General features: G+C 47.6%; 16 protein-coding genes and 1 non-coding gene across 22 annotated transcripts in view; 8 read left to right on the forward strand and 9 right to left on the reverse strand.

The window, feature by feature from the left end:
- The window catches only part of LOC125944607 (uncharacterized), a 44131-nt gene extending 34252 nt beyond the window's left edge, over nt 1-9879 (forward strand). The window contains exons 8-10 of the mRNA XM_049665121.1: nt 4716-4751; nt 7291-7456; nt 9760-9879. Of these exons, the coding sequence (XP_049521078.1) occupies nt 4716-4751; nt 7291-7456; nt 9760-9776 (219 nt within the window). The 3' untranslated portion in view covers nt 9777-9879. The remainder of the gene's footprint in view (nt 1-4715; nt 4752-7290; nt 7457-9759) is intronic.
- A 4844-nt stretch (nt 9880-14723) lies between these two features.
- On the reverse strand, nt 14724-16071 carry LOC125945071 (uncharacterized). The gene has a single exon (XM_049666639.1). The coding sequence runs from the start codon at nt 15618-15620 to the stop codon at nt 14724-14726; it is 897 nt and encodes a 298-aa protein (XP_049522596.1). The 5' UTR covers nt 15621-16071.
- Nucleotides 16072-56233: 40162 nt separating this feature from the next.
- Nucleotides 56234-118233, reverse strand: LOC119449087 (uncharacterized). The gene is made up of 9 exons (XM_037712277.2): nt 117554-118233; nt 101147-101542; nt 98949-99239; nt 92064-92456; nt 79782-80035; nt 68781-69115; nt 64411-64652; nt 57192-57386; nt 56234-56661 (listed from the first exon to the last, which is right to left on the reverse strand). The coding sequence occupies exons 1-9, from the start codon at nt 117764-117766 to the stop codon at nt 56392-56394; spliced, it is 2589 nt and encodes an 862-aa protein (XP_037568205.2). The 5' UTR covers nt 117767-118233; the 3' UTR covers nt 56234-56391.
- Nucleotides 118234-174671: 56438 nt separating this feature from the next.
- LOC119449089 (uncharacterized protein K02A2.6-like) lies at nt 174672-179073 on the reverse strand. The gene has a single exon (XM_049666254.1). The coding sequence runs from the start codon at nt 178843-178845 to the stop codon at nt 174886-174888; it is 3960 nt and encodes a 1319-aa protein (XP_049522211.1). The 5' UTR covers nt 178846-179073; the 3' UTR covers nt 174672-174885.
- Nucleotides 179074-202045: 22972 nt separating this feature from the next.
- Nucleotides 202046-204520, forward strand: LOC119449090 (uncharacterized). The gene is made up of 2 exons (XM_049666256.1): nt 202046-202456; nt 202586-204520. Exons 1-2 carry the CDS (start codon nt 202304-202306, stop codon nt 203717-203719), a joined length of 1287 nt encoding a protein of 428 aa, XP_049522213.1. The 5' UTR covers nt 202046-202303; the 3' UTR covers nt 203720-204520.
- Nucleotides 204521-258958: 54438 nt separating this feature from the next.
- On the forward strand, nt 258959-628828 carry LOC125945072 (uncharacterized). The gene is made up of 6 exons (XM_049666640.1): nt 258959-258967; nt 616832-616971; nt 618788-618864; nt 622928-623184; nt 624546-624913; nt 628365-628828. The coding sequence occupies exons 2-6, from the start codon at nt 616851-616853 to the stop codon at nt 628826-628828; spliced, it is 1287 nt and encodes a 428-aa protein (XP_049522597.1). The 5' UTR covers nt 258959-258967; nt 616832-616850.
- LOC119450816 (translocating chain-associated membrane protein 1) lies at nt 556412-601963 on the reverse strand. Of its 3 annotated transcripts, XR_007466560.1 has the most exons (12): nt 601759-601961; nt 601085-601139; nt 597748-597866; nt 582092-582208; nt 578227-578285; nt 576253-576337; nt 574967-575037; nt 574617-574727; nt 574026-574175; nt 571747-571919; nt 562555-562606; nt 556412-558467 (listed from the first exon to the last, which is right to left on the reverse strand). XR_007466560.1 is itself a non-coding variant. In XM_049666255.1 (11 exons), exons 1-11 carry the CDS (start codon nt 601882-601884, stop codon nt 558355-558357), a joined length of 1179 nt encoding a protein of 392 aa, XP_049522212.1. In that variant the 5' UTR covers nt 601885-601963; the 3' UTR covers nt 556412-558354. The 3 variants fall into 3 exon arrangements, 2 of the variants coding, with proteins under 2 accessions (XP_049522212.1, XP_037570239.1); XM_049666255.1 differs by lacking the exon at nt 562555-562606 and having other exon boundaries at nt 578227-578281; nt 582088-582208; nt 601759-601963; XM_037714311.2 differs by lacking the exon at nt 562555-562606 and having other exon boundaries at nt 601759-601962.
- A 7283-nt stretch (nt 628829-636111) lies between the features above and the next one.
- Nucleotides 636112-714703, forward strand: LOC119450815 (death-inducer obliterator 1). Of its 3 annotated transcripts, none has more exons than XM_037714309.2 (21): nt 636112-636584; nt 644174-644605; nt 646016-646142; nt 650568-650615; nt 655651-655775; nt 656540-656742; nt 658904-659032; nt 662566-662920; nt 666878-666965; nt 667571-667847; nt 670931-671053; nt 673765-673941; nt 680556-680608; nt 682664-682882; nt 689083-689221; nt 694151-694243; nt 695442-695637; nt 698584-698668; nt 699731-699956; nt 703959-704165; nt 710791-714703. In XM_037714309.2, exons 2-21 carry the CDS (start codon nt 644194-644196, stop codon nt 712114-712116), a joined length of 4608 nt encoding a protein of 1535 aa, XP_037570237.2. In that variant the 5' UTR covers nt 636112-636584; nt 644174-644193; the 3' UTR covers nt 712117-714703. The 3 variants fall into 3 exon arrangements, with proteins under 3 accessions (XP_037570237.2, XP_037570236.2, XP_049522214.1); XM_037714308.2 differs by having other exon boundaries at nt 694154-694243; XM_049666257.1 differs by lacking the exon at nt 650568-650615 and having other exon boundaries at nt 636113-636584.
- Nucleotides 714704-730230: 15527 nt separating this feature from the next.
- Nucleotides 730231-753921, reverse strand: LOC119450818 (transmembrane protein 18). The gene is made up of 4 exons (XM_037714312.2): nt 753711-753921; nt 746885-747002; nt 736510-736658; nt 730231-734336 (listed from the first exon to the last, which is right to left on the reverse strand). The coding sequence occupies exons 1-4, from the start codon at nt 753804-753806 to the stop codon at nt 734214-734216; spliced, it is 486 nt and encodes a 161-aa protein (XP_037570240.1). The 5' UTR covers nt 753807-753921; the 3' UTR covers nt 730231-734213.
- Nucleotides 753922-754112: 191 nt separating this feature from the next.
- Nucleotides 754113-783415, forward strand: LOC119450819 (serine/threonine-protein kinase RIO3-like). The gene is given in 10 exon segments (XM_049666262.1): nt 754113-754235; nt 754395-754709; nt 766093-766280; nt 767711-767951; nt 768457-768610; nt 769681-769814; nt 772490-772666; nt 775137-775467; nt 782423-782527; nt 783126-783415. Coding segments are annotated over 9 exon segments (1707 nt in total). The 5' UTR covers nt 754113-754235; nt 754395-754506; the 3' UTR covers nt 783300-783415.
- On the reverse strand, nt 757273-757926 carry LOC125944860 (uncharacterized). Its single transcript, XM_049666261.1, has one exon. It carries the CDS (start codon nt 757924-757926, stop codon nt 757273-757275), a length of 654 nt encoding a protein of 217 aa, XP_049522218.1.
- A 3366-nt stretch (nt 783416-786781) lies between the features above and the next one.
- Nucleotides 786782-829917, forward strand: LOC119450820 (succinate dehydrogenase [ubiquinone] flavoprotein subunit, mitochondrial-like). Its single transcript, XM_037714314.2, has 16 exons — nt 786782-786912; nt 787758-787826; nt 794556-794717; nt 795755-795810; nt 798409-798496; nt 798756-798920; nt 800928-801076; nt 801945-802102; nt 802891-803026; nt 807971-808166; nt 810544-810732; nt 814680-814772; nt 819779-819877; nt 824841-824984; nt 828394-828507; nt 829450-829917. The coding sequence occupies exons 1-16, from the start codon at nt 786802-786804 to the stop codon at nt 829534-829536; spliced, it is 2016 nt and encodes a 671-aa protein (XP_037570242.1). The 5' UTR covers nt 786782-786801; the 3' UTR covers nt 829537-829917.
- On the reverse strand, nt 829907-862577 carry LOC119450821 (DDB1- and CUL4-associated factor 13). Its single transcript, XM_037714315.2, has 11 exons — nt 862410-862577; nt 860908-861107; nt 857867-857974; nt 856898-856987; nt 855867-856022; nt 853419-853579; nt 847752-847819; nt 842109-842205; nt 840500-840635; nt 831107-831270; nt 829907-830021 (listed from the first exon to the last, which is right to left on the reverse strand). Exons 1-11 carry the CDS (start codon nt 862477-862479, stop codon nt 829934-829936), a joined length of 1338 nt encoding a protein of 445 aa, XP_037570243.1. The 5' UTR covers nt 862480-862577; the 3' UTR covers nt 829907-829933.
- A 10627-nt stretch (nt 862578-873204) lies between these two features.
- LOC119449093 (RNA-binding protein 25-like) lies at nt 873205-874451 on the reverse strand (the record flags this gene model as incomplete). The annotated part of the gene is made up of 4 exons (XM_037712283.1): nt 873205-873360; nt 873912-873931; nt 874152-874186; nt 874366-874451. Coding segments are annotated over 4 exons (297 nt in total), but the record flags the coding sequence as incomplete, so codon positions are not given.
- Nucleotides 874452-891178: 16727 nt separating this feature from the next.
- On the forward strand, nt 891179-968262 carry LOC119450822 (importin-7). Its single transcript, XM_037714316.2, has 20 exons — nt 891179-891366; nt 897098-897507; nt 898206-898452; nt 899513-899607; nt 908099-908272; nt 910692-910737; nt 914147-914246; nt 917479-917687; nt 925253-925493; nt 927906-928066; nt 933038-933356; nt 937596-937693; nt 941618-941710; nt 943477-943560; nt 945910-946046; nt 950771-950913; nt 953685-953747; nt 954923-955177; nt 961308-961424; nt 966867-968262. The coding sequence occupies exons 1-20, from the start codon at nt 891283-891285 to the stop codon at nt 966956-966958; spliced, it is 3168 nt and encodes a 1055-aa protein (XP_037570244.1). The 5' UTR covers nt 891179-891282; the 3' UTR covers nt 966959-968262.
- A 9762-nt stretch (nt 968263-978024) lies between these two features.
- LOC119450823 (uncharacterized) lies at nt 978025-993835 on the reverse strand. The gene is made up of 3 exons (XR_007466561.1): nt 986822-993835; nt 984202-984375; nt 978025-982452 (listed from the first exon to the last, which is right to left on the reverse strand). It is a non-coding gene; the product is annotated as an uncharacterized LOC119450823 (transcript).
- A 146-nt stretch (nt 993836-993981) lies between these two features.
- LOC119450825 (signal transducing adapter molecule 1) lies at nt 993982-1044950 on the forward strand. Of its 2 annotated transcripts, XM_037714319.2 has the most exons (14): nt 993982-994313; nt 1000850-1001010; nt 1001760-1001855; nt 1002656-1002738; nt 1008484-1008547; nt 1009686-1009715; nt 1010472-1010553; nt 1023419-1023671; nt 1025130-1025212; nt 1029996-1030072; nt 1035032-1035119; nt 1039835-1040007; nt 1041215-1041321; nt 1044692-1044950. In XM_037714319.2, exons 1-14 carry the CDS (start codon nt 994271-994273, stop codon nt 1044762-1044764), a joined length of 1413 nt encoding a protein of 470 aa, XP_037570247.1. In that variant the 5' UTR covers nt 993982-994270; the 3' UTR covers nt 1044765-1044950. The 2 variants fall into 2 exon arrangements, with proteins under 2 accessions (XP_037570247.1, XP_037570248.1); XM_037714320.2 differs by lacking the exon at nt 1009686-1009715.
- Nucleotides 1044951-1049585: the final 4635 nt, after the last annotated feature.

The raw sequence follows: 1049585 nt of genomic DNA on the forward strand, positions 1-1049585 counted from the left end.
TCTACATCAAAGTCTACTTTCTCAAGGCGTGTTCTTTATATATAACTTCTTGCACTATGTCCTGTCCATCTACGACTCCTTCTCTAGCACCTTGATGTCAGAAACCCCCTAGGGGATCATTCTGGAAGATTGTGCCACACAACAAAGCACGAAGACGAAAATACACGATAACCAAAAGCGCCTTTTGTCTCCTTTAACAGCGGAGCTGTTTATGCCGAGCGTAATCTGTCTGTCGCTTAACGCTTAAGCTTAACGCTTAAGCTTCGCCTTTAAGAGTGGAACAGGATAACGTTATCAGGTCCCGCTCGCATCGCATTTTTCTTTGAGTAGGCTTCACTGCAACACAGAACGTGGAAAAGCCAGCTTGCAAAGACCTATATCACACCGATCTCCTGAAAGACGGCTTCACTTTTAAAGAGAAATGCATTGCTGGGAACACGTTTTTCCAGTAGCAATATAAGTCGTCTTGTATTAAAATGTGAAGGCCCTAGGACCTTTTTTATTATTTTATTAATTGTTTGCTATTGCCCGGACGCGCGCGCGTGTCCGAAACGCATTAGGCAGGCCAAGTTCCAATTTGACCTGCCGAGGATGTGTCACATGTAAGAGGCCGCCGGTGGCGCGAAAAAGAAGAGGAGCACGCGATGCCCGGTGTTCCGAACGGCGCGAGCGCGCGAGGCGCACAAACCGAGGCGTAGTCGAGGGATGAACGGCGCTGTCCGTTGAGTTTCAACGTGGCACCGGGTCAGGAAGGTCGCATCGCCAGCTCCGCTCTGGCGACGGGAGACTTGGGGGTCTGGTTGAGTCCGCTGACGCTGGCCGTCCAAGGTGTGGCCGTCGACCTCGGCAAGTTCGGGCGAGGCTCCTGGACGGGCTGCAGCTTCTCACGGCAGGACCAGGCACCCCAGAGAGGATCCCCCTTCTACGGCAGACCGGCACGTTCGATTCTCCACGGGACGCCACGTCAGCACTCACGAAGAGGTAGCGACGCACCCAGACGCTAGGCCTATCCAGGGGGCCTAAGCAACGCCGACCGCCATCGCCGACGAGCTGACGAGCTCATCACCGACGAGCCGACGAGTTCACCGCCGATAAAGAGACAACGCGAGGCGCCGACACCTACGGCATCCGCAACGCTTCGGACGAGCCCGACACGGACGCGACGAGAACTTCAAGACGACGATCTGTAAGAGACGATCCCGTTTCCGATTTACGACGCAGTTAGGCCGGGGCCAAGGTGGCCAGACTTTGGCGAGAAAAGCTAAGACTGACCGAGAGACTTTAAGGTGGAGCTAGGCTCCGGAAATGAGATAGTTGTTTTCTAGTAGGGTTGTATTTAGTTAGAGATTTGGGTGTTCTTTTAAGTAAGCTTTTTAGCTGAGTTATGTCTAGTTTTGCGTGCCTTTAGTTGTTTAGTTGTGGTTTTAGTGTTGTGTGTCGCGTGTGTTCACCGTCCCTGTACATATTAAATCCTCGTTTGCTGTGCCGCCAGTCGTGTCTCTCCTCCATCGAGAGTAGCGCATGCTCGCAACTCTCCACACTCCCAAGTAAAGGTGACAAAATATTGGCGCTTCTGGATAAGATTTTCGCAAGTAGCCTACCCGAGCGCACCGCTGTTGGTGGGGTAGAAATGCTGGCAAAAGGGGTTTGTGTTTGAGTTTCCTCGTAACAGAATTATGTTTTCTCGTGCATTCAGATAACAGTCCGACGCCACCATGTCTGTAGCTTGTGGTTAAGTCGTACTTTAGCATTTTTGACGGATTTCACTGTGATGAATTCAATTATTGTTCACTAACACCTTGCACCACGCGGAGGGCCTGCGCGGTCGGGGGCGTTCGGGATGATTTTCTCCGCCACGGACGCCGACATCCACGTCGATGCCGGATTTTCTGCGACACGGGGCCCTTAACGCTATCGCGCTAATAAGCGGCCTTGCTCGCATTTTCTTTCCTTCCCGCTGCGTGTCCGGCATACTTCCAGGTCACGAACGGCATGTGCGCTATCAGCTTAGGGTCCCCCTCACCCACCTGTGCCCCGAAAAGCGCTGGCTGCAACGCGGGCCGATTATAGAAATTATAGCGTTCGAATAACTGAGCACTGTGCGTACATACACAAATACCTGAAGAGGTGCCACGTAGATGCCCTGTGGCGAGTCGATAGAGTGACTAGATTCCTCGCGAAGTTCCTCGGTTGAAATACACTTCAGTGTATTCCTTCCGAACCTTACTGACGGAGCTGTTATTTATGATTACTTTCAGCATGCGTAGTAATGTTGCGAAAAAGAAAACAAAGTACGACAAGCTTAGAAACATAGCACGGCAATTTCCTTTCAATTTTTTCTTTTTCTATCGTTTGCAACATATTACCAATCACGATAGGGATTAATGTAGGAAGGACATCTACATGAGCAATGCATGCGTACATACATGAACAATACATGAGAATTACATATACCATATGCCCATACATGAGCTATACACGCGCTAGTACGTAATCAACGAAGTAATATATTATTGATCTTATGTAGTATAGCTACAAACACAAAACTACATATACGACGAAAAAATTAGAAAAGACAAATAATGGTAGGCTACAAGAACTAAGACGTCAAAGTAATTTGCATTGTTATGAACAAAGCGAAACATAAAAGAAATTTTATTGCAATGCGCCCGATGCGCCTCGTAAAAGCGTAAGAATTAAGTTATCTAATGACTAAGTGCTAGTCAAGTATTCAGGCAACTTATTTCATTCTCTAATTGCTCAGAGAAAGAATGAGTACCTAAACCATCAATGTTAAAGTGATACGCGTTTAGTGTTTAAGGATGTTTATGCCCAATTTATTTCGCTCTTTATGTTTACTCCGCTTTCGGTTCGATCCAGCACCTTTCAATATGGCGCTTGTCTCTGTAGTAATCTGTTTTATTACACCCCTAAGGGTGTTGGAACGTTTAGTCTGTACCAATGCATAATGATTCGTGTTGTTTTAAAAAGCACACCCCATTGATGAACGCTCGTTTATCGTATCCGTCGTTATCACGGTTAGCAGACTAACCGCAGAAGGTCGAGGGGATGTAGTAGCCACTTTCAGTAATGTGTTCGAAGGTATGCGGGGAAAGGGTGTGGTATTTAAGAGCATTCCTTGCTGGGACGGCACAGATGCTTCCGACCTGGTCCGCAGCCGAACATGCAATATACGCTTTGAGTACTGAACTGAAATTATGGTTGACTGCAGCACGGCGTGATGATCCCACGCTCCCTCAATTTGACAACAGTGCCTTTGAAGACACAAGCGCTGTGCGGTCTATCTTGATGCTGTCAGTCTTTGCAATGCTACAAGATATACTCTTCTGTCCTGTTGTGAAGAGGGGCTCTGTCACTGGGCGGAATCATGCGCTCAGTGCCAGCGGGTCAAGGTCGTCAGACATGCACTAATTACTCATGCGTGCTCATTTGAACCTCCCGACGGCAGCTTCGCGCACATCAATCTCGACGTGGTCGGGCCCTACAACATTACCTTGTGGTGCATATTACCTGTTAATATACGCGGACCCATTCACAAACTGGGCGGAGACGTTTTCTGTTCGGGACGCGACGGCGGACACCATTGCCGCCCCTTTCATCAGTGGCTGAACTTCGCGTTTCGCCTGCCCGGCAGTTGTCACTACACGACGGACGACAGCTTGAGTTCACTATCATCGCTGCCTTCGAGATCACCACTGGCGTGAGACGAATTTACACAACTGCCTACAATCCCTTCGCCAACAGCATCGTCAACCGCTTGCACGAAAACCTCACAGCAGTTGTAGCCATATATGAGCGATGCTAACGCTAGGCTGGCTGCTTTCCACCTTGTTCCGCTTGACACCAGTTCAGCGCTCGAGGCAGGCAGCGGATGTTCTGCTGCCGACTTAATATATGGCGTCCCTCTTCACTCGCAGGGGAACTTTTAAGTGCGATGGTATTTCCTTGCGTACATTAAACCACTTTTGTAAATGTGGCTATATGTCTTTGAATGTGCACCAATGTAACTGGCGTAGTAGGACATCTATTAAAATAATTCGTCAACAGTTAGACAACACAATTGTACGAAGATGCATATTCAATGTAATATTAAATGCGAGACCCCAAACAAAACAAATCTATCTAGCTATCTCGCCCCGAAGCAGTATGAACGTGTAAGAATTAAAAAGAAAAGGGTACAAAGGAAACTGAAATGGACTTTTATTTGAGCCTTTTATATCACTTCTAGCGCGCGCGGACTGCCTAGGTAAGCCGAAATGCATCTGACGAGAGCCCTGTCCTACTTCTCACTGATGTTCTTTTTCTGTCGCATATTTTAGAGCGTATTCACTGAACGCCCATCGCTTCAGTTAGGCTTCGCGATGCAGGTGCTACATTTATTATTTCGTAAATCATGCACAGAAACAGGCTGATGCAGAACAGATGCGTTGTCCAGGTGCAGTGCAATACGGAAAATAGAAGTATTAAATGTGGGAAGCGTTCTTTATATACACTATTTGCAAGAACGACGACTGTTTGTTTGACGGTGTGTCCGCATCTTATTTGTAGGCACTAAGGTATACCCTCAAAAGCCTACATATGTGACTGATTTACCCTGTTTTCCAAATAAAAAGCACTGCATGCATAAGCCCTCTGAGTTCTGCAAAAACGAAAAATGGGTACTTATGCACTTGGTTATTCTGTTCCTCTTTCAGGTTGACGTAGGTCAATCTCTGTTCCAGGCTGTTATCGTAAGTACCGCGTTGTTGCTATTTACCTTTGCACAAGGTTAAGCTATGTTAAAGCCAATAATTCAAGCGCTCCTGCCGTTGCTGTTAGCAAACCATGTCATGCATTCAGCGTAGAACTAGATGTAAATGTTGAAATATGTACGTTTGCATGTATAACGCCACTACTAAAGTTCTCGATGTATTCGTCTCCTAACAGAAGAAAACACTTAACCGGCGATCATGAACATGCATTGCTTAGAAAGCACGAAGAAAATACTACGCATCGGCGCCCATTTACAAATAAGACACAACACTGTTGCTGCATACTTGGAAACCTGTGAAATGCGGCCGCATGTATGCATAGCGCACTTAGAAATGCGGTGCCTTAAAAATGCTTTAACGAAGCTGAATGATCCTGTAGGTGAAATCACATCAGTGTCAAATTTTATGTCTTTGTCATTTCTGTAAATCGGCTCCTTCAACATTAGAAATTTTCCGTAGCGACAGTGGAAGTCCGGCCACAACTGAAGACCTGTTTGCGCCACGCAGCTCAAGTTCCACGTAAGCTAGACGCTGTATGAAGAGATCCCACGTGAGAGATAAAGGACACCGAGCTGCATTGAAACTGTTGAAATGGACTCGGACGGCGCATACATATTTAGGTGACCGGAAATTGTCGATTAAAAAAAAGCATTGCAAAAAAGTGGCCACTAGGGCACGGGAGCCGAGTTATATGGCACGCAATGCACTGCACCTATCGATACTATACCACTAGCGGCCCCTATAGAGCCCCAGAATACGTGAATAGCGGTGAGGCGAAAGTTGGCGGCTTCTGTTTTCATCGGAAGAATGATCAGCATGTAATACATGTAATGGCATGTAAAGCCAAGAGCTTGGAGATAACATAGACAAAGAGACGGCGATGAATGCCACAGCGCTATGCCAGACGACAAGACTCTCGAAGATCGTCATATGGCAGAGTGTTGTGGTGTCTCTATGTGCAAGGTATTACAGCGTAAACTGTTATGGGCTCATTCCAATAGCCGTTTCGGTTCGCGATGACGCCGCCGTAACCGCTATCGCCGGAAACGCGAAAAAAGTACCCGTTTCCCGCCGGGATCGAGTCCGCGCCCGCTGCGTGGAAGCCAGATACTCAACCACTGAGCCACGCAAGTGCTTGCTATCGGCCAGCGGAAAATGCCCTATAAGGCAAGCGCGCAGGGGCAGACGACCCGAGCCTCCGCCAGTATGGTGGCGCCATCTAGGTAACGTGCCTGCAAACGCAGCCTGCCCGACCTGTAAGTTGCAGTTGTAAGGCTTCATCGGGCTCAGCAGACTGCTGTGCAGAGAGCATTACAAGCCGCAGCTCGCCGTCGACGCCGGACGGGCAGTTCAGATCGTTCTCGTCAAAACGAGGTGAACAGACTGCATCGAAGACCCTGTTGTGCGTGGTGCCCAAATTGGAGCTACTCTTGAGCCGCTCCACCAACTTACGCTGTGACTGTGCTGCGTGTGCCGCGCAGGCCTGTGACTTTTTCGAGCTCTAGGTACAAGCCATGCAATACCATCAAGCCCAAGCATCCACTCTCGGCATGTAATGGCTCACGACGGGGCGATGGAGGATAAGGAGCTCGTTCCGAGCGCCGGGGTCGGTGTGACGGGGGACCAACGGCTGTGGCAATGGCGGGCGATAAGTCCAATATGGGAGCATATGGAGCACATGGGCTGGTCATCAGGAGAGTGTCATTCGGCAGTATTTCTGGAGCCTGGCATGAAAGTCGAGTGTGGTGTAGTGTAGCAGCGATGGCTAAGTTGACCGGATGGGCAACAGTATCGCCGTTAGAGAAGGCGTGTAAAATGCTGACATTCGCGACTTCTTGGCAGACCATGGCTTGAATTAGTGTGATCGCAACGAGAGACAAGATAAGCATATTTAATGAGAGGAAAATAGAGGAAAGTGGAGAGGTTGGCTGGAGGAGCGTGTATCTGCCCTGCTACTCCACGTTGGAGCAAATTGTAAGAAGTGGTCACAAGCCACAACCAGCCGTGACAATAATCTTCATCTAGTTAACATTCGTAGTGGCAGCTGCGCATGATTGCTCCGTCGCTGCTTTGCTGAATCAAGCGGAGAACACAGTTTGCCACACGCCTTCCTGGTCTGCTATCTGTCCACTATATGTTTCGTCCAAGATAGCTAACGTTGAGTGACAAGAACAATAAGAAATGGTGAATACCTCTGTTTATCTATCCTGCACAGTTTATATGAATAAGTTGCATTGTAGGTTCCTTGTAACATTCCAAGTTTTTCTGTGATATTCTTACGCAGTGTCTTTGGATGCTTATGTATTTTAGAATCTACGTATTGCTTCACAGGGAAATAGGGGGGGGGGGGAGGGAGCTTTGTTCCTTATTATACATGAATTACATGTAGCTACAAGTTTGGAACTTCTATGTTCTAAAGTAGTACATTTTTTGTGAACTATTTGTTCCGAATAATTAAATAAATGTAAATGTGATTGTCACGTAGGGTTTGCATGCGACTTTCGCCTGTCCTTCGCAGTGTATCCTTTACGAGCTGCCGGGCAGCCCCGTCGCGGAGCTGCACAGAATTGCCGGCTGTGCGCTGGTCAACGCTTTGAAGGTCGCCGAGATGACCAACCCTGATCTCCGGATGGTGTACTTTGCATTTGAATCGGCCGTCAGAGCCACGCTTGACCTTCAACATTGTGAGTGTAACGCACGATTGTTTTGTTTACTTCGCTAACCAGTAATGGGCTTAGTTTAGGAATATTCTGGTAAGATAACGCTCGTAATGAAGTGACAAAATAAAAGCTCACGAGTTTACGCGAGTTCGATTTAACAGTCCCACAGATCTGAAGCGGGTACTATATTACTAATCTTTTACAGCATCGCTTTTCCTGTGAAATAAAAGAAAAAAAAGAATCATGAAATAACTACGCCCTCAAATGGTCTTAACGGTACACGTTACATGTGGGAAAAAACACAAAAAAAACCTTTTTTATTGCTGTTTTTTGCAACGGGCACTTCGCACGGGTCAAGATACCATAGAATACTAAAACAGCCACTGCTTGTTTGTGCATTTATTCTTCCTCCTCTTTCTCTCGTATATCGCGCTCTCTTCTTGCGAGACGTAACACCATCACCCGGGTTACCAGGACAGTCAGCTGGTGGATACTCAGGTGCATGTTCTGGCAATCATGGTGCAGTGCACTGCTAACATGCACTTGCAGTGAATTTACTCCTTGGAGTTACTGTCTTCACTCTTCACTGCTGACCAGACTTAAATGTGGAAAGCTCGGTGTAGACGACGTCATAAATGAACGGGTCATTTCTGTCACAGTCAACGGCAAAAGCAAGGTCGAGACGCAAATTCATCATCAACTGCTGGTACTAGGAGCAAACTGCGCTAGTGAATACGAGGGAAAAGAAAGGAGGCCGGGACAATTCACATGACCCACTGAAACTGAAAGTTTATTTATCAATCGCACACGATAAATGTCCATATTTGTGAAACAATGAACCGAAGATACAAATCTGCAAGAGTACAGAAAAAGCAAACCTACTTGTTTTCGTTGTACTTGTACTGATGGGTCCACGCGTACCGAAGAAGGATTAGCAGCCCCTAATATCTCGTAAATGTAAGCAACAAGATGTTAGCCGAGCCTCAGGTACGTGTCGCAAGTCCCGAAGATGGAGGAAGAGAAATGTGGTATTCTAACACTAAAATATGAAGAACAGCAGAAAATAACTCAGGACGAAAACACCTTCGAAGGGGTTTTCCGCAGAGAACGAAACAGATGTGCGCGAAAATGTTGCGCTATATCACTACTGCTAAAATACTTCTATGAAGGGTGTCTTACATACGTCCTACGAAAATGCACTGTATTCTCCTATTGTTCCTGAAGAAAATGGAAACCACTGTGCAATTAAAAAGACAAAATAGACACGACAGGTATTTCAAACACGTAAGACCGTGTGCTCACACATCACCCGGCAATGTGTTAGCGTATAAATATTCGTGTTCTTGCGCTGAAAAATAGCCCTAGCTTACATCAACTAGCCAAAACAGCATAGGAAATACACTTTTTGGGAAGTTCATGTCTCCTACAATAAACTGCTCTTGCTGCTATAATGCGTATTTTTTGCTGTCTTAAACTACATGAAGGTATAAAATTGTGCGTTTCCTTCGTTCTTCATATTTTCGCTAAACGCACTCTGCAAACTGTGGACTGTGTGGAGCGGGATTTAAAGTGAGCGAACCCAGATAGGTTTTTCTTTTCGCTGACCTATGTGAGACGACGGTATGCGTGACAAACAAATTGCATCTTTTATTATGCACTACCAATATAAGCATCCGTTGCTGCAGTTTGTTGTTGACTACGCGTCGTAGGTGACTATGTCACCTACGACAAAGAGGTGACATAGAATGGCGAGAGGAAGTAAAAGAAACTAGATACGCAAGCACTTGCGACGCCGACTAATAGAGGGTGGTGCGAAAGTAGTTCACCTCGTTTCGTTTCGTCGGGACCGCCACCGTGGGCGAGCGGAAGGAAAGGGAACTAGATACGCAAGAGTTTGGAACGCCGACAAAGAGAGGGTGGTGCGAACGTAGACATGGCTGACGCGGGTCGCACATCGGCAAATCTTTGAGAAACCTTTATTATCTATCTGAGGGTCTACTGATTTTAAATATGGTGCCTATTGATAACCAATGTACTCATAATACATATCCAAGTGATGAGACGTACACGCTTTCGCATAGAACCAGACGATTTCGCATAAAATTCGGGACCTAAGTTTTTGTTGACGCAGAAAAAAAATGCACGGAACCCAAGCCATAAACAACTTTGCTGTAAAACAAAGGCAGAGAGCAGCGGACTCGTCCTTCAGTACATGACTTAAACATGTAACAAATTAAACCATACGCCTTTACTGCAACAATTTCGGAGTAATTGCGTATTGCAGCAGCCAATAACGTCACTTTTTCTTTCTCTCGCCTCACTTTTAGGTCCCATGATTGGTTGAAGGACAAAATGATCCTTGAGCGGACCAGGAAGTATCCGACAAGCTCACGGCTGTGGCCACAACAATCGAACACACAAGAAGAAATAGTTTCGCCCAGTATTCAATAAAAAAATCATAACTCACCTTGACTCCGGCAAAATGCTTATGAAATGAGCTTGAGCACCGCGTGATGGACGGTATTGTTTGCGAAGTGGCCATAACATCGCAAGGTTCGAACTGCGCAAAACAGATGTTATAGGCGCTACACGCAATAACATAACTTGAATTAAACACTTATTCCGTCAAACCTATCAAGGACAATTAGGAAAGGGTTCTGTTCACCAATATATATGTTTGTGCCAATGTAAAGTAGGAACTGCGCAACGACATAAATAAGTTTGTTGTCGAATGTACTGAGAGCAAAAGTTGGCTCATCATTACGCTCGGTGAAGTGCCTCACGCAGTGTAGAGAGAGAGAGAGAGAGAGAGAGAGAGAGAGATAATTTATTTGAAAGAAGGCAGAGAGGTCGGCCTGAGCTAGCGCGCTCTAGCCTGCTGCTCTGCACAGGGGGAGAGGGACATAAAGGTGTGATCAGGGATGATGATTACAAAGAAAGAGGGATGCATAACCTGTGAAAGCAAGTTATGTTGATAAACATTCAGACATTTCATTCATGAAGCGACCACCGGGTTCCATACCTTGTCTGTGATCACTAGTGCAAAATAACCTTCAGATAAAGGCGCTGAGACAAAGCTGGTGTGTGGGCTTCTCCTACGTCAGAAGCACAAGTGTCAACCAAAAGCTTTACAAAATGTAAAACGGCTCCAGTACGGCGAGCACCCGCAGGGCACTTTTAGCGGCCGGATTCTCGACACCGCATAGAATCGCTCGCATTGACTCTACCAGGCACCCTTCTGAACGCTTTCCTTCTCATTATGCCCATCTACATGCTCGAAGAGGCGGGCCAATGATCTGCTCTCCATGGCGGATCTCAAGTCGGGCTCTGTATTTATCTCTATATAACTAAGCCTCTTGATTCTTCCACTTGAGCAGTCTGTGCTGCACGTGTTCCTGCCCTTATTTGTCACCACGGTTGTCGTTGTCTTGCTATGCTAGGAAAATATGACAAGCTGACTAATGAGTATAGGCCAGTAATCAGCTTGTAGTATACAAAGCAGACATTACAAACTACAGAGGAAATGAATGATAAGCCAAGAAAAATGAATATGGAAACAAATAGCCCGCCTTGCAAGAGCAGGGAAATATAAATAAAATTAAACTGGGCGCAAAGCGGCGAAATAAAAATTCTTGATGCAGGGAATATCCAATACAAACTATAGAAGTGTCGGTTGCTCTTCTTTCTTTCTGATGCTGGTATTAGGTACCAGCGCCGGCTGCTGATAATGCTTTATTGGCACCCCTTTGAAACAAGGCTGCAAATAGAACGAAATAGAAATAGAACGGTGCAAGTTGAAATCAGCTAGCGCAAGACAGGGGTAATTGGAGATCGCAGGGAGAGGCCTTCGTGCTGCAGTGGACATAATTATAGGCTGATAATAAAGAATGAACGAACCAATTTGTTCTTGTCTATGTGTCTACAGTTGGTTGTGTTAGTAAATGGACCAACCGAACTTGCAGATCACGTATACAAATCTAAAGGCAAATATTCAAGGTGAAGTGTAGCTAATATGGTCAAACACACAAATAATGTTTCAGCTAAGGTAAAGGAAGGTTAAATAAATGTTTTTCGCACATTAAAGAAAATTCCGGTGACATGCTACGTGATTTTGCATGCCATCGTTTGATGCGCGCCGTAGTCTCAAGGCTCGGTGCAGCGAGAAATTGTGCCTGAAGCCTGAAATCATAAATTATGCAAATATTTACTCGTTTGCGAGTACATTCTGTTCACCACGAAAGCAGCTATCATAACTATCAGTAGTAATGATTGAAATGTTAATTGCACCGAGCAAAACAGTACTAGTCGTTTTCCACGTGCCTGAAAACGGCACATTTATTTATTTTTAATATACACTGATTTATGGATACCTTACATGCATTCAGGAAGACAGGCATTGGCCAAGGAGGAAAATTCAGCTATATCAACGTAAGGCAAGCCTTATTTAAAAACATCAACGTAACAAATGCATTATTTGCACAACGCAATAGGACGCAACATAAACACAGTCAACACACGAACATCTGGCAGAACCCATCGCACGATGACCGTTTATAGTATTGCGTTTAACATTGGACCAATATTACGGCACCACGTATTGCCACCGTCGAAACTAGTTATGCATGAGGCGTGTACTGCAGCGGGACTTTCGCGCTTCCACACTAGGCGCAATCTAGCGCCGCAGCCGCGAAGCCTGGCTGTGGCCTCCGAAATACATTGTGCGCCGATGGGAGCGAACGCCGAGGAACGCGTTCGCTTTTCCGTTCTATTCCGTTCTCGCGCATCTGTCTGGACACACTGTGCCATCTGGTGACTCCGCCGAGAAGTCCGCGCATGGCGTCCGGGACGAGAAGCGTGAGGCGCCGGTCCCTGCGAACGCTGACAATTGTTCCCTCGCTCGCCGCACAATCAGTGGCGCGTACTCGGTGACACAAGTTGACGAGACGTTCTTTGAAGGCGGCGCGTACCTAGCGCCTTCATGGTGCAGCTCGCTAAAGCGTTGGCGTGAAAAACGTTAATTGAAAAGCGGCAAACAGCCAGAGCATTTGTGGCGCAGCCTGCTAACACGTCCGGTTGCTGTCCTTGAGGAACCCTAGTGACGTGTGCTCGATTCCGCTGAGTGTCGGAGAAATGTAAGGGATCTTTATCGTCAATGTAGGGCGGCATATTTCCCGTTGCACATACACAGTTACCCATGTTGGCGTCAAAGACGTTCGTTGAAGAGCGGCGCGCACCTACTGGCACGTATCCAGTGAGCAAACTTGTCATCAAAGAAGTTCATTGAAGACGAGCACGGACCGATTGTCACACACCCAGTGCTCCAATCGGTGTCAAAGGGTTTCTTCGTACGTGCCCAGTCTCTCACCAACAGTGACCCATGTCGGCGTGAAAGAGGTTCATTGAATGAAGAGCGACACCTATGTACACATTGGTCCAAGTTGGTTGGATGCCCGATGCGCCACCCATTCGACGGACGAACCCAGGTAGGCGAGAAAACGTTTAGATGGAGAAATACGTAGATACAAACATAAATACATAGATAAATAGTTGGCTCCGGGAGAGTGCGTCGAGTACCCTAATACTGATAACGCAATAAAATCATTTAAATTTCTCCGGTGCTGTGCTGAGTAGAGGCCTTGGAAGCACGAGGGACAGCCCGGCAATCTGGCGCTTCGTGGGGAGTGTAGTCCCTACACTTAAAAAAATGAGTGCGAAGAGGACAAGAACGAAAGCACGAGACCAACACTGTGTCTGTGTTTGCCTTGTTGCCTGGTTATTGCACTACATGCAAGACACGCGCATAAAAACACACATGAATGACTTAACAAGTGGGACACACAGAGGGCTTTTTCAAATTTGTATCCAAAAAAGGTGGCCGCCATCCCGCCCTGCGAACGAGATTGTCGAGCGAAGCTGTATCAAACACCTCACGTGGTCGAGCATTGTATTCACGCCGTTCTTCTGGTGTCTTTAATTTCCGTGGTCTACCCATGGCAGTCTTAGAATGAACTGAATGTGTTGCTAGACGGGTCTCCCTTATCTATACGAAAGCGTGGTGACGTCGCTATATATATATATATATATATATATATATTTCAAGAGAAAAGGCCGGTCCACCGACCGAAACTGTTGGGTAAATAAACCTAAGATGACCGCGAAGTTGTGCTTCTGATTTATATATATATATATATATATATATATATATATATATATATATATATATGTACATACAGCATACATATATGCTGTATGCCTGATTGCAACGAAAGATATGCTATTTGACTTCAATTGTTAACTTGGCGTTTTGTGTTTACGCCGCACAATTTTCCGATCAACGAGAGGTATACAGATTCGCTGTAAATGGTGAAAATTCACGTTTGTATCCCGAAAGCTTCTACAGTCCTCCTCATTGGCGACTTCAACGTGGACGTGTCGTGGCCAGATGGCAATTTGCTGCCCTCGTGTCTGCGCGAACGGTTCTTGGCTACAGTGCTACACCTATCCCAAGGTGCCAACGACCACGAGGCGCTCGTGTTTGGACTTGACCTTCGCCAAGAACCCGTCAATCGTCGTCAGCGAACCTTTGGTCGTCTACCATAGCGACCATAGCAATAGTAACTTGGGTGAAAAAATAAACTCCACCAAAAATTTACTTATCTATTTTTTTACATTTAGATATATCATGTATACAGCTTCGCTGGTCATCCACCTTCACAGAGTGGAACGGCTCATGACTACACGCGATATACATTGGGATTTTCGGCGGTTGTATTGCGGTGGGTTGATACACTGCTTCAATGCTAATCGCATTAACGTAGACATTCGTCGTGGGATGGGCTTTGCGGGATTCTTTATATTAACCCGCCGTGGTTACTCAGTGGTTATGGTGTTGGGTTGCTGAGCACGAGGTCGCGGGCTTGAATCCCGGCCGCGGAGGCCGCATTTCGATGGGGGACAAATGCAACCAGCACCCGTGTACTTAGATTTAGGTGCACGTAAAGCACCCCAGGTGGTCTAAATGAGTCCGCAACCCCCACTACGGCGTGCCTCATAATCAGATGGTGGTTTTGGCACGTAAAACCACATAATTTAATTTAATTTAATGTATATTAACATCTCAAGAAGGATTTTTCCAAGGGCTAGGACTTGGCGGGTGACCATGATCAAGCACCTCAACCATGAACGGACCGGCGAACCGGGACCTATGGTCTCCTTACCAGACGGATCATGTGAGCTAGAAACATTTATTATTTATTCACACAGAAGCAACTCTCTTCAAGCAAGTGATCACTTACGCACCAGCCCATATAAGGGCGTAATTGATGTGGCTGATATCGTCCAGCGCAGTCAAGTTGGCACCACTTAAGGATACTGTGCCCTCAAATGTGTTGTTGCCCGGCGACACCTGTACGGCGACCCAATAGTGACTGGAGTTATGTGCCCGCTCTGTCGGCGTTACCTGAAGCGCCGTCACGTCCACAACACGGACAAGTTTGTACTGAGCGCACTTACGCGTTTTCCTGGCTACCAATAAGTTGATCCGAGAAACAAGCTGGTCGGCCATTGACCTGACAAGCATATCGGTAACGGCGAATTCGCCGCGTACATTGCAGACGCACCAGTGGGGCCCGATGTGCACTTCAGCGCACGTCCTCGCCTCCGGTATTTTGTGCAGCAAGCTGCGGCCGTACTTAGTCTGCGGACGGTCGACGTTCGGGTAGTGCAGCAGCTCAACGAGCGTTGCGTGTAGGTCAAAGGGAGTCGTCAGGCGGAACTGGTTGACGCGAAGACTGCGTGACGCTTCTGGATTCTGCTCGAGGAACCACTGCGGGAACACCACGAAGGCGAACGGTTGGCGGTCCTCGAACTTTCCAATATACGAGGCACGCGAGTCACCAAACCGCATGCCGTGGTCGCTGTAGAAAAGGAGAAGCGTGTGGTTGAGCACACCGGAAGAACGCAGCGATTCGAGGTGCCGCCGGAAGAATTTGTCAGCGTACCCGGCGCTGTTCACGTCATTGTGCGTGACTTCGTTTATCCATGCGTAGGTGAAGAAAGGCCGCTCGCCCATCAAGGCTGCGAAGCGAGCCACGTAGTCCAACACTTCCTCGAACACCATCGTGGGTCCCAAACAGCGGGCCTTCGTCCGATCTTTCGTAATATACTTGGAAGATGCCTCCATGGTCATGATGACGTGTCGCAAATATTAATCGACCGGAGGGCGCCGGAATCCTTTCTCGAAACGATAGAAGATACCGTACCACGACCAGTCCTCGAGGAACATTGTTCGGTAACCACGTTCGCGATATTGTTGCCAGATTAAGCGCGAAGTAAGGTTGTCGTAGAATCCTTGTGCACGGTACTCCAACGCCTCGTCGAAATTGAGGCCCGTGAGGAAAGCATGTATGTTCGGGTAGGAGTTGTCATCAAGCTTGTTGTATCCGTGCAGTTCGAAAGCACGCAGCGTCTGACGGACAAACTGCACAGTATCGGGCAGATGCCTTTCCACATTAAGGTACGAGGCTGAGTCCAAGCCGAGTACCAGGACGCTCATTTTGTGGGGCGTCGTGCCATTCACTTTTCGGCAGCGCTTCTCGACGTCCTCCTTGACAACCGGGTTGAGCAGAAACTGTCGGTAAAAGGTCTGGTTTTTGGACTGTTTCGTGGCGCATTCTACCGAGACGAACTCCTCCTTGAGCGGCTTGTTGAACCGTAGCGGATTTAGGCGCCCGTACGTGATAACAGTTTCGGGGTTGGCTGCAGAATGAATTCGTCGGATCTCCTTATAAAAGCACAGGAGGTCCTCAGGATGCACGCCATGCTCTTCGAGCTTGTGTTTGAGTATGACTGCAAAACCATTCCTGCAGAAAGAGGAGGTCTGTTAGCGCCCCATACCACACTTTCAGTACTTGCGGAGCGCACGCACCGAGCGGCGTCAGGCACGCATCAATGTGATGCAGTTTGATCCACATAATCATCAAAATAATTCCGATGGTCTATTTTTAAATTCAACATGATGCTGGACATGTGTACGCTCGCATTCATTTCGAGCTCCTGTGAAACGAATTCTCACTGGCGGGCAGTAATCTCCACAACCTACATGGATGACTGGAGGTGGACGAAATACGCTGTTTATGACGCGGCTTACTTTAAAAGCTGTGCACCACGATCAGCACGTTAGCCTGAGCCACTCGGTGGAAGCTGCCTTCATAATTCTGAGAAGTGCTTTAGGTTGAATGACCAGGCACGGCGCGTGGCGGTGGCCACTGGAGTCCTGGACTATGGACCAAGCCTCCGGCCCCCTTAACTAATTTATTGAATTTTGCCTGAATAAAGTTATTTCTCTCTCTCTCTCTCTTAGGTTGAATAGCTTTTTTATAATTCCAATTCTCGTCATCTTATATGGTACCAAAAGGCAGGCGTCCAAAACACAAATGCAAGAAAGAGAAGCACTTCGTTCGTGTTGTTCTTCCTTGTATTGTCTTTCGTACACCTGCATTTCCGTAGAACGGATTTCTATATCAACTTGTTCACATTTCTATCGTTCCAAGTTTCTGCATGATCATACAAAGAAAAGTAAAATACTTCATCAAGCCCATCGTACATGTCAACGTCTTGCTGAAATGCACTTCTCAGCCAAGGTGGGAAAATGAAAGAAATTATGGGGTTTTGTTTCCTGAGACGATGGGCGCATCCCTTGCTCAGCTTTATCTCTTAAAAGAGTACTTAAACATGTTGTCGAAGTTATAGAAATGCTACTATGCGGTTGTAGTACGTGACCAAAGGAGAAATGTACCAGCCCTTCTACAGAATGACGTCATGACGCAACTATCAACTCGATACGAATACCGAAAGTGGTTTGAAGAAAGCGATGCTATAGTAGACTATCTTTGGTGCTTCGGGACATTCCAGTATTTTTTCTGGGCTTATAGGACTTGGACCTCCAAAAAAGCGCAAATGTCATGTACATAACCTTCAAATTGTGTGGCTAGGCTTGGATCACTGCTATTAAACGTCAAGATTCCACTCAGTACGAAAGTTTTGGGGTCCTTTGAAGTCTATTGCTAACCTCATGCAACATATTTATTCCGCAGAGCTTTCCGCTTCACATGCCCTCCTCCATTTTGCAAATTAATAAACAGTAAAGGTCAAACTACACCTACGCGTGCCGGCGCGCGAATAGGTCGTGAACACGCGCCTCACGCATGCGCAGATGGTGCAGGACGACATCGTACTCGCCGAATCGGGGCTCGAGCACAGATATCTGATGTTAACGCGTCACGCTTAGAAATAGCATTGTCCAAAATGGCGGCACCCATGGCTACCGCTTCAGCGTGAATTCTCGTGATGGCTATGTTCTCAATCACGTTGATCGCCAGTGACAATAGAAATGAGCCTTCACCTTCTCTAACCTTAGTTAGAGCGCATAGCTATTCCGGCGCCCGTAGTTAAGGCCTAACCAGACGCGTCCGCATAGCAACAACAGGATGGTTGCTAATGAATTGTCTTGGCTTGGGTATGTTTGGCACGAGGCACCAGACGAAACGATGTCTACCAAGACGAAAATATGAGCCCAGTGGACGCGCGCTGGCGCGTGTATTGTAGGTTCAAACCACCATTACTCGCGAGGCGCGGAAAACGCAAGGCGCATGGGCGCTAGCTTTAGCGCGCCGGCAAGCGTACGTGTAGTTTGGCCTTAACTGCAGTTCACTGCATACTGTGCTATCTCGATGCACAGAACGCTTCGCTGAAGCACATAAGTTTTACTGATATACGCAGCCGACTGGTCAAAATTATACCGAAGTAAGTGCACATTATCGAAGAATGTCCAAAAACCAATCTATTCCCACCCCCTGATCAGAATTGCGCAAGTCAAGGGCGCCATCCGGTGGCGGAGAACCACGCACCTGCGTTGCTACTAACAGCCGCCTATATTTCTTGCACACTCCACATTTTTTTCTACCCCGAATTTCAAGAATTAACTGTGCCGCGAGTGCCTGCGACACTTTTAAGTGTGGCGCTTCAGTCAACGTGGAGGGCGGTACATGAATTTACCTAAACTTTGGCTTCAAATGACTCCTTGAAATTTGACCATTAAAAAGAAATATTGAGGTAAAAATGTAGCAATTGGCAGTGATAATGCACAAGCACAAACACGTATTAGTTCGTTGTGTTTCGAAAAGTATGGTTACTTGGAAGTTCACAAAGTTAAAGCCGTAATAAATGACGTCACAAGAACGTGAAGCCACAAGCTCGAAAATTATATAATTTCATTTACTGTCCAGCATGCTCGTGGTAGCATAACGATGGCAGCGTTACAGTTATTATTATTATTATTATTATTATTATTATTATTATTATTATTATTATTATTATTATTATTATTGTTGTTGTTGTTGTTGTAGTTGGACGAAACATGGGAGAAATCGTTTCTCGACGGGTAGAACGACACAGCTGGGAACGCATTCTATGCATGCGAATAGAGTTACTATAAGGGGAAGATCTCTATAGACTTTGGAGATGTACGATTATTTAAGCCGAAAAATCCCATGGGGCAGACACTGATAGGGAGCAGAAAACTTTACAGAGGAATAAAAATGGGTTGTAGTGCTTACGGCAGAAATTACGAAATCATGATGGGTATAGCTTACCAATATCATTAAAAAGAAAAGTGTACGATCATTGCGTTCTACGCGCACTAACTTAAGGATAACAAACGTCGTTCCAGGCTTGAGAATATAGGCTTAGGATCGCGCAAAGTTCGTTGGAACGAAAAAATTAGGTGTAACATTAAGAGATAGGAAGACAGCGGTGTGGATCGATTACAGAAAAAAGACGGAGGTAGCTTACATTCTAGTTGACATTAAGGGAAAAAAATTAACGTAGCTTGCACTGGAGGCGCAATGCTAAAGAGACGGCGGAGCTGATGGGCGCCTAGCTAGTCCTGGCTATTGGGCTAGGCTAAGCACTACCAAGAGATCCCCAGCATTTTCCGGAATTTATCGCGAAGCGCGGCGTTGTGGTAGGAACTATCTTTGGGTGTCCAATGGCTTCTACTAGCTGTTGCCTCAAGGTCAGCGCATGCGCAGCTCCAATCGTTATCATGACGCATGCGCAGATCTCGGCGCGGCGGCGGGAACCAACGTTACTAGACTAGCTTCAGTTGGAAAACTCCGCGGCGTTGCGCGGAACCGCCACCCGGCTGCGCCATTATGGCGCTGCCGTCGCACCCAGCTTCACTTCCCCACTAGCCGGCTACGCGAACTGGCCGGACGAAATACGCGGTGCAGCGTTGGTTGTTGACGGCAGATTTCAGGAAGCATGCCATCCGCGAAACTGTAGCCTTCACCGCGTTTGTTAAGGATATTGGCAGACGATGCCAACGTCCTGCGTTCCTGACTGCAACAATAGGCTATCGAACGATGTCGGCAGTTCGGCGCGCCACTTCTTGTGTGCTCCCAGCAATGCGACACTTCGCTCGGCGTTCAACAGAGCGATTCCTCGTGCCGACCGGGAACTCTCTGCGAAATGCATGGTGTGTGATTTACACTTTCATGAGCAGGACATCTTAAAGTGTTTGTGCATATTATCAATGGACAGACGGTTGAGGTGCCACGATGCAAGTGGACACTTGCCGAGGGTGCGGTGGCGAAAGTGTTCCCGAACCTTCCCTCGTATCTGTCGAACCAACCGGGGAAAAAAAACGCAAACGAAGAGAGATGTTTGGTGACCTGTTCTGGGCCATCGTAGAAGAGCTGTCAGAGAATACGCCGAGTCGTGTTGGGTGCCCCTTGCGTATTCAGGAACTGAGTACACGCATCATTAAATTTTTAACAGCAGAGCTGTTAAGCTTTTTGCTTCCCCGCGTAGTGTTCGCAAAAACTCGCCTAGCGATGACGTCACTGCGCACAGCTGCGCCTGGCATCACCTTGCGATAGCCAAACAATAGCTAATCGATCAACAAATAATAAATTCATAAATTCCGGAAAATGCTGCGGATGACTTGGTAGTGCTTAGTCTAGCCCAAATACGTGGCCAATACCTTGCGATAACCAATCAATAGCCTATCGATAATCGATCAATAATCAATAAACTCCGGGAAATGCTGGGGATGACTTGGTAGTGCTTCGCCTAGCCCAAATACGTGGCCAATACCTTGCAATAGTCTATGAATAGCTAATTGATCAATAATCAATAAATTCCAGAAATGCATAACCCGTAAGGCCAGGACCAGCTAGGTGCCGATCAGCTCCGCTGTTTCTTTAGCCTTGCGCCACTTGTGCAAGCCACGCAAATATTTATTTAGTCACGCGCATGCATACACGCACACCTTGTGGGAACCTTGCATAAAAACGCATTCTTAGGCAAGGTTCCTGGAGCAGCGGCGGGGATCCAGTCTTGAGGTAAAGGCAGCGAGGAAACGTGCCAAGCTGCTGTAAGTGGAGTTGGTTTCCCCGTAGGCCCAAGTCATTTGCCTAGATTATGTCCCTTCTGACAGTTTAAGTCATAGCTATATATAAGGGCATACAGTTGTTTTTTTACTTCATTTTCTTTAATAAAGCATTCATTCGCTTACAAGAAAGTTGTGCTGTTATTTTTGTGGATAACAAATTTGGTCTCGTTAGCTGGCGTATAACTGCCCCAGACCAAAGTGTTAAGCAAGTAGAAGCACTGAGAAAACGTGTCACGCTGCTGTATGGGAAAAGTAAACTGCGTGAAAGGTTTAGGCGGGAAGAAGAAACCACAGATCTCCACTATTGGAGATCAGTGGAAGAAACACACGACACCTAAAAACGCAGCTTCTGCGCTTCGTCGTATGCGTTTCTTCCTATCGCGCAGTTTGCCCTTCTTTTAGTATGAACTAACTAGCCCGATATATCTTATTACTATAGGTGGATACCGCTTTCGCATGGTATCACTAATTTGGACTACAGGGAGAACGCCAGCGAGCGTGAAACACGCGCAAGCTGCTCGTTCGCACGAGCTCAAGGCCACCCTGAAGGCTGCGGCAAGGCGTCTGAAGCGGAGCGCGATTAGGGAGCCTACATGCAACGCCAGCGCTTGAATGTAGGTTCCCTAAGCGCGATTAAAACCCCTTGATAATTCTAAAGTACCGCCACTCTTTCTACTCTGCCGCCGGCGCGCGACCTCCTCGCCTGCTCCTCGCCCTCGCGAGTCCCCTCCGAGGCAGACGGTCTTGCGCCCGTTTTCCTGCACGATGATTGGTCTCCTTGCCGTTGCCCTTGGAAACGAGCGGAGCTTGCGTTTTGCTTGTATTTTGCTTTTTCGTTCGCGCCATTTTGCGCCTTAGCTCGGTTGGCTCGGCGTATAGAGAACGTCGCACGCTAACATTGCACGCTGTTTCGTGCACTGTCTGCTGGCGCTATGCCGTGCTGCTACGCATATAACGGCATCAAGAAGCGTGATGATGGTTATGCAGTTTTTACGATATCGCAAGGAAAGCGTGATGGCTTGCGCACGAAGCAGTGGCGGCATAACATTGACCGAAAGAGCTTTGTTCCGACAAGAAACAGTATTGTTTGCGAGGGAAGGCGCCTTTCTTATGACTCATGTCAAAGCATCCGATAATGCTGCATTTTTTCAATTCTTCCGGCCTGCTCATTAGCGTTTTTGTTGCGCCAATTTGTACATTGCCCAAAAATTGGGTTCTCGGAATGCTGAATATTCTGCTGGGACTCCATCACCTCGCACGTCGTCAACTGTTATTCAATCGGAAATGTAGCATTATAGATTCTGCTTTCAACTGAACAAATATACCCGAAGATACAACCTCTCGATCGCACTTTTCGTGATTGTTAGGATCCGTTGCCTGTTTTACTGAAAATCGGAATAGCAGCTCGTAGAGGAGCTATTTACAGCTTCGATGTGTGTGTCAGTCACTTAAATACAATGAATGCAGGGCCTGAAAAAATTAGTGGGAAGTATACCCGTGGTATTGCAGGTAATGAGTGCCAGCTAGTCCACATTTTCAGGCGAGAGCCTTAGTTGGATATGTTTCAAGGTGGGCGTTTGAGGTACAGAAAGTAACGTGACCTAATGAAGGCCAGAAGCGAGCCAAATCAAGTCCAGCCGTGTGTAATAGATTATTAATGATTAGCAAAGTAAATTCACGACTGATTAATGATTGGATTAAGGTGGTTTAAGGTTGATTAAGGTTAAATAAGGAGGGCTAGGGTCGATTAAAGAGGATTAGGGTAGTTTAGGGTGGATCAAGATGTAATAAGGAGAATAAGGGTGGATTGAGGTCGATTACCGTCCATGAAGAAGGATTAAGATGGATTAAGGTCGATTAAAGTGTATTAAAGGGGATTAGGGCGGATTAAGGTCGAATAAGGTGTATTAAGGAGGATTAAGGTCGATTAAGGTGTATTAAGGAGGATTATTGTGCGTTGTGGTGGACTAAGGTCTATTAATGTGTATTAAGGAGGATTAGAGTGGATTAAAGTCGAATAAAGTGCGTGAAGGTGGATTAGTGTGGATTAAGGTGAATTACAGTAGATTTTACAAGACTCGCATTCGCGTCTCTTAGGCGATAGCTAAGGACACCTGGTAATCTTTTTCAGTTCTTGAATTGGCTTTGAACTTGGCTGCCATGCACGCGTGAGTGGGTGACGATTATTATTGGGTTTTCTCAGGGATGCAGGCAATGTGCAGGAGGCGATCGGGAATTTTCGGTTTAATAGGGAATGCGTTACAATCACCTTTCTTCGGTTTTGTTCTGTTGGTAAACCTTTTCCATCCATGTAACAGGAGCCGATGTCAATGTATCAATGCGCTTTGATTACGAAGGTTGAGCAATAATTAATGATTATTGTTATGATGTAGCAATGCAGGGAATATTGTGTAGGCAATAATGTTTACCACTGCAGCGTATTAGCCCCTTGTACTTGTATAAAGAACGTTTTATTCATCCTGCCTGAGTGATTAACTCTTCGATAAATGTTCTAACTACATTTCACTGAAGACCAATTTGAGCCGCGCATATTACAAGAACTTGAAAAAAAAGCTTAAGCTCAACGCAGTTCCAACAATTTTCTCCCACCGACCCGTCGTGAAGCACAGGAAGCCACCTCGACAGCGGCATGAACCTCGAACTGACAGTAGTAAATGATTGCTGCTGCTTGCTCCTTGTCCCGCCTCTAATAATTTCAGCAATAATGATGTCGTTCGCTTAACGATGCAGCGAACGACACTATAATCCTTTATGCAGAGCCTGTCGCCACTGCTTGCTTTCCCGCAATCTGCAATGCGTCGGCAATAGGGCCCCTCGCTAATCAAAATCAAAATTTTAACTATCCTACTACATAATTTAACGGTATGTCGGTGTGAACTATCAAAATACCTGTACAGAGGCGTTTCGTTTGCCTAAAGATATAGAATGCCTTCTCCCATAGGTATACCGAGTATTTTTTCAGTTTCATTGACACCGACGCCTAAAGAATAATCTGCAAATACCTTTCCTCAGCTTCTGTTATTGTGGGCGATGAGTGGTTGCCGGCACCGCTTCATCGCACTGAAATTGCGCAACCGTCCTATTCAATGCAGAAACCACACCGCAAAAGCTACTTTGACATTAAGGCAAACACATGGACGGACGATGCACTCGCCAGTAATTCATTATAAGAAGGCACGCTCAATATAATACCTGCGGTGCACATGCGCGCACATGCAAGAAAAAACTGCCAAACACAGAGCGATTTGCCACAAGCCATACTTGATCAGATGCACAAAGTAAAGCAGCGTATCATGTGGCTGAAAAAATAACTGGAGTATAGAACTCGCCTCAAAGCAGTATTCATACTGCTTTAAGATGAAACCAACCTCATCATAAACGTTGCCTTCAGCATTCTCCATGCGGTTATCACCATCTTGAAAATTTTCTACGCCATTGGGGCGCGCAACTGGCCCAAGATCATGCGCCTCCATCGAATTCTGCGGCCCGTCCGCGGGAGCCCAGGCGCAATAGCGTGCCGTGCGCAGAGCGCGCAGACGGCGGGCGAGCATAATCGAGGAAGAAAGCGCGGCGGGGAGGAGAGTGTCGCTACTTTCAAATTATCAAGGGGCTTTAAGCGCGATGGAACGGCGCGGCCATCTGCCGGCTGCCCAAGGAGTGACGAAAGCGGCGGTAAGCGCACGGGCAGACATTTTTATAACTGAAGCTAGTTTAGTAACGTTGGCGGGAACCGGTTGCGCGCAGTGTCTCCGAGCTGCCGCCGAGCTGCTGCCGACGCCAGCCTTCTCTAAATTTTGTGATGCGTCCGTAGAAATAACGAAATGAGACGGAAATTGACTAAGATGGTCTTGAAGGAGACCTTCAAGTATGCGCGCAGGAAGAAGTTTCGCGTGTTTTGGAAAAAGATCATCAAAAGTCAGTTTTACTTTGAACGAATTAGAGAGAGAGATAATTTATTTGAAGGAAGGCAGAGAGGTCGGCCTGAGCTAGCATGCTCTAGCCTGCTACTCTGCACAGGGGGAGGGGGGAACGGGGACATAAAAGCTGGATGAGGGGTGATGATGACATAGAAGAAGGATGTACAACGGTAAAGGCAAGTTCAGCATCCTCATGGCTATCAACAAAGTCCAAAAAGGTCATTCAAACGTGTCATCTACCTTCCAGAGCATGGACGGAGTCACAAATACAATTGAAAGTTCACAAAAATCCGCCGCGAAGAAGCTTTTGTATGGGCTTCTCCTGCGTGGGCACCACAGGTGCCAAGCAAGGTAACGAATTAGAACGAATTAGATTTTGGAGAAATCATGCGCGGTAGACGAACTTGAAGTTTTGATAATAGCGATTGAACAAAAATAACTTGTGGCTGTCGGTAACGCCGCCATCCTGTTCTGAAAAATGATTCTGGCGAATTGATGAAAACGGGTTGCAAATTGGAAAGGGGTGTATCATAAAGCTTCAGGAAAGTCAGGACAGTAAGTTGCTTAAATCTGGAATCAAGCGGAATAATTCCAGACTCCAGATAAAGCACATTATTAGCCACAAAACTTGGTAGCCCGAGGCAGAGACGCAGCGCTTGCCTTTCCAGTAGAATTAAAGGTCTTAGCTTGTATGCTGCACATCCTGAAAAAAGAACACAACCAAATTATAGAATGGGCCGGACGTAAAGCTTATAAATCATCAGCAACGTAGTTCTACGCATCCCTGTGTTTTCATTGCTGAACCGGTGCAACAATGCCATTGCACGTTCTCCTTTATTAGCATTGGCTTCTATTTGCTGCTGCCAGTTTAGATTACCATCATAAGCTACCCCTAAGTACTTCAAAGTTGGAACTTGCGGGATCGGCTGATTACGATAATGAAGAGAAATAGACAGGCTTTGACAATGGAAACGCCAGTAGAACGCATTTCTTTACGTTAAGCGAAAAAGACAGGCCGTCCAGCCAGGACTCGAGTTCAGACAAATAAGATTGAAAAATTTGGTATAACGTATTAATATCCCTTCCTGATGAGAAAAATGCGATGTAATCAGCATAGAGGTAGAGTTGCACATCCTGAGGGACTGGCGCAGAAGATAAGAAAATATTAAACAAAAGGGGCGAAAGAACTGATCCCTGTGGTAGGCCTTTCGTCTGTTTATATGTATCCGATGTCACCCCATCCTTGAAACAAAAAAATTCTCTACCAGAAAGGAACTCTTGTATCCCTAAATAGTCTGGAACAGAACAGCTAGCTAAGCGAGAAATTAAAATTTCATGTTCGACACTGTCATATGCTTTTGCAATATCTAAAGTTACCAATGCTGATATATCTCCTGATTGTCCTGCGAGTCGAATGCGGCTTTCTAAATTAACGTGAGCTGACCAAATGGAACATTGCGGCCTAAATACTATTTGTCTCGAGCACCGAATACCACGAGAAGTAAATTCATTGAGCCAGACATGAATTACCTTTTCTACAATTTTGACTAGATTCGATGTAAGTGCAATTGGCCGAATGTTGTCCAAGATATATCCAAGGTTTTGTTTTGTAAGCAAAAGCACAACTTTTGCAATTTTCCAAGAGGTCGGAATCCATGTATATTGTAGTGAAGAGTTAACTATATTCAAGAGCTCATCTGGGAAAGAGTTAAACAATAATTTAATCATAGTAATTGTGATACGGTCTGGTCCAGGAGCCGATTGATGTGCAGTTAAGATGACATCGGATTCATGGTAAGTTCTACAAATTCAGATGTCGAAATTTCGAACCTCCTAGGCCTTGGACACCGCGAAGAAAAGCGTGCTTCAAGCCCTTTCGCGATATCATTTAGTGAATCCGCCGCTTCTTTGGGGGGGGGGGGGGGGGTAGAACAGCAGAAAATGACCATACGGACTGTTGAACATCTTTTCTGTTGCGTAAGAACCTAAAAAGTGCCGATCTTCTTTCTGGTTTTGACAAAGACGTATGTAGTGCCTTTTTTTTTGTTCATGTTTAGCTATCGCCACGGTTCGTTTAAATAGAGCTGCATAGAATTCATAGTCCATACAAATTTTCGGTGAATGATTGTGTTGGAGACTTCCACGCTGCTTTTCTTCGCCTATAATCCCGTGTGCAAGCATCGTTCCACCATGATGGCTTTGACAGCGAGCTGCCAGACATAACCGTAAACTCAGCAGGCTGAATAGAAGAGTTTAAAAGCGATACCACTGAGTAAGCCCTCCGTTGTGCATCATAAGTACTCAACGCTGATAAGCCTGCATTTATAGTTGATTTATAAGTTTTATAATTAATGAGTCGTCTTTGTCGTATAATAGGAGCCTGACGTGAAAGCATAATTTCAAAAGTGATGGGAAAGTGATCACTAGTTGTTCCATTGTCAAAGGTGTCCCAAGATGAAATAGACATGTTAGCAGAGGAGAAAGTCAGATCTAATGCAGAAGAGAATCGCCCACGTAGAAAAGTAATTTCTCCTGAATTGTGACTTTGAAAGTTGTTGTCATGCACCCAATTCCACAACCTCTTTCCACAACCATCCGTTTAATTCCCCAAGAAGTATGATGCGAATTAAAATCTCCTGCCAGGAGCGTTGCATTTGAACAGTTTCGGAACAGCGAGTCCAGGTGATCAGTGTTCTTGACTCCGTTCGGGAAGTACATATTAACCACTGCAAACACAGAGCAACCTGGCAGCAAAAAATCTAATCCTAAAATTTCGCAGTCTGAACACACATGTTCAATCGTTACGGTTACCTTATGATACATGTTTGATGAAACTAGTATTAGCAGACCACCGCCCCTACCTGGACGGTCTAAACGAAATGTTCGAAAATTATTAATAGTAAATTTTTTATGTGGGTTTGGTGGCTGCTTTGTGTCGTCACCTACTAACCCGCTACTTCTTGCTAGGCAGATGCTATCTGCCGTGCTCACTCATCTGCTCCTTGCTGCCGGTGTGACTGCTTCTGCTGACACATCGCTGGCCTGTGGATTGCTGTGCTATGACTTTGCTCCGCCCACTATCCAGCTGTCAACCGTCAACGTGTCAAGCTTCTACCCGCCGCTGTCTGCCTTCCTGTCGCCACTGCCGCTGAGCCTGGCCCTAGATGGTGGATGGACAGCGCCATCGTCACCAACATCGACTACGCTGCCAACTATAAATAAGCTGCAACTATCGGCCGCGCTTCGTGGGCTTGGTGGCTGCTTTGTGTCGTCACCTACTAACCCGCTACTTCTTGCTAGGCAGATGCTATCTGCCGTGCTCACTCATCTGCTCCTTGCTGCCGGTGTGACTGCTTCTGCTGACACATCGCTGGCCTGTGGATTGCTGTGCTATGACTTTGCTCCGCCCACTATCCAGCTGTCAACCGTCAACGTGTCAAGCTTCTACCCGCCGCTGTCTGCCTTCCTGTCGCCACTGCCGCTGAGCCTGGCCCTAGATGGTGGATGGACAGCGCCATCGTCACCAACATCGACTACGCTGCCAACTATAAATAAGCTGCAACTATCGGCCGCGCTTCGTGGGCTTGGTGGCTGCTTTGTGTCGTCACCTACTAACCCGCTACGTCTTGCTAGGCAGATGCTATCTGCCGTGCTCACTCATCTGCTCCTTGCTGCCGGTGTGACTGCTTCTGCTGGCACATCGCTGGCCTGTGGATTGCTGTGCTATGACTTTGCTCCGCCCACTATCCAGCTGTCAACCGTCAACGTGTCAAGCTTCTACCCGCCGCTGTCTGCCTTCCTGTCGCCACTGCCGCTGAGCCTGGCCCTAGATGGTGGATGGACAGCGCCATCGTCACCAACATCGACTACGCTGCCAACTATAAATAAGCTGCAACTATCGGCCGCGCTTCGTGGGTTTGGTGGCTGCTTCGTGTCGTCACCTACTAACCCGCTACTTCTTGCTAGGCAGATGCTATCTGCCTTGCTCACTCATCTGCTCCTTGCTGCCGGTGTGACTGCTTCTGCTGACACATCGCTGGCCTGTGGATTGCTGTGCTATGACTTTGCTCCGCCCACTATCCAGCTGTCAACCGTCAACGTGTCAAGCTTCTACCCGCCGCTGTCTGCCTTCCTGTCGCCACTGCCGCTGAGCCTGGCCCTAGATGGTGGATGGACAGCGCCATCGTCACCAACATCGACTACGCTGCCAACTATAAATAAGCTGCAACTATCGGCCGCGCTTCGTGGGCTTGGTGGCTGCTTTGTGTCGTCACCTACTAACCCGCTACTTCTTGCTAGGCAGATGCTATCTGCCGTGCTCACTCATCTGCTCCTTGCTGCCGGTGTGACTGCTTCTGCTGACACATCGCTGGCCTGTGGATTGCTGTGCTATGACTTTGCTCCGCCCACTATCCAGCTGTCAACCGTCAACGTGTCAAGCTTCTACCCGCCGCTGTCTGCCTTCCTGTCGCCACTGCCGCTGAGCCTGGCCCTAGATGGTGGATGGACAGCGCCATCGTCACCAACATCGACTACGCTGCCAACTATAAATAAGCTGCAACTATCGGCCGCGCTTCGTGGGTTTGGTGGCTGCTTCGTGTCGTCACCTACTAACCCGCTACTTCTTGCTAGGCAGATGCTATCTGCCTTGCTCACTCATCTGCTCCTTGCTGCCGGTGTGACTGCTTCTGCTGACACATCGCTGGCCTGTGGATTGCTGTGCTATGACTTTGCTCCGCCCACTATCCAGCTGTCAACCGTCAACGTGTCAAGCTTCTACCCGCCGCTGTCTGCCTTCCTGTCACCACTGCCGCTGAGCCTGGCCCTAGATGGTGGATGGACAGCGCCATCGTCACCAACATCGACTACGCTGCCAACTATAAATAAGCTGCAACTATCGGCCGCGCTTCGTGGGTTTGGTGGCTGCTTCGTGTCGTCACCTACTAACCCGCTACTTCTTGCTAGGCAGATGCTATCTGCCTTGCTCACTCATCTGCTCCTTGCTGCCGGTGTGACTGCTTCTGCTGACACATCGCTGGCCTGTGGATTGCTGTGCTATGACTTTGCTCCGCCCACTATCCAGCTGTCAACCGTCAACGTGTCAAGCTTCTACCCGCCGCTGTCTGCCTTCCTGTCGCCACTGCCGCTGAGCCTGGCCCTAGATGGTGGATGGACAGCGCCATCGTCACCAACATCGACTACGCTGCCAACTATAAATAAGCTGCAACTATCGGCCGCGCTTCGTGGGCTTGGTGGCTGCTTTGTGTCGTCACCTACTAACCCGCTACTTCTTGCTAGGCAGATGCTATCTGCCGTGCTCACTCATCTGCTCCTTGCTGCCGGTGTGACTGCTTCTGCTGACACATCGCTGGCCTGTGGATTGCTGTGCTATGACTTTGCTCCGCCCACTATCCAGCTGTCAACCGTCAACGTGTCAAGCTTCTACCCGCCGCTGTCTGCCTTCCTGTCGCCACTGCCGCTGAGCCTGGCCCTAGATGGTGGATGGACAGCGCCATCGTCACCAACATCGACTACGCTGCCAACTATAAATAAGCTGCAACTATCGGCCGCGCTTCGTGGGCTTGGTGGCTGCTTTGTGTCGTCACCTACTAACCCGCTACTTCTTGCAAGGCAGATGCTATCTGCCGTGCTCACTCATCTGCTCCTTGCTGCCGGTGTGACTGCTTCTGCTGACACATCGCTGGCCTGTGGATTGCTGTGCTATGACTTTGCTCCGCCCACTATCCAGCTGTCAACCGTCAACGTGTCAAGCTTCTACCCGCCGCTGTCTGCCTTCCTGTCGCCACTGCCGCTGAGCCTGGCCCTGGATGGTGGATGGACAGCGCCATCGTCACCAACATCGACTACGCTGCCAACTATAAATAAGCTGCAACTATCGGCCGCGCTTCGTGGGTTTGGTGGCTGCTTCGTGTCGTCACCTACTAACCCGCTACTTCTTGCTAGGCAGATGCTATCTGCCTTGCTCACTCATTTGCTCCTTGCTGCCGGTGTGACTGCTTCTGCTGACACATCGCTGGCCTGTGGATTGCTGTGCTATGACTTTGCTCCGCCCACTATCCAGCTGTCAACCGTCAACGTGTCAAGCTTCTACCCGCCGCTGTCTGCCTTCCTGTCACCACTGCCGCTGAGCCTGGCCCTAGATGGTGGATGGACAGCGCCATCGTCACCAACATCGACTACGCTGCCAACTATAAATAAGCTGCAACTATCGGCCGCGCTTCGTGGGCTTGGTGGCTGCTTTGTGTCGTCACCTACTAACCCGCTACTTCTTGCTAGGCAGATGCTATCTGCCGTGCTCACTCATCTGCTCCTTGCTGCCGGTGTGACTGCTTCTGCTGACACATCGCTGGCCTGTGGATTGCTGTGCTATGACTTTGCTCCGCCCACTATCCAGCTGTCAACCGTCAACGTGTCAAGCTTCTACCCGCCGCTGTCTGCCTTCCTGTCGCCACTGCCGCTGAGCCTGGCCCTGGATGGTGGATGGACAGCGCCATCGTCACCAACATCGACTACGCTGCCAACTATAAATAAGCTGCAACTATCGGCCGCGCTTCGTGGGCTTGGTGGCTGCTTCGGGTCGTCACCTACTAACCCGCTACTTCTTGCTATGCAGGTTGGTGTATCACAATCCCTCTTTACTAAGAAGACTAGTAATTACTTCTTGCTGCAGCTACCGAGCCCACGTTGCTGCTGTGTGGCCGTTGTTGAGTGTGCTCATGTTGTTCAGTTGTTGTTAGTTTTATTATAGGGTGACGTAGAGTCAAAACCCGGCCCTGATCCTATTCTCGTGGAACTACAAAAACTTTCCGCGGGCCAGTCAACGCTAATCAGCGAAGTGCAGGGACTAAAGAACCAACTGTTAACAACAGAACAGACCCTATCTGACCTAACTAAAAGAATGGCCGATATTGAAAAGCATTATCATTCTCTGCCATCCCTCCAAGCCGAACTAGAACTTATAAAAAATAACACCGTTCATACAGCACGCCTAACAGATGATATTGAGGCACGTTTGGATGACGCGGAAAACAGGTCGCGACGTAACAATCTAATTTTCTACGGCCTTCCAGACGCTAAGCCATCTGAATCGTATGCCGAATCTGAGCAAATAATCATTCGACATTGCCGTGACCACTTAGGTATACATATTGACCTAAAGAAATCGACCGTGCGCATCGCTTAGGCCGCCACACAGGCGGGAGATGTAGGCCGATAATAGCGAAATTCGCGTTCCACAAAACAAAAGACGGGATCCTGTCAAACGGACGTAAGTTGAAAGGAACGCCCTACAGCATAGGTGAGGATTTTTCACGCAGGGTTCAGAACGCCAGAAGTCACTCGGTCAAATTTGCAAGACAGAAATCTGTTCCATTTTCCCTACGCTATAAAACACTGCACATCGACTCAAAACGCTATCTATTCAATGAAACGTCAAAAACAGCGCAAGAAATCCAGTAGGAACCATATCGGCGTCAAGCAGTTATCACCAGTTTTCACCGTAGACCAAAAGCTAACCTTTCTTTCTCCGTAATCTTCACTAACATTCGAAGTTTCATACCCAAACGTGATCACCTGTCTCATCTTGTGAAGTCTTCAGATAGCAGCTTTCTTATACTAACCGAAACATGGCTATCAAGTGATGTTGCCGACGCAGAAGTACTCGCCGACTTACCGAATTTCAATGTTTATCGGAAAGACCGCAAAGGCACTCGCGGGGGCGGTGTTCTCATTGCAGCCAGCAAACAATTACCATGTTTTGTAATTAACTTTGACTCCGACTTAGAAATTTTATGGATATAATGTCAAGCTTTACCACAATCTGTATTATTGGGTGTTTGCTATAGACCCCCACATAACAATCCTAACTATTCTCGCGCACTTAATACTATTCTAAACCAGCTTACCTTGACATATCCTAAAGCCGATCTCGTTCTTTTTGGAGATTTCAATTTTCCTGGTATTAATTGGAACGAAGAAACTGCAACGGCTAACACAACTGAAGCTAGAGATTTTATCGATGTTTGCCTTAACTATAACCTAACGCAGTTAGTAACTCAACCAACACGTGTCACTTGCGATTCCTCGAACATTTTGGATTTAATACTGACAACCCATCCCGATAGCCTGTCATCGATTCACTATCTCCAAGAAATTAGTGACCATAAAGTAATTCATGTAGATTTCAGTTTTGTCCCTACTGCCAACCCCTCGCATACGAAAACAATAACCTTATACGATAAAGGTTATTATGACGCCATAAATAATGAACTTTGCACCTTTCTACCAACATATGAGGCCAATTTTCACCATCGTTCTGTTCAGGAAAACTGGCTTACTTTTAAGCAGAAACTAACCGAGCTAATACACATGTTCATCCTTAAAACTACTATCCGTGTAAACAGCCAAAAACAATGGTTTAACAAAATTTTGCACCGCCTAGATAACAAAAAAAAAAAACGTTTATTCCGGAATGCCAAATTAAAGGGGGCGCCCAAAACTGGGAAAAGTATTATGCAGCTGAAAAAGCTTATCTCACAGAAATCCGTAACGACAAATTCGCTTTCTTTAACACCGATTTGCCTAATATGTTAGCTAATAACCCCCGCAAGTTTTGGCAGATAATTAATCCCCAAGCAGTAGCTTCTACCACTCTTACTAACGACTCTGAAGAGGTTATTTCAGACGCTGAATGTCCCGATGCTTTTAACAAGGCCTTTTCATCTGTCTTCACTAAGGAAGTAGACATTTCCTTACCTACGTTTTCATGTCGTGTCACATCTTTCATGCCTGAAATCAGCTTTTCTGTTGGTGGTATCTCATACCTCATCGAAAATATCAAGTTGTCTTCGGCATCTGGACTAGACGAAATTAACGCGAAACTCCTGAAAAATATAGGGCACGTTGCTTCGGCTTATCTTGTTTTAATATTTTCGCAATCTCTATCTACAGGTATCATTCCAGATGACTGGAAAGTGGGAAAGGTCGTTCCCATCTTCAAATCCGGTAACAAAAACTCACCTCTGAACTACCGACCAATCTCCCTGACCAGCATACCCTGCAAACTCATGGAACACGTCATTTACTCTTACATCACGAATTTCCTCGACTCACAAAACTTCTTTCACCATTCTCAACATGGGTTTCGTAGGGGTCTCTCTTGCGAAACCCAGCTTGCCATCTATGTTCATGACCTTCATGCTAACCTTGATGTTAACGTGCAAACCGACTCCTTATTTCTTGACTTCGCGAAAGCCTTTGATAAAGTACCCCATAAACACCTAATTTTAAAATTATCCTTCTTAAACTTGCACCCAAATGTACTAAATTGGATAAAAGAATTTTTGACTAACCGTTCACAAGTAGTGTTTACTAATAACAAATTATCCAGCCCACTACCAGTGTCATCGGGGGTGCCCCAGGGCTCTGTCCTCGGTCCTCTTCTGTTCCTAATATACATTAACGACCTACCTTTGCATGTATCTTCTAATATCCGCATGTTCGCTGACGACTGCGTCATTTACCGAACCGTTACTAGCCCATCTGACCATACGATCCTACAACAAGATCTCGACCACATAGTAAAATGGTGTGATGACTGGCTAATGTCCCTAAACTCTACTAAATGCAAACTAATTTCCTTCACTCGTCGTCAATTTCTCTTTCACTTCACTTATAACATAGCTAACGTCCCCGTTGAATCAGTAACCACTTATAAATACCTTGGAGTCACCTTATCTAACAATATGTCCTGGAACACGCACGTTGCTAATGTCACGTCATCTGCTAACAGAACTTTGAGCTTCTTGAAACGTCATTTGCGTAACGCTCCGAGTCACGTTAAACTACTTAATTACAAATCATTAGTCAGGGCTAAATTAGAGTACGCATCTCCCATTTGGAACCCACCCGAAGTAGGCCTCACTAATTCCCTAGAATCCGTTCAAAACCGCGCGGCTAGATTCATTCATGCTTCGTATTCATATGAAATCAGTGCTTCTTTCCTCAAAGCCGAGTGTAACTTATCACCCTTGTCTTGTCGCCGACGCATTGCAACCCTCTCTCTATTTCACAAGTTCTTTCACTCACCACTCAATTGCCCTCCTTACATTATCCCTGCAGCTCGCATATCTCATCGCACTGGTCATGCACTACAAGTTTCTCGCCCACGTGCGCGTACTAAAACATTTTCTGCTTCATTTTTTCCCAGAGCAGCAAAAGAGTGGAACGGCCTTTCTCGCAACATCGTCACTATCACCTGCCCATCAAGCTTCATGCATAGCATAACAGATGTATCATCGCACTGATCGGTGTAAAAAAAAAAAAAAAAAAAAAAAAAAAAAAAAAAAAAAAAAAAAAAAAAAAAACCCACCCCTTATGTAATACCCCCTCGGGGGTCTTTAATAAAATAAAAATGAAATGAAATGATCTGACGAAAGCCATGATTCTTGAAGTAAAAGAACATCTGGTATTATTTTGTGTACTAAATCAAGAAGGTCAACGTAACCTGAGGATATAGAGCGGCAATTCCATTGGAGAACTTTAACTGATGCTATGGCGATCCTACAATGGATGATTCCACGGCAGAACGCAACGCATCCTGCTCGTGGTAATCACTGTTTTTTCCTTTTTTTAGGCTTAGATTTAGGAGTATCCGTGGGAGAAAGTGGGGAACCCTTGCGTCGATTGTTGATGGTCCCAAGCATCATGTGTCCAAATGAGTGGCTAGGTCTCGCAGTTGCTGAGACCGGAGAACACACTGAGGTATCGGACTCAACCTCTGCCTGATTATCAAAGTTCGATTCGTTTGAATGGCGCGCGGGCATACTACATGAAGTGGGGTCAGCAGCAGCAGAGTGCAATTGGAGGAGGCTATTGAATTTGGCAGTTAGCATCTCAGTTATACCTTCGGCAGGAGTGTTAAACGGTCGCTCCATAACTATTGGCATTGCCTTGTCAATGGCTGCGGCTACAGCGGCCGAAACTAGAGCACTGCACGGGCCGGATTTTTCGGCCCGAGACCAGCCCGGGCCCGCTTTACAAGGCCCGAGCCAAGCCCGGGCCCGTAATACAAAGCCAGAGCCCGGCTCGGGCCCAGGCGTACATGACCGAGACCAACCCGGGCCCGGCCCAGGCCCGTGGTTTTAAGCCCGGGCCCGACCCGGGTCCGTGCTACTGAGCCCGGGCCCGGTCTGGGCCCGGGCGTTCATTACTAAGCTTAGATAAGGCCTGCGTGTACATGACCAGGCCCGGCCCGTAAGAGAAAAAAAATCTTTTTTTTTACTTAGAGATTGTACCGCATCTGTCAGCCTCACATTCTCGAGGTTTAATCAGCTGCAGTATATATAAGCAATAAAAGGCCGAAATATTTGTTTCTCCCACAGGAACATCCGCAATCCGGCCCATTGCCTATGCTGCTATTTTTCCGCTGGTGCGCATGCACTTACCTCGATTTGTATGATATGGTTCTATGATGTTATTTAGTATGCAAATATACAGGGTGTTTCATTTTAGCTGAACCAATTTTTTTTAAATTGTCTGTTGCAGATAGCACAATTATATAATAATCCTTGATCTAAACTACTCGATGAGGCAGTCATTACTTCCACGAGAAAACAAAACGCCTAATTGAATAATTAACATAATTAGGCTAATTAAATTTTAAATAATTTTTTACGGCACATCTTTCAATCTACGAATTATAGCCGCTGAGTTCGCAAGGCGTATCCACTTGGAACGAATTCTCAGGACTGAACCAGTTTCCAGACAATAATTTTCAATGTGTCCGACGAAATCGATCAAATAAAATCAATTTATTCTCCAATTTACATGCTGGACGGTCATTTTGGACTAAAAGCTACATACGTAGCTTGACGTGACCCAAAACACCAGGAAAGGCCTGGTGTTTTGGGTCACGTCAGCAAACAGTGTGCACATGTTTGCTGACACGTACAATAATTCACATACATTTCCAGCTGTCGCTGGAATTCCTCACGGACGAATTAGCTATGAACGGAAAAACAGAGAATATTTCCGTCACGGCGACTTAGGAGAACTGGAAAAAGTTTGAACAGAATGAATTTTAAACAACACTACAATAGCAATCATCAACATCATCATCAGCCTATATACAATATGCAATATACAATAGCAATACTAACTATACAAAACAACGCAACACCAGCTATAAAACATAGCATGAGACTGAATTTTACAAGATTAATATTTGCTAAGAAAACTAAACAGGATTTACATTATACACTCCGAACCATACAGAAAGGCAGAATAATAATCACATCAGATACATTACAAGCGACCAAAGTATGAGCTGAGTTCTTTCTTACTGAAATTATCGACATTTTTGTATTTGTTCAAAGTCAATGGTAGCTAGGTTATGTATTAACGACTGATGCTTATAGAGTCTTCTGAAGTATGGAATTGACCATATCTCAGGATTTCTTGTGTTCGCATTAAGGCGACGACGCTCTAAGGAGGAGAATTGTTTTATGTAGTCCCAAGCTAATTCTGACATGGATGGCCTAATGGATGGTCAAAACGCTTAATCGAATGTTTAACATAATTACGCTAATTAACTTCTTAAATATTTTACGGCACATCTTTCCATCTACGAATTATAGCCGCTGAGTTCGCAAGGCGTATCCACTTGGAACGAATTCTCAGGACTGAACCAGTTTCGAGATATTAATTTTCAAAGTGTTCGACGAAATGCATGGGTATTCCAGTTAACATTTATTGCGATAGCAATTATATGGCCACTTCAACGGGATTTCTGCCGTCGCCGTCGCCGTCAGGTTCCGTATAGATTCCAAGGGCGATAAAATCGTCGCGGCGCGCTGTATGCGCGAGTAAAAGCGCGCGCGGGACGCGCGCTATCACGGAGAGCCAACGCACGGCGGAAAGCAAACGCGATTGTCGCCCAAAAGGCCGTGGGGGTGTGTGGGGGGGGGGGGGGGAGGCGGGGCGACGCTGTGCTACGGCACCAAATGCTTATCTTGCAACCCAGCGCAAGGAGAACTGGCAACGCAATCTCCCACGCGAAAGCAAAAAAAAAAAAAAAAAAAAAAAAAGCGGGGAGGCAGCGCGGGAGGGACAGGGGGAGCAGCTTTTACTCTGCCAACAAATACGCTTACACTGGCTGTGGTGGCCGTCGCCCGCACCGTCTCTTTATCTCCAACACGGCCGGGCTCGACTGGCGCGCGCACTCGCTTCTTAAGAAGGGAGCGAGCGCGCGCGCCAGTCAAGCCCGGCAGTGTCTCCACACGGCTCTGACCTTTATGCGCTGTCCATTCGCCGCTCAGTTTCCGTTGAAGCGATAGATCGCACGATTCTTCGCCCGCTGCAGCGGCCGCGCCAGCGTTTTGACAGTCGTTGTCTGCGGTCATTCAGTGTGATCTATTCATGTTTGCTTGTGCGCGATGACACCACGCTTGTCAATTCAGTTAGAAAGCGAATGTGTCCAAGTTTCTGCGGCCGATAAAACTACTCTACTATCCCCTACCCCGAATAGCTCTCTACCAATTTGCTATCGCAATTGATGCTTCCCCTTTCGGACGAAACTGCGACATTTTTTGAGGAAAACACTGTTTCATGCATTGAAGCACAAATGTAACTGGCCTTAGCGCTAAAATAATGCAATAGTATCGACACTGGTAATAGTGAAATCGCAAAAGCGGTAACATGGAAATGGTTTGAGGAGTGGTTCTTTGTATAATTTATTTTTCCTTACGCGGAAACAATGTTTGTTTTTGTGGAAAATAAATATAGCGTAGCTTGCACTGCCGGCGCTAATGCTAAAGAGACAGCGGAGCGGATGCACACCTAGCTAGTCCTGGCTTTTGGGCTAGGCTAAGCACTACCAAGTCATCCCCAGTATTTCCCGTAATTTATTTATAATTGATTGGTTATCGATTAGCTAGTGATTGGCTATCAATTGCCTATTGATGACTGACTGACTTTAAGTAGTCCCCATCATTCTTAGCTAGACTTATCTAGGCTCAGCTTCGCTAGTTCACAGGTGTATGTGCCATTGCGCTTGGACCCTTTCTACACTGCTACCAGGATCGGCCCACTTTTTTGGTTTCAGCAGACACATTACGCCCGGCTGAAACAGCTCCGCTGTTGAAATGCGAAGATTATCTGTTTTACTATTTTCTTCGATAAGATATACAGTCATCCAAGAAGATATACAGTCAGGAGAGCGGTGTGGATCAGAGAACGGGGATAACCGATATTCTAGTTCACATTAAGCGGAAAGAATCAAATCAAATCAAATCAGGTTTATTTTTCCATAAAGAAATGGAAGGATGCCTGAACAAAAAGTTAAAACTAGTTCACTTGACAAAGGCTCAGGCCCCCGTTTACATGGCAGACAGCAGTGATGACCAGGGGAAAAAAGAGAAAAAAATGCACATAGGAAAAAAAGCACATAGTTATACAATTTAGTTGCAATTATACAAGTGCGATAAGAATATAAGAATTTATATAAATAAATTCCGAAAAATGAAGCTGGGCAGGCCATGTAATGCGTAGGATGGATAACCGATGGATCATTAGGGTGACAGAATGGATACGAAGAGAAGGGAAGCGCAGTCGAGGACGGCAGAAAACTAGGTGGGGTGATGAAGTTAGGAAATTCGCAGGCGCAAATTGGAATCAACCATTGCAATACAGGGTTAATGGGAGATCGCAGGGAGAGGCCTTCGTCCTGCAGTGGACATAAATATAGGCTGATGATGATGATGACAGTCATTTTGCACGTGTCACTTCAGCTTGGCACAGAATGCATTGAACCATCCAATGCATAACGGTCGCGTGTACTTAGGCCCTTCAATGAGGGGGCCCGAGTCTGGCCCGGGCCCGTGGCTTCAAGCCCGAGTCCGGCCCGGGCCCGCGGCCTCAAGCCCGAGCCCGGCCCGGGCCCGGCCCGGGCCCGCGGCATTAAGCCCGGGCCCGGCCCGAGCCCGCCGAAAAACACTTCGGACGGCCCGGCCCGCTGGCCGGGCCGGGCCGGGCCGGGCCCGTGCAGAGCTCTAGCCGAAACTGTGGCTTCTAGAGATGTTGACTGACGGGAAGGAGCTGCTGCGTAACCAACAACGCGCTCCTTTATTGCTGAAATTGCTTCCGCACGGGAACAATGACGTTTCTCCGCGATCTCAAGCACAAGCAACACCTAGGCGCATCTTCGTCGCAGGCTGATGTAGAGTGAGAGCCGCCGCAATTACAGCATCTCACTGAAGATCTACATGCATTAGCACTGTACACAAATATGCAGTAGTTTCGGCACTGCAATGGCCTGGGTGACAATGTCTCCACGCGGAACAAATACGGCCATGCCTTGACTTCTGACGGGAGCGTTAAACCGGCGAACGAGACGATGACACTCTCAGTTGGGACTCGGTTATCACCCACCGACCTATTGCATCTATAAACGGAAACAACACCAGCCGCAGAGAGCATCTTCAAAAGGGCCTCAGGAGTAATACCGGTAGGAACCCCGCGAACAATGCCTTTCACGCATGCGAGATGAGGAGGGACGAAAGCACGAACCGCGATGCTAGCGAATCTCGTGCAGTTAAGCAAATAATTAAGGCACTGAACATTAGATGACTTACATAGAATGCCTGTCTTGCCAAAACGCGTCACCTCCGAGATGTCAAGGAAGTGCTCGGTAATACCGCGCAGCTCCTCCTGGAAACCTTCTGATTCGGTCAGCCGAATGGAACCACCATCTGTGGGAACGAGCACCACGGGCAAGGTACTGACTTCGTTCCGAAGAAAACACTCCAGGGGCACCGACTCAGTGGGACGGCTAGCCGACCAGGGCGCGCCCTGGCCGGGACCGGAGACCGGCATTCACGGTCCCTGAAAAAAAAAAAAACTATAGACGAAACAAAGCCCTACTAGCAGTTAAAATGTGGCCAATCCCCTCTCGGATACCAGAAAAGAGACAGAACGGAGGCCGTCCGATGCGAACGGTTGCCGAGCTCCGACCTTGCTTGCTACTCGAGCTTCTCTAGTGTTCAAATGAACAGCTCCTCAAGTCCTAGCACGTCCCGTACAGTCGAGGTGCGTTGTTCATTAATAAGGTTGTTGTCCTTCCTCTTCATCGGGAAACACAGATTAGGGAAGTCAGGAGATGATATGAGAGCGTATTTGTTGCTGTATTTGTTGCTATTGTTGTCAATGATGATCATCATCATAAAAAAGTCGCAGGCCTGCGCGGCACACGCAGCACAGTCACAGCGTAGGCTGATGGAGCGGCTCAAGAGTAGCTCCAATTTGGGCACCACGCACAACAGGGTCTTCGCGGCAGTCTGTTCGCCTCGTTGTGACGAGAACGATCTGAACTGTACGCCCGGCGTCGACGGCGAGCTGCGGCTTGAAATGGTCTCTGCACAGCAGTCTGTTGAGCCCGATCAAGCCTTACAACTGCAACTTACATGTCGGGCGCACTGCGTTTTCAGGCACCTTAACTAGATGGCGCCACCATACTAGTGGAGGCTCGGCAGCTCGGGATCGCGTTGATTGCGCGCCTCGTCTGAATCGCATATCGTCGTCTGCGCCTGCGCCTGCAAACTACTGCGTTTGCAGGCGTAAGTTGCCTGGAAATGCCTGCTGCGTTTGCAGGTACCTTACCTAGATGGCGCCACCACACTAGCGGAGGCTCGGGTCGTTTGCCCTGGGCGCTTGCCTTATAGGGCATATTCCGCCCCCCCCCCCCCCCCCCCCGATAGCAACCGCTTGCGTGGCTCAGTGGTAGAGTATCTGACTCCTACGCAGCGGCCGCGGTTCGATTCCAGCGGGAAACGCGTACTTTTTTCGCATTTCCGGCGATAGCGGTTACGGCCCAATGCCGGCGGCCGCCGCCGGCGGCATCATCGCGAACCGATACGGCCATTGGAATGAGCCCATAACAGATTACGCTGTAAAAAATGAAGATCCAACACACATCTGGAAATCTATGAGAAGCGAAACTTTCCTGTAACTTTTCACCAAGTGCTTTAAATTTGTCGATTTCATTCGGGCTTCTTTGGTGTAAAGCAAACTGGTGCATGCGCATGCGCTCTTGCGCACCCATGCTACGCAATGCGACACACACGGCGATTATCTCGAAGAGCGAGTACAACAAATTGTGGGGTTTTACGTGCCAAAACCACGATCTGATTATGAGGCACGGCGTAGTGAGGGACTCCGGAATAATTTGGGCTACCTGGGGTTCGTTACCGTGCACCTAAATCTAAGTAAACGGGTGTTTTCGCATTTCGTCCCAACAAAAGAGCGAGTTGGGGTTGGCACAATAACACATGTGTAGTGGGGATGAAGCAACGGACGCAGCAGTGGGACTCTGTCTTGGCTGGAGGTGCGAGCGTAGATCGCGAGCTGCTGGCGCCGGCTGAGACTGTCTTTGTGCTCGTCGTGCAATACTTCCGCCTGCCGTCCGGTGTTAATAAACCCCCTTCCAAAGTGGTGGACGTGCTGGGTCTGCAAACCTGGAACTCTGAAGTCGGACGCTACCACCTGCCCCGACAATGCCTGACGAAGTCACCCAACAAGCCACCGCCCAATCTCCGCAGGTCGTCGTAACCGGCGCACTGCGCCTGCGTCACCCTCCCTTCTTTAGTGGAACAGATGACCACGATGTGGAAGATTGGCTGGCCACATTCGAAAAGGTGAGCGGCAACAATAAGTGGGACGACCCGTCAAAACTGCAGAATGTGTCGTTCTATCGGTCGCAAGCCTGTGGTACCACAACCATGAGTCCGACATCGCTACATGGAGTGAGTTCAAGAAATGCTTCGCAGACGTATTCGACCGCCCCGCCGTGCGCAGTCTCCGCGCCTAAGAGCGCCTCCGCGGGCGTGCGCAGCAGCAAGGTGAAAATTTCACAAGTTACATAGAAGACGTCATCGACTTGTGCAAGCGCCTGAATCCGTCTATGCCCGAGCTGGAGAAGATAAAGCAAGTCTTGAAAGGCATTGACGACGACGCCTTTCAAATGCTGCTGGCAAAGTACCCACTCACGGTAGCTGAGCTTACGACCTTGTGCCAGAGCTTTGACGAGCTCCGTAGGCAACGCGTCTTAGTGCGGCGGCCGACAACACCAGACGATTCCCTCGCCGCATTAGCGATCACGAGACGCTAATGTCGCAAATCAAAGAGTATGTGCGTGAGGAAGTGGCACGACAGATCTCGTGTTTATCGTATCTGCCGACCCCAAAAGTGCCTACGCACAATCTCGCGCCGTCTCTCAGACAAGTAATTCAGGAGCAGGTCTCCGAGGTGCTGCAGTCCGCCTCTCAGCCGCCACCTGTTGCCGCACCACTCACTTATGCGGCTGGTGCTGCAATGCGTCCGTGTCGACCGCCAGCGTTGGCCCCTCAACCTCTTCGACAGCCACCTGCGCCATTCCCTGGTGCACAGCAGCACATCGTCAACCCGTGGCGCACTACCGACAATCGACCGACATGCTACGTTTGCGGAATTCCCGGTCACATCGCACGATTCTGTCGTAGGCGCTTCTCGGCTGCCTCGGGGGCACCAAGATACCGCGACTATTCATTCCACCCCCGGTACTACACTCCACAAGACGCGCCACCTGAGGTATACCCACGAGACCCCCAGACTGACTCCGACTTTCAACTCTTTGCGTCCCGTCGCTCACCCTCGCCACGCCGCCGTTCTTTGTCACCGATGCGTCGCCGACCGACCGCTGAGACGGAAAACTGACTCGCAGCTCCGGAGGCACGAGCAGCGTCGTCGTCGACCTGTGTAAGTCCTCGCTTGTCCCCAGCCAACGTTTCGAAGTTTTTGTTGAAGGTATACGAACTCTTGCGCTTGTCGATACCGGTGCCACTATATCTGTCATTTGTCATAAACTTTGCCGCTCACTTCGTAAAGTCACAACGCCACCTACAGCGTTTTCCCTCAGTACTGCAAGCGCACAGCGAATCCATCCGATTGCAGCTTGCACGGCTAAGGTCGTCATTGGCGACGTACTGTACAACATTGAGTTTATTGTGTTGACTTCGTGTTCTCATGATGTGATCATTGGGCAGTATTTCTTGTCGTGCCATCACGCCGTTATAGACTGCGCTCACGCTCAGGTTGAACTGTCTGTATTTGGCGATGTACCTTCTGTTCATATGCCCGTGTCTGGTGTTGACAAGCTTGTCGTGGCTGCTGACACTGACCTGCCCCCTCTCAGTGCCGCCATTGTTCCTATTTACTGTGCTGCCCTTACTGAAACTACAGTTCTGTTCCCGCCGTCTGACGTATATTCACTCGCCGCCACCGTGCGTCGTTGCCATTTGCCGTCCTAGCACTTCACCAGGATGCCTCCGGAATACATATTTCCAATGCTACCTCATGCCCTGTCACGTTGCGCCGTAATGAGACGCTTGGCCACGTTCAGTCAGTCGACGATGATGTTATCGTGCCTATCGATTGCTACGAGCCCAATCCGAACACTGAGCTTAACGCGCTGACACCTCCCCTTGCATCCGATGACGTGTCCTCGGACGTATTTTCCCCTGCCATCGACAGTAACCTCGCTCCGGATCAACTTGCACAGCTTATTTCCCTTCTCAAGGAGTTTAGAAGCTCTTTTGACTTCCCTCAAGCATCATTAGGTCGAACGAACACCGTTGTTCACAGAATTGACACCGGAACCAACACCCCCTTTGCACCAGCGCCCTTACCGCGTATCACCAGCGGAGCGTCGTATAATTACAGAACAAGTTAACGACATGCTTCAGCGTGGAGTCATCAAGCCTTCCTGTAGTCCCTGGTCATCCCCCGTTGTGCTGGTCAAGAAGAAAGACGGTTCCATTAGGTTTTGTGTGGACTACTGGCGCCTCAACAAAATTACTAGAAAAGATGTTTACCCTCTTCCTCGCATAGACGACGCCCTCGATTGTCTACAAGGCGCCGAATTCTTCTCATCGCTCGACTTGCGTTCGGGTTATTGGCAAGTCCCGGTGGCGGAGTGTGACCGTCCAAAGATCGCGTTCGTCACACCAGACGGCCTGTACGAATTCACAGTCATGCCATTTGAACTTTGCAATGCACCTGCAACATTCGAGCGAATGATGGACAGGATTTTACGCGGTCTAAAATGGTAGATCTGTCTCTGCTATCTAGATAACGTCGTCGTGTTCGCCCCCGATTTCGCTGCACATCTCGCCCGTCTGCGCACGATTCTCCAATGCCTTACCAACGCAAGCCTTCAAGTTAACCTGAAGAAGTGTCACTTCGAGGCTCGCCAGCTCACCATACTGGATCATGTAGTGTCAAAACACGGTATTCTTCCTGATCCTGACAAACTTCGCGCCGTCGCGGAGTTTCTTAAGCCGACTACACTAAAAGAACTGCGTAGCTTTGTGGGCTTATGCTCGTATTTTCGTCGCTTTGTCCGGAACTTTGCCTCCATCATGGCACCGCTTACGAAGCTACTTGCACGCCCTGGTGACCTATCAAATTGGACTCAAGCCTTCGACGACGCCTTCACTCATTACGGCATCTGCTTACCTCACCACCCATTCTACGCCACTACGACCCGACTGCGCCAACCGAAGCACACACGGACACCAGCGGTGTCGGTCTTGGTGCAGTACTCGCGCAACGCAAACCAGGATTTTCCGAATATGTTGTAGCTTATGCTAGCCGTGCCCTCACCAAGACAGAATCCAACTGCTCAGTAACCGAAAAAGAGTGTCTGGCGATTGTGTGGGCAATAAGGAAGTTTCGTCCATACTTATACGGCCACACTTTCGGCGTGGTGACTGACCATCACGCTCTGTGTTGGTTGGCTTCCCTGAAGGATCCTTCTGGTTGCCTTGGACGTTGGGCTCTTCGCCTGCAAGAATTTGACATTCGCGTGGTGCACCGATCGGGGCGAAAGCACTCTGACGCTGATGCTCTCTCCAGATCTCCCGTGAAATCGGCTGAAGAGCCGCATTCAACTGGTGTCTTTCCCTTGGCTGCTCTGACCGCCACAGACATGCCATCTGAACAGCGCAAAGACCCCTGGATCACCTCTCTCCTGAATGTTCCTTCCGCACCACCAACTTCTGCACACCCTCGTGCACTTCGCCGCCAAGCCACGCATTTCGCGATACGGGACGAACTTTTATATCGTCGCAACTATCAACCGGATGGCCCTAAATGGCTGCTTGTCATCCCTAGCCACATGCGGTCGGATGTTTGCGCATGCTTTCATGCGGACCCCCAAGCAGCTCACGCTGGTGCGCTGAAAACGTATGAGCGGCTCCGCCAACGTTATTACTGGCGTGGACTATATACCTATGTCCGAAAATACATTCGGTCTTGTCACTTCTGTCAACAACGGAAACCATTTCCCCATTCGCCCGGACTCCTGCAGCCTTTACCGTGTCCTGCACGACCCTTCGACCTTGTCGGAATCGATCTTTATGGCCCACTTCCGTGCTCTGCCGCTGGTAACAGATGGGTCATCGTCGCAGTGGACCACCTAACGAGGTATGCGGAAACAGCCGCGCTTCCTTCGGCTGGTGCTCGTGATGTTGCGAACTTCGTCTTACGTCATTTCGTCCTCCGCCATGGCGCACCACGCGAGCTACTGAGCGATAGAGGGCGTGTGTTTTTATCCGATGTCCTTCAGGAGCTCCTTCGTTAATGCCGTACAGTTCACCGCACGTGTACAGCCTACCACTCACAGACCAACAGACTCACAGAGCGCTTCAACTGAAAGATGGGAGACATGCTGTCCATGTACATTACTTCTGACCACTCTAACTGGGATGTCGTTCTTCCGTTTGTCACTTACGCCTATAATACCGCGACACAGTCGACCACCAGCTTTTCCCCATTCTTTCTTTTATATGGCCGCGAACCATGCACCCCTCTCGACACCATTTTGCCTTATCGTCGGGACGTCTCCGAATTCAGCCCAGTTTCTGAAATGGCTCAATATGCTGAAGATTGTCGTCAGCTGGCCCGTTCATTTACTTCGGACAACCAAGCTCTCCAGAAAGATCGCCATGACCGCAATCTAACTGAACAAGCTTTCGCCGTCGGCTCCCTCGTATGGCTCCGCATACCGTTTCATTCCCCTGGCCTGACGCCTAAGTTTTCCCCGAAGTACCAAGGCCCTTATCGCGTCATCGAGTGCCTATCTTCCGTCACCTATGTCATTGAGCCGCTCAACCCAACCTCCGACAAGCGTCGTCTTGGCCGCCATGTGGTCCACGTGAGCCGCCTAAAGCCATATCATGACCCCTTGTTCTCACGTCGCCTTGAGTCAGCCAGGATGGCTTCCCTTCGCCGTCGCGGTACTGTAGTGGGGATGAAGCAACGGACGCAGCAGTGGGACTCTGTCTTGGCTGGAGGCGCGAGCGTAGATCGCGAACTGCTGACGCCGGCTGAGACTGTCTTTGTGCCCGTCGTGCAATACTTCCGCCTGCCGTCCGGTGTTAAGAAACCCCCTTCTACATTTAATATTAACACAAATAGGCGAGATTGTGGTTCAATGAAATGTGACGCTGAAGATGCAATTCGTCCTGCATTCCGATCTAACATGCGAGTTTTTCATAAACTGTACAGCCGTATAAGCAACAGCATGTCAAAAGAGACATCTTCACTTCTAGCTGGCATAAAATATCGCTTGGTATGAGGATTCACATCGATTATTTTTAACGTCTTTTGGATAACGTCCTAAATTATGACGATGTCATTGAGGGTAATAAAGCGCTGTTGTATGGTTTGCGGTTTATCACAGAGACGACAGTTAATCGAAGATACATGAATGCCTTTCCTACTTAAGCGGCTTGATCCGGTAGATGATTTCACAGCTGAAATACTTTTATGATCATAGAGATTTCCAACCATACTGTGGTGTACTCATTGTTGATGAAGTATATCCTTGTGCCTCCCCTTTAGAGAACTGTTTACAGTAATCATTGTATTGTGAAGTGTTTGTTTTGTGCTTGTAGACGCGACTATATCTGTTTTGGGCACTATATATACAACTTTTGCACGCATGTTTTATATGTCTAATAAATACCACGACCGAAAAAGGACTGTGCCAACCAAGTGCCGACGTTAAAGAAGATAAGGTCAATGTGCATGGTTGCCCACATGATTCGATGAATAGTTATATTGATTGTATATCTGTATTATCTCTCTTTATCATGTTCATTGTTCACTTAATTTGCACCTTAATCGTATCGTTTTTCACGTGCAAATACGATGAAGCCGATCGGGTGTCCTTAACAAGCCTGCAACTTCGGAGTAACGCGGAAGGCGATCGTTGTATTCTTCGCAAGTCCGGGCAGCCCCGCATCTTTGCCGTAGTTAGAGGGGACCATTATACGAACAAGCAACAAAGCAAGCAAGATGGCGGTCTCTACTATGACAGACATGACAGATTGCTGCTCTGACAGCAAGATGAGTTCAGAGCCGTATGAATCCCTGAAGTCTGCTGTTTACTTCTTTTTCATTTTAAGTGCTATTAGAATGTGCCATAACACCTTCAGTTCTCCCAATACTTGTGGTGTTGCTGCCTTTGGAGCTGCTCGTTTTTTATCAGGGTGCTTCGCAAACTAAGCGTCATTCTCCATCTGCGATAACTTCCGTCAGACATGAAATATCTGAAATACAGAATATCTACTGATTTAGTAACAGCCAACATTCATATGGAACTAACCAAACAACCAAGCTTTCTATGCAGGCGCTGCAAAAGAAAGTGTTTCTAACCTGTAGGCAGCACACCCGCACTTACACGTATTCAACACAGCGTGAAAGGACGAGCTTCTTTGAACACGAAGAGAAAATTGCGCACTTTAAGGTTTATTTTCTTCCCAGGCAATAATCGTAAGCTACATATAGGGTGTTTCTGTGAATACAGCCAAAAATTTCCAAAAATAGAACACTCAAGAATTGTTTTATAAACTGGATTGTCGAGAGCGGTGATTCAGAATCGGGCTCAGTGTTCTAATCTCCTGAATAATTATTTGGATACACTAAATAACCTAATTAGTTCATGGTAATCTAATCTGATATGCAATTTAAAATCATGCATGCCCCATAACAAAGGTTCTCACTTTTTCGCTGGGAAGCAAGTAAATTGAGGGCTTGAGGAGCGCAGGAAACCCCGTGTACAGTACAACAAACGTCAGCTGCTGACGTCCTCTGACGTCTTCCGGTCTGCGCCACGTGAGACGAACCATTTTTTCTTATTTTGATGTCCAGATTACGGCTTGTCGCGTGCCCTCGGCTTTCGTCAGTAGTGCAGAATATTGGCCATCGCATATCATTCACAAGCTAGATTATCACATAGGGCGCGATTACTACTTTATCAAAAGCGGCAGGCACGGACGATAAGAGAGAGAGATAAAAGTATGAAACAAAGGAGACGGCGGCCGACGCGTACCTTACCTACCAGAAAAATAAATCAAAAGTTCGGCAGCATGTTACACTCGTGTAACACGCGAAGGCGAAAGCTTGCTGCACACTCGGTATGCGCTGATATAATCTCGACCGGGTGAGGTGGGTCCTCACCGCAGGAATCAGGAGACGACGATGAAGGCGGGCATCGTGATGATGAAAAATAGAAAGGATTCTATTCACTTCATTGGTACATGGTTTTGACTCTATCCGAGTCTCGAGCGGTTCTGTCTAACACGGGGGCCAGGACGGCCTTAAATCCCCTCGTGGTGGCCGATGTTTCCTTCGGGGAAGTCGTCTCTCCGGTGGTCAAGTTGACGACCTCCTCTCCCTCGGGTCCTCCTTCTTGGTAACTCGCCGTTTTCGTCTGCTCCGGTCGTAGAGGTAAGACGCTTTCTCGGGGATGAAGGGGATTATCTCGTCACGGGAAAAGCGCTCGGGCTTGCTTCCCACATTTGAGAGATACAGATTCCAGGAAGATCATAACCTGCCGGTGTCTCCTTCGGGGAACTTGTGGAAGTGTCAGTCCTCAGTCGGGCGGTCAAGTTGACGATCTCCTCCCCCTCGGGTCCTCTTCTTTGGTAGATCGCCCTTTGCGTCTACTCAGGTCGTAGAGGTGTGACGCTTTCTCAGGGATGAAAGAGGATTATCTCGTCACGGAAACGTGCGCGGGTTTGGTTTCCCACAACTGAGATGCGGAGTTCCAAGGCGATCATAACAGCGCCGTCTCGAGTCGTCGCGTTTCTGCTTTCGCAGTTCGGCTTCTTCGGCTCGCTTTCGACGCTTAGCTGCGGCTTCGGGCGCCCGTGTCAGAGTCCTGCCAACGTCTCCAGTTTCTCTTCGACTTCACGTTGCATCCCTCAGCACCAGTCGCGGTCGAACGCCTCGCCGCTTCGCACGTCGCACCTCGTTTGTCGCTTGGCAAGCATCCTCGGCCGTAGCGTACTTCCGAGGCCTACCAAGCAACCCGCTAGGCCCCGGGCGAGTGTCCTCCATCGCCGTCTCTCTCGCTTCGCAGTTGACTGTCGCCACAACCGTCGCGTGACGTCAGCAACGCAACACCTGTTTTTCTGCGTGCGCGCGCGGCTCGTTCCCTTCTCCATCCGCCGCTCTCTCGGGGAAGGTCACGTGTTTTTTGTGTACCACTCGACTAGACGTCGCGTTTTTTTTCAAGGCCATCACGCATTTGAGCCACTTAACACCTTAATAAACAAAACGCCCCAATGCTATGCGCGCCGCCAAGTAACGGCATAGGCAAGCGTGGTCTAGCCGCCAGTGTAGAGATGGGCAAAACGGCTCACTGCAGTGAGCGGCTCGGAGCGGCTCAGCTCACTGAAATGAACCGGTTCATTTGAACTGCTCACCGGTTCACTTAAACGTGTAACCTGTGTTATGCATATTCTATAGTTATCTGGCTTTGAAAAAACGATATATGCATAATTTAATAACCGTGTTATTGGTATTTCCGCTGTGTTAGAGAATATTTTTACATATATTAAAAGCGTGAATTTTACTTGTAATGAAAGTTTGTTTTCTGATATTGGGGATAAAATGCTTATGATACTGTAACAGGCAGAATGCGACGTACTTTTTTCAGAAAAAATATGTAACTTCATCGTCATTACAGAAGCTTGTCTGTTTTTGTGGTACTTTAAAATCAACTTTTGTCAAAATAAGAACACAAAATGATTGTACATTATGTTTCTACTTTATTCATTTATTCACATACGTACGTTCACTATAATATCAGTAAGCTGTAACGCCATGCAACATGAATGTAGAAATCATTTCTTGAAGTACAATACAAAAATCACACGAAAGATCCACAAAAATGCCGCACGTACCTTTCGTTTTTTTTTCTCTTGAGTGCACGCCCGATACTGGCAATCCTGCCATCATGCGCCAGGACAAAAAAAAGGAAAAAGAAAGAAATGAAGTTCTATTACAGCACTACAGATCAGTGGACTCGCTTTAATGACGTGCTAATGATACACGCTCATAAAATGCACTGAAGTGGATGTCACGGGCGACATTTTCATGACTACACTAATTAGCACAAATGAAGACCAAGACGTAAACTGTACGTTCACCTGTTGTCTTTAAAGTCACGGAAGACCATCTTCGAAGTGTTATTGGACCAGCGCACGATGTGCGATCGATGAGAGTCGTGAGACATCGTTCGAACAGCAGCAGGCAACGAACGGTACCATCTTTTGCCAATTAAGGCTTCTTTACTTCTCCCCTCGGTGGCATCGGGTGCCACACCATAGGACGCACAAAAGCCAATGGGACTGCTGCGCACACCACACTGCGAGCGAGTGCCAGTAGCGCGAGTCTGCCCACACTGGCCACTATTCGTCGGTCAGAAATCGAAACCTCGAAACCCAGCAGAAGACTCAGCTCTAACGTAACGGTTCGGCACGGCTCATTCAAGGAGAGAGAACCGGCTTCCTCATTCCGAAAGAACCGCCGCTCACTTACTGAACCACGGCTCCCTCGCTCTTCGAAAGAGCGGCTCAAAAGATCCGGCTCGCTCCTGAGCGCCACGGCTACCTCGCTCTTCAAAAGAGCGGCTCGAAAGATGCGCTCAGGAGCGAGCCGGATCTTTTGAGCCGCTCTTTTGAAGAGCGAGGGAGCCGTGGTTCAGTAAGTGAGCCGCTGTTCTTTCGTTCTTCAGCCGAAGGCGAGGGGTGAAGGCGACTCTTGCGAGGAAGGGCGGGAGGGTAGTTGCTTTCTCGTACCGCTAATAGATGGCGCGGAAGTCGCACCCAGCTGAAGACCCGGCTCTGACGGAACGCATCGGCACGTCTCTCTGAACGCGTGAGAACCGGCTCCCTTTCTCCAAAAGTACCGCCGCTCATTTTTACTGAACCACGGCTCACTCGCTCTTTAAAAAGAGCCGCTCACAAGATCCGGCTCGCTCCTAAGCGACCCATCTCTACGCCAGTGTGTTAAGGTTCGTTTTGGCGCATCGATGACTTGGCGAGGACAGCACCTGCCTCGAGCCATAACCACCACGTCGAATTAAGAAAGATCATTAGTCTCGTGTGGTGCAGGTGGGAGGAAGACAGCGGACGCGTCTTGTACATGTGGTTTCCTTCGTTTCCCAAGTGCTATGATTACCAATCCCACGGCGCCGACTCGCACGGGCACCTCAACGGCACGGGACACGACGCCGGACCTGACGGCGGTCAGAAACATGCCTCAAGCAACGTGGCGCAATACCTTTCAAGATCTCGGTAGTGACCACATGGTCATAGAAACACGGATTCCTCAGGCGGGTACACCCCTTCCCCCTAAGCTATTCAAATGGACGGACTGGGACAAGTTCCGAAAGCAGCGAGTCGAACAGAGAGGCGAGGAGACCATCGATGAAATCGAGGCATGGATGGAGACACTAAATGGCGACATGAACAGGGCGACACAGACGGTCGTACCCGAAGTCCAGGTTGATAAGATCGACAGTTGACTAGCCCACCTCTTGGAAGCCAAGACATCACTATACGGAAGATGGAAGAAGCAGCGGCACAACCGAAAGCTTCGTAATAAGATCGCACAGATCAATCGCCAGCTAGAACAACATTGCTGGACCTTAAGCCGCCAGCAGTGGTACGACATCTGCAACGCAGTCGACGGGCAGCTGCACAATGGCAGCACGTGGCGTCTCCTCCGTCACCTGTTGGGGGAAACGCAGGGCAAGTCTGCTCAACGTGCCAACCTGCAGCGCCTTTTGCACAAGGATCGGGCTACCAAGACTAATACACAGATCGTGACACGCCTGCTAGACAAGTACTTCCCGCAACGACCCGATGTCCAACACGGAGATTACACCGGCGAGCCAAACGTGACGCTCGATGAAGAATTTCACGAGTCAGAGATCCGCCCAGCTCTCCACGACCTTAATGGCAAATCAGCACCTGGTCCCGACAAGGTTACGAACAAGACTCTACGAAACCTCGATGATGTCTCAATCACCGCTCTTACCACATACGTCAACAAATGCTGGCGAGCGGGTCGCATCCCAGAGGCTTGGAAACGCTCTAAGGCAGTCCTGATACCGAAGCCAGGGAAGCCGTCCAGCCTGGATCACTTGCGGCCCATTTCCCTCACATCCTGCGTTGGTAAGGTTATGGAGCATGCGTTCCTTACTCGTATCAACCGCCACCTCGAGGACACTGGAGCCTACCCATCCACTATGGTGCGCTTCCGGTCACACCTCTCCACTCAAGACGTTATGCTCCAGCTCTACCACCAGATAATCAACGACCCAACTAGTGGCACACGGGCCATACTTGGCCTGGATCTGGAAAAGGCATTCGACAAAGTAGCACATGCAGCAATCCTGAACCGAATTAACAAGCTCAACATGGGCGAGCGAAGCTACAACTACATCAGAGACTTCCTGTCGCGCCGAACAGTCACCCTCGCAGTCGACAGCATGACATCCGACGAACATGCACTAGGAAGCGCCGGCACTCCTCAAGGGTCGGTCATATCCCCGCTCCTTTTTAACCTCGTGATGCTAGGGTCTCCCGGCCTACCTTGACGAGACTGCACGGCCTCCATCACTCCTTGTATGCAGACATCACCCTGTGGGTCGACAAGGGCAGTCACGGTCAGATAGAAGGCACCTTACAAGCAGCGGTCTCTGCAGTAGAAACCTACCTCCAAGACACGGGTCTCCGACTGTCTCCACTCAAATCGAAGCTGCTCCTCTACCGCCTACGCCGCCGGCCCAAGCCTACCGGCGAATCACGCCAATGTGAGGAAATACTCCTCTATACGCCAGACGGCTCCTGTATTTTCCGAGTCCCGAAGATACGCATCCTCGGCATGCATATAGCAGCCAATGGGTCGAACGCAGAAGCTATCCGCAAGATTGCAGGCAAGGTTACAGTGGCGACCCGCCTGATCAAACACAAACAAACACACGGGCGTGAAGGAGGACAGCGTCATGCGCCTCATACACTGCTTAGCAATAAGTCACATTACTTATGTGGCTGCCTTCCACAACCGGAATGTCACCGAAAGGAGAGAAACTCAACACCCTTATACGCAAGCCTTACAAGGTCGCCCTTGGTCTACCGGAGTCCACGAGCACTTCCCGTCTGCTACAGCTGGGGGTATACAACACGCTTGAGAAAATTGTGGATGCGCAAAGAGCCTCGCAACTCGAACGCATGTCCCTGAAAGCCACGGGTCGGTACATCCTGCAGAAACTCGGCTTCAATTACCATGTCCAACACGGTCAGAAACAGGCCATTCCACCCGACATCAGCGACACGCTGATCGTCGCCCCTATCCCTCGAAACATGCACCCCGAACATAACGGGGGCCCACGCCAGGCCCGTGCCAAGTCGACCGGTAAGTCGTTCTGCGACCCCCTCAGCGACTCACAATCCGCAGTTCGTAACTATGCGCGGGGGCGCATTTACTCCGAAGCTCTTCAAATCCTAAGGAAAGCTGGTCGACAGCACTTCGATAGCACCACGATCATGTGGTTCCCAGCGCACGTCGCCACCCCCACCGACGAGGGCCCCCCTAACTTAAATGCCCCCCCCCCCCCCTAACTCAAATGAGGTGGCACACCGCTCTGCGCGAGAACTGACCCGCCACGCAGAGTCTGAGACACCCTCTTCGAGTTCGGACCTCCTGGTGTGAAGCACGCGAGAACGCTTAGTCAGATGTAATGATATCACCAAGCACTACCAGTTAGGCAGGAGGATATTGCCTCCACCCCACCCCAAACTGAAACGTCGCCAGGCAGTCGTCTGGCGACAACTGCACACACACACCTTCCCCAGTCCGGTGCGATTGCGGCACATTTTCCCCATGCAATACCCGAGTGCTCTTTGCAAGTTATGTCAGTCAACTAGAGCGACACTCTCACACATGTTGTGGCAGTGTCCTGTTATAGCAGCGAAAATGGCAGTAGCTCCGGAGGCTTTTGCGTCGAAGTGGGCCGCCGCTCTGCGCAGCTCCCACCTCAAGACACAAGAGTGGGCAGTCCAGCGGGCCCGGAGAGGCGGCGAGGAGGCAAGGCCTCGAATTCCTCTCATGGGAGACCTGAGCCCGGGTCGTTAAACTTCACGGGATTTTAATAAAGTTGTTTCCATCCATCCAAGTGCTCAGTTTCCCAGCGAAAAAGCGCGAAACTTTCTCGTGGTGCAGTATCTAGGGGAAGGAATTTTCCAGCGATTTGAAAACTGTTCTGAGAGCACCTCCTCAGCTGCTACAAATTTTACATTGTCACCGTGTAATTGTCTCATTGAGTCATATTGTCACATTGTCTCATTGTAACTGTGTAATTAGGCAAATAAATAATTTTGGCTAGTTTAACAAATTAGGGAGAAAATGAGAACACTTTGATGTCCGCTGTTGCAGGAGATTCCGTTTGTAAAGAATGGCATTTTTATCTGGGATGTTCTGTTTTTAGGAATTTTCGGCAGTCTTCGTAGAGACATTCGGTACATTGCATGCATTGCCTGCATGCGCGTCCGCTACTTTTAGGCCTCGAACGGCAGGCGGGTGTCAGCGTAACACAGCATCCTTAACAAGAAAGTAGCGAGTGCAGAGCGCTGAAGTAAATGCATACCACATAAGGGGATAACGATTATTATTCGAGAACAATAAGTTCCCACAGGGTGCAAATTTTTTTAAAGCGCAGAGTCCGCCCTGATGGTTGCCACATGGCCCCCGTCACGCGTTAAAGGTATTCCATACCGCTATTACTGCTTTAGAAATATCCGGAGCTACTGATAAATTATACGCATTTTAAAACCCTTAATACCGTTTTACAAGTGGCCATCTTGTATATGACCCAAAGTAATGACGATTTTCGTTTTCAGGTCAACCGCAGCACACCTGTTGTTGCTGTTTGCTGCAAATAAATTCAAGTTCAAATTATTTAGAGCGTAAATTACGACACGCACCATCATAACATTTCTTTCTTTATTTTCTGTCAAGTAAAACTGTCGGCGACAAAGAAGCTCAACAAGTAAGAGCTTCCCCCTTTCCGGCAATACGAGACACTTGTTTTCCCCTAGTACGCTGTTCCGCGTGTAACCCACGTTGGATTGGAGACGCAAGCTGAGCAATGGATTGTGGGACTATTTCTGGCTCCTCGTAGAAAGAAATGACGCAGCTGCTTTGACGACGCCCGCCGTTATTTCTTCAGGGGTCAACGTTTCGGCCGGGCCCTCCGTTCTTGTATCCACCACGTCGCCGATCCTGAGGAAAGAGCGTATGCGCCGAAGCACATCGTCGCCGAGTTGACCAAGCTGAAGCTGCTCGGCGTTCAGGTCCTGGGCGCTGCTTATTGTCTCTGATTTGTTGCCGACCACCTTCTCCTGCCTTACGATGCCGACAAGACGCCAGAACTGCGTCGACACGTAAAGAACATGGTTATAAAGCGCATTCCTAGTCGCGTTGTGGGCTCGCTTGAGTGCTTCACGGTTCTTTCAACTCTATTCGATAAAAACGTTCTACACAAGCGCTCTGCCCCAGATTTCATCTCGCAGTCGGGACTTCATGCTTTTTTTGTAAGTATTCTAGCTGTGGCATGGTAAGCTGACGCAATTAAAGAACCGACGCCAGTAACACGAATTATAGGATGCACTAACATTGATTGAAGTTTGGTAAGCTATGTGTTATTTTGCTCGATATAACACAAAATTATGTTTATCAAGAGCAATACAATCACAAACTCATGGCTGCAAAGGTGGTCAGCAATAAGGACCACTAAGTAGGCACTAACATCTACAGCCTTGTCAGAAGTCGATGCCTTCGTCGGTCGCCTGACCAGCGCTATTGGGTGGGGTAGGCTACAAAGCATTCGCTGATATTACAAACAAACTCTACCAAGCAGTGCCCACTGCCGAGTGGATTTATCAGTTTACACGGCACGTACTTCGTGGCAAATTCGTTGAACACTTTCCCTGATTCTCTTCTTGGCCTCATCTTGACTCAGGGAACCAGTGCGCTGCACAATGTCCGCTAGAAGTGGGTGCCAGTGGACGAGCTCAAAGGCAATGGCTGCACGTCTCAGCTCGCTTCCAAGGACAAACGCAGCGGCGTTGTGCAGCAGGCCAGAGTTCCTCCGGATCTGCGATTAACAACGGAATTTTAGTGAACTGAGTAGTGAACATAATAGTGCGGCATAGCAGATTAACAACACAATTATCGCGTACAACTTAAGAAATCTGAAACCTAGTTATAGTTTAATCGTGCGGCCTATCCATTTTCTTTGCATCGCCAAACGAGGGAGGACATACGAACACAGCTATGACGTGTGTTGCCGGAAAGGCATCAGTGCTAGTGCTAGTTTTCTTTTTTTTTTCGAAAAGGGGGGAGGGCAGTGAAAGGAGCTTAACAGAATTATAGCCTTAGCTCATTCCTGCTTTCAGGACACATATAGCTTCTTGAGGAAACTTGGAAATTGTTCGAGCACAAGCACAGCACATAAATACTCGTACAAGACGGTAACGAACTCTGAGAACCAGAATGAAGATGACTGTAATAATTTCTGGTAACTCTTGATCAACTACGGATGATGCAGGTGAATACCTACGGCATAAATATTCGCTATAGTGTGCAATATAGACGTGTATTTTTTTTACAATTGGCTGATTTGTTGCTAAATAAATTCACATTAAAGAAAACAATATCACTCAAGGAAAAGGCATTGCCGAGCTGGCTAACCAAAGCCTCAGTGATAGCAGCTGCTGCTACAGCTCGCTCGCTGCGGCGGCAAACAAGTGATTCGCTATTAGCAGCATTAATGCTGAGTGATGCAATTGCATGTGGCCACAATTTGCCATCCGACGAATTGCAAATACAGAAGGTGCAGGCTGTTGTACATTCTGAGAGACAAAACGAACTAACCCCAGATTACAACAAGCCCATGCCAGCGCTGGTCGCTTCACCAAAATGAAAACGGGGACAGCGGTTCAGTTTTTCCGTGAAGCTCCAATTTCCATCATATTTTTAAAAAGGGAGCAAGTTTTGCAGTAAGATGCTGAAACCACACCATTATTTCTAGAGGTCCTACGGAGGTGGGGTACACTGATGTCATCGAGACACCCGTTCGTCATATAGAGCCTCAGAGAAGTCTAAAAAAAAGAATGATTAATCTGTTTGTGTATACATTCCGCTTGGCCCTGAAACAACCCGAGGGATGAGCATGGGGAGCACGTCACAGTGGAAACCATGTCAGAAAGGCCTCCTGATACCGTCATCTTTCGTCTGCAGGAAATTTTGTATACACTGCACCTTTTCTTTCTTATACAAGCAGAATTCTTCAAGACTGCTTTAAAAAACCCTTCTGCGTGGTTCACTTGGGGAGCCAGTGCCAGATGCAGTAGACGTAAAAAATTTACTGTAGCTTGTATGTGTGACTCAACATACCTAGACCGTCTAGCTATGAAGTGGACTATTCGCAATAATTGGTGGGTCTGCTGTCCCACAGCATGTGTTATTTGGCAGAAAGTTAGCCAGCAAAAATTGAAAACACTGAACTATTAGGAGCGAAGCTCCTTATAGCGGCACCCGTTCCGTCCCCGTCGTCGTAGTAGTAGTGTGTAACCAGTAGTGTGTAACCAGTCTGAGAAAAATGAGAAAAAAAATTCCGAAGTTATGTCCGTAGCGCGGAATCGAACCAGGGACCCCTCGCTTCCGAGCGCGCGGCGTTAGCCGACTACGCCACGAAGCGGACATGGACGCACGCACCACGATGGCAATAAATACCCAACATTAACGAAAGGCCGCGTTTCTAGCGCGTTTCTAACGCGCTTGTGCTAGCGCGTTACGGCCCCTGTAAGAAGCTGGTGTAAGACGCTGTGGCCTCTCCGCCTTACCTTCAACGCGTTTCGAACGCGCTGCCCAAAGCGGTGGCAAGTCAAGTTCAAGTCGAGGAGCGTTTATGAATGCGGGGGGTATACTCTCTCAGCAGTCATGTGATGGCGTCGGATAACGGGGTGCACGTTCCGGCATGTGTAAATGGCTGCGTAAGACGCTGTGGCCGCTCCCCCTTACTAGAGAGTACTGCACGTTTCTAACGTGTTTGTGCTAGCGTCCCCTTAAGCGGGAGATCCGATGATTCCCTCCGGAGCTTCGCCCACTCATCATCATTCACCCCGTGGATATGCCGTGATTTCTTTCTTATTTAGCAGCTTACTTTTGAAGAATGCAGCACTGTATTTTATATGGGTAAATTCCATCTGTGGAGATAGAGGACCAACGAAGCAGTACTATGGTGGGAATTATGTATTTGCAATTATGACTATTAAGATGTGATGGTGTAATTGGTTATTTGAAATAATAAAGAATGAGAAATATATATTGTTACGCCGTGGTCACTGCCAGTGAAAACTGAGGGAAGCGAGGGAAGGAGAAAGAAAAAGACGACGTTGCTCCTACGATTGACTCCGGCCAGCATAGCCCAAGGAGCTACATCTTTGTGTCTCAATCAGTAAACACTCCCTTAACCCTCTCCCGAGGCCGTAACAGATTGGTGGAGGTGCTGGGTAATACGAACCCAACGACGGAAGCTCTACTCCCTGGTCTTCGCCGCAGCCGCCGCCTTGCCGGACTTCCGCCTTCGCCGATCGAGATGATGTCCCAACTCCCGACCTCTGATGCATCGGGGGCAACTCCTACGGCTCCTACGGGTCCCTGGCCGTACTACCGAGTGCCGCCAAACTTTGGCGGGACCTCAGGGGAGGACGTTGACGAGTGGCTCAAGAACTATAAGCGGGTGAGCAGAAGCAATGGCTGGGACTCGGCAGCGCAGCTTAGCCATGTTGTATTTGCACTGACAAACACTGCTCTCATGTGGTATGAAAACCACGAGGACATGTTCACCACTTGGGATCGTTTTGTTGAAGAAGTACAGAAGTGCTTCGGCAATTCTAATGCGAAGAAGAAGCGAGCGGAGCAGACATTGGCTCAGAGGGCGCAGCTCCCAGGGGAGACATGTACCACATATATCGAAGAAATTTTGAAGCTGTGCAAGATAGTGGATCCTAGGATGACTGAAGAGGACAAGGTTGGACACGTTCTGAAGGGGATAGCCGAAGACGTATATAATTTCTTGATTGGCAAGGATAACCTGAACTCCGTGTCTGATGTGATGCAGCACTGTCGCACATTTGAAACGCTGAAGATGCGACGGATAGCTCCGAAATTTGGCCGTCTGTCAAACGTGCCAACAGTGGCTAGTGTCGACAGTATGTCGCCTAATGACCTCTCGTCGACAATACGCCAGATTGTACGGGAAGAATTGCTTCGATGTCAGCAAGTCTCTCATTGCCCCAGCGGCTTTCAGGACGGCTATGCAAGAGAGACCGCACACGCGCGAACGCCAGCCGCTCCGGCCCGATGGCAGCCATCAGTTAATGTAGCAGACGTCGATGAATGCCAAGGTACACTGTGGTCACTTGAGTGCTCCGATCGAACACCCTCCAATTACGAACGGCGTTTTCGCTCACCTCGTTTCACTCAACGAACGTCGGCTGATTACCGTCCCCATGAAGAGCGATACTGCTACCCAATGCCTTCTGACAGGACTGGTCACTCCGAGCTGCCACGGGTGTCTCGACCTCCACCAATCTGTTACGCGTAACAGATTGGTGGAGGTAAGGGCTGCGGTTTCACAATACCGCCACTGCTGCGCAGGTTTCTGATTTTATGCTTCATGCAATCATACTCCGACACGGGCCACCTCGCGTGATAATAAGTGACCGTGGTCGCCAATTTATTGCCGATGTTGTGGAGGAATTGCTGCGTTCGTGTGCCTCCAAGTTCCGACACTCAACAGCTTATCATCCACAAACTAATGGCCTCACCGAGCGCACAAACCGAACGTTGATCAACATGTTATCAATGTACGTTGCTTCGGACCACAAGAATTGGGATGAAGTACTACCGTTCGTGACGTACGCTTTCAACTCTGCGAAACACGAAACGACCGGTTTCAGCCCTTTCTTCCTTCTTTACGCGCGCCAACCTCGTCATACGCTGGACACTATCTTTCCTTTTGTGGTCCATGACGATTTGTCTATCGCAGAGACATTGTGTCGTGCAGAAGAGGCTCGTCGACTTGCGCGCTTACGTACATTGGCCGCGCAAGACCACTCTAAAATACGCTACGACAGTCAACACCAGCATGTTACCTACGTTCCCGGTGACCTCGTGTGGCTGTGGACTCCAATACGCCGACGTGGCTTGAGCCAAAAGCTACTTGCAGACTATGCCGGGCCGTACGTTATCCTCGATCGTCTAAGCGAAGTGAACTACACAATTGCACGTCTCACTTCAAATGGCCGTCGTTCATGCAAGACTGAGGTGACGCATGTCGCCCGCTTGAAGCCGTTCACACGAAGGAAGCATGAGTGACTCGCCCGGGGGGCTTCGTCTGGGAGCGGAGGAATGTTACGCCGTGGTCACTGCCAGTGAAAAGTGAGGGAAGCGAGGGAAGGAGAAAGAAGAAGACGACGTTGCTCCTACGATTGACTCCGGCCAGCATAGCCCAAGGAGCTACATCTTTGTGTCTCAATCAGTAAACACTCCCTTAACCCTCTCCCGAGGCCGTAACAATATAATCCGGTGGTTTTCATTTATCACATCAACCATGGCCTTATGGTCGTTAGGTACACCGCCATAGGGTGTACGGCAAAGGTTGGCACGTTCTTCATAAACACGTCACCAACGCCGCGCGCGTTCGGTGCGAACGCGGGCAAAACGGCGCCGCCGTCGACAAAAGTTCTGCGCGTTTCTGGTGCTGCTACATGTCCAAGTTTATACAGCTCCACAGAATTTTTGAGAATGACAGCCTATAAACGAATGTCATGAAACAAAACAGCGGCAGCGCATGCCTTTTATGTTAAATCTTCTCAGACTGATTGAGTCGCCAGTTCCCCTTGCGCCCGGTCGCAAGATACGCATTTGGTGCCGAAGCTAAACGTCGCCTCCCCTCCCTCCCTCCCGTCCCCCCACGGCCTTTCGCGCGACGGAAGAAGTCGCGTTTGCTCGCCACCATGCGTTCGCTTCCCGTGAAAGCGCGCGTCCCTCGCGCGCTTTCAGTCGCACATACAACATACGGCCAATGAGAGTTTTTTTGTACACGCGGACACGACCATTGGAGACTGCGCCCTTAACACATTCGCTGTAAAAGATGTTGAAAACGACTGGTAACTGATTAATGTAGAGCTGTACCGTTTGGTCCTAATAATAGCGAAATGGGAAATGGTCGCCATGGGAGCGGCCCAAACCTCCTTTTCCCTTCTGCTCACGATGGTAGCGATGGTAATTTAGGGCACTGGCTCCTTTCCCAAGCGTATCACCCTCAAGAAAGCCAAACGCCAGGCCGGGGTACACTTGTGCCCATTTGAACCAGTGGGTGCCCGGCCGCGGTGGGAATTGAACCCACAACCTCCCACAGCCGAGGGGGGCGCTCTACAACTAAGCCACAGCTGTAGCGCCTTAGGGCTAAGTGGGGTAATAATTGAATAATGAAATATATAAAGAAATAAAGAACATGCCTACTCGACAGCACTCAAGGAGCACGTCCCAGAGGGTGGAAACGACTGTTATCCCTGTGGGGAAGTAATGGAGGTTCTGAGGTCGTGCGAGGAGCACTTCAAAGAAACTACGACTTGAACAGAGAAGCTGTTCCATTCAGTCTCCCGTCAATGCTGTTAGTAAATATTTGAGCATGACATTATGGTGAGACATCAGAGCATGGGACGAGCACGGAGAAACTGTTCGCAGGCTTCTCATTACTAGCTATGCCAGACAGAGACGAAGTGTGCACCCGCGTCAACTTGAAGGCAAATGTATCAGCAGCTACGGGAGTAAGACTTGCGACGGGGTGAACATGGAATGAACAGAGTGCTTTGCATTTCATTGCGTGTACATTTACTTCAAGTTTTGTTTTGATGTAGTTTCACTTTCCATAAAGGAATTGTGCGGATCGCTTTGAAAGCACTGCAGCCAATTTGAGCTTTAATACACACGTAAAGCAGCATGTTGAAAGCGGGCATCCGTGCATGACAAGTTAACTTTCTGCTTTGATTAAAACAACATTAAATCTGTTGTTACTTTATTATGGCTCGCAAATTTTGTTTTACAAATCCTCCAGACACATTTGGCAGTGATACAAAATTTGCGCATAAATTGGTTGATTCCGCTTTCAGAGGAAGTAGTAATCACATGAAATTGAAACGTGTATTTTAGAGAAGCAGTGGCAGCTTTGTGGCAGATTCATAAATATAAGTCCATAATTGTACGGTCTTTTTTATGAATTACTGTTTCGCTCGAAGGGCGAAGCAATGGCAGCTACATAGCAAACACGCTAGGCCTGTGGCGCTGCTCAGCGTAAACACCGCGTGCTACCAGGCGTCATGGGTATATTCAATGTGACAGTGAGCACGTATGTAGCGAAACTGCGTCGTTAGAACTCCGGCGGCATCGCGCGCGCACATGCTCAAAGGTGAGCAGACGCGCGAATGAGCAACCGCGGCGCCACCGAGCGGTGACGATTGTCGGCGATCACATTCAAAAAAGTGCCAGGAACGCACTACCATCTATATAACCCTTCCGCGTCCATGCTGCTGGACATTTTTTAAGCGAAGCTTTCTATGTCTCACTGATTCGTCCGTGAGCGCCGAAATCGCGCTGCAGGATACACTGCAGGAAAGCCAACTTAAACAATGGCAGTATCTGCGCATCTTCGCACACAATAGAACAATGGCTGCTCATATGTAAAATAATTAACTTTATCGCAAACTAAGCGTCCATTTAGTAGTTTTGAGCGTTAATTAAAGGGAAGGCACTGTTTTCGCGTGGTTTTCTTTAGGTCAGGTCTGCTAATTTTATGTGTTGACCACTTCGCGGCAATTTTAATACTGTCTCCCGCAGTCAGCAGTAAGCCCATGCTTCCGGTACAGAAAAAGAAAGACCGGCTTTCACTTTCTTTCTTTTGTAATACCTTGCTATTGTTTGTTGCCTCCAGGCACGCGCATTGCTCAAATAAACGTTATTGCAAATTACAGAAATGCTATGTTTACAGAAAGCGCTAAGCGTGGTTGATGGAAAGCTGACGTCGCTAACTTGTCTTGTCAAGTGCTCACCGTGCGGGCAATGAAGTACCATGCTGGCATGTGCGCCCAATAGCTATCCACATGGATGCACGTGAGCGCGTAGTTCTCATCCAGCGATGCAGCCAGCGTCAAAAGCAGCGTTGTGGTTCCCGGAGGGTCCATCCTTGTGCCGTACCTGCTGGCCTCCAAGCGAATAGACAGGGTGTGCAGTCGTCGGTTGCCACTCAACCAGCGGCCCAACGCGGCCGTGTCTCTGTCGTCCAAGGCGAAGTCTGCGCAGAAGCATTGTCACTGGAGCACTTGCGCATCCCCTAACTTGCGTGCAAGGAATTTACGAGAAAGGGCTGCGTTGACTTTTAAGCAAGCTCGAGCTCACCAGTTTTGTACTTCGAGCCTCCTGAGAGATATTCAATACTTAAAAAAACAAAAATCTGACGGTTGAGCGCGTCGGTAGGGGTTCAATTTAGAGAAGGTGCTTCGGAAAAAAGGAAAAAAAGAAAGACAGAATTTTGTCTTGTTTTTTTTTTCTGGTGCCTATTCCGAAATGTTTCAGTACTTGAAATCTTGTGAATCTTTTTAAATTTCAGGTGACAATCCTGCACTGCGACGCTGACACTGAGAAATTCGGGAAAATTTCTGGGGAGAATGACTATTCTGTGCAAATGCTAAATTGTACTACGAAGGCTAACACCTTTAATTGTACTGAAGCTACCAGTGCCGATTTTCTGATGTATACACACTATCGAGCTCCTATTATCTCTCTAGCTGTTGCTGAACGACCTCACGCTAGTATCCTACGCGTACTATATATATATATATATAAACCAAGGCGCGCAAGACTTGTCTGTCATCCGATGTTTTGTGGTATTCCCGCAAGAGCAGTTATTTGTTGCCTCCGTAATGCTCTGAATCTATCGGGTGTTCTCTTTGCATACGGTGGGACGTACCAGAAGACATATTTGTGTTATTTCTCCCGCTGAGAAAAATTACGCGTCTCACTTAAAGCGAACATATTGTTACAAATGCACAGTACTGATCCTTCGTTCTTTTATTTCGATAGGAATTATATGGAAACTCCAGGCGCATTTCTGCCATCGGCGTCACCGTCGCCATGAGGTTCCGTATAAAGTCCAAGGGCGATAAAATCGTCACCGCGCGCAGTATGCTGTATGTACGACTGAAAGCGTGCGAGGGTGAACCGGCGATCATGGCTCAATCTCGCGCACGCAAAGGAGGGAAGCGGGAAGAAAGCGCGCCGTCTTCCGGCTCCGGGAAGAGGGTAGGGAGGGGGAAGGGTGTTCCACTCCAGCCGGCCCTGGAGTCACTCTATCTTGAAAGCCATCCGCGACGGGGACACAGTCCGCCGTGCGCTTTGTTTTCGCGGCCAAGTTTGCGTTGATGCCAGACGCAGCACGAAGGATAATTCGCTCGCAGCTGCCACGCTTCCTTACTCCAGCGTTTTGACAGCGAGTTTCCGCGGTCATAGAGTGAGATGAGTTCATGTTTGCTTGTGCGCGCATGAAACCATGCTTGTTCATTTAGTTAGTATTCCTTTGTTTACAAGTTTATACGGTCGATAAAACTACTATCCTTACTTCGTACAGCTTACTTCATCCACTAATTTTCTACCGCAATCGATGCCTCGCCTTTCGGCCGAAACTGCGACTTTTTTATGGGTTTGATTTGTTTTACTATAGCTATTAAGATTGTTGGATACTATGACAAATACGCGTATATTAAAAGTTTTAGCTAATATAAAGTTACCGCTGAAAAGCCGTATCTACTGTTTAGTTGCCAATCTTGTTTTAACGTAGAAATTTGTTATAGTCGAGAGTTCGAGAAAAACCTGAATGCCGGTGGACAATAATATTTTGAATGTAGAACTAACGCGCGCCAAAGTAAAGCAATAATAAAATAAACTGACCTCTTAGGTTCCCTATAGGTCTCCGCTTATTAACGAATCCTCGTAATGGTGGAAGGTTCGTGCTTTTCAGAAATGTTCGCCTACAATCAAACGGAAACTCCGCTGGTGAGGGAGATTTTAAAATAAACGGGCACTAGCGCATGCTGTGTCCTGGGAGTTACATAATGTCTAAAAATCTGAAAATGCTAAATTGATAACTAAATACTATGTGTCTCACAAAACAAAGTAAACGTTTAAAAAATACGCGTTAGTACAACATAGACGAATGCGACAATTGCACATTCGTTGGAGTCGTTTGAAATTATGCAGAGACTTTCAGTTCAGCACAAACTAATTATGTAATTTTAACAGCGAGGCTGTTTGAGCCAGCCGTAATTTGTGGCGCGTGCCAAGGAAACTGCAGCGCCGTAGCCATGACAACCCAGAGGAGAAAGAGGAGACCGCGTGCATGCGCACGTGGTCTCCTCCTCGCCAGCTCTCTCCCGCTCTCCCGTTTCGCGGTAGCGGCCCGAGTGCTCATCGCGGCGCTGCACAGGAGAGAGAATGAGGCGCGCGCGCTCCGCCATTTTCATACCGCGGAACTACCGTGGCGCCCCCAGCGGAGTATGCAGCTGTAGCACCACCTGTCGTGCGCGCCGCTCCGGATTCCTAGAGGACAGAAAGGGTGGGGAGCGTAGGAGAGGAGAGAGAGGGGGAGGGGACGCGCATGCGCTGTGGGACGCCGCGGGAGGGAGGGACAAAGCCCCCGCCATAAGCTGCTTCGCATCTAAAAAAAAACAAGGCGAAAAGTGGCACTAGGCTACGCAAAGCTCAAGAGACAGCGAAGCTGGCTAATTGATGTCGAGCGGCTAGCCTCCAACGCGTTCGTTGGCGAGCAGCAGCGTTCTTGGCACTGTGGCAACCTTGGTTAGCCTGCCTGCGTTTGTGGAATGCCAGGAGTGTTGTCGCTCGTAGGCGCCGATGCGTCCAGCGCTAGTCATGCGAAATGTTGCGAAAGGGAAGGTTACTCCGAAAATGATCGCCCGAGAATACCTTCCTATGTGCGTAGTTAAGTTAAACCAAGTGAAGACCTAGCAGCAACCAAGTTAATACCTAGCAGTAGCAGCCAGTAAGTTTCGTTGTGCCTAAGCTTTGCGTGACCGAGTGCATACTTGCCCGTTTCCGTTTCCTTTTTATAATATTCCTTTCAGCACATAAATCCAGTTCATAAATCCTAAATGAAGTCACGACGTGCTTGCGCACACATGTTGCAAGGGTCACATTGTATTTCTGAAGAAGCGCAAATGCTCTTTTTAAAAATCAGTGACAGGCAGGCACGCTAGCGAGCTCTTTGTGTAAATAGATATCCGCCGCGGTCCCAAGTGATAAGCAATACATGGGCCATCAAAATCTGTCGGAACACGCTTATCGGCTTTTATGACGGTTATGCGGTCTTGGTTCATTGAAAACACACTTGACAGTGCTCTAATCCAGGCGTACAAAAGTGTCGTGAAGCTTTTGCGTATTTCAACGTTCCGTATGTCATTCCAAGAATTCCGTATGATTTCCGCGTAATTCAGAATTTATGTGGATTTCATACAAATTCCGCGAAATTTTCATAATTGCATGGATAACACACAATATTACAGGAATGCGTATGAAACGTTTCAATAGGATTTCTTAATTCCTGGAAGGGGCCGTGGCTCTCTACATTCATACAAGTAATCTCTTTAAACTAAAACAGCAACTCAAAACGTGCCGCAAGAAAGAAGGAACGCCTAAATGATCCCAGGTACCAAGAGTGTATCGCAAATTACACGCTTTTATACGCCAAAAAAAAATACCAGTGTGGAGCGTTTAGTTTGTCAAAAAAGATTGTCGAAAAGATCGAAATGAAGTTAGTGCGTGCGCGGCTGTGTGTGTGTGTTTGTTGAAGTAGGGCAGCAGATACGCAGGGAAGTTCTAACCTAGAAGCCTTTCCCTAATTCCAGTTCCGGTATGCGCATTCATGTGCCTACAATGCACAAAATTGGCACGCGTATGTCATTATATGAGACAGACTATATAAACCCTGCAGGCAATGGAGCCAAGGAAAGTATAGAGGAAATAAGCTGTGGTTGAAAATTAATGAAGGGTAAATGAAAGTGGACGAACGATAGCTTGTCGCCCCTGGAGACCGAACCCACAACCTTCGCATTACGCGTGCGATCACCTACCAATTGTGCTACGGCGATGGTCATCATCAATCTGTCCATTAACCTGGGTATTTACGTGTACTACTATGTGTTAGCCGGCGACACACAAAGCCACGACCGGCGGATGTGGAACACCGTTTTTTTTTTTGCCCGCAGGCACCGCGCAACACGTGAACTTAGGAAAGCAGCAACGTGGCTAATAAACCCTCATATTCTATCCAATGGCGTCAAGGCTTCTAAATTCGAGACCGTCGCTAAACCTACCGTCGAGCTGGTTCTCAAGAATGTGTAGCGAAACCTACTGTCGAGATGGAGTTCCTCGATGCTGCTGTTCTGGACGAGGCCCTCGACAATGGCATGTTCAAGGCGGTCCCAGCAGGGCATGGTGACGCTGAGCATTCGCAGGCTTCGTGTCGAGGCCAGGTAGGCAGCCAGGAGTCGCGCGAGCTCAGGCGTCACGCCTCCCTGGAGATCCAGCGAGAGCGCCACCGCGCGGTCTGCGCAGTTCTCAGTCAGCGCCAAGCACAAGTCGACGCTGCTGCTGTGCAAGAAGCCGAGCGGACGCAGCGCTCTTTCGGCCACCAGCTCCTTCCACGTGTCCACGAGGGGCTGCATGTGCTCTACGCGAGGCTCGCACCTGCGTCCATGTTCATCAGCGCCAAATTGTAACGATGGCGGACTCTCAGAAAGCTACAGCTGCACTTTTATTCAAGAAGTTTTTATTCGTTACTATAGGTCGGAAAAATATGAGTCGGTTCATTCGGATCGACACTAACCCGTCTCGGTCCGAATGAGCCCGGCGGAGTAAAATTTTGATGAACCTGACTCTGAATCTATCTGGCTGAGCAGAATCATGCTGTCGGGGCCTGAGCGAGCCCTAAGCAGAAAATATAACCAGCGAGTGAATCTGAGTGAGTTCCATTTATTTTGTCGACATATTAATGCTACATGCAAGACCGAGGACAATGCACACTGCGCTGTTTTCTGGACTTGCACGAAAACGAAACCAAGTTGGAGCACGTTGAAACAGAACCTAGCGTACTTATTTCAGTTCGGCACCCTTTAATTGAAACAAGTCTGCGGGAAAGCAAGAAGCTAACGTTTCCAGTGACAAACAACAATACCATGGTGAGTCGCATTTGGTGATGTGTTGGTAGGGTCGTGCGCGCGTGCGTGTGTTTACGGGGACGGTTGGCATTCGTGTCGGCAGTATGGGCGTTCATTCGTATTTTTACTTGCCTTTCTTTACTCGCTTTTCCAAGAAGAATGCATCGCCGCAAAGGATACGCAAGTGAAACTGCGTGAGTTCTGCTAGCACCAGTGTGAAGATGAATAGGTTGTAGTTCACCTAAACTTTCAAATGGTGTAGGCGGTGGAGAGATCAACGTGCATTGTTTTGCTCAAGCAAATGCGTCCTTGTAGCGCACAGCATGTCTAACTTGTTATATATGACTTGGAACTGTTCTTGTTGGAAAGAATTTATGTAGACCCTCATTGGTACTCCGGCTGGATTGTATCTCAGCCTCCGCCATCGCCAGAGCAGGTAAACTCAGTTGGTCCACGGACAGTGGGAATAAATCGGAGGTGGGAGAATTTGATTTTTACGGTTCATCCATCTCCCTAATTTCCTCATCATTTCTTAAGTATCACTTAGAAGAGCGTTACACGACGGCGACGATGTCACGTCGACCAAATGGGAGGCTGCCCTAAGCAGCCCCGATCTTGAAGCACAGTTATGGGCTGTCCATCGGGCCCGCGACGCAGCAGAGAGGCTCGGCCTTTCTGCGCCGACGTGGGAGCGGCCCGCTACGTGCTGACGCGCGTTCCGAGGGACAATAATAAAGTTTTACCATACCATACCATACCATACTTAGAAGAGCAGGGACGTTATCGCGTTTTCAAAATACACAACATATTTTCCCGACGTGTAGTTCGGTTCCTCGTCTTGTTTCAAAGCAGATAAACATGTCTATCATAAGCAAATGTTATATATAAAAGCTGCAATGAGGCATTGTTTAGACCATTTTTCCATTTTATATGTTTTCGTTATATATTATTTTTTCCATGATTTTCTATTCCTTTAAAAGCTTTTCGAACACCTCGTTTCTTACAGGAAGACTGGATTGAATGACCTGCAGGTGATTTTTTGGTGTTCATGAATGTCCTTCATACCGGCTGCTCATTAATTCATCATACCGGCTGCTCATTAATTAAATTATGGGGTTTTACGTGCCAAAACCAGTTCTGATTATGAGGCACGCCGTAGTGGGGGACTCCGGAAATTTGGACTACCTGGGGTTCTTTAACGTGCACCTAAATCTAAGTTCACGGGTGTTTTCGCATTTCGCCCCCATCGAAATGCGGCCGCCGTGGCCGGGATTCGATCCCGCGGCCTCGTGCTCCGCAGCCCAACACCATAGCCACTGAGCAACCGCGGCGGGTACCGGCTGCTCATATGGGGGCACTTCCGGCGTACTGCAATTTCTAGGTTGTTGGCTGGTGATGGGGCTGGCGACAGAGCGGTTTGTTCATCTTCGGACTGTTCAACAATGCCGCTGCGCAAACGGGTGACGAAAAAAAACAACAACAACGAAGAAGCCACCGGGAAAAGCGCTGACTCGCAACTAAGTCTTATTCACAGAAAACAATGTAATGTACGATATACTATACGTAAAATCAAATCGAATCTCTGTCAGAAACCTTTCCTCTAGCGAGTTGTCTAGGTATACCAATTCTTTCTGTGATAGTGTAATCGAAGGCTAACTAATGGAGTAAGTCAGCACCATTGTGTTCGATGTGAACGGCTTGAACAACTAATTCCGCGTGCAGGTACTTAAGTTTAAACACAATATGAGTCTCGGCAAACAAAAGCGAGCACTTGCAAAAATGGCAATGCAAGGACACATGCAGGAGATGATTTTTGTTATGTCACGAAGCATGCTCCCTTACTAAGTCTTGCTTGCTGAGCGACGTTTTACAGTACGTGTCGGTTTGGCGATGCGTATAGTCTGCTTCATATTTTTCCGTCGGCACGCCTCCAGTTTCATTGGTTTATCTAGATTCACTCTGGGCACCTATCATCCGTTAGGCGTTGCCATATCAGCGGTCGACAAACTGGGGCTCACGTGATCATACGGTCGGTGCATGGTCGTGCCTTCTTTCATTCGTTTGTAGTTCCACCGAGTGCATTACAGGCACAAGCAAGTTATAAAATAAAGGCATTTAGTACTATTAGGCATATTAACGCGGGCTATAAGCATTTTAAAGCTTAGAATATGTACACTGAATGTGTACTAGACTAATTTGTAGTTTAATACGTTTCGTTTTATACCGCGAGAGGACGCTCGCCCTCCTCTTTTTTCCTCTGGATTGGATTGGCGCGGCTCGCTATGTCCTTGCGCTCCTATTTCCGAGAACAGATTGGTGTGCGCTTGGTTTTCACACTGGGCTTTCAACAGATCTCTCGTTGCTTGCGCTAAAGTAAGAGTGCGACACGAAGTCAGTGTTGGCTAGTGCAGAAGTGGTTTGCCATGCGCTTACCGTGTAAGCACTCAGGAATGCCGAAAAACAGTCATACAAGTAAAGGGCCAGAAAACTACGCTTTATTTTGTTTACCTTGTGATGCACCTTGATACTGGCCAGCACCGAGCGATGGCTTCTAACAACCGCAGGAAAGAGTCTTCATACTGCGTAGCCCTGCGCGTTCCATGGCTTCTAAAAAACGCAAGAAAGGGTCTTTGGAGCGCACGTGGCTGTTTAAAGACTGCCACCACATTCATGTCAGGTTGGACTCCAGCAGCGGTGCAGTTATCCTGTACCCACCGCTGACGAGGTGGCGCTTAACTTTTTGACGATAAGTTTTTTTTCTTTTTTGCGTGTGAACGCCTGTGATGGGGTCCACAAAGTTCAGGCTGTGGTAGACTGTCTCGCAATGCAGATTGAGGCATAACCCTGTTAGCATCCACTAAATTTGACATACAGTTGTATGCGGCTAATTCTTCACTATAAATAATGGTCCCCGGTTGAACATTGGTTGCAATAATGGCGCCTTTCTTCTGTCGACCTTGAAACGTTGCAGCACCCCTGTGGTCATGCATATCATACCGAATACCCATGGGCGACCATCATTAACACCACCGTAATTTTGGCGGCTCGGCGGAACGCTGTCGCCCGTCATTAGGCGGCCTCGATTGTACTTTTGCTCACCGCGAAGAAGGCACTCGTTAATTTGCGCTATCAACCTGGGGCCACCGAGTGGAGGTCGCGCCAGCATCCATGGTCCCTCGCGACCTTACGGAGGTATTTCCTCCACTCGGCGATGGCATGCTCCGATAGAGGAAACCAGTCGCCGCTCCTCTCCTACAACAGCCATATGTGTACGCTTTTTCGTGAGCCAAATCATTTGCCGCCTGGAGAGGTGGTCGTTCGGACGGCCGAGGCGGTCAGTGTTGGCGAAGTAACTTCCTTCGCCTCTCTGCCCGTGCAGTGCAGCGGTACCGTGTAACTGCGAAAACTGCTTTCGGCACCTGTTGCACCGGAAAGCAGCCCAGCGTCCATTCTGAGTATTCCTATATAATGCGACCACTTCGCCTTCTCAGGTTGGTTGGTCCAGGTGGAACACCAGGTGCTCGCAGGTGCCCAGTACTCCGGTGACGACGCCGGACCTGGCCTCGGGCGCAGTGGACGAACAGCGCGTAAAGCTGGAGAGAGCCGAAGCGATCAAACGAACATTTCCTCCGCAGCCTAGTCACTCCAGTCTGTGCTCGGAAAGCATAATTTGCCCACCACGCTGCCTCCGCAGACGAGGGCCTTCGCCTAACTCGTCACACAGCCAGCGCACTGACGTTTTGGAAAGGCAAAAAAAAAAAAATGACGCTGAAACTCTAGGTCAGTCATGTAGGTGAACGGGTCCAGACGGCAATATTGAAGCTTGCTGGCGCTGGATGTGATGACACGGGCTGCTGCTGCCGCCACCATGTTCGCGAGTTCAACTCGAGGGGGTTTCGAGTTGGGCACGATTTCGCATATAAATCAAAACCATAGGTCACACCCCGCGCGAGGCATGTAACTCTTCTGCACGATCCACCACGGTTGGGCCACGTCCAACTTATTTTAGATGCGAAGCAGCTTATGGCGGGGGCTTTGTCCGTCCCTCCTGCGTCCCGCGGCGTCCCACACGTCCACAGCGCATGCGCGTCCCCTCCCCCTCTCTCTCCTCTCCTACGCTCCCCCCTTTCTCTCCTCTAGGAATCCGGAGCTGCGCGCACGACAGGTGGTGCGAGAGCTGCATACTCCGCTGGGGGCGCCAAAGTAGTTCCGCGGTATGAAAATGACGGAGCGCGCGCACCTCATTCTCTCTCCTCTGCAGCGCCGCGATGAGCGCTCGGGTCGCTGCCGCGAAACCATCTCCCGCTCAAGCTAACCATCTCCCCGCTGCTTCGCATCCTCACATGGTTCCCTTTAGCGGGAGATGGAATAATTTTTCTTTCGACAACAGCGACGCGGTGCTGAGTTGAGAGGTAACAACAATCCTGGCCGTCGAGATAAAACACGCACAGCGCACTGTCATTGTGATGGACGGAGCACCACTATCAAAAACAAAGCGTCGATTTTTGCTGGCTTAAGCATGCATCTTCTTGGGCTGTGATGGCCTCACAACACGGCTCATTGTCTGCCATCGAGCGAAGTCCGGTAAAACTCATTCGAACGAGAAACTCGGCGCATCCTGCATAGCACCCCAGGGCCCGAATTCACAAAAACTTCTTACGCTAGGATATTTCGTAAGAAAGAATTTTAGCCAATCCGGATGCCCAACATATCATTATTGAAGGCGGCAAGCCAATGGCAAAGCGAACTCACGAAAGAGAAGCTGTGTGAATCTGGTTCCTGCTTGTTAAAAAGTCAAAACACGCAAAATGTCTCGAGCGGCCAGTCGCGCGGCAATTCTGCTTTTATTCGCGGGCCTCTTTCACGCTCGGACTAACGCTTTTATGTAACCCGTATTGAGCAAAAGATAGCTGTATCGCGTGTTTCTCATGCTGCTCTACAACTTTCTCACTGATATTTTTCATCTAATTTAATATTTGAGAAATTTATTAATTAATGCTAATTATGTAATTAGGCGGTATGCAAAAAACAATTTCAGTATCTCCAAGCGATGGCAAATAACATTACCTTGGTTTTGTCCTGCAACGCGAATTTGCATATTTTTATATCTTGGTGCATGGTACAGTTGGGACACACTGTATAACGCTTGCTACGAGTTCATTAGAAATGTCTATGTCAAAAAACAGTACGAAGGCATGCGCTCGATGGGAACTAGGCGCTGAGAATTCGTTGCCTTCCCGGCATGTTGAGGTGGAAGACCACCTTCCATCGCTTAGGACGCTAGTTCGTGCCAGGGTTTGTGCCTCTCCAATTCCTAACGCAATATTATTAGTTTAGGTAACAAAAATGCTAACTCGCAAATCCTCAGCCCTTCCCGGTTACCGCAACCTCCTTGGAATCAACGCAATTCCACGTGGCAACCTGAGCCTCGACGTTGACGCTTCGGCAAAGTGGGACAGATTGAGTTAGCGTCGCTCGGAAAACGAGCACCATGTCCTTGTAAGATGTTCTTTGAAGCGTTCGCAGCAAACTTCGTTTTGTTTTCGTTCGCATCTATCGAGTTACCATAGTTCATACCTGGGCTACTGGATGAATTTCGCAGACACACTTTTGTCAGGTGACTCTCGCCAGCCCTACGTAGATTTTGTTTCGAAGCCTGCGCACTTTTCTTCTCCGCGGCTCTGACGTCACCTCACTTTTACCGGCGGTGTAGTTTGCTCGGTCAGTGCCTCATTCGCCACGCCGAGCCGCGTTCCGGCAAGCCTCGCGCACGTGGCTTCAAGGTTCGGACGTGTCTGCGCGTAGCGTCCCGCGATATTGCGTCTTGTTTTTCATTTGGTATAAGTAACGTGACTCTGTTGTAAACGTAACAAAACACCGTCGTAATTTGAGAACCTACGTGTTCTCGATTGCTCAGATACTCACAGTAGGATAAACTGCAAACGCGCTATTCGTCATGATGACGTGGACAAAGAAACTTTGCTAGATTCGAAGGAAAGATTTCTTATGTAACTATTCAACAATCATCTGCGTATGGTGCTCCCATCTGATGCTCAGGCGATGCATAAATAAACGTTGTTTCAGTGCATTTGAATGGTCAGCAATAATAATAAGATAGAAAATACGATAGGGCAGGGAAATGTAGCGAAGGTATCGCTAACATACAATAAAGCTGATTTTCTGTGTTCCATATATCGCAGGTGCAGCTCCCGAACAGCAAGATTTCTAAATATTTGGCTAAATGGTTGCGGATAAAGCTCAGAACTTATCAAATCTCTAGTATAAACCGTCAAGCTAGCGCTAAGAGTGTTGGGCGCATTCGTAGCAGAAGCCTTGAGAACATATTCTACAAATTGGAGATCACAGGGAGAGGCCTTGGTCCTGCAGTGGACATAAATATAGACTTATGATGATGATGTAGCGGATTTGATTGAAATAATACATGAATGCCATGTTAAAGAAACTCCATCATAAGGACATCGCCTTGAAGGCAATATTCAAGAGCCTCCAAGAAGTATGGATTACATGCAATTGCAGTTTGTTAGAACAGTTTGTGGACTGGTTCGACAAGAGGGAAACTTGAAGCTGGGCGCTGGCCGTGTCCATTTATTAACAAAGTAGGTAGACGCGGCACTTTGATAACAACGTACTTCATGGTTTAAGTCAACAGGTTAATGTAGTCAGGAGCTAGGTTTTATCTTACCCAGAAAGGTTCAGGGATACGATCGAGAGGGGAGGCTTGGACGTCGTCCATGGCTGTATGAATAGGACGTGATTATTTTAGTACGGGTGATATTTGAATAAAGAACAAACTCCCCCTTCATAGCTCACTAAAATGTCCAGTTATGAAAGGGTGCTGACAAAGTGGCGTTATGTCTGATGCGCAGGGGCGGCGCCGGGATTTTTTTATTGGGGGGAGGGGGGGCACCCACGACAAGTGAGTTCCTGCGGGGGGGAGGGGGGGACAGGCAGCCGGGGAACTTATGCGTTGTGTTTTGACTATGTCTAACTCCCTTCCACATTCCTTTTATTTTATAAATGTTCAAATCGATCAATCGGAAGTCCGAGATAGATCTTGTTACATGGTACCTACGCTTCCTTCAATCGCTCAAGGCTCCAATAAACATACGCGGTGTTCTGCTTAGAGAAGTGCAACGTAGTAGATATGCAGGCTGCCCATGTTCAAAAGATATCAATCATTGCTCAGCACAACGCTTCTGTGCATTACAATTTGTCCCACTATTTCTGAACGTGTTTCTTATTTTCTTATATTTTTTTTAATTGAACTATTAGAACCTTGTAGGTATTCGGCGTGTTTTCTTTGCGTCATTTAAGAATGAAAGCACGTGAAAGAAAAGCGAACATTTATTTATGTATGTTCAACACAGTCGTCCGAGAGCACAACAGGGTTGCGATGCGGATACAAATTGCCCGATGTCAACAGCTTGAATGGGCTGAATGCGTTCTAAATACATCAGTCTGAATAAGCTATTCCAGCAACGCAGTACGATATAAATAAAAATTTTCACATTTACACAGCAGTGCTCTTGCTAAGAAAATGAAAATTTGTTTAGTACATCGTACAGCACATGAAAAACAGGATTAAGTAATGAAAAAAAAAGAGATACCCAGCAGCAACAAAATAACGTCAGTTAACTAGATCACAATATAGCTTCAAAAGAGTAATTTCACACCAGGAGAGAGAGCACCACTAAGCAATATGCATATCAATTCCAACTTTGGTAAAGACGCGCTAGATTACAAAAAAAAAGAAAAAAATTAGACACCCTTGTGGCGCCAGCTGGCGATTCTAAACACTGGAAATATGAAAATAGTAACAAGGAGATATACGGGAAATAACAAAACCAAATATAAGCGAGGAGAGAACTGCAAAAATAGAGGACGCAGTAGGCATGTCAGTCAGTGTCAATTTTGGCCTTACACTACAGCAGGTTTCACAAACGCAAACATTAGCACGGTTCAATACACTAGCTAGGGCACAGACGCCGCCTCGGACAGCATCCTATATGGAGTGTCTTTGAAAGCGATGATGGGACAAATGAAGTGCCCGAAGGTTTCGGCACAACCACATATGTTAGTGCCTCTGCTGTGGCAGTAAGACAAAAGATAGCCGGGATTTATTCGATGGTGAAGCGGGTGTTCTGACAACGGTATAGGTTTGGGTTCTACGCCCGTGCTTGCACAGATTTCCCGCGAAAGCGCCGCAGAGATACGATAGGGTATCATTATACCGGCATACTATAGTGCTGACGTATACGTCGATTACTGTGCGCAGCATCAAACATGTCGAGAACACGCTGAATATATATCTTATTGGCAAGAAATCGTTCCACCGCAGAACGTGCGCTTGCAAGATGATGACAATTCCGGTATGGTCACGGCGAAAACACCTAGCTTGTGCAGTTCGTGGAACGATAGTTGATGCACTTCAGCGATGTGACTGGGATCTGCCTGCAGTAGGCGAACGGAGTTCACATAAAAAGGTATTGAAACCATCTCCATATCTGAGCAGCATCCATATGATTTCGAACCGACGCTGTTGGCTGTGCTTGTGTTCTGCCGCTTATGCGCCGCATAAAGATGACACGTGTATCCCGCGTGGTATATATGCGCTGCCTTCGGTTACACAGCCCCCGCGGTTGTGCGACCTCAGCAGAGCGAAACTTGTTCTCTGCCGAAGAGGCCTCTGAGCGGAAGGCGCCTGAAAAAGAGCGTATTACATCCGAGGCACTAACTTGCCGGTTCATGCAAGCAGACCGAACAACGAAGACGAGTGGCCTATGTTTAAATTTATTTAAAACCGTTGGAACTATTTTTATCCTTTTGCGGCAGTTCGCGCTGCATTTCAAGAGCCTATTCTATCACAAGCTAGAGGGTAATTGCTTGTGATCAGCAATTTTCTATAATAAATTGTTATGCTTAAACAAAGCCGTACTTTGTAAGAAGCGCTGCTCTCATGCATCTGCCTCCAAGTTGTAAGACATCACAAGCGACAATTTGTCTCATACCGCCTACCTTGGGTCAGCTTTTCGGCGCTCTTGGGGGGGGGGGGGCAGACGAGAATTCTAGGTTGGGGGGGGGGGGCTGTTGCCCCTGCTGATGCGGCAAAGTCGATAGCGGACTACGCCATCGATGTGACAGAGGATGGTACTGCAGCGGCAAATTTCCCATCTCTGATGTACATTGCAACATCCCGCCCAGAAGCAAAGTTTAACGTTTTCATGCAGCACGTTATCAAGGCCAGCTCCTTCTCAGCCTGTCAAATTTAAGGACTTTCTGCGTCGTAACGAGCGCTGTATCCTCTCCCTATTTCTCTCGTACTGTGTTGCGCCGTTCAAAAAATGTGTTGTGTGACAAGATGTACCAACCCGCCCAAATGAACACTCGTGCTAAGATTTGGATGTTTACCCTAAAGGACACCAGTGTTTACAACATGGTAGGGGCAACTACGAACACCTTGCTGAAAGACCACGTCCAAATGCTGACGAACCAGCTAACGGCTAACGAGGGAGCAGCTGAGAAGAGAAAACTTAACATTTCAAGCTAAACCAAATGAGTTGGTTGCAACAACGGCTTTAAAATAAAAACAACTTTGTTAAAACTTTTGTTTTGCACACATTTTAGATTCCTTAAAAAACAATAACAGCGGCATATTAGCCATATAGTGGCCGAAACTCCAATAAGCACTTTTTGTACTACTACCTCTCGAGAACTCTCATTGCGATTTGTTTAGGAGGGAATAGTTAATGCCAACAAAATCTAGTCCTCGTGCGCAAATATAAACTGTCGAGTTGAAATTAGGCAAACGTGAATAATATCGCGGTTCAATGCGGAAAATCGTGCATGCAGTGCCTGATAGCAAGTGGAGGCTAGCAGATGTTTTTCCATGTGGCTCGGGCAACCTGACTGACGACACGGCTGCCATGTTGTGCGCATGCCTTAGGCCATTCTATAGGTGCCACGTCCCTGGCACTTGCGCGGTTCTTAGGCTTTGCGGGAAGTGAAGAGTGAGTTCGTCCCGGACCAGGACAAATGTTTCTTCAAAAGCGAGGCTTTTCTTTCGAGGAACCCGTATGGGTTTCTTTTGTAGAAACTTCTACGATTGGGTGGATGTCTCATTTTCCATTTAATGAACAGTGATATTGCGCGATCAGTGAAGACCCATGGTCACTTACCTTCTGACTGTCACGACGTGGGCAGCCCGCGGCAACAACACCTTCCCGCGGTTGAAATGCGTTCTGCCGAACGTGAATGACTCGCAGGTTAGCTCTTCGAGCGAGGCGCAGTCGTGGGCTGCTTGCAGGAGCCGCCGCGTATCTCTGGCCGAGAAGCCACCCATCACTGCCAGCCGTCGCAAGGACGTTGTCCTGCTTAGGGCCACCACCAAAGCTTCCACTACCCAGGTGCCGGCCGATTCCTCGTACTGCAACTAAACGATAATATCCTCAGTGCTCCCAGTCCGTATGGCAAGACATTGCGACATTTCTTTCGAACACTCGGAGCGCCTCAGTCAAGACAAGGCCTACGACATCTCGCACAAGGCAACAATGGACTCCGCAATAACATTGACATGCCCTAAGAATAAAAATTACGGTTGGGCAATGTGTTCGTCGTGTCTGCTTTTCATTTCATATAAGTCCGCTTCATCCCCCTGCAGTTTATTATTCGTTTAATGTTTTGCACGATGGGACGCTTAAAATGTCCCCAATTCATGGTTGCCATTTCAAAGCCCCTAAATAAGCGCTGACCTCCTGATATTCCAGTTTTGTTAGTCGTGCCATGCTAGCAAGCAGGACTGGCAAGCTGCTCCGATAGTTTAGAGCGACACTGTTAAGGAAGAGTTGCACAACTCTTTTCGTGCGGCGGTTCCATGGTCGGTAATCAGTGACAAAGAACAGCTAGCAACTCAGCCTGCTTTCCGTGCCCGAATTAGTTTTGAAACGTAATAATGACCAGCTATAATACAAAAGTTACCTTGCACTCACCGTGGTGGAGATGGAGTCGCATTGCTAAGCACGAGGTTGCGGGATAATATCCCCGGCCACGGTGATGGGGAAAATATGCAAAAACGCCTTTGTATTGTGCATTGGGTGCATGATAAAGAACACTAAATGGTGAAAATTATTTCCTGAGTCCCCCACTACAATGTGGGTATAATGAAATCGTGGTTTCGGCACGCAAAGCTCAATATATTTTCAAGTTGCTGTGCGTATGCTTTACTCGAATAAACAACTTCTTTGCGTGGTTAATGGCACTGTTTTTTGAGCGGCAGGTGGATTAACATAGCACGATAACCGTTGCAAAGTACGGAGAAGTCTAAGTCCTGTTTTTCTAGCTTGTAGCCAGGCACCGCGTATGATGGTCGGAAATACTTGTTCAATGACCCCGTTTTCAGTCATAACGCGATAGCGTTAAGGGCCCCGTGTCGCAGAAAATACGGTGTCGGCGTCCGTGGCGGAAAAAATCATCCCCAACCACTCCGACCGCGGAGGCCCCCCCGTGTGAAGCTAGGTGTTAGCAAAGGAGAAATTATCCCGAACCACGCCGACCGCGCAGGCCCTCCACGTGGTGCAGGGTTTTGGTGAATAAAAATTGAATTTCTCACAGTGAAATCCGTCAAAAAAATGGTAAACTACGACTTAACCACAACCTACAGACATGGTGGCGTCGGACTGTTATTTGAATGTACGAGAAAACATAATTCTGTTACGAGAAAACTCAAACACAAACCTCTTTTGCAGCATTTCTACCATGCCAACCCGGTGCGATCAGGTAATTTACTTGCGAAAGTGCTATCCCGATGGCGCTCGCATCCTCAGCAGGTCAAGTTGGGACTTCGCCTGTCTAATGCGTTTTGGACACGCGCGCGCGTCGGGCAATAGCAAAAATTAATAAAATAATAAAAAAGTGCTCGGGCCTTCACATTTTAATATAAGAGGACTTACATTGCCACTGGAGAAAGGTCTTCCCAGCAATAAATTTCTGTTAAGGAGTGAAGCCGACTTTAAGGGGATTGGTGTAAGCTTGGTCTTTGTAAGCTGGCTTTACCACGTTCTATGTTGTGGTGAAGCGCACTGAAACAAAATTGCGATGCGAACGGGGCCCGATAACGCTATCACGTTCCACCCTGAAAGGCGAAGCGTCCTTAAGCGTCCTCCAATTCTTTAGATGCGAAGCATCTTATGCTCGGGGCTATGTCACTCCCTCCCTCCCTCCATCCATCCAACCGCCATGTGTCCACACTAAAGCCCCTATATAAAAAAGTAGCGTCACGCTTTGAAGAATGCCGCCGCCTCCTCGCACACCCTGTCCGAGGCCGACGCCGCGTTGGTATTGGCCTAATGGCATCACGTGGACCGCCGAGCCGCCGGACGCTGGCTGCGTTTGTTTACGATCACGCTCCGTCGCCATTTTCGCTTGATAAGCGTCTACCGACTGGCGAGGAGCGCACGTTGGTACCGTTGCTCTTCCTTGTTGTTTAAGTTTGAGAATGCGTTAAACTAAGTTTTGTGGCAAGTGCGACGTCGCTTCAAGGCATTTTCCATAACCATGGCTTGCTGCGCCTTTGGATGCCAAAATACTTCTAGCAAAGGCAAGCGACTCTTCTCGATACCGCCCGGTAAGCGCGACGGGTTAAGAAGAAAGACGTGGATTCATCGAATTGGCAGGAAGAACTTCAGACAAACACCCTCCACACGACTATGCGAGGTAAGTTGCGAGTACGTGTACTTTGGTGTATTTGGACGTGTATTCGGCGCGCTTAATCGTTTTGTACGCCTACAGGCTTGCATTCGCGGGCACGCGAGCCTGCGTGCGAGAACGTCATTCCGAAACTTGATTCCGGAACTTTTTTTTTAAAGATTCTGCGCAGTCCTTTTGATAAAATTAAAGGGTCGAGTGTAAAAAGTCATCTTAGGAAAGCAACTCTTTATCGTTTGTGGTTACTTAATAGCCCTCTTTACAGCGAACATCTTTGTTTGCCTCTTTCGTTCGTGTTTGTCGTTGGCGGTAGCGCGGTTGATAAGCGATACAAAGGCACCGATGAAAAACGTGCGTACTCTACCAAAATCGAGTTACAGGGTGCGTTCGTCGCCAAATGACAGCATCAAAGGTCTTTGAGACGTACATACATGCTAATTCGCGTGAGCTTTAAAGTGTGTGAATTTTAAGAAGCGGCGGTGGAGCACTCGCAAAGAAAACGTGCGGTCACCCGCTCGCAACCGTTCCCAAAGCATGCACCTTAATGCAACTCTGTTCGCGACAAGTACGTCACTTCGTGAAAGGACGAGCTAACGTGACAAGTCACAAACCTGAAAAAATAATTTACTGAACGTAAGCTCACTATGCTCTAGTTTGAAACTGAGTGAAGCGCTGTTACCGCCTTCCCGCTTCGCGAGCGAATGCTAAAAAAGTGATTTCATTTTCTATGTACGCAGAGTCCCGACTGGATGACCGGCCGCGCAAAATTCTGTCGAGTATGAGGCACTAGAAACAGTAATAGGACCAGCGCCCACCCCGAGCCTTGGCGCGTGCTTATAAGATTGGCAAGCACGCATGTAGGCAGCTTTGTAGCTTGTAATGCCCCATCGAACCTTCAGAGCAGCGATTGTTTGTGTCCTCTATCAGCCTTTTTACGTCATCTGATACGCGTCGCGAATTCACATGGTATGGACGGTGCGGATTATTTAGATTACCGAGGGCTTGCTGGAGGCCAAGATGTTGACATTCGATCACAAACTTATTATTTACACCAATTCGCAACAAGATCTTGCGACACGCGCTTGACAAATGTTACGTACCTAATTGTAGCGCACGCGATACATTCGGAGTCGTCATGGTACGGCGTTGGCGCTCGTTTAGGTACTTAAAAGAAGTTTTCAAAACAGGAATAAACGAAAACCTGCCGTCACTGAATTTATATAACCCTCCTTACAGAAATTCTATGCTGTACACGAAGTTACTCGAAGCTAGAAAGCAAACGCAAACGCTCAAACGCACCGCCTTGCTAAGCGCGCATTCACTCTGCGAAAGGTCGTCTGCTACGCTCGAGCGGTGTAGGCGGCGCCACGGTCGAGGAGCGAGCGCGAAAGAGAGGAGAATCGAGGAGGAGGGAAGGTGGAGGAGGAGAGTGTCGCTACTTTTTTATATAGGGGCTTTAGTCCACACCCCTACTGCGCATTCGCATCCTCCTGACCCTCCTCTCCTTGTCTCCTCTCTCCTCTCGGCATTCCTCCTCTCCTCTCCGACGCTCCTCACATCTCCGGATTACGCAACGAATGGTAACAGCTGCGGCTGCGCGCGCGATGATGCGAAGCAGCTAAAGCCCCAACCAGACGTACGTGTTGGAACGCGTCCGCAGGCGCCGTGCGCCTGAGAGAGATTGTGGTTGTGAAGAGGAAGAGGCAGAAAATAGCGCCACTTCCTCCTCACAACCACAATCTCTCTCAGGCGCACGGCGCCTGCGGACGCGTTCCAACGCGTACGTCTGGTTGGGGCTTTAGGTTAGAGACGCAACGGTAGGCGCCCCAGAGGCACCGGCAACAGTCACCAACGCCGCGCGCGTTCGGTGCGAACGCGGGCAAAACGCCGACGGCGTCGACAACAGTTCTGCGCGTTGCTGGTGCTGCTGCATGTCCAAGTTTATACAGCTGATAAAACTAGCTTGAGTCGACCCCATGGCTGCTTCGCATACTACTCAGGGTTTCCCTACGGGAAGATGGTGTAATTTTTTCAAAAGAACTTCCCTGGATCATGTAGTGCAGAGACACCGTGACCTCGAATAGCACGCCAGATTAGGCGGTATGCCGATATCCCTGCTCTTACGCGGTGCACGATGTTATTGGGGCGGTGCGTTCCCGACACAACAGGCCGAATCCTTACACTGTCCCTCCCTCTGCACAGCTCGTGGCACTGGCCTACCATGAACTGCACCGATGGTACGGTGTACGGCCGTATAGCACCTTGCTTGCTTGTGCACCAGCGTTGACGTCAGGCTCCGTCCAATTTAGCCACGACCTTCTAGGTGCACCGGGGCCCCAAACCTGACTGGCTTCTCTGGTGTAACACCTTTATTTATAATCTGCAGTGGTACCTTTGAAATTTGCATTGCTTCAGTTTGGTTACCAATCGTCACATTCGGACGTCATATCAAACAAAGCTTCCCTAAACGAACCCTCCAAACCGCAGCTGCAGTGTTGTCCCCCTGGCACTGTAGAAGTGGGATTCACCATATCTGACTTGGAATGAACTACGGAGCGATAGCATAGGCTGCTTTATCAAGTGTAAAACTTATATTATCAGTCTTACTTTTATCAGTAAATCGTTGCCGCGCCACGGGTGTTACGTGCCAAACGCCTCAAAGCGCTGGCAGGCACAAATGAATACGGTAAGGGTGTTTGTGGGATTTCCGCTGTGCCAACCATCGGACATGTGGTTTCCTTTTTTTTTCGGCTTTGCGAGTGGAAGCGATGTTTCAAGCGCCGAATAGCGGTCAGCGGCAGTTCGCCAAAGCGGGGAAAGTAGGCTAAGCATGCTAATTGCATTGAAATTTGCTACAGTAAATCAAGCGCGAAAATGTGCTACAACAAGGGAAGCATCTTCGGCGATCAAATAACCTCGTGACGTCCTAGAAATGACAAAACAGCAAAAATGTGCACGGAGTTTAAAACCTGCATGACCTTGAGGAAACCACGGAACTTTCAAGAACACTTGCAAATGGATCCACGATATACGTAAGCTGATATAAAGCTACAAGGAAACAAAACTAATGAATGGGAGAAGTTGACAGGCTTAAGCAGCGGCACACGATCTACTCAGGTGACCAATTTTCAAGAGGGAATGACTTCGGCTGTCTACATTATGTTGCACGCTTGGTAGGTCAATGCATTTTCAAGTCTTCATAATGCAACCAGATTCTAATGGCTTCAGTTGGCACTGTGCCAGCCGCACATCAGGGGAGCACCTTGATGAAACGAAAAGGTGGTGGAATATTTCGAAGCAACCTACGACGAACAGCCAGCAGCAAAAAAAAAAAAAAATAGTGGGCGTTCCAGATGAAGTCAGTTTCCTGGTACCGAATTGTATCCTCGATGAGGCTCATTGAAGGAATATGAAGGTAGCACTCCACTGGGAGAAATTTGCAGCCATGGTGAGCACGTGTGGGAGAAATATCTAGTTACGCTTTGTGTCAGATGCTTTCCGGAGTTTCTCAGAGAATAGTAACGATTATACACCAATAAGCCGTCAAGCGTTGAAAAGAAATCTGTAAGTTGCTCGAACATATAATTTTCAAACATCTTGTTAACTTACTTGAATCAAATGCATTTTTCACACCAGCTCAGCATGGATTTAGAAAAACATTTTCATGTGAAACTCAGCTTGCAATCTTTCCGCATAAGTTACATCGTATTCTCGATCGTTCCTCATTGGCAGATTGCATTTTTTAGACTTCGCTAAAGCATTTGATAAGGTCTGTCATAAACTTTTACTTTATAAACTAAGTCAGCTGAACCTTGATACTAACATCCTGAAGTGGATGTAATCGCACTGAATTTGTAACTGCAAACGGCCATAACTCACCACTTCGAAGCGTAACTTCCGGTGTACCGCAAGGTTCAGTGCTCGGGCCTCTTTTGTTTCTCATTTATATTAACGACCTCCCTTCCTCTCTATCATCTAACATTCACTTATTTGCTGATGATTCTGTTATCTTTCGTCGAATAACTAATGCAGAAGATCCTAACCAGCTGCAGTCTGATCTAACTACTATAGCTAATTGGTGCAAAAATTGGTTAATGGAACTAAACGTTCGCAAATGTAAAGTGATGCGTGTATCCCGATTAACTAACCGCATGCATGCATATTATGTAAATAATGTTCCCTTGGAAATGATTAACTCTTACAAATACCTAGGTGTGCATATCTCTGCTATCTTATCTTGGAGTGTTCATACCGACTACGTAATTAGCAATGCTAACCGCATGCTGGGCTACCTGCGCCGTAACTTTTCAACTGCGCTTTCATCCCTAAAAATGCTTCTTTATACTACCCTTATACGTCCGATTGAGAATATGCATGTGCTGTTTGGGATCCTGCCACTGATAAACTAATTAATTCATTGCAACTCGTTGAAAATAATTCAGTTCGTTTCATCTTACGTAATTACAATAGAACTGCAAGTGTGTCTCCCATGAAAACTAACCTTTCGCTTAGTCTACTTTCTTCTCGTCGCAAAATCGCACGCCTATAGTTCTTTTTCACAAGCTATACCATCATTCAACACTCCGCAATGATTTCATTTTTCAGCCACAATACGTATCGCCTTGAATCGACCATCGTTATAAGGTTGGTCTCGAATCATGTCACACTAAAACTTTTTTGCAATCATTTTTCCTTCGGTCATCCACTGAATGGAACCACCTTCCTGCTAAAATCGCATCCATTCATGATAACCAAAGGTTCCGAGCGGCTTTAGCTAACATTGTATAATCGAAGCATTTTTCCTACTGTGTGTTTGTAACCTAAGTGCATTTTGCATTTACCATTTTACTATCGTACTTTGCTACCAATTTCTTAGGACGATTTAACCCTAGCTAAAACTGTATAATCAGAAGCCTTTGTACTTGAACGTTCTAACTGCTTTTATATTATTGTTTTTATGTTCATTTGCTGTAACCCTCTCTCCTCTTTAATGCCTTTGGCCCTGAGGGTAATAAATAAATAAATAAATAAATAAATAAATAAATAAATAAATAAATAAATAAATAAATAAATAAATAAATAAATAAATAAATAAATAAAGTGTGGTTTGTCTAATGAAATAGTTTTCACGTTCCTTTGCGAAAGATACTGCTCCGTGTTCATGCCACTTCTTAAAAAATTAAAATTAAATTATGGGGTTTTACGTGGCAAAACCAGTTCTGATTATGAGGCACGCCGTAGTGGGGGACTCCGGAAATTTTGACCACCTGGGGTTCTTTAACGTGCACCTAAATCTAAGTACACGGGTGCTTTCGCATTTCGCCCCCATCGAAATGCGGCCACCGTGGCCGGGATTCGATCCCGCGACCTCATGCTCAGCAGCCCAACACCATAGCCACTGAGCAACCACGGCGGGTCATGCCACTTTTTGAAACCGACTATCATGTCAATGTAACACGTTTGACCCAGATTTTCTTCTTGGCCCTGACGTCAATATAAAATCAACATTTGGATAATCATCTAATATAGGGTGAGCAGATTGCATGCTTCGTGTATAAATACTTCACAGCGGAATATATATTGTTTTTTTCCAACGAAGTGCATGACGAATGAAATACGTTTCTGAATTCAGTCACCTTTCAGCGCCGAATAGCTCGAACACGGAGTTATATAAAACTAGTGAAAGCGAATCACTGATCCTTGAAATGGAATATCAGATTATGGGACTTGACGTGCGAAAGTCGCACCCACACTATGAGAGACGCCGTAGCTGTGTCTCCGAATTAAATTGATACCAGGTTCGGCTCCTTAATTAAGAGGAAGCTTTAGCTCGGGCCCAACTCCAAATCGCCAATTCAAATACATGTAAACGCTTTACTGAGATAATGACTGGGCAGATTTTAATGACATTTGCTGGATTTGAGGGTGAAAGTTAAACTCTGGTGACTGTTAAAAGCGGAACTTTGATTTACGGCCCGAATTCTTTAAGTGGAATATTAAAAAATTGGTACATTTTAAACAAATAGAAGCGCAAACTTTACACATTTGTAGCTCTGCACTAAGAATAGATATCGCAGTTCTGTCAACTGCATCCATTAGAGCATCGAATGCGGACAGATTTGATTTGCCAATTTATATCTTACGTGAACTTGTTATATTGTTTAGAAGGCTTTTGCAAAAGGTCTACTGACAAATTAGTAGTCTATTTGAGAGCCATGTATAATATATCAATGTTGTCCGCTTCAGATGTACTATTGCGAATAATTTATAGAATCGTGATACGATTTTTCGTTGCTCAGTTACAGAGGTGGAAACTTAGTAGTTTCGTTTTCTGAAAATTTGGGATTTGCGTAAGCTAAATTATAGTCACTGCTTGTAGCAAAATGGTTATATATGTTGTCAATTTTTATTTAAAAAATGACAAATAAATAACCATTTTGCTTCAAACAGCCACTATAGATTTTAACCTTTTCTTTTAAACGCAACATAACTCATCAAATTTGGTGCAGTGGTTGCCGAGAAAACCGATTTCTCCTTTTCCATGTATTTAGATACGAGGCCCCGAGCTAAAGGTGCCCCTTAACGTGCCCCTGATTCACGCTAAGTACGGGCCCCTGAAGTACATGAACGTTTTTGCATTTCCTCATTCTGAATGCGGACTCCACGGCCGCGAATCCAACCAGCAACCTCGCGTTCAAGCACAACGTCGCAGCTACAAAGCTAGCGTGGCGGCTACGCCTGTGTGGTAAACTTGGATAATTTCTTTGCGGGGCGTTAATGTAGATTGTATACGAAGACTCTCATCGTTCACATGCTAAGTGATTTAATGGCGAGTCAAGAAAGAGCATGGATCATCCCTGTGAAGCCAATGAAGAGCGCAATACGACGGGAAAAAATAATATTTAGACGCAGTTTATACATTTCTTGGCTACTTTCTCATGGTTACAGGCCGAGGTTCGTGGGTACCTTTCAACAACGTCTGCTTGGAGCTCGAACCAGGTTGATCATCGGAGAGGGTCCGGCAGGGGAGACGAGGCGACGTAAAAACAAGTAACGGAAGTTTAATGCATGGTTGCGAGTGAGCGGTGTGCTCCAAAGAACAACGTACAACGAAAGTTCAGCGTGCGTGCCTGCACGCTATAGGGCAAATCAAAAAGTGTTCTTCACGTGGCTGCTGGCTGGCCTTCTTATACCTTCCATCATCCGGGCACTTTCTTCCTTCTTCTCCCCTACTGCAGGCTAGGGCAATCCACAGGTTAGCATTAATGGTACGAGACCGGAGCCGGGTGAACGTCCTTGCTGGGGGAGCAAGGTTTGCTTAAATGGTAGGAGACCGGGGCTGGATGAACGACCTCTACGGGGGAACTAAGGTTGAGGGCTGGACGACAGGTTTTGTCTCTGACCCTCGCGATTGGCACGTCTATTCATGTTGACGAGCGAGATCGTAAGGCACGCCGATCACCATGCGCCTGCACGCGGTCCAAGCAGGGTCGCTCAACGTGAATCGGAATTCACTATAGACGTGTTCCGGGCATCGCCGCTCCAAGGGAATCGTAACATCACAAAAGGACAATGTAGATAAACGAATCTTTCGTGTTGTGACGGCCGTTTTAACGCATTCATACTTACTGCGAAGCATTATTTATTCTCTATTTGAGTTGACCATGTGGCCTATCTGACCTCGTCGGGAGCCTCTTGTGAAAATAAACGTGCTTTGCAGTGTGGTTTGAAACAAGGTGTCCCAGCGCCACATCTGGAAGAGCTGTCCATTACTGAGTAGAGCGTCCGAATGACAACGATGCTATTACATGTAGTAAACAACTTATACATACAATGTCAGATATTCCGCAAAAGCTGGCAAACACGCTCCATTGTGGCAACTAACAAATGACTCGTGCCGGCTTCCAACCTGAAACGTATTGCCACGCATCCCATAGCTATTAGGGTGATGGTATTGACAAACTGGTCACACGCTAAGGCTTAAAAAGTTGTTAATTTCGGTTCAGTTAAATGTTAGCTACAGAAATACTAGATAGTTCTAGGTCCCTGCTCACCATAAAGTTCCGTAACCTTAACTGGCTTGATATATCCGGGGCATGCTGCATATGCATGTGCACGTTGTAATGATAGGCATGACCACATGTTGTGCTTGGAAGTGATCAGTCCCCTATATATTATTTTAAAGGTATCTTGGCGTAGCTTTTCATTCACCTTCGCTAATGCCTGATCATAACAACGTGTGCACCTCGTTAGCGTCGCATTGCAGAGTGTTGTTACAGCCGTGTGATTTTTAATTCGTTGGCCCGGAACATAACCAAGTTTGAACCTGATTCCGTCGTTGCAAGAACAAGCCCTGGGAGGGACTATTCTCCGCTTTCAGGCTCAAAAGTTCAGAAAAAGCACGTGGAATACCTGCATGAAATTCCATAACCCCGAATGAAAATCCGGTAGAGTCCCAGGAGGGTGCGGAAACCGGCGTTTAACATTCTTATGGAAAGTAAAACCCTTTCTTGGACGAGTTTACTTATTTCTAAGAGTGAAACACTAGGAACAACCACAAAAATTAGCGACGAGAGAAGCGCCAGCTCTGTGTGCTCGTTTTAACGCGGCTGTTTTTTCCTTTTTACTCATGAAAACCCATCGTAATGTATACGGCCATCGCCTCGGCGCAACGCGCCCTGACAGAGCTGTTCCGCTGGTGCCGATAGCGTTGAATGCGCGAGCACTTACAATTAACTCTTATGAAACTAGAAATAAGGGCTGTGCAGTTAAATACAAAGGCAGAGGGTCTGTGGTACACGTGTCCGAAGTTTCAACAAGCAGCCATGTTGAGTGGTTTGTTTGGCGCCAAATTCCAAACAATAATTTACTGCTCGAAGAAGAGTTCCAAGGGCTCAGACGGCAACAGCGAACTTTCTGACAGCGTCTCCAAAAGTTCGATCTTTCCCCCGCCATTTGTCCCCTAAGATCTTTTTCATACTTGAACGGACCTTCATCGCGATACATCGCCTACGATGAAATGTTTAAATATTTCGTCCAAGTGCAAAAATTTTGACGAACCGCACATTGCTTAAATTTCATAATTTCCTTTGTTGTGGCTATGCACCCCAAAATTTAGAATTCTCCAGCAAACTATCTCGAATAGTCTGCAGTTTTACATACATTTGATTTTGATCGTGCTCGTAAATACTCCATAAATAGATGTCCAAAAAGCAGTGTTGATAAACTTGAGCACTGATTAACCACTAATTAGATTTTGAGTTGCTCTAACATTAATGGTGGTTCACCTTCAATCGGCAAAGCTTGAGCGACAGCATAGCTTTCAAGGCGGAAAGGCGGGCCAGGGGATTGGTACATCCGGTATTCATATTGGCAGCGCAGAATTGGAGAAAAACACGTACACAACACAAGGAAATATAAAGATGGGACGAATTGATGTACAGCACTAGTCAAACTTTAGCAGTTGCTGTCTTTGTGTGCATGTTTTCGTCAGTTCTGCGCTACCAATATGAATACAAGGTTTTGCGGCAAAGGCCTGATATCCGTGGGCGACTGCCTCCAAATATATGCTCCAAAGAGTCTAATAGCGTAAGCCACCGTCGTTGTGAAAGCGTCTCGCTTCCACTTCACCTAATGCCGCCACAGTCATGACTCATTAGCATGGAGATGATCAGCGCTGCATAACGCGAGGCGTATTTCACCTTGTAAGCCTCGCAAAGGCCAGGAATGCTATAACATGTATCGGATATAGCACTGACCATCCTCTCGTTGTACTTGTCGCTCTGTCGGTGAGCTCGTTTGCCGAAGGTGAAGCTCACGTCGTCCAGGCGGTCGCTGCCGGCGAGCAGTTCGGTGAGCGACGCCGCATCAGTGGCACGCAGAGCAAAACCCTGGAAGTCCAAGCGGGCGATTCCAGTGGTCGCCGGCAGTGACTCGAATACGAGGCTCGCCTCGTGTCTATGCCTGCACTGGCTGCAGCATAGGCTCAGCTCCTTCAGCGCCGAAGCCTGAGCCAGCCATTCCTTGAAACGAGGGCCATGTCCGAGTGAGACAAAACTACAGTCTACGCTGAGACAGGCGATGGCCGCGTTGACTTTCAGGGCTCCTAGCAGTGCTCTCCCGGTGTCCAGCCTCGACTTCCCGTAGTCCATCTACAAAAAAATTTATAAATAAAACTCCAACATTAGGCGTTTAAACACGCGCATAGTTTACGCCTTGCACACAACCGGCAAATTATGCACTGCGAGGGTAGTTAACTTTTTTTAATTAGTTTTCCTAGATTAATTACTAGCCGGAACTTTCACGCTATTGTCACGTGTATACGTGTCACTATAGTGTGTGCGGGAAGAGCAAGCATGGCGGTTCAGACAAGGTGGGAACGATCGATAGCACACAGATTTGCCTAAATTTGGTTCATCTCTTGAAACGCCATTTGCATATGTATTATTTTCAACAAAAATACACTGTTGCAACAATTAGCAAGAAGCACCCATAATCGCAGCACTAAATTGCTTTCGTGCGTTTAGAAAAATATATCTACTTGGAAATGAAGTAAGATCTACCGTAACAACGCCCAAGTAACGTCTATAGCCACAGGCGTGAAGATTGAGCGAATCCGCATACGTTCCCACGGTAGGTGAGCAACCACAACGCCGTCTTGCAATTTTTGTAGGAAACTGCACAGGTTTCGAAGCGAATATATGCACGCATTTAATTCAGCAGAGCAAACACTGACAAGTTCGCTACGCACCATTCACGACTGCGAGAAGAAGCTCGCAGCCATGGTTAATGTTCTACCCCGGTGAGCTTTCGGAAACACTAAAGGAAATTTAGACACGTGAAAAATTTGTTGATTGACTTGTCATGCCAAAAAAAAGGAATATGGTATTTCCGATATTTCATTAACGAGTTCTTACAGCTTCATACGAAATTGGACAAGATATCCCAACTTCATAGAGTGTGGTTAGCGAAAGTGCGACATACTTTCTGAGGTGTATATTCTACACGAATACAAGTCGCAAACTAATTATGATCTCAGAAAAAATTGGAAACGTCGTCATGCAGGCGTATGCGGAGTAATCTGTGTCCTCATATAAAGATCAACCTCATTCCACATTCATACCGTTGAGGCTCTGATGACCTCACGTGATGTGTTCTTGTGATATTTCGGTGGAGCGCATACACTCCAATTAACCTCTATGCTTACATTTGAAAGTACTTATTACCGGTTGTGGTTGTCTATAGCTTTCAATTCATGTGCCAGAAAAGATACACAGAATAAGCTCACGCGCGTCTCTATTCTCCCACTGTATGAACGAGTTGCGGAAAAAAGGGACGTTTATAAGCCTTGTTGATTTTTCCATGGCACACTTCATACGCTTTCAGAAAACGCCCTTCATTCAATCTCACTTGTGGCCGACATAATCTTCTGACCATGGTCAGGAGACATGCTTCCTTTGCCAGGAGACTTGCCTCCTTTTGTCACATCTCGCGGACATGTTTTAAACACGTCTGATAAATTGAAATGAAACAAGAAGTTGCTCAAGTGCGTTAAACTTGGCCGGTTGTGCTGTCGCCATGTCTGCATAGACTCTACTCAAGTGGGACAATGATCGGATGTCTCGTGTTTCACGACTCGGCGCGCAAAAGCATGTTTCCGGCTGAGTCGGCAATCTTTCTCCTCGTCCGTTGCGATGTCCGCACTCTTCTGTTAGCCCTCGCGATTCGTAGCCAAACGCACCGCCCGTTGCCTTGGAGTCTCAGCCGCCCTAAGAGCCTGCGCCACGTCGGTCAAACGGCGGCATCGTTCGACATACATAGAAGAACTCAACACGGTGTCTTATACTTAGCAGGCAACAGTGACCAACTTGGAGCAGTGAGCACTGGATGTGGGCCAATTGGTCTGTGCTGGTCTTCAATGAACCTCTTTGATGCCAATTAGACTCACTGGGTACGTGCCAGTAGGCCGTGTGCCGCTCTACAATGACAGGAAAAATCCTTTACATTTCTCACAGGCTGGTCGCAACCAAAGCCATGTCACATGGTTTCCTCAATGACCGCAACCCGACGCTTGAACAAGCTGCGCCACAAATGCACAGGGTATACGCCGCTTTTCAATGAACGTCTTTTACGCCAACGCTTCAGCGAGCTGCGCCATTAATGCACTGGACATTTGCCACACTATGCTGGGTAGCATACCTCGTATGCTGTGCAGCATACGAGGGTTTATTAGCCACGTGCCTGCTCTCCCAAGTCCACGTGTTATGTGATGCCGCTGGGCAAAAAACGGGGATGCACATCCGCCCGCCATGGATTTGAGTGTCGCCGGCTAACACTTAGTAGCACACACAAATACCCAAATTAGCGGACGGATTGATGGCCGTCGCTGTAGCACACATGGCAGTGCATCGCACGCGTAATGCGCAGCTTGTGGGTTCAGTCCCCGCCGGGCACAAGCTATGTTTTACAGCGTAAGCTGTTATGGGCTCATTCCAATAGCCGTTTCTGGTCGCGATGATGCCGCCGCCGCCCCGTAATCGCTATCGCTATCGCCGGAAATGCGAAAGAAAGTACCCGCTCTCCGCCGGGATCGAGCCCAGACCCGCTGCGTGCGAGTCGGATAGTTTACCACTGATCCACGCAAGCGCTTTCTATCAGGAAGAAGAAAAATTCCTTTTATACGTGCCCTATGGGCCGGCGAGCAGGTGCAGACGACCGGAGCCTCCGCCAGTATGGTAGCGCCATCTAGTTAACGTGCCTGCAGCCACCGCGTGCGACGAGATGCGATTCAGACGCGATGCGATTCAGACGAGGCGCGCAATCAACGCTATCCCGATGTTAGATGTGCGCCACGCATTCTGGGTACCTCTTCGGTACACGTTATGGCGTCTCCTCGCAAGGTACGAACCGCTGGTGAAGAAGCGAATCGTAGAGCTACGTGCGCGGCTACAACCAGGCATCATCGGGCTCAGCAGACTGCTGTGCAGACGTTTATGCATTACAAGCCACAGCTCGCCATCGACGCTGACGCCGGGCGGACAGTTCAGATCGTTCTCGTCAAAATCGAGACGAAGGCACTTTGCCGCGAAGACACTTTGCCGCGAAGACCTTGTTGTGCATGGTGCCGAAATTGGAGCTACTCTTATGCCGCTCAACCAGCTTACGCTGTGACTGCGCTGCATGTGCCGCGCAGGCCTGTGCCTTTTCTTAAAGCGAAGTTTCTATGTCTCACTGATTCGTCCATGTGCGCCGAAAACGCACTGCAGGAAAGCCAGCTTACACAATGGAACTGAATCTGCGCATCTGCGCACACAATAGAAAAACAACACACGACACACGTGACGTAGAATACTACAGTTTACATTCGCAGTTGTACCGATAAAAACAATAGGAACTGCAACGCCACGCTACCCAGACGAACTGTTTGTATCTGCATTGCATTACGCGCGTCACGCAATGAATTTCCGGCCGTCACCATGGCTAGGCCGCGGGTGCAGCGCACGGCAGAAGAGGCTGACGTACGCGAACGTAAGCGCGAGAGCGATCGTGCTCTAAGGCCGATCCCTTGTATCGGCAACAGCAGAGCCTCTGACTGTCTACCACAGCGATCACAAGGCAATACTGTGGAAGTGTTGAGTCGTCCGGGAAAGTGTGAGTGTGTGCGTGTAATCAACGGCTATATGATCCAATATAAAGGCTATATCCAATATAAAGGCTTAACGAAATGTTTCTTCATTAAACTTCAACGTTCAAAAAATACAATTCTAAACAAGCGATTTAGTCACATATGCATCCCATCGGGTCGCTCAACATTTCTTGGTTTCGTTGCGTGGTCGTTGGCTTTTGACTTTGCCTTTGATTCCGTTTGCATGAGAGAAAGCTTCGCATTCAACCATCTTTCTTTAGGAAAGGGGCTTCAATATTTAACCACGTTCATTTCCACATTTACTCATTATTTGCTACATTTCAGGTTCTATCACAGATATTTACACCTATGCTTTATTTAGCTTCATGGCCCGCTGATGTGATAAGACCGTGATTAAATAAATAGATGTATATATATACAAAGCGTAACAGCGAACCTCAGCGTAACAGTGTTCCCTCGAGTACAGTATTATCCCGAGTACGATCCGGGATAATAGGCGTCTGGTCAGCGAGTGCGGTCTCGCTCATGCTCAGCATAGCCTCGTCTTTCATCCTGCTGGCGACGGCGGCAGAAGGGAGATTTATGGCCCCGTACACCACAATAAAAACAAGCCGGACGAGGTGGACGCCACTGAGGGTAGGATGGCGCAGCAAGTGCTCTGGTTCCCATAGAAGCCAAATGGTCATAGGTAACGTCAATAGGCACGGAGGTCACGGTAGGGGTAGGTAGCGAAGCTACATCCGCGAAGCTAGGTGTGGGGCACACTACCGGAGCAAGATGCGTCGTCGGTGTAGTCATCGCTGTCAACTCCTGCTTTACGACCTCGCGCAAGTCGAAGGTGGGGGTTGGGACACAGGCAGCAGGTGAACGCCTCAGGTCTTGTAATTGAAGCTCTTCGCGGATGGTGGTGTGGATGAGAGCACGTAGATCTGAAGAATGGGGAACCTGAGGATCGCTGCTGTCCATGCGCTTTTTATTCCAAAAAGGAAACGCCCTAGCTCATGCGCGAAGAAGAAGAGACTGCATCTCGTCTAGGCGCTGACACGTGGCAGTGATGTCTTGGACATAAGCCGGCATTTGCACGATTAAGGCGTTGAACGCGACAGACCCAATGCCTTTTAATATGTGTCGAACGCGTTCGGCTTCCGTCATGCTAGAGTTCGCACGGCGGCACAGAGCCAAGGCATCCTCTATGTATGATGTGTAAGACTCTTGTGGAAGTTGGAGGCGCGTGCCCAGCTTCTGCTTGGCGACTTCTGCACGGCCAGACGAGGAAGCGATGATTTGCCGCAGCTTGATGGTAAACATGGACCAATGCGCGATGTCGGATTCGTGATTGAGATAGCACGTCTTTGCAACACCGGTCAAGTAGAATGCGACATGCCTCAATCTCTGGTTGTTGTTCCACTTATTGCAAGAAATCGCGCGGTCGTAGTTGTCGATCCAATCGTCGATGTCATCACCGCGGAGTCCCGGAAAGACAGGGGGATCGCGTTCAGGGCACGTCACAGTCCAAGAGGGCACCGCAGGCGGAGTCGTTTGTGTGGTGGGGTTAGAGGCGCCGGAAGAGCCGGGGTTGGAAGTATCCATCGTTGTAGGAGTAATGGGGCGCAGGCGGCGACCGGAACGTAGCTCCAAGGAGGACGGGAACGCGAGAGGACGTCGGGGTCTTGACGTGCCTCCACCACTTTATAAGACAGACCGACCAACCTGTCCAAGCGCTTTTTATTCCAAAAAGGAAACGCCCTAGCTCATGCGCGAAGAAGAAGAACAGGGAAGGTGATGATGGCTATGTACGAATGCAAACAACGAAGTACGTTAATAGTGGTTACAATATATATATGCTTTGAGGTAAGCCTGCACGACAACATGCACTGCGCGGAGGAACGGTTAGCGTAAGACCCTTGCATGCATCCGCGTGCTAGGCGGTTGCACATTTATGGGTCAAACACAAGGACGAACACGTATATATATATATATATACGTGTTCGTAATAGTACTTCGCTTACTTGAAGCACAAAAGGGCTAGAATAACACGAGATTTGATATATGTCAAAACTAGTGTTATTTTAGTCAAAACTTGTGTTATTTTAGCCATTTTGTGCTTCAAGTAAGCGAAGTACTATTACGAAACTTGTGATAATGCGTCCACATTGTGCGCCGTTTTAGCGTGGTGGCAGTGGTCGCGTTTGCTAGACTCGTATTAGGCAGCGCTGTTGCAAACTTCTATGCTAGTGCTGCTGGCATCGAAGCTCGCACTCTCACAATCACGTGTGCAGGATGCTCGTGCAGGTACATTTTACGGTGACTGAACGCGCAGTATTTGACTATGCAATAAGTTTAATATGTCCTTCTATACAATAGTCCACCAGAGTCCATTACAAGAAGCAGGAGATCTAACATTCTTAGCGCGAAGACGACTCAGACAAGGCAAGACAAGGTACTCTGTCATTCGGTTGTGCCGTATTTGCGATAAAAAATAACACTGTGTCACATCTAATGCCACTGTTACAGCATATTCTTCCAAACAGGGTTTGAGTAATGGCTTTTCGCGAGCGGTACCTGGAAACCCACTGGGGCGATATTTCGAAAAAAAAAAGAACTAAACTGCATGCCGCAAGTGAGCTCATATAAAAAAGAAAAAAAAATGGACAGAAAAGGGTGGACCACATGCGCTATAGGTACTAAACATGCCCTTTGTGTCCCTATTTTTTCGCGCTTCACTGGCAGTGTCTCGTGGCAACAAGGAGAAATTTCTACCTTTCTCTAAAACGAAACAACGCATGAAACTGATTTTTTCCTGCGATTTTACAAGCAATGCAGTCTTAATCTACGGTATTTGTTCGCTGCTGTCTGGCGGCAGCAGGCGAAGGACCTAGCCTGCATAAGGCCTGCGTGGAGAATTATTAATTTCTGACTGCCGTCCTTCCTCGCACTAACAGCGCACTGGGCCACAGTCTACTTTATGCGCGTAATGTCCCGTTTAAACACTACTCACGTTTATATACAGATCGGTGATCCTGAGCATGGCAAGATTCTGCGCTGTGGCCACGCCTTCTGCAAGCGGATCCATCCACACGTCCTTCTCACCAGAGAGCGCCAGCAAGTCCAGCGAGAGCTCCCGAAGGTTGGCCGACAGCAAATGACCGAGAGCTTTCCCGAGCATGTGTGAAGCAGATTCGCTAAGCTCGCATCGGCTCATGCGAAAGCAGGTTAGCGAATCGCTCGCTCCGATGTTCGCGCAAAGCATCCGGTCAAACCCAGTCTCGGCAGCGAACATGTCGACGACCTGGAATAGCGTAACGATGTTTATTAGACTTTAGTTGTTCAACAGCTGGTGATATCTATAAATGCGTACTTGTACGCGCATATGAAAGTGATACGGCACTTGCCATTTACAAGAACGTTATATGAAAATTTTTTTTTCAAGATATGGTCTTGTATACAGTCCTTGTAAAGTTCAATGTTCGAGTCCATTATACCAAGAAAGTTTAGTGAAAGTGAGAAAACACATACAATCGCTAGAAACGAAACTTAATTTCTGGAATGCCTTTTTAAATTGGTACAAAATTCCCTAGATTTAATTGCGCATTATATTTATGGGTTAAATTGTTTTTGTACTTAAGAGTTCTGACGTGTTCGCATGAGAAATGTTTCTTGCCTTTTATATCACTATAGGACCCGCTAACCGTTTCTAAAAAAATTGAACACCTTTTGAATAAGCTCGCATATCCTGTACATAAATCAATGACGAGTCCTACGGTGCTTCTTCGTATTTCGTGCGCTTTCTTTCGGGCTTGGAAAAAACTTGTATATAGCACGTATTGAGCAGCAGAAACATTTATCGAGAATTTTTGAGGATGGCCTACAATCTTCTCACTGACACTTTTGCTCTGAATATACTATTTAATCAAGTTGATTAATTGGGAATAACTAATTGTGTAATTAGGTAAAATATAAAAAATATACTGGCTTGCTTCAACCGACGGGAAATATCATCTTGATTCTGTCGAGCTACTTGACTCATATATTTTAAAGTTTTAAAACAAGTTACGTGTAACACATTGAATTTTGCGAAACAGCGTACCCGCCATTGTGCGCCGGTGGCGGCAACGCTACGTACTTATGTGTTTGTCACAAGAGCGCTGCTTAAATCTCAGGGAAGATCACCTCATTAGCCTCTGCGAGAGGTGCAAGTATTCTTTTTTTTTTTGTGGTCAGCAGCATGGAATTACACACAGCAAATGTTGTTGTGAAAATGTAAATTCATTCACTGCTTCAGCAGCCTTGTTACAAATAGTAAACCCTTGCTCACTGAGCAGGTATGTTCAGCACCACTACAGTATTTTACATCTTCGAAGGATCGTTCGCCCCGCACTTTAAAACGAGCCTTGACTGAAGGCCCTTCCTCCACTCAAAGTTGAGCAAGCGCGTCCTTCGGCTAAGAAGGCGCCACGCTTCTCAAGAATTGCCATGTGGTGTTAATTGAGCGGAATGACTATTCCTGGCTAGGAGCGGCGCTATCATGAACTTCCTCGAGTCTAAGTGCAATGTTGAGTGGAGCCACGTTCTGTAATACGGGGGTTATGGTTTGTCGCTGTATGCCTTCAGTCATGTTTTCTATGGCACTCAACAGGGTGACGCAATCGCATACGTAAGCCTTGTTATTTTGCGCCCTCTATTCTTTCCAGTAAACAAAGATCACCGATTTCTGCTGGAGTCAATTGAAGAGCGAAATGTATTTTAGCCCAACCTGTGAACCAGTTCAGCTGTGAACAAGTATGATATCTATAAAAATTTTTATTATAACACATGCGCTTATGCCCCTCTACGTTTTGTTTGCGCCATGACTAGCGTAAGATGCCTTTTGCTTGTTTAGAATTTCACATAGAGCGACGGCTATACTTCGTTGATGACTTCGTATGTAATGGATCAATGATAGGTTAATGGTTTGAGTTATTTATTAAAGCAAGCCTATTCCCAAGGTTAATGCAAATTAGGCATTCTACTTGTTTTCTGAACCCAGATTCTATCATTTCTACGACAGAGAGGGCAGGCTAACTGGTTTGTCCATTTCTGACTATTGACATGGACTCAGGGCACAATAGTACATTAGCGATACATTCTAAAAGAGAAGACGTGAAATGAAATATTCATGTGTTCTATTGGGGTGTATGAAAAACGAGCAAGCCATACCTCAAAACGCTCGATGCAGCTGTGTGTGTGCAGGAGAAGCAGCAAGGTCAGGGCCGCGTATGCGAACACCACATCGTCCTCGTAGATCTTCAGAAACTCGGACTCTCCGACTCTGCGTATGGCATGCTTGCCTGGCATGACTTCGGTCATTTCGAAGTCCAGCAACCAGATGACGTCGTTGATTTGCTCCAAGTGCCCTTCTAGGTGGCACACTGTGGACTGCGTCCCGGTGCACCGTAGAAGTATTGCCAGCCCAGCTCCGCCGATGGCAGAGTGCAGTGGCTGCAGTCCACTTGGCACTACCGGAAGTTTTGCCTGGAACTGCCGCTGGACGTGGTTCAAGAGGCTCTCGAGTTTGGAAGTCGCTTTTTTTTCCTGTGAAGGAGCTTTGCTGCACTGCACGAAAGCAAGCGCATGGAAATGGACGGCGATCAGGCATTACCCACTAAAGTGAACGGCTATAGGCTCAAATAGCATCAGCCAAAAAGCTCCAGACAACGTTCGTCGAGACTCTATGCATCACAGCCGTCTTTACAGATACGTGCCACACGTTCACTCATCGACGCTAACTTCATGACGCATGCTTTGTGTGGCAACATTGTTTTCTGCAAATATGTATATTATGCAGCAAAAGTATTCAAGCTAACGACTCTCAATTGCAACAGCAGTTCGCTCTCGAAAGCTAACTTCCGGAAATTCTTTTTCTTAGAGGATAAGGCGTTGCACATGGCAGTGCGGAATTTCCAAGCTGTTTCAGTACTATGACATCACACCTGGTTTACAGTCCCTTTAAGTACAAGTCGCAAATCTGTTGTCGTTTCTGCAATATTGTGTTATACAGACACATGTCAAAAGCATAAGCAAGCGGCAAATATGGTAGCGGTATCCCTGGCGTCGCCAGCCAAAAGATTGTTAAGTGATCGTTAACTGGCTGAATAAGTAAAGTGGTAAGTTCGGAAACAAGCCAACACTCCTGTTTCGAGCAATGCCATTAAACTGTCACTGAAAAAAAGTACGGCGACCCCGTCGGCACCAGCACGTCGAGCGAGAGCAGGGCCCTTCGAGCCACGAAGGTGGCGGATCATATTACAAAGACGCTAAGGTCTGTCAAGCGATCTTAACAGTGGCTGGGAGTTTCCCTTGCTCTGGCCGAAACGCGTCGTCACGCGCATTCTTGAACATTTTGTTGCCTGGTGATCATTTTCAAGCATCACCGTTTAATAAAAAGTTAGTTTTCGTTGGCGACAGTTTTGCTGCTGTCTGGTTCTTCATAATTACTACAACATGGCAATATATACCCTCATATATCCAGTTAGAAAATATGAGTTCCGAAAAAGCAAACCGCTCGGTCTCCCCGACGTCGCTAAATTGTCAGTGCAAAGAAGGACGACCCCACAGGCGTCAGCGCGTCGAGAGGGAGAGGCACTCTTCGGACCGCACACGAGGCGGATCATATTACACTGAGCATGTCGTCGTGCCCATTATTGCACATTCTGCCATAGGTGACAGGTGCGCATCGGCAACCACTACGTTTTAATGAGAGCAGCATTCCGGGAAATATGGTAATCCATTACTCAAGTATTATTGCGCGACAAAAGGCACGGATGTGAGAGAAGAGGAACAGACACCTAGCGCACACTTTTGCGCTTGGTGTGTGTTCTTCTCTTAAGTCGGCGTCTTTTGTTGCGCAATAATAATACTTGAGTAACGTTTTAATACTTTAACATCACGCACTTTCCGGGGCTATGTATGTTGTATGTATGTATGTATGTATGTATGGTATGTATGTATGTATGTATGTATGTATGTATGTATGTATGTATGTATGTATGTATGTATGTATGTATGTATGTATGTATGTATGTATGTATGTATGTATGTATGTATGTATGTATGTATGTATGTATGTATGTATGTATGTATGTATGTATGTATGTATGTATGTATGTATGTATGTATGTATGTATGTATGTATGTATGTATGTACGTAACCGCTTTACCGGCTACCTGGGCCACTGCGTAGTCCGTGGTGGAACGGGTAACGCATCGCGCTGCTGTGCTGAGGTAAGAGAGTTCCAAACTACTGACCATCAGACCAACTTGGCTCACTGAATATGTGGCAATGTGTGCACACGTGCCTGTCTTCAATGAGCCTTTCTCACGCCGACTTGGGTCACTGTAGATGCGGGGCTGACTAGGTACTGTTGTTCGCCGAAACGTTTTGACGCCGCTTTGCAGCACTGGGTATGTGCCACTCTGTACGTGCTGGTCTTCAATGAACATTTTTGATGTCAACTTGGGTCCCTGGATACGTGCGAGTAACTGTGTGCCGCTCTTCAATAAACTTCTTTGACGCCAACTTGAGCAAATATATACGTACGTGCCACTGGCAATGTGTTGCTCTACGATTATGAAAAAGATCCCTTAAATTTCTCTGATGCTGAGCGGAATCGAGCCCACGTCACTAGGGTTACTCAAGGACAGCAACTGGACGCACTAGCAGGCTGCGCCACAAATGCGCCGGATATGTGCCGCTTTCAATGAACGCCTTTCACGCCGACGCTTTAGCGAGCTGCGTCATAAATGCACCGGCTGTGTGGCACTCTTCAATGAACCTCTCGCCAACTTCGGTACTGAACGGAGTATGTGCCACACAGAGTGTGCGGCAATCGAGGAAACAATTGTCAGCCTTCGCACGCACTGGTGCGCCACGCTTCCCGCCTCGGAGGCCCATGGGCGGACTTCTCGGCAGTGGCACTTGGTGGCGTAGCGTACCCAGGCAGAACAGCGCTCGCTATGCATTTCGGATGCAATCCGCACGCTTAGCGCTGGCGGCACTAGATGGCGCCGAGTGTTCTCAGGGAAAGAGGAATCCCGCTGCAGCACACGCCTCATACAAACTCGTTCGTATACGATGACAATACCTTGTATCGCTATATGGATTCAATGCTAAAGGCATTACCATCGACCGCCATCGTGAGATAGACTATGCCAAATTCTTTCAGCACGGAATGAAACGGACAATTGGTGTCTTTGCAAGACATGTTAGTAGGAGGTTACTTATATTGGATGCGGCCGTGGAATAAGTTCTTCGGTGAAGAACGTCGGGCCTTCCAACCTGCGCTGCGGCTGTTAGCTCTACCAGGCTACCTAGTCTACCATGGGATACAATAAAAGGAACCTTCCCCGATGTATTCAAATTCAAGCAGTTCATACAATAAATACGGCAAATGCGTAAAAGCGCGTTCCCACACCCTTCGAGTGCATTGGGGGCCTGGTTTACTATACTGCCACAAATCTGCTCGTGACTTTGCAAATGCTTTATTATTAGGAATCCCGCTGCAGCACACGCCTCACTACGAACTCGCTCGTATACGATGGCAATACCTTGTCAGTATTAATAAATGAATGAATGAATGAATGAATGTGAGGTGCGAGTCTATTCAAACGGTGTTGCTCTGTGCCGCACCGGCTTTAGAGACGAAGCCGTCCGACTGCGCGTTGTCACCGACGCCCGCGTGGTTGCTGCGTGCCAGCTCTTTGACATTCGATAACGACCACGCCGCCGCGGTCACGCAAGAACTGTCGTGAAACTCGCGGAAATAGCCTCGCCGCAAAATGACGTCTGCAGCGCCATTTGCTATAGCGTGCATTTAGCACGCCCGATGAATTGACGAGTGCGACGAGTTTTCTACTGCATTGTGCGCTCGCGTTTAGAAGACCCGCCATCATACAGTGGGTCGGTATCCCGGTATAGTTCTGCCGAGATCTACCACTAACTAATCTGCACCATGGGACGCAACGTTATTAGAAGAAAACTCACAGCTCGGTCACCAACTGCAACACCAACAGCGCGGTCGCTTGAACTAGCAAGCGTTATTGTCCCGTCTTGGGTTCGGTTGTTCAGTTCCGCTCCTTACGGTGCGGTGAAGCGCGGGCAGTTAAAACGAACGCGCACTGCGCGCGCCAGCGCCTGCCAGCAATTTGGCTCTCTGCGGCAGCGCTGTGTAGGGCAATGCCTCCTAAAAAACAATGCCTAGACGTCGCTTGCTTTGTAAGTATATTCTAGGCACTATACACTGGAGGTACGCTGCCGGGCGTTGCGAGCGAGAGCCGCGTGTTGGCGCTAGCGACTGTACTGCCGGAGTGACGCTGTCGGCAACGCTGTGTCGGCGCAGCTGACTACGGTACAGAAAGTACGCTACAGTGGCCAGAATCACTGTAACTACGCGTTGTGCAGGCGGTTGCTTGCGCGCTCGTGGCGTGCATTTGAGGTGCGGCGTAGAGTGCGAGCCTGCTGCGTGACAAAATTTTTCTTTGAAGGAAGACCAGCTCTGGGCCGTCCGGCAGAAGATGCCGGCCGAGTCCAAGTCCTAGCTTTTTTATAAGCTTTTTTCGGCCGTCTTTCGACATTGCGGTGTAGCGAGTTTTGAAGTTTCGAGCATTACAGTCACTTGGCGGATTTTCGAAGAAGAGTTAAAATTTTGTCAGGATTGGTAAAATCGTGGTAAAAAAATGCGTGGCGAAATCGTGGTAAAAAAAATGCGTGGCGAAGAAAGCTACGCTAAAAATTTAACTCGTCTTTAACTCGTGTACAGCGTCGCGTCGCTAGCGCGTTGGAGATGCGTTTGAAGAACGCTGGCATTCTTTCTGCCGACGGTCAACCGTGCATGCTGTGTTCGCCGCTGCCGAATAGTTTCGCCAGAAGCTCGCTTATGGGCACAAGTTCGTCCAAATAAAGGCTACTGTTATCCCAAGTCACCTCCTCTCTTTGCCAACTGACAAAGACCGTCACTTCAACGCGACAATATGTAGCATGAATGTCGTCTGGTGAAGCAAAGGTCACTGCAGGCAAGGGCGGGCGTGCGTCGTCTGCTCGAGTTACCATGGCACGGCGACGCGCCGCCACCGCCGCCGCCGCAGGTGTGTTGCAAGCGTTCGCCGCGAGAGGCTCTAGGGGTTGTACCAAGTGGAGAGCAGGAAAACGGAAAGGGTAGGGCGCCGCTTCTCCGGCTCACGTCGTCGAGCCAGGCATAGTTTTTATTGCGATAGCAATTATATGGACACTTCAACCGGATTTCTGCCGTCGGCGTCGCCGTTGCCGTCACCGTCGCCGTCGCCGTGAGGTTCCGTATAGATTCCAAGGGCGATAAAATCGTCGCCGCGCGCCGTATGCGCGAGCGAAAGTGCGCATACGTCCCGCGAAAGGCCGTTGGGGTATGGGAGGGAGGGAGGCGAGGCGGCGCTGTGCTCCGGCGCCAAAGGCGTATCTTGCCACTCAATCTCCTTTGGACGCTGAGCCGTGCTCCCTCAAGGGCTGCAGAAGATAGCGCCAACCTTTCCCTTTCCCTCAAGAACCACTTATCATCATCACTCAATCTCCCACGCGAAAGCAAGAAACGGGAAGAGCTCCGGGGGGGGGGGGGGGGGGGGCAGCTTTTCCTCTGCCAACAACTTCTCTGCCCGGCGGTCGCCCGCACCGTCTCTTATCTCCACACAGCTCTGACCTTCGTATGGGCTGTGTATTTGCCGCTTAGTTTCCGTTGAAGCGACAGACCGCACGAACTTGCGCTTGCTGCCACGTTTTGATAGTCGTTGGCTGCGGTCATTCAGTGTGATCTATTCATGTTTGCTTGTTCGCGCTGACACCACGATTGTTAATTCAGTTAGTAAGGCAATGTGTCCAAGTTTATGCAGCCGATAAAACTACTATCCCTACTCCGAATAGCGCTCTACTAATTTGCTATCGCAATCGATGCTTCGCCTTTCAGGCGAAACTGCGACATTTTTTTTAGGAGGCATTGTGTAGGAAGAGAGCGTACGAGACACCAAGGAAAGCTTGCTCGCGTTTCAGGTAGCAAGAAGGGTTCAAATGAACGCTCCCTCACGCCTTTCTTGTCTTTTACGCCCAAGCGTAGATCTGTCCAATGGGTCGTAAGGGAAGCGAGTGTCGATGGAGGAAGGCAGGTGGACAACAGAATCGCCGCGTTCACGCCCTTTCCGTTTGCGCTACGACGCCACGGTGCTCGCTGTTCATGTTCGCGGCGTCCACACGCTTGCGTGTAACCCGCGTTCGTCAAGTGAAACATCATTAACATTTCGGTTGTTTAGTTCAGTGAGTGCGGCACTTCTTCGCTTTCCCCCTCTTTTATGCTTATGACTAGCCATTTCAATCAGTTCTTACGTTTTGTGCTGAAGGCACCTCATGCCGTTTTTTCTTGTACAGATTTATACGAGAACGGTGACCAACAAATTGCCGTTAAAGCAAATGTTGCCATTGTAGAGTTGAAGCTGGCGAGCGTCCAAGGTATGTCACTTCCAAAGGCGCAACCACATGCATGCGCTTTTCCAGTGACGGCAACATGCGACAATATTCCATAGGCACAATATGTAAAGAAAGAAAGCTAAAGTGTGCAAGATATTCTTAAGCTCCGAATAAATAGATGGGAATTAAGAAAGATTTCCTCCGCAATGCCTGCATTTTGATTGCGTTTGGCGCATTTAGAGAAGTTGAAGAATACACTGAAAAATATTGTGAAAGAACAAATAAATGCAAAATTTCAATTTCTACTTCAGGAAATTTCTTTCAATCGAACTAAGATCACTTTATTAAAAATGCCATTTTTTGTTGACAGCGGAAGAAAGATATTGTCTTGAATTGGAACAGAACTACGACCTACACGGCGAAGTGAAAAATGTGTTATCAAAACTATGTTCGAAATGAGATTTGTTCATCTCTTTACTATCCACAATTACCATTCCTTTGAAGATTCACCAGCCACACAAGTAATAAGATCCATCTTGCATGCACGAGTTAACTTGTCTTAGTTTTTAAATCAGATACAGCTGCAATCAGAGCGAGTCATGCAGTTCACGAGTATCGGTATGGAAACTCGTAGAGTTGGTCGCATAGTGCCGATTGTCTTTCCACCTGCTGTCTTGTCAGTGGCCACACATATGTTCTACGTGGCATGCTTATACATGCACCTATGATCTGTTCCAACCCAGGATTTAACTCCGTAGATTACATAATGATGATGATGACGATAAAAGCTTTATTGTAATTTAGTAATGAATGCGATAGCAACATTTTAGAATATTACACAAATTGTAAGACTCGTAGCTGTAGTGGCAGTATGAATTGAAGTAAACGTACGGTGACCAAGTAAAAACGAGCTGTTGTGCTAAGGGTCCTCTGTTTGAATCCTGCAATCGGACAACTTCATATAGGCTTATTAATTAAAGCCAACGTCTTTCCTAGCCACTTTACCGCTCTTTTCCGAACCTCTTTCCTGGGCAGATCCCGGATGTGGTTCACAGCAGCGCCAATAAAATTACATCATTTTCATGTTTGAGCTCTGTTATTGTTTCGCACTTTTAACATATAAGTCTGAGAAGATTATAAATAAAAGGCGTGTGCTGTTGATCTTTCGTTTCATTACATTTTATTGCGATAGAAATTATATGGACACTCCGAAGCGGATTTATGCTGTCGGCGTCGCCGTCGCCGTGAGGTCCCGCATGACGTCAACGGCGATGAAATCGTCGCCGCGCTCCGGACGCTGTATGTGCGAGTGAAAGGGCGCTCCGGACACGCGCTTTCACAGGGAGGAGAGGCCGCTAGGGGGCTAGAGTGTGCGGAAGCGGTTCGTATCGGCTCCGCCAATTTCTAGTTCCTGTGCCCAGCTAAGTCCTTCTTAGGACCCACCAAGGCGCTCAACGGATCCAGGAAGGTACACGGACCCTAACCGCTACCATCTTTTGGATGTGCCCTGTGATCTCCGAGAACCATCCGGTGAAGACGTCTCTGGCAGCCACGCCGCTGCGCTAAGCCTCGCCTCGTCGAGGCGAGCCTCGCCGGCGCGCCGCGTTCCTCACTCCCCAACAACCATGGAGGACCTAGTGGAAGGAGAGACCATTTCCCCGCAGGACTATCATTCTGGTGAGTGGCAAACTGTGCTACGCGCTTATCGAAATCGGGCCCCGGCTTCGAATTCGTCCACCAAACCCAACTCAACGGTCGTCCACCAAACCCAACTCAACGGCCTCGGTTCAAGCTAAGCCAAACGCCAGCAACGCCGGTGCGCCGACCGACGCTGCGTCTGTTGCCATTCCAGCCGCGTTCAAGGAGACGCCAAACGCCAGCAACGCCAGCAACGCCGGTGCGCCGACCGACGCTGCGTCTGTTACCATTCCAGCCGCGTTCAAGGAGACGCCACAGCTGCTACGCACGACGCGTGTGGTCGTACAAAAAAGTAAACAACTCGCGGCGTTGCCGGTGGGAACGATCCGAGTTGTTTTTCGCCCGCGAGGTGGGCTCTCCCTGGACAAGCTTCCAGCTCCAAGTCTCCTGCAGGCATTGCGTACCTCACCCAGCTGCTCAATGATGGGTGAACTGTACATCAGAGTCCATCCCACAAACAATACGTTCACGGTGGCGACGGTAGCGGAGGCAACAGCTGTCGCTTTAGTGAAAATACAGGAAATCACTATAGATGGGAAGAAATACCCGGTAGCCGCGTACATCGCGCCCCCTCCAGCGGCAGTAAAAGGCGTGATTTCCCGAGCATACTGGAATGAAACACCAGAACAAATCCTAAATGACTTGCGGCATCGCAAACCGGAGGCCGACATCATAGCGGCCCGTCGCATGGGGAAAACTGCATCCATTCTAATAACCTTTGCATCTGGTCCCGTACCCCACACCATTAAATATATGTGTGTGGTACACCGCTGCACTAAGTACAAGGGCAGCCCTGATGCCTGTACGAACTGCCGGAAACCTGGCCACAGGTACGATGTATGCCCTCTTCCAAAAACTGGGCTCTGCCCGCGGTGTGGCGAGAAGCACGAAACGCAAGAGGACCCTTGCAAGCCAAAATGCATTCTTTGTGGTGGGGACCACCTCACCGGTACAGGCTCATGCAAGGCTAGGACCCCCCAGCCTCGAAGACAGACAGTGAGGAAACCCAAGACAGCAGTGCCCACGGCGAAGGACTTTCCACCCCTAGCGCCTCATCAAGATCGTCAGCGAGCCTGGACTAAACCCACCAGTACACCCCCAACTTCACTGCGGGAGGAAGAAATAGCACACCTGCGGGAAGAGGTAAGGCACCTCAGGGCAGCCGTTAACTCTATCCCTTCCACCCTCCCATCCCCTCCGTTACCAACACCCCAACTCTCCACACCCCCTCCCCAAAAGAAACGCCGGCAAGACGACACTCCAGACATAGATTCCAAATTAAAAGACTTTGCCCAACAGTTAGAAGCCAATATTCTGGCTAAAACTCAAAATTACATTGAAGCCACCATCACTAAGCTTACAGAAACGATTATTAGTCAGGTAACCACCGCCATTCTTCAACAAATTCCACAAATAATTGCTGGAATGTCTTCACATACGCCAGCCGGTAACCCCATAGCATCTCCCATCCTTCGCCCGCCCACCCTCCAGCATGGCCTCGCTGACGGGAAATAATCTCCCATTACGCATTCTACAATGGAACTACAGGGGGTTTCGCCGCAAAAGAGACCCCCTGCAGCAGCTGCTCTCTGCTTCCTCCACACCCCCTGATATAGTAGCACTCCAGGATGCTGGCACAAACGTATCGCTGCCAGGATATGCTCTGGTACCCTCTGACATCACTCCAAACCCCAGGGTTACCACTTATGTCCAAAATCTTGTACCATACACTTGTCATGTACTGAATTCTACGGTGGCTCACACATTTCTAGAATTAATCCCGTCCACTCACAAATCCCATCCCCTCTTCATCCTTAACTGTTACCTCCTTCCGAGGCAACCGGCCTCGGAATGTATCACTCTCATTAAAGCCGCCTCCATCATTGCAAAGAAGGACCCTCTCATTATCTTAGGGGACTTTAACTGCGCGCATGTAGACTGGGGGTACATGCGTACCAACAAGAGAGGAGCGGATTTATACAACACCCTTCAGATGCAGGGCCTTTCTGTATATAATGATTTCAGCACACCAACGAGAATCGGTAACAGTGTCACCACCGACACTTGCCCAGATCTCACCTTTGGCCGCAATATTCCCACGCCAGTATGGCGGAACTCCAATGAGGCCCTGGGCAGTGATCATTATATCCTAACTATAGAGTTTGACTTTGCCAAAAAAGCTAAAAATTACCGTGTCCGAATGACTAGCTGGGATAATCTTCGTAAGCACAGAGAGGCCAAAATATTAGAGTCCCCCTTTAACCTTCACACATGGATGACAGAACTCAAGCAGGACGTGCAAGCTTTTACGCAAACGTTCGACGCCGCCCCTGAAACTCCCATTGCAGATAGTAGGTTAGCGCACCTACTCCAAGCACAAAACAGTATTCTCACGCGCTGGAAAACCCAGAAACAGAATCGAAAACTTAAGCTCAAACTGGCACAGCTTCAAAAACAAATAGAAGAGCACAGCGCCGCCCTTAGTAAATCCAATTGGCACCAAATATGTGACGGACTACGAAGTAATCTTTCCAACTCCAGGGCCTGGAATCTTCTTCGACATATGATAGACCCCACTCAAACTAAAAAGCAAACCCGACTTACACTCAAAAGGCTTACCCATCAAAATCGTTGTAATCAGCAAGCACTCTTAAGCGAACTTCAATCAACTTATACCACTGTGGGCAAAGCTGTATCATATCCCGACTACATAGGCCCCGATCAACCCTCCCTCGACGCCCCTATTATGGAGGTTGAAGTCAGAACAGCCCTTATTAAGCTCCGAAACTCAACTCCTGGAGATGACCAAATCACCAATGTCATGCTCAGAAACCTAGATGACCGTTCTGTTTGCCTTCTCACCGAGTACTTCAATGAATGCTGGGAAAAGGGGGAGCTACCTGCTGAATGGAAGCATGGAAAAATAATTTTCATCCCCAAACCCAATAAGCCCATTAATGCCCAAAATCTCCGTCCTATCTCTCTGACTTCGTGCCTGGGCAAACTCTTTGAGCATGTCATCCTCACCCGTCTCACGCAACACATGGAATCCAATGGACTATATCACCATAGCATGCTAGGATTTCGACCTCATCTCTCGGCACAGGACGCCCTGCTACAGATTTCACATGCCATCCTCAATGATATGTTACACCACACCAGAGCAATCCTGGCAGTAGATCTCACTAAAGCATTTGACAAGGTTAAGCACAGTGCCATCCTGCAGAACATCCAAGAGCTGCAGTTAGGACCTAAGACCTATAACTATATTCGGGCCTTCCTAAACGGGCGCACCGCCTCCCTGCATATAGATAATATACAGACGCCCTCATTCACCCTTGGAAACATTGGCACCCCGCAAGGAGCGGTGTTATCCCCATTCCTGTTCAATATTACCCTCATTCCCCTGGCAAAGGCTCTCAGCCGCATCCCACACTTGGGACACACACTTTATGCGGATGATATCACGGTTTGGACCACATACGGCTCGGATGGCGACATAGAATCAACACTTCAAGAAGCAGCCACAGCTATAGCTACCCACGCGGCCAACATTGGCCTTGAATGCTCACCCACAAAGTCAGCACTCTTCATACTCCGGCCGCGCCGTGTCCCCATCGCCCCCATTGTGATTTATCTGCATGACACTCCCATACCACAAACACCCACACTCCGCCTTCTTGGCCTGTACTTACAGGACACGGGAAGAAACAATCTTGCCCTGAAATCACTAAAACAGTCCACTTACTCCGTCATCCATCTTCTTATAAGGATTTCAAACTCGCGAGCCGGTTTAGACGAAGCAGACAATCTCAAGGTGCTGCATGCCTTTGTGCTTAGTCGCATTCTTTACGCATCTCCTTACCTGAACCTCTCCACTGCGGACAAAGATAAAATCAACGCTTTAATCCGCATGGCTACCAAAGCAGCGCTCAACCTACCAAAGAACACTAGCACGGACAGGCTCTTAAAATTAGGAATGCACAACACTATACAAGAACTTATTGAGGCACATCGACAAGCACAATACTTTCGCCTGGCTGGCACAGAAACAGGACGGCATATACTGGACTCTCTCGAAATTCGCATACCCGCACATGTTGTAGATTTAGTATCTCTCCCTCGCGCCATGCGCGCCGCGCTTATCATCAAACCCCTCCCTAAGAACGTCCACCCAGAGCACCATCAATCCCGCCGCGTCGCGCGAGCCAAAGCTCTCCGTAACGCATATGGCACTTTAGAGGATGTGCGATGGGTGGATGCCGCGTGTGGTCCACACCGTTCTGTAGCTGTGGCTTATCATCCAGCAGCCCCCCCACTCACCCACTTCATAGATTCCCACTGTACCCCGGAAGAAGCAGAGGAAGCTGCTATTGCCTTAGCAATCGCTCAAACCAATGTGGCTTACATAGTTAGCGACTCTAAAACAGCCATTCTTAACTTTGCCCGCAGACGCGTCCATGCCCCAGCGTGGCAAATATTGAGAATGTGGGTCCAAAATTCTGATAGACGTATTGAGCTCGTGTGGGTGCCGGCTCACTCTGGCAATCCCGGAAATGAGGCCGCCGATAACATAGCCCGAGGACTTGTAAGCCGGGCAAATGGCGACCCCAGCCGGGATTTCTCGAGGGAGCGGGCGCACACGTTCTCCGAAATTACCCAACAAGCACGCCTTGCCCGTCGACTCTACCCTCCTCCCCACCCCCGACTATCCCACTCCCAACAAATCCTCTGGAGGCGACTCCAGACCCGAACTGTTCCCACCCCTCAGCTCCTATCCCACTTTCGCCCCGTTTCGCCAGAGTGCACTCTCTGTGGAGAGTCGCACGCCACCTTAAACCACATCCTCTTTGGCTGCCCTGCCGATCCTCCCCCGCAGGGACAGCCCGCCATCGGAACATGGGAGGAATGGGAGGCCCTCCTTGCGTCGCAGGACCTGGACATCCAACTTCGCTGCGTGAACCGGGGTGCCAGTGCTATGGCCCTACGTGGCCTGGACACATGCGCGTAAAGTGAGGGCTGTGCGGTGGCCCTGGGCCCTTGAAGGGTCCAAACTCGCTCGCTTAATAAAGTTTTTTCCATCCATCCATTCACAGGGAGCGAACGCACGTCGGAGAGCAAGCGCGCGTTCTTCTCCGTGCTCCCTGAAGGGCTGCAGAATTAAGCGTACGTCTCTTTCCTCATTTACAAGCACCATATATAGAGAGCAAACGCGACTTTTTCCGTCGCGCGAAAGGCCGTGGGAGGACGGGAGGGAGGGAGGGGAGGCGACGTTTAGCTGCTGCACCAAATGCGTATTTATATAAAAACATTGCGAGGCGAGAAGGTGGGTAAGATTTCCGACGCAGCTCGACGAGTGTCCCATTCTAATCTCGTCAAAACCTCCGAGCCGCCCCCAGAGGCACCGGTTAAGCTTTTTTTTTTTTTTAAAGCACTAACGCCACGCGCGTTTGATGCGAACGCGGGCAAAACGCCGACGGTATCGACAACAGTTCTGCGTGTTGCTGCTGATAGTTTATGCTGGCGAGTTTATGCAGCTGATAAAACTACTATCCTTACTCCTTATAGCGCATATGATGCTCCGCCTTTCGGGTGAAACTGCAACATTTTTTTTTTGAGGGCTGCCTTTCTCCGTGCGCTCTTTGTGGGCTGCGAACGTAAAGTGACGGGTGTTATAAATACGGGGGGTGCTATAAATACGGGATTTTCGATTATATGTTATGCAGAAAAACAATATGCTCGCGCTTGCGTCTGCTAGCTTGTGGCGGCAGTGGCAGTTCGGCTGCCTGAGAGGAAGGCGAGAAAAAGCGGTCGAAGCGGCAAAAATTTATCGAACAGCTTTCAAATGAAAGCATCATCTCTTCATTTTACATGTATTGGAACAAGAAAATTGGAGCCTGCCCCTAGCTAAAGCCGCATAGCTGCGATCTCGGACTGGCAAGGCGACGTGCGTTGCCGCAGCCGCGGCAGATGCCGCGCTAGACAGAAACAAAGACAAGAACGTAGCGGTGCTTGTTTGTCGTCGACGGCGGCCGGGGCGGCGGTGGCGGCGCCGCAGTAGGAGAGGGGGGATCGCGCCGCAGGACGGCAGCCAACTACAGAAAATAAGGAAAAGTGAACAGTCGAAGAACCCCTCGTACAATCCCTGTTGAATCATGGTCACACCTGTATAAATAGCATAGCACCAGGTGACGGCAACAGCGCTTGGTCACTGCCGCTTTGGGGCGTCCCAGTCGGCGGATGCATCGAGGATATGGCTGCGTCGTACAAGACTGCATGGCGTCTGTAGAAGTCCGGCACAGTAGAAGGCCACAGGAGTACGATCTGGCTCGGTCGTATCTGGCGCCCGATAAGTCCGGCAGCGAAGTGCACTTACGTCACCTCTTCTCCCTCCCCTTGAGCGAACATGGTTGGGGAATGTGCCTTAAAAGAAGTAATGGAGGTGTATGCGTTGAAGTATTCTTCGGAGAAGTAGGCACTGAAGCAGTATTCTTCACGGGCGTAGGCATCGGAGGCGTAGGCCTAGGATTATGAGGCATTGGAGTAGGCCTTGTAGTAAGACTGAAGATACGGCGTCGGAATAGGCGGTGTCGTAAGAATAATCGTAGTCGAATGGGCGCCCGTATGCGTCTCCTCGGGACGCTCGGCACTCGTAAGGGGGACCGTGTACAGGAGACGCTGCAGGTGTCTCGCGAGTGCCGGTTTCTTGCGTTCCGACTATGCCCTTTCTTGATGCCCGTCTACTGGAACGGCACACAGATTCTATGTGCCCCCATTTTCCACAGCTGAAACAGACTGCATCTAGAGCTGGGCAGGCCGGTGAATTTGCGAGTTGATACCTGGACCCACAGCGGTGGCAGGTGGTGGGTGGTCGGGCCGGGCGGGCGCCTTGTTGGACCCTAACGGGTTCCAGCCGGGGAGACCGCACGTTCCGTCGACCACCATCACGTTCTGCTTGGCAGCGGTATCCGATTGAATTCGCCTGCGTAGCTGCAAATCGCTCCACGTTCTGACCACTGTGCTCCTCCTTCCTCGCTGATGATTCATTGAATGTCGTTACGAATTGTCGCTCCAGCATCTTTAACGCCTCATGGTGCACGTCCGTGGACTTCCCGATCGATAAATGCTTGGTCTTGCCTGCCTGCGTCTGAGCCTCTTGGAACTCGAAATATTTATACAGGCCCTCAACATCCAGGGCGGTCAGAAGAATCCTTTTTTTTTTTGAAATCAGATTGGTGTCACCGGCCAGTTCAACGTCGACTTCGAAAACACGGCACCTTTTCGCCCACGGTATGGGGGCGGACCCGGCGTCTGCGAGAAAGGCGGCGGCGGAATTCCACAAAGCATCGTCGGCGTCTGAGTAGGAGTACACCGGAACGCAGGTAAGACTGCAATGTCCTAGGCCTCAGTAGTCCGGGCGGTCGGTGTCTTAGCAGTGTCTAAGTTCACGTCAGCATCAGTGAAATGAGCTGTAGCATTCAGCATCCATGGTACGAAGCAATAGTAGGAAGGACACAACCGGGTATCAGCAGTAGCGTCGCAGCAGACGAGGCATACCTAGGGTCCGTGGATGTAGTGGAAGTGTCGCAGCAGCAGCGTTTGAAGTAGTGTAAGCGCCAGGCTAGCGTCTGAGCCGTTCTGACACCGCGCAGGAAGTAGGGGCGCGTTTGCGTAGGAGCGTCTGAAGTCTGTAATGTAGATGGTCGCAATAGTGGATCGCAGGGGTTCTTCAACAGCATGGGCAACAACTTGGACGCGTCGCAGCAGCAGAAGTAGAACAGGGATGCGTCTCAGTAGCAGCAACGTCTCTGGCGTCCATTGCAAACTAATAACCCGAAGCAGCAGTATTGTAGTTTCGGAAGTAGTGGCCCGCAGCAGTAGCAATCCTTTTCACCTCGTCGCCAATTGTTATGTCGTCGACGGCGGCAGGGGCGGTGGCGGAGGCGCCACCGTAAAACAAACGGGATCGTGCCGCAGGCCAGCGGCTGACTACATATCACAGTGCTACTTTCAACAACTAACGCCCGCGTCTTCAGGCTGTCTTAGGCGGCATATGGAGCTGGGAAGCTAATGCGACGCGTTTCGTCCGCATTAAGCTTTCTTTAATGAGAGTACCTATAGGCATTATACTTTTACCATGCACGTGAAAATGGACGGACTGACGGTGGACAACACGCTCTGACGGTGTCATGACTATGGATAGGTGTGTCCGGTACTTGACGCCGTTTTCAGCACATGCGGTCACCGCGTTATGTTCCACATATCCGACGCCCGTGCATACATTGCGCATTACAAACATGTAACTACGAGAACTGAGTTTATTTAAGAAGCTTATACGGTAAGGAGGTTGCTTTCACCACGCTAAATATACCCCAAGTCGCCCGCAAAGCAGAATTCCGCGCTCATACAACACCGTTGATGACGTAAAGAGTAATTGGACTCACCACGGCACTCATGAGCTGCTCATTGAAGTCTCGCGGGTCGAAAAAGTGCGAGCACCACTTTTCACAGCACTCCAACGACGACAGCCGGCGCTTGGCGAAGTAAGCCATTCTGGCCAAATCCCTCGCCGCGTCAAGCTCATTAGCCCGTTGATATTCTTGGAAATTGGAGGGCGCAAAGTCGTTGGACGGAAGGCAAAACAAGGGACGAGCCATGTAGTTGTCCTAGTGACTTCTTCCTCACCGTAGGCAGAGACGCCGTCCAGCCAAAAAAACCGATGCGAGGCTCGAGATTCGGAAGAAGCTTCCTGCGTCCTGTGCGAAAAGAACCGGTGGCATGCGCGTGATCGACGTCGTCGTCGTCTTCGTCGCGAACTTGCACTTCGGTGACTCCACCGCCGAAAACGCGCTCGCGCAGTCTCGTGCTTTTTTTTTTTTTTTTTTCGCGCGGCGAGGCCAGTGGCCGGCGTGTCCAAACGTCTCCAAAGTCGAAGGTGCAGTCCCGCCGTGAGCCGCGGCACCATAGATAGGGGCGATAGAACTCCTTAATCCACTGAGCGACAATAAAGCTTACCCTCTCTCTATCGCGCCGTTCTGCCGCGTGCTGCCACGGCATGTGACAATGCGACAGGCACGATGTCGCGATGGTAAAGCATCGCCTGCTGCTGCACTCTGCCGTGGCCTATAAAGAAAGGCGGCCGGTACACTGTCATTTGGTGTTACGATGGAAGATATGCGGATGCCGGCGCCATCGTACTGTCAGGCTTTTGCCAGTGCATGCTACGAAGTGAGCTACGAAGCGAAGTGGACGCATCGTCAACGCTCCGCTCCCAATGGGCTCGGTGGTGGAGCCAGGACAACGCCGTCTGACTTCCGCTGCTCGCGTTGTGCACACGCACCCGATAAAGCACACTAGCGTTCCCGCCGAGCTGCCTTGTGCATGCACGGGTGTGAGCTGAACGGACAGCAAACACGCCAAGCTAACGCTATCTAATATTTCGCTGGGCGCTGACTGGCATCGACGGCTTCCGGTCAATCTCATCTCTCCCACTATCGAGTGTCGGCGCCTGCCACCGTCCTCATTGCGCCAGCGTGTTTAAGACGCCTGGTTGTTGTTCCCTTTGTCCAGCAGTTGCCTGGTGTGCGGCGCGCGTCCATATGGTTAGTTTTAACACCGTCCGAAGAGTGCGAGCATTACGCCAAACCTTGTTATCGCTGTCAATGCTACGCCCTTCGGGCGGAACTGCGAAATGTTATTTCGCAGGAAATGTTATTATTTACATTTACTTTATACGGCCGTCGCAGTGGCGCATTGGCTTGGCGTTCTGCTGCTGAACACAAAGTAGCGGATTCGAATGCCGGCCGCGGTTTTGTCGGCGTCGAAACGGGAAACACCCGAGTACTTCTACGTGAACGCTGAAGAACCCGTCGAGCATAGAAAGTTGTCCAGCACCTTTTATGACAGAAAGGCTGTGCGGCCGTAAAAATAAAAGGTCTCACCTGCTACTCTGCATTGGGGAAGGGAAATGAGATTAAAAGGAAAACAAGAAAAGTGTCGATGATAGGGACGCAAATGCTGGCGAATGTGTAACGTCCAGGCCACTCTCTTGCTAGAAATTGATCAGAGACATTAGAGTGCTACGCTTACTACAAGGCACTGGCCAAGGTCACACTTGAACCTTTTAAGAGAGAGGTTGTTTGATGCACTTGGATGGATGGACAACCTTGGACGAATTTCCTGCCGATTTTGTCATTGCGCGGAGCATATCCTGCGGAGATGCACGAGATATGCTCGGTATACTCGGGCATATTGCACTCCACGAAGTGCGGTATACAAGAGAAATTACAGCAAGCGATATTTGATAAGATTACATTTCAAGGATTCAGGTAGCATGAAACCAGTAAGGAGGAAACATCGCATTGAAAAGAATCAGATGTACGCAGTGATAGATAGGTACAATAATGTGATCAGTAATTGAAACGGTACAACAATTATAAAGTTCCAACACAAGGTAAAATCCTTCAACACTTTAATTATAGTAGTCAGCTGCTGCTGCTGCTGATAATGATGATGCCTCATTTAATGGCACAAATCCACTGTGGGGGATAGGCCACGAACCGGGTGGTATTATAATCAAAACTTAAAATTAATTTGTTTAGAAATAAATAAGTAATAAGAATAACAGAAAATAAATGAATAACCGAAAATGAGAAATGAACCGATAATAAAAGAAATAAAGTAATCTATACTAAGCTAGTCAGCCTTGCCTAGATAGGAATATTAATATGACCTTAATAATAAATTAAATACAGTAAAGAATAGACTGCATTTTGAATAATAATAATAATGACATTATAATTTTTGAATGTCTAAACTTATGATTTATTGAAAGATGAATAAATAAATGATGGAAAAATGGCAAAATATTAATAAGGCAATCGTTTTGTGTCACAGAGAAAATAAAAAATTGCTCGGCAAACGTTCCCGCGGCTATATCCTAACACCGCAGCTCCAAGTGCCAGTATAACTGAACTGCTTAACAGCAGTCCTAGATTGCGAAGTGGAATTTCCAAACATCGTTTGCGATTGTTCGAAAACCGTCCACACGATAATAAAAAGCGATCGATGGATTCTGATTCATTACAGAGGTAGCATAATGGGGATGCCGCCAGACCACATCTGTGCAAGTGAAAATTAAGTTGTGGAATACGGCAATGCAGCCTTCTAAATGTTACTTCGAATTGCCGGTTAGGACACTACTGTCGGTTCCAAGAATAATTTAGATGTATAAAGTCTGTAGATTTTGCTAATGCGAGGCTTTTCTTGTCTTCGGTGAAAGAAAACTGCCCATATCTGGTTGCAGTGATATGCAAAGAAGCTCGTGCTAAAGAATCGGCTATTTCATTAAGATGTATGTCTCGGTGGCCTGGTACCCATACTAAATGAACTAACCTTAAATAGAGTGGACCTAATGTATAAAACGTGTTCAAAGGTGTCTAATTTGTAGACGCGTCAAGCGGCTGCATACAGAAAGGTAATTTGTGACGATAACAACTTTGTAACATGTGGCGGTAACTTTCGCAACGCAAGAACTAATGCCAGAAGTTCGGTCCTCCATGTGATCGTTATCTTCTTTTTCTTCATGTTTGTCCTCTTCGCTGTCTGTTCGTCTAGGATCATTACATAAATGTAGCAGAGGAATTCCTTTGGGAATTGTGCGCAGTACCAAGAGCAGCCACGTAACCTTGATTTGAAGTAGCGACAGTACACGATTAAGAAAGTCCATGTGTAACTAGCGATGAAGCTGGGCGGCCTTTGCAAGATTTGTTGACAGAAAAGGCAGCAGCAAAACATGGAGTAACTGTCAATTTGATAAAAGGTGGACGGATAATAAATCTAGAACATTCCGGTCCTTCGCAGGCATCCTCAGGAGCAGAGTTGATGCTGGAGAAATGCCAAGACCATATTAGGACCAATCCAAGAAAAGGGATATGTTAAGGAATTGTACTATAGGCCCATAAGCCTGCTTCCGGTATCGTTAAAAAATTTTGCCGCGGTACTTCACACAACGGGTATTCAAGATGCATAGTGATCTGGCAAAACTGGCCACGTCTGCATTCTTGGTTAGGCCGGCTGTGTCTGTGAGGCTCGGTGATCATCGCCGAGCGGCTATTGACGACTCTAAAATGTAAGAATCGCCTTCATCGCCCAACGGTTATCGAGCAGCAAACGTCACTGCTTCCACTAACCAACAAAGCTGATTCAGTGAGTTTTTGTAGACTTGGATATCTGTGAGGATGGCATTCTCATGAAGCACCACAGACCACAGAACATGGGGGTCGGAGCCTCCCACGCTTAGCCGTGCGTGGCCCACGCCAAGCGACTAGGCAAAAAATAAACTATTAGATAGCGGCAGCACCAAGAAACTTTGATGAATTAGAAACATGACAAGCCACTGCTTCAAAGTGTTTGCCCAAACGATTTGCTCAAAGTGTAGTGCTCGAAACCACAAGACAGACAACTGTAATGACATGCTGCATTGCATAAACTATGGTGCACACGCCGCATACTCGCGCTCGTGTCTAGTCTAGAAAAAAACATTAGAGGCAGTTTCATATTATGTGGTGCGAAGACTGGGCAAACAGCGAAGATGGTGGCCGCCCTTCCCTAGCTTTCACTTTGCTTTCCTTTGCATTACTTGGTTTGGCTTGGCTGGTTCTTAGCTTTAACTTTGCTTAACTTAGTTTGGCTTGGCTGGTTCATAACTTTATCTTTGCTTTCTTTCGCTTAACATGGTTTGGCATGGCTGGTTCTTAGCCAAACTTAGCCGACCCCGAGTATCCGGACGATACTCTGGTTCTAAAGGCCATTTTTTAGTCCGGCGTAGCGTTGACGCGCGGGCGTGCTCGGCACGGGGACGGCCCCCCAGAGAAAGCGCAGCACTGTATAGTCCGGCGCGTGGCGTGGCCGACGTATCCGGCGTTCGTCGGCGTGCCCCGGCTGCAGCCGACGTCGAGATGCCACATGCTGCATTTCGCGCCGGCCTCGTCACCTAGAAAGGATTGCATCTGCGTCTCGTCGAGCAACATGGGCTGATGGATACTTATGGTACGTGCAGCGAGTTCGGAGTTTCGTATCACCTTGAAAATCATAGTTTCGTATAAAACGCGCATGCGTCTAGGCGGTGCCGGGCGGCTCACACGTTGGGCTATAGAATGGTCGGTTTTCGAGCCTTCCGTAATCACGGCTATCCACCAGCCCATCTTGCTCGACGAGACGCGGATGCGGTCCATTCTGGGTGACGAGGCTGGCGCGAAATGCAGCTTTTCGCATTTCGACGCTGGCTGCAGCCGGGGCACGCCGAGGAACGTTCGGTTTCTTTTACAGCGAAGCTGTTAAGGGCTCAATCTTCGATGGTCGCGTCCGGCAATAGAAAAAAAACTCTCATTGGCCGTATGCTGTATGTGTGAGTGAAAGCGTGCGAGGGCGAGGGATGCGCACTTTCACGGGGAGCGAACGCACGGCGGAGAGCAAACGCGACTTATGTGCGAGTCAACGCGCGCGAGGTCGAGGGACGCGCGTTTTCACGGGGAGCGAATGCACGGCGGAGAGCAAACGCGACTTCCCAGTGGAAGGGGAGCGGTGGGCGAGGAGGGCATCGAGGCACCCTAGACTGTGCTTGTGCGTGCCCGCTCTCCCACTGCGGCGCATGCGCGTGCCTCCTGTGCCGCAGACCCTCTCTGGACTCTCGCCCGCCTCTCCCCTAACAGTGTCCACAACGGCGTTTAGCCGTTCCGTCACGTAACCAGCGTTTTGACAGCGGTTGTGCGCGGTCACACAAACAACACGCACAACTGTTGTCGACGGCGGCGGCGTTTTCCCCACGTTCGCACCGAACGCGCGCGGCGTTGGTAACGTGTTTATGAAGATTGTGCCAACCTTTGCCGTACACCCTATGGCAATGTGCCGTAGTGACCATAAGGCCATGGTCCCTGTGGTCACTAAATAGATAAAAAGCACCAGATCGTATATATTTCTCATTCTTTAATAGTTCACATAACGAATTACACCATCACATCTTAATAGTCATAATCGGAAATACATAATTCCCACCATAGTACAGCTTCGCTGGTCTTCCATCTCCACCCCAGAGGAAGGGCTGACAGTTTTTTTGAACACACCTCGTATATTTCAACGCAGCACATTAGCTTTTGTCATTTCACCAGGACTCAAGTTATGCCGATGTGGTGCGTCAGGGGGCAGCGCCACAACGGCCTCCGGCCTCCTCCTTGCCCACACCCAGTGAGTCCGAAGGTTGCACCTTCTGTCCTCATGGTGGAAGCTGCCAGTGCTGCTCCGCCAATCCCAAAAGACGGGCAGCTGACGTGTTCGTCAGCAGCCTCCAATGACACGCACGCGTGTTGGACCAAGACGATACCAGGCCTGCGACGTCCAGGCTTGAGACAATAAATAAGAGGCGATGGACGCCACACCAGACACTTCGGCATCAATGCGCGAAGCTGAACGCTTCAGAATGGTCCGCAGAGTAAGCGAGTGACTAGCCAGCGCCTCTATTTTTTCAATGCCTGTGCAATCGCTCGCTCCGTAATGGGGGCTAGCTGTTGGTGCGCCTTAGTTCAGTGAGTTGCCGAGATATGACGCTACCCAGAGGGTACGACTAAAGTCCCTCAATAAATTCCAAAGTATCGAAAGGCTTTCATGAAGCCAACGGCGCCGGCGATAGGCTGATCTGTGAGAAGTGACCTTGCCCCGCCCCTTTCCGCCATGCAAGTCGCCGCGCCCCGGGAGAAGATCGCTGTGCACATTGCTGCGGTGATTTCGTTCCGGAAGGTCCGATACGCCTTGTTGCTGTGCGGTTGGGTGCTGAAACAGGACGGCGAGAAGTTATTTTGCATCCCGCGGGACAAACATAACCTAACCAGAAGAAAAGTGTGGTTGCACAGAATTGGACGGAAAGACTTTGAACCGTCGGCAACTGCACGACTATGCGAGGTAAGTAACGCGACACAAAGGCGCAAGAAAAAGCATCTGCCGAGCTGCGATAGTATTTCATTCGTGCGCGCTGATTTTGATGGCCCACATTTGTAGAGATTATTCATTTCAGTGCATTATGAACCCGCTGACGTAGGTCATGCAGTACGAGCCTAGCATGCAAGTTAAATAGAGCGACGGAAATGCATTAACTCGCTGACAAATATCCACATTGTGTTGCATGCGATAAAAATTTCTCCGCCACCGTGGTGAAGTAGTTACTCTGATTACGGTGCTCGGCTGCTGATCGGAAAGACGCGGTTCGATCCCGGCGGCGGCGGTCGCATTTTCGATGGAGGCGAAAATGCTAGAGGCCCGTGTACTGCGCGTACATTTAGTGCACGTAATAGAACCCCCGGCTGTCGAAATTACCGGAGCCCTCCACTACGGCGTGCCTCTTAATCATATATGGTATTTTGTGAAATCAAAGCGAATCAACACACTGCACAATAGCTGCATATAATTTATTATTTATATGCAGCTAATTTAGGGTACGAAATGCAATGTAGTATGAGCGCGAACTACCGAGATGTAAACATGCCGAATCGAGGCGATCAAACATTCTTTCCGCTCTCTTGTGTTCTTTCAGTGTTCATTTGAAATTGAAGGTACAGTATTAGTATTTTGGGCCCTTCTTTCGGTCTTCATTACAGTCAGGCATCAGTAGCTTTTATTTCCTAGGATGTGCAGACCTTTTTTTTTTTTTTTCCTAGCATGAGCAGACACGTGCGATTTAACCTGGGCGTCGTCTGTTACAAGAACTTTCTAGGTGGCGCGCGTGACATATGTCGCTACCGTAAAAATTATGGAGGGACCTTAGGCACGACTGCTTGCGTCACGCGTGTCTGAGCCACTGAGCGCGCGCCGCTGCCGTTCGCGATGAGATGCGGTAGACGCTTCAAGCGCCTGTCAGGATTACTTTCTCAGACTTCCGTCGTGAGGCGCCACCCAGAGGGTACTCTCCCTAACGACTGTAAAGCAGGCGCGAACGCTAGCCGACGGGGGAGTGCAGGAAAGAGCAATTGGAGAGGGTGGTGAACCGTTGGATCGGCCGCATCTGGCTGGCATTGAAAAAATAGAGGAGGCGCTAGACTAGCGATAATACGTCTTGGCTACCAGCTATTACAAAGTACAGAGCATCTTTGTTCCGAGCCTTGTGCACTGCAAGAAGAAATCTATCGCCACTGAGCACACGCCGAGCGATTAGGCAGAAAATAAACAGTTAAATAGCGACAGCACCAAGGAACTTTGCTGAGTTAGAAACATGACAAGCCGCTGCTTCAAATTGTTTGCCCAAATAAAGAACGAAGAACAAAACACACTGATCCTCATTTAATTTATATGCGGAAGGGTTGGACAACTTAGAATACATTTCGAGCACGACTTTTAGTACAAGCACAGTCAACGCCGTTCGCGCCTATAGACAAGGCGTAATGAGCTCCGAAAGGGCTTACACGTTCTCTGAAACCATGGCAAAAGCTTCGTGTCGTCCACCCAGTCACCGTCTAAACAATATCCTCCGGAACAGAGGTTTGCTGAGCCGCACCGGGGCGTCATGCACATACATTGTAAACACGAAGGCAGCTGAGGCAAGCCATGGACGTCTCACAATGTAATCGAACAAGGCGGCGCTCACGGGATCGCCGTGAAAAGGGCGTGAAATGCAGCATTAAATACGACTCCGCAACTACAAATACTCGTGCAACGCAGAACCATGGTGTAACCAGGAATGCCTGCGGGAGAAGAAAACAAAAGAAGGCATTGAATGAACTTTCTCGTTATCCGATATATGAGAACCTTATAGAGTTCAAACGTAGCAAAACGAATGGCAGATCAATTCGCCGAGAGGAGAAAAGAGCAAGCTGGACATCCTGCCATTCATAAATAGCGGCAACGATAGCAATAAAGGTAGCGGCGAGGTCTACTGGAGGTTTCGGAAGTTAAGGGGCCCTTGCCCTGTCAAATTCTACTAGTGAACACGCTTGGTGATGCTCTGGAAGAACAGACAAACTGTCTAGGAGAACACTTTGAAATAGTATCCAGCTGTAACATTTATTCAGGGAAATTGCAATTACACAAACAGCTAATAATGAAATCAATGAAATTGCGACCTCAAACATAAAAGAATGAAAGGTACGACATCAGTTTCACAATGCATGAATCTAACGTGGTACTTAGGAGCTGCCGTAATTAGGCGCCAGTGGCATACTGAATGAGTTACTAAATGACCAGGCAACTACCTCAAGACACATTGGAATGCTTGCTTGGTCTTTATATAAAAAAAATCAGCACTGGCCGCCTGTCAGCAACCTGTAAAGGGGCTCTTGTAATACCAATTCTTGAGCAAAAGAAGGATTTATGTCTTGGAACAAGCTATCTACCAATACCATTTACTGGCTGCTTTATCGAAGTGTTCGAAAAATTTATTACTGGCGGCTTATTTATTACTTAAAATATACCTCGCAGGGGGCGTTCGCGTGAGCAGGCATTTGGTGTATGGCGACAATATGAACCCGAGCACATGGGGGTCGGACCCTCCTGCGTGTAGCTGGTCGCGGCTTCGCCGTTTCCGGGGAATTCAGCAGATGCGGAGTGTTTGGACATCTAGGGACCATCGGCGGAGGCATCACAGCCCTTTGGCTTCGGCTTCACGTAGACGGCACCCTCGGGTTCACCAACTCGGGAGAAATCGGTGGTAGAATTTTCCTCTCTCTCCCAAGCCTTCGTATTTTCCTGTCACTTTCAATCTTTCCTGCCTCCTTTTGACTTTCTTTCACTTCCGATTTTCCAGGCAGCAAGGCACCTGGTGTAGTCTATCCAAACTCTGGTATATTATATCAGGTTGGAGCTCGTGCTTGCGATTACTTCCGGTCCCCTTCGTAGCGCCCCGTTCTTGGGCTCGGTGGTGGGCGACTGGCATAGCTGTTGAAATTACATAAGTACTCATGAATTATGTGTAGTTCCCCCGAAAACCTGACCGCCCTCGGTCAGAAAGAGGGCACCCGCATGAATCCAGCAACTACCCACAGTGAAAATACCGAAAAGACTGTCAGAACAACCTCACCAATCATGGTTGCAAAATGTCGTATACATTTGGCCCCGGTTACAATGTAACAAAGACGGTGAGCATCTACCTGATCCTTGAGGTACGCGACAAACACATAAACGAAAGATTACCGCAATTTATTGCGCTTGCTGACATTCCGATCTCCGTGGAAACATGGTTAGCAGAATTGAAAGCTACCTCTCGCACCGTACTTTCCGCGTTAGAAACAGTAATGCTTTAGGTACGTCATATACACAGGAAACTGTGGTAGTGCAGGGAGGCGTGCTTAGCTGCAACCTTTGTATTGTTAAAATGAGCTCTCTACGGTCATATATTCCACAAAGTATGTTTTATTCTGCATAAAACATACTTTATATACCTGCCGTGGTTGCTCAGTGGCTATGGTGTTGGGCTGCTAAGCACGAGGTCGCGGGAACGAATCCCGGCCATGGCGGCCGTATTTCGATGGGGGCGAAATGCGAAAGCACCCGTCTACTTAGATTTAGGTGCACGTTAAAGAACCCCAGGTGGTCCAAATTTCCGGAGTCCCCCACTACGACGTGCCTTATAATCAGGTCGTGGTTTTGGCACGTAAAAACTCAAAATTTAATTTTTTTAATTCTGCACATGTCGATGACGTGTATATTGAATTATAATTATGCAGCATGGCAATGTCTTAACATGGGCTCATGGAACAGTGATGATGTTGATGATGATTAATTGGCATCCCCTTTGAAACCGCAGGGGGGGGGGGTGCGAAGTAGTAACCTAGCCTGCTTAATCACCTTCCACCTACCTCTCCCTGTATCTCCCACTTCCCCTTGCCCCAGTGAGGAGTAGCAGGCTAGAGACACACTCTCAAGGCCGACCTCTCCTCCCTTCTCTTCATTAAGATCTACGCCTCCTCCTCCTGCTTGATTTATTCAGGTACACTATACATGTTTTTATCTAGCATTTTTGCATACCTCTGATTAATATTTTTATTTTTTTAAAATCTACCTTGTACCGCTACCTATGATTTTAAGAGATCAGGTCGTATCAATCTCTTTCCTGCTTTCTTTCCACCAATACTCAAACCGTCTCTTGCTTATCTCTACGGCTGATCGGCTGATGTTTCCTTCCACTTTCAACCCAAGCGCTCCTGGAAGTTGTACGTTACCTACGGTTCTCGCTGGGTGAATCCATTCGCATTCCATTAGGATGTACTGAGTGGTCTCCGGTTCTTTACTGCAGCATACACATGCCTAGAAAGATACCTATCAAGAAAGGGGTCAGGCAAGGAGACACAATCTCTCCAATGCTATTCACTGCAGTATTCAAGCTCTTAGACGGGGAAGGCTTCGGAGTGAGGATCAACGGCGAATATCTCGGCAACCTTCGGTTTGCAGATAACATTGTCCTATTCAGCAACAATGGGGACGAATTACATCAAATTAATGAGGATCTCAACCGAGAAAGTGTAAAAGTGGGGTTGAGGATTAATATGTAGAAGACAGAGATAATAAGGACCGCACAAAGAGAAATGAAACGAAAAATGTTAGGCCTAACTTTAAGAGACAGGAAGAGAGCGGTCTGGATCAGAGAACAAACGGGGATAGCTGATATTCTAAGTGACATTAAGTGAAAAAAAACGGAGCTGGGCAGGCGATGTAATGCGTAGGATGGACAACCGGTGGACCATTAGAGTTGCAGAATGGATACCAAGAGAAGAGAAGCGCAGTCGAGGACGGCAGGAAACTAGGTGGGGTGATGAAGTTAGGAAATTTGCAGGCGCAAGTTGGAATCAGCGAGCGCAAGACAGGGGTCATTGGAAATCACAGGGAGAGGCCTTCGTCCTGCAGTGGACATAAATATAGGCTGTTGCTGCTGCTGCTGATGATGATAACACATGTCTCATCTAGTTCCTAATATTTGCTCCGGTATGGGTTGGTCCTTAGGGAACCGGTTCGAGCCTCGCATACCAAGGCACTGTCCGTTGTGTTATCGTACAGATTTTCCCTTCTAATTTCATTCTTCTCATTCGTGTAAATATCCATGGGACTTCTTGTTTCCATTCTCTGCATCTAATTCACTGTCTCTGCTTCTTTCTTTCTGATGACTCCTGGTTGTCTATTTACAGTTTCGACTATCCTGTACTTGGTTGCCACCTTCCTTGACCTCTTCCTCCATTCTGTGTCCACGCTTTTTAGGTCCAGCTTTTCAGGTTCAGGTTTTTTCATCCATGCCTCCGTGGATGCTCGCACCATCTGGTGGTGGGGCAACGAATTCAGACGCTCACGCGGCGCGCGTGCTCCGCTGTGACTGGTTGTCTTATCTGGCAAGAGAACAGTCTGGCCGCAACCACGGTCACAGAACGCGGCGAGGTTCGATAAACAACAACAAACAAAAAAGCTTCGCTTTTATAGCTCCCCATATGGCTCTTTGGGGCCTTGTTGGGTCGGGTAAGCGCGAGAAAGCAACTTCTTGGGTGCGCGCCAGAAGGTGCTTCCATTATTAGAAGCGCATGCGACGCAGCATGCACTTCCACAAAAGAGAGAAGGCAGTTTGCTGACGGTTCCCCACAATATCACCAGACAGACAGACAGACAAAGAACTTTTATTCAGGTCCTAGATGGCATCGCCCTGACCGCATTACTAAGGCTCCTATATTTTTCAATAAATAGATAGAAATAGAAAGATAGAGGGGCTTTAGTCCAAAGAAGCAATGGTTATGATATAGATTAAGCGGGCCGTGGCGGCAACTGATGCACGTGAGCGTGGGCATTACTGCCAACACCTGTCAACACTGCCAACACCTGCCAACACCGTCGCTTTCATTCCGTCGTCATCATTGCGTAACCTTCCAACCACAGTGATAATTCCTCCGCTGCAATGTCATTGTCATCGTTCCACCGTTTGCACTCTTCTGTACTGTCACTGCGTCGTCACGTCTTCGTGATTACGCAGCTATTTTCTGGCCCTCGTCGTCGTTCTGTCGTCATCTTACCTTGTCATCGTGGCACTGCGGTCCTCGCCTTGTCATCGCACGGTTGCTGTCATGCAATCGTGGTCGTTTCATCGTTGCCCTCTGTCGTACTGATTCTGCTGTCCACGTTCCACTGTCATCACGCTTTTTGTCACCACGCCTTCGCCATTTGAGCTCAGTCATACTCTTCGTCAAACCATCGGCATCATTTCGGTATCACCCTCACTTATTGTCACATCGTCGTCACACAAAATTTGTAATACCAGGGGTCGTCAGTCCAGCGTCCTGACCTCATGGCCGGTGCAGGGTTGTCGTCCCACCACCATCTTGATACTATTGTCGCCACTCCAGTGCCAACATCCCATGGTTGTTACACCATACATCGTCGCCATACGTCATTGTCAATCCAGCGTTCTCATCGTATTGTCACATGACTAGGGAAACAAGCAACCTTTAGTTGAAGTGTTGCAAATGCCACACCTTGCAACAGGTTCCGCAATATGGTGAGTCGCCGCCACACCATCGCCATCTTACCACCAACTCACCGCCATCATGCCAATGTGGTCGATCCATCGTGGTCATTTTATCCCAGTAATTTTAGTGTGACTATGCAGCTTCTTGAAAAGTAAAGTGTACAATCGTTGTACGATTTTACACTGGTGCCCGTGCTAAAAGATGGGACATAAACTTGGAGGCTAACAAAAAAGCTCGAGAACAAGGACCGCGCAAAGAGCGATGGAACGAGAAATGTTAGGCGTAATGTTAAGAGACAGGAAGAGAGCGGTGTGGATCCGAGAGCATATGGGGTCAGCTGAGATTTTAGTTAACAAGAAGAGGGAAAAATGGAGCTACGCAGGCCGTGTAATGCGTAGCATAACTAATCGACGCACCTATATAATTACAGAATAGGCGCCAAGGTAAGGGAGCCACAGTGAACAACGGCAGAACCTTAGGTGCGGTGATGAAAGTATGGAATTTGCAGGCGCGAACAGGAATCATCTAGCACAAGACAATTGGAGATCGCGGCGAGAGGCCTTCGTGGACATAAAAATAGGGTGTTGATGATGCCGTCATCATTTCATCGAGATCGCTGCTGATCATCAAGAAAGGGAGAAAAACATAGACAGCGAATTCGGTACAAAGAATGGAAATGAAACAAGACTATGGAGATTTACAAGAATGTAAAGAAAGAAATTAGGAGGCAAAATCTGTACGATAACACAAAGAGCAGTGCCTTGCTATTTGAGGCTTGAGCTGATGGCAAACCGTCAAAAACATGCCGTAGCAAATATTCGCTACAAGATGAGACATGTGTATGCTGCAGCAAAAGTCCGGAGTCCACTCAGCACATCCTAATGGTGTGCGAAGGGATTCACCCAGTGAAACCCGGAGGTAACGTATACCTTGCAGAAGCGCATGGCATCAACCGGTCAGCATCAACCGGTCAGCAGTCGAGACAAGTAAGAGACGTTTAGAGTATTGTTGAAAAAAAGGCTGGGAATAAATTGATACGACCGGACCGTTACAGGCATAGGTAGCGATACAAGGTAGATAGAGAAGTTACGTGGGAAAGAAGATAATGGAGATGTATACAAAATTGCTTGAATGAAAAACATGTACAGTACACTTGATTAAATCAATCAGGCTAGGTGACTATTTTTCATCGCCCCGTTTCACAGGGGATGCCAATAAATCATCATCACCGTTGTCATCATCTTTACCACCTATTTACTGGTCATTATCAGATTTTGGACGATCGCCGACTGTGCTCGCCTCTGGTTGTATCTTATCTCATATGTGGCTTCTACCCACAATAAGGGATTGGCCAAGAAATGCATGAAATACAGCCACGTTCCATCTACGTGCCACAATGCATAGGTCCATCTCATTGACAAATCACTGAAAACACATCCCATCATACACGGCGCTCTTTGGCCATATCTAGCCCTTGCGCCATTAAACAACACACGTCACCTTGTCTCTGTTGCACCTTTTTTCGCAAACTTTTTTTCCGTTCTATTGTTTAGAGCAGTACAGTTCAGTCTCAGACACGTACAGGTCGATTACCCATTGCGCTTAATAAGTTTATTTAGGCAACCAGTAGAGGGTTGGTTGGTCAGGGTGCCACCTCTGCTTCAATTTGTTGTCGTCACATTTTTTAAATTATGACTTGTTTTATAATTCGGTACGATTTTCCATCGTAGTTCTTTCATTTGTTGCGTGTTTTCTACCCAATTATATTTGCTGCTGCTTCACTTCTGAATGCTGTGACCAATCTCTTTTCAAGGTACGTGTCATGTTTGAAGAACCAAGAACAACAATCTGCGAGCGTTCGAGACGAAGAAGAAGAAGAAGAAGCTAGAAGAGCGGCAATGGTAATCTCTTCGAGGAAGGAAGCTATGTACTGGATCGGCTTGCACATGGTAAGCGCTGTTCCTTTCGCCATTGTGCAGTAGTTTCGGCGACATTATGTTGTGCACGTGGCCGTTGTGTACGCAGCCGCTGATCGATAATGTAACCGCGCAGGTGCCCAACATCGTCGGCGTCGCCCGCTTCACATACGGCTTTCACCGGACAGCGGCGGGTGAGTGAGTACTATACAGGGTGTCCCAACTGTCATGCACCAATATTTAAAAATATGCAAATGGCACGTAGCTGGACAGAACCGAGGTAACGTTGCTTTCCGTTGCTTGGAGAAACTCTGGTTCTTTTTTGCATGCCGCCTAATTACATGATTAGTCTTAATTATTCAACTTCTCAAATAATATAGTTAGATTACAAGAGTCAAATGAGAAAATTGTAGAGCAACATGAAAAACTCCGGATACAGCTTTCTGTTGCTCAATACGGGCTACATAAAAGTGTTTATCCGAGCATGGAAGAAGCCCGCGAATACAGGCGCAGTGCCTCGAACTGCCATTAACGCGGCAATGTTGCGTGTATTCGCCGGCTTCTTTCACGCTCGGAAACACACTTCCATGTAGCACATATTGAGCAAACGAAAGTCGTATCGTGAATTTTTCATGTTGCTCCACAATTTTCTCAGTAATGTGGAAAGTTGGGCTAGTTGGTGATTAATCATCATACCGTATTAGTGTAGCAGCGCACTGACAAAGACAAAGTGGAGAGACACAAGAATACACAGTGTCGTGTATTCTTGTGTCTCTCCGCTTTGTCTTTGTCAGTGCGCTGATACACCAATACGGTATGATGAAATTTTCTCATTGGCACTTTTAATCTAATTGTAATATTTGAGAAGTTGAAGAATCATTTAAGATTAAATTAAATATTTTGGATTAATTATTAAGGCTTCAAAGATTGAACAGGGTACCTATCTCCACAAACTCGTGTTTTCAACGAGCGGCCTTGGGCTAAGAGTCTGCACTTAATCAAATAAAGGGGGAAAATAAGTATTTATCTCTCTCTCTCCGCTACGTCTACATGTACATAGGCCTGGAACCCGTGATAGGGAAGGAATGTGACGTATTTTTATTATTAATATTATTATTACTATTATTATTATTACTATTATTATTATTATCAGCAATCCCATAGAATGCATTTCGCTTTGGCAGCCGGTGGGGCTTGGGTGAGTTGTAATTATACCGGCCCCACATTCACGTGCTGAAATTAACATTTTATCTCGAAACAGTCCGGAATCTATACTTCGGCTGTGTGCGCAGCGTGGTGACGGATTCCAGCACCACTAATCAGTGCTAGGTTTTGCGAAGCTTCTTGTGTTACTTTCACGGCGGAACTCTAAGGGAGATTTGGCAACTGCCAAACTACGTTTTTTTTTTCTTTTTTTTAGCGAGAAAAGTCTTGAAAATTACTTGCTGAAACCGCATGTAACGAAAATAGGTTATAGCATTATCGCTTATATCTTCGCAACCATACTACCCACGTGCTCTACTTTGGTATCATTGTGTAGAGGACGGGAGCGAATATTCGATCATGCATATGTCAAGTGCACTCGCGCCATGTATGACGAAATCGAAACTAAATTTAGCCTCACTCGGCCGTTCAGAGAGTCATAGCTCGACAGTACTTTTACACATCCGAGCAGGAGTGGTCGCGTTTCAGAGAGCTCATTGAGGTATAGGGGGTATATTCGTCAAACTCGAACCAGTGTTCATCAGGAGTGGCTGCAAGTATGCAATGTTTGCGTGAATTTCACGCTTGCTCGGCAATGGCGCCCCAGCGTTTAACTCATAGGGTCCAGAAATGGCATGATCGCACTCAGGCAGCAAGACGGAGGGACACCAATTCGCTCCCATCACCTTTGATCACGGCAGGCACAAATACACAGTTAGCAAGACTCGAAGAGTTAATTGAGCGTACCCCTAGCTGAATCATGTTTTCCGCCATGGCTCTCCGCACGCAACGGCTCGACTGAACCAACCGCTTCAAAAGTCGCGCCGTACAAGTTGAGCAGGTAAGCTTTCTAACGCGTGAATGAATGTAACGCCCCTTGATTTGGTATCGTTGTGCAGAAGGAACAAGCCGTGACTTGATCATGCACGTACCATGCGCACAGATGACACCATTGTGGTACCAGGCATGACGTGATCGGAGCTAAATTTCAGACAGGCGTAGCTCGGCACTACACATGTTCATCCCAGCTGGAGTGGTCGCGTTTGAAAGAGCTCATTCCGCCATAGTATAGGTACAATTCACGGAATTCGAAAGGCTGTTTCTGAGTAGTTATAAGGCCTGGAAGTCCGCAACTTCTTGTAGAAATGTCACGCTTTCTCGGCCATGGCGCCCCTGCGTTCGGCACGTAAGGTCCAGAACCGGCATAAAGATATTCTGGCAGCACGAAAAATGAGTACCCAGCCCCGTTGAGTCAAACGTGTAAGGTTTTAGTGCGTGAATTAATGTAAGTTGTCTATAGTGCTCATGCACCCCCTGCAACACGCACAAGACGTGTCAAAAACCCCAGTGCTGCTGCGTCTCTGATACAGCCTACCCAATTTTCTTCAAGCTGACGAATTCAAGTAGGGTTACAACTTACAACTCGGAGGGTCCTGACTAAAATGTTCTAAAGCCATTTTCAGTTAACTACTTTGCGTACAGTTGACGCTTGCAAAAAGACCTCGTTCATGATAACGAGACTATACGCTGTACGTGTGCACGTAATTTCATGTGTGTTTCATGACGCCTTTCAACGCAACTGCCATTACATTCCGCTAGCAGCCAGCACTTCAATCAAATCTTCGTTTGAACGTCTAGAAAGGTTATTTATGAAGTATCGTAGTTACCGGAACTATTACAAATATTTGCAGCAAAAGCATGGTTGGTTCATTTAAATGCAACAACGACTACTCGTATAAGGGCTACGAAAACTCTCGTGAGAAGGACTTAGAGCACTGTCATCGATGTACCGAGGACTTCGGCCCAGTGACTGGCGTGAGCAGTGTACCAGAATTACTTTTTGTCGAGTATTCTTCTTATTTTCTTCTTTGTATTATTATGATCGATCGACAATATGGATGGCAATGAAAGTTACTGAAAGAGATAGACACCGCGGGAGCATTGCAAAGCTCTTTATGACGCCGCCTTCTAAGCGTTTGCGCAAACAGAATAGAAAAGCCGTTTTAACTCTAGCAATGCAAAGGAACATGTTATGACAGGGCAGCTGATTCGGTCACGAAGCGTCCTTCTTCTACGTAGATGTGGGACGCGTCCTCGATATCTGCCTGGGCGCCGAGTCCTTTGCCAACATCTGCAGCGACATCGCGGTCATCAGGCTTCTGCGGAAAGCGGTAAGTCCAAGATTACTTTTCACTCAACCACGGCAGTCTGCTCTGAAACCACGATACCCGCTATGACGGGGGCTCCTGTTAAAAGCAGTCTTGTATATAAAGCCTTTAAGCAATACAAATCGTGCTGCATGCTTGGCATGCATTGAACCAATTTTGATGACGTTTGCTGCACTGGAATTAAAACGTTGCACACTGCAAACAAATAAAAGGTTTTTCTTTTATACAAATAATTTTTACAGCAACTGCTGAACGTAATCAATTTAATTCAGCAATTAAATACAATTCCAATATGTATTTTTAAAGTGACACTACTGGGACATCTAAAGTTGATGAATTTCATATAGTGCGCACATCACTCGCATTTGTGCCACTTTTGCTTGTCGCTGTTGTAAGTTGTAAGCGTAAGAACTCTACTAATTCACCCGACTCGCAACCCTAGTGAGTTTGGTATCACGTATTTCAATAGAAAAGTCGGAGCTCGCCCGAACTACGGCTTCCTCTTTCGGTCAAGCGTGTAACTAGATCTTAACAATGAATTTAATTTGATCGGGTGCTGTGCAATGCTAGCCGGAGCCTGCTTTACTACTATCGTAGTACTGCGACGGTACACTTCCCTGCCACAATGCTATGGGCTGCCTCGAGAGTTCAGCTGCAGAAAAGTGTCGAAAAAAGTCGCAATTTCGCCCGAAAGGCGAAACATCGATTTCGATAGCAAATTAGTGGACAGCTTTACGAAGTAAAGATAGCAGTTTTATCAGCCGTATAAACATGAAAACATAGGCATACTAACTAAATGAACAAGCATGGTGCCACGCGCGCACAAGCAAACATGAACGCATCTCACTCGATGACCGCGGAAACTCGCCGGCAAAACGCTGGAGTGAGTAAGCACCGCGGCTGCAACGAGAGAATTGACCTTCGTGCTGCCGCTCGCATAAACGCGAACAAAGGCGCGAAAACGCAGCGCAGGGCGGATTCTGTCCCCACCGAAGCTGGCTTTCAAGATACAGCGGCCTGGGGTCGCGCGCGGCGTAGAACACCGCCCCCCCTCTCCCTTTCCCCACCCTAACCCCGGAGCACTGCGGCCACGGAAGGCGCGAACGGCCGCTCGGGCCGACCAGGCTATAACGTCCCCCACCCCCCTCCTTGCTACCCTCACTTCGGTGTGTTGCGCGCTTCCTTCTAGCTTCCCTCCTTGCGTGCGCGCGAATGAGCCGCGATCGCCGGCCCACCCTCACACGCTTTCACTCGCACATACAGCATGCGGCACGCGGCGACGATCTTGTCGCCCTTGAACTTTTATGAAACCTCACGGCGACGGGGACGGCAGAAATGCGCCTGGGGGGCCCATATAATTGCTATCGCAACAAAATAGTATCATTATAATACCAATACCAGCAAACTTCTACCGCATGCGCGATGTATTTCATGACATATTAGCCACTTCGAGAATAGCCGCTACATTTCAGTCATTAATCAAAATATTCAGTAACATTTAGATTGCTTCCATGACCGCTGTTTTCCAAAGCTGTTGAATAAAACTTTCTTCGGCTTCAATTACTGACTGAACCTTACATTAGAGCACTGCACGGGCCGATTTTTTCAGCCCGAGCCCGGCCCGGGCCTGTGTTTACGTTGGGCGGCCCGCCCGAGCCCGATCAAAACTTTTATGGCGAGACCCGGGCCCTAATCTACGTTACCCGCCCTGCCCGGCCCACCACCCCTTTACCTTAGGCCTGAGCCCGGCTCGAAACTGGCCCGAACCCGGCCCGAGACCGAAAAATACATGTTTTCTGAGTTGAGACGCCTGAGAATAACTCGCTGCACGTTACATGCACACCACCAGAAAGCCCGAGCCCGGCCCGGGCCCGGGTCAAAAAGCACACGCCGTGCCCGAGCCCGGCCCGAGCCCGTGAAAAAACTGCTGTACCCGGCCCGGCTCAGCCCGCGGGCCGGGCCGGGCCCGGTCTTTCGGGTAAGCCCGAGCCCGTGCAGTGCTCTACCTTACATCGATAACGGCTGCATTCTCGGATCACGTAGTGCGTTTAATGTGGGGCGATGCTGATGAGCTTTCACAACAGCAGCTTTCAGCGAGTTTTCAACATTGCACGGCTGCCTTGTTAGTCACGATCTCAGTAAGGTTTTCTCACTACGCTGCCATACGTAGCAGCGTAGCAAGTCTTTGGCAGGAATAGACGCGCCAGATTGACGGTAAAGCAGCCACCGATGTTCAGAGCTAGACACGTTTGTGTCGCGCAGGCCCTATGGGGCAGAAATGACATTATTCGCACAAAGCTGGGCGTTGACAATTGCCCATAATTGGCCTTTCAGTGTTGTCACTCATCATGGCCTCCAATTGAGTTTTGGGGTTTTACGTGCCAAAACCACGATTCTATTATGAGGCACGCCGTAGTGGGCGACTACAGATCAATTTTGACCACCAGGGGATTTTGAACGCGCCCCCTATCACGGAACACAAGTGTTTTTGCATTTCGCCCCCATTGAAATGCGGCCATTTGATCCCATGACCTCGTGCTTAGCAGCGCAACAGCATAGCAGCCATGCCATAGCGGCGGGTACTCATAATGGCCTCCACCTGAGGGAGACGCTCAGGCGCCTCAATGGCGCACTTATTAAGAAGCGCTTATTGAGGAGAAAGCCTTATATGTCTCATCGTTTAATTAACCTTCAAAGTACTTAAGCGAAAACGCGTCGACGACACGAAAGAAACAGAAACTATCATCATCAACGGCTCATACTACCGTTAGCAAGCAAGATGGATGATAAAACGAATTAAGTCGATGGCAAAGCGAATTAACAGCAAATTAAGTAAATTAAGAGCAAACTAAGCAAATTAAGTGGATTACTCAGGCGAGCTAAAGGCACTAAAATTAAGATTGACGACTAAGCGATTTAAGAGGATGACTAACCGAATTAAGAGGATGGCTACGCGAATTAAGAGGATTATAGGTGAATTAAACTAATCACTTAGGAGGATGATAAGCGGATTAGGCGAATTAAGGGGACGAGTAAGCGAATTAAGAGGATGAGTAAGCTAATAAGAGGGTGACTAAGCGAAGTAGACTAAGCGAATTAAGGGGGATTTGTAACACCGTAGAGACTTGGGCTAGTCGGTGCATACTTGACACGGGTACAGCGCAAAACACACGACAGATAAGAAGGGAGACATACGCCAGCGCTGTACATCAGATTTGTATATCACGTGTTCGTCTTTAATGCATCGGCACTCACCACCTTGAACTTTCACCTTCAAGTCAACTTAGGGATAGCATAAGAGACCCTGTGAATTTTTCTCTTTGTCTCGGCCGATTTTTGGCTATAAAATTTCTCGTCCCAGAGATAAAGAATTGGGCTGTTCAAGTAGGTTGGGATGTGCAAGTCACTGTGTCTGCGTATAAGTCGCCGAGGAAAGTGTGCTGCTTCATTTCCTGTGTCAGACTATAACCCGATAGCCTGTAACAAGTGTGCCATATGGGTGACAGAGGGTTGCTGAAGGCAAATTTAGGCACCTACACAGATGTATTAAAGGGACACTAAAGAGAAAGCAGAAGTTCAGCTTTAATGGTAGATTATCCTATCAAGATCACAGAGATACCATTCTTACTGCGAACAGAGGTTTAATAAGCGAGAAAATAGCGAGAAACTGAAGGATAGGTGCTCACGCATTTTTGAATTTCCCGCACTACACGTTCGTGACGTCGGAGATCACAAATGCAGCCCGGCCGCGATTGGTCGAGAGCGATTTATCGCTGCTAATAAAACGCAAACTGAAATACAGCGTAAACGTACATAAACAGCATTTGCCAACTTTTTAAGCCGTTTCAAGCGAGGACGTACAAGTTTAGCGCAAAATTAAAGTAAGTAATAAGAAAAAATGGCATGGCGCTACATGCGGTCGTGATAGTTCGTAGTTTAGTTTTTTCTGCATGCATCATCGCATGCGCCTGTTTCGCTTTACAGTGTTGCAGTGTTTGGTTGCGTGTTGCATGGCTCGAAAAACGTTGACTTCGCGGGGAAACAGCCAGAAAATGCCTCGTGTGTGTAGTGTTGAGGGCTGTATAAACGCTCAGGGGCAACGGCAGTGTTGACCCGACTGTGTCCTTTCATGTGGTGCCGCGCGATGAGCCCTGGAGTTCGCAATGGCTCAGCGCTCGGCCGATGATAAAACGGCAAAAGAGCCAGAGAAACCGATGGTGTGCTCTCTGCATTCCTCGCCCTTGGACTAGGCATATAATCCTGCCCTCGGAAAGTATCTTGGCGTGCCCCAGAGGCCAGTCCTTTCTCGCGCAGCTGTCCCATCAATGTCGCCTTCATCAAATCCCCTACTAATGCCCTTACAGCAGCAGACTGGCTGCTCAGTGAGTGCTGAATGTCATTAAAAAAAGAGACGAAAAAACCATACCGAGTACGCGCGCAACTTTCTACGCTTGTTCTGTCGGGAACATCTTCGACTGGCGGACCGGCCGCCTCGCCTTCCGTCGACGAAAACGAGGCTTTGCTTTCCGTCGGCGTGGCCGGCTGCTCACCGCCATCGTACGTGGAAACACCTACCGCGCAGCACGGAGGATCATTTCGTGCTCCGTTTCACTAAAGTCGCTCAAATGCTGTCCTGCTTCCCTGGCGAGCTCTTCGTTGCAAGGTTCAGCGTCAGCAACGGTATCCATCGCGGCCACAGAACACCTTAGCAAAAGTCGCAGCGAACGCAAACGCAGCGGCCATGCAGCCTATGATGGAGCGAGCGCCTCGGCCGTTTACGCAAGCGGTGACGTATCATGGCGCCGTCTGATTCGCTGAGAGCAATGAATTCCGTGACGACACTGCTTCATAGCCGAATCTGGGGTGAGAGAAATTGAGGAAGAGAGATTTGGTCTTTGCTTATGAATTTCACCGCTAATAACTCATATTTTTTGCACTCAACAATAACTGCATGCATTCCTGAAGGTCCCTCTTTTATTCCAGCTGAACTTCCTGTTTCTCTTTAGTGTCCCTTAAGAATGTTCATGTCCATAGAATTTGGAATCCGTGTGCTAAAATAACTCGCGCACACATTGTATTCCGTTTGTGGCTTTGGTCATAACTTGCACTTTCGCCAATAAAATCACTTAAACATCATCCGCTTAATACTGTGATTTGCTTATTTCCGGGCTTGGTCGAATTGTAGACTATCTACGTTGCCGTTTAAGGAAAACTAGCCACAAGGTAAATCAACTTGCATCGTAAGATCCTGTCATTTACTGTTGAAGGTTGGGCTAGTTTGTTAGTAGTATTATGAAACGTGGTTACAGCGTTAGGCAAGACGTGCCCTGTTCCGCTCGTGTTTATGTATTCGTATTCAATAATGCTGTGCGGTCGTCTATGGATTGTATTGTAACATTTTTCTTTGCTAGTCCCCCTTGTAAACTTGCAGATGCAATAAACTACTGCTAGCACTTTTTTCATTTAATAATGCAATGGTAAGGTGATTGATATCAATGGTAGCTGTGAAACATGTTAATACCTGTGACGGCTTGAATCTGGAAGAATGTAAAGGATGCTTCTTTTACCAACTGGCGTCCACCTTAACAAGCATGAGGTAATGCAAAGCTTTTTTGGTGCGAAGTACGACGCTAAAGGGACAGTTCATTCAACAAGAAGTGACCACCTAGAGTCAGGGATAATCTCTGTCTTTACCTCAGTGGCGCAATGACGGGGGGGGGGGGGGGGGTCTGGGGGTTGTAACCCCCCCTCCCCCCTTGCCGCCGACCTTACCCCCCCCCCCTTTTTGTCTAACCCCTTTTCTTTCCTTGCGCATTTGAGTACTGCAACTAAGATGTAAGACGCGCAATCGTCGGCACACTCGCAAAAAGCGCATTTTTTGACAATTTCCCGTGAAGAAATTGAAATTGGTGCTGTTTAGATGGTACTGGCAAACTGTCATCCCCCCCTGGCAGAGATCGTGGGTGCGCTACTGCTTTACGTTACACCTCTACTGATATTTTGAATTTTTTACCATTTAGCTAGAGGAAAGCAACGTTTCAATGTGATTAGAATCGTTGGGATGCAATGCTTCAAGGTTTCTGTTATGCTTTCTACTATGCTATGGCTCTAACCATCTTCCCATCAACTGGGGTCACTGCTTAGTTTCATGGTCTAATGGTCGCTGTACTGAGGAAACCTGATTAAAAACCAACCAGTGAACCAACTTAGGCCAATCGATATGTCACATTGCTTCTCTTCAATGGACCCCTTTCACGCCAACTTGAGTAGCTTTTTAAGTGCCACTGGATATGTGCTGGTCTTCAGTGAACCTCCTCAACGCCAGCATGGGTCACTAGGTATTTACCACTGGTGTGTCACAGGCGGCGCCACAGGCGTGCCACAAGGTTCCAAATTAAGCCTTTTTTTTCTTATTTATAAAACGCGATCTTCCTTCGGCAATATCCTCAAATATTCACATATTTTGCTTGATTTGCGTGATATTTCGTGAAATAACTACCGCGATGACATAATCACGCTGCATGCCCGTCTCGACATTATTTATAGCTGGTGTAACAAATGTTTAATGCAACTTAACACTAACAAACGCAAATTAATGAGAATTTCCGGAGTGACTCCTCCCTTACCTAGATATTGCCTGAATAACAATGCCCTTGAATCCCTTGACAATTGCAAGTACATTGGAGTTTATATTAAGACTATCCAGTCTTGGACCGTTCATGCTGATTACATAATTAGCAATGCTAACCAAACGCTAAGTTACTTGCGCCGAAGTATTATTTCCGCTCCGTCCACTCTAGAACTACTGCTTTATACGACACTAATACGCCCAAAAGTAGAATATACGTTGGCATTTGAGGATTAATTACAAGTTAAGCTAATTACTTCTCTTCAACTTATTAAGAATACTTCTGTTCTTATCATTATTTCTAACTAAATAGAACCGCAAGCATAAACATTATGAAAACTAACTTCCACTTACCGCTATTAGCATCTCGCCGCAAAATATTTCGTTTACCTTTGTTTCATAAGTTCTACCATCATCCTGTACTACGAAATGATCTAATTTCTCAACCACTGTACGTTTCTCGTTGCCTTGCTCATTATCACAAGGCAGAGATTATGCTTTGTCACACCAAAAGTCTTTTCCAGTCATTTCTTCCGCGCCCATCTCGAGAATGTAACCACCTTCCTGCGGACATTGTTACTATTATAGATTTGTTGACATTCTATAAATAGCTGCTATTTTGTACTGACCACACCTTGTTTTATTTGTAGTTATTGCCTTACCCCACTTTACGTTCACTGTATATCTGGTGCCCTAGCTAACTTTGTATAAATAGCAGCAATTATTGTTCTTTTCCCTATTTCAACCCTCTGCATTCTTGTTACCGTTTTGTATATGCTCATAATAACTCCCTACTGCAATGACTCTAGACTTGAGCTTATTATAAATTTAAAAAAAATTGTAGGCCCTTCCACTCCGTGAAGATGGCTAACCAGCGAAGCTGAAACGTGCGGCCCCGGTGTTTATCACTGGGTTAATCTCTAGAGTTCATTAAAGCAATTGTCAATTATGAGCTTTCGCACACGTTCAGCTGCGACGGAGAGAACGACATCACTGACGGTATGGCCGCAATCCGCGGTTCTCGCTTCCGTTCGATGTCTCTATATTGCTCGGCGGCGTCGTTAGCGGCATTCGCCCGCCCATCGCCGCTTGCAATTCTTCGAAATTAAATTGCTTAAAAATTAAATCTGTCTATTACGTAAGACAATGAATAGCTCATACCCCCTTAAGCAATGGCTCATACCCCCGTAAACGCGGCCTCCCCATTACGACGACAGAAGAGAAATGAAATTCTACGCTGGATCGAGTAGCGGCAATGCAGCCAGCTGTGGAAGCAGACGACGACGACGAACGCTGGAGCAGTGGCACGAGCGTGTGCCGAGCACTATAGCACAAGCCAATGAGCCAGCTGCGGAAGAAGACGACGCTCGAGATAAAGTGCCGATGATGATAGTTTTCTGTGGACAGGCGATTTCGCCTAGCCATACAAAGCTTCGCTTTAATAAACATGTGGGCTACTCCTCACCATTAACAAAATCTTTTAAAAATTATCTGGTGCTGGGCGGGATCGAACCCGCGTCATATATCTTCAGACATGAGTCACGCACGGATTCCGCGGCGGTGGCGCTAGATGACGCAGTGTGTCCAGCAGAGTGCGCGAGAGGCGAGCACGGCGGCATACATTACGCGTTGTACATGACGCGTTTTGGCGATGGCCAGACGCTGAGTTAGTGCATTGCATAAAGGCTAATCGCATTAACGTTGACATTCATTGTGAGATTGGTTCCGCCGGAATATTTTAACTGGTACAGAACGACTCACATTATCGTTCTGGCATGTATGCCAGAACGATAACGTGAAAAGCTGATGCAGACAAGACACCTCAAGTGGTGGACCGGCATCGGCCAGGGCTATGGGAACTCTTTGCGTTCAGTGAACGCGTAAGCATAGGCGCGGAAATATTTGGCTAATACTTGTGTTTTACCGCAGAAATAAAACTGGTTCATATTGAAACGAATAACTTGCGAATTATGCGTCTTAGTAGCAGAAACATCTCTAAATTATTTCGCCACTGTTGATCGCTTCGTTGAGTAAGACGCATTGCCCCGAAGTAGCAAAATTTTCTCGACCGCTGTCATCGCATAATTGTTTTCCTAGAAATCGCGATTGGAACTGGTTATCACAATCTGACGGCTGCGTAATGTTCCGCTTGTCTTGATATCGTGGCTGACACTTCAGGTGAACAATCTACCGAGCATTCGCAGATAATCAAGTCGGTACTTGTGGAGCTTAAGGATGGGGAGATAACTTATTTACCTGCGTGTTATCATTGCAAAGAGAACAAGTCGTCAATACATAAACACAATATGCCGATATGCGGCGATGTGATACTTTAAGGGTCAATGCTAAAACTGCAAGAAAAAAATGCGTGTCCAGAAAATAATGTTCCTATAAATGGGGAATAATGGCACAAACTAAAGGAGCAGCGCACAGCGGCACCGACGAAGACGAACGCTCTTCTTAATATAGTAAGCACGTAGCAGATAGTCCAATCCACTGCTCTACTAAGCATTTAGGAAGTTTCAAAGTTAACCACAGCTATACGCTTTCAAACTGTAGCGAAAGGCACCTTGTGACTGCGAGCGCCTGTTTTCTCAACATACTAGCGTCTTAGCCGGAACGCTGTGGCACTATGTGCATGCGCGATAACATATAATCTGTTGATTAGAGTTGTGAGCATGAGCTGAATAGACTAGGCACTTTAGCGTCACCACAGAAAGGTTCCCGAAATTGTGAGATATTCTGTGGTACAAGCAAAGCTCAAGTATATACATACATCATCTATTGATACGCATCGACAGCAGCAGCAGCAGCAGCAGCAGCAGCAGCAGCAGCAGCAGTAGTAGTAGTAGTATAGTAGTAGTAGTAGTAGTAGTAGAGGTTGTGGAAAAGGGAAAAGATGCATGTTTTTGCAGCCCTTATAGGGAGCACGGCTCAGCATCCGAGGGGCGGGGAAAGGGGGATAGAATGTAGGAAAAGTGGAAGAAGGGGAGGGAGAGGATAGTCGTAATCGTCTCGGGCAGGGTGCCCTTACAGTCGGTCAGCCAGCATCGAATCGGCAAGGTAGCAGAGTACGACCTTGAACACCCTGCTGGAACTGCGGGCTGCGAAGAGACAATGCATAACCGATATCGTGAGTTCGATCCCTTTCCCTTACTTCTGGCTAAATTTTTTCGTGCGCAGGAAGCATCGCAGGGAGCCGACGTAGACGCAGTGAGTAATGTTTATTTTTCTCGTAGTGAAAAGGATAAAATTATCCTTCATTTCTTACTGAAACAGCGCTTACGAGAAGTTTTCTGTAGAGTGATGTTGGTATTACGCGGGAAACGAACCAGGCAAAATGAGACGGCATGGTCTCCAACAGCTTGGAGCAGCAAAGCGCCTGCCCTTTTCAGGGACTCGACCTTACCAATCGGCATACAGCCTCGGCTGCAATCGTCTCCCATTTGGTGCGTGATAACTCACAGCTTTTGCAATGATTTTTACAGCGAAGTTGTTAAGGGCTAGGTTCCAGGAGATCGCGTCCGTAGACCGACCGGCGTGTACAAAAATTTTGGCACCGTGTGCGTGGTGGTTTGGCTCCATGTGCGTAACAGTTTCCGCCAGCTGTGTTTTAGCACATGTGTCAAAACGGATGATGGATGGCCCATTGTTATACCCCTCGCCACCGCCGATGCCTCTTTAACAAGTGTCACGATACTCGGCGGCAGCATGTCCCACCAATCGCTGTGCCCCTTTGTCTCGTGACGTAGAGATGGGGCTGTTATCAGCAGTTGCCCTTTGTACTCGCTACGGAACGGACGCTCGTTTAACCACATCTTCCAGGATCCTGACGAAGCCGTGCAATGTGCCGCGGCTATGAATGCTGTGGCTGATACGCTAGTCTATGACGATGGGGTGGACTTGGCGCAGCAAACACATTAATTTGCCATCACGCCCGGTGAAAACAAGACGATGGTGTCCTTGCTCTTTGAAGAACATGCTGAAGAAGCTCAATATACTAAATAATGATAATATACAAATTCACTATAGCAATATTCACTATAGCAGACGCACCATAGTTTATCTATTTCAATACTCTCAATGTCACGTGGGGCCTTACAGAGAGGAATGGGTCTCAATACAATAATTGGAAATCGCGGTTTTGAAAGATGATGGAACGGGGATGCCGACAATGGAGGCAAGGAGGCGGTTCCACCTGGTCGATGTCCTTGGAATGAAGGAATAAGCGTGTAGGTTTGTACGTGAACTTGAGACGTGGACCTTGAAATTGTGATCTGTGCGTGCTGAAATATACTGAGGAGCAGCGAGTAGTGCATTCTTGAGGTGATGATTGGTATAGTATATTTTGTGGAATAGCCCAAGCCGCGCCATTTTTCTTCGTGTCCTAAGGTCAGGGAGGTCCAGGAAAATTTTCGTTGCAGTAACACTTGCGGTGCGAGAGTAATTAGAAAGGATGAAACGGGCGGCTCGGTTTTGAATAGCTTCGAGAGAGGAGGTAAGCGAGGCAGAGTGAAGATCCCAGATACAGGCGGCATATTCGAGTTTCGACCTTACAAGTGTTTTGTACAATAACTGTTTTAAAGAGATAGGAGCCAATGAGGAGTTTCGGCGAAGGAAACCTAACATGCGATTAGTATTGTTAGCCACGAAATCTATGTGAGTTTTCCATGTCAAGGTATTAGATATATGAACGCCAAGGCATTTATATGAGCTAACAGCTTCTAAGATAGCATTATTGAGAAAGTAAGGATAGGGGGTAGGAGCGTTACTGTTACGACATACTCTCATTATTTTGCATTTATTTACGTTCAGTTTCATTAGCCATTGAGTACACCATGCTTGAACTTCGTTCAAGCATGGTGCAGCTTCGTACAGCTTCGCTGGCTTCCATCGTTACAGTAGTGGAAGGGCTCTGAATTTTACAGCGTAAGCTGTTATGGGCTCATTCCAATAGCCATTTCTGGTGGCGATGATACCGCCGCCGCCCCGTAACCGCTATCGCCGGAAATGCGAAACAAAGTTTCCGTTGTCCGCCGGGATCGAACCCAGGCCTGCTGCGTGGGAGTCGGATACTTTACCACTGAGCCACACAAGCGCTTGCTATAAGCGTCAGAAAAAGGCCCTATAACGCGCCCTAGGCAGGCGCGCAGGCGCAGACGACCCGAGCCTTCGCCAGTATGGTGGCGCCATCTAGTTAACGTGCCTGCAACCGCCGCGTGCGATGAGATGCGATTCAGACGAGATGCGATTCAGACGAGGCACGCAATCAACGCTATCCCGATGTTAGATGTGCGCCACGTATTCTGGATACCTCTTCGGTACACGTTATGCGGTCTCCTCGCAAGGTACGAATCACTGCTGAAGAAGCTAATCGTAGATCTACGTGCGCGGCTACAACCAGTCGGCTACAACCGGGCTAAGCAGACTGCTGCGCAGAGAGCATTACAAGCCGCAGGTCGCCGTCGACGCCTGTCGCACAGTTGAAATCGTTGACAAAATCGAGGCGAAGACACTTTGCCACGAAGACCTTGTTGTGCGTAGTGCCGAAATTGGAGCTACTCTTGCGCCGCTGAACCAACTTACGCTGTGACTGTGCTGCGTGTGCCGCGCAGGCCTGGGACTTTTTTGTAAGTTTTGACGCGGGCTATCTTCGTTGCTTCCCGCCTCTTTCCTGTGCATGTTTTCTTGCCTTCGGATAAAGCACCAGTTGAAAGTCAATGTCCTCGTTATCTTCGATAGGTCATATTGGCTTTCCTGTATCTACCAAACGTGAATGCTCAGAACAGGACTTTCAGTCAATAAAAAATTCGAAAATGAAAAACAACTTAAGCTGGTCCTATATGGTGTGCCATGGCAATGACAGTAACACAATATGGCGAGATTGTTGAAATAGTAAGTAGCATTGAAAACTAATTCGTACGCTGCCAAAAGGCGAGACATCCTCCTTGAATTACTAGAACTTATTCAGCAGATGTTAGCTGAACCGTGCATTCACTTCAGAATCGCTGCCTCTGCGCAAGAGCCGCGACTTCCCTGCAGCAGCAACATTCGGAACATTCCTCATTTGCATATGGCGTCGTCCTTGTAAACTTCAATAAGTGGCGTTATTCGTTACAGTCGAACAGGAACAAATATCCAAAAACATCGAAATGGTTTAGGCTAAGAACGAAGGTTATTCGATTCGTACTTCAAAACTTTCGAACACTCGCACACAACTAAACGTTTGCCTTCATTGCTGCCGCATTCTGGACAAGAAAACGTTGTGTTCCTGGCTTTGTTGTCTTCGGCGGCTGATTTTATTGTCCTAGCAGCGTTTCCAAACATGTCTGCAAGCGAAATATACATGACAGTTAGCGCAGAAGCCGATTTCTTGCCACCTGTGCGTACTCCACTTGAAAGCCACATGGTCGTTGTTGCACTATAGGCAACTCCTCTCCCTGCATTTGCGATTTGCAAACAAACTAAAGAGGCAGAGACACAGCCTGGCTGTAGCCGCAGGTGCTATGTGGTCGGTCAGATAGTACAGTAACGCACTGCACTCCACGAGGCAGTTTTTGTTGCAACGGGATGTGCAATTTTAGGGTGTGCGAATAGACCGAATCGAATACGTCTAGACGAAAATCGAGCCGAATAGAATATTGAAAAGCTTTCTAATAATGAATAGCTATTCTTGCCATTAAAATAAAGCGATCTTCACATTCTAGTATATTCTCAATGTTAGTTAAGTTACTGTAAATATGCTTCACAAAGTGAATCATTGTTTATTAAAGCACAAATTAAGCAGTTTATTCGCATACTCAGGATTTTTCGGACAGTGGGAATGATCGTGCCTTAGCCGGTAAAGTCTGGCTTCTTTAGCAAGGTTGCCCGATCCTCTCCTCAATACGTAACTTCTCATGCTTCATGCCTATACTGTGCCCGTGGTGATGAAGTGTATAGTACTCGTGCTTCAATTTTATGATTTACCGCGCTCATTTAGCAATTTGAAATATTCAAAAACCGCTTGAGAAATATGGATATATACGACTCTGCAATATTCTATTCGCTATTCTGAAGTCTCAAATATTCGCATATTACTAGTGTAGTGAACGCCATCCGGGCGCCGCCATTAATGTCCCGCGTTTAAATGGCTAGTTCATAGCGCCACTCTTGAACACCACGTCAAGCACCTGAAACACACGTCTGTTGGCGCACGCGCCTCTCCGTGTCTCGTGAGGGAAAAGAAAACGTTCAGACTTTGTTTGGAACTCATCGCTCACGGTCTCATTGCTCTTCGCCCGCGCTAGCAACCAACACTAGTTTTCGCTTACTACTAGTTAGGAAGGGAAGTGCAGTCGAGGATGGCGGGAAAATAGGTGGTGATGAAAGCAGGAAATTTACAGGTGAAACTTTGATATCTCCAGCTTGCGTAAGACAAAGGTAAATTAAGATCGTACGCAGAGGCCTTCGTCCATAAGAGGACGTAAAAATAGGCTGGTGATGATGATTTATTTTATTCGTCAATGCAGGCACGCATGACACGTGTCCTCGGTGCGTTCGTGACGTGGAACACCGTGGCGTTATTGCTCTGCTGTGGCGGCAACCTGGCTGGTCTACGCTTCCCGCCTAAGTGGGTGAGTGCCGCATTCCAGACGACGGAAGTCAATGTCACGTTAGAAAGATTTTAACTGAGCTGTAAACAGTGACAAAGGAGGACGAAAAAGACAACACGTGCGCAGACAACACGTGCTTTTTCGTCCTCCTTTGTCCCTGTTTATAGCGCAGTTAAAATCTTTCTAATATGAACATCAACCAACTAGTCCAACTTGGTGCACTACCTCAATGTCACGTACCCGAATTGAGTGTCAAGGACGCACTAAAGGTTAGCTCACTGGTTTGATTCCTGACTACGGCTCCCACTACTGCGTTCCTGTGTTGATCATGTGTTGTTTCGGCACGTAGTAGCCCATTAATCAAATTGACACACCACGCGCTACAATGGCTACTTTTACATTAACCTGACACGAGCAGGTCGAGTCGGAAATCGAGCTGACAGAGCTGAGACGATGAATCAATCGGAAGCCCAAACGAGGGCTTCCGGTGCCCGCAGCCGTCTGCAACAGCGCTATTTCATGGCAAATGTCGTGACATTCGATGATGCTGCATCGCACTGTCCTTGCCTTATCCCTATAGCATCCTTGCTGACGGCGCATGCGTCTTGCTGGTCTCATGAAGGTATCGACACTGGCTGATCCGACCCGTCCGCGTTTACCCTCGTGATGCAAATGGCTCAGGTTGAGTTACCCTACCCCGTGAGGTCGGGCTGGCTCAGGGCGTCTCGACGCTCGTTCAACCCGACTCGATGGTGTTATATGAACTCGACAGGCCTATTAGAGCCCGACAAATCGACTCGATCCCTTTTTGTCGGATTCGTGGAAAGACAAGTGAACGACTGAAACTTGTGTCAGGTTGCATTGGTTGGTTAAGTACTGCAATAGTCACAGCCTAAAAGATAGGATGTAGCGAAAGATGACAAAAATGGCGTTGACGTGCGATCACTTAGGTTTTATTCGAGGGAGCAGTACGAAATTGGCGAAAGGCAAACAAACAAGCAAAAATGCGTACAAGATCTGCGAATCCTTTTAGGTAACGCGTATTCATTAATGATCCAGTATGGTTATGCTCCCCTCTGGAACACTTACTGCTAATTACATTCTCTGATCGCCGTGTGTCCGGCAGGCGTCGAGTTCTCCATTTAGCGCCGCGGCCAATCCGAGCACCTTCCGCACGTAGTTGGGTATGATCACTACATTTTTGCCACTTATATAGCAGACTTAAACATTGTTAACATTCTTGTCGGACCTTTGTATTTATATTATCAATCACTGAATGTATCCATAGCTCTTTGGCCAAAGATACTCTTGCGCCATTAAAACCCATCAATCGTCGTCATCCTCCATAACCCGCACCCGAACACGGTGGTATTCAAGCATCAGTATGCGAAGCTCCAAAGCGAGACTTTGATTTCTCGGTCAGCAGCCATCACTTGCACATTGCACACTTGTATGCTATACGAGATCGCTGGTTGAAAATTTGGTAGATGCGCTTTTTCCTCCTAACTTAGCACTCACGTGCAATACCTCTGCGCAAATTTGTGGACCAGGTTCTATCTTACAAGCGTTTTCTCGCCTGACGCTTTCACAGTTAACTCCCGAGTACCTACCCTTCGTGGCTGGGATTTGGCGGTAGAAAGGCGAGTGGTAAACACTACAACAAATGAACTCTTCCCAGAGCAAAGTCTATTGCACGTCAGATCTATTGACAAAGGAGAAGTGTGATGGCGTTTACGAGAGGGGTTCCCTTCGTCGTGGCAAGCAGTCCTTTCCGGCACTCACCGATTTCGTCCCAGTTGCCTTCGTCTTTCGCTCGGGCCAATCAACGCGTGACTCTGCAATTGCGTGACGGTCTAAGCTGGTCACTAGTTCGCAAAGGAGGTCGTGTCGCAATTTATAAGAAAAGCCAATCAGTTGCCTGGCTAACATGGCTTCCAATAGAGATAAAGGTATACTGTTGTAGGATTACGAAGTGACGGATCCCATCACAGGTTGCCAACATATACTGATTCATTCATTCAGTATAGTCCCGTTCTCAGTAATAATACTTTGCGACACTCGAATGTATACTCGATTTATATATTCATGTCTGAGTGTGAATAAACTCAAACTTCAAGCTCAAAAAATAGGAACACGCACTCTAATAACATGAAAAAAATTACGACAGTAAAACGTATTACAATAGTCTTGAAGAAGCAGCAGTTGCCGCTACGGTCCGGTAATCCGTAAAGCGCGCAGCATGTATAGTCATGACCTAGTCTTGGTATATCGCAAGGACACGCTTAGATCCGTCTTGCTGGCAGCAAAGGCGCCCCAAGCCAACATCAGAGCGCTCTTACCAGCTGCTGAAGAATGCGCGGCGCGTAACTGTGGAAGCAGCACCTTGCTGACCACGTTGTGCATTGCTAGGGCCTACAACAGAACCAAAATTGCGACAAAAACGAAACCGACTTTGTGTTTACGATAGCGTAACAGAAGACAAATGAATGTGCAAGCAAGCTGCAAGGTATTATAAAAAAGAAACCTGGCTTACTGATTGTTATTCAGGAATAACAAAGTTTAAAGTTGGGACATTTGGGCTTCATGACCGGGTGAAATCGGAAGCTTTACTCAAACATCAGGACTGTCCCGCTAAACTCGGCACGGTTGTCAATTCTAGACTCTTCTATTTGGCAGTTGCTGCATGCGCGGGAGCGCGAGGGAATACCAGATCCTGCAATCCCCGCCTGTTTTCAAACTGATGTTTCGTTTATTTTTGCTGGAAACGGGACTAGTTCATTAATAGCATTACGAAACAAAGTTAAAGCGCTAAGAAAGGTCAAGGCATCAGCCACACGAGATAAACTATACAGAAAATGCAGAGGACAGGGACAACGCCTGCACGTCGCGTATGTCTTTAACGCTGCAGCCATCACTGCTACAAAATAAATCTATTCCAATTGTTTCTATTTTGTGTCCGCCATTAGCGCTCCGTGATTGGTCACAAATGTTTAGGGCCACACCCACTTCGCTTGTCTTCCCGCGAAGTAACGAAAGCCACGATACCGCTCATCTCAACATGAGATGTACGCACTGTTTATGCACGAGTATTCCACTCAAATAAAAATACCCAATTTTACTTTTATTGCAATAGCAATTATATGGACACTTCAACCGGATTTCTGCCGTCAGCGTCGCCGTCGCCGTCGCCGTGAGGTTCCGTATAGATTCGAATGGCGATAAAATCGTCGCCGCGCGCGTATGCGCGAGCGAAAGCGCGCGGGGGACGCGCGCTATCACGGAGGGCGAACTTCCCCGCGCGCTATCACGGAGAGCGAACGCACGGCGGAAAGTAAACGCGACCGTCGCGCGAAAGGTCGTGGGCGTATGGGAGGGAGGGAGGCGGCGCGGCGCTGTGCTCCGGCGCCAAAGGCGTATCTTGCCACTGAATCTCCCACGCGAAAGCAAGAAAGCGGGAAGGCAGCGCGGGAAGGAGGGGGAGGGGGGCAGCTTCTCCTTTGCCAACAACTTCTCCTCTGCACAACTCCTCTGCACTTTGCCCTGCGTTGGCGGTCGCCCGCACCATCTCTTATCTCCACACGGCTCTGACCTTTGTATGCGCTGTGGATTCGCCGCTCAGTTTCCGTTGAAGCATTCGCCAGCTGCGGCGTTTTGACAGTCGTCTGCGGTCATTCAGTGGGATCTATTTATGTTTGCTTGTGCGCGCTGACACCACGATTGTTCATTCAGTTAGTACGCGAATGTGTCCAAGTTTATGCAGCCGATAAAGCCACTATCCCTACTCCGAATAGCTCTCTACTAATTTGCTATCGCAATCGATGCTTCGCCTTTCGGGCGAAACTGCGATTTGACTTTTTGTCGCTATTATTCCTCTGCTATTGGTCAACATTTCTCGGGCCGCGCCCACATTGCCAGTCTGTCACAAAAGCCAGAAAACTCAGCACGTCAAAGTGTTTGTACATATTAAGATGCATTATTATACCGGACATAAGTGAATATTCTTGGAATAGTTTCGAAAGGAATACAAGATGACTGTCCGCTGATCGCTCTGGTGCTGGCTGCTCGGCTCGAGCGGCCAGATTTCTTTGTTTATGATGAAAATGAAGTTCGAAACGGAGGGTAATGAGACTATTATGTTTTCTGTGAAGCACCACGCACTGATTAACCATATGCCCGCGAGCATTGAAGTAACGCAAAACGGTGTATGCTTACTTATTTCGGCGCTTATGTTGTCGCGCTTCCTTGCTCCAAATACAATTCTCCTCGATCGAAAGTACACCTCGGAAGCCATTTCAAGCATGGCAACGCGTCTCCTAGAGCCGATCAGTTCTTTCCACAGTGGCCGCCATCTTGCGAGAGCTGAACGACATGGATAAGATGCGAAATCTGCGCGTATATCGTCACGGCGTTAAAAATTGAAGTACTTGTGTTTATTTGGAAATCTATTCAAACCGATTTTGCGTTGCAGAGATATCAAATGTAACTTGCTATAGCACGAAATTGTTCATTTATTAAGCCCCTTTGTCGAAAATGAAGTTGCTATAAGGCCTTTCTAAGGAAAGAAAAGTTGTACAGAGCCATCAAAGATTATCATCTAACTGAGCGAATAGTTGTCATTCCATTGAATCTCAAATTAAATCAAATGAAACGTGCGTAATAAAAAAGCCCGAAAATATCTCGCTTCGAAGCATAGTGATGAAATAACCAAAAACATGCGTGCTTCCAATGGGTGCGCCTTGGTGTAAACGGCCTCCATACCAAAACTTGGGGCACGATTTTACTTGCTGAGGTTCATTGCACACCCAATAACGTGAGAAAGAATTGTGCCAAGTTTCACAAAAAAATCTTTATTAGGGAAAAAGTTATGAATGTTTGCATTTGAAGAAATCGTAAAAAGATGAGTTCTGAGAAAATCAACAAAAAGATTTCAAAGCATAGCGCTTACATAAGCTGATCAGGAGAGTTAAAATCCCCTATATTTGTAGCCAGTTTTGTCTTGGGTCTTGCCCTTGTCTGATTTTGCTCGTGTTGCACCTCGGCTTCCTTTTTTTTCTAGCCTGCTTTTCAGTATTACAGGTATTTGCTGTACGTCTCCAGGTCCGTCGCCTTGTACTGATTGCCAACAAACTTTAATTTTGTGCGTCTTTGCGCTCTAACCTTCCCCATTCTGTGGCTGCCAGTAAGAAAAAGTCTCGCTTAAGTTGTAAAGAACCTTTTATGATGAATGCATCAATTTGTTTTCGACAAGTAAAAAAAATGTGGGCAGCTTGCACTAGTGGTGCAAGGCTGGAGTAAACAGCGAAGCTGGTGATCGACCTAACTATTTTCCATTATTTACTAGGCTTGGCTAAGTTTTGCTGAAAAATGCTAAGTGCTGCTAGGAATGGTATTCTGAAGCGGCTCGCCGCCGATGCGCAGATTCTCGCTTAGCCGCGCGACGCGCTTTAAGATCAGTGGCTTCTTCGGGTGTCCGGATCTTCTTAGGTAGTTCCATGTCGAGGCTACATGTACTCGCCACAGAGTCGAGAGTTCTGCCGCCGTCGCAGCAGCTCCCAGCTTTATCACCCCGGTGACGTCACGGCCAAGCTCCGCCTCCACCCTTGCTGGGGCGCGTATTTTCCTTTCCGCGGATGATTGCACATGCGAGAGAAAAAAAAGGAGGGCTAGCAGGATGGCACCAGCGGAACGCCTCCGTTGCAACGCCTGCGGCGTTACAACGGAGAATACGCTGGGCTGCTGGTGACTAGGCACAGCTGTGGCTGCTGTGCCTAGTCACCACCAGCCCAGTAGTATATCGATAGTATTCCTGAATAAACGCATCACTGCTTTGATCTCACTATCAAATATAATCTCACTATCAGGGAGGGTTAATTGTCGGAGTCATGAGGGAGGTAATGGCCGAATACTGCACCAGGGAGGCCAATTCCTGTTCTGGTGAGGGAGTGACTTTGATGAAGCTTAGTTGGCCTTCCTAGTTTGGTTGTACCTGAACTAGTATAGCCCCATTAGCTGTCGGCAATAACTTTTTTCTTGCCGGTGTCAGGCACCACTCCATGCCTGCAAATGTAGTGGACTGGAGTAGGATTCGAGCTCACGACCGTCAGATTTGAAGCGGGGTATTCTACCTCTGCAAAGATCAGGCAAGGTGACACAAGCTCTCCAATGCTATTCACTGCATGCCTAGAAGAAGTATTCAAGCTTATGGGGAAGCTTAGGAGTGAGGATCAACGGTGAATATCTCAGCAACCTCCGATTTGCTGATGACATTGTCCTATTCAGCAACAATGGAGACGAATTACAGCAAATGATTGAGGACCTTAACCGAGAAAGTGTAAGAGTGGGATTGAAGATTAATATGCAGAAGACAAAGATAATGTTCAATAGCCTGGCAAGAGAACAAGAATTCAGGATCGCCAGGCAGCCTCTAGAGTCTGTAAAGGGGTACGTTTATCTAGGTCAATTACTCACAGGGGACCCTGATCACGAGAAGGAAATTTACAGACGAATAAAATTGTGTTGGAGTGCATACGGCAGGTATTGCCAAATCCTAACTGGGAGCTTACCACTGTCGTTGAAAAGAAAAGGGTACAATCATTGCATTCTACCGGTGCTAACATATGCGGCAGAAACTTGGAGGTTAACAAAGAAGCTCGAGAACAAGTTAAGGACCGCACAAAGAGCGTTTGAACGAAAAATCTTAGGACTAACGTTAAGAGACAGGAAGAGAGCGGTGTGGATCAGAGAACAAACGGGGATAGCCGATATTCTAGTTGACATTAAGCGGAAGAAATGGAGCTGGGCAGGCCATGTAATGCGTAGGATGGATAACCGGTGGACCATTAGGGTTACACAATGGATACCAAGAGAAGGGAAGCGCAGTCGAGGTCGGCAGAAAACCAGATGGGATGAAGTTAGGAAATTTGCAGGCGCAAGTTGGAATACGCTAGCGCAAGACAGGGGTAATTGGAGATCGCAGGGAGAGGCCTTCGTCCTGCGGTGGACATAAAATAGGCTGATGATGATGATGATGATGATGATCAGGGAGGGAGCAGTCTACCTGACTGGAGCAGTATTTTTTTATTTGGGGTGTTGCTACGCTTCGCTCTACAACACTCCAACGACCACCGCTTCGCGTCGGCGCCCGGCACCACGGCTTCCGCCGCGGCACCGGGGCACAACTGACGGCGCCGCCAAACAGAGAGGAAAAAAAGAAAATGGTGATGCGAAGAAAAAAAAGCCCAGGCGGAATTCAAACCCGCGTACCCCCGAGCTCAAAGCGAGCGTCGTAACCAACAGGCCATACAGCCACGCTTCCAGAACGTGCATTCATACAAATCATGATTGCGTTCGAGCGTCATCATCGTCGTCGAAAAAAAGGTCGCCCCATCCTCCTCGCCCACCTTTTTTTCTCTCTCGCATGTGCAATCATCCGTGGAAAGCTATATACGCTGCCGGGGTGTGCTGGTCGAAACCTGCCGAGCCGCCGCCAGAGGCGCCGGCTGCAGTCAAGGACACCGCGCGCGTTCTTCACGAACGTGGCGAAACGTGGACGGCGTCGCCAGCATTGCTGCGTTGGTGCAGCTACAATTTCTTTCTATCTCTTTCTCTCGGAGAGCAACATGGCCGCCGGGCTGTGCGGTCGCACGTCACCTCGGCTCCACAACATTTGCCCGTTCTGACCGGTCCACCTCGCTATCGCCCCAGGCACTGTGCCGGAGATTCGAGCACTCATCGGCGGGACCCTGAGGACCCCACTCTCAACCGGTAGGACCATCCCACCTCCTCCTATCGGCTCGAGATGAACGAAGTGGGCGCCAACCCGCTACGCCTCGCAAGTAGGCCTAGCTCGCACTCGGCGAGCGATGACCTGCTAGGCCTCGTTACGTGGCCTCCTTAACCCCATGGATATACCACCAACGATATCGGGTCTGCAAGCCGGACAATCTCCGGCTCCTCCCAGCCCCCCCTCCCCCCCCCCCCCCGATGCCCCAGCTCGCGGACCTACAGGGGCTGGAGGAACATACCTCGGCCAGTGACGACGACCGAGCCTCCTCCCCGCTGCTCCCGCAGGCTGCCCAACAACAAAGGACAGACTCCAACAGAAACTGGGAACTGGCGCTCTCCCGGCGCCAGAAGCAAAAACAAAAGCGCCAGGACCGAGCACGAGAACTGGAAGGCCAGGCTACCGGGCCGGCCGAAATTCAGTCACCGCAGGAATCCGCCAGCAACGCGCAGGTAAGCAACTCGCCTCCTACCACGCAAACGGCATCGACGCGCGACGCGTCCGCAGCGGACGCCAAGAGCTCGCCCGGAGAGACGTGCCGGCCGCGTCGCCGGCTACCGCCGCTACCTCGGAACGACTGTAACATCATTCTGCGCCCCAAAAATGGCCTAACTATCAAGATCATAAGAAGCCAACAAACAATGACACCAAGGACAACATAGGGGAAACTACTTGTACTTTAGGAATTGAATTAAAGAAATGATAAATTAATGGAAATGAAAATAGATGAAAAAAAAGAACTGTCCGCAGGTGGGGAACGAACCCACGTCTTCACATTACGCGTGCGATGCTCTCACCATTGAGCTACCTAGGAGCCGTTTTCCCATCCACTTTCTGAGGTATTTATGTTGTATTTTTTTTGGGCAACTAGAACTCACCCTGGGAGTGTTATCTCCCAGGGTGAGTTCTCCAGATGAACAGAAAGCTAACCTGCGAATGCGGACGCGGGGCGTTACTATCCATAGCGCCCGCATGCTTGGGACATCGAAGACTGCCGTTATAACTTCGAACGACCCTTGTTCCCCGCTACGTTCTCTGCTACGGGGAGGGGGGGGGGTGGCGTGCCACCCGTACCGTTTAACCGGACAGGTGTGCCACCAGCCTGGTCATCGCTCGCACGTTTGCCCCACCCGGGGCGTTGCCGTGTGCCGCCAGTATGGCGTTTTGAACCCCGCTGAGAACCACCTCTGCACTCCTCAGTGCAAGCTGTGTGAGAAGGGCACCTCTCAGGGGCCAAGGAGTGCCCTCAACGTCTCAAAACTCTTCTCCACAGCAGAAACCCTCAACGCCAGCCGCCAAGCGCGCGCCGCCGGTGGTTCAGCAACGATGACGACCCCTCAAAAACCCATTCCCGGTCCCGCTTCCGATCACAGTCATTCCCGCCGCTCCCACCAGCCAGTCTGGACCAGCTTCAACCCTCCCAGCCAGAGCAACGCAGCTCCCTCCCGCGCCCAGCCGGAACGCAACGCCATCCAGGACCGACGCACCGGCCTGCAACAGAAGGGCTCCGCTGGACCCTCCGGCCGGCCAGCCGCCCCGCCGCCCGACAGGGCCGCCAAAGTAAGCTGGCCAACTGTGGCAGAGACCACTCCACCCCGCGCTCAAATCCCCCACCAACACCTCAATATGAAGCACTGGCCCACGAGAACCAGCAGCTTAAGGAACTCGCACAACTTAAAGCCGAACACGCCCATGAAATGGCTAAGCTACGCGCCCTTATCACCCAAGCCACCACGCCCCCACCCCCCACTCCACCCCACACACGAGGCCCCTCCCTGCGCGGATCGTCCTGCATTTCCCCAGGAACGCCCCCATCACATATTCCGTACTACAGGAAATGTTGCGAGAACTCACGAAACAACTCACGCAACATCGGAACCAACACCACCAACTTACGCAGAGCTTCTCTGCCAAGCTCTCCCAACTGGGCACACGTCTCGCGGATGTCGAAACGCACCTTGAGGCCCGCTTTGCGGAAGTAGGCGGCTCCCACCGCAAGAAACGAACGCCCACCCCTACCTCCAATCCCCCGATTCAGCTCACGCCGGTCACCCCCGCGCGGACAGCCACTGGCCCCGGAGTTAGCCTCAAGGCCCCCCAACTCACACTACCCCCACCTCTCGGAACTAACATGAGCAGTACCACCGCATCTCAGCAAAAATGCTTATAAATCTTCCAATGGAACTGCCGAGGCTGCCGTCGTAAGTGGAGCCTCCTTCAACAATACACCCAACTGTATCCGCCAGACGTCATCGCCCTACAGGAGCCAGGTGTCTCGCCGACCCTGTCAGGTTACGAGGCCTATGACAGTCCGACCGAGGGCAAAGCGGCCATTCTCGTCAATAAGGCGCTCACGGTCATTGCCCATGACGTCTCCGGCGCCGAAAAAAATCAGCAAGCACAGCATCTTCATTCTCAATGCCAACACCCCCCCCCCCCCGGCAACGCCACAAAGACTTTCATGCCCTTATCCGAGGTGACTGTACCCTCGCCAAGGATAATCATCTGATCCTACTCGGGGTCTTCAGTGCCCAAGACACAAGCTGGGGCTACAGGAATTCCGACCACACGGGCAAGCAAATTGCCGCTGCCGTCGACTTTACCGGCTCGAGCTCCTCACTGTACCTACCACGCCCACCCGTATCGGTAACAGTGTTTGCCGTGATACCTGCCCTGACCTTACCTTCACCCAAGGCAGCTCCGCGTACACTTCGGAGAATCTTATGGAAACCCTGGGTAGTGACCATTATATCCTTCGCACACAACTCACTGAGGATGCCCTGCGGCGTCCCATCGCGAAAGCAAAAATCACCGATTGGGATGCATTCCGATGCGATAGCGAGCAAACCCCCGACGCTAACGCCAGCCTTACGGACTGGTGCGAACAGCTTCGCCGCACCCAAGATCGCCATACAAAACAGATCACCCGCACCGCCCAGACCCCCGAGGTAGACGGCCACCTGCGCCACCAGTGGGAAGCACGTCGCAGTCTACTTCTCCGCTGGAAGACTCAAATACATAATCGAAAACGTAAGGTAGAAAGTGCCCACGTCACCACCAAGCGGAGGAATACACCGCCAGCCTAGCAGAACTCAACTTGGCGCAATTCACGGACACCCTTAAGGGCTCTTTGGGGACGGCGCGCACATGGCGCTTTTGCGGGCTCTCATCGACCACATGGTCCAGAACTTAAACGAACAAGGCCGTCCATCGCCTCATTCACGTATTTGACGGCACTGACGACGACCTTCTCGACCAGTTCCGCCGCAGACGTTTTGGCGATCACAATTAACCCACCCCCTGCCAACACTGTCTATCAAGGCTCCCCAAACGCCCTCCTGGACCGCCCCATAACGATCGAGGAAGTGTCAGCACACTCAACACTGCTGCCGGGGCTCACCGCATTACAAATTCGCTGATCTGCAATCTCAATGACACCGCCCTGCAAGACCTCACGGCGTTCTTGAACACCCATTGGCAGAACGGCACCATCCCCCCGGTGCCGAGGTGATCCTTATCCCGAAACCAGGCAAGAAGTTGCAAATCGAGAATCTGCGTCCGACCTCCCTTACTTGATGTCTGGGCAAGCGTTTCGAACGCGTGATCACCTTCCGCCTTCAGACCTACCTTGAAGATGGCAACCTGATCCCACACACGATGTTCGGGTTCCGTGAGCATCTGTCCACTCAAGACGTCCTACTCCAACAAAAAGAGTAAGTCATTGAACCCGTACCTCGCTATGGTGAAAACGTTATCATGGCGCTTGATATCAAGGGAGCATTTGACAACGTTAGCGACCCACCCATCATCGAAGGCCTTGCAGCCCTGAACTGCGGCCACCGTGTCTTCGACTACGTCAAAGCATTCCTCACCGATCGCACTACCATTGTCGGTATGTGGACGATCCGACCAGACACCCTCGTAGCCCCTAATAAGGGTAGGCCGCAGGGTTCGGTCATCTCCCCCCTCCTTTTCAACGTGGCCATGGTGGGCCTGGCACATCAACTCCAACAAACCGAGGGCATTCGCCATACAATGTATGCGGACGATATCACGGTCTGAGCTATCCAGGGCTCCCTCGGGGAAAAAGAATACAACCTCCAGCAAGCCGCCACTTGTGTCGAGCTCCATGCCCGCGGGCTGGCCTGCTCCACCGAAAAGTCCGAGCTGCTCCGAGTCCACAACCCAGCCGCGCCAGACTGCCCAGCAAAAACCCCATGCGGATTCTCTTCGCTGGCAAACTCGTCCCCGAACGCTCCATCATCAAAGTGCTAGGTGTGTGGCTGCAATCCAGCCGTCGCGCCGCACATACCCTCACACTCTTGCGCAACACAACGCCCACATGATTGCCCGCATCACCACCCGCCGCCATGGCATGCTGGAAGAAGACACTCTCAAGCTCGTTCGAAGTCTGATAGTGAGTCAAATCATCTACGGCCTCCCCTACCATCACCTAAATCAGCAAGAACGCGACCAAATTGACGCCATGATGCATCGGGCCTGTCGGGTGGCCTTAAAGCTTCACCCTAGCGCCCCAACGAGCAAACTCCTTGCTATAGTGGTACATAACATCTTCACGGAGCTATGCGAAGCACAAGTGGCCACTCTGCTCCAGCGTTCAACGCACACACCCACAGGCCGCGCCCTTCTGCAGCTCTTCGGACACACTGGTACCCTCCGGGAGGCAGCCCGACTCTACCCAGTCCCAGATCATGTCTGCTCAACACTCACCGTTGCGCCTATCCCACGCAACATTGGCCCCCTACTGTAACTGGGCCGACGGGAAGCACGAGTTTAGGCCTTAGCCCTCACGTACGGTGAGAAAAACACCACTTGCTACACCGACGCAGCACTGTATGATACCACCCGCACCCGAGCAGTGGCGGTCGTCCTCGACCACCACCACAGGAACTAGCCAGTGCTTCCCTCCACTGCCAGAACATCATGGAGGCTGAAAAAGTTGCCATCGCAATTGCCATCGCTCACGGCAACAAGCTAGGACGGTCGTTTCACGTTGTCACGGACTGCCAGGCCGCCTACCGCAACTAGCTGAAAGTCCGCGTCTGTCGACCTCTGGCGAACAGCTGCACATTCGAACACCTCCGATCAGCCATAAGATCATGTGGACACCTGGCCACGTGGGGCTGGAGGCAAACCGACCAGACAGGGTCCCTCGAGGATATACAAGCCGTGCACCCGATCACTCTGCCCCTGAGGCACCCGTTACAGTACCGTGTGACTATTCGTCCATTCTAAATTATTATCAGGGTACCTGAAGAAAATAGTCTCCCCCCATCGCTCACTCACCAAAGAGGAGGCTACCAGCTGGAGAATTATCCAGGCAGGTACCTACCCCAACCTCCACCTCCTCAGCAAATTCCACACCACGGCATACCCTTCACGCTGCCCGTGGTGTTCCGAGAAAGCCACTCTATTCCACATGACATGGGCGTACTCGTCCAATCACTACTTTACCGCTCATCCAACACCCCAGAGTGGAGCGGTGGGAGTCGCTGCTGGCCAGCGAGGCCTTGGACGATCAGCTTAGCCTGATTGACAGGCCACGCAGGGCGGCGACGGCGAGCGGAGCTCTGGACTGCAAATATCGTTTCAAGCGAAGGAACGAGGCTAACAGAAGGCGCGCATTTGAAGCAACTAACAGCTGTCCCCCAACAAATGCCTCCAGTCTGGGTTCGCCCCAGTTTCTCACGTCGAGGACTTATCCTTATTATTGCGATATCAATTATATGGACACCCCAGGCGAATGCCCTCCGCCACCATCGGCGTCGGAGTCGCCGTGAGGTGCCGTATAAATTACAAGTGCGACAAGATGACGGCCTAGGTGCGCGGTGTTGTGTTCGACGGTGAGCCGAGAAAGATAGTGACTTGAAGCGCGGCGTCTTCTCGCGCGCGCAAGGGAGCAAGGCGGGGAGGTGAACATACTCTAGAAGCGGGGGAGGGGAAGGTTAGCGTGCGAAGGGTGCCGCCGGGGCCGTGATTGAAAAAAAAAAGTTGAAAGAGAGAGAGGCTCTGAAGGAAGGTACGAAACTATTTTATTCAGGACAAACGCTCAGATCACAAAAGCGGCGTCAAAACAAAACCAGGCCCCTAGGTCGTCCTGCTCAGCTTAAGGTGCTTAGCTCTCTGAGGCTTTGCGCTTCTCGAGCTGTTAATACCTTTGACTAAGAAGTGGAGTCGCGTGAGGACATAGAAAGAATACTCATGCTTACTTCTTCCTTGTGAGCGTCGTATCAAACACCATTGGAGCAGAGGAAATTATTCTTTACAAGAGCCACAACATCGCAGATGCTGTTCGTGTGCAGCTCTAAAATGTTGAAGCATTCTGTGAATATGTTCTCAAGAGTGTCAATAAATGAGTACAAATCTTGCGACGGATACAAAAGTCCACCCCAGTCACACTGCTCAGTGTACTCTAAGGTTAACAGATGTGGCTTCTGTTCGCCTGACGAGGAGGATGTGCTCACATAGACACCAGTTAACTTTTAGGACGCACTTTCTTGCTACGTAGCTTGCTACGTAATTATATGAGCCGCGAGTCACTCCTCTCCATTACTAATGATGAGTGGCTAGCACGGGGAGCTTCTACTATGGCTAGAGACTCTTCAGCTTCTTCTAACCTCCCTTGGGCGAGCAGCTCATCAACACTGTTTGGAGAAATGTTGGGAGTTTTGTCGTCCACGCTGAGAAGTGCATTTATGATATCAGGGGTGCCATTTGCACCGTCCACACTCCTTGCCATGTTGTAAAATGACAAACAGTTTACTGTGATAAGAAACTGATCTGGCGAGGGGTGGGCATTACAGCCGCTGGACTGGCGGATAATGCCAAACATGTGCTCAACGGAGTCGGTGCTGAGACGAGCAGTCAACAAGTACTTGAACCCTACATTTTCTGCCAAGTACTTCAGGAGAGACAATGTACTGGCAATAGTAACTCTCAGCCCTGTCGCCGTGGAGTTCCAACCTGCCTGCTCCCTTGCAAACTTGCAATGAATGTGCTACCTCCAGCACCTGCTTTGCCTCGTCCATCGTCCGTGACACACTCTCACATACGAGCATCTTTCGTATGTACGTGCGGCAAATTACTCTGCGCATTCTTCTCAGCGCCGACAGTCATTTCTCACTGTCCAACGAAGCAAAAATATACCCAACACCATCATAGTTCGGAAACGTGAGCAGTGCCCAATGCTCAGTGGGTTTGGGAATTTCTCTCAGCACAAAGGCGCGATTTTCAGCGCCGTCACCTATGTCCACAGTTTCACTGGTCTGCAGGTCGCCCTCTCGCAGGCGCCGCATTTTCGTCTGGTCACCATGGAGATGTAAGGCAGTCCTTTTCCTCGTGGGCAGTTCGCGCCATGGATTTTTTGAAAGGTACATGGGGAGCTTAGGCAGAATCATGGGCACGGCGTCTCTCGAGAAAGAGGGCTTTCCGCGTGGTGTACGTACCTCTTTGCCTTCGATCACGTGCACGTAATCGCTAAGTATATACTTTCCTTGAAAATGAAGCAAGCACACGGCGTTAGTGGCATCCAGCGGCTTGTCCTTGCGGTGTAGATTCCACTCCCATGTCAGGCGCATTTCTTCATCCTCGGGGACACTGAACAGAGACAACTTCGGGGCCTCTTTCACGCTGCTGTACCCAGTCTTGCAACCAGGCGCAAAGCAATAGTTCTTTCGCCGAGGTCTCCCTATCTCATAATTCAGTAAATCAGCCAACTCAACGCGCACACGCCACCAACAAGACCACACACATGCAACTACAATCGGTAAACACGTCGGGGCCTGTCCGAACGCGTGCGGCGGGGATGCGGCTTCAGGTGAAGAGCGCAGTGGCGCCACCACACGGCGCGCGAATATTTCCGTGTTTTTCGCCTCGCCGGTGCTGCCCCTATCCACTCTCCCTCGAACTAGGGTTGCCAGATGGCCCCAACAAAAAATAGCCAAATGATCCCAAAATGTAGCCCAAAGATAGCCAGACCCTAATTTTTTGTGACCCAAAAGTAGCCCAAAACATAGCCAAACGTTTGATGTTCTGCTGGTGTCTTATAGATGGTGCAGATGGTTCACTGCGTATTTCCGGCTCCAAAATTACTTCCGCCGCATGCAACCAGCACACCAGTGGCCTCAAGATCTGCGTAAAGAATTCTAGTGAGAGCTGCCACTCGTACGTGGATTTGGACACCGCTTATTGTTACGAGCCGAAGGATTTCGTTTCCGATTGATTCATGACGCGATCAGCATTTACTGAGCCATGTTGTGAGCTAACTTTAGTTCACGCCTCGCTTTACTCGAGGGATTTTTCTACAAGTGTCGGGCAAAATACTGCCAGCTCCAGCCTCTAGGATCACCGTCGGCTGGTCACGATCGAGTGCCCAAGAGGCGGCCCGAGCTCAATGCATTTTAGAATAGTGATGCCTTTCCTAAGCATGATTCATAAAATAAACATGTTATTTCTATCCCGCTCTCTTCTCTTTCTCAATTTTGTATTTTTTACTCGAAAGCAGCTTGACGCTGAGTTAGCAAATGCTGCCGCTTAGAGGCACACTGGACTCTGGAGAAAACTTGAAACCTCGCATTTTCCTCGTGCAAAGAAGGGAAAGTTGTGACTGCAATTCGCCTTTGAGTGCAAAAATGGAACGACCTGCTGGCCCGTAGCAGTAGAGGTGAAATAAAGTTTAGAGTTTCAATTGCAACCTGGATTACGGCGCTGGCAATTTAACCCAGGTGGTATTAGTATCGAAGCATTGAACTGTGCAATTTTTAAACAGGGATTACCTGGCAAGATTCGTGAAATCTGAAAACGTGTGCGAAAGTTTCTGTGAATGCAGGCGCGAATGCGTGTGTTGCCAAATTTCCGAGGGGGGCTGTGTATACCTTACCTTCTCTTGAAAAAAAAATGAAGAAATGTAATTCCACTGGGAAACATACGTGCGCGGCGACGATGTTACCGTGTTTTAACTTTAGACGCAACCTCACAGCGACGACCACGACCACGCTAGATATGCGCTTGGAGTCCCCATATAGTTGCTATCGCAATAAAAGGAAATACCTCTTGCTCAGTTACCTGTTATTTTATCATAGACAACCACTTTTGTTAAACCTTGTGAAAGCATTATCACGTTCCAAAAATACTCATTTTACGGGTGGTCAGCCTGCCGGTGCAGACAACAGTAAAGGAAACGAGCCCGCGCACTCTGATAACCCGTTCTTCGCGAACACAATCGGCTCGACCTGGCTGGCGCACCCTCCGTTAACGTCACTACGTCACACTAACTGAAAATGGCGCACGTGCGTTCTTACTTCTGCGAAAAGGAAACGCAATAAATATCCTATAGCGCATTCGATTATCCTTTCTGTAATAAAGCCGGCAATACCTGTGTGTTTCCAAAGACTAGAAGGGCAAGAGGGGACGGAACGGCAGCGGTCCTCCACGCGCACAGTGCCGTGGGTACAAATCTTGAGATAACGGCAGACGACGAGCGAGTACAAAGTGCGTCCACCGCAAGTACGAAGTGCGACAGCGCGCTCGTGCCTGTGCCGAAGTTCGGGATCATGTGGGAGCCTCACGCAAGACCTTCACGCTACCTTAAAACATCCCCATTCTCAACGGCAATATTTTAAATTCTGAATGGCTTTATGCTTTGCAGATGCAATAGTTGCCTTGGAATGCGGAATGAATTTCGGACATTTTGTAATAGAGTAAGAAATTTGCCGAACTTCTTACTTCATTCCGAAACAACGCACCACCAGACGCTCTTAAAACCAAATATGCGCATAAAGTACAATTCACCTTTGAAACAGGGGTCCTTCTCCAATTCCTTCTTATATGCACGGCTGTATTTCGCCCACTTGCCCATGCTTAGTTTTCAGAACGGTTTTCTTACTGAACCACGTGTGAAGGGGCAGCAGATGGCGCCGAAACCAAAACAAAAAGAGAGCTTAGCCTGGAAAGGCGTGTAAACACGGCAGCGATGAATTAACGCCATGCACTCAGCGCTGACATTGCCTAAAAACACGGCCTTCGAGATTGATTACATAACTTTTTCGCAGCAATGAGCTTTGGGTTTTCATAAACCGGCGTTCCCAAATTTTGTCAGTGCTGACGTCCTTAATACAGAAATAGCCCACGTATAGCCATGTAGCCAACTCGGAATTTTCGACGCCAAGCCGCGTAAAAAGTAGCCCAATTTGGCTATTAATAGCCTAATCTGGCAACCCTACCTCGAACCATTACCCGTATCTAGTTCACTACTATAACACGTCACTGGGCCAGCTATCCGATTGGCTGCCCAAGGCGCGTCATCGACAATTTTGTAGCTTTAGCTACACTGGCCTAGCCAAGCCCGTTTCGCGCGGCACATCAAGAGCCGTGCTGCGCATGCGCAAGGATCAGTGATGTCACACGGCTTGCGCACCGGAGCCACCGGAGCCGGCACCTCTCGCGCACTCCGCCGCCGCCGCGCGCGACTCACCGCCGCCGGTCTGCGCATTCCAGAGGAGTGACGTCGTAGCCGTGGTAGACGCACTGGCGCCGGCGCGAGCTCGCTGTGCAGTCGCCGTCTGACACTGCGCTGGAGCCGCTGCGCTTCTGACTGGCGTTTGCCAGTGTGGTATAGCCATGGAGAAGGAGAGCGCAAATGCTGCTGAACAGCGCAGAAGAACGGAGAAGCTTGACTCATCGGATCCCGAAGTAGTTGCCTGGCAAGTTCGTGCCAACGACAGAACCCACCACAGCTTCGCTGGATTCCATCTGCACGGTAGTGTAATAGGGATCTGATTTTTTTTTTTTTACTTGTTACATCTAAGTTTCACTAGGCTGATTTGATCAAACATGCATGGTTTAGTAGTGGAGGCGTTAGAGGCGGGCAGGCGGTTCCAATCAATAGTTTTTTTCTTGGCACGAATGTCTTGGAACAACATTTAAGCGAATAACTTGCATAGTATAGCGACCTTAATTTAGTGCTAGATGCAAGATGAGCAAGGTGTAGTGGAAGGATTTAAAAAGCGTAGACCGTAATTTTTCTCGTATGTTTTGTGAAAGGTGCACAAGACGAGAAACATTAGCCTAACGATCACAAAGCTGCAATATTACTTATAAAGAGACGTCGAAAGCATATTAAGACAGACTCAAGCGTGCGCGGAAGTCAACTGCAGTCGACAAACGTTTCTAGCATACCTTGCGTTCCATATCTTACACAACTATCACAAAGTGTCCCAAACACAAGGGGTATACTGCAGCTTGGATCGCGTTAAAATGTGTTATACATTTCTGTACACTTTTATAACGAATGTTTTGGTGAAGTTGCAGAAAGAGATACTACGTTAAAATATCGTTAAACCATGCCGATCGCGTCGTTAACGTTTGGTTATTAAACATGTTCCATGAAATATTATCAGTAACGTGGACAGCAAGTTATTGTAGAAAACAACACATGCATGATAAACGTCGCAAAACCTATAAAGGTTCGCTGTAAAATGATATAAAATTCCTTGTACGTCATACCAACTGGTCCAAGCATCTACGTTATCAGTGGCATAAAAGTTCGAAAAGCTACACGTGTGTGGGTATCTTTTTTTTTTTTAAGGAAAGCCAAGTTTCTTAGCTGTGCGCGCTTGCTCAACGCGATTTATCAAGGACTACGATCAAAGACAAACACGTTAGTGTATACGACGGGCTCTAGCCCAAATCTGATATTCACCATTGAAATGTTACATTAGCGGTTGAGCGTAGGAGGAATGAACAGAAGAAGGCTAAACGTGCTGCGGAGACACTGGAGCAAAGGGACGAACGTCTAGCAAAGCGGCGTCGCCAGGAGGCTTAGCGACGTGCCCGACCGCCCCTGCAGCAACAACAAAACGCCGTCGATGACGTCAAGGCTCGCCGATCGACTGAATATACTGTGAAACTCAGCGAAAGCGCCAGTGCGACTCGGACCTTCCAGACGGACTTCGTAAACAATCCGTTTGGATATGTGTGCGACGTGTGCGAAAGACTATGGCACATGAAAGACTTGACGCCGCTGAGTAGTGCCATGCGTGAAACGTTAAGTTTAGCGGCGGCGCCTCAGTGGGCTGAAACCGTGGCGCGGGTTTGTACAACGTGCAAGAACTTTCTCGTTAAGCAGAAGATTCCACTCTTGGCGTTACCAATCCTTGACAATCTAGACAACCAGGAAAGCTAGGAATAATCAGCTGAACCTTTGCTAACGCTACGTATATCCTGGCATAGCCGAGCTAAGCCACTGCAACTTTTTTCCAACGTTATGGCGAACAAATGTCGTTCGTAATAGTATAGATGTTAGTTAATTTCTTTCTATAAAAAGAAACAAAGAGAATGCACAAGGACATGTATCACAACACTAAAAGCACTTCCGGCCCACAGCAAGTGTCGTCTGCTTGTGTTAAAACGTGCTCCGTGTTGACGAGAGCTGCGCGTTCAGTGTTGGTCTTGTTCTTTCTTTTCGCGAGCACCATGGTTCGCCCTGGCTGCGTTGTGGGCTGCAAACGTAGCGATCGGCGACATGTCAAGCTGCGACATCGTGCCCCGCTGCAAGGCAGCAGACGAGCGGAGTGGCTGCAGCGCATCGGACTTTCGGTATCCAAACCAATCCAAACGGCACCAGCATCTACGCGTTTGCGGCCGTCGCTTCACGTCGAAAGTTTGCCACAATAGAGTTTAGCGTGTCCGATATTCAGGTAAACGCAAGCGCAAGTGTACTGGCCGTTTTACTACGTTTTACGTGATGAACGGAGGCGTAAACGTGAACTGCTTTGACGGTGCATCCACCTGCCGGCACAAAGCTCAACCAAACACACAGCTAATATAGCAGTAACGATGTTTTTCCAACTTTGCTGCTGGGTCAAATTTTTGGCAGGGGCGTAATCTTGAACACGTTGTCATGTTTAAAATGTTTTGTACTTGGTTACAGGAATATTAGCTCTGTATTTGGCTGGTTAAGCTCTGCGCCACCAGATGGCTGGACCGTGCATGCCGATCAGGCCGCTCACGTACGTCTACGAAACTATGGGTGTTCTGTGAACGAAACTCCTTCATCACAGTGGTATGGAGGGGCTTTAGTATACGCCTCAGGCTATCCGTCAAAACACCCAGCTCGCCTGTGGTTACCGGAATACCGGACACGCTCGGCGCTGCGACAGAACGCTCGCAACGCACGCTGCTTTATCGCTCTCGCTGGGGATCGACGGCCGGCTGGTTAGCGGAGAGGTTGGAGAGCCTTCGCGCGCTGGGTCCCAGGCAGCCGGAAATAGGCGACAACACGTCCCAACATGACGTAGAGCCAGCGAAGGCGGAGCGTCGCCGCCATCATTCGGCGACCGAGTTGAGGAGGAAATCCATGGCTAGGGAGGACGGTAACTTGTAATCGTCCGTAGCTCTCTTAATATGAGACGCTTCACTTAAATTGTGACGCGAATGTTTTAGTGTAGCTGTGCCCTACGCGTCTACAAAATTTGTCCGAACCATTTCAGGGACCCTTTAAGCAACTTCTTCATGTGCAACACATGCATGCTACATCTACAATACTGGTGGCCACGGACTTTGGAAACTTTGCGACTGTGTGCTTAGTACGGTGAGAATGGAATCCACCGGCGCCTCCGACCCCGCAGCGTCCCAGGCAGCCTCGGCTTTCTCATTCCGCCTTCCGAATTTCTGACCAACTGATCCTTCCCTCTGGCTATTCCTCCCTCTGGCTCCCTCTGGATCCCTCCCTCTGGCTAATAACGTTACTTCGGATAGTCTTTTCATCATTCACTTTCGCAGGGCGGAAGTGCACTTTTTCTTGCGGTTGGAAGAAAATATGTGGAAGAAGATTCCATAAGGGCGTCGCCTCGTTCTGGTCGTTCATACATCCTCGAAACCTCACATTAGAGGGGTCGACATGTTCAAGCACACGTGCATTTCTTCTCAGAAAAATAGAAGACTGGAACAAGCTTGCCACAGTGGCATTAAAGTACGAATTCTCTGACAATGTTTTCAAAAGAAATTGGCGTTGCTGCTTGCTTAATTTAGGGTTCTATTGTTCGGCTTGGATGTTCTCTGTAAGATGTTTAAGACTATTTTTATGTTGTAATTGCATTGTTTACTTGCTTATCGTTTGCTGTCGGTTTTGTGTGCCGCGTGTTTGAATATGCAGTATATATCACATACCATGCGCAGTTTTTCCGCTACCTGATTTTGTTCTAAATAATCTTTCGGACGCTGTTATTCTGTGCGGTTGCTTAGCTTTTTTCTTTTAATAAAGGAAATAACCACCCTGTAAAAACCCGAAAGAGCTCACAGTATTGGAAATAAATTACTGTAAATGGCGTTAACTTTATGAGATGAACGACTAACCGCGCGGTCCCAGAGCCTATTTGAAAACGCTGGATCGTTCCATCGTCGCGCAGCAATAATTTCCTAGCGTATATCGCGATTTTACAGCACAGTGAGAACACTTTCAGAGGTCTTATCTATGGCCATGGCACGTCATTGAAAAAGCGGTCTACGTAGGGGCTCTAAATTGTGCTGGTTATTAAGCAGTTCACTGCGCCTCGTTATTTGCGGCAATAACACGAGCTACACTTAATCGAAAAGAAAATAATTACGGCAAATGATCTCCGCAGGAAACCGCAGTGTGGAGGAGGTTACGTGAAAGGAAAAAAAAATGGCATTTACTCGAGAATAGCCATGACGCTCCAAAGAAAACAAACACCCATACGAGTTTCTCATTTTTCTTTTAAAAGAATGCTTCGTAGTTGAAGAAATGATTACCCTGGTGCGGAGTTTACCCAAGAGCCGTATTCCGCAAAGCTTCGGTTTTCGAAGAATTCGCTTTGCGAGTGGCGATTGGTTGCCGCGTGGGCGACACCATCGCCTCGGGGTGCGCACGCATATTATGATGACGTCGCGCACATGTCAATCATGCGCAAACCGAATCCGCCGTCGGCTACGAGGCGAAGTGGGGCGAAGTGCTTCGGTGTGGTTCGAAGGCACCGTGTGCAGAACCTATGCGTGCCGTGTGCGCGGGCGAGATTGGCGTTCAGAGCAAAAAGGTTTCCTAATTTGCTATATTTTCCCTTGGGTTGTGACGTTCACATCCAGAAAAAAAAAAAAAAACCTGAGTGCCGATTGGCCTCTGTTCTTCCTCTCGATCTCACTACGTCAGCGTATCGCCCAAATGTGACGCCACCGCCAAACTGAATTTCGCGGAAACCGAATCGTTACAGAATACGGCTCCAGGACAAATTCTTTTTTTTTTTACGATTGAAGCTTTTTTTTTTAACCCGTACGGGTTTTTTTAGTGGCGAAATGCCACTCTCCGCTAAATGGCCTTTTTTATTTCATGACAAAATGTTTTACGATGATATTCTTTCCTTTTTCTCTTTCTTCTTCGTCGAGAAAGAGAGTGAGAAGGAATTTATGGTCAAAGGTCGCATCTGGCGGAATGTTTTGTATGTTGTTTTCTTTCAGTATACAAACTTGGACGCCGACGAGCTTTCCTTCGAAGAGCGGGTACGTACTGGTGGCAAAGCCGCTTAGCGTTACAGTGTTTTTAACGCGCGGGAGTTATTTAAGTAAGCAAACTGCTCCCGAAATTTCGCATAGACGAGTGACGAACGCCTACAAAGACGCGCTCGATTATTCTTAACATTTCAGACGAAGATTGCAGCGATTGGGGCGCCTATCATCATACTCGCAGCACTTGGCAAGGTGAGCCTTTCTTCGTAAGAAAATTGTTCTTGAAGTGGCATTACATGGTTGCGTTCACGACCAAATGTGGTGCGCAATACAAACAAAGTTCAATAGCACCGCGATGACATTGAAAAAAAAAATTGCCGCGTATCTGCGTGCTTCGCTGCAAATGTCGTCGAAAGACGATAGTCTTCTGCCGGCCGTACTACATGAGTGCTGGTCTGATCCGCGGCCACCCGTGATGCTGTTCTCGTACCATTTCCGTCCTGGCATGATAAATGCAATGGAGGTTTGTTTGAACAGATTTCATTTTACCGCATTATTATTGCGATAGCAATTATATGGACACTCAAAAGCAGATTTCTGCCGTCGGCGTCGCCGTCGCCGTGAGGTTCCGTATGACGTCAATGGAGATGAAATCGTCGCCGCGCGCCGCCGAACGCTGTATGTGCGAGTGAAAGGGCGCGAGGGGCGCGCGCTTTCACGGGGAGTGAACGCACGGCGGAGAACAAACGCGCGTTCTGCGCCGTGCTCCCTTAAGGGCTGCAGATGTAGGCGTCTCTTTCCTCCTTTACAATCTCCATATATGTAGAGCAAACGCACCTTCTTCCGGCGCGGGGGGGGGGAAGGGGGGAGGGAAGGGAGGCGACGTTTAGCCATAAAGAAAGAAAAAAAAGTTAAAGAGTGGACACTCCCATAGACCCCGGCGGCCCAATCGACTCTAGCGCACCTGGTGGTTGGTGAGAGCAACTGGCCTGCGCTTCCCGTTTCGGTTTCACTGGCGCGAATTTTGGATTACTGTGCGCAACCGACGTTTGGCTATGGCGAAAGTTAATGATTTCAGACCACTTTTCTCCGCCCAAATAGCAATGCTATTGTTTGTCGTTTTGATTTAGCGATTCCCTATTTGTTTTAGCTCAAAACTGTGCGCGCGAATTGAGGTCATGACGTAATCTTTATTTCGACTAAGTTATAATAGAAATATATGCAGGTAATCATAATTCACTACGGCTTTATTCATCGCGCTTTTCTTTTGGAACAAGCGGTCAATCTATATATCAATTAAAGAGACAGAGTGTTACAATGAAGACGCCGATATGCGAAAGCCGTTTATTGCAGCTCATGGCAGAAACACATATGACACGACACAGCTTGGTCGCCGCGCTTTTAACACGATAACAGCGCCAACAAAGGATGCGCGCGCAGGCTCTGCGCACTGAACAGCGAGGGCAGATAATCGTCACCAGCCACGTTTGACGCGATTACAACACTCCCCCACAAACAAAATCACATTCAATGGTACATCAGTCGATCTGGTGGGCGTGTCACCCGTGTGCTACGTCTAAGTATAGGAGGGGTGTGCGGCGGTTGTGGTGACGACACTGGCGGTTGTGCTGAGCAATTTCCCTTTTCCAAAATATCACTGGCATGCGGCAAAGACATTTCATCACCACAGTCTTCCACATATTCTTCATGTTTCAAAGAAGTGCAACGTAGGTGATCGGCATGCACAAAGCGCGTTTGTTTATCAACATTCACCAGGTACGTTACCGGAGATTTCACGCTCACAATGTTTCCAGGTCGCCACTTTACAAGTTCACCACGAACAGTACGCACGAGCACGCGATCGCCCACAGAAAATGCTCTAGGCTTTCCCCTACGTTTATTTGCACTGCGCACTTCTCTCTCAGACTTCGAATTGATCGTACCTTCCATGTCTGGTTTGAGCAGAGAAAGTCTTGTCCGCAGCTTTCTCTTTAAAAACAACTCTGCTGGTGTTTTACCAGTGAATGTGTGCGGCGTAGTTCTGTACGCGAAAAGGAAGTTGTCAACTCTGTGTTGCAAGGATCTGGAACTGTGGCTCCGTTCATCCTCTAGCAGTTGCTTTAGCAATGACTGCTTAACAGTCTGCACTGCTCGTTCTGCTGCGCCGTTAGATTGAGGATGATAAGGCGGAGTCAAAGTATGCTTGACCCCGTTTGCCTGCAAGAAATCATCAAACTCTTTCGCTCGAAACTGTGGCCCATTGTCCGTAACTATCTCCTGAGGCAACCCATAGCTTGCAAACAATGACCTTACTGTCTCAATGGTCTTTTGCGCCGTAGTTGAATTCATTATTTTGACATCTACCCACTTGGAGTGTGAATCGACTGCGACCAGAAACATCTTGTTTTCTTTTTCTGCAAAGTCGAGGTGCACTCGCTCCCAACTGTTAGTGCACCACCTCCATGGGGTCAGTGGCGCTGGTTGGCCCACTGGCCTTACACTCTGGCAGATGTGACATTGTTTTACAGTTTGTTCAAGGCTGCTGTCGATTCCGGGCCACCATACCATTGATCTCGCCAGGGCCTTCATTTTACTGATACCCATGTGTTGTTCATGTAACAGCAACAGTACTTCCTGTTGAAGAGCGCGGGGTATAACCACTCGGTTCTCCCAAATTAAGCAGGCATCATCTACCGAAAGTTCAAACCGTCTTACAAAGAACGGTTGATACTGCGCCTCTACCGACCGCGGCCAGCCATGCCATGTCATTTCACGCACAGCACTCAAGACAGAGTCCTTAGATGTTTCATGTGCGATGTCCTTTGCAGTTAAGGGCAATTCTCTGGCAGGAGAAAAGTAAAAAATCTTATCTACATCATCAGTGTTTTCAGACAATGGTAGACGCGACAAGCCGTCAGCATTGCTAATCTTTGCCCCTGGTTTGTGCACAATGCGGAAACGGTAGTTCGACAGAAAAATGGCCCAGCGGTGGACTCGCGCCGCTGCCACAGCACTACTGTGATGTCTAGCTTCAAAAATTATCGTGAGTGGTTGATGGTCAGTGATAATAACGAAGCTGCGGCCATAAAGATACTTATGAAATTTCTTTACGCCGAAAATGATGGCGAGTGCCTCTTTCTCAATGTGGGCATAGTTTCTTTCCGCCTGTGACATTGATCTGGAAGCGAATGCGACCGGACGCTCAACGCCATTCACTACGTGCGATAACACCGCGCCCAGCCCGTAAGCAGATGCATCACATGTCAGCTGGATTTCCTTTTTTACGTCATACAGCTCCAAGACTGTTTCTTTAGTTAGCAACTGCTTACATCGCCTGAAACACTCATCGCACTGACGCGACCACTGCCATATGCTTCCCTTGCGTAGAAGCTGGTGAAGCGGTTCTAGTTGTCCGGCCAAATTGGGCAAAAATTTTGCATAGAAGTTCACTAGGCCTAAAAATGCCCTCAACTGGGTCACATTGCTCGGTTTCGGTGCTTCAAGGATTGCTTTTACTTTATTCGCCGTGGGATGCAGACCGTGTTGGTCTATTTCGTGCCCTAGGTATTGTACCCTTTCTTGAAAGAAAACGCATTTCGCCACATTTACTCGGATCCCGTGCTTACTCAGAGCATTTAGCACTTCCTTCGTTCGTTTGTAGCACTCTGGTAGGTCTTTCCCAGCTATCAGCACGTCGTCTAAGTAACAGGCTGTGCCAGGTATGCCATGCAAAACCTGATCCATGACTGCTTGAAACATAGCAGGCGCACTCGCAACGCCGAACGGCAACCGCCGGTATCTAAAGAGACCCATGTGCGTGTTAACCGTTAGAAGTTCTTCGGCATGCTCGTCCAACTCCAGCTGTAAATAAGCTTTTGCCAAGTCTAACACAGTGAACACGGTTCCTCCCACCAGGGATGCAAAGATATCCTCAGGAAGTGGCAAGGGATAGTGATCTACCTCGATGCACTTGTTCACACTGACTCTATAGTCACCACATATCCTTATTTCTGGTCCATTTTTCTTGGGCACAATTACTAGTGGCGTTGCCCAGGTGCTGTGCCGCACCCGGTAAATTACTTCAGCCTTCTCTAGTTCCGCCAGTTCTTTTTCCACTTGTTCTCGCAAGGCATACGGTACAGGCCTCGCCTTACAGAAAACTGGAACTGCATTCTCTTTCGTGCGAATGCTACCCTTGTATCCTTTTATAGCACCATAGCCTGCTTGAAAAACATCAGCGTGCTGTTGTTTTAATGCTTCTACAGCTCCTTGAGTTTTTAGAGGCGCGACTGCTTGTACTTTAAGCGCAACCTCATGCAGTTTCTGCAAGGCATCAGGCAAGTTCACTTTTATCTTTGCGAGCCAGTCACGACCGAGGAGCACAGGCATGCGCACCCCTTCTTCATACTTGGCAATGACAAGTGGTAGGCGGTGGCTTTGCTTCCCGCACTTCACATCGACTTGGGCAACGCCCCTTACATTGATTGCGGTGCCGTTGTACACTCCGAGTTTTACGTCCTCACAGTTGTACGATAGGTCAGGGAAGTTCTCTGCAAAGTCTTTTTCAGACATGATTGTAACGGCAGCCCCCGTGTCCAATTCCATCGGTACTTCGTGACCGTTTATGATTACTTTTACTACTATGGGAGGCGGACTGCCTGCTCTGTTTGTTTGACATATAGTCAGCAAATCCTGCAAATCCTGCTCTGTTGCCGGTACTTCTACAGCCTGAACAACTCGCGTTTTGCACATTTTTGCGACATGACCACGTTTAGAACACTTAAAACAAGCACTTTTTACAAATGGACACCTTGTAGGAGCGTGCTGACCACCGCACCTATGACACTCTACTGCAGTTTTTTGCGTATAGTTTTTTTTTAGTACCTGGCTGGTTGCGTTAGGCTTCCCTTGGCTTCCTTGCCAGTGCAGTTGAGCGTTGCTGGCCCCGGCGCTGTCGCACAGCATGTCCTGGGTGTCCTTCTGTGCAGCCTCCATGGCGGTGGCTACCTTGCACACCCGTTCCCAGGTGACCTCGTCGTCGGGCAAGGCAAGAAGACGGCATCGGATGGTGTCGCTCCGTAGTCCGGCAATTAGGCGGTCCCGTAGCGCTTCTTGGAGGAAATTTCCGAAAGAACATGTCGCGGCGAGCCTCTTCAATTCCACAAGAAACTGTGCGATGGTTTCATTTGACTCCTGGTTCCGCCTGTAGAAGTGGTATCGCTCAGTGACCACAGACCGCTTCAGGGCGTAGTGCTGTTGCAGCACCTTCTTGGCGTCTTCGTACTTTACTTCGGTGGGCGTTTTCGGCAGCAGTAAGCTACGCAGTGTCACGTAGGCCTTCTCTCCTATTATGGTCAGGAAGACTTCAAGCTTCTTTCCGTCGTCTATTCCATTTGCTTTCGCAAATAGTTCGAACCTTTCTAGGTAGACGTCGATGTTTCCCGAGTCCGGGCAGAACTCCGGCAGCTTGCCGTAAGTGGTGGCCATAGCTTCAGTGCTGCTTCATCCCATCCTCGTCGCCAATGTTACAATGAAGACGCCGATATGCGAAAGCCGTTTATTGCAGCTCATGGCAGAAACACATATGACACGACACAGCTTGGTCGCCGCGCTTTTAACACGATAACAGCGCCAACAAAGGATGCGCGCGCAGGCTCTGCGCACTGAACAGCGAGGGCAGATAATCGTCACCAGCCACGTTTGACGCGATTACAACACAGAGTACCCGCAATGTTTTTATTCCAAGGCAAGGTAGAGGCTGAGCATATAAAAAGCACAAAATGAGAAGAACATCGCACAGAAATGCAAAGTAGACAACAAATGCATCTAGACTTACAAATAAATTCTAACAAATAGAGTGAGAACACAGACAACGCACACATCGCTAGAGTTGGCAGTAGCCGACAAGCTGGTGAAGAATGACGCACTAGGCAAGTGGGTAAGGATCTATATGGATCTATGGCAAAAACTCAGCGCACAAAGTTGATAAAGAAGGAAGAAGTGACGTATACACAGCAATAAAGTCCCGAGTCACGAATCGGGTTAACAGAAGTAATGCACAGAAAAGAAAAAGCGTACAGAAACCACACGACACAATATATCAGAAAAGCAAAAATACAGTGTGTTGGCTGTTCTTAAGAGCAACTTGCCCAAAATGAGAAAAAAAAAAGCAAACTTGATGCTTCAACGTTGCCTGTTCGTCCTCGGAAAGGTAGGGCAGCTTGCCCACAATGTGAAAGACAGACTTTATGCTACAACACTTGCAGACCTGTTGCCTCTTCTTATGTGTCGCTCTCATCAAAAACTTAGAGCCCAAGTTCCTTGCGTCTGGGCGTTGCTGTGACGCTTCCAAGTTGAAATAGATGGTAGTCATCACTTATCCAAAATTGTGGACCTTAATTGGTGCTACAAAGCGGTATCAGAGGGCTAACAGCCGAAGAAAACCACTCTCGCTCATTATTTTTCAAAAAGGCTGCACACAGCGCATTATCACTGTCATTGTTTTTCACAAAGGCTGTACACAGTGCGTTATCACTGTCATCATTTTTTACAAAGGCTGTACATATTGCGTTATCACTCTCATTGTTTTTCACAAAGGCTGTACATAGTGCTTTATCACTGTCATTGTTTTTCACAAAGGCTGTACACAGTGCGTTATCACTCATTTTTTACAAAGGCTGTACATAGTGCCTTATCACTGTCATTGTTTTTTACAAAGGCTGTACATAGTGCATTATCACGGTCATTGTTTTTCACAAAGGCTGTACAGTGCATTGTCACTGTCATCGTTTTTTTACAAAGGCTGTACATAGTGCCTTATCACTGTCATTATTTTTCACAAAGGCTGTACACAGTGCGTTAACACTGTCATTATTTTTCACAAAGGCTGTACACAGTGCGCTATGACTCACAAGCTATGATAATAAAGGGGCAGCGTCCGCAACCCCATCAACAGCTGCAGTTTTGGACAATCTTATGAAAAGTTTTGATGGACGTGGTGAGGAGGTTGACGAGAAGCTAATATACGAAAGGCATGAAAATGTGAACCATGCCCACTTCATACTGTGTTCCTTACCCGCTTGAATATATTTCAACACGCGCTTTTGCTATCGTTATATTACTTGAGCTGGAGAGATAAAGTGCACATAGTGACCGACGACCCACACTAACGTGCAGAGTTCGCCCGCATATGCTACAAAAATACAGAGAGGCTACCAAGCATAATTTCTTTTTAAGGTCATACTCTTCATAGTGGGTAAACAAAAGAATGGACACAACGAAGGAGTGGTTAGTCCCGTTGAACTTGATAGAGGGCCATAATGAGGTCTGATGTAACGAAGTAATGACTATAACAAAGCTATTGCAGGATTCGGTTCAACTTGAATGCTTTTGTGTAAAGCAGCCGCTAATTGCTAAGCTTTGAACTTGTCAAGCTGTATACCTGAAATTGAAGACTGGAACCTAACCCTATCTAAGTTTCGGTTCACAAAACGCACATGCCAACATAAACGAACCCGGCAAAACATTTTCAGAAACTTCTCGCGACACCCAGCAGAGCAGAAATGAAAATCGCCAACACTTGAGAGATGGTGATACAAAACATCAGACACTTTCAGGTGATGTGCAGTGGCCTCAATAATGGCAAGAAAGTGACATTCAAGTTGTTGTACGTATTCAAAAGCTGCTTCCGATGGCACAGTTAGATTTCCGAAAAGTTTGCTGGGGACGTGGTATGCTTTGAGCATTGTGAAATACTGATGGGTCCCCTTTAGTGTCTCGCTGTCGTCTATCAATATCTGTGGGCAACTGCAAGTATCACGTGCATTCCGAAGAAAGTATTTGATGAGAAAACCAGCTACATAATATGTAGCGGAGTCATCAATAATATGGGAGTGAACGTTGGTCGCAAGTTCAGAGAGATCGTCTAGAGCGGGAAAGTCGTCAGGCTGTGGCTGTGCACACTCCTCATTATCCACAAGAGACGCACTAGCGAGGGAGAATGGCGAGAGCTCCTGAAGGAGGTCACATTCATCATCCTCGACATTTCCGTATTCTGACAGTTTGAAGAGTTTTCTTATGCAGATGTGCTTCAGGCCACAAATAAATTGTGCTACATTGGGGTTGGTGTTGCAACCTTGCTTTTGCCTTATGTGGTCAAATATTTTCTCCAGAGGATCCTGTTGAAGTCTGCGTGTTAGCAGGTATTCAAAATTGTAATTTTTGGAGAGGTCGTCCCACAGTTGACAAATAGCCTGAATTGTGATTTGCCAACCAACGACGGTTTGTGGTTGACGTCTGCCATCAAACGTCCATGATGCAATCCAGGGAGGCTGGCCTCGAAGGAAGTCAATCAGCTCTGAATCCTCTTTCACGATTGCATGCCGGAGCTTTTGCGAAGTTTTCTTTTTACTCGAGCTGTTCAAGGCATCGAAAATCCTGTCCATACGATCACAAAATTGTGCTGTAGTGATGGCCGAGGCAGGCAGCACTTTCGCATACACCAATGCCGTGATAGCAATCGAAACTGATGCACTGAGGACCTGCGTTGCTCTGCTGACCTTCATATTAGAAAAAGGTTTGTGATGAATGTGCCTTTCAGTCAACTTTGGAGCCAATCGCAACCGCAAATCATGTGAGGATTGGTAAAGGCTTACAATGTGGGACCAGTCAACGATGTCATCCCCAATATATAACTTGTGTGCTTGCACATTATTGCGCGTTGTTTTAATTAAATGTGGAACATCAAAGATGAAATATACCCGCTCACCATTAACTTCAAAAAAAGGCTTTGATACAGTCACTCTTAGTTGGTTAGCGAGACTTACATTTGAACTGCCCTGGTCACAAATGACTGCTTTCACTGCAATGTTAATGCTCCTAAGCTCCACAATGAGTGACACCAGCAGGTTATGCATAACAGATGATGGTGGTGATGTGTGCCCTATAGTAAAAGCAACCGGTTGAACCCACTTTTTCGAAACACCAACAAGAAGAACTACCATTGCTCGATCAGCAATGGTTGAAGTGCGATCAGTGCCATCATCTGTAAAACCCTGGACAATGTCCCGTGCAGCATCATAACACAAATTCTTTTTGAGTGCTATTTCATCGAAAACTAAAGCACACACTCGGTCCCGTTCATTCCAAGCTTGAGTATTTGTTGCAATGGAAGAAATGATTCCTCGAATTGTGCCTGGAGTCATCTTTACATTGGCTAGCCACCTCCTTAATGAACGCCGGGAGGGCAAAGAAAAATATGGAGCCAGAAATCGGTATGCTCGCGGACCACGGAAGTTTAAGTGAAGAGCAAATTTCTTGAACCACACGGGAAACCGCTTGCCCTTGCCTTTGGGCCTCAAGCGAACATGTGCAGAAAGAAGTTTAAAAACCTCCTCGGTGACGTGCGGTCGGATAATGCCAAGGGCCTTTGAAGTCGATGACGGTGCTCGGTGAGGCTGCCTCAGCAGTCTTTTGATAGTTTTCCGCTGTGCTGCTACTTTGGCTTGCAGACGTCGAATGGTTTGCTTGTATTTCTTTGATGGAGACCTTGCAGCTGGCACACAGGAAAGCACTGCAATAAACAAAAATTGATTTAAAAGCGAACAGCAACTAATCCCGTACGAGCGCTTTCTTCGCTTCTTTTTTACCCAAGGTGCCCAACTTTCTGTGGTGCAAAGTTTTCGATTCCACAAATTGAAAAAAAACATTAACAATGGCACCCTAATAATGAAAATCACTGAGAGCCCACCATGACATTTTATTGGTGCTAGTTTGCTCAGAATGTCCTAAACATAAAATTGCACATTGAAAACAGCTGCAATAACAGCATAATCACCATTTGCTGTAGGGCACTCAGGCGTGGAGCTGTTGGAGGACACATCTTCTGGAGAGTCTTGTGAAGCTTGTTCAGTACCTCGGACACTGCTGTCGGAACAATCTTGCGAGCAGCCTGCGGAAGTCTCTATATCAATAGTCTGTTGAAGTGAACATAAGTGTTGAAGCAAACAGTAAACTCACCAGTCACACATGTTCCCTTTGTGACAACTGAGCGACTGCCCAAGGTTTCCTCCAGCAAGACGCAGTCAGCAGGAACTCCTTCACCAGCTACATGGGAGCTGCCACCTGTAGAGGTTTGGTCAACAGTCAACTCAGTTCGAAAAAAAAAGACAAGTCGACACTGTACACACCCTGCTCCTCGGGGCACTTCAATGTGTGGGAGCCGCTTTTCGAAGCCTCTGCCGCAGACCCTAAAGAAATGAAACAACAACAATTTGTCAGTAAGAGGCTTAAAATAACAAAAACTGAAGCACATCTACACCTTGCAGTGCGGCTTCTGCAGTCATATCCCAGTCACTACTTGAAGCGATGCTCAGAGAACCTGCATATATGTGTAGTTGGTACAAGTTACAAAGCTTGTAGCACAGGGAAATTTAAACCGCCCTTTCAAACGCATGAATTGGTAGGTGGAAGAAAAGAGAATGCACCAACAGAGAAACAAGCAATTTGTGGTTTGTGGAATTATCGACAGTGCCAGCTTTCTTTGATACGAGGTATATGTGTACATGTGCATGAAGGCTTCAAGTTAACGTTAAATAGCCCTTCAATGTATTTCAAAACAAGTTGCACAGGTCAATAGCATAAAAGAATGACAGGAATGTAGAGCTGTTAGGAAGATAATAGCCCACAATTCACAAAATTTAAGACTTTCGAAGTGTTACTTCTACAGCGAGGTTTCTCCATCGGCTACAAATATCTTCCAGGTTAACTGTCACCACTGATTCAAAAGAAGTGGCTGCTATCGCAGATAATTGAGTTTCTGTCAATCACTTACATGGTGCAATTGGTTGCACACTGGGAACAGCCATTCTTGTAAGCCTTGTGTGCCCAGGGTCCATGAAACTTTCAGCAGTAAAATGGTCGCTGCAAACCCTGTACGTTGCGTACAATAGGCTGGCCGGCTTACTCAGGAGATCATCTCGTCCGGCATACTGCATCCATGCTGTCATCCTGCATCGGCAATGAACTATCAGCTGAAGGCGAAGTGCTCGAACAGTGATTTTGTTATTGTTAGCCTCACTGAGCAAGCACGAAAAGTAAGCTTGAAGACATGCAAACCATACAAAAGCTTTAGCGCACCTGCCGTCCCGTGGTATGCGGAAGAAACTCGTCCCTGGCTTCTTGTGGGTTCTGCCATTGTTCAAGCACCACGAAACACAGCAGTAGCTGCCGTAGCTTGGACCGCCGGAGGGCATGGCATCAGCGCGGTCTGAAAATGTCAGTAAATGCACACCAGGATTTATTCGTGGTCCGAGGCTTCGGGAAACGCGTCGTGAAGCATGCGAGGCCCAGCGACCGCTCCTCAACAGGGAGTTTTCGAGTTTTCGAATAGCGAAAGCAAAGCTTGCGGGCGTAGCGTTGCGGGCTTCACTTAAGGGGAGCCCGCGAGCGTACGACGCGTTCGCCGCTACGCCGCAAGCTTTTCGTACGCTATTCGAAAACTCCCTAATGTTTCGCACCGAGCTCAGCGCACAGCACGCGTCGCCTCGGCTTGACGACGTGCCCCAGTTTGCTATACTAGGGCGAAATCTTGTACGCGTTCTTGTACGCGTTCCACGATGGGACGGAGGCGTTCCGTTCCATCGAGCCGAACGCGATTCTGCATACGTTGCACAATGTTCACGTCTTGCCGCCGCATACAGCCGCAAACTGTTTTTTTAGCAAACCTCGCCGTCCTCACAAGCTCCAGAAAAAGATTACAACTGCGCGAATAAGACACCACGTAAGAAACACAGAAACGCCCACCCACACGAAGCGCAACGCGTGTGGGCGTGTTTATGTTTCTTACATGGCGTCTTATTCGCGCAGTTGTAACCTTTTTCTGATTCAATGACCCAGCTAGCCCAACAACATGTAATTCAACAAGCTTCGCTTGAAAACGTACCTCACCTGCTGTCTCACACACGAAAACACCGAAGCAGCCGACGTTCACGAAACCTTCCCGCTGTCATGCCTATGGTCATGCCTGGGCTTGTCGCATGCTGGTATGGCGAGTACTCTCGGCGCGAAATCGTAGATGCTGCTTATGGCAGTGCGGCTGAACAAAAATAACCACGTAAGGTGCGTTGAATAAATTGTTTTTATGTATAAATAACATGTCAAATATAGGCGCATAATTATTATTTTGTAAAAGACATTCTCTTTAATTGATAACTTTTTGTTTTTCGCACTTGCGTCCTCTGGCGTTTGGTGAGAGCACTAGTTTGTTACGTGGTCGTGACGTACTTCCTGGGGCCAGATTTCGCGGAGTGTCCTCTCTCTTAACTTTTTTTTTCTTTCTCTATGGTTTAGCTGCGGCACCAAGTGCCTATTTATATCAGAGGCTCCGGCAACAGTCACCAACGCCGCACGCATTTTGAGCGAACGCGGGCAAAACGCCGACGGCGTCGACAACAGTTCTGCGTGTTGCCGGTGCTGCTGCATGTCCAAGTTTATACAGCTGATAAAGCTAATATTATTACTCCGTATAGCTCTCTACAAATTTGCTATCGGAATTGATGCTTCGCCTTTCAGGTGAAACTGCGACAACTTTTTTCATCAAGCGGCCATTTATGTTTTGCCCTGCCTCAGACAGCGCTTCCTTTATGTTGAATCGGCCGCATCTGGCTGGCATGGATAAAATTGAGGAGGCGCTGCGTGAGACATGGCCGCCATCTGGCAATACATCGGGAAACATGAGCTTGTGCAGAGGGTTTCCTTCCTCCATGGCAGAGGGCGCTCTTCGGCGTGCAGTCGGGGAATGTCGTTCGTAGGCGCGCATAGCATGGCATTTTCAGCGCAGCTTAAGAAACTAGGGTCTTTAGAGTTACGTATCTATGTATTCTCTATTAAAGGAACACACCTCCTAATACTTGCCTAGTGATGTTGCGCCTCAGATATGCGTAATATTTACTTTGTGATCGATAACGTTCACAAGTATGAACAGCCGTACCAGTTTAAGTAGTGTGGGCGGTAAGCAAGTGGTCCAACTTTGGCCGGGTGGCTGAATCGGGTGACAGACAGACAAACAGACAGACAGACAGACAGACCAAATTTTCAGCGTTTAAGTTCCCCAAGAAAGACTATCGTCTTTAAAAGATCACCGCATATCCACGACGTGAATGATGATGAGTGGGCGAAGCACCGGGGGATCATTTGGGTAAACCAGATCTACGCACGAGAGAGAAAGAGAGCGCGCGTCGGGAACGAATGCTCTTGTGCACCGCAGCGCCCCTAGCGACGGACGAGAGAAGGAGAGCGTCGTGAACGATAGAGAAAGAGAGCGCGCGTCGGGAATGAACACCCTTGTAGGGTGCCTCGATGCCAGCGCCGCCGTTCAGGGTGGTGCCATCCATTGACCGCCCCCGCGCAGCCGCTTTCTCGCTGCGAGGCCATCTTGAATCACAGCGAGCGGTTGCGATTGCTTGGTGCCGGTGCTAAGTTCGAGACACAATGCGAGCGGATGCTTCGCTGACGCTTCTACTTGCTGGACAGTGTTCAGCCGCATGAATGACAAGCTTGTCAAGTGCATCGAGTCGATATGGCGGGCTGTTGTGTTCCTAAGTGCACCGGATCGACGCGTAAAGGGCTTCGTTGTTTACGCTTCCCCCGGGACCCAGAGCGAAGGAAGAGATGGGAAGCCCAAGTAAAGCGGTATCACTGGAAGGCAACGGATAGCTCCTACATTTGCGAGGTAAGTGTCAAGAAAGTTTAGACTATCGCATCGTGTTTTTCATAAATAAGAAAGTATTCTCTCATCCTCGCTCACGTACCTACGTTCGCTCACGAACTAAGCACTGCACCGATGCTGAGTAGCCTATGGTTCGCGACCGCGCGTCGCATAGGCTTTTGCCGTTTTGATCAGCGCAGTCTATGCGAGTTTTATTTATTAGAGTAGAGTAGCCTTATTTTAAGAACTGACGAAAATGCTTCGCCGCGAAATAGCCTTAAATTAGCTACAAATCGTCATGTAAACCACCTATTTTACTTTTTCACGGGAAGCACACATCATGTGTCTCTTGTTTCTTTTTTTTCCCTCCATTTCTTTTTTCGCTACTGGTTATTTGGAACTAAAGAACGCAGTGCTTCTTCTGGGGAGAGTGGCTGTTGTGTACGTGGCAAGCGAAGCATTGCGATTTTCTCTATTCTCAGCAGATATCTTGCGGATCTCAGGTTGCTACGCTATATAGCTGATTTTTTAGACGAATATATTTGTAGCGTGGTGCTCGTAAGCCGATGGTCATTCGTGCTCATACCCGATCGTAGTGGGTACTGTGACGGTGTTCAAATGCCTGTGCACGGTATGCCCAGGTGTAGTAGTGTTAAGGGGCATCATGGGACCAAAATGTTTCGGCGCTTTCTGGCATGGTGTCTGTTGTAGCCAGTGCATTTCTTCGAAACGTGCGAAGCGAGGTAATACAGCATTACTTCTGCGTTAATTTATTTTTAAACACTGCAATTGGTTCTTTTTATTTACAAGGCAACTTTTCCTATCAGTTTAAAGGTCAATAATTACTTTTGTTGTTTTATTTGTACTTAGAAACTCTTTGAAGAGAACCAGTACGAGGGAAATCAATAATCACTTTTGTTGTTTTATTTGTACTTAGAAACACTTTGAAGAGGACCAGTACGAGGAAAATCGACAGCATGGGCGCCGTCTGTTAAAGTCAACAGCCCTGCCCACGCTGTTTCAATTTCGACGTGAGTAATAATTGTACTGTGTTATATCCGCAATCTTTAGTGGACGCAATACAACAAATGTTTTTTTTTTTCATGTCAGCTCGGCCTAAGCGAAGAAGGCCTCCTGCGAGGCGGCCTGCCGCATGTGTACTTGCTGGTACGGAAAACAGCCCTTCCTCAAGTATTGCTCAAGAAGTTGACCTTGACGACACCGCAGAAGTCAGTCGAGATAGTTGCGAATTTTTTCTTTATCTCGTCTTTCAACATAACCTTTAGGCGCCACACAGTACATATATTTTTTCACTGTTTCATGATTGACTGTACTAGACATTACTAAGTAAATGTATTTTGTGCATCGTTTGGTTTCTTATGTGTACTACGCAAGATTGACGCAGACAAGTTACGTTACATTTTTCTCTACAGCACTAACTAAACCTTATTTTCACATCGCAGTTATTTTTACACCAGCTTAGTCCTGTCAGCACACAGTTTTGTGGGCAAAAAAGCAAAAATTGCGCGTAGATTTCGTCAAATAATTGCAACGAACGCGAAGAGCACGCGCAACGCAAGGGAAACTAACCGCCGGGCGCGAGTGGCTGGCTACAGTAAAGGAGGCGTGACGTATAAAACAAAATACAACAGCGAAAAAGAAAAAACTTCCACACACAGGGGGTCGCAAACCTTATATACCAAGCATCGAAGCGCAAAAAATAGTGCGTATTTTAAACATACACACGGCATATTAAATGTGATTGAATTAGGCAACTTGGGGCATGTTCCCGGCGCCATACATTTACGTCTTCGACCTTCGACGAGTTAACGGCTATTGGTTATAAAGATATGCAGATGGGACACCGATAAAAAAATCCTCATCAAGGCAAATCACTTGGAAGCGCGCCGCGAGTAACACTTTATGAACGCAAGCGTAGCTGATTCTCAGCTCGTGTGACACAATATGGCGGCGCCAGCGGTGTTGTCTCCACCCTGGACGGCGGCGCTGGGCATCGAGGCACCCTATAGCGTGGCTACAACGGCGCGACGGGGGACAAGGCTCGACCCTAAGGAGCTTGGCCCCTAAAAAAATCCAAATGCACCCACTTCGACGGACTTCGCCAGTTTCCGCACACGCAACTTTGCAGTAACACTGAGCGTAACACAAATATTGGTGCACAGCCTCGGAAGATCTTAAATGATGTTAAATGGTACTTAACATCATTTATCATTACTTGCATTACACTTCAATAACGTAAGCAGCGGTTTTTGCTTTAGAGCATTTTATTGTTTTACTTTCGTTCAATGCGCACCTCCTCTGATATCTCTCTTCGCTGACGCTCGTGGAATATTGGTTACGTTATGTCCTAAAGGGCCCCTAAACCACCCAGAGGTCGAAATTTAGTTGTGGTGTTGGAGTTGGGCACGAGTCTACCACGAACACGTAGCCGCGAGACTTTCTCGAAATAGTGCCGTAATAGCGGAGTTACACGCGTTTTAGGATCGAAAAACGGCCCTCGCTCGTTTCGCTCTTTCCTTCGCTACTCGTCGGCTGGTCTCCCCTCCTCGCCGAGTGCTGCTCGAAATGTCACGTGACATACGTCATCGCCAAGACGCTTCTCAAAACACTGCCTACTTCCGGTTACGGCACGTCCACGCTAGCCATGCTAGCGGCACATATACGGACGACGAACCGGCCTCCAGTCTGCCGCGCGAGAGGTGTCCAAAGTAGACGGCAGTTCGGCCGGCGTCCCGCCCGCTGCACTATCAACGGGCCAATCGACGACCGCGAAGCTGCGCGCCTCCGCCACCGGCAACGAAAACATCGGCTGCAGCTGAGCTGCAGTGCACGGCTACCGACGGAAGACGACCGGCTCGGCTGTGCTCGCATCGCAGCAGACGGCGCCGCTAATATCAGCGTATTTTTCTTCTTTGTGTACAATTATTGCGAAGAGCGATAACAACGATAAAAAAATATTGCGGCTTGGGAGCGTCGGTAATTCATTTCGAAGCGCCGTCCGCTTTAGCTTTCAAGGGAACCGGGAAAGGCCTAGCGACGATATCGGCGCCGTTCCAGCGATCAGCGGCGATGAGGCTGCCGCACAAATGAGTCCCGGTCTCATCCTCTCTACGTACGGCACGGAAATCTCGCCGCTCGCGAGCAAAACCGCTGTCGAACGGCGGCCCGCGAATGGCAAACGGCGTGCGGCGAGGCACGCCGGTAACGTGGACTCAGGCGCTTCTCGGCTACCCGATCTTGCTGCGGTGCCGGCGCGTGTTATGCGAAGCGTGCCGCTACAGACGGTTTCATCCAGCGCCACCGCGCTCTGGCAACGCTGTACGCAGGCATCCGGCGCCCCCAGGAAACTTCCGGTAGCCGTTCCTTTTGCTCGTTTTGGTCTTTATTCTATGGTTTTTGCTGGTGTTTGTTCGCTCGCGCGCTCGTCCTGCGCATATTCTGTGTTATTTTTCGGGTATATCGATATAAGTGCGACTTGTGGCATTCAGTGTGTTGCGTGACGGCGAGTAGCTCTTGGAGCATCGACTGTTTTCATTACGTTTACTCGTCAACGGTGTTTTTAAAATCTGGGAGCCTACCAAGAGCTCCCAGATTTGCTCTGCTCACTTCATCCAAGGTACGTTACTACGTAGAGTAGCCGGAATGCTATAATGCTGAATAACAAAAATGCCACTGCACGATTGTTCTGGCCGTATGTCGTGTAACTCAGGCGAGAGCAGCTCGACTCTCGCCCCGAGTTTGCCCGCTCGTCAAGTTTCTTGCCTCGGCGTGGATCGCCATGCTACGAACATGAGTTAAAATTATTTTTTAGTGGGTGCCATGCTGCCGCCGTTTTATTTTAATGTTTTTCGCATCTGGGGCACAAGTGCACTTCTGCAGCTTTACTACCTAGGTACATGTGCGCATTGGTTTATCATGTTTAACGTCCCAAAGCGACTCGGGCTATGACGGACGCCGCAATGGAGGGCTCCGGATAATTTCGTCCACCTGTGGTTCTTTAACGTGCACTGACATCGCACAGTACGTGGACCTCTAGCATTTCGCCTCGATCGAAATGCGACGGCCGGGGCCCAAACGGCGTCTTTCGGGTCAGCAACGGGCACCGTAACCGCTGAGCCACCGCGACTGCATGTGAGCATTCGTATCGGTATCGCTGAGCAGAATCGCAGAAAAGTTAGTGATTTGCGTGCATGCATGTAAGAAGTTTCGGCCACACTCTAAAAGCATTTACGAATTAACGGAGGTCAATTATGGATTGCAATCTCGTGCCCAACCCTACAGCTTTCATTTTGTTAGAAGTGTGGTAAATTCGTGAGCATTTAAGTTAGTCCCATTTCAGTCGACCTAGGCTTCTTGCACTAAATGACTTTTGAGAATGTACAGTTATTTGTGAATGCATATTGAAAAGCAGAAACAAGGCATATGAGGCAGAAAACATGTGCATGTACACATGCACAGCTTACCACTTCATCCTCCATCTTGCAGCAATAAAAGTGTCATTCCGAAATGCAAAAACGCCCGTGTGCTTGTGTTGTAGGGCACGTTAAAGAACGCCAGGTGGTCAAAATTAATCCGGAACCCTCCACTACTGCGATCCTCATAATTAGGACTGGTTTTGGCACGTAAAACCCCAGAAAGACGAAAAAAGTGCCATTAAAGTTTTTCTAGTTTTCGGCAGTCCCATCACCTGCCAAAGACAACAGTCTGCGTTCATTGCATGTCCTCACTAAGATGCTCCGCTTGTTGCTCCGGGGTTGTAACTGAGGGAAGGTGTTTGGAGCCCGGCGAAAACGAAAATCGCATGACATCATCGTCCAGTGGATCAGGCAGCTCTCTGCCTCTAAACATAAGCTTTTGGCGATACCGATCTTTTGCTTCGGTGCTAAGCGCCTTAAAGTAGTCGCTCGTCATCTCGACAATATTCACGATGTAGAATCAGCTCATCACAGATTCCACCAAGCAGTGCAAACATCGGCACGCCGGCCTCATGTCGCGCATGCCTTCAAACAACATAGCCGGAAGTGCTTCTAGCTCTCCTGCCGGAAGTTCCGATGGGGCAACCAATCAGCGGCAAGCGAGGTTTGTTTGTAAACACTGAAACCGTCTATTGACCCTTTTCCCGGCGCTCCCGTGGGCGCTGCCATGTTTGATCACGTGGTGACGCGTCCATTGCTTGCCTCAGCTGCCGCCGTTGCCTCCGCGTTTACAATGCAAGCGCGCGATGCCGGTGCAGCGCAGCAAACCTCTGTTTCGACGCATATCTTAGACGGTGGCTTTGCGCACGACATGAAGCTTTGACCACAGCTTTAGTGGACATGTAAGTGCTTTCAAAGCTCATTACGACTTGTCCAAACGGCGCGAGCAGCATATACAGTGCTTGTATTAAAAGCGGGGCCAGAAATGTATTCCAAGCTGCCCAAACTTTCCGCTTATGAATTGAATCGGGATCTGTGTGCTCTTCGTTCTTTATTTGGCAAATATTTTGAAGCAGTGGCTTGTCATGTTTCTGACTCAGTAAAGTTCCTCGGTGCGGCCATCTGATTGTTTATTTTCAGCCCAATCGCTCGCGGGTGTGCTCTGCTGCGATAGATTTGTTCTTGCTGCGCACAAATCTTGGAATGTAAATATTCTGTACTTTGTGGTAGCTTGTAGCAAAGACGTATTATCGCTAGTCCATCGCTTACTCTGTGGACCGTCACGAAACGTTCAGCTTCCAACATTCATGTCTTGGTGTAGTCGCCGTCACTCACGCTTCAGCACATTGATTCAAGTGTGCGCACATTCACTTATTATTGATACGTTGGCGATAGGGTGCGTGTAAGTTTGCGTGCGAGTAGGGGTAGATGTGTGTAAATAACGTGCGAGAAACTTACTATGCCAGTAAGTGGCGTTACTTCCTTTTGTAACGAGCGGTACTAACTCTTAAGTGCTGACGTTGCGGAGTTGAAGTCCTTTCTTTGGAGGTTAGCTATACAGCGCTGGCGGATGAACTATCCTTTTTTTATCCCCGTACATCGCGAAGGGCCGACAACACAGGCAGTCCTTATGTAGCAGCGGCGACACAGGTTGATTCCATTCATTATTATGCGAATCACTATTTTTGCAGCTAACTACCGCACACGTCTTCCCTTTATCGTTGCACATTTTGCAGCATGAATTGGGCACAGTGCATGAGCGAACACCCACTTGCATTTCCGACAGCTGATCGCATAGTAGCAGGGCAGAAGCAGTAGTGGTTTGGTATTCGGGTGCATTCGCTGAGGCAACGTATGGCGCGCCGCCGATAGCGCCATCTCGTTCCTCTAGAGCAAACTGCTCCGCGAAAAGGGTCAATAGACGAGGCAACCTAAAGTTTGCCCGCGCGGCACCGGCGCCAATAGTCCCCTGGCGGAAGGATGGAAGTGTCGAAGGTCGCCGCTGGGCCAGCGCGCGCCCGTGTTCTCTACGGCGCGAGCGATCGCGTGGGTTGTCTTTGCGACGGCGAGCGCAACCTCACCAACCAGGAAAGGTGGGCGCAATACTGCTGTGTTGTTGATTGCCACAAGAGCCTCGAAAGCTCGAAAGCCACTCGTGAAGTCCTACAGAATTCCGGGGAGGTGGTACGAGGACAGACGACAAGCGTGGATAACTGCGGTGCGCCGAGGCAAGTAAGTCACGTACTTTCGCATTCGCGTGCTATATCACGGCCGCTCGATAAAAACGCAATAGTAATGTTCCTGTATTTAGCGCACGGCCGTTTGTTTAGACGTGTCGCGTAGTTGAATCGTACAGTGACATCCGCCGTGTTAGCTTAGCGGTAAATGCACACGTGTAGCGCCGCTAAGCTCGACGACGCGAACTCGATTCCCGGCCACGGCGGCCGCATTTCGATGGGGGCGAAATGCAAGAATACAGTTCTTGCCATGTACTTTGATTTTTGTGCACGTTAAGGAACCCCCGGTGGTCAAATTTATTCCTGGGACCCTCCATTACAGTGTGCCTCCATTATAATGATTCGTGCTTTTGGCACGTAAAGCCCGTGAATTTAATTGATTGTACGGTTCGTTCACTCGCGATCGGCAAAGAGGAGCTAGCCTTTTTCCAAACGCTGCAACTTAAATTCCTAGTTGTGCAGGCAAGAAAAGGAACCGCACATTACTTGTCTTTTGTGTGGTGGCAATCCGTATTTAATGCAAGCTGCGGTCATCGCATGCGTCGGTAAGCGGCAGATCGCAAAGCAGCTGCCCAAGACGCGCGTGTGATGTTTGTTGCTTGGCCATGCTTTCTAGGTTCACAATATCCAAGCATATTTTAAAGTAATTGCCACCTTGCACATTCTTCCTGCTTCAGCCTTCCTGCCAAAAATCTTCGTTTCGTGTAGTAGCCGGCCATCGGTGTGAGCTTACTTTAGCTGCAGCGGGGCATTCGCCCGACGAGAAACTAGATTTGCTTTGATGAGGCATGTATCGCTAATTCTTGCGCTCGTGCTGCTGGTCCCAAGGTAATCGTTGGTTAGCGTGACCAGGGTTCATTTCGCGGAGCAGTTTGTACGAGTGATTTCTCGTGACCAGTGAAAAGATACCTTGCTCAACAATGCAATGAGTTGCCATGACTCTAACATCTGCATTAAATAAGGCATGATATACATTAAATATTTATACAGCATGGTTTAAGGGATTATGCGCATATGTAGTACTTACATTGTTAATTAATTTTATTGGCTTATTCTTGCCTCATGCATGTGTCTTTCTGTACAGACAGTGCTGATGCCACTCCCTGGGAGCCAAATTGAGAGCAGCCGTGTGTGCGCGCCCAGCGACCAACGAAACCAACCGCAATCATCACCGTCTCTGCATATCTCTGCAAGCATGCATGGCCGCTTTGTGACTGCATCATAGAGAAATAAAAGTGACTAAATTACTGACCTCGGTGTGGACCTCTAACTCGATGTCGTATACAATCTTGTTGGAAACCTCCGACACACGCTTCGCTTTCACTGTCACATCCCCGCTCACAATTTGTTCAACAACACACCACAAGGCGCGCAGCCAGGGGGGGGGGGGGGGGGGGGCTGATGGGGCTTCAGCCCCCCCCCCCCCCCGAAATTTTTTCGTGCTGGTATGCACCGCCGACCAAAACTACCACCGACGCCGGGAATAATAATAATAATAATAATAATAATAATAATAATAATAATAATAATAATAATAATAATAATAATATTAATTTTTATTGCACAGAGGAATACAGAGTACAAGAAACGGGCCTGTCAAAGCCACCAGTGGCTTGAGGGACTTGGCCCGGCAACATCAGCAGATGAGCGTGCAATATTCACTTTAACATCGACATATAACAAGGTAATGCAGGAGGACTAATATAAGAAGCTTAACATGAACAAGGAGCAAATCAACAATCAGCAATCGACACCAAGAGGACAAAAAGTACATGTTTTTGAAGTGATGAACAGTATAAATTACAAATGCTACAGCGACCGTGTTACAGTGAACAAATCATGTTTTTCAATGCCTTTTTTGATGTTATGGAGAAAGCCTCATTCGGCAGATCGTTCAGAATTTTCGGCACGTAAACACAACGCCTAGCTTCACCATATCTCGTTGAGGAACGAGGAACTACGAAGCGAACACTATTACGAAGGCTTCGGGAGGCTGTGTAACATACTTTAAAATCACTAAACCAAAAATGCCGTAGCACCACAGTTTGCACAAACAGAGTCCAGAAGCATGGTAGGCCAAGCGCTGAGAAGGTGTTAGGATTTGCGATTGATGGAGTGTTGTAGGCTATGTTTTTTTGTATATTTTTTAACAAAGAATCAACACGATTTTGCCATCGGGTGGGGCAAAACGCAAAAACGGTAATCCCATATCGAAGAGTGCTGTAGACCAAGGCATGCGCAATAGTTTTTTTTTACTTGAAACGGGACGATAGATTTAATGTGAAAAAATAACCACGCAGCGCTTCTAAGCTTATCGCAAATATGTGATAGTTGACTATGCCACGCCATATCACTGTCGAAGAATACTCCGAGGTATTTTACAGAGTTCACGTAGTTGACTGGGACGCATCGACAGGGTTGACAGTTGTGACTATGCAGGAAAATTGGTGCGTCTATTACAGTTAGTTTTAAAGGGGACCTGAAGCAAACGAGTTGGGTTTTTGAGGCGTTAACCTTTAAACAGTTATCAGCGAACCAAGTCATTGTCTTGACCACATTGTTCTGAAGATTCGAGATAGCCATGTCCTATGAAAAATGTTTTGAGAGCAACGTAGTGTCGTCAGCGTATTGAAACACCAAACATTTTGAAACAACCTGAGATAAAGCATTGATGAATATATTGAAAAGTAAAGGTGATAGGATAGAACCTTGAGGAACTCCGGCCTTAAGTGGAAGCTTACCACTTGCATTTATCATTTCGTCTACGACTACAACTTGCGACCGTTCTGCAAGATAGTTTTTGAGGACATCGTAAAATGGACCCCTAAAACCGCTGGAATATAGCTTTTGTAATATAATCCCGTGATGAACTGTATCGAAAGCTTTAGATATGTCCAGAAATAAAGCAACGCTAAACAAATTTTGATCGAAAGCCGAATACAGTTCATCAGAAAATTCCTCTAAGAGGGCTACCGTACCACGACCGGTAACAAAACCAAACTGTCGAGTCGACAAAATGGAAATTTTTTCAAGAAAAGATGACATGGATTTCAAGAGAAATTTTGGTATGGGTAGTATAGAAATAGGTCGAAGTAGTATAGAAATAGGTCGAAATAGGTCGATAGAAAGTATGGGTAGTATAGAAATAGGTCGATAGTTTTTCATGTCATCCCTTTGCCCTCCTTTAAAAAGCGGTTTGACAATTGCGGTCTTAAGCTCTTGCGGGATAAGCGCGGTGTCAAGAAAATTGTTTAACATGAAGAGCAGAATGTTGGATAAGGCTGTAAAGTTCCTTTGTAGCAGATTCGCTGATAAACCGTCGATACCAGGAGGCTTATTGCGCTTAAAGCTGAAAATTATTTCATGGAGTTCACTTTCTGAAATTCTAGGTAGAAATGCGGAAGCTGAAAGAGATTCCTTAAGCGTGTATTGGATGGCCTGACCTGAAGATGCGTTAATAATAGTAATAATAATAATAATAATAATAATAATAATAATAATAATAATAATAATAATAATAATAATAATAATGCGAATAATAGATGCGAATAATAATAATAATAATAATAATAATATAATAAATAATAATAATAATAATAATAATAATAATAATATTTATTTCCCCTGAAAAGAATTGCATGGTGGGGTTCTGGATAAAAAGTTGCACGCAGGCAACTTGACCAGCCCGAAAACCCACCAAAGGCAACAGAGGGCGTCGGGCGCTCACGTGTGAGTAAACAGATGGGAAGGTGTCAATTTACAAAAAAAAAAAAAAATGTGTGTACGAGACAGGTAGTAATACACTTTAACAATTAGAAAAACAAGTAGTCTGCATTAACAAGGAAATATTGAATTTATACATTATCAATATAGATTACATATAGAAAGTCTCATTTACGAAAACAGGAAGAAAAATAGGAAAAAGAAAACATCACATAGCATTATATTCAGTGCAGCATAAACTAAAGCAAATGAAGGGGGGGGGAAGGCATACAGTATTGCATATGAACAAACTCATTAAACAACAAGGATTAGTTTGACTGAAAGTAGTTGTGCAGGCTGCATAAGGACAGCTAGAAGGTCTATTTCTCGTAAGGCGAGGTTATTGAGTAAAGTCGGAAGTGCATGTCGAAGCATTTGTTGACCATAATTCGTTCTTGAATGCGGAATTCTCCATTGTTCAGGTGTCCTAGTGTCATAGGCTGCGACATGTACGTGTAGGCGAGCTATGTTCAATCATTCTGCATTCTGTCTACAATGTCTTCTTCACGCTCGAAAGACATTTCGGCACGAACATTGCGAACTCGGGCTGGATTTCGTGACACCTGGGGTGGATTTCGTGGCACCTGGGGTCACGTAACGCAAGGAGCCCCATTCGAGCACAAACTTTCAAGGGCTTTCCGATAGCGAGCGGGCGCGTTGCGGCATCTCGCAGCGGCCGCGGAATCTACGGAGCGCATGGATTTCAATTCCGAAACTGTATGGGTGTAACGTTCTCATAAACTTTTGACGCGAAAGGTGCACTGACATTTCCAAAGGCGTGCTTTAAAATATTTTCGATTCTGGAACTTTATGGGGTTAATGCTGTTATAAACTTGGACCAACATGCGTGCACTGGAGCCCTCGTGTCCAAGCCGTTCCAGAAATTAAGGCACGCGCTCGCAATCTTCCACACACACGAAAATACTAAATATTACCGTGACTCTGAGCTAGCAGCTGATAATTTTCTCCAAACATTTTCAGGACGCGTGCCCAATGTAATCGATCAGCTGGACCAGGGCAGGCAAAGTAAAATTTGAGAAAACAGGAGAAAGGAAATGGCCTATTATTGAGGAAATTGTTTTTGCGGGCTACAAGGTCTGGCTCTCGTTGGCCACAGGGACAGTGGCCCTATGGATTTCAGCATAGGCCCCGCTGAAAATACAGGTATTTTCAGAGCGCTTCTTCGCATGCGAGCTGATTGTGGAGATACATATCTGAAGAACCATTTGGAAAGTTGCCCCAGTAGTGCCTCGTATTTAAGCCCAGATGCAAAAAAAACCAAATCATAGAAATTTGTGGCTAAATTATCAAAGAAAGCCTAGTTGCAAAAGCAGGCTGCTTCTCCATACTTCCTGACTAAACGACGGACATCGCTGGAATCAAACAGCCTACTGTTTGTGCAAGGTACCTAAACAAGGATGCCAACGACATCGAGGGAGTGTTTTAGGTTTTAGCACCGGAATAGATGCTCTCCCTCAGTGCGACTGCAGGTTCTATGTAAATGTGTACAAGCTGTTCCAGATTCTAGTCACCCTTCCAGTGACCACTGCCAGCGCAGAGAGAATATTTTTTAACAAGAGTTTACTAAAAAAACTACTTGCGCTCTACGATGTCTGTGGAACGCATGGTTAGACTGGTGCTTCTATACACCCACAGAGACGTCGGCATCAACGTGTCCGAAGTCATTGACCGCTTCGCTCAACTTCCCCGCCGAGAGAAGTTTGTCCTTTAGATAGCGAAGCAGCAAAAATCAATGCAAGTAAAAAGCTCTGTTCCTTCACGTCCATAAGCTAGTAATTATGAAAACGTATGACTGTTCGTTAGCTTTTAAAACCGCAGAAATTTTAGCCGTTTATTCTAGCAGTTAGCATCATGATCAAAATTATCATGCGAATACGGAAATTACGAGGACATCAGTAACCAATTTTGACCGACCTTGCTCATTGAAAGCCCGGCCCAGGCAGCGTTTGCCAAAAACGCACTCGGATATTGGGTAGTAACTTGACGCATCATCTGTGGCTTTCGTTTGTCCTTTTCTTTCCTTTTTAGCTACCTGCTTTTATTTCTTTTTTGAAACGAAGCAAAACCGTCCTTTAATTTTGGGTGCAGAATAATTGTTGCCGCTGTGCAGGCAGGTAAATTAGACATTTTCGTACTGATTTCTGCATTATTCCTCTATTATTCTACCTGTATGGTGCTGTCGCGACCGCTGCATGGCCCGAGTACATATCACGATTTCTGCGATCATAGTTCTGTTCTTGCCGAGATATCTGTCTGTGCGCAAAGTTTACTATCTCTGACTCCGCAACGTGTTTATTTGTCTTGTTTGACGCATAATATACAGTGACGTTTGCTTAATTACGTAGATTTATTGGAGACTTAGACGTATATTTAAATATTTTGTTGCGAGGTGTTGTGTATACAAGCAGTGAACTTTGTTTCCAGCGACTCTTTTTTGCCCTTTAGCGAGTTGTATCTTCGCATTTGTATATTCAATTCTATCTTCGCATTTCTAATGTATATTTTACACAACTCCTACTTTTATGTGACTTCCACAGATACGAAGATGAGAGGATTGCCCTTCGGACGGCTTTGGGGCACTTAGACGACAGGCTTTTACGGAGGAAAAGATCTTGGGCGCGTGGCCTCGTGCGTCTACTATGTGCAGGGCTACAAAGGCGCTGCTGTGCTTTTTGAAGTGCGCAAGCCTGTATGACCGCCTGTGACGAAACACAGCGATGAACGCTTAACTGTAAATGTGCAACGTGTGAACTGTGAACTTCTCTCTTCCTCCTCTTTCAATCCCTTCTCCCCCTTCCCTCGTGCAGGGTAGCCTACCGGGCTCAGCATGGTTAACCTCCCTGCCTTTCCCTTATGACTTCTCTCTCTCTCTTCTACTTTTTATTTGTACTCACTGTTGCGAGTATAATCTCGGTGTAATTACAATACACGACCGGTAACAGCTGCTCCTGCGCAATCTATTGCAACGAGGGACAGCGTCATCGAGGTTTTTTCCTGGCCGTTGCATATGTGCAAAAATGTAAACAAGGTTCTTGAATGACGAAGATTCATCAAAATATTTGCCCTCAACTTATTCATTTCATGGCCTTTACGTTCTTCATATCAGCTGTATACACTGCTTTGCTGGTTTTTAATTGATATAGTTCTAATGTCCGTGTGATATTTTCATTCCTTATTAAATAGACAAGAAAACGCGGCCGCATTGATATCAGTTATTTCTGCCAGAATTTTTAGGACATACGAATATATTCTTTTATGAAAAAATACTTATTTTACTTGACAGTGCGTAGCGTTCAATAATTCGTTTGCAGCATCTAATATACAATGGCATTGGCAATGCAGTTATTATTCATGTATTTGATCCCTCGACAACTTCTATAAGGAGGAGGCCGCGCTGCAACTTGAGCCCCCCCCCCCCCCCCCCCCGAACAAAATTTCTGGCTACGCCACTGCCACACACGTGTGGAAGCAGACGCTCCCCTTTCTTGAGGTTGCCGCCACGAAAAAAGCTGTTGGCGTCGGCAACCGTCTTGAAATCGCACTGCAGTCTTTGCATCGCTGTTCAGCAAGCAGGCGATCTGCCGCCGTCGAAAACGGAGCTCCGTGAGCACGAGCAGCGAAGGAAAGCGCAGGCAAAACAATGTAAACAAAGCGGAGACTGCACCTAGAGCACTGCACGGGCTCGGGCTTACCCGAAAGCCCAGGCCCGGCCCGGCCCACGGGCCGGGCCGGGCCGGGTAGAGCATTTTTTTTTCACGAGCTCGGGCCGGGCTCGGGCACGGCGTGTGCTTTTTTGCCCGGGCCCGGGCCGGTCTCGGGCTTTCTGGTGGTGTGCCTGTAACGTGCAGCGAGTTATTCTCGGGCGTCTCAACTCTGAAAAACGTGTATTTTTCGGTCTCGGGCCGGGTTCGGGCCGGTTTCGAGCCGGGCTCGGGCCGGGCTCGGGCCTAAGGTAAAGGGGTGGCGGGCCGGGCGGGTAACGTAGATGATTTCCGGGCCCGGGCCGGGCCCGGGTCTCGCCATAAAAGTTTTGATCGGGCTCGGGTGGGCAGCCCAACGTAAAAACGGGCCCGGGCCGGGCCCGGACTGAAAAAATCGGCCCGTGCAGTGCTCTAACTGCACCACGGAGCGACCGCGCTGCTTGAAATTTCCACATTGGGGACTTTGGGGAAATTTCCACACTGTCAGGAGGCGCAGCAGCGTCTTCAGGCGATCGTTTTCTCGTCTATAGACCCTGTGTTGCGCGCACGTCTGGAAAGGCCAACACTGTCGCACACTGCTCGCGCAGCTAATCAGACCGCTAAGCACGACTGTGCTGGAACGCCAGCGATTTGGCACTTGCGTTGCGGGCTGTAATTACCGATTTGCAAGGGCGCACAAGCGAGCAACACGGCGAGGACGAGTAGGGAGCGCGCGTACCTGCTAGCAGACTAACCGGAAGTCGTAGGTTCTTGTTCGACCAATGGACATCGTTTCCGCCGTTGACATCACCAGATTCCCCCTGCTGACGTCGTGCAACACCCTCTAGAAAAATATGAAGGCCTTAGTTCTTTTCCCTTTCCACTCGCGCTACGTCAGCAGATGGGGCGGACGCATGAGGCGGCGAGCGCGTTTTGCGGTTTTGCCCGTCGCCGCGACACGACGCATCCGCGCGTCCGGATCGCGCTGGTGCGCGTTGATCGCGCGTCTCCAGAAACTCATTCCCCGGCGCGTATGTACAGTCGTACATCTCTTCGCTGTTCAGTCGGACGTGTTTTCCTCGCTGTGAAAAGAATCCCGCCGCGATGCCGTGCAAATGCTGTGTACCTCGATGCCGCGGAAACTACACGGGGGACACGAAGGTGCACGTCTTCAAGTTCCCGAGAGATCAAGCTCTAAGGGACGCTTGGATTCGCGCTGTGCCACGGGAAAACCTCACGGTCACCGAACATTCCAGGGTAAGTTTTTTTATTTAGGTGTTAGTTAATTGAAAGAATATAAACGTACATGTGTAAGTGGCTCATGAGCCGCATGTTTGTGTGACCTGTAGCCGTCGGTTTGCTGATTGGATCGTATTTTTTTTCTAGGTATGTGAACTTCATTTCATGGACGAGGACATTATTCGAGACACGACGCATACAGATCAAGCAACTGGCCGCGTAATGACAGTGCCGCTATCTCATGTGCGCCTTCGCCCAGACGCTGTACCGTCGAAGTTCCCGAATCATTCGAGCTACTTGTCCAGAAAGACCGCGAGGAGGGAAGATCCTGACTCCAAGCGCGCGCGAATAGAGAATGCAGCCCTTCAGAAAGCCATCGCTGAATCCAACGAGGCATTTATCAGAGCACGCGAGGAGGATAAAGTCAACAGTGTGAGCGAACTTGCCAACCACTTAAGGAGCCAAGGGATGAAGTTCTGGGATGTTATCGAAAGAAATGAAAGGCTTCTTCTCATTCACATTGTCGACGATGAAGCACCGTGGTTGAAATACTCTGTTTGCGTGAAAGGAGATTTGAACGTGACACTACACGTTATGAAAACGGCCGTAAAAAAGCTCGGTGCAAATCTCTGCGTTCCCGAAATCGCTAACAGTAAAAGGGGTGTGGTGGAACTCCTGGAAGGCATCGAGAAGTGGGACTGTGACCTGATGTCCAACTCAGTCACCGAAATTTGCGAGGCTGTTTGTTTACTGCTTGATCAGCTTTGCACGTCCCAAGCAGAAGATGACGCCAACTGTATTCAATTTCTGAAAGAGCAAGTCACCTTGCACCTATCGAAAAAACAGCGCAGGCGCTACTCTGTTGATTTCATGATGTTTTGCTGTATTGTTTTCACTATATCGCCCCATGCATACGCGTTCATACGTAGCCATGGAAGCATCACCTTGCCGCATCCTATGACGATAAGATCAGTGTGCTCGTCTTATGGTATGAGTTCTCAACAAGAGCATCAGAGTGAAACATTCCTCAGCTACATGACAACAAGAATTTCTGACCTGAAAGATGACCAGCGCTTTGTCACAGTTATGGTTGATGAAATACATATAAAACCTTACTTTGACTACAAAGGAGGCAATATTACCGGCGCTGCAATTAATAGAAATGAAGCTGCTAACTGTGCGCTCGTTTTCATGGTGCGCAGCGTGACGTGTAAATTCAAAGAAGTTGCGCACATCGTGCCGGTGCACCGAGTAGAGGCGGAGTTCCTGCAAAAGACGTGATTTGTGGGCTGGAAAAGATTGGGTACCGGGTTATGTGCGTCGTCAGCGACAACAACTCTGTGAACAGAAAAGCGATGTCACTTTTCGAATCACCTCCGTGTAACAGAATTGTGTACCAACATCCATCAGGCCCTTCAAGGCCGCTGTTCTTCGTTATAGACCCAGTGCACATTCTAAAATGCATACGAAATAACTGGATCAATCAGAAGAATGACCAAATTTGTTTCTACTTCCCGGAGATCCAAGGAGACACACCAGAATCAGAGCGAATGCAAACAGCGTCATTTGCAACAATCAGGGACCTTCACAGCAAAGAGTGTGACCAGCTGTTGAAATATGGCTATGGGCTGTCAAGAAAAGCCCTCTACCCTTTGAGTCTTGAAAGGCAGGATGTAAAGCTTGCTTTACAAATCTTCAATGACTATTTACCAGAGGCGTTACGTGCTCTTGGAGCAAAGCACAACCTATTCTCTTTCGAGGCCACGGCTACATTCGTCGAGATCATACTCAAGTGGTGGAAAATTGTAAACGTCAAAACTCCATGGAAGGGAGAAAGGCTTAGAGATCACTTCCAACAACCGGTGCTTTCCATTGATAACGATCCAAAAATTGACTTCTTGCACATGTTTCTGAAGTGGCTGGATGAGTAGAAGAACAAAGGTTTTGACAACGGTACTCTGACAAAGGAGACTCACGCTGCTCTCGAACACACCACCTATGCGCTTGTTGAGCTCGCTAGGTACAGCTTCGAAGAGCTTGGAATGTCATATGTCCTTTTTGGGAAGATTCAGGCAGACTGCCTTGAAGATCGGTTTGGAAAGTATAGGCAGCTGGCAGGTGCGCAATATCACATCTCCATCAGACAGATATATGAAGTCGAAAACAAGCTGCGCCTGCAGAGCACCTTGCCTACAGTTTCCCCTGACCAGCACTGGGAATGTGTCCGAAAGCAAGTCGAGGCATTGCTTCCCAGCAGCAACGTTGTTGTTACCAGCCAGGCTCTTACGAAGATGCAGGACGTCGTCCCAGTCCTCGTCTACGTTGCAGGTTATGCAGTATACGGGACCCTTAAAAAGTTGAAGTGCGAGCAATGCAGGGACTCGTTGACCGTGGACAAGAAGATCACAGTCTCTGCCACAAACGAACATTATGGTCTTGTGAAGCAGCTGGACCGAGGAGGTTTAGTTTATCCATCAATGTTTGCACTTAACGCAGTTGCTCATAGCTACGTTGTAGTAGAGCAGCTCGCTACAGAGCCAGCACTGCTTATGATGCCTGAACAACGCCAGGTGGTAACGAAAATGACGCTACAATTGCTGGCTAGTGAAGAGCAGTCCGACTTCGATACGTGTGAGAATGGCCACACAGTTGAATTAGTGCTTAAACACATCCTGCGGTGCAGCACCAACATTCTGCTAAAGAACTTTTGTAGGAAGCTGAACGACAAACTTCTCGGCGCTGCCGATAAATAAAAAAAAAAAGGAAAGCCACAACTCTCGAGGCCAAATAACTGCATGCATTGCTTCTAATATAAAGCCAGCACAAAACGAAACTGGGCTTCGTAAATAAATGTTTTGCTGCTACAGTTTTCTGGCGTTTTATTCTTTTTTTAAATACATGCATGCTTGTTCTTGCAGAAAAAAAAATGTTTCCGCGCAATGCACCTGCGAGACAACCTCTCTTGAACAGCGTTCCATATCTTTTTTTTTTTCAATCCGCCCCATCGTGTCACGTCACGCGAAGAAAGCTAAGGCCTTCATATTTTTCTAGAGGGTGTTGCGTCGTGACGACCGCTGGGGTACCGGAAAAGCGAGGGGAGGAGGACGGCATTTTTTTTTTTTTTTTGGTTTTGTGGCGCGCCCGCGGCGCGTAGCGCTGCAGCGTTTGGCATCGTTCATCGTGACGGCATTCTGAACTCGATGCGCGTGTTTACTTGAAATGTCCAAAAATTCTCTGAGGTGGTTTAGGGGCCCTTTAACGCGAGTAACACAGACACGTACACCCGCGATCAAATGGTTGCGGATCAGGAGTTCTACAAAATTAATTTTGTGAAAGTCATTACACATATCCTTAAACTGAAGACGGTAGTTGAAACTGGTCATTTCAAAATATGCTCATGACAATAACTTCTACCAGCATCGCTTAGTCTTTCCTTCACTTAGTACCCCGATAAAGTATGTCCGATACCATTTCAGTGGTTTTTGAGTGGTAATCTTTTTCGCTGCATCATTGTCATGACCTACATGACACGGATGTCATGACATTTATGTTATGACCCATCACTTATGTTCGTCATATACTCTTGTCATAGTATGCCAATTTTGGTACATACCAAGTTAACGAAACGACCATGCGAGCACAGTCGTAGGCGGTTAGATAGCTACTGTCAAAGTAGCAAATGTCCGCCAAGAAATGCTTCGCATTTAAAAATATGTTGAAAATGTTACTGGTACATTGGTAGAACCCTATGTTTTTAGCACGGTCTTTATTGTACTTGTACTCAAACCTACTGAGGTAGATTTAAATATAAGTGAATGATTGTCTTGCAGTATACAAATTCGCCACCACTAAATAGTGCCATTCTTTCTTGCCTAGTTTCAGGTCACAAATTTTATTTATTTTTATTTATTTATTTATTTATTCAATACTGCAAACCTTGTACAGGTCCAAGCAGGGTGAGTAAAAAGGTAAACAAGGCAAATAAAACAGAGTTAATAACGTTTCAAAAACATCAAATTGAGGCGAAAGGCAATAAAGAATCATTCCAATCAGTTACAGTGCGAGGAAAAAATGAAAACTTGAATAAATCTGTTCGTGCAAAATAGGGTGTCAGCGAAGTAGGATGATGGTGGCGAGTATGCCTTGATGTAGAAGATGATAGATAGGGTGATGGATTGATTGCTAGGTGCCGATTCCACAGCAAGAAAATAAATTGTAAACGTAACGCTTTCCTTCTTTGTTCGAGACATTGAATTCCATTAGCCTGCATTATTTCAGAGGGTGAGTCATACGGGGAAAATTTCGAGTAAATAAACCGTACAGCCTTCCTCTGTACTTTTTCGAGGCGGGAAATATTGTGTTTAGTAAACGGGTCCCAAACAACGCATGCATATTCAAGTTTAGGTCTAATTATTGAATTGTACGCAAGTAATTTTACACTCGGGGGTGAGTTTTTAAGCTTATGTCTTAAAAAATATAATTTACGGAACGCAGAAGAGCAAATGTTATCTATATGTAAATTCCAAGATAAAGTATTAGTAAGTGTAACGCCTAAGTACTTATATTTAGTCTCTTCCCGCAACGGTGCCGTGCCTAGCGTGTACGCAAAAGAGAGCGGAGCTTTTTGCTATGAGAAGCGAAGAAAGACGGTTTTATCAGTATTAAGTTTCATATCCCATGTTTCACACCATTCAAAAATGATAGCAAGAGCGGTATTAAGATGGTTCTGATCGGTAGATGAGGTTATTTCTTGAAAAAGCACACAATCATCCGCAAACAATTTGATTTGCACGTTAGGATCAATTACAGTGGTTATATCATTTATATCCAGTAAAAACAGTAATGGTCCCAGCACACTCCCTTGGGGGACCCCGGAGCCAACCGGAAGATAGCCTGATTGCCGCTCATTAATGGCTACAAATTGATAGCGATTGGTTAAATAGTGCGTTATCCATATAACTAAAATTTCCGGTAGTTTAATGCGTCTGAGCTTTACTATTAGTTTGTCATGTGGAACTCTATCGAAAGCTTTGCTGAAATCTAGAAATATTGCATCGATCTGACCGTTCTTATCCAGGCACGAAGCAAGTGAATGTATTACTGTAACTAATTGTGTAGTTGTTGAGTAGCCTTTTCTAAACCCATGTTGGTAATTAGAGAGGACTGAGTGTTCGGCTAAAAATTCATTTATCTGATTGGCAATAATGTGTTCAATTAGCTTACAGCATGATGATGTAAGCGATATTGGACGGTAATTTTGCAATAAAGCCCGATCACCTTTCTTGTGTATGGGCACAACTGTGGCTATCTTCCAGTCATCCGGTAACCTTCCATGAAGTAATGAAGTACGATAGATAATAACAAGAAACCTTGCAATGAACTCGGCATATCGTTTCAGAAACACGTTAGGAAGGTTGTCAGGACCACCTGATGATTTTGTTTTTAGATTTAGTAACATGGAAACTACGCCAGGGTATGAAATAAAATGCACATCAGCGGGATGAAGTACCGTATCACTAGATGGACAACTACCTGAGTTAGCAAACACGCTGTGAAAGTAGTCATTGAAATGGCATGCAATATCACCATGATCGGTAACTACAGAACCATTAACAGTAATTTGTGACACTGTTTTCTTTTTTTCGCTTACATAATTCCAAAATTTCTTGGGGTCCTCTACAATGAATTTCGGCAACACTGTATTAAAGTAATGTTCCTTGGAAGAGTGTACCGCACGTGCAAGGTTTTCTTTTAGTTCCTTCAGATAACCGATGTGCATGTGCCGTTTCTTTAACCTTTTTATCCTTCGCTTCAAGTGGATTATTTCACGTGTCATCCACGGAGTCTGCTTACGAACTAGTTTACGTTTGCTCGGCACAAACTTATCTATACAGTAAAGACACATATCTTTGAAACGACGCCAAAGTGTGTTCACATCATTGTCAGTAAAATCTGTAAGGCATATGTTTCTAAATGTTCTATAATGGATGCATCGTCTGCACGTGAGTAGTCTTTGAAAGAACGCTTCACAGGGTTATTTGAATTGATAAAAGGGGCAACGGATAAGCAAACACTGACAAGCAGGTGATCATAAATCCCTTCCACAACTTGAATAGTATATCTAGGTAACAATCTAGGTAAAAATACCAAATCTAGTATAGATCTGGAAGTCCCTTGCACACGTGTTGGCGCCTGAACTATTTGGATTAGGTCATGAGTCAACATTATGTTAAGTATACTGTTTAAATGATTGCTGTTGTGGTGAAGTGATTCAAAGCGCTCCCAATTAACGCCTGGTAAGTTAAGGTCCCCTATAAGTAGCAGTTTGTTTTTATGGAATTGAGAAATGTGCTTTACCAGCTTAACCAGATACTCAAGATCGGCATCTGGAGGTCTGTAAATGGCACACAGTAAAAATTTATGGCCCCAGCACGAGATTTTTATGCATAAACATTCGAGGCCGGGAATCTATTCCAATAGCACAGCATCTATGTGGTCCTTAATAAGGACTGCCACGCCACCTCCCCTGGAAGGCCGATCCTTACGAAAAACTTGATAACAGTGTGTAATTCTTCTTGATAACAGAAGTAATTCTTTTCGAAAACGTTAAATGGCAGATCTTAAGCATTGACGCCATTGTTTTTTGGCTAACACTGTATGAATGATCGCAGCCTAGCACAACTAAAACACCGCGCGGTTAGTGTGGTGTCCACAGTGTTCCACTAGTGAGAATACTGTAGGCATTTTGGACAAAGTGTCATATTATTATTCATCAGTTATTCCAAGCCAATGATTATGTTATTTCGACTTGTACTCCCTTATTTCACCTCATGTACAAATTACAGAATAGACATACTTTATTGTTGGTATCACCTTGTGCGTATTCAACACGCAACTTAGCGCTCTAAGTATTTCCATAAATTGGTTTCGTGTCTACCCCTCGGTTTGAATTTCGTGCGCTAATAATACAGACGGCTTGTCACGAGCAAATAAAACTACATCAATGTGATGCGATCTCTTTCCAGCTGTACTACACAAGTATGCTGTACGATTTCTACAGTTCCTACAAAACGACGACGATCACGATGCACGAGGAGGCACTGGTGGAGTCTGGTCCCGGCGCAAAAGTAGAAGTGCGTCGAGCGTCCAAAAACCGACCTATCAATGACGTCAGTTCCCCACTTCCCGAAACAGCGGTGGACACGAAAGTTATGAAAACCTCTAAAAAATCGCAGGCGCGCGGAGGTAGATTGCTCCCACAATCCGCGGACGCTGAAGACCGTTTGACCACTATAATTCCCCAGGGAAAGCCCCGAAGGCTCTCCGACCGTTCTCGCAGGCAGTCAACCGCCACCGATTTTCATACGGGCGCGAGCTCTGCCGCGAAGTCCAAGCCGCCGTCAGGAAAGACAAGGAGGCAGTCCACTGCTTCAGAATTTGCACGGACCATCGACGACGCTGCCGCGACGATCGGCCGGCCAGTACACGGAAGGGGGCGACGGCAGTCCTACGCCCCCCGCGGTGCCGTGACATCTGCTCATCCGGCTAAGGACAGGCGACAATCCGCCGCCAGTTCTGACATGAGCACCATTCCGGACGTTGCCATGTCCCAAAAGCCACCCAAACGCCCTCAGACAGCAGCTTCAGGCACCGCCATGCGGCCGTGCCTTGCAGGAGTCAGCAAATCTGGGCAGCAGTCCACCGGTTCGGCCTTCTCCGATGCGAAGCTATTCGCAAAAATCCTGTCTCGTCGGCAGACTACCAGCGGCGCAGGCTCGAGTGGATTCGGCGGAACTTCCGTTCCCCGCCGGTCCAGTAGCCCGTCGTCGAGCGCAACCGTGGGTTCCGGTCACCCCGCTTCGGACGTCCCGCAGTCTAGAGTGCGCACGCCTCGCCAGTCTGTGGGCGGCGCGAACGCGTGCGGCATCTCCGCAACTTCACCTGTCCGCAAGTCGTCCGGTCAATTGCCCCAGGAGCCACTCCCAACTGACGAAGCAGGGGTCACGGCCAAGGGTTCCGATGCCTGCTCGGCCGATCGGGCCCCTGACAGCGCAGGCTAGAGCCCCTGCCCCACACGGAATTCATCCGGCCAACCACGCCAGCAATCGGTTGCACCCCTGGGTGCTGAAACGACTTCCAGTAGGATGCACGGATCACCAAGAATGTCCTCGCACCCAGGAACTAGTGGGAGCCACAAGATGGCTGGGGGTCGCGTTATCATTAGGCGCTTCAGTATACGAATACTTCCTTAGAATAGTTTAAGCAAGCATACGAGTGCAGGATGATTATTATGATTACTATTAAAGTACGACTAACCCAAATATGGCGATGCGGAAAAAATCAGATGCGGAAGAAATTTTCGACCGTGCATATAAAGGGTGGATCGCTAAGCGCTGGGTGAACGCTAGTCAGCCTTTGCAGCAGCAGTGTCGCGGCGCTGGTCTGAAAAAAGTGGCATTCAGCGCTTTGAAAGACAACATGAACCCGAAATCACGCACGGCTATAGCCATTGACATGTAATATGAGGCCGAGCGGTTGTTTAAAGGAAGCTTTAGCCTTCAGCTATACTGCCTTTAATATAGAACGTTTGTGGTGGCACCAAGCACCCTTGCAGGCCTAAATATATTTTACACGCTGCGGTAAGAAATTATTTGAAACATCATTTTTCTTGAACAGGCGTACAAATATATCAGTTCATCTCCCTTGTAATGGTTTAGATAACGTCACTTTATAATACAAATAAATACACAGTAGTCAGCGAAGGCACCAGCTGGAGTGGTGAATCTGAATATTTGCACAGAACAAGAACATTACTTTAATTTTATAAACACAATTAAACGGTTTCATCTTCACTGGAAAAATACCTTTTTCTATTGCGAAATCACTTATATGGACACTCCACGCGAATTTTCGTCGTCGTCGTCGCCGTGGGGTTCCGTATAGATTTGGGTATGTGTATGCTATATGCTATGCCATGCTATATGACATGCGGTAAATACGGGTTATATTGCCACACCATTATATCACTAAAGTTGTCATACCAGGCCTCACATTCTTGACAAAATATTCCTCAAGATTTTGAGAATGGCAACCTACAAAAAATCTCATAAAACGAAACACCAACAGCGCATGCCTGTTTATTTTAAACCTTCTTTGGCTTAAACGTTAAATGTGCCGAAGCAATAACAGAGCTCAAACTTGAAAGTGCTGTAATTTTATTGGCACTGCTGTGCACTACATCCGATATCGGACCAGGAAAGAGGTTCTAAATATATCCGATACGAAAACGTGGTGGCAAAGTGACTAAGAGAGACGTTGGCGTTAATTATTAAGCATAAATGAAGTTGTACGATGGCAGGATTCAAACAGAGTGCCCCCAGCATAAGAACACGTTTTTACTAAGGTTACGTTTACTTCAATTCATACTGCCTCTACAGCTATGAGTATTACACTATGAGTGTAATATTTTATCATGTTGCAATCGCATTCATTACTTCGCCCTTATGGCGAAACTGATATTTTTATTTGTAGGTGAAAGATAGCGCTGTTACACCTTTTCAGGTGGATTTCTGGAAGAGAGGCAAATTACCTGCATGACATATTTATGCCAATGTCACTAACCAAAGACTTTATTCATTTACATTAATATATAATCAAGTGGTGATATCGAACCACAGGATTGTAGAGTCAGGTCTGCATCGCAGAAATACACTATGAAAACGATTTACAGTCATTTGGGCGCATCTTCTATCGCACAATAAATAATCCGTCTTACGTTTCATTCATTGAAAACTCTGCGTTCGCGACTTTCCTGTCAAAAATGCTATGTCACGCTGGTAATCCGTGTGTCGCTCGTCACCTGAAAGTGCCAACGCGTGGTGTTAAAAAAAAGGCACCCAAGAGAGATGACTAATATTGTTTGGAGACAAGATAAGCATCAAAGGGTGCAAACTTTTCTTAAAAGAGTTGTCGGGATCGCCAACATCACGCCAGCTGATAACCGACGCTCTAATATTACAACTGCCTCTGGTTGGCGGTGCTGTGCCTACGATCATGCGTTATGCAGATGCTGCAGGGTTGGCAAAGGACCCCTCACGTGATAGTCGAACGTGCTGCAGAATGGCGTGGTGTGAAGGCTTCATAAGTACGCAGTAAACATATATTAGCATAAGTGGATATTTTTTGGTGCATTTTCTGCCTTTAACAGCGTACTCGTATGTTTGCGTTGCTGTTGGTCTGGCTGCGACGCGGCGAGTTCCTAAATGGTTTAACGCGACAGCGTTAAGGGCCCCGTGTCGCAGAAAATCCGGCGTCGGTGTCGGAGCCGGCGCGTGGATGCCGGCGTCCGTGGCGGCGAAAATCATCCCCAACCACCCCGGCCGCGCAGGTCCTCCACGTGGTGCATGGTTTTGGTGAACAAAAATTTAATTTCTGCCAGTGAAATCCGTCAGAAAAACGATAAAGTGCGACTTAACCACAACCTGCAGACATGGTGGCGTCGGATTGTAATTTGAATGTACGAGAAAACATGGGCCGTATTCTGAAACGTTCGCCTAGGCGAAATTTCTTTTTTCGCTTTCAGGCGTGCGCCGATTGGCTGTTTTAGCAAAATTGGATGAGCTGATTGGGTGGTTGAGCCCGACGTCATTCAATTTTGCTCAACCAGCCAATTAGCGCGCACGCTGATTTCGCCTAGGCGAAATTTCGCCTAGGCGAACGTTTCAGAATACGGCCCCATAATTCTGTTACGAGGAAGCTCAAACACAAACCCCTTTTGCCAGCATTTCTACCATGCGAACACCGGCGCGCTCGGCTATGCTACTTGTGAAAATCTTATCCAGATGGCGCTCGCATCCTCGGCAGGTCAAATTGGGACTTGGCCAGCCTAATGCGTTTTGGACACGTGCGCGCGTCGGGGCAGTAGCAAGCAATTAATGAAATAATATAAAGAAGGTGCTAGGGCGTTCACATTTTAGTATAAAACGACTTATATTGCCCCTGGAATGCATTTCTGTTTAAAAGTGAAGTCGACTTTAAGGGGATCGGTGTAAGCTTGGTCTTTGTAAGCCGGCTTTCCCACGTTCTATGTTGCAGTGAAGCCCACTGAAAGAAAAATGCGACGCGAACGGGGACCCGATAACGCTATCGCGTTCCACTTTTAAAGGCGAAGCTTAAGCGTCCTCCAATTTTTTTCTTCCTTCTTCTTTGTCAACGATCTGTTTGGGGAACGCTTTGGAATTGCGGGAAGCGGGAACGTATTATGCCGTGGCGTGGTAGCGCAGTGAGTGTAGTGTCTATTCGCTGTAAGCGATTCGCTTACTCTGGCAATTATTTTCTATGATTTCTGCAACTAACTTTTCCGATAAGGCAGTAAGTGATGAAAGCAATAGAGTCTCAACACCGAAAATAAATGTATTCCGAACACTACATGCTCATACGTAAATGGATTGATGAAGGGGTCTGCATAAGAATACAAGGTTAAGGGAGCGAGGTAGGTAACCGAAAGCATATACAATTCTGAAAATTTATTTGGAGTATTTTTGTTTTAAGTTGAGAGAAGAGAGTCATATGGGAGTGTTCCTCGCGTTCTCGGGCGCTGCACCTTAAGCAAACTTAACTATTTCGTACGCTTCTCCGGAGCAAACGAGAAATGCGACGCGGCCGCATGACGTATTGAAAAATGCTTCGTTTGGTCCTGTATATGTTTGCAGTCTTAAAGCTATGTGTTGGACCGGTGTTATAGTCCGGAAGGGCATATTCGCCTGTTGACCGTCACCCATATTGGCGAAATCAGTGCCGCGGATGCAAATGTGACGGACACCTTCGGAACGGCCTCGCACTTTCGTAGATCACCACATATTTAGTAATTGTACGGACGCCTCGGTACCTGATGCATAGAGCACTCTGAACTTCTTTCCGCCGACGCTATAAAACTGAAGAGGCATTCGTCGATTATCTCTCGTCCAACCGACGCAAATAACGTGGAAATTTTTGCGTTGTGGAGGATATGTTACCCCTTCACACTTAGTCGAAATGGTAGATTCTCTTTAAAATTCGGACCACTAGGGCTGCAAGAAATGACGACTTAAAAAAAAAGCGCGTTTCAGCGACTTATGCCTTTTCACGAATAGCGCTATATGATACTCCCTGCTTATTCTTGCTACATGCATGTCGTCGATTTAGCATGCTCTATGAAGTGTTACTTGGCGTCACATCTCTCTTGTGGCATCGGGACTCCATCGTTTATCCTCAATGAATTCACTTTCTGTGTTAAATAGTAACTTATGTAACCACCATCGTTGGTAGAACGGAGCTCTGCCTGCTAGTTTAACTATTTTTTTCCTTTTCAATTCTTTGTACTTCAAACTGTCTTGCAGCTGATGCTTCTCATCAGTTAAGAGTATTTAATCGATTGGCGATGCTTAAAAGTTTGTGCATCTGGCTTCTTAATTAGGCAAAGGAAAGAAGTGCAGGATGAAAATTGTATCCCATTTTTGTTGGCTAATGTCGCTGTCGACTCCGTAATTACAGTACAAATCTTCAGTTGTACATAATCGCCACAAAACAGAAGTATTTACAGCACCTTTACAACCCGTTAAAGACGTGCGTCAAACGCAGGGGTGCCTCGGTCGTAAAAAGGAGGTGCCACGAAGGAAGGCCGAGTTTTGAAATGTTCGCGATCTCCGCGGGTTCAGGCGACGCCCTCAGATGAATCAGCTAATGGCACCAAGACACGAAAGCGAACCCTCGGCACGCCTCCAGTTCCATTTGCGTTTCTAGAATCCCTCTCGGGTTATCATCGCTTCGGCCTTACCTCATGGGCGGCCGAAGAAGGAGTCACGCGGTCGAACGATCGATGCCTATTTTTACTTGTTTATCTTTCCACCCAGTGCGTAACCTGTGCAAGTAAGTTACAGAAAAAAAACTTGGCCCGAATTCACAAAAACTTCTTGCGCTAGAATTTTTGTAAGAAAGAATTTTAGCCAATACTGGATGCCAGACATTTCATTAGCAAAGGCGGCCAGACAATGGCAAAGCGAACTTAGGAAAGAGAAGCTTTCTCAATCTGGAGCCGAATTCTCAAAGGTTTTTCTTCGTAAGAACTTTTTCTGACTGGTCGGCAGCTTTCGCTAATGATATGTTTGCTGTTTAATGATATTGGAGGTGTTCTTGTTTTTACGAACTTTACTAGCATAAGAACCTTTTGTGAATACGGACCCTGGGATGCTGTAACTTTTCTGTAACTTACTTGCAGGATGCGCCGAGTTTCTCGTTCGCACGAGTTTTGCGCGAGTTTGGTCGATGGCAGTCGCTGAACGCAGATAGCAAAGAACGCGCAAAAACAGCGGGCAAAAAGAAATGTCGAGATAATATCCGCGTATGACAATATGAGCGCACCCTGCGCGGCACAGTGCATCCGCGTTTCAAGCACACAAGACTGCGCAACTGAAACGCGCCAGCGCCGCGTACTGTTATGAACGTATTATCGCAATTTAGCAATACCGTCACTGTCCCGCTGTCTATCTGCACACTTGCAGTGAGTAAAGTCCCTATTTACCCTTTTCGCGGCGATCCCGTGGGCGGTGCCATGTTTTATCACGTGGTGACGCGTCCATTGCTTGCCTCAACTGCCTCCGTTGCCTCTTTGTTTACAACGGAAGTGTATGACGCCGGCGGGGCTACGTGGACGGTGACTACGTGGACGACACGAAGCTTTGATCACAGCTTCAGAGAACATGCAAAAGCGCCTTCGGAGCTGATTAAGCTATGTCCAAACGGCGCAAGCACCGTATATGGTGCTTGTTATAAAAGCGGGGCTAAATATGTATTCCAAGCTATCCAAACATTCCGCTCATGAATTCAGTCAGGATTAGTGTGTTTTCCTCTTTATTCTTTATTCGGCAAATATTTTGAAGCAGTGGCTTGTCAGTTTCTGGACTCAGTGAAGTTCCTCGGTGCGGCACTATCTGATTATTTTCTGCCTAATCGCTCGCGGGTGTGTTCAGTTCCGATAGATTTGTTCTTGCTGCGCACAAGGCTTGAAACGTAGCTGCTTTGTACATTGTAATACCTAGTAGCAAATATATATTACAGGTAGTAACTCGCTTACTCTTGTGGACCGTCACGAAACATTCAGCTTCGACCATTCGTGCGCCATCGGTGTAGTCCGTCATTTATTGTGCGTATACAGTGAGCATATATTCAAGTGTGCGCCCATTCACTTATTCTTGATACGTCGGCGATAGAGTGGGCGTAAGTTTTCCTGCCATTTAGGACATGTGTATAGATAACGTGCGCGAAACTTACTAATACAGGAAGCGGCGATACTCCCTTTGTCATTGTTTAACGAGTGGTACTCACTCTTGCCGACGTTCTGGAGATGAAGCCCTTGCTTTGAAGGTTAGCGATACAAGGCTGGCGGATGAGCAAATTTCGGTATCCTCGAGGAAAGCCGTACATCACGACGTGCCGGTAACACGTTCGGACAGTTGCAGCAGCGGTCCGCGAACTTGGCCACACCGATTCATTATATTCCTTAACATGCCAGTGACTATTTTTGCAGCCAACTATACTGCACACGTCTTCAATGCACATGATTCAATCCAGCATGATTGGAGCACAGTGTGTTAGCGAAAACTCAGTTGCATTTCCGACAGCTGATCGCACAGAAGCAAGGTAGAAGGGGTAATGGTTTCGTATTCGTGCGCGGTCGCGGAGTAGACGTATGGCGCGTAAAGTCCCTTGATGTAGGAAAGTACCGCCACTCTTTGTACTTTGCTGCAGGCGCGCGACCTCCAAGCCTCCTCCTCACCCCTCGCGAGTCCCCTCCGCGACAGACGGCCTTGGGCGCGTTTTCCTGCACGATGATTGGTCTCCCTGCCGTTGCGCTTGAAAACGAGCGAAGCTTGCGTTTTGCTTGTGTTTTGCTTCTTCGTTCGCGCCATTTTGCGCCTAAGCTCAGCTGGCTCGTCGTATAGAGAACGTCGCGCGCTAACATTGCACGCTGTTTCGAGCACTGTCTGCTGGCGCTATGCCGTGCTGCTGCGCATATAACTGCAGCAAGAAGCGTGATGATGGCTATGCAGTTTTTACGATACCGCAAGGAAAGCGTGATGGCTTGCGCAAGAAGCAGTGGCTGCACAACATTGGCCGGAAGAACTTTGTCCCGACAAGGAACAGTGCTGTTTGCGAGGTAAGGCGCCTTTCTTATTGCTCGTATCAAAGCATCCCCTAATGCTGCATTTTTTCAATTCTTCCGGCCTGCTCATTCGCGTTTTTGCTGCGGCAATTTGTACGTTGCATAAAAATGGGGTTCTCCTCAGAATGCTGAATATTCTGCTGGGACTCCATCACCTTGCACGTCGTCAACTCTTATTCAATCGGAAATGCAGCACTATAGATTCTGCTTTCCACTGAACAGATATACCCGAAGATACAGCCTCTCGATCGCACTTTTCGTGATTGTTAGGATGCGTTGCCTGTTTTACTGAAAATCGAAATAGCAGCTTGTAGAGGAGCTATTTACAGCTTACTTTGATGTGTGTGTCAGTCACAAATACAATGAATGCAGGGCCCCCAAAAATAGTGGCAAGTATACCGGTGGTATTGCAGGTGATGAGCGCCAGCTAGTCCACATTTTAAGGCGAGACCCTTAGTTGGATATGTTTCAAGGTGAGTGCTTGAGGTACAGAAAGCAACGTGACCTAATGAAGGCCAGAAGCGAGTCAAATCATGTCCAGCCGTGTATATTAAATTATTAATGATTAGCAAAGTATACTAGCAACGGTATGTTGGTATGAACTATCAAAATACCTTTTCCAGAGGCGGATCTTTTGCCTAAACATATAGAATGCCTTCTCCCTTAGGTATACCGAGTATTCTTTAAGCTTCATTGACACCGACGCCTAAAGAATAATCTGTAAATACCTTTCCTCAGCTTCTGTTATTGTGGGTGATGAGTGGCTGCCGGCACCGCTTCATCGCAATGAAATTGTGCAACCGTCCTATTCAATGCAGAAACCACAGCGCAAAAGCTACTTTGACATTGAGACAAACACATGCACGAACGATGCTCTCGCCAGTAATTCATTATAAGAAGGCACACTGAATATAATACCTGCGGTGCACATGCGTGCACATACAATAAAAAACTGCCAAACATAGAGCGATCTGCCACAAGCAATACTAGATCAGATGCAAAAAGTAAAGCAGCGTATCATGTGGCAGAAAAAATAACTGGAGTATAGAACTCGCCTCAAAGCTCCTTTTACATCAGTGTGTGTCATTCATACGGCTTTAAGATGAAACCATCCTCATCATAAACGTTGCCTTCAGCATTCTCCATGCTGTTATCACCATTTTTCAAAATATTCTACGCCACTGGGGCGCGCAACTGGCCCAAAATAATGTGCCTCCATCGAATTCTGCGGCCCGTTCGCGGGAGTCCAGGCGCAATAGCGTGCCGTGCGCAGCGCGCGCAGCCGGCGGGCGAGGAGAATTGAGGAAGAAAGCGCGCGCGCGGAGGAGAGTGTCGCTACTTTCAAGATCAAGGGGCTTTAATGGCGCGCCGCCTTGAGCGCCATCTAGTTTCTCTAAAACAAACTTCTCCGCGAAAAAGGTCAATATAAGAAAAGTACCGCCATCTACTCTTTCCTCCGCCGTCTCCTCTCCTAAAGCGCTTGTTTTTTCTTTACTTTTTGCGTGCGAAAGCAAGCCGACGTTGGCGCACCTAGAAAGTCCACGTTGAAGCTTTCAGGCCGGGCGCGCGCCGCCGCCGCAGCCGGTGACTGCGGCTGCGCAGAGGACTTTCAACATGGCTCTGAGGCGGAAAAAAAATTTAAAGAAGAGAAAGCGCGCGCTATCATCGTCCAATCGGAGATACAGGAGAGAGAGAAGCGGCGTTTATCAAAGGATGGCGGTACTTTTCTTATATAGAGACTTTAGCCGTGAGCCTCTTGCCACGCCATTCTCGGGCGCGTCAAGGGCGTGCCTCCTCTTTCGGGCATTATCTTTCTATCCTCTGTCGAATGCGAACAGGGCACATGCGTTGCATTCTTGCACCTACACTTTCCCTAGGTTCCGTATAGTTATTTACTGACGCAGCACACTGAAAATGTATTAGTTTATCTGCGTGAGTGAATACTCCGCTGTGCATTGCGAAGAAGAGAGTGCTGCCCAGCGACAGAATTCATCGCTTGTCCTCGCTTGCTCAGTGAAGGTGCCTCCGTGCACATGTACGCAGTATTTGAGTATGTTGTGCACTCCAAGTAGCTTGCCGATTGCCTCTGCTGCTGAGCTAACAGCGATCACAGGTGGATATCGTAACGACACCGCAGAAATCGCATTTTTAGTGGGTGAGGGCTCTTGTGTGCTGTTATGAAATTAGACTCCGAACGGAGGAAGGTGTTGCAAATGTTTAGTGCGCAGTGCTTGTGATGAAGAAATGCCATCGCATTGGGTCCAGGAAAGCAAGCGATTCTCGACGCTGACCATGTTTGCGACACTGTGGCTGTGATACATCACCGATGACAGAGCAGTCATCTCAACCGACAGCTGCGATACGTTGTCGTTGGAAAACACCACGCACTCCTCAGCACCGTCGTCCACCGAGCCACCACCACCATCTTGCAAGTAGCTACAGTCCAAGAAGATAAATGCATAAGCGAGCGAAAGTTGACGCTTTGTTTTTGATAGTGGTTGCCAGTACATCACCGATGACAGTGCGTTGTGCGTGTTTGATTTCGACGGTCAAGGTGGTTGATGCCTCTCAACTCATCACCGCGTCGCTGTTGCGGAAAAATAACTTGGGCGTAGCCCAACCGTGGTAGGTGCGCGCACAAGAGTTACATGCCTCGCGCGGTGCGTGACCTATGGGTTTGATTGACAGGCGAACTCGTGCCAAACTCGTACATCGCGAAACCCTCTTCTAGTTGAACTCGGGAACATGCCGGCGGCAGCAGCAGGCTGTGTCATCGCATCCAGCGCCAGCAAGCGTGAATATGACCATCTGGACCCGTTCACCTCCATGACCGACGTAGAGTTTCAGCGTCATTTTCGCCTTTCCAAAACGTCAGTGCGCTGGCTGTGTGACGAGTTAGGCGAAGGCCCTCGTCTGCGGAGACAGCGCGGCGGGTAAATTATGCTTTTAGAGCACAGATTGGTGTGGCTAGGCTGTGCAGGAAGAGTTCGTGCAATTGCTTTGGCTCTCTCCGGCTTTAAGCGCTGTGCGTCCATCATGCCCCAGCGCAAGGCCAGGTCCAGGGGCGTCATCGGAGTACTGGGGCACTGGGGCACTGGGTGTTCAAACGGGACCCAGCAACCAGTGACGGCGAAGTGGTTACAATATACAAGAAGACTCAGAATGGACGCCGGGCTGCCATCTGGTGCAACAGGTGCCAAAAGCAGTTTTCGCACTTACACGGTACTGCTGCACTGCACAGCACAGAGGCGAAAAAAGTTACTTCGCCAATATGGGCCGCCTCGGCCGTCGGAACGTCCACCTCTCCTGGCGGCAAGTTATTTGGCTCACGTACTGCGTGAGCGAAAGCGTAGACGTGTGGCTATTGAAGGAGATGACTGGCGACTTGTTTCCTCTATCGGAGCACGCCATCGCCGACTGAAGGAACTACGCCCGTGAGTTCGTGCGGGGCGGGCTGCTGGCGCGACTTTTACTCGGTAGCCCCGGGAAAATAGTCCAAATTGACGAGTGCCTTCTTATCGGCACGCGAAAGTGCAATCGAGGCCGCCTGATGACGGGCGACACCGTTCCGCCAAGCAGCCATGATTACGGCGGTGTTAAAGATCGTGGACCATGGGTCTTCAGCGTGGTCTGTGGGACCACAGGGGTGCTGCGTCTTTTCAAGGTCGACCGCCGAGACGCGGTGACGCTAGTCCCCATTATTGCAACCAGTGTTCAACCGGGGACCATTATTCAGTGACGAATGGGCCGTGTGTCCCAAGTTTAGTGGATGCGTGACTGTGTCCCAAGTTTAGTGGATGCTAACGGGGCGAGCCTCAATCTGCATTGACAAACAGTCAACCGCAGCGTGAACTTTGTGGACCCCATCACGCGCGTTCACACGCAAAAAATTGAAAATTGTCAGAAAGTCAAGCGCGACCTCGCCAGCGGTGGGTACAGGGTAACTGCACCGCTGCTGGAGTCCAACCTGACATGAACGTGGTGGCAGTCTTTAAACGGCCACGTGCGCTCCAAAGACCCTTTCTTGCGTTTGTTAGAAGCCACGGATCACGCAGGGCTACCTAGTATGAAGACTCTTTCCTGCGTTTGTTAGAAGCCATCGCTCGGTGCTGGCCAGTATGAAGGTGCATCACAACCTAAACAAAATAAAGCGTAGTTTTCTGGCCCCTTACTTGTATGAGTAATTTTCGGCATTCCTGAGTGCTTACACGGTAAGCGCGCGGCAAACCACGTCTGCACTAGCCGACACTCACTTCGTCTCGCACACTTACTTTAGCGCAAGCAACGACCGATCTGTTGAAAGCCCAGTGTGAAAACCCAAGCGCACACCAATCTGTGCTCGGAAATGCGAGTGCAAGCCCATAGCTAGCAGCGCCAAACCAATCCAGAGGATAAAGGAGGAGGGTGAGCGTCCCCTCGTGGTATAAGGCTAAACGTATTAAACGACAAATTAGTCTAATACACATTCAGTGTACATCTCGTGAACGTTAAAATGCTTATAAACCACCTTAAAGTTACTAATAATATTGTACTAAATGAATTTATTTTATAACCTGCTTGTGCCTGTAATGAACTCGGCGAAACGACAAACAAGTGAAAGAAGGCACGACCATGCGCCGACCGTATGAACGCGTGAGCCCCAGTTTGTCGACCGCCCATATGGCAACGCCCAAGGGATGATAGCCACCCAGAGTGAATCTAGATAAACCAATGAAACTGGAGGCGTGCCGACAGACAAACTTTGGCTTGGTACCATTAGTTCTTTCATCTTGGGGCGTGGCCAGAACTCGTGTAGAACGCAAGTTTCGCCAAACTCGGTGCATCCTGCATAGCACCCCTGGTCCCTTGTTTTTTAAGTATTTGAAAGAAATTGAGGCCGTCGCAATGCACCACGTCTGCACTGCTCTCATTCGACGATGGATAGACAGATAATGCACGAAAAGGGATACAGGCCCGTGACGCGCCCCAGAAAGGCGTGGCAAGGGGCTGGTGCCATCTGTAGATAGGTTTAGGGACAGTCACGGTATTGCAACATTGAGTTTATAAGAATAAGCGTCGCTGTCGCTTGGTATTGCCCAATCTTCTGTGTTTGAAGCGAGAAAGCGGCGTGCGCAGGGTGCGCTCGTGTTGACATACGAGGCTTTATCTCGACATTTTATTGCCAGTGCTTTCGCGCATTCTGCGCTGTCTTTGTTTACTCACTGCAGTCAAGCAAACTAAGGCAGGTGGGACATCCTGCACAGCACCCCTGATCCACTTTCCCCTGCTGTTCTATCGAGTGCCGAATGTATATTTCGCAGTACGGACGTAGCGTGTGTGCAGGTATGTGTGTATCACCGTACCCCTGGGCTACGCAACGGGTCGCTTCACATCCCTTGTTGGCAGGAGCCCCCCGGGTCAGGTGTATTGTTGAATCATAGGACAAAAGAGCAAGTACGACAGAAGCAAAACGAGAAAAAAATTCTATTGGCGCTTACTTATCCCTACGTGGATGAGTGCGAAAGCATTGCGACCTCCGCGCGATGCCTATGCTCTTTCATCCCAGCTCATCCAGACGCCATGCTCTTCCAGATGCCTATGATCGTCATTGTGGAGCGACACATTCCTAGTGGCACATACCTAGTTACCCAAGTTGGCATCAAAAATGTTCATTGAAGACCATCACGTATCCAGTGCTCAAAGTCGGCGTCAAAGTGTTTCTTCGAACAGCAGTGTCAACCCAGTACCGCATCTACAGTGACCAATCTCGGCGTGAGAGAGTTGTGGGTTAGAGTGCCCTAATTAAGTCTGCCTTAATTAACTGCGCCATGATTAACTTCGCCTTAATTAACACCAAAGGTCGGGGGCTCGACTCCCACTAATGGTCGTGGCTTCGACTCCCACCAAAGATTGAGGATTCGTACCCTTTTAACAGCAAAGCTGTTTAAGCCAGTCGTAAAACGTGCGCGTTTCAAGAAAAGCCAGCCGCGCCGTAGCCATGGCAGCCAGTTACGCCGCAGCTGCCTGCCACTGCGTTGCCTAGCAAGCACCTCGCGGAACGTAGCGCGCTATGCTCTGGAGAGAGAAAGAGAAAATAAGAGCGAGAGATAGTGCACGCGTCGCGCGCTACGCTCGGAAGAGAAAGAGAAAATGAGAGAGAGAGAAACAAATTGTGGCAGCACCATCGAGGCAACACGCAGAAGTGCCTAAGAAAGGAGACCTGTCTCATTTTTATTGATCTCTTGGATAATCGTCGAGCGAGCAATCACACAAAGAAATGTCACTTAGTGCGGCGTTTCTTAGTTTAGGAATGAAGCACTTGCAGAAAAAGTCTAGTAGACTGGTTGCAAGTGCTTCATTCCTGCTTCACTGAAACTACGTTTTCTGTTTAGCGCTACAACAGCCCTTTTTATGTTGTTGTTCCTTTTGTAGTGGGGAATAGAGTCCGCAGCCATTCAGAGAGGATGACGAAGCCCAGCCGCCCGGAGAGCGCGAGACAGTGACCGACGCTCTTGGACCAAGGCTGCTGTTGCTTGTAAATAAACCCCCTTACAGTTTGGTGGAGGTGCTGGGTATCTCCTAGTCTCCCAACCTGGAACTACGTAGCCGTACCCTGCCTCCAGCGCCAGCGATGGCTGAAGAAACCACCACCCAAGGTCCTTCTCAGACTCAACCCACCGTCTGTCCCGGCGTGCTGCCTCAGCGTCACCCGCCGATATTCAGCGGGACTGACGACCAAGACGTCGAGGACTGGTTGACAACTTACCAAAGGGTGAGCGCACTCAACAAATGTGACGATGCGACTAGGCTGACCAATGTCATATTTTACTTGACTGGCGTCGCCAGTCTCTGGTTCCGCAATCACGAAGCGGAGATTCATAACTGGGCCTCGTTCAAGACCACTTTTTCGGAAATCTTCGGCCGCCCCGCAGTACGCAAGCTCCGCGCAGAACAGCGACTTCTTGAACGCGCTCAACAACCCGGTGAGAACTTCACCAGTTATATTGAAGGCGTCGTCGACTTGTGTAAGCGTATCAACCCGTCGATGCACGAGTCAGATAAGATCAAGCAAATCCTGAAAGGAATAGCCGATGACGCGTTTCAAATGTTATTGGCCAAAGACCCCCAAACCGTCGCAGATGTTGTCAGCTTGTGCCATAGTTTCGACGAATTGCGCAAGCAACGCGCCCAAACTCGACGCCCTCTGGTACAGAACGACTCGATCGTGGCCTTGACTCTGGGTGAACAGAATGCACAGTTGATTCAGATAAAGCAGTTCGTGCGTGAGGAGGTCGCCAGACAACTCTCTATTTTATCGAGCACGCCCGAGCCAGCACAGGCACAACATCTGGCTCCAGTCATACGCCAAGCTATCCAGGAAGAGGTCACCTGACGCTTTGCCTTTCGCTCGTCCGCTACCTCCGGAGCCTGCGCCCTTGTCGTATGCGCAAGTCGTCGCTGCCGGGCCGCCTCGTCAACCGACCTATTCTTCCGCGTCGGCACCCGTTCGGCCCCCACCAGTTCCGTTCAGCCGACCAGTCCCCACAAATTCATGGCGCACTGCGGACAATCGCCCCATCTGTTATTCTTGCGGCTATGCAGGACATGTGGCGCGCTTCTGTCGCCGTCGACCTCCTGTTCCAATAGATGTCATGCGACCGTCTGCTTACGATCCTGGGCGCTTTGACGGCAGAGCGCGGCTACAACAATCCTCTTCGCCCGAGCGCATGCCCTCAGCTACCCGCCGATCTCCATCCCCCCGACGTCGCTCTCTGTCACCTATGCGCCGTCGACCCTGCCCTTCTGACGCGGAAAACTAAACGTCGCAGTTCCCGAGGCACGAACTGCGTCGTCGTCGAAAAATTCAAGTCCTCGAATTTCTCCAGCGAACCTCATTGACGTTATTGTGGATGGTTGTCGTACCCTTGCGCTTGTAGACACTGGTGCTGCCGTTTCAGTGATTGATGTAAAATTTTGCCACTTGCTTCGGAAGGTTACGACGACGTCAACGGGATTATCCCTCCGTACCGCGTCCGCACACCATATTCAGCCGTTAGCCGCCTGCACAGCCCGCGTCATAATTCAAGCTGTTGTTTATCCCATTGAGTTTCTTGTGCTACCAGCCTGTTCGCATGATGTCATCCTTGGTTGGGATTTTCTTTCTCGCCATCATGCTGTTATTGACTGTGCTCGTGCCGAGGTGGCGTTCTCTGCGTTGTGTTCCGCGTCGTCTGCACCTACAATGGAAAAGTTGTTTGTCGCTGAGGATACTGAACATACCACCCAGTAGTACAGTCCTTGTCCCCGTGTCCTGTGCCGCTGTTCGTGAGTCTGCAGTTCTCTTTTCACCCTCCGAGACCGTTCAACACCGCAGGAATCTCACGTTGCCTTTTGCCGTTCTCGACATGACCAACGGTGCCGCATCCTTATTTGTTACGAATTCGTTGCCGGTTCCCTCAACCTTACTCCATGGAGAGTGTATCGGCACAATTCATGCGTTCGACGTATCCTATATCTTCTGCCTTGACGACGTGGACAACTTCCACCTTAGTGCCTTGACGCCTTCTGCTAGTACGCCTGATCGACCGCCTTTAAGTGTGTTCGGCTCCGCCATCGACGACGAACTTGCAGAGGTGCACCGCGAGAAACTTCTTGCACTCCTCAACCAGTTTCGAGGCTCGTTTGATTGCCAGAACGATTAGGCCATTAGGCCGCACGCATACTGTTCTCCATCCGATTGACACCGGCTCACAAGCGCCTCTGCGCCAGCGCCCTTAACGCGTATCCCCTGCTGAGCGTCATGTGATCGCCGAACAAGTCGACGACATGCTTCAGCGCGGCGTCATTCAGCCGTCCTGCAGCCCCTGGTCGTCGCCTGTTGTTCTTGTGAAGAAAAAAGATGGCTCAATCCGCTTCTGCGTCGACTACCGCCGATTGAACAAAGTTACGCGAGAAGATGTGTATCCCCTGCCACGCATCGATGGTGCCCTCGACTGCTTGCAAGGAGTCGAATTCTTTTCATCACTAGACTTATGGTCCGGTTATTGGCAGGTCCCTATGGCACCATCCGATCGCCCGAAAACTGCCTTCGTAACTCCCGATGGGCTGTACGAATTCAATGTTATGCCCTTCGGCCTATATAATGCCTCAGCTACATTCGAAAGGATGATGGACAGTGTCTTGCGTGGGTTGAAATGGAAGACGTGCCTGTGCCACCTGGACGACGTCGTCGTTTTCTCCCCTGATTTCGACAGTCACCTCCGTCGACTTCACGAGGTACTGAGCTGTTTGACGCGCGCAGGCCTTCAGCTTAACATCAAGAAGTGCTGATTCGGAGCTCGCAAACTCACCATCCTGGACCACGTAGTCTCTAAGGACGGCGTCCTTCCCGATCCGCAGAAACTTCGTGCTGTTGCTGAATTCCCGAAGCCTACCATAGTGAAAGCGCTTCGCAGCTTCCTTGGTCTCTACTCATACTTTCGCCGCTTTGTGCAGAACTTCGCTTCTATAATAGCACCACTGACGAAGCTGCTCACCGGCGATAGCTATCTGTCTGGTTGGTCGCCGGCGTGTGATGAGGCTTTCGCAACATTACGCCGTCTCTTGACTTCACCGCCCATCCTACGTCACTTCGACCCTGCCGCTCCGACCGAGGTACACACGGATGCTAGTGGGATCGGCCTTGGCGCTGTCCTTGCCCAACGTAAGCCGGGCTTCTCTGAGTACGTCGTTGCCTATGCGAGTCGTGCCCTTACCCAGGCAGAGCGCAAGTACTCGGTTACAGAGAAGGAATGTTTGGGAATTGTTTGGGCGTTGCAGAAATTTCGCCCTTACTTGTATGGCAATTCGTTTGATGTCGTCACTGATCATCATTCGCTCTGTTGGCTGGCTTCACTGAAGGATCCGTCGGGTCGACTTGGACGCTGGGCGCTTCGTTTGCAAGAATTCGATATTCGCGTTCTTTACCGCTCCGGACGCAAGCATGCCGACGCCGACGCACTTTCCCGCTCGCCGGTGTCTTCTGACGTTGCGCCTGTTTCCCTTTCCGCAACTTCCTTAGCCAGCATCAATATCAATGACATGATTCCGAACAGCGCAAGGATCCCTGGATCGCCTCGCTGATCGACGTTCTCTCTATGCCTTCGACGACACCAGCCCCACAGCTCTCTCGTGCCCTTCGTCGCCAAGTACCTCATTATGCGCTCCGGGACGACATGTTGTACCGCCGCAACTACAAGCCCGATGGTCAGAAGTGGCTTCTTGTTATACCTCGCCATTTGCGCTCCGATCTGTGCACGGACTTTCACGCAGACCCACAAAACGCGCATGCTGGCGTTTTGAAAACGTATGATAGACTTCGCCAGCGATTCTACTGGCGTGGAATGTACACATACGTCCGCAAGTACATTCGTTCCTGCATTGAGTGTCAACGCCGGAAAACAACTTGTCACACACCTGACCCATTACAACCTTTGTCGTGTCCCGCTCGCCCGTTTGATAGAATCGGCATAGACCTGTACGGACCCCTTCCTTCCACCCCTGCTGCGCAATCGGTGGATTATTGTGGCCGTCGACCATCTTACTCGATATGCCGAAACCGCCGCTCTTGCAACAGCTTCAGCTCGCGATGTTGCCTTGTTCGTCTTGCGCCGCTTCGTTCTTCGCCATGGTGCGCCACGCGAGCTGCTTAGTGACCGAGGGCGTGTGTTTCTTTCTCAAGTCATCCAAGAGCTTCTCAGTGAGTGTAATATCATTCATCGCACCACTACAAGTTATCATCCGCAAACTAATGGCTTGACGGAGCGCTTTAACCGAACACTCGGTGATATGCTATCCATGTACAGTCGGGCGCGATATGAAGGTGATCGCGCGAGCGTCGACCGGCCAAGCGTACCAGGGCCCTAGCGGCACGTTTAGGAAATATAAAAATCAAGATTTCACGCTCTTCTCTCCTTCGTTAGCTGTTCCATGCTGCGACAATCACTCCCATGGCGAACTCACCGCTCTTTCTCTCTATTTTTACCTTCCCAGTTGTTGCGATCAATCATAACTTGGTGGGCTCTTATCTTTCAGGATGATAACAACGTTGGTGGGAAAGTTTTACTAAAGGCGATCCTTGGCTTTGCTTCATTTATTTGATGTGCGATGTTTTACAAAAATAGGCATTGCGTCATTTCACTGATTTATACAACCAATGAAATTTCGTAAAGGGTTTACGCTGAAGAGTATAACTGCTGCGATGCTGATGCGACCCCGAATCTCATTTCGCAAGAAAATGGTCCCCGCCTCCATCCCCGCCTTTGCTTGAAGCCAGTAAAGAAAAAAAAATCACTGAAAAAGCACTTTCCTCGGGCGGGAGTGACCGCTGCTTAAGGAACAGCAAAAAGAGTGAGGGAGACATGCCTAGTACTTCCCTCTCCTCAAAACTGAATTCTGGGCCTTGGCGCTGTTCTCACTCTTGGTCGACGCTCGCGCGATCACCTTCCTATCGCACCCGACTGTACATAGCCTCCGACCATTCTAATTGGGACTTGGTGCTTCCTTTTGTGATATATGCATACAACACTGCCACGCAAGCCACCACTGGATTTTCGCCTTTCTTTTTACTATACGGACGTAAGCCATCTTCCACACTGGACACTATACTTCCGTACCGCCCGGATGCATCCGAATACCGCCCAGTCTCAGAACTTGCTCAATGTGCCGAAGAGTGCCGCCAACTCGCACGCTCATTTACATCCGTGACCCAAGGTCTTCAAAAAGAGCGCCTTGACCCGACTGAACCTACCCCTACACTCCCTGTTGGCTCGTTCGTGTGGCTTTCAATTCCGTGCCCCACCCCTGGTATCTCCCGCAAGTTTGCAGCGAAGTATCACGGTCCCTACCGGATCGTTGAATGCACATCGCCGGTGAACTACGTCGTCGAGCCTGTGACACCTCCCACCGACAGACGCTGCCGTGGTCGTGAAACAGTCCACGTGGGCCGCTTAAAGCCCTACTACGACCCTCTGGTGCTTGCCTCACCTTGAGTCGCCAGGATGGCTCCTCTTCGTCACCGGGGCCAAAGTAGTGGGGAATAGAGTCCGCAGCCATTCAGAGAGGATGACGAAGCCCAGCCGCCCGGAGAGCGCGAGACAGTGACCGACGATCTTGGACCAAGGCTGTTGTTGCTTGTAAATAAACCCCCTTACACTTTTAACTTTTGATTATTGGCTGATCCCTTCCAGAGGGTGGATGCCACAGACGAAGGTCGTTGTTATTATCAAAAACGCCCGTGTCCCGTGCATTGGGGCCATATTAAAGATCGCCTGCTGTTCAAAAAAATGTCACAGTTTCGCCCTAAGGGCGAAGCAATGAATGCGATAGCAACACAGCAATGTCATACGAAGTAAGGTGAGCGGCTTTGGTAGCAATATGAATTGTAGTAAACATGAGCTGATTAAGTAAGCAGGTGTGCTGCGGCGTAAGTAGACCGACATGAAGAGAGACTCTATGACCACGAGAAGGCGCGTGTGAAACGGTGGTGTTGATGAGAAGCGCTTCCCGTGGGCAGCGCGTGCGAAGGGACACACCTGTAGCGCTGCACTGCCGATCCGGGCAGCATTGCATGTGTAGCGTGCGTTGGAAAATGTGGCCCGACTATTACTAACTGAATGAACAAGCGTGGTGTGAGCGCGCACAAACAGACATGAATAGATCACACTGAATGACTAACGACTGTCAAAACGCTGGCAGCAAGCGCATACGCCGCAGCGGGTGAAGGTACGTGCGGTCTATCGCTTCAACGGAAACTGAGCGGCGAATGCACAGCGCATAAAGGTCAGAGCCGTGTGGAGATAAGAGACGGTGCGGGCGAGCGACGAGCGCGTTTGTTGGCAGAGTAGAAGTGCGCCCCCCCCCCCCGCTCCCTCCGGCGCTGGCTTCCCGCTTCCTTGCTTGCGCGTGGGAGATTGAGTGCGTTCGCTCTCCGTGATAGCGCGCGTCCCCGCACGCTTCCGCTCGGGCATACGGCGCGCGGCGAAGATTGTATCTATACGGAACCTCACGGCGACGGCGACGGCAGAAATCCGGTTGAAGTGTCCGTATAATTGCTATCGCAATAAAATAATCCGGTGTCCCCCACTACGGTGTGCATCGTAATTAAATCATGGTTTTGGCACCTAACACCCCAGAATCCAATTAGATTCAATAGTTATTACCAGAAGGAGAAGCACGAAGTAGACAAAGGAAGTACATACTGTATTTTTCCCATGTTGTGCTATAGGCTGCAGCTGTAAGGAACTTTTGCCCCGCCGTCTATGGTTTCCTCTGCGAAATAAGAATATAGCTTTTTTAAGGTTTCCCCCATTTAAAGTTTTCTACCATATTTCCACGCCACATTTCGTCGTTTAATATTAAAATTGAAATACCAAAATGCAAATTCCAAAAAATCGATTTCAAAAACTCTCAGAGGTCTGTATAGCGCAGGTATTCACTTTCCTTCCAGTATTTTTATACTTAATTTTATGTATCCGACTTTCTGCATAATATTTAAAGCACATTATTCTTAGCGAACCCTCCAGGGTTTTCATGACCGTGGCTGCACCTACTGCTTTCTTGCGCAATAGTGAAGTAACACGTCTGTGTGAGACTCAGTTCGAGCTAGAGCATGTGCGCAAGCACCAGCTTCAATTAGGCCCCGGATACAGAAATTAAACGGAAAGCAAATGTTGGTCAACCATACCCCCGTCTGTCTCGCATCGTACTTTTTTCAGCACCCATCTGTCCGCACCATCCTTCTCTCGACAAGCATGACTTCGGTCCTGTTGACGTCACTGCGTCAATGTCTCACAGTGCGCATTCGCAAAAACTTCTTTTACCCTATCAGTTGAGATTGTGAACAGTGAAGCGCATAAAGATAAACATTGCAACACAAGTTTTTTTCATGAAGTTAGGCGTGGTATAGATGACAATAAACACAATTGTACGAGTGGCATTTAGTTTTATAGAACTAAAGTAAACGCTTCACGAAAGCTTTACTTGACATTGATTTTAAAAAATGCGTTTGATCTGCATAATTTTTTTTAATTTACGACTGATGCCTTTCGTATTCCAACTGGGAAGCTGTTTAAGCCAGCCGTAATTTGTGGTGCGTAGCAAGAAACTATCAAGAAGCAATAAACTTTCTTGCCGAGGTGGATTCGAGCCCGCGTACGTACCCCCGGTTCCAAAGCGCGCGTCGTAACCACTAGCCTATACAGCCACGCCCAACGTTACTAGACTAGCTTCAGTTGTAAAACTCGGCGGCGTTGCGCGGAACCGCCACCCACCCGCGCCTTCATGGCGCTGCCGTCGCACCCAGCCTCACTTCCCCACTAGTCGGCTACGCGAACTGGCCGGACGAAACACGCGGTGCAGCGTTGGTGTATTCTGTGGTTGGTTGTTGACGGCGGATTTCAGGTAGCATGTCATTCGCGAAACTGTAGCCTTCGACGCGTTTGTTAAGGATATTAGCAGACGATGCCGACGTGCTGCGTTCCTGGCTTCAACGAGCGGCTATCGAACGATGTCAACAGTTCGGCGCGCCACTTGTGTGCTCCCAGCAACGCAACACTTCGCTCGGCGTTGAACAGAGCGACTCCTCGTGCCGACAGGGAACTCTCTGCGAAATCCATGGTGTGTGATTTATACTTTCACGAGCAGGACATCTTAAAGTGGTTGAGTTGCTACGAGACAAGAGGACACTTGCCGAGGGGGTGGCGATGAAAGTGTTCCCGAACCTTCCCTTGTATCTGTCGAACCAACCAGGTAAAAAAAAAAGTTGTCGCAGTTTCACCTGAAAGGCGAAGCATCAATTGCGATCGCAAATTTGTTGAGAGCTATACGGAGTAATGATAGTAGCTTTATCAGCTGTATAAACTTGGACATGCAGCAGCACCGGCAACACGCAGGACTGTTGTCGACGCCGTCGGCGTTTTGCCCGCGTTCGCTCAAAATGCGTGCGGCGTTGGTGAGTGTTGCCGGATGGTGGTAAGTGGTTCTTGAGGGAAAGGGAAAGGTTGGCGCTATCTTCTGCAGCCCTTGAGGGAGCACGGCTCAGCGCCAAATTGCCGGAGCCTCTGATATAAATAGGCACTTGGTGCCGCAGCTAAACGGCGCCTCCCTTCCCTCCCCCTCCCCCCCACGGCCTTTCGTGCGTCAGAAGAAGGCGCGTTTGCTCTACATATATGGTGATTGTAAAGGAGGAAAGAGACGCCTACTTCTGCAGCCCTTAAGGGAGCACGGCACAGAACGCGCGTTTGTTCTCCGCCGTGCGTTCACTCCCCGTGAAAGCGCGCGTCCCTCGCGCCCTTTCACTCGCACATACAGCGTTCGGCGGCGCGCGGCGACGATTTCATCTCCATTGACGTCATACGGAACCTCACGGCGACGGCGACGGCAACGACGACGCCGACGGCATAAATCTGCTTTGGAGTGTCCATATAATTGCTATCGCAATAAAACGCAGCTTCTGCGCTTCGTCGTATACATTTCTTCCGATCGTGAAGTTTACCCTTCTTTCAGTATGAACCAACTAGCCCGATATATCTTATTGCTGTAGGTGGATACTGCTTTCGCCTGGTATCACTAATTCGGAATATAGGGAGAATGCCAGCGAGCGTGAAACACGCGCATATTGCCCGTCCGCACGAGCTCAAGGCTGCGGCAGGGCGTCTGCAGTGGAGTGCGTTTAAGGAGCCTACATGCAAGCGCTGTTTTAGGGCACTTGCCGCCGCCAGCTAAATTGGCGGGTTAAATCTGGGGCACAAAATGACGAAAGACCAGCCGACAGACCACATTTCCCGCAACCCTTGGTGACCTGAAATTAATTACCTTCTTTAATATACTTTAGCCTCAGCAACCAGAGACAAATGGCGCGTCTGAGCGCCGTACACGGCACGTCTACGTTTTAGTTAAACAGATTAATAAGGACAGTATTTATTATTGCACACTTTGAAAAACACCCTTTATATATTATGTACAACTGGAAGGCAACGACAATGCTTAATGCAGTTCACATTCTTGGCGCGAAATAATACTACCACGAGCACGCCATCGTGCCTTATAACTTGTTGTTTTATATGTGTCGCACGACATGCAATAGAAAAGTAAGTTTGATGTGTTCAAATAAAAGGAAAAGGCAACTAGCATATTAAAGACGTATGCAGGTTTCTTGTGCGCACTGGCGGAAAACTAAATTAAAGAAATTTAATGGATCGCGTGCCAACCTGAAATACTGATGTGTTCAAATAAAAGGAAAAGGCAACTAGCATATTAAAGACGTATGCAGGTTTCTTGTGCGCACTGGCGGAAAACTAAATTAAAGAAATTTAATGGATCGCGTGCCAACCTGAATACATCAGAGCGTGATAAAAAAAAGGCCGAAAGACTGGGGACCAAAATGGTTACCCACCAAATTTGGTGGTAAATAGCGGTCAAAATTTTGGTGGTGTCACCACCCTATAACAGCGCTTGCATGTAGGCTCCCTAAGCGCGATGGAACTGCGCCGCCATCTCGCGGCTGCCCACGGAGTGGCGACAGCGGCGGTAAGCGCACGGACGGGGAGTTTTACAACTGAAGCTAGTCTAGTAACGTTGGCCACGCCTTGCTTGCTTGCTTGCTTGCTTGCTTGCTTGATCCTCATCAGTTGCGCTTAACCCCTACGGGGGATTGGCCAAGAAGCCGGCGGTTAAAGGTTAAACGGAAAGGGGAGATGGAGAAAAAAAAACTAGACGGAAAACTAAATCAGGGTGAAGTATAGTGTTTATGATAATTTGGAAAGAGATTTACAGGGCAGAGACAGAATTAAAATCATTGTAATTGTATAAAAACAGCACAAAAATTTTGGTGGTATTAGAATAATTTGGAAACACCAATTAGCGATTTAATGAGTTATCCAATTATTTATTTCGAGAATTAACTGGGTAGTCTTTTTGTGTCACAGATATAGTCACAGAGGGCCACGCAGATGTTCCTGTGGCTAAAGCCCATTGAAGAAGCCCCGAAGGAGAGGATATTTTCAGTAGTTAGTGAAATACCCAATTTACGGAATGCAAATTCAAATTTCTTCCTCTCATTCCTAAAGCGATGACACAATAATAGAAAGTGGTCAATGTTTTCGGGTTCCTGGCAGGTAGGACACAGAGGGGACGGTGCCAGACCGGACCTGTGTAGGTAAAAATTTAATGGTGGGATTCGGCAGCGTAATTTTGTTATGGAGATCTCTAATTTACGTGTGGGGCACCATTTATTGTCCCACGAAAAGGACAAATGATTAAATTCCGACATTTGGATTTTCAGTTTTGTAGAATCTTGTAATAGGGAAAATTTTCTAAACCTAGCCGCAGTGACATAAGCCGAACTAGGCATGACAGACATAACTGGTCCATCAAGAGATATCCGCGCAAGTGTGTCAGCCATTTCATTTAAGAATATACCACGATGGCATGGAACCCATACCAATCGTACCAGACTTAAGTTAGGAGGGATTAACAATTTAAATGTATTGGTTACAGTAGTGTCTGCAGATGAAGTGAGCGATGTACATACTGACAGTGAATCAGTCACTATAACCACTGTTGAGTAATTTGAAGGAAGTTTCCGCAGAGCTAAGATAATCGCTGCTAGTTCAGCCAAAAATATGGGTGTGAAATCCGGAAGGCGTACTGCATAAGACCCGGATAGTGATTCGGATAAAATACCCACACCCGCTTTCTCTTCATTCATTGACGCGTCAGTCGCGATCACGTGATCTATTCCTAGTTGCGTTAAATGATCTTGTAACATGCCGTTTAAGTATGTAGTGGGCAGGAGTTTGGCATTCGATGGAAATATATCATCAAATTCAATCATTATATTAGGTAAGGGTTTGTCTGAGCAAGCGATCTCACGTATATTAACATTTAATGGATCGAGCTCAGCTTGTACAAACAAAACTTGAGGTCGAAGTAGGCGGGACCAATGCTCATCGAAAAATGCCCTCATTTCCCTAATAAATACAAATTGTGATCTTCTCAAAGAAGATGCATAAATGTTTAAATGTGTTTTTACCGTTAGAATGCGGAATCTGCAGGGAAGTGTAGGCAGTCGTGCTTCTTGATATAAAACATTGTTGGCTACAAATTTTGGCAAACCGAGACAATTCCGAATTGCCTCCCGCTCTAGAAGAACCAGGGGGTTAATTTTGTACGCTGGCCCACCAGAGAATAGCACGCATCCAAATTCCAATATCGGACGAACATACATACGATAAATCATCATTAAAGTGTCTCTGCGTAGCCCAGAGCGATGTCGGCCAAGTTTGCTTATCATGCCAACCGCGCGTGTCGCCCTAGATTTAACATGATCGATGTGATTTCGCCAGCTCAGGTTTGTGTCGTATATTACACCGAGATATTTGATAAAGTCAACGTGCGGAATAATTTCCTGATGATATTGGAGAGAGATATTAATTGGTACATTCAATGGAAACACAATCAAAGCGCTTTTGTTAACATTGAGCGACATTCGAATATTCGCAAACCAGGCTTCAAGTGTTTCCAAGTACGACTGTAGTGTACTCTGTAATGAGTGAATATCACTCGCAGACGCAAAGAATGCTATGTCATCTGCATAGACATATACTTGTACACTACCGCACAATGGGATTGAACTTAGTAAAATGTTAAACAAAATAGGAGAAAGGACAGATCCCTGGGGGACTCCTCTTGTTTGACTATATTTTTGTGTCACCAAGCCACGCTGAGAACAATAAAATTTTCTATCCTTTAAAAATTCATGTATCCAATTGATAATATATCGAGGGAAATCCATGCTATTTAAAACGTTTAGGAGTATGACATGTTCTACACTATCGTAGGCTTTAGCTAAATCAAGGGTCACTAAAGCTGCATACTGCCGCCTGTGCCGTGCAAGCTTAATGCGTTCCTCTAAATCGACATGGGCGCACCATATCGAACATCCGGATCTAAATCCAATCTTGCATGGGCTCAATAATGTATTATCTGTTAAAAATTTCAAAATACGAATGTGTAATACCCTTTCTATTAATTTCACAACATTTGAGGTTAATGCGATTGGTCTGATATTATCTGGGTCCAATCCTGCTCCTTGGTTTTTGAGCAGGGGGATTATTTTTTGCGAGTTTCCAGTCAGGAGGAATCCATGCGTTCATGAGGGAGTAGTTAACGATATTGGAGAGGTCTCGTGGGGAGAGGTCAAACAATATTTTTAACATGCCTGATGTAATGCGATCTGGACCTGGAGCTGTGCCAGGGAGCAGCCGAATAACGTGCTGAAGTTCTTCCATTGATACCTCTATAAAGTCATCCCCTGATAGAACCCCTACGAAGTTTACTTGCAGCTGAGTTGTAAAACGCTCTTCTAAGGCTTTTGCGATCTTATTTAATGATTCTAATAATTCTTCTGGTGGCAAAACCACTGAATCAATATTTATGGGCACTGGAAAGGCCTTACGAGAGCGAAGAAACCTAACTAATGCTTTTTTATTATCACTTTTCGATAAAAAGTTGTACCGTTTTTCATCATAATTACCTTTCGCTAAGGAAACTGTTCTTTTAAACGTAGCAGCAGCATATTTATAATTACTCCAATTAGTAGGGCACTGATTGGAAATAAGTTTCTTCCATGCAGCTTTTCTGCGTCGATAATCTCGTGCGCAATCACTATTCCACCATAGACAATCAATGCGCTCTTTTGTTGATGATACTACAAATTCTGATTTTTTAATAGTACCCTTCAAAATTGCACTAAGACTCATCACTTTAATATCTGTTTCCATATCTGTTCTAGAAGACAAGGTTGAGTGTAAATTGTTTTTAAATTTTGAATAGTCCACGAAAGTATGCGTATGTGTATTTAAAGAAATGAGGGGGTTGTTAATTTCAATGACAATCGGGCGGTGGTCACTACTAGTGGCGGCATCCACCACAGTCCAAGAAGAAATGGAAATTCCTGAGCTAGAAAATGTCAAATCTAGGACAGATCGCGACTGCGAACGCACGAAAGTGGCAACTTTAGTATTAAACATGTGAAATTTTTAACATTAGCCCAATCCCATAAACGTTTTCCAGATGAGTCTGTGCGGAAGCCCCATGACACATGATGTGAGTTGAAGTCACCCGCAAGCAATATGTTCTTTTTGCAGTATGTTACTGCGACATCAAGTGGGCGTACGTTTTGCACTCCAGCGGGAAAGTAGGAGTTAATTATAGAGAGCGGGGCGCAACCCGGAATAGTTATTTCTAATATTAAGATTTCACATTCGGATGATAGGGTATGATGCGAAATTTTTGCTTTATGACAGAATTTAGACGAAATGAAAAAAAGCTAATCCGCCACCTCGTGAAGGCCTATCCAATCGAAAACACTTGTAATTGTTTAAATGAAAATCTTGGTCAGCGGACAAACAAGTTTCTTGTAATAGTATAACGTCTGGTGATTGTTGGGAGATTAAATATAATAAATCTGTAGTTGCAGAAAGTATAGATCGGCAGTTCCACTGCAGTATCCTTAGGCACCCTATGTTGACGGTATACAAGCAGCCGCAACTGCTTGGTCCAGGATACTGTCATTTAGAAGGTCAGTCCTCGTAAGTGATTCTTTCACACACTTTTTTGTTTTGGAGTTAGGAGAACGAGGCATTTTGTTGTTAGGCGATCTTGTGCGTTTAAGAACTCGAGTGTCCATATCTACATCTCGATTGCCTAGAGAGTCTGAATCGGAATGGCATTCATGATCAACCTGAGCGGAAGTCGAAGGACGTACTGAATCGTGACTCTTAGAAGGAAGAGGTGTCTGATATTTAGGTGATGTTGCAAGTTGGGCGGCTGTATTTTGTGCACTGTTTGTTAGTGTCTGAGATATACCAGCCAATTGCGTTGATATTACTGAAGCCAAAGGTTCAGAGAGATTTAGTAGAATCTTTTCTAATGCCTTTTCCATCGCTTTTTCTATTGCTGCTGTAATTGCCTGGGGCAGTGACTGATCCATGCCGAATGACTGACGGGCTGTTACACCGGCATAACCCTGGGTCCTGCTCTGAATTTCTTCAAGAGCTTCTCGACGAGAGCACCGTCTCCTCTCAATTATTTCAATCACCTGGATTTCTTTGGATCTGGCAGGGCAGTTGGAGTAGTCTGCAGCATGATTCGCATTGCATAAACAGCATGACTGCTCCTGAGACGTGCAATCGTTGGCATCATGTTCTTCTCCGCATAATCGGCATCGAGTAATTGAACGACAGCTATTAGCGCTGTGTCCGTACCGCCAGCACTTGAGACATTGTAGTGGTCGTGGAGCTAAGGGTTCAACCCTGTAGATTAACGGCCATGCGTTTATCTCTGATGGGCGAGCCGTCCCTGCAAATGTCGCTATGATTGTTTCTGTAGGGACCCTCTTATTATCTACAAGTCTGGTACAGCGGTACACGGAAACTACACCTGCTGCTAGAAAATATCTCTAGGATTTCTTGTGGAGTTAAGCTTATGTCCACACCGCGGACTAGGCCTTTGCAGCAAGCTAGATGAGGAGGGATGAAAGATCTCACCGGCTGCGTGGCAAAGTTAGTGCACTTGAGTAGATCCTGTACACAGGTCTGGTCTGGTGAACAGCAAAGGATTCCCCCACGTCCAAACAGTCTGACCTCGGTGATCTGCTGAAAGTGGGATGAGATAGCTCGAAGTTCTGATTGAATAACCTTGGGGTTCTTCATACGGATAATTCCTCCATTGTTAGGTACCAAAGCCACAGGAACGCTACTGGCTCCACTACGTAGAAACCATTCCACCGGTAGATCCTGAGGGGAATAGAAGCAGACCAGAGGGTAGCCCTCTGGCCTGGAGATGAGACAGACATCACCTTATCAATAACCACCACTGTCTCTCAAGGGGATTAGAACAAAACAAAAAAGGTAAGAAAAGTAACCGCCGGCTACTTGTCAGCAAACCCGGATGAGGACCGGATCAGGGCACACCAAGGCAGCGTCCTTCGAACTGGAACGATCACCGAGCGGCCACACGGCAGTCGCTACTACACGCGGGCTCCGCGTCCGCCTTGACTGCTTTCCACGGATCCAAGCCACACCTGAAGAGCATGTATTTATGCGAAGTAGATGTAGATGTAGATAGAGCCTTGGTGCTAGTGGCACATACCCACTCTGGGGGATTGGCCAAGAACCGAGTAGTTCGATATAACAATGAAACATAAATTTGGCAATGTGTACGCATATGAGAATGAATAAGTAGAATATAGCACTCAAGGAGGTTTAAATTTTTTTAAACCTCCTTGATAGCACTATATGACTGCATTCGAGCGTCGTCGTCTTCGTCCACAGCTGGCGCGTTCGTACGTCCGTGCTCTGCGAGGTGAAGAGGTTTTGCGCGCTGTGAGGGCGACAGAACTTAATTGATGGTCCTGGGGAACCGCGTCAGGGTACCTCCCTTTTCAGGGAGTGAGAGACGCATTCACGGAGCAGGTCTCCTGGAACGCGGTGTCGGCATTGGAACGCGGTGTCTGTGTTGCAAGCTGCGCTATGCAACGCGCAGTGGCAGCAGTAAGTCGGAGACGCGCGAAAAGAAATTATCATCATCATGAGTTATAAGATGAAAAATTCGCGCGCACTTCCGGAAAATGCTGGGCTACGATCACCCAGCTTCGCTGTTTCAAGCGTTTCGCGGCCGAGTACGGTATGATAAACTTTATTCAGGTCCTGAAGATCAACCCTTAGCATGACGCAAGCGGCTCCCACGGCGGGACAGTAAGGTTTAACCTTACTGCCCTGTCGTGGGCCTTCTGCACGAGTGCAAGGTTTTTTATTTATATTTCAGTAATCATAATACACCTCAATTCATGGCCTATCCGCGTAGTGGGTTGTGCCAATTCAAGTGGGAACAACCAACCTGCCGGCCATTATGAGCGCCTTCATTGGTAAAGTATCAGCTTCTTATTTTCTATTTCTTACGAGATCTATAGGCACGAGATCTTTAGGCATGGATGATTGTGATATCACTGAGGAGATCAAATATATCATTCAGTGCGTATGCTCTGATGGCAGCTATGTCGACCATCGGCGTATGCGATATGTTACGGTAAAATCTCGAAGGAATAGACAAAACTGCGCTTCGTTATGCGTAATAAGTTGCCGATGCGAGCTGTGCATGTATGATTATCTTACTATTCATCCACGATGCCTAAAATGCTGCGTGTTTTACCACGAACCGGCCACTCTTATCATAGGGATATCAGCTTTAGATCGCACTCGGGTAATACTTCAGTCCCATCGAGGATTGCTTTGATTGCAGCCCTGATAAGAGCTTGTGTTATCCACGTTTTTACGTTTGTCAAGATTTAAGGCGGTGGTCCCACTCCGGCGGCACGATATGTGCTCGGCACAAGGTATGTGCTCGTTGTCATGACGCCATAGCAGTCGTCACGTCCTCGTTCCAGTTTTGTCACACGACTCTTGTAATGCCTTCGTCGTCATACAGGCGTTATAAATTCGTTGTCCATACTATCATCGTCATCTCGTTGTGGTCATTCTATCATTGTCACTCCAGCTTCGTCGCCGACTGTCGTCATGTCAGTGTCGTCACGCTAATGCTGTCACTGCGTCGTCGACATGCATTTGTTGTCACACCGTCACCCCGACGTCGTCGTGATAGTTCCATAGTCGTCTTTATAACTGCGTCATCCCACTCTCGTCACGTCATCGTCGTCACAAAATCGCCGTCATATCATCGTCATGCTCATGGTTAGGATGTCGTCGTGGTGATTCCCCGTCATCGTCATTCCAGATTTGATACTTTCTCCAGTCATGCCGTCGTTGTCACACCTCCTACGCCGACACATTGGCCTAAGTTGTCTAATAGCTCGGGACACCATGTATGCATTTGCGCTCATCACGCCGTCGTAATCGTGGCATGGTCATCATTCCCGCTTACTCATCCAGCTCTTGACGCGCTGTCTTCGCCACACCGTCACTGTCACGCGGCCGTCACGCAGTCGTTGTAATAACGTCAGTTGATGTGTCTGTGGCCGTACCATCGTCTTCAGTGCAGGTTCGTCGTGCGAGTCCCGTCATGTCGTCGTAGTGATTCCAGGTTCGTCAACGAGCTATTGTCACGCATTTGTTGTCATACCGTCGTCGATCGTGATGCCGTCGTGGTCGTTCTATTGTCATTTTGCCTTCGTTATAGGACTCTTGTGTATGTCACCTCATCATACCATGTCGTTTCGCCGTCGTCGTAACTATGTAGTTTGAACGCCCTCGTCAATTCGGAAACGTCAGCCCACTGTCGTGATGCCATCGTCATTATACTGCCTATGTTGTACTATTGACGTCATTCAGTCTTCTTCATTCTATCGTAAGCATGCCGTCGTCATTTATTGGAGATTATGCCACTGTTGTCATGCCATCTTCGTATACAATGATTACACAGTAGGTTATGATGTCATTAAAGCACTACGAAATTCTTAGTACTGAGCATACCTGGCCGCACCTTTCAGCAGATTTTTTCTCTTTGTCTATGGAATTTGGCATCTTCTTAAAGCATCGCATAGCGAAGCACACCTTTTTAATGAGCGAAGGCAATCATGCATCTCCTATATAGGCACCCTGCGGTAAAGCTTTGCAGAGTAGACAATCATCGCCAGAACACACAGCCTAACGAGTGGTGGAAGCAAAATTGGAGGGACGCTGCACACATTCGCGGTGACACTTTCAGCCGCTTATAACAGGGCAAGAGTGTCCTAGTTGTGAAAACGTCGAAAGCGCGCATGCGCAGGGCATAACACTCAGACGAGCGACGAAATGACCGCTATCGTTTGGAATGGTGTATCATTTTCATCGCGTCTCTAGCGGCCGGTGACGGCGACGCTGGGGTGAAAATGAAAATGTCGTGGTGCCCTCTGAACAGTGTAGGGTGCCCATAGAGCTGACAAAAGGTACACCGAAAAACGGGCAGGCGTTTCGGCGCCCACTGTTATTGTGCTGGGGCTATATACCTGCTGCGGGCAGAGTAAAATTTATTTCATTGACTGAAAATAATTATGCTCCTAAATAAAATGTCCTGTGTGCTCACCGTTTCTAAATGATACTTCATAAAGCGAAATATGATAGTAGGTTACAAGAAGCTTGTCTTTTTCTGAGGTCACCGCGCAGTTAGGTACACGGCGTTCGTACGGGCAAATGTAGTGATACTTTGAACGGGTACACGCCGTCGCTGCCAGTGTCACTGTCAGTGCGCTGTTAGACGAAGAAAGAAAACTATCATTTGGGATTGATGGTACTGTTGAGTAAATGAACGGGCACACAATATTTCTTTGATGCAGTGTTCGTAATCTAACACAGCTTTATAATTACAAACCAATTATAGCGTAAATGAACTAAATTCATTGCCACCGCATTAACATGATCAAGCGTCACAAGCTAAAAGGAGACGGCATCACATCTTAAGCAAGCCTAGGCAAAACGTTCACCGCTAAAGTGCACCGCATGGAGACGCTTATAACATTTGAAATCACAATAAGGTGTCAGTGACCAATGGGCGCGGGCCTGCAGTGAGTGCAGTTTTCTTTATATCGAAGCACAGTTATGAACGCTACACATTTCCAAGCAACAACTTTATTTCGTCGAACTCCCGAGCTGGCATGTGCATTCCACATGGAACATCACTAAGTATTATTGGTATGATAGCCTGCGAATGACAATAACGACTTTCAGCGAGTTTACTTCGTCGCTGGCAGTGTCATTGTGAACACGCTGTTACACGAAAAAGGAAGCTGTCGTGTGGTATTGATGGTACTGTTGATGAGTAAATGAATGGGCACACTATTATTGCGATAACAATTATAAGGACACTCCAGGCGCATTTATGCCATCGCCGTCATCGTCGCCGTGAGGTACCGTATAAAGTCCACGGGCGATAAATTCGTAGTCACGCGCGGTATGGTGTATGCGCGAGTGAAAGCTTGCGACGGTGAGCCGACAATCGCAGCTCGCGCAGGCAAGGGCGGGAAGCGGGAGGGGCGTTCTGCTTCTTCACCACCCGCCCGCGCGGCTGTATCTTGAAATCCATCTGCGGCGGGGGAAGAGTCCGCTCGCCCCGTGTTTTCTCGGCTAAGAATCACGTTGATGCGAGCGCCGGCATGAAGCACAATTCACTCGCTGCTGCTGACGCGCTCACTCCAGTGTTTTTACAGCGACTTTCCGCGGTCACCGAGTGAGATGCGTTCATGTTTGCTTGTGCGTGCGTGTGTGACACCATGCTTGTTAATTTAGTTAGTATGCTTATGTTTACAAGTTTGTATGACCGATAAAACTACTATTCTTACTTTGTATAGATGTCCACTAATTTGCTATCGCAAGCACTGCTTGACCTTTCGGGCAACACTGCGACTTTATATTTTTATTGATGCGGTGTTCGCAATATAAGACTGCTTTATACGAAGTGATAGTTTCGAAGTTTTTCTAAATATTGTTAGGGAAGGGTAAGAGGAGAGAAAGGAAGAAGATCGAGAGACGTTGGCTGCTGCGTGTTGTTGCTGGTCAGCTATCTTGACCACATTAACTCTGCTTGTATATATATTGTAAATACATTGTGTCTATACTGCCAACATCCCCGTAACATATTGGTGAGAGGTGCTGGGTACCACGGCTGGAAACGGAGCTCCAAAGTAGACGTCGCATCACCGTCCCCACCATGATTGACGGTGAGCACGGGGGATCAACGTCATTGCCGCCACCAACGTCACTATCGCCAGCTACGTCACCGTACCCATCAGTTGTGGCTGTGCAATTTAATTAAGGATCCCGGAACTTTCTGTCGGTCCGATGGCACCGACGTTGAAGAGAGGCTGGCAATGTACGAACGCGTGAGTGGATTCAACAGATGGGACCCTACGCTTATGCTAGCTAACGTGTTGTACCTAAGAGGGACGGCAAAGGTGTGCTACGAAAACCACGAAGAGGAGCTAACCAGCTGGCACCAATGCAAAGAGAAGTTAAAAGACTTGTTTGGCCAACAGGCCGGCCGTAAAATTGCTGTAAAGCAGGAACTGGCCTCCCGTGCCCGATCCCCCACAGAGTCCAATGTCTCGTATATCCAGGACGTGCTGTCGCTTGTCGTAAAGCTGATCACGACATTACTGCATCTGAGAATGTCGGGCTCGTGTTGAAGGGAATTACTGACGACGCCTTTAATCTGCTCATGTGCAAAAGCTATTTTACAGTTGATGCTATCATCAAAGAGTGCCGACAATTCCAGCAGGCCAAAAGTCGACGCGTCCTGCAACCATTCGCCAGACTTCCCAATTCTGTCGCAACGTCGACGTGTGAAGATCAGCCCACACAGCAGCATGCGTCGCCATCAGAGGACGTGGTGCGAATCGTTCGACGTGAACTGGAAGCGATGGCGCCCACAACTTTCTGTTCGCGCCGCCCTGACGCTACCCCTCTTTCAGTTCCCCTTGTACGAGCCATCGTTCGCCAGGAACTTGAAAACATCGGTTTACATTCTGTCTCTGCTGTCGCCAACCCCAGAACCAACGAACGCCCTTCTACTATGTTTGCTCCACCGCGATGCTTCTCTCCGCGTTATCGCAACCCGATTGAGTGGAGAACTACGGACGACCAGCCGATATGTTTCATTCACCTGTCACCGCATTGGTCATGTCGCCCGATACTGTCGCAACTCGTGGCCCTCAACACCTCGCACGTCGACCAACCTGAACCGTTTTGATGGAAATGCCCGCCGTGTTTCGCCCTCTGCCGAGTCCAACAGCGCCGACAACTTTGCCAGGAATACGTGGTACAGTCGCTCACCATCGCCGCGCGGACGCCAGTCTCGTTCACTGCAAACACGTCGCCCATCTTCCAGTTTGCCGTAGCGACGTCGCCTTTCGTCCCCTGTGGCTTTCGACCACGTCCTTTCGGAAAACTAAGAACGAAGCCCTCGGAGGTATTGCTGCATTGACTACTTTTGCTGTTAATCCTCTGTCTGTGCCCACACAGAGATGTATAATTGCCGTTAAAGTAGACGGCGTACCTGTCCAAGCACTCGTCGACACTGGAGCCCACATATCTGTGATGAGTGCGAGCCTACGTAGACGTTTAAAGAAGGTCCTCACCCTAGCAGCTGCACAAGTGCTTCGTGTGGCCGACGGTGGCGTGCTGGTTGGTTGCTCTTGGGATGTGCACTGCACGTTTAAGTATAGCCGGCCACCCGACTTCTGTTCTGTTTGCTGTGATCGACAACTGCCCTCACGACGTTATCCTTGGGTTGGACTTTTTATCCAATCATTCTGCTCTCATCGACTGCGCAACCGGCGTCCTTCAGTTGGAACTGCCTCAACTAGCCGATGCTCCAAGCACCGCTCCACCGCGCCTGTGCTCGTTTCAAGATGTGCGTCTGTCACCTGAGGCAGTCACTTACGTCGCTTTCACCGTACATCCACAGGTTCCTGACGGTACGTGCTTCGCCCCATCGTCGACGTGCTTTTGAACAGAAACGTTCCTGTTCTGCATACGCTGAACACGGTTACCAATAACGACGTCGTTCTTCCGCTTCTGAATTTCTGCCTGTGCCCTCAAGTGCTTCCGGCCGGCATGTTCTTGGCCAGCGTTTCTAGTACGTCCGAATTTGACATTGAGACTCTGCATGCCGAGAGTGGATTTTTAGCGCCAATTACAGCTCACAGATCTGGTTACTTCACGGATGACTTCGCCAAAATGATTGCACCTGACCTCGCCTCTGCTCAGGCCAAGGACCTACGTCTCCTGCTCGAATCGTACAGTGATTTCGGCGACCGCCCTTTCGGCCAAACATCTGTTGTTGAGCAGCGTATAAACACTGGAAACATGAATCCTATTCGTCGGCGTCCCTATCGTGTATCGCATGCTGAACGTAGAGTCGTCCAATCATAAGTGGACAAAATGCTCCGCAAAGGGGTCATCGAACCATCAGCCAGTCCTTGTGCTTCGCCAGTTGTCCTTGTGAAGAAAAAGGATGGTACCTGGCGTTTTTGCGCCGACTATCGTCATTTCAACAAGATCACGCGAAAGACGTCTACCTATTACGACGCATCGATGACGCCTTGGTCTGCTTGCACGGAGCTACATACTTCTCGTCCATTGATCTTCGATCCAGCTACTGGCCGACATCTGTTGATGAAATGGACCGCGAGAAGACTGCCTTCATAACACCTGATGATTTATATCAGTTCAAAGTAATGCCCTTTGGCATTTGCAATGCTCCTGCGACATTTGAACGAATAATGGACTCTTTTCTGCGAGGCGACAAATGGACGACCTGTCTTTGTTATCTTGACGACGTTATTGTTTTTTTCTCCCACGTTCAGCAGCCACCTTACGTGACTCGCTGCAATTCTCACGGTCATCCGAAAAGCCGGCCTTCAGCTGAACTCCACGAAATGTCAATTCTGGCGCCGTCAGATAACCGTGTTGGGACATCTCGTTAACGCAACCGGTGATCAACCAGTTTCCCTGTGTCTCGTTCTGCTTCTGACGTGCGCTGCTTCGACGGCCTGTGTTCTTACTTTCGGCGTTTCGTCAAAAACTTCGCCGACGTTGCTCGCCCTTTGACAGATCTAAAGAAGAACACGCCTTTCTCATGGGGACCGGAGCAGGCTCACACGTTCGCCGCTCCCATCGGCTTTCTGACCACACTTCCCATACTTGCCCACTTTGATCCATCTGCGCCGACCGAATTCCACACTGACGCTAGCGGCCACGGCATTGGTGCTGTCCTCGCCCGGCAGCAGAATGGTACCGAGTGCGTGATAGCTTATGCCAGCCGTCTGCCGTCACTTTCTGAGAGAAATTACTCCATCACCGAACGTGAGTGCTTGGCTTTAGTGCGGGCTGTCGCCAAGTTCCGGCCATATTTGTACGGCCGCCCGTTTTTGGTCATTACAGACCCCCATGCCCTCTGCTGGCTGTCTTCCCTCCGGCACCCGACAGGACGGCTTGGTCGCTGGGCTTTGCGGCTCCAGGAATTTTTTTATTGTCATCTACAAGTCTTGACGTCGGCACAAGGACGCTGATTGCCTCTCTGGTAATGCCGTGGATCCTCCTGATCCTGTTGCGCATGATCCGGAGACCAGCGTGTGGCTTTCACTGACATGAGCGGCATGCGCGCTGAACAACATCGCGACGAGTCCTTGCCGGCCATCATCGCCGGAGTGCAATCTGCCTACACCGAAGGCCAGTGCCGCATGTTCGTGCTGCACAACGGCATCCTCTACCGCCGCAATATCAATCCTGAGGGCCCCGAGTTTCTCCTTGGCCTTCCTCGTCATCTGCGATCCGTCGGTTTTGAACAACTTCACGATGCACCGACGGCGGGACACCTCGGAGTTTTGCGCAATATACGAACGCGTACGACGCCGGTTCTTCTGGCCGGGACTCGAGATCTACCGCTCTGTGCGTCGTTATGTCGCAACTTGCGAATTGTGTCAGCGCCGGAAAAACCTCCCTTGCCACCTGTCGGACGACTCCACCCAATTAAAGTTTCCTCTGAACCTTTCTATCGCGTAGGCGTTGACCTGCTTGGCCCTTTTCCGACGACGACTAGAGAGAATAAGAGGATCGCCGTCGCTACCGATTACGCGACACGCTACGCGATAACCAAGGCGTTGTCGACTAGTTGCACAACTGACGTCGCAGATTTCCTCCATGACGTCATCATCCACAACGGTGCACCTCGACAGTTACTTACCGACCGCGGCCGCTCGTTCTTGTCTCCAGTTGTTGACGAGATCCTCCGCTCTTGTGCCACAGAGCATAGCAGTCCACCACCTACCACCCACAAACGAATGGTCTTACGGAACGTCTCAACCGAACACTCACAGAGATGATGCCGACGTACGTCTCCAATGATCACCGCGACTGGGACACCACGCTGGCCTGCGTGACATTCTCGTATAACTCGTCCAGACATGACACCGCAGGATATCCAACCTTTTATCTTTTGTATGGTCGCGGCCCCACATTGCCATTTGACACCATCCTACCTTCTGCGCCATGTGTTACAACTGAGTACGCTCGTGAAGTCATCGATCGCGCTCTCATGGCGCGTCAAGTCGCCCGATTTCGTCTATTGGCATCGCAGGATACACAAAAAGAGCGGTACGATCGGCGCCATCGCGATGTTAAGTTTGCCCCAGGTGCTTGGGTGCTCCTATGGCCAGCATGTCATCGTGTCGGTCTCTCCCATAGGCTTCTCTCTCGCTACACAGGGCCTTATGAAGTCCTACGTCAGGTTAACGACGTCAATTACGAGATCTCGCCGTTACAGTTTGATCCGTCCTCAAGTCCGACGCCTGTTGACATCGTGCACGTGTCGCAGTTGAAGCCATACTTCTCTAGCAGTTCTTCGCCTGACATGCGCCGAAATGGCGCTTCAGAACCCGGGGGTCCTGTTACGGAAGGATAGGAGGAAAGAAAAGAAGATCGAGAGACAGTGGCTGCTGCGTGTTGTTGCTGGTCAGCTATTTTGACCACATTAACTCTGCTTGCATATATATTGTAAATACATCCTGTCTATACTCCCAGCATCCCCGTAACAATATAAAACGAATCCCGTCTTGCAGATAACGCAATTCTAGTTCTTGAGCCAGATTATTCAGAGAGACGGCCATTACTTGCACGAGAAATCGAAAAACATATGCAAATAATTCACAAGAATTCAATAATTTACTTCTTGAATATTTACTTTTTGGCACTTATGGTAATTGACGGATTAAAAGTGATGAGTTTTCAAGGCACATCCGCTTGGAATTAATTTTCAGAATAGCACCAGTTTGGAGATACGTGCCGTCAAACTCAGCGTAAAAATGCACTGTTGTTCCACTTACATGTAGGAAAACTATTTTGTGCCTTGACGCACAAAAGTAACTGGAACGTTCATGCATTTTGTCCCCCCAATTTGGGAAAGAATATACAGAAAGTCGTGTCATCCTTGAAATTCATTTCAAGCGGATAAGTCATGACAAACTTACCGTCTAGATTTAGTAAATTGCAATATGGGCCATAATTAAATAATCGGGAGGGTGAGTAGCGACTTTTTGTTAATTACTTGAATATAGCTTTCTATTGTGGTATATTAATGACTTGAATATAACTTTATATTGTGGTATAAGAATAGTGGTATCTGCCACAGCCGATGTTTTAAAATTCCGTAAACCTTAAAAATCATCACGCCGTATGTAAGAAGAGTATTGCGCATGAATTACGGTGTAGATTAACTAATTTCACTGCCACCGCATAAACATGACCAATCAACACAAGCTAAAAGAAGACGAAACCATATCGTAGGCAAGCCTAGCAAAAACGGCCATCGCTAAACCGCACCGCACGGGTGCGCTTAGAACATTTGAAGTCACAATGAGTTGTCAATGACTAACGCCGGCCTTGCAGTGAGTACTGTTTTCTGTATTTTTAAGCACAGTTGTAAAGATGTGATTTATCCGTCTGACGCGAGTTAGAGTTGGTTTTCTATTATTTACATCGAGCAATATCTCCCTAGTACTAGGAGAAGTATAGCACAGCGGCATTGGCGGGAGAAGCTGCGGCCCCGCCTCTCACGCTTAGTCCGGCTTATAGTAACGCTTAGGACTCAGCAGAGACGCACAACTGTTAGACACCAACAAGAAGAAGGATAGGTGCCGCTAGAACGGAAAGAAAAGAGAGCGGTTAAGTTATTTTGACGTACACAAGAAATTCTATGACGTTTTCCCGGAATTTAGAGCGACGCCCAACGCGTGTTTAAACAGGACCTTTGGAGAAATAGGGCTCGTGTGGGACAGTGTCTCGGGTTGTATTGGACTATAGCGTTCGAATACTTGACTTGAAGTGTCGCAGATGTGTCCTGCGCACAGTAAACCTGTTTTCTTAATCGCTTATTGGAGATGTACCAGAGAATTTACGTAAGCTCGATTCCTAAATGAGAAGTGCTATCGTAGATGCTCAAATTATAATGCTAAGGTTTCACGTATACCGCACTGGAACTATCTTTAGTCATTTATGTTGTCGTAAAAATATATGGTACTTCATTATTTCGTATCGGAAGTTCACAGTATATTATCCGTACTCAGGCTTCCACTTTGGGTCCTTTATTACCTTCTCTTTACCTAAATGATATTCACCACGCACTGAACTCTTCCGAAATTCTAATTTATGCATAATACTTACATTAACGGTAATTTATTCATAACACTGCTTAACAGAATAATGACGGAGCACTCAGCTGTGTCTCCCTTGTTTTGAGGTAATCGATTGACATTGAACGCAACAAAAACAAAATGTCATTTTTCATTCTAGACAAGAGGCACTGAACTACAGTTCATTTTTCTCTCTCGGTAGGCGCCAATTCAATTCTTCTTGACAGTCGTTTACATCGGTAGGACCACGTGAACAATGTGCGTAAGAAATGGGCGTTTAGGAGCTACACTCTGAAATGAGCCAAACAGTAATTTCCCTCTTCTGTGCTTATAGTATATAGATCTTCGTACGTTTCGTCCTGTCACTACCACGTTAGATATTGCATTGAATCTTGGGGACGTATTTATTTAACATACTTATCGCCTTTACTGTATCTCCGCAAACGGGTAAAACGGGTATTACGCATTTTTAGCTCCTACGAATTGGGGCTCTCAAGTACAAACATTCTTGAAGAGCTTGGTATTTTACCTTCACATCCCTTCGAAATCATATCTACATCAGGATAAACAACATTATCCAAACTCTATAGTACGGTGAATGGTTGATACAGTTTCCCGGCGCAAATGTTTCTAATCAACTACATGTACCAATACAAATTAAAGTAGCACGAGATCTTAAACTGAGTTGTACATTGTATTACTTATGTAACCAATAAGAATGCTGTAATTTCTTGTTACTGCTGGATTTCTGCTTTTTCTTCTCTTTCGTGTTTTATTTTATTTCCTATTGTAAAATGCTTCTTTCCTGAGTATTGTACGTTCCAACACAAGAAGTATGAACTCGTGGCAGTTAGAAGAAGTTCTAGGGTGTTTTTAAGTGGTACATCATGGATAGATGTGAAAACATGTTCCATCCAAGCGTTGCTTGTGTTTTCTCTAGTACGCATAACCTGTTTGCATAGTCGATATTGAACCAGCTACTAGAAGCTAAACATTTCGACAGAATTACCTGTCTGGTTGGGAAAATTGATTAAGACTTAGAGATTGACTCCAACCAAATAAGGAAATTTACTAGCCCGACTTTTCGGAACCAATTCGGCTCCTTCTTCAGGAGGTATTCTTCGGAGGTGGCGGTGTGCCGCTTTTAAAAGGTCCGCCGTAACAAAGGGGAGGAAGGGAGAGAGAGCGTAAGGTGCGGAGACACTTGGCAGGGCACCTGCTCTAGACAGACAAAATAGGTGGTGGGGGTGGGGTGGGGGGGGGGGGGGGGGCTTCGGCGTTGCTGGTCGGCTGGGTTGACCGATGCTGGGCGCCATTTAGTCGCGGGAATGCGTTGACGAGAGACAGGGGGGGGGGGGACGAGTTGTTTTGGTGTTGCTGACCTAGAGCGGGGGGGGGGGGGGGTCCTTTCTTCCGCGTGAAGGGCATTCTTCCTTCTTGGTATGTTCATGGCCTTGCAGACGCGACGAAGGGAAGAAAGGACCCCCCGCTCTAGGTCAGCAACACCAAAACAACTCGTCCCCCCCACCCTGTCTCTCGTCAACGCATTCCCGCGACTAAAGGGCGCCCAGCATCGGTCAACCCAGCCGACCAGCAACGCCGAAGCCCCCCAGCCCACCCCCACCACCTATTTTGTCTGTCTAGAGCAGGTGCCCTGCCAAGTGTCTCCGCACCTTACGCTCTCTCCCCCTTCCTCCCCTTTGTTACGACGGACCTTTTAAAAGCGGCACACCGCAACCTCCGAAGAATACCCCCTGAAGTAGGAGCTGAATTGATTCCGAAAAGTCGGGCTAGTAAATTTCCTTATTTGGTTGGAGTCAATCTCTAAGCCTTAACCAGCTACTAGCTTTTAAGCTTTCAGTCCAAACAGTGCATCGTATATTTGTTTTGTATTCCTAAACAAAGCATGTTACTCCCAAGAAAAAGACGTTGCCGTCGTAACAATGCTACAGTGCAGGATGTACTTCAGGTAATACTACTTCTTCACCATTCCTTCAGCAAACATGACCTGAAAATATTCGCACACATAATATCTGATAAGCGGATGCTGCTACCTTCCACATGTGAAGCTTTATATGTATGTACCATGTTATACTCACCACTTTTTTCTAATGCAGCTGCACAGGAAGACCGGTCACTGTACTCCACAAGTAAGGCAACTTGTTTGTTCATTTATTCCTATATTATTACATATAACAGGGGAGTAGCCGGGGGGGGGGGGGGCTGATGGGGCGCCAGTGCCCCCCCCCCCAAAAAAAATTGTTTGTGCTGTCATGCACAGCCTACCGAAACAACCACCGGCGCCGGGAATCATTCTGGATTTTGTTACAATGCCTGCTTGGGCCCCCATTTGGGCCTGCAGTATTGAGTAAATAACAAAAATTTCACGCTCGAATAGACACTTCGGTACGAACATTGCGAACTCGCGCTGCATTTCGTGGCAACGCCCATGCACTTGGAGCCACATAAGTCAAGGAGCCCTGTCCTAACACAAAGTTTCAAGGGCTTTTTGATAGCGAATGGGCGCGTCACGGCATCTCGCAGCGGCCGCGGAAACTACAGAGCGCATGGATCTCAATTCCGAAACTTTATGGGTATAAAGTTCTCTTAAACTCTTAACGCGAAAAGTGCACTGACATTTCCAAAGGCGTGCTTTAGTTTTTCAATTCCAGAACTTTATGGTTTTAATGTTCTTATAAGCTTGGGCCAACATGCGTGCACTAGGAGCCCTCGTGTCCAAGTCGTTCCAGAAATGGAAGCACGCGATCGAAATCTTCCACACATACGAAAATAATAAATACCACAGTGAATGTAAGCTGGCAACAGAAAACTTTCTCCAAGCACTTTTTAGGAAGCGAGCCCAATGTGATCGATCAGCTGGACGAGGGCAGGCAAAGTAAAATAATAGAAAACAGAAGAAAGTTACCGGCCTATTATTGAGACAGTTCTTTTTTGCAGTTCTGTCCAGACAGAAGTTATGTCCAGACAATTCTGTCCGTGGCCATAGGCGCAGTGGTCCTATGGATTTAAGCAAAGCTCCCGCTGAAAATACTGCTATTTTCAGAGCGCTGTTTCGCATGCGAGCTGATTGTGGAGATACATATCTTAAGAACCATTTGGAAAGATGCCCCAGTGATGCCTCGTATTTAAGCCCAGATGTACAAAACCAAATTATAGAAATTTGTGGTGAAATTATAAATAAAGACTACAAGCAAAAATAAACGCTGCAGGCTGCCTCTCTGTACTTGCTGACGAAATGACGGATATTGCTGGAATCGAACAGCTTACTGTTTGTGCAAGGTACCTAAACAAAGATGCCAACGACACCTATGAAGTGTTTTTAGGTTTTAGAACCAGAATAGATGCCCTCTCTCATTGCGACTTCAGGTTCTATGTAAATGTGTAGAAACTGCTGCAGATTCTAGTTTCCCATCCATTGACACTGCCAGCGCAGAGAGAACATTTTCAAACATGAGATTACTAAAAAACTACTTGCTCTCTACAATGTCTGAGGAACGCATGGTTAGGCTGGCGCTTCTATACGCCCACAGTGACGTCGACATTAACGTGTCCGAAGTCATTGACCGCTTCACTAAACTTCCCCGCCGAGTGAAGTTTGTCCTTTACATAGCGAAGCAGCAAAATATATGCAAGGAAAAAGCTCTGTTCCTTCAAGTCCATATACTAGTAATTATGAAAACGTATGACTGTTCACTAGCTTTTAAAACCGCATACATTTTTGCTTCTTATTATAACAGTTAGCACCATGATCAAAATTATCATGCGAATACGAAAACTACGAGGACATCAATAACCAATTTTGATCGACCTTGCTCATTGAAAACCTGGCCCACGCGGTGTTTCCCAACAAACACACTCGGATATTGGGTAGTTCCACTTGCCGCATCATCTCTGGCTTTCGTTTGGCCTTTTTTTCCTTTATAGCCACCTGCTTTTGCTTCATTTTGAAACGAAGCAATACCCTTCTTTAATTTTTTTAGTGCACAAAAATTGTTGCCGCTGTGCAGGCAGGTAAAATGTGCATTTTCTTACTGATTTCTGCATCTTCCTCCATTATTCTACCCATATGGTGCTGTCGCGACCGCCGCATGGACCAAATACATATCACGATTTCTGCGATCATAGTTTTGTTCTTGCCTGGATCGTCTGTCTTTCTATGCGTAAAGTTTACTATCTGTAACTGCGCAACATGTTTATTTGTCTTGTTTGACGCGTTATATACAGTGACGTTTGTTTAGATACGTAGATTTATTGGAGACTTATACATACATTTAAATATCTTGTTGCGAAGTTTTGTGTATAAAGGCAGTGAACTTTGTATCCAGTGACACTTTTTTGCCCTTTATCAAGTTGTATCTTCGCATTTGTATATTCCATTCTATCTTGGCAGTTCTAATGTATGTTTTGTATAAATCCTGCTTTTTACATGTACTCGCTGTTGCGACTATAATTTCGGTGCAATTACTCACAATAGACGACCGGTAACCGGTAACCTGCGCAATCCATTGCCACGAAGGACAGCGTCATTGAGGTTTTTCCTCGGCCATTGCATATGTACAAAAATATCAACAAGGTTCTTGAATGACAAAGATTCATCAAAACATTTGTCCTTAACTTGTTCATTTCACGGCCTTTACGTTTTTCACATCAGCTGCATGCACTGGTTTGCTGGTTTCGAACTGATATAGTTCTACAGTTTATGTGATATTTTCTTAGTTATTAAATACACAAAAAAGACGCGGAAGCATTTATATAACTTATTTCTGCCACAATTTTTGGGACATACGAATAGATTTTTAGAAAAAATACATACTTTATTTCCCTTGACACTGCGTAGTGTTCAATAATTCGTGTGCAGCATTTAATATACAATGGCATTGGCAATGGCAATGCAGTTGTTATTCATGTATTTGACCCCTCGACAAATTCTATAAGGAGCAGGCCGCGTGAGCCCCCCCCCCCTCCCCCGAATAAAATTTCTGGCTGCGCCACTGATATATATATATATATATATATATATATATATATATATTGTCTTGACCATTGTTCGGCATAGCCTATGTTGCTTAATGTTGGTCGCAGAAGCTACCATGTTTTTCGGGCATTATTGCCGGTTTATACAGAAAGGATGGTACGAAGTATTCTTGATTTTTCACAAAAGTCAGCAAGAACATCACAGAAGTTCTGTTTTTTTTTAAATTTCACGCACTTTAGAGATTAGGACTAATGATGCTGATGTCCATTATGAAAGGTACATACCTTGCAACGCAGTGGCGTCCTGGTGGAAGACCTTTAGTTTATTCGATATCATGGATAAGCTTATCTGACTAAGCAAAATGAAGCCTCTCGTAGTTTCTAAGCGAAAGCGGACGGTGTATTCTTTGCATGGCATGTCACAGAAGGTTTAAATTTTGTACAATATTTAAAGCGCTCGAAAAACACTTGCTAATTCGCCTTCATCCGTGCAAAAGCAATCTGCTGCAATAGTTCTGCATATTTAGAAAAATTATACTTTTTGCTATTGTGATTTTCGTGGTACGGCACAAAATGTAAACAGAGGGAACCAGTTATTCTAGTTCTGTATTGCAATAAGGAACACCATCACCAAGTGTAACTAGAGTATGCAAAGAAGGCTAACCACAAATTCATATAAGCCGCTCCGTGACACGCACGAATGTTGTATCGCGGTCTCTTCCCTCGTGATGCGATGATGCGACAGTGCGCATGCGCAACAAATTGCCCTGATATCGGTGGGTGACATGCGAATAAACAATTGCTCGTAGTGTCCGTTCTTAACCACTTAGTTCTTTTGTGTCCGTGTAATAACTTGCGCTGAACCACCATAATTATATAGTGCAAAGCCAACTACGCCAGCAGTCAGTCGTCCTGAAGCAACCTTTTTTGGTTCGGAGCCGTTTTTCGAAACCAAAGCTGTTCTAAATTTCATATATAAAGGTTTGACGAAGATGGGTCTTCCTATCGAAACGTTGGCCAGCCTTTCTGAGGCACCTTATCCTTGTTTATTATCCTTATTCCTCGTGTGCTACTCCATTAGTCAGCCACCTTTTTTTATATATAAAGGTGTGTTAGGTGTAATTACCGAGATGATTCGTAGCATTTTCACACCAAAGGCTGCCGCTGCAATAGTAACGATTTGGAGAGCACGTGTCTCCAGGCCCTGAGTTCAGGGGCCTTGACGAGGCAGTAGTGGTACCGCCGTTATCCTTTCTAGTATATTATCCATTCAAAGCATATATTTTATGTCGGTAGCACACTTCACCAGTTGTTGTCATCATTTTAACATGCATATATTTTAGGCACATTAAATAGGCAGTTTTTAGGCCTTATACAGTCACGCTGCATCTATATACATCTACCCATTGTCATTGGCCGCATCATCGACTATATTTTACCATCGGTTGGCGCTCATTGGCTATCACTGGCCCTCGCACCCTTACACCCTATATATCATCATCATCATCATCATCAGCATCAGCAGCAGCATCAACACGATGGAAGAATGCAAGAACGCTCCCTTTAACATGGTGAGACACCGAAAACTGTGGTTAGTTCCCAGAAAAATGCTAAACGCATAAAAAGCTGCATGATAGTGTTCCTCAAAAAATCTGAAACAAATGGTAACTTAATAATTGCAGCGCACAACAACGGGCCATGTGAGACACAGAGGCGGGTACAATTTACAATTTACAATCACACGTGTAGAAGGCGGGTACCTGTGAACACGTGTGAAACTACGTTCTTGCGCAATCTCACAAAGAATGCGCCTGATACACGACAGTGACTACAACAACCTGTCCTGCAGTAATAATGACGACTTGAGCTGTGACCTGGACGATGTATTTTTTTTTATTATGTAAGCGCGAATGATAGTGATGAGGTATGTGGGGGGCGCCTGACCGATCAAGACGCGTATAGTTATTGTAATATTGAATTCAAGTAGTATTTAAAATTGAAAGGGTACTCAACGCAATAAAAAAGATATAAAGCGAATCGATTGCCCGCCGATTGTTAGTTTCGGATACCTCTACAATAACTAGCGGTGCTCCGCAAGTGTGAAATTAGCGGGAGTTGACTGTATCGCGGGTTGGAAGGCACACAAGAACGAAAGAAGGCCTATTCTTGATGTCTTGCTTCAAAACCAAGCTGTCACTGAGCCAGAGGGCGCTAGAACTTATTTTGACCCCCGCTCGCAGGTTCTGCATTGTTTTGTCGCCGCGTGTATCTATGTATCAAACTTTGTCCGGTCGTCGTGCGCCGCAATTTATTCACGAACTGGTTGATTGATTATATTATCGTGGAATTTAGTACACCCGTGATCAGAAGTATGAAGACGAGGGGCTCTGCTGAAAACCGCATGTCTTGGCAATTCAGACAGGCCACCTGCAACTCACCAATTCAGAGCAGTGTTTAAAATACGAAACTCAAGTGTTCACTTTCAGACTTTCAGGCCAAGGGATCAAAGAAAATAGTTTTTTTCTCAAAACACCTGGTTAACATGCACTTGGTCACGGGTGTGCGTGCATATGCAGCTCACATTGTCCCGTTGTCATGCGATATATCGTATTGGTGATGAGCCAACAATGCGGATAGTCTCTTCTTGTAATGGTAACTTGGCTCTAAAAAGGTCCCCCTGACATTTTGCAAAAATCTGCTACACTATTCGTTCGCGTTCCAATTAAGGCCGTCCCAAACTGCTATAAGGATTTGTCTGAGAAATTGTTAACTAGAACGCCAATGCATTTCGTCGAACACTCTAGGAACAAAAATATCGGAAGTTGTGCCAGGCAGGATTTCTGGTAAATACAGATGACTTCACTGCTTTCTCACTTGAATTTCATAATGCCAACATTGAAATAAATTCTGGGGTTCTACGTGCCAAAACTACGATATTATTCTTATGAGCTACGCCGTTTTGGAGTGCTGCGGAATAATTTTCATCACCTGGGGTTCTTTACCAGTGCACCCGATGTGTGGTGCACGGACGTTTCTTTGGATTTAGCTCCCGTCGAAATGCGGCCGCCGTGGCCTGGATTCGATCCCGCGCCCTCGAGCTTAGCGTCGCAGCGCCAAAGTCACTACGCCACCAAGGCGGGTTAATTACAGCATGTGCTCTAAACTTAATAAACAAAACATGCTCGGTGAGTGTTTTAATGGCTACCTCTACATTGCGGTTTGTCGCCGCGCGAGGATGTCCACCTCTTCAGGTAACCTTCCTAATCAGGCTAGCAAAAGCTATATCCTACGTGCGATCTCTTCACATATATATATATATATATATAGAGAGAGAGAGAGAGAGAGAGAGAGAACGGCACAGCATTATACAACGAGAACTATTAATACAGAATATGGGGCACTCAAAGTATTTCGTGTTTTTTATTTTTATTTATTTTTTTGCAGATGAGCTGCCTATCGCACAAAATGCCGTCAACGGTAAGTTGCCTCTAAGTTAGAATACTTTTGTAAAGAGCTACATTCCAGTGCTACAAAGCTCTCTGAGGTACACAATAGTTCCCGCGCGGCGGGTGTCCCATATTTGGCTCCATTTTCCAGAGGTCTCATTATCACTGAAGGAGCCCGTGTTCTCTTTTGCTGCATAATGAGATTATGGTTGCTCTATTACGTGGTGCGACAACTCTCAAAAATATACTACACGACACGACAAGCGCAGGCACCAGCATACAATACTTGTCAGTATAGTACTTTCTTGTAGCAATACAGGGTGCAGAACGTCACGTATGGCACATTTTCAAGCGAAGCTTGTAGGGTGGTAGTGGTGGTGGTCGTGTCACGCTAAAACCTTGTCGAAAACCTGTCGAAAACTCACGTCTCGTTCACATGGTATATACTATAATTGACATGGAAGGGTACGAATGTATGAGTAACATGACTGGTAGGTCATGATGTCAATAATACCACATGCTTGTCAGTTACCTCACGATTAACGATAGTAAAATTACGTGTGGGGCATACCCGCATATCCAATGCGGGTATTAGCCAGCGACAAGAAGGAAAGAAAGAAGGAAGGAAAGAAAGGAATCCGACCAATCAGAGTCGTTTGGTGTGTCGCGGAGAGGGAAATTGAAGGAACGGGAGTTGGTGCGCACTCTGCCGGGCTTCCCTCGGCTCCGATCAGTTTTGGCGACCGGATGCGACGGCCGCGCGTGAGCCGTTCCGCAGAGTAGCAGGCTGCGTTTGAGCAATGGCGTCGCGAACTCGCTCGGGAAAGGGCTCGTCGTCGACATGCCGATTCTAGCTTGAGAGCTTCCGAATCCCAGCCGAAACGTCGGCGAAGATCCGCGGACCCCGAGTTGCGGGAGCGCGATGTTGAGGCCAAACGTCAGCGAAGAGCCGCCGACCCTGAGTTTAGAGCAAACGACGCGGAACGCCTGCGACGGCGTCGTCTTGCCACAAGCTTTGCTTACCCACATTTACTCGACAGGGGAAGGGCTGTGATTTTTTCGAATACAGCGGACGTTATAGGATCTAAACCGACGCACTTATGACGCGTGGCCGCTATGTTGCTCAAGCCAAAATATTCGTATTGTAGATTTGAAGAGCAGTGAAGTCCTAAATTATTACGTATGATCTCATGTTCGGTAGGCCATTCCAGATATCGCCATAAAAATGCAGAAGTTCACTTACATGGTGCTGTCATGGTCCTTGCATGTAGTCATCTCCGTGCAATTAATTTTTAAAAATTCAACGTAATAGATCGACTGCAAAAAGCCTTGCTAATGCTCGAGGTAAGCCAATTAAAGGTGCTTTTCTGGATGTCCCACGATTGCCTAAAAAAAAGGAGTGAGTCGTGAGTCCCAACGCGCTTGTGTTTCACCTTGACACATAATAACAAACTTGTCACAAGTGAACAGTGCTCCCATTTTAACGATTTTGTCGCTAGGCTTAGTGACTTTCAGTCTCTTTACCGGCGTGACAGAAGAAATAGCGAAAATTTTGCAAGTTGGAATTTAAGAAAGTTGCTTTCTAGAACGTCCTTTATTATTTAAACGTGACAAGTGAGCGGCCAAAATTTAATGTATGACGCGTCAGGCATGTAAACATGATGATTCAGTTGTCGACTTCACAGGATTCACAGCGTGCATATAAAATTACCGTCTTTCTAGCGCAGCTCTTAAAGGGATACGGACACGAAATCTGAAAATTTTACGAAAATGCTGAAAATGAATCCTCAGTGTGTGATTACACCGAAAAGAAGTAGCCACTTAGCTCATTTTTGAGCCGATGGCTTTATTCTTGGCGTTTTTGTGAGCGCGCGCCTCGCCGTCCGACCAGCCGGAGTTGGAAGGCGTGACGTCGCAACACCCACGTCGGATAGCCAGCCGGCCGGCCGCGGTCATTTGAAGCGCGCTGACGCCGCCATCGCGAGCATGGATTCGAGTTCTGGTGCCTCTACCAGCGATGAGTACACGTCTGAAGACGAGGACCATTCCAACTTGGCAAGAAGTATTACCGCTTACGGTTACGAACCTTCCGCGTCAAGCGACGAAGAAGAGCAGGCGGCCGTGGAAGTGGCGGTCAGGTTTCCGCGAACCGTAGCACGAAGATTTCGCTCTGCACCAGACAGTTGTGCAAGAATTATTTGTCATTTCCTCTGTAAACTTGCTTTTTCAAGAGTGCACGAAGGCGATCGAGGCAACTGCGGGGTACTTCAGCACTGCGTGGATGACTGAATAGTCGTTTATGCCGTGGGCGTGAGCAACTGCTGTTAGGTATCAGTACCTCCTAGACTCTCACGTCCACTTCGCCAGCCGCCCGACAGATGACAGCACCTGTCTGGCGTTCTCCCCAGTTTTTACCGATTTTAGCCTGTGGAGAAGCAGAGCTGTGTGTGTGTCTGCCCCACTGCCATGTAGGACTGATCTCGTGAGTCACGCTCGCGCGCGCTAGCCTTGTATTGTTTTACTATGCTTTTCCAACATTTTTAAAGGCATTACTGCCTTCGTGCCCAGCCTCAGGCATCTCGCCCCAGCCTCGCCCTCACAATTAGTTGTTGCTACTCTCACTTTTGTTACTGTCTGGTTCTTTACCACCACAACAACGGGACAATGTGTTAAGCTCTGCCTAATTTAGGGTTGGTTAGAATGTCAGCTTCTGATAAACAGGCCTCCAATGATAACGAGTACTGGGTGCAAACTTTCTTTGGGAGGATTTTTCAGTAATCAATTGAGGTATTTTATTAGAAATTAATACTTGAAGTTCTAATATATCTGCCATCTTAATATCATACACAAGGCGTTTCTAATATATGCGACACGTATAATGACATATCCACATAATCATCATTCAAGCGACACTCAATAGAAACACCCTTGAAAAAAAATCGCTTCAGAGACCTGCTCTTTCCCAATCATAAAAGACAAGTTTCGACGTTTCAATTATTGTACCAGTACCGTCGTCATCCCGTCACCCCAAGAAATTTGGGATTGGTAACAAGAACTGCAAGACCTTAGAAATTTGTTTGCAGAAATACGTCTCACTGAAACCCGAACTGCCTTTTACGTGGGAGAACTTGGGAGAACTGATTTTTTATTGCGATAGCAATTATATGGACACTCAAAAGCAGATTTCTGCCGTCGGCGTCGCCGTCGCCGTGAGGTTCCGTATGACGTCAATGGGGATGAAATCGTCGCCGCGCGCCGAACGCTGTATGTGCGAGTGAAAGGGCGCGAGGGACGCGCGCTTTCACGGGGAGTGAACGCACGGCGGAGAACAAACGCGCGTTCTGCGCTGTGCTCCCTTAAGGGCTGCAGAAGTAGGCGTCTCTTTCCTCCTCTACAATCACCATATGTGTAGAGCAAACGTGCCTTCTTCCGACGCGCGACAGGCCGTGGGCGAGGGGGGGGAGGGAAGGGAGGCGACGTTTAGCTGCGGCACCAAGTGCTTATTTATATCAGAGGCTCCGGCAACAGTCACCAACGCCGCACGCATTTTGAGCGAACGCGGGCACAACGCCGACGGCGTCGACAACAGTTCTGCGTGTTGCCGGTGCTGCTGCATGTCCAAGTTTATACAGCTGATAAAGCTGCTATCATTACTCCGTATAGCTATCTTCAAATTTGCTATCGCAATTGATGCTTCGCCTTTCAGGTGAAACTGCGACAACTTTTTTTCTGCTCGTCAGATACGCAGCCTTAATTTGCCAGTTGTCTTGAAACTCGCTGGTAATGACTACCTCATTGCGAGTGTGTCCGAATAGTACGAATTGAGCTGCAATAAAAAAATGTCGCAGTTTCGCCCGAAAGGCGAAGCATCAATTGCGATAGCAAATTGGTAGAGAGCTATTCGGAGTAGGGATAGTAGAGTAGTTTTATCGGCCGCATATACTTGGACACATTCGCTTTCTAAATGAATTGACAAGCGTGGTGTCATCCCGCACAAGCAAACATGAATAGATCACACTGAATGACCTCAGACAACATCTGTCAAAACGCTGTCGCGGCCGCTGCAGCGGGCGAAGAATCGTGCGGTCTATCGCTTCAACGGAAACTGAGCGGCGAATGGACAGCGGATAAAGGTCAGAGCCGTGTGGAGACACGGCCGGGCTCGACTGGCTCGCGCGCTCGCTCGCTTCTTAAGAAGCGAGTGCGTGCGCCAGTCGAGCCCGGCCGTGGTGGAGATAGAGAGACGGTGCGGGCGACGGCACCACAGCCAGTGCAAGCGTATTTGTTGGCAAAGTAGAAGCTATTAGATATTGCATTGAATCTTGGGGACGTATTTATTTAACATACTTATCGCCTTTACTGTATCTCCGCAAACGGGTAAAACGGGTATTACGCATTTTTAGCTCCTACGAATTGGGGCTCTCAAGTACAAACATTCTTGAAGAGCTTGGTATTTTACCTTCACATCCCTTCGAAATCATATCTACATCAGGATAAACAACATTATCCAAACTCTATAGTACGGTGAATGGTTGATACAGTTTCCCGGCGCAAATGTTTCTAATCAACTACATGTACCAATACAAATTAAAGTAGCACGAGATCTTAAACTGAGTTGTACATTGTATTACTTATGTAACCAATAAGAATGCTGTAATTTCTTGTTACTGCTGGATTTCTGCTTTTTCTTCTCTTTCGTGTTTTATTTTATTTCCTATTCGGAGTAGGGATAGTAGAGTAGTTTTATCGGCCGCATATACTTGGACACATTCGCTTTCTAAATGAATTGACAAGCGTGGTGTCATCCCGCACAAGCAAACATGAATAGATCACACTGAATGACCTCAGACAACATCTGTCAAAACGCTGTCGCGGCCGCTGCAGCGGGCGAAGAATCGTGCGGTCTATCGCTTCAACGGAAACTGAGCGGCGAATGGACAGCGGATAAAGGTCAGAGCCGTGTGGAGACACGGCCGGGCTCGACTGGCGCGCGCGCTCGCTCGCTTCTTAAGAAGCGAGTGATGCACCGTCTCTCTATCTCCACCGGCCGTGGTGGAGATAGAGAGACGGTGCGGGCGACGGCACCACAGCCAGTGCAAGCGTATTTGTTGGCAAAGTAGAAGCTGCACCCCCCGTCCCTCCCGCGCTGCCTCCCCGCTTTTTTTTATGCTTTCGTGTGGGAGATTGCGTTGCCAGTTCTCCTTGCGCTGGGTTGCAAGATAAGCATTTGGTGCCGTAGCACAGCGTCGCCCCGCCTCCCTCCGCCCCATACCCCCACGGCCTTTTGGGCGACAATCGCGTTTGCTTTCCGCCGTGCGTTGGCTCTCCGTGATAGCGCGCGTCCCCCGCGCGCTTTTACTCGTACGGCGCGCGGCGACGATTTTATCGCCCTTGGAATCTATACGGAACCTGACGGCGACGACGACGCCGACGGCAAAAGTCCCGTTGAAGTGTCCATATAATTGCTATCGCAATAATAATTTTGCAGTCGGAGACAGCTAGTATTTTAAGCATTATCCACAAATGTTTATGCGTGCTATGGCATCTTTTGACAAATTGCGCATTGTCATGAAATTTAATTGCGGTGTTATATACGAGATACGCATTATCGGCAGCAGTAATTTCAACAACGAATGCATTTTGGATGTATAATTTTTGGCATCACATTTAAACCTCAAGCACAGGATTTTCACCGTCTATGCAAGGTGCCTCTAGACGTGCTACTAAAACGAAATGTGCTGAATAAAATAAAGCATAGGCCACTATGAATGCTCCTCGAATTTTCATGTGGCCAACCTAATACAAGTAGAAATAAAACAACGTCAAATTCGAGGATTTCTTACTTACGGAATTGATATCATTGTGGCCTCCACTTCAATTATAGGCATGCCACATTTGCCCCAAAGTGAATGATTAAGGAGTTAATCTATGCGACTTGGTAATTATTAATCAACATTGCAACCTTTCATGCTGATAATGATCGCGTCTTAGATGGAATTGTGCAGCGTGCGACAGTTGATCGAAGAAATCATGTTTGTAATAAGAAAAAAAAAACAGATGGCATATCGCTAATTCAGAAGACGAGTTTGCACTATGTGTACAACATTCAGTTAAGTCTAGACTTGCTTTCTAAAATTTCGCAGTGTCTTTTCAATTCCAGTGTTCTATTTTGCTCAGAACAATAAATATTTTTTAAATGTCTGCAATGACTTCGTCTACAAACAGGCCAGTCGTTCTACTCTGAATCAAGTAAGTACTTGACCGATAGTCATGCATCATTTTGTAATTTATTTATAATTTATTTGAACACATTCATTGCTTGTAGTTACAGAAGGGAGTGGGAGCATTCAATACAAAAAAGAAACACACGCTATCTGATAAAACATGCTACCTCATACGTATTTCAGGTAACAAGTTCCTCAAGGGAATTTTTAAAATCGCTGGGATCCGTAATAAATACAGTAGAGGTGGCCAGAAGGTTCGAATCATTACAAGTTTGAGGAATGAAATAATGAAAGTGGGGATTAATATGGCAACGAGGAACAAACACTTTATGGCGATGGCCGGTAGGAGATGATATGAATGAATGATGGGACAGTAACTCTTGCTTAAGACGAGGGTTATGGTAATAAATCAGCACCGTTAATACAGCCGCCAGCATGGCAGCGTTTAGGTGCATTTACTCTTGTAAACACGAGTTCTCGTACCATAAACTTTATTAACTAATTAGCAATCGCACACAATATTTTACTGTTCCTTTCGTTATTAAGTCAGTGGAAAGATATGCTGTTTGAAGGTCATCTAATTTTGTAAAAAAAAGGTACCTTTTTATATTACTATTCCTGACGTTTTTATTTTGTCACCTCAGCAGTAGTTACGCTTAGCTTCTGCATAAGCCTCTCGCCTTGGTGTTCGCTGTGGTCCCGACGCTCATCTGGAAGCCCTAATAATCCACTGAACGCCAAAGCCGTTTACCCTTGCCAGATGCGCTTATTGATGTTATTATAAATTGCACTGCAATAGCTGTCGTTCGCTAGTAGTGACCTAATCGTCAGCAGTTGAATACAAATTGAAGCTGTGAAAACTGAAAACATTAAAGCAGGATTGCACTTCATGCATATTTATTTGGCCACGTATAAGGAAACATCGTTACTGTCGGGCGCCGTCAAACCAGTCGGTCTTTTTTACAGCGAAGGCTCTTTTTAGCCGAAGGCTCTCCTAGCAGAGAACTGATGCATTACATTCGCACTAAAATAAAAGCAGATAGTAGACGGAGACCGTTAGAAGCTACACCAGTACGTGTGTTTGACAAGGGCGGGCTTACTCGCACGGAAGAGTTTTTTTTTTTTTTAACAAGGTTATGGCCAACGCTGCATACGCACCACACATACTTGAGAAATGGCACCAAGCCAGACAAGCTACGATTGCGAACACTTATACCCGATGCACACATTGTCAGGAGTCATGCAGAGCAGACTTGCAACACCTCATTTGGAGCTGTGCAGCTTTTTCACAAGGAAGATTCAACATTTACTGCATGGAGACATTAGAACACTAGGAATTGGAATACAAGCTAACCCTGAAACACAGAAAGCCATTGCGACATATATCAGACAAAGTGGCTTGTTTCGAGTAGTGTAGAAGGGGTCTACCAGCCCGTGCGAGAGCGGCGGAACTGAACATGCACCTGAGTCTGCATAAAGCAGGAGATCAAAGACTGAGATGAAGATGTGCCTCAGCCAACAATCCGGGAACCAACATTCATTTCTCACGTAATCCCCAACAGCGGCCTAGAGACGTCCCCTTCCTTACAATAAAGGCTTTATTCATTCATTCATTCATTTGTCGAAGTATAAGGACACATCGTTACTATCGGGCGCCGTCAAACCAGTCGCTCTTTTTACAACGAAGCTCTCTATGGCTAGGATTCTATGCAGATGGCTAGGGTCCATCAATAGATCTGCGTGCGCAAAAACTCAACTCTCGAATTAGATGCAGAATCGCTTTATTCTATGGAAAAGCTTATACGCCTCACCACTTGGATATGCATTTTCAGTAGATTAGTTATCAATAGGCAACATTTTCAAAATCAGTAGACTCTCACGTAGGTAATGAGGTTTTCTCAAAGATTTGCCGCTGTGCGACACGCGTCGGCCATGTGTCGCCCATGTGGCGTCCGCGTCGGCCAAGAATAGAACGGTGTGTGTACAACGGCAACACGTCACAACTGTTCATTGAATTCCGCGCGACTCATGGTCAGCGCCAACACTGTCCACACCGCGAATGTATTCGACGTGAAAGACATATCCCATAAGGAGTAAACTCCAACGTAGCACCCTGTTATTAAGGTGTTGCGCTGATTGAATCAATGTCCGTGATTGATGATCGCACTACAATGTGAACGGTCGGCCATACAAAAAAACATATTTCTGAATTGCCCAAACTACGGCAAGGCCTTCTCGTTCGATTCGTCCTGCGGTGAACCAATGTAACGTGTGGTACATCGCCGATAGAATCCCGGTTTATCGCAATATCAGTCGGCTGAGCGGTGATAGCGCCTGCAATTTTAGTGGGTTGCGCGATTCATATTTCTTTAACATATTTATATGTAAGAGCGTGACCTTATTGGCAAGGTTGCAAGGTAGTCGAATTCGCTACGTTTTTCGATAACATTAAACGGACCCTTCCATGAGAGCACCAGTTTGTTTTTATCTGCTGGTAATAATACTAGCACCCGGTCACCTGGAAAGAGTTCTCGCTTCCTCGCCTCCTTGTCGTAATAGCCTTTCTGCAGCTTTCCCGCCTTCTCTAATTATTCGTGTGCAAGTGCACATGTGCCTTCCAGACGTCGCCGAAGCTCTATCATATAGACCTATGTCGTCTTTGTCTCTTCGTCCCGGCGAGCGTTTGTCCACTGTTCCCTGAGAACGGCCATGGGCCCTCGAACATGTCCTCGTTATAGTAATTCAAACGGGGAGAACCCAGTGTTACTTTGCGGAAGCTCTCCATAAGCGAACAGTAATGGTCCAAGGTAGCGGTCCCAGATTTTTGGACGCTCTTGACGCATGCGCCCTATCATGCGTTTTAATGTGCCATTAAAGCGCTCGAGCAGACCATTAGCCATCGGTTGGTAGGTCGTAGTAGGCAGTTGTTTCAGCGACAGCAGTACACTGAACTCCTTCATGACTGTCGACATGAAAGAAGAGCCGCGATCACTGATGATCTCCTTTGGTATGACAACGCGGGTGAATATTTCTAGGAAGCCCTCTGCAACCTGCCTCAATTCAATTGAGGTTCGTGCAACTGCATCGGGATATCGCGTTGCAAAATCTACCATAGTCAGTATATAACGATTCCCTTTGTCAGAGGTTGGAGATAATGGACCGATGATATCGATACCTACTCTCGTTCACGGTATGTGAATGATAGGTATGGTGCCCAAGGGAGCGCGTCCCACCAGGTGACGAGGAACCGTCTGTTGACATACATCACAAGACTTCACAAACCACTTTGTGTCGGACTGGACACCGGGCCATTAGGAGGCTTTAGTTACCCTGCTTACTGTTTTTGTGATGCCCTGGTGACCGGCTAAGATGCCTTCATGTGCTAATTTCAGCACTATTTCTCGCAATTGTGGCATCACAAGTTGCTCCAGTTCCTTCTGACAAGGTAATTGTGCTTTCGGAATAGTGTCCCGTCACGAAGGAAGAACACCGTTTCCCGATGGTTCGACAGGATTCACTTACCAACAGCCTCGAAACAGTTTCGCAGCCTTTCGTCGTCCACCTTATATTTTTAAGCATCTCACTTCCTACACGGAAAGCAGGCAGTGACATCACAGGTAAGGTTGTACATTCCACGACCTTTGTTCCAGCTGCTCCTCCGTATGTTATCTCTGGTTAGGAAATCGTTTTTAACGTGTCAACTTGTAGCAACTCCTTGGGTTTTGCTTGGGTCGCCGTACGATCACCTTATACTCTCTGCGCACCGTTATCACGATCTTCTTTGCTGCAGTTCATTCTCTGTCTTTGCTCGGTCTTCATGCGAGCATTGAAGTGAACTTGTGACTCATTGAGATGTAACACATCCGTTGATGCCGCGCCTTTGTTTCCCGAAATCACGTCATACAGTGAGTATGCCATGCATTTCACAAGTACGTCACCTACAAAAAACGGTCTCCGCAAAGAGACTTTGGCTTCTGGGAGGTACCGCACACTACGATCCAGTAAATACACTGTGCTTGTTGTTCCAGTAAATTTCTTTTTACGAATTGAGGCTTGTCGCACAACTGTGTTGCAGCCGGTGTCCCGCAGCACTCTAACTGGGCTATTTTCCAGGAAACCTTTGGCAACGGGCAAGTTTCCGTTTCCACCAGCTGTAACACCTCGGCCCACCACAGTGTTCACGACGGGAATCTTCTCTCCATCTTGTAAAACAGCATAACCCTAGTTCTCTGGGGAGCTTGCATCTGTTTTGTCTACAGAGACCTTCTTGTCTACCCTTCCGGCGGAAAACTTATCACTGCTGTGAGGCAACGTGTCATTTCGGTCATGCACTGGAAAACATCTCCTGGTCCGCGACCAGAAGTCAGCTGCTCTATTACCTTTCTTGTCACGCAGGAAACCGCGGCTAGTGGTCTTCTCTGTTTTCCTCACCGATTCCGACTTCAACGCTGACGGCCCTGCTTCCTTGGGAATACGTTGTTTACTCGGGTTCGAGAGCGCCTGCGCTTCCATAAAGCTGTCAGCGGTCTCACACAGCTAACTCAGCGTCTTGAAATTTCTGTCCTTGAGAAAGATTGTGAGTGCTTTCATAAACGGCCGGCTTATGATTATTTCTCTCAAGCTAGAATAGCTTCTCTTCGTCGTGCCCATTTCTAGCCAACGGTCAAAGTAGCCGGAAAGTCTAGCAGCATACTGCAGGCCGGACGTGTTGTCTTCTGGCTTGGCTTGTCGAAAATTCTCCCAGTAACCTTCTGCGGTATACCGGAACCATTGCAGTAACGCCGCTCTTAGCTGATCATAAGTCAGCGCAGCTGTCAGATCTAACCGGCCTATCACGGTTAGCGCCATCCGGTCATGCTGGTTAGTGAAAGAGCCCACTCCTCACGCGGTTACCCTTGACACGTCGCGACCCGTTCGAACCGCAGGTACGCGTTGAGGTCGTCGCGTGCTTCATTGGTGCGTGGCGTCGCCTAGCAACGCGCTGTGACGTCATCGCCAGGCGCAGTTTTCCGCTAACGCTCCACCGCCTATCCAAAAGCTTAATCAGCGCCGCTGTTAATAGGCTGTTTCAGAAATACTTTCTGAAACAGTCTCAGAAGCGGAGTTATTGTTAATCAAACACGACCCCCTCCTGTGCTCCCGCTCCTTCTTCAAGGCCTTTTACTGCAATGCCATGGCGGGGTGGGGCAGGGCCACAACGCTCCACCTTCGAACTGTCACCGTGGCGTGCAGTTTAAATTTCATGTTGGTTGTTAGCGTAGACTCTACGACTTCCAGTTTTGATGCCTATGACGCGCTAAACGTACGCCAAACGCGGTTGTCCACAGCGCGCCGCAGTAAGCTTAGCCAGTGTGTAGCCAGTGTAAGCCAGTGGACCCGTGGCGGCACCCCGCGGCGACCGCGGAGTATAGCTGACCGCAGCGACCAATAGCAGCCGCGTATGGGAATGTGCTTTGTTACGAAATAAAGCACACAGAGAAGCCTGAGGCTCCTGGTTTCTTTTGTCAAAAGAGCGTTTGCAAGAAATGTGACTTCGCGCTCCACTTGCGAGCTCCACGCACCGCGTACGACAGCAAAACTTGGCTGAGATATTCACCGCAGCGTATATGCTACCCGCGGACTATGTTATTTCACCAAGCCCGAGGAGTGGTTCAGGGCCCATTTACGGCTCTCATTGTTTGATGGTGTTGACGCATACGCCTGTATTATGGGATAATATGAGAAAAGTGGACCTATTAGATGACGTAAACACAAGAAAAACTCCTTGTTAACATCCCTAACCCTTTGTTTCTCACGTACATTGCACATAGTGCAGGTAACCAAAAATTGATATTGTTTGGTTATTTTTGATCAAAGTATCAACCAGAAAATAACGCCAAAGAATACATATACATTTTATAGAAGTTTTGTTACTGCCACCTATGTGGCACTCATGAATGAGAAGGTGTAAATAGGAAAACAGGTCTTGATTTCTGGCGGCTGTTAAGACGTCGGGAAAACTTCAAAGCAGTTGATCTTTTCAGTATCTACGCACAAATATACCGAACATTTCTTGCAAAAGAATCGGGTGCGCCTTTTGCATCAGCTCATCTTGCACATAGGGGCGTTTTTTTTAGCCACTTTCACCGGCCAGTGACCAACATTGTCATTCCTCACAGACGTGGTGAGCTCTTTTTGCTACTACGGCGTTACATGAGAATGACCCCTCTGGTGAAGATGCCGCTGAAGGAACCATGACGGGTGAAAGATCAGTACACTAATTGTTCGATTCAGGCATGCTTTCTACCGAGTATTGACAATGGAAGGAAGCGACTGCAATTTTCTTTTAACATAAATCTGACTCAAAAGTGAGGAACTCAATCATGTCATGGTCAACAAGCTTCAGAAACATATTCAAAGGGCAACTCACTTTCTCCAAGCCATCTGCTGGCCTCAGTATGATCTGTTCTTCACCACAGTTGATGTCGATGTCCTTTTTTACCCAGTGCCTTATTTATTTTTCTGTTTGTTCGTTTGAGTCGATGTTACCTCATTTCTTGGTCACTGTCTGTAAAGCTTTCGTTGTCACGGCGCGACAGTCTGTGACAGAGTGCACTTTTCGTCGCAATCTATTCCCTCCATGTTTTAGTCGTCGCTTCCACTTGGATATGCAGACTCAAAGAGAATTGCTTGGATTTTCTCCTCTGCATAGTCTGCATAGTCCACAACATTTTTTGTAGACGTCAACGTAAACTGAACTGGCAGCGAACAACAAGCGTGAAAGTTATTTGACGGCGAACGAACGAAAAAGACATAACTGCCGAGCCCTATAGACACAGCGTTACACTTATCGTCGTTTATCCGCAGAACAGGACCTCATGGTCCCGAGTGCCACAAACGTGTATGCAAGCCAAAACTATACAAAAAGTAAGCAACAACCAGTGATACCTTAATAAAACTACCTAGGCGCATTCCGCAGACTTCGTAGAAGTAGATGCCGGTGTTTTCAACTTTATATTCCAAGAAATAAACATAGAGAAGCAAGAAAAACCAGCACACTCGCCGTCCTTGCCGGCCGCACGTGGAAGCCATGTTTGCAAAACAAGAAACCTCCTTCTGTGGTACCCGTAGCGACGTCTACGGGGGAGGGGTCACTTAAAACGCGAATTTCATTGACGTATTTATTTCTGTCTTCAGGGTACCTTAAGGGGGAGGGGGGTTATACACGAAAGGAATTGTTCTCACATAAAACAAAAGTAACAAGTAATAACAGGATGATAACAGGGCTGAAGTGCTACAGCACAGCAAAAAGGCACGGGTCATTAAACAAGATATAATTATGCAATAGATAAAATAAGTGAGAGTAATATAATGACATTATAAATACGCGCACAAGTACCACCACAATAAATATGCATAAACCTGAGCGAAACTTGTGTACTACATGGCATGACTATTCAACAGTTCCTGGTGTTTAGTACAGTCACGTTCAGTTGCAATGTGCGATGGTACATTATTGCAGTCAATTGTGGTCCGCCGTATGAATAAACAGGCAACAAATGATGTGCGACAAGTGATTCGTTTGATTTTATATGAATGATCGCGGCTAGGAAAGATAGTTGGCGATGGTTTAAAGAGCCATCGCGCAGAGATGTACGATTTTATTATTTATGGAAGAGCGAAAGGCGGGGGGAGTCAGCGATTTCTCTGCGGTTTGATAAAAGTTCCAACTCGGCACATGGTTTTAGTGTGTTTGACCGGGGTAGCGCGAATATGAAACAAAATATGAAACGAAATATGAAACGGACAGCACGATCTTGAAGTGATTCGATGTGATTAATTAGGTATGCTTGGTCAAGTTCGCAAAGAGCGGTAGGTTATTCAGCTTCGGGCGAATAAGTGTAATGTAACGGAGTTTGCGTAAGAGCATATGTACCCGTATTGGGTAACGCTTGAGTATATTGAATGAGCGGTTAGCCCAAGCCAAAATTTGGTTAATGTGATGGTTCCATGGTAAGTCGTGTTCGAAATGAAGTCTGAGAAATTTGCAAGTGTTGGTATGTTCAATGGGGTCATCCTCGAAATAAAATGACGCAGGAATGAAGAGTGACCCATTAGAAAATTATAATACTTTCTGGCTTTAGAAACGTATTAATCATGAAGAGCACAATAATTAGATGGCGTGCAAGCCAGTTTGCAGAGCGTTGCAGTCAGCGTCAGTGTAGATAGTGGGATAAACTACGTAGCGTCAGCGAAAAGCTTAATTAGCGTAGGAGCATAGGACGACAAATCATTATTAAAGATTTTTTTAAAGTAAAGGCCCGAGCACACTGCCCTGAGAAACACGAGATGACATATCAGCACGCGGTCAGCTGCAATTAATTAGAGACATGTGTTTTTCTTTCTCTGGTGACCGTTTTTCACCGGCTGGCAAATGCTAAACGTTAACGCTCGGCGCAGGACACGCCTGCATGTATCGGAAGTATCTCGAATATTATCGATAGTTCTATCCGTTGTCTGTTGCCGTACTCACTGTTCGGATTTGGTACATGCCAGAATCGTTGGGTACTGTTGATTAGCATAGAGGGAAGATCAGACTTGTAAAAATGGTGAGGCGATGACATGATTATTGACAGATATTATTTGCCGCGTGTTTTATATCAGCGTCAGTAACCCGGCAAATTAGTTTTGGGGGCCTGCCTGTGAATTCTTTTCTTCTGATTATTCAGATGTCGAAGTCCTTGCGTGAACCAAGGTGCTGAGTCAATGAATCAATGGCTTTAAGAGGAATGTATTTGCAGACAAGTTCTAGGATCGTGATTTTCAGTACATAGTTTTCGCAATTTTGTAGTGTTCAGATATAAGAATTTTCCCTAAGTGCCAAGGATATAGAGTCTCTGTTAAAGCTCGTGTGCGTGTTACGAAACAATGTGCAGAAAACATCGATGTCGCAAGGAAAAACAATTCACCAATGCGGACGGTTATGTGTACTGCACTTAAGGCAACTGTTACCACGTCTTTTTCATTTGCAGAATAAAAATACCTCAGCAATACCTTCACATATTATATCATAACAGTACTGAAAACTAAAAACCAGTCAAAAGACGAAGTACAGAGAACAGACGTGGCACACACAACGACTGGGCTAACAACTGTGCTTTATTGAAAAACCCCGTCTCCCAGGAAAAACCAGGCGAACATGCGCAGCTCAAAAGCATTTTGACTGGTTTGTACTCTTCAGTATGTACCAACTGACCCAGGTAGCTATTCTACACCAAGAATCAAAACAGTGCTCTGTTTTTTCACAACTTCGCTTTCTCTAGCTCTACTGCAATCTGAGTAAGTATTAATTGCGACGCATTCTTTGCTTCATACGAGGAACTTTGCGGTAGGTGATATGTAGCTGTCTCACAGAGTTCAGGGCGCCCTTAAAAATTGAAGTGTCCGATGGCGGAATTGAACCGCCGTCTCCTCAGCGCAACAGCCCAAACCCTAAACAATCGCACGCTTACGGCTGTCATGGATACGCCAACTTGCTCTTTGAGATGATTGGCAAGAGCACGAGAGCAGTTATGTACAAACACTCTGGAGTCTTAAGTGCCAAAACCCCGATCTGATTATGAGGCATGCCGTAGTATTGGGGACTGCGAATTGATTTGGACCACCTGGGTTTTTTTAAAGGGGATCCTGAACCACATTTTACTGAAGTCATTAAATGCGTCTTACGTTAAAAGAGACCGTTGCAAAAATACTATGCACCAAAAATACAAGTACAAGCGGAGTTATTGGCAATCAAGAATCGCCTGTGGTCCACTTTGCGGTGCTCGCGCTACGGCGGAGCGGGATGGGACCCACGACACTCCGCTTACTGAACGTCGCCGTGGCGTGCAGTTCGAATTTGACTTTGTATGTTCACATAGACGCCAATGGTTCCGCTTTTGGCGCCTTAAAGATCCCCTGGTGGGAAAAATTAATCCAGAGTCACCCACTATTACGTGTCTCACAATTAAATCGTGTTTTTGGGACGTGAAAGCCTGGAATTTAATTAAATTCAACGTTTGTCTAAGTTCTGGCGGCGTTGTGCTTGCAAGATTTGTTTCATCGTGGGTTCTGTCAGAAGTAGTGCGCTACTGTCGCAATGTACTTTTGCACTTAAGTGTCTTAGTGTGGCTGCGCTGGCCGACGGGTTTGGCGTCCGACGGTGCGACGAGCACGCAGTACCGAAAGCCCTTTATTGGGCCCACAGTGAAACTATGCTGCTTACAGGTACGTTCGCACCAGCGACAAAAACGCTCGCGACAAGCCGAGCGTGGCGAGCGACTGCGCACGGGCAAGTTCACATGCGCGTTTCCCGGGACGCGGCAGCGACGCTTGGCGTTCCGAGTTGTATCGTTTCATTCTATACTTCTCGTGAAAACGCGCGTTCCGTTTAGCCGATATTGTTTTGAATCAGAGATGTCTGTGTATTTTTTTTTTGCGCCACTGCCGGTCACACTCAGGCATGTCGGGTGCGGACAAGGAGCTCCAAGTGACTGTGCACATCATAATACCAATTTTCTTATTACTTGTGCAACTTCGACGTGTCAGAAACCGGACGAGAATGTTTTGTGTGCGCCCGATCTGGCGGTACAGGGACACTGATGGCCAGGCACACACTCTGCTTCCCCGCCTGCGCGCAGAATTCCTTGTCCTTTAAATCGACGTTGGATTTGTCATTCAAACAGGCATACGCGTGGACTGTCTCCAAAAAGGCTTCCATTGGGAAGCCACTTCTTTCTCGGCGTCTGGACAGCGATATGGGAAGGCTTAACGAAAACGGCTTCATTAGCTTAACGTGGCCTGTGAGATTTTACGGCGTGCGTGTCACTGTTCGATCTCAGAGGCCATACATCATGATTCCTTGCCTGTGAGACAAGTGGTGCCACAACTGCACTGCTCGCTTCTGATTGGTGCTTGTATTGCGGCTGCCGTGAAAGATGGTGGTCTCGCACCCATTCGATCAGTTGCCGCGCCCTGCTACCGCTTTTTGTGAATTTTTGTGTTCGCGACCGTGTCGCGAGCATTTTACAGTGTCAGATGTTATGGGCTCATTCCAATAGGCGTTTCGGTTCACGATAGTGCCCGCCGCCGCCGCCACCGGTGTCTGGTGCCCGTAACCGCTATCGCCGGAAATGCGAAAAACAGTACCCGGTTCCTGCCGTGATCGAACCCCGGTCCGCTGTGCGGGAGTCAGATACTCTACCACTGAGCCACTGAAGTGCTTGCTATGGGGCAGCGGGAAGATGCCCTATAAATGCGCCCTACCACGCAATCAATGCGATCCCGAGCCTCTGCCGGTATGGTAGCGCCATTTAGTTAAGGTGCCTGCAAACGCAACGTGCCCGACAGGTAAGTTTCATATGGCAGTTGCATGCTGCATGTAATTGGACCTGGTTAACTCAATAAGGCTAGGTGACTATTTGTCACCAGCCCGCTTTGAAGATTCCAATGAAGAATCATCATAATCATCAACAACAACGTACCGTGCCACGGGTCAAAAGATTCGAGATCTGCGCCATGCATTCGGATCCCTCTTCGGTACACGTTATGGCGTCTCCTCGGAAGGTACGAACCGCTGCTGAAGAATCGAATTGTAGAGATACGTGCGCGGCTACAACCAGGCATCATCGGGCTCAGCAGACTTTAAAAGAATTAAATTATGGGGTTCTACGTGCCAAAACCACGATCTTATTAGCAGGCTGCCGTAGTGGGGGACATGGGAATAACTTGGACCACCTGGACTTCTTTAGCGTGCACCTAAATCTAAGTATCTAAGGTGTATTCGCATTTCGCCCCCATCGAAATGCGGCCGCCATGGCCGGGATTCGATCCCACGACCTCGTGCTTAGCAGCCTAACACCATAGCCACTAAGCAACCACGGCGGGTGCTCAGCAGACTGCTGTGCAGAGCAGCGTTGGTGCAGTGAGCATTACAAGCCGCAGCTCACTGTCGACGCCGGGCGGACAGTTCAGATCATTCTCGTCAAAACGAGGCAAAGAGACTTTGCCGCGAAGACCCTGTTGTGCGCGGTGCCGAAACTGGATCTACTCTTGAGCCGCTCCACCAGCTTCCGCTGTAACTGTACTGCGTGTGCCGCGCAGGCCTGTGACTTTATTAGAGTGTTTTAGCTGAGCGCTTGGTGTCCGCTCCGCTCAGACCGGCATATGCTAGCAAAATGCCATACAATCGCTTAGCGGGAACGCTATTGCGCTTGCGCACAACGCTCATACCGGCAGCGGAACGAAGACCACATCCCTCGCTCCGCTACAAAGCCTACTGAGCGGCGCGTGATAGCGTGTCTACTTAGCCTCTTCCTCGTTTTGCAGCCGAGTTGATAGCGCGTCGCTCGCGTCTCGGCAAGACACGCTTATCAAATGCGAAATCTGTGCAGTTCCCTGCAGTATCTCAGAGCGTGACATCTGAGCGGAGCGGAGCGTAAGCGGCGCTCTGCTAAAGCTGCCTATTGTCGCTAGTGCGGACGCACCTTACATGGATGCGATTGCGACACCAGTTCGGCTGGCGTTTTGCTGCATTGCTTTCCGCGCTGAAAGCTCGAAACGGTCATCGTGTCGTATCGCGAGACATTTGAAAATGCTGCCCCAATGGCAGGTCACGAAAATAAGGTTCCCGCCTGTGAAAATTTAATTACGTGACATCTTTTTTGTCGGATAGGGGATCACCTTATTTTTTTCTTCCGACGGAGGTGTCCCATCGTCACATAGATAGGGCGGAGCCCATTAGCTGCGGTATTTTAACGCGATAATGTTAAGGGCCCCGTTTTGCAGAAAATTCGGCGTTGGTGTGGATGTCGTCGTCCGTGGCGAAAAAAATCGCCCCCAACCACCCCGACCGCGCATGCCCTCCGCGTGGCGCAAGATGCTAGCGAAGGAGAAAATCATCCTGACCCCACCGCGCAGGCCCTCCATGTGGTGCAGGGTTTAGGTGAAAAAAAAATTGAATTTCTCACAGGGAAATCCATCAGGAAAAGGGTAAAGTACGACTTAACCACATCCTACAGACATGGTGGCATCGGGTTGTAATTTTAATGTTCGAGAAAGCGTAATTCTGTTACGAGGAAACTCAAACACAAACCCCTTTTCCAGCATTTCTACCATGCCAACATCGGCGCGCTCACGTATGGCACTTGCGAAAATCATATCCAGATGGCGCTCGCATCCTCGGCGGGTCAAATTGGGACTTCACCTGCCTAATGCGTTTTGGGAACGCGCGCGCGTCGGGGTAATAGCAAACAATTCATAAAATAATAACGAAATGTGCTAGGGCCTTCATTTTAATATAAGACGACTTATATTGCCCAGCAATGCATTTCTGTTTAACAGTGAAGCCGACTTTAAGACGATCGGTGTCAGCTTGGTCTTTGTAAGCTGGCTTTCCCACGTTCTGTGTTGCGGTAAAGCCCACTTAAAAGAAAAATGCGATGCGAACGGGGCCCAGTAACGCTATCGCGTTCCACTCTTAAAGGCGAAGCTTAAGCGTCCTCCAATTTTTTGTATCTTTGTGTTCGCGTAAGCATCGCTCGCCGCGAACTTAAGTGGCGATGATGATGCTTCCCTACCAAGAATAATTTCATTGATATCAACTATTGGCCAAAAGCAGCCGCGTGTGGAAATCTGCTATATGCCGAAATATGGCAGCCCGAAAAGATTGAGGAGAAGGCTTCTGTTGAACAGAGAGCTTTAATAAAACGTGACTTGGTGCTCCGGTAGCGAGCTTTACGCGTCGCACAGGACTGCAAAATTTGGCTGAGATGGGCACAGCAGCGTATGCTATCCGCAGGCTGTTTTTTTTTTTTTGACCAATCACGAGGGGTTGTCCAAGACCCCTTTGCCAGGCACCCAAATCTAAGCACATATGAATTTTTTTTCATTTCTACCACCGCAATCTGGGTTTGAACCCGTGACCTCTAGCTCAGCAGCCCAACACCATAGGTACTGGACAACCGCGGCAGTCATGTCGCATAGCAATGGAGCTGTTGTGTACTCAACCTAACAAGGTTTATTACGAGTTGATAATTACATCGTGAAGGCGAGTGGCCTCACACACGCACACTTGTCTGCGAGTCCCAACCATCTGCGAGGGTGCCTCCATCTGCCGGAACGCGTACCACATGTGGCTTTGAGTGGTGGTACCATCTACAGAAGCGCGCCACATACGCATACGCAGCACTCCTCCCTCCTTAAAGTTATTGGTAACGTAGTGGCTTGCGAATAGTTCGAGCGGAATGTCTCGCAGTAGGCATTGTTGAAGCCTCCAAAGTGCCTGGGGTGCTGGCTACGCGATTTTCCTCGGTGTTTGCCAGTGTACCCACAGCCCTTAATGACCTCTGCCATCGCCTTGGATATTTAAGAGCACCGTGACGACGCTTTCGCCGCCGGGGGGTAGTATTACGATACCATCTAGAGATGCTCAAGAGACGAGTCGCCGCGAGAAAGACGATGAAGTGTGTCTGGGCTTTTGGCTCGAGCAAGGTGTCGGCCTGGCGGTTTTGGTTCCAGTGTAAATGTATTGTAAATAGCTTCTTTCGTGTGTGTCTTTCCACACATAACATTCATATATATGTAGAACAAGAATACATAATGGCGCCCTTTGGCCATAACTGGCCCTTGTGCCATAAAACACCACACATCATCAACAAGAATACATATTCTTACGCGAGCGAAGGATTATGCACTGGAGACTATTTCCAATGTAAATACCGTAACCATCAAAACTCTACCAAAGAACATGTATCCATCCTACCAGGAATGTAGGAGAATAGCTAGAGCCAAGGCGCTAGCGAACAAATCGGAGGGACGGCAGAATGTGGCGTATGCTGATGCGGCGGCATACCCGGCAATATTGTTACGCGAACGAAGGATTAAGCACTGGTGACTATTACAAAGTATATTTACCAAAGACAACAAGCAGCGCTGGGCAGTTCAGCTGACAGATTGAGAGCAAGGAGCAGTTCTTCTTCTTCGTCGGGGGGCCTGATCGTCCACAGGAAACACGCAATATTCATGTATCATTATCCCCGGCGCCAGAAACACCGTCCCGGTGCGTCTAAGTATCGGTGGTAACAGGAGGGTTGTGCGGTTTTAGGCGTGCGACATGCACAACGTCTAGTGGAATTCGGGGCAGATGAGGCACTGGTACTGACTGGGGCATTTCATAAGTGACTGGAGTTACGGCAACCCGCACTCGGTATGGAGCTGTGTACCGAGACAAGTTTTTCTGACAGGCCAACGTGACGAGTCGGGGACCACATGAGTACCAGAGATCCAGGCGAAAAGTGGATGTCTCTGTGTTGGCCATCGTACAAACGCCGTTGGTTCACTTGGGAGGTCAGGAGGCGAGGCAAATTCGCGTGCTTGGGCTGCCCTGGTGATTGCGTCAAGTGCATATTTGGTGGTCTCTGCTGCGGCGGCTGGAAGGGATGTGTCCAGTGGCAATGTGGGTTCTCGGCCGAACAACAGAAAGAACGGGGAATAACCAGCAGTGTCGTGACGCTAAGAATTCTAAGCAAATGCGACATATTGTAGGGCAAGGTCCCAGTCATTATGGTTGGACGAGACATACTTTGCAAGCATGTCTATCAGGGTTCGATTCAGACGCTCCGTGAGACAATTCGTCTGTGGATGGTAAGACGTAGTCAGCTTGTGCATGGTTGAGCAGGACTGCAGGATGTCGGCGATGACTTTAGAAAGGAATGTCCGACCACGGTCAGGGAGCTGTTGGTGTGGAGCTCTATGCTGCAGAATCACGCCGGGTAAAAGAAAATTGGTGACATCTGTGGCGCAGCTTGTTGGAAGCGCTCTGGTGATGGCATAGCGCGTGGCGTAATGTGTCGCCACAGCTACCCACTTGTTGCCAGACATTGATAGAAGGAAAGGGCCAAGAAAGTCCAAGCCAACGTGAAAGAACGGCTCCGAAGGAATGTCGAGTGGCTGAAGGCACCCGGCAGGGAGCGTCGATGGTGTTTTGCGGCGCTGGCATTTATCACACGCCGCAACGTATTTCCGGACGCAGCGGGCTAGGCCTGGCCAAAAGAAGCGTTGGCGAATCCAGTCATAGGTGCGGGAGACGCCGAGGTGACCTGCCGTTGGTAAGTCATGAAGTTCTTGGAGAACAACTGACCGGAGGTGCTTAGGAATGACGAGGAGTAGGGCAGAACCGCCGAGGCGTACGTTGTGGTGGTATAACACACTGTCCCGGAGAACAAACAAGTGAAGGGACGAAACAGAAGGCGAAGATTCCAAGCGATCAATGCTGGCGCGCAAGGTGACATCACGGCGTTGCTCGTCGGCGACGTGTAACAGCGGAGAAACGGAGAAAATGCAAGCGTTGGCATCAGTGTCAGGGTCGGCCGCTGGTTCGTCCACTTGACAGCGTCATAAACAGTCTGCGTCCTGATGTAGGTGGCCCGAATTGTATACTACTGCATGGGAATATTCTTGTAGCCGCAGAGCCCAGCGACCAAGCCCGCCGGTAGGATCCTTGAGTCAGGAAAGCCAGCAGAGCGCCCAGTGGTCCGTGATTACAGAGAAGTGCATGCCATACAAGTACGGGCGGAATTTGGAAACCGCCTAGACGAGAGCCAGGCATTCACGATCTGTAATCGAATAGTTGCGTTCCGCTGCCGTGAGCAGGCGGCTAGCGTAGGCGATAACACGATCAAGTCCCTGTTGGCGTCGGGCTAAGACGGCTCCGATACCGTGACCAGTGGAATCGGTATGGACCTGTGTAGGAGAGGACGGGTCAAAGTGGGCCTGTATAGCTGCCGTGGTGAAATGTTGGTCAGGTGGGCAAACGGGACCCCACATAAACAGCACGTTCTTCTTCAGAAGATCAGTAAGTGGTCGGGCAATCGCTGCGAAGTCTTTAACGAACCGTTGGATATAGGAGTAGAGTCGTACAAAACTTCGGATGTCTTTGACAGACTGAGGTACAGGAAAAGACGTGACAGCCCGAATTTTCTCAGGATCTGGTTAAATACCGGAAGCGTCGACGAGGTGGCCCAGCACTGTAACCTGCCGACGATCGAAGTGACACTTCGAGGAAGACTTGAAGAACAGCTGATAAACGCTCATGGTGTCTCAAAAGTAGGCGAAAATACGAGAACGTCGTCTAGGTGGCAGAGGCATGTTGATCATTTGAACCCTTGAAGCAAAGTGTCCATCATACGTTCGAGCGTGGCTGGGGCATTGCACAGACCGAATGAGATAACTTTGAATTGATATAGACCATCAGGGATGACGAACGCTGTCTTCTCTTGGACCTTTTCATCCACAGTAATTTGCCAATAACCACACCAAAGGTCTATTGATTAAATGTAGTTGGCACCGTGGAGACAATCGAGGGCGTCGTCAATGCGAGGCAAGGGATACAAGTCTTTTTTGGTATTCGGTTGATATGACAATAATCTACGCAGAAGCGCCACGTGGCATCTTTCTTTTTAATAAGCACAGCCGGCGACTCCCAAGGGCTCGACGAGGGTTCAACAATGCCTTTGGCAAACATCTTATTCACTTTATCTTGAATAACCTTACGCTCTGAAGCAGAAACTCGATATGGCCGGCGATGAATAGGACTTGCATCACCAGTATTGATGTGGTACTTAACAGTTGAAGTCTGGCCCAATTGTGGATTATTGAGGTCGAATATGTCGTGGCAAGAAACCAAAAGGCGACACAGAGCTGCTGCGTGTTCAGGCAATAGGTCCGCAGCATTCATGGGACTAAATGTTGTGTCAAGGCAAATAGCATCCTGTGGGCATGGTGAAGAATCAGAGCAGACGTCTACTGAAAACGTCGTGACCTGGTCATCTCCTATAGCCAGCAGCGCTGCAATCGATATACCTTGGGGTATAACTTGTTTTGTCAGGCCAAAATGAACTGCGGGGAGGCATGTCCGGTTATCGCCGACGGTTACGACGGAATGGGGCACAGTGATATTGCGCATCAAAAGGACATCAAGAACAGGTGTGGCGACGTAATCACCATAGGGCACAGGGAAAGATGATAGCAAATCGTCGAAAGTCAAGGCTTTAGGCGGCAGGTGGGCGAAGGTGGTCGTACGAAAGTTGTTCGGCAGTTCGGCACGAATATGCGCGAGTAGGGGAAGTTCGAGGCAGAAAGTAGCGGCAGAACAGTCGATCAAAGCTGAATGCGCCGTAAGAAAGTCTAGTCCGAGGATTAGGTCATGGGGACAATTTGTCAGCACTGCAAAATGAACTGGAATGTGGCGGTCGGCGATACTTATACGGGAAGTACACATGCCAGTGACGACAACAGTGCTGCCATCGGCGACGCGCACGGCTCGCGTAGTAGCTGGCGTGAGCACCTTCTTCAGTCGATGACGAAGGTTATACCTGATTATGGATACCAGGGCTCCAGTATCTATTAACGCCGTTAAAGGGACGCCGTCGACGTGAACATCAAGCAAATTTTGGTTAGTTGGGAGCGTCAATGGAAGATAATGCAGCACTACCCCCAGGAGCTGCATAGTCTAGTTTTCCGTCTGGGAGGTGCCATAATTGGTCGGCGACGAATAGCGGCGTGGCTGGGGCGATGGGGGCAAACGACGGCGAGCGAGCGGGACGACTGTGATCGACGGATACATCTAAGGTAGCAGGTATACGGCAAGGCGAGTAGCGGCGAGGGCTGGCATATGGGCGAGGACACAGGGAAAAGTAGCTCGAATACGGAGACGTCCAGGTAATGCGGCAGTTGCGAGCGACGTGGCCAATTCGGAGGCAACGGAAGTAGATTGCCTTGTCGTCCAGAGTTCTCCACTCTGTCTATAGGGTTGTGTTAACTGGGAGGAGAATACAGATCGCTGCGAGGCGCAGCTGTAAGCACTGGTCTGGCATCAAGTCGGGAGATAGAGCAGGCAGCAGCAAAACCGAGGCTTGCAAATTCTTGCCGCACAACTGCCTGAATGAGGGAGATCACTGGGGCTGGTTAGTCAATGGTGGGGTCAAGTGGGCGTGGATGGAACGGGGCAGGACTTGCAGCCTCGCACTCGCGGCGAACAATACATGTGACTTTCTCATTGAAGGGGAGGGGGTGAAGCTGTAAGGTCGACGCAGGACGACGTCGCAGCCGTGTTAGGGAGACGGGAGAACTGTGGAATGACGCAGCGGCTTTTGGCAAGCTCAAAGCGGCGACATTCCTTGACAATGACGTCGGTTGTGGACACATTGTTGAAGATCAACAAGTTGGAGCGTCAACCTTTGAGAACGTGGGCTACTTTGCAATCCTCCACCATGTTCTCATCGACTTTCCAGCAAAGAGCAAGCACGTCTTCTATGTGCGAGACATATATACGCTTCAGTGGAAGACTTTACTCGGGTAGCAAGCTCTTTTCTTGCAGCCAGCTGCCAACCGGTCGAATTTCCAAAGAGGTCGCAGAGCTTCTCTTTGAACGCATCCCAGCTAGAGATGTCATCCTCGTGTGTCCGAAACCAGACATGAGGTGTTCCGCCCAAGTAGAAGAGGACATTCGCTAGCGTTATGGTAAGGTCCCAGCGGTTGTTTTGGCTAACACGCTCATACATGCCGAGCCAGCTTTAACGTCGGCGTTATCTTGGCCGGAGAATATGCCAGGATCGCGGGGAGTGGCAACCATGATGTACGTTGTTGGAGTCGCAGGAGTAGAAGCAGACGAGGTGTCGTCACCGGGAGCCGTGGTGGAAATTGGGACGGTGCGGCCGCTGCGGAGCTCCGTGGCGAGGACGGGGAACGGCACGCTCCACCAAAATGTTACGCGAACGAAGGATTAAGTACTGGAGACTATTTACAAGTATGTTTGCAAAAGGTAGCTGCAGCGCTGGCCAGTTCAGCCTGTAGTGTACGCCAGTACTACTAGATGGCAGCACTGCATCCTCGGCTATATAAGCGTTCAATAAACGCGGTCGGGCACTTGCCCGCCCGGAGAGTTACCTGCTGTGTCACTCGCCCGCTCGACACAGCCGACAGCTCGAGAGCAAGGAGCAGTTCGTCTTCTTCGTCGGGGCGCCCACGCGACTCGTCCACAGGAAGCACGCAATATGCATGTCGCAATATTAAATAAACATAAATAAAATAGTCCGACCGCTGGATTCGACCAGAGGACCCCCTAGGACAGCAGCCAAATGATGTAACCATTAGGCCATGGGTGCATGCCCTAACACGTGGAATAGAACATTCTTAAGCATTTCTCGCGTGCAAGCCAGCGCCTTGAGGAACTTGGCGCGTTTTATTGCAGTATCAATATATACACCATGCTTGTTAATTTAGTTGGTGTGCCTATGCTTACAACTTTATACGACCGATAAAGCTACTATCCTTACTTTGTATAGCTGTCTAATAATTTGTCATCGCATTCGATGTTTCGCGTTTACGCGTAACTGCGAGTGTTTTCTTTTTGCTTGGACTTCCTGGAGAAAAGAAAAGCAATTCCTGTTTCTACATTGAAGCCTCCTCACTAACACTTGTAGATTTATTTTGTTTGAGCGCACTCTTACGAGAGCAAAGGTTGCCAGTCCCAACACATCACTCTGGTTCCTGCTTCATGTGCAGTCGTTCAAACAGCGTACTCTACAACGCTTGCGGTGGGCTCAAACACAAGAGCAACTTTCACGCTGCTACATTATTTTTAGATATATTACTTGTAAATCGAGGCATAAAAGTGTCTCGGTAGTAAGATGATATTTCAATTTCGTACCTTGACCATATTGGCCACGTTAATACACCTACCTAAATGCGCATGCCTAAAAGAACTCGAACGATCGCAGGTGTTTACGCTCGTATGGGTTAAGAGCTTACCCACAGTTTCCCTTTTCAGGTAATATTTATAAATCTATTTTTTCACAGATGTTCACCAACGTGCTGAAAAGGTCGCTACAACCCAAGAGCTTATAATTTCCAGTCTTTCCGTGTGTTTCTTTTTTCTTCAAGGGAGAAGAGAGACAACTACTTGGTTTTCTGCCTCGTGGCACTGGTCGTGCTTTTAATAGTCATCATGACCGTGCTGGTGTTGGTGCTCATGAATTCCGGTGAGTGGACAGCGATCCTTCTTCGATCGTGCCTAGTGTATCACAATTTCTCCTCGCAAAGAGTTTCGCATAATGCCAACTTTCTACCGAAAAAGGTAATACACGACACGACCCCATGAATTTGAGTTCAGCGTAAAATTGTCGAACTTAGCACTTCTTTAACAAACAAGATACAGAGGTCGTTTCACCATATACTAAAGTATTTTACATTTGTGCAGTATTTGGTGCAAAATTTGTGAATAATGTTGATGTCACATATAAGTCAGTTGGGTTCGGTGTTATTCAGTTTTTACTTTTGCAACATTTAGCGTGTTTTTTTTCGCACTGTATTTCTACCCTGAATTTCAATTTTTGGGGTGATGATATTTTACCAGATGAACTGTTACAAGCTCTACTGGGTTGATAAGGCATTTCGTCGAGCTTTCCCTCTCTTTTCTCGGTGAATATCGGGGGGACTTGATTCCTTTTTGACGCTGAAAAGTGCTTTGTCACTGCACATTCTGCTGTTCGATAATATCGTTACACGCAGCAACAATACAATACCCCTAACGTTTCAACAACGCAATACACTTAACAAAGTTTTTGAGAAACAGCTTCTACAGCAAGGATTCAATGCCACACAGCGGTGTGACTATGCAGGAGTTAAGGTACTTAATTCGATAACCGCATCCAAATATAATGAAACTTTTTTACGCAATGCGGCACACAGCTCCAACTAATAATAAAAGCGACAAAATGACAAGGTAGACACGAGCCCGCATGACGACAACTGAGCTTCCCTAGTTGAGAACTTGCCTAGTTGTGACCGCAGCGCTAAGACGGCCAGGAAATGGGAACTCTATACTCCTACTGCCACACTGAGACCTCACACGTTTTGACTCGCCCTGTATACGTAAGGGTTCAGCATCCGTTGATTCCCATCCTTTATGCACGCTCCACGGTCAGCTGACCCCCGTGATACTTGTGCGGAGCGCCGCTTGGATAACGGAAGAAGTGAAAGAAGGAATAGCATTGGAATATAGAATCGGTATATTGCATACGAATTAGTTCCTATGATACCCGCATACATTCTGGTTTCCCAACGTCGCCATTTGTTTTCATCAAGGACGTGCGAGACGCAGTATACTTTCACCAAATTTGGGTGAATAGTATTGTTTGGTGAGAACCTGAGCACCAAAGGGTGTGCATATTTTTTAGTGTATGCTCTTCCTTTATCCCCTGTTTTATAAACTTGTGTTGCAGATGTTGGTGAAGAACAGAACACAGACAGCAACTACAAAATTGGAGGTGGTGGTGGTGATGGACCCAATGATCAGGAGAATGTGATTCCCACTACGACACCGCGGCATCCCACCGGCACGCATGGTAAGCCTTCCTAATATCACAGCTGGGAGTTTTTATTGCGATAGCAATTATATGGACACTTCACCCGGATTTCTGCCGTCGGCGTCGCCGTCGCCGTCGCCGTGAGGTTCCGTATAGATCAAATCTTCGCCGCGCGCCGTATGCCCGAGCGGAAGCGTGCGGGGACGCGCGCTATCACTGAGAGCGAACGCACTCAATCTCCCACGCGCAAGCAAGGAAGCGGGAAGCCAGCGCCGGAGGGAGCAAGGGGGGGGGGGGGGGGGACGCACTCTCTCTGCCAACAACCGCGCTCGTCGCTCCGCCCGCACCGTCTCTTATCTCCCCACGGCTCTGACCTTTATGCGCCGTGCATTCGCCGCTCAATTTCCGTGGAAGCGATAGACCGCACGTACCTTCGCCGCTGCGGCGTATGCGCTTGCTGACAGCGTTTTCACCGTCGTTGTCTGCAGTCATTCAGTGTGACCTATTCATGTTTGTTTGTGCGCGCTCACACCACGCTTGTTCATTCAGTTAGCAATAGTCGGGCCACATTTTCCAACGCACGCTACACATGCAATGCTGCCCGGATCGGCAGTGCAGCGCTACAGGTGTGTCCCTTCGCACGCGCTGCCCACGATAAGCGCTTCTCGTCAACACCACCGTTTCACACGCGCCTTCTCGTGGTCATCGGGTCTCTCTTCATGTCGGTCTACTTACGCCGCAGCACACCTGCTTACTTAATCAGCTCATGTTTACTACAATTCATATTGCTACCAAAGCCGCTCACCTTACTTCGTATGACATTGCTGTGTTGCTATCGCATTCATTGCTTCGCCCTTAGGGCGAAACTGTGACATTTTTTCTTTGTAGAAATGAGTCAAATTCATTGAAACAAAATTTGAGAAAAAGGGAAAAGCTTGTTATCAGACCGTAATGCAAGTTTATCCAAGCAATTTTAGTTTATTTATTTATTTATTTATTTTTACATACTACAGCCCTGTTAGGGCTATGGCAGGAGTGGGGAATTATACAGTTGTAGAGCGTGCACGAAGTGCAAATATAAGCAGCACGAGAGCAAAAAAAAAAACGTAAACAACACAAAAGATAGATCAATAACATTCATGTTTAAGCGAGAAATCGTCCAACGGAAGGGAACGAATGGCACCAGGCAGAGTGTTCCAGTATCCAATGGTTAAACGAGGAAAACTATATTTAAACGCATCAGTTGTGACCGATATGGTACAATATTAAGATGATCATACCTCCTAGATGGGGAAGGTTCCGCAAATTTTATGTATGTGCTAAGGCAGGAAGTGTTCGAGGAGTTAATTAGTGAATACACTAGCTTTAGGGATTCTATCTAGCGACGGACTGCTGAAAGTTGTTAGATTTACCTCTGAAAGTTTAGAAGACGGAGAAAAGTTGCTGTCATATCGACGGTAGATAAACCGGATAGCTTCTTACAACGCAAGCTGTTATGGGTGCATTCCAATTGCCGTTTCGGTTCGCGATGGTATCCGCCGCCGCCGCGGACGTGGCGGCGGTGCTGGTGACCATAACTGCTTTCGCCGGAAATGCGAAAAAAAGTAGCCGGTCCCCGCCGGGATTGAACCTAGGCCCGCTGCGCGGGAGTCGGATACTTTATCACTGAGCCACGCAAGCGCTGACTATCATGCAGCGGAAAAATGCCCTATAAACGCACCCTAGGCAGGCGCGCAGGCGCAGACGACCCGAGCCTCCACCAGTACGGTGGCGCCATCTAGGTAAGGCGCCTGCAAACGCAGCGTGCGCAGGCGCAGACGACGAGATGCGATTCAGGACGAGGCGTGCAATCAACGCGATCCCGAGCTGCCCGAGCCTCCGCCAGTAAGGTGGCGCCATCTTGTCAAGGTGCCTGCAGACGCAGCGTGCCCCACATGTAAGTTGCATAGAGCAATCAAATGCTGCATGCAACTGCACCTGGTTCACTTAATGAGGCTAGGTATCTATTTGTCACCAGCCCGTTTTGAAGATTCCAATCATGATCATCATCATCAACAACAACAATCGTACCGTGCCACAGTGTCATATGTAAGAGGCCGCCTGCGGCGCACAAAAGAAGAAGAGCACGTGAAGCACGGTGTTCGGAACGGCACGAGCTCTCGAGGCGCGTGAGCCGAGCCGTAATCGAGGGATGAACGGCGCTGTCTGAGGATTATCGACGTGGCTCCGGGCCAGGAAGGTCGCATCGCCAGCTCCGCACTGGCGACGGGAGACTTGGGGGTCTGGTTGAGTCCGTGACGTTGGCCGTCCAAGGTGTGGCCGTCGACCTCGGCAAGTTCGAGCGAGGCTCCTGGACTGGCTGCAGCCTCTCACGACAGGACCGGGCACCCCAGAAAGGATCCCCCTTCTGCGGCAGACCGGCACGTTCGATTCTCCGCGGGACGCCACGTCGGCACTCATGAAGTTGCAACGCATCCCGACGCTAGGCCTACCCAGGTGGGCCTAAGCAACGCCGAGCGCCATCGCCGACGAGCCGACGAGCTGACGAGCTCATCACCGACGAGCCGACGAGCTCCCTACCGATAAAGAGACGACGCGCCGACGGCAAGGCAAAGGCGACTATAGCATCAACGAGAACACCTACTCTGGAGAAAAAGGGCCGACGAGCTTCGGACTCGGACAAACGTGCAACGATGAACGCAGCAAGGTGACTCTTATTCGTAGCGTCTCGGCGATAAGACAGGGTTGCCTTACTTTGAACGATTAGACACTGCATACATGCGTAGGTGCGGATTAGAACTTGTCTCTATTGTATTGAGCTTTAAGTTGTTCCTGTATTTGTTCGATATGCTTTACTATGCTTGATTTTTAGTTTGAGGTATTTTGGTTGTGAGTGTGCGTGTTATTAAAAAATCTGTTTGCTGTGTCGCCATCCGTCTTCCTTCTCCATCTCTTCTAACACCCGCACGCCCCCGAGATCGGTGACAAAACACATCACAATTGGCGAGCTTCCCAGGATCCGTCCCGGATTCTGTCTTAGCCCAGTCACCGATAGTCGGGAGTAGCAAAGATGGAGTGGGAACGTTTGGCGGCGGTAGCAAAGGATTTAAACCTCTCAAAGGACGAGACAATGACATTTTTCGAGTACACTAGTCAAGAGAAAGAGAAGGAGCACGAACGGGCACGCGAGCAGCAGAAAAGCGAAAAGGAAATTTTGGAACTCAAGATAAGACTAGCGGAGATGGGCGCGGGTTCTCGCGAAGGCACAAGTTCACCCGAATCGGCGTCATCCGACTCAGCTGCTTCTAGACCAAAGCGAATTTGCCCTAGAAAATTAATGGCTCCTTTTGACGAGAGAAGAGACGACTTGGATGCATATTTGCATCGGTTCGAGAGAATAGCGGTCGGGCAAGGCTGGGAGAAGAGCGAGTGGGCTAACGCCTTAAGCCTATGTTTAGTGGGTGAAGCTTTGAGTGTATATGGGCACATGCCAGCTGAAGAATCACTAGACTACGACAAGGTGAAAAATACTTTATTACAGAGATTCAGGTTGACGGCAGAAGGGTTTCGAGAGAAGTTTCAGTCATGCAAGCCAGAAGACTCGGAGACAGGCAAACAGTTCGCGTGCCGACTAACTACTTTGAAAGGTGGATAGAGCTTTCAGAGACTGACAAAACATATGAAGCAGTTCGTGACAAAGTCGTAGGTGAACAATTTCTGTCCAGGTGCAGTAACAGTTTGGCAATATTCCTCAAACAAAGAAAGTTACAAACAGTAAAGCAGATGGCCGAACAAGCAGAACAGTTCGTAGAGGCACAAGGGTTGAAGAATTTGGGGAAGAGTGATAAAGATACGCACGCAGCAGCGGTAGAAGAGGTGAGGAATCAAGGACAAATGAACAGACCAAGGGGACCGCAGAGGTGTTTCCTATGTAATCGGCTGGGTCATGTAGCGATGAACTGTCGAGTGAGAGATAATCGTCACGAAGCACCGGTAGTTTGTCAGTTGTGCCAAAAGAAAGGTCACAGAGCAGATGAATGCAGGACTAGTTACATGGATCAGACTGCATGCATTATGAGCGCAAGAGAGGATGGACAGAGAGGACAGAACATGCCTGTAGTGGAAGGCGAGGTAGAAGGGCACAAGGTTACAGTGCTGAGAGACACAGGAGCACATACAATTTTAGTGAGGAAAAGTTTAGTGCCGCATGAAAGCATGACCGGATACGTTAAACCAGTGATCTTGGTAGACAAGTCAGTCAAGTATCTGCCAGAGGCACAGATCCAAATATCGACACCCTTTTATACAGGACTAGTCACAGCTAGATGTGTGGACGATCCCCTCTGTGATTTGATTGTGGGAAATGTACCGGGAGTGAGGAAGGCAGATGACCCCTACCTAAGTTGGAAGAGGACCGAGAAGGACGTGGAAGAGAAGGAACGCTCAGAAGCGCACAAGGAGGAAATGCAAGACACAGACGTAGCAGCTGCAGTACAAACACGAGCAAGTAGCAAGGGCATCAAACCTTTGCCAGCATTGCAGGTTACGGCCTTGAAGGGGTTAAATATAACTGTAGAAGAATTTAGAGAATTGCAGAACAAGGATGAGTCGATAAGAAAATGTGAACAGGAGATAGGGGAACGGGTACAAAGGAAAAAGAGTCGGACAGTAGCAGAGTTTATAAAGAAAAATAATTTATTGTACCGGAAATGTATATTTAGTTCAGGTAGGGAAGTATTACAGTTGATGGTCCCGAAGGAACTTAGGAATAAAGTACTGAAGTTAGGGCATGATAGTGTAACGGCAGGTCACCAGGGAATCAAAGACACGTTACAAAAAATAACAGAAGAGTTCTTTTGGCTGGGAGTGCAGAGTGACGTGAAACAATATGTAAAATCATGTGACGTATGCCAAAAGACGATGGCTAAGGGGGAAAAACGAGAAGACTGGTGTTTGTTTGGCGATTGCCGATGACAAGGACATAGGGTTGACGATAGAGCCAACCAAGTGTGAGATAGGCTACAAGACTAGGGAATTTGTGGGGCACAAATTGGGAACGGGACGAGTCGAGCACAAGGATACACGAGATAAGATGCAAACAGTGGGCAGGCCCCAGGCAGAGAAACAAGGTCGAGGAAGGATTTTCAGACCTACCCGAGCAAATAGAAGTTGGGCGGAGCGAGATGCAATGTTTAACAGAGGGGCCCGTGCATATAAAGCTAAGCCGACGTATAACAGATATAATGAAAGGGAGCCTTACTTTCCACATAGAGTACATTAAGGGACGACAGAACGTGGGGGCAGATTACATGAGTAGGGCGATGGATTGACTAAACAGTGAGAACATAACGCGGACAAAACAAATGTACATATTTGAAGTGGTGCGAACAATGAACTCATGAGTGTTGTGAACAGTGCAAACAGTGAAATGTGCGCGACAGTGCAGCGAAGTGTGCTGATAATCGGTAAGCACCGACGAAGCACAGAGAGGCACCCAAGTCACAAGAGTCAAGTTCGCCACCAAGAAAGAAGACGGACAGAAGGCAGTTTTTTGAGAAAAAACTCTTAAAAGGGGACCCATGTCATATGTAAGAGGCCGCCTGCGGCGCGAAAAAGAAGAAGAGCACGTGAAGCACGGTGTTCGGAACGGCACGAGCTCTCGAGGCGCGTGATCCGAGCCGTAATCGAGGGATGAACGGCGCTGTCTGAGGATTATCGACGTGGCTCCGGGCCAGGAAGGTCGCATCGCCAGCTCCGCACTGGCGACGGGAGACTTGGGAGTCTGGTTGAGTCCGTGACGTTGGCCGTCCAAGGTGTGGCCGTCGACCTCGGCAAGTTCGAGCGAGGCTCCTGGACTGGCTGCTGCCTCTCACGGCAGGACCGGGCACCCCAGAGAGGATCCCCCTTCTGCAGCAGAGCGGCACGTTCGATTCTCCGCGGCACGCCACGTCGGCACTCATGAAGTTGCAACGCATCCCGACGCTAGGCCTACCCAGGTGGGCCTAAGCAACGCCGAGCGCCATCGCCGACGAGCCGACGAGCTGACGAGCTCATCACCGACGAGCCGACGAGCTCCCTACCGATAAAGAGACGACGCGCCGACGGCAAGGCAAAGGCGACTATAGCATCAACGAGAACACCTACTCTGGAGAAAAAGGGCCGACGAGCTTCGGACTCGGACAAACGTGCCACGATGAACGCAGCAAGGTGACTCTTATTCGTACGTCTCGGCGATAAGACAGGGTTGCCTTACTTTGAACGATTAGACGCTGCATACATTAGTAGGTGCGGATTAGAACTTGTCTATTGTATTGAGCTTTAAGTTGTTCCTGTATTTGCTTTACTATGCTTGATTTTTAGTTTGAGGTTTTTTGGTTGTGAGTGTGCGTGTTATTAAAAAATCTGTTTGCTGTGTCGCCATCCGTCTTCCTTCTCCATCTCTTCTAACATCCGCACGCCCCCGAGATCGGTGACAAAACACATCACACACGGGTCAAGGGATGTGAGATGTGCGCCACGTATTCTGGATACCTCTTCGGTACACGTTATGGCGTCTCCTCGCAAGGTGCGAATCGCTGCTGAAGAAGCGAATCGTAGAGCTACGTGCGCGGCTTCAACCAGGCTTGATCGGGCTCAGCAGACTGTTGTGCAGAGAGCATTACAAGCCGCAGCTCGCCGTCGACGCCGGGCTCACAGTTCATATCGTTCTCGTCAAAACGAGGCGAAGAGACTGCCGCGAAGACCCTGTTGTGCGTGGTGCCGAAATTGGAGCTACTCTTGAGCCGCCCCACCAGCTTACACTGTGACTGTGCTGTGTGTGTCGCGCAGGCCTGTGACTTTTTATGGACCATTTCCAACTTCATGATACGACGCTACGATGCGTTCTACATATAAGCTTAAGCCACTTTAGAGCAACAATTAATGATACATTATGCAGCATTTGGACCAATATTACGATGTAAAGCTAGGATTTCACTCCCTTCGATTTGAAACATTGATTGGATGCGGTTTCGCCCGAAAACTTTGTTGAAGACAGCTTTGAATAAAGGTCGGATGGTGATTTCATTAGGAAAGCAATTAGAGCATTGGCAATTAGGGGCACTGATACGCTTCATGAACATTTACAATAACATTTCTAGAAATTACATTTTTCTGCTTGAGAGCACAGGGAGTCTCCTTGGTAATTTCTCACGGGATTTGTTTCTTGAACAGCACTGATGGCTGTAACAAATAAGGAACACAATTTGTAATGAGATTGCCATATTGCTTCGATCACTGATAAGGGAAGCGCTCTCCCATTGGGCGAGTAACAATGGCTCATTTTCACCCGAACACCAGCACGATTTGAACCATTCTTGATGCAAAATATGATCTTCGCACATAGTTCGCATGCCTTAATAGACCCATTTTGCTGTGACACATTTTCTAGACGAAAGTTGCTTAGTTTTTCTTGCCATTACAGGTCCACCTCACCTTGTTTCTGTTTCTGGATTTGGCTCATTGCAAAAACACGACCCCTCACATTCATTTGCTCTGAATGGCTAAAATTTATTTTTCTTAAAAATACCATCCTTTCCCTCACTCGCCAGCTTTATGTAACGCCAATGGCGGCACGCCGAACACGGCGTCGTCACGCTGACTATTTAACTCCCTATTATGCCAGAACTAACGTCTTTAACTATTCTTTTTCCCACACACTATTACGGATTGCACCAATTTACCTCAGTCGCTACTAATCAGTATAAACTCCATTGACCTCTGAATTATTGACACCATTGCAGTCTTGAAAATTGATTACCCAAGTTGATTTTTGCCTTATTGTTCTTTTACTGCGCTTAAACTGTATTGATGATTCATTTCTACCTATATTCCTCACTTTATTTGTCTTGGGAATTCCTTCATTACATGACTGCGTTATTATTTTCCGTGCTGTGTTCTCGCAGCTGATGGATTGGGTTGCTATTCTGTGCACTGTTAATTTACTTCCTGTAATTTTAATATCCTTTATTATTATTATTATTATTTGTATGACCGTCCTACTTGGTCCACATCTAGGCCTGCAGTATTGTATGCATAAAATAAAATAAATAAGTATTTACACATACAGGAGTGCCATAGCTGTCACTACGGCAGGAACCTTTGTCCTCCCCTCTGATATGATGACCTTCTGAGTAGTGGTTTGTGAACCTTTTGATATCACTGCGTCCGAGCATATACAGATAGGCTATGAACGCCTAAACATCAGTTGACTTGTTGTGCATATTGGGATGGGAACAGTACTAAAGTGAAGGCGGCACATAAAGACAGGCTGCGCTTTTCAGTTACGGTATGCAGTTTTATTGAGATAGCAATCGTATGAACACTCCAAGCGCATTTATATCGTCGTCGCCGTGATGTTCCGCACAAAGTCCAAACACGATAACATCGTCGCCGCGCACCGCACTCTGTATGTGCCAGTGAAAGCTTGCAAGGGTCTACTGACGATCGCGGCTCAATCTCTCGCGCGCGAGGGAGGAAGGCTGGGGGTAACAGTTCCGTCTTCTGTCGCGCGCGAGGCACGTGGGAGGGAGGAGAGGGAGAGGGGGTAGTGGCGTTCAAGTCCGGCGGCTGCTGCTTACCGCGCGGCCGACGTATGTTGAAAGCGATCTGCGATGTGGACAAAGTGCGCGCCCGCACGGCCCTGATCTTCCAAGCGATCTGCTATGTGGAAGAAGTATGCGAAGGGCCGGTAGCTTCGTATGCACTGTGCTTTCGACGTTTAGTTCAGCGTTGAAGCGAGAGACAACAGAAAGGTCAATTCGCTCGCTGCTCCGGCAGCGCTTCCTCACTCTAGCGTTTTGACAGCGAGGTTCCGCGGTAATAGAGCGAGATTTGTTCATGTTCATGACATCATGCTTGTTAAGTTAATTAGTAAGCGAGTGTTTACAAGTGTGTAGGGCTGATAAAGCTACTATCTTTACTTGGTATTGTTACATATAGGACACCGATTGGTGGCGCCCCCTATAGCGCGAATCTTGTGCACACAATATAGAGATGTAGGGATGAGGCGGGCCCTCAGAGCTTCACCGCCGCGCCAGCAGTATGGTCGTGCGTCTCATTTCTTCATGCTGAGATTGTAACAGATTTGGCGACGTAACAGATTTGGCGACGAGGGTAAAACTCTATAATTACAATATGCCAAAGTACGGTTCCCTTGACCCCTTCGATCCAGACAGTGGTCCCTGGCAAGAGTGCCTGGAACGCATGCAGCAATTCTTCGCGGCGAACGAGGTTCCGGACGCCAATAAACGCGCGGTGTTCCTCAGCTGCTGCGGGTCACGCACCTACTAGATTCTGCGAAGCCTTCTTGCACCGAATAATCCGACTGAGACTACGCTTGAAAACTGCCTGAAGACGCTGAGCGACAATTTCTCGCCAAAGCCGTCGATAGTGGTGAGTACGATTCAAGTTCAATAGTCGCGTTCGGGAAGAGGGTGAATCAGTGAGCGAGTTCGTCGCGGCCCTCAAGAAGCTCTCAGAACAGTGCGAGTTCAGCACATTTCTGAAAGACCTGCTTGGTGACCGTATCGTATGCGGCATAAGGGATACGCAGATGCAGACGCGCCTGCTAGAAGAGCCGAATCTCACACTCGAAACCGCGGTGTCGACTGCTCTCGCCATGGAGTCTGCCGCCAAGCGCGACGCGTCGGAGCTCTGCGTAACGGAAGGGGCTGTTTCTGCGAATTTAAATGTGCTTATGACGTCGGATAAAAAACATGTGAACTGCTATCGGTGCGCCAACACCCACTACTGCCACGGAATGTCCGCACATTCGCAAAATTTGCAGTTACTGCAGAAAGGTCGGTTAGCTAGGAAAAGTGTGTCAGATGAGAGACGCTGGCAGCAACCACCGAGCGTCCACTCAACAGTTCAAGAAAAATAAGGCTAACAAGCAGGTTCGTGTGCATGCAGTTGACGACTCGCACGACAGCACACCCAAGTTAGTACAGCGCAGCGCCGTTTCTTCATCTGACGAAGAAACTGTCTACAACATGTGGAACTTGGTCCCAAGGCCCAGTGTTCCTGCACCTAAGCCTTTCACGGTGCAGCTGGAAGTACAGGGGCGTCCATTCAGAATGGAACTCGACACTGGGGCGAGTGTGTCCATCATTGGAGAATCAACTTTGCCCCGTCAATTTACGTCGCTACCTCGTCAACCATCCGAAGTTCAGCTGAGAAGCTACTGTGGTGACCTCAAGCCTGTGGCTGGTAAGGTGACTGCGTCAGCGAAGTATAACAATCACGTTCGAGTGCTTCCACTGCTTATTGCTGAAGGTGATGCCCCATCACTTCTAGGAAGAAATTGGATTGAGGCATTGAACATACCCGTGTTCACTGTCGCTGATGTCTGTGCTTTGAGTGATGTCCAGCAACTAATTGACCAACACTCCATATTGTTTTCCGATGGTCCAGGGACATTTCAGGGCGTGTCAGTTAAGCTGTCAGTACAAGAGGGAGCAAAGCCACGCTTCTTCAAGGCTCGTACAGTTCCGTTTGCACTAGTGGACAAGGTGTCTGAAGAGCTGTTGAGACTCCAGCGAGAAGACATCCTGGAGGCAGTCGCTTCATCTGAATGGGCAGCACCAATTGTGCCAGTGTTAAAGAAGGATGGCAGCCTTCGCATTTGTGGGGATTACAAGGTGACGGTTAATCCGGTTGCTGTTGTTGATAAGTACACAATCCCTAAAGCAGAACTGTGGGCCAGGCTCTCGGGTGGAGTCAAGTTCACCAAACTTGATCTCAAGGATGCTTACCAGCAATTAATTTTGGAGCCCACTTCAAGGAAGCTCACTACCATCAACACACCAAAGGGGCTATTGCAATACAAGAGGCTACCTTTCTGAGTCTCAGCAGCGCCATCCATTTTTCAGCCAGCGATGGAGACTCTCCTTCAGGGTCTCCATCACGTCGTGGTTTACTTTGATGATATCCTGGTGACTGGCACGGATGACAAAGATCACCTCAACAACCTTGGGAAGGTTTTCCAAAGAATGGAAGAAAGAGGACTCAAGCTGAGATACACCAAGTGTAAGTTTATTATGTGTGTGGAGTAGAGCACTGCACGGGCTCGGGCTTACCCGAAAGCCCGAGCCCGTCCCGGCCCGTGGGCCGGGCCGGGCCGGGTAGCACAGTTTTTTCACGGGCTTGGGCCGGGGTCAGGCACGGCGTGTGCTTTTTGACTCGGGCCCGGGCCGGGCTCGGGTTTTTTGACGCGGGCCCGGGCCGGGCTCGGGCTTTCTGGTGGTGTGCATGTAACGTGCAGTGAGTTATTCTCGGGTGTCTCAACTCTGAAAAACATTATTTTTCGGTCTCGGGCCGGGTTCGGGCCGGTTTCGTGTCGGGCTCGGGCCGGGCTCGGGCCTAAGGTAAAGGGGTGGCGGGCCGGGCCGGGCGGGTAACGTAGATTATTTCCGGTCCCGGGCCGGGCCCGGGTCTCGCCATAACAGTTTTGATCGGGCTCGGGCGGGCCGCCCAACGTAAAAACGGCCCCGGGCCGGGCCCGGGCTGAAAAAATCGGCCCGTGCGATGCTCTAGTGTGGAGTACCTCGGTCACATCATTGATGCTGATGACTACACATGGCACCACACAAGGTTGAAGCAGTCATAAAGGCTCCTGTGCCAAGCAATGTAAAGGAGTTACAGAGTTTCCTAGCGCTGGTAAACTATTACAGGAGGTTTATGCCCAACCTTTCTGCTGTACTTCATCCATTGCATCAACTGCTATTACAGGAGGTTTATGCCCAACCTTTCGGCTGTACTTCATCCATTGCATCAACTGCTGTCAGCTGGAACCTCATGGTGCTGGAAGAAAGAACAAGAGGAGTAGTAGCTGAAGCCAAACGGCTTCTCATTTAAGCCCCAGTCCTAGCGCATTATGATCCCAAGCAAGAAAGAACTTGTACTTGCTTGCGATGCTTCTCCTTTTGGGCTCGGAGCTGTGCTGTCCCAGCGTGATGCTCATGGTATGGAGCGTCCCATTGCGTTTGGATCCAGCAGCCTACAGCCAGCCGAAAAAAAACTATTGTCAACTGGACAGAGAAGCACTGGCCCTCATTTTTTGGGTCACAAGGTTCCTGCAGTACCTTTGGGAAGACATTTTGAAGCTGTCACTGACCACAAGCCGTTACTCGGACTGTTCGGCCATGACGAGGCCATTCCAGATCGCAGCTCTCCAAGAATTATACGGTGGGCCCTCATGTTGTCTGCCTATGACTACACCCTGGTTATTCACCCAGGAGAGCCCATATGCCATGCGGACTGACTGAGCCGGTTGCCCTTGGAAACAAAGAATTTTCCGGTGGAAGCTCCTGCGGATGTATTTATGTTGGAAGGCAAGTATCCACGCGTTTTGTCTTCCACAGCCATTGCCCACGCATCAAGCAAAGATCCCGTTTTGTCAAGGATCCGTGACATTTTGCTGTATGGTGGCCAGCTGCCGCATGAGCCGGAATGGAGACATTGCAAGAGTCGTGAAAATGAGCTCAGCCTGCAGGACGGTTCGATTCTTTGGGGAATGAGGGTGGTCGTTCCCCCGTCACTTAGACGAGAAGTACTTGAACTCCTTCATGAGAGTCACCCTGGCATCGAAAAAATTAAAGCTCTTGCCCGAAGCCATGTGTGGTGGCCTGGCGTCGATGATGACATCACAAAGTGAAATCCTGTGTGGTGTACCAGGAATATCAGCATGTGCGCCGACCAGTGCAGTCTACACCCTGGCCGTTTCCTAAAGGACCATGGTCACGTCTTCATGTCGATTTCGGAGGCCCATTCAAGGGACTGTTACTTCTTAGTCATTGTAGACGCCTACTCAAAATGAGTTGAGGTAATTCGATTGACATAACCATCTTCTGATGCCACAATCAGCTGTCTAGGAACAGTTTTTGCCACTCATGGCATCCCTGACATTATTGTGTCAGGACAATGGCACAGCGTTCACTAGTGCCACATTCCAGCAATTTTTGCAGAGAAGCCAAATCAGAGGAATTAGAGTGCCACCCTATCATCCTGCATCGAACGGTGCTGCCGAGCGCGTTGTTCAAGTGGTCAAGAACAAGCTGAAAAAGTCGGCATCTGGCGACTTCCAGACGCAGATTCACCGAATGCTATTTCACTACAGGACAACACCTCACAGCCTCACTGGCAGAACCCAAGCAGAACTACTTATGGCCAGGACACTACTAACACCACTTAAAGCCTTGTGCCCAGATCATCGAGGTGATGTCGTGTTGAAGCAGCTAAAGCAGAAATTACACCAGAACAAATGAGCACGTCACGCTCAGTTGCCACAGCCTTGTTCGCACGTCCTCGTCAAGAATTTCAGACCAGGCCCTTCATGGTTGCCAGCCACTGTTATTAGGCCAACAAGTTCAGTCTTCGGTTCAGGTGGAACTCGCAAATGGGTCAAGCAGCGATCGGCATGGTGACCACCTCCGACCGGATGACCGTTCTCATCCTCCTTACTCTAGCTCACCAAGCAGTATACTACCAACGCAGCCATCGCCTGATACACAGACTGAACAAGTGAGCAGTGAAGGATCACCGAACGAATTTTGAAGCGGCGCTGGAACCCAATGCAGAAACTTCACCTGACACTCCTCAAGCCACTACTACTTCGCCGTTGCTACGCAGATCCGAACGTGCGAGGAAGGCCGTGTCGCGTTACTCGCCCTAGAGACTGTCTGGGGTGGGGAAGTATTACATATAGGACGCCGATTGGTGGCGCCCCCCTATAGCGCGAGCCTTGTGCAAACAATAAAGAGATGTACGGCCGAGGTGGGCCCTCAGTTTCACCGCCACGCCAGCAGTATGGTCGTGCGTCTCATTTCTTCATGCTGAGATTGTTTACAAGTGTGTATGGCTGATAAAGCTACTATGTTTACTTGGTATAGCTGTCTACTAATTTGTAATCGCAATCCATGCTTCGCCTATCGGGCAGGGCGACGCTGCGAATTTTGCTACGGCAGATGCCCCCGTCTGTCCAATGTAGATTCGTTTGCAGGTGAGGGGTATCTTTTAAACAGCAGAAACAGATGCATGACGCCTACCTGTGCGTGTGGTTGGCAGAGCATTCTTGTCTGGCGCTCCCAGCTTGCATGTGTTTTGCGATAGCGGTGCAAATTCGGTTAAGCTTCATCTGCTCCGAAAATACCAAGTGGGTATGGAACCATGGTACAACCTCTTAGCGAGGGATGTAATATTTGGCGGTGGTGATGATGATGAAGTGGTGTCTTTTTTTTTAAATTGGTGGCCATTACAATGACGGCTGGGCAAAAAAAATAAAGAGAAGCAGAAAAATTTAAGACCCTTCTCCTACCAGGAAAAGAGGGGGGGGGGAGCACGCGAAGCTTGTCGTAATCTCAAACTTGGCTGTCGCGTTCCCTGGCTTCGGGGTTTGCTGCCCTTCGTTGACGCTGGGCTTCGGTAAGATCGGCTTTTTACATGGGATCCGATGCCTGCTGCTCCAACCGAGTCTGGGCTTTAGATACCTTGAACGCAGGGCCCGCACGGCGAGCGCCAGCCTACTCCCGGCGATGTTGATAGGTATTTCCCGTCGAAAGCGGCCTGTTCCGCCGCCTACTAAAAACCGAACAACGAAAACCGAACAACGAAAAACCTTCCCATCCGTTGGCGGAGCGTGCACTGAAAAGGAGACCGACACAACGCGCGCGAGCCCCTTTCCTTTGTCCTTCCCCCAGCAAGTGCCCGCTGCTGATTGGGTGCTCCCGTCACGTGTTACGGCCCGCGCCTCACGTGTTCCACCAGCGCGATACGGATTTTTTGCGATCAACATACAGCGCCACCGACACTTGTGAGGGAATACAAGCTTTGCTTGAAAAAAAAAAGCACTACGAAAGTGTGTTCTAGGAAGAGTGACCGACTTCATGCCCTCAACGCACACCCTCATTGCCACTGGCACTTCTCCCCCGCTCTTCCGCAGACGCAGTTGGCCACCGCCTGATTTGCAGTGTTGCCGCCATCCGCTGTTCAAAGCCTCGCCTAATTCTGGACTCTGCCGCAGCCCGCACATCACCCTCAGCGTCATCGAAGGCTAGTGCTACGGCTAGCGCTGTCTCAGACACAGACTCGCCAAGCTCGTCACAAGAGCCGCGTTTACATGAATGCGACAACTGGCGCATCGCATCGCATCACATCAGCTTGCTAGCGCATCGCATCCATGTAAACGGGGCTAATGCGCTAGGAAAGCGCGTCACATTGATGCGCCAGGCAGGGGTGAATTGAGACGCGTAAGTCGACTTTCGCAGTGCATGTAAACGCGATCGCATGGCATTAGGAATTGTAGGAAACGCAATTTTCTGTGGATCTGCTGGGCGCTCTCCGAGCTGCATGGTGGCGTGACGCTGGAAGCATCTGCAGGGGCTGCTTTGCGTTCGATGTGCGTGTGCCGCCACGAGCGCACCAGGGGTGATGCGCTACATGTAATGCTGGCGCATCGCATTACTCGTGATGCGCTAGGAAATGTGATGCGATACTGTCGCATTCTGTCGCATTCATGTAAACGCGGCTATTGAAGCACCAGATGCTCAATTGTTTCATCCAAGTTCCCCCAGGAATGGCACAACACGCGCATCACTGTTTTACCGAACCCACACTGCCATGTCATAGTGCGCAGCACCCCGGCTCTAGCCTAGAAAAGCAGGGCGTTGCGAACGCTATTGTCGCGTAGGCGGACGGCTTTGATGGAGCTCTTGTGTTGGCAGTATATAAAAAGACAGTCTCTTTTTGTGCCAATGCCAGTTGCCACGCCGCCTCCTCCAAGTCCTGGACACGTTGCTGCACTGCCTTGGCGTTGGTTCCGACCGATTGCGCCAGTATGGGCGGAATCGGTCGTATGAGGCCGTATTTTTGATCAAAGTGGTGTGCCCTCCGAGTCCACTGCGTACGATGACAGGTTACCGACAAGTAGTCGAAGACTCTCCTCGCCCACCTTTTACGATGCATATGCAAAGCAGCTGTAAAAGCCCAGCTTGCTTGAGTCCTCCCATGCAGCAAAACTAGACCAACCTATATCACCTTGGACGGCTGCCTTAGCCACAGTTCCATGGCATCCGACCGCTATTCGGCCGACTTACTCGCTGTCGCCTCTCAAGCACATCACGGCCTTTCGCCAAGAGGCACACCACGGCGTTTGCAAATGCCATATCAGGAACGTGAACCAGTTTCCGCAAATCTCTGATCATTACGAAGCGGTTACATCCCCACAGGCATCTGCGTCGCAATATGCACTGGGTTGTAAAAGCAGTTTATTCCAATTTCTCTTCGTGGAGCCTGTACAAGTCTTTGCCACCGCACAAATTAACTCCAAGGTACTTGAATGATGAGGCAATTTGTAGGACCTCTTTTTGTAGGACCTCAGAGAAGTAGACACACGCGAGGTGGATGCATATTGCCTAGTTAGGCACAGCGTAAGCCCTACAGGGCGTAAATATTTGCTGGTGCATGCCTTTCGTCTAGTCCCTCGGTTGCACAATTGGTGCTACAGTTGCTGGTATAAAACTGAACACAATTAGAAACAGCCAAATATGAGGTTGTGTCGATATACCCGAGAAGAGAAGAGCGTGAGTCGCACTTCACGACCGCAGCTTCCCACTGCAGGCGCCTTAACCAGCATGCATGATACGTCTACCTACTGCCACACTTACGTGCTTGTGCTAAAGGTGCTGCCAGGAACTCCTACAGGGCTGCCGCAGCTCTCGTTCTGACAGGAGCACCTGTACTCGGTTCCCATAGGATGACCTTGTGCTTAGTGGTGTGCGAAGCCTGGGCACCACTGCGCCCAAGCACATGCATAAAACCCATTAGCTGGAAAGCATCAGCTAGCTTTTAATTAGCTTTAGCGCGGGAACAGCGTTTGAAAAGGTAGGCGGCTCTGGTTAAGACAGGCATCTCCCAGTCTGCCTATGCATAGGTGCGTCATCAGGTGAGGGATATTTGATGCGCAACAAAAGCATGCATGTGACACGAGCCTCTGCTTTTGATTGGCTGAGCATTCTCTTGGGGTGGTCCTTGGTAGCATGCATTTTGGAAAGCCGAGTCCATTTCCCTTACGCTTTGTCCACGGCGAAAATATCAAGTGCTATTGGTCTGTCGGTCTGTCCCTGTATCGTCGTTTTCGCGCGTTCACCCGAAGATACCAAGTCCATTCGTCATTCGCCACCTTAACACAACCTGGTTCAATCAATCTAATAACCCGTTAGTCAAACCCACGCCCTCTTTTGGGTGTAGTATCGTCGCTAGTAAAAGGTTTCTCTGCGCGATCCGTTTTATATTTTTCAAGAGCTTCTCACAGCTGGCGCAAAATGGTGACTCCAAATTCTAGGCCGTTGCAATATTTACACTTTATCTCTCACACATGCTTGCAATTTCATACGCACTGCTTTGACAGTGCAGCTCGCCTGCGTGATCTGAGAATGACATTTTTGTAGCTCTGCATCTAAGCGACCTTATGATGTAACAGTGCGTTCCGCATTCCAAGATGGAAATTGCAGCTAATCTTCAACTGTCCTGAAAAAGTATTTTTAAAACGGGGAGTAAAAGTGGACCTTTTGCGAATGATGATATTGGAGGCAGTAAGGTGGCGGTGGTTACATATACGCATGGATTACCGAACCACTTTAATCAGATTATCCAATAACACGCGCTTCCCTCTGTGCGTGCGTGTGTCTGTCTATGCGTATGTATGTGCGTAGGCGTTTTAAATCAATGCCTTTAGCACTTCACATGACAACCGGAACACGCATAGCGGGATAAGGGCTCCCTAAAGTCTACAAATATCAACTGTGTTACGAGACTATAACTTGCTGCCGGCGGGAGCCGAACCTACAACCGCTGCATTACGTGTACGTTGCACTACCAATTAATGCATGGCGACGGCTATGAAATTGTCCACTAACTTGGGTATTTATGCTTACTAAATCTAGCCGAGGCAGCGTTATCAAGCGCTAGTCAGAGCCATGGTTGGCGGATGTGGCAGTCTCTTTTTTTTTTTTGCCCACAGGCTCCCACCGGTAGCAATTCACCTTTTCGTTCACTATCATTTCCCTCTTCTTCATTATTTTCAACTGTTCAATTTTAACCACAGCTAATATCCCCGATGGTTTCCTTGGCTTGATTAATCAAGTCTGTGGGCTTTCTATGGTCATGATTAATAAAAATTCATCCCCTCGCTTTCCTTTCTTCTCATGTTGATTCATAGCGATGGTCTCGAATCTGGCAGCCTTGGTGTGATTAGGCAGCATACGAGGGTTTCTCAGCCACGTGCCTCCTCTCCTGAACTCGCGTGTTAAGTGACGCCATCGGGAAAAAAAGGATCTTCCACATCCGCCCACCATAGCTCTGAGCGGTTGGATGTGGTGCTATATATAACGTAAAATTGTGGTTGCGAACACTGCAGGTGGCCCAGCAGGAAGACTCAGCTCCGTGGCAACACCTTCAGCTGTCCCCAGACCTCGTGAGTTTTCTTTGGCCAATTTGTCCAATAGACCGATTTCAACACATTCAGAGTACATGCGTAGCATCCCTGTCGGCGCCATGATGACGGTATTCCTCGCCGCTTTCCTGCTCTGCCTGGCTTCAAAGCAACATTGATGGAATGCCATGTACAACATCACTTCGGCTCTTTTCAGTGAATAGAAATAGGGTTGAGGAAGCACGCTTCCTCAACCCTATTTCTATTGCCTAATCCATTTAGGGGCTGGGGCCTGACCATCTTTCCGAACGCCACCTATGTATGCATATATATAAATGTAAATATATTATAAAGGAGGTTTATTGGACGAAAGGCCGATGACAGGTCGAGCGTTCCACCGAGCACAATCTCTAAGCTCGATCTTCTGCGGCACGCGATGCTGTTGGCAATCCTGCTGCCTAAGTCCAGGTGTTCTTCTTCATTACAATTGCCCCATCGGAAAAAGGAGCCATCCTGGCGACTTAGTCTGAAGATGAGGCCACAGAATCATGATACGGCTTGAGCCGCTGGACGTGGACGACTTCACGGTTGCGACGACGCATGTCAGATGGCGGTGTCAGTGGCTCGATCAGGTAATTGACGGGATAAGTTTGCTGCAAAATGCGGTGTGGTCCATCGTATTTAGGAAGAAGTTTTGAAGAAAGTCCTGGTGTGCGGTTCGGTGTGGACAGCCAAACGAGGTCTCCCGGTTGAAAAGTTGGGGTCGAGTTGCGGGCATCGTGTTTTGACTTTTGGCGACTCTGATCGTCCGAAGTGAAGCGGCGGGCCAACTGACGACATTCTTCAGCTTGTCTTGCGGCATCCAAGATAGGCCGGTATTCTGATGCGTCTGGGTGGTAGGGCAGAATTGTATCAATTGTATGGGAAGGATGACGGCCATAAAGAAGATAGAAGGGTGAGAAACCGGTAGTGGCTTGCGTAGCAGTATTGTAGGCGTAGGTGACGAATGGAAGAACTAGGTCCCAATTGGAGTGGTCGGATGCGATGTACATAGCGAGCATGTCACCAAGGGTGCGATTAAAGCGTTCCGTGGTACCATTGGTTTTTGGATGATAGGCGGTGCATGTGCGATGAACAATAGCGCATTCAGCAAGCAATTTCTCGACAACTTCAGACAGGAAGGCGCGGCCTCGATCGCTTAGGAGTTCGCGAGGGCCTCCATGACGAAGTACAAGACGTCGCAGTATAAAAGTGGCGATTTCCTACGCAGTAGCAGCTGGGAGGGCAGCAGTTTCTGCATAGCAGTGGCGCACTGACGGCGGGGGGTTTAGGGGGTTGTAACCCCCCCCCCCTGAGGCTGACCTAACCCCCCCCCCCCCTTTTGTTTAACCCCTTTTCTTTTCTTGCGCATTTGAGTACTGCAACTAAGATGTAAGACGCGCAATCGTCTGCACACTCGCAAAAAGCGCATTTTTTGAGAATTTCCCGTGAAGAAATTGAAATTAGTGATGTTTAGATGGTATTGGTAAACTGTCAACCCCCCCTGGCAGAGATCCTGGGTGCGCTACTGCTGCATAGCGTGTCAAGTGGTCAACGGCAACTGTAATCCACCGGTTGCCGGACGTAGTCAAGGGTAGAGGCCCATATAGATCGACAACAACGCGATCAAAAGGTTGAGAAGGACATGGCAGGGGTTGGAGTTCACCGGCTGAGACGTGCGGCGGAGATTTGCGTTGCTGACATTCACGGCAAGAATGGACGAAGTTTGGAACGAAGGTGGGCATACCCCGATAGTAGTAGCGGTGCCGAAGTAGTTCGTACGTCTTGGAAACGCCGGCGTGGCCACACTGGGGGTCCGAGTGGAAAGAGGAACAGATCTCTGATCTCAAGGCTCTCGGGATGACTAGCAGCCACGTACGTCCCTCAGGGGCATAGTTGCGCCGGTACAGGAGCTGATCACGGATCGCAAAATGCGGAACCTGGCGCCGAAGTGCTCTAGAAGCTGGAGCTGTTGACGTATCCGAAAGAAGGTCTAAAAGTGATGCAGTGCAGGGGTCATTGTGTTGTTCGGCAGCAATAGTGTCGAAGTGAAGAGATGACAACGTACGCTCACAGGGGGACTCACGAGTGACCTCTGGCGAAACCGGTGAGCGGGAAAGAGCGTAAGCGTCGGAATGGTTCCGCCCGGAACGATACACTACGCGTATGTCATACTCCTGGATTCGCAGAGCACAGCGAGTGAGGCGGCCAGATGGGTCTTTTAAATTCGAAAGCCAACACAGCGCATGGTGGTCGGTCACTACGTCAAAAGAGCGGCCATATAAATAAGGGCGAAACTTGCCAAGTGACCAGACGATGGCCAAGCACTCCTTTTCCGTGACGCTGTAATTGCCCTCCGGCTTGGTGAGCGTGCGGCTCGCATAAGCCACGACGTATTCTGTGTGGCCAGGATGACGCTGTGCAAGTACAGCACCAAGGCCTACACCACTTGCGTCGGCATGAACTTCAGTACGGGCTTGAGGGTCAAAATGGCGAAGAATAGGTGGCGTCGTGAGAAGACGGCACAAGGTGGAGAACGCATGGTCGCAGGCAGGGGACCACGATAACAGGTTATTGGCACCACGAAGCAGTTGCGTGAGGGGTGATAGGATAGATGCGAAGTTTTGAACGAAGCGCCGGAAATAAGAGCACAAGCCGATGAAACTGCAAAGTTCTTTCACTGTAGTGGGCTTAGGAAACGCAGAGACGGCCCGTAATTTCTCGGGATCTGGAAGAATGCCATCCTTAGACACAACGTGGCTGAGGATCGTCAACTTGCTTGCGGCAAAGCGACGTTTCTTCATATTGTCACGAGCGGCGATCCTGTGGTCGGTGCTTGGACGATGACGACGACGACGGGTGGTTTTTCTGGTGTGCACGCGCTCCCCTGAACGATTGCTGCAGCGTTGTGCGCCTTACCCTGTAAATATATCCATTCTATATATATTCTCCCCGTAACATCTTTGGTGGACGTGCGGGGTACGCTCGCTACAACACCGGGAACTGGATCTTCGTAGCGGACGGCGCGTTGCTGCCACCACAATGACCGACCAAGCGACCCAGTGTGAGCAAGACCCGTCACCGGTCATTCTCTTGCACCCTCGTGATCCCGGGACATTCAACGGCACCAGCGGCGTGGACGTCGATGCATGGCTGGCAATGTATGAGCGCGTCAGCCGCACTAACAAGTGGGACCCGACCATAATGCTGGCGAATCTCATCTTCTATTTGCGGGGCACTGCGCTACTCTGGTTCGAGACGCATGAGGCAGATCTGACGAGTTGGGATGTCTGTAAGCAGAAATTACGTGATCTATTTGGGAGACCTATCGCACGACAACTAGCGGCCAAGCAGGAGCTCGCAATTCGTGCTCAGACGTCCACGGAGCCGTACATCTCGTATATTCAGGACGTGTTGTCTCTGTGCAACAAGGTCGACAAGGACATGCCTGAAGTGGACAAAGTGGGCCACGTACTGAAAGGCATAGCCGATGACGCATTCAATCTGCTACTGTGTAAGAACTGCTCAACGGTGGAGTCGGTCATCGCTGAATGTCGTCGTTTTGAGCTGGCCAAAAGTCAACGTATCACTCACCGCTTCGACCGACTTCCTAATACGGCTGCCACGTCCTCCTGCGAAGGTTTAGCCACGCTTCGGCAAGCGCAAGCTCCAGAAAACGTCACCAGGATCGTCCGTCGAGAACTCGAGGCCATGGCACCCGTTACACCTCATGACGGTATGCAAAGCAACAACCTGGCTCCGATTTCGCTAATTCAGGCCGTGGTTCGCCAAGAGGTCGCGAATATGGGCATTTTACCCACCTTTGATAACGGTCATACTGCTACCAACCCGGTCGCCCCTGTCGTCGCTGCTGCAAGACCGAACACGACCTTCAGGCCACGTTATCGAAATCCAGCCGATTGGCGCACACCTGATGACCGGCCCATCTGCTTCACGTGCTCTCGGATTGGCCACATCGCCCGCCATTGCCGCAGCCGCTGGCCCACGTCCTATCGCCCAAACACTTACAATCGCCCGGACCACGCACCACATGCCCCGTCGTTCCGTCCTGAGGCCTCAAGTGCTGAACGTCCTCCTAGGGAAAACCGGATCAGCCGCTCACCATCGCCCCAGCGCCGTCAGTCCCGCTCGCCCCAACCTCGCCGCTCTCGGTCTCCCTTTGGCCGCCTCTCGGAAAACTAGCCAGTGCAGCCCCCGGAGGTGACGCTGCATTTACGACCCGGCCTGAAAATCCTCTGATTGTCCCTTCTACCCGATGCAACCTTCTTGAAGTTCTGGTTGATGGTGTGGCAGTTACCGCTCTTGTTGATACCGGCGCACAAATTTCTGTAATGAGCTTGAGCCTCCGGCGCCGCCTCCAGAAAGTCCTGACGCCCGCGACATCACCTACCGTCCGAGTAGCCGACGGGAGTACACCTGCCGTACTTGGCATGTGCACTGCACGCATCTCTATTTCTGGTCGCCATGACACGCAACGTCGCGCTACCCTATACGGTGGTGACAGTTAGAAACAACGGCACCGCCTTTCCCATCCTCAATTTTGGCTACTCGACGCAAGTTCTTCCTCGTGGCATATCACTCGCTCATCTGACCCCATTGGCCGGCCACACGGTTTCTGCCTTGACCACAGAACCTCCACCGGATTTTTCACCGCCGTCATCGCAGTCAGGTTCGTCCTGCGACCACTTCGCCCGCATGATATCAGGAGACCTCGCTCCGGCACAGTCCGCTGCCCTTCGCCGCGTGCTGGTTTCCTACCAGGATATCTTTGACTTTGGCGACCGTCCTTTGGGCCAGACTTCCGTCGTCACCCATCGCATTCATACCGGCGATGCGAGTCCTATTCACCGACGGCCTTACCGTGTGTCAGCTCCGGAGCGTGCTGTCATTCACAGACAGCACGGACACACCACAGACAAACGGCCTTACTGAACGCCTCAACCGTACTCTCACAGATATGCTTGCTATGTACGTGTCTGAGGAACACCGAGACTGGGACATTAACTTGCCTTTTGTGACCTTCGCCTACAACTCTTCTCGTCACGACACAGCTGGCTATTCACCTTTTTATCTACTGTTTGGCTACGACCCACCATTACCTATGGACACCATACTTCATGCTCACGCAGACACATCCTCTGCCTATGCTCGTGATGCTCTTGCCCGTGCTGACATCGCCCGTCAGGTTGCCCGCGATCGCTTGTCGGCTTCACAGGTCAAACAAAAATGTCTCTATGACCGCCGACACCGGGAGGTGAACTTCCCTCCAGGATCGCTCGTCTTGCTGTGGTTCCCGTCACGTCGCGTTGGCCTATGCGAAAAACTTCTCTCCCGTTATGCTGGCCCTTACCGCGTCGTACGCAAAGTCACTAATGTGACCTATGAAATCGCTCCGCTAAATCCTACGTCGGCCTCTGCAAGAATCGCGAGTGACATAGTCCATGTCTCGCGTCTTAAACCGTACCACTCTCGGCCCGGGCCCTAATTGCACCGGGACGGTGCTTCTGCCGCCGGCGGGTAATGTCACGAGCGGCGATCCTGTGGTCGGTGCTTGGACGATGACGACGACGACGGGTGGTTTTTCTGGTGTGCACGCGCTCCCCTGAACGATTGCTGCAGCGTTGTGCGCCTTACCCTGTAAATATATCCATTCTATATATATTATCCCCGTAACAATATTAAGCTGCAGACCGGCGTTGGTCAAGGAACTGAGTACGTGCTGAAGGCGGCGCAGGTGTGTTGCGAAATCGGGCGAACACTACGATGTCGTCAAGGTAACATAGGCAGATCTTCCATTTAAGGCCGCGCAAAACATTATCCATCATCCTTTCGAATGTAGCAGGAGCGTTGCAAAGTTCGAAAGGCATGACGGTGAACTCATATAGGTCATCTGGCGTAACGAAGGCAGTTTTTGGGCGATCGGCCTCCGCCATCGGGACCTGCCAGTAGCCTGACCGCAAATCCGAGGAGGAGAAGAACTCGGCGCCTTGTAAGCAGTCCAGAGCATCATCAATGCGTGGCAGTGGGTAAACATCTTTCAGCGTGATCTTGTTTAAGCGGCGAAAATCTACACAGAAGCGTATGGAACCGTCTTTCTTTGTGACAAGCAGCACGGGAGAAGCCCACGGGCTCTGTGAAGGCTGAATCACGCATCGACGGAGCATGTCGTCGACCTGGTCTGCAATGACGCGGCGTTCCGTAGCGGATACACGATACTAGAGCACTGCACGGACTCGGGCTTACCCGAAAGCCTCTCACCGCTGCGCCAACGATACGGACGTTGGCGCAGCGGTGAGTGGGAGCCGGTGTCGATGTGGTGCTCGACTGTTGATGTGCGGCCTAATAATTCTTGGGCGAAGTCGAAAGAACGTCGGAAATGCTGCAGAAGGGCAAGAAGCTGGGATCGCTGCGAAGGTGTGAGAGCCTCGTCGATGAATGGGGTGAAGACATCCGTAGATGTTGTGTCATTAGCATAAAGGGCGCTCAGGTCAAGGACAGTCGTAGAGGATGCCTCGTCGGGAACGGAGACAATCTGCATAGAATCGACGGTCTCGACGTGGCCAGGCATTCATGACGAAGCAATGTGAGCGGGGATGAAAGTGGGTTATAAACGGGCATGGTGCTGAAATCGGCGGCGAGGTCAAGAGTAGCAAAAGGCAAAGGAAGGGCTTTTCTGGCAACGAAGAGATCGGACGGCGTGAAGAAGACCATTCCGGAGCAGATAGCACCACATGAGAGCAGTACGAGTGCTGATGAGCCTGGCGGTATACTGGTGTCTTTCTTGACTACAAGTTTAGCGGGAGAATGCGGATCTATGAAGGCGAGGTCACTGAGTTGGAAGAATTCAACCTCAGCGCGAGTGCAATCGATGACAGCGTTGTGGCGCGACAGAAAATCCCATCCTAGAATTATTGCGTTGGAGCACGATGATAATACTACAAACTCTACAGTGTACATAACGTCTTGAATCTTCACGCGAGCCGTACACGCTGCGGTTGGTTCGATGGGTTGAGCACTTGCAGTCCGAAGTGACAATCCAGAAAGAGGCGTCGTCACTTTACGAAGTGATCGGCAAAATTTAGCATCCATAACAGAGACAGCTGCGCCGGTATCGAGTAGACCGACTGTAGCGACACCTTCGACAAACACGTCAATAACATTGGCAGGCAAGGAATGAGGACTTGGGCATTTCGATGCTGGCGCAGTTCTTTCCTCGGGCACTGCGTCGTCTAGTTTCCCTCGTGGCTAGATACGGGCCGCCGACGCATCGGTGAAAACGACCGGCGACGGGGGGATGGCGAGCGGCGATGGTCGAAACGAGGACGATCAATCGGAGTACGAGTTGGCGGTGGGTCGGATGGAGTGTAGTCAGCATTGGACTCGACCGGGTAACGAGGCGCCTGCAGATCATTGCCGATCGTTTACACGCTGCGGCAGAACCTTGCGATGTGTCCGGGATATCTACATGCGAAGCATATTGGCCGACTGTCGTGCGTGTGCCACGGGTTGGCAACAGGAGCGCCGACCCAAGAGACGGGAGGAGGAGGACGGCGCATGGGCTGCTGAAAAGGTGGTACCGGCTCGTGGCCTGGCCTGGCAGCTACCGCAGCATAAGTGAGTGGAGCGGCCACAAGCGGGTGCTGAGGCGCAACCGGCAGTGCTTCAGCGACTTCCCCTTGAATAACGTTGCGCAGAGTGGAAGGTAATGAACTGGCAGGCACCTGGGTGAAGGGTACCAGGGACAACTGTCGTGCGACTTCTTCGCGGACAAAGGCTTTGATCTGCGTGAGCAGCGACGCCTGGTCGGAACCAATGGCCAGACTGGAGATAGACGCATCGGTTGCAGGAGAAGGCCTCGTCAAAGCTCGCTGCTTGCGTAGCTCGTCGTAGCTCTGACAGAGGGTAATTACCTCAGCAACACTGTTCGGGCTCTTGGCCAGGATCATTTGGAAAGCATCATCATCAATGCCTTTCATGATGTGCTTAATTCGGTCCGCTTCCGACATGGTGGCATTGACGCGTTTGCACAAATCGACAACGTCTTCGATGTAACTGGTGAATGTTTCGCCAGTTACCTGCGCGCGTGTACGCAAGCGCTGCTCAGCTCGAAGTTTGCGGACGGCGGGACGGTCAAATACTTCCGTAAAGGCTGTTTTGAACGCAGACCACGTTCGGAAATCCGCCTCATGGTTCCTGAACCAGAGATGGGCCACGCCCGCGAGATAGAAAGCGACGCTGGTTAGCTTGCTCGAGTCGTCCCATTTGTTATGAGCGCTTACCCGCTCGCAGGACGCAAGCCAATCTTCAACGTCGTTGTCGTCGGTCTCGCTGAAGATGGTAGTATCCCGCTGGCGGACATCCCCAGCGCAGAGAACGGGCGATGACGGGAGCGTCTGTGGTTCGGCGTCTGGCATGGTAGAAGTTAGCGTCCGAGTGCCGAGTTCCATGATGGTAGAGTTGAGGGGTACCCAGCACTTCCCCCAATTATAAAGGATGTTTATTGGACGAAAGGCCGATGACGGGTCGAGCGTTCCACCGAGCACAATCTCCAAGCTCGAGCTTCTGCGGCACGTGATGCTGTTGGCAATCCTGCAGCCTAAGTCCAGGCGTTCTTCTTCATTACAATATATATATATATATATATATATATATATATATATATATATATATTGTAAGGAAGATGACGAACGTCTGCGCAGAGTCGGCAGCATCGGCAGCATCAAGCGCACAGCAGAAGCTCGAGCGAGAGGACTGTGCTCGGTGCATCCTACCACCGGCTGTCGCTAGGAACCTCAATAAATCTCCTTTATAAGTGGTAGAGGTGCTGGGTAACGTTCCACTTTACCATCCTGGAACTCCGTTCGCGGACGCTACCCTCTGCCATGCTGGACGCCGACCAGCAGACTCTTCCATCGCCACCCGTCCCTTGCGCTGGCACCGTTCGCCAGCGGGAGCCTCCCATCTTCAGCGGAACCGACGACAACGACGTTGAAGAGTGGCTGTCATCTTATGAACGGGTGAGCATTCACAACAAATGGAATGACTTGGACAAGCTAGCTTACGTATCCTTCTGTCTTGCGGGCGTCGCCAGTCTCTGGTTCAGGAATCATGAGAGGGATATCCGAATGTGGTCGGCGTTCAAGACGTCGATTACCGAAGTATTTGACCGACCCGCCGTCAGGATACTCCGAGCCGAGCAGCGTTTGCGTACACGCGCACATGACACGGGTGAGACGTTCACCAGCTATATAGAAGACGTCCTCGATTTGTGCAGGCGCCTGAATGCTGCCATGACGGAAGCGGAAAAGATTAGGCACGTCATGAAGGGAATCGATGATAACGCGTTCCAATTGCTTCTGGCCAAGGACCCGCGCACTGTTGGCGACGTTATCAGCTTGTGCCAGAGCTATGATGAATTGCGTAAGCAGCGAGGTCTGACAAGGCGACATCCCACACTTAATGTGGCGTCAATCTGCAGCCTGACCACCGACCCCGAACAAGCCTCCCTGATAACCCAAATCAAGAATTTCGTCCGCGAAGAAGTCGCACGACAGCTGTCTCTGGTGTCCATCACTCCGGAGTCTGCCAGCACTTTGCCGTCTCCTCTCCGTAATGTGATCCATGAAGAGGTCACGAAAGCGCTGCCAGCTGTTCACCAGCAGGATGCCATGGCTACACCGTTAACTTATGCTGCGGTTGCTGCAATGGCCCCTCGCAGTGCGCCCGTACCACGTTTCCAGCATCCTGTGCACCGCCCTCCTCCTCCCGTTCCCTGGGCCAGCACTGCCGTCGCTAACACGTGGCGTACGCCGGACAATCGCCCTATATGCTTTGCATGTAGGTATCCCGGTCACGTTGCAAGGTTCTGCCGCCGCCGATCGCAGGCGTTCGATGACGATCGACGAGCTTCCTATGTGCCGCCCTATCCAAATGCGCCTTACGGACCTTTCGATCCATCACCAGCTCGCTCCCAGACTGATCGCCGTCCTCGCTTCGAATGCTTCCGGTCACCCTCCCCACGTCGCCGATCGCTTTCCCCTATGCGTCAGCGACCCGTCTCTAACGAAGAGGGTAACTAGACGACGCAGTTCCTGAGGCAAGAACTGCGCAACTGTCGACATGCCGAAGTCCTCCTCCTTTATCTGCCAATGTCATTGATGTGTTTGTCGAAGATGTGGCTACAGTCGCTCTCGTCGATACCGGTGCCACTATTTCAGTTATGGATGCCAGGTTTTGCCGCTTGCTTGGAAAAGTGACGACGTCTCTGTCTGGATTGTCGCTTCGAACGGCAAGTGCTCAGCCCATTCGCCCTACCGCTGCTTGTACAGCCCGTGTAACCATACAGGACATTTTATACACGATTGAGTTCATAGTTCTTTCATCATGCGCCCACGCCGTTATTCTAGGATGGGATTTTCTCTTACGCCACAATACCATCATCAATTGCGCTCGAGCTGAGATTGAACTTTCCCACCTTGGTGACCTGGCCTCAGTCGATGCTCATCCTGCCGCTAAACTTCTCGTGAAAGAAGACACCTGTATTCCCCGTGCTCTTCAGCATTCGTACCAGTCTAGTGTAGTGCTATATCCGACGGGACGGTCTTATTCATGCCCTCTCATCACTTTGTTACCCGAAAAGCGCTTCCTTTGCCCTTTGCAGCTCTTGACATCGCCGCCGGTGTCAGCACGATACCCATTTACAATCATCTTTCGTCGCCGCTATCACTGCTCCGCCGCGAATGCCTTGGTTACGTCGAGTCGGTTGATTCAACCCGAATTGTCTCCGTCCTCGACGAAATGCCTTCTACTGCCGTTCATGCACTGAGTGCCCTCTCCGTAGCCGACTCAGCATGGACAGATGTGTTCAGCCCATTCATCGCCGACGATCTGACACATTCGCAGCGATCTCAACTTCTCGCACTCCTTCAGCACTTCCACCGTTCTTTCGACGTTGCGCAAACATCTCTTGGCCGTGCATCGACAGTCGAGCATCACATCGACACTGGCTCTCACTCACCGCTGCGACAAAGACCATATCGCGTGTCTGCTACGGAACGTCGCGTCATTGCAGAACGGGTCGATGACATGCTTCGTCGGGGCGTCATTCAACCTTCACAGAGCCCATGGGCCTCTCCCGTGGTACTCGTCACGAAGAAAGACGGTTCCATCCGCTTCTGTGTTGATTTTCGACGGTTGAACAAGATCACACTGAAGGACGTCTACCCATTACCACGCATCGATGATGCTATGGACTGTTTGCAGGGAGCCGAGTTCTTCGCTGGATTTGCGGTCAGGCTACTGGCAGGTTCCGATGGCAGAGGCCGATCGCCCGAAAACTGCCTTTGTTACACCAGACGGCTTGTATGAATTCACCGTCATGCCTTTCGGACTTTGCAACGCACCTGCTACGTTCGAAAGAATTATGGATAATGTTCTGCGTGGCCTCAAATGGAAAATCTGTCTTTGCTATCTTGACGACATTGTGGTGTTCGCCCTTGATTTCGCAACGCACCTGCTCCGCCTCCAGCACGTACTCACTTGTTTGACCAACGCCGGGTTGCAACTTAACATGAAGAAATGTCGATTTGCTGTTCGTCAGCTCACAATATTAGGCCATGTATTGTCAAAGGAGGGCGTTCGCCCGGATCCCGAGAAGCTACGTGCTGTTACTGCGTTCCCAAAACCTACCACTATCAAAGAGCTACGCAGTTTCATCGGCCTCTGCTCTTACTTTCGGCGATTCGTTCGCAACTTTGCGTCAATTATATCACCTCTCATGCAGCTCCTTGGTGGCTCTAGAGATCTCTCATCATGGTCTCCAGAGTGTGACGACGCCTTCACAACCTTGCGCCGTCTTCTCACGACGCCACCCATTCTTCGCCATTTTGACCCTCAAGCGCCAACCGAACTTCATACTGACGCAAGTGGTGTAGGCCTTGGTGCTGTGTTGGCACAACGTCAACCTGGCCACACAGAATACGTCGTCGCATACGCGAGTCGCACGTTAACCAAGGCGGAGGCCAATTACAGCGTAACAGAAAAGGAGTGTTTGGCCATTGTGTGGGCACTTGGCAAGTTTCGCCCATATTTATACGGCCGATCTTTTGACGTAGTAACCGATCACCACGCCCTATGTTGGCTGTCGACGCTAAAAGACCCATCGGGCCGCCTTGCCCACTGGGCATTGCGAATTCAAGAATATGACATCCGCGTGGTTTTCCGTTCCGGGCGAAAGCACTCCGACGCTGACGCGCTATCCCGATCACCGCTTCCCCCGAAGGCCAGTCACGACTCCTCCTGCCAGTGCACATTGTCATCTCTGGACTTTGACACTATCGCCTCTGCACAGCGTGATGATCCCTGGACTGCATCTCTGTTCGACCTTCTCTCGGATACGTCGAAAGTTCCAGCGTCACGAACGCTTCGGCGCCAAGTTCCTCATTTTGCGATTCGAGACCAGCTACTGTATCGCCGCAACTATGCCCCAGAGGGTCGCACATGGTTATTCGTCATTCCGCGAACCTTGCGATCCGAGATTTGCTCCTCGTTCCACGTCGACCCTCAGTGTGGCCACGCGGGAGTCTTCAAGACCTACGAAAGACTTCGACACCGCTATTACTGGCGGGGAATGTACAATTTCGTTCGCAACTTCGTCCGCTCTTGTCATGAGTGCCAACGTCGCAAAGCGCCACCGCACAACTCCGCCGGTGAACTGCAGCCTTTACAATGCCCATCCCGACCCTTTGATCGCGTGGGCATAGATCTCTACGGGCCACTTCCATTGACTCCTACCGGCAACAGGTGGATCATCGTTGCGGTAGACCACTTAACACGTTATGCGGAGACTGCTGCTCTACCAAATGCTACAGCGCAGGAGGTCGCCAATTTCATACTGCGCCGTTTTCTCCTTCGTCATGGAGGTCCACGTGAACTTTTGAGCGACAGAGGCCGCACCTTCTTATCTGAAGTCGTCGAACAACTGCTTGCTGCATGCGCTATTGTTCATCGTAAATGCACTGCCTATCACCCACAGACTAACGGTACCACGGAACGCTTCAACCGAACTCTTGGTGACATGCTCGCCATGTACGTCTCACCTGATCACTCTAATTGGGACCTAGTTCTTCCGTTTGTCACCTACGCCTACAACACCGCGACTCAGGCCACTACCGGATTCTCACCCTTTTACCTTCTTTACGGCCGTCATCCTTCGCACACAATCGACACCATTCTGCCCTACCGGCCGGACCCATCCGAATGCCTGCCGATCTCGGAAGCAGCCAGACACGCCGAAGAATGTCGCCAGCTGGCCCGCCAATTCACCTCAGACGACCAGAACCGTCAAAAAGCCGTTCACGACGCCCAGAACTCGACTCCCAATTTTCTCCCGGGCGCCCTCGTCTGGTTGTTAGTGCCACACCACACGCCTGGGCTCGCTTCAAAACTCCTTCCGAAGTACGACGGGCCATACCGCGTTCTCGAGAGAACATCACCCGTTAATTACCTGGTTGAGCCGCTCACGCCGCCGTCCGACATGCGACGTCGGAATCGGGAAGTCGTTCACGTTCAGCGCCTCAAGCCGTATCACCTTTCTATCGTCCTTCCGGACAACTAAGTCGCCAGGATGGCTCCTTTATTTCCGCGGGGCCCTTGTAAGGAAGATGACGAACGTCGACGCAGAGTCAGCAGCATCGGCAACATCAAGCGCGCAGCAGAAGCTCGAGCGAGAGGACTGGGCTCGGTACATCCTGGGACCCGCTGTCGCTACGAACTCCAATAAACCCCCTTTATAATATATATATATATATATATATATATATATATATATATATATATTTACGCCAACAAAAGGCATTTATTATTAAGATAAGCAGAGTGAGTCGCGACGGCCTTGATCAGCTGAGTGCCGATCGAGATTCAGCCGCACGTCGTCTTCTTCCTCCGCCCCTCTTGGATGCCCCAAATCCTTTTGAGGAGTAAGCCCAGAACGCACGTAAGAGTGTCACAATATATATGTAACAGAGTGGCGGAGTGTGCTGGATACGACACTACATACCACGGAGCCGCAACATCTAGAACTTCGCCGGAGCCGCCGTCTTGCCGGTCTCTCGCCAACGACGTTCATCCTGTCTCAGGACGGAAGAGGACAAACGCCAGCGCCAGGTGTACCAGCTCAATGGTCAACGCCAGTTCGACCTTTGCATGACTACATGGAACTACGCTCGTTCGCGGGAAAAGCGGGTGAAGATGTCGACGAGTGGCTGAAACACTACGCACGGGTGAGCCGCTACAACCGTCGGGACTCTGTCACCCAGCTTGAGTATGTCGTACTATTTCTGAGTGAAACAGCGCTGATGTGGTTTGAAAATCACGAAGACTCCCTGACGAAGGGGGAGCGCTTCGTTGAAGAAATTAAGAAGTGTTTTGGAGATTCCTACGCCAAACAGAAACGCGCGGATCGAACCCTAGATCAAAGAGCTCAGACTCCTGGGGAAACGTGCACTACGTACATCGAAGAGATACTCAAGCTGTGCAAAATAGTGAATTCACAGATGTCGGAGGAAGACCGAGTCGGACATCTCCTTAAAGGAACTGCTGAAGATGTCTACAATTTCCTTATAGGCAGGGAACACGTTGATTCCGTCTCAGATGTCGTATGTCACTCCCGTACGTTTGAGACGTTGAAGACTCGTCGCATTGCGCCAAAATTTGGACGACTGGCGAATGTGACAACCGTTGCCAGCATCGATGAGAGCCCGCCCGCCGATCTTTCGTCCACTATACGGCAGATCGTGCGTGATGAACTGCGGCGACACGAGGTACTTGCGTGCAGCGTCATGCAACAACCTGCTGCCTATTCCCCGCCACACACGGCGCATGCAGCATCGTGCGCTCCGTGGCAACCGTCGGTATGTGTCACGGACATCACCCACAGAGAAGCTCAATGGCCTCGTGAAGGCACATTTACGCCCGAACAATGACGCGAACACCCTCGCCCGACAGGTTTCCACGCAGAGTGACTGTTTCCTCCTGTTCAGCAGGTTCACTCGGCCACACGACCCCCCACAGCTGAAAGCTTCGAGAAGCCGTTCATCGATCGTCTTTACCTGTGTGCTACAGCTGCGGCGACTTGGGCCACATTGCCAGGTACTGCAATCGCCGCCAACCACCGAGGTTCGACCGATCTACGATGTCAAGGCGGTACCGCGATCCACTTGATGAAACGTACTCGCCCTCGTACACATATCCAGCAAGCATCCCTCACCAGCGCCCGGAGGTGCTGCGCAACCATTCTCCAGCATCCGACCGCAGCTTGACACCACCACCCAATCCTCGCGTAAGCCGGTTCGCCGTCTCCGCGGCGTCGCTACCCGTCGCCACCTCCGGAAAACTAGTCAGCGCGGCCATTGGAGGTGAGGTCGCTGGACAATCTTCGATGTCGACAGAGATACCTCCACCCATTTGTATGCTTAAGAATAAGGTTTCTGTACTGATTGACGGAGTTTCAACAATGGCCTTAGTGGACACGGGAGAAACCATTTCAGTGATGAGTCTTGCATTTAAAAGCCTCCTAGGACGAAAAGTGATGTTTCGCTGGGACCGGGCTGATACGTTTCGTGGAGTGAGTGGGGAGTTGTTACGTCCTGTCGGGGTTTGCAATGTGGACGTTAGCTTGGGCGGTCAAATATTTAACGCGCAGTTTCGCAGTTCTGTCTCATTCTACGCATGGCATAATCCTGGGCCTTGATTTTTTGAAACTGTGGTGCCACTGTCGACTGCAGAACGGGAGAAACTAGTGTAGATACGAGCTTTTAGGTTGCGTTTACGGAAGGCCCACCAAATCACGAAAGTGTGCTTTGTGTATCCAGTGATACAGTAGTGCCTCCATTGTGTGCAGCGTGTGTTTCAGTCACCTGTTTCCCTACCACCGACGTAACGTTTGACGCTACCGTGGAGCCCATTCAGCTGAGCTGCATCAAGAGGAATGTGCTGATACCGTATTGCACGCTGTCAGTTGTTCACGGACGCACAGCCTTATGGACCGTAAACTGTTCAAGTGAACCTGCAATACTACCACAGGGTCTGAAACTTGCCGCCTACCATTAGGATCAAGTGCTGTCACTCGCCATTCTTACAGAAGCCCCTGATTCTTCGGAATGAACGCCGTTTCGTTAATGCATGCCCTCCAGCTGATTCCTCCATTCTAACTATGGTGAACAAGTCACTCAGCACTAACCAGCGTCAGGAAGTGGCGAATATTCTCGTTAAACACGCCGGACTGTTTCACTTTTCACAGCAACAGGGGCCACCATCGTTTCTCCCTTCTCGAATACACCATCGCATAGATACGGGATCTGCCCAACCAATGCGACAGAAGCTGTACAGAGTCTCACCATCGGAACGCAAGGTGATCAACGATCAAGTCCGTGAAATGCTAAATAAGAATGTTATCCAAGAATCCTGTAGTCCGTGGGCAGCAGCCAGTGATCCTGGTTAAAAAGAAAGATGGTACATCGCGATTTTGTGTTGACTACCGTCGCCTAAGCACCATCACCAAAAAGGACGTGTATCCACTTCCACGTATTGATCATGCCATCGACTGCCTTTCATCAGCATCTTACTTTTCGTCTGTTGACTTGAGGTCGGGGTACTGGCAGATTCCTATGCAGAAGGCAGACAAGGAGAAAACGGCATTTGTAACATCAGACGGACTTTTTGAATTTAATGTGATGCCGTTAGGGCTGTTTAATGCACCTGCAACTTTCGAGCGCTTCATGACAACATCCTGCGTGGTTTGAAGTGGGAATTGTGCATGTGCTATCTAGACGATGTAGTGATTTTCTGGCGCACGTTCAGTAAGCACAACGCACGTCTCGATCTTGTGCTAGACTGCTTGGGAAAAGCAGGTTTGGCGCTCAACTCGAAGAAATGCCATTTTGGAGAGTGCCCAACGCTGGGTTTGGGCCATCTAATGGGACAAGGACGGCATACGACCCGATCCAGCGAAGACTGCTGCTGTCGAAGCCTTCAAACAACCTCGCTCAGTAAAGAGCTACGCAGTTTCCTGGGCCTTTGCTAATACTTCCGCCGGTTTATTCGTGGGTTTGCCAACATCGCGTATCCACTGACATGCCTCCTCCAGAAGGGCGTTCCCTTCGAATGGAGCCCTGAATGTGAAGCCAGTTGTCGTGAGGTGAAGTTTCCTCTGACGTCCCATTCCATTCTTCGACACTTCGACCATGCGGCTCCCACAGAAGTTCATACGGACGCTAGCGGTTTTGGCATCGGCGCAGTCCTTGTTCAACGCGTCGACACCTAAGAACACGTCGTCGCCTATGCGAGTCGCTCCTTAAGCAAGTCTAAGCCAACTACACAGTCACAGAGCAAGAATGTCTCGCAGTGATTTTCGCAGTACAACGATTCCGGTCTTACCTGTACGGGCGCCCCTTCACTGTGGTGACAGACCATCATTCTCTATGCTGGCTAGTTAACATCCGTAATCCATCAGGCCAGCTTGCGCGTTGGACACTTCGTTTACAGGAGTATGATTTTACTGTTTCTTATAAAAGCGGCCGACGGCACACCGACGCTGACTGCCTCTCGCGCATGCCGCTTCCAACGAGACGGCCTGCGACGCAGACAACTTCGATCGCTATATCGCATCACTGGAACCAGGATTTCCTGATATTTATACCTTCAAGATCGAGCAACAAAACGACAGAACTTTAGAGCCACTGTTCATTACCGCAAGGAAATCAGCACCATCCTCTCGTTTCTGTGTTCGTGATGAGATTCTGTACAAAAAGAACTATTCTACTGCAGGCCCACGATATCTCCTGGTGGTCTCGGAAAGCCTACGTGTATCCATCTTGCGCGCTAAGCATGACGACCCTACGTCTGGTCATTAGGGATCTGCGCGAACGCTCTACCGCGTCCAAGAAAGGTTCTACTGGCCTAGAATGCGTCAGACGACCGACCAGTACGTGTCAAGCTGCAACGAGTGTCAATGTCACAAGCGTCCTACGAGCGCTCCTCCGGGCCGACTACATCCAGTGCCACCCCCAAGCACTCCGTTCGAGCAAGTCGGCATCGACCTTCTGGGTCCTTTCCCGCGGTCATCTAATGGGAATCGCTGGATTGTCGTGTGTGCCGATCACTTGACGCGCTACTGTGATACAGCTACTATACCATCGGCTACTGCAACCGAAGTTCGTATTTTTCTGCTGCGTTTCGTCATTCTCCGACACGGACCTCCCAGAGTCATCATCAGCGATCGAGAGATGCTTCGTCTATGTGCTTCAGATTATCTGTCGACGTTCACCGGCCGGAGCTTGGCTGAGGTATTTGGGACACCGGACAGGCTCGGGCTGGACCAGCGCCTCCTCGATAGCACATGGCCTGTGCACTTCCATCCATGACGTCATGCTACCTTGTCTGACTACCATAGAACCCAAAGGAGACGCTCCCGAATAAGCCATGGTGATTTTGACGTCACTGCTTTCGTCACGCTGGCCTTGACAGTGGAAATTTCATTGCAAGTAGCATGACGGGCGGTATTCTGTAAAGGTGCACCTAGTGGACTGTCCATTTGGCCGCGGCTGATTAGCTGGAGCTGCGCGAGTGAGAAGGAGGCAGGTGTCCCCAGCCAGTCTCCTTCTCGCTCGTGCAGCTGTAGCCAATCAGCGACAGCCAAAATGGACCGTCGACTATGTGGACTCTTACATATTAGCCCCCCTAGGAGGCGTTGGCTGGACGCCCTTACGGCGTTCGCCAGCCGCAGGCTACGGGAGGAAATAGATGAGGAGCGTGCGTCCAGGTGGGTTGCGATCGAGTGATCGCTTCCCTCGCGCCCCGTACGCAATCTTCCATCTCCCCCCACATTTTCCACGATCTCCGGTTTCTCCGTCAACTGCTCATTTCTTCTTTTAATTCGAAATCCTTATATTCCCCATGAAGCGAAAAATCCGGCGTCCGGCGTTAGCATTGGATGGCAAGAAAACTCACGTGACCAAGTGATAACTGTCACGTTCCCGGTGCTGGATGTACACTCTGCGAAATCCCAGGGTGAACAGCCATGGCGTCGGGCACACGCCATGACCCACACGCGAAAAACAGATCTGGGCCACTCCTCAAATTGGATTAAGGTGGATTAAGCTTGGTGCAAATTAGAGCAAGATGAATTAAGGTGGAGGTTTCAATCAAGGTGATAACTTAGACAAGTCATCATGCTTTCGCATTCAAATCACGTAAGTATACTTAAGTGTTTCAGTTTTTTCTTCAACTCCACGTGGAGGCTGCTGATTGGTTCCGATTCTCATGTAGCGTCGTTCTGCGCCTTCGCGCCAACTTCTTCCTCAACACATTCTTGTTGGTGCTCACGCGCCACGATTCTGCATGGTCTTTGTAGTGTCGACACGCACTGTGCCCGCGCGCACATCATGCCAACAGTACAACCAGCGCTACAGTTCAAATGAGATGGGAACTTTGACTGGTTATTGGTCGAGATAAGCAAGAGACGTTTGCGCTATTGGTGAGAAACACAAAACGGGGATGAGATTGGTGGATAAGATGAAGTTACAAGTATAGGTAACTGTGCAACATAGAGATTGAGGTTTTAATGAATACTGAGAAGATCAAGTAGAGGTACACAGAGTTATAGACGGCAATAGATGCATATAAGATGTGATTATCTAAATCAGGCTGGTTAACGACTTATCGCTGCCCTGTATTGAACATAGGCGCAATTATAGGGTGTAAGAAGCGCACTTGCCCTCCTGCCACGTCGAAAAGTGAGTGAGGAGGGGGGGGGTGCAATATGCCATTTGACCACCCGTCTCCCGCGGTCACTGTCGGGTGTACACTGGCAAGTGCAACAAAACCATAGCTGGGCCAAGCTTTCTTTCAGGACAGCGGCCACGTAAGTCGTCCCCTACTTTGGCAGCGCGGATCGTCTGTTACGGCGATGCGCTGTGATAGACGATGCGCGGCGGGACGGTCCACTGCGGTTCGAGCCGGCCGCGGGCGGCAGCATGCAAGCCTGCCTCTAGGCAGTTCCGCCCCAAAACGAGCTTCAGTTTTTCAGGCATTTTTCTGCCTCTGTCAATGTAATTCAAAGCCGCAATTTTGTATCTTACTATCACACAAATATGCACGCACAGATCCACACACAAATATGTGTGTGTGTGTGGGGGGGGGGGGGGGGGTGGAGACATTTACGTCCTATCGTTGCGGTAGGGGCACGACCTTCATCAGAGTATGAACATACAAGTAAAGGCCACCGTTAAGCGCCCTCACATTGGCTCTGTCAAATCGAAGGTGGCGTTTATTAAAAGCAAAATTGTGCCTCAATAATCACGTGCGGCACATGTCATCCGCACCGTAATGCTTGCATGCAAGTCAACTATAGTATAAACAACACGAAAAGAACACAGCAGATAACAATAAATGGAGTATCAAAGCAAACAGTGTGGGTGTATGTTGCGCACGTAGCATGATTCGTAAACACACTTGGAATACAAGTCACCCAGTCACAAAGGTTGCTAAGCAGAAAGAGAAACAGAAGAATAATTACAATCCTTGAAAGAACTGCGCAAATGTAAACGTACGTTGAAACGAAAGTAGAGCAGGTTGTCCCCGGTCATGAAGCCTGCGCGACGTGTTAACATTTTTCAAAACATCAAAGCCTTCTATATACTCCGGCTATCGCCCTTCCAATAAACGCCTTTGAAAGGTTTTCGCACATATGACCGAAAATCGTGTTTCCATGCACGGCATTGTCATTGTCGGGCGCTCCTCAGATATATAAATATATGTAACGTAAAATGTGTTTGTGAACATTGCAGGTGTCCCAGCAGAAAGACCAAGCTCCATGGCAACACCTTCTGCGGCCCGCATCCCTCGTGAGCTTTGTTTGGTCACCTGATCCAATAGACTGATTTCACCAAATTCAGAGCGCATGCGTAGTAGCCCTGTTCGTGCCATGACAGTATTACTCGATGCTTTCCCGCTGTACCTGGCTTCAACACAACACTGATGGTATGCCGAGGACAACTTAACTGACGACTTTTTCAGTGAATTTTTGGGGATAGTTGAAGAGCACACTTGCTCAAGCCTATTCCTGCTGCGTAATCCTTTTATTACCTAATCCATGTCTATCAATCTCAAAGGACAAGCGTGCTTTTCAGTGTACAATTAGCACACGTTTCTCACCATTGTTTTCCTGCAGACCATTAAAGACTACTACTAACGGCCTACTTTGCGGCAGCGGGGGCTTAGTGAAAGTTGTCGTGAAGTTGACTCGTTCCTTTGCAGCGTTCCAAACTTCCGTGTTGCCCACGAGTAATGTCACCAAAACAGGAAGTAAAATGCAGCACGAGCCCATGGAAGACTACTGCGGCCCCCATCCGAGTGTCAGTGGAAGCCCTTTGAAAAGCAGCCCAAAAATATTATTTTTCTTCGAGAGCTTAGCGGCCACATTATGATGAGGGCGTAAGGAGAAAACGGCCATGTATCACGCCTAAGGTTCACCTCGATGATCTCGACGTGGCCCACACCAATTCGAGCACCTCAGCTGTGATTGCCATTGCAGATTCAGTACGTTGCTATTCGTCAATGTAACCTTTTACAGAGTAAAGTTGGTCTTTAGACTAATCACACTGAAATAATTTTTGTACTTTGTGTGAATGGAAAAAATAATTACAGGTAACCGATTGTCGCGGACTTTATTTTAGCCTGAATGCCTATAAATCAAAATAATATCGCGGATCTCTCAACACTACATTGCAGTAAATGAACGTTCACTTGCCTGAGCACAGCCATATGAGGTTTCAAATATCTACGTTCACACACAGCCACCAAAATTTGAAGCCAACTATGGTGTCTCAGAAGGACTAACTGTGGGGCTAGTTCATCTGATATGTTTACTGGAAAGCTAATCGCAAATAAATTGCACGGTGACACATTGAACAGACGAGGGCATGCGCTGCTACCAATTGTTTATTCATCTCCACACACTACCGATCTGCCTAAGTGAGGCGTCTATTGTTTTGCGCAAGGCCGAGTTTGATTTTATGAGTGATTGCTTCTGACACGCGCGATTCTTTAGCTGATACGACTACGGACTTTCGCTTGAACAAGTGGCGTCATGTTTCCTCACGAAAGAATATGTATATCGGTGGTGCGTTGACAAGACTAAACAGCTGGTACAAGCGCTTGTCCTCATCTGTTCCATGCCTCTTAGTAACTTATTGACACTTCGCATCACAGTCAATTGGTGTCCGAATGTAGTGCTTTCTCAGTGATTTATCTGTTGCGTTTTAGTAGAATCTACTTGGTGTTCTTTAAATAAAATTGGCGGAGCGTCCATCATTGGAGATGATTTTCGACATTTATGCGACTATCACTTATTATCCTTAGGTGTCTGTAATTAGCGCTAACATGTTTTATAAGGTACGAACACTACTGTCATGCCTACGAACGTGTGAACTTTAAAATTCATAAAGCATCGGAGGGGGGACGATAGTTGCGCAAACCTTTTTTTTTTTTTTATTGGAGGGATACATGCACACTTCATTAGCGAGCATTTCTACGTTTACACGCAGCACAAAAGCAGGAGCAAGCTTGGAAAACCAAGAGTGACCAGCAAAACATTGCTTTTAGATTACAATGACTTTTCCGTTACTTTACTGCAGCCGCTTTCGCCTGCTTCGGAACTTGTTTGTTTAAACTTTCACAAACGAAGTACCCCTGGTGCGCTTTCGCGATCAGTAGACTTCAACAGAAAGTTTGGAGACCGATATGTCAACTTCTCGCGACGAGAATTATTTTCCCCAAAACTTCACGCAACATTCATAAAATCATAAAACGGGCCGAAATTAGTATATCTTACGAAAATTTTGGGAGTGTTGCCAGCTACGCTACTACGATTTGCCGTGTGGTGCTGGTGGCTGGCTAGCTATTGAAACTTCCTTACAATGGCTATTTATTATTTAGCAGTGCTCGACGTGGATGGCACGCCATCCCTTTTGTATATTTAAGGCTACATACCTTTTGTTACTAGAAGTATTCAAGCTATTAGACTGGTAAGGCTTAGGAGTGATGATCAACGATTAATGCCTCAACAACCTTCGGTTTGCAGATGACATTGATCCTCTTCAGTAACATTGGGGATGAATTGCAGATTGAGTACCTTAACCGAGGAAGTGTAACAGTGAGGTTGAAGATTATCATGCACAACACAAATATAATGTTGAATAGCCTAGCAAGGGAACAAGAATTCATGATCACAAGCCAGCCTCTAGATTTTGCGCAAGAGTACGCTTATCTAGCTCAATTACACACAGGGGACACTGATCACGAGAAGAAACTTTACAGAAAAGTAAAAATGGGTTGTAGTTCTTACGGCAAACATTCACAAATCCTGACTGGAAGCTTACCACGGTCGTAGACAAGAACAGTGTACAATCATTGCATTCCACCGATGCTAATTTAGCAGCAGAAAATTGGAGGTTAACAAGGAAACTCGAGAACAAATTAAGAACCGCGCATTGCGCAATGGAACAGGAAAGCTTAGGCGTAACGTTAAGATACAGGAGGAGATCAGTATGAATCAGAGAGCAAACGGGGATAGCGGATATTCTAGTTGACATTAAGCAAAACATGCAGCTGTGCATGCCATATATTGCGTAGAGCAGATGACCGGTGGACTTTAAAAGAGTTACAGAATGGGTGCCAAGGGAAGGGAAGTGCAGTCGTGGACGGCAGAAAATTGGGTCGAGCGATGTAATTAGTAAATTTGCAAGCGCAGGTTGGAATCAGCTAGCGCAAGAAAGAGGTTAGTCGAGATCGCTGGGAGAAGCCTTCATCCTGCAGTGGACATAACAAATAGGCCTATGATGATGGCAATGAGGATCATGATGATCAACCTTGTATTACCTTCGCTCATCGATCCTGGGGGATTGGCCAAGAAATGGCACATATGAATATAGTGTACTCTGAGCTGAAGTTATACCAAGTGGCACATACGAAGTAACCTAAGTTGTCTGCTGGGCCAGACAGCAGCGACCAGCAAGTTGTCTATGCCGGCACATGCTCAGTAGCACAGATTGTCTGCTTGGTAAGACAGTAGCCAGCGCATACCTGGCGGTTCAAGCAAGTAGACAATTATGGTCACTGGCTATGTGAAACACGTTAGACATGAACAAACATACCGCAACCTAGGTGACAGTACCCAAGAATGCTAATCACTTTTAAAAAATCGGTTTGGTATCAGTTACTGTAGAAGATAGCCTAGCATTTTTTTTTTCAAGACTGACCGGACTGTCCCCACGGTTTTTGCAAAAGTTGTGGTCCACACCCGTTTCGGTCAGCGAAATGTCCCAGCCTTCGTTCAAAATACGCTTTCTGAGCATTGTGCCCTGTTCATATAATTTTCAGTAACCGTCTTCATAACAGTGGTGATTGCATCAATTCTTGCGTAGCACCTGCGCAATTAGGCGACCAAGTTTTATAGTTCCAAAATGACATTTTGTATATCTGACACGTGCCACAAAAATGGACGTGGGAATTCACAGAACTTCTATTATTTTGGGTCAGAGTGGACGTAGGCTGAATTTTTTTTGTACTGTACTTTACACCAAGGAAAACGCGGGACCTGCACCAGTATTTTAATTGGCTTCAGTATGGCTTGTCCTTGTATCAGTTCGAGCTGGTTGCTCTTGGTAAAGATGCCAGAAGACAAGACGACAAATAAGAGCAGATGACACCACGGGTGCCACTAGTGCTGCTAGACCGAGGCTGTTTTCCCTAAGCGATATGCCTGCGTGCTCAAGTGTCGCTTGAGATGCCGTAGAAAAGACGAGATTTGCCAGCTGACCTAAAAAACAAGGAAGTAAGGAAGACAGGCACACACGTCACAGTGACATCCTTATGATTATTCCTTAGTCCGTAGTTTTTCAATTAAGTTGTTCGAACTCGTCTTTGCTATGAACCATCTCTCTCAGTACAATACTGTTCTTATACCGCAGCAAGACAGGTGTTTATCACTGACTTTGCGAGCATTGCAGCATCATGGAGTGGCTCACCGCAGAGACATCGGGACAGCTGTAGAAGTAATGATATTGATTTTTGATGGCAACTTTTCCTGCATTCAGAAGGAGTTGAAAACTGCCTGCATTGCTTTAGATTTCTCAAGACCGTCAAGTGCTGCGTTCGTTTCATGTCACTCAACTGTACATACTCATCGCCATGCTGTGCTGTCGTGTCGACTCCGAATGCCCCAGGTTTTTCCACTATTTGCACATTATCTTCCACACATATTTGCAATTCCTACACGCACTGCTTTGACAGTGCAGCTCGCATCTGACATTGATATTTTTGTAGATCTTCCTCTAAGGTAACCTATAATTTAACAATGCGTTCTCCATCCGAGGAAGAAAATGACAGCTAATCTTCAACTGTCGTGAAAAATATTTGAAAAAGCGGGGGAGTGCAAGTGGACCTTTTGTCATTGATGATATTGAAATCAATAAGGTGGAGCTGGTTATGCGTGCTCATGGATAACCCAACCACTTTTATCAGGTTATCCCATAAAACGCGCTTTCCTATGTGCGTGCGTGCGTGCGTGCGTGTGTGTATGTTCGCTAAATGAATGGCGGTGTTTAGCACTTCACAGAAGTACCGAAACACAAAGAGGATGATAAAGCAACGCTATTGCCGCGTTTTATCAATTTAATTATGAATATTGCGATCTTTTCTCATGATTGTTGCAGGGCACTGGAATGTTTGTTACATACATCAAACAGGCACAAAATAAATAAAAGGCACGTCATAGTCACATCACAATACGAGACCATTAAGACAAAAAAGAAAAAGTAAAGCAACACCAGAAAATCTAATTCAAGTTAGGTTTTTCCAAATGATGAGAGTGAGTCATGCGAACCCGCAGCGGCAGCTCAGTCAGCTAAGGCGTTGCGCTGCGGAGCACGAGATCGCGGGATCGAATCCCGGCCGCGGCGGCCGCATTTAGGTGGAGGCGAAATGCGGCCACTCCCCAAATTGGATTAAGGTGGATTAAGCTTGGTAAAAATTAGAGCAAGGTGAATTAAAGTGGAGTTTTCAATTGAGGTGATAACTTAGACACGACATCATGCTTCCGCATTAAAATTATGTCAGGATACTTTATAGTGACTAGTTTTTTTTTTTCTTCAACTCCACGTGGAGGCTGCTGATTAGTTCCGATTCTCATGTAGCGTCGTGCTGCACCTTCGCGCCAAATTCTTCCTCAACACATTCTTGTCGGTGGGCACGCGCCAGCATTCTGCATCGTCTTCGTAGTGTCGACGCGCACTGGGACCGCTCGCACATCACGCCAACAGTACAACCAGCGCTGCGATTCAAATCAGATGGGAACATTAACCGGTTATTGGTCGAGATAAGCAAGAGATGTTTACGCTATTGGCGAGAAACACAAAACAGGGATGAGATCGGTGGAGCAGATAAAGTTACAAGTATATGTAACTGTGCAACATAGCGATATAGGTTTTAATGAAGACTGGGAAGATCAAGTAGAGGTACATAGAATTATAGACAACAATATATGTATATAAGATGTGATTATCTCAGTCAGGCTTGCTGGCTACTTCTTGCCGCCCTGTATTGAACATAGGCGCAATTATAGGGTGTAAGAAAGGGCACCTGCCCTCCTCCCACGTTGAAAAGTGTGTGGGGGGCAAATATGCCATTTGACCCCCGCTCCCCTGCGGGCACTGTCGGTTGCACACTGGCCAATGCAACAAAACCACAGCTGGGCCAAGCTTTCTTTCAGGACAGCGGCCACGTAATTGTTTTTATTAGGCGTCCCCTGCTTTGGCGGCGAGGATCGTCTGTTACAGCGACGCGCTGTGATAGACGATGCGCGGCCGGATAGTCCACTGCGGTTCGAGCCGGCCCCGAGAGGCTCCATGCACACCTGTCGCTAGGCAGTTCCGCCAGAACGAGCTTCAGTTTTTGGGGCCAAGCACCTTAGGGCCGATCCTTGTCCCTTGTCGTCGTCCGTCGTCTGTAGCTCTGGTTTGCATGGAGACCGCTAGGGGCGCTGCGGTGCACAAGGGCGTTCATTCCCAACGCGCGCTCTTTCTCTCTCGTTCCCGACGCGTGCTCTCTTACTCTCTCGTCCATAGCTCTGGTTTGCATAGAATCCGCTAGGGGTTCTGCGGTGTACAAGGGCGTTCGTTCCCGACGCGCGCTCTCTTTCTCCCTTCAGCCATGGATGATTACGGTCGCTTCTGATAACGGCGCGCCCACTATGGATGAACAGGAGAGAGTGGTGGCTCAACTGCAAGCGGAGTCGAGGGCTCGCAAAGCTGCTCCAGCACGGCGACGCAGACAACAAGCGGACCCGGAGTCTAGGGCGCGGGAAGCTGCAGCAAAACGGCAACGCCAGCAAGTGGACCCGTACCTGAGGGCTCGCAAAGCTGCAGCAGTACGGCAACGCCGGCAAGCGGACCCGGAGCTGAGGGCTCGCGAAGCTCGCGCTTGAACTGAGCATCGGCGCCACCAACCTCAGGTAGAGAACACTTCCGGCGTTTTCCCACCGATTCCCGCGCTCTCGCCGCCTCTGGGTCCGCTTGCCGGCGTCGGGGGATTCACGGTTAACCGAATGATCACCCGGTGCTTCGCCCACTCATCATCATTCACTTCGTGGATATGCGGTGATTTCTTTCACGCATTTTTCTGCCTCTGTCAATGCAATTGAAAGCCGCCAACTTTGTATCTTTCTCTCACACAAATATACACACGCACAGATTCACGCACAAAATAGTGTGTGTAGGAGGGGGGAGATGTGGTCACACGTACGCAAAAGCAACATTTACTTCCTAACGTTTCGGTCGCGGTACGGTCTTCATCAGAGTCATGACATACAAGTAAATGCCGCCGTCAAGCACCGTCAAATTGGCTCTATAAAATCGAAGGTGGCGTTTACAAAAAGCCAAATTTGGTCTCATGAATCACGTGCGAACACTTGTCATACGCACCGTAATGCTTGCATGCAAGTCAACTATGATTAAACAAAACGAAAAGAACACAGCAGATAACGATAAATGGAGTATCAAAGCAAACAGTGTCGGCGTATGTTGCGCACGCAGCATGATTTGTAAAGACACTCGGAATACAAGTCAACCAGTCACAAACGTTGCTAAGCAGAAAGAGGAACAGAAGAATAATTACATTCCTTGATAGAACCGCGCAAATGTAAACGTAAGTTGAAACGAAAGTAGATCAGGTTGTCTCCGGGCATGAAACCTGCGCGATGCGTTAACATTTTACAAAACATCTAAGCCTTCCATATACTCCGGTTGTCGCCCTTCCAATAAACCCTTGTCAAAGCTTTGCGCACATACGACTCAAAATCGTGTTTCCACGCACGGCATTGCCATTTTCTGACGCTCATCGTATATATATATATATATATATATATATATATATATATATATATATATATGTGTGTGTGTGTGTGTGTGTGTGTGTGTGTGTGTGTGTGTGTGTGTGTGTGTGTGTGTGTGTGTGTGTGTGTTTGTGTTTGTAACGTAAAAATGTGTTTGCGAACATTGCAGGTGTCTCAGCAGGAAGACCAAGCACCATGGCACCACCTTCTGCGGCCCCCATCCCTCGTGAGTTTTGCTTGTTCAACTATAGTCCAATGGACCGATTTCGCCACATTCAGAGCGGATGCGTAGCAGCCCTGTCGGCGCCATGACAGTATGCCTCGCTGCTTTTCCACTGTACCTGGCTTCAAGACAACATTCAACGATCAGGCGAGGGGGGTTGAAATAACTCTGGAAATTCTTGTAGGATGGTGGACCAAGGTGTCGATACCTGGGTGTGTGCTTGTAGGAGACGCAAGGGCGGTGCAGTTGTGGTGAGGCCTTGTACCGACAGGTTTGTCGTGGAGTCCAGCAGGCGGCATAGGCGTAGATCGACAAGCAAGTTGAACTTCCACAAAAAATCGGCACCGATGATGGGGCCGCGGACGTCGGCGACGGTGAATTACCATCGAAAGGGACGCTGCAGTCCGAGATGAAGAGTCACTGATTTCTGGCCATGCGTTCTAATATTCGAACCGTTGACCGCAGTGAGAAAGGACGTGTCGTGGCGATGTCGTCTTCGGTCGTCAAAGGTAGGCGGAAGCACACTAATTTTGTGCGCCAGTGTCTACAAGGTAGCGAACTTTCGTTACACGGTCGGTGACATAGAAAAGACGGCTTGACGTAGGGCCGGTAGCACTTGCCGTCATCAGTGACTGGCCCGACCGTTTCCCGAAAAGTTACACGGTGGACGGCACTGACGTGCACGTGTGCCGTATCGGGCATGGTACCACCAAATAGCGACAGTGGAATAGCGGGAGTTGCTTTGGTTGGGCGTGCGATGACGTGACCGGTCTCTACCCGCAGAGAAACGCAAAGTAGCTAGCTCAGTAGTTAGTTGATGCACTTGCGAGGCAAGCTATGCGTTTGAGGATCTGAGTTCGTCAAAGCGCTGCTCTAACTGTAACGGACTCGAGACGGGCGCCTGACAACGGTCGATGGCAGATACGAAAGCATGGGAAGTATCCATGATCCGGTCTGCCGTTGTTGCTAAGTCTTCAGTGGAGGTTGCCGCAGGGGAGGCACATAAAATCATCCGTACTTGATTCGGTAGACGCTGAAGGAAGAGCTCGTGGACGATTTTTGAGTCCGTTGAAGATGAATTGCCTCCGAGTAGCAGGGTCATGTGACGAAGCAGTTCGGTCGGCTTTCGGTCGCCAAGTTCCTCTGATGATAGAAGCTGTTGAATTCGTCGTGACTCGGAGTCGGTCGTGCGTCAAAGTAACTCCCGTTTGAGGATGTCGTAGGGGTTGTCGGGTGGGAGAGTGAGCAAAACGTCGCGGATCAAAGCTGTGGTGGTCGGGCTGTGCTCACTCACGACATAGTCGTACTTGGCCGTCTGCGATGCGATGCGGTGACGGCGGAACTGCGCTTCGATATGGAGAAACCAGAGCTCACTATCTGCGGGCCAGAACTCGGGAAGCTTGATTGTAGCGATGGAAGGTGTGGCATTAGTCTTGGGAGTTCGATTCCATGGCGTCGAAGAGACGAATAGTTGCGATGCGGGATCACGTCCGAGGTCACCAACTTGTGGGAACAGAAGACTCGGAACAAGTAACCATTGATTCGTCGGGGCAACTAAGCTGATGTTGCGACCATGATGTCGAGCTTCTTCTTCTTGTTGTTGTTCTGCGGACGCCAAGCGCACTGTCCACTACAATGGTATGCCGAGGACAATAGAACTGAGGACTTTTTGAGTGAATTTTAGGGGATAAATGAAGACCACACTTGCTCAAGCCAATTCATATCGCCTAATCCTTTTATTACTAAATCCCTGTCTATCAATCTCAAAGGATAAGCGGGCTTTTCACTGTACACTTATCACACGTTTCTCGCCGTTGTCCTGCTGACCACAAGCGGCACGTTTTGCGGCAGTGGGGGCGTAGCGAAAGTCGTCGTGAAGCTGACGCGTTCTATTGCCACGTTCCAAACTTCCGCGATGCCCACGACTAATGTCACCAAAAGAGGCAGTGACATGCAGCGCGAGTCCATGGAAAACTACTACGGACCCTGTCCCAGTCTCGGTGGAAACCCTTTCAGAAGCAGCCCAAAAATATGACTTTTCATCCAAGGCTTAGCGGCCACATTCTGATGAGGGCGTAAGGAGAAAACGGTCTTGTATAATGTCCAAGGTTCACCTTAGGGATCTCGAGATGGCCCACATGAATTCGAGCACCTCAGCTATGATAGCCACTGCAGATTCGACACGTTGCTCCTCGTAAATGTAGCATCTTCACGAGTAAAGTTAATCTACAGAAATTTCATTGAAATAATTTCAATCCCTCCTTTGTATGAAAGAAGAAATTGATTTCTAGCAAGCGAATGCCGTGAACTTTATTTTTATCCTCAAGTCTCTAAAACAATTTGCTAAAATTGTCACATTGAAAACTTGGAACACGAAGTTTGCATGCGCGTTTGACCGTAAATAAAAAAAAGCCGGCAGATCCCACGCCCTGTGGGAATCGATGTTAGGTGAAGCAGTGTGCGGGGAGCCTACCAAGTTAGCGAAATGACCATGGGAGCACCGAGGCGTAGGCGGCTGTTTCATGACCTACATGACACTCATGTCATGACATGACACGAAAATCATAAGTCATGACATTCATATCATGGCCTATCATTTATGTACAAACCCATTCAAGTGGTTTTTGAGTGTTAATCATTTTCGCTGAGTAATGGTCATTTTTGCTGAGTCATGCCTGACTATGACTATGACTTCTACCATCATCCTTTAATGTTTCCTTCACTTAGTACCCACGTCCGAACCCATTTCAGTGGTTTCTGAGTGTAATTTTTTTATTAATCACCATGAAATGCTTCGCATTGAAAAACTAGCACGGCAACCTCCACAATGCTAGCCCCAGCCGGAACAACCTCCTGTGGCCCGGTGTCATCCACGCAGTTTCCGCAGTCGTGTCAATATGATCATCATCATCATCATTGTTGCCTCTCTACAGCCGTGGTTTGCAGCCGACAATTTATTAAACTCAAGGAACCAGAAACAGAATAGCAGACAGTAGTCCAGGCGTCGGAACAAGCACTGGCGAGGTTTTTGTTCCGTGAGGCGGGCTCAGGCCAAAGCGCCAGTGCCTTCGCTCGCGCACCTGATCGTTGTCGTATTCTGGCGAGATATCATTAACATAAAAATAACATGGTGACCACCTACAGGTGCTCGATTTTCTGTTCTATGCAGCGATCATTCACAATGTCTGAAGAGTCTTGTGCAAGAAAGAAACCGCTTATCTGTTCCTAATGCTCAATTCGTACTTTTATTGAACAGCATATCATAACAGGCTTTCTAACGACAGGAACTAGGTAGCATCTGAATACTAGAATGCGAAAACTGTTTTATATTAATTACAGAAACGGCTTCTCATTATTCAAAAGCTATTCGAAACTATTTTCATTATTAAGAAAATATTTGTTTCGATACGATTTTGTTCTGGCCCTATTCGATTGGATGTGCGAACTTACAGTTCGCACATCCTCATAACTTGCACAAAGAACGATTTTCCTTAACAGCATAGCAACATATTGAATGAGCCATTGCAATTGTTCCTGAAACTCACACGCGATTATCCATTAACTCACGGACAGACTGATTGACAGAAAGCGTTTGACGTCCGAAAGATCTGCAAAAGCGGGAAGAGAGGCTTCGGCGCATTTCCGTCGGTTTTTCACAAGCCGGGGCCCTCAAGCGTGCGTCCCGAGCTCGCCACATCGGTGTATCTGAGTTCGGCACATCGGTGTATCCATAGGAACGTGACCATCGCGTCCCGGAATTGAATCTGTCATCGCGTTTACGCCAATATAATGTCTTAGCCAGTGAGTCACTGTGGCAGATCAGAAACTTCACGATAGGTGGCGTTCAAATTCACGCCTTAGCGACGGTTGCCTCTGAGGGACAGAAAGGGCCCTCAAAGGTTCTAGTTTTGCGAGCTGCATGCGCTGGCATTAACTGCGGAGCCGAAAGTACATCATGGTTCCCATGTTTGGGACGTACCTATTGAACGTGGAAGACGACCTGATGCAATGCTCACAACTTACGGCTGATTGCATTCCGTATATGCAGGGAGCCAGTCACTGCTCTACTCTCTGTTGTGCACCGTGCGCAAGGGTTTCGGCAGACAGGCGCTCGTCTATCCCCCTGACGGACTCTGCGACATCATCACCTTTGATTCGCTATTCACGTTAAGGGGCAGTACGCTCAGCCCGCCGTACAGGGATGACTTCGCGCATTTCATGAGGATGGCGGGGCAGCATCGGAAGACCGAGTATGGCATCGGCATCCACAACAAGTGAGCTTACCAATCGTAGTACTAGAGGCGGGAATGGTGCACGAGATGTTATCGAATGTCGGAACACTTTGCAACAACAAATAGCAATGTATACTGTCTAGCACGAGTGTCACACGGTGCATTTACGATCGCGATCGAGCTCAATCAGGATCAGGTTTGTCGATCGCGCTTTGGCTTCCTTGCGCAACGTGCGGAAGGTAGCCATTCGCTGTCTAGAAATTAGTTAACGATCGGGCTCGATCAGTATCGAAAATGCACCATTTATTAGGAGACTGGTGCTCATATCTTCCTCCGTGGCAAGCATATTTCCATGTAATGTATTGAACCCCTCTATTTCTGCGCCCAGCGATAATAAGAAGGGGTACTCGACGAGTGACATTTACGAATCGAGCTCTATTGTTGCAAAATCGCCTTCCAATATTTTGTAGATTACCGAAAACTCAAGACTAGGAAACATGGAGATGACTTGCGGAACCAAAAGTAAAATTTATTTCGTGGAGCAGGCACCTTAAAGATGACGCGCCTGCAGATGAGTGAGAGGTAACGTCCATCACAGTTCGTGGCGGCATCAAGAGGACACGATAGGGCCTAGTGGGCTGTATACACCGGGCTATTTTCGTCGCATCAAGGCTACATTATTCATTCGAACTTGGATATTCGGATATAATGAAATATTTGAAAAAATAAGCAAAAAGAAAACGATATTCTCTGTGGAATACACTGAAACACGAGAATGTTAAACTTGGATTTGAAGTTTCTGATATGTACAACCTCCCGCATTTTTAGCTATATCGCGCGAGTCGTACGTCGTCCTGAAGAGAACATCGCATTAAAACACACTTGCACAGGAGAGTACTTCGTGCACTTGAGAGTAATTTCTCCAGTCTCGCTCGTTATCGCCGCTTAAAGACGCTAAAATGACGCGTGATGGCCGCTCGCACGATATAGCTAAAATGCGGGACGCTGAACACCCCATTGCCATGAGCAGTGAGCAATGTCTATCAGGCTCTTGAAACATGTGGTCTTCTTTGACATCAAGCTACACGGAATGTCCGAGTGGCGGTCCATATAGACGAATTGTTTACGTCAAATTAGACGCACTGTAACAGCTGTAGTCCACCAAGTTTCATTCGCTTTGTTTAGCTCTTGCGTAACTTGGTCTTACGATCTCTATTGTCTATGTAAAATTTAAAATTTCAGCTTTAATAATTGCTTACAGCGTTCGTTTACGTTCGGCATCACTAATGATGTGTTCTAGTATGATTAACTTGATAGCAGAGCCAGTAATCCAATCTACGCGGTACCAGAGACACGCACACATATGACATGCGCACCTATGAAAAATACACATGGAATTATTTGGTGCAATGTTATGGAGGCAGGATCGCAACAAACAAAGACTTTACGTGGGCAACAGTGGTCTAACAAAGATAGTCGCTTGAGCCAGGGATTTAATTCAGGGTCCTCCCTTCGTCGAGCCTTGCAAAGGCTTGTCCCGTTGTCAAAACGTTGGCTCAAGTGGCATTCCTTGTTATTCGACCATTGTTGCTCACGTGGCGTAGTCAAGCGCCACGCATCAGCCCACCGAAACTAAATGCTTTCGTGCTGGTGTTTATCACGTAGACGTATCAATTTACGTGCATGGATATCATATGTGTATTTCCCGTGCCGATGCGGGTGACGTACAACTGCGCTAGTTATGATTTCTTGCTTGTCCCCTAGTCCCTTGTAATCTTCTCGCCCCACGTTTACACAATACACATCCGCTACGACTAATGTTTGTTACCGTCTATCATTCCGTGATAAGTTCACGCGTTACTATCCATGCCCTCATCATACTGAACCTAGCTCAACAGGCCCGAAATAGGAAAGATGATGTGCCATTGAGGTGCTCAGTCTTAGTAGATGTAACTGATTCTCCGTCAAAATATCCGCGCTAAGAACAGGAAGGATGGCAAAAAAGTATCGCGTACTTTATTTCACATAGGAGCTCATAGTGTCCGAATTATAGCGAACCCCATCCTCGGTAGGACTATTATAGCCTAAAGTGCAGCATTGTCGCGTAAGAGCTTTTCAGTACAGCGCAGAGATGCGAGGCACTCTTTTCGGTGATTGAACTCGCGTACTCTTGCTTGCGTCACCAGGTTGTGCAGCAACGGAACGGAGATGGACAAACTGGTCGCGAACCCCACCACCAAGGCGAACTTGGACGCCATGTGGGACCAGAGGATCTATCATTACGCTCAAGTCGACACGCCCGTGACAGGCTCGACCCGAAGTATCGTTTCCCTCGGGAGGAATTCAGCAAGAGGCCTGCAGGTTGTAGTCGCGCGACTAGGAGCTACTGCTCCAGCGCAAGCGCCCTCGGCTTCATTGCTAATTTTCTTTAAATTCGCAATACTAGGTTATATTGCAGGGAGTGTCAGCAAGCCAAGGTAGCGAGCGCCGCCTGCTAACATTTTAACACGAAAGTGTTTTATGCCGGGGTCCACCAAGACTTCACTGACGTATTTCCGTCACGGAAATACGTCATAGAACATAATACAAAGAAAGAAACCAGAAGAAAAAGTTCCACAAACATGCAAAATTTGGAAATCGAACCCACGACCTCTCGGTCCGCGACGATAGATCGCCGAGCGTTTAACCCATTGCGCCACAAACGCATTTGCAGAGAGCTACACAGACGCGCCTTATATATATAACACTCCTCCGTGTACCCGCGCTCTTTCTCGGGGCGGTGCCGCCGCCTACGAGCAGAAAAGAGAAGTACTGCATTATGACACTAACGCGCACCGATAGTGAACGCTTCGGTGGTCTCAGCACTACGACGCCTCGATGCCAGCATTCGAAGGGACGCTGGCATCAAGAAGCACTACCAACGCCACCTAGGTGGCGTTCACCGTACTCAGCACAGCGGAGCGTGGCCTCCGCAATTAGCTCTGAAAATGTTTCTGAAGTTGATCGCGGAGGCTGCAATTACGACGCGCTGTACGCGCTGATTTGACTCGGTGACGATTCAGTTACGTGCTTTGTCTTGCGCGTTGTATTAGTGTGTCAGTTACGTGCTTCGTCTTTCGCGTTGTGCTAGCGTGTGCAGCGTAGTGCAGCTTCCATATGCACGACGGTTGCTCATGGTCATCGACGTTGGTAGTCGTGATGGAGGAGACGTGCCACCAGGCGTCAGCGTGGGTGCATCAACGCCTAAGGGCGCTTTAGCCACAAAACACCAATAGACATTATATATCAATGTGCAATAAACATTACACTACTTCTGTGAAGACACGTTTCACTTTCGTGTTCTATACCGATTCCTATATAAGAGGGATCAACCACATTTTTTTAGGGTAGGTTGCGCATGTATGCACAGTTCCAGAGAGCTGGGCATTGTTGAAAATAGATCATGAAGACTGCCGAATCCCGCGCATAGGTCGTACTTGCGGAGACATGGTCTTTGAACAAAGGAGGAAGATTCGGGCAGCCATGCAATCGGGCTGTGAGTGTACCTGAAGATCATCCAGCCTACAACAATAACTGTCTCGGTTCATTGCGTTTAGGGCCATGAAACCCGGCGATACGACGGCGGCGGAGACTGTGACCGAGACTAAATAAATTAAATTCTGGGTTTGTACGTGCCAAAACAAGGATATGAGTACGAGGCACGCCGTAGCGGGGGGGGGGGGGGGGGGGGAGTCAGCATTAATTTTGACCACCTGGGCTCTGTTAACGTGCACCTAATGCACGGGCTTTCTTGAATTTCGCTCACATCCAAATGCGGCCGCCGCGGCCGGGATATGCTTACGCGACCTTGCACTTTGCAGCGCAATGCCAAAGCCGTCACGCCACCACGGCGGGTTACCACTACTACTGGCTCATGTATTGACGCGGCTGCAGCGCTCGTCTTAAGCCTCGCGAGGTGGGAGCACCTTTCGTTTGTTTGTTCGTGCTCCGTACTGACCTTGCCTTTAAGCATGGTGGCGCGAGGTTCGCAAGGCTCGGATGTCCATGGACATACGCAAAACACACCTTGTCGACCAAGCCCTCGGAGCAGCTAGCGATACGTCTGCCCATCCACCAGACTTTAATTTTGGAGACAACTTCCATGCTGGCACGATGAATTTCTGCGGCGACACTCGTCCTGTAGGTCCTCGATGTTCCCAGAACATTGAATGCGGACGTACGTCGTCGCCGCAACGACGACGGTTTCGAAAGTCACTGCATTCTTAGAAGTATTGAAGCTAATAGACTGGGAAGGATTAATAGAGAGGGTCCGTGGAGAACAACTCAGCCACCTGCGGTTTGCTGATGACATTGGCGCATTCTAAAATGATGCAGATCAATTGAAACAAAAGGATCGAGGATCTTAGCCGCCAATGTGTGAGAGTACGTGTGAAGACTTATGTGCTGATTACTCAGGTTATGTTCGATAGCTTGGCAAGAGAGACAAAATTCATGACAGGTAGTCAGCCTTTAGAATCTGTGCAGAGCATTTAGTAAGAACTCCACGTTCTCCAAATTCATCCGGGGTCCCCCACTATGGTGTGCCTCATAATCAAATGGTGGTTTTGGCACGTAAAACACCATAATTTAATTTTTTTATGTGGGCCAATTTGTCACAGGGCACAATAATCATGAGAAAGAAAATTACAGAAGAATGACAATTGTTTGGAGCGAATATAGCAGGTTCCAAGTCATGACCAGCAGCTTAGCGCTATTGTTGAAAAAAAATTATACATTCATTGCATTCTACCGGTACTAGCTTTTCGAGCGAGAACTTTGAGGTTAACGAAGAAGTTTGACAAGAAGTTAAGAACTGCGCAATGAGCGATGCAACGAAAAGTGTTAGGCGTAATCTTAAGAAATGAGAAGACTTGGTGTAGGTTACAGAACAAACGAGGGTAGCCGTTACTTTATTCGAGATTAAGAAGAAATGGAGTTAAGCGGGCTATATGTAACGTGTAGGGCAGATAATCGGTGGTCTATTAGCTAGAGAATGGGCGCCAAGAGAAAAGAATTGGTGGTATAGAACTAGGTGACGTGATGAAATTAGAAAGCTGGCTTGCCTAAGATGGGGTCAGCTGGCGCAAGATATCGTTAAGTGAAGTTCGGCGGAAAGGCTTTGTCCTACTTGATGTCCTGCAGAGGACACGAGTGAGCTGAAGATTATAATAAATGTGTTGATAAATTAACGAATTATTTATAGTCATGAGGCGGAGTGTTGCAATCACTGCGTGTCGGCAATATGGTAATTCACGGATTACCTGGCCGCAGAAAACAACTCCTCTGAAATTCAACGCTTTCTCAGATCTGGCGGTCTATAAACTTTTGACGCTGCTCTGCACAAGCTAACAGGAGAATGCACGAATGGCATATTCATCGCATTGCGCTCCAGCATATAGCTCTCTGTGAATGTTTCTGTTCGGCCCGCCGCGGTGCCTTAGCGGCTATGGTGTTGCGATGCTAAGCAAGAGGTCGCGGGATCAAATCCCGGCCGCGGCGGCCGCATTTCGCTGGGGGGCGAAATGCACAAACACCCGTGTCCCGTGCACTGGGGGCACGTTGTTGTGAAGTCCGAGGGTTCGAGCGGCCATGAAGCGTCCATGGATGGTGCCGTGCCAGGTACCGGGAGAAGGAGAGGCCCAGGGCCACGTCGAAGAGATGGTATACAAATTTACATGATCTGGTTTTCATGTCCGACACCTCACAACGCTCAAGCTCTCCTTTTTTGTCCCTTCCGTCTCCCTGTTTCACTCGACGCATTTTATTTCTTCTTAGCCAATGACCACCTCCGACCAGTTCGCCATATCCCGCCCATGATGTCTCCCCGTCCCACCTGGCTCCGCCTCCAATCTTCCCTGGTCGCCCCCGCACACAGGCAACGATTGACACCTTGGGAACCAAACGTTGATGTGGTTCCCACGGAAATGCTAGACGCTGGCCCTTTGCAAGAGTCGCCTCTCCGTAGCGATCAGTTCGCGGAAGCCACCTGTTGTATAGGAAAGAAGATGAAGATGGTAGCGGGGGGGGGGGGGGGGGGACGACGACATGAAATAAAGAAGATGATGTTCAGGCATCGGATGCATCGTTCCTCTGTGTTCAAAAATACAACATATTGGCGACGAGATTTCAACCCATGCAAGAGCAAGAGTCCTGGTGATTTCTGCTGCATCACCACAATGAGCATTCCGGGATTGCAACCGCCACCGCCTTTCCTGCCTTCGCCTGGTCATCCGGCTGTCCCATGGTACCAGTGGAAGCAGGCCTTTCAGGCGTACATGGTGGCTTCTGGAGCTTCAGAGCTTCCAGCCGAACGCCGAAAAGCTATCCTGCTCACATGTCTTGGTATGGAGGGGCAGCGGATCTTCTCTACCCTGAAGCCAGCGGACTTGCAGTCTGGCTCTGCTCTCGCTACCAGTCCTTCGAACACAGGTGACACCGGGTCGACGAATGACGCGTATGACTCTGCAATCGCCCTGCTTTCGGATCATTTCAAGCCTTCAGTTAACGTCATCGCGGCTCGACAACGGTGCAGTCGCCGTGCTCAGCATGCAGGTGAGACAGCGGAAGAATACGTCTCTGCTTTACAAGTCCTCATTGCAGACTGTAATTTTGGAAGCCTTGCTGATGAGATGCTACGTGATCAGTTTGTCTCGAAAACGACGAATCATCATTTACGTGAGCGGTTACATTTTGGGGGCTCATCACTGACGCTCTCACGAGCTATAACAATTGCTAATCAATACGAAGAAGCCGTGAGTCATGCTAAGGAATTTTGCGACGGTGCTTCAGTTCGTCACGTTTAAATAGCGCAAAGCTCTTCTCGGTCTTCTGAACAACAAAATGAACGCACAACTTGTAATAAGTGCAAAGCCAAAGCATCTGAGCATCCCGTACAAGGTACCACGAGCCTTCGAGCTTGCTATCGTTGTGGAGCAACTGATCATCTTGCAAACAGTCCTGCATGTAAGGCCCGCAAGCGCAGATGTCCTCGCTGCGAGAGGATTGGCCACTTGGTTTTTATGTGTAGGTCGTCTGGATATTCAGCTAAAGTTCGACAAGTTGATGACGACGACGACGCTAGCTCCCAGAGTAGCGGAAAAACAGTTTGTGTTGTCAATGAAAACAAGCATGGCATTTACGCATCCGTCGCTGTGGAAGGTCGCCCTATCTCGTTTCAAGTTGGTACGGGATCTTCTGTCACAATTCTGGCTGAAGAGCTCTATCATCAGTTTTTGCAAGCACTTACCCTTTGAAACCAACCTCAGTGCAGCTTTTCGACTACTCCAAGTCAAAGATAAGAGTTCGAGGATGTTTTGTCGCTTCAGCTGCGTTCCAAGACAGAAATGCTTGTATTCTTCTCTATGTTGTATCTGAAGGCACCACTATACTGGGCTTAGACGCCATTGTGGCACTACAGATGAATATTGAAGGTAAATTGCTTCAGTGTCTTGCATTGGCCTCCAGCACTCCTACATTGCCAGCTGAGCTACGTTCAGAGTATGAACACCTCTTTGACAAACAGCTCGGACTTGCCAAAGGATTCGAACACAAAGTTAAGGTTCGTGATTCCGTTTCACCCGTTGCCAGCAAGCTACGACGGCTGCCGTTTACCCTTCGTGAACAAGTGTCGGCTGAACTTGAAAGTAAACTTGAAGCCCAAGACGTAATCGAGCGCGTTGACGCCTCTCAGTGGGTTCCTCCTGTAGTGGTTGTTCGCAAGAAGGATGGTTCAATACGAATGTGTGTTGATCTGCGAGAGCCCAATAAAGCTATAATTGTTGACAGCTTTCCACTACCACAGACAGACGAGCTGCTGCACAGCTTAGCTGGCGCCAAGCGATTCTCGTAGCTGGATTTGGCGTCTGCCTACCATCAACTAGAACTCGATCCTGAGAGTCGTGATCTGACTGCCTTCATCACGGACGACGGGCTTTTTCGTTTTAAGAGTATGTTTCGGCTTGGCTTCAGCCCCGTCAGCATTTCAAAACGTGATGCATCTCATACTGAAAGGGTGCAAAGGTGTACTTTTCTACATCGACGACATTATCGTATATGGTCGTTCTCGAGAAGACCATCTTTCAAATCTTCGCATCGTTTTGCAACGACTTTCTAAAGCGGGCCTCAAGCTCAACCAGAAGTGCGTTTTCGACGTCACGGAACTAACGTTTGTGGGACATGTTGTGAACAGCAAAGGACTCTTTCCACTAGCGTCATCTATCCAAGCGATGAAAGAAGCTCCGGCGCCTTCAAACACCAATGAACTTCGTTCCCTGCTTGGTCTGGCGGGATTTTATTCCAAGTTCGTTCCCCATTTTTCGGATGTTGTGGAACCTTTACGGGCATTGCTTCGAGGCAACGAACCATTTGCTTGGACGCCAGCTGCTGAAGAGAGTTTCGTCCGTTTGAAATCACTGCTGACAACTTGCAAGGTTCTACATTTCTTCGACACGAACCTACCCGCCATCATCGTCACGCCTGATGCCTCCAGGTATGGACTGGGTACTGTGCTGCAACAAGAGAACAAGGGAATTCTACAGACGGTTGCCTTTGCCTCCCGTACCTTGAGCCCATAAGAGAGGAAGTACTCTGCAGGCGAACGTGAAGCCTTAGCATGTGTTTGGGCCTGTAAACATTGGCACGCGTACCTTTGGGGTCGCCCCTTTGTCTTGCGAACCAACCACAGTGCTCTTGTCACCTTGCTGTCAACCAAAGGTGTTGGACATCGGCCATTGCGAATTTCACGTTGGTCAGCACGACTTCTTTGTTACAACTACACCGTAGAGTACCGTAAGGGAAGCGATAATGTGGTGGCTGATGCGCTCTCTCGACTGCCTTTGTAAGGAGAAACCAATGAGGCTGCCGAAGATGAGTTTGTTTGCCTTCTTTCTCCGATGTTAACCATTGCAGAATTACAAGCGGAGAGTGCATCTGACAGTGCAATCGCAAAAGTCATGGACTTTGTTTTGTCCTCTTGGCCTGATACAAAATCTCTGGAAGCGAAGCTAATGCCATATTTTCATGTACGTGCAGAACTATCCATTGTACACGACTTGCTTTACCGTGGTGACAGGATCGTAATTCCAACTATCCTTACTCGTCGTTTGATGGAAGTCGCACACGAATCACATTCGGGGATCAGTCGTACGAAAAGCCGTTTGCGAGAGTTGTACTGGTGGCCTCGAATGGATAACCACGTAGAACAACTCGTTAAAACATGTGTTGTTTGCCAGTCCTGTGACAAATCAGTACGGCCAACCGTCGCACCTATGCAGCCAGTAGCTTTCCCTGACAACCCTTGGGAGAAGATTGCCATTGATATTATTGGCCCATTTGAGCAAGCTCCCATCAAATGCCGTTATGCAGTGACGCTTATTGATTATCACAGCAAATGGCCAGAAGTTTTTTTTAAGACAAGTTTCTACGGCGACGGTCAAGAACTTTCTGCTACAAGTGTTTTCTCGTGAAGGCCATCCGAGTGAAATAGTTTCCGACCACGGACCGCTGTTCAGCTCGACTGAATTTGAAAAATTCCTTCAGGAACGTGGCATACGCCATTGCTTTTCTTCCGTTTACCACCCGCAAGCAAACGGGCTTGTAGAAAGGTTCAACAGAGTCTTCAAATCTGTTGTCCAGATGGCAGTATACGAGCGGCGTGATATCCGTGTCGCCGTGACAGACTATTTGGGGGTCTACCGGTGCACACCTCATGCCTCAACGGGAGTTGCACCCGCCGTTTTGCTGCACAGACGACTGCCACGAACACGCTTAAGTATTGTTGGATTACCGGATTCTTCATTTCACGAAAATCCAGCACAGGCGATGAAATGGCTGCGCCAGCGTATCAGACAAAACCAAGCTTCTTCCAAACTTTACACAGACTGCCGTCGCGGAGCCCGGACAAGACACTTTGCCGTCGGCGACTACATCCGCGTGAGAAAGTCGTCAGTTCACGGGAAAATATTTTTGCGCTTTTCGAAACCGAAGCAGACTATTAAGCAACGAGGGCCAGCTTCATTTATTTTTGATGACGGTCGAGTGTGGAACGCCTCCAAATTTCAAGCGGCACACCCAGAAGCTGCGGAGAAGTTCACAGGCAATCGACCTGGTATTCTAGAATGAACTCTACCACTACCTGACGAGTCTCTTCAAGGTAGTGCATTTCCTGCGAGTGAACAACATACTGATTGTCCATCTACGTCACGGAAGAAATAGCAGCACAAGCCAGCCGTGAATCAAGTACTCAGCCGTTTTTACTGCAGGACAAAATGACCGGCCAACACCCACGGAAGAGCGCACGAGTTAGCTCCGTTGAATCTCAGGGACTATGCGTTACGCAAGCGATAGTTTTTTTTTTTTTATCAACCGGGGAAAAGATGATATTCAGGCATCGGATGCGTCGTTCCTCTGTGTTCTAAATACAACACTACCATTTCCAGGGAGGGCGGTGGCTGTTGTCTCGGAAGGGGGCTCCAGGTTGGCGCGTCACAGTCGGCGCCAGGCCTCGTCATAGTTCGGGCGGGGCTGGTAATTCACGGAAACGCACCAAGGGCGGCGTGGCCGCTTTAGCGACGCACGAGGCCGATGACTCATTGCAGCCTGGGGACTAATTGCTCATCCATCAGTCCCAGGTGGCACTCCCCGGCCGCGAGAACCGACAAGTGTGAATAGCACTTGATATATTCCCGTCTGTCGATGAGGCCTCCTTTGTCTCGAAGGACCGCCAGACGCAACAAAGTTAACGATCCCCTGGTGGTCAAAATTAATCCGGAGTTCCCCACTACGGCGTGCCTCATAATCAGATCGTGGTTTTGGCACGTAAAACCCCATAATTCAATTGAATCCAATGTTCCTGTTCGTGAAGGGACTTTTGCTTGAACATTCTTTAGCAGACAACGCTTTTTTAGGCCATATGGGTACCGGTGATATCAGGCGGGTATCTCGCAGGCACAGGTGCTATCCAATGCTCCGCCGCCCCTATCAAGTTGTCGCTGTGGAAACCCAAGGAAGCAGCTCTCCGTGATTAGCAGCGACGCTCAATAGTTATTTGGCTGCAATGCACAGCACAGTCTCGCGGTTTGTATCACAGTCTCAGGGGTCGCATTCTGAGGTCAGCGGAAGCAAATCCCTGGCATATAAGGTTTACTACGTTTCAAATAATTCTAGAAATACGGTAACTATTTAAATTGCCTCTCTGAAAACAGCACGTCCATTAGCTGGCCTAGCCCGGCACCTCGAGCAGGCGCCACCGCTAATGTATTTTGCGTCCCGCATGACGTGTGCAGGAGTGTTTGTGCAAACTTGAGGTCAAAAATGGACGTGCAGTGAAAGCCATTGCAGAGAGTAGGGTAGAAGTCGACCACCATCTGTTGTCTAACTAAAAATTTCATGCGGTGGGAAGGAGTTCTGACAGTACACGCTTTGTGCATTGCATTGTTGCAATGAATGTGGCACGGACTCTAGCACTTATTTATTCGGCCTGCTAGATGCCATCTTGCTCATTGCATCACTTCGTGCTCCTCTCTCAATTTCGGAACGCTTTTTTTCCGGGTCAGCAAATAGTGGCATTTACATTTCTATGTCACTGCGCCTTTACATGGTTGAACGAGACGCCGTTGTAAAACACTAAAGGCAGCGGTCCGCCTTTAGCTGGTGGAAAGGCTTGTTTGCAAACAGTCGTCGCGTGATTCACACGCCGAATGCCTGCCACGGTGCGGTCTCATTTCCTCGGCGTTTCCCTTAAGCTCGCGCTTAACGGGGTCTATCTTTACACGCTTCCACAAAGAATGGTGCAGCTCTTCGTGAAGATCTTCTGAAAGAGCAGGTTACCAAAATGGTTCACCTGGCGCAAAATTTTCCTGGATGCTTAAATCAAGTGGAACTTGCGCACATCGCTGTATTTCCTTGAGTGCTGACATGCCTCGCCATCGTCTGCGGGTGGGTTTTTCCTCCACGGTCTTGTACACGTCCGTTGACGTCGACTAACTGGGATCGTCGAGTTAAGGTTTCGTCAGCTTGCCCGACACTTCTTACCGCCGGCAGCCCCAGCACGGCCTTGCAATTTGTGAGAATATGATGCGGTCGAAGCTATCCACGCAAATCTGGCGTACCTTCGGCCCATCCAAGTCAGGGTTCCCCACTATTTCGGACACATACGGGGTCTTCTTGATGTTAGGTGATGGTCACAGTGTCCTCCGTTACTTAGGCATTCATGTTATTTTTCGAAAACGTGTTACGCCGTCATCTGATGGCCGGGACCACCTTTGTATGGCGCCAGTGCCGAAAGTGATTCATTTAAACTAAGGCATTGGTGTTTGACTGCAGTGCATCGAGCTGCGACGAGAAGGCACCGTGTCCCACAAGCCATATCGAGGATTCCACTACCCGTCCTTTTTAACTTTTCTTCTTGCATTTTACTTGTTTTCTGCTTCTTTTAAAGTGTTTCTTGCGAGCACATGTAGAAGTTGCCTAACTCACAGCTCTCGGCTACCGTATTTATCTATTCCCAACATTGTTTCAGGCACAATTCCTTCTCTTATGACACGGCTAAAGGCAGATAATCACTGCGTGACTCTTCAATTTGTTCGCATCTAGGCCAGTTTCTATTCTATACGGGCCACCAAAATTCGGAAAGTCAGAAAAAAATCGTCCAATGTAAGTGAAAATTACAAAAAAACATTCAATTGCCAAAAGAATGTACGATACGTTGCCATGTTGTACATTCAGAATGTGGCACATGACCAGATCTGCTGCAATTACGTATGCTGCAACCCATATTCACTCCCCGACTAAGCGGATAACACATTTCGGAGTCATTTCGACGCAGACAGGCATTTGAATTTCTTTCGAACGACGCCTGAAACATTTGCGAACTCCTTAATCTTTTCCTCAATGATCTTCGCCGTAACGGAAGTTCCTGCTTTTCGGTGTGTGCTGATTAAATAACCCATACTTTTTTTCTGTGTCGTGGCATCAAACTTTACTGCGGTTTGCAGTGTCTCGCAATTTCTACCAAGTTGCATCCTGGAATCTAAAACGACCTTTGACTTTCGTACATGATTGTTTAAAGAAAAGTATATATCTTGATTGTACTCCGCAGATTTCTCAATTAGCTCATTGATGACATGGGTGCAACCCATTCTGGAATATCCCTTCCTGGAGCCAGCGTGGTCGCTTGGTTTATTGAAGTCGTGTTGGCCTGATTTTATTGAAAATTATATTAGTTGATATTTTATGCAATATTGAAAGCAGACTAATGGGACCATAATTCGTCAGTCCTTTAACGTCTCGCTTCTTATAGACTACTCTAATGTTGGCATTCTTCCAACTCTGTTGTACACTTGAAGTCGTGAGTCATTGCATATAAAGGGCCGCAAGCTTTTCACGCATGATATCACCTCTCTAAATGACTTTCATAGAATATAAAAAATACATTTGATTCAGTAGAGATACCAGCAGTCATAGAGGAATTACATTCAAGGAGTACAGGAGGCATACGTGAATATCTTGAGAAATATATACGAAAAGTCCACAGCTAACTTGCTTCTCCACAAGAAAATCAGGAAATTACCTATCAAAAGAGGGGTCAGTCAAGGATACACAATCTCTCCAATGCTATTCACTGCATGATTAGAAGTATTCTAGCTATTAGACTGGTAAGGCTTAGAAGTGAGGATCAACCGCGAATACCTCAGCAACCGGTTTGCAGATGACATGTTCGGCAACACTGGGAACGAATTTCAACAAATCATTAAAAAAAAGTTGCAGTGGCTTAGCTCGGCTATGCCAGGATATACGTAGCGTTAGCAAAGGTTCAGCTGATTATTCTTAGCTTTCCTGGTTGTCTCCTACGCTCAACCGCTAATTGCCAGGCAACTACTTCGGGATCCGATGAGTCAAGCTTCTCCGTTCTTCTGCGCTGTTGAGCAGCATTTGCGCTTTCCTTCTCCATGGCTATACCACACTGGCAAACGCCAGTCAGAAGCGCAGCGGCTCCAACGCAGTGTCAGACGGCGACTGCACAGCGAGCGCGCGCCGGCGCCACTGCGTCTACCACGGCTACGACGTCATTCCTCTGGAATGCGCAGACCGGCGGCGGTGAGTCGCGCGCGGCGGCGGCGGAGTGCGCGAGAGGTGCCGGCTCCGGTGCGCAAGCCGTGTGACATCACTGATCCTTGCGCATGCGCAGCACGGCTCTTGATGTGCCGCGCGAAACGGGCTTGGCTAGGCCAGTGTAGCTAACGCTACAAAACTTGACCCGAGAAAGCATAAGAATGGGGTTGAAGATTAATATGTAGAATACAAAGATAATGTTCAATTGCCTGGCAAGGGAACAAGAATACAGGATCACCAGTCAGCTTCCAGAGTCTCTAAAGGAGTACGGTTATCTAGGTCAATTACTCACTGGAGACCCTGATCATGAGAAGTAAATTTACAGAAGAATAAAATTTCGTTGGAGTGTATACGGCAGACATTACCAAATCCTGACTGGGAGCTTACCACTGTCGTTGAAAAAGTGTACGATCATTGCATTCTTCCGGTGCTAACATATGGGGCGGAAACTTGGATGTTAACAAAGAAACTCGAGAACAAGTTAAGAACTGTGCAGAAAGCGATCGAACGAAAAATGTTAGACGTAAGGTTTAGAGACAGGAAGAGAGTGCTGTGGATCAGAGAGGAAACAGGGATAGGCGATATTCTTGTTCACATTAAGCGAACAAATTCAGAGCCCTTCCACTACTGTGAAGATGGAAGCCAGCGAAGCTGTGAATATGGTGGATCTGCTGTATAGTGCTGGTATAGTGAATTTATATATAATCATTATTGACTATATTGAGCGTCTTCGGCATGTTCGTCAAAGAGCAAGGACAACGGCGTCTTGTTGTTTTCGCCGGAGCAATGGCCAAGCAGTGCGTTTGCTACGCCAAGGCCGCCCCATCGTCATAGACTAGTGTATGAGCCACAGCGACCATAGCCACGGCACACTGTACGGCGGCGTCAGGATCCTGTGAGATCTGTCCCGTTCCTGCTCTCGGCGGCTCGTACCCCCGTTGGATATGTGGACGCCGCGAGCATCCGGAGGAAACTAGACACGCGTGTCGTTTCGACGGCACCGCCACCACGAAGAGTGGAAGGAAAGGAAACTAGGCACGCAAGCTCTTGGAACGCCAACAAAGAGCGGGTGGTGCGAACGTAGACATTGCCGACGCGAGTCGCACAGCAGCAAATCTACCTGGGAGCCTACTGATCTTGAAAATGGTACATATTGATAACTAATCTACTCAAAATACATATCCAAGGGACACCGACGAGTTAGCTGTGAAAGAACACGACGACAAACGCGCGAGCAGTGGCACGAGAGCGTTCGCGCGGGACCTGAGGATTTGTTGACGCAGAAGAAAAATGCACGGAACACTAGCCATAAACAGCTTCGCTGTAAAATGAAGCTGAGCAGGCCATGTTATGCGTAGGGTAGATAACTGTTGTACCATTAGAGTTACAGAATGGGTGCCAAGGGAAGGTAAGTACAGTCGATGAGGGAAGAAAATTTGGTGGGGTGATGAAAGTAGGAAATCTTCTGGCACAAGTTGCAATCAGCTAGCGCAAGACAGGGATAGTTGGAGATCGCAGGGAGAGGCATTCGTCCTGCGGTGGACATAAATATAGTATGCTGCTGTTGCTGATGATGAGCTATATCTTCGTATACTTTCGGTAATTGCGAATATACGTCCTTACGCATCTCTTGCTTTTCTGCGCACTCAAATCTCTGCCCATGGCATTCCTCTGTGATCAGTTTACAGCACACTTGGCACCGCGGACGCGTTAACACGTAGCGACATCGAAGGCAAGGCCCAAGTCTGTTCGCCATTTTAAGGGTCGCCTGCCCCACATTCGCCTCCCACTTGCGATCACATGTCTACAACGCATCCTTTAGCGCGCCTACTGACTCGGCTGACAACGTATATTCAGGTATCAAGACCCCAGTGAAAGACCCCGCTGGGTTAGTCATCAGCCGCTACCGATATTTTGGTCGATTACCATACTACGTGGAAGCATCTGCCCAGAAACGGTCTACGTGCCACCAGCCATCGAGTTTCATATGCCAACAGCACATTGAGCTTTTCAGTCGTCATACTGGCGCTGGGTGTGATTCAGGAAGCGCGCATCCTACTGCGCACCAGAGCGGAAGTAAAACGTTTGCAAGGCAAGCCCGACATCTCTTGCGATGATTATGCGCCTCCAGGTGATGCACGAGAGAGATCAGTTTCAGCGATGCTTTTCGCAATGGAACTCTCAAGACGCTGGTTTAGGAGGAAAGTTTAGCTCGGGGCAACGAGCAACGGGCAAACTGCAACGCCACCTATTCGAATACATGTAAGACGCAGAAATGCTTTTCTGTGATACCCGCCGTGATCGAAACCCGGCCACGGCGGCCGCATTTCGATGAGGGCGAAATGCGAAAACACCTGTGTACTTAGATTTAGGTGCACGTTAACGAACCCCAGGTGGTCCAAATTTCCGGAGTCCCCCACTACGACGTGCCTCATAATCAGATCGTGGTTTTGGCACGTAAAAACCCATAATGAAATTTCTTTCTGAGATAATTCTTTCACGGGTTTTAATGAAATTTGTTACACTTGAGACACGAGGTTAAGCTCTAGTTACTGTCTTGAGTTAGGTTACTAATTTTTTTGCAAAAATTGTCGAAAATTGGTCAGCTTGAAAAAGTTAGAAGCACGCAATTTACACACCCGTAGCATTGCACCAAAAATGATATCGTGGTTCTATAAACTTCATTCGTTAAAGCGAACAAATTTTATAAAATTATGATTCTATAATAATCTAAAGGTGATAATTTTCAGCGTACGTAGATTTCTTACAATACTTACAAGAGTATTGTAGAGGTCGAATGCACAAATCAATAATATATTTCACAGGTGTTTATATCACGTACATTTTGTCTGCTTTAGATCTATTATTAAATGCCGTTTTCAGAACTGTGGTATTTTTTTGTTTCTCAGCTAGTTTTTAACTTGATTGTCCTGTTTTTCTCGATTTTACGATTTTCAGCAATATTAATAACCCATTGATGGTCTAAATAAAGCTTTGCTTGCAACAGTCATTACATTTTAACTGTTTCCTTTAAACATAAAACCGCATCAAACTCGGTGCAGTTGTTGCCGAGAAAACGTTTTCTCTTTTCCCGTGTATTTAGATAGGAGGCCCGCAACTAAACCGACAATGGAAGCGATGGAGGCTTGTTCATCGTGTGGTGATTCATCGGGTGCCTTGTGCCTTACTGTCCCCTGTTACGTTTCGCGCTGCACCAGAAGTGTTCCCGAATTAAAGCTTGATCTTATTAAAGTACGCTGTCCTCATTAGCGTATATTTCTCTATGCATCCTGAAGTGTGTTTTTTTTTCTCGCTCTCTCTGTCTCTCTTTTATTTCCTTTTTATTAGGTTACATGTTTATTTCCGTTCTGTGCTGATCCGGCCGCCTTGTGCTTGTAACAATAAAAGAGGAAGTTGCCTTCCTTGTTTGTCTCTGTATTTCACAGCACAAAAAAAAATACTCAGATCGCCATAAGTTTAGGGTATACGTTTCTATCGCTGCTGGTGTATCCAAAACATAACTGACAGTTCTAAGTAGCATTTCTTTCTTTCTTTGCTATACAGATGATTTCGACACTCATGAGTGACAAGAAGGACCCCGTACACCGGCCTAGTTACACCATACTTCACTTCCCGTTGATATTTCCCAGCATGCACCCCGGCATCACAACGGCACTAAGGTGAGAAAAGATTGCTTTACGTAAATACCGGTAAGCAGCAACTTTATGAGAGACAGCTATACACAGTGTCGAGCGATTCGTTAGTTCGCCACAGTGTGGTCTCAGCAGCTTTGACAGACACACTGTACCCATACTTCCCGTGAAAAGGCAATGCTACGGCTGTGGCCATATTGCGGTGCGTCGACAGCCTGAAAACAGTCGCGGGTCAGTCTGCAGAGTTTCCTGCAAAAAACTGTCACAGTTTCGCCCTAAGGGCGAAGCAATGAATGCGATAGCAACACAGCAATGTCCTACGAAGTAAGGTGAGCGGCTTTGGTAGCAATATGAATTGTAGTAAACATGAGCTGATTAAGTAAGCAGGTGTGCTGCGGCGTAAGTAGACCGACATGAAGAGAGACTCGATGACCACGAGAAGGCGCGTGGGAAACGGTGGTGTTGATGAGAAGCGCTTACCGTGGGCAGCGCGTGCGAAGGGACACACCTATAGCGCTGCACTGCCGATCCGGGCAGCATTGCATGTGTAGCGTGCGTTGGAAAATGTGGCCCGACTATTACTAACTGATTGAACAAGCGTGGTGTGAGCGCGCACAAACAAACATGAATAGATCACACAGAATGACTGCAGCCAACGACTGTGAAAACGCTGGCAGCAGACGAAGGTACAGTCAACCACAAAAGTTTGCGGACCACGCGAGCGCGTGCCAGACTGCCTATCCGCGCCACCTAGCGGTACGCCACCTAGCGGCGACAGGGGCGCTCTCCCGGATATGAGCCCTCTTGGTACTCGCCTGCCTGTTAATTTTTTATTCCCGTGGATGACATTGTTAGTTCGTTGTGTTGACGCAGAGCGCTGTCTGCGATAAGACCGCCACATATCTGGCTTGATAGCAGTATCGGAGCAATCACTGCAACCTTTGTCGACTGGTGTGCCAGTGGGTAGATAAGTTTCACGAAGCGCTGCGACGATTTTTTTACGCGACGTTTACTGGAGCACTTTGGTTGGCAGCATCTTGGTCCAATGAGTGGTGCTGCTTCTGCGTCTTGAGAGAAAGGGTAGGGAGGTGTTTCACTGTCATCAAAAATAAAGAAAAAGCGGATGCATAGAAAATTTTCTTTCACACATAGGCGCATCTTCGCATCAGTCGCTGAAAACGTAGTAGACTTGCTTCAGGCCACGTGGTGATTGCCTATTTGGAAAGATGCCGCTGCGTGTTCCACTTGACGAAAGAAGGCACATTGTGCGTTTATTTATAGAGGGAATACCTCAGCGCGAAATCTGCCGCCGAACCAACAGGAGCCGGACTGCCGTGAATAGGATTATTCAAGCTTTCCGCGACGATGACAGATTCACAGATATGGAGCGCAGTGGGCGTCCAAGGGCCACGACTGAGGAAGAGGACCGCCTGATTACGGCCACCATCGTGGCTGATCCTTTTCAAAGTGCAGAGGATATCCGAGAAGCGCTCTCGCTCACGGTATCGTCTGAGACTGTAAGAAGAAGGCTGAGTGAGCTTGGCCTGCAGTCTTTCGTAGCAGCACAGAAGCCCTGCCTCTCAGACAGCCAGCTACAAGAACGACTCATGTTCGCTACAGCAATGAAAGATTGGACAACAGAGAAATGGGGCGATGTCATCTTTAGCGACGAGTCAACTTTTTCCACGCGCTGGGACCAACGGAAGCGGGTTTGGCGTCCACTAAACTGCAGGTGTGTTTACAGTGTATTGGCAGTTAATTCACGAAGCTAATTCTGCATCACAACATGTTTCACGTAAAATGAGCTTTTGGACATTACGAGATTTTTCTGTAGTGGTATTATGTTGAAAACATTAGCGATTGTTTCATAGTACTACTTACTCTGAAGCTAATTAAAAGCTGCCAGTGGGTCTTTCAGTACTATCTAATGATGTTTGCACGTTTTCTATTGCAACTCTATAACAGCATTATAAAGTTCATACGCAAGAGGAATCACAACATTTTTAGACGCGCCGCTGGAACCCAATTGTTGTATCGTGCAGGATACTGGAAGGAGACATTACAGACATTACTCAGTCCCTGACTGTTTATTCTATCTTCTTCTTTCTCTTCAGGCCGGCTCCAAGCACGCGCCATCTAATGGCGCTGCAGTCGGCAGCGATGCCTTATACAACATATCCCCTCTTGAAAAAAAAATACAAAACACGAAGAAGAAAAAAAAAAGAAAACGGTTGTTTGTCCATTATTGCCTAATGTAGTCCTGCAGCTTCTTCGGCGTCTTCTTGTTACGGGCGCTTCTTCTCACGCGGGCTTCGCATCCCGGCAGATTAAATGAAGCTTGTTGCGTGCGCTCTGCAGCAGGTGGTTCACGGTTAACGCGTGCATTCTCATAGTTATCCGCGCTTGACGTGCCAGGTTGTGAAGGGTGATTTACAGCTGCAGTAGCGGAATTATCGGATGCCGGTGACCAGTTCATGACAGCAGAGGTACCGAACTTCATTTTGCTGATAGCTTCGCGGTGAACGGCCGCTAACTTGGAAGCATTCCAGACACGGCCATCTTCTAACAGGTAAGAGGCGGGTCCACGCTTCTCAATAATTTTCTTGGGCGCAGAAAACTGTGGAGATAGCTTCCCATGAACTGCAGGTAATTTAACCCGGACGTAGTCACCAACGACGAAGTTGGGTTCCTTGGCACCGCGCTTTTCATCGGTGTAACGCTTCGACTTGATTTGCTTGTTCTTGATGCGCTCTCGCAACTCCTGCAGTGCCTTTGAAGGGTCCGTGCTGAAACATTTGTCAGGCAATCCCACAATGTCGAGTCTGGTTCGAGGTTGTCGTCCATGAAGAAGAACAGCGGGTGCAACACCAGTAGTCGCATGAGGCGTACAGCGATATGTTTGCAGGTAATCAAGCATTGCTGTTCTCATATCACGGCGTTCTAACAGGGCCAATTGAATGTATGACTTTAATACCCTGTTAAGTCTTTCAACCAAACCATTAGCTTGCGGGTAATACACAGAAGAGTTATAATGCGTGATTCCGCGCTCTGTGAGAAATTCTTCAAAATTCGCCGAAGAAAATTGTGGTCCATGATCGGATACGATACCGCGTGGATATCCTTCTCTTGCGAAAAGTTCAAGTAGAAATTTCTTCACTGTATATGTTGTCGCATCTCGTACGAAAGCCACCTCTGGCCACTTGCTGTAATAGTCAATAACTGTGATGGCAAAACGGCAGTCGGCTGAAGCTTGCGTGAAAGGTCCCACAATGTCGATAGCGACTTTTTCCCAAGCTTTCTCGGGAAGAGTGACGGGCTGCATTGGAGCTGCAGATGTACGCGCGGATTTGTCGCATGACTGGCAAGTTACACATGTGCGCACAAGTTCTTCAATGTGATTATCCATGCATGGCCACCAATATGACTCTCTAAGACGAGCTTTGGTGCGACTAATTCCTGGGTGTGACTCATGTGCCAGATCCATAACACGGCGTGTCAAAGTTGTAGGCACGACAATCCTGTCACCCCGGCACAGAACGTCGCTAACAACAGAGAGTTCAGATCGCACGTGAAAGTACGGTAGCAGATCTTTTGACAAGGATTTCTTGTCAGGCCAAGAAGTAGTGATAAACTGCTTCACTTGAGAGATAACCTGATCGGCGGCACATGCTTCTTGAAGCTCTTGCATGGTAACTACTGGGGACAGAAGACATATAAATTCTTCTTCGGGTGCATCGCGGATGAAATTCTCTAGGGGCAGCCGGGAGAGTGCGTCAGCCACGACGTTTTCGCTACCCTTCCTGTACTCCATGGTGTAGTTGTAGCACAGCAACCGTGATGACCAGCGCGCAATCCTTAACGGACGGTGACCTGTGCCTTTCGTTGAAAGGAGCGTAACCAAAGCAGCGTGGTCTGTCCGCAAAATGAAAGGTCGGCCCCACAGGTAAACGTGCCAGTGCTCGCAGGCCCAGACGCAGGCAAGGGCCTCGCGTTCACCGACCGAGTACTTCCGTTCATGTGGTTGCAGAGTACGAGAGGCGAACGCGACAGTTTGCAGTGATGTTCCGTTAGCCTGCTGCAGTACAGCACCTAATCCATATCCTGAGGCATCAGTTGTAACGTACACAGGTAACTGAGGATCAAAAAGGTGAAGAACTTCGCAAGACGTTATCAGAGTTTTCAGCTGCTCCAAGCCGCTTTGTGCTGCTGCAGTCCAAGCGAAAGGCGCATTTCCTGGAAGCAAAGCACGCATTGGCTCCACAACATCAGAAAAATGCGGGATGAACTTGGAGTAGAAGCCTGCAAGTCCCAGCAGCGAACGAAGTTCATTGATATTTGTAGGTGATGGTGCCTTGGTTATCGCCTCGATAGATGACGTCAGTGGGAATAACCCTTTGGCGCTGACAACATGGCCAAGGAAAGTCAACTCTGCGACGTCAAAAACGCATTTATGATTGAGCCTGAGACCAGCATCAGAGAGCCGTTTCAAAACCGCGCGCAAATTGACCAAGTGATCCTCTCGGGAGCGTCCGTACACGATTATGTCGTCAATGTAAAATAACACGCATTTGCATCCTTTGAGGATCATATGCATCATCTTCTGAAACGCTGACGGTGCCGATGCCAGTCCGAAGCAAACCCTCTTGAAGCGGAATAGGCCGTCGTGTGTTATAAACGTCGTAAGATCACGACTTTCTGGACTTAGTGGCAATTGGTGATATGCCGAAGCTAAATCTAGCTTGGAGAATCGCTGTGCTCCAGCCAAGCTGTTTAAAAGTTCCTCAGTTTGTGGCAGGGGAAAACTGTCCACCACTATAGCTTTGTTTGGCTCTCGTAGATCTACGCACATGCGAATCGAGCCATCCTTTTTTCTGGCTACAACAATTGGTGAGACCCACTCTGAAGAGTCGACGCGCTCAATGATGTCCTGAGCTTCTAATTTTTGTACTTCTGCCGAGACTTGCTCACGAATGACGAGTGGTAGTCGTCTCAGCTTGCTGGCCACTGGTTGAACAGACGCTCGAACTCTGACCTTGTGAGTGAAACCCTTGACAGTTCCTAGCTGTTTTTCAAACAAGTGCTCGAACTCGGAACGTAATTCAGGAGGTAGCACAGGAGTTTCTTGTGTCATTAGCAGACACCTGAGCGGCGATCCTTGAATCTTCATATCCAGAGTTGCGATACCATCTAAACCAAGTATGGTTGTTCCTCCAGGCACAACGTACAGAAGAACAGAAGTGCATCGGCCGTGAAATGTGGCTGGAGCAATGAAACATCCTTTGATTGGAATTGCTGACTTAGAATAATCGAGGAGCTGGACGGATGTTGATGTCAGAGGAAATGCAGTAGCAAAATGACGTTGGTAAAGTTCTTCGGCTAGGATTGAAACCGATGATCCGGTGTCAATCAGGAACGATACGGAAACTCCTTCAATTTCCAACACGGCATAAATTCCCTTCTTACGGCTCCAGATGTGACAAACACTTAAGTGATCGTCTGGGTCAGCTGTATCTTTGTCGTCTTCCGCGACATGCTGAACTTTTTTCGCAGACTTTCGGAGAGACTTGCAGACCTTTTCCAGATGGCCAATCTTTCCACATTTACGACACTTATGTGTCCTAGCTTTGCAGAGAGGGCTATTCGCAAGATGATCTAAAGAACCACAACGATAACACTCTTGCTCTTGCAAGGCTCGATGACTTTCAGTTTGCTTCTTATAGCATGTGCACGTGCCACAGTGCTTCTCTTTGATCTCTGAAGTGTTTTCGTCATTAACGTGATGCACTTGTGCTTCGTGTCGTGCAAGTTCTTTTGCTTCTCTTGTCGCTTGATCATGCTGTCTCGCAATGGTAAGAGCCCGAGAAAGCGTAAGAGACTCTTCCAGAAGAAGACGTTCGCGCAAATATTCACTGGTAGTTTTTTCTATGAGCTGGTCGCGTATCATATCGTCCGCCAAGTCACCGAAATTGCATGCTCCAACGAGACCTCGTAGCACGGTGACGTAATCGACGGCCGTCTCACCTGGGGCTTGTGCACGTCGACGGAAACGGTGACGCGCTGCAGTGACGTTGACAGAGCTCTTGTAGTGGTCTGCAAGGATCACAATGGCGCGGTCGAACTCATCAGGGCCAGGAGCCGTCAACGTCTCTCCAGTGGCGCTCGAAGCCAAAAGGCGCGGGTCGTCCTCCGACGTCAGAGTCTGGAAGATACGTTGACCTTCCAAGCCCAAGCAGTTGAGCAGAATCGCCTTCCGACGCATGGCAGGTAGGTCGGAGGCGCCCGACGCCACCATGTAGTTCTTGAACGCTTGAATCCATTGCTCCCATGGAATGACCGGGTGTCCAGGTGAGGATAGGAAAGGGGGTGGCGGTTGTAGTCCCGAAATACTCATCGTATAGGATGATAGGCAGCAATCGAAGGCACAGATGAGGGGCAAGCCGGTAGCACATGGGCTGTTAAATCCTCGTCGCCAAATATGTTGTATCGTGCAGGATACTGGAAGGAGACATTACAGACATTACTCAGTCCCTGACTGTTTATTCTATCTTCTTCTTTCTCTTCAGGCCGGCTCCAAGCACGCGCCATCTAATGGCGCTGCAGTCGGCAGCGATGCCTTATACAACACCAATTGTATGCTATTTCTTGGAGATATCTGCCTAATTACACACAGAGTGTTCTATCCAGTGGACGGTGTTCCGTGAGCGTGTGGGGAGCAATCAGCAAAGATGGCCTTGGTCCCCTTGTGCGTCTGGAAGGGCCCTTCACTGCGTCACGGTACTGCGACGTCATCACTAGACACCTCGTTCCGTATGCGCTGGACGGTCCCTTCAGCGACGGCTGCTATTTTTTTCAACACGACCGCAGCCCGATCCATAAAGCACGCATCGTCCAGTCATTGCTAGAAGAACATGCTGTTTGCCAGCTTGAGTGGCCTCCATGTGGCGCCGACTTGAATCCCACAGAAAATGTCTGGGGCATGTTGAAGAAACGGCTGTCCACACGAGCCAACCGCGGCCACACGGCCGATACGCTGTGGCAAGCGATCGCACAAGAATGGGAAAGCCTGCGCGGTCGACCGGAGATTACTGAATCTTTGTACGAGTCGATGCCCACACGCATCAATAAGGTGCTAGAAAACGGCGGACATTTCACTTCCTACTAGATCATTGAGAGACCTATGTTTCATGACACTTCTGTAAATGTCTTGGGAATAAATTCATCCCCTTCAGACACGAATTATGATGCACTGTCTGCAAATGCGTCAAATGCGCATGGCATCATTTCAAGACGCTCACTATTACATTCCAAGAAAGAAGACGAAGCAATGTGCTGTTTTGTGCGAGTTTCAGTAAAAAAAATTAATTAGCGTATAACTCATTATCTAATTATTCTGAAATCCGTCAGCTTCAATGCTTGCATAAAAAGAATCAACTATTAGGCCCGAAACGCATGCACACTTGCTTTTTCGGTTGTATTCGTGTCGACCGGAGAAAAAACTCTTGACGTTGGTCTTGGAACGCGGCACGTCGAACGATTGTCTAACATGGTAGTGTCTCCAGCAAAGTGATCATCTGCAGCAATACGCAGGACAATGAAGTTAACTGACCGCTAGTTGTCCCATCAGGAAGCGGACACGAATGTGCACACTGAGTTTTAGGTCATTTGAAGAAACACGTGGCGTGGGACGCGCCTCCGAAGTTCGAGTCCCCAAACGAGGACGCCGTGTCGCAAAGGGTTATAAAAAGAGTCATCGCACCCGATTATTTCTTATTTTTCTAAATGTAACCACTATAGCAGCGCGGTGGTTCGGGCTTTGCGCAGCAAAACCTGGGCGCAGGCGATCAAATCCCGGCCGCTACTGTCACTTAGCGATGGGGGAGGAACGGAAAAATTCTGCCTACTGACTAAGCATCTGTGTCCCATGGCTGCCTCACCGCTCACTCACGCACTCACGAAAAAAAAAAAAACAGCGTGGCTACGCGAAAATAGAACTGATAACAGCCGAAGAATACGCTGTCTGATTACTTGTACTGATATTCTGCTCTCAAAATATAAGCAAGTAGCCCTGGCTAACAAAGAGCGCGTCACGTTGAAAGAGATAGGTAGAAAATATTTGCGCACAGTGCGAAAATAGACAGGCCATAGATTTAAGGAGGGATGCGTCTTCAACGTAGCGCTGCTGTCGATCGCTGGTGACGTAGCGGAAGTGTCGCGAAGAGGCTCTTGGCCACGCGCTCGCGTGGTCCGCAAACTTTTGTGGTTGACTGTACGTGCGGTCTATCGCTTCAACGGAAACTGAGCGGCGCATGCACGGCGCGTAAAGGTCAGAGCCGTGTGTAGATAAAAGACGGTGCGGTCGAACGAACGCCGAGCGCGGTTGTTGGCAGCGTAGAAGTGCCTTCCCCCCCCCGCTCCCTCCGGCGCTGGCTTTCCGCTTCCTTGCTTGCGCGTGGGAGATTGAGTGCGTTCGCTCTCCGTGATAGCGCGCGTCCCCGCACGCTTCCGCTGGGGCATACGGCGCTAGCATTACTGCATCCGGTCGTCAACTAGCCGGTCTACATATCCATCTAGCCACTGTGACTGGCGCTGCGGTGAGCCATACACTACCATAGACCGGCTCATTGGCGACAGGAAGCAGTACTCGTGCTCCAAAAACGCTCTCACCCTCGTGCTGTACCACAATGCAACACCTTGCTTCCACGGGCACCCACGGGTCTCACTGCATGTACTGGCGGCTACGCGCTCCCATAGGCGAGTTTCAGTCCTTGAGAGCCGTAGATAAGTAACTTTCGCACCCTTAAGGACGCGGCAAAAATTCAGAAACCTCTGGCACGAGTGTGCCACGGGTTATCTCAGTCGCTCTGAACTCTAAAAAAAAATTCCCCTACGTGTCGCAGAGACAAATAACCGCTCGACAGTCGATCAACAGTAAATTAAAAACAGTTAGGCCATGCACGACGAACGACCTGTGGCATACTCCATGATGGAAAAAGGCGCGCAAGAGGCAAAAGGAAATTCATCACCTAAAGAGAAGCACACAAGCGGAGGACTGCATGAGCCTGAGAGAGAGCGCGAAGGGAAGTGTAAAGTAAAGCTCGAAGGTAAACCAGACGTAAGGCCAGTGTCCTACCCTACGCAGGGTAAAGGGGATGAAAAGAAAGAATCGAGAGAACAGGGTGTCGCCTTGGCTGAAGGTGTGCGTTGAATCTACAGTCGCTCACTGAACCTGAATTTGAGCGGCCTAAAGCAGGTGCGCACGATAGCAAGCGTCAACAAAGAAGAGGGGGGGGGGGGGGGGGGGTATATTCTCACGTGGCTTAAAAAGAAAAAAGTTGTCGCAGTTTCACCTGAAAGGCGAAGCATCAATTGCGATAGCAAATTTGTAGAGAGCTATACGGAGTAATGATAGTAGCTTTATCAGCTGTATAAACTTGGACATGCAGCAGCACCGGCAACACGCAGAACTGTTGTCGACGCCGTAGGCGTTTTGGCCGCGTTCGCACAAAATGCGTGCGGCGTTGGTGACTATTGCCGGAGCCTCTGATATAAATAGGCACTTGGTGCCGCAGCTGAACGTCGCCTCCCTTCCCTCGTCCTCCCCCCTCGGCCTTTCGCGCGTCGGAAGAAGGCGCGTTTGCTCTACATATATGGTGATTGTAAAGGAGGAAAGAGACGCCTACTTCTGCAGCCCTTAAGGGAGCACGGCGCAGAACGCGCGTTTGTTCTCCGCCGTGCGTTCACTCCCCGTGAAAGCGCGCGTCCCTCGCGCCCTTTCACTCGCACACACAGCGTTCGGCGGCGCGCGGCGACGATTTCATCTCCATTGACGTCATACGGAACCTCACGGCGACGGCGACGGCGACGGCGATGCCGACGGCAGAAATCTGCTTTGGAGTGTCCATATAATTGCTATCGCAATAAAATGAGACATCCACCCAATCGTAGCAATTGCTACAAAGGAAACCCATACGGGTTCCTTTGTAGTGCTTGCAAAGGTACCCATACGGGTGCCTTTGTAAACACCTGCCTTTGCTTCGAGTTGTTGATAAAGTCGACTTCGCCCTGCCATCTGCTAGCCGCCTAGTTTGCTCAGATGGTACAGCGGCTGCCCCGGAAGCGTATATTGCTTTCCGCGGATGATTGCACACGCGAGAGAGAAAAAAAGGTGGGCGAGGAGGATGGCGCAATTTTTTTTTTCGATGACGACGACGACGCTCGAACGCAATCATTTGGTTTGTGTGAATGCACGATTTGGAAGCGTGGCTGTATGGCCTAAAGTCCCTATATAAGAAAAGTACCGCCATCCTTTGATAAACGCCGCGTCTCTCTCTCCTGTATCTCCGATTGGACGATGATAGCGCGCGCTTTTCACTTCTTTATATTTTCTTTTTTCTGCCTCAGAGCCATGTTGAAAGTCCTCTGCGCAGCCGCAGTCGCCGCCGGCGGCGGCGGCTGCGGCTGCGCAGAGGACAACGGAGGCGCAACGCCGGCGTTGCAACGCCGCCGGCGTTGCAACGGAGGCGTTCCTCCTCGCCTTCCTCCTCGCCCTCTTTTTTTTTCTCTCTCGCGTGGTAATCATTCGCGGAAAGCAAAATACGCGCCCCGGAACGGCGGTGGTCCCGGGTTCGAGTCCAGCACCAGGACGAATTTTTCGTCCACTGTGAGGTTTTTCTTTCTAGGAACCCGTATGGGTTTCCTTAGTAGCAATTGCTACGATTGGGGGGATGTCTCATTTTCTATTTAATTACTTCTCTTCACCTAGCGGGCTTCCACTGAACTATTATGTTTCGCGTGGCTTGAAAGAGCAGCTGGCTCCGGAAACGTTTGTTGGACCTACGTCTCGAGTGAAGGCGCCTCTTTCTTTGCACGAACATGGCGTCTGCTCCGTGCAGGTGAAGCATCGCGCTTGGACGTGCACATGCCTTTACAGGTTTGTGACGCACTGCAGTGAGCCCCCTGTTCCGCAAGCAGCTCGACTGCCAAACCTGTAGGTGCGCTGTAAAAACACGGACATGTGAAGATCTGAACACAAAAGACCAGTCCGGGCAAGCTTGAAGAGGACACGAGAACGTAACCAGCTAGCATCTACGTGCAGAGGTCAACACACTTGTTTAGAACACACTCCTGAGGGTCAAAGCAGCTACCAAAGCTTAAGCCTACCACCACGTCAAGAGAAATCAATGAAAACTGTAAATGTAGTCACACAACCTCACATCCAGACGATTTTGTGCCACATGTTATCTTCAGATATCGCCAGTGCAGTCCTGAGAACGTCGTTCGCGCGTTTTAGAGAAGTGTGTTGACCTCTGTACATACGTCCTTTCATGTGTGTCTCAGGATGTATCCTTCCTTGGGTTGTACTTATTATAAAGCACAGCACGCGCTGCTTCGTCGGGCTGCGAAGAGCGTCAACTTTTGGACAATCTGCTCTAAAAGCTGGTAGCTGCAGAAAATGTGACCTTTTCAACGTCTATATGAGCTGTTGTGCCTTCGTGTCTGTCTTTTATCTTGCAGCACGTATCAAATAGACGTGTTTGTCGCCATCGGATACGTTACGCAGAGCGACTATAAGTCCCTACAGTGTCGCATCGTGCCACCAGTCTTGTATTCGACAGACTTACTGGAGCCTGCTTTCCTGAACACTACCTACCGCATACGTTTGGTAAGTCACTTCTCCAGCTCCATTCCATACTTGCGCATGACACCCACGTTACAAAGCAGAAAAAAATGCGCCCTGACGAGTCTACCATCCTCCGGCCAATTGCAAAGGCGTTTGATGTGTGCCTTCATTGTTTTACTGGCATTTATTGTTCAATACTTTAAATTTGTTCACCTGCCTGCCTGCCAACTTGAGTGTGACGCAGTGACTGGCGCTTCTGTTCCTTTAACCACGCGAGCTACGAGTAAAATTGGCCGATCTCGCCCTTTCCCAGCGCGCACGCTTTCTTCTCCTGGAAGACACGACTGCTCTCATCTTCTGAAATGTTATCATGTTGGACGAAAATAACACCTCCCGTTCGTGATATTCCCTGCCATAGAGCTGGCCACACGCTGCGCCTATCTTTACTCTTATCCTTGTAGTGTTCTTTCCCAAATCCCTTCATCCATCACAGCAGTTGAGGTGTTGAAGAGTGTGTTAAACAGGCAAAGCTGTTTTCCTCTTGTTTACACTTCCCCTTCCTACTCCTGGCGGCACGTGCCTCATCTTATTATTCCCAACCGCACAATTCTCCTCCAAACAGGCGCGCGTTCCTGCTTCCTTCGCACTCTTCCGGGTATGGGAAGGGGTTTTAGAGTACAGATCTTGCTGAGATCCGGCTGCCTTCCTGAATAATGCTTTCGCTTTAAGATGAAGTTGCAGCTGTTTAGTCAGGCTTTGTTTGGCATCTCTGTAGTCCGTGAAGTTAGGCATCCCGCCAGCCAACCTGCGAATGTGCTTTCCTCCGCAGAAGGAAGTTTTACCAGTTCACGGACTTATCAACTGTAATATTTCAGCTAATTAGCTTAGCTCGCGACTGGCAGCAGGTTTCGCGATGGCTGATCATAAGTTCAAAGTACCGCTATGATCTCTTATTGTGCTGTTAGATTAATATGTATGAACCTCGCGGCATTACAGGTCAGGGTGATAGCGAGCCTGCAGGCCGCAAAGAACGACTGGCCAGCCACAACTGCCTTAGCGGTGTCCGTTGGAATGGGTGGCCGACACTACTTCCCGCTGTACCCAGACAGCCTGGACGGGACGCCTGGCAACTTTTCTCTCGGACACCGCTGCACGGCCACCAACCTACCCGCGAGCAAGCAGATAGGAAGCATTGTGGAAGTAGGTAGCTTGTACTTCTACATCTTCGGGCAAAAAAGTCGAAGTTTTGCCCTAAAGGCGAAGCATCAATTGCGATAGCAAATTAAGTAAGGATAGTAGTTCTATCGGCCGTAAAAACTTGTAAACATATGCATGTTGACTAAATTAACAAGCATGGTGTCACGCGCGCGCCAGCAAACATGAACACATCTCACTCGATGACTGCGGAAACTCGCTGTCAACACGCTGGAGTGAGCAAGCGGGGTGTCAGCAGCGTGCTAATTGACCTTCGGGCTGTCTCTCGCTTCAACACGAACGAAACGTCGAAAGCTCAGCGCATACGATGCTACCGGCACTCGGCGAACTCAACACCGCAGATCACTTTGAAGATGAGGCCCGTGCGGGCCTGCGTTGTGCACATTGCAGATTGCCTTCCAGATACGGCGCCCGCGCGTCCGGCCGTAAGAAGCAGCCGCCAGAGTAGAACGATCCCCCTCTCCTTCAACCTTTCTAACATATTACTTTAGCGCACATAATGCAAGACACAAATTGGAGCGAGTGATTTCACATAGTACATCCACTTGTAACGAATTTTTAAACTATCTCCAGTTTTGAGATAAGCGTTGTCAAACTAGCGGTAAAGTGCATTTTTTGCCACTTAATTTTTTAACAAAACATTGTTTCATGCTGTAAAGCTGGAATGTTACTGGAACACTAATGCATGTAATCGCAAAATTGGGAGCTGATATCTTGAAACTGGCATCATTCTCAGAATTTTTTCTGAGTGGATATGATTTTCTAAGTCAATGAGCACAATTCGTAATGTTCATTTTGTGCTCTAAAGTAGTTTTTGAATTTAATTATCGGAAATTTATTATTTTGTAAATTAGTGAGTGATTTCTCGTGTAAATAACGTCCGCCTCCGAGAATAACCTAGCTGCGGAAAGAGAATTGTACTGCATGACACAAAGGATATCTTCAAAAAATCGGCTAACGATAAAACAGCAAGAGAGGCATTTACGGTTTATGCGCTTGCGGCAATTTGGAACACTGTAGGCGATGTAATCGTCAGCAAAATGAATCGGGAACCTCCAATTTTCTTTTATCGCACTTCTTTCACTACTTCCCGTCATTTCAACACACCAACTAGCCCGGCAAAGCATCTTGCTCAATATTGAGCCTTACGAAGTCAACTGTTGACTTCTGAGCCTCGTCAAGGTATAGCCCACGACACAGGACCATGTAGTAACAACTGCACTTAGCGATAGTTAAGTTTCTTCTCCTCCTCCAGGTCTTCTAGGCAGACGATTCTTCAAAGAGTCCTCGTAGCCGTCCGGTGACACATTGCACTCAGGGAGGCCAACTTAGGAATACATCAGTTTATTGTAGAACAAAGTGGCATACACCGACTAGCGGCGGCCGATTCTCGGCTCGCTCGCTCCTTCTTTTCAGCTCTACACACTCTTTTAAATCCCTTGCGAATTGGGGCGGGACCCTTGTTTTAGGTCGCCTCTCTCACATTCTCCCAATCAGTTCTTTTCCAAGTAGGCGCAATCATCAACAATACACACTGTACCCGCCCCCAATTTCCAGTCCGGTTTTTGGAACACACAGACCATATCACTTATACGAACGCCACATGGCCCTCTTGCTCGAGGTTCACACGCCTCGGTGCAGTTGGCCCGGTGCAATGGCATGCCCCGCCAACACACAAATCGCCCCGCGAGCCACTAACCCTGGACGTGCCGCAGAATCGTACTCGAGCGCGGCGTTGCCGCCAGGTCTCCCGTTACATACGTATGCTCGGCGGCGTAAACTGTGTGTCTCCCACACCGCAACGGGAATGCCGCCACCCCCGACAGTGCCCGTGTTTGTGTTAGCCCCCGAGAACGCGCCTATATGCCGCCGAGTGACATGCGCGCGGTGAGGCGGCTGCTTGGCCTCTCGTTACGTACGCTTCTCCGTTAAATGACCGTATATCTTAGGCACCGCAGTGGAAGTGCTCTATCCCCAGCGGTCCCTGTCTCGAAAAGCAGCGCTGTTCTAAGAAGCCAAACGACGTCGGCTGTGAAAGAATAAACAACCGCGCGAGTGTCGTGCTTGTGGCGCCCGGGTGGCGTTCAATGCATGCGAGGTTGATTGTATCAGCCAACTTAACTGCGATGTTCGCTGCAATGCCACCCATTTCGAAATACTGCAGTGTTCTTTTAATGCGTAAGCATTCTTAGGCGAATCACCCAGGAAATCAGTCCGTCTGTCTGTCTGTCCGTCCGTTATACGTAACGCGATGCGCTCCATAAGGAAATCACAGAATAAATCCAAAAGGAAGAACGTTGGTGGCGGTCAGTTTCGAACTTACGACTCCACGCGCAGAAGCCGAGTGTTTTAACCATCGGGCTAAACACCACGCTTGCAGAAGAGGAATATATTTGAACCTTCTGAATGTATTGTACCAGCGGTGCAAAACTGTGCAAGCAGAACAGTTTCTACAGAGGCATTGTTCAAAGATTTGGTGGTGGTGGAATAGAAGTCATCTCAAGGACCACATGTAGAGCCGACTTGAGCCTTGTAGACACCAGGAAAATTATGGTTTTGCTGAAACCTAATGCCAAACACGCCACATCCCCGCTGCGTTGCGGTGGTCGCGGGATGCTCATTCCGTTGGGACATTCCTTCGTCGGCGTAAAGGCCACTGATCGCTGAGCGCTCACGCGCTTCGCATCGTGGAACACAGACAGATAAGCGGTCAATGAGTTAATAAGGATAAGGAGTGATGAGGGGTTATAACGTTCTCATGACAGTTGATAATTGTTCGGCGCCAATGGATAAGGTGCTAAAGAGCGATAAGGGCTTAGAATGGTCGGGGCAATTCTGATAAGGTTGACAAGGACAGATAAGGGTTGATAGGAGACCGATCAAGTCCGATAAGGTTCATAAGGACCGATAAGGGTCAAATCATGTCCGATAAGGTTGATGAGGTCAGATAAAGATTGATAAGGATGAAATCAATTACGATAAGGTTGGTAACGGCTGATAGGAGCTGATAAAGGTGTGATCGAGTCCGATAAGGTTTATAATCACCGGTAAGGGATGAAAAGGGACGAATAGAATACGATAAGGTTGAAAATTACCAACAAGGGTTAATAACCATTTATAGTGGCCGGATAAAGTTTGATAAGGTTTATATAGAGGGCCCAGTTCCGTCCATTGAACAGAACTGGGCCCTCTTTAAAGCCAACCTCAGTTCTCTCACTGACACGTTCATTCCTATGTTAGCCATTTCCTGCAAAAATAGCTCTCCTTGGTTTACCAACAAGGTTCGGCGGCTTAATAACAAAAAGAAGAGACTGTACAGGCAGGCAAAACTGACTGGTCTCGCGAGTGCCCATGACAAACACAAAGCGTGCGAAAAGGCTTATAAGGGATTGCTAAAATCTACTCGCCATAACTTTTTTTCTCATTATTTACCATCCTTTACCATCCATGCTACAAAATAATACTCGTCGCTTTTGGCGTGTTGTAAATCATGTAACTCGCACTGACATCAGTCTTACTGATTCTCATTGAGTTCCTATCCCCGATTCAGACTGTGCTCAACTTCTTAATGATACATTTGTAACAATTTTCACTCATAAAAACGTTAACTTATTGCCAACTTTAAAGGCGTTAGTAGGAATCACAATGCACGAGATAGTCATCAGTGAGTCTGGTGTTTTAGCTCTACTAAGCAATCTTAAAACGTCATCTAGCGCCGACCATCTAGGCTTCAATAATAAATGTTTAAAGAGTACATCGCATAGTATTTGTCCTACGTTAACCGCTCTACTTTCCCAGTCACTATCAACAGGCTGTATTCCTAATGACTGGCGCATAGCTAAAATAATGCCCATTTTCAAATCAGGTGATCATGCTTGTCCGCTCAATTATCGTCCCATCTCCTTAACCAGCACTATTTGTAAATTACTCGAGCATATAATACACACTCAAGTCATCAACTTCCTTGAAGACCATAACATTATTTTCAAGTATCAGCACGGTTTTCGCAAGGGCTACTCATGCGAAACCCAACTAGCCGGATTTATTAACGACATACATGCACTGATAGACGCTGGGTTTCAAGTTGACGCAATATTTTTAGATTTTTCCAAGGCATTTGATCGTGTTCCACACCATAGGTTGTTACTTAAACTTTCACAGCTTAACATTCACCCTACTATAATTGCATGGATCACCGATTTTCTCTCATCTAGAACTCAGTTTACATCAGTTAACAATTCTAACTCATATCATGCTGATGTTACGTCTGGAGTTCCACAAGGCAGCGTACTTGGACCTTTACTCTTTCGAATCTATATTAATGATTTACCCAGTTGCGTGTTATCCAAAATCAGACTATTTGCAGATGATTCTGTACTTTATCGATGTGTAACAAGTAGCACTGATGATCACTTACTACAAACTGACCTGGAGGCAATAAGTGCATGGTGTTCTAATTGGTTAATACCATTAAATGTTTCCAAAACTAAACTCTTGTCTTTCACCAATAGGCCACGAATTCCAACCACCTACTCTCTTGATAACAACGCTGTGGAACTCGCCACAACATACAAGTATCTTGGCATCAATCTTCAGTCAAACTTATCATGGAATAATCATATTAATCTTACCCTTGCCTCTTCTAACCGTACTCTCGGACTTATTAAGCTTAACTCAAAAGAAGCCCCAATGCATGTTAAGAAACTAGCGTACACAACATTAATCCGTCCTAAACTAGAATACGCGTCTGCCATTTGGGATCCCGAACAAACCTATATCAACAGTAACATCGAAGCCTTGCAAAACTGTGTTGCGCGATTCATCTTTTCAGATTATTCACGTTACACCAGTGTCACCTCGTTAAAGAATAAAGCTGAGTTGGACACCTTAGCACTTCGCCGTAAAATTTCTCGCCTATCACTTTTCCATAAGCTTTATCCCCATCCATCACTTCATGATGATTTCTTTCAGTCACCAGCAGTTATTTTTCCACGTCGTGACCATCCATACAAAGTCAAACGCATTAACTGCCAGTCATCCCATTATGCATATTCATTCTTACCGCGCACAATAACTGAGTGGAACGCCTTACCATCAGACATTGCCACGGAACCTGACTTGACTAAGTTTCAACATTTAATTCGCTCACGACTTGTCAACTAATCTTATTATTATTATCTTGGGACTTTTACGGTGTTTTCGATGTTTGTTGCTGTTTTGCTTTTCATTGCAGTTGCCTTATGTTCGCCGAATATGTACTAATGTTTTCTCTGAAATAATTGTGACTCATTTTGTATATTACCTTTGTATCACTCTATTATTATTTTTGTTATATTGTCTTGTTCTTTATATGATGTATAATCTATGACCAGTGCCTGTGACCCCCCCCCCCTCATGTAATACCCTCATAATGAGGGCCTTTGGGGGTATTTTTAATAAATAAATTTGACACCGGGCTTTGTGGGGATGAGCAAGTGGCACAATTCTTTCGCAGACTTAGACAACTCCAGTGGACTTTCTGCAAGCGAGTACCCGGTGAAGCAAGTCCTAAGGCCATAAAGTAATATAGCTGCTGTTAACTTTTTCAAGCGAAGCTTGTAATTGCCTCACTCGTGTCGGCGTTAGTGTACGAAAAAACCCAAGCCGCGCGAAAATAAAAATGGCTCGTCGGCCTACAGAATCTAACCACCGACCTCCGGGTTGCGAGACCACGTTAACCAATTCAGCCACTGTCGGTTCATCATACGTGCCATTTAAAGCGGGGTTTTATAAGCATGAAGAATAGACGCGTCGCCCGCAGCATTCGCGCGCCATCACGCCATACCCTGAGCCAATCACAGGCGTCCCCTTCCTCCGGAGGATAGAACGGGTGTGATCGCGTGCTCGCTCGCCTCGCGCCCGCCGTTTCCCGCCAGACGGCGCCAGTTCATCCCCCGCATTCAGATGGGGAGGCCACGCTATGTTCGTTCTGCCGAAGAGCAGGCTGCGTTGAAGCAACGGCAGTTGCAGCGGGCCCGTGAACATCTCAAACTGTCAAAAAACTAACCAACCCCTCCCCTAGGGTTGGACAAGCTTCGCGTGCACCCCTGTTCCCGGTAGGGGAGGGGTTTTACTTTTTTCTAGAATCTTCATCGCAAGGGAGCGCAAGAGAGACATACAAAGCACCATCTACAAATCCGGTCACAAGTTCTCGAGTGCCGTTTGTAAAATGTTTTGCAAGCGAAGCTTGTTATCACTCACAGATTTACTTGGCGTCTATGTACGCACAAAATTATCATCAGCAGCATTGGCTCGAGCGTCGTCGTCTTCTTCCACAGTTGGCTCGTTTGCGCCCATCGGTTTGCGCTCGTGCTCGGCACATGCTCGTGCCACTGTTCCCTCGTTCGTCGTCGGTGTCTGCTTCCACGGCTGGCTGCGTTGCCGCTAATCATTCCAGCTTAGAATTGCACTTCTCTTCTGTCCTCGTAAAAGGGAGGCCACGTTTACGGTGGCGAGACATTGCTTAAGGGGGTATGAGTCATTCATTGTGTTACGTAACGGCGAGATTTAATTTTGAAGCAATTTTATGCAAATACATCCAGAATGAACGCGTTCGGGAACATGCCGATTCGACATGCCGATTCTAGCGTGAGGGCTTCCGATGCCCAGGCGAAACGTTAGCGAAGAGCGGTGGACGCCGGGTTCAGGGAGCGCGATGTTGAGGCCAAACGTCAGCGTCGTCTAGCCCTCCAGGAATCCGACAACGGTGGTGCACGCCTCGGAAGCGCTAGCGCCAACTGCCCCGGTGCTACAGCCTGGTTTCACCGTGATTTTCTCGACCGAAACTTCGGAGTCAGCTGCAGTGCGTGTGAACGGTTGTGGTTCAAATACAACGTGGCACTCGTCAGTGCAAGTCGTTCTGAGGAACGCCGAAGAAACACACGACCAAGCTTCGCTTACCCCCATTTCCTCTACAGAGGAGGGGCTACTGATTTTTCTTTCTTCCTTCCCTCCTTTCTTTCTTTGCTTTCTTTCTTTTCCAAAGTCGCGCCACTTCTATGCAGTATTTACGTCTGACACTCGCCTCGCCTTAGCTTGCGAGGCGACAAATTAATTTCGTCAAGTATACCGTTCATTACCCCAGGAAACATGCAGGGTATGTCCGAAAAGTAATGTAAATGAGTTGATTAAAACAATTTATTGGCCAGATCGATACAACTCATTAAAAGGTTTCAAAGTAGGCTCCTCTTACGTCGATACATCGCTTCCAGCGAGATTTCCAGTGATCGAAGGCGTCACGATAGGCCTTCTCCGAAATGTCCTTTAGAGCCTTGGTGCACGACTCTTTGACTTTGACAACTGTCCCGAAATGATGCACTTTCATGGGCCTTATCAAGCACAGAAACAAAAAAAAAGCTGGCAAGCTCGCACTCGGTCGGGCAACGCTTCGGCACAGCGAAAGTGTATGACATTGCTGTGTTGCTATCGCATTCATTGCTTCGCGCTTAGGGCAAAACTGTGACATTTCTTTCCGTCTCCCGAGCATTGCGCGCGCTGCGCGCATGCTCTCCTTCGCTCTACTTAACGTCCTATATCAAGGCATAATGTGCGTGGCACGGAGAGGAGGCAAGCTGGTTGCTAGGTAACGCAGTGAAGTCATAGCTCGGCGAGGTTTTGCGACAGCAGGCGCCACTTTTTACGGTTAGTTAGAACAGCTTCGCTGTTAAAGGTATGAAAGAGCCACGTCAGGACTGTTCGGCGGCTGCGGAACCATTGGCAACTTTGAATGAGCCAGGAAGCAGGTCACGAGAAAGGCGTGTGAAGTTTCTAATCGAACCCGATGTCAGTCCGGGCGCGATGAACCATTCGTTTGAGTCTCTTGCGCACTTCCAGGTAGAATTTGGCGTTTACGGTTGTACCATGTGCTACAAACTCATGGTGGACGAGCCCCCTATGTAAAAGATGGCAATAAGCTGGGTGTTCACCATTGACTTGCTCATTCTGGCCTTCTTGGTGCTAGGGGACGCCAGGCTGTATCAATGGGCACATTGCCTTTTTGTTTCACGGTCCTATTAAAACACCCAATACTCGTCACCTGTGATGACATTGTCTAAAAATTGAGGGTCACTATCACGCAAGTCTCAAAGTTCCTGGCACGTTTCAACTCGGCGCGTGTTTTAGTCGTCCGTCACCACTTTGGACACAATCTTCGTGCACACTTTTCGCATCTGCAAATTATTCGTCAGAATCTCATGAAAGGTACTTTCTGGATTGTTTACTGCCTGCCCCACTATACGCACATTAAAACAACGGTCTGAGTTCAAAATATTTCTCATAAACGTCACATTTTCGTCGGTGATGGTCGTTGATGGCCATCCAGTGCGGGCTTCATCGCTTACCTCTTCACGACCTACTAAAAAGGACTTGTGCCACCGGTAGACTTGCCGTTACGACATAGAATTATCACGAAATGCCGTCTTTATCATAGAAAAATGTTCCACTGCGCACTTGCCGAGCTTCACATAAAACTTGATGACAATCCTTTGTTCCAACGAGCGCTGCATTACGGCTTGCACAGGAAATGAAAACGAGTTGCACGGAAAAGCCCGTCCCTACGCTCCAGATTGTCGCAGACGATTGAGAGACAGCGCGTGCGTGAGCTAACTTCCCCTTCCACCAATCCCAACCAGTCCTAGCTGCGACGTATAGTCACTTCGCAATATAATCATTGACATTATTTTTTGGACAAGCGCTGTACGCGTACCAACGCGTTCACCACGCAGGACTGGAATTTTAGAACTTGCAGAACATCGTATCGAACAGCGAAACTTTCAGAAACCCGTTTCCTCAGAGCACAGCTGGTTCATTGCTGAAGTTGATGGCACTCTTGCGTGTGTTCTAGCTCTACGTTTTAAGTGTGCCTTTGCTCCTACCTTCGTCTTTGTACCGTTCACGTATCTATTAGTGTACCTCCAATTTATGACTGATATATGAGGAGGCCTGTATCACGTGAACGCCAAAACGTGGTCAAAAGTCCCTTTTGTTTTAACAGGTCTGCAAAAACCCTATATACAACAGTACATTCTACCTGGACACTACCTTTCAAGCTCTCGTCGCATATGACAAGGCGAAAGCACGACTCTTCACCTATGACAGCGCCTCAAATCTTCGGTATAAGGTGAGGGTGCCGACTGTCGACGGTGATATGGCTTTGCACGGCCGCTTGGCTACTACAGCCACTAACCTTTATACATTTTAAATGCGCGTGTTCAGATGGAGGAGTAGTGGTACACACATGTGCACATGTCTTTTTCTATGTGTGTCTGCATGTGTGTATGTACCTAACATAGTCAGACTGCTCATACCGCTCTCCACATTTCTATAAATGAAAAAATCGTCCCTATGTGTCCTCCTCGCTAGAGCTATTTCTGCAGAATGTGTGTTTTGCCTCCAAGAACAAATTTTATTGCAAATTTGCTTTTTTTTAATAATCGATTCAATTCCTTGCTCACTCGTTTCGCTATAAGAGCAATGTCTATAATTGCTCACCTATGCCACTAATAATTGCTCACCAATGTCAATAATTACTCACCTGTGCACATACGTAACTACTGTCATGAACCTAATGGAGTAAGCACAGGAAAAGGACATCTGCGAGAGATCACTCATTGCCCTGAGACTCGCGCGAATTTAACCTTTCGTAAACGCTTCAACTGTCTGTTGGGATTACGACATCGGGTTCGCTCTTTCCCTCGACACTCATATTTTTTCTGTGGTGTCCTTTCTCATGGCGTCCTAGACGAAACTTATCTTTCTTTTATTATATAGTATGTCTCATTTTAGCTACACCAAATTTTTAAAAATTGCCTGTGGCAGATAGTACAATTATAATCCTTGATCTAAACTACTCGATGATGCAACCACAATGCAACTATCACTTCCAGCCATCACTTCCACGAGAAATCAAAGTGCCTAATTGAATAATTACCTTTATAATTAATTATTTTACGGCGGATCTTTTATTCTACGAATTATATAGCCGCTGAGTTCGCAAGGCACTTGGAACGAATTCTCAGGACTGAACCAATCTCGAGATATTAATTTTCAGTGTCCGACGGAAATGCATGGACGTTCCAGTTAGCTTTGGGCTTCAACGCATAAAACAGCGTTTTCCCCAAGAATGTAACCGAAAATTGTGTTTTAGTGCTCGTGACATCCACTGCGATTGAATACTTACTTCACAGGTGTGCCTGTAGCACAGTAAAACCATGCATAGTAGACAACCATAAACAGGAGCGCAGACGTGTTTATCTTGAAATAACGCCAGATTAGGAATGCTCGCTATTTTTTAGACACAACTTAATCTGTCGTCTTGTCGAGGCCATAAATGACTTACAGTTACTTCATTGGAACTGCCATTGGAGAAAATTACTTTTAGAAGCGCTCAAAAGCTTAAGGCAAGTGCTACACGCATGTTTCCTGAGGCGAACCGAATGTGGCTTCGATTTTAAATTTGAATAGCATTGGGAGCATGTTGCGGGAAAGGTGTGCTAAGTTTATAAAGTTATTTGCGCTCATTATAGTCTTTCTAGAATAACTAAAACGTGCAATCAATGTAACATGCAGCATTGCTAGAAATTTGACGATGATTGTGCAAAGTTGCACGCGCCTGCTGTGTTTTTCTTTCTCCGCAGTTGTGTGAGACGAAGAGGACCGCGGCGACTCTCACTTACACCATCGTTGCCGAGGATATTCAGTTCGAGGATGCCACCAACGAGTGCGGATACGGACCTTTCAGCCGTCTGCGGACGCTCAAGGCCCTGGCGCGCTTCTTTTATTACAACTACAGCCACTCGGACCATCGTGACGTGTGCATCTCGGCCACGTAGCACGACTGGTCACCTATAAACCCTTGATTTGCTGTAGTCCTACTTACGTCACTTCTCTTGGTTCAGTTTTAAGTAATAAAACAATTCGATCGATTAAGCTGTTTAGGCAAATCAGTTTGCAGAAGTAATACTAAAGTGTACCATCAGCTATTGCAGCGAGCCTTGCATCAGTGTCAGTTGAAGGTAGCTGGAGGACAGCAACGCAGCAGTGGCAACAAAGTAACAATTACGAAAACTCATCACTTCTTATCTTTTTTTCTCGACGTTCATATTTAGAATAATTTAACACGTTACGGTTCGTTAAGGCTGTAGCGTTCCACGAATTTGGTTCTGTTGCGATGTAGGTTGTTTTTGCACCATAAAACCTTACATAACTAATTATGATGTAGACATTTTATTTTTCATTGGCGCTCTAAAGTTGCTACTTGCACGGCGGCTGGATAAAAAAAAAGGTGCGGCCTGCCACGCAATTTATGCCGACGACATTACAATCTGGTCTCCGGGGGGATCTCTGGCCGAACTAGAGCAATCCTTACAGGGGGCCATAGAGGTGACGGAGGAGTTCCTCACAGACACAGGACTAAAGCTCTCGCCCAGCAAATCCGAACTATTACTCTACAGGCAGGCTAGGCAAGGCGTTAGGAACCTTGAGCCTCTGGAAACACTGCCAGTCAAAATTACGACTAGAGAAGGACACCCCATTTCGAGGGTGAACTCCATCAAAATTTTAGGACTTTTAATAAACGCCAAAGGATGTAATGCAGAAGCTCTAAAGAAGCTCGGCGCACAGGCGCACAATATACTCAGGCTACTTGCCAGAGTTACAAGTAGAAAGGGGGGACTCAAGGAGGACAGCCTACTCAGAGTCTTTCAGGCCTTCTTTATCAGTCACGTTAACTACATGGCGCCTTTCCTCAATTGGAGTAAAGCCGAAAAGAGGAAGCTCGACACGCTCATTAGGTCCGGTATCAAAAGACTACTCGGCATCCCACAATGTGCTAGCACGGAGAAACTATTGGAGCTTGGCGTTCACAATACTATCGACGAATTAATCGAGGCACATCGAACTGCACAGATCACCAGGCTTTCGTTAACTAAGCCGGGTAACAAAATCCTAAACGAAGCAGGCATATCATCCATACAACCGCCGCTCGACAGATACCCCCTGTCCAAAGAAGCCAAGGAAGCTATAACGGTCGATCCCGTACCGAGAAACATTCATCCGATATATAACGAGGGCCGAAGAATCGCACGAGCTAAAGCCATCCTTCAAAGAGTTAATCCGTACGGGGCAGATGCACTCTTCGTTGACGCGGCCAAATACGGCAGCGAAAATAAGTTTGCAATCTCGGTCGTAGACGCGCGCGGAACGCTGATTAGCGCTGCATCCGTTTGCACTAAGCACGCAAACGAGGCGGAGGAAACCGCGATAGCCTTGGCGCTTAACGCTGCCAAAGGCCCAACAACTGTTTTCTCCGACTCACGCACTGCCGTCAGGGCCTTCTCGTCAGCCCTAGTGTCTAAGCACACGGCTAGCCTAGTCAACAAATCTCTTGAAAACACTGCGGATAACGAGACAGGAGGTCACCACATCGTCTGGTTCCCGGCCCACGTTAAAGGCGTAGTTAATCAAGCGGGATGCAACCCCAACGAGCAGGCCCACTGCCTAGCGCGTGAATTCACGAACCGCGCCCGGGCTAGCGGTCCAGCTCTCTCACAGGATTGCTCCCCTAAAGACCCTCTTATCACCTTTAACGAGATCACATCCCACTACAGACTGAGCAGAAGGAAATTCCCTCCCCCTCACCCAAAATTAAACAGGGCTCAGTGTGTCACGTTCAGGCTCTTACAGACGAGATCGTACCTCACCCCCAGAGCGCTCAATCGGATAGATTCTAACTTCCCGCAATCGTGTTCCAAATGTGGGCACGACTTCTGCTCTTTCGATCATATGCTCTGGCTGTGCCCGTCCAACGCGGGCTCTGATCTTCACGACAAGTCCAAGTGGGACGCCCTACTGCAAAGCGCGGACTTTACGCATCAACGACAGGCCGTCCAGAGGGCCCGCGACGTCGCCGAGAGTCACCAGCTCCCGGTTCCGTCATGGGCGGAGCCACCAACTTGATTGGGGTGCCTTCGGCTCCCCCAATCTTTTTCCTCAGGACCTTTTAATAAAGTTCTTGTCAACTGTCAACTGCCGCGTGCATCGAAAACGGTGTGATCCACCGCGGCGCCACACGCCGGGGGCTGTTGTCTGGCATCGGCATAGCAAATGCGTCAGGAACGCGCTTGGAACGCCGTCGCGCGTGCAAGCTGACGCGTTCCAACACCGTCAGCTAGCGCTGTTCGGCCCAGCCAAGCGGCCGACAACGCAACTACGGCCGTCACGTTCGCTCCCATAGCAGTGCGCCCGACGCGGCAGGCCGCACCTTTTTTTTTTTTTTTTTTTTTTTTTAGGGGCGTCGGTTTTTAGGGGACGTCGGTTGCTTGCAGCGCTTTTTCAAGCGCTGTCTGGTAACCCTGTGGCGTTGTTTACAGTTCTGAAATGGCGTCGTTCGACCCTGCCGGATTGCTCGTTGCTTTGAGCGACAGCGACAGTTCGCACAGTTCCTCTTCAGAAAGCAGCAGCAGCAGCGATCAGGATGAGTCGTACGCACTGTACGAAATTTTATTTAATGAAATGTTTGCAGAGCCTCCGCACAAACGCCCCAAAATCGTCGGCTACGTCGAAGAAGACGCGAAGTGCAGTTGCCGCTGTGCCTAGAACCCCCAACGTGGTCTAATGCGAGATTGGCAACATGGGTAACCGGATGCGTGCGACAACTTCCGCTGCAATCCCTGCCGGAGCGTGTTTATTTTTCACTGGTCGATCGGGATCGGGTCGCTCCGCGGCGGATTTTCTTGCTCCGTCGTGGATTCGGCACACCGCTCCAGATCCGCCAGTGGAATTCACTATAACTGAATCAACAAGAATGGTATCAGCGCGCACAAGCAAGCATGAATACGCATTAAGCATAAGCATGACGACACTCGATGACCGCAGGCAACCACTGTCAAAACACTGGCATGAACAAGCACGGCAGCAAAAGCGAGCGAAGGTTCGTGCGATCTATCGCTTCAACGGAAACTTAGTGGTGAAAGCACATCGCACACAAAGGTAATAGCCGTGTGGAGATCGCTTTAAAGATACGGTGCGCGCGACAGCCCGCAGCCGCGCAAAGTACAAGTACGTAATTGCTGACAGAGTATAAACCGCACCTCCTCCCTCCAGCGCTGCCTTCCCGCTTTCCTCATTTCGCGTGGGAGATTGAGTAACCAGATCCCTTTGCCCTCCCATCCCCCCACGACCTCTCGCGCGACGGAAGACGTCGCTTTTGCTCTCCGCCATGCGTTCGCTGGCGAAAGTGAAAGCACGCGTCCCTAGCGCACTTTCACTCGCACATACAGCATACGGCGCAGGGCGACGACATTATCGCCCTTGCACTTTATACGGAACCTCAGGGACATGGCGACGGCAGAGATCCGCTTGGAGTGTCCATATAATTCTTATCGCAATAAATTAACAAATTTGTAGCTTCGTCTTCACTCGTTATTGACACGCCGTTGTGAAGCTTTCGTAATCATGCAAGAGATCTTCAGTCTGCGGTCACTATCATGCAGCTGCGGTCATTTGTAGTCTTCATTCTGCCATCAAATATTAGTCGTAACCTATGAATCGGTCTTCGCCACTCAGTCGCTCTAAATCCATTGTCTATTCAATGCATCGCCATCATTTAATCTAAAGTGGTCGTATTTCCCTTGTAATCCTTCAGTCGTCCGAATGCGGTCAATATTATGCAGCCGTGTTCCCTCCACGCTCTTGATGCTGTGCTTGTCAGCTCTATCGCGCCTCCATAGCAATCAATTCGACGACAGTACGACCCTCCTATCGCACTGATTCCAATGCCCACTAGACATAGGCAAGATATAACGAAGTAACCCACAGATATATCAGTCGGCAGCATACTCCATCATTGTTGTGGGTGTGGACGGTAATGGGGGGTTTCGGTCGTTTTTCATAAAAGGTTCTTTGCTTTGATATAGACAATCGTGCCCGTACGCTCCAACCTATTCCACCACGCTACTTTTCGTGAATGATTGCGCTGAACTTGTAATCGTTATCATTCTAATAGCACCCACCTATTGCCACATAAGAATGGTATCGTCGAATGCCTTTCCCACATTTCCCCATGCTAGGTATCGCAGAGTATGCTATTGATCGCATTATTGTGCCTTGCTTCCCACTTCTCCCAACAGCTCTTCGCAAATCATATAAGGCAGCTGAAACCCTACGCACCCACCCTTCGGGGTAGCGCAGTGGCTTGGGGGTTGCGCGACTGTACATATTGACCTCCACTGCAGGGCTGTACATATTGTATATATAGTGTTGATCCGTTGGTATAGTGTATGTAGCGCTTGTTTGTATTGATATAGTGTGTTGTTATTGTGTGTTGTTCAGTTTGTGTTTGAGGGAAGAGGTTGGGTCGGGCTTTTTTTTTTATTTGGAGCTCTTTTGACTTTCCCAATGCAGCTGCCAAAGCTTGCTCTACTGCTCTACTTGGACTACTGTGTAAGTGCCAGTAGTTACGTGCTCGAACAGTGAGAACCTGAGTCGCTCGAGATTTAGATTTGGGCACTTGCAGTCCAACAAAGAACTTTGCCCACTAATCATGTACAGTTGTTCGTGTGCCACTGGGTATTTGTGTCAGAATACACAACATAGGCATTTGGTTATGTGCAATTGGGAAAATGCTACATGATATGTGCCCCAGTAGACAACTTGGTCCACTCCACGTGATAACTCGGCCTGTCAACGCAATTAACCAACGCCACAAACATGGCATGAACCATTAGCAATGCAATAAAATTTCACAACAGAACAAGGATCAAGTGAAGAAATAGTCAGCTGCAGCATGGTCACTTGACATAACGAGCATTACTAATGAAGCGTATCGCGTTCTTGGTTGTCTACGTCGTAACCCTTATACAGCACCTCCTTCCGTCCGACTTCTCGCCTATCAGACATTGATCAGACCGAAACTTGAATACGCCTGCGCCAGTAGAGACTCTCAACAAAGTAACCTTGTCCAACTTTAGCATACGCTAAAGAGAATGAAGCAAAAATCCTGCGCACTCACGAGACGTTCACTAAATTACTTGACATTCTCACTCGAATGCGTTGATCCTTCTTATTAGTTGTTTTCTCCCACCAAAGGTCATGGGATCGAGTTCTTTAATCAACTCTACCTTAATGTACCTCCGTTAAATACCTTGCCGTAATTAACACCAAAGTTCGTGGGTTCAAGTGCCCCAATTAACTTACAATATTTACCAGTGCCAAATAACTCCGCCTTCATTAACACCAAAGGTCGTGGACTCGACTCCCAACAAAGTAACAAAGTTCATGGGTTCGAGTGCCTGAATTACCCTATCCTCATTATTTCTGCGTTATATAACATCACCCTAATTAACAGCAAAAGTCGTACGTAAAACTCCAAACAAATGTCGACGGTTCTACTTCCACCAAAGGTCGTAGGTTCGAGTGCCTGAATTAGCTCTATCCTAATTATATCTGCGTTAATTATAATCACCCTAATTAATAGCAAAGGTCGTGGGTTCCACTCTCAACAAAGGTCGACGGTTCTACTCCAACCAAAGGTCGTTGGTTTGCGTGTCTCAAATAACTCTACACTAAATAACTCGGCCTCCTCATTACTACGATAGAGAGAAGTTAAATTCTACGCTGGAATGATAAGCGGCAACGGAGCCAGCTGTGGAAGCAGACGACGATGACGACGAACATGGGAGCAGTGGCACGAGCCTCACTCTCTCCCAGCTCCGCGATTCTGCGCACGACAACGAGACCAACCTAGCGAGCCTTTAACAGCTCCGTTGTAAAAACTTCAGCCAACGATGAAAGAAGCGCGCGTATACACGTGAAATTGCCGCACGACTGGCAGGTCGAGGCTGTTTGCTTGCATTCGCAGGCTTCTTTCACACTCGGAAAAACACTTTTATGTAGCACGTATTGAGCAACAGAAAGCTGTATGGGGAGTTTTTCATGTAGCGCTACAATTTTCTCATTCACATTTTCCATCTAATTATAATATTTGAGAAGCTGATTAAATTTTTTGGAATAATTATCTAATTAGGTGGAATGCAAAAAAAGTCACAGGCCTGAGCGGCACACGCAGCACAGTCACAGCGTAAGCTGGTGTAGCGGCTCAAGAGTAGCTCCAATTTGGGCACCACGCACAACATGGTCTTCGCGGCAGTCTGTTCGCCTCGTTTTGATAAGAACGATCTGAACTGTCTGCCCGGCATTGACGGCAGGCTGCGGCTTGTAATGCTCTCTGCACAGCAGTCTGCTGAGCCCGATCAAGCCTTACAACTGCAACTTAGATGTCAGGCGCGCCGCCTTTGCAGGCACTTTAACTAGATGGCGCCACCATACTGCCGGAGGCTCGGAAGCTCGGGAGAGCCTTGATTGCGCGCCTCGTCTGATTCGCATATCGTCGTCTGCGCCTGCGGACGCTGTGTTTGCAGGCATCTTACCTAGGTGGCGCCACCATACTTGCGGAGGCTTGAGTCGTCTCCCCCTGCGTGCTTGGCTTATATATGGGGATTTTCCGCGGCTCGATAGCAAGCGCTTGCGTGGCTCAGTGGTAGAGTAACCACAGAACACCCATACAAACTTAGAGAAGGGAAACTGTACCTTCCACAGTGCAACGGAAATAAGCGTAACGGTGGCGTTGTGAACTAAAGTATACGACCGAGAGATGGCGCTAGCAAAATCAAAACTAATATCATCATCATTACGTAGTGAGCAATATGGCCGCTACGGTAGCGGTTCTTGGGGCTCGTCGCGCTGCTCGCTCGCTGGTTTTTGGGCATTTCGTTACCGCTTTCGGGGCGGTATTCGTGTGGACTGTACTCTAACATGACTACAGATATATTTATTATGTCGCTAGGTGACCGAGAGGCCTCAACTGGCAATAAAACACTTCACCTAAGTAAGCTTACATGTGTATTGTCAATGGTGAATGAAGCAGTACATGCTCACAATTGCGTACAGGTCAGGTGGGTTTAATGTTGTCTGTCACTGAGTTTACAACATACAGAAACACAGATTACCATCTATTTAATGTAAACCAAAGCTTAAATCGAGCGAAGTTTTCTCATTGTGTTCGGCGTGCCGCTAAAGCAGGGAGAACGAAGCTTCAGACAGCGATAGTTATGCCTCGTACTTGTATTGCGTGCAGTGCTGCTTGATGTTTGATATTCTCTGCGTTCGACGATTTCAGCTAGATTAAAGAAAGGAACATAAAAAATTGCTCGGCAAAAATGTACTGTCCGCAAGATAAGCTCGAGCTGCAATGTCCCATTGCTCTCATGACACATTGGCGAGAGGCACGAAGTGTACACAATATGCTAAATTTTACGTCACATATTATCTGCTCTTGATATTTCTGCTGGGCGTTTAGTGTAAAAAAAAGGCTTTGAAACAAGTGGAGTACTCGTAGGGAAACCAAAGAACGTTATGGAGACAACAGTGCTTACAAGGAATTCTGCAAATATTGCATGAATAAACAAGGACATTAAATAAACATATAAGTGAGCCCAATTAATGATCACAGATCCTTGGAAAATGCAATTCACGGTTTCATGTTAAAAAAGAATCTCGGTATATGTATTCACACAAGTCGAAGAGGTTGCAAGGAGATAAACACTTGAGTTCAGTAACAGGGGTGACCAAGGGAAGCCTCAGCTTGGAGCCAACGTTTCACCAAGCAAACATATTTGTGAGGGCCGAGACGAAGACAAGTTCCCATACTGAGGTTTCCGTTGCTCGTCCACTGTTGATTCGCTGAATGTTAAGCCAAACTTATTCTGCGAGTACATTTCAAAATCTTTTTGGGAGCACACTGGGCTCTGGTTTGTCATCTGCTGTTTGAAGAGAAAGAAAAATAGTTTTTAGTGATTTCTCCAGTTTGTTAAGTGTGAAATAGGCTGGCCGATTGTGTGAGCTTGCCTTTCTAGCTATCTCTTATGGTGCAGGGCTAGCCTAATTATTGATTTCATGCAAACTGTACATGAGCCTCTTGTAGTAAACAAATGTGAAATAATGCGCGTATCCAGATCTAATTCTAATCCTACCACTTGCCATGTTAACAATGTTCCCTGAGATTTTATCATGTCATATAAATATCGGTGTACACATACAGATAACGTAAATTCGATCATTGATATAGAGTACGTCATTAGCAATGCTAATCGCATGCTCGGGTACTTACGGCGCAACTTTTCCAAAGCACCGTCTACTTTAGAACTACAGCTTTACAAGACTAATTCGCTCGAAACTTGAATATGCGTCGGCAGCACAGGATTCCAATCGCGTTAATCTTATAACTTCACTTGAACTAGTACAAAATAACCCTACTTATCTCATTCTTTCTAGCCCTACTTGTCTGATTCTTTCTAATTATAACCGTACCGCGAGTATAACGTGAATGTAAATTAACCTAGCACATACTCCACTAGCTAATAGCCGCAAAGTCGCCCGTCTTTTAGGGGCGAAGCTCCTTATAGCGGCACCCGTTCGTCCCCGTCGTCGTAGTAGTAGTGTGTAACCAGTCTGAGAAAAATGAGAAAGAAAATTCCGAAGTTGTGTCTGTAGCGCAGAATCGAACCAGGGACCCCTCGCTTCCGAGCGCGCGGCGTTAGCCCACTACGCCACGAAGCGGACATGGACACACGCACCACGATGGCAATAAATACCCAACATTAACGAAAGGCCGCGTTTCTAGCGCGTTTCTAACGTGTTTGTGCTAGCGCGTTACGGCCCGTGTAAGAAGCTGGTGTAAGACGCTATGGCCTCTCCGCCTTACCTTCAACGCGTTTCGAACGCGCTGCCCAAAGCGGTGGCAAGTCAAGTTCAAGTCGATGAGCGTTTATGAATACGGGTGGTATACTCTCTCAGCAGTCATGTGATGGCGTCGGCAAACGCGGTGCACGTTCCGGCATGTGTAAATGGCTGCGTAAGACGCTGTGGCCGCTCCCCCTTACTAGAGAGTACTGCACGTTTCTAACGCGTTTGTGCTAGCGTCCCCTTAAGCGAGAGATCCGATGATTCCCTCCGGAGCTTCGCCCACTCATCATCATTCACCCCGTGGATATGCTGTGATTTTTTGCTTCGTGAGGCTTATAACCGTGAAAAGACAAGGACGAAGGAAAAGGTGACACACACAGGCGCTAACTTGCAACAATATTTATTTCCAGCAAAGGACCCACACATATATACAACTTTTTCGCATACATCATCATACATGCGCCGCTTACAAACATACCTTACACACCATTACGCAGGTAAGCTAACTCTCTTACGCAGGCAAGCTAAGAGTTAGCTTGTATACCTGTGTTACAGACGTACAACGTCTGTAACTTTTCATTCGTCTGGAACTGTTCCCATTTTCAATGATAGTGCGAACAGACGACGGTGGAGAAGGCGACTCATGGAGCGTGCACATTCTTTCAAAACGCGGTTCGGTATCATGCCTGGGCCGTTTGCTTTGCTAGGCTTTATGGCACTCAGGAGGACGAAGATTCCTTCTTCAGAGAGCGAAGTTGCGTGCATCGGTTGCATTCCTTGATTAACATCTGGCAAAGCAGTACTATCTCCGGGCGAGTCTGCCCGAAACACTGATTTGAAGTAATTATTTAGAACGACAGCTTTGTGTTCATTATCCGCAATAGTTCCGTCCACCGTGAGATGTGGTATACCTATATCTTGTTTACGATTACCCTTAATAAATTTCCAAATTTATTTTCTGTTACTTTTTGTGGACGATTAAAAAAGTTTAATCATAAAAAGTTTTTTTTTCTGGCTTGACAAATTTTGCTCTTGAAAGAACACTGAAGTCCGCACATTTTATCTAGGATGGCAACTGATGTGATCTTACGAAGGCGAACGAATAAGCGGTGTGTTTTATTAATAATGGTTGGAATTTCACGCGTCATCTATTTCTTATCCCTTCGTCTCTAAGAGCTGAGCATTTTAGATGGAACGTGTTGCTCACTCAAAGTTAGGGCTTTAGATCTCAGGAGCAATCATGCATCGTTGACGTCATGACGACTGCATTTTGCGTCAAACGTGGAGTAAAAAAGGTCTAGCTCGTACAAGATTGCGTTTTAATTGTCTTGATTGTAGAAGTATAATTTTCTTTGCGACTGCTTACATTTATGCCGATACGGATACTTGAAAGAAGATATAACTATTTTGTGGTCGCTTGTGAGAGGCACACATGTAGTATCCTTTATAATAGTGGATTCATTGGTGAATAGAAGGTCCAGAGCGCTGGATGAGCCTGACCACACCCGTGTCGGCTATAACACGCTGAGATAAGTTTAAGCCGTTAACAAAGCTTCTCAGTTCGTCGTGCAATGATGAGTGCGTGAAAAGTGTGGGTTGTTCTCGATTCCACAGTACGTCCGGAACATTAAAGCCACCTCCAAGCAGCATAATATTGTTACGCGCTGTGCCGAGCATGAAACAATGCGCCAGAAAGACAGTGAAGACGACGATAGTAGTATCGCTCGTGTTGTTCTGTCATCTTGCCTGCAGCCGGCTCTCTCTGTATATATCTTGTAAATACAATTTTCCTATCCCTTTTTGCTACTCACATTCCCGTGGTATTTTGGTGGGAGGTGCGGGGTACCCACACGGTACAACGCAGCTCCGTAGCGGCCGACGCTTGGCTTTATCCATGATGGCGGAAGAGGTGTCCGCGCCCAACGGGGCTGCTGCAACAACGGTCGTTCTGGCTCAGCTAAAAGACACAGGCACATTCTGCGGCGCTGACAACGTCGACATCGAGGACTGGTTACCCCTGTACGAGCGTGCAAGTAAGAATAATCACTGGGATGATACGATCATGTTGGCAAATATATTATTTTACCTCAAAGGAACCGCAAAGGTGTGGTTTGAGATTAATGAAAACGAAATTGGGAGCTGGGTTGCATGCAAGGAAAAGATTCGTTCCCTGTTCAGAAAGTCTGCTGATAGAAAGGCAGCAGCAAAGAAGGAGCTGGCATCTCGTGCGCAAACAGCGGCAGAGTCATACCTGACTTATATACAGGACGTGCTTGCCCTTTGCCGCAAAGCCGACGACCGCATGACGGTGTCTGAGAAAGTAGGCCACGTGTGAAAGGCCATAGCAAATGATGCCTTCAACCTGCTAATCTGCAAATACTGCAACACCATCGATGCCATCATCCAAGAGTGCAAGCGCTTTGAGGCCGCCAAAAGTCGAGGCATTGCCCAAAATTTCGCTCGACTTCCGAACACGGCAGCAACGTGGTCCTGCGAAGGCGTACCTGAGCCGTCGGCGCCACTCACCATGGAACACATGAAGAAGATCATCCGACGTGAACTTGACACTGTGTCTTCTGCTTCTACGTGCGGCCGTACCTGTATAGCTCCCAGATGGTGCCACTAGTCCAAGCTATCGTTCATCGGGAGCTGTCCAATGCTGACCTGGACTCTGTGTGCGCCGCAGCTCCTTCCCAGCCGAGCGACCGCCGTCCCTCACTTTCGCACGCCCAAGGTCAAAGGACGCCATTCCGTACTCGCAACCAAGCCGAGTGGAGGACTGCTGATGACCGTGCCATTTGCTTTAACTGACGTCGTATTGGACACGTGGCCCGCCATTGTAACAGCCGGTGGTATTGGTATCAGGCTCCTTTATGGAAACAACCGTCGCCCCATCATGGATTATGGCCGATATCAGCTCTACCACGAGCATCCCCAAACCACCGCTGACGACGCTCCCTCTATGCCGTATCGTCGTTCGCCAACCCCACGTGGTCACCAGTCCCGTTCGCCGTTGTCGCGTCGCCAATCATCTCGCTCGCCCCAATTCGGCCGCCCTACGTCACCGATTGAACGTCTCCCGCGGGAAAACTAGACAATGCAGCTCCCACAGGTGATGCAGCATCGACGACCCACCTGCCAAATCCTCTGACCACACTGCAGACCAGACGGAGCCTGATAGACGTTAAACTGGATGACGCACATGTTGTCACTCTAGTAGGTACTTGGGCTCAGATATCAGTGATGAATTCGGAGCTTCGTCGCCGCCTTAAGAAGGTTCTAACACCACCCACAGTACCGCTCATTCGTGTCGCCGATGGCGGAACGCTTCCCGTGTTACGGATGTGCTCCGCGCGAATAAGTGTTGCTGAGTGATCCACAAGCGTACTACTTGCCGTGCTCGAGAAATGCTCCCATGACCTCATCCTCGGTATGGATTTTCTGTCTGCCCATTCTGCCCTTATTAACTGTGGAACCGGCTTGCTTCAGCTAGACCTACCATGCTACCATGACGCTCCTACTACACGCCAACCGCGCTTGTGCTCAGTGAATTACGTTCGTCTACCTCCTCAAGCCGTTATGTATGTGAACTTGCGGTCTTGTTCTCCCATTCCCGATGGCGATTACATCTTGACCCCGATCGTTGACTTCTTATTCGCCAAAAGCGTCGCTCTTCCTCACACCCTTATTAGAGTTGCGGATAATGGCACGTCTCTACCCATATTGAACTTTAGCTGGTGCGCGCAACTCACCCCAGGCGGCATGACTCTAGCCCACATTTCTTCTATCGATGAGTGTGCCGTTTCTACATTCCTCACCGACGCTTCTTTGCCCTCTGCCCCTTCCTCTTCCTTGCACAATATCGTCGACGGTGGTATTGACAAGATGATAGCGTCTGAGCTCCTTCCTGGACAGACAGCCGATATGCGGCGTATATTGAAGTCCTACCGCGACATCTTTGACTTCAATGACCGTCCTTTGGGACAGACATCTGTGGTCACTCATAATATCAATATTGGGGACGCCAGCCCAACCAGACGACGTCCTAATCGCGTGTCCCATGCCGAGTGAGAAGTGATACAGTGCGAAGTCGACAAGATGCTCACCAAGGACGTCATGGAACCTTCATGCAATCCATGGGCATCACCGGTCGTCCTAGTCAAGAACATGGCAGCTGGCGCTTCTGCGTCAACTACCGCCACTTAAACAAGGTAACGCGTAAAGACGTCTGCCTTTTGCCGCAGATCAATGACACTCTCGACTGTCCAAACGGCTCTTCCTACATCTATCGGCCTGAGGTCAGACTACTGGCAGATCTCCGTCAATGATCACGACCGTGAAAAGACCGTATTTGTTATGCCCGATGGACTTTACCAGTTTAAGGTAATGCCCCTTGGACTGTGTAATGCCCCAGCCACATTTGAAAGAATGATGGACTCCCTCCTCCGTGGATACAAATGGTCAACTTGCCTCTGTTACCTTGACGATGTCATCATGTTCTCACCGACGTTTGACACTCACCTTAGCCGCTTGTCGGCAGTTCTTGAAGTTTTCAGGCGAGCAGGCCTTCAGCTCGACTCTGCCAAATGCCGTTTTTGCCGCCGCGAAATCACTGTGCTTGGCCACCTTGTGAGTGCTGAAGGCGTGCAACCTGACCCATAAAAAATTAGTTCTGTCAAAGACTTTCTTATTCCACGTTCCACTAAAGACGTAGGAGCTTTGTCGGCTTGTGCTCCTATTTTCGTCGTTTTGTCAAGAACTTCGCCGACGTTGCCCGTCCACTCACGCAACTCTTGAAGAAGGAAACGTCATGTTCTTGGGGTCCTGAACAGGCCTCTGCGTTTCACACGCTCACGACGTTACTAACGTCACCACCCATCTTGGCCCATTTTGACCCGTCAGCCCTCGCTGAACTTCGCGCCGATGCCAGTGGACATGACATCGGCGCTGTTCTCGCCCAGCAGCAACAAGGACACGACCGCGTCATCGTCTATGCCAGTCGGCTTCTTTGTTCTTCAGAGTGCAAATTTTCTATCACTGAGCGCAAGTGCCTCGCACTAGTTTGGGCTGTCGGAAAGTTTCGACCATACTTGCTTGGCCGCGCCTTTTCGGTCATCACAAACCACCATGCGCATTGCTAGTTGTCTTCCCTCAAAGATCCGACTGGACGACTTGGTCGCTGGGCGCTGAAACTGCAAGAATACAACTTTGACGTCACTTACAAGTCTGGCAGACTGCACGAGGATGCGGACTTCCTATCCGGTGATCCAGTGGACCCTCCCGACTTGTCAGCGCACGATTCGGAGGCCTGTGTCTTCGCGATGTCCGAGTTATCCGACATACGCGGTGAACAGTTTAGCGATGCCAATTTGCGGTCAATTATCCACCGTATACGCTCTCATCACTGTGCCCCGTCCCTACAATTATTCGTGCTTCATGACGGCATCTTATACAGAGGCAACATCAGCTCCGATGGCCCAGAGCTCCTACTGGTTGTTCCCGAAACACTCCGTTCCACTGTCCTCGAACAGCTTCATGACGCCCTAACCGCTGGACATATCGGAGCAACTCGCACGTACGATCGCGTTCGGCGTCGGTACTTCTGGCCAGGCCTCCACCGCTCTGTGCGCTGATACGTTGCTGCTTGTGAGTGCTGCCAGCGCCACAAGCATCTATCCTTGTCGCCAGCCGGTCCTCTTCAGCCCATCGACATTACCGGTGTCCCGTTCTACCTCATCGGCCTTGATCTCATCGGGCCATTCCCAACATCTCTGATTGGGAACAAGTGAATTACCATAGCTACGGACTACGCGACACGATACGTTATCACGCGGGCACTACCGACAAGCTGTGCCACTGACGTTGCGGAATTTCTGCTTTACGACGTTATTCTTCACCACGGCGCTCCTCGACAGCTGCTGACCGACCGTGGTCGCTCCTTTCTGACCAAAGTCCTCGACTACATTCTTCGTTCGTGTTCCATCCGTCACAAGCTAGCCACTGCCCTACCATCCGCAAACCAATGAGCTTACCGAGCGCCTCAACCGCACGCTGACCACAATGCTCTCCATGTACGTTTCCTCAGATCACCGTGATTGGGACAGCACCTTGCCTTATGTGACATTTGCCAACAACTATTCACGCCTTGACACCGCTGGCTTTTCCCCCTTTTATCTCTTGTTTGGCCGCCATCCCACATTGCCCTTCGAGACTCTTTTACCATACACCCACCGTGGTTGCTCAGTGGCTATGGTGTTGGGCTACTGAGTACAAGGTCGCGGGATCGAATCCCGGCCACAGCGGCCGCATTTCCGGAGTCTCCCACTACGGCGTGCCTCATAATCAGATCGTGGTTTTGGCACGTTAAACCCCATAATTTTTTTACCATCACCTGTGCACCCTGTTACCGATTACGCCCGCGATGCAGCTTCTCGGGCTGCAACGGCTCGCCAGATTGCAAATGATCGTCTGTATGCCTCCCAGCTGTCCCAGAAGGCCCGCTACGATAGCCATTACAGAGTCGTTAATTACTCACCGGGCTCTTTGGTCCTCCTCTGGACGCATTGCCGCCACGTTGGCTTGTCGTCAAAGCTTCTTTCCTGATACTCCGGGCCTTATAAGGTCCTACGCCAGATCACTGACGTCACGTACGAGATCACTCCATTGGAACGTCGATCATCTGACGCGTCCGCCACTGATATCGTGCACGTCTCCCGCCTTAAGCCTTATGTTGCCGGGCACGATCCTACTGCTCCTTAAGTGCCGAGACGGCGCTCTCGACGGCGGGGGTTCTATGTTACACGCTATGCCGAGCATGGAAGAATGCGCCAGAAAGAAGGTGAAGACGGCGATCTGATGGCGAATTCCATTGGGAGAACAGGAGCAGAGCGCCGCGCAGTGCGGAGTCGGGCGACAGCGCAGTGAGAGCAAGCACACTCGACCCGCCACTAGAATACGGCGAACATTCGGAGAGTAGGTGGGAGGGGGACGTGTGAGGAGAAATGTACCATGTGACTAAAGCAATCGACGTCCCACCATTCTCTGCAGGAGAGCGGCAAAACACGCGTGATCGTCTTGTAATCTGTCGGGCGTAACCATTTCACTGTTTGCGGCCACGTACTACATACTTTTGTGCAGCGCCGACGCATCCCACAAAGTGTCCGCCTGCGAAGATCATCTGAAACTGCAACTTGAATCTGAAGTTGAGCTCCAGCAGCTTTCGCTGCTGTCACCGTCGAGCGTCTCAAGCACTTCAACAAGGCGACGACGCTTTGCTGCCGCTGTCCCCCGCGCATCCAACGAGAAGCAAGGCGGACTAGAAATGCCAGGATCTGTCGCTAAATCGCTGCGAAGCTCGCTCGTATCACCGACGTCAAAAACAGCGGTACCAAAACACCAACTACGCTTGGCTGCCGCCATTACCGCCGCGCGCGCCGGCTGAAGCAAAATAAAAAGAAATTAGGAGGATATGACGGTTTAAGTCACGTGACTTCCTCCGTACTCCGCTTTTCAAGCGAGAGCAGTCCGGACTGCTCCCGGCTGCTCTCGGCGCAGCGAAACTGCTCTTGTTCTACCACTGGATGACGGCTCTCCCACTCCTGTTCGACCACTGAAACACGCCGCTTCTGGAACGAGCACTTTCAGCGTGCTTTTGAGTGCTCCTGTTCTCCCAATGGAATTCGCCATGAGTAGCGCTCGTGTTGTTGTTCTCCCATCTTGCCTGCAGCCGTCTCTCTCTGTTTATGTCGTGTAAATATAATTTTCCTTTCCCTTTTTGCTACTCTCAGCCCCGTGGCAATATCATTCTGTGCTGTCATAATTAAGTTCTTCATACAACTTTACTATGGGCTCAGCGTTCATACCGGGTGGTCTGTAAAATGACCGTACTGTATAAGCGCCCTTCCAGTTGACAGCGAAATCTTGCACAGTGCGAGTTCACATGTTCCGCATGAATTGTAGATTGGCCAGCCTGGTAAGTCATTTTCAACGAGCACGAAAATACCCCCACCATGCTTGTTTCTGTCAGTTCGGTGCACAGTGTATCCCAAAAGAAAGACGTGGGCATCTAGCGCAGTATCATCGAGCCAAGACTCGGTACCAATGATGATGTTAGGGCACAGAGGAAGATTATTTAGGAGTAGAAACTCCCGTCAGCGCGGGCGTGCGCGTACGACCAGATAACGTCACACTAGTACAGTGTACTAGAAGGGGTACACTGTAACACTAGTATGCGCCGACGGGGGCGCATGCAGTGGCGGCGCCTTGCGGCGCGTCATGCAAGCAGCGGCGGAAAAAAAAATAAGCAGAAGCACGGTCGGATGCTCGGGCGCGTTCTCTTCGGCGGCGCCGTGTCTCCAGCTCTAAGCAGACGCCAAGCAGACGGCACAGGCGCTCGGCGTTCGCTTCAGCGTGCACGCCGTAACGTTGTTTTTGCGGGCCTTAAAGTGAAGCAGCAACTGTTTTGTCGGTGTCTGTTCGAGGGCCGTAATACTAACAGCGCGGATACGTGCAGTGTACCCTTGTTCGGGATTTTCTAGCCTTAGTTAGGACACAGGTGGGACGCGTGAGTGCCCTCAGTAGAACTTGTGAGGCGCTACAGTGCGTAGAACATATTCTAGGCACTGTAGACGTAAGTGGCCGAACTGGAGACACTCGCACGGCTGAACGGGAGCAACACACGTGACCGGTTGTCTTGGCAACCAAGACAGCGATAATTTGTTTCTCGGCCGCCAGGCGCCGCCAGCATGATAGTGGCTCCGCGGGCTTGTGACATTTTCTGGTCGCCGCAACTGGCGGAGTTTCCACTCCTAAAGGTTTCTTGCTCCGTGTGTTAGGGTGATACATTATTGTAACAAAAGTGAAATAATCAACTTTATTTTACAGCGAAAGCTGTATATGGCTAGGCGAAACGAAAAACCGTTCGTCCTATGTTTCGCTAAACGTCTCCATTGGCTGCGCCGTCAGGTACGTCGTTCTCTACGTCGCACCCAAGCGCGCGCGCCATTGGCAGCGCCGTTAGTGAAGTCGTTAGCGAACGCGTTCCCGCCATTGCCACGTTGACGCTGCTCTGCCCGCAACGCCGCCTCCTCGGCTCGCCGTTGTCGCGTGCGTTTGATATCTCGAGTTAGCTCGGCGTCGTGGTTAGCAGCATCCGCCCACCATTGGCGCTTGCGTTCCACTAGAAACACAAACATGTAACCAATAATTGAGAAACGCTTCAATACAGCGTCGGGATTCCCCTACTGCTGAACACCGGGGCCGCACGTTTCAGCTTCGCTGGTTAACCATCTGTACGGAGTGCTTGGGCGGTGTTTTATTGCGATAGAAATTATATGGAAACTCCAAGCGCATTTTTGCCGTCGCCGTCGTAGTGATGTCCCGTATGAAGTCCAACGGCGATAAAATCGGCGCCGCGCGACGTGCGTTGTGTGTGCGAGTGAAAGCGTGCGAAGGTGAGCCGGGCCACCGCAGCTTAATCTCGCGTACACGAGAGAGGAAGGCGGTCGGAAGCACACGTTCTTCGTTCACGCGCGAGGAACGGGGAGGAGGCGACGGAGACGGAAGGGGGGGGGGGGGGGGTGCGTTCTGCTTACGCGGCTGTTGCTCACGGAGCTATCTATAAAGCGATCTGCGATGCGGCCGAAGTGTGCGCCCGCGGGTGCCTCATCGTGAAAGCGATCTGCACATGGGTCAAAGTGCATTTCCTCAGTGTCGGTAGCTACGTATGCGCTGTGCTTTCAACGTTTAGTTTGCGTTGAGGCGAGAGCCAGCGCGAAGGTCAATTTGCTCACTGCCGCTTGCGCCCTTCATCACTCCAGCGTTTTGACGAGTTCCCGCGGTCATCGAGCGAGATGTGTTCATGTTTACCTGTGAGCGCGTGACACCGTGCTTGTTTATTTAGTTAGTAAGCGAACATTTAGAACTTTATACGGCCGATAAAACTAGTACCCCTATTTCGTATAGCTGTCTACTAATTTGCTATCGCAATCGATGGTTCGCCTTTCGGGCAACACAGCGACTTTTTTTTTTTTGACACTGTGGCAATTTATCACCATCACTGTTAGGTCAGCATCAGTATTGAAACGTCCCACGCTGCGTTCACGTTTTATGTTGCGACCATTTAGTCACGCTAATATTGCGCATTTTCGCCTCAGCCTGGTCCCACATTTCGTGTTCAGCGTCAGCAATGACACACATGACAATATTACAGCGTCTACTGCGGTTTTCTACATCATCACAACGTGTATTCAGGTTTAACAGCTCGATTGTCATGGACTTAATGCGAGACTGAACAAGCTGCACGTCCGGTTTAACGGCCTTTAGCGGCAACAACTCCTCCTCTAGTCTTCTTTCTGGGGTTTTACGTGCCAAAACCAGTTCTGATTATGAGGCACGCCGTAGTGGAGGGCTCCGGATTGATTTTGACTTCTGGGGTTCTTTAACGTGCACTACAACGCAAGCACACGGGCGTTTTTGCATTTCGCCTCCATCGAAATGCGGCCGCCGCGGCCGGGATTCGATCCCGCGGTGGCTCAGTCAGTTAAGGCGTTGCTCAGCAGCGCAACGCCTTAACTGACTGAGCCACCGCGGCGGGTAACTCCTCTTCTATTGCACATTGTTTAGTGGGCATAGTATCTAGTTTCTGCTCAAGTTCGGCCTGCTTGCCGTGCATAGCGGCGACCTCGGTTAGCAACTGCTGCTGTTTTATCTCAAGGAAAGAAATAACATCGACATCTTGTCGTGTTCCGGGGCTTCCATGAACGAAGAGGCAGACTGTACTTGAACATGCTTTATTGCATGGTGGCAACTTAAAAGTGGCAGAATTACAGCCAAGGAATACAAGGACAAAATGCACACCCAGCCTTGAAGCCAGCGATTATATACACATAGTGGGCGAGGGTGATTTGATCGCGATATGGGCCGCGTGACAGCAAGGAAACGCTATCACGCTATGACGCAAGTACACGTGTACAGATATGCGACACATCTTTCATAAGTTTTTAAATCTGCTCATCTGTCAGGGATCCATGGTTTAGCTCTACGTCACTTGATAAAAGCAGGAGTAAACGCGCAGCAGAACGTTCGGCACAAATCCAAGCAAATCGAACAGTTTCAAAGCAGCAATAAATTAGGATCAAGGGGTCATGCATCGTCACTGGCACACCTCCTTGCCACTGCGCACGTTATCTGCGCACACTTCCAGCGTCTATAAAAGACTGTTGACCAATAAACGTTGTTCACTGCTGTACACTCGTGTCTGGACGCTTCAGCGGCGACGAGGGTCATCGCTCTGCGACCATGGGTACGCACAGGGGACCACCAGCTTTTGATGAGGAGGCGAACAACTGGGACGCTTACAAGCTGCGTTTGGAAGCATACTTCGAGGTTCACGACGTCACGGACGGGAAGAAGCGCAGGGCGATTTTTATCACAGCTTTGAGCACAAGGAGAGTGGATCTATTGGCTGCGCGCTGCGCGCCGGCGGAGATACAGGACTTGAAATACGACGACGCCGTGAAATTCCTCCGTGAGTGATTTGCTCCGACATGTAACGAAATCGCAGAATCGTCCAAGTTCTTTACAAGGAATCAGCCTGCAGGAGACTATGCAAACGAATCCATAGTGGAGATACGAAAGATTGCAAGCAGGTGTAATTTCGGTGACGCCCTCGACAGCATGCTAAGGGACCGCATTGACTATGGGCAACGCGACGCGAATGTGCGTCGGAAACTGTTGGCGAAAACGGAACTCACGCTGAGGAAGGCGGAAGAGGCAGCGCGCGCTGCAGAGATGACGGCTGCAAGCGTAGACGAGATGGCGAGTGCCCAAGATACAGGCAACCTGCACGCTATGCTTATGATGAAGAGCAAATGCCAGCCAAGCAGATTTCCGTCACTGCGAGAGACTGCCAACAGGCAAGAGAGGCGGCAGGAAGGGCGTTCACATGCTGCGGCACAAGTGGACATACAACGGGAAAATGCAAGTTCCGTCATGCTAAATGTTTCAATTGTAAGAGTCAAAAGCACCTAGCTCGGGTGTGCCAGCAGCGCCAGTATCAGCAGCAAAGAGTAGCCCACTGTGAAGGACAATGGTCGGACAATGACGATTATGAACAATTCCTGCTCAACTTGCAAGCGGCGTCCGTGAACATGGTTCAACCACTTTTTATTGCGATAGCAATTATATGGACACTTCAACCGGATTTCTGCCATCGGCGTCGCCGTCGCCGTCGCCGTGAGGTTCCCTATAGATAAAATCTTCGCCGCGCGCCGTATGCCCGAGCGGAAGCGTGCGGGGACGCGCGCTAACGCGGAGAGCGAACGCGCTCAATCTCCCACGCGCAAGCAAGGAAGCGGGAAACCAGCGCCGGAGGGAGCGGGGGGGGGGGGGGGCGCACTTCTACTCTGCCAACAACCGCGCTCGTCGCTAGCTCGCACCGTCGCTTATCTCCACACGGCTCTGACCTTTATGCGCCGTGCATTCGCCGCTCAGTTTCCGTTGAAGCGATAGACCCCACGCACCTTCACCCGCTGCTGCGGCGTACGCGCTTGCTGCCGGCGTTTTGACAGTCGATGTCTGCAGTCTGTGATCTATTCATGTTTGTTTGTGCGCGCTCACACCACGCTTGTTCAATCAGTAATAGTCGGGCCACATTTTCCAACGCACGCTACGCATGCAATGCTGCCCGGATCGGCAGTGCAGCGCTACAGGTGTGTCCCTTCGCACGCTCTGCCCACTGGAAGCGCTTCTCATCAACACCACCGTTTCACACGCGCCTTCTCGTGGTCATCGAGTCTCTCTTCATGTCGGTCTACTTACGCCGCAGCACGCCTGCTTACTTAATCAGCTCATGTTTACTACAATTCATATTGCTACCAAAGCCGCTCACCTTACTTCGTATGACATTGCTGTGTTGCAATCGCATTCATTGCTTCGCCCTTAGGGCGAAACTGTGACATTTTTTGCACCATGGAATGGAATGGCGTGGCTCTCCGAATGCAAGCAGACACAGGTTCTCCCGTAACTATCATCACATAGCCCACCTATACCAAGTACCATCACCTCTGTCCTCTGCTCCAGAACACTACCTTGCAACTGACCTGTTTCCTCGGACGACTTCCCGTGAAGGGTCAACTGAATGTCTGAGTAACATACGGCGGGACCACTCTGGAAGCTACCTTGATAGTACTGGGATGTTCTGGGCCTGGTTTGTGCGGACGGGATGTCATCAAGGCCTTCGAACACCACGGAGAGCAGGTGCTCGCCGTCGGAATCAAGGCCGCCCCCGGTAAGCCGTCCTCTTCTAAGGACGTGTTACTAGTGCGGCAATTATTAAGGCGAATTTCAAGATTGATTCTCTGAGGAGCTAGGTGTAATTAAAGGGCCGCCCGTTGAGTTGCGCTTGCGCGAAGGTGCCGTACCTCGTTTTCTTAAGGCGCGTTCCGTGCCTTATGCAATGAGAGCAGCAGTTAGCCGAGAAATAGAACGTCTCGTTGAGACTGGAATTTTGACACCAGTTGCTTGCTCTGACTGGGCAACGCCCCTTGTGCCGGTAGTAAAAAAAAATGGGTCAATACGACTTTGCGGTGACTTTAAGGTCACAGCCAACGCTGCGTGCCACACGGAAAAATACCCGCTGCCCAAAATCCAAGACATCTTCACTAACTTAAGCGGAGGTGTTCAACACACTCGATCTAAAGGACGGTTACAGTCAGCTGCCGCTAGATGATGAAACAAGGAGGTTTCTAGTGGTTAACACGCAAAAAGGGCTATTCTGCTTCAAGCGGCTCCCTTTCGGTGTGGCGTCCGCACCAGCCATTTTCCAGAGACGCATGGAAGCCATTCAAGGAATACCAGGCGTTCAAGTTTACTTAGACGACGTTGTAGTGGCGGAGAAACAAGATAACTGCGATAAGTTGCGCGAAGTTTTCCAGAGGAATTGTGGCTACGGCGTGAAGCTTCATCCAAGCAAATGCGAAATATGAGAGAAAGAAGTCGAGTTTCTTGGGCACCGTATATGCGCAGACGGACTTTTGCCTAAGCGCAGAACATTGAAGCCGTATTGGAATGCCAAGGCCGACGTGTGTGTGTCTGAGCTCCGGTCGTTCACCGGCTTTGTCACCTACTACAATGCATTCCTTGGCAACTTGGCAACGGTGCCTGCACCGCTCCATGAATTCTTAAAGAAAAACGCTCGTTGGCAGTGGGGAGCAAAGCAGGAAGCCTCGTTCGAAGCAACGAAACACAAATCGTCACTGGCACACCTCCTTGCCACTGCGCACGTTCTCTGCGCACACTTCCAGCACCTATTAAAAGCATCTTTACCAATAAACGTTGTTCACTGTTGTACGCTCGTGTCTGCACGCTTCAAGGGGGATGGTGCCGATAGCCAACAGCGTCTCTTCGCATTAGGAACGGTATCGTATGACACACCAAGCTGAAGAAGAACGAAGCGCATGCTGCTCGCGTCGGCACCGAGTCCCCTGTGCCGTAATTCTGTATTTCGGAGCCTCAACTTTCGTGACCAGAAACTTAAATGTTTGCTTGGTAGTGCGAACTTATCCGTGTTAATCTTTCTTTTTCCTCAGTTTTACGTTTTCCCGCACATTTCATTTTTTTTCGTGATGGCAAGTTTCGTATTATTAATCCCCCTTTCATTGTCCCTTTCTCTTCACCACCCGATTCATAGCCAATCTCCCACTGTGTACATGAGCCACCGAAAAAAACAGCAACATTGTTGATCTTCAAAAAAAACTATTCGATGCCCACCAGTCGAGGCACCCAGCCAGGAAAGGAAAATCAGCCGGACAAGGGTCATCACAATAAGATCGTCCCCAGCTGATGGGTTACTGACGCTGTCAGCCATTCCTGTCCTTTTTCAGCCTCCTCACGAGACAACTATCTTATTTCGTTCTTTTTTCGATGTCTGTATAGAGAATGAATGAAGGAATACGCCAATCAAAGTTGAAGATCATCATCATCTTTATCATAGCAACGACACCCATTCCTCCAGCTGTTCTCACCATTGGCAATTCTTAGCTAGTAATCAGCCAGAGGGACGCTTTTCTTGTAATGTGCAATTTTATTAGCGGCACGAAACAATTATCTTAAATATTCTCAAAATTATTTACCGATCGAGTGTTTCATGTAATTGTTTATTTTAAAATATTTGTCTGAGACTTCATTATACCTTTCTTCTCAATTATTTTTTTTCTGTCACCCGCGCTTTAACATGGCAAGCTTTTATTTTGTCTACAATCTTATTCAGAACAGTTGAAACATTGCCTGCTCCATCGCCAACCCTCCGTAGTGGGTATGAGCCATTTTTTCGCAAACACTAAGTGAGTATAAGCAGCTGCCTTCGAAATCATTCTGGTCGTTATCGTCATTATCGGCTCTGTTTAGGCAGGCACCTGAACGCTGTCGGCCGCGGTCACAGAATCGGTTCGCCACCAAAGGCTCGTATCGGAACCACAACCATGGAAGAGAGCCAGATGAGCCAGATGAGCACGGGGGACGAGAGCCAGCTGGGATCTACAACAAGAACACCCGCTAATGAGTACGACGAGCGCCGGCAAACCATCATAATTGTCATATGCTGCCTCCTCTTCATGCTCTTTCTACTAGTGCTTCTGATGCTTTTCGGCCTCTTCGAGAGTGCCAGTGATGTCAGTGAAACGGCCGGCACAAAGGAGATCAAGTATGCGTCCTTCGGTGGCGGTGTGGATACTACAAGGAGCACGACATCGTCGTCGTCGGACTTCGCGGGGCCATCGTCACATACAAGTCACTTGTGGACTGAGTCACCGACGCTGAGGGGCACGCCGTCATCCCCAAACGTGACGACCATCCTCAACACTACGACACCCTCTTCAGAGACCCCTACAAGTTCCACACTTTCCACGACAATCGCCTTGAGCACGCCAACGACAACCACAACGAGAGAGGACCGCTACTTCTACACCCAAAACTACGGTCTAGAAATATGGACCTATCTGCACAAGTACCTGTGTCCCTTCTGGGCGGACAAGCAGGGCTTTCGCAGCCACCGTCGCACGTACGGAATCGCCTTCTTCCCGTACATGTTCTGCCACTACGCCATGTACTGCTGCTACTCTCTCGACGATAGCATGCAGCTGCAGCCAGAGCTACCGGACGTCGACCTTCCGCCGAGGGACGCCGTGCGCCGCATGGCCAACTTCAAAACGGAAAACCCCTTCCTGGAGGTGTGGCTCGTGGTTAGGGGCCCGGACTCGGTGTTTCTCAAGCTGCTGGCCAACGCTAACAACGAGAAGACGAGGTTCCAAAACAACGCGCTCGCCTGGATGAAAGCCAACAACTACGACGCCATCCGCATGTGGTGGAACAACGCCCCGGACTCGCTCAACCGCAGTCTGGCGGAGCTCTACAATGAGACCAATGATGTATTCATGCAGCACAGTAACCGCACGTTCGGTTTTCTCTTCCCATACGGTCACTACGTGCGTGCAGCGTACAACACCAGCAAGCTAGCGCATAGACGCGCTTACCACACCATCGTGATGTACCAAGAGTACCCACGCAACATCACCAACCGCAAGGCGACCACCTACACGATTCGCGAACTGAAAGTCTACTCTAAAAAACTCAACCAAACAGACCGTCCCGCCTTCTGTCACTTGTATCCATTTGTGGCACTGACGTACAAAATCGACCCGGCTAAGTGCCTGAATGGCAGCAGCAGCAAGCCGTACAACATCCAGCCGCTGGGTTACGGGCCTCCGGGACCGATAACAAAGATAGCGGGCATCCTGTCGCTTCCAGAAGTATGCGACATCCTGGATTCGTCGTGGAACCAGACCTCAATTCAAGCCGACAGCCCAAATTTTCGCCCAAATTACCAATTTGCCTGCAAAGGCGAGGATGCCATCGCTTACACTAATCAACAGGACGTGTACTATAATTTGCAGGCACTTGACCAAGAGTTCGAAGAAGAGGTGTTCGGTGTGATGAACCCCGAGTACGATGACTTCCCGAATGTTTGTCCGCCTCCACTTGGAACTGATGAAGGCTTTCCCATGGTGCAGGCGGCATTTCAAATAATGTACCACTGATGTATTAAAACGTTAAGGCAGTCTCGCCCTTAGAGATGACTAAAAGGCTTGTATACAGCGCGGTGACGTTGTCTTCACCGACTGAGTTATATAGATTCTTTCTTATATCTTGCTGACGCAGTACCGTTATTTGTCACATGTGTAATCTAATTTCGTATTTTCACTTGTCATTAACAAATGTTCCGTTCTCATCTGAATTATTTTCGTGGTTTTTACTTTTTGTGCCGCACGTTCACGGAGGCGCTTACAATTTCTTTTCTTTTTCTCTTTTCAGTTTTCTTTTTTTACGACTACAACGCAACGCGCGTTACGTGAGTGGGAATGCAAGGTTTGCGTACGCATAAAATGCGCATGTAGTCACTGAGTGATGGGCGTGGCTGTTTAGTTGAAATTATAATACCACAAGCTGCCGAAGTCACGTTCCACGTGCACTACGGTTTGTTTCTGACGACGGCGCTACAAACGAGTTTCTAGGCATCAAATCTGAGAGATGGGCGAGTTGTTGTAGTGCCATCTTTACAAAACACTAGCGCGAAAAAGACGCAGACGTGTAAGGAAACGACAAACGCGGACGTGCGCTGCGCTGCGACAAACACGGAAATGCTTCCGACGACGTATTTTGAGCACGAAGATGATGATGATGAGTTTATTGTCTTGCATTTATTTTGAAAATGACACGCGCTGAAATCAAGTAAAAACAAGTCATCCTGCTCCCTTCATTTCGTGAAACCGAACGCCGTACTAAGGTATTGATGCGCCAGTTTTTAAAGATTTCACTGCGACTGGCAATCTAACATGAGGGAGCACCAGTGCCACTTCGGACCTGAGAACAGTTTACGCACACTGCACTTCACTACTGGGAGGTGGCAGTGCTGACTCCATCGAAGGCCGTTCTCTAGTGATTCGAGCAAACGTGGAGAAGGAAAAGATGTCGCAGTTTCTTCCGAACGGCGAAGCATCAATTGCGATAGCAAATTAGTAGAGAGCTATATGGAGTAAGGATAGTAGTTTTATCGGCTGGATAAACTTGCACACATTCACTTACTAACTGAATTAACAAGCCTGGTGTCACCGCGCACAAGCAAACATGAGTAGATCACACTCGATGACCGCAGACAACCACTGTCAAAACGCTGGCAGCAAGCGCAGCCGCCGCAGCGAGCGCCGGTTCGTGCGGTCTATCGCTTCAACGGAAACTCAGTGGTGAAAGCACATCGCACACAAAGGTCAGAGCCGTGTGGCGATCGCTTTCAAGATACGGTGCCCGTGACAGCCTGTGGGCTGTCGGCGCAAAGTACAAGTACGCAGTTGTTGGCAGAGTAGAAGCGGCCACCCGCCTCCTCCCTTCCGCGCTGCCTTGCCCGCTTTCCTCCTTTCGCGTGGGAGATTGAGTCGCCAGTTCCCCTTGCGCCCGTTTGCACGATACGGATTTGGTGCCGCAGCACAGCGTCGCCCCCCCCCTCCCTCCCTTCCATACCCCCACGGCCTTTTGCGCGACGGAAGAAGTCACGTTTGCTCTCCGCCGTGCATCCACTCTGCGCGAAAGCGCGCGTCCCCCGCCCGCTTTCACTCGCACATAGGGCGCGCGGCGACGATTTTATCGCCCTTGGACTGTATACGGAACCTCACAGCGGCGACGACGACGGCAGAAATCCGCTTGAAGTGTCCATATAATTGCTATCGCAATAATAAAGAGCTCAATTTTTGCTCGATTTTTGACGCAGTCTTGAAACAAGCGATCCCCACGCTCTGCCAGTGTGTTCTGCCGTATCTGACGTAAAACAGTTCTCAGTGAAATGAAGCGTTGGCACTTCTCATGTGTGTAATACTAATCGCGAGACCACTTTTTGATGGTAATCGTGACATCAAGGACAAAGGTGGCGTTTCTGAACAGTCTCGATAGTCTGGTGCGACAGTTACATTGTAAAACGAAGTAAACGTAAATAAATTTTTTGCGTAGAATGTCCTTTAATTACACTTTATACAAAAAGCGCGAGATTTATTTACACTTTGTGCAAACGATCAACGAAGCGTGGTAAATATTACTAAAATTGCTCTGCAAGGTAACGAAACAAAAATTATTTAACATAATTACAAGAACAACGAATTTGGTGTACTTGACAGGCGACATTACGACTTCCACAGTACGAAGTCTAGCGAGGGGGGTCTCAGATCCCTTGTTAATACTGGTGGGGGTGTCTGAGACCCCCTTGATTTTAAGCACTGGGAAGTGGGTCGTCCGCGGCGCCAAAGAAAGCAGGCGAAGGGACCATCGCCAGCATAGAATTAGTATACTGACTTTAGAGAAAAGGCTTGGCAAAAAAAGTGCAACTGCAAAGGAGCCGCAATGTTGCTACCTCTCATTTTTGTAAATCTAAAAATATTCAAAAACTTTATGATGTAAAAACAAGCATTTACACGTGGCTGTGTAAACATTTACAACATTTACAAGCAACCAGCATTTACACGTAGGCTTTAGACGGCAGGCGGACGAAGGCGGTAGTGCTAAAGTTGTTCGGCAGTTCGGCACGAATATGCGCGAGTAGAGGAAGTTAGAGGCAGAGAGTAGCGGCAGAACAGTCTATCAAAGCTGAATGCGCCGTAAATAGGTCGAGTCCGAGTGTTAGGTCACGGGGACAATTGGTCAGCACTGTAAAAAGAACTGGAAAGTGGCGGTTGGCGATACTTATCCGGGAAGTACACATTCCAGTGACGGCAACAGTGCTGCCATCGGCGACGCGTACGGATCGTGTAGTAGCAGGCGTGAGAACCTTCTTCAGTCGATGACGGAAGTTATACCTCATTATGGGCACCTGGGCTCCAGTATCTATTAACGCCGTCAAAGGGGCACCGTCGACGTGAACATCAAGTAAGTTCTGGTTCGCTGGGAGCATCAATGGAGGATTTCGACACGACGAAGATAACGCAGCACAACCGCCAGGGTAGTGTACTCCTATCAATTTTCCTCTGCAGTAGTGTACAAGTCGGGCCGCCTGCATCAAGACGCAGACTGTTTATCACGCTATCCAGTGGGCGAACCACCCGCCGACCCTGAGACCGATGCCGACGCTAGCGTTTTTTTCGTTTCTCAGCTGCTACACGTTGCCGACGAGCAATGCCGTGATGCCACCATGCGCGCCATCATTGATCGCTTGGAATCTTCGCCTTCTCATTCGTCCCTTCACTTGTTTGTTCGCCGGGAAGGTGTATTATACCGCCACAACGTGCGCCCCGATGGTCCTGCCCTACTCCTCGTCATTCCTAAGCACCTCCGGTCAGCTGTTCTCCAAGAACTTCACGACTTACCAACGGCAGGTCACCTCGGCGTCTCCCGCACCTACGACCGGATTCGCCGACGCTTCTTCTGGCCAAGCCTTGCCCACTCCGTCCAGAAATACGTTACGGCATGTGACAAATGCCAACGCCGAAAAACACCATTGACTCTCCCTGCCGGGTGCCTTCAACCGCTCGACATTCCTTCGGAGCCGTTCTTTCGCGCTGGCTTGGACTTACTTGGCCTCTTCCCTCTATCAACATCTGGCAACAAGTGGATCGCTGTGGTGACAGATTACACCACGCGCTACGCCATTATCCAAGCGCTTGCAAGAAGCTGTGCCACAGATGTCGCCGATTTTCTTTTACGCGACGTGATTCTGCAGCATGGAGCTCCCCACTAACTGCTCACTGACCGTGGTCTGACGTTCCTTTCTAAAGTTATCGCCTACATCCTGCAGTCCTGCTCAACCAGGCAGTAGCTGACTACGTCTTACCATCCACAGACTAATGGTCGCGCCGACTAATGGACACAGACTTGGTGCAGCTACCTGGCCCACGGTGTTGCTTTGCTGTCGCTGTTGAAATGGTTGATTTAATCCGCTGTCTGTTGCTACTGACTGGTGACGTGGAATCTAACCCTGGTCCGGATCTCAATGCCGTACTGGCTGAATTGCGGAAAATAACTACCGGACAGTCGGAGCTAATTTCAGAGGTTAGAGACCTGAAAAACAAGTTACAAACTACAGAACAAACATTAACAGCCGTAAGCCAACGCCTTACCGACTTAGAAAACCATTACCAAAGCCTCCTATCAATTAAAACAGACATTGATAGCCTGCGGGCAGACACTGCGCAAACAGCTGGTTTGGTTTGCAACCTTGAAGCCCGCCTGGATGATGCCGAAAATCACTCGCGCAGGAACAACCTCATATTTTACGGCATCCCTGAATCCAACACAAAAGAAACTTTCACCCAATCTGAACAACTAATCATTGACCTCTGTCGCAACCACTTAAATACCAACATAGATCCTAAAGATATTGATCATGCACACCGTCTCGGTAAATTCAGCCAAAACCGATGCCGGCCAATCATAGTTAAATTCGCTTTTCATAAAACTAAATGCTCAGTTCTTTCCTGTGGTCGTAAATTCAAGGGAACCGGCTACAGCGTGGGCGAAGATTTTTCCAGTGCCGTCCGCATTGCGCGGAAACACCTCCTTGCATTTGCCAAGTCCAAATCGGTTCCATTTTCCCTTCGTTTCAAAACGCTTTTCATCGGATCGCAGCGTTATACATTTGACGCATCATCTCAAGCGGTAAAAGAATCCACCACCTAGCAATCATCTCGAAAACCGAAAACACCCTTTCGTACGAATGCCACCCCTTCAAAAGAACTTTCGTTTTCCATCATTTTTACAAACATACGCAGCTTCCTGCCAAAACGAGAAATCATATCTAATCTTGTTTCGTCATCCACAAGTAATCTTTTGGTATTAACAGAGACTTGGCTTACTAATGACGTAAGCGACGCGGAAGTTTTGGATGACTTGGCAAACTTCAATCTTTATCGGAATGACCGCAAAGGCTCCCGAGGGGGAGGCGTTCTCATTGCTGCAAGTCAGCAGCTGACATGCTCCGTTATTAATATCGTGTCTGACCTAGAAATGGTACGGTTATTATGTCGCGCACCGCCAAAAACAGTCATACTGGGTGTATGCTATAGACCACCCCTAAACAACCCAAACTTCCCACAGAAACTTAATAATATACTAAGCCAGCTTGTTCAGGCGCAACCTAATGCTAACGTTCTGCTTTTCGGTGATTTTAACTATCCAAGCATTGACTGGCATAACCAAGTTTCCATAGTAAGTAACTCCGAAGCAACAAATTTTATTGACGTTTGCCTTAATTTTAACCTCACGCAATTAGTATCAGAACCAACACGCATCACGCAGGAATCGGCAAACATCTTGGATATAATACTCACAAACAGTCCCGAAAGCCTCTTATCAATTACTTACCTCAGAGAAATTAGTGATTATAAAGTCATCCAAGCCTCATTTAGCTTCGCAACAGTTCTGCGCCAGACTTCTAAAAAGACTAGCCACCTCTACGACAAAGCCAACTATCAAGCTATAAATGACGAGTTAATTGAGTTCCTTCCTCTTTTTGAAGCTAACTTTGAGAACCGAAGCGTTAATGACAATTGGATACTCTACAAAACTAAAATGGACGAGCTTGTAAATAAATATATTCCTAAAATTACTTTCCACGCCAACTCTCAAAAGCCATGGTTTACAAGATCACTGAAAAGGTTAGAAAATAAAAAGAAGCGGCTTTATCGTGCCGCGAAACTGAAAGGCAATGCGCATGCGTGGGAAAAATACTACGCAGCTGAGAATACTTACTTGGAAGGAATTCGCTGCGCCAAATATTCATTCTTTCACGTTGACCTGCCTAAACTATTAAAAAATAATCCTAGAAAGTTTTGGGAAGTAATTAACCCTCACAGTACCCTCACTATAAGTCTCACAAACGAATTCAATGAGGTTTTGTCTGATGAAGAATGTGCTGATGTATTTAATTGTACCTTTTCATCTGTTTACACCGTAGAAAGTGATGCACCATGTTCTTTTTTATTCCCCGCCATTGAACCGCAAATGCCACCTATTGTATTCTCTGTCTACGGCGTAGCATCTCAGATTGAAACTATTAAACTCTCCTCATCATCTGGTATAGATTATATTACCTCAAAATTCCTAAAAAACACTGAATGTATTTCTGCTGCCTATCTATGTTTAATATGCTCACAGTCTCTTGCAACTGCCAGCCTACCTGAGGACTGGAAAGTGGGAAAGGTTCTTCCAATCTACAAAGCAGGTAACAAAAACTCGCCATTGAACTACCGACCCATTTCCCTAACCAGCGTTCCCTGCAGGGTTATGGAACACGTCATTTACTCTCATATCATGAATTATCTAGACTCGATCCAGTTCTTTAACTCTTCACAGCATGGTTTCCGCAAAGGTCTGTCATGCGAAACTCAACTGGCCACCTTCCTTCACGATTTACACGCTAACCTCGATCGCAACGTACAGACAGACGCTATCTTCTTAGATTTTGCAAAGGCATTCGACAAAATAGCACACAAAAGACTAATATTAAAACTTAGCCACTTAAACATAGCTCCCAATATTCTTGAATGGATTAAGGCATTCCCGGCTAACCGCTCTCAAACCGTTCTTATTAGTAACAAAACCTCTGATTTCCTCCCAGTAACCTCAGGTGTACCACAAGGATCTGTCCTTTGGTCCCTTTCGTTCTTGATTTACATTACCGATTTGCCTTCAAACGTATCAACTAACATCCGTATGTTTGCTGACGATTGCGTCATTTATCACACTATCAATAACGCCCTCGACCAACAAGCTTTACAGACTGATCTTAACCACGTCTTAAACTGGTGCAGCCAATGGCTAATGATGCTTAATCCTAATAAATTCAAATCTGTAACCTTCTCACGCCGTTCCAACCCCCTTTATTTTCCGTACACAATTTCTGGTGTTCGTGTAGAAGCCGTTAACTCATAAATACTTGGGTGTAACTTTATGCAGCGATCTGTCCTGGTGTACTCATATTACTAACATCATATCATCTGCCAATAAAACACTTGGATTCTTAAAGCGCAACCTCTGAGATGCCCCCATACATGTAAAACTTTAGCTTATAAAACGCTCGTCAGGCCTAAGCTCGAGTACGCATCCGCCATTTGGAGCCCACACCAGTCTTGCCTCGCCACTGCTCTAGAAGCAGTTCAAAACTGCGCTGCTAGATTCATCCATTCCGCTTATCAATACCACGTTAGTGTACCATCTTTAAAAGCAGAATCCGGTTGATCAAATCCCTATCTTCGCCGTTGCATTGCCACGCTGTCTTTGTTCCACAAATTCTTTTACAGTTCTCTCGGCCATCCACCTTGCATCGCACCCCCTGCCCGCATATCCCTTCGCGTCGGCCACGAACTTCAACTGGCGCGCCCACGTGCCCGCACCGTTGCATTTTCATCTTCATTTTTTTCCGCGCGCAGCATCAGAATGGAATGGCCTTTCCCACCAAATTGCAGCAATCACTTGTCCGTCAACTTTCTTGAATGATGTAACCGATTTTATTTGTAAGTGACGTCATATAGCTATATTGTAAGCCCACCCCTTATGTAATACCTCCTAGAGGGGTCTTTGAGCAAATAAAGTGAAGTGAAGAGCCTCTGAATCGAACCCTGACCGACATGCTTGCAAAGCATGTCTCGTCCGACCGTACTGACTGGGACCTTGCCCTACCCTATGTCACATTTGCATACAATTCTTCGCGTCACGACACTGCCGGTTATTCCCCGTTCTTTCTGTTTTTCAGCCGAGAACCAACATTGCCACTGGACACATCCCTTCCATCCGCCGCAGCAGAGACCAGCGAATATGCACTTGACGCCATCACCAGGGCAGCCCAAGCCCGCGAAATTGCCCGCGCTCGCCTCCTGACCTCCCAAGAGAGCCAAAGGCGTTTGTGCGATCGTCAACACAGAGACGTCCACTTTTTGCCTGGATCTCTGGTACTCTGTGGTCCCCGACTCGTCACGTTGGCCTGTCAGGAAATCTCCTGTCTCGGTACGCAGGTCCATACTGAGTGCTGCTTGAGGGGACTCCAGTTACTTATGAAATCGCCCCAATCAGTACCAGTGCCTCATCTGCCCCGATTTTCACTGACGTTGTACATGTCGCAAGCCTGAAACCGTATTATTCTCCTGTTACCACTGATATTTACGCGCACCTAAACGTACCTTGTGCCGCCGGGGATAATGATACATGCATATGCGTGTTTCTTGTGGACGATGCGCGCGGGCGCCCCGACGAAGAAGACGAACTGCTTCTTGCTCTCGAGCTGTCAGCTGAACTGACCAGCGCTGCCTGTTGTCTTTGTAAATATATTTTGTACTAGTCACCAGTGCTTAATCCTTCGTTTACGTAACAATATTGCCGTGCTATGCCGCCGTATCAGCATACGCCACATTCTACCTTCTGAAGCATAACTGCGAGTCGGCCTAGTTGGAACAGATTCATTTTCTTAAGTTTCTGTGCGCAAACAAACAGGGACGAAGAAAAGGAGACACAAGGACGAGCGCTTTCTAACAACTGATGTTTATTATTGAAGAACCACCGGCTTAAATACCCACAGATCTGCGCGATCCTGTCAATAGAACATGTCAAGAGCGCATAAAATAACGCTTGTCATAAAATGCCGCTACGCGGTCAGCATAAAAAAAAAGCAGCAGTGTTCATAAAAACAAGCACAAAAGGCAAAAACGCGTTAAAGATATGATGACAGCAGCGAATTCTCTTTATCTAACAATGAAACAGAAGGATGACTGATGCATTTTTCTTTTAGTTTATCAATCCAGTGAGCTTCCACAATTTCTCTCGCGGTTTGATTTCTATGCCTAAACAAAATGGCGGTGCTTTCAAGACAAGGTGAGCACGCATGTTCTTCACAATGCATCGCCAAATGCGTACTAGGGCGACCTTTGAGACTAGACAAGTGTTCCCTTAGTCTCGTGTTAACGCATCTCGAAGTCTTCCCTACGTACACATGACCACACGTCAAAGGAATCTGATAAACAACGTTCATCGCGCAATCGACAAATTGGTTCTTACGTGGATGTTTTATACTACATCCTTTCTTAGCATCATCCTTACTTTCAAACTTACTTTTGACCTTAGAACACACGCTACCTATTTTGTTTTTTGCTGAAAACACCACTTTTACTTCGTAACTCCCAGCCACCTTCTTAAGTCTGTGTGAAAGGCCATGAACATACGGAATCACTGACACCTTAGAAGCTAAATCTTTCTGTCTTTGATTACTTGTGCATGATTCTTTATCCTGTTTTAGTTGTTTCATTAATCTAGAGCATGACGCCAGCATCACAACGAGTGGGTACCCAGCATTTCTCAACCGATTGATTTGTTCAAGAAATGCAATGTTTACAGTGTGATAACATGATTTCAACAACGCTGATCTCAAACATGAAATGACTATACCATTCTTCACAAGCCTGGAATGGTTAGAGGCATAGTTCATTAGCGGTTTTCCATCTCGGGGCGAGAATGACCAACACACATGTTTCGGTAGAAATTCTAACTTGACATCTAGAAACTGTAGCTTATTATCTACTGGTACTTCAGAAGTGAATGTCAAGCCCTTGCCCAGAGAATTAAAGGATTTTACTACCCTATTTCTGAAAACATCTTTGTCTACATGACAGCCCAAGATCAAGTAGTCATCTACATATCTGTATACCTTATATACTACACCTTCTAAATCTTTTGCCAGCTCTCTGTCTATGCTTCCCAGAAAAATGCTACTAAGGATGGGAGCTACCTTTGACCCGATGCACACGCCCCCTGCCTGTATATACGTTTCATCACAGAATCCTACATGTGTATTAGCTAAATAAAAATGCAGAAGTTCAAGAAAGGACTCAACAGTCATCCCGCACGTGTTGCGAAATGACACCTCGTCATTCTCATTTGTTATGCAATCATTAACACTGCGCATTAAGGGCCCATGCGGCAAGGAATAATAGAGGTCTTGAACATCTATGCTGAATCCCCAGCTGCAACTTGTACTATCTGATGCCAAAAATTTCACAAGGCCTTCAGAGTTTTTTAATAAGTACGGATCCTGTACTTCTAAGGAATTCAACATTTTCTGCAAGAATCCTGCGACCAGAACCTGCCAACACCCTCGCTCGGACACAATTGGCCTAAACGGAATTCCTTGCTTGTGTGTTTTTGCAGTAAAAAATATATCCAATATCATTCCTTTTGAGTTCTTTACATGTGACGCGAGCTTTTCTTGGTTACATTTCTTCAAAAGCTCCACCGCCTTCTTTTTTACATTTTCTACATTCACATCACTTTTTCTAAAGCACTTGTTCACCGCTAGGAAAGCTTTTTCTAAATAACAATCATTTGGTACAACAACCAGAAAGCCTTCCTTGTCAGCTTGAACCACACGCAGATTATTCTCAACCAAATACTTAGCAGTCCTATCAATATTAGGTCTGGATTTATCGCTTACCGAAGCCTTGGCCACCACATCCACACATTCCACCACACATCGTTCTTTTTCCTTCTCTGGTACACTCCTGGCAATGTCCCTTGTAAGTGATAATCTGTCGACGATGCCGATCCTTGGCTCCACGCAGAACTTTGGCCCCAGCTTGAGTACTTCTTGATGCCGTTCTTCCACCGTTGCGCCCCCTAGTACTAGAAGGCGTCCCTCTGGCAAATCTCGTTTCTTCTTTTTCGGCAATGTCCGACGCACATCGTTCCACATGGCTTCAGTTAGAATATTTGCCTGTCTGCACCAGTCACGAAAAGCCTTCACATTGAACAGACCACCGGAAGGAGACGAACAGGCCACCTTTAGACATTGGCCTGTTGTCTCCTTCCTTTTGGCCTGTTCGTCTCCTTCCGGTGGTCTGTTCAATGTGAAGGCTTTTCGTGACTGGTGCAGACAGGCAAATATTCTAACTGAAGCCATGTGGAACGATGTGCGTCGGACATTGCCGAAAAAGAAGAAACGAGATTTGCCAGAGGGACGCCTTCTAGTACTAGGGGGCGCAACGGTGGAAGAACGGCATCAAGAAGTACTCAAGCTGGGGCCAAAGTTCTGCGTGGAGCCAAGGATCGGCATCGTCGACAGATTATCACTTACAAGGGACATTGCCAGGAGTGTACCAGAGAAGGAAAAAGAACGATGTGTGGTGGAATGTGTGGATGTGGTGGCCAAGGCTTCGGTAAGCGATAGATCCAGACCTAATATTGATAGGACTGCTAAGTATTTGGTTGAGAATAATCTGCGTGTGGTTCAAGCTGACAAGGAAGGCTTTCTGGTTGTTGTACCAAATGATTGTTATTTAGAAAAAGCTTTCCTAGCGGTGAACAAGTGCTTTAGAAAAAGTGATGTGAATGTAGAAAATGTAAAAAAGAAGGCGGTGGAGCTTTTGAAGAAATGTAACCAAGAAAAGCTCGCGTCACATGTAAAGAACTCAAAAGGAATGATATTGGATATATTTTTTACTGCAAAAACACACAAGCAAGGAATTCCGTTTAGGCCAATTGTGTCCGAGCGAGGGTGTTGGCAGGTTCTGGTCGCAGGATTCTTGCAGAAAATGTTGAATTCCTTAGAAGTACAGGATCCGTACTTATTAAAAAACTCTGAAGGCCTTGTGAAATTTTTGGCATCAGATAGTACAAGTTGCAGCTGGGGATTCAGCATAGATGTTCAAGACCTCTATTATTCCTTGCCGCATGGGCCCTTAATGCGCAGTGTTAATGATTGCATAACAAATGAGAATGACGAGGTGTCATTTCGCAACACGTGCGGGATGACTGTTGAGTCCTTTCTTGAACTTCTGCATTTTTATTTAGCTAATACACATGTAGGATTCTGTGATGAAACGTATATACAGGCAGGGGGCGTGTGCATCGGGTCAAAGGTAGCTCCCATCCTTAGTAGCATTTTTCTGGGAAGCATAGACAGAGAGCTGGCAAAAGATTTAGAAGGTGTAGTATATAAGGTATACAGATATGTAGATGACTACTTGATCTTGGGCTGTCATGTAGACAAAGATGTTTTCAGAAATAGGGTAGTAAAATCCTTTAATTCTCTGGGCAAGGGCTTGACATTCACTTCTGAAGTACCAGTAGTTAATAAGCTACAGTTTCTAGATGTCAAGTTAGAATTTCTACCGGAACATGTGTGTTGGTCATTCTCGCCCCGAGATGGAAAACCGCTAATGAACTATGCCTCTAACCATTCCAGGCTTGTGAAGAATGGTATAGTCATTTCATGTTTGAGATCAGCGTTGTTGAAATCATGTTATCACACTGTAAACATTGCATTTCTTGAACAAATCAATCGGTTGAGAAATGCTGGGTACCCACTCGTTGTGATGCTGGCGTCATGCTCTAGATTAATGAAACAACTAAAACAGGATAAAGAATCATGCACAAGTAATCAAAGACAGAAAGATTTAGCTTCTAAGGTGTCAGTGATTCCGTATGTTCATGGCCTTTCACACAGACTTAAGAAGGTGGCTGGGAGTTACGAAGTAAAAGTGGTGTTTTCAGCAAAAAACAAAATAGGTAGCGTGTGTTCTAAGGTCAAAAGTAAGTTTGAAAGTAAGGATGATGCTAAGAAAGGATGTAGTATAAAACATCCACGTAAGAACCAATTTGTCGATTGCGCGATGAACGTTGTTTATCAGATTCCTTTGACGTGTGGTCATGTGTACGTAGGGCAGACTTCGAGATGCGTTAACACGAGACTAAGGGAACACTTGTCTAGTCTCAAAGGTCGCCCTAGTACGCATTTGGCGATGCATTGTGAAGAACATGCGTGCTCACCTTGTCTTGAAAGCACCGCCATTTTGTTTAGGCATAGAAATCAAACCGCGAGAGAAATTGTGGAAGCTCACTGGATTGATAAACTAAAAGAAAAATGCATCAGTCATCCTTCTGTTTCATTGTTAGATAAGGAGAATTCGCTGCTGTCATCATATCTTTAACGCGTTTTTGCCTTTTGTGCTTGTTTTTATGAACACTGCTGCTTTTTTTATGCTGACCGCGTAGCGGCATTTTATGACAAGCGTTATTTTATGCGCTCTTGACATGTTCTATTGACAGGATCGCGCAGATCTGTGGGTATTTAAGCCGGTGGTTCTTCAATAATAAACATCAGTTGTTAGAAAGCGCTCGTCCTTGTGTCTCCTTTTCTTCGTCCCTGTTTGTTTGCGCACAGAAACTTAAGAAAATGAATTCTACCTTCCCTCTTATTTCTTCGTTAGCGCCTTGGCTCTAGCTATTCTCCTACATTCCTGGTAGGAAGGATACATGTTCTTTGGTAGATGGTTGATGGTTACGCTGTTTCCTATCTTTGAGGGGAGTTTTTGTACGTTCTCCACCATGGGTTCAGCGTTTTTGCCTATAACCTTTAGTATTTCTCTGCCGGTAGTCGTTCGCTTGACGACCTCGTCCAAGGTGTTGTGTGTTCCTATCTGTAATAATTTCTCGGTGGGCGTGTTGATTGTGAGCCCGATGGCTGCTTTATAAGCTTGCCTAATTAGTCAGTCAATCGCTTGCGTTTTCCTCTGCATTAATTCGAGGCATAGGAGTGCATGTGTATTTCTACTGATTGCAAAGGCTTGGACTAGTTTGCACATGTCCTCCTTTACCCCTGTTTTCTTGTTGGCTATTCTCCTGATGATCCTGATAGTTTGTGTCGTGGCGTGTCCTAATTTTTCTATGGTGATGTGATTACTACGGTTTTGTTGCGCATACAGGCCCGGGATTTGTAGAGCGCTTACTCTTCTGACCAGTTCTCCTTGTAGCAGGATTTTGGAAAAGTGCCAAAACTTCAATGATGTGGCCACTAGGAAAAAGTCATACCCACTATTGTAAAGTTCTACCTGCTCCTCTGTTTTCGTTTTTGAGCGAAGTCTTTGAACCAAGAAATCAGCTCCAAAAGAGCGCAGCTTCGGCAACTAAATATGAGCGGGTGCAACTAATAGCAATTGTGCGAGAAAGTTAACTTCATTAATGTACTTTAAATGTCTTGTAAAACCCTCCGTCCCTACCAGTCTCCGTTCACCCTTGCCTATGTTCTAAGCCTACATAATTCTACAACGTTACTGTAGCTCTGAGAGTTCTACAACAGCGTTGATAAATTTGAAAGCCAAAATCAAGGACGTCTGTTTACTTGTGCAAGCCGAATCCAAATTCGGCGGCTCCTGACAAGTCGAGTGTCAATTTCGCTTAGTTTTTTTGCAGCGAAGTTGCCTATGGTTCTTCGTGGCGTAACGTCGACCGAAAACTATCATCATCAATGGCCGATACCCGCAAATGCAATGGCTCATACGCCCGTAAGGCACAGGCTACAAGCACTCAGCGCGTGCATTCTTCGGAATCACGCATACAGCTTACAGAGCAGTATACGTTTCAATAAAGAACAAGCTCAAAACAAGCATACGAACCACATAATTGACGATAAGGCGCTCCTGGGCCTACATGCAATGCGAAGCACGTAGCACTCCCCGCATACGCTATGGGCGGCAGCATGCTGTCAAAATTACCATTACTCCCATTCCTACCATCACTTTAAAATAGCACTACTACCATTACTCTAAAGCCATAAAGCATTGCATATCCCCCTCAGCAGTTGTAGCGGTGGTTTATTTATTTATTTATATTTATATTTATATACAATACCTACAGCGCCCTCTAGGGCATTATTGTAGGGGGGAACATCAGAAATAAATCACAAGACATATACTATAAGTTAGGCAAATGATGCAGCATATAAATCATCTAAATACCTATGCACTATTTCAATAAAAAGCAAAAACAAAAACTAATATACAGTAAATATTACTATACAGTACTAATATTCAGTAAAAAGCAAGAACAAAACTAATATACAAAGATGAACAAGCATGTCACGCACAGACAAAAGAAGAACATCTAAATATAGCGATCTCGGCTAACATCGTTGGGAATAATCAACAAAAGGGATAAAACATGCAAGAACAAGCAATATTGCACTCATATTAACACGTGGTTCTGTAAAGCCGTTAGAAAGTATGTGGGAGGGGCAGTAGCAGTTTGCGCAGGTAGACCGTTCCAGTCGTGCACGGTTCGTGGAAAAAAGCTGTATTTGAATGCGTTTATTCGGCAACTGTATTCGCGTGCCTTTAGTGGGTGGTCAGTGCGGGCGGAAATGTAGCTGGGCTCCTTTATGTATTTCTCTTTTTGGATGCCAGTGTTATTGTTTAGAACATTATAAAAGAAAGAGAGTCTGAGGTATTTTCGCCGGTTTTCAAGTAACGGCCATCCCAACTTGTCGCGCAAACCAGAAGACCTCTTTTGAAAATTATAGTCGCCAGATACGAATCTGGCAGCCCGTTTTTGGACGCGCTCAAGTTCTTCAACGTTGAGCTTTGTATGCGGGTCCCAGGCGGCGCAAGCGTACTCGAGTATAGGACGAACACTTGAAATATATAAAGTTTCCTTTAGCTTAACGGGAGCATCCTTAAAGTTACGTCGGAGGAAGTTTAATGTGCGGCTGGCTTTCGCTGCGATATAGTTGACATGTGTATTCCAAGATAAATCAGTGGAAAAAATGACTCCTAAGTACTTATAAGTTTAGACAGCAGATATTTCTGTGCTACCAAGGAAGTAGTCTGCTTGAAGGAATTGTTTCTTTTTCGTAAACCGGACCAGATTACATTTCGAGAGATTCAGCGCCATATTCCATTTTTGGCACCAAGAGTACACGGAGTTGAGGTCATGCTGTAGTGTAACTGCATCTGCTTCAGAGGATATGGTGCGGTAGACACAGCAGTCGTCAGCGTAAAGTCGAACGGTACTTGAAATGTAGTCACTAAGATCGTTTATAAATATCAAAAGAAGAAGAGGGCCTAGAACCGACCCTTGCGGAACACCAGAGGTCACACCCACACTTACTGAACTAATACCGTCACAAACTACGCACTGTTTTCTTTCCATGAGGTACGCTTCAATCCAGGTTAGGAGTGTAGTAGGAATATTCAAAAGTGAAAGCTTCTGCAGTAATAGGTCGTGAGCAACTAAATCGAAGGCTTTCCGAAAATCTAGAAAAATACAATCAACCTGACCGGCAGAGTTTAAGGAAGCGGAAATATCATGGGTAAATTCTACAAGCTGTGTTTCACATGAGAAACCTGACCTAAATCCATGTTGTGTTGGACAGAAAAAATTATTGTTTTGTAGATGGCTGATTAACTGAGTATAAATGGCATGTTCTAGTATTTTGCACGACACGCTCGTCAAAGATATAGGCCTATAGTTGCATGTTTTACTTCTATCACCACTCTTATGTATGGGAACAACATTGGCACTTTTCCAGTCATGAGGAAGTTCACCACTCTCTAAAGATTTTTGAAACAACACAACTAGATACGGGGCAACAGAAGCAGCACAATTTTTCAGAATGTAATTTGAGATGTTGTCGGGCCCCGGAGCAGATGTAAGTTTAACTTTCTGTAATAACAGCATAATTCCCCGTTGAGAAATTTCTATATCATCCATTCTTGTCAGGTTGCTTGAAGTTTGGAAGGGAGCGTGTCTTGTTTTTTGACTGGAAAACACCGATTGGAAATAGAGATTGAAACAGTTCGCTTTTCCGCTTGGATCCTTGCCATAATCAACTCCATCTAGTATCTCAGGTAAAGTGACATCGGTGTTTTTGTTGCTTTTAACATATTTCCAGACTTCCTTCGGGTTTGTCTTTAATCTCTGCCCTAGTGTGCTTAAGTATGCCATTTTTGCTTTCCGTATTTCCTTGGATAGGTTTTTGGTTTGTTTTTTCATCTCCGAGTACAGATTTAGTGCCGGCGAATCACAGTATCTACGAAAGAGGCTTTTCCGTCGGTTGACCATCACTCGGAGCTGCCTATTCATCCAACGCTTATCATCACGACGCTTAGCTGAAATGAAGCGGGACGGGATGAACGTGTGTGTCAGAGATAAGATTTTAGTTTTAAACAAGTTCCAGAAGGAATCAACATTCATAGACGGTCCGTGTGAAAGAAACTCGGGAAAAAACGCATCAAGTTCCGATGATAACGACGCATAATCCCCTTTTTCGTAAAGATAGACTTTGCGGGGTTGCGTGTGCTGCCGCTTCATAACTTTATACGATAATTGTGCTAGAACCACATCATGGTCGCTTATGCCTGGCAGTGTTATTACAGAGGACACTAAGTTGGGGTCATTGCAAAAAAATAAGTCTAGCACATTAGCGCTGGTAGCGCCCAATCTCGTAGGTGTTTCAACAAACTGGAATAATGAATGCGCATTGATCATTTCACGGAACGCAGTATACAGAAGGGATGAATTGCAAATTACTGGTTGGTAAGACGACCATTCCACGCTAGGCATATTAAAGTCTCCGGCAAGGATAATGTATGTTGCGTGTAAAGTTAATAATGCGTTGCTAAGTTGAAAAAATGATACTGGACTGGTGGAACCGGGAGGCCTATAAAAAGAACCAACTGCCAATGAAGTACCATCGCCCAGCAGTACCCTGCACCAGACTGCTTCACAGGAATCACCGTCTATGTTAACCGAAACGCTTTTCAAACTGCTATGAACAAGGATGAATACACCACCACCACGCGCATTGCGATCCTTCCGGTATGTGGTATAGGATGAAGGAAATATTTCACTATCGGTCATGTTGCTGTCCAGCCATGACTCTGTTCCAATTACCACATGTGCATTTGTCATTTCTAAGAGGGAGAGGAACTGATCAGTTTTGTTTTTTAAACTGCGACAATTAATGACAATGCAAACAAGGCCACTTTTAGTAACAGTTCGTGGGTTAGCTGAAGGGCATGGTGATGGCTATTCGTCTACACATGTTATACAGCCTGATTCAGTGTTGTACATGAAAGTTTTTTTATCCAGGTGTAGTTTATTAAAGCGCAGTTTCGGTTTTCCTCCGCGCTCTTTAGCAAACTGTATGAGCCTTTTTCTTTGTTCCCGAACATTGGGCGAATAGTCCTCGCTAATTGCCCAGTCTGTATCCTTTAGTTTTGCGGCATTTGAAAGGATTCGGTTCTTATCCTTAAAAGACAAGAATTTCACAATCAGGGGCCTCTTCTTGTCGGGCGCATATCGGCCTAGTCTATGCGCTCTTTCAATGGTCGCAGCGTCAACAGATATACTTAACTTCTCAGAACAAAAAGAGATAATGTTTCTCTCAGACTGTTCCCATGATTCGTTTACATTGTCAAGGATGCCGTAGAAAATTAGGTTGTTTCTACGTGACTGGTTCTCCAAGTCATCGTGTGATGACTGTAGTGACGTGCACGCGGCAGCAAGTTTTTCGGTAGTTTTCGATAATCGTTCTACCTCATGCGTTAGTGGGAGGACCAATGACACATTATCTTCAACGAGCTTGACTTTGTCGGTAAGTTTTGTTAGCTTATCTTCGAGCGCCTTTTGTTCAAGCCGAATGGAACGAAGTTCTTCCAGTATCACGGACTGCTGCTGCTGTATCGTTGGTATTTTCATAATAGTATCGAACATCTGCTTTTCCTGTTCAGGGGACAAAGGCCCCGGGTTTAGTTCTACGTCTCCCGCAAGCAAAAGCAATCTCAGAAAAAAAAATTGTATCCTGAACAGATCGTGGTCACATCGTATAGCAGGCGTAAAAACATGCACACGGCCAAGTTGGGATCCGGCGCCGACTTCCTAAACGGTTTACCATTGACAGAAAGGTAAGAGTAACAAACCTCAAGAAAAACATGATGTAAGCGTCTAGCTGCCATGTCGGCGCCAGATCCCGGAGTGGGTGGGTACAACAGCTGCTTATGAAGGTCACGCATGTGTAGAGGGTCCCAGGGTTGCCAGTCGATGAAGCGTTCGAGCGCCGGTAGCGCTGTCAAGTCCAGCGGAGAAGCGTCGCTTGAAAAAGCCAGGCCAGCAGGGCAGACTTGCTCGGTAGACGCGACACCATTTAGCGCCAGGAACGTTGACATCGCGGCAGCATCGAGAACTGCCATCATTTGCAGCACCTGAAGAAAAACATGATGTAAGCGTCTAGCTGCCATGTCGGCGCCAGATCCCGAGCTTCGCCGGACATCCACTTTCGTAGGGCCAGGGTGCAATTTTTTTAACAAGCCAGATGGGGACCGTCTAAAAGACGAGAGAAGCAGTAAGGAGGTTGTGGAAGCAAACGACCAAGTTTGGGAGAGCTAGGTATCGCAACGCGTCCTCTGATCTGCTTGGACCGTGTTTTCTTGCTCTAATTCTTGCTCACGTCATCTTTCTTTCAACATGTGTATTTTGAGCGCTGTGCGTGAATTTATATGTGCTAATTTTTACAACGTGACCATATCTGTGTTTTCTTCTTTTCATTCTGCTACTGCAGATGTACCGTGACTGAAACATTGCCCCAACTTTCACGTACACGTGTACAAACTCTTGTTTCTGCTGCTTATTCTTACATTTTTCAACTGTCGAGGCACTGATACTCATATTTACATAGTAAATAGAAATGTTTCATATAAACACTTTAGAATCCCTGTTTCCGCTTGTGTAAGTTTTGTATCTCGCACCGCGTGCGAGACGCCAGCTCCACGTTATGTAAAACCGCGCCACACGATTTACTTACGAAGCACCAGGCGTCGTGGGATAAACTCGGAGGAGGGCATCCGCGTCTCCCAGCCAAACGTTTATGCGCAAGTGATGCGCAAGGCGTGCCGATGCGCAGGTTTCCGACGACGTATTCTGAGCACTATGATGATGATGTATTGGCGTCTCCTTAGAAACGGGGCCTGCTTCAGCTAATCAGGCATGCTATACATTCTTATAAGCCTAGCATTCTGCCTACATCGCCTCAACCTCTTCTCTCTTCCATATAGGGTCCCCATTGAAAATTTTAGTTATGCACTGTAAGTTCTGAAGCGCCGCGTAGGGATCGTTCAACCGAAATGATTTTTCAGATCTGTGTAGTTTTATCGGAGGAGATAGAAGAAATTTACATTTCTCCGTCAACGCCACAGTGCCCCGCGGGAGCGTGGTGCACTGTGGAGGGAAAAAAAATGTGGTTGATCCCTCTTATATAGGAATCGGTATAGAACACGAAAGTGAAACGTGTCTTCACAGAAGTAGTGTAATGTTTATTGCACATTGATATATAATGTCTATTGGTGTTTTGTGGCTAAAGCGCCCTTAGGCGTTGATGCACCCACGCTGACGCCTGGTGGCACGTCTCCTCCATCACGACTACCAACGTCGATGACCATGAGCAACCGTCGTGCATATGGAAGCTGCCCTACGCTGCACACGCTAGCACAACGCGAAAGACAAAGCACGTAACTGACACACTAATACAACGCGCAAGACAAAGCACGTAACTGAATCGTCACCGAGTCAAATCAGCGCGTACAGCGCGTCGTAATTGCAGCCTCCGCGATCAACTTCAGAAACATTTTCAGAGCTAATTGCGGAGGCCACGCTCCGCTGTGCTGGTGGCGTTCACCGTACTCAGCACCTAGGTGCTTCTTGATGCCAGCGTCCCTTCGAATGCTGGCATCGAGGCGTCGTAGTGCTGAGACCACCGAAGCGTTCACTGTCGGTGCGCGTTAGTGTCATAATGCAGTACTTCTCTTTTCTGCTCGTAGGCGGCGGCACCGCCCCGAGCAAGAGCGCGGGTACACGGAGGAGTGTTAGATATATAAGGCGCGTCTGTGTCTGCAGACGCGCCTTATATGTAAATGCGTCTGCAAATGCGTTTGTGGCGCAATGGGTTAAACGCTCGGCGATCTATCGTCGCGGACCGAGAGGTCGTGGGTTCGATTTCCAAATTTTGCATGTTTGTGGAACTTTTTCTTCTGGTTTCTTTCTTTGTATTATGTTCTATGACGTGTTTCCGTGACGGAAATACGTCAGTGAAGTCTTGGTGGACCCCGGCATAAAACACTTTCGTGTTAAAAGTGTACACATCGACCGAGCAGGCTCGCCGCCTGTTTGCCGCGTTGTCGCCGTGGGAGTACGAGAACACGGTTCATAACTGACATGGAGCAGCGCAAGACGACAGGGACCGAGAAGATGCATACACGGCGTTTGGATGACGAATCCAAACCAGCTAGCCCGGCAATGTGCCCTAGCAAAAGAGAGCAAGGCGCCGCTGCGTTATTGACGCTCCTAGCGACGCGTGTACACAAGCATCTAGATCTGTGTCTCTTTGCAAGAAATGCGAAAGAAGTAACGCAGTCTAGGCGGTCATCACCGAGCTGCTGCAGCCCTTTGGCAGAACGCTAAGTATATATACACCGCTTTAACCATATATCGCCTCTATCGTTTCAAACTTTGTTTAGAGTGCCGCGTTCTCACGGCGCATAAACAAAGAGGCCGTGGCTTCCCCCCCCCCCAAAAAAAAAAAAATAAGCAGGTGTTCTTTATTTCTTCCACATGGTCTGACACGAGAAGCGCATGTATATGGTGTGGAGTTTTAGAACCGTCCAGCAGGTTGTTCGCCGGTTGGTTGCGCGCCGGTTTGGCGCAATAGCGTTTTCATTTTCTAGCCCATTGGTCACAAATGAAGTAGGTTGCTTCTTCGTGGTTAAAATATTTTTCAAAGTGATTCTAATCAGCTGCTCTAAATAAAAGATTACTAGGCCCTTTGCGTTTTTGGACAGGTGCTTACGCAGCATAATTCAGAAAATCAACCATTCACCGCAAGTAGGCAATCAATAACCTTTGTTAGAGCACTTCCGCAACTTTTACATTTTACATTTTACTTCCGCAAAAAATTTACAATTTCACTTCCGGACGTGACACTAAAGCATTTATGAAATATTGCGCTTTACATTACCACACAATGAACAGAGAGCGAAAGGAATTGTTTTTATTAAGCTTTAACGAACAATTTTTATTAAAAACATTGTTGCTATTGTTATATCGGGTGGCGTAGTCTGTTGCTACAGCAATCCACTTATTTCCCGAAACAATATGCCTCCGCTGCAGCCTTCGCCATCCCACATATGATAATTACTTGACTGTTTAAACTAGACCATAAGTCAACATCAACTGCCGCAGAACTTCCTGCCATCCGGGAGGCACTTCAATTTCTCCCCGAGGAGAGTACTAGCGCATGGATGATATTCGGCTATTCTAAGCCAGCTCTTCAAACTATTGACTACGTCCTCAGACAGGGCCCGTAGTATACATTAGCTCTAAAAATCAGAGAGGACCTCGAGCAGGGAAACAGATAAGGCCACAATATCACCTTTGAGTGGATACCTGCATCCTGTGGCGTGATCGGGAATGGAGAGGCAGACGCTGAAGCGAAAACTGCTTCAAATAATACTTCTGAAGTATGCACTGCGTTCTCACGAGCAGACAAAAAATAAGGGGCAGCTTCACACTAAGTGGTGCGAAGACTCGGCGAACAGCGAAGCTGGTGGCCCTTCCCTATTTTGCTTGCCTTTGCTTAACTTGGTTTGGCTTGGCTGGTTCTTATCTTTAACTTTGCTTAACTTGGTTTGGCTTGGCTGGTTCTTAGCTTTGTCCTAGCTTTCCTTTGCTTAACTTGGTTTGACATGGCTGGTTCTTAGCCAAACTTAGCCGACTCCGAGTATCGTCCCGATACTCGGAGTCGGCGCGCAGTCTCCTAAAGACCACTTTGTAGTCCGACGTAGCGTTGACGCCCGAGCGCGCTCGGCACGGGGACGCCACGCCAGCGAAAGCGCAGCACTCTATAGTCCGGCGCGAGGCGTGGCCAACGTATCCGGCGTTCGTCGGCGTGCCCCGGCTGCAGCCTGCGTCGAGATGCGACATGCTGCATTTCGCGCAGGCCTCGACACCCAGAATGGGGGCGACGCGCCAAGCGTCAGAAGCGATCGGACGCGTGGCACCTCGGCTCCGTCATTCTTCGACAGGAACCACCGGACCAATTCGTCGAATCCCGCCAATTTCGCATCCATCGGACGCAGAAAGTTGGTCGGCACACAGGGACACCCCTTCATCCAAGTATGCCTATTTTTCGCAAATTTCGAGCCGACCTTCATTCACGCTCGGCCGCGCTGCCGCCTAGCCTAACGGCTGCGGCGGTTCCCGGCGGCGAGGAAGACGCTCTCCGCGCCAACATGGGGAACTCCCTGCCTAAACGCACCCGCACCCCGACGCCAATGCCTGGTCGACGGTTCCTCAAGCCGGTTAACCTAAATCGGCACCATCGGACAAGCTCCGGAACGAAAATCTCCGTCTTGTTGAGAGCCGCTCTCAGCGCCGGAATGCCAAGATGGCAGCAGGCGCCACGTCGACATCCGGCAAGTCGACCCCACCTCAGCGCGGTCCTGTCTCGCGCGAGGCCAAGGACCACCAACCCAAGTCATCATGGAAGCCCAAACCTCTCCCCAAGTTCCACCCCGACGATTTCGTCGTGATCACCAAGCCCCGAACCGCTGTGGCCACCGGGACTGTCTTCCAATATGTTGAGCTGGGCTTAACCTTGCGTGCCTATCTCGGCGCGAAAATGGCGGCCGAACTCAGTTTCGTCTTTTTCCCGCGAGCAAAATCTACTCATTGCGAGCACCAAGAACGCCTTTGGAACCTCCAATAAGGCTCGCCTGACTTTTTCCGGAAAAGTGAAGCCACGGACGGTGACCTACAATTCAGAAGTTACCCAAGTGAAGTCCTACCTGCGCACTATCCCAGCCTGCGGTGTGTGAAGCACCGTGGGCCACAGGGCAGACTGTGTGGACTATAGTACAGGCTCCTTTCGTGGAGGGGGTGCGGGCCCCTTATGAATGCAAGCCGAAATTTGCTTTTTGTGGTGGCGGCCATGACACAAACTCCACAGACTGTACCGCCAAGTACCGCCTCGACACCAAGATGGCCGCCCAAAAAGGCGGGAAACCTCGCGAGAAGGGGAAGAAGGCACGTCAGCAGGATTACGCCTCCGGCGTCGACTCATCTCCCCGCGGTGACGTCACCAAATCCAAGAAGCAAGCGCCCCTAAGCGGGCATGACTGCAAATTCGACCAAGCGCCACCCCAACCCCCACACGGCGGATCGGGGAAGCAAGCCCACTACCAACTTAGGCAAGGCGAGACCGGTGCCTGGGCAACTGCCCAGGCACCGGTCCCACAAAAATGGGAAACAGGTGAGCAGCTCGGGTAGGGTTACCTCCTCCTTCCACCTCCCATCTCCGTGCCCTCGTTCGGCAGCCGACGCCCGCTTCACAACCTTATAGTATCTCTCCGGATCGAAAACGAGATGCTACTTGCCTAAATGGAAGCTTTCAAAGCTCAAACCGCTGTTCCCCCCCCAATCTCCCCCCACCCCCCAGCAAAAGCCATGGAGAGCGACGCGGCGGCGCCGGTGACCTCGGACTCCTCCGTGGCCAATGTTGAGGCCCGCCTTCACGCCAAATTCGAGACCCTTATCGGGACGGCAATGGAACGCATCATTGCGGAGGTCATGGAGGTCCTTCCTACCATGATCACCCAACATGTCACGAATCTCCCCCGCACGACTCTCCGGGCCGGCCTTCTTGAAGACGTATCCGGCCATCCCTCCAAATTATCGCGTCGAGTAATTGACCTCGAAGATGATGAGGGCAGCTGCCCCCTGCCAGGAGCTGAATTTCAGCCCCTGGTTGCTGGCTCCGGAGCACCTACCTTCCCTCCTCTAACCCCTAAATGGGAACATGGCGGGAAAACTTTGGTGTAGGCGTTCCCGATTATCTAAATTGGCCTCCTTCGTCAATGTAACTCAATGGAACTGCCGAGGACTGCGGTCTCGTACTAAGCGGGCGGACCTTCGACTTTTCCTCTCAACTTTCGAGCATATGCCCACCGTGGAGGCCCTTCAGGAGCCAGGAAGGGGCGCCACCCAACAAACTATACGATGTTTCAGCAGGACTTGTTTATGCATTCATAAATGTTACACTGCAAATCTGATCGACTTAGACCTCCTACTTGACTTTTCCGATGTAATGGTGAATCTCCTTCTCCGCAAACAGGACCCACCATTGCACATTATAAATGTCTACTCCACACCCAAATTGCGGAATGTATCGTTCTCGAACCTTTTTAGCCGTGTGCTAAGTGTTGCAGGTGGGGGACGCCCTCTTGATTGTGGGCGATTTCAATGGCCCCACTCGTGTCTGCGGGTACCGCCATGAAGAGAAACGGAGACGCAAGTTGGCGGAACTTGCGTCAACGTTGGGCCCCACTCTTCACACAGACCCTGTCCACCCAACCCGTAGAGGCAATTCGGTGACTCGGGGTACGTGTCCGGATTTGACCTTTACCCGCAAAATTCTGTATGCAGACTGGGTCAACACCGAGGAAACCCTCGGTAGTGGCCACTACATCCTAAACACTACAATTGGGACCAGACCATTAGCAAAACCCACAACACAGGCCCGACTCCAACACTGGCCCACATTTAGGCAAAATTACAACACAGCAACAACCGTACACGCGCAAGGCTACCAGTCATGGTCCCAAGAATTGGTTTCTAGCCTTCGCTCCATGAAAACCAGCAATTATCTTTCCGATGCGGTATCGGACGTGGATAATCACCTCCTCCCCCTCTGGGGAGCTGCGCAGTGCCTTGTCCGCCGGTGGCGCCGCCAAAAGCATAACCGCAAACTTAAGGCTGCCGAGCTCACCCAGCAGGCGGCCGAGTATGCGGCCCAGCTCGCAGACGCCAACTGGGTGGATCGTTGCAACACGGCGGCATGGCAGATGTCCAGCAGTAACACCCGGCGGCTCTTCTGCGCCCTCAACGACCAAACGCGGACACGCAACGGAACTCAGAAACATCTACAACGTGCCGTACACAGCTTTCACGGCCACACAACTCAGCTAGAGCGCAAGTTGTGGGACCAATACATGCGCAATACCCAGAACCCCCGCGGACCGGCGTACTCGTATGCCGGATCGGAGTACGTTGAGCTGGATTAGCCGTTCCTGCTACACGATCTGCGGGCGGCCCTGGCGAAAATGAAAGGTGGTACAGCTCCGGGTCGGAACAAAATTACAGTCAAATTACTAGCTAACTTACCCGACCCAGCCTACCAGTCCTTACTTAATTACATCGATTCAATCTGCCCTATAGCGAAGATGAAGCGTTATTTGTGGACGCCGCGGAATATTCAAGTTACCAAGCCTTTACAGCAGTAGCAAATAATACAACGCAAGAAAGCGTATGCAAGTACTCAATCGAAACCAGTGTCGCTCAGGTTGCGGAGGAGGTTGCCATCGCTTTGGCTATCGCTTCTCCCAAAAATAGATACATTAATAGCGGCTCTCAATCGGCTATACGAAATTATGCCACAGGACGGATATCAGTTGAAGCTGCAAGAATTATAAACAGTAAAACCAAACTCATATCGTCTGAGGAATGTTACAAGAAAATCATCTGGTTCTCCAGCCCATACCGAGTGCGAATCCACCAAACTTTCACGAGCCTGCCCATCGTGTTGCGCGAGGACTCATTAACCATGCCCGAGTAGGGGGGGGGGCTCTGACCGAGGAGAAGATGGAACGGAATCATAGGGATAAACCTTTCTTATTCAGTGATATTACCCAATTCTATAGAAAGTCAAGGTGTATGTATCCACCTCATAGCCCATAACTCGACAGTCTCAGGCGCTTGACTGGAGGCGCCTTCAAACCAGAACTTACACGAACCCGGTACATCCTTACTGCATGTTTCCGAACTTATACCCTGAGACCAAATGTAAACTATGTGATGATAGAGAAGCCGCCCTAGAGCATATACTCTGGGATTGCGAAATAGTTCAGAGGAGAATTGCAGTATCTCCGGATAAGCTAAGGGCGCGGTAGAGACGCCCTTGCACCTGGAGTCACGTAACGCAAGGAGCCCCATCCGAGCACAATCTTTCAAGGGCTTTTCGATAGCGAGCGGGCGCGTTGCGGCATCTCGCAGCGGCCGCGGAATCTACGGAGCGCGTGGATTTCAATTCCGAAACTTTAGGGTATAAAGTTCTCGTAAACTTTTGACGCGAAGGATGCACTGACATCTCCAAAGGCGTGCTTTAGGTTTTCAATTCTGGAACTTATAGGTTTAATGTTCTTATAAACTTGGGCCAACATGCGCGCACTGGAGCCCTCGTGTCCAAGCCGCTCCAGAAAAGGAAGCACGTGCTCGCAATCTTCCACACACACGAAAATACTAAATATCAGCTGCCCGTTAACGGTCATGGTGATAATTTTCTCCAAACGTTTTCAGGAAGCGCACCCAATGTGATCGATCAGCTGGACCAGGGCAGGCAAAGTAAAATAAGAGAAAACAGAAGAAAGTTAACGGCCTATTATTGAGGCAGTTCTTTTTTGCGGGCGACAAGGTCTGGCTCTCCGTGGCCATAGGGACAGTAGTCCTATGGATTTAAGCAAAGCCCCCGCTCAAAATACTGGTATTTTAAGAGCGCTTCTTCACATGCGAGCTGATTGTGGGGATACATATCTAAAGAACCATTTGGAAAGTTGCGCCAGCAATGCCTCGTATTTAATCCCATATGTACAAAACCAAATTATAGAAGTTTGTGGGGAAATTATCAAAGAAAGCCTAGATGCAAAAGTAAAGACTGCAGGCTGCTTCTCCATACTGGCTGACGGAAATGACGGGTATTACTGGAATCGAACAGCTTAGGCCTCATTCACACAGCCGTCAAACGCTCCGTCACGTCACCGTCACGGCATCAGTTTTCGTCAGGGGAGAGAGTTTCCGAGTCGTTTTCCCCTCAAAAACGGCTCGCCGGCGACGCAGAGCGGTGCTCTACGTTTCCGTCGCCAGCACGGTGACGGAAACCCTCTTTGAAACCCTCTCCCCTGACGAAAACGGAAGCCGTGACGGTGACGTGACGGAGCGTTTGACGGCTGTGTGAATGAGGCCTTACTGTTTGTGCAAAGTAGCTAAACAAGGATGCCAACGACATCGAAGGAGCGTTTTTAGGTTTTTTCACCGGAATAGATGCCCTCTCTCATTGCAATTGCAGGTTCGATGTAAATGTGTACAAACTGCTGCAGATTCTAGTCACCCTTCCAGTGACCACTGCCAGCGCAGAGAGAATATTTTTAACATGAAATTACTAAAAAACTACTTGCACTCTACAATGTCTGAGGAACGCATGGTTAGGCTGGCGCTTCTATACGCCCACAGAGACGTCAGCATCAACGTGTGCGAAGTCATTGACCGCTTCGCTCAACTTCCCCGCCGAGAGAAGTTTGTCCTTTAGATAGCGAAGCAGCAAAAATCAATGCAAGTAAAAGGCGCTGTTCTTTCAGGTCCGTAAACTCGTAATTATGAAAACGTATTCCTGTTCATTAGCTTTTAAAACCCCAGAAATTTTCGCCGTTTATTCTAACAGTTAGCATCATGATCAAAATTATCATGTGAATATGAAAATTACGAGGACATCCGTAACCAAGTTTGACCGACCTTGCTCATTGAAAGTCCGGCCCACGCGGCGTTTCCCAACAAACACACTCGGATATTGGGTAGTTCAACTTGCCGTATCATCTGTGTCTTTCGTTTGGCCCTTTCTTGCTATTTTAGCTATCTGCTTTTACTTCTTTTTTGAACCGAAGCAATAACCTTATTTAATTTTGGGTGCAGAATATTTGTTGCCGCTCTGCTGGCAGTTAAATTACACATTTCCGTACTGATTGCTGCATTATTCCTCTATTATTCCACCCATATGGTGCTGTCGCCACCACCGCATGGTCCAAGGACATATCACGATTTCTGCAATAATAGTTTTCTTCTTGCCATGATCGTCTGTCTTTTTATGCGTAACAGTGACTGCGCAACATGTTTATTTGTCTTGCTTGACGCATTATGTACAGTGACGTTTGTTTAAATACGTAGATTTATTGGAGACTTATACGTATATTTAAATATCTTGTCGCGAGGTTTTGTGTATAGAAGCAGTGAACTTTCTTTCCAGCGACACTTTTTGGCCTTTATAAGTTGTACCTTTGCATTTGTATATTCCATTCTATCTTCGCATTTCTTGTGTATATTTTGCAGAACTCCGGTTTTTATATGTACTCACTGTAGCGACTGTAATCTCGGTGTAATTGAAACACACGACCGGTAACAACTGCTCTTGCGCAATATATTGCAACGAAGGACAGCGTCATTGAGGTTTTTCTCTGGCCGTTGCTTATGTACAAAAATGTAAACAAGGTTCTCAAATGACAAAGATTCATCAAAATATTTGTCCTCAACTTGTTCTTTTTAAGGCCTTTACCTTTTTCATATCAGCTGCATGCACTGCTTTGCTGGTTTCGAATTGATATAGTTCTAAAGTTCATGTGATATTGCCTTTACATATTAAATAGACAAAAAACGCGGAAGCATTGATATCAGTTATTTCTGCCACAATTTTTGGGAATTACGAATATATGCTTTTATGAAAAAATACATATTTTACTTGACAGTGCATAGCGTTCAATAATTCGTTTGCAGCATCTAATATACAATGGCATTGACAATGGCAATGCAGTTATTATTCATGTATTTGAACCGTCGACAAATTCTATGAGGAAGAGACCGTGCTGTAACGTCAACCGGCCGCCTAGCAGCAGCGCATTACGCTGCACCATGGAGGAACCATTTACTCCATCCATGCGCTGCGCTCACGACCGGTCGTGGCTGCGCTTCAGCTATAGTGTACTAGAATACGGTTGAGTGGGACGAGCGGCTGGGGCGGCGCATGCTTTGCAGTGAGGCGCCCGACGTGGACAAATACTGTGGCGGCGCTGCGATAGAAGTGGATTGGGCCGCATCAAGGCCGCGCCGTTGGAAACTGCTGGCTATACTGCTCGGCGGGGTCATTCGTACTACTTCGCGCGCTGGTATTTGCGTTCAGACCGGTCTCAAATGGTGTTCATAATTCCATATGATATGTATTTATGCCTTAATAGTAAATTCCTTTCATTATCTTTATTTTATTTTTTTAATGCCGCTCGGTGATCTTTTTCGGTCTCGGGCCGGGTTGGGGCCGGTTGCGAGCCGAGCTCGGGCCGGGCTCGGCGCGGGCTCGGACCTAAAGTAAAGGGGTGGCGGGCCGGGTCGGGCAGGTAACGTAGATTATTTCCGCGCCCGGGCCGGGCCCGTGTTTCACCATAAAACTTTTGGTCGGGCTCGGGCGGGCAGCCCAACGTAAAACGGGCCCGGGCCGGGCCCGGGCTGAAGAAATCGGTCCTTGCAGTGCTCTAGCGTGCAGTGCCTGGACGAACCCCGAACTTGAAGTAATGCAATGGAAATTGCGATGAGCTTTTCGTTTACTTTTCAAGCCATTCCCGCAAATGGTGGGCAACGAATGACTTGCATCATACCAGACCCTAGGTGCGTGATTCTCATGTTGCGCCACTGACACGTTTCTGAGTATAGGAGTATAGGAGCTGAGTATAGCGCATGCACAGCGCAGTGCATAGCGAATAAATTTGTCGCCATGTGATGGCACCTTTAGACCAGTGGCATGCTTTGGTTTTAAAAAATCAGTCAAGGAAGTATCCTTACGTGATTCGAATGCGAAATCATTACAATTTCTCTAATTGTTTACTTCAATGATAGGTGACAACTCTACCTTAATCCACCTTGCTCTAATTTGTACCAATCTTAATCCACCTTAATCCACGCTGATGAGCTAGAAACGAAAACCCTTCCATATCTGCAGTAGAGCCCGACGGCTCGGATACACGCCTATTAAGAATGAACGAAAATGCATGGGGGCTGGGCAACCCAGCCCGTTTGTTGAGAAAGTGTCTGCAATGAACCCGTAAGTTCAGTAAAATGCCCATCTGACAAAGAACAAAAGGACACGTTAGGGCTCGGCACCTCAGCGGTACAATGGATTGGTGCGTGGACAGATGATACCAGCTCTGTAAAACGCTCGCCAGACGAAGCTGCTAGCAAAACGTTTTGACTGAGCACATCAGCCAGAACCTAAAATCGTACCTGCTTCTCTTGCTTGTGGGGTCATACAACGGCTCTACTGAAATGTAGATTCGCTCTAACTTAGTAATTGCTTAGTTAAGCAATCAAAATAAGAACTAAATCGCAGGGCAGAATTCACTGAAGGAGCATGCGCATCAGCATGCTGACGGTTATGGAAAAATCTAGCACTAATGGGCTTAACATATGCGGAAATGCATGGTTCGCCTGGGTTTTCTGTTGAACCTGACGTCGTGAGACTCGCCACTGGTCGACACTGGCTGTCGGTAGACAGTACTTGCTCTTCCACAGTGCACTGTCGAAGCCCGCTGCACTGTATAAGTCCGCTGGAGTCGTCGATCACGTCCATGTCGCACCACATATGCCGATACCAAGCTGCTGAATGGAATCAAGTTCCACAACTGAAGATCCACGTTCGGTGATGAATAAAATCCAAGGAGCAGTTGTATCCCCGTACTTTGCGTTTGCTGCGAAAAATCCCTACTGCCAGGCGAAATTTTCATTCACCCGACTGCAGCACGAACCTACGAAGGAAACCCACTATATTTCGCAGAAATAAAGCTTCTCATATGGAGAAAAAATGGCTGCGGCTTATCTCAGCTAACCCTGGAAATGCAAAGCGAAAGCTTGGTTTAGCCTGGTTGAGTCTTGGTTTCACTTAGTTAACCTTTAATTTAGCTTTACTTATTATACTGAGGTATACATTCATCGTTAAGCCGGGTAACGATGAGCTTGGCATTCTGGACCCTCTCCGGTGAAGAAGCTCGCCGGGCGTTATCCGCGGGGTGGTCAGACGCCGATTGCCGACGACGGCTCAAAGCCTCTCGCTCCCGCGCAACGCTCAGAGAAGACGGCCCTGCCTCGCTCTCATCCATGGCCAAGCTCGCGCTAACGGCGTCTCACCGCTAACGCCGAGACGCCGGCGTCTCGTAGACGGGCTGGCGGGCCATTTCTTTGGTGGACGGCGCCCCCTTTGCGGCAGTGGTGGCGTGTGCCGGAGTGGGGCTTTTGTTGCGATTATCCTCGGCCCTCAGCAGTCGTAGAGCCACGGCGGCTGGGTCCCTGTCCCAAGGGTCGCCGTACTACTGATTGCCTGCGTCGCCGCCGCATGCCTCTGCTTCAGCTGCCGCTGCGGATGCAGCTTCATCTGCTGTCTTGGAGGCCTTGCAGCCGGGTACGCTATGGAAAGCGGAGGACGCCGACGTGGAGATGTTCGAGCCGGAGGCCTGTGACTGATGCGGTTGCGGCTGAGGGATCGACTCGCTGCCGCTGTTGCTGAACCGTTGGTCTTCTGCCGCGAGCTTCGACGACGACGAGCCGCAGCTGATGCTCGGGGATGTAGGGGTCGCTCAGGAATGAGGAAGTGGGCCGAAAGCAGCTATCAGAGATGCACTCCATTCAAGCCAGGACCCCTGCTTGATGCCTTAGTACTTGTCCCAAGCCTTGGTGGCACCGCAAAGTAGGTTTGCCGCAACCAACCATCTTTTTTGGTCTGGCCAAGCATGACGGTCACACATGGCATTGATAGCGCGAACCCAAAGGATGACGTCATCTTGAAAGCCGCGAACCGGTGGTATTTGTACGAAAGCCGGCTGCAGGAAGTCGCAGCGTATCATCTCCGCCAGGCTACCTGTCCAGCTGCCCGAGGAACCAGGGCCGGTGTCCATGGAAAGAGCGATTGTTGTGGTAGTTGCGGCAGCCGGTTCTACCACCAGGGAAGCATCAACGGCATACCTTGGTGGCTGAGGAGTCGAAGTAGTTCTCATGATGATATTCTCGCCAAGGGAAGCGTGGACGGCGTTCCCTAGCCGCAGGAGGCAACCACGACGGCGAGGATCCATGTCCAAGGCAGCGTGAACGGGATGCCTCGGGGGCTCGTAGATGCAGGTAGTCCCAGGTGCGGCATCCATGACAAGGGAAGCGTTGACGGCGTTCCCTCGCCAGAAGGACCCTGGACGGCGAGATGCCGGAGGTCGCAAGGCCTCCGCAGCACGGTGCTGAAGGCTGGGGCGCCTTAAGACTAGGCTTTCGTCGACTACGCCATTGTAAAGGAACAGAGACACAGAGACAGCACCCGTTCCTGGGCCGGCTGTTCTATACGTATGTATGTATGTATGTATGTATGTATGTATGTATGTATGTATGTATGTATGTATGTATGTATGTATGTATGCATGCATGTATGTATGCATGCATGCATGTATGTATGTATGTATGTATGTATGCTTTGCTTTGCTTTGCTTCGGGTGATTGAAGGAAAACAATTATCGGAGTCTAATAAAGACCACTTTTCAAAAATTCTGAAGGACTAAAGGAATTTATTCATATAAAATTTAAGAATTTAGCAAGGAAATCGTCCTGATTCAATTATATACCCCACAACAGCTGCACCAACATCCCTATGACAATGCCCGAGAGAAGAGGCACCAAAAGATAGAATATTGGGTATCGTAATATTCAGTCCAGCACTGTGAAATTTTTCTTCTAAAGCGTGTTTTCTTAACGATGAAAAACGGCGGCATGACAGGAAGAAGTGTTCTATTGTTTTGTCTTCACCACAGTATGAGCACATGGAGGAGGGCGCCAGACCAGATCGATGCATATAAAAGTTTAATGTAGGAATGCGACATCTGAATTTGCTAACGAGGACTTCAAGTTTTCTATTATGGCAGAATTTTCTGTTCCCAGGAAATAGGAGGTGTCGATAATCAGTTAGATTTATTAATGGCAGGTTCCAGGAGTCTTGCATGACTGCCCGTCTCCTGAACCTAGCCGCGGTTATGTAAGCTGATGCAGGAATAATCGGAAGGATTGGACCACTAAGGGCAGCTCTCGCTAAGCTGTCAGCTAATTCACTGATAATTAATCCTTTGTGACCAGGCACCCACACCAATTTAATAAGTGTTAACTTAGAAGGTATAAGAGATTGAAATGTACGTGAAACTTGTGAGCCCCTATTTGCACTGAGAGCTGAACATAATGACAAAGAATCCGTTACTATTACAAATTCCGAGATTGATGAGTGCACTTTTCGTATAGCCAATGTAACCGCCAGAAACTCCGCTAGAAATACTGGTATGTAGTCTAGAAGTCTTAAGGAGAACGACCAGTCAAAAGCGGAAGAGAAAATTCCAATTCCCGATTTTTCTTCTGATTGCGAGGCATCTGTCGCTATGACGGCTTTTATTTTTACCTAGAATAAGTGACTTTCTAATAGTTCATTTAATATATTGTAAGAAAGGAGTTTTGTGTTGTGTGGATAGATATCGTCGAAAATAATTTGGAGATTCTCTCTCTCACTGCAAATCGGAGGGATCTCACATAATCGTACATCTAAGGGACCAATAAGTGCCTCCACGAAAACGACCTGAGGAGTGTGGAACCGGGGCCAGGAAGTTTGAAAAAATATTGCAAGCTGGGAAATAAAAATGATTTCTAATTTTATAGGGCATTCATAAATATTTAGGAAGGTTTGGTCCGTTAATAATCGAAATCTGGACAAAAGAGAAGGTAAATGTGTTTCTAGATATAATACATTATTGGCAACGAACTTTGGCAATCCAAGGCACAGGAGTAAAGCTGCCCGTTCCAGAAGAACTAGGGGATGTAATTTGTATGCCGGCGCACCTTAATATAGAACACATCTGAATCCCAAAATTGACCGTATGTACATTTCATAAATCATCACAAGAGACTCTCTCCGCATTCCTGATCGACTGTTGCAAAGCCTTCTTAGCATTCCAGTCGCTCACACCCCTTTTTTACTTATGTGTTCAATGTGCTTGCGCCAATTTATCCGGTCATCACATATTATGCACAGGTATTTTACCGAGCCCACCTGAGGTATTTTCTGCAGGCGGTAGGCTAGGTTTATATGTATTGAATCCATTAAAGCTAAAAACTATTATTGAGCATTTTCCGACGTTTAGGGAGAGGCGAACATTCAGTAACCCGTTTTCTATGGCGCACAGGTATGTTTGCAATAGATTATATAAAGAGTGGATGTCAATGTCAGATGCAAAAAAAACGCAATGTCATCTGCGTAGACATATGTGTATATGTCATTATGACAAGGTATAGAGCTTAATAATATATTCAATAATAAAGGGGACGTGACAGCTCCTTGTGGAACTCCACGAGATTGTCGATGTCTATGTGAGGAACATTCTTTCAAAGAACAATAAAATTCTCGGTCAGTCAGAAACTCGCTAAACCATTTTGTTATGTATTTTGGGAAATCAAGATTAACTAATCGATTCAATAAAACTTCGTGTTCTACACTATCGTAAGATTTTGATATATCTAAAGTTACTAGAGCTGCAATTTATCTCTGGCGACGTGCTAGTTTTATACGGCTTTCCAGGTCCACATGAGCTTTCCAAATGGGACAGCCAGTTCTAAAGCCAATTTGGAAAGGGTGAGCGCGTCTTTGTCCTCTACTAATTTTATAAGACGAAAATTTAGAATTCTTTCTATTAATTTCACTAAATAGGAAGTTAGAGCAATTGGTCGAATATTATCAAGCGTGTATCCGTCACCATTATTTTTAAGAATCGGAATAATTTTAGAGAGTTTCTAACTGGAACTCATCCACGAAAATTTAATAGAATAATTTACTACGTCTAAAGGATCATCTGGGGACTCCTTGAATAAAATTTTTATCATTTTTGAGGTTAGTTCGGCAACACCTGGGGCGGCATGCGGCATACTTTCCACTGCTGTAGCAAGTTTAACATAGTGATCTCCGTAATATCATCGGACCGCATGCGTAACTTGGAACACGGCGATAACAAGGCCGTGAACCGGATTTCTAAACCCTTTGCAATTTCTTCTAACATCTGCGTCATTTCTTCACCAGTGAACACCATCGAATCATTGTTACTCGGACGCGAAAGAATCTTTCTGCCATGAAGAAAAGTGAAAAGCGCTCGCTTGTTTTTAGATTTTGATAGATATTCGAAATGTTTGCAATCATAGTCGTGTTTTGCTTTAGAAACTGCATGTTTAAATATGGTTCTGTAGAATTTATAATCACTCCAATTTTTTGGACACTGGTTGTACAGCAACGTTTTCCAGGCTGCTTTCCTTCTTTTATAATCGCATGAACAGTCATGCCACCAAGGGTTGTAATAGTAACCACTATTAGATCGAATTCGGAATTCCGACTGCTTGCTAGATTTTTCGAGGGCTGAACAAATAATCTTCGTCTTTTCTTCATTGGACGCCTCAGAAAGTGACGAAATCACAGATCGCAAGGACTGCTTAAAGGTACTGTAGTTTACGAACGTTCGAGCTTGTTCATCCAGTGTTGTAATGGACAGGACTATTTCAAACAGCGGACGGTGATCACTATTAGAGGCGTAATCAACAGTCGACCACGAAGACACAGAGAGACTACGGCTAGAGAATGTCAGATCAATTGCAGACTGATTTTGGCCACGCACAAATGTAGTTGTCCCAGAATTTACACAAGAAATAAATTCTGCCTCCTCCTCACCTTATAGTAGGCGACTTCAATGCTCACCACTCGGCATGGGGCTATCAGTCTTGTGACAAGAAAGGGACCAGCCTATGGACAACCTCTCTAGAGCTTGGCTTAACTCTCCTCACAGACCCAGAACGCCCAGTTTCAGTAGACCTGCCGCTTCTAAAGCCGAATTGCGTATCTGTTAGAACATTAAATTTATTGAAAAACTGCGTTATTCGAGCAAAGGTAATTTTTTCTAGGCGTTTAGAAAAAACAGGAAGTACAGAAATAGGTCTGTAATTATTTACTATATTGCGATCTCCTTCTTTAAATATGACTCTAGCTCTTTTCATAGCTTCTGGAAAAACTCCAGATTCAATAATTAAGTTAAAGATATATGCAAGAACTTCTGTGATTAAGTGTAAAACATGCTTTAATGGAAGGATCTGCAAATTATCGGCATCGAGTGATTTAGTATTATTTAAGCACATAAAAGTGTGATGCACTTCAGTTTTATCAGTTGCGTCAAGAAAGATGCTCTGCTTCACATTACCGCATCCGGTAACTGTACCTACATGGTCATTACATGCAGAAACTGCATTTATAAAGTGGTTGGTCATGTGATTTGCGAGTTATGTGCCGGTTAATTTGCGACCATCAAGTGTTAAGGATTCAGGTAGGGCGTTTTTATTTTCGCGGCCGAGTATATTATTGATGAGTTTCCATGTAGCGTTAGGTCGCTGTCGACTAGTATTTTGGAAAAGACGACGATAATAGGCTTCCTTGGCACGTCTAAGTTCAGCATTTATTCGATTTCGAAGCTTCTTAAATTCTTTCAACACTTCTATACAGCGCGTGCGCAAGAATGAATGATAGCAGATATTTTTACTTTTTATCATTTTCAGATGCTCGCGAGTGACCCAAGGTTTTGTGGCCTTTCTTGCTGGTGTAAACGTTTTGAAAGGAAAATGCTTTGCGTAAATGCACATCAAAAGCTTCATGAAGTCATCGTAAGCGTCATTTACTGTTTTCTTTTCGTTTACAGATGACCAGCTTTGATTCATTATATCAGTTTTGAATAATTCAATACTCTGAGGGGTAATTTGTTGAATAATGAGTAGCTCCTGTCATGAATTTCTATGCAGTGGTTCGTTATAATAATTTAGAAAGACAGGGCAGTGGTCACTAATACCAGATATGACAGTACCTGCGCTGTAGATTACGGTGTCAAGATTCGTCACAATGAGATCAAGTGCCGATGCAGTTGAGCATGTAATACGAGTTGGCGTAGTAATGAAGTTGGTAAAGCCAGTGGAATGTAACAGGGTGTTTAGACCACGGGTGGCACTGCTTTCTTCCATCATGTTAATATTGAAATCTCCTGCAGAAACCAGGTGTAAGTTGTTATTGCATACAAATTCCAAAAAAGTTTCATAGAACAGCAAAAAACTGTCAATACTTCCATTTGGTGGTCGATAAAGTACAGAAATCAGCTCAAGCTTACATCGAATCGTTAGTATTTCATAGTCATCAGTTACTACAGTAAATTGAGGGACAACATGGCAATTCTTTTTCATCGTAACAAGCAGTGCCACACCCCCGCCTCGTTTGTTTGGCCGATTAAGCGAGAATGCATTGTAACCGTCCAAACTGAAGGCCTGATCATCATTTCTGCCCCAAGTTTCAGTCAGCATTATAGCGCTAAACGTTAATTGGAATTGGTCAATAAGAAATGCGACATCGTCTTTCTTGTGGTCCAATGATCTTGTATTAATGTGTAGCACTGAGTCACTTGTTGGGTGACGTGAGCTGACGCATTGGGGAAAGGCAAGCTCCAGATAATCCATATGAGAAATAAAAGTAAGACGACTAGAAATACAAGCAAACGCGGTAGTCTTTCTCAACTTACGCAAGCAAAGAACCTTACAAAAATCTTATCGATGTCGCGCACACTTGGTATGTGCACAACAGGTGTTGCGTCGGACTGTCTAGCAACCATTAAAAGACCACACTGATTTCCACTTCATTTCATATTTCTTTTTCACCGCAAGTGCTAGCAACCTTTTTAGCATCGGGCAAAGATGCTCATTGACGTACACTGGCGGTGAAACAGGTGTACAACTACTTATGCCCAAGTCCGCATTAGTAAGGCGCGCCTTCTTGGCTTTCTTTAGTACATTATCGCGCTTTACGCGAGACTTGAACTGAACAACAATGTGGCTTTTATTCTCCGTTCTACTTGGCACGCGGTGACATGCTTCCATGTCTTCTCTGGCAATTGGCTCACCGATGGCTCTACCAAGTTTGCACAGCAGGTCATTGACAGATTCATTTTCATTCTTGATGACACCTTGTATCTCCAAATTGGCATTCTTAGAATATTGCTCACAGCTAGTTACCCTATGCTCTAGATCATTCAAAGAGCTTTTCAGGGTCGCGTTTTCTAGGTGCAGAGCAGCATTTTCAGTTTCCAGTTGAGTGTTTTTTGCGAGAGTTTCGCCCAGCTTTTTCTTCAACTCCTCTATTGTGTCATGAGCATAGTCAATGCTTTTCGTCATGCTCCTTTGCTCGGTTTTCAATTCTCGAATTTCATTCCTGAAATCTCTTTCCACAGACTCGCGGAACATTTTAATTTCCTGCTGCATTTCCTCCCTCAGCCTCTGGCATTCAATCCTTACTTCCTCTTTCATTTTTGCCATAACAAATCAGTTACTTTGTAACCGAGGAATGGAAATGAGAGACAGATGCAGCAAAACACAGAGGTACAATTGACAACTTGGCAGTAGCGAGGGAACACTTGACACCAGAATTTGCAAGAAATGCAATGCGCCTATTTACTGACCTGTACAGAAGCAGATAGCTTAGTACGACCTTCACAGTTCCGTCGCTACTGCCAAGTGAAGCAGCCGTTGACGGAAATGCTCCTCTTGTAGACTGCAGCTCGTGACGTGGTAGGACGCAGCAGTAGCACGCAGGCGCACGACAGCACGCAGGCGCAGCTTGGTCCACGCCAACCTTGCGTCCGAGCTTGGGTATCACCGGTGAAAAACGTAACCTGTACAGAAGCAGATAGCTTAGTACGACCTTCACAGTTCAGTTGCTACTGCCAAGTAGCGACGGAACATTGTTGCCAAGTAGCGACTACTGCCAAGTAGCGACGGAAATACACGCAAACATTGAGCCGAGAACACTGGCACCGGCTCAATGTTCAATTAGCTAACAAGAACTCTTTGTTTCTACTCAGACGTCTAATAGAGCCTGAACAAACTAAATAAATCACAAGTAAGAACATGCAGAAACTCATTCATTCCTATCCTGGGGAGGAGAATGACCTAATACAGGAACTGCAAAGCAAATACTTCAACACCAACAAGGACATACCCACTCCAGCTAAGTATGAAGGAGAAAGCAATCCAGCTTTAGATAGGCCGGGATACAGACGCAGCAGAAGTTAGAGCCGCCCTCAGCCAGATTAAAACCACTGTCGCTGCCGGGGTAGACAGCATAACAAAATGCTCCGAAATTTAGATGATCGCTCGATCAGCGAAATCACTAAACTCTTTAACACCCAGTGTACCAAAGGAAAAGTTCCACCTAGCTGGAAACATGCCATGGTCATCTTCATACCGAAACCGGGCAAGAGGTTAGAACTGCGAAACCTTAGACTAATTTCTCTCACCTCCTGCTTAGGCAAGGTCATGGAGCATGTAACATTAAACGGGATAAACCATTACATTGAGACAGAACACCTACTACCTGACACGCTAATCAGTTTCAGAGCGTGTCTATCAACACAAGACATTATGCTTCAACTTCTACAAGACATTCTTGATCCACGCCCAATAAGAGCCACTCGTACCATACTGGGCCTGGACGTCTGTAAAGCATTTGACAGTGTAGCACATCAGGCCATCTTAAATGGCCTATCCCAGTTGAATGTAGGCGAAAGAACTGTCGCGTACATTTCCGATTTTCTCAAAGAAAGAACGGCAACCATCCAACTGAGTGAAGTGCGTGGTCAAAAGCATACTCTAGGGACAAGAGGCACCCCGCAAGGTGCCGCCTCTCACCCCTACTCTTCAATATCACCGTGATGAACCTACCACAACAACGAAACAGGATACCACACATCAAATATGCCATATACGCGGACGATGTTACCATCTGGACAAACAGCGGCTCGGATGGTGCGATAAATGACGCGTTACAGGAGGCAGCAAATGTTGTGCAAGAGTATGGAATACACAACGTGCTAACATGCTCCCCCACGAAATCCGAACTCCTAATCATTAGAAATAAAGCCAAAAAGACGCCAGACACTGACACCCAACAACAAGCGCCGATCAAAATTGTCTTAGAAAGCGGCCCGGTCCCTCCGGTTCTTACCATTAGAGTGCTGGGCATGCTCATTCAACACAACACGCAGAATACCGCGGCTCTCACAAAACTACAGAACAACGCCAAACAAATTTGTGGACTGCTCTAGCGAGTGGCCAACAGACGCAGAGGAATGAAGGAGATAGACTTCTGTAGGTTGATTCAGGCATTCCTATAATCAGCCACATAGTCTAGTCCTTCCCCTATTATCATCTCAGGAAATCAGACAAAGATAAAATAGAAGTTATAATTCGACAAGCGTACAAATAGGCACTAGGTTTGCCTGTTTATACAAGCATCGAGAAGCTCCTCCAACTTGGAATACACAACACCGTAGAGGAGCTGATCGAAGCACACAAAACAGCACAAATAACACGACTATCAGACACGGTGACGGAGCTACACATCCTGAGTAGACTGAACATTAAACCCATATACACCACGGGAGGCAGAGCACCACTATCTCCCGCAATCAGACATTACCTAATAATCAAGCCAATACCCAAAAACACCCTGGCGGGCAGGCACAGCGCAGGAGAAAAGCCAGGGCAGAAAAACTACGCGAAAAGCACGAGCAAGACCAAACCGCGGTCTTTGTCGATGCCGCCAACCAGGGACACAAAACATTTACCCTGAGTGCCGTGGATGGAAAATCTAGAATAGTAAATGTGGCCTCAACTAGAGCCGCATCAATCAAAGAGGCCGAAGAAGTGGCCATAGCGCTGGCCATCATGAACCCAACTACCCATACTGTCCTTAGCGACTCTAAGAGCGCTATTCTCAGCTTTATGAGGGGCAGTGTGGGACTAAATACAGCCAAGATCTTGAGAAAATTCAATCAGGAAGACAGAACAAAAATCAATCTTGTCTGGGTCCCCGCTCACTCGGGAAATCCCGGCAACGAGGAAGCGCATAAAGTGGTCCGAGGGTTAACAAACCGAGTCGCGCTCTCCTTGGAACCAGACCCCCCGATTGGAGAGGTAGTGACTTCCTACAACGAACTTACCAACCTATATAAAGAGAACAGGAAAATATACCCAATACCACACAGCAGCATTACGAGAGCGCAGGCCACTATCCTCCGCCGAATTCAAACTAACAGCCTTATCACTCCTCATCGCTTAGCGATCTTCACAGATGGGGAGGTTGACCCAATATGCAAAAACTGCGACCTAAATGCCATAGCAAACCAAAGACACATCCTCTGGTAATGCGAGGGACTTCCCCCACCCAGAGAGCTTCTGCCAGCTCCCTCTGAAACGACATGTCCCCAGAAGAAAAGCTACAAAAAGTATTCATTGCCTGGGCGGAACATATCGCCGCAGATAAGCGGCCATCTACAACGCCATGAAATTTCTCTTAAAAAGTTGTTTCCTCCTGCCTGGTCCTCGTTTTCTCCTCGTTCGCCCCTTAGCACCCGGTGTGCGAGCGCCCGAGCCCAAGTGCATCTCTTCATCTTTACAATACAAACGCTGACGGCTTTCTTTCGGTCTCATCTCGTACACTAGGGTGTCTCGACAGTACAGCTTCTTGCCGTTTAGGGTGGTGATGCATTCGCCGCTGTGGCACACTCGCCATATGTCCGAGCCGTTGCAGCAAATTGGAAGCGGCTTGAATTGCCTCTACTTGACCCCTGAAAGAGTGCCATGCTAGCTGAAAAGCTGGACGCAGTTCAACTGCTTTTAATGCGACAGCGTTCAGGGCCCGTGTCGCGGAAAATCTGGTGTTGGCGTCCCGTGAGCGAAAATTGTCGTATGATCTTCTACACGGCACTAAATTTCTTCTATCACTAAAGTCACTAATGTGCTGAAACAAAATACCGACAGCGCATACCTTTTATGTTAAGTCTACTCACACTGAAATATTTTAAGTGCGGAACAATAACAGAAAACTATAAATGATTTATTTTTTTGGCGTGGCTGTGCACTACCTCCGGGATCGGCCCATGCAAGAGGCCGCATTTCTACCAGAAAGCTCGCCTTCGTGCATAGCATTCGCCGCCATCGTTTCCCGGTAAACACTGTGGTTACATATGCTGCAGTTGCCGGGAACCGTGAAAAGCAGTCAAGGATCTTTGAATGCTATTGCGTTCCACTCTTAAAGGCGAAGCTTAACCGTCCTCCAAATTTGCTCTGTGAATGTAAATTATAGAGCAACTGAAAAATGAAAGCTCGTCGTTCCGGGATGAAATATAGCCTCGGGTAGATTAGGTATCCTGAATTATTTGCCAAGATGTTCAGTTTCATTCTAAAACCAGTGACACTAAGAGGCCAACATGTCGCTCCAGCGTGTTCCTTAAGCACCGTCTGAGCATTTTCAGCGCAAGGCTAAACTGTGCTGTCGCTTTTAAGGCTCTGCTCTTCGGGGGAAACTGGCGAATTTTCTTGCGATAGCAGTTATAAGCACTCATTAATCTACTTTTATCTTCCTGAAGACAATCCAACCACATCTAGGCCAATCCCCCGTCGTGGGCGATGTTTGCCACGGACACCGGTGGCGGCGGCGCACATCGCCAACCGAAACAGCTGTCGGAATGAGCCCATAACAGCTTACGCTGTAAAACTCGTCCTGGTCCGGCATTCGACCAGCGCCTTGCCGGAGCGGTCGCTCTACCATTTGAGCTAACCAGGAGGCTAGCAGATCGCAAAGCGAGGGCGAATTAATCGACAACTTGAAGCACTGGAATACAGAATATGGCTAATGAGTTCTGTGGAAGGCTACAAAATGGAGGAAAGATCGTAAAAGTGAAAAATTTTCATCAACCCGACCGCAGCACGAAGCTACGGTCGGGCGCGAAGAGACGACCAGACACAGGAATGAGCCGAGGCAAAAGGACGCTTTCATTAGGCAGACCGTCAGTTTTCTTACCCTACCCTCTACCACGGCCCCTGGATAAAAAAAAGGTGCGGCCCGTTGCGTGGCGCCGAAACGGCGTCTCGGGCCTAGTTCTCCTCGCGCCCGCTCTGGCGCCACTGCTCGGGTACAGCCGCTCACGGAGAAGCATTCCAACAGCCGCGTTTGTACGCGCGACAGTGACTCTAATCAGGCCGTAAATAACGCGTTTTATAGTTGCACCTTAGAGGTTGAATATTGAAGTCGTTATTAAAAGTGCCGATTATACCACATATGTGAAAAGTCTGCCCTAGGAGTGCCAATCTTTTGTAGAGTGAGCCTCAATGCTCTCCATAAAGGCTGCCCGCTCGACTCACCTGAAAAGCAAAGAAGTGCTCTATTACAAATAATCTGGAGTGGATTTACGTGTTTCTTCAAGACGACTTCAAGACGATGGATAGCGTTTATTTATAAGATGATGAATGCGAAGATATCGCTCAGCGAGAACAGTCCACGGTGCCGCACCCGATCCAGCCCAGCTTCGTTCTTTTCTACAACCGAGCTCCCCTCGCACTTTTCAATATTCTCTCTGAGCTGGCAGTGGCACGGCCGCTAGGTAGGTAGGTAGGCAGTAAAATTTATTCAGGTCCGGAAGAATCTTCACCCCGTTTTTATAGGGGCAAGATTGTGGGCCGCTCCCGCGTTGGGACGGGAAGGCCAAGGCTCACCGCCGCATCGTGGGCCTTCTGGACAGCCCAGAGTTGATCAATCCACTCGTGTCTCTGTTTACATAAAAAGGTGCGGCCTGGCGAGCGCGTCTCGGCTGAGTTGACAGTTGCGGCTGCTGTTTTTCCTGGGCTCGAAAAAAAAGGTTTCCTGGGCTGCGCGTTCTTTTAAATGCGAATGCATTTCTTAGTCGGGGCATGTCAGGCGTCTGTCGGTGTCCGCGCGCCGGCAGGTGTTATCTCTCCGCAATCAATCCCTCTCCCATAGCAACAGCTGCGGGTGCGCGCGCTTATCCTCGCCCCTAGCAACCGGAGCAAATGGTGCGGTCGGAGTAGCGGAGAGTGAGTGGAGAGGAGGAGCGCGCTCTGGCGTGTGAGGGCGCTCGCATGCGGGAACTCGGAGGAGCTCCCGCATGTGTGGAGAGAGTGTAGGAGAGGGTAGGTGTAGTGCTTCGCCGCTCCTTCTCTCGCCGTTCACTCTCCTCCCTGCGCCCCACTCTCCCGTTCGCTCGCTCGCACGTATATATAAATGGAGTGAAGCGCGCGCCTCACTCTCGACCGTTCGCTGGCTGGGCACCTTTCAAGGCGATGGCAGAAGTCGGTGAAGGCGAATGTCTGACGGCAACGGTACCCCTAGCAAGAAGTGTAATACAATCAAACCCGAGCATTACACCTCTCGCTGGAGGTGACGTCACTGCAGTAGCTTCAACGTCATCATCAACCGGAGGAGAAGAAGCGGAAGACAAGGCTGCGAAGAGCGCGTGATGCCGAACGCAAGCGAGCGAAGCGAGCTGCCGATACCGAACTCCGTGCTCGGGAAGCCGCTGCGAAACGCCAACGCCGAGCCGAAGATCCGGAAATGTGTGCTCGATACGCCGCTGTGAGACGTCAACGGCGAGCCGAAAACGCTGAAGTTCGTGTTCGAGACGCGGCGGAGAAACGTCAACGGCGAATGCTTTGCTCGAATACTACTTTGCTCGAAGCGGCAAGGACGGCGAATACTGCGGCGTTAATCTCGTTGCTAACGTGTATGGCAACCTCATATCGCATGCCGTTGCCACCTCGCCCGTTCGAGACATGTCTCCGGACAAAGACTTCTACACCCTTGCCTACACCGGAGACGGAGTCTTTGTGGTGACCGTGTACCTCGCGCCCAACCTCGCTCGTGACGCCGTTGCCGCGCAACTGGACGCGGCTATGGAAAGTGTGTGTGTGCGCTCCAAAGTATCTGACCCCGTCGTCTTGGTTGGTGACTTTAACGTGGACGTGAGAAAGAAGAGCGTCGAGTGGTTGGTGGAGTACATGCGGACAAAGTACTCTATGCAGTGTGCCTCCGCCGAGTCCGACAAGTGTCCGACTACCATTCACGGAAGTTGCATTGATCTCGTCTTTACCAGAAACTGTGACGTGCGCATGCTTCTCAAAGACCCTTTGACTGTACACTTTAGCGACCACAAGGCTGTGATTATGGCCGTCAGGTACAATGACAACACAAACAGGTGCTGATGAATGTGTAAATAAATGGTTACGGTACAAATCCTCGTCTCGTCATTAATTTACGCCATTAAAATTACTACGCCGTGCAAGAAATGCATTCGCATTTCCTCACGATTCCCTTCGGGGAGGTGGGGGCAATTTTTTATTGCGATAGAAATTATATGGACCCTCCAAAGCGGATTTCTGCCGTTGGCGTCGCCGTCGTCGTCGCCGTCGTCGTCAGGTTCCATATGACGTCAACGGCGATGAAATCGTCGCCGCGTTCCGGACGCTGTATGTGCGAGTGAAAGGGCGCGAGGGACGCGCGCTTTCACGGTGAGGGAACGCACGTCGGAGTGCAAACGCGCCTTCTGCGCCGTGCTCCCTGAATGGCTGCAGAATTAAGCGTCTCTTTCCTCCTTTACAATCACCTTATATAGAGAGCAGACTCGACTTATTCCGTCGCGCGAAAGGCCGTGGGGGGACGGGAGGGAGAGAGGGGAGGCGACGTTTAGCTGCGGCACCAAATGCGTATTTATATAAAAACGTTGCGAGGCCAGAAGGTGGCTAAGATTTCCGACGCTGCTGAACGAGTGTCCCATTCTGATCTCGTCGAAAACCTCCGAGCCGCCCGGGGAACGCTGCCGGCGCTCGGAGCCAACGGACGCATCCGCATCGAGCTCCGTGATTTTCCTACTTTCTCGCCGTAAATGTTCTTCTAGGTAAATGCTTTTTGCACGAGTGGGTGCGCGAAGTGTTTCCGAACCCGTGGATATCAATTTCACGTGCTTTCTAACGGCCATTCTCAAGTGAGAGTTTCTTTTTCCCTCGATCACATTTTCTCGCCCGACGGTTGGGCCTAGCGCAGTTGCGCGCCTAGGCTCAGCGCGGCCGTGCGTTCTCTCGCGGCCGCCCGCCTTTTCTACCGCACCCGGCCGCCCACCGACGTGAAGTGCGTAGTAGAAGGAAACACGATCTCGACCGACGAATGGGAGGACGACTCTTGGCAGCCGCCGCCCGGTTTTCGTGCCCAGGCGAAGCGAAGGCTCGAGCTTCGCCAAGCCACGCCGGACCCGAAGGACGCCGAGCGAACGCGGCCACCTCGCAACGATCCGAAGCCACGACCGCCGCCCCACCGACGACGCGGCCCCTTACCCAGGATGCCGGCCGACGCCATCCACATCGTGGGACGGCCCAAAGCCCCAATCGACCTCACGAAGCTGCCGCCCTGGCAACTATACGAAGCCCTACTCAAGACAGCGTCGCTACCGGACCAGCCGCCGGCGTCCCGCGACCAAGTAAGGGTCCACCCTACCAACAATACATTCACTCTAAGCGTGCAAGACTCATCTCGAGCAAAGACGTACCTCCAAATTACGTCCCTAAAATTCGGGGACCAGGCCATTGAAATTCACATTTACGCCCCGCCGCCAGACGATGCGTTTCGTAGGATCATGTTCCACGCATTTGACAATTTTTCCGATGAAGAAATCCTGCAAGACCTACAGGAGAGCAACCCGAATATGCCCGTGGTGGGCGGCCGCCGTATGAGACGAACCAGTCACATACTCGCCACGATGCTCGGGGATCATCTACCCCGATGGATATTTTACCACGGCGTGCACATACGCATCTACCCTTTCTATCGGAAGCTGGAAGCCTGCTTCAATTGTCGCTAGGTGGGCCACCGAACCGACGTGTGCCCTCATCCCAGCCGCAACCGCTGTTCCCGTTGTGGCGAAGACTACCCGCCGGCCCCGCAAGACGCCCAGCCGACATGCCAGGCCCGCTGCATTGTTTGCAACGGCGGACACACCACAAACAGTTCGAACTGTAAATATCGCTTCGTGAAGAAGCCAACGCCATCCGGCCCAAACTCGAAACGGTCTAAATCGCCTCGACGACCGTCGATCCTACGAACCGGCCGCTCGACGTCCAGCGATCAGTCTTTCCCGCCTCCCGGCCAACCGCCGTAGCAAGAACGGGCCAGTCGCTCGAGATCCCGCACCGGCAACAGATCTCCGTCCCGCTCGAGGTCCCGCTCGAGGACCCCGTCAACCAGCCGCTGCTTCTTGGCCTCGTCCTCCCGGGGCGCTTCGACGTCGGTCGACTGTTCCGTGGATTTGACCAAGGGCTCGTCGCAGTCGTCGTCCGGCCCCACGAAGGTTGCCTGGGTCCAAGGACCCCCGTCCTCGCTGAAGTCGTCGTCACAGGATCCGTCGCAAGACACACAGGTGAGGGAGCTGGTCAGAGAGAATACCTCTCTTAAGGCCCGATTGTCCTCGCAGTAGTCCCAAATCTCAACACTCCTATCCCAAATAGAAAACCTCACTCAGCACATACAGTCGCTCGACTCCAAATTGAATAGGGCCCTCACCCAACCGCCCGTAACAACCGCCGTCCCACAGCAGCAGCAGCCGCAAGCCGCCGCTGCGGGAAAGCGTAAAGCCACCACTTCAACTGAGTCGCTTCAAATAGACGCATCCCTTACAGGGGCAGTCACGAAAGCAGTAGCTGAGGCATTTCAAGCCATCGACGCAAAGCTCGAAGCCCGCTTTAACGCCTTGGATGTGAAATTCGAGACCCGTCTCAATACCATGCAACAAGCCATAGATGCCCGCTTCGCAAATCTAGAGCAGGCAATCGGCAACACGCACGCTTCGTACAACACTCTGAAGCAATACACAGAAAATGCGCTCGCTAGCGTTCATAAGCATCTTGGACGCCACCACTCCTCATCGCGCAGTCGCCCCTCCACGCCGCAAGGGGCCACTCCCATGAATTAATCATGGCTCGTACCAATCTGATCGTATGACAGTGGAACTGCAGGGGGTACCGCAAAAAACGGAGCCATCTGCAGCAACTCGTAAAGGAATTACAAAACGATCCGCAGGCAAACACTGAATCAATTCCGGACGTCATCGCGTTGCAAGAAACGTCCGCCCCAGCCACCCTTCCTAGCTACGCGGCCTACCAGCAGCTCGACCCGCACGGCTCCCCTTGCATTTCCACGCTTATACACAACAACCTCACGGCCACACAGCACGATATAGAGTACACAGACATCCCGCACACACTCGTCGAAATCCTACCACGAAAACGCATGGACCGGTCGCTATTCGTTCTGAACGTTTATTGTTCCCCGCGAGCAGCCGTAGAAAATTTCTGTCATCTTTTTCGCAAAACACTAGCACTCGCCGGTGACGCGCAACTGCTCGTGCTCGGCGATTTCAACGCACGCCACAATGACTGGGGCTACATGCACACAAACCCGCGAGGCAAAAAGCTATGGTCCCTCGTGCAGGATCTGCGCCTTACATTGCTAAACGACCCGCAACAGCCACCCACCCGAATAGGCAACAGCGTATGCCACGACACCTCGCCAGACCTCACGTTTTGCAAGAACGTGAAGCGAGCGTCCTGGGAGAACACGGGCCTACTTGCGGGCAGCGATCACTACATCCTTGCGACCACAGTGCAGACATTCGTCTGCAAGAAGCCCAAGCCCACGGCACGCATCACGGAATGGCCCAAGTTCCGCAAGCTGCGCGAAGAGCAAGCCCCAGACGCCATTACCGACCTCCGCGACTGGATCTCTTCTTTGCACGAGCACGTGAACATCACGAAGTGCGAGACAGAAGCGACCGCCACCGATTCGCCTACGACTGACTCTCGTCTTCTGCACATGTGGGATGCGCATGCGAGCCTCCTCTGCAGGTGGCGACGGCAACGACACAACAGGAAGCTGCGCCGCCGCATCGAGGCGCTCGCACGCGATATCGAAAGCCACAGTCACGCCCTCGCGCGACAACAGTGGGGCCAGTTGTGCGACGGCCTGAACGGTCAGATGAGCAGCAAGAAAACATGGCATCTTCTGCGTCAATTGCTCGATCTTGGCACTTCAAAGTCGTCAGCCCAGAAACAGCTGCAACAGCTCCTGCACAACTACCCGGGAACGGACGCCGACTTACTCGACGAGCTAGCCGACCGCTACGTGGGCCTTGCCCCACCGAATACACCGCCACCACCGTTGCTCCCTTACAATGGCGATCCAAACCCCAAGCTTGACGCCGATTTTACGAAGGCCGAAATGTATGCGGCTTTTCTCAAACTTCGCACGACCTCGGCGCCCGGTCCCGACGGCGTTACAATCAAAGTACTTAGAAACCTCGACAACAAATCGGTTGTCGCACTCACGCAGTATGCAAACGAGTGCTGGCATTCGGGCAAACTACCTCAAGAATGGAAACACGCGAAACTCGTGTTCATCCCGAAACCGGGCAAAAAGATGGATATCGCCAACTTACGTCCCATCTCGCTCACCTCGTGCCTCGGCAAATTGATCGAACACGTAGTCCTCGCCAGACTGCAAACTTACGCGGAAGAGAACGACCTGTTTCCACCGACGATGCTGGGGTTCCGTGCCCATCTTTCCACGCAAGACGCAATCATTCAAATACATCACGACCTACTTCGGACACCGCCTCACGCGGGAACCCGCGCCCTGCTCGGCATCGACCTCCACAAGGCCTTCGACACGGTGCAACACGCGGCTATTGCCTCGAACCTTGCCGCCATACATCCGGGCGAGCGCACGTACAATTACGTATGTGACTTCCTTTCAAACCGAACGGTAGAGCTCTCACTGGCCGGCGGCCTCACGTCCGCACGAATGAACCTCGGGGACAGAGGCACCCCTCAAGGGGCAGTCCTCTCCCCATTTCTTTTCAATCTGGTCATGAGTACACTTCCTGCCTCACTCGACGAGATTCCTGGCTTACGCCACAACATCTATGCCGACGATGTTACACTGTGGACGGCCACGGGCTCGGACGGCCAGATTGAAGAGACCCTTCAACGTGCCGCCGACGCCGTCGTTCACCACGCAACGCAGGCAGGCCTCAAATGTTCGGAGAGCAAATCTGAACTCTTGCTGCTTAGACCTCCCGACCGCCGCAAGATCAAACACCCCCCTTTACCGACCATCCAAGTCTGCGTAAATGGCACGGGCTTACCGCAAGTGAACCACATGCGAATCCTCGGTCTTCACGTCCAAACAGGCCAATACAACACCACCACGCTCGACCGGCTGACAGTTGCGGTCACACAGACGGCCCGTCTCATCGCACGCGTGTCTGCCCGCCGGCAAGGCATGCGCGAAAAGGAACTTCTCCAACTCATTCACGCCTTCGTGATATCGCGCATCACCTACGCCCTACCGTACCTCCGCCTTTTGCGCACCGAAAAGGACAGAGTCGAACGACTCATTCGCAAGGTCTACAAGCTAGCTCTAGGCCTTGCCCCCACCACCTCCACGACACATCTCCTGAGCCTCGGTCTTCACAACACCCTCGACGAATTGATTGAGGCACATCGCACAGCCCAATTACGTCTTCGCGGAAGCAAGACCGGCCGGTGGATCCTCGATCGCATCGGCCTCACTGCATCGCCCTCGGGCCAAGACCCGATCTGCCTACCTTCTCCGATACGACAACGCTTTGTAGTAAAACCACTACCGAAAAACATGCTGGCCGGTCACCACGACGGGCGTCGACAGGCGAGGGCGCAGGCCCTGCACGAGACCTACGCCTCAAGCACAGAGGCAGCATACGTAGATGCGGCCCGTTACCCTTCGCAGTCGAAAGCTTACGCTCTCAGCGTTATGGCTATCCGCACTCCCTAGGACACGACCACTGCCTTACGCATCGCAGGCTCCGTCTATACCCCGCCGAAGCCGAAGAAGCGGCTATCGCGCTTGCGGCATCTGCCGGTTACACCACAATACTTAGCGACTGGAAAACCGCCATATTTCACTTTCCTCGCGGCACCCTACTCCTTCTTCAACCCCTCGCTCGTCAGTCTGACGATGAGGACCCCCCACCCATCTCGCTAGTTTGGGTCCCTGCACGCGCGGGCAACCCGGGAAACGAGGCCGTCAACCGAGCGGCGGGCAGTGCCACGGATCCCGAGGAGGGCCCCGGCGAGCCTCTCACCTTGTATCACGAAATCGCGCAACACTACCGCCTCGCTCGCCAAACAAAACCGCCACCGCACCCCAAACTCACGAAACCCCAGCAAATCGTTTGGCGCCGCCTTCAGACCCATTCGTTCCCTTGCCCGCAAATATACAGTCACATATACCCCGACATCTTTAGCCCACACTGTTCGCAGTGCGGCACGACCGCCACCCTTGCCCACATACTCTGGGACTGCAGCGAGGACCCACCCCCGCCTGATCTCCTGACCACTCTCTCGCCCGAAGCGTGGGATAAAGTGCTCCGGAACTATAGCATCGACGTGCAACTCCGGGCCATTCAACGAGCCGAGGAGGTGGCGGCAGGCACCGCCTGACCACAAACCCTCAGTGAATTTTTTTTTCACTTAAATAAAGTTGTTTCTATCTCTCTCCGAGCCGCCCCCAGAGACACCGGCAATAGTCACCAACGCCGCGCGCGTTCGGTGCGAACGCGGGCAAAACGCCGACGGCGTCGACAACATTTCTGCGCGTTTCTGGTGCTGCTGCATGTCCAAGTTTATACAGCTGATAAAACTACTATCCTTACTCCATATAGCTCTCTACTAATTTGCTATCGCAACTGATGCTTTGCCTTTCGGGTGAAACTGCGACAACCTTTTCGCATGTACGGCGGATAACTGGGAAACACAGTCGGGACCACAGTCGGAAGCAGGAGCCTAGCCTTCGTGTTCTTTTTATAGTCATTCTCAGTAAAATGCATTGAACATACCAGCGACCTGTCGCTTGGCTCCCACTTGGTTGCCTTCCCTGACGGCCCTTGTCGAGAAATATTCTTCAGCCACGCTTCCCGACGCTGTAGATCGCGGGGGAATTCGTGGTACTTCACAGTAGCGTCTCTTCACGCGTTCGAGTTGCACAGCGGCGCACAACAGCTTCGCGGCATCACACCGCTAGAAAAAAACCGTTTCCTACACACGCACACACCAAAGAACCGTACTCAAACATGAAGCAAGCTGCTCACACACACGATCACACAAAAAAGCACACGAGAATGCGCACGAAAAAGCACACCACCACGAATAAATCCCGAGGCAACTGCATTGTAGCACAAACCGGCGTCTGCCTTGCGTACCGTAGCAGTGGCGTCCTCACCAAAAAAGTTGCAGTGGCTTAGCTAGGCTATGCCAGGATATACGTAGCGTTAGCAAAGGTTCAGCTGATTATTTTTAGCTTTCCTGGTTGTCTCCTACGCTCAACCGCTAATTGCCAGGCAACTACTTCGGGATCTGATGAGTCAAGCGTCTCCGTTCTTCTGCGCTGTTGAGCCGCATTTGCGCTTTCCTTCTCCGTGGCTATACCACACTGGCAAACGCCAGTCAGAAGCGCAGCGGCTCCAGCGCAGTGTCAGACGGCGACTCCACAGCGAGCGAGCGCCGGCGCCAGTGCGTCTACCACGGCTACGACGTCACTCCTCTGGAATGCGCAGACCGGCGGCGGTGAGTCGCGCGCGGCGGCGGCGGAGTGCGCGAGAGGTGCCGGCTCCGGTGGCTCCGATGCGCAAGCCGTGTGACATCACTGATACTTGCGCATGCGCAGCACGGCTCTTGGTGTGCCGCGCGAAACGGGCTTGGCTAGGCCAGTGTAGCTAACGCTACAAAAAATTGCCCCCACCTCCCCGAAGGGAATCGTGAGGAAATGCGAATGCATTTCTTGCGCCGAGTACACGGCGTAGTAATTTTCACGGCGTAAATTAATGACGAGACGACTATTTGTACCGTAACCATTTATTTACACATTCATCAGCACCTTTTTGTGTTGTCATTGTACCTGACGGCCATAATCACAGCCTTGTGGTCGCTAAAGTGTACAGTCAAAGGGTCTTTGAGAAGCATGCGCACGTCACAGTTTCGGGTAAAGGCGAGATCAATGCAACTTCCGTGAATGGTAGTCGGACACTTGTCGGACTCGGCGGAGGCACACTGCATAGAGTACTTTGTCCGCATGTACTCCACCAACCACTCGCCGCTCTTCTTTCTCACGTTAAAGTCACCAACCAAGACAACGGGGTCAGATACTTTGGAGCGCACACACACACTTTCCATAGCCGCGCCCTCACACGCCAGAGCGCGCTCCTCCTCTCCACTCACTCTCCGCTACTCCGCCCGCACCACGTGCTCCGGTTTCTAGGGGCGAGGATAAGCGCGCGCGCCCGCAGCTGTTGCTATGGGAGAGGGAGTGAGAGTGGAGAGATAACACCTGCCGGCGCGCGGACACCGACAGACGCCTGACATGCCCCGACTAAGAAATGCATTCGCATTTAAAACAGCAGCCGCAACTGTCAACTTAGCCGAGACCCGCTCGCCCAATAACGGCGACACGACGCAGTAGGCCGCACTTTTTTTTATCCTGCGGCCGTGCCTCTACGTCCCCATATCTTTACAGACTCTAGGTCTGCAGCCCGAGCGTTCGCCTCCGGCTCAATCTCAAAGTAGGCGGCGGCAATCCTCGGCACCGAGGGGGCTGCTGGTTTTCATATCATCAAATGGTTCCCGGACCATATGGGAATCAATGTGCACTCTGAGGTTGTTAACGCCAATGAATTAGTCCATGACTGCGCGCGAGCGAGGTATAACACACCGCGGTGGTTCCGGTAGACTCACGGACAGCGACTTAGGACTGTACAGAGATTCGCTCCTCACCTTCCATGAAATCTTGGCACATTATCAATTTGCTCGGCGGGCCTTTCCGCTACCACATCCTAAACTCACTAGACCACAATCGTCGGCCTTTCGCATGCTCCAAACGGGGTCGTTCCCCTCCAGGGGCCGATTCAGTCACTTCGCGCCTAATGTAGAACCCCACTGCCCAAACTGCGGGGAGGCGTACTGCTCTTTATCTCATATGCTCTGGCAATGCCCTGCGTTACGCAGCTCATCGCTTACCACTCTAACGGACTGGGAGGCAGCCCTTAAGAGCGGCGACCTCTCAAAGCAACTACGGGCTGTCCAGAGGGCCAGCGACAGGGCGGAGGACCACGATCTTCCGACCCCGACGTGGGTGCGGCCCGTGACGGCTACGGGGACTCTCTGAAAAGGGAGGTACCTAAAGCGGTTCCTCAGGACCATCAATAAAGTTCTTTGTCTGTCTGTCTGACCCTCTCACTTGGTGCATGGTACAGAAACGCCCTCTAGAAGTTTCAAGTGCTTGCTTCTAAACATGAACTGAAAGTGACACCCACTATAGAACATTATTGTTAGCATGTACTATTCAATTGAAATGCAGATTGAAAGCTTTTTTTTCTCTGTTTCTTTCCACCTGCTTTTCTTTGCATTTTTTTGTTTCTTCTTCTGACTTCTTATTCTCGTCCTGTACTTCGTAGTGGGTTGCACCTTCTCGATGTGCACCAACCAACCTACCAGACCCCAACTGATCAGGTGAGCTAACGATTATCGCACTTCGCGCAGCAAAGTTTCTGTTTTGTGGAGGCTTCATACCTGTAGCAATTTTCATCAGGAAGACAGAAGCCATGGAGATGAGCGACATGAGCGAGATGACGCAAAGCGATACTAGCTCGGAGGAGGGCGCCCGCGCCAGCCACGGTGACACCCGACGGCGAAATGCCATCGTGGCACTCTGCTTCCTGTTTCTAGCGCTGTTTGTCTTGCTGCTGCTGTTAATCAACAATGCCATCAGCAGCGGCTACAGGGAAACAAACGACCCTGTTACGACCGAACACATATACTATGTAAAGGCTCGTTACCACAGGTCGCCGGCTACAACTCCGCCTTTCACAACGGTGAGTGACGTTAGCACCCCAAGCAACAAGACCGATTCTCACGCCACGACGACGCCCGGAAGGAGGAGACGCGTGAGTACGACACACTCAACGACAGAAGACAGCTGGCACTACAGCCAAGACTACAAGCTACCAATCTGGACATATCTGCACAAGTATTTGTGTCCCTTCTGGGCGGACAAGCAGGGCTTTCGCAGCCACCGTCGCACGTACGGCATCGCCTTCTTCCCGTACATGTTCTGCCACTACGCCATGTACTGCTGTTACTCTCTCGACGACAACATGGAGCTGCAGCCAGAGCTACCAGACGTAGACCTTCCGCCGAGGGACGCCGTGCGCCGCATGGCCAGCTTCAAAACGGAAAACCCCTTCCTGGAGGTGTGGCTCGTGGTTCGGGGTCCGGACTCGGCATTTCTCAAGCTTCTTGCCAACGCTAACAATGAGAAGACCAGGTTCCAAAACAACGCGCTCGCCTGGATGAAAGCCAACAACTACGACGCCATCCGCATGTGGTGGAACAACGCGCCCGACTCGCTTAATCGCAGTATGGCGGATCTCTACAACGACACCAATGATGTATTCATGCAGCACAATAACCGCACGTTCGGCTTTGTCTTCCCATACGGTCACTACTTGCATGCAGCGTACAACACCAGCAAGCTTGCGCACAGGCGCGCTTACCACACCATCGTGTTGTACCAAGAGTATCCACGCAACCTCACCAACCGCAAGGCGACCACCTACACGATTCGCGAACTGAAAGTCTACTCGCAAAAGCTGAACCAAACAGACCGTCCCGCCTTCTGTCACTTGTATCCATTTGTGGCACTCACATACAAGATCGACCCGGCTAAGTGCGATAACGACAGCAGCAGCAAGCCGTACAACATCCAGCCGCTGGGTTACGGGCCTCCAGGACCACTGTCAAAGAAGGCGGGCATCCTGTCGCTGCCGGAAGTGTGCGACATCCTGGACTCGTCGTGGAAGCAGACCTCCGTTATCGCCGACCACGGTAATGTTCTTCCAGATTACCACTTTGCCTGCAAAGGGGAGGACGCCATCGCTTACACTAACGGCGAAGACGCGTATAACAACGTAATGGCCCTCGACTCAGACTACGAGGAAGAGGTGTTCGGCGTGATGAACCCGGAGTACGATGACTTCCCCGGTGTGTGTCCACCCCCCATCGGGTCTAATGAAAACTATCCTATTATGCGAGGTGTGTTCCACATAATGTATCATTAAGGAAGAAAAAATTCACCTACGATTACGATACTCTCTAATCCGAAGTTTCAGCGCAGCTGCATACGCGTTTTCATTTCGCGATATTTTGGCTGGCGCGGACAATCTGTTCGTGCGGCATGTTGCAAATCGAGCGAAGTGGGGCGCGACTGCCTGGGCTACTCGGGAGATCGCGAGAGGCAGCGCGTGGGTGACGCGTGGGCGAAATCACAGCAGCCACCGAAGACAGACCTCCGCTTAGCAGCACTTTGTTTCCATATATGGTATCGGTGGCGTCATCGGTGAACAGATGACGCACGCTACTCTAGCGCCATTTAGTAGCCATCGTTGCCACAGAGCTCGTCTTAAAAAATTATATTATGGGGTTTTACGTGCCAAAACCACGATCTGATTATGAGGTACGCCGTAGTGGGGAACTCCGGAAATTTGGACCACCTGGGGTTCTTTAACGTGACCTAAATCTAAGTACACGGGTGTTTTCGCATTTCGCCCCCATCGAAATGCGGCCGCCGTGGCCGGGAGGGAGCCCGTCTTGCCTGGCACTACACTTCTCACGCTTTCGCCATACCCGCCTCCTCCACTTTACTCCTCCTGCTCTCTTTGCTATCGGAGTCTCTCATCTCCCGCGGCGCTCCGCGTTTGCTCTTTCATCCTTCGCTGGGCCTTTTCGCTCGGTTACGAGGGACACCGATAACGTGCACGGCGACGCTCGTCGCAGGAACGGGCGCCTAAGAGCTGCGCTCTAAAAATCAGGCAGATCACATCCTTTGGGGAGTTGATCGCCGTTAATACGATTAGGATTCAAGCTGTGGTGCACATGTAATTTGGTGCAGGGAGATTCATTATTGAGAGAATGGGCAAAATGCTTTAATCTTATGCATTAAGAAACTCGCGCATATTGCAAAAAAATGTCGCAGTTTCGCCCCAAAGGCGAAGCATCAATTGCGAGAGCAAATTAGTAAAGAGTTTATAAGGGAGTAGTGATAGTAGTTTTATCGGCTGCATAAATTTGTCACATTCGCTTACTAACTGAATTAACAAGCCTGGTGTCAGCGCGTACAAGCAAACATGAATAGACTCGATGAACGCAGACAACCACTGTCAAAACGGGGGCGTGGAGAAGCGAGGCCGCCGCAGCGAGCGAAAGTTCGTGCGGTCTATCGCTTCAAAGGAAACAGCGGCGTACGCACAGCGCATACAAAGGTCAGAGCCGTGTGGAGATCGCTTTCAAGATACGGTTCACGCGACAACACTGACGGCCGGCAGCCACAGGCGCAAAAGTACGAGAATGCATTTGTTGGCAGAGTAGAAGCCGCCCCCCCCCCCTCTCTCCCCGCCGCGCATGCCTCCCCGCTTTGCTCCTTTCGCGTGGGAGATTGCGTCGTCAGTTGCCCTTGCGCCCGGTTGTAAGATGCGCATTTGGTTCCGCAGAACAGCGTCGCCCCCCCCCCTCCCTCCCTCTCGTACCCCCACGGCCTTTCGCCGGACGGAAGTCACGTTTTCTCTCCGCTGTGCGTTCGCTCTCCGTGAAGGCGCGCGTCCCCCGCGCGCTCTCACTCGCACCTATAGGGCGCACGGCGGCGATTTTATCGCCCTCGGACTTTATACGGAACCTCACGGCGACGGTGACGCTGACGGCAGAAATTCGCTTGGAGTGTCCATATAATTGCTCTCGCAATAAAAACACCGCCCAAGCACTCCGTACAGATGGTTAACCAGCGAAGCTGAAACGTGCGGCCCCGTTGTTTAGCAGTAGGCTAATCAGGACGCTGTATTGAAGCGTTTCTCAATTATTGGTTGCATGTTCTTATTTCTAGTGGAACGCAAGCGTCAATGGCAGGCGGATGCTGCTAAGCACGACGCCGAGCTAACTCGAGATAACGGAACGCATGCGACAACGGCGAGCCGAGAAGCCGGCGTTGAGGGCAGAGCAGGTACGACGCAGAGAACTACGTCACTAACGGCACTGCCAATGGCGCGCACGCTTGGGTGCGACGTAGAGAACGACGTATCTGACGGCGCAGCCAATGGAGACGCTTAGAGAAACATGGGACGAACGGTTTTTCGTTTCGCCTAGCCCCATATACAGCTTTCGCTGTAAAATGGGGGCAGCTTAACACTAGTGGTGCGAAGTCCGAGCTAACAGTGAAGCTGGCGGCCTTTCCCTAGCTTTAACTTGGCTTTTCGTTAGCTTTAACTTGGTTCTTTCTTCGCTTTAACTTTCCGTTTCATTAGCTTTAATTTGGTTCTCTCTCGAGCATCGTCGTCTTCCGCAGCCGGCACGTTGGCGTAACCACGGCGCAACCGCGCGAACGCGCTCGTGGCGTTGCTCCCGCGTTCGTCGTCGTCGTCGTCTTCTACATTCGCTCCGTTGCCGCTCATCCTTCTAGCGTAGAATTTCACCTTAGTGGGACGCGTTGAGCTGCTGCCAACGCCGACCGCGTTTCCCCGCGTTCGCGCCGAACGTGCCCGCCGTCCGTCACTGTAGCCGATTCCTCTGGCGGCGGCTCGGCAGGCAAAGTGTGTCTCCGCGCCTCGGCGACGCGGAGCAATAGTCTGGGGTGACGTCATTGCCTAGCTTCGCCCCCGCTACAGTGAACTAGAAGTATTGGGTAGTGGAAAGAGCGGAGGGCTGGGCGCACAGGCAGCGTGAAGCCAAGAGCGAAGACTCCCGCTAGGGGCGCTGGTGTGCTCTTCCCGAGGAGACCGTGCCGGTTGGAGCCCGCGTTGCCCGCGTAGCTGCAACCGCTTTACCGCGTCGTTCTTGGTCTTACGAGCCAGCGTGCTTTTCATGTTTTTGCAAGTGAAGCTACTGAAAGTGCCGTGCGTGACCGTTTCTCTGTTCGATGCTGCCCCGTTGTCGCTTTTTGGATAACGCAAGAGAAGAAGAAAAACCCGCATTTCCCCGTAGGGGAGTATGAGGAAGTGCGAAGCACGGGGTGATGCTATGAGGGGGCGCGCGCGACTAAACTGCAGAGCCGAGCGAAGGAGACGGCAGCGAGAGAGCACGACTGACGCGCCGGCGCCACACACACAACACGTGACGGCGGAGCGAAACTCGCCAGGCGGTTGGAGAGGGGGTGAGCGGTGGGGAGAGTACGCACACGAGGGGCTGTTACCGGGCGAGGAGGGAGCTGTCAGCGCGAGGGGAGAGGCGGCGGCCGAGGGTGAGTGCAAACCTAACGGGGGGGGGGGGGGGGGAGAGGCACACCAGCTGCATGGCGCCGTGACGTCACGGCGCGGAGGCGCCAGCTGCACAACGCGCCGTGACGTCACGGCGCGGAGAGCGGTACGGAGCCGGCGCGGGGCGCGCGCAGCCACGGAGCGGAGGGCGGAGCGCGCGCAGTCACGTGGGGCGTGACGTCGCTGCGCCGTTGCTACAGACGCTCCTCTCCGCTCCTCGCGCCGTTGCTAGGGGAGAGGAGGAGGAGCGCGGATGCCGGCGGAGTTTTCGGGGTCGCTTAAGACTGGCGCTGAGCCGTGCTCCCTCAAGGGCTGCAGAAGATAGCGCCAACCTTTCCCTTTCCCTCACGAACCACTTATCATCATCATCATCATCATCGCTTAAGAAGTGCATTCGCACTTTAAAAAAGTGATACGCATTGCTATGCGGCCGGATGCAAGAGCGGGTATCCTGGGGCCGTATTCTGTAACGCTTCGGTTTTCGAAGGCTTCGGTTTGGCGGTGGCGTCACATTGGGGCGGTCCGTTGACGTACTGAAAACGTGTGGAAGGACAGACGCCAATCGGCGCGCAGGTTTTTTTGTGGGAGTGAACGTCACAAACCGAGGGAAAATATAGCAAATTACGTACGCTTCGTGGTAAATAAAAAATGTTTTGTTGATGGTATTGATGAGGTTTACATTTTTCATTATGAAACGTGTGTGAGTTGTACTGGCGGCGAGCGACTTGGCAAATTTTGTTTACTTCGGTTGACCCATTTCTGCCGCTAGGTGGGACGTCGTACGCTAACTTGGCGTTCAGCTGCTCCCAGAAGTTTCGAGCCATCGGAGAAGCCAACGCAGAGCTTTGTGCCCCCGTTTCTTTGTTTGCTGCGTGCTACCTCGAAACGAACGGCGTGTTTGTCATTCTACGTACTGTTGACGGAGTGAGGCTTTTTCTTCCGCCGTTCGTGTGGCCTTTGATGCGGGTTCAATTAAGCGCGATGTCCTCGCACAAAGGCAGCCGCCTCGGACCACGAGTGTCTCCTCGCCAGCGGGAGATATTGGTGGAGTTCATGGAACGCCACCCCTACCTCGTCAGATCGTCGTGTGCTCCGAGCCCGGAGCTCATCGCGGCGCGCAAGGATGATATGTGGAAAGACGTCGTCTCACTCCTGAACAATGAAGGCCCTGCAGTGAAAACGATGAACCGGTGGCGCGCCTTCTGGAACAAGGAGACGCACGATGCCGCTGTTCACGCCGCAGAGCACAGGTGAGGTCGGGTAAAGTGGTCAGCAGTGAATGCGCTAACGACTTTTCTTGCAGGGGCACTGAGGGTGGCAAGTTGCCTGGACTGCGCGGGCGTATCCTTTCACTGGTAGGGGTAGCCAGTGCAATTGGAGTATGCCCCAATTTTTTTGAAGACGCCGAAGAGGTAGGTAATGTGTTGCATTTGTTTCGGACCTTTTACCGAGTAAATTCCGTACAGTTCGCGAGATGCCGCATACCGGAGGCGTTGTAATCACTTAATTCAGGGGTGCAATGCACGTTTTCGCCATCAAGCAGTGTGTTCATTAGTTATGATTTTTAAAGATTTTGATATTGTTGTATAAGCGAGAACGCGCTTTCACTATTGTAGCAATGACATTGAACGCGCTTTCCCTAGGCGACATCAGACAGCTCATGAAAACAGTGAGAAGTTATAATTATCGGTGCGGCGAACAGCTGTGTACCAGGCAGCCAAAGGAGCTTTAGTAAAGCCAACATTTTCAGCCATATGAAATGCGTTTTAATGCTTTTTTCCACCAATGAGAAGTAAACAATGCTATCTGCACAGGTCAGCGAAGAGCCAAGAGCTGCCGAGAGCCGGCCCAGCGGTAGTGTGTCCGTTGGTGAACAACCGGGTACGAGTGGGATTCAAGGTAAAATAATTTGTTAAGAGAATTTAATATAATTAACTAGCGTGACAATGGTTGTACAAGTTTGTACTTGATGCTGAGCGCTAATTTTGATGTCCTTATGTCGCAATGTCTTTTGGTTCTTCCTAGCACGCCTGCAGCAGCAGCCCGTGAAGCGACCCGCGCCTTCGGCAGGCGAAGATGGCAGTAGTAGGAAACGTGAGTGAAACCTCTATGTGTGCATAATTTATGGCACACTTAATTGGTGCGTGCAGCCTGCATTACAATAACATCACAATTTAAAAGTCACCATGCTGATGACACTTGTGTACAATATGTGCAGCTCAGTACTGATGAGACAGGAATGCCAATGTTGCCAATTTATACCACAGGAAATTGTATTTGTGATTAGTAGAAATAGTAGAAATTTACTGAAATAATTTTAAAATTATGCGTTTAACCATGCCACCCGAGATGTGCTCCGTCCCATGCGGCAGGCAGCGATAGCAGCAGGATTCGAAAGTGAAGGGGTGGGGAGGCGCAGTATGGAAGTGCAGTGTGAGGGTTTCATACACCGTCTTCGTTCTTTTATTTTCGCACAGCTTGGAACATGTCGGATTCTGTCTTAGTTATGGGGCTCCTTTAATGCTTTGTTTAAACATGTACAGTCTGTTTCACACTAAGGGGAAAACTCGGAGCGCCTTGCAAGGTGCTCCGAGTTTTCCTTTACGTGTGAAAGAGACTATGTTCCTTCTTATTTGGACATTGAATGCACATTCCTTCTTAAGAGGTGCTGACACTGCTAGCAGGATTTCTTTAAAATGAGGATGGGCCTCATGGAAAGTAGATACAAGAGCGAAAAAGTAAATGGTTTTGGCTACGCGACACCATTTTTTACTGTACAGTTTGATGACGTCACCGCAAACATTTTTTACAGGCCCACGGCAGGGTGTCCCAAGCAGAAGCAGGTCCCCCAGAATGGATGAGGTGGTGGCAGATCTATCTGCGAGTTACGGTCATTCAGTTGACCTGTATGACCAGAACCTAACTGTAAGAACAATTTCTGATATGTGTTGCCACACTGATCACCTTATGTAGAGAAATAAAAGTGCGAACATTCTTTGCATTTGAACTGCTGATACACATTCCAAAATGCACAGCATTGTGTTATTGCAGTGATTGCTCCACTTAACAGTGGTGTCGAAATTCAGTAACACCTTTGGCAACAATGTAACAATAATGCTTTATTCATTTCATATAACTTTCATATAACGGTTCCACTGTGGATATGACTTTAATGCTCACAGCTACACTGAAAAAAAAACCTTATTTTACCTTTTTATTGCAGAGAGGGCGACTAGGTTGTGTAGCAATGATCACGCGCGAATGTATGCACTGGACCATTGCACTGCAGCCTTGTATATTACATCCAGGGGAAACAAATTATGCACGTAGACCCGTTAGCATCAGTATACATACCACACGGTCGATGAAAGCAACTACAATTTCTCCCTAATTAACCTGCATAACCTAACAAGGAGGAAATGGGCTGTGTCGCGGAATCCCTGGTCTGTACACTTTTGCTCGTGGGTGTACGTCGTGGGAAACCTTGATCTTCGAGCATTGAAAGTAAATGTAATGGCCCTGTTCAAAACAAAAATTGCATTGCGCAAATGTGTGTCCACATTACATGAACGCTTAAACGTTGGGGCAAGCCTTAGTCTAACTACGCATATCTTTGAGCACTTTTTTGTTAAGCTTTGCATGGTATTGCTATTGTGTAGCTGCACATGGGTGCATGTGATGTGTACTTTAGTGAAGAAAACGTTAAATTTATTCGTGAGGCTTTGTTTCACAAATATTGTAACTCTTTGCACCTTTTACACTAAAGGTTCTGCAGGACCTCGCGACTGGTGTCCGGGCGCTCACCGATGCTATAGCTCAGCAGGCTGCTGACATCGCTCAGGTGGGAGACACCTTGCTCCGCCAAACTCTGGCCCAGGAACGCCTGGCTACTGCTGCAGAGCGACAAGTGCAGCAGAATGACATGATGCTGCAGGAACTCCGCACCTTGACTAGGATGGCCCCAGCATTGTTAGTACTGTTGCATCAGTCGCTTGGAAATGCGGTCAGCAGTCAGAGAAATGCGCCATAAATATGTAAAGCCAAATGGCTTTCTTCGCTTGTACCATTGTCTTTGTACCATTGGCATGTAGTGTGCCAAGCAGTTTTTTGTTCCTAAAGGAAACTTCTTTTCATCTAGTCTTGACAGTGTGTGCAAGCGAAGCTGCATTGTTTTGTTGGCCGAGAACATGTGCCGCACACAGTAATGGGGTCACAAAGGTTTAAACTCGCAATGACGACGTGTAGGGCTTACTGCTGCTGCGGTATCCTACCTCATGTTTTACATCTGACTGTGATAAGACTTCAGTATCTATTGCTGCAGTATCCCACTGCATGCTTCATACTCAACTGTGATGCGACGTGGACATGTATTGATGCGGTATCCTACCTCATGTTTTACATCTGACTGTGATGAGACTTCAGTATCTATTGCTACAGTATCCCACTGCAGGCGTAATGCTCAACTGTGAAACGACTTCAATATCTCTTGCCGAGGTATCCTACGACATGATGCATACTCGACTGCGATGTGGATTTATAGCTTTACCAACGCTTAATACTAGGGTGGTTCATGTGGGAGTATAATGTATTCAGTCCATGGCCTGTGCTGTGGTTGCAACAGAGCAAATTTATTTGTAATACATCAGTCTTATGCCATTATATGTACAATAAAGAAGCAATAAAGTTTACAGAACAACATTCCATGCTCTTCAATATATTTTCACAATGCTCAATCTCTTTCAGTGTACTTCAGACACATCGAAAGTACAGCAGCGGCCACCACTTACGGTAGCACGGTGGTCAGTGACCACATAACCCAACAAGCCAGTTGGGGACAGTTATGCAAATGAGTTAGGTTCGCAATTCACTGGGAGCACTTGTTGCATATTGCGAGTGGGCAGAGCCTGCCAAACGGGAACCAGTTATTAAAGCGAGGGTTCCTTCAACTTTCCTGCCAGTGCTGCTGGCTGTGTTGCCTTGATTCTGTGGGTAGTAGTGCATGGACCATTCTTAGTTGGTGGAGCGATTTGTCTGGTTAATTCCGATTACGAGACTCTTGCTGCCTATTAAATAGGTGTGGGGTTACCGGCACCTTGCAACCTTCTTAGACAAGCCGCCCCAATCTGCATGAAACAGTACTAATAGGTATGTGATGCCCTTAGATGTCCGGGGACACATACGCGTCTTCATCCAACTGAAAAGATGGGGTAACCCGTGGAACTTCTTTCGTGATTGGCAAACGGTCTTCCAATTATTGATCCCCTTGAACGAGGTATTCCCTGTAAGCGAGTCATAAGCTCGCGTTGATTACGTTCCTGCCCTTCGTAGACACCGCACGTCACTACTGCCAACTGAATGATTTAGTCAGGTCTTCGGAGCGATGTCTGTTGTCAAGATGAGCAAACACTTCATTTGACTTGGAATAGACTGGAAAACTTTATTTAGGTCCTGCAGGACGCGCTTAGGTCATTTCTGCATTGTCTTGTCGTGACGGTCTCTCGTAGTGATTCCACTGTCGTCATGCCCACGACTTTGAGAAAGTCAGCTATGCACAAACATTCACTGAGTCATCTTGCTACCACTGCCACGTTTGCATCGTCAATGAATCACCGTCGTGCCTTCTCCGCGGTACTGTTGATTTCGTCGTAGTGATTTTACTGTTTGTCACGCCTTCGTCTTTATTCAATCATCGTCACGCAGTCACCTTCATGCCATAAGGGTTGTTCCGTCGTTGTAACACATGGCATGTGCTCGATCGAGTGCGTCAAGTTTATGTTGAGCGAGGCAGTTCCAAGGAAAAATGTCTCCAACTGTGCCATGTAACCTCTATTTGCAAAATGTTGCCTGCATGGATAGTGTTCTTCGCTAACATCAATGCAAGCGGCACCATCTACAAGAGCTAAAGAGATTGTCGAAGCACTTTGAATTTCGCAGACTTTCCATTATTCTCCAGTGGCACATGTTGTGAATGAATGTTTGCCAAAAGGCTAACACAAAGCCTAGAAAACTCGGGGGAATATTATTGCTAATTGGCACACACCCCGTTGGAGACGTGAACAATATGTGCATTCATGTTTGCCGCCGCCTCATTTGCCGGCGCATCCGTCTTCGCACGCTCTGCAAATATGCAATGTGAAGATTGCGAGGCAACCTGAACATGTTAATTATTGCAGAGTGAGCCTGCTTGGCGCTCTCGAACAAAGCGCGTGGAGGCGGCACCACTTGTGCCAAGGGCAGCGATGGGGCCTGTGGTGGCTGCACTTGTCTTGTTGCTGCATCACTCGTACAGCTTGTGTCGTCATCTTCAGGATCATCTGGCAGCGGATCCCCTGCCTGGAGACAGAGGTTGTGAAGCGCAGCACACGCCGCCACAATGGTGGCTGCTTTGCGGGGTGAGTAGTGCAGCGTACGGTACCTCTGCAGGCACCTAAAACGGCTTTTTAGGATGCCTATGCATCTTTCAGCCGCATTCCTGACGACGGCGTGTGCTTCATTGTAGCGCCCCTCTGCTGTCAGCCGTGTCGGGTGTCCGGGCACAGGAGTGAGAAGCCAGGGCTCCAGAGGGTACCCCGAATCTCCTGCATTTACAAAAAATGTTTTGAGATGTCAATGATTTGAGATGTCAATGTTTTGAGATGTCAATGTTTTGAGACGGTCTCTTCAGCGTTCACCTTCTGTTGCCCATTGCTTAAGGATGATAACACATATAAACAGAGTGCTTTATCGAACGCTGCTTGCACGGATATGTGCATTTCAAAGTAAATGCCGAAATACACTAGTGATCAGATATGCTAGCCTGTGTGGAATTCCTACGCATTCATAAAGATACGCTAAAGCATGAATCCATCATTTTCACATTAACGTGCACAAGCCGCATCACATGCCACTTCACTATGTAGTTACTGATACCACACAGGCTACACACTGCTACCACGGAAGCTACACAGCTACTCGTCAGGAATTGACGTCCGTACACGACCATAAACGCATTATTTAGATAGCATTGACCGTAATATCAGCAACATTTGAACCGCAAACAAGTTCGGGTATGCTACATTTCTAGCTGTGCGACAGGGGGTTATTTTCCCCGCGCCTTTTTCAAGCCTAAGAAACATCGTTCGTCTCGCACCATCCATGGGGACTCGACACCACGCAACTAATTTCACGTCACAGGTGCTCTTTGTATACTTTAAATGGGCCCGCTAACGATTCAGACCAAGGACTGTGTTTGAAATTGTTTACTTACCACCATGCAATTCAAAGCGTAAAATCCCTTGCGGCTCCAGTACGCCTCGGTTTCCGCGGGGCTCATTTTTCGCGGCCGGACGATGGCAATTAGTGTTCCGTCACACAGCCGACGACCCCAGGGAGCTTGCCACGTTCAAGGAAGCGTTGCTTGACCGCCACCTTTTCTGTGTCCGTCGGAAACTTCACCCATCCCTTTGCTTTGCCGACCGTTGCAATGGCTTCAGCAACGGAAAAAATTGTGCGGCTAACTGAGGGCTGGGACAGGGCGACAGTTTCCTCGTTGGCCACGGATTGCTGGAAACTTCCAGTCGCAAAAAAACGCAACGCACAGAGCACTTTTGTCACAGTGTCAATGCCACTAGCGCGTTGCAGCCCCAACACACACTCAAGTTCCTCGCACAGGCGGAGCACTGTCTCTTTCGAGAGTCGGAATTGTCGCCTGAATTCCTCGTCCGTCATCTCAAAGGCCTCTTGTTGGTGTCGACGTCGTCGCTGTCTCTCACACAGGCTCGCTAAAAGCGCGAGAACAGGCGCCACACACACCGGACACGCTGCCATTTTGCTCTGAGTGCCGCGATCTCGCCCGTGCACACGGCACGCACAGGCTCTGCACACGGCACAGCGCGCTTCGGATCAGACCGAAGCAGCGCGCGCGGCTTCGCTTCGTAGCAGACGACACATTCAGTTTCCGCGTGATTGACATGTGCGTGACGTCATCAAAAAATGCGTTCACGCCCTGAGGCGATGGCGTCACCCAGGCGGCGACCAATCGCTGCACGCAAACCGAAGCCTTCGAAAACCGAAGCGTTACAGAATACGGCCCCTGGTTTTTGAGAAGTACATGGGCGCAGGTTGTCTTTTTTTGGAGTGCCTAAAGACAATGACCGGCGCAAACAACGGGAGAGGAATCTTCACTGCAAAGATAAGCCACTATCCGAGACTTTAACTGTGTGGAAGAGGCACTTTGAAGCGCATTTTATTTTACGCCACTATGTTCACTTCATCGATGGTGAATAAGTAAGGATTCCTCGAGGTAAACCGGCGCTGTCCGACGCTGCGGTGCCCACGCTCCTGCCCGATTTGCCATCCTACCTCTCAAAGGAAATGCGTCAGAGAAGACCAGAGAGAGAACGCGTTGCAGTGTGCCCAGCTGCACGCACGAAGAAGGTGCGTTTGTCTCGTCGCGACATTCATGATTCATCATCCCAAGATGATGGTGCGGATGGCAACGACAGCCTGGATGTGACAGCGCCCCAGCATAATCTTCAAACGATCGTAAACAGTGTGGATATTAGAAAATAAATTCTTGGTGCATTTTTGTTGCAGGACGATCCGAGACATCATTGAAATAATGACATCCAGATTTCCAAGCCAAGCTCTGCGGCCGGAATCTGCTTCTGTGGAAAAGCTTCTTTCGTTTTTGACATGCCTGACCAAATCGGAGCTGCACGCTCGTGGTCGAGGTCGCTTCCTGTCCGCATCTACTGCTGTTGGCCTGAGAGTCGCAGTTGCAAGAGTTTTGTCATTGCTGACCTGCATGGCAAATAATGTTCTTAATGAACTCAAAGCTGAGTCGGGACCCAGTTGAAAATCTCTTCGGTATAGCACGGCAGTGAAACCGGTTGCAATACCCATCCAGTACATAGTTTCTCATTACTGCGGCTTGCCTAAGTATTTGGGGGCTCGCCAGATCTGTTGCTAATGGGAATGCTGAGCCTGGTGTTCCTACAGCCCTCCTTGAGATGGAATGCCCAAAGCCTGGCAAAACTGACATAATTCAAAGCCTTCTTGATGATGATGACATTCCCACCGCAGGTATCAAAAGCAGGGCCCTGTACCAGACCATGTCTCATGTGTTCAAGCAAAAAGTGACGACCAGATCATTTTTCATAATTGTGGTTATGTTGCCAGAAAGTTTTTATTGAAATTGGAGTGCGATGAATGCCCCAAATTGCTTCACCCAAAGAAGGAGCATGTTGATAGTCTTGCTGCAGCTCAGTACACCAAGCTGTACACCAGTACACCAGGAGACAATGGTGGCCTACTGTATCAACCGGATGGCTTTTCAGGTTTATTCGAAGATCAGAAAACCTTTTCACAGGCACATTCAGTACACAGCAGCTGCATCATGAGAGTGTTAAGGATGTTATTAATCTTGGTAAGAGAAACTGACAAGACCGGAGGTGCGCCAGCCATGCAGAATCTTTGACGGTGAAGGTTGTAGCTTCTTATGTTACCACACACGGCTGCACTTTTTTGTGACGTCCTTAAACCGTTCCAAAGAGTCGGGTGACCTCAAGATACCTGATGTTGAGCCGCTGTACATAAGTATGTGAAATGGTACTGTGTACTCTCTACCGTCTAACTCATCTGTTACAGAATGTTTTTTTGAAAATTCCCCCCCCCCCCCTACCTACTTATACAGTGACTGAAATCAACTGTCTGCAGGAGGCTCACGCTTTGGAAATGCACATGTTCATCGCTTCCTGAAATGGTAATTATAGAAAAATGCAGCATTATGCATGCATTCAGTACAAATTTTAAGCTAAACATTTCGACAGAATTACCTGTCTGGTTGGGAAAATTGATTGGGACATGATTAGGACAGTGACTCCAACCAAGTGAGGGTATTTATCAGCCCGACGTAATATAAACCGCGTGAAGGGCGGTTTATATTACGCTTATATCCTACCCTCTGTGTATGTCCATGGCATTGGAGACATGGCGAAAAGAAGAAAATACCCCCCGCTCTAGGTCACCAACACCAAAACATCTCGCCCCCCCCCCCCCCCCCCCCGTCCTTTCAACGGCTTTCCCGCGGGTAAAGCGTCCCCCAGCATCGGTCATCCCAGTCGACCAGCAACGCCGCAGCCTCCCCACCCTTTCGCCATTTCCGTATGTCAATAAATACATGTGCCCTGTCAAGTGTCTCCCCCCCCCCCTTCCTTACTCTCCCCTTCTTTACGATGAACCTTTGAAAAGCGGCACACCACCACCTCCGAGGAATACCCCCTGAAGAAGGAGCCGAATTGGCTCCGAAACGTCGGGTTAATACATACCCTGACTTGGTGGTAGTCACTGTCTAAGTCCTATTCAATACAAATGTATTTTCTATGTTTCGAACGGGACTTGTGAGTGGTGCAACTGGGTAAAAAAAAAGTGAAAGTGCCATGCTAAAAGTGCACTCTGCCGCTGCAGCGCGAAGTCGTGCATCGCGATAACATACATTGTAGGTACGTATACTGTGCCCTGCCATTCCAGGGTACAGATCTTAGGGTTGTTTACATAAAATCATATTGAAATATTTGGCATGAGGAAAAATTAACACAGCGCTGTGAAAGTCTGTGCCGCCGCACTCGCCTGCTGCGTTCTGCCGCAGACTCCCTCAGCCGGTGCTCGGGAAGTGAGCGCGCGCGCCGTCTGGTGAGCTTCTACATAATATGGCTCGCGTCGAGGCCGCCGCTTCTTCCACTACCCAATATTTTCTAGTGCACTGTAGCCCCCGCGCTGCGGTGAGGAGAAGCTAGGCAGAGCTACGGCGGTGGAGCGAGCGTCGCTTCTGCGGAGGTACAGTGCCTATTGACCCTTTTCGCGGCGATCCCGTGGGCGCTGCCATGTTTGATCACGTGGTGACGCGTCCATTGCTTGCCTCAACTGCCTCTGTTGCCTCCTCGTTTACAATGGAAGTGTATGACGCCGGCGCGGCTTAGAAAACCTCTATTTTCGGAGATATCGTAGACTGTGACTAGGTGGACGACACGAAGCTTTGATCACAGCTTCAGAGAACATGCAAAAGCGCTTTCGGAGCTGATTAAGCTATGTCCAAACGGCGCAAGCAGCGTATATGGTGATTGTTCTAAAAGCGGGGCTAAATATGTATTCCAAGCTATCCAAGCTTTCCGATTATGAATTCAGTCAGGATTAGTGTGTTTTGTTCTTTGTTCTTTATTCGGCAAATATTTTGAAGCAGTGGCTAGTCAGTTTCTGACTCCGTGAAGTTCCTCGGTGCGGCCACTATCTGATTATTTTCTGTCTAATCGCTCGCGGGTGTGCTCAGTTCCGATATATTTGTTCTTTCTGCTCACAAGACTTGAAACATAGCTGTTTTGTACATTGTAATACCTTGTAGCAAATATATATTACAGCTAGTAACTCGATTACTCTTGTGGACCGTCACGAAACATTCAGCTTCGACCATTCGTGCTCCATAGGTGTAGTCCGTCATTTATTGTGCGTACACAGTGCGCATATATTAAAGTGTGCGCCCATTCACTTATTCTTGATACGTCGGCGATAGAGTGGGCGTAAGTTTTCCTGCCTTTGGCACAGATATGTATAGATAACGTGCGCGAAACTTACTATGACACTCCCTTTGTGATTGTTTAACGAGTGGTACTCACTCTTGCCGAAGTTCTGGGGATGAAGCCCTTTCTTTGAAGGTTAGCGATACAAGGCTGGCGGATGAGCAAATTTCTGTATCCTCGAGGAAAGCCGTACATCACGAAGTTCCGGTAACACGTTTGGACAGTTGCAGCAGCGGTTGGCGAACTTGGCCACACAGATTCATTCTATTCCTTAACATGCTAGTCACTATTTTTGCAGCCAAAGTCTTCAATCAATCTCGCATGATTGGAGCACAGTGTGTTAGCGAAAACTCAGTTGCATTTCCGACAGCTGATCAAGGTTGAAGCGGTAATGGTTTCGTATTCGTGCGCGGTCGCTGAGGAGAGGTATGGCGCGCCGCAGTGAGCGCCATCTCGTTTCTCTAAAGCAAACTACTCCGCGAAAAGGGTCAATAGCGGAGGTTAGGCAAGGCGTCGCGGCGGAAACGACGGCCGCCGGCGGTCGCGCGTGATGGCGCCGTGTATTCTTAGGGAAGCGCGATAGAGGAATTCCGCTGCTATACACGCCTCATAACTCGTTTAGATGGTGAAAACACCTTGTGTCGTTATATTAATTCAATGCTAAACATATTACCGTGGACAGACATCCCGCAATGGGTTCATTTATCCTCCAAGAATGAATGAAGACCGAACAGCATTGTGCAACCACAAATTACCGAAGCCACGCACGCTGGCATTTGCACCCTCGGATATTCATTCGGACCGGCATTCTCAAGAGGCGTGCAGCTTTGAAACCGAAACTTTCACCGTGCCTCTTTTCGCGGTGGCGTGCGCCTCTAATCTGAGCTGAGTACCCTAAACAGGTGCTTATACGTTCCCTAATTTGTGATTGAAACTTCTAAAACAACCTTGCAGAGCACTGGAACGCCCCAGATTTGTTGCGTCGGCGTGCAAATGCACCTCGTATGAAACATCAAAGTACCAGCTAGCACCTGCTCACCGTGAAGTGTCCAGCAGCAGCGGGAGCAGCGGGGGCGGTGGTAGCAGCGGCGGTAGTAGTAGTAGAAGTAGTAGTAGTAGTAGTAGTAGTAGTAGTAGTAGTAGTAGTAGTAGTAGTAGTAGTAGTAGTAGTAGTAGTAGTAGTAGTAGTAATTGCTCCATTATTTAGAGAAAAAATGAGCAAGTTTGCACTCGGTCGCGCAAAGCTTAGGCACAGCGAAGCTTACTGGCTGCTACTGCTAGGTATTAACTTGGTTGCTGCTAGATCTTGATTTAACATAACTACGCATGTAGGAAGGTGTTCTCGAGTGATAATTTTCGGAGGTACCTTCCCTTTCGTGCCATTCCACGTGACTAGCGCTGGACGCTTGGGCGCCTACGAGCGACAACGCTCCTGACATGCCACTAACGCAGGCAGGCTAACCTACAGTGCCATGAGCGCTCTCGCTTGTCGACGCCGAACGCGTTGGCGACATTTCGCCAGACTTGCGCTGGGCGCGTCGGCGCCTACGAGTGACTGCGTTCCTGGCATTCCACGGCAACATCCAGGGAACTCGTCTGCATCGAGGCCAGTGTATCTACTTCACATCTCCGCCACATCGCGACTTGTCTAGCCCGTGTCAGCGCATCGATACGCTTATCAAGTTGGATACAACGCTGGAGGCTGCAGACAACGCCACCGGATGGAACCGTGACGTCATCCCAGGACTATAAAAGCACTGAACTGACAGAGGAAAAGTATCATTCGACAGCAGTCCAGGCAGCTGCAGTATAAGACGGCATTTAACCGCAAACCTTATTGCACGCAGGTATGTGCTGAGGAATTTTGAAGCGCTCTATTAGCGCGTACTGAGGCTCTTGGACTGTTCTCTGTGTGAAACTTGTCAAAATGAGCACTGTGAAAGAGCTGGCTAAGGCAATGAGAATTGACTGCACAAATTCCGAAGAATCACAAAGATTTAAAACGTGATCTCATCAAAGGGATTGAGAACGAAATGGAATCAATCAAATCGACAATTAACTTCATTAAACAGAATTTCAAAGAACTTAAATTGGAAGTCGCTGCAATCAAGTTGGACAACATTGAAATAAGAAAAGAGAACATTCTTCTTTTTGGGTTTTTACGTGCCAAAAGCAGTTCTGATTATCAGGCACGCCGTAGTGGAGGGCTCCGGATGACCACCTGGGGTTCTTTAACGTGCACTACAACGCAAGCACACGGACGTTTTTTGCATTTGGCCTTCATCGAAATGCGGCCGCCGCGGCCGGGATTCGTTCATGCGATCTCGCGCTCAGCAGCGCAACGCCTTAGCTGACTGGGCCACAGCGGCGGTAAAGACAAGAGAACAGCAGCCGCCTGTCAAAAGAACTGAAGGATTTTAAATAATAATTGACTGCCCTTCCACAATACAGTCGTATTTGTAGCCTGGAAATCGAGGGTATTCCAATTAAGGCTGGAGAGAACCTCGGTACCACAATGCAAACCATATCAAACTGCTTGAACGTAAAAATTAAAGACTCTCACATTGATGTGATAGACCGCGTTCCCACAAAAAATAATACAACTGCACCAAACATCATTGTCAGGCTTGCTTCTCAAATATTAGGGACAAAATTCTGGAAAATGCAAAAAAAAACAAAGAATTAACACGAGTCACATGGGTTTTGATTGTGAAGTCAGCCCTATCTTCATAAATGAACATTTGTGCCAAGTAAATAAAGTTTTGGGGGGGCTTGCACTGAAAGCAAAACGAGAAAGACTGGAAATTCGCATGGGTGTCGGATGGAAAAATTCTAATGAAGAAATCCGAAAACTCACGTGTGACCATATTACACGTACCGAAGATTTTGCTCAGATTGTATAGCAGTTGGAATTGGCACCCCTGGCAACAACGTTGCTTTGTTTAATGGCTTATGACGGTGATAAAGTTGAAGATTTACATCGTAACCAAGATCATTTTTCACTTTCGCACTGTAACTTACGCTGCATTGGAAAAAATTTAGAAGGCCTATTAGCATACTTATCGCAGCATACATTTACTTATGATATTATAGCCATAACAGAAACATGGCTAAAATCTGCTGAGACAGTCCAGCTACCGGGATATGTTACAGTGTCGCAACCAAGATTGGGGACAACCCGAGGTGGAGGAGTGGTACTATTTATTAAAATGGCATTAAGTATGTTACGCTACCACAGAGCTCAATTTGTCAATCGCATACTGAAAGTATATTTGTTCAGTTGAAATACGGTGCCACAGTAGGAGTCGTGTACCGGCCACCTTCATCAAACATGAACGATTTTATTCATCATCATCATCAGCCTATATTTATGTCCATTGCAGGACGAAGGCCTCTCCCTGCGATCTCCAATTACCCCTGTCTTCCGATAGGTGATTCCAACATGCACCTCCGAATTTCCTAACTTCATCACTCCACCTGGTTTTCTGCCATCCTCGACTGCACTTCCCTTCTCTTGATATCCATTCTGCAACTCTAATGGTCCACCAGTTATCCATCCTGCGCATTACATGGCCTGCCCAGCTCCACTTTTTCCGCTTAATGTCAACTAGAATATCGGCTATCCCCGTTTGTTCTCTGATCCACACCGCTCTTTTCCTGTCTCTTAACGTTAGGCCTAACATTTTTCATTCCATCGCTCTTTGTGAAGTCCTCAGCTTGTTCTCAAGCTCCTTTGTCAACCTCCAAGCTTCTGCCCTATATGTTAGCACCGGTAGAATGCAATGATTGTACACTTTTCTTTTCAACGACAGTGGTAATCTCCCAGTCAGGATTTGGTAATGCCTGCCGTATGCACTCCAGCCCAATTTTATTCTTCTATAAATTTCTTTCTCATGATCAGAGTCCCCTGTGAGTAATTGACCTAGATAAACGTACTCCTTTGCAGACTCTAGAGGCTGACTGCTGATCCTGAATTCTTGTTCCCTTTCCAGGCTATTGAACATTATCTTTGTCTTCTGGATATTATTCTTCAACCCCACTCTTATATTTTCTCGGTTAAGGACCTCAATCATTTGCTGTAATTTGTCCCCATTGTTGCTGAGCAGGGCAATGTCATCTGCAAACCGAAGGTTCCTGAGATATTCGCCTTTGACTCTCACTCCTAAGCCTCCTCAGTCTAAGAGCTTGAATACTTCTTGTAAGCATGCAGTGAATAGCATTGGAGAGATTGTGTCTCCTTTCCTGACCCCTTTCTTGATAGGTAACTTTCTACTTTTCTTGTGGAGAACCAAGGTTGCTGTGCAATCCTTGTAGATATTTGCCAATATATTCACGTATGCATCCTGTACTCCTTGGTTACGTAATGCCTCGATGACTGCTTGTATCTCTACTGAATCAAATGCTTTTTTTTCATAATCTATGAAAGCCATATAAAGAGGTTGATTATACTCCGCAGATTTCTCTATTACCTGATTGATGACATCGATCTGATCCATCATAGAATATCCCTTCCTGAAGCCAGCATGTTCTCCTGGTTGGGTGAAGTGAAGTGTTGCCCTGATTCTATTTGAAATTAATTTGGTGAATATTTTGTACAATACCGAGAGCAAGCTACTGGGTCTATAATTCTTCAATTATTTAACGTCTCCCTTCTTATGGATGAATATAATGTTGGCGTTCTTCCAGCTTTCTGGTACACTTGAAGTCATGAGGCGTTGCGTATAAAGGGCGGCAAGCTTTTCAATTATGATATCTCCTCCATCTTTGATTAAATCGACTGGTATTCCTTTTTTTCAACGGCTTTTCCCCTCGTCATGTCTTTCAAGGCCCTTCTAACTTCATCGCTAGTTATAGAAGGAGCCTCTGTATCCTGTTCATCACTACTTCGATTGAAAGTAGCCTGGCTGCTCTGGGGACTGTACAGGTCACTACAGAATTATGCCGCTGCTTTTACTATGTCATCGAAATTGCTGATGATATTACCCAGCTTATATTTCAGTGCATACATCTTGCCTTGTCCTATGCCAAGCTTTCTTCTTACTGATTTAATGCTGCGTCTATATTTTACGGCTTCCTCAATCTTTCGCACGTTATAATTTCGAATATCCCTTACTTTCTTCTTGTCGATCAGTTTTGACAGTTCAGCGAATTCTATCTGATCTCTTGAGTTGGAGATTTTCATGTTTTGTCGTTTCTTTATTGGGTCCTTTGTTTCTTGGGAGAGCTTGCCTACTGGTTGCCTTGGTGCCTTACCTCCCACTTCAATTGCTGCTTCTGTGATCAACCTAGTTACGGTTTCATTCATTACCTCTATGTTGTCGTTATCTTCCTTTTCTAAAGCTGCATATTTGTTTGCGAGCACCAGCCTGAATTGGTCTGCTTTTACCCTTACTGCCTGTAGGTTGGCCTGTTCCTCTTGACTAATTTCATTCTTTCTCTCTTCAAATTGAGAGAAATCCTAGACCTCACTAACCTATGGTCACTGCACTTTACCTTACCTAACCTTTCTACATCCTGCACTATGCTTGGATCGGCAGTGAGTATGAAATCTATGGAAGGGTCTCCAGCTAGAAACACTAATGGAACAGAGTCACCTCACACTGATCACAGACCCGAACACTCCGACGAGGGAAGGGAACAGCGTAACACGCGACACCACTCCCGACTTCACCTTCATCACACAAACCACGCGAGCCGAATGGCTCAACACACTCGAAAACTTAGGCAGCGATCACTACATACTGAACATAACGCTACAAACCGGACGCCTACGCAGGCAGATCGCCACAGCCAAAATCACTGACTGGCGAAAAATTAGGGAAGCCCAAGAACAGGACACAGACACAATCACGAACCCGGAAGACTGGTGCGACAACCTCCGTCGACAGAAACAACACCATACAAAGGAAATTGCCAGAACGGAAGAGACCCCAGAAGTGGATCCCCACCTACTACACCTGTGGGACGCCAAACGAGGTCTCACCCGCCGTTGGAAAAGACAGAAGTACAACAGGAAACTGAAGACACGCATAGCACAAATAACAGCGGAAGCAGAAGAATATGCCATGCAACTCGCCTCGGCGAACTGGTATCGATTCTGCGACTCCTTCGGTGGCACCCTGGGTACCGCCAAAACGTGGCACATACTCAAAGCCATCCTGGACCCCACCAAAACCAAAGGAGAGGGGCACAAGGCCCTGGAGCGGCTACTACACACCTACCCAGCCAGCCAACAAGACCTCATCGACGCCATCAAGAACAAGTGCTATGGAGATCCAGCTCCCACGCAACCATGTACAACACCATACATGGGACAACCCAACCCACTTTTGGACGAACCCATCACAGAAAACGAGGTGAGAGCGGCCATCGCAGCCACCACCCGTAACACAGCGGCGGGCACGGACCGTATCACGAACGCCATGATCAGAAACCTTAGCGACAAGGCCATCTCCGCGCTCACGGCCTTTCTCAACCAACACTGGGAACAAGGTACGGTGCCGGCGATGTGGAAACATGCACGCATAATCATGATCCCCAAACCGGGGAAAAAATTGGCAATTGAAAATCTGAGACCAATCTCGCTCACATCCTGCCTCGGCAAGGTGTACGAGAAAATCATACACAAGAGACTACAGGGACACTTAGAAGACAACAAGCACCTGCCAGACACCATGTTTGGTTTCCGCGCAGGCTTGTCCACACAAGACGTTTTACTGCAAATCAAGGAAGAAGTCCTCAGCAACGTTCCCCGCAGCGGCGAACATGCACTCCTAGCAATCGACATCAAAGGAGCTTTCGACAACGTCAGCCACCAAGGAATCCTAGAAGGGCTCGCCAACACCAACTGCGGTGAGCGAACGTACAAGTACGTTCAGAGCTTCCTAAGCCACCGCACGGCAGAGCTGAAGATTGGGGAGATCCAGACTGCAGTATACCACCCTCCCAACAAGGGCACACCACAAGGAGCAGTCATCTCACCCACGCTCTTCAATGTCGCCATGATCGGCCTCGCAAGAAAACTGCAGGACGTAGAAGGCCTCCGCCACGCCTTCTACGCAGACGACATAACACTCTGGACCACAACAGGGTCCCTTATTGAAAAAGAAGAACGGCTGCAAACTGCAGCTGACCTCATCCAAGAATACGTCAGCCAACGGGGACTACAATGCTCGCCCGAGAAATCTGAACTCATACGAGTCTGGCGAGGCCGGGGTAACCACACTGTCCCCACAGACCAAACACGAAAAATCGAGGTACACCTCAACGGGAGCCTCATACCAGAAACGTCATTGCTCAGGGTGCTGGGCATGTGGCTGCAGTCTAACCAGCGTGCTACACACACCCTTACGCTCCTCAAAACCAGTGTCAAGGCGATATCACGCATGATATCCCGTGTAACATCGAAGAATAGAGGCATGAAGGAAGGGGACACACTCCGACTGGTCAAAAGCCTGGCGGTGAGCAGAATCGCATACAGCCTGCCCTACTACCATCTCACACAATCCGAGACGAAACAGGCCGACACGCTCTTGAGGATGGCTTTCAAGACCGCTCTCCGCCTGCCGATGAGTACATCGACTGAGAAATTATTGGCGCTGGGGTTACACAACACCCTCAGCGAACTCACAGAAGCCCTTCACGTCTCACAACAACAGAGACTTGCGCGGACTCACACGGGCCGGCAGGTCCTACAAACTTTGGGCTTCAAAGCCACAACAACACGAACCCAAGAAACCTGCACGATACCTCGTCACGTCCAGGACAGGTATCACATTGCCCCAATACCACGCAACATGGACCCTAACCTACACTGCGGAAGGAGGAAAGCAAGGGCCCAATACATAGAGAAAACATTCAGGTTCGATACCACGGCCCGTTTTACGGACGCCGCTATGTACGGAACGAAGAAAAAGGGCGCAGTGGCAGTGGTATGCGACCGCCGAGGCCACGTCACCTCCAGTGCATCGACCCGCCCCTGCACGATCACGGAAGCGGAAGAACTGGCCATCGCGTTAGCCATCCGCGAAGGTCAACACGCAAGAAAACCACTGACGATCCTCACGGACTCCCAGCAGGCCTGCCGCAACTTCCTACAGGGAAGAATCGCAAGACCTGCGGCACAAGTCCTAGCCCAAATACCCAAGGAGGACACTGACGACAACACCATCATAACCATCATTTGGATACCGGGTCACGCTGCCATCACGGGTAACCTGTATGCCGACAGAGCAGCTCGAGAATTTGCATATAACCGAGCACTCATCACGCCGACTGCAGATGACCCTGACCCAGTTGACCCCGAGTATTCAGCAATCCTGAACTACCACAGAGGGAGTCGCTTGCGATATCCCCCACCCCATCGAATACTAAAGACGGAGGATGCCGCTGCCTGGCGTAGGCTCCAGACAGGCACTTACACGAACCTACACATATTACATCGCCTGCACCCCACAGCCTACAGGGACGAATGCCCGTGGTGTGGGGCCACACCAACCCTATACCACATTACGTGGGAGTGCACGCTACACAACATAGAACACCATGACACGAACACCACGAGGGAGCAATGGGAGGCACTGCTGTCCAGCTCGGCCCTCGACGACCAGCTCAAGCTGATCCAGAGAGCAGAGAAGATGGCAAGAGCCAGCGGAGCCCTGGACTAGGGGCCCCGACCATTAGCGATGCCCCATTGGGGCAAGAAAAACTGTCTTTGAATTAAAGTTCGAGCGAGCAGCCATCGTGGCCGTCACGGGACCGGTACTCTGACCCCGGTCTTTGAATTAAAGTTTATCTATCTATCTATGAAATCTATTTCATTCCACGTTTTTACATTTGGGCTTTTCCAGGTCCACTTCCTGTTGCTGCGCTTCCTGAAGAATATTTTCATTATTCGGAGCCTATTCCTTCCCGCGAATTCTACCAACATCTCTCCTCTAGAGTTCCTGGAATCGATGCCGTAATTGCTTGCTCGTCAGCCTGCTTTTTCCACACTTTTTCATTGAAGTCGCCCATGACTACAATATACTGAGTTTGTACATTTCTCATTTCTAATTCAACATCTTGATAAAACTGTTCTATTTCTTCATCATCGTGACTGGAGGTGGGAGCGTAGGCTTGTACAACCTTCATTCTACCCGCCGTGGTTGCTCAGTGGCTATGGTGTTGGGCTGCTGAGCACGAGGTCGTGGGATCGAATCCCGGCCACGGCGGCCGCACTTCGATGGGGGCGAAATGCGAAAACACTCGTGTACTTAGATTTAGGTGCACGTTAAAGAGCCCCAGGTGGTCCAAATTTCCGGAGTCCCCCACTACGGCGTTTCTCATAATCAGAACTGGTTTTGGCACGTAAAACCCCACAATTTAATTTTTTTAACCTTCATTCTATACCTCCTATTCAGCTTTATTACAACGACTGCTACCCTCCCATTAATGCTGTAGAATTCATCATTGCTGCCCGCTATGTCCTTATGGACTAGAAATCCTACTCCGAATTCTCTCCTATCTGGAAGACCTCTGTGGCAGAAGACGTGGCCGTTAGTCAGGACTGTATAAGCCTCACCAGTTCTTCTAACCTCACTAAGGCCAATAATATACCAGGCTATACCAGATAATTCTTCAAATAGCCCTGCTAAACTAGTCTCACTCGATAGGGTGCGCGTGTTCAACGTTGCCAGGTTCAGTGTCCATTGGCGGCCTGTCCGGGCCCAGAGAATCTTAGCACCCTCTGCCGCGTAGCAGGTCTAACCACCGCCTTGGTCAGGTGCTCCGCAGCCGCTGGGGACTGAGGGCCATGGGTAAATTGTTTGAGCCATGAGGGAGGTAGCGGCCCAATACTGCACCAGGGAGGCCAATTCCTGTTCTGGTGAGGGAGTGACTTTGTTGAAGCTTAGTGGTGTGGTGTGTGAAGTGCGTGACACGGTGCGGTGGTTGGAAACAAACAAGTAACAGAGGACGTTCTAGCTACATCTGTTTTGTATTATGAGCTCCTGAGTGTTTATTTTATGAGTTTTTTTTCGTTTCTAGTTTTATTAAAAGTTTGTGTGTGTTTTCTCCAACAAACGGCTTTGTCCTCAATTGGGTTCTCGGAGGCTCCGCCTAAGAGAACCGTCTGAAAGATTAAAATAAAAGAACCTGTCATCACAAATTGACGTCCGCAGCGACAGGACGAAGCCGTTCGTTTGGATTTTCTTTTTTCACTCTAACAGCTTAAAATCATGGCTAGCACGCGAGAGCTGTTAGCTTTAGCTGAACGCATGGAGCTGGAAGGACAGGAGTTGAAGGCGTGGTTCGACGAGCGGCAGGCGCGAGCTCGAGAAGAACGGGCTGCGGAGCGAGAAGCGTAAAGAGATCAGCTTGAGCGCGAGGCACGTATGTTCCAGTTGAGTCTCAAGGTCGCGGAGGCGGAAAGGGCACGCTTACTGAGAGAGATTCGCGAGCGGGAGTCGTATACAAGCTCTATTGAGCAAGCGTTTGACGCGGGCTCCCGACTCAACGGTTCGAAATCTTTGTCTAGTGATTTCCCTAACACCATCACGGGTATTTGTTAGAAATATGCACACACCCAGAGGGCAGCAGAGAAATAGGCAGGAAACGGACCAGCGTAGGTCCCGACATGAACCTCAAGGAGGCTGAGGAATAGCTCAGGGAGCAGGCAGCAGGCAGCTTCTAATGAAATCGACGCACGCATGTGCATGTGTGCTAGTAAAAGCACCTTGGATAAAGAGGCACAAATGCCTTCAGAAAGCCCGATGGACTGGGCAGCGGTGCGCATTGGCAGTGACCTCGAAGAGGACACCACCAGCAAGGAGGTACGCATGCGAACCGGTGCACAAAAAAGCACATCAAATAAAGAGGCACAGAGACCTCTCAAAAGCCCGACGGTCTGATCAGAGATTCGCGCAGCCAATGACCTCGAGAAGTGCGAGGCGAGCGATGAAATGCTCCCCCACCCTTCCGGTGTACCACTTGCGGTGGTGATAAGTGGCCTCAATAGGTTCGAGGACCACTCGAATAGCTCACCTCAAGTGAGGATAAGTTCGCCTGCCTGCATCCTCGAAGGACACATAGGTCAATGTAAAATGTACATGAGTACAGAGGTTTTCAGCAGCGGTACTAGTACAGAAGTATTCAGTAGAAATAGAACGAATCCAAAGAATCGAACAAATGAATTGGGAGAAAATCCGCATGGCAGTGCAGCGCATACTAATAACGTGCTCATGGGCAGGATTGCATGCCTGGAGGGACGTTCCACAAATCATAGTTTATTTATTCCGGAGGGCGCGCTAAGGAAGCTTATCTAGGAGAGTGTAACGACGATGCATTGACTGCGGGTTCATCAGTGACGAAAGGGCGGATCGGTGTCGGCTGAAGCAGAAAGCATTTCAGCAGGGATGCTGACTGAATGCTTGTACGACCAGTCGAAGCGACACGTCAGCATGGCTGAAGTGGTCTTGATGTGTCTCAGTGCACGTACGCAGCACACATTTAGTTTCATGCCAGGCACTCCCATTTTGTGACTTTCGAACCAGTGAAGCCGCTCAGTCAGGTAAATCAGCGTCTCACAGGGACGCACTTCACAAGACGCAACAGGGTGGCTCCATGGAGGTCGTCTCAAAAGCAGAAGAGACGCCCTGTCTGTCTCATCTGGGCTGCAATAACCTGAAAAGCTGATGAACAGCCGGTTGCCATCCCGAGAGCATTGACCCTGGAATGAATATAACTTTTTTAGTGTATTGCTCTTTTGTTTAAGCCTGGGTGTTATTGGAACTCATGAGTGTGGGGCCTTGCATGCTCAGTGAACTTTGCCTGCAACTGGCAGCGCAATATCGTAGCCCGCACCTGTCCTATACCTAGGATAGTTGACCGCGACTTTCACCTAGAAGAAATAACTCCTAACGAACTTATATCAACGATAAACAAAATGCCACTAAATAAAACCCACTAGGGTATTAAAAGACAATATTGACATTCTCTGCAGTCCCATATGACATGTATTCAATCTAGCGTTTGCTTCTAGCTCATATTCAGATATATTAAAAAGAGTCAAAGTCGTTCCCGTATACAAGTCCGGAGATTCAAACCAACCAGAGAATTATAGGCCAAATTTCAGTTCTGAGTGTGATAAACACAGTTTTTTAAAAACTAATTTCCAACCGATTGAAGAGATTTCTAAACGAAAACAATTTAATTTGTCCGCAGCAGCATGGCTTTGTTCCCTACAGATCGACATCAACTGCAGTCTTGACACTTAGGCAATTAATAAATTCTGCACTTCATCAAAGTAAACTAATTATAGGAACATTTTTCGATATAAAAAAGGCATTTGATACGGTTTCCCACTCTATACTATTGCAAAAACTACGAAGTTATGGAGTTACATATAACTCCCTCGAATTTTTTTCTAGCTATTTAAACATAATCTCACTAAGGAGCAAAGGGCTTACATTACAGTCTCCTTTTCCCCGCAACGTGCACCCGCAGCACAATGCGGGGAGATGGAGGGCCAGGGGCCCTGCTCAAAGACGTTCGTGCAAACCCACATTCTGCATGCTTCGTAGACGCGGCACAGTACGGCCGATCGGCAAACTTCTCGGCCGTCACGGTTGATCATACAGGTTCTGTTATCCACTCTGCTTCTATCAGGAACGCCACTCCCGCTAAGGCTGAGCAGGTAGCTATCGCCCTCGCTCTTCTTGATGATTCTAAGCAACAGATCTACACAGACTCACGAGCGGCGGTCAGGGCCTTTGCGTCCGGATCGATATCAGCTGAAGCAACTCGCATTTTAGGTCATAGGGATATTTCTCCTCATAGAATCATCTGGTTTCCGGCTCACCTTGGATCACATCTGGCCTCCATGGCCAACTTGAACGAGATCGCCCACGCCCGAGCGCGCGAACTGACTTACCGCGTTGGGCAACCTGGGGGACCTTCAGACTCCAATCAAGCAGTCTTTAGGGACGTTCTCCTCACTTTTAATGAAATCATCAAGCATTATCAGTTGGGCAGGAGGGTCTTCCCCCTTCCTCACGCGAAGCTCTCTAGAGCACAGGCATCTACCCTCCGCATGCTTCATACCAGGTCATATCCTAGTCTTTATACCCACAGCCAGTTCATCGAAGCCCTTGATCCAGCATGCCCGGATTGTGGCGCCGCTTGTACGTTAGACCACATGCTCTGGCAGTGCCCCTCATTACAGGGTCCTCAACGCACAACCGAAGAGGAATGGAGCTCCATGCTCAGGAGCTCAGAACTTCCACATCAACTCAGGGCCGTCCAGAGGGCCCGCGACGCGGCGGTGAGGCTCGGCCTACCCGTCCCGACGTGGGAGCGGCCCGCTGCTCTACCGCCTTGAGCGGTAGCGCTCCTCAGGACCTAAATAAAGTTCTCTGTCTGTCTGTCTGTCTGTCTGTCTGTCTGTCTGTCTGTCTGTCTGTCTGTCTGTCTGTCTGTCTGTCTGTCTGTCTGTCTGTCTGTCTGTCTGTCTGTCTGTCTGTCTGTCTGTCTGTCTGTCCGTCCGTCCGTCCGTCCGTCCGTCCGTCCGTCCGTCCGTCCGTCCGTCCGTCCGTCCGTCCGTCCGTCGGGAGGGAGCGGGGGGGGCGCACTTCTACTCTGCCAACAACCGTGCTCGTCGCTCGCTCGCACCGTCGCTTATCTCCACACGGCTCTGACCTTTATGCGCCGTACATTCGCCGCTCAGTTTCCGTTGAAGCGATAGACCGCACGTACCTTCGCCGCTGCGGCGTATATATGCGCTTGCTGCCAGCGTTTTGACAGTCGTTGTCTGCAGTCATTCAGTGTGATCTATTCACGTTTGTTTGTGCGCGCTCACACCACGCTTGTTCATTCCGTTAGTAATAGTCGGGCCACATTTTCCAACGCACGCTACACATGCAATGCTGCCCGGATCGGCAGTGCAGAGCTACAGGTGTGTCCCTTATCGCACGCGCTGCCCACGGGAAGCGCTTCTCATCAACACCACCGTTTCACACGCGCCTTCTCGTGGTCATCGAGTCTCTCTTCATGTCGGTCTACTGACGCCGCAGCACATCTGCTTACTTAATCAGCTCATGTTTACTACGATTCATATTGCTACCAAAGCCGCTCACCTTACTTCGTATGACATTGCTGTGTTGCTGTCGCATTCATTGCTTCGCCCTTAGGGCGAAACTGTGACATTTTTATTGCCCTCCATTCCATATACTGAGTCTAATTTCCTGCCTGCATTTATGGGATAAGCTCTTCGAAGGTGTTATGGTTACCTGCCTTCTCTAGCATCTCCATAGTTGTGTTTGTCAGCACCCCCATTGCAATTTTTGTGGCTTTGCTAATGAGGGTGTCAAGCTTTAGGTGCTGTGCCTTTATGATATTAATGTATGGTGCGTGATAGCGGAGGCGAGACATGAACCACAGCATGTCTGTCTCATGAAGCCCTCGATGGTGACTGTAAATGCGCCGGATCATGTTCAAGACCTGCTCAATCTGCTTTAGCAAGGGCTGCACAGTCACCGCACCCCCTTCACCTCGCTGCGTGTGCAGGCCTAGCAGTGTTTGTACGTCTTTGTGGAATGTGTTGTGTTTTGCTGTATAGGGTGATGGGTGGGAGTCTCGAGTGTGTGGTGTGCACAAGAAGCAGCTCTGACTTCTCCAGGAAGCACTCCAAGCAAATGCTCGCAGCTACCACTTGAACTGCACCGAGTGCATTTTGCAAGGGGCACAGGCGTATCTACCGGGAAGGGGGGGAGGCAGGAGGCACTTTCGTCCCCCCACTGTCAAAAGTGTGTGTGTGTGGGGGGGGGGGGGGGGCAAAGTATGCCATTTGCCCCACCACTTTTGAAAGCGGGCACTTTCGGCTGCACACTGGAAAGTCCAACAAAACTACAACTCCAGCTGAATTTTCTTTCTTAATAGACTGGCCGCGTAAGTAATGCTTTTTTTTTACGATATACGTATCCTCTGCTTGGGCAGCGAGGATTGTCTTTTGTGCCTCCTCGTGACGCGCTATAGCGGGCGACGCGCCGGATTCGCCATCCACGCTCGCATTGCGAAGAAGGCCTGGCGCTGGACAGTTGCCACCCTAACAAATTTCCGCTTGCGCTACTTGCACCATGCCCAGTTTTTCTGGGACCGCCTAACCGTATTTGAAAGCGCAATCAGCTTGCTTTATTTAACCTGCTGGCGAGGGGATGGAAAAATCCGGATCAAGTATTATAGTCAGCCGTGCCCAACGATTGGTGTGCCTTTTACGGCATGAAATTGTTGTATTATCCAATGCTGTAACTGTTGAATCTCCGTCGAGAGATTATACATAGCGTCTACATAGCGTTGCAGTCTCAGTGTCTTATCACTATCAAAAATCGAATCAAACCACTTACAGGTCCAACTGTCGAATTTTATTGTGTAATCACGACTTATCGTAGATATTTTCGTGAAAAGGACTTTGATCAAACGTGCGGAGCCGTTTCAATACCAACAGAACACTGAAATGAATCTTTTCTAAAGGCATGTGTCACTTATGATTTCTCGATTTCCATTTCAGGCCGTTTCTAAATAAGAGCTACATTATTGCTCGTTTCCCGGCAGGAGCAATAACAGCAGACATTTCATATTTTGAACAAATGAAGGCCACTTTTTGGTGACGTGTACCGAAAATCGGAACTTTGTAGGTTGCTTATGTGCTCAAAAAACACCGACACCGCGTTCCAGGAGACCCGGTCTGTGAATGCGTCTCTATCTCGCTCTCATAGCGCGCGAAACCACCTCGCAGAGCACTAGCGTACGAACGCGCCAGCTGTGGAGTGAGTGAGTGAAAAACATTTATTGTCGCTATATACAAAGAGAGAGTTTGGGACGAGCCAGAAGGGTCTGCCCCGTACAAAATCTAGGAGGGGTTCCTATTCCGGGACCCCAGGGCTCTTGCGGCAGCCCGGGCTTAGTCCACCAGGGCACGTTGATCCCGTATGGTCGAGCAGCCGAGCAGGGCAGCCTGCCAGCTGTGGACGAAGACGACGACGTTGTAACGCAATCATATCGTTCGCATAAATGCATGCTCTGCAGGCGTGGCTGTATAGCCTTGTGGTTACGACGCTCTTTTTGGGACACGGGGGTACGCGGGCTCGAATCTCGCCTGGGCAAGAAAGTTTAGTTTCTTTCTTGGCAGTTTCTTGCTACGCACCACAAATTACGGCTGGCTTAAACAGCTTCGCTGTTAAAAGTGTCAACCTGCTCGACCGAGAAGCACCCTGAGCAGGGCCCCTTCTGTCGGGCCCCTGCTCAGGGCCGGTATTTTGTAGCGATGCCTTTCCGGTAATAACGCCTTTCCGCGCTTATCGCTCTTTGTCAGTGGTCAGAGCGACGGTCCGCTCGCGTTATGAACGGGATCAGCCGGCCGTGAGTGGTGGATGATAAGACTAGTATCGAATAAGTCATAAGGCATCGCTACACAATCGCGGCCCTGGTCAATTCTCTCAGAAGGCTCCCGCAATTATCACATTAGCACCAAATAGAGAAGAGAGAAGACTATTTCCAATGCTCAGCCCACATCTCACCAGACTAGAGGGCAGACTCATTCGCCAAGCACAAACACCCTACATACGCCAACTAGACAACACCTTATATGGGGATAAGTAAAAGAGCTTCCGTAACCGTGCGGGGTATGTGGTGGTCACCCAAACACTCTTATACATACTATGGCACTGCAGGCCTCAATTCCCAACACTTCTCAATGGCTCCACCCTCACCGTATACCGTATACAGCCAGTCGAGTGGCCGACTGCAGCCACCACACAAGATGACCTGCAGCGGGCTCCTGGACTGAGGGGTCCAGTTCATCGCATATTTTTTAACATCGAAGCTGTTAAAGCCAGCCGTAATTTGTGGTGCGTGCAAAGAAACTGCCGTGCCGTAGCCATGGCAACCCGGAAGAGGAGGAGAATACCGCGTGCGCATGCACGTGGTCTCCTACTCGCCAGCTCGCTGTCTTACCGACTCCCGCCTCTCTTCCCTCCGCGGCGCGCTGAGCCAGGAGAAAAAAAAAGACGAAAGCTTGCACTAGGCCGCGCAAAGCTCAAGACACAGCGAAGCTGGCCGATTAATATCGAGCGGCTAGCCTCCAACGCCTTCGGCGTCGGCAAGCAGCAGCGTTCTTGGCACTATGCCAACCTTAGTTAGCCTGCCTGCGTTTTTTTTTAAGTGCAAGTGCTTTATTTTTCTTCACATGAACGTGATTACACAGATATCTGGACCGATAGCCAGGGAAGGCTAGTTTCCGGTTCAGTGTCAAAATAAAACAGACAGGTCAGGTGCAGAATTTAACAGCAGAATTCCGGAAAATGTCTTGATTTATAACAGACAAGAAACATTAAGAAATATTCCTAATGAATTGATGCAAGTAACTTAGCGATTCTGGTTGTCAAGAAAAAAATGTCACAGTTTCGCCCTAAGGGCGAAGCAATGAATGCGATAGCAACACAGCAATGTCATACGAAGTAAGGTGAGCGGTTTTGGTAGCAATATGAATTGTAGTAAACATGAGCTGATTAAGTAAGCAGGTGTGCTGCGGCGTAAGTAGACCGACATGAAGAGAGACTCGATGACCACGAGAAGGCGCGTGTGAAACGGTGGTGTTGATGAGAAGCGCTTCCCGTGGGCAGCGCATGCGAAGGGACACACCTGTAGCGCTGCACTGCCGACCCGGGCAGCACTGCATGTGTAGCGTGCGTCGGAAAATGTGGCCCGACTATTACTAACTGATTGAACAAGCGTGGTGTGAGCGCGCACAAACAAACATGAATAGATCACACTGAATGACTGCAGACAACGACTGTCAAAACGCTGGCAGCAAGCGCATACACCGCAGCAGCGGGCGAAGGTACGTGCGGTCTATCGCTTCAACGGAAACTGAGCGGCGAACGCACGGCGCATAAAGGTCAGAGCCGTGTGGAGATAAGCGACGGTGCGAGCGAGCGACGAGCGCGGTTGTTGGCAGAGTAGAAGTGCGCCCCCCCCCCTCCCGCTCCCTCCGGCGCTACCTTCCCGCTTCCTTGCTTGCGCGTGGGAGATTGAGTGCGTTCGCTCTCCGTGATAGCGCGCGTCCCCGCACGCTTCCGCTCGGGCATACGGCGCGCGGCGAAGATTTTATCTATAGGGAACCTCACGGCGACGGCGACGACGACGGCAGAAATCCGGTTGAAGTGTCCATATAATTGCTATCGCAATAAAACAGTTACTGAATACTCGCTTTCTCCCAATTTTTATGCGTTATACACTGCATTTAATTGTTTCCCCCGGTATCCTCTGTAAACTATGCGTGGCACGGTGGTTATATTTATTTGAAGTACGAAGCAATGTTCTGAGTGACGAGCATTATATGTTTATTCTGTGCAGCTTCATTACAGCCTTTTTAGAAAGTTGCTGATTGAATTGTTCCAGCTAGGGTGTCATACTGCCGCTAGTCGAAATGTTTCCCACATCCCTGAAACAACTGCATGAGATACGGACTTGAAATTCCATTAAAATACGGAGAATTTTAAGCGCAATGCATAGCGAAACATTCATTTGTCTTCTTCAATGCAAGTGTTGCAGATAATTACTAAACCCTTGTTTTCCCCGTTTGTTCCAGTGCATCATACGAGATGCGTAGTTAAACAAGGCATCTTGTTTATATCTGGGGAAAATTAGGGGCAGGGTATGGGCAATATGTAGGCAATGTTCCAAATGAGTGGGTTAAATTCGCCTTTTCCGGTAGAATAAACGGTTGCGCTGTCATAGTGAACATGGGGGGAACAATACGCCAAGTTTACTTGCGATGGTAAATGCGTGTTGATCAAATACAGCTTTAAAAAAACTGTAAGCAAGTATTCGAAAGTATCACGCTGCTGTTATTAGCTAGGTTTTCCGATGTCCCAAGAGAACTCTGCGTTTTAAATATTTTAGATTTTGACGGAATAGGTAGCACTTTAATTACAATGTGATGCGAAGTTTTAACGTTTCTGGCTGATTTAGAAGCGTTACTAATACTTTTTGGGGCCACTTTTTTTCGTTTTTTTTTTATTTTAACTTTTTCATGCGTGGTATATTGGGTTCGGATGTTGTCCTCACTGAACCAAAGAAAGCAGCTTCTTTATGATTTGTGACTTTGAGGAACAGGTAAAGTTTGATGTGTTGGTAAAGTTCAAAATAGATGGGTAATTGGGACTTTCGCAATAAATTACGTATGCAAGCACTATGCATGCGTTATGAGTCTCGCTAACGAGCGGGCCAGAGTTGAGCCCACTGCCCTGACAGAACTATAAACGCCACCAAGACAAAATTTAGCAAAAATTGGTGGTACACTATGAAAACTCTGTGCGAAGTTAAATGAGGTGGTATCAAACATAGGGTGAAAAAAATCTTATTGAAGTGTTAAAGCGTGTGATATGGTCACTGTCAGCTATGCTTGCCTGTGTCCCAGCTGTTGGCTATAACAGGTTTATATTTCGTGGAAAGGGGAGGGGTGGGTCATGGTAAGTACATCGTGCGACAAAATCTTTACGTTCCTGGTCTATTTGTAAGCGTTGCAAATAAATACTGAGCCGTCGTTTCCCCCCCCCCCCCGCCCCTATTTTTCATGCGTCATAGGGCGTTCCTAGTTGGTTTCAGCGATGTCATCGGTGAGCTAAACAAGACACAATGTTTATATTTGGCGAAAATAAAGGGCGCGGTATGGGCATTATGTTCAACTTCAAAGACACCGGAATAATTATGACATATGCAGTAAATTACACAAGCAAGCGATCCGGAGCTTTGCGACTGTGTTTTAGGAACAAAGCAGAATTTCTCCCGCTGCCCTGGGAGAACTGTGAAATCAACCGATATCAAATTTTGCGAAATTTGATATCAATATTTCGTTTTCAAATGGAACAGTCATATACGGGTAATTTTTAAACTGTGCGATATAATTACAAGAAACTGAAACCTTTATTAAAACTGTTCGAAAGGAACAGCTTCGCTGGAAATTTGGTTGTAATTCTCCAATGTCGCACACATCTGCTGAGTTTCTTTTTTCTTGGGAATATTGCAAGTTAATCATGATGATTATACTTCGTTGTGTAAAATCTCGAAAATAATATTACCTTAACTAGCGATACATCTGTACTGTATATAGACTTAAACACCAAGTACAATTTATTGTTTCATTGGCAAAACTCTGTAACAAATGCGCATTTTGCATGTGAGCTGCACTGCTGCTACAGGGTGGGATCAGCGACTTTTGGCAACTTTTGTCCAGGCCTTTTGTCCCTGCGTCATATTAGATGTCATAGTGTAAAGAAATAAAGGACTGGACTGGACTGGACAAATTTTATTTGGGTCCTGCAGGACGCGCTTAGGGCGTAGTGGGCGTCTCCCACGTAGGGACCGACAGGGAATACCTGGCGGCCGCTTCGTGGGCCTGCTGGACGGCCCATTGCTGATCGGCGAGAAGCGAGCTTCTGAGGGACTTCTCCCACTTGTCCGAGGTAGAGTCGGGATGAGCGTTTCGACACTCCCAGATCATGTGTGTGAGTGTCGCCGTGTATCCGCACGAGGGGCACATGTCGCTGGGGTACGCGTCAGGATAGAGAACGTGGAGTTTGGCGGGGTTTGGGTACGTGTCTGTTTGTAATAAGCGTAGGGTTAGCGCTTGCGGTCTGTTAAGTTTGGGGTGTGGGGGCGGAAAGATGCGGCGTCCAAGGTAGAAGTGTTTGGTGATTTCATTATACGTAATGGGTGCATCCCGGTTGGTCTCTATCTCGGCGAGGTGAGGTTGCCCTGGGACGGCGCGGTCAGTAAGCGCACGCGCTGCGTCGTGGGCAATCTCGTTGAGGTTTGGCGGGGCACCCGGCACCCCTCCGAGATGGGCGGGGAACCAGATGACGGTGTGGTGCTTCAGGGTACTCTGATCCGCGCTGCGGAGGATGCGTAACGCTTGGTCCGAGACGACACCGCGTTCGAAGGCTTTGATGGCCGGTCTGGAGTCGCTGTAGATGACATTGCGTTTGCTGTCGAGCATAGCTAGGGCTATGGCTACTTGCTCTCGAATGAGGAAGGACCATTCAAAAGATTATTCGGGCCCCCATCGTTCACCATGTGTAATTGATAAATAGGTCTATGTCTGGTGAATAGACAAATAACTGACAGACACAATTCCAGTCTTTCTAACTAATATATAATAATAATCTTTATTTCTCTCTTTCCACAGAATACAGAATGAGAGCGGACGTAAGGGTAAAAGCCGCATGCAGCGGCTTGATTGTACTACTAATTCGATATATATATATATATATATATATATATATATATATATATATATATAAAGAGATAGAGCGCGCTAGCGAGAGATTGTCGGATCGTTCGCGGTTTGCCCTCCCCCCCCCCCCTCTCGAGAAACAGTTGGTACGCCACTGGCAAGGTGTCCTGTATTTGCACCAGAGAGCCTTTGTTGTTCATATGGTTATGTTGTAAGCATAGTGTGTGATATATGGGTAGTATAGCTCTGTGTATGCGACACATTGCCATGTTTAACAGTGTTGGGCAGAGCACTGCTCCTTGCAGGATGCCCCTTTGCGAATGTGGGTAGGGGTTCAATGTCATATTGCCAGTCTTGAGGGTGTACGTATGATGTCTCAAGTAGTACCGCACGTAGTTATACATCTTGGCACCACAATTGGTGGAAGTTAGATCCACAAGCATAGCGTTGTGGGCCACGTTGTTGAAGGCTTTATTCAAATCGATGACTAAGATTGCTTTAAGTTGAGAGTTGCTGGGACATTTGGTGACATCTTCATGTATCTGGAGGAGCGCGTCTTGCGTAGACAGCTGGTTTCTGTATCTTAGCAAACTGTGCGGCAGGTATTGCACACATTCTAGATGTGGTATTAATCTGTTGAAAAATTATGGGCTCCATCACTTTGCCTGCAATGGACGTCAGCGAGATGGGGCGGAGGTGGCCAATGTCTGTTGATTTACTCGCTTTAGGATGAAGGTAGCCATGGCTTGCTTCCACTTTCTCGGCAGGAAACCCATGTTCAACACTTTGTTAAGTTGACTAAAGACGAACTCCAAGACATCTTCCGATAGGATGTGGAGCTGTGCCTCAGTCAGTTCATCTAGCCTGGGTGCTTTGTTCAATGGCATTTCCGCAACTTCGAGTTTCAGCTCGGCCACGTCGTTGTCTCTCATGAGGAGATCCACCCTTGGTAGTCCGTGTACTTGAGACTGTCCGGAGAAACCATGTAGGTCTCTCGGAGAATCTTGAAAATGTCCTCACTGACCCTTTTACACTGATCGATCGCTTCCTGAATGCGTTGTGATGTAACAGTTTTGGTTGTGTGATACCGGTCCCCTCCTGTAGAGAGCTGTGCTCCCCGACCGCCAACCTCTCGTGCCTCACCTTGTCCCATTCCACGACCCGCTGCTTTCTAACCCTCTTGGCAAACAAGATCGTGTCGACTGTGATGCACAAGAGAGTATGTTCGCTCGTGAGCGTGTCATTCGTATTGTACCATGAAGCTGACAATGGCCCTTTGCTTAGGGTGAGGTCAGTTGTGGTACCCCTCTCAACCGAGTTGCTGTGTTTGGTTGGTGAACTGGGGTTGTTTAGTACATATGGTGAATTTTGCGTCTTTCATGTGTTCTAGGAGGCGGTTTCCCCACGGTGTGTTCTTTGTGTACCCCTAAGTGGTATGTGTGGTGTGGAAGTGTCCCCCTACTAAGTGCCAAAAGTACCTACATGGGTGCACTTTAATGCCTCCCTTATATATATAGCTGTTAGTGATGTAAATTTTGGGAGCATTTTTCTTATTTTTGGTGTTCGCGGCAAAAGTCTGATGGTTGTGGACTGACAACCGATGCGTGATCTCTGCTGCGATCTCTTTGCGGATAAGCGTGGCATGTGTGTTCGTGTGCTGGTATGTTGCGTACCAGATAGCTTGGAGTTGTGCACAGGTTCTTGCTGAAGTATAACGTGTGACACGTTATTTTGCATAGCAATGTACTCTGTGAGGAGACCGCTTTTATTCGTGAACCTCCGGCAGTTCCACTGTCATATATGTAAGTGTTTTGCCATATTGTCAGCAGCCATTTTACTAGTGTGTCATTGTGCCGGTGTGTTGGTTGAGGGAAGGGGGTTACAACCCTTTGTTCTACGGTGGCAATGCACTAACAGGTTGTGCACAGCTTCAGTGATCGGGGCAACAATGGCTTGCAGTTGGGCCTGCATTTGGGGCATGATCGCTTCCATCACCTGGCAGATCAGCGTGAGGAGTTGAGCTTCAAAGCACGATTTTACAATTGCTTCAATTTCTGCTTGCCTTTTAATTTCGCATGTCCATTTCTGATCTGCTTTGAGCTCTTCGCAAATGTTTTGCATTGATTCCGCAAACGAGGTGGTGTGCTCATCATATGGAGCATCCCACTTGAGCTTTTGCAGAAGGGTCTGCGTCGATACCGATGGCGTGTGGTCGGGAGAGGACGCATCAATTTCTGTTTGCTCTGTGTCATTTGTCGGAGGGGTGTCGTGCGTGTGTGGACCATGTCCTCTTCTGTCGGTGTTTAGTGCGGTTGATTTTGACAAGCTTAAGAAATCCCATGCGTGGATTTCATTAATGTGGCCCTTAAAGTTTTAGCTATCTGAAGTGTTTCTTTCACGTGCATTGGAAAGGGTGGAGGGTTGGGAAGGAGTGCAGAGTGGCTGACTGACCTTCTGTTGATTCCCTTTAGATTGCGAGCGTGATCTGCGGTTTGCTGACGTGCTGTATTTTCATTCGAGGCCCCCATTCGGGACTTGCTTCAGCTCTTGCTTCTGCTCTGGCTGGTGGAAGGGGTTTCGATGGTGACCTTCTTGGGTTTATCCTGGGCAGCGCTCCGCTCCTGCTCCTCCCCGAGCTGCAGTTTCTTCAGGTGCACGGCCTGCCACACTGCCTTGTCCGCGGTGCGACGAACTTTGCAATCCGGGTCGTCAGCTGGGTGGTCCCTATTGCAATTAGGACAGCATGACATGCACTCACGCTCTTGCGCCAGATGGGTGATCTGTGCGCAGTTTCTGCAACGGGGCCTGTTGGAATCTGGGCAGACATCGGCGTGATGACTTGTGCCGAAGTATGTAGTGCAGAACTGCACGCGAGGGTGGTGCGGGTAGCAGCTGTGTATTCCACCGCCAATGATGATCCTTAGAAGGTGAGGATTCCGATTGCTGTTCGGCCCATTAGGCGGGCACTGATGATCTTTAACTTGGGCACCTCGAGCTTTCGCATGAGTTCTGTCGTGATACCAGGTTCTATGTTATGAACAACCCCTCGACATCCGTTGTGCGCCGAGGCTTTATAAATTTGGACGGTACTGTGGTTGTCGTTAAGGTGAATACTTCCTCTGGGCGGCCGGGCTAAATTTTTTGGGATACATCTATTGTTATGGCAGGTTAGGAATGCCAGGTTCTTCAGGTTCTCAATCTATCCGGGAAGTGCCTTTGCTTCAGTAATGGTGAGTCGGGCCACATAACTTAGCGCTCAGTGAAGTGTGTGCAGGGCGATATTGGATAGAATCAGGCCTGTAGAGCAGCAGAGGATCGTTTGTACTGCTTGAGGCAGACTCACAGGCTTTCGAGGCACCCAGGAGGTCCATCCATCAATGTAAGTTTGGTATCGGGGTGCCATCTGAGTGGTGACAAAAGTGTCCATCCGCCGTGCTCGAACTACACCCTGCGCTAGCGCAAGCCCTGGTTGAGCTTTTTATTGTCGGTTCTTCAAGCTGTTGTGCCGACCCAGTGATCACTGTCAACCCCAAACACTGCACAGGTAGTCAATGCACGCACCTGCACAATTGAAGATGACTGGTTGGGGTGGTGGAAATCTGTACGTTTCACAGTGATGAGTCGCGGCGGTTCAGAGGTGCCGCGAGTTGCTCTTAAAAGTTGAACCGCGGTGGCTGGCCTTCCAAGTGCGCAGCGATTTGGGAGAGTTGGGCAGAGGGTGATGGGTGCACTTCACTGTGTCAATTCGATATGTGCTTCGGAGCATGCCGACGGCTCATCTGTTCACTTCGGGTGGCTGTGGTGTTCTCCCTTAACGTCAAGAATTATGATGGCATCTGCCATCAGCATTCATTTTTTTATCGGTGAGGATTGACTGCATTGTAATAAAAAAGCGCCCAAGAATGAACTTAGCAAGTTTTAAAAGTATTTGCCTGAGCCACAAAGGCTCAAATACGACAAGGTACGTTTCAGTCCGTGATGTACCGGCGGTGAGGCTCAGGCGCGAAATTCAAAAATTTGAACTCTAAGCGTATTTTCTCTTGTGAAAATATAGAAGCTTTTGACAGACTACTTTCATCAGTATAAACTGACCATGACTGTGATTCTATGGCTAACCCACTGGCATTGTACCCCCAATCAGCTTGCTGTGACCAGGCGATGGATATCAGCTCCTACCAGAAGCTGCACAAATGGAAATTGACAGTGTGTATTTAGATCACAACTACAGCACCAGATTCCACAGCAGCGACTCCAGCAGGTCGATTTCTTTTCCACCAGAGGAAGCGAGCGCTGAAGCCAAAGATTATGCTACAAATAGTGAAGAGCCTCACTCCACTTCATCATTTGAGAGACTGCATTATGCCCCTATGGAGAGTGCCGAGGACCCTGCTCCACGAGCATGCTCTTCACCAACCGATATAGCTACCATTCCTGGCAGGTCCATTGGTATCACAATTTGCATTATCGTTGCTGTCGTTTAAAACAGGATTGCGACTTCGTTCACGCACGCTATTGCTACTGCGATCATACATATAGCACGTGTCATTGACGAACAGTTTATCATATCGAAGGTGGGAAGGAGGCGACTCAGGTAATGCTTTAGCGAAATTAATCAAACATTTGCGAGCCTGACGAGTAGCAAACGAGAAATCTTCGGTTACAGATATATTACACGACCTGAGTTTCGAGCGCTGAAAGAGGATGATCTGTCGAGATTAAAGTTGTAAAGCCTGACAATGAGCGATCTGCACTTATTTTCCTGGTAGGGCCCACCTAAGCGGCGTGCTCGTTCAGTTGCGTCTGAGGTTAAATTGCTATCAATGTGTTGTGTTAGAAGGCCGATAATCTTTTCTTCACTTTTGCTCCATGATTCATTATTATCAGTTACACCAAAGAAAACAAGGTTGTTGCGGCGAGACCTGTCCTCAAGCTCATTTAGGCGAAAGTTGATGTCGTTATTCTGTCGCGTTATATCGCAAATAGATTTCTGCGCGACATGAACAGCATTTTCAATACGGTCAATGGTACCAGTTCTGGCCTCAACTTTTAGCAATCTTTCACCCATCAAGGCAGACTTATCTTCTAGCGATTTCTGTGCCTCCTTGACTTTGTTTACGGCGGTCAAGAGATCCGCCTGTCCCTGAGTTAAGGCTGTTTCACATGGTGCGATTTGGCACTGCGATTATCGCAGCTGCGATTTTCGCAGATGCGAAATTCGCAACGGCCATTTCACATGGTGCGATGTCAACAATGCGATTATGCGACGCCCAGGGTTGCTTGCTGCCAGATTTTGTCGCACACGCCGCATAAATTCGTTTAATGTAATGGAAAAAACGTGCGCGTTATAATATAATTGACCTCTCTTTATTAGGATCAAATAATACGTGCGTTTTGTAATTTCAAAACGCTTCAAAGTTTTGTTTGTTTTGGAGTGCGCAACAGCGGTTTGTGAAGTTCAATACGAGGTGAAATGGCGGACGTAAACAGCTGTTCGCAGGTCGTCGTTCAGCGTTGTGTGCTGTCTCGTGTGTGTTTTATGCCTGTGTCGTTCTACCTGCGGTTAAACAAATTACAAGAGGACCTATCAACAAGCCCCTATAGCTGTTGTCATCGCATATGCAGTATTCGGGATTCGGCGGAGTCGTCATGTCAACGCAGAGACCCTCGCGCTACCCGTGATTAACGTCAGCTTCTGAAAAACGGATGTGTGTGTGTATTGCTCGTGATTGCGCATTAGTGGTTCCTGCTCCTAGCAATATTCTTGCACAAAACTTAGCAGCAAGCACCAACCCAAAAGCTCACGTCTGCCCCTGAACAAAGCCGCAAATGATCTGTGTGTAATTACTGAACGTGCAATGGAGTTTGTGTTGTGAACGTTTATCTTAGTGCCAGCCTGGCTCGTCCGTCTCGGCGCCTGTACTGTAATTATTCATACAAGTGCTCTCTGAATATTTAGAAAGGAGTAAAAGCCGACACCACATTTTTTTTAGGAGCTGCAGTCACTTGTGTACGTAGAATCGTATCATGCTGGCAGACATGGGCGTCGTCTATTTTCTCGTCCTGTTTCTTGCGCTGTTAGTGTGCTGTGAATCTGTATCAAGAAGCTTAAGTTAATATGCTGCAGTACGTAGCGCAGCCGCGTAGCCACACGGCTAACATTAAAATACCTTGTTAGGAGTACGTTTGTTTGTTTAATAACAAAATCGAACGCTAAAATTTTGTATTCATGGTGGCAAGTGTAAGGTAAGAAGCTATCGAAACTATCCGCTAATGGCATGCGTGTGCTTCTAGCTGCTTCAGCACGTTATCCCTGATAACACCTGATATCCCTGATAATAATAACCCTGATATCCCTGAATACCCCTGATAACCAAAAACATATGCAACTGGAGCAGGTGCTATGATTCCTTTCCTGGAAATGAAAGCCAGCATCCCAGTCTGTTAAGCTAGTCATGTTCTTAACCTATATTAGACCAATGTTAGAGCATGCTAACTGGAGCCATTTCAAACTGGGTTATTTGACCAAAATAAGAAAGTGCAAGGAAAGTGTCAAGGTACAGTCTAATCTGGTATTCCCGAACCTATTGTATTAGCAAAACTTTATGCCTCCCTGAAGTGCCTGCATTAACCCAATGCTGAAAACAGGGGAAGCTGATTCCCTTTCCTACTATTGCAAAGCTGCTAGTATCTCAATAACAGACCACTTATGTTCTGAGAGAAAGTGAGGGGCACTGACAATATCTCTAATCTTTTGTATGAGCCTTCACCTTGAACGAAAATGGAATAAAAATATTTACCTTTGCAAGCCTCAGAATCCAAACATTCTCAAAATTTTGAGGAGCCACATTAAATTTGTGAGATACAGACAATAAAAAGTGTGCCTAAGTACAAGTGCACACTGAACACACTTGAGTGGTTGAGTGGCCAGCTGCGAATGCAAAAGCGTCCATAGCTACTACCTCGAGGTAACTGCTAGGTTGCACGTGTGTTTCTCCTATAGCCCATGTACCTGGCAAGGGGAATGGTTATACGTAGTCCTGTGCTTTTTTTTTTCAATAGGTGGTGGCTAGCTGATTTCATCTGTTTATGTATTTATCGTTTGTGTGCATCTTATGTGCATGTGTTTGTGTCATGTTCTGATTGTTATACGTGCAGTGATGCAAGAATCTTTTTTTTAATATATTGCACTACAGTCATTTATTAAACTTTGTGTTGAAATGTACAAAATGTGGCCACCCAGTAATGGTTAGGACAGACAGCAGGATTGGCAAAAAATATGATGCAGATCCAATGCACTTGCTTGAATCGACATGAGGCGAAGCTTTCACGCAACGGTCAGTTGAACTCTAGAAAACTAACTGCAGTGTTTACAGTTGTCCTTATTTCACCCGATGCAACACGTACTCATAGACAATGTTTGCTTATTCACCGCACAGGTCACATAATGTAATGTATACATAGCACGGTGAACTCACTCAAACGTCGGCTCACTAAGACTTCGAACTAACCGTGAGTCTGAGTTCGTTTCAGCCCGACTGCGTCGAATTTTGGTGAATACGAGTAAGAGCAAGCTCAGTTGAGTAAACTTTCAGTGAATATTGTCATGTGGTAGTCGGGGAAAGCTGATCCAAGTATAATTTTAGTGAATATGAGTCAAAGCAAGCTCGGCAAGTAGATTTTTGGTGAATATGACTCAGTGCAAGCTCACCTGAGTAGAATTTTGATGAATATAAGTCGGAGCAAGCTTGGCTAAGTAGATATTTGGTGAATATGACTCGGTGCAAGCTTGCCTGAGTAGAATCTTTGTGAATATTAGTCGGATCAAGCTCGGCCAAGTACAATTTTGGTGAATATGAGTCGGCGCAAGCTCGGATAAGTAGAATTTTGGTGAATATGACTGAGCAAGCTCGATTGAGTAATGATGGGATATGGTTATACGAGTTTATGCAGTAATACATGTAAGTGCAGACTCATTAGCAACATTGCCTCCATCTTGATGGGCTATACCTACGCCTCACTTTATGAGCTGTGGACATGCAAGACCCACCCACACTTGAAAAGATACTATCATTCATACGAAGGAATGCAACCGGCTGACTTCACTGCACAATTTTGATCTGCTTTTGTTTAATGAGTTATCTACTGCTTATAAAAACAAGGTGTTCGCCTGCTTTTCGCATTATTGCATGTGTTTTACAGGAAGTAGAGACAGAGAAGCAAGAAAAGGCAAGGATGTTTATGGCTAAGTAGTTTCTTAGAGTACTGCGATATGTTACAACCAGCATAAACAAAAGTAATTCGATGCATTGAAGTAAGCGAAATGTGCAATTACCTTTTAATGTGAGGGTTAATACAGATGCAGTAAGGATACAAAGTCTGCAACACACTGAATGTTTATTGGTTTTTTTATTCAGGAGAAAAATAATGCATCAGAAAAATTAGAAAAAGACTGTTTAAATATTGCTTCGAAAATAAATTGGCAATACTGCTTATTCCCAGTCAAAGCGTGAAATATGCTATTGTAGAACATTCATTACGATATCCAGTTTGCACGTTCGCTTTGCGTCTCGCAGCGGAAGTAACAGAACCTTGAAATGAAATAATTCATTGGGGAAAATGCGCATGAAAGCCCTAACCAACCAACTGCAACTAAATGGTCGCGCGTATAGCGTGACCAAGCATTTGGTCACGCTATACGCGCGACCACAGCATTTGTCCGTAGTTGCATATTCTTTAAATTGTTCCGTCCGTAAAAGCATACGGCGATAAAACTGTGGCGTTTTCGTATATCGCGAGTTGTCTCCAGAACCTGAAAATTGGGACGACATCCGAAGGCCATGCCTTCCCGTGAGGGACACCTCGTAGTATTTACCAACTCGCAGCGCGTGTGAATAACGGAAAATCACGCAAAAGTACGTACTATCAGCACCCGAAGCTAACCTAAAAAACAGCGTCGCCAGATTAGCAACGTAGCGTGTCAACAAACTCGTAGAAATCACAGAACCGAATCTGACCTACGAGTTTTTATCTGCACTATTCGCGTGTCGGTGCTGATGTTACGTACCGATTGCGTAATCCAAGGCTCCACTCAATTAGTTGCACTGTTCGAGGCTCGTTGATCCAATATTTATTGACAAAAAAGTATCTATAAACGTTGCGTTGAGCGACCGCCGCCATTTTCCAAAACAGACCGCGAAATACCTCTCGGCGCAATTTCGACGGAAAAATCGCAGCGATTGCTGCGACGTTGCGACGCTGCGACCAACCGGTTGGTCGCAGCCGAAAATCGCAGAAACGGCCCTGCGACTGTGATTTTCGTCGCATGCGACGGAAATCGCACTTCCGGTGCGATAATCGCAGTGCAAAATCGCACCATGTGAAACGGCCTTTAGACTGCTCGTCTGGCGTTTCAAGTCTTTTAAAAGCTCTAAGATTTCTTTTTGTGAGTTTTCGTCCGGGTCAGGATTGGTTTCAATGTCACCACAGCAAATCAGTTGGCATATTACGAAAAAGCATTCATCACTCAAATCACACAACACTTGGGGGCACGGGAGTAGCAGAAGACATCGATTGCTAGAACGTTTAGCATAAAGGGAAGTGGCATTACAGACCTGTATGAAGTGGAAGGAACGAATGTCAGCCATGTTGGCTGTAGTGCCGCTCCTGTGCCCACTGAAGCCGTACTGTAGTGCGGAGCCTTTTATAAGTTCGGTTCGAACTGCTGTTCTTGTCGATGGGGCTATCCCAGTTTGCCAGAGGAAAGTGCTTCCAGTGGCATCGGTGATCAGCATCAGATAGCCATTTCGTTAAAAAAACGAGGTTGTTGTAGACATATCTGGCCTAAACAAAGGCTTGTTAAAGATTTTCAAGTTTTTTACATAAGAAAACCGCAGCGGTAGCCAAGCGGTCGGGCATCCGCCTCGTATACGGGAGGTACCTAGTTCAAATTCCGGTGCCACCGGGAACCCACCGGTTTTTTTCTAATGGGTAGAGATGCTCCCTGGCCTGGTGCTCGGCTCGTGTGGGGATTCATATCTCGAAAGAGGGTCCAATAGAGATTTCAGGAGTTGTCTGTGAACGCCTCTTGTCCAACCACAGAGGGCCTTGTTGAAGAGCATCCGCCGCGGCTGTGGGAGATAAGTGCTGCCGCCGGGTACCTGCCGTTAAAATACGTACAAGCGCGCTCCCGGCCTGGCGCTCGGCCATTATGGGACCTCAGCGCTTGGAGAGGGGTGTTTGCTCTCAACCCGAAGGCGTCCCCACCTCAATAGGTTCTTGGGGTGCCACATGGGAAATGGCCACCATGGGAACGGCCCAAACATCACTTTTTCATGCAGTAAGGGGTTAAAAGTAAATAGCAAGCAAGTGATTTTCAGTTCAACCCTGGGCTAGGAGGTAACGGTTCACGCCGGCTTGAACTGTTTGCATAACTTGTGAATAATTACAGGTGATCGACATAAATTTGTTGCACAAAAAAATTGATGGGGGCTCCTGCGCTGCACAAAGACAAAATAAAAAATAAACAATACGTGTGTTCTTTTGCATGTAGCAAGAAGTAAAGTAAGGGCATTTTGGACGCACATCTCGGAAGAAATACGCCATTTCTATCGTACCTACAAACCATCGTAATCAAATGCGACAGCTTATTAAGTACAAGCACTTCCTCACTTCTACAGCTCAGTAGCTTCACTGAGCGTGTATGCTCATCCTATTTGCGTATCGCGCAGAAATGCTATGGTTGCTGTCAGGTTACTTCGTAAACGCATATTCTCGAAATACATTTAAGGCCGTTTCACATGGCGCGATTGGGGCGAAAAAAATCGTTCTGTCGCGCACGTCGCAGAGCGATTTTCGCTGACAGCTTTCACATGCGTCTTTGACCGGGCGATTTCCGTCGCAGCGACGCCCAAGGTTGTTCCCTGCTCACAAAGTATCTATGCCTGCATCGTTAAATAAAAACGACATGGAAACTGGTCAAATATTACAATTTCATATTATTTTGTTTTTGAAAATAGAATAGTACACAATTTGTCAGCCTTTAAACGCGTTGAGACTGCGATTGCTTAGTCCGCAGTTGCGGCTAGTGAAAATGCTGCACAAACCGCATAAGCGTGCTGCGTGGTGGGGTGGTTTTGTTTTGCACACTCTAGTTGTGTTGTTGCGGTATGATGGAAGCCACAACTCTTCTCCTGCAGGAGTATTTGCCTCTCCAAAAGAAGCTACTATTAAGTGCGCAAGTGCCTGACACATTTTGTAGCAATGAAGACGTTGACGACGGCGACGATCGTGAGGGTACGTGCCGTATGTTGAAGGCGGCGTCAGCTCCCGACCTGGATAGCATGCAGCTTCTCCTTTTAAATGAATTGTGCGAGCTGGAGAAAAAAATTGATGAAGCTCCTGAGCCACAGGCGCTGGTGGGTACGCTCTGTTAAAACATCATTGAAACTGGTGCGAGACATTGCTCCGCTGAGCTTCCAACACGCGGTAAAACAGGAGAGTGCCTATTTCGACTGCGCTTGCTGTTACGTCACGTTGCTCCGCCCACATCGCGCCGATCGCTGCGACTCGGCGACGGAAATTCCAACATGTTGGAATCCCGTCGCGGAGAGCCTGCGATGTCGCGGCGGTCGCTGAGCGACGGAATTCGCTGTGTCGCTGTGTGAAAATAGCGCCATGTGAAACGGCCTTTATACGCGAAATTCGCCGTGGTAGATTCACAATATTCCTTCACAGCGTGCAAATTTCCCGCGAGACAAGCGATGCTTCGGCACCAAAGTCAACCAGGAATATCTGATACCTCGTCGTTAATTTTAAACGTTTTTACTCAGCACTTTACGATTAAGGGGTTTTCATATGCCCCCATCACGGCAGAGAAAACACGTTTTATGATCGCAGAGCACGGCAGCGCAACAAACACGGCAGGCGCGACTTCATCGCGGCTGTGTTTCAAGTTGTGCCGGTTCTGCAGCCAGCGTAGCTAAGGGGCGAATGGGCCTAGAGGCGTTTCCGGCGTGGTACCTAAGCAAAGACGATTCTTAATGAGCAGAAGTGCCCAGATCCGAGGCGCCGCCGTGGTTCACGTTCTCACTACTACTACTACTACTACTACTACTGCTACTGCTGCTGCTACTACTACTACTACTACTACTACTACTACTACTACTACTGCTACTACTACTACTACTACTGCTACTGCTCTACTACTACTGCTACTGCTCTACTACTACTACTACTACTACTACTACTGCTGCTGCTGCTGCTGCTGCTGCTGCTACTGCTACTGCTACTACTACTACTACTACTACTACTACTACTACTACTACTACTACTACTACTACTACTACTAGGGGCGGATCCAGGTTTTTTCTGAAGGGGGTCAGCTTCTGTCAATGATGATGATGATAGTAGCCTTTCTCATTTACCGAAATGCACCGTTTCTGCTCACGATAAACCCGCGTTTTATACGGCTAGAGCAACACCTGTAGCCCGCCGTGGTGGCTCAGTCAGCTCAGGTGTTGCGCTGCTGAGCACGAGATCGCGGGATCGAATCCCGGCCGCGGCGGCGGCATTTCGATGGAGGCGAAATGCAAAAACGCCCGTGTGCTTGCGTTGTAGTGCACGTTAAAGAACCCCAGGTGGTGAAAGTTAATCAGAAGTCTTCCACTACGGCGTGCCTCATAATCAGAACTGGTTTTTGCATGTAAAACCCCAGAAAGAGGAAGAAGCCCTCTAAGCCAGGTATCGGTTTCTCCGAGCTTATAGGAAAAGGACGTTACCCAATACAGCCATGTGCTTGGCGGCTGTGCCTGATAATACTAGGTTGTTCAAACAATGGTTTTCTTTATGGTTTTCTTAAAATTAGGCACTGGGAGGCACGCGAATACCACCTGTGCAAATAAGTTATGTGGCCAGGGGGGCACAAAGTGAGATGATAATTATCGCTGTGAGCAGCCCAATTATCTAAAATTGAACAATTATTTTTGGTTGACTGCAGTAAATGGGTCTGTTTGTATTGAAAACTTAGAGACAGTTGAGTTTCTACACAGTATCAGTCGGAAGAATTATTCTAGCGTGTCCGTGCTCCGAGATATCAGACTCGAAATTTCTATTGTCGTACTGCGAAGAGTTATGGAATCGACGCGGGAGTGGTTTATGCTTTGCGTTGCTGTGGACGGGAGGCATTTTGAACGTTTTTAGGGCATTGACATCCTGATGGGTGAAGTGTTGTCATGAGATTCATGCATGACATCAAACTTAAAACGGCAGTATATATGAAATATTCGTTAGCATAGCTAAAAAGGTTTCTGTTGTTGATGGTGTAGTTGTTGCTTTTGATTTCAATAAAACTTACAATACTTGGAAATCAGCAGTCACTTTATTTGCGTAGCCCAGGAAATGACCATGCCCGGTCGTCTAGTCACCATTACGCACGCGCATTGCCCTCCGGCTTCTCCGCTCGCGTCATTATCTCGGCATGGCAGCTGCCGCCAGCTTTACAGGCTGCGCGGTCGCGTGTTACGACAGCGGTTACGGGTTCTTCGATTTCTTTTATTTCTCCAGCCGTCAGGGGAAGGGGGACAGTTATTATCTTTGCCAATGCCTCCGCCGCGTTGTCAGACTAAACGCCGCACCCAACAGCCGCGTCACATCATGGAGGAGCTTTGCGCCAATCCTCACTCTCTTGCATGTGTAATCACGCGAACGACAATTAAAATTTGAAGTTGGATATCTTGGAGAATAGACATGCTAGAAGAATTCTATCAAGTGAAACTGTGTAGAAACACGGCTGCCTCTAACTTTTCAATACAAACATACACACTTACTGCAGTCGATAAATAGTTAATTATTCCATTTTAGGTAATATTCGGCTGCTGAAAGCAGTTATTATTATCTCACTTTGTGTCCCCCTGGCCACATAACTTATTTGCCCAGGTGGTCTTTACGTGCCTCCTAGTGCCTAATTTTAAGAGCACCATAAAGCTTAATTTTGAACACCCGGTATATCTAGCCTGTATTGTTTCTTAAAATAAAATTTGGGATGATCTGTCGCAGGTTTGTTATAAATACGTAAGCTCGGGTCCATCTTTGGAGTTCTGTTGGGACATCTTGATTTCCTTAAGAAGATTCTATGTGTTCGGCTGAGACACCTTCGTTTGCTTTGGAGGGGGGGGGGGGGGGGGGGGTCAGGACATCCGGACATCCCCCCTGGATCCGCGCCTGACTACTACCGCCGCTGCTACCACCGCCCCGCCCCCGCTGCTGCCCGCTGCTGCTGGGCACTTCACGGTGAGCTGGTGCTAGCTGGTACTTTGATGTTTCATACGAGGTGCATTTGCACGCCGACGCAACAAATCTGGGGCGTTCCAGTGCTCTGAAAGGTTGTTTTAGAAGTTTCAATCACAAATTCGGGAACATATAAGCACCTGTTTAGGGTACTCAGCTCAGATTAGAGGCGCACGCCACCGCGAAAAGAGGCACGGTGAAAGTTTCGGTTTCAAAGCTGCACGCCTCTTGAGAATGCCGGTCCGAATGAATATCCGAGGGTGCAAATGCCAGCGTGCGTGGCTTCGGTAATTTGTGGTTGCAAAATGCTGTTCGGTCTTCATTCATTCTTGGAGGATAAATGAACCCATTGCGGGATGTCTGTCCACGGTAATATGTTTAGCATTGAATTAATATAACGACACAAGGTGTTTTCACCATCTAAACGAGTTATGAGGCGTGTATAGCAGTGGAATTCCTCTATCGCGCTTCCCTAAGAACACACGGCGCCATCACGCGCGACCGCCGGCGGCGGCGGCGGAAGCACCTTTGTTTAGTCTATACATATGCCTAAAGCAACCTCGCTTTTCTAAAGAAATTACTAGTTGCAAATTGATGAGCAAGAGTTGTCGCATATGATATACACCACGCAGTTACGGGTATATTTTTTGATCATACAAAAATACATTTGATTCATGGCAAATAAGCAACAGCGCACTTAAAGCGAAGCTGAAGGAACATGTGGACACAACACAAGTGCTGAGTTTCAACTGAACTAGTTATACACTTAAACTGCACATATTGCGCCTGCAAGGCAGTGAACAATTCGTGACAAGCATTCGTGGTTACATCAGGTGATACTAAAAAATAATAAATTAACGACAATCTAAAGCAGTGCGCTGCTCGGCTATCAACGATCGGTGTACTGGTGCTGCACAATCTGGCTAACACAATCAGCTAGTCAGCCTTCGGCAGCCCTCCAAGAATAACAAGTTTTCTATTTAGACCACGTTAATCATTAATAGCTCAGCAGCACGCTCGGTAGAAAATTGCAGAAAAATTAAAAGAAAACAAATGAATCATTGAAATGACTTGATACATTGCTTTAAGCGATTCAGTGCATTTCTCACAGCTCCAGTCAGTATGCAAGTTTCACTCAAATTTTAAGTCATCCTTGAGTGACTGATTCATTTCAACAATGATGACAAAGTTGCAGCCAGTCAGAAGAGCAAGGGCAGCAAAATCGTGGAAACAGTGAACACGACTCCATTAGAATCGTGTTCTAGTCCTACGTCGAGGAAAAGATAGCGAGGGGGGGGGGGGGGGGGGGTTATATGCAAGCTTGCTCAGAATTTCACTATGTGCACTAAACACTCTTAAAAATGTTTGCCTTAATTGGGGCTTATCTTGTCCCACAACCATCATCGCAGCACGTAGCGCCCACTTAATGCGTTAAAACGGTAACCCATTAATCGCGAGCATGATGTTGCGGTATGCGAAATGGTCTGAGCTAGAGGTTTTACACATTCACAAGGTGCTCTCCGGCTGAGAATCACAAGCGACGCTTTGGCCAACGTTGATAGATTACGGTGGCTTTGGCAACATTGTCGACCAGGAATGCTGACAACACACCGCGTCGTTAATTTGAAACGTTTTACTCACCACTTTGCGATTAACGGGTTTTCATATGCCCCCATCGCGACATATAAAGCACGTTCTACGACCGCAGAGCACGGCAGCGCAACAAATGCAGCAGGCGCGACTTTATGGCGGCTGTTTTTCCAGTTGTGCAGCCAGCGTAGCTAGGGGCGAATGGACTTAGGGCCGTTTCCGGTGTGGTACCTAGGCAAAGACGATTCTTAGGGAGCAAAAGTGCCCAGATCCGAGGTGCCACCGTGTTTCAAGTTCTCCCGAGCGGCGGCGCCACAGTCGAGGTCCCAGCTGCCCTGGAAAATGAATACGCTGCCGGAGCGCGTATTTCCATTTGCTAGTAGGTACAGCGTTTGACCGCTGGCGCCACGCTGCGCCGCTCGCGCGTACCATGTTTCGAGCCGCCGCCGTTGGAACGGAGGAGGCGTTGACGGGAAAACGCTGGGCTGGTGGTGACTTAGCCTGCTGTTGGGATCGGTGGTATTATAAACGCATCACTGTTTTGATGATCCAAATAGAATCTCACTATCAGGGAGGGAGCAGTCTACCTGACTGGAGCAGTATTTTTTATTTGGGGTGTTGCTACGCTGCGCTCCGCAACACCCCAACGACCGCCGCTTCGCGTCGGCGCCCGGCACCACGGCTGCCGCCGTGGCGCCGGGGTTCAAGCGACCGCGCTGGCAAACAGTGAGAGAAAAAAAAGGGAAAAGCGCGATATTAAAAAAATTGTAGCCAGAGCGGGCTTCGAACCCGCGTACGCAAGATCCCGAAGCGAGCGCCGTAACCACTCCGCCATACAGCCAATTTTTTTTTCTTTATTACATGGGAGCAGACTCTTCAGCAACACAAGAAACAAGGCGCTACAGGTACATATTCAAAAGTCAGGCAAGCATGTGCACGCGTCCAATAAAGGCATCCAGTCCGGCGCTGTTTCTTGAGCAGCGTACACACTACGGACGTAGGCAGCAGATTCCCGAAAAAACGACCGAGTGCTTCGCGGTGGTTCAGCGTGCCTGTCACACATTCTACTGCGCCAAAGACTATGTAGACCAAGTACTATGAACATGTCATATGGTGGGTCACAGGAATCTTTAAAAGGTAAGAAACGAATTGTGTATGGTGTGATGTCTAAATCTTTTTTAAGTGTTCTTTGGAGAATGTCCCAGAAGAACACGGCATCCCTACAATCGACAAAACAGTGATCAATCGTTTCAGCATGTGGACACAAACGGCAGTTTGTAGACAACGGCACGAAACAGCCCCTTTTTTCTAACCACGTTTTGACAGGAAGGGTTGCCGAATGTAAGTTAAAGAAAAAAGTTTTGATCCCTGGAGGAATGATCATTTGACGGACACGCTTGAGTACATCTAAGTAGCAACATTCCAAATAAGGCGCACGATAATGGGGAACAGGAAACAATGTTTCTATCAGTGCAGCAGAAATTTCTTTACGGGATGCAGTGAAAATATAATCCAAGCTAAAGCGAGCTTTAAGAAAGTGAAAGCCTTCAACAACCTCTTTCAAGAAGCCCCAAGGAGCAGGTGGTGCATCATTGACCGATGACGACACAACTATTTCTGGAAGGTAATTCATTAATCGAAGTTGTAACATCTCTCTTAGAAAAGGACTGTTTACATCACGTAAGAAGAATAACCGGAAGACAAGTTGCCTAACAAAAAGGTGAACTAGGCCAAGACCACCACTCTCAAGAGGAAGAAAAAGGTTATCACGCCGCATGGCCTCAACACGTGAGCTCCATACATAGGTAGCAAACACACGATGGAAAGCTTGCAACCTAAGTCGCGAGCAGTGTAATACCTGCAGGACATACATAAGTCGAGCTGCTAGAAACAGATTGCAAGCTTCAGCTCGGCTAAATATGGACAACTGCCGCCCCTGCCAGTTGTTAACCTTACGTTGTACTTCTGCAACTTCCGCTGACCAGTGAGGATTACTATTGCGATATTGAGAGAGGGGTACACCTAAGTACCTAAAGTCTTGCCTCCACTGAATACCTGCGAAGCGAGTTGGCATTGTACACCATTGACCGAACCAAAATCCGGAACTCTTCTCAAAGTTCACAGTTGCTCCAGAAGCTGAGCAAAACTGCTGCGTTATGGCAAGGGCAGTCTCCACACTTTTCTTGTCAGCACAGAAGAAGGCTATGTCATCTGCATAGGCAAGTACCCGGATCTCATTGGATAACAATCTGAACCCATGAAAGGTAGGATCCTTCAAAATTCGTACACAAAGCGGTTCCAAGTACAAAGCGAATAACAGAGGTGACAAGGGACAACCTTGTCTTACTGATGCCCTGAGGTGGATAGATTCAGATAGACAACCATTAACTATTAGCCTTGTTGTGCCATTAGCATAACACATGGAGATGCCTTTAAAAAGAAGAGATCCAATGTTTATGTGCTCTAAAACACTAAACAAGAAGCAGTGATTAACTTTATCAAATGCTTTTGCCAAATCAACCTGAACTATTGCAACCTGACCCGCACTTTCTGTCACACACTCTAGCACAGACCGTGCAACGTGGATATTTGTCTGAATTGATCTTTCTCTAATGCCACATGTTTGATGGTCTCCCACCAATGATCGAATTACTTCTTGAAGACGACTAGCTAATATCTTAGCAAATATTTTGTAATCCACGTTGCAAAGTGATATGGGGCGATACCTCTCAACTTTCTGCAATTTTGTTACATCACTGCTTTTTGGAATAAGTACTGTGTGCCCTTGATAGAGCGTGGCAGGTAGGTACCCAATCCTGTAAGCTTCTTCATACAGTTTAAGCAGAAAGGGAGCCAATATAGTGCAGAAACATTGATAAAATTCCGCACTCAAGCCATCAGGCCCAGGAGTTTTGCCTTTAGTTAGCGAAGCAATGGTTGCTTCCACTTCCTTGATATTTATGTCTCTATCAACGTCATCGCATTCGTCTTGACTGAGCTGTGGCAGCAACGAAATAAAGTTTTCCGTTACAGCTTCACTCTTAATTGCTTTATGAGACTGAAAGATATTCTCGTAATGATCCGTGAACGCTTTCATTATTGTATCCTGGTCATTAACAATCGCTCCGGTATACTCTATCTCGAGAACTTGCTTCGACAGAGCATGCTGACGCTCATCACCAAGCGAACGACTACAAGGCTGTTGCTCCAAATACCGACGAGTACGCGCTCGAACTAGTGCACCTCTGTATCTCTCAGTGTCCATTGTCTGCATTTGTGCCTTAACGTTGTAAATGTCCTCAATGTACTTGCCAGGATGCAGGCATTCAAGTTCGTGTAGCGTATCTAGCAACTTGCACAACTCTTTATATTTTCCTTTTTTCTCAAAAGACAATATGGAAGCTTCTTCAATGGCTATCATTTTAACTTCTTGCTTGAATATCTACCATTGCGCAAAGACAGATAAAGAATTACGACTTGAAACGTCAATAAGAATTTCCAGGACGCGCTTGAGAAAAGGCTTATGTAAGAGTAACTGATTGTTAATTTTCCATAAATCCCAGTTCATTCGCGAACTTTGACACTGCCGGTTGCCAAAACAAACCGACACCAAACAATGATCACTGAAGAACACAGGGTGCACACTGTAGCCGTATAGTCAAGGGAGGATAGGTAAAGATACATAAATCCGATCAAGCCTTGCATGAGATGTACCTTGAAAATGTGTGTAGCGAAAAGGGACCTTTTCATGATCCCCTACATCAACAAGCTGGTAGTCACATGTCATGGCATTCAAAACGTCAGCGCTGGTATCATGGCGTTGCCTTGTAGACGACCGATCCTGACCACTATACACACAATTAAAGTCACCTAAGACAACTAATACACGGTCATTGCGTAAGTGCTGGGTCAATGAGAGAAAGTAGTCCTCCCGGTCGCGTGCCTTACGTGGCGCATACACGCAAAGAAACCTCCAAACATGACTATCCATATTGACATCACACCATACAAGGCGCCCTTCCCTATCAGTGCACAGTCCCAACACGTTGCATTGCCGCGTTTTTCTCACAAATATCATACATCCTCCAGAGACACCAATCGCGTGGCTGACACATACTTCATACTCCGAAAGAAATGGAGCTACAGCAGCCGCTGTGTCGTCATCGGATTCAATTTTTGTTTCCTGAATTGCAATAACATCTAACGCTCGGCTACGCAACAAGTGTAATAACTGACCCTGCCGTCGCTTACTACGTAAGCCACGGACATTCAGTGTTCCAAACGTTAAGGGAAGGGCGCCCGCCATGATTCCACAACTGAGGCGCAGCGCCTACACGTAGCGCTGCTACCTTTGTTCTGCCTGTCCCATCCCTCTGAGGTGTCGCAGCTGCAGCAACTTCTTGAACTGCAGCGGCATCTGCACTCACAGGGACTCCATGAAGGGGTTTCTTCGCCTTAGCCGCGGCGACCTTTGGCTCTTTCCCAGAGCACTCCAAATCATCTGCCGGCGCTGGACGCTTCTTTGATGTCTCAGTCATTTCAGTATCCTCGGCAGGATGAAGCTGGTCCCGAAAAGGTGGTGATTCGGCCCACGTTGCACAAGGGTCCTTTTCACGGTTAGTCACTGTTTGTTCTTCAGTAACCTTCGCTGTAGCTGTGTCCGCAGCTGTCGATATTTGCACTTCTTCAGCCCGGTGGTCTTCAGCAGGCGCTTCGCCAGAGGCATCTACGACCTCACTTACATCCATGAGGTGGTTAACGATGGTGTCATCGTCCACCGGTTTACTGCCACGAAGCTTGTCAGCATACGTGCCAACGCATGCCTCTGCGTTATGACCATAACGGTGGCATTTCGCGCAGCGTGGTGTTTTGCACTGTCTTCTTATGTGCCCGACTCTGTTGCATCGAAGGCACAAGGGAGGTCGTCCGGGAATCAAAAGTAAGCATTGATGTCCGAAGATCGTCAGAAGATGAGGGAGGGAACTGGTAGAGAGGCCTTCTTTGAGCGTGAATTCTACATCACGATTCGTCATCTGCCAACTCTCCATGCCTTCGCAACGCCACATTTCTCTGGTTATGGATTGCACCATGCCATATGGTTCCAACGCTTCAACGATACGCTTCTGTTCTAGGTGAGGAGGAAGCCACAGAAGCTTCATTTTGATGTTCCGGCTTTCTGGGTCGATGACAAGGCACTTGAGCCCTTTGACTAGTAGCTCACCTTTATCGACGAGCTTCTGCTTGGAAAGGCTGTTGGCACAGGTGACGAGCCACAGATGGCTCATCTGATACTGGCCTGCTCCGAGAATGTCCTTGGTATCGAGCACCCAGAGCAGGGCATCACGAAAATCCGGGGCGCGGTACGGCCGACCAGCGAGGTCCGCGTGTAGGAACACTGAGTTGAGAACGGTGTTTCCCGATGGCAAACGAGGAAGAACGATCTTGTAATTACCGGTAACGGTAGACGGTGCAAGAGATCCTCGGCCTAGGGCCGATGCGCTGTTACCAGCAGAGCACATTTTGAACACGGCCGTTCGAAGCGTCTTCTTCTCTCCGCATTGTGCATTGTGCATGATCAAAGCATACATCCGCCATACAGCCAAGCTTCCAAGGGTTGCATTCGTGCAAACCATATCATTGCGTTCGAGCGCCTTCGGTGAACGGAACCACCTAGAAACGCGGTACGTGCGAGCGGCGCAGCGTGGCGCCAGCGGTCAAACGCTGTATCTACTAGCAAATGGAGTGTTGCTGCCGGGGCGTGGCTGGTCAAAACCTGCCGAGCCGCCGCCAGAGGCGCCTGCTGCAGCTTTGGGCACCGCGCGGCGCGTTCGGCGCTAATGAGAGGAAATCGGGAAGCGCGGATGCCGTCGGCAGTGTCGGCAGTAGCTCTGAGCGCTGCCTCGTTGGTTCTGCTGCAATTTGTTTCCCTCTCGCTCGCTCGCTCTCTTTTGTAGCGTTAGCTACACTGGCCTAGCCAAGCCCGTCTCGCGTGGCACACCAAGAGCCGTGCTGCGCATGCGCAATGATCAGTGATGTCACACGGCTTGCGCATCGGAGCCACCGGAGCCGGCACCTCTCGCGCACTCCGCCGCCGCCGGTCTGCGCATTCCAGAGGAGTGACGTCGTAGCCGTGGTAGACGCACTGGCGCCGGCGCGCGCTCGCTGTGCAGTCGCAGTCTGACACTGCGCTGGAGCCGCTGCGCTTCTGACTGGCGTTTAGAAGGAGAGCGCAAATGCTGCTCAACAGCGCAGAAGAACGGAGAAGCTTGACTCATCGGATCCCGAAGTAGTTGCCTGGCAATTAGCGGTTGAGCGTAGGAGACAACCAGGAAAGCTAAGAATAATCAGCTGAACCTTTGCTAACGCTACGTATATCCTGGCATAGCCGAGCTAAGCCACTGCAATTTTTTCTGTTTCTCTCTCCCGAGCATAGCGCGCGACGCGCGCATGCTCTCCTTCCCTCTCCTTAACGTCAAATGTCAAGGCAACATGTGCACGGCACGAAGAGGAGACGAAGCACACGCCGCTCCTCGAGGTGGCTGCTAGGCAACGCAGTGACGTGATAGCTCGTCGAAGTTTTGCGGCAGGCGGCACAAACTACGGCCGGCTTAAACAGCTCCGCTGTTGATAGAGTGGCGCCGCCGGTGGCGGGCTGGTTATTCGCCGGTCCAACACCACAGCTCCACGAGTGTCTATTGCCGCTCATGGAGGCATAAAAAATTTACTACCGTCTGTTTCTAACATAAATTCGTAACGAATTGTATAAATTTATGTTGAAAGTACGCCTGTTATGCAAAGCATGGCGTGGTCGGGAAATGCGATGCGAGAGCATTTCGCCTCGCCGAAGGGCAGCTCACGCCGACCGTCTCAGCCAGACGGTTCGCACGGGTTGCACGTTTGTTCTTCGCACCCTCGGTATTGAGAAAACAAAGTGCATTTCTTGGACCAAAACACAATTGCGCACACGTTAATCGCGTTGGGAAAAGCAAGCGCTCTACCGAAGAGCTATGGCGAAATTGCGGCAGCCAGAGTAGGCCTGTTTCGATCGACGACTGTCATCAGAGTGATACGCCATTGAACGGCGCGCTGTTGTGAGTTGCTTGTCGCTCGCGAGGTGACGTGCTTTTATTGGCAATGTTCTTATAAAACAAAGGAGCGTCGTTCAAGGACGTTTGTTTTTACAGCGAAGCTGTCTATGGCTGTGTTCTGGCGGATCGAGTGCGCGGACAAAACGACGCGTATAGAACAACTATTTTTGGCGGCGGATATATATCGGTTTATGTATAAAGTGCCTTAGCACAGGTGTCAAAACGGATGTTCGTTTAAAGAATATTAGGTAATGTTAAAGTGATTCACAACAATATCGTCAAAAATGGGATTGCCCAAAAGTGCGTGCGTCGACAAAATTGCATCCACAGTAGCGTGCTGCAAACCGGCGGTGCTCCGTGGCTCCGGAGTGGATGGAGGAATAATAAAACGTCATTGTGTACCCACCAATGTCTGTGCCGCGTTTTCTTGTGACGTCGACATCGCTCTAGCGACGTCATCAGGAGTTGTACTTTGATCTTGCTATGGCCAGGACGCGCGTAGACCGTATACTGAAGAAGAAGAACGTATATGGAAAGAGCGCCTGCTTGAATGGGCGCGAAGGTGACGGGAAGCGGCTATAGCCGAACGCGTGTCGTCCGAAGGATCCGTAACGTCGGAGAGCCGCTCTATGAGCGAAGAAGAACAACAGCGTTCCCGTGAGGATCACCTTCGCGAACAGAAGTGGGAGTAGGCGCGATATCATCGGCAACCAATTGCAGTACATCACAGTCACAACAAAGCAATGGTTACCATAATGACAAAGTAGAGAGAAAATAAAAGACGATATCAACAACCAAGTTACGTCTATGTGTCTTTATTCAATCAATATAGCAATTAACCATATATAAATATAGTTATCAACAAGTACAGCTCCGCTGGTCTTCCATCTTGGCATAGTGGAAGGGCTCTGAATTTTTCTTTTACTTCCTGATGATGAAGATGACCATGATTCTGTCACCGTCCACATTCTATAACACGCTTGGCCCTAACAGTCTAATTATGTAGCTGCGAGCCCTCAACGTCACCGGTTTTCCAGCCCACGAGATGATGGTGTCCGGCCAGTTGCGACCGCCGCGGTGGCGCGCTCGTTTCTCATTGGTGGTGAAGTCAAGTAGCGTGCATTTTCCTGAAGCGCTTGGACGGAAGTATCAACGGGTCAGCAGTCGAGATAAGCAAGAGACGTTTATAGTATCGGCAGAAAAAAGGCCGGGAATAAGTTGATACGACCGGATCCGTTACAAGCAAAGGTAACGATACAAGGCAGATAGAGAAATTTTTAGGAAATAAAAATGTTATGGAGACGCATACAGAAACGCTAGCATGAAAAACATGTACAGTATATACCTCATTAAATCAAGCAGACTAGTTGAATATTTTTCACCGCGCCATTTCAAAGGGGAAGCCAATAAATCATCATCGTCATCATCATAATCGTTATGAAAACTGAAGAAGAATAAGAGGCTGAGAACGCATGGTGCGAGCGCTTGTGCAAACGCCATCTTCCAAAACACGCTCCGTTCACTCACAAACAGCATCCGTTCACTACCATTGAAAGAATTCTTGGAAGCCTGTTCATGTTCATGAATGTTCTTATGCTTGTTCATCCCACTCCTGCAATAGCCTCATTGAGGCTGCAGTATATATGTATAAATAAATAAAAGATAAAATAAAAAACTTCCAGTGTGCATACTTGAAGGCCTCCTTCAAGATCATCTTAGTCAATTTCCGTCTCGCTTGGTTATTTCTGGGGACGCAACACAAAAAGTTTAGAGACGACCGGAGTTGGCATTTTTTCAAATCAGCTTAACAGGTCTTTTGCTCTCCGTCTCGTTGATTACACCCCAATATTTTTTGCGGAAATTCTGGCAGTGGTTCTGGCCTTGGCGTTAACGGATACCCGGAGGCCATACATATACAGTGATTCTCGTAGTGCAGTCAGAGCCTTTCAGAAAGGTGTAATCTCGCAGCAAGCCTTACATATCATACAAAAGAGCAAAATCCACTTCCATTCAATCTGCTGGTTCCCTGCACACCTGGGAAACATAGAGAAGGCTCCCCTGAATCTCAACGCCCATAAGAGCGCGCGAGAACTAACCCTCCGCAGCGCCACCCTCACGGGTCCGGACCATTTCCAAGAGAACAGGGACGCCCCACTGACATATAACGAGATCACTAAACACTTCTACCTCAGCCGAAGGGAATTTGCTACACCACATCCCACACTCAAGAGACCACAAGCACTCACTTTGAGACTACTTCAAACCAATACATACCCCACACCCAAACGCCTACACTACTACATGGCGGAACGATTCCCCTGTACACAGTGCGCGAACTGTAATGAAACACTTGACCTCAAACATATGCTCTGGCCATGCGACCGAACTACCAATGCCGATTACAGTCAGGACCTGGCCAGGTTCGAGGCTGCCATTCGCAGTCCGGATCTGGTTGAACAAATTTGGGCAGTCCAGCAAGCCCACGACGTGGCCTCTTGAGTACTAACTCTGTTTTTCGTTTTTTTTTTCTTTTTGTCATTAAAAACGCAAAATAACGTTCAGCATCACTGACCTCCCCCGTGATCTGTGGCCTGGATTAAAAATTTTTACCTTATGTTCACGTGCTCGGCGGGACGGATTCATTGGTTCGTAGACTTAAGCTGGTTGCTTATTTCGTGCTAAAAACCAGCTTATTGGGCTTCGATATCTCGCATTAAATCTTGGCGTGAAGTGTTTGCGAGGACGTCTCGGATGAGGACGACCTGCTGCGCAGTTACGCAGCAAGTATGCGTAAGCATATTTGTTGCGTCAAGACTGAAAAGAGCGTCAGTCGTCATTCCACCAGGACGGATATTGCCCGACTCATCCAGGTACCTCAAGAAAGACTTTCTAGAAATTATTCGTGTTCAGATGCACCTGCAACATCTGAACAAGCACGTACGACGCTGGCCAAAAGAGTTCCTTCAGTTTGCCCTTAACCCCTATTTCAGTAGCCCAAAAACGTACACCGTACCTGGCAAGCTTAGCCTTCCAACGGTAAAAGCGTTAAGAGCCTGGTGATTGGAAATATCACTCAAACCTGGATTGATGCCATAGATCGTGTATTTCTTAAAATAAGAAACAAAAAATGGGAGGTGATGGGCAAGGCATGTGTCATCAGCTTCGTTGAAATTTCTCTAAAACGAAACCTGCAGTATCACTCTAAGCATGATGTTGTTGGTTATGTTGACAGCGGCACTTAAAGATCTGGTCGTGTAGCAAACGCAGTACTCGTGTTTCTGATGTGGGATATAGCGAAACGGCGGCTGCAGCCTGTAGCTTTCATGGCAGGTGACGGCACAATTCTTTCTGGACCCATTTTGCGTTTACTAAGTTAGGAAATTTGCAGGCGCAAGTTGGAATCAGCTAGCGCAATTGGAGATAGAGAGAGAGAAATCACTTTATTCTGCGATTTAAAAAATGCATCGACGCCCTCAGTCCAGGGCGTCGCTTACGCCGTAGCGTGCTTCAGCGCTAGGCCGATTAAGTCCGCAAGGAATCGTTGGTCGTGAAGGGTGGTTGCAGCGGTCAGCCAGTCGGAGGAACGGGTAGGTGGGAGGGATGAAGGTTTGGGTAAGGGAGGGGGGGTAGTTTTGGATGGCGGCGGCGGCGGCGGCGGCGGCTGCTTCTGCTGCTGCTGCTGCCGCCGCCGCCGCCGCCGCCGCCGCTTCCGCCGCCGCCGCTTCCGCCGCCGCCGCTTCCGCCGCGCCGCTTCCGCCGCTGCCGCTGCCGCCGCCGCCGCCGCCGACGACGACGACGACGACGGAGAAAGGAATTAGTAAGTAAGCTCAAGGACTGTGGAAGGCATTTATCTGCCATCAGGCTAGCAACGATCTGCACTTGGGACAGCACTCGGAATAACCCCACAAAATTCTTTTCAATGCGAAAGCATTATATGCCCGATGAAGCGGGAAATCCGGCGTCCGGCGTTAACATCCGATGGTACAAAACCCACGTTACCAAGTGATGACGTCACGTTCCCGGTGTTGGACCTGATCCGGCTCGCACTGCGAAATACCACAGTGTACAGCCACGGCATTGAACGGACGTCGTGGCCCACACCCAAAAAATTGACTTTGCCCAATTCAAAAATTGAGCTGACCAACGTTTAAAACCAACCTGGCCCACTCCCAAAATTGACTTGGCCAACCCCCAGAATTTGGGTGGCCCACCCTTAAAATTGACTTTGCCCAATTGTAAAATTGAGTTGACCCACGTTCAAAACCGACCTGGCATGTAGCACCCACCGACGCCGCAACGCGGGGACGCTAAGGTAGGCGCGCTCGGCCGGCGCCTTCTAGAGTTACTGTATTGACCCTTTTCGCGGCGATCCCGTGGGCGCTGCCATGTGTGATCACCTGGTGACGCGTCCATTGCTTGCCTCAGCTGCCTCCGTGTTTACAATGGATGTGTATGACGCCCGGCGGCGACTTTACAATTGCTAGTAGGTACAGCTAGCGGGGGCGTGGCACTGCGGGTCACGTGACTTCCGCTTAACACGTGTTGCCATGGCAATCGTGGAGCTCCTAGGTGTCTAGGGACATTAACGCTTAGGGACTTTTGAGGCACTGGTCTGCGCGGCCGCGCGTCGGCTGCAAGTTACTGAGCGTTGCTCTCTTATCTCTAGGACCGGGCGCAGCTAAAGGCGCAGCGACCTTGCCGAGCGCGTAGGAGCTGCGTGCGTAGGAGCTGCGCACGTAGGAGCTGCGCACGAGATCAGAAGCCTTTGGTCAAAGGCTTTCATCACACTTCACCGAGATCAAAAGCCGAGATCAAAGGCTTTCGATCTCGGTGAACTGTGGTGATGTAAACAAGTGGATACTGATCGCTTTTGTGCCGCGGTACCGGGCGCCGACGCGAAGCGGCGGTCGTTGGGGTGTTGCGGAGCGCAGCGTAGCAACACCCCAACGGAGCAGGCACGAGGACAAGCAGCACGAGGACAAGCGGGTGTGAGAGAGAAACGATGGTATTCCTAAATAAACGCATCACTGTTTTGATGATCCAAATATAATCTCACTATCAGGGAGGGAGCAGTCTACCTGACGGAGCAGTTTTTTGTTTATTTGGGGTGTTGCGGAGCGCAGCGTAGCAGCAAGCCCAACACCCCAACAAGCCCAATCTTACACCCTTCTCTATCTTTGCAATTTGACCGGCTTCACACACCTCAGACCGGCTTCACATACTTCAGACGCACATACTTTTTTTCTACTCTGGCACTCCTAATGCTGATGCATTATTATTCGACGCGTTATATCGGTAGATGAGATTTTGACGACCGACATTGTTCTTGCCGCTATCGTTGTACTCCGAGTGTCACTTGTTTTTCTGTTCCCCGATACGCGCAATAAAGCATTAAGTTCGTGACACACGGTTTTGCTGCTGTCTGGCTCTTCACCGACACTACAACGTGACAATATCTTTTGGCATTCTTTTTAAGGTGAACCTTAGTTGTAGGAACGGCTAACGATGCTATTATTAATAATTTGTCGCGCTTGACTATTCGTAGTCCCATTCCCTGATTAGTGAGCACACAGCAATTCATGAAAAGAGAAGTGATCACGAGAAAAAAAATATGTTTATGTCGGTGCTCTGCTAAAGCGGTGGAGAACGGTAAAAAAGGGTAAATAAAAGAACGATGCAGTGTCAAAGGTGTTACAATTCTGTCCCGAAAAAGAGTCAACGGTAAAAACGCTAAAGTGTTCCTGGAGACCGTCATCAGTGGACCATTATCTGGAATGCATCTTTCACAATAGGATAACCGCCGGGAACACCTATTGGTGGTGGACACACACCCGGGAAGTCATCGTACTCGGGGTTCATCACGCCGAACACCTCTTCTTCAAACTCTTCGTCAAGTGCCTGCACATTATAGTACACGTCATCTTGAATGGTGTAAGCGATGGCGTCCTCCCCTTTGCAAGCGAATTGGTAATTTGGATGAAAATTTGCCTGGTCGGCCTCAATGGAGGACCGGTTCCACGACGAGTCCAAGATGTCGCACACCTCCGGCAGTGACAGGATGCCCGCAATCTTCGTTATCGGTCCCGGAGGCCCGTACCCCAGTGGCTGGATGTTGTACGGCTTGCTGCGGTTGCCACCCTCGCATTTAGCCGGGTCGATCTTGTACGTGAGTGCCACAAATGGAAATAAGTGGCAGAAGGCGGGGCGGTCAGTTTGGTTGAGTTTTCGTGAGTAGACTTTCAATTCACGAATCGTGAAGGTGGTCGCCTTGCGGTTGGTGAGGTTGCGTGGGTACTCTTGGTAGAACACGATGGTGTGGTAAACGCGTCTGTGCGCAAGCTTGCTGGTGTTGTACGCTGCATGCACGTAGTGACCATATGGAAAGACGAAGCCAAACGTGCGGTTATTGTGCTGCATGAAAGCGTCATTGGTCTCATTGTAGAGCTCCGCCATACTGCGGTTGAGCGAGTCGGGCGCGTTGTTCCACCACATGCGGATGGCATCGTAGTCGTTGGCTTTCATCCAGGCGATAGCATTGTGTTGGAACGTGGCCTTCTCGTTGTTGGCGTTGGTGAGCAGCTTAAGAAACACCGAGTCCGGGCCCCTAACCACGAGCCACACCTCCAGGTAGGGGTTTTCCGTTTTGAAGTTGGCCATGCGGCGCACGGCGTCCCTCGGCGGAAGGTCGACGTCCGGTAGCTCTGGCTGCAGCTCCATGTTGTCGTCGAGAGAGTAACAGCAGTACATCGCGTAGTGGCAGAACATGTACGGGAAGAAGGCGATTCCGTACGTGCGACGGTGGCTGCGAAAGCCCTGCTTGTCCGCCCAGAAGGGACACAGGTACTTGTGCAGAGATGTCCAGATTGGTAACGTGTAGTCCTGGCTGTAGTGCCAACTGTCCTCTGTCGTTGTGGTTGTGCTTGGCGTTGACTTGGTCGTTGACAAAGTAGCAGTGGTTTGCGGAGTGGTCGTAGTTCTTGGCGTGCTCTCGCTCGCCGCCGTCGTAGCACTCGGTGTCGCCGGCGGCGACGATTTTCCGCCGCTGCTGTAGACTGCAGGGTCGGTCTTGCCCGCGTCCTCACTGTCTTCGGAAGCACCGCTGAAGATTCCGCTGAAGAACAGCAGCAGCAGGATAAGTAGAATCAGTAGGACGCAGCAGATTACCACCATGAGTGTACGACGTCTGTCATCATCACCCTCGCTGGTGCCTGGGCTGACCTCGGCCAAGGAGCTCATCTCACTCACCTGGCTAGCCTCCATAGCTGCAGTGTTCCTGACACGAGTTAAATGGCCTCGAGAAGTGGCTGCCCGAAGCGCAGCAAGGAGAAGCTGACCTGATCGACCGGAGCAGATTGGGTGGTTCTACCGAAAGAGCACAATCCACTACGGGGGCTATGCATATATAGTCGGCCGCTAGAAAGGACAAGAACGTTTCATTTTTAAATAAGGATGACAATACCTTATACAAATATGAAATAGAAAAAAATTCTTTCTACCGTCTGGAATGTATACCAGACGTTAGAAGCGCCTTCTGCTAGACATAGTACAGCAACGAAAAAAAAAAGTTGTGTTTAGTGCCTGTCGGGAAATGTGTTGAATTACCTTTTCTGAGATCATCCTATTATTGACAACTTTTTGCATGCATAACTAAGATGGCGCTGGCACGAGTGCTCGCCGGCTTGCTCAGTTGCAATAGATTTGTTCTTACTGCACACAAGGCTTGGAACGTAGCTGTTCTGTACTTTTTAATAGCATGTAGCAAACATGTAGTATCTCTAGTAACTCGCTTACTCCTGCATGTTGACCGTCACGAACCATTCACCTTCCCCATTGGTGTGCTGTTGGTGTAGTTGGGCACACATGCTTTGGCGCACTGATTCAAGTGTGCGCCCATTCACATATTCTTAATACGTTGGCGATAGTGTGTGCGTAAGCTTGCGAGCGAGTTGGGGTCGATGTGTGTAGATAACGAGCGCGAAACTTGCTATGCCAGGAAGCGGTGCTACTGCCTTTGTCATTGTTTAACGAGCGGTACTCTCTTGTCGGCGCCCCAGGGTTGAAGTCTTTTCTTTGGAGGTTAGCGATACAACGCTGCCGGATAAGTGATTTTTTTTATACTTGATGAAAGTCGTATTGGGAAGGGCCGGCAACAGTGGATGTCCGTATATAGCAACGGTCCGTGAACTTGGTCACACATATTCATTCTGTCGTGTTGTCGAGGGGTTGGAGTAAGACCGAGAGACGTCAGGTTTTACGAGAACGAACGAATGATACGTTTATTGTTACGCCATGTTTGTCTTTCTCTCTCCACGAGCCGACTGTAGCCGTCCCAACCTTCCTAGCGGTGGGGGTCCCAACAGGCATTTTGGCGCCCTCTCTGGAAAGCGTCAAGAGTTCTCATGACACGACACCTTCCCCTTTTGAAAAGACAAGCCCACAGCTTGCTCATAGGTTCAGGCGGGGCGGTGGTCTAATGTCTCGGCCACTGCGGGTGGTGTGGTTGGCTTCTTCTGACCAGCCCGTTCCTGCTTGGTTCGGTGGTGCAACTTCTGGCACCTCTTGCAGATGTGCTTTTGTGCGACGGACGCTTCCTTTAGCCGTTTGCACAACATAAGATCTCGGTGCATTTGAATCTCCAACGATGGTTCCTTGCTGTTGGCTCCCATGTCTGATCTGAACAACTGTAGCTGGCTGTAGCGGTGGCGGCCTGTCTCTTGTTTTACGCCTCCTGTTGTAGTGTTAGGCTTCTCGCTCACGAATGACCGCATTGTTTTGCCGGAACTGATGCTGGTATCCCCACTTGGGCTCAAGTGTTCCAGGCAGAGTAAGGACGTTTGTTTTGAGCTTGCGGCCCATGAGAAGCTCAGCTGGCGAGTAACCCTCGGGACCAGGTGTAGCTCTGTGGGCAAGAAGGCCTTCCGCAACGTTCGTGGATTTGCGGATGATGTTCTTGTCAGTCTGGACAGCTCTCTCAGCTTCGCCATTGCTTTGCGCGTAATGTGGGCTGGAGGTCACATGTCTTACACCCCAACTGCTCATAAATTGCAGGAACTCGAGTGAGCTGTACTGCGGGCCATTGTCGGACCTCAAAAGGTCCGGAATGCCATAGCGAGCGAACAAATTACTAAGGAACTGCACAACATGTTTGGTTTGTGTTCCACAAAGCTCTTCCAATTAAAAAAACATTGAGTAGTAGTCAACAGCTACTATGTAGTTCCTACCTTCGTGGTGGAACAAGTCTGTGCCGACCACTTGCCACGGGCGTTCTGGGAGCGGTGTCTGAAGCAACTGTTCATTTGCCACAGGATGGTGCTTGTGCAGGTTGGGCATCTGCTCACCGTACGTTTCAACGTCCTGGCTGATTGCTGGCCACCACGAAGACTCCCGTGCTCTTGCTCGGCATCTCACAACGCCTTGGCGTCCTGTGTGTAGTCGCTGCAGAACTTCTTTACGTAATGAAGGGGGAAATACTATCCTTGTGCCCCGAAGTAGGAGTCCCTGTACGACAGACAGTTCATCGGCCACACTTGCATACTTGCGCGCCTCAGGTGCGAGCATTCCTGTTTTTGGCCATTTGGTAGTGCAGTAGTGCATGATCAGTGATGTCCTTGCATCTTTTTGCAGCTCGACCTTGGTCCTGTTCAGCATCTCAGTTGATGCTGGCAGCTGCTCAATGGTCGGAATTTCATACTCTTCTATGACGGATGTAAGGTGTTTGCCGGAGCACTGCAGCGGTTTACGCGACAAGACATCAGCTGTGTGCATGTCCTTTCCTGGTATGTGTGAAATCGTGAAGTCATACTCAAGCACACGCATGCGAAAGCGCTGCAGTCGAGCTGCAGTCGAGATGTCATTTCGTCAATGCGTTTTGTTGAGAACAAAGGCACCAAGGGTTTGTGATAAGTCTCTATGCTGAACTGCAGACCGAGCACATACATCCTGAAACGTTCACATGCCCATGTGATAGCAAGTGCCTCCTTCTCCACCTGAGCATACTTTTGCTCTGTTGGTGTGATTGCCCTGGAAGCGTATGCCACTGGCTGCCGCTTGCCGTCGTCATTTGTTTGGAGCAGAACAGCCTCCAAGCCATAGGAGCAGGCATCAGCTGATATCGTCAGAGGCCGTTGTGGATCGTAGTAGCACAACACTGGTGTTGTCGTCGGGTCATTCTTGACCCGGTCGAAGGCTTCTTGTTGAGTCTGGTGCCAAACCCAAACTGCTTTATCCAGCAGCAGCTCTCGCAATGGTTTTGTATTCTCGGCCAGTGCCAGGAGAAATTTTGCCAGCTGGTTGACCATGCCCAGGAACGACCTGAGCTCGGTGGTGTTCTCTGGCGGTGGCATCTTTCTGATGGCTTCAGTTTTCTCCTGGTCAGCAGCGATACCCGCTTCATTCAAGATGTGCCCAATAAACGACTCTTCTTTTGCTGAATTCACACTTGCGTGCATTTAGAGTCATTCCTGCGTCCTTGAGCCTCTGAAGCACTGCTGTGAGGTTTGCGTTGTGCTCCGCCTGGTTCTTCCCAAAAACGACGACGTCGTCCTGGTGGCATGCTACTCCAGGGAGTCCCTCAAGAATGCGAAGCATTTCTCGCTGAAAGAATTCTGGCGCTGTCGCAATGCCAAAAGGTAATCGCGGGAACTGAAGTCTCCCAAACGGCGTGATAAATGTGGTCAAGTCCTGGGACTCAGGTGCGAGGGGCGTCTGCCAGTAGCCAGAATTTGCATCGAGCTTGCCGAAAACTTTTGCATTGGCCAGCTTCGCCAAGTTTTCTTCAACTGTAGGCATGATGACCCTTTCCCGGATCAGCTGGCGGTTCAATTCAGTGTAGTCAATGCAGATTCTGATCTCTCCATTCTGTTTCAATGCAACCATAGGTGCACACCAGGGTGTCACATGGTAAACCTGCTGGATCACTCCAAGATCCTTCATTCGCTTTAGTTCTTGTTCGACTTTAAGCTGAAGTGGAACAGCCACTCGTCGAGGCGTTGTCACTGCATAAGGCGTAGCATTCGCTTTGAGTGTCACCTTGTAGACAGTATTAGACAGTTTTCATTTTACCAAGTCCTGTGAAGAGTTGGCAGATCTCTGATCTTGCCTCGGGGGACACCATGTTTCTTGCTTCGGTTTGTTTGTTGGCCTCAACTGCCTCTAGGTGTGACAGTATGTCGAGAACACGTATCGATGGTCGACCCAATAGAGCTGTTTGCAAAAGCGTGACTCACATACATATGTGAGTCACGCTCTTCATTTTGGAGTTTATCTGCGCTGAGTTCAAGCTTGGGCCATCCGAGATGGCTGATCCCTTCGCGTGCGCTGCCTCCCCGCGCGTCTAGTGTTATGTTTCCGCTGGTGCTTATAAGGTGGAAAATAAGCTTCCTTTTCAGCGTCAGACGGGTTCTGGCGAAGTACCGATAAGCGAGGTGCCCACTATTGGTTTTGTCGTTGATGCTCATGCTGTGTTTGTAGCCGGTGCACATTGCAGCGTCCGCTGCCGTGGTAGAAGCTAGCTCGACGCTCGACGCCTGTTTTCTATTTCTCCTTTTATTCCAACAGCAATTGTATCGACACCCAAGGCACATTTTCGCTGTCGTCGTCGCCGTGATATTCCGTATAAAGTCCAAAAGTCATATGAGTGAGCGACCCATACACTACGCTTGCGAGAAAAAGCCCGTAACACTGAGCCGTAATACTTGATAGACATTATCTTCCCACGCGCTCAATATTCGGGTTAGCTAGAGGTCACGTGATCAAATGCGCGCATGGGGAGGAGGGCACGCGTCTTATCATCTAGCCCTGTCGCAGCTGCGAATGACTGTGTGCGGTTGACGCTTCCGCGGCCCGCGTGCCGTATCCAATTGTTGGTAATCATTGGGGGGGGGGGGGGTGGAATGGTAAAGGGCGAGCAGTAATGGCTGCTAACTTCATGCGCGCTGTCTTCCTTCTTAGGCTGTTTTTCCGCGCCCCAAGTGTTGCAGATCGCATAGCCTAAGAGACAGGGGTAATTGGAGATCGCTGACAGAAGCCGTCCTGTAGTGGACATAAAAATATGAAGATGATGATGATGAATCAAATTTTCTGAGTCGCTGTGAATCGCATGGCTGTACGAACCGTTCGCCCCCGCTGCCGGCGTTCATCATGACGCCAGCGTTGTGATAGCGACTGCTCGTGGTCATCCAGCGGGGTATTTACAGGTTTACATGGTCAGTGCATTGCACGACGTTTCTTATTTTAATTAGTGAGTCAATGTTACTATAATTCATATAGGTGATATAACCAACGTTCAGACTCGTGTGAGGGCCGCACTTTTTGCCACAATTTAGACGAGCCTCGCAACGGACTGGGCCATTTTATCTAATTTTTCCAACTACGAGTATGAAATCCGCCGTAAACCTCCGCGATCGCCTCCTCTCGCCATCTATAGTCGTGTACAACTTTAGAAGGCCGCGGCATTTGACCCTCAAAGGCAGATGCACACGAGCATCCGCCAATGGGCGTGCACTCTAGACTGACGTCATGAGCCGGACGGCTGGTGACCCCGCCGACGGAGGACTTGGCAGCCCGCGCTTCGAGCTGGGCCGAGTCGCGGTGGAAATCGGCTGCTGCGCTTCAGTGATCAGGGCGGGGCGCCTCTCCTGTCTTCTTAAGTTATAACCGACTTTTTTTTATAGTTGCGACGCGCGAAAGTACGCTGCGCGGGAAAATTCACAGTGGAGCGCGATCGGAATCGCGCTGAACGCGATTGCTTCTCGGTTGGAGTTTCAAAAAAATATTTGCTTTCAAGTTGGGGGTGCGGCTTTATACGCGGATTCATACGTGAAGAATCTTTTTCGTGTAATTGTCTTATGCTTCGCTATCATTAATACTGCTTCGCCTCTCCGGCAAAACTGCAGCCTCTTTCTTTTTTTTCTGAGTCCTAGTAGAAGCTCTGCTGCGCATGACTGCTATTGATTCTGATTTCGAATGAATCCGGCTTGGCCTCACTGCGGTTACTAAGTTAATTATATATACTTATGGCCTCTGCATGCACATTGCGATGTTTCCATCCCCAATAAATGTTGTAAATTATTATGTTTTTTTTTCATGAGTCGCTAGCATTACCTAGTGGAAAGAGAAGCAATGCTGAGACACATATCATTCACGTGTATTTCACACATCGTTGATAAAAGACTCTGCCGAAGGGGTCATTGAAGTCTGCAAGTCTTTTTCAGGGTCAAAAAAAGTGTGCAAAGCAATTTGTAGCGAGTTGAACATACAGCAACATACTGATTCTCTAGACATAGGCTATAGAAATAATTGTTAGTTGCCTACCTCTTTCTCTTTCAAAATATCATAAATTTTGTCCTGTGTACACATTGAAATATAATGTGTTTGTGCATGGTGTTCACACTGGGAATTAAAATAACATGTTGAAGTGAAAAAATACGAATGAGGGAGCCACCGCTGGTGCTTCTAATGCGCTTGTTTTCCTATTGCCAGGATTTTCAGAAATAAAGCGAAATTATGAAAAACCGTGCACGTCCACGTCAACAATTATGCAGTTAGCTTTTAGCCAAAAAAAAAAACATTTTAAGGGAAATGTAGAGGCAACTCAAAAGAAACCATCAACGGTTTGGGTAACAGGACTCTGGTACGGACATTTTAGGAGCGGGGGTGGAGGGGGGGGGGGGGGGACTTCGGCATCACCGGGGAGGGGCAGAGCCCCCCCAGGAAAACTCCGGAGGGGGCTCGAGCCCCGGAGACCCCTGTAGTCGGCGCCTATGACAGTGCGTAAGCGAAAACCCAGTTGCATTTCCGACAGTTGATGGCACAGAAACAGGGCAGAAGCGGTGATGATTTTGTATTCGTGCGCTTTCGCTGAGGCAATGTATGGCACGCCGCCGAAAGCGCGATCTCGTTTCTCGAGAACAAACTGCTATGCGAAAAGGGTCAATATGCCGCCCTTAAGGCACCGGGCGGCCGTCGTAAGGCAGGTGCGACTGTTTTCCCAACAAATCCGTGCAGAGGCGGGGCCTCACCTCGATAACATATCACCATCTTTTTTTTTTCTTCCTCTCTGTTTGGCGGCGTTGGAACGAACGCGCAGTTGCTACAACCTGTTGCTAGAACCCACCAACACCAGTACCTAAAAAAAGTAATGTGCTCTTGTAAGAGATTTGTTTGCAAACCATCTAACTGCTAATGACCTACTGCAAGTCGTGTGTGGATTAAACCATTTGCCAGTTTAATTTCACTCTACAGTAGCTTAAATTTTCATATCATATCTGCAACTTTAATTCTGAACGTCATCGTACAGCATAAGATTTTGAGAGAAAGTATTGCTTAAATTTATAAAGTAAATGTGACCGAGGTAAAACAACGGCAATATTTTGCTATTTGAAATACCGAATCGCACATCTTTATAGTAAATCAAGTGTGGCTACTCACTTTTTTCTTCACTGTTGGATTACAGAGCAAACTTCTGTGGGCAGCCAGTGGTATCGAAGAGGGAAGGGACCTGGATTCCTGTGGTTACTGCAGCTACGTCTTATTTTATGTGGTCACCTTTTCTATTGTATTTAAAAATGTTGTAATATCATTCTGCATGTCCTTTAATTTATTAGTCAATAGAGCCGCTTTCTCGCAATGTCAGGTTGTAATTTTTTCTGCATGTTGTTATGCACATTTGCTTTGTATGTGTATTGCACATTTGATATATGTTAAAAAGTTTTATGCAAGTTATTATAAATAATATAATGTAATGCTTCAATTTAATTTTCAGTTATATATAGTAACATGTGTACTATGAAGCTAGCATACGGATGCATGGTATGCTGAAGAAGTGGCCATTAATTTTTCTTACCACGTCACTGTAGGATGACAATCCATCAATGCTGCTTTAAAGACAGCTATAAAATCCTGCATATTATTTCTGAAGCCATTATACGTTATGACTTCGGAAACAACATGCAGGGTTTTATAGCTTAATTAAGAATTTTGTTAGACGTCCCTAGAATTTTGTTATAATTTATAACATAATTCTGGGAACGTCTAATAAAATTCTTAACTTGTTCTTGTCAATATGTTTTATAAAAGCCTGCATAATGTTTCCGAAGCCATTATTACAGAATTCTGGGAACGTCTAATACAATTCTTGAAGTTGTTCTTGTCGAGATGTTTATTAGCTAACTTTTAGCGTAACGTTAGCAGGGTTTACTGAAGTACCTGTAGACGTCCACAGCTAGAAAATGTATTGACCAGGACAGCTATTAGACTTTTGAATTATCCGTTCAAGATATATTTTAGACATCAAATAGCTGCTTGTGTGTTTCGTGGGTAGTGTCGCTCGTTTGGCGATATAGAACTATGCTGCTTGCTCTTCCAGTGGCCCACCATTCCCGCATTGTTGGCGATCACGAACGCGATCAAGAAAACTTGCGTAGCCGACATAATTTGTTTGGCATGTTTATTGTTATTCAATTCCTGGTTAGCGCGATAGCGCCTTTCAAAAATATTCCCGCCTCGAATCTTGATCCCCATTGTTCTCGCGGAAAATCGCGCGCTTGCTTTTACGTGTTACTGCCCTTGCTTGTAACGTGTTACGTTTCAACTCGCATTGTACTGGTTGCATGTGACCCACCTGTTTTATTCTTTTAATTTGCGTTTACTGACGGTCATGTAACTGTGTGCTGCGCTTTTGGTCGAGCTACGTCACCCACGCTTCGAATCTATTGATTGCTGGTTGGCACTTCTAAAATATTGCGATCTTTGTGGGTGCCTGCTCATGGATGCGGACTCGGGAACACGCCGCCTTGCGCATAATTTTCTTTCGCACTATCCATTTGGCCTAGAAATTGTAGATGGCTTACGTTAATTCACATCAGCGTTCGTACCGCAACTCATGAATCTGAATATGCTAAATCTCGCGGGCTGAAAACGAAACACGTAATTCAAATTAATAAAAATCTGGGTCGTTACGTGCCAGAAGCGCGATTTGATTATGAGGTAGGCCTTAGCAGGGGACTTCGGATGAATGTTGACCACCTGTGGCTCTCTAACGTGCACCCAATGCACAGCACGCGGGCATTTTTTGCATTTCGTCCCCATTCTAATGCGGCCGCCGCAGATGGGATTTGCGCACCTACAGAACGCGCCATATTTTGTGTCGTTGTTGATTTCTCTGGTTAATGAAATATCACCAGACCATCTACGCGTTTCCACGCTGTTGTGTCCTTCTTTCGGGGTTTTACGTGCCAAAACCAGTTCTGATTATGAAGCATGCCGTAGTGGAGGACTTTGGATAAATTTTGACCACCTGGGCCGGTATTTTGTAGCGATGCCTTATGACTTATTCTATACTGGTCTTATCATCCACCACTCACTGCCGGCCGGCTGATCCCGTTGTTAACGCGAGCGGACCGTCGCTCTGACCACTGACCAAGCACGATAAGCGCGAAAAAGCATTAGCACCGGAAAGGCATCGCTACAAAATACCGGCCCTGGGGTTCTTTAACGTGCACTGCAGCGCAAGCACACGGGCGTTTTTGCATTTCGCCTCCATCAAAATGCGGCCGCCGCGGCCGGGATTCGATCCCGCGATCTCGTGCTCAGCAGCGCAACGCCTTAGCTGACTGAGCCACCGCGGCGGGTCACGCTGTTGTGAACTGCTGCTTTGTTCCTTGTTTACCCATTATTTTATCAGCGCTTTATGGGATTGCTGGTGAAATGTTACTCTTATGTAGCGATTTCCTCCAACGCACTTCTCTGGAAGCGAAGGGAAATTGAAGTTTAGGGTTGTTACGAACGTTTAGCACAGCGCTATATGTCGCTTTATACCGTTGCCGCGACGGTCTCAGGCACAAGTCTGGTTGGCGCATGCTCGCTAAGCTGCGCCAGTTGTACGCGTCGCGTGGTGTAATGCACGCAAACGAACAGGTAGCTGGCGGATACGGTAGCGGCAATAGTATAGCGGCATATGGTAAATGCTTCATTTAATGTTCCAGTGGGAACCTGTGAGGTACCTGGATAATTCAATAAATTGAGGTATGTGTACCTACTCCCACGTAGCGTCAAGCGTTGAGAAAAATCAGAGACTTGCAGCGTTCCATCAGCAAGCTGAAGCACTGGTAAACACAACAATGCATGAGAGAGTGGTTTCCTGTGATCCACATAAAGGTAGGCCTTTGTTATCGCAAGACTAATTATTTGCAACGCTGAAAAGATCATTTCTTATTCCTCTTGTGCCATAGACATGCGGAAGTATAGTTTACAAGTCAGGCCGCGTTACTGTTCCAGAGCGGATTATGTGTGGCCATATACGTGGTGTCTTTTTTAGCTGCACCAATTTTTTTTTCCAATTGCCTGTGCCAGATAGCACAATTATAAACCTTGATCAAAATTACTCGATAAGGCAGCCATTACCTTACGAGAAACCAATATGCTTTTTAACTAATTTACTTAATTGCGCTAATAAACACTTTAACTACTTTGCAGCACATATTTTAATCTACGAATTGTAGCTAGTGGGTATGCAATGCATATGGACTTAGACCGAGATTTGAGGACTACGTTAGTTTCTATATAATAATTTTGAATGTGTCCACCGAAATGAATTGGCGTTTCAGTTAGTGTGTGCTTCAATGTATGAAACAGCGTTTCTTTTTTAAAGTTGAGTTAAAAAACAGTGCATTTTTACTCCAAGTTTGATACCGCATATATCTAAACCGTTGCCCTCCTCAGAATTCGTTCCAAGTCGATTTTCCTTGCATAATCACTAGCTACAATTCGTAGATAAAAATAGGAGCAGTAAAGTAATTAATAAAAAGTTAATTAGTGTAACTATGTCAACTGTTCAAGTAAAGGCTTCCATTTTTCGTAGAATAGGCCACCTCATCGAGTAATTTAGAACAATTTGGATAGCACTTGGGCAAGCGCAATGGCCCAGTCATATCACATGCTTCAAACCATTACGTTATTGAGCTGCTTTCTGTGTCACATGTATGTATATATAGCGAGAGAAACATTCTTTAATGAGATGCTGGAGATGTTAGCCTGACTATTCGCCTGGCATGCTATTCCAGGTGCTTAATAACGTAATGGTTTGAAGTAGTGATATGACTTGCCCATGGCGCTTGTCGTGTAATTGACATTTTAATTAAGTATGCTGTTACCGGTAAGCTGAACGAACCGCTAACTAGGTTGAGCTTACCACTGAGGCGAGGATGACCGGAGAAGGTGAATAAGTCATTGCGGCCTCAGTAATGACAGAACAAGATCTTGGCCTTCAGAATAACACACAGATGTAATGTCCCATCGTTTGCACATCTAAATAAATAAATTCTAAGTGTGTCCTGTATGCTCGGCATATGTATTTTTGCGTCCTCATTAACTGCTAGTTTGGACCGATTTTTTTATGCTGCTGCACTTGGCTCTTGACAAATCTATCTGTCGTAATTTAAACCCCAAGTGTGAATAAGTAGAATTTTGAATAGTAAAAACCAGTGAAAAGACGAAGGACAGAGAAGAGACGTAGCACACACGACGACACCCTAGTCGTCGTATGTGCCACGCCTCTTCTCTGTCCTTCGTCTTTTGACTGGTTTTACTATTCAGTATGTACCAACTGACCCAGACAGCTACTCTACTGCAAAGTAGAATTTTGCCGTCTTCAGTTTTTTTTTTTTTTTTTACTCACATTGACTTGCATACTTTGAAACAGCTAGGATAATAAATTCAAATTCAATGCTGCATCTGGCTTATGCTTTCTCTTGGTTCTGGAGTTCATGTTACAAGAAGGGAAAAAGAAAGGACGCCGATGACGTACGGATGCCTTGTTCACAACACGAACTGCTCGAAACGACGGCATTCTGCGTATGTAGGCGGGAGATTGCCATTGTTGCCATACAGTGTTTTTTTTTTTTTTTTTTTTTTTGTAGTCTGCTTATAGCAAGGGATTTGAGCTACTGCTTTCAAATCCAGTTTCCGTGGCAATAATAGAAGCCTTGTCTCGTCAGTGGCATATTCAGGTTGCCACGTGCTCCGCAAGTGCATTGAAAACAACATTGTTTCTTCATGTTTTGTTGACATTGTTTCAACATGACATGTTTCTTCATGACATTGTTTCTAATGCATCTCTTTGACATAGATTTCTTGCTTCAAGCGCTTTGAGAATGACTGTTTTCACTCATCTAAAGCTAGTTGCGATTTGCGCAGGCTGTTCTGTAAACAATGCTTGGAACATACTTTCTCCATCTTCACATCTGCCTGTTCATGCTGCAACTAGTGGGCCGAAACGTGGGGCATTGACTTCATAGGGTTTCAGAACAATTGCGATGGCCTTGCTCACTCGAGGGACATAGGCGAGGGTCGTGGCTCGAGGGCGCGTGGCCGGCAATGTGGCAGGCCTAAATGATATTTCATGGAACGAATGAAAATTTCCGGTTATGCTCACTCGGACGTAATCTGTGCAAGTCATTGTCAGAAATTTGGTCTTCAGGATTAAAGCAAAAATTTTACAGCCATCCCTGCAAATTTGCTCTAATCAGGACGCTGAGGGCAGAGGCGTATCGGGGCGAGGGGGGGGGGGGGGGGGCTGAACCGGCTTCCGCCCCCCTCCAAATTGTTTTCTTTTTTTACGGCCGGCCTCCTGCCCTCTTTTGTGCCTGGCACGTCGCCTATTAACAAAGGCGCGTATCCTTCGAACGTGTGGCTATTATGGACATTCGCGTTTCAACGCTTCTCCGACGCCTGGGAACTTAAAAGAACGAAGCACCGCAGTCAGGACGATCGCGGTGCTTTAGCTCCCCCACCCCCGAAAAAAATATCCGGGCTACGCGCCTGGCTCAAATTACGTCGCGAACATTCTGAGTGCGCTTACCTCGGAAGTTTTTCATTCGTTGCGTAGAACATCGTTCAAGTTGACCAGTGACCTCGCTTGGCCGCGCGTCCTTGAGTCGACGCTGCCATTCAACATGTCCCCAAAAGGAGGCCTTGTCACGTGTTCTGAAAACCTATGACGCGCGGCGCATATATGTTCCTGCCTGCACGTTGCATTATGAACTGGTACATGTGAAGGACACGGTCTAGAATTGTTTTTCGGCGCTAACTGCTACTACGTTTAAATCAACAAAAGATGCAATTTCGAAAAAGGGCTTGCAGCATGTGTATGATTTGAAAACGAAAAATGTCGCTTGCGACGTAGTTGCGGAGGACGTGGCAGCCTCCAGCCATGGCACTGGCCTTCTTGGAGAAGGCTGTCGTTATTGCCAAAAATCCATAAATACTGTAAAATAATATTTAGGGCTTAATTAGGTAAATACGAGCGACTAGAAAAGGCCATGCCTTAGTTGACGAGTAGATGTTTAAAGCATTTAAAAACGTTTTTAAGACATCCTCAAAACGTCCACCAGAACGGTTTGTAGCCTTTTTCAAAACGTTCCCAAGATGTCTTGCAAGACGTCCTCTAGCCGCCTTTGAGACGTCTACAAGACGTCTTGTAGAACGTCTGGTAATCCCAAATTTGGTGGTGCATTAGACGGTCTTAGAGACGGCTACAAGACGTTTAAGACGTCCGACAAAATCTTGGTAAGATGTCTTGAAATACTTAATATTCTGCCAAAACGTCTTCAGGACGTCTTGTAAACGTCTAAAATGGTTTTCAAGACGTCTTGCTTATCTTGTCAAGACGTCTTGAAGACGGCTTCTATACCAATGTGTGTTCAGTGGGAACAGCCCAGCGTGTTCTCCGTTGCCGCCGCCAAACAGAGAGGAATCCAGCCCAGCAATTGGTGACTAGGCACAACTGTGGCTGCTGTCAAGGGCTCGATGCTATTCCTAAATAAACGCATCACTGTTTTGGTGATTCAAATATAATCTCACTATCAGGGAGGGAGCAGTCTACCTGACTGGAGCAGTATTTTTTTTATTTGGGGTGTTGCTACGCTGCGCTCCGCAACACCCCAACGACCGCTGCTTCGCGTCGGCGCCCGGCACCGGGGCACAACCGACCGCGCCGCCAAACAGAGGGTGGAAAGAAGAAAATGGTGATACCAAAAAAGAAGAGAAAATTAACTTGTTGCCGAGGCGGGATTCGAACCCGCGTACCCCCAGTCTCAAAGAGAGCATCGTGCCCACTAGACCATATAACCACTTTTTTTTACGCTTCCGAAGTATGCATTCGTGCGAACCACATGATTGCGTTCCAGCGTCGTCGTCTTCGTCGAAAAAAGAAAACGTCATCGAGGCGATGCCCCGCCCCTGCACGGATTTGTTGTGAAAACAGTCGCACCCGCTGCCTGCGAACGCTCAGAATCCGCTTTTTTTTTACGGCGCCTCTAGCGGATTGGTCGCCCGCGCGGCCCAACCTCGGAGGCAAGTCCCCTGCAAAAAATATTGACAGTCACCTTAGCATACGCCGAAGAGGGTGAAGGCGAATGCCTGCGCGCTCGAGATATTCATTAAATTGCTTGTCGTTCTCGTTCTCCCCCCCCCCCGAATGCGTTACTTCCTTTCTTCCACCAAAGGTCGTGGGTTCGAGTGCCGTAATTGACGCTACCTTATTAACTGTGCCTTAATTATGCCCTAATTAACACCAAAGGTCATGGGTTCAACTACCGCTATAAGTCGAGGGTGCGACTACCACCAAACGTCGTGGATTCGAGTGTCATAATTCACTGCAAATTAACAGTGTCTTAATTCGCCGCAACACTAAAGTTCGTTGGTTCGACTCCCACCTAAGATCTTGGGCTCGAGTGCCGGAAATAACCCTATCTTTACCTTTCCTTTTTTTTTTACATGATGAGCGGCATCGGAGTCAGCTGTGGAAGACAACACAACAAGAGCACGGCTCCGCGCGAGGCGAGCTCACATGACTATCTGTACCGCACGCTGTGTTTTCAAGGCCACTGTCTGATGAGGCATTTAAGGCTTTCGCCTTAAAATAAAAAAATGTCGCAGTTTCGCCCGAAAGGCAAAGCATCGATTGCGATAGCAAATTAGTAGAGAGCTATTCGGAGTAGGGATAGTAGTTTTATGGGGTGCATAAACTTGGACACATTGGCTTACTAACTGAAATAACAATCGCGGTGTCAGCGCGCACAAGCAAACATGAATAGATCACACTGAATGACCGCAGACAACGACTGTCAAAACGCTGGCAGCAAGCGCAGCCAGCCGCTGCAGCGGGCGAAGAATCGTGCGGTCTATCGCTTCAACGGAAATTGAGCGGCGAATGCACACCGCATAGAAAGTTCAGAGCCGTGTGGAGTTAAGAGACAGTGCGGGCGACCGGCACCGCCAGGCAAAGGGCAGAGAAGTTCTTGGCAGAGGAGAAGCTGCGCCCCCCCCCCTCCCCCCCTCTTCCCGTTTCTTGCTTACGCGTGGGAGATTGAGTGGCAAGATACGCCTTTGGTGCCGGAGCACAGCGCTGCCCCGCCTCCCTCCCTGCCATAGCCCCTCGGCTTTTCGCGCGACGATCGCGTTTGCTTTCCACCGTGCGTTCGCTCTCCGTGATAGCGTGCGTCCTCCGCGCGCTTTCGCTCGCGCCGCGGCGACGATTTTATCGCCCTTGGAATCTATACGGAACCTCACGGCGACGGCGACGACGACGGCAGAAATCCGGTTGAAGTGTCCATATAATTGCTATCGCAATAAAAAGAAAGTGCAAACACGTGTGCCGTGTACCGCGTTGCAGCTCCACCGGTAGCTATACGTTGGTGCGGTGCCAAGAATGTACGTAGCCCACGGGTGCAACTCCACATTTAAAGCGGAAAACGGCTAGGGCTTCATTCGCACTGCACTGTGAACGCTGCCTTCATTTCTACTGTTCTAGCTCCTTTGCGACATCAAATCATTCATGTTCCTTTCGTGGCCCTCTGCCTCTGCGGTCCTTCACAGCAGACTTATGCGCACAACTCGCATCCAGTAGCGCGTCCAGTGGTCCCCTAACTTGAACCGCCACTCACATTAGGAGGGGAAGCAATGTAGTGGCTACTGCTAGGCGGTGGCTCAAGATGAAGAGAAATTGCAGTGGTCCAGAATGCGCGCACAAGCGACACAGCAAACATTCAATAAAAATCATTCAACACCAATTCTCGGTTCTGGTATCTATCTCGCCCCGTCGAAGCTACACGCCTGACCTGGCCCCGTCCCTCCATAGCCAGCATCAGGGACAAGCATATCTGATTATTTAGAGTGGCATCACAGGACGACCGAGTAACACCGCAAGGAGACACAAGAAAAATGAACACTCTGCTTGCCTTTGCTAAAGAGGCAGGCATCCTTCCCTTTATCTGATCCCCTTCTCTTCGTTCTATAGGCCACAAGCCATCACTTCAAATAAAGGCGTCAACAACCTAAGGCAAAGCATGGCGTGCACCTTGTTTCACCTTTATACTGGTGGGCAGTGTCACAGTTCCATCTCCCTAAATTTTAAATCTTGTTTGGCATCGCCATAAGTGACACGTACTTCTGATTAATTGTATGTTAAACAGGCAAGGAATGTACACAAATGCAGTATTCAAATGAACCTACTGCGAAATGCCACCTCTCCCCAAAAGTGTGCACAAACGAGCCAGCAGTTTAGCCAGAACATACATCTGGCACTCCTACCTTTGCTATTAGAGAAAAGTTACCCACATCTTTGTGCATTTCGTTCTAGTATGAAAATTATAAAAAAGTGTGAAATTTAGCTTATTGGTACCTATTTATAGCAAAAAAAAAAAACAGCGCGAAAATAATGGAACTCTCCCATCTAGCCTTCCTTTTACCATTATTCTCGCACTGTGTTTTGCCATACGTATACCATTTAAATATAGTCTAAGGACACAGTGCACAGAAATGCTCAGGGTAAGAATCATTCTTTTTAACAGTTTTTCATTATGAATGGAATTTTTACAAGACAGTAACACTGTATGATGAGGATGTACACGTTGCACATGTTGTGAAAAACAACCCAATTGAGCAATCCTTACTAGAAACCAGTGATGGCGCAATAATCATAAACAAACAAAAAGGAGACCTAAATGTGATGAAAACCACTGTGCTTTCAGTGAAGGAACAGATTGCAAATTGAGATTCCCTCATTATGAAATTATCATGGTTTAGCAAAGTACTCGCCATCACGACCATACTCAATGCCATGGTTAGATGCGTTGCCACATCCAATATTAGCATTATCACTACCTGGGGGCTTCCCGCCATATAATGTAGAGGTAGGTCCTTGAGGATCATCAGCAAGAAAAGCTCGCGCTCTCATTCATTTGACACTTCTGATATAAAGATGCTAGCACTTCCTCGGCGCTATCTTCTGTTGGGATGCTGCCATCTGACAGCATCAAATCGTTCATATGGTGCTGCACACACTGAATACTCCTTGGTAAGCACCCTACTTCACTCTTTTAAAACCTCGAATAAGCTGGACTTCATGCCACGAGCTTAATCGATAGGAACATGCAGCGGCTCATCATTTTAGCTCAGCCCTTGTAAACCGCTGTTGAGCAGGAACATTTAGGTTGCTCTCATTTCATTTTTTAGCAAAACACTGCTTATACTCGCAGACAACTTTCTGTGGCAATGAGCTACAAAGGCAATTTGCGGCTTTTCCCTACTGCTTCCCTTCTGCGTCTGGGCAACAGTGAAACCGCCACCCAGTGTCTGTTTTGAGAAACTAAGAGCGCTGCCAGACTACTTGGCACGGTAACACATGCACAGAAGCTCCACCCCCATTGCTTTTCCCTTCACTGCCACAGAAAGTTGTGCATAGTGTGTATAGTAACCCCTTTCTGATGCAATGCATAAGAACGTGTGCAGCATGTTAAACAAATGCACTCATTCCTCTATGCCATAATGGGGTACTCATACGATTCCGTGGTTGCACTGTGTTTTCAATTATTACCAAGCTCAGCCCACACTTGCAAACTACATCACAAACAGCACTGTACATGGCAGCAATTTCACAGAGCAAAATAATAGCTTGTGGCACATCAAGTAGCCCACACTACTCCCACTGTCCACACAAGAGGCAACCATTCAGTTTTGAGACATACCAATAAGTTGCACATTTCTCCTCAAATGTACATTCATTATTATGTGTAATCATCTACCTCACCTGTTGCCGTCATTTTCCCTTCATTCCTACTGGGAGGCAACTGGTGCTCGGAAAACTTGTGTTCACGAACATCTGAATGAACCCGATTATCAGCGACGACACTGCGGTCACTGTTGCTGTACCCTGTGAAAGCAACCTGGTTCTGCGTCTCTTCTTTGACAATTGCATTTGTGTAGCCGCTGTTCCCTTCAAAACTATCTTGAATGACTACCTCTTCAGTGACAGCATTAATGTTTGGAGCATCCTCCGAGCAAACCAACCTTCATTGCCTGTTTAATAAATTAGGACTGCGTAGCCGATGGTCCACACAAAACCATCTCAACAGGTTACCTCTTTGCCAGACGGGTTAGTATCCCATGCAGTGGCACACCGAGGGGGGGGGGGGGGGGATTCGGGGGTTGTAACCCCCCCAAGGCCGAGTTAACCCATTCTTTTGATAACCCCATTTCTATCCTTGCACCTTTGAGTACTGCAACTAAGATGTAAGAGGCGTAATCGTTTGCGAGTACCCAAAAGCGCATTTTTTGACAATTTCTCGTGAAGAAATTGAAATTAGTACTGTTTAGATGGTATTGGCAAATTGTCAACCCACCCCCCCCCCTCCTGGCAGAGATCCTGGGTGCACTACTGATCCCATGCATCCTCTAAGGAACCAACCTGGTTGACTGTCACTGCTTTGATAATTGTGTCTGCATAATCAGTGTTCTCTACAAAACCATCTTGGCTCGTTACTTCTTCACTAAAAGCATTAATGTCTGGAGCGTCCATTGAGAAATCAACTTGGTTGCCTGTCTCTTCTTTGATGATTATGTTTGCATAGCTAGAGTTCCCTGCAAAATCATTTTGGCTGGTTACCTCTTTACTAAAAGCATTGATGTCCATTACATCCTTTGAGAAACCAACCTGGCTACGCGCCTTTTCAAGAACAATGACATTTCTGGCATCCCCCCAACATTCAGCCTCACCTTGTGTCTCTTCTTTGACAATAATGCTACTAAAGCCAGTGCTCACTACAAAATCAACCAGATGACGTGTCTCCTCTGTGACAATATTATCAGCCCTTCCAAAGTCTTCTGCAAAGTCAACTTCATTATCACCCTCTTCTTTGACACTGATGTTTGCAGAAATTCTATTCTCTGCACAGCAATTACGTGTCTCATGCGTGACAGTGTTCTTGGCATCACTGAAGTATTCTGTGAAATTAACATGATCATTTCTTTCTTTTTTGAAAATGCTGTTCACATCATTGGTGTTGCTTGCAAAATCAGCCTCAGCCTCTTCTTTGATCAAGATGTTACAGCAGTTGGTGCTTTTCACAGCATCAACCAGATTGCGTGTATCTTCCTCAAGGATGTTCTTAGCACTTCTGGTACTTGCTGCAGAAACAACCTTACCATCTGTATTTTCTGCAAAAACACTGCTGTTCCGAACCATTGATGGCACTGGCTTACGGCACAAAGCTTCCAACCTCACTCGTTTGGCTCCGTTATTGTTGCAAGGCAAGACATTGCGAGACAGCCGTTTCTTTTCTGCACAGCAATTACGTGCCTCTTGCGTGACAATCTTGTTGACACCACTGACATTTTCTGCAAGATTCTGAGGAGGAGGAGGGAAAATGCAGGGCACTGCATCTGGAAGCAATGCAGGTTTCTTTAGATGACCTAAAAGCGCTTCACCTCCTAGCTCGCCAAAGAACTTATTACGTATCATCATGTGGCTTGCAAAATGCTTTTCGCACACGTAATCTTTAGATGTCAGCGGTCGCAGAGGTCCAGGAATTGCCTCAGCCCACTCTTGAAAGCGCTGCGGATCTCTCGGCACGCTGAAGATGGTGACTTTTTCTTTGCAATACCTGTAGTTGTAGCTACTATTGCAGTTCGGGACGAAACACACGCGCATCTTGAGAAGCACAAGTGAAGAGCAACACTTGAATCAAAGTCTTGTTACAGGCGAGGTTTTGGGTTGCGAGAATTTAGTACAACGGCACGCTGCGGTCACCTGAAAGCCATCGCGGACATAGCAACACTTCCTTTCTCACAGCATCACAGAGCATCAACAAAGGCCAGGTGCTGCACCAAAATTTGCACTCTTTGTATACATACACTTCACCGAGATCCGCCATGATGGCAGCAAAAATCATGATACATTGGGTTTTGCACAGAATTCACTTATGTCGGAAGTCCTTGCGGGTGGCGCTTCTGAGGCTCGCCGATGCGGCACGGTTTCAGTATAATCGTGCACACAAATGCATGCATCACGAATTTGTAGCCGGTGAATACGTTCGCTGGAAATGGAACAAATCTTCAACTGTCGCTGTTGGGTCTGATACGATACCCGAAGCAAATATGCACGGCCGGCGTCGCATCCTGCAGCACAGTTATCGCTCGCTTTCGTGAGATCAAAAATGCGTCAAAATCTTGCTTGCTGGCTGCAACTTGGGCTCCTGAAAAACCCGCTGACGCAACGTAACGTAGCTCGTCGATCGCGCGCGAGTGTAGCGTACGTCAGTAGTTTCATAGTCCCTTACTATGGTAGTTTCTTTCACACGCAAGCACAAAACCGCCCGTCACTTTCTTCCCGTGCTTTCACCTGTTGCGTTCACAGTTTTGACCACGCTGGTTACGCACGATGTAAAGGCCCGGGCGTAGCCATGTCGTGCCGCTTGACAGTGCTCAGCGACACTCGGAGTAGCCGACTCAAAAAGACTCCAACGCCAACTCGGAAGAGACCGGATGGCGGCCGGGTTTGCCAGCGCTCCTTGCGTCTACTGGTGGGTGCTGTGGGGCCAAAAACGTTATTTGCAAAATGGTAACGTTAGCTCGGTAACTGCGCAGTCCCAACCTACACAGCAAAGAGCGGGACGCGCTGTTTCGAACTTCCCTATCCTCATCGACAGCATAATTTTTGCGCGGGCTTTATGATTGTGCGATGATTGTGCTTTGCAGCTGGCTGCAGCGTTCCCTGGCAGTGCATGGCGTAGCCAGAATTTTTTTTTTTTTTTTTTTTTTTTTTTCGGTCGGGGGCTGGGGGCACGCACTTGGGCGGGACAGGGAGGGTGAGGGGGAAGGGTGCTGCACAGGCTGCATACTAACAAACACCCAAATTTTGAAGAGAGGCCCATCCCCCGTCCCCAACTCCATTAGCTACGTCACTGTTTTCGGCTGTCTTATGCGAGGCCATAACCTATCTAGATGTCATAACTGTCATGCATGAACTTGTATCATTTGTTGATTATGGTAATGCAAGCAACCACACAGCTCATTTTGTTCTGACTTTATTTCCACGGTGCTCATCACCTATATTACATAGGTGATGAGTGTGAAGCAAAGTGCGCACTAAGTAGGATCACTACAATGTGAAAGGCTGAAATACAATCGTGGACATAAACAAATAATAAAGTAACCACATACCGCATTTATATATAGGTTTATTAAGGTATAGACTGCAATGTCTTCAAAGTCCCCTATAATATACTAAAAAATATAATATGGTATATTATTTTTTTTATATATAACATGCTCAACACCGAGCAATCCAGTCAGTTCTATTTATGAAACTTAATTGGAAGCTCACTGGCAATATTACTTTCCAAATATAGCAGAAAGGTCAGCTACTGCAGTCAAGTTTACATTGCCCATGTGTGGTGATACATATGTTTAAAATGCAGCAGATGAATGTATTCAACCGACATTTCTGTTACACCTGAGGAGTGCGTGGGACCCCGTGCAGACCTGCTCGGATCCAAATGGCCAGTGACAATGGGCCCAAAGCACAGCATGCAGAGGCCACAGGAGCACTGGACTGAGGGCCCCTCTCCACATAGTCCTAATACATCTGCTTATCCTCCAATTTAATCAAAGTTATACTTCCTCCCCCTTCTCTTTTGCAAGTCAAATTCACAAACTACTCACAAGTCCTTTCCTGCTGTCTGTAATGAGAAAGGGAAATGGATAGGCATCTTCCACTTTTCAGACACTTAGTGGTAGCCCTGACCGTTTATTCTGTTAGTGCTCATGTCAAGTTGGTAAGTTACATATCGGTAAGACATGATTTTGTACATTTATACTAGTCATATGAAGAGCAAAATTTCTGAATTGAGTACGATTATTTTGGAAAAATGATCTTTCAGTATTAAAATTATCTGAAAATTAGTCAAGAAGAAACCGGCCTACCTAGACACAGTAAGGACAAAAGCAGATGAATTCAGGCTAGTGATCGCAAACAAGTATGCAGCTTTAGAACAGGATCGAAGATCAAGATAACACAGAAGTAATGAATGAAACTGTAACTAGGTCGACTTCAGAAGCAGCAATTCAAGTGGCAAGTAAGGCACCAAGGCAACCAGCAGGTAAGCTCTCCCAAGTAACAAATGGCCTAATGAGGAAACGACAAAGCATCAGATAGAATTTGCTGAACTGTCAAAACTGATCAACATGAAGAAAGTAAGAGATATTCGAAATTATAACTTGGGAAAGATTGAGGAAGCCATAAAAATATGGCCTCAGCATGAAATCAGTGAGAAGGAAACTTGGCATAGGACAAGGCAACGTGCATGCTGTGAAAGATGAGCAGGGTAATGTCATCAGCAATTTCGATGATATAGTAAAAGCATCAGAAGAATTCTATACTGACCTGTACAGTACCCAGAGCAGCCACGCTACCTTAGTTCGAAATTGTGATGGACAGAGGCTCCTGATATAACTAGCGATGAAGTTAGAATGGCCTTGCAACATTACACTAATCCATAAGAAGGGAGACGTTAAAGAATTGAAGAATTACAGGCCTATTAGCTTGCTTTCAGTTTTGTATAAAATATTCACCAAGAGAATCAGGACAACACTAAACTTCAATCAATCAAGAGAACAGGTTGGCTTCAGGAAGGGATATATTGTTCTACAACGGATCACATCCATGTCATCAATCAGGTAATTGAGAAATCTGCGGAGTACAATCAACCTCTCTATATGGCTTTCATAGATTATGAAAAGGCATTCAGTTCAGTAGAGATACCAGCAGTCATGGAGGCATTGCGTAATCAAGGAGTACAGGACGCATACGTGGATATATTGGAAAAAGTGGAAAAAGAAAAGGTAAATCATGATTATTGCTATATTCCTTGCGGTGTCATAGAACTTCAATGCATTGCCCTCCTCGCACAAAATGACTCGACTCTCATTTTGTGCCTGTATATATTATAGTTGTTGTTTTCTTAATTCTGGGTGGTTTCGCATCACATCTTGCATGGCCATCAGCTTCATCGGTATGTGCCATGGGTACCAGGCACAATGACAACAGCAAATTCTGGTCACACATATCCCCACTTGAAGTCAACTAGCATGTTAGTATATATGTCATTGCAAGGCTTCAAAATTTTAGCAAGACTATTTTAAAGACGATAGCCCTCAAGTGGGTCGTTGCACTATGGCCTTGAAAAAATGTGCCGTCTAGTCACGTGGTACCAAAAATCACGTGAAAGGCAGAGTGAAAATAGAACCATTACATTTCATAAAATGAGTTGTCATCGGGAAGATGTCGCAATGCTTTTGCATTCATCCACCCAAGTGCCCTTGACTTTTTAATATATTACGACACATTTTCCATGCGCAGTGTCGCTACCAAGGCCTTATGATTGGTTTGCCTTTTCAACTGGTTGCCATGATCAGACCTTCCTGTAAATTTTCACGGTTAATTTTAGCTTGTATTCCGTGCTCTTGTGCCACCAGTTTGAAAATTCACCCTTACCAGTTTCAAATGCTGATAAGTTGGCTTTCTTGCTTTAAACCCAAAGGTCATAGCAGGGCTGGCCGAAAAACTATAGAGCATGCAAACTGATGCATTCTTAAATTTATCTTTTTTTTTATCTTCTCTTGTTTTCTTAACTTTTGTGCCCTTACCCCATCCCCCTGTTCAGGGTAGCAAAACAGGCACTTAATCTGGTTAACCGCTCTACCTTTCACCTCTTGCTTTCTCTCTCTCTGGATAGATAATCATTATCTAACATTGTAAAAAAATATTTTCACTGACATACACAACTTTTCTGCGGTATGTCCCTGTGTTGTCTGGTCTCGATATAGCTGTTTCTGTAATTACATTCTCAAACATTCAGACCCGACATCAAGAAGAAGAAAACAACCCATGAAGTTGCCATAAAAGATTTCCTTCCTGGCACTTTCCTCGAAATTCCAATAATTATCCATAGCCGGCTTTCTCTCTGATTTGCAAATTCTGTGGTCCAACCTAACTTGATGTTTAACAATCTTTCATTCTGCATTCTCCAGATCGCTTCCAGCACACTTGCACTACTTCAATGCTGAGAAAAGTTTCAGTGCCATCTGACTCAACTTTGGTTAAGAATACCAAAGTTGAATACCGGCAAACTTAAAATTTGTTAGTAAACAGTTGGCATAAAAAATTATATGTGGAATCTGAAAAAACCTGAAAAGTATTTATGAGTCCTGGTATTTCGACGTCTAGGCCATACAAGTAGTATATACAAAAAATTCAGATCCCTTCCCCTGTCGAGGAAATGGAGGCAAGTGAAGCTTGTAGGAAGACGACGCTGCCGCAGGCGTTACGCTTCATTTGCCCTAAACTCGAGGTCGGCGGCCTCGTCGCTGACCTTTGACCTTAACATCGCGCTCCCGCAACTCGGGGTCCGCGGCTCTTCGCTGACGTTTCGCCTGGGCTTCGGAAGCCCTCACGCTAGAATCGGCACGCCGACGGCGAGCCCTTTCCCGAGCGAGTTCGCGGCGCCGTTGCTCAAACGCAGCCTGCTCATCGGCAGAACGCACCACGTGCGGTCTTCCCATTCGGGAACCTATAGACGGATCTGCGGTGAGGGAAGCCCGTCGGAACGCGCGCCAACCCCCTTCCCTTTCCCTCCCCGCGACACACCAAACGACCCTAATAGGTCGCGCGCGTCACGTGATCCGACGCAGCTTTCCCCGTACCTGCTTTCTTTTTTTCCTTCTTTATTTCTTGTCCCTGGCTCAAACCAGCACATCCCCGGCTCATACCCGCAAATCCAATGCAGGTATGCGCCACACGTGACTTTTTGCGTGACTACGCCGCCACCGAAATCTGTAACGCAATATAAGCTTCGCTTGAAAAAACACAGCACTGCACAGTTTTACTGGTTATAGTACCTAACTGCTCGGAAATGAAAATGTTTTCTCAGATCTAACAATATGTCAACTTGTGACGCCGACTACACTACTCCCACAATACAAAAGTGCAAGGCAGTTATCTACCTGCACTCGGTTTCTCACCATCTCAAGAAGGCTGGTGGTAGGTATGATGTGATCATCAAATACACCACTATAAAAAAAAAGTCGCAGTTTCGCCCGGAAGGCGAAGCATCGATTGCGACAGCAAACTCGTGTACAGCTACACAAAGTAAGGATAGTAGTTTTATCGGCCGTATAAACTTGTAAACATAGGCACACTAAGTGAACAAACATGACGTGTCACGCATGCACAAGCAAAGGTGCACACATCTCACTCGATGACCGCGGAAACTGGCTGTCAAAACGCTGGAGGGCGTCAGCAGCAGCGAGCGAATTGCGCTTCCTGCCGGCGCTCGCATCAACGCGATCTTAGCCACGAAAACACAGGGAGGGCGGGCTGTGCCCCCGCGGCACAGAACGCCCCCCCCCCCCCCCCCCCCACACACACACACAGGCTTCCCGCCCAGCGGGAGCGCGCGGCCCCTCCACCTCCCACCCTCTCTCTGGAGCGTTGTGCGCCACTGGAAGGCTGCGCGCTTCCTTCCCTCCCCTTGCATGCGCGAGCCGCGACTGCAGACTCACGGTCGCATGTTTTCGCTCGCACATACAGCATACGGCGCGCGACGATTCTATTGCCCGTTGACTTTATACAGAACCTCACGGCGACGGCAGAAATGCGCCTCGAGTGTCCATATAATTGCTATTGCAATAAAACAATTTCAGCCACACTCGTGCGGCCATTCAGGGAAAAGCTAAGGGGTCCTGTTTAGTGGTGTGCAAATATTCTAAACTTTCGAATAACATATCCAATAGTGTCCTATTAAATTCGCTCAAGTCGAATGGTTACTATCCGTAAATGTTAGTATTTTTATAATACTTTTTCAATATTTCAAAACGTCAATTGCACCTAAACATGAAATTGGAGCAAAAGTATGGTAAACTTTCCCGCCAGTGGGCATAGTAAGGACATAAAACAGGAGAACTTTCATAGTGGAGCAGACTATGTCACTTAAGTAGCCATACTTTACAGGCTGTACAGTCATCATTTGCACTCTCTGAAGAGCCCTGTGCATGCGAAGAAACTTGTTTGCTCCTAATGCTCCATTTGTGTGTTTAATAAACAATGCTTTACAAAGTATTATGCAATGGCAGAAACTTGCCAACTTTAAGATAACTGGGATGTGAACATTGTTTTATATTAATGGCAATAATGGGTGTTCACGAAAAGTATTCAATATTTGATTTGATTCGCTTCTGTCCAACATTCAATTTGGTCTCAAAAACCACTATTCACACACCCATAGCTTAACACTCATTTAGTAGTAAGAGTATAATTGTGCAAGTATGTGGTAGAACCTTGCACCTTATTACTGCCATGTTCGATGGAGAGTGAAAAGCTTACATTTTTTGCTGGGTTTTCAAACCGCCATCAATGCTTCAGCAGTACCTGTGACCACCAAAGACTTAAGGAAAATTATCTTTATGCATAGCTCTCACGATTCACTCGGTAGCATGTGAGCAGAAGGCAAGACCACAACAGAGCCAGAAACACTTGTGGAAAAAAAAAAGGCATTTTATTACAAAGCAAAGATTGTTTTGTAACTCTCACTCAGTGGAGCATGTGGGTGGTGTGTATGCTTCGAGCAGACAGGACTACAAGGTGAACGGGCGGCACAGCACACTCCACGTTACATACTTAGCAGGCAATGCTGCTGAAGCTACGCATGCAGTGCATGTCAATGAAATCTCGCACTACGCAATTTTGCAGTGCAGTTGTCATTGGTCTGCAGACCCTTCCCATAGAATAATTACTTTGTATATATTAGAACTAGAATTTGTCGACACGAGGTTACGTCGAATCACGTATTATTTGTGCATTTTCGTGCTTCCAGTGTGCGACATACTATGTATTGGCTGCTACTGTCATCAGTGCGCTGTGGTCGCTGGTCGACGAAACGTGTCACTCCACTCGGCCAGTGGCAAAGAGGTGCACATTTATGAAAGACTTCCACGTAATAAGGCCTATTTGTCGACACAAAAGTTGGTCTTGATACGACATTGAATGACACGCCTACATATTTGATGCACTAGTTTTAGGTCATGCATATGACCTAAAAATCCCTCTAGCATTCATAACATTGCCTGCTACGTATGAAATGGAGTATAGTAGATCACCAGGCTTTACAAGAGGAGTCGAAAATGAAGTGGGGAAAGAAGGAGAGAAAGAATAGTCAATAGAAAGACAGAAAAGGAAGGAAACGACACAGTGGTGGTGGTAAGAACATATTTTGCATAAAAATGAGTGAACTAAGGGCTCCTGTCACTGCAGCACATGGTCCTCTCAAAATGGAAAAGCAGAAAGGAAGGAACGGTAAAAAAAAAGGAGAAAATATAAACAGAAGAACTGAACAGACAGAAGTAGGCGAGAGCAGTCCCTCCGATTAGCGGATACCATAGAACCTTCCTTGTTCAAGCACAGTTCAAGGGTGACCACTGCATGTGAGCAGAAAGGCACGTCTGCTGGAAGTGTGTTAGAGTGAATGAGGACCTGCGTGTCCTCTTCCTCGAGTCATTCACCAGGGAGGCACAGTGCAGAAAGAACAAACAAACAGGCTCATAGCCAGTACTGAGCACAGCAAACAACAAAATGGCACAGCAGAAGGCAACATGTGAAAGCACCGTAAGAGCCTTAAGCATGTGCTTCCTTGCTGTCACTTTTTGAGCCTCTTCCAGTTCAGTTGTTCAAGAGCCTAGTTAAAGACAACAATGGTAGAAATACGAGATACTTTGGTGCAACCATTTTCCTTCGTCTGCCTTTGTTCACCTTGCGATGGTTGTTTGCCACTAGGATGTTTCGTGCTAAGCTGCAAGTAGTGCAATGTCTTGCTTGTATGCAGTATCTTTTTGTTAAATTTTGTAAAGACACTGCAATACAAAGTGGTCGAAGGCAATAGCCCTTGTTCAAGATACTCCCTCACTATGTTCCTCACAAATCAAAATAAAAAAGCAACACTGGGAACAGTTATTTTAGGGAGAGAGAAATAACTACTAGTCCAGCTCCTGCCAGCATTGTCTGGCCCTTTTAAATTGAGAGTATAGCTTTGCTGCAGTTTAAGAGGCATGCGCACAGTTTCGACCCAAGGGTTACAATGCGGACGCTACAAGCTGGAAAGCCTGAGCACTTTCTAGCTACAACTTGTGTTTCACAATCACACACTGGTACAGTTCACTGGGAATTTCCCGCACTGGGGCAGAACACGTGTTCTTTGCTTTTGAATTGGATCAAACACACATACAGCATGTCTTCATGATGCCTTGGAAGTGCTGAACAGCCGAAAGAGACCGCTATTGCAGCCAGTTCTAAAGGTCCAATCGAAGAGACCACCGATGTGAAAAGGCAGGATAAAAAGAAAGAACAAAAGATAAAAGAGCTTGAGAGTAGTGGACAGAGAAGAAGAAGAAAAAAAAAGAAAACATTGCATAAGGGGGCAGAGATTAGCTCCTCTTGGCCTTAGGACTGGCGAGGTGGCGAGAACGGAGCTCCTTCTTAGCGTTCTGGTCCACCTCGGGAAGCTCGTTAACATCCTCGTCTGCTGCTCGCTTGGTGGCTGCAAAACAATGCAAGCACAAATGAGACTGGCATAAAAAGACTTACGCCAAATTACTGCTCTTTTTCCCTCAGCTATGAGTCATACGCAGCATCGCAATGTGTCTGATTTGTGTAATATATACTCAGTGAAGAAAACTAGCATACTAGTCCGACGATATGCCGAGCTGCCATGCAAGTACAGGAAGGCTTGTTACATGCATGTCAGACAGGCAAATTAAGCGTCACTTTGAGCGAATCCACTTCCCGTTAGTGCCCCTTGCAGGCTGTCACATACAAAGGTTTAATGACACTCACTGTAGAATGCTATTGTTGGCATGAGCATTAGTTTAAATCACTTCACTGCATTGAAGTGTGTGTAGCCTCGATAGCAGTGCTTCAAAAATAATAATATTCAATGCTATGTCGGTGCTAATTTTGAACCCCCACCCCGATTTCAAATATTATAAATGTCTCTGCGTCACATGCAATGAACACAACACTGTCGACACTTGACCACTTTCAGCACTTTACTTCCAAATGCACAGTACTATGCTGTAGTATACAACATGCAGGCTCATTTACCCGACACTGCCACTAATTCTAAATTACACTTCCCTTTCCCATGCAGCAACACACTGCCAGATTGACACACAGCAGTAAAGTGCCCTCACTCAAAAGTCACTAAATGTGCCCCTCTGACTGGGGTGTTAGGCAGCTGGAGACACTTTGTGGCATTGACAGTCACGCCATGAGCAAAAGTCAGCTCCCAAACACGTACACACACCAACGGCCACCTTTTCTGGGTGCAAGGTGCTTCTCCACACACCTTTCTAGATGAGCTGTGTAAAGTGAAATCTTCTATATTGCAAATATGCTTGCAGTATGCAAAGTGTTCTAAGCTAATGCTGAGGATCAGCTCAGTGACTTTCTTTCTTGGAATCTTCCTCGTGCTCTTGGACCTCGTCATTTACTTCGTGTCATTGGCCGCCTCAACTCGTACAGTCCAGTCATCCTAGCCAGCAACATAACTTCCTTATTCTTCAAGCGTACAGTGTGTGCACCATCCACAGCATGAAAATGTCACGACGGCCTTCACTATCCTGGGCTTCCACGCATCCAACACACTAGAGCATTGCACACTAGTGGTCTGTTGAGTGCTATGCGCAAGTTGAGAATAATACTGGCCTTTCATACTACACCAGAACCTGAAGAATTTGTTCAAACAGGGCTGAGTCTGAATTAAACAAACACCGTTGGAAGCAAAACCACAATGCATTCCATGAATTCGCGCACGGCAACTGCGTTGAATTCACTCGGATGCATTGCCTCAAAGAAGTCACCACAGAAAATCGTAAGTATGTAGTGATGCTCTTTGGCACGCAGGTTTTTCACATTGCACGCAGTCAATAGATTGGGCTGATCCAGTTTAACAGCATCTGTCATGTGCAGTAAACACTATCACACTGGACATAGTCAGCACTGGCAATGTTCACTAGCATTCACCTTCTGGGACGCCAAATGGCACTTGTCTATAGCAGCATGAGCGCTGGAACACTCCATGCCAGATGAACCAGCAGCTATACCATTTAAATGCCCCTTCCCTCCTAAAATTGTTGTGTTCAAGCAATAATTTTTTTAATTTCAAGGACTTTCAAGCACTTTAAGTTGTTACCTACCAGTACATTTACATACCTGTACATACTGTACAGGCACTTATGCCAGAACATACGTTTCCCTATTAAGATGTGAACTACCTGTCCTATAAAGGTGATGATGAAAAAGGTTTCAAACCATTCAACGTTGAAAGCCGGCAAGAATGCTCATTAAGACACTGAGCCACTCCTCCAAAGTTAACAGGCTTATTGACAGACAGGTATACAGTAGAACCCCGCTGTTACGTTCCCGGGTGCTGCGTTTTCCCGGCTGTTACGTCGTTTTCGGCCGGTCCCGGCACAGCTCCCATAGAACCCAATGCATTGGTAACCCCGCTGTTACGTCGCAACTGTGGGACCGTTCCCACATCATACGTTGCGAAGTGCCACCCCGCGCCGGCCCGAGTGGCCATTTTGACTTTTCATGTCGCTTGGCTTGGTTGCTTGACGATGGCATTGGCCGCCCAAAGTGCTGGGTGCGACATTTATTACGTAGTTTCGGTTTCCGCCAGCAAAAGTATGGCCTTTGATATCCGCTTTTGCTATCTAAAGATGATTTCTATGACGCGTTGCGGCCCTAAAATTGGTTTTGGCTCATAGATGTTCCGTATAAAGTCCAAGGGCGATAACGCCGTCGCCGCGCGCCGTATACTTTCTCTCGCGTGCGAGACGCAGTTGTCGGCTCCCCTCGCAGGCTTTCACTCGCACATACAGCATACGTCGCCGCGCGCCGTATGCTGAATGAGCGAGTGAAAGCGTGTGAGGGGAGCCGACGACCGCGTCTCGCGCGCGAAAGAAAAGCAGGGAGGAAGCGCGCCTCCTTCCGTTGCGCTCGAGGCACCAGCGAGAGAGCGAGCGAGGGGGGGGGGGGGGGGAGGATAGCGGGCAGCGTTGTGCTCTGGCATTCTACTGCGCGGCGGCGCGCGCTCCCGCGGGCCGTATCTTGAAAGCGATCTGCTAGGGGGCAGATTCTACGCAGTGTAGGTGCGTCGGCGGCTCGTGGCTTTGTGCGTGCTGCGTGTTCTCGGCGCTCAGTTTGGGTTGAAGCGATAGACAACAGCACGAAGGTCACTTCGCTCGCTTCTGCAGCGGCGCTTAAGTGCGCGTGTCCGCGCTCATCGAGTGTGATGTGTTCATGTTTGCCTGTGGGCGCTGACACTATGTTTGTTAATAACCGAATGTTTACAAGTTTATACAGACGATAAAACTACTATTCTTACTTTGTATAGCTCATCGCAATCAATACTTCGGCTGTCGGGCGAAACTACTTTTTGTCGCACGTAAGAATTAAAATATTATTGTGTGCAGTTCAACACTGCTCCCATTTCTCACTTTTTCCTGTTTCCTGGCTCTTGCGTTTCCCGGCTCTTACGTTTTTTTTTTACGGTCCCGTGAAAAACGTAACAGCGGGGTTCTACTGTATTAACATTCCAAAGCAAGACAGGGGCTGTAAGTTCCAGATTAAATTTGACCACCTATGGTTCATTGATGCCCACTAAAATCTTGGTCAACGACTGCACACTTCTGAGCACAATGAACACAAAGGAAAAAAAAGACAGGGCAAGCAGGCCTGCTGCACAAAGACCGTGCAGCAATGATTATGCCACAACAAAGAAGGTGGCCCAGGGGCTTCAGAGGTTGGAGGACACAGTACCGATATCGTTCTTCTTCTTTCTGGGGTTTTACATGCCGAAACCAATTCTGATTATGAGGCATGCCGTAGTGGAGATATCGTCTGCCAAAAGATACTAGCGTGTCAGCTTTGAACTGGCGAATAAATAGTATTCTACGACGTTCATTTGACTTCTTTTCCTTCTTTGACTTCTTGCATAGGCTGCCAATATTTGTATGACACTGAACACAAGCCACATTGCATCGAAAGTGTGGTGTGAAATTCACTAAATCTCAACGATCTTATATGAGAACCATTAAAAAAGAAAGGGGGGGGGGGGCATCACATTTCCACAGCCTTCTCGCCTCCATTCATGTCTGGGTTGATGAGGTTTTGTTGAGTAGTCAGTTACTCAACGTTGTAATGAGCCACAGAAACTAGAAGCAGAACACTGTAACAATCATGTAAAACTAATTGAACTTCTGGCTTTTTTTTTTTTTGCATGTAGCTAGGTGCTGAAGAGCACAAAGCGTAGTATTCGTGCGAGGCCTGAATATAAAGCGGCTAGCGGAAAAGCTAATAAGTTTAATAATGACGCAAGTCATCCCACGACCAGATGCATTCACCCACAGTAACCAGAGCCACATGCATCGAAGCCTACAGTACAAGTGCCCCCAGTCGGCCGCCACCACAAGCCTGCCCCGTGAAACGCCACCCGGTCAGAGTTAGTATAGTAACAGAGCAGACGACGAATTAGAGTTCACTACAAAGAAAAGTGCCATACACGTGAGACGAGATGAGACCAGAGTTTTGCTGTGCAGACCAAAAACCATATAGCTTACCTCCGTAACATCAACTGCGTTTCGAGAATTCTAGACAATTTGGACAATTGTTCTGCAACGAAACCAAAGAAAGATAATGCAATTGACATGTAGCAGTAACAGCTAATTTTGTCCAACCCTGCTTTGTAAATTGAGCAGCAGCATTAGACATACTGACGGTTGCAGTAAAGGAAAACCTACTTATTGCACTGCCTAATCAGATGATTCATTTGAGCCGGGAATGTGTCAATGATTATTATGGGCTCTATGTGTATACTCATGCAAACTATACATTTCTAAAAGAAAGATGAAATAAAGAAATGAGAATGCGCATTGTTCCTTTTCTCGCACGATGACTGTGGCAAGTGAATGTGCAAAAGCAAAAGTTAATGCAACTGTATGTGCATATGCAAACACCATTAAAATGTGACCTAGCTAAGCAAAGAAGAACCAGAAAGCATGCATGCATTCATACACTAACAGAAAACTCGCCATTGCCTTACAGCGTAACTTCCATGTGCCTCAGCCATTCATGATCTTTCTACATGCCTTGTCTTGATTCATGCGGCTTATCACTACCACCATCATTACTTCAGCGAAAGCAAGTTGCAACCAACAAGCCCAGCCTCAGCAGCAGTGAGTACTGCTTATCATTCCATGCTTGCATAAAGAAAGGACGGCTTCAGCCACTGGTACAGTAAAATCTTGTTCATTCGACGATCGTTAATTCTGACAAATTGGACTCGGCACTGTAGTCCTGGTAAAAATATGCATTATTTAACAGAATCAAACTAGTTAATTCTGACATATTTGGCCGCACACTAAACAATTTGAGTGACCCTCTTAAGCGCCAAGCACATAGTGTTGCAGAGAAGCAAAGTGAGCATTAGTGTCCAAACGAATTGAAGCTACATTAGCATAATCATCAGTGAGAATCGTCTGGCAATGGCAGGAACATTTCTCGCCCTTTACATTGGTCCCCATCCCATCACGTGGGGCTTTCCAAAAAGCTGCTGTCTTGATGCACAGGCTACGATAAGTTATTGACGTCACATAAGAAATCGAACCAAAGTCCCGCTACGTCTTTTGACCTGTTGTCCCATGACATCCACGTTTCGCGGCTCAAGGTTTACTACCCTTCCTATGCTGCAGCTCCTTGGATGCGCCAAGAGTGTCACGCGCTACGTGACACTCGAAGAAGAAGAGATCGGCCACTGGATGAAGATGACAACATGCCTTGTGTTTACACAGACCGGCTTCCATCTTGGCCAGTGTTTGTGACACTCGTAAATATACTGTGTAAGTAGTTTCTGCTTAGTGCATTTCGAACTGCAGGGTCACCATCCCTGATCACATCGATGGCAACCATGGATTCATCTGCAGTGGTTACAGCGAGAAGCTTTTTTTTTTTTTAATTCACTGCAAGGCAAGTGCTTCAAACCCTCTAGATACAGTGGAATCTCGGTGATACGATCACGGCTAATACGAATTTCCAGATTATACGAATTTTTCTGTGGTCCCAGCCAAGCCCCATTACTTTGCAACGTGCTAGAGTCCGGCTGTTACGAATCGATTTTCTACCCGTGTCGGTTGATACGAATAAACGCCGCCCCACCGACGGCCGGGAAGAGAACAGCGCGCAGTCACGCCCTTTCTCCCTTTCTCTCTTGGTGCGGAGGCGCGGACGCGGCGCCGGACAGCGCGGAGGCCGCGACCGACAAATTGACGCGAAGAATTTGAAGTGGTGGCGCTTTTCTTGCTTTCGTGCTTTTCCTCCTTTTCGGCGACTGCCCATCGGACGGAGTGGCTGCTGTGCTTCGGGCTGCGTTCTTTGTGTTTGCGCCATTTTGCCTAGTCGCAGCGAGCTATGTCTACCGAGATACTATCTCGGCTGATTCGCGCGGCCATACGCCGAGGCTCGGGAGCCTCCGTTGGCGCGTCTACTGTCGACTGCGTTATCGGTGCCGATGGCACAGGGCGATTGTCGGTTTCGCCGCCGGAGTCACACGGTGCAAGATAGCGCGGCACGTAATCCACGGTGCGAGGTAGCGCAGCACGTTCAGTCGGGTGCTCCTCCGCTTCTCCCGCTAATCGCCGTATTTTTCTTGCCATAGGAGGCTTGCGCTTCCGTATTCCGAAGGCGTGCTTAGTCTGAAATGTTTTCTCCAACAAGCGACGATCCATCACTAACCTGGGAGCTCTCAGTAATCCAAATCGTGCGTGTCAAGTGAAGACGCCGGCGTGGTTTACGAAGCCGACAACTGCGGTTGCCATCTTGCCCCTGCCACAGGAGCAACCAATAGAGAGACGCCTTTCAGCACGGCAGCCAATCGGAGGCCGCTTTCATTGGAGGGTCCGTGTGACTACCTATCGCATACCCGCGCTTCTTTTGAGTTTGCGCGTTTGTTACAAGATGGCGACGACGGACGAATTGAGAAGTGGAACGGCGAAACTTTGAGCTTTCGAAGGATACCAAGATGGCGGCGCTCGGTGGCGGGAAATACGAGATATGTCTCCGTGAATTGCGGCGATTTTGTGCGATTTAAAGCTGTTTTCTCGCCCTGCGCACTGACGAATAAATCTTTTTCGGCCACTTTTAGCGCGTTTTCAGCCAAACCATTTTGATACAGCGTAGATTAGGCGTTGCAGATACCGAAACGCGTGGTTTTCAAAAATAAATGTTTCTCGCGATTTTCGCGATCTGATGCTCTCATCCCCCCGTAATTTAGCTAGTTTTAATTGTGTTTCTATGATACGAATTTCGGCTAATACGAATATTTTTCGTGACCCCGTGAGATTCGTATCATCGAGATTCCACTGTATACCACTATAAACGATCTGTTCTCAAGCAGGTCACTGGAAAAAAATATTCGGAATGTACAAGCTGAAAAGTCCAGCTACTCGGATGAAGACTGCTATCACGCTGCTACCAGCTGCGAAGGAAAATCCAAGGCCCTCGCCACTGTGAGTGCTTATCAGTCCCTAGATAACAAGAATTGCACCTTCTGCATCGACATTGTGCAAAATAGAAATGAAGGTCACAGATTTCTTTAGTAAATAAAAGCATGGTGATTTGCGTATTGTTTGCTTGACATATTCGATAAATTACAGCTTTGTTAAATCGGACATTTTTTCCAGTTTAACTGTATTTGCAAGCAGCAGATGGCGATGCCACAAAGATGCAACGGTGCTGCTATCAGTTCAAGAACAGACAAGAAAGGCATGGCTAACTGAGTCTAAAGCATAAACTTTATTCAAAATGCTCGTACTAGGCCTTAAATTTTCAAGTCGACCGACAAATATTATATTTTACCATAATTCGTTATCATTCCATAAAATGAATTTCATTTATAGCTTTTTGACACACTGCCAAACATCATAGAATTCTTCTACAAGTAACACCCTGCACTGTAGGAATTGAACACTGCTTTTTTACTCTGGGTAAGAGTTGTCAATCTTTGGCACATTATGGCCTTTCTAAAAATATGAAACTTTGATGGGAGCTATAGTTGAAATTGGCTGTCCTCCTGTGCCTTTTGAATTTCCCCAAATTGAAGTACACTTTGGCTGGCTCGTCTGCCCAAAGATTTAATGCAGTGAAGGCTCAGAAAATTCTGCTAAACTGCATGGTTTTCTGCTCCAACAGCTATGCTGCTTTAACAATGCCTTCAACTTAGGCACATGCCCGGTAAGTAGTGTATGGCTCTGATTCTTATGTCCCAGTAATATCTCTACCTGTCAAGTTTCAGACATTTTCAATCGATAAACAGTTAAAGTGGGAGGTTATAATAATAGAAGCAAGCAAAAGAAAAATTTTGAGGACGCTTAAGCTTCGCCTTCAAGAGTGGAACGTGATAGCATTCAAAGATCCTTGACTGTTTCTCAAACTTACTGGCAACTGCAACTTATGTAACCGTAATGTTTACCGGGAAACGCTGGTGGTGAACACTATGTACGAAGGCACGCTTTCTGGTAGAAACGTGGCCTCTTTCGTGGGCCGGCCTTCTTTTATTGTTTGCACCTTCAATATTTCAGCCTGAGAAGATTTAGCATAAAAGGCATGCGCTGTCGGTGTTTTGTTTCATGATAATTGTTTGTGGGCTGTCACTCTCAAAATTCCGAGGAATAACTTTGTAAAGAATGCAAGACAAAGTGTGAGCAACTTTAGTGGAAAAATATATTTGGAGGGCCTGCGTGGTTGGGGATGACTTTCTCGGCCGCGGGCGCCAATGCTGACGCCGGATTTTCTGCAACACGGGGCCCTAAACGCTATCGCGTTAAAATTAAAAAAGCAACAAGCAATGACATTCGTCAAATGAACAATTTGATTATTTTTAGCAGTTATTTTATAAAATTTTAAAATTATTTTTAGTGATAACTCTTTAATGAGTGCATACGGCTATTCCGTGCCGAAAGCATCAGCTGTGGACTCTCCAATTTACATTTTCAAATTGTGTAATGTAATGTAACCAGGGAAGTGCATTCCTAAAATATTTTTGTAAAAAAATAAACAAATGATTAAATAAAAATTTGAAAAATGCCTGAGCATCATTTTAATTTTACAACAAAATTGAAGCGAAATGTCGTACTCAGCCAAAAAAAGAACCAACGATCGAAAGGATATGCGCACGACACATCGACGTGTGCTATCTTCACATAAAAGGCAAGACATATTGTAAAAAAAAAAAAAAAAAAACGCTTAATCTTGAATGTTCTAACATTCCTGAAGCATCAGCTGGTGCTACGTCATGGAACACCTCCCTCGGTGGTTGCAGATGCTGCTTCACATCGAAAAACTTTGCATGCACTATGGTCTCTTTCGATATCAAGCACACAACCATACATAGGCGAACTGCTCACAGAGCAATGGGCTGGTCGAACAAGTCAACTGTACGCTCATGGATACTGTGGCATCATACGCCAGCTCGTCACACACTGACTGGAACTGCTTCGTAGCCGATGCCGTTTTCACTATAAACTGCCCAACAAGAGCCCACATGGACGACACCTTTCTCACTCTTCTACGGGGGCACACCACTTTAATCTTTTCACTCTCTTCTCGGGATGTCAGAGGATTGTGCCATAGACACCCCAGAGACGATTGTACTGCACACTCAAAACCCACCAACGCCTTATAAGTGTCCATGCCCGGAACCAGGCATAACAAGGTAGTGACGATACAGCAAGACATTTCAACAAACCCAAAGACTTCGTACTTGGTCTGCAAACCGTTCGCTCCACCAGGCTGGCTACAAAGCTATTCCCTCAATTTTGTGGATCTGACCGGGTTGTGTGGTGCCTAGGCCTGGTCACATACTGCCTATAAAGTCTGCAAGAACCTAGCAAGACGAAAAATTGCCAAATCTTTCCGGAACACGTCTCTTACCTCCAGCACCACGTTTTTTGCACTGGACTTTTACAACGACATGGTCAGACCAAGGCAGACGTGTTGTTAGGCTTCTGGGATCGAATGAGCCACCTTGACACTCGTGTGGGAAAACCTCACTACAGTGGAATCCCGTGATACGATTCTGCACAATACTTTTTTCGCGATAATAAGTTTTTTCTTATATACCATTTCTTTTTCTTATATACGATTATGTACGGATAATACGTTCTATTTTCCGGTTCCTGTGAGGATCGTATCAACGAGATTCCACTGTACTCGTGCAATCTTGCTGCACTACCATTCACACCATTTCCAGTCATTGCCACCTTCTTGCCCCGAGTGGAAACAATGGAAAGTGAATACCAGGGCAACACTGGTAACGAAAAGAAGAAGAGCATGAAGGGAATCGCTGCTGTCTTTGCGTGGGATGATGCAGCCTGGTGAAGATTAAACGCTCAGCTGCTTGCTCACAGCTTCCTTATTTCTCGATCATGGCAGCACATCGCTAGGTGCCAGTCTGCATATTCTTGCACCTTCTTGTCAGAGACACTCGTTGACACAAAGCTCAGTCTGCCCTACTCAAACATGGCCACATACATATCCCCTTCAGCCACCGCGTACAATTATGTATGCGACTTGCTTTTGTCCTTTCTGGTGTGGAGACAAGGGAAGACACTAAACGACAGGTAAATCGAAACCCCTGTATGGCTCCATTTCACTTCAGCATGCAGACTAATGCAGCACAGAACCACTTGCTTGAAAAAATACAACATGACGCACTCCGCAGTACACTGAGACTCAATTATACCTCGTAATTCTCACTACACACCATGTGCAAATCACCACCTTAACACCTTGACTTTCTCTCCATGGAGACCATATTGCCTTGGCATAAAATTAACCTGGACACATTTATCAACAGCACTGGTCAATTAGTTTTTGTTTTTGCTCTGAGTAACTCTCCACAATTTCTTCTACTCGGCAACTACATTACAACCACTAGATTGACATTCACTAAACCCTGTCATGAGTTGAATATATCTCCTTTTCATCAATGCAACGAGGCGTCTAAATGTGCTATTTTTTGTCTGCACTGCAAAGCACTGGAATACTTTACATGGTCATATATCTGATCTTTATCACCTGCTGAATTCCTTCTATCGCATGTACTCGCTTAAGGAGCACACTCACATGATAATTGCATCCCCAACTTTGCCTTTAAAAATGCGGATTTCTGATTTCCCCCACATAATAATCACAATCCCAACTTTGCTCCTGCGCAATCCCACAACTGAACAGCCATGCTGTAGCTTTTCAGAGAGACTAGAATGATTTACTTTCGCACAAGTGTTTAGACCAAGCAAACAATCTCAACACCCGTCACTGTGTTGGAAATACTTAACAATGCCACGTGAGAAACGCAGAGATCACGTAAATGCATTTCTACAGCTAACTTATGTAGGCTGCACAACCACCCTAGCGGTAAAGCTGCCATGACGACAAACCGGCAGGAGCGGTGGGTTTGATGATGGAGAAGCTGACAGCAAGCATGCGGTAAGAACAGGCTGTGTGTTATCACGGTCGCTCAGGGCCTGACGGAAAGAGTGACTGCAGTAACACACAGCCTGTTCTTACCACACGTGATTGCCACCAGTGCCGGCACAATAGCAAATCCCAGGCTCAAGGGAGCAAAAAACACGCAACTGGTCTCTGCAGCAGCAACTTTACTCTGACGTCATAGTAGAGAGCGTGCGTGCATAATTAATGGCTGCGCACACAGGAGAGTCCAAGTGAACGAGGGGCAGCCGGCACTTGGTCAGCAATAGCGGCCATAGTCTGGTGTAGTGTTGAATTCGCGTGTCTGTCGCTCGCTTTTCTGCCTGTCTTTGGTTTGTGTGCGATGAGCCCTAAGTCGAGTTATACGCCTGCTGCGGGACAGAGAGTTTATCTGCTCGCAAAACGGAAACGGTGATCAGACATTGATAAACTTTGACATGCCAATGAGCAGGATGGTCAAGGAAAGAGACGCATGCAGTGTGCTTGTCAAAACAACAGGGCTGAAAAGCAGTGCTTCAACCTGATGCATGTGATCACAGCAGACGGCTGGTAGGACGAGCTGTTGTGGAACGTACCACAATGTGGATGAAGCGGTCAGCGGAGAGAAGCATTGGAGTGCAATAAAAATGCTGTTTCGGTTTGAAAATAGTATATGTGCATTTCTACTGCAAAGGTAAGGTATCTAATGCATTTTTCAAATCATTACCGCCTTTAAAACTTGTTGCTGTTTTGAAAAACAGTTCCCATAAAATTTACCCCGCATCTAAACGCACACCCAGCCCTTGTTCAGTGTTTTTAGGAAATAAAAGGTGCGTTCATTACACAATTATGTACAGTATACAGTGTAGACCGCTTATAACATAAGTCGCCGGAGTTGCGAATATCCGCACTATAAGCGGTACCACACAAAGCAACAATTTTCAAGGCCTGCACATAGTATGCAAAACATATGCACCGAGCCGCCACGCAGTATGCAACAGTCGAGAAATGCGGCTAGAACATTTGCATTAAATTTACAGTCGAATCTCGTTAATTCGAACCAAATCACGCAGCGGCGCCTCCGACCGGCATTGCTCCGGCACCGCCATAGAGTAAAAGCTTAGGAGAGACCCCTCAATGTTGCACGCGAAGGAAACAACAACAACAAAAAAAATACGCGGCGGAAATTTCACCCTCTCTCAAATGGTAAGTTTGCGGTTTCTGCGTTGCGCCGGAACATGTGTGTACGTGCCAACGTCTCAGCCATGCTACCGTAGCCACGCGTAGAAAATGGCAGTGAACCCTTCTTTCTCCTTTATGCTTCCTCTATTTTCTAGTCATGTGTTGACCTTGCACGCTGCGGCTACGGCACAGAGGGAAGCAGCGGCGATGTCCCAGGCTGGCCAACTGCCCACGCCCGCTTCCCGATAACGGAACAAAACGAAACTTCGGGGAGCTGGCGCCAGGCCGGCTGGATCGGCGGCGGGCACGCATGGTGACGGTCGAAAGTGAAGGAGCTACGAGGGAGGGCGAGGGGAGCCACCGAAGTGGCGGAGTTCCCTGCCGCCCTCCTCCCTCACATTCCACGGTCTCCACGTGCATCCTTCGCCGTGCTGTGCCGGCGCCGCCTGCTCCCTGAAGTTTCGTGGCCCTTAATCGTTCGCTATGCGCACCGTGATATTTCACGACTCTCACTCAAGATTCTGGTTTCAGCCTCACTGGCTGTTGGTTCGCACCACGTGCCCTTCTCCTCCACTTCGTCTCTCTTTCTTCCTCGAGCACTCGTTGGGGCACCCGTTTGAGGGGAGCATTCGCCGTCTCCGCTGACTTCCGTACTCCCAGGCAGCCGCACTGTAACCGGTATTTCGCTTCCCGCAACTGCACTATAAGCGATATGTGTATACATGGAATGCTATGGGAAAATTAACGAGGGTCTGAAAAGACCGCACTGTATCCAGTCCTGCACTATAAGCGGTTACATTATAAGTGGTCTATACTGTATACTGTTAACCACTGATTTTGCATTGTACCTTGTTTCCACCTTCGCAATCTTTGTATCCTGCACGCCCCACGACAGCTATCTTTCGGGCTGCAGTATGTTGAAACAAATAAATATACCCACTTTGCCATAATTTATCACTGATGGGGATACACGTAAGCACGTTTTGCATTAAAATCAGTTTGAAGTCTAGCACTCGTGATTGTTTATCTCCTGTGTCAAGTCTGTGCCACTCGCAACCATGAGACAAAGACGACGACGACGTCAGCAATGAAGGCAGGGGGCTCACATTCATCTTTCTTGGCAGCCTTGCGGTCCTTGCGGCCGACGGCCTTCTTCTTGGCGGCTGGGCCCGAGCTCTGCTGGGCCTCGGCCCGTTCCCTCCGCAGTTGCAGGTGGAAGTTGACAAAGTTCCACATCATCCACGCCTGAAGAAGGCACACCGCCACGGTGCAGTTCACCCTGAAACAGTGCGTACGAGAGGGACATTCAGGTTTCCGTGCTTCGTAAGCACATTACATTGATGGGAGCACAGACTCCAACTTAAACACCCAATTTACATAGGACAGACACTCTCTGCCTCTACCAGTAAGAAGTGTTAAACGAAATTGTACTGCGAAAAAATTAATCGAAATATCTTGTGCCTCTGTTTATTTTTCTTCCCTGGTTTATTTAGCTGTCTTGTAGTGCTCACTTCACCTTTTCAACCTGATTGCACTGCTGTGCCAACTATTTATGCTCCATGCCAGGAATATGCATGCATCGTTATTACAGTAAAATCCCAATAACCCAAAACCTATTAATCCGCATTGACTTTTAGTTCAAACTGCTCTGTTGGTCCAGGCAGAGTACCATACATTTTAAAAGAGAAGAACTCTCTTGAATTGGCATTCCAAAAACGGTGTAACGATTATCTCGAAACATTTCGAGCTCCTAAGGACTGCTTTTCGGACAAACTAAAGCCAAAGACGAAGGTTCGATGTGTCATTAGCTACCGTAATGCCATGTTCCGTAAAAATGAGGAGAAAAGACGCGCAGGGATCCGAGACGGAACAGGAGCAAGCCGAGCGCCCTCCTTTCTCATCCGGCTTAAAAAGGAAAGAGCCCCCTAGCGTGCGCTTGATCATGTTGCCGTGCACTCACCTACGTCCCGGCCCCTCCTATGACACGGTCGATCACACCGTTACCAACTAGGCACGCGGAAAGACAGCATATCAAGCCACCTTTTCGGCTGACCGCCTTTTCGGCTGACCCCAACACCTACAGCAAACGCCGTGCAAGGCGCTATCTTATTGCACTTAGACTTTATGCGGAACCTAGGCTTTTTATGGCACATGTCGTCGCACACTAATGAAGGGACGATAAGACTTTTTCAATGTGGGCCCAGTGATGGCTTTGGTTTCGTGTGCTGTACCGCAAAAATGATCAGCCATTATATTTAAAGGGGCTCTGCTTCGTTCAAAATCCATTCTATGCGAATAAATTTCCAGTCTGTCTTGGGAGTTAGAATCGATGAGATTCTACAGTGTCAGTCTGTTTTCCTCCATCTCTTCTGTTCATTGATTTACAAGCTCTCCTGCTGGCAGGTGCAGTTTGTTATTTTACAACATTTTATTATTACCATATTTATTCAATTATAAGACAGTCCCGATTATAAGGCAAGGGCACAGTATGGGGACTTGAGAAAAAGAACATACCATATAGTACCGGTAAACTGCGTAGTGTTTCACTGCGCTTCATTCGATCTGTCCAACACGCTGTTGAGTTTCTTTTTGTGTTTCAAACTTGCCTATTCATGTGACATACATACCACTAGTTTTTTACTTGGACATTTTTTTGCTGTTGTTGTTCATTTTGTTCTGCTTGTTCTTACTGGCTTTGATGTTAACCCAATTTGTTCTTACTTTGTATCGCCCCCCCCTTACACAATGCCTCTGCGAGGCCTGTAAGGTACTGGTAAATAAATAAATAAATAAATAAATAAATAAATAAATAGACTCGTGCAAGGGCCGCACTTTATTTTTCACAATTTTGACAAGGTGCAGCCCTTACATGCAACCGGGCCCTCTGGTCTATTTTTCTGCCTACGAGGTCTGAAAACTTGCAAGCTTTCCGACGGAAGGCCTTCAATGTGTTTGTTGCGGTGGGCTTCTCTTTCTGCTTCAACCACCAACGTAAAAACTTGTAGATGCAGACGGCTCGCTTGCTGTGCTCCTTGGCATATGCGACAACCTTAAGCTTAAATACAGCGTCGTATGCCATCAAATGATTACGCTCTATTGCAGACTCCTGGAAAGCGAGCGTTTTTTGTAACATGTGGCTGGCTAGTGCGTATCACCTGCTAATGCCTTTGATCACACTTTTATGGTTGCCTGACTCAACAAGTGCGGTTTCACATTGTCCTCACACTTGCATGCAAAAAAAAGCAAGAGTCTTGATTAGATCCGCTGAAGGTCAGCACAGCTAAGGAGTTAATGCACTGACGCCGCGAACACACCATGGGGAGAGTCAAGTTGGAACACCCGAGGCAGTGGTTCATCGCAAGAGAGGAGGGGACATTGCTATCACCTGATGAGCTTGGTGTTGAAGTTGCCTGTAACCAGGCCAATGGGCAGGGCCGCATTCTCTTGCTGGGCCAGGCCATACCAGAAAGTGAGCACGGACAGCGTGATGGACGCCAGCCGCACCAGCACGAACAGCACATTCCACACCGCATACCTGTAACGACACACATGGGCGCATGCGCGATTGAGGAAAGCAGCAACCCAATGCAATAGGAACTCAAAGTGTGGCACACAACCGTTTGTAAAAGCATGCTGCCTGAATCGGAATGTGACCACCGTGGTTGGGCATCGAACCCACAACCTTATGTTTGGGCATGTAGCACACTCGCGCTTCATTGACTATATACAAGCCTTAACCGAGCGACTTTTTCTCCGACTTTCATTAGTTCGAATTTTCGTAGCATCCCCGTGGAATTCAAATTAACGAGCTTTTACTGTATATGCAGATTTTGGTCCCCAGAAGTTTGTATCTAATACAGAGACCCCACACCCCGGCACCTAGTGCGGAAGCCCTCATAGACCCCAGTGCAACTGCTGTATGTGAAACTCCATCGATTGTCATTACTTTTCAAGACGTCTATGACCAAGCACTCACCCATAGTCAGCAGCCTTAGTGCGCTCGGCAAAGAGCAGCAGCCGGGAGGCATGGAACACCGTCTCCACCAGGTAGTGCATCACCGAAAGGCACAGCGCTATCCTCGAGAAGCTGCATTGGGGAAGAATGCACCATCAACAACTGGACAAGCGCACAGAGCAGATCACAAGACAATTTTGGCTCATACACTGTGTCCATCAGATCAAGAGAATTAGATTCACGAGTACTATACTCCATAGTGAAACGTTTGTATAGTATAACACTTGTTTTGGCGGTTACGCTCTGAACTCCCATTGAGGGCAGCGTTCTTGCTTAGTCAAAACAGAGGAAGCAGCAGCACTTAAACTCACTTGAGAACGTAGGAAACGAGGAAGAAGATGAGAGGAAGCGTTGCTGTGGTGATGCGTGCAGACATCTCGTCCTGTGTACATAGAAAGAAAGGTGACACGAGTGAGGAAACCCTTTGCTTCTTTTTTTGCAACAGTAAAATGTGCAAATAGGCGTAAGACAAAAGTAACAGTGCAACAACAACATGTGTCAGTGCTATTGGGGCATTCATCTTTTTAAGTTTTGCTAAACATCTACATTCAGTGATCCAGAAGTTGTTGCAGGGCAGTCTGCTTTGGCCTAACGAATACAACGTGGCATGCTCAGACAGGGACACCAGAATGAAGGTCACACGACACAAAATAGTGTGTGTCATGTGCACTCCTTGTTAATGTCGTCACACGCTAACGTTCATTCATTTTTATTTCGGCATTCTGGCACATGTGTAGCACAAAATTCGACGGTCACAGACTACGAGCCACAAAACGCTTGATGGGGTCTGTACCCGATACTTGCACTTTAACAGAGCCGAAACAAGATGTTCGTATGTGACAAACATACAATAATGCAACTATACATGTAAAATACCATACCACACCTGCTAACCTGTGAACTTCAAAATTCGTAAAATCCCGTAGATGGAAAGGTGGGAGAGGGAGATAGCACACATTTTTCTTTAAAGCTTGCCCTGAGTGCACGTCTTTTCAGAGATACATACGCACTTTGAGTAACGAGGAGTTAAATTTAGACGCAGCACACAGAGCAGCAGTAAACTTGGAACTGCGATTAAGTGACAAGCAACAAACTGCTTCTAGATAGCAGTGAGTTTTCCAGCTACTAAGCTGTTGCCAATTTCATCTGCTTCAGGAACTTTTTTTGTATAAATTTGCTCAAAGTAAGTGTCCCTCTTACATTCTTTCTCCATCAAAAGACTTGCAAGATGGAGGGTATGCAGAGACTGACATGCAATACATTTTCCCAAGCAGAACAGTACTTTTTGTAAAATAGGCCCACATTTGTAAACTTTACAAAAAATTCAGAGGAGTTGGCAGATATTCAATACTAATAGTCTATAAACTGATGTACTAAAAAGAAATACCACATAACCATAATGTCCCATTGTAAGTTAAACCGACAAAATTAAGACACGTCTCTGAAGATCACCACCTGCTGACTCCCAAAACTTATGCACTCTGCAGAACTTTTTCTATCGAACTTTTTCTAGCAGCCACAGCAGAGCGCATTGGAGGTAGCCTTTTCTATCAATGCTCAGGTGTCAAGAGTCTACCACACAGCCATCAGTGCTCACCTTCTTGGTCTTCTGGAAGTACAGCTCAGGGTAGCAGTGCAGCCAATAAGCCAGCTGGATGATGAAGTAGAACTTGAACATGAACCTGCACACAGAGGAACAAGCAAGATCAACGCTCCGGGTCGAGATCCTGCTGAACACAGGTATGTGAGCACATTTCTATGGTCTTGCAACAGAGGGTACAGAACTGAAGCTCTCGTGTGAGGCCTCTGCTGGTTGTGGTCAGAAATACAGTGGAATCTCGATGATACGATCACGGCTAATACGAATTTCCGGATGATACGAATTTTTCTGTGGTCCCGGCCGAGTCCCATTACTTCGCAACATGCTCGAGAACGGGTGTTACGAATCGATTTTCGACCCACGTCGGTTGATACGAATAAACGGCGCGCCACCGACGGCCGCGAAATAGAACAGTGCGCAGTCATGTGCTTTCCCCCTTTCTCTTTTGGTGCGGAAGCGCGGACGCTGAGCCGTGCTCCCTCAAGGGCTGCAGAAGATAGTGCCAACCTTTCCCTTTCCATACGAACCACTTACTACGTCGGACAGCGCGGAGGCCGCGACTGGGTGCGAAGAGTTTGAAGCGGTGGCGCTTTTGTTGCTTTTGTGATTTTCCTCCTTTCCCGCGTGTCATCGGGCGGAGTGGCTGCTGTGCTTCGGGCCGCGTTTTTTGTGTTTGCGCCATTTTGCCCAGTCGCAGCGAGCAATGTCTACCGAGATACGATCTCGGCTGATTCGCGCGGCCGTACGCCATGGCGCGGGAGCTTCCGTTGGCGCGTCTTCCGTCGACCGCGTTATCGGTGGCACGCACAGGGCGATTGTCGGTTTCGCTGCTGGAATCGCAAGTGCAAGATAGCGCGACACGTAATCCACGGTGCAAGGTGTGCAAGGTAGCGCGGCACGTTCAGTCGGGTGCTCCCCCGCTTCTCCCGCTAATCACCGTGTTTTTCGTGCCGTGGGAGGCTTGCGCTTCCGTATTCCGAAGGCGTGCTTCGTCCAAAATTTCTTCTACAACGAGCGACGATCCATCATTAACCTGTGAGCTCTCAGTAATCCGAATTCTGCGTGGCAAGTGAAGACGCTGGCGTGGTTTACGAAGCAGACAACTGCGGTTGCCATCTTGCAACCTGCCACAGCAGCAACCAATGGAAAGACGCCTTTCAGCACGGCAGCCAATCGGAGGCTCGCTTTCATCGGAGGGCCCGTGTGTACCCAATGCCTCCTAAAAAAAAAGGAGGCATTGGTGTACCTATCGCAGACCCGCTTCTTTTGTGTTTGTGCGTTTGTGACAAGATGGCGACGACGGACGAATTGAGAAGCGGAACTGCTAAACTTTGAGCTTTCGAACGATACCGAGATGACGGTGCTCGTGGCGGGAAATACGAGATATGTGTCCGTGAACTGCAGTGTTCTTGCGTGATGTAAAGCTGTTTTCTCGCCCTGCGCACTGATGAATTAATCTTTTTCGGCCTTTTTTAGTGTTTTCAGCGAAACCAATTTGATATAGCGTAGATTAGGCGTTGAAGATACCGAAACACGTGGTTTTCAAACAGATTTTTCTCACGATTTTCGTGATCTGATCCCCGCGTCCCCCCTTAATTTAGGTAGTTTTAATTGTGTTTCGATGATACGAATTTCGGCTAATACGAATATTTTTCGTGACCCCGTGAGATTCGTATCATCGAGATTCCACTGTAATACTGCTGCTGCCTTTAATGCAACAAACAGAGCTGTATTTTATTGTTTATGTTTGCACGTGCTAAGCTGCATGATGCATTCAAGACTGGAGCCGTATTCTCGACTGATCACTTAACATTTGATTGACAAAGTGACTCACACGCCACTTCACTGGAGTGAATGGGCATTCTGCCCTCCGAGTAGTTAGACCTTTGAAAATGATCAAGCCAGAGATGCTAATTGGCACAGCTATTACCAAGCTTGACTGCCCAGGAGTGTATGAGTGCGAACACTTACGACATCTCGTTGTGGGGGTAGCCCTCCCATAGCTTGTTGATGCTGGGCAGGTACCCTTCCTGCAAGAGGAAATGCAACGGTTGTTGCCACAATTACAAGAGATGTAAAAAATAAATGGCAGCATCTCAAGTAATTTGGTGACTCAGTAAAGCACAACGCCCGACCACGCTTAGCTCTAACTGTAGGACAGGGATGCCCGGCTCCTCCCTATCTGTCATAGAGTTTTGTTAATGTGTACGGAAGCCTAGCAAAACATTTGAACTGAACCTTCATGCAAAACGTCAAGCTCGGCAAGTTGGTAGGTTCACATCTGCAAAATCAAACAGCACGAAACAGATGACGAACAAAGAATCGGAGAATGCAGTGGCCACGCTGTTTGATTTCATACAGGAGCACAATGAAATTTTAAGTATTCCTTTGCATGTAACATGTTAAAATTTACAACGTGTTACAATCGTAAATTTTGTGGTTAAGACCCAGATTTTTGCTCTAACAGATATGCTGATACCTACAGCAGTGTTACATACAGAAGCAGGCCTCTGGTCAATCACTGTACAGGAATTTAACTTGTATGTTGCTAAAAATAGCAAATAAAAAATGTTAAGGAAGGATGCTACGTATTTACAGCATGACGATAAGCCAATGACAGTAGGAGAGATATGGTAACAGTGCTAAAAAAAGATGTTTTATCTTCCATTTACTTTTAAGCAGTGGTATGATGGCATCTTTTTATTTTTTTATTTATCCTTATTTATTCTTTTACTTTTTTTCCATGGCATCCATATTATTTTTAATGAATAAATGCAGAAGAACATGTTTTCATGCCTTACTACACCTAACATACTGAAAACTGAGCCAAATGCACAAGATGCCTCTCTCATTCGATAGTAAAGCAGTGCGTTGTGCCCAACTGGCATACCAGGCTTGCGTACGCTACATTTAACTTATTCTTAAGCTTTGTGTAACATACAATATTGCCACGTGCATAACAGTTGGCCGTTTCGTGTTTTTTGCCGCTTCTATAGAAGCCGAGGACGACCAAGTGAACTGGGCGTCGACGATGACAAAGATGCGCTCTCAGTATCTCCTTTAGATAAAAATTAAAAGTTCTTGCCATATATAGTAATGCGACTACATTCTTCCAGTGTTCCCACTGTATTCCGATGGGCTACTTGCTTCATTCCAAATCATCATACGGATACCAGCACTTCACTCGCACAAACTGAGGGAAAGAGTAGGTTCGGTGACAGAGGGAAGAGAGAGAGAGAGAAATTCAAGTCATCTCTACTAACATGCAGTATAGACTACTTATAACATAACCGCTTATAGTGCAGGACCGGATATAGTACGGTCTTTTCAGACTCCCGTTAATTTTCCCATAGCACTCCATGTATACGCATACCGCTTACAGTGCAGCCGCGTGAGACGAAATACCGGTTATAATGCGGCTTCCGCGGGAAAATTTTGCCGACAAGGGCGGCAGCGGGCACGCTTCTCAACAAGGTGCGTGCTACCGGCCGGCGTATGCATTATTCAATGGAATCAAACTCTCGTTAATTCGGACTTATTTGGCCGCACATCGGTTAATTCGGACCACTTTCGGAGCTCGGTAAGCGAGGAGCGCCGTAAATGTGCGACGCAAAAGAGCAATAACGGTGCTAGCGTCCAACCGAAACGAAGCGGCGGAGTCCGCATCGCCACAGCCATCAGTTGAAATCGTACGTGAATGACAGCAACGCCGGAACGCTTCGAGCCTATTTGTGTTAGGAAGCCTATACATGCATGCGCTTGCACGTAGACTCTTTAATTTGTTTCTTTAAAGCCTGAATTCTTGCGTTTACCGCCGCACATAACACCGCTACAGTGGCTGTAACACCGCGTTGGCCGCGGGCTTTCGTAACTGTGTAGTCGTAATCAACGATCGCGTCGATAGCGGCCGCGGTTTCCTCCGCAGCGGTTGCGGCTAACAGTAGTTTCGTTTTTACTCGGTACGCATGTCGGCAAAGTAAAGGAGGCATTGGCCTAAAAACCTGCATAGTAGCCATCAATGATCGCATACATAGCGACCGCGGTTTCGACGGCAGTTGTTGCAGCGAATGGTAGTTACTTCGTCCAGGCTTGGTGCGTGCGTCGGGCGCGTGCTTTCAGCACCGCAAAGTCGCCGTTCATAATCACGTCGATAGCGGTCACGGTTTTTTCCACAGCAGTTGCGGCGTTTCGTTTTGACTCGGTGCAAAGCTGCCGAACTTGAAGAGCACTGGCTACATCGCAATTATGTTTTCGCCAGCTCACTGGCGAAAACGTAATTGCGATGTGCGCGCGATAGTACAAAGCGCATCTACATGCTTGGCCTACATGTTTTGCACACGTACAGGGCTTGAAAATCGTTGTTTTGGTTATAGTGCGGTAGCGCTTATAGTGCAGATATTCGAGACTCCGGCGACTTACGTTATAAGCGGTCTACATGGAACCTCGTTCATGCCTTTTAGAAAAGAACGCGATAAATGACGTACTAACCGGGAAAACGTAATCTGAAGTAACTAAAACATTTGGCAGACTCAATTGTAGTAATGCGAAGCGTTGCGCAAATCATTGCAGCTCATTCACAATGAGGCACAAGGTGCCAATATGCATCGAACTGGTGGGGCTTCGGGCCAAGATGCGTTTTGTTGTTTTCCTATTGCGTAGCGTTCTAAGATGACAACGGTAAACCGAAACGAAATCGAGCTGGCGGGCAACACCAGATGCCACCAGAGCGAAACGTGACACTCACATCGCACTGCCTGCAACAGAGAGCGGCAGCGCATTTAGATTATCGCCTAGTAATAGCATGCAGTACGCTTGCAACGCACTACGCCCCACGCACCGTGAAATAGATAGGTGAAGATGATGATCGCAATAGGGTTGGAAGTGATAGCTGTGAATGTGGGGTGCAACGACCTGGGAGAAGATTTGTTGGTACCGGAATTAAGGACTGAGTATGCGTCAGCGTTGTTACGCGAGACGAGCGGGCGAGTGTTGCGGTGAAGCTTTGTGGCGGGCAGCTATTGTTCTTGATCGTGCGCACCTCGCACATTTTCTTGTTCACATGGAATCTAGCAGCCGGAATACATATCATATGATTGCAATTTTTTGATGTACTGAACATTGGTGGCGATAGATTGAGTTTTGCGGAAACATAGGAACCGGTAAAAATGAGCATAACTATATTGGGTCATTTCTTTGTGTTCTCAATCGTGAACGTTGGCACCGTTGGCAAACAACTTCACAGCTATTATCATTATGCTCTCATAAATTTCTATAATTTAGATATTATTTTTTTATTCTAATAATTTAATCGAGCAGTACCATAATTTAATGCTGTTTTAGGAAGGAAAAAATGTTACTTGCACACTATTCACAGTGCGTAATTTCTATGGTGTTGTGTACCTTGTTCCGACGCTGTTGCACTATTTCGCAAACGCACACTTCCACAAAATACTTTCAATTCCTATAGCGGTAGCATTTGCACATAAACTGTTCCAGTCGACGTACCTTGGATGTGCTCTATTTGACCTGCGTGCTGTTGTACCTGTGCTCTGGACTTAGTGGCAAACTGAGAGTATGAAATTGGGCTACAGTGAATAGCGTGAACACAACTGCACACAACACAATAGTGTGCACACAGTTGCACAAGATAGATAGTCCCCAGTGCATGTTCTCCGTTTTTCTTTTGTTGCCCTGTTTTTCCGCGTTGTTCCCCATGGTACTAAGAGAGCCTGAACCGATGTTACTACAATTTTTAGTCCTAGCTACTCCTATTCGTTGGGAAGGAACAAAAACCAAGGACTCTTTCACAGAAGAGGGGAGAGTGGGTGAGACGTGCCTTGCGGATGATCTCGGCACCCCAGAGGAAAGAGGCAAGGCAGAAGATGAGCAGCTGACCCGACTCGTTGAACTTGCTATGCTTCATCTTGGACAGGTGCATCTTGCGGTTTAGTTTCTGCACACAATGGAAGGAAGGAAAGCGAACATTACAATGTTTGCTTGCACAAAAAGAAGGCAAATGCATGTGTGCAAAATAGTTTATGCGCCGTATCTATAAACAAAAAAATATTTCACCGTGCTTTTGACAGTAACAATAAACATACAGTGCATGCCTAGACATTTGCAATTGACCTCCATATCCCCAAACTTGCTAGTGGCTTGTTTAAAACATGTCTCACAGTGAACTGGCCGTTCCCTACGGTGTGTTTACATCCTAACCCTCTTCCCAGCCAAACCTCTCAACAGTTTCTTTGGCTTTCAGTTCATATGTCTATACAATGTAGGAAAAAATTAAGGCAGGATGTTGAATGAAACAAGTGCAGTACACTGTGGGGTTCGGGCGCTCGCGGTGTTTGTGCGACGCCGTTTCATTGCGTTGCGTTACCGGGGGCTCCATGTCCCTCGCCTCTCTGCCTGGACGGAGTGGTATCGGGTCATAAAACACTGTCACTCGGCTGTCATCCCGCCCACGGAAAGGTCAACGGGCTTGCCCATTGGCCGACTTTTTGGCGGGATTCGGGCCCTGCTTGCGTGCGCTCCGGGTACGCGGGCGCAAGACTGGGCCCGGGGAGAGACCTCATCCAGGCGTCGGAAGGTGCGTACGTGTTTCTCTCTGCCGGCGGCGGCCCCCTTTGTCCGCCGCCGGCCGATGGTTACTTCGGCTCGTCGGGGTCCCGGCCTCGGCGGGCGCTGGCACTCTTCCGTCGTCTCGATGTCCTGAGGCAGCGCCTTGCGATCGGGCCCCCGTCTGTTCTTCTGTTTCTTTCTGTTTCCATTTTCTTTGCTGTGGGGTGCGCGATGGCAGGCGCTGGCAGAAGGATAGGCGGCCTCCCTCTCTGCTGGGTTCTTTGTTCTTTGTTTTCTCCGTCGCGGTGCGCAGTTAGCAGCCACCGACGACCATTTGGCTATGTTTTGTGTTGCGATTAGACTTAGATTCGGATGTGTTGTTTAAACTTATGTTGTATTGAACCCCAGCTTAATAAATGTTGTGTGTTCCTTCTCGAGAGCTTCGCCTAGGGTCTCCCTTGCTGCGCGCGCTGGCTTGCCTTCCCCTAGCTGCATGGGACCGGCGGGCGCGAGCGCGCGCAGCGGTGCGTCGGCACACGGAGTGGGCGCGGACGCGGCGCCCTACATGTACGCATCGCGGCTCGGAGTGCTCGAACCCGCGGTGGTCGTCCGGCGCGCGCGATATCGGGGCGTGCGCGCCGTGAGCGTAGCGTAGCGGTGAGACCACAAAATGGCGCCCAACGTGGGGCCAGGGGCCCAATAAGCTCCTGGCCGACCAAGATCCGAGCCTCTGCGTTGGTGCAGTAGGGTTGCCGCGAAGTCTCTGCGTTAACCTAGCTGTGTCTCTTCCCGTGTGCCGAATTCTACTTTCCTCTCACTCTTTCTGTCATGCCTGGTCTCAGTGAAAGTAGCGTGGTAAGCGTATTGGACTCCCGCTTCAAAGTTCTGTGCTGCGAAGCGCGGACGAGGGAAGGCGTCGTTCAAGCGGCCGCCGAGATGCTGCAGTCGTCCTCGGTTGCGGAGATCATGCGACAGCCGGAGGTCTCGCCGATCGGTACCGGGAGGGCTGACCTTTCCGTTCTCCCATGCGTTCAACGATTCGGTGAGTCGGACGGATTTTCCTTGAATCTCTGGCATCGTTACCATTCTGGTGGCTGCTAATTGTGCAGAATTCTCGGAAACAGTGCCTCTATAGGGCCGGCTTATTCGTCAAATAGGCGCATTTTGCCATTGTTGGCGCGGCTCAGTGGTCTGCCCGGCAGTTTTCACTTGATGCACGCCTTTCCTCGTTAAAATTCAAGCCGTAATAGCTGACGCACTATTTTATGCCCCGTTCCGCCAAAAGTCTTTTTTAGATAGACTGGCTGGTGGTGATGCCCTCTGCACCACCAGTTGAGGGGCAGAGCAACTGCCGAGCGGAGACAAAGGCCAGAAAACAAGGCCGCTCCGCGAAGAAGCAAGCGCCCCGGACATCCCCCGTCGCGCGCGCAGAAGGGGACGCTCCCCCGCAACCCCGCGGCGATGACGAGGAGGACAGCCCGGGTGGAGAGCCAGCCGGGGGAACGAAACCAGCCACCCCCACTGGGGTGTTAGAATCATCCTTTTCTTTTTTTTTAACGGCCCGAAGAGCACCGAAGGGACCGCAGAGTGAACTGTTTGTAAATAATTGTACATAGTTATACGACGGCCTCAGGGAGGCGAAGCGCCGGAACGTGGCTGGTATTGCACGGGCGCGGGCGCCGTAACGTTGCTGGTGTTGCAACGAGCGCGTGGGGCCGGAAACAGCGTGTGTCGCTGTTGCCCCGGGAGGGTTTGCTCTGCGGGATCACAGCGAGCTCGGCCAAAATCGCATACCACCCTCTAAACCCTGCAACGTGCGAGTTGCGTTGAGGGTGGTAACCCCCGGCGTCGGAGAATCGCGATTGCGCCCCACTCCGACAAGTATCGGCCAGTCATCAGAGTGCCAAGATTTTCTTTAAAATCGATTTGCTCTGTGACTTGGCCTGGCGTGGACCAACCTTTCGTCTATCGCCAAACCTTTCCGCGTCTGTTCATTTACGTGGACATCACGTCGTGCAAATTCACTTTGCTTGGTGTCGCGGATATGTCAGTGTGCGTCCGTGGAAGGAATTTCCGCTAGTGCCGAAGTCCTATGTCACCGCGCTAGTGAAGGCCACGTTTACTGCGTCCAGCTGAAATCAGACGGAGATGCCATCTGTACTGAGATGAGGCTTGCCTATGTGAAGTCATTGCTTTGGATTAGCCAACCATTTCTCTTCAAAGGGCTCTCAGCGGTCCAATTCGCGGAGATCAGGCAGGCTGCTCTCCCTCCTTCTCTGTCCCTGTTTGGCCTTGTTCTTTGTTTCTTCATACGGCTACTTGTTTCTTTTTGTGTTTTCCCTAGCCCTCTTGTTCTTGCTTTGGTGTACGTGTTTCCTTGGGTAGGTCTTGTCTTGCTTTTATGTTGTTCATTTATTTGTGTATATGTGTTCTTGCGCTCCAAGAGTGTATCGCATGCGTTTCCGCTGCCGCGTTGCGCCAACGAGTGATGTCGACGTGTATGGAGGCATGGCGACGGCAAGGCTGCGGATGGGGCCACGCGGTCACGACGCTTGGCGCGGATCGTGGCCCACCATGAAGCTGACACCGCCAGAAGCACCAGCACTGGAGGCCGCTGCCGGACGCTGCTGAAGTGGCGTTAGGTGACACGCGTGGCATGTATAGGCCTGGTGTTTGGACTCCTGAGGGATTTTTGTTGTGGACTCTGTCTTAGTAGACGTTAATTTGTTTTGTTTGATGGTGTGGGCCGATGTTTTTTTATTATTATTATTATTTTCGCTTGTTTACGTGCGAATGTCAACGTGTCATGCATGGTGTTTGTCGTTATATGGGTAGTTAATTTTTTTTGTGTCGGTGGAAGCTTTTATTGCACATGTTCGCATTAAAGCATGAGTTCGGGTGTTTTTTTTTTTTTGTGTGTGTACCTGTTCAATTTATCTTAATAGCTTGATTTTTATTTGTTATTGTTATTATCTTTTTTTTAGGCTGGCGATTTTGGCTTCTAGATGCTAAGTGGTAGCTCCTGTGTCGCGTAGTAGTGACTGTTTGTTGTTGCATTTTGATTTGGCTGGCTCCGGAGCCTCCAGCCTTGCATTGGTAGGGGACATTTAAGGGGGGAGGGATGTGGGGTTCGGGCGCTCGCGGTGTTTGTGCGACGCCGTTTCATTGCGTTGCGTTACCGGGGGCTCCATGTCCCTCGCCTCTCTGCCTGGACGGAGTGGTATCGGGTCATAAAACACTGTCACTCGGCTGTCATCCCGCCCACGGAAAGGTCAACGGGCTTGCCCATTGGCCGACTTTTTGGCGGGATTCGGGCCCTGCTTGCGTGCGCTCCGGGTACGCGGGCGCAAGACTGGGCCCGGGGAGAGACCTCATCCAGGCGTCGGAAGGTGCGTACGTGTTTCTCTCTGCCGGCGGCGGCCCCCTTTGTCCGCCGCCGGCCGATGGTTACTTCGGCTCGTCGGGGTCCCGGCCTCGGCGGGCGCGGGCACTCTTCCGTCGTCTCGATGTCCTGAGGCAGCGCCTTGCGATCGGGCCCCCGTCTGTTCTTCTGTTTCTTTCTGTTTCCATTTTCTTTGCTGTGGGGTGCGCGATGGCAGGCGCTGGCAGAAGGATAGGCGGCCTCCCTCTCTGCTGGGTTCTTTGTTCTTTGTTTTCTCCGTCGCGGTGCGCAGTTAGCGGCCACCGACGACCATTTGGCTATGTTTTGTGTTGCGATTAGACTTAGATTCGGATGTGTTGTTTAAACTTATGTTGTATTGAACCCCAGCTTAATAAATGTTGTGTGTTCCTTCTCGAGAGCTTCGCCTAGGGTCTCCCTTGCTGCGCGCGCTGGCTTGCCTTCCCCTAGCTGCATGGGACCGGCGGGCGCGAGCGCGCGCAGCGGTGCGTCGGCACACGGAGTGGGCGCGGACGCGGCGCCCTACATGTACGCATCGCGGCTCGGAGTGCTCGAACCCGCGGTGGTCGTCCGGCGCGCGCGATATCGGGGCGTGCGCGCCGTGAGCGTAGCGTAGCGGTGAGACCACAAAATAGTGCGGCGGGCGATGGCGCGGTGCCGTCTGGCGCGGCGACGGCGTTGACAGACGACGAGCTGGTCCAGCTGTGCCGGCAGAGGATGCGGGAGGAACCCGGCTTCGCAGCGCTCGTCCTTCAGAGGGCTGCAGAGGATGACGACGCAGCCCTCGGGGAGCAACGGATTATTCCGCAGGCTGAAGCAAAATCGGACGTGGTAGCCGCCGGCCAGGTGCCCGCGGTTGTCGTGGGCTGACAGCTCGGGACTGAGCGGGAAGGCTCCGGGACTGTTTGTCATTCTTTTATTTTCTAGGTGGAATTTTCTTTTGTTCTTTGTGGTTTTGTCTGTGTGCGTCTGTGTTCGTGTAGCAGACATTCCTTTTATTGTCGCGGTCTTTTGGGAGACAGTTTTTTGTATCCTTTGTGAGTTATTTGGTTGTACGCGATTTTTCCTATCTTATTTTTTCTATAGGTGTTAGTATATGCTATCAGTGTATCTGCCAGGTCTGTAGTGTTTTTATTCCTTTGACTTGTGTGTTTAAGGGCTGGAACGGAGGCTGAAGGTTAGCCGCCCTTGCAATGTCTCATGCTTGCTAATACGGGGGACCTTTCCTTAGTATTACATGCCACCGGCTTACTTCTCAGCCGGTAGGGACGTTTAAGGGGAGAGGGATGTGGGGATGTCGGAGATCCTGCGGTCAGCAGGGCGCCGTCGTTGCGGTGCCTCCGGCTCCGGGCTCATTCGCTAGTGCGAGGAGACCCCTCCGAATACATGTCCCTCGACCCCGCGCTGTTTTCCCGGGCGCCGCGGCCGTGTCCTGGGGCGTCGTGCTACGCGGCCCTCCGATTGGGTCGTGGGGGCGTGACGTAGGGAAGGAGCCCTAACTGGCAGCGTTGTCGCGGCGCGCGGGAGGGGAGCAACGGGAAGGACAAGCGCCGGTCACGAGAGGCAAGCGGCAAGGTACGTGAGCGACCATCTATTTGTGTCCCCAACGCCACGGCCTTGGGACATTCACGTGCTTTGCCCGCTTGCGTGAGTGTGGCTTGCTGAGCGGCCCTGTGTTCCGCCCTTGCGGTAGTCGCAGGCGCTCGGTGCGTCACATTCTGCGTGTCCGAACCGTCGCTGACCAGAGTCGGTGGCGGAAAAGCGCTAGGCAGTGTCTTGCGAACGTATCTCGGCACGCATGTGCGAACCATTGTTCGACGCGGCGCGGAACCTGCCTTCCCCCGCCATCGGGGACCGCGGGTGCTGAGTGTGCTCCGTGCTTTAGAGTGCAATTTCGTATTTACTGGTGAAGTGTTTTAAGCAATAAATGCGTTAATTGTCCTGGAAGTCTCGCATTCCTGGGAGGGGGCTTGATACGTACGGCAAGAGCCGGCCAGGCCTCTAGGCTCGGTGCTCGAACCTGCGGTGGGTCTATCGCCGCACGCCGTCGCGCCTCGTCGTGAAGCCCGCTTTTGGGGCAATTTACCGACGCTGCGCGAAGAGACGTAGAGCGAGCCCACAATTTGGCGCCCAACGTGGGGCAGTAACTGCCTTTGCATTGCTGCTGTGCGTATCGAGCCGAGGACCCGTGTGATCGGCTTGCCGTGCCATGTTTTCTAGCTTCAAGGAGTCGTCATTATTGACGACTCTCGCGAATGTGGCTCTGTTCGATTACTCAGCCGGTGCTGGTGTCGAGCGAGGCACAGCTCCACTCCCAGAGCACGAAGCACGGAGCACAGACTTAGTTGGCGCAGACCTCCTAGATACGCGCAATATGTCCACGCCGCTCCACGACGGGTGTGGATCACTCAATGCAGCGGTAAGCAACGATGAGCTTACCGCCATGGAAGAGGGAAGACTGCCGCGAACCCCACCTTTATTAAGGAGCTACGCGGCTGTGGCTTCCACCGCCGACGGCGAGCGCGGAGGGAGTATAGACTTGCCGCCTGCCGTGAGTGCCGGTGTGCGAGGTAGTGAGGTAGCCTCGGGTCGCGTCCAGTTGAACGCAGTACCGCTGGCCGAACTGAGGGAAGGGCTGCGGGTGCCCCAACACGCTCAAAGCGCACCGGCAGGCGCTCCTAATGGGCCAGGAACCCCAGATGCGGGGGCGCTGCTTAGCGAAGCCACGCGTTTAATTCAGTCGCTTTCTAGTGCCCTCCAGACTTCCTTAGAGGCACCAAGGCACTTGCGGCCGGTGGTCAAGCTGGCAGTGCCCACGTATCGTGGCTACGCGGATGCGGTGAGCGTCACCGACTTCCTCGATGATTTGGCGCACTATCAGGCCGCTATAGGGCTGGATGACCGCGAAATGCTCGCTCGTGTTGTGCCCGTTGCCCTTACGGAGCGAGCAGCGCAGTGGTACCGCCTTTCCGGCAACCGTGCAGCGACGCTCGACGATTTCAAGGTTGCTCTCCGCCAGGAATTCTTACCCGTTGACTACCATCGTAGGATGCGGCGCGAGCTCGAGTTGCGGACACAGGCCCCAGACGAATCTCTTCTTGAGTATGTGCGAGCGATGGAGGAGCTGTTTCGGATGGCGGAGCCGACAGCCTCTAACGACGACAGAGTTGAGAGGGTCATAAGGCAGGCTCACCCGACTTTTGCGGCCTACCTGCGCGGCAGTCGGTTCCGTGATCTCGAGGACATGGCCGCCGAGGCCAAGCGCATACAGGGTGACATGCTGGCTATGCGTGCCTACCGCCCTCCACCGCCCGCGAGCGAAGCACTGGAGCCGCGCTGTGCGTGGGCGGGAGCTTTCTTTCATTCGCGCCAACGGCCACCACCCGCGCAATCCACGTTCGCGGTAGATGTCGAAAATCGGCAAGGTTGGGGGATCAGCGAACGTGCCTTGGATCCTCACGCTTACGCGCGGCACGCGGCCAGTGCGGTGCACAGGCCCAACCCGGCCCCCGAAATACGCACAACATTGCGGAGCAGTGCGCGCCAAGTCGAGGACGCGGTTCCTGAGCGCCCTGAGGGCAGCGCAGCGGCAGGAGGAGGGCGACCCGAACAAAGCGCTTTCAACCGCAGGAACGCACGCGGCGGAGTCCGGTGTTTCGAGTGCAGTGAGCTGGGCCACATTGCTCGTTACTGCCCCAGACGTCCCCTCCGGCAGGGAAACGGGGATGGGGGTCGGGCGTGAAGACACGTTCGACCGAAGTGATTGTCGCCCCCTCCGTGTGTCGTGCGGGCTTACCCGCGGATGCATTCGCGCCGTTCATCACTGTCACTATTGCCGGTCGTGAATTTGCCGCGCTTCTCGACACAGGGGCCAGTGCCTCTTTGTTTGGCGACGACGTTTTGACCCTCTTGCAGCAGCGCTTTGTTCGCTTGAGAGAATGTCGAGCAACATTTAACCTAGCCAGCGGCTCCGTCCCTGCGGGCGGGGCAGCAAGGCTGGCTGTTCGTTGGGATGGGCGAACGGGGCGCTTTCGCTTCATTCATTTGCCCGGTTTGAGCGTTCCCGTAATTCTGGGCCGCGACTTTCTTCGTAGGACCCATATCGTGGTGGACATAGCGAATGGAGGCTACAGGGTGGGACCGTTTTCCCCTCTGAGGCCTTTCGCTGACCCTCCGGATCCTGCTTGTGTTTGTGCGGAACGGGTGCCTTGCCTGCACGATGCGCTAGAAAAAGGGGCTCAGCCCTCTCTGGCGCAGACTGTTGTGTGTACTGCCGCTCAAGTAGGCGTGTCTGCGCACGGTATCGAGTTCCACCCTTTAATCGCCTGTGCGGTAGGGTTGGACCTCAGACAGAAATCACACATGTCTGAAGTGCTGTTCAGCTATGACGAGCTGTTCACGGAGGACCCAGGTTGCACGGACCTTGTGCGCCATAAGATCGAGACTGGAGATGCGCGTCCTTTGAAGTGCAACCCCAGGCCGGTTAGCCTGTCCAAGAGAAAGGCTATAGATGGTGTGCTTAACGAGATGCTAGCGACCGGTGTCGTGAAGCGTTCCGATAGCCCCTGGGCATCTCCTGTCGTCCTGGTTCCGAAAAAAGACGGTAGTTTCCGCCTTTGCGTTGATTACCGTCGGCTGAACGCACTTACCCGTAAAGATGCCTACCCGCTGCCAACCATCGAGTCAATTGTGGGCAGCCTAGGTTCAGCGAAGTATTTCACGACTCTGGACGCCGCAAAAGGCTATTTACAAGTAGAGATGGAACCCGAGGACCAGGCAAAGACCGCGTTTACATGCCATCGTGGGCTTTTCCAATTTGAGCGGATGCCCTTTGGTCTGTGTAATGCCCCAGCTACCTTTCAGAGGCTAATGGATCGGGTTCTGGGCGATGCCAAATGGTCCCATGCCATGTGCTACCTCGACGACATCGTGATCTACTCACAAACGTTTCAGGAGCACATTCGTCACGTTGGGGACATACTTGGGAGACTCAGGGCTGCGGGCATAACGCTAAATCCGGCTAAGGCACAAGTGGCGCAGACTCGAGTGCAGTTGCTTGGGTTCACCCTGGGGGGAGGCTCCATTGAGCCGAATTCCGAGAAGCTCCAGGCTCTCCTGGATTTTCCCGTTCCCCAAGACGTACGCGGCCTCCGCCGATTTCTGGGAATGGCCAATTTCTATCGGTCATTTATTCCATCCTGTGCGAGACTCCAAGCACCGCTAACAAAGTTGTTGGGGAAGTCGGTTGAGTGGTCTTGGGAACCAGAGCAAGAGCAGGCGTTCCGTGGCTTGTCCCGAGCCATTGCAGAGACAGCGCGTCTCAGATTGCCTGACCTGACCGGGGAATTCGTCGTCCAGACTGACGCGAGTGACTTGGGATTGGGGGCTGTCCTTCTTCAGCAGTTCGATGGTGTTCTGCACCCTCTGGCCTTTGCCAGCCGGGCGCTGCTCCCTGCAGAGAAAAACTACTCTGTGACGGAAAAGGAATGCTTAGCGATTGTGTTTGCTCTGAGGAAGTTCGACGTCTATTTAGACGGCACGAAATTCGTCGTGCAGACGGATCACAACGCGCTCAGCTGGCTCATGAGGCTTCGCGAACCTGCGGGTCGGCTGGCGCGCTGGGCACTTCTCATACAGCACTACGACTTTTCGGTGCAGTACCGAAAGGGGAGCACGAACGTTGTCGCAGACGCGCTTTCGCGTGCGCCGCTTCCCCACCCGGCTAGTGCCGGAGGCGAGCGGCGAGAGACGGAAGCCGCCGACGCTCCTGGTGGGGCGGCCGAAGAAGAAAGGGAGGCCGTTTTCGGGCCCCTCTTTACACAGGAGACTGCAGTGAAAGAGGGTTTCGACGTTGTGCAGCCAGGCGGTAACGAGTGTTCCCCCTCAGTGGGGGCAATAGTGGTAAACGCGTCAAAGGGGAACGTTGTGGATGGATTGCCTGGCGCTAGTGCTGATTTAGCCATCCCCACCTGTGCCTTTAATGAACAGGTCGTCACCTCGCATGTTGTCCGCGCGCGTGTGCAGAAGGGCTTAGCCGGCGAAGGGCAGCCGCGCACAGCGATACCGGAGAACGAATCCTTTGCAGTATCTCCCAATGACAGTACTGAAACCGGCTCTCCCTCTGGAGGAACCGCGATTATATTCAGCCGAGAAGAGCTTGTACGGGCCCAGCAGGAGGATTCATTTTGCCGAGAAATTACTGGTAGAGTAGAAGAAACGGAGCGCCGTAACGTTGCTGGTGTTGCAACGAGCGCAGAAGGGCCCGAGCCAGATTGTATTGCTGGTAGTCCCGAAGATTCCTACCTGCTGGACCACGATGGGCTCGTGCTGAGATACATCGCTACCGAGGATGAATCTGTTGATCCGTTTAAGGTGGTGATACCGAAAAATCTGAGACGCGCACTTTTGCGTTACGCTCACGATGAACCGCTGGCTGGACACCTGTGTGGCTCAAAGGTCTTTAAAAGACTCAGCCGCACTGTCACCTGGCCCGGTATGAAACGGGACGTTTTCCGTTATTGCCGGACTTGCCACGTCTGTCAGACGGTGAAATCTCGCGGTGGCCGTCCGCCGGGTCTGATGAAGCCAATTGACAGTCAGAGACCTTGGCAGTTTGCTGCCTGCGACTTAATGGGACCTTTTCCAAAGAGTAAGCAAGGCTTTCAGCACCTTTTGGTAGTGGTCGATCACTTTACAAAGTGGGTGGAACTTTTTCCGCTCCGCAAGGTGACGGCCCGGGCAGTGTTGGATAAACTGATGGAAGTTTTCACGCGCTTTGGATTTCCAGAGCGTTTGATTACCGACAATGCGTCTTACTTCACTTCCCGGGTGTTTCGCGAGACGTGCACATCCCTTCAGATCGAGCATCGCCTCACGTCGCCCTACCACCCCCAGTCCAACCTCACGGAACGTTTTAATCGCACTGTGAAGTCAATGCTCACGGCCTTTGCCAAGAGCCAGAGGGATTGGGCAGACCACCTGAACGAACTCGCGTTCGCCATTCGGACGGCAGAAAATCGTTCCACAGGTTTCTCCCCCGCTTTTCTCACTTATGGCCGTGAACTGGCGAATCCGCTAACCATTGTTACGCAGCGCCAAGCAGGGGTTGAGAATGCGCCAGGGGACCTTTCCTCGTACGCAGCGCAGCTTCGCGCCCGGCTTGCCCGCGCTTTCTCTAGAGCGAAGGACAGCTTGGGAGCCGCTCGAGCCCAGCAGAAGGCTCAGTATGACAAAAGCCACCGTGACGTCTGCTTTCAGGATGGTGACTTAGTGCTCAAACGCAACCACGCACTTAGTGACGCCAGCAAAGGGTTTTCCGCAGCGTTGGCTCCTAAATGGCTGGGGCCTTACCGAGTGGAGAAACGACTCTCCCCGCTGGTGTATCAGCTGACCGATCCTCAGACGGGGAGAGCCAGAGGCCGCGTTCACATTGCCGACTTGAAAGCCTACCATTGCAGGCCAGACGAGCCGGTACCGGAGCCCAGCGATCTCGAGTCCGGGAAACAGAGCACGCCCGGTGTTTCCGACCGCTTTCGGCCGCCTCATCGGTACCCCCTCAGGCGACGACCACCATTGTGAAGTCGCCCTCGCATTTCCAGACCTTTCTGGTAAAAGAAATGCTTTATTCCTGCTTTTTGCCTTTGCGAGCGAGTGCCTTTTTCTTTCGGGAATTCCCGCGTAGAGGCCAGCGCGCCACGGTTCCAGCCCGCCCTGTATAGTCGCCAAGAGACGCATGTGCTTTCCTTTTGCCTTTTGTTCAGTGCCTGTATTTTGTTTTCTTGTTTGTATAATGGGTTTAGTCTCCCTCGTGGACATAGTGTTGTTTTCAATGTGCCCCCGCTGCTTACTCCACATCGTCATTGTGCGTAGCTGTAGAGGGACGCTTGGGGCGCTCATTCTTTTGCCGCCTCTTCTTTGAGACTCGCCGCGTAAATGTGGGGAAAGCGTGGGCGTGCGACCTCGGGAGCGTCACACGAGGGGGAGGCCTCAGACATTGGTTTCCCGGCTGCGGGATCCGTTGCAAGCCCGAAGCGAATGTGCCGCGGGTGCAGTGTGTGTGCGCGTGCAAAAGGGGAGGAACACCGAGCCCAACTAGCCTTGCGACCCTCCATCCTCAGCCTCCCACCCCTTCTCGGCCCTTCTCGAAAACGATTCCGGTCACAGTCTTTACAGCTCTTGCTAGCGCTGTTGCTTCCGGTCTCTCGGAAGCGTCTTCTCGCCGCCGTTCCCACACGCGACAGTTGCCTTCGTCGGTACGTTGAGTCACCGCCCACTTGCACTCAACATGGCCAAGCCGTCTACTCCTGTCGTTCGTCCGAGCCACCGCCGCAACCGACGTCGACGTTGGGGTGCAGGGCCAGGCGCTCTAGCTGCAAGGATACTCCGTGCTCCGACGACTACCCCGCCTGCCACACCTACGGAGACCAGTAAACAAGCACGGAGTGTGGCCACCTGGACGTGTCAGGAAGGTGTATCGGCACCCCTATGGTATGTGTCGGTGAAGGCGTGGTCCACACAGCGCAGAGTGGAGAGGAGCCGGCAGCCCGTGCCCTATCCCTTTAAAGGGCACACGCTCACCCTAACGGACGCGGCGTCGGGCGGCGCCCACCTGCCCCTCCCCGCCGATGCTGCTACCTGCGGGAAGTGCGGGACTCTAGTCATTCACCAGAGCCACTACACCGGCAGGATGCACCCGGTGGAGAGGAGGAAGAGTGCGGCGGGCGATGGCGCGGTGCCGTCTGGCGCGGCGACGGCGTTGACAGACGACGAGCTGGTCCAGCTGTGCCGGCAGAGGATGCGGGAGGAACCCGGCTTCGCAGCGCTCGTCCTTCAGAGGGCTGCAGAGGATGACGACGCAGCCCTCGGGGAGCAACGGATTATTCCGCAGGCTGAAGCAAAATCGGACGTGGTAGCCGCCGGCCAGGTGCCCGCGGTTGTCGTGGGCTGACAGCTCGGGACTGAGCGGGAAGGCTCCGGGACTGTTTGTCATTCTTTTATTTTCTAGGTGGAATTTTCTTTTGTTCTTTGTGGTTTTGTCTGTGTGCGTCTGTGTTCGTGTAGCAGACATTCCTTTTATTGTCGCGGTCTTTTGGGAGACAGTTTTTTGTATCCTTTGTGAGTTATTTGGTTGTACGCGATTTTTCCTATCTTATTTTTTCTATAGGTGTTAGTATATGCTATCAGTGTATCTGCCAGGTCTGTAGTGTTTTTATTCCTTTGACTTGTGTGTTTAAGGGCTGGAACGGAGGCTGAAGGTTAGCCGCCCTTGCAATGTCTCATGCTTGCTAATACGGGGGACCTTTCCTTAGTATTACATGCCACCGGCTTACTTCTCAGCCGGTAGGGACGTTTAAGGGGAGAGGGATGTGGGGATGTCGGAGATCCTGCGGTCAGCAGGGCGCCGTCGTTGCGGTGCCTCCGGCTCCGGGCTCATTCGCTAGTGCGAGGAGACCCCTCCGAATACATGTCCCTCGACCCCGCGCTGTTTTCCCGGGCGCCGCGGCCGTGTCCTGGGGCGTCGTGCTACGCGGCCCTCCGATTGGGTCGTGGGGGCGTGACGTAGGGAAGGAGCCCTAACTGGCAGCGTTGTCGCGGCGCGCGGGAGGGGAGCAACGGGAAGGACAAGCGCCGGTCACGAGAGGCAAGCGGCAAGGTACGTGAGCGACCATCTATTTGTGTCCCCAACGCCACGGCCTTGGGACATTCACGTGCTTTGCCCGCTTGCGTGAGTGTGGCTTGCTGAGCGGCCCTGTGTTCCGCCCTTGCGGTAGTCGCAGGCGCTCGGTGCGTCACATTCTGCGTGTCCGAACCGTCGCTGACCAGAGTCGGTGGCGGAAAAGCGCTAGGCAGTGTCTTGCGAACGTATCTCGGCACGCATGTGCGAACCATTGTTCGACGCGGCGCGGAACCTGCCTTCCCCCGCCATCGGGGACCGCGGGTGCTGAGTGTGCTCCGTGCTTTAGAGTGCAATTTCGTATTTACTGGTGAAGTGTTTTAAGCAATAAATGCGTTAATTGTCCTGGAAGTCTCGCATTCCTGGGAGGGGGCTTGATACGTACGGCAAGAGCCGGCCAGGCCTCTAGGCTCGGTGCTCGAACCTGCGGTGGGTCTATCGCCGCACGCCGTCGCGCCTCGTCGTGAAGCCCGCTTTTGGGGCAATTTACCGACGCTGCGCGAAGAGACGTAGAGCGAGCCCACAACACATATACAGGGAAGACCCCCCAACAATGCCCTAAATGTCGGGCTAGTTAACACTGTTTTGGGGTAAACAGCTGAGCTCCTCGCATTTCTTTTTGTACACAGATGAAGAAGGGATTCTTGTTGGACTAGCTGGTTTTGGACGCACGAAGATTAGGCAGCCATGCCACCAACAACGTACTCGTGAATAGTGACATACTGAAAGACTATCGTATAAATGTCGAAAATAAGCCATACAGGGCTTAAATTTAAAACAACTAAATGCAATGTAATGGAAAGCATAGGGGAGAAGTAAACTGTTCTTTTTAATTTACATTTAGGAAAAACAGAAAAAAAAGGAAGGGGGTGGGGGGGGCAGAAAGCTTGCTGCAGGTGGGAGCCCCCCAAACCCACATCTCTTCAAGATTTCAATTTAAAAAAAAAAAAAAACAGCTAACTTACCCTATGCCTTCCCTGACTTCAAGTGACAGTAACTAACAAAACATTCTGCCCCTTGGCTCCCATTAGTGCTCTTGTCAAATCCAATTTGAAGCCAAGCTGAGGATTTGTTGTCGAAGCTAACACTCATGTAAAGTGGTGTGAGTGATGATGATGCATGCACAACCATCAAATACGAAAAACATAAATGCAGTGAAAGATATGAGAATAAAGGGGAGATGAAATGCTTACGGTGTGCTTCTTGATGTACTGGTGGAAATAAACATGACATGCTCAGTTACAAGGCATCGACAGGAGGACACAAAACAGAGTACAATCCACACCAGCCTGACACATGTGACACTCGGTGCTTGCAAGGTTTGAGTGCGATATTCGAGTGCGACTTTGTGCTCACGAGGGTTGTGAAGGAAATTTAGGGCACAGCGTCTTTTCCCAAGCGTATAAACCCTGAAGGAAGCTGAACGTGAGGCTGTGGTACACTTGTGCCCATTTGAACCAACGGAACCCACTGGTTCAAATGGGCACAAGTGTACCTCGGCCTGGCGTTCGGCCTCCTTCAGGGCCGCTTGGGAAAGAAGCCTGCACCCTAAATTCCCTTCAGAACCCTCGTGAGCACAAAAAAAAATGAGGTTGGGGCTCATTTTTATTCAACACTTAGTGGCGCATTTTATGTTTTATTTTAATACAATCACTGCAGTAAGTAAAATCTTAATTTTCTCTGTCCCACAGATTAAACAAATGCATGATGAGACAGTGTGGGACTATTTTAACGAGCACTGTCCGCAAACATAGCGTGCAGATGCGTCAAGCAACAGTTTCTGTAATCAGCACCGAAACCAGAACACAGGCCGCTAGCCTTCTCGAAGCAGCGTGCATGCAAGAACAGAACTCACGTCGAGCAGGTACTCCTGGATGATGGCATGCATGACGATGGCAATGAGGAAGTAGAAGAAGGTCAGGCAGATATCCTTGGCACCATACGTGTAGTTCACTATCCCTTGTGTTTCCATGCCTGGGCAATAAAACACGCACATGACAACCTTATGCAACCGTGTGTCTATTACACCTTTTGCATTGTAACACATTTGGGCCTTCAAGGTATTGATCTCAATAAACAAAAAGCATCAAGTGATCCTTGAATATACAGGTTTTGTACGATTTTGGCCCCTTCTTGTAAACATTACAAATCATTCAGGGGAGTTCGCAGGTATGATGTTCTAGACTCAACATAGCTTGTGGCACAATGTAGCCCCAGTTACTTTTGCACCAGCAAACCTGGCATCTTGTCTTCCCCTTTTATCTCTAAATGTTCTAATGTGTCTAAGACAATATGTCAACTTTGCTCACTTCTATTCTTCTTAACAGCAATCCGCTCTTGATTTTGCGAACTTGCAACAATTCCACATTTTTGCCTCACTATTCCTGTCCTCATTATATGGTGACTGAATCTCTCTATTTTAATGTCAATAAAAAAAAAAGATGAACAATGCATTGCCCACTTCTTCAGCAGGTTGAGTGGAAGAATGGGTTTTATGGCCCAAAAAGACATAGGTGACATTTGCACACTGACACATGCTATTGACCCTTTTCGCGGCCATCCTATGCGTGCTGCCATGTTTGATCACATGATTACGCGCCCATTGCTTGCCTCAGCTGCCTCCATGTTTACAGTTGAGGTACATGACGCCCAGTGCTGCTCAGTAAAACCTTGGGAGATATCATAGACACTGACTGCGTAGTCGACACAAAGCTTTGGCCACAGCTTCAGAGGACATGTAAAAGCACTTTCAAGGCTCATTAAGCTTTGTCCAAATGGCGCGATCAGTGTATATGGTGCTTGTTCTAAAAATGTATTCCATGCTATCCAAGCTTTCCGCATAGGGAATTTAATCAGGATCAGTGTGTTTTGCTCTTCATTATTTATTTGGCAAATACTTAGAAACGGCGGCTTGTCACGTTTGACTCCGTCGGTGTGGTCACTATCTCATTATTTCCTGCCTAATCACTCACGGTTGTGCTGAGTTGCAATATATTTGTTGCTTCACACTAGGCTTAGAACGTAGCTGTTCTGTCCTTTGTAATAGCTTAGTAACTAAGCAAGGATGTATTATCACTAATAACTCGCTTACTCCTGTGAACCGTCACGAAACATTCAGCTTCGACCATTCGTGTGCTGTTGGTGTAGTCGCTATCACCCATGCTTTGGTGCGCGCCCAATAACGTATTCCTAATACGCTCGCGATAAAGTGTGCATAAGTTTGTGTGTGAATCTTACTATGCAAGGAAGCAGCGCTACTCCCTCTGTCATTGTCTAACGAGCGGTACTCACTCTTGTCAATGTTCCGGGGTTGAAGTCTTTTGTTTTTTTTTTGAGGTTAGCGATACGGCACTGGCGCGAATGAGTGAATTGTTTTAATGAACGACATGGCACTTTCTGCGCCATTTCGTTTCTCGAGAACAATATGCACTGCGAAAAGGGTGAATAGTAGAGAGCGCCTGATTCACTTTGCCTCCTTAGGGCTCTTCATTCAAAGCTTGGTACACAGAGTTTAATATTTGTATGCTTGCTATCTTCCATCTTAGACATTAAGGCTGCAACAACACACGAGGTTTTGACGGGGAATATGTGTGTAGCATGCCATGGAGGTGGCAATTAATATGGCAGAACAGCAGCACCACCACACCAGTGCACGAGGCCTACACGTGGTGCTCTCCAAACTGAAGTACTGGAGATGCTACGCAAGTACTGCGAACACAGAAGTTTCACTCGGTGCGTTTTGCAGTGCAGTTGTATTTCATCTGCAATGCTGTCTATCTGGAATAACTACCCATATATATTACAATTACAACTTGTGGATACAAGATATTATTCGTGCACTTATGGGCTTCCGGTAGGCGATGTACTATGTCATGGCCCAAACCACAAGTGGTGTGCTGTGCCCATGGGTCGCAGAAACGTGTTACTCTGATTGTTCGGTGGTCGATAGGTTCAGATCCGTGATGCTGTCTCCGTAATAATTTTACAACATAAAAGTATGAGACTTGAAAAGTAATTGAATTGCATGGCAGATACCATTTTCTATCACATGAGTCACACCATTTCTTGGTTGCCAATACCAGCAGTGAGAAGTCTCTCTAACCTTTGCAGCATTGCCTGCGATGTGTTAAACGAGCTACTACAGAAGGAAAAAAGCCTTTCAAACACTATGGAATGAAGACTAGCCCAGTTACACATGCTGCTACGTTATTAAAGCCACTAAAATTGCCTCCAACAGTCATGGATTATAAAACAGAAAGAGATGCAACAAAATTATCCCTGTTTAAATCAAATATAAGCTAAGCAAAAGCACTGGTTGTAAAAGAAAAATTACTATACAGTCATCACATTAGGAAGTTGACAGCACGGCGCAAGTAATCGTCAGTGCAAGCTCATTCTGGTTACGATGTTAATATTCAGATATGTTGTTGGTATGTGTCCAACACTACATGTCACGCACTTTTGCTTCAGCGCAAACACCTGTGAAGCCAGTGGACTTTGTGCAGCCCTGCTTTTAGCCTGACATAAGCTTTGTAGTTGCATACATGAAGTACTCTGCTAATCAGACAGGTGTAGTGCAATGGCAAATAAATGCAGGCTGCCCCATATTTTGAAGTACTCAAACATTGTGTTACCGTTGGCATGACAATGCCCCCCCCCCCCCCCCCTGTTCGAGGGTTACAAAGTAGATAGGAAGCGCTAAAGCTCCCCCGTCATCATACTACACAATTCCCCAAGGTTTCTTAAAAAGCAAGTACGGCCCTCAACACCGAATACCGAAAACCGCAATACTTCGAGAGCGGCATCCCAGCAAACAGACTTATCTTGCATGTTGGATATGGTGCAGATAATTGACGCGAAGATAGACTCGTCTCCTTATGTTGAGGAGGCAAGAAAAAAAAAAAAAAAAAGATTTTGAGTGAACGTAATCGTGTACTACGGAGATGCAGACTGCGGTGTCCCCGGCTTGATTCCTCTCGATAACAAGTCGATGAGAGAGAGCTGCAGTGCGATCGGTGAGGAAGGGAGAGGGTAACGCAAGTTAACAAAACATACACGTGTTCAGCGCTGTCCAGCACCGATCGAATCCCGTCTGGCGAAGTGAAGTCACCGAAAACAACGCCGATGTAAATAGAAACACGTATACGCGCGTTTCACGCATCGTGAGCGGGATGAAAGGATGCACTACTCACCGTCGGTGGTGTTGTGATGCACGGCGATGAAAACCGAAGCATATGGTGCGGTGACCTGCACGGAGGGGGGGCGAAGACAGGTGGCAAATTAAACTCCGTCAGATGAGGGCAATGCAGTTGGCGCATCGACCGAAAGAAACGCATCGCCGAGGCGATTACGAGATCTACAGAACGCCATGCGAGCGACGGGCTCTTCGGATGCAAAGGAACGAGTGTAAGCAAAGCTCAAACCGGACCGCTGCGCGCACGGCCAGTGAAATGAGGCCATGTAACTATTTGTGCCTCGGCACCGCAAAGGAAAGCAAAAGTTTACGGAACTACGTGGCTCGAAAGCCGCACCGAAAGTGAATTCGGAGGCACGGAACACGGCCAAGTTAGCCGCACATCGCGATGGGAAACCCTTCAAACATGATGCTCGCTCAGAGCTCGACTGATGTTGCTATAAACTACGATGTACCGGGGCGGAGTTAAGTTAAAGTGCAGCCGATCTCAAATTTACGCTGTTCAAATGCTTGATAAAATGTTCCGCATGAGAAATTGTACTCTAAGCGAGAACAGTGGAATGACGGCAAAGAAAAGGAGACCGTATTTGATCCGAGAAGAGCCGGCCGCTCAGAGGTGGTGGCGGCGGCTGCAACGAAACACGGGCTCGACAAAACGCCTGGGCTACTCACTTGGAACAGGAGTCCCATGACAAAAAGCATGGCCACGCAAGACACAATGTCGGCATGATTTTGTATGACGAATTCGTGGCTGAAAATCGGAGGGTTCTTGGAGCCTGTTCGACGTTTGAGCGCCATCACTACGGTCCCCTGGCCGACGTCGCCGAGACGAGATGCTGAAAGGAAACCGTAAACAGCAACCGGCCGAAAGCACTGCCAACCGGAAGCCACGTGGAAGGGGACCGCAGTTACCGCAGTAAAGTCGAGAGTGCAGGACCGCAGTAAATAATGATCGCAGAAACGATTTTCAAACATTTGTTTGTACTAAGATAAGTGGGACATATTTTTTTTAATATGCGCTCGATAGCTAAATTAGTTCTTTTATTTTTCGTTTGATTACTCTATGGGCAGGCCAGCGTTATTGTGGTTCGTGGCCACGCCGTTGTCGATAAATGGAGCTGGTGTGCGTGATGCATTCGAAGCCTTTTCGCAAGCGCGCGAGGCGACGAGATTGAGACCCCACGTTCGAACCCAGGAGTCCCTCGAAAGGACTGGGCCCCCAATAAAGAGAAAATTTGAGATCACGGTGTGCGAGCAGAAAAGTGCGGAGACAGACACAAACAGCGCCCTCACGGGTTTGGCGCAACAAGAGCCTGTGCGCTCGTAACTGGAAACAAGCCCCCTCTTGCATGGCTGGAGTTTTTCACGGCAAAGAACATGGGCGTCGCGCCCGAACGACGGAGGCACGCCAACGGGAGGAACCGTAGGATGTGAACGACGAGACGCCACCAAGGTGAGTGCCTTTGTTGCTCTCTGCGCCTTTTCGCGGATCCACTTTGTGCGTGTTTTCTCTGGTGCTGCCGATTCGATGTCCTGTGTTTACAAACGTGCTTGATTAGGCCTAGTGGCTCCTTCGGCGCCCGCGGTTTACACCTCCGCCGGAGGCGCACGGTTCCGATGCGCGCATTGGGCGCACTCGATCTGGCCTGTCTGGCCGCTGCCCCCCCGTGCCCGGTCAACAGTTGTCCTTCGTCGTGGGCCTCGGCAGCGGGTAGACGTGCTCGTTTCTTGCCTTTGGAGCGCGACCGATGCGCTCACCGCCGCGATCTCGCGGCTCTGATGCGGCCAGCGATGGTGGTGCGTTGGTGGCCGCCGATTGCAAAGCAACATCTTATCTCGAGCGAGATTTTTTCGCCTCGCGTGAGTGATCGATTTCGTCGGATCGTTGGGAGCATCCCTGTTTGCCGCACACCGCGCATCGCTCTGCACGCGCCAGTATTGCCGCCTTCCATCATTAGCCACCGGTTATCCCTCTTCGGTTTCTCTTTTGCCGACAACCCCTTTGCACGCTTTTGATCCGCTTAGTTTTGACCTTGAGAACGTCGCAGACGCGCGATCGACGATGTTTCTCTGCTGTCGAGCGACTTCTCGAGTTTTCGACTTCTCGACGCCCATCGGGAGGTGCGGTTGCCGCGCGCGGTCTGCTGTGTTGTTCGATAACTTAAGCAAAACTAAAAAAAAAAAAAAAAATTATGCCGCCGATCCTTAAGTAGCTTTTGTACATCGCGTTGTAAATAAATAGATGCCCCGGTATCTGCCGATCTTATGACGGGTTCACGTTGGATAACAGTTCCTAAAACTTTAGTAAGAACTGCCCACGTTCAATGAAGCGCGCGTGAAGTGCTCCTCAGCCCCTCCGGAAGCCTGAGTTGCGCTGCTAAAATTTTGCGGCTAAGGTTCCGTTGATTATCCGGTGTTGTCGATAACTGTGAAATGTGTTCTCGGTCATCCTCAAGGTCCATCGTGACGACTTGTTCTGTGGAATGAATGAGACCCTCTGCACGTGGTCCGAATTCTCCGTGTTATAGTTTGCATCTAGACAGCCGTACTGTCGAATAAAAGGCGCGAAAGGATGTGCGCGTTTATGTACCCAGTCATTGTAATGCAGTGATCACATTGCATTGCTGTTTTTGCCGTGGTATTTGCCTGCGACTGTTGAACAGGATGCCTCTGAAGTACCTTCATCACGACTACAGGTGATGATTGTTCCTGGCAGCAAGGCAAACAAGGACGAAGGCAGGAACGGACGTTTGTTATTAGATGTGCCAAATGATGCACAAGCCTGTAAAATGGCAAATAAAAAGACCAAGCATAGACATGCATATTGTCAGTCACTTCACACACAAGCTGTTCACTAAAAACAGATATTCTTCTGGTAGACCTATGTGTCTCTGGCTCAATACAATGAATTACCAACTAGATCTACCAGCCAGCTTGCTTAGTTTTCAGATAGTTCTAAGAATGATGCAAGTGAACATTAGGCAGTAATAAGGGAACATAGCAAGCATTCATATTTCTTTCTCCTCTGGTTGTGATGATTTGTGACAATTTGCTCGTTGTCGTTAATCCCTATGCTTGAATAGATCGCTCAGTTGAAAAACCTTGGGTGCACTGCCACACAAAAATAACATTCTTTCGAGGCATCTATATATTTAGAATGGAATAATATCGGTGTCACACATACACTTCTGATATCAGGGACGATCCGGATTGAATGCTTCTACACTGTCATTTGTGATGGTTATCTTGTGGGATCCAGACAATCGCAATCCGTGAATCACAATCGGGCTTGATCGCGATCGCAGGCTGATGTCTGCACCTTCTAGCGCAGTATTCAGAAAACACTTAAAACAAAAAGTGAAGGCAGCTCAATAAAAAATGTACAAGAATCTTTTTATCAGCAATAGTAACCTGGTGAAATTGAAATATTGTCAAAATTTAACCACATTTTGCTAATCTGAATTTGTAACCAAGGTTTTATGCAGTACTGAGTTGCTGACGATCAGCAGACAATAACAACTCAATGCGGATCAGCGACCATTGTTGATCGCAATCAAGAAATCCGACCCCAATCGCGATCAGAAGGGTACATGTGACACCGGTATAAGTTTCTTTGCAAAAGTTGTACGACAGCTTGCTTCAAGAGCACCTAAAACAACAGTTAGGTGCTCATGCATCCTATATGTGTTGACACGCTGTGTGTACCCTCTGAAATAGATGTTTGGTCATCCACCTGACTGCACTAGAATGCTCTGGAGAGACCCATTTGACACAGCTATCCGCATTTACGAATTCATTGTAAAATGCCACATTTGTAGCGCTTGCTTTCTATTGTCGTAAAGACACTGATAATCTTAATATATTTTTTTTTTGTATTTGTGTGCAGTTTATGGCAAATCTGATTTCAGTATAATGCAAATATTGTCAGCAACCAATTTCTCAGCCTGTCTTTTCAGGTCTACCAGATTATTCATTCACTATTCTGAGCACTACCATCCACCCCATAGAAACAGCAACTGAAGTGTTGGCCATTGTTCCATAAATATTTCAAAAATAAGCAATAAACGTTTCAGTTTGCCTGTTGCACGGGTCATTCTTGCTGCGACTTATATATAAGAGCAGATTGACTGTTCGTATCATTCCTACAGAGCATTTAGTAATAAACAGTTATGGTCACGAGTAATAAAACAATCTTTATTTTGCAAGTTTTGAGGTTGGTAGGTCTGCATTAGGTGTTTGTGCAAGTCAAACTTCACAGTTGCAGATAAATTTCTCCTGATCTGGTTGAAACAGGTACAGCTGGCCAAATCTTTAGCTGACTCGCACGAGCACCGACTTGCTGTGCGCCGGCACCTTACAATAGGAACAACTGTACGAGCTTTGTGAGCATGAGTTAACCTTGACCGTTTCGCAAGTTCGTTCAATCGTAACGCACTGTAGAGCAGGAAAAAAACAGCATTTACTTGAGCTAGCTAAAGATTTGGCCAGCTGTACCAGCGCTTTTCCAGGTTGGTTGCTTTACCTTCTGAGCTAGCCAGGAAAAGCATTGTAACTGCCAACCATTCCTTGGCGCCACCCCTGGCATGTGAGCAGCTCAAGGCTGAGTTAATCGAGACAACTAGAGCAACAGGAAGCTTGAACAAATGTATGTGTTCATATATTTTCTCCCAGTAACCTCAGGTGTACCAGAAGGATCTGTCCTTGGGCCCCTTTCGTTCTTGATTTACATTACCGATTTGCCTTCAAACGTATCAACTAACATCCGTATGTTTGCTGACGATTGCGTCATTTATCACACTATCAATAACGCCCTCGACCAACAAGCTTTACAGACTGATCTTAACCACGTCTTAAACTGGTGCAGCCAATGGCTAATGATGCTTAATCCTAATAAATTCAAATCTGTAACCTTCTCACGCCGTTCCAACCCCCTTTATTTTCCGTACACAATTTCTGGTGTTCGTGTAGAAGCCGTTAACTCATAAATACTTGGGTGTAACTTTATGCAGCGATCTGTCCTGGTGTACTCATATTACTAACATCATATCATCTGCCAATAAAACACTTGGATTCTTAAAGCGCAACCTCTGAGATGCCCCCATACATGTAAAACTTTAGCTTATAAAACGCTCGTCAGGCCTAAGCTCGAGTACGCATCCGCCATTTGGAGCCCACACCAGTCTTGCCTCGCCACTGCTCTAGAAGCAGTTCAAAACTGCGCTGCTAGATTCATCCATTCCGCTTATCAATACCACGTTAGTGTACCATCTTTAAAAGCAGAATCCGGTTGATCAAATCCCTATCTTCGCCGTTGCATTGCCACGCTGTCTTTGTTCCACAAATTCTTTTACAGTTCTCTCGGCCATCCACCTTGCATCGCACCCCCTGCCCGCATATCCCTTCGCGTCGGCCACGAACTTCAACTGGCGCGCCCACGTGCCCGCACCGTTGCATTTTCATCTTCATTTTTTTCCGCGCGCAGCATCAGAATGGAATGGCCTTTCCCACCAAATTGCAGCAATCACTTGTCCGTCAACTTTCTTGAATGATGTAACCGATTTTATTTGTAAGTGACGTCATATAGCTATATTGTAAGCCCACCCCTTATGTAATACCTCCTAGAGGGGTCTTTGAGCAAATAAAGTGATGTGATGTGTTCGAACAAGCTCTGCTAAAAAATCCAGAAGCCTGCCACCAGTTCAGTGCCGTAGCCCAGTGCCTATGGCTTTGCGCTGCCCGAGTTCGAGGTTGGAAGTCGCATCGCGGCCATGGCGGCCGCATTTCGATGAGGACAGAATGCAAAAACGCTTGTTTACAGTGCATAATCATAATCGGATTGTAATTTTGGCCTGCAGTACCCCAGAATTGATTTTTTTTTATTCGGAAGGTAGGCAAAGGTTTCTGTAAGGAAGAAGTGTCACCCACCTTGCTATTTTGAAAGTTCCTACTGAGCTTATTTGAATAATATGAATGTTTACGCGTCGACAGTGGGACGTGTGCAGGCCTCAGATGTGCATAGCAAACACACTGCAGGTGTACTTTTAGACATGATGTGGGAACAGGCCCACATGTTTTGCACTAGGCACTTGCAGTTCCGCACTCTCACTTGGTCACATGTACTCAAGCAGGCATACGCATGGTGAGAGTGTTACCTACTCCTAAACCATAAGTTGTTCCATATCTTTCATCTGGAGGCGGGTAAATACTAACCGTTTCAAATATTGAATAGTCAAACAGAGATGCATACGTTTAAAACTTATGCTTAAGTGTAATTAAGTAGCATGCTTGTAACTGACTAGTGAAAAGAAGACAGCTCAGCGGCGGAGGCAATTGGGATCACTTTTACACATGAAATTACTCGTTGCCATTAAAAAAACTGCACAAATAGCCTCTCAACATCTTCAGAGCCAGATCACAAGTAAGCCTTCCAAGGATATATAGCTGTTGAATAAATGGTTGTCGCTAAATAAATGGTTACCAAAAAAAATTCCAATGGATTTGTACACTATTATCACATGTCTAAAGGCTCGTTGTAAGGAAAATGTCGCCAGTTGACCACTGGTTATAGCGTAAAAGATGACAATACTACATGATAATACTGCCGAATACACTAAATGACAGACCAGACGCATAGATCACAGGTTCCCATGTACACAGGCTCCCGCCACGAAACCGAAGAAAATAAAGTAAACTTAATTACCCATTTTGTCATTCAACTGCTTTGAAACCTTTTGTCATTTTTTCACTTCTGATAATTTCTAATAATTTGTTTTGCTGACAGAGAGTAGTAATCAGACTTAAACATTGTTGTTGCAAAATAACCGGTTAGTTTCCAAATTCGAAAGTAGCAAATAGTTTATTTTCCAATGTGAATAGTTACTACATAATATTCTATTTGTATTCGAAACTTCAGATATTCATCCACTGCTACTTTTATTCACTCCCCTGCCATCACTTCATTTGTCTGTCGTCTCTTGAGTTGGGGTCACCATTTACTGCTACAAGATGAAAACATGCTTGACAGCACATTTCTTCTTGCCTTCGTCGACTTCTCTCTCATCAGGCCTTGCACTTCGCAGCAGACAGCTGTGCCGTTACTGGCACTCTCAGCATACCTGCCAACTTCTAAGATTTTAGAGTTATATGCCCAATTTCTAGAAGTTGCTTACAATTGTACCTATGCCAATAACGTTACTTTTTTTTTTTTTTCAATATAGGGCAAAACTGATCTCAAAAAAATGCAAAAACAGTTGTTGACTGATATTTGAGAGCCTGCGCCCATATTCACAAAAGTTTCTTAAACTAGAATTGTCCATGGAACGTCTCCTTTTATTGTTTATTGGTCAGTAAACGACAAGGTGAAAACATAAATATTGCAGCACAAATATAGGCTGCCGCTCCCGTTTTCCCTGATGAAATTGAATAAAGACACATGATACACATTGATATGTGGCTGGAATAAAGGTTTTCTCAAGTGATGTGAAATCCCGGTTCCCGAGCAGGTTCGAGCAGAAAAAAGCATCTGTACCGATTTGCAAAAAGCAGTGCTTCGGTTTCGGAGTAGGATGCTAATAAGGATGCAAACGCCTACATAGCAGCTAAAAAACTTGCCAAAAATGCATTTCAACAGCGCATGTTACTCGCAATGCTTATAAATGATTAAAAAAAGCTGGTGGCTAACTGGTGTGACATATGGTTAATGCAACTTAATCAATCTAAGTGCAAAGTTATGCCTGTAACTCGGAGCGAACTTCCTCCTCTAACCTATTGCCCAAATGATACTAAGTTGTAACCCCTCTGAGATACTTAGGCGTTCATATAACCTCAACACTTTCCTCGTCTTTACACATTAGTAACACAATCAACAATACTAACCGCATGCTAGGCTATGTTCGCTGAAACTTCTGGCCTGCTCCTTCATCATTAAAGCTAATTTTATGCAAGATAATAATTAGGAGTACAATGGAATACACTTCATCCATCTGGGATCTGCGTTCTAAAACCCCGATTCAATCGCTTGAACGAGCTCAAAATGATGCCGCACATTTTATTTTTAGCATTTATAGTCTTACAGTAAGCATAACCTCTACGAAAAATTTCTTGCAACTTTCGTCTTGCTCTGTTTTGCAAATTGTACTTCCAGAATTCCTGCCTGCGCAATAACCTAATTTCATCCCCAATATACGATTCATCTTGCATCGATCATCACCATAAGGTTACAATTTTGCAATGCCGTACTTAGAGCCTGTCATGAGTCTTTAGTTTCCTGGACTTTTCAAGAATGAAACCGCCTTCCCGGTGCGGCTATTGCGATCGGAGACAACACAAGATTTCGTATGGCCATAGCAAACGTCATCGCTCCAAGCTTCACTTAAGCTATTCCCTTAAAAAATCGCCAGATTACGGTGAAAGTGGACGATCATGTCACACTACTGCAGTTCACCCCATGTGCTGTATCCCAGGGAGCAATTCTCTTCCCTGCGTTAGTTATTGTAGCCATAAAGAACTTGCTTTGCCAAAAACCATCATGACAATGATTTTTATATGCAATGACAAAAAAAGATGACTCGCTGCACATGTGCTGATTTAGGATGACAGTGGCTCTACAAGGATATAAATGTAAAATAGTAACATATATATAAAGCCACACTGTAAATGTGATTACACTGCTTCCTTACCAGTTAGGATAATACTGGAGACTAGGATGATTGATGATATGGGTAAGGAGCTTCTTCAAAGTATTTTAAAACGGTTTCAGTAAGAAACATTGCTTCCTCTAATAAAAATGGAGCAGGGTGAGAAGGTATGGGTATGTAAAATTGCGTTTTAATATCGACCTTAATCATTATCTCTTTCTGCATTATTTAATTGTTTCTGTGTACGTTTTTTACCCACTCCCCTCTGTAATACCTTTGAGCTTGATGGTACAATAAAATAAAAATACAAAGAATGTCTGGAAATAGATCTATACTTTTGGACATGACTAATTCACCAGTACTCAGAGTTCAACTGTAAATACTTCTGCTTACTTAAGCCAGTGTTTCTCAAACTTTCCTAGCATGTGACTCCTTTTATTAGTTCAAAGATGCCATGACCCTCCATGGCTATAAGCCTTCTGAAAAAAAAAAATTTCAGTGACCCAGATACATTTACATATTAATTTATTAAAAGACATTAGCCGCAGCAGAGTTATCAAAAATGCTTGTTAATGTTTTTTTTTTTTTTACCAAGGATTGATTTAATAATTTCTTAACAATGTAATTTAGCCCTTGAAGCTCATACTTAAAAAACCATAGCATTTCTTTGACTACCTCACAGGCAAAATTTCATCTCGTACCGATAAATGAAGCAGTGCAAAGAGGCAAGTGGATAGATTAAAGCTTGACAAGGGTTGGTTAGAGGCATTTACGTCATTGGGGATACATACGAGTTCAAGGTCCTTCCTTTTGGGTTATGCTCAGCATGAGCCACTTTTCAAAGAATGATGAACACAGTTCCCTCTGGGCTGAAATGGCAATCGTGTCTCGTTTACGTAGATGACGTGGTAGTCTTTTCGGACACGTTTGAACAGCACGCCCAGCGTCTGCAGACAGTTCTTCAGGCAATTCGAACAGCTGGACTTTGAGAAATGTCATTTTGGGCACGAAGAACGGAAGTTTCTTGGTCACGTTGTGAGCCATGCCGGCATCTGCCCAGACAATAAGAAAACGAGTGCCGTTGCCACATTTCCCGTGCCAAGAAATAAGCGCGATGTACACCGATTTCCGGGGCTCTGTATGTACTACCGACGCTTTGCCAAAAAATTTTCTGAGATCGCCGAACCCCTCAACCAACTTGCGAAAGAAGGCGTCCCGTTTGTTTCAGTCACGCCTTCGATACCCTCCGAAACCTTCTCCGGTTCCCACCTGTACTCGGTCACATTGACGAGAACGCTGTGTCAGCAGTCATGGGGTCACAGACCCTCCATGATCCCCCTCCAAAAGAAAGCTCATGATCCTCGAGTTGAGCAATACTGGCATAAGCAATTGTACAAGATATTTACTACTGTAATTTCAAATAGAATCAAGGCAATCTCGACGTCAATCAAGCAAGAAAACAGGCTGGCTTTAAAAAGGGATATTTGGCAATGGATCACATTCGTGTCATAAATCAGGTAATTGAGAGGTCTGTGGAGCATAGCTACTCTATATGGCTTTCTTAGATTACACAAAGGTGTTTCATTCAGTAGAGATACCAGCAGTCTTGGAAGCATTGGGTAGTCAAGCACAAAGTAGAGAAAGCACACGGGAATATTTTGGTAATTGTCTACAAATATTCCACAGCTATTTTAATTTTGTACAAGAAAAATAGATACTGATTAAGAAGGGAATCAAGCAAGGACGGCACAGTCTCTTCAGTGCTATTCACTGCATGCTTAGAAGAAGCATTCAAGCTTTTTGACTGGGAAGGATTAGGTGTGAGGATATACAGTGAACACCTGAACAACCTGCGGTTTGAAGAGGATATTGTCCTGTTAAGCAACACCGGTAGATGACTTGCAACAAATGATAGAAGGCTAAAATGTTACCGTTAGGGAACAAGGATTTGTAACTAGCACTCGGCCACTAAAACCTGTGCAACAGTGTATTTATGTGGGCCAGTTAGTCGCAGGGGACCGAGATCACGAGAAGGGAATTTCCTGAAGAATAAAAATGGGTTGGAGTGCAGATCACAAGCAATTGCGCATTGATTGGCTGCCTATTGTTTGTCACTGACAAGAGCAGTTCACAAATCATTGCATTCTGCTGGCACTTAACCTATGTTTGCAATAATTGGAAGAGGAACAAAAAATGGTAAGGCCAGCTTTAAGAAAGCAAGACCGTTTGTAGAGCACACGGGGGTATCCAATATTTTAGAAGTTGAGATCAAGAGTAAGAAATTGAATTTGACAAGTTGCATAATGCATTAGCATAGAGCAGTTAACCGGTGCACATGATTTATTGCAGTACCCTTCAAATGTGGGCTCACTTGTCATGCAAGGCCATGCCGCAGGCTCTTAGCAACTAGTCCGTGTGTAAGCATTTATCATAAAAAATGTGAGATAGCCTCCTACATATGCCAAAAACAGACTTCGATAATTTGCATAGTTTCAACCTTTGAAATGTAAGCGTATACCTATAGCAACCACATTTTTACTTGATGTAACTTAGAATGCCCGTTTTTATGTATTTCAAATTGAGCACACATCACAAATACATTTGTACAAGCGCAACTAAGATGATAAGCATAATATTGAATACGTGGTGAAGTATGCTTTGTGTCATGCATACCATCATTAATCAGTGTTCATTGTAATTTTGGTCATACGTTGTCAAGTAAGCGCACTAAATTAGCTGTTTATTTCGTAGGCTTGAAAAAATCCAGTGGTGCTGATTAAACAGACATTTTTTTTAAATTGTGTTTCGCTGCAAAAAGAATTTCTAATGACAAAGCAGTGTAGGCCGTATATTATCAGGCAACTTTGTGGTGACTACATCAGCAAACAAAAGCACTAAACAAACTGAGCAGTGTACAAGCAATAGGAATTTTTAAGCAGAGTTATGCAAACTATTATGTGCCTTTTCTGTGCAAAGCAATATTAAAGAAACAATTTTATTAAAAACACGCACCACATTTGTTATGGAGAAAGTTGGGCGAAGGCAACCTGCAGAATAATGTCCACAAAATCGCATCGAAGAATTAGCACAGTTTCAAATTTTGCACTCGGGATTCATCACTAGAGGCTGGATTGTTAGACAATAAAAGGTGTGTTCTTGCCACCAAAAAGTAGGCGGGCAAGACAGCGTTTTAGATGTCCAACTTCGTAAATATTGGCACCATAAATTTTATTGAAATTGCAAATAATTTCGAACGAAGACCTGGGCGACCGATATCTACAACATGACAAGGGAAAATTTGGTGATTTGTGATGATTCAAAGGTGCCAACCCATTGATTGTGGCCGTTGTCTCAATACTGCCGGAATAGAGACGACCAGTTGGCTTAATTCAACTAGCGCACTGCTCCATTCATGTTCAGTGGCCACTGTCTCTTGCTCAAGACATCACATTAGTGAAACAGCAATGAAAAAGAATGCTTGAAAACTTTGGAATACTGTTTGAAAGAAGCTCTAGTTTATGTCTACCTAATGCAAATAAATTACACAACAAGAGCAGACACAAACAATAAGTGCAAGAGAGACGAAGGTTTATTAAAAATGAACATGTTTTCACACAAACACTGTAAGGTACAACTGTGACAATTTTCTCACCCACAAAAATTATATGATCCTGATTGCATAGGCAAGACATTCCAACACTGCCAAATAGACTTTCACACATTTGAAGAGCGTTCTTCAAAAGGTTTTTTTCAGCCGAGGATATTTTTGATGAAAAAGCGTGTTTTGGGGCCCATTGGGCTTGTGCTATTTTAAAGCTCAAAGAAATGCAGCGGCTCAGTGGGTCGTCAACACTGAGGTGATTCTAACAGATGCATGTCGGATGTTCAATCGCTGCGTTGAATGTATTTGAGTATGCTTCTATAATTATAGAAACAAGCATGCAACTGCACATATATTTGAGAAGAAGGTTTCGCTTGGAGCCTATTCAAATGCATGTAAAAACGCAGAAATGCTTTTATTGACAAGCCGTGTTGTTTCGTTTGAGAGTGAAAGTGAAATTTTAGTGACTAGGAAACAGAATTTTTTATTTAGGGCCTGGAATTCTTTTGGCAGAATTTACCAAAGTTCAGTTTTCAAAAATACAAGCACAAACTTGACAAATCCGTAACTGTGCGACGAAAACAGATATTGCAGTTCTGTAAGCCGCATGTGCTAGAGAAGGTAAAGTTTGATATATTAATTCGCAGCCTACATGAATTAATTACAATGTTTACAAGGGTATTGCTAAATTCCCACTTTCATAATAGTCATATTTTTCAGAGTGGTGTATAATACATCAATTTTGTCCACTTTAGATGTATTATTAGTTGCAGTTTAGAGAATTGTGATATCATTTTTTATTGCTGAGTTAGAGTTGTAAACTTGATAGTTTTAAATTCTGCAATTTTCAACAGTTTTACGACAACACAATCAACCAACCGTGCGGTGCAGATCTCGTATTTGGTCTTGGCCGTGAACGTAGCGAAAGTGATCGGGGAAAAATTAACAAGCAAAATAAAAAAATCTGTCTCCTTCAGTCACTCGATTTTAACATTTTCTTTTAAATGCAACCTTCCTCATCAGATTCTCTGCAGTGGTTGCCGAGATAAACGATTTCTCTGTTCTCGCGTATTTAGATAACAGCCTCCGAACTTCCTCTTAACGGCATTGCCTGCAAATCTTTACAATAACGAGCTTTTGGATGGGCCTTTCCTGAGCAGAGCTGTCTGCAATTACGGGCTGCTTCTCCCACGCATTGACGCCCTTGCCTTCCATCTCGTCTACCCTACTGCACGCAAAGCCGGGCTGATGCAGAGTGATGCCTACATTGTTTTCTAAATTGCTGTGCCGTTAACGGCATGGCCTCAAAGATCGGCCAATAGCAGTGCCAGTCGGCAGCCATAACGCTATCGCAGTGGTACCATCACCCATGACTAGGTGTCATCCATGAAAATTGTGTGTTTGGTTCCCCTGGGAGGATTACTTGCTTGTAATGTATAAACAAACATAGCCGTCTATAACGATGTGGAAATTTCTAGAAATTGAAGAAAAAGCACATTCTTGTCGAGAAAATTTCTAGGCTTCCTGCAGTGCACTTCTGCTCAGGGTTCGTACACCTCCTTGAAATGCTTGCAAACTCTTGAATTTAGAAGAAGAGGTTCAAGGGTTCTAAACTTCTTGAAAACTGGGGTTGGGAGGACTTTTGAACGTTCCAAGTAGCAAATCCACATAGAAGCTATGCCGTGGACATGGTCTATCGGGAAACAATTCTGTATATTTTCTCTTGAGGGTGTCGCTAAACGGTTGCAATGTGGTGTGCCCACAGCCACCAATGACAGGCTGGCTTAAATCACTGTTGCCATGAGGGAGCTGGACAAAGCCAGATCGAGCGACCGAGCCAGGCCACCATTTTGTTGTTTTTCCAGTTGGTTCACATCGCAGCCATCATGGCTCCATTATGAAGCTGTAGGCTCTAGAAATGCCAGGCAGAGAAAGACAAACAGTCTTCCCGGCAATGTTGCAGCCACCACATGCCATCTAAAATTTTCGAAAAGTGGTCCGAATTCTATTTTATTATAGCCACCTGCTTTTGTATATGTACTATCAACCAAAAAAGTTTACGGACCAAGGAATCTGACAAGAAGCTGAGTATCTCCACAGCCTGGTATTCCCATTTTCAGCCTCTACTGGCAAACAACATTGTCATGTACGGTTTTACTGGCTACTCTTAAAGGCTGCTCAGATACTTAATGTTTTCTGAGATCCCGTGGGCCGTAAACTTTTTTGGTCGATAGTACATGCTAACTGTATGTTATGCCCCGAACGGTAATAAAGTGAAGTAATATCTCAGCCATTTGGCTTTAACACAACAGAAAGGCAACTGACATCATTCCAATGGTAAAGTCAACTTGGAAAAGTGACCTGAAAAGCTTAAAGCGTATATCCAACTCGGCAACTTCATAGCTGCAGCTAAGAAGAAAATTATTTTGCTATTTTTTAATGTATGCATACATATAAGGTTTGTTTCTCCCATCTTGAATTTTGATCTTTGGCATCCTTGAAGTCCTGGAATTGTCCTTGAACTTGTAGTGAAATGTTCTGTACGAACCCTGTCCGCTCAACTGGGATGTTCACAACGACGTTGTCTAGCAACTAAGCAGGTTTATTTGGTAGTTCAATAAGTGTTGCAGGGTTTCTGTAGAATGGCTTGGGAGGCTCTTGGTGCTCATATAGTGATGCCCCTGTTTTTTTTTTTTTTTAATACATTTGAACCTTAAAATAATGAACAGGAATGTAACGAAGTAAATGCAAAATTTGGTTGGCCATGCTTTATTTTAGTAAGTATTGTATTGCTATAATGAAATCTAAAATGCAAGATCCTCGACAATATCGGTTACAGCAAAGCAAATAGTATTTCTATGACAGGTCAAAATGCATATTCTGGTAGCAAAAATAACAAATACTCAGCAAGAGTAGAATGACTAGCAAGAGCAACCTGATATAGTGAATTCTGGGCGCACATATAAGTTGTGACCAACGGCATGGCTTGGCTGGCCCACAGCCGGCAAGTGAACATGCTTGTCCCGCATACTTGCATGTTAATGGTGCAAAATGTGTTTGTAATTTAGCATTGTTCATGCGCACTGTATTGACATGGCAAGACATCGACAGGTTATCAAATTCAACAGGAATCGTCGCCTCCCAAAAAGCAGCACACTTTTCTTTTTTCCCCAGGTAGACCTAAATGTTAGTACACTTGGATATCATGAGTGTGCTTTGGTGTCCGATGACATTAGGTGGGGAGTTTTGGGCATCGGTCAACAAGGCTTTCTTGTGTGGTACGCAGTGTGGAAGCCACTGTGGCAAGTGTTGCAGCTTAGTGTCAGCCAAGGGATATTTTATGCTTGATCATTTTGCCGCACTCCTGTGCTCTGCTTGGTTCTCGATTGATCCGCAGCTTTCTTCTTGCGCGTGTGACTGCTTGCAAGCCATTGACAGTAGTGTTACAGATCTGGGCTGGCGAAGGATTCCTTGTGAAGTGTCAACAGTGTGTTAATCTCGCAGGCAGGCCCGGCGGCAGCGGCAGCATGTCCTCTCAGGAGCAGCCGCTGCTCAAGCTGGACTCTGTGCTGTCGGCCGAGCAGATGCGCGCCCTCCTACAGGAGGCCACCGCACCGCAACATGACAAGCTCGACTTTGACGTGCTCGGTACGATGCCTCTTTGCCCTAAGGTTGCCAACTGTCCTAAATTTAGCGGGACTGTCCTGACTTGACCCAGTCTGGATGGCCTAAATGTCCCGACTTTTCTTCTTTTCTACTATCAACTACCCAGATTTTCTTCTTATATTTACATGCCTTACAGCTCTGTTGCTCATTCTTTGCTTTTTGTCTTGTGTTGCATTGTGAGCAACATAAAGTGGTGTCATTTTTGTTGTGATTCTATTTCTGTTGTAGGCCCTAACAGTTCACGGTAACTCTAATTTTACTGATAGCTGTGTTAGCGAGACGACTACTGCACTTGATGCAAATCGCAACATAGTCGCACATCCTGGTTTAACCTGCTCGAGAGTTGGCAACCCTACTTTGCCCCCTTCTTTCTTAAGTTCATTATATGCTGCACGTTACTTTATGGACACTCAGTTATATGGTACAACCCTTTTGTGTGTTGTGGTATCCTAGCACCAGAAAGAAGACTAATGAATCCCTAGTCATTCGTCTGCTTTCCATCGTTAGATGATTCATGTTTCTCAGTTATGCCCTGTTTATTCACTGGAATAATGTTACACCTCATATTGCCTCTGAAATTGGTCTGACATCGTTATATAATTTGCTGATCTCCAATAAGTATGCTATTGTATGTGGCTGTAATTTTACGCAATAAAATGTGTGAGCTTTGGTTCATAAGGTGTTGTAGTCTGTGGTTTTTGCCTTTGTACATACAAGGGTTGTTCAGTAAAGACTGAGGCTGTGACACCTTTACTTCTCAAAATTATTCATCGGCACTTTTGTCCCTTTCTGTATGAACCCCAGTAAGTTAAATGCATGCATCTCGCCATTTCTACCACACTTAGATAATGTGAGTCAAGCCAGCTTTTGACACCTACTTCAATATCGCCTCCAATGCTTTAGTTGTATATAGTGTTCTATGTCAAAGAAATGGCCCTTTTTTACCGTGAGGTAGAAGTCCAAGAGTGCCTCATCTGGGCTGTAAAATGGGTAAGTGGATTGTAGCGATGCTTTGAGGAACGGTAAAGAAGTGACGTTGCTTTGACGTGGAACATGACAAGGAGCCAAATGCAGAAATGCATTGGAGACAATTTTTAAGCAGGTGCCAAAGATGGCTTGACTCACGTTATCTAACCATGGTAGAAATGGTGAGAAGCGTGGATTTCACTTACTGGGGATCATACAGAAAGGTATAAAAGTGCCGGTGAATAATTTTCAGAAGATTTCACAGCCTCAGTCTCAAGTCTTTATTGAACAACCCTCGCATATACTTTAGTATTCGCTGTTGCATTGAAGTTGAACTTCATTAGTGTGGATTGATTGTGTGTTGTTTGTGTCCATTTTGTACTGAGCATTTCTTTATATTACAAGTTCTAGTCGGTAACCGACTTTGCATGGCCTTACTAAATAATACTGTGGCAGCCAACTGCTAGCTCTCTCTCTCTCTCTCTCTACTGTGATCACCACAGCTAAGACCTGCAGTGATTTTTGGCAGCCACGAGAGGGCGAATGTTCCTCTCGCCACTTTCCCATGTAAATGATGCAGGGACATCTCATTGATGTCATTGATAACGGCACATGCAGTAACAGAAAAGATAATTTGCAAGCACATTTGGTTATCGGTGGCACCTTGCCTGTTTTCTTGTCACTCACCCATTTTCGTGGTCCGAGTACCATCATCGGTGGCAAGCCATGTTTCTTTCCCCACCAGTGCGGCCCCACCTTTACACTGTCTGTCTTGACGGTGTCAACAGCCTGTGCTTGCTCTGTGATGCTTTAACCATTATTGATGGTGCAGGAAATGTTGGCGGGCCAGAAGACGGAAGCCACTCTCTGGCGGCCATGGAGGACAGCTTCCATGACCTGGAGAACTTGGTGAGCCCAGGCGCAAATTGTTATTATTAGAATAGCATCGGTCTGGGTTTTCCAGTACAGTAAAAACCTTGTTAATTCAAACTTCACAGGACCAAAAAAAATGGCTTAATTAACCAAATGTCGAATTATTGAGGGTATCAAGGATACAATAAACACTTTCTTACGTCAGCTGCTTTTATTTACTGAATGAATGAGCAAATCTTGTTTCTGTTCTGCACAAAAGCAGTGCGGAAGCTGCAATTCTCGTCATCTCGTGACTGATTGGCTCTCGCAGCGACAAAGGCCTCGCGACTTCCTTTGCAGCGCGGCCGGGGCGCGCACCTTCACCTGAGACACATTTTTCACTCCCAGACGCACATCTAGAATATTTTTTCACCAGGGAGCAGATCACCAACAGATCATCTGTGCATCGCAGTATAGCCTGTTGTCTTTATCCTCGACAGCTTTGCATCGAGTCAAAGCGAAGGAACTGCTTGCTGCAATTGCTGCTGACGAAACCACGGTCGCTATCAACGCAATCATGGATGGCGACTATGCATTTATGAAGGAAGGTGCAAGCTATATATACGCATGTTAGCGAAACTCCTATAGAAGCCCATACGTCCTGCAATGGCGACTTGTGGAGGCACGGCAGCGCCATCTACGTATTGCGGGGCCAGCTTCTTGGTGGAAAAAAAAATCGGCATTGGAGGCTTGTTAAGCCAAGTCATCTACTGGGCCAACTCATGTCGCATCACATACACAATACACAGAGCACACAACAGTACGAATGAAACGTAAGTGAGACTATTTGCTACATCGCCTCACAATTCACCACAATTACATGTACTGGCCCATCTGTAGCTACAGCCTTAATTCTATAACAGCAGGCATTACACTGGTGATCTTTAAAAGCTTTTCTTAAATTCAGAGCCATGGATTCACCCAGATTTTGAACTAAGTACCACATGCATTTGTCCTTACTACCAGCACATATCTGTTATTTGGGTGTCAAGACTACAAGTCAACACTACATTGAAACCATTTTCAAAAACCACACCTTCAGCTTCACTAACACAGCATGCATGCCACCTGTAGATTTTCTCTGGTGCTGAAGACATAGCTAAACCATATTATTTAATGAAAAGGCCGGTAAAAAATTGTGCACCATTCCACTCTGTGAAGGTGGATGACCAGCGAAGCTGTTTGGCACACGATGGAGAGCACACGCCTTGCATCGTCTTCTATGGCAAGCCGCTTGCAGCTGGCCTCCCAGGAAAGATCTTCATGGGTGTTTGCTGCCCGCCTTCGCCGATTGCATTCTCTTGTATGTTCTCGCCACCGCTATTCGTTGGGGCGCTGCTCCTCGGTAGTGCGCACTCTACGCGGCCTCCCCATTACGACGAGAGAAGTGAAATTCAAAATGGAGAATGGCAGCTTGTTTTCCTTCCTCCGTGCCGACAACGCACGACGGTGCCACCACCCCGGGAGAGCGGAAGGAAACTAGGCATGCACTAGCTTGGAACGACGAAAAGAGAAGGCAGTGTGAACTTGGACATCGCCGACACGGGCCGCACAGCCGTAAATCTTTGAGAAACGCTTATTGTCTACCAGAGAGTCTACTCATCTTTAAAATGGTGCCTATTGATAACTAATTTATTCAAAATACATATCCAAGTGATGAGACGTATAAGGTTTTGCTTGGAATGAAGCGATTTTGCTTCAAGTTCGGGAGCCGAGCTTTTGCACATGCAGATCTGTTTGACGAACACGAAAAATGCATAGAACCATAGCCATAGACCGCTTCACTGTAAAATAATGTTACTAATCAAATTGTATAGTCAATACTATATGAATTGCCATTACTTTTTATGGCTACGCATAAGAGTTTTCACTACATTAATCTCGGCATATCTCAGCACCGCATCACCACGAGCAAACTTCAGAAAGCCTAAACAGTTTCATGCTGGATGTAAGCAAACAGCCTGTGACTTCACATTTTAACGTGACGGCGTTAAGGGTCCCGTGCCGCATGAAATCCGGCGCCGGTGTGGGTGCGGGCTCGCCAGCATCATTGGCAGAAATAATCATCCCTAACCACCCCGACCGCGCAGGCCCTTCGCGTGGCGCAAGACGTTAGTGAACAAAACTGAATTTCTCTAAGTAAAATCCGTCAGAAAAATCGTAAAGTATGACTTAACCACAACCTACAGACGTGATAGCGTCCCATTGTAATTTGAATACAGTCGAATCCTCCTACAACAAAATTTCCGCCACAATGAAGACTTTACGATTCCCCGTCAGCTGCCCATAGAAAGTAATAAAAAAAAAGTCTCTCCATAATGAAGACATTTTATTCGGTATTTCCGCTTCAACTAACTTTTCGAGAACGAAACTGGGACTGAATTGAAGTTGGAACTGCCCAGTAGTCAAATTAGAAGGCCCTTCCAAAGCTGTGATGATCGTATGCCCACTTGAACGAGGTTTTCGTGAACGAAATTAAGTTCAAAGTACTGATTTAAGCCACTGCAATTCATAGCCATGCGTGGTCATGACACGCCTGTGCGAGACCGCATGGGATCACCACAATCGCTGCCGTTTTCTATGGTGTGTGTGTCCGGTCGAAATGGCTACGCTGATGAAGAAGCATAAATTTCTCTCTCTCTCGAGAAGGCACATATGATCGCCGAGGCAGAAAGCAGAAGGAAAAAATTTGCAGTTTCGCCCGAAAGGCGAAGCATCGATTGCGATAGCAGATTAGTAGACAGCTATACGAACTAAGGATCGTAGTTTCATCGGCCTTATAAACTTGTAAACATTCGTTTACAAACTAAATTACCAAGCACGGTGTCACAGGTAAACATGAAAACATCTCACTCGATGACCGCGGAAACTCCTTGTCAACACGCTGGAATGACAAGGCGCGGCAATCGCAGCGAGCGAATTGACCTCCATGCCGTCTCTCGCTTCCACGCGAACTAAACGTCAAAACCACAGCGCACACGACTCTACCGGCACTAGTTGCACTTTGCCCACATCGCAGATCGCTTTGAAGATGAGGCCCGCCCGGGCGCGCACGTTGTGCAAGGCGCAGGTTGCTTTCAAGATACGGCGGCCGCGCTGCAGCCGCTGTTGTCAACATGCCAACGTCTCGTCATCTGGAGAAAATGAGAATCCACTAGACACACCGACTCCGGCGACTGCTTTGAAAGTAATGGATCCTTTTGACCTCGTCTTACAAGTTATCAGAGCCCACGACAATGACGTTGCGATCACTCTTTTAACAGTCTGTGAGACTCGCGTAACAGCTTTGCTTGCCGTGAAGCGTAAGAAATCCGGGCTGACCGACTTCTGGAAATAAAACTTACGGTAAGCGCAAGCTTGCCAAGTTTGCCGACTTTATCATAAATATGCAATGAAATTGTGATGATTCAAACCGCTTCGTTGCGACAGTGTGCGCGAAATGCATTCTCTCGTGAAGTTGACACTTTATTGACCGTCTTCGGTACGTCTCAACCTTTGCCCCCACACCATTGCAAAGATTTCCCGGACGATGGTTTCGTCTTCGTTCGCGGCTTTGCCGTTTGGACGTACGTATATAGCACATACTAATTTCACGTCAACGAAGTTCCTCCGCAATGAAATTTTTCGCACGTCCCGTGAATTTCGTTGTAGCGGGACTCGACTGTATACGAGAAAACATACATCTCTTACCCCGAAACAGAAACTTTTCCAGCATTTCTACAATTCATACAGCGCCACGCAGAGGCGAAGTTGGACAAAAAAGGTACAGCTCCCGGGAAGCCTGCGGGAAGGGAAGCCTGCCAACGCATCTCTGGATGCTATCGCGTTCCACTCTTAAAGGTGAAGCATAAGCATCCTCCAAATTTTTCCTATTCTAATGACATTGTCTGTACTTTTTCGAATGTTTCCATTGGGGACGTAATGGATGTGTAATTTTTATCAACTGGTGTTGTGCCCCGCAAGATGTAGTTGCACTTCAATCGCACGGCCTCTGGTGCTATCTGCTTGGTCATGCCTTGTACTTGGTCAAGCCTTGAAGTTGCCCTTGTTGACAACGCAGGTGCTGGACCAGGGTTCGGCATCGGGGGCCCTCTTTGCGGAGACGTCCGAGGCGGATGTGGAGGCACTGCTCAAGGCGACCCTGGGTGCCGAGGACCTGCTCAACCCCATCGACCTGGTTTTCCTTGACCACTGCTACTGTACGCCCCTCGTGGGACAGTTGGTCTCCGAGCCTGCAGTCACTGTCACACACAGTCAGGAAGGCCCCGTGGCTGTGCAGCCCATTCTGAAGCAGGAAACCAGCCATGAACACAGCTCGTGAGTGTCTCCGCTTGGGGGTCCTAATCAAAAATGCAGTGCGGTGGTCTGATAGTGAACACGCACTTACCAACGCGTCGTCCCAGTGCGGCTGACGCTATCATGAAAAGCACCGACCAGCAGGGAGCAAATGCTTCGTCTGCCTCTCGATTCAACAGATCTTCGAAACCCGAGATTACACAGCCTGTAGTACTAAACGCGGTGGGAAGATAGCTTACATGATACCACACCGCCTCGGCACAGCCACTCTTTGCACACGCGGCAGATTACCTCTAAAGCAGGGTGCATGGCTCCGTATGCACTTACCCGCGCCAGAAAACGAGACACACACCAACTTAACCCCCACGACAGTATCAGCTGCATAGGCAGAGTGGGCACCGAAGTGTGGCTGGCTTCACTTAATTCATACCGCCAATGTGAAGATATTGTCGATGTTGCATGAAACCGTATCATTCGTCGCCGACTCCCAAATTCAACAACTTGAATTGTTTTCTCCTTTAAATTTGCTTTTTTCGATTGCCCAATAATTCGAAAAATTTTGCGCCGCCTTCCTGTGTATAAAAATTCGATCGGCTACTGTAGTTATTTGCATAAAAGGTCAAATTTCAATACAACTACATTTTGATATAACGAAACAAATTGAAGATTTTACCAACTTCGTTATACATCGAGGTTTAACTGTAAATTCCCAGAACAAATTATGGGACTGCACAAATTCTATGAGTTAACTGAATTTTAAAATAAACCAAGGTAGAATTACTGAGCTTTTACTGTACTATTGTATCTCTCACAGCCCAGCTATTTCTTTGTGGAATTATACCCAAATGAGTCAGTCAACTAGTCTGCAGTACTGTCACATTCTCGTGACTGTCAAGAACACAGTCGCAAAACTGTGAATGCCGAAACTAACTTTCATTGGACGAACTTGTGCTCACAAAAATAGGCTACGCTCGAAGCACAACGATAGTGCTGAACACAGTCTGCGATTGTCCAAAATTCGATCAGCGTTGAAGTGTATCGGCTTTTATGCATCGCTCATCGAAGGTTCTAGTGTAATTGCTGTTGCCCGTGTGGTTTCCAGAAACTACTGCACATTCATGCCACACATGCAATCTGATAATACAAGGTTTGGTGAGGACATAACACAACAGATAGAATGAACAATAACATTTGTGTAAGTTCCAAATCATGCAGGTACTACTTCAGTTGAGCGATAATGTTTAACATTTGTTAGCTAGCAAACAGTGGTCACCAGAGAAAGATAAACAAGCACACGTGTCAATACTATCTAAGCAGTCAGACTACATCCACTGCTTTGACTGCCAAAATGTTGATGACATTTCGTGATGTCGCATTTGCAGGCCACACGATGAGGCTGATTGCGATGACGCTGGTGGGGTGTCTCCGGGCTCGCCCCAGCTGCCACTTCGGCGGTCGCAGCGCCAGATCGAGCGCATCGACCGCGAGCGCCTGGAGCGCATCAAGGCCGAGAACGCCGAGCAGAAGCGCCGCGAGCAGGAGGAGATGGCGGGCCGGCACACTCCAGTGCTGGGGGCGGAGTCTCCGCAGGCCCCGCCCCCAGTGCCCACTGCCTTCAGCTCACCGCTCCTCTCGCCAACGTCAGCAGGGGCAACACCACCTCCACCACAAGTAGCATCTCCTCTTCAGCCTCAGCCACAACAGCAGCAGCACCATCAACCACAACATCAACCACAACATCAACCGCCTGGTGAGTACGTCACCATCAGCAGCAGCAGACGATAGATTAACAATGTGGCACCTTGTAATTTGAAACAGTGCCATGTACATTCATGGCCACAGTCATGCACGAATCACACATTCCTCTTTTGCGCTCAAACCGCTGAGGTAGCCGAGTAGCAGCTGTGGCGTTCCACTGTTGAGGCCTGCACTGTACCGCGGCTGGGACTGAACCTGCACCTCGAGGTGCAGGTTCAGTCCGAGCCGCAGTACAGTGCAGGCCACTTATAACGATATCAAGAAGAACGAGAGAGAGAGAAAACATTTATGTGGACCATCGAGGTCGTTGAACTTGAGGACGAGTGGGTGGTGTCCTCATTCCAGGACTCCACTGGCCATGGCTGCTCGACGTACTTGCTGGACGAGAGCTTCTTGTCCCGCCAGGGTATCGCCGGTCAGCTGTACCTCTCACCGCTCAAATGACGTGCTAGGCATCTTTAAAGGCCCAACCGCATGCACGCGATTTTCGAGCGACAAGCGACGGCGACGAGCGACAGGTTTTGCCGTCGCGGAGGGCTATCCGTCGCTGTCGCTGGTCGTGTCGCCGGTTTCTGGCCAGCCAGAAAATATCGCTTGTCGCCCGGAAGTCAGCGCGACGACATCCGCTGGGGACAGCGATTGCACAACAACATGGCAGCAATCAGTCTGCCCGCTTCGATCTGAATTCGCTCTTGCAACTTGCTCTCTGCTGTGACAGCGAAAAATAAATAGTACAATCAGTCATCGCTTCACCTCATCGCTAGCTGAAGACTAAGTATCGGCGCTCTCTTGTCGTTATTATTGAGATCGGTTGTTTTGTTTTGACGCTGTTAGGCCTGAGACGCCACCGAGAGCCGAGAAAGTGTTTTAAGTTTTACTCAACAGATGGCGCCACGGCACCTTACGCTGGCGGCATGGGACGGAGTTCCACTGGGGATGCATGGGACAGATTTTCTCTGGGGATGGTAGCATATTTTAGCTAGGTCTAGATAAAACATTGACCTTTTGATAAAATTGAGATTTCTTTACGCGCGCACGATAACATTTATTCGCACAACAATGTAAATCCGTCGCTACTCTTTTTCGCGATGTCGCGTTCATGTGGTTGCTCCACTCTGCGACACGACAGCGCGACAGGGTGTGCCTGTCGCGTCGCTTGAATATTGCGTGCATGCGGTGCATGCGGAATATCGCGTGCATGCGGGAATATCGCGTGCATGCGGTGCACATCCCCACGAGATGTGAAAGAGTGTAGGGCGTGTTGCCGCACCAGGGGCAGATGCCGCGATATATTTGTGGGTATATTTTGCTGTATTTGTGTAGGTTTGGAAATGTGTTTGTTTGGATAAGACTGAAGCACTGAAGAGGCAGTAGCTCTCAAGAAGAACGAAAAATCCGATCGTTATAGCAGATCAACGCTATCTGGACTGCCGAAAAAACAAAACTTGCGCAATATACCTTTGTAGTCCCGAAACCAAATTTACCACTTGCTATAAAGATTCGACGTTGTAGAAAGTAGGCTGTGAAAAATAAAATGTTTATTTATACCTCTAAATAGCGTTTCAATCGTTGGGCATGCTGAAATACAGTCGAATCTCGTTAATTTGAACACGCTTAATTCGAACTTCCGGTTTATTCGAACTGACGCTGTGGTCCCGTCAAAGTTATGTGTATTCCAATGGGCAAAAACGCCCGGTAATTCAAACATGAAGACATTTGCGGCGGTTAATTCAAACATACCGCACACCGACAATGCTCTCAGCAGTGTGCCAAATCACGCGTTGGTGCCTCCGACCGGCATTTCTCCGACACTGCCATAGAGCAAAAGCTTAGGAGAGACCCCTCAATGCCACACGCGAATAAATAAAGCAAAAAAAGAACTTAAAAAAATGGGCGGAAATTGCACCCTCTCTGAAATGGCAAGGTCGCCGTTTCTGCGTTGCGCCGGTACACGCGTGTACGTGCTGACGTCTCAGCCACGCAGAGAAAATGGCAGTGAACCCTTCTCCTTTATGCTTCCTCTATTTTCTAGCCGTGTTGACCTTGCACGCTGCGGCTGCGGCGCAGAGGGAAGCAGCGGCGGTGTTTCAGTCCGGCCAACGAAACTGCTCACGCCGGGAAACGCTCGCTTCCCGATAACGGCAGAAAACGAAACTTCAGAGAGCGGGCTAAGCTAGCGCCGGGTTGGCTGGAGCGGCGGTGGGTGCACACAGTGACAGTCGTGAGGGAGCTACAAGGGCGTTGAGAGGGAAGGTGAGGGGAGCTGAGTTGCCGAGGCCGAATCCGCTTCCCTGCCGCCCTCCTCCCTCACCTTCGACAGTCTCCGCATGCGCCCGTTGCCGTGCCGGCACCACCCGCTCCCTTAAGTTTAGTTTTCTGCCGTTATCGGGAAGTAAGCGTTGGCCGGCATTGGCAGTTTCGTGGCCCTCCCTCGCTATGCGCTTGCGCGTAGCGAGGGAGGGCCACGATCGTCCAAGTCCAAATATCGTCTAAAATACTGGATTCACCAGAAAATAAGCGGCTTTCTTCCACAAGTGGCCAAAGAAAGGTGTGCCGTATTCTGTGATCGTCATTGTCTAGGGTACGTTCAATTTTGCTCGACTAGCGCAAAATGCATCGGCGTCTACAAACGATGGCATGCTTGGCACGGTGCCAAGCAAGCCATCTTATCACACTGTGGAAGTGCTGCTACCCCTTCGACATGTCCAGGGATAGCCACGCAAAATATTGCAAAAGTGAACAAACCGACTTGACAAAAAATATGGCTCTGGTTCGCCAACGCCCTGCTACGCGTACATGCACTTGCCTTTGGCCTAGACAGTCTGTGGCCACTATTTTTTAGCAATGCTTTTTAAAGGGCCCCTCACCAGGCCACATAGCAAATTAATTAGAAGAAAGAAATACTGTACTTGAAATGGCGCGAACCCTTGATTTCAGCAAGCTAGCGTCACCACCAACATACTCTCTTCACTTGCCCCCATCTAGCCTCCGCAAGCAAAATTCCTCCCCTGCGTTTTCCCATACTGGAGCTGGAGGATTGCATGACAAATACGTCACAGGCCCCACCTTCTTTCTCTTTTTTTTCTCTCTCTCCCTCGCGTTATTTCTGTGTGGTGCACTTCCGGTGCGTCTCATTTCACGCAGCGGACAATTTTCTGTGCTGTGCACCTGATTAGTGCCACAGTCACGAGCACTGAGGCAGGCATGAGAGGATGAAAAAGCATGATTGCAGAGCTGAAACACGGTAGAAAATAATCGTTTCGTTCTCCGTAAAATAATTTAACATAGCTTATATGTGTTGTGTAAAATTACACCAACAAATTAGCATATTTACTCATATAAGGCCTGTCCTTGCATAAGACCAGCACCTCATTTTTGAGGGCAGAAATATGGAAATTTATAGTATTCTCTGTGAACGTGCATCTCTATTTTCCAATTTCCAGGACCTCCGCCGACGTTGCCCACAACTCCCAAGGAGAAAGCATCCCCCGTAGCAACAACCGTGCAGCCGCACTCGGCAAAGAAAGGCAAGATTCGCAACAGCGAATCCACCTCTTCAACAGAGGATCTTCCAGAATATGGTACCCCGCCCTGTGCCAGCCCGACCCGGGCGCGCAAGAAGCGGCCCCGTGAGGATACTGAGCATGCTGATGTGGCCAAGCCAAAGAAGGGCTCTGCACCCCGCAAAAGTGGGACGGACGGTGGGGCGGGGTCGAAGGGTCGCCGGGACGGTCCCGCCCTCAAGAAAGGGCAGCCTCGAATGGAGGAGGGTTTGACCCCAACCAAGGAAGAGCAACACCAACCAGCCAGGCGGAAGAGCGACGATGGAGAGACCAAGAAGCGAAAGCATTCCGCCAGAGGTGAGCCCATTTTTCACTGCATGCAGAGGAGTTTCAGGGCCACCTGAAATTCTTTCTGCATCAAACCTGTATATATTGAACTCGCAAAAAACAAAGGCAACATGTGGGTAATAATGCGAGTGAGCCTGTGCATCATCAAATCAAGTGCCATTCCTTGACACTTTTATTTTTATTTTTGTTTTGTCAATAAAAATGGCAACGGCCACGCAAGCGCACTGTGGTAGTTGCTTATACAGTTTAAGGGCGCTACCAGGGGCGGATCCAGGTTTTGTCTGAGGTGGGGGGGGGGGGGGTCAGCTTCTGTCACTGATGATGATGATAGCCACCTTTCTTATTTACCGAAATCCACCGTTTCAGCTCACGATAAACCCGCATTTTATTCAGCTAGTGCAACACCTGTAGCGAAGCCAGGTATCAGTTTCTCCGAACTTATAGGAAAAGGTAGTTGCCCAACACAGGGATGTGCTTGGCGGCTGTGCCTGATAATACAGGTTGTTCAAAACTAAGCTTTATGGTTTTCTTAAAATTAGGCACTGGGAGGAACGCGAAGACCACCTGTGCAAATAAGTTATGTGGCCAGAGGGCACAAAGTGAGATGATAATTATCGCTGTGAGCAGCCCAATGAACTAAAATTGAGTAATTAACTTTTTGTCGATTGCAGTAATTGGGTATGTTTCTATTGAAAACTTGGAGGCAGTCGTGTTTCTACACTGTATCAGTTGGAAGAATTATTCTAGCGTGTCCGACTGCTCAATATCCGACTGCAAATTTTAATGTCGTTCGTATGATTACGCATGCAAGAGAGTGAGAATCGGTGCAAAGCTCCTTCCTGATGTGACGCGGCTGTTGCGTGCGGCGTTTAATCTGACAACGGGACGGAGGCATTGGCAAAGATAATAACTGTCCCCCTTCCCCTCTCGGCTGACGAAATAAAAAATTGAAGAACCCGGAACCGCTGTCATAACACGCGACCGCGCAGCCTGTAACGATGGCGGCAGCTGCCATGCCAAGATAATGGCGCGAGCGGAGAAGCCGGAGGGCAGTGCACGTGCATAATGGTGACTAGACGAGCTGGCATGGTCCTTGCCTGGGCTACGTAAATAAAGTGACTGCTGATTTCCAAGTATTGTAAGCTTTATTGAAATCAAGAGCAAGGACTGCACCATGAACAGCAGAAAACAGTTTCAGCTATGCTAAGAAATATTTCATACTGCCGCTTTAAGTTTGGTGTGGTCACGCACAAATCTCATGAAAACACTTCACCAATCAAGATGTCAATTCCCTAAAAATGTTCAAAATGCCTCTCTTCCACACCAACGCAAAGCATAAACCGCTCTCGCGTCGACTCGATAACTCTGCGCAGTACTTCTGAATGGATGCTCGCACAGGCAGATATTATCCTGTGCTTCATATCATTGACATCACTGGGCTCTGTTGCATAAACTCGATCTTTAACGTAGCCCCAAAGAAAACAGCACATCACCTCACCCTACGGGCAACCATGGTGGGATGCGAAAGCATCGCGGGGGGTGCGCATCGAGTTTCCGTTTCGTTTCACTTGGCAACACAACCCAATGAAAGTTAGAGTGAGAGAATGTATTGAGAAGACAGGAGACGTTTGTACGGGGATGTTGAATCTTTATCTAGAGATCGTACGTGATTCCTAGCGTCTGTGCACGCGGTATCTTGAAGACGATGGCTTTGTGGTCGGTGAAGTGTAGCGTCAATGGGTCTTGCTGCATAGGCTGCAAATTTGCGAAGACGAGGTCTATGCACGTTCCCCTGATGCTGGTGGGTTGCTTGTGATCTCGGGAAATGCATCGCAAAGAGTATATAAGTCCATGTGCTGCACCAGCCAATCGGTTGTCAGTATGTCTACGTTGAAGTCCCCTGCGAGTATGAAGGGCGCGCGTCTGTAGGTCTTTGTGTACTCTACCATGCTCCTTGCAAGGTAAAGTTCGACGCATGTGTTCGCATTCTTCCTCGTCTGCTGCCAACTCTGCATTTCCCCGCGTCATAGTCATGGCTGCGTCGTCGTACACGACCGTATGGCTCATTGCGCTGAGTGCTATCCCGATTTGAACTGGGTCTTTGAGGTCAGTGATTTCGGGGATGGCTTCGATATCGTCATCGTCGTAGCACTTGACCTCATCCCCGTCGAACTGCGAGAGATGGGTCCAGTCGATCTGGATGTTAAGGTGCCGGTAGAGAGGACTTTGGTCTAAGTGTCGCAGTGCGATGATCCGTTCTTCGACCGGGTTCAGTGCGGGGAGGTGCTCGGGTTTTGGAGGGTGTCGGTAGCCATTGTTCACGCTCATCACCGGAACCTTTCCCGGCGTTAGAGCCTCCTTGCATGTGGAGCACACCGCGAACTGCAGGAAGTCACCGGTGTTGTTGCTGAACTGGCGTCGAAGCAAGCCGACGGCCGCGTTACGCTGACGTTCGTTCTGGACGCTCCTGACCTTGCTCAGGTTGTTGTCGAACCAAAGCCGGTCGCACATGTTGCAGCTGTGCCCGAAGCTCCGATCGAGGAAGTCGCCCTTGAACCATGCGTCAGCACCGTCGAAGCCCGGGCGTTGTAATGGCCTCGAACCCGTTGCTGCTCTGGCCGCAGACTTGCGTTGCCTCGTTGCTTTGGGATTGGGAGCTGCTGCTCGACGCTGCCGTTGCGCTTCGACTTTCCGAGCCCGGAGTTCGGGGTCAGCTTGATAACGCTGACGTTCCACTTCGGCTTGCCGAGCCCGTGTTGCTTCCGTAGAAGTTTCCTGCCGACGTTGACGTTTACGTTTGTCTTCCCGAGCCTTCCTCTGCTCCGCGGCGGTGGCGCTGCCGCTGCAACTAGCGCCGACGTTGACGTTGTTCATGGCGTTTCGCACATCGTTGCACAGAGAGAGAATGACGGAAGCACAGCGAACGCGCGCTTTATACTGCGCCGTGACACTTGCGCCGTCTACCAGCGTACCCTTAGAGAGAGGGGGAGAGAGTTATATGCAATGATTGGCTGCGCCGCACCTGTGAGAGGGGAGGAGGAGAGCGCACACCTGCGTAGGAGAGGAGAATGAGGGAGAGTTGTGCATGCGCAGTATGGGTGCGGACGCCGCAGAACGGACACTGCCCCGAGCATAAGATGCTCTCGCATCGAAAAGTCAAGCGGAGAAAGGTCGAAGGATCTCGGCGGTCAAAACATCGCTCCTGCACGCCCGATCCACTGTCGTTGAAAACGTGTGTCCAACCAGTTCTTTGCCGTGGTGAAGAAATGTTGTGGTGCTCCGTCTTACTGGAACCACACTTGGCGCATTTCATTCAGGAAAAGATTGGAGACAAAGTCGTCGCCGACAACACCTAATATTTCTTCCGTGCGCATCTTTCCGTTCAAGTTGTCCTCAAAAAAGTAAGGTCCAATGATCCGGTCTCCGAGTATGCCACACCACACATTCACGCTCCAGCGCACTTGATGCTTGTGCTGCCGCAGCCAGTGTGGATTTTCTTGTGACCAATAATGCATGTTGCTTAATAATGCACGCTGGTGGCTGCTTAGGATATAAGGGGTGGCTGGCGGTGTCAGAACGGTAGTGGTAGAAGTGGAGGGTGGGTCGGTCCTGAGACATGCTAACGGACAGTGGGCGCAAGCGGCGGGCCTGAACGAAGCTCCAGGGGTTAGACTGAGAGGGCAAAGGACTCAGGATCGAAGAGTCACCTCCACAACGTATGACGCCTCTGTTCGCACGATGTTTATTCGGCCCGAGTGCTTGGCATCGAACCAGCTAAGGCACACATCTGATGATGATGATCACACAGAACTGAAGATGAGGATCGACCAACCTAACATGGTGATAATATACAAATGAAGAAGACGTGCGTAATAAACGCCCACAATATTCACAGTGACATAGCGGCAAAACCGAGCTTCATCTGTCCAAATTATTCTGTGTAAGCTAGAAGTCATTTTCTTCGTCAATATTGATCAGGCCTCAATTGAAATCCGCCTTTCAAAGTCAGCCTCACTTAGGTCCTGGTGAAAGTAAACATGATAGGGATGAAACTTGTGCTTTCTTAGCACATTTGCGATTGTTCCAATGCTGCGACCGCACTGATCAGCAATCTGTGGGATGCTGAGTCCTGGCATCCACGCTATGCACGCGACAACATCGATTTCAGAGTCTTCGTCGACGATTGTCTCCCTAGTGCTGTTTCGGACGATGGACTGACCCTGTTGTGCGAAAGCACCGAAACATGTTTATGAAGGTAGGCCTAGTTGGAAGGGGACGGTGTGGGTGGTGAGCCGCGTACAGCCTCATTGAAAATGAAGCATTGCCATTCATCCCAGCCATTGCAAGTACCACGTCTATTTTTTTCTTCGGTAGAATACCTCGTCCTGCCAGAAGCAGCCATATTAGCACGAAGGGACTCCACGTGGATATTCTTGGTTATCCTTCCGTACAGAGGCGCCGCTAATCCAGAAGCACTCTAGTATATGACAGTGAAGCTAACGCGTTCACAAGATGATGTCCCAGTGTGATCTCAAGTAATACAAAAATCTGCCGAAAAATTATCTCCTGTTGTCGTGTTTAACAGGATTGTGCGTATTGCGTACGGCACACCGTGCTGTCATATCTTGATTTTGCCAGCCTAGAGGGGAAGGGGAACAGTTATCATCTTTGCCTATGCCTCCGCCCTGTTGTCAGACTAAATGACGCACAGCTACAGCCGCATCACATCATGGAGGAGCTTTGCGCCGATCCTCACCTTCTTGCATGCGTAATCATGCGAACGACAATTAAAATTTGGAGTCTGATATGTCGTAGCACAGACATGCATACTAGAAGAATTCTTACAAGTGAAACTGTCTAGAAACACGACTGCCTCTAACTTTTGAATACAAACATACACACTTACTGCAGTCAATAAAAGTTAATTATTCAATTGTAGTTGCTGAGAGCCATAATTGCTGAGTGCCATAATTATCCTCTCACTTCCCCCTGGCCACATAGCTTATTTGCACAGGTGGTCTTCACGTGTCTCCCAGTGCCTAATTTTAGGAAAACCACAAAGGTTAATTTTGAACACCCTGTATATCTAAGCCTGTATTGTTTCTTATAATAAAATTTGAGATGATCTGTTGCAGATTCATTATAGGTGCGTAAGCATGGGTGCGTCTGGAATTCTGTTGGGACAACTTGATTTCCTTAAGAAGATTGATAGTGTTCGGCTGAGACACCTTCCTTTGCTTTGGAGGGCTAACTCCCCTATTCTCAAACAGCCCTCGATTCGAAGCTCTTCCTCCACTCCACCTTGTTGAGCTCAGCGCCGCCTCTCGACTGAGAAAGACGCGACAATTCTCAAGAATTCCCCTGAATGATCATGAAGCTCAGTGACCACTTCTGTGGAGGGATGGCGGTGCTATATACACTCTTGAGCCGAGGTGTCGTGTTGACTAGAGGAGTGCTCTTGAATACAGGCGTAATGCTTCTGCTCCAATGCGGCAACCACTATGCTGGTTGTTTACAGTATGCGAATCACCGCGTAATAAGACTCACGACGCCACCTACAAGAAGAACGATGTGGTATAGTAGTCGAGAGCACGAGCCAGCGTCTTCGTGTTTTGTTTCCTACGCGATGCCATCTTTTTACACAAAGCGCTCATCTGCTCCCGTTTCTCCAACCACGCAACGCCATCCTAGGTCCACGCATTGGCCGCTGACGTCAAGCTCCCCCACTGCGCAGCCGCGGTTTGAGGCTTCGCTCCGCTCCGCCAGAACGCCCACTCAGACAAATGGATCCGGCGGGTTCGAGCCTCCTATGCTTAATGTACAACAATAAAACTGCGAAGCTATAATGAAAAACTTGTAGCGTACGAACGGTACTGTGCTCGTACTGGATATCGTCAACGTGTAACTGTGATCACAATGAGTGTTAAAGTTAAGAAAGTTGCCTACGCGTAGTTCTTAGTTTAGCTGTTAGTTGTTATTGTTTATATATGAACATTTCAGCGAGAGTTCTGTTTCATGAAACAGGCTAGTCGCAGTAGTCGCGGAACCGATCACAGCCAATCAGGCAACCGACGACACCCCGAGGGGGAACCAAGTTAATCAGACACGAAGGCGCTCGCGCGGCCATCGGCGTGCTTAACAAAAGGCACGTACCCTCGTTCACTTGACGCCGCCGACCAGACGAGTAAGGCATGGCCGGCACCAGGATGTCCAAGGTGTTCATGAGAAAAAATAACTACGGCAACTTCCCGACACCACACCCCTACAGAAAACTTGTGATCGAGCTAGCTTTACTTCTACATGGCTGATACCACGGGTACTCGCGAAAAAATACTTTGGAGGAATTCCGGTGGCCATATTTTTTTACGACAGGGCCATCACCCTGTCGCCGAGGGGCGATGCAGAAATCTGACGAGGGGGGGGGTCAGGACATCCGGACATCCCTCCTGGATCCGCGCCTGGGCGAAACCAATGCATTTGACCAGTTATTAGATATTGGTTAGCATTACATGTGTAGATGACATGCAGACTGTTTCAGAAATCTTCGTTAATGTGGTATTGCTGTCAAAAAAAAGGTTCGTTTTCACGAGACATGGAATGTATTGGCTCCTATGGGCGTTCACCGGGGATTCGAAAATATTTTGTTGCCTCTGGATTTTGTAATCACTGGTTTTGACTATTATATTGTTTGCCCCTTTGACTTCTGCAGTAGCTGTTTGTTAGCCTATGCTTCACCACCAGACCTGACATAAAGGGTTCCTGCCAAGGAGAGTGAAGCACGGGAAGGGGGGCTTACTTAAATGCCACTTGAGCGGCCGTAGACCAATGAATTATGACACGTTGCTGTGAATTTGTTGTATTGTATGCTTCACCATTACGGATTCCGTGTCTGCCGCTGTAATCCCGTTTGGGCGGTAGTTAAGCGCCGGTTCTCGCCTAGTGTGCATTGCCATTGGCTAGGGAGAAATTGAGCAAAGCGCATCCTGTAGGGTACTTAGGTGCAGTCCCAAGATTTCTCTCTCGCAACTCACACATGCACTTAAGCATCAGCCAAAGGCGGCGCAGCTCTCCATGTCTGTGTCTCTGACAAAACAAAAATATGCGGGACGACTGTGTCATTTCCATGCTATTCATTCTCTCACTGAATGAGTAAATTCCTTTTGCCCTCACTGAGCTGTTTCGACTCTCATCGAGATGCCGTTCACAGTATTTAGCTCCTGGTGCAAGACTTCACTGCAAGCACAGCGTGTGTTGTCGTAGTGAAATGGACATTGCCAGTACAGTGTGAAAAGGCTGCAGTTCTGGTCACAGTTGGTTGGCCAACACTGCAGATGCAGTATTAAATTGTGCTCCCCCATCTTCCCCTGCAGCCAGTGTCACCATTTGGCAAGGTGGTCAAGGTGGTGCGGACTGCGCCCGAGCCCAAAAAGAGGCCCCGACGCGAAAGCTTCACCGACGAGCCCGCGCTCTTCAGCCAGCCAGACGTATTGCATAAGGAGCACGAGCCGCTAGCCGCACCTGTACCTGCGCCATCCGCTGCCGCGCCTGTGACAACGGCCGGACCCACGCCAGCCGTAGCAGCGACTCCAACAACACCCAAGCCTGCCTTCCCCAGCGACGAGTCGGTGTACGACTCGGTGGAGGCACACGTGGCACGCCTCGCTGGCGGGCTGGAGCACAGTCTCGTGCCGACCACCGCGCCGATACCTGTTGCAGCTGTGCCGGTCGCTCCGGTGGTGAATGCACCCGCAGCGCAACCTGCTGGGGCAATCGCGTCTCAGCAGCACAAGCCAACGACTGCTGCCAGGCATGGTGAGAACTGCAGCCTTTCTCTTCTCGGCTGTCCCCTCATTTGTGAGAAGAAAGTGGGAACTGTTGAGGGGGACAGACATACACTGTTCGAAACAGTCCAGTGTTTTCTGGCTAAGCTGTCTTTAACGGTGTCTTTAATGTACAGTAAAGCCTCGATAATTCCAACTCCAGTAATTAGAAATTTCGGTTAATTTGAAGAAATTGAGCAGTCCCGTCATTTTCAATGCAAATTCTACCGGATAATTTTAATGGCCCACGCAGCTCTATTCGGATAATTCGTAGTTTCCGGCTGGCGGCAACGTGCGGCTGTTAGGTTAGGGCGCTCCGTACAGTCGCCAACCAATTTTTCGAGCTCGCAGGGACTGAAAAATAGTCCGAAAAACTCGTTCGAGCGAAAAAAAAATTAGGCCCCTTAGTGCGGCTTAAAGGAGTACTGACACAAAAATTTTCTGTCTTGTTTTTTCTGCTGTAATAAGTAGCTAATGATCCAGTAATCACAGCACAAAACCTCGTTTGCTTCCGAGCATGACAGGTAATTATTTGGAGTCTTCTTTGCAGCGACCAGTCCAAGTTTCGGTTTCAGAGAGCAACGAGAAGGGAGAAGAGGGATTGTAAACAGAGTAAGCACATGATCGCACAAAACTGTGACGTGTTAAGCCAGTGCGCTCGCAGGCGAGCGAGCTTCGTGTTGCTAGTTCGTCTGCTACGCCTGCACGAGCTTTGCGATGTCGTCACCCTGTCGTCGCCGTCCTCGTTTTCGTCATCCAGCGGTGACTATTTCCTCCAGACGGGAGTCACCACCGTATTAGACGTGGCCAACCACTTTTGATTCGATGCACCACAGGCAAGCTGGCGATCGCTGGGAAACGGTATAGGCCTAGCTCGGCTGGCCGTCTCATCCGGGGCCGACGGCCCTTGCGATTCATCTGCAGCTCGTAATAAACTGCCTATATTCGTCAACACAATCAACGTCTGCGCATTTATGACGCTCATAACTGACAGTACAATTAGTTTTGCCGACGGCGTTGGTAGCGATGAGAAAACACGTTAGCAAGGCGAGCCGCTTCGTAGAGACGATTGCTGCGGCGGCTGCGCTGACCGCTTGCGAGCCAAAATCATGCCAACGATTAACCATATTGCACAATGTTTCACAACATGCACACTTTTGAGGTCACTTTACTCTAAGAGTTATCTCGTGTCAGAAACAATTAAGCCGATTTATGTGCCGCCATCAGCGGCGAACGAGGCCAGCGTCTCAACCAGGGAGAAAAAGAAAGAAAAAAAAGCGCCGGGACGATTGAGCGGGGAGAATCTTACTTGCTGGCCCCGCCCTGACGGCAGCGCAAACTCGTGACATAGCTTTTTCTCGGTTATTTACAATCCTTCCTTGATGTCAATGTCGCGAGGAACTGTGCATTGCGGGTGGCTGCGCGCACATACTTTTAAAATTGATTTTAAATATGTTCTAAGCTATATTTGCTGCTGATATTTTGTAGACGATGTGTGTATATCCACTTAAATCGATCTCGCGTGTTATCTCGACTTCAAATGTTTGTGTCAGTACTCCTTTAAAAAATCTCTACTAATTCCCTGCCTCATACTACGCTTGGAGGGGATCAGACTTAGCTGTCTTTAACGGTCTCTTTAATGTAGTAGGTCTTTCTCAGCAAAGCTTCCCATAACTGTTATCTGGTATTATTCAGCCTTGTCTCTCTCGTTATCGCTAGAAATGTGCTCATTTTCGGTGCTTTTATGTTTTAACGCTTTATTTCAAGACATAGTAGTCGCAATGTATACTGCAGTACATAAATTTATAGCTTGATCACTGGCGTTCTGAATGGATGTGATGGATTGGATTGATCACTGGTGTTCTGAATTGCTCAGATTTTGAGAATTCTTATGGGAAACTTCAATGAAGCACCTCAAGGAACACGGATGAAAGTAAGAATTTGCTATTTTTACTGTAAGTACTGAGAGTAAAAAAAAAAAAGTATCTCGAATGTACACAAAATATTTACCTCGTTCCTAGTTGCCAACTTTTGTAAGTCGACTAGGCAAAAAAAAAAAATTATGACTATTTGTTGGAATCAATACCAGCCATAGTGATACCCATGCTATGCCGGAAAGCAGTAGCTTCACAAATGTAAAAATGAGTTAAGTTCCTATTGTACAAAAAACATTTGTTTTTACTAATTGCACCAGGCACTTGCTTTGTTTCTTACTGCATTTTTAGGGTCGCAAAGCAACGGTTGTCGGGTCAGGGAGCATGCAGAAGCCTCACCATACTTGGTTGTTGCGTTTGATCAGATATCCTGTGCAAGCAAGGTGGTGTAGTGTGCGTTCAACTGGCATTGGAACCTCCACATGCTTTGTTCAGTTCCTGTACAGTGCTGTACAGTAATGTGGCGTGTTGCACAATGTTGTACTGTAATGAATGAGGGCGTTTGCACAGGCGGTGTGGAAAATGCAAGAGATTCGACATCTAGTGAAGTTTCGTTCGAAGGCTGTTCTGAAATCGACTGACGTGCCTTTGTGGGAGTGAGAACTCCACACGACGAGAAGTATTGGTCGTAATAACTTGTACGTATGCTGTCGAAGCGCCTATGGATAAAAGCAACCCGCTGTGGGGAAAAAAAAGTTGCACTTGGTATTAGTTGAACTCGATTATTGAAATAACATGCGCTCATGAGCATCTACCGTTCTTTGAGATATCGTTTAAACAGCCTATACGTCTGATTGGATAATTCACAACCCGAGAGAAGCTTATGTGTCTTCACTGCTGCTGTGATATTAAAATTATGTTGCCGAGCCGACCAAAGCACAAATTTGGGGGGGGGGGGGGGGGGGGGTTAGTAAGCGGTAGGAGCACTGGAGACTGGTTTCAATGACACCTCAAGTAGGAGTTTATTTTTTCCAGACTCTCCAACCTTCAAAAAATTGCGAATGCTGATAAATACCATATAGACTCGTGTAAGGACCGCACCCCCACTTGGCAACCCAAAATTTGGAAAACTTTTTCCAACGAACAGGCAGTCATGTTCGGTGCCCCGATACCACGCATGCGCGTTGGCAAATTTTCATGCACTACGTACTTCCGCGTGCTGTTACTTGGTAAGGTGGTGACAGCCGGGTGTGCACAAGTCACAAGTCACTCGCTTGTTGCATGTGCTAAACTGATGGCTATCTGGTGTCAAACCTCACAAAGGGTGACCGCTTGTTACTCGATCGTTTATCGCTCACCGCAGCGCGATTACCCCGTTCCCAGGCAGGCGCGTGTCTACACAAACGATGCTGCCGTTTTTGCGTTTCCTTTTTTTTTTTTTTTTTTTTGAGACCACAAAAGCTCTATCGCACCTTGTTGGCGATAAGACGAAGGCATCTTAATTGTTTCAGTTTCCGGACGTGCACACAACCGTTTTTCAGTGCGCTTATCTTATTCATGAATAAACATTGTGTATTTTACAACACAAACAATTTTTTCGTCACATTATGGTCACCTTAAAAAAATTACGACCAATTTTTTTTTAATCTTTCTTTTTCGAAGAATTTAAATCAGCTATAAAAAAGAAATCAACCCTTAAAGGGTTAAAGTTCAGTCGTTGTTTCAGACAGTGCAGTGATGTTGCTAGTAGGAAAATTACAACAGTTAGCTAGTAGGAAAATTTACAACAGAAATGTTTAACAGCATGTAGAAAAGCTGTCAAGTTGATCGATTTCTATAGGCACACTAATGAAAGAATTAAAGGGTCCATGAAACACTTTCTTAACTAATCTTAGAATGGCCTCACTATTATAGGATGTCGTCTCATATATCTCATGCCGCAAAAGTTCTTTTGAATACTTCAACAATAAGTGGAGTTATTGCATCGATACCCGGCTTCCTCTCTCTTTTAGTCTCTGCTAGCGCGCTGGAAGCTACGTACACAGTGGAGAAGCCAAGAGGGCAAAGCTACGCACAAACGTTTAATGTCGCGGCAGCGAAAGGCTCGTTGTGGGCAACTTGTGGCACCCGATTGCAACCGCGACAGACTATGCTACGCAGCGCACTGCTAATATCTCGGAGGCCATGCACACCAGACGCAGCTACCAAATTTGTACGATTCTAATGTGCCCCTGAATTTAACGCCCGCTGAATTTTCGCTGGATTAATGTCGGAAAATACCTGAAGTAAGATGGATGCACCTGAATGTAACATGCAACCGATTTATAAGAAAGATATTGCATGGTCTCCACGTTCACTATCAGAAATGCAGAATTTGCCTTCGCAGAAAAGAAACCTTTTTAAACCTTTTTAATTTTTTAATGAGATTTCATAATCAAAACGTCGTGTTGTTGTCGCCATTTGCACTTCATTGGCCACAGATAACAAGCACACAAGGCAGTATTCTCGAGCGATCACGTTTTAAAGATACTGTTATCACTTTCGTGACGTTGTATGTGACTCTGCACGGGACTTGTTGAAGTATGCAGCCAAGAGCGCTCCTGGCACTCTGCGCAGGTCGCAAGTAGGGTGCCCCGATGTCCTCCTCATGGCGGGCGAGGAAGACATTAAGGCGCTCTAATGGCACGTACACACTACAGTATAGACCACTTATAACGTAACCGCTTATAGTGCAGAACCGGATATTAATACGGTCTTTTCAGACTCCCGTTAATTTTCCCATAGCCCTCTATGTATACGCGTATCGGTTACAGTGCGGCTGCCTGGAAGTTCGGCAGTCAACCTAGACGGCAAATGCTCCCCTCAAGCCACAAATACCGTATTTACTCAAATCTAACACGTACTTTTTTTCCAGAATAACAGGTGCAAAAATTGCATGCACGTTAGAATCGAGTACGGCCCTAAATCTGCGTTGCCATATAGCCGTCGGCATTTCGAAATGGCTACCTCGCACGTACATCGAGCCTAGCTACCGTAGCTTCCTCCATGTGCTGCAGTACACGTGCTTAGGCAATAGTCTACCGTCTGTCTTCATGTTCTCTGCATCTGCTCTATCAGCATGAAGTACCGAGTTCATCATGATGCCGCATTTAAAAGGAAAGTCATCATGTGTGCAGAGACGGACGTAAATCGGGTCGCATAACAGGTGTTCGGAGAATCCGAAACTTGCGTTTGGGACTGCCACAAACAGAAGGAGAGGATTTTTGCCAGCAATGAATGCGGAACGGTTTTAGTGGACCGAAGCAAGACGTAATCTGCAACGATCCACTTCGGCGATACGATCGCCTTGGCGCTTTCTGAAAGCAATCTGCGACGGGGAAAGTTCGTCGCGCACCGTGTTTTTGCCACTTATAGGTCACGTTGAACAGAAAGGCATGATAGCACGAAGGTCAATTCGCTCGCTGCGCTTCATCACTCGAGCGTTTTCACAGTTCGTTTCCGCGGTCAACGAGCGAGATGTGTTCATGTTTGCCCGTGCGCGCGTGACACCGTGCTTGGTAATTTATTTAGTAAGCGAATACGGAACCTAGAGCACGGTGACAGCGACGCGAGAAATACGCCTGGAGTGTCCATTATCGCAATAAAATAGTTGTTTTGGTTATAGTTTAGTATTTGCGACTCCGGCGACTTACGTTATAAGCAGTCTATACTGTAGTTGAAAAACGCAGCTGCGGCGGGGTGGCCACACCAACTCGCGGCGAGCCACTGCGGCAGTCGCGTGGCAGCACGAAAATCTCGCCTCCTCTCTTTTACTCTGCGTGTAGGTGCAAGACATCATGTGCTTTTTCCTTCATCTGCTTACAGATCGGCGCTGTGTTTACTTCCTTCGTTCTTAACACGAGTCATGTCGACCTCATTGGCACTGATCATTATCATGATGGCATGCTCTCTTCTTTGCGGCGTCGCCCCGTCAAAAGACAAGGAAAATGAGGTTGCCTCCGCATCCTTGTATTCAGGGTCCGTCTTGTCGTACAGATTATGATAATGGTGCACTGTCTCCAAGAACCTTTCCATCGAGACGTCTCGGTTTAGACTCATCATTGTTAAAAACAGTTGCAAACCATAACAATCAAAACAAGTGCGAGCGACAGCTGGCGCGAGCAGACAGGTGGTCCGGCTGAGACAAGATCCGAGTACGAAGCGTGCAGTCGGGCAGGTCCAACACCAGCTTCTTGTGCACGCTTCACCAAAGGGGTCGCTCTCATTGGTCTCCGCTGTTCGCAGCTCGCTTGCCGCCACAGAAAGCTGCGAAAAATTGGTCCAGGACCAATCCCTCTTGCAGCAAGAAAATGCTTCCGAGTGGTTGGTTGCACGGCCCGCTGCACACGTTTCTCCACTAGTGTGTATGCGCCTTAATAGCGAGCTTGGCACACCGCCAGATGGTGGCCGTATATATATATATATATATATATATATATATATCGGCCGTACTTGCGCCGAGTCGCGCAATATGTCACGAAAGTGGCAGCATTTCCAAAAGTTGTCATAGTCGAGCACAAAATTATGCCACGGCAACTTTCAGTAAACGTGCTTTGCTGCCGTCTCATGATAGCGATGACGCTGCGTCTGACGGCTCTGACGGTAGGCTGTTGCCAACACCGTGAACGGGGTTTGGTTTCATATCCGATTGTACCGCGCAGGCAATTTTTGGACCCATTTTATTTTTTCAGAAAGAAGGTGCGCGTTAGATTTGTGTAAATACAATAGGGCTCATCACGGCACTTCGTGGCAGCCGCGGTAGACTACATTATGTAGCACACCACTGCTCTCTCGGAGGCCACGCTCGGAAGATGCAGCTATGTGCAACTGTCGTGTGTAGGCCAACAATGCAATGATGAAATGATTTTTCGGTCTTTTTGAGATCGCAGACACTACAATTCATGTTAAATGTTTTCTTTTGTTGAACATGCTGAGCCTGCTCTACGGGGCATCAGGGTGCTTGAGTTACAATGAAGTGGCCTGTACAGTAAAGTCCTATCAATTTCATTATAAAGGCGTTGGACTGTGTGTATATTGGACACTAAGTCGGCTCATTTAAGTGAAGATGCCTTTAAATATTGATTGTGCAGAAGCACTTGCATTCACTTCAGCTGTCGCGACCATGCTTATCATAGTTGCTGCCGTCGAGTATTTGGTGACCCGAAAATTACTCTGCTGACTCTCCTGCAGAAGGAATTTTCGCAGCCCTGAAGAGTTTTCATGAAGCAGTGGCACCATCACTTCTCCATTCATGTTCTTTTGTTCTACACTTTCTCTGCCACTGCTCACTGTGGGTGGTGTTATTCGTGGGCCTGAAAAAATGCGAATCATGTGCACTCTAAAATTGCATATTGTTTGGATTCTTTCTGTTCGACCTTTGGAACTGCAGAAGTTGCTCCTGATATGACGTCTTCTGCTCCAAAGCCTTTTTTCTTTGCAAGCGTTTATAAAGCCCACCTCTGTAGCTGAGAATGTTTGCAGGACACATTCGTTGCATGAGATGCAAGGAAAGACTGCTTCGCATCTCTTATCTTGCACTGTGTCACGTCGCCAGTTCACCAAAGGTTCGCCTGCACCAGGTCATTTGATGCATGGGATCTACATGATATTTCTTAACTTTCTACCCTGTTTAATTTTGCCATGCCCCTTACGAAGTCATCTGTTTCAGGACCTGCAGAAACCAAGGCGATGCCAAAGAAGCCGACGCCTACAAAGCCAGCTGCCGCAAAGCCAGGCCACCCAGGCCAACCGGACCATAAGAAACCGGCGCTGGCCGTAGCCGTCAAGTCGGCACCGCCACCACCGAGTCCCGCTAAAGTAAAGCATGCCGGACAGCTTGCAACACCTTCACCAAAGACGCCCAAGATTGCCAAGGCGAGCCCCAAGACACCCCAGGGGAAGACGCCAGGGTCGGCAAAGAAGCCAGAGCCACACAAGCAACCAAAGAAGATGCGGCCCGAGCTACCCACTACACCAGTTGCAGCGACAGCAGCACCAGTTACCACCGCCACCACCCCGACCCCGCCTGCCGTGGTTGTGGCCGAGCGGCCAAAGAGGCAGAGCAAGGAAAAGTTTAAGCGAGCTATGATGCGCAAGCGAGGTGGGTTGGGGCCACTATTTTCTCTGTGTGCATGTGCAAAGGTGAGCATTGCTAATGCCAAGCACTTGGGCACCATTGCTCTTTTGACAATTTTTAAGAACTGTACAAGCGCAAGGAAAACGCGGAAATAAATGCACACACACAGTTGTCTGTATGTTTGCTTTCTCTGCCCGTGTTTTTTTTTTACGCTTGTGCAGTTCTTAAATAGGGAATACCAACGTGCCCAGACTGCCACCTTGCTTTTGACAATGCCAAGAGTTGCCTTTTTGAGCCCCCCCCCCCCCCCCCTATTTCATAGTCGCCATTTTGCATTTTAGCTGTGTTAGTAATTCAGTATCTCAGGCGATCTTCGCCGAGCCTCGATAATCCATTGGCTACTCTGTATCACCTTATATTGGTATACGCACTCAAGTTTTTTTGTTTTTTCTTGGGTCCCCCCCAATTGCACCCAGGCCTTATAATCATGACCGCCTTATAATTGAATAAATACGGTAGTTATCACACCACTGAGTGGCTTTCACTCTCCTTTCGTCTCCACTGGCGTGCTGGAAACTGCTCAGCAGAGAAGCCAAGGGCAAATCCCCGTCCAAAATTTGAATGTCTCGGTGGCAAGAAGTCTCGTCACGGCATCCCGTGGCAGTCACAGTAGACTATATTATTCAGCACTCCACTGCTACCTCAGAGAACACGCACAGGAGATGCAGCTAGTACATTGCACATGTCGTGTGTAGACCAGCAGTGCAAAGATGAAATGATTTTTCTGCCCTTTTGAGATCGCACACGTATATATTCTTCATTTAACTCAGAATTAGCAATAATATGATTGCTGAGAATGTTTTCTCGATCACAAAATCATCCAATAGCTCTTGGTGGGCTTTGCTGTTTGCTATAATGACCTTGTGAAGGCGAGAGCAGGCAATTTTTTTCTACGTGTTTGGCACGAGATCGTAAATTCCCTGCTGCAATCAGTGCAATATATTTGGCTCACATCTTCACAGGAGCCTCTTCTACAGAACGGCAATGTTTTCTATGTTCAAAAAGTGTTTCAGGGCGCCTCTGAGGCTCATCTAAAAAATTTTTTTAAGCTACCATAATCACTCCTTTCTTCATGTTATATATGCACTATGACATGGTAAGAACACGGAAATATGTCTGCGAAAAGTGTGGAAATTCTAATTTAACAAAAGCAATGATGGTATGATAGCTACTGCCATCTGTGTCGTAAGGTGGGCTTGTCATAAGCCAACAAGTGATCATAGCTCATGGCGAGCCGAGTTCAACGAGATCTCTTAAAGGGTTGAAGTGAAGAATGTCGCTGGTGGCACGTGCCACGTATTGCTGGAAAAATAAGATTATTGCATGCCACTGCTATTCTGTGCACATGTCTGTCACTGTGGCAACTCTTTGCAGAGATGGGTCGTCGGGTGGACGACGAAGACGTGGAGGACAGCTCGGAGGAGGCGCACGGCTCGGACTGGTCTTCGGAAGACGACCCAGAGCGGCTGTGGTGCATCTGCCGCAAGCCGCACAACGACAAGTGCGTGCTTGGCATCTTGACTCGTTGTAGTGAATTCTTGTTTGGGGCTGCAGTTGCCTTTTCAGTTGCAGGGGCGCACGAGTCCGCTTCGATTACGTGGTCGCAGGAGGTACCTTTTCTTTCCCCGAGCGTGCAACAAAAATGCAGTGGCAGCGTCATCTGTATCGCAGATTCACCGTGCTGGAAGAAATGCCCGGGGGCCATTCTGCCACGGCAGATAAACCTTGACTTTGGAAAATGTGTGTTCTGAATTGGCCGAGAGCTGGCACTTACGTGCATGAGCGATATGTACTGGTGATATGCCTGGTGCTACTATCCCAGGATGCTCTTTCATCGTGTTGGTGCTGGGCCCCCGCACCTGTTTTCTTGAATAAGTCACTGTATTTGCATGAATATAATGGTTATGCTTCCACTAAAGCAATACTGGAATTTTAATGACCCAGGAAATAAAAGAAGATACCCTAACATGTACGAACGAAGTGATGCAGCCGCATCAATGGGTTTGATATAGGTCCTTTTAATACAGTGTGATGGGCAGTCTGTTCATTGCTGTGCCAGGTCTTCATTTTAGCCACCTATGCATGTGGCATAGCTTGTGAGAGAGAGTAACGGGTTATCCATCACTCCATGCCAAAACATGCTGTCAGGCATGCGGGGAGGTCCAGGAGAAGAGCTGGCATGACAAGAAGATCTTATCTGGGATGATTATTTTGCCAATGCCGACAGAGGCCATGGACACATGTCACTTCATAACTTCGAAGTCCATATATCAGTCTTCATGTTGCAGAGTTTGCAATGATCTTTGAAGGCTCTGAATATCAAAATACTCTTTTCAAAGCTTTCAATTATGTTTTCCGCTAAGCTTAGCAGCTTTTCATTAGATAGTTGCATACAAGGTTTCCGCAAGCCAAAAGGTAAGCCAATTTATGCTGGATAACTAGACACGATGGGTTGCTGGTTCATTCCACAGAAAGTGTCAAGTGATTGAGCACCAGTGAGTTGTGCTGCTACTAGCTTATTTATGGTGTCTTTGTGTACGGCATGATTAGGTGGCACTAAGCCACGTCATATTCACCTGTGCAATAAATCGGCAATCTGTTACATCCTGCAAGTTCAGCTTTAGCGGCTTTGTGGTAGTGAGCCATCTCGTTTGTGACAGTTGGTAGTGGTGTGCAAAAAAAAAAACTTCTGTGAACCCTGTTGCGGTATTTAGGGCCACCATTGCACTACCGTGTGCTCATTACTCCTTATCAAATATCTGTAGATTAGGAGATGCAAAGGGCTTGTGTACGCCAGCTGTCTGTTTCCCAGCAATGCCTAAGCACAGTTTGGGCTATGCTGACTTGCGAGAGCGCAGCTTGGGCATAAATTTTCTGCCATTGATGCATTGGCTTTACCAAAGAGTGTAGCCCTCTGGTTGCTAAGTTTGCTGCATATGACACTCGAAATTTGGGGTTTGGGGGAGAATCTTGCATTGAATTTGTTGCTCATAATCTCGGGATTTGCTGGCTAACTGTTCTCAGAGAAAAAAGGAAGTCAATGTATTCATGCAAAGACAGTGCTTTTTCACAACACAGTGTCAACATGCCCAGTAGTTTGATTTGTCAAACACCAAGTGGCCTCGTGATGAATATTGCCTAGCTACAACTCTCGGCAGTAATTCCAAGAGTTTGCGACGCGCATTGTTGCCTTATAATCTACGTGGGAAAGCAAGGTAAGGACATAGGTACCTATGAGCAAAGCTCTGAAATTCAGTTCTGGCAACAACTCGTCACAGGAACGCACAAAAATAAACGCTGTGGTCTTGCCATGTAGACTGATGCAAGTGTCTCACAGTTGTCCTGGTTCATCTGTTGCATGGCTTTCAAGCACTGCCTGTTTTGCGTTTTTTCTGTTCACTTATTATGCCTGTTCTGTTTCTTTTACTTGCTGCTGGTGCTGCTACCGTATTTACTCAATTTTAAGCACCCCCTATTTTTTTTTTTTTTTTCTTGGTACTTGGAAGTATGGTGACATGCATACGGGCTGAGGGAGTACTAGCCATGCTCATTTGCAGCGACGATTGCATGACGGCACTTTGGGGCATGTAGGACGAGCATTGCATGTTTTACACCATTGAGCTGGCATGCGGCCTTTCCTGTGCGCACTTTTTTCATTGCTACTTTTTCAAGCAACCGCGGGGTACTTCAAAATCATTAACGGTCCTTTGAAAATCGTTAAGACGAGTGAGAAAACGACTGCTGGCTACCATCAGCCTTCCAGAGCTGTGTTTATAAGTACAGAACACAGCAATGGAAAATGTTCTCTTCCCTGCCACCCACCCACCAAGTTTTTTTCCTTCTTTTATTTAGTTCCTTGCAAACGGATTTCTGGAATAAGCAACATGTTTCAGCCAATGTATTGAGCGTAACACTTGCACTGATGAAAGTGTGAATGCTGCCAATTGGGCAAAGTTGTGGACACTTCTGCTCATCTCTTGCAGAATTGACACTTGAGAACTAAAGGCATAGCACTGCTGGCACTGACACATTTTAGTAGATCATCCTTGTCATTATTAAAATATATTTCACTTTACAGCACTTAACAGCAAATATTTTAGGCCTCTATACAGCCACGTTACATCTCCCCTTTGTCATCGACTACTCCATACAATTTCTTGGCGCTTTTTGGCCATCCCTGGCTCTTGCACCAAAAAGCACATCATCATCATCATCAGATCCAAATGCACCAAGGAGTTACTGGTGGGGCCAGTATGTTGTCATGTAGCAGGTTTGACTCGTTATTGGTTTAGGAGCAATGATTTCCTTTATAGTAATAATTCATGAAACAGCTGCACCTACTTTTTGAACAGTGCACTGGGAAGTAGTTCTCCTTTTAAATTTTTGGCATAGATTACCATAGGTCAGCAGTACTCACTGTACCTGTTCCACACTGATTTTGCAGGTGTGAGGTAGTGCGTGAGTGAGGGACGTAGGGTGTGAGTGGACGTGTGTAGGAATGTGGGTGACTGTCGGCAAGTGTGATTTGGACATGGGTATGTATGCGAGTGAGTGTCGGTGGACGGGAAATGTGAGAGAAGCGACTGTGATCGCAACTGAGGGTTGGTGAGCATGAATGTAGGAATTTGAGGTAGTACATAGCCTACAGAAACATTGGTGAGTGAGTATCCACTTACGGTGCGGACCTATGTAGATTAAACATTTGTGGATGCAATAAAATATCATTGCTCTGTGGTTTCAATGATGAGGTAAATAGGAGGAGTTTGAGTGACGCTTTCAACAGCCAGCATTGCTCGATGCCAGAAAGGGACCTTGTGCAGAGGTCGTACGTGTTTCAAGAGATTTTCAGTTTGGGAATGAGTGTTCCTTTGAGAACTGCGCTTTTGCATTCAGCATCTTTGCAACAGAAACTTTGGTCCTAACCCACGTGCACACGTGCACACAAAGTTACTCCGTCATTCACATATTCTTGATCCGCGATGTGCAAATGTCACCCACACTAGATTCTGTTGAGTAGGCCGGACAATATGGCATGTTAGAATGTTCAATTAGTTCCTACATCCAAGTGCAACAAGCATTATTGTAGAGGAGCATTGTCTACATGAAAGCTGAATCGAATGCAGAAGAGCAGAGCGGTCCGCCTTGCAGCCAGCATTACATTGCTGTCCTGTTAGCTTTGGGGAGCGGTTTGTCTTTTCTTTTGCTGAGGTCGGACAATGTTATCCTTTACCACAATTCAGAAACAAGCATGTCGGAGAGGTTAGTAGGAAGTGGCATCCTTGTGTATCATTATTATATTCACCCAAGCATCCTTGTGAAAATTGTTAGTACAGCTTGTTAATGAAAGGGCACGGTATGATGCGCGTAAGTCAATGCACATGCAATGCACAAAATCCACAAGAAAACTGCATTTTTATTACAAGTGGCTGGATATTCTGGAAGCATTTGTCAAACGCTCATGTCTCACAAAATTTGACGTAAATGTTGTGGTTATGACCATTTCCTGTCGGCAAGACAGGAAATGGCACCACTGGTATTGTTTTTATTTTACTTTTTTTTTAATCGCACACTGCATACATATAGATGTATGTGTGCATAGGAATTTCTACGTAAAGCACTTGTATCAAGCTCAATTTTATGCCTGGACCAAGTTACATGCCAATAGACCGGATACTGTTTCTGTCGTAGTGCTTATGCTCAATACTGCACATGCTGCAGCCCCGTGCCATGACTAAAAAGGCCTGTGCGCATCACTTTTCCAATGCTGGCTACATAAAGTTTGTGTTGATCGAGCCGGAGACCCTTCATGCGACGGCGTGGCTGGAAGGCAGGAAGCGGGCCCGTGGAGGGTGCTTACAATCGAATAAATACGGTACGCGGGTGGTGGGAACACTGCTGTCTGACCTACTTGCACTAACAAATGCAGGCTACTCCAGCAAGCACGGTGCAAATCTAAAGAGGGTCCGTCTCGAGGGTAAGCGTGCTATTCTGGAGCCGCTCTGTTGTGTGTGTGTGTGTGTCAGCTACATGGTTTGTTGGTTCTTTGGTAACTGGCAGCCCTAGTTCAAGTTGCAGTACCAATGTTACAAGGTTGCATGTAGGTTGAGCGGTGTTGCCAAGCATGCGTCCCATTGTATTGGCTACTCTGGGCTTTGCTTTGTGCAGCTGTGAAGTGAATCCGTTTGTCCTTGTCGCAGCTGCTTGAGAACAGAAAGTCCCACCATGTAAGCTGGAATAGGACTGCGAGAAAGCATTGCAAGGTAGTGGTAACAATGTTGTGTCCTTTGGCTGGTTTTCCTCTTACTCTCGGCCTCTATGTGAGCAACTCCTGATGTCTATCTCGTAGAAGAACCTGTCGCACGAGCAGAAGACGAGAAATAGGGCTGCCCGATGATGTTCTGTTTGTGTCACTTTAAGGCATATCTATTGAATTATCAAAATCCCCCCCAAAAAGACGAAGCACCAAAGTAAATTAAGTAAGTGCTTGCTTTCTTTTCCCTCTGCTACTGCACTCCTGAAGGTCTAGTCTTGATCAATTGCTCTCCGGGGGGATAGTAGAGAGCATTGCTGTATAGCTACCACTCGCTACTGCCTCCGCCACCTGCTAGCTCTGTGCATGCTAACTAAGCTGTGTCAGGTGCATGTGTGGCGCTGCTTTAGCTTGCACATGCAAAGCTGGCAGATACACGTAACGATTGAGTGGTAGCAGTGTGCTAAAGCCTCTACTTTCACTTCTGCATGATGGATCGTTCAGCTTTACACCTCACTGGAGTGGTCCCGTGAATGCATGATAAAGCAATTCCTCAAGAATACCACTCCTGCACACCTAGTGCACACTAAATCTCAGTGGCTGTGTGGTGTTGTCTGCTGCTGTTGCTGTGGTTTCATTCTTGTAGGCAGTGCTGGTGCAGAGAGTGTTGATGCATGTATACTCGCGGGCTTCTTTGACACTCAGAAAAACACATTTATGTAGCACTGTATTGAGCAACAGAAAGCTGTATCGGGAGTTTTTCATGTTGCTCTACAACTTGCTCATTGACACTTTGATAATTACGACAGAGAGTTACTTTTGTGCGAAAGGTTGGCCTGTTAAAATTGGGTAAATACGGTACACTGGCCACATTGCTCACCTGTTAGTATCGTCAGTCACGTGTTGAGAGGCTGCTGGCTTCACTGAAAACTTTTTATCATATAAGACACTGACTGCGACTTGGCAAAAAAGATATACTGTCACAAAATTTATATCAACCGTGAACTTGCAGATTGCTTTTTGTATGTCTAAAATTCTAAACTGCATCTGTAAGCAGAGCGGAAATCACTAGCAGATAAGTTGTTTGCTTGTCCGCCCAAGATAGAAAACTGGGCATCTAGCACAACTGAACGCTTTCACAGTGATACCATGGCCTTTGTGAAAGCTGCCAAGTTGCGAGCTGGCAGTCTTGCTTTTCTGTTTCGGTAGGGCGTTCAGGGCATTGCACCATGTTGCTAGATTAAAATGGCTGTCATGCTAGTCTTAGTTTGTGCATTTTCTATTTCCTATGGAATACCTATAATGCTGCTGCTTCACAAACAAAATTTGTGACTCCAAGCTGTCTTCCTATATGGCTACACAAGATTGGTTTACGTGGCCATTTCAAAGATTCTTATGGTGATCACACGGCGCAGCTGCAATAGCTGTGCATTGATTAGTTAAACAGTAATGGGGGCTGAACCTGTGGCAGTCATGTTTTACGTAAGACCCCCTTCTTTTCAACCACTGATACTTTCAAAGGGTAGCTTAGGAGAGGAGGAATACAGCTTGCAGGTGAAGGTTGCAAAGACGTTCACTCTTGCTTCTCTGTGTTGCCTTACTTTTTTTCTAATTTGGCACTTGTTAATTGGTCTCGCAGTTGTAATGACTTCATCCATTGTACACTAGTGGTAGTGCGCTCCACTATTTAGCGAAGCTGCACTTCTGTTGCCTTTACCAGGGCAGTAACCAGTGAAACAAGACGCATACACTAGAGACGAGAAGTACACAGGACTATTGCTAGGCTTGCAACCAATCCTGCAAATTTCTTTCCTTTCTTCAGTACTACTGCTTCAGAATGCCCACACCCTCTCGCAATGGCCCGATAAAGGCTATTGCGGACCAAAGATTGTGACGACTTCTTACTGCAAGAAGCTGTTGGGCCATTGTAGGAGGGTGTGGCAATAATCTAAAGAATGGATGCTTTTTTTTGCTTGGTCCCTTCTCACTGCTTGTGTCTGATGCAACCAAACAGAGAGACAAAATAGCGACGACCAACCCTGTCGGAGCCAGAAGCCGCCAGTCCATACATGCAAGAAAATTCCACACATCTTTTTTGCCCTACCACATCGCAATTTACATAACATATAGGTACTACACATATAGGTACTGTGATGGTTAGGGCATACAACATAACTAGAATCATGACAACAGCAAAACTTCCTTTATGTTTATGACAATGCAACAGAAGACATAAGAGAAGAATGTGCGCCTTAGCCGTCAAGTATTATAAAAAGAAAATGTGGTTTCGTGGTTGTTATTCAGTCGAAAAATGAAAGGAAAAGTCGGGTTGTTTGACCATCCCAACTGCGTCAAGTTGGGACTCTGAAGTTTTACTCAGAAGTAGGAACTGGTCCCACTAAATTTGGGATGGTTGGCAACCCTAGGCCACACTGGTGCTTTGCCCAATACAAAAGAATCCTCTGCATTTCCTCTAATTTTTTGGCACTGTTTTGCACTGGGGATTATGGTTTTGCTTTTGTACCTTATTTGGTGACACCCATACAATGGGCATATCAATGATTCCTAGGGCCACCACATGTCTTGCATGAGTCGGGTCAGCTGCTTATTTCGAAGGTCGTACTATGGGTTGCAGAAGATGGGCATGGAACAAAGAACAAAGGCGTAGATTACACAAGCACAAACTTTTCAACTGATACTTTTATTGAAAGTCATAATGATGATGATGATTTATTAGCATCCCTTTTGAAATGGGGCGATGACAAATAGCAGTAAAACAGTCGCTCGATCTTTCGAGCACCACCTAGTAAATAAATAGCAAAAAAAAAAAACTGAGGACATGCCAGTCAAGCTTTTTTGTTGTTTATTGACTACCGGGTAGTGCTTGAATTTCAGTAAAAATACCATTTGAGAGTTTATGCTAATGTTAACTGTGCCTTCTCTTCTAGTCCGCATGCTGGGCTCGTGTCATCTATGCCTACTTTCGCCGTCTGTGTGTCGTAGTATGAACCTATACCAATTTAGCCAACTTTCTGTTCTGCTTATTTTGTGGGCACTGATTGGCTCTCAACCTTTTTTTTTTTACTTAAATTGGTTAAATTTTGCCATAGTTTTGTTACAGTAACCTATTTCATGCACTGCAACTCAGTGTAGCTCCATTGGTTGACTAGGGTTGATGCGAACACTAGCTTTAGTGCGCGTGAATAGATTCTTCGCCTAATTTTGCCTTGGCTTGTAGCAGTGTGCTACCCAGGAAGGTTTTTTTGCCCTGAACAGATTGGTGGGTACAATATGGTACGGTCAGCAAGTGAAACGTAACATTGAACAAGCCTCCTTAGCATTGGCGACACAGGGGACATGAAAAATGAGGGTGTAAGTTTCGAAATATGTTTGTCCATCTAGCCCGATGTCAAGCTCGGCTCAAAGAACCAGAACTTTATGATAAAACCTAGATGACAGATTTGGCAGTTGAATAGTTCAAAGAACACTTAAGTGTGTGAAGTCAGTCAAGTCAACAAAAAAAACTTAATATCTACCAGGAATTGTTTGTGTTGAAATGGCAATGCTGTGCACCTTTTTGAAACTTTCCGCTTGCTAGCAAATATAGTGCAGGAGTTTAACTGAAGTTTTGAAAGCATACTTGGCCCCTTTATCATTTAGTCCTCCTAAGACGGTGTAATTGCATCATCATCACCATGCATGGCCACACTTTCTTAAGCCTTCTGTCTGCATGTTCAAAAGCACAGCACTTCGCACTTGAAACAGATGTATGTATTGGTCACAAAAAATAAAGTTAGCAGTCTTAATTTGGCTGCTTTTTATGGTGAACGAGTACAAAGATGAAGGCTCATTTCTTGGCTTTGTTATAGTAATGCTGTATGCCTTGTCAGATATAGTCGGAGGCTGGCACATAAGTAACTTGACAGGTATCTCATATTACCTGGCTGGCATGGCACAGTGGTGCTGTTTTAGTATTCCTGTCCTTCCTGTCTTAGGGCTTAGCACTTATTTTATTCCCAGTCTTACTGTGGCACTGGTACTTCTTTCATCCAAAGAACAAGTTGTCTTTCTCCACCATGTTTATCCTTTTGGTTGTTGTCCTAAAAAAGCTTGCTTACTTATATTGAACAGCATCTTTAACCGCTTAAGGGCTGATGATGAGGTAACTGATCGGGAGCTTTCCGCAATTTTTGCACCTGTGTATATTTCCAGTTTCCTTGTAATTTTGATAAATAAATAATACATAATGACTTCTGCTACTTGTTTCAGAAAGGCCAGTTAAAATGTTATAGGCGTTCCTGGTACCATATTTTTTTTTAGAAAGGAATTTGCACAAAATATGCAGGTCTCAAAAAATTACTTTAGTATTTTTTTTTTTTTTTTTAAGTTTGTCATGGCAGATAAGGTGTTAATATAGCTTGTCTGGTACAAGACCTGCTCTCGCTTTTATTAAAACCACATGGGAACAAGTATGTGAAGGCAAGGTCCTTATTTTAACTTGAGCAATTTCAAACAGTTCAAATAGAGCACTGAAATACTCTGCCTACTGAAACAAATGTCTAACTTGCTGCACAAACTTTGTTGCCACCTTGAAGCTTCCTGTAAGCTCTAGGGGACTATATCTTTGATTTGGCTCCGTACCTTCAGCTGGTAGTTACCCCAACTGCAGGTCTGTTCCAGTTGCCGCTCTTTCGAGGAGACTGCTCCTAGACAAAAGGCGGCAGGAAGATTTTGATGTCGGTGTTGTGACGACGTGCAGGTTCATGATAGAGTGTGACCGGTGCAAGGACTGGTTTCACGGGACGTGCGTGGGAGTCACGCGGCAGCAGGGACGGCTGCTCGAGAAGGAGAACAAGGAGTGGGTCTGCCCCAAGTGCTCCAAGGGTGAGTGGGGACGATCGCTGCCGCTACTACTTGTCCGCAGAGTGGGTCGAGGGAACAGGCTTGGTAAGCAGCCCCTTGAAGCAGGCGGGACCGTTGCTGGTAGATCCGAGTCTGCAAAGCTAGATCCACCTCATGTGCAAGCGCACATACATGCCCGCATTTACACATGTGCACACGTAAACACTTGCAACAGCAAACGTTGAAGCAGCTAGGCCTAGCTTTGCCACAGTAGCTACGGATACCAGTGGATTTGTGTGAGAGCGCTGGTTTGATGCTGCGAGATAATGAAAATTAGTAGTGGTGGTGGCTTTGTTCAATGCCATTTCGAACTTGCAGGGGTGCAAGAAGTCCAGGAAATCGGACAGTGAAGGGTTTCCGTGTCCGAAATTTCATATGCCCTTGTACATTGACTTTATGGGGTTAGTGGCGGTACCGTGAAGGTATCCGAGTTATCGGGCATGTCCGAAAAATCAGTTGTTGACTGTATAATATCGTCTTCGTATAGATTGAAAGTCTATCTCTTTTAGTGCACCACTGAAACATGGCCTCACACTTACTAAGCAAACATCCATTTTCATTCAGGGAGTAGAAAATTGTTGCTGCAAATTGGCTAGTTGAATTCCCTATAAAACTATGAAAAAGGGGTTGTTTTAAATTCTGATCACTTCAATGAGAGTTGAGGACTCAGGTGCATGCATGCCCAGACAAGACATTGCTCGTGGTAAGCACCACTATTCTGGGCTCCTTTCTTTGGTAAAACACAGGCGAGAACCGTGGAACTGTGGCTGCTGTGACCAAGAAGGAGCTGCACCGGCAGTCATCGTCAGAGGACAAGGCCCACCACACCAAGAGTCCCCACGCAAAAGCTGGCCACCCCAAGCCCACCCATCAGCCCACCCATCAACCCACCCATCAGCCGAAGCCTGCTGAGGAGCATGGCACACCTGTTGCCCCAGCTGTCAAGCCTGTGAGTTGGGAGAATGGTCTTCTTAGTGCTGGCATGCATGACAAAATGGAATGCTCTAATCTTGATCACCATCACTCATGTGCTCAGCCATGCCAAAGGAATAGGTGGATAGCTTCTAAATAAGCTTTATGATAATAATCTGATAGTCTCTGGGGTGTTTAGTATGTGACCTTGTGGCTGCATTGCATCGAGATTGTATTCTTTACAGGGGTGTGCGAAATCGAGTCAAATAGTGAATATTATAATAATTCGATTTGCGAATATTCAATACATTTGATGTGGAGACCTGTGCAGTGCTACAGGTTGCGTGCACCACAGAGCCCCTCGTGCTCGATGCCGCCCAAGCAAGCGTTTCACTCCTTTTTCGGAGTGCAGAAGGAGCACCGAGCACGCAGCGGATTTTGTCGCTGCGAGCGCTCCCCGAGGTCGGCCTGATGCGGGATCGCACGCACAGCGCCTGTGCAGTTTACAGAATGGCACCGCGTCGGCTATGGCCACCTGTGTCGGTACAAGGTTCGCCCGGGTCCACAGGACCGATCGAAATGATAGCGCGACGCGGACAGAGGAAACGGCAACAATAGCAGCGCATATTTTGTAAAGTGTGCAAGCATATTCGAAGATCGAGCCGGTTAGCCGTGGATAGGCATGCGGATTGTGTTGAATATGCAGTAGCGAACTTTAAGCCGCTTCAACAACCTTTAATCCAACCCGCACGTGTATCTCAGGACCGATCACTGATGAGCCACCTGTACGAACACCGAACCTGACAATGAAATGGCGCGGATGGTGCCTGCTCTTTCTTCGGCACCAGCTGCACGCAGAACGGTGATCGAGTCACGTGAACCAAGTAGTTTCGTATGTCACGCCGATTGGCCTTACCCACCTGCCGTAAAATTGGGATAGCCCGTCTGTATTTTGGAGAAAAAGTGGAAAGCAAAACTTACTATGTAATAAATAAGTAATTGCCGCAATACACAGGTCCACTGTTAAACTCAGAGCCTCACTGGTATTCAGGACAACCGAACATCACTAATTGATGAGTTTCAGAGGAGAAAAAGCACTTTATTATGTGCAACAGAAATTCTATTGATTAAATAAAAATGTTTTTTCCAGACCTTCTCATATTAGAACTGAACTGTAATCAGTGCTAGTATGCTAAGTAGACCGTACGGTATGTTTTGATTTTTATGTATATAAGTTTTAATGATAGCTTGCTACATTCTTGTTATGCAATGCTGGAGACTCCCAAGCATGTGCAGCACCATGTGACCTTGCCCAAAATTTGTAAGCGTTAAATTTTGTGAACATTTTTCTAATATTCGATACAGTCGCCAACGGATTTTTCGTACTCCAATAATTCGGACTTGTTGGATATTCCGGACTTCATAAATGCACCATCAAGGTTCCCATAGAGCTAATGCGTTTTCCCAGCCAATTTTTTAGGCTAAGTCACTTGTTCTGAGCCATGCTACCCAGTCATAGAAGCCACCATGTTGGATTTATCGCTGGCTTGGCTTCAAGGGGCCCGCTCTATAGCCTCCAAGATTGGGAAGGGCACAGTATCCAAAGAGAGCGGCGCGCCATGCCCCAGTCTCGGAGGCCGTGCCTGCTCTTCCTTAGCTGAGAAATGCTATAGGCGACTGCGGGTGCGTGGGCACCATATCTGTGTGGCGGCCAATCTCCATGGCAATCTCCGTTGGTGGACATCGCCAATGCAGTGACGCTCTTGTCGACTGTATACGGAGACAACGTCAGTCTTGCGCGAATCCAAGCAAATCTGAACACCTCCAACCGTTTTATGCAGCAGGGCATTATTAGAGATTTTTTTTATGCCACTCCTAATAAATTTTATTTTTTGAGGGTGAACGAGTTTTTTGGACTGTTCGATTTTTTGGACTATTTTTCGGCCCCCGCGAGGTCCGGATAATCGGTCGGTGGATGTGTCAGATTTGATTTTTTTTTTTCTTGATTCGATTTGATATTCTATTCGAAATCTGCCATTCGGTATTTGCACGCCCCTAATTCTTTACACCATATTTTCGATTACTTTACAATAGACCTTTGTTATCGCTTACACCACTGCCATTACTGTACAGGAATGTTTATACCGTGTTTACCACTGATGTTGCTTCTGAGCTGTTGTACTGTCTTTATAATGCAGGCCGCACCTGCACCCAAAGCAGTGGTACGGGAATGCCTGGTGTGCAAGCGCAAGGCCGAGTGCATTGGCTTGTACTGTGGCCGCGACTGCATTGCCAAATATGTGCACGATGCCAGTCAGACAATCAAGGTGAGTGGGAAGTGCTGCTCTCCTCTCGCATCGACCTGTGTTCTGTCTAATGGCTAGTGGTGGCAGTAAACTGGCAGGGGTGGGAATCCTGTGCCAATTGCGCCATTCTGATACTCAAGCAAATTGCGCCGAAGGCGGAAAAAAAGACAAAAATTTCACCACGCTGTGCCAGATCGGCAGCTTTGACTTTGGCGAAAGGTCTCCGGCATGGTGGTCGTAGCGAAAGGTCGCCGGCATGGTGGTTGCAGCGAAAGGTCGCCGGCATGGTGCAGGGCGTTGTTTCGTTGGTCTCTGAGCGCTTGCAAAAGCAACTTTTGTATCTGGCCACCAGTGGGCTCGAATGGACACACCCACTTAAGCACCCTGAATAAAACTAAAGGTAGCAACATTCCTGTAGCTTGATGCTTGAGCCACGAGTGAGGACAGGTGAGGACGTGTGGGCCTTATCTGCGCCTCCCTGTTGGCTGAGCGGAGACACATGGTTATGCAGGCACTGTTTCTGCAGAAATGTGCGCGAGCAGTACATACTTTTGTTTTCTTGGCTTTTTGTTGTGACATGTGCCGGCACCATTACAGCTGCACAATTGCTGGTGATTGCGAATCCTGAGAATGCGTCGATCGTGTTGCAGCGTAGTGTGATTGCCACGATCAAAAATTGCAAACTGAGAGGGTGAGATCGCGAGGAAGGTGCGTGCTTCGAGGAGTCGAGAAAAAGGAGAGGCCAAGGGATCAGCAGTGTCGCTCCCTTTGGCTTGTTCAGGGGGCTTACACCCAATCACTCAATGTGAACTCCAGATGTGTAAGTGCTCCTAATGAGTCTAGTGAGCAGCTAAGCGAAGGCAGTCATGTGTAGAATCTGGATTTGAAATTACTGTTCTTTCTGTTACTGTGAATTAGCGCGTTCCATATTTATTTCTAATGTTTACAACACGATCCCCTGCCATAACTCCTCGATGAGTTGTGGGGATCTACATGTACTGCACAGACCGCTTGTAATGTAAGTCGCCAGAGTCACAAATTTCAGCTCTATAAGCGGTACCGCACTATAACCAAAACATTTTTAAAGGCTGCGCACGCGCAAAACATGTAGACAAGCAGCATCGTGTCCAGGAATTGAACCATACAATCGCAATGGGCCCTCAATTTTGTTGGCCTGGTTATTTCTCTGCTTTCCAAGTGCCATACAGCCACTGCAAAGCATTTCGTTGACGCTGCACCAAACTGGAACTTGCACCGCCGACTCCCAACTTCTGGTTAGGCTCAGCCAGGGTGTCGGGCGACATGCCGTTGCGGGACGCTTGCTTTCGATACAATGGTCATGTGTGAACAATGCTCTGAAGTGATGAAGAACACAGTTTAACGAGACAGCGTCGCGCAGTCAAGGACGCACATCGCGATGGGCGAACGCAAACTTGCGGCCTCGGCCGATTTTTCCTGCGGTGCATGAGTTGTAAAAAACTGATTGATTTTACTATTGAAATGTTTTTTGGGGGCCTGCCTGATAATTCAGGCATTTCTACAATGTCCTTCCGGGTCCGAAAAAAATCAGTCTGCAACTTCCTGCACACAAACTAAATAGCCAAAGAGTGACACTGCACACGCGTTCGATGCAGACCACGTGCCGCTGGTGGTCGGAGCAAATCTTTGTTGTCTAGGCAAGGCCCTGTGCACCCATTGAACCAGCACACTGCCACCGTGGCTTTCTTTTCTTTTTCTCTCTCTCACTCTCTCTTCTGTTTCTTGTTCGCTTGCTCCCTCGCTTGTCTGTCACATTTTACTGGTATTTCGTCTCGCCCGGCTTCATTATAAGCGGTATGCATACACATTCAGTTCTATGGGAGGGTAAATGGGAGTCAGAAAAGGCCGCATTATATCTGGTCCTGCACTGTAAGCGGTTACGTTATACAGTGGAATCTCGATGATACAATCATGGCTAATACGAATTTCCGGATGATACGAATTTTTCTGTGGTCCCGGCCGAGCCCCATTACTTTGCAACGTGCTTGAGAGCGGTTGTTACGAATCGATTTGGGACCCGCGTCAGTGGATACGAATAAACGGCGCCCCACCGACGGCCGCAAAAGAGAACAGCGCGCAGTCACGCACGCGCTTTCTTCCTTTCTCTTTTGGTGCGGAGGCGCGGTTGTGGCGGCGGACAGCGCGGAGGCCGCGACTGGGCGTGAAGAGTTTGAAGTGGTGGTGCTTTTGTCGCTTTTGTGCTTTTCCTTTTGTGCCTGTGTGGGGAAGCGTGGCCGCTGCAGCAAGCGAAGGTTCGTGCCGTCTATCGCTTCAACGGAAACTGAGCAGCGTAAGCACAGCGCATACAAAGGTCAGAGCCGTGTGGAGATCACTTTCAAGATACGGTGCGCGCGTCACCGACAGCCGGCACAGGCGCAAAATACAAGAACGCATTTGTTGGCAGAGTAGAAGCCCCCCCTCCCTCCCTCCTTCCCGCGTTGCCTTCCCGCTTTGCTCCTTTCGGTGGGAGATTGCGTCGCCAGTTACCCTTGCGCCTGATTGCAAGATACGCATTTGGTGCCACAGCATAGCGTTGCCCCCCCTCCCTCCCTCCCATACTCCCACGGCCTTTCGTCGCGTTTGCTCTCCGCTGTGCGTTCGCTCTCTGTGAAGGCGCGCTTTCACTCGCACATACGGCACGCGTCGACGATTTTATCGTCGCCGCGCGCCGTATGCTCCTCCTTCTCATGCTCCTCCTCCGCATCGCCCTCGTTGATCTCCTCTTCCATCGGTGGGCGCATCTCGTTGAGAAGCGTGCTCGCTACCGCCCTTGTCGGCGATTTTTTTCTGCGGGAGCCGCATTATAACCGGTATTTCATCTCGCGCGGCTTGCACTGTAAGCGGTATGCGTATACATGGAGTTCTATGGGAGGGTAAACGGGAGTCGGAAAAGGCCGCGTTGTAGCCATTTCTGCACTATAAACGGTTACGTTATAAGTGGTCTATACTGTAAATGCTTTTTACGTGCGTGTGCCTGAGTGAGTTCACCTCTGACTCTTTAATTTAGCTAGTTTTAATTGTGTTTCGATGATACGAGTTTCGGCTAATACGAATATTTTTCGTGACCCCGTGAGATTCGTATCATCGAGATTCCACTGTAAGTGGTCTGAGCTGTATTACTTTCTTGACAACAATAATAAACTTTCTTGTCTTGTCGTGAGTTAGTTGGTGCTGTCGCATTATCTAGAATTCCTCTGAAGAACCACTGTGTTGTGACTAACCCTAGCTTCTTCACAACTTCTGTTGAAAAACACCTGCAATCACTTCACCATCACTTAATACAAAAATGTCAAAAATTCCTTCAGGCGGCACTTCCACACTTCTTTAATGCTGCAGAATGCAAGGTTTTGTTATTGTTACCCCACCTAATTATAATATTGCTCTAAATTAAAATTTGCATGATCCAGACTGCTCCAAAATCAGGATTTGTCTGCCCCAATTTGCTCCAGAATTAAATTGTATCTGCTCCAAAAATTGCTACAAAATGACTGGGCATTCCTGCAACCAACTTGCAGGCAGCCAAGCTAGACGGCGAGCGGCGTCTCATGTTTACGGAGCGAAGCTCCGGCAAGCTGGTTGCTGGCGTCACGATGCCCACACCGGAGAACCTCACCAACTGGCTGGTGCGCAATCCAACCTTTGAACTGGCCGTTGCACGTACACCAGGGCGTCCACACTCAACCAAGCAGCCGTCTTCCAAGCCAGCGCAAGCCAAGCAGCCACACACCAAGCCGGCAAAGCAGCCAGTAGCCGCTCCGGCACAGTCGGCTGTGCCCTCAGGAGCGAACACCACGTTGCCAGCACCCACACCTGGCAGCACGACCAACAACGCACCAGCCGAAAGCACAGGCAGCGCAGAAGCTGCGACAGGTGAATGCAACATGTGCACTGTCAAAATTTATGCATGCACGCGTTGAGTGAAATGAGCAATTTTGGAGCACAGAAGTTTGATCAGAGTACTGTGGAATCTTGTTGACGCGATCTTCATGGAAGTCGGAAAATAAAACGATAAATCCGTAGATCGTATTATCCAAACAAGCTCCAAAAAAAGTATCAAAATAAGTGTACTCGGTGACAAACTCGATAGCAAAGGTTCATGTGGCATCTAGTGGTACTGCTCCCCAGAACACGTTATGTGGTGCAGCATGACTCGACACCACACGAATTGCAGCCAGCACACTTTTATTCAGCAAAGGGGAAATAACTCGTCAACTTGCGCTGAACTTTCTGCCTGAACTTTCTTCTTTTCAATGTCCGTAAAGAAGTTCTTCTGGAAGTGAAAAAAGGTAGCCATCGTTTGCTCACTCAACTGAGCAGCAACGCACCGCCAGCTGGTGTGGCCACACTGCACCAGCAGCGTTTTACCGACGGCGGCGCACCGCATGCCTTTTTCTTCCAGTGCGGCTGGGGCTTAACACATTGTTCGTGGGTCGTTGGAATGTTATTTAAGCTAGTACACTGGAATATAAAGCTATGAGTTTTAGAAACACCAGTAAAAGCCCACTTCTGTAGTCGTATTATCCCATTTCAGGTGGAAACGTGGTTGCAATAACCAAGTGAAAATACATTGCTCCTATGGGAAGTTGTCCGGGAAAAGAAAAAGAAATGTATTAGTATCCTAAAAAACAGGATTTTGCATTCTTCCTTCTTTCAGCACACACACACCCAATTGTTATAACTGATAACACAGCATTGTAACACAGTAAGCGGTGCATCGGCTGCTCATTGTCATATCTGATACAGTTAAACCTGGATATAACGAAATTGACAAATTCCCGAAAAACTTCGTTATAAAGAGTATTTCGTTATATGCAGGTTCGGCACGAAAATTTGAAAAAGAAACGCTTACCGTATTTACTCGATTCTAACGCGCCCTCAATTGTAACGCGCACCAGTTTTCCGTTTTGGTCGAAGCACTCATCCTTGGAATGCCACACCAGGTACCGGATGCGTGGACGCATGTCGTTTCGCACAAGCGCGAGGCATCGGAAATGAAGAGCGAGCGTCACGATGACGTCGTAGCGTCGTATAGTGTTACAATAGAACCCCGCTGTTATGTTCCCGGGGGCTGCGTTTTCCCGGCTGTTACGTCGTTTTCGGCCGGTCCCGGCACAGCTCCCATAGAACCCAATGCATTGGCAACCCCGCTGTTGCGTTGCAACTGTGGGACCGTTCCCGCATCATACGCTGCGAACTGCCACCCCGCGCCTGCCCGAGCGGCCATTTTGACTTTTCATGTCGCTTGGCTTGGTGGCTTGACGATGGCATTGGCCGACCAAAGTGCCGGGGGCGACAACTATGACGTATTTTCGGTTTTCGCCAGCAAAAGTATGGCCCTTGAAATCCGTATTTGCTATCTAAAGATGGTGTCTATGACACGTTGTGGCCCTAAAATTGGTTTTGGTGCATAGATATTCCGTATAAAGTCCAAGGGCGATAACGCAATCACCGCGCACCGTATGCTGTATGTGCGAGTGAAAACGTGCGAGGGGAGCCGACGACCGCGTCTAAACCTCGCGCGTGCAAGAAAAGCAGGGAGGCAGCGCGCCTTCTTCCGTTGCGCTCGAGGCACCGGCGAGGGAGCAAGGGGGGAGGGATAGCGAGGCAGCACGCGATTCTTATCTTGAAAGCGATCTGCGTTGGGGCAGAGTCTAGACAGTGTAGGTGCGTCGGCGGCTCGTAGCTTTCTGCGTGCTGTGTGTTCTCAGCGCTCAGTTTGCGTTGAAGCGACAGACAACAGCACGAAGGTCACTTCGCTCGCTTCTCCAGCGGCGCTTCCACACGCCACCACCGTTTGACAAGCGCGTGTCTGCGCTCATCGAGTGTGATGTGTCACAGCGTGTACCAGCGCGTCAGCAACATCAACTGGAAAAGGACAGAGTAGCGGCTTGGCAGGCTAGGCCAGCTGCAGCAAGCGGCAGGATCAGATTTGAATGAAGGGAGGGGGAAAGGTCACGACCGCGGCGGCAAGATCCGGGTTGAGGGATGCAGGCCCGCCTCGCACATGCACGCATGCACACGTGCGCTCACTTCGCATTCCGTCACGGCGGAGATGGTGCTTCCGGTTGCTGCTCGCGCAAAAATGACAAAATTTGGGGCGAAATCTCTAGGTTGTCGGAGGGGGAAAATTCGTTATATCAAGGGGGTCTCCCGCTGCCACTTCGTTACGTAGAGGTCTCAAATACATGTGCTTTTATGGAGTAACGGCGGGGAATATAAAAACTTCGTTATATCCAGGAATTCTTTATATGGAGGTTCGTTATAAGCAGGTTTAACTGTACAATGTTAAAACCAATATTATTGTAAGTGGGCTCGACTGTACAGTAAAAGCTTGTTAATTCGTATTCCGCAGGGATGCTAGGAAAATTCGAACCAATGAAAGTCAGAGAAAAAAACAGTTCGGTTAAGTCGTGTGTATAGTGCGACGTAGCGTGAGCGCATGCACATGCTCGCACACGCTAAGTCATGTTGGTGAGAACGTCCTTACAGGGTGTTTCAGCGAACACTTTCAAAATTTATTTAAGGTTGCCTGTGGCAGATAGCCCAATTCTAGTTAATGATCTGGGCTACTCGAAGAGGCTGACATTACTTGCACAAAAAATTGAAATGCATAATCGACTAATAAAAATTTACTAATGAAGTTTTTAACTACCTGATGGGGGACCATATTGCATTTTACAAATTGTAGCCGTGTAGTTCGCAAGGCGGATCCACTTAGAATTAATTCTCAGGATGACATGAGTTTCGAGATATTAATTCCTGAACTTTACGGAGAAATGCATTGGCGTTCCAGTTAATTTTGTGCTTCGATGCAAAAAGAGACGTTTTGTTAAGAACCTAACTGGAACGCCAATGCATTTCTCCGCAAAGTTCAGGAATTAATATCTCGAAACTGGTGTCATCCCGAGAATTCGTTCCAAGTGCGAACTTGGAACGAATTCCTTACGAACTCCATGCCTTGCGAACTCCACGGCTACAATTTATAAATTGCAATATGGGCCATTAGGTAATTAGTTAATAACTTAATTAGTGAATTTCTGTTAATTATTCGATTATGCATTTCAATTTCTTGTGGAAGTAATGTCCGCCTCTTCAAGTAGACCAGCTCATGAACTAGAATTATGCTACCTGCCGCAGGCAACCTTTAGAAATTTTGAAAGCGTTTGCTGAAACAGCCTGTAGTTTGACCCACTGGCGCAGCCAACGTAGCCCTACGTGCCCAATGTTGAGGTGGCTCTTGCTCCATCAGCGCATTCGCGCCGACTGTGCCAACCCACACTGCATTGCGTGAAAAAAAAATTCGCCCACGCCGCTTCGCCGACGGTCGTAGACAGCCGTTCAAAGCGGCACGCGGTTTGCGCTGCGCCAGCCGAAATGCCATCCCCTCTATACTTGGACGCGCGCACCATCGACTGCTCCCTTCGAAGCTTGCGCAGAATGATCCCCAAATCGCGTGACATTTGAACGGCTGGCTGCCTGTGACTGTCGGCGAAGCGGCGTGGGCGCATTTTAGAGCCCACACCACTGCGAAGCTGGGCAGCCCGTGCGGCGATACCAGCGTGGCCAACATGCTCCTGGCGCTTTAGCACTCTCCCTATCCACGATGGCGTGGAGTTCGAATTAACGGTGGCGGTGCAGATTTCCGTGTGGATTAATGCGATGCGTTACATATTGCTTTCAATACATTGTTGGACGGACCGCGGCAGCTACTTCAAATTATCCAAAATTCTGAATTAACGAGTTGTAAATCAACAAGCTTTTGCTGTACGTACCTTTTTTTCCTGATTTCTTAACATTGGCATTGCTTTTATGCGCTGCTGGATACAGAAGTGAAGAAACCGGAAGCAGCCCAGCCGTCCCCCGAACCAGTTCGCCTGAATGTTCGCAAGGTGCTGAGGGATGCACTGCTCAACAGGCAAGTACTGGGCGTTCTCATTGCATGGAGCAACCATTTCTATCTCCCTGTCTCCTGACTCGGAGTAAGAGCAACTTTCAAACACCCAACTGACCACTCGTACTTGTGATCATAGCTTCCCATGTCACAGTAACTCTTTCTGGCATGCGCCTGAAAGTAGCACAAAGAAGGCCCAGGTGTGGTTCCTCATGAAGAAACGTTAAATTGTCAATTAATTCGTTCTTGCCCGACCATTTGCTAGCCCTTGCGTTAGGCAATTCGTTGGAGCAACCGCTCCAGAAAGGCAGTGGCCTAGAGACCAGAAAGAATATTCTTCAACTGTAGAGCTTCCGTTTCGAGGAACCAGTTTGCATTTCCTTTGGTGCTGCCCACACTTTCTTCTATAAAAATTTCTCCACCTCACGAGTTTGTGCAGTACTGTGCTATGCACTGCAGATACAAGGGCTCTGCAAATAACGAAATGCGTTCAAAAGCTCTGGGGGGTGGTGACCCTTTTTATGCTGGGACCATGTCGCAGCTTTGCCCTCATAGATTTCTGTGCCTTATTCGGTTTCTCTGCTGAGATGTCAGGATTTGTGCTAAAGGAGGAGGGGGTGTTCTGCCAGGTGCAAGGAGGCCTCGGACCTGTCATTGTCGGTGGACGAGGTGCGTCGCATGGCGCTGCGCATTGAGGAGGAGCTGTTCAAAGTGTTCCGGGACACGGGCACGCGCTACAAGTCCAAGTACCGCAGCCTGGTGTTCAACATCAAGGACAGCCGCAATCAAGGCCTTTTTCGCAAGATCCTCCGGGGCAAGATTCCACCCGACCGGCTGGTGCGCATGACTCCCGAGGAGCTCGCCTCCAAGGAGCTGGCCCGCTGGCGGGAACAGGAGAACAAGCACGTGCGTACCTCCTCATTCTCTTTCTCACATCAATTTCTTTTTTCTTTTGTAGAGCGCAGCTCTTAAGCACCCATTCCTGCGGTGAGCATCGGCGTCCTCGGCGTAACTAAGCGAACGAACACAGCGAAAAGAGCGCGAGAAGGAAATTGGAGGAGGAGGTTATGGCGAAGGCATGAGAAGAAAAGCATAGTGCCGCGCAAGACTTGCTCTGTGGCGATAGCGAGGTGGCGCCAGAGTAGCGCGCGTCATCTGTTCACCGATGACGCCATCGATACCATATATGAAAACAAAGCACTGCATGAGTGGAAATCTGTCTGCGATGGTTGATGGGAACCACTTCTACACGTCACCCACGCTCTGCCTCTCGTGATCCCCCGATTAGTGAGGCAGTCACTCCATTTGCAAGATGCCGCTCGAGACAGATTGACCATGCCAGCCAATAAATTGCGAAATGAAAACGCATATAGAGCTGCGCTAAAATTTCGCGTTAGGGAGTATCGTAATCATCGGTGAACTTTTTTTCAACATTAGCTGGATGTTTGTTGAGGCATTCCCTTTCCTTACTGTGCACTGTTGAAAGGGCATAAATCCAAGTTTAAATATCCCTGCAGCACTGTCTGAGCACAACAAACTACCCTGCCTAGTTGCTAGATAATACAGTTGCCTTCCATTAATTCTACCCTGATGGGACTGCTGAAATTGATATAATTATCCGGTGGGTCTACTTATACAGCATGCAGAAAAAAGCGCTAATGTACATCAATGATTCATTTCGCAGTATTTACCCAATTCTAGCATGGTGCCGAATCAAACACGCACACTTTCTATGCTTCCAAAGCAGAGAGTTAACGTAGGAATTGCATTTAAGCTTCTAAACAAAGTAGAAATCTAATGTGCATTGTATACTTTAGCAAGGAAAATGTGTTGCAAATGCCGGCAGGTCTACTAAAGTCTACTATAGCAATACAACCATGGTATGCGGTAAAGCACACAAATGTCGCGAAGGCAAGTTTGGTTTCGTATCCGATTGCATCGCACGGGCAGTTCTCAGTTCCCTTTTTGTAAAAAAATTTTTTTCATGAGCGTTTTAAAATTAGGCAAACACCTTATCAGACATTGTGAGCTACGATTATTGCGTGAAAATATTTCTGTGGCAGGCCGAAAGTAAGCATTTTCGACAGGAGAATCAGCACCAAAACTGCCAGGATGAATCAGTGGTGTGTTTCTCCGTTTTTGCTGCCTTTGTTTAACCCAACCCGTTGGTTAATTCAACCATTTTCGTAGTTCCCATCAAGGTCGAATTAACGGAAGTCTATTGTTTAGGCTAGCCAAGACATTGACATTGCCCTTTATAGACTATCCGTCTTAATTATTTGGCAGTGCAGGATTAAATGCCAAAATAACTCGCTGGTAGGATGTGAACATAAAAAGCAGCTATGAAATCAGATGAAGTATGACAACTGCTGCACAATCTTGCAAGTTTGCAGGATGATGATGATGATACTGGGGGTATATTCATATCTCATGTGTGCCCAATATTCTGGCTTACAAATTTGTTATACAGTAGAACCCCGCTGATACGTTTTTCACGGAACCGTAAAAAAAAAAACGTAACAGCCGGGAATCGCAAGAGCCTAGAAATCGGAAAAATTGAGAAATAGGAGTAGTCGTGAACTGCACACAATTTTATTTTAATTCTTACTTTTTAAAATAAAGTCGCAGTTTCGCCCAAAACCCGAAGCATCGATTGCGATATCAAATTAGTTGACAGCTATACAAAGTAAGGATAGTAGTTTTATTGTCCGTATAAACTTGTAAACATTCGCCTATTAGCTATATTAACAAGCACAGTGTCAGCATACACAGGCTAACATGAACACATCACACTTGATAAGTGCAGACACTGGCTGTCGAAATGCTGGCGTGAGGAAGCACGGTGTCAGCAGCGAGAGACAGCAGCACTTGCGTGCTGCTGTCTATCGCTTCAACGCAAACTCAGCGCCGAGAACCCATAGCATGCACGAAGCTACGAGCCACCGACGCCTACCCTGCCGCGTATTTACAATTGCTAGTAGGTACAGCGTTTGACCGCTGGCACCACGCTGCGCCGCTCGCGCGTACCATGTTTGTAGCCGCCGCCGTTGGAACGGAGGAGGCGTTGACGGAGAAAACGCTGGGCTGGTGGTGACTAGCCTGCTGTTGGGATCGGTGGTATTATAAACGCATCACTGTTTTGATGATCCAAATATAATCTCACTATCAGGGAGGGAGCAGTCTACCTGACTGGAGCAGTATTTTTTTATTTGGGGTGTTGCTACGCTGCGCTCCGCAACACCCCAACGACCGCCGCTTCGCGTCGGCACCACGGCTGCCGCCGTGGCGCTGGGGTTCAAGCGACCGCGCTGGCAAACAGTGAGAGAAAAAAAAAGGGAAAAGCGTGATATTAAAAACTGTAGCCAGAGCGGGTTTCGAACCCACGTACGCAAGATCCCGAAGCGAGCGCCGTAACCACTCAGCCATACAGCCACGCTTCCATGGGTTGCATTCGTGCAAACCATATCATTGCGTTCGAGCGCCCTCGGTGAACAGAACCACCTAGAAACGCGGTACGTGCGAGCGGCGCAGCGTGGCGCCAGCGGTCAAACGCTGTACCTACTAGCAAATGTAGTGTTGCTACCCTGCCTAGACGCTGCCCCCACCGCAGATAGCTTTAAAGATATGGCCCGCGCGACTGCACGCTGCCGTGCAGTTCGCAGTTCATGCCAGAGTGCAACGCCGCCCACTATCTCTCCAAAAGCCATGAAGCCACGTGACATGAAGCCATGTTAGGTTACTCCTAACTCAGAATGAAGTTAAAAATATGGTTGCTATTTTGAAGTAATTCGGTGTGTAAGGTTCCTACTACTGAAGTGCTTTTACATTGAAATAATGGGCTTCTGGCTGGGATATTTTTGAGATTACTAATCTGGGGCATCTTATCATGCCAAGTTCTAAGAACCAGATTTCACCGTATTCTCTTTCCACGTAGTAACAACTGTAATCCAGCTACCTTTTCTGAGAGTGATCTGTTGTTTGCTGTGCAGACCATCGAGATGATCAAAAAGGAGCAGATGGAGGCAGCGCAGAACGTGTCGTCACACGCGCTTCTCAAGAAGACGCACAAGGGCGAAGTGGAGATAGATGACGACAACCTCCGACTGCTGGAGGTGAGTGGTGTTACCACCACTGGCATTGTGGCTGTTAGCTATACATAATTTGGTGCAGGTAATGCAAGAACGGTTCTTGGTCTAAAGTACAAAAGGTCTCTGCTTTACTCCTTTGCGTCTTGCGTACTGCCCACACTGAATCAGGTATCGCATTGTCGCACCTGGAAATGTGCATTATGTTGACATGGTTTTCAGCTCTGTCTCAAACCTGCTGCTTAGCACAAGGCCGTTGGTTTGATTCCCCGACAAGGTGGGGCCAGATGTAAAAATGGTTGTGCTCTTGGACTTGGGTGCTTGTCAACCAACCCCAGGTGGTGAAAATTAATCTGGAGCCTACTACTGCAGCGTCCTTCATAATCCATTGTGCAGTTTCGGCACATTGAGGCATTGTTTCAATGGAAGCAGTGATCGTCTCACGGTAATCTTTTCAACCATCAGTTGAAGTAAGGAGTACCGTCCCTTTTTTTTTCTTTTAGGCTGGATAGCAACGTTGGATGGAACTGAGTACGATCAGTCAGGGATCGTGTCATGTAGAAATAGTGCCTGTAGCCTCATCTGGTGTCCCTTACATTCAAGACTTACTTGGACATCATCTCTGCAAGGGAGAGCCATCTGTAGCTTAATGGTCATCTATCGTCACCATGTGTCACAATACCACCCCATAGTATCTTGGTAGCGGGGCTTGCGAGCCACCTCTCTGCTCAGTGCTTCACCTTCGTCTTCCCCCCCAAAATGTAGGGACAACGGCATGCCTTGACGGCCATAGTCACGATGTCCTACAATGCAATGCCTATTCTGGCACTCATGCGCTTCATGAAAGGCAGGGAACGTGTCATATGTTAAAGGCATCTCCTCGGGAATCTTTACCAGCAAAAAGTTCTCGAATGTGCGTTGTACGAAGAGAGTTATCTGCAGTTTAATGCTTTTGGATGCCACACTGTCATTGCCTTTTCCTTCTTTTCATCATTTGATTACAGTCAACAACCGATAATTTGGACATGCTTGATTATTCAGACAGACCCACGGCGCTGCCACTAGCCGCCATAGACCTAATGTATAAGGACTACTGAAATTTTGGACACCGTACAGCGCATCGTGCAATAATTCATACTCCGACTGCACAACTGTGCTAATAGGCCACTGAGTCTAGCAAAATGGCAATATTTTCGTATAATAATTGTCGGCCATGCCGCTGTTGTTTATGACACCGAAAGATCGGAAGCCTAGTCAATTTAGTAGTCGCCAATGAGAATTCGATGCATGCTTTAATTGGACTTTCTGTAGCGACAGCATGACAATGGTCGACATACGAGCAGCGATATTGTAGTGATGCTTCATGCTCGATTCTATGCCACTCTTATCATCCACTGTTCATTGGTGGCTGATACCATCGATAACCCGTGCAGAGGGTCGCTCTGAGCACTGACAAAGTGCAAAAAGGAATAGTATAAAAGGCATTGTTAAAAAATCGAGGCCATGAAATGTCTATGACAAGGGTATGTGTAGGTGCGTCAACAGAGCAACGCCAGTTGACAAACTTGGGGCTATATTTTTGGATGATCACTTTTGAAAGATACTTTAATTTTTGCATGACTAGCACCAGATGTGTTGACGATAGCATTTCCGCACTGTAATAAGGTAGCGCGCTTGGCACTGAGCCAGGAATACCGTCGCTCTTATACGCCGGATTGTCTTGCGCTATAGTCACGCAAAAATGGAAGGTATCTGCAAAAGTGACGATCCGAGAATGCCAAGCGTACAGTAACATTTTTTTAGCCATTTTTAAAGTAAAGGCACTTATTTTTGGGCGGATCTGGTATTTTGGACTCGCAATAATGTGGACATTTTGGCGGTCGCTGTCGAGTCCGAATTATCGGTCAGCGACTGTGCACTGAAAGCTATGCTTCTTCCCCGTTGTGCAGTGGCGCTCGCCACACTTCACCCAACATTGCACTGGGCTTTGTTGAGCCGTGCTAGCTGATCTGGAAGCTCATAAATGTAGGTTTATAGTAGTCGAGATAGTATATCACTCTAGGGGGTGTTGGAACATTCGAAAATATAGAATAGCAAGTCTACAATGGCCTATTCAATTTGTTCGTTGAATTGAATAGTCAGTATTAGTAAATAATAATATTTTTAAGTAGTTTTTGGGTAGTTTAAATTCTAAAGTACGCACGAGCAGAAATAATATTGGAGCAGATGTGCAATAAATTTCATCCCACAGCCATAGCAGACACAACGAGCAAGAAGTTATGCAGTGGAGTACACTATGCATTGCTCGGGAAGCTACACGTTACCTCCCAAATGCGATACTCGCAGTCGCTGAGCAGTCCTGGGTGTGTAAAGAAACTTCTTATTTGTTCCGAATGCTCCATTAGGATGCCTAATAAGCAATGCTTCATAACTTTCAATGCTATGATAGGTGCTAACATTGTGAGTACTATAAGCTATGAACATCATTTTATGTTAATGGTGCAAGTGGTTGTTTGTTATTCTAAACATGTTCATTTTATTCATGTCTGGCATTAATTGATTTGTAGTTAATTGGGTAAAAAAATTACTGCTTGCACAGTTTTATACGACACCCGTGCCATATTAACATTGAAGGCACGGAATGAATGCACAATTCTTGTTGTGTGTAGGAACAGCAGGAGTACGAGCCATTGTGCTATGTGCTAGGTTCGTTGACTAAGTCTGCGCTTACGTTTCAGAAAGCTGATGAGAAAGCGGTGGCCGAACACCCTGAGCCGCCAGCTGCAGTGGCACGCGTGCCAAGTGTCGGCAGCACGACAGCGACCATCGAGACTGCCGAGAAGTCGGCCAGGGACACGACGGACGCGCACCGGTCACACCTCTTTGATCTCAACTGCAAGATCTGCACGGGAAAGGCAAGATGCTGCCTTTGGTTAAATTTTGTGCCTCTTCGTGGCGGGGGTAAATTCAGTACACCTGCACTTGCTGAACTAGACCAGGAGGCACTGAGCTGCATCATGCGTTTCACTTGTGTAGCACCGACCCATGCTGGTAGCTCGCTGGCTAAAAGGTTTGGCAGCTAAGCATGAGGCCGCAGGTATGATATCTGTGGCTTGGCTGCATTCTAAAGGGGAAAGGGGGGGGTGCAATAACACTTGCATGCCGAGCGTTGGGAGCATGTTGATGAACCTTGACAAATCAGTTTTTCAGAAATCTGCTATTTGGAGGAAGTCACATGAAAGAGCAAATTGTGAAAGGAAAATTGTTTGGTGAAAGGGAAAGGGAAGCCTGTATGCGTTTACGTTGTAGAATTGTGCTACTGTGAGGGAGTAGAGTTTTCGAGGCTTGGCGCATACTAAATATTTTTGAATATTCGATTTAATGTTACGCTGTTGGGTGTTTGCATCAGATCAAATTTCAGTATCTGCCATCTTTGAAGTATTCGAAATGAACAAATATAAATTTGAAAACATGTACAATCAACGCTTTTGGTTTCGTTGAGCAAGTCACAGTTCCAGTTTTTAAAAGGCTTCAAATAGCCAGGACAAGCCAAAGATGAAGAATTTGGTTACAGAAAGAAACCTGCCAAGTGTAGATGATGATGACCACAGTGTAGAGTGCTGTATGCAATCTAACAAATATGCAATCTAAAGCAAATGGATGACACAGTTGGCACATAGTGCCAGAGTCACATTGTATTTACTCCTGACTCTAACGCGCACCAAATTTTTGCGGGCTTAAAGTAGTAAAAACACATCTTAATGTAACACACCCCTGATTTATAAAATAAAATATAGCATGCACCCAACATTCGCAATGAGAAAAAAAAAACGAAATGTGTAGAATTTACATTCACTGCAGAGATATTTTCGATGAGGTTTCATAATGAGAGTGGTGTGTCACCATGTGTGATTCATTGGCCACAGATGCCAAGCACACGGGTGGTATTCTCGAGCGATCTGTTTCAGAGAAATACTACTGTCACTCTCGCGAGATGTTACGCCACTCTGCATTGAACTTGTCAAAGTATGTGGCCTACAGCGTTCCTGGCAGTGTGCGCACATAGCACACTTAAGACTTAGAGATTGACTCCAACCAAATAAGGAAATTTACTAGCCCTGACTTTTCGGAACCAATTTCGGCTCCTTCTTCAGGGGGTATTCTTCGGAGGTGGCGGTGTGCCGCTTTTAAAAGGTCCGTCGTAACAAAGGAGAGGAAGGGGGAGAGAGCGTAAGGTGCGGAGACACTTGGCAGGGCACCTGTTCTAGACAGACAGAATAGGTGGTGGTGGGGGGGGGGGGGCTTCGGCGTTGCTGGTCGGCTGGGTTGTCCGATGGTCGGCTGGGTTGTCCGACGGCGCTACGCAGCGCCGTCGTCGAACATTCCGAAGACGCCGACCACAAGATCTCTTTCCAAGAAACCCAAATCCTTCATTCAGAGACAAACTGGCGAAAAAGGCTGCTACTGGAGTCGTGGCACATTCAGAACACGGCAGGTAATATAAACCGCGTGAAGGGCATTCTTCCTTCTTTGTATGTTCATGGCCTTGCAGACGCGACGAAGGGAAGAAAGGAACCCCCGCTCTAGGTCAGCAACACCAAAACATCTCGTCCCCCTTCCCCCCCACCACCACCTCTTTCGTCTGTCAAGAACAGGCGCCTCGTCAAGTGTCTCCCCACCTGACGCTCTCCCCCCCCCCCTTCCTCTCCTTTCTTACGACGGACCTTTAAAAGCGGCACACCGCCACCTCCGAAGAATACCCCCTGAAGAAGGAGCCGAATTGGTTCCGAAACGTCGGGCTAGTAAATTTCTTTATTTGGTTGGAGTCAATCTCTAAGACTTAATCAATTTTCCCAACCAGACAGGTAATTCTGTCGAAATGTTTAGCTTCAAGATAGTACACTTGGAACAGCGCCAGAAACGCTGGCTGGCCATATACAGTGTAGACCGCTTATAACGTAAGTCGCCATAGTCGCGAATATCCGCTCTATAACCAAAGCAATAATTTTCAAGGCCCGCACATATGCAAAACATGTGCACCGAGCCGCCACACGTATGTGGCTAGAACGTTTGCATTAAATTTACAGTCGAATCTCGTTAATTCGAACCAAATCACGTGGCGGCACCTCCGACCGGCATTGCTCCGGCACCGCCATAGAGTAAAAGCTCAGGAGTGACCCCTCAATGTCGCGTGCGAAAGAAACAAAAAAAAAAAAAAGAAGAAGAAAAATGTGGTGGAAACTTCACCCTCTCTTAAATGGCAAGGTCGCCGATTCTGCGTTGCGCCGGAACATGCGTGTACTTGCCGACGTCTCAGCCACGTTACCGTAGCCACGCGTAGAAAATGGCAGTGAACCCTTCTTTCTCCTTTATGCTTCCTCTACTTTCTAGTCACGTGTTGACTTTGCACGCTGCGGTTACAATGCAGAGGGAAGCAGCGACGCTGTCCCAGGCCGGCCAACGAAACTGCCCACGCCCGCTTCCCGATAACGGCAGAAAATGAAACTTAGGGGAGCTGGCGCGAGCGGCGGCGGCCTGCACGGCGGCGGGCGCGCACGGTGACACTCGAAAGTGAGGGAGCTACGAGGGAGGGCGAGGGGGGCCACCGAAGCGTCGGAGTTGCCGAGGCGAAATCCACTTCCCTGCTGCCCTCCTCCCTCACATTCCACGGTCTCCGTGTGCGCCCTTCGCCGTGCTGTGCCGGTGCCGCCCGCTCCCTGAAGTTTTGTTTACTGCCGTTATCGTGAAGCGAGTGTTAGATGGCGTTGGCAGTTTCGTGGCCCTCGCTCGCTATGCGCACCGTGATATTTCACGACTCTCAATCAAGATTCTGGTTTCAGCCTCACTGGCTGTTCGTTCACACCACGTGCCCTTCTCCTCCACTTCGTCTCTCTTTCTTCCTCGAGCACTCCTTGGGGCGCCAGTTTGAGGGGAGCGTTCGCCGTCTCTGCTGACTTGCGTACTCCCAGGCAGCCGCACTGTAACCAGTATTTCGTTTCCCGCAACTGCACTATAAGCGATACGTGTATACATAGAATGCTATGGGAAAATTAACGGGAGTCTGAAAAGACTGCACTATATCCGGGCCTGCACTATAAGCGGTTACGTTATAAGTGGTCTATACTGTATACAGCGACGCATGCGGTGACGAGTCGTGCAAAATCTCGCAAAAGTGATGGCATCTTCGAAAGTGATCAACCGAGAATACTGCTCCAGATCCAGCACACAATGAACCCACATCATGACCCACAGAAACATCACAAAAACGTTCTCTTTCACCGTCTTGTGATGGTGATGCATCTGACAGTTACGACGGTAGGCTGTTGCCAACGCCGCCAACGCTGTTTTGGTTTCGTATCCATTTGTAGCATGCAGGCAGTTCCCGGACCAATTTTCTCGGAAAAACAGTTCGCATTAGATTGGAGTAGACATGGTAATTTCCTCCTCCACTCCAACCATGAAGGGGCCACTCTGCCATGGCATTGATCTGAGCTCCTACAGTCGCTGACGTATTTTTCGGACTCCAAAAATTCGAGCCCCAAAAATAATGGGGCTCGTTTCTTCGACCTCCACGGCAATGCAGTGAAGCAGCAACATAAGTTGTCGAAGCAATGCAGAAACAAAATGGCTAATGCATGCTTTGCTTTTGGTTTTACGGCGGAAGCCGCCTACATGACAACCTGTGATTTTTTCTAGTAGTCTGTGATTTAGCGTTTTTGAGTGTGGTCACGTACAGGGTGTGCACAGGTCCTTGAAATTTTTTTAAAACACTTTAAAAATTGAAAATTGCATTTCAAGGCCTTGAAAATCCTGAAATTCTTTTTCCCTCCTTGAAAACCCTTTTGGGTTTTTCAAGGGGCCTGATTATACGACCCACTTTTCTTGGCAACTCAGCGTGGTCCCAGCAAGCTCCGCTACGAGACTGTTCTATTGCTTACCGCGTCCACCACTGTGATTCGCGATGCCTGTTATGCTATTCCTTTGCACGTTTTTTGTGCTTCGTCAGTGGTTGGAGCACCACGTTATCAACAGATTAGCCAGCCGTGAACGGTGGATGGTGAAAGTGGAACAGAACTAGAAATCAGGCAAAACGCAAATGCAACCTTTACGACTTAGTGGCTTGGTTTGTACTCTGGTTTGGGCGCCGTAGGCAGCTAGTAGGTTGACTATGCCTTGCTAGTTTCAATTACAAAGCATCAACGACCATGCCGGTGACGTATCAAAATAAAAATACAGTAGGACCTCGTTGATACGATCCCGTTACGTGCGATTTCCTGGCGCGAGCGTTCGCGATCGAGAAAGCAGAAAATGACCCAATACAGTTACGCTTCTTTTTTACCGGTTCATACGTTGCCGGAAAACATGATCTTTTGGCACCAATGTCGCTGATAGGTCGCTAAACGATTGTATATGATACGTTTCCTGGCCACTAGATCCTATGTAAACAAGAAAAGGCACGAAGCACGCACAATCCGGCACACTATCCACCCCCAGCAGCATCTTCCCCGCAATACTCTCCCGCCCGTCTCTCGTGAAAATGCTGGTGCTGCAGGCAGCACAAAGGGAGGCTCATGTATAGCTCTCGCAGCATCATAAGCATCGGTTTCCAGTGTTGCCCACCAGCCCGATTTCGTTTACATTTCCCGTCGTAGTCTTAAAACACTCCGCAATAGGAAAACGACAATGTGCGTCTCGGGTAGCTTAGGCCCCACAGCTTGACACACATCCGTGTCTCGTGCCACCACGATTCGCACTAAGCGGTTAGGTCAAACCTTCCTGCTGTTTACCCAGGACGAACTTGAGGAGCACAAACGTAACCTTGCCAAAAATGTAAAAGCGATAACGCATGTCTTGGCCCACCAGCTTGGCTCACCAGCTTGGCTCACATGCTTGAGCCCGCCAGCTTGGCTCACGTCGGCGTCCCATGCTGCAATAATTCGTGCAATGCTTCACATAACGTATAGTCGGGTGAGAGAGGAGAGGCTCCACCCAGATGACTGAAGCGCAACAGCCGTTTGCCTCCGCAACTAAAGAAATAGTCCGGCAGACGCGACTCGGCCCAGCTCGAAGCGTGGGCTGCCATGTTCTCTCACGTCAATCTAGAGTACGCGCCCCTTGTTGGAGGCCTTGTGTGCGCATCCACCTTTGAGGGACAAATGCCACTGCCTTCTAAAGTTGTACCCGACTGTAGATGTCGACTGCAATTGATACTGTGAATTTTTTAGTGACTTCCGATCGTAGGTTTTCTCAGTTAGTATGTTTCCCTTTGCATTTTCTTCCCCAAGAAACATATGAACGAGATTCTACTGTTTAGCTATTTCTGCGACTCTGTTAAGTTAGCACACGGTCGTACAGTTCGAGTCCGAAATTTCGTTCGTCCTTATACATTAAGTCTATGGGGCCAGTGGCGGTGCCACAAAGCTGTTCGAATTATGTCCGGATTATCAGTCGGCGACTAGGCAGATTGTGGTACACGCATTTAGCTTCATAGGACTCACGCACAGCAAATGAAATTGTTCCCGTCCCATGTTTGACGCTGCATTCTTTGCCGTCTCGTCCCATTGTTCGTTTCGCTTCTCTTTCTGTCGCCAATCGGTTTTCTTTTGACCAGGCAGGCGTGACATGCGTCCACTGCGTGATTTTTTTCATGCCCCTCGACTTCTGGCTGGCTTTCACTTCCGGCTGGCCAGAAGGTGCTGCAGCTTCTTGGAGGGGGAAAAAAAAGGAAATGTTGCATTATTCTCTTATTTTGTTAAAAAAGAAAAGAATTTTTTTTTATCTATCTCTTTTTGTTCTTGTGCCTTGGCTTAACTTCCCTGGCAACCCATTAAAAAAAGTCATGTCATCAGTCAAAAGTCATCTGGGTCATAAGTGCTCTTTTTTTTTTTTTTTTTTTCACGTGTTGGCTATGGTATTGCAGTGTGTATAGTTGGCGGGTGGTCTGCACAGCCGTTTCAAATGTGGCCAGGTGGCAGGTGGCACGCTTAAGAAAAGTAGTAATGCTGCAATGAAGAATTTAGCACGTGTGCATTGCCGTGGTATTCTTAATATTTCTTGAAAGGTCCTTGAGAAGTTATTGAAATTTTGTCGTGGGAAATCTGTACTAATGCTGATATGCAGTTTTTATCTTTTGCGCTACAAAAGCTGTTTTTTAGGAATAGCCCTTTTACATCTGTCTCCGGCACACAAGTCCTCCAGCAGATTTTTTTTTTTTGTGTGTGTGTTTTTGAAAACTACTCAGCAAAACGGGCAGTCATTAAAACCAATTCCCTGATAGTTAGCTGTCCTTTCTGCACTAGTCAGTACAGGCTTAATATTTCTGCTGTAAATTCTATGTGTCTGCATCTGACTATTCTATAGATTCGATGCTTACCATTCATATTCGATTTTTATTTGAAAAGTTTATTTGCCCTCCTCTAGAAATCGCCAAGTGTGCTTGAATGAACTGTCGAAAGCCCGATCTATCAAATTCTGCTTTCTGCTGTGCTTGTTCTTTGACGGGGATGTTTTTATTGTCTTCTTGTCACAGGTGGCCCCACCCCCTGAAGATAGGCCAACGCCTTCACCACCACCGTCACGACGGTAAGGACAGTGCACTGTTATCATCATCACCAGCATATTTTTTGCCCTCTGCAGGACGAAAGCCTCTCCCTGTGATCTCCAGTTACCCGTCTTGCGCTAGCTGACTCCAACTTGCGCTTGCAAATTTCCCAATTTCATCACACAACCTAATTTTCTGCCCCTCCCTTGGCACCCATTCTGTAACTCTAATGGTCACACAGTTATCTCCCTACGCATTACATGGCCTGCCCAGATCGATTTTTTTCTCTTGATCTCAACTACAATATCAGCTGTACTGGTTTTCCCTCTGATCCACGCCGCTCTCTTCCCGTCTCTTAATGTTACGCCTAACATTTTTCATTCCATCGCTCTCTCTGCGGTCTTTAGCTTGTTCTTACACTACTTTGTTAGCCTCCAACATGTTAGCACCGCGTATGTGCACTGTACAGAATTAACTTTTGTCCCTGTGTTTTCTAGAATCGCCTCTTTTTTTTACTCTTTAATAATTGATTCACAATACAGTCGAACCCACTTATAACAAACTTGATAGTTCCGTGAAAAGTGGTTATGTCAGTAGTTTGTTATATATAAACTTGGCCTTAAAAACGCTCAAAAATTAACTGCACTGACGCGGGCGTCAGCAGTTACAGTTCAGCAGAACTTTGGTCCGAAAACCAGATTTTCAGTGTCAATTTTGTTCCCGGTGCGTTCCCGCACCTAGCTGCAAACTTGCGTGAGAAACATCCATCTAAAGAACGGAATGCGGCGTTATGTAGCTTTTTCAAAAGGGTGCCCGGTTCCGATCACCTGTCATTTTGTAACTGAAAGCGTAGCTGCCATTTTTTATTGTATAGCTTGCGATATATTTTACTACCAGCGGGGCATGACTGTATTCTGCACGCGAGACCGAAACGTTCTAGTTGGCCGGAAACGTAAACTTTGGAAACTACAGTGGCATGCCACCATTCTGCGAAGGTCTCGGACATCATGGTCTCAGAATTATGGCTGAGTGTCAGCCACACCAGAGCCATAAAATTACGTTATCAATGCTGTTTTGGGCTTTAAAAAAATAAGATTTTCGAAAGTAAAATGTTGCTGCAAACTGTCATCAGCAATTGGTAATCGTGTAAACGAAGTGCCGCCGAACAGTGATCTCCTGATAACAGCGTAGTAACCACCGACCCTTTGCAACATTGCATGGCGGCAGTGCGTGGTGCAGCGTTCTCGCCAACTCGGGCTGCATAGGGCCGTATTGACAGGAACGCTTGAGCGGCCGTGGTTACCATGGTGGCAAGACATAGATGGTTGTTCCAAACCGTTCAAACAGTTGTAATGCATGTGGTGCCGCACGGACAATTGCGCAAAAACGAGAGTGACGCCGTCGTGGCATCCGATATCGCACCAGCGCATGCCCCGCGCCATGCTGTTTATGCTGTACGCGGCATGCCTCCGCCCTAGAGGCATGCGTGACCTTCTTCGCGGCGTCCGAAATCCACGCGAGGTGGTCACTTGCTCATCTCGAAGGCCATATCATCGTCGCCGAGCTTCCATGCTTTGGCACTTAACGTGTGCCGTCTTTTTAGCATGACCGGGTTCGAAGCATCCGTTGTAGCAGTACGCTATTTAAAAACCTTTCGTTATACGGTTAAACTTCAATGTAACGAAGTCGATAAAATCAGCAATTTGCTTCGTTACATCATAATGAAAGAGTTTGATGCCATTAAACTATGCATATGCTCACCAGGACCAAAAGGCGAGTTTGAATTATTTGATTTTCTGAATTAAAGGGCTGAATTAACGAGTTTTTACTGTATGTGTGATGCCATTTGAGGCCAAAGTTTTCATTGATTGAACATTAATGAGTATGTTAAATTCAGACCATGATGGCGTAAATGAGCACCGAAAACTAATATGTACAGGGAATTTTCCAAAGCGCTGGATTTTGAGAATTGACTTTCTTTCCTCAGAAACTTTTACTAAATTAAACTTCAGTACTTGCATAGGTGCTCTTTCTTTTCAACTTACGCGGGTGCTCACATGCCAGCCATTTATTCACTTCACTGCTTTGAAATGCAGTTCATCGACAGCAAGCGTGCCTGCACAACCCAGCGGTAGCCTTCCAACGCTCGCAGACGAGCTGTCGTCGTCGTCTGCATCGTCGACGTCCCCTCCACCTCCTCCACCCGCACGCGGCAGAGGTGGCACACCCCCACCTTCTTCAGAGCACAGCAAAGGGCTGCGGAGGCCACGCGAGGACTCTTCCGACCTCGAGCCAAGTTCCACTGTTTCACTCGGGTAGGTGGCACAGGATGGTGCACTTTTCAAAGGCTGGCCAGATAGTGCGTGTGCACAACCATTAAGCGTCGGACACGTTTTCAGAGACTGCTTCAGTGCTGGCGTGATGTGTAGCTGCATGCTTCTGTATAATTTTATTTTCTAATTATGCTTTGTGGCAGAAATCCTCTAAATTTAAAAAGAAATATGTAACCAGCCAAGACATATCCTTGTTTGAACAGGGCTGTGGACTTGTTTCTAGCTTTAGTGTAACCTCGGTGTTGTGTGTTTGTCTTGCCACGGTGTCTGCTGTGAGATGCTGTGGTGAGACAAGCATGCAACACAATGGTTGTGCCTTGACAACTGAGGCTACACATTTGAGAGAACAGAGTAATTTGATTATTAGGAAAGACGGCAAGATTGTGGGTGAATGGCAAGCTGTGGTGTTTGTACTAGCACCCTACCGATTCGTCAACAACCACTTAGTCAGTGCTGCCACTACCTTTACTGGGTGTGTGGTGGCCTTAATCTGGCGAGGAGAGACAGCTCGCACTGTGTTGGATGACATGCGCAGTCATGTGTGGGTTGACAGCCGACTTCTGGTTTGAACTAGTTGCGGCACGTTAGTGTTTGGACAACTCCAGCACGTATATCTGCCAACTTTGTTATTGGGTCTGTTCAGTTTGCCTGCCCTTCCGGAACTAAGTTCACGAGGTGCTGCACTTTGCTCTTAATCTTGCACAGTGCAGGCATCGCGCAGGACAAGATCACTGCATTCCCTGCACTCGTCAGAGATGTGGTGCTGGGCTTGTACAGGTTGCGCCCGACCATTTCTGTACGAGTAAAAACTGGCACTGAACTGGTTTGTGTGAGCTACTTCATGAAGTGTAAAGGTGCAGGTGGTAGCTGTAGTTTTATCAGGACAATAGCCTGAGAACAAGTAAAACGTTAAAATATAAGATTCCAAGGAAGTTATCACTATCATCACTCCGTGATTTTTCGCTTAGAATGGAATGTATTGTGCCACAATCTGGCTAACTTGTCCAAAAAGTATGTTGCAGTTTCGCCCGAAAGGTGAAAGATCAATCGCGATTTCAAACTATTAGGCAGCTTTACCAAGTAAGGATAGTATTTTTATTATCCGTATAAACATGTAAACATTCACTTACTAACTAAATAAGCATATGGTACCTCCGTCCTAGCCACCGTGACAGTGCAGCGGAAATTACGCCAAACACCGACCAAGTTTCACGTTTCGCTCCTGCCAGACAAACGTGCCTGCGAGAGTTTGCGGCTGTAGTTTGCGAGAGTTTGCGACTGTAGCACCCTCTGCGAAATACATGCCGAATTCAAAGTTTAGCAGACGACGCTTTATTACGTAGGCCACCTATCACTTCGTCTCACCGTGATTTGCAGGCGTGAACAAGGTCAAGCATTTTATTGATGGCAAGTGCTTGAAATATGAGCCGGTATTTTGTAGCGATGCCTTTCTGATGCTAATGCCTTTTCGCGCTTTTCGCTCTTTGTCAGTGGTCAGAGCGACGGTCTGCTCATGTTATCAACGGGATCAGCCTGCTATGAGCGGTGAATGATAAGACTAGTATAGAATAAGGCAGGGGTTCTCAATTACGTTCATCCCAGGGAACCTTGCTAAGCTCCATAAAGTGCCAAGGTCGACACGCTTTTATTTACTCAATGAATCATCAAATCTTGTTTCTATTTAACGCAAGACCAGTGCGGAAGCTGAAATTCTTGTCATCTCATGACTGATTAGCGCTAGCAGCGGCAAAGGCCTCACGACATCCTTCACGGCGCGAGTCTTCATCTGATACACGCTTTGCACCAACGGGCGCACATCCCGATTATTTTTTCGCCACTCAGCTGCTCGCCAACAAATTGTACGTCCATCGCGATTTAGCCAGTGCTCTTCATCTTCGACAGCTTTGCACTGAGTCGAAGTGAAACTACTGCTTGCCACAACCGCTGCGGACGAAACCGCGGCCGCTATCGACGCAATCATGGACGGTGACCTTGCGGTTCAGAAGGCAGGTGGCTGACGCACGCACCAAGTAAAAACGAAACTACCGTTCGCTGCAAGAAGTGCAGACGAAACCGCGGCTGCTATAGACGCGATCATGGACGGCAACCTTACGGTTCAGAAGGCAGGCAGCTGACGCATGCACCAAGTCAAAACGAAACTACCGTTCGCTGCAAGAAGTTCGGACGGAACTACGGTCGCTATCGACGCTGCGATGGGAGGCGACTATGCAGTTGGGAAGGCACGCAGCCAACGCGCGCACCGAGTGAAAACGAAACTACTATTTGCCGCAACCACTGCGGACGTAGCTGCGGTGGTTATCAACGCAATCATAGATGGCGACTACGCACTTATAGAGGCACGCGACTAGCCGCCAACACGATGTTACGTGTGCATACCTGCCAACTCTTCCGAATTTTCCGTAAAATGTACGAATTTGGACCCGTCTTACGATTTTACGAATGTCGGCTCAATTTTTACGGAAAAGTGGTTATATTCGCGAAATAGTTTTTAAAATTTTTCATAAATTCACACCGTTGCTGGTGGGTAGGGGCGCCACTTACGTAGGGGCGCATAGAGATGGAGGTATGCGCCGTAATCTTTATTGTCTGCAGAGTAAGCAGATTTTTCAATCTGTGACGTTGCCTTCGTCATCGGATTGTTGGACTACCTGACGACGGCTGGAAGTCACTGGTTGTCGTTACTCTCAACGTAGAGACCCACCTGTACGTAAGTGGCGCCCCCAGAGACGACGGCGATTTCGGGTCAATGCGGCAGGGACAGTTTCGGTATGGGAGGCTGTGGCTAGTCGTCTTGCCTGTCACCTTCGCTAGGCTTTTTTCGCGAGTACAGTAAAAGCTCGTTAATTCGGACACGTCCTTTGGTCCCGGCAGGCGTTTGCGTTATTTAATGCAATGAAACTCTCGTTAATCCGGACGTATTTAGCCACACATCGGTTAATTCGGACAACTCTCGGTGCTCGGCGAGCGCGGAGCGCCGCAAATGTGCGACGCAAACGAGCTATAACTAGAGTGTACTCTACCATAACGGCATTAGCGTCCATCGAAACGAAGCGACGGAGTTCGAATCGTACGGGAATGACAGCAACGCCAGAACGCTTCGTGCCTATTTGAGCCTTTAAAGCTTTTATTCTTGCGTTTGCCGGCGCGCATAGCACCGCGTTGGCCGCGTGCCTTCAAAACTGCGTAGTCGCCATCCGTGATCGCGTTGATAGCGGCCGCGGTTTCATCCGCAGTGGTTGCGGCAAAAAGTAGTTTCGTTTTCACTCAGTGTCGTGCCGTCAGGGAATGGAATACGAACTCCTTGGAAAGACAAAAAAAAAAATTGAGCCGTTCCACGCCGCCGCGCGTTGTTTTCCATCCTTCTCCCCATCGCCAGCCTCGCGCGCCTCTGTCCCGTTGCCCTTCCGCCCCTCCGAACACGAATGGTTCGCGCCCATAGCTCTAAGCCACGCCACCCTCCGAAACATGAACATACTGGAATGACAACAACGCCGGAAGGCTTCGTGCCTATTTGTTCTTATTCGTGCCTAGCTTGCGTTTACCGCCGCACATATCACCGCGTTGGCCGCGTGCCTTCATGACTGCGTAGTTACCATCCATGATCGTCTTGATAGCGGCCGCGATTCCGTCTGCTGCGGTTGTGGCAAACAGTAGTTTCGTTTTGACTCGGTACGCACGTTGGCCGCGTGCCTTCATAACTCGGTAGTCGCCATGCATGATCGCGGCGATATCGACAGCGGTTTTGTCCGCAGTTGCAGCAAACGGTAGTTTCGGTTTGACTATGCGTGCGTCGGCCGCGCGCCTTCAAAACCGCAAGGTCGCCGTGCATGATCACGTTGACAGCGGTTGCGGTAAGCAATAGTTTCGTTTTTATCAGTGCAGAGCTGTCGAGGATGGAGAGAGATTGCGGTTGTGAAGAGGAAGAGGCGCACCGGCTACATCGCGATGGGCGGCGACCCGGCGACATTGGCGAAAAAATAAACGGGATGTGCGCGCGCTAGTGAAAAGCGCGTCTCAGATGAAGACGCGCGCCGCGGCCGCAATGTGAAGGAAGTCGCGAAACCTTCGCCGCTGCGAGCTCTAATCAGTCGCGAGATAACGAGAATTGCAGCTTCCGCATTGCGTTTATGCAAAATAGAAACAGAATTTGCAGATTCATACTGCAAATAAGAGCGTGTTGACGTAGTAGGCAATTGGTTTACTGTTTTCTTGATACCCTCGATAATTCGACATTCGGTTAATTGGGACATTTGTTTCTGTCCCGTGAAATCCGAATTAACGAACTCTTACTGTATGACCTGTTTTGTGGGCCTCGCTTTTTTTGTGCGACTCCGGCACTCCGGTGTTTTGTAGCCGGAGAGGCTGCGAAGTGTGATAGCGTGCTCGAAGCCTCGTCAATACTAGACTCTATTAGTACTTCCAAGTGTGTTTGAAGTCGCGCTCCTCGGCAGAATTCCCGTGCACGCCCCCCCCCCCCCCCCCCCTCCCGGTCGCGAGTTTACGAATTTGACAGTCTTGAGGTTGGCAGGTATGCGTGTGGCGATAAACACAAGAATAAAGGCTTTAAAGGCACAATTAGCCACGAAGCACTTCGGCGTTGCTGTCAGTCATGTGCCGCGTACGATTGCCGCTGAGGACCACGGCGATGCGGACTGCGCCGCTTCGTTTCGGTTGGACGCTACGCCATTCTTGCTCTTCTGCGGTGCTTTGCGCATTTTTTTTTTTTTTTTTTTTCCTCCAACGTATACATCAGTGCGCACGATATCGGCACCTACCCTATCTATAAATAGGAGAGAGGCGCATGGTGGTAAGCTACGGCCTCCGAGATTCAAGTGCGAAAGCTTAGGCGCGCTGCCCGTTCTCAGAGGTTGGGTGGCTACAAGCTGCTTGCGTATTTATTGCGCAGTTCTTGCGTTGCTGTTACGCACTGTGATGTGCTTTTTGACACTCGGGCATGGGTAATGGAGGTTCTTTGGATCGAGCGCAACTAATGTTCGCCATTTTAGCTACTTGTCAAGCGTGGGACCAGGGAAAATTTATCAGTGGCTCGTGGAACCATTTTAGCCACTTGTCAAGCATGGGACCAGGGAAAATTTATCAGTGGCTCGCGGAACCCACTTTGAGAACCCATGGAATAAGGCACAATGCAACGCTACAAAATAACGGCCATGAAGTGTTTTCGAAACCGAAAAAAAAGAAGTTACAGGCATCAAAGGCAGAAAGTGATGCTGCAGCACTGTAGATGGCGACTACGCACTTATAGAGGCACGCGACTAGCCGCCAACACGATGTTACGTGTGGCGATAAACACAAGAATAAAGGCTTTAAAGGCACAATTAACTCATCATCGAATGACACCGCTAGATCAGTGATAAAATTGTTCACGTTCGATGGCTGCTCTCGTCGGTGCTCCTGGTTAGCAGCGATCATCGACTGTGTTGTCTTCGCTGACCGATTACCTACTGGATTCTAGCATCAAAAGTAGTTTCATGCTAGTCACGCAGAGACACAGCTTCCATCGTCACCACCTGCTACAAAATGCCGCCTGAATTGAACGGCCCGCTTTTTGTCGTCTGCTGCCGCGCGGTGCCACGGTAGCGCGCACTCGTGTCGTGTTTGCCCCAGACGAACGTGCGACACCGCACGAGTGCACTGAAAACAACACGAGTGCCGTCAGCCGAAGGTACCAATAGTGTCACGTGCAGACACTCGCTGTCGGAACAGTGGTGAGAGGCAGCAGCAGCGAGTGAATTAGCAACGAGAACACAGCGCACACGAAGCCCTCTGCGTGCCCAGACTTCATATCCACCGCAGATTACTTTCAAGCTACAGTCCGCGCGACCGTGCCATACGCAGCCGGAGTAAAACAGCCCCCCTTTCCCCCTCCCCCCGCAGTCCTGCTTTCTTGCATGCAGTTGAAGACTGCGCACTTCCTTGCACACACGATCAAGCCACCATCCTTCTCGGCTCATGCTTTCACTCGCACACCACGCGCAGCCTTTATACTGAACTTTATATGGAACATCACGGCGGTGACTGCAATGGAAATTTGCATTGAGTATCCATATAATTGTTATCGCATTAAAAAATCTTTGCCAACACCACAAGTGTGCAGGAGGAGTCTGTGCCTTGCAGTAGAGTCATCCGTACTGTCCTTGCAGATCCCCGGACTCTGGCAAGGGTGGCAGCAAGCAGCCCCAGCCAAGCTCGGTGTGGAAGGGCTTCATCAGCATGCAGGAGGTGTCCAAATTTGTCACGGCTGCCTACAAGGTCTCTGGTCCCACGGACTTCCTCTCACAGGTGAGCACCCCCACCCAGAATGTCTGCACTCTGGTTCACCAGTTATGAAGGTTTTAGTATGTCAAACCCATGCACAGCGAAATTATGCTAATGATGTTGATGTATGGGGTTTTTGGCACTAGGGCTAGGGAGGTCCAAAGAGTGCCAAGAAGAGGTATGAAGTATTTGATCGTGCCGTCGGTGAGAAAGGTTATATGTAATATGGCTGTGGAAAGTCATAAAAACAGTCAATATGTAAGTGCTTAATAAAATAAATGACAATGACTTGTGAGGTGGGCTATGACCACAAAAGATATGTTACTAAGGAGAAATTTGCTAAAATGCCTCTGGGAGTTTCTTATTATTGATATTATTATAATCTAGGAGGGAAGGAGAGAGTGATGGTGTGACCCATGTGTATAACATTGTAAACAGAAATTTTAGATCTGAACTTGGATTCATGATGCAGTACTTCTCTTGAAGTTCTGCTTTGTGTAATACAACTAGCGCAGAACAAGATTTGCTGTGGTATGGTTGGTAGCAGTGGTGGTGGTTGCTGTTTTTTGTGTTCTCGCCATAGCTCAGGAGTGTGTTTAAGAGTGCAGAAGCACCACCCTGCAAGTTCGCTCTTGCAACATGTATACATTATTTACTCGCATAATGAACGCACTTCTTTTCCCGAAAATATGCGCACAGTTGGGATGCGTTCATTATGCAGGGTAAAATTTTGAGCGATTTTTTTCCCGCGTTCACGTCTAAAACTGTTGCAGTTTCGCCTGAAAGGCGAACCATCGGTTGCGATAACAGATGCGTTGACTGCTACACGAAACAAGAATAATAGTTATATCAGCCGTATAAATTTGCAAACATTCGCTAACTACCGTAAAATTCCGAGCAAGAGCCCACCTGTGCAAGAGCCCCCCCCCCCTTAACTTCACTGCAAATTTCAAATTTCCACGCCGTTCCGGAGTTCGTAGTTCGCAGACCGCTGGCCGACAGCGGGATCTGCCTGTCGCACGTACAGCACAAAGCATTTCCTTGCAGCACAGCAACGTGTCCACTCAGCGACTGTGGAGTGGCAACAGCTATCCTCGGACGTCACCTGCAGCTTCACCGCCACTAATCGCTTGCCACCGATATGATCACTAAGCCTTTTCCGGTTCACTTCGAATCTATAGCAGACGGCACTTCAGAATGAACCGCCGACATGCCAAAGCAGCAATGTTTTGTTACCGTTGTTGCCACTTTACCCTCTCCTCACAATAATTTCACACGAAGAAGAAAACATGCTGATATCTGCGGCGCCGCCAGCTGCAATGCGAGCATGACCGAGCTGCGGTTCGCTGTCCGCCGTAGCCATGCACTGCATTGCTGAAACGCACTGAAATGTGAAGCATTTCTTGCCGGCGGCTCTGTCCGTCCCTCCCGCACAGCGCATGCATGTCCCCTCCTCCTCTCTCTCCTCTCCTACGCTCCCCCCTTTCTCTCCTATAAGAATCCTGTACAGAGCGGCGCCCGCGTCCCACATCCCCACAGCGCATGTGCTTCCCCTCCCCCTCTCTCTTCCTACGCTCCCCCCTTTCTCTCCTCTAGGAATCCTCTATTGTACGGAGCGGCGCCCGCGTGCCACACCCCCACAGCGCATGCGCGTCCCCTCTCTCCTCTCCTACGCTTCTCCCTTTCTCTCGTCTAGGAATCCGGAGCGGCGCGCACGACAGGTGGTGCGACAGCTGCATACTGCGCCACGGTAGTTCTGCGGTATGAAAATGACGGAGCGCGCGCGCCTCATTCTCCTGTGCAGTGCCGCGATGAGGGCTCGAGCCGCTGCCGCGAAACCATCTCCTGCTTAAGCTAACCATCTTCCCGCTGCTTCGGGAACCACACATGGTTCCCTTTAGCGGGAGATGGAGTAATTTTTTTAATCAAGTGAACATTACGCATCACTTTACTCTAGCGGAGAATATTTATTTACTTCTTTATCTTTTACCCACAGCGCCGATGTGGCATTAGAGTGGGGGGGATGATACATATAACATAACACATAAATGCAGATATATGGCAATAGAGACAACAAAATTAGAAAAACAGCATCGTCATCAACAACATAACTGAAAAGCATAACATACGTCGACGCAGTACACAAATGTGTTTTAAAACACAAGAGTGTGTTATAAAGCAAAAAGAAAACAAACGCAGTACACATGTAAACGCAGAGATATAACTTCAAAACGGGTATTTCACGCAAGAACACTTTTTAATGATAAGCACAAACTGGGTACACTGTAAAATATTTTGCTTTTGAATAGAAGCTGCATAACCAATGTTTGTGTCGCTGGTCGCGACGATGCACCGGTGCAGCGTCGATGCTCTAGTTCTGCAGTTCTTTCGATGGTTTTGAGAGTGATAAACAGCACTAACAAATCTTTGGCTTAATAAAGGTCATGTTGAATAATATTTTAAATCCATTCCCACTGCGCTTTTCTTTTTTCTGGCGGAAAGATTTTGTCGTCGCCATCTTACACTTTGCCGGTAATTTCAACTTGCTTGAGGGGGGCGCTCGCTCAAAATTTTACGGTATGTCAATTAACAGGCATGGTGTCAGTGAACACATCGCACTCTATGACCACAGACACTCACTGTCAAAACGTTGGCATGAGGAAGCACAGCAGCAACAACTAACGAAGTGACCATCGTGCTGTGTATCGCTTCAATGCAAACTGAGTGGTGAGAACGGAGCACGCACAAAGGTATATGCCGTCGTCATACTGTGATTCAGCCCCCAACACAGATCGCTTTCAAGATAAGACACACAGGGCCACGCAATGCGCAGCTTGCTGCACCGCCCCCCCTTCCTTCCCTCTCCCCAGCGCTATGTGCACGGAGGAATACGGCACATTTCGTCCCCACTTTTCTCCTTTGAATGTGGGAGATTAAGGCGCAGTCGTCGGCGCCGATCGGCAAAAATACACTTGGAATGTCCATATACAGTGTAGACCACTTATAACGTAAGTCGCCGGAGTCGCGAATATCCACACTATAAGCGGTACCGCACTATAACCAAAACAACTATTTTATTGCGATAATAGACTCTCCAGGCCCATTTCTGCCGTCGCTGTCACCGTGCTCTAGGTTCCGTATTCGCTTACTAAATAAATTAACAAGCACAGTGTCGCGCGCGCACAAGCAAACATGAACACATCTCGCTCGTTAACCACGGAAACGAACTGTCAAAACGCTCGAGTGGCAAGGCGCGGCGAGTGAATTGACCTTCGTGCTATCATGCCCCGCGCATGCAAGGCGGCCATTTTGAAATTCCGACGGCTATACGGTAACGCAGATTTAGCGATACGCATATACGTAGAGTGCTATGGAAAAATTAACGGGAGTCCGAAAAGACCGTATTATATCCGGTCCTGCACTATAAGCGGTTACGTTATAAGTGGTCTATATAACTTAACCGCTTATCGTGCAGGACCGGATATAATACGGTCTTTTCAGACTCCCGTTAATTTTGCCATACCACTCTACGTATACGCGTATCGCTTATAGTGCCGTTGCGGGACACGAAATACCGGTTACAGTGCGGCTGCCTGGAAGTTCGGCAGTCAACCTAGACGGCAAACGCTCCCCTCAAGCCACAAATACCATATCTACTCGAATCTAACGCACACTTTTTTCTCCGGTAAAACGGGTCCAAAAATTGCGTGCACGTTAGAATTGAGTACGACCCTAAATCTGCGTTACCATATAGCCGTCGGCATTTCAAAATGGCAGCCTCGCACGCGCATCGAGCCTAGCTACTGTAGCTTCCTCCATGTGCTGCAGTACACGTGCTTAGGCAATAGTCTACCGTCTGTCTTCACGTTCTCTGCATCTGCTCTATCAGCCTGAAGTACCGAGTTCATCTTGATGCCGCATTTAAAAGGAAAGTGCTCATGTATGCGGAGACGGACGTAAATCGGGCCACATCACGGGCGTTCGGAGAATCCAAAACTTGCATTCGGGACTGGTGCAAACAGAAGGAGAGGATTTTCACCAGCAAAGAAATGCGGAGCGGTTTTAGTGGACCGAAGCAAGACGTAATCTGCAACGATTCACTTCGGCGATACCATCGCCTTGGCCCTATCTTGAAAGCAATCTGTGACGGGGAAAGTCCGCCGCGCGCCCTGTTTTCGCCGCATATAGGTCACGTTGAAGAGAGAGGCATGATAGCACGAAGGTCAATTCGCTCGCTGCGCTTCGCCACTCGAACGTTTTGACAGTTCGTTTCCGTGGTTAACGAGCGAGATGTGTTCATGTTTGCTTGTGCGCGCGTGACACTGTGCTTGTTAATTTATTTAGTAAGCGAATACGGAACCTAGAGCACGGTGACAGCGACGGCAGAAATGGGCCTGGAGTGTCCATTATCGCAATAAAATAGTTGTTTTGGTTATAGTGCGGTGCCGCTTATAGTGTGGATATTCGCGACTCCAGCGACTTACGTTATAAGCGGTCTACACTGTAAGTGGTCTATACTGTAATTGCTATCTTAATAATAGTAGGAGACACAAGCCTTGAAATAACATGGCCTGGGGTGCAGGCTTACAGTTCTTGGCAATTCCCACAACCTTTTAGCCATAATGTTATGCTTAGAAAGAACAGTCAGTGACAAACCCTGTTGTTGTCCTTGCTGGAAGAAGCCAGTTGTATTTAAAAGGAATGGGTTGTAGTGGTTGCGTGTTCCTGTTGAACCTTTGCTCCTATAAACAGTGGAATAGTACATCGATTTACAAACTTTGACGAATGTAAAATGCAGATTTAGGTTTGGGCAAGTTCACTAAGAAATTTTATGATAATGGCACCGAGACCAACTACATTTTGTGCACTCTGAGTGCATCTAGCTCTGGCATTGCTCAAGATGAGTGGCTTGCTGTCTGACTCTGTTGTTCGATGGCTGGGGGGGATGACAAGCAGGATATCCCGGATACAATACAAGTCTGTGGCCGCATCATACCTGACCAGGTGTGGGACTACCTGAGCAAGATCAAGCAGTCTGGCAACAAGGTGGGTCATTCTCACGCTGCCTTGCTGCTGCTTTAAAAGAAGAAAAGTAACCTTCGCCACATGTATGTCAATCTGAGCAACTGATACACAAAGACAGCAATAAGAGAGTTCTCACACCCTTACTAGGGGGCTTGTTTGATGGCCGTTCCTTGTGATCATTCATCACCAATGTCACCTCCGTGTTCTCATCGACGCCCTGGTCATACGGCCACGTTGGGGCTCGCACGCAAGCTGTGTTGCTGGCTGCTTTTTACCAATGCAGCCGTACAAACTCCTAGCTGATCTCCAACATGAGTCTGTAAAATATATGTGAAAAACAAGTGTTACGACTTACTGGCTAAAAAAAAACACACAAAGAAGGTTGTGTCTATACATGCAAGGTGTGTGCAAGGTAACTTTTGTTTTATAATCGTTGATAATTACATTTCAAAGCCAAAAATTCGGGACTTTCACGCAGGTTGCATTGCCGATTGATACCGTGCATCTCGCCACACAAAAACAGCTGCGACACTCAAAGGATCACCTTGTATGCTGTACCGAGCGATCCTGTGCAGATTTCCCGCTTTGCACTTTGTACTAAGCAGAATCTGGAGCAACTGCAATTGGAATAATCCAGTACAAAATGCACACATTGCAGTTAAGACCACGAAAAACTTAAGTAAAGCAACATTTTGATAAAGCAATTTCGTTATAACTTGCTGTATACTGAATTATGTGCTATGTCGAGCTTGCAGGTGCTTTTTCCAAATTCAATGTAAATGTGTTTATACATTCATCACACACCCAGTGCACATTGAAAAAGAACAAAGTAGTACATTGGACAGGGATGGAGTCAAACCATCGGAACCACGTGCAGAAGGGTGTCCAGTATGTAACGGCACATTGTAAGCGTGCATGCCTGCATGTGTGTGCGTGTGCCTTTATTTTCTTGACATAGCTGTGCCACTGCGGACGTAAGGTGCACCAACTTGTATATACGTGGTGCGGCATTGAAATCAAACATTACTTCTTGCTCTTCGGTCTTGATTGCTTTTGAATGTGAGACAGTCTGCCGAATGTGCTTCCTAGTGTTGCGATTCCCCCCCACTGCTTTCACCGATACGGAGTGGGTGTCCAACGAGAGCTAGTGCTGCGTGGTGTAGTTGCCGTAATCTTGTCACTTTTGCACGTGGGATGACACGGTGCCGTGGGTGCGCAGGAGCTGTTGGTGGTGCGCTTCCAGCCTGCGAACGACGAGGAGCGGCGGCCCTACCGGGAGCTCTACACGTACCTGAACTCGCGCAAGCGGTGTGGCGTCGTGGGTAACTTGTCGCGCATGCTCAAGGACTTCTACATCCTGCCGCTGCCCTCACACAGCCCCGTGCCCACCGTGCTCATGCCTTTCGACGGGCCCGGTCAGTCTGTTAGCCCAATTGGGTCTTGTCCTATTGACTCTTGTCCAATTGTCACAATTTAGCAACATAGCTGGTCCTGAGCTCTGTCATCGGAATGGGGCACTTGAGAAAAAGAAATCCGGGTTCCTATGTCATGAGTAATTGTTCAACAGAAAAGTGTCAATGTGTCACTCTTTCTCACTTGAAAAACCAGTGCTTAAACACCAAGTGTCCAACAAGGTTGAAGAATCCTAGAATATTGCAAGACAGTGTTTATAGAATTTATAGAATTGTCCCTCCAGAGAGATATTGCCGTATACAACAGCTTTCTTTTTCATGCATTAGCTTGTGTCAGTACTGGAATATCTAGTGGACTACACAATTTACATAACACTTGATGCATGAAATGTGTCTAGAAAGTAAAATGAGCTGAAATAGGCTGTGCAGCCAAAGTATACAAACCTTCTTTAAGGCTTGGTTCCTCCATGCAAATGGGGCAGGCATTTGCTTAGTAAAATTCTTGTGCCAGTGAATACATTTTCACATAGCACCTGCTTTCAACATTTAACCCTTTAATGACGAGACATATAAATAAGCAGAAAAAATGTTTAATGTCTGTCTAAATGTGCAAAACACACCAAGAATAAACATAATAAAAAAATGTTTAGCGGAAATTTTTTCAGCAATAAGGGGAAAACCCCCAGCAGGAAACTGGAAGTGGGCTTCACTCCAAGCCACGTAAGGCTGCGTTTTCAATTTGTACAGACAGCTCTCGTCATACGTGAACCACAGGTGTGCATTTCATTTGCTTTACATCACATGCATGACACCACTGCAGCTGGAATCTCAGATCAGCCTGTCTCCTCTGACTTATGCTTTCAAAAGACAGTGAGTCGCGTGCCATACTTCTTCTTTGTCCAGTGTTGCTGCTCTAAACCAACAAATGACGTTTGCTGCCTGTCATTCAGTGCTGGTCGAAAAAATTTAGCTAGTCAATAAAGGGTTGAATTCTGTGCAGTGACTCGAATTCATTTTATTCGATTACTAGGCATACAAAAGCTTAATTGCAATGACAGGTCAGTACGCAATTTGATTTTGCTACTTGAATATTCGCACCCTGCTGCTTCTCTCTGGGGCGCGATTGCGCAAGCGTCTCACTTTCAGGACGTTCGCTTTGCCTCCTATGTCACTGAGTAGGCAGTGCTCAATTGGCGCTCACGCCTCACTGAGCAGACAACCGCTGATGAAAGCGCAGCATTGCCAAACACAGGGAGCGCAAGATAACGTTTGGAAAGGGAGGTGCTTGCACGACCTCGCCCCTGGTGTTTGCCTAGTGTGTGTTAGTTTCGTTAAGTTAAGACATTGGCTTACGAAGTGAACAACTTGGTGATGGTAAAAGGTCTTTGAGGCCTACTGAGGAATTGCTTTGAATGAGTTCACTGGCTGCTGTTATTGCATACTGGGCTGTGAAGATTTGATTGGCCAAACCAAGGGGAACAGAGAGAACAGAAGCACACTCTCACGGTGGTGGGTGTGCTCATTGGTTCAACAGCAAACCAAGGGAACATTTGGGTAAGCTACATACACTCGAATCGAATGAACCTGTGGATGACCTGTGAGCAGCTGCCACAGAGATGGTGAAAGCTGCTTGATATTGAGTTACGTCCCAGAACTTCAGACATCGAAAGCTGTTTTCTCAAAACTGTGTTTATTGCTCCCTGTCTTGACTGTGGCGATGGTACACATTATAGCAATGACTTCAGATATTTTCGGTTTTCTTTTTGGTGTAGTCCTTGAGCCACTAGGATGTCATCACACTAGGTGCGATCACATCCTTAACTATATATATATATATATTTTTTTTTTTTCATGTAACAGAAATTCACCGCGCAGGCAGCAATGTCTCGTATGCAATTCAAGGAGCCCATAATAAAGATAAAAACTAATGGTAGACAGCTTTAGTTTAACGTTAGTGTAACAGCAGGGTTAAGGGAAATAACATTGCCGTTCTGCAAATGAACAATGTGGAGAGTGTTGGTATAGCATTGTTTACATCCTAGGAAGGCTATCCACGTATGGTTTAGATTTCACATACATGGTGCACATAATTAATTTTATATATTTGCCAAGCTTTCCACGTATGTGCAAAAAGTCCTAGAAGCAGCGCAATGACACCCTGGAGCGTGTTGTATTTATACTTTCCATGCCTGCCGTTCGTGACCTACGAGAATGCCAGATCTTCGAGACCATGTGCCTTTGTGCCTAGTTCTCGGCTTCAGTGATAGTTGGCGCTGCCATCCCATAAGTTTCTCTGGTTAGGCCTCAGACGCTCAAAGAAATTAGAAGTGATCACGAAAGTTGCGCTAAGTTATTCATAATGCTTTGTCGTCAAAGCGGCTTGAAACTTAGCTAAAGGCGTTCTACGCACTCATTTGCTACGAACGAAGTGAATTCTGCAACCGCAACACCAAATTCAGTTCAAAGCGGTTGGCCAGGACCAGCGCCATGTTGCCACGCTATTTTCGTTAACCACGCAAGGCAGGTAGTCCTAAATCTGAAAAATGGCATACATACGCTAAACGTTATAGCTTGTTGAGCGTTTCGTGCATGTGCATTTCAAGTCGGCTATTGCGCTTAACACGCTAAACTAAAACTGTCTGTTGACAAGTTCCGTCATGTAATATTGAAGAAACTGTGCAACTAGAAGCAAGCTGACAGACGTACTCGGCATCGGCTGTATTGGTATGAATTTCCATGACGATTACATGAGTCAGTGGTAGAGAAAGGGTTAAATTTGGCTTTGAATTTTAAAAAAGCTTATCTTGGTCCATGCATCCCCTCTTTTGACGGGAAAAAATTCACCTTATTCGTACCCAACAGGACGCAAAAGGGTCACTTCGAGCAAGTAACAGCTTAGAGAAACTGATGTTCTCATCTATGCGTCGTTTTGTCGGTTTTTCTGCACAGGTCTGCAGTCCGGTCGGCCACACATGCTTTTGGGCATCATAGTGCGACACAAGAACCGCCTCAGGCCGCCCTCTGGCAAATCCAGGCAAGTGCACATCAGTGACCACTCCTTTGCTGTTTGTGAGCAGCTGGGGCCTTCTGCTTTTTGACAACACACTGTCTTCCCTCCTTAGACTCGTAGGCATTAAGGTTGGGGCTTGTCAGCAAAGTTTCCTAAATGGCTTAGGCATTGAGTGCAAACAAGCATGGGGCTTAGTTCTCGTGGAAGTGATTGTGACTGCAATGTGTTACACGATTGTTATGCTGATTTATGCCACAAAAACAGCTGAAGAGTCAAACAAAATCCGTGCACCCCTGAAGCCACACTTCTTAGCTGCAGGGACGTTGTTGAGCCTTTAAGCCCCTCTGAGAATTGAACAGTGCAAACTTGGGCAAAGGACAAGCTAGTGGATGCATCTTCAATAATAGCCTGCTTTGGCTCATGCTGTTCAGGGTACTATCACGGGTGCTCTCAGATAAAGAACTTCACTCTCCTGGAATTGGCAGTATTTGTTTGGATTGGTAGCTACCGTATTTATTCGATTATAAGGCGAGGGTGCAATTAGGAGGACCCAAGAAAAAAAACTTGAGTATGCACACCAACATAAGGCGATACAGAGTAGCCAACAGATTATCGAGCGGTGATTGCCTGAAATACTGAAATGCAAAATGCCAAAAATGCAAATGCCAAAATACAAAATTGTGACCACGAAATATGGGGGAGGGAGCTTTAGCAGGCAGAGTGCGGGTTATATGCGAATTTTGCCTTTAGGGTGTGGCTTCACGGCACAACCATGCGCACTGCCGTAAAGCCACACTGTAAGGCGAAGTTTGCGCTTTCGTGAAGCCACACCTAAAGGCAAAAATTTGCGTATAAGGTGGGGGGGAGGAGTGACTTCGAGACTAAAGGTTCTGGGAAAAAGAACCTCACCTTATATTCGAATAAATACAGTGCATTGACAAGCTTGTCAAGTTTCATGTTTCTGCTGTCATCTGCTGCAAGGCTGCCTGATCTACACATGCATTCCCTTTAACAGCGCTCACATGGAGCTGCTTCTACCCAAGGTATTTGACCAGGGCTGACAGATGTGGCGCATACGCTGTGCAGGTCATCATGGTCCGATCGCTCGGAAGCAGTGTCGCTGACGCCTCCACTGGCAGAGCCCTCTGTGGGTGCTCACTCTGATGACGAGGAGCCTTACGAACCCTCGTACACGCCACCTTTGGAGAAGCGGCCAAGACAAGCCCGGCTTCGACAAACGTCGTCTGCCGCAGAGGAAAGGACGCCGTTGGCAGACGACGAGGACGTACCCTACGACCCTGAGGAGAATGAGGTAGGTGTCAGCCTAGTTAACGCAACACCTACTGAAGACCCAACCCATCCGTAAGGGTGCTGAGAAGTTGCCCATTTTTTTCCAGGTTTTGGAGTGTCTTCTATGATCTATGCATCTTCTACGAAAAATTTATTGCGCTATACGAATATTTAAAATGTTGAATACAAATTGAATCAAAGTAAATTGCGGAAGGATGTTTTGACACTTTGTTAGATTCTAAATTAGTGCTTTACATGCATCACCAAATACATATGATAGGAAAGTAAATGAGAACACATTTTATTTAGGTCAAAAATATAGTCACTCTCAAAAGTAACTCGTTATTCATCTCATTTGAGAACTAGGTTGAATATTTTGCATAAAAGCTATGCCAGTGTTCACAAAACAAGCAAGTGATAATTCGCTTCATACAGATCAGCTAGACATCAGAAGTCACAGTCTTTATTTAGCGCCTCAGCTTCAGCAAAGCGGTTGGGTTCTCACATTCATTCTGTCTCATGGCGTTCAGTGGATTGCTTCATTCAACAGCTGAGCTCCCTTCTTATAAACGGGTAAAGCCAGATAGACGGTAAACAAGCCTTTCTGTGTGGAAAATCATTTTGGAGATATGCTCAGCACCGATGTAGACTACAACGCCTCCGTACTTAGTCTGCAAACAAAGAAGGTTGAGTTCGTTGTTGAAGCACACTTGCTCGGATGTATGTCCAGAGAAGGCAACAGCCGTGTGTCTGATGCTAGGATGGTCACTACCTTGAACGGCATTCGGAGAGTCATGTATGACTTTGTATTACGGTAAGCAGTAAAGAGATTTTGTTTGAATTCACTCAACTCTTTCAAAACATGCACCTCAATGTGACTACCAGAAAAAGAAGGTGTCTGATCGTCACACGTTGTTCTTGACGGCGTTGAAGGCACGTTTCATGCGATTAAAAAAAAAACAGCAGGCGGTAATCATGAGTAGATCAGCAGGCAGTGCTTCAAGAAGTGGTTTGGGGAAAACTGGTGCCGCATTTTCCTTCCGAGTGGTAAGCAAAATTATGTCTTAATGTTCCCTCAAGAAACAGGGTGTGTACAGGTCCTTGAAATCCTTGAAAACCCTTGAAATTGAAAAGTGCGTTTTCAAGGCCTTTGAAAGTCCTGGAATTTTTTTCCTTCCTTGAAAATCCTTGAACTTCGTGAGCAATGCACTCTTGATATCGACATTGCGACCTCCTTTCTGTGGTAGATTGGCGTCAAACTCCCCACACATGGTTCCGTTTTGCAGAACTGCGCGGAAAAAATAAAAGGCTTCACCGCGTCAAACTTCGAACGGAGCGAGAGACCCGTGCCGCGCTTCGGTACTGGCATCGAGGCACCCTAGGCTCGGTTGGCAGTTTACACTGCTTTCCTCACCCTATCGTTCGTTTCACTCCTCACCCGTCAGTCTGCCTTGTGCCAATTTCACTCTTGCGCGCGAGGTGAAGCTAAAGAGAGCTATAGTAGAGCAACTTTACCACTGATGATCAGTGCCTTTGGGTGGAGGTTTGTTATATTATGATAATATGCGTGCAATAACATTACCGTATTTTCCGTTCTATAAGTCGCACCTTTTTAAGACTCACTCCCCTCATAACGGCAGTTTTTCTGAAATAAAAGTTGTCGCAGTTTCACCTGAAAGGCGAAGCATCGTTTGCGATAGCAAATTTGTAGAGAGCTATACGGAGTAATGATAGTAGCTTTATGAGCTGTGTAAACTTGGACATGTTGTCAAAACTGTTGAAACTGTTGTCGACGCCGTCGGCGTTTTGCCCGCGTTCGCACAAAATGCGTGCGGCGTTGGTGACTGTTGCCGGAGCCTCTGATAAAAACAGGCACTTGGTGCCGCAGCTAAACGTCGCCTCCCTTCCCATCCCCCCCCTTCCCCCCCCCCCGTCCACGGCCTTTCGCGCGTCGGAAGAAGGCGCGTTTGCTCTACATAAATGGTGATTGTATAGGAGGAAAGAAACGCCTACTTCTGCAGCCCTTAAGGAAGCACGGCGCAGAACGCGCGTTTGTTCTCCGCTGTGGGTTTACTCCCCGTGAAAGCGCGCGTCCCTCGCGCCCTTTCACTCGCACATACAGCGTTCGGTGCGCGGCGACGATTTCATCTCCAATGACGTCATACGGAACCTTACGGCGACGCCGACGGCAGAAATCTGCTTTGGAGTGTCCATGTAATTGCTATCGCAATAAAAGTTACGGTGACGTTTCGCTCCGTGAACGCGGGTCATGCCCAAGCGTATGGGTGCCATATATTTCCACTCCAGGCGCATTTCTGCCGTCGTGGTTGCCGCGATGTTCCGTATAAAGTCCAAGGGTGAGAACATTGTCCCCGCGCGCCGTATTATGTGCGAATGAAAGTCTGCGAGGGTGAGCCAAATCGCGCGCAAAGGAGGCAAGCGGGAAGGCAGCCCGGGAGGAAGGGGGGCGGGGGGGCTGCTTGTACTTTCGGAGCAACTGTAGATTGCACAGCGCCGCGCGCAGTATCTTGACAGCGATCTGCAGATGCAATGACTTCGTGGTTGATCGACTCGCGGTCGGCCTACCGCCGCTTGTGTTGCTGCACCATCCTTCTCGCACGGCGCTCGGGCCCGAACTTGATCACGAGAACCCGGCACCTCGATAGCGCGCACAGAACCCGTAGCAATTAATTCAACCAGTGCGCTTCGCGTGGCCATAACATCGGATCCGATTTTGACGGCAGTTTTTCCGCAAAAAAAAAAAAGTGCATAGGTCGCACCGTTCTAAGACGCACCGATGAAAAATTAAGGAAAAAAACGCGTCTTATACATAGGAAAATGTGGTATGCTGAATGTTTTGGAAATGTTTGATGAACCAACCCAGCTAATGCTGCAAAAGCCTGAGAAGCTGTTGTGAGTGTTCGTTGTGTTAACTTTTAATATTGCGGACTTGAGAAATGATGAAGACAAGGCAGGTTTTACAAAATTACAGTATACAGCTATTTGTTATAATATAATAGGTGTGTAGGAAGACCGAATGGTTTGGAAATGTGCGGTAAACTTACCCAGTTAATACAGGAGAAGTCAGAGTAGCTGTTGGGAGCATTCATTGTGTTTTGTGAACTTTTTTTGGTATTGTGAACTTGCAAAGTGATAAAGGCTAGATATTATTAACATCATTGTAATATACATTTATTTAATTTTATATGAGTGCTGTAACACCCTGTACTGAATGTTTTCAATATTTTTGGTGAACTTTACCCAGGCTATTCCGGAGAAATCTCAGCCGCTGTTGTAAGCATTCATTTTGTGTTGTGATATTGAGAAGTTATTAAGGCTAGACATTTTTATTATAATTTTGATACACATTTATTTCTTGTAAGTGCAATAAAGCTGGTCATTTTTGGAAATGTTAGAGTAAAGAAATCCTACTTTGGATGCCGCTTTGAGACCTTGAAAAACCTGTGACAAGTCCTGGAAAGTCCTGGAATATCCTTGAATTTTTGCCTTAGAAACCTGTACGAACCCTGAAGAAAGCTTTATCACCATGGTCAGTGCACTTCACCATTCTGTCAACTTGAACTTATATAATTAATGACTGACTCTTAATGACAGTACTGCTTACAGCCAACTTTGAAACTGCGTGTGTACGTTGTCTGCACTCTCCAGCAGACGACACGGGCACGGATCAACAAGCCGTGGGAAGTTACCGTGAGGTTGAGTGTTCGCACTCTCCTGATTGGCTTACAAGGGAATGCCACTTCAGGTATTTTGCCATGAAAATCTGCAATGAACATTCAATACACAAAGCAAGTCACGGTTTGTGAACAATTTATAGTGCCTGCTTTAGGCACCTAAAACCCACATTTTTAGTGCCTGCAAATCTGGCCTCTAATCATGACGAAACAAAAAGAGACTGTAAATTTAAATTGTTTAAGGTGCGCTAACACTTGCCGGTATATTTTCTAGGATTTAGAGGTAGGACAGGCGTTGTGTGAACCGGTGTATGCACCCTCTGTTGCAGGTGGGCATTGGGGGCACCACGCCGCCTTCTGCAGAGCCTCCTCCACCCCCTCCACCGAGGGTGTCTGGACAGGCTGTGAGCGAGCTGATCGAGCGCATCTCTGCGGGCGCCAACCCAGCTGCCGTCACGACATCCGTGCTTGCCTCGCTGGCCTCCAACGCCAACCTGGAACACCAAAAGCGTCTGCTCGTGGAGCTCACTCAAGAGGTAAGCCTTGGTTCCAAGGGCAACAAAATGACACGCGTGTGATGCAACTGCCCCACAGCAGGCAATGCGCCACACGCTGTTTCGTGGGGCTCTCCAATTGCAGGGCCCAGCAGCCCAGGCGGACAAGGTGACGTAAAACTAAAAAACAGCACGTTTAACCCTTCCAGGGTCGATGACGTACATATATGTCCTCCGCAAACACCTTCAAAATGGTCAATGATGTACATGTACGTACGTCATTGACGTACGTACATTCGCTTGGCATGTGCTGCCACTCGATGGGAAAACGTGGAATTTTTTACTTGCGCCGATGCCTCTCCGTTTTTTGTTTATGGCAACGGCGCGTCTCCTATCGCTTGCGCATCCGGCGGCGGCAAGTTTCGGTTTTCTCCTGCGGCAGTTCCCACTTGTTGCACGTGCTAAACTCATCTGGTTTCTAATCTCTCAAAGGGCTCACCGCTTGTTGCTCAATCGTTTATCGCTCACCGCGGCGCGATTGCACCAGGCAGGCGCGTATATACACAAACAATGCTGCCGTTTTTGCGTTTCCCTTTTTTGGAGACCACAAAAGCTCTATCGCACCTTGTTGGCGGTAAGACGAAGGCTTCTCACTTGTTTCGGTTTCCGGCTGTGCACACAATCATTTTTCAGTGCGCTTATCTTCTTGTTCATGAATAAACTTTGTGTATTTTACAACACAATTTTTTTGTCAGTTTACGGTCACCCTAAAAAAATTGACCTTTTTTTTTTTTAATTTTCAAAGAATTTAAATCTGCAATAAAAAAATCGATCCTAGGGGGTCGCATTTGGCAAGAAAATTCAACCCTCAAAGGGTTAATTACGCTGTTACACCAGAAAACGGTCACCTCTAGCTCGTGAACAAAAGGCTTTCTGCTGGCAAAATGTGACACTTTACCGCTTAGACTACTTATAACTTAACCCTTTAAAGTGTAGAACTGGCTATAACGTGGCCTTTTCCGACTCCCCTTTACCGTCTCCTTGTATACGCAAACCGCTTACAGTGCAGCCGCGCAAGCCGAAATACCGGTTATAATGCGACTTCCGCGGGAAAATCCCGCCAAGAAGCGTGGAGCGAACGAACAAAAAAAAATAAAAGCGGTGGCAGCGCGATGCGGGCATGCAGTGGTTGCCTAGGTGATGGGGAAGCCTGTTGCTCGGCTGCTTATCAGCAGTGCACTCTGCACCGAATGCAGCTTTAGTTTTTGTGCGCCTGTTGTGACGTGCGTCATTGTAAAGCGCAGATATCCTGTGTGCGACCTCAATTAATGTCAGTTTAAGCAGTGTTCCGCAAACTTAGTTAGGAGCTATTAGGCTTTATGTGCACTTATGAGCTTACGCCGTTCCTCATACCACTGTGCACACATACAAACATGGCAGGCATTCATAGTAGTTGCTGCAGCTGATCGCCCGTGGAACTAAACTCCGCTTCGTATGCGTTTCTGTCAGTTCAGCCTGTGCACGTGACCGCATGCGTAGTCTCCATGTGGTCGTTTACGGGTACAAACAAAGCAAGGATAAGCTTCCCATGATGGCATGCCGCTTGCGAGGCCTAACCAGCACCCCTCGTCAGCGACCAAAGTTGTTGTTTGGTGCCGAGGGAACGAAACACGTTGCAGTGGCTGTACGGCGCATGGATGGCGAGGAAACCACCTTGATAACGAAAGTGAGGGCATGGGCGATACTCGAATGGCTACAACTTGGTCCGTGGTTGTTTTCGACACCGTGCATACACCAATCAGTCTGAGAAATCAGGCGAGGCTCTGTACTGTGCCTGAAATTGCGTTTGCCGTCGGTTTTCTTCTTTTTTTGAAAATACAATTACTTTGCCTGCTTCATGCAAAGACCGCAGGTACTTGGACATTAACTTTTCAACGTTCGTAAACTTAAACAGATGCAAAACTCAGTCGCATGCTTCTATTCTCGAATACGCGCGGCTGCTTGATCTACATGTTTTTCACATGTGCAGCCTTTGAAGACTTGGTTTGGTTATAGTGCAGGTATTCGCGATTCCGTCGACTTTAGCTGTAAGCGGTCTCTGCTGTATATACCTTCTCCAGGTAAAGGAGCTCACTCCTGGGAGCACACATTTGCCCGAGAGAGGGAGGCAACCTTCGTCCTAAGCACGTGCCATCGTCGTGTCAAAGCATGAAGCATTTTCACCTTCATCACGTGTCGATTGTTGCTCACGCTCCTACACTGAGTGAGAAAGGAGGAGGTTTTCATATTCCATTTGAAATGTCCTTGTTGAGGAATGAGAACAACAGTCGAAGAGCTTGGCATCAGTTTTTTACCCAGGTGACATGAATAAACATGGTGTCAGCGCCCACAGGCAACATGAACACATCTCACTCGATGAGCGCGGACACGCGCATTTAAGCGCCGCTGCAGAAGCGAGCGAAGTGACCTTCGTGCTGTTTATCGCTTCAACGCAAACTGAGCGCCCAGAACACGCAGCACGCACAAAGCTACGAGCCGCGACGCACCTGCACTGCGTAGACTCTGCCCCCACGCAGATCGCTTTCAAGATACGGCCCGCGCGACCGTGCCATAGAATAAAGAATAAAGACCGCGCGCCGCCGCGCGGTACGATGCCAGAGCACAACGCTGCCCGCTATCCCGCCCCCCTCGCTCCCTGCTTTTCTTTCTTTCGCGCGCGAGACGCGGTCGTCGGCTCCCCTCGCACGATTTCACTCGCACATACAGCATACGGCGCGCGCCGTATGCTGCATGGGCGAGTGAAAGCGTGCGAGGGGAGCCGACGACCGCGTCTCGCGCACGAAAGAAAGCATGCGGCGCGCGTCGACAGCGTTATCATTCCTTACAAAGGCAAGCCGTAACACCGAGAAGGGCGTTAAAGTACCTTCGCTTCTCACGGTGGTGTCGCAGCGGCTCTATTCGTGGCAGGAACGAAAGACAGACCGTCACGGCTGAGCACTGCACTCCAGAAGCAGTGCCTATCACTGCGGTCGGTCATTGGCCATTTGTCGTCATCAGTATGTGATTTTATTTATGGCCCACCTCCTTCATTTCTCGGCTAACGCCACAAAACTGGTGACCGGCCGATGAGCCCAGACCAGTGCACCTAGCCTGAGCTGCCCGCCATTTGAACATTGCGTGATGTTTGTTTGGTAGCCCTAAATCTGCCAATGTTCATAAAGTCCTAAAATTGTAAAGTCCATACAACTAAGTCCATTCTCAGTTGCTATGACATAGAAGACTGCAATTGCAGTGTTCCTGCTCTGAAGACCTGCTCTGAAGCTGGGTCTGTGCTCTGAAGGTTGCTTGGGCGGAATCTACAAATCTACAATAGAGATCTTTAGTAGGAGCCTTTTTTTTTTTTTGTGTGTGTGTGTGTGTGTGTGTGTGTGTGTGTGTGTGTGTGTGTGTGTGTGTGTGTGTGTGTGTGTGTGTGTGTGTGTGTGCGCGTGCGTGCGTGCGTGCGTGCGTGCCCACGCGCTTATAAAAATTTAACTTTTCTTCTTTTGTGGTCATTGTTTTTTTCTTTGGCACTTTTTTTATGCTTTAAAATGGGCAGAGCTATGTGTGCTAGAATGAAGTTGCTAAATCACTTTAATTTCTTTGCAACAGTGCTGTGTTCTTGAGTACCTTAGATTGCTAGTAGTCTGTAAACAATAAGCATGGGCTTCTTTTCCCAAGCTGTATAGGTAATGTTTTAGCTTAGCCAGCTTTTCGAAATGTCCCAGTGTACATGCGTAGTGTTATGTGCTCACTTGTGTCTTTGATGTCTATTTGCCCCTTGCGAAGTACCATATTTACTTGAATCTAGGCCGGCCCCTATTTTAAGCCAACCCCCCAAAAGTGCGAAGCCCGAGGAATCATCTCCAACAAAGTCATCTTCAACAGAGTCATCTTAAACAGTGCACTATCTTCAGTACCATCAAGCGCATTAGAGATGCTGCACTTTTTGAAGGATGAAACATCCTCGTTGCCGCGCACGCAAAAAGCATCTCCTGTTGCGCCCTCCAACAACAGACATCTTTCTCATCGATGCCGAAGTCCCGCCCAGCTTGAACGTTTCACAATGCCTCTGCGGCTAGCACAGCTTTTCGTTTGAAAGCAGCACTATAGTGGCATCGCCTGTTTGGTGCCATTATGATAACGTCGCGCCGCACACCAATACGATGCAGGTCAAAATGGCGACATCGCTCATGTACTTCAGTTGGTTACTGGCGTGGCTAGTAGCGGCTGCGATACTGCCTTTTATATATGGCACTAGCTATGCACCATATTACAGTGTACTAGAAGGGGGCAGTGGGCTTACTCAGCCGCTCCTCTGACGCAGTCAGCGTCGCATCCAAGAGGTGGCGCCACTGGCAACTTCAATGGAAGCTTTGCTTGCAGAAGCTTTGATTTTCCTTGCGTTTCTGACGGTTTCAGTTCGAAGCAGTTCACACTCTTATTTGTTTTTAATTTTGACGTACTTGAGAGTCTTTACATATCTTTAGCAAGCACTATATTTGTTTAGGCCACATGATATTTGCCATAATAGTACCTTGTGGAAAAGGAAGACGGCAACTCTTGGGCAATTTGCTGCCTATCCTAACTCTTAAACCTTTTTTGCAAAAAGGTCGCCGCTGACGGATTTTGCTTATGTGGAAGGGGCCTTCGAATTTTCCGAATTATCGGGCAATCGTAAAAAAAAAAATTGAAAGAAAATTTTGAATGAAAGGGACGGTGACCAAATATACGGTTTCATGCCGTGTCGACCTAATGTAAAGTTTTGTCAGACAGAAAACAGTGCGCACATACTACCCAGCTGGGCTTAAAAAAAAAAGAAAAAAAAAACATCAGGCATGCTAACCAGGTTTGTGCTTCGCTTAGTCAAAATGAATTTGTATATATGGTTTACATATTTCATTGGTCCACTTTAGTTCCATGCTTCACAGTAGCCTTCTGCGTTTATTATTAACCATCATTACGCTGGCACACATTTATTAAATCAAATCAGGTTGATTTTTTCCATAAAGAAATGGAGGGAGGCGTGAACAAAAAGTGAAAACTAGTTCACTTGACAATTAGGCTCAGGCCTATGCTTATGTACAGCTATATAAGGGTAAGCAAAATGAAGATAACAGGGCTGTTGCTGACATAAAGCTTTTATTTGTAAGTACAGCAAGCCATTGTTTCATGCACTTCAACTCATAAGCAACGGTTCAACTTCAGCTGCTTGGCCCTCTGCCGCTTTCCTGTCTTGTCACAGTTAATTCCTTTCACATAAAAATGCAGACGTGTGACAATGTAAAAACTAATTATTTTAGCTGTGAGGCTAAGAGCGTGCACATTGCAGCCAACTTCGAGGGGAAGCCTACTCTTAACAACCGCCAGCATGTCCATAACGCTGTCAGAGTGTGGCTCACTCTGACAGAAGCATTCTGTGAAAAGATCCTCTAGCTTTTTCACGAAGCCGTACAGCTGACTGGAGGGATAAAGGAGGCCTCCTCGGTGACAGAAGTTTGTTAGCTAGGCAAGTTGAAACTTTCGCCTGGTGGCGTCATAGTAAGCAGCTTTATGCATTATTGGCATTTTGTGCTGAAATTGACAATACACTCCCGTGCAACATAGCCCGCAATGTGGTAAGTGAGCCTCGAGTCGCTTCTGTCCACGTGCTGGTTATGGTCGTTTGAAACCTGCAGGCCCGTGCAATGCTGGGGTACCACGTTTTGTGTGGCCTCTGTGGCAGTAGCGCTAGCAGCAGTTTGACTGCACTCATTTCAGTCACATGATGCTTCGAGATAGTCAACTTCCAGTAAGGAGGCCAGTGTACCTTCCTCGCAGTTTCCTTCGCTAACTGACCTAACTAGACCATAAAAAGAAAGACAATTCACAGTGATCAGGAACTGCGGTGGACATGAGCACAAAACGTGGCTCGAAATGGAGCTCGCATACTGCGCTCGTGTCGTCCAGGGGCTTGTCAGCTCTGTGGAGGTTTTTTTTCCACTCTTTCTGCCTATTTTTATTCGGCCCATCCTTCACATAAACATAGCCTGTTTGGCACCCAGGCGCGTAACAGTGATTTTGTCTATGCCGCGGCATGGCTCAGTTCTGCAAGGCATACTAATCTCTTGCAGGCTATGTGCAAAAAAAAACACGCGACGGCGTCCACCAAAAAAAAAAAATAAATAAACAACGCAGCTCTGCAACTCCAACGAATATGATCAGGCACTGGGCAGCTGCCCTACCTGCGCCGTCGCACCCACGCTCCATTGAAACTGACGCCAGCGCCGCCGCTCGGGCTATTGGAGAAGCTCACATTTGCGACATTCGTAGAGCCGCCGCATCGCATAGCCTCCGCCGAAGAGTAAGCCCACTGCCCCACTCTAGTACACTGTAACCATATTTATCAACTTCAATTAAAAACTGGCGCGTCTCTTAAAATTGTCGAATCTAAACCGGCCTTAGAGTTTGGTATATCATTTGAAAAAAAAAACTATTCGCCTTGATTCGAATAAATATGGTACTAAATATAAAGATATTGTTCCAGTTGAGACTGCTTTTGCCACTGTCATTACTTGTCATTGTTGCCATGTCATGGAATCATGTCATCTCAAGTTCATGAGGGTCACATGCTTCTTCTGTGGTGCAGGTGGAAGAGCAGAAGCGGCAGATTGAGCTTCAGCGCTTGCAGGCCATCCAGCTGTCGATGGGCAAGTCGTCTTCATCCACCCCTCCGCGACCTCCCACCCCGAGCCAAGCACAGGCTGCGGAGGCTTCGGGCATCCCCTTCTTGGATAGCTCGCTGCCGACAGACACGGGCCTGTCTTTTCTTAGCGGCACCGGAACGTCCTCGGGTGGCTGCAGCCTGCCGTCAAGCCTCCAGGAGTTGCTCAACAAGGTGAAGGCACCGGCACCACAGCAGACGCCGTCCGGTGCCAATTCCAGTGTCAGCGACGTCCTGGGCACGCTGCTGTCTTCCTCCGGGTCTCTTGGCACCTCGGCCGCCACAGCCATTGGGTCACCTCAACATGCGCAGAGCCCTCTAGGGGCCAAGAAGACGCTCACCGAGGACCCCATCGTGCGTCACTTTGCTGGCGATGCAACGCCAGAGTCCGACGCCGAAGGCGCTGGCACCACACCACCACCTCCAGGCATAGGAGATTCGCCACTGCCTGGCACTGCAGCCGTGTTGACGGTGGCAGCTGGCACTGCAGCGGCAGTGTCGCGGTCCCCGGGCACACCCACCAAGGACGAGTTGGTTGTTGAGGATGCCTCCCGACCTCAGGACCCACGGAGGCGGAAGACTGCGTTGCAGTCAGCCAGTGCATCAAGCCCTGCCATGTCGCCACTTGTAACAGTATCTTCGTCATCCAGTGCAACAACAAGCAGCCAGCTGGGCGCCAAGTCTGCCAGCGAATTGATGGAGATGGCGCGCAAGCAGCTTGAGGAGATGGACGTGCCACCTCCACCCAGTGGAATTGTGCAGCAACCTGTCACAGCACCGGCAGCCCCTCCTCCACCACCTGTTTACGGCGCCCCACCCCCCACAGGCATGCCACCTGCAGGAATGCCACCTGCTGGGATGCCACCTGCTGGGATGCCACCTGCTGGGATGCCACCAGCTGGAATGCCACCGGCAGGCATGCCTCCACCACACCCGGCTGCTGGGATGGCACCGCCAGCAAACCTGGTGCCGCCACCCGGAGGCATGTATGGCCCGCCGCCGCCACCACCCCCCGTGGACCCCTCTGCATATGGGGCACCCCCTGGCATGCTGCCACCGGGCGTGGTACCACCGGGCTACCCACCACCTCCACCTCAGTGGAACACTCCTGCCGACCCCTACTGGAAGGGCCCACCACCTCCGCCGCAGGCCGGCTGGAATGGTGGCGGACGTAGCGGCGAGTACCGGCAGCGCGGGGGGCCCCCCGGCGGCTGGAGGGGTGGCGGTCGCAGAAACCAGTGGGAACACTGAGCCCGGTGCTCGGCCGGCAGAAACCACCAGGACCACAAGGTCGTGCCCCGAACGAGAGTGGTACAAGATTGCAGGAAGGCTTCCATACCTGCCTCATCAGGCACACTGTGGCAGCCGTTGTGCCCTGCAATGCAGCCCTCGTCATTCATCGCACTAGGAGTACGGAACTTTCTGGAAAGGAGAACTTGCACACATTGTACAGCCTTTCTTTAGGCCTAGCGCCCGGTTGACCTTGCAGCATCGCCTTTGGCTCTGCAAGGTCACTTATCTTTCATCGCTCGCCTCAGTGGCATTGTTGGCATGGCATCCATCTGCAGGACACTGAATGTGTGACGACGATAGTTTGCCCACCACAGTGGAACACTTGATTAGTGCTGTCATATACTACATCCTCTCCAGCAGAAGACTGAATCACCAGTGCATTGAAGAGCATTGTTCCTTGTTCAGTTTTTTTTTTTTTTTTTTTTCTGCTATCTGTTCTATAAGCTTGTTTCAAATCCCCTGGAGGTATTGTTTGTGTAGATAAGTTTTGCGGCTCATTTGGTTGGTGTTTTCTTGTTTTACGGATGCTCATTGGGCTGCCGGGACAAACAACATTGGGCGACGTGTTGCACGCAGCTTCCAAAACCAGAAAACAAAAAAAAGAAAAGTGTCGCCACTTCCATTACTTTTTTTTTTATTCCTCCAGATGTACAGACACAAAAAGAACTCCACAGTTGTTTCTCATGAGAAGTGTACGTAACCATGTCGGTATTGACGCCGAGCTATAGGTGTTAGCACGTGCTGGTACAAGCAGGCCCCATGGTTTATTATGTGCCTCTGGAGGGGGGATGCCTTGGATGACACCACAGAAAAGTGCAACATCTTTCTACACAGCTTCATGTTTTGGGAAACAGCTCGAGCCGTCATTGTCACCTCACCTGCCGTGCTCGCCTGTTCACCACCGACAACCATCATGCGCCTTGTACATAACTCGCTTCTTTCGATTCCACCTTCCCTTTCAACCCCATTTTGCTGCCTCATGATTTTTAATGTAACTATGACATTGTCACTTTCAGTACCAGATTTTAAACTTCAGAACAAAATAAAAGAGAATAAGCGTTGAAACACATTGGAAGATTGAAATAGCAAACTGCTTGCCGAGTCTTCTTTAGTGGATTGTGCCCTATGGCACTGGTCCATGCAAGGGGTGGCTTACAAAAAAAAATGCGATGTGAATTACTTCTGAATCTAAGTAGATATACAATCAGCGGCCCCTGTTTTGTCCTATCATGTTCGTAAACAATGAACATGTGCTGAATTCAAGGAGATAGTAAATTGTGCAATCAGTTATGCAAATTTTAAGCATAGACAAGTTTTTGTCGCTGGTTGCAAAAATGTGTCAATTTTTCTTTTCTTTTTTGCCCCTTAACTTTGGCAGCAAAAGAAACAGCAACGCAACAGGAATAGTTGCTGTGATTCGCAGTTTTCCTACGTGTATCTAAGGGCAAGTATTGCATTGTGCTTCCTATTTTAATCACATAGCTATAATCTACAGCACCTCTGTAGGCATCAATGTTCTTCTGATTGTTTTGTGATGAGTCCTGAACTGCACGCTCAAAAACATACACAGCCTTCGAGAAGTCGAGGCTTAATACAAGCAGCAAGATTAATTCTGTTACCGAGAGAACTTGCATTTTCTGTAGTGCAATTTAGGGAAGTTTCAAAAGGCACAAAAGTTGATCCTCAGCAGAAGTACATGGGATAAAAAGCTGGTTGCTGTCGTGGTAAGTTGACATTCGAAGCCTTTTTTTTTTTTTTTAATCTTTTCAGCGTGTCCCATCGCATGCAGCAAATTCAGCAGCAGCATCAGTAAATAAATATATGCCCTTGTATGCCAGAGGTTGGTAAAATACAAATTATACTTGCTTTTTTTCTTTAACTTTTTTTTTTAACCAAGCCTTAGACTAGTCACTTGTGCTCTCGTTGGAATAATTGTTTACCGTCTGGTATTTGCATAACAGTGAAAAGGTAAGGGGGGGGAAATGCTTCCAAAACTAATAAAGCTTTAGAGACTGAAATTGAGCCGCAACAAAATTTTGTTGCACTTGCCATAGAGTGCATCCAGTAAGTTCACCTGAGCAAACCACTTTTACCTTTTTTCTTCACCCACTAGCATAACTAATGAAAAACCCTGCCCTGAAAAACAGTTGTTGGGTGGGGTTAAAGGGCATTGCAGAGCGAAGATGATGTGCTGGGTGGCGCAAGCTCGTTCCTTAATGTGGGGCCTGCCACCATAAAAATATGCCTGTACAAAAAAAAAATGCAAATTAGACAGCACCAGCTGATAACGGCAGACATGTTCTGCACTCGCATAACGTGTACCCCCATCTGATGACACTGCTTTTTGATGGACATTGTGCAATGACTGGGTGGGAATTGTATCTTTTTTTTACCTCCTTCCGAGTGTGTGTGTGGGCTGACCAACTCTGAAAGGTCTGTAGCATCATTGTGATCTGTTGGCTGCGATTTTTCTCCAAGTGGGGAGCTGTTGTGCTTGTGTAGCGAAGTGCTGCGCTTTCAGAATAAAGACGGGCTTGTAGCTGTGGCCAGGCAGCAGATGTTTTTTTTTTTGTCTTGGTCACCGAGATGCATATTTGCGTAGGCGCTCTAGTTGTCTTTTGTGGTAGCAGGCATAGTTTCTCCTACTAGAGGGAAAAACTGAACAGCTGCCATGGGTTTGATGGTTAGTACAAGCCGTGGTTGTTAATAGCTCCAGATGTTCTCGTGACTTTATTTACTACAATTTATCTGCCTTAAATTGGCCTAAATTTCTAAGCACAGAAGGCGGTAAGATTCTGCACATGTGCTAAATTATTGCGAGTTATCGCGTTCCTAACGAGATATATTGTTGAAAACTATAAGTTTGTAAAGCCATAAAGCCGGTTGAAGCCATAAGAAAGACGTTTAGGCAAATTCATACACTGTATACCATCAATCCCATACTCTCTGGTGCTAGTCATTCCCTCTGGTGATTCATGGTTTCAAACAAACTTGACACTAACACAAGGGACGGCGAATGAAGTACACGAGCACTGGCTAGCCTCTAATGCAGTCCCAATTCCCTCCAGTAATTTTTGCTGGAAACTATAGTACCAGGCTCTAGCCTCCAATTACTACTTGGTTCCAAGTGTTCAATGATTGAGCACTGCATTTCTTAGTAGACACACGGGGCAGCTGCAAATTTTAGCAGGGCAATGTCCCAGTTCACCTAGACCATGAAACGGCATCCTACTATACACTTTTCATGCACCTAAGCATTTGACTGAACACTTAATCCTGTAGCACGAATGCAACCAGTGGTCACTGGGAGGTACTGCATTTGAATGTGTCCAGCTCATCTATGACCACGAATAACCCACCATGGAGCAGGTTAATTGCGGTGGCACCAACTATATGACATGTGGATGCTGCTGCAATTATTTTTCAATGTAAACCGGCAATGACAAGCCAAATGTCCAATCGGCAGCATGCATGCCCAGCCAATGAGGCACTGCTGCTCAGTTTCAGAGCACTTTGTGTTACAACCAGCAAGTGCAATGTGCGCAGTCTACGCAGACTTGACACACCCACCAACATGACCAAAGAATCTGCAACCTCGGAATGTGGAGGCAGCTTAGCAGCCTCATCGGGGTTCTCACTGGTATGGGGTTAGACTTCACATCTGAGGTGTCACGAGTGCTTTGTCTGGACATATTTTATTTCCTCACCTAAAGTGGTGAAGACAAGCATGCTCCAAGTCACCCATGTTGTAACAAAGGACATCTTGGAATGGTGAGTAGTTAATGAAGATTAACTGGTGCTGTTCGACAGCATAACTCGTAATGTACACATCTGCTATATATGTGTTACCTTGGTAATTCTGTAAATTCATTATGTGGAACTTGCAATGGTAGTGCTGCCTAGTCCTGTGGCCAGTTCTGCTAGCACTTTATTTGCAACAAAAATGGTCAATGTACTTTTACAAAACTGCAGCATTTACACATTCAGAACCGATAAGACTGAAGAGAGAAGGCAAGTTGTCAAGTTCTCCTCAAAACTGAACCATGCCTAAGTGCAAAGTTGAGCTGTTTGTCCTTTCATGAGCAAAAAAAAAAAAAAATTCAATGTAAGGGACAAGACAGAAGCAAGTGGTGCATTACGTCAAAAAACGTGATACAACCGAAGCCTGCACCAAGAATATATAGAAAATTTGGAGCTCGAGGCGTAGCTAATGCAAGCTACATCTGCTTTGCATCGCACAAGAGCATCACTTCGCGATTTGTGTGATCAGTATAGTCAATGGCACACCGACAGGAGTTGGATATTTAGGGTTGTAGCGCCCTTCCCCGAAGGCAGACGATAAATGGGCCAGGATCCTGTGAAGCAAGGTGTTCCACCTGCATAATTATGCAGCTACTTTATTTTTCCCAACAGTTTCAGCTGTGGACCACCAGGAAGGCTTGTCCCCCGCTAGAGCTGTTGTGGAACTAGAGAGAGAGGAAAGGCAGGGAGGTCAACCAGAAGAACTTCCGGTTTGCACTCCACACTGGGGGCAAGGCAAAGAGTGAACTAGAGTATTCTCATAACCAGAGGGGTGAAACCTTAGTGTTCACTTTATATAACATTTACCAGAACAAAGCATTTCTTGGTCTGGTAAAATATTGAAGTAGACATGCGTGTGAAGCCATTTATTGATGTTTCAGCTGAGTCCGGTTCATCATCCAGTTGAAACGTACAAGTTAGACCTTGATATAACGACTTTCAATATAACGAAATTGTTGTTATAACAAACTTGTCCATAAAACGGTGTATTTCGAACCTCAATATAACAAGGTGTGTTCATATGTGACTTCAAATACCAGAATTTTTATGTCACCGCAAAGGAGTACCAAGGCAATAAGTGGAAACTGACCCGGACGCAAGTGGTGAAATGGTTGAATTACATGCGGTTGCTTGCGAACACACCTAAAATTGTGCGCCACACAACAAAGAGCGTCGCCGAAGTGGAGCAGCATTTTTGCCAGTAGCAGCGAATCCAGCTGGCCATGGCCTCTGAAATCTTGCGGTGCGTGCCACCTGATTTCGTAGGTCATAACTGCCTATTGCAGTGTCCGAGCAGTCAGGCGCGTAGCCAGGGGGGGGGCTGATGGGGCTTCAGCCCCCCCCCGAAATTTTTTCGTGCTGGCATACACCGCCGACCAAAACTACCAGCGACGCCGGCAATCATTCTGGATTTTGTCTACAATGTCTTTTTCACGCTTGAAAAGACATTTCGGCACGAACATTGTGAACTCGGGCTAGATTTCGTGACAATGCCCTTGCACCTGGAGTCACGAAACGCAAGGAGCCCCATCCAAGCACAAACTTTCAACGGCTTTTCGATAGCGAGCGGGCAGCGTTGCGGCATCTCGCAGCGGCCGCGGAATATACGGAGCGCATGGATTTCAATTACGAAACTTTTCGCGTCAAAAGTTCTCATAAACTTTTGACGCGAAAGGTGCGCTGACATTTCTAAAGGCATGCTTTAAAAGATTTTCAATTCTAGAACATTATGGGGTTAATGTTCTTATAAACTTGGGCCAAAATGCGCGCACTGGAGCCCTCCTGTCCAAGCCGTTCCAGAAATAGAAGCACGCGCTCGCAATCTTCCACACACACACGAAAATACTAAATATCACCAGGACTGTCAGCTAGCAGCTGATACTTTTCTCCAAACATTTTCAGGAACCGTGCCCAATGTGATTGATCAGCTGGACCAGGGCAGGCAAAGTAAAATATGAGAAAACAGAAGAAAGTAAACGGCCTATTATTGAGATTTTTTTTTTTTTGCGGGCGACAAGGTTTGGCTCTCCGTGGCCACAGGGACAGGGGCCCTACGGATTTAAGCACTGCCCCTGCTGAAAATACAGGCATTTTCAGAGTGCTTCTTCGAGTGCGAGCTGATTGTGGAGATACATATCTGAAGAACCATTTGGAAGGTTGCCCCAGTAATGCCTCGTATTTAAGCCCAGACGGACAAAACCAAATAATAGAAATTTGTGGTGACATTATCAAAGAAAGCCTAGATTCAAAAGCAGGCTGCTTCTCCATACTTCCTGACGAAACGACGGACATCGCTGGAATCGAACAGCCTACTGTTTCTGCAAGGTACCTGAACAAGTATGCCAACGACATCAAGGGAGTGTTTTAGATTTTAGCACCGGAATAGATGCCCATCTCTCATTGCGACAGCAGGTTCTGTGTAAATGTGTAAATACTACTGCAGCTTCTAGTCACCCTTCCAGTGACCACTGCCAGCGCAGAGAGAATATTATTTTAGCAAGAGTTTACTAAAAACTACTTGCGCTCTACAATGTCTGCGGAACGCATGGTTAGGCTGGCGCTTCTATACACCCACAGCGACGTCGGCATCAGCATGTCCGAAGTCGTTGACCGCTTCACTCAACTTTCCCGCCGACAGAAGTTTGTCCGTTAGATAGCGAAGCAGCAAAGATCAATGCAAGTAAAGAGCACTGTTCCTTCAGGTTCATAAGTTCTTAATTATGAAAACGTATGACCGCTCATTAGCTTTTAAAACCGCAGAAATTCTAGCAGTTGGCCGTTTATTCTAGCAGTTGGCATCATGATCACAATTATCACGCGAATACAAAAATTACGAGAATACCAATAACCAATTTTGACCGACCTTGCTCAATGAAAGCCTGGCCCACGCGGCGTTCGCCAAAAACACACAGGGATATTGGGTAGTTCAACTTACCGCATCATCTGTGGCCTTCGTTTGTCCTTTTCTTTCATTTTCAGCTACCTGCTTTTATATCTTTTTTGAAACGAAGGAATACCCTCCTTTAATTTTGGGTGCAGAATAATTGTTGAAGTTGTGCAGGCAGTTAAATTACACATTTTCGTACTGATTTATGCATTATTCCTCTATTATTCTACCCACATGGCGATGTCGCGACCGCTGCATGGCCCAAGTACATAACACGATTTCTGGGATCATAGTTATGTTCTTGCCTAGATCATCTGTATTTCTGTGCGCAAAGTTACTATCTGTGACTGAGCAACATGTTTATTTGTCTTATTTGATGCATTATATACACTGACGTTGGCTTAAATACGTAGATTTATTGGAGACTGATACGTATTTTTAAATATCCTATTGCGAGGTTTTGTGTATACAAGCAGTGAACTTTGTTTCCAGCGACTCTTTTTTTGCCCTTTAGCGAGTTGTATCTTCGCATTTGTATATTCCATTCTATCTTCGCATTTGTAATATATATTTTGCAGAACCCCACATTTTATTTGTACTCACTGCTGCGAGTATTATCTCGGTGTAATTACAATACACGACGACTTACAGCTGCTCCTGCGCAATCGATTGCAACGAGGGATAGCGTCATTAAGGTTTCTTCCTGGCCGTTGCATATGTAGAAAAATGTAAACAAGGTTATTGAATGACAAAGATTCATCAAAATATTTGTCCTCAACTTATTCATTTCATGGCCTTTGCGTTTTCATATAAGCTGCATGCACTGCTTTGCTGGTTTCGAACTGATAGTGACCCTTTTCGCGGCGATCCCATGGGCGCTGCCATATTTGATCACGTGGTGACGCGTCCATTGCTTGCCTCAACTGCCTCCGTTGCCTCCTTGTTTACAATGGAAGTGTATGACGCCGGCGCGGCTTAGAAAACCTCTGTTTTCGGAGATATCGTAGACGGTGACTAGGTGGACGACACGAAGCTTTGATCACAGCTTCAGAGAACATGCAAAAGCGCTTTCGGAGCTGATTAAGCTATGTCCAAACGGCGCAAGCAGTGTATATGGTGCATCTTCTAAAAGCGGGGCTAAATATGCATTCCAAGCTTTCCGATTATGAATTCAGTCAGCATTAGTGTGTTTTGCTCTTTGTTCTTTATTCGGCAAATATTTTGAAGCAGTGGCTTGTCAGTTTCTGACTCAGTGAAGTTCCTCGGTGCGGCCACTATCTGATTATTTTCTGCCAAATCACTCGCGGGTGTGCTCAGTTCCGAATCCGATAGATTTGTTCTTGCTGCGCACAAGGCTTGAAACGTAGCTGTTTTGTACATTGTAATACCTTGTAGCAAATATATATTACAGCTAGTAACTTGCTTACTCTTGTGGACCGTCACGAAACATTCAGCTTAGACCATTGGTGCGCCATAGGTGTAGTCCGTTATTTATTGTGTGTATACAGTGCGCATATATTCAACTGTGCGTCCATTCGCTTATTCTTGATACGTCGGTGATAGAGTGGGCGTAAGTTTTCCTTCCATTCGGGACAGATGTGTATAGATAACGTGCGCGAAACTTACTATGACAGGAAGCGGCGCTAGTCCCTTTGTCATTGTTTAACGATTGGTACTCACTCTTGCCGACGTTCTGGAGATGAAGCCCTTTCTTTGAAGGTTAGCGATACAAGGTTGGCGGATGAGCAAATTTCTGTATCCTCGAGGAAAGCCGTACATCACGAAGTGCCGGTAACACGTTCGGACAGTTGCAGCAGCGGTCTGCGAACTTCGCCACACAGATTCATTCTATTTCTTAACATGCCAGTCACTATTTTTGCAGCCAACTACTGCACGCGTCTTCAATCCACATTATTCAATCTAGCATTATTGGAGCACAGTGTGTTAGCGAAAACTCAGTTGCATTTCCGACAGCTGATAGCACAGAAGCAAGGTATAGAAGCGGTAATAGTTTCGTATGCGTGCGCGGTCGCTGAGGAGAGGTATGGCGCGCCGCCGTGAGCGCCATCTCGTTTCTCTAAAACAAACTGCTCCTCGAAAAGGGTCAATAGTTCTAAAGTTCATGTGATGTTTTCTTTACTTATTAATTAGAAAAAAAATGCGGAAGCATTGATATCAGTTATTTCTGCCACAATTTTTGGGGCATACGAATATACTCTTTTATGAAAACATACATATTTTAACGGACAGTGCATAGCGTTCAATAATTCGTTTGCAGCATCTATTATACAATGGAATTGGCAATGCAGTTATTATTCATGCATTAGATCCCTCGACAAATTCTATAAGGAGGAGGCCGTGCTGCAACCTGAGCCCCCCCCGAACAAAATTTCTGGCTACGCCACTGCGAGCAGTGTATCGCACATTCGTATTGACACGAGCTATGCCGCATATAGTTCTGTGTGGCAATAGCAGTGATAAACTTGAATAGTGGTATACAGTACTTTGAGGGTAACAAAGAAGCTAGAGAACATGTTCTGGATCGTACAAAGAGCGATGGAACAACAAATTTTAGGTGTAATGTAAAGGGACAGGAAGAGACCAATGTGCATCAAAAAGCAAACGGGGATAGCCGATATTCTAGTTGACATTAAGAGAAAACAATGGAGCTGGGCAGGTCAAGTAATGCTTAGGGCAGACAAGGTGTGGACCATAAGAGCTACAGAATGGGTGCCAAGGGAAGGGAAGTGGAGTCGAGTACGGCATAAAACTAGGTACGTGGGGTGATGAAATTAAGAAATTTGCAGGCACAAGTTGGAATCGGCTAGCGCAAGAGAGGGGTAATTGGAGATTTTTGGGAGAGGCCTTCATCCTACAGTGGACATAAAAATTAGGAGGACGCTTAAGCTTCACCTTTAAGAGTGGAACACGACAGCATTCAAAGATCCCCAACCGTTTCTCACGCTCCCTGGCAACTGTAGCTTATACTATAACCGTAATGTTTAGCGGGAAACGCTGGCGGCAAACGCTATGCACGAAGGGGAGCTTTCTGGCAGACACGCGGCCTCTTGCATGGGCTGATCCCGGAGGCAGTGCACAGCCGCGTCAAAAAAATTTAATCGTTTTCAGGTATTTGTTATTGTTTCGCTGTTTTAATATTTCAGTCTGAGAAGATTTAACATAAAAGACATGCATGGTCGGTGTTTTGTTACATGATATTTGTTTGTGGACTGTCATTCTCGAAATTCCGAGGAGTAACTTTGTCAAGAATGTAAACAAAGTATGAGCGAGTTTAATGACAGAATGGTGTGGCAATATACCCATCATATAGCAAGGCGTGGCATATACCTATATATATATATATATATATATATATATATATATATATATATACAGTAAAAGCTCGATGATACGATCACGGCTAATACGAATTTCCGGATGATACAAATTTTTCTGTGGTCCCGGCCGAGCCCTATTACTTTGCAACGTGCTAGAGAATGGTTGTTACGAATCGATTTTCAGCCTGCGTCGGTTGATACGAATAAACGCCGCCCCACCGACGGCCGCGAAAGAGAACAGCGCGCAGTCACGCGCTTTCTCTCCTCTTTTGGTGCGGAGGCGCGGCGCCGGACAGCGCGGACTCCGCGACTGGGCGCGAAGAGTTTGAAGCAGTAGCGCTTCAAGAAATAAATGCTTTTTACGTACATGTGCCTGAGTGAGTTCACCTCTGGCTCTTTAATTTAGCTACAGTCGAATCTCGTTAATTCGAATACGCTTATTTCGAACATACCGCGCACCGACAATGCTCTTAGCAGCGCGCCAAATAACGCGGCGGCGCCTCCGACCGGCATTGCTCCGACACCGCCATAGAGCAAAAGCTCAGGGGAGACCTCTCAATGCCACGCGCGAAGGAACGGGGAAAAAAAAAAAGAACCCGCGGCGCAAATTTCCCCCTCTCTCAAATTGCAAGGTCGCCGTTTCTGCATCGCGCCGGAACAAGCGTGTACGTGCCGACTAGAGTGTTCTAGCACACACTAGTGCCGACGTCTCAGCCACGCGGATAAAATGGCAGTGAACCCTTCTCCTCTATTTTCTAGTCACATGTTGACCTTGCACGCTGCGGCAGCAGCGCAGAGGGAAGCAGCGGCGGAGGCACAGTCGGGCCAACGAAACTGCCACGGCCGCAAACGCTCGCTTCCCGATAACGGCAGAAAACGAAACTTCAGGGGGCGGCTAAAATAAGCTGGCGCCAGCACGGCGGCGGGCGGCACGGAGATGTGCGCACGGAGTCGAAGGTGAGAGAGCTACGAGGAAGGGCGAGGGGAGCCACCGAAGCGGCGGAGTTGACACGGCCAAATCCGCTTCCCTGCCGCCCTCCTCCCTCACCTTCGACGGTTTCCGTGCGCACCCGTGTGCCGGCGCCGCCCGCTCGCTCCCTGAAGCTTCGTTTTCTGTCGTTATCGGGAAGCGACCGTTAGCCGGCGTGGGCAGTTTCGTGGCCCGCGCTTGCTATGCGCTTGCGCGCTGCGATATTTCACGACTCGCACCGTTCGTGCATCGTGCTATGGTGCACGAATACTTCAAAAATACGTCCTTTTAATCCGAAAAAATTCGACAGTAGTTTTAATTGTGTTTCGATGATACGAATTTTGGCTAATACGAATATTTTTCGTGACCCCGTGAGATTCGTATCATCGAGCTTTTACTGTGTATATATATATATATATATATATATATATATATATATATATTGCTATTTAATTATAGCAACTTACACGACCGATAAAACTACGAAACTTTGGGTAGTTATAGTTGTACATCTAACATTTGCTATCGATCGCTATCAAGGCTTCGCCTTTCCCGAAATTTCGGACGCCGTACTGGATCTTGCTCGATTTCTCGGACATTATTTTTATACGACACGCACACGCGGTGTCTCAAATTTACAACAAACACGGCGGCCGTGAACACCAGGTTGTCGCCCGTTTCTTATTCGCGGCGTCTCGGCGCAGCATGGAGAGTGGTCCACTGATAGCGTCGTCCAACTGCGCGCGGCATTAACAGCCGCGGTGACCGCCTTTGTACCGCCGATGTGAAGATATCGTGGACACGGCATGAAATTGTATGCCGGCCAATTGTATGTTTGGTCGCGGATTCTCAAATTCAACAAAATGGTTTTGTTTTCTCAATGAAATTCGTTTTTTTTTTCGATTGCGCGTAGTTTTACGTTTCCTCCCGTGTAAGAAAAATCAGTCGGCGACGGTACTTGCGCAAAGGTCGAATTCCGATACATCGAAATTTCGTTATAACGAAGTGCCGATTGTAATGACTTCATTACATAGGTCGGCAGTGTGGGAGAATACTCACTCATGCTCACTCACCATAATTTTTTCCAGGCCCCACTCACTCACGTTCACACTCACCTCCACTCACACTCACAGCACTCACACTCACTGGCACTCACCCCTTTGAATGAGTGCGAGTGTGAGTGAGTGCACTCATGAGTCACTAGCTGTGCCGAACTATACCGCTCACAATCCGTGTATATTCATAACGAAGCTTCCAATTTAGTACTTGTTGCATCGGGAATGCGCCAAGGCAGTGTTTTGGACCCAGTTTTATTTTTAATATACATAAAAGATTTGCCTTCCCGATTACTTGGTAACATCCATCTATTCACTGACTATTGTCGTACCGCGAAATTGAAACAGCGACAAACAAAATTGTGCCTTTTCTTAGGAGTGGCAGATGACTCTAAATGCCCAAAAATATGTAACGCTAACAGCAAGAAAGAAACAGATATCCGAGTTTACTTACATTATTAATGACACACCTCTCACTTGTGCATTTCAGCGTAAATATTTAGGTGTCACTTTAACATACGCTCTCCGATGGGAAAGCCATGTTAACAACATAACCTCAAGTGGAAATCAATGTACATGCTGAGCACTAAATCGACTCTTCTTTCTGAGAAGACACCTTCGTCTTGCGCCCCCAGATAAAATTTGCTTGCCTACAAAATGCTTGTTCGAACAGTGCTGGAGCACGCCAATATTGTTTGGTTTCCGCACACAAATAAACTCATTGCAAGAATGGAAGGGGTGCAGAGGAAGGCAATAAGGTTCTGTTTTAATAAGTACAAATTAACGGATTCATTGACTAAATTATAAAAGAGAGCTGGTTCATTAACACTGCAAAGTAGAGCAAAACTAGCTTGACTAATATTATAAAGTTTTCGTTTCAATTTATTCATGGCGACATAAACATTGACATCAGCCCTCTCAGTCCATCTCTCTGTCACTGACATTACACGTGTGCATGCTTGCCGCCCATGCTCGCTAAGCTCCCCTTCGGTCGGATTGAGCCAAGAGAGCGGGAAATAGTGGACTGTCCGTATACTAGTCAACCACTTAACGCCGAAACAAACACAAAAGGGAGAACAAAGCGGTATCTATCATTGCATCTTCGCTTTTTCTCCATGTATGCGAGCGTGCGTGTCTGTTACTCTGTGCTAACTTGGCTAGTCCCTCTTCTGCTCTGCCTGTTTATATAAGGAGCCCGTACATGTACGTTTAAGAGGGAAGCAGGAAGAAAATGAGGAGCCATTCCACCCTATGAAGGCGGATGACCAGCGAAGGTGTAGCATATCACACGGTATTAAGCGTCTTCACTCAGTGGAAGTCATGGCAAGATTTGCCGGTCATGATTTGGATATGTCTGCCATCAGCGGTCCACCCCATACATATTCCCTGGCATATTAAAGAAAATGTCGCAATTTCGCCCGACAGGCGAAGCTTCGATTGCGATAGCAAATTAGTAGAGAGCTATACGAAGCAAGGATAGCTATTAGTTTAATGGGCCGTATATAAACTTGTAAACATTCACCATGACTAAATAGACAAGCACGGTGTCTCGCGCGCCCAGGTAAACATGAACGCATCTCGCTCGATGACCGCGGAAACTCGTTGTCAGAACGCTGGAGTTAGGAGGCGGCGCAGCTATAGCCGCGAGCGAATTGACCTTAATTCGTGCCGCCTCTCGCTTCAAAGCAAACTAAACGCGGAAACACAGCGCGTACGAAGTTACCGGCGCTCTAGCTGAACATAGTTCACGTCGCAAATCGCTTTGAAGAGGAGGCCCGCGCGGGCGCACACTTCTTCCACGTCGCAGATCGCTTTCGAGATACGACACCCACACAGCCGCCGCCGCTGCAAGACGACCCTACCCCCCCTCCCCTTCACCCCCGTGCCTGACACGCGACAGAAGCAGCGCGCTTCGACCCTGCATTTTCCCTCGCATGCGCGAGATTGAGCAGCAAGTGTCGGTTGACCCTCGCAAGCTTGCACTCGCATACGCAGTGTACTCCCGGCACGCGGCGACAATTTTACCGTGTTTGAACTTTATACGGAACCTCACAACGACGTCCACGACCACGGCAGAAGTTCGCTTGGAGTGTCCATATAATTGTATCGCAATATAATGTATCCGCTCATTTCATTATACATTGTCTCACTCATGCCTGAACCTTGGATTATTACGGCCTTAGTGAGTGGTTTCTATCTTGGCGTGCACAATCACGCCAATCTGCTAGCGCGATAAGTCATCACTGCGAGTGAGCTTGTACACACAACGCGCCTCCATTTTAGCCGCAAGCAAGGTGAACCGATATCACCTCTGCTTATCGTTCAAGCACTCACCACGTTCACACTCACTTCCACTCACACTCACTGGCACTCACCTCCACTCACTCACAGTCACTTGCACTCACACTCACTCTCCACTCACACGCACTCATACTCACTGGCACTTACACTCACGCCTTTGAAATGAGTGCGAGTGAGTGCGCCGACCTATGCTTCATTATACCAAGATTTAACTGCGCATATATATATATATATATATATATATATATATATATATTGTGGGGATGCGCGACTCTCACGCGTCTTCTGTGGTCCGGCTTTACCGCGTGGCTGGGCGCCGGAGGCGGTCGTAGTGGTTGCGGCGCGTTTCGAGAGATGGCGCGAGTGTCGCGATGCTAATAGGGTGCCTCGATGCCCAGCGCCGCCGTCCAGGGTGGAGACAACCCCGCTGGCGCCGCCATATTGTGTCACACGAGCTGAGACTCAGCTACGCTTGCGTTCATAAAGTGTTACTCGCAGCGCGCTTCCAAGTGCTTTGCCTTGATGAGGATTTTTTTATCGGTGTCGCATCTGCATATCTTTATAACCAATAGCCGTTAACTCGTCGAAGGTCGAAGACGTAAATGTATGGCGCCGGGAACATGCCCCAAGTTGCCTAATTCAATCACATTTAATATGCCGTGTGTATGTTTGAAATACGCACTATTTCTTTTTTTTTTTTTGCGCTTCGATGCTTGGTATATAAGGTTTGCGACCCCCTGTATGTGGAAGTTTTTCTTTTTCGCTGTTGTATTTTGGTTTACACGTCACGCCTCCTTTACCGTAGCCAGCCACTCGCGCACGGCGGTTAGTTTCCCTTGCGTTGCGCGTGCTCTTCGCGTTCGTTGCAATTATTTGACGATATCTACGCGCAATTTTGCTTTTTTTTTTGCCCACAAAACTGTGTGCTGACAGGATTAAGCTGGTGTAAAAATATTTCTTGCGTAGTAAAAACTGTGTGCTGACAGGATTAAGCTGGTGTAAAAATATTTCTTGCGTAGATTTCTTGCGTAGTACACACAAGAAATCAAACGATGCACAAAATACATTTACTTATAATGTCTAGTACAATCAATCATGAAAGAGATATGTACATGAAAAATTATATGTACTGTGTGGCGCCTGAAGGTTATGTTGAAAGACGAGATAAAAAATTAATTCGCAAGGTAGGCTCGACACACAATTCGGGATAGAGAGAGTTTTTTTTTATTTATTCATTACATGGGGGGGGGGGGGGGGGGTTCAAGTGAGTACATCAACCTTATTACACACAATATAAATCGAAAACAAGAATGCAAACAAGAAAACGCAACCGCGGGTAATATTCCTCAAGATATCTAGCCAGAATACATACATCAGCTACCATCGAATACGTCGCATCAGCCAAGCACATCGATGGCGAGTACAGAAGATTTCATAAATAACCATTAGAACACTGATAACTACATTGAAAAAATAAACAACACTGCATACATATCACGTACAAAAACCGTAAATGAAACTAAGACAGTCAAATACAGATTAGCAATGTTTTTCACTTCGAAAATATAGTCCATGATGATGTAGGGCTGTTGACTTTAACAGACGGCGTCCATCCTGTCGATTTCCCTCGTACTGGTCCTCTTCAAAGTGTTTCTAAGTACAGGTAAAACAACAAAAGTGATTATTGATATGAAAAGTTGCCTTGTAAATACAGAGAACCCATTACAGTGCTTAAAAATAAATTTTAGCAGAAGCAATGCTGTATTACCTCGCTTCACACGTTTCGAAGAAATGCACAGGCTACAACAGACACCATGCCAGAAAGCGCCGAAACATTTTGGTCCCATGATGCCCCTTAACTCTACTACACCTGAGCATACCGTGCACAGGCATTTAAAGACCGTCACAGTACCCACTACGATCGGGAATGATCACGAATGACCATCGGCTTACGATCACCACGCTACAAATATGTACAAGTCTAAAAAATCAGCTATGTAACGTAACACCCTGAGGTCCGCAAGATATCTCCTGAGAAATCAGAGAAAATCACAATGTTTCGCTTACCACGTACAAAACAGCCGCTCTCCCCAGACGAAGCACTGCGTTTTTTAGTCCCAAATAACCAGTACCGAAAAAAAGAAACAAGAGACACACACGATGTGTGCTTCCCGTGAAAAAAGGAAAATAGGTGGCTTACGTGACGATTCGTAGCTAATGTAAGACTATTTCGCGGCTAAGCATCTTCGTCAGTCCTTAAAATAAGGGTACAGACTGCGCCCATCAAAACGAAAAAAGCCTATGCGACGCGCGCTCGCAAACCATACGCTACTCAGACAGCATCGGTGCAGTGCTTACTTAGTTCGTGAGTGAACGTAGGTACGTGAGCGAGGATCAGAGAATACTTTCTTATTTAAATTAAAAACACGGTGCGGTAGTCTAAACATTCTTGACACTTACCTCGCAAATGCAGGAGTTATCCGTTGCCTTCCAGCGGCGATGCTAACGTCACCGAACGGCGGGGTGATATGGGAGAAAAAGGTTGAGGGCGTGTTCTTGGGCTCTTGGGCTTGGGATCGGCGGCCAACACGCGCGAACCCTTCGCTCGTGCGCAGGCCTGCTTCGCGCGACCGTCGCGCGAGGCTAAGAGCAGGACACCGGTATCGTTCGAGCGCGCTGTACACGTGAACGACTAGGCGATGGTGTCATAGCATGGGGCGAACGTATTCGCTCGCTATCGGGTCGCGGTGAGTCGGACTTCCTTGATTTGTCGCGTGCCCATGTGAATGTTCAATTGGTTGTAATTCGGCTGGTGTGCATTGGTGTATAAAAGGCGCAATAAATGCCCTTTTCATTGTTTACACTACTGTGTTGTTTCTTTGTCCCAAGAGCGCGTGTGAGACCCCACAATATATATATGCATGTATAAATTTCTGGGGTTTTATGTGCCAAAACCACATCATTATGCGGCGTGCTGTAGTGGGGGCCCCGTTTCAATTTTTGACCACCTGGGGTTCTTTAACGTGCACCCAACGCACAGTACACGAGCCTTTCTGCATTTCATCCCCACCGTCGCACGCATGCGCACACACACTCACTCTTTATAGACTATTAAAGCCAGCATGATTTCTTGCCAAAATTTTCAAAATGTCACCCGACAGAAAGTCTGCTAATGGGTAGAGTGCCATGGACAAGCTGCAGAATCAATGCAGGCGGCCAATATTGCTCGCAGCAGTTGCGTCCTAGTGTATCTTATTTTAGGTGCTAAATAGGATTAAAAGCTGCATTGTACCATGTGTCTCGTGTATCGTAACTACTCAATTACATTTGGCAACTTCAAATATACAAAACTGGATCAAGTGGCAGGCTTTCCAAGTTCAGCAGTAGCAATTGCGAGATAAATTTGGCAGCATTCTCTAGAACTGGCAACTCCAGGTTTGCGATGATTGTAGATGCCCTGTCTGTGTGATTACCATGAGTGAATCATTAGTTTTGCTAGCAGGCGCAGTTCTCGTCTTGCAAGATGCAAAGAAACACTGAATTTCATATGTAAGCGTGGGCAAACATGCCAAATGGACATCAATGGCAATAATAAGGCAATCGGAAACTGTCCAGCTGTAGTAACCGTGCCTGCTCCCGACCAGTGTGCTATGGACAGGCCAAATGTGTAACTAGTGCAGCAGTGTTTTCTACCAAATGAAATGACACAAACAACAACACCACAAAAAAATATCTATATTTGAGGCAAGGCCTCCACTCTACAAAAAAAAAAAAAAAAAAAAACAGTGCTGCTTCAGTGCTTCGCAAGAGAGGAAGCAAGGAAGCATGTGCACGCTGTTCTACATATGCATGATATCACAGCTACAAGACTGGCCAAAGACGATAGCAAGAGGCTAGACAGCAAGGACAATACAGAAGAAGAGGGCATTAATTTAACTAGACAAACTGTGTCACTCACGCCCTCAACACACGACATAGGCAGTCCATTAGAGGAAAGTACAGCGTGCACATTAGACACGCGGTTGAAACGGGGTTCTTGAGGCAATAATGCTACAGGTCTCAACAACTAACGGTGTTTGCGCAAGTTACACCAACCGAACGAGCTGGACAGAGCAACGCTGCGCTGACTGCACCAGGGAATGTGAGCACGAACGTAGCTTAAAATTAGCTAGAAGAGGCACCGCTACCATGTATGCTCCTAATGTGAAAAGCATGCACTAGATGGGGCTACACATCTAGCACTGTTCCAAGACTAGCTGGAATGATCCTACGCGAGACAAGACACCCATGTCAATCACATTTTGTCTTGCAACTCGAAATTCCATTTAAAAGACAAGGATTTTCCCACTAAATCTAGATTGTTATGGCCAGTTCAGTGGCAAAGACAAGCTTTTAGTGAATAGCAGATTTTTAACAACCCTCACACAAGCTTTTTCTTGCATTTTTAGCAGACTTGAGAATATTTAGCAGATTTTGAACCTCGCTTATCAGAATCTTAAATGGAAAAAGTGATTTGCACTATGTAATATGTATTGCAAAGGAAATTATTTCACACAAATCTTCTGGCACATTCTAAATTACAAAATGAAGTGTTTCTCAAAAAGTATTCATTAAGTTGTCGCTACCAACATAGATGAGTGTCCAAGTATATCTGCCTTTCCTGAATGTTCGGCATCGCTACAACAATTCGTGCTTGAAGCCTTAAAAGTGTTTGCTTACCATGCCTGATTGTTTTTCCCGTTAAAAGTTTCTATAGTGAATAATTAACAAACTCCTAACAATTTTTCATGCGTTCAAGCAAATTTTAAATGATGGCTAACTGCTTTCGAATAAAATAACAGCAACACTGTGCAACACCAGGTCACAAGTGAATGAAGCCAAATCAGTTGATACACAAGGCTCAGCAAGTTGGGTGCCAGCTAAGCTCTCTTGCACCAAGACAGGGAACATGAAGCACACATGATGACAGCTGGACAGGACACAAATCGATTCACCCCAGAAATAGAACACAACAAGACAGTTCCTTGACAAGTAAAGGAATAAGCACCACTTGCCACACATGCACACCCATGCAGTCTCTGAGAACTCAAACACCCTCGCTCATAGGCTGCATGTCAGATATCACAGTCCTCTCCTACACACTTTCCGGAAGGTTGTGGATTGCTCTGAAGTGAATCACTCCAGAGTTCATCCCATATCCTGCATCACACTGCTGGCAATGCACGTACACAACGCTGAAGCACAATTGCAAACACAAAGCAATGAGCATCCAGGACTGATCCTCGTGCACATCATATGCTGGGCACATCAAGATTGAAGCAGAAGGTTAGCTGAGCATGCTGCTCCCAGCGGGACTTTTATGGTGGCCCGCCACGTTGCAGAAATGTGCACAGCTTCGACATTTACAGACTTTAGAGAAAGGTGCTCCTCTGCACAAGATTTGAAAATAAGGAATGGAGGCTTTCTAACATTTCTTCCCTTTAATCAAAGCCCAGTGCAGGTGCCAATCAATTGGGGAAATTAAGATTTAATTAACAGCAGAAGAGCACAGAGAACTGCAGCAGCTATTTGTGCACTCTGTCCACAGCAAAGGCGTTTCAAAAAGATAGAACTGTGTTCTCATTTTCATTAAGGCATTCTTCAAAATGATAAGACAGCTTTTTGTCGTCCATAGGGGGCCCAAACACATTGCCGACAGCGTTCTAACAGCGCAAAGGACAAAAAGGCAGACACCCCACGCAGTGTGTTTAAGACAGCTATTATTTTTGAAATAAGCACTAGCTTGAATTCTGCACCCGCCTGTCGTATGCACTCCTTTTCGTCTTCATCCTTTGCACTGTTACAACACTGTCAGCAAGGTGAACCAACTCACCCAGATCAAGGTATTGTTGTTCCAAACACCCTTCCATGAAATGTGCTGATCAGCCTGGAACTAGCGCAGTGCCCGATGAGGAATATACTTCAGAAAGAATTTAACAAAAGGATCTAAGTGAAGAAAGTTGACATGCCCTTTTCCTCCTCAACTCAACCATCTCCCTCAGTGGGGGTGATGCCAGTAGCCATGCCACCTACGTTAAACTTTTATTTCTATCTGCAGCATGTCGATGGCCAGTTCTATACCTCCAGTCGTTGCAGGTAGCTGCCGCTGAAACATTGCTAAAGCGTTCCCACAAGACCCAAGAATTCCTGCTATGTTAAGGTATGGCTCCCACCAACTCCAAGAATAAAGAGGTCACAGCTCGCACCCAGGGTTAATGAGTGCATTTCAAGACGTCTTTCACAAAGGTCGTGTCAACTGTGCCTCTTCCTGTGAGAAACATGGAAGGGTCGACGAGACTGTGTGCACTTGAGTAGAACAAATTGGTACTCAAAACTAACGACGTCCTATGTATATGTCAGCACACAAATAATGAGTGCTGCTCATGTTTTGTTCAGGTGGAGGCAAGATTGAGCAGACGAGAGTCTTCATCCAGAAGTGCGCCATCTTCAACATAATTCGAAACAATGTTTTCCCTTACTTTGGCCAGTTTCATTTAATTAAACAGATGCCAAATGTGATATCAGAACAAAGTGCGGCGCACAACTTTCAGTATAGTTCCATACCTGCGTCATCTAAGCAATTCATCTGCCCAATGGCTGGCAGCTGTGGGCTGCTGCCAGCAATGTCAGGTCACAGCCAGCCAGTGGTTCCAAAGAAGATGAGAACAAGCCTTCTGAGGGAGCTAAATTCAAATTCCACTTATGAGCACACACACAAACACAAAAACTTGGCAGAGATGTTTCCATGCTCCACCCACGGAATGTGTATACGTATTCACCAAACTCAAAGGATGGTTCAGGTACCTTTTAATGTATTCATGGGCTGCCAAACCTTTAAATACTACTTTACAACAAAATGGGTTCCCGACAACATTAAATTTTATTACCCGTTCACGAGCTAACACTAAAAGCCTCAGCTTAGCCGAGGATATGCAGTCCTATGCTCACAACACTGCCTGAAAGTGGTTCAGGTGCTCAATTGGCAAGAGTTGCAGAATGACACGACTTTCTCAAACTTGACTGGAAACCAACGGGACGAGAAAAAAAATGTCTCTCTTTCGTTACATTAATACCAGTATAACAAAGAGTTGAATGCAAGCAAAAGGCTACTTATCGTATCAGCCTGTCACCGAGATTTGTGGCTTAGTTAAGTTCTGCTAGGCAGATGGCAAGAACCAACAGCCAGACAGCGCTACTCTTTTTTTTTTTTTTTCGCTACTGTGACGCTCGGCACATCCACAGCAGATAAAGACAAAAGATAAAAGGAACTGCAGTTTTCTTTGTGACAAAGCGCATTGCATCAAAAGATTGCAGGAGAGTAAAAAAGCAGGAAGAATGAAATCCCATGATGACAAACCAAACCAACAAAAAGTGGTTCCCAATATTACACTGAATGCCGCATGGCAGAAGACACCAGCATGAAAGCACGACTTGACTTCCCGTGACCAGCAACGGTGAGCACCATTCCAACGACCGTCACACTTCCTGCACTTTTGATGCACTACGTGTGTGCTTGTTCGAGGCAGCACGTTGCAGTCACACACAGATGGGACAGGTCGAGAAGACTGGGGTCAAGAAGAGTGCGGTGATGCAACAGTTTGGGCAACCACCCCGTTTCTTCCGAGCACCACAGGGTAGCCCCGAGCCGGCAGTGCTGACTGGACTCAGTCGCCCTTGCTCCCCTTGGAATGGCTCGAGTTGGCCGACCGCTGCCGGCGGATCTCTTCCCGGAGCTGGGCTTGCTTGATTCGGATCATGAGGTTCCCGGACGTCCACATCCACTGACCCTGCGTAGTTAAATTAGGTGAATTAATAAATGCTCAAACGCAAATTGTGTATGCATCTACATGCAGGCTGTGCATAGGTTCAAAGGGGCCCGAAACACTTTTCCAATTAATCATAGAATGACCTCACTATTAACGGACGCCATCTCACAAAGCTCATGCCATAAAAAATTTTTTAATCTTTCAACTATGACTGGAGTAAACACACTGATACCAGGCTTCCTCTCTCTCAGCGCGCTGGAGGCTACGCAGCGGAGACTCTGCTACGGACGCAGCAGACGTAGCTACGCACAACTGTAGTGTGTAGACTAGCAGTGCAAAGATGAAATGAATATTACGTCTTTGTGAGATCACAGACATATATATAGGTTTCATTTATTTAAATTAAAATGAGTAATTATGCATAATTGAGAATGCTCTCGAAATCACAAAATAAGCCAATAGGTGGGCTCAGCTGCTTGTGATTATGCTGCATGACGACATTGCGGAAGCAAGAGCAAGCGATTTTCTCCGTTTCCGAGACAAGATAGTCAATCTCCTGCTGCATGCAGTGCAGTAGTGTTTCGCTCACATGTCCACATCTGCCTTTACGACAGATTGGCGACATTCTCTTACTATGTTCAAAAAGTGTTTCAGGGCTTCTTTAAAGTATGCACACACATTTAAATCTAAATTTAAAACATGAGCACACAAAATGGGCCCAACGTGGATTTGGCCTCCATTTCTAGCATGACTTGAAGGGCTAGTTCCTTGGATGTATTTTAACAGGAGCACCCTATGAAACAACGAACACGAGAAGTGTCTACTGAATCAAATTTGCATGCTCATAAGCTATATTTTAGTGCATTGTCATGGATCTGTATTTCCATTCAAGAGAGAGCATCAGGAAAAACAATTGTCGTACTGGCTTCTCAGCACTATATATTGCCTCACTCAGCGAAGAAATTTGGCTCCACAGGTCATTGCACGAAAACCACAATGTATGTGTTTAAAGGAAATACTGCAGTACAGCATTGTGATCCTCTGGAAAGAAAATCTTAAGTACACAAAAGTAGCAGTTGCGAGTTTAGAAAATACCACTATTTTGCAGACAGACCTTTGAATCGCAATACCTATTTATGTGGCTTGGTTACGAGAGCTGTAAATAAGACCTTTTTTCTGGCTTTTTTTTTCTTCACTGACAATTATAATATTCTTGTAAATGACTGAGGGCCTAAATGAATTATCTACTCCTACCACTACAATTTAGAATCCCTAGAATTGTGCCTAGAATCCCTAGAATCCCTAGCACTTGTGGTTGCACAATAAATGTGACAACTTTTTTCACTTCTCAGCATGGAAGCATTGTTTACTTTAAGCCAAACCAAAGATGATGAAAATTTCATCTTTAGCTGCCATTGAACACTATGAACAAAAGTTCATAGTAATCACATACTGCAGCCATTTAGGGCACACCTTTGCTCACACACCATATGGATAGCTGATATTTAAGAGTGACAGGTACAGTAACTGCACTATGATGAGAGAGAGACTCTCATAAGGGAAAGGCAGGGAGGTTAACCAGGCTGAGCCTGGTAGGCTACCCTGCACTGGGGAAGGGGGAGAAGGGCTAGACAGAGGAGAAGGAAGAGAGAAGTTCACAGTTCACACCTTGCACATGCACTATGATGAATTACAATTAAGCAGTGCAGACTTTTTGTCATCCAGTGAATGTTGCTGCGCTTCTTAACTAAAAAAAAGTTGCACAGAACTGATGCTGCTTAAACAAAACTGTCTGTGCTTGTCTCCCAGAGTTACTGCATATGTGATACATCTAATTGTTGTACCAGAAAAAAGCTTTAGGGCTGCCTTTATCAAGTAGTAGTAATTGCTTTTTTTATTTTTACAACAACATTGGAAGAAAAAGGAAATTAGGAATTTACAGCTGACTGCCCTGCAACTGTCTAGCTACATCTGCTGACCCCTGAGCAATGGTCAGCAGTGGGAATGGGGTGAAGGAGGAAAGAGAGACACACGCACAGGATAAGAAGAGAGGCCCTTTCACAGGGTGCTGTCAAGTGCAAAGGTTCACATGCTCTCGTGATAAGTTCAAGCACAACATGTCAGGCTAGCTGCGTGTATAGACTCGACTTGTGACTGTAGAGCAGGCCAAGAAATAAAGGGGGTGTTTGCTCACCACCATGATGATGCAGTTGAGCAGCAGGGGCGTGGAGAACACAAGCGAGATGAACATGCCCTGGCTGTCAAAGTACTGGTGGCTCGAGAAGGCACGCCAATGCCGCGCGGCCAGCTCGTTGAGTGCCTCCGAGAAGTAGACCAGCAGCACTGCGCACAAAGCGCGGGGACATCTGAGTCATCGTACAGTGCTTCCTTCGCCACTGAAGTTTGGTTTACGCACATTCAATGGTAAACTGCATACAATCCCTCCTCATCGTAAAGCTAATTTATTTTGCACTCCAACGAGAAAAAAACTGTGCTACAGCCTGTGGGGATGCGCGACTCTCACGCGTCCCCTGATGTTTTCCCCGCATAGCTCGCGTCTCCCGTAATCCGGCTTCTCCGTGTGGCTAAGCGCCGCCGCCGGTCGTAGTGGTTGCGGCGCATTGCGAGAGATGGCACGAGTGTCGCAATGCTAACGCCACCTAACGGCGGGGTTACTTGGGAGCTAAAGGTCGAAGGGGCTTCCTCTGTGGCTTGGGATCGGCGAGCAGTATGCACGGATGTCCCGCGCGTGCGCCGATCCACGCTTCGCAAGACCGTTTCGCGTGGCTAGGAGCAGGGTACCGGTATGGACGAACACGAATCGTTCGAACATGCCACCGTTTGCGTGACCGTACACGTGAACGACTAGGCGATGGTGTCATAGCATGCGGCAAACACATTCGCTCGCTATCCGGTCGCGGTGAGTCGGACTTCCTTGATTTGTCGCGCGCCCATGTGAATGTTCTACGGGTAGTAATTCGGCTAGCGTGTATTAGTGTATGAAAGGTGCAATAAATGCCCTTTTGTTTGTTTGCACTACGGTGTTGTCGTTCCTTTGTCCCAAGAGCGCGTGCGAGACCCCACAAGCCAAATATATTGAGATTTCGCTACAGAAGAACTCATTGGTGCCACTTTTCCACATTGCCAACACAGCATGGCTGCAAAGCCAGTTAGAAGAAGAGTGAGTGTTTGAATACAGAACTAGAAGCTTTTTCAGCAACAGCGGATGCGTAACAGTGAAGCACGCATGAGCACTCATCACACTGAACATAACAGTAGGCCCAGACCACAGAAGCAATCTGCCTTCTGTCAGGTGCAATGACAATGCAAACATCTTTGAAGCCTCTTGAATGGTCACTGTGTAGTAACGAATCAGAAGTAGATTTATTCACTCTGATGTGTGTGAATGAGAGGTGCATTCACCAGCTATTAAAGGTCTCACACACTCTCTGCTATCAATTACAACTTTACAGCATTGGTGATCACCAGCGTGAGTTGTTCCATCCTTCTGCACCAGTTCCATCCTTCTGCACCAAGAGTGAGACATAAAGTTCCTCCTGATACTTTTTTTTTACTGCAGACAGATGCATTTTGTTCCTTGCTATGTAGCTGCAGGTTGCATAATGGCATTTCTGAATCGCTGAACATGCAGGCCTTCCTCATGCAGAAGCCGCAGATGTGCCTTCTGCGTGCATCATCCATCCCCACATATAACCTGCATGCCAAATCTAGTGACCTTGGAAAGGGGCTGCAGCTGGCATGGCTTCCCCCTCCAACACCTCACTTGCACAAATGTACTGAGCTCTTTGGTACGCATGCGATTACAACCTTCAAAATGGAATTTGAATAATATTGCCGTGGGGCAGAATTAGTGAAGCAATTAAGTAAAAAGGTGTATATAAAGGTTATTTGCAAGCTGCAGCGGCACTGCGTACACAAGGTGACTGCCCGAACTAGCCGCATGTTCTTCGCACCAAATTGTCTTCTTTGTTGACAGTCAGCTGAGTCTTCATGCACCATGACCCACTGCTCTATTACAATATTAGAGGTCAAAATAATACATGGCTATTATTTCCCATTTCTGCGTTTCATGTTGAAGCCAGCCCAACCACTTGGTCACTGACCTCTGCAAGAAAGTAAGTCAGCCTTTTGATGTTCCAGGGGGCAACAGAAATGTGCGTGACATTTGGCATGCCAGGAAAAAGAGTGCACAGCAACTGGGGAAATGTGGCGATAGTGCAATGTCCCAACCTGCTACAAGGATGCACACCGATCGCTTTATCTGCACGAATGGTCAACATGCTGGTCGCTCGGGCCATACTGAGCCATAATATGCTGAAGGCAAATAAAAAATATGTGCTTAATCTGTGTCACGAGGCCCCTGCAAAGGAAGCTAAGGGTTATGAAACAAGCAATGGTATGTAAAATATTGGGCATAATGTTAAGAGACAGAAATATGACATTATGAATTTTTTTTCAAGTTTACCTACATCGTCACAAAGCAAGTGCCTAGAGGGGGGTTTGCATAACTCAATACTTGTACATGTAACACAATATAATTGTTTATTCATACAATAAAATAAAAATACAGATATATATCTGAACAGCCCAAACACTTAATTCTTTCATTACTGCACCTGTAGAAATTGATCTAATCGATCGAGAGTTTTTATACATGTGTAAAATTCTACTGTAGAATAATTCCATCGTAATTTATTCTACAGTGCAATAATTCCAATGGAATTATTCTACATCATCATTCACTGTGTGAAATGACGACTGAACTTTACTATTTGGCAGCTTTGACAATTTCTGGGGGTACCGTCGAAAATAGCCTCCAGTGCTCCTACCGCTTACTAAAAACAAACACGCAAAATTTGTGCTTTGGTCGACTCAGTTGCATAATTTTTAAATGACAGCAGCAGTGAAGACACACAAGCTTCTCTCGGGTTGTCAATTTCGCAATCCCATGTATAGGCTAGTGAACCACCCCTCGGGCTTGGTGAAATAACATAGTCCGCGGGTAGCATACACTGTTTGTGAACATCTCAGCCAAGTTCTGATGTCGTACGTGGTCCATGAAGCTCGCAAGCGGAACGCAAAGTCACCTTTCTCTCAAATGCTCTTGTTTCAAAAGACCCCATGATCCTCGCTCTTTTCTGTGTGCTTTATTTCGTAATAAAGCACACTCCAATACACGGCTGCTATTGGTCGCTGCAGTCGGCTATACCGCGGCCGCTGCGAGGTGCCGCCACGAGTCTAGTGGTTAAACGCCTGAGGCTCGCTGAGGACAACCGCGCTTGGCTTACGTTTCTCGCTTCGTAGGCACCAAAATCGGAAGTCCAAATTGAAATTTGAACTGCGCACCACGGTGACGTTTCCGAGGCGGAGCTTTGTGACCCTGCCCCACTCTGCCGTAGCCTTCACAGTGCAAGGCATTGAAGGAGGAAGGGGAACACAACGGAAGCTGTGTTTGATTGTCAATAACTCTGGTTCTGCTGAACGCATTGAAGTACTTTTTGCGGCAAAGTGATTCTGAAGCAGCCTATTTTCACTTCAAATCTATTTCTCCACTTCGATAAAAAGCGATTCGGGGCCCCTTTAACGATGTCTCAAACATCGGTAGATACTCATGAGCACATGTTATTTTAATAATCGAGTTCGACTAATACCAAGTGCAACTTTGTTTTCCCCACCGCGGGTTGCTTTTATCCATATGCACTTCGACAGTGTACGTACAAATTATTACGACCAATACTTCCCGTCCTGTGGAGTTCTCACTCCCACAAAGGCACGTCAGTCGATTTCAGAACAGCCTTCGAATGAAACTTCACTAGATGTCGAATCTCTTGCATTTTCCACACCGCCTGTACAAGTGCCCTCATTCATTACAGTACTATATTGTGCAACATGCCACATTACTGTACAGCACTGTACAGAAACTGAACAAAGCATATGGAGGTTCCAATGCCAGTTGAACGCACACTAGACCACCTTGCTTGCACAGGATATCTGATCAAATGCAACAACCATGAGAAGGCTTCTGCATGCTCCCTGACCTGACAATCATTGCTTTGCGACCCTAAAAATGCAGTAAGAAACAAAGCAAGTGCCTGGTGCAATTAGTAAAAACAAATGTTCTTTGTACAATAGGAACTTAACTCATTTTTACATTTGTGAAGCTACTGCTTTCCCGCATAGCATGGGTATCACTATGGCTGGTACTGAACAAATCTTCATAATTATTTGCTTGTGTGACTTGATGTACAATATTTCGGAAATAGGAATCAGGTGCATATTTTGTATACGTCAGATTTTTTTATTTTTATTTATTTTTTATTTTTTTACTGTCAGTACTTACAGCAAAAGTAGCAAATTCTTATTTCCATTTGTGTTCCTTGAGGTGCTTCTTTGAAGTTTTGCATAAGAATTTCTAAAAAATTGCCCGAGCAATTATTACTGCTATACATTCATTCAAAACGCCAGTTATCAGGCTATCATTTTATGTATCGCAGTATACGTTGCGACTACTACATCTTGAAATAAAATGCTAAAACATAAAATTATCGAAAATGAGCACATTTCTAGCGGTAACGAAAGAGAGAATGAACAAACTCCAATCAAAATTATCTTTAAAAGAAACCCGACATTTCGGAGCCTGATCGACTCCTTCTTCAGGTGGCATGAGGCGCAGCAGTGCTTCCATGCGTTTTTTATTGCTTTGACAGGCACACAAACACTTTTGTGCAGTCCTTCTAAATAGGCGGCCGGAAGTGTTCCTGATGAGCGATTGATGTTTTCTGACGTCTGTTTTGAATGTGCCAGGACTCCAAACAAACAAACACTGTAGTGTAGAATGAATACGCAGAAATTATGCAAAAAATGTGGGCAGCCGACGTTCTAGCTGAGATTAAGACGAAGAGTGATTGGGCAGGTCACATAATGCGCAGAGCAGGCAACTGGTGCTCAATTAGTGACAGAATAGGTGTAAGCGGAATGAATACACAGTTGAGGACAGCAGAGGGTTAGGTGGAGTCGATTAGGAAATTAGCAGGCATAGGATGAGGTCAGCTGTCGCAAGACAGGGGTAATAGGAAAACGCTGGGAGAGGCCTCCGTCCTGCAGTGAAAATAGTAAGTAGGCTGATCATGAACACGCTACACGAACATGAGATAGTGTGAGATTTTTTCCTTGGTGTGAGCGAGCCAATGGGAGTCAAGCGATTGCGTGCTATCAAGCACAGCCTACCACACTAACTGCGTCACGCAGGAGAAGATTATCATATCCGCGACACGATGAAATCAGACCGAGGTGGGTACACAAGAAATGTCAGTGAAACACCTAGATAAAGGCGGTCCCCCCCTCACAGTTTTTACCTAAGGGCTTTTGACAGCACTGAACCCTACAAACTTGTAAGTTTGATTTTGTACCTCTGACATCTAGTAAGTGAACTTCAGTCATGTTGTGTCAAAGAAAGACCAGATATTGCTCAAGCCTCATGTTCTGTATCCAGCCGACACTGCTCACCTCTTGACACTAACAAAATGAGCAGAGGTAAGAAATAACTGGCACAAAGAGCAGTAAAATACTGCCCGACTTCCTGCTGCATGTGCGTGTATAATTTTGTGCAAGGATCTGGGTTTTGCCACGGGCTGCTGTTAGTTACACAGCAGCTGTTTGCACACGAGAAAAAAGAGAAACTTAGGATGAAACAATTGGCCCAATGCCAACAGCTTTATGTAGAAAGAACACAAAATATGGAACCCTGGCTGCAATTGGGGCGAGCTGATTGTACAGAGCTGGATTTGAGGCGTATTGGACACAAAATGCTATCATGCAATTTCCTTGTCACATTTGGCTTTCCAAAACAGCACCCAAGAAACAAACAGAAGACACATAACAAAGCGCACACAGGTGCACCTTCTGTCACAAAAGAAATGATGACGCACGCACCGAGGACAAAGAAGAGAGGCGAGTAACAGCACTGCCCACATACTATTCAAGCCCCTTTTGAAAGAGAAAAAGGCTGCTGCTGCTTTGGAAAACAGTTGGTAGAGAATCGGTGCTGCTGTCACAATTCCTGCCCTTTCAATTACTCAATGTAGAGTGTCCCCATAACCATCTTTCCTCTTCTGTATTAATGTTGGTCAACAGCAGCCCCACATCAAGACAGCTGCAGCTGAAGAAACGGCCATTAAGCACCAGTTGCACTGCTCATGGGCAAACTCGTTAACATGCAGTAGCAAGTGCTTCACTCCACCGTACAAGGCAAGCCTGTTTCAGAAAGTGAGGCATCACAAGCCCAACAGCACGCTGATAAGTTAGAGTTTTCACAAAGCAAGTAATGATAACCTATCTGATAGCATGAAGCCAACAGACATAAGCTGCACACATGCCAAAAAAAAAAAAAAAGTGGAGAGCAAGAGCCAAATGAAGAAAGCTGCTCACAGAGCCAAAGTCCAAAATTCCTCAACAAATCTTATTACTTGAAAAAGCAAGAATGGGTACCACTAGCCAGCTAACTCAATAGGACACCAACACAAATAAAGGCTAGACAGGTTGGCCCCTCAGGCTAACTACACCTTGCTCCCGGAGATGGGAAATATTAAAAAGGGTTATGAAAGAACGGAATAGGGGTGGAAGGCAAGTAGCAGAGTGATTTGTACGAGCATATGGATGACACAATCAGTAAAGGTGACAAATAAAGATTACAGCTGCATATGGCACAAACGGCTTGACAAGTCGAAATGGAATTGGGGCTCCTAAGAGCTGCCCTTGCTTTAAAGCTTTTGTACCTGCAACAATGATGCTTTCACATGATCTGCTGATTTCACTGGGCGTGCTGCAGCTGGCATAACCTCACATACTAAGTCCACAACGCTAAGTCAAACTAGAAAGGCAGCCAACACTTATACGTATATTGCAAATAAGGGTCGCATTCCAAGGCGATCACTCTCGGAGAAGCTTTCGCTTTGACGAGACTTCGCATGACTAGCACGCATTGACCGAATGCATTGACGTCCACAGCACTCAGTGTTTCTGGCACTGTGCAAAGACAATGTACTTGGCACTGCCCCAAGAATGCTGTTGCCCATAGATGCCAATTCATTCGATAGTGTCAGAGAATATGAACCTGGGCCATTTTTATCAGGAACCGAGCTTTGTAAAGCAAGGCACGTCATACATGGAAAAGACTGACAACACCACCTTCAAATCGCTGAAAGGGCCCTATTTAACATCACAGACTGCAGAAATGATAGAGCCAGTCTAGCCAATTGTACATCATAAGGAAAGAACAGATTTGGTTTGGTTACTATAAAGGAAATCCTACCTGAGCCATTTTATATGCCTTTATTGCATAAAAAGGGACTAAAAATCTTTGTTGGGTCACAAAGGCTTTGTACTATATCTGGATAATTTCAATGAGCAATGAACTTACAGTTTTAAATCACTGACGATTATGATATACCCTAATGTGAAATTTGAGCGCAGCTCTATGAGTGTTTTCATTTCGCAATTTATTGGCTGGCGCGGACAATCTGTCTCGTGCGGCACGTTGCAGACGGAGCGGAGCGTTGCAAAACAAGTAACATTCAAGCACAACGATAGCGGCGAAGCACAGTTGGCGATCGTCGAAAATCTGATCTGCGGGTCAAGCGCGTCAGCTTTTACACATGACTCATCGAAGGTTCCAGAGTAATTCCTGGTGCCCGCGTGGCTTCCAGAAAGCACTATGCAATACGCGTTGTGCACAGAATCAGATTATAAAAAGCTTTCGTGACAACAGCCAATGGATAGAACTATCGATAACATTCGAGAAACTTCTGATACATGCAGGCACGTCGTGTGTCGAGGTATAACGTATAACATTTGTTAGCCGATGAAAAGCAGTGACCGAAGAAAAGATTAATCGGTGAACAGACGACGCGCGGTACTCTGGCGCCATCTCGTATCAATTGTCGGCACTATGCTTTTCTCTCATCCTTCGCTGTTGTGCTCATTCGCTCAGTTACGCCGCCACCGCTCGATGCAGGAATGGGCCATTAAGAGCTGCGCTCTAACAAAATATTGTCAAGGTCATCACACAATGACATCATCAATGTCAGTTTGGGCAAGTCTGGCTTTCACAAGTGGTTTCATTTGTAAATAAGTGATCATTTGCTATGAAACAAAAGACTAGCATGAGTACTGTGTCTGTCGAAAAATGTTTATTTTAGTTTTTAAGCGAACTTGCTAAGGTCAACAAAAGAGTGCAGCGTGCATTCTGCTGTGGTCGAGTCTGCTGCATAAAAAGCCTCACTGTGTCCAAACTTAGTTGGTTTCTCTTATACTAAAATGGCCACAAGATGTGGTTTCGCACTTAAAACAGAACCACAATCTTTTCATACTATCAATTGATTTTAACACATCTTTGAAATATCTCCCACAAGGTGTCTCAACAGATTGCCTGTTTTCAAGTTCCCTTATTTCTCCAGGTTTTCGCAGACTGTTTCCATGGGAATTCCTTGGCAGTCTATGACACTGAACGAGCAGACACAGGGAAGACTGTTGGCTTATAGCAACTCATAATTCTCAACGACTACTACCAGAAAGCTATAAATCAGTTTGGTTACATTATCATATTTGGCTGAATCATATTTCACCTGTAGTAGTGGGGACAATATTCTGACCACGTCAGGCTCACACTCACAAAGCCAGCAAAAGACACCATGCTTTATGCAGCCAAGAGCACACACATTATGCTAGAGAGACATTGTCATTGAAGTTAAAGTTTCAATTTGCCCCAACGTGGCACTTGAATTCGAACCCCCCAACCATCATTAAGAGGGCTGGGCAGCCCAAATGAGGAGGCCACGTGTTGCCTCAACCTCCCGCACCTTAGCAATAGTGACAAACGCAGAAACAAGCAACAGCAACGACTGAACAATGGGATGAACAGCACCCTTCCTCGAACGCAAGGAAGCCGGCCGGCCCCGCGTTAACAGCTCATTGTGTGCTACCCCGAGCACCCTACAAAGATTAGTTGGGAAACAAACGTGATGTGCAACCATGCGGCCGAGCAAAAATGCTTGCCTCAAGCAATCAAGACGAAACTGTTTGCCGGGATTTGCACATGGCTAGCAACAATCACTACATGCACAGTGGTGGTAATCTGTGTGCTCCATACCAGTAACAATAATGCTGCCAAACAGCATCTTAAGATAACTTGATCAAGCATGAGGCAAAGCAAAGGTTTTGTAACTACTTAGCACTCCTACATTCAGCAAGGCATTTGCGACTGCTCTAAATTCTTTCACAGTCATCTGTGCACTTTACAGGATGCCAAACGTTGCGAGACAGCCTAGCTATGCAACCCTCACCTTGCCATTGGCAAGCCATGATCAAGAGTGCTGACATACTAGAATAAACCAACGCTGACAGATGCGACTCAACAATCGGCCAACAACAATTCACTCATGGTCTACATACAATGTTGGTGGTAGGCCAGTTAGTCACATTCTTGAAACTCGTTTATAAAGGCTTGTACACATGCTACATATCAGTACAGGCATGTACTGTACTCTGCCAAAAGATCACGCACCCCAAGAATGCTCAAGAAAAAAAGCTTCTTTACAGACTGCATCTGCCCCCTAAAAAAAAGGTGCTACACAGTGCACACCTCCCTCATCAAATGCGTGAAAAAGAATCTTGTCCAACTGCCATATATTGTATTGATATAAAATTTTTCAGCACTGCATTGCAACCTATAAGGAAGATGGAAATGAAATGCAGTGGAAGCAGGCAAGAACACAATTACATATCAATAGCCTCTGGCATGCATTCCTATGCGACAAATACATCTGTGCAATAATTACCGCTTGATGACCAAAGTGAGCTTCTTGCACCACCCCTAACACCTTTTGCTCCCATTAAAGGCCCCTTTCAGTTTCTTAATTACCACAGAAATGCAGATGGACTGCTCATGGTTCCACACGGGATAAGCGAGGGCCTTCTAGACAAATCCACAGTGTCAAGCTCGTGATGTGCGAGACGTAACATTGACTTGAATGAAGAATATGCCCTTTGTTAGAGAAATTATGCCTCTTAACCTTGATGTTGTGCTGCAATGATATGTGTCAACACACTTGGCTTACCTTTAGGAGTGATAAACTAGCATACATCTGCAATGCGTCACATTTCTCACAAATGGGCATACCGTGTGGTCATGTTCCCTGTAAAAGCGCGCAGTTTGTGGCGCTTCTTGTATATGTGGTCGTACAAGAAGCGTGTAAAACCAACAAGAGCAATTATGCACTGTTTACGCATGGCATGCTTGCCACTAAGTAACGATTACCTTTAAAAGGCTCCCACAGAGTGTCACCCGACTCGCGAAAGAAAGCCAACTCAGGCTTTCATTAGGTAAACGATGGGATTACGTAATGAGCACGAGTGATGCAGCAGTATCCTGAGTTGGCTCTCCCAGCCTTCCCATCTGGAGCTCGAGCTTTCAGCAGCGAGGATGCTACACGTAGCTGGCAAGCACTGACAACGCAGACAGCAACTCGGAACGGTTTGCAAGAGACACTCACGTGCTGTCACAAACAAGCCTGCCTGCACATTGCCCCGGTCTCGAGTGAGCAGCGTCAGGCTGAGCGTCACAATGTGGAAGGTTACGAGGCCCATCAGCCATGGTTCTGTCCAGTCCACCTGCACACAGAGTCAAAGTATTTGTGCACGCTACTTAAAGCGGGTCTCCTGGTACTAAAACGTATGCTATACTTTGCTCATCACGCACATTTAAACATGCACCACTTAATTTTGCCATCGTAACCTCGTGGCAAAGACCAATGGCAAAGAACAGCTGCACAAAGTAATCGAGACTGCTTGACTGAAACAAGTGCAGCAGTGAGACAATGTAGGCTCGTGTGCTCAACACATACGGGTGTGGGCCCTGAGCTAGTGTTAAGTCTGTGATGATGATACTATAAGTGGCAAGCATGGATCTCTTTGCACGTGGTGACAGTAGAAACTGCTTGCACCTCAACAGTTCTACAAGCGTATGTGCAATGGGGCTTGCATGTGACATCACAGGACAGTAACTGGAGCACAATTGGTAGATTCCACAGCGCTGTCAGAGATAAGCAGATCAGATTATGGCCAAGCTTTTCAGAGTGCTAGCAGCAGGACAACATCTGTGCTAAGCCATGGCAGGAGATTCGAGTGTCATCAGTTCCCACAACTAATAAGGGCTGCAGACCAAAGGTACAGTGAGACAGACAATAACTGAAACATTGCCTAGGGCATCAAAGACTGAAGATGAACTGCACAAATGAAAAAACACCCTGCACCACCACAAGTAATAAGCAAAGAGCTCGTAGTACTGTCCGGGTGAGCATCAATTTTCTCAGTTTCATCCATAACACTCTCTGCAGAGCTCTACACCATCATCACAGAGGAAGCAGTAAAACATTGCCTACTTCTGCTGATGTGTTGCCGATTGGGACTGGCAGATGTGCTAGATTTCTAGCCACCCTTAGGCTCTTGTCAGCAATGCAAGCTACTGAGCCCATGAATTACTACGAGGGTCATTACACGTCAACTGTCCCAACCTCAGCACTCAACTGTCGGTAAACAAAATATATTTCACTGGATAAATTCTCTACCAATGCAAGCGCCATCTGAACTCTGTCGTAAGGCACGAAACTATGCAAGATAAAATGCTCTGCCGAAAAACCTGTCCCTTATTTACAAGAGCAAGACCTATTCTTCTCCAGGGAATGATTTGATTAGAGGCGTCACAACAAAACAGCTTTCATCAATCATTAGCCATTTCTGTGGTGTTTTTTATACACTTTCAAACATGGAAAACATAGTCCCTTTCTGACGTTTTCTTTACAAGTATGGCTTGAATTGAAAGCTTGCATTTTATATCAACCAGGTAAGCCGTGGCAGTACAAATAGATGATGAATTTGTAAAAAAAACTATTTTACCGTATGTTTAGCCGGTGTTAAAATACTCAGGCGCTCCTACTAGAAATAGGCTGCATGGCCCATCTGATGGCACACATGTATTGCCTGTGAGCCATGAAGGCTATGGCACATTATTTTTAAGGAAGAAAAATATATTTTAAGTGGCGTCCCACTTTTTTCACAGTCTGCATTGTGTTTCAGCTTCATCGCAAAGCACCCATGTAGAAAATATGAGTTGCACGGATGCGAGCATTTGTGCATCAACGAAGCTGTGTTACAGTAGTTCCCTTCCATGCTTAGGAAGCTACAGGTAGCCTCAAATAAGACAGATAGAAGAACGCTTAATGGAATGTATTCAACCACATGTCGCTATCTGCCGACAGGCCACGTAGAGTCTTCACTTGGCATTCGGAAACATGTGGACACTGATGCGTTCACTGCTCGGTTTTCTGTACTACAAAGTTGGGACAGCTAACAAGAATGCTCATTACTTCAACATGACTAATTTTCTAGTTATAAGCCAGCACAATCAGTTTGAACTTCCCACTATACTAACATTAGGATTCCATGACTTTTCATTGTTGTGTCACTGTTTTTGAGAAGAAATGATGCAAAGTTAAACCCTGTTCCAGCATTTCTTTCCAATGTGCGCAAGCTGCAGCATCAAGTAGTAGATGCAGTGTGTGCAAGTAGTTCTTGTGTCCTTCAGCAGTGCTGCATAGAATGAAAGGAACGTTATCAGAATTCAGTAAGTGATCTAAAGAAGCAGAGGGTCCAAAATGACTACACACTGATCAACATCCATCTAAGCAGCGCATGAAAACCGTGATCCTTCACCCAAAGTTCAAGGTGCATGTGTACACTCTTGCTTCACTTGAACGGAAGGAAATTTAGTTGTAAAATACACTGCACGCACATCACATGTTGATGGGTTATGCAAATTATGTCTGAATGCAAAGGAGTAGAGTGAGTGGCTTTGGCAATGGAGAACATTTTACTCTCAACACATGTCAACAGATAAATTAACTTGCATGAGCTGGCTTCAGGCAAGCATGGTCCAAAATAAGCTAAGCAAAATGGAAAGGAAATAGAGAAAAATATGAAGTTAGCCCAGACTGATCAAGATCACACTACTAGAATTGCAAATAGGGTGGTTTCCTGAGCAGATGCTCGGTAAACCAGTAAACTCGAACGTATGAAAAACAGGTGGTGACTCAGCTAATTGAAATTCCTGCCACCTGTGACATCACAGATATTTATCCCTGTCTACTCACTAGCAAGCATTTAACAATGGGCAGTACACACTTCTGTAGCAGAGGAGCTATGGTACGCTGTTGCTAAGAGCAAAGTCACAGGCTCAATTCCCGGTGACAGCAGTTGCACCCTCATGGGAGTGGAATGCACAAGAACTTGCATACTAAGCACTAGGTGTATGCTGAGAAATTAGACAAGGCTTCAACAACTGCAATTCTGCAAAAAAAAAAAAAAAAAAAAAAAAACCCAAACCGAACTCGCCAATTTTGATAAAGGTGCAACACCACTTAAAAGCGTATTGACACCAAAATTCTGACTTAATATACTTGCAACAATACATTGCGGCGAGCTCATAGGTATCTGTAAAGTATCAATAGCAAATGCAGCTTAGAACTTGTTTTAATTTAATTTTGAAGTTCATGCGAGTGACGAATTGGAACAGGCAGCACCTTTCGATGTAGTCATGAGCGTAGACCCTATTTGTAAGCAGTGTTACGGCACGAGTTTCGGCGATTTATTTCGGTGATGTGTGACATCATTGGCCTTTCGCCATTGGAAGGCCCTTCTGCACTGTTTGCATTGGGCGTCTTGCACTGACCGCACATGAAGCGTACGTGCTGACTTCTCACCGCTTATAGATCACCAGATTACCGGTGCCATGGCCGGCAGTAGCAAAGCTGGTGGTGACATCTTGCGACAATTTGTCCAACAACAATGCATTCAATTTTTTTGAGCGTGTGTGTCAGTGTGACTATGCTGCTACGAATGCTTTACACAAGCAGTTCGGTAGAATATGGTACCCAGAAAACTGCAAATGGTAAGAAGTTTCCAGACATGCTAAATCATGACAAAAGCTCTCTAATGCTGGGATCCTACTGCGTTGTGGACTTCTGCACAGGAAGCATTACGATGGTGTATCAATGCAGAGATCTCCCACCAAACTAGCACACGAAACAAGAGCAAAGATGGTACTATATGGTAGGCAGTGTGCTAGCATGCGTCCCATGTCAGGGCGCTTATGTGATCATCGCTGTTTACAAGCATGCCTCTTATGTCACTGGGGCACGAAGTGCTCTTCGAAATCGAAACCCCGATTGGTCGTGAAATATGAGCATATTACTAAACAATCGTTGTGTACTGGAGCAAATGAATTTCTTTAGCATGATTACTGGGTCAATAGCTACTGATTAGGTGCATAAAACAGAACCCAAAGAATTTTCTGTCAGTACTGCTTTACATATTTTTTTCACTTAAAAAACAAGAACTATATTTTATAATTATCAACTTTCTGAGCCGGGAGGCAATGCAGCCAGCTAGCAGATGCAAGTGGGAGGCATATTTTTACTAGCAGCACCCGTGTTTTATCGGTTATGAAACACACACCAAAACAAAGTTTTTTTTGCAAATTCATCATCATTTGTTCCCATCACTGAGAAATATATCTGACTGAAAAAATTTTCTGTGCACAGTACAACACCAGCACACTTTGTTGATGCAATTTTATTAAAGAAGTAATGAGAGAACATGTTTCTCGATTTTATTTCTTTATTGAACAGTTGTCAGCCCTGTAATTATGCTAAGGAGCCTCGATTCCTCGAGAGCACCACACATAATTAATCGTACCCCCTTCTGTGCGACCCATCCAAAACACGTGCTGAGTGCAGCACGACTTCACACCGTGACAAGGGAGACTAATCACGCCAACCAAAACCTAATGCGGTGGTCTTATGGTACCCCACGCACCACCGAGACGTACGCTACGATCATTTTGCCAAAAGCCGAGTCCATCAAGCAAGAGAGGAGAGCAGATTCCCCTGCATTTCCAAGAGACGTGCACAACTTGAGCGGCTAAGCTGGCCGTTTTCAGTGACGCAGTCATTGTATGGTCGTCAACCACCTCATTGGGCCAACTGGCACACTCACAAGTTGTTTGCGACTGCCAGTTTCACTTTCGGTGACATCTCCCTTTTCACGTCCGAGGCCGCGCTACACTTGGTTCGTGTTTAGAATGGGTTGCACAAACGGTGTTGTAATTAATTATTTGTAGCACTCTCAAGAAAATTAGTTTTCGTGCCATAATTATGCAGTTGACAGCTACCTAAAAAGTGGGGGAAAAAAAAAAAATAGGACAAACTTTTCGTGTCAGTACTAGGAATGGATGGTAGAGTAAATGGGTCACCTTAGTTTTACCATTACATCATACACAGAAAACACATTGTCTGATGCTAAGTGCACTTAGAACAGCATTTCGTGCGGCGGTTTGATAAATGTGCACTTCACATGTGCTTTCAGCTGTGTGAAGGCACAACAACGTAAACACACAGGTAAAATTGGGTGAACACCAAGAAAACAGTACACTACATCAGCCAGCTATGAAAATTTCAGAATTAACGAACACATCATGAACGAAATATATTTCGCATATCCCAAGTCGCATTATCCAATAAAACAAGTACACCGACCAAAACAACTAAGATTACCTGTAAACACAAACTGCATTTTTATATGATGGGGTGCGCGGCCTTTGTGCCATTTTTAAATGCTTCAGAGTGGTCGTCCACGTTCACTATTGCACCGTCTAGTTCCTCAGGTTGTGCATAATTTTGGAGAGCTATAACCTAAAAATTTTTAGTTTGTCGGTTTGCCCTACCTTCCCACCACCTTAAAACAAGAGAACCTCCCAAAAGTAGGCAATTTCGCCCATATTAAAGAACAAAGAGCAATCGATGGAAGCTATTTTACGTGTAAGGCCTCGATCATTTTCCAGAGAAATAAAAGTATCTCATAATATTGAAAATGTGTTTTCAGCAATGCATTTTATCATATATATATAGTTTCCTGCCTTACAAAAAAAAAATTCAGTTGGTGCTTGCATCGGCGTAAAAAGTTCTTACACTAAATATTTCGAAGGAGACTTTCTGTGTTATTATGAAAGGCCCTAAATTTTCTTTAAAAAATTGCAGTTGCTCAAGCACAATGCAAAGATGGGACAGTTGGCAAAGAAAGAGAATAAACTGACACTGACTAAAGCGAATACCGCATATGACTCCTGCCCGTGCACCTCAGGATCTTAATTGAAAGAGGTTTTCCAACGCACCACCTAAATTTGATATATAATTTGAAAACCCGGTCCCCTTTTATTACACGCGTGGCTGCAACAGTGCTACCGATGTGGTTCGGGATAGGTGCTTGATCGCGGTGGGCTGCGCCTCGCGGCGCGGCCCAGAATCAATCAAGGCAGTCTACGATCTCGATCAGCCAGGGCCGCGAAATCAATCAACGCAGCAGATCGCGTCTCCTCGTTTCTCGAGCAACATTTGCAACCGACGGCGACAAAAAGCGCGGTACTTCGTGTATCGCGAGAGAGCAAAAAAAGAAGTCTAGTCACAAGCGCTTTGTTCAGCTGGCACAAAACAGACGATAAAGCACTAGCTCCTGCTTCTGCTGCTAGGCAGACATGGCTCCAACAAATGTCTCTTATTTCTCTTATCCCACGGCGCAGGCACCCCGCTTATTTTTTTGGCAAGTGCCGTGAAACCAGCTGCCAGATAAGGCGCGCCCGGTGGACGACGCCAAAACGAGACAGCGGGTTGACACACCACAAAGCGCGCGGTCATCGCCCAAGCAGGGCCGGATGAAGCTGACACGGAACGCAAAGCAAGCACGTCGGCCTACATTGCAGCCCAACAGCTGCAAACCGCATCTCGAAAACAGCACGCTCGATACAAAGCGAAACACGTAGGCGAGCGAACGCGCCTTGCGGTGAAGTTTCCCTCAGAGGGGTGGTTTATGCATGCCGCCTTCGAAGGCCGCCAGCAAGGAACGGCCTTCCAGCGGTGCGGGAAGTGTATAAACGCAGACGCATAGACCGCCCCGGTCATTAGGAAAACATGGTATCGCTTTCCGTCTCGGTGGATCCTTTCCTTGCGCAGTTGTTTTTCTCTTCGCGGTAGGATGAGCGCCGACGCGCGCGTGTCGAGGCGGCTTTCACCGCCCCGTTTTACAGAGGCTAGTGCACAAGCTCCCGCAATTCGCGTAGTGTAGTGCGACAGATAATACAACGAACGCGCGAGGATGTAGGGGGGACGAAAATCAGCACTGGTATCTCAGTGAATAACAAGCATCACTGCCGGGATCGGAAGACCGCAGAGGCGTTAACGCGAAAGTATACGCGGCACATGGTATACTCACTTGGAAAAGGACACTGCCGATGTTCAGGGTGTCGCCGGGAGAGACCATCATGTCCGCGAACCTCTCTACCCGGCTATGGTCTCTAACCTGGGCCATGCAGGTGTCACACGGAATATGGTTTATCACATGTCACACACACAACTTGCAGCAAGCAGCAGCCTTCTAGCACCACAACAGCCGCAACCGAAGCAGTCAGCGCTGCCGAACTCTCACTTTCCGCATCATTTTGAGGAGACGCGGCCGTCGCTGCTGTAAGAGCGCTAACGACGTGCCAAAAAAAAAACACTTTAATTTATAACTTCCTCATAACGTTTACAAATTACATTCAATACGTTTATATCTCTAAAATAACATATATTGCTATATTAAAATACACCAAAGGTATTTTTATTCGACGCCAGAGGGCTCAAAAAGTGAGCCTCCTTCCTCGAGGAGGCTTGCCGTAGCGTGTTGAAGTGACTAAAATAATTAAATTCACACAGTAAAGGAAACTGATCGTCGATACCAACTACAAGTTAATAACGAGTAAGTACTCTTCCATCTAACTGCATTTCCTCGGATGACCTGAGTGGCATCAAAATTGACGGGGCACTGCGCAAATGTTGACCCTCGGTTGCACCGTTGCATGTCATCTTCAGTGGTGCCATTTCGGTACAGAGAGCAATTCTGTTTCGTTTCAGACAGAAAAAGAAAAAAAAAAAAAACAGATTGTCATTCGAAGGCATCAGTCTAAAAGACGGTGAGCCAAATCACGGCAACGGGGGAAACATCGGTGACAGATCACGACAAGGTGACAATGGAGAGCGCAGAGGTACTCGTCCCTGTTCCTCCGACTGCTCCGGGACCTCCGACGGGACCATTGGACGCAAGTAGACGCAGCTGTCCCTGGGGCAACGCGTCTTCGACGACGCCCCAGCAGGACGTCTCTTTCGAGGAGGTGATGAGCGAACAACTCGCCCGTGCCTTGGAGAAGGAAGAGTTGGTGGCCGCAGCGCAGGGGTGGGTTGATCCCGACTTTCGGAATCGCGCGTCGATGCCCGATCCTCGGCCCTGGGCCTTAAGTTCGCTAGTAATCGCGCGAGAGGAAACTCCTGTGGGCTGCTTCTCACCGGTTACACTAGGATGGGCCTTGCGTGATTCGCCCGATAAGTCGGATCCGGGCAGTAATAGCACTGTGACAGTGCACTAAACGGCTGCACCACGTTTCATTCTGATGTCGACAGCTGATGTTTTGCATTTTCAACAGATGGGGGAGCAGCAATTGGGGGAATTTTTAGAACTTGATGTTCATTGCGTTTTTTCTTGGTTTAAAAAAAAAGAAAACGTGAGTGCATGCCGTCATATGCTTTCGGCCCGATTGTCAGCAGTAATGAGAAGAAAATGAATGCCTGTGCCATATTTCAGTGCTTCAGGAGAAAGCGTATACAACAAGTTAATGACGCGTTAGTATGTCATGCCTACAGCGTACTGAAATACAGTCGAACCCACATATAACGAATTATTGTGTATAACGAGCAGCAGTAAAATTACATTGAAATTTTTTCCATCAGACTTCATTTTATATATCGAATGACCTATATCTCAGGCTATTTTGTGATCCACTTCAGATTCAATATATCCGGGTTCAACTGTATTCTAGTATGCTCTAGTCTTGACGTACAGACTCACTGCGCAGTATCCTCATCCTTGCATCTCATCTGTTGAATACATTGATTGTCCTCTTAATCAGGAAGCCATTTTATTGCAACAGTAAGTTTTACTTAGTCTAGTATATGTGAAACCTCTTCTGTCCAAGATGCGTAATCACACTATGAGTGTGTTCCAATTCTGGTCAGCGTCGGAGATAGTCTATGTAGACAGCTTCTAGGCCAAGTGTTGGAACGCATTTCAAACCACCTTGAAGACGCTTATACGACATGACGCCACCTCGCAGCAACAAGAATAATACCCGTGTCACACGAGCACGTTTGGAAGGCCTTCCAGTCGACGGCCTTCGAAACGCCACAACTCTATCGACTCAAAGGAGTTGTCGCGCTGCTACACGGCACTTTTGAAAGGCCGTTGAGTGGTTCAGGCGTTTCTCACAAAATTGTGTGGCGCTGCGGATCTTTATTTTCGTTTTCATGTCAGCAAAAGTTAAACAACATTAAAGCCACTTAAAAGCACTGTACTTTCTTTTATGTTTGTTTATATGGCGAAATGGCGGCGATACGACGGCAGCCGGCAGCACATGGAGTAGAGGGAGAGGGTACTAGACAACATGGAGGAAGGAATGAACACAAGCACGTCGCTGTTATCGAGAGTATGTGCAGTTCGCACATATGAAGTGGCAAAAATACTTTATTGAATAATAATTAACACTAATATACAGTATTTTTAGAGCATTTTGGTTTGATTTGTTCTTTCTAACCGTGAGTACGAGCACACTGTGAACGAGAGGGCATGTTAGCGCTGTTTCCGCTTCCGTTGCTCAAAGGCCGTCGAGATTTCAATAGAGTTGTAGGGTGCTCCGTTGACTCGATAGACTATTGACTCGGCGGCCTTCGAAACCGCCCGTGTAGCAGCTCGAACTTGACCTTTGAGTCAACTGATTATCGGTTGAAAGGCCTTCCAAACGCCCGTGTGACACGGGTATAAGTTGAGAAAAGCACACATTATAGTATATGTCTTTGCGCTTGCGAACCCATGAGAAACACAATTTGACTTACATTAAGAGCATAGGAAAGTGTGTCTACGTTTTCTTCTGTGCAGACGTCCTGTCGAGTTTCCAAGTGTCCCGCTCAGTTGCGATCTTGTTTGGACAGAAAAGAAGTTTGCATCGTTTTTTACTTTGATTCCGTCTACGCGAAACTGCATAGGTACTTTGATGTCTTCGTAAAAATTGCAACGAGACTTAAGATGGCTGCTGTCCACTTAGCCGTCTACCTTGCTGTCTACAGTGTGTATTGGAACAGCGTCAAAATTTTACTTGCGATAGGAATAGGTTGTGTTTAGAACCCGACGTCTATGACATTTTTCCGGCTCCCAAAATCGCTTCCGCTGCATTCAACCAGCAAAAGCATAGCCTTTAAAATGGAAATTTTAAATTCTATGCGATGTGGATTTGGAGAACACCTACTTACACGCAGTTTTTGCACTGGTTTGGGTCAAATTGTCTGAAGCCTCTTGTATGTCGCATGTCTAGACATCAAAAAAAAAAAAAAAATGCCGGGAAAAGAGACAAAGGTGCATTTTAATCTTAAAGACAACTATCATTTGGCAAGTGCATGATAGATGGCACCACAATACTAAGCTGCAGTATGTGGTGGGAGGGTTCGAGCCGAGGCGGCCGAGGAGGCAGGCTGAAGCCCGAGGGCCCCGGAGTAAAGACACACGCTCCGAGTCCCCAGCAGAAGTGCCCCCGTTTATTCACAGCACAGCCTTTATATGCTACATCCTATAGAGGGCGCCTCATAATCGGCTTAGCACTCGCGCCCTCTACCTCCCCCTTTTGGGAAAGTAACAGAAAGCAACCCCTTGCTCTCAGGTATACAACGTAATGACAAATGTCTCATGGCACGTTCTACAAGTTCAGCCGCACCGGCGGCCTAACACAACGTCCAGACCGAGTGCGTACAACTGACCCAGGCGGTCTTGAGGGAGTAGCCGGGGCAACCGGTGGCGATGCAACTGGTAGAGGAGTAAGTGCCCTGGGAGTTGGACTGCTGCACACAGGCTCTGGGCGAGTTGGAGTCTGTGGCAGGCTTTCAGATCCTCGTGTCCGTGGACTGGAGCTGCCGAGGTCTAGACCACCTGATGACGGAGACTGCTGCGGAACCAGATGTCTCCGGTTGCGGACGAGAGCACCTGCATCCGTCTGGACCACGTAGGAGCGTGGACGCTGCGCTGGGCTAAGAACAGTGCCAGCACAATCTGTGTCGCGAATCCACACTCTCTCTCCCTCCTCCAGGGGCCGCAAATCTTGTGCAGCATGTCGACGGTCAAAATCTTGACGCTGGCGACGTCGTTGGGTAGTGTCACGCCGGTGGAAGTCGGCAGCGTTAGGTGGTTCTGGAAGCAACGCGGCCATGGGGACCGGAAGGCGAGTCCTGAGGCTGCGCCCCATGAGCAGCTGAGCAGGGCTGTACCCGGTCACGCCAGGTGCGTTGCGGTATGCCAAGAGGGCCAAAGGCCAGTCCGGAGACTTCTTGAAGAGTTCCTTAACCGTCCGCACCATACGCTCGACTTCCCCATTAGACTGCGGGTACCTGGGACTGCTGGTGACGTGGGAGAATCCGTAGCTCTGGGCGAAGACGCGGAATTCTGCCGACGAAAATTGAGGCCCATTATCGCTGACGAGGGTCTCTGGGATCCCATGCCTTGCGAAGACACTTTTGATGATGGAGATCACCGCTGTAGACGTCGTCGAGCGAAGGGACAGCACTTCAGGGTACCTCGAGTAGTAATCTACGAGGAGAAGGTAGTCGGCTTCTTCGTGATGAAATATGTCCACCCCGACTCGCTCCCAGGGACGGCTAGGCGTCACGGTAGGCAGCAGTGGCTCTGCTCGCTGGACCCGCGTGGTAGCACAGTTGGGACAGTTCTCCACCATTGTCTTGATCTGACTCCCCATGGTCGGCCACCAGACAGCTCCCCTGGCGATGGCGCGGCAACGGTTCACTCCGAGGTGTCCGTCATGGATGAGGGAGAGGACGTGCTTCCGCAGAGAAGCGGGCACCAGCAGGCGTCCACCGCAGAGGAGAAGGCCGTCACCAATACTGAACTCGGCCCGATGAGCCCAGAACTGAGCCATGCTGAGAGGCAGATTCTCTTTCCTAGGCCACCCTTGCTCACAGTACAACTTGAGCTGCGCGCACTCCCCATCTGCAGCCTGGTGAGCTCGGAAGTCGTCGAGGAGGACTGCAAATGTAGGAGGGATAGCACGGAGTGCTTCTTGAACGTACAGCTCCACCTTGTCAACAGCTGGAGTCGCTGGCAGCTGGACGACTGGGTCCCTTGAGAGTGCATCTGCGGTGGCCAGCTGTTTCCCAGGAACGTACTTGACATCAAACTGGTACTGGAGAAGGCGGATGCGGAAGCGCTGGATTCGTGGTGGCATGAGATCGAGATCCGCGGTTCCTAGGAGCTGTACTAACGGCTTATGGTCGGTCTCGAGGGTGAAACGAAGACCCCGAAGAAACTCGTCGAATCGGTTGATGGCCCAGGTGGCAGCCAGTGCCTCCTTTTCGATCGGCTGTACCTCCGTTCCGTTTCAGTCAGCGCTCGAGAGGCGTATGCAACTGGTCGGCGCTCCCCTGATGGCTGGTCTTGAAGGAGGACAGCACCCAACCCGAAGGAACTGGCATCTGCGGAGACTGTCGTCAACAGTGCAGGGTTGTACCTTGCGAGGCAGATGTCCGACGACAGCATGCTCTTGAGCTTTTCAAATGCTGAAGCCTGCGCTGGTCCCCATGTCCAGGCTGCAAGCTTGTTCAGGAGACTTCTGATTGGCGCAGTCGTTTGAGAGAGGCCCGGGAGGAAGCGACCGACATGGTTGAGCATACCGAGAAAACGTTGGACACCATGAACGTCCTGAGGAGCTGGCATGCGCTGAATGGCGGCCACTTTCTCTGGATCCGGAGTGATGCCATTGGCACCGACGACAACGCCAAGGAACCGCACGCTGGACACGCCGAAAGTGCACTTGGCAGCGTTGAGGGTGACCCCCGCTTGTTGGAGGCGACCAAGGACTGCCTGGAGGCGTTGGTCGTGTTCTTCTGTGGTGCGGCCAAACACAAGGATGTCGTCCATAAGGTTAACAACACCAGCCAACCCTTCCAGCAGGCGAGACATCTGACGCTGGAAGTATTCCGGGGCCGATGTTATGCCGAATGGGAGGCGGCAGTAGCAATACCTGCCAAACGGAGTGATGAAAGTCGTGTACTTCTGGGAGTCGCGCGCCAGGCGTACTTGGTGGAAGCCTGAAGTTGCGTCCAACTTCGAGAAAACGCGTGCGTCACCGAGAAGTCCGAGGGTTTGGTCGACGGTCGGGAGTACGTGGCGTTCACGCAGAACGACTTGGTTGAGTTTGGTCAAATCAACGCACAGGCGGTAACCCCCCGCTGGCTTCGGGACGACGACAAGTCCCGCGCACCAGTCCGTCGGTTCGTCGACGCACCGGATCACGCCCTCCTGCTCCATCTTGTCGAGCTCCTTTTTGACTACGTCTCGTAGCGGTATCGGGATACGCCGGGCTGTGCTGAGGGCATACGGTACCGCGTCAGGCTTGATACGTATCGTGTACTCTTCCGGAAACGTGCCCAGGCCGGTGAAAAGGGCTGGAGGGACTTCACGAGGTGGTGCGTCCGGCAGAGCTGGTGCGACGGCGCCGACAAACTTGACGACCCCAAGGGCAACGATAGCGGGATAGCCGAGAAGTGGCTGCTCTTGTCCCGCAACGACGTAGAGGCGCTCGTTGACTTGCCTGCCTCTCCAAGACAGCGCCGCGTCGAAGGTGCCGAGAAGCTTCAGGGCTTGTTTCCCGGGTCCGAAAAGTTCTTCGCCTCGCGGCTTATCGAGGACGGCTGGGCAGCCGGGAAACGTGCGCGGAACCACCGAGACGTCGGCTCCAGAGTCCACTTTGAAGACGAGAGGGTTCCCGTTGACACGCACCTCAACGTACCGCCCGTTGCGGGCCACCGCCGCGACGGAGTGGAGCTCGACGGATCCGAGGCGCTTCCCTGAGCGACATACCGCCGCGAAGTGGCCTCGCTTCTTGCAGTGGTTACAGACCGCTTTGGCCGCTGGACAGTCAGACCGTCGGTGAAACTCGTGACCGCAAAATCCGCATTGCCTACTTAGGCCTAGGCCGCATTTCAAAGCCTCGCCAGCTCTGTTGCTCGAGTGCGAACCGTCGGGTCGGTCACGTGACGCAAAGTCAGCAAAGTTGCCAGAGTCCCGTCTATTGCGTCGTCCGCGTGCACGCTGCGCGGGTTTACGCGAAGTCGCCGCGTCCACGTGAGCTGCCGTAAGCGGTTGCCCAGCGGTGAGGGACAGGCGTTGTCTTTCGCGTTCGGCGTCTTCGTGCTGACGAGCTTGCACGAGTGCGTCGTCCAGGGAAAGGCTCGGAGTGCGGCACAGCTTGTCTGAAAGGCGAGAATCCGCCAAACCCACGACGAAACGGTCGCGAACAAGACGCTCTTCAACGGCAGGTGACGGGTAGTTACACTTGCGTACCATGTTCCGAAGGGCCGTGAAGAAACTGTCGACGGTTTCGCCTGGCTCTTGCGTCCGCTTGTGGAACCGAGAGCTCTCGTACACCTCGTTTACGGGGTGCACGAAGTAGCTTGTGAGCCGCCGGGTGACTTCCGCGTAGGACTTGTACGCTTCTTCATCGGACATGAGCGAACTGAGGACAATGCGTGCACGGGGGCCCATACAGTAGAGGAGAGTCCTAACCCTCGTCTCGTCCGGGGCTGCGTGCATGCCGGTGGCGAAGGCATAGTCCTCAAATTGCCGTAACCAGGGCAGCCACTCGCCGACATCGTCGAAGGGGAACGGAGCGGGACTCCGGAGACTGGCGGCAGCGAGAGCAGGAACTGGAGCGTCTTTGTTAGCCATGGCAAGTCGCGGGAACCACGGATCCCACTTCTGACACCATGTGGTGGGAGGGTTCGAGCCGAGGCGGCCGAGGAGGCAGGCTGAAGCCCGAGGGCCGCGGAGTAAAGACACACGCTCCGAGTCCCCAGCAGAAGTGCCCCCGTTTATTCACAGCACAGCCTTTATATGCTACATCCTATAGAGGGCGCCTCATAATCGGCTTAGCACTCGCGCCCTCTACACAGTAAACACTGACTTCATCAAGGTGCACGGTAATTTTGCCTTGCTTGAGCAAGCTAGTTATTGTGCGCCCGAAGCAGCAATTGGTGAGCGAGAGCATGTACACTTAAACCTCGATATAACGAACTTCAGTATAACGAAATTGTCGATATAACGAAGTATTGAGTGTTTCATAACCTCTTGTTCATAGAACACCATGTATTTAGAACCTCAATGTAACAAAGCGTCTTTATACGCGATTTTAATATAACGATATTTTACTGCCGCCGCAAAGGCATACCGAGACAACAAAGGGAAACTTCCGCGGATGCAGGTGGTCAAATGATTGAATTATAAGCGGCTGCTTCCGAACGCACCTCAAATACCTCTCAAATCGTGCGCCACGCGACAAAAGTCCAAGTGCGGATAAGGTCCTATCGCGCGCCGCGCACTGTGTGCTTTTTTTTTTTTTTTTTTTTTTAGGTGCGAGTGAAAGCGTTCGAGGGTGAGACAAGAAATATGGCGGCTTCACGAGTGCCGCCTTCCCGCGCGATCAAAGGAAAAGAGGGGGAGGGGAGTGAACTTACGGGATCAAGCGCGCACGAGGAGTTGGCTGGGGGGGAGTGGGGCCAAGTTGGCGCGCGTCTCAATTTCTGGCGCGCGTCTCGGCCGTGGCTGCACATGGCTGTAAGCGCGGCTGAGCGCAAACGCAGCCGCGCACCCTGCTTTAGGGCCCATTCACACTTGCGACTAAGCGAGGTCGCGCGACCAATTGCGACTGGCGACCAGAAAACTACTCAAGACGAATGATGTTAACACTTACAAATGCGACCGACGAGTCGCTAAACCGAAATCTATCACGATATGCCGTTCACGTCTGCTTGAAATGTCATCGCCGCGTAAAATAAGCGTCAGCGTATACGGACGTCCTGTTCCTTCGCATCTGATTGGTTCAGCTGTTCTGCGACTGCGGTCGCGCGACTGGCCCGAAACGGTCGCATTTCGAGAAAAGCGACCATTTTCGACTACTTGACACTGGTCGCTTTGCGACCAACTTGGTCGCGCGACTTCGCCTAGTCGCAAGTGTGAATGGGCCTTAGAGGTAATGTGCCGCGACAGCAGCCGCGTTTATGTTTGTTGAAAAGCGCCGGCAACTGGGAGCGAATACTTCGTTTGCCTCTCGTTTCAACGGGACTCCGAAACTCGAGATTACGCTACTTCCAATACCAAACGCGCGTGAAGACAGCTTACATGATGCCATGCCCTCTCGGCACGCCCACTTTTTGTACACGCGGCAGATTGCTCGTTAATTCGGATTTTACGGGACTGAAAAAAAAAAAAAAAAATATCGGAATTAACCGAATGTCGAATTATCGAGGGTATCAAGAAAATAAACAAATGTTTACTACGTCAATACGACGTTATTTACACTCTGAAACAGCTAATTATGTTTCTATTTTGCACAAACGCAATGCGGAAGCTGCAATTCTCGTCATCTCGTGGCTGATTAGAGTTCGCAGCGGCGAGGGTTTGCGACTTCCTTCACAGCGCGGCCGCGGCGCGCGTCTTCATTCGAGAGGTGCTATTCACTAGCCCGCGCACATCCCGATTATTTTTTCGCCAATGTCGCCGGGTCGCCGTCCATCGCGATGTCGACGGTGCTTTTCATCCTCGACTGCTTTGCACTGAGTAAAAAAATGTCGCAGTTTCGCCCGAAAGGCGAAGCATCAATTGCGATAGCAAATTGGTAGAGAGCTATTCGGAGTAGGGATAGTAGAGTAGTTTTATCGGCCGCATAAACTTGGACACATTCGCTTTCTAACTGAATTGAAAAGTGTGGTGTCATCGCGCACAAGCAAACATGAATGGATCACACTGAATGACCGCAGACAACGACTGTCAAAACGCTGGCAGCAAGCGCAGCCGCTGCAGCCAGCGGGCGAAGAAGCGTGCGGTCTATCGCTTCAATGGAAACTGAGCGGCACTTAAAGGTCAGAGCCGTGTGGAGATAAGAGACGGTGCGGGCGACGGCCACCACAGCCAGTGTGCAAGCGTATTTGTTGGCAGAGTAGAAGCTGCCCCCCCCCCCCCCCCTCCCTCCCGCGCTGCGTCCCCGCTTTTTTTTTTTTTTTTTTTTTTTTTTTTTTTGCTTTCGCTTGGGAGATTGCGTTGCCAGTTCCCCCTTGCGCTGGGTTGCAAGATAAGCATTTGGTGCCGTAGCACAGCGTCTCCCCGCCTCCCTACCCCCCCGGCCTTTCGCGCGACAATCGCGTTTGCTTTCCGCCGTGCGTTGGCTCTCCGTGATAGCGCGCGTCCCCCGCGCGCTTTTACTCGCGCATACGGCGCGCGGCGACGATTTTATCGCCCTTGGAATCTATACGGAACCTCACGGCGACGACGACGGCAGAAATCCCGTTGAAGTGTCCATGTAATTGCTATCGCAATAAAACGAGACTACTGTTTGCCGCGGCCGCTGCCAACGCGATCATACACGGCGACCTTGCGGTTCTGAAGGTGCGCGGCCGACGCGCGCACCGAGTCAAAACGCAACTACCGTTTGCTGCAACTGCGGACGAAATCGCGGTCGTTATCGGCGTGATCATGGATGGCGGCTACTCGATCGGTTATGAAGGCAAGCGGCCGACGCGCCTACCGAGTCAAAACGAAACTACTTTTTGCCGCAACCGCTACGGACGAAACCGCGGCCGCTATCAACGCGATCACGGATGGCGACTTCGCAGTTTTGAAGGCTCAAATAGGCATGAAACGTTCTGGCGTTGCTATCATGCCCCTACTATAGTGCCTAGAATATACTTATATTCTGGTAGGCACTATACCCCTACCATTTTAACTGATGGCTATGGCGATGCGAACTCCGTCGCTTCGTTTCGGTGGACGCTAACGCTGTTATGGCTCGTTTGCGTCGCACATTTGCTGCGCTCGCCGAGCTCCGAGAGTTGTCCGAATTAACGAGAGTGCCATTGCATTAAATAATGCATACGCCTGCCGGGAGCAAAGGACGTGTCCGAATTAACGAGCTTTTACTACCTCTAAAGCAGGGTGTGCGGCTGCATTTGCGCTCAGCCACGCTTACAGCCATGCGCACGCCATCAGCCGTGGGGGCGGAGTGGACACGACGCGAAAGTGTGGCTGGCTTCGCTTCATTCGTACCGCCGATGTGAAGAAATCGTTGATGAGCCATGAAACCGTATCATTCGTTGCCGTCTCCCAAATTCAACCAAATGAATTGTTTTCTCATTTTGCTTTTTTTTTTTTTCTATTGCGATAATTCGGAAAATTCTGCGGCCCGTTTCCGTGTAAGAAAAATCGATCGGTGACTGTACTTATTTGCATAAAAGGTCGAATTTCGATATAACGAAGCAAATTGCCGATTTTATCGACTTCGTTATATCGAGGCTTAACTGTACATCAGGGACGCCACCGGATGTGAGATAGACCTGTAGAACTTGGTATTGCAAAGTGTTCCAGTTGCAGTTTTGTGTGAATAGCATTTAGCTCTTTTTTCCCCAGTGACAAAATTGGGCTTTGGCAGCTTGTTCCCACCGAAAATGAACATTGCACCTTGTTGCGTAAAACAAGTGCAATATGTTGCCTGTGTGCACTCTTATGATTTCACATGTTTATTATCGCAGGTTCAAGCCACATGCTGTTGATTTTCACAGAAACACACATTGTTCTGATTTTGTATTAACTTAAGAAATTTCTCAACAGCTAAGTGACGCAACGTGGCAGAGTTCTCACAAAAAAATTGTCTTGCAGATTCCCGAAATACATGTCTTCTTACCAACAAATCACTTCAGCAGCAACAAGAACTTCTTTTTTCATGTCTTCTAGAAAACTGGGTTTTCTGAAGCTGCGTTAGCTGTGAAGCTGTGTTGAAGTCTGAAGGCCTTTTGTGCAGACTTGCACCTCGTCTCTTGAGGTTTTGTCCTTGCCACTTCCCGCTTGCTAAACATGTTCCACTGCCAGGTGCAGGCTTCGGATTTTTGTGAGTAGTGAAAATACAGAGATATGCTTATGTTGTGAATCTTGAGGACTATACTCCAACATGCAAGGGACGATCAAAGAAAAGACAAACATTACCACTACTCGTAGCTAACAAACATTTCTTGCAAGAAAACAGTACATATGTAGTCATACAGGAACAACTGTGCATGTGCCAACAATTAAAAAGTTAAATCAAACGACATAAAGGGGGGAGGGGGGGAAACCGCCCAAAAGGTGTTTAAAAAAAAAGGAGCAAAATCTATTTGGTCAACAATGACACAGAGGCACAGCTAACGCATTTCTAATAATATAATAAGCCTCCATTACTTCACATGCGGCCCTCCACTTTTGCTGAAAAGAAGACCGTGCAGTTGCGTGCCTCGTCTGTTTGGCACCTTGTTTTCAAGATTAATCTATGCTAACTTGCCTAGGTCTTGGTTCTTATGCTGTGAACCCCTGAGGCCATCTGGAAGTACTTTGTGGCACCTAATTTTCCATCCCGTGCACACTGGACTGGTCTGCATTATTTCTCTCTCTCCGTCCGCATTGTTGAAGGCATGTCTGCCTTTCCTTGCAGCGACCACTCCGCTGTGCCTTATGTTGGGGAAGCAGTGGCTGTTGCTGCTGCTGCTGCAGAGATCTTCACGCCGGCAGAGGACTGCACCGACGATCATGCTCTGGCACTCCTGCTGCAAGCTGAGTACGACCGCGAGCACGACACCGTGCTTGGTGTCGAGGAGAGAAAATTCAATGGCAAGAGCAAAGGTAGGCCGGTGTGCCAGAGGGCAGCATCATGTTTCACTATCTTTTGCATAGGACCGCGCATGTCTGTGATAGACAGTTGGTGCTGCCACGGTCAATCACTGTGTTAATGGCACTCTATCTCACCTTATCATTCCGGGCAGTTCAAATTGTGTTTTTGTCTGCATTTAAGAACATTTACAGTAGACGTTCATTAATTCAACTCCGGTTATTTTGATTTTTCGTTTAAGTCAATGTGACCACAAAAGCGACCCGGGTCCTCTAGTGGCAGCGTCTGACTTGGTGGAGCTTATGGGACAGTGAATGCATTGAAAAGTCATCTCCTATCGAAAACTGCCATTTTCGGCTTGCCCTAGTAAGATTTTCAAGCAATAAACGTAGCTCATAATGTTTGATTACGGAATTTACCCGATTCTAACATGTTTTATTTTTTCTTATTTTTTTAAAGACTATTAGGCCAAAAAATTGCGTGCGCTGTGCAGTCGGACACTGAACTAAAACCGCCTTCGCAATGTTTGTATGCTTTACCGCAGAACACCATTGTATCGCGGCGAAGCAGACTTCAAAAATCATGCGGCGTAGCTGACTTTAGAAACCGGCTGCCATTGTGCAACACAAATTAAATTCTTGCCCATTTTTCTTGCTAAAAACATGGGTGCACATTAGCATTCTACTTAGTTTTGGGGCTTTTGTGGAATTTCTACATTATCATTTTATTTGACACATTGAAATTGGCCTCGCGGGTGATTTGTGGGCGTGTTAGAATGAGGAAAATACTGCCAAATGAATCAGCAGTGTGTGTTGGTGTTCCATCCGCATCTTGTTTAATTTGACCTGCTGGACAATTCAATGAATTTTGTAGATCTCATCAGGGTCAAATTAACAGAAGTTGGCTGTAACAGAAGAATGACTTGATTAACAGAAGTCTTTTTATTGAGGGATGTACACCCGGAGACAAAATAAGCCGGGTCATGAAATCTGAGAAAAAGCTTAATGTCTTCGCAGCCTCACAACACAGCCTGGTATTTGCATTTTGGGCTTTGACTAGAATATGCTAACAACATTGTCGTATGCAGTTTTACTGGCTACTGTTACAGGCTGCGGATATGTTCAGGTTTTTATTAGATTTCATGCCACGGCTTATTTTGTTGCTGGGCGTACATTTATGGTTTGCATAAACACCATTGTTCAAGATGTTCTTTTTTCTAGTTTGTGAAGCTGCGTCTTTGTGCATTTTTCTCATGCCCGCTCACAAGTGCTTCCTTTCCTGTCTTGAATTGTGGGTACTCCATGGCTGAAATGGCAAATTGATTGAGACCGTATGCTTTGTGATGTTAGGCTCAGGCTAATTGAGGGCCTCGTGAAGTTTTTCGCAATAGTGTTGGCCATCTTTGGTGGCTGCAGTCCTTCAGATGACTACACGCTTTGCGCAGTGAGTGTGTCATTTGACAACTACCGACGGGCACGGGAGCCAGTGCTGTCAGACTCTGAGGACGAAGACGAGGATGGTCTGGATGGTGGCCTAGGCGCAGGTGGCGCCCGACACTGGGACTCGTTTGAGCGGGACCAAAAAACTGCGCAGGCTATTGGTCGTTCAGGCGTGGCCCGTCAGCCAGGTGGAGGCTTCACCACCAAGCACGATGCCACTGTCTGTGGGCGCCGGAATGCCTGCCGGTGAGTGCCGTGAATGACTGGCTTAATTGGGCTCAATGAATCATGTTCGCTGAACTTTTTGCCTCAGAGGGCTTAATTAGCTTTTGCAAATAGTATTGGAGGAAGCTGCAGGTCTTTCGCTTGCACATGCGTCTTTAGTATGCAGGCAACCTCAAACTTTCCTTGCTTTGACACAGGCTAGTTGAATTGCTTTTTACTGTTACATTTGTCTTGTGCTGTTACACAATTTGCTCTGATGACACATGGTGTCGCAGTGTTCAGGAAAACAGAAAATGGGGCGAGTGTAGATTTGTCATGTAACATGAGGGTAAAAAGTGATATCAATGAAAGAAAATGTGGTGAGATCAGTGCTTGTCCCTGTTCCACCTTTTTGATCCTTGTCATTCTTGGCACTGATGTTACCTGATGAATATCCAGCATTTCTCGCCCTATAAATGTGCGTTTTCTGTTTTCACCTTTGCTGAGTGCGCTCGTGGTATAACATCTCACTTCTGCTACTGTGCAGGGTGATGGAGTTGCCCCCTGGCATCTCGACGGGGGACGGTGGGGGTTTCGACATGCGGCTGTCAAACCACGTGTACAATTCCCTCAAGGTGCACTCTGCCCAGGAGGGGCGTCGTGCGGCCCGGTTACACGACAAGCGAGAGAAGGCCACCGCAGTGAGTGCCGCTAGATCACGCTCTCATTATGCTCGTGGCTGAACGATTGCCTCTGAAGTCACCCTGTGGCATGAAAGGAAAACGGGCCAATAGTGATTGCTTCGCACATCGCTGCATGCTTGCTCTACAGCCAGGGTTGTCTTCTGGTTCAAGTAGCTGTAACGAATGTTCTAAATGATAGCAGGTGTCACATATAGAAAAAAAAAAACTCGCCGTGGTAGCTCGATGGCTATACCATTCCGCTACTGAGCTCGAGGTGGCGAGTTGGATTCCCAACCATGGCGGCCGCGTTTCCATGTGGGCGAAATGCTAACATACTGTTGTACTTTCGTTTACTTCAATGCACAGTCAAACCTCGTTATAACATAATGGGCTATAGCAAGGTTGGGCTGTATATCAAGCCGCCTACCCCCCCCCCCCCCCCCCCCCCCGTTTTTTTTTTTTTACTAGATTGAAGAGTGGTCATATCGACATGCCACATTTTTTTGTAAATGCATAGTTGTGGGATTATTCTACGCTGCATCCACTGAGACATTCAATAGATCAAGCATTTCAAAGGACTTGCGGAAACTTGCATTGGAGGTACTGCACGGCCAGTATGGCATATGCAGGCCTAGGAGTGTATATTTTATACTACACTTGTGGTGGGTAGCTGAAGGTCTAAGCTGTGGCAAAAACATCCGATACCAAGCCACGGCGTTTTTATAGGTGACGTAACTTTCCCCGAGACCTACGGGTACTTTGCATCTGTCTACATGGCCTTTCATTCTTGAGCACTAGCCCAGCTTGGGTCATACTAATGACCCAACTGTCAACATGAAAGCACCCACACATATCACCACCATGCTGTACACACGTAAGTTTGTGTGCCATGTGCTGTGCACATCACATGCAGGAAGCAAGAAGGACAGTCTGGTGTACTGACCATAGTTTGTGCTAAGCAGTGCGTCATTTGTCATTGGCCTAGTTAGACCATCTGCTAGCTTTTTCTTTGCCAAGCTGCTGCTCGACCCTGCAGCTTCTGTAGCAATTACTGTGTTTAAGCCAGTGTCTGTGTGTCCCTGATGCAGGAGCAATCGCTGGATCCAAACACGCGGCTGCTGCTCTACAAGCTGGTCAACAGGGAGATCCTCGACCAGGTGAACGGCTGCATCAGCACGGGCAAGGAGTCCTGCGTCTTCCACGCTGCTGGGGGAAAGTAAGCGCTGCTGCCTTTTATTGCGATAACAATTATATGGACACTGCAAGCGGATTTCTGTCGCCGTGATGTTCCGTATAAAGTCCAAAGGCGATAAAATTGTCGCCGCGCACCGTAAGTGCGAGTGATCTCCTGCGCGCTTTCACGGAGAGCGAACGCACGGCGCGCGAAACACCGTGGGAGGGGGGGCGATGCTGTGCAGCAGCACCAAATGCGTATCTTGCAACCATGCGAAAGGGGAACTGGCGACTCAATCTCCCACGCGAAAGGAGGAAAGCGGGTACGCAGGGTGGGTGGGGGGGGGGGGGAGGGGGGCGGCTTCTGCTCTGCAATGGTAACTATAAAAGTGTACTTGTACTTTGCGCCAGTGCGGGCTGTCGGGCGCACCAATCTTGAAAGCGATCTCCACACGGCTCTGTCCTTTGTATGCGCTGTGCTTTCGCCGCTAAGTTTCTGTTTAAAAAATAGGCCGCATGAACCTTCGCTCGCTGTGGCAGCACGCTTGCTCACGCCAGTGGCGCACCGACGGGGGGGGGGGTTCGGGGGCTGTAACCCCCCCCCCCCCTGAGGCCGACTTAACCCCTCCTTTTGTTTAACCTCTTTTCTTTCCTTGCGCATTTGAGTACTGCAACTAAAATGTAAGACGTGCAATCGTCTGCACACTCGCAAAAAGCGCATTTTTTGGCAATTTCCCGTGAACAAATTGAAATTAGTGCTGTTTAGATGGTATTGGCAAACTGTCAACCCCCCCCCCCCCCCCTGGCAGAGATCCTGGGTGCGCTACTGGCTCACACCAGCGTTTTGACAGTGGTTGTCTGCGGTCATCGAGTGTGATCTATTCATGTTTGCTTGTGCGCGCTGACACCACACTTGTTAGTTCAGCTAGTAAGCAAAAGTGTCCAAGTTTATGCAGCCAATAAAACTACTATCCCTACTCTGTATAGCTCTCTACTAATTTGCTATCGCAATTGATGCTTTGCCTTTCGGGCAAAACTGCGACATTTTTTTATAGCCCTTCTGTTCTTTCCCCACAAATAGGGGTGTGTGAATATTAAATAGTAGATTTTGAATCGAATAGTAAGAACATTTGTCACAAGATTTAATGCTTACAAGTTTTGCCCAAGGGAACACGGAGCTGCACATGCTTGGAAGCCTCCTGTCATTGCATAACAGGAATGTAGCAAGCTGTCAGTAACTTAATTAGGTACGTAGAAGTAAAGGTATGCAGTTTGGTCTACTTTTATTAAAGGGAACGCCAAATTTGTATTCCAGCACTGATTACAGCTTAGTTCTAGGGGGATACTGCGCTATAAAAACATGGACAACAGAAGTATAAGTGGACAGGATGTGCACAATCCTGTCCACTTTTAACCACCAACTAGCCCAACTTGCCGCTCTACAGCTTAGTTCTAGTATATGAAGGTCTGGAAAATATTTTTTTATCATAGAATTTCTTTGGAATAGTATCAAGTGCTCTTCCATTTTCTGTGAAATTAATAAATAACTGACATTCTGTTGTACTGAATACAAGTGAGATTCTAAGTATGACAGTGGATCTGTGTTTCATGGCTGCCTTTTATTTATTGCGTAGAAAGTTTTTCTTTCAAGTTTATCTCCAAAATACAGAAGGGCTATCCCAACTTTACGGCAGCTGGGTTATTGTAAGGCCAACCTGCGTGACACAAAGAAAGGAGCGCGCACCACGTGACTCAATCATCGTTCCGCATGTAGCCGGTGCCGACAATAAAGAGCAGGCAGCGTCCGTGCCATCATTGTCAGGTTCGGCGTGATTTGCTATGTGCCAAAGAATCTGAAATCTCGAGGTTCACAGCAAGTTGAGAACTTTGCACAGCCCTCTCGCGAATTCGCCGTGTGGCCTTCTCGATTTCAGAACCTCTGACGGTGGCAAATTATGCTGATCCCGACAATGAAAAGGCCCCTTTTCTTTACCGTCCGCCCGACCATGGTCAACCCAGTGGCTACGTGCAAAGCTAAGCAGCTTTGAAATGGTCTACTCCTATGGTCTGCCCAGTGTGAGCTACCATTATTGCCTAAAATTCTTCCTAAGGCAGGCCGGAAATGGCCACTTTCAACTAGAGGTGATGTGGGTTCAATGCATTCACTGTCCCCTAAGCTCTGGCGAAACATGTTGCCACTTAGTCACCATAGGGGTCACGCATGGCCGTGCTGTCTGGTCAAGTTCGAAATAACTGGAAAATGCCACTTTTAGGATCGAAAGAACTAAAGTTTATGCCAATAAAAATGCATAAGAGCTGGGAGGGACCTTCGGTCGGGGTGGAGTCGAATTGGCGTAAGTGTACTGTATTCGGTATTCGCACTACCCTACTTTATTTACATCACGAAGATGTTTGGGGCCTTGCACAAAAGAGCCATTACGGAGACTTGATTGGGGGTCCATGCCCCTTTACATCCCAACCTCATGCTGCACAGCTGCGCCAGAAATGCGTTTAAAATTTGTGTCTACCTAACATGGTATTCAAACTTTTCCTCGTAGTGCTGCATTCCTTTCCTTGCTTTCTGAAGCCAAATAAAAGCGGCTGGTTTGTTAATTCACAACTCATGTTGACTTATAGTTGTCCTTCTGCATCAGTATTCCTTCGAACACTTCTTAAAGGAAGCGAGAGGACCAACAGGGTGTGATCACTCTGTGCAGGAGTGAGGAATTTGAAGGTGCCCATGGAGTGCGCAGTGAAGGTGTTCAAGACCACGCTGAACGAGTTCAAGAACCGGGAGCAGTACATCCGCGAGGACTTCCGCTTTCGAGATCGCTTCAACAAGCTGAATCCGCGGAAAGTTATCCACCTATGGGCTGAGAAGGAGATGCACAACCTGAAGAAGTGAGTGTTTCTGTGGAAACAGCCCATTTCACACTTGACACACAGCAGTTCAAAAAAATTCATCAGCATGTGAAGAGCATTCATGTGTAGGTACTTGTAATAGACACAGCCTGTCGACTAGGCTAATTTTGTAGAGTGGTCGAGGCTGCATTTGCTTGTTGTGCGTGTCCCACTCCCCCGCGTTGTGGAGATGGGTTCACACGAGGCTTACCCCATGAGTGACGGTCAGGAAAGGGGACGACACTCCTCCACCTTGCAACGCATAAAGGCACTACCGCAGGGTTTGGCAACTCTCCGATGCGGCGCAAAGAAGGCTCCGGAATTAAATCGCTGACAAACGTGTGCGCCTGCTGCACTAGGGCTAACTGGGTAGCAGGCCACCAAGCACAAGAATGTGAAGTCGCAGGAGCAGAGGTCCCACGTAACCGAGTCGTTGCAGGCCTGTGAGCATCTTCCGGGGCGATAAATTAACCGGCGATTAGTTATACACCAGCGTGTGTTTATACACTAGCATTGGTAAGAAGCGGGCAAGCATGGCCCGAGCTTTAGGAATTTATTGTTTTGTTTATCAAGGCTGACGTTCATGTGAAGGTATTTTGTATATCACAGGGGATCACAAAACTCGATGTGCTCACTTGCAAACTAGCGTGCCTACGGCGGCACTCATGTGCACTGCCATGCAGTGAAGGATGCCACACTTGCCAGTTCTGCAGTTCCATTCGTTGCCACGAAAGCAGCACCACTTGTTAGCGTGAATATTTTTTTAGCTTGTAATATGCATAGAATAAAGCGCAAACACCTACTACAGTGCAGACCGCTTATGACGTAAGTCGCCGGAGTTGTGAATATCCGCACTATAAGCGGTACCGCACTATAACCAAAGCAACAGTTTTCAAGTCTCGCACATATGCAACACATGTGCACCAAGCCGCCATGCATATGCGACAGTCGAGGAATGCGGCTAGAATGTTTGCATTGAATTTACAGTCGAATCTCATTAATTCGAACCAAATCACGCGGCGGCGCCTCCGACCGGCATTGCTCCAGCACCGCCATAGAGTAAAAGCTTTGGAGAGACCCCTCAATGTCGCGTGCAAACAAAAGAAAAAAAAAAAGAAAGAGAAAAAAAGAAAAAAAAATGCGGCGGAAATTTCACCCTCTCTCAAATGGTAAGGTCGCCGATTCTGCGTTGCGCCGGAACATGCGTGTACGTGCCGACGTCTCAGCCACGCTACCGTAGCCACGCATAGAAAATGGCAGTGAAACCTTCTTTCTCCTTTATGCTTCCTCTACTTTCTAGTCACGTGTTGACCTTGCACGCTGTGGCTACGGCGCAGACAGAAGCAGCGGCGCTGTCCCAGGCCAGCCAACAAAACTGCCCACGCCGGCAAACGCCCGCTTCCCGATAACAGCAGAAAACGAAACTTCAAGAAGCTGGCGCCGAGCCGGCTCGAGCGGCGCCTGCACGGCGGCGAGCGCGCACGGTGACACTCGAAAGTGAGGGAGCTACGAGGGAGGGCGAGGGGAGCGACCGAAGCAGTGGAGTTGCCGAGGCGAAATCCGCTTTCCTGCCGCCCTCCTCCCTCACATTCCACGGTCTCCGCGTGCGCCCTTCGCCGTGCCGTCCCGGCACCACCCGCTCCTGAAGTTTCGTTTACTGCCGTTATCGTGAAGCGAGCATTGGCCGGCGTTGGCAGTTTCGCGGCCCTCGCTCGCTATGCGCGCCGTGATATTTCACGACTCGCACTCAAGATTCTGGTTTCAGCCTCACTGGCTGTTCGTTCACACCACGTGCCCTTCTCCTCCACTTCGTCTCTCTTTCTTTCTCGAGCACTCCTTGGGGCGCCCGTTTGAGGGGAGCGTTCGCCGTCTCCGCTGACTTCCGTACTCCCAGATAGCCGCACTGTAACCAGTATTTCGTTTCCTGCAACTGCACTATAAGTGATATGTGTATACATGGAGTGCTATTGGAAAATTAATGGGAGTTTGAAAAGACCGCACTATATCCGGTCCTGCACTATAAGCGGTTACGTTATAAGTGGTCTATACTGTATATGTTATAAAGGCTACGATTTCAAACAGCACATATGGTGCACTTAATAACAGCTGACTTACGTGCAGCAGTCTACGGTTACGTGGTCAGCATCCAACTCTATTACCAAGGTTTCACCTCAAATTGGCTTAACATAATATTTTCCATGATTTTCTGCTTTTAAATTATAGTTTCTACTTAAAATATCTATCTATCTATCACTATAAATCATGGTCAGTTCATTCCCATCAAAATCTTGTGACATGTTTTGGGTAGTTGTTGGTCCCCTTAAGGCGTATCTGTTATTTTGGACACCCAAATATCCTGACCTTTAAGGCGGTCCGTGCCAAGTCCAAATTGCCAGTGACTGTATCCCCACGATGTTGGCCAACTCAAGATGCTCTATTTAACCAGTGCACATGGTGTGCCTGCTTGCAGGATTGAGCGTGCGGGTCTGCCCTGCCCCTCTGTGGTGCTCCTCAAGAAGCACCTGCTGGTGATGTCCTTTGTGGGCGTGGACGGCGTGCCAGCCCCACAGCTTCGGGAGGCAGCGCTCGTCGGAGAGCAGCTGGCAAGCGCCTACGCGCAGACGGTGCAGTTGGCTCGTGACCTGTACGACCGCTGCCAGCTGGTGCATGCCGACCTGAGTGAGTACAACCTGCTCTGGCACCAGGGCCGGGTGGTGCTCATCGACGTGAGCCAGGCCGTGGACCGAATGCACCCTCACGCCCTCGAGTTCCTCTTCAGGGACTGCACCAACGTGTCTAGGGTGAGCAGCCAGCTTTGTGGCAGAGCTTCTACGTGCACGTGTGACAGCACCGCATCCATGTAGAGGCAGAGGCGTTGCCAAAGGGGGGCTCCCCCCACTACATTTCTCGTCCCCAGACAAATGTATGCCCACAACACCCCCCCCCCCCCCCAAAAAAAAAAAAAAAAAAAAATCTGGCCACGCCACTGTGTAGAAGCAACAGCCAGGGTCAGGACATCTAGCGGATCACTGTCAACAATGTCATTGTAGAAGAAATGACAGTCAGGCTAGTAGGCGTGTGTTCACTTCCTGCACTCTGTGTGTTCGCTTCGTTTCTGTCCCTTGTTCGCGTGTCTTGCTGGAGTTAATAATGAATTTCAGTGTACACCACTTTTTCGTAATACACATTTCCTGTGTCAGTGTAAAGGAGAGCTCACTAATTGATCTACGAAGCATCTTGCATCAAAAAAGAACAGGATAACTGCGTTACCACCACTTCTGTGGTTACCGCAAAGAAATGGAATAGCTTAGGCAGAGGTCGAGTGGCACGCACATGTGGAAATAATGCTGTTTGTTACTGTTCTTGCCTTGTGTAGACCATTGCTAAGTAAATTTCAGTTGTAGTCCAGTGCTTTTGCTGTCTATGTCTCCACTTAGTGTTTTGTTTGATATTGCACTGGTAACGTGAATCACAAATCTAGCAATTAACAAGCCCGCCTACAGCATTATAGCTCAATATATAACACATTAGCGGGTCCAACGAAGTAAATATAAAAATTGGTCGGTCATGCAATATTCCAGTGGATTATTCTCCCGCTATTGCGAAACCGAAAATGCAGGACCCGACATGATTTCAGTTACAGGGAAGTGAATTTTTGCTCGCATGTGGCTCAAAATATGTATATGGTAGCAAAAATGTCAAATACAGTAACACAATTGTCAAAGAAATTTTTACTTGGCCAGTGACCTCAATTTTTCACTTTCTGTTGAAGCAACTCCCTGTGGTACATGGTTTCGTCGCCACCAAAGTTTTTGCATTGACTGATTGATCATGTAGTAATTTTATGTGCCAGTAATTTCTTTACTTACTGAAATGTTAAGGCAGCACTCTTTTTGCAAAAACAAAATGCCAGAACATGGGTGTGAGCTTATATTCAAGGAGGCTGGCTTAAAAATGCATTTTGAGGATTGAACGAGATAGCCACAACCACCCCATGGTAAGAATGCATTCGGTGCTTGATGTTAAAGGAGCTTTGAAACACTTTTTGGTAAGAAAATGTTGCTAATCTGTTAACGAGGCTCCTGTGAACATGGGAGCAAAATATTATTAATGTGAAAGCATTATATGCCCCAATACGCGAAAATCTGTCGTAGTCGTCGGCGTCACCGAATGATAGTACAAAAAATGTCCGACGGTGCAAACAGTAAGAACACGTAAAAATAGGCTCAGATTGACCTCATATTTCTCAGTTACTGTTAACAAAGCAAGTTAATGCCTTTGAAAACAAAATTTGGTAAATTTCGGTCTGGGTGGGAATTGAACCGGGGCCTCCAAGGTGCAAGACGAGCACGTTTTCCCGACACCACGGCGACTCCACGGTTCTGGTTGACTAAATGTGTCATTGCACACGTCACGTGGCAGCCATCTCGCCGACTAAAGGTGGGGCGTAGTGCATGTGTCCTTGGGCACGTGACGGCGTAGCCAATGGGGAGGAAGTGGCGCCACGTCATGGGTGTATATAAAAGAAAAAGCCATAATGTTCAATCGAACACCACTGAGCATTCCTTCGAGTTACGAACTCCTCACAGGCAAGCGAGTGCATTGAGACGCTTGGCGTGTTTTCATTTAGCTTTACCGAGGCAAGAGCTTGCGTGGGCAAGGAATGCGCGGAAAGAAAAACATTTCACCAAAGGTACTATAATGTTTTGACATTCCCACACGTAAGCAGTCTTAAGGGTCACTGCCGAATTTTAGCACTGAATGCAGCAGGGAAAGCACAGCCTTGCATCAAAATCAATGAAAAATTGCTTGCTTTCACTTACACAATGTCTTCGTGCAGCATTATCACAAGCAGCTGGACCGCTAGCTGCTATTGGCTAATTTTGTGATTGCAAGGACATTCTCAGTAATAAAATTATTGCTCATTTGAGTTGTATAAGTGAAAAATATGTCTGCGATCTCAAAAGGACAGAAAAACCATTTCGTCTTTGTATTGCCGGTCTACGTACGACTGTTTCGCGTTGCTACGTCTGCTGCGCGTGGCCTCCGAGATGAAAAGCATAGTGTAGATGCTGCAGTTGCCACGAGGTGCCGCCATGAGCCGTCTCGCTGCCAAGACGTGCAACCTTTATGCTGGGGCCGGTCGTGCATTCCCCACTTGCACCCCCTTGTCATCTCTGCTTAGCTTCCAGCACACTAGTGGAAATGAAAATAAAGAGAAGGGACACTCATTGGTCAGATAACTATGTCTAATGTCGCATGTGCTTGAAGGATACGAAAAATTTTTGCAGCGGGGGGGGGGATTCATTAGCCAACGTAATTTCATCGTATTCTTCTATAATTTGTTATAAAAGTGTGTCAAGACCTCTTTTAGAATGCCGAATAGACTTGCCACACCAACTGGGTTCAAGAGAAGCAGCCGCAAGTCAAATGGCAACCAGCATCGCGATCGTGTGGAAACAACGTATTTGTGAAACAAACCGCACACGTTTCCAAAGGAGCTCCATTTCCAATGTATTCAACAATGCGTTGCAGGAAAGAGGAAGTAACAAAGAATCGAGGGATGTTGATGACAGCATTATGCAGACATTTTACGCAAGAATAAATTTGTGAGACATCGTGAAATTGTGCAAAAAATTTGCAGCTAGCACTGATATTAGACGAGCACCTTCAGTTTTTGCCTGTTCACTGTTTTTAAGGGAACCCTTGCCATTTTTTTTACTTGATTGTGTGATTTTTGGGGTATCACTTGTGGCCAGCTTAAATTTGAGTACAAGCCGTATAAACCTGAAAGTAGGTCAACCCCTGACCTTTACTTGGCCAGACAACTCAGAATCCGCTAAAGACCACTCTATAAGACCAGGGGCGACGTTTAGCTCTTCTTTTTCGGGAAAAAGTTTTTTACCTGTATTGCGGTTTATATGGTACATGTCTTTCGGTTACTGCTGCTCCCAAGTGCAGAATAAGTGCATCCGTTTGCCATTTTCATAGTAGTACTGTGGCTCGTTAACTCTTGCCCTACCATGGGGAGAATAAATGTTTTTGGTTGGTTACGCCATTTTTTTTTTCTTTTGCTGAAGGAACTACTACGCTCAATATTTTATACAATCCATAAACAAAAAGCAGAATGAATGTACTTTTCACGCATAAAAGCTTTATTAACGAGATGCAGGTCACATAAAAGATATAAATTGCGAAAACCAAGATTGTGGGATAACATTGAACAAAGTTTGTAAAGACACGCTTGTATCTACTAAGAAAAAATTGTAACGACAATTACGAGATATACAAAATGTATTGCCGTCTATTGCACACTATCTCCGAAAAAAATCTGAATTATTTATTGAACAGGTATTGCATTACAAAAATTTAGTTGCTAGCACTACAGTTGGGCATGCCGAGCCACGGCCGCCGATGTTCCGGGCTGGTTTGCGTTGTTGTCAGCCCTCAGAGGCTAAGTCCGACGGAAACTCATTGCTGCATGATCCATCAATTAAATCAGCCGTTGACGCAGCGGAATCACGATATCTGCGATCTTTCGAAGCGTGCACGCCACTCTCGGAGGCAGCCATTTTTGCTTTCTACTTTGACGATCGTGAAGCTTCGGAGTGCATTAAAAAAAATTGACGCCTTGCAGGAAAAAAGCGAACTGCTTAGAAAACTAAGATATACTAGTACTTCTCCTCCTTCACGTCCGGAAGGTCTCGTATGCAGCGTTTCAAACCATCGATAGGGACCTAACGATGCCCAATGGGTGCGGTACAGAAAGAGTTTATCTGCTACAGAAATTCATATTCCACAGCAATGTGTGGAGACAATTTCTTGGGGTGGCTGCTCATAGTGCTCAGTTAGGGGCATTATTCCTTCATACTCAACAAACAAATGTGAAAAAAAAAAGAAGATAGCATACTAGTTGAACTCTATGGCTTTTTTATATACAGAAAGTAAACACAAAAACAGGCATTACAGTGTCACAAAGCTTCCCATTATAGTGTTGCATCTGGGTATGCTGCCAAAAAGAGCAGTGCTGTGCATAGATACACCAAATAGCAGTCTACTACCATGCTCACATTTGCTTCGACTCGTGAGCATCTTTCTGTTCAAGATCCAAACGATGGTTTATATTGCTTAGGAGATGGCAAAACACTTAGCCTCTTTAGATTGTATAAATTTGTCTTGTTCTTCATTTTCATGTTACCAGAGACATTGTCTTAGACATTGTCAGTACTCAGGTAGACTAAACTTTTTCACTCAGAGCACTCCTTAATCTTTCTTACTCTTATGACAGCAATACAAACATTAGTTAAACCTCGATATAACGTACTTCAATATAACGAAATTCTCGATATAACAAAGTATTGACTTTTTTATAACTTCTTGTTCGTAGAACACCATGTATCTTGAACCTAATATAATGAAATTTCACTGCTGCCACGAAGAAATACCAAGACAATAAATGAAGACTTCCGCAGATGAAGATGGTCTAACGGTTGAATTATGAGTGGCTGCTTGAATGCACCTCTCAAATCATACACCATGCAAGTGAGAGCGACCGCCGAAGCGGAGTAGCGTCATGCATAATGTCCAAGTGCGATAAGATCTTATCGTGCCTCGCGCGCTGTATGGTTTGGGTGCAAATGAAAGCGTGCGAGGGGGAACCTAGAAGGATGGTTACTTGATGATGGGGGGTGGGGGCAAGTTGGGTTATTGCACGAGTGTGGCCGCACATGGCTAAGCATGCTGACCACATACACGGTGCTTAACATGTCTGAGCACCCTGTATGAAAGGTAAGCTACCATGTGTGCAACGACTGGGCTAGCGGAATGGTATTGTGCGCTGTCTTTCTGCGCATTTAGTGCTGGAGGTTACGAAATCTCAAGTTCAGAGACGCATTGAAGTGAGAGGCAGGCAAAGCATTTGCTCAATGTGCTGCCGGTGTTTTGCATAATAGCGATGTCCCACTGCGAGCGACAATATCAGTTGCTGGGGCGGAGTGGACAGGACAGTGGCTGGCTTCACTTCATACCGCCGATGTGAAGATATCGTCGACACGGTGTGAAGCTGTATCTTTCGTCACCTACTCTCAAATTCAACAAAATTATTAAGGCGAAACCCTTAGGTGGCTCATGGTTGGAAAAATTGACCATCCAGCGTTATGGCACCAAAATTCCATGGCACCAAAATTGATGTCCGAACCCACGACATTTGATGTTAATTAAGGCACGGTTCATTAAGAGAGTTAATTAAGTCACTCGAACCCACAACCTTTGGTGGGAGTTGAACCCAGGACCATTGGTGTTAATTATGGCGAAGTTAATTAAGGCACAGTTAATTAAGGTAGAGCGATGGAACAAAATATGTTAGGCCTAACATTAAGAGACGGGAAGAGAGCGATGTGGATCAGAGAACAAACGGGGAGAGCCGATATTCTAGTTGACATTAAGTGTAAAAAATGGAGCTGTGCAGGTGTGGACAACAGGTGGACCATTAGAGTTACAGAATGGCTACTAAGAGAAGGGAAGCACAGTCGAGGACGACATAAAATTAGGTGGGGTGATGAAGTTAGGAAATTTGCAGCCGCAAGTTGGAATCGGCTAGCGCAAGACAAGGGTAATTGGAGATCACAGGGAGAGGCCTTCGTCCTGCAGCGGACATAAATATCGGCCGATGATGATGAATTAGGCACTCAAACCCTACGACCCTTGGTGGGAGTCGAGCCCACGACCATTGGTATTAATTATGGTGAAGTTAATTAAGGCACAGTTAATGAAGGCACTTGTATCCACGACCTTTGGTGTTAATTAGGGCAATGCTAATTAAGACAGCTAATTATTGTGAGTTAATTAAGACACTCGCACCCACGACCTTTGGTGGAAGTTGAACCCACGGTCATTAGTGCTAATTATGGTGGAGTTAAGGCACGGTTAATTAAGGGTTAATTAAGGCACTCGAACCCACGACCTTTTGTGGGAGTCGAACTCTCAACCTTCGGTGTGAATTCGGGTGAAGTTAGTTAAGGCACAGGTAATTATTGGGAGTTAATTGAGGCAGATTTAATTAAGGCACTTGAACCCATGACCTTTGGTGGTAGAAAACAAGGAATAGGAAGTAACATCTCATTCGAATGAGATTGTCAAGTGATTTAGTAAATATATCGTGAGTGCGCAGGCCTTCATCCTCTTTAGCGTGCGCTAAGGTGACTGTCAACTTTTTTTCCTCATTCAAGTTACCTTTTTCTGATTGCCTGATAATATGAAAACTTTGCGGTCCCTTCCATGTAAGAAAAATCTGTACCTATTTTCATAAAAGATAGAATTTCTGTCTAACGAAATTTCGATAAAACAAAAGCAAATTGCTCATTTTAGCGACTTCATTATATTTATGTTTAGCTGCAGTATTAGCATCCTTCATAGGTATTCCAGTTTCTGCATTGTGGTGATTCTGTTTTGATTGTCATCCTTGTGGCATGACATTTTTTTAGAGAGTCATGCTCGAGGGATTGAACTGGTATGAATAGTCAGTCGGTGGCTGTAAACAAATTCTTTGTGGCTTTTCTTGGCTGTGAGCCATGTCAGTGCGACATGCTCACCGAAACTGTGATGACACATGTTTCAAAATTTACATTCGTTTGCCCCAAATATTGAAACTCAAACCAAAGCAAATACCGGATAGCGTAATCAAATTTTCTAGAATACATATCGATCGTGCAAGCCCACTCTCTTGACATCAGAACCATCGTATGCCCATGTGTGCAGTTCTTCCAAAGACAAGGCCTGCCCGACGTCCTGAGTCCGAAGGATCTGTTCACGCACGTCTGTGGCCTCAACCTACCTGGCGAGGGTGCCGAGCTGCTCTCCCAGGTGAGGCGTGCAACCCGTGTATTTTGCACGTGATAGCACACAACCCCCGTGGCTGTCACATACAGTTTACACCAACTGCGCCACTTTTGCAGCTTTGCGTTGCAAATTTGTGGTAGTCTGTGTTTGTCTCACTTTAGGGGTCATTCGAATGGACCGGTACACTGCCAAATACGTCCAAATTAATGAGAGTTTGATGCCATTAAACAATGCACATGGGCTTGCTGGGGCCAGAGGCCGATACCGAATTATCAGATTTTCCTGAATAATTGAGGGACAAATTAGTGCAATGTTATTTTGTTATTTGAAGGGAGACGACAAGTGTGCCTTGCTTAGTGCAGTTTATTAAATTACAGTAAACACAGCGGAGTCCATTGAGACACGAAACTCACTTCATTATAAGCAGAATTTCATTAAAAACAGAGGAGCTAAAGGAGAGTCACAGTAATGAGAAAAGATTAAAAACTTGGAACAACGTGATTTCATTGTAACGAGGGTTTACTGTATATCATAGTGCGGCAAAGCCTTCCAGTATTTCTCCGCAGTATAAAGGGTGCGTTTTTAATTGAATGCGTTGTCTCTCTCTCTCTCTTCATTGCAGATTCAGAATTACGAAAAGAACGAGCAGCTGCTGACGAAGGAAAACCAGCGAAAAGCGGATCTCTTCGACACACTCTTCGAGAAGTCGATGGACAAGAGATCGAGGATAGGAAACGAATCTGGTGCCAAGCCAGAAACTGGAGAGCAAGTCTGTCAGGCGGCGCAGTCTGACTGACAGCCAAACCTGTGATGTGCCCGGGGCCTTTATCATTTTTTTTTTTTCTTAGCAGATTTTTATCACAACGTCAACCTATGACAAACGAAAGTGTAAATAAAAGTAGATACCAGTGACTCTTGGGAGCAATGTTGTTTTCTTGGTTGAAATTAGGACCATGTTGTTTCATGCTTTTGATACCATCAATACCATCAATATTTGGTACCATGAGTGTGTCCATGCGGTGACGTTGAATAGTGATTGTCCTTGCCACCATGCAGTGCGATTTCAGTAGAAGGTCGTTTATTAGATGCAAGGAGTACAGAAACAGGCCCCAAGGCAGAGAACTGGGATCCTTCTGTTGTACAGTAGCATCACTTATGCACCTGCTCTTTTCTATCGGTGTTTATTTTGAGAAAGACATGCTTGCAGTATTATAGTAATTCACTACAAGAGGTGCCACAGGCAATTTATTTAAAATTTGCTAAAAAGAAGAATGAATATGTGCAGTATATAAAACATAGCAAGGGAAACTGGGTGTAATAAGACAAAATAGGAAAAAATCAGCAAACTCGGTTTTGCTGTGGCAACTATGACTGTTTCCAGTTTGTTATCGGCTCGTTGGTGGACTATAATTGGTTTTAGATTGTGGTAAACATTTAGCAGCTAACAGTTGAAGAGAGTTCTTATCCCTCATCGATTGACACTGTTATTGCCTGTACAACGAAGGAATGTAGGCGTTCTCGAGGGCTGAATTGTTGCTTTACAACTAATGCCACACAGCGATGCCGCCACTGCCCTCCGCAGACACCGCTGAGCTGCGCTCTGTGCTGGCACTAATGGCAGCACCAGCAGCCCAGTTAAAGAGCATGCTGATGTCAGCGAGTGTTAAGTCTTGATGCACTGCTCCAGGTATTGCTCAACTAGTACGGTGCTTGTTGTAACACAGAAGTGGGTGCTACAGCTTATGAATACGCCACAGTTGATGACGCAGTTATGTAATCGTAATTGGTGACCGGCGATGTCTTCACAGCCATCTAGGGTGGAAGGAAACGGTGATGAAGAGCCTCTAAACAAACCAAGAATTGTGACGGCAAGGGAGGCGACTGCGGCATCCAGCAATCTGCAACATTACCTTGCGTAACTTGCACGTTTTGTCGTGGAGCATTCTCTGAACCTTGGCACAATAAGGTCGGTTGCAATCGCATATTCTGTCAGATGAAGTGTGTGTGTCCCCCCCCCCGAAAAAATTACCGGCTTAATTAAGTCTCTCCTGAAATGGTGAACAATTCTGTTTGCACTTGTTGAGCGTGCTTAGAACGCTGTATTGCAGTGTGCGATCTTTACAACAAAGTGACCTGTATAGCAAAGGATTTCAGAGGTCCCAAGCACTTCGTTATAAAGGCATTCGACTGTAATAATAAGGATGTTTATTTTGACAGGAGATTTCAAAGGGTACAATCTCTCGGACAATGCGTGCTCATGCAAATACTTCTGTCAAAAAAATTAAGTTGAAGGCGACTTCATGGTGCCTGACATAGACTTCTTCACCTCATGTGCACACAGCAGCGAATAGCACACCAGATATCCGTCTTATTAAATACTTACTATAAGATATGCATATCTATACACACAAATGTACAACACGCATCAGAAGAAAAACATGCATAACATAGCACACACAGACTTTTATCAGTTCCGAGTTGCGTTCGACGTATAAACGTCATTATATATTATGCAAGGCAGTCCATGCAGTTTTCTACAGCACAAGAAACAAATGTGAAAGGAACAGAATAAGCTAAGTTATAAAAAATGGAAAACTTCTTTTTTTTTTTTTTTTTTGTACAAATGAATGGTTTTACAACTGTGAGCTGGTAGCAAATCCTAATGCCACTGGAGGGATGAGCTTTTAAGTTTATTGCCGATAACTGGAATTAGCTGTTCTCTTCACAGCAAATCGAATTTCATGTGATTTCATATTTTAAAAGATCACGTGTTACATACAAACGTAGGTAAAACATGCAGAGGGCAGTCGAGTAAGTGTTGCGAGCTGGAAACATAAATATGATGTCCACCATCGCCAATGGGAGTCGAACTCATCTCTGTGGCATTGTGCGCTTCAGGGTGGGATGCACCAACAAACACTGCGTTGTTGCACAACACATTTTACACTTCGTTATTTGTGCAAGGTTTTGCGCCCCACTGTGTCTCTGTATGTATCTTTGAAGCCACAATATTCAATACTGTAGAGGATGCACGAGGTTGACATGCTCATCGCACAAAGCTGTATTGAGAATGGTGCTGCAATGTGAAAGCCTGCTGCAGTTGCAGTAAATGAGAGGGCCAAAGAAATAGCTAAAGCTAGAGTGGAGGAGGGCACAGTGATAGCGTAGGCTTGATAGGGAGCAGAAGCAGATTGTTATCTTGCTTGCAAAATGGGAGGCCACATACGAGTTGCTCAGTTGCTAGACAAAATGATGGTCTAGAGGACAGCTTAACTGGTTCTACCTCCTTCCTACCAAAAGGGGAATAAGCAGGCAACGTGGAAAATAAATTTAAGTTGGCAACTGTAACCGGATTTCAGGGATTCTGTGTGGCGAGGTACTGGTTGGGATGCGAGAACAATTCTAAGTTCACTGGTGATACCAGAAAGACTATGGAAGCGAAAGAATTATCCAAGGAAGTAAATCTTTAGAATATTTTTTCCCAAATGAAGATTGAGGTCGACAGTCTGTATAGTGACCAAATATATATATATAATTGGGAACAATTTCTCAGATGAGCAGGACATGGCACCGAAGTAAATGTAGGGACTGGAACGGTTTAGCAATGTGACAATAATTATATCAGAAGTTCCTTGGCAAGAAAAGGACATGTGGTCCTGGCAGCTGAAAGAAAATTAAGGTGCCAAGGCAGTACCGTGAAGGATTTCAAAGCCAAAGTGCTCATGAAGGAGTGAGTTTTACGGCAGAGTTCAAGAGCAGCGCCATCCATATGTTTATTGGAAACAGCTGTTAGAAGAAGCTAAGAAACTGTTACATCCAATGGTTACTTCCATAAAATACATTAGCCTGGGCAGCCATTCAGTCTGCCAGTGAATGTGTGTTTTGCCCATATGCAGGCTTGTATCATATTTGGGTTGTGGTAGCTTGAAGGGCCGTTCGCTGCAGTACATCAAATAAGTCTGCGTCGTGCAGAACATTAGTATAACGTGCAGATTAGTATAAATTAAAAGGGCATTGAGGCCCGCTAGCAAAAGCGTAAGTAGAGAAAACAGCAGTATACTCTGAAATTATAGCGCCACGTGCCAAAGCGCTTGCAGACGACGTACGCAAATAGGCCGACGTCGGCAAAAAAATTATCGCATGACGTAAACCACAGGCAGTCACGCGAGTTTGGGAATTCCCTATTGATAGAAATTACGCAAGCGATCCCCTTTATCTCGGCTATCCGCAGCCGGTGTCTCGGCGGTCGTCTTATCACTAGCGCCGCCACACCATCGCAATGTCGTTTATACGCGAATATGTGTTCTAATTCGCGGAGTGGAATATTTTTTTCATTTTCTCTCGGCATCATGGCGACCCTGTGCAGCGCTTCGCGATGGCTCGTTCGGCCGGCTTTTCGCGATCTTCAGGTAGGCGAGATTTGTTAGCTTTCGTGCCCATTTTTGTCGCTTTGCGCTGAATGACCGTGTGGATACACGGTGTCGTCGGCGATTCCTACGCTTAGATTTGTGCACGGTAACGATTGTAGAGCAGCTCTCACGCGCTGCAACCGCTGCAACTCCTAGGTAAATTCGGCGCATATAAACATTGGTGTGTTCGACGCGAATCGCCCGCGAGGAGCTCGCTGAGCGCCCGGGTACCGCTGTAACGAGAGCGTAAACGCTCACGACGGTCGTGTTAATTTTTTTCTTTTTTTCTCCGGATATTTGACGAGTCCGTTCGCTTACCTGCGCCGAGGTTCTTCGCCGTATGTGCTCCATCGGGGTCACCTTTGCATAGGCAATTTTCGGAGCGGCGCTTCGCGTGTTCTTCTCCATTTGCTTTCTCCATTTCTTTTATTGCTCAGAGGTCACTTTCAGCTGCTACAAAGGCGGTGTAAAATTTTAACGACGTGCTTATCCGAGGAGCTTTTCTCATTGCCACCTAGCTGCACAGTTCGAATTGGAGGTGCCTGATCCGTAAAGGCGGGTCCGAACACCAGCCGTCGCCACGCCGCGCGAATGACACAGTGCGCTTGACAGCGGCACATTTAAGCGCACGCATTGGAATGAATGACCGTGTCCTTCATCAGCGACGCGTTGGGCATCGCTGCCAATTTATCTGACGTTGGTTCCGGCTGGCATTCGCGACGTTCTCTTCCTCTCTCGACCCCTCACAGCGAGCTCCCGTATTGCCCCCGCTTGTAGCATTTGCGCTTGCGTTGCTGATACTTTGTCGCATCATCTAAGATCTGCTTTCGTTCTTTATCGTGCAGCTCAGCAAAGTGAACAGAACTGCAGCCGTTCAGAGAAAGTTCCACACGTCTCGGAAAAATGAGCAGAAGGTGAGTACCCTGCCTGTTTATTTGGCACGTGATGCAGTAAAGCGATCCTTACACCTGAGTAACCTGAGCCGAACCGGAGTAAACGTGAACCGAAGCGAAACTAGGTGACTGAGGAGCGGGCTGGTGTGCCGATCGAGCGCACAAAACCTGTGCCGGAGCTTTCGATACCTACTACAAGCGACGCCTTCTCGCGCTGTAGTCTGGCAACACTCAGCACTTCATGTTCCAACACGCCGCAGCTATTTTCGTTCTAGTCCGTAAACATCTGTTCGGTGCAGTTGCCACATTTAAAATAACCCCTGACCTGACACGACCGACTGCTGACGTTGATGGGATCCCCCACGCTGATAATTGCCTGATATGACATGTTGATAATTATTTTTTACCGCACTCTCATTTGAGTGTTGTGCATTAGGAACTGTTGAGGATCTAGCGTTGTGCATTAGGAACTTGTTTGACCAATGATCAGTTTCGGTTACACGGTGATCAGTTTCCATTTCGCAGGGATTGACCTGTTTCATTTCTTAAGCCTGCAAATAGCCAGTTGGACTGTTGGGGCCACGTTGATCTGAAACAGATAAATATAGCACACAGAAGAAAGCAATTTAATGTGTTTAATTTAAACAATTTAAGAATGCCAGTTAGTTTATCCATTTCAGGTTTATTGATATTCCTTAATAGTGTGGAAAAGTACTGTAAAGTGTTGAGAGATGAGTGAAATGCAATAGAAGGGGTAAGATGGGTGTACGTCAAAGTTATCCATATGGCATAGGCAAGAGGAAAAGTCCAACTCCTAATGAACAGGAAATTTCACATGTCTATATTAAAGGGACACTCATACAAAACAATAAATCAACTTAGACTGACAAAATATTCTTCGAAAACTCTGCTGTCGTTAATTATACTGCAATAGGTCAATTATTAGAAGAGAAAATGAAGCTCAAAGTTAATTTTTTTGAATTTTGCGCAGAAACCCCAACGTCAGCACCTCAGTGGGACGTCCTGACTCCTAAAGTAATTCATCGTATTTGGGCCACCTTGGCTCAGTAAAAGTTGCGAAACTTGCCACATTCAATCTTGGGCTCTTTTAGAACACAATGTAGTCAATCTTTACCGCTAAAGAATTAACTGAGACCTAGAAGATGCTGTCAAAATCCATGACGTCACAGTGAGCTGGTGCGGGAACTTCAAGGTGGCGTCGCCACTCGCCTCTGTCTTTTTCGTTTCTTTCTGGCTTACCAAGCGGCTTCTCGCAGTAAGAGTGGCGTTTACGGTACTATTGTGGAAGGGTAATGTACTGATACAGAAGAAATAGTTTTTCCGTTTAGTGTCCCTTTGAGCTTTCAATACATTCCATGTATCCCAGTGGGGCAGTAGCCCATGAGTTTGCCTGAAAAGGAGTTTCAGTACTCCGAGGTTACACCTCTGCAGTGGTAAGCAAAACTTGCTGAATGAGCTGCAATTTTGAGGTGACAACAGCATCTGACATGCCATGGGCATATAATTTGTTAAAATATTTGGGTGCATTTGAGCAAACCAGCAGCCTGAGCTATGACTGGTGAAAAAAATTCCAGCAGAAACTCCTCTGGGAGTTGTCTAAGTATGCGTAAGCGTTGTGCCACTTGCTCACCTCCATGCAGCCCAGTGTCATTATCAATGTTATAAAACTTGATCTGACCAGTATGAACCCTTACCAACCCTTATTGGTCGTTATCAACATTATCGGAGTAGATCCGACCCTTATCCACCCTTATCGGTTCTTATCTACCTTATCGGACTCGATCCAAGCCTTATGAACACTTATCGGTCTGTATCAACCTTATCGCAATCGATCCGAACCTTATCAAGCCTTATCTGTCCTTATCAACCTGATTGGACTTGATCTGACCCTTATCAACTCGTATCAGTGCTTACTCATCTTATCAGAATTGCTCCAACCATCATAAGCCCTTATCTCTAGCACCTTATCCACCCAGCTTTGAACTATTATCCACCATGATAAGACCCATTTAATCCCTTGTCACTCGTTATCATCCTTATGAACTCATTGATTGCTCATTGGCCACCGCCAACATTTTTCTTTTCAAATTTCTTCTGTTTTATTCATTACTTTCTTGATAGCAATTCGCATTATGGGTCAGACGGGTTTTCTCGTTGGGTAGGCATAGAAATGCTTATGCATTTAAAAGTTTATGCGGCAGCAAGCCATGGTGACAGTTATCTTTCTTATCGCATGTAGACATACATAAGCAATTTATACCAACAATAAATATTAAGTTTAGTGTTATATTCTTCTGGAAATACGTATGGTCAAGCCCTACCTTGAGCAGATGCTTCATGGGCCAGGAAAAATAGAAAAGTGAGACTAGTGCCGACATAATTTGGATTACGCACTAGCTCTCCATGTTAGGAGTAACAAAAAACTCAGCCTGGGAGCTTTGGGGAACACTTCTGCTTTGAACATGGCCTAAATATGTGAGGATGCTAATAAATTCATGATGCCATGCTAAAATTGATACAGCAGTTTCAGCATGCTGTTCAAGGAAAGCAGGGTTTCATCTTCATTTTCGTCCAGTAATTTCTCCACCAAGGATGGACAAGTCTAAACAAATTTGTTGCCGCAGCAGCTCAGAAGACATGGCATTGTGTGACTGAGGTCATGGTTTCCGTTCCTGTCCTGAGGTCATCTTTCATAGGGGGTGGAGTACAAAAACATTGCCATACCAATCTTTGGGTACTCGTTAAAGAATTTCGGGGGATCAAAATTACTCTGGAGAAACCCAACAACAGCACCTCTCACAGCTTACGTGCTGCATTGGGACGGTAAACTCGATCGATCAACTTGTAAGAAAAAGCTCTGCTTCTCTTCACTGTTTACTTTGAGGTATTTCTGCATCATCGCTTGCTGCATCCATTTTGCTAATGCCGTTTTGGTTAATGATGCTTACATCCAGCCAGTTCGGTAATAAGAAGACGTACATCAGCTTAACTTCTTCACATCAGAAGCAACAGTGTACACCACCATGCTCGGAAAAGCAGGATACACTGCTCTGGTCTGGTTAGCACATGTTGCATAAAATCCAGGGTGCAGGCGCGATATACACAGTGAGGTCACACTGGAACAGCTGGCAGGTTAACGGGTGACAGCTGCAAAACATTTTAGCATGAAGTGCATTGGGAGCACGTTATAAGAATAGTTGATTCGGAGGAAAATTTTCATACCTGGTGCTTGGGCCATGAGCTAGATAGAGGGCATGGCCTGCAGCAGCTATTTTATTAGCAGAAAACTTTTTCTTTTTTCAGTTAGTAGATGATACGTTATCTTTATAGTACTTTTGCATTTGTTGGTAGAGTGTCTGTGTTAAAATCACACAGACTGAGATTTTCCTTCTGCTGTGGAGCTCTATAACATACAGGATAAGCCCACATCACTCATCTGGTTGGCTTCGTGAGAAAAAAAATAGAGGGTGGTGGCGGGGGGGGGGGGGGGGGTATAAATGCTTAGGGTAGTGGGCTGGGATAAAGTAACACTATTCCAATCTGTTACTATTCCAGATCTGCCATTAGTCCTTCTGCATAGGTCAAAATGGCTTGGGCCCCGTCCTAACAGGTTGGGGCCATGGTCATATGGGTGGCTCCCAAGCCATTTTATTTATTTACCCTCAGGGTTAAAAAAGACATTACAGAGGGGAGGGGTCACAGATAGACGGATTAAGCGCAAAACAATGTCATTACTGTTTATACAATATTAGCTGTTACAATAATATTGTAAACACAAAAACAGTATTAATGCAATACACAATGTTAAGTCGAAATAAATGGAAAACGTTACATTAAATTGATACCTTAAGCACAAGAGGACTTTGAACATTGCAGTTATTGCACTCATAAACAGCTCAGTCTTGAATTTGAGACATTTGGGAGGGAAGACAATTCCAATGTACGTGGCATATACGAGTTCAAGAAAGTGCGAGTTCTGCACAACTGCATACCAACTTTATGAATGTGATCCAGTCGGTTGGAAACGTACTGGAGAGGAAGAATTGTCTGGTGACGCACGTGTGGATGGTAATGTAACTTATCAAAAAGGACTAAGTGATGTATTTTGCGACGCATTGCGAAAGACAGTAGATTTAGACACAATTTAATAGTTAGTTATACTGGCGGTACGGCTGTATTCCGAAAGAATAAAATTAAGGGAATTGTTCTGAACCACTTCAATTGCATGCGATAAATTTTCCTGAAATGCATCCCACGTTGATGCAGCATATTCAAGCTTTGAAAGGTGATTTCGAAAAATTGCGACCAACATAGCCGAGCGTATGGTTTGCGTTATTTACAATTGTAGGTTATTTGCACATCCCAAGTTAGGTTAGCTGTGATGTGTACACCAAGATACTTATGTGAAGACACATGTTCCATTGGTATGTTATTTAGAAGGTAAGCAGGCAGTGTGTTAATCGATCTGGACACATGCATAAATTTACACTTAGTAATGTTCAATTCCATTAGCCATGTCTTGCACCATAACAGACTGCATCAAGGTCATATTGAATCATTGTTACGTTGTTGTCACAAGTTATTTCTCTGAACATTACACAATCATCTGCAAATAGGTTAATACTTGGTGAAACAGAAGAAGGTAAGTCATTTGCATAAATTAGAAAGAAGAGAGGACCAAGCACTGAACGCTGTGGTACACTGGAGTACAGTGTTGGGGCATGAATTAGTGTTGTTAGCTGAGATAAACTGTGAGTGGTTAAGGAGAAAACATTCAATCCAAGTCAAAGGTTTATGATCAGTGTTAAGTAGATGAAGTTTGTGTAGAAGCAGTTTGACGTAATGGTTCAGCGGAAACCTGCAAGATGGAGAGAAGTAATTAATAAAGGGAAAATGAGACATCCTCAAGTAATCACAACTGTGTGATTGTAAGAGTGCGCAGGGGGTACTGGAGGACTTGTGTTTGAAGAAAAATTATTTGAAAGCATCATGGAGGGCTAATGGCAGATTTAGAATAACAACAGATTGGAATAGTTTCACGTTATCCTGACTGGGGCCATGACAGTGAAAACATAGGCGTTACTTCTGGGGCAGCCATTCTCATCACTTGGGCGTTGCTTAATTACCTTGATCACTTCATTTACGAATGTTTGTGTGTGGCCCCTTCTAAGCACTGACATGTGGTCTGTTAAAATTATTCAGTTGACTGAATGGCTTAATTCTGGCACATTTTGGATCTGTGAAAGGGATGCTCAGTGTAGGATCATCGAACCTGTGTTCATATGAAACTGCTAACGCAGTAGACTGCCTCCAGAAAAACTCTTTTGGAACAAATTTTCTCATCTGGAGAGACAGATTTCTCATATTTCTTCATGTTTAATTGAAAAGTTGAAAAGAATGCCATGCTGGTACCATCCTGGTAAGTAGCAAAGAAATTAACTCCATTCTCCCGAACATGCTTATGGTCAACAGATCAGTGAACAGATCAGCTAAGGTAACTGCTCAAAAATACTCAGAGTCCTGCCTCATATCGGTGAACAGGGTGGCTAGAATAACATTAGCCCTCAGAGTTAAGATGAAGCTTTAGCTCGATGCCGCCTATTCACATACATGTAAAACGCAGAAACGCTTTTCTGAGATAACCACTGGGCCGACTTTAATTAAATTTGTTGCATTTGAGAAAGGAAGTTACATTCTAGTGACTGTTGGAAGCGGAATTTAGATTTAGCGACGGAAATTTTTAAATGGAACTTTCAAAAATTGGCAAGTCTGGAAAAAATAGAAGCACAAAGTTTACAAATTTGTAGCTGTGCACCTAGAACAGATATCGCAGTTCTGTAAACTGCATCCAAAGCGGACAGATTTGCTATGTCAATTTATACCTTACGTGAATTTGTTACATTGTTTACAAGGGTTTTGCAAAGGTTCTACTTGCATGTTAATGTTCTATTTGAGAGCCACGTATAACATATGTTTTGTCAACTTTAGATGTACTCTAAGTGCAACTTACAGAATTTTCATATCATTTTTCATTGCTGAGTTATAGAGTTGTAAACTTGATAGCTTCGTTTTCTGAATATTTGCAATTTATCTCAAGTTTATCAAGTTTGGTGTAGTGGTTGCTGAGAAAACCAATTTCTGCTTTCCCATGTAATTAGATAGGAGGCCCTGAGCTAAAGCTTCCCCTTAAGTTGCACAGCATATGCCATGCATGCATGTAAATAATATATTGTTGAGATGTACTATTTCGAAAAAGCATTTATTGCAATTCACAGTTAGAAATTGTACATAGCCTTTGTGGGCCTGTGGTGACAGTGTGCGCTCAATATTGTTCTCTAGATTTTTTTTTTTTTGTACATGTTATAAATATTTAACTCTTTGTCTTATGTTACAAATCTTCTAGTTTCATCTCTGGCACAGGTTAAAAAAATTTACTTTAACTAGCAGTGGTTGTCTTGGACTTTGGAAAAACTTGCAACTGTTGCTAACAAAGCCTGAGCACATATCCTGTTAAAGTTACGTCATCATGTCAAGCTGACCACTGGTTTTTGACAGACAGCTCAATGTGCGCATCTGCTGTAAGACATGTGCATCTGGCATATTATAAGCGCAGACTTAACTAATTTGTGTGGTCCGTAAACTCCAGCCTTGTTGCACTGGAGAAGTCCTTTCGTAGCCATGCGAGCTGTGCATTCTGCCAAGGTGACTGTGATTTGTGACTGGTTGCAGCTTGCCGGTAGCTACGAGGTGGTGGACCACACCTTCGATGCCGTCGTGGTGGGAGCCGGTGGAGCAGGCCTCCGGGCAGCCTCGGGCCTCGTGGAGGCTGGCTTCAAGACCGCCTGCATTACCAAGCTGTTTCCCACTCGCTCCCACACAGTCGCGGCACAGGTGGGAACAAAGTGAATGGCTGCTTCTGCTGCACTCAGTGTTCCATTCAGCCCTGTTGATGTCTAAACCCCACTTAACTGCCAGCCCAAATATTTTAATAGTAGTACACTTTGAAATGAAATTCCTGAAAGAAATATGAATTCAATTGGGGGAGGGGGGGGCAATGGCTAATTGACTACTTAGTTTGTACATGACCCCTTGTAAAGTGAAGCACATTCAGTATTTCCAGGCCTATAAGGGTGGCTGTCAATATATAAGCTTGCTGTGATTTTATGCTCTACTGATTCATTTATTGGGCTCACTTATCACAGACTTTTTTGGTTATTATCAAGTATAGTCTGATAAGGAAGTTTGTCTTCGTGATAGACGAAGTGCTGTCCTTTCATACAGTTCATTTGTCATATTTTTTTCCCCAGCAATTCGATAGAGCGTACACTGAAGTCATATCTGGTGAAAATTTTCCTTTGTTGTTTTGATCACCAGTGGGTGAACAATGGAATCCTTAGCCTGGGTGGTGCTCTCGGTCTATCACTTTCGTGGTTACAATTTTGTGTGGTGTGATGTTCTGCTTGCCGGCTTAGCCAATCGGTGTCCACTTAAAGTGATACCCTCGAAAGTGATTGATCAAAGAATACCACTCCTGGAGCCAACATTTCAACAAGGAGAGTTGTCTTAAACCTGGTAAGACTTTCTTCTTCTTTGCTCGCTGTCAGTCGCCTCGAGACGTCATGTTCCGGTGACCTCCTTTGAACTCCTCCGTTCTTGAATTAAAGCTGATAAGATGTCCATTCGAGATGTTTTATTTAACAACCCAATGTTTCAAAGTTGGTCTGGCTCCTTATTCAGGGATGAGATTGCGAGAAGCACAGGGGTGATTAGCCTGACTTCAGTTAGTTGACCCAACAAGGCAGATCTGTGCCAAATGTTTACCTCCGAGTCCTCCTGTCTTGCATGCAATCTCTATTGCTTCGTCTGCCGAGGTTGCTGTGCTTCTGTCAGCCTTGTCTCTCAGGACTATGCAACTGTCTTCTTTGCAGGGGGGCATCAATGCTGCCCTGGGAAACATGGAGCCCGATGACTGGCGGTGGCACATGTAGGTCTTTCACTGTCTTTGTTCACTTTACCTTGGCCTCACTGGCCTGTGGTCGCAAGGACGTGTGCAAAAGGGGGAGCACAGGAAGTGAACTAAGGAGCAACACTGGAAGTTCACCTTCCACCGAATGTGTTGCCGAGGTAGATGGTACAGAGCTACCTTAATCTGGAGTTCTAGCTTTAGCACCTGCAGTACAGTCAACGTCCAATTTTTCAGACTCACTAGGGGCCAAGAAAACATGAATACATGCCTTTTACTGCTCCCAAGTGCTCAAATCGCCACGGACACGTCCGAAATAGCTCTGGAGGCCTGCCAATACACTTATTAGGCATATCAATGCTCGTACTGTGGCAGGCAGTGGCGCACCGACGGGGGGGGGGGGGGGTTCGGGGGTTGTAACCCCCCCCCCCTTTTGTTTAACCCCTTTTCTTTCCTTGGGCATTTGAGTACTGCAACTAAGATGTAAGATGCGCAATCATCTGCACACTCGCAAAAAGCGCATTTTTTTACAATTTCTCGTGAAGAAATCGAAATTAGTGCTGTTTAGATGGTATTGGCAAACTGTCAAGCCGCCAGTAGCGCACTCAGAGATCCTGAGTGCGCTACTGGCGGCAGGAGACGGCGGGTGCACGCGTATAATTAAGGAATACATACTGTGTCCCGTGACAATTGCCCCTTCCCATTCTTGGTATGCTTCAATGCATAACACTGCTGTATTTAGGCGAAGCCGACTTTTGGGAACCGCCATTATGCAACGCGTTGTGCTTTCCGAGCTTCGAAGCAAGGATCACAAAGGTGGTAGCTGTGAATAGCAGTTCTTGTAGGCATCTTCTCGTGCCGTGTTCGAAGAGAACGGGCTAAAAGGTTTTTCTGTTGATCGATGCTCTTTGGTGAGAAAAACTGTAGTTTTTCACCAAGTGAAGTTTGCATTGTTGCAGAAACCTTTGTGCCTGCAGGTAAGAGAAAGCAGCAATGTATTGCTGTAAGTGGTCCACACAGTTAATCTGAATGCAGTCATTTTTTAAAGTTATTATTTATTTGAAAAGAAGTTTTAGTTAGGGGAAGGATTATATATAACCACGTAAGGACCACCAGAAGAAAGTGTGGCCCTAGCATTCCCGTAAAATTCTCAGATTAAGGCCTAAATTCTGCAATAGCTATCTATCTCTCCATCCTGGATGCTGACACATTTGGTAATGTTCAAATGTTATCTGCATATCTGTAAAGGCGGTGTGGCTCAGTACCACTATTCTTTGTGAAAGATGTGCTTATGTTGCTCTCTACCGCGGTTTTTATATATCAAGTGTTATACTCGCAGACGTTGTGCTAGTCATGTTGAGACAGATAAGTTGACTCATGTACCACTTTGACTCCATACAATGAGGCAGCAAGGGTGTGGTCATATGTCATTACTACTTTGTGTAATGATGTCGGCTCACATTGTGGTGTCATAGCAGATATCTTTTCCCGACTTTGTCCACAGTTCCAGTTCTGGGCTCGAATGGTTGTTGAAGGGGAAAAAATTTATCAGAATTAGCTGGGGGGTACCCACACATTATAGCAGAATTTCCAGTGGGCAGAGTGAAAAATGTCGGTCACTAGCTTGGCAGTCACTCTTCCTTGGTTTCTTCTCACAAATGAAGCCTCCCGATGCCACTACGGCTCATACTGCTGCTGCTGCTCATACTACATACTAGAGCACTCAAATGACAGGCATTAAAGCGCCCCTCACCAGGTCTGGCCATTTTGAGCTGACAAGTGCAGTGCATACCAGGCGCGCTAACGATCGTGTCTGCTAACTATTACATCCCTATGCGCTAGGGAAACGGCTTAAATTTAAAACCAAACTTATCCCTGCGGGCGCTGTGCTTGCAGCCAGAGAGTTGATGTCAATCATGCAAGTGCACCTATGCACATGTATGTGCTGTGACGTCATTCATAGTGACATGTGACCTCGAGAATTGTTCAATTGCAACAGTTATTTGTTTAATCTGTTGCTTCAATAGATGAATTAAAGTGTAATGAAATAATAAAACATACAAACAGAATGTCTGCACGCTTTTGTTTTACTTCATACCGTAGCAAGAGAGATGTACTTCCGTTTTGTCTGCTTGTTCCCATGTTGTGCAGTCGTGTGTGCTGAGAGCGAAACAATGTAATTTTCCACCGTGTTCTAGTGCGCAATCACGCTCTGTGTTCTGCTTGCGTCGTGCCTCAGTAAAACAAAGACACGCAGACATTTGGTTTCTAGGTTTCATTATTTCTCTAAACTTTAATTTGTCTATTGAAGCAACAGGTCAAACAAATAAGTGCTGTTGCCTTGAATAATTCTATAAATCACATTTCACTGAGAGCGAGGTCACAGCACATACATGTACATAGGCGCACTTGTGCGATAGACGTTGACTCTCCGGCTCGTAGCATGGTGCCCACGAGGAGAAGGGCAAATGGTGTTTGGTTTGAAATTTCAGGTCTTTGCTCGGCGCATAGCGATGTAATACTGCACTTGTCAGCTCAAAATGGCCAAACCTGGTGAGGGCCCTTTAAGGGGAGATGCAGGCCTTATAGTTGGGCATGTGGCCTCCCCCCTGATTGCAGGTATGACACAGTCAAGGGCTCTGATTGGCTGGGTGACCAGGATGCCATCCACTACATGACCAAGGAGGCTCCCTTTGCCGTACGAGAGGTGAGCTTTCCCCATTTGGCCAATGGTCAGCCATCGAAAAGAAAGTCTCTTAAACTTACTCATTACATATTATGTATGGTAAGTTATCTGTATGCTCTGCTACTGCAGGCACATAAATGGTTCATGCATTGTACCAGAAGTGTGGTTGTAGAAGTGCCTGTCTTCCTGGTCACTAGTGTTGTGCTCACTTGGTCCTTCACAGTTGGTTTTGGCCAAGAAGTGTTTCATGACGCTCTTCCTCTTGCTCGTGTGCATGCAGCTGGAGAACTACGGCATGCCATTCAGCCGGACGCAGGATGGCAAGATCTACCAGCGGGCCTTTGGCGGCCAGTCGTACAACTTCGGCAAGGGCGGGCAGGCCCACCGGTGCTGTGCCGTTGCCGACCGCACGGGCCACTCCCTCCTGCACACCCTGTACGGGCAGGTATGTGGGCAGCACACCCACCAACAGCCTTGGCTGTGTGATTTACTTGACTCTATGACACAGTGCCATTCTGAGCTCAAGGATTTGGGTTTGATTGGGATGACCACGTCCCTACGGAAGCAAAAATGCAGTCGGGCACTTTTTGCTCTCTGGCTCTGAAAAAGGTAGTGAAGTTATGTTGTGCTGAATATCTCATGAGATTTTAATAGTCGACCTGTGTTTTACGGCAATCATCTATTGCATAGACAGTTTTCTTTTCCAGTTTATTTTCCAAAATACAGAAGGGTTTTCCTACCCTTACGGGCAGGTAGGTGTTGCAGGTTATCGTCATTTCGTGAAGGTCACTCTACACGACAGATGAAAGTGTGGACCACGCATCGCATGACTATATCACTACTTCGTGCTTAGCCATTGTTGGCACTGCACAGGTCGAACCAACGAGCTGGGACCTACGAGCTGGGACCTTTTCATTGTTTGGTTCAGCGACATTTGCCGCTTGTAAAAAGTTCCATAATTGGAAGGGCCACTGCAAGTTCGTGCAAACCATCCCCATCCCCTTTCTCGCTCTATCCGTCATCTGCGCACACGGTCAGTGCACTAGTCACATGACACTTTTGTGCCCGCCATGTAAATCCTAATGTTTTGAGAGGTAGCTCAAAGCTACAAAAAAAAAAAAGACCGATTTACATCTATGAACGTTATTGAAAGTAATAGGTCACCATATGGTGTGGTTCAAAGATAGCGGCCGTGAGCAACACACTGCTTTTGTTGGCGAGGTGGTTTGTTAGCATTCCCAATAGTATCGTGCTGCTGCTGCGAATAGATCTACGTCGATTCAGCACCAAACCGTAACTTCAGTCGCCGGCGCTGATTAGACCTAATGGCCTGTCTGACGACTCTTGAAGCAACATTCGGATCCGCAGGCATGCGTATCAACTTTGTGCGCTTAAGCTCCCTTGTGGATAGAAAGCTCCGAACTGCGTGAATATGTGTGTGTGAGCATGTGCATCTGATATGATCTGCGTGCCTTCCTGGGGCTTATCGGCCCGATCTTTGCACATGCTTTCGCACTTTCCGAAATTTGCGCGTCGCATTATCGTTTCGATTAGTCCTGCTGACGAGCAAACCTTGTACCTACTAAAACTGCGCACCATGAAATAGGCTGCATGCGTTCAGGCACCGACTACTGCAGGTGTTTCACCAACTATACCGAATACAGTGAAATCTCGTTAATACAATTCTTCATAATATGTTTTTTGGGATAATACGTTTTTCTTTTCCTTGCCAACGATTTTCGATTGATGTGTTTTTTGATAATACGATTTTCCGACAATACGTTTTATTTTCCAGTTCCTGTGAAGATCTTATCAATGAGATTCCACTCTATTTGAAAAATTGTATACTAGTAGTTGTTCTATTTGGTGATATTCGAGTATTTGCACACACCTGTTAATACCAATTATATGCATCAATATTAAAATTTTTTTTCTTCAATGATTATAAAGTTTAAAGAGTGTTAAAAAACACAGGTGCGCTATCATTACATTGAGTTAATAAATATGTAATTGCAATTTATTTTACCTCCTAAAAGCAGCCGAGGTGCAGTAATGTACAAATTTCCTTGCTGCATAATTTTATGCAACTGGTTGCTGGATGGAAATCAGATGCACTGCCTCTGATTGCGAGTCTCATTGAATCAGTGTTTGTTTTTATGCTATCCAGCTGAGAGCAGTGAGCTCCAACTTGCCACAGTATAATACTTTTTTTGTGTGTGTGCTTAAGAGTGCATAAACACCCCAGACATCTCTTACTGGTGTTGTGTTAGCATATCTCTGTTAACCCGTGTTCCACTTGTGCATTGCTAGTTTTTATTGGCACACAGTTCAAGTAATTGCCCACTCTTTCGCACCGTGTGGCATGTGTTTTGGCCAGCTGCTCGCTGTAGTCTGTCTCGAGCACTGTGATGACTTCAGCCTTATCTCTTCTGGGTTAATTGGCTCCATGCAGTCGCTGAGCTTCGACTGCAACTTCTTTGTGGAGTTCTTTGCCATGGACCTGCTGATGGAGAACGGGGAGTGCCGAGGCGTGCTGGCACTATGCATGGAGGATGGCACCCTCCACAGGTTCCGGTCCAAGAACACTGTCCTTGCCACTGGGTGGGTGGGCACCCTCTTGAGTGCATTACGTTCACAGAGAGTACAGTAACGAAACATATTTCTTTTGTTGAATTTTTTTTGTCTCTTTCCTGTCTTGTTGTTTCGTCATATTGTTTGACATCTTTTACATCATAACAAGGTTCTCCAGTGGGCGGTAGGGAAATGCCGCGCACTGCTTTGATTGGCCGCCTGCCCTTTTGAGGGGGGCTCAGCAATGACAATGGTCGATTTCATCATAATTTCAGATTCTTTTCGTTTTCCGATTCCCAAGTGTTTTCTTTCTCGCGTGTGGAAATATTAGAAAGGAATCTAAAAGTTTAGAGAACCAAAATCGCACGGCTTTCCATTGATGCAAGCCGCCATCTTGGTACGACAGTAAAGACGAAAGATCAGAGCTTCAGGTAGTAGTTGCTGCACCGTATTTTCGCCGTGCAAAACTAAAAGCACAAGCAGCAAGCGAGAAAAGGAAAAACTGGCATCATGATTCGCTGCTGCTGCCACGTGCATACAGCAAGGGCTCCTATTGGCTGACGCAGATTTGAATCACTGGCACACATTCTGCACGCATGTTGACACTGGCAAGCTGTGCATTTCTTTATCCCGACCATTCTTTGTGATCGCGGAAGGCTACGTTGCTGGCTTGCGTTTCTACAGGTAATGCGTCCACAGTGCAAAATTGTTGAATATACCATTGAAAATGGCAAGGCCAGTTTGGTTGTATTGAATATACACAGGTATGCAACTCCCCCACACCCGGTCACAAGATAAACAGTCTATAGCTGAGCAACAGGCAGGTTTTTGTTTTCTAGCTGGTGCACGCGACACATGTGCTCATCCTCAACGCCTTCCTCGCTTGTGCTGTGCGCAGGGGCTATGGCCGCACATTCTTCTCGTGCACATCTGCGCACACGTGCACAGGCGACGGCAACGCCATGGTGACTCGAGCAGGGCTGCCCCTGCAAGACATGGAGTTCATCCAGTTCCACCCAACGGGCATCTATGGCGCTGGCTGCCTCATCACCGAGGGTGAGCTCGGCTGTTGCCAAAGTCAGACTGCAGTGATTGTATAGCAAAGTACTTGTAGTTAGCTGATGCACATGACCCAATCACACCATAGCTGTATGTTTCTGCCAACAAACCCCTGGTGGTTGTTACACCCCGGTGCTCTAGAAACTAAACTCGAGGCAGAGCCAAGTTCCATGTGTTACTCTCCAGTTTAGCATCCTACCTACGTGTTGACAGTTTTGTCGAGTCACAAATTCTGCCACAAATCCCGTGCCCTTTCACCGGTTGCCCGAGACATGTACAACGATTCCCACCCTCTGCCATGCCTCGTCAATCCACCATCCACTCATATGAATGCATCTAGGTGGTGAGCGAACCAGTCACATGACATTTGACACATGGACTAGCCGGGACACGGCGTGAAAATGTATCTTTCGTCTCTGACTCTCAAATTCAACAAAACGATTCCTTTTCTCATTTAAAATTAGTTTTTGCAATTGCCCAATAATCCAGAAAACCTTGCGGCTCCTACTGTGCAAGAAAATTTCACCGGCGACTATAATCATTTGCATAAAAGATCGAATTTAGATATAATGAAGTAAATTGTCGATTTTACTGACTTCGTTATATCGAGGTTTAACTATATTATCTTGGAGTGCACAATTGTGCCTGCAGTGCCACAAGGGGCTGGTTAATTAACAGATAGGTTGGCGAAAGAATTTACTGACATTGCTTGCGTATTTGATCAAATGAGCTCATTGCAACGAGGGAAGGTTATGACGGTGGTCTCTGCCTCCTTGGCTGTACAGGCTGTCGTGGTGAGGGTGGCTACGTCATCAACAGCGAAGGAGAGCGCTTCATGGAGCGGTACGCACCCATTGCCAAGGACCTGGCGTCACGGGATGTCGTCTCGCGGGCCATGACCATCGAGATTCGAGAGGGCAGGTCAGCAGCTTCTGGTGCCTCGAGTTGCATGAGACATGGCTCTTATACCAAAATTCTTTTACAGTCTTTATTCTTAGAGGTATGGGGCTGAAAACTTTTACATACATGTAATGTAACGTTCAGTGGAAGCTTGTTGGTACGATCCCGTTACGTACGATTTCCTGGCGCCAGCATTCTTGATCGAGAACACAAAAAACGATCCAATAGAGTTGCGCTTATTTTTTACTGGTTCATGCGTTCCCGGAAAACACTATCTTTCGGCGCCAACGTTCAGTACAGTGCCAAACTGCAATCGTATGATCTGTTTTCCGGCCACCAGATCCCATGTAAACAAGAAAATGCCGAAGATGCGCACAATCGAGAACAGTAGCCACTTGCAGCGGCAGTTTCACTGCAATACTCACCTACCCATCTCGGGTGAAAATGCCGGCGAGCACTCAGTTTCTTATTCCAGTACCAGCGAATCTCCTCCTGGGTCGTCACATGCCGCATTCACAGCTATTGCCGCCAAGCCTATTGCGATAAGCATCCTCACCTATCTATATTACAGCGCATGGGGTGTACAGTAAAACCTCCATAATTCGGACTTCATAGGAACGAAAAAAAATGTCCGAATTAAACGAATGTCGAATTATCGAGGGTATCAAGAAAACGATAAACAAATGCTTACTACGTCAACACGCTCTTATTTACTGAATGAATCATAAAATTTTGTTTCTATTTTGTGCAAAGACAATGGGGAAGCTGCAATTCACGTCATCTCGTCACTGATTAACGTTCGTGGCGGTGAAGGTCTCGCGACTTCCTTCACAGCACGGTCGCGGCACGTGCCTTTATCTGAGACACGCTTTGTACTACCGCGCGCACACGATTATTTTTTCGCCAATTGAGATGTCGACGATGCTCTTCATCTTCGACAGTTCTGCACTGAGTAAAAACGAAACTATTGTTTGCCGCAACCGCAGCTGCTGTCAACGCGATCATGCACCGCAACCTTGCGGTTCTGAAGGCGCGCGGCCGACGCATGCACTGAGCCAAAACGAAACTACTTTTTGCTGGAACTGCTGCGAACGAAATCGCGGTCGCTGTCAACGCGATCATAGATGGAGACTACGCAGTCATGAAGCCACCCGGCCAACGCAGTGCTATGCGCGCCGGCAAATGCAAGAATAAACTATTTAAAGGCTCAAATAGGCATGAAGCGTTCTGGCATTGCTGTCATTCCCGTACGATTTCCACTGATTGCTATGGCGATGCAAACTCTGTCGCTTCGTTTTGGTGGATGCTAACGCCGTTATGGCCCGTTTGCGTCGCACATTTGCGGTGCTCGCCGAGCTCCGACAGTTGTCCGGATTAACCGATGTGCACCCAAATACGTCCGTATTAACGAGAGTTTGGTTGCATTGAACAACGCATACGCCTGCCGGGACCAAAGGACGCGTCCGAATTAACCGATTTTCCGAATTAACGAGGGGTTAACTTAACAAGGTTTTACGGTGGTACCATTGGAAGTGAACTGCATGCTTTTAGTAGGCAATAACGCAAATGTGCCGCCATTCCCTGCTGCAGGCAGCGCAATGTAGCGTCACGTTTTGCTCCTGTGGCATCTGGCATCGGCCACCAGTTTGATTTGATGTCGTTTTTCCCTCACCATTTTAAAACACTGTGCAATAGGAAAACATAAAAATGCATCTCGGACTGAAGCCCTACCAGTTTGACTCGCGTCGGCGTCTTTCACTTCGTGCCAGGGCAATTCGTGCAACGCTTCACATTACGTAGATGTCGACTATAGTTGAGCCTGTCAAATTTTTTCGTTACTTCGGATCGTACATTTTCCCGGTTACAGTTCTGTCCACTTGTAACAATACCACATATAACCATATACCGGTTGTAACGATGAGCAGACCTAAGATTAGAGGTGTGTGAGTACCGAATAGTAGATTTCCCTCTCGCCCTTCTTTTTTGCGTCTGCAGCCGGGCGTCAGCGTGCTGTCACAAGATATTTTCGAGCTCGCCATGTAAATACAAAGCTAGTCTTCTGACTGGTTGCTTGAAGTTTCAAAAAGAGACCGTTGTGCACCTACGGATTGTGCACCTACTCAAAATATGTACCGTAAGAAGCTGTGTATAGCTCGAACCTACATATAGTCCGGGGTGTAACTTGGGGACAGCAAAATGGAAAAAAAAGTTTTCATCTGCACATAGTCCAAGGAAAATGGTCACTGGAAGCATTTATTTCCATTGCACTCCACCCTGCACCGCAGTTGCCAATGGTTTCGGAAGCTACAATCACTTTTCGTTTAAAAGTAGCTGAATATTGTTTCTGCTGTCCTGACATGGTGCGAGGCGACGTTTAGCTGTGGCACCAAATGCGTATTTATATAAGAACGTTGCGAGGCGAGAAAGTGGTAAAGACTTCCGACGCTGCTCGACGAGTTTCCCGTTCTGATCTTGTCTGCAGCCGGGCGTCAGCGTGCTGTCACATGATATTTTCGAGCCCGCCATGTAAATACAAAGCTAGTCTTGTGACGGGTTGCTTGAAGCTTCAAAAAGAGACCGTTGTGCACCTACGGATGGTGCTTGAACGAGGGGCCACCATACAGTATTTCACTAAGATGCTGGCCATGAATATGCAACATTCATCCCGTGCTCTCCTTTTCGTTGGCAAAGTGGTTTGTCTGCTTTCTGCAGGTCGTGCGACCGCTGTGAATGGATCTGCACCAATTCTGTAACCGTAGCTTAAGTCGCCGACACCCGACAATGCAGCTCCAATTAGGGCCTAACGAGCTAGACAGTGTGGCCAATGGTGTGGCCGTAACGAAAATTCGCCACCAACTGATGTGATAACGGGCCATAAACCGTCGCGGAAAGCTTGTCACTGCTCATATGGGTGGCTCATCAGTGATCGGTCGCAAGATCACTTTTACGGGTTAGATTGACGGTCGTTGAAGTGGCGTTCGGGTCCGCGGTCGACCGGCCAGCAACTACTGCAAACACGTGTGCCAAGTTCATCCGTGTGTTTGCATGTGGGTAGAAAGCTCTGAATTACACGAATTGCGTGAACTCTGAACTCGGGCATTCGATGCGATCAGCGTGCCTTCCGGTGGCTAATCAGCCCAATTTTCACAGACACTTTCGTACTTTCCACATGTGCTGCTTTTGTTCCCTCTATTCACGTAGCGCTAATCGTTTCAATTGGAGGTTCGGTCGACCTGGTCGAACCTTGTACCAATAAAGATCACATGCCATAGGAATGCTGTGTCCGTCAAGGCACCGACCACGATTGGGTCATTCACAGAAGGCATACCGATATTCTAAAAATAAAATATTCAATAAATTGAATATTTGATATTTGATTCAGAAATCTAATTATTCGAATGTCCACTATTTGACTCTAAATCAAACATTTGAGTATTAGCACACCCCTGCAAGTATCAACATTAGATATCAACATTGAGTACGAGTATCAACATTAAATATCAGCATTAGAGCTATGAGAAAAAAAAGTCATATAGTATAACAATCAAAACTTTGCCTTCTGGACAGCGTTTTTAATGCAGAAAAATCAGAAGATTGGCGTTGCTTATTTACCCTTGAACGCTTCAGACAGAAGTAACACGTGGCACGGCATTTATTTTGTGGGTGAAAGCCACTGTTGATGGACTGGACACCTTGCGATTCCCGCACCGGACATGAGGAAGAGCATGTTTGCACCTTGCGCTAACATGCAGTGGTCTCCCCTGCACTCGCTCTCACAGCTGCTGCATGCGTGGCTGGAGGAGGGGGCTCGATTCCTGCAAAAATGTTCCAATGGAAAATGATCTGCTGGATCTCCCGACGTTGAGCATCAACTGAGTGCAGGCTCTTCTTGTTCACTGCATTTTTAAGTCCTGGTGGAACATCTTAGCTTGCTTACATTTTTGTGAAGTGCACCCGCTGCATGCACAGTGCAGCAGTGAATTGTGCACCACATTGTTAAAAATGTTACAAACCCACAGCTGTGGTTGCATGCCTTGCAAACTAAATGCTGCCCTTTTCATACTTATCAGGACTTGCAACTAAAGCCTTACTACCTTCAGCATTCCGCCTTATGGGGTGAGAGAATCCATGTGCAGATGTTTGGTCTCCCGCATTCTCCTCTTCTAAAGATGCAACAACTGTTCATTTCAGTCTTGTGAAAACTGTCTTCCGACTTCCACACTACTGCACTGCACTCCAGTGCCTTGCAGAATTTAGTCTAGCAAAGTACAATGTTGGGCACAGCTGTCGATGCTTGTGGCGATGAAGGTTTCCTATCCTGACCTTTTGCACCGCAAACATCGACAGCATTTAGCGTCTAGTTTTAATGTGCTATAATTCTAAACCACGGTTCCTATTTAATATTTATAGAACTTTCCTTATGTAAGAGCAACTCCTCATTGGCCTGCAGTTGGGTGGGCGTCACTCATGGTATCGATCGGCGGGATGATACAGCTGTTGCTGCAGTGGTCAATTCTGGATGGCACTCAAGTTTTGTGAATACCGGCTGTGATTAAAAAGCTTGTTGCAGTATTGAGGGTGCAGGAATCGAGCTTGCTGGATACGGGGGTTCCAGGGATGCAAAGTAATGAGAAAAAACTATTTATTTTACCCTGGTAGCTTAACTCTAAAATTAACATGAATACAGTTCAACTTTAAGCCTGCCCTCAGAAACTTGCTGCTGCAATGCACCATCCGAGCCACACTTGCTCCTCTGTACACCTGTGTCCCCAGTTAGTCTTACAACATGTGCACCCCTTTTATAGTTTCCATAATGTCATCTGGCAACAGCTCAGTGAACATACTGTACCCCTGGCAATGGCACCAGATAGCACTGCAATGCACTGAGCATCGTACAAACCCAACCTCAGTTGCTGTAGTTCATTGGCTGAAGTAGTTGACTGACTGGCCCACATGTATGTGCAGGGGCTGTGGGCCGGAGAAGGACCACGTGTACCTGCAGCTGCACCACCTGCCTCCCGAACAGCTGGCGACACGGCTACCGGGCATCTCGGAGACGGCCATGATCTTCGCTGGCGTGGACGTCACACGTGAGCCCATCCCTGTGCTGCCCACTGTCCACTACAACATGGGTGGTATTCCCACCAACTACAAGGGCCAGGTAGGGCACATCCCATGTTGGGGTGGTGGAACCACAGGGGAAGCTGGTTGTTAGGAGGCAAGCTATTACAGTCGAGCCTCGTGATAAAGAAGTCACATTCGATACAAAAATACCTTTTTTCTATCCTATATTTTTTATAAGCAGACACACTGATGTCGGCGGTAAAGAATTTGAATATTTCAGATGTGCTTTGTTATATTGCATAGTTCATCATATCTGTGTTGCTATATTGAGATTCAACTGTACTCCACTTAGCAGCTACCTCAAAGTTGGCACGCTCACAGCCTCAGCACAAGCGGATTAGTAAGCTAGTGATAACATCAACATGACAGAATTGAATAAATTCTCATCTGGATATGCCACTAGACAACAACATGACCTATAAATAACACCATTCACTACTAGAAGTAATTGTTTTAAATATTCCTTTTTTCCGAGAACTTTTACCGAGTGGAATAACTTTACTAATCATTCTGTGCTGTTGCCAGCTCTAACATCATTTGTTTCTAGTTTAGAGTGACTGCATTGCATATTTTTGTTGCGTTATCAGGTTTACGTGAAACCTGTATTGTTTGACTGTTTGTGCAAATTTTGGTGGCTATTCTATTTTGTAAACCACCATGCCAAAATCCCCAGAAAGGGGATTGCAGTATTAATAAATAAATAAATAGTGTCAGGCAGACCTTGTGTTGGTAGAATTGGTCAATTTTGGGCTACGAGTCTACATTTCTTCATGTTAACTATAAAAAAGTACTGTCGGATTGTTTTGTCTAGAAAATTGCCATTGAACTTGAGTGCCGGCATTCCTCCCTGTGGCTGATTGTTGCATCTCACTATGCTTGTTGTGCATTGTGTGCTGCTTCTGCAGTGTGTTGCCTATTTGGCACTGATAAACCTAAGACTGCGGCAGAACGTTATAGGCACCAAGAGGCTCGTGTCGAATACCTGCCCTTATGGTGGAGTACCTGCCCTATGTGAAGCTGCTTGATGATTGCGACTGATAAAAATTCTTAATAGCACTCAATGAAGTCGCCCAACTCCATGTTGCAATTAAACGTGTAAACGTAACAAACCGCAAATGCAGTTCTACATAGTACACTCTATTCTTCTCTAGTTAGTGGCTTGGATTGGCTTGTGTCGAGGTTTGCCCGGAGTCGGCTACAACTGGATTGACTGGGCGACTAGGCAGATTATTTTCGGTTTCGAGGCACCGGTGACATATCAAAATAACACTTTCCTGCTCAACTCGGTCAGCTGGATGGCTCCACATGGTCGTGCAGGTGGAGTGGGACGGAGTCCGAATTCTCGAGCGGTGCGCTGTAGGATGTCTGAAATTTCCTCAAAGCTGTTTGAATTATCGGTCGGCGACTGCACCATGTCACCAAGGCTTAGTGCCTGACCATGCCTTTTTGGAGGCGCTGTTAATTTCAGCTGGAAATGCAAAGAGAACGAGAATTGCGCTGGCATGCCTCATAGACTACTCGCCTATCAGATAACAACACAGCATTTGGCGCTAGTCGTTTGCTAGTGATGCAGATCGAACGCCTTAAAAGCTTAATTCTTTAATGCATCGTTAACTTGCTTATCCGCTGAAGCGCAGCACGCGATGACAGTATGCTAAAACACTGCTTGGTCGGCGCTTTACCCCTTTTTTATGGAGAGGCGGTGCGTGCGCTGTGGGCGTAACGTATCAGTTGAAGCGAAAAGGCTCAACTTCTGCAGTGCGCGTTCTTAAAGGGTCCCTGAAATGGTAGGGCAATTTTTGTAGATGCGTAGGGTACAGCTACAGTAGAACATTAGCGCCACAATTAAAGTGAAGCGTCTCATATTAAGAGAGATACGGACAATTGCAACTTACCCTCCTCCCTAGGGATGCTTTTTGTCCTCGACTTGTTCACTAAGTGACCGGGCCTAAGCTTCGACTTCACCGGCATACTTCCGGTTGTCTTGGAGCCACTGTGAAAAGCCTTTGCAACCTCTCCTCTAGCTGCCTGGCTGTCGACCCCCAGCGATAGCTATCCATGCAGCGTGCCGAGCATGTCCGGTATTCCGGTAACAGCAGGCGAACTGGGCATTTTGACGGATGGGCGGAGGCATAAGCTCGCCCCTCCATACTGCTACCGCTAAGGGGCTTTAGTGCAAACGTGGGCGGCCTGAGGGGTATGCACGGTGCAGCCACCTTCTGGCGCAGAGCTTAACCAGCCAAACACAGAGCTACTATTGATGTAACCAAGTGTAAAACACTTTAAACTTTTAAAAAGACAACAAAATGGAGTATATATTATAGCGCATGTGCCTTCGAAAGTGTACCTGAAGCCACTTGAAGGGGTGTGTGTGCATTGCTGTCAGTGGCATTTTGCTCTCGCGCTGGCTGCAGGTTCTGACCCACGGGGAGAAGGTGGTGCCCGGCTTGTACGCGGCGGGCGAAGCAGCTTGCGCCTCCGTGCACGGTGCCAACCGCCTGGGCGCCAACTCGCTCCTGGACATAGTGGTCTTTGGTCGTGCCTGCGCCCACACCATCGCCAAGGAGTGCCGGCCAGGGGACAAAGTGCCCGACCTGCCGTCTGTGAGTATTGCCTGCGCTGTGTCTCGGTGGCTGTCGCAGCAGTGCCGGCAGCGTCACCTTGTCTGAGCTCCAGAGTGCGCTGCCCGAGGTTGTGGGGTAGCCTCGCAGCATGAGCATTTTTACAGCTACACCTGTTAAGCATTACCTTATCCACCATTTCTGGCATAGTTCGAATGTATCATCATCACTTTTATCACTATCATGTTTTTTTGGCCAGATAGATTGGTCTCTGGAAAACTGCATTTGTCTCTGCTGTAAAGAAAGTGTGATTGGACAAGTTGGTTCTCACTTGGGGAAGCCATTATGATGCAAATAAGAGGGAGCAGTGGTGGCATTTCCTTCGGAGACCATCTGCCATACTTTCTTATTCTTTCGCAAAGCACACACAAACAAAGTGGAAACAAGAGCAGGGTGGGAGAAAAAATTTATTGTGTACAGCTGGTGGCTAACACATTCAGAGCAGCCTCTGATTGGCCAGGTGCAGCTTTATGCACATCTTTATGAAATTTTGTTCCCATCCACTGCACTGCACTCAATGCAATGTGCACCCCAGAATTTAGATGCCTCGTACAGAAGACACTGTCATTCATGCTCCACCAGCAATGCAACCATCACCAATGCCAGGAAGCATGCCTCCCACCAGCTGTTTTCACATTTTTTATAGGGGCCGTGAAACACTTTTTAAACGTACAGTCGAACCCACTTATAACGATGCCGGTTTTAACAATATATTGGTTACATCAATGAGAAGCTGCTTCACCGTCGGCTTTTGTGTGTTTTCTATGGTGAAATAACCCGCTTACTACAATGCCATGCAGCATTATTGGTTATAACTTATAATGTGTGGGCTCGCTCTGTCTCCCCGCGCAGTGTCACTAAATTGCCCCAAAAAGGGGCTTCACAACGCGACACGATGGCGTGGGGCACTAGACCCACCGCAGGTTCCAGCACCGAGCCTAAAGGCCTGGCCAGCTCTTGCCGTACGTATGGAGCTTTCTTCCAGGAATGCAAGACATCCAAGACAGTCAGTGCATTTATTGCCTAGAACACTATGCCAGTAAACACAAAACCACTCGAAACGCACGGAAGCACACTCAGTGCCCGTGGCCCCAGATGGCGGGGAAAGACGGGTTTCGCGCGGTGTCAAACAATGGTTTGCACATGCAGGGCCGAGATGTGTTCGTAGACACTACCTAGCGCTTTCCACCACAGGCTCTGTTCAGCGACGGTTCAGACACACAGAATGGGACACACTGAGCGCTTGCGACTACCGCAAGGGCGGAACGCAGAGCCACTCAGCTAGCCACACTCACGCAAGCTGAAAAAGCACGTGAGTGTCCCAAGGCCGGGGCATTGAGGACACAAATAGATGGTCGCTCATGTACCTTGCCGCTTTCTTCTCGTGACCGACGCTCGTCGTTCCCGCTGCTCGACCCCCTGCGCGCTGCGACAACGGTGCCCAGTAAGGGCTTCTTCCCTACGTCACGCCCTCACGAGCCAATCGAGGGCCGCATAGCATGACGCCCCGGGCAGCGGCCACGGACTCCGTGAAAACAGTCAACACAATCAGTAGCTGGATGGGGGGAAGGTGGTGGGGAGGGGCACTGCCCTCCCCACCATTCTAGTTTTCTCACAACCCTTGTGCCATCCCCCTGTTTTGATTTTTCATGCAACCCAGTTATAACAATTATTGGTTATAACATTGGAATTTTCATGGCCAAGTGGTTATAAGTGGGTTCGACTGTAGTAAGAAAACATTGCCAATCTGTAGAAGAGGCTCCTGTGAACATGTGAGCCAAATATTATTGCCAAATATTATTGCCAAATATACCGATCTACCAACGTCAGCGTCGGTTGCGCGTCCAAGTCCCAGTCGATGCCGAGGTCATATGGCCACTTCGGGGGTCTGACATAGGCTGCGTTGCTCGTGTTCAGAACTCTGTACGTATCGCATGTGTATAAATGTTCATTGATTCACACCAAGTTGATTGTCTCTGTCTTCACTAATGTAAAGGATTTGTGTGAGGTTGGAGAAACCGAGCTTGCCCAGACTACATTGTGTATGAATACAGTAGCCGACCAATTTCCGGACCTCACGGAGACTGGAAAATAGTCTGAAAAAATCGTTCACCCCCCAGAAATTAAAATTAAGCTTAGAGTGGCTTAAAGAAATCTCTAATGATGCCCTGCCTCATGCTACGCTTGGAGGTGATCAGATTTGCTTGGATTTGTGCTAGAGTGACGTTGTCTCCGTACACAGTTGACAAGAGCGTCACCACATTGGTGATCTCCATTGGTGGAGATCGATATGGAGATCGAAGAAATGAGCCACATTTTTTTCCGCACCATTTGGCTCTCGTGAAGGCACAGTAAGTGGCATAGATCACACAAATGCGAAACCACACAAACACACACAAAGATGCGACGTCTCCGAGACACACCTGCACACGTGCAAAATAGCAACCGAAACTTGAAAGAAAATAAGAAAGAAAGAAAGGGGGAAAAAAAAGTAACCCGCAATAAGTGGTAAACAGAAAACGTGCCGTCCCCTGGAGCGTTCTGTCAGCCAAGGAAGAGTGGACCTGGCCTCCGAGACAAGGGGATGTCTTGCACTTTCTATTGATAGTACGCACCTCTCAATCTTTGAGGCCATAGAACAGGCCACTGGAAGCCAAGCCTGGCCAATTCAGTGGAAAATCCAACACGACAGCCCCAGGATCAGGTAGCGTGGGTCAGAACGAGCGATTTAGTCCAGAAAATCGAACCTTAGTGCGTAAATTGTGTCCGAAAAATTTGTCGCGAAATTGCATTAGCTCTATGGGAACCCTGACGGTGCATTTGTGAAGTCCGGAATGTCCATCAAATCCGAATTTTTGGAGTCTGAAAAATCCATCTGCTACATTACAATCAAGTGCAGACGCTCCACCCCGTAACTTTTGCTCATAGCCAAGAAAAGTTGTCCACCAGCACTGCTGTCTTATCAGCAGAGAACAAGAACAGTACTGTCAGCAGCGTACTTGCATGTTTCAGTTATTGAATCTAAGCTCTATATACAGTGATGGAAGCGCTGCTCCAATTGCTCCAAACTTTCGTTTTTGTTAGTAACTGCTCCGAAACGGCTTGGGAAATTCGATCTCGTATTGATAACCAACAAGCTGCTATCATCTGTGATGTGTGACTGATTATTTTTACATTGTGATACTCAGCCTTATCAGCTTTGATCTCATTTCTGCCATAAGAACTGGTATTTAGCTGTATTCCTGAACTTGACATGCAGACATGCAGTCTGATTTGATTAAATGTGAAAGTGACTGAAATTACTTCGACTTTATACCGATTATCAACTGCTGCTTTGGTAACGGTTATGTGTGATTGTGGTTACTTTTATAATAAAATGTGCTCAATTTACTGGTTTGATCTCATTTCTGCCACAAGTACTGGTATTTTAAATTTATCTCATTTTACTGCACCTTTTAACTATCCATCTTCTTAATTGCTTGTTTCTTGCAATTTGCGTTGATTATTGTATGTGCAATATGTTTCATAATAAATATTGATATTATTTAGACGCTTCAGTGATGCTTTTAACTCCAGGAGTCGTATGGCATATTTTGCCATCTTCTCCGAAAACACCAATAGCATTTTTTCTGCTCCAAAAAAGTGAAATGTCGCTTCCATCACTGTATATAGTAAACATGCCTTGTAGACTTCCGCAGGCATGGCAGTGTTGCATCAATGACATGCCTACATTCCTACTTCACCAATGAACGCAAGAGAAACACACTGTTCTTGCCTTATTTTAGATTTCACACAGCGGCAAATCTGTTTCTACTGCAGGATCGCGTATATCCCCAATTCCTCTTCAACGAAGATTGCTTCCTTCCTTCTGCATACCATGCAGACAGCAGTGACTGCTTTCTGATGTGTCCTTTGTTATTCCATTCCAGAATGCGGGTGAGGAGTCTGTTGCCAACCTGGACAAAGTCCGCAACGCCAGCGGGTCCCTGCCGGTGTCCAAGGTCAGGCTGAACATGCAGAAGGTCAGTCCATTCCCTCAGTTTGCATTCTTTTAGTGTGATCATCCTTGTCGCACTTTCCTTCTCCATGAGGCTCTGTAGTTAGTGACTAGTCAAGAATGTCGAAGAGCCACAAAAGCCTGCTGTGCATCTCTCAGCACTTCAAACAATAGTTTCCTTGTACCATGTATGCACAATTAGCCAAGATTGACAGGTGTGGGGGACAGCGATGACTCGCAGCACATTCACATGTAAAGTGATATTGGGTGCCTTATTAAAGCTATAAGCAGAGGGATAACTCTGTTCTTTTGCCCGAAGAACCTCTTCAACATTTGATGATGGTCTGCTGTGGCCCGACTCGCGCAGACTTCAAATTCATTAACTGTGGCAGTGCTTCTTGCACTTTTTACTCACCGGTGTTACCAGTGATATGAATGCTGCTTGGGTCATGTGATACTTCATGTTCAAGAATTGCTGTCATGATTTCCGCAGCATTGTAGCACCCCTGACACGTTTTTCCTCCTACAATGGCAGAGGGAACATACTCCAAGCCACATCAGCGTACTCCAGTAACTGTATGTAGGGAGCAGAGAAAGTACCATATGTTTTGTGCATATAGCCCGCACCCAAACATTTTTTAAATTGAGCAGTAGTGTCCGGGTGCAAGTTATAGGAATGCAAGTTTCGCCTTGAAGTGTGGTTTCACGGCAGCGCGGCGCGCTCTGCCACGAAGCCACATCTTAAGGCAAGGTTCTCCGCCATTTAAAAGTTGTGTTATCTCCTAGGGAACCTTGATATAACACATTATCGGGTGTAATTTGGTTGATTTGAAAATTTGGTTGACCATGCTTTATTTTAGTAGAGTATTCTTTGCACTATTACGAAACCGAAAATGTGGGACCCGACGTGATATCCGTTATAGTGAAGCAAATTTTTGTTTGCATGTGGCTCAAGATATGTACCGTAAGAAGCTGTGTATAGCTCAAACCTGCATATAGTCCGGGGTGTAACTTGGGGATAGCAAAATGGAAAAGAAGTTTTCATCTGCACATAGTCCAAGGAAAATGGTCACTGGAAGCATTTATTTCCATTGCACTCCACCCTGCACCGCAGTTGCCAATGGTTTCGGAAGCTACAATCACTTTTCCTTTAAAAGTAGCTGAATATTGTTTCTGCTGTCCTGACATCGTGCAAAGAGTGGCCGTTGCGAATTCAGCGTGGGGACAATGGTGACTGATCATGGCTCTAGAACCTGATGATGAAAGCACCAAGCAATACCGAAACCGGAACTGCCAATTTTGGATGAAAATTGTTGGGAGCTGCATATATTTCTACAAATATTTCGGGGATGGAAATTTTACATGGTAAAGTCCGGAAAGAAAACCTTGGACTATATGCGGGTTCTCACGGCATATCCGTTCCTGCACTATAAGCAGTTACGTTATAAGTGGTCTGAGCTGTATTACTTTATGAAGTAGGTTATTCCTTTTATTCAATTTAACGTTTAATTTCAGTCGGCAAGCTTTCACTCAAACTGTACTTTGCACTAACCACTACAGTAAAACCTCGTTAATTCAACCCTTGTTAATTTGGAATATCGGATAATTCAGACTTGTCCTCTGGTCCCAGCAAGCATATGCATTATTTAAGGGGGGACGCGGCTTTCGCATCGCGAAAAATGGCAAAAAAATCGATTTTTTGAAAATCACATTTTCAATTTCTGTAACTCTTATTCTATCTGATTCCGAAATATCATCACTGAAAACAAAGTAGAAGTGCTCTAAAAAAATTGTTGTATCAGCCAAGGTGCCGAAAAATTGCGCGGAAATCGCGAAAGAACGGCGTTTTTCAAGCCACGATATCTCCGGAACGGCGCAGCCGAGCGCCGCCATCTTGGTCTCGTTGGAAAGCGCATTTCTCCGTCTTCAAATCTGCCGCTTCAGCTATCTCCTCCATACAGAAACAATCACACAAAAAGCAAATGATTGAAGGTCGTGCCGGAGCCACCGATTGGCCGCGCCCGCCACGTGACCCCAGCGCGGTTCGCCATTGGTCCGGTGCTCGCTCCGAGATGGCGTCGTCTGCTCCGCTTGTTGCGGTCTCCTCGCGAGCTCCGCACAGTTTCCGTAATCTCGACGAGTGTTGAAGCGGGCGCTACGCGGACATCGCAGTACCGTGGCCGATCCCGCTTTTTGTGGATGTCTCAGACTCGCGGCTAAGCATTCCGAGCATCGGTGACGCGAACTTCGCGACCGAGCTTCGGGCACGGAATGCTCGGACACGCGGCTAAGCCTTTCGCGCGTAGGCGTCTCCGACTCGGCGATGAAGCGCATCGCGCGCGGACTTCTCCGATCCTTGTTGACGCCTCCGACTGCGCGACTAGGCAAATCGAGCATCGACTCCTCGAGCCCGCGGCTTGGCATTTCGCGCATCAGCACATCGCTCATCGAGTGTCGACTCCTCGGACCCGCGGCTAGGCACTTCGCGCGTCGGCACCTCGAGCGTCGATTCCTCGAGCCCGCGGCTTGGCATTTCGCGCATCAGCACATCGCTCATCGAGTGTCGACTCCTCGGACCCGCGGCTAGGCACTTCGCGCGTCGGCACCTCGAGCGTCTATTCCTCGGACCCGCGGCTAGACATTTCGCGCGTCGGCACCTCGGACTGCGCGATTGAGCTTACCGAGCGTTCGGACCCGCGACCAGGCATTTCGCGCATCGGCACCTCGGACTGCGCGACTAAGCTCGTCGAGCGTCTATTCCGCGGACCCGCGACCAGGCATTTCGCACATCGGCACCTCGGACCCGCGACTTAGCACATCGCGCGCCGACTCTGTTATCGTAATGCCACGATATCTCGTAACAATACCTATCATACCACCCCTTCATAAAGAGAACCTCATCATGAGCTCTGTTCACTAGGCCACTTGGGCTGGCACAGACACCTGGCTGCAGAAGTGAGGCATGATACAAAAGTACAGGCTGGAAAGCACCTAGCAGCTGCATTGCTGCCTCTCTATCAGTGGCTCTCCTACATCCATAGTCATTGTCAATGGAAGATGATTCAGAAGGCTGCTGAGAGCCTTCATACAGTAACATGGTCGATTCTACCAAAAGAAAACAATGTCTCACTGACTGCACTAGAGGCTGCTATCAATGAGGCAGTCTGCAGATACAACGCTAGAACTACTGTATATTTATGCCCACATAGTTCTGCACCTCACTTGGTTTGAAACCCAGGCACCATGCTCTTTGTAGAGCAGCGATAAAGAATGCCATACAAACATGAGAAAGGCAGAACGAAGGCTCAGCAGACCAGAGGCCACATGTCCAAGAAGCCCCACGTCACAAAAAACATCAAAGATTACAACTTTGGTGTGTTTTAGAGAACTGAAGAGAAGGTGCAACTTTGAGAGCCGTTTTCTCAAAACTGTTTTTTCGCCTTTCTGCTCAGTTTCTGGAGCTGATTTCTTCGTTACCGTTTAGCCTATTTCGATTCTGTTTTTTTTGTCACGTTCCTTGGAGTACTGTGCAGGTCGACACAGTCTCGCATTTTTATGTTCACTTTTTATAAATTTATGGCGTGGCTATTCGTTCACCCCGAAAGTGTGCTTGGTGCGAAGGTAACTTGAAAAATGACTATCTAAAAAATTTGCGTTGCGAAAAAAAAAAAGTAAGACTGTCACGACCTTCAGCATGCATTGAGCTATGCAGTCAATACTCAACGAGCCTTCCATCATGTTTTTTAAGCTCCCCAGGCCCTCCAGAAAGTTCAAGAGAGAAAAATTCTGCTCAATAAAATGTTCTCAAGGTATCACTCTGAAACTTTCATGGAAGTATCAGGGAGACATTCTAAACATTTGTGCCAATTTTCATCAAAATCCATGAAGAAATCAGGAAGTTGATTTTCAAAGCCACGTCCCCCCTTAATGGAACCAAACTCTCGTTAATATGGATGCATTTGACTGCACATTGGTTAATTCGGACAACTCGCGGTGAGGCAAGCCCTCGACGTCCCCTCATGGGAGGCTTAGGTCCGGCCATCATAAAGTGCTGGTTCTACAATAAAAGTTTATTCCTTCTCCTCCTCGGAGCTTAGCATGCATGGATCGTCGCAAATGCGCGATGCAGCGGAGCTCACATCACCATAGTCATCAGCGGAAATTCTGCATGAACGATAGGAATGTCAAAACGCTTCATGCCTGTTTGTGCCTTTATAAGCTTTTTATGCTTGTGTTTACCGCCAAGCATAACACCGCATTAGCCGTATCGCTACATAAATGCGTAGTCGCAATCCATGATCACGTCGATAGGGACCACAGTTTTGTCTGCAGCGGTTGTGGCAAACAGTAGCTTCATTTTTAATTGGTGCAACTGCAGCACGTGCAGTGTTACTAACACGGCGTACCGTCTCATGTCTGCAACGTTCTTTAGCCCCTACTTACTGTTTGTCAACCGAGTGAACGTCGCCTTAACACCGTCTGACACGGTGCAGTGACCATTCGCAAGCTACGCCACCTCCCCGTCGAATGACGCCTGCATAAGTTGAGGACGTGGAGCACCAGCTACATTGCGGTGGATGGACGATCTGTTGGCAACCAGCTCACTGGTGAAAAAATAATCGAGACGTGCACTCAAAGGAAAAGCATGTCTCGGATGAAGATTTGCTCAGCGGCTGTGCTGCAAAGGAAGTCGCGAGGCCTTTGCCGCTGCGAGCACTAATCAATCACGAGATGATGGGAATTGCAGCTTCTGCACTGCTGTTGAGCCAAATAGAAACGGGATTTGCCGATTCATTTAGCGAATAAAAGCATGTTGGTGTAGTAAGCATTTGCTTATTGTTTTCTTGATAATCTCAATTATTCGACATTTGGATAATTCGGACATTTTTTTCAGCCCCATGAAATCCGAAATAACGAGGGTGTACTGTAATTCCAGTGTCCACAGTGTTCTTTGCTGTGAAAAAAGAATATATGTGTGCGTCGTTGACTATATTCAAACCAGCTGACCTTGCTTTACGTACCGGCATGCAGACGATGCAGCAGCATGCGGCTGTGTTCAGGACGGGTGACAGCCTGCAGGAGGGCTGCCGCAAAATGGACGGCGTCTACAATGAGCTGAAGGACCTCAAGGTCTGTATGAAAAGTCTCCGTAGTGGTGGGATCGGCTTGCTTGCCAACTCATGTTTTCTGACGTGAGAAATACGAAACATGATTGTTATATTTACTGGAGCCTGTCATTTGCATAGGGACGTAATATTGCCTAGTCAACATCAATACTTGATTCTGTTTTTTAAAGAGAAAGTTTCCTTGCGAACATTTTAGTGATTTATTGTGTTGTCGTCCGAGTAGAAGCTGTCGCTACTCTAGCCATCATACTGTCGCTGTCGGAGATACAATCCCTTTGGCATGGTTTCTCGTGTGGCTCGGCACCAGACGCCTCGACGTGTATGGGTGACAGAGTTTCTGGCACTGTGCCAAGCTTTTTGCACAGTATCAGGAACGCTTTCAGCCATCAACTTCAGTGCATCCAGTGAGGAGTCATGCGAAATCTCATTAAAGCTACGTTCACACTCGGTAAGCGGCAAGCGGGCGGAAAGGCCAAAGCGGCCGGAAAACCTTTCCCGCGCATGTCCAAGTTGTTCACATTTGTTTTGCTATCGCCGCGGCCACCGCTGTCGCTTTCGCCCACATCCATCTAGTCTGCGTATGTTTGTCGGCGTGGTGGCGCTCATTATCGCACCATTTCGAGCGGCATGTTCATTCATTGTCCCACCCGTCATCAAGTGTTCATTTCGCGCAACTTTGCTTGTCATCTGCGACCTTCGGTAAATTCCTCGTAGCCGTTCCGTAATTCTCCTCATACGGGCACGGTAGCGCTGAGTCAAAGGTTGGTGCCTAGGCGTGATTATATTTCTTTAATAGCTTTTATTTACAGGTTGTAATAACATTTCATCATTTCGTATTATGGCGGCGCCTCCAGTACACCAAAGCTAAAACCCGGGCTGGCCCTTGTGTTGGGGCTCGCTGAAGCCTGCGCGTCCTACGTGAGACCTATGCTCCTAATCTATTGTCGCGACGAGAAAATCACCGCGCAACGAAAAAAGCACCCTGCGACTTTTGCAACATACTGCGCCTGTGCGAGGAGAATTGCGGAGCTCCAACGAGGAATCTGCCCAACTTTTTTCTGCCACAGAAGTGGGCGAAGAAATTGTTTTTTATACTTCTACCTACTTGTTTCCTAGAAATGGACAATGAATAAACGGAAGGAGCGGACACCTCGGAAGCCGCTGTGGTGGGTTCGCCCAGCTTTGCAAAAGCGCAAGAAGTTGGGTCACCCCAAGGCTTCGTTGCTGCACCTCCGGTCGCGCGACGTTGAATACTATCGCGAGTATTGCTGACAGTACGTTTAGTACCACTCTTGTCGTAGAGAAAGTGGTGGATCTAGATCGCGTCGAGCACCATCGCAGCCTACACTTTTGGTGCCATGTACAATTTTACGAGCGGATGTTTACATGCTAGTGGAGCTTCCGGTCGAGCGGAACGACTTTCCGCCGCGATTCCGCGTCACCATGGCGAAAAAATCGGTCCGAGACCGATTTTGCTTTCCGCCTGGTTTTCCGCCCGCTTCGCCGCCTAGGCGGGCGGATATTTAGAAGTTTTTGCCGCTTCCGCCTGCTTCGAGACCAAGTGTGAACGTAGCCTAAGGTGATAGTATCACTGAAAGTGGTCACTCAAAAATATCGCCTATGAATAAAACTTGCCTTTGCTCTGCAAGGAATGCCACCACGGCTGATGGCTGTTATGGGCAGGTTACGGGACACATTCGTTGTCGAAATTCGCTGGGCATTTATCGTGATGCGCTGTTTTGTCTTGCTGGCTTGTGAAAGCTATGCTTGCACCGATTGCCACAGTGCCTGGGCTCTGCACGATTTCTTTCTTTCTCGAGTTTTGACACAGGTGAGATTGCTTTGCGTTTTACTGATTTCACAAAAGTAAGCTATTGTTCTCTGTCATGCTGCAACTGTCACGTGCTGGCCCATCTCCCAGCAATAATGGCTGCCAGAACAGACCAAGGCAAATGGTGCTTTAGGAGCTGGGAGTCGCGGTCTCAGAGTCCGACGTCAAACTGAGGGTCGCTCTGTAGCCTACGCCACCGGTGCGTCTCGTAACGGGTAGCTGGCCTACGCTACCGGCACGTCACACGGAGGCTGAGCGGGCCTGCGCCGTTGTCCGAGCAGAGTTGACGAGGATTGCTTCTTTTTTTTTAATTCTTTTTTTTATTCAATATACCCCCAAAGGCCGAGGTGATGAGTACGAGGTCGAGAGGTAGGGTAAATGAAACAGGGGGTTTATTTACATGTGAGAGGCAAACTTATTTACATAACAAGGGGATCATCGTACTGGCCAGAGTACGCAGTGCAGTAGATCGTAGCATGTCAGCGCTACTACATGTCGGCAGTCTACATCGTTCTGGGAGAGCACTATCTATATGACAGCCGAGGGGAGAGCACTAGCTACATCTTGGAGAGAACTGGCCAAATCTCTCACTGTGAGCACACTAGATGAGCCACAAACGTCCGCTTAAATGCCCTCTGTCCTCCCTAGATCTCTAGGCCAGGGAAACCGGCGGGCACATTTTCCTAAAACCACAGCGTCCAAAGTCGCTGGAGGCTCTGCCTTGAGGCTCAGGGTGCGCATAAACACTCCGGTGCCTTTATTCCCCCGAACACACTTGGGAAGGTAGCCTCGGACGCACACAGCTCACTGTCACAGAGGATGGAGGGGATGCCTGTAGACAGGTGGTGTCACGCTTGACCCAATCTACCGCGTCTTGATTCCAGCCATTAGTGGGTTCGTCTGTTGAATGGCCTTGGCAGCTAGCTGCGACCGTGGGGAAGCGTTGCACGCACTTTCCCAGGCATTCCTTGGTCTCAGCGTCATGGTGGGCGGCCGGGTGACATCCATCAGCCCCATAGCCCTCAAACTAATCTCGCCTTGGTGTCGCCGCTGGTTTGTCCGATGCGACGTATTGTGGGCCTCACCATGCTGATTTGTCTCAAGAAATTAGAAGTGGCTCGAAGGTCGCTTCCCCTGCTGGCCGATCGTAACAGTGCATATTGTTTACACCTATGTCACCATGCAGTCTAAAGCAAAGTCAGAGTTACTGAAAGCTTTGCTAGATAGGCCTGGAACACTTCGCTCTCTAATAATGTGTGTGAAAAAGCTCTGCCGCTGAAACTTTTCTTTCGTAGCCAGAACAGTCGTCTGTGATCACATTGGTCTAGACTCTAGTGTAGCTGTGGTGTAATCGGTGACATTACACTGATGTCACTGTGGATGCGTCACTTTGGGTGTGAAATTCTAGAAAGGCAAATAAACGAAAGCTACCTGCTTCATTTTTGCCACTAGTAATCGATCTTCATTTTCCAGCTCCAGAAAGATGGAAATATTTATTTACATTGTGGTCAATATACAGTGTACACCGCTTATAACGAAAGTCACCGGAGTCTCGAATATCCACACTATAAGCGGTACCGCACTATAACCAAAGCAACAATTTTCAAGGCCCGCACATATGCAAGACATGTGCACCAAGCTGCCACGCGTATGCGACAGTCTAGGAATGTGGCTAGAACGTTTGCATTCAATTTACAGTCGAATCTCGTTAATTTGAAATAATTCACGCGGCGGCGCCTCCGACCAGCATTGCTCCGGCACCACCATAGAGTTAAAGCTTAGGAGAGACCCCTCTATGTCGCGCGCGAACAAAACAAAACAAAAAAAATAGAGAAAAAAAAAACACTGCGGAAATTTCATCTTCTCTCAAATGGCAAGGTCGCCGATTCTGCGTTGTGCCGGAAGATGCGTGTACGTGCCGACGTCTCAGCCACGCTACCATAGCCACGCGTAGAAAATGGCAGTGAACCCTTTCTCCTTTATGCTTCCTCTACTTTCTAGTCACGTGTTGACCTTGCACGCTGTGGCTACGGCGCAGACAGAAGCAGCGGCGCTGTCCCAGGCCAGCCAACAAAACTGCCCACGCCGGCAAACGCCCGCTTCCCGATAACAGCAGAAAACGAAACTTCGGGGAGCTGGCGCCGAGCCGGCTCGAGCGGCGGCGCCTGCACGGCGGCGAGCGCGCACGGTGACACTCGAAAGTGAGAGGGAGCTACGAGGGAGGGCGAGGGGAGCCACCGAAGCGGCGGAGTTGCCGAGGCGAAATCTGCTTCCCTGCCCCCCTCCTCCCTCACATTCCATGGTCTCCGCGTGCGCCCTTCGCCGTGCCGGCGCCGCCTACTCCCTGAAGTTTCGTTTACTGCCGTTATCGTGAAGCGAGCGTTGGCCGGCGTTGGCAGTTTCGTGGCCCTTGCTCGCTATGCGCGCCGTGATATTTCACGACTTGCACTCAAGATTTTGGTTTAAGCCTCACTGGCTGTTCGTTCGCACCACGTGCGCTTCTCCACTTCGTCTCTCTTTCTTCCCCGAGCACTCCTTGGGGCGCCCGTATGAGGGGAGCGTTCGCTGTCTCCGCTGACTTCCGTACCCCCGGGCAGCCGCACTGTAACCGGTATTTCATTTCCCGCAAGTGCACTATAAGCGATACGTGCATACATGGAATGCTATGGGAAAATTAACCGGAGTCCGAAAAGACCGCACTATATCCGGTCCTGCACTATAAGCGGTTACGTTATAAGTGGTCTATACTGTATAGCAATTTATTTCTACCTTACGGGCCCAAAGGCATTGTCAATAGTTATAAATTACTAGTCAAAGAGTTGTGTTACATTTTGACAATAATTATACAGCACTAGCGCTTTATAAGTCTACAGAATCCTTATTTATTAACCACATTAATAAACAATAAGAGTAGGGCGTACAATTTACACAGGGTTCTAGCCAAGTTCACGGTACACCTTGGAAAGTATTTCTTAGTGAGATCTGTCATGCTTTGCTACGCGAAAGTAGCGAGTATGTCATCTGCAACTATTTTTCAACACATTTAGTTCTTTTTTTCTGTGTGCCTTGAAGCCTCTTTGTGGATCTCCACTCGTGCAGCTCCGCGTGTCTCTTTCTTGTTTGTGCCGACATGCAGGTGAGCGACCGAGGTATGGTGTGGAACACGGACCTGGTGGAAGGGCTGGAGCTGCAGAACCTGCTGCTGTGTGCCCGCCAGGCCATCTACGCAGCCGAGGCACGCAAAGAGAGCCGCGGTGCGCACGCCCGCGAAGACTTCAAGGTGCGGCAGTGTCCTCCAGCGAGTCGTGTTTTCATAACGATGGGCTTCTTTCCTCCCCTTTTATTCGTTTTCCGCACCTCTGTCATGCTTGAGAGTATGAAATGGGACTGGTTGAGTGTTAACAGACAACGGGATGAGAAAGACAAACAGAACAGGTGTGCTGTGATGCTGTTGCTCACTGCTTGCAATGTGGCTGCACAACCGAAACAGCTGCAGCAACTGGTGGGTGCATTCAACTGGCATGAAAGGCAGCTGTGCAAACAAGTCACAACCACTGCAGGTTCGAGCAATACAAGCAGCAAACGATGGCACTAGGGGTGTGCGAATACCCAGCAGTAGATTTTGAATCGAATCAAGAAAAGAAAGTCAAATACTGAATTGACTATCGGAACATTTTTCACAAAATGTAATGCTTACAATTTTTGGGCAAGAAAATATGGTGCTGCACGTGCTTTTGGAAGTCTCAGCATTGCGTAACAAGAATTTTGCAAGCTATCAGTAACTTAAGTACATATAAATAAAGGTATACAGTACAGTCTACTCTTATGAAAGGAAACACCAAATTAGTATGCCAGCACTGATTACAGCTCAGTTCTAGTATATGAAGGTCTGGAATATATGTTTTGTTTTCATCAAGCACAACTTTTGTTGAATAGAATCAAGCACTCCCCCCCCCCCCCCCCTCTGAAACTAATGAATTAATGATGTTTCGTTTACTGAATACCAATGAAGTTCTGAGTTAAACAGCGGACCTGTGTTTTGCAGCAGTCTGTTATTTATTGCGTAGAAGTTTTCTCTCCAGAATACAGAAAGGCTAAACCAAATTTACGGCAGGTGTGTTATTGTAAGGGCAATCTGAGCGATAGACGAAAGGACCGCGCATCACATGACTCGATCACTGCTTCGTGCGTAGCCGGCACCAACGGCCGGCTACGCCATTTCATTGTAAGGGTATACATGATTTGCCACGTGTCAAAGAATCTGAAATCTGGAGGGCCACGACAAGTTCACGCAGCGCTCTCTATGCCCCCCTCCCTTCTCCTTCTCCTCATTCATCTTCGGTCTCTCGCTTTCACTTGCAAGGCAGTTTGTTGGCTTTCTGAGTGTCACGTGGCTGCTGCGAATAGATGTGCGTCGACCAAACCGTAACAAGAGTATACTACTACGGACCTGTCATGAAAATGGCCGAAAGAGTCAAAGAAACCTACAGTTGAACCCAGATATGTTGAATCTGAAGGGGATCACAAAAAAGTTCGATATACTATAGGCACTATTTCTATATATAAAATAAAGATTGTTTGGGAAATATTTCAAGGAGATTTTACTGCTGTTCATTATACACAATAATTCGTTATACAGCATAGACCACTTATAATGTAACAGCTTACAGTGCAGCACCGGATATAGTGCAGTCTTTTCAGACTCCCGTTAATTTTCCCATAGCACTCCATGTATACACGTATCGCTTATAGTGCAGTTGCGGGAAACGAAATACCGGTTACAGTGCGGCTATCTGGGAGTACGGAAGTCAGCGGAGACGGCAAACGCTCCCCTCAAACGGGTGCCCCAAGGAGTGCTCGAGGAAGAAAGAGAGACGAAGTGGAGGAGAAGGGCATGTGGTGCGGACGAACAGCCAGTGAGGCTGAAACCAAAATCTTGAGTGCGAGTCGTGAAATATCACAGGCGCGCATAGCGAGCGAGCGCCACGAAACTGCCAACGCCGGCCAACGCTTGCTTCACGATAACGGCAGTAAACAAAACTTCGGGGAGCAGGCTGCGCCGGCACATCACGGCGAAGGGCACACGCGGACACCGTGGAATGTGAGGGAGGAGGACGGCAGAGAAGCGGATTTCGCATTGGCAACTCCGCTGCTTCGGTGGCTCCTCCTCGCTTTCCCCCGTAGCTCCCTCACTTTCGACCGTCACCGTGCGCGCCGGCCGCCGCTCCAGCCGGCCCGGCGCCAGCTCCCCGAAGTTTCGTTTTCTGCCGTTATCGGGAAGCGGGCGTTTGCCGGCGTGGGCGGTTTCGTTCGCCGACCTGGGACAGCGCTGCCTGCTTCCCTTTGCGCCATAGCCACAGCAGTGCAAGGTCAACACGTGACTATAAAGTAGAGGAAGCATAAAGGAGAAAGAAGGGTTCACTTCCGTTTTCTACACATCGCTACGGTAGCGTGGCTGAGACGTCGGCATGTACACGCATGTTCCTGCGCAACGGAGAATCTGCGACCTTGCCATTTGAGATAGGGTGAAATTTTCGCCGCGTTTTTTTTTTTGTTTTGTTTTGTTCGCGTGCGACATTCAGGGGTCTCTCCTAAGCTTTTACTACGGTGGCTAGTACTTTTACTCTATGGCGGTGCCGGAGCAATGCCGGTCGAAGGCGCCGCCACGTGATTTGATTCGAATTAAAGAGATTCGACTGTAAATTGAATGCAAATGTTCTAGCCGCATTCCTCGACTGTCGCATACGCGTGGCGGCTCGGTGCACATGTTTTGCATATGTGCGGGCCTGGAAAATTGTTGCTTTGGTTATAGTGCGGTACCTGCTTATAGCGCGGATATTCGCGACTCCGGCGACTTACGTTTTAAGCGGTCTACACTGTATGTAGGTTTGCTATATCTGGTTCGACTGTATTCGCTTTAAAAGTGAAATGGCGACGAAAGCCGGAAGCACTGCGACTTCTTGCACGGGTAACTGATGATGATCCAAATGGTGCTTTTATACCTCGGAAGTACAGTGTATCTCAGGTACTACAACTGTAAAATATTGCGGCGCCCCTTAGTTCTTTATTGCATCACTCCTGTAGTTTCAACCTTTTTTAAGAAAGACTAAACTATAACAGCAAACAATAATGTGCTTTCTAATCACGAAGGCACCTATAGCATGGAGGCCACACTGGTGACCTTCACTCTTGCTACCGTAATGCTGTCTACACAGCGAGCTCTAGGTGCTGCCATCTGTACCGTTTCTGTTTCCTCTACTGTTAATACAAGATTCTATTTCTCTCAGAATGCTGCCATGCAGTTTCTCGTTTTCGGCAAAAAAAAAAAAAAATACTGCTTGTGCCAGCACACATAGTTTTATGCACGTTAGTCGCACCGTTGTATGAGACACACCAATGTAAATTATGCAAAACGACCACCACTAATAAAGTGGAAAATACCATAATTATATGCATTGCTAGGCTGATCAGTTTGTACCTGGCAGCATGTGAAGTGCAAGGTGGATGACATTGCACTCATCTTGCTTCGTCCTCTGGTCATTGCCAGCGTGCTTTCACTCTTGCCAAAAGAGCAACACTCGACACTGTGAATGAGCCAGTTGTCAAAAATACATGCTAGCTGTCAGTTGCTTGTCCTTTTGACAGCGACGTGTCTCAACCGTGCACAAATGGTGGCCCTTCCCTCGCAGGAACGCATCGATGAGTTCAACTATGCCAAGCCCCTGGAAGGCCAGCAGAAGCTTCCCCTGGAGAAGCATTGGCGGAAACACACCCTCTCAGACATGGACGTTGCGACGGGCAAGGTGGGTGTTAGCACAAAGGTGCACCTTTTGCTGGCAAGCATTTCACTGTGTACTTTAAAGGGGCCCTGAAGCACTTTTCTAACTAATCATAGAATGGCCTCACGTCGTCCCATGAATCTCTGGTCGTAGATATTTTTTTAATCGTTCAACTGAGTTATCGCACCGATACCTGGCTTGCATCTCTTTTTGTCTCTGCAAGCACACTGGAAGCTACACAGTGGAGTAGCCAAAAGTTGAGAGTCGCGGCGGTGAAAGGGCTTGTCATGGCACCCCGTGGCGTCGCGAAAGACTACTACGTTACGTGTGCCATTGCCTTCTTGGAGGCCACCACGCGCAGCAGATGCAGCTACGGGCAGTGAAAAGATGAAATTATTTTTCTATCTTTTTGAGGCTGCAAATATATATTGAATTTAACTAAAAATTAGCAATTATGTATTACTGAGAATGTCACCAATTACAAAATCGGCCACTAGCGTTGGTCGGGTAACTGCTACCGATCAGCTTTCGGTGTCGACATTGTGGATGCGAGAGGAGGCATAACTTTTGACACAAGATTGTCAATTCCCTGCTGCATGCAGTGCAGTAATATTTTGCTCTCATGTTCATAGATGCCTCATTAATAGATTGGCAATGTTTTTTTGCTATGTTCTAAAAGTCTTTTAAGACCACTTTATTGGCAATCTTGGATGCTAATATAGAGCTGTTTTCTTGGCTAGCAGATATGAATGCCTTTAAAGGGACTGTCAACACAAAAGTCAAGCTAGAACATTAGGTTTCCTTTGAATGATAAAAGCAGTAATCACGTTGCCTACATTGCGACAAGGGAACTTACCTTCATCAGTTCCCTTGCCAAAAGGTCGACTCCTTGATCGACCGCTGTTGATCACTTTGTCTCCACCTTCCTGTGAACACTTCTTTTCTCCTCGTGCTATCACTGTGCAGGTCACACTGAATTACCGACCAGTCATCGACGAGACCCTCGACCAGAAGGAGTGCAAGATGGTGCCCCCTGCCGTCAGGGTCTACTGAGCCATGCCAAGCTGCCCACTAAGTTAAAAGAAGCACCTCATCTTAGCAAGTAAAGCGCACACACACGCTCCCCTTTCACAGCTGCTCATTTCTTGGAAAACCAGGACAAAGCAACGAGGTTCACAAACGTCTTTCAGCGCTCGTCACGCAATCCTGCGAGGGGAGCGGGGCGCCTGGACTCTCCCCCCAAACTCCTTGTACATAGATCTGGTTGACGAGTCTCAACCTTGTTTTTTTTTCTGCTTTGTTACCCGGTGGCTGTTAAGAGTGCTTAGCTTTCTTTAGATGAGTACAGCGTGAGGACAGGACTGTTGTGCCACCCCACACATGACTGGACGTGCGGAGCAACGGAGAAATAAAAGAATCAAGAGCAAAGTGAAACGAGTCTTTATTTTCTTCACTGCTCCTCGGCCACCACGTGCTTGGTCCGCTCCGCCTTGTACGGGATGGTGCCAGGACGGCTGTGAGCCCTGCGGTTGGCCTCCCTGCACGACGAGAAGAGGCAAGCATGTCATCCCCTTTTTTTGCAGACGAGTACAAACCCATGGTCGATGACTACCAGGGCTGCAATTGGGTAATTACGAACCCCGTGAGGCCTCTCGCCACTGGGCACGTTCAGTTCGGGAGAGTTGGCAGGTATGTTAATGTCATCATCAGAGCCAACCCAAGAAGGCTTCTGCCAGAAATTTCCAGTTACCCAAGGAATGCATGTGTGTGCAGAATGTTGTTGTGTTATGCATAGTTTCTTGCAATAATTGCTAGCGGGAGCAGCAAAGCAGGGGAACGACTGTTAACACATGGATGTGCCTACACTTTGTCCTTCTGGCTTCAAATGGCATAGTGACTTGGTAAACTCATTTTCAGAAAAACAAAATAATTCGATAAAATCGTCTGACCGCAGGATACTAGCACAGAAGTCCGATATTGAAACCCTTAAGCCACCGATGCATCCGTTGATAAGTGGCATGCACATTAAGAAATTCTCTCGGGCAAGCGAACGTGATGAAACTGTTAGCGCGTTTCAATTTGGCCATATGTTAGCTGATGTTTTTCAAGATGCGTACACATTTACTCTATTTTTACTTGTGTGTGGGCTCCAGCTAGAAAACTTGCCAATGGCTTCGAAGCTCAGCGTGTTGCAATTATTGGTTCCCAAAAGTCAGCTTTGCCTAACTACAGCAGTGTAATGCGGTGAAGCACACGCGATGTATTGCGGCAAAGCATATCATGAGTGGGAAGGGGCAATTGTCACAGTATGTATAATTAAGGAATACATACCGTGACAATTGCCCCTTCCCACTCATGATATGCTTTGCCGCAATACATCGCGTGTGCTTCACCGCATTACACTGCTGTAGTTAGGCAAAGCTGACTTTTAGGAACCAATAATTGCAACACGCTGTGCTTTCTGAGCTTCGAAGCCATTGGCAAGGATTACCACACATGCACAAAAAAGCTGTGGTTTTTACGCGAGAATGTATGGACGATAAGTGCTTTAAATATGACCATATTAAAAACCGAAGCCATTCTGGGAAAAGACGGGGCCCGCTTAGAGCAACGGTGTGCGTACTTTCGCTTCTGGGATGCGAGCATGGCCTGCTTCTCCTTCTGGGCATTGTGAACGTGCTTGGGCACGTGCCGGTGGCGGGCAATGCGGCGCACCTGTGGGTGCTGCTTGAACCGCTCCTTCAGCTTGTCCTGGTACTGGAACGTCATCTGCTCCCGGTGGCCCAGCTGCCGCATACAAAAAGCAATCGCATTATTAGTATTCTAGTGTACAACGCACCACGAAACTATGAGTAAACCAATAAGGCTGCACGAGACAAAGGACATAGCTGCAGAAAGCCAGCAATACTGCAGTGATGCATAACTCTTTCCTTACCGGGCCATAGGAAATCAATAAATTTTATTTATCAACATATTTTTACACATTAAACATCGCCATCAGAACGTTTAAATGATTGTATATAATACAGTCAACGTACGATTTTTCGGGCACCCTAGGGGCCGCAAAAACATCCGAAAAAATGAATGCATGCCTTTTACTGCCCCTGCAAGGCTTCAAATCACCACAGGCACGTCCGAAATGGCTCTAAAGGCCTGCCAGTACATTTATAAGTGCTCGTACTGTGATAGGAGACAGGCTGCACGCGTGTATAATTAAGGAATACATACCGTGACAATTGCCCCTTCCCACTCATGATATGCTTTGCCGCAATACATCGCGTGTGCTTCACCGCATTACACTGCTGTAGTTAGGCAAAGCTGACTTTTGGGAACCAATAATTGCAACACGCTGTGCTTTCTGAGCTTCGAAGCCATTGGCAAGGATTACCAAGGCGGAGTAGGCGTCATTGCTAACAGCGGTGAATTATTTGAATAAAAAGCACGGCACCGAACAGCAAAAAACTTGGTTGTGAACGTCGAAGTAGCTAGGCCTAGCGTAGCCACGGTGGATTTGCGTGCGAAAGCGCCGGTTCGAAGCGGCGAGATAATAGAGAGGTTTAGCTTGTCCAGCAATTGGGTAAACGGCAGAAACGTGAGCGGCCTCCTGCATGGTGGCGCAGAGATCAGACAGACAAAAACAGCTAATATTGCAGTAACCAAGTGTACTCTACTTCGCTGTTAGTGTCAATTTTCGGCAGTGGCGTAATCGTGTTGCTACCGAAAGTTTACACCAGCAGCGAAGTAGAATACACTTCGTTACTGCAATATTAGCTGTCTTTGTCCGAGCTCTGCGCCACCAGGTGGCAGCACCATACATGCCGCTCACGTTTACACCTCCACCCCAACGCTCGGTCCGCCTGCGTTCATCTGATTACCAGACAAGCTAAACCTCTCTAATGAAAATGGCGGCGGTGGTGGCTTCGATTAATACCATTTCGGGCCTGTGGTCATTGTAAAAAAGTCCAGAAGGTCAGACGGCGGAGATTTGTCACATCCAAAATTTCAGACGTTCTTATACATTGATTGGATGTGGCAGTGCCGCGAGGATGTCTGAATTATCGGGCATGTCCAAAAAATCGGTCGTTGACTGTATGTAGAATTTTGCTGCATTCATGTATGGAAAGATTTCTGGGACAAGTGTACAGCCACATCTTGCATTCGGTGTCAGCCTTTGTCAATATGCAAGTGTTTCTTTTCAATCTGAAGTGACACTGCCTTGCCTAGCCTAGCCAAGCCAAAATAATGCGGCTCTGCCAAAGGCCAACACACTTTTCATTAATTTGACTCTGGTTAATAACATTGTTTCACTGATCCAATCCTGATACTGGCTTTACTGGATAATTCGAACTTGAGTGGTCAGCAAGCATGCACTTGGCCCCCAATGGTGACCTGAATGCTGACCATGATGGCTGCAGCGTCTGTCTTGATAGCACTTAAAGGACAGCGAATGTGACAAGACTATAATTTCCAAAAAGAGCATATTCTCAGCCTACCTTCAGCGCATTTAACGAAAACGACAGCGCTCGCAATGAATTATTACCATTTTTACTCATTTCTAATGCACAGCTTTTCTTCAACTAAAGTGCTTCGTAAATTGCCTGTGTGTAACTTGTATACAAAATAGCATTCGTAGCGTGCAACAACCTACGGTCAGTCAGTAACATCGTCATTGCCATCACAAGGTGGCAGAAGAAGAAGTCCTAGCTTAGGATGATGATCAAAGAGTTTTCTACTAATCTACTAGAGGGAACTTTGGGGCTGTGATTGTTCAGCTACATAGGAATGATGATTAGTACATGGATTTGTCTGACCTTCATGCTTGTGGCTACAGATGTTCTTGCGCCTCTCTACACGGCTTTATTTACTGCTCTTTATTTGCCTTTATTCACCTAAATTTCGAAGCAATCCTATATTTCTCAGCGCAGAAGGATAAAACTTCGCGCACATGCGGAATTATTGCAAATTGTTGGATTTACAGTAGAACCTGGTTCATATTTATTGTAAAAAAAAATGCGAGAAAAAAACTAACTGGCAAAACGTACGACCTGAAGTCACTAAAGAATTTGGCAGACTCAACTGTAGTTTAAATCCACACATTGTGAAGCACTGCACAAATCATCGCAACAAGAGATGCCAATGCGCACTAAGCTGGGGAGGCACGAGCAGCCTGTGAAGCGCATGGTAATTTTTGTGACTTTGGCAAGCGTTTGCACTCCTTGGATTCAGCCTCAGTCAGTAGCTTCTTCGGGTATGGCTTTTTGGTGAAAAGTTTTTATGCGCCCACTTGGCGAGAATTGTTGTGGCATGAGAGGAGATATACTTGAAAAGCTTGCACCCCTGTATACGCAATGCCTCACGACTTCAAGTGTACCAGAAAGCTGGAAGAACGCCAACATTATACTCATCCATAAGAAGGGAGACGTTAAAGAATTGAAGAAATAAAGACCCATTAGCTTGCTCTCAGTATTGTATAAAATATTCACCAAGGTAATCTAAAATAGAATCAGGGCAACACTTGACTTCAGCCAACCAAGAGAACAGGCTGGCTTCAGAAACGGATATTCTACTATGGATTATATCTATGCCATCAACCAGGTAATAGAGAAATCTGCGGAGTACAATGAACCTCTCTATACAGCTTTCATAGATTATGAAAAAGCATTTGATTCAGTAGGGATACCAGCAGTCATAGAGGCATTACGTAACCAAGGAGTACAGGATGCATACGTGAATATATTGGCTAATATCTACAAGGATTGCACAGCAACCTTGCTTCTCCACAAGAAAAGTAGAAGGAAGGAAGGAAAAAGTGGAGAAGGAAAGGCAGGGAGGTTAACCAGTTCAGCACAACCGGTTTGCTACCCTACACATGGGAGCGGGATGAGGGGGAATGAAAGATGGGGAGGAGAGAGAGAGAGCACACAGCACAGCACACACATCGTGAGTCACAGTCCGTCACTCTTGCGTGGTGCCTGACATCACTGTCACAGCCGCTTGTCCAAGCCCGTTGCTTTTAAAAACCGAAGTAGTCCCTTCGTCGCCTTCAGCTGCGATGTCTTCTGTTGACGACATGTGAAAATCACTTCAGCTGACATTGGTCTGTTGTCAAGGTGCGCTAGAACGGACGCCAGGGACTGTGTCTCTGAACATTATATTCAGGACAGTCGCATAGAATGTGTTCCAGTGTCTCCTCGCAAAGACAGGCATCGCAAAGAGCGTTGTCGGCCATTCCGATCAGAAATGAATAAGATTTAGTGAATGCCACCCCTAGCCATAGGCGATAAAGCATAGTGGCCTCTCTTCGGCGGAGTCCAGATGCATCAAAGAGGGCAGGTGGTAGTGACGATTGCTCCGGTTGGTCTGGCCGCTGGGTGTGCACCATAGAGAGAGCGTGATCTCCTGGGCAAGCACTTGAAGTCTGCTGGCAGCGTCGGACCGTGAGAGTGGTATGGCCTCTTCCTGTGTGTCGTCAAGAGCTGCCCGAGCGGCATTATCGGCGTCTTCGTTCCCTATGACACCGCAGTGACTTGGAAGCCACTGAAATGCCACGTGGTGTCCTTTCTCATGTGATGTATGGAGTAGGTGCCTAATATCGAATACGAGCTGTTCGTATGGCCCGCGACGCAGAGCTGATAGCACAGATTGTAGGGCTGCCTTAGAGTCACTGAATATTGACCATTGTCGAGGTGGTTCCCGATTGACGAAACAAAGTGCAGCGCGAAGCAGCTAGTTCCGCAGATGTCGATGTCGTTGGGTGGAAAAGTAGAAAGTTACCTATCAAGAAAGGAGTCAGGCAAGGAGACACAATCTCTCCAATGCTATTCACTGCATGCTTAGAAGAAGTATTCAAGCTCTTAGAGTGGGAAGGCTTAGGAGTGAGCATCAACGGCGAATATCTCAGCAACCTTCGGTTTGCAGATGAAATTGTCCTATTCAGCAACAATGGGGACGAACTATAGCAAACTGATTGAGGACCTTAACCGAGAAAGTGTAAGAGTGGGGTTGAAGATATGCAGAAGGCAAAGATAACGTTCAATAGCCTGGCAAGGGAACAATAATTCAGGATTGCCAGTCAGCCTCTAGAGTCTAGAGTCTATAAAGGAGTACGTTTATCTAGGTCAATTACTCATAGGGGACCCTGATCATGAGAAAGAAATTTAGAGAAGAATAAAATTGGGCTGGAGTGCATACGGCAGGCATTACCAAATTCTGACTGGGAGAATACCACTGTTGTTGAAAAGAAAAGTGTACAATCATTGCATTCTGCCGGTGCTAACATATGGGGCAGAAACTTGGAGGTTAACAAAGAAGCTTGAAAACAAGTTAAGGACAGCACAAAGAGCGATGGACCGAAAAATGTTAGGCCTAACATTAAGAGACAGGAAGAGAGCGGTGTGGATCAGAGAACAAACGGGGATAGCCGATATTCTAGTTGACATTAAGCAGAAAAAGTGGAGCTGGGCAGGCCATGTAAGCCGTAGGATGGATAACCGGTGAACCATTAGAGTTACAGAATGGATACCAAGAGAAGGGAAGCGCAGTCGAGGATGGCAGAAAACTAGGCGGAGTGATGCAGTTAGGAAATTCTGAGGCACAAGTTGGAATCAGCTAGTGCAAGACAGGGGTAATTGGAGATCGCAGGGAGAGGCCTTCATCCTGGAGTGGACATAAATATAGGCTGATGATGATGAGACACCGAAGCGTATTGAGCTGGCGGGGCCCGAGCGGCTCAAGACGCATGTTGTTGTTTTCCTATTCCATAGCGACTTAAGACAGTGACAGCCACCAGAAACCGACACAAAATTGAGCTGGTGAGTGATCCCAGTATGCTATATTATTCCACCAGAGCGAAGCGTGACGCACTCGCCGTGGTAACGTAGTGGTTTTGATGTTGCGCTGCTAAGCCCGTGGGTGTGGGATCAAATCGAGGCCACGGCAAATGCATTTTGATGGGTGCAAAATGCAAACAATGCCTGTGTATTCTGCATTTAGCGCATGTTAAAGCACTCCAGGTGGTCAAATTTAATCTGGAGTCCCCCACTACGGCATGCCATGGCATTAGCACATAAAACCGCAGAATTTATTTTAATTTAAATGTGATGCTCACTTCGCACCACCTGTAGCAGGAAACAGGCGCATTCGTGTTATCATCTATTAAAGGCGAGCAGTACGCTTCTAACAGCACTAGGCCCCAAGCGCTGTGAAACAGATAGGTGAAGAACCTTATCGCAATGGAGTTGGCAGTGATGCTCTGAATGCGACATAGCGAATAGATTTGCTGGTACTGGAAGAGGAAACCGAGTGCACGCCGGCATTTTCACGTGACACAGGCAAGCGAGTACTGTGAGAAAACGTACCATGAATTGCAGTTTGGCAATTTACTGAACGTTAGTGCTGAAAAATTGTTTTCCAGAAACATATTAACCGGTAATAAAAAAGAGTAACTGTATCCCGTGCACCCCGCATGGCATGCCTACACCACATTTTCTTGAAACCAAAGAAAAAGAAAAAAAAAGTAAGCCACTTTATCACACCTGTGTTTCTGCAGCGCTCTCCACACGGCACACCTTAGTCGCCCCTCTCCCTTCCACATTGGAGAGAGCGTAGAAGGGGGGAGGGGCACAGGAGGCCTAAGTGCCAGGTGCATGACACAAAGGCAGGTGTGGCTTGCGTTCTTTCTTCCCCCTTCCTTTTCTTTCCCGAGAATTTAAAATTTTTTTTTCTTTCTGTGGACACACCCAGAAGTAAAATTTAATTGTTATAACCAGTAACGTGGCATCAGAACATTGTAGTTAGCGGTTTATTTTACCACAAAACCCATACAAAAGTTGATGGTGCATTGGCTGCTCACTATTATACAGTAGACTTCCATTAATTTGACTCTGGTTAATGCAGCTTTTTTGGTTAATTCGATCCTGATGACGGTCCCTGCCAATGCCAATACATTTCTATGGACCCAAACTTCCGTTATTTAGATATAAAAATTTGCCTTCGCCGGATAATTTGAACTTGACTGGTCAGCTTCGCCGCAGTACAGCGGTGTTATGCGGTGAAGCATCCAAAAATACTGCAGTGAAGCATATTAACAAAAAGAAAGGGCCCATTTTCATGGGACATAGTATGCGTTTATTAATTATACATGCGTGCATGCACTGTCTCCAGTAACAGTGCGAGCACCTAGATGCCTAATTAGCATACTGGCTGCCATTCAGAGCTGTTTATGTCATTGCTGTGGCGATTTGAGCCCTCGTTGCACCTGCGAAGTGTGTCTCGTATGTGACACTGTTAATGGGGCCTATAAAGCGCTCCTTAATTATACGCACGAGCCATGCATCGAGAAGCCGAGAAAAACCAATTGCGCTTTGGAAATGCTAGCAAATAGGAAAGCGGTAAGATTTAAAAAAAATGTCACAGTTTCGCCCTAAGGGCGAAGCAATGAATGCGATAGCAACACAGCAATGCCATACGAAGTAAGGTGAGCGGCCTTGGTAGCAATATGAATTGTAGTAAACATGAGCTGATTAACTAAGCAGGTGTGCTGCGCTGTAAGTAGACCGACATGAAGAGAGACTCGATGACCACGAGAAGGCGCGTGTGAAACGGTGGTGTTCATGAGAAGCGCTTCCCGTGGGCAGCGCGTGCGAAGGGACACACCTGTAGTGCTGCACTGCCGATCCGGGCAGCATTGCATGTGTAGCGTGCGTTGGAAAATTTGGCCCGACTATTATTAACTGAATGAACAAGCGTGGTGTGAGCGCGCACAAACAAACATGAATAGATCACACTGAATGACTGCAGACAACGACTGTCAAAACGCTGGCAGCGAGCCCGTACGCCGCAGCGGGCAAAGGTACGTGCGGTCTATCGCTTCAACAGAAACTGAGCGGCGAATGCACGGCGCATAAAGGTCAGAGCCGTGTGGAGATAAGCGACGGTGCGAGCGAGCGACGAGCGCGGTTGCTGGCAGAGTGGAAGTGCGCCCCCCCCTCCCCCCCCCCCAGCTCCCTCCGGCGCTGGCTTCCCGCTTCCTTGCTTGCGCGTGGGTGATTGAGTGCGTTCGCTCTCCGTGATAGCGCGCGTCCCCGCACGCTTCCGCTCGGGCATACGGCGCGCGGCGAAGATTTTATCTATAGGGAACCTGACGGCGACGGCAGAAATCCGGTTGAAGTGTCCATATAATTGCTATCGCAATAAAAAAAAAAAGGTCGAGGGGGCATTCAAAGCCAACAAAAGAGCAAGGGTCTATCTAAAACCCTGAACGCCTGCCGGTAAACATACTAGGCATCTCGGTGCTCGTACAGTAACTGAAGACGGCGCATGTGTGTGAAAATAAGGAACACGTGCTATGGTCCGAAACAGTGGCACCTTTTCCCACTTGGTATGCTTCACCGCATAACAACGCTGTACTAAGGCAAAGCTAACTTTAAAAGCAAATACTGCGAGTGAGTCAACGTGTTTAGGCATTTTTTCTACTTTTTGTTTAATTTGACCAGTTTCGTTGGTCCCGTCAGCAACAAATTAATGAAAGTTAACTGTGTTTGATATAATGTTAATACCGGTATCGGTATGTGGTTTCGACTGTGTAACAAAATATTTTGGTAAATACTATGAACAATTTGCAAAAGTCACAAGGCCGCTTGAAGCCAGAGGGACGAAGTTTAGGCAAATCCATGTACTAACCATCATTTCCATACTGGCTGAAGCACCCTGCTTGGCAGCTGCCACAGACACTAGCGCCACAGTTCCCTCTAGAAAATTTTGTAGGAAACTCTAGGATGACAATGAGCCGCCTTTAGGATTTAAATACAAAAGTTCATTCAAAAGATAAGGTATTTTACATGCCAAGTTAGCGGCAACAGAGTCACGTCAGATGTTTTCAGCACTCTGGAGACTAGCATCTGGGAAGTGGTCTAGGAGTAAGCCACCATCCCATTTGCAATGGTTGAGTCGTTCAAGAAATGAAGATTATCAAACATAGTGGACCACACGAAGGACGACAAATGGTAGTAAAAAACTCGCTGTGAAAACGCCGGACTGAGAAAGTGCGCCAGCAGCAGCAGACAAATTGACCTTCGCGCTGTCTCTCGTATCGCTTCAACACGAACTAAACGTCGAAAGCACAGCGCATACGAAGCTACCGGCACTTGGCGCATGCATTTTGTCCCCATCGCAGATCGCTTTGAAGATGAGGTCCACGCAGGCGCACATTTCACCCACATCGCAGATACCTTTCAAGATATGGCACCCACATGGCCACATTGTAAGCAGCAGCCGACATAGCTGCTCACAGCAACAGAGCAGAACGTCGGCTCACTCTCCGTCGCCTCGCCCCTGTGCCTCGCGCGCCAAAAGAAGACCATGCTCTTCCGGCCTGCCTTCCTCCCTTGCATGCGCTACATTGAGCCGCGATTGACAGCTGAACCCTGTACGCTTTCACTCACACACACAGCATACGGCGCACGGCGACGATTTTATCACCGATGGACTTTATACGGAACCTGACGGCGACGGCAGAAATGCGCCTGGAGTGTCCATATAATTGCTAATCAATCTCAAACGACAAGTCGTTTGAGATTGATGAAGATGGACATAAGGAGTAAGTTTTCATTCTGTGAATAGCCAGAACTGGAGGCATGCTACCTCCTTTTGTGTGTTAGAATTTTATGTACAATGTTTCGTACTATTAACCCATAAAAAGTGGGTGTGCATTTGATTTGAATAGCAATTAAAATTGGCAAAATGCTGCCAAACGAAGCAGTTAGTGGTTGGACATTTATTTTTTCCTTTTCTTTTAATTTGGCCTGCTAGATAATTTGATCAATCTGTCAGTCCCATCAAGGTTGAATTAACGAAGTTGCCATCAGCATCTAAATCACAAATGGAGTTAACACACATCATCAGGAGCAGGAGACATACAAATTGTCTTTCTCAACATAAACTGTCCATGAAACATGAATTTAGTTGAGCCTGAAATTCATGAACTGTGGCATAAATAATAAGAGATGACAATACGTACCACTCCCAACTTCTGAGAAGCATATGCCTTCCAGAGACGGATGTTCATTTCATCGGAGCCAGTGACAATGTACCGATTGTCCAGTGACCACAGCACACACGTCAGGCGTTGCATCCGCTTTGTGTGGTACACCTCCCTGCAACAGACGGCAACTTATCACCATCATCATCAGCCTTTATTATAACCACTGCAGGACGAAGACCTCTCCGAGGGATCTCCAGTCATCCAACTCCGTGTAATGTCTTCAAATTTCCTACCCTCATCCAAACATCTATTTCTGGGCCATCCTCAACTGCACTTCTTTTCCTTAGGCACCCAGTTCGTTGGTGTAATAACCTACCAGTTACCTGCTCTACGCATTACACTGCCTGTCCCAATTCCACTTCTTCCTCTTGACCTTAAGTTGAAATTATCTAGTGATGTTTGCTCCCTCATTAATGCCACCTTCCCATTTGTTAAAATAATGACAAATCGTAGCGCACAAAGACACAGATGGACAGAAAAAAATGAGACAACAGACGATTCTATAGTGCTCGTCTGCGTCTTTTTTTCTGTCCGTCTGTGTTTTTCTGTCCTAGTACTTGTCATGATGTTGAATGAACAAGCCCAAACAGCCACAATTCTGTTTCTTAACATTGTACACCCGGCGACAAAAGTTTACAGACCACGGGATGTCAGATACGTTCAATTCCAGAGCAGCCTGTAGCAGTAGCCAGTAAAACTGTATACGACAATGATGCTAGCTTATTCTAGTCGAGGCCCGAAATGCAAATACCAGGCTGCGTTGTGAGGCTGCGGAGATATTCAGCTTTCTCTCAGATTTCATAGTCCGTAATATTTCGTCGCGGAGTGTACCTCTTATTTTGCGTTCCATCGCCCATTGCATGACCTTTGACTTCCTTTTAAGCAGCATGCACATGAAGATGGAAGGCCATGCCGTTATATTTTCCAAATAACAAGTGTTGAGAGAATGCACTCGGGCTGCTACAAGTTGTGCAGAGCAGAAACTCATCAACCACCATTCAGAAAACCATGCACGCAAGTGAAGATGGGCAGCAAAAGCATCAGTCCTGCTGTCCCGCTTCCTTAGAACTCAGTAACGAGCCTCTCAATTCATGCAAATGATAGCTATGCACGTTTGCGGCCTAGTCTACATTACCACTTCTATCAATGAACAAAGTACCACACTGATATTTCTGGTAAAAAAGAAAAAAAAAAACGTAACGAGCACTCATTTAATGTACACATATGCTGCCACAATAATGGTGTTGGCAAAAAACACATGTTCCCTACTTATTTTTTCACCTTTGACAAGTGCCCTAGTGTGGCAGCAGCTAGTGCCCATTCTCTATGTCGGTGCTCCATAATTTCTGCCTTGCATATTGGCACAGATGTAGCATCTTAGATTACCATTACCAATAGTTGGCAAATCAGTTCTGCAGAAGCCTACAAGGTGACTGGGAAGTGTTCTCATCCACCCAGCAGAAGCACGAAGCTAAAGAAACATACAGGTTTCTCAAAAAGAAAGTTTCACAGATGACGTAAAATTTATCTTGAATGAATTTTTCTTCAACTGCTAAGTTTTTTTGATAGATCCAAGTTGTCATACCTGCTGTGTCCATGGTCTGTTGTGAAGATGCGCACTGTCTTGTCGTAACTGCCGGACACAAACTCCTTCCCAGTTGGAGAATAATCGACATCCATCACTGCGACGAGGCCAAGACAATAGAACAATCAAGCAGATATCCTACCACCGGAATTTATTAGAGCTCCCACTCGTGTTGGTATTAAACGTGCTCAGATGAGCATTGATAAATTGCCAATGGGCGAAACCGCAGCCTTTGCAGTTGCCTCACTATATATTAGCACACAGCATTTCATAGCACATATAAAAACAGCAAAGACTCTGCATTCTCTGCATCATAAATCCTCACATGGTTAGCATATCCACTGGCTGCAAACAACAAAATCACTGACAGTGTATCCACAGATTGTCATGTTAACCAGAAATTGCACCCTGCAAGTTTATCCCCCATTTCAGTGACTTAGGGATGTCTTCAGTTCAGAATGTCTTGCTTCATTTTCTGACTGCAGTTTGTAAAGTAACCGATTGCGCTAATGTGAACAACATACACACAAAGCCACTTCATGTTTCCAAAAGTCTCCCCAGACAAGAAGTTTGTCTTGCACTTAAGCTAAAAATTATTTGAGTGATGACCTGCATAAAACAGAATACCCAAATTCATTTTAGCACCAGTTCAATTTCTACTTAGACCAGCTGTTCCTATATGACACAAGCACACTGGCTTCTCTAACTCTCAAATGTAGCACAGTGGGCTTTTTGATAAAGGGTCTGTTCAATTCACTCGTGGTTCACTGAACCTCCTGAACCACAGCTCTCAATTATCCCGGACCTGCTGTGATGTCTCAGTGGCTATGGTGTTTTGGTGTGATCACGAGGTTGTGGGCTCGATTCCCGACCGGGACAGAATGCTCTTACACTCAGCTGCTTTTGGACATTAACTGCCGTAATCTCAATAACTTCCTGATGAAAAAAGTGCATCCCTGAACTGCATTCCTTCAACTGCGGCATGGGTCAGGTGTGATGGAAGGAACCTGGCCACTGCCAGCAAAGTGGTTCAGCTCTGGAAGTGCTTGTCAACATTTGAAACCTCCAACTCGTCAACAATGCTTACATAGCCACAATGGCATCCAGCCCTTTCAAAACATTTATGTTGTGAGCAGTACACAGTGAAGTGTTTTTCATCTCTCTTTGGGCTTCTTTTGATTATCTCTGTGCTATCAGACTCAGCATATTGCCACCGACATTTGCTGAATTACGACAGCGCCTGCAGTCAGCACCCGTTCTTGCACATTTTAACGATGATGCTGATACCGAGGTGCATACCGACGCTAGTAGCATTGGCCTTGGCGCAGTGCTTGTCCAGTTTAAGATGGAGTGGAAAGAGTTATAGCGTATGCCAGCCGCTCCCCGTCTTGTGGCGAGGTGAATTATTCAACTATGGAGAAAGAGTGCCTCGCGGTCGTGTGGGCGATCATCAAGTTTCGCCCCTATCTCTATGGTCGTCCCTTCAAAGTAGTGGCGGACCACCATGCCCTCTGTTGGTAGGCAAGCATGCGCGACCCTTCAGGACGACTGGCACGGTGGAGGTTGCGGCTACAGGAATTTGACATCACCATTGTTTATAAGTCTGGTCGTAAGCATGAAGACGCTGACACACTGTCCCGCGCACCCATTGATCCTGCCAGTCAGGAAACAGAGGACGATGATGGCTTCCTGGGCGCCATTAGTTCGTCGGACTTGAGCAGACGGCAGCGTGACGACGCTGAGATTCGACCGATCATCGATCATTTAGAGGGTCGCGGCACAGCCATACTACGCCATCTGTCCCACTCGTTGATGTCCTACTGTCTGCGAGACAATGTGCTGTATAAGAGAGAGAGAGAGAGAGAGACAAAACTTTATTTTGATGAGGCACGGAGAAGCGTCGATCTCCGTGGTGGGTGGAGCCTTCAGTCCAGGGCCCCAGCGGCGGTGGCAGCACTTTCGGCTCTGGCGATAAGCTTTCGCTGATCCTCCAGTGCCGAGCTGGTCAGCACCATCTCCCACTGCTCGTGCGTTGCGTTTCGATTTGGAGAGTTATTGGGGATATTTTGGCATTCCCATGTGGTGTGGTAGAGGGTAGCTCGCTCTGTACAAAAAGGACAAAGGGGCTGATAAAGGGTGGGGTACATCGCGTGAAGGAGCGTGAGATGAGGATAGGTGTTGGTCTGGAGTTGCCTCCAGGTCGTGGCTTCAGCTCTGGTGAGGGATGGGTGGGGTGGCGGCATCGTTCTTCTCGAAAGAAGAACGCCCGTTCGACCAGCCGTGTTTACCTCCTGGTGGTTCCAAGGGGCATGCGAGACGATGTCCTCTTTGCCTGCCATGACGAACCGACATCTGGTCATTTAGGCTTTTCACGAACACTCGCTAGAGTAAGTGAAATGTACTATTGGCCCCGGCTTTCGGCAAGTGTCAAACATTATGTTAAAGACAGTTGTGAATGCCAGCGCCGCAAGACACCATCCGTTAAGCCGGCTGGCTTACTTCAGCCATTTGAAGCACCTCACATGCCGTTCGACCATGTCGGCATGGACATTCTCGGACCGTTTCCTCTGTCTGCTAACGGGAACAAATGGGTGATCGGCGCGACTGATTATTTAACACGGTATGCTGAGACACAGGCGATCCCATGAGCCGCGGCCTCAGAGGTAGCGCAATTCTTCATGCGCCACATCATCTTGCGTCACGGCGCTCCCTCCACTGTAATAACAGACAGAGGGACAGCATTCACAGCGCAGCTTATGGATGAAGTTTTTGAATTAGGCATCGCAAGACGACCGCGTATCATCCACAGACCAACGGACTTACTGAGTGACTGAATCGGACAGTCACAGACATGCTCACAATGTACATCGATGTCCAACACAAAACATGGGATCGGATCTTGCCTTACGTGACCTTCGCGTATAACACCGCCGTGCAAGAGACGATGCGCTTCACACCCTTTCGCCTTCTCTACGGTCCAGACGATGCTGGACGCTATGCTGCCGTGTCAAGACGCTGACTTATTGACAACTGACGCCGAGGAATTTGCAGAGCGTGCTGAGGAAGCTCGGCAGCCCGCGCGGCTGCATATCGGCCAGCAGCAGCAGGCAGACGCACGACACTACAACATCCGCCACAGGGACGTGTCCTACAACCCCGGGGACCAAGTTTGGGTGTGGACCCCCGTTCACCGTCGTGGCCTCTGTGAAAAGCTGCTGAGCCGGTATTTCGGTCCGTATAAAGTGCTCCGCCGCATCAGTGACGTAAACTATGAAGTTTTTCTGGACACAACATCGCAGACACGGAGTAGGACACAAAGACAACCGAGCTCAGATATAGTTCATGTTGTGCGCATGAAGCCATACATAGCGCGTCTGTAGCTTTTTTTGTTTTTGTTTTTTTTCTCTCATGCCCTTCTTTGTTTCTACTTTTTATTTATTTTCGGGAGCTTGTTTCTTCGTTCATTGACTGTGTCGGCGTGAGGTTTACTTTTTTTTGTGTACTTTCGCCTTGCCTGCCTTCTTTTTCTTCTTACACCAATTTTTTTTTTTTTTAGCATCGAGGCGATGATTTTGTTTGGAAGGGGGGATATTTCCACCTGTAGGTAGTGGGTCGGCGGCAAGAGTGGGTCGAGCCCAAGAGAACAAAGAAAACCGTGCGCCTCTTCCCTGCTCGAGAGCCCGCCCCGACGGACAAGTTTTCCAGGAGCCAGCTGCTCTACGGTTTATTGAACCTACAATACTACTTCTGAAGGCTCGTGACAACATGATCAGTGATGAGCAACAAAAAATAATATATGTTAAGACTCTATGCTGACAGTTTATGGTGCAGAACAATGGCAATCTTTTAAAAAGGCACGAAAAATATGGACTGGAAGATCACACCGCACCTAAATAGTGCACTTATGTGCCAGGCAACTGAGTGATTAGGTCAAACAGGTGATACCTCGTGCACCTCAGCACTCGAATGAAAAGCACTACAGTCAAACCTTGATATCACAAAGTTGTACTTGCAGCGAGAAACACTGCTAATTTCGCTAATTCGAGGTTTTAAAGTTTCAGCATTAATAACGAATGCCTGGAATGCCAAAGCATTTCTCCGGAAAGTTCAGGAATTAATATCTCGAAACCGGTGTCATCCTGAGAATTTGTTCCAAGTGGATCTGCCTTGCGAACTCCCCAGCTAGAATTTGTAAATTACAATATGGAGGCATAAGGTAATTAATTAGTTAACATAATTAGCATTTTCTGTTAATTAGTCAATTATGCATTTCGATTTTTTGTGCAAGTAATGTCCACCTCTTCGAGTAGATGAACTTGAATTGTACTATCTGCCACAGGCAACCTTTCAAAATTTTTGAAAAAGTTCGCTGAAACACCCAGCATACAGTAGAATTTCGTTGATATGATCTTCACAGGAACCAGAAAATGAAGCGTATCTTCCGAAAATCGTATCATCCAATGTATTATCCAAACAAATCGTACTTATTTATTTTATTTATTTTTTCCTCAAGCGCACAGAGCTTTACAGAGGGGAGTGGGGTACATAAGTAGTAAACAAAATACAAAATATTGGGAAAAGAAAAAAAAGATGTATTATACAGAATCGTATCAACGAGATTCCACTGTAGCTGACACCACTGAATGAGTAAGCCGAAAATGTAGTCGTTCCTGTTGCTTGGGACTGGCATATGCTCTGGAACTGTGGGGGTGGCAGTGGATGATAGAGAGTGGTGAACTACGCACTTATTCTGTGAAGATGCGGGAGTCAGCCATGTCCACCATTCAGCTAGACTTCATTCGCCTTTTCTTCACTGTTGCAAAGCCATAATCACACGCATTTTCACATAGGCATCACTGAGACAACTCCATCAAAAAGGCACAACAAAGACACTCCTCTGGTGTACACTTGTCTCAAATCATGGGTAGGCCAAGTTGAAGGTGCTTCTGGAGACCCTGTTATAGGCCATCAAAGATGTTAATAAACGATAGTATACATTAAAATTCTGACACTGAGCCGCAAAAGATAGTTACCACACGTAACTAGAGGTGTGCGAATAGTGATTTTTGAGATTGAATCGAATACCAATCGAATAGTGTCGGAAGTGAATTGAATCGAATATAGAATAGTTTTCTTATAGTGTTCGAATAATGAACAGCCATTATCACAATTAATATAAAACGATGTTCACATCCTAGTATTCCTTAGGTTAGCAAGCTTGTATCATTACATAGTATGCTAGTATTAAGCGTTGTTTATTAAAAGCATACATGGAGCATTAGGAGCAAACAAGTACTCTCTTCGCATGCACAGGACTCTTCAGAGAGTGCACATGATCTCTCTACAGCCTGTAAGGTATGGTTGCCTAAGCAATGTAGCCTGCTCCAGTATGGATGTTCCCATGTTTTATGTCTACACTATGCCGCTGGGGTACCGTACTTTTGCTCCAACTTTATATTTATTTGGCCGCAGTTGACATTTTAAAATATTAGAAAAGTATTAGAAAAATATTCACATTTATGAATATAGCGGCTATTCGGCTCGAAGACTGAATCGAATAGGACATCATTTGATTCGTCATTCGAAAGTTTATACTTAAGAACATTCGCACAACCCTACACAACACTGATGATCTTCACTTACCAGCCGAGACGTGGTCCATGTGCACATTGATGGCCGACTTCAGTTTTCGCATGTCAAACGTATACAGGCTAGAAGGCAAGAAAATGTGAGCAGCTTAGCACATTTACTTCAAAAAAATAATAAATCGATTCTGGAATAGGGGATTACCATAAAATTCATATCAGCACTCATGCTTAATTTCAACTCTCTCACATGTTGGCTCCCGCACAGGTGCACATCACAGTGTGTTTGTAGTATCAATGACGGCTGAGACTGCAGGATGGTCATCATATGCTACGACCTCAGCCACTTGTGCAGGCAATCACAGAATCCTGTCTGTACTGAGTCATTGGGATATTCAAGTGACAGGAAAGTTCTTATCAGCCACACTATATCACCCACCCAATGTGCTGCTTTGATCACACAAGCTGCAACTTCAGGTTCACGGCACTCCCGTGCATATTTGGGTATGCTTCGTGCAGAAAAGGTTTGGAAAGGGTGGTCTTCATGTACAGTGTAGACCGCTTACAACGTAAGTCGCGGAGTCGTAAATATCTGCACTATAAGCGGTACCGCACTATAACCAAAACAACGATTTTCAAGCCCTGCACGTTGTGGGGATGCGCGACTCTCACGCGTCCCCTGATGTTGTTTTCCCCGCATGGCTCCCGTAATCTGGCTTCTCCGCGTAGCTTTATGGCAGCGGAGTTGCAGCGTATTACGAAAGATGGCGCTAGTGTTGCGCTGCTAACGCCACCTGACGGCGGGGGGTTAGGCGGGCGCAAAAGGGAGAACGCGGTTGCTCTTCGGGTTGTGATCGGTGGGCGATGCGGACATCCCGCGCGTGCGCCGGTCCACGCTTCGTGAGACCATCTCGCATGGCTAGGAGCATGGCACCGGTATGGACGAACACGTGAACGACTAGGCGATGGTGTCATAGCATGGGGCGAACATATTCACTCCCTATCCGGTCGCGGCGACTCGGACTTTCTTGATTTGTCGTGCGCCCATGTGAATGTTTCATGCATAATTCGGCTAGCATGCATTAGTGTATGAAAGGTGCAATAAATGCCCTTTTGACTGTTTGCACTATACTGTGTTGTAGAGCATGCGTGAGACCCCACAACGTATGCAAAACATGTAGACCAAGCGGCCGCGCATATTCTAGAATCGAAGGGTGCAACTGGAAGTTTTGCATCCGTTTAAATTTACAAACATTCAAAAGTTAATGTCCAAGTACCCACGATCTTCGCATGAAGCAGACAAAGTAATAATTAAAAAAAAAATGTCTCAGTTTCTCCCGAAAGGCGAAGCATCAATTGCGATAGCAAATTAGTAGAGAGCTATAAGGAGTAGGGATAGTAGTTTTATCGGCTGCATAATCTTGACACATTCGCTTACTAACTGAATTAACAAGCGTGGTGTCAACACGCACAAGCAAACATAAATAGACTCGATGACCGCAGACAACCACTGTCAAAACGCGGGCGTCGGGAAAAGTGGCCGCCACAGCAAGCGACGGTTTGTGCGGTCTATCGCTTCAACGGAAACTGAGCGGCGTAAGCATAGCGCATACAAAGGTCAGAGTCGTGTGGAGATCGCTTTCAAGATAGGGTGCGCGCGACAACACCGACAGCCGGCACAGGCGCGAACGCATTTGTTGGCAGAGTAGAAGTCGCCTCCCCCCCCCCCCCTCTGCCTCTCGTGCTGCCTTCCCGCTTTGCTCCTTTCGCGTGGAGATAGCGTCACCAGTTTCTCTTGCGCCCGGTTGCAAGATACGCATTTGGTGCCACAGCAAAGCGTCGCCCACCCTCCCTCCCGTCGCCCCATGGCCTTTCGCACGATGGAAGTCGCGTTTGCTCTCCGCCACAGTGGCTAGAATAGGCCTGTATCTCTGCTGTGCGCTTGCTCTCCGTGAAGGCGTGTGTCCCCCGCGCGCTTTCACTCGCACATACGGCGCGCGGACACGATTTTATCGCCCTTGGACTCATGCTCCTTCTCCGCATCGCCCTCGTTGATCTCCTCTCCCATCGGTGGGCGCACCTCGTTGAGAAGCGCGCTTGCTACCGCCCTTGTCAGCAAGATTTTCCCGCGGAAACCGCATTATAACCAGTATTTCATCTCACGCGGCTGCACTGTAAGCGGTATGCATATACATGGAGTGCTATGGGAAAATTAACGGGAGTCTGAAAAGACCGTAGTATATCCAGTCCTGCAGTATAAGCGGTTACGTTATAAGTGGTCTATACTGTATCTTCAAATGCAACATTATTATTTTTCATTAAAGGTGAACTGCCCTAAGCCAGACACTGCCGAAATCTGTGATATCGTGAGAGGTGGGTGCAGGAACTTCGAAGCAGCGTCACCATCAGTCTTTCTGGCATTCTGCCGAGGTAAGAGTAAGCCATATTTGCAATTCTCGAAGTTGTTATTCAACGATATAACTTGGATTAACAACCCTCTTAAGTGTCCCTTCAATGACCAAACCCCGAAGATCAACCTACCGTAAAATTCCGAGCAAGCGCCCCCACCCGTGCAAGAGCCCCCCCCCCCCCCCCCCCTAACTTCACTGCTAATTTCAAATTTCCGCGCCGTTCCGGGAAAGCGACCTCCGCACCAACACTGGCCTGCCACATCCAGTCCACGAAAATGATGGCAAATTCGGCAAATCGCACCGGTGCGCATCGGGGCGAGCCATTTCATCGAATCATGGTCGTACCCGGGCGCCCCAGTGGGCACACGAGTGCATCGGGGCGAACTGCGGCTGGCGGTCTGTCGTTCACGGACAGCCGGCCGACGGCGATCTGTCTCTCAGACAGCACAGAGGATTTCCTTGCGGCACAGCGACGTGACCACTCGGCGACAGAGGAGTGGTCGCGGCTACGCTCTGGCATCGCCGGCAGCTTCACCGCTGCTAATCACTCGCCACCGATATCGTCGCTAGGCCTTTTTCAGTTCACTTCGAATCTGTAGCAGACGGCGCTTCAGCACGAACCGCCGACGCTCCCAAGCAGCAATGTTTTGTTACCGTCGTTGCCGCTTTACCCTCTCCTCGCAGTAATTTCACACGATGAAGAAAACATGCTGATATTTGCGGCACCACCAGCTGCGATGCGAGCATGGCCGAGCCGTGGTTCGCTGTCCGCCATCGGTAGCCATGCACCGCAGCTGAGCTTCACTTGTATCGGAACTCTCATTAGTGCTAAACGTTTCACCGTGGACATGGTTTTTAATAAAGTGAACATTACACGTCACTTTACTCTCGCGGACATAATTTTGCCTGGAACAGAAGCTGCATAACCAATGTTCGCGTCGCCGGTCGCGGCGACGCGCCGGTGCAGCGTTGATGTGCTTTCTGTAGTTCTTTTGGTGGTTTTGAGTAACGGTGGCGTTGAGAGTGATAAACACCACTAACAAATCTTTGGCTTAATAAAGTTCATGTTCAATAAAATTTTAATGCTATTCCCACTGCGCTGCGTTTTTTTTTTTTTGCGGGAAAATTTTGTCGTGGCCATCTTGAATTTTGGTGCCGTTCCAGGATAGCGCCCCCCCCTAACTTTGCCGGTAATTTGGACTTGCTCGAGGGGGGGCGCTTGCTCGGAATTTTACGGTAAATGGCAACTTCTCAAAGCCTCTTAAACAGTGTTTCAGCTGAAGAGCTCCACTAGCATGACCAGGCTCCCTGGCAATGGTATCCATAGCGTTCAAAATATACTCTGAGTCTGTCCCAACTCACCCACCCCCTCGCCTTGGATGAGGTCCCAAATGTGGTGCACTGATTGCAAAAAGTATGAGCTGCATTGCTGAGCTTAATGAGAAAAAAATAAGTTGGACTGTATTGATACAATATTAAAGAGCTACTGTTACCATAGAGGATGCTTGATAAGCCAGAAGAGAATCTAATCCAAAATCTATTCCAAAAACATAGACTGGTGGTGACACCGCCTTCAAACTCCCGCACCGACTCACCGTGACGTCACGACTTCTGACTGCACCTGCTCGGGCCAAGTTAATCTATCATTGACAAAGATGTAGTCGGACTACATTGTACTCTAAAAAAGCCACAATGGCTCAAATATAAAAAAATTACTTTGCAATCCATGATACCACCCTGACATACGCTGGCGTTCCGGTGCAAAACTGAAATTGGAACTTTGACCTTCATTTTCTCTTTAGTGATCAACTTACCACAAGATTAACTAAAACAAATTTTTAAAACAATACTTTATCAATCTAAGCTGATTTAGTGCGTCTTGTTAGTGTCCCGTTAATGACTCATTTTCGATTGGCTCGATTGTAGCTCACATTGTAAAAGGCAATGAAATTGTATTTTTCCTTGAATTTTTTTTTAGCTGCCCAATCAGCGAAGCATTTTCATGGTCTCCTCCATATCTGAAACATCCGTAAGTGACTGTACCCTCAGGAAGATAAAAGCTGATTAAATAGAAGGCACTGCTCGACAAACAGGGCTAGCCAGCCATGTAATAGGGCTGGCCACCAGACACCAGCAGGTGTAATTAATAACGTGCTACCCCAAAACCTGGCAGCAGTTGAGATTCATGAGACGCATACCCTCTGATACTAAATACAGTCGAACGCACTGTGAGGAGAGAGTGGCGGTGTTAGCGAACCAAGAGCTCCAGGTGAGGTGAGGCAAGGCGTCGTTCTCGGAGGCTGCACACGTGGTTGACTGTAGTTGCCAGCGGAAGGACCAGGTGGCGCAAGTGTGGCAGCGGGAGAGGAAGGAAGACGCGGGTGGCGTGCAGTGTATGCACGGATAGACAGCATGTGGACAGCATGGGGGAAGAGTTGCGGAGTGTAGTAATAAAGTTAATCTTTACGTCAAACATGTCGGCCTGTCATCGTTTGTAACACCACTTAAAACAATACCTGTTTTAACCATGCAGGGTACTGCATATTTCGCTTAACATGTCCGAAAAAAGATTTTGCGCTTACCATTGCGCTGTTCTCGCTGAAATTTTGCAGAAGGATCGCATTTTGGAGTCTACGTAGTTCAGTGTAACACTTGCCACAGCTAATTTCCTGGTTTTTATGAAAAAAGTGCAAATTCGCCTTCGCTTATGGGGATGCGAGCTGCTGCAGCAACGGCGCAAGCATGAACTTGTGTCGCCATCTGCCGGCAGCTACAGAAAGCAGCCGGTCACGGAGAGTTGCTGCGTGTTGCCCGCTCCTGGAACATGCAGCAGCCCCTTCCCCGAAACGCTGCTTTCTCCAGCTGCCGGCAGGCGGTGACACACACGAGTTCGCAGACTGAGCACACTGCGGCTCGCTGAGGACACCCACGTTTGGCGCTTCGTAGGCCCCAAAATCTGAAATAGTGGCGTCTACGTGAAAATCCAAAATCAAGTTTGAACTGCACACCACGGTGACGTTCAGCAGGCGGAGCGTTGTGGGCATGCCCCACTTGGCCGTAGTCTTTGGAGTGCAAGTTATTGAAGAAGGAGCGGAAGCACAGTGAACAGAATGTTTAATTGCCAACAACTCCACTTCTGCTGAGCACACTGAAGTACATTTTGCAGCAAAGTATTTCTGAAATAGTCTAATTTACCTTAAAATGCATTTATCGACTTCGATGAAAAGTGGTTCAGAGCCCCTGTAAGGGTCAGGTAACATTCTGCCACAAGCTTAGGTGTACATTTTTATCTTGCCAACATTGCCTATACTCACTTGTAGTCCTCATTGGCACAGGTGAAAATGAAGGCCTCCATGGGGTTCCAGCAAACCACATTGGAGCGCATCTCGAGAAAAACACGCCGCAGCGGCTGGGACTCTCGTGTGTCGTACAGCACAATGCTTCGGTCACTCGATGCACTTGCCATCACGTTCACCTGTACGAGAAGAAGGCAACACAGGATGCTTCTAGTGAAACCGTAGATGTATGTAGAGAGTTATATGGGCATGGTATAGGGCCCACTGTTCATATGACAACAGAAACTTCCAAGTGGTGGTGCTTATTGCTCTCTCTCTCATACACACACACAACGTGTACAGAAGACATAGCTAAATGTGTGATAATCACTGATTAACAAATCATTAAACCACAACTTGTCAGTTGCCTTTCAAAATTATTTCTCTAGGGCCCATGCTGGAAATGCATATTTGAAGACAGTCTACGCTCAAAGCGTATACATTTTGTAGGAATCCCCCCATGTGTGGCACCAGTTTCAAGAAATCCAAATCGAAAGCTTGTGAAGTGCATTGGCGTTTCAGTGAATATTTTCCAAAAGATATATTAATATTATCTAATACCCCGGCTACACGAGTAAATTCAATTGTCATTGATTTCAACAGTCATTGGGTCAATTGCTCTTGAGTGGTGTTACAGAGCAGCTCCAACTGTCATCGACATCAGAACAGCAGTTGATTTTTCAAATGATATGGGCAATCGCAGTCGAAGGAAGTCAAATGTCAAGATGGATGCCTCCTGCGGTGCAATAGTGGATAACATGGTGTAGCAAGCTGCTTCTGTACAGACCAGGGCCCGTACTGAACGTCCTCACCACACATGCATAAGACAGCATATCGCGCACATCACAAAACCTAGCACGGACACTTCGAACAAACATGTATTCTTGGAAACCAGCAGATAGGCTTCGGATTGCCTTGGCTATTGAACTGGCCGCTAATTCAAAAATATAAACACTATAGTAAAACTTAATAAACAACTTTTGCCAAACAATACTGACTTTAATATTAGTTATCATCACAAAAATACAGGAGGAAGCTTTTTTTTTTTGTCATTTACATATGCTTCTATGTCGCTACAGTCAAACTTGTTTATAACGATCCCAGATATAATGATATATCGGTTATAACGACCACATTTCAGTGCATTTACGATTTTCCTACCCTCGCTATGGAAACTGTTTCCAGACAAAATGAACATTTTTTTAAATTGCCGTACTGCTACAGCGAACGCTTCGAACCCACTCACGGTAAAAAGAGGGCACATGCGAAGTGCCAAAGCACGGGAGCACAAGCAAACTGGGCGCAGGGCAGCGCACGCCTCGCTCCAGTCCAACCACGACGATGATATGGCCTTGAAGATGAGTGAGCACAGAACCTTGCACAGATTTCGGAAGCTGCGAAGAAGGTCACGCATTCTCAAGGCACGACTCCAGGGCGGAGGCGTGTGCCAGTGCAATATCGGATGCCAAGATGGTGTCGCTCTCATTTTCACACAATTTTCCGTGTGGCACCATGTGCATTACGACTGTTTCAACGATTTGGAACGACCCATCTATGTCTTTCCACCATTTGAACAACGTCCGCTCAAGTGTTCCTGTTGACGCAGCCCTACAAGGCTCGAGTTGGCGAGAACGCTGCACCACGCACTGCCGCCACGCAATGTTGCAAAGGGTCGGCGGTTACTACACCATTATTAGGAGATCACGGTTCGGCGGCACTTTGTTTCTGCGTTTGCCGATTGCTAATAATGGCTCGCGGTCACATTTTACCTTTTGAACAACACATTCTTTTAGCCCAAAGCAACACAGATAACGTAATTTTACGGCTCTAGTGTGGCTGATGACGTGCAGTCGTAATGATGACCATGATGACCAAAGCATGGCTGGCTTCGCTGCATATTACTGATGTGAAGATATAGTCAACACGGCATGAAACCGTATCTTTTGTCGCCAACTCTCAAATTCAACAAAATTATTTTTTTTTCTCATTTCAATTTCCCTTTCCTGGTTGCCCGATAATTTGGAAAATATTCCACGTAAGAAAAAAGTCTATTGGTGACTGTCCTTATTTGCGATTAAAGATCGAACTTCAATATAACGAAATTTTGATATAACAAAGCAAATTGATAGTTTTAGCAACTTCGTTATATCAAGGTTTAATTTCACATTTTCCTTTGGGACAGAGTTTGAGGATGAATATCTTGAAACTGGTACTAGTCCAATAATTCCTACTAAGTGGACATGTTTCCAAAACTGACTAGCGCAGTTCCATAATCACAATATGTGCCCAGAGGAAATTACTAGTCTGTTAGACTGTTAGAACTGGAGTTCTGTTAGACTACAACAGGATAATTAAATTGGTGCTCCAAGAAGTGATGTGACACTTTTGAGCATGAAGCACCACACAGAAAGAAAGAGCAAAGCTCACCTCAATTGGATTGAAACGGACAGCATAGACGGTGTCGACACCCCAGTTGAGTGTGCGGAGAGGCTCAGATCGCGAGTGCTCCCACAGGTGGACGTTCTCACCACAAGTGGCAAACAATGCATCCCGGCGGTGATGAGTGATGCCCGTCAGCACACCCTGCCAAGAGAAGGCGCCTTTCATTTTGCTTGAAAATAACCATATGTCAATGGCCCTCAAATCACACCTCCCGCTGGTGAGAATGCAAGCCGCCATGCTCAACTACTAGTTTCTCATGGCAGATGAGAATGGAAGACTAGTTGAGCAGAAGACAAGGTACAATTCAAGATGCAATCTTAAGAACAACTAGTTCACCTTCCCAACAGATTCCATTACATTGCGACAGTCAGAGCAAGGATCTTTCTGAAGGACTGCATGTCATATCAGACGCAGCTTCCTGCTTTAATCCATCACAGTCATTGATGCTAAACAAGCAAGCGGCCGTCTCCCACGCATGATGAGAGGCAGTGCCTCAGCAAAGTGAAGGCGGGCATCTATTAATATTTAAATTCTGGGGTCAAAACCACAATCTGATTATGAGGCACATCACAGCAGGGGACTCCAGATTAATTTTTATCGCCTGGGGTTCTTTAACATGCACCTAAATCTAAGTACACCAATGTTCTTGCATTTCGCCCCCATCGAAATGTGGCCGCTGCAGCCAGGATTGAACTTATCAACACAATGCCACAGCCGCTAAGCTACTGCAGCAGGTTGTGTCTGAGTTGCAAGGAGGGAGGAAGTATACAGGGGTAATTCAAAGACGGCACTGGATGGCTTGTTTATGCCATTTTATTTTATACACATTTTTTACGGTACAAAGCTCTGCTTGAATAGGTCCCAAAGAAGTGGCTGCGATTGCTAATCTTTTTAAACACCCACAGAGAAGATACCAAGCTCGTGCACTTCTATGTTCGCATCTTCCTTCTAGCAGTGCCATTTGCTTGCCTGCATTGCTCTCTTTCAGACGGGAAAGCAGCAAGTGTGTGACTCACTCGTGTGATGATGGTGTGCACTGGATCGTCTGGCTCGCCCCAGGATGGTGACTCCGTGCGCCATGTCTTGATGTTCTTGTCGTCCCCCACCTAAGTGAAGACAGTACAACCACCGTGCTTGTTCCTCCAGAACACAATGAGATTTAAACTTTCGCAATAAAATAAAAAAAAAAACTGATCATAAGAGAATTTTGCTAAACTATACCCTGTATTTGCCCAATGCCTGAAATTTAGTTTTGCACGTAAGCCATCAGTTCTGAGGGCTGCAAATCTGGTCAAGGAATCCAACACATGAGTAATGCGTCGTACACAAAGGGAAAAAAAAATCTCAGCATATCCACGGGGTGAAGATGATGAGTGGGCATCCGGAGGGAATCATCAGACTCCCGCTTAAGGGGACGCTGAAAACCGTTAGAAACTGCAGTACTCTCTAGTAAGTTTACGCAGCCATTTACACATGCCGGAACGTGTGCAACAAACTGCTGAGAGAGAAATAACAGAAGCATACAGACATGAACCGGCTTTGTGTTGCTTAGGCTGTGCAACAAATGTCTATAGTATTTACAATGTGAGCACCTCACTGGATTCCTTATTACAAGGTGGAACATGATAGAATGACATCTCAGACCCCTTATTTGTGCCTATAAAACCAAGGTAGCTACCAAATGACAGCACAAACCACTCTGCAAACCTCAGCCATATGCAACATGTAGTGGAAGTGCTTGAAAGAAAAGAGGAGTGGTACTATATGTACTATCGTGCTCAGTATGACCTACAACGTACGACCACTTCACCGTGCACTTTCGCGTTGCAGCTGATACAAAGCATGACAGTACATCATCAGTGAACTATTAGCTGTTCTGTACCGTTTATTGACTCAGGCTACCTTCTAACTACAAGATCTTTCAAGCAACTGGTACAGCGTAGAATATGCTTCTGGAGCAATTGTGACATATTCTGCCACCTTACCGTGATGAAGCGCTGGCCGTCCCCTGGAAATGCGATTCCCCGCACCATGCCCTGGTGTGCCTGAAGGGTTCGGACACACTTGCGCTCTGCCAGGTTCCATACCTTCACCTGTCACCAAACAGAACAAATATCCGTAGGGTCAAGTGACAACCACCACATTCTCAGTGGAGAACACAAGTGAGTTGCCAACAAGCACCATAAAAAGAGTATCAGTACTCTGTCGCGCATCTCTACCATATGTTTCCAAATTGCTCCTAGACAGAGCTGCCACTATAAGTTGCCATTTATGCCCACCGAATATATGCAGTGGCCGCTTAGTGCAGACAAAAGCATGCAAACTCTAACCTCTATTTCACTGTTTCATTTTCTGACCGATTCAGTGCCTGTAGTGCTTGTGGCACACAGAAAAACAGAACAAACGAAGAATAGTTTCTATTTCCCACTCGTAACAATGTTGCACGAACGTAATGCAAGAAATGACTTTTGACAACCCAATGAACAAAAGAACGGGTAATATTATGCAGGCTCAAAGTGCACCAGTTTATAGCAACGTGGCTCATCACAGCAATGTGCGCTACATGCTATGCTAAAGTGATCCGAGAGCACTACGATATGCCCAGCCCTAGGCATTTGCAGGCATGAGGCTGTATGGTACAGGAGCAGGTATTCGGCGTGCCCTCTGTCGTCAAACTTTGTCATTGCTTTTGTTTCACTCTCCCTTCCTCAAAGACAACCACTCTCTCCCGTGGATGCGCCTCTGTAACCTGCCTGTAAGGCTCAACTCACATTACACTGCACTAAAAGGTGAATGTGTCGTGCTATCTTTGGTTTGGATCCAAACACAAGTGCAATGTCCTAAGCTTTTAAGTTTGCACAATTTAGGTCAGCGCATGCAAAGATAAAAGAAGTAGTGACATGACATTTTCGAGTTGTCATTATTTCCGTCGTTAAATGAAAGTACAAGCCCAAATAAACACAGGAAATAATACTGTGCAGCATTAGAGTGCCCTTAATAATTTAATACTACAAGACTTGCTTCTACGAACCAGCGTCAGCACCCACTAGGTCGACGTGTCGTCATGACATCACGATACATCACCTCTCTCCACGCCTGGGGTCAATGTAGCTGCCAAACACAAGCGCAGCCAGCAGAAACACACATACAATTCTTGTTTATTTAAAACGTGTAGCTTTCGTTGGGGATTAACCACGATTCTTGTGAATGTCTAACTGTTCTCATCTGCTGATCCTGGAGATAGTGCAATCTAATACAGCGGTAAAAACCACATGGTAGTACAATGCGTGGTGGTACTGGCGGTACCAGTACCACTGGTATCAGTAACGCGATGCGGTGGTACCGCATCGTGGCACGATGCTAAGGGAAGAATTTTTGCATTCTTAATGAGAGCTAGTGCACCTCTGGTTGGAGACGCTGCACGGAGTTCTGAACTGGTCCTTGAGGAAGTGGCGCTCCGACAGTACCAGTTGGCTCCCGCATATGAGTAAGTGGTAGGGGAGTGCCACCCATAACACATAGTGCGACATAGTGCCTAAAATAACCACCTTCCAAAGCATGCTAAACGCATTCTTAGATAGCACACCTGGGGTTGGTTCATCATAATTGTTTTTTTTTTTTTGAGCAACATCATCATATCTAGCCAATATCAGTAAATTTTCTCCATGTCATGACATCACAATAATGTCAACGTCACAAGGTGCAGTATTGTGAGACCAATCTTAGTATCAAATTAAATTATTCTACAAGTGTTTCTCAACCTTCATATCTGCCAGGTGTCATCCTTTCATGTACAAGGAACATGTGGTAGAGCTTCTACAACTTCAAAAACACGTGTCAGCACTCATTTAAGGTATATCAGAAAGGTTTTATGCTTTGTTTCACGTCGTGTCTATTCTTTTGCTACTTTGTACAAGAGGGATAGCAAGCTCTTGTCTCGTATGGTTTATTTCATTTGTTCTTTATCTATGCACTACTTTTGCTTTGTTTAATCTTGTATACGTAATTATAAGCACCAGCGTTGAAACACCTTTGCGTTGCACATAACCTCAAAGGTGCGCATAGCCTGGAGTGAATGAAGCTTTGTTTCACTGCTTGCGGCGAACCTTGTGTAGTTGACCGTGTTTTTGTCATGTTTTGTATTACATCTCATGTATTTTTGTTATGCAGCTGTTATGTACCTTTTGTATTATTTGTTATTGGTCATTACATATAATGTGAAAGCATTATATGCCCCAGTATGTGAAAATTAGTCACAGTCCGCAGCATGACCAAATTATGGTACCAAAAATGGCCAACGGCGAAAAGAGTAAAAACAGGTAAAAAAATGCTAAGATTGACATCAAATTTCTCGGGGAGGTTCCTGTAAACAAAGCAAATTAATCGCTTTCAAAAGAAAATTTAGTAAATTTCGGTCTGGGTGGGAATCGAACTTGGGCGTCCGAGGTGCGAGACGAGCACGCTTCCCCGACGCCACGGAGGCTCCACGGTTCTGGTTGACTAAAAGTGTGGCTTAGCGCGTGTGTCATTGGGCACGTGATGACACCGCCAATGGGGAGGAGGTGACACCATGTCATTAGTGTATAAAACGAGTGTATAAAATAAAAAGCATTAATGTCCAATTGAACGCCACTGAGCAGCCCTTTGAGTAATGAACTCCTCGCGGGCAAGTTGAGACACTTAGTGCGTTTTGATTTGGCCTTACCGAGATGCAGTTAGAATGCAGACGAGAGCTTGCGTGGGCAAGGAATGCGCAGAAAAACATTTTACCAAAGGGACTCTAATGCCCTTTCGCATTCCCACGCACAATTTTTCTTTCTTTCATTTGTGCTGATTTCTTCCATGTAAAATGTCTTAACCACTCTACTATAATGCTTGTTGGGTGGCTAGGTATATGAATATATAATTGAAAGAAAAAATGAATGAATGAATGAATGAATAAAAATAACAAGCTTAGGAGCATGTTCCCACCACTTAGACGAAGCAGGGCACTGTGGAAGTGCTGACTGTGAGAGATAATGCGCACCTCGCCATCACAGGCGCCGGAAAACAGTTGGGTGAGGAACCTGGGGTGCTTCTGCAGCACCTGGACGCCATCCCTGTGGCCATCCAGGCTGCCCAGGAAGGGGCGTGCGAAGATCTTGTCTAGCTTGACAGCATTCAGGGCCCGTGTGTACTCGCGACATACCTCAAACGGGTGCAGGCTCGGGTCAAAGTTGCGTTGCACTGGGAAAGGGCAGGGAGAGCAAAGTTCATTAGACAAGGACAAACGGCTTTGGCAGGCACAGGCAGTCAAGTAACCAAAAGTACTATGCGTGAGATGATCAACACTTCTAAGCAAAAAAAAAAAAAAAAAGCCCTTTTTAAAAGTGTCAAGCTGGCTTTATCAAGATACACCATTCAAGATACAGCGGCTGACACATTCACAAAATGGTGATAACTGTGCAAGTGGTGCAATGTTCTTTCTTCCCATCATATTTAAAGCTAAAAAGCAAGGACAATGCCTGTGTTCTGTCTTTCAACATGCTGGCCGTAACATTTTGCTTAGAATTTTTCAAAAAGCCACTTATTTGGACAGGTCTATGCACTTATGCACTTTGTAAGGATTCAACAGGACTGAAAACTATGGAGCTTTAGGAGATTTTTCATTGCACATTACCTATACACATGAACATTTCTTTCTTCTGCTCTACCTTGTGTACTGCCTTAAATAAAGTGAAGTTCGCGTTGCTCCAGTCATCCTGCGACTATTCTCATCCTTTGGTTGCGGAAGCTCACGCAGTAAGGAGTAAATAAACAAAGAACGGCCATCTCTAAACCTGTGTGTTTTTATCGAACATCGTTATCTTTCTGCCAGTGTCACAAACTTTCTTACTCTTTTTTTTTTTTTTTTTTTCTGCGCGCAGATTGATTAGTCCTGAGTCTGAACAGGAAATCATTCGTAGTTTGACACACTCCGTGGATTGAATGCTCTACAAATGCACGTGCTATGTACTACTACACGACTGAGGAGAGTGCTGGTTCATGCTTTGGCGAAAGGAATGCACTCGGTAAAACGTTCGTTCATCGCAACAATGAACAGCAAGGACGGTCGCGGAGCTTACTTGTATTTGAAGGTATCAATATGTTCGCCACCTCATTCAGATCCAAGGTCTTTTGAGATATATTCAAACAGAGATTTCTAATCTTCATTTGTCCCATTTTGGTTCACCCGTCTTGAGCCCGAAAAGAAAACGTCATTCAGGACGTTTTCTTCTGTGTTTCCTTCAGATACCGTACGCGTATGCAGGATCCGGGACGGCGCACACTAACGCGCTTTTATTCATAAAAAAATATTCATAAAATGTAAAAAAATATTAATGGAGTATTAAGAAACGGACACCGCGTGCAACTCTCGCTTAACCTCCTCGATAAACTTGTGGAGGCTATGCTCTCGCACAATGATCGGATTATACACGAAAGGAACGTGCCGCACAGCAAAGACAGCAGCGCACGATACAGTTCGAAGATGAACCGCCACAGGCCTACCTTTATGAATGTCATGCTTCGTTTCTCTCAGGTAGTCATCTGGGTTCCTCGACAGCACTTTCACTTTCATGACTTTAGTGTTTTCACACGACAGTCGAAGAAAAACGCTTCACATCACAGAGAACGACTTCAGTCACGCATGCCACAGAGGAGCCATATTGAAAGAAACTGGCTACGAAGTTGAAACTAGCCAAACCCGTAGTATTGTATGTCTTGCAAGTGCTTAAGCTTTGACTAATTGAATACATACTACAATGCAAGAAAGTTCAATAATACATTTATTCATTTTTTTAAAGTTCAAATGCTAAAGCGTCAATATTCGGCAAGCATTATTTATGAGTTTCGGTTTCGGTCATCTTCACGTGGTCACGTGAACGCGGGACTCCACATTTTCGTGCGCGATGAAGACGATATGAAGACCACAGAGTGAAGAAAACATACGTCAATCCAAACGAATACCCTGCTAAATTCTATCCTTTTTTTGTACTTTCAAATTAATTATTACTCATTCGATATGACTTTCTTGATTCACTTTAACATATAACTCTACGCTGTTGAATACTAATTTCATAGATATTCCGAAATGTATCCTCCATATTAATTTGGAATAATCCACTCATTTCTTGGCCAATCCGCCTCCGTGGGTAGGAGCCACAGGCGTGATAGGCTACAACAACAACAACATACGTCAACAGCAACAACCACAGCTGGTCAGTCTCGATTCGAACACATGCTCTGGCTGTGCCCTGCCAACGCGGGCACGGACTTTCCTGACCAGTCCTCCTGGGACTCAGCGCTCAGAAGTACAGAGCTCATCGCTCAGCTCAAGGCTGTCCAGAGGGCCCGGGCCGTCGCCGAAGGACTATGTCTACCGGCCCCGACCTGGGTGGAGCCACCGGATCGATTTGCGGGGCCTCCGGCCCCGCTTTAATTCTTTCTCCTCAGGACCTAAATAAAGTTCGTACTCACTCACTCATGGCCAATCCCCCACTGTGGATATGCGCCACAACTACTCAGGTCAACAACAACAGCTGGTCAGTCGAAGCTGTCACAATAAAGGATAAGCCTCCAGTTTAAATTTGACAATATGTCCCCTCTCATATGCTGAACTAATACTGTTCCAATATTTAAATGGCCAATTACAAGAATACCCGACAGGCCCCGGGAGCAGCGCGAAAAGACGAAAGACAAGCGGGGGAACATACACAGAGGAGGGCTGGTACGTGTTCCCCTTCATGTATTTCGTCTTTTCGCTCTGTTCCCCTGTCGGGTATGTACCGACTAGCCCAACTTTAGTGCGTTACAATACCTTTCTCACCTCAATATGTGAATCATTGAAGCACTCGAGAAGGCTGGCTTAATTAGGCATTTTCTCCCCTTCTCTTAGTTGGTCCTTTTCTATTCGCCTTCCGGACTGCACGCCTATTTTTCATAGCAGAATTATTGGCGATTCTTAATTCTTTAGCAGCGCAGATTTCCCGCGAATCGATCGTCAGCTGTCGTAGTTACAGATTATCTGTCGGTAGGTGCTTCGCTTTGCATGACAACGAAATTAATACAGCCATCTTCGAAAGAAAGCCTCGCAGTTGAAGAAAAATTCGTCCTGGTCCGGGACTCGAACCCGGGACCACCGCCTTTCCGGGGCAGCCGCTCTACCATCTGAGCTAACCAGGCGGCTAGCAGATGGCAGGGCGAAGTCGAATTTGTCGACAACTCGAAGCAAAGGCAAGTGTTTGATTGTAAAATTGCTACATTTGGGTGGAAGTCTCAGTTTCCCTTTAATTACTTATCTCCACCTAGCGGATTTCCGCTGAACTATTGCATCAGCCATCTTCAGCGTGTTCCAAAATATAGTCTCCACAACTTTACAAAAAAAAATAAAAATAAAAATAAATAATTGGCAGAAAATAATTTGCTGTTGGTTCCCTACACTTGAACGAAATGGCAGATTTATATAGCCAATACATCGACATTTGATTCCCATTTTACTGGATACAGCTTACGTCACTGCATCAAGATAGAGAAAATTGTGTCTACAAAATGATTGAAATAAATTATCGTTGATAACATCTCCAGACTTTCAGCATCTCGGTTTTTGCTAGAATGAACAGTAGTGTCCTCATCGACAATTGGAAGTTTGAATTTTTATTTACATAAATCTGGTCTGACGATATCCCCTCTATGCCATAATAGTAAGAAAACTGAATCAATAGACCACTACTTTATGATTCATACGGAGGATACTCAAACCAGAGAAAGATATTACTCGAAGCTCCACCCTGCAAGCTGTTCTGGTTCGAGTCAGCGCAGCCGCCGCCACCGCTTCGCCGTTGAAGTCAATTGATGCGATTGCAGTCCGTTCTTCTTTCTGGGGTTTTATGTGCTAAAACCAGTTCTGATCATAAGGCACGCCGTAGTGGAGGGCTCTGAATTAATTTTGACCGCCTGGGGTTCTTTAACATGCACTACAACGCAAGCACACGGGCGTTTTCGCATTTGGCCTCCATCGAAATGCGGCCGCCGCGGCCGGGATTCGATCCCGCGCGAGCTCATGCTCAGCGGTGCAACTGAGCCACTTGCGCTTGCAGACCGGCTTGTCCCACTCGAAGATTACCGGGTGGTAGGTGCCTAGGCAAAACTATCGTCGGCTGTTCAGTCGTTGGCTGCTCAAATTCAAGCGTTAAAGGTGAACGCATGTAACAATACTGCCTTGGAGCAACCCTTGCTGAGTCAGCTGGGCACAAGCATCAGAGGAATATTGCTGCCACTTTCAAAACTAACAAGGCAGAGACCATGCGTGAACAAAACGAAAATGAACGTACTGTGCCACTTATCAGGCGGCGATTAGCTGTGTAAGGGCCGACACGGAATGATTCCCCAAGATATTTCTTTTTCTAACATTGACTCAGGCAACCAGAACTATTTCAGTACTCGCATGCACATATAGAGGTACTATGAAACGAGGTTTTACTGCGCGAATTTAAGCGCGACCACAGCGAGATACATACATAATACTCGTAACCAACTATAGACCACCTTAGCTCCTTCAGCACAGATAGAGATAATGCGTAGCCGTAATATAACGGCGATACGGCCATTGCTGACAAAAAAGCGAGAACGTCTAACTACGTACCACTTCAAATGAACCTAGAGTTTCAACCGAGAATTCCGTTGACAGCACGCAAAGTTATCATTTTCAGCGTTGGTTGCGCCGTTATACCGACGATATCGGTTTTGAGCTGCGATGACAGAGCAGCATGCCCTGCTGTAGCCATCGCCTCAGGCCCCCGATTTTCTAAGTAATGCTTCTATACGCTTGATAAATTATCGGATAACGATAACTTTTTCACCTGTCTGACGCACCCGCAGGCAGAGCAGTCAGTGACGGTGCGTCCAAGCAACGGCAAATGTCGTAGAGCTAAACCGTGCAGAAACAAAAAAAGGCCGCCGAAACGAAAACCAGAATTTCTTGGCTCGTCATCATCGCGCCCAGAGTGAACTGAAACCTAGAAATCAGCTGCATGAATGGTACATTTATGATCGACAAAGCGGACGGAAAGCTTCGCACGACTGACAGCTAAAACCGCGTAGAAAAACACGTGCGCCGGGCATGCCGCCGTTGCCGTCGCCTCATACGTTGAACCGGAAGCTGCTAGCAGACGGCGCGCCCCACAATTCCCTGCGATTGCTCGTTTTACGGGTCACCTATAGACCACTACTTTATTATTCATACGGAGGATACTCAAACCAGAGAAAGATATTACTCGAAGCTCCACCCTGCAAAATGTGGTTAGGATTAAGTATACCGGTAATATAATTTGGGGCCTCGACAATAGGCTCTAGTCACAGAGACATCGCCGCGAGGTTCCGTATAAAGTCAAAGGACGATAAAATCGTCGCCGTGCGCCGTATGCTGTATGTGCGAGGGACAGCGTGCGAGGGTGAACCGGCGAAGCTGATAGGAAACGCGCCGTCTTCCGTCGTGCGAAAGGGCGTGAGGGGGGAGGGGGGTGTTCTCCACAGCGCCCGTGGGGGACCGGCGATCGCGGCTCGATCTCGCGCGCTCAGGAACGGAGGCAGCGTGGGAGGCGGTGTTTGGCTCCGGCACCAACTGCGTACTTTGCACGGCCGCTCTGCAGTCTGCAGGCGGCTTGTACCACAGAACACCCATACTTCGTACCGCGGTGTTCTCGTCGTTCAGTTTGCGTTGAAGCGATACACAGCACGAAGATCTATTCGCTCGCTGCTGCTGCTGCGCTTCCTGACGCCAGCGTTTTGACAGCAAGTGTCCGCGGTCATCGATCGAGTGCGCTGTGTTCATGTTTGCCTAAAGGCGCGCTGACACCATGCTTGTTAATTTACTAAGCGAATGTTTCCAACTTTATACGGCGGATAAAACTACTATCCTTACTTCGTATAAGCTGCGTGCAAATTTTCTATCGCAATCGATGTTTCGCCTTTCGGGTGAAACTGCGGCTCTTTTTTAATTGAAGCACAACGATTACCCTGCTAATTATTGCAGCTTTATTCTACCTATCAGATCAGCGTTCATTTCACTGAAATCGGTTTCTCCAAATGCTTTATAACATTGTATTTGTTCTCTCCTTGATTATAACCTCTTTAAAAATTTTCCTTTCAGTTCGACTTCTAGCTGCTAGCTCATGATCACATATAGTATCTCTTTTCGGTTTTGCTTTTGCCTTGCGTTTCTCCTTGGATGGATGGATGGAAAAACTTTATTTTGGTCCACTGGGTCGCGCTAGATTCCTAACCCGAAGCGGGCCGCTCCCACGTTGGGACCGAAAGGCCTAGCCTATCGGCCGCTTCGCGGGCCCATTGGACTTCCCATAGCTGTTCATCTGAGACTGCGTAGAGCTGCGTCCCACCGCTCTTCAGTGTTGTCCTTGTCGCTGCGTAACGCGGAGCAACGCCAGAGCATATGACTTAGATCAATGGTGTCGTTACATTTATCGCATGTTGTAGTAGTAGATATCTCCGGATAGATCTTGTTGATTAATAAAGGGTTCGGATAAGTTCTTGTTTGTAAGAGCCTTAGCGTAATGGCTTGAGCTCTATTTAGTTTACTATGCGGAGGGGGGAAGACCCTGCGTTGTAGGTAGAAGTGCTTGGTTAGCTCGTTGTACATGAGGAGGTGGTCCTTGTAATCAGGAACCTCAGCATCTTCTTGCCTTGTGGCTGCACGGTTGGCAAGCCCTCGTGCAGCATTGTGGGCAGATTCGTTGAGGTTCACGGGAGCACCGTTGATTTCTCCCATATGAGCAGGAAACCAGCTGATCGTGTGGGGTTTGACGACCTTTCCGTCGAGAATTGCCAGGGCCTGTCTAGAGATGACTCCTTTGGCAAATGCTCGGACGGCTGCCCTAGAATCGCTGTGGATCCTGGATGTCTTTTGGTCTAAAAGTGCCAATGCGATGGCTACTTGTTCTGCAATGTCTGGTTGCGTGGTGTACGTGGAAGCCGAGTTGACGACTTCACCTTTGCCGTTCAGAATGACTGCTGTGAAGGCTCGTCTATTGGGCATGAAAGCCGCGTCAACGAACGAGCATTCTTCAGCATGATTTTGAGCTTTCTCTAGCAGGGCTTTGGCTCTGGCTTGCCTTCTGCCCACGTTATGAACCGGGTGAACATTCCTTGGAACAGGCGTGACTGTAATATTCCTCGGCAGATCGTTAGGAATTTCTCTATGATTATTATCTATTGCAGTAATTGGTATACCAATTCGTTTGAGGATCTGTCTTCCTGATCGGGTGGTAGAGAGTCTAAAGAACTGGGCTCTTTCTTGTGCCTCGGCTATTTCGATCCTCCAGTGTATTGTGCATTCCTAGTTGCATGAGTCTTTCGGTTTCCGTGTACATAGGTAGCCCAAGAGCTACCTTGATTACCTTCCTTAACAATGCATTGAGTTTGTCTCTTTCGGATCTCTGCCACTCGTGCATGGATGCTACGTAAGCGAAGTGACATAGCACAAAGGCGTGAAGCAGTCTAACGACGTTTTCTTCTTGAAGCCCATGTCGGCGGTTAGTTACTCTTTTGATAAGCCTAATTGCGTTGTCCACTTTCTTAGCGATACGTAGAATCGTTTGATTATTGGACCCGTTGGCTTCTATCACCAAGCCCAGGACCCGGATGGAGTCCACCCTTGGGATGACGCTTCCGCTCCTGGTATAGAGCGTTATATCGTTCTCCCCAGGAGGAATCCATCCCCTGGGTTTGCGGCCTCTTCTCTTAGGTCTGTATAGTAGTAGTTCTGATTTGTTTGGTGAGCATCGGAGTCCCGTTGGGATGAGGTACTCTTCAGTGACGTTTACGGCTTCTTGTAATCTTTGTTCTATTTCTCCGTCGCTGCCTCCAGTACACCATATGGTGACGTCATCCGCGTAAATGGTGTATTCAATGCCTTCGATGCCTTCGAGTCTTCTAGCGAGACCTATCATTGAGATATTAAAGAGAGTGGGCGAGATGACTGCTCCTTGGGGTGTGCCTCGGTTGACTATCTTCATTGTATCTGATGTTAGGTCCCCAGCCTTGAGCGTAGTCATCCTTCCACTGAGAAAGGCTTCGCCGTATTGATGAAAGTGACTACACAGACCGAGGTTTGAAATGGTTTCGAGTATAAATGTATGGAGGATATTATCAAAGGCTTTCTCCATGTCTAGTCCCAGTATCGCTCTCGTGTCCCTAGTCTTGTGGCTGATTATTTGGTTCTTGAGTAGGAGCATGACATCTTGCGTAGATAAACCAAGTCTGAAGCCGATCATCGTGTGAGGGTAAACCTCGTGCTCTTCCAGGTACCGAGATAATCGATTCAGTATTGCATGTTCAGCAACCTTTCCCACGCACGATGTGAGCGAGATCGGTCGTAGATTCTCGAGGCCAGGAGGCTTGCCCGGCTTTGGGATTAAAATGGTGTTAGCGGTCTTCCATTCGCCAGGAACATCACCGCTCTTCCACATCTCATTAATCAGTTGTGTCAAATACTCTATGGAGTCATCACCCAAATTGCGGAGCATCTTATTTGTTATCCTATCGGGACCGGGGGCAGATTTCCCATTAAGATCGTGCAAAACCGCCCTGACCTCTCCCACTGTGAACTCAGCATCTAAAGTTGGGTTGTGTGTTCCCGTATATTCCAATCGAGGAGGTGGCTTCTGCATGTACTCGACGGATAGGTACCTATTCACTATAGCTGTACAATAACTTCCGACTTGGATGAGTCATTCTGCGCCACGTGCAACATTTTGTTTAACGTGTGGCGTTGATTCGATTTCGTGCTAGTTTCGTCTAGTAGGTAGATTCCAGGTTCCTCCTTTTCTCATTCGACCGTCTATAGAGTTGCAAACCTCATCCCACTGCTGCTTAGAGAGGGTTTTGCAGTGCTCCTCTATCGCTCGATTGGTTTCGGCAATTTTCTTTCTCAGCCTACGGTTGAGTCTCCTTGTCGAATAAGAATTTTCTTGAGCTACCTCGTGCCACCCGATTATTGGCCTATACCCCTTGGTGGGTACGAGCCATAACAGACGTCCATAATCATTATCATCATCAACTAAAGGATTTGTTTGAGAATGGCTGAAGGCGGCGGTGCAGCAGCTGACCCAGGTAAATGTCGTGGTCTTTGATGTATATCACCTTAATTTTTGGCGTAGCCTGACCATAAAGTCGATCGTCGTATGGTAGGCTGCGGAATGCTCTGGCGTCCACCAAATATATATGCCATTTCACTTTAAAAACTGGCCGATTGGTTGGTTGATTGATTGATTGATTGATTGATTGCAGGTCGAGATCGAGATGTTCTAGAGCCTCCACCGTAAGAATGATTTTTCGTTATCTTTTGGAATGGGGAGGGGGAATGGGCTTGTTTTATATATATATTCCCAAACGCGTACAATCGAAACAGGCAGCCACTCAAATATTTGCAAACTTTTGTCCATATGTGTCGTGTCTGGAATACGAACACAGCCCGATTTCGTGAATAAGGGGACGGCCTCCCCGAAATAACTTTTACATAATAAGGCGCGCACAGACGACTCGATCGTTTGCGAAGCGAGTGACACGATGACGCCTAGGTGTATACATGTTGTCAAGGGACACTATATAATTATATAGTGTCCCATCTGTCATGCCCCAATATTTAGAACTATGCAAATGCCACGTAGCTGGACAGAAACAAGGTAATGTTGCTTGCCATCGCGTGGAGATACTCAGATTATTTTATTGCATTCCGCCTAATTATACATAATTAGTCTTAATTATTGAATCAACTGCTCAAATATTATAATTAGATGATAATCGGGAATGAGAAAATTGTAGAGCAACGTGAAAAACTCCTTTCTTCTCCAATAGCTTTCTGTTGCTCAATACGTGCTACATAAATGTGTTTTTCCGAGCGTGAAAGAAGCCCGCGAATACACGCAAAGTGCCTCGAGCGGCCAGTTGCGCGGCAACTTTGCATGTAGTATTCTGCTTTTTCGTGTAACCTGGGTGCGTGATATAGTTGGGACACCTTGTATAATTCGATTTTTTTAAAAGGGAAACAAAGGGTTATGAAGGCAAAACCGGATCCATAAAGGCATCCGATTGACGCGCATTTCTCGCACAAGCGGGTATAGTGTGCGCGCCGTGGCTCTTACGTGGCTTTGGGAGCTGTGCATGGATGTGTCGCGTGGCTAATTGCCGTTAGAGAAGGCGCAACTATATATATATATATATATATATATATATTATATATATATATATATATATATATATATATATATATATACATACACCCACGCACGCAGGGCACTGGGCCGGGACAAGTTTCCCGAGGCGCCGCGACCGCGCTCCTGGTTCCCCATCATCGCCATGATCGTGCTCATGGCGCTGGTCATCTTCCCCACCGTCTTCTTCCTGCTCAGCCTCATCTCGAAACGTAAGCACGCGCATATATACTATAATAGACGCAGATAGAGCGGTGCTCTAGCCCGTATAAGCAGTGCGTATTGCCGTTTACGGAATGGCGGAACTCTTAACTAGGGTGCATGTACTAGAAATGGGGAGTGGGTCCAGCGGACGCCCTCTCAAGCGCCGAGAGCGATGCAAAAAACGCTGAAATTGTGGCGGCGCTGCCGGCTGTTTCGGCATAGCCCATTGGCTGAGGCGAGCTCACGGGCTGAGTAGCTGTTGTCTACTCGAAGCACCATCGTTGTTGCGTCGTTTGCATCCTTTCCGTCGATCTTTCTCCATTTTAATGACTACAGGTTCGTGGGAAATAAAAATCACTCTTTCCGCCACCGAACACAGAGTATCAAAACAAGATGCAGCAGAGTGAAACGCCTGTCAAAGCTCCCTGCGGCTGCGGTAGCGTTTCCGACGCGACAAGCGTCCGGCTGGCGCACGGGTATGGCCGTTCATTCAGGTGAAGGCGACGGTTGTTCCACCGACTTTTCAATAATAATAATAATAAAATCACCAGCCCTTCCCCTGTCGAGAAAATGGGGGTAAGCGAAGCTTGTCGTGTGTGTATCTGACCTTCGTGGTGATTTTATTTCTCTCTCTCTATTTCTTTCTCTCTTTCGAAATCTCTTTCTTCCTTTCTCTCTTTCTTTGTTTCTCTTACCTTCGTGGTGATTTTCTCTCTCTCTCTTCCTTCTCTTTCTTTACTTATTTCCCTCTTTCTCTCTTTTCCTTCCTCTCTCTCTATTTCTTTCTCTCTTTCGAAATCTCTTTCTTCCTTTCTCTCTTTCTTTGTTTCTCTTACCTTCGTGGTGATTTTCTCTCTCTCTCTTCCTTCTCTTTCTTTACTTATTTCCCTCTTTCTCTCTTTTCCTTCCTCTCTCTCTATTTCTTTCTCTCTTTCGAAATCTCTTTCTTCTTCTTCTCTCTTTCTTTGTTTCTCTTACCTTCGTGGTGATTTTCTCTCTCTCTCTTCCTTCTCTTCTTTACTTATTTCCCTCTTTCTCTCTTTTCCTTCCTCTCTCTCTATTTCTTTCTCTCTTTCGAAATCTCTTTCTTCCTTTCTCTCTTTCTTTGTTTCTCTTACCTTCGTGGTGATTTTCTCTCTCTCTCTTCCTTCTCTTTCTTACTTATTTCCCTCTTTCTCTCTTTTCCTTCCTCTCTCTCTATTTCTTTCTCTCTTTCGAAATCTCTTTCTTCCTTTCTCTCTTTCTTTGTTTCTCTTACCTTCGTGGTGATTTTCTCTCTCTCTCTTCCTTCTCTTTCTTTACTTATTTCCCTCTTTCTCTCTTTTCCTTCCTCTCTCTCTATTTCTTTCTCTCTTTCGAAATCTCTTTCTTCCTTTCTCTCTTTCTTTGTTTCTCTTACCTTCGTGGTGATTTTCTCTCTCTCTCTTCCTTCTCTTTCTTTACTTATTTCCCTCTTTCTCTCTTTTCCTTCCTCTCTCTCTATTTCTTTCTCTCTTTCGAAATCTCTTTCTTCCTTTCTCTCTTTCTTTGTTTCTCTTACCTTCGTGGTGATTTTCTCTCTCTCTCTTCCTTCTCTTTCTTTACTTATTTCCCTCTTTTCTCTCTTTTCCTTCCTCTCTCTCTATTTCTTTCTCTCTTTCGAAATCTCTTTTCTTCCTTTCTCTCTTCTTTGTTTCTCTTACCTTCGTGGTGATTTTCTCTCTCTCTCTTCCTTCTCTTTCTTTACTTATTTCCTCTCTTTCTCTCTTTTTTCTCTCTCTCTCTAGTTCTTTCTCTCTTTCGAAATCTATTTCTTCTTTCTCTCTCTTTGTTTCTCTTACCTTCGTGGTGATTTTCTCTCTCTCTTCTTCTCTTCCTTTCTCCTTCTTCCTACCTTATTTTCCCCCTCTTCTCTCTCTCTTCCTTCCTTTCTCCTCTCCCTCTCTATGATTCTGTCTCTCTTTCGAACTCTCTTCTCTTTCCCTTTCCCTTTCTCCCTCTTCTTTGTTTCTCTTACTCGTGGTGATTTTCTCTCTCTTTCTCTTCCTTTCTCTTTCTTTACTTATTTCCCTCTTTTCCCTCTTTCCTTCCTCTCTCTCTCGAGTTCTTTCTCTCTTCGAAATCTCTTTCTTCCTTTCTCTCTTTCTTTGGTTTCTCTTACCTTCGTGGTGATTTTCTTCTCTCTCTTCCTTCGCTTTCTTTACTTATTCCCTCTTTCTCTCTTTTCCTTCCTCTCTCTCTATTTCTTTCTCTCTTTCGAAATCTCTTTCTTCCTTTCTCTCTTTCTTTGTTTCTCTTACCTTCGTGGTGATTTCTCTCTCTCTCTTCCTTCTCTTTCTTTACTTATTTCCCCTCTTTCTCTCTTTTCCTTCCTCTCTTCTCTATTCTTTCTCTCTTTCGAAATCTCTTTCTTCCTTTCTCTCTTTCTTTGTTTCTCTTACCTTCGTGTGAGTTTCTCTCTCTCTCTTCTTCTCTTTCTTTACTTATTCCCTCTTCTCTCTTTCCTTCCTCTCTCTCTATTTCTTCTCTCTTTCCGAATCTCTTTCTTCCTTCTCTCTTCCTTTGGTTTCTCTTCTTCTTTTCCTTCCTCTCTCTCTCTTACTTCCTCCTCTTTCGAAATCTCTTTCCGTGTATTTCCCTCTTTCTCTCTTACCTCGTGGTGATTTTCCTTCCTCTCTCTCTATTTTTTCCCTTTTCTCTCTTTCCTTCCTCTCTCTCTCTTATTTTCTTTCTCTCTTTTCTCGAAATCTCTTCTTTTCTTCCTTCTCTCTTTCTTTGTTTTCTCTTACCTTCGTGGTGAATCTCTTTTTTCCTTTCTCTCTTTCTTTCTCTCTTTTCACACCTTTTTCTTCCTTCCTTCTCTCTATTCTTTCCTCTCTTTCGAATCTCTTTCTCGTTTCTCTTTCTCTCTTTCTTTGTTTCTCTTACCTTCGTGGTGATTTTTCCTTCGTCTTCCTTCTCTTTCTTTACTTCGTTTTCCCTCTTTCCCTCTCTTTTCCTTCCTCTCGTCCTCTGATTTCTTTCTCTCTCTCGAAATCTCTCTTCTCTTTCTTTACTTATTTCCCTCTTTCTCTCTTTTCCTTCCTCTCTCTCTATCTCTTTTTCTCTTTCGAATCTCTTTCTTCCTTTCTCTCTTTCTTTGTTTCTCTTACCTTCGTGGTGATTTTCTCTCTCTCTCTTCCTTCCTTTCTTTACTTATTTCCCTCTTTCTCTCTTTTCCTTCCTCTCTCTCTATTTCTTTCTCTCTTTCGAAATCTCTTTCTTCCTTTCTCTCTTTCTTTGTTTCTCTTACCTTCGTGGTGATTTTCTCTCTCTCTCGTCCTTCTCTTCTTTACTTATTTCCCTCTTCTCTCTTTTCCTTCCTCTCTCTCTTTTCTTTCTTCTTCGAAATCTCTTTCTTCCTTCTCTCTTTCTTTGTTTCTCTTACCTTCGTGTGATTTTCTCTCTCTCTCTTCCTTCTCTTTCTTTACTTATTTCCCTCTTTCTCTCTTTCCTCCTCTCTCTCTATTTCTTTTTCTCTTTCGAAATCTCTTCTTCTTTCTCTCTTTCTTTGTTTCTCTTACCTTCGTGGTGATTTTCTCTCTCTCTCTTCCTTCTCTTTCTTTACTTATTTCCCTCTTTCTCTCTTTTCCCTTCCTCTCTCTCTTTTCTTTCTCTCTTTCGAAATCTCTTTCTTCCTTCTCTCTTTCTTTGTTTCTCTTACCTTCGTGGTGATTTTCTCTCTCTCTCTTCCTCTCTTTCTTTACTATTTTCCTCTTTCTCTCTTTCCTCCCTCTCTCTCTATTTTCTCTTCTCTTTCGAAATCTCTTTCTTCCTTCTCTCTTTCTTTGTTTCTCTTACCTTCGTGGTGATTTTCTCTCTCTCTCTCTTCTTCTCTTTCTTTACTTATTTCCCTCTTTCTCTCTTTTCCTTCCTCTCTCTCTATTTCTTTCTCTTTCGAATCTCTTCTTCCTTTCTCTCTTTCTTTGTTTTCTTACCTTCGTGGTGATTTTTTCTCTCTCTCTCTTCCTTCTCTTCTTACTTATTTCCCCCTTTTCTCCTTTCCTTCCTCTCTCTCTATTTCCCTTTCTCTCTTTCGAAATCTCTTTCTTCCTTTCTCTCTTTCTTTGTTTCTCTTACCTTCGTGGTGATTTTCTCTCTCTCTCTTCCTTCTCTTTCTTTACTTATTTCCCTCTTTCTCTCTTTTCCTTCCTCTCTCTCTATTTCTTTCTCTCTTTCGAAATCTCTTTCTTCCTTTCTCTCTTTCTTTGTTTCTCTTACCTTCGTGGTGATTTTCTCTCTCTCTCTTCCTTCTCTTTCTTTACTTATTTCCCTCTTTCTCTCTTTCCTTCCTCTCTCTCTATTTCTTTCTCTCTTTCGAAATCTCTTTCTTCCTTTCTCTCTTTCTTTGTTTCTCTTACCTTCGTGGTGATTTTCTCTCTCTCTCTTCCTTCTCTTTCTTTACTTATTTCCCTCTTTCTCTCTTTTCCTTCCTCTCTCTCTTTATTTCTTTCTCTCTTTCGAAATCTCTTTCTTCCTTTCTCTCTTTCTTTGTTTCTCTTACCTTCGTGGTGATTTTCTCTCTCTCTCTTCCTTCTCTTTCTTTACTTATTTCCCTCTTTCTCTCTTTTCCTTCCTCTCTCTCTATTTCTTTCTCTCTTTCGAAATCTCTTTCTTCCTTTCTCTCTTTCTTTGTTTCTCTTACCTTCGTGGTGATTTTCTTTCTCTTTCTTTCTTCTCTTTCTTTACTATTTCCCTCTTTCTCTCTTTTCCTTCCTCTTTTTATTTATTTCTTTCTTTCTTTCTCTGACCTTCGTGGTGATTTTCTTTCTTTCTCTCTCTCTATCTATCTATCTATCTATTTCTGTCTTTCTCTCTCTCTTTCTTTCTCTGACCTTCGTGGTGATTTTCTATCTTTCTTTCTCTCTTCCTCTCTTTCTCTGACCTTCGTGATTGTCTCTCTTCCTGTCTTTCTTTTTCTTTTTCGTCCCTGGTATGTGCCATTGAGCTTGGACCCTTTCTGCACTATCGCCAGGATCGGCCCACTTTTCAGCGTGACACCGCCACCACCACCACGACCGCCGAAACTTGTGAGGCTATAAAGAAAAGAAGCCTGAACTGGGAGCCCGCGCTGGACCCACTCCCCCTATCTAGTACACTCTACTTCGATTAATTCCGTTTCGGACCTGCGGTCACGGCAAAAAGTTGAAAAGTCGGATGGCGAAGTGTTTTTGCGTCTGAAATTGCGTCCGTCGCCAAGTTATAAGATTGCGCTACTGGTGCTGTATTCATACCCGCGTCTCCGATAGCATATATGTAAAAATGCGTATACGTCAGGGCAGTGGAGCACCGATGGAGGGGAGGGGGGAGGGGGTTCGGGGGTTGTAACCCTCCCCCTGAGGCCGAGTTATCCGCCGGTCGTGGAGGACTAGTTTACGTCGTATGAACGGGTGGGCGTGCACAAGTCCATGGGACGATGTCGCGAAGTTGACCAACGTCATATTTTATCTTACTGGCGTTGCCCAACTCGGGTTCCATAACCACGAAGTCGACATCCCGACACGGTCAACTTTCAAGACGTCTTTCACTCAAGTCTTTGGTCGACCTGCTGTCCGCAAACTACGCGCTGAACAGCGCTTGCGAGCCTGTGCACAGCAGACTGGTGAAAATTTCACTAGCTACATTGAAGACGTCGTCGACCTTTGTAAACGTGTCAACGCCGCCATGCCCGAAGCTGATGATAAAGTTCAGCACATCCTCAAAGGCATCGATGACGGCGCATTCCAGATGCTTTGGACCAGGAATCCGCGCACCGTTTCTGAAGTAGTCACGTTATGCCAGAGCTACGAAGAGTTGAAGAAGCAACGCGCCCTGACTCGGCAGCCTCTGTCGACCACCGACTCGCTAGCGAGTCTGGTTGCCGTTTCCGACCACTCTCCACTGCTTCAGCAGATTCAAAACTTCGTGCGCGAGGAGGTTGCCTGTCAACTTTCCTTGGTCCCCTTCACTCAGGAGCCGTCCTGTCGTCTGCCTTCAATGCTCCGCACTGTCATTGCCGAAGAGATCGCTCAAGCTGTTCCCGTCACTCGCCACCAGCCACCTGTGGCCACGCCTCTTCCCTATACGCAGCCAGTGCAGCCTGTCGTCGCGCCTCTTACGTATGCGCAGGCAGCGCAGCCTGTTGCCATGCCTCCTACGTATGCGCAGGTAGTGCGTAGGCCTCCCCAGCCGCCTTTCTCGGTCCTGCAACAGTCTGCACCACCCGCCGCCCCTACTGCTTCTTGGGCCGGGCCGAGAGTCAGCAATCCATGGCGGACGCCTGACAATCGTCCCATCTGTTACGCCTGCTGCACGCCAGGACACGTCGCTCGCTATTGCCGCCGTCGCCTTCCAGCTCCCGACGACGCTGCCCGGCCGTTCCAGTATGACAGTCAGCCCATGCGCCAATCAGCCCCGGGTCCCTCCCAGCGGTACGTTTCTTCTGACCTCCATGAATTTCCGTCGCGCCGTTCCCCATCTCCTCGTCGACGATCGCTCTCCCCAATGCGTCGCCGACCCGCACCCTCCGACCAGGAAAACTAAGCGCCGCAGTTCGCGAGGCAAGAACTGCGCCATCTGCGAACTGCCCGAGTCCTCGCTCTTCTCCTGCTAACATGGTCGCCATATCTCTCGGAGGTATTTCTACTTTTGCACTTGTGGACACCGGTGCCGCCGTTTCTGTTATAGCCGCCAAACTCTGCCGTTCGCTGCGCAAGTTGACCACGCCACTGTCTGGACTGTAGCTTCACACGGCAAGCGCGCAGCACGTGATACTTCTCGCAGCCTGTACTGCCCGTGCACATGTGCTTTTACAAAGCGTTTTGTATGTTGTCGAGTTTATTGTTCTTCCTGCCTGCTCACATGACGTCATCCTTGGGTGGGACTTCTTGTCCCGTCATAATGCCGTCATCGACTGCGCACGAGCTGAAGTTGAATTTTCGCCGCTGTGTGACGCACCTTCCCACGACGTATACGCTCTTGATCAGCCGCCTAAGCTGGTCGTGCGTGAGGACACCGACATTTCGCCGAGCTCTTTTGCCCTTGTCCCAGTCGTCTGCGATGCCGTCACCGATGCTACGGTCTTCTTTACACCATCTGACATCTTTATGAGTCGCAAAGCCGTTCCACTGCCTTTTGCAATGCTTGACATCGCCGCTGGCATCAGCAATATTTTTGTGTACAATCCACTTTCTGCCTCGGTTACGTTGCTTGTCGGCGAATGTCTCGGCCGCGTGGAACAGCTTGACTTTTCGTTCTTTGTTACCGTGCCAGACTTGTATGGCTGGCTGTTCCTTGCCAAACCCCAGGCCTTTCCTCAAAACTCGTTCCAACACACGAAGGGCCTTACTGTGTCTTGGAGCGAACGTCCCCGGTGAATTTTCTCATCGGGCCACTTTCTCCATCTGACGACATGCGCCGGCGTGGACGTGACCTCGTCCACGTGGCGCGTCTCAAGCCCTACCATGACCCTCTGCCTCCACCCTCTTAGGTCGCCAGGATGGCTCTTTTTCTGCGGGGGCGATTGTGAAGAAGACGCGCATCCATCCAGCGGCATCGCTAACGCTCGGCCCGCTCTGCTCGCGCTGTTGGTCGCTGGTGTCTTTTGGAGACGGTGCTACGCTGCCTCGCCGTTCTTGGAACTCGAAGCGTCCTTAAAGGACAGCGCCAATAAACCTCTTCTCAAGTGCATATAATTGTTTCCTTGCTGGCTGGAGTGATGCGCGGCGCGCGCTTAGATTATGCGCTCTTTTGTGACAGACACAATCTCTCCAATGCTATTCATTGCATGCTTAGAAGGAGTATTCAAGCTCTTTGACTGGAAAGGCTTATGAGTGAGGATCAACGGCGAATATCTCAGCAACCTTCGGTTTGCAGATGACATTGTCCTATTCAGTAACAATGCGGACGAATTACAACAAATGATTGAGGACCTTAACCGAGAAAGTGTAAGAGTGAGTTTGAAGATTAATATGCAGAAGACAAACATAATGTTCAATAACCTGGCAAGAAAACAAGAATTCAGGATCGCCATGCAGTCAGCTTCTAGAATCTGTAAAGGAGTACGCTTATCTAGGTCAATTACTCACAGGGGACTCTGATCATGAGAAGGAAATTTACAGAAGTATAAAATTGGGTTGGAGTGCATATGGCAGGCATCGCCAAATCCTGACTGGGAGCTTACCACTTTCGTTGAAAAGAAAAGTGTACAATGATTCCATTCTACCGGTGCTAACACACATGGGGCGGAAACGTGGAGGTTAACAAAGAAGCTCGAGAACAAGTTAAGGACCGTACAACGAACGATGGAATGAAAAATACTAGGCCTCACGTTAAGAGACAGGAAGAGAGCGGTGTGGATCAGAGAGCAAACGGGGATAGCCTATAGTCGACATTATGAGAAAGAAAATGGAGCTGAGCAGGCCATGTAATGCGTAGGGCAGATAACCGGTGGACCATTAGAGTTACAGAATGGGCGCCAAGAGAAGGGAAGCGCTGTCGAGGACGGCAGGAAATTAGTGGAGTGATGAAATTGGGAAATTTGCAGGCGCAAGTTGGAATCAGCTAGCCCACGACAGGGGACCGCAGGGAGAGAGAGACCTTCGTCCTGTAGTGGACATTCAAATAGGATGATAATGATGATTATAGCCAGCGCTCAGGTATCGGAGGGTGTAGAGACGTTAAACGCTTCTGCCATAGAACATCTTGTTTGGCAAACTTAAAGATTGGCACGAAATAAACACGACGCGCACGCTTAGCTTGTTTGAATTTGCCGCGCTTTGTAAGCGACTGCTATTGGTCGTCGCTAGGGGCCGAACATTTCGCGCACAGGCGCAAAAAAGTGCGCGCGCGCAAGTGGCCACTTTTCTTTTCGAGGGTTTCGTGTGTTATTGTTTTTAAGTTCGCGATCGAATGTTCAGAGTAATATATCTATCGAGGGTCTTTCTTTAACACTGAACGTAACCGTTAATTCTGAACGTAATCTATAATTAAGCTGGATTGCTCTGAGAGGCTGACGTTACTTGCATGAGAAACCAAAATACATAAACGACCAAGAAGAAAAATTCACTAATTAAGTTAATAACGAAATTCCTTGCGGCCGAAACTTCAGTTTACGAATTTTAGCCAATGTGTTCGCAAGGCCTATCCATTTAGAACGAATTCTGAGTATGACACCAGTTTCATAAAATCATTGTCAAATTGTGCGATGAAATACGACTGGCGTCCCAGTCGTTTTTTTTTTTTTTTGTGGTTCAATGCATGAAAATGTGTTTTGTTAAAAAAGTAAGTGGAACGACAGTGCATTCTTACCGCAGGTTTTACGGCGCAATGTGTTCCAAGTGGATATTAGCTTACCGGCTACCGTAGGCGGAATGTTCTCATTTTTCTGGGAGGCGGGCTAACCAGATTTCCGAACCCTACCCATGTATGCATACATATAACCTTTAATAAAAAGTACACTGGAACCTTCGACTGACCTCGGAAGATTGTTCACTGAAATGACGAGCTTATATGAGCATTTGCAAGACCTCAGAGTAGGAGACAATTCAGTTCTACAGTCTGAGTCCCCTCTTACCACCAAGAGAGTGGTATCTCTCGGATGAGCCATGCGACAAGCGGATTCAGTTAAACACGTTAGGGAGTTATATTTGTTTTGTGCGCATTAGGTCGCACAAATACACATTAATGAAAAAAGTCATGTACGGCCTTGTAAATGTTTAAATACAAAACATACAATCAAGAAATCTTTTCCTGGTGAAAGGTGAGTTATTGCGAAGACATGACATATATAAAAATTTAACAATTTCTGCACACAACTTATGACGAATTATTAGCATAAGTATAATGTGATTCCATAACGCAATAGTTTCATAACTTGTCAAAGCATGCCTTATGCATGCCACTGGTTTCGTTTATTTTCCTGAGGAAGAATAAAGTATTACGGAGTAAAAATAATCAGGTGCCCAAATAAATAAATATATTAACAAATAAATAAATAAGACAGCGATATCTGAAAAGGGCGATAGGACTCGATAGCAAATATAGGAACAGCGTGGATTGTGTTATTGGCTGGCAAATGCAGCACATGAGGAATAAAAATTAATAAGGAAAATGCACAGCATGGAGGGGGGAGTTCTACAAATAGCGCAACCACACGTCTTTTCTTACCCAAATGGCCTCACTCTGCTTGTGTTGTTATGTACCCCATTTTCGTTCTTTTGTATAACTTTTTGCGTTGTTTTCAAAGCCAGGTGGTTTGCTATGACTTGTAAGTTGGTGCCTTTCTCTCTCCTATTAAAGACATCAGTTCGTTGCCTGATGCGATGATTTCACCATCATTGAAAAAGTGTTCGTTCGGGCACTTGATCTGGAAATGAAGTCGTCGGCAATCTTATTCAAATTGATTTTGCGGGAGAGTTCTTCGTGGGCGTGCAAAATTGCCAGATGATTCAAACGGGCTTGTCCAGTCGTCAACCGCAAGTACATTTTCAGTCGCCGAAGGCACGAAAAGGACCTCTCGGATGTGGTCGACGAGACCGGTATGGCCAACACAATTTTTTCTATAGCTTGGCCATTTCCGGCAAAAGGTTTCGCAGGTGTTCGCCCTTGCCCCCCGTAAAAAGAAAACACCGCATATCCACGAAGTGAATGATGATGAGAGGGCAAAGCACCGGGGGATCATTCTGGTAACCCTGAATCCCCTGACCATTGCCCACTCGAACATGCAAATGAGTGACAACACATGTGTACAGTATACACAATGTTACTTTATTGGTCGTATATATGGTATTGAGGCGCGGACTTCGTTTTCCATTCATTAAGACTGCCTTGTGATCAGTGCAGCAGCACGGCGACGCCGGCAAGCGGACCCAGAGGCGACGAGAGCGCGGGAAGCGGCGGCAAAACGCCGGAAGCGTTCTCTACCTGAGGTTGGTGGCGCCGATGTTCGGTTCAAACGCGAGCTTCGCGAGCCCTCAGCTCCGGGTCCGCTTGCCGGCGTTGCCGTACTGCTGCAGCTTTGCGAGCCCTCAGCTCCGGGTCCGCTTGCCGGCGTTGCCGTTTTGCTGCAGCTTCCCGCGCCATAGACTCCGGGCACCGCTTGTTGTCTGCGTCGCCGTGCTGCAGCAGCTTTGAGAGCCCTCGACTCCGCTTGCAGTTGAGCCGCCACTCTCGCCTTTTCATCTATAGCGGGCGCGCCGTTATCAGAAGCTACCGTTATCATCCATGACTGAAGAGAGAAAGAGAGCGCGCGTCGGGAATGACCGCAGCGCCCCTAGCGAACTCCATGCAAACCAGAACGACGAGGGGGCCCTAAGGTACCTCGCCCCTAAAATGTGCACGACGTCCTCGAATGTGTGCAATGATGCCGACCTTTGCTGGCTTAAAATGTCAATTAGCATATCTCTGTGCAAAATTGGGCGTCCTGGTCCAAGGTAGTCACCGTAGAATGCTATCACCGTAGAACTTCCCTATATGGCAAGCTGTTCAATGTGGGACTTATGCTGCCACATAGGTGGATACCTGTTTAACGAAGACACCAATGTGTCAAGTACTTCATAGAACCTCTGTCGGTACATATATCACTCGCTGATGGAAACACGCGAGCTGAGAACCTTCTTGATAGCGGCGTGGAGTTTTCTTTTGCCTAGAAGCTAGAACACACGGGTCCTCAACTTCTACTTTTCCTGCCTCTGCCATACGTACGCGGGTCACACGCTTTATTTTGGAGTTAATCTGCGCCGAGTTCAAGCTTGGGCCATCCGAGATGGCTGGTCCCTTGTGCGGTCTCCCCGAGCGCCTAGTGTTATGTTTCCGCTTGAGCTTAGACGGTGGAAAATACGCTTCCTTTTCAGCGTCAGACGGTTTCTGGCGGAGTACCGATAAGCGAGGTGTCCACTGTTGGTTTTGTCGTTGGTGCTCATGCTGTGTTTGTAGCCGGTGCACATTGCAACGTCCGCAGCCGCGGTAGAAGCGAGCTCGACGTCTTTTTTCTATTTCTCCTTTTATTGCGACAGCAATTGTATCGACACTCCAGGTAAATTTCCGCTGTCGTCGTCGCCGTGATATTCCGTGTAAAGTCCAAAAGTCATATGAGTGAGCGACCCATACACTGTGGGTGCGAGAGAAAGCGCGTAACACTGAGCCGAAAAGGATGGCGGCTTGATCGACATTATCTTCCCACGCGGTCAATATCCGGGTTAGTTGGAGGCCACATGATCAAATGCGCGCATGGGGAGCAGAGCACGCGTCTTCTCATCTAGCCTTGCCGCAGCTGCGAATGACTGCGCGGTTGAGGCTCATGCGGCCCGCGTGCCTTATCCAATTGTTGGTAATCATTGGGGGGTGCAATGATCAAGGGCGAGCAGGGATGGCTGCTAACTTCATGCGCGCTGTCTTCCTTCTTAGGCTGTTTTTCCGCGCCCCAAGTGTTGCAGATCGAATAGCCAAAGTTATAAGAGACAGGGGTAATTGGAGATTGCTGACAGAGGCCGTCCTGTAATGGACATAAAAATATGCAGATGATGATGAATCTAATTTTCGGAGTCGCGGTGAATCGCATGGCTGTACGAACCGTTCGGCCTCGCTGCCGGCGTTCTTCTATCACTATGCCAGCGTTGTGATAGCGACTGCTCTTCCAGCGAGATATTTACAGGCTTACATGGTCGGTGCATTGCACGACGTTTGGTATTTTAATTAGTAAGTAAATGTTACTACAATTCATATAGGCGATATAACCAACATACAGACTCGTGTGTGGGCCGCACTTTTTTGCCGCAATTTTTACGAACCTTACATGGGACCGGGCCATTGTATCTAATTTTTCCAACTATACGAGTACATGAAATCCGCCGTAAACCTCCGCGATCGCCTCCTCTCGCCATCTATAGCCGTATAAAACTTTAGAAGGCAGCGACATTTGCCCCTCAAAGGCGGATGTACACGAGCATCCACCAATGGGAGCGCACTCTAGACTGACGTCATGAGCCAGACGGCCGGTGACCTCGCCGACAGAGGACATGGCAATCCGCGCTTCGAGCATGGGCTGAGTCGCGTCAGCGGGACTATTTCTTTAGTCGCGGTGGCAATCGGCTGCTGCGCTTCAGTAATTAATCAGCTGGCGGGGCACATCTCTTGTCTTCTTAAGTTGTAACCGACCTTTTTTCATATAGTTGCGACGCGCGAAAGTACGCTACGCGGGAAAATTCGCAGTGGAGCGCGATCGGAATCAGCGGTGAACGCGATTGCTTCTCGGTTGGATTAAAAACAACAACAACAACAACAACAACAACAACAACAACAACAACAACAACAACAACAACAACAACAACAACAACAACAACAACAACAACAACAACAACAACAACAACAACAACAACAACAACATTTGCTTTCAAGTTGGGGGTGCGTCTTATGCTTCGCTATCACTAATACTGTTTCGCCTTTGCGGCGAAACTCCAGCCTCTTTGTTTAATTCGGAGTCTTAGTAAAAGCTCTGCTGCGCATGACTGCTATTGATTCTGATTTCGAGTGAATCCGGCTTGGTGTCACTTCGGTTACTAAGTTAATTATATATATTTATGAACTCTACATGCACGTTGCGATGTTTCCATCCCCAATAAATGTTGTAAATTATTATGAGTTTTTTCTTCTTCAGTCGCTAGCATTACCTACTGGAAAGAGAAGCAATGCTGAGACACATATCACTCATGTGCATTTCACACACCGTAGATAAAAGACTCTGCCGAAGGGGTCACTGAAGTCTGCAGGTCTTTTTCAGGGTCAAAAAAGCGCGAAAAGCAATTTGTAGCGAGTTGAAGATACAGAAACATATTCATTATCTAGATGCATAGGCTATCCATTTCATTAGAAAGAATTGTTAGTTTGCTACCTCTTTCTCCTTAAAAATAATAAACTTTGTCCTGCGTACACATTGAAATATAATGTGTCTGTGCAAGGTGTTCACACTGGAAATTAAAATAACATGTTGAAGTGAAAAAACACGTATGAGGTAGGCGCTTCTAATGCGCTTGTTTTCTTATTGTCAGGATTTTCAGATATAAAGCGAAAGTATGAATAAAAGCCGTGCACGTCCGCGTCAGCACTGATGCAATTAGGTTTCAGCCACAATAACATTTTAAGGGAAAAGGTAGAGGCAACTCAAAAGAAACCATAAATGATTTGGGTAACAGGACTCTGGTAATGACATTTTACCAGCAGGGGGGGGGGGGGGGGGCCTCCTCGGTAAACTCCGGAGGGAGCTCAAGCACCGGAGCCCTCCCCCCCCCCCCCCTGCAGTCGGCGCCTATGCCGGCTACATTTTGCATATTTCATTATGTGCCGTAAAGCGATTCATTTACAGCTTAATTAAGAAACTTCTGTTAATTGGTCTGTAATATGCATTTCCATTTGTTTGTGCAAGCGATGTCCGTCTCCAGAAGCAATCCAGTTCAATCGGGAATAAAATTGCCATAAGAAAAGGGCGTCATTGGGATGCTTGGTGCTTATCACTCTCTCATTTCTGCACGTAGAGAAAAAGGACAAGTCCACCGTCGCCCCTTCAGACAACAAAGACCCGAACAAGGCTTCACTCTGGTTCTGAGATCACAAGGCTGCGCGTGCGACATGGTGAGCGGATGCACGTGTATGTGTATAGTATGTGTATTCGCGTATAATTATCACGCGCAACCGAGCGGTAAGAGAGTGCGATCGACCGTGCTGTCTTTTCCGCGGCACCAATCGTGTATGCCGCATACAATTGCCTGAACAATTATAAATATTTGCGGGGCCAGTGGCTATGGCTATAGTTGCTATGGCGTTACACTGCTGAGCCCGAGGTCGCGGGTTCGAGCCCCACCGTGGCGGCCGCAATCCGATGGTGGGCCGGAATGCAAAACGCTCGTGTAATATACCGCGCATCCGGAGACCCCCCACTACGGCATGCTTCATAATCGAATCGTGGTTTTGGTGCGTAAAAACCTAGACGTAAAAACCCGTGCGGAAACGCTGTACTTGTTCGTCTACCCACCCGAACATAGCTCGTCCAAAATTGTAAATTGTTACCGCACATAGAATATGTACTAGTATATTTCAGCCGCATACGTGTTGAATCTGAAAAATAAAATAAAAGAACACGCATTTGCCGTCATCGGGTAGATCAAGACCTGTATAGCCGTTTTTAGCTGTTTCAAGACGTTTTTAAGAGGTGCTGAATTCGCTCACTCTCGTGTGTTGACGAAAGCATGTGGTTGAGGCTTGCCGTTGTGTAGTCCAGCCAGAGTGTCTGCAAGCAAAGATGTTTGCAATGGATACGTATACCTAACAGTTGCACCATCATATGATAATTGTGGATGCATTATGTCTCACCAATTTCGTGCAGAGCAGCGAGGAATGTCAACAAATTAGGGACGAGCATGCAAAAACATTCCTAAGAGTGGTACGTATTGCTTGCCGAGGACTCGCTCAAAACCATGGCCTCTCAATACAGACAGCCATTCTGCTGTGGGAGGGTCAGCCATGGGCGTTAATTTCCATGTGGTTTCACCAGTGTCCGGGTTGATTCGTGTTGAACGAGATTTTTTTTTTTTTTTTTGCAGGGGCTGGGGGAGAGGGATGGCGGGTGTTGTCGCACGTCACTTTATGCCAGATGTCTTGGTATACAAACATCTCGGAGGAAGGGGCACGCGCCCGACGTGAGACACAAATGCGTCAAATTACATAAATTTATCGCAATCGTCGCCGCATTTTTTAACCTTGCTATATACTGGGAGTTTTAAGAGATTTTACTGATGATATCGACCTATACTCGGTGTTTGCACTGCATAGCTCGGAAAGCCTCTCGTCGGTAATTTTTTTTTTTTTTTTTTTTTTTGCAGTAGGAAACTTTATAATGTTTGCAATCGTTGGGGTGATCTTGTCTGATGCCTTTTAGTGTCATATCTCCAATCACGTGAAGAAAAAAAAAAGGGGGGGGGGGGGGGCGGTAAGGAATGAAGAGTTGTGCACCGCAATTTCGAAGGCAACAACCATGCATCGCAATACAGCGAACACAGGATTAAGCTTTTATAATCGAGGCTTCTTGTATACGTATGTATCTGCGCATTGATTGAAACAGCGACTGAAGAGCTATAACTCGTACGTTGTACGTATACGTCAGCGGCAACATGCACTTGCTATCGCAAAGTCCTCTGATGTTTCATGTGTCAAAGCCACGATATATTTTACGAGGCACGTCGCACGTAGTGGGGACTCCGGATCACCCCAGGTGGTTCATCTCGCACCTAAATCTAAGTACACTAGCGTTTTTGCACCCCAGAGAAGCATCTTGTGTGACGAGGGTGGCGATATATGGGCTTGTTGGTCGGTCATCATGGAATGGTATCTAGATAGCGCAGCAAAATGGACACAAGAAGAAACGAAGACAAGTGCGAACTATCAACAAGTATATTGTTTATACCATACCCCATAACTATCAACAACCCATATGATATACTTTGCAACTAATAACTGGCGTATCAGATACGAATTAACAAGCCTTTTTTCAATTAAGCTTTTATTAGAGCCTTAGAGGCGGTAGCTGTTTATACATGGCAGATTTGGAGGCAGTCGCATTTTATTGCGTCCACACATGTTTTTCAATCTAGAAAATTGCTCCTAATTTGAAATGTTTGTTATCAAATTTCAACGCTCAATCCAAGCACTATCGAAACCGAGCACGCGCCTCAGCTGCGTCAGACGTACGGAAACGCCCAGTGCATGACGGTGTGTATGACGAAGATTAGTTTTGAATGATGGCATGTCGCGGCAAATACTTATATGCAGCACGTCGCGGCGCATGCTTGCCAGACAAAGCGTGCCGTAATCAATACCTGCCACGCCTGGCCGCGACGTTCTGTTTAAAACTTCGTCGCTCTTCGTCACGGGGTGTTGCCGTCCGATAAGATGGCCGGGCGGCGTTGTCTGTGCGCGCGGCGCAAATCGCTTTTCATGTTGCTATAGCAGTGGCGCACCGACGGGGGGGGGGGGGGGGGGGGGGGGGATTCGGGGGTTGTAACCCCCCCCCCCCCTGAGGCCGACTTAACCCCCCCTTTTGTTTAACCCCTTACCTTTCCTTACGCATTTGAGTGCTGCAACTAAGATGTAAGACGCGCAATCGTCTGCACACTCGCAAAAAGCGCATTTTTTTGACAATTTCCCGTGAAGAAATCGAAATTAGTGCTGTTTAGATGGTATTGGCAAACTGTCAACCCCCCCCTGGCAGAGATCCTGGGTGCGCTACTGTGCTATAGTATTGCCTAGATTGAGCGTAGTAATTTAATGATGCCTTTTTTTAAATAATGATACTAATAATGATACTTTATTCGTACTCAGAGAGGGTGAGTTCAGGCATACAGGGTCGCAGAAGGCAGAATTAACTGACCGTGCACACCGGAGTGGTTTGCGTGACCAACCTGGGACCCGTTGGGGGAGCACTACACGTGCAGAGGGGGATCGGGGTGGATTGTTCTGAATCGCAGCAATCGCTGCGCGGCCTTCATTATATAGGCCCAAATTTTTTAAGTTCAGGAGGGAATGTCCTCGTAATAGTTCGTGGAATCCATCGCCACAACGCAACAGCACGCGGCATCCAAGAGTAACCGTGCCTCTCCGTTCGAGTGAGAAGGGGCTCAAGGCGATTTGTGCCATGGTTGAGGCGCGGCGCGCCCACTGATGTCTGGTCCAGAGCGAAAAGTCTGCACAGAAGGCGGATGGTGGCAGCCTGCACTCGAGATGCAAGAGGTGGCCAGGAAGCAAATCGATGCAGCGTATCAGTCGAGACTTGTGTGTAGGAAATGCGCTGTAGTTCCTTGGTGTGCTGCGGCTATAGAGAATATAGGCGGCACAACGCTGTGCACTAGCAAGGCGCCCCTGAAGCGCCACAGATTGGGGTAGCCAGATGGGGGAGCAACATTCAAGGATGGGCAGCACCAGGGCAGTGCACGTACAGCAGCCGGAAAGCAGTGGGCGGCATATGCCATCAGCACTGCGCTTAACAAATGCCAGCATTCGGCGGGACCAGCAGCTACAGTGCGGTGCACGTATCTGGAGGGCAAAGGACAACCGCGAATCTAGCTCCACACCAAGCGCAGCAGTTGACGTCACACATCTGAGTTCACGGCCACCAAGGGTTAGCGCAGCGGCTTCACGGAGGCGATCGATACAGTCCAGAAATTGTCATTGCACAGGATTCGTCGGAGTTGAGAGTAAGTTGGTGTCAGACAGTCCCTTGGTGACTCGTGTCAATGTCAACCTGAAGAGATACGTAGTCGGAGCCTCGGAGGGTTTGTGAATGGGCTGCAGCAGCGTTATTTAATCAGCGTAGAGAAATGGTATTGGAGGTAAGGTTCTGAGAATTAGTTGTAACTACAGTGTACTAGAATATTCTAGAACACTATAGTTGTAACTATACAGAATTTAAAAAAGGCGGGGCATTAAAATGTGAATGCCTCCAAGTTGTCATTTAAAGAACCGCCCCCAAGATTAAAAAAAAAAAAAAAAAGTCGTCTGCCCTTCCACTCCGTGAAGTTGGTTAACCAGCGAAGCTGAAACGTGCAGCCCCGGTGTTTGTCACTGGGTTAATCCCGAAGGTTCATTAAATTATTTCTCAGTTATAAAGGTTACACACACGTTCAGCTACGATGGCGAGAACGACGTCACCGACGGCATGCCCGCAGTCGCCGTTGTCGCTTGCGTTCGATGTCTCGAGTTTGCTCGGCGGCGTGGTTACAGCATTCGCCCGCCATTGCCGCTTGCGATTCTTCGAAATTAAATTGCTTCAAAATTAAATCTGTCCGTTAATTACGTAAGACAATGAAGCAATGACTCATACCCCCGTAAACGCGGCCTCCCCATTACGACAGAAGTGAAATTCTAAATTCTACGCTGGAATGTTAAGCGGCAACGGATCCACTAGCTGTGGAAGAAGACAACGATGACGAATGCGGGAGCAGTGGCACGAGCGCGTGCCGAGCACGAGCCAACGTGCCAGCTGCGGATGAACACGACGATGCTCCAGCCAATGCTGATAGTTTTCTGTGGATTGGCGATTTCGCCTAGCCATATAATTAAGCTTCGCTTTAAAAACAAATGTGATCAACAATTGCATTGTTAATTAGTATTCCGATGCTCCCATTATTAGTGTCAAAGTATGTCCGCCTAGCCAATGAACGTATGTACAAAAACGCCACGGTCACTTTTATTTAACCATACATATTTATTTAAAAAAAATATATGGTCGAAAAAAAATCGCTCTGTAGATACAGGCGTACGCCTACTAGTCCAAAGTGGCCGAAATTCCCCAAGAATGCTTATTGCACTTATAAATAAATGGCGGGCATCGCGCTCTTTCTCTTGCCCCTGGATTGAGCGCATTTAACAATGAAGTATTATTACTCTCTTTTTTCTTTATTTTGCAGCATGACAGCGACAAGGACAGCCTTCATTTTTGTCCATTCGTGCAGAGACGCGTCTTCACCACATTGCTTCGCCCGTGACAAGCGCCACAAATAAAACACTTCTTGTCTGTTTTAACGGTGTACTTCCACGCTCATGGCTTTTACTTGAAGCGAGAAAATGAATACTCGCACGTGAACGAGAAAATATGCATGGAATAAGCCACGTTGACCACGTGCTCATGCATGTAACAAAAATCGGCTTCACTTTTCAATGCGTTGGTAATATTCGTTTCAACCAAGTGAGTTATAAGTAACAGTGCACTATTATTATCGCAAAATAGTCAGTTTTTACCATTAACTGTAATTTTTTATGTAACAATAAACCACGAAAAATGATCTCAGGTAATGGCCGCGAGGCGGCGCGACCGTTCTTTCGCCATGTCTCTTGGGTGCGTCACCGGTGCATGGTTCACGTGAAGCACGTTTTAACCAGTTTTATCGCAGTGCCTCACAACTCGTGTAACCATGGACGCCGGCCAGCTTATTGAAATCCTCCGGGCCACCATAGACCCAAACCAGCGAGAGACGGCGGAGAAACAACTCGAGCAGGTGACCACTCGGGGAAAATCGACTCAATGGGCCATGAATGGCGCCATTACCATGATGGAAGGGGGGGGGGGGGGGGGGTAGCAGCAGCTTTTAGAAGCCCCGAGCTAGTGTTCGAACGGTCCTGCGCGTGACAATCGCCACTTCGGAACCTCTTCAGAAAGAACGGCTCGCCTGACCGTGCAGCTGACACACTGTTAACTTGCCTCGGAACGAAAAAAGCGCGAGTCGAGAGCGAAAGTATTTTGCGGTGTTGCCCGACCCGATGCGCGCCTTGTGGCCTCGCCGGTTCCGCTGCTCTACTGAGCTTCGCTGTCGGAATATCGGTATATGCGGGGCCTTCGGGCACATTGCGTCGCTGTAGAGCGCAAGGGCGCCGTCCTAAACCGGGGACGGGACCATTGCAACGCGCGCCGGCGTGTCATCTGCCATCCTTAGGGTTGGCTGGCATGGAAAAGGCGTGCGCGAAAGAACCTGTGTGCGCGCGCGGCCGACAGCCGTATTCCCCTGTGACAAGCCGCTGTCACCGGTACGCGTGATCGTCGCGCTGCTTTCGAGTCTCTTTCGGAACTCGTGGAGTGATTATCGTGGGCTATTGGCCTTTCGAGAGGCGGCCGCCCCGACTTGTCGGTGCTGCGTGCCAGCATGCTGTTGGCTGCTGCGCACGTCTTTGCAGTGGCTGCTCAGTGCGCCTTTGAAGCGACGCTTTTGACTCCATTTCGAAGCCGGCCCCGCTTTCCGAATCGCGACGCTGACGGGACGCCCTCCCACCGCACGTGTCGACGGCCGGACCGTCGCGTGAGCTGCGTACGGCCGCGGTGGCACGTGGCGGGTTCTCGGTCCTCGCGGTCGCGTTGCACGTCTGCGGATTCGATTGCCGTCGCCAGGACTTCCGGTGCCGATGTGTTGGATTGTCTTTTGGAAGCGCCGCATGACGTACTGGTTGTGACAGCCGCGAGCAACTTTGACATCAAGCGCTGCGCACGTAACAGTGCGCTGTGCGAGTGTCGAGTGAGACATGTTAGGTAGTGCCGCTGTTTGTACTTGTTTTAATTCAGTCCCTGACAATCGAACCAACTGGCAGGTTGCAGGACTGTAAAACACTCGAGGGAAAAGCATACACAGACCTGAAACCAGTGTTTGACAGTATTTGTCATAAAGCACCTTGTCTTTATTCCATGGCCATAATCATAGTGGATTCGGTTTCTGAAACTCCAGGATTTTAATATTCTTGTGCTACCGCCTGCTGCTTTGCAATGGTAAGGGGGAGACAAGATGACGGTAGCAGCAGTGATCATAGTTATCATCACTCCCTTGAGTCTACCAGCATTGTGCAAGAATTTCAGCATCAGCCTGCACGGTCAAGGTCTGCGACACATTGCTTGTAAACATCTTGGTGATGGGCTGTGGTCTCATAATATGGAAACATCATAGCCAGCAACAATTTTTTCGAACAAAATAGTATGAGATTTGAAGAAAAAAAGAAAGAAAATAAATTGTGCAGATCTGGTGCACTGTGGGAATCTATGTAATGCGAAGTCTTTTGCAGGTACCTAGCTATCCAGCATTGTTTAGGTTTCCGCTAAACAAAACCAGGTGGACCAACGTGTTCCTGTAAATTGAGTAGTTGTGTGTGGGGGGTCGTGAGCGTACGTGTGTGTGATGAAGCATCGTGACGGCAACCACGTTGTAAATTATGTGACGGCAATGGCATGATTTCTACGCCGGTTGTTCGGTGAGAGCCTATGACATGAGCCTATGACATGGCGATTGTTGGGTTCTACAATAGGTAATGGACAAGCGTAAGCGAAAGAAACGGATTGTGACGTTATCAGCGACTATGTGTTACGCAATCATACGTACATAGGGCTATTTCATGTGATGTGTGTTAAAACGACGATGGAATTTGTACTTCAGCAAAGAAAGTTAGAACGCGATCTGCTAGGACGATGATGAAGTCTACAAACTCACACATTTTTTACGTAGTGTAAGCTGCTACAAGGAAAGAACTTGGCAAAGTGGGCCGCTCCTGGAGATAGTGCAGTCTAACACGGCACCTCAAAGTGGCACATGGCGCACGCACCGAGTGTTTCCAAGAGCTGGCTGTTTTTGGAACAAGTGTGTGTACGGTTGTAGCCTAGTGGTTAGAGCGCCACGCTGCTGTTCTTTATGGCCGAGGTTTGATTCCACCATTTTAACATGCATAAACTAAAATTGACGCGTACACTGGATAGTTCGCAATGCTAAATTTGGACTGCAGTCCTCAATTTTAAGTTGTATTTTCAGGCATTCTCAGGTGTGACAGTCTGGTCAGGGAAAAAAAAAGTAGATTGGGAGAACCTGGAAGAAAACTGACAAGATGTATGTCATCATAATTATGACAGGTGTGAGGCCGTGTGTAAAAGGAAGAGCAAGTGCTACCAGATAATGGCTTACGGCAACGAAGGTGATAAAACGCGTCAAGTAAATACCAGAATGAAAAACATTGATGGCTATTTGAACGAGCCAGGACTGAAAAAGAAGGAAAGATGCCCTGGGGGGGGGGGGGGGGGCAGCAATGTTTTCCAGTGTGAGGCAAAAGATGAGAAGCTGTGCTAGCATTTTGAATGAATTGCCTCTAAAATTGTTCAATTGACTCTCCGACGAGCACAAGGGAAGCCGTCCCTGTAGGTTACTTCCTTTCAGCTTCAGTGCATGGAGGACATTATAAAAGGTCCCTTCACAGGGTTTTGTCACTGCAAAGAAGCCCACTGCCTACTCGACGCGTTGACATTCATGCCTTCAAAATAGGATGTATATGTGCTCCGCATGTGTACAGAAGGATACTGCAATTCCTTTGAAATGTAGAGTGCACAAAGCAGCTATTGGAAATATGCCATGCAAGAAAAAAAAGGGGGGGGGGGGGCAGGGAAGTTCTAGAAAGTGGGGTGGACATGATGTGAGTGTAGTGTGGTCTGTCGGCTTGTTAGATACCACAGTAGGAACACTCAGGTGGAAAACCTGTGCAGTGTGTAGGGTCACGGCCGCTGGATAAAAAAAAAAAAGGTGCGGCCTGCCGCGTTGGGCGCGCTGCTATGGGAGCGAATGTGACGGCCGTAGTTGCATTGTCGGCCGCTTGGCTGTGCCGAACGGCGCTAGCTGAGGGGGATGGAACGCTTCGGCTTGCACGCGCGACGGCGTTCCAAGCGCGTTCCTGACGCATTTGCCATGCCAATGCCAGACAACAGACCCCGGCGTGTGGCGCCGCCGCGGATCACACCATTTTCGATGCGCGCGACAGGCCGCACCTTTTTTTTATCCAGTGGCCGTGGTAGGGTAGCCCATATCTTCTCACTCCATCGCCTCACAACATTTCATTTGCTTCTGTCTCTGCTATCACTAAGACTGTGCGAGACCACTCCTTGGAACAGCACTCTGTGGCTATGGTGTTGGGCTGCTGAGCACGAGGTCGCGGGATCGAATCCCGGCCACGGCGGCCGCATTTCGATGTGGGCGAAATGCGAAAACACCCGTGTACTTAGATTTAGGTGCACGTTAAAAACCCCAGGTGGTCCAAATTTCCGGAGTCCCCCACTACGGCGTGCCTCATAATCAGATCGTGGTTTTGGCATGTTAAACCCCATAATTTAATTTTGGACATCACTTGCCAGTATTGTACTCCATTTCGTGCATAACAGGCAACGCTGTGAAGGCTAGAGGTGCCTCTTTCCCTGCTCGCATTTTCTACCGAGAAATGGTAGGTCACGTGCGAAAGACATATAGTAGGTATATGTGTATGACATAATTTGATGTGACATGAAGTATCATACTTTTATGTCACCATGTATGACATTGTTGTGTGTTCGAATCACGTCCGGATCACCAACTTGTGGGAACAGAAGACTCGGAACAAGTAACCATTTATTCGTCGGGGCAACTAAGCTGATGTTGCGGCCATGATGTCGAGCTTCTTCGTCTTCTTCTGCGGACGCAAAGCACACTGTCCACTACAACATAATTATTGCACGGGACATGACCCAGACTTGAAACTCTTTGCTACTGAACGAGCAGAGTAACATGATTTTGTCACGTGTGGCCACGGCTCACTGCTTCTGCTCACGACCCAACCACAGTATGTCGCACACGGGCAGCACAAAGCCGCACAAATACTCTACGATGTTTATGCAACCTTGTGTGCACAAATTGTAGGTAGTTATTCCATAGGAAGCATAGCAGATTGAAAACTACACCTGCGTTGTCACCAAAACCAGCTTGTCGGGAATGGTGCACGATTGGAATGGAAGCGAGAGAATGAAATCTGGCGCTGACCCCTTCCGTGTCATGGACGGGTCTCACTTGTCCAGGGAGCTCTTTTTCCTCTATTGAGTGCTAAGGACACGCACATTAACTGATTTTTGTGAAGATGGTTGGCAGAAACATAGTGCAAGTCTGGCTCAAGTATGGCAGCGCAAACTGGGGCAACTGCAGCGATGATGGCCACCTTTTTCCATGCCATAATTGTGCCTTTGCATGTTTCTTCACCTCAAGTAAATAGTTAGACCCAAGAAAGCTTAGTGAGTTGGACTTGGAGGCTTAACTTAGTACTAATGATTACGAGGGAGAGTTAGAGCCTCTAGCGGCTTCTCTGCGTAGACCTGGCTCAACGACAACGCTGATGCCGGCACCCCTCTGATTTCATATTCTTGCAGTGCTAGGAATGACTCATTGCATTGATGACAACAGAAGAGCACTTGACTTCTGTTCCGAGAAATGTATGGCTTCATATAGACTGTTTCTGCGGGAATTCTTCTCTATCTGCAACTCAAAAACATGAACGCAGTGATGGTTATTGACAACAGAAAAAAACACACGAGCTGCTGATATTGTAGTAGTGAAAGCTGTTCACAATGAATCAGTCATTGAAGAATTATGGAAATTTTAGTGGTTTTCTGCACAGAAAAATTTAACTTAGTTGATTTGTGTTTGCTTAGACTGCACCTAAATAGGTCCTAAGATCATTTTGGAGAGCTGAATTGCAGGAACAAGCTATGCATTTTACAGCAAAGCTGTATGTGGCTACCCCGGCAAATTTTCTGCGTCTGTGCGTGTACACTGTCGCGTCAACGAAAAATTTTCCGTCTCCAGAGCTAGTGTAATTTTGAGTTTCTACATAACAGAATGTTTTCTCGTATGTTCAAATTGCATTGCGATGCTATCATGTCTGCAGGTTGTGTGTAAGTCGTACATTACAAATTTTTTACTTCGAGAAATTGAATTAGTTCAATAACGCACTTGCGCCAGGCCCTCCGCCGAATGAAGACATATGCTGCACTCCGGCACACCTGCATGCGCGCGTGTTGAACTTGTGCACTCAATATATCTGTCCTTGATGGGTAGGTGCTCTGTCCATTGCATCGGTCGCGTAGTGTGTGTTGCGACCGTAATCGACATCAGGGCAAAACTGTTAAAAAATTACAGCGACTTTCACTTCGTGAAGGCAGGTTCCGCGCAAGCATATAGAGGCTGCGAACATGCACCGCAGCGTCGAAGCACCAACGAAAAGGGCGCGAACGAGGTCGTTGACGCTACATTGATCCCGACGGTGTGACGCTTGTGTAACGTTAGCAACAGCTTTGCTGCACATCCACTTTCACAGGGTGAAATGGAGGCGGAATTTTTTTAAATTATATTTTTACTTTATGCTACAAAAGTCTGCCTGACAAACACCATGGTCTGACCGTCCTCCCCACTGCAGGTACACAAGATCATCGGCTTTGCCCCGTCTCTGCTGCAAGTTGTGATGACCGGCAGCGTGGACATGCCTGTGCGTCAGGCAGGCGCCATCTACCTCAAGAACCTGGTGGTCCAGTTCTGGCAAGAAAAAGAGCCACCACCGCAGACACAGCCGCAGCCCCAGCCGCTGCCCTTTCACATTCACGAGCAGGATCGAGCCATGGTGCGCGACGCACTCGTCGACGCCATGGTGCATGCACCCGAGCTGATCCGTGTACAGCTCTCGTCCTGCCTCGGCTGCGTGCTCAAGAACGACTTTCCGGGACGGTGGACGGGTGTCGTGGACAAGGTCTCCATCTACCTGCAGTCGCCCGAGAGTGCCGGCTGGGCGGGCGCTCTGTTGGCCCTGTACACACTTGTCAAGAACTATGAGTGAGTAGTGATGTTTGACAATCTTCTTGGTGCGTGCCATGGTGCATGCCATGTCTTATGCAAAGGCAGAGCAGATGCAGTAGGTAGTACTTGCAACATTATCTCTTCTCCAACAGTACATCATGGTTTGTCATGTACTGTAAAAGATTTGATTTTGTGATCATTATTTCCTATTTTCAGTGCTACTTGGGACTCCCAAATACTAACCGGGGGCACTAAGAGAACACTGAAATTTGTAATACTTAAAGAGGGAGGGGGGAACATAGTGAAGCATGAAATTGAATGCGACACACCCTACAAATCATTTGTAAGACTAACCCTTTGCGAATTGGGGGGTTACTGTGTAACTGGCCACCTAGAGGACATGCCCATTTCGTCTGCCGCTGAAGTGCTGATTGGCTGGGCTGGGATATACGTGTTAAGACACCCCCAGCCATCAGCACTTCAGTGGCAGACAAAATGGGCGTGTCCGATAGGTGGACACTTACAGAATACACCCACTGTAGGAGATTTGCAAAATTATTTATATGCAGAGTTATTAGGCAGGTAGTGGCACCGATGGCTAAGCCGAGAGAGTTGCTGCTGCACTATTCGTCACTGACTGATCCAGCTGGTCATGTGCTTCAGCCATTCACGGCCAGAGGCGGTGTGTCATTTCAAAGCAGCACCGAGAGTCATGCACCTGTGTGCATGTGCAGGTACAAGAAGCCCGAGGAACGAGAGCCTCTGCACGAGGCGATGCAGCTGCTGCTGCCGTTGCTGCAGCAGCGCCTGGCACAGCTGCTGGCCGACCAGTCGGAGGCCTCTGTACTCCTGCAGAAGCTGATCCTCAAGATCTACTTTGCACTTGTCCAGTACCACTTCCCCTTGGGACTCATCTCGCGCGAAGTGTGCACGCAGTGGATGGAGCTTCTGCGAGTCATCCTCGACCGACCGGTGCCCGACGTGAGCAGCTTTCTTTGCCGGTCTCCCGTGGGGTTGGGGTGTCGTTGTTCGTCTGGCCCAATAGGCTCAGCAGAAAGTAATCTCGCCGCTTGTCAGCACTCTACTAGCTTATGATGAAGATACAAATTTTACGCCTGAAAAAGAAGCCCATGTAACCACCCGATCATTCTTTCACAACCCTATTTTCTCAACCTTCGTTCTGTAGTTACAGTTGGATGGAACTGGCTGTAGTTGGGATGCCATGTTTAGATGCTGCGATTGGTGTGGCCACTGTGTTGCATTCTATAGGGTCTGTTGCCGCACTTCAGGACAGTTGCAGGGTGCATTTGTTGCTGAGGTCCCGTGCACGGAATGCGAGGAAATGCTTAGCATCTCTTTTTGTGTTGCACAATTTCACCTCGCTGGCTTGCTAAAGTTTTGCCTAAACAGGTTCCCTCAGTGCATGCAATTTTTTGCAGGCGACTTCCATTAATTCAACCCTGATGGGAGCGACGAAATTGATCGAATTATCCGGTGGGTCAAAATTAACAAGATGCAGAAAAAAAACTCCAAAGCTGATTCATTTGGCAGTATTTGCCCGATTCTAACACGCCCCCGAATTGAACAAACTTTTAAAGTCAGCTTCACTGTATACATCTGTGTTATGTGGCAAAGTATACAAACATTGCGAAGGCGGTTTTAATTTTGTGTCTGATTTCACCGTGCAAGCAATTTAGGGCCCAACTTTCATTAAAAAAGAAAAGGCACCTCTAGCGGCCGCCTTCATCAGCCGCCTTTTATTTATGGTGCGCTCAGGTGCATGTGCCTCGATCCTCGTGCTGCGTGCTGCGAGGTTTGGAAAAAGATAAGAGGAAAATATAGTCTCTTCTGCTCCTGCCATCGGCCTGAATGGTTCCTTGTTCTTCCGCTCGCCGATTCACGCATTGTTATAGTGGACCTAACCTCGGTCCCTATAACATGGTGACTCGGATGTTATAGGGACCGAGCTTAGGTCCACTATCACAACAATGCGTGGATCTTAATGTACGGATGCTGATAAACACAATTCTCACGGTTGCAGGTGGCCAACCAAGTGGACGAAGATGAACGACCTGAGCTACCTTGGTGGAAGTGCAAAAAGTGGGCCTTCCACATTGTCACACGCATCTTTGAGAGGTCAGTGCCTTGTCACCCGCTGCGGAAGATTAGTGGCTAGAGTGTTGCCCTGCTGATCACGAGGTCGTGGATTCGGTTTGACCATATGGCTGGATTTCGATGGGGGCTGAATGCAAAAAATGCTCAGGTTATGTCACTGGGTGCACATCAAAGAACTCCTAGGTGTAAGAATTAATACCGAGTCCCCCACGATGGCGCGCCTCAAAATCAGACCGTGGTTTTGGAACGTAAGACCGCGGAATTTCATTTTCTTAGCCCTGCCTCGTCGATTTGTTCTATCGTTTCTCTTTTCTTATCGTGCGATCGGTAGCATAATTTGTGCGAGACTCTGTTTGCAGCTGGTTGAGCGGCTTGTGGGATACTTACAACATTGATGTGCTTATGTGCTTTAGGGAAATCATGATGCTATACAGTGTAGACCGCTTATAACGTAAGTCTCCGGAGTCGCGAATATTCGCACTATAACTAAAACAACTATTTTATTGCGATAATGGACACTCCAGGCGCATTTCTGCCGTCGCTGCCACCGTGCTCTAGGTTCCGTATTCGCTTACTAAATAAATTAACAAGCACGGTGTCACGCGCGCACAAGGAAACATGAACACATCTCGCTCGAGTGACGAAGTGCGGTGAGCGAATTGACCTTCGTGCTATCATGCCTCTCGCTTCAACACAATCTATAATCAGCAAAAACATGGCGCGCGGCGGACTTTCCCCGTCGCAGATTGCTTTCAAGATAAGGCCAAGGTGATCGTATCGCCGAAGTGGATCGTCGCAGATTACGTCCTGCTTCAGTCCACTGAAGCCGTTCCGCATTGCTGGCGAAAATCCTCTCCTGTTTGCGCCAGTCCCGAACGCAAGTTTTGGATTCTCCGAACGCCCGTGATACGGCTTGATTTCCGTCCATCTCCGCACACATGATCACTTTCCTTTTAAATGCGGCATCATGATGAACTCGGTACTTCAGGCTGATAGAGCAGATGCAGAGAACGTGAAGACAGACGGTAGACCCTAAGCCTAAGCACGTGTACTGCAGCACATGGAGGAAGCTACGGTAGCTAGGGTCGACGCGTGTGCGAGGCGGCCATTTTGAAATGCTGACGGCTATATGGTAACGCAGATTTAGGGTCATACTCGATTCTAACACGCATGCAATTTTCGGACCCGTTTTATCAGAAAAAAAAGTGCGCGTTAGATTCGAGTAAATACGGTATTTGTGGCTTGAGAGGAGCGTTTGCCGTCTAGGTTGACTGCCGAACTTCCAGGCAGCCGCACTGTAACCTGTATTTTGTGTCCCGCAAGTGCACTATAAGCAATACGCGTATACATAGAGTGCTATGGCAAAATTAACAGGAGTCTGAAAAGACCGTGTTATACCCGGTCCTGCAGTATAAGCGGTTACGTTATAAGGGGTTTGTACTGTACAATGTTGACAGCTGTTAACATGAACATCAGTACAGTAGAATCTCGTTGATACAATCCCATTATGTACTACAGTATAGACCACTTATAATGTAACTGCTTACATTGCAGGACCGGATATAGTGCGGTCTTTTCAAACTCCCGTTAATTTCCCCATAGCACTCCATGTATACACGTATCATTTATAGTGCAGTTGCGGGAAACGTAATACCGGTTACAGTGCGGCTATCTGGGAGTACGGAAGTCAGCGGAGACGGCGAACGCTCCCCTCAAATGGGCGCCCCAAGGAGTGCTCGAGGAAGAAAGAGAGACGCAGTGGAGGAGAAGGGCACGTGGTGCGAACGAGCAGCCAGTGAGGCTGAAACCAGAATCTTGAGTGCGAGTCGTGAAATATCACGGCGTGCTTAGCGAGCGAGGGCCACGAAACTGCCAACGCCGGCCAACGCTCGCTTCATGATAATGGCAGTAAACGAAACTTCAGGGAGCGGGCGGCGCCGACACGACACGGCGAAGGGTGCACGTGAAGACCGTGGAATGTGAGGGAGGAGGGCGGCAAGGATGCGGATTTCGCCTCTGCAACTCCTCCGCTTCGGTGGCTACCCTCGCCCTCCCTCGTAGCTCCCTCACTTTCGACTGTCACCGTGCGCGCCCGCAGGCGCCGCTGCTCCAGCCGGCCCGGCGCCAGCTCCCCGACGTTTCGTTTTCTGCCGTTATCGGGAAGCGGGCGTTTGCTGGCGTGGGCAGCTTCGTTGGCCGGCCTGGGACAGCGCCGCTGCTTCCCTCTGCGCCGTAGCCGCAGCGCGCAAAGTCAACACGTGACTACAAAGTAGAGGAAGCATAAAGGAGAAAGAAGGGTTCGCTGCCATTTTCTACGCGTGGCTACGGTAGCGTGGCTGAGACGTCGGCACGTACCGTATTTACACGATTGTAAGTCGACTCGAATGTAGGTCGACCCCCCCAAAATTGCATGTCTCAAAAAAAAAATGGGGGGGGGGGGGGAGAAAAACCACACGAGTGCATTTCACACAAGGGAAATTTATTGGTGGGATTGCTAAGACTACTCATCGTCACTAGAGTTGACCTCACTGGTACTGCTGCAGTCATAGCTGCTGCGGTCCCAAAGCACGTCGTTATCAAAAGTGAGTCCACACTTCGCGAACGACCGCACCACGACATCGCGCGGTACAGCCCCCCACGCAGAGAGGACCCACCCGCACACAGTAGCCAGAGAGGCCAAATTTTCTCGCGCTGAAGCCGCCACTGCCGCACCACACGTTCACTGACTCCAGACTTGCATCCCGCTGCGCAGTTGTTAGTTTCCTCAACATGGAGGATAGCAGCCCGTTTGAACGCTGCTGAGAACGAGCGCCGAAAGTTCTTGGCACTCATGGCAGGCGCGACGATTCAGCACAACAGCAGAAGTGACAGATGCGAGCGGCCGTCGAAAACGTATCGAAAACAAACAAAAGCTCTTCCGCCAACTACTAATACCCCCCAAACGACGGCTCTTCCGCCAACTACCAATACCCCCTAACGGCGGCTCTTCCGCCAGCTACCAGTACCCCCCAAACGGCAGCTCTTCCATGATCGATGCTCCCACAAGAGCCGTGCGCTCGTGCGCGCAATCAAAATGTATGCAATACAGTAAATTATTACGCTACGCTTCTACTGTAACCATAAAAGCGTAGGTGCAAAGTTGTAACCACGCCGTAGCGCCCCTGATTTCTCATTTCTCTTGCCGTTACTAGCTATACACGGTTCGGTTTCGATTCTAAGTCGACCCCCCAACATTGGATTGCCAAATTTGAAAAAATGGGTCGACCTGCAATCGTTTAAATACAGTACACGCATCTTCCTGCGCAACGCAGAATCGGCGACCTTGCCATTTGAGAGAGGGTGAAATTTCTGCCGTGTTTTTTTTTTTTCTATTGTTTTGTTCGCGCGCGACATTGAGGGGTCTCTCCTAAGCTTTTACTCTATGGCGGTGCCGGAGCAATGCCGGTTGGAGGTATTTCGAATTAACGAGATTCGACTGTAAATTAAATGCAAACGTTCTAGCCTTATTCCTCAATTGTCGCAGACGCGTGGTGGCTCGGTGCACATGTTTTGCATATGTGTGGGCCTTGAAAATTGTTGCTTTGGTTATAGTGCGGTACAGCTTATAGTGCGGATATTCGCGACTCCGGCGACTTACGTTATAAGCGGTCTACACTGTATTTCCCAGCACCAACGCTCATGATCGAGAACACAAAATATTGACCCAGTACATTCACGTTTTTTTTTTTACCAATTTATACGTTCCCGGAAAACACAATCTTTCGGCACTGATGTTCAATATATCTCCAAACTGCGATTGTCATATGGTACGTTTTCCAGCCTTTAGCTCCCATGTAAACAAGAGAAGGCGAGAGGCATGCGGGATCGAGAACAGCAGCTTTCCCCGGCACACACTTAGTTTCCTATTCCAGTACCAGCATGTTCTGTCGCGGGTCATCACATGGCGCATTCACTGCTATCACTGCCAACACTACTGCCATAAGCATCTTCACTTATCTGTTATCGCAGCGCGTGTGGCATGGTGCTGTTGAAAGTGTACTGTAAGCTTCTAATAGGTGATAACCTAAACATTTTGCAGTATACCCTGCTGCAGGCTGCGCGAAGCAAGTGTAATGTTTCACACTGGCATCATTGGTATTGTACCGTATTTACTCGCATAATGATCGCACTTTTTTTTTTTTTTAAATTGACGCAAATTTCGGGGTGCGATCATTACGCGGGGTAAATTTTCCGAGAAATAATATTTTGAGCACCGAAAACGCAAACAAGTCGCGTATCAGAATTCTTACGATAGCTATCATGAACATAACCAAAAATAAAAGTAGAGTAAGGCTTACCTTTGTAATAAACGCACACATTACGCAGGAACTACATGCATTGCATATTGCCCTTTAATTTTTTTCATTCACTGACCCCCTAACTTTCATTCAGAGTCTGAAGCATCACTGGCGTCAGTGTCGTCGCCGCTCGATTCCTTGTCAGAACCGGCAGTGTCATCGCAGTCCCACAGAAGGTTATCTTCCGTTCCGTCGAGCGCGTTTGATATGCCTGTCTTCTTGAAGCTGTTGGCGACCACCTCGTCGGAGATGCTACTCCACGCTTCGACAATCCATGAGCAGAGGACTTCCACGGACGGTCTCCTGATTTTCCCGCTTGGCGTGAAATCATGGTCGCCCGCCGCCATCCACTCTGCGTACAGCCTCCGAACGTTGTCCTTGAACGGTTTGTTCAGTGATACGTCCAGAGGCTGTAGCAGCGACGTTAGACCCCCAGGGATCACTGCAAGCTCCGTGCGCCGCTCCTTAAGTTCAACACGGACACTGTCGACGAGATGGCCTCGAAAGCTATCCAGCACAAGCAGTGAAGGAAGCAGAAGCGCTCCTGCTCTTTGTCCCCAGACCGTTCTAATCCAGTCTACCATGATTTCCGCCGTCATCCACCCTTTCTCTTGAGCGCGGATGTGGATCCCAGGTGGAAACTTTCCCTTCGGAATAGTTTTCCGCTTTAGAATAACATATGGCGGCAGCTTCCGCCCGTCTGCCGTCACTGCGAGCATCACGGTGCATCGCTGCTTCTCCGCACCACACGTTTTTACAAGGACACTACGAGCACCTTTTTCGTTGACGGTAGTGCTTCGAGGCATGTCGAATGTCAAAGGTGTTTGGTCCGCGTTGCCTATTTGTGACAACAGGAAGCCGTTCTTCTCGCGTATTCTCGTGACAAACCTGTGGAAGTCGATGACTTTGTCTTCGTACGCGGATGGGAGTCGCTGGCACAACGACGTCCGCCGCCTCAGTGATAGTCCGTTTCGCCGCATGAAGCGTGTCGTCCAGCCGGAACTAGCGCGGAAGTCCTTTGTGGCAATTCCCAGCCTCCGGGAAATTGTGCGTGCCTGCGTCTGTATCATTTCTAACGACACTGCACAACCGTCTTTGCGCATGTCCTTCACGTATTCTAGGACTGCCTTCTCAACGTGAGGGAACTTGCCAGTTTTCGGTCCGCGGAAAGCCCGGCGCGTGCTGTTGGTAGCCATGAGCTTCTCACACTGATTTTTCCAGTACCTAATTCTGATTTCGTCGACGCCGAAATGCCTGCCGGCAGCGCGGTTGCCGTGCTCGAGCGCGTAATCAACCGCCTTCAGCTTAAACGCGGCAGTGAAACTCGCGTATCGCCCCATCGTGAACCGGCACTCCAACAAGCAACACCAAAGCACGCCACCACGTTACGGAATGGTGAACAGACGCGGCTTTTTCAGGAATTATGGGAACACGTCGGCAGCTTGTTGCTGCGGGATGACAACAAGTCAACCAACAGGCGGCTGCCGCTGTAACACTGCGGGATATCAAAACCACGTGATCAAAACAAACATGGCGGCTGACGGAGCTAAGCGATCGCGTTTTTCCTCGTGAGTCATGGAGGTCGTGAGTGCGTCACGCGCGTGAAAACAGTTTCTTCCGTCGAAATAATGAATTATTTCGTTTAAATCGGTAAATTTGCGGCAACAGCATAGCCATGTCCGCTTTTAGAGGACAGAAACAGAGATGGGCGCGTTCAGCTGCCACAGATGTAGAAACACATGGCAGGCATGTCGTGAAAACTACGGTATTTGTGTTTACTGCTATGCTAATACGGCACGTTTCGGCCAAGGGTTGGCAAAAATTAGGAATATGTTTGGTGCGTGCAGTTCACTTGGTGAGTCTTGAAGAGTTATTTACGTAACGTTCGACAGATGGTAAACATGATGATCATCAGCTAGACTTGGCACACGACATATCGCTGCGGCAAGTTCGGGGTGCGATCATTACGCGGGGAAAAAGAAAAATCGAATTTTTACGACAAAATTTAGGGGTGCGATCATTACGCGAGTGCGATCATTATGCGAGTAAATACGGTATCCCAGTGGTCACCAGCTCGATTTCGTTTCGATCGCCAGGCATTAGGAAAACTACAATGGATGCGTATTGGTGCAGTGATTCAGACCGAGTGGGCATGAGCCAAAATGCTCGCCTCGAAAAAGAGCAGCGAAAATGTAAGCTTGCCGAAGCCACAAAAGCGACAGTGTGGGTCCCAGGCCGTTCGAGCTGGCCACAGCATTTAGCATTGCGTAGATGTCAGCTACAGTTGAGACTGCCAAATGTTTTAGTGACTTCGGGTTGTACGTATTTTTTTTTTTTTCTAAAACAGGGGTTCTCAGGTACGTTCATCCCAGGGAACCCTGCTAAGCTCCACAAAGTGCCAAGGAACCCCCCCCCCCCCCCCCCCCCCCCCGATTTAACCGACTTATCGAGGGTATCAAGAAAACAAACAAATGCTGCACTACGTCAACACGCTTTTATTTACTCAATGAATCGTCAAATCTTGTTTCTATTTAGCACAAGACCAGTGCGGAAGCTGAAATTCTCTTCATCTCATGACTGATTAGCGCTAGCAGCGGCGAAGGCCTCACGACATCCTTCGCGGCGCGCGTTTTCATCTGAGACGCGCATTGCACCAACGGGTGCACATCCCGATTATTTTTTCGCCACTCAGCTGCTCGCCAACAAATTGTCCGTCCATCGCGATGTAGCCGGTGCTTTTTATCTTTGACAGCTTTGCACTGAGTAAAAGCGAAACTACTGCTTGCCGCAACCGCTGTCGACGAAACCGCGGCCGCTATCGACGCGATCATGGACGGCGATCTTGCGGTTCAGAAGGCAGGCGGCTGACGCACGCACCAAGTCAAAACGAAGCTACCTTTCGCTGCAAGAAGTGCGGACAAAACTGCGCTCGCTATCGACGCTGCCATGGGAGGCGACTACGCAGTTGTGAAGGCACGCAGCCGACGCGCGCATCGAGTGAAAACGAAACTACTATTTGCCGCAACCGCTGCGGACGAAACTGCGGTGGTTATCGACGCGATCAGAGATAGCGACTACGCACTTACGGAGGCACGCGGCTAGCCGCCAACGCGGTGTTACGCGCGGCGATAAACGCAAGAATAAAGGCTTTAAAGGCACAATTAGGACACGAAGCGCTTCGGCGTTGCTGTCAGTCACGTGCCGCGTACGATTGCCGCTGAGGACCACGGCGATTGGACGCTACGCCGTTCTTGCTCTTCTGCGGCGCGCATTTGCGGTGCTCCGCGTTTTTTTCCCCCCCTTCAACGTATAGGTCAATGCGCACGCTATCGGCACCTACCCTATCTACAAATAGGAGAAAGGCGCATGGTGGTAAACTACGGCCTCCGAGATTCAAGTGCGAAAGCTTAGGCGCGCGGCCCGTTCTCAGAGGTTGGGTGGCTACAAGCTGCTTGCGTATTTATTGCGCAGTTCGCGCGTTGCTGTTACGCACTGTGATGTGCTTTTTGACACTCGGGCATGGGTAATGGAGGTTCTTTGGATCAAGCGCACCTCGTGTTCGCCGTTTTAGACACTTTAGAGCGGGACCAGGGAAAATTTATCAGTGGCTCGCGGAACCCCGAGCAGGGACCTGCGGAACCCGTAGGTTCCGCGGAACCCACTTTGAGAACCCATGTTCTAAAACATGAACGAGGTTCTACTGAATTATAAGTGGTACTGCAATGTAAGAACTGTCCAAAATATCTAAATGCATCTGACTGTACCAGAACATCCTATTCTAACAGGCACAGGAGTTTGTCCTATTGTTATTAATTTTGTTATAAATTCTTGTATTTCAGTGCCTCGAAAGTCGGACTTGCTCGAACATTTTCTTCAGCAAATTATTTATATTGTGCTGTCTAAGCTTCTAAGGAAGGGTCAAATTATGTTTTATTTGGAAGCATGTTTTCTTTATAATTTGCTTGCACTTAAATTTTATTACATTATAAGGTAGGCTTTCAGCTGGAAGTTTTCGAAATCTTCATATATATTAAAAAAAATTTTAATAAGATCTACACTGTGTAGGCCTGCTTAGTGAAAATCTGACCCATGCTACGATCATTTTCTTTGTTCTTAACGGAAACGTTACTTTAGGATAAATATGCAAACGACTTTCCCGTAAATTATGTGTGCAGGTACGGTAGCCCTGGATCTGTGAGCAAGGAGTACGGAGAATTCGCCGACTTCTTCCTCAAAGCGTACACCGAAGGAATCCTCCAGGTGGTGCTCCGTTTGCTCGACCAGCACCGGCAGAAGGTTTACGTCTCGCCAAGGGTTCTCCAACATGCGCTCAACTACTTGCGACACGCGTGAGTGTTAGCGTGCCCCTGTTTTCTGCATTCATTGGATGCTCCCTTTATTTAGCAGAGTGTTTTGACACTTCACATTGTCAAGTCACTGCCACAGTCATAATTGTGCTTTGTCGATTGCACGTGCAGCATTGTTCTACAATGACCGCATTGTCCACTGCCAGAGGCGTCCCTGTGCCATTTAGCGCTTGGCCGTAAGAAAGCAGTGGCACAGCAAAGCTATCCAGGGGCTCTGCAGAGTGAAGGGCATGTACTTTTTACCGGATGAGACCCTTGGCTAACAATGCATTTGTTTAGTGAAGAAATAGGCTACCGTTGTTTGTATTTCGCACGAAATCCGCGTGGAAACTGTGTCATTTGTCATCTCATGCTAATGATAAGCTCTTGCAACTTGTTACGAAAACTCGCACGTGACACTTCTACAAAAAATCAAGGTCCCAGTGACTCCCTTAGTAGTGCTGTTGCTGTACAATGCTCGTCTCGATTTGAATGGACATCCTTTTCATTACTGAGCACATCTCCTAATTCAGTGCCAGTGAGTCGGCCAGCAAAAATTGACCATCACACTGTAGGGATTGAGTTGTGCCTGTAGCCTGCTGGTCACGCTTGAAGTGCTTTTCACTTGGGGTGTGCGAATACCGAACACAGTTGACTTCTGTTGATTCGACGCCGTCAGGACCGACGAAATTGATCGAATTATCCAGCGGGTCGAATTAAACAAGATGCAGAAAAAATGCAAAAACACACTGTTGATTCATTTGGCAGTAGTTGACTGGTTCTAAAATGCCCGAATCAAACGTAGCCGAGTTTCTATGTGTACAAAGTAGAAAACTAGTGCGCTGTGAGGAGAGAGTGGTGGCGCAAGCGGACCGAGAGCTCCAAGTGAGGCAAGGTGCAGTTCTCGGAGGCCGCGCGCACGGTTGACTGTAGTTGCCATGGGAAGGACCAGTCGCAAGTGCGACGGCGAGAGAGGAAGGAAGACGCAAGTGGCGCAGAGTGTGTGGTGTGTTGTGCATGGATGGATAGCATGTGGACAGCGTGCGGGAAGAATCGCGGAGTGCGGTAATACAGTGATTGGTTGTGACGAACCTGTCGGCCTATTGTCGTTCGTAGCAAGTGGGGCCTGTCCGGGATCGACATGGACATGGAGGCAGTGAACGTGCCTGAAGAGTTGCTGCAACATCTGCTGGGACAGACCAATGCCGTCACCACGAAACGTGATCAAATCACGGTAGCAGTTCGACGAAGGCTGATGGCGGCCGAGGCAGGGCCAGCAGGTTCCGTGGCAGCAGCGGTGGCGGTTCAATTGTCGGGCGACGCCGCTTCGCTGGAGGTCAGCTCCCTAAATACGGCGGATTTAATGACATGCAGTCCCCTGAGGAGTTTCTGGATCGGCCGGTGACGTTTTGTTTGGTCAACGGTGTCGCTGCCGGCAAAAGGCTTGCCCACATTGTGCCCGCTGCTCTGGAGTGCAGCTCGAAGTTGCGGGGGCGCTTCGTGACCACGTTTGCATCGTGGGAGGAATTTATGGTGGCCTTCATTACGGAATTCTCTTCTATTGACACAAAACGCCACTTGAAACAAGAACTCGAGCAGCACCCATAAGAAACTTTAAACAAATTTATTTACATGATCGCGGCCTAATATGACCGGATCGGTGGTGAACTGTTGGAATCAGAAAAGGTTGATTGCATGTTGCGGCAAATGCACCTGCAGCTCCAGGCTTGATTAAGGGCAAACAGTTTGCCAATCTCGCGGAGTTGGCTAAGGCAGCTGACGGCCTCATGGAGCGTGCTTGGAGGCAGTTGCCTTACAAGCTGCCTCCGACAGACTAAGTGGCGAAGGACCTTGCCTTCCACTCGGCTGTGAACATGACTGGCCAGCCCGGAATGCAGCCCAGAGTGTTGACGGCTGTGGCTGTCTACGCCGGTGGCATCCTACTGGCCGTTGCACCCCGCGATGGTACAGCCATCCTACCATCGAGGCCAGCTGCACAGAGTGACCGCTGGTACTGTAAGGCCACCTCTCACAGCACCGTCACAGGGATACCAACAGCACGACTCCGGAGCATTTACCTGGTGTCACTGTGTAGGTGTGGGTCACTTAGCTTGCTATTGGCCCGCAAGTCATTGTACCAGCCCGCCTGGCTGCTACGAATGCAATGGAATCAGGCATTTCTAGTCACAGTGTCCTGGAAATGGGAGGCAGTAGAAAATACATGCAGGACAGGCGCTGTCCTGCGTGTATTTTCTTCTTCGTCCTTCATCCCAATTGTGAGCGCTGCACAGAAATTCACCGTGAGACGTGCGTAGGTTCCACAGCATTTTCTGCAAAGTATGAAACATGCGAGTCCAGTGTGGCACTTGTGTTGCATATGTGCAGTGCTTGACCAGTGTGTCTGTTGTCTTAAACTTTGCAGTGTGAGCCATGCCTTCTCTTGGAAGTTCCTGAAGCCCCACATAGTGGTGAGTTCCCCGCTGAATTGACTTCCCGTGTGCTGTCCACTGATAAAAATGGAACACGTGAATGCCTCAGTCACGCTTGGGGACTGCTCTGGCTGTGTTTGTGCGTGGAGGTGGAAAGCAGTGCCATTGTGCAGCTCGGATAACATTGAGCCACCCAAGAATACGCACACCCCACCAAAGTCCTAAACATCTACACCGACTCCCCAACAGGCATGCACAAGCATCTTGCACAATAACATCCTCCCCCCCCCCCCCCCCCCCACTTGTTGAAACAATTGGCCATTCATTGAAACGCTTTGTTTTTACACCAGTTTCCGCATTGTCAGCTGTTACGACGGGGCCCAGCCAGTAAAACTTATACAGTTAAACCTGGATGTAACGAAATTGACAAATTCCCAAAAAACTTCGTTAATAAAGAGGATTTCGTTATATGCAGGTTCGGCACGAAAATTAGAAAAAGAAACGCTTACCATATGTACTATCGCTCAAGATTTACTCCCAATACTCTAAAGTTGTGATGAACAAAAAAAGTCGCAGTTTCGCCCGAAAGGCGAAGCATTGATTGCGACAGCAAATTAGCAGACAGCTTATAGGAAGTAAGGATAATAGTTTTATCAGTCGTATAAACTTGTAAACATTCGCTGTTTAACTAAATTGGTAGACTAATGCCTAAGCAGACGTACTACAGTACATGGTCGAAGCTACGGGAGCTGTAGGCTCGAAGTGCGTAGGATGCGGCCATATTGAAATGCCGAGGAGAGTGCCGGCTTGGCGCGCTAGGCCAGCTGCAGCAAGCGGCGGGATCAGGTTTGAATGAAGGGAGGGGAAAAGGTCACACCTGCGGCGGCAAGATCGCCGGGTCGAGGGATGCAGGCCCGCCTCGCGCACGCTCGCACGCACGCACACGTGCTCTCGCCTCGCAGTCGCCGTGAATTCGAGCTCGCCAAGTGCGACGCCGCTGCTTCGCATTTCGTTGCAGTGGATAAGGTGCTTCAGGGTGCTACTCGCGCAAAAATGACAAAATTTGGGGCGAAATCTATAGGTTGTCGGCGGGGAAAATTTATTTCGTGGGGGTCTCCCGCTGCCACTTCGTTATGTAGAGGTCTCAAATACATGTGCTTCTATGGAGTAACGGCGGGGAATAGAAAAACTTAGTTATATCCAGGAATTCGTTATATGGAGGTTCATTATAAGCAGGTTTAACTGTAATTCAGCTGCCCTCTAGCACATCTAGTTGAAATTTGTATTCTCGAATTCAACATTCCTTTCCGAGACATTTATTTCTGTATCGAAGGCGTTCTTTCTTTTTGGGGCTTTGGATGACCATGACATTAAAAAAATAAAAATTCGAGTTAACTGATACTGGACTAATGACAGTTGACTGTATTTGCTCAGAGGCTGGTGATTGGATTGATGAATCTTTTCACACTGAACTGTTTTCTCTTTGGTTAGCACAGTCATTATCTAATCTGTTATCCTGGTTGGCCAGTCCTCATTCTCATGAACAGCCTTTGTAGTTGAACAGGTGCATGAGTCTGTGCTGACACTCCAGTGTGTGCTGTCTGGATGTCTTATGGTTGTGTTTTTTGGGAGGAATGGTACTCAGACTTTGTGATGGCTATTGTGTCACGCTCTCGCTTTGTCATGCCTTGTGGGAGAGCCCACTGCCAGAGGCGGCCCTGCACCTTCTCAGTTAGTGCCTGGCCGTAAGAAAGCAGTGGAACAAAAATATTTTGGGCGGTGAGCGAGAGATGGGTGCAAGTTCTTGTGCATCCATTCCAAGCACTGCAGAGCAGTGAAGCTGCCTACAGACTTATTAGGAATTTAAAGCATATACAGTGGAATCTCGTTGATATCTTCACGGGAAGCGGAGAATCAAACGTGTTAACCGAAACATAGTGCTCCCATAAGACACTGGCCGGGAAATGAACAAAAACATATCCCGAAAAACGTATTATGCAGAATGGTATCAACAAGATTCCACTGTAATATTTTTCTCGGGTCATATTTGAGTGTGGAGATGACAAGAAAAAATAGGCCAGTCAAGCTGTTCTGAATTTTCACAGACCTGAGGGCTTACAGTAGTTTGCTGGCTGTCTTGTAAAATAATTTCACTTTTAACATTGATGTGCACACAGAGAAAAAAATCCGTCATAACGCAAAGCACAAGCAAAACGCATTCTGAAGGCATGAAAAAGGGTTGATAACCAATGGAAAATTATTTGGCTTGAGGGAGTTTGAATGCAAATAAGTTTGTGCTAGGGCAGATACCTGGCTGAGTGCCAGTACTAATACTTTGTGGGCACCATTGACTCACCCAGCTATAAATGTACCGAGTACATTCTGATAAGTGCAAAGTAGGAGGATAGTTAGCTCTGCAAGTGGCCAAACTGAAAAGGGGAGCTGCCATGTCTGCCAAACCTGCGGTGCAGCGGGTTTTAGCTGTGGCACCACGGAGAAAAAGCATGTTCTATGAGGCAGTGTTTATTCACCTGCAATTTTCAGCAGTCATGAGCAGTGAAGCAGAAGCATGAAATTTATTGGAACTTGGTAGTGAATTTTGAACAACCTGAAAAACCTTTATTTTAGTGTTGATTGCAATCTAGGTTGTCATCTTTGCTGACCACCTGTAAGCTTGAGCAACTGTGGAATTGTTCTTGCACCTTGACCCGAATGTAGTGTGCTCAATGTGAAATATACAGACCCGTGTTGACAGTGGAAGGAAGAAATGCCAACTTTTTTGCATTGAGACAGGTTCAGAATTTTTAACCCGAAATGCGAGCGGGACATCGCAGGTGGTAACAGTCATAGGTAGTGCCTTGCACCCGCTCCATGGGGGCACGAGGATTTAGGGATAGATAGCGCTAAGAAAACTGCGCTGCTCCCACTCATGTGCACTCCTCGGTGGCAGAAAGCATGTGCAGTTAGCTTGCCGCACTAGCATGCATGTGCAGTGTAGGATGATGTGTCAAACACTGTGGCATGGTCTCAGCTGATCCCCCACACACAGACACACAAAAGAAAAAAACAAACAAATGTGGATGCGTCCCACACATGGTATACTATTCACTGAAATATCTCGAATATCTCGTCTCAAATGTGGGGGTACCGGCCTCGCTTGGGTGCAGCCATTATACCAAACATTGTGCTATGTGAACATGGGAGCAACATCAATTTTGGAAATCATTTTTGTCAGCATGAAATACTCTGTGCATTGTTTGTTTTAAGACGAATCTGCCTTGACCTACTGTCGGTGTTAGCATTTCAAGAGATCCATAGCGAGTGTGTCCCTTCCTCAAGTTTCAAGCGTTCTTTCTCTGTCGGACGTTCAAAAGTGCCCTGCTGTGTTTATGTGCATTAGAAAAGAAACTGAGGGATAGTGCCCCCTCCCCAACCCATTCTCTCCCAGGGCATAGTGCTGGAGGTGGTGTTTCCCCTGCTCTGTCACAATGACCAGGACGATGAACTGTGGAAGACAGACCCGCACGAGTACATCCGGCTCAAGTACGGTACGTGCACTCTGTCTCACGCACGGGTCTCTTAATTCACAGAAGGGGAAGGGATTTCAAGAAAAAATTGTTGTCCAATGTGCTGTGGGATTTCACATAGCTATGTATTACACATTCTTAAAAATCACTTGGTGTGTGATTGTGCTTACGATGCTGAAGACATTTTCTTACAGCAAGCTGACATGGGGAAAGACATCCAAATTTGTAGATTTTATTTGCACTGTATCTAAGCTGCAATTCTTTTATTGCATTTTCATAGCAAGGATACATGTACGCAGTCTACTGCTCTGCAAGAAATAGATCTCTGATGTATCCCATACAGTCGCCGACCGATAAATCGGACAGCTTTGCGGCACGCCAATGGCCCCTTAGACTTAATGTGTAAAGACGACCGATATTTCGACAACTGCCAGCTCTACATTAAATTATCCGTACTCCGTCCGTGACTAAAAGTGTACGCGGATTCTGCCGCCACTATCTCCTCTGGTAACCTCAATGAGATATGAAGTATGGCCTCAGAGATTATGCGTAGAATGGTAATCCCTGAGACTTTGTCTCGCTCGCAGCACTACGCCTCAGATTAAGGGGGGACGCGGGGATCAGATCGCGAAAATCACGAGAAAAATCGGTTTTTGGAAACCCCGCATTTCGGTATCTGCAACGCCTAATCTACGCTGTATCAAAATGGTTTGGCTGAAAACTCGCTAAAAGTGCCCGAAAAAAATTAATTTGTCAGTGCGCAGGGCGAGAAAACAGCTTTAAATCGCGCAAAATCACCGCCGTTCACGGAGCCATATCTCGTATTTCCCGCCACCGAGCGCCGCCATCTTGGTATCGTTCAAAAGCTCAAAGTTTCGCCGTTGCGCTTCTCAATTCGTCGGTCGTCGCCATCTTGTAACAAATGCACAAACACAAAAGAAGCGCGGGTCTGCTGGAGGTAGTCACACGGGCCCTCCGATGAAAGCGGGCCTCCGATTGGCTGCCGTGGTGAAAGGCATCTTCCCATTGGTTACTGCTGCGGCAGCGAGCAAGATGGCAACCGCAGTTGTCTGCTTCGCAAACCATGCCGGCGTCTTCACTTGACACGCAGAATTCGGATTTCTGAGAGCACCCAGTTTAGTTATGGATCGTCGCTTGTTGGAGATGAAAGTTTGGACGAAGCACGCCTTCGGAATACGGAAGCGCAAGCCTCCTACGGCGAGATGAATACGGCGATTAGCGGGAGAAGCGGAGGAGCACCCGACTGAACGTGCCGCGCTACCTTGCACCGTGGATTACGTGCCGCGCTATCTTGCACCGTCTGACTCATCAAGCAGCGAAACCGACAATTGCCCTGTGCCATCGGTACCGACAACGCAGTCGACGGAAGACGCGCCAACGGAAGCTCCCGCGCCTCGGTGTACGGCCACACGAATCAGCCGAGATCGTATCGACGCGGGTCGAAGGTCACCATCGCCGGCAAAGACGGTGTACTTAGTTTGGTGCATCGTGCGACACGGACACGCCGCCTCCGAGCGAGCCCCAACCGTCGACGAGCTACAGTCTGATAACCGAAGATTCACCGGACAAATAGTCGCCCGAACGGCGCACGATTCAGACGCGTTTCGTGTCAGCGGTGACGGCAGAATCGCGAGCATGCAGCGTGCGCGACTCCCTTCGCGCGATGTCCACAACTGAACGGAAGTTCAATTTGATGGACTAGCCAGGCTATGAAATTTTCAAAGCCCACCAAACGAAGAGGCAAAGGTGCAAGAATATGCTTGGCAGCACTGATGCCAAAAATTACCGCCCTGATGCGTTCTACTAAACCTGCACTGCTTGCAAAACTTTGCAGGTCGTTTTCTCAATAGTGTTTTTTTTTTGTTGGTCACCTCGCTCGTGGAAAGCATAGCACAACAATGGCTGGACCGATTTTGGTCCAGTTTGTTTTGCTGTGATCCATAAACTGTGCTGCACATCAAGACAGTCTTGAAATGTTCATTTATTTTTCCATTATTTAATTATTTCAGAATAACTACATGGCTCTATGCAGTGAAACACAAGTCACATGCATGTCATATCGAGTAATAAATTATGAGGGCACTAAAAAAAAAATCTAACACTGTCTTGATATAGATTAGACATTTGGGCAAACATACACAGTATTCCCAGTTCCGTACCATGTTTCGTTACTGTGCCAGGCTTTCCACGAGCAAGTAACTTGTAAACTTTTGTAAATTCTTATAAAACAAAAAGTAATGAAGATATCTTAATGAAATTTTAGATTTGCCTCTCTATTGCAATGTACAGCGTGTGTGCCAAATTTCAGCCCTTTCTGTCAAGAAACAAAAAAGTTATTTTTCATCCCCTCCTCCCCCCTTAAGTAACAAATGCTGATTTTGGAGGCTTTGCCTGAATTGTGAGGTCGCATCAACATCGCGATCATCACATCCTATTCCGGCATCCCAGCGCATGGCCCACTCTGTTTGTTTAGTTGGCGTTCCAGACAGCACTCTGCTGGCTACAAGAAGTCATTCTTGTGAAGTTATCGACAGGCCGAGTCAAATGGCACCAACGGTCCCCTCGCAGTGCGACTCCGAATTAGTCTTGAGTCGCAGTCCTAATGAACCTGACATCGCAACTGAAGACCCCGAACTGCCGCCTACCATAGCGAGCTCAAATGTGGACATCATTGATGACCTGCCAGGCTGTGGTGTGCCGATTCCTGCCGCCGTTACATTTGCAGACATTACAGACATTGACAGCGCAGTGTTGTGTGCCAAACTTAATGATGACGAAATAATTAAGCGAGTTCTCCCACCGTCAAACAGCGACTCTAACTTGGATGATCATGTGCCATGCGGATCTGACTCGAGCCTCTACAGTCCGTGCATCTGTGTACAGCGACAACAGAAAACCGGCAGAAATATAGGTGTACTTGGTTACACGTAAGCGAAAGTGTGTGCAGCAACGAATCGACCACTTCTTCCTTGCACAGGGGCATTAAAAGGTAAATAAAATTCTTCTTTGGGAACATTCATTTTTTCGGACATTCGATAGTTTGGACTTATTTACGTTCCCCGTGAAGTCCGAATTATCGGTCGTCGACTTTATACAGCCAAAGCTCGTTAAAAAACTAGAGAGAAAGAAAGAAGTGTTCAATCAGGGTAACGCAGCTGTTGGTCTCTTCTCTGTCATGGATCATGTGTGCCAGAGTTGTGACGTGTGCCCCCCTTCTGTTCTGCTTGAGCAGACGTCTTTGAGGACTTCCTGTCGCCCGTGACTGCGGCCCAGAGCCTGGTGCACACGGTGTGCAAGAAGCGCAAGGGTGTGCTGCAACGTTCCATGGCCTTTGTCGTGTCCCTGCTCACCAGCCCCGCCTGCTCGCCCCGGCAGAAAGACGGTGCCCTCCATCTGGTCGGCACCGTGGCCACCCTCCTGCTCAAACGCCGCATGTACAAGGTGAGTGGGGGCAAGCACTGTCTGCGCACCATGCTCACTTGCTTCCTAGAGCCCTCAAAGCTTGACCTTCACTCAATTATTGTGCTCCGAAAAAAGAAAAGTGTGGCTACCGGGACTGTAACTATAGTAGGCTACAACTTTAGAATTGAACAACTATATTGAGGGTCCTGCGAAGTTAATTCGGGGCGGGCCTTAGCCCCGGCCTAGGCTTCGGCCGCGAGCCCTTGGGCTCGGGCGGCTTCCTCGGCTCGCTGGACGGCCCAGAGTTGATCTTCTAACGCGGAGCTTAGCAGAGCCACCTCCCAGCGCGCCCTGCGGTTAGAGACTGCCTCCTCGTGGTTCCTGTGTATTTCGTTGTTTAAACTCGAGCATTCCCATAGCATGTGTCCCAGGGTGGCCCTGGCATTGCACGCCCTACATTTATCCGTCGAATAAAGATCTGGGTTATAATGAAATAACGCAGCACTACAAGCTCAGTAGATGCAAATACCCACCACCACATAACAAATCAAGTAAGAAGCAGGAGACAACTGCAAACACACACGTACCCAAATCCAGTGATCTTTCCTCTATGTTACAACTTCAGAAGGCAGCGGCATTTGCCCCTCAAAGGCGGATGCACACGAGCCTGCACTAGTGGGCACGCACTCTAGACTGACATCATGAGCCAGACGGCCGGTCACCCCGCCGATGGAGAACATGGCAGCCCACGCTTCGAAATGGGCTGAGTCGTGTCAGTGGGACTATTGCTGTAGTCGTGGAGGCAATCGTCTGCTGCGCTTCGGTCATCTGGGCAGGGCCTCTCCTGTCGTCTGTTGTACCCAACTATAGTGCCATGTGACCTGCTTGCGAAAATTCCTTCTTTGGTCTCACGCGTGTCACTTGCACAAATTTTGCACGTCGGCATCAGTTGAGGCAAGGTTTTCATGCAGACCCACACTGTAAACTTTTTTCTTGTGTTTATGTCTGGTGGTGGCAGCTTCTAGCACAGCCACGAAAAATAAGAATTCAAATATAGGTACGCACATGCATTGCGACTTGCAAACCATGTGTGGTTCATTTATGTGCACTGGTCTGATGTGCTAGCCATGGCCAAGCTTAACCCATCAGGTGGCAGGTTGTGCGGCGAGTAATCAATTGTCACGTCTAAATACTTGCCGAATAACTGCACTCGAGCCTCGTTGTAGCAAAGTTGAAGGAGGGGCCAAAATTGCTTTGTTATATCCATTACTTCGTTGTATCAATTGTTGCCCCTTTTACTGCACTATATGCCCAATGGTGCATGCAACTTTAAACATGCAAAGAAGAAAATGGCTTGTTGCGCTCTAAGTGTGTGGTTGTAAACTTGTGATTAACAAGAAATCAAGCCCCTCGTATCCCCTTGTACTTATCACTCATTAACAAATGAGTAGGTTGTTTTGGCACTGCTGTGTTGATGCATCATATAATTTGAGTGGGATGCATTGCGTTTTATGTCAGTGATATCTTTGGTTCAGCTAGGTAAACGTTAGCAGTGAGATATGCAAGGCGATGTGACGAATAGGTTGCGGTTGAAGGTGTCAGTCAGGGTGTCTACCAACCGGGAAAACAGGGAATTCTCAGGGATTTTGAATATTCTGGAAAAACTCAGGGAAAACTCAGGGAATTTGTGCCTATATCAGGGAAAATTACTGTAGGGATGGGCGAATATAGAGTATTGTCGAATATTTCATAGAATAATTCTATGTTTGTTATTTGCTTCAATTCGAATTCATGGATTCAATATTTTCGAATTATTCAGCGGTCCCGAATAGGCAGCCAAAAGCCACGGACGGTCGGTGCACATCTCGGAGGCTATGCTTCACGTCATGGCTGCCATACATCAACCATAAATCTCGAAGGCTATATGTTTTTGCATTAAAGAGCCTGAAATGTGCGACGCAGAAGAGCAGAAACGGCGCTAGCGCACAACCAGAAACGAAGCGGCGGAGTCCGCATAGCCATAGTCAGCAGCGGAAATCGTACGTGAATGACAGCAACGACGGAACGCTTCGTGCCTATTTGTGCCTTTATTGCGTTTACCGCCGCGCATAACAACGCGTTGGCCGCGGGATTTCATAGTCGCCACCCATCATCGCGTCGATAGCTGCCGCGGTTTCTTTCGCAGCGGTTTCGTTTAGTTTCGTTTTGACTCAATACGCACGTCGGCCGCGTGCCTAAAGAGCTGCGTAGTGGCCATCCATGATCGCATACATAGCGACCGCGATTTCGTCTGAAGTTGTTGCAGTGAACGGTAGTTTCATTCTGACTCGGTGCGTGCGTCGGCCGGGTACGGTCACACTAGCGGCAAGTTGCTGCGCGTCAGCGCCTTGCCGCGAAGTCCACCGTGGCAATCGCGTCTCGCCGCGCGGCAGCGCGATATGATCTCGCGCGCTCTCGGAACGCGGAATCACCGTGAGCGAAAAGGGTGCGATCGGACAGCGTCCAGAAATCCCTCTATAGAACCGCGAGAGACGACAATCGTCGATAACCCGGCTAGGAGCGGCGGAGGTCCGGTTGGCCATTGGCTCTGTGACGTCACCCTCGTCGCTCTCGGCACCCGCGGCAAGCCGTAAAACCCCCGATTCCTGCCGCTTTTGCCGCGCGCGTCATGATGCGTTGCCGCTCGCGGCATGACGCGGGCGTTTTTGCCGCTATCGTGGCCATACCCTTAAGCACCGCAAAGTCGCCGTTCATAATCGTGTCGATAGCGGCCGCGGTTGCGACAAGCAGTTGTTTCGATTTGACTCGGGGCAAAGCTGTTGAGGACAAAGCTGTTGAGGATAAAGCGCACCGGCTACATCACGATGGACGTGCGATCCGTTGGCGTTGAGCTTACTGGCGAAAAAATTATCAGGATGTGCGCGCGGTAGTGCAAAGCGTGTCGGAAATGATGGCGCGCGCCGCAGCCGTGCTGCGAAGGAAGTCGCGAGGCCTCGATCGCCTCTGCGAGAGCCAATCAGTCACGAGATAATGAGAATTGCAGCTTCCGCACTGCTTTTGTGCTAAATAGCGAAAGGATTTGCTCATCCATTATACTAATAACATCCTGCTGACGTAGTAAGCATTTGCTTGTTTTCTGCATACCCTGATAATTCGGACATTTTTTTTTTTCAATCCCGTGAAATTCGAATTAACTAGGTTTTACTGTAATATGTAATATATACTGTTCAAACTATTCGATTCGAAATTATTTGACCAAATCAATACTCGCTTCGAACCTCAAATCCACTAATCGCCCGTCCCTAAATTAGCTGTAATTTAATTGAAAGGGAACGAAAGCTGTGGTAATGGAGGGAGGGAGGGGAGGTGACGTTTAGCTGCGCCCCCAAATGCGTATTTATATAAAAATGTGGTGAGGCGAGAAGGTGGTAAAGACTTCGGACGCTGCTCGACAAGTGTCCCGTTCGGATCTCGTCGAAAACTTCGGAGCGGCCCCCAGAGGCACAGGCAACAGTCACCAGCGCCGTGCGCGTTCGGTGCGAACGCGGGCAAAACGCCGACGGCGTCGACAACAGTTCGGCGCATTGCTGGTGCTGCTGCATGTCTAAGTTTATACAGCTGATCGATAAAACTACTATCCTTACTCCGTATAGCTCTCTACTAATTTGCTATCGCAATTGATGCTTCGCATTTTTTTTAACATGCTTACTAAAGAGTGACAGCATCAGGCAACATGGTGTCAGCCCATCTTGATGTAAAAGAAAGTTCTGTTTCACTCAGGGAATTTAGCAAAATCACTCAGGGAAAACCTGGAAAACTCAGGGAATCTGAAAATGTCAACTTGGTAGACCCCCTGTCAGTAGACTTGCCATACTAAGAATGCTATTAATTTCAATTAATGAAGTAAATAACTTTTTATAACTTGTCCATAGAACTCCATGTACAGTAGAACCCCGCTGTTACGTTTTTCACGGGACCGTAAAAAAATAACGTAAGAGCCGGGAAACGCAAGAGCCAGGAAACAGGAAAAATTGAGAAATGGGAGTAGTGTTGAACTGCACACAATATTATTTTAATTCTTACGTGCGACAAAAAGTAGTTTCGTCCGACAGCCGAAGTATCGATTGCGATGAGCTATACAAAGAATAGTAGTTTTATCGTCTGTATAAACTTGTAAACATTCGGTTATTAACTAATTAACAAACATGGTGTCAGCGCCCACAGGCAAACATGAACACACCACGCTCGATGAGCGTGGACACGCGCAGTTAAGCGTCGCTGCAGAAGCGAGCGACTGTCGTGCTGTTGTCTATCGCTTCAACCCAAACTGAGCGCCGAGAACACGCAGCACGCACAAAGCCACGAGCCGCCGACGCACCTACACTGCGTAGAATCTGCCCCCACGCAGATCGCTTTCAAGATACGGCCCGCGGGACCGCGCGCGCGCCGCCGCGCAGTATGGTGCCAGAGCACAACGCTGCCCGCTCCCCCCCCCCCCCCCCCCCCCCCCTCCTCCCTCGCTGGTGCCTCGAGCGCAACGGAAGGAGGCGCGCTTCCTCTCTGCTTTTCTTTCGCGCGCGCGACGCGGTCGTCGGCTCCCCTCGCAACCTTTCACTCGCACATTCAGCATACGGCCGCGCGGCTTCCCTCGCACGCTTTCACTCGCACATACAGCATACGGCGCGCGGCGACGTATGCTGTATGTGCGAGTGAAAACGTGCGAGGGGAGCCGACGACTGCGTCTCGCGCGCGAAAGAAAGCATACGGCGCGCGGCGACGGCGTTATCGCCTTTGAACTTTATACGGAACATCTATAAGCCAAAACCAATTTTAGGGCCGCAACGCGTCATAGGCATCATCTTTAGATAGCAAAAGCGGATATCAAAGGCCATACTTTTGCTGGCGGAAACCGAAAATACGTAATAAATGTCGCCCCCAGCACTTTGGGCTGCCAATGCCATCGTCAAGCAACCAAGCCAAGCGACATGAAAAGTCAAAATGGCCGCTCGGGCCGGCGCGGTGTGGCAGTTCGCAACGTATGATGCGGGAACGGTCCCACAGTTGCGACGTAACAGCGGGGTTACCAATGCATTGGGTTCTATGGGAGCTGTGCCGGGACCGGCCGAAAACGACGTAACAGCCGGGAAAACGCAGCACCCGGGAACGTAACAGCGGGGTTCTACTGTATTTTGAAACATAATATAATGAAATTTCACTGCGAAATTCCACAAATTCCCAGAGCATTCCTGATGAATAGTATCTTGTCAGTAAGCTCTAAAAAGCGTTTAAAATAAAAAGTTAAGATCTAGTGACTGTTGGTTGTGAATTTTTCATTTAGGCCATCAATGTTTTAATAAAGATTGTTGAAAATCGCACATTTTCAGAAAACGAAACTATGAAGTTTACAACACTAACCCAGCAATGAAAAATGATATCATAGTTCTGTAAATTGCATCTAATTTGCAGTAGATGCAATTGTCAATTGCATCTATTTAAGCGGACAAAATAATGTAATATACGTGACTTTCAAATATGCCACTAATATGTGAGCAGGACTTTTGCAGTACCCTTGTAAACAGTGTAACAAATTCACTTGAGATATAAATTTATATATAAAATTTGTCAAACTGATCCGTTTCACACGGCTGAGGTGAAAACCACAAAATAGGGGAAACACACAAGAGGCTGATAATGGCTCAGCTCACCTAGCATGGATCCGCGCTCGTACCCTGGGGCGTTCAGTCGATCACAAAGGCCAGGCGCTGCAGGCGGCGATCTCCGTGGCTGAGTTGAGTTGCAGCCAATCACAAGCTGGTCAGCCAAAAAACTGCAAAAATTCTTCTCTCAAGCGGTGGAGAGGGAATGTCCCCGGTTCGAAGAAGGGGGAAATGGGGGAACGGGGTGCCTTGGCCGCAGCGTCGCAGTGAGGCACGAAAGGCAGTGGGTGCGGCGAAAGGCGCCCTTCCACACACTTCGCTTGCGAGCAAGTGTGTAATCATTGTGGGATAACCGTGTGCGGCCGCTCCGAAGATAGCGGAATGCACGTGCATTCCCACAGCCCTTGTCAACGAATCTCAAGAAGGTCGGGCCATAATGTGGTTATGAGCGCCAGCGCATGTGGTGCACGCCGCATCAAGAGGAATGTAATGGCGTGGCTCACTGTGGCCGAGATTTGTATGTGTGTTGCGTTGTGCAGCGCCGTAAATCTTTGATGCCATAGCTGACTGCACTTAGTTCCTGCAGCTATCATGAGATGGCACCCACAAATTAAAAAAGAGTGTAAAGAAATACGGATATTCATCCTGAGAGAGAAAAAAAGTTAGTTTCACCATAAAGGCGGATCATTAATAACAATAGCAGAGAGAATTGACCCGATATAACATTCATAGTTTTTTTTTTCATTGTCATGCACGCTCAGGCAAACATGAACGGATCTCACTCGATGGCCTCGAACACTTGTCACAATGCGAGAGAACTCTTTGCACCGTGCTCGGAAACTTGAGGGAACAACCATCTCGGCTTTACCTTTGCACTTGCCGCAGATTATCCCCAAGATGTGGTGCATGGCCCACGTATGGACAGCCGTGCGCTAGGGGGAGAAGGCAAATAGGGTTGCGTCTCCAGCCCCCCTCCCCCTAGCGCGTGCTTGATCACGTTATCGCGCATTCACCCCTGCGCTGAAGAAATCGTCAGTTCTCAAGTTTCTTCGAGCACTCCGAGCTGCCGCGCACAAACGCGACAAATGGTGCAGCGGTCTTTCCTGCATGCCAGGTCCCGGCAAGCATGCAGGAAAGACCGCTGCGCCATTGGTCCCGGCAAGCATGTTTCAACAGTGTTTTTGCTGCTCCGACTTTTCATATGGAGAAACGTTTGCAAATAACCTTTGCTTTGGGGGACATTTTTTTTTTTTTTTTTTTCAGCACTTACCAGCCATGCAGGCTAAGTACATGTTTTGAAACGGCCAAGAACGTCACGAAATTAATTTGTTAAATTGCGAGAAAAAATATTTGGTTTTCAATGGAACTAAGATCGAGAAATAAAAATAGTTCGCTACATCGCAAATTTCATTACAGTAAAACCTCGATAATTCGAAGGTCGCCGGACCGCGAAAATTCTTCGAATTAAGCGGATTTTCGAATTAACCGAAATGAATAATAAAAAAAAGGAAAACAAGCAAGCACTTGCCGCAAAAAGAAATCACCTTTAGTTTCCATGTCCGAGAAAAATTACTCAATGTAATCGCCGATGCGGGATTATTTGGCGAGCTGGTTCGCCGCTCCTAGTGCCATGCTCTCCAGCTGGCTCAAAAAACGTAGCGTACAAATATCACCCGCACTGCACTCAACAAAGTTCAGGGTGTGATCATTATGCGAGGAAAAAAAAAACACACTTCTTGATTGGAAAAGTGGGGGGTGCAGTTCATTACGCGAGTGCATTCATTGGTGTTCGACAGAAATACGGTGTTCGACAGAAATTTTGTAATGTTTGTTTGGTGTACCAAAAAAAGCGGCGAGATGAAGAGTTGAAATACATTGTTACGGTGCTTTTCTAAACCTCTGCGAGCAAGATTCCGAGCTCCTTCTCTTCTGTCTCCCCGTGCGAAGGACCAAATGGAGGCGATGTTGGTGGCGCACGTCTACCCCGAGTTTGGCAGCCCCGAGGGTTTCCTGCGGGCGCGCGCCTGCTGGGTGCTGCACTACTTCTGCGAGATGCCCTTTCGCACCGAGGCCAACCTGCTGCGCGCCGTCGAGCTGCTCACCCACTGCCTCCTGCACGACTCTGAACTCCCCGTGCGAGTCGAGGCGGCCATTGCCCTCCAGGCCTGCCTTACCTGCCAGGAGAAAGGTGAGGGACTGCTGCTACTCCACCTGCCGCTAGGCACCCTTGCACGAAACCGTCCAGAACATCTTCAAAGCAGGCTATAAAGGGCAGAGAATGTTTGTATCTTGATCAGGACATTACACTTCTACAATATCAAAAAGGCCACTCTTGTCATGAAAGCCGGATGATCTCCTGGATTTCAGCAGTGTGTGCTAGTGCCTATTTTATTTTTTATCAGTAAATAATATGGCCGGCATTGCACCGAGTCAAAAAGACTAAACTTGGCAAGTTTTGAGATCTCAAAACCTTTACTGGCCTACAATGGCCCAAACGCAAAAATAACTTTGAAATCTGTGACGTTGCACTGACATATCATTGCTGGAGTTTCACCACAAAATTTAAAAAAAGGAAATTTGACCTTCATTTTCTCTTCCAGTAATGAACCTATTACAGTAAAACCTTGATAATTCGGAGGTCGCCGGACCGCGAAAATTCTTCGAATTAAGCGGATTTTTGAATTAACCGAAATGAATAATAAAAAAAGAAAACAAGCAAGAACTTGCAGCAAAAAGAAATCACCTTTATTTTTCATGTCCGAGAAAAATTACTCAATGTAATTACCGATGCGGGATTACTTGGCGCGCTGGTTCGCCGCCCCTAGTGCCATGCTCTCCAGCTGGCTCAAGAAACGTAGCATACAAATATCACCCGCACTGCACTCAACGAAGTTCACGGAATCGATAACTGCCGCGAAAGCAGGCGTGGTGGTGCTTGACTCCAAAAATTTGGACTTGCTGGATATTCCGGACTTCAAAAATGCACCGTCAGGGTTCCCATTGAGTTCATGCATTTTCGCACCCAATTTTTCGGACGAATTGAGACCCCAAAGTTCGATTTTGCGGACTAAATCGCTCTTTCCGAGCCGCGCTACCCAATCTTGGAAACCGCCATGTTGGATTTTGCACTGGCTTGGATTCCAGTGGCTCGCTGTGTAGCCTCCAAGATTGGAACGCGCGCTATCAATAGAGAGCTAGCGCAATCCTCCAGTCTCGGAGGCCATGCCCGCTCTTCCTTGGCTGACAAAACGCTCCAGAGTACTGCTCTTTTTCTTTTTTCTTAGTAATGCGCTCAGCACTATCGTTGTGACCATTTATTGTGGGATGTTTTTTTATTGCGACACCAATTATATGGACACTTCAAGCGGATTTTCGCCGTCGGCGTCGCCGCCCTGAGGTTCCATACAAAGTCCAAGGGCGAAAAAATCAGCGCCGCGCGCCCGTCGTATGTGCTCTTCTACTCTTCTAACTGCGTACTTAGTGCCAGAGCGGTTTCTCGCGCGCACCGTATCTTGAAAGCGATCTCCAGACGGCTCTGACCTTTTGTATGCGATGTGCTCTATGGGTGTTCTGTGATGTGCTCTCGCCGCTCAGTTTCCGTTGAAGCGATAGACCGCACGAACCTTCGCGGCCGCGCTCGTTCGTGCGCGCTGACACCACGCTTGTTAATTCAGTGAGTTTTTTTTTTTTTTTTTGCTCAAGTTTCGGTTGCTATATCGAACGTGGCGTGTACACTGAGCAGGTGTCTCGGAGACCCATGTCTCAGTGATCGGCGCTACTTCCTGTACCTTCGCGAGAGCTAAGCGGTGCGAAGCTCGTTTCTTGGATCACCATGGCGAACTCCGTTGGCGGAGATCGCCAACGCGGTGACGTTCGTGTCGACTGTACACGGAGACGACGTCATTGCTGCGCAAATCCAAGCAGGTCGATCCCCTCCAAGCGTAGTATGAGGCAGGGCATTATTAGAGATTTTTTTAAGCCGCACTAATAACTTTTTTTTTCCGGCCGAACGAGTTTTCCGGACTATTTTTCAGTACCTTCGAGCTCGGAAAATCGGTTGGCGACTGTACGGAGCGCCCTAACCTAACCGCCGCACGTTGCTACTAGCCGGAAACTTCGAATTATCCGAATAGAGCCGCGCGGGCCATTCAAATTATCCGGTAGAATTTGCATTGAGAATGGCGGGACCGCTCAAATTCTTCAAATTAACCGAAATTTCGAATTAACCGAGTTCGAATTATCGAGGTTTTACTGTATATTGTAAAATTCAAGAAAATGAGGTTTTGAAACAGTACACCGACAAAACAGTATATAAACAGATTTATGGTGTCCGCACTTCATGACATGGCCCCACATGACTGTTTGAAGCTGTGCTTTATGTACACAGAATCTTGGCTTCTGAGCAGCCACAATGCAGGGCCTGTCGAGCAGACGTTTGTAAATCTGTCTTTGACGAATGTGTTGCAGTTTATGCTTGTCGTTACTCCTTTACGGTGCTTTCTTCATGGCATTGCATCACCACGTTGAAAAGTACCTGGTGATCCTTCCTTGTATCATTTTCATTAATCTCTTGCATTGTGTCCCGCCCTTCTGAACGCAGCACAAGTAACCGTGAAGCCCAAGATCAAAGAGATCACCATGGAGCTGCTGAAGATAATCCGGGAGACGGAGAATGATGACCTGACAAATGTCATGCAGAAGATTGTCTGCATGTACGCTGACGACATTGCACCCATTGCTGTCGAGATGACTCAGCATCTGGTAAGTATCCTCCTTGCCATTTCTTGCTCTACTTCTTGCATGGCTTTAGGTCGGCAGACGCAATGTGAAGGCAAATTTTTGAAGTGCAGGCAGATCGTGGAAGAATATTAATCCAAACAATGCTTGGCAGTTGATGGCCATTCAAGTGAAAGGGAAAGCCCCAAAACTAAGCATTCTGCCCCTCAACTGATCAGCTGTCACCATATGGGCTATCCTAGTACACATCACTGTTGGCTCTTCGCTTGTACTGGTGCTATTTCCCTCAGATTCAGCAGCCATGCACTACCGAAGCATTGTATAGGGGCGCTCGCAAAAGATACGCTGACACCAAGAAAACCACAAACAAAGTAGCAGCTCCATGTCACATCCCCAAACCACAGTGTTTCTTTCATTTATTTGTTTTTCACATTCCTTGCTATGGACATCGCAACTGTCTCGCTCGAGGCAGACATCTGAACTATTCCAAAGTGCAAGCGCTTGTAAGTGACACCATCCGGAAAGTGCAACTGCATGGCGTCCCCGCTAATACGGAGGTTACATTTCTCCACGTGCGTTGCTGGTAGAGCCACAGAAATAAGTGCGTAGGTAGAAAAAGGCGTGCGCATAAAGAAGCGTGAAACAAGGAAGCGAAGCACCTCCGTTGCTAGGCAACACTTCACTGGGCAGAGCATGCGCTTGCAAAACCTGTAGCATCTCACGTTTTTGTAGCGAAAGCTACACTGGCCGCATTCTCGCCGTTTTGCTGTGGCCGGTGGCAGCACCGTGAGCTGAGCCGTTGCGTCTCTTGGTGGCGTCGGTGACGGCGGCGAGATCTGGTGCGTCTTGAGTACGGCGTTTCGCCTTGGTGCCTACCTCAGCATCCACGCTGTGTGACGAAACGCCAGAAAACGCAGGGAAAACACAGAATGTGGGGTGGCCTTAAGGGGAACGTCACGCTCGCCTAGTCAGCGCGAGCTTGGCATGGATGAGAGCGAGGCCGGGCTGTCTTCTGTGAATGTTGCGTGGGAGCGGGAGGCTTTGAGCCGTCGTCGGCAAGTGGCGTCTGACCACCCTGTGGATATCGCCCGGCAAGCTGCTTCATCGGAGAGGTTCCCGAATGCCAAGCGTGTGAAGCTAGCGGCGGACACTGAGGAAGAGCGAGTCGAACGGCTCGCAAAACGCTGGAAGCGGGACTACAACGTTAGTTAAGCTAATCAAACGTTAACCAAGGTAAACTAAGACTTAACCAGGCTAAACCAAGCTTTCGCTTTGCATATCCAGGGTTAGCTGAGCTAAGCCGCAGCCATTTTTGTCCTCCAGCGCCATCTCGGGTTTTCCGAACCCATGTGCTGCGGTGTCCGCTCTCTGTGCCCTGTCGGAAGGACATGCAGAAACCTAGGAATCCCCAGATATTGGAATATTAATTCATAGTACTGAGGCGTTGTTAGTAGGGATGGGCGAATAGGGAATTTGAGGTTCGAACCGAATAGCGATTTGGTCGAATAAGTTCGAATCGAATAGTTCGAATAGTATATACAGTAGGACCTCGCTGATATGTTTCCGCTTAATACGATTTCCAGGCTCCATGCAATCGCGAAAAATAAACATAACGCCATAGAGGAATGTGTTAATACGTTCCCGGAAAATACGATTATTCGGCAGCAACGTTCAGCATTGCGGCAAACTGCGGTCTTATGATGCGTTCTGCAGCGAAAGATTATCATTCAGGTGTGCAAAACGACCGCTCTCATGTGCTTGTGAAGCGCTAAGCGGCAGACAGCGGCCACGACTTTTCTGCATTACTCATTCGCCCGAAGTGACGAAGCGCGGCAGCAGCGGTGAATGAATTGACCTTTGCGCTGCCTCGCTGCAACGCGAACCACTAAGCGGCGAAAACAGGTGAACGCCGCGCGCGCGGCGCTACGACTCGCCGAGATCGTAGCGAAGGTGGTGGCGGACGAGAGGCGCTTGAACACGGCGGCGAGAACGAAGGCTTGGCAGCGAGAACGAAGGCTTGCTTGCACCGGCTACCTTCGCCGAAGCCCTTGCTGGCCTGGAAGCCTTACAAAGCTTCTTTCGCACGAAAGACAACAAAAATGCGGACAAGGCTCTGCAATGTGCGCAAAAGGAGTTAGTTGTTCCTGTCCAGGGGTGTGACACACCAGCAGAAAATACAGTCGAATCTCGATAATTTGAACTCGAAGGGGCCCGAAAATGTTTGAATTAAAAGGACTTATTTTTGACGTATTTGTGTACCATAGCGCTACGTACGAATGGTGCGAGTTGTGAAATATCGCGGCGCGCAAGCGAGCGAGGCATCCCGATAGTGCCTCTTCCTCTTCACAACCACAATCTCTCTCTCTCTCTCTCGCATCCCAATAACGGCAGTGAACGAAACGTCGGGGAGCAAGCCGTGCCGGCAAGGCGAGGCGCGCGCGCGGAGACCGTCGAAGGTGAGGGAGGAGGGCGGCAGGGAAGCGCATTTGGCCTCGGCAACCCCGTAGCTTCGGTGGCTCCCCTCGCCTCCCTCTCAACTCCCTCATAGCTCCCTCACCTTCAACTGTCTCCGTGCGCGCCCGCCAGCCCGGTGCCAGCTTAGCCCGCTCCCCGAAGTTTCGTTTTCGGCCGTTGAAGCGAGCATTGGCCGGTGGGGGCAGTTTCGTTGGCTGGACTGGGCCTCCACGTTGCGTCCCTCTGCGCCGCAGCGTTGGCTGAGACGTCGGCACATACACGTGTGTGTTCCGGTGCCACGCTGAAACGGCGACCTTAACATTTGAGAGAGGAAATTTTTGCCGCGGTATTTCTTTTTTTTTCTTTTTTATTTCTCCGCGCGGCATTGAGGGGTCTCTCCTAAGCTTTAGCTTTTATGGCTGTGTCGGAGCATTGCCAGTCGGAGGCCCCACCATGTGATTTGGCGTGCTGCAGAGAGCATTGTCGGTGCGCGGTTATGTTCGAATTAACCGTCGCAAATGCTTTCGCGTTCGAATTACCTAGCGTTCTTGCCCATTGGAATACACACAACTTTGACGGGACCACAGCGTCAGTTCGAATTAACGAGATTCGACTGTAACTATGTTTTGCAAGAAATAAATGTTTGCTGCCCGTGCACCTCAATATGGGCTTGTCAGCTTCAATTTTTACTGGATTCGGATCGTACGTTTATTTTTCGCGTATTAACGTATGAACGAGGTTCTACTGTATCACATGTTACAGTAAAACCTAGTTAATTTGAATTTCACGGGACCGAAAAAAAAAATGTTTGAATTACCCAAATGCCGAATTATCAGCGTATCCAGAAAACAATAAGCAAATGCTTACTACGTCAGCACAATTTTATTAGTGTAATGGATGAGCAAATCCTTTTGCTATTTTTCACAAAAGCAATGCGGAAGCTGCAATTCTCGTCATCTCGTGACTGATTGGCTGTCGCAGTGGCGATCGAGGCTTCGCGACTTCCTTCGCAGCACGGCCGCGGCGCGCGCCATCATTTGTGACACGCTTTGCACTACCGCGCGCACATTCCGATTATTTTTTCACCAGTGAGCTGACTGCCAACAGGGCCGGTATTTTGTAGCGATGCCTTATGACTTATTCTATACTAGTTTTATCATCCACCGCTCACGGCCAGCTGATCCCGTTGATAATGTGAGCGGACAGTCGCTCTGACCACCGACAAAGCGCGATAAGCGCGAAAAGGCATTAGCATCGGAAAGGCATCGCTACAAAATACCTGCCCAGATAGCACGTCCATCGCGATGCAGCCGGTGCTATTCATCCTCGACAGCTTTGCACCGAGTCAAACCGAAACAACTGTTTGTCGCAACCGTGGCTGCTATCGACGCGATTGTGAACGGCGATCTTGCGGTGCTTAAGGCACACGGCCGACGCACGCACAGAGTCAGAACGAAACTACCGTTCCCTGCAACAACTGCAGATGAAATCGCGGTCGCTATCTATGCGATCTTGGATGGCAACTATGCAGCTTTTGAGGCACGCGGCCGACGAGCGTATTGAGCCAAAACGAAGCTACTTTTTGCCGCAACCGCTGCGGAAGAAACTGCGGCAGCTGCCATCGCGTTGTTATGCGTGGCGGTAAATGCTATAAAGGCACAAACAGGCACGAAGCGTTCCGTCGTTGCTGTCATTCACGATGAATGACAGCAACGTGATGACTGTGTCGATGACTATGGCGATGCAGACTCCGCCGCTTCGTTTCGGTTGTACGCTAGCGCCGTTTCTGCTCTATCGCGTCGCACATTTCCAGAAAAACGTATAGCCTTCGAAATTTATGGTTGATGTATGGCAGCCATGACATGAAGCATAGCCTCCGAGATGTGTACCGGCCGTCCATGGCTTCTGGCTGCCTATTCGGGAGCGCCGAATAATTCGAAAATATCGAATACCTGAATTCGAATCGAAGCGAATAACGAATATAGAATTATTCGATCGAATATTCGACAATACCGAATATTCGCCCATCCCTAGTTGTTAGCATAACACGAAAACTTAATAACGATCATTATTCTGAAAAATTTGGTATTTGGAAGTTTGTAGTACTGAAATATTTTTACATTGAAACCGTAAGCAGTCATCAGGTGATTTCAGAAAAGTTTGTTAATCTGAAAAGTTTGTTAATGTCGTGTTCGTAGTGAAGAGGTTTCGCTGTAGTGGCTGACCCAAATGCAGCCACTGACTGATTATGTGGACTTGTCAGGGATCTCTTGAATCATCAAATAACTAAGCATCTGGAAAAATGGATTCACCAGAAAATCACCTTTATTTTACAAATTAATGAACAATCTTGTCACTACGTTGCTTTGCACACCTTTTGTGCGTAAAGCAGTGGCCAGTATCAAATGCACAACCTCCTGGTCAGCAGGACAATGCAGTGGGTAATAAATGGGAAAAGCCGCCTTTGTCCTGTGCTTAGCTTGGCTGATGATGGGGATGCATGGGTGGTCGTCACCTTCCTATTCCCCCCTTGTTGTGCAGGCGGCCACCTTCACCCAGGTGGTGGAGACGGGTGGCGACGGTGACGAGAAGGCCATGGTGGCCATGGGTGTGCTCAACACGCTGGACACCTTGGTGACGGTGCTAGAGGAGCAGCGTGAGCTTGTGGCCCTGCTGGAGCCCACCCTGCTGCAGCTGCTGGTGGGGCAGGTGTTGGGCCAGTCCCTACTGGAGTTCTACGAGGAGGCCCTCTCCCTTCTCTACTCCCTCTCCTGCCGGGGCCCCCTCTCGGCCGACATGTGGAAAGCCTTTGAGGCCCTGTACCACGCTTTCCAGAAGGACGCCTTCGACTTTTTCACTGGTGCGTCCACTTTTCTTGCAACCTTGCTGTGTGCATTGCGTAGACGCAGCAGAGGCACGTGAACGGGGTTTCAACGGCGCTTACGCCCGTGTGCTGCGTTGTTTGCTGTTCTGCTGCATATCACTTGGATGTTGATGGTGATACAGTTAAACCTGGATATAACGAAATTGACAAATTCCCGAAAAACTTCGTTATAAAGAGGATTTCGTTATATGCAGGTTTGGCACGAAAATTCGAAAAAGAAACGCTTACCGTATGTACTATCGCTCAAGATTTACTTCCAATACACTAAAGTTGCGATGAACAAAAAAGTCCCAGTTTCGCCCGAAAGGTGAAGCATCGATTGCGACAGCAAATTAGCAGACAGCTATACGAAGTAAGGATAGTACAGTCAAACGTCGCTAACACGTACCCGCGTAATGCGTAATTGCGGTTTAAACGTAGTCATGAAGATTCCCCCACCCAGCCCCTATTCAACACCATGTATTGGCTGACCGCTTAAGCCGTAGTCACTCATTGCCCACCAAACGTTTAGTGCATACTATTTTTATTGTTCTGCACGCACAGATACAAAATCAGCAAAGTTTCATGTCCGCAGACATTCGATTCTCGAGTTGCGTCGCCCGGACGACAGACGCCAGCGATAGTGAACTTACAACATGGCCACCATGACGTATTTCCTGCTCGTACACCTGTTGCTAATTGCCGCGCACAAAAGCGTGGCCTTCGAGATAAGTTCCCGGTAACGCGGAGAAGCTGCTGGTAGGGGGTGCGAATTCGCTGTCACCGTCAGAGTAGTAACCGCGCAGAAGCACATTTTATTGTGAAGCGTATTTGAGCTGTCACCGTGGACGTTGCTTTGAGGTTCCGTGTAAAGTCCACACATGGCAACGTCGTCGCCGTGCGCTGTACGCTGAGTGTGTGAGTGAAAGCTTGCTGGGGTCAGCAGACTCAATCTCGCGCGCGCCAAGAAGAAGGGGGGGGGGGGGGGGGGGCGGAAGCGCGCTTCCGCGCTAGGCACGGTGGGGGAGGCGAGAAAGGGAGGCGATTGCTTCGGCGACGGCTGCCGTATCTTGAAAGCGATCTGCGTTGTGTGCGGGCTTATCTTTAAACAGAGGTGCAACAGCTGCGCCAATTGTGCCATTTTGATACAATTTTGTATTTTTGCGCTGAGCTGCGCCAAAACGCCCGACTGGCCGGAAAATTTCTCGGTTACGCTAGTTTTAGCGGGAAATAAAGACCGCATTGGCAACTTGCAGCTTGACACGCCATTACAGTACCAGTAGCGCAGACGAGATACTAACTATACAAGACGTAACTATACAAGAAGATACAAGACGTTGGCATGTTTGGTGGTGGGCGCCGAAGAATATTTGCGCTGCTGGTTGCAGTGCGGCGTGTTGTATATGCAGTAAAATCTCGCGGAGTGCGCGTTGCTTGCAGTAACGAAAGCAGTTCGACATTGCCGGTTGACTCAACAAGATCCTCGCCGTATCTGTGAACGCGGTCACGAGCGGAGCAGGTATGAATACTCCACGGCCAGGGGTTCTCAAGCATGTTCGTTCCGGGGAACCCTGCTAAGCTCCATGAAGCGCCAAGGAACCTCCCCCCCCCCCCCTCCCCCGAATTAACCGAAATAAAATGTCCTAATTAAACTAATGTCGAATTATACAGAGTATCAAGAAAACAGTCAATGAATGCTTACTACGTCAACACACATTTTACTGAATGCATCAGCAAATCTTGTTTCTATTTTGCACAAAAGCAGTGAGGAAGCTGAAATTCTTGTCATCTCATGACTGATTAAGGGGCTAGCAGTGGCGAAGGCCTCGCAACATCCTTCGCAGCGCGACCGCGGCGCGCGTCTTCATCCTTGGAATGGAGGGGGTTTCCTGCTGCCACTTCATTACGTAGAGGTCTCAAATACATGTGCTTCTATAGATGTCACGGCGGGGAATACAAAAACTTTGTTATATCCAGGAATTCGTTAAATGGAGGTTCGTTATAAGCAGGTTTACCTGTAGCAAAAAATACTACATGAAGCAAGGTTACCGCACATCACATTACTGCGCATTCACTCCCTCCCCGTTCCCCTTGTGCAGAAGGAATAATCAGCTCTCATGTTTCTCCAAGTGCAGCACCTCCTCATGGCCTCCGCAAGTTGTTTAGTGCCAACGTGACAAATAACGCAGTGGTGTTTTTGGCCTACCGCGTCACTGCGCGTGCTTTGATTGTGTTCTTGCTGTTCAAACTTTTCATGCTGAAGGACGCTTGTAATAACTATTGCCTTAGCAGGCATTTTTATAATTTTTTGCTAGATTTGCTAGCCATACAGGCTCCAAGTACATCATTGAAATGGCCGAAAGTTTTGGTAAATTGAAACCGTGTCACGAAATTACTTTGTTAAATGGTGAAAAAAAAATACTATTTTCACTAAACTAAGATTGGGAAGTGAAAATAGTTCATTACATTGTGAATTTAGTTAAGGGGGGATGCGGCTTTCGGTACCAACTTTCTTGTTTCTTGGTGGATGTCAATGAAAATTGGTACATAGAATAAGAATGGCTCTATGATGCTTTCATAAAAATTTCAATGCGGTACCATGAAAACTTTTTGCTAGACAAATTATTTCTTCCTTGAACCTCGTGGAGGGACTGGAGGATTTACGAAATCAAGTGAAAAGTTTGTTAAATACTGTATGCACAGCCAAATGTATGCAGAAGGGGATAGCGTTCTCGAAATAATTTTTTTTTCAACACTAAAATTTGTAGTTTGTTTTCTCCAGTCCCACTGCAGTGAGCACGCTTACACTGCAAACAAGGAACCCTACTACGAATTCTTAAAACACTAGGATAAAAAAAGAAGAGCGCTATCCCCTAAAGTACAGTTCAGTGAGTCTGACAAAACAAACGCAATCAAAATGTGTAAAGTAGTTACCAAGATATCTGCTCCACGAGCTGAGCAACATGCCAAAAAAACTGTACTGAGAAAACAAGGTTCAAAGTTGTCAAAATTTAATAGGCACCAGGATTATAGTCCTTTGTGTCCTTTGCGATGCTGCATCGCTTGACCATCTGACCTGATGGTCTGATGAGCTTTTGCAGCTTTCTTTTTCCGCATGGCATCTTTTTCGGCTGGGTTCCTGAACAGTTTCGCCAATACGCGCGGACGATGTTCCATCCGTGCTTGAGGTGCTCAGCTGCACGTCCGCATCGCGCTGCATGCCACCGTCATTGTCACTGCTGAAGTCGCCGGAGCAAACTTTTAGAGATCGGTGGCTTCGACTTACGAGCACCAAATTGATGTGCAGTCTTGCGTTTATTCTTGAACAATCGCCGGCCCGTGATAACAGACGAGAGCCGTTCTCCAAGCTAAGAAGGGCCGAGCTTGACAACCGTTTTTCGTTTCTCTAACAAGCGAGCGCCGGTCCGTTATCATGAGTGAGATACGATCTCTAAACCACGCCGCGACGAGTTGAAAAGACGCGAAATCGGCTCCTCAGCGCCGTCAGCGCGGCGAGCAGACGACCTTTCCGCCGGTTGCTAAGGGCAACCGCCCGGGAGACCAATCCGGAGCCGCGTACAGTCACGTGGCGCGCGCTGCCGATCAGAAACCGCCGCGAGACCTTGAAACTTTTGCTTGCTGTGCGCTTGCTCTTGCCTGGTGCAGCTGGACGAGGCGCCAGATTTGAAGACGGAGAATCGCGCTATCCATAGAGACCAAGATGGCGGCGCTAGGTTACGCGGTTGCGGAGATATCGCGGCTTGAAAAATGCCGTTTTTTTGCTATTTTCGAGAAACTCCTCGCCACCTTAGCTTCGATAAACATTTTTTACATCATTTACGCGCGATTTTCCGTGACGAAATTTTGAAATAAAATAGAAAAGAAGTCATACGAACTGAAAATGTGATTTTCAAAAAATCGTTTTTTTGGCCAAATATCGCGATGCAAAAGCCGCGTCCCCCCTTAACTTGAGGCTCAATATATAGAGGTTTGATTGTATTGAACGCACATTTAGGGTCGTACCTGCACACTTCTGCTTCACATGGCTATTCTATGCACGTCATTCTGATTGCTAGTGAGCAAAGGTATGTGATGGTGGTTTGAATTGACATGCTTGCAATGCAGAGAAGCATCTTCTCTGGTGCCACAGCTGCAACTGTAGGGTTGCCAACATGGGTAGCCTCTCTTTCAACACACAGTGTCCTGTCTGACCGAATCCACTGTTCTCTTTTGCAGACATGATGCCAGCGTTGCACAACTTTGTCACCGTTGACACGCCTGCATTTGTCAGCAACGAGCACCACCTGCTGGCTATGTACAACATGTGCAAAGCAGTAAGTAGTGGCTCCACTCGCATCAGGATTTAGTGAGCTTCGATATAAATGTTATAGCATGCTTTTGCATTCCTCGGTGGTTTCGTGAAAAATTACTTTAATCATTTCCATGGCCTCCTCTGCCTCATTTCAAATCAGAATTGATCTTTCGTTGACTTTTTTCTATAAGGTCATGTTTTATGGAAATCGTCTTATACGACTGGAGTTTTTTTTTTTTTTTTAGTTTGCTCAGAACTGAAACCTGCTTTTGTTTATACAGTGTAGACCACTTATAACGTAAGTCGCCGGAGTCAAGAATATCCGCAATATAAGCGGTACCTCTCTATAACCAAAACAACTATTTTGCAATAATGAACACTCCAGGCACATTTCTGCCGTCGCTGTCACCGTGCTCTAGGTTCCGTATTCGCTTACTAAATAAATTGACAATCACGATGTCACGCGCGCACTAGCAAACATGAACACATCGCGCTCATTGACCGCAGAAACGAACTGTCAAAACGCTCGAGTGACGAAGCACGGCGAGCGAATTGACCTTCGTGCTATAATGCCTCTTGCTTCAACGCGACCTATAAGCGGCGAAAACACGGCTTGCGGTGGACTTTCCCCGTCGAAGATTGCTTTCAAGATAGGGCCAAGGCGATCGTAACCCCGAAGTGGATCGTCGCAGGTTACGTCCTGCTTCAGTCCACTGAAGCCGTTCAGCATTGCTTTGCTGGCGAAAATCCTCTCCTGTTTGCACCAGTCCCGAACGCAAGTTTCGGATTCTCCGAATGCCCGTGATGCGGCCCGATTTCCGTCCGTCTCCGCACACATGATCACTTTCCTTTTAAATGTGGCATCATGATGAACTCGGTTCTTCATGCTGATAGAGCAGATGCAGAGAACACGAAGACAGACGGTAGACCCTAAGCCTAAGCACGTGTACTGCAGCACATGGAGGAAGCTACGGTAGCTAGGGTCGACGCGCGTGCGAGGCAGCCATTTTGAAATACCGACGGCTATATGGTAACGCACATTTAGGGTCGTACTCGATTCTAATGCGCACGCAATTTTTGGACCTGTTTTATCAGGAAAAAAGTGCGTGTTAGATTAAATACGGTATTTGTGGCTTGAGGGGAGCGTTTGCCGTCTAGGTTGACTGCCGAACTTCCAGGCAGCCGCACTGTAACCGGTATTTCGTGTTCCGCAACTATAAGCGATACTCGTATACATAGAGTGCAATGGGGAAATTAACGGGAGTCTGAAAACACCGTATTATATCCGGTCCTGCACTATAAGCGGTTACATTATAAGTGGTCTATACTGTATTGAGACGGGCTAGTCCACCTATAGTGAGATTGGTGGGGATACTCAGTCATTCTTGACCAGCCAATGCTTGCATTCACAATGCTACTCAAGTGCTGCGTGCTCTCTATTATCAAGAAAGAGAAATTAGATTATATATATTTCAGATAACTTGCTGAAGGTCTTTGTTTCTTCATTGACAAATGTGCGTTAATTGTGTTAATGTGATAATTCCAACTGTATAACCAGCGATTTTGACGCCGCGAGCCTGTGACCATTTCATCCTTCCATGGATAACAGTGTTGTCAGATAATTAGTGGTTAAGTGTGCCCCAACTTCACAGAATGAACGGTACACTTGCAGTACACAGGTGGCACTGTAATGTGTCCCTGGACAAGGGAGACCGATCACTGGGAAATTCTTTACACACAGCCTAAGTGTGATTTGTCTGAGGTGTAACAATGTGCAGGAGGCTGACACGACTGACTTATTGCTGGGTTACGTGTCATCTCGTCCTGTCAACGCGTAGGTACAAACGGTTGATGGGGGCTCGCTGTCCAAGCAGCTTTGTGTGCCCCACCCTCCTTGTCACTTTGCACAGTCATAGCAATGCATTTGCGTTATTTCCCATGAAAAGCGTAAGGTACGCTTGCAACTGTGCTACGCATTAAGCCACATGCAATGCTGAGATTCTGAAGATGCTTATCGCTGTAAGGTTGATTGTGATAAGTGCAACCATCGATGGTTGTATTCTTTGCTGAGACCGCCAGCATGCCTTTCTGCATTTCTGATGTTCGTCCGTATAAGCATGGCCACACTCTTGCCGAAGGCAGAATATCTTTTGCGGCACAGCGTGGCGTCGACCACACCACGAGTCGAGACTGTGCAGTTAACCCTTATGCGACAAAGCGTGATCATGGTACGCACTAATCGGTAGGCATACGACCAGCCACTACGGCAGAAGTGGTTTCATAGCAACTACGTCGTAACTATTAGTACGTATTGACGAGGTATTACTGTATGCTTTTTTTTTTAATTAAGGACTTTCGATGAGCATGACCTCATATGAAGTAAATTTAAATTACTTATCTTGGGACTAACAAAAATTTACTCTATTCAGTTAGAAGGTAATAACAGTTTGACGGATTCATGAAGCTTATCACGCATAACACGTTTGTCTTTTGTTAGCACCCTTGCTATTATCTACTTCGTTATCCTAATTGGCCAGTCCTCATTGTTCTCATGAACAGCTTCTATGTGAGCAGCTATGTGAGCATGCTCCAAGATTCCTGTGTGTCATGTTGAATGTCCTTTGGCTGCTTCTTTTAACATGCTTGAAGCACGGTGCTCCTACTTTGCAGTGGTCATTGTGCGACAGAGTTGTGCCTTCAGTTTACCGTGCCTCGTGAGAGAGCCCACTGCCAGAGGCGGCCCTGCACCTTCTCAGTTTGTGCCTGGCCGTAAGAAAGCGGTGGAACAAAAATACTTCGGGCAGCGAGCAATGAATGGCTGCAAGCTCTTGTGCATCCATCTGCAGCACTGCAGTGTGGTGAAGCTGCCTACAGACTTATGAGGAATTGAAAGCATCTAATTTTTTTCTTGGGTCACACTTTGAGCGTGGAGATAAAGAAAAAGACATGGCCACTTCATTTGCTATGAATTTTCAAAACGCACTCGAGGCCTTATAAAGTGAAATCTCGATACGATTCTGCATATGTTTTTCGAGATAATACCTTTCTTTTCCTTTTCCTGGCCAACGATTTCCGATTGATACGTCTTTTCGATAATATGATTCCCGGATTATACTTTTTATTTTCCGGTTCCCGTGAAGATCGCATCAACGAGATCCCACTGTAGTTAGCTGGCTGTGCTGCAGTCAAGTAATTTCGTTTTTGTGTGGAAGTATGCACGCACAAAGAGAAACATCAGTCATAATGTAAAGCACAATCAAAACGCTATCTGAAGGCCCGAAAAAGAATTGGTACATGACGCAAAATTGTTTGGCTTGGGAAGGGGTTACGTTTGAATGCAAATAAGTTTGGGCCAGGGCGTGGTTGAGTGCCAGTAATGCTTTGTGCTCGCCATGAATCCCACTTCAGGTGAACCTGCCAGTCTCAAATTAAGCAGTGCAGGTTTCAGTTCTTAGTAAACAACTAAGAAAAAAATTAAATGTGAACACACTTGGGTACAAACAGTTGTGGGGGCTCGCCATCCAAGCAGCTTACTGTGCCTCGTGCTCTACATTGTGTCAAAGTGGTGTGACACTAGGTGCATGGACAGTGTTTTATTTCAGCATCGGTCTTTTTGCCCGCTTAGTGCCAACACACTAAGCATCCATGGCATGAGAAGGGTTAAACTCAACGAAGCGGGGAATATCTTTAATGAGAGGAGGAGGAGCTCTGCTGGAGAATCCTTGTCTTGATGGCCTCGTACTCTGTATGCCTGATAAAGGGAGGAAAAAAGAAACAGTGCAGATGGTGAAAAGGCTTGTGGTAGTGAGTGCTTGTCTTACAATAATGCAGCTCGTCTAGTAGTACAGGTTACGTTTAAAAGTTGGAAGGTGGTGGGGGTGCAAGTATAGAATGTGCTGTTTGCTGGCCGCGGTAACTGTCCATCGGTGCCTTTCACTCTGTGTAGGTTTTGGAGGGTGACTCCGGTGAGGACCCCAAGTTCCACGCGCTCAAGCTTCTCGAGGTGATCATCCTGCAGTGCAAGGGCCAGATTGATCCGGTGAGTTGACCGCGTGTCATTTTGAGGTCTGGTTGGTTTTCTTAGTCTTGCCTCTGTAACTGATTTCTGTGCTTATTGCATTTATAAAGTAGGCTGTAATGTAGGGCTGCAAGTGTTCGCTCTGCTTGTTATGCGGAGAAATGCTCTAATAAAGCGAATTTCTAACATGAACTGGGCTACAGTCGAGTCCCACTACAACGAAATTCACGGGACACAAGAAAAATTTCGTTGTGGAGGAACCTCATTGACGCCAAATTAGTATGTATATACATACGCCAAACGGCAAAACCGCAAACGAAACCGAAACCATCTTCTGGGAAATATTCGTGATGGCGTGGGGGCAAAGGTTGAGACGTACGGAAGGCGGTCAATAAAGTGTCAACTTCACGAGAGAATGCGTTTTGCGCCGCTGTTACAGCATTTTTCATACGTTGCGGCCGACGCATAAACCAACGCGTGTGCCCGGCCGATCGCGAAACACTCATTTTGCGGCACATGCACCGTCGCAATGAAGCGGTTTGAATTATCACAATTTCATTGCATATTTATGAACTTCCGGTAAGCTTCTGGTAAGCTTTATAAACTTACGGTAAGCTTGAGCTTACCGGAAGTTTTATTTCCAGAAGTCGGTCAGCCTGGATTTCTTACGCTTCACAGCAAGCAAAGCTGTTACGCGAGTCGCATAGTCCGTTAAAAGAACTATCGCAATGTCATTGTCGTGGGCTCTGATAACTTTTAAGACGAGGTCAAAAGGATCCATTACTTTCAAAGCAGTCGCCGGAGTCCGTCTGTCTAGCGGGTTGTCATTTTCCCCAGACGACGAGACATTAGCATCATGCTTACAACACCGTCTGCGGCGAGGCCGCCGTATCTTGAAAGCAATCTGCGCCTTGCACAACGTGTGTGCCCGGGTGGGCCTCATCTTCAAAGCGATCTGCGATGTGGCCAAAGTGCAACTAGTGCCGGTAAAGTCGTGTGCGCTGTGCATTCGACGTTTACTTTGTGTTGAAGCGGGAGACGGCACAGAGGTCAATTCGCTCGCTGCAATTGCGGCGCCTTCTCATTCCAGTGTATTGACACCGAGCTTCCGCGGTCATTGAGCGAGATGTGTATGTTTACCTGTGCGCGCGTGACGCCGTGCTTGGTAATTTAGTTTGTAAGCGAATGTTTACAAGTTTATACGGCCGATAAAACTATGATCCTTAGTTCGTATAGCCGTTTCCTTCCACTTTCTGCCTCGGCAATCATATGTGCCTTCTCGAGAGAGAGAAATTTACGCTTCTTTGTTGGCGTAGCCATTTCGACCGGACACACACACCATAGAAAACGGCAGCGATTGTGGTGATCGTGTGCAGTCTCGCGCAGGCGCGGTATGACCATGCGTGACTATGAATTGCAATGGCGCAAATCGGCACTTTGAACTTGATTTCGTTTGCGAAAGCCTCTTTCAAGCGGACGTACGATCGTCACAGTTTTGGAAAGGTCTTCTACTTTGACTACTCGGCAGTTCTAACTTGAATTTAGTCCCAGTTTCGTTCTCGAAAAGTTTGTTCAAGTGGAAATACCGAATAAAATGCCTTCGTTATGGAGAGACTTTTTTTGTATTACTTTCTATGGGCAGCTCACGGGGAACCGTAAAATCTTCGTTGTGGCGGAAATTTACTTGTAGCGGCATTCGTTGTAGAGGGATTCGGCTGTATAACTGGCATTGCTGTGACTGTTCTCAGTGATTGATGCCCCTTTCTGTTCTTCCCCTGTGTCTGCAGTGCATACCCTCGTTTGTGGAGCTTGCGATCAGGACGCTAGCAGAGGCTGGCTCGGCCATTGGTCTGCAGGTCATGTGCCAGCAGGTGAGCATTACATCGGAGCACTTTCTTCATTCTTTTTACTGGGGGCTCCTTTCGTCTGTTTTGGCCCAAGTGGCGTAATCATTCGCTGAGGCAGGCATTGCATATTTCTACCAGATCGTACTGTAGCATTAAATTTTGCCACAGCAGTCATAGAAACATTGTGTGAGAAGGGAAAGAGCAAGTGCCCAACCTGCGCCACTAAGGTATCGCAGGTAGGTCATATGTAAACAGTGGAACTCCGAGATGAGACTTTCTACTGCTGATTCCTGTGGTGCCAACTGATGGCAGATTTTTAAAAACTAGACTTGTGGTGCAGGCCTTTTATTTTTTTTTTAAACTTGCCATAGCATTGTCACACAGCCTGCATTGCTTCTGTTCTCTTGTACGAATATTTTACTATATTTCTTTAGTGACTGTTGCATTCTGTTGCGAAATTGTCTGGGTTACTTGTCTTTGTTACCTTGCGCTGCAGCATGGAGTAGAATTTCAGTGATACGATCATGCTTGATACGAATTGATGGCAGATTTTTAAAAACTAGACTTGTGGTGCAGGCCTTTTATTTTTTTTTTTAAACTTGCCATAGCATTGTCACACAGCCTGCATTGCTTCTGTTCTCTTGTACGAATATTTTACTATATTTCTTTAGTGACTGTTGCATTCTGTTGCGAAATTGTCTGGGTTACTTGTCTTTGTTACCTTGCGCTGCAGCATGGAGTAGAATTTCAGCGATACGATCATGCTTAATACGAATTTCAAGATATCAATTTTTCAAAATTACCGAGCTTACAACATGCTAAATTTCTAATGTTGTGAACCGCTTTATGTGCTGTGGTGAATGATACGAACAATCGAGCCCGCGAGGAGGCCCCAGAGCGCCGATAGCGCCAGACGCTGGCTGTTGTCAGGCCGGCAGAGCGGCTGCATCGATGCACGGGCGCATTCCTGTTGCCAGGGCAACCTACATCACTCCGCCATGACTCCATCCCCGTGCTCACCCCACCCCCCCTGAAAACAAAAAAAAAAGCTTTTGCTTTGTGCAGTATCATGCAACTTGATGGCCGTTTTCAAACACCTTGTAACTTTATCAAGAGCCAGCAATCACATGCGACCCAGTCCTGCAGCGTGGGCACAATCGGCAGTATTTGCTTCTATGGGTAGCCTTGTCTGTGTACCATGCCTTCTGTCGTCTTTGACGCTTTGCACCTGTCAGATTGCATGATACAAAGTAGCTTCACTGCCTAAAAGAAAAGTAAACAGATATTCCCTTGTGTAATCGTGTCATTATCATCATTGGGCAACAGCTAGGACGAAGAGACGAAAGAAACTCAAGATAAGCAGGCAGATCTTGAAATGTCTGTCTCGGAATGCAGAAAGTGCACAACTCACTGTTGCCAAAACGTGCGCGATGCAGGTGTGCCAATGATTCAAATTTGCGTCAGCCAATTTGCGTCATGGAATTCTACAGGAGCATTCCACAGCACCATGTGACTGAAGTAATGAATTGCAATGCTAGTTTTCTCTTTTCACACTCGCTTTTGTTGCTTCTATTACTGCGTGGAAAAATAAAAAGCTGTGGCTTTTTGAGTCACCTATCTCTCGTGTTTACGGCGATACCAGGAGGGGGCAGCAGTGCATCAACAGAAAGTCATGCTCGGTGGTACGATAGCGTCCTATATGCCCGATTTTCTTCTTGATTTCCAAGATGATATACACTAAAACATGCTATTTTCTCGAATTATTCTGTTTATTTCTTGCAAGTGTTTTGTCATGAGATAAAGGAGGGTCGTAGGATTGTGAGGGGAAAAAAAAATTTAATGTCGGGGAATTTTGAGCAATGGCCATTTCATTGCCACGTCCCCCCTTAACATCCAGATTTTTTTAATCATTTTCGGTGATATGAATTCTTGCGCCATCCTGAGAGATCGAGATTCTACTGTAGTTCTAAACAGTTTCTGGTGCTGTTTTAGCCACCGGAAGCTTATACTCGGGTTTGTTTATGAACCTCACTTAATTGAAGTTGTGATTTGATTATGTTTACAAGTAATACTGAGGTCTAACCGTGGAAGTTTGAAAAGAATGATATATTTGTTGTCTGTATTGTATCTAGTCATGAAATGTGCCTGTAGCCTTGCTTGACAAAGTTCTGCTGAATCATTTTTACGGGTGTCCGAGTACGAACATTAATGTGGTAGACTGCTGTAATAACTGCACTCCTACCTTTGAATAGAAAGCCGGAAATGGCAGCATAATTCACACCGTGTCGGTCTATTGTGTTGATTCAGCTTGGTGGAAATGATCGGGGGGCTCTTGTGGCCGTGTTGTCTGACCGGCCTCCTGTGGTGTTGCAGGTTGTCATAGCGGCCCTCTACTACAACCCGGTGCTGCTCTTTGAGACACTAAGCAAGATCCAGAGGCCAGACACACAGGAGAACTTACTGGACCACTTTGTCAAGATGTGGCTAGGCAACATTGAGTACTTCATGGGGTGAGTGCGGATTGGCCTGTGAGCCCATTGCTACGTGTGCAGTCGATATCCGTTAATTCGACCCTGGTGGGACCGACGAAAGTGATCGAATTATCCAGTGGGTCGAATTAAACGAGATGCCGAAAAAAACGCCAAAACACACTGCTGATGCATTCGGCAGTATTTGCTCGATACTAAAACGCCCCTAATCGAATGTGCACCTACTTTCTGTCTATCCAAAGTTGAAAACTAAAGTAGGAACGACATTAAAACTCCTAAACATAATATAAATCTAACGCGGGGCAGATTTTCTAGCACAGAAAATGGCCAAGGGTCTAATACGTGCTGCACAATGGCGGTCGCTTTTTTAAAGTCAGCTTTGCTGCATGGTTTTTAGTGGGGGTGTGCGAATATCAAAATTTTCAAATACGAATCTAATATGAATACTTAGCTTCGAATATCGAATAATGATATGCACATGCATTTATTAGCAAGTTGGGTTAATTTGTTATGTTGGAACATTGCAATTAGGTTGTCATTATTACAAAGCTAGACTAATAAGCCTTATACTAAAGCAGGGGTTCTCAGGTACGTTCATCCTACGTACGTACGTTCATGCTAAGCTCCATAAAGTGCCAAGGAACCCCCCCCCCCGATTTCACCGAATTATCGAGGGTATCAAGAAAACAAACAAATGCTGCACTACGTCAACACGCTTTTATTTACTAAATGAATCGTCAAATCTTGTTTCTATTTAGCACAAGACCAGTGCGAAAGCTGAAATTCTCTTCATCTCATGACTGATTAGCGCTAGCAGCGGCGAAGGCCTCGCGACATCCTTCGCGGCGCGCGTTTTCATCTGAGACGCGCTTTGCACCAACGGGCGCACATCCCGATTATTTTTTTGCCACTCAGCTGCTCGCCAGCAAATTGTCCGTTCATCGCGATGTAGCCGGTGCTTTTTATCTTCGACAGCTTTGCACTGAGTAAAAGCAAAACTACTGCTTGCTGCAACCGCTGTCGACGAAACCGCGGCCGCTATCGACGCGATCATGGACGGCGACCTTGCGGTTCAGAAGGCAGGCGGCTGACAGACGCACCAAGTCAAAACGAAGCTACCTTTCGCTGCAAGAAGTGCGGACGAAACTGCGGTCGCTATCGACGCTGCCATGGGAGGCGACTACGCAGTTGTGAAGACACGCAGCCGACGCGAGCTTCGAGTGAAAATGAAACTATTTGCCGCAACCGCTGCGGACGAAACTGCGGTGGTTATCGACTCGATCAGAGATAGCGACTACGCACTTACGGAGGCACACGTCTAGCCGCGAACGCGGTGTTACGAGTGGCGATAAATGCAAGAATAGAGGCTTTAAAGGCACAATTAGGCACGAAGCGCTTCGGCGTTGCTGTCAGTCACGTGCCGCGTACGATTGCCGCTGAGGACCACGGCGATGCGGACTGCGCCGCTTCGTTTCGGTTGGACGCTACGCCGTTCTTGCTCTTCTGCGGCGCGCATTTGCGATGCTCCGCGTTTTTTTTTTTTTTTTTTCCCTTCAACGTACAGGTCAGTGCGCACGCTATCGGCACCTACCCTATCTACAAATAGGAGAAAGGCGCGTGGTGGTAAGTTACGGCCTCCGAGATTCAAGTGCGAAAGCTTAGGCGCGCTGCCCATTCTCAGAGGTTGGGTGGCTACAAGCTGCTTGCGTATTTATTGCGCAGTTCGCGCGTTGCTGTTACGCACTGTGATGTGCTTTTTGACACTCGGGCACCGTAACTCGGGCATGAGTAATGGAGGTTCTTTGGATCAAGCGCACCTCATGTTCGCCGTTTTAGACACTTGTCGACAGCGGGACCAGGGAAAATTTATCAGTGGCTCGCGGAACCCCGAGCAGGGGCCTGCGGAACCCGTAGGTTCCGCGGAACCCACTTTGAGAACCCATGTACTAAAGCATTGTGTATTTGGCTCATGTTAACTGGGAAAATTTAGTAATTCCCACTAACTGTCCTCACTAGCCTGTGCCTTATTATGCCACATCAAATGCCCTTAAACTCTGAGGCATTTGACCCTGTGTCAGTCGTCACTCATGGCACTTGCTGTCAAGCAACAAGCTAAGAATTGCGGGTTGCACTGAAAAAAAAAAAAAAGTGCGCTCTCGCTGTTCGCAAACCCATGCCCCTTGCTACCGAGAGGCTGGTTTTCCCGCATAGTTTAGATGTTTAGTGGCTAAGTGTGCTTTACAGACGAAATTTTGCTAGCAGCACGAAATTGTAACAAAATTCAGCACAATATCTTCTTCTTTCTGGGGTTTTACAGCACAGTATCACCCCAATATCACCCCAATATTAGATAGAAGCAAATGCACAGCCAGCAATATATTCAATTTCATTTGCATATTCGTAGCCAACCGAATGTTCTAGCATTTTCAAATATCTATTTTTCAAGTCGAAGCGAATACGAATATAAATTATATTATTCAATAATATTTGAACTTTTTGAATATTTGGACACCCCTAGTTTTTAGCTTCGCCGCAATACACCCGTGTTATATGGTAAAGCATACAGACGTCGCATAGGCAGTTTTGGTTTTGTATCTGACTGCACCGCGCAGGTAAGTTCTGCCGAAAATTTTTCATGTGCACCCTTAAATTAAATTGGGGTAGAAACCATGATCAGACATTGTAAGATAACATTATTGCTTGAAAATACTCCTAGGGCAAACCAAAAATGCAGTAGAATCTCGATGATACGAATCTCACGAGGTCCCGAAAAATACTAGGTGTATTCGACGGAAGGACACATGTGTTCATTGCATTCACTGTCTGCTAAGGTCTGCCGAGACAGGTGCTGCCACTAAAGGGGTTGTGTTAGGGTTACCGTAGAGGTCAGGTGCTTTGAATGCCAACTGGTCAGGTTCGAATCATCCGGCGAAGACCAAATTTAGAATCAAAATAGCTAAAGTTTGGGCCCATGGAAATGCACGGGCACCGGCCTGGACCTTTGGCCAGGATCGAATTAACCAAGAAACCAAATAACTGGAGTGGAATTAATGGAAGTTGACTGTGCTATAGACAAGCTGCATATGTGTAAGCGAAGAGGCATGGTGCAGGTAAAAACAGCAGATGATGGCTTTGACACAATTCTTCTTTGCGGTTTGCTGCATTGATAAACAATCTTTCCCAAGTTTGAATGTGGCCAGTGTATTCATCTAGCCTTCAAAGAAAATGCATACCATTGGAGCTTCTTTCTTGCTCGATGGCGAGCACTCGATGAGGTGGCAGTGCTCCTTGCTTCTTGGCTATATTGAGGTGTGAACTGTGTTTAGAAGGGAGCAGAAGGCCGGCCACATGGTGTGTAATAGACTGTGTTGTGAGGGCACGTAATCTCTCTTGTGGAACTTCCACTGGCATCAAAGCAGAGTCCTTTTGACAGGCACACTGTGTGGAGTGGCCATGACAGAGTACTGTGATAGGAGGGCAGATTTGACAGAGATTTCTTTGTCATGCAGTTGTACAAATGACTGACTACGGTCACAGGAGAGAATAATGTCATGTTTGGTTTGTAGGCTTGGGCAGATATTCAATTTCTTTTAACATTAGATGGGGTATTCTATATTCACTTTTGTTCAAATTTCAGTATTAACAATTTTAAACGTGACAAACTGACAAATTTGAAAACCACAATCGACAATTGTGGTTTCGGTGGGCAAGTTGCATTGCCATTGACATAGCTCGCAGCCAAGACAAGCCAAAGAACATGTTTGCAGTCACCGGCTAACTTTTGGGCCTGCTTGGTTATTCAAACATTCCTGTGGCACCTTCTCTATTGAACCTATGTATAACAGCGAACGAGCCTCGGACACGACACCATGTGGTGTCTCGCTCAATTTTTCTGACGTGATCTGTGCTCATGTTGGGAAAATGGCGGCCGTGAAGAGAGCCATGAGGTCGTCCCCGATGCAGTCTCATTATCAAGGTGGTTTCTCGGCTTTGCGAGAACCATATGGCCACATTGACTTGGCACGAATTTGCAACTTTGGTCACCAATACCCAGCAAAGCAGCGCTGGTTAGGCATAACAGCCTAGTCAATGTGGCTGTGCCAGTGCGTAGTTGACCATTGTGGTGGCTCCTGCAGCCTCGACCATCACGAAAAGTCAAATAGACTGAACCACAACACTGACCAAAAGCGTGAAAGCAAATTTTCTGTACTGCTGGTGCTGCTTGCGTTTTTGCATGAAAATATCTAATAGCACTTTGAAGATAAATTGATTCCAGAGATGAACCTACTTCTTTTGCAAGTAAAGGACCCCTCTTTTTTATTAAATTTGTCGACTTGGAGTTGTTGGGTCAAAGTTTTATGTAAATCCCGCAACTATTCTAACTATTCACTACAGTTGAACCTTACAGTAATCGAATTGATGGGGAAAGCAAGAAAATTTGTTCTTGTAAGAATTTTGTGGCAAAATGAGAAAGCACAGATAGGGAACGCTATGCAAAACGAAACTTTACTGTCAGAATTCCATTGGCCGACTTTGGGAAACCTTGCTTGAGACTAGAACCGCATACATCGCTCAACGATGGCGACACTGCCATGGAGTGCAATTTTGGACCAAGCATTGATATTCGTGCAAGCGTATAGACTTTTTTTTGCTTTTTAGTTCTGTGTTGTATCGGCCTGCAAGCAATGCCAGGCCAGATGCGAGCAAGCGCAACCCTTTTCGTCATTGGTGCTCGTGTATTGCAGGCTGCATGACCGCAAGATGTGCGTGCTGGGCCTGTGCACGCTCATCAGCCAGGGTTCTCGGCCACAGGCGCTGTCCGAGATGGCACCCCAGGTAGTGCCCTCGTTGCTGGTGCTCTTCGATGGCCTCAAGCGGGCCTACGCATGTGAGTCCATTCCCTCATTATCACTTCTGCAGCTGCATCCAGTGCTGTTGTGGGCGTCGGTATGCTGTATTTATGGATGAATGGCTTGAAGCCGTATTCTTCATGAAATGAAAGCACATTAGAACCTGGTAAGCCAGGATGCAATTAGAGCAGTGTGTAAGGTCCCACTGGACTGCCCGTGTTTTCACGAGGTGGCTCTGAATTTGGGCATCACAGCCTTGGAGCGTGTAGGTCATCCTGAAGTGAAGCTTGACACGTTAAACGTAGGGCGCTTCAGCTTGAACAGACGATGGATTATTCTGAATCTTTGCACCAACTGCTATATCAAGATAAACTGTATCACGCCAAGTAATGGCTGGCTGTACCCGCCTAATACGATTTCCCGGCTCCTATGCTCGCAATCACGAAAAAAAAAATAACCCAATACAGGAATGTGTTAATATGTTTCGGTTAATACGTTCCCGGAAAATACGATTATTCGGCAGCAACATTCAGCATTGCGGCAAATTACAGTCGCATGATACATCCTGCAGCGAAAAATTCTCATTCAGGTGTGCAAAAAGGCCGCTCTTATGTGCTTGTGAAGCGCTATGTGGCAGACCGGCGCCGCGTGGCGACAGCAGCTTCTCTGCGGTGCTCAATCCCCCCTCCTCTGCGACTTCTCTGCAATGCTCGATTGTCCCCCTGCTCGATCGCCCCCTCAGCCATTGCCTCAGCTTTAACTTCGCGAAGAGCCGCTGACCCCGAGTTGCGGGAATGCAATGTTGAGACCAATCATCAGCATCAGCTAGCCCCCCAGGAACCCGAAAACGGTGGTGCACGCCTTGGCAACTGTAGCGCCAACTTCCCCGGTGCGACGGCCAGGTTAGAACGAGAGTTTCTCAGCCGGAACTTCGGAGCCAGCTGCAGTGCGTGTGACCGGTTGTGGTTCGAGCACGATGTTGTACTCGTCAGTGCAATTCGTTCCGAGGAACACCGAAGAAACAAATGACAACCTTCGCTTACCGCCATTTCCTCGACAGGGGAAGGGCTACACATTTTTTTTCTAGATTATGGCAGATTTTTTTTTTTTTCTGGAGGGACTGCTACACTCAATATTTTATGTAATACATAAAGGAAAAGCAGAATGAATGCACTTTTCACTCATAAAAGTTTTATTAACAAGATGTATGTCATAAAAAAATATATTAATTGCCAAAATCAAGGTTGTGGAATAAAATTGAACAATGTTTGGAAAGACAGGCTTGTATATACCAAGACAATCTTACAAAAATTATGAGATATACGAAATGTATTGCTGTCTAATAGGCACTATCTCCAAAAAAAACTAAATTTTTAATCGAACAGGTATTCCACTCCAAAAATTTAACTGCAAGCATTACAGTTGGGCGTGCCGTGCTGCGGCCGCCGATGTTCCGGGCTGGTTTGCGTCGTCGTCGCCAAGTCAGCGTCCTCCGACTCGTTGCTATTCGATGCATCGATAAGATCAGCCACAGAGGCAGTGCAATCGCGATATCTGCGATCTCCCTTCGCCGAGTTCGTCGCGATAGACGACGATGTCCCGACTTGCGAAGCCGCTAAGTGTCGCCGCGATCGTAGCGGAGGTGGTGGCGGACGAGGCACCTGAAGACGGCGGTGAAAACGAAGGCTTCTTTCGGACGAAAAACAATGAGAATGCCGACAAGGTTCTGCAATGGACGCAAAAGGAGCTGTTCCTGTCGAAGGGTGAGACGCACCAGCAGAAAATAACTGTTTTGTAAGAAATAAATGTTTTTTGCCCTTGCACCTCAATATGGGCTTGTCAGCCTCAATTTTTACTGGATTTGGATCGTACGTTTTCCCGCATAGTATGTTTATTTTTCACTTTTTTTTTTTGAAAACGTATGGACGAGGTTCTACTATATATACTTCATTCTACAATACAGGCTTTTTCTCCCGACAAAATTTATTGAAATTGATGTGCACTTCAGAATTTAGTACGAAGCAGCTGTTGTGCTACGTCATGCTAGCCTGTTCTCATCTTCACGTGAAGCATATTCTGTCCACAGAAGCACAACACACATACCCTGCACACCAACAGTGGCCTAGGCTGCAATAGTCCTGTCAGGGTAACCGCACACCAATTGTGGTGGGCTTTGTGACATCAGTGGACTCAGAATAAACTGCATGTGGCCCGGGAACCTGATTGGCTGTTCGCTTTTCACTGTGCTTCTGTTGCACTTTGGTTTTTATGGCCTGAAAATACACATGCTTATGTGGGGATGTTGACCTGATCAACACCATGGGTGGCGCCCCTGCAGCAACAGGCCATGCTTGCATGTGATTGTTGTAAACGGAATGGTTTTCTGTAAGCATGTCCAAGCAAGTGGGGCGTATTACATACAAAAGTTTTTTTACTCACATTATGAAAACAGTTCTGTTACAATTGAGGTTACGTTAGAAATGAGTAAATGGAGCATGTTCCTACTCCAGTGTCCATGAGGATTGGTACAGTGGTATGTGTGCCTGTTTATTCAAGTGGATTTCATGGGCAGCGATGTCATTGAGATGGAATGTGCAGATACACCGACACTTATTTTCCAACGGCATTGTTTTGATGAAAATGCAAAGCCCTAGTACCAAAAAGTGAAGTGTGTGTGGCTACGAAAATTGCTGCTGATCTTGAGGTGAAAATGGGTTCTGCTGCTTGGTCAGCTGATGTTGGCAGTTTGGTTTGATAGTTGAGGGCCATTTTGTTTCTTGACTCATCTTTCCCTGTCTTTTATGTGCAGTCCGTGCCCAGGAGGAAGAAGAATCTGATGACGATGAGGAAGATGATGATGACTGTGAAAATGGTGACTGCAACTTTGCACTTCCAGATTGCAGCAGCGTTTTAGTGAATAGTATAATGCGAGGTTCGGGATAGCGATTACCAGCGCAAGAAAGCACTTGCAGTATTACCTATATTTGGTGCAATTGCTCCAAGTATAACACAATGCTGTAAAAACTTTTTTTCCAACATTAAATTTTTACGATGTGGTGTGCTCAACCACCAGGTGACTGAGATGTGTAGGAAAGCCAGCACCTTGGTATCGTAGGAAAAATGCAAGCATGCGTGCCCAGTAACGAGCAAGTTTTTGGCTGCAAGGAAATGAGGGCAAAGGGAAAGATCGCACACCGTGACCTGAAGGCCTGGTTCAACTCTGTAATTAACATTCGCGCAATCTCGTGGGCATATGCAGCTGCCCCAACATGCACCTGGCTCACATCGCTCTCAGTTGGAACAGTTCAGTGTAGTGCAATCCGTTACTGAAATGGTGCGCCCGTGCAGATTTTCTAGCCAACCCGTGCTGATCACATGTCTCACACCAGAGGATGGTATGTCACAATATGCTGAAAGGTTCCATTTTCATTCAGCCAAGGGCTATGTTTTGCGTAGTATTCATAATATTACAAGAATGTTTAGTTCAATTTCATGCATGTTCGGGTTGACCATCGTCACCTTGAACATGGAGTCTATATGCTTGTGGCATGCGTGACGGCACACAAGTTAAACTGGCTTTGTGTACAGCCACTGAAGCTTCAGTATCAGCTCAAAGTTGCTACTGCAAGTTTTTCTTTTTCTCCCTAATCAGAAAGGTTAGTCCTAAATTCAGGATCAACTTTACATGGCAACATACCCTAACTGCTCCTTTACGGTAATGTTTTGTTCGGGTCTTAGTCACACTGTGCTTTTTAAGTGCACTGAAAGGTGTATGCATAAGGGCTTTATTTGATGGGCAGTACTTTACATATATATCTTATAGCTTGTCACTTCGTGTTACTTTGAGCTCGTCATATTATTTCCTTTGACGATGAATGGCTGTGCCCCAGTTTTTGGTCAATGCAGTCCAGTCACATGACAGTAATGGGCATTCAGCAGAGTAGGAGCTTTGCTGCTGAGATATAGTAGCAGGAGGTTTCTTGTACACTTGAACATTCTCTAGATGTGCCTGGAGGTTCATGTCACAGTTCTGTAATCTTTGTGCAGAGGTGCTAGACTCGGACGAGGATGAGCTCGACGACGAGGGTCAGGAGTACTTGTCGAGGCTGGCTCGCCGTGCCAAAAAGGGATCGCCATTCCCTGTCACCTCGGCCACCATTGAGGATGACCCTGAGGATGACGAGGACGACGAGGACGAAGAAGATGACGAAGAAGAAACGGCGCTCGAATCGTTCACGACGCCCCTTGACGAGGAAGACTGCCCTGTTGACGAGTACCAGGTCTTCAAGGAGGTCATGCAGGGTAAGTGGGACAACTTTTCTTTGCATGTTGTCCACCCTCTTTGTAGTGAAGCTGCACTTTGTGTTTAAAAGGATGCACTAAAGAGAAATAATTTGGGCCAATGCAAATGGACTGGGCATTTTCCGTGTGAGTGAAGGTGCAAATGTGAACGGGCTGCACGGTGCAGCCCGTTCACATTTGCACCTTCACTCAACCGGTAAAATGCCCAGTTCGCTTGCATTTACCCTAATACCACACACGCTAAAACTCTAATATCCACAGCAACGATAAATAAGCAACGCTTGAGCGGTCATTGGTCCAAATCGTCCAAATACAGTAGAACCCCGCTGATACGTTTTTCACGTGATCGTTAAAAAAAAATGTAAAAGCCAGGAAACGCAATAGCCGGGAAACAGGAAAAATTTAGAAATGGGAGTATGTTGAACTGCATACAATATTATTTTAATTCGTATGTGTGAAAAAAAATTGTAGTTTCACCCGACAGCCGAAGTATCGATTTCTATAGCAAATTAGTAGACAGCTATACAAAGTAAGAATAGTAGTTTTGTCGTCCGTATAAACTTTTAAACATTTGCTTATTAACTATATTGACAAGCATGGTGTCCGCGCCCACAGGCAAACATGAACACATCACACTCGATGAGCTTGGACATGCGCTGTCAAACACTGGCGTGAGAAATTTAAGCGCCGCTGCAGAAGCGAGCGAAGTGACCTTCGTGCTGTTGTCTGCCGCTTCAACGCAAACTGAGCACCGAGAACACACAGCACGCACAAAGCTACGAGCCGCCGATGCACCTACACTGCCAGAGCACAACACTGCCCGCTATCCCTCCCCCCTTGCTCCCTCGCCGGTGCCTCGAGCGCAACTGAAGAAGGCACGCTTCCTCCCTGCTTTTCTTTCTTTCGCGCGCGAGATTTAGACGCGGTGGTCGGCTCTCCTCGCACGCTTTCACTCGCACATACAGCATGCGGCGTGCATGCCCCTGGATACAGCATACAGCATGCCCCTGGACTTCATACGGAACATCTACCGTATAGTGCGGAATGTAGGTCGAGGTTTTTTCCAAAAAATATTACTAAAAAGTCACCCCTCGACTTATATACTGGTCCTTGGCACAATCTCAATTGTCGTCTGGCAACATGTTGGAGCCGCGGACCTTTTGGCATCTGCATCGTTATCGCCTCCATCTTGACCGATGCCCGACGATGGCCGACCGACGCCATCTTCTCTTTTTGGTCTTTATTCTATGGTGCAGCTATCGTTCTTGGAATTGATTTCGCGACCACCTACAGAATGAGTACTGGTACTCGACGTCAGTTTGCCGCGGCGTTCAAAATGAAAGTGAATGAATACGCGGAAACCAACGGAAACATGTCTGCGCAGCAGCACTTAGGCGTTTCCGAAAAAAGCGTCCGATAATGGTAGACGCAAAAAGGCAAGTTGTCTACGTGCAACGCTCGGAAGGCTTCCTTTTGCGGGCGCCGCACGGTGCACCCTGAACTTGAAGATAAGGTGGCGGAGTTCGTCCGCGCGCATCGCGCCAGATCCTTGCCAGTGACTTCGGAACTGATACGCATCAAAGCGATTGAGCTTGCCCGTGAATCAGGCCTAACGCGAGAGCAGTTCAAGGGCTCCATCTACTGGGTTCGCCGCTTCATGCGACGCAAAGGATTCGCACTTCGCCGGCGCACATCTATCTGTCAGAAGCTGCCGGAGGCATACGAGGACAAGCTGGTCGAATTCCAGCGCTATGTCATCCGTCTCCGGCAGCAGCATGGCTACATGCTTGGACAGATAGGCAACGCCGATGAAACGCCGGTGTGGTTCGACATGCTGTCGTCCACCACAGTGTGCGAACGTGGCGCGAAGGAAGTGAAACTGCTTTCGACGGGGAACGAGCATTCGCGCTTCACAGTGATGCTTGCCTGCACTGCTGACGGCAGAAAGCTGCCCCCATTTATAGTCTTCAAGAGGAAGATGTTGCTGAAAGAGGCATTCCCGCGGGACGTTGTCGTTCGTGTGAACGAAAAGGGATATATGGACGAGGCCCTCATGGTCAACTGGATACAGACGGTATGGAATCGGCGGTCCGTTGCACTCCTGCGGTGTCGGAGCATGCTCGTTTTGGATGCGTTTCGCGGGCACTTGACCGCAGGTGTGAAGCAGGCGCTCCACGACGGGAGGACGGAGCTCGCCATCATTCCGGGAGGCATGACCTCAACGCTTCAGCCGCTCGACGTCGTGCTCACCAAGCCCTTTAAAGACCGGGTTTGTGAACTCTATAACCAGTGGATGGCTGGCGACAATCCAAAGACCCCAACCGGCCAGCTGCGCAGGCCGCCCCTCGCCACTGTGGCCACATAGGTGTCGCAGGCTTGGCGCTCGCTGCCCAACGATATGGTGGTGAGGGCATTCAAGAAATGCTGCATCAGCAACTCTTTGGACGGCACCGAGCACGACATGTTGTGGAACGCAGCTAGTGACAAGCAGTCGTCTTCGGACGAGAGTGCAGACAGCTCGAACGAATGAGCAGTGACGGTACACGCTGACGGTACCATGAATAAAACTGAAGTTTTGTGCCTAATAATTTTTATGTCGACTTTTTTGCTTCAAGGTAAGGGGGTCGACCTATATTCTGCCTCGACCTATATTCCGCATTCAGCGACCTATATTCAGCCAAAACCAATTTTAGGGCCGCAACGCGTCATAGGCACCATCTTTATATAGCAAATACGGATCTCAAGGGCCATACTTTTGCTGGCGGAAACCGAAAATACGTCATAAGTGTCGCACCCGGCACTTTGGGCAGCCAATGCCTTCGTCAAGCAACCAAGCCAAGCAACATGAAAAGTCAAAATGGCCTGCGCGGGCCGGCACGGGGTGGCAGTTCGCAACGTACAATGCGGGAACGGTCCCACAGTTGCGATGTAACAGCAGGGTTACCAATGCATTGGGTTCTGTGGGAGCTGTGCAGGGACCGGCCGAAAACGACGTAACAGCCGGGAAAACGCAGCACCCGGGAACGTAACAGCGGGGTTCTACTGTAGTCGTAGTGCAGGCGGTGCCACGTGGATAACTGCACAAAAACTATAGTGCCGCCCTGGTGGCCTCCGAGGTAGCACCGGCATGTGCACCAGTGCCATCTTGGAGGCCATGGCCGCCGTACTGCCTCACCCTGCAGCATGCTGAAGACATGCATTGAAAGCATGCTTACCCTAGCATGGTTAAAAGCAAGCGACTTTGTCGTGGCTTCTGAAAACGGCGTGCGATGCTCACTCATCTCGGCAGTCGTACCTTCATCGCTGTTGAATGGAGCGGAGGGGCACGCTGCCGTGCGCCCAGTTCAGTCACGCTTCCTTGCTTCAGAGACTTTGCGTGCGCCCTCCTTTTACCGTGACCACTTTTGAAATGTTCGTTGTAATGGTAAGGCGCTGTTGAAAATGTTCGTTATATTTGGGTGCAATTCCAATAGGCTGGGTCAGAAAATCATAAATGTAGTGAAATGTGATTGTTATAACCGATAAGTTGTTATAGCTGGAATTTTTATAAGTGGTTTTGACTGTATGTTGTATTCTTAAAAAAAAAACATAGCACTTTGTATCCGCCATCTTCTTACTGATGGAGCGGCAGTAAACCTCTATACAGTCGTTTCTTGTTAATTCGAACACGCTTAATTCAAACTGACTCTGTGGTCTCGTCAAAGTTACGTGTATTTCAATGGGCGAAAGCGCTCGGTAATTCGAACGCGAAAGCATTTGCGATGGTTAATTCGAACATAACCGCACAATGCTCTTAGCAGCATGCCAAATCACGTGGCGGCGTCTCTGACCGGCATTGCTCCGACACCGCCATAAAGCAAAAGCTTAGGAGAGACCCCTCAATGCCGCGCGGAGAAATAAAAAAAGAAAAAGAATACCGCAGCGAAAATTTTACTCTCTCAAATGGCAAGGTTGCCGTTTCTGCATTGCGCCCGAACACACATGTGCGTGCCGCCGTCTCAGCCAACGCTGTTGCTGCGGCGCAGAGGCAAGCAACGCGGAGGCCCAGTCTGGCCAACGAAACTGCCCACACGGCCAACGCTCACTTCAATGGCAGAAAACGAAACTTCGGGGAGCTCGCTAAGCTGGCGCACACGGAGACAGTCGAAGGTGAGGGAGCTACTGGGAGTTGAGAGGGAGGCCGAGGCCAACTGCACTTCCCTGCCGCCCTCCTCCCTCACCTTCGACGGTCTCCGTGCGCACGTGTCGCCGTGCCGGCGCCGCCTGCTCCCTGAAGTTTCGTTCACTGCTGCTATCAGGATGCGAGAGAGAGAGATTGTGGCTGTGAAGAGGAAGAGGCGCTATCGGGATGCGAGCATTGGCCGGCGTGGGCAGTTTCGTGGCCCTCGTTCGTACGTAGCGCTATGGTACACAAATACGTCAAAAATAAGTCCGTCTTTTAATTCGAACAAATTTTGGGGCCCCTTCGAGTTCGAATTATCAAGATTCAACTGTATAACAAAGTAAACCCAAATTACCATTGCCCATGTGTTAGTTCAATTAATAGCATACGGCTATAACAAAACCAGTAGTGAGAGATCTGAGACATTATTGGTTACAGCAAAGTGAACATATTTTTATTCTTGGTAGCTCAGAAATGTATTCTGGTAGCAAAAACCTCAAGCGCTCGGCAAAAACAACATAGAATGGCACTTACTGGATGCACATGCACATCTTGGCCAACTGTTTCTCTGGCCCACAGTTGGTAAGCAACTTGGCGATCTCACGTTATCACACAAATCGCAGGGCTCTGTATTACAGTCGAATCTCGATAATTCGAACTCGAAGGGGCCCGAAAATTTGTTCGAATTAAAAGAAGTTCGAATTAACGGGAGGACGTATTTTTGAAGTATTCGAGCACCGTAGCAAGATGAACGAACGGTGCGAGTTGTGAAATTTCACGGCGTGCAAGCGCATAGCGAGTTGCACCCACACCGGCCTACTCTTGGTTCCCGATAACGGCAGAAAACGAAACTTAAGGGAGCGGACGGCGCCGACATGGCGACGGGCACGCGCTGCGGAGACCGTCGAAGGTGAGGGAGGAGGGCGGCAGGAAAGTGGATTTGGCCTCGGCAACTCCGCCGCTTCGGTGGCAGTGGCTTCGGAGGCTCCCCTCGCCCTCTCACTCCCTCGCAGCCCCCTCACCTTCGACTGTCTCAGTGCGCGCCCGCTGGCACCACCGGTACAGCCGGTTCGGCGCAGAATAGCCTCCTTGAAGTTTTGTTTTCTGCCGTTATCGGGAAGCGAGCGTTTGCCGGCGAGAGTGCCGACGCCGCCGGTCCAGCCGGCCCGGCGCCAGCTTAGGGTACGGCCACTCTAGCGGCAAAAGACGCGGGCGTCAGCGCCTTGCCGTGAGGCCACCGTGACACGCGCGTCTCGCTGCGCGGCAGCGCGATAAGATCTCCCGCGTGCTCCGAACGCGCCGGCTTGGGGGGGGGGGGGGGTGGGGCAGTTCGTTGGCCGGTCTGAGCCTCCCCGCTGCTGAAGGTGTCTGTTATCGGGAAGCGAGCGTTTGCCGGCTTGGGGGGGGGGCAGTTCGTTGGCCGGACTGAGCCTCCTGCCGCTGCATGAAGGGGTCTCTCCTAAGCTTTTGCTCTATGGTTGTGTCGGAGCAATGCCGGTCGGAGGCGCCGCCACATTGCGCTGCTGAGAGCATTGTCGGTCCGCGGTATGTTCGAATTAACCGTCGCAAATGCTTTCGCGTTCGAATTACCGAGCGTTTTTGCCCATTGAAACTTTGACGGGACCAGAGCGTCAGTTCGAATAAACCGGCAGTTCGAATTAAGCGTGTTCGAATTAACGAGATTCGACTGTATTAACTATGCAAAGGCCTTGTATGTGTATTGGCACAGCAAGCCACCACTGGGCCATCAAAATTGACCTGTCGGAGGCATCACACTTGCAATTTTGTTCACGTGGACTCGGTCATGAATCTATTTTTTTTCACTGGTGTCATTGTGCATGCTTATAAATATTCTATATAAGAAAGCTACTTTCATGTTGAAGGCAACTTCTTTATAGTGGTGTTCACTTGACTGTATAGACTTCTTTAATGTTAGTGCATGACTGAACCTAATTTTCTCTCATGCAGGCATCCAGAGTGCGGACCCAATGTGGTTTAGTGTCCTGACCACAGGCTTGTCTGCCGACCAACAGAAGTCCCTACAAGAAGTGTACCTGCTTGCCGACCAGAGGAAGGCAGCCGCAGGTATGTTAGCAGCTGCTGCACCTGGGCGTTTCAGATTGCAGAAAGGATTGCATGCACGAGATTGGATCCACATCTTCTACATTCAGATGGAGCTGGTCAAATACTAGATACAGTGAAAGCTTTATTATTAACCCCTCGTTAATTCAGAAAATTGGAGAATTCCCACACTGGTTATATGGTACCAACCAATGTCTGCATTATTCTAAGCATCAAAAACTAATTTAGAGGTACTTGGCCGTGCACCTCTTGGTTCGGATAGTTACCAGAGCGCTGCACTTGTGCAGTGCAGTAGCAGGCTTACGTTAATATAATTGCCGTATTTTTCCGCGTATAACTCACACCCTCAATTCTGCAATGCGACGTGTGCCACCATAAAGCCACCACCAAGGCGAAATTCACATACAGTCGAATCTCATTACAGCGGACCCTCATAATCCGGCAAACAATGTCCGGTTTATCCGAAGTTCGTAATATCCGAAGCGCCTCACTTCTGAAACTTTGGTCGCGATGTCCAACAATGTTATTGTAAAGAGTGAGTGACGAATGTCCAAAGTAAAAAACGAACAAAAAAAAAAGATCCAGTTTCGTCCAAAAGGCGAAGCATCAATTGCGATAGCAAATTAGTAGACAGCTATACGAAGTAAGGATAGTAAGTAGTTCTTTAGGCCGTATAAAGTGGTAAACATTCACTTACAAACTAAATGAACAAGCACGGTGTCACGCACGTACAGGTAAACATGAACACTTCTGCGGGTGCGAGAGATTTAGGCCGCAATTGTCGGCTGACCCTAGCAAGTCTGTTGTCAGCCCGTGTCGACACTGGCAAAAGTACGCTTTGTACGCCAGATTTTGAAAAAAAAAACAAAAAAAACATTGCGAATTTCGTCCGCTGTAGCCGATAGTCCGTTAAATTTGTCGGCTGACCCTAGCAAGTCTGTTGTCAGCCCGTGTCGACACGGCAAACGTACGCTTTATACACCAGATGTTGAAAAAAAAATTGCTGCGAATTTCGTCCGCTGTAGCCGATAGTCCGTTGTAGCTAGGTTCGTTAAATGCAAACTTCGTTGCATTAATAAAATAGGTAGGGCAAACTAAGGTTGAAATATGGTCCGTTATAACCGAAAGTCTTGTACGCGGGTCCGTTGTAACAAGCGTAGACTGTATAACCCGCACTGCAACTTTACTGACCCAATTATTAAAAGTTTTGGTGCGGGATATAAACTCAAAAATATGCTGTTCAGAAAGGAAATGTGTTTGAACACTTTGTGCCGCAGAAAAAGTGTTTTCTTCCCTGCACTCTTCTTCCGCATGCTTTGTGTCGTGCACGTCGGTGTGGGACAGTGTTGCGAGCACTGCCTTTGTTTTGGTTCAGCACGAGGTGTTTGATGCGACAGACACTACAGGAATTGTGAGCAGGAGGATGAAAGGTGCTTCCATTGTGTGTCGTGCAGTTCACACTTGTGAAAAGTGTGCTTTTTATAAAACAAATGGAAAAATAGCCGCACTGAACAGGTCAGCAGCACTGATAGGGCACGGCCCACTTTTCTGAATGGTGTACAGCTTGTTCATGTCTGTGTTCCACTCTGCAGGGAGCAATTATTCCCTCTAGAAGAGACCTTGTTGGTGGCTTAGAAGCATGATTTAGTGACACAGCTTTCGGGCGCCTATTAATTTTGTTGATTGAAGACATACCTTCACTGCATTTCTTGCATCTCCAGAATCGTAAAAAGCATACAGCTGCGGAGTAGATCAAGAATTCTCGATATTTTAGTGAGTTTTGTCACGTTTACAGAATGTGGACTTCATGTGAAAACTCGCATTACAGGAACATTAGGCATGAGAACATCTATTGCCTATCTAGCAGGCTTTAAAAGCACCTATCCAGACACTTGAAAATTGTGCCTGGTGCAACACACTGAACGACAATGAAAGAAGTGAACCCACTACAGTCAATTCGACCCTGATCGAACCGACAAAACTGATCGAATGATGCAGCAGGTCGAATTAAACAAGACGCAGAAAAAAACGTCGAAACATACCGCTGATTCATATGGCAGTACTTTCGCACCCACTTTCCCCAAATAACGCCAATGCATTTCTCCGCAAAGTTAGGGAATTAATATCTCGAAACTGGTGCCGAGAATTTGTTCCAAGTGGATCTGCCTTGCGAACTCCATGGCTACAATTTGTAAATTGCAATATGTGCCATCAGGTAATAAGTTGAAAACTTAATTAGTGAATTTTTGTTAACTATTTGATTATGTATTTCAATTTCTTGTGCAAGTAATGTCCGCCTCTTTGAGTAGACCAGCTCATGAACTAGAATTGTGCTATCTGCCACAGTCAGCCTTTAATAATTTTTAAAAGTGTTCGCTGAAACACCCTGTATATGTCGCACAACAGTGGACAGTTTCCTAAAGTCAGCTTCACCGCAATAAATTCACGTTATGCAGTAAAGCATCCAAACACTGTGAAAGGGGTTTTGGTATCGTGTCTGAATGGCATCGTGCAGGCAATTTCCTCCTCAGTTTTATTGAAAAAAAAAAAAAAGCCGTGTATTAGAATACTCTAAATACCGTAATCAGACATTGTGAGTTATGGTTCTCACTTGAATATCTTTCTAGGGCAGGCTAGAAATAGACATTTTCAATTAGAGATGACGTGTGTTCAACGCATTCACTATCCTATAAGCTCCACTGACACAGTCGCTGCCAGTATAGAGGTTGCTATTGGGGTCACCATTAGGGCTCAGGTGTGTGTGTGTGCTGACTGGTCAAGTTCCAATTATCCGGCGAAGGATCGAAAAAACAAATGATTGGGCCCATAGAAATGCATGGATGTTGGCCGGGACCTTCGGCTGAGGCTGAATTAACTGAAAAATTGAATTTACCAGAGTCATATGAACGGAAGTCTGCTGTACATGCTACGGCATACACCAAGCAAAAACACACAACTGTCTACCTTCCCACTCGTGTGTACTGAAACATATTGCACACGTTGCAGAAACTTGCAGCACAATTCTGATCATAGGAGTCAAGATGTATACGACACAGATCTTTGCTTGAGTATCTTTGCTTTCATCAGTGCATTTGCTGTTGATGCACTTTATTGACATACACACATTGTGTACCTAGTACTCCGCTTTTAGTTTCCTTTTCACCACCGTTATTTGTGATGATAGCCTCCTGTATTTTTCAATGCATGGCCAGTCGCTCCACAATGCATGATAGCCAGTGGTCTACTGCAGCAGCACCACATTTCCAGTGATTTTATGCTTGCTGTTTCTAGAGCATGGTCAACTTTAGCTGGTTGCTGTTGCCATTTCGTGCCCACTCTTCGGCTTCCGTGTGATGTCTGATGAAAGATAGTTGACATGGTCCTAACCCTGCCCCATAAACTGTGGCCAACTGTTGGGAAAGTGGTGCCCACTCGGTGACTCTCTCATTTTGTCGTCACTGGGCTGTCATTGAAAAAATATTGGAAGCTATGGTGGTGATGTTCAGCTGTGGGCACATTGCCTAGGGCATGTTTTGCTGATGTGAATAAATGGCTGCCGTGTATGTGGGCTCTCTTGTTGTGACACTCGCTCACTAAATGTTGCAGTGCTAGTCGCTCCCTATAGTGGTTGGTGGCCCATTTGCACTTGGTAGACATAGCAACATTCAGCGTAGTTAAATTATCTGACATGCCTCGTGGGTGCACCTAAATTTTTGCTTAGTCACTCCTGCAAGTGCCAGCAAGAATGACCAGTAGCCTTTTCTTGGCAAGGATTCCAGGTTTTGGGTTCACTAATAATAGTTTTAAGAGATCCTACATGTTGGCTTCCTTCTATGGGGCCTGTTCTTGTATATTAATGTGCAACATTACTCCGCTTTGCAATAAACTGAAACCGATACTAGAGCGCCTATTCTGGACATTCCGCCATTTTCTTCGAGGCGTGACGTAGGCGCGACGCTTACAAAATGGCGCTGATTGCCCCAATTTGCTTTCTTAATGTGACGCAAATTTGACGTTTCGCCTAAGAAACTGTAATGTAGTCATTGAACCTAGCGTTCTTGATAAAGCAAAACAGTTTTCCTCCCCAGTAAAAATAAAGCAGCTAGCTTTATAAGTACGATTATTCCTTCAAAATCGTTTCTCGCTTCCGTTGTCTGCATGCGCACAAGCTGTTGTCTGCTTCATTAGCTAGGATGCGTGTCCTCGGGAAACGGAATGAGTCATCGTATATTGGCGTCCACGCACTTGTTTTCTACCTTGAGAGAACATACGCGACCTACCAGTGATGATGAGCGCACGTTCTAGGCCGCGTTATCGCTGTCTCGTGAATGCAAGTGACTCGGCCCGACTCGTCTGGCTGAGAAGCGGCCGAATATCATCAATAGCGTTGCGCGCGCCACAGGCAACCGCTTGCGCGATGCAAGTGCCGGAACTGCCATCTCTTGTTCACTTCGCTGCTTACTCGCATCGCGAGAGGAAACTTCAAAGCGCGGCCTTGCGTACATTTCTTTTAATAAATTAAAAAGTCACCATTCTCATAGCCTTCGATGACGTGAAAAGTCAGTAATATTGATTATGATACAAATGCAGTAGTGAAAAGTGCAAAAAGTCGCACAAAGTTTGCTAGTTTCAACCAATATTATTTCAAATAAACGTATTTTTAATAAAAATGATGGTTCAAAACACAAATGCCAACACCACCCGAGAGCGATGCAAATGCTATGAGCACGCGTTCTGAACAAAAGATTTTCATGGCCCAAAATGACAGGGAAAATACGGCGATATGCATGCCTCTCGACTGTCATTGCATATGGCCGCTCATTACCATAATTCGCGCGACTCGTTGCACCACAAGTTGTGGCGGAAAATTTCTGCAATGGCGGCCCAGCGCAACGTCGCGCAACATCAAATTGACGTTTATGAAACAGCCCTTCCTGTGACGCTCTCCACGGGATATTCTTTCAGCCAATCAACAACTGACATGCCGGCCATCTTGGAACGCCACCACATATTCGCAAAATTGCAGATGCATTGCACGGGCTTCTGCATGCTACCGTCCACTTTCATTTTAAAGCGCTAAAGGCGCAATATAGGTGCCAAGGACCACGGAAAAGTATTAGTCGATAAAATTTCCAGCTCCACGTCACGTTTCGTCATTCTGATGAAAACGCAAAATTGCATTTTGCAAAACTTCCGTTTCCCGGCACAAATTTCAAAACACGTGAGCTCTCGATAGCCAATGAGAGAGTCAATATGGCGGATAATGACGGCTGCATGCATGTCGAGAATAGCACCTTAGAAGTTACGATCGTTGCTCTTGCATCATTGTCTATTTACATAGCATACAAAGAAACAAAGGGTGTTTACTCGAAGGCACTATTAAACTTGTGGTGTAAACTGGCAGCCCAGCTGACTCTTATCCTTGGCATGCTCTGTTGCACGCAGAGTCGAGACGGATCGAGAAGAGCGGTGGCTACGTGTTCCAGAACCAGACGGTGCCCACGTCATTCAACTTTGGCGGTGCTCCCCTCTGCTAGCCGCCACAGCTCAACCAAGGCGTGCTTCTTCTCTCTGTTTGTCCCTCCAGCTTGCCTCCTTTCTTTCCCTGTTTGCTGTTCCATTTTAGCCTCGGGTGTTTTCTTCCTTCTTTTCCGTGCACTCTTGCTGCCTTCTCATGCGAGAGAAGGCCTCGTATCTCTGCTGTGTGGGACACTTCTTTGCCAGTGCGACCGTGTGTGGGGAAGCATTGTGCTTGTGGCACTAGACTTTTGACGCAGCGCCGACCCATCTGCTGGGAGTATGTTCCTAATCTACAACTGCTGCGTTGCTGCCATCAACACCAGCTGCGGTCCTTGCCCCATCTGCCTCGACCGAACTTCTCCCAGGCTGCTTTCGGCGAGCATCGGCGCTCTGGAGAATTCGAAGAAACGACTGCCACCGAAAACACCCAAGCGGCTCCGCGTGGCCGCACCTCTCACCAAGTCTCGAAGCCATTAGGCGTTCAAATCGGCGAAAGCATGCTGCTGCTTTCAGCACACGGAACAACTGAGAGACGATGCTCGACTAGTGGCTTCTCTCGTGCTACTGCCCATCTCCCTCGACACCCCGACGATGACAGTTGGCACGTGTGCATGTGATGTGGTGACAAGTGTGTGCTGTTGTGTGCCGGACACCTTGCGATAAAAGAAAAAAACTGTGGCAGCGGCGTTTATCTCCCTGCAGAAAAACGTGAGAAGCACGGTTGTTTGCAGCTCTCTTCCACCTTTGTAGACGTGTGCTTTTGTCAAGAAAAAAAAAAAAGAGAATGTGGTGGGCTGTTTGTCACATTAAAGTGTGTAAAGCATGCATATATTTTGATAGCAAAGGGGGCTTTGTTGTACAGTGGCTTGATTTTCCCCCCGTGCTTTGCTTCGTTTCTTTGTAACTCTTCGAGCATCTCAGTAACGGCGCTGCATGCTTGGGCTTCGACCTTTGTGGCTGCGAAACTAGACTTAGCAGCCGGTATGCGCAATCGTGACTCAATGGGGAAGAAAGTGGGTTCTGTGGCTTGCATGACGTGAGCCACCAGTGTACAAATGGAGGTGAGTGGTGTGTTGAGAAGAACAAGAGGCTACTATTTTTTTTTCGTCACTCGTAGCGCACGTAACTGCGTGGCACCTAGTGTGGTCTTAAGACTGGTGTAGAAAAAAAGGGAGTGGCGGAGAGAAACGGATGAGTTTAAAATGACAATTGTTGCCTTAAAGGTGTGCAAAAGAGGCTTGCGTGGCGGTCTCGTTGTGTTTGAGTTTTGCATTTGGAACTGTGAGAGTACTGACAAATAAAATCTATTGACACAAGTGGATGACGTGGAGAGTGCTGACTAGCATGGTTTTTGTGTTTGACTGATGTTGCATTACTTGTTGCAATTGTGGCCCGTAAGAAGGCTGTGTGCAAAGTGTGCTACCAGCAGTTTGAATCAAACCAGTTTGCATAGATGGGATGGCAAAGGAAATGGCCATAGCACTCCTTGCAACTGAAGGACTTAGTTTAGCCTGTGGCAAAATATAACGAGAGGGATTGGAAGTGGAAACAAAACTGAAACACTTTCTTGATCTGCATGGTGGCATACTATAGACTTGAATAGATTAATAAAAGATTGGCATACTAGTTTACCTATGTCGTGCTGTACATAATAGTGGCCAAGTGTCGGAAGAGGTGCTAGATGTGCGATTATCAACAAGGAGAGAGAGAGAGAGAAAGATACTGCTGTTTTACGATTCTTCATAAAGCAGACAAGGTGTTGCCACTTAAATGGCAACCTGAACTGTGCCCTATACTTTTGCTCCTGTGTTTGCAACACATTCTCTCTCCCTCTTGTGTCCAGTCTGTGCGCCCAGTTCTTGCTCTGTGACTGTACCAACTGGCCCAACAAAAAACTCCTACCAGTAAAACTTGACGTTAAACTTTAATGTGTGTGACACATTGGCAAAGGCTAACTGCAAGTAAATTTTCTGCAGTCTAAAAATCTGTTGTTTGTAACGATGTAGATAAGAGAATGCCTACTACAAAGTACAGCATGTTTAAAATGTCATTTGATGCATTGCAAGAAGCTCATAGAGATCTGCGCAACTTTTCAGCAGGTACATTTCATACAGCTGCTGTGCTGCAGGCTTCTTTCCCCCAAGTTCTTTGCTGGCTTACCATTAACTTAATCTAGGCACCTCGCCGGAAAAACCACTGGGGTTGCCTTTTCATACATGTACAATTTTCACTTTTTTTTATATGATTTAATAAACGTATTTCTCTTTCTCTCTCTTCGCTGGTCAAGAGTTGTTGCAGGCAAGTGCCTTCCGTACGTACGGTACGCGTTGGGATCTTTGAGGTGCTTAGATGAGTTCTTACCTGGCCGAGGACATCGGTGACGTCGACTACTTCCGGTGTAGAGACAAGATCACTTTGGTAGTCTGCGAAGTGATCCGGTGCAGGTGGAATTGTCCTTTGACCTGTGTAAATCGCACCTGGGAATTCTGTGTCTAAAAGGTTGTCAACTGAAATCGCACCTCTGCGATATCGGGGAGGCGAGGGCTTGACTCTGTTGAGCCTGACTCGGCAAGGGCTTGGTGTGCAGCATTGTAGCTGGGTTCGGTCATATTCCAGTCCTAGGTCACCACTGTGGAGCACGAAAGGAAAAATGACCAGAGCTAATCACTGGAGCCTATGCCCCACTACTATCTTTATTTCCTTAGTTGTTGTTGCTGTGAGCGCCTCCTGGCATCATGGCAGATGTGGGCGCTACACATTGTTACATTGATATCAAACGTTCGAGTCGGCAACAGCATCGCGAGCGTGGACAATCATTGCACGATACTGCAGGTGAGATTTCTCAGGCCTGCACTTGACTTCCCTTCAAGTGCCCCCATTTTTGATATAAGCCCATATTGTACACTGTGGCGTAACCCACAATACGTGTCCGATTAACTATTGCTGGCACTTGCACTTATGGTGGCACTGTTGGACAGACTGTCAGTTTTCAGAGGTCCCTTTCACAGAGTCCCTGAATTGACACACTTTTGCATTTCATTTACCATTGCCATGAAGTTGTGACAGTTTACTTCTTGTTGTGTAGAGGTGTGAATGCTTGTGGCAGTAGCAGATGATGCAATTGCTGTGATGATGAAGGGATACGTGGTGAAGAAGGAGCGCTGATCCTGTTAGCAGCTGTAGAATCTTTTATACCAAAGCTAGAAGTGATGCAGAATCTGAAACCATGACCCAGTTTGGCACATCTGCTTTCGCTTCTTGCACGGAATATGTGTTGTACATCGGTGAAGGTTTTCTATTTTATTAATTTTCTCAGCCGTAAATGCATAATAGAAAGTTTAAGGGCATCTGGAAAACTTGGCCTAGCGACAGCATGCTATTCCAGGGGAGATAGCGAGGGATGAAAGAGAGTGAAAGGAAGGAAAGTACTCTCTCACACATACAAGCACACGAAATGCACTAGCACAAAAGTTACGTACAGTCTCTGATCGAGACCTGGGTTCTGCAGGAATGCTATAAGTGCCCTAGTGCGGTGCAGTTCGAAGCCAGGACACTGCCATAGCTACGGGTCGTGTGCCACGTTGCATGTTAAGGGCATTCCTCAAGACCGCCCTTGAAGTTGTAAAGTGTCAGTGAATACGAATTTAGCCCTTTAGGCCCTGGCGTCCTATAAAAAGGACACGAAAAGAAATTGTTCTTAATCGTTACGCAAATGGTTAGCAAACTCAACAAAGAATTTGAGCTATTCTCCATACACCTCCGCCAACATAGGGGACAGTTTCTTCATCCTTGTCTTTCTCAGAAAGCCCTAGAGGTGAAATCAAAATGGCGGAAGGCAAGAAACACGACTACAGCAGTTTCCTCGTCTTTTGATAATATTTTACTCAATACCTATTGTATCGGTAGCAATCACAATTTTGTGTGTTGTTTCTGATATGGTTAGGAGTGTATTTATATCGGGAACTTTTGCCTCTTATTTGCGCATCGCCCGCAGCACGCCATGATCTGCGTGTCCTAAATATAGGACACCAGGGCTCAATGGTTGTCAAGGGCCCTGAATAATTTGAATGTACAGTGAGGATGCTGTTGCTTGTAACAGCTTCCGATTTCTTGTTTTATTATTCCCAAGGTGGTAAGTCAGCCTGAACTTCTGCATTCAGTGGAAAGGGGACTCCTATAATAATAAGTATGTGTATCAAGGAACCAAATATGTTTGCTGCACTATAGGAAGTGTGCGTGTTGGAGGTAGAAGACGATAACGATGAAAATCAGGATATACAGTTTGCCTTTGCAGGCTAGGGGAGCAGTAATTGCTGCACAGTAGACGAAGAATTTGCCATATATGGCGAAAATACATCTGACAAAGTGACTATCACGTAAATGGAGGCCATTCAAGTGCAATAATGAAGGAAGTGGGTGTGTTGAAGGTAGATGACGATGAAAACCAGGATACACATGTCCGGAACCGAGGGGTCCCCCTCGTGGGTACGAGCCATGTTTTGAGGCAACAACAACAACAACAACCGAGGGGTCGCAGCAGAGCGCCAGAACAAGAGGACCAGTGCAGCATGCTTTTAGAACAGACTAGCGCATGCCATGCTTACGCATCGAGCACGCGCCGCCTAAATTTATTTTCGTCGTCTTTTGCAGCCGGCACCAAGGCGCCGGCCGAGAGAGCTGAGCTTAGCGTCGTCGCGTTGCGGCGTCGGTGGGCGCTACACACAGTTTGCTTTTTCAGGCTTGGGGAGCAGTAATTGCTGCACAATAGACGAAGATTTGGCCATCTATGACGAAAATATATCCGATAAAGCGGCTATCAAGTAGATGGAGGCCTTTCAAGTGCATTGATGACGGACGTCTGCGTGTTGGAGGTAGCAGACGATGAAAAGTGGGATATAGTTTGCTTTTGCAGGCTTGGGGATCAGTAATTTCTGTACAATAGAAGAATTGATTATCTATGAAAAAAAACACATCCGACAAAGCGACTATCAAAGATAGAGGCCATTGAAGTGCAATGATGAGCCGTGTATAACGAGCACGAAGAATATTTTTGATACCTCTGATGAAAAAGAACCACTGTCAAATGACCATCATGCAAGTTTTTATACATTTAAATGTGTGATACAGCCGAGAATAATATGCAACTTCGAAATACTTCATATTGCTCTTTACAACCACTAAGCCCTGGTGTCCTATATTTAGGACATGACGCCATATCTTATGCTGATGTGGTACTCCGAATAAAAGAAATAATTTTGTGCTTCTTAGGCCGTAGTAAATTAATACAAAACGAAGAAAAATTTTCTGTACTTTAAAAAAAATACAGGGCTGAAAGGGTTAAGGCCTCATCAACACTAAAGCTGAGACACAATTGGCGTGCTGTACAAATTGATTTTAGATGGTGTCTTGCATACCTGACACTGATGTGAATGCATTGAAGGCATGTTTGTTCACAACTATCATGACCACGAGACACCTTTCTCTGCGGAGCAGGATGGGCGTTGATGCTGTGGTGGTTGGAATGTGAAGAGAGAATGGATAGAGGGGGTGTGGTGGAAGAGGAGCAGGTTGCAGGCACAGATTGATTAGTTGAACATAAGTGCTTTGGTTTTGCACGCTGTCTAACGTCACAGAGATAGCTCCAAATGGAGTGGCCCATCGATTAGTGACGCAGCATGTGAAGCTACTTTAGCCAAAAGACAAGAAGCTCGATGGTGGCGAAGACAGACGAACGAGAACAGGACTCCAGAAGTGCATTTCGAGAGTGGCGGCAAAAGCCAGGCTCATTTTGCCTATGCGAACTTTTTTTTTTTTTTTGTTATTGTGAAACCAAGGCTTCATATTTGCTATATTTAAGGGGGTGAGTACCTCCTTGCAATGTAACCTGTGAAGATGCTTGCCTCCCCCCTTCCCTCCTCCTTCCAAGTTCCAGAGCCTCTGGACAAGAAGATATATAATTTACACGGCCTCTGCAAATGATCTTCCCATCTTACTATAGCCACACAGTGTGATTGAAACCACAGTAAAGACGATCATTTTTACTCATTTAAAAGAGTAAGTGAAGTTTTGTGTCCAAATATAGGGGAACACTCATTCTCATGCGTTTTGGGAATACTTTGAGAGTCATATGAAAGATGTACTGTTTCTGGCATCATGTCGGTAATCTGTCATTTTCACTGAGAACAGTAACAATACATTCCCCCGACATGCTAAGTATATAGCCGATTTCACGTTTGCCAGGAGAACCTTTAGTTTAGACTACGGTTTTTGTATTGAAGGGCTAGTCAATCTTGTCATGGAATTGTCCAAGCAGCCACAAAGCAATACAGGTGTTTCTGCAGTTTCTGAGACCGACTGGCCTCAGTGATTGATTGTAGGTGTAATTGGCAGCCGAACATGTTCACACTGGTGGTGCCTCCTTCCCAATCTCTTCTTTCTCTCCCTTGACACCTCCCCCTTCCCCTATCTGCGTAGGGTAGTAAGCCGAATGCATGTCTGGTTGACCTCCTGACCTTTCCTTTCTCTCTTTCCTCCTCCCAGCTACCTTCCGTTGTGTTGAAGCTGTTTGTGATACTATACCGCTTTTCAAAGTGAATAACACTTGTTAAACAAAGGATGTCGCTAAAGCCAACCTTTCGACAAGTAGACTCGTCTTCATCAGGGCAACAACGGCTTTACTTACCATAGTCTTTGTGTACGCATAGCTCACTCTCTCTCTCCACCCTCAATAGGGGAGGAGAATAAGCTGGTGCAACTTCCCTCACCCAGCTTATTCTCCTTTCCCAATGAGGATGGGGGGAGAGTGAGCTATGCGCACATAAAAACGCTGCTAAGGAAAGCAGTTGCTGCCCTGATGAAGACGAGTCTGCTTGTCGAAAGGTTGGCTTCAGCGACATCCCTTGTTCAACTACTGCTCATCACTTCAAGCCTCCATCTTCCTGCAAACTTCTGTCTACCTTGGACTGCTTTTTAAAAGGCATCGCGACAGTTGCTATGATGTCAACGCCCAAGATTCAATTATACAATGGTACACGCATGTATTTGCATGCACCACATTTTTAGGACTGCAGGTAGGGGCTTTCTTCCATTATGAATAGAAGAGAGTTCTTACATTTGGCAGAGTACTAATATTTTGAAAAGTATGGTACTGCACGTTTCACCTAGGTGGCATGATGCCAACATTGTTGCCAACTCTTGGCAACTTGAGTGATCGCTTAAGTGCGGCACGCGCGCAAACTGCACATTTAGAGGCCCCAAAAGCGTGCTTTCACGGCAACTCATTCCAAGCCCACGCAATCCGAGTGGCACAATATGCTGCACAACAATGCACATCTTTTATTCAGAAAGCTCCATGACATCACTGATCAATGTACATTCCAAGTAACATGCTGCATTCAAAACTTTATTTTTCTTTGCCAAATATGTTGTACTGCAACTTTTACAATGCCTTCTGATTATCTCTGTAACCAAAGGGTGCACTTCAGTTAGACCAGATTGAGCAGCTCAGTGTGGTTAAAGTGACATGGCTATTACTGTTTTGCTGAGTTGTTCTAAAATTACTGTGTGACATGCCTCTCCGTGACATTACACCTTCTTAAGAGTGGCTTGTTGGGTGAGTTGGTACAGGACATGCCAGCAGACGGAAAGGATACTACAAAAAAAATTGTGAGGCAAGACACATCTTCCTGTTCCTTTCTCTGTGTCTTGCCTCATGATGTTTTTTTCTAGTATCCTTTCCGTCTGCTGGCATACCCTTACAAAAATGCCCCTTCTTGTCACAGCTAGATGCCTGGCTAGTTTTACGCAGTACATTTTCGTCTTGGTCAGAATAAAAAAGGAAGATTGGGAATTCAGAGGCATTTTCTTTCAAACACATCTAGAGATAACATGACTACAACTGCACCAGCAAGTGCACGTGATGCTGCTAACATTTTTGCACAGTTCATTGTGGTACACAGGCAAGAAAATCAGCTGCTACCTCTTTATGGACAAGTGATGCTATACAAAAAGAGCAATGCACTCGTGTTTTGAGTAGACACGACAGCCACACGAGTGTGCAGTTGCAGCCTCAAGCAAGTGCATTTCTGCGGAATCTGGACACTTCTTGTGGTGTGGACATACAGACGTGCCTAACACAGAACACTGTCAGGTACATGAAGAATTGTTCAACTCTTGGACAGTAATGCCAATGCACATCCACTGGCTCTCTAGCTATAGACAGCAGCTGTGGCACCAATTAACTAGCTATGCAGCTGTGCCACCAAACCATACGTTATAAGTTCATCCCTTCGTTTACATAAAAGCACACATTTTCTTAACAGTGCGCATTCAAGCATTTTTCCCCAATGCCTTATGCAAACCATTACTAAATTGTTAGTATAACTTCTTTTGCATGCAATTTGAGACAAAAATGTTTTGCAATACTTCAGCTATAAACAATAATAACAATCCATTTTGACAAGGAGACTGACATCGGCCGACTGAATGACATCGATCGAATGAACAGCGGTGTGAGCCAGCAGGCTCTTTTGAAAAAAGCACTGATCGCTGATGGATGAATGGCTGAAAAACAGCACAACATGGTTCCATATGGCCATGTTAAAACCTTTAAGTCGGAACAAATCGGCTCCGGCAAGACTTGGCAAATTTCAGTGCGTAACATATTAGAGTTCATAATTGTACATCACCATGCAAAGAATGTACGTGATTGATCTGATTGATATTTTCATCCTGAAATCTTTCATTGCAACAGCAAAAACTAAGGAAACCAAAGTGGCGAAGAAAACAAATTAGTGGGGGAAAAAAAAAATCACAGTCTGCACTGACAAGAACAGTTTTTCATTGCACTAGAAATTACACGATGAACAGTGTGCAACACCACAGCATATCTAGAAGATCATTCCACATGCTCATTTACTGCACGCATGCTTTGGTCAGCTGTGTGACCTTTCCACAGTTCTCTCAGGGAAGTCTCATCCGGTAAACTGGCTTCAGTCCAAAGGCAGTGGATATTTTTATGTGATATCACTGTGGTCTTCGACTAGATGTAAACATTCAATGAAAACTCTTCCGTGCAGGTTGTTGCCATGCAACCCTGCTGCACACCATCTGCAGCCTTTGTCTACGCCTGCCCAAACCGCGATCACTGATAGGTGACGTGCCCCCTGCAACTTCAGCTTGCCAATCATCACCAAACATGACTCTACAAATAATAAATACAACATGCCCAAGCAAAATGCGTCAGCACTCACAACAATGCACCATCATCAGATGATTGCCTAAAAGCAAAATACATCACGTGCGCTCTCCACATGACACTGTCGTAATGATTACCAATGTAATGATCCCTAAAGGCATTTCCTTTTGTACAGATTGCACTGTTAACCTATGCGAAAGATAACCACATTTCATTTAGGCAAAAGATATTTTACAAAATCATCACTGGCAGATAGCAAAATTCTGACTCTTCAGGTGGGTTACTTCAAATCCAGACACTAATTGCACGAGAACTGCAACGTTCATGTAGTCAGTTAATAATTTCTCACTAAATGTAGTAAATTCATTACTTTGGGTCAAATGTTGCCATTGTAGAATTGAAACCTGGCAATAACGAAGTGATGTACGCTTGGGATAAATTCTGTGATTAGCACCATGACAGACTTCTCAAAATGTGCTATGAAACACAATGGTGTACCAATTAATTTTTGTCTCAAGCTGCAAATGGTGGACGTTTCAGAATAATAGTAAGTAGAACGCTAATGTATTTCACAGTATATTTTTGGGAAAGCTATTCCGAAACCAGTGGCTCATTGCCTCAGCATTTCTAGTTGAGCATGTCATCATTAGTGCCTGGATTCAATTTTGCAACTGCAACATATGTACTCTGAAGGTACAGTGTAGACCGCTTATAACGTAAGTCGCCGGAGTCGTGAATATCTGCACTATAAGCAGTACCGCACTATAACCAAAACAACGACTTTCAAGCCCTACACGTATGCAAAACATGTAGACCAAGCAGCCGCGCGTATCCGAGAATCAAAGCGTGCGACTGGGAGTTTTGCATCCGTTTAAATTTACGAACGTTGAAAGGTTAATGTACAAGTACCCACGATCTTCGCATGAGGCAGACAAAGCAATAAATTTTTTTTAAATGTCTCAGTTTCGCCTGAAAGGCGAAGCATCAATTGCGATAGCAAATTAGTAGAGAGCTATGAGGAGTAGGGATAGTAGTTTTATCGGCTGCATAATCTTGACACATTCGCTTACTAACTGAATTAACAAGCGTGGTGTCAACGCGCACAAGCAAACATGAATAGACTCGATAGCCGCAGACAACCACTGTCAAAAGGCGGGCGTCGGGGAAACGCGGCCGCCGCAGCAAGCGAAGGTTCGTGCGGTCTATCGCTTCAACGGAAACTGAGCGGTGTAAGCACAGCGCAGAGCCGTGTGGAGATCGCTTTCAAGATACGGTGTGCACGACAACACCGACAGCCGGTACAGGCGCGATAGCATTTGTTGGCAGAGTAGAAGTCGCCCCCCCCCCCCTCCCTCCCTCCCTCCCTCCCTCCCATGCTGCCTTCCCGCTTTGCTCCTTTCACGTGGGAGATAGTGTCGCCAGTTACTGTAGCGCCCGGTTGCAAGATACGCATTTGGTGCCACAGCACAGCGTCGCCCACCCTCCCTCCTATACCCCCACAGCCTCCCCATGGCCTTTCGCGTGATGGAAGTCGTGTTTGCCCTCCGCTGTGCGTTCGCTCTCCGTGAAGGCCCCCCGCGCGCTTTCACTCGCACATACGGCGCGCGGACACGATTTTATCGCCCTTGGACTCATGCTCCTCCTCCGCATCGCCCTTGTTGAGCTCCTCTCCCATCGGTGGACGCACCTCGTTGAGAAGCGTGCTCGCTACCACCCTTGTCAGCGAGATTTTCCCACGGAAGCCGCATTATAACCGGTATTTCGTCTCACGCGACTGCGCTGTAAGCGGTATGCGTATACATGGAGTGCTATGGGAAAATTAACGGGAGTCTGAAAAGACCGTACTATATCCGGTCCTGCACTATAAGCGGTTACATTATAAGTGGTCTATACTGTATATGCTATAAGTTAATTAGTGGTACTTTGTTTGATTATCTAAATGAATATCAAGCTTTATTGTGCAAGTAGTGTCTGTCTGTTCAACTTGAGTGATTAATACACTAGGACTTGGAATTTGTGCTGGTTGACACATATTTTATATGAGATTTACTGCTAAAGGTATGTTTAATTTATGATAAACTTAGTGTAAAACATGCACTAAATAGCGCAACTGGAAATTCTACGAATGCATATTTCTTATACAGAGAGCTCATCTTTTTCATGGGTCACCTTGAACTTCTTAATTGAATGAGTTGCTTTCTCGCGTCATGGGTTAAACATGCCATTACCTTCTGCGCAAGAAAAAACTTAGTTCCCGAAGAAGACCTTCATGGGGACACATACAAGGAATCCGCAAAATACTATTCTCTGAAAATTATGGAGCCAAGCGAGGCTATACAGTGATTGGCTGAAAGTCACCCATTATAAGCAATATTTCAAATGGCTCGCAGTGAGTAAATTGCATGCAATGCAGAAAGTCGCAGCCCAGTTAACCAAGTCCTACAGGATGTGTATGCTGAGGCAGTTGCTGAAGTTAGCACTTGTCCCGCATGTCAGCGCGTGGGCTGTGATCGTTTACTTAGTGTAAATAGGTGAGACAGCATCTGCCAGTGTCTAGAGTTCAGGGCCGTGAATAACTGCCTCATCCACGCAAATTACAAACAGACTGGAAAGCATGCGAGTATGATGCTCGATGGCTAACATTAAAAAGCTTTACAGGGTGACACACCAAAGAAACTGAAAGCGGCAATCGCCGCAACTTACCAAACAAAGCGTCATCCTTAAAATCCTTAAAGGTAGCATTCTTAGAGCTCCAGTGATAAGTCATCATCTTTTGTTTACAAGCATTAGGCACTACACATGCTGTTGTTGTGCATTGTACACAGCCCAATTTTAAAGTGCAGCTTTCTTTGCGAAAACCTCCTTTGACTTTCCTGACTGCAGCTACCGCTGGGTGCTGTTGTTGTGTTGTCGAATAGCTCACACTTAAAAAAAAAGGAAATTGAATTACGTGCCCGATGGTGGGATCAAAGCTTGGTCACCCAGCACAGCTCCCGATGCTCCAACCATTAGGCCAAAATTGCACGCCTACTTCCATCGTGCCAGCGCCAACTAACTCCTTGAGATGATTTCCATGTGTGTCACACTGCCTAGCATGGTGCTTGAGAACACATTTGCAAGCAGCAGTGTCAAAGATGCAGGAATGAAGTGGTAACATCTACAGCATTTGATTAATCGCTTCACACAGATTCCAAGATGTGCGTTGGATCAGCATAATTTTTTCCCCTTAAAATACCTGCACCTTTTATCTTCGAAGCAATTATTTAACTGCAGCAGAACTCGCATGTAAGCCATTTATGCAGTGGCACAGAGTGGAAAGACATTTAAAGGGGGAATTGGGTCTTAGGCCAAAAACTTCTAAAAATGCTTATTTCTCAAGTTATGGTGCCAAAATCTTGTAGATATATGTAACTTTATATGCTTATTTCAAGTAGGAGCTCCATTTCTGTTTACCTAAGTCAGTTCCAATTTTATGAAAGTTTCTTTCGCTATTAATTTTAAGCAAGACAGCAAGAGTTGTGAGGCTTTGAAGGAGACTTCCAAAATGAACAGACTTCCGAGTGTCAACTTTGAAAGTCTTGAAACTCTTGTTCTAGGTTAGACAAAGCAATAAGGTTGGTCTCATTGTATTTCTTGAATCGTGCCGAAGCCATTTATATCCTGTCGAGCCAATCTGAATAACTGATCTTTTGCAAATTTATATTAAGTAAATGAAACTTCAATAAAATTATGAACAAATGAGATAAAAAAATGGACCCCACATTTGAAATAAGCATATAAAATTACATTTGTCAACAAGTTTATAGCAACATAACTTGAAAAATGAAGATTTGTAAAGGAAGTTTTCTGCAAGACACAACTCTCCACCTAAAATAAATCTATGCTCCCACAGAAGAGGTTCAGAAGAGCTCAAGCTCGCAGACTCGTGCGTTAAACTGCATTTCCAGGGTCTCTTATATTGTGCTAAAGAGATAACGCTTCTTGTAAAAGGCAGTCAAAGGGCAAGCTGCTAGAGCAAATATTTTTATTCTTTGGTACCACCTGTGCTGACAAAAGTGTGCCAGTAAGTTAATTTCAACTCAATTAGTTTACAGCATAGAGTTTCACACTATAAAACCTAGAGGGAAATGTGGCGCTGCTGCGCTGTGGTATGCCAGGGAATGCTGGTATATTGTGGATTCGGATTGGCATCGTTCTTGGAGAGCCCGAACGACTTGAAGACGCGCCTGGCTAGCACCGTTCCGTCTGTCACAATGATTCATTTCCTGCTAAAACAGCACGTAAAAAACTGCTTTAGCTTTATTATTACACAAAAACATGTTTTGTTTAATTTCGAGGACATACTATTGGATGCACAATTCTATAAAACGTAAAACGTATCAGCTGGCCGCTAAAGTTGGAGGGCAGATGACAAGATTCTCGCTCGCTTTGGAACAACTTGTCGTCTGTTCTTGCTTTTCTTCGCTTGAAGCTGCATTGTAGGTGAGTAAACTTTATTGAGAGATGCAATATGGGTGAATGAAAGCCTTTTATGTAGATTTTATTTTAAGAACGCGTTATTTGTGTAGCCATATCCACGTCTTAGACAAAGCCTCGTACAACACCAGCCAACACAAGCCTCGCAGACACACATCCCGTCATTTCCATGAGGGCACGGCAGCCCTTTAAGAAACTCGCATAGACGGTGGCGCCAGTTTACCCTCTAGGTGTTATAGTGAGAAACTCTATGGTTTACAGTGTTACGAACAGGTCGCACAAAACTACTTCGACCAACTTTGCCACAACAAGGTTTCATTAGTAGTCTGTTAAATTCATGCACGGAGTGCACGCAAACATCATTGGAAAAACACTTCGCACTTAACGCCATATAATTTAGAAATAACAAAAAAGCCTCTTAGATGCTGGATTTTTTGGCACGGAAACCTCTCGTAGGAATGCGTGGTCTGCCTTCCTTGATACTTAGTTTCACACCGACCATGTTGACTTGCGAGGGTTTACTGTCCTATATTATCGTAGCAATAACAAACACACAAGAGGAAAAGTGAGTATGTCTTTCTCGTAGGTTTTTTTAGCGGACTAAGCGCTGCTGAGAATTACTTTTAACAGAAGAAGAATAGTACAATGGTTGTGCGCAACACCTGCAACAAAGCAGAACGCATGCAGCAACCCATGCATGCGAGACTTTGGTGCCAATGTCCAACAGTGTAGGCTACAGTTTTCCAGCTGGCAATTCAGGTGGCTCAGATGAAACAGTGGATGAATTCTGTTCAAGTCCAGCGTGCTCTTGTCATGCGACCAGAGTCGAAGGCTACATCACAAAGCCATGCATCCCTGCAGTAGCAGTAGGGACTGTGTAGCGGTTGTGCCAATAAAATGTCGCAAAGCTCTTTAATTATAACGGAAGGCTCTACATGCTACACGAGTGGAATCAGTCGTATGCTGCTACCAGTGGGTTCTTCTAGCGTTGAGGATTTTCTTATTAGGCCTGATAAGTTGTTTAGCTAAAATTAATTAGCCATCTTATTAACTAGTCACCCGACGACCATGGTGCCAATATAAAATTTGTAGGGAATGGCAAATAAAGCCTGGTTTAAGTTATTTTATTGAGGAAATAGGATTTGCCCAATTCCTTGGATTCAAGTGACCCACTGTTAGGTGGCATTTCTGGGATTTCGTGGTGTGAAGAAAATAACTGCCCAAAGTTATCTTTCCAGTCAGTTTCTCCTTGTCCCCTACGACTTAGTAACTGGTGCGTTGGTGAATAATTTAAATGTTGCTTAATTACTCCTATACAAAATGTTTTAAAAAATTGACAACCTTAGAAAAGACTACAGGTAGCAACTTAAGCTGATTCTATTTATGTATAGCCCACCACTAGGTATTTTATAAAATTTGTGGCAATATTCAATTAGTACTGCTAATACATATACTGATGTTACTCACGCATTTCATACAGAAAGAAGCGAGGAACATTCAACAAAAAGGCCACATTTCATCTTGGCCGTACGTACAAAACGCAAGACCCTGTATCATGAGACGCGCATCTGTCATGCACCCAGTCGGCAAGTGCACATTCGTCAGCCGCAATGCATACGATGGGTGTTTCAGTGGCTCACACAAAGTAAGTGTCGCAAGCGAGATCTAAAGAAGCGACGAAGACTTGCAGGAGGCAGGCACGAGAGGTGGTCACTGGTTGCTGCAGCTGTGTCGCCGGATGCCACTGAACGATGTGCGGGCTTGGCTGTTGCAGTCACATCCCACAGCGAAGCTCAGATCTCTGTTGGCCAAAATGCCATCACTCATCACATCGGAAACCTGCGAGGGAAAAGGGCCAGAAGCACAACTTTGCAGGCACTGCTGTTTGAGGCTGGCCTAGCTAGTGACTCAAACAAAACCTCTGTTCCCAGCCAATGCATATCCACAGGGCATCCCAATTAACACGACGTCTGCAAGGAAAACTAACATGTTTCTAAGAAGCCTCCTGGATGTTCTGAAAAAATGCAAGGTTTGCTGTTTGCACAATATCTTAAAGGGGCCCTGAAACACTTTTCTAACTAATCACAGAATGGCCTCACTGTTAGAGCACGTCGCCTCATGAATCTCCTGCCAGAAAACTTTTACGAATCCTTCCAAGTATAAGTTGAGTTAGACGTAGTTATCGCACCGATGAGCAGCTTTCTCTCCCCTGTCATCTCCATTAGCGAGCATTAGCAAGGGGGCAAAGCTTCGCTCAAAAGTTCAGTGTCTTGGCAGCGAGAGCAGCCTGTGGCAGATGCGGTAGACTACACTACACAGCACACTGCTGCTATACGAAATGATTTTAATGTTGTCTGCTTTCTTTGAGTTTGTAGACATACTACGTAATTTTCATTTATTCAACACAAAATTAGCAATAATAGTATTACTTGGAATTTTTGCATATTCACAAAATCAGCCAATACATGTTGGTGGGCATCGCAGCTTGCAATGACGCTGCACGATGACATTGCACAGACGAGAGCAAGTGATTTTTCACCGTTTTTGACACAGCATTGTAAGTTCCCCGCCGCATGCAGTGCAATAATATTTCGCTTACATGTTCCCAGGAGCCTCTTCTACAGATTGGCAATGTTTTCTAACCATGTTCGAAAAGTGTTTTAGGCTCCATTTAACGTCAAATATTTATTAAAACTGACCAATGTTGTGACTGGTTTATATATTCGCGGTACATGTACATGTGCATCATACTTACATGTGCATGTGCATACTATTGTGCCTAATACAGAAGCCAATGACCAAGAATTATTTCTTTTAAAAAATGCTCTTTTCATAACATAGAAAAAATCAAGTGCAAGAATATAGATATAAACCTGCTCTTGAGGCAATGCACTTGTTAAGGCTGAGTGCTGTTCGCAAATGAAGATTGAATCGCTGATGAGGTGAATTTGAGTTCACTGATTCAAATCTGGCCCACACTGTATTCACTGTGACTTAGCTCAGTTCACTGGCCGGTACCGCATGGCAATTAAAGTTGCTGCTTGTGTCTATCAGTGGAGTTTCGAATACCGCATTCGTTCGATTATAGCTAGGTCAGCCTTGAATATAGGTTAGCCCCTTAAGACCTGAGCCCACATGCCAATAAAATAGAATGTAGATGAACCCCTATTCTTAGGAGAAAATATGAACGTTTTTATATGTGCCTTTATTCTGGCAGTCCATTCACCTGAACTTCAGAGGCCAAGATCAAAGGCAGGACATCAGATTTTATCACTCTCAGGTGCTTTGTCCGTGACAAAGACAGGAGGTAGATTCTGTGCTGGTGAGGAGGTCTGGTGCACTCAGTTATGGTTGACTGTGATCACGATTGTAAGTTGACACCACTAGTTTCGAACAATGTACTTTGGAAAAAAGGTCAACCCATTACCAAATAAATACACTATTTAAACTCATTGTGCACTGTGTGATTCTACTTCAATTTTTTTAATTTCCGAGTACGCCTCGAATAGTTTCTACTTGTGATAGTTCCTACAAAAAAGATGTATGGTTTCTTAGGAGTTGGAACACGAACGGGGGTTGACTGCCCACCTGTGTCGCTGGCATCAGAAGTCTGTGTGGGTGCTGCGGTGATACTGGAGGTGCCACGACTGCCGGAACTTGCGCGAGCACACGTCGCACTGGAAGGGCCGGACCCCCGTGTGGATCTTGACATGCCGGTTGCGGTCACTGTTGCGTGCAAATGCCTTGCCGCACACACCACAGCTGCAAGCAATAGGGCACTGCTTTCGAGGCTAGCACAATTAGGGCCCCGCAATTGCAGAGGCACACCAAAGAGGCTGCGAACTAAATGCTTTACTGGCCAAACGAAAGGCAGTCCAAACACTTTCGGTATATGATGTCATACAGAGGCAGCCCGGTTGCCCACCTTCCCAAATAGGTCTAGAGCCATCATTTCAATATACAGTCAAATGCGTTTACAACGAAGTCTCTTGTATGTTTAATTTGTGTTGTGCTCAATATACAGGCATTACTGTTTTCTGAAAATGCACATTTCTCAATTGTGCACTGTCGTCCCATCATAAACACACGAGTTGCCTACACAAGACCACATGCAACGGAAAATGGCGGTCTGCTGTCGCAGTGCAAGCCTGTGACCTCAAAAGTCCCGCTGACAGTTGACACTTGAGGGTGCCGAACAGTCACTGAGCATGTGTAGCTACCAAAGCGGCCCTGCAATGCACAACTCTGCAAGTTTTCAAATATAATTTGCTACAAGATATGAAACAGACTCGCAATTTCCCTGTCATAATTTTTCCAGATTGCTTTATATCCACAGAGTCATGGAAAGCCAAGTCACATTTGTCACCTTTGCAGTATATACTACCTTTGTATGAAATTCCTAGCATGCTGACAGCTGAGGCTCCTGCTCCACCAAATGACACGAAATAACACGATGCTCCACCGCATGACAAGCCACCGACAGAATGGAAGCGCAATATATACAGTTACATCTCAACATAACTGAGTCAGTAAAATTGGCAATTTGCTTCGTTATATTGAAATTTTGTTATACTAAAATTGAATATTTTATGCAAATATGTACAGTCGCTGATAGATTTTTCTTACATGGAAAGCACCGAAAGATTATCGGGCAACCGGAAAAAGCAAGTCTAAGTGAAAAAAAAAAAAGAAATTTTGTTCAAAGTTGGCCACGAAAGATACGGTTTCATGTTGTGTCGATGATATCATCACATCAGCAGTACGAAGCGAAGCCAGCCACGCTTTCACATCCACTCTGCCCTTGCTGCTGATAATGTCACCTGCAGTGGGACGTCGCTATCACAAAAAGTGCCGGCAGCGTGGGGAGCGAATGCATTGTCTGCCTCTCGCTTTAATGCTTCTCCAAGGATTATGCAATTTCCAGCATGAAATGCGGGAGAAGACAGTGAACGATGCCATGCCATCTCAGTTCGCCCAGTCCTTGCACATGCGGCAGATTACCTCTAAAACAGGGCGCGCCGGCTGCGTATGCACTCAGCCATGCGCAGCAACGACTGTGCTGGAAAAGGAGATGCGCACCGACCTCACAATAATGTTATAACGATAAAGCTCACAGTAACGTGATCAAGTGCGCGCCCCTCTCACATTTCCCTTTGCTCGCGCAGGAAGACAGCAATCATCAAGCCACCATCCTTCTTGGCTTATCCTCGCAAGCTTTTGCTCGCACCTAAAGCACACACTGTGCGGGGCGTGATACTAACTTATTGCACTTGGAAATTATACGAAACATGACGCTACTCCACTTCGGCGGTCACTCTCGGTCCCATGGTGCGCAGTTTGAGAGGCGCATTTGCAAGCAGCCGCATGTAATTGAACCATTTGACCATCTGAATTCGCGCTGAAGTTTTCATTTGTCATCTCGGTAAACCTTCGTGGCAGCAGTAAAATTTAATTATATTGAAATCGTGTATAAACACACTTGTTATATTGAGGTTCAAAATACATGGTGTTCTATGGACAAGAAGTTATGAAAAGTAATAAACACTACGCTGTATCAAGAATATCATTATATTGAAGTTAATTATGTCGAGGTCTAACTGCATATAATTTTCTCTACTGCTCTGACGTTCTGCTAGCTGTTTGCTTTCTCGCTATTAAAGCCATGGTTATTATGACCATGGTCATGGCCACAGTCATGAAACAAGTTATCCACACCATGCCAAAGCACCGTCACATCTCGTATTATGTCATAGGGTGTACCTGAATGATAGTGCGAGGCTTTCAGAAAGCCACAACCTAGGACAGTCTTTTGAGCCAGACTGCAGCTTTCCCTCTGTGCATAGGAGAATGATCAAGCGTTCATGACAGTGCTATTTGCCTGGAAAGGTGAAAGAGTACCGTTCACACAGCATTCTGCCCGCATTATTAACAGGATTCTTGTGCAGCAATCCAATAAATGGCTCTAGTTGGTCCATGATTACTTTGCATGCCATGTTGCACGGAAAGTAAAAGGAACAACAAAAATGGAGGGACGGAAACACGAACTACCAAATGTGTTTGCCTTCCAATACAAACTTTGGTTGCGAGTGCTGTGCATGTCTCATCTCTTTTCGTTTCCGTTATGTTGTCAGGGTTTTGCCATGCAGCCCAGTGAGGCTGTTTGCTGTACACAGCAAACAGCAAGCCGTACGGTCTGCTGCAGTCCCACCTGAACGGTCTGTCCTTGAGGTGCTGCGTCTGGTGCAGGCTGTGTTCGAGCCGGTCATTGCAGGCGAAGCGGCAGTAGCGGCACGCATAGCGGCCCCGTCCGCGAGGCAGTGGCCTCTCACTGCAACGGTGTGCTCGCAACTGGTCTTCCGTCACCAGGTCCGTGCCACACAGTGAGCAGCTGATCCCCTCCCGCTTGATCAGGTCTGCAGTGGACGCTGGCTTTGCAGGGCTGTCTGTCGTTTGAACAAGAAATTGGCAGTTGGTCGGCAGAGTAGATCGGCCTTTGGTTGAGCCCGCTCGATATTACATGCTTACAGGCATCACCGAGGCGACCTCTAATAAATGGAGGCCTTAGAATTAAAATACTTATGAAAAACTAAGGATCGGAGGCTAGTAGAAATTGAAGCAATGAACACATTGCTAAAGGAACAAAGTGACATGTGGCCAAGTGATGAGTATTCACAAATGCATTCACAAGTGCATTCGAGCAGACCTTGAAAGCCAAGCTGTGAAATTTTCACTCAGCAATCATTATGGAGTCTCATCAAAGCACAGCGGCCACTCCACTCAAGGGGTGGCATGCCATATCCGCTTTATTGAATTGAGGCACCGTCAAGAAGAGAAACTCTTTAGAATGTGGGAGTAACTGTCAAAAGGATAATCACAACATATATCTGGGCTAGGCAATGCTTGACAGTTCTCACACGAGCCATATAAGTTGGCAGAAATGTTCAACCAAACGACCAGTGATTCAGTTCCAAACGTAACAGTGAACAAGAACAGCGGAAGAGAGACTACAGTTTATGTTATCACTTGTAACTTCACTAACTGCACAGTTAGGACATGAGCTTTTCTACGGTTCTCCCTCAACAGACCAGCTGCTGTGAAGCGAGTACAGTAAATATGCGACTCTGCAAACACATTCACCATGTCTTGGAGTAAACTGGCAAATGGGCTACCAGTGCGAAGCTACCCAGTGCTAGGCTACCAGCACTAGTAGGCTGTCAGTGCTATATATTGACATGTTAACTATATGTCAGATGGGGGAAATTACAATGAGAGATACTGTCAAATTTGTACCTCTTACCAGCAAAAAAAACTTTGTCTGTTGGATACGTCAAATTTCATATGCGGTCACTGTTCTTTTTTTTTCCACTTTGCCTAATTGTCAGTCACCAATGCTTGCTGGTGTTTTTTTGGTGTTCAGATCTTCCTCGATATTGCCTGCCCACCTCTTTCTGTGGTGATCTCATTTTGTTTTACCACTGGAGTCACCTAGCTATTGTTTCCTCATTGGCGACATTGCTGCCGCTTTCTGGAACCATGTGGCCAAACCTGGCTTCCCTCTCAAACCTACGCTGCAATGTCGGCCAGCAACTCTGACAATGACATTGTGAGCCACAGGCAAACACTTCCCCTGCAAAGATGCTTGTCAGCAACTACTTTCAACGCATATGATTTTGATTATGTCACAGTGGAAAAAGTTGAATAAGTTGGTTATGCTGCACTAAATGGTGCCAAGAGGGAAGGTAGTCAGCAACGAACTGAACTAAAAAAAGCATAGGTTAGATGCCCACACTTTGTTAAGTGTGTGGCTGTAGAACTTCACATCCATCTCACCTGGCGCTTTCTAGAGATGCCAAAGATCACCCCGTGTTCACTTACTCCAATTGACCCAAGAACATGTAAAACAGCGCCTTCCAGAAGGGCGAGGGTCTTTGACAGAAACACTAAATTATCATTAGCACGAGGCTCCACATCACAGTTCGCCAGAGAAACTTTTGCACTCTACAACAAACACTGGGTAGTCTAAATGCGACAGGTGTTCTCCAGATGAAGTCGTTGCAATCTCCATCTTTTCCTGATACTCCAGGCATCCATTTCTTATTTCAGCCCCTTGCATCTTCCAAACGTTGCTACATCAGCAGGCCAACTGCGGTGAAGAGCAATGACTTCTTGTTCAAGTAAACGCTTCTTGAATTTGAAACAGCGCGTACAATTACAGCATCTGTAGTCCTGTACACCTAAACGGTACAAAAAGCCTCAACACATCATTCTAAGAAAGGCTTTACACAAGGTACAAGACACAATAAAATAAATTTCAATAAAATAACTAACATCACACAGCAGTCGATCAATGCAGACAGAAACAACCAATCTTATTTCTCTTCATTTAGCTGCTTCTTTCCCATTTATGTATGCTTTGCTTTACAGCGATTTTCTTCAACTTTGCCAGTCTGGCGTTGGATGTCCCTGGTGCTTTTGACAGAGACCGTACCACACGCATGGGAAATGATGTGTCAAAACGAATTTTACCACCTCTCTTTTTCAGTTCATCATCTAGATATCCAACTTTCTGTCAACTATCTTGATTATGAGTTCCTTAATTCTTCCAACTACGGCAAGAGCCAAGCAGCCAAAAAAATGATGTAGTATGCAGTATTGCACTAAATGCTACTTTCATAATTAACTACAGGCACATTTGACATAGCCAACATAACAAAGTCAAGGTCACCAGAGCTGCAGCTACATCTCGTATCACCAAGCATGATTTTGTGTACAGAACATTTACATTGCAATTTTTGTAATGAGTTCATGAAATGAGAAACTGACACTGTGATCATAAGGTTAAAAGAGACATGTTTTCATTTGCTTTGTTTTTTGACTGGTATAAAACTTTCTAGCAGATGAACTAAAAAGAAAGGCTAACTTGAAGAAAGTCTATATATTTCTCTTCAGCAAACTTTTCAATTAAAGTTCATTTTTTTTAGGCTTGTAACGTGTGCGGTATCATTTCCCATCATTCATCTGGTTCTCTAATGACATGATAACAACTATGTGCTTCGTAATGATGATCTTCACAATCGTGTTCCTGAATCTTACAGACCTGTAATAAAGAAGAAAACACATTAGGCATGTTGAAAAAACAAGTATGCCAATTTTTGGCGAATTGTTGCCAAGAGTGACAAGAGAGAATCAGTTAAAGAAGAATGTTTATAATGGCACCAGAAGCGGCGTTTCATGGGAGGATCACGAAAATTATTTGCTATTGTGCAATCAACCACTTTGTCGACACAATGAATAACTGAGTATTGCGAGAATCAATGCCTCCAGCATTATCATGCTGCAAAGAGAGATATATATATATATATATATATTACAAAAAAAAAATAACAGATGGAAGCCAACATTTTGTTTTCTTGCTTTAGACATGATACACTGAAACATATAACTGATCTAGTGTGGCAGCTAGCCTATTATTGAGCTTCTTTTGAATGAAGCTAACATTTTGAAACACTTAATTTATGGATCACTCTGCAACGCGAAACTACCTGGGGTGCACAAGTGTTATTATAAAGATTTAATTCACCTGCACACTCTGTCAAGCAACTTCCAGAACTGTATATTATATATACGAATTGGCATTAACAATAACATAAGTGGAGTAGGAAAGGGTAAGAACATTGATTGCATTCCCTTGCTTGGAATTCTGTGCACACAATTGGGGTCACATCAGAATGTTATGAAGTCTTCATGATTGACTAGTTATTAACAGTGTTTACAACTTCCTAAACTGTAAACCAAAGGCAACCAACAACGTGGCATGATGATATGACAAATCAAAGGCAACCGCCAATGACATACAAGAGTGTGGATACACACACTTTATGTGAGCAGAGGGCTGGGACATGATAGATCTGTAGGCAAAAATGCATTTATCATGATTGAACTGCTATGTTTAATTAGAAATCCTATAATCAGAAAAAAATGCTACCTTCATTGCCTACATTTCATGTAATGTTGTGTCAAGTGCCTGATTTCTAGAAGTAAAAAAATGACACTATTCAAGGAAATTTGAACAACATTATGAAAAAAAAAGGAAAAAAAAAGCTATATGGTAGAGAAAGTTAAATCATATTTACAGATAAGCCACAATAACTTGCAATATTAAACTGATATATAACATTTTTGGCTTCTTATTATTTATTTTGCATTATATGAGGGCCCAAACCCTTTAAAGCTTGAAAGATATTGTCACATTATACTACGGCAACAGATACTAAAATTAATCTAGAGGAATCACAGAGTTTCAAGCTTTCACTGACAGCATGTCCTCGTCTTTGTCGACCCTCATCTTCTGCAGTGAGTGGCAAAGACCGCATGGCGGCCAACGACAATACCGCATGTCATAAAATATGCTGTTAATGCATGGGCTAATACACTGGCAAGTGCCAGAGAACAACAATAAACTTATTATAACACTTGTCTTCACAAACTAGTATCAGTTTCGGTATATCGAGAAAGGAGGCTGCATCATGACGTCACGATGCACTGCATGTAGCTTGTCCATTTCCTGTAGTGGCTGTGGCTGCTGTGCAGAAGCACAGACAGAAAAAAGCACGCAGTGCTCTGCTTATTTTTTTTTCATGAATAACATCATCACACCAGGCCTTCCTGCTACTCGCGAAGTCAGCAAATTTTGCTCCGCGGCAGGACGTCGTGATCAAGTTGATGACGCGAGGTGCAGCATTTCAAGAGAACTTCAGTATGAAATTACAATATCTCATAAGTGTTTCCCAGTCTTCATACTGGCTTGCATTTTAGGTGTGAGAAGCGGGTGGCTGAGTTACTTCAACTTTTAAAATATTGTCGTGGTTCAACGCGAGCAAGAGACAACAACAGGGGAACAAGATGGCGGAACAGCCTGTTGAAAAACCACCAGAACAAAAGACGTCTTCTTTGTCTTCGAATTCCCCCTGTCCAACTACACGGAGTACGTTAAAGCACATATCATCATCGTCGTCGTCTAAATGTCTACATAGAGCACGCGTCAATACGTCACAACTTCTTCAAAAAGAAAAAAAAAATACACGTGTACAGAAGCTGATATGTTGATGGCTATGATGAAATAAAGTATTTCAGCAGGAGTTGGACCTCAGAGAACCTGCACAAATGTTATGAAGGTAAAATTTTTTGAAATAAAAGTGTTAAGGCCACATGGAAATGTTTTTGATAGCAAGCGCAAACCTCACCACCTGTCTGAAGGAACCTCGTACTGGTATGTACATTTCTCCAACAAGGAAATGTACATTCAGTTTTAATTTTTTCGCAAAATTCATTGACCAGGACCCAAAAACTTTCACTTCAGAGGCTGCGGTTGAGCACTAAAACATGCACCCTGCACAGTCTGTGCCACGTGCGATAGGTGTTGCTAGTAGTCTTTTTGGTTTTAACCAAACACCAAGTGGTCCTTTTCACCCATCAACCAGAAAGAACACTTTTAGAGCAATGCAGAAGTACTGAATTACATTTGCAAGTGTTCAGTGCAGTAACTCCAGAACTTCTCACAAGATAATGTTGCTTCAGGTACTATAAGTGAGGTTGTACTCTGTTTTACAACACAAGCAAAATTACATTTCCTGGCTCTTCAGAATGGTCGACGGCCTTTTCGATCAGCACCAGCAAGAGCGCCATGTTGTAGTGGCCACTTTCCTTTCATTTGCAATATTGCGGCTGTTAAAATAGAATTGTTTTCTGTGTGCTTTAAGAAGGCAGGCCAAATCTCAGGTGTCTGTTTCGGGAGTCAACAGCTACCATACTAGAACCTTTGCACACTATAGCTCTACATTAAGCAAGCTGGCATGGTAATTCTTCCAAGGTGTAAACGAGCATATAAATTCATGAGGGGTGGCACAGTGAAATTTTAACTAGTTAATGATAAAGTAGCATAATTTGAACTAAAACATGTTATGAATTTCCTTGTGTACATGTATCTGTATGTGCTTGTGTTTATTAGTTGGAACATCGCAGCTCATAGCCTTCGCAACAGACAGCTTAACATTGTACACAGCAGTAAACAGATACATCGAATTTATACAAGAAAGGTGGCTAATATAAAATGTTTTATATAAAAGATAACATGCATTAGTTTGAAACTGGCATGTCTAATTTAATAGTTGGTATTAAACATTATATATATATATATATATAATGTTTGCAAACTCTTTTAATTACTTGTGCACGATTCGCACTAAGTATGGGCGTAAGTCCGTGCGTTAACGTACTCAAGTTTGCATGCCTTCAGAACAGCCACGCACTGGAATAAGAGCGCGTTACCTGAAATTCATTCTCGTCACACTTCTTTCGTAACTGTTTTAAGGGTAGCAATACGCAGGTCACGCATGACAAAGTTGCCGACAAACAAGCGAAACTTAGTGTTGTAAATACGAGCATGGGAGTCCAGTTCATCATGGGCAAGCTTACGAAAGCAAGAAAATCGTAGCACAGATGATCGGTCACATCACGACAAGTGACCTAGAACTACGGACAAACATCAACCCGCTCTCCGCACATTGCCCCAAACCTCCTCAGCTGGGAGTAACGCTGTCAAAGCAGTTATGTAACGAGCAGAGTGCGCGTCCTAGCTCTCGCACGTCACATCTAGACCCGATATAAAGCAGAAACCACCGTCGCTTATAAATTGCCCATGGATCTCTTCGAGTGGGACGCTCGTCGCCGAAAAATAATCTGCGGGATTCCAAAACATTCCCGTTTGTTTACAGGATCACCACCAACGACGAGGCCAGGGCTGCGAATACACGCAGCGTAGCGGCTATCGGCTGGCGAGACCTTCGACTCGAGGGGACGCACGCATATAGCGTTCTACGCGTCCTTCGAGTAATTCCGGCGGGCAACACCTTCGGAGCTCGCGTCGTCGTCGTCGCACACCGGCGGGCCGCTCCCCGGCGTAGCACTTCGAGTCAGCGCGCACGAAACGCACAACACGGCAAATCACACCATCGGTTGCGCCATCGTCGATCAGATATGCGCCAACACAACCGAAAGCATCGCACACAAACAGCTGAGGCGATCGGCGACGACGTCCCGTCGGAAAAGCTAAAGCGAAACTACAGTTGATGACGCTACCGATGCGAGAGACGACGTGGTATGGTAAGATTAGTCGCGCAGATTATTAGCGTGAAAAAAAAGTACGTTTGTCGAAATTGGAACGGCGTGAAAAAAATTAATGGCTTCTTACTTTAATACGCACGCTAGGTCTCACTAGAAAATAAGTGCGTTTAGTGTAGTCGCAGCTGCGGTGGTGGTGTCCTCTGGGTGTCGCCAGGGAAAGCGTTACATCATCATCGCTGGCGAAAGCAAGTGAATGGTGGCAGAGGAAAAGTCTCGTTGCTGCTGCCTGGGTGTCCGTGCGTCGTCGTTTTCTCGTTTATAATCGGGCCGCTCCGGCTACACCTCAGTACGTCGATTGTCCGACACAGAGCTCCTGTGTGCTGGTGCGAAATTCAGCGACGGGTCGCGGCTTCAGTGTCGCCGCAGCAAAGAGGGAGGCGTCCGCGAGCACTCCGTGTTGAGCTCGTTCGCTGGTCGCCGCCGTCGAAAATGTTGAACTAAACCCAGACACGGATAACTCCGGGCGTGCAGGAAGATGCCGTTTCTCGGGGCGAGTTCTGCGTTCCAGCAGGATGTCGGTAAGTTTGTGCAGCCCCTGTGCCGATGGTCGCAGCGTTCTTTATAAATGGATTAACTCGCGTATCGCCTGTAATCCCTGTAGGCCTGATGGAAACCTCGGCGTATATATTTTACGAATAGCGTGGCCTCTCGCGTCCAGTTCACGCTTGAGAGCTCGCTTTTAGCGGAATGTGTCAGAACGATAAACTTCTTGTGGCAACGGCTGCGTAGAAATCTCCAGGGTCAGTTATCATCGCCGACCGCCGCTTGTCCTGTGCGTCACTCGGTACGGGTCATGCAACCTTGTTTTGGTTTTGGATTTTGTGACGTAGTTGCCGAACTCGAAAGTCCATTAGTCACGCCGAGTTCATGTGGACGCGTTATTGCACCGTACTTTTCTTTTCTTCACTGGCACCGTCTGTAGCGCGCAGAACGAGAGCCAAATTGTGTTGCTCCGAAAGCTCGAGTCCGCGAAAGGCGTCAACACCTCGTGACAAGGACGCCGATACTTCCAGTTCATTTTGCATTGTGACGAAAGCGCGGCCTTGCTGATCGCAAGTTCCGATCTGACAGCCAACTCACCACGCACTGCGCGCAATGCCAGTTTCTTCGTGGTTGTGATAGACTGGCACTTAGTCATTCATTCTTATGTGCCTAACTGAATGAAATGTTGAGATGACACTTGCGGGCTTAAAAAAAATTATCGCCTAAACGATATATTCCTGCAAAAGAAAGAAAAGAGTAAAAGAAATTCAAGTCTTCATTCTAATGCTGGAACCTGGCTTTGGGCTGCTGGCCAGGAAAGTTGTCGTGGCTAACCAGCGTGTAGCGAAGGCTTGTTGCATGCATTTGCGCCCCTTGCATGTCCCCATGCGGGGTCAGGTAATTGCAGTGCATTAATAATAGGTCGTGTTCATGTAATCGTCGGAGGCAGACACTGACACAAGTTTACTTTTATGGCAGTCAAGCTCACATACACACTGTCCTGTATTAGGTGCCTTCCTCTTTTCAAAAATAGTGCCACTGATTTGGTGCGATTGCCTGTGTATTGTGGCTGTTTGTATACTTCAGTGCCTCACTTGGGGCTGCAGCAACAATTTGTCCAGTTCAGAACAAGAAATGTCAAACAAATGATGCATCGCCAAGCAAGGAACCATTGCTTTGATTTTTTGCCCCGTGTGCGAGTCCAGTAATAACTGGTTGTCATCGTGCTTTGATTTATGTGTTAGCTGAGGCCCGGTTTCACACAGAGATATAGAGATGTTATATTTTCCAAGCTTTCAATGCTTCCCCAATTTTTATTTAATAACTTGGAAGTCTGCCCTGGGGACATGTTTACTGCAGTGTTTGCAGCAAACAAGCAGCAGCCCTGTTGTAGGAGTTGCTCGTACTGCTGACGCATATCTTGTGTGGCAAAATGTTGGACCAACCTGGCATACGTTCGATGACCAATGTTATCTGGAAATGCAGATCTGCAGCGATGGATGAACCCTCCCGCACAATCGGTTGTGCAAACATATAAGCTCTCAAGCCCTTGTTTCTTGCTGTAAAGCATTTTAGCTTGAGTTTTAATGTTTAGCTGACAGTCTTGTACAGGTGGCTGAAAATCGGGGAGGATAAAGTGTGAGTGTGCTTGCATGCTGACAGCTGCTCGGCAACTATAAAAATGCGACGCAACATCACAGGAAGGGTGCGACCAGGAACTCAGTACAGGAAATTGCTCCGTGCTCCACAGACTCCACCTGTTTCATTGTTCTGCTGCAGTTAATATTTTTGGTTTGCGCCCATGTGCCCTTGGTGCTTGCTGCCTTGTTTCCCAACTAATTAAAAATAAATTGCTATGGTTCTTTTGTTTTTATTTATTTATTAGTATTTGACCATTCGGGTCATTACAGTAGGGAGAGAATTACATAATGACACACGAAGTATGCATGGACCACATACATGAGTGAGCATTAGAAGAAAAAAAAAGGGTGTACTATTAGCACAGTCGGCACAATTAGCATGTCAAAGAAAACACAGGAACTATGTAATTCTGCGACAGGTAAAGTAAAATACATGTAAAGGGAATGTGAAACCCCTATCCTATATGTACCCAACCAAACAAAATGAGAACTCAATAACAGTACTAGTAAGCTGCTAAGTGAAAACGCAACATGCACCGATTATGGCATGTAAAAATGGCATAGATAACATTTGCGTGGGAAGCAGATGGAAATGAAAAAAAGATGGATCTAGAGAGAGATCTCGTTTGTTTTCCTGTGTGCCTCACGATGTTCGTGTCTTAGAAAGAGCAGCCCATACCAGTAGACAACCAGGTGGTCAAAATTAGTCCAGAGTACTATGGCGTCTCTCATACCCACATGTGTTGCTTTGAGAAATAACAAATATATAGGGCTATATTTGTGGTTCTATTTACTTTTGGCAAGGGAACAAGAATTCGTGATTGCCAGTCAGCCTCTAGAGTCGGTAAAGGAGTACGTTTATCTAGGTCAATTACTCACAGGGGACCCTGATCATGAGAAGGAAATTTACAGAAGCATAAAAATGGCTTGGAGCGCATATGGTAGGCCTTACCAAATCATCACTGGGAGCTTACCGCTATCATTGAAAAGGAAAGTGTACAATTATTATATTCTACCGGTGCTAACATATGGAGGCAGAAACTTGGCGGATAACAAAGAAGCTCGAGAACAAGTTATGGACCACGCAAATATTGATGGAATGAAAAATGTTATGGTGTAACGTTGAGAGACAGAAAGGGAGCGATGTAGATAAGAGAGCAAATTGATGTAGCCGATATTCTAGTTGGTAGAAGGAGGAAAAAATGGACCTGGGCGTGCCATGTAATGTGTATGTAGGGCAGATAACCAGTGGCCGATTAGAGTTACAGAATAGGTGCCAAGGGAAGTGCAGACAAGGACGGCAGAAAATTTGGTGACGGGATGTCATAAGGAAACTTCCAGGCACCACTTGCAATCGGCTAGCGGAAGATAAGGATAATTGGAGATTGCAGAGAGAGGCCTTCTTCCTGCAGTAGACATAAGTATAGGCTGCTGATATTTATGGTATAATTTATTTGATGAATTGTTCAAAACATTGAAGATGGCAAATCAGTTGTCCGGAAGCTCGCAAGGTGGAGGAAGGTTACGGGGTTATCTTTGTAGCTTTGTTACAAGTCGGGAGGATGTTTAATTTTCTCTTTCGTGAACCTACCCCCACCTTGCGAGCTTCTGCAGAACTGATTTGCCACATTCAGTGTCTCTTGCTTCGAGTTGTGGACTAATTTGACTTCGAACTACAATCGGCTAGCCTCCTGGCTAGTCCAGATGGTAGAGTGACCACTTCCGGGAAAGGCATTAGCCCTGCGCTTTACACAAGATCCCCGGTCCGTATACTTTTGCTCAGAGGTTTAAGTCTTCGTTCACTTGTTTCGTGCAGGATTTTAATTCAAATTGGATAATTTTAAAAAGCTTGTACATTGTCCACTGTGTGAACCTCATTGATAAGTGAGCACAATCTTATCTTCTTTCTCAAGGCACAGTGTGGTTACTGGGGTGAAATTCTGCCAACATGATTGGCAGCTGCTCTGCTATCAGCTTCTTGTCTTAGATTAGCAGCAGCGTTCAGTGTCACGGGACATTCACAGCTACAAATGCTGTGCATGCATTAGGGCTGTGCAGGCAGCTGCACCGTGTCTCTGTTGAAGTCTGCATTTACACGAAGATAAGTGCAAATGGAGCCAGATTTTGTGATACTTGAGCGGACAAAAATGTATCGCTGTGTGTCGCAGCATACCTGTGGCACGAGGAAAGGCTGGGAGGTTAACCAGCAAGGAGTCTGATGCACTACCCTTCAGGGCTGGGAAGGGAAAAGGCTCATGAAGGAGAAAGGAAGGACAATTAGAGGAATCTGAATAGGCACACACAAATTGGAAACGGCATGCGCCACTGTCGCAGCTTACCTCTTAGGTCTGTAGACTGCTGGTAACATAGTGAGCACAGTGCTCACGATGGACGCCTGCGAGCACTAGGTTTCATGCTGCCATCATGTGGGTTGCCTGGTAATCTTTGACAATGTAGTCTTTAGGTGAGTTCTGCTTGACCAACCTTCGCACAAAACATTTCCTAAAATAAAAAAATTCTCTCTCAGTGACGATCTAGCGGTAAATGCGAGAGAAATGTGTTAAAGCATTATGTTGCATCTCTTTGAGGTTCTGGGTCTATGATCTTAACTACGGTCACCACATTGCAAAATGTTGTTCAGAATTCAAAGAAATTCGTGGCATGAACATTGAGGACAAAGAACATAACAGCATGATTGCACGTGTGCGTATGCACGCATGCACACACACAGTTTTTTCTACTTTTCGACTCCTTCAAACTTTTGTTTTGTGGAAAGTATGATTTTAACAAACTTCTCTTGTAGCAAAACTTGTTTTTGTACTATGGAGCAGTTGTTGTAAGCAGGCTGCACTGCACCGTAAAATGCAAGACCAGTTCTGCTTATTCTATTAGGGGGTGAGATGAAATGGAAACAGCAATGCCGGTAGCCTCTGCAGCACCTTGCTTGGCCAGTGAACTTACCTTTAACAGCTTGTTTCACTTATCCATTTATTTTTTGAACAATACATGGCACTGACCGTGGGTCAGTACAAAAAGATGTGATTAGCCTTTGAAAGGATCCTGCTATTGCTGGGCACAAAAGCAGCAGTGTTCATATTTATTTAGTGCATGCCACTGACAACAGGGTCCAAGCAAGGCATGAAGTTACTAAATAACTTGATATTTAACAGTAGTTAGTTTTGTTACATAATAAGTTGCACAATAACCTTTGGTTACACAATAACCAAAAGTGTGGCTTCCATGAAAAAGCTAAAAAAATCTGTGACGCTTGTAGTCACTGTGCAATTTGCATTTGCAGTTTGTTTTATGTGCCAGCAGCTTAGTGTTGCAAATTTTTATGGAATACATGCCTAAACTATGCTACATGCCTAAACGTCTTTGTAATCTCCTGAGCAGAAGTATTGCTTAATGAATTGTTCAGTTTGGCTGGTTGGTACCACTTAGTGCAAGGGAAACTGACACAGGACAGCGAAGGAACCGCAAGTAGCGAGTCCTTGCGTTACCTCTCTCTTTGGCTTCTTGCAGTTCGCTTCTCACCAGAAATACTGTATCTTTGTGGATGTCTGGGCTTAAAGATGTGGATCCTCTTTCTCTATGTCTGCCTCGATAATAATCACAGAGTTTGGTAGTTTTTCAAGGGAAATGGTAGATGACGTCATCTATCAATTATGTGTCACGCTGCTTTTATACTGGCCAGAGATGCGCCACAGCATCCGAGTTTTCCTGGCCAATCCAGGTAAGCAAAGATGCCAATCGTGTTATTGAACTATCCGACCTGAAAAGTGTCATCTTAATCGTACCTGCCAACTCTCCCGAATTTTCCGTAAAGTTTACACATTTGGGCCCGGTTTTACCAATGCTATGTCTTGTTTTATGAAAAATAAGCTCAATTCGTGAAAGTTCTCTTGCACAAAGATGGGTGGTTGGGAGATTGCAAAAAATGCATGCAAAAAAAAAACAAAACAAATTGTGGAACTTGTGGCAGCACCAGCTGCTGTATACTAGAAAGCTACTTTGATTCGTTTGTGCAAGTTTATTTAGGCAAGTTTCTGAAACAGGCGAAGTAGGTGTCGGCAAAGTCACTGCAAAGGTCACTGTGACCTACAAACTTTGTTGCTTCTCACCCTCTGCTGTACCAACTTTACTGCGACATGTAATCAAAACGGTGCATATGTATGTGACAGAAGTTGTGTACTCAGGGCAAAATTAGAAAAATACGTGCTACCCGCCTCCCATTGTGCGGGATGTTTACGAATTCTAAAGTTCGCTGGTTGGCAGATACGTGTATGCCACAGAAGGCATGTGCTAACAATAAAATTTCTAATGCAGTGCAAGCTTGTGTTTCTAAATGTTAACATTTTCGAAAGGGAGGGCTTTTGTGAAATTTCGCAACTTGTACGGCTGACTGATAGGCATCAAAACGGTGGCAGCAAGTTACTGGGTAAAGTGCAAATGTTGGCATAGAGCTGTAGTCTCTATCAGTAATTTTGCAAAACACTTTCGCAAAATTACTGATAGACTATTACTATTACAGGCAAAATTACTGATAGAGACAGAAAAACGCCCATCACTGCAGTGACCCACTGCAGTGATGGGCGCTTGTTGATATTGTGGCGCGCTTTCTACCCATCCTGCCATTTGCACTAGATTAACCATGTTACGTGGAAGGAACACTCGTGACTGCAAGGGAGCAGCAGTGGTGGGTGGAAGGCTTCATGGGGACATGTCTTCGATGTCCCTATGACGAAACATTGGCTTTTGATCATCAATTGTTGATCATATCAAGACTTCCTGTGGCACCTTTGTATTCTTTGGACTCTCAACTGTGCTCACAGGTTTCATTTTTACATCTGTTATGTTTCCACTGGTTCAGCATGTGCTTGAAAGTGAAAGCTCCCTTTTTCCTGCTCTTCTGTTGTCCTGCTGTGTAGAGAAGGCCACGAGCGAGCGCAACACGAGCGAGGACTGGGCCCTCATCCTGGACATCTGTGACCGGGTGGGTGCCGTCCCAGGAGGCCCCAAGGACTGCCTGCAGTGCATCATGCGACGCATGAACCACACCATTCCACAGGTGGCCCTGCAGGCGCTCACGGTGGGTGGCAGCATGCATTGCCTTGGCCATGATTGTGGGCACTTCGTGCATCTAATGCCCCGCCCCATCCTGCTTCTTTTTAAAAATGCGAGAGCATTTCCTTGTTTACTCCTACCCACTTTGGTGAATCTGGGTTTATGGACTCTGTGCAACTAGGGCCCGATAGGTGGTGTCACAGTGCTATTTGATGTGAACATGTTGTTTGTTGGAGCGACGTCATCACTTTATAGCATGTAAACTAACATGGGCATGCAATGGCGGCATTATGAGAAGGATGATGTTATCATGGCTATGACGGTGAGACAGTGATGACTATGATGACAAAAGGATTTTGTCTAAAATTCTCGATTAATGCTCATTTGAAGTGTATGCTGAATACTGTCATAATCACAAAATAGCTAGACAAGTTCAGCACTGGCAGGATGATTGTCGTAAGAATGTTGTTATGGCCTGAACGGGAAACTGGTAAGAAGAAGCTGTGCGCAGGAAGGGAGAGCAAGTTGAAGCACTAAGGCTGCAAGGTTGGAACCAATGGCCCCTAGAATAAAAAAAAGTATTCTGCTCTCAGTGTGTGAAGGGCCTGCTACGATATTACTGTTCTTGAATTGATATGAACAAAAAATGAATCGTTTGGTGATTGTGGTTTATAATTTTTTTTTTAAATTGCCGATTTAACAGCTTTTATTGTCCCTATAGTCCTTGATGCTGTGGAAGCTTGCTAATGTGCATCTCTTCACAGTTGTCTGCAGTTGCTGGATGCCTGTGTAAAAAACTGTGGCAAGATCTTTCACTTGGAGGTGTGTTCTCGAGAGTTTGAGTCTGAGTGCAAGAAGCTTCTTTCCAAGGTATGTACAGTGTTGCCCTTCACTTTAGTAGTGTGCATTCATCCAACTTAAATGGGCAGGCTCTTGTAGCGGGAGGGAGGGGGTGGAAGACTCCACACAGCCCTTCGTTACTACTAACCTTTTTTTTTTTAGTCGCAGCAGGCGTGCTTGGTAGCACTATCTGTTTTGTAGTCGCACGTGAAGCTGCCATTATTAATTGGAGTATCTTGGATGCATTCTCGCACACCGACGATAGCCAGCTGTTTGGGTGGAATGCTTTCACGGCTGTTTTAAACTGTACCAATGATCTTCTGACATTGGTCCACGTTTCAAGGAGGCATTCCTTGATATAGTCTGGTGTTTTTGTGCGCTGTTCATTGAATGGCATTGCCAAAACTAGAAGTGTGAACTAGCTGTTTCGCACTCGTGTGCTTGGTACAACGACAAACCCACCATATGTAATCGCCCTGTGAGCCATGCTAGCCACTGAGTTGTGATGTGCAGCTGGTGTACTTTGTGCATGCTTAAACTTCATCTCGTTAGTGCATGTAGCCAGAATGTCCAGATGAATAGCCGGACATTAGAGACCCAAAGGCATGACTGAAAGGACATAATACTGTTTCCCTGTGACTGAATTTTGTTTAGCAGTCTGCACTCCTTGCTGTTTGAGAATCTGAAGGCACAAGTGATAAATCTGGTGGAGGAGACAGATGCCCTGCATGGTTGATTTAGGAATGTGTGAATAGGTGCGAACAGCATTGGAAGGCTTGCTAGATCCCCTAGTGCCTTGGTATGAAAACGAGTCTGCCCTCTTCCACCAGGGCCACCCACGGGTGGTGGAGAAGATGAAAGGCTTGCTGAAGAAGTGGGCCCAGGAAGACTTCAGCAAGGACCCCCAGCTCAGGTGGGTGCTCCATTGAAGTTTGAGTGGCTGAGGATTGCCTATTCACACTGCACGCCTTGTCCAGGCTCTTATGGGAAGTGGGGGCCCCAGTGCACTGGGATAAATAATTAATCAGAAGAAAGAGCAGAAGCAAATACTGAAAGTGAATAAATTAAAAGAGGACAAAAATTTAAATAAAACAGAACACGGATGAGACGTGAAACAGGGGGCAATTGCGTTAGTGACATATCTGCCAACCTGAGGAAAGGCAAAAATAAGTTGCTGGAACGGCTGAATTGACAAGCTTTTAGGTCTGATAAATAACCGGGTGAATTTTTATCACCCCTTGGTAAGGAATTTGCTTTTGCGCACGTGCAGATGATGAACTGTCCTTTTACTTCTTTCTGAACTAGTATGTCAGTTGTTGTAAGTGCTTGTGGAGGGCTGTTCTCTGTCTTGTCCGTGTCCTTTTTTTTGTGATCTTTTAATTTATTGTATATTATGAACCAGCTCATCCAACAACATGTCTTGTTAAACTAAAAGGGAATGCGTGTGTGCAACAAGCTATTCAGCGGCGCCGGAGGCGCGGAAAGACGGACGAGCTTGAAACTATCAGTACCTTAAACATAAAATTCGCACTGCAAGGCTTCGCTTCTTTCCGTCAATATAACTGGCCGCACAAATTCTGGCGCTCTTTCCAAAGAACGCCCTGTCATTTCACAACTTACATGTGCAAACAAAATCATAACTGCCTGGCGTCATCGCAAATGAATTCAATATGTTTTTCCAACTGTCTTCACACGTTATCTTCTGAAGCAACACTCCCAGGGATTCTCAAACGAATGCTCTCCTGTCTAAACTTGATTTAAAGAAGTCACCGGGCCCCGACAAATATCAAATACTTTTCTTAATAGGAATGACACACACATCTTGTAGGGTAAAAGTTATTCCGATACATAAATCTGGTTCCAGAGCCGAGGCTAGCAACTACCGTCCGGTTTCACTAACCAGCACATGTTGCAAGATATTAGAGCACATCATTTTTAAAGCTATCCTAACACATTTAGAAAGGAATAACTTACTATACAGTCGGCAACATGGTTTTCGATCAGGCCTATCAACCGTAACCCAGCTTGCAGAGATAACTAATGATATTGCTAACGTGATTAATGATAGAGGGCAACTAGATGCAATCTTTCTCGATTTTTCAAAAGCGTTTGATGTCGTTCCCCACCATGAACTAATCACAAAAATGCGTGCAATAGGTATTGAGAATAATATAATTTCATGGGTTGAGTGCTATCTGCGAAACCGCAAGCAATTCGTTGCCTTGAACGATGAAGTATCAGGCAATTTAAGTGTTTTCTCTGGCGTCCCCCAAGGATCGGTTTTGGCACCAATTTTGTTCCTTATTTATATTAATGACACTCATTTGTGCATTAAATCACCCATTCAATTACGGCTATTCGCAGATGACTGCGTCATATACTCAACAATAAATACAAAGGAAGACCAAGTTCAGCTGAATCATTCATTACAATTAATTCATGCATGGTGTAAAAAGTGGGGAATGGCACTCAACGCCAAAAAAACTGTGAGCATAACTTTTACAAATAAGAAAACTCCGCTGAACTTTGCCTACACTCTTGACAATAAGGAAATTGGTAAAAGTAACCACGTGAAATATCTGGGCGTAACGCTAACGTCCAACCTAAGCTGGGAGTCCCACATTGATGCTGTGTGTTCTGGAGCACAAGGAAAATTGGCGTTTTTGAGGAGAAAGCTTCGTAATGCACCTCCTGCAACGAAACTAACTGCCTATAAAACTCTTATAAGACCTGCCCTAGAATATGCAGACATCATTTGGGATCCGTATCAAAAATATCTGGTTAAGAAAATAGAACGGATTCAAAATTTGGCAGTTCGGTTCATTTTTTCAGATTATTCTAGGCATACTAGCGTAACAAATCTGCTGAACAAAGCCCAGCTTCCCTCACTCGCACGCCGCAGAATAACTTCCAAGCTAAGGTTTTTGTATCTTCTTTATCATGGTCGTTTTAAAATTCCACGAGATGATTACCTCTTTGAACCTTTTAAACATTCTTCACGAACAAACCATAACAAAGTGCTTCGACAACCCATTAGTCACAACAATGCCCATAAACACTCTGTTTTTCCCACCTCTATTTCTTATTGGAATCGATTACCGGAAAGTGCTATAAGGCTGTCTTTGTGTGAGCCAAAATTGAACATTGTGGGATCTCAAACGTGCTCTCGGGACAAAGGAATGACGACACAGTAGGGTAAACAATCAAAAGGGCATTATTGCACCTTTCATACACCAATGCCAGCTAACCAAATTACTACCAATAGATCATGCCGATGGGTGTGGACGAATAAAGGAAGTCCTACTCCAGCGATGACATCGAATGAATATGTTCACCCCCATGCTGGACACCAACGCCTAGTCGTTCTCGTGTACGGTCACGCGAATGGTGGCGCGTTCGAATGATCGTGTTCGTCCATTTCATGCCCTGCTCTGAAGCCTCTCGTGAAACGGTCCCGCAGAACGTGCCGACAGGTGCGCGCCAAGTCCGTGCACTCTGCCGATCCCAAGGCAAAGGGGAAGAGTACTCCCTTTTGTGCCCGAGTAACCCAGTCGTTAACTCGCGTTAGCAGCGCAACACTCATGCCATGTCCGGTACGATTCTGCAGCTACACCGACCGAACCATGCAGGGCAGCTAGATTACAGGAGATGCGAGAGCCATGAGAGGAAAACAGCATAAGGGGGCGTAAGTCGAGTCGAGTGTCCTCACAACATGCAGTTCACAATCACAGTGTAAAAGATGTTCATGCTCAGAATTGTAAAGCTGCTCCACCTTGTGAACGTACGCGTTGTTATTCTGAGAGTTGACAACTGTGTTTATTAGTGCACTGTCATAGTTCTCTAGCTTGCGGGAAAAGAAAATGCCTAAGCATATCACACTATGTGATCAGTGGCTTGTTGCACTTACCATCAAAGAATGAGGTCAGATTCTGGTCACTCAGTTGGAATGGCATAAGTTAGCAATTTTTTTTTGTTTAAACAAGATGGTTAGTGTTGAATAAAGCAATAGTCACACGCTTGAGCTTGTCGCTGACTTTGTTTTACAGTCTGACTAGAGGACACAGGAATAATTGTGCTTACAGTGACTTGCATTTTTCTTTCCGATAACTTTAAATAAAAGAGGGTTTTCTGCTTACTATTCGATTGCTTTTGCTCAAGTTTCGTAACACACTTACATCTTTAGGTCTGCATCATTCACTAATACGCTTGGCATATTTGCTTGCCTGGCTTGTCTGGAAAAAAAAAAAGTGTACTGTCATATGCACCTTATCAGATGTGGACCAGTTTCACTGTCACGTGACATCGAAAGGTCCAAATGAATCAGGCAAACAATGGCAAGTGTTCATTGGAGGATGTGCACCAAGAAATGCAATCATGTTGGAGAATTTTAGTGATAACAAAACAGCTCTAAGCAGAATTTAGGTGAAAGGTTCGTATGCAAATAGCCCTGTTGCCCAGGTCATGTTATGTGTTTGCATGCGCAGCAAGAATGTTGCTCACCCATGTAAGTAATGGTCCTTGTTTACAGTGCATGGTGGCTAATTTTAATGAAATTTCATGCAAGCTGTTTCAGAGTGCTGACAGACATATTCGTATAAGTCAAATGTTCTTGTGTTGATACTGAATTTAAGGAAGTAACTTGAGCACGTTGACTTTATGACATGCGCTGCTCGTGCTGTAAATGGTGGCCAAGGTGTTTTGGCTATCAAAATGGCGCTCGTGTCTTGTGCCATTAATTGTGTACTATGGTGCTGCACCAAAGTGTCAGTTGGGTCACTTTCTTCCTGACGCCTCAGAGTTGTGGCTTCACCGTCTCTAGACGAGATTGAAGTTGCCTGATGCGAGTTTGCACAGAAAACAGAGGATGTGATAAGAAGAGGACGAAAGGATGCATTTCTTCATTCGTCTTGTGTTAACTATGGCTAATCGCATAATGCAAGTGTGGCAACACTTCCCCGCTTTTGATTCTACTTAGATTTAGCTTTAAAGGGGAGCATCCCTCTTCAAAGTACAGTATAGACCACTTATAACGTAACCGCTTATAGTGCAGGACCAGATATTGTGTGGTCTTTTCAGGCTCCAGTTAATTTTCCCATAGCACTCCATGTATACACGTATTGATTATAGTGCAGTTGCGGGAAACGAAATACCGGTTACGGTGCAGCTGCCTGGGAGTACAGAAGTCAGCGCGGAGACGGCGAACGCTCCCCTCAAACGGGTGCCCCAAGGAGTGCTCAAGGAAGAAAGAGAGACGAAGTGGAAGAGAAGGGCATGTGGTGCGAAGGAACAGCCAGTGAGGCTGAAACCAGAATCTTGAGTGCAAGTCGTGAAATATCACGGCGCGCATAGCGAACGAGGGCCACGAAACTGCCAACGCTGGCCAACGCTCGCCTCACGATAACGGCAGTAAACGAAACTTCAGGGAGCGGGCGGCGCCGGCGCGGCACGGCGAAGGGCGCACGCGGAGACCGTGGAATGTGAGGGAGGAGGGCAGCAGGGAAGCGGATTTCGCCTCGGCAACTCCGCTGCTTCGATGGCTCCCCTCGCCCTCCCTCGTAGCTCCCTCACTTTCGACTGTCACCGTGCGCGCCCGCCGTCGTGCAGGCGCCGCCGCTCCAGCCGGCCCGGCGCCAGCTCCCCGAGGTTTTGTTTTCTGCCGTTATCGGGAAGCGGGCGTTGGCCGGCCTGGGCCACCGTCGCTGCTTCCCTCTGCACCGTAGCTGCAGCGTGCAAGGTCAACACGTGACTAGAAAGTAGAGGAAGCATAAAGGAGAAAGAAGGGTTCACTGCCGTTTTCTACGTGTGGCTACGGTAGCGTGGCTGAGACGTCGGCACGTACACGCATGTTCCGGCGCAACGCAGAATCTGCGACCTTGCCATTTGAGAGAGGGTGAAATTTCCGCCGCATTTTTTTCTTTCTTTCTTTTCTTCTTTTTTTTGTTTCGTTCGCGCGTGACACTGAGGGGTCTCGCCTAAGCTGCCGGTCGGAGGCGCCGCCGCGTGATTTGGTTCGAATTAACGAGATTCGACTGTAAATTGAATGCAAACGTTCTAGCCGCATTCCTCGACTGTCGCATGGCTCGGTGCACATGTTTTGCATATGTGCGGGCCTTGAAAATTGTTACTTTGGTTATAGTGCGGTACAGCTTATAGTGCGGATATCGCGACTCCGGCGAACTTACGTTATAAGCGGTCTACACTGTAAAACGTCCTTTTTTTGCTCATTGGTGTGCCTGTACGTGTAACAGTACAGTGTGCAACAGTTCTCATTTCTGCATTGGCATGTGTGCAAACAACCATTGTGCTTATGAGGAGGAAGACGTTGACACGGTTCCGAGGATGACATCACAAGTGGCTATTGAATGCAAACATGTACAGATGAAGGCTGCGTCTGCTGCTTAAGTGATTAACACAGCTGCTGTTAGCAAAAAAAGGCAATGTGGAATGCTGAACTGAGCCGTTAAGAATAGGGTCGATTTATCTGAAACTGGCCTATAGCGTCAGGTAATGAAGCACTGGTACTACATGTCTTCTGAGGCATCCATGGTAACGTATTATTGGCTATTTTATGCATGCATCGCTGGCTGCATGGATCTGTTAGGCTGTGTCTGATTGTCTCTTGTGCATTTGTTACAATCTTTATTTCCTTCCTTTTCAGCCTCATTCCATCTCTCTATTCCAAACTCAAAGGGGATGGTGTCGACTTTGGGTCTGAGGGAACGGTGAGTCTTGCGCTGCACTGATTTTCTGCATGCACGAGTGTGGCACAGCCTCCCTTTATTAATCCCTGTTGTTAAGTATGAAAATTGAAACATCCAGCTGTTGCGTCTGTTGGCACGTGTCTGGACTGACCTTTCACTTTTCCAAGAAGAGCTGACGTTTATGGACTTAGCGGCACAGTGCTGTGGAAATATGTCATTCTGGACAATCAAAAGGCACATTGTTCAACAGCCGTGTTTATAAATTCTGTTGAAAGTTCATAGCCTTTGGCTTACCGCTTCACCGTTTACTCGCATATATGGTTTTAATGTACTAGTTACGTAATTTGGAATGTTTCCCAAATGCTTGCTACTAGCAAAGACTGTTCTAATATTTAAAGGAGGTGACAGTGATGCAGGTGAACAGCTACAGATGCATATTCATTGTGCCTTTTTTTTCTGCCAAAGAAGTTGAAAGGCTCGGTACACTACTGTTTAAAAGAGCACTGAGCCGAAAATTTTGTCCTGCATTTTTTGCATTTTTAGGTAGCTGTCGACTCCGTAATTGCGATACGGAGCGTTAATTCCTTGAGAGTGCCACAAATTACAGGACCTTTTATATAACCCATTCAAAACAGGTGCCAAGTGCAGTGCAGCTTAGGACATGAGAAATGCGACTCAACATGTCACCAAAAGCAGGGGTGGCAGTCATGAGATAATACAAAGAGCCTGCCAGTCAACCCGGTGCAGTGGTTTAAAGCCATACAATCACCGTTTCCCCTCTTGTCTCGTTGAGTGTTGGATGGACTCTGCTTTCGGCAACAGGGTCATACTGTAAGTGTGAACACATCACTGGTACACTGAGTCCACCACATCAGGTTTCGGTTACGTGAATAAGCTTCTTTTTCACGTGCTGCACTTTGTGGATGTTTTGAACTGGTGGCATTGAAAGATAACATAATTAATCATTTATTGCGATCTTTGGGAACTGAGACCTGATAGTGTAGCTACTGGGTCTACTGCTATCCAGTAAAGCAATAAAAATGAGGCAGTAATTCTCTGTCAGTACTCCTTTAATAAAATTTCCTTTGTTAGCATTGTGTGCCAGGCAATTTTCAGAAACAACAGTGATCCTTACTTCAATTTCTTGTTTATTTTGCAGCAAAGCCCTCTTGCAACACACATTTCTCAAGTAAGCAAAGAAGAATAAGGGGAACCAAGGGGATAGATTTTTTTGTTAGTTACAATGAAATGAAACCAACACACAGAGAGCAAGGCCGAGGAAAGTGAAGAAAAGGAGAAATTAACTTTAATTTTAATTGAAGTGTAGAAATAAAAAAGGAAAAGAGGAATAAAAGTGCCTGAAAACACACCCTAATGCCAGGGGGAGCTGAACCCCCACATCCCTGCATTACGTGTGCAATGCTCTCATCAGCTGAGCTGCAGCAGCAGTTGCCCTATATCAAAGCCAAAATATAGCTGTTTCTGTTTGACTTGTGGCATGTAGAATCTGAATTATGGAAGGTGTCTTAATTTCAATGTCCTTATACGTGAACTCTATGAGGCCACTAACGTTGCCGCGAAGCAGCTCGAATCATTGGTCGACGACTGTATCTCTTCGGAAAATTATGCTTTGCAGTCATAATTGCACATCCTTCCTCCAGAAGCCCTTGCCATATAACCATAAATATAACACAGTTCTATGCACTACCATTATCATTTTATCTTGCTAAGACTTTACCAGAACAGCTACGAGAATCGTCTATAACCTGCTGTTTATTTTGACTAATTTGGTAAAAACCGGTAAAAAAGTGTCGCCTACAACACCCAAATTTATTAACGGGCATTTTTAAGGAGGGACAGGGGTCTTCAGGCTCGAGATGAGCGGACTGCAGATGTTTTGACTGCTTATTTTCTTCGTGCCCTGCCTTTCTTGCCACTGGTGCAGTCGGACTCGCAGCCATCAGAGCAGTTGGTGTCTCGTGCTTCCACCAAGCAGCAGCAGCAAGAAGAGCAGGACTTGGCCCGAGGTCAGTGAACTCTGGGCAGAAATAAATGGAGGGACGGTCTTTGCTGTTTCCTGCTTTTCTTTGCATGTTATGGAGCATGCGTGCATGTAACAGTGAGGCTGCATTGAAGCAAGGAAGGTCATGTGGACACTTTCACTTCGTCAAGCGATTGCAAAACTGCGTGGGCATCTGATGATCTTTAGGAGCATCTGTGTGGAATTCTTCACCTTGAAAAGATGCCGAGATGTGCAGAAAGGTTGTGTTGTGAAAGGGGAGGAGAAAAAGACCTCAGTTTTTTTCTACGACAATTGTGTGATGGGTGGATGTGCATAGGTACAGTCAGGCTCAAGTGCAAGGCAAAGAATTTTGCTCATATGCGTCCTTCTCAAGCTTGGCTTGAGTTGCACTTTTCCCAGTTGTTGAACTTGCTGCTTTTTCTTGCTTTAACTCTGTCAGGTCATCAAGAATGTCATTACACCATAATCAGTCTATTTGAGTTCACCTCAGGATGATGGCTTCTTCAGAGATCTTGAGTTTCCTCTGTCCTTTACCCTGTACAGTCCATGTCCGATTTATCGGACTCCCTAGGGGCCGAGAAAACGTCTGAAAAAATGAATGAATGCCTTTTACTACCCCCAAGGGTTCAAATCGCCACAGGCATGGCTGAAATTGTTGTGAAGGCCTGCTGGTACATTTAATAGGTGTATCAGTGCTCGCACTGTGACAGGGGATGGCAGGTGCATGCATGTATAATGAAATAATACATGCCGTGTCCAGTAACAGTTGCCCCTTCCCACTCTTGGTATGCTTCACCGCAATATTGCGTATGCTTCACCTAGTAACATAGCTGTATTGCGGCGAAGCTGACTTTCGGAAACGGGCATCATGTCACAGAGTCGTGCTTTCCGCACATCTCGCCGTCGGCGAGGATTATAAAGGTGGAGTCGGTGCTATTGCTGACAGCGGCGAATTCTTTCAATGGAAAACATGGCACTGAACGACAAGAAGCTTAATAGCGAACGTTGAAGTAGCTAGGCCTAGCGTTGCTGCGGTGGTGGCTATGCCTGCCAGCAGATCTGCGTGCGAGAGCGCTGGTTCGAAGCGGTGAGATAATCAAAATGGCGGGGGGGGGGGGGGGCTTTTATTAATGCCATTTTGAACCTGCGGTCACGGTGAAAAGTCCGGAAAATGGGATGGCGAAGGGTTTTTGCGTCCGAAATTTCAGACGTTCTTATACATTGACTCTATGGGGGGTACGTGGCAGTGCCACGAATGCGACTGAACTTATCGGGCATGTCCGAAAAATTGGCTGTCTGGAAAATTGGTTGTTGACTGTATTTGTAAACTTCCTGTCTCATCACTTCGCTTGATATTGTCATCGTCAACTGTGTTTTCCTTGCCTTGGCACTCTTGCTCTCATAAAGCACCAGCTATACTCTAAGAACAGTTGCACCCTTTGGGGTGCATTTTTGCCACACAACAATAATCGTCATCTGTCTTGCTTGCTTTTCCTATCTTGAAAACTCTGCACTTGCTACTTTCCTGTCGAGAACGCTGTGTCACGCTGATAACGCTCTTGTTGTTCGTGACCGAGAAGTGCCGGGTGCACAGCGTTAAAGAAAGGAAAGCCACGCAAGTCAGATGACAATTTTTGTTCTGTGGCAAAAATACGCCCCAAAGGGTGAAACTGTTTTTAGAGTGTATTTGCTCTAGATGTCACGTGACTCACTAGATCCTCTTAGCTCGTGCAGGTGTCTTATGTCTTGTGGTGGAATTGGTAGACCATTGATGTCACGTGACTTGCCCAACTTTTCACAGCTTCCTTTTAATTTAAATTTGACTAATCTACTCCTGTATGCAGCTCAAGAACAAGTTTGCAAACCAACCAGTATATGGCCTTTGTAGATTATGGAAAGGTGTTTGGTTCAGCAGAAATACCACCAGTCAGGGAGATACTGCATAGCCATGACATACATGGATATCTTCAAACATATCCATATGGAGAACGCACTCCTTTGCAACTAAATTTAGCAGAGCTATTCAGTGGTGCCTGCAGTTGTCGCACTGCGGCGATCAGGTATAGAAAAAATATTAGATTTTTGAGGACTAATGCGACTGGCCAGTTCCCACTGGCTAGCTTTGCTTCTTCTCTTATCGAAGATGAGACGCACCAAAGTACAAAAGCGAGAGGGCCCGACAGTGTGGGATACGATGAAACATTTGACTGACAGTATATGATATTGCACATTTCTATGATTTTTTTTTTAATTTTGAAAGAATTTTGTGTAGCCAGCTACTACATTGAAGAGCAAGTGTATAGAGTCCGCACTGTTCGCTCTATTCAGCAGAAGGTGCCCGACTGTTGGACTTGCTAATTCTCGTGACAACGGTTGCCTACAGCTGTCTAGTGAAACATGATACCCTAGTAAAACCAGGAGTTTTATCTTTTAACGGCACACATCTCCCAACAGACGCTGTTTGCGTTGCTGATAAGAAGCAACTGTCTGCTATCATTTCACTGTGGTACCATGAGTCACTCGTTAAAACAAGCGGGCAGACAAGCCTGTGAGTTGCAGCCACAAAGCAAGGCGTAGCAGTGAAACTTCTCTTAAACAGTAATGCGAGGGAGACATAAACGTGGCAGAGCTTATAGCTGCAACTGCCTGGGACACATTTAAAGCGTGGTGTTGCAGTTAATTTCATCTCATGTCATTCCTACACAGTAACTTTGGCTGTTCCTCATGGCAGAAACATGTTCCTTTTGATCGTTGCATTATTTAGTTGCACTTGCCAGCTTGGCACAGCACAGCACAGCTTGAAAAACACATCAGTGCCGTGTTAAAGACACAGATTAGGTCACTTATTATAATGTAAGCACTTGTAGCACATGAGTGGTGGCAGTTCAGCTTTTTCTGTTTACTCGTAGAATCACATGTCTACGTGCATAGCTTTCTATAATGTAGGCTTGCAAACCAATGTATCAGCCATAACCTCCCAAATTCTAGAGTGGATTTAGGATCACAAAGTTTCGTCAAACTTTTAAAAATACTTTTTTCGACTTCATAGATGGAAAAGTGTTCTGTAGTACTTCAGTAGAATAGGTTGTTAGGGCATAGCGTAATGTCCATTATATTAGCCACTGGGAGTCTGCCTGCTCTTTTCTGAGGCAGCTTGTACAGTGTAGACCGCTTATAACGTAAGTCGCCGGAGTCGCGAATATCCGCACTATAAGCGGTACCGCACTATAACCAAAGCAACAATTTTCAAGGCCCGCACGCATGCAAAACATGTGCACCGAGCCGCCACGCGTATGTGACAGTCGAGAAATGCGGCTAGAACGTTTGCGTTCAATGTACAGTCGAAACTCGTTAATTCGAACCAAATCACGCGGCGGCGCCTCCGACCGGCATTGCTCCGGCACCGCCATAGAGTAAAAGCTTAGGAAAGACCCCTCGATGTCGCGCGCGAACAAAAAAAAAAAAAAAAAAAACGCGCCGGAAATTTCACCCTCTCTCAAATGGCAAGGTCGCCGATTCGGTGTTGCGCCGGAACATGCGTGTACGTGCTGACGTCTCAGCCACGCTACCGTAGCCACGCGTAGAAAATGGCAGTGAACAATTCTTTCTGCTTTATGCTTTCTCTACTTTCTTGTCATGTGTTGACCTTGCACGCTGTGGCTACAGCGAAGCGGGAAGCAGCGGCGCTGTCCCAGGCCGGCCAACAAAACTGCCCACGTTGGCAAACGCCCGCTTCCCGATAACGGCAGAAAACGAAACTTCGGGGAGCTGGCGCCGGGCCAGCGGGCGGGCGCGCACGGTGACAGTCGAAAGTGAGGGAGCTACGAGGGAGGGCGAGGCGATCCACCGAAGCGGCGGAGTTGCCGAGGCGAAATCCGCTTCCCTGTCGCCCTCCTCCCTCAGATTCCACGGTCTCCACGTGCGCCCTTCGCCGTGCTGTGCCGGTGCCGCCCGCTCCCTGAAGTTTCGTTTACTGCTGTTATCGTGGCTGTAGTGTCGTGCAATAGCACCAGGTGCCGCCACTCATCTGCGATTATCTGTAGACGCCAAGATGTGGCGCCACACTCGATATAGTATGTATATATAGGACAGACATCCTTCAATAAAGGGCTCCCGTTCGTCTGGGCTACGATGTGTGGTGTGGTGCATCCGTTCGGCCGCACCGTCCGGCCGACATAACAAACTTGGTGCATCCGTTCGGCCGCACCGTCCGGCCGACATAACAAACTGGCGACGAGGATGGGATCCGGAATTTCGCCGCCGCCGCCGTTCCTCGTTTCACCAGGCACGCCCGCCATCCCCTGGCCGCGATGGCTGCGCCTGTTTGAAAACTTCACGCTCGCCTCTGGAGCGTCTGAGCTATCGGCGGCCCGCCGCCGAGCCCTCCTTCTGCACTGCCTCGGACCTGAAGGACAACGAATTTTCGACGCCCTGCCACCGCCACCACCATCGAACGCCCCAGACCACCCGCCCGCGCATCCGAGTGCGGGAACCGCCCCCCTTCAGACGGTTACGCCTTCTGCAACCACCGCTGCAGTTGGAACGACAGAGATCAAACAAGCCGATGCCGAGCTCGCACAGCCACCGGACGAGTACGACGCAGCTGTTCAAGCCCTGGCTCGACACTTTTCCGCTACTTGCAACGTACGCGTCGAGCGACATCGCTTCCGTGACCGTCGTCAACTGCACGGTGAGCCGATATCGGAGTTTGCTCTTGCGCTTCGCGAACTGGCTTCGTCATGCAACTTTGCCGCGCAAGCGGATACAAATCTGTGCGACCAGTTCGTCGCCGGGGTCACATGCCCGCGCCTACGGGAGCGGCTATTGCTCGAGGGTGACGCGCTCACGTTTGACCGCGCCGTGGAGATAGCGCTTCTTCGCGAGCAAGTGCAGCGCGAATCCGAAGCTCTCGGAACAGCCCCTGTGGATCGAGTAGTACCACAACATAACCGCGGACGCAACCCGACAGGCCGTCGCAGACATGTACGCCAGTCCAGCAGTACCGACCGACGTAGTACGCCTAGCTCTTCGCGCTCCGGCTTCGTTCGTCCGCCTGCGCCGGAGATTGCTAGCGCCGTCGTCCCGTACTCCGTAAACACAAACGTGTGCGGCAACTGCGGCGCACAAAACTGCCAGCCGTCAGCCTGTGCAGCCCGCGGTCGAGCCTGCTTCGCGTGCGGCCGCCGAGGCCACTTTCAACAGTACTGCCGAAATTCGCGTCGCGGACGTGGAAGACGCCCGGCTCGAGTTGCCGAAATCGTTTCAGAGGAAGACGCTGAGAGTGTCGTGAATATTTTTACTGTTCACGCTGAGAAGCGTACGGGCGTCTACGTTGATGTCGGGGTTCAACCTGTTGCTCTGGCATCACGCCCGTGCGTCATAACATTCTTAGTGGACACTGGCTCAGCTGTGTCGATAATGGGAGAACATAACTTTAGGAGCCGGTTCAGAGACCAAGTTGAGCTGAAAAAGTCGCAAATAACGTTGCTGGATTTTTCACGTCGGAAAATTCCTGTGCATGGCCAGTTCACCGCCCTCGTAACGTACAAATCAGAAACGGCTGTAGTAACGTTTCACGTTACACCAGGTGGAACATCACTCCTGGGTGTTGATGCTGTAAAAGCTCTTGGTCTCCAGATTGTAGGCACAGAATTGCGCTGCCTTAATATGGCCGTTGAACCGAACGTCGACACAAAAGGCCCCAAAATCCTACGCCCCGAAATGCATTCGCAGAACACAAACAAGTTGTCTCCGCCCACCACGAAGCCACCACTGGGTCCACCCAAGTTTGGTATGCCTACTTCATTATGGGCCAAGTTCGAACACTTGTTTTCACCAGAGCTAGGACTTGCCAAAGGTGTCCAGCATCGGGTCAAGCTCAAACAGTCGGTAGCTCCTGTCACGCAGAAGCTCAGACGCCTACCACTTTCAGTGCGAGAAGCAGTCAGCGACGAACTGAGGAACCTACTTTCTGCTGATGTCATTGAATGCGTAAATGCGTCAGAGTGGGTTTCCCCTATTGTTGCAGCTCGCAAGAAAGATGGCAGCATTCGCATCTGCGTGGACCTCCGCGAAGCTAACAAAGCTGTGGTGGTCGACAGCTTTCCCCTGCCACACACAGAAGAGTTGCTGCATGCCCTGAACGGTGCCCGTTACTTTTCTAAGTTGGATTTGGCCTCCGCATACTACCAGGTTCTGCTTCATCCAGACAGTAGAGATATTACAGCGTTCATAACGCACGATGGCCTTTTTCGATTTAAGAGAGTATGTTTCGGCCTAGCCTCAGCACCAGCAGCATTCCAGCAACTCATGACGTCAATTCTACAGGGATGCAAAGGCGTTCTCTGCTACCTGGACGACGTCATCATCTTCGGCAAGTCGGAGAAAGAGCACATGCGGAACTTAGAGGAAGTCCTGCAACGAATTTCACACGCTGGGCTCAAGCTAAATGACAAATGTGTTTTCAACACATCCGAACTCTCGTTTCTTGGTCACCGCGTTAGCGCCGAAGGAGTAGCACCCCTTCAGACCAAAGTTGACGCCATTGTTCACGCTGCCACCCCTACAGATGCTGGCAAGCTCCGGTCGTTCCTGGGACTAGTAGAATACTATGCTAGATTTGTTCCACGCCTAGCAGAGGAAGTGGAGCCCATGCGCAGACTTCTTCGTAAGGACACTCCTTTTATCTGGGACACTGCTGCTGAGAACAGTCTTACAAGAGTAAAGAACCTCCTAGCCTCCCACAGGGTACTACAAATGTTCGATCCAGCACTTCCCGTCATTGTGGCCACCGATGCATCCGCATATGGTTTAGGTGCGGTACTGCAACAAGTTGATGGTCGGCACATTCGAACTGTGGCATTCGCGTCACGAACATTGACGGAAGCAGAACGGAAGTACTCGACTGGTGAACGTGAGGCTCTAGCTTGCTTGTGGGCTCTAGAGAAATGGCATGTGTACCTATGGGGTCGTCCAGTTACTCTGCAAACGGATCACCAAGCTCTAGTAGCCCTGCTTTCTTCTCAAGGCACAGGACAGCGACCACTCCGCATAGCAAGATGGACTGCACGGTTACTGCGGTACAACTTCACGATGCAGTACAGGCGTGGTGAGCACAACAAGGTAGCTGATGCCTTGTCCCGGCTACCTCTTCCAGACACTGAAGGTGGCCCCGAGTCAGAAGAAGAAATAGTGTCTCTGGTAATGTGTGTACATCACGATGAACTGAAGCATGCAACCGCGGAGGATAGCACTCTCCAAGACGTTGCCCGTTACGTACAGACATCGTGGCCGCCACGCAAAAACCTGGCACTTAACCTGACTCCCTACTATGAAGTCCGAAAGGAGTTGACAGTGGTTGATGGCATACTCTTGCGTACTGAGCGCATCGTAGTCCCCGCCAAGCTCACAGCCACTTTTGTCCAGCTGGCTCACGAATCACACCCTGGTATCGTGAAAACCAAACAACGCCTACGAGAGAAGTATTGGTGGCCAGGGTTAGACAAACACGTTGAAACAACTATCCGCAGTTGTGCCATTTGTCAGAGCGCGGACAAAAGTGCCAAGAACTCGCCCACACCACTGCAGCCAATCCCTCTTCCTGACAAACCTTGGGACAAGATAGCTATTGACATTGTTGGTCCCTTCGAGCGTGCACCTACAGACTGCAGATTCGTCATTTCAGTAGTTGACTATTTCTCAAAATGGCCAGAAGTGGCTTTTTGTGCTGATGTTACCTCCCGCACGGTGACGAAGTTTCTACTCTCACTCTTCGCACGTGAGGGTTACCCGACAGAGATAGTGTCTGACCACGGCAGACAGTTCACATCGAGGGAATTTGAATCCTTCCTTGAAGACCGTGGAATCAGGCACATCTTTTCTGCCGTATACCACCCACAGGCAAATGGTCTAGTGGAAAGATTTAATCGGGTACTGAAGTCGTACATTCAACTGGCCCTGCTGGAGCAGCGCCCAGTGAAGGCAACTGTGACTGAATACTTGGGAGTATACAGAGCCACCCCTCACAGCACCACCGGTCTCTCACCGGCCGTTCTTCTACATGGCCGACACATGAGAACATCGCTGGATGTAATTGGTCAGCCTACGGCCGACTTCAGCACAAATCCATCGCGGGAGATGAGCGTGCTCAGGAAAAGAGTCGCAGAGCATCAACGGAAGAGCAAGGCCTACGCTGATCAACGGCGAGCTGCTAGGGTCCCCAAGTTCCAAGTGGGCACCTACGTACGAGTGAAAAAACCAATTCCCGGACCAAAGGGCACTCCAAGTTATGGACCACCATTGAAAATCCTCAAAAGAATCGGCCGCTGGTCTTTCTGTCTGGAAGACGGTCGAACCTGGAACGCTTCGCAGCTGTCAGCGGTACCAAAAGAGGCATCGCCAGAGCAAGGAACTAACATAGACATCTCTGGCGCGCACGACATGCCCCCGTTGACAGACTGTCACAGGAGAGATGTACCATCGAAGACTTGGATCACTACGCCTGCTGGTCCGCATCAAACGCAGGAAGCGAGTTCCGCTGATCAACTTGCGTCTCCCTCACGCCCTGTACCACTACCCGTGCCGCCGAGCCCACCACAGCCGCAAGGTTCGCAACCGCATACCCTGGCTTCAGGCTCTCGCACGGTGGAGTGCAGTGTACCGGTAGAAGGCAATGGACTCGATGCCGAGCCACCGCCTGACCGGCCAAGGAGAAATCGCAGACCTCCAGTGCGCTTCCAAGATTACGTGCAGTGATTTGACAGCAGTGAGTGTTCACACAGATAGTGACTGTTTTGTGATTTCTGTGTACAGACAGTGACTGCAATTGTGATTGCTTTGTGCGGACTGGACTTTCTAATGATTCATACGTTTCTTCCCGGGAGGGAAAGATGTAGTGTCGTGCAATAGCACCAGGTGCCGCCACTCATCTGCGATTATCTGTAGACGCCAAGATGTGGCGCCACACTCGATATAGTATGTATATATAGGACAGACATCCTTCAATAAAGGGCTCCCGTTCGTCTGGGCTACGATGTGTGGTGTGGTGCATCCGTTCGGCCGCACCGTCCGGCCGACATAACAAACTTGGTGCATCCGTTCGGCCGCACCGTCCGGCCGACATAACAGTGGCCCTCGCTCGCTATGCGCGCCGTGATATTTCACGACTCGCACTCAAGATTCTGGTTTCAGCCTCACTGGCTGTTCGTTCGCACCACGTGCCCTTTTCCTCCACTTTGTCTCTCTTTCTTTCTCGAGCACTCCTTCGGGCGCCCGTTTGAGAGGAGCGCTCGCCGTCTCCGTTGACTTCCGTACTCCCAGGCAGCCGCGCTGTAACCGGTATTTCGTTTCCCGCAACTGCACTATAAGCGATACGTGTATACATGGAGTGCTATGGGAAAATTAACGGGAGTCTGAAAAGACTGCACTATATCCGGCCCTGCACTATAAGCGGTTACGTTATAAGTGGTCTATACTGTATAGTGACCAACGGCAGTTGTACGAAGGTATGAATTTGTTATAGTAGTGTGTGGAGATATCTTATGATCACCAAAAGAAAGTATGGAAGTGACAGTTCCTCTTCTCGGGAAAACGTTCTGCGTGTATATGTGTGCGCGACGTATGGGTTTTCACATTTGGTGGGCAAGCTCGAAGCACATTCGGTTTGATTGTGCTAAAAAACAAACTGCATCCACTACAGAACATTGCTTTTATGCTGCACACTGGAGTCTGCAAGAAGCAGCACTAAGAGCATCCGCAATCATACTACAACTTTTATGGATTTTATTTAAGATGACAGATATTTAGCACCTCCTTACGATTGTCATATTGATGCAAATATTTCATGATTTTTTATTTGCGTATAGCTTAGGGCAAAAGCTACTTCAAAAGGAAGACAAATACAATCGCTGAGTAATATTTATGGTCCAATTTTTGAACCCATTGATTACACAGGTGTACCCGCGCGGCCGCGACATCAACTGAAAGAACCAATGTATAACGGCAACCGGATCTTTGTCAGCCGTTACATGAATATTGCATGCATAAACTTCACTAACATTTCGCATTTTTTCGTGTAAAACCTGCTATAGCGTATAACACGCACCCCCAATTACAACTACCCGGAAAGAAAAAAATCCTTGTGTAAAACCCTCGGAATAACTGCATACAACAACGCTCAAATCGTTGCAAAAGCAGTCTCTATTCGCGGATGCATGACTCGTCCATGTCATCTTTTGCCAGCAGCTCACTACCCCCTGCCCCACCCTCTCTCTCTCTCTTTGGCGATACTGATAAAGCTGGAGTGACACGATGGATGTGATCGTGGACGATTTAGGCACATGACATGAATCGGATCACTTCGCAGCTAGCATTTACACGACAGAGAATGACAGTGCAAACAGAGCAGCCCTTGCATGGGCAACGGTGATTAAGCAAATGTGACCAAGCCGAAAATTCCAACGGTGATTTGGCTCTCCACCATATCGCGAAGCACTTCGCATGGACCGAGGAAGGGGCGGGTGATGTGTGAGTTTGCTGGGAATTTTTTTGGTGCGGGTTATACGCATAAAAGTGCGGTTTCTGCTTGTGTGCGGCAGAGATCATTGTTGCTGTGACTTGTATAGCGCACAGTGCCTGTTCACAGCATAGAGCCCTACAGAACAAAGTCTGTGAATCTGTAATAAACCATGAACATATTAATTATTAAAGCAACTTTTACTATCTTTAAGAGAATTTTAGTCGTCCTTGCTTACCACTGTAGTGTTTCTCAAGTTCAAAGGTGGGCAGGTTTGCATCATTGTTAAAGGTCACATAAACAACACCGACGTCGAAAATTTGTTATACAGGCGAATCTCGTTAATTTGAACACACTTAATTTGAACTTCCGGTTTATTCGAACTGACGCTGTGGTCCCGTCAAAGTTGTGTGTATTCCAATGGGCGAAAACGGCCGGTAATTCGAACCCACAAGCACTTGCGAGGGTTAATTCGAACATACCATGCACCGACAATGCTCTCAGCAGCGTGCCAAATCACGCGGTGGCACCTCCAACCAGTATTTCCCTGACCCCGCTATAGAGGGGTCCGTCACGGCCGGGCGCGCCAGTCGAGCCCGGCCCTGCTTTCGTCGTGCGAAAGGCCGGGAAGGGGGTTATGGGAGGGAGGGAGGGAGGGGGGGCGACGACGACGCTGTGCTGGGGGGCACCAAATGCGTATCTTGCAACCGGGTGCAAGGGTAACTGGCGACGCTATCTCCCACGCGAAAGGAGCAAAGCGGGAAGACAGCACAGGAGGGAGGGAAGGAGAGAGGGGGGGGGGGGGCGGCTTCTACTCTGCCAACAAATGCGTTCTTGCCTGTGCTGGCTGTTGGGGTTGTCGCCTGAGCCTGTGCTGGCTGTCGGGGTTGTCGCGCGCACCGTATCTTAAAAGCGATCTCCACACGGCTCTGACCTTTGTGTGCGCTGTGGTTACGCCGCTCAGTTTCCGTTGAAGCGGTAGACCGCACTTCCCCACGAAAAGCGCAAAAGCAAGAAAAGTGCCACCGCGTCAAACTCTTCGCGCCCAGTCGCGGCCGCCGGGCTGTCCGGCGCCATGTGCGCGCCTCCGCACCAAAAGAGAAAAGGAGAAAGCGCGTCACTGCGCGCTGTTCTCTTTCACGGCCGTTGGTGGGGCGGCGTTTATTCGTATCAACCGACGGGGGTCGAAAACAGATTCGTAACAACCGTTCTCTAGCACGTTGCAAAGTAATGGGGCTCGGCCGGGACCACAGAAAAATTCGTATCATCCGAAAATTCGTATTAGCCGTGATCGTATCATCGAGATTCTACTGTACTTTTATATATGTGGCATCATAAGTAGGCTCAGTGAAACATGAAAGAAATGAATCATGAGGTACTGCAAGAACTGTCTTCCATATGAGAGCCTGTGTCAAGTGACAGGGCATCTGAGTGACTCTAAACAAGCACGGTGATGTTCATATCTTTTACTGCTTGACCACAATTCCTTTCTTGTTCTTTTTTTTTTTTTGCATTGGACATGTGAGTTTTCTTGAGGTTGTTTTATTTGCTTTGAGTACCCTCCTCAAATAAATGACATGGGGGGGCTGCTTTGCTTCGAGTAAATGTAGAGACATTATGTTGCCTTATGATTGAAAACCAAGCAGGTTGGTGCATATGCACCTTGAGGTTTGTGCTGAGCTTGCAGTGTTGCCGAGGCAGCGCGCATATTTTGAAGTTGTTTCGAGAGAGCAGGTTGAGGATGAAACTTTGTGGTGGAAGTGTTGCAGGAAAGATATTTATTTATTAGTTATTTGTCTATAATACCCTCGGGGCCGTATGGAAATGAAAGGGGGAGTGGTTACAAAGCATTAGAAGAACACGTGCAGTGGGTTGTGGTAATATAAGCATAAAGATAATCCTGATTATACAGTGTTAGCTAATGTTTCACGAAAAAAGTTATCAGTGATGGGTATGACACTTGGGGGAAGGTGGTTCCATTTCTGGGAAGTACGGGGGATGAAGGACTGAAAGAGAGTTTTTGTAACACGAGTCAATTCCTATCTTAATACGGGGATCGACATGGTTTGAAATGTGTTGTGGCTGTAGTATGAGGTCGTCGTAGCGTGAGGTATGACGAAACATTTTATGAAACAGTGAAAGACGGGTTGCTTTGCGCTGGTGTAGTCAGTGGAACAAGTGCTAAGTTAGATTTCATTGAGGCTGTACTTGCGGTATGATCAGTCAAGCAATCAATAAAATCAATCTGTTCAGTTTTCAGCAGCAGTGCATGGAGTTGGTGTTTAACTGTTTGGCCTTGTTTCCTGTGAGCACTGTGCGGAGATCAAGACGTGGGCGATGTGTTTCCTCTGTGCAGCGATTGAGCTGTCGCTGAGGGACTCTCCACCAAAGAGTAGTGGTGGTGGTGGAGGGGGAGGAGGAGTCGGGCTGTATCCACGTGCCCCATCGCCTATTTCGGCTGCGCTGGCACCCGAGGGCAACTCTTCAGCCTTGGTGGAAGGGGCGCCACGTGAGCCGCGCAAGGTGCGTGCGTTGTACGACTTTGAAGCAGCCGAGGACAACGAGATCACCTTCAAGGCGGGCGAGCTGTTGCTCGTGCTCGATGACAGGTGGGTTGCCAGCAGTGGAAGGGGCGTCGCATTACCAATGGGAGGTCAGGGCACGTGGCTGGTGAAGTAGCTGCTACCATAAGCTTTGCTGTTATGAGAGATGTTTGATCAGGTTATTGAGATGCTCTGCACTGTCTAGAGAGCACTATGTTTTATCAGTCAATCAATCAGTGGTGCATTGTTAGTTGTTAGACCTACAGTACAAGCTTCATAAAAGCAGGCATGACCTCTGAACTCATTGACTTGTGGGAGGGGTATCAGCTACAAGAAATGAATACAGCGCAGTTAGAGTTGAAGTGCAAAAGAAAAAAACAGGAATGAAAGGACAGATGTGGACAAGTGCTCGAGTGAATACAAAGTAAGACAGAGGGAAAATGTTTGGGAAAGCAGCCATTAAAGTTGCAAAACAGTGTGCACATGCACATACAACTATCAAAATAGACGTTGCACTACACTTATGATACCAGTGTGCTACATGTATGTTTGAAAGCTGTGAAATTTTGGGTGTACGTCAGTCTGCTTCAAAGTAAGAACTGGTGCATGCAATGCAACGTTTTCTAGTTTTCAAAATTAAAAATAGAAACAGAAAAAAGAGTGACATCGCCATTTGCCTTTCGCTTGGCCAGTGACATAAGCTGTAACATACCAATAAGAGCAGTGCTGTCATGAAAGGGTACAGGAAGCTTACATTTTACATTGGCCTTGTCACTGCAGCCTGTGCCCCTCCCCACCTTCTTTTTATAGTGATATTTGGGGTGCAAGCAAGTCATACTGAAGCTACTGGCATTGCAAATGTGTCGAAGTATAAACTGAGCAGGACTCACTTGTGTGTTAAAAATGATGGGCAGCTGGTACCAACTGAGATAGGTGCAAAGTAGCAAAAGAAATGAGTGAGAGCGGATGCCCAGAGAAAGTGAGGTATGCGTTGAGTTGAAGTGACAAGCAGTGCCCATGGTGTCTCATTTGTAGCTTTATTGTTGTTTCACCATTTGCTTTTGTGCTTGCTTGCTTTGCCACTGAAAAGGCTGTAGAACTTAAACTCATTGCTTCCTTGGCATCTCTTTGTGGAGTATAAAGGAAAGATGCACAAACTGCATGCTCAACCGATCTCTGTGAATAGCATAACATGTAACCTCGTTGCGGTAGCTTAGTGGCTGTGGCATTGAGCAGCTGAGCTCAAAAGTTGCAGTTTCAATGTGGCCATTTTGCCGACTGTTATGCATTATTTATATGAAGTAGGAGGCATCGCTGCAGGTCAGTCGGAATAGTTCTGCAGGTCTGGAGAATCGGGCTTCCAAAAATCTGGCCAGCGACTTAGCTTTTGCAGTGTCAGTTGGACACTTGTCTTCACAATGCCAAGTACTTTTCATCAAATTAATGGTAGATTTTGTTCGAGTAGATTCCTCTTCAATTGTGAGCAGTGTATCATTCACCCTCCTGTCTCCCATCTATTTGCAGTGATCCCAACTGGTGGAAGGGCTCCAACCACCGAGGAGAGGGCCTTTTCCCTGCAAACTTTGTCACTGCGGACCTCGAAGAAGGTGGGCCTCCTCCTTCCATCTTGGTGCATTCGTGGTGCGAGTGCTCATTGCAATCTACGTAATGCTCTTGCTGCATTGTTGAAGAAAACATAGCACTGCAATTGCAGCATTGAAAAGACGTGCAGCAAGTCTTGTGCGTCTCTCTCCATTTGTTTTCATTTTGTCATATTGTGCTGCAGTTTCTTCAACAATACAGTTTTGTTTCAAGCACATTCCTGTTTGAAAGCAAATGTGCTGCCTTCCCTCCTGCCACCTTTTATTCACGAGTGTTGCCTACAGGCAACATACCAAAAAAAAAATTTTGTTTCTTGCCGAGTTTCAGCATTGAGTACAATGTTTCTGGCTAAATGTCTTTGGCCAACACTGAATGACAGGCAGCAAGCGTCATTTGTTGGTTTTAAGCAGCAACGCTGGACGAGGAAGAAGTATGGCACGCGACTCACTGTCTTTTGAAAGCTTAAATCTGTGGAGACAGGTCGATGCAAGATATCCAGCTGTAGTGGTGTCACACATGTGATGAAGGCAAATTGAATGTACACCTATGGTTCACACGTGATGGCACAGCTGTCATGCTTTCTTCATCCTTGGTTTAGATGTCATCGTGATGCTCTGACCAGTGATGTCGCACAGACTTGCCCAACATTTCTTACGTTTGCTGTAACCATTATGGGAGAAGTAATCGAACTGTTGCATGCTGAATGCTCCGTAATGAAATTTAAACGCTTATCTTTGCATTTTCTCATTCGTCTAACTTGCTGCAACCTTTTGGGTTTGCTCGCATTGCCTTGTGTGAGCACGGCGCAGGAATGATCCTTAGTTATGCACATTCTGTTGCTCTTTTTTCAGCACCAGGAAGAAAGTTGTATTACCTTCTGGACGCAAGTAAATAAGCCCTCAATGTGGCTCATCAAAGAACTTCAGTTTTGTAATGTTATGTAGTATTGATTTGGTTTTAAACTGTGAGAATACGATTACTGAATAGTAGATTTCAAACTGAATATCAGAAAATTTAACTCAAAGTTGAATGCTTGCAAATTATGTGCAAGAAAACTTGGTGCTTGCTGCACATGATCGAGAGTCTACTTACATAACACGAATGTTGCGAGCTATCAATCTTGGGTACCTATCAATCAAGATGTACAGTGCAGTCTACGCTTATTAAAGGGAACACCAAATTAGTATTCCAGCATTGATTACAGCTCAGTTTGTATGAAAGTATGGAAAATATTTCTTTATCAATAGAATGTTTGAATAGAATTGGTGCATTTTTTCTTGTAAGGTTGTGGGGTCTCAAGTGTGCTCTTGGGACAAAGGAACGAAAGCACAGTAGTGTAAACAAGCAGAAGGGCATTTTTTGCACCTTCTATAAAATAGGCAAGCTAGCTCGTGCAAACGGGAGGGCGTCCGTTCGACACTGCTTTGCGTGTAGCATTGGCACTACTGCGGTTGGCATCAATGGTAAACAGGCGGTAAAGGCGCATTTTAATTGTCGTATTTGGCATTGTTTGCTACCTGTCGAAGGTTTTCAAATCGCCATAGCAAGTTCAGTGCAACACCTCCCTCTCCTCATCCATCCGCCTCTGTGCAAATGTGTCTGCAGCTAAGCGGTCAGTGCACTAGTCTCGCAACATTTTTGCGCATGCTGTGTAAATCCAAAGCCATTCTTGTGACGGGTTGCTTGATGCTACCGGAAGAGATCTGACAAGACCACGATGTGCCTTTACGAACTACGTCAGGAATGAGAGGCTGCGTATGGTGTTTCGCAGAGGTGGCGGCTGTGAACAACACATTGGTGCCATCCTGTACACTTATTTTGTTAGCGGGTGGTTTGTTGTCATTACGAGCATGGTGTGGCATTGTGAAATTGTGTCAGTGCAACACTAAACTGTCACTTAATTTGCTGGCACGCTATGAAGCAGCACCGATTAGGCCTAGTGAGCTGAGCAATGTGTCTGCTACGAAAATTTGCTGCTGGCTAACATGATAAAAGGCTGCGAGCCGTTGTGAAAAGCTTGGCGCTGTTATGTTCGTACGGTTAGCTCATCGGCGATTGGGCCCGATATTGTGTGCGGGTTTTTTACTGGCCGTTGGAGCGCCGTTTGGGTATTCTGCTGACTAGTTGGCAACTACCGTGATCACGCATAGTAAGTTTGTCTCTGTTTATAAGCTTGCAGTGTCGACAGAAAGCTCCAGACTGCGTGAATCTGCATGAGTGAATGTGCGTATCCGGTACAATCTGCGTATCTTCCGGTGGATAATTGGCCCAATCTTTGCACACGAAAATCACATGCACAGCGGAACAGCGCTTTCCATACGCTGTGTTTTTGTAGCTGTTCACTCTTTTTGCGTCATGTTATTTTGATTGGTCTTGTTGACCTGGGCGAACCTTCGTATCATCAGAGACAGCGCGCCGCGGAGAGGCTGCGCTTCAAGGCACTGACCACGATTGGGTCTTCCACCGAATATGCCTATATTCGAAAAGCCAAATACAGTTAAACCTGGATATAACAAAATTGACAAATTCCCGAAAACTTCGTTATAAAAAGATTTCGTTACATGCAGGTTCGGCACGAAAATTCAAAAAAGAAACGCTTACCATATTTACTCGATTTTAACGCGCCCTCGATTGTAACGCGCACCCATTTTCCGTGACCAAAAGAGAGGAAAAAAAATCCTTTACTGTACCACGCACTTCATGCTTTCATACAGAAATACAACTATCGCTCAAGATTTACTCCCAATACACTAAAGTTGTGTTCAACAAAACAGTCCCAGTTTCGCCCGAAAGGCAAAGCATCGATTGAGACAGCAAATTAGCAGACGGCTATACGAAGTAAGGATAGTAGTTTTAACGGCCGTATAAACTTGTAAACATTCGCTATTTAACTAAATTGGTAGACCAATGCCTAAGCACACGTACTACAGCGCATGGTCGAAGCTACGGGAGCTAGGCTCGAAGTGCGTAGGAGGCGGCCATATTGAAATACCGATGCCGATATGGTAGCGCAAATTTAGGGTCATACTCGATTCTAACGCGCAGGCAATTTTTGGAGCCATTTTATCGGGTCCTAGTGTCTTGTTTGCAGTACTGTGTTCAGTTGCATTAATCAACGGGTGTCTCAGATGTGACACGAGCTTCTTGGTCCACATATTTTATTTACAGTAGAATGCAGGCAAGAGTGGATTCGAGCCGTGCCGACACTTGAGCTTCCTTAACACAGTGAAACTACCCGATTCATTATTAGGCATGTACCCTCAAGCGATCACTTTCGGGGGTACAATCACTTTAGTGAAATTTTGCATGACTCGGCACTGAATGCATCAGTGAATATGCCTGGCAATGTTACTGGCACTGCGTGAAGATAGTGAGCTGGGCACAGTGGCAGGAACACTGTTGGCCATATATGCCAATGCTTCCAGGGCCTAGTCGTGCACAATCTTGGCATAGGGTTTGTACAGTGTAGACCGCTTGTAACGTAAGTCGCCGGAGTCGTGAATATCTGCACTGTAAGCGGTACCGCACTACCACCAAAACAACGATTTTCAAGCCCTGCACGTATGCAAAACATCTAGACCAAGCAGCCTCGCGTATCCGAGAATCGAAGCGTGCGACTGGGAGTTTTGCATCCGTTTAAGTTTACGAACGTTGAAAGGTTAATGTGTGTTAATAATTAAAAAAAAAAGTGTCTCAGTTTCGCCCGAAAGGCGAAGCATCAGTTGCGATAGCAAATTAGTAGAGAGCTATTCGGAGTAGGGATAGTAGTTTTATCGGCTGCATAAACTTGACACATTCGCTTACTAACTGAATTAACAAGCGTGGTGTCAACGCGCACAAGCAAACATGAATAGACTCGATGACCGCAGACAGCCACTGTCAAAACGCGGGCGTGGGGAAACGCGTCCGCTGCAGCTAGCGAAGGTTCGTGCGCTCTATCGCTTCAATGGAAACTGAGCGGCGTAAGCACAGAGCATATAAAGGTCAGAGCCGTGTGGTGATCGCTTTCAAGATACGGTGCGCGTGACAACACCGACAGCCGGCACAGGCGCGAACAAATTTGTTGCCAGAGTAGAAGCCACCCCCCCCCCCCCCTCCCTCCCTCCCGTGCTGCCTTCCCGCTTTGCTCCTTTCGCGTGGGAGATAGCGTCAGCCAGTTCCCCTTGCGCCCGGTTGCAAGAAACGCATTTGGTGCTGCAGCATAGCGTCGCCCCCCTCCCTCCCTCCCATACCCCCATGGCCTTTCACGCGATGGAAGTCGCGTTTGCTCTCCGCTGTGCTTTCGCTCCGTGAAGGCACGCGTCCCCCACGCGCTTTCACTCCACGCGCGGCGATGATTTTATCGCTCTTGGACTCATGCTCTGCGTCTCATGCTCCTCCTCTGCATCGCTCTCGTTGATCTCCTCTCCCATCGGTGGGCGCACTTCGTTGAGAAGCTTGCTCGCTACCGCCCTTTTCGGCGAGATTTTCCCGCGAAAGCTGCATTATAACCGGTATTTCGTCTCACGCGGCTGCACTGTAAGCGTGATGCGTATACATGGAGTGCTATGGGAAAATTAACGGGAGTCTGAAAAGACCGTACTAGTATATCCGGTCCTGAACTATGAGCGGTTACGTTATAAGTGGTCTGTACTGTATCCCCGAAAGTGATCGCTCGAGAATGGTTGTACAGTGCCCCTGACTTAATGTTGACATAGGCCAGTTCAGTCCTTGGCGAATGTAAGATGTGGAAGAGCACGACAAGGCTGCATGTGGGACGCTCACTGTGCTTCGTTGCCTTTGTTGCAGGCCGCCCTCCGGAACCTGAAGTCCAGCCTGAACCGGAAGCACCCGTCACGGAGCCTGAACCGTTGCGTGTGGATCCTGTGAGTAGGAAGCACCTACTTGTTGACGGTTAGCTGCTGCTGCTTGGCACACATTGCTGGGTTGAACATTACAGTAAACCCTCAATAACATGAACCGTGATATCCTGAAATATCAGTTCGGTTGAAATTTTTTCCCACTGGGGTGTTGACTCGATGTGCTTTTCACCTCTTATCTTGAAGAGATGTTGCGCATGACTCCGGATATCTCATAATCTCAACTGTGCAAACACTACCGTAAAATTCCGAGCAAGCGCCCCCACCCGTGCAAGAGCCCCCCCCTAAATTCACTGCCAATTTCGAATTTCCGCGCCGTTCCGGGAAAGCGCCCCCCCCCCCCCCCCCCCCTCCCGCTTCCGCACCAACACTGGCCTGCCACATCCAGTTCACGAAAATAATGGCAAATTTGGCAAATCGCACCGATGCGCATTGGGGCGCCCCGATGAGCCATTTATCGAATCATAGTCGTACCCGCGCGCCCCAGTGGGCACACGAGTGCATCCGGGCGAACTGCAGCTGGCGGTCTGTAGTTCACGGACCGCCGGCCGACGGCGAGATCTGCCTCTCGCACGGCGCAGAGGAGTTCCCTGCGGCACTGCGACGTGACAATTCGGCGACAGAGGAGTGGTCGCGGCTACGCTCTGGCATCGCCGGCAGCTTCACCGCTGCTAATCACTCGCCACCGATATCGTCGCTAGGCCTTTTTCAGTTCACTTCGAATCTGTAGCAGACGGCGCTTCAGCACGAACCGCCGACGCTCCCAAGCAGCAATGTTTTGTTACCGCCGTGGCCGCTTTACCCTCTCCTCGCAATAATTTCTCACGATGAAGTAAACATGCTGATATTTGCGGCGCCACCAGCTGCGATACGAGCATGGCCGAGCCGCGGTTCGCTGTCCGCCGTCGGTACCCATGGACTGCAGCTGAGCTTCACTTGTATCGGAACTCTCATTAGCGCTAAACGTTTCATCGTGGACATATGGTTTTTAATAAAGTGAACATTACGCGTCACTTTACTCTATAGCGGATATAATTTTGCCTGGAATAGAAGCTGCATAACCAATAACGAATGTTCATGTCGCCGGTCGCGGCAAGTTCTTTCGGTGGTTTTGAGTAACGGTGGTTTTGAGAGTGATAAACACCACTAACAAATCTTTGGCTTAATAAAGTTCATGTTCAATAAAATTTTAATGCTATTCCCACTGCGCTTCTTTTTTTTTTTTGGGAAAATTTTGTCGTGGCCATCTTGAATTTGGTGCCGTTCCGGGATAGCGCCCCCCCTAACTTTGCCGGTAATTTCGACTTGCTCGAGGGGGGGCGCTTGCTCGGAATTTTACGGTAGGGAAAAAGTCGCTACCCAAACATTTCTATGTGTGCAGCTGTGATGCTCACATACAAATGCACCTTGTCACATGTGCTGTGGTTGCGCAATCACCTGCAAGATAGGCCCTTACATCGCTGCACATTTCCTCCACACTTTGCGCTGTGTGGACCAAGGTCATGTCAAAGAGAGCAATCAGTGCCCTTAACAACCATCATTATGGGACCCGTGAACCAAGGGAGGAAATGACATGTGACTTGTGTCAAGCTGCGCAGTGCATCTGGGCATGCATGCATCTTGGGATTGTTGGGGCCTCTTTTTATATCAGTAGCTGGAAGCATTTTCTTAGATAGTGCCTTGGAAACTGTAATTAACACTGAAAATTTAGAAGAGTGGTAAACGGGGTTATAATTGGTACTGGTTCATAATTAATTAACAGCTCAATAAATGCAAGAGTGCTGTTGGGCTGCTGAGCACGAGGTCGCGGGATCGAATCCCGGCAACGGCGGCCGCATTTCGATGGGGGCGAAATGCGAAAACACCCGTGTACTTAGATTTAGGTGCACGTTAAAGAATCCCAGGTGGTCCAAATTTCCGGAGTCCCCCACTACGGCGTGCCTCATAATCAGAACTGGTTTTGGCACGTAAAACCCCATAATTTAATTTTTAAATGCAAGAGTGCATCTTTCTCCATCCCAGTTTATTGCTCTGTTGTTAATTATGAATAAAAATTTAATTGAAATGTGCTCTACTAGCCTATTAAATGGCATGTTGTTGGGTTTATTTGGTTGCATCACATGAAATGGCATCTCAGAGCCACTGTTTTTGATGGCAATTTTTGGTCACCAGATGTCGCTTCAACCCGTTGTGTTGCTATGGTGCCAGCGCTAACATTCGCAAATGCCATTATATGCTTAAAATCGGATATATTGGCGGGTTTGGAAGTTAACCAAAGATCAGTAGGCTGGTTGGCTTTGGGAGCACACGGTAATACGACAAATGAGGCAGTGCAGGGTGACATGGGTTGGGCCTCTTTTGAAGTCAGAGAAGCACAAAGCAAAATTAGTTTTGAAGAAAGGCTCAGGAACATGGATGAAAATAAATGGGCGGCTAAAGTGCACAAGTATCTCTACATGAAAAGCGTGGACACAGAATGGAGGAAGAGGTCAAGGAAGTTGGCAACCAAGTACAGGATAATCAAAACTGTAAATAGACAACCAGGGGTCATCAGAAAGAAAGTGAGAGAAATAGAGACCGTGAATTGGATGCAAAGAATGGGAACGAAAAGGACAATGGAGATTTACAAGAATGAGAAGAAAGAAATTAGAAGGGAAAATCTTTACGATAACACAAAGGGCAGTGCCTTGCTATTTGAGGCTCGAGCCGGTTGCCTAAGGACGAAAACATATCGGAACAAATATTCGGAACTAGATGAGACATGTGTATGCTGCAGTAAAGATCCAGAGACCACTCAGCACATCCTAATGGAATGCGACGGGATCCACCCAGCGAGAACCGTAGGTAACGTGCAGCTCCCAGAAGTGCTTGGGTTTAAAGTGGAAGGAAACATAAACAGATCAGCCGTAGAGAACAGCAAGAGACGATTAGAGTACTGGTGGAAAAAAAGCAGGGAAAAGATGGATACGACCTGATCTCTTAAAATCACAGGCAGCGGTACAAGGTAAAATTTTGAAAAAGAATATTAATGAGAGGTATACAAAAATGCTAGATAAAGAACATGTATAGTATACCTGATTAAATCAAGCAGGCTAGGTGACTATTTGTCGCCGCCCCGTTTCAAAGGGGATGCCAATAAATCATCATCATCATCAATCATCATCATTGCACTGGACTGGATTATAGCAGTGGTGTTGCTTGTTGAACGTGAGGCATTCTGACTGAAAATCGATTACTATACTAATTACGTGTGGTTGTTTCTTAAATTGTTAATTTTCTGTTAGTTAATTGGGGTTTAGTGGCGCAAAAGCGACTAAGACTATGCTGCGCCAAACGCAAGGTGTTATGAATAAAAATTTTAAAACAGCAAAAGCTGTGTTGGTCTATTGTTCTTGGTCTATTGTTGTTGGTCTATTGCTTGTTTAGATAACCGGTATCGTCTAGAAACTTAAAAAGGTCCGGTAATGGCACTGGTGCATCATCTCTTAAACCTAAGGCAGGGTGTAACGGTATGTGTAACTTATATAAGTTCTGTAAAAGTTTTCGTCTCTGTGTTTAGATATGTTTACATGTCAGTAAAATATGAATAGCTGTGAGCGGTTCTTGGCAATGCCACCACTAGCGAGTGCTGACTTTAAGGAGCATGCATACAATATTTTTTGTAATTTCTTTTAGAGCATGGACACCACAGATTAGAAAGTGAAGAATTTATCTTATCGAAAGTTGAGTCCCACAGTATTTAAGTTTTCTTGCTTTGCTTCAAAATGCCTGTGTATCTGCACACGTATGTTTGTGAAATGCGATGGCCGTAGTTGTTGCAACATTGTTGGCAGTGAAATCTTGTCTGCAACCAGTCAGGGCTATAGTTTTAATTAACGTGGACTCAAATGTACCCTGAAGCTTGATTTGTCTTAGCAGAAGTTCAGCTCAAGAGAATTGCCTTAAATCCATGGGGAATGAAATAAATATTTCTGAACTTCCATTATTGTAGAATGTGACATAATGGAATTAATCGAGCTGCCAGGGTAGCTAGCTTGGTGGCTATGCCATTATGTGGCTCAGCTCAAGGTTGCGGGTTCGACCCCACTGCATTTCGGTGGGTGAAATGTAAACACATTCATGTACCATATTTTCCGGACTATAAGGCGAGTTTTTTTTCCCCCAAAATCTTCGTTGGTGCGTCTTATACAACGAGCATGACTTATGTATGCATAAAACTATGTGCGCTGGAACGATCAATATGAGTTTTTTTCCCAAGCACACCATGCCGTAAAAGCAATGTCAGTGACGTGCCTACAACGTATTGGAGGCCGACCTAGTGATGCTGCTGGCTGAATTAGCTGAACTTTTTGACTGTGTCGGAGGCCTTCGATGGTTTCGAGTGAAGTGCAAGAAATGTTCATTTGCTGTGCCTAAGAGTAGTGTTGGTTGAAGTCTTTTCTGCTGGAATTACTAGCACGTAAAAATTTCATTTCTGGAAATATAGTGCCCTGAAATGGGTAAGTACGGCATTTTGCAATGATTGTGCAAGCACCATAATTGCGCTTCATCATGCCGACCAAGTTAAATTGGGTGCGTCTTATACACTGGTGCAACTTATATACCGATTTCTTCTTCGAAACTCGGTGAAAGGGGGGGGGGGGGGTGCGACTTATAGTCTGGAAAATACAATACTTAGATTTCAGTGAGCTATAAAAAAACCCAGATGCTCAAAAAGTAATGTGGAGTTCCCCACTATGCCGTGCCTCATAATCATACTGTGGTTTTGGCGCATAAGACCCCAGAATTTAATTAAATTTTAGAGTTTATCAGGGATACTGCATCTTGAATGCTTGAATAACACTAGTGAGTACTTATATTCTGTGTGCTTAGGGAACTTATCTAGAATGTATTTCTTTTTTTTTTTTTTTTGAGAAAGTGCTCTGTGCCGATTGTGGTGGTGAGACAACTTGTTCATGTGTGCAGGCCCAAATTGACGAAACCCTCCAGCGGTTGCACGACGCAAATCCTCGGAGTGGTCAGCCTGACCCGCCTGAACTGCTTGCCTTGGAAGGTAGGCCTCGCGTTAACCCAGGAGTGTTGAAATTCTTTCACAAAATGTTACTGCAAGTTCACTTTGCTTGGTCAGAGCGCCCTCATGCAGTACGCACTGCAAGCGAAAACAAATAGGGCAACCTACCAAGTGTGAAGCCAACAGACACAGATGACCTGGAAAGCACAGAGGCAGTGGCCATAGGTTCGAGGTGTTCTTTCAGTTCACCGTATAAAAGAGTTAAACTTTGCATCTTTATCTTCGTAGTCACGATAAAGGGCAAGAAAAATAAGAAGACAATTTGTGGTAGCCAAATTGTCAGCCTCGTTGTGACAGCTGGGCTGTGGCTGTCCCTCGCCGGTACAGTGGAGTCTTGTTGTTAAACGGAATCTTGAGGAACCGGACAAATGTCTGTTGTTTAAGACGAGTGTCGTTTACTGAGAAAGATAAGTAGGGATGCAGCACTACATGTCATTGAACCTTTTAACAATTTTAGAAGAAAGGATGTAGCAGCTAGTTTTTACGAAAATAGAAAATGGCACGGGGCTTTGGTGAACAGTATTTATAAAATTTATTCTGAAACTACTACAGTAGAACCTCGTACACACAAAAAAAAGTGAGAAAAAAATGTAACAGAGAAAATGTACGATCAGAAGTCACTAAATACTTCAGACTCAACTGTACTTGACGTCTATGCAATGCGAAACATCGTGCGAATTGTTGCAGCACGAGACGTCAACATGCGCCGAGCCGGTGGCGCTCGAGCAGCCCCGAGACACGCATGGTAGTTTTTACGCTTTTGGCAAGCTTTGGCAAGCCGAATTAGACCAAGTCGAATTCTGCTTGGGTCAGCAGCTTCTTTGAGTGACCCGAGACGCACGTTGTTGTTGAGTGAGTGACCCGAGACTTGAGTGACCAGAGACTGCGACCCAAAGTACGGTATAAACGAAATCGAGCTGGTGGGCAACACCAGAATATGAAGCCTACCGTGCCACCAGAGCAATATAGTACTTGTCGCTCCCTTTGTGCCACCCATAGCAGGGAACGTTATCACCTTTTAAAAGCGTGCAGTACGCTTCCAACGGCACTACGGCCCACCCACTCTGAAACAGATAACTGAAGATGCTGATCATGCTGATCACAATCGGGTTGGCGGTGATAGCTGTGAATGCAGGGTGCAATGATCTGGGAGGAGATTCGCTGGTACCGGAAGAAGAAACTTAGTGCGCACCAGGTTTTTTATGCGAGACGGGCAGGCGAGTATTGCGGGGAAGCTGCTGCAGCAGGCAGCTACTGTTGTCGATCGCGCGTGCGCCTTTTCTTATTTACACGGGATCTAGTGGCCAGAAAACATGTCATACGATCGCAGTTTGGCGATCTACTGAACGTTGGTGCTGTAAGATCTTGTTTTCCGCCAACACATCAACCGGTAAAAAATAAGCGTAACTGCATTGGGTAATTTCTTGTGTTTTCGATCGCAAATGTTGGCATGGGGAAACCGTACCTAACTCGCGCAACGGTCGCATCATGTAAATGTCAACTTCCATTAAGTCTGTGAAATTTTTTAGTGACTGTGAATCATACATTTTCCTTGTTTGTATCTTTTTTTTATCACGCTTTCTTCCAGAAGGTATGAACTAGGTTCTACTGTATTTGCAGTTCTGCCCAAGACAAAACATAAGTTGATGAAATTCTAGCTAATGTGAATGCGCTGTTTTCTCTGGCACAAAAATGCCATCTGATCTGACAAAGAAATGTCAAATTACTGATACAGTAGACTTTCGTTAATTTGACTCCACTTCATTCGATGTTTCGGTTTATTCGATCCCGACCGAAAGTCCCGGCCGGCGCCCGTACATTTCTGTGGGCCCAAACTACTTATTTCAATCTCAAAATTGACCTTCGCCGGATAACTCAAACTTTACTGGCCAGCTTCAGAGCTGTTTCTGATGCCTGCTGTGGCTACTTGAGCCCTCGTTTCACCCGTCATGCATGTCTCGCATATGAGACTGTTAATGAGACACGTTCCCTAATTATATATGCACGCCGTGCACTGAGAAGCGGAGAAAAACCATCTGGTGTTTTGGGAAAGCTAGCAATAAGGAAGGTGGTACGATAAAAAAATTGGGAAAGTCGAGGGGACGTTCGAGCCAACAAAAGAACGGGGGTCTATCTAAAACCCCGAGGGCTTGCCGGTAAACTTAAGTGTCTCCGTGCTCGTACAGTAACCGAAGACGGCACATGCGTGTGTGTAAATTAAAAGGAACACGTGCTATGTCCTGTAACAGTGGCACCTTTCCCCGCTTGGTATGCTTCATTGGATAACAAAGCTGTGTATTGCGGCGAAGCTAATAAAGAAAGATATTGCCAAATGAATTAACGACGGTTTCAGCGTGTTTTCTGCCTTGTGTTTAATTCTACCTGCCGGATAATTCGACCAGTTTCGTCGGTCTCGTCAGGATTGAATTAATGGAAGTCGACTGTATACTGTGTTAAAGGGGCCCTGAAAGACATTTTGAACATAGGAAGAAATTGTTGCTGATCTGTTGTAGTGGCTGCTGTGAACATGTGAGCCAAATATTGTTGCACTGCATGCAGCAGGAGGTTTGCAATCTACTGTCAAACACAGTGAAAAATTGCTTGCTTTTGCTTCTGCAATGTCGTCATGCAGGGTCATTGAAAGCAGCCGGCCCACCACTATTGGGCGATTTTGTGATCGCAAGAGCATCCTCAGTAATGCATAATTGCTAATTTTGAGTTCAGCAAATAAAAAATATGCATGACTGAGATCTCAAAAAGACATGAAAATAATTTCATCTTTGCGCTGCCAGTCTACACACGACAGTTGTGCGTAGCTGCGTCTGCTGCGCAGAGATGGCAGCGGCGTGCTGCGTAGTGTAGTCATCCGTGGCCACCACGAGATGCCTTTGCGCGTTGACACCACGCTTATTAATTTACATAGTTAGCAAATATTTGCGAGTTTATGCGGCCAACAAAACTAATATCCTTACTTCGTATAGCCGTCTATGCATTTGCTATGACAATCGATGGTTCGCCTTTCTGGTGAAACTGCGACTTTTTAGATGTGGCCACGGAAAAAAAGTCGCTCAAAATTTACCCCACATAATGAATGCACCCCCCCCAACTTAGCGCATATTTTTGGAGAGAAAAGGTGCATTCCTTATGCGAGTAAATACGGTATCTCGTCCTTAATGGGTTCAACTGCGCTGGCTGACATTTGTGCATTGGTAGAAAATATAAACTTGCTTAGATAAGCACTAAGTAAAGGCTGTTCTTAGTGTTTGCATGTTGCAAAAGCAACACACTCTATTTTTTCGCACCCATGCATTAGCTGCATTTCCCTATCATGTACAAAAGTGGCGAATTTCTGCACCTACTTTTGTGAAATAATTGGTGCATCAATTGCATCCCTGTGCTAATCATATCTCTGTACTAATAGCACAACGAAGCTGTTTTGGCGAGTCACCATAAAGTAACAACTGGCAGAAGTAGTGTATAGCATGTCTGATAAATGTCATGTAGTTGGGGCCATCTGCAACTGTGCTGTCACAGGCACATATAGTCTTTTTTAATTCAGTAAGTTACACTTTATTTTTACATTTGCCAACCGATAATTCATTCGGACACTGATGATTCGGCCTGCTCAATTATTAGGACAGCTTCGCGGCACCACCACTAGCCCCTTAGACTTAATGTATAAGGACGACGAAAATTTCGGACACCTTGCAGTGGGCCGTGCAATAATTCGGTATCGGACTGCACGATTGTGTGGCAATTTGGTGATCGAGTTGAGCAGAACTGTGACATTTTCATTTTGATACATCGCCGGCCCCTCCTCAAAACCAAAACCAGCGAGTCCTGGTTTATTTAGTAGTCGCCAATAAGAATTTGGTACATGCATTGGCTGTACTGTCGTCTATCTGTAGTGACAGCATGACAGTAGGCAGAGATACGAGCCGCATTTTTCTAGCAATGCCTTCTGCTTGATTCTATGCCACTCTTATCTTCCACTTTTCTTGACCGGGTGATCCCGTTGATAACGTGTGGAGCGTCACTCTGACACCACTGACGAATTGCGAAAAGCGTGAAAAGAAATAGCATAAAAGGCATTGCGAGAAATGGCCATAGAATGTCTAGGCCAAAGGCAAGCGTGTGTGCACGCAGCAACTCGTGGAAAAACTTGGGTCGTATTCTTTTTTCATTTTTGACTTGGGTCGTATTCTTTCATTTTTGAGATTTTGAGGATTTGTGTGACTAGCACCGATGCGTCGACGGGCGGTGGCAGCATTTCTGCACTGTGATAAGATAAGCATGCTTGGCATTGTGACAAGAATGCCATCGCTCGTATATGACAATGCGTTTTGCGCTAGTCTCATGAAATTGAAGGCATTATTCTCGAAAGTGAGAATCCAAGAATACGTCCCGCCTTGTGGAATAAGATGACTTATTTTTGTACAAATCCGGTATTTTGAACTTGCGATCTTTCAGACTTCTTGGTTGTCACCGTCAAGTCCAAATTATTGGTCGGTGACTGTACTGGAGCTACTGTGGGAACTTGTGTTCAAAGTACACATTTGACGGCGAAGACGATGAATCAGACTCGTCCAATTAATGACTTTTGTTGGCATGTTCCTTGCTTTTCGAAGGGAACATTTCAACTCGAGGGGAAGTTGTTGCCGCTGTGCTTATGCAGCCCTTGTTGTGTCTGTCTGCAGAGCGCTGTGCAGGAATGGGTCCCCTGATAGAGCAGGAGCTGGAGCGTATTGACCGGCGGCACGCGTCTCTGACGGCTGCAAGTCGGCAGCTGAATGATGCCTTGACCCTCTACCACAGCCTGATGCGTGCACCTGCGCCTCCACCACCACCACCACAGGCTGCTCCACCTATGGTAAGCTCAAAAGAAGCCACTGCCAAGTTCTGAGGGGCAGGTTGGTGCAAGGGCAGGTACACCTGATGTAGGAGGGAGGCGAAAATAATGGGGGCAGCAAGTGAGGCAGTGAAAGGGAAGTGCAGTGCTACTTCTTTACTCATTGACACATCCTCTGCCTGATGTCACCATTGTACGTAGTTACTAATGACCTCATGCCATTTCCATATTTCTCCTTTCTGTATTTCAGGTACACATTCTTTTTTCACTTTCACTTAACTGTCAATAGCAGGTGAGGTGGCATAAAGTGATAGTGCATGGCAACTGCAGGGCATCTGTCGTACACTGCATCAAGCAGGGAGTGTCATGACAGGGTTTCTTGCTTCACAAACATATGCAGACAAGGCTCTGGAGTGTGATGGATCAGTAGCAGAAGATTTGTTGCACCTAAAGATAGTGCTGCATTGCACGACAATCGTGGCTCGAGGCGTGGCACGGCAAGACTGGCTGACGATGCACGACCACTGAGCAGGGTAACAGCTCAGTCAGCGTGAGAACTTGCAGGAGCAAAGCTCACCTTGTCCGATTTGCAGCGTCTCCCTGCAACACCCCACTTTGTATTTATGTGAGGATGAGTCCGACGGGGCATTCACTGTGGAACCAGTTGGGGCACGTTTGGAGGCTTTGTGCTTGCGCATTTGATTTGGGCTGCAGAGCAAGAAGCATGATTTTCGTTAGAAAATATCACCAGCTCACTCGCCGTGTCTGCTCTGTTGTTACTGTGATGGCAGTTCAACATCGAGCTTGAAAATTAAGTGTCCGTCAACTCACTTAAAAGGGAAAGGAAGTGCAAAAAGACAGCTTGACCTACACAAGTGATGGTGAGACAGTTTTACACCCCGAGATGAACATCAGTGTGTCTTTACCAGGCTGTACCTTTGTGCTTATTGGCACATTGGGGTGCCTCTTAGACTGTGGAGCTGGCAGGTTCTGCAGTGGCAACAGGTGATTCAGAGTGCAAGCCATCCAAGGCATTTGCAGTCCCAGGAGTTTGGCAAGGCTGATGGGGTCACGCAGATCAGGTTCTCTTGCTAAGCACGGCTGGCACAGCTGTTGCCATCTTTGTGAGTGGCATTGCAACTGATTGTCGCTCTGCACCAAGACCAAAAACACACCTTGCCATATTTGTGAAGTCCTGCTGATCAGGAGTGTTCTATCTCCTTTGCAGCCTTATGGTCCTGTTGGCGAGGGAGCTGCCTGCGGAGTGCAGGATCCACGAGGCAACATGGCAGCAGGCCTGCCCCCACAGATGCCCATGTCCCCACCTTTCTCGGGGTGAGTGTCCTTCTGTGCTTTCCTGGTGCTTACATAAAAGGTATGGAGGGCTTATGTCCATGTAAACTAGTGTATCCTGCATGAAACTCAGTGGACATCTTCAGCTGTAGCTTTGTGTGGGTCAGAAAAATTTTTGAAAGGATATCCTTCATGCAAGATATCATTTTTATAGATATTGTGGTCAACAGCACAAAAACATCCTTCATATTTCGGTAGCAGGCTTTTTCTCACCGTCCAGTTCATATTTCAGCAAGCCTAGAGCCAAGGTCAGACGGTAGTCTACCGAACTGAAAGAGGATGTTTAGCAGGCTTCACCCCTGATGCTTATACAGTTCAAACTTGTTCGTTTGTCAGAAAACTTCATATAAAGAATTTTGGGAGAGTAGGCCACAGGCCTGCTGGAACACTTTTTGTGACCTTGCCACTAAGCACTTATAAGTCAAATCCCAAAAGAATGCTAGGTGGCAATGCCACACATCTGCTGTGATTTTGTACATTATCAGTGTAGCAAACACGGAACAGTGCACACAAGTGAGAACACACCTGTGGCATTGGCCACACCTAGCTCTCAAACTTGCCATCTGGTAGAATGGCATTTATCATCACTAAAAGTTGAGTTTTCATTTGTCTATGACTCTAGTGGAATCTTAGAACCGCATTTCCCAAAATATCAAGTTTCACAAACACAATTTTAGATTTTTTTTTTCACAATTTCTGGCTTTAAAATGCACCTTATGTTATCTCCTGGTTCACGACATGAACATAATGCACCTTTGTTCCCCTGCTCTTCAAACTGCTGCAAGCTCAACCACTGGCTGCCTGAGCTGTGTGGTTCAGCTCTGTCCACCTGTTTGTTTGTTCTGTCTGGATACAAGTGCCGCTTCTCCTGGTTTTTTCGCCACCACCTTCACCACATTTGTGGCGCTTCATGGTCGCCGCACTTTGGGTGGTACGAATTAACCGACATGTGGTCGAATTAGCAAGAGCTTGACACTGAAACTGCATATAGTATTTGGTGGTACCAGACGGCGAGTCCGATTTTGCCAATTAGCAGGGATTGAACTATGAGGTTTTAACAGCAATTCAGGTTTATATATTATGAGTAGAGTAGGAATCTTTTTTAAAAAGTTATTGTTGCCTTGGTATTAATGTATTAAGGCTAAGACGTCTGTGTGAGGTTGTGTATCAGCTTGCATAGTCTGAGGAGCAGGAAAGCCAAGCTTTCCCAAGACCCACTTGAAACAAAAGTGTATGAACAGCGACATATACATATGGAGATTGATTCTGCGAAGAAGATGCTTGCTAATGCTGAAATGCTCATTGCAGAAGGGATGAAGGCCAAAACATTTGACAATATTCAAAGTGGGCAAGCACTTCTGAAGCAGGGGCAGGCAAAACATAGAAGCAGCTTTCACAAGCTTGAAGAAACAAAACGAAAAAGTAGTGCAGACCAGAAGGACTTATCTCAGTTTAGTGGCTCGCTAATACATCTCACTGATATTAAGTTGCATTTTCTTCATGCTAAATAATGTTCATGTTTTAGCTCATGTGATATTTTTATTATATTAAATCATATCTTTTGTTGATACTGTTATCATATGCAAAAGAAAAACCGTTTTGTATTTCTTGAGAATTTTTTAAATGTGTTCATTTTGTGTTTTTACTAAAAGAAATCAGTGCAATACGTGACGAATAATAAATGCAAATATATTTAAAAGTATGTAGTTTTATTTGTCATATTATGTGCATACTTAGTTTGCTACCAGCATGTGAGCAATCGGTTACTGCTCCAAACTATAGTTTTTTTTGCTCCGCACTGCTATTTTTTCTGCTCCAAAAGCTGCTCCAATACACCAAAGGCCACTTCTATCACTGATATGGCTTATTTAATTATTTATGACACTGACTTTGTTGAAAATGACGAGTTTGCAAAGTCACGTAGTCCTTTAAAACCATAAGAACCGTAGACACTAGCGTCACAGTTCCCTCTAGTAATTATTCTATGAAAGTCTATGCTTCTATGTTCAAGTAGGTCGGCCTAGTTTGTCAGTAGCGGAAATGCATGCGTGGCCAAGATTTTTTTCATGTGGTCGGGAATCGTACGCACACAACCCACCAGCATTAGAGTAAACGTGACAATACATGCAGCCCAGCTGGTACTTGCATGGAAAAAACGAAAAATCGAAAAGCAGTAGCGCCTTTTTGTAGCGTGCGGGAACATGAAATTAGTGCGCACCACTGCACAGCGTGAGCACTTTGCACAGCTGTACGGATTATCATTGCCCACATCACAGAATCTAGTCCAAATAGCAGTCCCAGCGACGGCTCTCTCAGATCTGATCTTGAAAGCGATGCTTTTATGTAGTGCAAACACCAGAAGCAATGAATGTTACTAGATAAGAGCAATTGCAGGAGACAAAAGCACGTCTTGGCTGCCACATTTCTGACACTGCCTCCGAGATATGTGAAGCCGGAAGTGCATCACAGCATACAGGTCTCGGAAGCCACAACCAGAAACAACAAATTCTCCTGATGGATGTGCAAGGGCTTTTCAAATTATGCAGCATAAATCGCATTGCAAATTAGGGACTGCACAAATTCTGAATTTGTTATTAAACTGAAAAGAGCTGAATTTGTTATTAATCCGAGAGTGAATTATAGAGGTTTTACTGTATCTGTCTATCTCGTCGTTATTTTGTGTCACTGATAAGACGTCCAGCACTGGGGCGTCCCATCAGTCTCGAAATTTGACCTCTGCCACTACTCCTAACCTGACCATGTCAGGTTAGGAGTGGTGCCCCTTGTTGTCTGGCAAGGAGGGCGCTTATCTCGCCACCTGCATTTGAATGTTGGATTGTCTGTTTCTCATTAGAATGCAATGCTTACCTCAAGGCACTGGGGAACTATGCTTACCACAGCTTTTCAGTGTTGTAAAGACGGAATAAGTGCAGTGCTTAATGTGTGTGTATGCGGTTGAGGAAGAACTGGATGTTGTCATTGAACACTTGTGATTTCTTGCCTGAGTTATTAGTGTGAGTTGCCTTGATTCCTGGAGTGCTTTGTTTTTATCGATTGAGGTTTATTTTAGTGCAATTAAATAAAAATAAAAATGGTGTCCTAGTGTCCTTTTCTGTGGCAGATTTAGTTTTCTGATAAGGTGAACACATGTTTGCTGTTCAGTTCCGGCACCAACTTGTTTTTTTTTTCAATGAGTCGCTAATGAGACCACCGATTTTCCACGCTTAGTTGATCTCAGTCTTGGAGCCTGTCATTAGAGGCCATTACAAATTGGAAAAACTCTTGGAATCGGTGATGAAAGTCGGGGTTCATGCTATGAAGTGCAGAGCATCCCTCTATCACTTTCTTGTAGGCCCGGCATTCCAGCGCCCAGCATGGCCGGCCAGGGAGCGGCGGCAACACCCGTGGGCTTTCCACTGCTCTGACCCCGGGTTTCTCGTCCGGGGCAGACGATTGATTGCGTTCAGTGAAATAAATTGCTCCTCACCAGGCCACCTATGCAGGTGACGATAAGGTGCGCGCGGCAGTTTGGTTTCTTCGCTCGTAGCCTGAGGGTTTTTAAAAGAATGTTTCAGACCACTTGCAAATAATAAACTCGTGTATGAATTGTCGCTCGTGCATCACTTCTTGCGGGGCATTTTGTGGCTAGTTGGCAGCACCACGGCGGCTTGGTGGCACGTCATGGTACAGCGTGCACTGTGCGCTTTGTGTGACTTTAGTGCAACTTTTGTACAAAAAGGAGCTCTTGGAATTACTCGCACCCCGTGAAGCCTGTGTAAGCCCTTGTGGCTAGCATGTTTGTAGCAGTTCTGCATGCTTCTGTTTGCCCAATGCGAAATGCCACTATAAAGTGCTTCCTTGATGCCTTTGCCATTTCCATGGAGACACGCACTCTCATCTGGAACATGCAGCATGAGGCTGCCAGTATCTAAGGCAGTGGCAGAAGCGGGAAAACATGAGAACACAATTGGTGTATCAACAAACAATAAAAATTGTGAAATATGTCTCGCAAAGTAAAATAAAAGGTATCAAAAATAGTTCCAAAGAATCACGAGGCGCATTTACTTGAATGACGTGGACATAATCGTTCCTTCAACCTAAACCAAAATAATACTGGTCAACACGCCCAGTTTTATTTCTGATGTATCGATGCCTCTTTCCTTCAACTCATTCAATCCACATGGAAGGGTATTGTTAAGCATTGGAATACCATATTTTCTGCGACAATGAAGAACCTTCCATTTTCCAGTCTTCTCTGGAGTGCACATTTGTTAAGACAAAGGATTGTCATTTCAAAAAAAAAAAAAAAAAACCAAAAAACATTACAGCTTACTACCAATGCAATCGTCACGCGATAGTTTTACTTGATGTAAATAATTTATGTAAATTATTTATAAAGTTACTGAAAAGCTTGCCCCTGGGTTGCAAAATTGATGTATTGTCAATGATTTATAGAACCTTCTTTTATATGCCTAGCATTCATAGATACGTTGCAGTCGTCGTTCTCTTAACCCAACAACCGTAATGTAGGTTAGAAGCAACGAGCGCATTATAAATCATTCTGAACTAGGGTCTACCCGCCGTGGTTGCTTAGTGGTTATGGTGTTGCGCTGCTAAGCATGAGGTGGCGGGACCAAGTCCCGGCCGCGGCAGCCACATTTTGATGGGTGCGAAATGCAAGAAAGCCCGTGTCCCGTGCATTGGGGGCACATTAAAGATCCCCTGGTGGTCAAAATTGATCTGGATTCCCCCACTACGGCGTGCCTCATAATGAAATTGTGGTTTAGGTACGTAAGACCCCACACTGTAGAACTAGGATCTGTATCCGAACTAGTTGGTTATGGCGACATCTTAAAGCAGGTAAAGCGCAAATAGCACGGACAGTAGACAGAATGAGTACATACAGAGCCCTACTTCCAAATAAATTCATTATGCAAGAAAACCTGTATATATGTATTAACCATTCATATAGCCACAGCGCATGCGTCTGAAAACATTCCATATATAGATAACTGACCTAGGTCATATGCCCATCGGGACGATGCCTGAGCCGAACACTCGGATAAAAATCACGCCCACATACAAACCAATGCCATGACAACAACATATATGTATGTACATATATATATATAATATGAAGTAAGTGTTTCTTTGGATTCGGTGTTTAATAAATTAAAAGAAGTGCAGGCGCACATAGAAAAGCAAAACCATTTCGACGTTTCGGCCGGCGTCTGGCCTTCATCAAGAGTGCGATTGCAAGCACACAGAGCTCAATTTATACAGCTTCTATGTAACAAACACGTGCACATTTAGTGACATCACGCACACACGGGCGCGTGTGCACACACACACACACACACACACACGCAGAGAGAGAGAGACAGACAGACAGAGAGAAAGAGAGTACCTGGTCTATGACCACAAACACGTGCACATTTAGTGACATCATTCATTTTTTTTTGCCACTGTATGTGCGCCTGAAGTTTGTAGCCATGTTGATTTCCGTTGAGTTTGACATGAGTCAATGTACGTGTTGGTATGCATGACGTAGACCAGGTACCGTGTGTGTATTTTTTTCTTTTTTTCTTCGTTGCAGAGTGTCTTTTTTTTTCTTCGTTACAGAGTAACTATAAATTGAGCTCTGTGTGCTTGAAATCGCACTTTTGATGAAGGCCGAAGCCCGGCTGAAACGTTGAAATTAAATGTTTTATTGCGATAACAATTATATGGACACTTCAACCGGATTTCTGCCGTCGGCGTGAGGTTCCGTATAGATTCCAAGGGGGATAAAATCGTCGCCGCGCGCCGTATGCGCAAGCGAAAGCGTGCGCAGAGAGCGAACGCACGGCCGAAAGCAAACGCGACCGTCGCACGAAAGGCCGTGGGGAGGGAGGCGGGGCGACGCTGTGCTCCGGCACCAAAGGCGTATCTTGCAATCGGGCGTAAGGGGAACTTGCCACTCAATCTCCCACGCGAAAGCAAGAAAGCGGGAAGGCAGCGCGGGGAGGGAGGGGGGGGGTGCAGCTTATACTCTGCCAACAACTCCGTTTGTACTTTGCCCGGCTGTGGCCGTCGCCCGCACGGTCTCTTATCTCCACACGGCTCTGACCTTTGTATGCGCTGTGCATCCGCCGCTCAGTTTCCTTTGAAGCGATAGACCGCATGAACCTTGCCCGCTGCGGCGGCTGCGATTGCTGCCAGCGTTTTGACAGTCGTTGTCTGCGGTCATTCAGTATGATCTATTCATGTTTGCTTGTGCGCGCTGACACCACGCTTGTTAATTCAGTTAGTAAGCGGATGTGTCCAAGTTTATGCAGCCGATAAAACTACTATCCCTACTCCGAATAGCTCTCTACTAATTTGCTATCGCAATTGATGCTTGGCCTTTTGGGCGAAACTGCGACTTTTTTGCTTTTCTACGTGCGCCTGCACTTCTTTTAATTTATGTATATTCTAATGACGAAGATAGCATAAGTGTCGCTGTGGTTGCATGGCTCCTGAAGTGAGAAAGACCAAAGGATCGGTGTCGCTGTTTTCCTCGCACTGGCGCTTGGCTGGAACTGTTCGGGTGCTGAGTCTTATAGACAAGGCGAACGTCCACACGTGGCACAGCGCAAGGCCATGTTGCTGCTCGACTTTAACTTCAAGTGGTTTGAGTGTTCTCGCAGGCGATTATTGATACATCGACCTGTTTGACCGATGTAAACACGCCTACAAGAAAGCGGCACTTTGTACTAACTACGTATACGTCGCACTTGCATGACACAAAATGCTTGGCATGTATTTTGCTGCTGGCATTAATTAGTTTGCGACTTGTGTTCACATGCTTACACAGAGATCACCTAGCTTGCTGGTGGCCGTAAACACAACCCAAACACTGGCGCGTCCTGCAGCCTTTTTAATCCTGTGTGTCACTTTGTACTTGTATGGGATTACGGTGGTTTTTAACGCGATGGGCCCCGTGTTCCAAAACATCGGGTGTTGGTGCCGACCGTTGCTTGGCGAAAAATCATTCCGAACCAAACCATGCAGGCCCTCCGTGTGGCGCTAAGGTGACACTGAACTAATTGAATTTCTCAACGTAAAATGTATCAGGAAAATCGTAAAGTACAACTTAAAACACAACCTACAAACATGATAGCGTCGGACTGTAATTTGAATATGCGAGAAAACATAATTCTGTTACGCGGAAACTCAAACGCAAACCCATTTTACAGCTTTTCTACCATTCATAAAGCAGCGTGGCCCGCTCTGTTTCTTGCAACAACACCATCCAGATGGCGCTCGCCTCCACGCAGCCATACCGTGCGCGGAGGCGAAGGTGAAGAAAAAAAAAAAACTGCGGTTGCCAGGAAGCGTGAGAAGCAGTCGGGGATCTTTGAATGCTATCGCGTTCCACTGAAGCAAGCGTCCTCCAGTTTTTGTCCTGTCGGTTTTATTCGGCAGCACAGCACTGTTCCTTTGGAGTTCGCGCAGCAGGTTTTCCACGAGGCTGCATAAAAGAACATTGGGAAAACTAGCTACTTCAAATCGCTTGATTTGTTAGGTAAGGCTCTGCGAAACTTGATGAGGGCACGACTGTGCGCCTTCTTGATGGCGGGAAATGCATAGATAATTCATTTCATCAACTTAGCCGTGAGGTACTGGTTCTGGTACCTCACGGTACCTCACAATACTGTTTACACGGCTAAGTGTTAGAACAGTATTCACATGATCACCCCACTGCAACAATTCTGAGAAATAAATGCCTAGTTCTTTTATAGGCGTTACTATCTGCGTCATTGAGCACCCTAAACGGAATGTCACCCGGAGAAAAAGCCTTTTTGCCCTTGGAATATAAAACACAGCCTTAGTTTTTGTAGTGTTTGTCTTTAACTTGTTATTAGTTGTCCAGGCGTTTAGTCTTTTCAAGGCATTTGCGTTCTTACACAAATTTTCATCAGACAAAGCAAACAAGTATGCTCGTATTGTACACCCAATTAATAAACTTAACTTCCGAAGAGATACTATATCATTGGTATATGAATTAAGCAGTAAAATGACTTGAATAATTCCCTATGGTATCCCTGAAATGATTTGCTTCCACTTGGCAGAACTATACTAATTGAAGCACACTGTTGTCTGTGCGGCAGATGACATTTAAGTAATTTAAGCGGGTGCCTGCCAGTACCACAGAGCTTTAGTTTCTTAAACAAGATGTCATCGCGTAAATAATCAAATGCGCTAGTAAAATCTACAATAATTTC

The sequence above is a fragment of the Dermacentor silvarum genome, chromosome 4 (genome assembly GCF_013339745.2).
Source record: "Dermacentor silvarum isolate Dsil-2018 chromosome 4, BIME_Dsil_1.4, whole genome shotgun sequence".
NCBI lineage: Eukaryota > Metazoa > Arthropoda > Arachnida > Ixodida > Ixodidae > Dermacentor > Dermacentor silvarum.

Excerpts from the sequence above, each read along its gene's own strand:
- LOC125945071 (XM_049666639.1), bottom strand. The coding sequence starts at position 15,620 with ATGACCATGGAGGCATCTTCCAAGTATATTACGAAAGATCGGACGAAG.
- LOC119449087 (XM_037712277.2), bottom strand. The coding sequence starts at position 117,766 with ATGGCTCGTCCCTTGTTTTGCCTTCCGTCCAACGACTTTGCGCCCTCC. Across the intron at positions 99,240-101,146 it reads GCTGCATCGAGCGTTTTGAG|GTCGTCGACATGTTCGCTGC; the intron begins GTATGGCTTGCT and ends ACGCTATTCCAG. Across the intron at positions 80,036-92,063 it reads ACAAGTACAACGAGAGGATG|TTGCAGTACGAGGAATCGGC; the intron begins GTCAGTGCTATA and ends ATTATCGTTTAG.
- LOC119449089 (XM_049666254.1), bottom strand. The coding sequence starts at position 178,845 with ATGGCCACCACTTACGGCAAGCTGCCGGAGTTCTGCCCGGACTCGGGA.
- LOC119449090 (XM_049666256.1), top strand. The coding sequence starts at position 202,304 with ATGCCGTGCAAATGCTGTGTACCTCGATGCCGCGGAAACTACACGGGG. Across the intron at positions 202,457-202,585 it reads CGGTCACCGAACATTCCAGG|GTATGTGAACTTCATTTCAT; the intron begins GTAAGTTTTTTT and ends TTTTTTTTCTAG.
- LOC119450816 (XM_049666255.1), bottom strand. The coding sequence starts at position 601,884 with ATGGCGCTCAAACGTCGAACAGGCTCCAAGAACCCTCCGATTTTCAGC. Across the intron at positions 601,140-601,758 it reads TCATGGGACTCCTGTTCCAA|GTCACCGCACCATATGCTTC; the intron begins GTGAGTAGCCCA and ends CCCTCCGTGCAG. Across the intron at positions 578,282-582,087 it reads CGAGATCATCCGCAAGGCAC|GGTACCTGCCCAGCATCAAC; the intron begins GTCTCACCCACT and ends TCTTGCAGGAAG.
- LOC125945072 (XM_049666640.1), top strand. The coding sequence starts at position 616,851 with ATGTCCTCTCAGGAGCAGCCGCTGCTCAAGCTGGACTCTGTGCTGTCG. Across the intron at positions 623,185-624,545 it reads ACCAGCCATGAACACAGCTC|GCCACACGATGAGGCTGATT; the intron begins GTGAGTGTCTCC and ends TCGCATTTGCAG. Across the intron at positions 624,914-628,364 it reads ACCACAACATCAACCGCCTG|GACCTCCGCCGACGTTGCCC; the intron begins GTGAGTACGTCA and ends TCCAATTTCCAG.
- LOC119450815 (XM_037714309.2), top strand. The coding sequence starts at position 644,194 with ATGCCAAAGAAGCCGACGCCTACAAAGCCAGCTGCCGCAAAGCCAGGC. Across the intron at positions 656,743-658,903 it reads TTGCCCCAGCTGTCAAGCCT|GCCGCACCTGCACCCAAAGC; the intron begins GTGAGTTGGGAG and ends TTTATAATGCAG. Across the intron at positions 698,669-699,730 it reads CCGCCCTCTGGCAAATCCAG|GTCATCATGGTCCGATCGCT; the intron begins GCAAGTGCACAT and ends TACGCTGTGCAG.
- LOC119450818 (XM_037714312.2), bottom strand. The coding sequence starts at position 753,806 with ATGGCCCAGGTTAGAGACCATAGCCGGGTAGAGAGGTTCGCGGACATG. Across the intron at positions 736,659-746,884 it reads AGGCTTGTTTGTGACAGCAC|TGCTGCTGGTCTACTTCTCG; the intron begins GTGAGTGTCTCT and ends CTTTGTGCGCAG. Across the intron at positions 734,337-736,509 it reads TCAACTGCATCATCATGGTG|GGTCAGTGGATGTGGACGTC; the intron begins GTGAGCAAACAC and ends TTAACTACGCAG.
- LOC125944860 (XM_049666261.1), bottom strand. The coding sequence starts at position 757,926 with ATGGTGCGGACGGTTAAGGAACTCTTCAAGAAGTCTCCGGACTGGCCT.
- LOC119450820 (XM_037714314.2), top strand. The coding sequence starts at position 786,802 with ATGTGTTCTAATTCGCGGAGTGGAATATTTTTTTCATTTTCTCTCGGC. Across the intron at positions 808,167-810,543 it reads CCACCAACTACAAGGGCCAG|GTTCTGACCCACGGGGAGAA; the intron begins GTAGGGCACATC and ends CGCTGGCTGCAG. Across the intron at positions 824,985-828,393 it reads ACGCCCGCGAAGACTTCAAG|GAACGCATCGATGAGTTCAA; the intron begins GTGCGGCAGTGT and ends CTTCCCTCGCAG.
- LOC119450821 (XM_037714315.2), bottom strand. The coding sequence starts at position 862,479 with ATGAAAGTGAAAGTGCTGTCGAGGAACCCAGATGACTACCTGAGAGAA. Across the intron at positions 856,023-856,897 it reads TGCACACCATCATCACACGA|GGTGTGCTGACGGGCATCAC; the intron begins GTGAGTCACACA and ends TTCTCTTGGCAG. Across the intron at positions 830,022-831,106 it reads CTCGCATCCCAGAAGCGAAA|GGAGGCCAACCGCAGGGCTC; the intron begins GTACGCACACCG and ends CTCGTCGTGCAG.
- LOC119450822 (XM_037714316.2), top strand. The coding sequence starts at position 891,283 with ATGGACGCCGGCCAGCTTATTGAAATCCTCCGGGCCACCATAGACCCA. Across the intron at positions 928,067-933,037 it reads TCGAGATGACTCAGCATCTG|GCGGCCACCTTCACCCAGGT; the intron begins GTAAGTATCCTC and ends CTTGTTGTGCAG. Across the intron at positions 933,357-937,595 it reads CGCCTTCGACTTTTTCACTG|ACATGATGCCAGCGTTGCAC; the intron begins GTGCGTCCACTT and ends TCTCTTTTGCAG.
- LOC119450825 (XM_037714319.2), top strand. The coding sequence starts at position 994,271 with ATGCCGTTTCTCGGGGCGAGTTCTGCGTTCCAGCAGGATGTCG. Across the intron at positions 1,025,213-1,029,995 it reads CACTGCGGACCTCGAAGAAG|GCCGCCCTCCGGAACCTGAA; the intron begins GTGGGCCTCCTC and ends CCTTTGTTGCAG. Across the intron at positions 1,030,073-1,035,031 it reads AACCGTTGCGTGTGGATCCT|GCCCAAATTGACGAAACCCT; the intron begins GTGAGTAGGAAG and ends TCATGTGTGCAG.